Genomic DNA, 836,392 nt, shown 5'->3' with positions numbered 1-836,392 from the left:
TTGCTCGCCTCGACCGAACCACTGCCATCTGCGGGATCGTGAAGCAAGTTAAGTACTCGGTTCGCACGTATCCTACGTTTCAGTTAATTTTCCTCTAACAGGATATCGCTAAATCGTTGCAGAAAAGTCGTTTGTAAACGCGTAAACGAATCTCGTGTGTTCGAGGGATAGAAGGAGAGAGAAAACGGTGAATCAACAATACCAGAGAGTCTATCGTTTGTGGGAAGGCGAAACAATAGTCTACTCGTACGAAAATTTTCGCAACGTATGACTCGGAAGAAGGAAACGGAAGAATTATCACGCGTTCCAAAGAATAGGAAGCTTCTTCGCGAAGTGGCGTTCGAAGTGGCGTTCCCGACGCCGCCTGAGTAATTATCGCTTTCACGAAGGAACAACAGCGTGACTGGCATCGCAAGAAACGCCACAGGTCGTTTTCTAACGTCGTCCACGGGCCGAGACACACGGAGACAAATGCAAAGAGACGAAGAAGCGCGAAGAGCAAGATGACAGCCTGTGGAATAAAAAAACCAGCGAGTACTACGTGCCAGGAGGATGATGGATCGTGATTTCTGTCAAGAGTTGGATGCTCGCGATAGAGCCACCCCTACTGAATTAATAAACAAAGTGACAAATCCAAACCGAGTAATATCTTTTCCCTAACTGTGACGGAATTGCGTCGTTCGTGTCCAATTGGCAAATTAATGAATTAAGGTCGATTAACCGCGCGATACAGTCAGAGGTGTTACAGAGATCGCGTTACTATGGCTTGCGCTTTGAAACTTAGTAAATAGGCTCTATCGAAGATAACGATTGCTCGGTAGGTTGAAAAAGGACGAACGCGAATGTATGAACCTTCGTCTTCTGGCTGAATATATTTCGAAACTCCGTTCGAGATACTTAAATGCGAATGGCATTTCGCTATAAACGAACAGCCTAAGTCGTTTCCTCGTCCAAGAACGGTATCCAAGCTTCCTCGAACGTACGTGTACGTATGGCCGAGAAATTTCTACGAGATATCGCTCTTTCGGTAATATCGCTATCCACCGTACGAGACGAACTCGGAAAAGTTCTAACTCGAAATTTAAAACGGATAAATATAAAAATTACATAGAGGAAGTGATGGCGAGCATCGTAACAGAGCCCCTTAAATATAAAAAGAAGGAGGTGAACGGAGTGCAGAAAGTGGTCGAAGGGTAAGTAAATAGGCGTAGCGAGCCGAATAGAGCCGTAAAGAGGAATAAAAAATATATGTGTGTGTGTATATGTATGTGTGTGTATGTGTGTGTGTACGTACAATCTCAGCCAAGGTTATTGGCCAGGGTAGTAAAGATTATACGAGAATTTCATTCTTCGCGTTTAAACTGGTCTCGTGACCGCGTAACAGTCCATCTGGTTCGTGACGAGATAAAGCAGAGATAAAGGTAATGTAGAGAATCAAAAAGCGGAAGTATATAGACGGGAGAAAGTAGAGGAGAGACGTAAGCGTTGTAGGAGAATCACACACGACGCGCTTTAATGACACTTAGCAAATAGTCATAACGGTGTATTGATTGTGAAAGCGAGATATACACGTGTGGAAATCGTCAAACGAGAACTATCGGCTCGCGTGGCATGAAAAACTGCCGGTGCACCGAAGTAAGTGGTCGCGTGAAGCAAAGCAGGAATCAACGACCTTGATTATGCCTTCCCTTTCCTACCCTTTGTTTCCCTTGCCACGTCCTTTTCCCGGCCGAGATAACCACACTCGATTGCTATCACGTATATCTAACGGGTTCACGTTTTAAACGAAAGCTTCGCGACCAAAACAACAAACAGAAATACCGTACTTTTGATTCGTGACGATGAAACACCGCGTTGGAATTGCTCGATAGATGCTCGGAAACAAGGCTAAGTTTTACCATTAAGCAAACGTCGACATCGTGTATCGATGTTTAAAAGTTCAAACTGTTGGACGGTCGCGTGAGCGGCGATAGTCAACCATGATCGTTCCTTAGGTCGCGACGTCTAGGTTCAACGCGACTCGAGCGTATATTGCTTCCGCGAATAACGATACCCGATACGTCTTGAAACGCTTATAGAGTGGAGTTGCGATGGTCTCTCCGCACACTCGATCGCTATCGTCCGAATGATTTACACAGAGAAATCATTCTACCGTTCACGCAATCGCACGATACGACACACAGACACAACATCAACGACGGAGAAATATAAACACGGCGCATTACGCGTTCGTGATCGCGTTCCAACGAAAACTAGGAGACCGGTTCTCGTAAAACGTATACCGAGAGACGATTACGAGGAACGCGTTAAATTTGCGGGGGAACATCGAAGGAGAAAAAGAAGAAGAAACGGTCGGCGAAGATTGGGAAAACCTGCAGAAGACAAAGGAACGTTCGTCGAGGAGAAGAACTCGAAGAGAGCGAAAGGAAGAAGCGTGACAGAGAAAATACACGCGTACCCCTCGGTCATACACGAGCATCGAACTTGGACGTACCCATCGCCGACACCACGGCACGATTGCAGCCAATGAGATCGCGCGATCTCAGCCGCATTGGCGGTGCGTGAGAGAGGTCGCGGGCAAGAGAAGCACACGCGGCACCTCTGTTCCTCTGCTTTCAAGAAATCGAATCGTTTCGATCTCTCGATCTTCCTCGATCCACCCGAACTCTTTGATCGCGACCATTCCTCCGAATACCCTAACAAAAGTCCCACTGTTCTCCGCCCTTCGGTGCTACGCTCGTGGCACCTTGTTTTCTTCGTTTTTTACCTCTCACACTCTTTATATCCACTCGTGCAACCGTTCTGTTGTCGAGCCAAGGGAAACACATAGACGTAAATACATGTATGTACAACAACGATATCACCGTGACCGTCTTCCAAGCACTGTTAACATTGACATTGGCAACGTCGCGGCGCGCTACCGGATCACGTTGCACCTCTCCCTTTCTTCGTTCACTCGGGACATCGAACAGCCACTAAACGAAACGCGATTCTTGCTTTTTTGCCACCGAGCGCCGAATTATATTGCCGCGACAAACGACACCGGCACCGACCCACCGATACCACCAATACGTCGCAATGATCACCAGGGAAACGCACGATATCCTCTTCTTGTTGAAAGAACCGTAACGAGATCGTGCACGCACCGAACACGGTATCATGTGGCTAGAGCCGGAGGTCACGCACCACCGGTCTTCTTGCTACGATCCTTCGGTACCGCAGCGAACTGCCGTTCACGGTGTCTCCGCGAGTATCACCGTCCCGTTTCGAGTATCCCGTCTCTATCCCCTTCTCCGTTTCTCTCTCCTCTTTTTCCCTCTAGTTTCCCTTCTGTGCGTGCTCTTGCAAATGCGATGCAATCAGCCTGCGAATCGCATCCCGGACCATCTCTCCACGGCTAATCTCATGGCGAACCGATGAGATCAAGGCAAAAAAAAAAGAGATCGGAAGAAAAGAAACGGAACCAGAAGAACGAACCGTGACGAGATCGTACGCGAAACGATCACGGCGATGAGTCGGAGCGAGGTACTCGCGTGCTTTGAAAATAGAGCGACAATGGGTCCGTAGATCTGCGAGGGCGACGAAAAGAGGGCCGGGGGTGGGTGTAAGGAAAAAGGCACCCCGACTTAAAAGAAAAGGCGGGCGGCCACGAGACTCCCGCGCGGAGCCCAACGTTTCGCCTCACTGCCGGGCTCACTGCAGGCTCTGACGCACCACCAGCCTGCCGCCCCCTGTACGCCGCCACCTCCGGCATCCCCTACCGAACACCCCCGACTCCCCTTACTATCCGTTACTACCCCTTCGACCGCCCACCTTGCTTCCTACCCTCGCCATCTGGCTCGCTGCCTGCATCGCTACCTGCCTGCCTGCCTGCCTGCCTGCCTGCCTGTCTGCCTGCCTGTCTGCCTGCCTGCCTGCCTGCCTATCTATCTACTCGCCTACCTATCTTCTCTCAATTTCATCCCTACTCTTCGCTATCTCAACACCTACGGCCCACACGGCCCAAACTACACTTTGTCCTATGTCGCTAACTCTCTCCTTTTCTCTCCATCCCTGTGATTCGTAGTACCAACCCTATCTCCTTTTAGTGTACCGTTACTGGCGTTCTCTCGTCGCTCTTTCGCGATCAAACTGGAGGGTTTCGTGCCTGTGTGCCGCACAGGCGCACCCACACACGCTTTGATCTTCATACTGTCGTTCTTTCGGCGCACACGCGCACCTAAGGCGTGCGGAATACCATGCCAGCGACCGGGCTACCGGCGCACACCTGCGCCGTGCCGTACCGTGCAGTGCTCTCTCCCCTCTACCACCGAAAACCTCCTGAACACCATACACGTTTTCTCTTTTTCTCTCTCTTTCTCACCCTCGGATCATCTTTCACCGTCTCTCGTGCTGCTATGCTTCTTTTCTATAGTTTTCCTCTTCTGTTCTTCACCCCGCTAGGTGCACCGATTTCTTCCTCACCTTTTGGCTCTCTCTTCGTTTTCACTTGCTCGTTTCACCTCTCTCCGATGCCCACGGCGTATTTCATCCACAAGTGTTCGCTAGCTCTTGATTTCATCTTCCTATCGCTTTTTTACCCTTCTTCCTTCTTTCCATCGTTATCTTAACGAACATGTTACGTTTTCCGTGCTTCTTTTAGAACAATAAAATTATTCTCGGTAGGAAGCTCCCTGCACATTCTCTCACGTAACCGTCTCAGATAATACGAATTCGCGCAATTAAGAAATTGCTTTTAATTATGCCTGACACTTTCAAAGATATTCGTTACTCCTCACATATCGTAGCTCTGTTAACACCGTTACCATATCTCTTCCATTAGCTCTGCTTTTACCATTTTTCTATTTCACGTTTTGTCTCTCCTCGCGCTCCCTGTTGGTACACCGGTATATCCTATATATATATATATATATATATATATATATATTCGTAGTCGTTACAGAATAGTCAGATTGATCGTAAATGCGAATAATTAATCTTCGTACAGATGCTGATAAAAGATCCGCGATGCTGTTCTATCGCAGCATCTGTTTAAATCTCGTACCCGATAATTCATGTGTGATAATTTGCCCAACCATTGAATTGTGTTCAGGGCGAATCGACGTTCTATCTGCGCGCTGTTTTATAAACGAAGTAAACCAAGAAGCTTTTCCTTGCTTTGTTCCGGCGCAGACGCGTTGAACGTTCGAAGACAGCGGTTCCTAAAAGAAAATTTTTTGTGTTTGATCAAATAACAAAACGGACGTCATAACTTTATGCAGCGTTGAATTGAAACAGTATAGAGAGCGCACTCAAAGCTAGTATGTACCTTTCACAAGAGGTCCTTTATCTTCTCCAAGTAATACCGTTTAGAAAGATTAATCGGCAAGCAATTCTTATCCGAAAAGCTCGATAAGGGGAATAAGCTCGCAGAGCAGTGCAATCGAATCGACTTTAAAGTTATATGAAACAGAATTACGGTGGAGCTTCAAGTCGTATTCGGTTTACGATGCCGGATCGTGGATCACGGATACGGGCGATGCACCAAACATGTGCTTTGCCCCAGTTCTCAAAAGGACCGAAAAAATTAATGAAATTTAACGGTACCGGAGAACCAACGGCTATCGCCACATAATCACGAAAGTTTTATTCCGCTTGATGGCGTCGAACATTTTGTGTAGGTATTTTGGCACAAGCGAATAATTCACAATGATAATACAACAAACATACTGTTAATACTGTGCTGCTTTAGTACCAAACTACGTAACAAACTGTTTCGACATGCCGAAAACAGGAAGTTATTTTTCTACTAAGCAATTTCAAAGCAAAATAATTTCATGTACAGAGATATTGTTGGAAAGAGTATTCAAGATCAATATCAAGTTCTTGAATTGAAATTTTTTATCTGACATTTTCGGATTCAATAATTAAAACCAACGAAATGTACATTGACCTTGATTATAAATAATTTTAATTTCCTTTATACGACTTAAAGGCAACACAATTTTAGAAATCTATTATTTGGACTAAATAAACTTTTCCCGCGTTGAAACGTTACCATGAAATTTATTAATAGAATAGTAGCTCCGGTAGAAAAGTGGCATTCGTTAGTGGCGTTATCACCAACGACAAGAAACCGATCCAAACTCGGAACCGCTAATAATTAAGCACTCTACGGCGGAGGGTAAGAGGCACTGAGTTGAGAAACGAGGCGAACCGCTTTTTAAGTTACTTACGCCTGCGGTTTTCCAATTTATTGGGCCGGAGAAAATATGCGGTTAATTTAACCAACTGTTTCTTGTTAAACTATTTCATTGCGTGCCCCGCTGTCACCGTCATCTTCTGTCGTTCTCGAACAAAATTTTAATTACGAAAAAATAAGCTAACTTTCATGTACATTTCGATCGTTGAAATTTCGTACGTAACGTTTATACATTTTTACATAATTAAAAAAAGAGAAGAAAAAATACCAGATATTACATAGCTGTCTCCAAGATTTTTTTGGTCCAAGTAGCGAGCGATATTCGATAGGATCGAACCGAAGATCAGGTGTTACTCTTCTTCGAGCTCCTGTAGGTGTTCGATTATCGACAGGCTCGAAGAAAGACCGAAAAATCTCGTGCAACTGTTCGAATAGAATAACATCATAAAGTCGACACAATTTGCCAGGCTGATTTTTAGACTGGTGAACGATAGGCGACGATGTGGAATCAGGAGCAATTCGGAGTTATTGCAGGGGAATTGTAATTTCCGGGTAACGCGCGCTTAATGTGGCGGGGCTAGTTGGCATCAGACTGTGACATCACGCAAATAGGATAAGGAATTTCTGCTCTCTCTAGTCCGATGTTTCTGAACAACTACCATATCTGCTTTTGATTAATATTTATTTCAACGAATCACACGTCTCTTTTTGCTTTGTCCTTTATTTTTACATCATCAAATAAATCGCTGTTCTCAAATATGCATTAATTAATTTTCTATAAAGTGGACTTAAATTTGATTTACATTTAACAAAGAAATTTGACAAGCGATTAATTTTCTGAACCATGTGATGTAATTTCACTGGTTTCATACGATACAAGTATTAAAATCAGAGTTTCGAAGCCAAGGAAATACAAGATAAATTAAAATAATTTGTATGAAAGGCGTTCTCATAACGATGATCGTTAATATATTTACCTGTACTTGAAGATAAAAAGCTTCCTTCAAAACTGTCAAAAGCGCCATACATCTACAGTAGCGCTATGCACCGAAGTTCGACAATCAACCACTGGCGCCAATTCTGAATGGCAGATAGTTCCATAAGTTGTAACATTTAACATTTAATAATTTGTATAACGCTTTCTCCAATAAAATACAAGAATAACGGTTACAATGAATACAAAAATAATAAGAAAATGGAGGTGAAGACAAGTAAGTAATAGATAAAGGCGAAATCTGTTTCATTCACGCATGTGGTATTTCTTTTACGATTTGATTTTTCCAATTCAAGTTTAAGAATAACATACTGTTAAAAGAAAGCTGTACAATTTCTCGTAATAGAATACCTACAATACAATTACCCTAAACAAATTTATTCAAAGTACAGTAATTTTATCGTTGTAATTGATTTTCTTGGAAGTTTTCACTATTTTTAATCCTGGTATCGACATCGTATACACAGGTAAGAGACCGGAATGATTTGGTCCAGTTAATACGCGATGATCCGGTCACTCACGGTAGATGTAACCAAAGATAACTCTGGTTCGATACCTCAACGTCCGGTACATGCATATATCTACATAGGTACATTAACACAAACGCCATATTTCACCTTTCATAAATCTTTGTAAATGTTCTAAACAGCAAATACAGTCTACTACAACTTGCTCAACTATCAGTTAAGTTTATCGAAACGTACCAGACATATAAATGTTAAAATCGTGTATATAAATTGTCTTTATACGAATATTTACTTTTCACTTTCACAAATTATGAAAAATAGAAATAAATACGTGGATATCCAATAAACGTAAGTGTGTAATTTGTTTTATTTGTATATATATATAAATATACATGTAGCAGTCGTGAAGGTATGTACACATTTAGAGAATATTGGAATCATCATAGACACAAAAAAGTTCGGATATCTATAAACCTACCAGTTCCATATTGCGAGGTCTCACACAAACTGCTATAATAATCGAAATTCATGAACTTAAATTGACAACATTTAATGTGTACCTAAATTCATTTACCGAAATTACCTTGGTAGTAATCGTAAATATACAAAAGTCCGAATCAGCAAAGTAAAAATAATTACATATAAATCAATAATCCAAATCTGCTTACCTTGCAATATCCTTACTGAGTATCTGGTCGCTGTAGATTCTACAGAAACTAAATACTCAATGTAGTCGATTCGATGTTACACTAATATCAGTAGGAAATACAATATATTATTGGCAATTGCGTTAATTCATCATGTCGTGCGTGGTAACGAAAAAGAACAATATAAGAGATATCATCGAGATCAATAGTCTTGTACGGAATCATAGTTATTGTAGGGAGGGGGATCTGGACGACCTTCAGGAATTCTGTATTTCTCTTCTACTTCTTGGTCATTATCATCTTCGTATTTTACAGCGGTAAAGTATGATCCAGACGTTGAGAAAGTGTTACTATAGTCAGGGTAATCTGAAAAATTTTCGTATGAACATTAATATTCCAATTAACTGATTTAGATGAGACTTGGCAATAGATTAAGAAAAATATACCATCCAGAGGTTCCTCTTTGATTCGGATTTCTTTCGTATCTTCATCCTGACGATCACCCCGATCTTTTCTATCTCTACGTTCCCGATCACGATCACGCTTGTCCCTCTTACGGTCCCTATCGCGATCGCGTTCGTTACTCCTGGAACGTCTTCTCTTACGATCTCGATCACGGTCACGATCACGATCTCGATCTCTCCTGTCACGTGGCCGTTCGTCTCTTTGAATCTCTTCAATATCCGGATCAGGTAAGCGATCACGGCTACGTCTACGTTTTCGATCGCGTGACCTACTTCTTGTCCTTCTTTTACGGTCGCGAGACCTTCTACGTTCTCTATCCAAGCGATCGCGATCTCTGCACAAAATATAAAGATATAACAGAATTTAGTACATTTCTATTCAAAATATTACAAATGTATATACAGTATGAACGTTTACCTGTCTCTATCAAGGCGTCCAGAATTCTCCCTCTCTCGTTCCAAACGATACCGTTCTCGTTCTCTTTCATTGTCTTCCCGACCAGAGTGCTTAATATTTACGTCTGGACCACCTCTTCGCGTTCCTCCAAGTCCACCACCCAGCCTTCGCGGAAGCCACCCTTTCACGGTTCTGGCACGTTCGACATCCACCAACACTCTGCGACCATCTATTTTCTTACCATCCGCATGCTTATAAGCAGCTAGAAGTACCGATTGAAAATTACCATTTGCTCGCGATCCCACGTTCACTATTTAGTAAACTATGGGACTTCTATGTCCCAAGGAAATAAATCTGAGGTGGCAGAAAAGATTTTTATTCTAAAAAGACTTCAATCTTTAGACTTGACAGTGCGAATATCGCAACTAAGAAAATATCTTCTTCAAAAGGCTTTTTTCCACGGACCGTGAAATTTCAACAATTCTCGTTTAAGTACAAATGAAAAATATACAGACACGAATACAAGAACAATCTGAGAATGCGATACTGAAAATACAAAAGAGATAATAAATCGAGTATCGAACGATGCATTCACTATATTACCTATACATGATTCTTTTTTTTCCCGATATTATTTCTATTTCCGTCAGATTTCTTATTATTGCCTCAACGATATTATCCAAACTAATAGTTGTTACTATTTTTTCAGAAATGATTGAGGTCGTAAGGTATCGGCACATATTATTCCTGATTATACACGTACCAATTATAACGTGCGTTCTTTTATAAAGTAAAATGTACGTACCATCACGAAACGAGAATTCTCGAATCTGAGACTGGTTAATTTCTGTATTTACGAGATGTATATGTACATATATATATACAGGAATGATGAGATTGCGTTTCTTTATGTATAAAGCGTACAAAGAGTCGAATATTCCGAGATCATGTTCGCTACGCTTCTAGAAGAAGGTCCGATGCCGTACCGTAATGATCATTTTACCGTATAAAATCACGAGTCTACGTTATATTCGCGGGGCATGAATCAGTAATAAAATGTACGGATTTTTCGGTACCTTAAATCTACATTTGTAAAGTTCAAAAAGTATAGCAGATACAAAAATACCTACCGCGGCTACTTACGTACGGAAGTTAACACAAATCTTAGAAGTACGTTTAATCGTGAAATGAACTTGTAAGAGACTCGCGAGCATAGAGTAGGCCAGCGCGTATGCTATTCATTGGGAAGGTGCCCAGTCTTCATATGTTCGTTCAATCTCCGAAGAAGTTTACTTTGCATTTACCTGGTGCGCTTTTTTTTCTACTTACGACCAAACCGTGCGCAAGTATCGTATGCTTTATACTTTATATATTATACTGTGTTCTAATCATATATTAAATTTAACGTAACGTTAAACGGCTTGTGTTTTTCTCTTGTTTAACAAGGGGAACTTTACCTTCACGAAAAACGTTTGTTTACCTTTCGAACATACACGTATTATTTTCTATGCACGCTTTCCAAGGAATTAACTAATTCGAGATGAAAATCCGAAGCCAGATTTTTCGAATAAATTAGTATTCTATATCGAAATTGATATGTTCAAGGACTTAAATGTAAACAATTGATTGAGAAAGAATGATTAGATGACCTTCCAAATAAGATGATAACTAACTAATTTAAAACTTTAGTAAAACGAAAACAGTGACGAAATAAGATGCTCGAGAAAGAACAATCATTTAGTTTGGAACATGCAATTTGGTACTAGACCTAACGAGAAAATATCTTTTGTCATAGAGTCCATTTATGATGCCCGACATTCGCTTGGTACACGTTTCTACTTAAATTTTAAGTGAGAACAGTTTGACCTACAAGTATTTATGATAATATGCCCATTACAAGAAAAAAAAAGTAGGTGCTACAACCAAGACACGATGAAGTGTATTGTATTACCCAATGATGCATGATTGTTAATGTATTATTGAGAGAGAATGCGGTTAAATTTTAGTCGAAGAAATTTAAACATTGTCTGTTCATACCTATATATATATATATTATACATATAATTTTTATATAATATATATAGATAGTTGGTTATCACATTTGCAATCTATCTTTATGTACAGACGCAAAGTCTAACTGCTTGCAGAGCGTGTCCCTGAACCTTTTTCCTAAAAGCCCACCAATCAATTTCAATGTAGAATGCTAACTTTTGCAAACCGTGTAGTTAAAAATAAAAGAGTTTCAGCCCAAATGGAAAAGAGTCCTGACTCCCAATATTTTAAAAGTATAACTATCAGCAACCCCCAGAGGGGTGGTACTCAAAAACCGCAAATATAACAAAATCAGATAAATAGGGTAAGCATAGACGCTAACAAACGTTGTTGTATGTTGGATCTTACCACACATACAAACCTATCATATCAGGCAGGTTCAGGGATTTTGCATGGAATAGTGAACGGCACTAGTTGCCGGCAGCGGCCACCACGCTGTACCAAGAACAAGATAAAAACTGCATTAATCAAGACAGCCAATATTTCTTTTTTCAGTTGATCGTTTACCATATATGCATTTACAGAATGGTAATCCTGCATGGATGTATGGCGGGACCCCCCATACCGTCTGGTTTAGTACCAATGAAAATGGGTAGCCTAACTATAGCCCTGCCCCACTATAACTAGCTGGAAGTGACGCTAAGTAAAGTGAAATTCCAGACTATGGACTCACTGAGGTTCTCAACAAGGGATTGATGTTTCTTGCGTTTTACTTACAGTGCATATCTCGTTCGTGCTCATATTCAATGAACGCATATCCCCTAGGTTTGCCATTTATTGTATTATGAATTACCACTATCTAAAATATTGAATAGAAATCTTAGTAATCCGTACAATTCAAAGCGAACTAACTTTTATTTATGTACCTTTTTTACTGGACCGTATACTTCAAATTCTCTTCTAAGTTTGGATTCTGAAGTATCATAGTTCTAGAAACAATGTGATAAGAATGTAAATAGGAACTAAAACGTTTTACTGGCATAGTTGTATGAAAATTAGTCTTTACTCATAGGAAATACTCACTATCCGAGCTACGAAAAGAGTTTTAAAAGGATCTGCTGTTACATTTGGAATACCAGCAGGATCCCATACCGCGATTTCTTGCTCTAATTTATACGCCACTTGCTCGGCGCGTTCTCTTCTTCTGCGTTCGAGGCGTTCTTCCCTCGTTTCCACACGCACTGGTGGTGGTGTATCTTTGGGTTCCTATAAAAAATGTACGTTATAACTTCGTTATTACATTTCGTAAATCATTAAATGCTATTGATAGGCTGTCTTTGAACAAAAAAACATTTCCACAATACCCGTATGCGTACAATATGAAAGTTTATTTCAATTTTTGTTACCTCGAAATATTTAAGAAAACCTCCAACGCCGATATAGCCTCCATTTTTCTTCTCATGCGGGAGCTTGCTAACCGGTGGTAAATAGGGTATTGGATCACGCGGAGCAAAAAGTGCTAACAAATTTGGAGGCAGAAATTGCGTCATTTTCTCAGGTACACGAAAAATACGATACTAATTTCAGTAAAATATCGAAACAAACAGCATCTTCACGTCTCAAACAACACCCCAAAATGGCGACAATACTCCTTCCGTCCGAGTATGGTTACTACTAAACTTGAGCACAGACTACGAATAAACGCCTTAACCAAGTTAGTAACTTTTTAACCAAACAGAAAGGTGTGATTCATGTAAATTCCTCGTGTGCACATGTGCAAACTAGAGCGATCTGAAAAGTCCTCGGCAATGTCGAAATAATAATAGTATAGTATCGATCTTGAAACAGGGTTTTTCTTGTTGCGATATTGTCTGCAGTGATTCCACCACAAATGGTATCACTAATTCTTTTCATTCAGTATCATTGATACAATCGATAATCAGAACTACAACTAATAAGATATTCAGAACTATACAAGAAAAAGCAATAAAATTTCGATTTCCATCAACGCAATTAACTTTCTTACTGGATAAATCTCAATTGTACAATATATAAGTAAAATAAGTGTTGTTTTCAAAACTTATTATAAGCTGCATGTCATTTGCCAACTAGTGGAACTCGAATGTCACTAGTCGACAGCCGATAGTTGCAGTCCCAGCAATCAAATTTTGTTTACACATATTCTGATTACACATTACTTGATCACACATATTCTGTATAAGCTATGACAAAGACAATAAGACTGTTAATATAGCACAGAGTTATATCAGACATCTCTGGTTCTATACGATGTTAGATTCATGTCATGCTTATATAAATTAAATACAATTAAATACAATTAATTATATAAAAACTATTTTTCACATTATCAATATCATAAAATACACTTGAGTATATTTTGTATATGATATTTGCCATCATTGATATTGATATTTAAAATTTTAAATGACGGTATTTTCATTATTTAGTCAATATTTACCAAAAATTCCTCCAGATGCCTCTGTTTGTACGTGAAACACTAGATGTTCTGCTATGATAAACAGTTTACATTTTAAAATCAACCACAAGATGGCGCCGCCTATAGCTCAAACAGCGTTTGGTACGACATCAAACGGTAGAACAGTGCATTATTATTGTGACATTTACATTTCCGCGGGTTAATTATTTATTAGTTGTTTCGCAAATTTTAGTTAAAATACCTTATTTCTTTCAATAACAAAGTGTTCGATGTTAGAATCATAGAACAACACGTAAGAGGCTTAACAAATGTGAGTACAAGTTTGAAATTTGATTGATCATAATGCATGTTGTACAACATGCTGAGGGTACGAAATAAGTTCGATCGTATGGCTGCCATGACGTCATATCCGTTTGTTTAGGATTAGTGCACGTTACGATTAACTTAAATTACTCGCTGAATAACACACTTATGCAGCATTTTAGAACCTGTGTCCTTAAAATTTTTATTTTGAATAATAATATTTAGCCATTATAATACGTTTCAAAAAGAAGGAAAAATGAAATACGTTTCATGGAAAACGGTTTATTTACGTAACTTCTTTTTAAATGTTGTTCAATACGTTTATAAATAACTTAATTACATTCGCATACAATTATTTAACGTCTAAAGTGGAAGTGTGAAACAAAGCACAAACTCTGAAATAAACGTTTATTTTATGAACAGATAGAAATGGAATTAGAAATAAAAATTTCCGATAAGATATGCGCGTTACATCACCGTAATTGCATCGCAAGTAGGTACACTTCTATGTCTGTAGTATACCAACTCGTACTAGACTTTGTACTTTCCGTCGAACAATTGCCAGGTTCTACCGTCTAAAGAATTTTCGTTGTTACAAACGCAATAGATTTTGCAGGAAAGAAACACTTTTTGTCTTCGCGTTGTATTTTATAATTCCCTATAAAATTCCCTATCATACTACGCATACCTGATAACGACGATATACGCGTTACGTACATGTACTTACATAAATACGATTCTTCGTACGTTTATACGCCTGGCCAAAACTTGACTTTAAGTATATACATATCGAAAATTCCGAAATCGAAAGAGACGAAACGGTAGGTGGAGCAAGAAAAACTTGGTGTGTGCATCCGCATGAGCTTACATCATCGCAATTAAAATACAAACAGAAATCATAGACGCTCGCACGCACGCTACAGACGAGCTCGTATTTCTGTAATACATCGGCTCGCCGCGGACGCTAAAATAATGTAAGATGAATTTGACTTTCGTCCAATATTCAACGGTGCCATATACCTGCTCACGTTCTCGCGCTCGCACGTTCCGAATAAAGAACGCTATCCGCGGCTGCATCCGTGCACACGCACGACGAATACGCAACGCGACTCCACGCAATGCATACGGACACGGATGGCGCGCGCGCAATGCCTTCGATGTTCGTGATTCCGTGCAACCCGCGATTTTCACGATTCGCTGTCCGTTTCGTTCTAACGTCGTACGATCTGTCTAATCGCTTGCAACGATCACGCTCGGGATTATTCGCCGGTAATAAAGTTTTTGTTTGTCTCGCGATTGTATAACGCGTAATCGTACGACAATTCCCGTCGGCACTGATTATTTCACTCGAACGCGACGATACCAACCGAGTAATTGCGCTCGTCTTTTTTCCTCCTGACAACTTGGTTTTTATGGATTCTTTTCTTCTTTTTATTTTCTTTTTTTTTTTTGGCGTTCGGTCGTTGAACGAGACGCAACATTCTCATCGAATATCACGAGACGTTATCACGAGACCTTAACAAGGCACGATGTAAAATTTAGCGGAGCAAACTCGTGAAACGTGACGTATTGCTGCTCGAGCGAACGTTTATTAGAAGATGTAGCGGATTTAGCTGGAAACAGTCGGAAAATTTCCAGCTATCGTGACACGTTCGATGCACGCGAGTTGGGAGACGCTGATGCAACTCGGCCGGCAGCTGCATGAAAATTACGCGTTCCGATTTCCGATAGTCACCGCAAACATTGGCACGCATCGAACTGCGATGCTTGAAACGCGACAAGAGCAGAAGACCGATAGGAGGAAGATGGAGAGAGAAGAAGGAAGAGGTCGTGATGAGAGATGGCGTTGAATATCGGAACGCACCCTCGCCCAAGGAAAAGATTCGATTGCACAGGCGTCGGCACGTCTCCGTCGAGTCGTATGCCGAGCATACTTGTGAGAATGTGCCCGTTTCCCGACTGCCATCTTGCTTTTGCGTGATGTCACGGCGTGGCCTACTTCCGAACACTCCACGTGCAAGGGTCATCGACCCTGCTCTCCTCTAGCCCCCTTTTGCCTAGCCGCTACCGTTCAGAACCACGGATACCAAATGCTCTAGCACCACAGGCCCTCCCTTGCCAACCCAACCACCAGCCAGAATTCCCACCTATCCGGCTCTCTTTCTCTCTCTCTTTCTCTCTCCCTGTTCACCTCCTGCAACCGTACCTTTTCCTCTTCCTCTTCCACTTCCTCTTCCACTTCTTCTCTTTTTCTACCTTGTCCTCGTTCCCACTTTCCTTCTCCGTTCAAATTCAGCCTAGCTTTCTCTAATTGGCGTTGCTCGTCGTTCTTCGTACATCGATTCACCCTTGATCGTAAACGTCGATATAGGAAAATTAATACGCTCGAACCTCTGCAGGTAAACTAACTCGATGATGTAAGCGAAATTCCATCCTTGAGTTTTGCTACAGCCTTACCTTCCAATTTTTCTTTTTTTTTTTTTTCTTTTTCGGGAAGATATTCGAACGTTCGTTTTAACGAACGAACCGTACAGTGTAACGGCAATTTCTGTAGATTTTTCGAAAAGCCAAAGTGATAAACAAAATAGGGTTCAGTGTTATTGAAAAGAAATGTTGCACTTTGCATATGAGAATTTACCAATCTAGAGCATTGAGGGAGAAACAAGGTTATTGAGCGACGTAGGGCAGTGATATTTAGTCAACGGAAACAGTATCTGTTTTCATTTTGCGAAATTAGTTTTCAGTCGTATTCTCGTTACCTCATTCTGTTCGCTGCTATTGTCCAGCGAGTTCCAATTAGGCCACGTGCAAGCTGATATACAATTTTCTCTCTGTACGAGAATATTACGTATTTAGCTTACCATTGCTCTTACGTATTTACGGTGTTGTCACTACGACTTAACTACGAAACTTAACGATGCGTTTGTTTTCAGAGAAGGGCGCTCGCTCTACGTACCTCGATAGAGCAACCTACGTGGAAAATCGAAGGACGAACCGAAGAGACCGCCGACTCGCGTAAGTTTGTCTTACACTAAATGTTCCTCGTTTGCTAGAATTGCTCATACGCGGGTAGCTCTGGCTCGGGCAAGCATCGTGCGTACGCACCTGCTACCCTTCGCATCTACTAAAACTCCTTACGTAACAAAGGCATCGACCAAAACAGCACATAGCAGATCGACTATGTCCATTGTTCGTTCCACGGATCGCCGCTTTCTATTCGAAAAACCATCTCGCTCGGCCTCTCGGTTCGTAACGAATTAGCTTTTTCGATCGAAGTTGCTCGAGTCGTGTTATCGTTAACGTACATAGACGGAAATTTTGGCGACGTAGAACGTTTTCGAACGATCTCTACGAATTTATCGCGCGGTTCACGGTTTCTAGATGGCTGTTTTTTTCCTACGCCTACGTATCAAGAGTTAAAATATCCTTACCTGTAGACTAAATTTAGTAAGCTAAAAATTACCTGTACACGATGTGGTAATTTTATATAAAGTCGTCAGACCAATGTACGGTTTAAAAAAAGAGCGGAACACCGGCAGATTCATGAAGACGTATCCTGTTCGTGTGCCACAAACCAGGCTCGGGTCAACAGAGTTGGGAAACGCCGAACGTAACGCGGTGCCGTACCTTGGAATCATGTGCACGCACACGTACCGCGCGTACGTGTGTACACGCGTACACGTTGGTCTTCCGAGCTGAGCACGAGCAAGTCCGTACACTTTACGCTCGTCCATCCACTTTTCTCGGTGAGCGGAAGAATCCCAAAAAGGGTCAATGCTCGATTTACTACGCTACTTTCAATCTTACTCGACGTGTCTCTTTTCCGCCGTGATTTCTTACCTGCCATGCGTTTCTTAATCACCTCACCTTCGTTCAAGCTCTTCGTTTCTATTTATTTGTATTTGTACGGGGCTCGTATTTCCGTGTTTCTGCGATATTTCTTACATTCGAATAATACCAGATGCGTTGGTTTATCGTGAGAAAGGAAGAGCAGCTCGTCTCAAGAGATTAGACTTTGTTCAATCAGGTTGCATCGCTTTCTCCGATGCTACGAAACGAAAGGCGAAACGTCGTACGCGTCGCATGGAAATGATAGTGGAAGCTGGTGCATGAAATGAAAGAAATGAAACAAAGGATCGATACGGAGAAGAAGGCGTATTCGCAACGCGACTGATATGGCCTGTTAATCTGCCAGTGTGCGTGCGCGTATACATCGGGTAAAAATAATTTCCGACCAATTTAAATATTTTTAAATGTCACATTTACATTCTATTGGAAACAATACAACGTAGAATTTTTGTTACCTGTGAAATTGGCAAATCCATGGTAAAATCTTTGCCACAAGTGCGATCCACTTTTTCACATCTCTCGCGCTGTTTACGTGGCAACTGCTTTTTTAAAAAACTTCGGCTTTTAAAATTGTATGTATAGGTCGCTGGGAAATTTTGCAGCTATTAAAGCTCGATGCAGTGCTCCTCCGAGAACGCAATATTTCAGAATATTTTTCCTTTGTTTCACCACCAACGTCGCCTCTGATAGTTGCATTAACACTAAAACTACCACACCAGTCAAATTGACTGGTTTTATAATTTTATTTTAAAATACCTACTTCCTGTTATATTTTTTTCCGCGATGATGTAATAACTTTCGCAATTATAACTAAAAGAATAATGTAATGAATTTTATTTCGGTCTTTATGTATTCAGATTGAAAATAATTTTGTATCAAGGCTACTTATACCAATACCAGTCGAAATGACTGGTAGTTTTCAAAGTGTAAAAGGATCTTGCGATCTGTTTATCGACCCCAATTAATCAGTTTCCTCGTTTCGTACAACTTGCCACACGTTTTTCAAATTTTTACTGCGTATCATTCAATATGATATCAGGTATCAGAAAAATTCGGAATCGATCGCTGGATCGCAAGATGCTAACACTAGAATTACCACGGCAGTCAAAATGACCGGTTCTACAATTTTATAAATTTGTCAACCCTCGTTTAGGGATGATGATCCCAGATGGATTAACAATACGAAAAATATACTAAACTGAAATGAAAAATTGCTTTTTCAAGAAAGTAGTAAATCAATAAATATAAAAATATTCTATTATTACGTATTTTTAAAGACCAGCCGTTTTGACTGGTTTTTGGTAGAAATAGCTTCGTGCTAACTATCAGTAGTTCTAGTGTTAACACTATAACACTATATTTATTGATTCAATACTTTCTCACAGAAGAAATTCCATGTTATGCAGTACATTTTTGGTATTATTAATCCATCTGGGACCATGATGCCTAAACGAGGGTTGGCACGTTTATAAAATTGTAGAACCAGTCATTTTGATTGATGTGGTATTTCTAGTGTCAGCATCCACCGATCCAGCGATCGATTCGGCATTTTTCTGATAACTGATATCATATTAAATGATACGCAGTAGAAATTTGAAAAACGTATGGGACGTTGTACAAAACGAGGAATCTGGTTAATTGGGGTTCGATAAACTGATTACAGGTCCCCTTTACACTTTGACAAGTACCGGCCATTTTGACTGGTGTTGGTATAAGTAGCCTTGATACAAAATTATTTTCAATTTGAATACATAAAGAACTAAATAAAATTCATTATATTATTCTTTTAGTTATCGTTGGGAAAGTCATTGCATCATTGTGGAAAAAAAATGCAACATGAAGTAGGAATTATAAAATAAGATCGTAAAACCAGTCACTTTGACTTGTGTGGTAGTTCTAGTGTTAATCGTATACCTAAGCGCGCCGACTTATTCACACGGTAGCTAGGTTTTTTCTGTAAATCGAATTTGCCTACGTTGGAGAAACTTATCAAACATGGTTTACGTTCCTTTTCACTTGCGCATCGTGTACGATCAATGTCGTAATTTTGTCATATTTTGATACATGTTCGTTCACGCTTACCACGCTTCAATCTCAGGCTTCTACCCGTGTGAATAAATAAATAAATAAACTGGTCTGTCGGAATTATCAAACGTTGTAAATATAACTTCCATTTCGATTGCCCGACGTTATAATTATTTACGTGCTAAGCGTCAAAATGAACGAATATATCATAGGCACGATTGTTAGAAACGACGTTTTTGACTGCTACGTTGGTCATATCCGACCAGCCACGGTTTCTCCCGTGACGCCACGGTGGTCATTGGTGACCGGTGCGCTTCAACTTCTTACGAATGTAAAAATTGTATGAAAATTGACAGTTAGGACATTTTGAATATAACCGAACAATTAAACATTTTTATTAAAACATCAATAAAAAAAATGAGAACAAATGTTGCATCTATCGGTGCACTGTGTTAAAACAGTTTAAACATAAACGTGGCTCATCGATACAGTCTGGACGATAGGTGGTCACCTTTTTGGTCCAATTCTTAGCAATTTTTCATTCTAATTGTTTAACATTTTTTTATAGCACTCCCTGCAAAATTTTCGTGCCAGGTACGCTTGCCCTTCTTTCTTCTGCATTTCTTGTCGCAATCTTTGTCGAATAAGTATATTTGTCGGTTCTGGTGAATAGCACTGTGTAAGGTGCGTTGCGAGTGTTAGTCTAAAATCTGATACCTCGATTTTTGTTTTTGTTGCTTGTTTATAGAGTATCATCGCGTTTGAAATTGATGCATTTAACAATAACTCTAAAGCTAATTTTATATACCACTCGAGGGTTCTTCTATGTGATGTAGAATATACTATCATTCGATTTGATAAATCTACAGCACATTTTCCTCTGTTGTAATCTACCACTACCATTGCTTTATCAGAAACATAATTTTTTTTCCGGATCTCTACCATTTCAGCCGAATGTTTCGTCGAAATCATAAAAATAATCATAATACTGTTTACTAATATCTCCTACACGTTTCAACAATATATTCTGCACGTTTTGCTTATGACGAAATAACGAATGCGTATGGTTTGTTGAAATAGACGAAGCCTTGTTATAATATGTCGCTATCAACTGTTACCAAGTCGCCACGGTGGTCACCCGTGACCACCAATAAGATAAGCGGTCCATTGGGAAAGAATGTTGTCTTACATCATCAATTTATTATTATTTTGCCATTATATGCTTTGTCCTCAGCGAAACATGTAATTTCGGCGTGGCAGTCAAAGTGTTAATATTCCATTAGCCTATCGCGGATTATCAACAATCGCAAGATCTAACATGGAAACGCGCCTAATTACAAGATCCGTAGGAAACGTCGAACACCGTGAAATAATTTCCTACCGAAAGAGCAGAAAATTTGTCTGCACTTCGAAATTGGAAAGTGTCGCGACACGCGGCGATCGTTTAAAACGACAAGTGTGTCGCTCGCTATTTGGCGGTAGACGAAGCAACCTTCGATAAATGTTGGTGGCAGAGACGCGGAAAATAGTCTACCAAATTTGTACTGGCAGTTGGTACGAAAATATCGGCGGTGTCGGAGGGTGAGTTGGCCGCGGTGAGCGACACGTAAATAATTAGTATTGGCCGGCAAAGTGTAAAATGTAAAAAGAAGAGACAGAGGAGGAGCGAAGGCGTGGTAGTGGGTGTGATGACGCGGAGGTATGACGCGAATATAGGATGAAGAGTCCAGCTTTCAGCGTTGAGGACGAGCGTACCCGAAGCAACTAAATTTTCAATGGTGGGGTTGGATCGATGGAAAGGTTGACCCAGTGACCTGAAACCTGGTGCGCCGGTTAGTTTACGAACTGCAACCTCGATCGATCTGGATGTGCTGGATATCCAATCGCAATTACATTTCCACCACCTTTCCGGTCAGCGAGCCAGCGTTTTCGTATTTGTCGCGTTCCACTTCTAATTAGCAACTATCGGTAAGATTCGCTACGTTATCGTTCGACGGTGTATTGTACAATGCTCTTAAGGCAGCGATGCTCGTTTATCGAGAGGAAATGGCATTGTGTATCGCGTTTGTTTGAAACCAGAAATCGATGAGTTTGCGCTTGAAAAAAAAAAAGAAAAAGAAAGAAAAAGATGAAGAGTAGGCGTTACGAAGAGGTCGATTACCACTTTTAGATATTTTTGATGAGAAGTTAACAATATGCCGCCAATGATTTGATACGATTTCATTCGTAAGATTTGCATCGCATTCGCGTGTATCGCGCTGGAATATCAAATGGAATATCAAGTTGTTTCGCGATCCTCTTTATCGTATCATGGTTCGAATTTCAACGTCTTGAAATATATAAGCCGGCAAATAACGAACCTCATTATCGGTTGCAGCGAAACTTGTTGACTACGCGATTCCTTGCATTTTACATAAAATCGGCACTTGAGGCACCGCGATAACGTACGGAACGTCAGGTTACGATGGTCTGAAAGTTAGCACGGGCAAATAAAAGTATCGATTGTAAAACGATACGGCGAAATGTCAAGATCGAGGCTTTATCGAGCGGAGAAATTATTCTTGCTAACATATGTAAATCCATTTGTATAGTCGCCATCGAGAAGAAGTCTATCCTCGATAAGAACGTTCGAAGGATAAAAATAGGCAAGTTGCACGGATACTTGCTCATCTGGGTCACATTATTATATATAAAATTCCAGACAAAATGCAGCAGGTGACTAACGAAGAGACTTTGCATCTTTCATTTGGCTATCTCACGTCAGACACTTTTCTATGTTGCATTTTTAATAAACTGGAAATACCAAGTCGAATATGTCACAGTGCCTACGTACACACGTACATATTTTATCGATTTTCAAAACTAAAATTTCCACGCGAATTTTACGCCAATCCCTCGTGTCAATTTGACGCGCGATCATCGAAGCAACGTGAATTATTTATCTTCTCATTTCGCTGATGCTTCGCCATCGCGTCGATCTGATACGCGAGGGACGCGTCAAGTCGCGAGAACGAGGCGCGGACGAGCATCAAACACGATACATTGAATCTTCAACGAAGAAGAGTAAAAGATACAAAAAGAGGTAAATGAAGTACAGGTCGCGACAGTGCGAGATCATTTATCGCGGGCAAGGAACGTGGACGCCAGGTTTTGAAAGGCTCTATAAGGAGAATAGAGGAGAGATGCACGTTAGAAGAGTAGGTAGCTGCGGGGTGCGAAGAGAATTTCGGTCGGAAGCATGCGCGCTCGGTTGCGATGAATCCAGGGCTCGATTCCCTTTGCCCCATTGAAATGTTGCTCCCTTTGCCTCCTCATCTCTCTATTGAGCTTCCACCCTGCGCTATTTATCCCCTTGCAGGAGGCAGGTGGCATCGAGGGAGAGGATACAGCGTACCGAGGGATACGCTGAAAACAGCAGGAACACAGGCAACAGGGGACGGATAACAGTAAATTGTTATTTTTGCAAACAGAATGATTTTATTTTGCCAATGCAGGAAAACACTGGCCGGTTGAGCGACTCTACCGGCTCAACGAAATACAAAGCGGTTCGAGAGTTCCAAATATTCTCAAGTTTACGTCCAGATGACGACAATCTGCATTTTATCAACAAATTTGGAAATAACGTAGCATGGTAGTGACACGCGATACGTTGGAACAGGTCGAACGAAACGAGATTCTCCTTCGCCGTGGTTAAAATTGGTTCGACGACGAAAAGTTGCGAGGAAAAATCGATGGTAATTTAGCCGACTATAATATCAGCTTGACGACAGTATCAGCGATTAAAGACGCGTCGCGGAAGCTATATCCCGCTGAAAAGTAAGACGAAATGTTGTAGCTAGAAGCTTTGCAACAGGGGTTGCGAGAGAAGCTGGATCGAGGTGGAAGGTGTAAGAGAGCAAGGGAAGAAGGACGTACGAACGGAGGATCGTGGGTAAGGGTGAGGAAGGAGTGGGGAAACAAGGAGAGGAGAAACCAGGGCGCAAGTATTGATCCCAGCCTGGGTGGTTGACACATTTACCAAAAACTTGGCGTGGTCTAGTTTCGGTCTGAGGTCACGAAAGAAACAGCGAAGAAAATACCTGTACAGTTTTTTTCTACCGTTGAATTTTCTACGAACGCGGCTGACCCATATTTCCATTAATTAAAGCTGAAATCGCGATTGATTTCTGGCAACAGTGCAACGTGGCTTCGATGCTCCAATTTCATTCGCAGCGTCCTCCGTTAAAGAGGACACGGATAGGCTGGGTATTTAAGCAACGTTAGAATATAAATTAAAGTCGCTTCTACCGACGTACAGCTGCTGCCTTTTGTCCTTTGCCAAAGATATCTCCAAAGTTCACCAATTTTTTCCATTTACCCGAAATACCACGAATTGGAGAATTTACGTGGACGAGATACCTCGTGGCGCATCGAGTAAACGTTTGCCGTGGCAATGCGGGTTTCTAAATATCCGCTGCCTATTAAGCCGCTATCCAATTATGAAATATCTGGTATATTCGCATAATTCTTGCCTCGTGTGTCGGACTAATTGGAAAGCGAAGCGTGCCAAAAACGTCCTCCCCCGCGATGTTCGACAAGAACACGCTGTCTACAATGACGATGATAGTGAACAGACTGCAGCAGCAGTTTGGAAGCTAGCAATTCTGATATTTACAGACGCATCGGTCATAGAGCAACCTACATAGCCTGCAAAAGCCTCCTTGCGTATCTGCTGTTTCAAAGCGTCTTCAACGTATAGCCACACACAGGCAGAAGTAGCAGCTCCACGATAACAATACGTGCGATCGTTTTCCCACGATGCTTCATCGTGCGTGAATTATGGGAAAGTAGAAATGGTGTAGGGTGGGGTTGGCCGGAGTGGGGTAGAATAAAAAATGGAAAAATTAAATTGGTGATCTCATAGAGGGAAATCCCGTGGCCCGAACTCGGGAACTTTGCCAAATGGGTCAGAGCTCGTATCGAGCTGGTACAGCAGCTACATCGTTGTACTGCTGACCTCAGCCCTCCTTGCCCTTCTTCTGCCCGCGTCCTCGTCGCCCTAGATGGCGATCTACAGTGATTCTAGAGCGAGGCCACCGACACAGACCAACTACATACATATTTTGTCGAGCTGCTCATCTTATGTCAGCCGTTCCTCTCCTATTGTTTCGCGACCGATGCCATCCTATCGAGACTGCTGTCTCGTAAAAGTAATTCAATGAAAGTTAGCTCGCATGAGAGAGCATCTGCCACAGTCACTGGGCCTCTTTCCTTTCAAATTACCAGCGGAAAAACGTATCGTCGTTTGCTGATGCATATTTTATCGCTCGCTGACAATTTCCACTTTTCAAATTCGCATCGGTACACTTTGTCGAACAGATAACGTTTAACACTAGAACTACCGATAGTTAACACGAAGCTATTTCTACTAAAACCAGTGAAAATTGCTGGTCTTTAAAAAAACACGTAATAATAGAATATTTTTATATTTGTTGATTTATTACTTTCTTACAGAAGCAATTCCATGTTATGTAGTATATTTTTGGTATTATTAATCCATCTGGGATCATCATCCCTAAACGAGGGTTGACAAATTTATAAAATTGTAGAACCGGTCATTTTGACTGCCGTGGTATTTCTAGTGTTAGTAACCAGCGATACAGCGATCGATCCGGAATTTTCCTGATAACTGATATCATCATATCGAGTGATACGCAGTAAAAATTTGAAAAACGCGTGGCACGTTGTACGTAAACTGATATTGTAAACTGGTTAATCGAGGTTCGATAAACAGATCGTAAGATCCTTTTACACTTTGACAACTGCCAGTCATTTCGACTGGTTTTGGTATAAGTAACCTCGATACAAAATTATTTTCAGTTTGAATACACAAAAATCAAAATAAAATTCATCTTAGTTATCGTTGCAAAAGGCTTTACATCATCGCGGAAGAAATATAACATGAAGTAGGAGTTGTAAAATAAAATTGTAAAACCAGTCAATTTGACTGCTGTGGTAGTTCCAGTGTTAACCGAGCGACTCGTTCCATCGGCGAACGAGCCTTATGTGTCCGTATTAAATAGCTGGATGATCGATCGATAGACAGTGCCGCTAATTCACTCACTCACTTTGTATTTATAGATATAAATTGTTCTAAAATCGGTCACATTTAACTGCAATCGCTACGCGTAATCGAAAAAAGGATCGCGTTTGTCCGTAAGAGAAATTCTTGTTATTGGCGATTAACGGGTCAATGTATTTTAATTGCACGATCAACGCGTGCTCTCCCACATGAAAGTAAATTGAAACGAAAGAAGAAATAAAATCCTTGGTTGGACATGCAAAATATATAATTCTGGAAAACGTACTATGAATCGCGCGATACGATGTTTCCTGATCTCTAACGATTATCGTTGCTCAAACATAAATCTTGTCCCTTTGCTCTTCCACGCCATTCAGGTCGTTAAAAAGTCCATCTGTCGCTCGAATAATATTCAAACAACGCGTTATACAACACAAGATAAAAACACATATAGCCATAGGAATGGATTAATCTTACGTTTATTTTATCAACGATATCAAATAATTGCGCGTCTCCGGCTAAATCGCGATATCGTTCTACGTAACATTTGTTTCTTTTTTTCCTTTTGCGCTTATTTTTAAATTTCGAAAACAAACTTAGCTTGGTAGGAGGATTTTTCTTAGCTTCGTTTATTTCCATTGTTATTTACGTAGGTTGGAAACGTGTTTGTTAGGTGGAAAACCGAGAGTAAAAATATTACACCTATGAATTAATCCCTCTCCACGTGTAATTATGTAATGTTAATTGCTTGTATCTTTTATCGCATCGCGAGATTGGAAAATGAGCTATTATCTTTCACGCAACTCACGCCCATATAATCCGCCAGTACATAAAGATAACGATATGAAAAACTTCAGAACTAGTTTCATCGTCTGCAATTTACCATGCACGTCTAGCGCTCGTTAAACGATAACATTCTCCATATATTAAATTGAAAGCGATTTCCGAGTAGCTAAGATATCGTCGATTCTTTGATCTGCGTTTCACGGAATAAACGGGCTATAAAAGGCTGATCGTAAAAACAAAAACAAAGAAACCGTGAAAACCCCTGAAAGCCATGATTAATTGCGCATATTGCTAATAACTTGCGATAATTAAAAACTGCCGTTGCCGTAGCATCTTCGTAAGCCATTTAGTTTCCTGTACGCGTATACTACGAACGAAGAGCAGAGTATTGCAGTTTTTCGATTGGCAACGATCTTACGATCGCACGACTCGATTACGCCAATTACGTTCGACCTATCGCAAGACAAATTTTTCCGCTTCTACGTCTCGGTTATCGTTTTTCCTTCGTTTTCTCTTCTATCACAACAAAGAGCAGTGCAGAAATAGTACGTGATAGTATTGCGTACGAAAGAGAGGAACAGAGGGGAAAAAAGAGGCAAGGAGATTGTCAGAGTTGACTATTTACAGACTCCGGACGCAGTTTCAACCTCTTTCTTCGATACTGACACGGCCATAAATAGCGAATGCCAGTATCTGGACCGGTCCTGTTTCGTATTACGGTACAGTCGATAAAAGGAAATCGCGACGCGGTTGAGATAACACGAACCCAGACGAAAATTTTAAGCGAAACGAGGTGAAAACAGAAACGAACAGAGATAAAAAAGGCAAAAGGCCGTTCGACAGTTTGTCGAATGCAGCACGTGGCACGGGGCACGTGCCTAAAGGTCGTTGCCCGCCTATACCGGATTTTGTTTGATCCCCACCTCTTCACCTCCTCGTTTCTCGCCTACGTTCTGCTCTTTGCCTAGTTCCAGCTCGAATAGTACAATGCACATACGAAACACATATATCGATTAAAGATTTATCGAGCAAACGTACATTATCACGTACTCGATGCTTCGCCTTTAATCCCATCCTTCTCTCCTTTTTCTCGCCCGCCTTTTATCCGCTTTTCGTGCCTATGTTTAATGCGCTGAATTTCGCAATACGAATACGTTTTATACATAGAAACAACATGGACAACTTACTTCCTGACACACTGTTCGATCGTCAGCTGAACGAACATCGACATTTACGAAACAGAGATCGAGTGTCAGAGATAGAAAACAGGTGTTTAGGGACCAGTTTTAGAATTTTAGCGAGATTTTATAGGTCCTCGAGTTACCACCCATCGTCGTAAATTATCGTTTCGAAAGCGCTGCCACTGCGTTCGAACGCGAACATTTCACGATTTTTCCTCTATACCGTAACCAGTCGACGAGTGAACGGACTACGTAGCAAGATGTTCGCTAACTCTTTTATACTTGCATGGATATCATTACATAAGTGGATGTAATTTACAGCACGAACGATTTTTAATCTAATGCGAACCGCTAAATGCTTACGCTAATTGTAAGCCCGTACACTGCAATCGCCGCGTAAACCACCCGCTATTAATAGGAACCAGCCGCACCTATTTATCTTGCATAGGAGAGTCAAGTGCAGCTGGCCAGGCAGCCGCTGTGCACGGCCGACAACCAACCACTCGATTAACAATCGAGTACTAGAATTCTATCGTCGCTCTTTTTTACTATTCTCTTTCGTATCCTTCTTTTTTCTTCTTTTTTCATATAGTTTGCTCTTTTTCGAAGCTCTTGTGATCAAATCTTGCAGCGACGTTCGAAATAACATAGAAAGATTTTCATCAGATTTTGAAGAGCGTAAGCTGCAGGGTATAGCGCGTGATATTATAGGAAACAAGTATCGATGTCTCGAATGTATAATGGTAAAGCAGGAAACGATGAAAGTGATAACCGTGTAGAACGTTCTTTTCGTAGCTGACGCACGTGTAAACCAATCGCACGCACGAATAAAACTACAACATTTGCTTTTATACTCATACACGTGTTGCCCGTGATAAGATAAAAGGTGACACATTCAAGAGCATGTGACGATCTATCTGGTACGAAATGTACATATCTGTGAAAAAATTGATATCGGATTGCAAATGTTTAGAAACTCGCTTCTTCCTGGTAGCTTTAAAAGCTACCGAGAATATCTCATAATTCCCATAAAACGTATTCTTCTTCTTTGAAAATTCAAGCTTAAGCATTCGGCACGTGAGATCGTATAATCGAAGTACGTAGCTCAGGCAGCAGTGTGCTAGCACCATCTCTTGTTCCTTTTTTTCGCAATGCGACATTTAAGCTTCGACGTGTTTTTCGGCTGTCGCGTTCCGACTGCATTAACTTTCACATAAAATCCCATGTGATCTAGATACGTGTACGTATATACGCGTGTACTTACGTGAGCGAGGCGGCTGCGCGGCTCCAACAAAGAACACGTTTCCACGCCTATGCATCCGAACGGACATACGTACGTACCACGTGTCCTATCCTCGCGTGACTAGGTACCGGGAGCACGTGGCCCCCCACCACGCGTCCCTTGGGTCCGTCAGACGCTCACGAAAAAAAGACGGACGTAGATTACCGTGAGGGACAGAAAAGCCGACCTAGAGGGAGAGACACGTTCGAGGCCAACGAAGAAAATTCGGGAAGAATGGGTGGCAACTTGACGAAATCGTAAAGAAGAGACTCGATGGAGAGGGACGGAAATAGATAGCGAGGGTAGAGACGCGGAAGATGCAGAGGGTTGGCGAAGGGGAAGCTGGAGCGAATCGCGAAAAAGAATGGAATTTTTCAAGGCGAACGAAGAACACAGAATTCTATATAAGCATGTTGGATTTTTTATATCTTGTATCTCAGGCAAATATTCGAGTAAATCGGATGATCAATGAAAATTGGAATTTCGATAGAGAAATGGAAATGTAACGTTAAACGTGTTGCCGCTATTACGCGGTAATTACAAGTTACGCTTTGGTTGCCAGAATAACGGAGATGAATGTATCTTCGTTCTCAGATTTGAAAACTTCCACTTATCACGGTAATGTCGCAACGAGACAGAAAAATGTCGTATTTCATGTCACTGTCCAACCACATAACGAATACACGCTAACCAAGATAACGAGTATTCAAATAATTTAATAATCGAACTCTTCACGCTCCTGCTATAGCGTCTAAGCTATGTACGTACGTACAAAGGTTGACAAATTTCGTCTGATACGACAGCCGCACTGCGGAACACACTTTTTTTAGTCTTGGCTTTTCTTCAATCCGAGTGCCAGAAAATTAAACATTTATGTATTTAAAGATAGCATTTATGTATTTAAAAATATACAGACGATCTTGAAAAGAGAACACGATCTTGATATCTCCTTTGTCACACTGACCTCAAAACGGCACTCCACTTGAACGAATGAAATTTCAATAGAAAATTCTCATTTTTCCTATGCATCGTTTAATCCTAGAAATGATCGATCGAAGAACACCAAATATTGTATTAAGCGCAACGTACAAGCTTTATTTTCATAATTGTTCGTACGCCAGTTTCTTTCAATAACGCCTAACTTTGACAGTGAGTACGTGACACAGGGGAATAGGTTCAGAGAGAAAGGACAGGCAACAGAAAGAACGGAGGATGGAGGTTGTCAAAAAAGGAAGGAAGGAATAGAAAGATGGGGTTGGAATAAAAGAGACTGAGGGGAGCACGAGAGAGAAAAGAGCGAGTGCTCGCCCAAGAAAGAGGAAGAGAGAGAGAGAGAGAGAGAAAGAGAGAGAGAGAGAGAGCACTAGAAGACGGAAGAAAAGGGGAGCAGAGCGAGAACAAAGTTGGTGGGGTCGATAGTTGGCCGAGTTGGCGAGAGAGCCGGTTGTGTAACAAAGGAACGAAGCAAGTAACAAGAGCCCCAAGGTTCATTCGTCGATTTACCTCGGCTTCCTCGAATGCGCGGCGTTCCGCTGATAAATCAGCAACGATCGTCACTTTCCAACTTGTATTTACTTGCGCGTGGTTCATTTCCAATCCACCGATAACGGCGAGATCGTGCGACGAGCCATTCCGACCATCTGCTCGGTTACCCTTCTGTCTTTCGCAACGACCATTTTACGCGTCAGAATATTGCAGTTAGAACGGGTCAATCGATATCATGCGCGATAACACGTCGTTTCATTCGACGAAACTGCATCCTTTCGCTTCTGTAATATTCGTATTTTTCAAAATTTTCGATTGGATTCGAAATTAACGATATTTTTAATACTACGTCTAACCTACCTAACCACGAGTAATACGAACGAAGGGAACTACGATCGCGATCGTGAAACATTTTACGTTTTTAACAACAGTATGAATCATGACGCAATTGTCCATGAAAAGATGCAGTTTACCGTTTCGATAAGAACACGCCTTTCGCATCTTCTGGCTGTTTCCAGCACGCGTCAGTCCACGTGACTATTCCGCATCAGAATACACTAACCAAACCTTCGCTAGCTAAATCCTCTAAGCTTGGAACCATCCGATTCTTAACCTCTTTTAAAGTAATGAACTTGTCAAAGACGTAACGCGTACTTTTGCGAACGATCGACTGTCACGAGAGAGAAAAATCGAGGAAAATATTCGAAAGAAAGGAAGCAGTGGAAAGAAATCGTGGGAGAAGGAGCTACGTTTCACAGTGAAATACTATTCTGAAGTGAAGTGTACCGAAGAAGAAGATTGAAACGTCGAGGGTGAAAGGGAACGCGAAAGAGGGAAAGCAGAAAGAAACAAAACACGAGAGAAACGAAGGAGAAAAAGTTGCAAATGCAGGGAGAGAACGGAAGAAGAAAAAGGGGCGCGAAGCCAAGCAAAGGTTTACACGAGGCGTTGCTTACGTAAGTACGTACGCAGATAAGAATGTGCTTATCTGAAGAACGTTGGCATGCGAGCTACCTCTAACAACAGAAAAGTATGTGCGTTAAATCGGATCGGTACACCGCGACGCGACTTCTCCGAACTTTATTGGCCGTTGTAAATGGCGAACTATTTCGCGCATTTCTCCCGCTCATAAGTATATTTTTATTTGCGTTTCATCGTCAGTAATTCGTTGAAAATGTAAACTCTTCGAAAAAAATTAATTTGCAAAATATCTCGGAACCGTATTGGATATTCTCTCGAGTTATAGTTGTCTAACTCATCGGCCGAGACAATTTTCTTTCTTTAACATAGGTTATTCACAGAGGTTATACACACGATAGATATTTGTCAATAACATTCGAACATCCTCCGCGTAGGTAGATCACAGCATGCATACACAACGTACATATTTATCAGATGTATATAATTCCTAATTTCTTTTTCCTCGCATTTACTTCATCATAATTGCTTCATTGTAGAGACGATGTATTGTTATTAAAGAATCGTGTTGCGCAATAGCCACGCACGATGGCGTGTCCAGCGTTTATCAAGCGGAGGTCGCGAATTCTCCGCGTCTCTCGCGCTAATTATTTCCATAACGCGGCGAAAAGTGTCGGCAGAAATTACACAAACCCGGTCGTTTGTTGAAAAAATTTGGGTCACTGCAATCGTTTATTTCCCCGTTGAGAAAAATGAACGCCCAAGGTCTTTGTAAGTAACGGCAATCATCGCACTGAAATCCTCGATATATTTCTGCGAAACGCGTACGCCAAAAATACATCTGACAAGAATGCGTCGCGATTCGGTCAAACACGAGTAAACCAACACTCGATAATTTCCACGTATAAGAACGGAATTAAAATATAAGTGTTTGGTTGACATAGACCACGATGCAACCACCCTCCCCTTCGTTCCCTACCACGAGATAGGTCGATCCAATTGGGGTTCGAATAGCCTAACGTGGTGTCCTCCCCTTTGAGTTCCTGTTGCGATCAATACCCACGATGCCAAAGCTAACGCGGACTACCGACTTCTCACACAGGTCTCATCGTGAAGCGTCACTGTCCTTGGCTATACAGCGAATCACGAAGTCTGCTCTCCCATCAACCGCGCGATACATACCAACCTACCACAGAATGTGCTAGAATTCCTTGTAATCGCCACACGGTTATGCAATTTCGAAGAAAAAATGATCGTATCGATTAACGCAGCGTTAATAATGCAAGTTACATATCCCATTTGGATCGAATTTCATTGAAATTTCATATACGAAGAATCTAAAGACCTATAGCGAATTCTTATATATATGTAATGCCTTTATTTCCCAGAGGCGATCTATTTTTTGAACCTATAATGCGATAAAAGCTATCGAATATTTTAATTTAAACGAAAGCAGCTGCTGCGCGAATTCTTAATTGCATGAAAAACGTAGTTCGTTGTCGTGCAGTACCGTGCTTCCGCCGGCATATCCAGTACTTTATCTACATATATACATGCACGTAAATGTACACACTCGCAAGCACTACGTGTCCGTGAATGCTCGTATATACGTGAATTTATACATACAGCTGCGCGTTGCGTCACTCTCCGCAATTTCGGATACCCGCTTACCTACTCGTAATCGCAACGAGGAAGAGGAAGCGAAACTCCATTCCCCCGATGACCTTTCTCTTTCTGTCGATTATCATCGAGCGTGCGCATATGCGTCCACGAACACGCAGGAACGCATGACACGCGTGCTGCTCATTCTCCTTGAAAGTTGCACAACGCGCCGCCTTACCATTGTCTCGACCTCGCACTGTATCGCTCGTCCATCCACAGAATCCTTTACGTGCTTGATCAAAGAGCAAGATTATTGGAGCCTTAACCCTTCTCTCGAGAATCCACGCAGGTATATAATTTCCTTACCTCTATCGTGACACTTTCTTGAACCTTTTATCGCCGCGTTACGTAAGAGGAAATAAATTTTGTATACGAACAGTCTCGCTAAAGAAACGATGCAAAGAAAGAATCGAACGTTTTATCGTACCTATCTCAGTCGCTGCACTGTATGGTTAACGTCCCTTTTTCAAACGAGTTAACGTACAAAAAGGTAGGAGCTTCCGGAAATAATTAATCGAAACAAATAAATTCATGTGGTAAAAGCATAGTAGAGAACATTGGACGCGATAGATAGATGACGTGAAGCCGCTAGCTCATTTTGCAGAGTGCATAGAGTAGTGCGTGTGAGCAATAGTCACGCACACGATGTATTCATAAGAGAGCGCGTCTTGGTGTTCCGCGCGAACACACGCGCGCTCGACGAACAAAGAAAAAGCCCTAGCGACCAGCAATGCGGCAACGGTGAGCGCCTGCGCGCCATGCTATGTGAGTCAAGGACGACACGTGCGCTTGAAACGACCTACTTATATCCCCGTTGCTTCGTGCGCGATCGGTTCGCGGCACGAACCTTCCCGAGCGTAGAAATAGGACGACCAAGTCGAGTTCCAATGTTCTACCGAGCCACCACCCCTTCCTCTTCCCTGTGCGCGCGAGTTTCGTTAATCGACTAACCGCTATTCGCGTAGCACCGTTCTCTCGCATTTAATGTTTGGATAGTAAAGATCGACTCAATTTTTAACATGTCTAATCTTCTCTTCTTTGCACTTGCTAACGTCAATTGGCAAATTTTTATTTTCTCCGATTTCTCGTGTTCTCGGGTAATATGTGATCATCGACTTTTCCATTTGTATAACGATATTACGCTTTTATGTTTTTAATTTTCGATCTGTTGTGTTTCAAACGAAGAGGAAAAACATTACATTATTTACATAATTCCAGTCGTTTTAAGGAATGTCGCGCGTTACGTAACATCAACGATCGTGTGTGCGTCTAATGGTTATGTAGATCTCTGAAATTAGAATTACGCGATTAATAGTTTTACTTTTCGAATAAAAAAGGCGATGGATAATATACGTGATCAATGTGTAGGAGTTGAAATACCTGGAGAAACGAATCTTTGATGATCGGAGGCCATTACGGTGTGCCCTATATGCGAAACATGGAAGATCGATAGAAAAATGGGTCAAAGGTTCGACGGTGTTTTCAGCGTAAGTAGTAATAGCAAAACGCGGTAACCTGGTTACTTTTATTGGAACATCCTCGAGCGAACACTGGTAAGGAAAAAAGGCAAATTCGCATAGACGCTAATAGGCTAAATATTTTTCATGATTTTGCGCATAGCAGGAAAAGGGATTGGCTGACGTCCATCCCCGTATTCACGTTTGAGAAGCGTATACTACAACGATGGCCTTTTGGACCTGTAGCATGGAGTCCAAAGGCGGCGGGTATAAAGACTGCCTTGATTCGTCGGTTTTCTTCCCATCGGCAGCATAAGTAGCGCGTTTCCGCGCGGCTTGTAGCCAGTTCCTGTTCGACCATCATACGACCGTAGCGAAGCGCGGGCGTGCGGAATCTTCCAATACATGCGCACGCAAAAATACGTCGGTGCCGTCTATACGTGTGCGTACAAAAGCTCGCAAGTAGTAATATACATGCACGTGTGTACAATATACAAACATGTACAGCTGTGTGTGTTTGTGTATGTGTACGTGGATAGTCGTGTGCGCGGTGTCCTCGCTGAATATCGTTCGTGTAAGATCGAGAGTGGCCTCGTGTGCTTCCTACGTGTGTGTTGTGTGTCCCATGGATAGTGAACGCCGCGGGAATTCGTGGTGTGCAATCGACCAATGGCAGGCCAAGTAGCAACGGCTATGCACCAATCAGCGAGCAGAAATGCTTGCGAATGCGCGCCTCAGTTACCACCGGATGCCGATCATAGTTGGTAGTGGGGATAAACTGAGAGTGCGGCACAGGCTACGCGCTCGAGCGCATCCTCGTTCGTCGCTGCTCGCCATCGGAGTCGGTCGTGTTTAACGCTCGAATCTTCTCTCCGGCAGTTTTCCGAACTCGAAGATAGAGACCTCTCGTCATTTGCCAGAGACTCGACGCTATCGTGGTGTTACCACGTTTGCCATCGATAACGACCACGGCATTGTTCCTTCGTCTTTGCTTCTCGTCGTCAGTTCGGATCAAACCGCGGTCTGTGCTACTTTGTCGGCCTTGGTTCTTTGAAATATAAAGCGTTATGCATCGTCGTGATAATAGAACTCGTGTCGCGTATCCGTTTGATTTTTGCTGTGCCGTGGCGTGGTCCGCAAATTGCGTGCGTGGCGTTTCACCGAGACCGAGCCTAACTGGAAACGAGCACCGAATTCCAAATGATCGACTGTGGAACCAAGTAACTGCCTTGGACCGTCACTGTGCACCACTTTATATCTTTTTTACTATTTGTCTGTATAAGTGATCGCGCGATCTCTAAAGGTCAGTTATCGTGGTAATGCGCATTTGTATTCGACAAATGTTTTCCAGATATTTTGTTTAAAAATTCATTAACTAATAATTTAATTAATTATCTAATTCGCATTTCTATATTTCTTTGCTCGCAATTTGCAGTTTTTCACTTTCGCATTTGTATTAAAAAAATCAAATACGCCGTACATAATTTACCGTATAAAATGTTTGAACGCGCGATTGTCCGATTAGATCCGTTCGTGTTCAATCGTTCTACGTACATACATACATACATACATACATACATATATACATAAACACTTACGTACGACGTGTGAAGTGAGCTCCAATAAATGCCAGCGCGGCACATGGAGGGTCCAACAGATCTCTCGCAGATTTAATCGTGAGAGCCTCCGAGGAGAAATAAAAATATGGAACGATGCGAGAAGATCTTATTGATTTGGTGAATATTGATCTGACGATCAGAAATTTATCTTTCGTGCATATGACAAAAAAGAAAGAAAGGAAACGTTCATACGTCGACGGTGCTCGTGTCCGTATTCCTCTGGTCTATCAGTGGGTAAAGATGGCGGTCTCGTCGTTCGGTTGGTTCGTTGGTTGAGTGGTGAGAGGGGCAACTGTGACGCAACCTAACGTCACGTGATCAAACCGTGGCTCTGCTCTCGCTGGGCCAGTGTGTGATCTAACGTTTGTTACGGCAGTTGGTGGAAGATAACGTCTGGAGAGTGCAGGGTAGACAAGAAGGAGTACTTTTTTTCGACGTTGCTCTCGATGGTTCGCCCGTTGCCGACGCAACAACACCTTGATCTTTTTCTCGGTCGCTAGGTCAGTGGGGGTGAGAAACTGGCTTGGCTCTCTGTGCTACGATAGTCAGTCTTTTTCTCTCTCCTATCGACCTCGCGACACATCTCTATCAACGTCAATCGAACACGCTCCACTTTTACAAGAAGATATCACGTTACCTTCTCCTTTCGCACCTTTATATACTTTTTAAGATTTCGGAAACGATACGGTATGCTGCAGAAAACGGACGAAGATACTGCATACGTGCGTGGGATTATTCATTGGTTTCGTGGGCTCAGCAGTGAAAACCGTGTTCCCCCAGCTGTAATGTACTTTGTTAAAAAGGCTCTGGGATCATGGAAAACACTGTGCGAGTACTGACCATTCTTCAAGCATATCGTCGTTCCTATCCATCGTTCTGTCTTTTTTCAGTTGCGTGTATAGTCGAACGCAGCCGTGAGCGTACGCAAATTAGTCTTCCGCTCGTTTGAAGCGTAAAGTACAGTGCACATCCGTCGGCCGGAAAATTTCATTCGTAAAATCGCGTTCATCCTTACGTAGAAGCGTGGAGGAGTCTATGATAATATTTTTCTTTAGTTCTTTTCGTTTGATTGACAATTTTTTCAAATATTGTAGCGTTTAAAATCACGCACGTTCTCTTAACGGTAGGATTTAGACGAATATGTAGTAAATCGAATGGGTACACCTGCTTCGTCGAATTGTCTTACGTAGTAGCTGAGTAACGCGGTCTCGATCGTCGTTGCAAAGCCACTTTGTAATTGCTGTGCAATATCCCTGCCGTTAGAGCGCCGTTCACCTCGAGCCTTCTGTACTTTCTAAAACCGCTTACTTTCGTAACTTAGCAAACATCGTCGGCCTCGTACCGCGTACCGTATTGCTGCTGGTGATTATGGGCTTACATTTTTTCTTTCTTCGTAAAGCTCTGCGTTGTCATTTTTCATATACATAATAAGTGGATAACAGCGTACCTTTTTTAACTCTTGATGGATGCTTCTTCGCAGGTTGATCAAGTTTATTGCTTCCTCGGACCGATTATTTCTTTTATTTTTGGGAAATTCGTTGGATGCATATTTTTAATGGTACGATGCAATAATTGTTTAAAAAGATTTCAAACGTGTACTTTTCGTATGAAAAATCATAGAAAATAATTTGAACGTTTAATTGTTTTGTATACATAAACAAACATTTTGTTTCGTTACATTTTAAAATGTATCATTTTCTTGAAGGTTGTGAAAGAAAAAAGTGTTTACGATGTTTTTATCGGATCAGAGTTGTTAGAAGGGGACCATCGCATATCTTGTCACGATTTTCACGTAAAAAGCGTATGTATATACAAACGAAAAGTTTGGAAAGTTACCACTCCTTAGGAAGAATGAACAGGTAGGAGACTATGATGGAACGAACGAGATATACCGTGTGCGCACGTACATGCTAGGAGGAAAGGGAAGTGGGACTGGCTTGCCTTGTGCTACTTTGTACGCACGTACCGCTATCGAGATTGTAGTATCGATATGTATTTTGTACCGATCTCGTAATATTTACCAGATTTGTTCCCTCTTTCAATACCATCAACATTGAATCATTGCTACTACTGAACAATGTGCATTATAAATCTTTAAATGTTTGCACTTGAACCTTCTTTCCTTCTTTTACAAAATTTTCAAAGAAACTTTTGCTTTCGTTCGATCACTTGGTTATTACCACTTTAGCATAACTCGACCATGATTGGTTCGTTTCGGATATGGTAGCGGAAGAAGGTACATAATTTCATTGGTCGATTTCGGAGGGTCGTAAAAGGAACTGGAAAATGGCCTTGGGAAAGAAGGATCCTAAGCCGTAAGTATTGGTTAAAACCCATGCAAAAACGCAAGTGGCGGGTGGTCAACAACCGCCATTTTATAGACGCCACCGCATTGCGGCCATCTTTTGTATAGTAACCGAAACGTTTCCATTTCCATTTGGGATTGCTCGATTGGCTCGAATTCCATTCACGCGCTATCTAATTTTACTCGTTGGCCTCGAATCCGCTTCGCCATGGCCTATAGCGTGCTGTTCTACCTGAGTCCGAGGAAACACACTTGCAATCAAAGTCGTTCGAATAGTTGAACTTCCCGATTTATTGCTATTTCTATTGATTTCTACAATTTTCAATCCAATAACGATCATTTTTATTCACAAACTCGTAGTGCATCTCGATGTTGGCAAAGTACCGAATTTGTCTAATATCATTCGCTTGTTATTAAATATAGCGATTCCACCGGAAGTAATACGACTGTATATACATGTATGTAATTACTTGTTTATATTTATATCCGTAGGCGTATACAGATTGTTGTTATAAGCAATACAATTTACGATAAATATATACGTACATGTAAAGTAAGATGTTCTATGCATGCGCATGTAAGATAGAAAAGAGTTGTTTTTGTAATAAAGCGTTAGTTTTATACACTTGAATCTTCTGCAACAATATTAAGAATAAACATATATATATATATATAATCAGAAAAATTCATTTGCTTCTTTTAAAAGACCACACCACTCTATTCAATCTGCGGCTAACATCTTTTTAGGTAATTCACGTATCAACATGGTAAAAGGTTATAAAGATTTCTAGAACGTTTATACCCTCGCCTTGGTAATCTTGTTAACCGCTTTGGTAAAGGATTAAACCTCTTTACGCGCATCAAATACATAATCCGAAACAATGCCGGCTAGTGACTTGGCTCGTCTTCTTCGGGTTTCGACTTAATCCGCTAAATACGAGTTCCGTCCTCGCTGCATCTTTCGCACGTTCTATAACATCAGCGATGAAAATTCCACGCTACTCATTATGTACGCCAACTGGCTTTAACTGCCACAATTTTTAGGCGAAACATTTACGATAGTCGCACATCTGTTTATCTATATACATATGTGGAATATACATAAAAAGCACTCGTTCCATAGCGACATCGTCGAGGCGTCAGACTTCATTTTCTACTTTCCGTCGTTTGAAAATTCTCGTTGCCTGCGCCAATGTTGTGGATGACATCATTGCGAAACGGTTGAACGGCGGGGAAAGGGGCATCCGTAAAGATCGTGGATCATCACGAAGAGCGGGTAAAGACGAAGAGTGTGTTGCGTGGCGGACAGGAGGGGGGTCGAGAATGAAAAGGAAGACATGGCTAGCGATGGCCTCGAGACGCTTCGAATTTTTTCCGCCACGCGGAACGGTACAAGTTCTCGATTAGTTTAAACAGCGACGTGTAGTAAATTTGAAGAAACGTAGTGCGCAACCTTGGTAGAAAGTGATAAATCTATCGAGCTGTAACCACGTGGAAAGAAATTATATAACGCGTCTCGTTCATTGTAATTTCTTACGGTAAATTACGTTTATTCGTTCGTATATAAGCAGAAAGGGGAACATTTGTACAGTTCTCGATCGATCTTACGAATGATATCAGATGCAAGTTGTTAGAGAAATTAAGAGGCAGAATCGAACGACCAACGCTAGACACACAGAAGTCCTGGGCGGCTAAAGAGCAAGTGGGAGGAACGGAGAATGGAAGAACAGCGAAGAGAGAACGACCGAGGTCTTTCTACGTAGAAAACTTACAGAGGGGGGAGAGGAGAACGAAACCGTGATGTGATATAAGTATGAGAATTCAGCGGTGGGGTAGACCAGGCAACCAGGCCTTGAACAAGCGAAAAAGAACAGAAAGCTTCGGATCCTTTACAATACGCTACACAAACTACCGCTTCATAAAGTTGCACGAAAATCGACTACCGCATCTTCCGTTACCAAATCGTCGTTTCCAATCCGTTTCCACGCCTCGTTACTGCGATTTTTAACGATTTGGACGTTGTCTCGTTACGAAAACTAAAGACATGCCCAGAAATAGAAAGTTACACGTCCAAGTTCCTTTTGACTCGAATCACGCGCATAATTTTAAAGCGGCTAAGTCGAGAGTTAAATTCGAACCATCGCTACTTCGAAGTTTGTATAAGCTGTCGCTGTGGGATTATCCGAGGCGATTAAACCCACGCGAAATTTCTATTTTGATTACCTGAAACGAGCGTTACCCGGAGCGAACTTGAATTTTAATGATCGTGCGCGTATCCGTAAAATTGGCGTTACGCAAGAAAGATCGACCTAACCAGCCTCGTTCACAAAAGTGTGCTTTCTAAAAGTGTCGTAACGAGATATAGTCGCTCAAAACTGGGAGATGCTTCTTCTACAAGTAAGCAACCATCGAGAAAAGCAGGCTAAGTTTCTACGACACTGGAACAATGATCGAGCGCATAAAGAATTATAAGGTAAACGTGACGCGTTACATGCGATTTTTCTAGAGTTCTTTCTGCTATCGTCCGCCTATCGTTGAATTTTGCATTTCGATAACGTTTCTATCGAAGAAATCGGTTTCCTCGTATTTTACTCATCGAGGAATGTCAGTATACATTTCCATGCTTCTACGTGCGCTGAGGTTCGCCGTGCATCGAGCTTTCGCAGTACGGTTCATCGGAATTTACGTTGCAGGAACTTTTCCGGAAGTGCGTCAGTAGAATACCGACAATGCATAGAACGGCAGTGGCAAGAAAAAAAAAGAAGAAAAGATAGCCCGAGGAGAAAGAGAAACAGAAAAATAAGAAGAGTATGGCTATCGTCGGAAATTCGATAACTCGCTGTATAACCACAATTATATCAAACCGTTAATACGCCATCGGGATTCGTATCCTGTTTTCAGACGCTCGACAAATGTCTGCGTTTTCCGTTCATTGGGCGTCATCGTAGCCGCGAAACTTTTTCTACCTATGCCGCGAACAGAAATGAGGAAGAAAAAGGGAGAAGCGAAGGAAAAATGTCTTACCTTTTAGCGTCACGATATTTACGAACGTCAAACGAAACACGTATCGCTACGTTAAAGGTTGCTAAGCTCCGTAACACGTTTTATCCGGACGATTACATTTATCCTCGTGACCGTGTATCGACCGTGTAACTTTACGATTGTCCGTACCGAAGTTCATACATTTTTCATCGGTCAGCTAAATTTTAAATATTGTCGATATATCGCGATATACAGCTTGTCTCTCGAACTCAGCAGAAATAAAGTCCTTTCCTGCTGTTCCGTTGCGTTTTCCTGGGACTAGATCCTGGCTTTATCGTCAAGCTGCGACTGTGTACGATGCGACACCTATAGAAGCGACAATTCTACGTCGACGGGTAAATTATTTTTCGATCCCGCCTCTGCGAGTACGAAACTCTTCTCGCGTGAACGGGATCCAATCGTATAGAAACATATAAATCTCGATTCGATTTATCCCCAACTTCGTATCTTCGTAAACTCGAGAAAATATGTTGAAAACAGCTGAAACAGAGATCTCCACTTTGATAAAGTGAAAAGTACGATAAACCGGATGGTGTATCGGCAAAGATGTTTCCTCGGAAGGTTGAAAAATCCGCACCATCTTCTAATTGTTTGAACCGATGAAACGTTCCTCAAAACGATAGTCGTACAATAAAAATGGTATCTACGCAGAGGCAAAAGCATTTGCGGAGACGAGATGAGTGATCGAAGCGGCGCGAAACGAAGCAACGGGGGAAAAGGAAAACGAAAGCGAGAACTTCCGGTGGGGAGAGAAAGAACGAGGGAGAAGAGAGCAAAGAGAAGGAAGTGTTGCAAGGCGTGGGAGAGGGCGTCTCCTTTGACGGAGCGAGGCCACGCAGTGGAGAGAGGATTTTACGAAGCAGCCTGTTCGTGCTTCTATCCTCTCCGAAAACCCACCCCAACTTTCACCCTCGCAGCACGCCCGGACAACTCGATGCTCAAAGATGGCCGCCTAGCTGGCTAGGAGGTCACCGGGTGCCTCGCTAGACCACGCCCTACACTCGCCAAACTCGACGGCTTTCCATCGGCCGATTTAGCTTCCACAGCCAGTATCAAGGGCGCTTCAAGGACGAATGCCATTCTGCTCCTTGAAGAAAAATCGTAGCTCCCTCACTGCGATTGTTTCTTCCCGGAAATTGCGCAATCACGCCGCTCGTTAGCGTCTTGGTGTAGTCTTTCTTAATCGGCCTTCCTCGTTTTCCGTTACGTGGCACGTTATTCTCGCGAAACGATGGAAAGTACCACCTTCTAGCCATCTTTATTAGATCTACGAAATTCTCCTTTCCGTTTAGACTTCGTTTCCAAGTTTTCAATTCGAAGCGTTCTCGATTTCTTGTCTTTCTTTAATGTTACTTTCGTTTGGAATACGTAGCCTGTAATGTCCGACGTTCGTTATATTTATTAGATATGGAAGAAGACGTTTATCAGCGGTATCGATCACTCGCCTTTTTTTCACGAGATCATGTTACAAATATGGGACATGGCAGCCGTTGAAGGAACTCAACGGTCAAACAGATACGTGTGTTACGCGTAACGAATAATTACGGAATTCAAAGGAACACGACTGGTTATCGAAAGAAATACGTGTGCGCAGAGAGGCGGGCTGAGTCACCGAGACGTATCGCGAGCCCCTCCTCCCCCTCCTCTTGTCTAGAACTAAATAGGTTTTTGGAGCGTGAGCTTTTTCGGGACAAAATCGATCGACCTGTTTCACTGGCCTAATTACTGGCCGACGTTCTACCGCCGGAGTTCTCGTTCTCGTATGTGTAAACTTGCCGCCTCTGTACATTCTGATACGCTCTGCAAACTCCACTACAGCGGCAAACGTGAGTGCGTCTGTATGTACTAAGTTCTCCACTCTGACAAAAGAGAACAGGATTTACGCTCGCTAATACTCGAAAGATAAGTAATTGGCAAAGTGTATCGCCAAGTCCGAGTACGAAGATAGTGGCGCCAAACGGAAAGATGCAACGCTCGCGTAATCGATGGTCGAACGAATAATGCTCACGCGATCTAGTGGAACGTAGCCTTGTAAAATTTCACGGCGACTATCTCTCTAAACATCATACGAGGAAATTTCTCGCAGATACGTCTAAATTTAGACAACGTTATTTCCTCTACTAGGTTGTTCGTTCCGCGAAAATGAGACAATAAATGTCGAGCAACTTGATTTCGCGGAACAACGGCACAATTTACTCGCTATAGCCACTAAAATGTTTCCCGATAAACAGTCCCTCCATCTACCATCACGATATGTTAACTGGCTTACAGCGCTATCCGGTATACGCACTACGAATCGAACGATAAATAATATGTATGGATTCATTCATTCAACTGCAACCAACCGGTGTCCTTTTTTTTTAATGAACGGCAAAAGATATTACTGTTTCTGCCTCGCGTAAGTAACAGGTTACAACCGTGTTTAATAGCAAGTGCATTTCCACACGTGCAAGTTGCACCTGTACATTCGACGTAGATGATACATTCGTTTCTCTTCTCCCTTTTCTATATCGTCCGAGTTTTTTTCGATATTGCTCCCATGGTACGAGGCGAATATTCACGCGCGATATTTTCCAAGTACGATAGTACCCGCGTCATTTATTTCGCATACAACTTCCCCCGAGCGACACCGCCGAGATATCCCTCATTAGCACCCCTACGAGCTGTGCGTCTTCACCTGTCTTTCAATTATATCTCTGGCTTCCCTCGCCGGGATTGCTCGTTATCCTCGAAAACCGAGGCGGGTTACGTAATGCGTGCTATAATGGCGCGATTATCGTCTGTGTGAGATAGAATTTTTAAGAACCGAGGAGTTGGAAGAGGAAGAAAAGAAAAATAGCGCTGGACTAACGAGCGGCGCTGCTTCATCGTCGGTAAGCAGAAATTTCAAGGATACTTGAACGTTGTTTTCTAAGATTTTCTGAAAAGAAAAGAAAAAAAGTCATTCGCTGATCGATGTAACTAACGAAATGACTGACCGTTTTGGGATCGACGACGCACGAGTATAATATAGTCTTGAATCGAGCAAAAGGAGGTGGAGCAGGAAACGTAAAAGATAATAAAGGAGAGGGCGCACTAGTGTCGGAGGAGGGACAGAGGTATTTCCGTTGTTGCAGAGTCTATCCATTTGGCAGGTTTATCAAAGGGTATGTGGACGCGCACGCGCGCTCGCATGTGCCCACCTACCTACTTACTTACTTACCTACCTGCATCTTAGTTTGCCTGCTTGCCAGCCAGCCTCCTCTCTAGCTGCTCTCTGGTTGCTCGATTCTCCTGGCCTGCCTGGCTGCTTGCCTGCTAGGCTGCCGGCCTACCGGTTTGCCTTGATCCCTTGAATAGCCAGGAGGTGGGTTGGAAGGTAGGTACGGCTTTCTTACGTAAGCGCTCCACTAGAGAGCGAGTTATCGTGGCAGGGTCGAACAGATGAATCGACACAGAGAAACAGATTTCCAGAGATCCATCGACCGAATTCTTTCTCACCGAGGTTAGACGCTCTTCCGAAAGATCGAAGCGAATCGTTTCGCTGTACCATCTGTGATATTCCAGGCGGTTGATTTAACTTCGAAAATTCGAGTCGACTTGACAGATCTGTTTCGAAGGGAAAGCTCGAATTTATTCATCGACTACGCGTTGGTAGGCAATCCGTTTGATTAGCAGGTCTACCAACGATGAAATGTAACGATGCCTAGTTATTTATTGATCAGCGGCGTGAACGATGAGGCAAACCTAGGGCGATTCATCGTGTACTGTTAAGGCCGAGAACTTCCTCCTTTCGTTCTTCGACTCGATTAATCTTGCGAAAGAAACGCTCAATCCGGAAGAATCGAGGCAGGAACAGCAATATCGAGACGAACGACGCGTATCGTCGATGGTGGAGCATTCCGCCGATGGTCGCGCGGTTCCTAAGCGGGCCAACAACATTGCTATGAATCGTACTCGGTCGGAGTACGGCGCTTGTGCCGTGACACAGATATCACGCCCTCTCCTCAACCCCCTTCGCAATATCCCTTGCTTTCATAGCCGCTGCAAACTGGGCCAGTGCATCTATGAAACGGACGCGTAAATTTACTGGATCAACTTTAACGTTCATCTCCGCAGAGCTAAATATTAGGGTCGCGTTCCTCGCTCCTCGCTAGCCGCGGCGTTTTCTCCGCTACCTTTTTCCTCCTCCTCCTCCTCTCAATGTTCCCATCTGCCGTTCTCTGTATTTTCGAGGCCAAATTCTTCCTTCCACGCGTATTTCTTTACCTTTGACCCTCACATAATGCACGTAACGTATCTACAAAATACGAAACGAACGAGCATCTCGATGCACGGAAACGCGAGTAATAAAAGAGGAAGAGATCGCCAAGCGTCCCGAAGATCGTTTCGAAGACGAACAGACACATTCATCTGGCCGATCGAGCCATGAAAATTTCAGAGTATGCGGATAGACCTGTTGGGTGTCCGTTGTGGCTAGAGCAGCGTTGCAGCCGTATTTTTCCATAACGAGAGTGCCGTCGCGTCGCATCAGGAGGCGCAATTGTGGAGGTTAGAATCACGCGTGCGCGACCGCTTGCGTTCTCTCGCGTATCCATAATTGCGCCGCTTCCTGCGCGTGAATACCGTTGTCCTACATTTCGGTAAGTACGCCTCCGTCGCGTTATTTTACGAACTAGGTCGAACGACTCGGCCGTCATACCGCGCAAGCCTAATCGTCGCGAGTCTGCTGGCCTACTGCTCGCTCCTTTCTTTTCACCGATCGACCGCCCGCTATTTTATCTCACCCTTATCACCATGCTTCGCCAATCATAAATGGTACACCGATCTAGCTAGAATATTCTTTCGTTCAACGATGCCACGGCGGTTGGTGCCTGTCACTGAAACTCTTTCTTCTTCTTCTGCTTCTTCTTTCATTTCTCCTGCGTGTGCGTATCTCTACACAGTTTAAAGGAAATTTCGTCTCAGAACGTCTGAAACGATACTGTCTGTGGAGATTAGGGTTAGGTTGGGGTTAGGTTTGAGATTCGCTTCGAGAATTAATATCTGAATCACAACAAAACACCTGCGAGAAATTGGGCGGTTACGTTATTGCGTCGAAAACACTTTCAGACCCCCTTGACACGGGACTTGAAATCGTAGCGTAGGAAACCTCCTATCGTTATTGCGATCCGGTGTAATTACGGCTCACTCGTACTTCCGAGATTTTCCTTGCAGGAATTGCTGGAAACATTTATTTTCCTCATCCTCGATTGTTCTTTGCGTTCTGTTGCTAAGACCAGTATCTTCGGTCTCGATAGAATCTCGTAGCAAAAAAAGGAACAACGATTTCTATCTTCTCCAAGATGAAACACATCGGATCGAGTTGAAAGACGTGTCGTTAGTTTCGAATTTCCTAACCTATATACCTGACAGTTTTCGTAAAGGCACGGGTTTGCAAGGTAAAAACGATGCATTACGTCATCGACTGTGAAAACATTCGCGTGTTCTCCGAGAGAATGACAGGTGCAGGGATAGGCCGACCCGCGAGCGTTCGTAACGAACGTTCTAAGCTGCGAATCTGCCGCTACACGGAAGCGCGGACCCTTTCAGAGGAAGCGGACTTTCGCCCTAGTGAATTCGCGCACCGGTGGATCATCGTTAATTTTAGAGGGCAGCAGCGACCTTCGAGCAACGCAGCTCGGTCTCTCTTTTAACGAGCATCGATGGGAACGAATTTCTCTCGCTGCCTATTCCTCGTAATTATTCCACCTTTCGGTTTTTCTTCCTCCGTCCTTCGACCAACTTCCTAGCCGATATTAAACGCGCATCGACTTCGTTAACCCTGCCTCCCCATTACCGCGGCAATTCCACTAAAAATGCTTATTTCTTGAAACACGCCTGATTCTAGCCGTCTCTTAAATACCGTGTATGCGTCGGCATTTCGTCGCTTCACGCGAGGAGGTCTGGTCTTTGGTTTTGCGTACTATTCGGCGTGTCTGAGAGGAATCTTCGCCTCGAGTACTCGTCCTTGGTGAAAACTCGTTAAACAATGATTACTCTTGAGGATCTATACTTATCGATAAGGATATTTTGTTTTCTTACAGTAAACAAATATGATACACGTACGTTAGGAACTCGTATTATGCGTTAGCGAAATGACGTGGCGCTTAGGTTTTTTAATTTTCAATTTCAATATTTGAAATTCTAAATGTTTCAAAAATACGACGCACGTCGTTCATTTGGTTTTTAAAGGTAGGAATTGCGGCGGAGTGACGATGAGCATATCTACGGTGAGTATGTTTTCGCAATGAAGATATTTCAACGACCGAGACGCGGTAAGATTTTTGTACGATTTTGCTCCGGCCACGTCGGACCTTTTCGGACTAATTCTCTGCCTGGACGTGAATGCGTACACACATATACACTCGCGTAAATATACACAGGCGGTACTCTCTGGCGATTCTTACGTAATCGCAAGATAGACTTAGCGATATTTCGTTCTTTTAACGCCGCTGAACGCTCGAGCTGTTTTTACGTCGTGATCGGACAAACGATTCTCAAAATGCTGTGTGTGGCATATAGGTAAGTATACGTGTGTTCGAACGAACTTCCCGTGCGATGAATCGAAAATAACGATGAAATATTACTTACTTATATAGGTATATTGTCGCTAAATAAATCCAAGTGTATAATTTTATCAGATAAATTTCGCTGTGCCGAGTTGCTGGTTTGTTTTTGAATCGTTCGTCCGATTAGAACTTGCTTAAGCCACTACCTTACTTCGAGCACGATAAGCAAAAAAGATTCTTATCGCGTTGTAACAGGATGCGCGAAGAATATAAGATCAAGATCACCACCGGTTTCTACTATAAAAAATTTTCCATTCGATCTTCCTGCCCTTTGGAAAGAAAGATTCTAATTTTCTATACTTGTTACTTGTCTCGGTGTACGTATGGGCAATAAATAATCTCGAAACCAAGGAACAAATCATCGACAGAAGAAATTGTTCGCTATTGAAAAAGACAGGTGACCCTGGACAGAAAAATAGTCGAATTGTTTGCACAAAGATGTCCTACACAGCGCTGCAGCCATGATGCAAGTACATACTTACTACATACCTACTACAAGCACATACCTACATACGCATTAAGTAGATACGAGTTCGTGCGTAAGTACATACATTGGAACGACGAGACCACGCTTACAATTACGTTTGCTGATTTTGTGATCATAAATTAATACCATTCCAAATAGATGCGACACGACTACGCCCGCCGTATTCCATGGGAATATATGTATGTATGTATATTGAATTTGCGTGTATACACCCGCATGTGAAGGTAGCGTAACACAGTGGTACTCACCGCGAAAATTATCCGTTGCTACTCTACGTCTTAATCCGTCGCGTTAGTAACAATAAGAGTCAGCGTTTTCTGCGAAATGAGAGACTCGTTGATACTAAAATACGATTTGACGTTCATGGAAGCGGAACGCAAAGACTTTCACGGTGTGCGATTTCCATTGTTTTCGTATTCGAAATTAGACGGTAAACGTACCGAATAAATAATTAAGTATAACATTTTGAATATTCGTTCGACTAACAACCTTCCTTTGAAGTATATACGTAATTTAAAATTCAAGTATGCACATCGGAAAGGCATTGGTTTCGTAGGAAGAACCGACTGAGGGAGACGGCGTCGTTGCGGAAAGCAATTGGTCGAGCAAGTGGAAATATCCAAGATTCAGCGAGAAAGGCGAGCGCGTTCGTTGTCTCGAACGGCACCGATTTCCAAGTGGAAAAACCAACTGTTACCAACTGCGGTTAACGCATATTGCGTGCACATTCCATGATCGTTCGTTCGTGCGATCTACACACGGAGGAGAAACGATATTCGAAGAATCCCTTTAACCGTGGCACGAGCAAACTTTCGAGAATTTGATCGGCATGGTAGCGAAGGAGTGAGCATAGCTCGGTGAGTACCACTGTTGTAGGGCGATCATGCGCGCTCTTCCAGCTCTACGGCAACCAACCCCCGCGGCTTGCGTCGCCTATCTAGCCTTCTGTTAGTTGCGTAACGCTGCAGAGTCATGCGATAGGATAGTACTGTCGTGGCGCGACTCACGAACACGGACGAACATGGTCGAACGTGCACGAACGTGGACGAAGAGGAACGAGGAGAAACGAACGGCACAGAGGAAACAAACCGAGCAAGACGAACGGACGTGCGGACGTACCGATAGATTCAGAGAGAGGAAGAAGGAGAGAGAGATGGCGAGCGCGCGAGGTTAGGGGAAAGGAGAAGATGCTTCGTCTTTGGCGAGGACGAAAAGAGTGTAGAACGTAGAACGTAGAGTGTAGGTAGAGTGCAGAGAAGAGACGGTTCAGCCTTGAAACGCGCCGCGAGCGGCTTCGTCGCGAGTTCCGTGCACGAACGCCGACTCGCGGATCGTGTCGAATCGTTTTTTCCGATTTTTTTCCCACGTCTCGGCAGCTCGCCGTTGTTCGTGCCACCTGGTACCGTTACTATTGCCCGTCCTATCAGGATTTTCGTGTTCCCTTGATCGAGCAGCGTTACCTTCTATTTTACACACGTTTTATCTTTTCCCTCGCGCGCCGTTCGACACTTTCGCGACAACGTGAATCGATTTTTAATATATACCGTGAATTCTATCGTCTGCGATAGCTGCACGAACAATAGCTATTGGATAAACGGTATTGCTCGGTTTTCGTTTCGATGCGAAACGCGTACGAATTAGAAAGCAAGTTAAAAATTAAACGTGACGTTCCGCTATCCTCGATCAAGTCTTAGATCAAACCGAAAGTAACTTTCTGACAACGGTAACCGTAACCATTAACGTACCTGAAATAACGTAATTTATCGTTCCAGACAGTTTTATCTGGTCCATGGTATCGGGAATGAATAGCCCGCCGGTAAATTTATCGAGGAAACCATGAATCGGCTGAATGCGTATATCATCAATACGATAAGGAACGTATCGTTTGGGAATCCTCCATAGGCGATCTCTTTCGAGTTTTCCGATTGTCGCGTGCGTTTCGCAATCTTCCAACCTGACTTGTAAGATATTCGCGGTCGCGACTAGGTTTTCTCCGTAGAGCATCGGATGTGAAGTTCCGAGAAGTACCGCGATAGATAAAAATAGATAAAAGCGACGGCATCGGTGGCCCGTTGGCGTTCTGGGAACGCTTTCGTCAATCAGGGTCACGAGTGCACCGATGCGCCTCGTTATGTCTAAAAGCAGTTTCGTGTAACTCCGAGGAAACGAAGGTTTCGTTCAACGAATGAACGGCAACCGTACTGACCTAAACACGTTCTAGATGACAATGCTTTGATGGAAACGCATTAACCAACCGAATTATCGCGTCGGTTACGTGTTTCCGCATTGTTCTTTGCTATCTCTACCTTGGTACAATGTTACCGAAGTTAAGGGTATTTCTCATTTGCAATCGATAGGTATATATTTAATCGTTTCTGTCCCAAGGAGCGTGTCGCATATTTAATTCATCGAAATAAGAAAGCTGAACTATCATTTATAACGAAAAGGAGAATTCGCAGGTCGCTTGCAAAAGCCTCAATAACCGTCTCTCTTTCTCGCGTATACGTCGATCGAACGAGCTCGACTATCTTTCGTAACGATGAGGTGAAAAGAAAAGACAGGGTGGTCGCGTTGCGTTGGTGGAAAGATAACAGAGCGCGAGTGTGAAAGAAAACAGTGTGCAATCAACGGTATGCATATACGACACTTTTCGCATAAAGTTGCAAAATCGTGCTGCGTGCAAGCAAAAGCAAAAACTAAGCGACTTTTTTTCAATGCTTCGATAGCAGTTTGCTTTGTCGAACGTGCACGACTTATTTCTTAATCCACAATCGAGGGAACCAATGTTGAAACCAGGCTTTGCTAAGGACGTGCCCTATATTTTTGTATGTACGTACAAGTACGTTGTAAAAATATACGTGTATCTGCAAATACAGTTCGTTCCGATATTACACCTGAAAAGATAACAGAAAGCGATTTGGTATAAACAAGGTGGTCAATCGTCGAACAGTCTTTTCGAAGAAAAAGATTGTAGTTAAAAAGCAGAAGAAAATACAGAACACTCGTAGTAAGATGAGCATGAGCGTAAAGAGGTTAGGTCGAAGAAGTCTGGGAAAGTAGAGCACAGGGAAATTGGAGGAAATGCAGTGAGAGGGAGAAAATGGGAGAAAAAAAATTGCGGGAAGAAGGGCTGGGACGACGACAAAGTGGAATGAAAGCGAGCGCGAGGGAGGCGGAAGTCGAAGGGTAAAGGAAGGGGGAGAGGAAAAACGCGGGCGTAAAGAAAAGGAAAGGAAACGAAGGGAAACAGAAAGAAACGCATGGCACGAGAAGGGTAGCTGGTTTCGACTTTGTAGTAGGCCTCGATCGATGTTGTTACCATGGTTACAGGGCAGTACCGCGGTGCTCTACTACTGATTATTTATGTCAAGGATCCCTCCCTGCTTCGAAGCTCGGAGCGCAAACTGAAACGCGAATCACCCTAACCGGAGTGGCGATGGTCTTTCGAGTCTCCCTCTAGCAAGATTTCCAACAATTTTTTCACACCGAATTTACACGTTGCGAACGTTACTCAATTTTCATTCTAGAAACCCGAATTCGCTTTGTTGAATCAATCTTATTTTCAATTTCATCTTCGAAAATTTCCTACCGACGAATCAGACGAATGATAAAGTCTCGCACTCAAAAACTCCAAACTGAATCGAGTACGATGTTATCGAAAACGTAGAATCATTCGTTTAGATGGATCGATAACCTAGTGATACTACGACTAAATTAAATGCGAATTTTTATACTATTTACACAATTATTTAGCGTTGCTAACTTTGTGATCTATGTATGTAACTACATATGTATACATGTAGATAGAAAAACGTCTCGCGAAATCTAGCTCGAGAAGCAGAACGGGGTTTCTTCGAGCGATTCAACAGCCACGGGAAACCAATAAAAGTTAATGACTCGATTTAAGTGGTTTCACAGAACTTTTCCTTTCTTTCGTTTTTTTCTTACAGTGAAAGAGCTTTAAGAAAGATGTGACTAAAACGGGCATATGTATTTTATATGGTCTCTAAGATCGGTGCCTATCAGTTATCAAGCAATTTGTTTCTTTTACGAAATCCCTATGTTTCCTAAACTTTTGGTAAATCAATTTTCAGTGTTTTAATCGTCCAATTTGTACGTCGTAACCCAAGAGATAGGTTATGTCTATTCAGCCATAATTTAAAAGAACTTTAACGTTACAAAAAGTAAAAAAGATAACATAAAGGAATAGGGGTTCCTGTAAGAAATGAGATAATAAGATTATCGGATTAGAGGATCATAAGCCACCGGTAAATTTTTTAATGAATCGTCTTAAATACGTTGAAGCGAAGATTAGTTGGCATTTAAATGATGGTTATTATTAATGGCAAGTGACGACTGGAGATGGAGCTTCGGTGCTCTTCTTAGAGCGAGCAGGACGGAATAGAATACGCAGAGGGAAGTATTCCCGTTGGGAAGGATGCTTTCGACCCAGTTTCACCCTTCCATGGTGGTGGAACCGTCATGAGCAATCGATACTGCGTCAAGAGCCACGACGTCGTGCTCTATCATTATGAGAGATATTGCTCTACCTTGCGCAGAAACGACAATTAAACGCGAGTAAAATGATGTCATCTTTCTCTTTTAACTTCTCTCTGCTCCTTTTTCAACAAGTTCTTTTTCTAACTCCACGGTTGCCAATATAACCTAATTTTTAGATTGTAATATTCGACTATTAGTTTAAAAAAATAATTTAACTCTAAAATACTGCCTTTTTCTCTTGTGCTCTCTCTTTTCCTTGTCAAGGTGATATACAGTTTGTTAAAGTTAATTATTCGTTGCAATCAGTAATATACTTGTTACCTATAACAAGCATCTTCGGCATTTACCGTATAGTTTCTTGAAAGTCGGATAATTTATAATTTTAGCGTGATAATAAACGTATGATTGGAGAATAATGTAAAAATTTTGTTACTGCAACTTTGAATATGCCGTACCTTTACATGAAGATGATTATTGGGTACATTATATACGTACATTTACAATGTATCTTTTACGTATTCGTCACGGAGTGTTTATAATGTACCATCATTTGCATTCATTTGAATGCAAAATAACCATATTTTTAAGAATTATGATAAAACCGTCAAAATAGTGCGTCATGAGTTACGACATAAAGACGAATCCGAAAACAATTTGTTACAAAAAATAATAAAGAAATCAACTTTCCTATGAATTTGCAATCGTTCTAAATTAAATACGTAATTATGTAATCAATGGTATGTAAGTGTAAGTGTAGTCGTACAATTTCAAAGTGATAGTTAAATTATTTCAACTATGAATTCAATAATAATGAGATAATTTAATAATTTATTGACTTTGGTAAATTTATTTCAATGTTCTTCAAATGTTGAATTAATGTAAATCTACACAAATATGCTACTACCGTCTATAGAAATAAAAGTTTGATATTTGAATTTTACGTTTCACTCTACAGCTGCTAGTTTTGGTGCGACGTATTTGTTCGAGCTACATCCGGAATAGTAATTAAGAAACAGAGATTTTTAATGGTTACTTCTACATCTGTATGTTCGATGTAAATTGTGCGTAATGGGGACAATTATTCATTATCGAGAATGTGCAATGTTGATAATACACATAGTGGGCGGATGAGGTCATACATACAATAAATTCAACGAGACGTTACAAGCTGTTCTTCCTACTTATCTTAACTTCTCGAGTTTTAAACAAAATTTATTTCAACTTAAAAATGCACCTTCTTTCTCATTTTATTATAAATTGCATAGAATAATCATGTTTTGAATAAAGATAAGAAATTCAAGCAAGTTCTTCGTTCAAGCATTACCTGTATTTTTCTATGTGAAACTGGTATATCAAAAGACTGAGTAAAGAATTTCACAAAGAAAAAATCAATCTTACTAATCGATATTCATCAGAACACACTCACAACGTAACAGCCACTTTCTTTCGAATTATATTTTTAATCATTTTTTTTTTTATTCTATAGGCGTACATCTCAAAGTTTGCTACAGTCAACGTCTTTCGCTACCTCACACATTTCTTTAATCTTAACTTACGCACTATCAAACTAAAGCAATAACTAACAATTATCTTTTTAATATTTACATGTCTATCTCATTAACCAATTGTATATAATACAACTTGCACTCTTTGCTATCAGCGATTTCTAGCAATAACAGATTGGTGTGAGTAATCCGCTCCTGAACCTTTTTTTTTGTATTTCAATCTTCTTTTACGAGCCAATCGTATTCGAAGTAAACGACGAATATTACTACAATAGCATAAAAAATAATCAAGGGAACATCTTCATATCCTCTTAACATTGTCAACAATCCACGCGTCAGAAACTTTCGAAATAAAGGAAATCGAATAAAAATACTAATACCAACTGCATATTTCACGTTAATAATACAAACGTTCATCAGTATACATACAATTGTGTACTTTATACAATGAAAAAAAAAAAAAAAAAAAAAGGAAATTAGTCTTGTACATAATCCCACTCCAATTCAGGCTACATACGATATTACCAGAAAGATGAACGAAAGGTTTATACACCGAACTATGAGAATTGTATTATATATATAAATAAGGTGAAAGATACGATGGCATAACGTAATTATTTTTTATGACTCGTATGATACAATCCACAATTTTTTTCTTTCTCTGGGACATTAAATGTTTAATAGAACGTACGCGCATAACGTTATCCTATGTAATCTAAGCTCGATGATTTATCATACAAAACAGTAAATACCAGAATAAACGGAATTTATATGAAAATTATATTTTTGTGAAATAGATTATCGACTATCTATTTCAAATGCTACGTTTCCGAAAAAAGGGGGAGAGAAAAACAGATGTGGAATTGAAGTTGTATAGATAAAAACATTCGAGAACTATTCTTAAGATGCAGCTGCTAGTAATTTTTGCATCTCGGTTTTGTCTACTGCTGACACATGATCAGGTTTTTCGCCTCTCGCGAAACGTTCCCACATTTTTTTGTACAGCATTTCCATGCCTACTGCATATAGCTTGCAGTTGAATAAAGGACTTTCAGATCTTGCTTTCCATACTTTGGCTCGTGTTGCTTTCAAGCTTAAAAAGAAACAGTTGGTTAATTCACGTCGAAACTAATGATAATAAAAACTAAAAACAAGAGATAGAAGGAAATGATTTACTTACTACTCCCTGTCAGTACCCAAACGAATAGCAATATCCTGGTATTCTTGTCGTGTTCGTGCAATCAATTCAGGGCATCCCAAAGTATTCAACTGACTAGCAGCAACGCGAGACGCTAACGTTTCACCTGGTAGTGTAACCACCGGAGTTCCGGTCCATAAAACATCCATGCTAGTAGTGTGACCATTGCAAAGCGGTGTGTCCAAGCATACGTCGGCTAACTGCCCTCGTCTAACATGCTCTTCCTTCGCAGCAACATTACTAAACAGGATCCTACCGGGAGCTAAGCCTAACTGTTGAGCTGTTGCTTGTAAGTTTGGTTCACCAACGGCCGGAAAGCGTAGCAGCCATAATACAGAGTTTGGCACATGTTTTAGGATCTGAAATTTAGTATCGGTTTATAAATATAAAATAAGTAATAATTTTAATAAAATAAGTTCGTTACGAAAAAACGAATGAACTTACATGTGCCCACATATGAAGCGTGAGCGGATCAATTTTATACAACTGATTGAAATTGCAATAAACGACTGCATCTTCTGGTAGACCATACTGTTGCCTTGTTGTGATCATAATATTTTGAGGCACTTCTTCACCCGTAGCTGTTTTATTGTTCACTTGCGTAGTGGCCATACCATTTTGAACTACGACACCATTTACGGACATTTGGCATTGTCCAGAAGCAATCATTGTTTCGATAGGAGTAGTGGTTGGTAGTTCTGCAACTTTCAGCGAAATTTCTACTGGCTTGTTTTCGGCGTCCGGTACAACTACTTCGCGAATTTCTTTGACACATGTATTTTCAATCATTGGAGAAAGATCGGTGGCATTTATTACAGCTACGTTATCTGCTACCTTGCCCTTCATATTCAATTTGTCCGTTAAGATGAGACGTTCCTTTAAATGTGGGAACATTTGCCTGGAGAAGAAAATATAAAAGATAGAAAAAAATGTTAATTAAATTTCATGTATAGTACATATTTTTTCCATAATTAATCGAAAGTCGGGACTACTCGGCTGTCCTCAGATGAATTTTCATGTATAGGAGTTGATTAAATGTAACAGATACGATCCACCATTTTACCCAACTTATAAAAAAAGGGCTAATGAAAGAGGAAGAAGTCCGCGAGTGGACTTGATAAAAGAAAAACATATTGGTTAGACAATCGTAACGTAGCAATAACAACGGAACTTTTTTATTTTCAATCCTTATTAAATAAAGCTTTAACCAATGTAATTGTGAGGCTTCCCTAATTAAAACAAAACTAAGCACGAAATAATTTGAAATATATTTACTTATTTAGTGACATTAACTTATTTTCTTTCTATTATACATGTAAATATGATTTGAACTATATCGTGTTTGGTCTTATTTTAATCAGAAAACTCTCACAAATACGTTAGTAAAATTTTAATTAAAAACAAATTAGAGATAAGAATGTTTCATCATTGAATAATTAGTATTGTTTTATAGAACTGGAATTGAATTCGATTAAGTTACATTACTCAGCTGTCGAACTTCGCGGTATGTCAAAGGGAACACTATAGTTTCTTGGGGAGAATTCACTCAATAGTAGGGATGACGACTGATCAATTATGACAAACATAGTGGCAATCAATTATAGAGAAAATACTATATACAATCGCCTATTTTGTAGACTTACTTATGATCTCCAATAAAATACGTGTGTGGCATGTAAGCAAGTTTTTCGCTGTATTGATTAGCAAGTTCCAACGGTGATGTAACTTCATCCGTAATTAAATAATCCATGAAACTAGCTCCTGATGTTCCTGGATATCCAAGCCACATCACTTGAACAGGTGCTGGTCTCAGAGCGAATATTTCATTTCTCGCTCCTTTCGTATATCCATTCATATTTACTAAAATATGAATTCCATCCGCGTTAATACGATCAGCTGCTTTTCCATTGCACGGAATCTGTGATAGATCTACGAAGTGTTCGGCTTCTCTGGCAATCTTTGCTCGGAACGTGGTTCCGTCATCCGCACTGAGGGCGTAGCAAAAGATTTCAACATTCTGTCTCTCGTGCAGTCCTGGGATTGATTGCATAAGATGACTAGTAGGATGATTTCCAAAATCTGACGAGACATATCCAATCTTTAAGCGAGCACCAATCTCTCGTGGATACTTGTATGGTTGTTTATGTAGAACATGAATCTGTAACAGATATAAAACCGTCGTGAAACAAATGTATTTGCATTTTTATTGCTTCAGATAAACCGTGTACTTAAAAAATATCATTTACCTTCTCGATGCAAAGATTTGCATGCCTAGCAGCAATAGCCTTTCTAAATTCATGAGACAACGGATAGAGCATGGAATGGTGTGGATGTACGCTAGGCAACCTATTCTTATCCAGTTGTTCAGCGACGATCGAAACTAATTTCTTCATTCGAGCTTCATAATCAGTCCAGTCGCAAACGATCTGAAGGCAATGCGCTAAGTTACAATATGCATCAGGGAAGTCAGGCTTCAGCTTTAACGCAGTTCGGTATGATTGAATAGCCTCAGGAATGTTTCCAGAATCCTTATGAATCGAAGCTAAATTGGAATGGGCGTCAGCGAAAGCGGGATTAATTTGAATAGCTCTCGTATAGCATTGAAGAGCTCCCTGTATATCTTGCATTTCTTTCAGAGTATTTCCCATGTTCGAGTACGCATCCGCGAAAGTTGGCTGAATACGAATAGCCTCCTTGTAATGCATTAGTGCTTCATTTAATTTTCCTTGTTGCTGTAATACGGAAGCCAGATTGCTATGAGCTGCGGCAAACTCAGGGAATACTTCAAGCGCTTTCAGATATAATCGAGTTGCTTCTTCGATGTATCCTTGTTCACGTTTTATGTTGGCCTAGAATGCGGAATACATCGAATAACAAAGAGAAGAAACGTAATAATAATAAAAAGTGAAGACAGAAACGCGTTATACGTTATTGTCTTGTTCATTAAACTTTCCCACGGAATTTGAATATAAATATAAGTACCAGATTATTAAGGGAATCGGCATGTGAGGGGCAGAGGCGGAGAGCCGTATTATAGCAATCCTCAGCCTCGACCACTTGTCCCTTTTCCTTGAGCGCGTTCGCCAAATTGCAGTAAGCATCTGGGAAATTTGGTTGTAGTTCAATAGCACGACGGTATGTATCAATCGCCAAATCGATAAGCCTGTAAAACAAAATAAGTTAACGCACGATAAAAAATAAACAAAGTAAATTCCCTCTGATGCTTACCCTTGTTCATAGTAGACACACGCCAGATTTCCATGTACGACTGCATTGTTAGGACTGAGATTCAAAGCACGCAGATAAGCAGCTACAGCTCTGTTACAAACAGAAAATTCGTATGTCGTTAAAATTCATCACACAACGAAAGAAAACATTTAGGTCGTTTTCTGAACGAACGGACGATGAATCACAATTTAATCGATTCCAATTGAATCAATAGAGTCGCATCAAAGTATACGTGGAATTGCGTAGAAAGTTCTTTGTTGGTTTCGGTTTTGGTAACAATGGTTGATGATACCACACCCGACGACACACGGTCTTTGGATAAATTGCACACGTGCCGCGCACACCGCTATACGGTGACGTGTCACGCCGGTAACGCTATACAGAAAATAGTTATAAATTAACCTTTTCACGTTATATTTAATCCACGAGATACATCCACGGGTTGAGGATCGTGAGAGAGCTCGTTCTAATTGCACGCGTAACGAGGGTGCGATCGTGGTCGAGGGCGAGATCACTGTATACACGACAACACACTGGTAGTCCATTCCTTCTCCATTTCCATATCTCAATAAATTAATTTGTTTGCGTGTGTGTGTGTGTGTGTATGTGTGTGCGTGTATGTATTTTTTAAATATCAATAAACAAAATCAACAACTTCCTCGACAGATCGTAGACACGATACCACGAGCAGCTTTCCGCCGTGAAACTCGCCACGAGCTACGCGTTTTTGGCATATCCGTTAAGAACTTATACACCCTCCCACGGAGAATAAAAGGGGGTTCTCTCTCCATCGTAGGGGCGGAGCGATCCTTGAAATCGATAGTTGCCCTCCAGTTTCTCCCGCTATTGTGCGTAACTGGAATTTAGATTCCAAGGATTCCGAACACTCGTAAATAAGAAAATCCAGCTCGTATTCCAGTGGTAATTTCGCATCTGTTGCCAAGCAAGCCCCATTCTCTCTCCGTTAAAAGGCTGTGTGGATACGTACGTATGACAAGAAGGTCGAGATTCTCGGAAGACGAACAGGACATGAAATCGCGACATGTGTAAATCATCTTTATGCTTGTTTATAGATCGATTTTACGTATTATCGTTATTTTTTTTTCATTAAATTTTTAAATGTAAATATCTTTCGGTAAGAACCGATGATATCTCAAATATCGTAATAAATACCGAAAATCCAGAATAAATGGATCGTTTTCAAATTTACACATGCTACATAACATTACCAAAATAATAGAAAATAATGAAAGCCGCTAACACACCTAAGAAATTAGGAATTCACGTAATGCACGAGTGAAGGTTGCCAGCGGACATCGCTCTGGAGAAACAAAGGACGATGAACTTCAAACGACGCTGTATGAATATCGATTCGGTGTTTACACGTCGGCTCATGCGCTTTGCTCGCGAATTCTTGGTAAACGTGTTTCAGAAACGGAAAACGTGTGAAATCTTCCGACCTCGTTCGTCTCTTTTCGCGCGGCAAAAGTAAAAATAGAGCACATTTCGTTCGAAAATACAGCAAAGAACTTTCGTAAAAACAGTCCCATTATATTGGCACAAAAATATATTGTTTGACTTGTGACTCTCCAATTAATGTAAACAGTATTGAACATTAATGGTATAACTATAAGTCAGATTTTTTTAGCACAGACTTTATAAACCGTCGTCTATGAAAAATGGAAGAGACAACGATCGATCATACTGTGCATTTTAAATTATTATAGGAGCCGATGAAAAACGAGAAGAAGGTTTCATGAGAATCGAACCTAGGGCCTCCGGCTGGAAAGCCGGGACTCTATCCCTATCGCCAAGGCGTATTCTTACGTTTCTCTTTATTATTATACATCATACTGTGAAGTTTTGTATTGTCATATTATAACAACAAAAGAAGAATATTTTTATATAATTTTTATATAAATCTACTCGCATATCGAATAATTTTTATTTTCTTGCTGAACATTGGCCGTTTCAAGTACTATCGACCGAGAAGTTAAACGTTTCAATTGCAAGTTTTGAAAATACTAGTATTTTAAAGCAATATCACGAATTATAAAATTATTGTTACTAACGCAGAATTACGAATAAATATTCTAACTCTATGTATTGCCAACAGTTGTTGCATTATTTTGCCGTTTAAACCAGTTCTATCTAGTATCAACGCGTTAGTTCTAAATTCGATCTAATCAATAAATTATTGTGAAAAATATCATGTATGTTAATATCCTATGTGAACATGCAAGTATCTACCTTATTTCAAATAAAACGCCAATTCAAACGTTCTAACGAAATGTACGAATATAGAGCCGTTAGAAATCAATGATTTAATCTCACCTATCAAAGATTCTAGCCTCTTTGAGTACATTGCCAAGATTGATGTAGGCGTCCAGGAAATTTGGGTCCAAAGCTACGGCCTTCTCGAAGTGATGGATCGCCAACCAAATCTCGCCTTGAGCGTTGAATACACAGCCAAGATTACTCCATGCGACTGCAAAGTCTGGACGCGTTTCAATCGCCTTTAGATAGCAAGCCTATAGACATAAACAGAGGATCAGAGAAGATGTTCCCGTACTGTCAGAGACGCGCCGCGCGCTTTGCCCGGCCTCTCCTCGCCGCGCCGCAGCTTTCACACATTTCACCACCTTCGAGAAATTTCAGAGAATAAAATTATCTCTTCATACCTTCGTCCTCTCTGTCTCGCTTCGTTGCCTCCTTTTTCCTTGTTCTACATCCCTTTACTTCGAACAATTCTTAATGCAAATCATCCGCGCCAAGTATTTTGTTCGTAACAGAGTTGATATAAATACCTTTAAGAATCAATTGTATTCAATTTTACGTGATAAATTTTATCACGTATATCGATTGCGCGATTATTTCTTTATTACATTCTCAATATTCATTATTAGCGATCGATATTCGATGAAAGAATAGAAACTTCGTTCGTGATAAAGAAAAATTTGATAAATGCTTGGACATTCGATAATTTTACGCGATTTTGTATCTTGGTGCATTTAATGACATGTAAAATGCATAAGCTGACGCTAACGCGAGAGAGATTGATCGATCGAAAGTTAATTAAAAAGAACCATTCGATTTGTAAGATCTGCTTTAGCTTGGGATATGACTTCTTTCGAAGAAAAACGAGAAAGAATCAGAAACAGAGAGAACGAGACCCATTTTGCAAATCATACAATGTGTAGTGGATTGGAATCTAGTGTGAAAACAGGAGAAAAGGATTTAGGTGCGCGCTAGAAACGTCATCGTAGAAAATAAGCGATACGGGTGTCCTGTCTCGTGTCTATCGATTCTCCGGAATGCGTCCGGTGGACTCGACAGCACGTAGTACGCCCCTCGCCATTGTTACTTCAGTTCTGCTCAATTCAGTTGGCCAATTCACCTCCAACATTGTCCATTCTCAGTCGACGAGCTTAAACAAACATTGTTCTTCATTACCCATATGTTCCCTTGATCAACATTTACCATCAATTAAATTTATATTATCGTTTATCCCTAGGAAAATATTTGTCGAAAATCTTCTTTATATGACGACGCTCCTAAGGGTCAAGCAGGGATGTGCATCGCGCGTGCCGAGAGGCGGGCTGCATTGTTATAAAAAACAGAGTAATCCGTACCTAAACAATAAGTAAAAAGGGCATTTACAGTCGGCCGATCTCTATGGGAAGCGGTAAAGAGAGGCTGGATGATAGAAACGAATAGGATTCATAGCATCGGGATAACTGGATATGGATAGAAACGTTGAAGTTGGATGAGCTTTAACAGAGGATTCTCGTTTCAATGGAGAAACAGAAATGAGTCGTTCATAAGATCTTCATCCGTATTTCCGTGCTTCCGTATCTGCAATCGCATACGAACGTCGTAAACACAGATGCTGCTAAACCTTTCTATCCCGAGTTAAAATGATCCAACTTTCAATCTCTTTCGAAACAGCGGAGCCAATTGGTCTGATGGAATGTTCAGAGATCGGCCTTGGGAATTACTTTACCTGCAGTGTACCCTTTGGTAGGTTGACGGTAGGTACGGCTCGCAAGTTCTCATAATAAACTTAGACCGAGAGACAGTGTGTTACTGAATAACCAGATTCAGATTCACCCTTTGACGAAGGAACCCATGGTAACCGACCAATCACATTGCTCCGACTTCCCCTCCTAGAGTTGATCATCCCATCCACAACAACAATACAGCTGCGTTAATGTCTCTTCACTGATACTCTTCGCCTCAACTTTGTCTTTTTAATTTTTTTATCTTTTTTTTATATTTTCTTTTCTTTTTTAAATACGTATACAGAGGTACCTAGTTATGCGTGCCGCTGAAAGACACGCTTCGCTGAGCTCGTCAGCCACCATATTATAATCGTGCAAATCTTATCCCAGTTCCTCAATATCGATCGTTAACAATTACATTGAAAATAGATTCCCCAATGAACAAGAAAGAAAGAACAAATTAAATCACCTTATATAAAGTACAACAAACGTCTTAATCTCGATCCCAATACATTAACGATGTTTTAAAAAATTATAAAGACCACGAATGAAAAACCATTTTCCTGTTAAAATCAACTTTCATTTTATAGTCCCATAGACCAGTAGTTCGAACCGATATCATTCTGTAAATGTAACATTATTGGTGGCAAAACGTACTAAGCGAAAAACGAACAAGTGAACTAGAGAGCGCTCAAGAACGACAGGAAATTTAACGGAAGGCTTTTCTCTTTGCTGCAGTAAGTTCTGTCGATGAGTTTGATTGCAGAAAGTACAAAATATTAAATAAAGACACCAATGGGTAATCAATGTAGATAAAGCAAAATTGTCAGCAATTTATACTGTCTGCAATTATTTCTACTCGTCGACTATCGCCGCGCCGCGCTGCTATTATGAAGTAGACCACTTGACTTGTTTGTTTTTCTATGTATCATTGGAACAAATGAAACTTGTGGGAGTCGGAAAAGTCCCGTGAGTTTCCAAATTAAAAAATATTTTGATGCACAAACGGCTTACATAGATTCATAAAAAATTATCAATTTTTTATATTAGACATTACGATAGGTGTAAAACTGGTCAAGTGATCTCGCGCAATTATCATTGTACACACAACTTGTTTACTTTTAAAATTGGAAAGAGTAGAGATAGTGGAAAAGAAAGGTCGCATTTATCCACGTATATGTAACGGATCAGTATACCTAAAGTAAATACACATTCAGAATGAGCTGAATCAAATGAGATGAGCTTAAATGCTACATTCGCGCGCTGCTGATCCTATTGTAGCTTGTAAGAAAAAAATTAATATCTTTTACTTAATCAATAATAAAAAAAGATACTGCTGTAATAGGACCAGCAAGTTAAACTTTGCAATAACACCAAGTAAAGAAATTTTGTTGTTACTCTTATCAGTGTTATTCCAAAACGCGCAATGCGAAGAGGGATTCTATATAGTTTTCAGCTAATTTTAAACTTAAACCCTCATGCTGCGTTTGATGTCTTGAAAAGAACATTATTTTGCTCCGAGCATCTTTGTTGATTCTCATCAAAAAGGCAAATACAAACAAAGACACCAAACGCAGTGATTAGTTAATTAAATGGAAAAACACGCACAATGGGCAATCTACTACCAAAACTTAAATTTTCTGTTCATGCCTTTTTAAAAGCTAATTCTGATAGTAGGCCACCATGCGTCGCGCACATATCTTTTTTTTACCGCAAAGAGAAAGAGCTTTTCGCCTCTAGTATATGGATACCAGTTGTTCCTGGTCATTCTATAGAGCTGCCAACTAGTACTTGCGCACATTTTACGAAATGCATCTGTACCTTGTCAAAAAAAATTGTCAAAATGAGACTGCAAAAGTCAATATCCTAATATTTGATTGTGGTATTGATGCATCCGAATATGTGCATGTCACGTTAAATTAAATTAATTTACAACAATGTGTAGCAGATAAAGAAAACCTACCTTGGCTTCATCAAGTCTTGCTAATGCTTTCAAAAGATTACCGAGATCGCTTCTCACACAGTAAAGATCCTGTAACATATAAAAACGTAAAATGTATATTGAATAACCCTATAAACAAGTAGTAAACAAGCAATCTTTAGAAAATAAGTCAAAACTACATTTGACATAATGTAGTAGCATTTAAACTATATGTAAAGGACTAGAAAGAAATATGTATTAATAACAGAGTGGATTTCTCACAGGGTTATATTGTAGAGCAGTTACATATGCTTGAACTGCTTGTTCCATATCTCCTGCAGCTACTAATGCAGCTGCTAGATTGATGTAACCATCAATAAAATCTGGTTTCAATCTAACAGCATGTCGATAGTTTTCCAAAGCTTCCTGTAGTTGGCCACGTTCCTTGTAAACATTTCCAAGATTGCTGTAAGCCTCTGCCAATAACGGATTCTGCTTTATTGCTAAGCTACTGTAATGTGCAGATCTGAAATGCAAGAACAGAAATTTATTAGTACTGTATTTTATTTAAAAGTTACATAATAAGTGGAACAGGTCGCTTACTTTTCTAGCCTTCTACACTGAAAATGAATAGAAGACAATAATAGAAGAACTCCTGTGTTATTTGTTTCCTGCCTCCAGAGTTGCATACAATGTCTTTCCGCATTCTCATAATCTCCTGCCTGATATTCTCTATGAGCAAGTTCCAGTAGCCCTGAAAAAAATTAACTTATGGATATCTAAGCAATCTTAAAAATTATATAAAAATAAAATTTGTCAATATTCACGTAAATATAAAATGTAATAATGTGTAAAATAATACTTTTTACAGAATATAATATTTATCAATTTTTCATGTAAATTTAGTTATTTTTGCACATATTTAAATATATATATGTATATATATGTATGTATATATTGAACTACAAGTGCTGCTAGTATATCATTACACCAATAAGAAATATGCATGTTGTAGATGATTTACATGGAATATTCCTGTTTGAAAAACGTCTGGGTACTTAATACAATCTACTGTATATAAAAAAAAATAAACTAATTCCTATTAATTTAAGTGTTTTTATGACACTATCTTAATTTCAAAGTGCTTACTTCATATCGTAAACTTCACAAAAATTTTCATAAATAAAATACACTTATACACGCGCGCTGAATAAACTATATCAATTTGTTTAGCCGATTTTTTGGAAACTTAAAATAGCACGAGAAAAAAGGTAGAAATTAAAAAATACGAACAATAGGAGTCAACTGCAACGTTAATGGTTTGATTATCAGTGATTGCAATTAGCTCTTTGCCTTGCGTATCTTGTGTAACAACTAGAAGATTCTGTCCATTTTGCCACTCGACGGTTCCATTACAAACGTCATCCGAACTATTGACCACGTTTCCAATTATGCCGGTCGAATTTTTTATTACGTTTTCTTTCTTCTCTGCCAGTCTTATACTCATTTTGTCTACGAAATTGTTCCAAACGCGTTATTCTCTTCTTCCCAATTCCGATACGCACGCTGTTTTCACACAATCACCTCTGATTCAAATTCGAGACTTTTCCACGTTTCAATATTGGTAACTCAATTTTTTTCTTCGGTAGTGTCTGCTAGCTAACTCTAAATTAATTTTATCCTTCAGATTCACTTTCTTTATGTGTACTATTCCTTCGTTACTTCAAACCGTGCAACGGTACCTATTATTTCCTCGTTTCTGTACACACCGTGGCCTCTGTGTTTCTATACAAGTTACGCTTTGGCCAGGTTATCCCCGGTCTCCGATAAACCAAGAAGCAACCTGATTGGTCAACTCGATGACTATGGCGGACTCCTGCATCGCTGGGTAAAATCAGGAGATGGGGGTAAGGAAGACACCCGGCTCAACACCGTAGATATTATGCTCGGTGCCCCATGATTTTCACCTTCTACATTTTGTCTCTTGCGTTTGGTAATTTTGCTTTTTTATCATTGCTGATATAACTAATAGACGTTTATAGAGTTAATGTTAAGTTATTTTTAGTAACGAAAACGTAAACTATCTGATCTAGCTAATAAATCTATGTTATCGTTGTTTTGCTAATTTTATCCTTGTTACAATCTTTCTATTAACGAAAAAATGTATCGAATATATATGAAAATATGGTTACATATAATATACAAAACCTAATAAAAAAACATGTAATACGTTTCAACTTAAAACATCTTACTTATCAATAATAACAAATAATAATCAGAAAAACAACGCAAAATCTAATAAAGAGCAGAAAATTTGTATTTTCAATTTATGAACGAAGCCAAACATCTTCTTCACATGCAATTGATTTTTACTAAAAATTAATTTCAAAGTGAAAATTATTTTTATAATGACATGGATATAGCCGAATATAAAAACGTAAAAAATTCGGTAACTCCTAAGGCGCGAGTACATAGTACGTGGCTGGGGGCACACAAAGAAATTACAATAGTGGTTCTCAATCTGTATAAATAAAACTGACTTTTGAAATCGGTTGCCTATTTTTAATATCAAAATTTACATCTCAAAAGTCGAAGTAACTTTTGTAGTATTGCAATATTGATTCTTGAAACTCCATACAGAAAATTCAACAAAAAGTATAACATATGTTTGTTGAAGTCGAAACATATTATCGCCTAATTTAAGATTTAAAATAATATTGATTCTAGAGAGAGAAAGAGAATAGAGATACCATGAAATATTGATATATGTATTGATACAGCAACCAAACGTTCAATTGCAAAATTATTATACTAACTAGCAAAAAAGAACCACTGGCGCTATACGAAGGGACGGTCATCCCCACTCTTTCGAACGGAAAGCAGATGGTATAGGTACCGATACCGAGTGGAATATTCCACCGTCACTTTGATGAAGCGGAAACAGCGACTGAAGAGTAAGAGGGAAGAGTAGGTAGCTTAAGAAAGAATAGGCTTCTAAACGGGAGAAAACCACACACAAACAACGATAATAATAATGCTTCAATTTGTAAAGAAAGTAAAATGAATTCTAAAATTACCGAATAATGTTAAAGACAGCAATAATATATACATACATATATCATAATAAATTTCTGATAGATTTGTAGAAAAGAAGAATATATACCTGCCATAGATTTATTAGGTTCCCGCTTATATGACGTTTTCTATTTTTTATTATATACCTATAAATATCATCTGCACATAGTTATGTATATACCTCTGTTTTATGTTATTACGGCACATTGCGATAAATTAAATGATGTATAAAATACATATATCATGCACATAAATTAAACGAAATATTAATGATGATTATGTTTCTCTACTAATGTACAATTTTATTCGGTAATACTTTTTTTAAATTAAAATTTAATTCCGGTCAGATTATTAAGATTAACCAAATCACGGACATATCGTGGCAAAGCTTACAAATCATATCAATACATTAAATAAATGGATAAATAAAATACATATCAATAAATAAATGTGTATAATCTTTACTTGCCGATATTAATATTTAGTAAAAATTTGTATGATATACTTTTAGTAACACGAATCAGAACATTTCAAAATCAATATCTGCAAACTCATTATCCATCTGATCGGACACCTCGTGAATACAATTTTGATTGTGAAAATGGAATGGTACGTAGTTAAAATCATTTGACTACGTACCAACTGTCGAAAGCTGTTGTATCTCGTTCATCTTGAGAATGACACTGGTGCCTGCGATTTGTTGATGATTCTGCTGCTGTTGCTGCTGTGGCTGCTGCTGTGCTTGCATGATGACGACCACCATAAAAAATGATATATGAACAAGAACGGCGTAAGAAGTTGGTAATGAAGGGCCACTGTTCTTGCCAAAATCCAGTATCAAAATCGAAAGTTGTATGTAAATCAAATCTGAAAAGGACTTTTTACTTTCCGAAAAACGGAAACAAAAACGTGCGGCACTTACATTGGTATACACTAGCGCGATCTTGTAGCGTGCGCCATTATGGATTTTCAAGCACTTTACTTAAACCGAGAATTACTAGACAATATGCAAATCACATAAGACACAAATTATATAATGGTCAATTATTTTGTTATTCAAAAGTATTGTTTCTATAAGTTTTTATCACGATAGCCGAGTTCTTCACAAACGACGGCTTGTCAATGCTTTAATAACTCGAACCACGAACGTAATACAGTCTGATACGAAAAACCAATCGATGAACGTATTCCGAGTCTCTAACTCGTTCCGTTCTACGCGCGGGAAATACGTCATATTAATATAACCGATAATCAACTTATGCACACGCGGCTATTGTATTTCACGAACCCTGCAAATTCTTAATGTAAAAATCGTTTTTGATTGATGAAACTATTATAATATATGCCTTAAATGTCATACAACGTAAGAAAATTTGATGTATAGCTCAAATTAGGATTAATTAATAATTGCGTGAAATTGTTTAGCATAATAACAGTTCAAATTAAAAATTCTTGTTCGAAAATATAATCAATAAAACAAAATATCGAATATATTTCTTGATTGCATCGATCCGTTTTTCTATCTTTGTGTAACTATTACAATATTTAATCATATTATCGTTTAAAATTTCATCCTATTTCACTAATTATAGTATAGTTTAAAATAAAAATATTTGAAGCTAGAAATAATATGTTTATTTTACAGAAATATTATAAAAGATTAAGGGGAACTAAAACATTGAGCAGAAATTACTGTTACCACTCCTGATCGATGATACACGAGCGCCGTACGGTAGGAGTTCGAGAATGGCTTCCCCACCACATTAAAAGAATTCGAATAACCGAAGACCTGATCCTCTCCTTCGTTCTCATTCTTCCGGTGCTGGTGCCGGCGTTATATGGTTTTGTGCTCTGTATTAGTTTTACTTCGTTTATTTTGTAGATTAATAATGGCAGGAAATAAGGAACGTACCTTCCTTATGGTTAAACCCGATGGTGTTCAACGTGGACTCATTGGTAAAATAATTCAACGTTTTGAAGACAGAGGTTTTAAACTTGTAGCGATGAAAATGATACAGGTAAGTTCCTCTACATATGCTTACGTATCCGATTCATTCCAGAAAAAATATGCATTTTTTAGTTTCTAACAACCACGTGATTAAAAATTTTCATTTCGTAAGTACTTATCGTATTTTATCGATTGTACAATAAATGATAATTGTCGTGACCTTCATTACTAATCTCTGTGACATTATATTATCTTGTGTCAAGATAATTAGCAGAAATACTAGTTTACGAGTCTTGTATTATATTTGTTTCATGTACCATTGATGTGCAATAGATTTCGTTATTCGTATTGAAATTATGTTATTATTAAAGTTTCTTTTTTTTTTTAGGCAAATGAGGATTTATTAAAGAAACATTATGCAGATTTGGTATCCAAACCATTTTTCCCAGGTTTAATTAAATACATGAGCTCAGGACCAGTTGTGCCAATGGTATATAGATGTTTTTTGTATAATACAATTAAAAGATATTATTTGTATGTTAATTAAATTTAACAATTGTTTTTTAGGTATGGGAAGGTTTAAACATAGTAAAAACTGGCCGTGTTATGTTAGGACAAACAAATCCAGCGGATTCTGCACCTGGAACAATTCGTGGTGATTATTGTATCCACGTTGGACGCAATGTTATCCATGGCTCTGATTCTGTTGAATCTGCCAATAGAGAGATCAAACTCTGGTTTGGAGAAGAAAAGGAAGTTATTGATTGGGCATCTTGGTCAGAAAGCTTGGTATATGAATAAAACATGTGAAATCTTCAATAAAAATATTTATTGCAATACCTATTCTTTCATGTGCTTCAATCTGACTATAACATCAAAGATTTTTTATACATAAGATTGATTGAGAAGCAATAAATCAGATTTATACATAAATGTATGTAATTAAATAATAAAAAGATTTCAGTACATTAATACAAAACTTATTATTGATGGTAGTAGTATAGTCATTTTTAATTTACAATTCTAGATCTTACATTTAAAAAAATTTTCATAAAAATTTATAATATAAATTTTATATATAATATATATAGTATATGTATAATATTAAAATGAACATCTATACTTGTTTAGCAGTCATATTTAAAATAGTGTTTAAATTTACAATTGAGTGCTAAGAAGTATAAAACGAGATATTAATACAATTACAAAATTGATTTAAAAGTTACCTTTCTATAAATTGCATTGAGAACTTAAAATTTTTAATCATTAAAATTAAGTTAAATTAACCAATTTAATAAATAAACCAATTAACTTAAGTTGGAGTAAGCATCTACAACCTTATGTAAAAAATCTATGTTTTTTGGTCATATTTTCAAGATTATGAACACTTTTAAAAAAAAGTAATTGTATAAAATAAATGCGCAAAATATTGTTTATGCCTTATAAAAAGTCAGAATAATATATTTTATATATATATGTAAGGAAATGGTTTTGATAATGTTACCATAGAATTAATTATCACTTCGTCCTAAATATGATCTACAACTAGGACAATAATGTTTTGTTACCAAACAACTATCCATGCAGTAAGGGCAAGGAACACAACACCAGAATCTAGAAATAATTATAAATATAATTAAATCTTGTTTTTTTCAAAAATCAATGATAAATCATAATTTATAATTACCCTAAAAGGCATAGTCCTAATGCGAAGAGATGAGTTTTCATGTTTGCTTCCTTTTCAATTATTGTGAGCACATTTGCATGACAAGAAGGACATATTATATGCTGTTGTTCAAGACCAAAATTTAAATTCCTTACGATAATGGGATCTGTAAAATTATAGAACAACTTTTTATATATCTTAATATTTAATAAATGCTTCAAGAAGCAAACAGCATGATCTGTAGTACTTTGTATGTATTAGAAATCTATTATACATGGATGGGATTTAAGTGTACTGCATACCGAGCTTTTACTTTAGATTGACTTTGTTTATGAAAATATTCTCTCTAGATTCCATTTTCAGAGCAGATGTGCATCGCAATTTGCAATGTACACAACATGGAAAAATATTGTTCTGGAATTATTACAAAATGCAGCTACCTATTTGGGAAGCAGCTTGCTTAGCAGTCTCCAAGTTGTAAAGCAACTAGCAAATTGTCCTAATAAATTTTGGTACATTTTATTACTGGTAAACCGCAATTTCCATATCAGGGTGGTAGTTGCAGCGGTATTCACGTATACATAAATAGTCAAACACTTCTAAATTTTAGTCATTAAATCACTTAATGCATATTTTTATTTTCTTGGCGTCCAGGCTACCTACTGATGCTATCTAATAATGAAAGTTATTGCATGATCTTATCATTTCAGTACTTATATATTTTTACGTACTTCCTTGTGGTTGCTCATATAACGGTGGTGGGACAAAATGAGATGGTGGTGGTGGGATAAAACCAGGTGGTGGTGGTGGTGGTGGTGGTGACATTGTTACATCTTTTTCCATGACAATATTTTAATTCTTATCTGAAAAACATTGCATTAATCATAAAAATCCATTTTCTTTTAGTTGTTATTCAGGAAATTGATATGAATTGACTAGAACTGATTCTTTAATAGAATATATTAGAGTTAACTTCATTAATTATAAAAAACACTATCAGTTATCCTCGTAGCCAATCAGATTGAGAATTTTTATAAGAAATCAGATATATCGAATGAGAACATTTGATATTTTAACATTACGTTTCGTATATATCTGACCGTATTGATGTTGGAGGAACTAATATAATATAATATAATAATTTAAAATTAGATATATAATATAAAATTAGATATATACTTAATACAATATAACGTGCCTGATAAGCAGAAAAATATTTACTATATAGTGGCTTTTTATTTTCTCGTTGGAATTACTTAAAACTTCTAAGAATTGTTTAATGACACAACAATTTATATTGTAATAGTTCTACAGCAAATACAAAAGGTTTCGTAACCATAATCTAATGTTGCGCAAGTTATTACCGAATGAGTTGCGGTGACTAGAATGCGAGTATTCAAGTTATTTTATTTCATTGTATACGTGTCATATTAACAAAAAAAAAAAAGATTGGATTATCAAACTTGAAGAAATTTCTAAATACCGAAATCGTTTAATTTAACTGGGAAAACATATTAAACGCGATTTCTAGCAATTTATTTGTAGAACCGCTATACAAATTACATGCCATAAGGCACTGATAAAATAATTAATTATGAAAACGAGTTTCTATATAAACATCCTCACTATATGTTACAAAAAAATGTAATAAAATTGAACCAATGTATTAAAAAAAATTAAACTACCGACCGATCGATATTATATATTTAGTGTAATAAAATTACGCTAAATCATACATCACGATAAAACGACCACTCCAATGTTTTGTAAGTATTCATACTCTCAAGATATTGATTTTTTCGTGACGAAATGTTTTATTTCTCGCTAAACTAAGAGCGTGTAGTTATGCTAATTCATTTCTAATTACGTACACACGTACTTACCTCTTGCAACTATTGATATACGCCCAATTTATCACTAATCGATGATCGATATATAACGTTGACACCCAACTACTGAGGTTCAAGTTGACATTCATAGCCATTAAATTCACATATATATTACCTATCAGAACAGTAAAGGTGGGAGATTCTACGAAAAACGTCAAGAGATACGTAAGTTATCTATAGTTTTATCAGAATGATAAGTGAGATACTTTAATTAACGTGGTAAAAAAAGATATACTGCTTTCCGGTTTACTAATTTGTATTTTTATTTCGTAAAAAATGAAAAAGATTGTAGAAAAAATCGGGTAGTGAAAAAATACACAAGAAAATATATCTTTGCAGTTAATTCATTAGACAGATAATCCTTAAAATTTTTCTATTTTGGTTTCATATTTATTTAACATATAATCGTTTTTGGTTAACAAACAACTTTATCTATCGTTGGTAAAAATTTAAACATGGTCAAATCAATTAAAATCATTGATTTGTTAGTTGATGCAAAAATTTTAAGAATTTGTGTGATAAACAGTAAAACTTTAAACTGGTTATAAATATCTTCCTGAAAAGCACTGATTCATCTATTGTTTTTCCATTGAATTAGCATTTTATAATTTGTCATAAATTTCAACGATTTTTGCATTAACGTAACAATGAATCAGATAACTGATCTTACTTATTCCGTGAATTCATAAAAAAACTATAAATTGAAATTCATAAATAGCATATAGAAAATATATACAGAATATGTGATAACTTCATACAAGCAAAATTTAGAAAGAAATTCAGTAATAGTTGCTATTGAATTATTCGTTTAATAACTAAAATGAAATTTCTAAGAGAAATTTGTTGTTACCCTGAATACGAAGTTGTTACGTGTTTGATAATCGATTATTAATGACATATTATCGGATGCATTTACGTATTATCGATTCCAATCTAATTCATTCAAATGTTCCTATCATGTATACGTTACACAATAGCCCGTAAAAGAAACTTGTTATCCAAGCGAACATTGCCTTTTTGGTTTTGATGTATTATTGTATACAAAAACATATTTAATTTCACAAGTGATGTTTCGCTACAAACATCTTGAAAATTTCATTGGATACTAAAGTGAGTTGCAGATTTGAACATCTGTAATTCTACGAACTAACAAATAAAATTGCGACCGATCGATTTGGATATACGTATGTTATGCATACATATATTTATATACATATATGTCTACGATATATACGTTCTTTGACTAGCAGAACAACAATCGCCCTAACAATAACAATGTAAGGATGATAAAACGCGTCATAAATAATAACGTTATTTTACTCACAATCCAATAAGAAACAAAATGCCTAGAAATTTCAGACCCAACTCCAATAATTGTAAACAGAGTTCTTTTGCCTAATATCGTACGCTTTAGTTGAATTTGATCGATCGTTCGCAATAATAACCGTTGAAATTTCAATTCCTACATAGTGTGACGAGTATTAACAGCCGAAACTTCAGCCAAGGTATATTGGATATGAGAAAGTGAACTACTAGTAAAATGACCGTAACGATCATTTGCGAGGATAAGTTTCTATATCGATATAATTCGAAATTTGTGGTCTTTAATTCGATGTTATTACTAGGAAGAAATCCAGGATTGTATTACTATCAATATGCTGGCAGTATCGAATTGTTTCTTTAATAGTAAACAAATTCGTTTGGAATGTTTTACCGATCAAGCGAACAATCTCGATAGATCAATGACGGAGCTGAAAAAGGGAGGGAGCACTAAATTTCACGGTGATTTCGCACTACGTGTTCGAAGCACGACAACGTGCTTCTCAGTCTTGGCCTTTTCACGAGGAACGGTCAGGCGTGGGCTTGGTCTTTGGTTTTCGTCCAAGTAACTTGCGAAACGAGGAGGTCCACCTCGATCGACTAAATCCTGTTGTGCTCTGTTCGTCCGGTTCGCTGCAACTAAGCGACTCGCTAATTTTCCTGCTTTTGCCACTGCTACTGCTGGTGCTACTACCTCCATTTTCATAACATCGTGATCTTCGATCTCCGATTTCCGAAGAAAACCTGAATAACGTGAAAATTTATTGCGAATAATGTTTCGTTATTTCTTACGTAACTAGAAGGTACACGAACTTGGTGAAATATCAAGACGAACCCTGAATCGGATGAAAAGGCTCTAGCCGTAGCTGGAGCGCTCGAGTTAGCCGATGAAAGCGATATTTCAGCAACAGGAGTACTCGGATATGCTTCATCGTCGGACGCGCTGTTACTACTTGTGGTACTGCTGCTGCTAGCATTGCTTCCACCGGGGCTACTGTCGACGCTGGAATCGTCGATGAAACTTATTTCTCGATCGGCCAACGGTGAACTGGTCCTCTGTCCACGTGACATCGATGTCGTGGACGTTGTGCTAGGTCGCAACCAGGTACGTAGATCCTGCAGCGGCGCTTGAAGGCACTTGAAAAGATTTCCACTGAAACATTTGGAAATTTGATAAGTGTAAAGATAAAAGCTTTTTCTTCGTTATCGACTATCGGGGCTGGTCTGTTTATAGATACTAGTGTTTTTTCTAGGTTCGATCCACTTACTCGTCGCGATAATCATCGATCTCGGCAAAAGTGCGCCTCGCGTATAAACAAACGGAACACCGTCGTCGACGGCGGCAAGACGTAGCGTGTAGAGTCGCTGCACGAAGATGTCTCGCGGCGTGTCTCAACGTAATCGTTTCTCGAGTCAGCGCTGCGACACCTTCTTCTCGTCTACGCCTTTCCTCTCCTAATTCTCCCTGTTCTATACGCAGCTTCTCTTTTAAAACTTCATTCTAGAGACGCAGAATATACACAATATGACATTATAGCATAGATCGTCTTCATCGAAACAGATGCTGTTGCTCGAATTATCATTACCTCTCTTTCAAGAGCATCACGTTCGGCACGAATAACAGTAGCCTGTTTGACAACGTCCTGGCGAGCTCGTTCAAGAGTTTGCCTAGTAATCTCGTTTTGCGCCAGTTGCATCTGCAGACGGCGCAAAGCTACTTCCCGTTGCCTCTCCAGCCGATCCTTAGCAGCTATGCAACTATCGCGTTCGGTTTTAGCTCTCTCCACCTCTTCCTCCAGACGAAGGCTTCGTTCCAGTTGCAGGAACAGCTCGTCCTCCTTGCCTCGGAGTTCTGCTTCGCAACCCTCCAGTCGCTTCTCCAACGACCGTCGAGTCTCCTCTAACTTGTCCCTTTCAGCCTGAAACAACCGGACAATTTTGTATTACACGAGTTTCTATCGTAATCCGATCTTTCCAATTCGTTTCAACAGCAACTTAAATTCAACTTGCTTTGATTAAGACCGACTCGTTCAAGAAATTCGTTGATATTTACTCGATAAGTCATCTCGGTAACTCTTATCTTTCGAGTTACATCTTTTTATCGACTGAGTCACGATTGTTTTCGAGTCTGTACAACTAACGTAGATAGATTGGAGAACAATACCAACGAGGTACATTCGTGTAGCAGTGGTTGTCAACCGATAAGGCGAACGAGTCCGCAGGCAAGCGTTAACGGAGATAATTCTAATTAAAAAAGAGAATGCGTCCGAATGCTTCCAGCACTGCATCTGATTTCACGGTCGCCGCTTTTGGACGCCTCTGTTGCGCCTGCAAACGGCTACATGCAAACACCATCGGTGTTTATTACGGAACCAATTTTGCAGCTCCAGATTCGAATCTATCGTGCTCGGGGTAGGATGTACGGATATTGAAAGCGTACATTAGTTCGATAAGACGTGTTTACCGCTAAAATACGACCGAAATGACGTTCGTGTATCAAGGGTACCATCGGGAGAAACGCTATTCATAGATCGAACACGGTACTTAGACTATGCGTTACGTTGCGTTGCTACGCGTGGCGAATCTATTCTCGCCGTTTGGCCGATTACGTAAGTGCGACTAAATCGTAAATCATCGATCCTCCGTGTTGCTTCGCATACGAACGACCAGTTCGTCATTGAACGTTTCGACGTTGCTAGTCGAGCCGAGTAGAAGATCGGTAACTGAGCCGGCGGTATGACGTGATCCGGCCGATAACGCCGCCTCGGCCGCACCTCCCTCCTACGGCTGAGTCGCATCTAGCATCGCGCTAGATGCCACATTGTAGGTCAGCTTAGGCGGCCAAACTAGACTGTCGATGGTACGAGGTTGATGAACGGTAGTACGAGCCAGCTCAGCTCGGGGCAGGCCGTTTCGCGGCTTCTACTGCAACGAAACTAAACGAGGAAAGGTACGAAAAGAGAGGCTACGGAAAAAACTGGCTGGAAAGAAAGCGAAGAAAGTCAAGAGGAAGGAAGACGAGGGGCGCTGCAGGAACGAGTTGAAAGACAAGATACGAAACCGCAGAGGGAAAAGCGGAGTAACGAAATGTAACCGTTTCTTCTCCACGGCGAACTTTTTGCCATTCGCTCGTCGTTGCTCGGCTTTGTCTCTGCGGTTTTGCCACCGTACGGTTTACCACGGTCAATTTTCTCTGGCGGTCAGTGCATAAGCAGACGTACAAGTTGACGCGCATCCACTAGAAGGCCAAGGGGAAACCAGTGCCCACGGGTGAAATCGACCTAAGTACTACTTACACGGCCTTCCTCCGGCTATCCTGCTCTGCGTCTATAGACGCGACACGATGCCTCCGCTATTTCTTAGACCTTTTTTTCTCCAAAGACTTCGCGAATTCGTCTCTTCCTTTTACTTTCTTTTCTATCTTTGATTCCTGCCCGATATTACAGACTGGTTGGATTCTACAGCCGGTCACGGAAAAATCACGCTACGCTGGTTCAGTTTATCGTTTCTTCGCAACTTCTTCTAGAAACGATTTAATCGCAGGTACATATTTAGTCGGACGAAGCCTACATTCCGCTTATTTTTCCTTCGATCGAGGTCAAATCTCGACAGTCGAATTAAACCTTGGCGTGCCAGTTAAAGTTGTAGGCGACGGTTAATTGCATGTCGATATTTCGAGGAACGCGAATCCGGAGCACGTAATTAGATAAAACACTGTACGCACGAAGATGGAACGACCCCCTTCCGTTTCCCGATTGTTCCCGCGAGAAGGTTTCGTCACAGAGCTGCCGTCAAATTTCTTCGAAAAGTTTAAAGAGCGTACGAGAGCCATAAACGAACGCCAAACGGACACTCGACATGGGAAATCCTGTCTGTCAATGTCTACGGTTACAGTGACTGACCGACTGGCATCGGCTATTCAAACAGGATTGAGAACGTGTAAAGAATGGAACGCGTCGAGCTGTACCGCGTACGGTTTTTTCAGATCACGACAATCACACGCAAAAACTTTTTTGTCAGGAATATTCGACCGTTCCAAAGACAGGAAAAAGAAGAAAAAAGAGAGAAAGAAAAGGAGCTTGAACAGTCATCGCGGACCAAGATATTCATTGGGAAGTAGAATTTTTATGAACGCAGGAACTTGCGAGAGGAACAGGAAACGAGTCGTTTCTCGCTCGAAATGTTCCTCATCCGGCGAACGACGGCAGTGACATCTATCGATACATTTTTGCAAATACTAAATAAGCTGCGTAGTACAAGAAGACCGTTTTCTCTCGCGCATTTTTACGGATAATATTGCAACAGGCGAGAGCAAGTTGATTTCACTCGCGGTACAAGCTGCCTGGGGCCACAGATACCATCGAGCACAGACTAACAAGATCGCGGAAGGACTCTGATCTTTGTTGCAACCGTCTCGAGAATTAATTATACATACGCGTTGCTTATGCCAGAGGCTCTCAAAGCTCAAGTCGCGATAACAGCCCGCTATCGTGCGAAACCATTTTTATTCTCATCGAGATATAGATTACTACAGAATTAGGAAAAAACGAAGGTTACAGTAGATTTTTCTAGAGTTCCGTAATTGTCGAGATTAAGATAAGTAGCGCGAACTCGAATCGAATCTACGAAACTCTGACGTATATTATGCTACGTACGTTCTTTACGCGATAGGGAAAACGATCGACGGCGTTTCTTTGGCTTCGTTACGTTTCATTGGTTACCAGTTCCGCGTATCCGATATTTAATGTGCTACGCGTTATATTTTTGCTAGATTCGCCGACTACTCCAATAAACCGACCTAGATATATATCGTTTTCCGTTACATCCATCTATGACCGTACCGTGTGGAACAGCAAATTTGTCTATTTTTCGAATTACAATAACCAACGATTTCTATCGTTCATCATCGGCTGAATCTGCATTTGACAAGGTTCGATTAATTAAAAATGCTTATCCGACGTACCTTCACCTCGTGATAACGTTCTTCCAAGTAGTAGGCGATACCTTTGGCTTCCTCATATTTCGCCGCCAAAGCAACATATTTATCATAGTGACGCTTGAACAGCACGAACCTGAAAGCAGATAGTATATTAAATATTTACTATCTCGAGTACCTTATTTTTCATCATTTTCCGAGAACAATGATGCGAGTGAAAGTAAGTTTAAACAAATGGAAGAAAGAAAAATTTCGTGGAAAAATGCTAGTCGTATGATACAATCGCGTGATATCTATCCGCGATTTTATTCCCATTTATTCGTATCAAACGAAACTCTACGTTTCAGACGTTTCACCCAGCAAGTCTGATTCTATCATTGTCGTGGACGAAGATTCGAATGGCGATTAAAATCCGGTATAATTCACAGGCAGAACAATGATTCTGAGATAGACAGCCTCGTTTCAGTATCACCGAATGCGCAACAATCTTATTGGCCTATCAACCGCAGCGGATTGAGTTCGTCGTCGACGAGATCTCTCGTTAGAGATCTACCGTTTGGAAACCGGAAGTGTGCTCAGGTCCCACGCGAAGGCTGCACGTGTAACGAGCGATATTCGCGGCGACATCGAGAAGCTAGCGAGCAGGAAGCCGACCTTTCGGTCATGGCGTGGCCCGGTCGGGTCTGATGCGACCCGATGCGCTCGTCAGCTGCAAGTTGCTTGCAGTTGCTTCGCCAATCGATTTCTCTCTCTCTCTCTCTCTCGTTCTCTCTTCTTATTGATCGCTGCGAATCTGTTGCCCTCCACCGAAACTTCCTCTCTCCGGTTCTTTTTATCTTCGACTGGTTCACTCACTGACACTCGCACTGCCGTGTAACGGCTCGTCCATTCTCTCCGAGACTTTCGCTTTCACGATTGCTCGAGACGCGCGGTGCTCCCGCTTCGAGATCCAACAACGATCTTTGCCTGTCTTCCGGGTTGCCTGCCAACCAGCCCGCAGCCAGTCTCTACTCTGCTCTTCAAGAATCCGCCCGTCACGCCTTTCCGGACCGAATCTCCAGCGTCGTGTGAAACTGAAATATCGCAATGTAATTCTAGCCAAGTGTCGAAGGTACCGATCGCAATACGAGCCACCGATTATCTTGGGTTCTGCCTTTCGAACTCACACACCTTCAAAGGATATACCGAGCGGAGGACAAAAGTTCAGATTCAACTGCTGAACCGAGTCAGATTCAGTTCAGCAGCTGAATTATTCGTCAGTTTCCAGGATATTCGGCAAGACGATTCGATTGTTGACGATAGTCGTCCATTCGGTCGAAAGTCCGAATATCAAATATCAAAGATAACACACACTGAGGGAACATTGTTTTCGAAGATTCTTGGTTTCGTTGGTAGAATCGTGGAACGGTAGTTCGTTTCTCTTTGTTAAGCCAGAACTACAAAATTCGCGGATGTGGCTAAGTAACAGCAAGTAACAATTCAGCTACTGAAAGAGAATTCTGAAAAATGTTCGTGGTAGAAATGATTTTAGAGAAAGTGACTATTGGTGAACCTTTGTCCGACCACAAAATAGTCCACGATGGCCGCAGAAATATAGTAGCAGTAGTAGTAGTAGTAAATAGTAGTCTAGTCGAATGCATATTATTTCAGAGACAATTCAGAACGATACGCAGTACAAAATAAGCGAAATTTTTCATAAACGAAAAATACACCAGTCTTTCTTATATTTCGTTTTATGTCTTGGAAACTATTTGTCATAGGTGAAAAAGTTTCGGCGGAAAGTTAATAAAATTTGTTATCTGTAAAATGCGACCTGCTACGTTATTATAAACTCAATCGTTAGGTTGCAAATTAGTAAAAAGCGCAAAGAAATCCATTTTTTCTCAGTCGTAAAGCTCCGGTTAGAATTGTGGTACAATGATGCAATCGTACAGTCGCACAAACCGTCGGGGCTCTGTGACAAACGAGTACTACTCATACTAAGACAAACGGAACATTTTTTATTTGCAATAAAAAGCTTATTTCTCTTATTCTCCGAGCTTACAGGCTATATAGGAAGACCTATATTTTGATATATAAGTAAACAAAAATATTATCATTCAAATACTAAAATACAACTTTTGCATTTTTCACTATATCGTAGTGGAACTTGATCTACCGATTGCTGCAGTCATTTTACGTAATTTAAAAAAAAAGCGTTTCTCTAAACTATTAAACATCAAGAAATGAATGAGGTCTGTTTGCAGTTTATTGTTTGCGTTACATGTGGGTCTTTTTTGATCGGATGCCCGTAAAGGGCAGAAAAACATTTACGAAACTAAAAATTGTAACTTATGGAAAAAGTATAAAAAAAAGGAAACGATTGGTAACATCTGTTTCATTGTTAAATATTATTTAAAGTGTGAAATCATACGATCATACCATTGTATCGACAATTTTGATTAAAGTTGTAAACGATTGAAGAAAAAAGGATTTCTTCGCGTTTGTTACTAATTTACAAGCTAACGATTATGCTTATCATAACGTAACAGGTCTCATTTTACAGATAATAAACTTTATTAGCCATAACTTTCTACTGAAACTTCTGCAGTCTTACAGATAGTTTCTGGGACGTAAAACGAAATGTAAGAAAAAGTTGTGTTTTTTCGTCTAATCGATATTTTGTTTATGGAACATCGAAGGAAAATTGTTTCAAAGTTGTTTACTTTCTTTCAAATATCGTTCCAAATCGCATTATGCATGTCGGAGACGAAAAGGACACCAGAACCCTCGCCGGAACCTCGGAAAAAGCTATGAACATGTAACGAGGGTGGTTGAGTGAAGTACTGTTACTCGATCTAGTCGTGTTTGATTTGCGATAATAGGGCCTAGACCCAAGGCGACCATCCGTCGCCGAACGTAGCCGCGGCCAACGGGACGGGCGTACGATTTAGAAAAAAAGGCATGGAGCGATAGTATGACCCTCATTAAAAGGATACCCATAGAGGTACCCGGCAGTAAAACACGCTAACAGTTCCTTCGGACAAGGAATATTAGATATTGAGGCACGTACACAGCACAAGTCCAGTTAGCCTAGGACCGGCTATAAAACCTGGGTTTTTTTTGGTAATTAAGATGCTTCTAACGGACAAGTAGTCTTTGTCTCAAGTTGACCAATAGACAGCGACGTCAACTTCCCTCACTTCGAGAACGAGGGCTATCCTGGGAGAGTCCGATGATTTCGTGTCCTGGGAGACACCCGCATCAGAGTTGCCCTCGGTGGCATGATGGAGACGAGATTCATTCATTCTGGAGAGCTCACCTACGAAGGTAGTCGCGCCTTCTGATCCGAGTAAGTGCATCTCGTTGGTCGCGGATTCGTTAGGGACATAGGGATACCAATTCGATTATCGCGAGTGTAGTTACCGTCTTTGATTGTCGCGTCTGGAGTGCTTGCTCACGGAATACGAGTTCAAGTACGCGGGATAAGGTCATGATGGCCGACTCCGAAGGAGGCTCACCAAACGCCTCGGCCCTAGCCTGGGTCATTCTCCGACATGCAAAAACATTTGTATCGTCAATTTGTTCCCGGATTTAACCCTCTCTGAGCTTAATTCGCGTGGACCGTAGTATTAACCAGTTAGCCAGCTTTGACGAGTACACTCGTCACGAAGAAATGACAATATTTCGTGTTGATGACGAGCCCTGTCGATAATAAAATGAAAAAATAAAGCAATCATTTCGTTATAATTTAATTCCATATTATAACAGCCACATTGTGTTTGACGAGTATACTCGTCATCGCTTACTTTTCCCCACACATTTTAGGTACACACTTTTCAAAGAGGTCGCAACAGCTAACTGGTTAAAGGCCAAGGATCAGTTGGCACACAGTTCAATACACCTTAGCGCTTGTAACGACCATAGGCGTAAAAATTAAATAGAATTCTCCTGAAATATACCGACCATAATACGTTTTTCTGTGAACCTTACGATGACGGATGTTTAACACGTAGAATGTCAAACCAGTTTTACAAGGTTTGACCGTGGCGCCACGATGAATTTTTTATTATGCGATACATATGAAATATGTTGAAATAACCTACAAGAGATATGTTACGGTAATCATCATTATAATCATCATTAATGAATTTATCTCACTGAGGTCACCGGTGACCCTCATGCCATTCGACGTGTTAACTTGAAATGCCACCAGGTTGCAAAAATATTTTCCCGTGTACCTTCGCATACTCGGTTAGCAGAACTTTTATAGATTTCAGGTTTTGATCCGCACGCTTTACGCATTAATTACTGCAAATGTCGTAACCATTTATTTAATGCCTTAACACATTGTTGACCGGCAATTTTACTGAGAATTTATCTCATGTCACTGTCTGTTATTTCGTAATTGGATGTGGAAGTAAAACAATATAAATTTTATTTATTATTCAACTTTTAATATTTCTTTTTCGTATGATAAACAGTGTAACAATCACCTACGTGTAATGGTACATAACAGCTTTTGCAAATATATCTAGTTTCGCTGCGTTTTCATTTTGAAAAGCATACTCTACACGCTATAGTCGGATTTGTTTTTATACCAGTGACTATTTTTTCTAAGACGTGGTCTAACGCTGATGCGAAAAAAGCGCATCACGAGTTTACGCTCGGCCATGAAACATAATGTTTGGCCATGAAAACACGAGTTAACTCGTGACCGATCAACAATGTGTTAATATTAAGGGAATATTAGAAACGAGGAACCCATGAAATACATGGCGACTTTTCTACGAGTACCAACACAGAGATACACGTGGAAAAACATAATTCTGGAAAGCATTCGTTAGCTGTTCCGGACGAAACGCACTTTCCCTTCCTTTTCTATTCTTCTCTCTTTTCCTTCTCTCGTCGCAGTGACATAGCAAATCTTGGTTCAGTTCTTATAGAAAAAATCAGTGGCCATTACAAAGAACACTGCTTGCTGTACGAGTCTCTGTCTCCTCCATCGATGGATATTACACGAAGTTTTAATTTAGGATCTCGATACATCTTGCAACCAGAGGCTGCCATACAGTTGCAAATTTGGCTCACAGCCCAATGTGCCACACGTCTATTCAAATGGAAACTTTCGTCGATACGCAGCTCACAAAAAGAAGCGAGAAATCTGGACGCGTATTCGCGTGGCGACATTCGGTGTGTTTCGCCGACAAGGGAAATTGCACGTATTGTTGGCGAGTACACGCGTGTTGCATAACACGAGAGTAAGCGAAGCGACCCAGTAAAGCTGGGACAATAAAGAATTTTCGGTTTGCGTCTCTCGTAATCGGGTCATTCGTCGATGGAGAAATTGGCGTACGAATTAGGCTACCGTTTATCACGAGCAGCGCTTCGAACAGTTTGCATAATAACGATTTTCCAGCGACTTTCTAAGCCAAGTATTCCAGTGAAAGGGTTAACGACGATGTGTATCGTCGCGACCAAAAATGGTGCAGTAACCACAAAAGGGCGTGTTATGCTCGTTTCTTTTCTTTTTTTGCCCCGAGCGGTGTGTGTTTTTTGCTAGGAGATCGAATATCTACTCTACTTCGCGATGTGCGTTAGCGAAAGAAAGCGAAGAAACGCGTCTTTTCGGAAACTCTGGTGAAATTTGTTTATTAAGCAAGCAGAACGAAACATCGTACCTATCGTCACGACATTGGTAAAAAGATTTGTTCTCGAATAATTCGTACTTCCTGTTTATCGATAAAAATAAAATATAAAAATGGAATTAATAAATAAATGATAAACCATGGAACACGACATTAAATGTTAACGCAGCTCTGTAACGAACTACATTCGTGCCGTTTAATTTCCAACGATTTGTTAATTGCAACTATTCCAATCGTCTATGTGGAACGACTAACTTAACCGGTTAACTGCGTTCGACGTGTATACACGTCAATCCACAACTTTATTTCGTTTCGGTTGACGTGTATACTCGTCGTGTGAAAGAAAAAATTGCCACTTACTGTAAGAACTGAAAATTTCGGTAAAAAGTAATACAAAGGACATTTAGTGGTATATTTCCTTTATACCTTCGGCAAACTTGTTCTGTATTTTATAGAAGAAAAATCATTTGATTATTCTCTTTGGTATATCGGTTATGCTGTGTACAATGTATCGCTTTTTCTAAATTGAGTTGATTATTTTCCCCAATGTATCCCCATTCGTGTACTTTATCATTTTTTGGCAATTTTTAAGTTCTTAATAGCGATGCCTTTTTCAACAATGGATCGTGTTTCTTCCCAAAAATTGATGATAGGAACATTTGCCCTACGTTCGATGCGTGTACTCGTCCTTGCTTGATTTTAACTACGCAACGCGAAAGGGATTTTTGAAATTAAACTCCGCGGTTTAACAGCTTAACTACGCACGGTTAATTATTTAACCGTAGAAATGTATATGGAATTGGTATTAACGCTAGCCAACTCAGCGAGAGAAACACAACAGCAAGGCGGAATTATTTTCCGACCGTTACCCGCTAAGACCTAGAAGCTAGCCTCGTTCCTTTAAAATACACTAAACTCTAAATGGTACAGTACATTTTCACGGTATGTACCTATTCTGCAACGAATTAAATAACCACGTACATAGTAGTTAGCTAGCCACATCTTTTTTTCACGAATAAACAAGTAAATACCGTGATATCAATAAATCTTGCCAAAAGAAAAAAAAAAAGAAAAAAGAAGAAACCGGATTCCAATGCTTCTTTTCGTTAATCTCAAAGTTAACGAGCAAAGTTTCCAAGCAATTCGCCTGTATATAACGATCGCCGTTGGATATCTCGAAAATCTAAATAAAGACAGCCTCACACCGCGTTTCTTTATTTCGCAAGTGACAAGGTTACCCCTTTGCAGACCACAGACTAATTTCTTAAATTGGTCGCTGTGACTTATATATCTTAATTGGTACATTTACAATATAATGACAGAATCGTTTCATCGATGGGAAATTGAAGAGATGGAGAAAAATGGGTTTGCAAAAGCTCGAGGAAAATGGAATTAGAAAGCGAATGCTTTTACTTTATTCGCTTCTCCGGGACTCGATCCTATTTTTATTGTAATACGTATGTACGTATGTATTTCGGTTGACGTGGACGATACACAATGGAAGGATAACGAAGACGGAGAAACTGCTCTCAAATATATCGCTATCTTTAGCTGTGTTCTTTTCTGCACAATGCCTGAAGAGCCAACCGATGGCGCTCGACATCGGAGGGGCACGAGTCAACGGTTACGCATCGGAGAACTCGTTGATCGTCGATTCCGATACCTACATATATTTAGCTGATCGAAACGATACCGGTAGAACTGGAACTCGTGCTTTTTCCTTCAATGTTGTCAACTCGATGAGGAAGCCTCTCGAATAAAAATACGTGTGAATTTTATGCGATATTACACGTTCATATCACTATTAAAATTGTATCGTTATTTGAGAGGTTAGGTCATCGACCAGATATCGATGAAACATGCCAAAGTTTAAAATCATAATGGCTGACAGCTCTCTAATAAAAATACGTGTGAATTTTATGCGATATTACACGTTAATATCACTATTAAAATTGTATCGTTATTTAAGAGGTTAGATCATCGACCAGATATCGATGAGACATGCCAAAGTTTAAAATCATAATGGCTGACAGTACTGTTTTAGTACGTATGCGAATCGTTTAATGCGTGAATATATATTCTGTAGCATATACAAATGACGACTGTGATAGGAGGTTAGCATGGGGCGTCGTGTTGCCAAAAATGAAAGTTATTTTTAACCTATTCACGATTCGTATTTTTACCATTGAACGTGCATTGCGCGTGAAATATTCGGTATCTGTTTCCAAGCATCTTTCGAGAGAATAAATTTCTTTCCGAGCGATAAAAAAAGAAATACCTAACGGAAAAGAAAAAAAGAATTCGTGCTCGCGCTTATGATTAATCATCGCAGTTTGTCTTATAAGTAACGAGGGTAAAAGAAGCGCGGCTATCTCTCTAATTACAGACAAAATTACTGAAGTTGTTGAAACCGAGGCGAGCTGATTAATTGCATTGATTAAATCGCGTTTTAAGTGGACGCCCGCTGGCTCCACTCCGGAATCGTTCGTAATTTTCTTCGAAGCCGTTTTCATTGAGACCGTCTCGCGCTATTCTACGGAAGCCGCTCCTTCTTCATTAAAAATGAAACGCTCCTCGCTTTCCGTTTTTAAACACGTTGCGTGTCTGCTGCGTGCGCGCGTCTACGAATCAGATAGTTCGAATAGTTTGTCAATGATTCGACGTCATCGACTAAATCGAACTACATGCGACATAACGCGACGCGACGCGACGAGGCGAACCGGAAACGATCTTTCCTCTTCCGCGCGCATTTACGTGTACGCGTTCCGATCAACGATTTAAGATTTATGCTGTGCGTGATAAATCGAACAAATTCGTCGTCGCTGCCTTTCGTAAAAGCACGTTCGCAAAATTCTCGAGATCGTTTCTAAGTATTTTGATTATTCGCGAAGAGATATGCTTTAATCGTTTCTGTCGTAAGAACATCTAACCGCTTTAACTCGTCTTAATCTTACTTTAACTAATTCTTCCAAATCGCGTAGATTGAAATCGAAAATATTCAACCAAATTAAATCGGTAATCCCGTGTTTCGAGAATTCGACAAAAGCGTATTAATTACGGGTAGTGGAAAATTACTAACGATGTAGAAATCTGTGCGATTAATTATCGAAAAAGAAATTGAATCGCGCAGCTACATATCTTTTTTCAAGTTTTAAACTCTCTCTTGTCTAAACCGATAAACAGAGCAATAATTTTATAGTCTGCTGGGGTGGAACATCGGCGTTAATACGAATACGGATATTACGCATTTAATGTTTTAGGCATCGTTGCGAAGCATAGGAAATCTCGTAAAGCTCGTCTACGTTTATAGTTAACATACATATCCCGTAGTCCCGGATCTCGCGCCCGCGGCACTTGCAAATCTAGTAATATTAGCTTCGAAACGAGCTCCTCGGGTCGTAAATTATCGAGAAGCCGGTACATGAGTATTTCATTGGAATCCTTGGTTTCTTCCATTTCGATCGCTTTTATCGGTGCGCTTATTATACGGTTCGAGTATTCGCTCGTACACGACCTCTATCTTTTGGTCGAGGAAAGTAGGAATCGAAGCGACTCGTTTCAGGAAAAGATAGTAAGCTAAAAACATGCGTCCGATATCGGACCGTTTATTTACGACTTTCGACAAAAACCAATAGCTTAAAGATAAAAATCGGTGATATCATTGACTTAAATATATAGCGTGCTACGTCAATAGGTAAAGTCGAGAGATCGATGTTCACGAAACGTATCAATACGTGTGGCATAAAAGTATCGACTGACGAAAAATAAAAGAAAAAAAAAAAAAAAAGAACAAAATGTGCAAACACCGCGCCGACGAGAAAAGTGATATCAAAATACAGAAAGTATTCAAAGAAAAATTTGCTTGGGAAGGAACCTCGGAAAGAAGTTGCCTCGTCGACTATCGATCGAATCATTCTGAAACGTTTCTTTTTATTTCAAGTTACGTAAACGAAACAAAGAATGTTCTAACAGGAAGCTAGTTCTGCATTAATATAAATTGTCACGCACGATAGCGACCAGCAACCTTACCCGATCTAATTGCACAGAATAAAGGATCGAAGGAAGAAAAGGTGAAACGTGTACGAACCTGTAGAGATCATTTTCAGTGACGATGTCTCGGATGGAATCCTCTGGATCGATACGATCCGCTGGAAAACCCGCCGGTCCGGCAACCCTCGAGGACAACAAGGGACACGGTGGTTTTATGGTGGAGTCAGTGGCCTCGTGGAGGGCGCTGGCCGCAATAAGGTCGTCCTCGGAGGCGGTACTAGGCAGAGGCACGTTTGGACTCGGAGATCGCGAGCCGGAGATCACACCGAGTAAATCCTCGCTCCTGGAATGTCTCATTTCCATAGCACCGTATCTTCCGGTGGTTGTCGTCATCCTTCCACCGAATCACCGTAGCACGCTCGATTTTTCCACGACCGCGACCCGGTTAGATGCGGTCGTCCTCTTTTCCTTCGTTCTCGTTGCCACGACGACCTAGACAGCCCGAAGGAACCGACTACGATCTAGTCCTCGCTACTCCCATCCGGACTGGCCTCCTCTTACTACCTTTTAGTCGACTCCCTAGAGAACCGCGATCCACCGATTTTCATCTCCGAGATATTTTCTCTCTTTCGCTCCTGTTTCGCCACCGTTGCTCCGTTGCTCCTTCCACTTGGCGCGCTTCTCTTCCACTTCCACGAGAGCGCACGTCCTCCGATTCCTTCTTCGTTCGCGGCCAACCAGAATTCCTATCGCCTTCTTTGCGTTCTAGTTCATCGCTCGATCTTTCACACCAAGTGATTTCTCTTCGACGTTTCTTTTTACAATCTTTTCACAAGAGGATAGCATAATCGTCGAAGCAAACGATAACGCTCGTCTAACGTTAAATCGCCGCTACACACTTTCTCGATCTCCAGTATGAACACGCGCACGTCGACCAAGCATCAAATACCACTGAGGGTAACGGACTTTTGCGTCAACTATCCGTTACGTATATTCGCACGTTGGTACGCGTATTACCGAACATATCACCGATCGCGCCACTTTTTTGGTTTCTTCTCTTCCTTCGATTGACTTCCATTCGAACGTGTTCCTACGAGTTGCCAGGTATCACGTCGAGATACTATTAACAGGATCAACAGGACGTATCCTCGTCATGGACGAATCCACGTTTCGACGATCGCGCAAAGATCTGTCGGTCACGAAACAATCCACGAATCTAATCGCCGATCAGATTCAAGCCGCCATTTTTACTCGATTCTATGAATATTGTTGTACCGTATCTTTTAAAAAAACACCAGACACGTAGCACACGACGATTATTCTGCTCTTTGTAATTAAAGTAATTAGAAAAAGAAGGGTGGTTCTTCTGGACAGACCATGCGCGGTAAACACGATGCACACAAGTACCTGGGAGCGTCCACTTTGCACAATAACAATTTTACTTCACACGATCCTTCCGCACACTGTGCTCGTTCGTAGATTTTTCTGCCGTTCCACCTTTCTTTCACGAACTGCGACCAAAGTCTGCCGTAACGGGAACCGACGAAGCCGCTTTATCCTTTCGCAAAGAAGGGGCATACGAGAAAGGATATACCTGCGCTCTTGCGCGTCCGTTAGAGATATAAGCTGGCATTGACCAATAAACGTCCCTCTGATGAAAACGGGTCACATGACGGGTCGCAGGTACAAAATCCTTTAACCTTCTCCCTTTAATTTTCTTCCAGGTAGATATTTTACGATTTTATAATCGTTCTTTTCAAAACTGACGCGCAATTTCATTAAAGCCATTGAAATGATCACGACATGACGTCTAGTGTTCTCAATCGTTTTAAACGTTCTATTTCTTCGTTCCCCGCAATTTTGCATATAATGTGGCCTTAACGAAAGGGAGGTTAGTCTCTGTTTAAATATCGCGTATGCTTTGCATTGTCTCGTGAAAAAAAATATGTTACACTGCGATGAAAATAAAGCATGAGATTGTTGAATCGTTCAATCATTTGTACAAACAATACTGTAACAATATAATACTATGAATGTTCATCATGATTGGGATTATCAAACTTATTAAAAGTTATACAGGTTACAATACTTCGGTCAACGTCCAAAATTTTGATGTTGCTTTACCGACTTCCATGGTTGGCAAAGTTATGAATGTAATTTCCCTATATATGTATTTCCTAGAATAAGCGTTAGCAATTGGTACTTACAGAGAGGAAATCTCTGGTACTTGCACAGGCAGAAGAACCCCCACCGTAAACAGTGGTTTCATGGTAGGGTGATCTATGAACGTAGAAATTCGTAAAAACTACATCAAATACAAAATATCGTACAAATATCGAAATAATCTAAAGGTGGAGTAAACATTGCTATCTGTTTGTGCTTTTACGAGATCAATACCGTTAAAACAAAAAATATTACATAAAGTACAATACGGTTTTACTTACCTACTTACAAGTTGACAAGTTGATACTAAATTCGAAATTTATGAAAATTCGAAAAGTGAAAAATTCATTCAGGATGTGTGATGGAATATTTCGGTGGTAGATAATCGCAAAAATTCTAACTTAATCAAACGATAGTATACATATAAGACTCATTTTCTTACTATGATTAACAGATATTATTTGCCTACGCCTACACATGTTCTAGATTTTGGAACATTGATTGTATTGTTGCTTATAGCATAGATGGCACCTGGGTGGTGTTTTCAGGTATTATCTTATTCCCGCTATTTCTCGATGAAATAAAGAATAACTTGTGCTGTTATTTTTGTTTTTAATTATCTTATATCTCACTAACGCTTTCACATTATGACGAGTTCTGTCAGTACAAATCCATCAACATTATTGCCTTTAGGTAAGATGCGCCTTGTTTACAAATTTATATTTAACCTCACTTTTTTTGTTTTGGTTATCATATTATTAATAATTAATTTTCATTAATTTTCAGAATTAGTTGACAAATGTATCGGTTCTCGGATACATATTATTATGAAAAACGATAAAGAAATTGTCGGCACCTTGTTAGGTTTTGATGATTTTGTAAATATGCTGCTCGAAGATGTGACAGAAAGCGAAGCAACACCCGAAGGACGAAGAGTCACCAAGCTTGATCAAATACTGCTTAACGGAAGCAATATCACAATGGTTAATTTATTTTTGTACTTTTAACGATTTAAAATACCTTCTTGAATACAATTATTATTAAAACTATTTATCAATTTGCTAGTTTTATATAACAAACCGTTTTTTTGCAGCTTGTACCTGGTGGAGAAATGCCTGACACGTAAAAAAGTAACTTTCTCTGGTATATTTTGTACAATAAAAATTTGATCTGTAATTTACGCGTATCTACTACAGAATATTAAAAATATCTGTCGATTAAGAATAATAATTCAAATAAATATTAAGAACAAAGTAGCATATCGATCTTGCTTATTACTTCGTTGGTTGTAATTCTATCAGTAGCATTTTGTGACCACATTTGTCTATACAATGTTTTATAGACACCTTGAAATTCATCATCGATATTATCATCTGCTGGGCGATGTCCCTTCACAGAAAGATAAATAATCGTATGACTGTGTAATCCAGCGAATGGCAGTTTTCTAAATAACATTTGCCAAGCTACAATTCCTAAAGAGTAAATATCTGCTGCAGGAGTCAGTTTATTTTCTTTTATTACTTCTGGAGCAGCATATCCTGGTGTACCCTAAGAAAAAAGATCTTTTTCTTAATAAACGATATAAATGATTATATAGTAAAAACATACGTGAAATTTATTAATTCCATTTGACTCTTCTATTAATACGGAACTACCAAAATCTGTAAGTTTTGGTTGACCATCTGCAGAAAGTAATATATTTTTAGGCTTGACATCTGCATGAATGACACCAGCATTATGACAAAATTGCAAAGCACAAGTTATGTCCTTTAATATACAAATTCTTTTGGTTTTAGTTAAGACCGTTTCCTCTATATATTCTTGTAAAGTAGTACCACATAACTCCATTGTTATTAAAGATAGAGAAGCACCTTGTTCTATCATTAGCACTTTCACGATATTAGAATGTCTTAACAAAGAAGCATGTTCTTCACCCTTCAATGTATTGAAACATTTTTCTGTTTGCATCACTTTAGCTGCAACTTGATCACCTATCAAGCATTTAGTATTCAAGTGTGTTTAGTTCTGATAATAATTAATTAGAGAAAAATACTAATGACATTTTACCTTTATACAATGCTTTATACACAGTACCAAATCCTCCACTTCCTAGACATGTACCAGTTTTAGTGGGTAGACCATTTTTCAATATTTTTTGTCTATTGGGAGTATCGATATTAAAAGGAGACAGTTGAGTTCTCTTCTCAATACTTTTTCTATATGTCTCTTTTATAGGAGTCTTTGGACTTAGCAAAGTTCTATGATAATGCAACATGAAATGTTTTCTTTAAACAAGTGAGTGCTTTAAACAAGTGCTGCAAACAAGTGTTGCTTTAGTATTGTACTACCTTCCATCCACGTTTTTTAATATCTGGGGTGATATGTTACAAAATTTCGTTGCCAATTTTTGAGGTGAAGCCATTTTGTACATGAGAATAACATATAGTTGCCTAGTTTCTTGATACTTGAGAATACAGTAACAAAAGTATATATTTTTTGTTTCCAATGTGTCATGAACTTTAAGTAAACATTAAGAGAACAAACAACAATCAAGTGACAATGAATAAGCATGGAAGTATAGAAATAATGTAGTATCATAACGATTACAAACTTGAATTTGAAATGCAAGGACGTAATTTTAAAAGGCTACAAAATGGAGGGGAAATAAGATGTTTTATTTGTTTGTTTTCTAATATAAGGCATAAACCATCTAATAGGAGCCTATTACTAATTATTACTTTTTAATACTGTATGACAACTAGATTATTTACAATTCTTTTATGAATTCATAACAATTCATACTTATCATGATAATCTTTCAATATAGGTAATATCAGTAGTATGTATATAATAACATGTTAATGTCTAGACATATCTAATGAAATTCTGTGTTATTTCATGCTAATAGTACATGCTCGTAAGTACTACTACCGTGTGTTTTTACAATTCTGGCCCTCTATCACAATTATGCAGCGCAATGTTATTGTTGATTCGTAGCTTTCGTACTTTTGTATAAACAAATAATAAGTAATGCGATTATATATATTTCTTCTTTATGGAAATATTAAGATTAGGTCTGGGTGTTATTTAATAAAGTACTTCAGCGGATTAGCAAAATATTTTAACCGATTAAAATAGAATGTCTTTCTTTTTTTTATAACAGCATCTAAAATATTAATTTTAGTGATTTCTTTTTATTGCATGTATTCAACATACGATGACGTTATTATTATTATCATTATTATTATTATTATAGCTTGGTCTTGTTTAAAGTTTAGAAATTATACATTTGCAACATCAACTATTATTGTAAAATTAACAATCACCACAAAATAATTGCCAATACTGATCAGTTATGAAATAAAGTATATAAGTAAATACGAACGTTTAAAGACTTCACCACTGGCGCAGTTAGGTCTCGTCAATGTTAATTTTGCTTATATATTATTTTTAAATAAATATACGACGACAAATTGAAATAAACTCTGTTTGAAATATGTAAAAATGGCTTAAAGTCGATCTAAGCTTTTTCAGAAATATGTAGAGCTCTTTTAACTCTACTCTACTAATCAAAATATTCTTTTCCTGAATCTAACAATGTTACACGATGCTTCTCTAAATGTGTGTTTGGAGTAGTTCTTTGTTTACTTAAATAAATTTATGCTATTTTTAGAATCAAATATATTCAGCGAACAAGGAATATGAAAAAGATATTAAGAATTTTCAATGTCGTACGACATTATCACTCAAAACTATAGTAAAAAAGAATTATAATAGAACTAATCATGCAATACAGACAAATGTATAAATATTTTTTATTGCGTAAAAATCTACTGCCGCATTTTTACTCTTATTTATAATACGAGGGATTGACTTAAAGTGTTGCCAATGGCATACGAATATAACTTCTACTGTCTAAGAAACTACGTATTTATGGAAAGATTTTCACGAAAGAAGAAAATTTTCCATGGGAAAAGAATCGATTTGTAATTGGCAGAACAATAAATTTGACGTTTAAGTACATGTAGTCGAAATATAATGAAATCTGTCGTTATTTACGTTTGTAACATTCAAGTTCGTTTTTAAGTTATTTATAAAATATTATTTTCATCTAGGAATAGTGATTAATATTGGAGCACATATTTAACGGATATTGCTAAATGATTGTAATTCTTCGCACGTCGTGCTAACGAGATACGGTCCTAAACAAATTGTAATGTAAGACTTTTAATATCGGTCGATGAGAGCAACTAATGACAACTATTCGAACATTTCCTTATAAAAGATTTAGTTTTCATTCGTCTACGTTAGCTCTGCATAGACGGACCAGCACCATTTTGTAATTTATGACCTTTTGATTTGGCACTCTCGCATCTCGTGCCTTTACGCCTAAATTTTCCTGAGCAACGTGTCGTCCATCACCGTCCTGTAGAGGCATTCAGAGGCACCTTTTTTCCCACCAAGTCGAAAAGAAGATGAAACGAATCTTGAAGTTTCCACTACGATTATGTTAGATAGTATGTAGGTATCGAATATCGCTTGCATTTTATTTCCTACTCCATAATAAATGAACTTTCTTCGACAACAAACTATACCGATTCTAATTAGTTTGTATCCAACTGAAGCAATGACTCTCGATGGTTGTGATTTGATAAAATTTAGTTGTTCAAGTACCTACACATATCCGACGCAGGCGTGATAACACATCTTTTCGTTTCATCTTGTTCACATCATCCTCGATTATTTACAAATTTTGTAGTACAAAATAATCTTTACGAATTTAACGAGTTAACACCACCGTTGGGAATCAGAACCCTCTTATTTATCTCTTATCTACGTTCCCTCTTAATTCATTGGTATACATACATATTTGCTCTTTCACGAAAATAGACTCTTTTTTTTTTTGAAGAATTCGCGGTAGTATTCAGAGTCGCTCTGATACGTGACAGGAATTGGAAGTTAACAGAAAGCACGAATAGATCCTTTGGACAGAAGGGAGAAGAAGAAAACGATGCGGGCGTGGGGATAGAGGAGGAAAGAGGGGAAGTATTTGTTGGACAAGTCGAATAAGGCACTATCTAACCAGGTAACGGAGCTTCCTCGTAGAAATCTGGCTCGTCCTCGGTACTCTCGTGTTCCGATCCTTTGCTGTCGAGTGCCCTTAGCTCTGCGGCGGTAAAAAAATGCCTCATCTGAGCTCGTAGAGGTATCATGAGAATCAGGAAGAACGGAAGCGCCAAGGCCGCCCTGGTACTTTTTACGATCCACAGTATAGCCAGGCACAGAATTTGTACGAGGGTGAAGATGTGCATCTTGTACGTTTGTACGCGCCGAACGTAATTAGCCGTGCCATGGTGTTTCACCGGCATGAAAAACAATTTCACACGATCGAACAGTTGAACACCGTTCGTCGAGGAGATACCCATGTAGAGAAACACCCCCAGAAGGACGGACATTGGTACGCGTCGTAGAAGCGGCGCCATCAGTACGCTTATGCCGATCAACACGGCGACTAACAGGGCGCTCACTCGTTGCTCCTTCACTTCGACGATGTGCGGTTTATCTCCGGGAGCGTGAGTGCGAGACATAACCGTCACCGCCGAGACGTGTGTCAGCGATCGAACCGAGGCAGCGCAACACCACGGGGCGCCCATTAAACCACAGCCGACGTTCATTAAGCACACTACCACTATATCCATGTGGTACCCGTTACCTTTCCGTAATTTACGTTCTTTCTTATCGATGATGAGTCTATAAAAAAGAAACAAGAGGGAATATTTAATAAGGCAAGGGGTTTATAACGGATTTGTTGGAAGAAGACGAAGAGGAGGGAAGATGGTACTTACTCGGAGATTTGAGTCTCCATGAAAACAAGAATATAGACCAGCAATGCCGGCACGATGCAAGCCATAGCCATCCATAGAGGAATAGGTTTATGTATGCCAGCTGGTGACACGATCCAATCCCTATCGGGCATAGTCGGTGTTAAACCCTCCGGAACCAGTAGCTTCTCCGTCTTCACTTTGGCCAGATAATCGATCAACGCGAATACCACAATACTGATGGGCACGCCGAAATCACCGAAAGCTCTTCTAGCACTTCGTCCGAGGTAATGACTGTTGCGGAAGATACGCAGGTAATAAGCACCGAGAAAAGTACCGAGACACAAAATAGTGCACATCAAGGCCGTGTTTGGTTGGTTCATTAATAAGCCAGCGGCGTTGTGCGATGGTATCAGAATTTGAGGTTTGTCCGATGAAATGCTAATTATTTCGCCGGTCTTTGGAGAAACGACCTTGATCTCTGTTACGTTCAGCTCTTCGTAAAACGTTTCGTTCGTCTCGGGGATGAAACTGTACTCGTCTAGCAGCGGATTCTTCACGAAGTAATTGTACAATTTGATAAACGTTTCAACGATATAAAGAATAGAGATTAAGCCCGTGAAGATCTCTTCGGTGAAACGGGTGAAGAGTCTGACCAGCACGGATCCCTCCACGCAGGCAATCGCCAAGGCTATGATGCCCATCCATACACCGACGTAGACTCTCACGGTCAAGAATTCTAGTCCGTTCGCGAGACAGAAATTGTACAAGCTTTCGTCGAAGAGCAACAAGGGGCCGGTCGTGCCGATGATGACCAGTGGCTGAGTGGAGAACAAAGCCATCACCACCCCGGTCCACGAGCCAGAAATCAATGTCTCGGAGATGCCAATAACGTTGTGCGTCTTGTCGCTCATTAAGCCACCGAACGTGATGGCCGTGCAGAGGGCCGCAAAGTACATGAAGATAGCCGCTGCGAGGCAAGACGAACTCAAGCCATCGGTGAAATCAGACAGATAGTAAGGATAGCGTCTCTTGATATCGTTGATGAGGCAACCGAACGGACGTCTGGTTCTTCGAAGCGGATCGTCGTCATCGGGAGGTTTCTTCTCTTCTTCGCCGGCAAGAAGAGCTGTGCAAACAAGACGCAGATAAATCACGCGTGCTTATTCTTTTTCGCTGGATCTCGTTGGTCGAACGTTAAAGTCGTCTTACCTTTCTTCACAGCCATCTCGTTCTGAATCTGTTTGGTCTTGTCCTCGAGCGCTTTGGCCTTCCGCTTCCTGATGGCTTCGCTCTTCGCCTTCAGCTCGTTAAAAGGTAACAACGCCTGTCTCTCCCAATCTCCAGGAGGCAGAACGATCGAGTCGTCTAGGAATTCATTGATCGCGGACAGAAGCTCGCGTCTCTCGTTTGCTTTGTACGCGACTTTATGGAACGACGTATTGGCCATCAGCGTGGCGATCGATCTACCGATTTCGTGATAATCTAGGTCAGCGTTCCTCGGCCCCAGCAACGTGAACATGAATCTTACTGGTATCGTGACTTCCGTGATCGATGGAATGAACACACCCTCGGCGAGCCTGACGAACGCGATCGTCGGTTGGTCCAGAAAGTCGACCGCGCCGACCAGCACGACCGTCGCCTCGGCGCCAGCCGGGATCCTCTTCAAGATGTAGTCGTTGTGACTCTTCTTCAAGTCCTCGTTGCTGCTCGTGTACGTCAGCTCCTCCTTCATATCGACCACCGTGTGATTGCTGTCCAAGGCCAAGTTCGACGATACGATCTTTGGTTTCGTGTCGTTCAGGTTCTACATAGAACAGGAATATAAGTTACAATCGTTCGAACAACGTCCCGGCCACTTGCAGTGTATGCATACGATGCGTTTGGACCAGGCAGAGGTTTTCAAAAAAGGATTTCCGTCCCTAATCGGACAAGCGAGAGAGAATTTTCCTCGCGCAGAGGCGGATGACGTGTTCTACGCGATCGTCCTTTCCTTTTCCAATTAACAAAACGATCTGTCGGATCGCGTACCGAGTTCCATTCCCTCCGCCTCTGTTTTAAGCTTGAGGAAAAATCGCAGACACCCTGACAGACAATCCGAGATACATACCGCAGGATAAAATGCTACTTAAAGTTCAAGAGGTATATATATTATACTAAGCGAGAATCCGTACAGAAACGAACAAAATCGTAAAAGGGACCATTAAACAGTTCTACGTAATGCAATAACGACACAAAGGAAACACATACCGAACGAAGAAGGCGAGAATTAAAAAAAAAAAAAACAAATAAAGAAAAGATTACTAAAGAGGATGAAAACAGAATAAAGAGAAACAGCATCAATCTGAAAAGTGAAATGCCAATGAATGAAAGTGCAATCGGTACGTAACGACCAAGCGTACGATGGTTACACCGTCCTGGCTCTGTGTGTGTCAACAGTGTATCCACGTTTGGTATTCGAAATACCAAAAGAAGGATATTGAGAAAGCTCGTTGTGAACGACGAACGTAAGTGTGGAAAAAAAAAAGAAAGAATCGCAAGCCAATGGAGGGACGACATATATACCCATGGACTTACAGGTGTTGCGCTAAATACAAATTGCACGGAATAAGGTAGAGTTCTACGAGTTAAACGGCGAGATGCCGTTCTCCTACGACATCATCCTCCCTAAAACTAATTGGCGTTACTGCTTATACGCGTAAACAATACGAAACGCTATTTACCGCGATCGATACTCTGCTATCTATGAAAATGGACATTGACACGATTTCTCCCGCGTAATGTACATGTGCATCCGCGTGTGAGACGTTTTCTCGATGCACATGATCAGACGGGAGAAGACAGGGAAGCGACGAGAAAAAATTGGGAAGACACACTCATTTCCCCTGTAAGTTCATGCCGAAAGATGTTAATGCGTAAATATCGGTACGTAGAATATAAAGTATAGTATATGTATGTATATATATATATATATTATATATATGATCGATGGTGGGCAAGCCGTAAACTAGCGATAAAGGTTGAAAATTCTGCGTTTGTAAGTCGGGAAACGAGAGATTTACATGTTGGGTTACATGGTTCTCAGAGGCTTCCCGTTCAGCGTCCTCTTCCTCCAGACAGACGGACTGTGGAAACAACATTAGGGCACACGGTCAGTCAGGCCTGCCGCTTCTACGAATTTCTATTGATTATTTCTCACGATATAAAGTTTCTTTAGCAACGTTCAATTATTTATATAGCGGAAACTTTAGTAATATCACAGCTTAAAGTTCATCGAGCGAGCACGTTAATATTGCAGCTAGAAGCAATCTATTGACTTTGAAACGTTAGAACACGCGTTCGTACGATAACGTTGCGATTAGTATCTTCTCTTTTTCCTAATAGCTACGATTGTTCGGGTCTCGATCACGGAAGGAAACGAACATCGAGAACCGTACACGATATTCGATATTAGAGACACGGCGCACGGTTATTGTTACGTATCGTTTAAGAGCGACCGTGTTGAAGCAGCTCGCACGAGTATAACGTGAAAAGGAGATTCTGGTGGCAAGAACAATTACCTGTAGACTGGTGTAGCTGGAATAGTTGCGTTTGCCGCCAAATCGGAAGCCACGATCGTGATCGTGAACGTGCCTGTGCCTGAGAAGCAGAGCTCTCATCACTACCGGCCTATCCTCCGCTAGAATCAGCTCCTCGATTACCATTTGCTCGACTACCCTATACGCCAGACCGGGGAGATCCTTCTCCTCGAGATCCAGAAGGACCACGCCGGTCTCCAGGCATCTACGTAGATTCAGCAGAGAGTGGAAGCTCAAGGAGGCTACGTGGGGCCTGCCCCATCTGTCCGCGCCTTCCTCGACGTCTTCCTCGTATTTGATCCACCGAGCTGTTTCTCTCCATTCTCTTTCCTCGCCCATTCCGTAAAGTTCGTCCAACTGAACGAACACCTCGTGAGGCGAATGGTCGTACATCTTCTTGAAAGTATCGTGAGGAATGCCGCCTTCCTTTTTGCGGCCGATCTGCACCGTCGAATGGGCAGCCTTGTGCCGCCTCATTCCCCGCGGATCGTCGCTTCTGTGCGACTCCAGGTCGTCGATGTCCAATTCCTGCAGGGTACTCGCCTCTTCCGGTTGCACGCTCACTCTTCTGGTGAACACGCTCGAGCCATCCGGGAGGCCGGCTCCCGATCGCTTCCTCCATTGCGGGTCCTCTTGGAGCGAGTACTTGCGCGACTTGTGATGATGTCTTCTGCAACGTACAATTCAACCAATTTGTTACGTTCTGCCACTATCGATGACGACTGCGTCGCATGTGCGCTGCTGTTATATCGCGATCGTCGGTCAGGGTTAGAGCAAATGTGATTTATGTTTCGTCAAGAGACGAGCGCAGCTACGAATAACGTCTATTTCGTTAACTCAGAGTGCGCGTGCCAGAACTGTTTTCGTGCTTTGTGCTGGCAGTTGGTCTATCTCGTCATCGACACAAATCAAGAGCAAGCGTTAGTTGCGGGACAAGTATTCATCACCTGATATTTAAAGAGTGGGTGCGTGATTGTGACACGTGTAAACTGCGTTTCTGCAGGGTATTCGAAACGCTGTAAATCTTTAATAGCGCTGCACTATATATATATACACAAATATATATTGATGAGATCTGACTAGGAAATCGATGAGATGTGCCGAAGTGTTCTCACGCACGTCTATCGTATGTTAACGGAAACTCAAACAAGTACTTTTTCATTTGTTCCATATGACCGATGTGCAGGGTGTAGCGGTCCGGACGATAATCGAAACCCAAGGACATGGCGGAAGAAAGAAGAGATCGTTACATACGTAGCACTGCGGTCACCGTGAGACGGAGATGCGATCGGATTAATTAGAACAGCACGAAGACAGTGGCCTCAAGCAACAGACTGTTGTTGGGCGCTCGCAAAGTCTGCGTGAAACTCTGGCCGAAGGCCATGGCATTAGACAATAATTGCAAATTGGTTCGCGATTCCTTCCGCTAAATATTATGTCATAGAACCGTCTAACGCTGAAAGCGCGCCGAAATGTCCCCACCCTCGCTCGCTTCGCGTCCTCTCTTTCTCGGTACGTTAATCAAAGAATCGAATATCCGCACCTACCAATAGCATTTAACGTCCGGGTTTTTCTCTCGATTTGAAAGACACGTGCGGTACACAGTTAGCGAATATATGCAGCAATTTGCACGCGCCTAGATAACTACGCAACTGTGCCGAAGAATACAGAAATAGGACGGTACGAACAGCGTTTGTTTGGTCGTTGACATCGAGTACATGACACATATGGTCGTTATTAACCAAGTAATCCGAGCTTACAAATGCGATATGAAAATCGTTGCGTTTGCGTTCCGACTAATTTCTTTGGCGGTAACGCGGGACCATCGCGGTTGATGCTTTCGTGTACGTAATTGCTGAAATACGATGTACACGACGACGTTGAACCGGCTTTCGTGCCGTATGAAAATTAGCCAAGAACGTCCGGATCGGTTGTTACGAGCAAATTATCGTCAATTCCTCCGACGTTTTAACGGATGATCCCTGTCGATTTTTCTCTGTTCGTCTTTCCACAAAATCCAGCCTTTTTACTTTCTACCAGCCTCTTTTTTACCTGTGTTACAATTCCGACGTTACAAATTCATCGATATTCCATTCTTACGACTTACTTGTGCTCGTGTTTCTGATGCCTCCGACACTTGCGATCTTCGTCGTGGTTCACAGCTACACCGACGCTCGGTACCTCGTCCCTTTTGAAGGTAGGCACCTCCTCTTCCTTGATTTTTTCGAATTGTACTCGCGGACTGCCAATGGTGGGACTGTCGCTGATACCGGATGCAGCCCTCTCCGAGATCGGCGCCTCGCTCTCGCTGCTCGCTACGTTCTCCGTTTCTTCGGTCGTCTCTTCATCCACGTTGGGCACACTCGACGAGTACAATCCGTTGTCCATCGTGTCCGTTTCTTGTCCACCGCCATTTCCTGTCAACACCTGGCCGTTCTCTTCTTCCGGGCCAACTTCCGTCGTGGATCCTTCGCTGTAGACACGAAACACGCGCCATTTCCTTCACTATTTTACTTGGTCGTTTAATTGCTATTTTAACTCAAAGTGAAATCGCGAAGCTCGCAATACGATTCGTACGTAAACGTAAGACGCCGTCGTTATCAACGAGGCATTTCGATTTCTCTTATCGGAGGATGACTTACGGTGAAAGGTGTCGTCGCATAGACCTGGAATGAAGGCTTTTCAAGGGCATGTGCGGATGGGGATAGCTTCTTTTCCGATGCTCTGCAATAAAACCATCGAACGAATACGCTTTTACGCGAGCAAAGGTGTTGGCAGTTTGGTTAAGCGATTGCCCTAACATCCCACTGTCGCGTAATCCCCGTGAAATATACGTACAACATCTTTGATTTACGACACACGTACGAATTAACCGGGAAATAAAATAGGAATAGAAAGACGCAAGAATCTCGTGGCAATATTATATAAAAGTATAAATAATGTTGCGGTATAGCAGTATTGTTTTAACCTTGGACCGCGAGAAAAATTGATTTACGTAACTGTTCTCTGTGTGCCGGAATCGGAAACGATGAATTATTGCCATCGTGAGTTACGTGCAAAAGCTACAAAAGCTGCGTACGTTTCGCTGGTGAAATCGTGGCAGCGTAAAATATTCCGTTGGCAACTAAGTGACTGCGCATTTTGTCATTAGGTGGTATTGACAAAATCCGCAATCACTTAGTTGCCAAGCCAGTAAATGGAATTTCGACACGAACGAAGGTTTCAGAGGATGCGGGATCACGTACGGTTGAAGTCGCGATCTCCATATCGCGACGATGGTCCTCGTTCTCGATCTCGATCGGATCCAGCCGATTCGGAGGGTGAACCGAGCAGGGCTACGTCGAACTTCTCTCCGGTGTCCATCGCGAAAACCTTCTCCATTTCCTCGTCGAGCTCCGGTCCCGTTTCCGCGCCATGGCCGTCGACCTGGTACAAAAACAACAACAATATTATTTCAAATCCAGCTGTTTCTAATAAATCGTCTCTTCGCCTTTTCACCGTAGCCGAGAAAACACGACCGAGTTGCCGAGTTCGCTTCTATCCGATTCAACGTCGAACGTGATTTCTATTTGAACAGGTAGACGATCGCATTTCGTCAAATTCCGATCAACTTGCTGCCGACGAACTTTCTTTTCAACGAATTCGCTACGTTCAACGAACGACCAGCCCATCGTTGCTTTCGTTACAGGTAGTTACATAATATCGATCTATTCGAAAGGTGAGATCTCAACACCTTCCAGTAACGACGTTTACTCTCAACAAGCTAATACCGTGATAGCTTTGCAACGTTTTGCTCCGTTAAACGTCGTTACAACGTGTACGTACGAGGAAAGAAAGGGTCGATCGAAAGGGACGGAGATCGGCACGTTGGACGGATCCAGCCGGCAAAACGATTCCGAGTTTGCAAAAGGGAAACAAGAGAGAAAGAGACTGTGGTGTGTAGGAACGAGGTGAAAAAACGATCGATCAAGTTGAAAAACCGGTTTCAGGCGGAACCGTGAAAACTTTGTTTGTAATTTTTCGACCGAACGCTTCGATAAACGATGCACTCGAGTTCATCCCTCGTCACCGCCGTTACGAAATCGTTTTGTGTCAAAGACCCTGTGGCGCGAGGAAAATTTTGATCGTTTCCCGTCAAAGCCATCGAACCTACGCGCGTCTAAGAAAAGAACCACGTTGACGATCGGATCGGTCCAACCTAATGTCATCGATCTCGTGTCTCGAAACAGGAATCACCCTTTTACTTTCGATGCATATTCCTTAAAAAGAACAAAAAAAAAAAAAAAAGGAAAGACTCGGCTGTTTCTGGCGCGATTCTTGCAAAAACAACACAGCGTCACATTGTTGAAAAATGATAATCGCGATTACGAAAAGTTTATTCCCGATTACCAGTGAGATACGGAGGAAACTGGCTGGCTGGCGACTCGCGTACCAAGCGATTTACTTTCAGGACGGAACCGAGATATTTGAATGGCAGAGCGAAATTCCCTTTCACTGGTGCACTTGGTTTCCACTCTTCCTCGTCTTCCTTTCGTTTGCTTTATGCTCGAACCCTTTTACGATAATGGGAATTAGAGTGCGAGGAATTAAAGCGGGGAAACGGCGGAATGGCTATTAACGGAGAAACGTGAAATTAATTCCGCCAGCGAGGCAGCGCTCAGCTGTCGTTAACGACCGCCAACATCGGCTAACGTATGGCGAAGAACCGCAGCTGGCAACGACGTTCGATTCAATGCACGCGTTTCGTGCACTGCGTAAATCACGAAAGCGAAACGGTTGTTTCTGCCGAGGATGCTGCACCGTTTCTATCCCAGCCTCTGCCCGGGTCTTGCTACGCTCGAATTACGTCGGATTACCTCCGATTATCCGATAATCCAGCAACGCAACATAAGAAAAGAAACTCGCCACTCGAGAGCACTAAAACATGGTCGGTGGCGGTTGATCGAGTCGTTGCAACACTCGGAACTATGTTCGTTAGAGGAGAATTTGCAAGCAGCCCGACTGGTCGAGACACGTCACGGAACAGCTCGATCCGACGATTGCTACATGCTGCAACGATGTTCGGCCAAGCATTGGCATCGGGTGGCTGGACGAGGAAAAAAGGTATCGGGCGAACGAGTGCACTTACGACGCGTCAATCTCGCGTTCTATCGAACACGTCTGAAAGGAGGGAACGCCGCGATCGAAAAGGCAAACGATTTCACCGACGAGATCTGGTGCACGCCGAGTGTCGGGGATCAGGTGCACCGGTTGGTTCGCGTCCACACGCAGACACTGGCACGACCGTGCCACAGATATCACCTGATGGCTGGTCCGCAGGGAGCGGCGTAACCAACGGAGAACTTTGCCCGATGCCCGTTGAAGGAACGACTTCCCGGAGGAATTAGCGGCGGCCTCGGGCATGGCATTCCGGGCCGAAGTGACACTCGCTCGCTCGGCTCGTGCTTACAGCTCGAAAATCCAAACTGACGGAGAGGGTAGCGCAACCACCGGCCGTCAGACAGAGAGCCGCACATCCTACGTGGAGGGGATGCCCGCGCTGTTAGGGGTGGGCAGCGGGGAGTATCTCCGCCGGTCGATATCTACCCCATACGTCGCGGCCAGACGACGGATCCTTCGAAAGGTTACCCTTCTCCCTGCGACTCGGATCGCGCGCTGCTCCCGGGACGGGACCACAGCGGCTACAACGATCTCGCGATCCTACGTGGAATTCCCACACGCCACGCTGCGAGCCAGTGGCTGCGGGCTGGAAACGGTGTCGTTTCGATCGCCGCTCGAGAACGTTGCGTCAAGAAGGTCGTGGTTTCCGCGGTAAAATTATCTCCGCTTGTTCGTTGCTTAGGGAAGCTACCGTGCGTCGTAAAGTTGCAGCGCTGGTCGGATGATGGACGTTTCGTCGTGTTGACCTTGGGAATGTAGGAACTATTGGGTTGGCAACTAAGTGATTGCGGATTTTGTCAGTACCACCTAATGACAAAATCCGCAATCACTTAGTTGCCAACCCAATAGGTTCGCCACGTCCCCCGGGAGGCGGCGGATTTTTCGGCCAGCTTCGGAGAGGAGCGTACGGAAAAACGGCTGGCCATTGGTGGACGCTGTGGATGCAACAAGTGTCAGTCGGCCGTGAAATGTAGCCCTGAAGGGGCTCCTCCGCGAACCGATGAAAGTAGATGGCAAGAAGCAGGAAATAGCGAGAGGGAGGAAGATGGAGGGGTGGTCGAGGAGCGTAGAGCTTCAGCCGATCGGCCAGAGAAAGCAAGAGAGAGGGAGAGAAGCTGTCAGCTGGCGGTGCAGCTGGCAGAGACGCGAACCGGACCAGCGCAACTTCGCCGAGGCCTAGGTCGTAGCGGCAGCTTATCGACCAACGGGGCATGTCAGCTCGATCTCGTCTGCCACGAGTTTGCCCGACAACCTGCTTCTGCGTGTCGATTCGAGTCGCCTCGAATGGCGCTTCAATTCGAAAGCGTCGTTCGTCGGTCGCGAATCATCCCAAGTATCGAACAAGTTGCGAGTCGCAAGGAGACTCGACGTTCGTCAGGCGCGTCCATGTCGACCACCGAAGCTAACGAAAAGCAGCGGCTGCATTATTGATCGATCTCATCGGCTACACAGCCACGGCCTGATAAATTATCAAGTCGACAGACATCGCGACGTGAATTACGACCGATCAAAGAATCTGCCTCGATAGGTTTCCGTTATTTCCGGAACGTGCCCACGCTTTTGCAGAATCCGTGCATCGAGCGTCAGCGACGAGGAAACTACCGAGCAATAAATCAACATCGATTTTATCGAACAATTTATATTTAACCACAGAGAATGGCAAAGTGTTACGCGTGCAATACGAATTCTCGTTTCGTATGTAGCGCGAAAAATTGCACGCCTTTACCACGAAGACGTAGCAAACAGTAGAAATAATCGGTTATCCAGTGTTCGTCTACGGAGGATTGGAAACGTTGGAATTATAGCGGTCGTAACGCGGAGACGAGGCGCCGCGAAGCGAGAAAGGGGTGGCTGGCATGTGGCCGAGGTGGCGCTGCGCCATCGTCGTCGGGAAAAGTGGAAGGAAAGAGGTTTTCCAGCATCGACCGGGCTTCCTCCTCGTCCACCGCTCGCTACGGCCTGTACTCACGTTCGCACGCACACGTATCTTGGTTCCTGCTGCCGCGACCTTGAACCTGAACCTACAAACTCGCACCACTCTGTCTCCCTCTTCTCTGACCTCTCTCCAAGCACAGAGAAAAGCTGCGTGAAAATCGATGCGGCGTTTGTTATTTGTGGCTTCGGGGAACGCGTGTTTCTTCCCCTCCGAAAGACACCGTCGCTCTGCGAGTAGAAAGAATTCTTGCCATTTCGAAACAGTCGACTTCGAGACGACTGAGAAAGCCAGAATCACATCTGACTCGATAGGATTCGGCGCGAGCATCCGATCGATGGAAAGTTCGAGCGGCAAATTTAACTCGCTCGGATGATCGAAACTCGGCTAAGGCGAATTCAATTTCTCGCCGGACATCGAGCTGCGATCGATAGGTCGCCGTTATCGCGTTCCGATAGGTCAGGTCTGCCGACTGACGTCCTCGACCACGCACACGATCGTCCACCAGGTTAACCGTGGATGTTACGAGTTACCGATCGTCCACGAGGTTAACCGTGGATAGTGCGAGTTACCGATCGTCAACGATTTTTAGCGTTAGCTTCGTGGAGGCGACAGTAGCCGGACGGAGGCGTTTCCTTCCTCGTGGGATGAACGCGAAGGTCGGCCAGAGCAAAGGTACGTTCGGTGGACGTCGATATTTAAAAATAACTAGCGACTCGATTCGAGAGCTCGTTGACCTATGTCACGCCTGCTTCGCGATTGAACGTTCGCTCGGCAACCGTGGCATTCCTTGTATTCCGATACGTGGACGACAGCTCGCACAGTCAGCGTAATTCCATACGTTTGTTCGACCGATTCAGCGACCAACGTAACGCGTTAATAATTCTAAGCTGCGGCTAATCTCGCGGCTCAGCTTACTCTTGTTTCCTTTGCGGCGCCTTCCCGACTCTCCTCGTGGTCGTGGACTAGACGTTTCCTATCGGACACAAAGAGTACGAAAGAGGCTGGCTGGAGCAGCAGTTAAAAATAACGTTTCTCCGACCATCCGTGTTCTCATTTATCGACCTGACCTTCTTAACAATCTTTTGTGCTGCACCTTTATTACATACAGTCTGTGGCTCGATTATTGCAATCAGTTTCTCACTGATTTCACTGACGTAGTCGTAGCAGGACGTACGGAACCTCTTTGCGATAAATTTCTTCCAAACTTCTAATGAATAAAATAAAAATAAAATGTACATTTTTTATTTTCCTCGTCTTTCGACGGAATAGAGAAACATTCGTCGACTTCAAATTTCCATTGGAATATTCGATAGCAGGCGAGTATCGTGTTCGTCCGCTTAAGATGACGAGGGGGGAAATATCTGGTAACCGAGAACGTTCGCGGTTTAAAGCGACGAGCCAGCGCAATATATCGAGCTAACCCTTTAAACCCCGGCGATTGGTTGGCTGCAGGCAATTGTGGCGTTTTAAGATACGCCTTTGCGAACGGAATTTGGTCCACACACCTAAATCTATGTACGTAGCCTCTAGACCTTGGACTTTACCAAGGCCTGTGACGATAATAGAAGACCCGCGATGACACCAGGAAACCATTCGCAATCGCAAAGAAACATACTCGAGAAATTAAGCAGGATAAATAAATAAATAAACAAAGATGGAAATACCAAAAATATCAAGTGTCAGCGAAATTGACGACTAAAGTCCTTGGAGGACGCAGAAAGGACATGAGGCGGGAAAACAATAACAGAAGAGACGAAGAAAACTAAACAGTTCGATAGAGATTAGCAGTAGAACTACCGATAGTTAACACGAAGCTATTTCTACCAAAATTAACCAAAATGACTGGTCTTTAAAAAATACGTAATAATAGAATATTTTTATATTTATTGATTTATTACTTTCTTACAGAAGCAATTCCATGTTACGTAGCACATTTTTGGTATTATTAATCCATCTGGAACCATCATCCCTGAACGAGGGTTGACACACATTTATAAAATTGTAGAACCAGTCATTTTTACTGGTGTGGTATTGCTAGTGTTAGCATCTAGCGTTCTAGCGATCGATCCGGAATCTTCCTGACAACTGATATCAGCATATCGAATGATACGCAGTAAAAATGTTAAAAACGTGTGGGAAGTTGTACAAAACGAGGAAACTGGTTAATTGGGGTTCGATAAACAGATTGCAGGACCCTTTTACACTTTGACAAGTACCAGTCATTTCGACTGGTATTTGTATAAGTAACCTTGATACAAAATCATTTTCAGTTTGAATGCATAAAAAACAAAATAAAATTCATTATATTATTCTTTTAGTTATCGTTGCGAAAATCATTACATCATTGGGGGGGAAAAAATATAACATGAGGTAGAAATTTAAAAATAAAATTGTAAAGCCAGTCAATTTGACTGGCGCGGTAGTTCTAGTGTTAGGCAAAGCGCGTAACCTCGGTGCGTTTGCGAACCGTTTCGAATGGCAGGGAAAACGAAGAATAAAAGAGTAGTCACCTTGATGATTGCGGGAGCTGTTACCATCGAATGGATCTTCTTTCGGCAGACAGATACGCAGCAGCATACTGCCATAAAAGCTGACCACCGTTCCGAGGGACGTTGCCGCGTGATCGACCTTTATGACACTGCGCCTACGATTCACACCGGTCTTGTAATCGAATTTACGGCTTCTGGCCTTGCGTAAGTGCTCCTCGGCACCGATCTATCCATCGAGCAATGCGCCGCCTGAGACTTAAGAGGGAGGAAAGGGGACGACATGTAACTCGCTCGGTTTATCGTTTACCGCGTTAAAACGATTTTAACGTTCGATCGCCACACTGCTGCTTATGGAATTTCTTCAGTTTTATCGGCTTATCGGTTGTCCGTTTCTCAAACTTTACACGCGTTTAAATGTCGCGTTTCGACAACGTTAAATTCTCTCCTCCTCATCGATTTTCATTTTTCGCTGAAACTACCGACGAAAATCGGCAATCGAAACAGCGAAATTTGCAACACGAGAACAGGCGCGATAAAAGCTAGTTGTTACTGTAATTTAGGGATTATCAAAAATAAAAGAAAGAAAAAAAATAGAGTAGCGATTGCTCGCTTGCACGGACCAGTGTGTGCGATCGATCTGTGTTTCGACCATTGCGTGAAAATACAGGCAAACGATGGTTGAACGTCGCCTTCCACGCAATTTCAAACGAAATAAAATGTACATTTTTTATTTTCCTCGTGTTTCGACGTAACAGAGAAACACTCGCCGACTTCAAATTTCCATAGGAATATCACCAGACTAGCAGGCGAGTATCGCGTTCGTTCGGTTAAGATGACGAGAGGGATGTTCGTTTGGGTTTGTTGATCGACTGCTGATAAATTCGACAGCTTAGTTGGTATGTAATTGAAGACGGATCGCGTGAAATCGCTACCTGCCAGCGAGCGTTAACACGAATATCGATTTGCGCCGATGGAATTCTAGCAGAAATTCCAAAGTCGACGTGTCGCATTTCGTCCTTTTTTTCTTTTCCATCGCCGACGGGTGGATTCGCGCGACGTGGCACGTCGCAGATGCAAAATAAACGTGCAGAAATGTTTATCTTAATGCGTAGCAAAACGTTTCTCGGTAGCTACTACGGCCGATCCCATGACTCGGAATTTACGTCCGTGAAACATGGAAATCATCAGCGGAGATGATGAACGCGCGTCTACATTTAAACTCGCCGGCTTACGCAACGCATCCAACGAACATGGTGTCTGTCGTTCGCGTCGAACAACACGTTCCAGAGAAATTAGATTTCGCATCGGGCGTGGTTGCGACAGCCAGCAGAGAACCGAGATAGGCGTTTTATTTTCCGAGAAACGACCAAATCGTTGATAACGGACGTCGACACATTCGATTGCGAATTCTCGCTTCGCAAGCTCCAACACTTTCCATTCGAAGCAAAGGATAAAGTTCAAGAGTTTGACTTGCACACGATTTTCATAATTCCCAGTGTTTATCTGCGCGGAACGAAGGCATTTTCTTTCGAAATACCATTGGACCGCTACAAACATACAAACGTACAATATACGAATTTAAACCGATTAGGTTAGGAATCGAAGAGATAGAAGCGCGCGGATTATCGTTTCACCGCGGTTTTACGTTGAACTTCGGCATCGATTGGAAAAGCGGGACAAGCTCGTGCCGGCTGATTGGCCTGATTGCTGACGGTCGCAGGTCAATAACCATTTAACATGAGACGTCGAGCAGTCCGTTGAATCGCACGACACTCGCCTCGAATCGCATGGAAAAACCAAATTTCTTCGTTACCAACCAAAAATTCGTTACGTTGTTTTATTCCTTTTCTTGGCAAACGCAAAATGCGCGTTCGTGCAACGCTCGTCCACTTTGCGATCCGTGCTCGAAACACCATCACATCGACGGCCACGTTCCTCAAAGAGCCGCGCAACGTTTCAAGGACGACACTTATTGCTCTTTGAAATCGCGCATTTATTTCTGACGCGAGTCACAAGTGTCGTTTTGTTTTTCCTATTTGACTTGCTCGCTCTTCACGACGACCTGCTCGCTACGGACAGATGAGACTCGAGGAACGCAGACGACCGCGTGAACGAGCACGTGGAACGACGAAAGAAGTATTCCTCGACGATGATTTCAAGTTTTCGTTACCGTTGATCGCCTAAACGATAGACAAACAAGACGCGTTATGCTATCGTGGGAAATATTAGTCGCAGAGAATGAACAACACTTTGACTGCCACGCCGAAATCACATGTTTCGCTCAGAACACCACGGGAGTATTTCTATTATTCAAAGCATATAATGGCAAAATAATAATAAACTGATGATGTAAGACAACATTCTTCCCCAATGGACCGCTTATCTTATTGGTGGTCACGGGTGACCACCGTGGCGCCTTGGTAACAGTTTACAGCGACATATTGTAACAAGGCTTCGTTTATTTCAACAAACCATTTGCATTTGTTATTTCGTTGTAAGCAAAACGTGCAGAATATATTGTTGAAACACGTAGAAGATATTAGTAAACAGTATTATGATTATTTTTATGATTTCGACGAAACATTCGGCTGAAATGATAGAGGTCCGCAAAAAAGATTATGTTTCTGATAAAGCAATGGTAGTGGTAGATTACAACAGAGGAAAATGTGCTGTAGATTTATCAGATCGAATGATAGTATATTCTACACTACATAGAAGAACCCTCGGGTGGTATATAAAATTAGCTTTAGAGTTATCGTTAAATGCATCAATTTCAAACGCGATGATACTCTATAAACAAGCAACAAAAACAAAAATCAAGGTATCAGATTTTAGAATGACACTCGCAACGCACCTTACACAGTGCAATTCACCAGAGCCGTCAAATATATTTATTCGACAAAGATTGCGACACGAAACGCTGAAGAAAGAAGGGCAAGCGAGCGTACCTGGCACGAAAATTTTTCAGAGAGTGCTATAAAAAAATGTTAAATAATTAGAATGAAAAATTGCTAAGAATCGGACCAAACAGGTGACCAACTATCGTCCAGATTGTATTGATGAGTCACATTTATGTTTGAAGTGTTTTAACACAGTGCACCCTTAAATGCAACATTTGTTTTCATTTTTTTATTGATGTTCTAATAAAAATGTTTAATCGTTCAACGGTGTACTTTTTATTTCAAGGTATCTTCTATTTAGCGGTTATATTCAAAATGCCCTAACTATCAATTTTCATACAATTTTTACAATTGTAAGAAGTTGAAGCGTTTCGGTCATCAATGACCACCATGGCGTCACAGGAGAAACCGTGGCCGGTCATAATAAATATGACCAACGTGGCAGTCAATGTGTTAATATCCGCGAGGAGCGAGACTCTAAGATCATGGTCTTTCTCTCGAATTAGTATCATCCATAAAATAGTTTTCATGCCGAGAAAAGCTCTCTTGTAGCCGGTATAATTCATAGGCTTAATCTTATCAGCCTTGAAGCTTCAATCCACGGAACTTGGTTCTTTTCCATTGTTTTTCTCAAGAGTTTCCGGCTTATAGTCGTTCCTTTGATCCGAAAATACCGGCATAATACTAGCTGCATTTGACGAATGAAATCGCAGCGTTGTTCTATCGTCTTGTTCTCGGAACTATTTCTCGTTCGAAGATAGCCGAAGGGTAATTTTGTCTGAATCTAAGTTTAACCGGCTTAACGCCACACAACGCATCTTCTAAGACGAAACGATTAATTTCGACCCACTCTGCACCAGGAAAGTAGTAATTTTCTATTGCGAATTTCGTCGCGTTGTTTTATCTCGAGCGACGTTAACGCACGCGATAAAACGTTTAAAAGTCGCGTGTTTGAAAATTTGGACAACATTTGGCGGGAATCGCGCGTCGTAACGCGAGGCCTCTGTAACGCGCCACGTACCTATCGGCAACGGTCGTACGCTATCGCACTAATTTTAGATGCTACGAGGAAAATGAAAATCCATCAGGTGTGGACGTGTATCGAGTGAGAGCCGGTTAAACGCGCGATCTCTGCGGCTCGATAACGACCAGTTTAACGACACCGTGAACTTGCACGGTAGGATACGGTGCACGAACGCGTGAGCAATCACGCGCGACGTGTTAATTAATTCCCTTGCGCACGTGGTACGTTGAGTCGCCAGCTTCGTAGCTGTCGCCGGCAACGGCAGACCGCGAGGCGATTGCATCGCGCGATCCTTCGCCAACTTGCGCGCTTCCGTCGCTAAACGCTTAATTCGGAACCTTGAAAAGTCAATTGAAAGTTTGTGATTCTTGCGAGGCAATTTCACCGACGGCCGAACCAAGCGAACTGCCACCGCTGTACCGCGCACGCTGCAACGAGTGGAACGACGCGCGTCAAACTTTTTAATCCATCGAGCAACAACACTCGAAGGAGAGTGAAATCAGAGCTTAACTTTGCAACTGCCCCGCATGGGAATGAAAAGAACGGTCGAACAACTTTCATCGTTTCGACGAAGCGACGGTTGACGTTAAGCGCGACGAAGCAATCTCGTCGCACGTCCCCGCCAATTTCCTATATTTTGCAGAAACACGTTCCACTTTCCTCTCGCTGGTCCTCGCCAATTTCACCAAAATCCGCGTTAATCTCGCGCGTCGTAGCAACAACGAAAGACGCGCAATTCCGAACGCAAAATTCGTGCGTCTGACGGATCCGACGTTCAGTTGTTCGCAAATGGAAAATTGAGCAGCTGTGACGCCAACAACGAACAATTCGGGCGTCACGCAAAGGCAGGCCGAAGGCGTAGCAGCATCGCGCTTTCACGTCACTGAATTCGCGTTCGTCGAAACGACAGGAACAACCAAATGCAGCGATATTTTTACGGTTGCAACGTTCCATCGTAATCAGATCATGTCTCATTAGGGGAACGCATTTCAATTGATCGGTGTCAACGATCAACGCGACCAATCGCCATTAATTTAAATCGCAATAAACGTGGTGTAGCGCGTGCTTCAACACGTCGTTGGCACAAACGAGAGAGACGCGCCTGTTTTCACATCATTTTGTCCAACGAGAGAAAATTGGATAAAAGATGGAAACCGGTAATAAATTAACGAGAAATTACGGCGTGTCGGAAGAACGAGAAGCGGCACGACTTTAATCAATAGAAGAGTTGCTTAAGAGCGCAACAAATAATAATTGGATAAATACGGTAAGTGCGTTTCGTGGAACGTGCACAATACGTATATTGTCAAGGACGATATAGGTATATAAAAAAAAAAAAAAAGAAAAAGAAAAAGGAAAAAGAAAAGATGTATTGCAGTATCAACGGATTCCAGCAGCAATCTTTCACGAACGATACGATATTTTTTTACTCGTCGTTTAATAAAATCTACAGATTCGACGCGCTCTCCGCTATGGCAGAAAAATGCTGTTACTTTCATCCGCTATCTATCATCTGCTATGTTTAGAACGTAACGAGCTCGATGCTGCTACGTAGAACGACGCATAAAAATCCTAATCGCCGATTTTTCCCACTGATAAACGTTTAGACGCGAAACTTAAATCAAAGGCAATATGTTGTATGGAATTAAAAATCGCGCTATCGATAAGTCCGTATTGTTCCACGTCCATCCATCTATCTATCTGTTTTATCGTGGTCGTGGTTGTAGAACGCTTGTTATTTCCGTCGCGTAATCATCGAACGTGCAGAGAATTTGACAAGCGAGACAACGCTCTCTGCTTTTCTCCGATAGTATAGATTTTCCATTCCGTTCGAGTATATAATAGCAGCTTGACGACGTCTAATCGACCATGAATTTCTAAAGGACGTAACACGATCCGATCGCACAGCAATAACAGCCGTATCGCGTGAAGAAGAATGCAACACTTACCGATACCCTTTTACCAAAGCCAAGGAAAGACAGCTTTCTCTTGGTGTTGTCCATGTTTCACCGGTCGCGGTAGCTGCTGCGGCAGCTATCAGCTTAAGGTGTTGTCTTTTTCCTGGGTGCTCGGCCGATCCTGAGTCGGGACGGCGATGTCCACATGTGGAGGAGTCGCTGAGATGGCAGCTCCGTTCTGCTAGCTGTGCAAACACGAATATACCTTTAGCCAGAATTTTGCAAATTCCATGTCGGATTATCGGATATCTTTATGCTACATTCTAAATAAACGTCGTCGATCGATCATTACGTGCTACGCTTCTCTAACTCATTCGGTCACGCCTTTTTTATAATTCCTACGTCATTTAATATCGTCAGTTTATCGATCAGAAGGTGTCTTCTCTTTCGACCACCATGTCCAAGAGCAATCAAAACGGATTTATTTATGCTATCTCCCTTCGTCACGGCGATAAAAATACGGAAATATAGCGACCGGCGAAATTACTACGATGTCGGAGATACAAAGCAGCAAGATGCGATTAAGAATACAACGAGGAACAGGAGCGAGGATTTTGCTGAAATTCCACGCTTTCTGCTAAGATCCTCCTATCGAGAGAAAAAAAAGAAAAAAAATGAATGGAAGATGAAACGGCGAATGGAAATGTTTCAACTGAATTGCAGCAGGGATGAGATTAACCGCTTTCTTGAATCGAGTTAAAACGCACGGCGAGGAGAATTTAGCGAAGAAGCAAGAAAATGGAAAGTTAATACGATGGCAGAGATTACACGGGCGAGAAGACGAAGGGAGTAGGAAACGGACGAAGAAGGCAGGAGAATCGTGTACGCACCGAGCGAGACGATACGGTGTGGCGTCACGAGGACGGAGATCGCGACGATGATGAGAATCGCGAGCGAACTCGAGAACACTTGTTCGCAAACTAAGGATAGTGGAGATCAGTGGAGCGGACTGAACTACTATCGAGAAGGAGACGTGACTCGACGACAGTGACCGTCCGACTGACTTCGTTTCAGACTGCCACTGCTACCAGCAACGCGACGACCATCCAGCAGGCAACGATTCTAATATAACTTGACAAATAAGGTGCCGGCATGGCGTAACCTTGCCGGCATAAACAACCAAATAAACCGAAATACGCCTTCTTCTCGATCGTTTAGCTGCTTCCATATCAACCCTCGTTCGTCGTTGGAACATCTTCCGCAACGTGTGTCGAACAACTTTTACGCTTTTCTTTGCTAGCTAATTTGTTCCGTACTCACCGAGCCGAGATACAGTCGGATAGAAGAAAAAAGAAACGTATAACCGTGCGACCAACCGCGTTGAATCGATCTTCTTCCTCTCGACAATTTAAAGAGCGCAGATGGAATTGAAATACGAGGGGCCAGCGTCGCTCGTCTCTAATTACCGGATCGCATCCTATAGAATGACGCAACGAAATGCCTGTCGTCTGTTCGATTATCCGCGCGTGATACCTGGTGCCTAGGAAATTTAGTCGCGCATTTCAACTACATTCCCGGTGTATTCTTCCGCCGAGGATTATCTTCCACGTCTGCCATAGATAATGGAAAACTGGCATTAGCGGCGATTTTACCGGCCGATTCGTCGTGACCGAATTTTTTCTCTATGCCAACTATCCGACGAGTAAAGTAAAAAAAGACGACTTGGCAAAATCGACTTCTTACGTTTGTATCGAATCGTCACCGAGTTAGCGACCCTCCTCAGAGTTTCCTACAACGTGCTGCGTCGTATTTCAACGAATTTTCATTTCTTCCGGTTAACGATATTACGAGGTATATGGAGAAAAAGAAAGGTTTCATTCGGACCGCACTTTCTCAGCTACGCGAGTCGATTTACCATGCGATCCAGTGATTTACGACGCTCTTTAATGAACCGTCGATCCTACTCTTTATCTTTACGCTATTCTAATCCACGCTGTCTATCAGATAAATCTTCACCGGGCAATAAAGTGCCTGCATGCAGGGAACCAGTTTCCATCGCTTCTCGAATAAAACGGAGCATTTTTTCTCGTTGGCCGTGCAATTTTTCGTGACGGTCGTGCTATTGCGTCGCGCGTACACGTCTCCAAACGAGAGAAATGGCTGATCGCTGCGAAACGTTGCCAGATCGAAGAACGTAATTTTCGGCCCTTAGCGGTAATGTCGGCCGAGCGACGCGCTCGCACGCAAGTAAAGCTTGAAAAACGAGTTGAACGGTTTCATTCGCCGTGTTTATCCGACTAAGCGAAGAGACTAGTTGCGACGAAACGTCGGGGAATGTTCTCTTATGACACGAGCAAGTATAGAATTCCTGTATGCCAGGATTACGAGGGAATTTCTAGAAATTGGAAACCAGCAAGTTGAGTAATATAAATACAGTTCGAAGGCAGATAACAGAGAAATCCGATATCGAATGATCGGCATGTTACGCGCACGTTTCGTTTGCTTCGTAAGTAGACGATGTTTAAACGAACGAAATCTAAAACTACCAGTTGCCAAGGAGAACAGCGAACCAGTCACTCGGAGATTAATTGCCACGGAAACTTTCGATACCTGCTGCTGTCCCATCCACGACTCCTGTTGCACTATTTTAACGCGGTACTTTTCCGATCTTCCACGATCACCGACATACGCGTCTAATTGTTCTTTTGTCGAATAATCGTTGGCGAGAGACTGCGCGACCGCGGAAATATATAGCGCTGATGGTGCGACCGGATCGCACAAGGTAGGAGGTTTCACAATGAAAATTCGTAGCTCGCGATTAAACTACTAGGAAAGAGACTAGCCGGCTAGTCGTTTATTGATCTATTCGACGAATACTTGTTCACGGACAAACGTCACGTCATCCGATAGGCAAGTATCTCGAAGCTGTCGGGATAAAAAGATCTCAGGCAAGTCTCCTCCAAGGCTTCATTCGCGCCCGTTTCACTGTACGGCTGTTCTTTGTCATCGAACCATCTGTCGTCGGTAACAACGCGACAATTGGCCTTTTCAAATGCCGTGTTCTTATGTTACGGCTTGATAACGCGCGATTCTCGCTTCTGCCAACTCGTCGCAGCATCTCTCGCCATGTCGCCACGCATTCTTATCGTTCTTCAATTCGAAACAATTTGAAATCACTCAACCAGACTCCTGCCGGCCACTGTGTCACGCGCTTTTTCCTTCAACCGCCATGTTGCCTCTTTACGCGCCGGTAAAACCTCGCTATCTCTATCTTTCCATGGAAATACGCATTTGGAAATATTTTACGTATATTAGGTTGTCCGAAAGTTTCTTTCCTTTTATAAGGAAGTAATAGACGCATAATGTTTTCTGTTTTATATTAGTTTATTGAATTATGCACAAACATAATAATAGAAATAGAACGAAATGGATCATACCTAATTCAATAAAATAATATAAAACAGAAATTCTTGTCCATCTATTATCACCTTATGAAACGAAAGAAACTTTTCAAACAACCTAATACAATACGCTTTACCGGCTAACAGAGATATTCGCGTATCACGCGCGTCGCTGCTTCTCCGATGCTCAAGTTTACGAACGTAGCAGTGAAAGTATCTCGCGAGCTGACTAGAGATACGAACCCGCTGCTGACATAATTTAACCTTGTTTACATAGCATGACTCGTTGCGAATTGTCAAATCCTTATTTCACGCCACCAAACCTGTTTCCAGGCCATTCGTGTATACATACGACAGGTATAAAACATAACCTCTCTTCCGTTCGCAGTTACAAGAGAGGTGTAATTTGCTTGGAAAGCCTCGTACGCAAACGAGTCTCGAATCGATAATAAATTACGAGGATGATGTGGGAAACGTTAAAGGAAGGTAGGTTGTCAGAATTCACAGACTCTTGTACCTCACACGATCGGATATTCTTGTTTATTCTTTGTTCATTTTTTGGCAAGGTAAAAGACACGATAACCATACTTTTTCCAACCTCTCCTCTCTCTTACGTAACGATATCTATTCCTTGAACCTTGTTTCGTGTGTGTTGCAGTTCTCGTGACAACGATTAAACGGTTAACGCGTGGATATAGCGTAATGCGGATCGACGTGCAACTTAATATCTAACGCGATATCTCGTTTAATTTCCTAATGGCGAGAATACGTAGCGTGGAGTTGCAGAGGAAAAGAAAAAGAAGAAAATTCGAAGGAACGACGCATTACGAAACAAGTTAAGTGTTATACAGTGGATCGGGAGAAATTAGATTTCCATATAAACGAAGGAACTGCGATTACCATTAGATATCAGGAGGAAATTAAAGCGAGCGTAGGACAATACAATATTCGTAAATAATTCAGCACGTGGATAAATATGACCCAGTAAAGGACGATGAATAAGTAAATTCGTATTACGTAGCGACATGACAGTCGGAAGTATGTTTCGTGCGCACCGTCAACTTTCGTAGTTCGACTTGTCTGAAATATTCAAATGTCGCGGAACGAATCATATAGACACGAGTATCAAAATCGAAGCAAAAGTCGCTTCTCTCTTATGGCGAATGTACTTGAAATTTTGTCCGCTAGAATCGCTTCACGTCTCTTCCCTATGTCCGGCAATCGACTTTCGTCTTATCGTGAACTGTTTATCATCGCTCGTTCTCTTCGCACGCGATACCGCCTTCTAATCTGAAAATCGAGCCGCTGAGAATATGAAATGGCGCTATTCTCGTTACGGAAGACGCGACGCGCGGTCTTGCCATCGAAGGAGCAAATAATTTCGGTGAACGTTTCTCATTCATTCTGAGTCATTCGTCATTCGCGTGGTTACGAGCTGGCGCTACGAGATTCAACTTGAACGCGCCCACGAATCTCTGGTACGCTATCGAACCGGCAGTTTGCTCACCAAACAAGGCAAGATAAATACCACGATGCTGTAGTATTACGAGAATTAAGCAAGTAATGGTAGTCACCTTTCACACGTTTCAGCGGAAGAAAGAGCGCAAATATTCCGCGTCTCGGAGAAGCGTGAGATTTTAAGATGACCGTTAAGCGTTTCCGTACAAAGGATGCGTCCCTGAATTTAGAGCTTATGGTGGTAACGGCTATGGAAAATTTTCGCGTGACTCACGATAAATCGTCGGCCAACAACGGAGAAACCTGTTTCTCTCCCTCTGTAGCGTAAAAGAAGGACAGGGAACAGGAGTCAGAAAGAAGGAGAAGCAAGAAAGAGAGAGAGAAAAAGAGAAAGAGAGAATAAAAAAGGTCGCCCGGAGCAGTGCAGCACGTGTACGGAGAAGAAAGGACATACAGACACACACGTTTGCATGATGCGAGATATCGAAGATTTATAAAATCAGGTCGAAAACCTCGAATCTGCCTGCTTCTTGCATAACCTTGTGCCATAAAAGACACGCTAGAGGAGAAACCAACGTGCTCCTTTCTCTCTGGCCGACTCGAATAGTTTTCTTTCGACGAGACTTATCGATATCCTGGCGTGTCACGGCTCACCAGACATTGTACAAAATCGACCTAACCTTCTTCTAGAAGATAAGCGAGGCAGCTGCTTGTGCTTTAAGGGAATTTTAACTCGGACCACCATCTATGCGATTACGTTCGACCAACGAACGCTGGAGGATCCGGCGTTTCGTCGTAGTTTGTAGTCGTGAAATTTACCAAGCATCGTGCATCGAGACACTGCCCTTTTGACGAAACAGAGGACGAATTCTGAACATACCGTTCGCGTAAATAGACCGCTGCTGCTCCAGCATTTATAGGAAATATATTAACACTTAGCCAATGGAATAGGGAGATCCCCTTTTTTGACTTTAATAATGCGTTTTCTATTTTTTTGTTATTGTTATTATCAGTTATTGTTTAACTGAAATTGTTCACTTTTTCTGTTTTTATAAAGTACAGTATATAATAAAATACAGCAATTTAGTGGTGTTAAAATTAATGAAAAAGTTACACTATCGGTTATGACTAGATAAAATTATAATCGAACGATAGCACACTGTAAAAAAATATTAAAATGCATTATGAATTTTTAATTTCACGTTCGAGTCGTATTGTTTATCTTTAATGTTCTTAATTTTACCTATATTTTTTCGTGCTTTTAATATACACATTTAATCTGATGTTTCGTATAAATAATATGTGAAACCGTTAAATAAAATCATTACCGCAAAATATAATTGACCACTTGAATAATCTTTAGAATTCTTTGTTTCTTAAGTAGCGAATATTAGTACTCGATACTTGGAAAACTGCGCGGTGAAAAATATAGGAAATATACAGATATAAAGAAGAATATTAGTTTGTCTCAAGAGTTTCTTTCCTTTTATAAGCAGATAATAGATACACAACATTTTCTCTTTTATATTATTTCATTGTCTCATTACGATACTATACTACATTCCATTATGTCTGAATCCATTTTGTAATAGTAGAAAAGAATTCTTTCCTAACAAAACGAAAGGAACTTAACTCGAGACTACTTAATACTTGTCGCTGCATTTAAACGGCCAAACAAATCTCTAGTTAGGTTCCGCTTCTTTAATCGTGTTGACAAGTATAGGAACCTGCACGATCACGTCAGCGGCCTATCCGTAGGATTAAAAATACTGGAGAAAGAGCGAGTTAGTGTCTGATCGATAGAAAAATAAGGGAAAATCCGCGCGGCGAACTTCCCACGAGTGCAAAGCGAACGGAAGATCTAATGAAGCTGAAATTTTCGTCGCAGTGAAGAATCGCTTCGACCGAAGCAACGTCAGAACACGAGACTTAATTGGTTCAATTAACTGTACAGCATGGGCGTGATCAACGTCGTTATTAAACCGAATGAATGCGTGTATTAGCCGCGGCGAGAAATTCCAGTCACGTGGCCACAAGTCTTTCGCGGTTTTCACCCTCAATTGTCGCGAGTGCACGTGCTGTTTCATCTTCGTCGCCGATGACGCTTAATCGTGTCACATGAGACCGCGTTGTCCTACGATCGAGGGCAAACGCGGTGCGTTGATGCACGCGCGTTAAACGGACAAACAGTGGGAACGTTTAAGACGCCAGACGACGTGACACGTCGCGTCGTAAACGGAACGCAACGATCGTTTATTGCACGCCTATTCGTCTAAAAATGTTGTCCGGTCAGTCCGCGACGGCACGTCTTACCACTCGACGATTACATTGGGTTGGCAACTAATACCACCTAATGACAAAATCCGCAATCACTTAGTTGCCAACCCTATAGTTTTAGAAACTAAAACGTAGAGCATGGCCGTTTTTTTAATGCGTACAAGAAGGAAAAAGTCGAATATTTTACCTACGGCGTACGATACGGTTTTCACGCCGAGTTTCTTACCCCTTTTCCATTCTCTCGTTTATTGACATTTCGATTTTTTTTTTTTTTGATTTAACAATTATGTTATATCCAGATAATAAACGTTCGTGCAACGGTAAAGTAAATAACCTTGCAGGAAATTTATGAACTCGTGCTTAACGGTTGCCTAAAAGATTCGGGAAGGTTTCATTTGCATAAGCGGTAAATCAGGTGTGTCACCGAGAAGTAAACGTTTACTGCGAAGAATAAACATCTTTGCTCGCAATCGTAACGTCATAAACAACGTAGTATCTCCGTGAAAATTGGATCGCCGGAGACGTGGCGCGTGCAATGCAAATGATAGCGCTTTTGTGTCTTCGATAACGTCCTTGACGCGTCGCGTGTATGCAGGTGTGCCAGCGCGCCGCTTCCAAGGGATCCAGGGACGCGACGCGGCGCGTAACGACGCGCGTAATATCGCGCTCCTACTCTCAACAATTTCCTATGTTTTCAGGTCACGAGCCCGACCTATAACCAGCCAGGCAGTAGAGCAGAAATTTCACGATAAAAATTTCATTCCTAGAACTTGACATTCGTATCGTTCTCTGCATCGTTCGCGTCCAACCTTCTACCTACTCTCCTTTTTCCAATCGTTTCCCGATATAGCGTCCTCGCGTTCTATCAGCTGTGTATATATACTTTCTCGTTGAACGTCATGCATTCCAGCTCTCACGACGTTGCCCGAGAGCCTAGTTATCCGGTAGAAAGTGTGAAAAAGTTGCGTCCATTGTTTTCCACCCTACCCTTCCATTTGTTGTACGTTACTACCCTAGCAGCGAGCCACTTGCGGCTTAAAGCGCGTAAACAATTTGATGCAGACGGAGGAATTGTGCGTGGTAAAAATGTGGGAAACAAGGATTTACGCAAAAAGTACAAGATGAGAAAGAAGAAGGCGAGATGACGCAGGGATCGCAACGGCGACACAAATAACATCGAGGCACCTAGGTCAGGGCTAATCGGATGATCGTGCACGGTGACGCTCTGCGAACCAAACAATGCTAAGGGCGCTGACAATGCTAAGGCTACCATCGATCCAACGTTGTGCACACACCTTTACTTCCACCTGTCGCTACTCGACCGTTCAATCATTCCCTTCCGACATTGTCTCCACGAGCTTTTCTCTCTATTCTCAGAGACGTTTTCCAGGTAGAAGAAACGTTTCGAATGGAAGCAACGTTTCAACGTGCTGTAGATTCCATCGAAGAACCGGTGCACCTACCGATAGCGAACCACGCCTCGCTGTTAACGTCTCTTTCAACATAACCTTGCCCTCCTCTCGTGGATCACCGATCATCGGCTACATAGAATTTTAAGCGATCAGCTGATCGGTCGTACGCCATCATAGGAAAAGCGCGTGATCCCGATCACAACGAAACTACTAAACTGTAACTTTTACGAAATGTCAGAACGTTTTGCCCCGAGGAGTCACGGTTAGACGTGGACGTCTAAAAATATCGACCATCTCTATTCAAGGTTGCTGTTCTCGATATTTAACAATAGCGTCAGCGAATAGGTGGATGAAATAGGAAGATAGGAAAACGAGCACGGTTCGATTCCTCCACCATAATCCGTAAATATTTCTATGTTAAGAACATAACGCATGCGCCAAGCTTTTCAACGAAACAACATCCACCGAGTTATCCGGATAATTTTGAACTTGTAGCAAGCGCGCTCTCAATCATCGACCCGCCTCACGTAACCGATTTAAGTAGCCAAACGACTAGCAGCTTTTTTTTCAGCTTTTGCTTGGGCGGTTGTGCTCGAGCAAATATCGTAAAAAACTATTCAATTATCTTCTCTTTCCACTGGCATTTTCTTCGATCGACCTGACAACGACACGCACGACAATCCCCGCAGTTATTCCACTTCATCCACCGAAATTGTTCGTCGGATGGAACGATCGAGCAATGGCAGTCATCGGCAGACCGATAAATCTCCATTAACGCTTTATCGGAAATCGCTTATGGCAATCAGATCGCCACGATTGCACAACCAAGCAATGGCAGGAGCGACGTATATTTGCATTTTTCGTGCGTGGCGAGCGCTGGCTAAAAGAAATCTCGCACCATTTAATAAATCACTGGAGATCCGCTCGGAGAAGTTGCCGTGACGATAAATGTAACCAAACTTTTGCACGCGACGAGAAGCGCCGGCGTTTTCATACATTGAAACGAGACGGTGCACGGGACCGTGATATCGATCGGTGTAATGGCCCCGTCGTGAACGTGAGTCGTGACACGAACAAATTTGCATAAGGCTTTCGCCCCGTGTTTCCTAAAAACGTATACGCGTACCTGTTTGCACGACTATCTGGTCTATTCGTTCTATTGGCTTGGCAACCAAGTGATTGCGGATTTTGTTATTACCACCTAATGACAAAATCCGCAATCACTTAGTTGCCAAGCCAATAAAACTGTCCTCCCTTCCTTATCTTCGCTCGAATTCCTTGCGATTAAACGAGCCGAATATTTCGTCCATGAAAATCACTTAACACCTGTTTCAAACATTTTTTCCTATTGCGAAAGTTGCTCGAGAATCGTAAAAATAGTTTGATCGTCAATCAGGAAATACCTGGTACGTAAACGAATTCATCGACGCTCAACGAACATGTGCTGTTTACCGAGCGAGTCTGCGTTCTATGTAATTTCAATGGGAAACTCAATGGAGAACATACCGGTAATTGCGGATTATAAAATCATTTGTGCATTGTCGTCGATAGCCGCGCGGCAAATAAAGTACATACAACGTCCGTTTAACGGCAGTCCGTACGAATCGAATATTGCGAAAAGCAATACGAACCACCATACTCGAAATAATAGCTGTTATCGACCGATCGGAGATTCGAATTGCAAATACGTTGCATTGCTAACGCTCGAATAACTGTCACGCGTAACGCTCGCGTCGCTTTTACAATTCCACTCTACTCTTTTCTCGTTCTTTGCATTATGCGTTCGAATGGTAAAAAGTTTGCCGTAAGATGAAACATCGTTCGGTTTAAAGATCCATTACGTTCCATTTCGAATTCGGATATAAATAGCAGTGGACAATAATTCTCTTTCTTTCGTTACTCGCGCTCTGGTCCGCTTTAATCCAAAGCCAAACATTTATTTTCTTTGCAAGCAAACCATTTATCTCATATGGATGCTCTCATTCTTTGATACAAATACATTTGATAGATTAATCGGCTCGTGATAGGTTCGAAAATTTGTGAAATACGTAATAGACGAAGAAGCGCTGACAATTCGGCATCGTAACGATCTAATTTTAGCTATCTTTTCTGTTACATCACGCGCCTCTTTTAACGTTTAACGATGTTCGATTCTCATTCTATCGGTTATTTTTTTTCTTTTCAGTTGCCGCCTCTAGAAACCTATAATCGTTGCCAATGTTGATACACGCGTAGACTCGCTCTTCTCGACATACTCGAAAAATAACTCGATCGAAAAAATAATACATAACTAAATATATACGTAATATGTATTCTTAAATAAATTAGAAAATACGAAGAAAAGCGAAGCGTCTAGTGATACTTCGATACGATACGTAGTATGTGATGGTTAAAATAAAATTATTGTCATGTATATACAGGCTGCGGCCGAATAACACGTACAAGCAGGTGCCAGGTAATACGTTATGAAAAAATAGGAACAAAATATGGAGTAAAATTGTTTCATTTAAGGCTCAGCTTACGAGAAAATCGAGTTTGAAAATTTATCGTGTATACTCGAACTGGACAGGACTAAATATAATAATCGACAGGAGGTCGTTCTAGGTGTGAAAATAAGTCGAATATTCGAAATAAAAATTGTTCTCAAGAAGCTTCGTTTCCGAGAAAAATAAATTTGAAAATTGATCCAAAAGCGTTCCAACTTTATTATCTTGGAAACGAAGCGGCGAACGAAAAAATTCTATTCTACACTTTCGACCTATCTTTACACGTAGAACAAACTCCTGCCAAGTATTTAGTATACTTGACAAATTTTCAAACTCGATTTTCTCGAAGATTAAACCTTAAATGAGAAAACTTGATCCCACGTTTCCCTCTTATTTCTTCATAAGAAATCACCTCGTACCCGCTTGTACGTGTTATTCTGTCCTCTATATATCCTCTATATATTCGAAAATAACAACTCTCCCTAAATTAAAAGCTTCTAAGTTACGAGTTACAATTTCAAGCTTCGTCGAGTTCGAGATTTCTGACCGATGACCCGAGCTGATCTCGCAGAATCTGGATCGACCTTTACCTGTCGAAGTACCATCTTCGAAGCATATTCGTGCGAGACACAGAAAAGTCAAAAGTACGGAAGCAAAGAACGGAAGATGATGCAGCGAAGCGGACTCAAAAGGATTGTCTTTTCAGCGTAGCTCGAGACCGACCCTTGGCTACGTACCTGGGGAGACACGGCTCTCCGGGTGCGTTTTACTGCTTTTCTCCTGTCCACGGTTCGATGTGTAGACCTGCGCAGGAAGAACGCCAGCGCGTAGAGCGGCCAATCTATCGGACCTGATACACGACCTCTTCGTGGATCACACGTAGCCGACTACACGACCCGACTAACACAAGGAATGACAGCGCGCGTCAACGGCGATGCTTACGGCGACAGCGACGAAACGCGCGGTTGACTCGCGAGTAGAAAGTACTGTTCTCCCCTTCCTCGGATAGTAAATATGTACTTGGGCAGATACTCGGGCCCATTCTACTTCACGGCTGAATCGACTACCTGTGACCAGTCTGCCGATTATTAGTCGCTCGTACAACGATCGAACATCGCTACACCTTTGTGTTTATGCACCGGCCACACAGTGACTCTCAGCACTCGCCAGTGGTTCTTACCTAAAGCTCGAAGGTTTAGCAATTCCGCTAATGGCTAGGTTCTAGTCTCTGGTCAGCAGATCGATGGTCGAAGGGAAAAGAAGCTTACGGAACAGGGTACGTAATAGCGTTTATGCCGCAGGATTAATTTTAATCGAGTTTCAGTTGCGACGAGGGACAAAATCAATCAATGTCGTGACGATCAGCGATGTTCGTTATTTTGCAATTCGATGATAAGAACGTGCAACCGTCTTGTATACGTATGAAAGGAAGTTGGCGTTTTTGCACGGGCTTGTCCCTTGCGACGATGATAGAGCAGGATCGTTTAGTAAACGGCCGATGAAAGGTGGTTGAAAGGAACGTGCAATTTAAACGGGCTGCCGCCTGTGTATACTTACACCGACGTGTATTTGATTAATCGATGCGCTGCTTTCTACCGGCCAACTATTTCGCTGTACGTGGAAAATAATTCGCCTGAATGAAAACTGTACAAGAATGCAATATCTTTGCCTTTTTCGTCCAGGCTAACATTAGTCAGTTGACGAAGGTTGCAGAGAACAACGGTGTCAAAGGCGACATGGGTCTGTCCATAATCTTAGTTTACCTTTCTTAGGCCTTGGCAAGTACCGTAAGCAACAGTATAGCCCTGGTCCCGTTTCGAAGATAATTTTCACAAAGCTGTTTCTAAATGGACAACGGCCCACTCGCCTTTTACTTTTCGGCAAGCAGACTGACCATGAAACACGCTGCCTGTCACGCTTTGGTAATTCTCGTTGAAGGATCGGCGAGTCCTAGCTACAATGGAAATATACGCCGGCTTTGGGGCTACTGTAAACGTCAACAAACACGAGTCCACTAAATCTTGGCGATCCGGACTTTTAACAACCTCGCGAATTAAACGCGTTGCCTCGGCGGTGATTTACTACGCGATTTCCTATTTAACATTAGAACTACCGATAGTTAACACGAAGCTATTTCCGACCAAAAACCAGTCAAAATGAATGATCTTTAAAAAATACGTAATAAATATTATTGATTTATTACTTTCTTACAAAAGCAATTCCATGTTATGTAGTACATTTTTGGTATTATTAATCCATCTGGGACCATGATCCCTAAGCGAGGGTTAACACATTTATAAAATTGTAGAACCAGTCATTTTGATGGGTGTTGCGATCTAGCGATCGATCCGGAATTTTCCTGATAACTAATATCGTCATATCGAATGATACGCAGTAAAAATTTGAAAAACGTGTTGCAAATTGTAGAAAACGAGGAAACTGGTTAATTGGGCTTCTATAAACAAATTGCAGGACTCTTTTACACTACGACAAATATCATATCATATCAATATCAATCAATATCATTTTGACTGGTATTGGTATAAGTAGCCTTGATACAAAATTATTTTAAATTTGAATACATAAAAAACAAAATAGAATTCATTACATCATCGCGGAAAAAAATATAACACAAAGTAGGAATTTTAAAATAAAATTGTAGAACCAGCCAATTTGACTGGTGTGGTAGTTCTAGATGCTAAATCTAGCGATATAGCGATATAGCGAGCAATCCGGAATCTTCCTGACAACTGATATCAGCATATCGAATGATACGCAGTAAAAATGTTAAAAACGTGTGGGAAGTTGTACAAAACGAGGAAACTGATTAATTGGGGTTCGATAAACAGATTGCAGGACTCTTTTACACTACAAGTATCAGTCATTTCGATTGGTATTGGTATGAGTAGCCTTGATACAAAATTATTTTAAATTTGAAATTCATTACATCATTGCAGAAAAAATATAAAACAAAGTAGGAATTTTAAAGTAAAATTGTAAAACCAGTCAATTTGACTAGTGTGGTTGTTCTAGTGTTAACAGTTGCCTGGTGCGCACCTCCGATCTGTCCGATATTCTACGAAATCCGATACAAAACAAACAGCCACAGAAAGAAGCAACAGCATTGGTAATAAAATATCTCATGGATTGACAATGCAGACATTCCAAGAATGGACTCTTATTCCATTCGTAGTCTTTTGTTATTCCACGCATGATAACGATCTGACAAGGAGGCGAAGTAAATACCATAATTAAGCTGTGAATCAACGGAAACGGAAAAAAGCGTAATCGTTCGAAACGACGTGATTGTGTCGTTCAAATATTTCATAATTTTCGATGGGAAAACGAGGGTACGTTACTCGATGAAGTTCGTTCGGTCGATTCAAAAACAACACGCGCGTTTCGATTTACTAAGGAAATTTATGCGCGCAAGAATACACGCTGTCGAGTTTTATTAATACATCTTACGTGACAAACATTGGCACCTGATTATACTCTGGGTACACGCGACTATGTAAATCAGTATATAAAGAATAATTTGAAATCGGTTGAATAGGATAAAATTTCGATGTACGCGCTCTTCATTTTCTCGAGTAGTAAGTTCGGCGAATAGATCCGCCGGCGAGATGATAATTACAAAAATAGAAATAACGAGAGCAAATGCCGATCGGTCAGTCCACCGAGACTGAGATTATCGCGAGAAGCCAAGCGCGACAATTTTTTGCCCCTGCGATTATTACGAAATTTGTACGATCAGCCGTGTATTATGATAATGATAGATACGCGTACGTAATATCGGCGCTGCAATAAATCCGCCCCGCTATCGGACAGATAAGCGCTCTCATTAAACGTACGGAAACTCCTATAATAACAGGATAAATCAAGTTCACACGTGGTAAAACATCGATCGCGCAAGAAATCAATCAATGTTTCACGAGTTTGAAACAACTCGATAACGCATTGATTTTTACGATACGTCTCAAGTTCAACTCTATCATTACGTTACGGTTACCGTGTCGTTTGATTACCATGTTTACATTTCCAATCACATCTCACGTATATAAAAAGATACACACTGAGAGGTAGGTCGTTTAATTTACAATTCAACCGAACGGACGCAATGATTCTCGACGAAAATGAATTCCAAAGATTCGCTGCGATGATTCATTCGAACGAGATGTCGCGTGTTGACCCGCTCGATTAAGCTCATTGAAAGCGAGTTCGTAACTCGTGACTACGGCCGACTACGCGAACCTATAAAACTCGAATCAAACAAATTATTGTCGATAATCATTCCCTTGACGCGAACGTTCGCTCCGCTCGTGCCTCGGTCGACAAATTGTCGAGAATCGTCGCGCCTCTTTCAACCGACTCCACCGGCTACTTAAGCGACAGCAAACATTGCGGGACAGCTTACGGTATATGTGTACATACAAGTATGTACAACTACACAGCCGAAATCGGTTCTCGAACTCGCGTGATTTATCGCTGCGTTCCGAGCTAGCGAAATCGCATTGGTCGTAGAAGCTTCACCATCTTTCCACTCAGATCCAATTGAATTTTTCGGTTTCTGTAAACGATGGAAATCTAATTTGCAGAGAAAAGATTGTCGTCGACGCTCGAAACGTATAGTCATTTTTCCATTGATGATTTCGAGAATGCGCACGAAAATATGATTTTGCTGGCGAAAAGAGAGTAGGATGACGCTAACCGAAAAGCGATCGGAACGTTCTATTAGCCGTAGTAACTAGGAGAAAATAACGAAATTTCCGGCAATCCGAAGATAATCGAAGTCGCTCGAAGCACATCGATCGAATACTTCGTTTCGTTCGACGAGATTTGGTCGAAAGAGAAATTTGTATTTACGAACGCTGGCTGCCGTAAATTACTCGACAGTTTCAGGTTTCGCGTGCACGTTTGTATTATGGCCACGAATTCGGCGCTTCGCTGTAACTCAAACAAATTACGACGGATGTGTGTCAAAGAGTCGAGGACTCGACCGAATAAAATCATAATAGACATATGCGCAACAGTGCACCGCGTTCCGAATAACTTACACGACATATCGAACGTTATGATTACAACGTTCTTTGCCGAACAACGACGATTATAGTTGGTTCAATGTTTCGAGAGAAACGACGGCTGCCCTTATACTTTTACTTCTATATTGCCATTAATAGATGTTAAACATAGTTCTGTTTTACATCTAACGAAAGCTTTTAAAAGCTTGCAGCAATCTAACATTCCTACGCTACTGCTTGGAAATTTCAATAGCACATCCTGCGCATAGACTTTTATAAGGACATTCTTCGTTAATTATCTGGCTTACCCTTCCTTTAGCACAGGGAATCTCGGATTTATTGTCGAGAGCAGGTAGAGAACGCAATAAAAGACGGCGGCGGTAAAGCTACCACCAGCCAATTTGCCCACAAAAACATACTTAATTGTACGATGGCGTTAGGCCACGTGTACTATTTTGTTTGTGCTCGTGCGACGGAAGTAATCGTCCACCGGTGACTTCTTGATTTTTATATAAACAAGAGACAAATCGTCTGTGATTAAGCGTCATGCAATCGAGCAACGATTTTTCGAACAATGTTTTTTCCCATTGCGAAAGGGCGAAACTTTAACGTTACTTTTTTAACTGCGAGTAACATTTACGCCAACGAATTTTTTCCCAAGGCCATTGGCCACATGGCCAATTTCACTGGCGAAGTATCGATCTAAATCTACCTTAACGCGCGTTCCGGGAATACCAAATGATTTGTCGCAATCGTTTCGTTGCGCGTATCGAATATTCGCCAATAAGCGTGTCATTTATTATTTTCCATTGCGCAGCATGCGAAATGAAAAGGGTACTTTATGGCAGTGAGAGAGATATATTTAGACTACCGATTATTCACTGCCTTTCCATGTGCATCAACCGTCGGGATAGAAAGGTCTCAACAATCGTAAAACTGGAAAACTGTATTTTAATGGACTTGCACACCTGTCGTAGCTAAACTTGTCTAGCGATTAAAGCTCCAAATATTTCAAATGTTTTTGAAGTCTATCAATCTATGAAACTCGAATTTACCTTGTGCGTGAATTTTGTATTTTGTATCTGGAGTTATGAATTTTAAATGTCGAGGAACTTTCGTGCTTGAAAATTTCCAAAATATCAGGCTGGGAAAAATCACAAGAGACTGGAACATTGACATTTTATCGATGGTTACTTGATAACTGTGATAAAGAAGGAAATTTCAAATATTTACAATTGCTTCTAGCAGTTGGACGATATATTTTTAGAATTACCATATTGCTAGAAAAAAACGAACATATGTGTGTCTAGATTACAATGGCGCACAGTCTCTAAATTGGATCGTTAGATTACAATAATGCTTGTATTATTTTGTCTAATATTTGTTGGTTATACTACTTCTATTATGTAAATTCGATAAAAAAATTAGTCAGTATATTTGTCTAAATACCGTAAGTAGCTTGAATTCTAAGATTAAAATGTAAAAATAGTAAGCAAGAAATACTTGATTATACGATTCGTTACGAGACCAGTATACATTTCGATGTTTTCGCGCAGTCGATGTAGTGTATCATATATAACTGGACGATTCAGCAAATAAAAGTCTTTCACACAGTATTTTGTCCATACAAAGTCGATTTAATGATCAATTTCAAATCCTCATGTAAGATAAAACACGTAGATGGAATTTTTTAATATCGAAAGAATGCATTTTGTAACCTACGCGCGGATGAATGTTCAACAAATTTCTAACAAACGTTAACGACGAATTTGGGATAAAATTTAGGTTTGTAAGCATGGAATATATATATATATCTAAACGTGTACATATGTTTGTTCGATGTAATCGTCACTGTACAGGTTAGTTTTTCACAGCGCAGGTCATTTTATTCATAACTGTTTAGTCTAGACGTATAAAAGTATAACGAACCAAACCACACATAGCCATATTCGATATACAGAATTGTAAACGTCGCAGAACGGGAAACGCCTGCCGTTTCAACGGTTAGCTTTAAAATACGTACATATTATTATGTAAATTTCAGTACAGTTACCGGCTCTGTCAACAATACGTTAAATCGACCATTTTGCTTATACTTTCTCGTATACATATTGCCGTAGTAAATATGTAATTTGGTGTATCGTTTAATTATGTGCGTATGTTTTTATATAAAAGTGCATATGTTGCATGGAAAATGAAAAAAAATGTAGCATAGAGATTGGATATAGCTGTAGTTATGCACATGTGCACGTCTACGTATATTACAGCGTCGGTTAGACATCAGCGCATGTCACGCTTCAAAGTTTGAAAAATAAGCAAAAGAGCGTCGTCTCTCGACGCTTTCCGACATAATCTTTCGCAAAGAATATGTTTCATAAAGTGAACGCCACAAAAATCTGACTACAAACGCTCTCTCTTTTTTGGAAAGAAACAACGCGAACAACATCTGTATAACACTCCTATAACCAACGGAATTAGAGATGCGACAATCAATGAAACCTCGGAAACTGTTAATCGTGCACCGGCATACAACACATGTTATGTATGTTCGTTCTTAACCGTATTTTCGACTAGTAATTTTAAGCAATTACACGATACGCTCTATAATACGAGATCCCAATCGACAGTTCCTAAAACTAAATAGGAAATGTTTCACAGTAATTAATGTCATCGTACAAATGCAACGAGGTTTGTCAACAGACGAAGCGTCGTTAATGATAAAAACTAAAATGGCCACAGAATTAGTCAGTCACCGATACGTATTATCAAATGAGATAAAACAACATATTTTAATGAGATTTAAAAATTAGCGACGATGTTGCACGTGAACGGACGACTGCCACCGAAATATCAATGGAATTTGCGGAATTTGAAGGAACCCTATATCCGAAAAACATACATAATGATCGATCGGGAAAAGAAAAATCGAAATGTTTACATACCCTTGCTCGAGATCGATACACGTCGAGCCGTTCCTAGAGGTAGTGTGGCCGTCTGGCCTCGATCAAGAAAAAAAGACGGTTCGTACGGTTGTCGGTAATTTGCTCGATACTTCTAACCACTGGAACGTGGAGTCATTGTCTTTAGGCGACACCGCGTTGCTAGGAGAGCCAGTAGAGGCTGCGTGTAACAACTTTTTTCAACCGGCGCGCACACGTTTACCAAGCGACTGGTACAACGATCGTGTTCGCGAAACCACCGTCACTGACAGACTGTTCGGAACTGCTCGATTCGAGGCTCTCTGGACTGAAGTCGTTTACGACTTCCCTGGGGAAACGTTACTCGGTCTTTCTTCAACGCGACGACCGGTGGACGCGGCGAAACCAGAAGAGGGATAGAGAGAAAGAAAGGGAAAGAACGAAACGGAATCAAATTTGTACGCCAACCAATCGCAGCGCTCCGTCGTTTATCGCGCGAAAACCTTACAAGTTGTGTAGTTTTAAACACTGCCATTCCTCCAGACTTTGTTACACGTGGTAATTCATACGATTCAGACTACATAGTCCAAATGTATATCTTAATCGATGGAACACGATATAATTATTAGGAGATCGTTATCCGTAATTTTATTTCTGATTTACATTCGTCAGATTTTAGTTTACGATGCTCATTATTTGTCCTTGCATGGATGGTCGAATGAATATGTAGTGGTAAATGTTATAGTTCAATCGTAAATACCGAAGCCATTCGGAAGAAACAATTTAAAACTTCGAGTCATTCAATATCATAGTCGAGCAATATAATTGATGTTCAACTTGGAAATATCGTAAATTGTACACGAAATGAAACCTAAGTGACGTTAAAATTATGTACAAATTATGTAAATGCATTTGAATTAGATAGTCATAATGCTGTTTGATGCACTGTTAATCTATGATTTTATGTTAGTTTCATGCTCACTGAAATGTGCGTTTATCTATATGCAACTGAACAGGTTGGTATGCACTTACCTTTCGCTCGTTAACATTTAACTCGAGAAGTGGATTATCATTAGACAATGGTACACGGTGTTTCGATTTAATTTACGAGGTGAGATATTTGCAAGGATTTTCTTTCAATGGGTGAAATTAATGTATAAATAACGCGATAACGTTGTTCTCGAAAAATTTATACAGATGCGCTATTATGTAAGGCGACAGGTGATTATGCATACGTTAGAGTGCAAAAGACACTGAAGTAAAAAGCGTGCGAAAAAGTTTCACGCTGGTACGATTGATAACGAAAATGTAAATATATTCGTCATCGATAAAAACTTACTTAGGTAGTAAGATTTCAATTTTTACGTAAATACTTTTTATCTGGACGATTAAATTTAAATAAAATGTAAATAGAGAAAAAACGCAACAAAAATATAACTTTCAAACGTAATAGAATAGGAGTTTCGCTAGAGAATAATACGCGACACTTTTTTAATGTTTATTCTATATAACGAGGAGAGTAATAGGGGCAGCGTAAAACAGTGCGGCTCGTTGCAAAAAAATGTACATTACGTTTATTGATGGTAGCTCGCGAAGCTCCTCGTGAATATCGAATGGATTACAAAGAGGCGCTTGGTTTTAAAGGTTCGAGTAATTTACGATGCAACACGTGGTACGATACACGACCGATTGTGTTGCTTCATTGCTTCCTTTTGTTCCCTCCTTCTTTTCCTTCTTTTTTTCTCACTTGAAACAAGGAAAAAGTCCGCTACGAACCATAGAGAAATTGCTATGATGTTCCTATAATTCCTGTGCTTCGATTTCTCGCGTTTATCCCGTTTTTTTTTTCTTCTCTTTTCTGTATTTTTTTTTTATCAATCCTTCCGCGTCTCGATCGAAGAGACGAGAAGGAATGAAAACGGGCTGGTACTTGGTACGAGGGGTGGATACACGAAATATTAATATTCTCGTCCGACTGATACAGGCAAAATGCTACGGCTTGGTAAGGACAGCGACCGTTTATATTATTACTCTGTGTGGTAATATTTATATATATATATATATAATATATATATACTTCAACGTACAAACTATATTGTACCTTAGTAACTTCTAAACGCAATGGGTACAAGGGTAGTATTTACACAGCCTAGGACCATTAAACCAGGGTCCAGGATTACGCGATACCGTTTCTCAGAGAGATCCTAAGATTTCACAATCGATCGACCTATCTTTTTTTTTTTTTTGTTCTGAATCGAACGTGATAATACGCGATCGTTAACGGCGTGACAAGTATCTTCACGTTTCTATCAACTAGTTATCAACATTTATACATAATACAATCGGGTTGTTCGCACGCACGCACTCTCAGCCCCACTCGTAGGATTGCGTAACGTTTCTTCTCTTTTCGTTCGATCCTTCGATGACCCCATTTGCATGGTCCGTGGATTCGTGTGTATACGCATATCAAACAAATCGGCGCGCGAATCTAGCGCGGTACATACTCGTCAATGAAAATACTTTCTCGATAATGAAACTTTCGTGAAAAAACTCTCAATCGCTCTTTTCCTCTCACTCAGTTATAGCTCGGTAGAAACACTCTGAAGATGTACAGATCTGTACAGATCGTTGAATGGACATTACACAGTAAACGAACGAACCAGTCAAAAGTGAGAATACGATTTCGGTTTGTACTTGAAAATTAGACGAACATATTTTCTAAACAGATAGGATAACAGGAACGAAAAGCGAAAGTATAGCTTTACTGCTATGTAATAAATAAAAAGACGGGGTTCTTTTTTTTCTTCTTTTTTTTTGTGTGTGTTTTTAGTCAAACTCGATAAAAATTTCCTGACGCTGCACATTCCTACCGTGATCGGGGTGCACCGCTGTGTTTCCGGATCTTTTACGCACGAAGAAGCAGTTTCGTCGTGCGCATCCTCGCCTTAGCAAACACCACGCACGCTTCTACGTAGCCTAACGTTCCGAGAATTTCGGCGTACAGCTACTATTTAAATAAAATACCGGTGAATTGATATACGATCCTGTAGAACGGCGACGCGCGATTCTTTATTCTTATCATCGGTGTCTCTTCGTGCGTAAAAGCGCGAAAGGACGTAAGATGACATGGCACGATACCTTAATCATTAAAAGAGAGAGAGAAAAAAAAGAAAAAGTAATAAAGAGAGGGTCTATAAAACCGTATTTAACACCCTTTACGCTTGAAACGTTTTACATTTTCCTACTGTTGTACGTATCCGATGATAGTCACTGTTTCGTTGCTACCAACACAAAACAGATGAAACGAACAAGAACTTGTAATTCGATATTCTCGCGTACGTTGTATCGCAAACGAACATAAACATTGTGTCTAATACGATTACAGCAACTGTGAGAAATGTAAGACGTGTCGAAGAAAAGGAGCCTAACTCGTCTGTTTCTATACGTATTTACATTTTGGCGCCTGTAAATTGGCGCCCGGAATATGGGATAGCTAATTATTATTATAACTTGCGAATTATGCATATCGCGTCAACGAGGCTATCGTCGATGATCGGAGTCGGTCCCCGATAGACTGGGCTTCTTCAATTACGAGGCTCGTATTTAACTCTACTACTTCGTATTTATTATAGACACGCCTTGTGCGATTACTTAGTCTACTCGTATTCATTTCACGTATAACGTAAATAGTTTACGTTCTTACGCTTCAACGATTCAATATTCTGAATTAGATCAAGATATACGAGTGTTATTGTTATCGGGAGAAACATTGCGCAAAATATTGTTCCGTTCAAAAATAGGCCTTGATATTCTTTTCTTTCGCGTGAAATTTCATTTTTCTGTAGAAATCGCCAACATTGTTAGCGTAGGCTACATTTCTGTTGTAAACATAACCAAGTTGTGGAACAGGTTGCATCGCACTACCTACGTTCTTACAGTGCGCGATACAAGAGAAAATTACAATATGTAAAGCGACGATAATACGCGCGTCTATTTTCGTACGAAGTTTAATACGAGCCTTCTAACGACGCAAAGAAAAAAGATGAAATTGACAAGTCCGCTTCGTTTAAATTGCAACACGTTTCTGGCAAGAGCCGATGCACGGTACCTCGAGGGTCGGTGCACGCCTCATAGTCGTATGCCATTATATTAAAATAAGAATATAAAATTATAAAACTATCAACAAATGTACACATCGATAGAAAACATCTCAAAAATAATAAAACTCCAATAAGAGGAGAAAGGACGCGATCGACCTTCGGGTTTTAATCGTAATTCTTCCCATCTACTTCTTTGCTCTTTTCTCTACTTCTCCGCGATTTTTGAGCAAAATGGCATAGACAGTATACGTACATACATGCGTGAGTAGATCTTTGCGATTGCAAATAATTATCGATAGGCCAACAATGATCTATACGTTGCCAATATTTCGCTCGTTGTCATTTGAACCTGTTATGGAAATCGATACAATTTTCCAAGTAATCGAACTTTCAGTTACGACGCTCGATTGAAACTCTCGTCGGTTAACAAACCTAAAACTAAAAACCAAAAACCAAAAACTAAACGTAAATTTAATCGAATGTAAGAATAAGAAAGAAAATAACACGTGAATAAGTGATTTTAACCCGAAAGTCGATTATTGTCGTAGCGTTGTTGATATACGTAGATTGAGCTTTGATCAAAAAGACCAATTTCACGAAAAGAACGCATTTGTGCATAAAAAGGTAAGAAGAAAAGGAGAGGAAAGTTGGCGTATATTTAAATTTTTGGCGTATACGTTGACCGATATTTATAGTTCGAGGGTAACTTTTCCATATCGGCTAGAGAGATAAAAACTGCAGGGTCAGACGCATCGGCGCTACTTATTTCGACTACTTTCTTGCTTGAATTCTTTGTGCTATCATATTCCTTGTCTTCCTTTTTAAATGTCATTCAAAAAGAGTTGTTCTAAATAGCTTCTTCTTTTTTTATATCGTATCATTTGTCATAAATGATCTAAAACCCTGAGATGCAAATTTGCGTTAACGTCGTCTTAGTCTTTCTTTTTTATGGAAAAATTGTCTAAGTGATTCGGCTGATTTTCAAAGTGTACCCTCTCAGCACGCAATAAATCATTTTCATTCAAACTTTACAAACTTAAGAATACATATACACTACTTTGTGTTTATTGTTTTCGTCGAAATTGGAAGAGAGTAAACTTTCAATGGACGTGAGTATAAAAAAAGTACACTTTCAGAACATATATAACACCGTATTCAGGGTTTACTGCGTGCTGTGAAATATAATATAAATACTTTAACGTATAAAAAGAGCGATGTTGTGCGCAACGCAGCTAAATGTAATGAAACCTTTATCGAATTGAAGTCACGACCACTCGGTCATGTCTCCAAATCGGTTCACCTAAAAATCGTTGTAAGACACCAACAACGTAGAAACTTCCCCGAACGAAAATTAGATAGTCAGAGCGATAGCGAACTATGTATATATGCCTTTCCAGCAACGATATATTAGAAAAAATGTAGACAGTTAAAATTTTTTACGTTACAATAGTGTGATTACGTTAGCTAACCGTTACTTTATGTAGTAAAAAATTGTCAAGCTACACGAGTCTACGATAAAGTGTATCAAATTCTTTTACTTTTTCTAATAGACATCAGATAGTTGTATATACCTGTACCTAGTTCGCGGAACAATCGTCCATTTTATTTTTAATAAAGTGCGATTTCTCAATGAAACTCACTCGTTAAAGTTACATCTTCGTTAAAATAACTTCTTCCATTTTCCTCTTATAAAAAAGCTCACTACCGTTCTGATGTCGTTGATAAATAATGACTGGTACTATTCGTCACTTTAATATTCAGGTAATACAATGTATAAAAGCATAATTTTAGCAAAAACAGCTGAGTCATGTCTGAGCTGTATATACTTGTCCGTGGCAGTCTCAAGTTCGAAGATGTTCAAGATTAATTTTGCATTTTTGCTTCTTCGCTGCGAGTTGAGAATCGTTGATGCTATACGAATGGTTACGTAAATCTCCTTAACTCTGTAAGCATTCATAATGCTTTCAGCATATCCTTCGACATTCTTCATCGTTTTAAGTAGAATTCTCGGTCGATTACTTTTTATAAAGTAATCGTTTGTCGACATTTCCTGTCTACAGCGGTTCTTTTATATTCTTCCTGTTTCTCCTTCTCTCCTAACGAGCGTTCACACTTGCTACTTACAACGCAGAAAGTAATGCTTCCTCTCATAAGTAATAAGTATCGATAACCAAGCGGTTGAAAATTTTAAAGTGTGACGAACTTTCTTACCCCTTTTAATACAACGACGAGATAAAAAATTTGAATACACACGTTATTCTTTCAAACGAAGGATATAAATTGTTTAGGGACGATGTTCGCTTTAAAAATACGTCGAGTCCTCGCAATATATTCCAACTTCTCCGTAGAGAGATCACCTCCTTTAACAAAGGACAAAAATTTGAAATGCAGTTCGCGACTTCGAGTCGAGAATACCTATGCGTCAGCATGGTAGTAGGGACATGACTGGAAAGTACGATACCAGTCTCTTGTTGTTCGTTATGTAATGCATTTTCTGCGTTCTCTGATATCGCTCACATGTTATACGCTACGTAAATCGGATCGAGCTGGTCCGCTAGGAAACCATCACGCAAGTGCATTCGTTGCTTCTCGCCACGCGAATTTATTGGAACTACTCCGGGATCTACTACGACTACCACACCGACTACCAGATGGTGTTCTTCTAGTACAGCGCTGGTAACTAACGCCACGAGATCTAAAGCTTCGCTTTCACTTCCGTCGAGTTCCACCACTACTACTAGGAGGTTGGTCCATGTGAATACGGCACTGTGAATCGTACAAATAATTTTTATCACAACCGAAAAGAGAACTATGTTTGAAAATGTGATGTCTATTTTCACATTGTTATTCTGCTTACCATTCTGCTATTTTCTTGTGACACCTCATTACGCTGTTTTCGATATCGATCGGGTGATATCGCATTCCTCTAAGTAAAATGGCTTCGTCGAGGGCGCCAACCACAAACACAGCATCGTGTAACTCAGAATCACCAGGAACCAGATCCGCCTCGGTAGATGTGTCACCGGGAATGTCACTGATAACCGACTGTTGAACGCTTTCGGTACGTCTTAGGAAACCGAGATAACCAGTTCTGGCGTAAACTTCATTCGTGTTTCCTGTTACGAGGCGAGCGTTAAAATGATCCGCGTAGTCGCTCTCATCGCCATATATCGTGAAATAGCCACTGGCATTGTGAGCAGACTGCACCCAAATTTCGCCTAAATGAGAATCTCCGCATTGTCCTTTCGTTTCTGGATTGGCAATGATTACTTTCACTCCTGGTAATAATTTGCCTGATTCCATCAGGCACAAAGAGTGCGGACTACCTCTTTCAACCAGAGATACTCGGTCGTTGCGCAATGCGCGGAGATCAACGTATACCGTAGAAGGTTCTGGGCTCGATGCACCCTGCGTGTCAATTGTATTATTTAACATCGAGTAACAAAAACCTTAGCAAAATGTTAAATAATCTTTGGAAATTTGGAAGCGATCGAACCTGTAAGCAAATAGCGGTGTTTACTCTACATCCGAACGAGGTCGAGACCGCACGAGGACTCAGACCCAAAGCGGAGAAGAGTTTACTGAAGCTCGTAGTAAGTGCGATTCGCGGTCTTTCTTCAGCGACAACGACGCACGTTCTAACACAGGCCAAACTAACGCCTCTCGCTTTCAGAGCATGAACAGAAGAACCGAGACCTTTCGTGCACAATTCCATCACACCGTAAGAACAGAATGTATCTCTTACTCTGGATTGACTAACTGCCGATAGCCACAATGCCGGATTGGCTTCCACCTACAAACAAGAATATTAAAAGCTTCCTTTTCGTTCCCACGTTTACGATATGGAAACGAACCTCCGACGGTGGTATAAGTATGGAATGATGACCGCTGTATATACTGCTCAAACACCAAAGAGCGAATCCTAATCCAGAGTAGGGGTCCAAGCATAGAGCGATGTGTCTAGATGGATACAATTCGCAGGCAAGTTTCATGGCACGACAAAGAGACGTCACCGCTGCGTGGGACATTTTAATTCCTGCAAGCATCCCTGTCGTCGAGACGCTGAAGTCCAAATAAGCCAGCATCTCCGCTGTGGGCGCTCGGTACATAACAGGTAGCTTCTTCTTTGGCATGTCGTCCATATCGAGAATCGTCGGCCAACTCTTAATGTCGACAACATTATTCGCTTCCTGTACAATAGCAAGGAAAACAGCCAAATTAATCATTCGTGAGATAGATTTTAACACTTTAACCGCTTTAGTAGAAATCCAAGGATAACTCAGGAAGATATTTGTTGAGCAACGGGGGTAGAACGTAAAAGTTAATCGTCAAGATCCGTTCAAGCTGAGCAGTTAAAGGGTTAAACACAAGATACTGATCGTGTTACGTAGAGTACATTAGAATCATAACGTATCGATGTACCTTTGTTTTCAACAGTTTCAGGATATTTTGATTCGTGAGCACGAGCACAGACTTACTGACGTCCACGATCATGCGAACGGTTGGTAAAGTGGTTTGGAGGTTTTGCGGGTGAGGTGGCCTAATCGTAACTGGCACGGCGCCAACATACAGGCAACCATAAAACGCGCATATCAAGTCAGTACCAGGAGGAAATATTAATGCCACGTGATCTCCGGTATTGATTCTTCCACGATCTAACAACAGATTGCCGATCCGTTCGGCTTTCTTGTGCAACTGAGAGCATGACAAGGAAGTTGCTACGGCTCCTTTTGCATTCAGCGACGTGAAAATAACGTGGTCGGAGGTACTGACAGCACGCCATCGAAGTATTTCCGAAATAAATTGATACTGCAAATCAATAATATTAGAATGTAAATCGCAAAACGAGGATATAAAGTTAAATAAACGGAGAAATTTTAGTAACAATTATCTTTAAAAAGAAAAAACAATTTCTAGCAAAGACGAACCTTTTTAGCATTATCACTATCCTCGTCTAGGACACCCATGTCTCGTCCTTGGGCCGAAGCTAGTCTATTACCCTGAACAATGTTGCCCACCATGACACTGGCCGGACCAACGTCTGCAACAGAATCCCCCGCTACACGCCCCCGCACCATTCCGTTAGTAAACCAACACAAACACTCAACCCAATAATGAGTAGCTCACACACTCTCCCCTGACTGAGGCCGGAAAATCAAAGCTAGGTACGTGAACTGGTTCGTTATTGTCGAAAGGTGATTTACGCGCGTCCTTTATATCGACGTGCTCTGAGCATTCCATGGACTGTACATACTTATCAAACAAAAATCAATTCGGTGTTTCTCGAAAACGTGAACGTCTGGTGAGGTAGCGATGTGAAATTACAGGAAAGCATCGTGTAAAAAAGAAAAAAACATGGATGCAACCGATCGAAGGTAAAAAGGCAGCTTTTTCTTTTCCTGCACGCGTGAAAGTTCAGAGTATTTGTATTTACAGAGAATATCAAGAGGAATCTCACATCGCTAGAAACAATTCGTCTATAGGCTTGGACTACTACTAGGGTGTTCGGAACTCAGCCAAAAGAAAGAAGGGCAAAAATAATAGAATAACATGCTAAGCATTAAATATTTTTAGTGTTGGGTGGGTTAACAATACATGATATGTAGCAAGAGACAGTTATATACTTTGTACATTTGTGCTAAGTTATTGAAGCCTACTGATAACTTTGTAAGAAAGCGTAAGTGTTACGTTCCTTCACGTTAATGAGAATTTTTGAACAGAGCGATATTGTGACCGCGAATTAATTATAAAAGAACTGCTCATTCATTCTCCCAATTAATCATTCTCATGTACATTTAAGCGAAACGATCCGACAAATTGGTAAACCTTCTATCAATACAGCATCGTTGTGCGCCGTTAAATATTCAGCCTATCGAACCTTGTACCAATTTCTTGGATCTTCGCTTAAATTATAATAGGCAAAGAAAAAACGAAGTAATGTTACAACAAAAAAGAACGTATATACGTCTTTGTACTTGCTGACATTCATGTAATTCATCGAAGGTCCGTAATTTTAATTGACACCTGGTTCGGGGATAGTACTCACAGGTGAATGTGCAATCTCTTACCTGAATGGACTTCGCGTGGTTTGGGTAGATTGGTAACACAAGTGTGCGGACAAAGAAGAACATTAGCCGGGTGTAGAGTACCCTCTAGGAAACGTCGTTTCGTTTCCGACAAATGAATACCGCCCAGCGGTGTTTTCGGAAGGTAATTTGGTGGAACCAACGCCAGACAATATATTCCAACAGCGTGAATGGAATCTACCGCTTGAAGTACTCGGGACATCCATTGGAAACTCTGAGGAAATAAACGTCGTACAGATGTGTATCGTACATGTAGAATTCGCGTCGTGCGAATAGCGATTCGAGAGTATCGTTAAAAACGTACTTCCTCTTCGCTGCAGTCGGGTCTTTGTTCTGCAACGACGCATATTCGCTCGTCCCTGAGGACGCGTACGCTGAAAACGGCTATTCTTCCACGATAAATGAACTTCATGGGTTCAACGGCTAACACAGTAGCAATGATATCGTCGGCGTTATGTTTCCTTCCCGTGACCGTCATAAGACCATCGCGCGAACCGCAAACGAACACAAGACCACCAGGACCCAGAAAACCCAATAAACCAGAACGGGTGTATTCTACGTCACCCAGCGGACTTCCATCGGCTTGAAGCGGGGAGACTTTAAACGTATTATTCGTCAATCCCTGTAATCCCCAATATTGGTTTCCAGTTGCCGAACTATGCACGCAGATCTCGCCTACTTCGTCGGTTTTGCAGATGAACGGTTGTCCTTCCATCTTGATCACAACAACGATACCTGAAGAAAAGGAACGTTTCCAATTTCGTTCGCTACGAATCGCTTAAAGTAGAACGGTTTGGGAATGTTGGCATAGAAACATACTTCCGGGCATCACTTGGCCACAATCTTGAAGAGTCAAGGAAGTGAGAGAATTCTCTTGATCGACTCTGACAACACCGTAACTCAGACCAGACATAGAGAGCACGCCTCGTCCAGTGGCGTTTACTCCAGCACGGCCTGGTCTTCTCACCGATACGGTGAGAGCTTCGCTGGAGGACGCGCACGGACACACGGCATCAGGCCGCAGACCTTTAGATTGGAATACCGAAAGGAATTGGTCGCAGGAAGAAAGTGACCAGGGATTGGCACCGTCCGCGACCAACAACAATCTCAGTGACGACAAGGAAATGTCCTTGTGATCTTTTGTGGCAAGAAGACCCCAGTGGAGGTCTCGCGATTTCACCACAGCCACGCTGGCACGATGCTTGGTGATCATTTGCATCCAGCTCGCGGGATTTACTTTCATCAGAGCGTACGGAATAAAGATCACGTGCATCCCGTTTAGAACGCTGGTGAGGGTGCTGTGCCACAGGCCAACCTCTCGTTTGAAGTCTAAAACGCAGACGGCGTTCTCTCCCTCCGTGTAGCCGCAGGCTTGCGTCAGAGCTCGACAATGTGCCAGCATCGCCGATCTCGTCACCGTCACTCCCATCACCGACCCGTCCTTGTCCGTGGTGTACTCAATGTACGCCGGAGTGTCGTCTGTTAATCGCGGCGGTGGCAGCCAATCTTTCGGCGTTTTGCCCAGATGTTCCGTAACGAACCAGTGAAGCTTTGGCCAACCTTTGAATGCCACTACCTCGCCAGCCGCCGTTTTTGGCAGACCTTTCAGACAAGCTTCGCTGGTTAATGCCACCTAGAAACCATTTTCGATATACTTGGAGAGGAAATTCGGTAGAAATAGCAGAGCAAGATTGTTACTTTGCTCGTTGATTCACCTGAATTCCACAGCTGCCTAAAAGAAAACCAATTTGCTGGGAGCCTGCGTCTCGGCGCGTCAAAGGGACTTCGATCGGCACAGGCACAATGCCGGCTTGAAGACAACCGTAAAATGCGCACATGAAGCTAATGGGGTCGTTGTTTGGGTAAACCAGGGCAATTCGATCGCCAGGTTTCAAACAACAATCCCCGCCACGACTTAGAGCCTTGTTCAACAGCGTGTAGGCTATTTTATGAGAACGACTCAGAAGCTTTCCATAGGTGAGCGTTACGCAAAGCTTGCCGTTTGGATCGAGAACCGTTGCCACTGGTGCCTTATACGATGCCGAGCCATACCTGTGAAATTTACAAAAATTTACGTTTTCTTCAAAACTCTCCATCGTCGAATTATCGATGATCCAAGAAAAAGCAAAAGAAAAAAGTACAACAAAAGTACAACCCTCGTCTGACCTGCTTACCTTTGTATGGCGGCCTCGAGCGACCTGGGCAATCCCGCGGCGACCGACAGTGGTTCGCCAACGGCGGAGGTCATAGAGCCGCCTTCCGGTTTCGGAGCGTTAGGATCTTTGGGATTGGCCGCGATTTCCAGCTCGATATCATCGTCCTCGTAGAATTCAGGCAACGGTCGTCGTTTCGGTCGTTTCAAAGTATTCAGCAACTGTTGAATCTTAGCGGATACTTTCCAGCGGCCGGTAGTGCCGGTGTTGTTCTGATCCTCGACGACGTGATAACGATTCACTCGATCAGCTCCAGGTCGCCTGGTCGACTGCTGTGCAGCCGGAGTGTTGCTGGTGTGCGTCACGTCCGGCGGCTGGATGTTGCAGTACGCGTGAGGCGTGTATTCCGCGATATCTGTGATGTCCGCGCAAGGAGGTCTCCTAGCTGGTGGTCTCGGAGGCGGAGGCGTGTCTCGCGCCGAACCGGTGCTGCTGGTATCCGACAGTCCTGTGCCTAAAATTCCCCCATGCAATCACTCCGACAGCCATGGGAATCACCGCTTCGTCGTTATTTCTCGATGGTACTAAACTGCTGTACCACGAGTCGCTTGTCTCGAGTATCTCGAGTATCACAACGGATTTGCATTAACCGTACGGAATGCAAGCGCTGCGTTCAATTAAAAAGTCGCATAACCTGTTCCATCGTTTGCCGTGTGCAAATAGGTAAACGATCAAGCTAGCTATATAGTCAGGAAGATGAAGGCAATTTATCGTAGCGATAGAAGGAGACAAGCGAAGGAAGACAATAACGATATCTGAGGATATATACCTGTTGGACCACCAGCACCAGGACTCTCTTCGGTGACGACGCTGTCCTCGTCGCTACTGGACTCCCCGCTGTCGCGACGCTCTCGGTCGGGACTCCTAGCCATCACGGAGGTTCTTTTCGATGGCATCGGCAACGACGGCTTCGGACGACCCTGCATCGCTGCCAAAGCTTGTTGCACCGCCTCCTGGCGCACCTCTGGGCATTCAGAGTCGATTAATCAACCGAACGAGCTCGCGAACTTTTCATAACGCATCGGCATTAGCTGCTATAATAAAGAAGACACGCGAAAAAATCTTGCAACGCTCAACACCATAGCCTAAGTCGGTATGCGGCAAAGCTTTTACGCAACTTGCATAACAGTATGCTTTTTCCTTTTTTTTTTTCTACGTTCACGCGTGTCCTTTCAATTCCTAACGAGTGTTTGCTCGGTATATAGATACATTGGCATCTGCATGAAAATTTCGACAATTTTCAAATTCGTTCCACGGCGAAAGAATCCAGTAAATTCGAAGGTTGTAGGCTTTCGTAGCTGGCTGCTGGGCTAATCTGTCGAGAATTTGTCAAGAACCAAGCGTGTCGAATTATCTTATTTCTAGCGGTACACGAGCCTGCACTCTCACGTGCAATCGCGCAATTGCTCCACGTAACGAGTTGTGTCCCGACGTTAGAACGTAATAACGATAGAAGTATAGCTCGGCCGGAAATGCAACGACTTGTTCATCCAATCTACTCGTCTTTATTACGCTTCGTTATGCCTTTCGATAGATTTGAAAAATATCCCTCTTCGATACAATTAAGAATACCTGGAACAGCGTCGACGCATCGAAGAATAAACGCGACAAGAATCAAAGACTCTTTGGTCACCGAAAATAGTTGCGAAACGGGAAGAGGATGCATAGAGCGACTATTGTGATCTTTCGATCGGAGTTTCCGTGTAAATGAGGCGCGCAAATGTTACTCGGATCGACACGGACTTATGTTGCGCGCTCCAAGTTGGTCCTCTTCGAACGCTAACGGTGCACCAGCTGCGGCCTGCGGGATGTGCCGGTCAAGCATCTCTCTTCCTCTGTATAAACCAAGTTTCTACACGGAGTTTAACGCACAGAGAACCGTTCGATTTTCGTTCCGTTCCGACGACTACTACCGATATAGATACACGTACGTGTGTATACGTAAGAGGCTTCGATTCGCCAACATGCAGAAAGCTCGTTCGATTTCCACGTTCGATCGACGCTTACTTTCAACGTTAAGCGGTTTTTACTTTGCAACGAGTTCGACAAAGGACATTTTCTTTCGACACATTCCCGAACGATCGTACGATACCAGGCTAGTTGCATTGTATAGCGTTACGTAGTAGCTACGGGTTTTACAGTTTGCTTAAAAGTAATTGCCCACATACACGTTCAGACGCAGCGAATGCTTTGTCAGAGTCGAGACCACTGGCACCGAAAGCGCATTCCTTGCACTCGCCAACCATGTTTCCGTGTATCGAGCTAATCGAGCTTAATGCGCTACGATTCATTTACACGCAAGTCACGATTTTCAAGCGTGTCCAGTGCAGCGGATCTTAATTCTTCAATTAATAATACCGTGTGATCGAGCCGCGACGCACCCTCGATCAATACGATTTTCACCGATAAGACAGAGCAGACGAGAATCGTCTGGAATAGCCGCGGCGTAACACGGCGAAACGTCAACGTAGAATCTTATTGATCGAGAATTCGTCGCGTCCCGTTTCTAGGATTGCTGGGTTAACCCTTGCGACGACGGCCTCCTTACTAATTCGTCCATTACGTTTGAATATGTTCGAGTGGCTAGCCGGCGGAGCTGCACTGCACCGAATACAAATTTCAAGATCCGTCGTGTTCCAGCGAAACGACACGAAGCAGGTGTTATCTCCGCAGAAGAAAGGTAACGCGGATTTTAATTACTTCATCGAGACGTAAAAAGCGTGGACGAAGGAAGAGGAAGGAGAGACACGGCGAACGAGACGTTTACGATTGGCGGGAAACGCGAAGGAGGAAACGATAGCGGGGAAAAAGGAAGATAAACTAGACGGCAAAGCAAGGTAGGATGAAGCCGGTTTACAAGGAAACGAGTATCGAGGGACGGAGAGAATCGTTCGCCGCTACGCTTTCAATAAATAAACGGTGGCGCATGTATTTCGTATCGCCGTCGTGCGAGGGTTAAGGACTCGTTAACGTTTCTTTTCGTCGCTTTCGATCGTTTAACACTAGAACTACCGATAGTTAACACGAAGCTATTTCTACCAAAGTCAAAATGACTGGTCTTTAAAAAATACATAATAATAGAATATTTGTATATTTATTGATTTATTACTTTCTTACAGGAGCAATTCCATGTTACGTAGTACATTTTTGGTATTTTTAATCCATCTGGGATCATCATCCCTAAACGAGGGTTGACAAATTTATAAAATTGTAGAACCAGTCAGTTTTACTGGTGTGGTATTTCTAGTGTTAACATCTAGCGATCTAGCGATCGATCCGAAATTTTCCTGATAACAGATATCGGCATATCGAATGATACGCAGTAAAAATTTGAAAAACGTGTGGCAAGTTGTACAAAACGAGGAAACTGGTTAATTGGGGTTCGATAAACAGATTGCCAAACCTTTTTACATTTTGACAAGTACCGGTCATTTCGACTGGTATTGGTATAAGTAGCCTTGAAAAAAAATTATTTTCAGTTTGAATACATAAAGAACTAAATAAAATTCATTATATTATTCTTTTAGTTATCGTTGTGAAAGACATTACATCATTGAGGAAAAAAAATATAACATGAACTAAGAATTTTAAAGTAAAATTGTAAAACCAGTCAATTTGACTGATATGGTAGTTCTAGTGTTAATTGTCCAGCTATGATGTACTCACCGGAATGATAGCGGCTCTCATTGCGCGTGAGTCTGCGATTGCCGCGTCTCGCAGCCGCTGAGTTCGAATTCCCGGTGTTTCCGGTGGAGCCGCCAGATCCCGGGGGACTGGCGATCCCGCCAGGTACTAGCCGGCCTCCTGCATGCAACACAACAACAACAACGCCACATAGACATAGAAAGGAGATCTACCAGGAGTGGCAGGGATCGCTAAATTTCTATCGTATGTCTTCTACCACCGTACCCAGACGAACCACATTTCACCAACGTTCTTTCGTTTTGTAGGGCAGGCGTCTCGACAGGGCTGTACTTGGACAGGACGAAACGAATGGACCTTTGCACGCGCTATGTTCGCCTCAAGTGTGGCATTTAAATTCCATTGGAATTTATTGGGTTGGCAACTAAGTGATTGCGGATTTTTTCATTAGGTTGTATCGACAAAATCCGCAATCACTTAGTTACCAACCGAATATCGTCGCCTACTGTTCAACTTGACCGACGGTGAAGCACGACGAAACTGGGCAAAGAAAGGACGGCATACGAACAAATTCGATCCATTCATCTCGACGTTATTATTCCATGGTGGGTTTCTCTTCTAAATTGGATGTGATCTGAACGAAGAAACTGGAAAGGGGTTGAAGAGAGTCGTTTGTTCGGGCAGGTTCTAAACGGCGCCGTCGATGATCGGTCGTTCCACCTTCGCAAGCTGCCACGACGACGATTTCACTTTTATCGATTGTTCGCAGCTGTGCAGTGGCGCAGGGAAGTCGGAAGAGGAGGTGGGCTGTGACGCGATTCGATCTCGCCGGCGGGACCACTTCCACGTAACTTGAATTCCAGTTGGCAGCTTTTAAAGACGCTTGGAATGCAACGCGACGACTAAGCACCAGACCAACGTGTTTCACGATTTTACTATCGGCGAATATGCGGACAAATCATACCAGTCTCGTCTCGTCTGACTCGTAGATAGAAATCTTTCAACGTTTGCGAAACGATCGGAAAGTTCTGCGTGCAATTTCACATATTAACAGCTACGATAGCGCTAAATTTTCAACCGACTCTACCATAAATCGATAAAGTAGAGCTTCATACCAGATTCACCATTCTCTTTAAATTGTCTCTTTCCTTCGACCAAAGACATTAAACAAGGATATTGTACGACTGCTGTGTTTTCTCTCTTCGTTGTTTCTTCTTTATTTTTATCTGCCGCGGAACACAAGTTGCTGTTATTACAAATTGTACAGTTTCTAAGGACATTGCTCTGCTCAGGGAAATTAAACAACTCTAAAACGATCGATCATTTTACAACGTCGTTCGGTTAAGTAACAGTCTCTAGAAATTTGGTTTCGTCTGTTTCGTAGGAACAGCTTGTCGGTAATGATTCGATCGAGTTGGTCGCAGCAACTCGCAGTCGCATACGACTTAACGATCTTAGCAACTTTTCTTCATTATCGATACCGGCGTGTAGGAACTGCCGAACGCGTGTAACAGTGCATTTTAAAGACTGGCTATTAGTTTGAAAAAGAAAAGCAATCGGAAAAAATAAAAAAAAAAAGAAAAGATAGAAGGGAGGGAAAAATAGAAGAAAAAAGGAGTAGAAGAGCGTCTCGTAAGCCATCTTTGGAACGTTATCACGAATTTCCGGGATTATCATCCGTTTGAATAAACAAGTATGCGGAAACGCGGTGTTTCGCGATTGTTTACACACAAATTGTCAATGCTCGAGCGAGTCGACTAATAGCCGATACGGAAAAATCGAGATGTTGCGGGCAGATTCGCGAGCGTGTCGAAGCAAGTCGCAAGAATGCCAACGGATGGCTGGCTGCGATCTCGAGTCACCCGAAGGTGGAACAACCGGTCTCGGCTAAGTCGAATTACAAAGGTATCTAAGGTGTAAAAGCATCTCTGCGCGAATCGGTACGTACGAGGGATTACAAGCAAGCGAGCTACATCAAAGAAAGAACGTGATAACCTCTTCAAGTTCTATGCACCTTTAAATCGTTCCACTGTTCTCCCCTTTTTCTCTTTCTTTGTTAAATCCTACGATCCACTGACTTTACCTGTCCGTTAGGGTCTGGAAAATAGCAATGGATCGGATATCAGATGGTAAAAAAAGAAACTTGTGTGCTTTAAATTTCTAACAATTGAATTAACATACTTTGGTCGATCGTTGTGGCAATATTTAATGTTATCTAAATTATATACTTTCAGAGAAGAAGAACATGAAGAGGTTGAATCACGTGTATGCCTGTGATCATTACTGATGAGAATGATGATTTACGGATTACTAAGATTAATTACGGATGAATCGTGACACGTGAAATGATGATGGCTCGAGCGATGATTCGATCCGGCGATCCTCTGCGACTCATCTGAACAGATGCCGCGTAGGAACGAGATCGAAATCATCGGCAAAAAAAGAAAAGAAAAAAAGAGAAAAAGCAAACGTGATCGATTAGATGAGATCAAAGTAACACGGAATGGGCTAAACGTATTCTCCGTTCGATCGATAAAGCACAATTAGACTGTTACTGTACATCATATCTACGTGCGTGGATAAAGATCTAAATCGTGCACACTTACGACAGACCATCAGCGATCGTGTTGCGGAACAACACGGATTCGCTGAAAATAATCTATGTTATCTACACGCGTCGTTGCACGATACTAAACTCGCTAATTCGTTAACATTGGGAAATTTCATATGTACAATACGATCGACTATACGATATCTTACGATCTGACTTCCAGTTAAATCGACAAGTACGTACTTTGTAACGACGTTTCATTAATCGGCTTGTTTGCACGCGTTCGCGTTACAAATCGACCGAGAACGAAGGGCCTAACGATTAATTCGATCGCGTTCGCGACAACGTGATTTTTTCTACGGTTAGCAATGGCACCGGTGCAGAGAAATTGGATTCACGGGAAAAGACAACGAGTGGTGGAAGCGCAGCCAGTGCTGTGAAGTGCGAAGCCCGAGGGGCTCGTCGCTTAATTAAGACGAGCACCAACGGCATCGCAATTATCCAACGAGTGCTCGACAGCCTGTCAGCTATTCAGCGATCCCTTTCTGATGCTTGCGTTCCTCATAAATTTTTTTCCGCGTATAAAGACAACTCTTTGGAGGATATCGCGATTCTTGTACCTTCACGAACCCTATTCTCCTCTCTTCTTTACGGCCCGGCAATGCCGCTTTACCAAGCCCTCTGGAAATTTATATCAAAGACTTTGCTTCACGTTATCTAGCGAACAACGTGGCGTTATATAAAGAAAAAAAATAAATAAATAAATAAAGACACACGCAAACAAACACAGACGTGGTTGACGCGCGCTTTTACACGTTTGATTAACTTCTTAAAAACAAATCGATAACGTTTTAATTGGAAGTCAGATTTCAATATTCTTAGCTTTTACCTTGCTCCTTCGTATAACGAACCGCACAGTGGTTAAATCAGACAAAGGGCCAGATAATCGGACGAAACGAAACACAAGTAGCTAGGAAGGTATTAAGAAAACTATTTAATTAATTAGGTCGGTTTCGCTAAGTAAAGACAGACGAGGAAACGAAAAATCGGTGAGGAGAGAAAACTACATGAACAGTCGAAAATGCACACTGATTCGGTGAACGTAACAACATCGGATAACTAATGAAAATAATGTTTCCTACCGAAACGACAATCCACACATCACTAACAATGTGGTATCTCTAATGACTAAATGCTGCTCCGCCTAGTAGGTAAGTAGATTCCGCACGAGCCGCTGAGCTAAACTCTAATTCTCTAGGCGTGATACGAGATAAAGAAAATATATATATATATATATATGTATGTATGCATGATATAGGTAAATCTATCGTATATGGTATGTATATGTATATACGTTAAATCGTGCAATAGTTGGCGCTACCTGAATGATAGCGCTTCTCGTTGTGCGTGACACGGCGTTGCGTGCGGCGTGCACGTGGCTGTGGTCGGCCACCGACGCCGACGCCGACGCCGACGCCGACGCACCCACCGACACCAATACCACCACCACCACCACCACCACCGCCGCTTCCATAACCCGTTCTCTCGACCCCTGCGATACCGAGGACGCCGACACCTCCTCCATCCTTTCCAGCCCCTGTGTGCCACACACACACGTGCATATGCAAAAGCCACCCTCCAGACTCTTCTCTTGTTTTCTCGTTCCGATTCTCAAAGCAGGGGAAACTCGCAGGCTAGTTTTTCACTGCCTCTCTCCGCTACCCCTTTTTCCATCTTTACCATCTTCGCCACCGTTACCATCGGCTAGACGCGAACGCCTACGCTGTGTATAACACGTTCGAGCGGATTTCAACGATTGACAAATAATGGGCCGGTCGACAGAAATGTTCACTTTTCTAGAATCCCGTCGCAGTTTGAACGCGTTCCGAGTTTTACGGTTACGGTCACGGTTTCTTCGATTACGATATTCGAGGATATGAGAGTGGAGGGAACGCTTGCGCGTACGGTCACGCTCCATGGAATTTAATAAGATTCGAGCGAACCGTGACAATATCGTAACCAGCGGTGTAAATCCAGCTCGGATCGTTCGCTGCCGTGTACCATATTTTTGTCTCTAATGGAATCACGCCCATCGATAACCATCGTTGTAAACCAAGGAATCTCCATCCTTCCTTTTTTCCAATTGTTGCGTATTACGGTACCGCGGTCCTGCAGCTTCCAAAAGAGTACGCTCGAGCATAGTTCTGCAAACGCGTTGAATATCGAAAACGAGATGCGGCGACATCTACGAACCTGCGACCCGCCGCGCTACATCGTCGCAAGTTATTCGAAAAAGGTAGAACGAGATGTCGCTGTAACCGATGAAGCAGCGAATACAATGGCGTGACAGGATAATCATTGGTTATACGTAATATGTAGGTATTGTACGTCCTCAGGCAGAAGCTACCTTTTGTTCGCAGTTGCTGGGATAGTCGTGAATCAAAAGCGACGATAGATCGTTGAATGGGAGGACGAATCGCAACTTGGAAATATTAGGTTGTCCGAAATGTTTCTTTCTTTTTATAAGGAAATAATAGACGCATAATGTTTTTTTGTTTTATATTGAATTATGCACGAACATAATAATAGAAATAGAACGAAATGGATCATACCTCAATAAATAAAATAATATAAAAATAAATATTCAATAAAATAATATAGAACAGAAATTGTTGTTCATTTATTATCACCTTATGAAACGAAAGAAACTTTTCGGACAACCCAATACCTGTTTGCAGACATCTAAATTCCACGAGTTTTACCACGTATCGAAATTTCCAACGACCAACCACCTTTATTTCCAAAATTGCTCAACTTCTCAATTTTCTAATATTCAAATATCAAATATCGAACTTTATATATTAAATCCGTGATATTCGAAGGATTGGTACGCGCGAACCTTTCAATCTCCTCTCTATTTTCCCATTTGAAATAACGCAAGGAAAGAAAGACGCGTGACGAAGCGAGTTAGGAAGAAGGCTCGTGCGAAACATCTGCGATAGACACATATTTTATGTACTTAGAGACAACGCGGAATTCCTCGTGCCGATTCTTCCGTATAAAACCATAAGTTATTTCAGCTGATCGCCTGTTACTTGCGATTTCGTGTTTCCCTACCGGTATCGAAATTCCCGTGAAGATCTTGTCGATTATCAGCGATTGCTTGCACATCGAGACGTTAACTCACTAAGCGAACTGCTTTCTCTCGTTGCGAACAATTTGTTGGATCTGAACGACCAGGCAACGAGCCGCGCAAGAAACTCGCTTCGTCGTGTTCGCCACTGGTACAATGAAAGAGGTTCGCGATAAATGGAATGGATTATAGGCAGCGGTGTGCATCGTGGAGATCGTAATCGAGTTAAAAAACGAAGAAAAAACGAGAGAGAGAGAGAAAGAAACGGAGCCGCTGGCAGACACCTAACGAGTTTCCGCGTGCAGGAAAATGGTTGGGAAATCACGAATCAAACGTGACTCGAAGCAGCGAGAAAATTGTCTTTGCTTGGAAGCTTCGTGCGCGACAATAGCACAAGTACCTACGTCGCGTATAACGAGCGGATAACGCGGAAGTGGCTCTTCCGTATGCAAGTACAGTTAAACAGTATGTACATTGCGGCCGATCGCAGTGGACCGACCGATCGCAGCTGCAGCCACGAGCCATTGCCGAAGGCGCGGCCGAGCTCGTGATCGTGGCCAAGCTTTAACCGGTCCACACGTTGCGATCTCGCTGCTACACCTCAACTGGTCGCTCTTTATTTCGCAATTAAAAAGATGAAAAAGGCGTTATCGATAAGTTTGAAATCGAACTGGTCCGAACACCAAACTCACGTATCCCTTCAACGTGCCATTCCAACCAACTTAATTCCACGTTAATTGTAAACGAGTTTGCTGGCGCGTTACAAGGTCACGCGTTCGATTTTGCAACAGGCAATTCCACTTAGCTGTTCGTTCGGATGGAAACGAACGAGGCTGGTTGGGTCAGGGCGATTCTCCTATTCGAGAAAACCAGACAAAGTGGAAAGAATGCCGTGGCAAACGCGTTCTTCCATTGCGAAACGCAGATGGCATTGCCGGAAAAACGATACGCTGGTTAAATCGGTGGAAATATCTTTGACATGGGAGTAGAACCAGCACCGGAGACCCTGAGCGCGCGATAAGGGGATTGCGTAAGAGAGGAAAACCGGTAGAAGACGACGAATGGAAAACGGTGGCCGGGGCGAAGAACACGCGGCCCTGTCCGCTTCGTTCCTTCTTTTATTCCCATTGCGATTGCGTGTGCCGGCATTGTGCGCAAAGCAATGCTCGTGTCTCTTGAGAATCGGAACGTGATTAATATTACGAACGACTAGAGAGAGAATGAGAGACTGGTTGCGTATGGATGTGACGCAATAGGCGCGCGCGAGATTATCGCGCGAGCTGACGCGGACCACGAGGACGAGAAGCTTTCGAACGATGCCGCCGCGATCCAACGAATCGGAATGTAACAACTGGTACGTAAGAAGTTTCCAGTTAATGCATATTATATTTCGACGAGTCTGAACGTGTAACTCGAGAGAAAACAAGCAATTGATCGCAACTGCTTTCTTTTCGGACGTTCTTTCTTATCGGATCGTTAACGATCCTTTCGAGACGTTGAAACAGAGACTCCTCGCGTGTCGCTTAGCGTCTACTCGAGCAACGTAAAACGTGTTGCAAGTAGCACTGACATGACGCAGAGAGAAAGCGAGATAGAGTGAAGCGGCTGTCGTTGACTCGCATTCGTGTCTTTTAAACGAGTCGATAAACGCACCAGCAGACGATAAATCACTGGTCGTTGTCCACGGTAAAAATAAAATGTCGGAGAACTCGGGCTAGGGAACAGCGCGTAAATCCGTACACGGAAGTGACGTAGAAAAGAGCCGCGCGGCTGCGATTCCGTCGTGAGCTTCTCGTCCACGCGCGATGTTCGCTAAGGATGAAACCACGATGACCATGACTTGTTCGCTATGATTTTTTCCGACCAGATGAAACGTCCGACTCACCCAACTGCTTCGACGCATACTGCTGCAGTAGACGCGTCCGTTTCTTTTCGTATCCCTTTTGTGTAATGTCCCCTGAAACAAGAAATCGCAACGATCAGTACGAGTTTGTTTACGAACGATCTCCGCTGATATTGCCGCCTTACGCAAGCAGAACTTCAAACAGCGATTAACACTTTGACTGCCACGCCGTAATCACATGTTCCGCTATGGACGCCACGGGACTATTTTTATTATTCAAGGCATATAATGGCAAAATAATAATAAATTGATGACGTAAGACAACATTCTTCTCCAATGCACCGTTTATCTTATTGGTGGTCACAGGTGACCACCGTGGCGCCTTGGTAACAGAAGACAGCGACATATTATAACAAGGCTTCGTTTATTTCAACAAACCATTCGCATTCGTTATTTCATCGTAAGAGAAACGTCCAGAATATATTGTTGAAACGTATAGAAGATATTAGTAAACAGTATTTGCTCATCCTACATATGATATAATATAAAGGTATTAGTAAACAGTATTTGCTCATCCTACATATGATATAATATAAAGGTATGTTCACACTTCTAACTTCAATTATATGATTATAAAGCAGCATTTACAATTATTTTTTAAGGTGTGTTTATAATAATATTCGTAGATTACCCCTCAATGATATGGATGCAAACACAGTGCACCATTAGATGCAGGACCTGTTGTCATTTTTTTTTTTTTATTGATGTCCGAATAAAAATGTTTAATTGTTCAATGGGGCACTTTTTATTACAAAGTATCTTCTATTTATCGGTTATATTCAAAATGCCGTAACTGTCAATTTTCATACAATTTTTACAATTGTAAGAAGTTCAAGCGCTCCGATCACTAGTGACAACCGTCACAGGAGAAACCATGGCCGGTCATATATGACCAACGTGGCAGTCAAAGTGTTAAAACTTTACCGACCGCTAGCGATTCAACAGCATACGCACGTCCGACCGGCATCTCAAGCGCAGATTCTTCCTGGCGCCGGCTCTGTTTCGGTTTAGACTCTCCAATACCATTCTTTTTGTTCATCGCGAACGGTACGTTTTTCAAATTGATATAAAACTGTGGGAGCTTACAAAGCAACGCAACCGAATAAGGTACCTTAGTACTAAATAACAAATTACTGCTCAAATAATGAGAAAGATTGTCGGCGACAAAAAGCCGCTTAATAAGCTATCGGTCGGTAAGCGTCGGTGACAAAAAACCGATTAATCGACTATCGGTCGGTAAAGTGTTAATATATTGAGTTGGTAACTAAATGATTGCGGATTTTATCAATAGGTAGTATTGTCAGTACTATTACTTAATACAATCACTTAGTTGCCAACCCAATAGTACGGTTAGTGAAATGGAACGAAGTTGGTTCGACGATGCAACGTTCGTCCGTTTGATTACCAATCGCACGTACACGAAAATAGGTAAATAAGAGGATGGCAGATTGCGCGTCGAATCAGCCTACCCTCGAACGAATGGCTAAATAAGAGAGATCAATTTCTCAATGCTTGTTGCATCGAGAAACCGAAAAAGGACGTACTATTTCGATAGCTCGTGGCGCGATCTCGTTTCAGGTAATTTCTTCGTGGCACGCAACCCGTGGAATTTCGAGGACGATCGGTGAATGCGTTCGTTCAAGAAACGGTAGAAATTGGCTGGACAATTCGCGGGGACGAGATGGAAACATAGAGACACCTGGTTGAAAGCGACCTCGCCAAACGAGACCAACGAAATCTATCGAGAAATGGAATTCCTAAAACGCTTCGAACACGCAAATTTCCCAGACCTGTTTTAGAACCACGTTCGCCGATTCACGTGGTGCCGTTCTATCGGCCAACCGTAGCTTAACGTAATTACACAACCTATTGTAAATTAATGGTTGAGAACTGGCGAACGTAAATCATTTAATTTTGAATTTAATGAAAGATCGTAGGCAATGTAGTTTACTGCGTTAAAACTGTTGATAGGTGAGCAGCGAGCCGCTTGAGCGGCGCTAACGGCGCATTGTTTTCAGCGACGACGATTAATTTTATAAGGAAGAAGCGGTCTGACGAGTTTTTTTCGTCCGCGAAATTCTAGAAAGGGTACGCGTTGTAAATTTCTGCGTCGCAACACAGCTTGCCCACGTGTCCCGCACGATGCGAAACGAGTTGGCATGCTAGCGTCACGCATCGTAACTCGAGAAAATGCATAGAATCGATCGGCTAACGGCCGAGACACGATTTTTCCAGCTACGAGCACCGACACGAAACCAAACTAGGTCATGCAATATTATCACTGAATTTATTTCAACGACCCCGAGTCTTTCGACAAACCCGCGCCGTTCCATTTTCTACCTAATTACCTGCGTGTTTATGGACTCGCCAGCAGCTCGAAAACGCGGGTGCAGCGAACGATCGTTATCGATCCGGGAGAGACTCGATCCGTTTCTCTCGCGAACATTTCTTCCAATTTTAATCGCGGTCGCTCTTTTACGAACGAATCTCGCCTGTACGAAGCGACTCGTTGAAAGTTCACGAAAAACCTTCGAACGATAAAACGAGCTGGGTCCTGTCGCGTCTAATGAAGCAAATCGCACGATTGTCTGCAAGTAATTCGATCGAACGCGTCTTTCAGACATATCGAAATATTCAGTTTCAAATCTGTAATTGGTGTCCAGAGAACAATATCGAGCTACAATGGAAGTAGAAGGAGAAAGTTGGTGGCTTAATGGAAGAGCGATGTTCGTCCGGAATGATAATGGAATGTCTTATTGTATTGTAATGTATATCTTTTCCGGCTATCCAACCGCGTTAAAATTATCAGGACTGGTCCTTAGGGCAAAGTGCATATTGCGCACGCACCTATAGACGCGAACAGGTCGAAGGGAATTATTGCACGGTCAAGTTATGGTTAGCACGCGGTTCAAGAATTTCTCTGCTGGGGATACATCCGGCAAATCCTGCGCCTATTAAACACGCACGGCCTGCTTACCCCACGGCTAGAACGTTCACATCGATGATTAACCCTTCAGTCACGACACATACATACATCTATTCGTGTTCGTTTTTTTCTTCTTTTTTTTTCCTACACGTATCTAATTAACTTTCAACGCACCCTCTCCCTCTAATTGCTTAAATATCACTTTAGCTTGAAGCAAAATCACTTGTACGAAATACTTGGCTCGTTCGTGTATCACAATTAGAAAACGACGCTTTCTCGATCGATGAGAAGGTAAATGAGAGGAATGGTAAATAAGAAATTTCAGTAGTGTTGACAATGGTAATCCTTCTCGTTGCAGTCAGAATAAATAAGTACGTATATGGGCAAGAAGCAATCAAGAGCCGGCCGGCTATCGCGGTCGAAAGATTTCAAGAAAGAAATGGGAAAGAGGCGCGATTAGTGGAACGTACGTGCACCGATTCGGATCGAGTTTAACCGGTGCAAAAACAGCGGTGAAACCAAACTTGAACGGCGATTCTGTTACGTGATTAACATCGATCACGCGGAATGCCAGATGAAAATAAGACAAACGCTAATCGCTGGCAGCTATCGCCCTAAAGTTAAAGTTAAAGTCGAAGAAGAAAGAGCTTGTATCGAACCGTAATTTCGCGCGTGTCATTTTCCAAGCCTATATCACGTCGAATACCCGCGTCGAGATTATGCAGTGTAAGCTTTAAAGCGAATGTCCTAGGAATATCGATGGCGTAGAAGATGGTCGCTAGTGGAGCCTTACTGGGTCTTTTCCTCAAGGACGAGCACTTTCGCACGAGAAAGACTGGCTGGCCGGAAGCTTTTCGAAGCTGAGACTTTCGCCTGAGTGGCCTTCTTCTGAGTCCCGACCTTTGCCTCTTCAGGTATTGCTGCCTATGCATCGCGTGAGAGCTTTTCCTGCGCTCAAGACCAACACGATCGGACTCGTCCTCGGTTTCGCTGTCGGTAGACGAGAGACACCTGTAGTCGGCCCTCATCCTCTCTTTGCCGATGAGGTTGCTCGAACCTTTCGACAGGAAGCTGAGAAACTGGTTGCTGGCGAAGTAGTTGGAAGTTATGGGTCGCCATGTGGTTCTTCGCGCGAGGACGCCGCTGGTTCGTAGCTCCTCGGAGAACAGTTTGTCTTCGTTGAAATCGCTGATCTTTGGTGCCCGACAAGCCGACGATGAGGAGGATGTTGCTGAAAAGGAACCCAACGAGGACGAGACCAACGAGTTCAAGCCTCCCTCTCGTCTATCGTTAAAGTCCCCTGAAAGCAACAGCTTCAGATCGTCGAACTGATCGTCCGACAGATTCGACGAACAGTCGTCGATTCTTTCGATCACGGGAATTTCGGTCTCAGGGAAGTATCTGATCTCGCGCCACACTCGTCTCTGACGTCTCGAGCGCCGCCTTTCCGGTGGTACGAACCACACGGGGCTGTTCGATCGCACCGGCTGAACCTGAAGCTGAGACTTCTTCTTCCTCTGAGACGTCCGCCTTCCACGTCGTCGAGAACTAGACCGCCTCGAGCTGTTCGTTCGTTTAAAGTAACCCTCGGCGCTCACGCTTGGCGACGGTTTGCTCGTCCTTCGGTTAAAGAAACCATTCCTCGTAGCCCTGAAGTCAGGCGATTATCGAGTTGCCGTCTACTTCGCAACCTTCGACCGATGAAATTGCCGAAAATCGCTTTGCCAGAAATGTGAAAGGTATCTCGCGTGCGTTCGTCATAATTTTCGAGCACAAACGCGACACGGCGAAGCTCGAGATACTCGAAGCGGATTACACGCTAGTCGAAAGCTATGTCTAGTCGTCAAGCTTTGCCGAACGATCAACGAAAATTTGTAAATACGACTCTCGGTTACTCGGACATCCGCAACCGGGTCGACATTTTATAGTTGAACTTTTTACTACTTTCACGTTCCGCAATTTCATCGTCGACGAAGGCCAATTAACAAATACGAGTGATAGTAACCCTGCACGAAAATCGGCCAGCTTGGCGATCCTCAGAGAAAATCCGAACGCCGACGAGACGTCTTTGCCAGCCACGCTTTTCTCCGGAGCGGACACCGTTCTCGCTACGGTGGGTTGAGGCTTCCTCTCCTTCAGCGCGCTATCTAACGAGTGGTGTATCGACGAACCCGAGGACGATGGGAAGGGCATCGGCACCGCGTCCCTCCATATTCGACCGAGATTGATGCTGACGCTGGGTGGTCCTTCGATCGACGGTTCCTGAACCTGCAGGATATCCTGATGACTATTCTTCTCTTGAATCGTCTCGTTGCAGACTCTGAACGGTTTCGAGGGCAACACGGGCGACGCGTCCAACTCGAGAACCTTCAGGTCCTCGGCCACGTGGTCGGCTTCGTTTTGCTTTTGAATCTTGGAAACGTTGTTTCTTGCCGGAGCGTGTTGTTGCTTGTTTTGCTTGTTTTGTTGCTGTTCGCGATGCGCCTCGTCCAGTTTCTCGCGTGAAGACGAGCTAACACCCTGTAGCCATTCGTCGTAGCTGATCGATTCGCGAGTCAACGTGTCGTCCTGTAGCTTTCGCGGTTTCTGTTCCTTTATTATGGTCTGTTTCTCGATTGGCTTCAAGTTGGACTCGATGGCAGTCGGCGCGACAGTCGGCTCCAAGTTTTTCTGAAGCTTGTTACGTCGCTTGCCCCGATCCAAATAACTTTTTCTTATCGATATCCTTTTGAAGGACTCGCTGCGCTTGAAGGATGGCTCGTTACGGTCCTTCTTGCGGCCGACGAGCCTCCTCAGATTCTCGAAGGACAACGGCCTCATGAGTTCGGCCCTTCGTCCACTCTCTGCTCAAACAGTCGTCTTACGTTTCATCCTCCACTTTCTATTATCCTTTCGCCGTTTCCTCGACGCGTCTGCGAGACTTCTTCTTCGAATACCGCGATCTCATGTGTACAATTGTTCGGAAATTCTCGTTCGTTAGCTATTTAACATGCCTCGTTATCCACCGCGTTGCTTCATACTTTCTCGAATCGCGTCGCCTGCCCTTGGAAAGAAAATCTAACAAAAACGAGACGATCATTCTCCGTTTACGGCCCTACCCTCTCAACGTAGCTGGTCGTTTCTGCTGTTGTTTCTTGGCGAGTTACGATCTCGTGCTGCGAGTCAAATATCCTTTGGAACGAGTGACCGAAGGATTCCTCGCGAACGGAAGGTTCGTTTTGGTTGCAGGAGCGAACCACGCGCGTCCTCCTCGAGTCCTTACATCCTTACAGCTAGCCAGGGAGAAAGAGAGGAGAGGGGAGAGAGAGAGAGAAAGGGAAAAAGACAGAGGTTGCGAGGCTGCACTGGTTCTCCCGTTGTCTCTCTCTTTCATCTGTATCGTCGTGGTTCTTCTCCGTTTGGTCTGTGTCGGTCGCCTCGGCGAACGTGCACGCTTGCGCGTTTCTGCGATCTTAAGGTACAACTCCGAGGTCTTCCAGTCGCGAATCAGCGTGGCTTTCCTTTTTCGACCTGCCGTCCCTTCTTCCTCTTTTGCGTCTACCTTCTCTTTCGCCCTTTTCGTACGGTTGCCTCTCCGTTCGGTGAGGATCCTGCGGCAAAAATCGATTCGGCACTGGCGGACCGCGCGACGCCGTCAGCGAAATAACGTTAAACGGCAGCAGATTAATTCGAGTTAATTCGCGTTGCAGCGTTACCTAGCCAGCGAAACCATCTTCCTGTTACGTTCTGCCTGGAGGAAACTACGCTTCGATAGCGGTAACCGCGATTAATATCGCGAATCAACGTCCGCGCAACGTTTACGCCAAGTTATTTCACATTTCGAAACAGTACATTTTTCGAGCTTGGTGAATGCTTGTTGCCGAACACGCGTTCCGTTCACAGCGGCCCAACAGCCGATACTGTTCTCCATATATGTGCCTCGTCCGAAAGCATCTACAATCGTTGAAAACACATTGGACGATACTTTCTCCGCCCTCCGACGATTACGACACTGATTTCACCCTTTCCTTCGCTCCACGATCTCGCAGTATTTATTATTTCGTGTCGACGAACGACGTAGGCGCGCTGCCAGACACCGATTCACTCGCTCGGCCAATCGCGCTCTGTTCGATGTTTCTCCAAAGTCGTTACTTGTTCGTCGAACGTCCGAAAACTTTCGAGAAACAAGATCGCGGGAGAAGAACAAAACGACGTAATATGATTCGTCGCACCGATAACGCGCGTCACTACGCGCACACACACTCACACGCACACTATAGTTGCGAATCGGTTTCGAGAAAGGCGATCCTTCGATCTTGTTTAATTGGTAGATTGCACTGGCTACCGTATCACGAATTTCGTGATACGCGTATTTCGCTGGAACGGTAAAATCACGGTCACGCACCGGCCTCGAAAACACGCTCGACCGACCGCTATCGCTTTTGCAAATAAGGAAAGCGCGAACACGGTGATTTTTCACTCTTCCTCTCGATTTTCGCTGCAACGACGCGCACGACGCTCCTTTCCTTCCCGTTTGCCTTCCTATCGAACAGCGACTCGCGTTCTTCGGCTAGTTAAGCGCAACGGCCACGTAATCGAACACCGGTAAAAATAAATTACCCGCCAGTTTCGAAAGCAACGACGCAACGAACGATAGCGTGAAAGGAGAGAGACAACTCGGAGAATCGTTATTGTTGTTGTTTGAGGAACCTTGATCCGCCAACGCGTCAGCTCTGGATCGTGATACGTATCTAGAAAGATTTAGTTCGTTCGAGCGGAGTTTTAAATAAAAGGCAGACGCCGACCCTATACAATGGCAGTGTCTGCCGGTTTGACGGTTGACAACAAGTGAATCTTTCTCGGTTGGCTCGTTGGTTAAAACAGTAAGATCAGCCCTACGAGATCAGGGGGAAACTTAGTCGCCTCTGTTACCGGCCAGCTGCTCGCCCACGAGAACCTATTTCACAAGCTTTCCTTCCCTCGACCAGATTCTTTTTACGACACTACGCCGCCGGCAAAATAACCGCGACGGGTTACGGAATTCATTCTAAGCTGATAGCCTCGCTCGCATCTGTCCTTCGATTACCCAAGGAAACAGAGAAAAATGATCTGCGAAGGAAACGAATCGACGTAGAAGGCGCGTTAATCGCGACGCGTACCACCGTTCACGAACTCGTATCATCGTAACGTCTTCGAAATGCACGCGCCGAAAATTTCCTAGTTTTGCGCGGCGAAACGTCTCGTTTATCGCCAGGCGGAGCGAATGCAAAAAGAAATAGAAACGATCGCGAGGCGACAGTTGGTAATAGCGATGGTACGTAATGTAGAAACTCCGGCCTCCGATAATACCAATAACGACATAGAAATAGGGGACTATGAGAGAAAAGAGATGGGAAAAAAGTGGAACAGCGATAGTAGCGGCACTAGTAGTACAAGCAAGAGTAACAGCGTGGCGCGAGTAGGGAAGCAAGGGTAGCGGCCGGTCGTGTTCGTAAAATAATGCGTCGGAGCGTACTCGAGGCGCAGAGCGTCGCGACGCGGGTCCACCCTTATCGCGAAGGGCAGAGGAACGAGCATCGAGAACAGTCCCCCTCGTCTCGCGAGGAGAAAAACTCTCGTAGTGCGCGTAGTTGAAGTCGCGTCGAATCACTGGCATTTCGCGAGCTCTCGACGCTGCACCTCTCCCTGACTCACGAGAGAACCGCCACGGACACGGAGAAAGAGAAAGAGAAAGAGAAAGAGTGAGCGTGTGTATGTGTGTGTGTGTAAGAGGGAGAGAGGGACCGCGCGGTGGCCAGACGGAGACAGCGACATCTGGGAAGCGGGCCCCGTGACAGAGACGGAGAAACGGAGAAACATCGAGGGGGGTAAGGAGCGGTAGTGGTGGTATGCCGTCCGTCCACTCTCGTCTGCACACAACTCTGTTCTCTTGCTTCTCTCGCAGCATCCCACTCTCCTTACCCCTTTTCTACCTCCTCTAGCGTTTTCTATCTTCTTCTTTCTCCCTTCGTTCCGAGTCTCCCGCTGCTCTCCTCCTCGCTCCTCCCCCGCGGCAAGACAATCTTTCTCCTTTTCTCTCTCCACTGCCCCTTTCTGTCCCTTCTTTCCCTTCTTTCGTGTACGCTCGCCTCGCGTGTTCCGAGCCCAAGACCACGCTGCTGCCTTTCTTTCTCATTTTCGTGTTACACGCCGATCCTGCGGTCTTGCTCGTGCCCGCGAGATTTTCTACCTCCACCCATGCGCGTTTTCTTAAGGCGGACTCACAAAGATCGCGAATCGGATAGAGAATCCTCGAGCGATGCGAACGATGCAGACTCGCAAGCGGTATCGTAGATTTTTACCACAACCCGTGTACACCTTTCCACGGCGTAGAGAGGAGACCCGCGGCTCGAATGCAAACACATCGCGATCGAACGCGTTCGATTCGCCACCGATACGTTTCGTATTTGACCTGCCTGAAACTTGCCGCGATTGTCCGCTCTTGCGAAACGCTTCGCTATTATTAATAGCATCGAAGGGCGATTCCACGAACGCTTTTGCCGTCAACGTCAGATACCTACGCTCCATACCACCCTTTCCTCGGGTTATCCGATCTTCGCCGCCTTCATTTCCATCGAATCTTCCACGTCGATCACTGCTCGTATTATAGCTTACAACTATGCGATCCACGAATACGTTATCGAGAGCAACTTTCATTTCTTCCCTTCTTCTTTCTGATAGCCGCGCTGTTTAAAAGATACGTTGTCAGCGGAAGAATATCAGGGATCAAGGATGCCGCGTCGCTTTCGAGCATGGCGTCGATAGACGTATCGTAACCCGACGTACATGTACAACTTTGGATACACAGCCTATTGTAAGCCTCAATTCTAGCGCGTAGCAGGTGAGAAGGTACCGCGGAGTCGAGGTTTAACGCTAGACGCGATCATTACGCGTTCTTACTACGAAGATCGTAGAGGGGCAAGTAACCGGCGTATTTCAAGTTTCTATACATACGCATTTATGTATCGTCTAACGTCGTAACTCTGTTCTTTAAAAGACTACTCTAATCTTCGCAGAAAATAATAGACGATAAACAAAATATAAAATTATGTCTGTCGTTCCTCCGAATTGAGAATTCACCTTCGATCGCCACGATTAATTAATTTACAATTTTATAAGTGTGCCAACCTTCGTTCAGGAATCATGGTCCTCGGTGGGTTGATAATATTAAAACTGTACTATATAAGATGAAATTCCTTTTGTAAGAAAGTAATAAATCAATAAATGGAAAAATATTCTCTTATTGCGTATTTTTTAAAGACCAGTCATTTTTTCTTTTTTTTTTTTTGCCATGTCATGATTTTGGTAGAAACAGTTTCGTCTTAACTGTCGTCTGTTTCTTCTAACGTTAAGAAAGTAATATTTATGCCTGTTGCAAGTGCCGGAGGAACTCTTGTTCCTCGATTGGAATGGAAACGTGGTCCCTGCAGAGAACGCAAGCAACGACCATGGCAGAGAACGGGCAATATCGATGTTCGTTTTACGACGAAAAAAGGTTTAAATTGACGGGTTGATTGCTCGGTACTCTCCGACCTCCCACTCTCTAGCGCTAGCAGCGGCCCTTAACTACCAAAGAACCAAGAGCATCGCGGTGCGTTCGTACTTTCCACGAATACAACTCGAAACACCCACGCTCGATCATCCTGTGTAAGTAGCACGATCCCGACGAAATCAACGCTTCGTATAGAAAGCATGCAAGTCTTTAAATAAAACTTCGTCGCGTTTCGGCTAGCCGAAACGTTTAATCGCTGTCGCGAAAGGCGCGCCGAGAAAAAAGCAATTGAATTTATGGAATTTACGAAAGGCTGGGAAACGAGGCGGCGAGTCGTGAATTTCGTGAAACGCAAACAACAGCTTCGAAGGAGCTAAAATGCATCGTGTACGACGACGGACGAGGAAATATTAAGCGAATTACGAGAGAATCGCGTTCTCGAACAAAGTCGATAAAGATAAATCTTTATATCGCCGATGACATAGGCCGACTAAACGCCGAATCGACAATACAGAATTATACGATGATTTTCATCGAGCCAGCTATCATACGCTTATCGCCGAGATAACGGGATCCTTTAATATTGCTGTTGGAAACCAATTTTTCGCAATATTGCTCTGTTGTTTTTCACGCTTACGAGTTATCCGATCTAAATTAATTTACGCTTTATGCCACTACGTCTATTTCGATACGTAGAAAACAAAGAGATTTTCAATAAATGGAGATCAAATTTTCCCTATCTTGAAATCCCTAGTAGAGGAGCAACGACTTAAAAAAAAACGACTAGAGCGGCGTGCGTTCGACGCAAGACGCGTGAGAAACAATAAAGGCGAGTGAAGAAGAAGAGTAGAAAAATAATCGAGCAAATTCGAAACGAGATTCGGATCGATAACCGATAAAGATAATTCGAAGGCCCGGCTTAGCCGATCGATAAAGACGACACGTTGGACACGTAGCTTTCTACGATGCATCGGTATCGTCGGAAGGTGCGGAGGAGGGATATAATAGCCGATAAGCGTGTGATCTTTGGTCGTGGAGTATATGCAACGCGGCTCGGTGCAACGTGCAACTCAAGGCGACTTCAGGACGTTTACCCACGAAACCAGCGACCTTGATCTTACAAACGGTCCACGAACGAGCTGCGACAGCAGCTGCACCGACACCGATGGATGCATTCCACTAGAGTGCAGCCGCACCTGCGCCACCTAACCAGAGCTGCCGTTCTTCACTCTTGTCTTCTAGCGGACAATTCCTTCTTCTTCCCGACAGTTCCTCTTGTTTACCAATTTCGCTGACCTCTCCGTCCTTTTTCTGGCCCGCGCTCGATACCTGGCAATCTCGTTTTATGGCTTGATTAGCCTCGGGATTAAGTTATCGACAATCGTAGTCGATACAATTCTTCCTCGCGTCTTTCCACCTGCATTTTTTCTCTACAAATTACACTTTCCTTATGGAGGCAACAACGTTCTTGCTGTCCAATTATCTGTTGTACTTTTATCAGTATTGTGTTGTAATCGTGTTTCTCGTATTGCTTTACAATTTTCTCATGCTACCGTTTTAGATACACACATATCTCGAATTCGCAGACTGGAAATAGTTAGCGCATTATTCACGGGTGTTTTATCAGCGCCGCTGTTACATAGCTGACCGATAACAAGGTCCCACGCGAAACTAATTAGTCGATTAAAAGCGGCAATGTCGTAAGATTTGTTTTGATTATGTAATAAATGAATTCCAAGCTGTACATAAATAAAGATAGCGTGTATCTCTCAGCTTCACGAGTAATAAAGAAAGACACAGTTCTTGTTCTTCCTACAAGCGTAACGTAACCTCGATAACCTTGGTGGCTTGAAAACAATATCTGCAGTAATCCTGTATACCGGTCGTATCTCGTTTGACCCTCGATTGATTTATCGAATATTCGCTCGCGAAACGCTGCTCCAACGATGGAAGACGCGCGTTCAAGATCCTCGTTATCGTGAAACGTTCGTTGGGCCACGAAATACACGAAGACGGGAAAGGGCATCGATGAATCGGCCGTAGCGAACGTTGCCGGTGAACGTTGACCGGAAGTGCGCTGACCTCGGAACTACGAATAGAGGTCGAGGAAATCGCGGCAGAGTGCGAAGTCAGGTTGAACGGGAACGTAAATCCTCGTAACGACGTCGTAATCGAGAACTGACGTCAATAGAAAAATCAGAGGGGTGGCTTGATTTGCGCGTACCCTTGTCATTCGCATGAATTCCTGCCGATAGTGTGTCGACTAGTTGTAATCGAGAACCAGTCTGCACGCTCGCAGCGAATCTGACGCGAAATTGGCCTCGACTTCGACCGATACTTCGTCTCTCCGTGTCTGCGCCAGGTATCGATCCTATACGGTGTTCGGTTACGTTACGACTATACGGTCGATCGACATCGGAAAAACACCATCGTCTATTAATTCACCGAGCGATTAATTCACCGATATCGACGTTATCTGGCCAATCGAGACGATAATCAAAGTTAATTCGAACCGTATAAGATGGGCCGACCGGCTTCCGCGAGATAGGAAATTCCTTTTCGAGCAAGTTGCTCGGCCTCGAGAGGGCGGTGATGCCTTTAAAACGGCTTTTCTTTAGCTAGAAACTGGTTCAAGATTTTAGGCTCACGTTCGCTTTCTTAAGTGGAATTACGGTTTCCCAAGAATCTACGGCCGCGGTGGCCCTTCGCGCCGCCAGTTCGATGCCCTCTGGTTCAAGGTCATTCAAGGTCAAACGTCGGACAAATCAAACGATATCTAAAAATAATTTTACGCTCGGTAAATCGAGGGAAGCGCGGAGAAAATTTTTATTGTTCCGTGTATATCGTGTTTTGGGTTAAGATCAGACGAATATTGCGAAAAATCTCGTCGGATTAATTCGCACAAGTAAATATTAACGTAAATTGAGAGATTTCGAAAGCATTGACCGGCGCGTTTACGTTTCATGTAAAAATTACTAGCAAGCGACACGGAGAGAATGTGAGGAGAAGCAGCGATTTAACTTTCAGCCGAAACAACTTGGAGTAGGATTATTAGGTTACTGAACTCGCGTCGTAAAGAACTCCTAAGTAGTTTCATAATCGAGTCATAAATCCAGAAGCTGGTGGTTCCGTACGCGAAGCAACTTTCCGCCGTAGTCTTCTAAAAATACAGTTCAAGTTCGAAGCGAGATTAAAAATATAGACGCGAAGCAGGTCGTTCAGATTCGTCGATGAAACAACTACGAAAGTGAGCGTTCGAACGATGAAAAATCGATCGGCCAGCTTAACCAAAGAGATTCCTCCTTTCCTACGGCAGTCCTTCGCTGCCAATTACACGGAACGTTAATCAGTCGTCGGGGATTCGCATTTCGAGCAATCGGTAAAAACAGTTAAACGTAATTAACCTGGCACGAGCCAACGAATTATTCATAAGGCGCGCGAACGTAACGAGGACTTAATTGCTCGTTACTCGAAAAAACTAGCGGATAACCTTCCCAGATAAAAGAAAACTTTTCACTTGCGTTCGCCCGTTTTGGACAGTTTCCGGATTCATCGGCAGTCACGGTTCTATCCACAGAAAGAAGCATTAGCTGCCGGGGCATTGGGCAACCACAGGTGCAACGATCCATGAGACTATTGAAATCACACAGATAAAGGTCCACCTTACCTTTAACCACGATAATAACATGGTTATTATGAAATTGTAGGTTAAGATAGCTTTCTATTCTTTTTACCTGCGTCGAATTAGCTAACGGGTCATTTCGAACACTACGATCTTTTCACGGATCCGTAACTGATGCGACTGGTTCCTGCTCGTATTCTACAGGCTATCTGTCGTTCGAAAGGTTTCCGAATGTATCGACCAAGTATACGTATCGTCGATAATCGAAGAATTAACCGTTTTACGCTACGAGGTTATTCGTGCAATTGGCGCGTCACGAAATCACGCGTTTCGCAGTAAATGGGCGCGTAACTTCACTTCGTTTACGAGAAACTTTCAAGCAAGCCTATTCCGCAGTGGATTATCGAAGCCTGTAAATAATCGATGGATCGGCAAACGAGAATAACCGTTTGTTCTAGAATTCGACGTTTGGACAACGCATCTCTGGTTATTTGCCCACGGATCTTCGGTAAATAAATCCCTATTTCCTAGTGATAAAATTTCTATCTACTATTTATGGGACGATCGTCGGTAGAACCAGACAGAGTGTTTCGTTTAACTACAACGCGATATCTTTGTCGTTACTGATGGCATAACCGAATAAATAGAAAGGAACGATGCTTTAGCGAAACATTATATCCCTCGAAACGGTCATCGTTCAAAAGATTCTTTTTAAGAGACGATGCTCTATCGATAAGGCAGGCACTCAACCAGGTAAACTTAAAGGCGACACCCCGTACGATCCCGCGACGCTTTAACATCATTAAAGTCTCGCGATGGCAGAAGAATACACTCGCTGGCTTCTCTCGAATCATCGAAATTCTCCTATGATTAACCGCTGGGAAACAATTACGGCAATTAAAGTCTAGTTTAAAGGGCTAGTTTAATCGAATCAGGTATTCACGGATCGAGTGATTTCCCAAGTTTCCGCTATATCGTTTAAGTGGAACGTTATACGTCGTTCATTACATCTATGTAAAGAGGATCCAAAGTTCCGCTAGTTGGCACAGCTGGAGAAAATCATTCGGCAATTTTGCATCATCTACGTCTGGTAGAGAAATACGCGTTGATCGCGAAACTGATTGAAATATTCCACTGACGAACGAAGCGGTGAACGAAGAAAACAATTAGCGGGAATTAGAAAGAGCGTAAGCCCGATTCGTGCATCGTTCGACCGCTAGATAACAGGTGCTGGGTACGTGCCGACTAGAGCCGGCTTTAATGACTCATGCAGAAATCCTATCGTGGAATAAATGAGCCAACAACGCCTCGTTACATCATATCCATTATATTAACGCTGTCGATTACAGGCTCGATTAATTTCCCCTGAATGAATCGAGCCGTGATCAACAAACGGGCCGATCGAGATAGATCGTGCTAAACGAACAGACGCGTAGAAAAAGGAAGAAGCAAGACGGAGGAACGTTAACGCTTTAGGAAAATCAGAAAATCAGGCGCTCGTGATTTTATTGTCAAAGAAGTTTCCATTGCGATTACGTCAATCGAGCAATTATCGGGTGAAGTAACGCCGCTCTTGGTCAAAGCGAAACAACGTTCTCTAATAACGTCTTTGCTATGCTACGTATGCTACGAGTATCTACACGCTGTAACAAAAAAAAAAGAAGACTATGAGTGGAACGTGTTTTACTGTGCTTCAAGTGGTCCCACCGTTAATTTGCATGGAATTCGACGCGCGGAAACGATCAGACATCGCGATATTATCTCTAGTACATAGCGATAATTTTTTCTTTCACGTTAGACGCTTTCTTGCGCCGGTGTATACGTGGCCGTTAATCATAGCAGCAAGAAGTCACGCTTAACTCGAGTCTACCGACCGAGGCTGAATCGCTACCGTAAACGTTGAAATCCAACGACGCGCAGCGCATGATTCTGGAAACGAAATACCTTCTATTTAAACGATACTAATCTACCGAATACGCGAAATGAGAACACGCCTGCAAGCTCGGACGATAAACGGAACCGTGTGAATAAGCCACGAGCCGTAATTCGTTACACGCGACTACCACTAACTTCAACTCTTACGATTACATTGCTCGCCAATTTCTAATTTACGTTACTTCGCTATACATCGCGAAAGGATTTTTACGAAACGATCGAAAAACCACGAACAACTGCGTTTCCAAATAAACTCGATCGACTCGTGGCCGACGATACATCAACTTTTATATCGTACTAGTCTTAAATAGACTATGGATTATCGATAACTAAGGTAGATTAATCTTCCGAAATGACCAACGCTCGCGTGTCCGTGTTTTGAATCGCATACCGAGCATACAAATGAAACGGTCAGGACTAATAGTGTCGAGGATTTCTCTCAAGACGGTCGTATAGTCGTGTTCAATTGAAATACGCACGAACGGGTAATCTGCGCAATTACCTCACATGCAAATAAAGCTTCGCGAAGATGGACGGTGACCCATCCAGTTGACGTCACGTTGCTACACGAGGACACCGTGTTATAAATGATATTATACGTCCCTAGTCGTACGTTCCGAATATCGTCGGAATAAGATAAACAGGATTCCACGACTGAGACCGTTTCCCATCGAAAAAGTATCGACCGATGATTCTCTATATTTAATTTGCCTTTGTCGAACATAAATCATAATCCATGCCCGTATCTCGATGTCGTAAGGAAAAGTGCTCGATTGTCGTAGCTACCAACCAATTCCTCCACCGAATTTATCCTACGTTCTGTCATACACTGGCTTTATTCGTAACGGCCGCGGTGACTCGACACGACATCGGCCCGAGATTCGTTAAACCTCAACACGGTACGTTGCAGCGAATTACGCTAAAAAACTGACGCGAAATCATGCGCGTATTTGCATCCTGTATTTTTCCAACGTGAAATGGCTAAATTCACGGCGCGAGAAAGTGAACGACCATGAGGCTAAGATCCCTTTAAATCGTAAATGGGTGACCAGCTCATTTGGCAAAGGGGTGCAAAGAAGACCAGTCACAACGAACACCGCGAAATCTTTTTAACTGCGAACGCAAACAAACCGATGGCCGTAGTTGATCAAAGGGAAGCGCAAAACGGTCGAAACTTCACACCTGTAACGTCGAATCGCGCTGACACTGCCACGAGACACCCGTGCGAACCGTGATCAACTGCTTCCCGACGAATAGCCATATATACACACATATATATACACACGTAACAACTTATAAAAGATATATTAAGGAGTCGTCAGTTCGTTTCGAAACATTCCGCTAGCTTGGCCTCGATCTCTAACTACCGTGTCATATTATTTATTCCTACGAAATTTCAGTCAATGCCTGATTAAATCGAACGTTAACCTCTGTTGTACGAATAGAAAATCATGGATAGCGAGAGGAATCGATCGAGTACGATTTGTCACCCATTGGATTCAGATAAATGTAGACTTCGTAGACCCGCTAATTTCTATACATCCGCGTGATGGATAACACGCTATCTTTGTCTGAAACGGTACGCTTTATTCCACGGTTTCGAACGAATAAAAAGGTCATGGAAAATGTAAAAATTCGGCTAAGAGTTTTGCGAAACGAATGTTTGATTTTATACGAATGACCAAATCGTAAAAAGAGAAGCAAGAGATGGCTCATTAAGCGGCGAATACAATGACAGATAAAATGTCAAGTATTCGAGGATGACACGAGAAACCAGTCGATAGCTTGTTATGAAAGACAGAACTTTAGATACAAATAAGCTTACGGGATTGCGTTTGCTTGCCAGACGAAATAGCAAAAAAAAGACCGGACGTTGCATCCTCGCAGCTTTCCTTGTAATATCACCGTTCAACGTCGTACGAGGCATCCGCTTTTATCGAGGTTGGAAACGTTTAATCGAACAAGTGGATGGACCATCGAGACATTTTTAAGATATCTAGGAATCCGGATTTTGATACGTGCGCCATGCAAAATGTCAATGACGCGTTCCCCAAATTTCTTCGAAAACGAGGATATCCTTTTAGAATGCCGATGAATTCCTCCAGGATTATTCATTTACGTTCTAATACCTTCTTTTTGCGAAAAAGAATATTCGCGATGTGGAATCCTGTTCCGATGAAATCCACACTAAACTAGGCACGCTTCGAACGGTGTACAAACAGATTTCAGGAGATTCGTTTCAGCGTTTAGGAGAATAGAAGTTTGGATTGTGAGCCAAAAAATGAAAATAAATAAAAAAAAGGGGTAATGTCGGTCATCGATTCTCCAAAACGAAAACGAAAAGTAAAGGACGTTACATAGAATGAGGCGCGGTCGATAGAGATTCGAGTGTCCATCGCGATAGAAGTAGAAGACTCGCTTCGAGGAATTCCAATCGTCTTTCGATTATTAATGTTTGACAGGATTCGAGAAAAAGCGTAGCTCGAGCGGAAGATGATATTTCGAAAGGTAATGTATGTAGTTACGGGGGAGTAAAATGGCAACAGCAAGGCTATTATCGATTTTATCAACGGGGACTAGGGGATTCTTTCTCTCGTATGCACAGGGTGAGTCAGAGAAAGGGTTTGCGTAGCGGCGGCGCATCGAGAAAAGCTACGTCTACTCACCTTCGGATAACTCGAGATCCAGCTCAGCAAGTTTCTCCCGTACGTCCTCTGGGAGCTTGCCGATGTCGATGTTGAACTCGGCCATCACTAAGCCATCCGCGCCGAGATCACCAATTCTCCAGCCGTACATTCCACGACCACCGCTCGGCCATCTTGCCTTACACTGATATTACAAACTCCCGTCAGCTGGCGACACCGTTCGATTAGACACCTATCGGGAAAACAGTCGATCCGCAATTGGCGATTACCTGCGGTCTATGATAACGCGCTCATCCACTACTTATCACGAAAACACTTGATCGAGTATCGTTTGTCGCATATTTTTGTTAATTTTTGCAATAAACTTTTATAATCGGATTGTAATATTACGAACATTTTATTCGTGATATTTTTGCTTTCCTACATATCAATCTGATTAAATCGTAAATTATTTCACTCTGTTTGTATCACGAAAATAGAGATATTTATTAATTTTCCGAAAGAATATTAATTATTTTTTCTTTCATCGTCAAGTAAAAGTTGACAGAATAAGTAAGAGATAAGTAGATTGACAGCGGGGTGGCAAGAGAAATACTCCCCTCTTTCACTCCCCGTCAAGCAATATTATATATATGTATATATTATCTTATTTGTAGATGCGAAACTTTCGACCAATATGCGTGCTTATTTTTATGCGTGTATTGGTTTTACCAGAAATAACCAATCAGATCCACGTTCCCTCTTCGAGTAGTTCGTCTGATTTAAATACCTACCAGTGCCATAGTCTTTTTGTCAGTCACGAATCACGAATTACCGTTATTCTCGACCAATTGTTCGATTAAGTATCGTAACATATTTACCTTTGTGAAATGAACGTTTTAATAAAAATGAATTAAAATGTAAACAAGTTATAGCAATTACATTTGCCATGTGCTCATTTTGTGAACAATTATCTTGTTTTCGCGATATTATTTCATATTACAGAAATTGTTTAAGCTAACCTATAGTTTTATAAATAATTACAATTTTTTCAATGTTTATGAAAAAATGGAGATACTATCAGACCCAGTGTTTAAAACACAATATCAAAAATATAAAAATCGTGTCAAATTATGGGAAAGTCATTTTACCGCGAAACATGGACGTAAGCCGAATAAGGTATTACACTTCATTTTTATAAATCGTGACATAAAATTAATTCAATTACAATTATTTTCCCGTTACCAAGCTTTAATGATAATTCCTTTATTTTATTTTGTCATTGAAATAATCGCTTTTAGTTTTTCAGGAATAAGGATTCTACTTTCATACATAATATCTATTTTTTTATACGATTTTACAATTTTATATGGTTTTATACGAGTTATATGATTTCTTTCACAATTAGATTTGAGCGTTTGTTTTTATCATTTCTATTTGATGTTTCTCTGGGTACATTTATGGATATACATCATGTAGATATTTAGTTACTATTGTGACAAATGTCACAAGTATTGTGAATTATAATAGAATAAAATTGTATATGTTACTATGATATAAATATATTTTTATTATTATAGGATGATATTAAAGAGGCTGACATGAAAATCAAGGAATCTTATAAAATGTATTGGAAGTTAAAAACACGTGCTTTAGAAGAAACTCTTATAGATATTTCATTTTCTGATGAGGCAGAAGATAATGTTACTAAAACTATAACATGTACATCATCTGAAAAAATTAAAGATGATAATAAACCTCTAAGGAATGAAGAGAAACAAGTTTTAGAAATTATAACTGGACAAGATAAAAAAGATGCAAAAAACATAGATGAAAATAATGGAAGAAATACAGATTTAAAAAGTATAGAAAATACAGGCAAAATAGATGATGAAGATAGAGATCCAGAAGAATGTCAAAGTCAGCATACAGTTAATAGTTTGGCAACAGAGGAAAATAAATATGAAAATGTAAAAGGTGTATGGGGTGATCATTTAAGTAAAAGTAATGAGCAAATACCCAAAAAGAAACAAACATTACCTATAGCCAGAGCATCTTCTTTTCAACTGTCACAAAATAAATTTACTAGTTCAAACTTTATAAAAAGAAATCCTAGAAAATCCTTGTCTGCGACAAAGGTAAAAAATAAATCTGAAAATTATAATGACGTTAGTACAAATACGTTGGAAAAAAACACAAACACAGAACTAAATAGTAAAGATAGTTTTGATATTAATGAAGAAACAAAGTCTATATTTGGTAAGTCTATGAAAGTAACTTACATGGAGTCTAAGCCTGCTACTCAATCAATTGGTACAATACAACAATTAATCGAAGGACATACTGTTAGTAGAAATTTAAATCCTGGATGGTTAGACAGGTGTGCCAAACAAAGTAACTTGGTTTACCCAGCAGTTGATTTACAAAGACTTTCTGGAACAAGCGATTCTGGAACTGAATCACTGGACACAAGTATTCATTTATCTAAAGAAACACTTGTGTCTGAATCACAAGAAACTTTTCAGATATCGGACGAAGAAGATTTTGTTTGTAACAGTGATTCAGAAGAACATAGAAACAAACGCATTAGAAATTTCAAAAAAAGATTCAGCGATCAAGAAAATCATCCTATCAAAAAAATGTGTCATGAAAATTATACAAATGGCCTAATACCAAGTAAGACAACTTTCTGTGAAGAAAAATGTAACAACTTAAATATAACTAATATAGATTTAGTTAGGAGAAATTGCATAAATGATAATATAAATATTCAGACAAATTTGTCTAATAATATTGATAAATGTAAGGACAAAATAACAGATGTACTACAGACTGTAGATACAAACACACATAATGAAGAGAATGTAGAAAAATCATCTAAAGAAAAATCAGCAAGTTCTAAAATTCGAAAACAAGTTAAATGTGTTTCATCCGATGACTCAGATCCTGATTTCAATGAAAGTGATGAAAAGGAGAAAAAAAGCAAAAAGAAAGTATCAAAAACAAAGAGAACAAGTACGACAAGAAAGAGTAAAGTTACCAAAGGATCAACATCAACAAATAAGATAAAACATGCACCTACAACAAGAAAGTCTTATAGAAAGAAGAAGGATATACAAGATGAAGAAGATGTCTTAGAAATCTCTAATGTAGATCTTGAAAGTACAGAAGATAAGAAACCTGAAATATATGGAATAGAAACCTTAGAAGCTGTTCCGCGTTTTGCAATGTGCAAAAGTAACCAAGGAGATCTTATTGAACAATTTGCTAAATCTATTTCTTCAAAAGCTGATGATTTAAGTTCTTCTCTTGAACCTAAAGGGACAACTATGAAACTAAAGGGACAATTAACAAGTAGAGAAAAATTGGAAAAGAAAGTAGCGGATGGAAAATTAAATGAAAACTTTGTTAGGATAAATTTAAAGAAAAAAATATTTGTGCGTGGTAAAAAGAATTTTAATTTTTCAAAATATAGGAAGAATCAATGGAAGGAGAAAAAGAAGGAACTTGCATCTAGCGAGGGTAATTTAGTAGTAGCTGATTTTGTAGAAAAGAAAGGTGCATCCAGTTGTTTTAAATGCGGAAATATCGGTCATTCTTCAAGGTATTGTCCAAATACAAAAAGCGATGATTTAATTCCGTTAAACGAGATAGATGAAAGTTCGGAATTTCCAACCTTAGAAGAAGCTCAGAAAATGGCCAGTCAAAATGCAATTACAGCACATGCTAATAGAATTGACCGTTTACCGGAGAAGCCATCGTACTCTCTTGAAACAGAGTCTGAATTGACAGGAAATGAAACGAAGGATAAGACTGACGATAATGATTTATGGGAACCTATTGAAGACGAAGTATGTTTCTATATTCTTAATCTTTATATAACTTCATGATAATTATTTTATGTTGTATAAAATTTCTAGAATATTTTATGCGGCTATAAAATTCCCGAAGATTTGGTACAAAAGTTATTACCACCAGAAATTGGTACAGTACAGCCACTATATAAACTTAAAGACGATCGGTCGTGCATAGGTAATTAATTTAAGATCTAATTCAATTCATTAATTAATTTTTATACTTATTACATATTATAATTACAGAAACACCATCTGAAGTTTTCAACACCTTGCAAAAATTTGGTCATGAAACATTTAGACCTGGACAAGAAAAAGCTGTAATGAGAATACTTTCTGGTCAATCGACATTGGTAACTTTATCTACTGGTTCTGGAAAGTCTTTATGTTACCAGTTACCTGCATATCTTTATTCTAAATACTCCAATTGTATCACTTTAGTGATATCACCATTGGTGTCCTTAATGGATGACCAAGTAACGGGTGTACCTTCATTTTTATCCGCAGCTTGTCTGCATACTAATCAAACGCAAAAAGTAAAAGATAATGTTATGGAAATGGTGAAACAAGGAAAAGTGAATATTTTATTAATTTCTCCAGAAGCTGTAGTAGCTGGAGAAAAATCAACTGGATTTGGTGCTTTGTTAAGGCAGCTTCCACCAATTGCTTTTGCATGTATAGACGAAGCTCATTGTATTTCACAATGGTCTCATAATTTTCGTCCATCTTATCTTATGGTTTGCCGAGTTCTTAAAGAAAAATTAGGTGTCAAAACAGTATTAGCTCTTACTGCTACTGCAACAAAAGCTACTGCAGAAAGCATAGTAAGCCATTTAGATATAGAAGAAGGAATGGCGGGTGTTATCTCTGATATTCCAATACCTAGAAATCTGCTGTTTACAATTTCTAAAGATGAAAATAGAGATCAGGCTTTAATCAAATTATTATTAAGTGAAAGATTTAAAAATTGTAGCTCAATTATTATTTATTGTACTCGTCGAGATGAATGTGTAAGAATTGCGAGTCTTCTAAGAATTGCTTTCTCACAGGTATTTTGATTGTTATTTTAATGATTTAGTACCGTTAGCAGTATCGTTAGTAATGTATTATGATACACTCTGCCTTTTAATAGGATGGAAATAATTTCGAGAAACGAAACACCAAACTGTCTTTTATCGCGGAAGCATACCATGCTGGTTTATCGGCTCATCGCCGAAAAATTGTTCAGAAAGCATTTATGGGTGGACAAGTCAAGATCATTGTTGCTACTGTAGCTTTTGGTATGGGTCTTAATAAGGCAGATATTCGCGCTGTTATACATTACAACATGCCTGGCACCTTCGAAGGATATATCCAAGAAGTCGGGAGGGCTGGTCGAGATGGACTTCCAGCCCATTGTCATTTATTTTTAAATCCAATGGTACTAAAATTTATTCTATAATCAAATTTACTATGCGACTGATTTGTAATCATGCAAACATTTTTCCCCATTATAGGAAGATAAGGATAAAGTAGAATTGCGACGGCATATTTATGCAAATGGAATAGACAGGCATACAATCAGACGATTACTTCAAAAAGTTTTTCTTCCGTGTTCATGTGCAAAATTACGTGAAAACAAAGGAGATCACAGGTGTCCTGGTCATGAAGTTGCTATTCCGATTGACGATACAGTTGCGGCTTTAGATATTTCAGAGGAAAAGATTTCAACACTTTTGTGTTATCTCGAATTGCATCCTAAAAGATTTATTACTGTTCTTTCATCTGTATATATCAGGGCTAGAGTTTCAAGTTATAACGGTCCTCAAGCGCTAAAGCAAGCTGCTCAAACGGTAAATATATGTAACACACATTTGCACAGAAATCTACTATACTTATCTAATATAAGATTTTCATGAATTTTTCAGTCACCACCACTTGCAATGGCAATAGCATTAGATTTACAAAACGGTATTTCTCATGAAAAGGATAACGTTATTGAGTTTCCAGTTGTGGATGTTGCATCTGCTATTGGTTGGGATAGTGGTGTAGTAAAAGGTCACCTTAAAAATTTAGAATGGAAAGCAGGTTTGTTTTAATCAATAAATTGTAACCCATGTATAAAAATAACATTAAATGTTAATGCACTGTAATATTGTAATACTCTCTGTATTTCTTTGATTAATATTTTTATTTTTTGCTTAGTCAATGGATTTCCGAAGCGATCAGCTATTTCAGTAAGATATGATAAACTTGGTTTAAGGGTAAAAGCCCCAGGAGACTTGACAGAAGTGGAATTAGATGAAGCACTAGATGCTTTAGTTAGCCGCGCTCAATCTCAAGAAACTTCATCTTTACAACAACTTGAGACAATTAGTGTTATGCTACACAAGTTTAGTGTACCATCTGTAGAAGAGTGCCTTATATTGAACGATGAAATGATTAACAAGTCTGATCAATTAAAAGACGTTATTCGCAATTACTTCGAGGGAAAAGTTCTATTAGATATCGATTTAACACAACAAGTATAAATCTTTTCATGATGTTTAACATCTATATTTTTAAATTAAGTTACACATCTTATAACAGATCTTATGAAAATTCAATACATGCATAATTCGTATTTTTTCAGAATGTAATGGAAAATGAAGCGCAAGTAGCCTGCGATGTACGAAATTTGATTGTAAGTTACCGTGACAACAATTTCACTGGACGTGCAGTCGCACGAATCTTTCATGGGATACAAAGTCCAAATTACCCTGCTTATATATGGAATAAATGCCGTTTCTGGAGGGCTCATATTTCATTTGATTTCAATGCTTTATGTCAAATTGCGACAAGAGAAATTTTAGCTTTACGTTAGGATGATTATTTCCAATGATTCAAAGAAATTTTTAATGACTTTTTGAACGTTACCGTACTATAACTGCTATTCTTATAACGTTAAAAGTTACAAACATCTTATATTATTATCTCTATAGTCCCTGAATGCATGAGGTTAGAGTTATGTATTTATAAGTTCTCCTGTCTGACACTGAGAATTTTATTTTAAAAAACATAAAAGATTAAAGATTATATAACGCTTTATTGTTTCCATAACAAATGACAAAATTCATATAGATCATAGTATACAAAATATTTACTCGAACGTGCCTTAAAAAGAGTAACTTATTTTTTTTATATTTATAGAATAAACTTTAAATACTTTTTTAAAGAAAAGGTAATGCGATAATTATTTCCTTCCATCATTGTTGTAATTTTAACGTGTAACAATAATAATTATAAATTTGTATGGGTACATTATTAGTTTCAGTATATATTATACATATCTCCAATATAAAACTTTGTTCCTGCACCGTTGTTATATTTAATTTTTTGTATTTTTGTTAGTAAATTCAATTAATTTACGACAATAAAATCTAAGTGAAAAGAAATCGCAAATAAATTTGTCACCTCTTTAACATAAAAATATAATACGATATGTTCTTGTCAAGGCGGGCTGGAATGTTTTGTTTTTCGCTTTTTTTTTCATTTTAAGTTCTATATTCTTCAGTATTCTAAGCCAAAAATTTCACGTTACCACTCTTTTCATATAATTGCATTGTCGCAAAAACTTGTGCATTCGTATTTGCTGCATTTTTCCAACACGATTCATGCACGTTTCATTTTGGCATAGTGCGCAAAATTCAGATGATATTCCGTGAAATGGAGAACGGAAATAAACGTTGGCATCCTTTAACGTTTTATTTTTATGATGAGCCCAAATGTGCAACGACATCTCAAGGAACATTAATACAGGCAAGAACCAGCAGAAACATAGAACAGCAAGGAAGAACAAACAAACTGGGTTTACTTGACCAAACGTTGCTCCAGCTGGAACTGGCTCTAAATCCATTAGATTCTCACTTTTTTTAAAGGAGTGATCCTTAATTGACAACGTTTCCTTCACTTCTTTCGGAATCTAGAGAATTTTTATTAATTAATCTTAATTACATCCTCAGTATCATGCAAGAAACTTCTAAAATATAATTAAAAATTTCAATTTCAGGTTTTCACAATTTCCTTCGATTATTTACATAATGCACCAAATTATGTAATTATACATCCATAGACTCATTACGATTTCATAATTCTACTATTTCAACATGTATTTTATGGTAATCATTTATAATCATTACCTGGAAGCGTATTCTTCGACTTTTAGTAGTTTCTATTCCAACTATGTTGATCTCCGGTTCTCCCGTCTCGGCATTATTTATCGGACTAACGAGTCGTCGAATCTCACAGTCGGAATCTGGAAGACTAATACTCTCACCAGTTTCTTCATCAACGTAGATTCGATCCATTTCCTCGTTAATGTTAGGATATCAAAGAATGCGCGTAAAAACGTATTCGTTGTAGTCCCGTATTTGGTGAGCAGAGTTTAATGTATTCGGATATATGCTCAGGTCCTCGAGGTCACTTCCCGGATACAAAGCTTTGCTCGATTTTTTTATTCTAATGATTAGATAACTTGGTGAAAGTGTTTTCTGAAACAGATTAAATGATCCAATAGCCCGATTAAATGTTTATTGTTATTTTTATTAAATAACCCAATTTGATAATAATAATATATAATATTAATAATTAATATGTCAATTTTATTTTTATTACTACTGTCCAATGACCTTGTTAAACGACAAACAAATAAATTAACAACTTTTTAATTTTTAACGAGAAAAAAGACACGTGAATACCTATTGAAAGTATGTAAGGTAGAAATATCTTGTAGTTAAATATATAGAAAAAATAATTAAACGTATCAACTGAAACATACATAAAATCTATTGTCCCACTCTAGTATGCTATAAACTGAATGGATTCTATCCTATTAAACTATATTGATATGTATTCACACTTCGCTACGTTTAGAAACATACAATGGTCAAATCAAATATCATCAATCAATTGAGAAGGTATGAACAGTTTTGCAAAAGATATGTAATATTTCTCAATTATTAAAACAATTTTATTTTGTTATACTTCGAGATAATTGAAATTATGTATATATTACAAGGAATTCTATTCATAAATGTAGTACCAATTATAGATGGAACGTATGATAAATTGTAAGAACAATACTTAATTAATTGCCTTGAGCGCGCGAAGCATAAACTTTGATTCTTATCGTATCTACTGTATTTTCGAAGACATAACATCGCAATTTAATAACATTTGAACAATGAAAACTTTTTTAAAAGCTATTTACTACTCATAAGATATTACACTTATTGTTAATCTCAATTTCTCATTGCATCTAAGGACTTAATTAATACGAACAAGTGCCGAATAAAATCATCATTGAGATAGTGAAGGTTAACGACAATAACACGTCACAGAGTGCACGCGAAGTTTGAAATATTACAAGTAACCTTACAGAACACTGAGTTAATCGACGTGCAACAGTTTAAAAGGTAGAATATTGCAGGGATGACAAGCCACGCTTGGAACTTTTGTATAAAATCAGATTATATATTTATATCATACTATTTTTGTATGTAATAGTAGTTATGTACTTGTTTAGGAAGACCAGTTATTAGAACTGCTGTCGTCGTCCGCGTCTTGAAAACATGTACTCCAAGTAAAACCGCATTTTCTACAAGAATTTGCCACAACTGTACAAAAATACTCAAGCATACAGCACATATTGCGATATATTGTATATTATATATATATCATTATTATATATTATATCATTATATATATCAAATCTCAAATTTGATCTGGAATTTGTAGGTTAATTGATTTGGCATTTTACTCGAATGAAGTTTTTCAATTAGACAAAAATATCGTTATCAATCGTTTGTTATTTAAAATATCACTTTACATACAATAAAATATCACTTGCATTTTAAATACTACAACGATAGCGAAAAATGTTATGATTAAAGCCAAAAAATAAAATGCCTAAAGCCATTAAAAATCGAAGCAAACATCTTACATTTCAGTATCTCAAATTTTCGTCAAGGGCTAATCTTCAAATGTAATCTTATGCAATCGCGAATAAAGATTACACATAGGCTTAAAGACAGGATTTTAATACATTGTACAAAGACTCTTTATAAGACTCGTATCAAATTTCTAGTTTCGTTTAATTTGCGGTAAAATTGCAAAATCTGTAATTAACTCGTAACTTGTTACGAAGTAAGGAATCATTTTATTGTCAAAGGGGAAAAAATCGTGCTTACGAACGAAAGAAACTGTCGGTAATATTGAAAGGTAACACGCAAACCTTTTAGTAACATTGGATTAAAAATACCGACTGCTTCTTTAGAGAATATTCCAGATATAGAGTATATGGTAGCTGTGCATACTAATAGCAGTGAGTTATAATTGCATAGAGATTGACATGCTATATAGTTGGAATTTACGAACAAGTTTTATTTAAATCTTCAAAATTTATATTTAAGCATTGTATTGTTTAACAATAATATAAATTATAGAATGTTATCATAATCCCACTTATTACTTATAATGATTTGTGAGTGATAATTGTTCCTCAATTAATATTTGTTGTTCATAATAATCTAAAAGTGGACAATATGATTTATGGATGCTACGATACTGTTAACAACGTATTAACGAGCAAATATATTTTGCATATAAAAAAAATGATCAACTGCAAATCGAACACCCAAAGAAATAAACAAAAGCAATAATATAAAAAATGTTTTAAATGCTTGATTAAATTACTAGAAGTGTGGTATTAATGGATTTGATTTATTAATGAATTCATCAAATATAAAGCGTAATGAATGTATATATAAAAACCAAATTATATGTATAGCTTTTTAGATAAATAATAATAATACGAAGGTATTAATCTATATATAAAATTCTATTCAAGTAAATAAGATAGTAAAAAATGTATTCTTGTAAATTACAATTACCAAAAAAAATACATTTTTTAAAAAATTAAAAATTCAGAATGTTTAACAATATATCAACCTGAGAAACAGTAATTTAAAAAAAAATAAAATTCAGTAACACATACATATATACAAGTATTACAACGATCGTAAATGTGTACATTCGTTGCTAACGTAATAGATACATAATTGACTTACGATTTTGTGAGGATTTACGTTTCGCGGAGGAAATTTTACACTTCGACATTACGTGAATTTGCACTATATCGGAAAACAAGAATAAAATTTACGTAAATAGGATTATACTAGCAATAAAATATAACATATTGTAACGATCACAGCACTAACGTACATACAATTCCTCACGCATCTCTGATTCAACTGAAGGTGTTCGCCATGCTATGATAACCTGTAACTATCTAAATTGAAGATGGCCGTGCTTACCAATCACAGAAGAGTCGCTAGTATAATATACATATATTTCAATATTAGTCTTCCATGGTTCTTTTTCATAATAATGAAGGTAATTTCTTTCGTGTTTTATTCTGATAATTAACGATATGTTATTTAAAATTCATAGAAAGTTAACATAAATTTGCGGTGACGTAATAAAAAGATGGCAGATCTATACTTGGAGTTTTTAAAGTGAAAAATTTATTGTAGGGTATACTATATACAGGGTGGGATAGAAATCGTAGTACGACCGGGTAAGAAGTGATTCTGCATAAATAAACAAGAAAATAATTTAATGTTACGTTTCTTCATCCGTGGCTCCGTTTACGCGAAAATCGAGATTGAAAATTTGATAAGCATACTTAGATTTGGCTAATTCTGGACTGAACAAGAGTAGATGATCAGAAGTTTAAACTACATGTGAAAATCAAAAAGGAAGAGTAAAATTTTTTCATAAGATGCTTCGTTTTCCTATATTAGGCCAATTCGTAATTAAATATGTTCAAATCTTATTTTCTTGAAAACGAGGCCTTAAGCAGGGAAATATTATTTTACATTTTTGATCGATTTTCGCACGTAGAATATTCTCCTGATGATTGTTTCCTCGTATCGAGTCGGTTCAAACCAAGTTCAAATGTATTTGACAAATTTTTAAAGTAGATTTTCTCAGAAACGAAGGATCGTCATATGAAGAAGTTTTATTTCGTATTTTCGACTTCTTTTTCATGTATTCTTTAAATTTGTTTCGATGAAATGTACGATTTTGTCACTACCTGTGAAAATAACGATACATTTTCGAAGTATTTAATATATACATTCCTCGGATATAAAAAATTTGTCAAATATTCATTTTACATTCATATAAGAACTACAAATGTAATGTAATGTCAATAATAAGAAGTTCGTAATGTTTATATAGATAAACTTTCGTCACCGTTGATGTCAAGCATAGATATAGACCGTGTATCTTACACATATAGGATTTTACGTCACGTGAGTTGGAATACTGACCTTGAAAAAATATAGAAATTTTGTTGTATCCTCTAGTATTTATAGCGATAAGTTCGTGCTGTACTTAACGTAACCGCCGACGTACTTAACGTAATATAACGTGTTCGATCAAGTCAATAAGATCAGTAGACGTAGAACGATTCTTTTCCATGACGTTACATTAACGAGAACATATCACATAGTATGAATCATCCATTAATTAAAACTTAATATACTTTTTTATTACATCTTAACGGAAGTAATTAATATTGTCTTTTAAGAAGTAATAAAAATAACTTCAGTGACATTAAGAAGAAGGATAATTAAAGCTTTGTTAGATTTGTATATGTAATAAATAGTTGATAGTTAATTTATACTTAAGCTCTACTATGTACGATAAATGTAACAGTCAATAAAGCTAATATTTTCTAGTATTGATAAGTTATGATACCATTACTACGAAAATATAAACGATTGCAACATAAACGTGAAAATAGAGGGAGTTGGAAATTTTCTCTTATTTAGTTTTCTTTGTTTAATCGATACGTGAACGATGAGAAGTCAGACGTTTCAACTATGATTTTTGCTAGCGAGTAAAAAAATGGATAGAAACGATAAACATAAATCAAGTGAAGAAAATATGCCAGTTCTTTCCTCATTTAAAGAATCGGAGAAGAATTCTGGATTATTTACCGTGTTCCAGACTTCTGCGAATAAGTTACCCTTTAAATTGTGTCGACAACCTCCACGTAGTTACAAAACGTAATGAGTATTATATAAATATTTGAAATTCAACTGAAATTTTATGAAAATTTGTTACTCTATATAATGAGATATATTTTGTGGAAATTTTGATACAGAAGGAAAGATGAAATTCCGTTTTTCATACCACATAAGAAGTTGCTCGAAAAGATCGAGTACAAACCGGAAATTCGAGAACCGCTGGTAAGGATTTATATAAGTTTTTATATTTAGTTAATCGTTATTCGTAGATATTTACGAACAATATTTCTGTAGACCGGTTTTAGCGCCCATCAAGAAAAAATTAGGAAACAGATCCACAAACCACGTATTTCATTAACAAAAGTAGAAGAGAAGAAGGTACTAACAAAGGACGTCACTTCGGATACAGGCATAAGTTGCATTACAAATTTTATGGCTTGTCTCCTAACTTTATTTTCAACGAATATTTCTATTAATTGGTCATTTTTTGCGAAATAGGCGTTGAATCAAAAGAAACAATTTCGTGGGCTTTTCAAAAATATAAAAAGGAAACAGATTTTGATGCTCCTAGGTTTATTGATCAGTTAGAGTTAATTCGACAATTACGAGAGGATCCCAAAGTAGGATTTTTTTATATGATTTACGCTGTGGGTCGATCATCGAAATATTTTACGCCTTACGCTTTAAAGTGAATAGCTCTTTTGTGTTTATGATCACGGAAAACTTTCAGAAATGCATGGATAATTCCCAATAATATTTTTCAGGGTTGTTCAGTATAAGGATGTAGGTAAAACTTATATGACCATCAGTGCCAGTGGTGTAACTCAGTATAGTCCAGACGAAATGAGTTTTACTCCTATCGAACATTGGGAAAGAGAATACATTTTTTACTTAAAATTATTGAAAGTATGCATTTGTCTTCTGAATCTTTTTTATTTATTCTATAACCGAACGTTTCTCTCATTTTTTGATATTTTTACGATTTATATTTCTAGATAAGGACATTCATTATGTTTCGAATGTGGAAAGCTTTGTACGTTTGGAAAAAGTCAGTTAGTTATAAGAAATTTGTTATGGCAAAGAGTTATTTAAAGGAAAATCTGTTTGTATCGGATTCGATTCTTAGTAAGGCACTGTTAGAAATTAAATCAATGTGCTCGGTTTTCCTTGATTCAAGTTTCTTTGACAACTCTATTCTTGAGAAGATTTTACTTTTTTATTTTGTAGAAAAACAGGTATGTATCGGCTGTTTTAAAAAAGGATTTCTTTAAAAAAAGTATCATATACACTAGGATGGTATTAGGTATAGATGATTGATTATTTTGAACATTTTATTTAAGATTTTATACGGATGGAAAACGTTAATATCGAAAACAAAAGTCATCCTGACATATGTATACGTATGCGTGTATCTGTAATAAATATCACATAATCTTTAAAATATTTATTTACAGTTTACAAAACTAGAACTGCTTAGAAATAAGTTAGATGAGTTTAGAAGATTAGCAATAGATATTGTAAATAATGCTTGCCTCGGTGCTTTATTAAAGGCTGGATATACTCCCGATGATTCCAATATAACAATAGAGCAAACTGCATATGGAAAACTTGGTAGTATTTTGGAAGGGGCATGTAGATGTTTTATATTTTCTCCCATCACTTAGAATGTATTTTCTAATCTTATCTAATTTGCCGCCGTAACAGGTGAATTCGGCGTTGCGAAATTCAAAATGCCGAAAGATGGTATTCTTAAAATGAGTTACATCGAACAAGCACGAAAGAGAGAAAAGTGTTACAGGTTGTCTTGGTAAGCCATTGTTTAAAAATGATATTAAAGTTTTCATGAATATTTTATCCTTCGTACCTATATATATATATATATATATATATATATATATATGGAAAATAAATTTTGGCGATGAAAAACTATTTTATGATTCAGCTTCATTCATTTGGTTGATTATATGCAAACAAATATGATGCACGATCTTTTATTAAATACTTATCGAGAATTTATACAACTCTTAAAGATTTATACGGAATTTTTACCGAATGATGAATCAATAGATAACGATATAATTGATCTTCCATTAAAAGAAAATCGCCCACCATCGCATCGTATTCAGGTATAAAACGTGATAGTTATTAAGAGTAACATGTAAGTACTTAAAAAGACTGTTTTTTAGTTGCCATATTGGGTCGTGGATTTGCTTATTTTACCAACTTCAGAAATTATAATGGATCCGTCCGAAAGTATTTTCCTTTTCGTAATAAGAACTATACAAGATATGTGGGAGGAGAACTTATATGCTATTAAACCTTTGCTGTCCGATCCCTTCTTCCATTCTTTCACGAGGTACAAACGCTAGCTTTTATAGAAGTAATTTATGAAATAGTTTCTTCAAATCGTAAGGTTTTATATTTCGTACATTTATTCGAGGCCCATGATCAATCATAAGATAGAAGAGCGTATTTGCGGTTACCCTCCAGAAGTTCAGAAAGTCTTGGAACAAGATCCGATCACACTAGCTTTTAAGACAGAATTGAAGGAAATTTTTGAGAAGAATTTAGCCGCGATAAAACGTTATTGCCAACGATTCAATCAGATCAAACAGTTTTATTACGAAGACATGACGTTTGACGAAGATATTATCCGAGACAATCGAGATGTTAAATTATTTCGAGAATGGAGCATTCGTTACAAGAAAGAAGTAGATCTGATCAATAATGTAGTCGATTTTCAGCCATTCGGTCTCTTTTTCATTCAACTCGAACGATTTAAAGGCGCTGCTGAAACTGCTCCCAGAGGGAAATTAAGTGTTATTGAAGCTGTTATGCCTGGGTAAATGTAAAGATGATATTTTTACGTCATTGTACAGTGTATAGTATTGGTTCTAACACACGCTATTAGACTAGGAAAAAGTCGAGTTGACGCCTTATTAACGCAAGCGATTGACGCTATCAATTATCTGGAAACAGTTCCTGTGACGACTGAAGAATATGTTGCATATATAAAGTTTGTAGACCAAGCTCAACAAAGTGTAGATGATATGGAATCTCAGTTGGATTACGTGAAAGAGCTGTACGATACAATGGAAGAATTTGCTTTTCCTATACCGTCGATGGACATGGCAAATTATTTGGTAACGACCAAATGATTTTACAATCCTCTTACAGATATGTAATATTAACAAAAACTTTGTATTTGCGAAAACAGGGTATTGGAAGTCATTTTACTAGTTTGCGATTAGTCGTAGAAAATAGATTAGAAGAGAGGCCAAAGCTAATAAACAAATTCGATGCTCAACTTCAGAAGGATATCACAGCATTGAACGAAGAAATATCAGAAATTCACGATGAAATAATGGTACGATCTGACCAAATATATCTTTCGCAATCTCTGTTTTACTATTATCTATTTTATCGCTTTTATAGCAACCTTGGCTATTGGATTATGAAAGCGACGTTGACGCCTGTTTGAATACTTTGAAAGAACTCGATAAACGATTAGCTGCCTGTGCAGCTAAGGCAGAAGAATACCGTGCCCATCAAAGGACATTCAAGGTACCGCGTCAAGTTACAAAATTTTATTAGCTTCCTGTAGTGGAATACATTATACAATTGATAACATTTTATTTCTTTTCATCTCAAAAAGCTCGAACAAACGAGGTTCGACAGTTTAGACCAAGTAATGAACGAATTGAAGTTACGTACTTTATTATGGGAAAGCTTAACTTCTTGGGAATATGCTATTCATGAATGGTATACCGCCGAGTTCGATACCTTAGACGTCGAAGAGATCACTACGGTTACAATGCGTACCATGAAACACATAATTCAGTTAGAGAGAGGCTTACCACCGAATAAAATTGTACCGAACTTGAAGGAGAATGTTGAATTAATAAGAAATAAGTTACCGATTCTTGGTTACTTGAGAAATCCAGACTTAAAAGATAGACATTGGGAGAAGATTGAGGAAATATTGAACTATACTTTCAAACCTGATGAGAAGAAAACTTGGACTCGAATGAAAGAGCTCGGTGCTTTCTTGAAACCTCAGGAATTAATGGAAGTTGCTGCCGCGGCAAGCTCCGAAGCTAACTTAGAAAATATGTTAAAGAAAGTCATAGATACATGGGAAGATCTTAAATTTATTATTGTACCCTACAGAGAGGGAAAAGATGTTTTCATCATAGGTAGTCTCGAAGAAATTCAGACCGCAATGGACGAAAGTAACATTAATTTACAAACTATCAACGCATCTCGTCATGTCGGTCCCATTCGACCTGTGGTCAAAGAGTGGGTAGAAAAATTGGATTTATTTACGGTTACCTTGGTACGAATATCTTTTTAAATATGATAGAATTTTCAGATATCTAGCTAATTCATGAGATATGTTTGCTGTAGGAAGCGTGGCAATACTTGCAACAGCAATGGTTGTATCTGGAAGCAATATTTTCAGCTCCGGACATTCAGCGACAGTTACCTATGGAAGCAAAACTTTTTATCGAGGTTGACAGGTTTTGGAAAGATCTTATGAGACGGACTCATAAGGTTTGCCGCTAATTTTATCAATTCAATTGATAACGTTTGATTGCGACATCGAAAATTTTTAGGCGCCTTTGGCTATGCCAGCTTGCACACAACCAGGATTATTAGAACAATTTGAGGAGAATAACCGAATGTTAGACGAAGTAATGAAATGTTTGGAAGCATATCTTGAGACGAAACGGGTAGCGTTCCCAAGATTCTTCTTCTTATCGAATGACGAACTTTTAGAAATTTTAGCTCAGGTACCAATGAAACAGGGGAAAAGTTAAAAGTATTAATCAACATTATGTTTCACATTGAAACGCTTACTAAAATACCAACTATTGCACGGTAGACAAAGAATCCACATGCGGTACAAAGACATTTGCAGAAATGCTTTGATGCGATATACAGACTGGAATTTGCAATGAAAGAAAATGAATCCGGTGAAATAGTACTAACGACTGATATAGTTGCTATGATCTCACCGGAAGGTGAAAAAGTTTCGCTTGGAAAAGGTTTAAGAGCAAGAGGTAATGTCGAAGATTGGCTAGGTCGAGTCGAGGAAGCTATGTTTTCGATATTAAGGAGAAGAATGAAAGAGGGAATAAAAGACTTGGCTGAGAAAGGGCGAGAGCAATTCTTGTATATGCATCCTTCTCAGGTTACATGCTTTATTTCTACAGTAATTTACAATAAATCTTACTTCGAAATATTTTTTACGACACAAACTTCTTACTGAAAATAAAAGTAAAATAAGGCGTAAAATAAAATATGATTAATAAAATTATGTACTTGTTTTCTTCTTACCTTCCCCAGATAATCCTCGCTGTATGCCAAATATTCTGGACCCGAGATATCCACATTATCTTAGATTCTACTGAGAATGTGATTGAGAAGATGAAAGCGTTCGAACAGAAATGTTTCGCAGTTCAGTATACCTATGTGTCTCTGTAAAACTTATGTTAAAAATTTCTATAAGACAACCTTTCCTTTTGCTATATTATAGGATTTAAATGAATTGGCGACAATGGTAAGGAAAGAATTGCCACAATTGATACGCGATGTTATAATTAATTTGGTAACGATAGATGTACACGCCAGAGATATCGTTACGACTTTGGTTGAAAATAGAGTAATGTCAAGGTGAAAATTGAGACGTAACAATTTTTTAATTCAAAGAACCATATGTTAGAACCATTTTCCAAGAACCGATTACTTATATTATAGTACAAGCTTTGATTGGCTAAAAGCGTTACGTTATTACTGGGATGAAGAACTCGACAATTGTTTAACACGTATGAGTAACTCTAAATATCTTTACGGATATGAATATCTCGGTGCTCAAAAGAGGCTTGTCATAACTCCTCTAACGGATAAATGTTATTTATGCCTTATGGGCGCTCTTCAGTTAGATTTAGGTATTAATGAATATTAGAGCAGAATTGCACGTTATTTTTTCAAAAAACTGAGGATACGTATTTACAAATATTATTCAATAGGTGGTGCTCCTGCAGGACCTGCAGGTACTGGGAAAACGGAAACGACGAAGGATTTAGCCAAAGCAGTTGCTGTTCAGTGCGTTGTGTTCAATTGTTCGGAAGGACTCGATTATAGAGTACGCCAAATATTATCGCTTATGCATTTTCGTGGCAGTCGCTTGAAAATTGAAACAACTAAAGATAATTACAACGGAAAAATTGCGTCCCACAGATGATGGGTAGATTCTTTTCTGGTCTGGCAACTTCTGGAGCCTGGTGCTGTTTCGACGAATTTAATAGAATAGATATAGAAGTGCTTTCCGTAATAGCTCAGCAACTAATTACTATCAGAAATGCTAAAATTGCTAGAGCCAACGAGTAAGTTGTTTCAGCTATAATGTTTAAATAAATCTAAATGTCCTTTTACCTTTTAGATTCATGTTCGAAGGAAGAATGATCAAATTGGTGATGTCTTGCGCAACTTTTATCACTATGAATCCAGGATATGCTGGTCGTACGGAATTACCAGACAATTTAAAAGCACTGTTCCGACCATTCGCTATGATGGTTCCAGATTATAGTACGATTATAGTAGTAATATAGTAAACTCCTGCTGATCTAGATATTTTAAAACGATACTAAATTAGTGTCTTTTCGTAGAACTCATTGCTGAAGTTACGCTGTATTCAGAAGGATTCGAATCGTCAAAATCATTATCGCAAAAAATGACTCTGATGTATACACTTAGCAGCGAACAACTTTCCCAGCAGGATCATTATGATTTCGGAATGAGGTATCTATTAATGTTGCAATTTCAATAGCTATATATTGTTTAGTATCAATTAACATCCAATTATTTCCCCATTTCTAAAGGGCTGTAAAAAGCGTATTGGTAATGGCAGGTAGTCTTAAACGAAATAATCCTGATAAACCAGAGGACGTTGTTTTAATTAGAGCCTTGCGTGAGAGCAATATACCGAAGTTTTTACGCGATGACGCTGAACTGTTCGAAGGTATCGTAGGAGATCTCTTTCCAGGCATTGAAATTCCAGAGGAAGAATACGGTATCCTACGGGACACAGCTATCGAAGTAATTTATAGTTAATGATATTTTTAATCACATCCATATAACAAGCCCCAACTACATAACATAATTTTTATAGATAATGAAAGAAGCTGGTTTACAGCCAGAAGTTTGCATTTTGAAGAAAATTACTCAACTACATGAATGTTTGCAAGTGAGACATGGAGTGATGTTAGTTGGTCCAACTGGATCTGGAAAAACGACAGTTCTGAGAGTAGGTTGAATAATAGTTCGTTTCTTTTTATTGTAAACGGTATAATTTTTGTCAAGATATTATTTTTATTTTTTTATATTATATATTATTTTTTAAACAAACACAAGAGCTATTAAATAACAGCTTTTTATTTCAGACTCTTGCAAACACTTACAGTCGACTGTATGAAATGGGTATACCTGGACCGTGTTATCAGCCAGTTCACGTGTATCTAATCAATCCGAAAGCAGTTACGATCGGTGAATTATATGGAAAAGTAGATATAATGACCAACGAATGGCAAGATGGTTTAATCGGCTTTACAGTTCGTCACGCATGTTCCGTTAGTAGGAATCCTGGCCCAAGCAAAAGCAAAGGAATGCTTTTACGAAAATTTAATAAATCTCATTTTCATTGTTCAGTTTACCACGGAAGACCATCAATGGATTGTGTGCGACGGACCCGTCGATGCCGTATGGATAGAAAATATGAACACCGTGTTAGATGATAATAAAATGTTGTGTCTGGCTAACTCCGAAAGAATTAAATTCACTCCTTATATGCGGATGTTATTCGAAGTTATGGATCTTGCCCAGGCATCGCCTGCTACCGTCAGTCGTTGTGGTTCGAAGACCAGCATTCTATCATTTATTTAATCACCGATTTTATGTTTACGTGTTTTAACTTTTAATTCTTATATTTTAAGGAATGGTGTATGTCGATCCTACAGAGTTAAAGTGGATGCCTTACGTGAAATCATGGTTAGACACACTTCCTGATGCTATCGTAAGAAACGAACATCGATTACAGATCATCGAACTCTTCGAAAAATATTTCGAAGAAGGACTAATATTCTGCAGGAAAAATTGTGTCTGCCCAATTCTACAGGTATACAATTTGTCTCGTCTTACACAACGATCGAAACATAATTTTTCCAACATCGTCGTTCCATCTACCAATAGGTTGATATTAGTAAAGCAAGTATGACTTGTTCGATATTGGAATATATTTTAAACGAACCAGATGCGATAGAAAGAACTACGGAAAAGACGCGAATTAGAACATTTTTAGCTCAGTCATTCGTCTTTGCCTACCTTTGGGCTGTTGGCGGTAACGTTAACGACGCCTCTCGGAGCGTGTTCGAAGCTTTTGTGAGAAAACAATTTGAAGATGATGAAGATACATTGTACAATCTCAAAATTAAATAGCGTTTGTATTCTTTTGTTTCTATACATATAATAGTGTACTATTCTCCTGTTTTGTTTCGATATGCAGTTTGCCGTCGATAGATTTATGGGAGATTTATGTAAACGTACAACAACATCGATTGGATTCTTGGACGGATATTATGCCACAATTTATATACGACAGTGAAGTACCATTTTTCGATATTCTAGTACCAACTGTCGATACTGTACGATTTGGTTACTTAATGAAGAAATTAGTCGGAATAAATAAACCGGTATTCTTTACCGGAGATACTGGTTAGCAATATTTAACGACCTTTATACTTTCTCTCCTGAACGATCTATATCTCTAATTGAAGGAATAATTTATAGGAGTTGGTAAATCGGTAATAACGAAAGTTGTTTTAAATAATTTGGAAGATAGTCAGCTTTGGGTACCGATCAATTTGATCTTCTCTGCTCAAACCAGCAGTGGCAGAACGCAAGAGATTTTAGAACTAAAATTGGAAAGAAGGAAAAGAACCGTGCTGGGGGCACCCATTGGAAAAAGAGTGTGTGTATTTGTCGACGATGTCAATATGCCAAAATTAGATACATACGGATCCCAACCACCGATCGAGCTGTTACGGTACTTTAATTATATTAAACGCCAGATACATTTCTTTCAATACAAAATTATTCATAATTGTCGAATGGCATAGACAATTACTAGATTTCCATGGTATGTACGATAAAGAGAAGTTGTTCTGGAAGCATATAGAAGACGTTGTTTTCACTGTTGCGTGCGCTCCTCCTGGAGGAGGTAGAAATCCATTAACACCGAGATTTGTGAGACATTTTGCCATGCTATTTATCCCAGCCCCTATGGAACTATCACTAAAAGGGATTTTCAAGTAAACCCTTTCCAATAGTAAATTCTTTATATCATATAAAATTTTTTCACGCACGGCATAAGGCGAATTCCTTTTAGGGCAATTATGAACGGATTTCTGGAAGATTTTGTAGAGTCTATTAAACAAATCGGCGATAGAATAGTAAACGCAGCAGTCGATGTTTATCAAAGAATCGCAACGGATCTTTTGCCGACGCCAGAAAAAAGTCATTACATCTTTAATTTACGGGATTTGTCGAAATGTATACAAGGTATCATGCAAGTTGACGCGGCTGTCATTAAACAACCCATCGAAATGTACAGGTATAATCGTTACACTGTAACAGCCATGATGTCCGTTAGTATTTTGTAATGAAAAGAAAAGGATAAAAATATTTGTATTCTTTAGGCTTTTTTGTCACGAATGTCTTCGTGTTTTCCACGATCGACTGATCAACGTTCAGGATAAGAGCTATTTCTTTAAACTTCTAAACAGCATATGTATCAACGCATTCGGTATGGAAGTGATGCGGCTTCCGGATGAAGAAACTATAGAGAAACCACCGATACTGTTATTTGGTGACTTTATGTCCTTCGGAGCAGCAAGGGAACAGCGAATTTACGAAGAGCTTACGGAAATTTCAAAAGTTAGAAGAACTTTGGAGGTAATTACTATACTCCGCTCATGTTAATACCAATTTCCTTACTCATATCTTTAAATATATATCACAGGATTACTTGGAAGATTATCGTTTCTCTGTGGGAAAAGACATGAGAATTATTTTCTTCATGGATGCTATAGAACACATCTGCAGGCTTGCAAGAATTCTTCGTTCTGAAAGAGGCAATGGCCTTTTAATCGGTGTCGGTGGAATGGGGAAGCAAAGTCTGACAAAATTAGCATCTCATTTAAATGGTTACAAGTTTGTACCAACATTAACTATTCAATTACACAAATTATTTCTATCGAAACAATATGATCAAAGAGCCTACCACAACTGTCGAATGTTTTAAGATGTTATCAAATAGAAGTTACGCGTACGTACGATAAAAATTCATGGCACGAAGATCTTCGCCGATTTTATTTCGAGCCAGGTACCGAGGCTAAACATACAACGTTTTTATTCACCGACACTCAGATTGTGTTAGAAGAATTTTTAGAAGACATCAATAATACACTTAATACAGGTAGCTTTAATACAGTTCTGATGCGTTTTCCAAATAATATTACCATCAAAAAAGTTATTCGACTGTTTGAATAACTTTAATCTGTAATAACCATCGACAGACATTCTTTTCAGGCGAAGTACCAAACTTGTACGAAGCAGATGAACTTGAAAAAGTTATCATAGCTACCAGGCCTGCGGCGAAACAAGCAGGGATTCACGAAGGAAACAGAGACGCAATTTATCAATATTTCATTGGAAGAGTTAGAAATCAACTTCACTTAATGATCTGTATGAGTCCTATAGGCGACTCTTTTAGGTCTGTTCTTTAAAATATCAATTATTCTTTGTATGTATATGATAACTGACCTCTCTCTCCTTTACTTATTACTGAAGCCATTGATTATATTTTATAATCTTTTATCATATAGATTATATTTTATTATCTTCATAGGCGTCGCTGTCGTATGTTTCCTTCATTGGTAAATTGTTGCACCATTGATTGGTTTACGAAGTGGCCGGATGATGCCCTTTTATCGGTAGCAGAAAGTTCATTGATCACAATCGTTCCAAAGGATTCGGGAAAGCTTACTAACCTTAGTATCATGTGCGTCTTGATCCATGAGGTATCGTTTGCTATTATAGTAGATTCACCATAAAATAACATTGGAAAGTATGAGGTTTGAAAGAAAATCATGTAAAATTATAGAGCGTAGAAGAAGTAACAGCTCGATTCTTCATAGAAATGCGTCGAAGATATTATACCACACCGAGCAGCTATTTAGAACTTTTAAAGCTATTTCAAACAACTTTAGAAAGGAAGAAGAAAGAAATAGAGTTGCTGAAAAGTAAAATTGCCAATGGACTCAACGTAAATACTATATAATCCCACATTCCTTCGAATGTTTAAAACGCTTTCTTTGAAAGAATGTAACTTCACTAACATTTATAATACAATTCAGTGGATATTAAATTGATTAATACAATTACTTGGATAGAAACTGCGAGAAACCAATGAGATGGTTGGCGTAATGAAGGAACAATTAATAATTCTTGCCCCAAAGCTCAAAACAAGTACCGACGAAGTATCGAACCTGGTGAGAATCCTTGCGAAGCAGCAAGTCGAATGTGACAAAGTGAAGTATGTCGTAATGGCTGAAGAAGAAGTAGCAAAAGTACGAGTAACAAATGAAGAAAAGAAAGTTTAACGAATAGATGATCTTATTTATGGAGTACATAATTTTATCTTTATCAGGCGAAAGCCGAAGAAACGGCGACTTTAGAAGCTGATGCTAGGCAAGACTTGGAAGCAGCAATGCCGGCTTTACTGGAAGCTCAGAAAGCATTAGAAGCTTTAAATAAAAGTGATATTAATGAAATTCGCGTATTTCATAAACCACCTCACCTAGTGCGTTTTGTCATGGAAGCAGTAAATTTACTGTTGGGTGAAAAGTGAGTTTCATAGGATCGTTGAAAGTGATACTACTAGTTACGTTAAATTTTTATCTTAGGACAGATTGGCCAACCGCAAAATTAGTCTTGGGTGACATACATTTTCTTGACCGCTTAATGGCTTATCCCAAGGACGACATAAGCGATAAACTTTTAGAAAAGTTACAAGAGTATGTCCAACATCCAGAATTTCGACCAGATTTAGTGGCTAGACAAAGTAAAGCTTGTAGATCGATGTGCATCTGGGTGAGAGCAATGGATGGATATGCTAAAATCTACAGAGTGGTCGAGCCAAAGCGACAAAGGTAGATTATTTCTTCATAGTTCTTAAGAAAACAAAATAGATAATTATCATAACGCATGGGACACGAGGAATTGTAATAATGATTAATTACACAGATTGCATAAAGCTGAAGAAGAATTGCGAGAGATAGAAGAAGTTCTTGCTTTGAAACAGCAAGAACTCGTTACGGTGGAAAATAAGATCAAGGAATTGCAGAAACAATACGATGCAGCGATAGAAAATTTAAATAAATTAGAAGCTGAAATGGAATTAGCGGAAACAAGATTGAATAGATCTGGACGACTGACATCTGCGTTGGTGGATGAACGAGTTCGATGGGAAGAATTAACGCGCGTACGATAAAAAGTTGGATTCAGAAAACACGACATGATGAATTATTATCAATTTCCTTTTCATGTTGTAAATATTCAGGGTTTTGACAAGCAAATTGTCAACTTGACTGGCGATACATTGGTAGCTGCTGGAGCCCTTGCTTACCTAGGTGCTTTTACAAATGAGTACAGAGAGGAATTAATACAAACTTGGTTATCCAGTTGCAAAGACTACGATATTAAAACTACAGAGAACTATAGTCTCATTGCAATATTAGTTGATGCTTATGAAATTCGTCTCTGGAATACGTATGGTTTACCACGAGACAAAGTTAGCACAGAAAATGCGATCTTTGTAACACAAGCTAGTCGTTGGCCTTTAATGATTGATCCCCAAGAACAAGTAATTGCAGCAACTTTCCTAATATGTTTTAAGTTATTCGAATCTAATATCGTTTCCCAGCAATATTCTATTTGCATTAAGGCAAATAGGTGGATACGGAACATGGAACAAGAAAACAATTTAAAAATATGCAAGCTGACGGATACACATTTAATGAGGATACTAGAAGCGTCCATAAGGCTTGGAACTCCTGTATTAATTCAAGAAGTAGGAGAAGTATTGGACCCAAGTTTGGAACCTATCCTACTTAAACAAATCTTTACTTTAGTAAATACGATACATCATCTACTTTAAAATAATTCAGATATCTTTAAATGGTTTAAGTGATACGAGATAACAATTATAATAATATCATTTGATACGATTATGTAGGGTGGTAGGACATTGATACGATTTGGCGATATAGACGTCGAATATGACAGTAATTTCAAATTATATATTACGACGAAAATCGCGAATCCTCATTATTTACCAGAGATCTGTATTAAAGTAACAATAGTTAACTTTACCGTAACTATGGCAGGCCTCGAAGAACAGATACTCGCGTATGTACACTGTTTTTAGTAGTATTAATCTAGTAACACATATTTAATCGCCTAACACATATATTCAACCTCAAAATCCCCTACCTCGTTAAACTTCACACAGAGATGTGGTACGTCTCGAAAGACCAGACTTGGAAACAATGAGGAATGATTTAATAATAAAAATCAATGCGGACAAAGGTCAATTGCAAAGTATCGAAGACAGAATATTGACTTTGTTATATGGTGCAGGCGATGATATTTTGGACAATGAAGACTTAATAGAAACCTTAAATGACAGTAAAGAAACTTCTGCAATTATTGCAACGAGATTAATTGAAAGTGAAGCGACTGAGAGAAAAATCACAGTTGCGCGCGAAAAATATCGATCTGTTGCGAATCGTGGATCAGTCTTATATTTCGTAGTTGCAAACCTCGCAAACATAGATCCCATGTACCAATTTTCGTTAAAGTACTTCAGTCAAGTAATTAATTGCACGATATATTTACGAATCTGCAAATATATAATTCGATATTATAACATTCTTCGACATTTTATTAGTTATTTAACACGGTAATTGAAACTACTGAAAAAGAGGCTGATTTGCAGCGGCGTTTGCAGACCTTATTGAATGAAATAACATTAGCTATCTACACAAATGTTTCACGAGGTCTATTTGAAAAACACAAGTTGATATTTAGTTTCATGCTCAATATTGCAGTACATATAAATGAGCAGATCGTGTCTCAGGCGCAATGGAATTTTATGTTGCGGGGGCCATCACGAATTGTCGTGGTAAGTTATGTCTTCCATGATTTATTTACGTAACTCGTAACTGATATGTTTCGATCGATTTGTAAATGTTTCAAATAGGAAGAAATTCCAAATTATCCATCTTTAACGCCTAAAATGTGGACTTCGATTAATTATTTAGCTAATACGTTTGAAAAATTTAAAAATGTTTTAAATGACTCATTTAAGAAGATTCCGTTAACTCTTGGATATTTTAAGGAGGTAATATATCATTTTTACATTCTGATTTTTATTTCCATTATGTATATAGCTTTACCTCTTCTTTTTGTAGGAAATTAATATAATCCCTACCAATCAAACAATCGCTATGCAAAATTGGAATGAGATATTAACCGACATTGAAAAATTAATGTTGATAAAATCATTGAAGGAGGAAGTATTAATTTTTGCAATCACAGCCTATGTATCGAACAATTTAGGGCCAAAATTTGTAGAATCACCTATGGCAACATTGCAACTTCTGTACGTATAAAGAAGTTATGTTCCACATCGCATTACTTCGTAATTATACAGATTGAATTTTTTATCGAAAATTTTCAGATTTGCAGACACATCAAATAAAATACCATTGATCTTCATACTTACAACTGGATCAGATCCCTTCAGTGCTTTTCAAAAATTCGCACATGATATGGGTTTTTCCGATAGATGTGATTCCATTTCTTTAGGTCAAGGCCAAGGTCCCATTGCAGAAGGACATCTACGAGCAGGCACCATTGAAGGTAGATGGGTGTTTTTACAGAATTGTCATCTAGCTGTATCGTGGATGATCAACATGGAGCAACTTATATTGGAGATTGCTGAGGAACCAGAGGGAATAATTCATAATGACTTTCGATTATTTCTGAGTTCGATGCCGAGTGCTGCTTTTCCAGTTTCCGTTCTTCAAAATTCCGTAAAAGTTACAAATGAGCCGCCAAAAGGACTGAAGGCCAATATCAAGAGAGCATTACATGAATTGGACGAAGAATATTTTGAACATCATCGTAAGAAAGAGTTCCTTATATTAATATCCGAAACGCAAAATATATATTTCATTCTAACGAATTTAGGATTTCTTCTTTTCGTGTACAGATTTAGGCGAAAGCTGGCGCCGAATTATATTCGGAATTTGCTTTTTCCACGCAATTATTCAGGAACGAAAAAAATTTGGACCTCTAGGATGGAATATTCTGTATGAATTTAACGACAGCGACAGAGAATGTTGTTTGCTAAATTTGAAATTATTTTGTGTCCAAAATCGTATACATTGGAATGCATTAATATACACTACAGGTGTATAAAACATATTTCAAATTTATTTCTTGTATTAGAAAGGATCAAATACATTAAACATTCACTATATATTCAATTTAGGTGAAATTACTTATGGGGGTAGAGTTACAGACAGTTGGGACTTAAGATGTATGAAAACAATTTTAGCTATTTTCTTTTCTCCTAAGTCTTTGGATATCAGTGAGTAACTTAAAGACAAATTGTAATTAAAAATAACTTACAATATCTATAACTATTAATATATATTATTATTATAAATAATCACAGATTATGTCTATTCGCCATCTGGGAAGTATTACTGTCCTGTTTACAATACCCTACAAGAGTATCAAGATTTTGTAGAAACTTTTCCTATAATTGATGATCCAGAAATTTTTGGAATGCATGAAAATGCAAATATTGCTTATCAGGTAATCAAAGACAGTCAAGTTAGGAACAGGAAAGACCTTATATCCTTGTGATAAATTAAAATATTTGTATAATTATATTAGTTAAAAGAAGCACAATTTGTACTAAATACCATTTTGGAAGTACAACCACAAGAATCTATCACAGATCAAGATAAATCTAGTTCAGATGTAGCATATGAAATTGCTGACATGATAAAGGATAGAATTCAATTGCAAATAGATATTACAAAATGTAACCCAGAGCACTTAGAAGTAATCGACAATGTTCACTTTATACTACTATTAATTATAAAGCAGATGTCATTGTAAAATTATTACAGAGAGATTCAATGGGAAGACTTCCATCTTTAAGTACTGTTCTTGTTCACGAGGTTGATAGGTATAATATACTTCTAAAGAAGATACATATATCAATAGAAAATTTACAACGTGCCATCAAAGGTTTTGTTGTTATGTCTGAGGAATTAGAAAATGTCTTTGTGGCTCTTGTCAATAATCAGGTTTTATAATAATTTTCGACCTATTAAATTTTTATCAAAGAATATTTTCAATGGTGTAATTGATATTAATATCTTTAAATTATTTTTATAAATTTTTTTTAATATTATATTATTAATACTTATTATACACAAATTAGGTACCACAAATGTGGCATAATGTAAATGTCTATCCATCATTAAAAACCTTAGGAAGCTGGATAAGGAACTTAGAGCTAAGGATTGACTTCATTCAAGTAAAAAAATTGTAAAATATAAAAAATAACTAGTTTAGTAAGTATTATACATTACAGATTTGGTTGATTGATATAAAGCCAATTTCTTTTTGGATTTCGGGTTTATCCTTTCCGCAAGGATTTTTAACTGGCATGTTACAAACATGTGCTAGAAAGTATAACATTCCTATAGACCACCTAAAGTTGGATTTTATTGCTACCAAAGTTGTTCTTGATCAAGAAGATATTGAAATAGAGCACAAAAAGGCTGAAAAGGAGGTCTGACCATTATAAATATTTTACCACAATTAAATATTACACAACAAAAGAATGATTCATTCAGATAATTGATATAATATCTTAGGTAATACAGGTATATAAAAACTTACAAGTACCAGAAGATGGAGTTTTAATACATGGGTTATTTATTGATGCTGGTAGATGGGATTTTGGATCCATGCTTTTAGTAGACGCAAATATAGGTAAAAAATTTGAAAGAAATTTCAGAAAATATTACTCTTTAAATAATATATCATACACGAAAGGCAAATAAATGATCTATTTTAGGTGAAATGAATCCATCTCTTCCAGTTTTACATATAAATCCAGTATTAGAATTACCAAAAGATGATTCAAGATATATTTGTCCTTTGTATAAAACAGCAGTTCGAGCAGGTGTATTATCTACAACTGGACATAGTACTAATTTTGTTGTTGCAGTTCTACTTGCTTCTGAAAAAGAACAATCATACTGGATTTTAAAAGGAACTGCTCTTTTGATTGAAATTGTAAATTAAATTCCCTATGTTATAACAGATATACTAATTAATGATTGGGATGTAATAATTAAAAACATAAATTTAAGTAATTTTATATATTTATATTTATGTTATATACATACTTTACAATATAAAGCTTTTAAACTAATGTTAGAACAATTGAATATATAACTTAGTTGTAATGAACACAAAAGTTGATAAAGCAAACTACTATGTATAAGTGAAAATCAAAATAATTCTCTTTGTTTTCTCTTCACAAGATTAGCATGATAATTGTAATCTTCCTTGTCAATAGTCCACATTAAGGTCATGTAAATTGAAAGTATGAAAGCCAATAATAATCTGTCTAATCTATAAAATATTAAAAACCAGTTATTTATTTACTACAAACAGTTTGAGTACTATAATATTGATATCTTGAATATGTCTTACGTCATATGAGGATATACCCATAAAATAATAAGAAATCCTATAAAACTTGGATGTCTCATATGTGAGTAATAACGTAACAATTCTTTTGACTTCATTAGCATAGGACTTGGTCTAAATGAAAACTTATAATATACTTGTTTTATTCCAACTAATTCAGATATATCCATCATCAACCATCCACTATAAATTATTGACCAAGCCAATACATGTAAAGCAGTAAATGTAAACCACAAAACATTATTAAAAGAGATATTAACATTCCATAATGCAATAGATGAAATAGTTTTCCATTTGTTAAATAATAAATGAACAGTCACAGCACTAGTAAAATTATAAATACTTCTTTCCATATAATCCATATGTAATTTGCAAAATAAATGTTTCACAACATTACTTGCCATAAGTGAATGTTGGAACATGAAAATACTTAATAGAGTCATGTTTATTATTAGCAACCATAATACAAACTCTGTATCTCCATCTGTAACATAATTTTGTAAAACAAAATATGAATTGCAAACATAAATTGTTATGTACCCTGTTATTTGTTCAATCGACAAAATTAAAGTATTACTAATTCTTATTGTTGTTATTTACCCTTTTCTGGCGAAGTAATCGTTTCTTTATTTTTATTCGACAAATTCGATAAAAAATATGTCAAATTACATAAAGTATAAAAGGTGTATAAAAAACAAAGAGCACAAAAAAAAACACTAAAACATTTTAGAATCATTTCTATAAATAACTAATAATTACTTAAGATAGTGTATAATTATTTTACATTCTAATCATTATAAACCTAACAATTGTACACGAATAATCTATCAATAATATCTTGATAAAAACTTGCACTCGTTTACAAATATACAGAGTTGTAGAGAATTTATAATTATCATTAAATGTATAAAACCTAGATACGGATCTTTGTTCAAACTATCGAAGAAATATCTAGATAGTTTCCTGGCGCGAATTCATATTATTTCAAAATATCTGTCATTTACATTAGACGTGTTTTAATATATGTGTATGGAATACAGTAAACAGAATAATTTCATAATTATTTTATAAAGTATGATGTTACGATTTTCAAATAATTTTTATTCATTCCATTTTAGTTACTATATCGTAAGTTTTTCTAACTTGATGCAGCATAAAGTTCGGGCAACGCCTGTCGAGACGAATTGTCATCAATGACCGTGGTGTTTCATATTATCTGTTTCATCAGTTTGGAATGCAACTTTCCGTTGAAAGGAGAGGTCAGGTTAACTTTCAATCTTGTGGTTTAGAGATTTGCACCTCAACCAGCTGGATTTTAAAGAAACTTGGATGGTATTTGTCTATATCTAATTTGTAAGTATGTGAGATATATGTCTTATGCACAAGTATTCTGCAAAGAATGCGAAAATATGGAGTAAGATATTTTATAATTTTATAACAGTAACATGTCCCTTTAATTGTTAATGTAATAAGTATATTTGAAATTTCCTGCAACATCATTATATCTAGTATCAATAAATACTTACAAAATATGTTATTAAATTACAATTTTGGATATTTTATGAATATTATTTATATCTACAAAAATAATAAACAGAAGCCTTAACAATAATTTTTTAAGTATTCGAATTTTCTATATGTTTAATTTAAATTTTATTGCATAATCCTTGTATTATTTAATTATTTGTATATTTACTGTATATATTACTGTATATTTACTGTATTATTTGTATATTTACTATATTTACTGTTCATAATATATATAATTATGAAGATATAGGTAGTTAGAAATGAAATTGAGAAAATACATACAAAGATTTTGTTAATAATGTTTGTAATTAATTCAATAAGTTATTTAATGATAAGGTATACTTTATTAAGTATATGAAGTATAATACTTTCTGAAAATTAGGTAATTGTTTAAAGATAAGCATAAAATAATTTAGGATTATTTCCTATTATATTTTTACAGCTGGTCCAAGATGTCAAATCCTGTTGAGCGTTTAAACTATGTTCAAGATAGTAGCAGTGATACTGAAACAGATAAAGAAACGGGTGGCAGGGGCAGGCATCGTATTTATAAGAATAGAATGAGGTACTACGTAAAAGATACAAATGAGTATCATGTTTGTCATAAAATAAAATAAAAGCCATAGGTATTTTAGATATTTTGATATTTATAGATATTTTTAATATTTTAGATATTTATAGATATGTTAGATATTTTATATTATTAGCTTAATTTCTTAGTTTGTTAAAACAAATACTTTAGATGAGCAATAGTATGAGAATTTCACTTGTAATCTATTGTATCCTTGAAACTTAACAGTTACATGTGGCATGTATCAAGGGATGTTATGCAGGATGTCATGCATGTCAGTTAATCTTCTTATCAAAAGTTACAAGTTCATACTTTTCTATAATTTTACACTAGATCAATCAATAAGCAGTGTGTTAAAAAATAACATAATTCAATCCATATTTCACACTGATATATATCATAAAATTTAATTTATATTATGTAATTATATTTGGTTTTAGAATCATACCACATAGGCTTCCTGCAATCGTATTTGGTTTCATTCGTTTATTTATTTATTTTATATTAAAAAGAATAATATGTGTGTGTGTGAGAGAGTGCGCGCACGCGTTTTGTATGTTGAAACAATAAAAAAGTTAAATAAGCAACTAGAAGCCTCCATATTATATTACTTTGACAATAAAATTTGTATTTATATACACTTGTTCATCATTTAAATTATTTATTACATTAGACTCTGTAGATAATACACTATGCTTGTTGTCGAATGCAAACATTAGAAGGGTAATGTTGTTGTTTTGCATGTAGTTGTGGTGGCTCTTCCAAACCAAAATCTTGTTTGGTACAAAGAGATGGAAGCAATGAAAGGCACTGTCATACCTTCAATTCTGGCAGACAAAACACTAATGTTAATCAACAAAGCAGGTAATATTCACAAATGAATAGGAGACAGTAAACACAATAATGTTGTATCTTGTATCCAAAATATTTAATGATTTTAAGTTAATATCTGATAGTATTTATTAAAGTACTTAATTATTGTATGTTTTGTGAGTTGTATTTTTATTTCTTATATTATTGATACAAAAGTCCAGGCATCGTTATACAACAGGTAGGTGTTACTTATACGTCGATTTTGTTTCATACATTGTGTTGCGTTTATTCCTTCATTTGAAGATGAACTCTTATAGTCAGATGACTAAAGTACCGATCCTTGCTGGAACTCCATAGATGTCAAGGAATCAAATCAGGCAGACTTTTCTACCAGAGAATTGGGCTAATGATTGGGACACAGAGCTCCCCACTGGGCTACCACAATTGAGTGGGCATCAACGCTAACGTACGAGAGTCTGGAAATCCGGTAGTGGAAAACCGCGGGTGCAAGAAACATCTAAGAGGATAGTTGATCCAGCTGAAATTACAGCTGGTGCGGTAAAAGCTTCTAAAGAAGTAATTGTCAATGAACCCATTTGCCAGGACAGACCTTTTTCCAAAACCCACCGTGCGAAGGACTTATAGTCAGAATCCCAATTTCTTCACCTTTGCACTACTGTGTGAAAGAGTGTATGTCGATTTGGAAACAGAAAATTTCCAAATCCCCAGCGTGAGATGACACTTGCTGCTTTTCAGCACGTAATGACTAATATCTTGAACGTTGTAATCATCGATCACGTTAGAACAATTAATGCGAAAGACCCCCATGCATAACATTCCAGAGTACGCAATTCCTAATCCAAGGATTGAGGCAACTGAGAACGTATCTGAACAACCAGCTGGTGGATTTGAAGTGTATTGTGCAATAATCATAACGGTTATGAATGCTACGTCTCCCCTCTTGTGACATCAAGATTAATAGAGGCGACGGTACAACAGAATGAAAATAGGCAGCTTGATTCATGGCACCCACTTCCGGACGGAATGTCTCCACCCTATAGTGTGCCTACTATGAACTTACTTGGCTATCGCCACCACATGGAACGATTAACTAATGAAGGACTACAGATTTTGCAAAATGTCACATCCCCTGATGGTAGTGACATGCAGTCGCGATTACGGCGAAGTGGCAAACTCGCTGCTCGTGTCTTCGGAACACTTCGTGGTATAGAGACAAAATACAAGATGATCATATGAAAGCCAACGCGAGGAACAAATGCCGTTAATACGGTTGGATAAAGATTGACACAATAGACGGTGGTGCCATGCAGCAAAACCGGCAACGCCTTTAAACAGTTATTGGATCGGTACAGTCATCCGTCGCACTTGGTAGTGCCCAACGTTATTCAGTGGCAGTTTTTGCCTTGCGTCGTGAGAGAACAAGAACTGCTCGAGGGGTTTACTAACTGACAGCCCAGGGTCTTGCGCTCCCTGGATAGGTCGATACTATAAACAACAACTTCAATATGATTGAATAACAACATAGTTGCGAAGAAATTATTTAGTTAAGAAAAGCTAGCTACCCTGAAAAAGAATGATTCTCTCTTAGATTTAGTCTAGAAACCCCTAGCATAGGAATGAATTTTGTTACCTTAGGAATTCCTAAGGTGCCCATTGGAAGTCCGTGGAAGACCCTTTGTATTAAAGGTGCACCTCTCGCCGTCTGCGGTGCTGAGGGCCATGTTGGCGAGCGAGAGAGGCTGGAGGGCGGTCGCCTCCTTCTGCGAGCAAGTAATGCTACGTAAGGAGGTGACCGAGTGAGAGTGCCAGCTTCAGGCACAGCTCGCGTTGGTCCCGTCCTCCGGTAGGTCCTAGGCGCTGGCCAGTCTGACGCCGCGAGACTGTCAGCTGCCTGGTTAGGGAACCAGGTTGCCTTGCACGGCGACCCCAGGGACAGGGCGCGGCGTACTATGGCCGCATACCGCGCCATATCCACCCTCTCCTACTTATGGACGGAGATAGCGCCAGGGGACCTGAGATGCATGCTTTCGCAGTTCCAGGGCCCCCCTCCCCTTTAGGCGGTAGGGACGGCCACCGTGGAGGTTTTAGCCGGTAGAATCCGGTACTACCCCGCGTCCTCTAGGAAGAGGACGCGGGGTGCCTATAAAGGTTTCCACCACGTAAAAACAGAAAAAAATAGTGTTACTTATATATTTATTCAGTACTCTGCATTGCTTTATATGTTTATTACCCATAATTTTTTTGTTTTATGTAAGTATTAATATTAAATGATCTTCAGTAGTCACTTAGAACATATTTTTTTTCAGACTTTGCTCTGGAGTTAGTGTTGGAAAAAATCAACAAAGTCAAAATAGAGACAATTTACCATCATCAGGATCTATTAACAGTATAAACAATCCACAAGCTAGTGATGAACGCATTACTCTTATTGTTGATAATACTAGGTAAGTATTATACAATACATTTTTTACTATTAATATGATTATATTAAGTTACAAGATAAATTTTTGTTTTAGATTTATTGTTGATCCCGCACTCTTTACTGCACATCCAAACACGATGTTAGGTAGAATGTTTAGTTCTGGTGTTGAATATGCTCAACCAAATGAACGTGGTGAATATGAAGTTGCAGATGGTATATCTGCCATGGTGTTCAGAGCTATTCTTGATTATTATAAAGGTGGCGTAATTCGATGTCCACCGGCAGTTGCTGTTCAAGAATTACGAGAAGCTTGCGATTATCTTCTTGTACCATTTGACGCTAATACAGTAAAGTGTCAAAATTTAAGTAAGTAAATATAATTAAATTATACTGTAATGTGTATAATTTAGTACAAATAAAATTATCAAATATATTTATTATGTTAATGTTGCATAACAAAACGTCCTGAAATTTTTCCAAATCTTTAATCAGGATCATTTGTTACTATATAAAATTATTGACTCGTTTCACAAATAATAGGTCATGACAACTCATAACTATTAAAAAGCACAATGCTTATTGATAATAAATAATAGAAATTCTAAAAATAAGGTGATTTATTTCATAGGAGGACTATTACATGAATTGTCTAACGAAGGTGCACGATGCCAGTTTGAAGTGTTTCTAGAAGATTTAATACTGCCGCTAATGGTAAACAGCGCACGTAGAGGCGATCGCGAATGTCATATCGTTGTTTTATTGGAAGATGATATCGTTGATTGGGATGAAGAATATCCACCGCAAATGGGAGAAGAATATTCACAAAGTAAGTAAGCAAAGGATACTGCTTTTTACTTCCGCCTTTTTTTTACAATATCAAGGTTCAAAATATATGACCTTGCTACGGTATATTGGATGTATAAAATAGAAAATCGATAATCATATCGGTCGTAGGCTTGAACATTTTATTGGCTGTATTAAAACTCATTGCCTTCAATAAGAAGTTTGTGATTTATTTCACATTAAAGAAAGCATAATGTTAATAGAGTGTTTTTTATTTTCCAACAGCTGTTAACAGTACTGCGATGTATCGGTTCTTCAAATACATCGAAAACAGAGATGTAGCTAAGCAGGTAATGAAGGAACGCGGTTTAAAAAAGATTCGTTTAGGTATCGAAGGATATCCTACTTATAAAGAAAAAATTAAGAAGAGAGCAGGTGGACGTGCTGAAGTGATTTATAATTACGTGCAAAGACCATTTATTCACATGTCCTGGGAGAAAGAAGAAGCGAAAAGTCGACACGTCGATTTTCAGTGCGTGAAATCAAAGTCTGTGACAAATCTTGCGGAAGCTACTGCCGATCCGGTATTAGATGCTGGTGGAAATCCGATAGCAATCGCTCTTTTGCAAGCTGAACCAGCGCCTCAACCAGAAGTCGTATTACCAGTCGGTTCGGATGCCGACGTTGAGGGTGCCATAGGTTTACCAGCTGATCAAGATCTTGGATCTATACCGCCTGACGAGTTACCATGAATGTCGATTGTAGAAGTTAGAACAAACAGACACGAACTTCGATTACCAAGTATTTATGGACTGCTTTCTTCTTGCGTCAATTTTTAAACCTGGTCAGACTTGCTTACCTCACAATATTCGCTTGCTTAAGAAGTTAAGTTTTAAATTATTGGTTTCCGAAGAATGAATTTCGTCGTGTTTTCCATATTTTTATAAGATAATAGCAGACGAGTAAAACTGCTTGAATATGATTACGCTTCGGATAAAATATGTATTAAGAAATATGTATTTCTTGTGGATTGAGCAAGTCTGATTTTGACCCAGTCAAAATGATGTATAGTGAAGTTATCGCATCTTGTGGATGTTAAACTAGTTTAAAAATGTCCGCTGTGACTTTTTCAATTTTGTATGCAATGTTAAACGTTTCTCATAATTACATGTCAAATACGAAATACGTAATGATTCATTAGGTATGTATTTGCTAAGAGTATTCCCGTTTTATACAATTAATAAAGTTGGATACTGTTTCCGAGACTGTGGTTCTTTGTTTTTCCACGTTATTTCAATATGTATTTTTACAAATTTTTTCCATGGTGTGAAATTATGCAAAATAAAGTTAACTCAAGCGCTTCGAACAACGTAATAACAAGACTAAAGACATTATAGCCTAAATGAGAGAAGTTTATTTTTGATCACTGTTTATTGAGCATTTCATGTGTAGCGCCTTCGCATTTTCACGGATTAAATAATTAAAAAATTCGAACAAGATATTGAAATATGTAGTAAAACGAATATGTCGAAAAGGGGGAAATTTCGGTTGATGTCAGTCGATAAAACACACGGAAATTCATATGGAAGAAGATGACGCCTCAAAGTATCGTGCGAGACCGGACACATCGGGAAAAGTCGGAAAAAGGAGAATGAGAAATGCCGAAGATGTAGATCGAGAGAACGCAGGCGCGTATGCGATCAATAAATAGGCTAACTCAGTCGAGGACAGAAGATCAGTAGCGTACGAACACGCAAGCAGTGAGGGTGGTAGCGCGTGGTAATATTGTGTCGGGTGAGGCGTACGAAAACAACAAGCACCCCTCCCCGGCGGACGGTGTAAAACGGGCTGCCAGCGGTGAGGCTGCAGAGCAGGCCGCTCGTCCAGCATGCAACCACCACCGAGAAAAGTAAGCCGACAAGCTTGACATCTTCGCTGTCCAATTTTCTTCTATCAACTCCGTACGATCTTTTTTCTCTTGCACCCTCCTTACATCAGATTTTATTTCGTGCAATTGTATCGCAATGCGTTTACTGGTATTTCTCCGAGAATTAATAAATCTATTTCCTGTCGTTAAACAAGTTAAAGTGATCCAGCGCGATATCGTAAAAGTAGGGTTCATTTCTAAAGTGTCATATGTATCGAAGGAAATATACGAGAAGGTAACAGTTCTCGATACGATCGAAATGCATGAATTTGACCGCGTATCGATCTCTAGCGATATTTTACGAAAAAATTGACGTAAACGGCGTTCGAACGTTGCCACGATAGGAAAATCGATGCGCACTTCGGTCTTCGCCACGAATCTATATCAAAAGCTGACCTCAAAATGTATAGAACGGGCCAAAGACCCAGGTTAATATCTTCTCGGATCGAAACGAACGTGCATCCTACCGATAATGACTTCTACCCTCCTCCAAATTCCTTGCTTTCACACTGCTACCATTATCATCCTCTTGCGCAGATCTAAATCTCCTTGTCCCTGAAATTTCCGTCTGTCTCCTTTATTATATAACAGTACACTATGTTCTCGCCGAAATCGATCCCGAATTTTGAATGTAGGACGATTTTTAGGAGGCCATGTTTCTTCTCGAGAAACTTTTCGCAAAATTTATTTCGCCTTGCAATTTAAAGTTTACCACGAATTAAGATTAAGCAAGGGATAGTGTGGTCTTCGAAAAAAAAAAGAAAAGAAAAATGTTTTACTTTTCGTCCGTAACTGCCTTTTACTATAAAATGTTTAGTGCAATAGTGACTCGAGGAATCGATAGATAATGAATGGCAAAGTACTCTTTTATTGTAGTTACAACTAGTGATTTAATATGCACTTGCAATCTTTCCACGCCCTCAAACACGACTAATGTGTTGTTCGCAGAATAATAAAATGTCCAGGGCAGACATTGCGTAGTTTTATGATTTTTCTATTAATTAATTGGACATCGATGAGAAAATAATCGAAAGTCTTCCCGTTATTTAGTTAACTCTATTTCTTTAAAGACAATAGGATTCTCCGATCTATTTATCAAGGTAGCGAATCGGGCTTTCGCTTCGCTTCGTGACAATGAAGTTTCGTAGTTAAAGATCGGGAGATTCCTGACCCACTTCCACCTACCGAAAGCCAGTCAAATGATAAGAATCCAGAGTGATTCGCAAGAAGGGAATGCGTGTTTTACGCCTAAGACTGTTTGAAAAGTATACTTCCTTTCGGCGAAATTTGGTGCAGCTCGCTACGAATGCTCCTCTCTATTTGCTTTTCGCACCGGAAATTTCTCTTCGCGTCTTCCGGACAATTTTATGTTTACCCACTTCTTTGCACTTGACAATTTTCCTTTGACGAGAATAGAGCTAATGCTCAGAGAGCAAGCTTCCTATTTTAAAATTTTAACTACACTAATTATTTATGAGATCGAAGCAGCATAATTTTACACAACTTCGAGGAATTCTTTCCGTTTTCTCTCCTCCGTTTCAAGAATGTTCACCGAGTTACTCGATCGAGAAGATATCTTTTCTAACAATAAGTCGCCCTATTAGGAGTCGCGATTACGATTTTCTGACGACCTACGGATGCAGTTTAGAATTCATTCTCGTCTCATTATTATCGTATCCCGTCAAGTACATCTTAGACGGGTTAAAATCTGACCTTTCTGTCTCACAGGAAGTAAGCTGAATTAGAAGGAACTATAGTTCCCAAGTAATATTAGATAAAGTTCCGTTCTTAGAAAAGACACGGTAATTTACTTGCATGTAAAAAGTGACAAATTGACGGACTTATTGAAAATTCTCCTTTATACACCATTTATACTTTGGATGCAAACGGATTGAAACAAAGCGGGAAGCTCTGTCGTTACTTATATTTCCATTAACGTGTTTGTCGAATCGCTGAAGCGAAAAAAGACTTGAAAATTTGCATTGTACTCGAACATGATGAAGTAGGTTTTATCATTTAACGATCTGCGTAACAATGCGTGATATTACTAGTACACTTACACACATACATAACTATATATTTGTCCACAGACTATGAGCGTATCTGCTTGATATATTTTTAAAATATTGGTAGGATCGATAAGAAAATCAATAAAATTCCAATGTCTAAAGGAAGCTTCATTGCCCCTGGATATTGAATGATTGTTTATCAGAGTTCACTAAGTCAATATGAGTCACGGCACTTAAAGAAGATATCGGTACACCTACTTATACAACAAAATTGAACTTGATTTATAGCAATCTTAACACTAATTAAATCATTAGTCCTACACATTTGCCTACCAGCCAATTAGTACCTCGCCAATGTATGAGAAAAGGATAGAAATATTTATTTTATTTTATCCTTGTTTCTTTTTTTTTTTGTATCCGAAGCTATGTGCTTTGTTTGAAATATACTCGATTGAAACTATAAAGGAAAATTTGAGGTATACGAACTATCTTATTTTTATTGAATACTTAACTTTACCAGTATTAAATAGATCCAATAGTCGAAGCCTGTAAAATTTCGTACATGGATAACTCTATCAATACTTGTAGCAACATACAAAAATGTACGAACAATCGAACTATATATTTTTCTTAAAGCGTATATTCACTATCCTTCTATGTATAGTATTCGTTAATGTAATCGTTGCCAAGTCAATTTTTCGGCGCGACATTCTGGCAAAGAACCAAAGGATACGCCTCCATTTATTACAAAGATCTGTTCGTAACAAAATCGGGATATTACTACAGAAATATCGACGTGATTGTGTTTATTAACTGTTAAATCGGATCGCGTTATAACGTTACATTTTATTATGCATATGACATTACACATATGATATTAATTAGATCTAATGATAGGAAGAAAAAAAATACAGATTGACAATGTGAGCATTTGCAGGGAAATTACACGAAATTTCTTAAGAATGTACACGCAGAGCAAGCGGCAAAATTACAAGCGAAAAACCAGCATGAATGCGACCTTCTGGAAGATATACGGTAAGTCTAAAACTTATGTAAAGGAGGATTAGATAAAAGCTCTTTAAACAACCTAAGCTCAGGTCATTTTATATCACCAATCTCGATTTTCTTGACGTTACACTTTTACCTTCAATAAATTTTATCTTATTCCACTCGTATTACAAATGAGTTAACGCCCCTTGATATTTGTTACATATGTATTTTTGCTCTACAACTTTTCTGTAGCATAGTGTGTCTAACATGTATCTCATTTTATAATTTTGTATTTGCAAATAAATTTTTTATTTGTAAGCATTCATTCACAGTGCAAATATATTTTTCAGCAACTTTACAATAAAAAAGTCTGCGATTGAAAAATCATACTCGGAGGTAAGAGAAATATCATTTTTCGTAGCGAAAACTGTATTTGCGAAATCCACGTTATCAAGTTTACGTTGTTACTGATCAATGATCATTTCAGGCACTTCTTAAAATATCCTCAGCATATTTGAATAAAAAGATACCAAACATTCCGGATTTGAAAGTGGAAGGTGGTGAAGAAAAATGGTACACTTTAATATTATACAGAATATATTAAAATTATCTTAGCCGAAATTATCCCCGTCCCTCCTCCCAGTCGAAGAAAGTTAAAATATGTTGTAATGTTTTTCCACATCTTGAAACAATTCGGTTGAATTTAAATAATTGTTAATTTCAGGAATATGTGGAACGTTTGGCGAACAGTATTAGAAGAAAACGAAAAATTGGCTAAAGCGCGACTAGCTGCGGTAGAAGTTTTTCAACAACAAATTGCTGACGATGCAAAGAGTTTAAAGATGCATAAACTACAAATCTCTAAGAAGGCAATCGACCAATTAATGATAGTACAAAAAGAGTTACAATTGTGTGTACAAGATGTAGACAAAACAAAGAAATTGTACTTCGATGAAGAGCATAGTGCCCATGATGTACGCGATAAAGCAAAAGATATCGAAGAGAAGTATGTGTTTACACAGATTTGATTAGTAGACAGTCCAAGTTTTGCAATGAATTGAAGACTTAAAACCTGGTACTGATTAATTACAGACTAAAGAAAAAGAAGGGATCCTTCTTTCAATCGATAACGTCATTGCAGAAAAATAGTGCAAAGGTAGAGAAATGTTATGAGAGATATTAAATAATTTGTAATAATTCAGATATTTTAAACAAAAAATTACTATTTCCAGGTGAGCTCGAAACGCGATGCTTTAGAAGAGAAATCAACAGGAGCTCGAAATGATTATTTACTTAGCCTCGCCGCTGCCAATGCACATCAAAATAGATATTTTGTGGTCGACTTACAAAGCACTATGCAAGTAAGTCACTTTTATTACGATATACATATATATATGTCGGAGATGAAAGGACATCGGAGCCCTCCCTTTGGTACTTCGGGAAAATGCCTTAACACCGTAATCTAGATTCCATTATAGGTGTAATTAAACAATTGTCGTCATTCGATCCGATTGTATTTGTTCGAGGTTTGTGATAATGAGCTTGGGCTCGAGGCGACAACCAGTCGCCGAACGTAGCCGCGGTCACGGGATGGACGCTTTGTCCAACAAAGGTATGGAGTAATTGTATAACTCTCCTTAAAAGAAATATTTGTGACGGCACGCGACAGTAAACATTCCAACGGTTTCTGTCTCGTGGCTCGCCACACGCAGACCCTATTCTTCGAGTAAGATGATTGCCAGATGTCGATGCGTCTTCGCAGTACATGTTCGGCTAGCCTGAGGGCCCATTATAAATCTTAAGATTTAGTTGGCTAAAGTCCTTCAGACAGACAAACAATCTTTGTCCCAGCTACGGGAAGATAGGAGAGACCTATTTTTCAACGAACGGCGTCTCCCACTAGCAACTTTCCCTCGAGGGCGGCTAGCATCTTTTTCTAACCACCGATATGGAGATTGACCAATTAACAGCAACGCCAATTTCCCTCACCTTCTAAACGAAGGCTATCCTCGACGAATCCAAGGATCTCGTGTCCTTAAACACACCCCATCATAGTTTTCCTCTGCAGCATCATCGCGACGGAATGTCATTCTCTTGTGAGGTCGTATTAGCGAGTTACTTAGCGTCTGTACGCTCGGTGGATATTCCACGTTTTAACAAAGAGTCCGACTTAGATTTTGTGAGCATGTTCATCCATCATCCCGTTGACCGCGGATTCGTTATTGAACCTAGGATCATTGCCATTAGTTTCTCGAGTATCTAATTAACACGGTTACTTGTCCAATCCTATAATAATCGTATTTGCACTAGTCAATGTCTTCTCTATTGCATAACGACACTGTGTAATTCAAACGAAGGTTCGTTTCACGCCCCTAACTCTAAATTCCAACCTTCTCCGACATATATGTATATGTAAACTCTTTCTTTCATTTAAAATAAATAAAAAAGCCTTTTTCCTCTGTTAACAGTATTTAGAGCAAGATGTTTACGATAAAGTTGCGGAATATTTAACGCTAATGGGTCGTACAGAACTTTTGACCTGCTTAGCTACGCAAAATAGTTATGGCAAAATTCGTGATCAAGCGCAACAAGTGAGCACAAAAATTTTAGATAATATAGATAAATTAATGTAAACTGTTTCGTTCATTTCTTATCTTTTACAGCTCACCAGAGAGTACAATATACAGTGCTGCTGTTTGTATTATCCTGTTTTAAAGCAACATATACAATATGAATTTGAAGCTTGTGACAACGATCCGATAGAGAGGTTTATAAATGATTTATCAGATGGATATACTTTGAAACATTAATTTTTATGATGCTCTAGAAAACAGATTTGTTGCAGGATAACGGCTGATCATTCTGCTGCAGCTACACTTGGAAAAGAAGCTCGACGCTGGTCGACGAGAATAGCTCGTGAAATAGGCAGCGCTCGAGAAAATAGTAGAAAATTACAAGTTCTTCTACAACTAAAAGAGTCTGGACAAAAGGTTAATGAAAGAACACAACTAGTTGCTACAGAAGTCTATTAAATTATCTCTTTTATGTTGTATATCCGGAATTGATTTATTAATACTTATACTTAACAATGATTATAGACTGATCCAAACGATCCACAAGGTCCAGATTTAGATACGAAAATCGATGAACTGAAACATATGATACGACGTGCAGAGGTAAGATATGTGATCAAACGTGATTCACGTTAATTCCCTTCTTTACCTATTTACTTGTTCATTAGACAGCAAAGCTAAAGGCAGAAGCAAGAATAGAATGCCTTCGAAATGGTGGAGGTTTGTTACATATTTATTTTTCTGTTTACTCGAATGCAATTGTTATAACAAATCGTAACTTAACAATCAGTAATTGTATCGCTTTATATGTGTTATTTTTTTTTTAGTAAATGTTGATGAATGGCTACAGGAAGCAGAAACTTTGAGTGTCCAAGATATGCCACGTTCAGCTAGCTCTCTTTCTGTTAGAACTGATGCATCGGGAACGGCGGTACTGATATTTAATTTAAAACCTGTCAATCTTTTCTTATATGAAAAATTTTATAAAGTGTCGTAAAAAAATTATGTATATGTTATACAGGAACATCCGTCCTCAGATTCATTTTATGATAGCGATGGCGATGGTGGAAGCGACTTGACGACTGTCGAACGACCGGGCAGTGCACGAAATGCTTCTCAACAAGAAGAAGAAACAACTAAGGAAAGGCAAAGACATGATAGTGAAGAAGTTGATGGTATATAAGGATTAATAATATATGACATAAATCATAATATAAAACAGAACATTCCATTCAAAATCAAATTATTTGTATTCTCAATTGATAGCTTTACTTGAGCAAGAAAAGCAACGAATAGAACAACTTACTGTTGGTTGGGACGATCCGACAACTGTAGATTGGGATAACGAGGAAAAGGAAGAACAAACTGAGATTCGTGAAACATCTGAAATGCCTCCTACGCAGCAAATATACAAGTGTACCGCGCTTTATTCGTATACGGTGTGAACACTATATACTTTATAAACGGTTACTTATTGTAATAGAATTAACGTTTTATCAAGAAATTTGTATATTAGAGAGACCATTTTTTCTAGAAAAATATTTATATATACCTTACTTTTTTAAGTATCTTTCACTTAAAATTCATTTTCTATAGGCGCAAAATCCTGACGAATTATCGATTGTCGAAAGTGAGCAACTGGAAGTCGTTGGTGAGGGTGATGGTGATGGTTGGCTCCGAGCACGAAACTATCGTGGCGAGGAAGGGTTTGTTCCCCAGAATTATCTCGATGTTGAAAGGGATACAACATCCGGTCTAACTTCCCAAGGACCAGGTCTAGTACAACAAATATCCTTCTCCTCGGTAGATTATACAATCGATGATCATGATGCAGTAGATCCAGATGCTAATCTACAAGCTAATTTACCAGCATCAGAAACCATTGTACAAAATCATATAGGAGGTAAGTCTACTTTACATCTCCAGTATCAAGTAATTTTTATTTTTTTCAAATACGAAACGTTATATTAATTGTATAGCTTATGGCACATAATAATTTATGTAATAAATTAATACACTACATATATTTTATAATAATTAACGTTATCAGCATCAAATGCCGGTATTGATCTATTTTTCAGAAGTAGAACAATATTGTATTGCCCTTTATGACTACGATGCCACATGCGATGAAGAACTTAGTTTCCTTGAAGGCGATATTTTAAAGGTTTTAAGGAAAGAACCACACGATGTCGACGATGGATGGTGGGAAGGAGAATTACGTGGACAACGAGGATTATTCCCATCTTTGATCGTAGAACCTTGTGCTGCAGACGGTTCACCTTTGACTCCACAGGTTAAATTTTAATTGATCAAAGATTTAATTGATCAAAAATTGATTTAAGTGATTAATATATTTATTTTTAACAATCTCTTCTACGTCTTTTATCATTAGGAAAATATAACACCGCCGAGCTCTGCACCACCAGTGTTTACACCACCCGAAGTTCCAGAATTTTTATTAGAAAATGAAATAACACAAAGTATGGTGAAAGGTAACAAGCTTCTTCTAAAAATCTTCTTAAAAAAAATTATCGTAAAAAAGATGATGCTATTATTATATTGATATGATGTTATATTGTACTATATTGCATAGAATCACAAGATGGAATATCTAGTAATGCAAACGTTGAACAACAGCATCGACAAGAGGGTTTCATAATAAATCTTTCAAAGGACCAAAAAAGTCAATATGGCTCGCAGTTTGAAGGCGATAAATCTGAAGGGCCTGGTATAGTAGGTAAGTTTCAAATCATTACTGTTATTTATCGCGTTTCTATTTAATTTAAATATCAATATGCACAAAACTGCTGCTTAGTTGTAGAAGTATCGGATGAATCGGGAACAAAGGTAAGCAGTTCATTAAATTGTAGTACAAAAACATTTATTTAATGATTGATTGTTAGGCAAGATCTAACTATGTATTTTCTATTTTTAGGTAGATGATGAGAAAACAAAGCAGCTGAACATTGACCAGTCTAAAGACGATTTCGGACTTGGGGTTGCGCAAATTGTAATTACTGCGGCAACACCAATGGAAGAAATTGAACATCCATTCCCGGAATTAGAAGAAACCGCTGATGACACAGTGAAATCGACGGAAAGTTCTGATGGTGATTTACCTTCAAGCACTACTACCGAAGTAAATGAAAGTGACTGCAAAGAAGCTACTGTAATAATGGATGAAAGAGAAGAACAAGAAATTACAGAAACGACCGAAGATATTGAAGAGAAATCAACAGTTGATGACTTACCAACTGATTCAGCACCATTTCCAATTAGTAGCAGCTCTGGTAGTGAAGGGGACTCAACATCCGGGCCAAGTACAGCAGATAATTCTCAATCTATACCATCTCGTGGTACCGTAATCGAAGTACAAGAAACAGAAGATATTGAGATCGTGCCAGAAAAAATGATAATAGGAGGAAGGGCAAGTATTCCAGACGAATTACAACCTGACCAACTAGAGAAGCTACAAAATCTAAAAGAATCGAATGCCTAGGAATGACTAGACCTCGGAGATCCTAATTATCCTGCCTTATCAAATAAACTGGCTCTTCCGAAAAATCATCAAAATAAATTCCAGTATTTACTGAAATTTTGGAAATCTCCAGAGGTTATTGCAAAGAAAGACTAATGAATAACGGGACAACTAAACGATTTTTATGTTGATATTATGTACACAACTTTTTTGCTAGATGATACTCTAGTGAACTATTTAAAGAAAGGTGTTGCGACTTTTGCAACCTATTTACAAGACATTAATGTACAGTCATAAGGTAATAAAGAAAATTGTCGATACCTATAATAGATGAAAACTTTTAGTTGTTTGTGTACATTCTAAGAGAATTATAATGGTGTTGCATGTAAAAAAATTAATGGTTTTATTCATTTTTTATATATTTTTGTCTGATTTTATGTAACTTTTATTTATGACATCCATGTTCTGAAAATCCTTTATCCATGTTCCATGTTCATATGAACAATATAAAAGTAAATAAAAAATTGTATTCACGGTTGCATTCTGAGAGCACCATCTAATCTTATCACTTCTCCATTTAAGAGATGATTTTCAACAATATGTTGTGCAAGCTTAGCATATTCTTCAGGATTACCCAATCTGTTTGGAAATGGTATTGTTTTCGTTAAATACACACGTACTTTCTCTGGTAAATCTCCCAGCAGTGGTGTATCAAATAGTCCAGGTGCGATTGTAACAACACGAATACCAATTTTAGCTAGGTCACGAGATAGTGGCAAAGTCATACCAACAATCGCTCCTTTGCTCGCAGAATATGCTACCTGACCCATTTGTCCTTCAAATGCTGCAATGCTTGCTGTGTTAATTATCACTCCCCGTTGTCCATCTTCGTCTGGTGTATTCTTATATATCAGTGGTACAGATAATCTAACAACATTAAATGTTCCAGTAACATTTACTTTAAGCACATTTTCAAACTTCCCTAAATCGTGTGTAAGATTTGTATTAGGATTATATATTTTGTGGGCGCTGGCTATTCCTGCTGCATTTACTACGACATCCAATTTGTTGAACTTCTTACATATTGTATCTAAAGCAGCTTGTATATCATCTGGTGATGTCACCTGTAAAACAAAGTTGCAAATTATCTATTAATATAGATTTCTTTTGCAAAAGTTATATATTTATAATATCAAATTATATACAACAAATATTTAATTAATAAGTAATTTAATAACATTCAATGTCAATTCATAATGGTTACTAATACTATTAATTGCAGTATGCAATTAATACTATAAAGTTTTACATTCCTAAGAAATTGTTAGTTCTAATATAAATGTTATAATTTAAGCAAAAATATATTGTGTTAATATGTATAATTCTAAATTTCCTTAATTGATATCTCTTTAATATATTTCGCTATTAATATACAAATTGGAAAATTTTATTTCTATAGATTGTTTACATAATTTTTAATACTATTACTATTAATAGCAATAATAATATTTATGATACTTATTTCATACATACATCCATTGGTGTAAAGACAGCAGACTTTCCAAGTTCACCAGCAATTTCATTTCCTTTAGATCTTGGTAAATCAGCAATAGCTACTTTCGCACCTTCTTTTATAAATTTTCGTACAACACCAAGTCCCAATCCAGATGCACCACCAGTTACAAGAGCAACTAATCTCTAAAATATATACATATAACTATAAATATATAAAAGTTTCTTATTTCTTACATATAAATATTTTCCTCTACCATATAATATTATATGTATAATACATTAATTAATGAATATAAGATATTCATTCAAACAAAAACTAATCATCTTTAAACTAATTATCTTTATTGCATTTTAGGAAATACACGGAATGTTTATTGTAACACATTTTTTAATTATTCAATTTTTCTATCTTTTCAAGATAATGCCTATTATCTCGAAAAGAATAAATTTTATGAAAAAATATAACAAGCTTTTTGAAGTTAAACAAAGTCCAGTTTTTATTAGTCATAAACAATGACATTAACATTAGTACAAAATAACAAGTATGCAAAACAGTTCAACATCGTACGTAATACAAACGTTAATACCATTAGAAATGAAAGGATTCTGCATGATTTCTTATGCTACACAAATTTATATTCGTAATAATAATTAATATTAATGTATATAGCGATAATACCATTAATACTTACGTTCATTGTTTAGGAAAATGTTAGAAGTATAAACAAATGTATACGATACACGCACATGCAACACTTCAATTGTAAATATTAGCTAAGTCTCAACTAATATCCGCTGGTAACAGCTAGTACCAATTAAATCAACTAATACAACTCAATTGGATTTTGGACTTGCAGTTATGAAATAGAAGTGGAAGCAAACAGGATACGAGGATTGAGATATGGTTAAAACTATAAGATAGAGGGAGACACCCAAATTTGGTTTTTTTATCGGCATGAACTTTCAAATAATCATATCAGTATCCCATTCTGCAACTTTTTTATAAGCGACTCAGATGACAATATATAGATCCTATAAAAACAGAATAAACAATAGAAACCAGTTATTATTTAAAAATATTTCATTGTTATATAAAATATTATAACTACAAAATTTGTACTTAATGCATCTAATCAAAAATTAAGAAATTTTATGCATTCAATGTAATCTCTGATGTAATATAATGTTATTTTGAACTATAAATCAACTTTTAATTATGTACCAAACAAATGTGAATTGATACTCTGTTAAATTAACGTTAAATAAAAAATACTTTTCTCTGTATTTTATGATTTATTATTTTATCTGTATATTTACATACAATTCATTATTAAGAATGACTATAGTAACTAAATTGGAAATAAAAGATATAGGTGAATATTTAACAAAATATTTTTTATCATTCACGCCAAAAGTTGATATAGTACAAGTCACGATTGTGTAAATATACATATATTTACCATTTATACGATTAATAAAATTTTATTTTAAGGAAACATGTATATAAGTACATTTAAATTTAATTTAAATCTTTTATAAAAATTTGTAGAAGAAACATAATAACAAAGAAAATTATTTATACATAATATATAGTGCTTCAACAATTAAAAATTATTTAATTTTCTATTTTTAGAAGAGGATTATTTATTTAATAGTACAATATAATAGCTCGTTTGATAAAAAGAAAATAATGAACAGTATCATATTACTGAAAACTATTAAGGGGAGCTGACGTAATATAAAGCTATTAATTCAAAACAACATAAAAATATCTGAATTTTAAATAAAAATTTACAATAAATCTTATTCTCTTATTCTAATTGATGACAACCATTAACATTTATGATTACAGTGAATGAATAATTTGATGTTACTTGCATTATTGGTTATGTTTTTTTAAACGCACAAAATAAAAGAAGAAATATATGACATATATTTAATATATAATGAAAGTCATACAATGTAATACTTCATTACGCTTTAAGTTCTATAATAAATATTGCTGCAATAAGTTCTCTATTCAACAGTTATCAGGTATTTACATTTTTTGATCACCAAAATGTTAAAAAAAAAGTAGTGTCTATATAAAGTTTATTATTATGATAATAATAAACTCTTTCTAGATTTTCCAAAAACTTATAATTGTAAAAAAATTGAACATGAATGGTGTCAGATTTGGAAAGACAATAATCATTTTACTATTAAAAATAATGAAAAAGCAGCATTGAAAATGCTTTTACCTCCTCCTAATATAACTGGAACATTGCATTTAGGACATGCATTAACTGTTACAATTCAAGATATACTAGCAAGATGGTATCTTTACAAAAGTTATTAATTATTTAAATGTTAAATCAAATAACAATTCAGAAGGTAATTTGCATTTAGGTATAGAATGAAGGGACATCCTGTAATATGGATACCAGGTTTTGATCATGCTGGAATTGCAACACAAATGATGATAGAAAAATATCTTTTTAAAGTAAAAGGTATTAGTAAGTCAGATGTAGAAAAAGAACAGTTTCTGTCATTTGTTTGGCAGTGGAAAAATGAAAAACAAAATAATATAAAATCCCAATTAGAAGCTTTGGGTGCTAGTTTAGATTGGTCTAAAGAATACTTTACAATGAGTAAGGTATAATAGGAATTTTTCCATAAAAGGTATCTGAAGTGTTAAACAAACAAAGTATTCTTTTATATTTGAAATTTCAGGATCATAATGTTGCTGTGATAGAAGCACTTGTCATATTGAACAATCGAAATTTATTATATAGGAAAAAAGATTTGATAAATTGGTCTCCTACTCTACGTAGTACAATATCGGATATTGAGGTAGAACGTTTATACATTACTAAAAAGACACAGCTCCAAGTTCCAGGATACAAGAAAATGATTACATTTGGTGAAATAGCATATATAGCTTATCCAGTGAAAGATTCAAGTATAATCATTCAAATATAATACTACCGTATTGTATGTAATCCATTTGTAAGAAAATTTGTTTCAATTTTTGTTTTCTTAGAACATGAGATAGTAGTAGCAACTACTAGACCAGAAACTCTTTTTGGAGATGTAGCAATTGCTGTTCATCCAGATGATGAAAGGTACACAAAATATATTGGGCATCAAGTTTGGCATACTTTAAGAGAAACATATATTCCTGTTATTTCTGATCCTTTAGTTGATAGACAATATGGCACAGGTAATTACATTTTAATTATTTCAAACGTTTATTAGTCTGAATAGCACATTGTTATAAAAATAATTCTTTTAGGTGCAATAAAAGTAACACCAGCGCATGATCCTTTAGATTACCAGATTGCAATAAATCATCAACTAGAAATTATTAAAGTTATTGATGAATATGGAAATATAACAGGAATAGGCAAACAATTTGAAGTATATTTATTTTTTATTTAAATAATTGCATTTTTTACAAACTTCGTTTCAATATAGTAAATTCCTTTATTGTAACTCCTTTTTATTATAAATTTTAGGGTTTGCCAAGATTTATTGCTCGAGAGAAAGTTTTAAACGAATTGTCAAATAGAGGTATTCTAAAAAGTATCAGCGATCACAAAATGTACGTGCCATTGTGTTCACGATCTCATGATGTCATAGAATACTTACTCAAAGAACAATGGTTTATTAAATGTGAAAGTATGGCTCACAAGGCGCTACAAGCTGTGGAACAGGGACATTTAAAAATAATACCTAATACTTATGAAAAATCGTGGTATGATTATCTCAGTAATAACAGGTACAAAAAAGATATAAACAATATATAGAAAAGATTGATAATATCATTTATTTCTTAATTATATATTTCTTTCAGAGATTGGTGTATTTCAAGACAAATATGGTGGGGACATTCTATTCCTGCATATTATGTTACAGTTGAAGGTAAAACTGAATGGATAATTAGTAGAACTGAAAATGATGCAAAAACTATTGTACAAAATAAATATGGACCAGATGTAAAATTATATAAAGATCAAGATGTATTGGATACTTGGTTTTCTTCTGCAATACTTCCATTTGCAGTAATGGGATGGCCAAAGAAGGTATAAAGCTATAATAATTGAATAATATGATTAGTAAGATATGATTATGTTAGAAGACATATTTTTAGACAGAAGATTTTAGAAGATATTATCCTTTAACATTAATGGAAACGGGAAGTGATATTCTTTTCTTTTGGGTTGCAAGGATGGTAATGCTAGGATTGGAATTGACTAATTGTTTACCTTTTAATGTAAGATCTTCTATTCTTTGGCACATATTTCTTTTAATACATAATAATATATGATATATAATATATAATAATCTATAATTGATATATAATAATCTTATAAGATTCATTTAACATTTTAATAACAATTGTTCATTCAGGAAGTTTTACTGCATGGTCTTGTATGTGATGCTTATGGAAAGAAAATGTCTAAAACAACTGGGAATATTGTTTCTCCAGAAAATATTATCAATGGTATTACCTTAAATGTAAGGATTAATATGGGTATTTTATTCGAAAAAAACGTATTTTCTTTATTTTAAATATTGTGATGTAAATAGGATCTGATTGCACAAATGAAAGAAAGGTATAATACAGGTTTAATTAGTGAATCTGTTTTAAAACGGATGTTAAATGCAAATAATAAACAGTTTCCTAATGGTATACCAGAATATGGTGCAGACGCATTACGTATGACATTATGTAGTCACAATATTAAAAGTTAGTACATATCAATTAATGATATTTGCTCTTATTATTATACAGTTTTAATTATGATACATACAAATATCTTTGTTTAAATAGATCAACATATCAAGTTTGATATTATGGAGTGCCAAACAAACAAATTTTTTTTAAATAAGATTTGGCAAGCAGGCAAATATGTCTTACGGATGACAAGCAAACAAGTGTATCAAGAACCTACAAATATGACAATTATTGATCAATGGATTCTAAGCAGATTATCTCTAATGATAAATATATTCAGTGATTCATTTATGCAACGAGATTTCCATAAAGCTATTGCATCAATGAAGCAATTCCTATATTATGAGTTTTGTGATTTTTATTTGGTAATACCATGGTTATTAAATTGAAATTACTAATGGAGAAATATAATTTAAAATATAATTAGAGATCTTATTTTATATAGGAAGCAACTAAATGGGGATATAAGAGCAAAGACATAGATACACATATAAGTCATACATATAGCTTAAGAAAATGTTTAGAAGTATTTTTACGTATATCTGCACCTATAATTCCACATATATCTGATGATTTGTACAAAAGATTATCAAATGAATTTCCAGAATTTTTATCAGTGCCGTCATTAATGCAAGCACAATATCCAGTACCACAACAGGTGAGATAACATATTGACATTTTAATATATTTCAAAACAATAAATTTATGTACATTGCAGTATAGTGAATGGAGAGACGTTTCTCTAGATGAAAAAATAAATGATGTCTTAAATATTACATTAAAAATTAGAAGCATTATGGGTAATGTTAGCAAAAAATTAAATCCAGAAGGTAATTATTTATAAATTATATACTTTCATGGTGATACATGAAGAAATTAAAAAAGATTTTTATTTACAGTTTACATTGTAACTAGCAAATTTGAAAATCTTAAATTTTATAATGATGTCATAAATTTAATTAAAGGTGGAAGTAAAATTTTTAATATTTTTATATTCTTAAAAGATGATTATACAGAAGATAAAAATAGTGTTTCTTATAATTATAGTTCTGATTGTACATTATTTATTATTACCGAGGTAATTTAAACAATTTTATATATATATATATATATATACTTTACATTTACAATGATTAATGTTTATTACTTTTTTTATTTATAGAACTCTTCTATTTTACAACAATTTAAGAAGAACATCTTGAAAGAAACAATTACACAGAAGAATTAAAACTAAATAATTTAAAAGAAATGTAATTTAAATAAATTACGTTAAAAAATATTTTAGGATGAAATTTGGTGATTGAAATCAGATTAAATATTAAAAATAATCTGAAACATAATTTATTTAAAGCATTCTATTGTATAATACAATGGAATCATTAATTTTTATCAACATCCATCTGCTTGTCTATAGGATCACTCTCATTTTCATCACTGTCATCTGTGTGTTCACTGTCTGAACTAGAATCACTGGAATCATACCAAATTTGTGAAGACAAATCATCCCTCAATATTGTATTCCACTCATCTAATTTACGATAATCTATAAAAAGAAACGAATTAGAAACAAATTTTATTTTATAAGTTTCTATTGTACGTACTGTGCGTACTAAAAAGATGATTAGAGTAAGGAATGTGGATCTGATTGCTTATCTCATATAGACTCAGCACAATCATAAAGATAAGTACGCGTATTGGCCGAAAGCGTTAAATATATAAATGTTACATATATAAACAAAACAACATAGTAATGCGTGACGGTGAACGATCCCTGTACTGTTGTGCTGGTCATCTTTTCAGCAACACACAATATATACAACATTTATCAAATTAATTATGTATATATAAATTATTACCTAAACTATAAAAATCGTTGAGTGTATATTGTCTGTTTTCATCCTCAAATAAGCCTCCATATAAATATAAGCTATTGTGTTTTACAACTAATCCAGAATTCATTCTTGGGGATGGAACAAACACATCTTTATATATGTTTTCTTTTTTATCAGTAGTAGATATTTGTGTTGGTCCTATTGTAACTGTAAAGATTCCATCATCATCAATAACTTTAGATTCAACAGAAGTAGGGAGTGGTTCTTGCGTATCCATATCATTGTCATCTTCCATTTCGATATCATTCTCTTCCCCATCATCTTCCTTCAATTTTCTTCTTCGACGTCGTGTGGTTATATCTCTTTTTCCATTCAGTGTTACTGATGGTAAACAGTAATACATTTATTCTATTATTCTATCAAGAGAAGTTTTATACTAATTAATATATTTACCTATGTGCCATTGAAATTTTTCTAAATCTAAAGCTACTAAGTCATTGTAAAATATCCCACGAAGTTCCTCTTCATTATCTTCTTCATCAAAAACTCCACCAAATAAGTAAGCCAAATTTGGTTGAACCAAAGTGGCAGGTGCGCTACATCGTGGTGATATTTTAATTCCTGATTGTTTTACAGGCACCCACTTCCATTTTAAACCTGACTGATCATTTTCTGTGATATAATATTTAATATTATTTAAAATTTTAATATATGAAACATTTTATATAAAAAATTGCTTACTCTCAGGAGTCAATAAGAACATGTCACTATGAATGCAGCCTTTATCAACATCTTTTTTTATTCTTTCCTTACTATAACCACCATATACAAGAAGTTTATTGTCAGGTGTTGGTAGCAGTATACATCCAGATCTTGGAAATGGTGGAGTACCTGATTCATACGAGATATGTTAATATAATAATCTGCTTTTAAACTACACTTTTTATTTATTAAGATTTTACCTATTAAATCAATTTTGTGCCACACATATGTTTCAAGATTAAATATATGTACATCATTGTAATATTTATAATCTCTTAAGTTATCATGAAATCCACCAAATACTACCAACTGTTTTTTTATATGTGCCATTCTGTGACCACTTCTGGCTGATGGCCCACCAGAAGATCTTAAAAGGAATTAAAGGAAATAAGCAACTGAAAATTTTAACTTGCAAAATATTTAAAAAATATGATCAACATACAAAATTTTTTCCCACTTTTTTTCTCCAAATCGATAAACCCATAAATCTCTATAATGATAAAATTGTGATTCCGAAGGACTTGAAAATTCACCACCAAATACCCATAGTTCTCCTTTATTTGCACTTGTAGTTACAGCTTGATGACCACAACGTGGAGGAGGAGCACCAGGTGCTTTAATGATCATCCACTCATTTTTGTTTAAATTATATATAAACATATCTCCATAAACAAACGTCTGCAGATAAATATGAAACATACAAGAGAAGTAGACATTATTATTTATAAAATCTTATATTAACATATAAAACTTTTTAATTTACTGTTCGTCCATCATGAAATTCTCCACCAAGCATAACAAGTTCATCTTTGGAAGGATGTGCTGTTAAAGTAAAATTTACACGTCTGGATGGTGGATCTACTGCTTTTTCAATAACACGTTGTCTTTTAGTTTCTTCTTTTTCAATTTGAGCAATCACATTCTCTATATCTTCCTGGAATATATGACAATAAATCAATATCATTTCTGCACTATGAATTATGCATTATGAATCACATTTATAATATTTGGATAATAAATTATATTAAGACTATAATTACATGTTAAATAGGGATGACATACAATAAAAATATTTTTCTTTTATACTAAATTAAATATATTTCAGCGCAAAATCTGACTTTTTTAGAAATGTTTAAAACCTTTATAAATATGCTTTAATTTCTTATATTTATGTATACATTTTCCTAACCTCACCAAGTGTAGCCAATTCTTTTTTTTTTTTAGCATTTAGCTTTTTTTCAGTTTTAAGTGCAGTTTTTGCACCACCACTTATCTTTTTTTTGTTTTTATCTTTTTTACCCATCTTATATGATAAGTTTTTTGAAGAGTAGAAAACACTTATAGCGAGCTACAATGCATTTGTCTGAACGCCTCAACCTCTATATGCTTTGTACATATTTATATACATTATATATATTATTATTATTATTATATATATATTGTATATATGCTCTATATATTTGTGTAGTACAGTATTTAAAACTTATTTAAATTTTGCACCAAAAAGATAGTTAGTAGTTTTTTATTAGCCAGAAAAATTAATCAGATTTTTCTGAAAATGTGTATTAAAAATTATAGCCAATATATATAAGTTAAATTTTACTTTCTTTATAGGCGAATTTTTATTTGCAATCTTATAGTTTTCGGCGTGTAGAATCCGACTTGGGTATGTGGAATTTTTTTCAGATTTTCAGATTCTACACATCGAAAATTACAAGATTGCAAATAAAAGAGTGAATAATTCTTAAACCCTTAAAGTAAAGTTCAATTTTATTTTCACTTCTATCTTACATATATAAGTACATATATTTATCTAGAATGTCACAAAATCATACATTATTTTTTATTAACATTATTTTATGATTTTTTTTTAATATAATTATTCGATTTTTTACCACCACTGTATTTCTACTGTATCTAGATACATGCATATATGTATATAAATATATAAATTTGTCTTGATTGAAATATAATTTATTTATATTCATTAAATTTTCATTTTTAATACTTAAATTTTAAAAAATATTATAGTATCTATTCACAATGGAAACCGCGCTTAAATTTTGATCATGAAACTAAATGTTCTGAAATGAGTTACGTTTCTTCGGTTAAAAGTCGATCACAAGTATGTGCTTCTGCAGCAAACGTCAAAGTTGAAACAATTCTTAATAAGAATTTTTACTTTTCGAAGAAAAAGTGATATTTTGAAGATTATATTATTAAAAAAAAAATTCTATTACTGTATTCCTCACAGTGACGCTGTGAGATTGTTGTTGCAATTATTCACAGCATTGTTACCGTTCTAATACGTTCATGCAATGTTAGTTGGCTCTCTGTCCCGCGAAGCATTACGTTATTTTTTTAGTGGCCACTTCAATGTTGTGATTATTTTCACATCTGATTAATTGTATCGTGGTCGAGTAAGGCGAGGTACGTGGTCGCATCATGTTTTGGGCAAATAATTACGTGTCATCCCCTAATATCGAGGCTCTTCTTAACAAAGAGGTAAAGAAGTCTTTTTTCAAATAAAACTGTTTTTCATCATGATTTAAATTTTGTACATTAAAAAAGATTTGTCGAGAATCCAAGCCACGAATGTAATCTACATTTTACTCTTATATTTCTATCTTATTTCATTGTTTTACTTAACTCAACATTATGTCTATTATTTATTTTCTTGTATGCTATTATTTCTTTCATATAGTTTCAGTATTTTTCCTTAATAAAAATTTGTAAAATATATTAATAATTTTTCAGAAATGTTGCAAAACATCAAATTTTTTATGACAGTATGTAATATCTGATAAAGAAAATGATTAGTGCTTTCTTGAAAAGCAATATTATGCTTAATAACTGTCATAAGATTTAGATATTTACTATTATGTTTATAGTATTTATATATTTTCTTTTAACCTTGTTCCTTCTACAATAATTTAGTAAATCATTTCATATAATACTTAAACTATCTTAGTTATGGTTTTGATACTTTTATAGCCTATAAAAGGAATAATGATGTCTTGTAATAATCTACATTTCAGTTTATTAAATATTTATTTTTATGCTATTATTAAAGAAATTAAATTTAATTTTGTCTATAATTTTAGGATGTTACGTTGCATGAATTGATGGATGAAGAGGATATACTACAAGAATGTAAAAGCCAAAATAAGAAACTTATAGATTAGTAAGTAAGATTAAAACACATTTCTATAAATATTAAATGATATACATATCGTAATATAATATTATTTATAGTCTTATAAGATCTGATGTAATGGAAGAGCTAATAACAATTACAACTAAAGAACCATCAACAGATATAGAAGAACGATGGCGCTATAAATATCCAAATGTAGCTTGTGAGCTACTAACGTGTGATGTTCCAGTTTTAAACGAGAAATTAGCAGGTTTGAATAAACCTATTTGAATAAACTTATAACAATTTAATTTTTTTCTCTATAATGTAAGAAATATATAATCTTAAATATCAAAAAGGATTTTAATAAAAATTCATTGTATTTTAGGCAACGAAGCATTGTTGGCAAAACTTTATTCTTTTATTGATACAGACCAACCATTAAATCCTCTTTTGGCATCATTTTTTAGCAAGACTATTGGAGTACTTATTGGTCACAAAACTGTTCAGGTGATTATAAATTAATGTATTAAATTCATTAAAATTGAATATATAAAACAATATAGAAAGTAGTTTTACATAATAACACTTTTTGTAATTAAAGTATAATTGCATTATAAGTATTAAATATCAAATTACCTTTCTTTTATTCCTTGATCATAACCTGAACTTTCAAATCCCATATTTCCATCTTCTCCATCAGAACTGGTATTCGTATCAGTTCACTTGTTTGCAGCTTTTAGAGTTTTTGAAAAGTCGTCAAACATGTGTCGATCTGCTTTTGCAACATTTAGAGACATCTGCAATTATGGACTTAGTACTGAAACTTGTTAGTCAAGTTGAAGGAAATATGCGGCAAAATATATTAAATGTAAGAAGTTTGAAATTTTTATCTTTAATATTGTAGTTAATTGTATGCAAAATTTAAGTATTTTGTTTTGTTTTATTGTATTTGACTATACTGTTGTGTTTCAAATTTTATGTACTTATTTTTTATTGGTTTAACAGTGGTTGGATAGTCAACAATTAGTGCAAAGAGTGGTAAAATTATTGTCCCCAAACTCTGAACCAAGTAAGCATGCAAATGCTGCACAATTACTTTGTGATATGATCACTGCTGCAAGAGAATATCAACGTACATCTACAGCACGTGTTGGTCCGGATCCTATTTTAAATACTCTTGAGTCGTAAGTATAAATAATAGAGATATGAAGACAATTTAAGATATTTAAATTATATTTTTTATTACAGAGCAGATACAGTAAGCCTGTTACTAGAGACTATTTTAACTGGAGAAAAACTAGAAAGTAGTATTCTTGGTGGAATTCAGGTACTTCTTACACTTTTACCAAAAGCTAACAAGTAAGGATGTAAATTATTTAAAAAAATTTTTAACCTTTTGCAAGAAAGTTTACATATCTTATTAACAGCTATGTTTGAAATTTCAGTGGAAGAAATGAGGATAGTGTTCAAGGAAATGGTATTGAAGATGACATCACGGACAGTGAAGAACGTATAAAAATATCAAATGCAACTTTGCCTTACCTAGAACAGCTTCATAAACTTCTACTCGATCCACCTTATGTAAATATTATATTAATATTACACGCTTTCTCTAAACAAATGTATATGGCTTATAATATTGTTTAATATTTTTATAAAAACTAAATATCTTTGCGATGCATGCAAAAAATTATTTTATTTAATATAATTTTTCACAATCATATCTTTACACTACAGAAACCTCCTGTTAAGACAACTACAGGTGTGTTAGAATGTCCAGTTGGTATTACGCGTTTACATGTTGCAAAGTTGTTTACAACATTAATGGCAACTGAAAATGTAAAGGTTTATGAAGCCTTAGTAGAATTAGGAACATTCCAAACGTTACTTGTAAGTGAATTTAATAATCATTCAAAATTCAATGTTTTATAATACTAAAGATGAATAAGAGATTAATTTTATTCTTTTTAAGGATTTATTTTTTAAATATATGTGGAACAATTTTCTACATACTCAAGTACAATTTTGCTTGGCTTTAGCTATTAATTGTGATTTTAAAGATACAAATGACATTATTTATGTTAATGTAAGTATTGCAATCAATAAGAATCAAAATATTTATTTTTATAATATATTATAAGCACAAATATTTTTGATTAATGTAATTATATTAATTTTTAGATATTTAACAAATGCAGATTGATAGATCGAATTTTGGAAGCATGGGACAAAAATGACAGTAAACAGTAAGTTAAATAGTAATTGTAAAAGAATATTGCATAAGTTTATATTTTACAGTAATACACCAATTTAAAAAAAAAACGGACGTTTTTATGTTTTAGAAATAAAGAAATTGAAAATAAACAAGGATACATGGGTCATTTAATAAACATTGCAAATAACATTGTTAATCAACGTGAAAAAAATGAAAATTTAGATAAATTCTTGAAGGATAATTTGTCACCCGAGTGTCTTAATAAATGGGATAATTTTGTGAATGTTGAATTGACAAAAATTAATAAAACACATCAAATTCTTTTGGTACGTATATAAGTTATTAGATAAATATCATTTATCTTTCTATTAATATTAGAATTGTCCATCATTGCTTAAGTTATAATTCGAATTTCTAGGGTGGTAAACCTCAAGCATCCATGACAAGCTCCAGTGAAAATCCAGATGAATATAGTTCTTATCCCCAAGAAGAATTTCTTCAGGTTCAACGAGTCGAACAGGTTAGTACAACACATTTTTATGCAAAGTAAATATAGACAATAAAAAGAAAGGTTGCAGAAAATGTACATAAAATGAATAGATTATTATAGATTGAGAAAATTTATTTGTGAGTTATAATATTTTATTATTTTTCATAATATTATACAACATAAATAGTTTTACACCAACTATCTGGGACAACATATGACAACACAATTTCCTGAAAATTTTGGATTCCACGATGATCAATTTAATGATGGCGATGACGCTCTTCAGTAAGTAAAAATATATACTTTACTACTAACACTTTATTGTTGATAATTGTATTTTATATATGTCCATGATTACAAAGTTCTATGTTGCAAAACAATTAAAGAAAAATTAGGAAAATAGTACTATAATAAAAGAACATAATATGAAGCTATACATATCTTCGCAATATCTCTTCTTTTTTATAAATGTTATAGTAATTCAGTTGATCAATTAACAACGATGAGCTTTACTATCAGCGAAGAAGATCTAGACAAAAGGGAAGATATGTTCAATAAGGTACAAGTTACGTTAATAAAATTTGTTCATGAATATTTCAAGCTTTAACTTTTAACGATTTTATATAGATATGTCAGCAAAAGCAAAAGGCCGATCTAGAGGATTGTAATACAGTAGTCGAATGGGGCGATGAAGGAGAACTCACTTTTCAGACGGTTGTAGATAAACGTGACTGGCCAACAAAGCAGCAACATAATGATTCTAATTCATCCGATGAAGACGATGAGGATACACGAGACATGCATATGGAAATTGATTCTACGGAGTGTATGGATTAATTTTCATAATTACTTTCAGTTTTTATTTTCTTTTACGAAATAAATGTTCGATTCGCCATCGGTTTCAAATACAAAAATTCTCAACACTTAATTTTTAAATTTACGACACTGCTGCATTAACATTTGTTATCTCAGCTTGGGGTTCAACAGAACCATTACCTACCAATACTACACTTCCTGAGATGAATCCATGGGACATTGCATCATCAGAACCAGTTGAATCTGTTGGCTGGGCAAATTTTGATAACTTTGAAAACACTCTTAACATGGAGAATGCTGTGATAATAGATAATAAATTGTGTGATGATGGTAAAAAGGAAATGTCGAATATAACAGTGGAGAATAAAATGGATACTGCATTGGGAAGCAAAGCAACTCTAGAAGCTATTGGAGCAGGTGATATGAAAATTGGAGATTCAGTTGATAGTACCGCTTCATATGTAGAAACAAATATAAATCATCAAAGTACAGAGAGTAATTTGTATTCTGGTTGTACTGCCGATAAAAATGCAAATCCAAGTGAAATTGTAGATAGCAGGTAAATAAAAAGCATTTATATATTTAAAAGTATTGCGTATTTAAAAATATAATGGAAAATATATAACATATATTTACAAACTTTAGAGAAATCAAGTGTGAAGGGAACATACAGAATACGGAAGTTGCGACTACTACGGTACAAAATGAAAAGTCTTCGAGCGATTATAAAATCCCATGTAACTTAAAAAATGTATCATCGGAAGCTGTATTATCGTCAACAGATACCAAATGAAAAATTATTTGTTGAGTATGGTATTGCAATAGAACAACAAAAAGTCATATCAAGTATAAATTTGTACGAATGATCAGAATATATATTACGTCCCTATATTTTCATTAGATCACATTAATTGTGCTTCATTGCGTTGGCGCCTGGGTAACAACTCATAGCAGGGTATAAGTATGGATTGAAAAGTAAAAGACTAACCGACGCTCAACTATGAATAGTTTATTACTTGATGTATATGTTTATGTTCTCGGATCGCCAAAGTTTCAATTATAAATACAACTTCGTGAAATACAATTTTCCAGATTTTCTTAATGGACATTGTTATTAAAAATTTCTTTAGGTTGTTATTTGTACGTAATTAATACAAAAATTTGATTAAATTGTCACACATCCTTCGTGTTGCAAATTTGGTATAATATATTAGCATGATGAAGTAGATAAAGTACAATTTGTACAAAATCGACGAATGCCAAGAAAATCTAACTTGGTCGCCCGATACCTGTTCTCACAAAAGTATTACATGCTGATGTGTGTGTATATATGTAAATGTACATACATACATATACACATACATACACATATTGTAATGTTTTAAGTGATACTGATACGAGGCTGCTTAAAAAGAATCACCGTAAATAATAATATTTAATAAAAAAACTGGTGCTTTTGCTTCTTCGTTCGATAAGGCAAAGGTACTTACGTGCAGTGCCTATTGTTTGATTAAACGTTTGCTCGTGCAACGATGCGATATAAACAAAAAAGAAAATTATGTATTTTTATTACGTTGATGGTAGTGCTCATCCAATGTATACACATGTAATGTAGTGAAGTATTTCAATGACGAATGTACTTTCATTTGCATTCCAGAGAAGAAACTTTAGTAAAACTTAGTAACTATAATGCTTTCTCAAAATGATCTTCCAAAAAAATATAGTATTAAATTGCAAGGATCGAAATTTTAAGTAATTTGTATTTTCAATAATATGTATATAATTTTTTGAAACAAAATTTTGTGATCTGTTTTCTAATTGTTTAAGAAATTTTGTTTGCTTTGAAAATTTTTGGGTATAATAATGTGTTTATAGTACCGTACATGAAATATTGTACATAAGTAATAAATATAAGCAGTGTTCAAAATTAAAAAAAGATATTATTCTTAATACTTTTGTTTCATATTATTATGTAATATTATTAGAACTATAAATGTACTTCGTGATATCATATATATATCATAATTAAAAACATTGATATAATATCTTAATTCATTGATTTATAAATTATAAAATATTTTTATGGAAAATGCTATAACTCAAATGTACTGCAAACATGATCGAGATATTTCTAAATAAGAAAATAAAATCATAAAATTTCTTTATATTTTACCACATACTAAAAAAACGTACAAACAGTATTTTAGTTATTTAATTAAATTACATGTTATCATAATCCAATGATAATGCTAAATGCTTGTCATATTTAAATATAGTATTTGAATACAACAAGAAAATGTTACAGCTTCTAACTTAATGAATTACAAATAATATTGTTCATATTAATAAAAAGAATTTAAAAAGAAATGACAAGGATTTTTATTTTTTAATTTCTTATATAGAGCATACAACTAAATAGGATCACCTAAATATCTGCTTTATTTATTGTTATATGAAAAGTTTCTCAAGACAAAGTTACACTATTTCAAGGACCACATGTAACCATGGAACTAGCTTCTTCTCATGATCATTTTTTTTTTTACAAGATTTCAAGTCATCAGTGTTTTCTTAAACAGAGCTCTAGAATTTGAATTTTCTAATTTTGCCACATACCGATTAAACATAATTAAATATTATATGTATATATCTAATGTATATAATATTCAGACGCAATAATTATAATTCAGAGTAATTACAATTGAAAAAATATAATTTTGACGCAAATATCTCAAAATTAAATAACTGTAACAGTATGGTCATTAAGGTCGCCGAGTTTGTTTATTCACACTCTACAAGGATATCGACAAATAAATATAAGATTCTATTTAAAAAAATTGGTGATGACCTTGAAATTTCGTAGAAAAATGATCATGGAAGAAAGCTATTTCCATCGTTACATGTGACCCTTACAATACTGTAACTTTGTTCTAAGAAGTTTCTTAATTGAACAATAAATAAGGCAGACATTTATGTACAAAACTTGGTGTGTAAAGTTCATAAAATCTATATACTAAATTTACTATATAAAATATTCAAAATACAAATAACATTTGCACTCTTAATTTAATTATGGTAAGTAAAACGGCAGCTTATTAATATTTATCTTTCAAGAATTTTCATTGTACATTTAATAACTCAACACCAATCACTTTCTTTGAGAGTAATATTTTATCTGAATAGAACAGTTTTATTTACATAAATTTCAAAATTGAATAAATTCCCGCAAAATTTCTCATAAGATAATAATTATAATAATGCTAACACAAAGTATGAAATATAAGATAGATTAATAGATTTAATAATTCCATGCATTTTAACATTTTCGTGTCACACAATCTCGAGACACTAGAGACCTCTTTCTAAATAGTGCTAATACATTACGTTATATAACGTGGAATTTTATTATAAATTTACAAGAATCTTTGTACAAGGATTGTTTACATTAGTCACGTAATTTTATAAACAATCTGGTCTTCTGAAACGGTAATAACGTTTTTTAAAAGCATAATTATTCCTTGAAATTCTATAAAGTCATTAATCTTTTGCGTATTTCATTTGTAATATCAAGTTTGTATTACATCGCAAATGAAGTTGTTGTGTTCATGCTACTGATATCTTAAAATTTATTCGTAATCTATTAATCATAAGTATATATTTAAAACATTTATTCGACTGATATACTATTACAATTATATACATTAAAAAAAATATGCTAACGTTGATATTTTTTATCGTTAGTGGTAGCTTAGAAGGAAGATTGAAGTCAATACAGTCAACTGTATTTTACGTTATTACATCATACTAGTGTGCATAGTTGCGAAGCATACATATCAATCCCCAAAAAGGTAAAAATTTATTATTACTTTTGTGTTCATATTTTATTCTTTTACATTATTCTACACTCGATTTTAGGAATGTGTGTAGCGATTTTGGTTTCATCTTTAAAATTCATCATACTTATTAAATTATTCTCAAAACTTGCTTTTTGTTAAGTACTCTTTTTTATTTATTTTTATCATGTCATAAGAGATATTATGAATATAATTATATTCTATACCTAATTGACAAAATATTATTTTCAATGTTTATCTTTTAGTTTAATGGAGATAGCCAGAGCCTTTCAAGTTGTTAGAAAATACTGGTTTGTGACATTTATCCCAACTTGTACTATACTTGCTATTTGTGCAGATTTGAGACATACGTATTTGTGGAAGAAACAATTAGCTGCAGAGGAGCAACTAAAATTAAACATTTAGAATGCCAGCATTATCACCAGTGGCTCAACAAGCTATAGCAACTGTTGTGTTTGTATGTGTAATATACACTGGGCGCCAACTTTACAACTATGGCTCTGGGATAACGATGACTGATTATCGTGATAAATCAGCTTTATTTGGAAAAGAATTAAAACCCGGAGAACCTCCATCTTGGCCATAATTTACTCTTATATTATGTTATGTTATATATAATATATTAGTTGTCTTCTAAGTACATCTGTATTTTAAAGATAACTATATGTATACAAAATAATAAATTAGTAAGAGGAAATAATAAATCATGTAAGTTATAATGGTTTCATTATTTGTTTATCTATTAAATAATTGATGTACAATTGTTTTCCTTATCAAATAATTCCTTATATTTCTTGTTCTTATTCTTTTTTATTCTTTTCATAAAGAAAGTATATATACTCCATATCTGTAGATATTCATTTGCTTAACGAATTTCCCATTTGATTTATCTCTACACATATTTTTCATTAGAAAAGGAAATTAGTTCAATAATTGTTAACATAATGTAATGTATCAATATTTATCTTACCACATACACATGTATACTCAATATTATTTAATATTATTTGTAGATCATGTATCCTCATGTAATGAAAACTTCTATCTCATATTTCTATTATTTCATTGTACTGAAATAGATATATTTTGTTAAATAAATTTTTGTTCCTAGAATATTTCATGTACTGAATGTATTTATTTACATTAAATTGTGTTTATAGTAATATATAAACATAATAACTAGATCATCTATTCATAGAATTAAATATCAATGAATTTTTATATTTGAAAATAAATCATCATTCTATTCCAAAAATATATTTATTTCTCAATCTGATTTTGTTTTATGTTGAAAGGATATCAGATTTCACTAGTGTACTCATTTTTCAACGACATATATGTACTAATATAGGCGTACCTTAATACAAAAATAAAACTAGCAAAGAATATCAAAACGTTTTGAAGTTTTATATTAAAACTATCCAGTAATTATTATTATTGGAAGGAGTAAAATAAATTAAATAGAACTTATATAAAATATTGTACAGATTAATTACTAAGTTCTTGAGAATTTTGTAATTTTTGTAGTTTTTGAACCTATTTCAAAGGTTTCCCCTAATTTAGATATTTTCAATTTGCAAATCTATTGTAAAGAGGGCGCTATTATTGATTCATTAATTCAGGGCCATCTAGATGGCGTTCTAAAGTCTCCATGTAAAATTACTTTTTATTTAATTTCATATTATTTCATTTTAAACGATATGATTTATACAATAAATATATAACAAATATTTTATGACTCTTTCTTAAGGTGAAGTGTTTGTACATTTTCTATATTTAACCAGATTTAACGAATTAATATCTTTCCCCCTAATATGGAGTACATATCGACATGCGCGCGCATATTGATTTGACCAATGGTTCCGTACATTTTACTGAAACCAGTATCGTAGATAGAAAATGAGCATCCAATAATATGCTACACGAAGAAGTAAAATAATGTATGATAAAATTAGTAATAAAGTTGTAAATGTAATCGAGAAAAATTACATTTGGGAACGTCATATTTAATTATTACAAAATTAAATATATGTTATAATAATTAATATACATTAAATTATTAAAATAACTGCCTCTTGTAAGTGAGACAACTTCTTATTTCGTTACTTCTTTGTCGTTTGAATTCAACGTATTTGAAGTTTAATTAATATTTCAATATAGATGGACGTCGGTTTTATAATAACAAATACATACATAACAAAAAGTTATTTTACTCTTACAAGAGTGCATGTTATATGAATTAAAGTAAATATAGTTTAAATATTCATTAGAAACGATCATCGAAATATTTGAAAGACGTAAAATCAAATTTTCATGGTTGAATGAAAAGAAGAGAGGATGGGGCGCAAGTGCGGTTTATACGGTAGTGTAAGTTGCGCCGTTGGCAGCAAAATGGTGAAGAGCAGAGGGGGTTAGGAGCTTGCATCGTTGCAGCGTTGCAGTTGTCCGCCATTGCTAGGGAGTTAACTTGAATACTAGGCTAGGCGAAGATCTCGGTGCTTACCGAGTGCCCCCTCTCCCTTGCATCGTGGAAAAAACTATTTAGTGATTTCGTGTTACGATTTTGGGTATTTTGAGATCCGGGCGATTTCGAATCGGTCTTCGTTCGGAAGGAATGGAGAAGAGACAACCAACAATGATTACGACCAGTGAGACGGGCTTACACGCCAATCTACTAACCGCGACGGGCCAGCGTCTTACTCCAACAGGCAAAATCAGCCATGCCAAGACGCGTGTCTACACGCAACGGTATCGTAAAGAATGGGAACAAATGCCCGATTTTAAAGGTACTTTTCGTTATTGTTTATTGCTTATTTTGAAATAGCACGTTATCGGCTAAAACGAATACGTTTCTTCAGCACTTTAACACATATTCTAACGTATTGTGCCACGGTGAATATCTTCATATGTATTTAATAATCGTAGCTCCGTCAGTTCGTCACAGTATTAAGCAATGATGTTTTTGATTAGTAGCGGTTAATTATTTTTAGAGGAAATCATTGTCACGTGCAATAGTACAATCAACTTTGTTTCCTTTGGATTTCATCAGCGGTAGATGCTTATTACGATTTATAACATCTTCAATTCGCCACAATATTCTTCTTGTATCTTATTTTCTTATTATAGTATACTTAGAAGTGTATATAACTATCGTGTATCACTATTTCGAATTACGCATTATCAATCTTTGTAAAATTTAAATATAATCGTTTATATATATATATATAGCATAGCTGGTAAAATTCATCCATACTTAAATAACTCTCACTTGACGCAAGATTTTTTTGTAGAAATGGGAAAATTCAATGTGTTACGTACGCGACACATGACTGTAGTCCATTCAACGAGTCGAATCAATCGAGATAAATAAAACCACGTGATCAAACTCTAGGGGAAACAGGGTTGGTTATACAATTTCAATATATTACAAAATAGAAATTTGCATTTCTAAACATTAATCTTGTAAGTCTTTTCCACGGTCATATAAACAGATCTGGACACTCGCTAGGGGAAATTGCCCATTGAGTGAAGCATAAAAAAACCACATAGCTGACAGAAGTAAGGGTCATTTTGCGCCCGATCATATAAACAAATCAAGTATAATTGTAAAATTTCACTTTTGCGTATAAAAGTTATATACTCTTCTCAATAAATATTTTATTTATAATAGCATTTATTATTTAAGGGAATATTTTTAATATTTTTGTGATAATAATCTCAACATAAAATTTCTTGCTTATACGTATTTCCCTACTACTACTGTATTAGAGGTTATTACTAAACTTATAATTTTTTATCTTTCTTAATGTAAAAAATATGTAACATTTCATTTTACTGCTTTTATTGTCAGGGTTTATTATGATTGTTTCAATAATAAAAGAAATGTGAATAAAAGAATACCTACCTAGTCAATTTTAATTATTCAAAATAAACCGTAATTCCTCGCGCATACACGGAACGTGCCTAGCTCTGTCGACCATGTTGATTTTTTAGCGGATAGATGCTTTTGTCTATGCTTTCGATATAGTATAAGATATAGTAGAAGAAAAACTGTCACATCCTCTCCGCATATTTAAATTTCATATCTTTCCTTTAGTTTCTGGAATGTTTTTTAGCGAAACTTTATTTTCTTTTAGGAAAATTCAGATCTCTATAATTTTTGTACTGAGATATATTGGATACATCAGTCTATATAAAACACAATACAAAATAAACAGTGCTTTGATTGTGTATTCTGCAAGATATACAATCCTTTTTGCTACTTTCTAATTCTTTCAGATATCGCTAATTGGAAAAAGCAAGTGAAATTATGAGTTCAAATAGAAAGAACGTTATATGAAATATCTATAAGAAAGAACTAAAGAGTAACAGTGTCGAAAAAGTTCTTACAGAGATAGTAAAAATAACTGCCTCTACCAGGAGTTACCTACCACAGAAGTTTCTGAAATAAGAATTGAATGATTATATTACTCAATTTTAAGAAGACTACATTTTATAATGTACTAAAAGATGAAATTTAAATGTATGCAAATTGACCACGATAGTTTTCTACATGATACAGAAGACTTAAGAGTAGTAGCTATATAAATGTACAAGAAAGTGATTTTTCATTTTATAATATATCGAGATTATAAATGCGACGAGACTGTTTTCACTAGAATGTGTTTATGTAGTTATATTTACCTTGATTGACTCGATTCGTTGAGCGAATCATAGCGTTAATAAGTTACCAGTAAAAGTATTACCAAGTCAACCTTCGATTCGATGTTACCATACAGTTAAAATGTGTTTAGTAACACGGTATATTCGGCAGAATGTTTCGTAGCCTTTCGAAAGAGAGAACAGTGCGCTTAAAATAACAAACAAAGAAATATTTAACATGATATTTTACCATAGGATGGTTGACGTCCGTGCCGTTCCAATCAACACGAGCTTATTGTCTGTATTGCAAGAAAAATCTCCATGCGCACCGACTTTCTTTGTTAAAACATACATGTACGATGAAGCATCAACGATCAGCTTTGTCACACGAAGCGGAAGAAAAAAAGAAGGCTGCAGCTCGAAAGGCAAATGCGGTAGAAGAGGTTGAAATAGAAGAAGTTGAGGAAATTGAGGTTTATATTCTGAACATTTGTAATTAGCTTTATACTGCTTGAATAAATTAGATAAAATTAAATTATGTTCATGTTATAAAGGGATACATTATGGTAAGCAATATTAAACAGAAATTTATTAAAGCATTTCTTTATTAGGCTATTGAACACACTCAAACTGAAGTAGAAGAAAATGAAGATGAGGTGGAATATGTTGTTGAGAGATTAGAAACGGATGATGAGCTGGATGAAGCTCAGATTAAAGATCCAATCGAAGATGTTGGTGCTGAAGCTGAGGATGAAGAAGAAGAGGAAGAAGATGATGTAGAAGATATGCAGATGCAGATGCCTTCTGATGAGGAAGATGTTAAACATTCGATAAAAAAGATTAAGATAGAGAGGGTGGTGAGTGATTCTTTTATTTGTATGGAATAAACGTTTTATAAATTAAATTCATGAATATTTCACATTATTGTTATCTAATTACATTAATTTAGGAGAACTGTGAGGATTCCTTGACAGAAGCTATGGATCATATGCAGAGTGAATATTTGGAAGAAAGTGATAATCATGAAACTGTACAAATGGAAATAGTTGTAGAATCAGAAGATCAAAGTAATTCAGATATGCAAGTTGTATCGATTCTTCCTGATACTGAAGATTCTAGTAAAGAATCGTCAAAGGAATCACGCGAAAATGGAAGAGCGATTCGACGAGGCGATAGTAAATTAGATAGAAAATCTGCAAAATTATTGGTGAATGTATATAACAATATAAAAAATATATTATAAATGATATTTTAACAAAAGGTTCAAATAAAATATGAATGATGTTTTAGCAAGATGAATGCAAACAGCAAGGAGATTCGGGAATAATGGTGGCATGTCCGTTACCTATTTTAGGTACAGCTTATCAAATTAGTTCCTCGGTCGCACCTAATACTAACACCATTGGTGTGCTTCAACCAGTGAATACAATCCCCATTGCACCTGCGCAAAGTAAAACGATTACTTTGACGACGGGTGGAAAAACTCTGACTTTGACAGGTGGTACATTCCAACCTGGTGCTCAGTATGTACTGAGTAAATTAAAGGGTAAATTTCCTACGTTGGTAATGGCTGATAAAAAAACTACAATTGTAGCTAATCAAGCAGAGGATGCCGCGAAAGGTGCTCAGATAAACAAGGATCAGTTAGATGTAGCAAGTACTAGTTATCAAAGTCCGAAAAGAGTACGTCGATTTTTGGTATTTGCAAATTAATGGCATTTCTTGCCTTATCAATATTTAAACACTATGGTTTTTCTAGCATGTACTTTTAAAAACCGTTAATACTCCAACAATTAAAAAGCCTCGTATTTCAACTCACGTTGTGGACACTAGTAAAGGTTTACCAATTGGAGGTTTGCAAGTTAGCCTTTATAAGTTAATGGATGGGAGGTGGACTTTTTTAAATGAAAGGTATAATACTGAAATCAAATATTTTTTGCATTTATCACACCAGAATCTATTAATTCTACAATAAAGTACGTAAAATCTATTTTCCTTTGTTCCAGTAATACGAGCCCGAATGGTCGATGCGTAGATTTGGTGGATAACATGAAAGTTAATTTCACAGCTGGACGTTACAAGATTCACTTCGATGTTGATAAATATTTTACGCTAAGAAGGATAGAAACAATGTATCCGTTTATCGAGATTGTTTTTGATGTAAAAAACCCTGCTGGTCACTATCACATACCAGTGCTTCTGAGTCCATTTGGTTACACCACCTACCGTGGTTCCGAAAGATAAACTTTAATCAAGTCGCTATCCGAGACTTCGATCATTGCGAATCTAAGACCGTGGCAATCTGGATCTACCGCTACGACGCACACGGAACGGTCTTTCCTTCAGTAAAACTGGACGCCTCACCGCCGACCCACGCAAGCCAGTGACTGGATACGAGACGATGACCAAGGCCAGGAGTGATTTAGCCATTGAAAAGTTCATGGACATCACCACCAGCACGTCATACTAAAAAGGGGAACAGAGGTCTACGACCGTACGCGGAAACGCTCCGCGCTGTACCGACAGGTATCCATCGCCACATCGAAGACAACGCACAACATCTGCACGGGCTTGACAACAATCGGCTGACGCTTTACGACAACAAATACCGCCACTCGACACTAACTTCTACCGGGCGACGGTAACGCAGTGGTTAGCGCCTTAGGTTACGAACGTTCGGGACTCGGGTTCGAATCCCAGCGCCCGTAGTCCAATTTTTCTTCCATGGCACATAAATGAGAAGAAAGCAGCAAGATCTTATAGCGATGTCTACATCAGCAGCAGCAAGCAGCACTATCGCGACGACTACTATTACATCTCAGTCATGCAGAGGAAACTAATAGGTGTATACGATAATAATAATAATGCCCGCTAGCTTTACGTTCATAGTGTATATGCGTTGTTAATTTACAGCTATTATTTCTGCATACACCTAACATTTGTAATCTTGCATTCAACGGCGTAATGCGAATTAGAAGGGACAAAATTCATATTCTTTTATTTATATTTCTGTTAGTTGCATTTTATGAAAGAAATTATTAGTTGTATGTGTGTGTACCCGCGTACTTGCTATACGTGGAGAGAATGTTATGAAAAAGTGGAAGATGTATAATCATTGGTAGAATTGTTAAATTGTAATATCAACATTTGTGAAAAAATATATTTTATTTCTTAGTTTATAAAAGTTTGATACGTTCGAAAACGAATCAACTAGTTTGTCAACTATTTTGCGATTACTTGAACGGTAAATCGAGACTAAACTGCCTTAATAAGGGTACATTCATCGACAAGTTAGACAAATAAAGTTGGAGGAAGCATGCAATTACGATAACCGGATAAAACTTTTATACAAGAGATCACGATGTTGAAGAAATTGTACAAAATATATCTTTTATATTAATTATAATATTAATGCATAATATATATAATTATAATATAATGTATATAATTATATATATATAATTATAATATAATTATAATATAATGTATATAATTATATATATAATTATAATATAATATATAATATTAATATTAATATATAATATAATATTAATAATATAAATTTCTATAAATTATATTACAGGGTAATGAGAAAATTTTTTACTGAGATAATATTGGAGCATCGAAGATTTGTTGGTAATGTTTGATCGAAAAAAGTTGTGATATTTCTCTATTGTGGCGGTAGGTAACTTCTGCCGACGCCTTTCGATGGTGGGTAGCCTTTAGATCCGTTCGGTTCCTGACCACCGCCATGTCCATTTTGCCCTCCTGATCCAGAAGTACGACCAGCCGGGGACAAACTGCCATTACTTGGGTCGCCGGTACCAAACTTGAAGCTGGCTCTATTTCCGTTTTCATCAGCCTCATACCTTCAAACGCGTACGAAAGTAAGGATAAATATTGAAACGAAACAACAAAAACCCGCTACCAAAGAAAAATTGAGAAGTTGCCCCTCACTTGACAGAGATGGGAAGGCCTTCCGGGCTTTGGTAAGAGAAGCTCCCTTTTACAGTTCGCACTAGCTCACCGTCTACCAATTTCAGCATTTCCGTTTCTTCTTTTTGTACGTCGTCCACTGGCGCATTTACGTTCAAATTCGGACGATTTCTAGCTTTATTATCCTCGAACGGCGTATTTAAAGTCAATCCGCCAGAACCACGAGCAAACAAAGGCGCCTTCTGATCGGGTGATAACTTTTCACCGGTGCAACGCCACGTATCGAGAATCATTAGCCAGAGAATCTGGGATCAGAGAGGAATGATGTAAAATTCGATTAACGAGGACGGTCTTGGAAATGATTGGAATCATGAGATCAGCATAACTCTTCACACACGTTACACAAATCACAGTGACATTCTCAGTTCTTTTCAGATGTGATTGTATTGTGTACGGTTTACGGGAATTAGCCGTTTTCTCTTCGATATATAACAAATGGACGCTTACCCGAGGTGAATTCGACTTTCGTGTCGAACGATTCGTGATGACCTCTTGACCGATGGGAACGTATAGTAAAAGTACGACTCTCGATTTTACGATCTGTTATCTCTCTTAATACGTATTACGTATTATATGTGCAACCGCATAAAAAGACACTTTCTATTTAATACTTTCCCTCTTAATCGATTTAAATGTAATCTCTTTTATCGTATTACGTTTATTCGCTTCGAAAGGAAAAATGAAAATCATAAATAGCCGGTGTATTATCCGCGACGCACGTAGATATGTGTTGCGCGGGAATCTCAGATACGCAAGGGGTTAGGATCTCAAATTTCAAATTACTTTTACCATGGTTATATTGAATTGAGTCGAATTGAAAACATACCAGCGATTGAGGCACAATTTTTCGGGTGGTCATCATCACCATAGATTAATCACACTGATGGCACTTTAAATGGCATCCCCCGAGGCACTCGCGATGATATTGCTGAATTTCAGAAGTCACTAACGTCTGTGCATCTTCGCTCTGTCCGCTTTTATATAGCCGCCACTAGCTCTATGCAAGGACGATGCTTTTTTCCCCCTCTGAGACTGTCGATTGTCGCAGGGAACCACAGGGATCACGAATCTCGTTCGCTCGTACGTCCTTTCAACCAGACTCAGTTTGGTTCTCATATTTTTCTCTTCCCTATAACTTCTATTGCATCTCACAGAAATCTAAATCTCCTTCCTTTTCAATCATTCCTCATCAAACTCCTCACCTCTTAATTACGAACTGTTTTTCTATAGATTAGATCCTTTTTTAAAATCTTTTAATTCTTTAAATTCACTTCATCCAAAAGTACGCTGTCTTAGAAACGTGGAGCGTGACTTCAAGATTTTGTCCAATTTCTTTCATGATTACGATATGGTTTGCAAACAACCAAGTGTCAACATTTTCATCACTTAGCGACGATTAGTTTAATATAATAAATAGATAAGTAAATACAAGGATGAAGCGGTATCAAAGGATGAGAAGAAACGGTGTTTACAAAGCGATGCAAGTTACTTGGGAAATTAATCAAGCCTCTAACAGTATTTCGAAACGTAAGTGTCTATTCGACAGGGTGGATGAAGTTTTACAGTTTTTCTACGAGAGATTTGTTATCGAATGACGATAATGCATAGTTTCGAGGTGATAGAGGAATCCCACGGAAGGAACGCTTTGCATTGTAAATCTCTTAGGATACACGGATTGTTGCACGTTCTCGATGAATTGCTCGCATAAGACATATGCGCTCGCGCGTGAGACTCGCGTATTGGTTTGCGCTTATTTTCTCTCGATTGTGTGGGGACGCGGAGACGGCTGGATTTATCGTCATCCGTTTGCCACGCTATTCAAAGGCCAACGTCGTTACGATGGATGAGATTTCGCTCTTTTAAGGGCACGCGGGCAAACAATACGATCTCTGAACCGCTAATAGGATGCGTTTGCTCTTTTGTAGGTAGCAACAGAGTCGCGCTGACATTTTATCCTTTTATTCATTGGTCCTTTCGTACCGAACCCATCGCATTCCGTGTGCCCAGTAGTCAACAGTCGACACGACGTGATCATCATTCCGTTCTGTTCGCGACCGATCTCGATTCCGATCCTCGATCGAAGCAGTGCTAGGTTCAAAGATCGTCAGGTTTGCCCTGAATCTTCTCTCTCCTATCCTGCTCATAATCTACATTCCTAGACACGTGGATCGCCATCTCGGTCTCGTTCTTCGAACTCGGATGAACGACAAATCGAACGATATCGAGGGAGGGTCATTGCCCTTTCGTAGTCGATCGCTGGCGAACGGCCAGGTTTCGATCGAGAACCCTGTTTGAAAGTACCCGGAGTTTTTCTAGACTCAACTTGGCTCATCTTTGTACCTCGAAGAGCGTCCCGATGGGACCTTCCGTTCTAATGCGCGACTCTGCACCAATCGTTCGTACCACGTAACGATTTCATAATCCAACAGCTGCTTTTTCTTTGAATGTACGAGAGAGAAAGGACTTTGTCGTTTGTAAATAAGATATACACGCGCGCATTCACGCGCTATCGCGTAATTCCGCGTACGTTATCGTATGAGAACAGATACCCACGCGTGTACTTTCTACGATACGACGGATTTATCTCCCGTGATTTACATCTGACTTTTCCGAGTGTTCTTTCATCTTCGAGATTCTTCGTATCTAACCTCTCGCCTGTTATCTCGTGCGTGTCCGATTAAAATGAGAAACGTAGCTAACGAAAGAACGATCACGCGACCAAATTCAATTTCGAGCAACCGTTCGATCGCCAACGGGATTCCAATTCTTTCGACTATTTCGTACAACAACGTAAATAAAAACTCGCGTTTTTACCTACTGTACGATCTTTCATGTTGCGCCATTAGGTAGCTGAACTTGGCTGGATCGTCGCCTTACGTAAACGGACGAAGGCTAGAAACCATATACAGGAAGGGGCTCGCAGAGACGATATCCTTCACCCGTATTTTAATTCTATTCTCCCCGAGTAAAAGAAAAACATAGAAGTAGGGAATGAGTGATAGGTTTGCTGGGTTTTGATATCTCTAAAGATGTTTCTACTCCGTTTTCTTTTTGTTCTTTTTTTTTTTTTTCTTAACAAGACATTTAATATTCGCTCAGTATCTGTAAGCTCAGCAAAATCAACATTTTGCGTGGGAACAGACGTTAAGAATTTCGGTGGATTCCACTCGTTGGTAACGTCGCATCTTCTCGTGCAACTCGACGACTTGCTCAACTCACCTCGATCGATTCAAAATATTTCGCCAAAGAGATCACCTCGAAGTATACCGCTCGTCTGTAACCAGGCTATTCTTTTTAACATTTATAAAGTGCTATCGGCATAGGTTCAGAGTTTAAAAGAGGCTGACAGGATTTTCGATGAACGCATCCTCGAAATCACGTCGTATCAGGACGATAAAACTCTCGTGCTCGATATTACCCATGGACAACACAGACAGCTATTAACTTGACCCTCTATTACGTAGTAGTACTCATTGAGATGTTTGGAATGATTCATGGCCGCGAGAATAAGATTGCTTTCGATATCACAGGCAGTGTTAAATTTAGATTTGCGTTGAAATTAAAGGTGATCTCGCTCTCTAACGTAAACAAGCGATCGTTGAAATGAAAGAATCGGTCCTCTGTCAACATGACTTCGAACGCGTGTTTGCTTTAGGCTCTGAATCTACCCTTATAGTACTTTTTACAAATTAAAAAGATGCCGTACGTTGAGACGCTAATCGAACAAACTTGTGTACGGCGCCTTACATCTTTTTTATTCTTGAACACGAATGTGTACGAATTACCGTTTGCTCGTTTGTGTCACGTACATATGTATTTCTGTGAGCGCACACGCACCTACATTTTTGTTTAGTAAAATAATACCTTTAATCTTCGTTACTCAGCACCCTTCGTACCTCACTTTCTTCAGCATTACGTATAACTCGTATGATTGAACACCCAATTTCTCTCGATACAAAATATATTTAGGTACTCGATGAAACGCGCTAAGGCTTTCAGAGACCAAAACATTGCCGTACGCGATTCCAATAGATCGCGTCCTGTTGTCCCGTAACGGATATGTCCGTTGCTTCGCTCGGATCGCTCCAATTTCCGCCAGTTTTAACACCGAAATGTTTGTCAAATTAGCCTAATGTTCGTATAGAGTTCCTGTAGATATATATTATATAAAACGAGTATTAATAGTTTTGACGCGACACGAGCGTAAATCGGTGCGTTTAATCGTGCCAGATATCTCGGAGAAACAACCGGCACAAGAAAGCCAACCTTCGAGAGTTTCATCATCTTTCCGGTGGTGTTAACATGCCGTGTTTGTTCTTTCGCGACCGATCTTTCGAGGCGGATATTCGTTTTATCGGCGAGCATGTCTCGGAGCATAGAATCGAACGAATCGATAAGAAAATATTTGCATTTTGCGGATAATCGGTTGGATGCATGTCCAATCGCGCGAAATCCCTACACTCTGGACGCGTCAAGACCATTAACATTCAAAAGATTTCCAGTGTAAAGTTTGAATATCCACGTAGATTTGATATTATTAGCTTGAGAAACACGAATCGGAGCGAAATTCGCGGAAAGGTCTTCGGAATTGTTCAATGTTTCTCCACGTTTCGTGTGCGTGTGCGTGAGCGTGTACACGCAAGTGTGCAAACGCGTAAATATACATGTATGTTTGTTTTAGAGATATACACATAGTATTTAGTACTCTTTCCTTTTAGATTTTCTTGCTGGTACGTCACTTTCGATTACAATCTGCGAGGACGCGAGTAAATTATTCAGGATCTTCTGTTACTTACAACTTTATATTACACGCTTTGCCATACATACAATGCAACGGCGTACAATGAACGAAAATAAAGGAAATCTTATTCCGCTGGTGTCGGTCTCGTTCTTTCTTTCGCTCCCTATTTCATCATCCTTCGCCATAGGATCGCATATTTTTCATAAATATCTTTTGCTCGGACGATCTAGAAAAAATATGCGGATATGTGTATTAAAAAATACAGGCACTCGTGCAGACACACAGCCACGCACACACGTACAACCATTAACGCGGACCAAGCACCGCTCGACACAGGGCGGATCCTTGCGTTCTTTCTGTATCTGTATACGCAATGGTTGAAGAACCGAGCAGTTTTCCACGATCTGGCGTTTTTTCCCTGTTACATTATTATTAATACGCATAAAACCGATCAACGGTTTTCCTTCCAACGAACATTTTTAGCATATACGTTTCATAAACGTGCCTTTTACTCATTTTAAACGAGTGTCTTTTTAAATCTCTATACTTTCGGAAAGATTCGCTTTGTAAGATACACGTCATACACGTATACATTAAATAAAATGAATGGAACGTAGCGGTGAAAGGACACATCGAAGTAAAAGTAAAACGCATAAAATGAAATAAATAATTTGTAACACGATCATCGAATCGAACAAGTCCCGAGAAAGAAATCGTTCATTCGTGCGCCCTATCGTCTACGAGTTACCGTAGCGTTCTCGACGCTTAATTAATTTGTGCCGCTGCAGCAATCGAGAAACTAGAGTTGGAGCGCGGAGAGCAAGCCACGTCGTCGTCGAATCCGTTCGTCCGCACCAACTCGAATGGAACGTAACGCGTTCTCGCACTCTTCGGATCGCCGACAATCACACTTTGTTTCAAAAAATATCGCGATATTTACACATTTCATGTTTGACGATCCTGAATAGTTACTCACGCGTTTAGTCTGGCGAGCGCCAGCTCGCTTAATTACAGCTTTCTCTTTCGATAGGTTTGCGTTTCTTTGATGCGAGGTGTAGAAAAGAATGGCAACAGAATAGAGAAGAAAAGATTGGTGTGTGAAAGTAAAGCGGTTCGATAGACGATATCTTCTTCGCAATAAGAGAAAATACTACGCGTTCTCATGCTTAATCGCGAGAAAAGAAATACGGCCGGCTTGACGTTTCTCTTTTCATCGAGTTGCGTCTCTTTCAACGATCATCGTACGTACAGTTTTCGATAGCGCATATTCTACGCGATGTTAAAAAATTTCGTAAAAGTTTTGCCTATAGAGATTCTGAGTTTTAGTAAAAACGAGAGTCTATGAATAATCTGTGATATTATATCGATGTCCAACGAAGTAATGGCGTTCTTTAAACTCAGTAACTTTGAAACATTCTGTGCAACTGCGACTTTTTCTTTCACGCTCGCGTCTCGCCATTTTCACGCGGCAACGCGCGAAAATATTCCCGAAATCACGATAATTTTGACAGTAATTAACCACAATAATAAAAGCATATAAGCTATACAACTACCATTTCTGTATCTACAATATAGTTTTATGTGTATGTATATATATATATATATATAATTTTTTTTTTATTTATTCTCTTCTTTTATATAGTCTGTTACTTTATAGACACTCCACTGTCTTTCTGAAAGGCTATCAAGAGGCTCGGTGCTTTTCTACGCTCGTTCAGGTATCTTCCTCAGTGTCGCGTCATGTCAATTCGCTCGGTATCATCGTTGTTTCAACCGGTATCGGGATTCTCTTCTCATTCGTATCGACAACCATCGCTCGCATTCTCTGTAGGAATCTTCGATCCTACGAGTAGATTGGTTTCGACGATTGACACGGCCAATTCGTATCCTCGTCGTAGAAAAATCGTCGATGTCGTTTCGGAAATAGGAATACGACGCGTTCACGCGATCGCACATTTGCCCTGCGTATCTCAGTTCTTCCGTATCTCCGTGAAACTCGTTTCTAGGGTAGGATGCAACAGAAGAAATTACAATGTTTTCCACGGCACTCGTACAGCGACCATTTCGAAAAACGTGAACTGCAAAGTTATCGGCGACCAAGTCCCGATGCACCTTCAACGACGTTGAATCATCCGACTGCTGAGACATCCATGCGGTAGCTTGTATCCTTTCCATTACTGCAGAAGACAACATTTACATTTAGGCTTCTTCTTTAAGGTGACGTGTTCGACCTGCGAAGCGTCGCCTGGTCCCTGTGCCGTCATTCTGGCCACTTCGACGGTAGCTGCTCTCGATGCGACAACCTGCAACGTTTAATCACATCTCGTTACTCCGTATTCGAACGTCGTCGTGCATGATTTTTCTCGATGAAAAAATACGTTTACCGATGGGATTCCAGCGAGAACTCTGCTATGATAATATAATTCACCGTTAACATTTCAGGTGACTGGCAACTTTTACGGAAACCACTCGTTTAACGGTTGAACAGTCCGCGGATTGCGTGACTATTCGACGACACGAAATGTTCGATTAAAAATGCTAATATATCGTTACCTTATCGTTGACAGATTGCTGGTTGTTGGCGGTTGCAGCTTTCATCGGTGTACCATGGGCGTTTCCATTTTCCTGGCCAGGCTTCGGCGACGAGTTGGCGTGTCGATTCGTCGAGTTCGCTGAGGATTTCAACAGGGGACTGGAACTGGAGTCGTGGTCGACGGTGGTCTGCGCATTGCTGGTAACAGCGTCGCACCCTGGCAACGGAGGAGCGGTTTGTCCAGGGGTCGGTGTGATGGGTTTTCCACCTTTTATCAATTCAACTATCTCGTCTGCTTCCCTCGAAAGATCGCCGTCTGGTCTGAACGGATTGTCCCAACCACTGTCCGTACTGAAAATTCATTTTTTCCCATTAAATTTTTACCATCGTTCGTAGACGAACGTACGACTCCATTAGACGCTAAATTATACCGAACGACCTCGCGCAGCTAATCGCTTTTACACTGGAAACATCTACCTTCAAGTTTCAATGGTTTGATACTCGTTTCAAGCTCGCCGATAACGACCAAGTTAGGTGTGCACGTATTTTTGTTCGTTAGCCTTCTTATTTCGTGCTTGAAACGTAACCATAAATTAGGCTTAATTATAATTGCCACTCCTGGTTAGCCGTGACATTGACCACGATATCGGATTCCATCTAATTGCAGCCTATCTTTCTCCCCCTCTTTGGTGTTGCACGTGTAACGAGTGCACACGCGATCATTCTCGCCAGCAGTTCGTCTAACGTTCACGATTTTCATTTTATCAATTCGTTGTACTTTCCACATTTTTTATTTACTCGTTCAACGCTCCAAAGAAAATCAGATACAAATATCGGTGTATCTCGTTAAACAACGAAAATAAATCTTGCACGAGTTCGAAATACAATCGACAAAAAGAGAGAAAGGATGGTAAAGGATGGTACGATGGAATGAAACAACGAGAATAAAAGGAGAGTATTCGTTCGGCAGGAAAAGTAACGTTAAATGGTTAGCGTTGGTAGGCTCGGCGGAACCGTTGGACCACAGCCAACGAGACTAATAATGTTCGATATTGCGAAACTAACAACGAGTGCCGACTCTCCCTCACTTTCCCTGCTGCGATTAATCTTCGCAGATTGCATTCCATCGCGTTTGTCCGTAGTTCCGCCATCGTGCACCGATAACAATGGGAGGAGCCGTGGGGATCCGCGCCGCGACAAACCGACCGCCTTTCACATCAACAGGGAACAAGGAAGCGATCGTGTTATTTATATCGTTATCAAGAAGTTGATTAACGACAGGTAAACCAATGATCGACTATTGTAAATCCGTTTTGAGAGAGGAATCTTTTGTTGCACAAAGAAACTTTTTCTTTCAAGGACGTTGGTGTCCAAATTTTCATTTCAGAAAAATCTTCCTGCATATACTCAGAGCTAGTAAATATGGTCGAGTGTTTCTTATTTAACCCTTTGCACTGGGAATTTTATTTCAATTTCGTTAGCAGCAGCTGCCAATACTTTTAAGCGTTTTATTTGAAATTTACTTGAACTAAAAAATAAGACAATTTAAATAAGTAAAGGAAGAAAGAAATTAAATATCAGTTCTATTCGCTCTATTGTTGTATTTACTAATTTTTAAGTGTATGATATATCTTGAAAGAATTTCCAGGATGCAATCCCGCTTTTCTTTCGCACGTTTCACAAGAAAACGTGCACGTGAAAGAATGTCTGAGATAAAAACTGATATCGAGTCACACTCGACATAGCAGTGCAAAGGGTTGAAGCGCGCCTTGCGTATTTGCTCTGCACCGAGTGGCTGTAAATCGCGCGGCAAATACGAAACGGACGAATTTAGGAAAGGAACGGCGAATGGAAAATTTAAAATCGAGAACTGCTACGAGCCAATGGATTACGAATTTATTTTCGATCTGTCGTTGCGGTATCAGCAATGACTGCACGCGCGTACGTATGTGTGCCAACGTCCGTAATCGTAACGCGATGTACGCAAAAACGAAACAGTTTGCTTTGCGCGCGACCATATTCTTCGCGCATTTATCCTCTTCGACTCTCGATGGTCCACACGCCCGGTGGACTCCAACGAGTCTGAAAACTCGCGTCTTTCGTTCGATCGGTTTACGCGCGATAGTCGCGTAGTTCCGTTGGACGAGCGAGCTCCTCCGGTCGGTTCGTTCCAATTGCGTAAATTTGAGGTGGAAACGAGCGTGGGTGGAACGTGTTGGTCCGCAGCTCGTTTGCTTTTAAGACGATTACCTTTCATTGCCATCCGACTCCTTGGGCACCTTGATCACGTAATACACGTGGCCTCCGTGGGTGGTCGTCATTTTGCTCGCGCTCGCGAATCCACGTCGTTCGATATCAACATCGGAGATACGCGACAAGTTTACTCCGGTTTTCCGCGCTACTTCCCCGAACCAGGCACTTTATTACACCTGGACGTGGTAACGATCGCGATATCGACTCACGGAATTGTCCATTGTCGTTCTTCTCTCGATCGCTCTTCCTCTTCCTCCTCTTTCTCTACCTTTCTCTCTCTCTCTCTCTCCCCTCTGTCTCTTCTTTTAACCGAACTCGATCTCCCCGTCACTCGTCGACGTTTTGCCTAGCGGTTCAAGCGCTTCCTCGACCCTGTCACCGAGAGAACTCTTCTGTGATTTCGCACGGACCAACTCGAACACCGGCGTAAGACTTTATTTTTAAGCGGATTCGTGGCGGGAGATGTTTGCAACTACCGCTCACTGTCTCTCTCGCACGCCCGCCCCTCCCACCAATCGAGCTTCCACCCCTCTCTTCAACTTCCCCTTTCTCTGTTTATCACGGAACGTCGACGCAACCCGTTATTTCAAGCCACGTCCGCGTTCAACAAAGTATCCTTCGATCTTTTCCAACGTGGCTTTCCAAGCTGAAACGCATCCTCGAGTTTTTTTAGACCGCGAGGAGAACGCTCGTTTTCGATATCGCGAACCGCTGGAATTCGATCTCGGAATAAACTCGGGGATGACTCGTCCTCTCGAGAACGGAACTCGAAACCAGAGCGTGTCACCGTACGCTTTTTCGCATTTGCACGGACGAAAAGACGGTGCGTGAGAAGTCGGCGTTAGTTTGCACTCGGATGGCAAATAAAGCCGATGGAAAGCCGGCAGTTTGTTTCCACGTCGATCGTAACGAAACGCATAAGCTGTTCATCGATCCGCCTCGCTCGAAGCTGACCTATTTCCTCGAAGTCCTCGACCTATTTACTCCGATTCCCGTGCTGTCTGTCGCCGTCCACCCCCGCCGCCCCCGTCAACGGGTTTATCCCGTTGCGGGTGCCGCAAAAGAGGCTGCTTTGCCTTTGTCGGTTGATTCCTTTTCGTTGGAAAAATTATCTGGCGGATTCCCCTGGGAACGAGGCAGCAGTACTCACAGTGGGGAAGCACGTCGCGTGGACGACGACTACCTGGTAGGTCACACGACGACCATAGGTTTTCTTGTATTATTTACTCGCAATTATTTGCGCAACCGGCGTACGAAGGTAGACGCGGCCGGCATCGATCCGATTCTGTTTATAACCGGTGTATCCTACACGTATGGCTTCCAGAGAAGTGAATTCTCAGCGATGCGCGATTCTTACAGACGGCCGCGATAACAAAGTTATCGGTGCTCTGGCGATTCCATAGTTTCGTTCGATCGAAGCTCGTGGAAACATCTCGTTATCCCTTGATCGGTTTCCATCGGGCGAAATAATCGCTCGGGTGATACCTTTGCCCCCTTGGCGTTATAAATAGCCGCGAGTTCGATGCACCGAATTAAATATACAACGATGTTTTGCCTACGAGAGGGAAGATATTGCTCGCACGATGACAAGAAAACATGCTGACACGCGAAACTCCACACCTACTTCTTTCGAATTATCCAGCAATTTCCACGTGCACAACGAGCGTCGAATTGATTTACTTCAGCGGCTAATAGGTGAGACATGCAGCTCACCCTCGGCAAACGACGAGATTACTCGGCCCTTAAGGGGCTGAATGTCTCGCCAGAAGCAATTTGCTCGGCCGAATTCGTTATATATTTCAAGCGATGACATTTTCAAGATCTCGATTAACGAGCGGCACGACCTCGCGCTACGTGTGTGCTACCATCAGGGACGAGCGACTACGTGTGGTGGCTTCTATACACGCGCTATCCTCTCTCCTCGTATTTGTCTGGTCGCTGATGATTTCACCGATGGGGTTGGCTAAGGGTGACGCGACGAGGGTGAGTATATGGGTCATGGCTAGTGGCGGAGTTCTTGCGCGCACTGTTTTCCGCTCGCTATCCACCACTGGCCCACTACCGTCTTTGTCCACGCGTCTATTATTTCGCAACGGACGCGCGTTCCTTTGGTCTTGCACTTTATTGGTGTCGGGGTGCATTACGAGTGAGAAAACGAAAGAAATAAATTACAAGGCTGGCGATTTTTGATCAGCCACGAGTAGATACCATAACGAAAAGTACGGTTAACGAGCGCCAAGATTAGAAAACAGTCTATTTTGTTGTATTCGTGGATGCGTTTACGATTATTTATGCAAATGGAATATACATTAGCGAAATTGGCCAAGGCGAAACATATTACGATAAGCTGTGCCATTGCTTGCGATCGAGCCGAGTCTTTTTTACGCCTTTTAACGCGTGACATTGTTTTAAGGAAATCGAGTCGCTTTCACTCACGTTCCTCGTTACCGGCGTCCCTCTAACGAGCTCCGACTCGACCCATTCTCTCGTTTCATCTTCCGAGATCGTCGAGTCGATTTCGATAGATGCAACGAAAGGGGACTCGTAGTCAGAGTCGCAGGATGGAGCTTGGTGTGAGAGATCATTCCCGAGGAATTCCCAAAATAAAAAAACACGCCCACGACCGTTAAAGTCTTGGAGAGTGGAGACGCCGGAATACTTGGTTACTTTAGAATTAAAAAAAAAAAAGAAAAGAAAAAAAGATGATCAGGATGAGCGCGTGTGATTGCGACGACGAGTGTTCGAGTACATGGGATGCGTACAACTGCGCCATCGCGTAAGGCTGCAGTTGGTTTTTCCGCGACTGCGTCGTATAGTCTTGTCGGACCAGGAAAATTCAGCCGGAGGAAAGGCGAGAAAACGCGGACGTTAAACGCGAGCATGAACGAGTCGCTAATATACAGACATGTAGGCCAGTGTGTTGGTCGCGACGCGACGCCACGCACCAATTGATTTCCTCCGCCGCAACCCACTGACTCGATCACAGACCACCGGCTCGTTATTCCATCCAATTTGCACCATCTATTTCATAAAACTGCGTACTAACGCTACATGCTCAACTACGCGGTTCCAGCTTATGTCTACAACTCCATCGAGTACGCGACTTTTCTGCTCTTACGAACGTCGTTGCAAAGCTTACGAACGCTGCAATTTTAGCTGCACGCGATGTAAGCGAACTGGTTGGACGAATGGACCTTCCCGTGACAGTCCTTTCGGCTTCTCCCTTGAGCAACCTTGAGCAACCAGAGAATCTAACGAATTTGCCAGTGTACCGTCGTTAACTATTTATACTAAGTTCAAACAAAATAGATCGATATAGGTCATGGTTCTCGGGGAACTCTTTCTTCTCTTTATTTTCTATCTTTGGTAGCCACGAAGACGGCGCAACGGTACGCTGGCCCGTTTCTATTTTCAAGGAGCCGCAGCTCCGTATTCGCTAGAGCTTCTGGAGCTTACGACTACCGAAACTATGCGGCCGACCTTTGCTACGAGTCTGTCGGAATTCTAGTTTCGCGCTACGGGAATAGCAAAGCTCGATTTCCATCATTCTCGTCGACTCTCCTCCTCCTCGAGGATGAAAAGACGACTGCGAGTGGTACAGGACTCTTTTCAAAGCAAACTTTTCAAAATGCTATATCGATGAATGACGAAAGCGAGCCGATATATTACAACGCACGCGAGGCTTACGAAGTCTTGCGAAGGCGATCGTCGATCGTATTGCGCGATAATTCTGAAACAGCCGCTAAGAAGCGCGTTTCCAAGGTTCGTGTTATTTTCCATGGCCGTGGAATTCCGTGCTCCAGCTATTTTCAAAGGAAACCCGTGACGGCTGAGTTTTGACCGACAGACCTTTTCGAACGTGCAAACAGCAGCTAAAGCGATTTCGTCGCTTCCGCAACGACGAGCAAGGGACGTAATCGAGATCGAACGGTGACACGTTCCGGCGCGGCGATTTTAACGGCTATCGCATCGTCATCGTGCGAAAATCCAACGAACGTTGAAGTAGTGGAGGAAGAAGCTCGCGTGTATCAGCCTGACAGCAATCACCAGGGATCCCCATGGAAGGAGGTCCGATGCATTCGGGCGCACGCCGTACACCGCACACTGCCGACCACGGACAAAGGAAAACGCGGTGCACTGTGAACCAACCGATTGAGAGCACGGCTCTTCGTTGGTGCAGCCGACAGCACAACTGGCGGCTGTCCTACCGCACCTCTGCACATCCACCCACGCTATATCGATCGTTCCTCCTCTCCCTGGCTCTCCTCTACCCACTTCCTTCTCTTCCTCTCTTCTGCCACTATACTAGTACCTAGTATTCCTCGTGGTGGCGGTACTGTTAATAGTAGCATCGCAGATGCTATTTGTACATTGGCTATTCGACTACTATCAAGCGCCAGCCACGCTTCTAATACGCTGCCTTGGCATCGTCGTGGCCAGACGCACATACGCCCTTTCGCCTTTTCCAACTTGCAGCCTCCGTTACGTCCGACCGTCCTCTTAGCGTTGCAGACGGTTTGGTAGACGATCTAACGCGTCGTGGTCAACGTTTTCTTGGATGACAACAGGTGCGATCGACGTAAAAACCTAGTATTGCCTTGGCAACTAAGTGATTGCAGATTTTGTCATTGGGTGGTATTAACAAATCCGCAATCACTTAGTTGCCAACATAGATAACGATCGTTTCAGACATTGCACGCGATCGATTTGCCTGCACTTGTGCAAAGGTGGAAATTTTGACTTTCAAATTAACACTTTACCGACCGCTATCGGTTCAACAGCATACGCACGTCCGACCGGCAGCTCAAGCGCGGATTCTCCCTGGCTCCGGCTCTGTTTCGGTTTAGACTTTTCAATACCATTCTTTTCGTTCATCGCGAACAGTAAGTTTTTCAAATTGGTATAAAACTGTGCGAGCTTACAAAACAACGTAACTGAGCAAGGTACCTTGGTACTAAATAACAAATCACTGCTCAAATAATGAGAAAGATTGTCGGCGACAAAGTACCGATTAATAGGCTATCGGTCGGCAAGCGTTGACGACAAGAAGCCGATTAATAGGCTATCGGTCGGCACGTATTGACGACAAAAAGCCGATTAATCGGCTGTCAGTCGGTAAAGTGTTAAACTGTCGTTCCATTCGGCAAAAGAATTTCGTTAAGCTCGAACCGGCGATTTGATAAGGGCGGAGCTACTTCCGTGTGTGCGTCTCGTGAAATTCAGCTTCCTGTTATTGCGATTTCACGGCGATTTAATCGCGCTCTGTGAGGAAAACACGTTTACTCGATTACTGGGAGAAGGAAGGAAAACGAGATTTCGTTAAACCGGTAGGAGAGGAGCAGGACTCGAGAGTTACGTAATTGGTCGCGGCGTAGTAGATGGCTGGTGGGACAAAGTGAACAATAGAAAAGGAAACGGCGGATGGAGCGTGGTTCCAAAATGTTTCCTCGTTGGCCGCGCGCTTCGACTCTCGGTACGCAACGCATGTTTTGCAGGTAATACGTAGAACACTTAGTTACGCAACACTCGTGCAACAAAAAGGAATCTCGTGACGAAAACTAAGAAACGATTGTGTCATTTCGCGCAACTCTAATCACCTTCTCCAACCTTTCCAATCGTCGGACAAAATTTTTCAGCCATCTACAACTAAATTTACAGAGTCCTGCTCGAATTACGAGCGAATAAATCGTAGCAGCAACGGTCGTTTCTAAAGTATTCTAGCAAACTCGTTTTTCAAACACTTGTTGCCCAGTTCGTTTAACCGCGATCGAACACGTATCAGCGGAACGAACGAGCAATTGCGATCATCAAATACGTAGATCGAAGTCAAGGCAGCGATCGTAACTTCGTAATGACTTGGTAACTTTCGATACGCTTATTACGCGTGTTCGTCGCTTGCGTAAGAGAATCGTGTTATTTAAAAACGGGATGTTGTGTCGTGCAAAAAGGGTACACGTAAGAAACAGCTTCGTATCGCGCGGGTACGTTGCACCCTGAATTATCGATCTTCAGATCCTACCCTCTTTTTTTTTTTTTTTTTTACCCCTATTTACGTTTTTCTTCTCGGCGCGGCGATCAGCTGTGTATCACGCGAGCAATCATTTTTATCGTGCAAACAGATACGCGACGAGCAGTCTCCGGCGTGAAAATGTACACCGAAACGTAAAACGATACGTTGAAGACGGATTACGATTTAAAATGAAACGAAGTGGCGCGCGAGAGAGAAAGGAAAGAGATAGGAGAGCGAATGATCGGACAGCAAATGATTCATAAAACGATCGCGTCGCAATAAAGGCACGCGTGAATAAGCGAATGCGTAACGGTTACTCGATCAACGAGTCTGTTTATAACAAGAGAGCTTCGTTCTGCGTCTGCGTAACAGTCGCAAAGAAACGTAAATTGGTAGCGCGATACCGTTCGATAGAAAAAGATAACGGCAGAAAGACGGAGAAAAGCGGAGAGACCGAGGGGACGGCACGTCACTTCCGGTCCATTAAGAGCAACACCGGGGGGTCACTGGTGTGTTGCTAGCAGGGAGCTAATTATAATTATAAGAAAGGTAGTGGTTCTCATTTGATCGTGTGCATCCAGATTTTTCGATAATTCTTCCAGATGCTTTAACAGCAGGGGCATCGTATTACAAAGAGATACGCGAGTTCCCAATGCGCAGGCAACAAAGCAAACGAACGTACTATGATCTACGGCACGTCCTCTTTGTTTACGTCTCGCTGCTACCAAACTTTCAGATATATTTATATATTTGGTATTTGTCAATACCACCTAATGACAAAATCCACAATCACTTAGTTGCCTATCCAATACATGCAGACTACGCCATGTTTTTCATTCGCTTTCGCAATAACGTTCTTACACGCGTCCCTCTAAATCAGAGAAAACGATCGCATGCTCGGATGATGATCAAGGTGAGTGAACGAATGTAATACAGCGAGGCGATCGATAACTTGAAGAGGTAATCGAGAAGGTGCTAGGTACGAAACCGAAGGAAACCAAGCGAAACGGAACGAAAGCAAAGGGAAGAGAAAGAAGGACGAGAGGCTTACCTGATTTGCGTGTGATAGGCGGGAGCTGTGTGTTCGGTGTGCGTAGTCAGCAGTTCGGCCGGAACGGTGTCCATGTCGATCGGTTGAGTCCTCGATATCGCGATAGGCTGCACCTGAAATACGCCGGGCGTTGTCGGTGAAGGTTGTGGACCTAACAACGACACGCGTACCATTTCCCTACCTTCGCTGTAAAAACAAACAGAACGAAAGATCGTTAAAATCGTGTCCAAGCGGATATTCAGGTTCGATCATCTTACATTCTAAAGCGAGCTACTCACACAGGTCGCGGTGCATCCAGCAGAACGCGAAACTTAAAAAAGCAAAACGTAGTCGTACAACGACGCAAGTAACGCGAAAGCAACATACGATTTTTATGTCGAAAAGTGCCAGTACATTTGAACGTTACAGACGACTGACGGTATTTTGTATATCATTGTTATCTCCTCAATAATTTTTATTGAACATTAATAGTACACATATACATATACATGTATATATACACATATACATTGCAATTGACATATATAATATCTGAGGTGGATAGGTGAGGTGGTACAAGTGGAAAGGGGGTGATTCTACGCGAAAAATGAGGTCGAAAATATAGAATAAAAATTTTTCGTTTGAGGCTTTGTTTTCGAGAAAATCGACTTTGAATTTTCGCTCGGTACGCGTGCGGTACGTTATAACGGATCTCACTGTAGATCGTTGTCTCGATGGAAAAATTAAAAAAAAAAACAATTAAAAAAAAAAGAAATTTTTATTCTATATTTTCGACTTCTTTTTTCGCATAGAATCACCCCCTTTCCGCAACCACCCTTTATAATAATATAGATGTATTTCGTAAAAATATTGGGTTGGCAACTAGGTGATTGCGGATTTTGTCAATACGACCTAATGACAAAGTCCGCAATCACTTAGTTGCCAACCCAAAAACAAATATGACGAGCGATTTTTCGACTCTGTTTTTTCAAAGAACCCTGCGACTCAAACGGTTAAAATGGCGATCCTTCGCAGGGCATCCAACATTCGCCGTTTCGATTCGATAGCGGCGCAAGGTTCATTCTTTCGGAAAGGAAGAAGACAGAAAGTAAGATTACGCTGAATGAAGAGAACGTTTCAACGAACCGACTGCATAATAACCGGTATTCATCGAGCGATTCATTATGTATCACCTACGACACGAGAACCGAATTAGTTAACGGTGATTTATCATGAAATGCTTTCTTCCTTGGTGATAGTTTTTCGGTCGTTAAATATTTCGTGGGCTCACATGTTGCACGAATGGCATCGTGCCAAAGGATACGCTGACACTTGCCAATTTGTGAGATCGCTTGACAATCCAGTATGTAGATATACTAAAACCGGAAACATCAAAATGTCGTTAACTCTGATCGAAAATTGTTGTTTCTCGTTAGCGTGGCGAATCACGATCAGATAGAATCGATAAAAGCTTAGCCGAACGATCGAATTCACCGAAGCCGCTTTTAAAAACGATGCAACGCGTCTTTTGAAAGTAATTCCGTTCTTATCTTGCCATAAATAAAATTACCCACAGGTTATTTCATTTGTCAGGGAAAAAAAAGAACGCGTGTAAAATAACGTGGAGCGACCTTGGTTGGAAGACGGTAAAACGAGGAATTTGCCTCGGGACGGATCGTCGCCCCATTCGTTCAATGGCTGTTTGCCACCACCCTGTGGCGTAAACGGTGACCCTCTCACTTTTCAAGGGGCGCCCCACGGATTGCGGAGAAAGTGTTTAATCGATATTTTTCAACGGCGAAACTTCGCACGCTGGAAAATTCTACGCACGGATCGCTTCCGATTATGTCTCGCAACCGCAACTAACCGCTTTCGCTTCCTCTTCTTATTTCATTATCAATTAACTATCACGCTTTATATAGAAATGCAGCGACTGGTCCCTTTACTATGGAAACTCTAGTTTCCATTTATAGATGGCGAACGGAATTAAATATCGACCGAGCGTTTGTGCTCGCGATAAATGAAAACGATTGGAATTAGATAAATTATTAATCACTTAACGATCTGGCGGTAAACATTTTATCGAGCGAAGTTTCACTACAAATGTTTTGAAATGCATCGAATGGTTATTGCGCTAGCTATGATTTTTTTGTGAACATTTATTACGGATTACCACGTTTGCCGGAAGTACGCGGTGTTCGTCAACTATCGCGTCAACACATTGTGTATCGATGCGCGGTTAATCGCGCGACAATTTGCGCCAGTATACGTTCCGTTGGTATAAACAACAATCAACGAATCCGCTCGTTTTCAAATCGTTTCAAAATGAAGCTATGGTAAATGGAACGTGCTCGAATACTATGCATTACAAAAGCACGATTTTATTATCGAAACCACGATAACGCGACGTATATCAAAATGATTCGATGTTATTGCGGTTACCGACCAACTATACACCCTCTACTGTTATGACAACAAGACGCGATGGCTTGAAAAAAACCGAACTGTTACCGAGCGTAGCGAGTCATCCTCTTACGCAATCGGCACGTTCTTCCATGTCGACTTTCGCGTCCAAGTGGGGGAGCAACGGGAAAAAAGAAAAAAAGAAAAAAAGGGAAAGGAAGGGAAAGGTAGAAGAAGAGGGTAAAAAAGAACGAAAGCGGAAAAGAAAAGGAAAAGAACAAGAGGCAGTTTTACGCAAGGGAAACGAAAGAAATCGAAAGGATGGAGAAGCAAAGCCGAGGTCTGGCTTGGAACCGGTTTTACCATTCCACGGTCACGCGACTTTTCATCCCGATGCAGCCGGTTACGAAGAAATCGATCTTAGGACGATAATGCACGAATGTTACGCGCATTGAACGAGAGAAATCGACCTGCGTATATATACGTAGATGCAGGCTATCGAACAGCACGCGCGTACATGCGGCAAATACGATCAGGAAAAAATAGAAATACGGAGAGTACGCGTGTTTACGATTATTTCAACGAGAGCGTCTCGGCCTGCTATACTTTAGCCTCCCATTCCCCGACACCCACGTTTGTCACGTTCGCTACGTTTCCTACGGTAGCATGCGGTCTGACGTCATGGTGCATTTAAACACCTACGCTATACGATTTAAACTTTAGACCTTGAGTTTGTGATATCATCCCGCGCCGATGATGATCTCGGTATGTCGAAATGTTTTTCGTAACTGTCACCAGACTGTACCCGCGAGCAAATACCCTCCGACCGTGCCTTTTATTTCAGTCGATATATCCAACCGGTCGATCGTCACGCCACTATTTAACACGCGTTAATTGGAAGGTTGACGTTCGATTTTCCTAAGTGATATCAACAGTGTTAATGTCATCTAATTCGTATGATCTATGTGCTACTTCAAACCGAAACTATACCCAAATACGTGTAAATTATATGCGTGTAAATTATAATCAAGTAGGTACTTATTAAATTTTAACCCAGTTTCGTAGACGGGCGTCTTCTTGGTCGAAAAACACACTGGAGAGTAATGGCATCGACTATTGTACGAATAAGGGGCGGATGGTCGATGAATGATACGTGGGCGCCACTGCGTCTATAACTCTACGAGGTCGACTTCTCTATACCCGTACCCAAACGAGAGCGTCCAGTGATATCGAAGAAAATTGATATTTCCAGAAAATGAAATCAGAGATAGATGCGTTATTTTACCAAGAAACCGTGACAAATTTTACGGTAAACGGTCGACACGCCAAGATTTAACAATGATTAGATGAGTAAATATTTTAGATTCGTCACAGGACGTGAATTATCGGCTACTGCTTCGATTAAAATTACCCCGTGTTTTCCATTTTGGGGTACGCCCATTTTGTTTCTACTCAGCGGCATATTTTTAACTCCTTACGCTCGCCAGAATCTATGTAACGACATATAGCACATGCGATCGGTTGTGCGCGATGGACGAGTGTGTGAAAAGTTGTACAGGATCGTCGAAAGACTTTGTATGACGCGGCACAAACTCCCACATACGCCGCGTCAATTTATATTCATAACTCAGAGGAATTTTTCGTTGGAAACCGGCTTTATTCATCTCGATTTACGCGTGCTTCCCGCTCAAATTTTCCAAGCGGCACGGATGAACGAACGAAAGACGGATATCACGTCTTAAACGTTTAACCGTTTTAACCGTTTAATCCGTAAAAGGAGACACGCTTGAAACGCGATTCTTCGTCGTGAGCTCGGTGATATACATTACACAGGCTGATCACGCATGACCGACTAGAGTTGAGCTTCGATATAACGCTTAAATTTAAATTGTACATACGATATAAAAACCAGCAAACAAACGTTCCATTTTTTGCTATAGAAACGAATAATTTTCATACTACCGCAATAAATTACGAAATCTAACTTTTACGTCGGTTGCCACGCTTTCTTTATCGAGTTCGCTCGTTAGTGAAATCCGGAAAATAAAAAACTGCAAGTTAATCGTTGGAACGAGTGAACAAAGCACGTGTATACGTATCGTATGTGAAGATATAGAAAAAAATAAACGTTAGAAAAAATAAATGATAGCCAAGCAAAGAGAGATAACGTTATTATCAGAGTGGGCTAAAGATTCGACTGTATGTATTTCAATTTGTATTTCAATTGGCGATAACGACTTGAGCATGTTTTACTTTATGATGTTCTATTTCTTAAACAGAAACTTAAACGAACAAGAAATTTCGTAGGTGATTCTGGCAGCGTATTTCAGAAAGCTGATCTTTAGACGTTCGATAATTAATCTATCAACGATCGTAAAATAAAAATGTACATTATTGTTGGAGATTATATTTGCAATGCACTTGAGCCGTATACGAACTACGCTTCGCCTCTAGCTTTAGCTTTAGAATATAGTAGTGGTCGGAAAAAGGAGGTAGTGTAGTATGTATAAGATGAACATTAAGTGCAAACTACTAGGTTAACGCGAAAACGTTACCTCCCCGAGTGGCGGTACCGGTTTAACAAAAGGAAGATCCAAAGATTCGAAAGAAAGGGTCCGTAGTGTGTCAAGATGGCTCGTCGCCATGGTAACTAGCCAGAGAGTACTCGGTCTCTTTTGCATTTTCACCCTCAGTAACTACCATGTTTCTCCCATCTCCACCTTCCCCTTTTACTACATTGGTTGGTTCGGTTTATAGACTTTTCAGAGAGAATCGATTGCACGGTAATACGCGTAATCATCGTCAACGAGTAGAACTAGAAGTGTACGCACAACTAATCTCTATCACTGTGCTTAAAATAGAAACAAATGAACGATTGCAAGAAAACTATCGAGATACCTTCTTTCGATACGACTGTGTTCGAACGAATGGTAATTTGAACAGCGATTAATTTTATCGAAGTCACTGCTTCAATTCGTCATGCTCTACCAAGCAAACGAACGATCGTTCTGTTTACCAACGAATAGCCTAAAAAAAAGAATCATACCTGACAGATGAGAATCCGTCAGCTTCCCGTGGCCGTGGCTCGGGAACAATGACGAGATGCTCCTGTAAATACTCCTGGCATGCAAGTTCTGTCCCCTGAACTTCGATCAAGCTCAACCGGTATCACTCGGCAATGCTAGACACTCGCGAAAAAGGTACACAGGGCTGTCGACCGATGCCCAGGTACGACACGAACTAAACTTCGGCCTCCGGGAAACGAAGCTACGCGTCGCGAAATCGATCGTAAATCTTCCGCACCACGCCTGCGTTTATAGGCTTCCCTTGCTCCACCTTGTCTGGCTTTACACTGAGAACGACCCACGGCACAAGGCACAACCCGACATCGCGTCGAACAACTGCGACGGTGCTATGCTCTCTCGGCGCTTTCGCGAAACATCCCATTATTCGACGCGCGCTCCCGATCGTTCGATTACGTTCGGACCAGTTTTTTTTACAATTTAGTTCTGTTTCTCACATGATAAAAATAACTTGATCTTTTTGAACGTTTGTCGTCGCGTGCATCGACATTAAGGTATCGTAGGTATCATTAATTCCTTTGCTTCGTTAGATGCGTATGCTTCGTTGGCATTCCTCAGATATGCATATACATATTATGCAACATAACATTAGATCCAATACTATTTCAATTGTATAGTTATTTGGATAGATTTATGTGGCATAACAAGATATAACTCATATAGACGCGCATAAATTCGTATTTGTTCATGTGCAAATTCTAAGGATGACATCATGCCTTACCCCAAGGCAGTTGGAGAATATTTTAAAACCTCGAGAATGATGTCAATATCATTACCTTTTATGTTAACCTACTACAGGTTATTTAAGGAATTACTCACCATACAAATATGTTAAGAGAACTTTTTACCGTAATTCGCAATTTGTCAATCGACATCTGTGTATGCATTATTGTGAGAGGTAACTTCAGATGGCATAGAAAATTAGACGTGCAAGATTCTGCGGAAACCTGTTTATTCAGCTTAAAATGAAATTTAATCCCGACCATAATGTTGTCGAAAACCGACATTAAGTATTCCGTGCGTGTGCTTTGTCGTTTAACCGGATCAAACACGATAATGATCACACCAGGCAATAAGTAGAAGTCTATTAGGGAGATCGCGCGTGGGCGGAGGTGTCTACGTTACCAAACTACGGCTAGTAACGCTTGACTCCAACCTCACTGATGAAATGCAGTCTCAAAGAAAGAAATACGAACTGTTAACTGCTTGTAATGACTATGTGGAACGAAAAAGATATGGATTACATAAATCTGTATTGTCGACTTTACATTAATACATACTTAGTATGTATTGTGACGATAAAAGAATTCTAATCGCTAAAAATTATTATACGCTTATCGGAAGATCTTATGTAAAAAGATAATGTTCCTAAGAACTCTTCATATCGATATTTAATGTTTAACGTATCGGATGACGTGACACATAACGGCACACGATATGTATGTATGTATGTATGTGTATATATATATATATATATATCCCTAAGTAAGTACAAGTGCAGCAGCACGGAAGGAGAAAGAATATTTCAATTACTTACTCGGTATCAGGTACAGATGCGATCATAGAGGGTATGCGGCCGTTGTGGTCCATAAACCGATTGATCTCCGGCTCTTCTTGAACAGGAGTCTCGTATACCAAAGTTTCTACCATTGATCCTTTACTCGAACCAAAGGAAACTCTAGAAAACCCAAGATACTTTTTTAGTCTCTAATATTTAGAATTATGTTATTCTTATACATGTGACTGCGTGTATTAGCAACAAGATAATGAATATAAACGAGATAAAACAGCAGAGGAAGAACTATTGACATAAAAAACATTATTAGCCGTGCGGAAAGCCGAAAAAAATAGTTGCCGTAAACCTCAATTTCCTATCGCGTGACAGTACTCGAAGCAAGTGAATCGGACACTCGGCAACCGCAGGAGCAGGCGGTCCGATATCAAAATCGAAATCCCACGATCATGGGATCGAATTACAGGGATCGAGAGCAGTCAGGATTAAAACTGCGAGTGTCTATCTTATACAATGTGCAAAACACGGTGGCACCGAATTTTAAAAATATCATCAGAGGATAATTGCTATAATTTGTGCACACATATACGTATATCACAGTTCTATCGATTATCGTCGAAATACAAGTATAAAATTTTTGACGACGAAATTTAATATTCTAAACTAATCTAACTAGAAATTATTAAAATAACCAGTACCTTATCCTGTCTATTTAATTTTCCTATTATGTATATACTCCGATTTTATCTTCTTTTGAAACATGGTTGTGATCTAGACTGGAGCGGTTGTCAGTACGGTGCTGCCACATGACGACAGTTTTGCTCAACGAAACTATACTCGAGAGGGTAATACAGAGATACATCGTATAGAAAGATGCTTAAAGTCACATGGTTGCATAGTCGTACAGTAACGTTCTAAATACTATCGTTGTTCTGTTCTCTAACGTACGTAGTTCCTTTCTACTTACTACCTTGTCTGTGTCACTAACCCGAATTTTTCTCGATGATGTAACTGACTCGTAATTGCTCGCCCACGCGTTGCTTTCTTACTTTCTTACTCAGAAAACTAAATGCGTTCACCTCAATTTTTTTATACTGTAGCGCATTATAATTAATGCACAATATAATTAATTCTTCCTAGAATTCGCAGAAAAAAGGAAATATACGATACGTTACACTATTTGTATTTCAATTTTGTGTAGCCACTTTTATATCGTTTTCTAATAGCTCTTTCCGATCATTCTTTTCGTATTCTTTTTTCACGACATTAATGCAAACAATGTAAAAGCTGTAAGTCTAATTGAATAGAAACTTATTCTGTAAACAACCTTCGGTTAAAAATGATTTTATGGCTGTACTAACGGAAAGAGGTTGGTATGTGTTAAAAGTACTGGATAGTTTCAGCAAACACCTAATTAAAAATACTATTGAGTGGGAGGTTTCCCCTTTTAACGCTGCGTTATCGCGTGATGGTTGAATTTACCATATGTGACTTATCCGTCCATCCATCGTTACTAAATTAAGAAATTTCAGAATTAAACATTTCGATAATACGTTTTTATGTGCTGAAAATCATTGAATTTAAGACGTTATATCGCGGACTAAATAAATAAAAGCGGAAGAGGAAATACATAGGCAGAACATTTTTTAATGCTATTGTATCTGCAATGTTTGATATAAGGCCTGTATTATACTAAGGTTTGTTCAAACGCGGTCCATGAGACGTGGAACGACCGTGAGCTACCTTAACGTATAAATGTCACAGGAGTTCCAGCGACTTATTCCGCAAAGCTTGAGTCACGTTTATTCCACTAAGTGGCGTTCAATTGATAACGTAAATTTCTTAATACCGTATATATGCATACGTATACACTCGCAAGGAAATCCTATCGCGAATTTAATCACGAAAGAAATATAAAGCTGCGATCGTAGGTATCTTTGTGTTTTTCAAAGCGATAGATACAATTTTAACTCGGTCAACACTTCCAAACGTTCCACCTTGACAGTGAAACGACTCGCTGCGATCTCCTTTCCTGTTTGATAGCGAGCGCCATTGAAACAGCGCTCGCGTGAACGTTACAACCGCCGCATCTTCTGTCTGTTGAATTTTTCCTGCAATTCTGACCGATACGTATGTACTTCGAGTTTTTTCTTGTAGCAAAGAGAATAATGCGAGAAAACTACGTATATCGCGATCGAACAAAAATATCAATGACGCACGATAGATGCTTTCTATCACTACCTCGAACGATAATTTCGATATAATAATAGCGCGTGTTCAAGGGTAAAAAGATAGACAATGACCGTGAATTACCAGAAATAGCAAAGAATTCGGGAGAGTCGATCGCTCGTACTAGTTTTGATACAGCAAAGGAAAGAGGTTAAAGACCGAATAAACCAATTTAGAAAGGTGATCTCGATACGACCTTTGAACTCTCTCTCTCTCTCTCTCTCTTTCTCTCTTTGCATCAACTTTATCTCTATCTCTAGCCTGGATATTCGTCGCGTTTGCCCCTACCTCTTTAGACTAGTGTGCTTGGCTCCGTTGAAAATTTTGTTCTTCCGATCGCTTCCGACCGTACTGGCCTCGCTGTTTATGCTGTACAGGCTGTCATCCTTGGTGACCTTGGACGTGTGCAAAGTCGATTTTTTCACCACAGTGCCATTGTGTTTCGGGCTTTCGGCCGACACTCCGTGTTGCTGCTGCTCGTCCTGCCGGTGGTGCTGCTGCTGGTCACCAGCGTGCTCCTCGATCTTCGTCGAAACGATCATTGTTTTTCCCGTGTCAACGTACTTTTTCGGAGAAACGGTGATTACTTTGCCTGTCGGCTTCGAAGCGATAGGGGGCCGTTCTCTCAGACTCTTCTGCAACTTACTAGCACGGTAATTGGCCTGATTCGAGTCTCCCGGTGGTGGTTTGTCTTCGGTCGGCAGCATGTACGACAACATTGTCCTTTCTCCGTTCACCTGTGCGAGAAAAAAAAACCAAGCGATTCTACTTTGCGGAAAAGGGAAACGATGGTAATTGGTAGGACAGATGGCTGGGGCAACCTGGCAACACAAGCGTACAAGTCGATTTCCCTGCGCTGGAAATCATTGGCGTATCCTCATGCTCGTGTCCGGTGCTAATCGAGCCACGAAGGAAAGAGGTTGCGCTTGAATTACCAATTGGAACTAATTACACCATCAGCCGTGAGTTAGTATCCGTTAACGCTTCAACGATCTCTATGAAACGCTTTCTTTTCTCTAACGGATCGACATTGGTGGTATTATAACTGTAGAAACGATGCGATCCGATAGAAACGCTTCTGTCATTGTTGTCGAATCGTAAATGAAAATTTTCGAACCAGCATCGTGGAAAAAGGTGAAACGAACGGTTCTTCGAAATCTATTGGCGGATTAAGACGTTTTTCAGGTTTCCAGTAAGAAGAGGTTTGGAACAAGTTCAAGCGGTTCTTTAACGTGCGGATTTTAAAGTGGAGAGAAAGGTACGGCTGGAACGGAGAAAGAAACGAGAGGATCTCGGGAACCGTGACGGCAATCCAAGACGTTAGATCACGCTTCACCACATTAGATCCCGTTCACTCTCAAAGGATGCGGTGAGCAAGGATATCGTGACTCACCGATTGTCTCTTGTCACTTTAGATTTCCGTATCGTGTATCTTGACGATCATCTCCGGCGAGTTCGTGTATGGATCGATTGGAACGAACAACTATTACTAGCAAAAAGTAAACTATGGTAGCGCACGCGAGTCTATGACCGATGGGTTGGCAACTAAGTGATTGCGGATTTTGTCATTAGGTGGTATTGATAAAATCCGCAATCACTTAGTTGCCAACCCAATATATATTATTATACACTTACGTTCGATCGTTTTCGTAACGCTCTTCCGTTTCTAGACGAGAGAAATATACGAAACAAGAAGTTCTATGGGCGAAAGACGGAAGAAAGAAAAAGGCGCGCTCGTCGAAGAAAACGGATAACGCGAACTGGTCGACAGAACGTTAGAAACCTACGACGACCGAAAGGTTATGGAAGGAACGAGGATGTCGGACAAACCTCTTTGCTCGCGCTTCGTTCAAACTCCATTCCCGCCCCCTTTCCTTCGATTACGTCATCCTGCAATAGCAGGCTCTCCCTCGTCTATATCGGACCGGGCGCCGCCGCTTTTTTCCTATATCGACTGGCTGTTCCGCCAGCGCGAGCCAGGCGCAGCTTGCAAATCGCGTTTCGTTTCATCTTTGCCTGCCGCTTTGCGATGCGCTCCGGGGCTTGCCGATGCATTTCAGTCGACACGTACGCCGTATACTCGATCGTTGCTTTTTCTTTGTCTTTCGTCGATTGCACCGAACGTCGTAGTCGCAATAACGACGAAAAAAAGAAAAAAAAAAGAAAAAACAAGCAGACAGCTAAAATAAAATCAATATCGGCGGCATTGTCGGAGCGGATTCAATTGACCGAGTAAAAGCCGTATATAGGAGCGCGGTAAATTCGGCGGCGATTAGCCGCGAAACAGCGTACGTATTTTCGAACGGTTCTGTCAGGGAATTCGTGGCAGAGAGGAAGTGCATTGGAAAGTAATAAAAAGACATCAGGTAGCATTTCATTCTTAGGATACTTACGCTGTGACCAAGGAGCCTTCGAGTCGGTGACTTTTAAAAGGCTGGCGTGCTGGACTGGCATTTGGGCTACCTGCAACACAAACGCGATATTTCGTGTCAGAGCATCGCCTAGAATTTGAACGAGAAGCCTATTTCGAGTGTCGAAGCTCGCGGTATTTTAACGCGAATGGCATGCATTCCAGTGTATCAGCAGCATACTCCGCTGGAATTTAAAGCTACAAGAAGAAAGAAATATCACCGAGGAAATATCAGCAAGAAGCGGCGCTCTGCATTTGCTTGGCAATTCTAAAAATGCCATTAGTCGCGGAACCTGGAAATCTCTCGGTAGGCTGGGTTAGTTTCAACCCTGGCCGTCGAGGATCGCTCTTTTTCAATGGGCAATGCGTCAACATTGTCAGCAGGCGTGGCACGGGACGAAGCGGGAGCAAGCGATCTCGCTGGCTGAATAGGCACCTGTTTTCGCAGACAGGTGACACAAACGCGTACAACGCGGACTGTATGCAAACGCGTGAGAACCTCGGGATAGACCGAGGGCAATGACTGCTAGAACAGCGCGGGTGCGCCGACAGACGAATGTCTTGAAAAAAAGTACCACCTTCGACCGTCTGCCTGAGCCCTCTCGCTCGAGATTTCCACTGCCAACTGCCACGGACTTGTCTACTCGACAGACAAACCCTCCGGAGAAACCTACCATGTATTCGACGATGCGGGTTTTCCAAGTCGTGCGCGTCTTTCGCTTTTTCCTTTTCACCGCCATTTCCCACGCCGGCCAGAAACATCGTTTTATCAAAGATATGCGCCACTGCCTCGCGCGACATCTTTTTGTATACAATGTATGAACGCGAAGAACGATAAGAGCGGATCGAATTCTATCGTACGTGGTATTTCGCAGAACGAACGATCTCTGCGACTGCGAGTTTATTTTCGTGGGATTATCGGTCTCCGGTAACTGATACTTGCAGGAATGGAGGTGGAAATATAAACGAATTGTGCCACGCGTGGATGCGAGAAGTTTCTGAGTCGGCGATTCGTGAAATATGGATTTACAGGAAACAAATCAAGAAATAAAATTTGCGTACAAACACACCGCATATCTGGAAGATGCGGGTTTCGTTCGTGGTGTGTAAACTGATCCAAACGGCATTAGAAAGGAAACTGGACGTCGACGAACTTATCAACCGTTTAAACTAGTTTAAAGCGAGCAAAGCGCAAACGAAGTTACGGATACGTGATTGCGTTTTTATCGTACGATTGGGTTGCGCGTCGTGCGTCGTGATCACGGTGCATGACAACTCACTGTAGTTCGGTGCATCGAGCCACTAAATTGATAAATTTGCATGACCCGCTATTCACGGACAACGTCGTTTTACAACGCAGCAATGACTGCAATCACGCTCTCCTTTCCAGTTACGACGACCGTACGCGATTCCTTTCGTCGCAGCGAGCATCCGCTTTCATCACTAAGGCTGAACGATTTAATTGTTGCAAACTAGTCATCCACCGTTGTCAAGGTAAAAGAGAGTCTGCTTTTGTTGGCCGCGAACGTTACACTATCGCTGTCTGCTTTATCGTCTTTTTTGCAAAAAGCAACTCGCGTGTCATTTCTTCGTTGTAATACGATACCGACTTGTGTCGTAATAATCGAGTTGCGTGCCTTCCCCAACACTTTCGGTTCGACCAAAGTTTTCTAACATCTTTCGCGCATGAAATTTTGTCAACCAGCGACAGCTATCGATTATGAATAGCATTAACATAACGTTTCTGTTTTACGTTCGGTAAGACGAACACGCGATGCTTACATAATTGCGAGACTCCAATGGAATTGTCGTAAACAGGGGGCTCCATACTTGTCACCGTTAACGTTAGCGCGCCTACGTTTCATCTCATATGACCGCGTTATTTACAAGCTGGTCGCAATGTATGAATATAAAATACTTTGGCCAACCGTGGATACTAATCAATTCTGAGGTTTTACTCGCAATGTTGAATTGTAATTAGAATGGTCGGTGATGCGGGAAATTTGCGCAGTCCTGAAATCGGTCATCCCTGTCAACGCGGAACGATCGATAAAGCGTGTATCGTAAATATCCAGACAAATTCGAATGTATATATATATACACGTATCCTAGTGAAAACACGATAACAGTTTCATAGAAAAGTCTGTACATGAAACGCACAGGCGTAACGACAGGTTCGATGTTTATTTTAACTATGCTAAAATACACGCATCGTAATCGTCGAGCGTAGAAGCTCACGCATCGTTTGCTACTCTTTGACGCCTCCCTCTTACTCCCTTTACGCCAAACGATTATGCTTCGATGATAAAAGCGATTGAAAAATGTTTATTTCCGGCCACGAACTTCTAACGTTATATCGTACGAGATTTCCGGTACCGTGACTTCCTGTTGCTAACAGTTCCAGCACCTCCTCAACGTTGAAGACGGTCGAGAGGCAGCGAGTGGGAAAATAAAAAGCCGATGCTATTAAATATAGCTTTCACGCTTATACGTATACTGGATAGCAAAGTTTGCGATAGGAAAATCTTGTCACAGTAATTCTTGATTGCACGTTGCTGTGAAGATCAAGCTGAATAATTTGTTCTATACGTAAATCATTTGAAAAAGTATCGGCCTCTGCGTCGATCTCGATTTATGTTTAGCGTTTAATTTGCACGTGTGTATCATTGTCGTCGCCAAGTTTCGTGTTTCGGCACATTTAGGTAGAATATATTGTACGTACATCGGGGATATAGTCTATGTACGTTAAACGCGGGCTTGTCGACAACACGGACGCGAAATAAATGATTCTCACGACTTGTGGGAACTTTGTACGTCCGACGCGATTCACTCGTAAATTCAGCGGAGGATCCAGAAGCCTTTCTTGGGAAGAGCGACGTATCGAAACGTGGAGAAGTATACGTGGGTACATTTTTGAGCCTTCTTCTATGAGATTTAAAATTTGCTTGCAAATTACATTTTGATATCTTTGTTCGATTTAACTAATTGATAAAATAATTAATTAAATAAGTTAATTATATACATAATATTTTCATATCTTACACCATCGTGTAAATTCAAAAGCTCGCCTATGAAGATCTTCCGCTCTTTAAGTCGACGATAGATTTCATAGTTTCTTCTCGTTTTCTTTTGTTTCTCGACGAAACAACAAATTACACCAAATTAGCACTTTGCACGAAGAAGATGCGAATTCGCATCTTACATACTTCACGTGGTATCCTATAAAAATGTTAACTACCGTTAAGTAAAACAGAAAAAGAAACAACGAATGCTATAGATAAAATGTTACGAATGTGTTTTTACATTGCATGCTTGAATAATACGAAACCCCAATTATATAACAGTAATATATAATACGAAAACCCAACCTAACTCTCGGGTAGTTCGTTCCGGTTTTTAAGGAATTTAATAAAATAATACAGTTTATTTAGTACCTCTTCATCGGTAAAATTGTTTCCAAGCATATCGCGCTAAAAAACGTTACCAGAAGTATCTTTAATATGCTCATTGATTTCTAATAAAATATTACACTTATTAAACGCTGCTCGGTATGTTCGTTCCGATTTTTAAGGAATTCTTAACTTGTTTAAGGAGAATTTTTAAGGAGAGATTCTGGAAGGATGGAATGTTGAAGTTGCATGAAAGACGGAGAAAGGTTGTGGAACAGAACGGCACCTATATAATTCAACAAACGTATATCGAATCGAGATGTAAATCGGAAAGAACTTTCCGACATTTCCGATCTTTTCAATCACTCCAAAAAATACGCGAGAATTGAGGTTATACGCTCGTCAGAGCATACCGCCCTCAAAGTGTTAGTAATTTCGTTCCTCCGCCGTTCCCTGTCCAATTTTCGTCCTTCGACGTTTCTCTCTTGTTCCTTTCCTTTAATTTTATCGGTATCGTCGTTCCAGTCCACTTATCCTTATTACCGACGCGATTACTTTTAATACGATTCAATCGCTGTCGCTATCGTTACCCATCGATGCGTTTCGAGATCGTGCTCCTCGAACGACCAAACACCTTTTCTCGGGCCAAGTCGTGTCTCAAGAGAGAGTATCAAAGTGTGCATATCTCGACGAGGATGCTCAAAGGGAAAAAGAAGCAGACTCGAGCCTAGGCTCGTCACGACGCGACGATCCGAATCGTGATGAAGAAAAGAGGAAAAGGTAACGGAACTCGGCCGGTAACATCCGTCCACGCGTGTTGCTTTTAATGGTGTACGCGGTGATCACGGACCAGGAATAGAAGAAGACGATTGGCCAATAAGCTGAACCAGGCTGAGAAGAGCGCGGGAAGTTTGCTCTCCGATAAGGAAGCACGTAATAATCGGTTAAAATATCCGTCCGTTACTCTCCTCTGCTTCGTTTTTCTCATCCTCTTTCTCGGTTCATCGCTTGACCGAACGAGCCAAGCCGAGCCGAGTGTCTCTCTTCTCTCGTTCCTTTTTTTCCTGCTCGACGCGTCTCTGTCACGGGTATTAACGTAACTGTAGTACCGAGCGAACCGTAATACGAGCGCGCGCTTCTTCTCGTATGCGTAAGAATCTTCGGCTACGAGTTAAGTCATCAGGATTACAGATGCCGTGTACATATTTCTTTGCGAATGCGACACACGTCTGTGTTCTGGATGCTCCGCTGGTTGTCGATGCATGCCTATCTCTACCTACATTCTTCGTATGCACACACGCGCCGCTGTCCGCACGACACGACACTCCGTTCTCAACACAGGTCGGTGAAACGAGTCGTCGGATAATTAGATATCTGATATCGTTCTCCGTGGTTGACTCGCGCGATCTTTTCTTCTCGCCTTGAGCGCTCCAGAGATCGGTCGTGTCTGCGTTTGTCTGTGCGTTTCTGCTTTCTTTGCTCTACCTGATGAATATAGCTACTACGATTTGGATAGTAAACTGATTTCTTTTGCCGAAGACAACGTAGCAACGTAGAAACAATGTAACAATGATATCGACAATAGCAGTCGATTTGCTTCGTCATTCTATCAATTATCTTACTTAGTATTGCCTCAAAGTAGTTTCCACGTGATTGTTGAGTCATAGAGGAAATTCTGTTTTTAGCCTGTTAATGTGCAAATTTTTATCATAATGTCTTTTACCGTATGTACATAAATATCGATCGCTGTACCCACCGAACAGCTTATTAATTATTTCAATATACAAGTTCGTCGCTACGATACTCGCCATATCTTTCCTTTTGTTTCTATCTATATAAACATGTACGTTTCTGCCTCTACATTTTACACTTAGTTGCCAACCCAATATCTCTCTCGATGGACGTTTTACAAACGTACCCCTTTTCCGGATCCAACGAAACTCTACGTAGGAAGAGAAATCCAAGTCACGATAACTTTTAATCTTCGAAATTGTTGTTCAAATCGCCAATATGCTCTGCTACTTTCTCCAGCTGGCAGAATTAGCCGACTTAATCCCGGCAGATTTCATAAACGTAGTAGCTTTCAAGCGCCCTTTTATCGCGAAATGCATACAGAAGCGAGAGCCTCGCGCCACCGAGGGAGAGCCGTTCGCTCTTCATTCTCCCTTGTAGCGAATAAGAGAGAAAATGATCGCTAATGTACGTACATGTACTTACACAGAGAGCGATTCATCAAGGGATACAACGGATTCCATGGCGCGACGCGATTTTCATTTAATTCCGCGCTCTGCCAAAGAGAGTGCAGTTCTCGTCGTTTACCCTACGTTACGGCACGAACAACAGACTGTTGTTTCGTGGCCGAGGTTTCAACGTTTCCGGAAGCACAGATACGCGAAGCAGAAACGCTTTCTCGCGCAACGACGAACAAAAGGTCTCAACTAAATCGTTCGTGGCGAGGAAAGATCGACCAAGTTTACAGCTACTGGACGCCGTGGATACCGTTCCGAGTTACAAAGTTCAAGATAGAATTACCTGAAAAGTATCGGTAACTCTATATTTCCGTTTGCCGCGTGAAATTCTCCAACGACGAGTCCAATACAAATGAGAAAAATTAAGATACACCGTTGCGAAATCTCGGCTGCCTCGTGGGTCAGCCTGGAACCGCGCTCCGCTTATCTTAACCCGAATACAGTTGATCAGTTGTTATCGCGTTATTAAATAATTCCGGCGATATTCCTTGGCGATATTCGTCGTATCCGCGTCCGACACACAGCGGTTTCATACTGTCAACATCCTGGTCAATGACTTACGGCGACTCGTTCGCCGCACGAGTTACAGCATCGAGTTCGACGTTAATCTCCTGGAGCCGAGCAAAGTTGCCCGGCAATTGTGAAATATCCGCGCAGATCGTCTACTCGGCACACTGTACCGTGTTGCGAGGTCGACCTGTACGGATGAACCCGTACGGGTTCTAGCAGCTGGTTGGGTGCCAGCGCTAGCTAACGTCTATGCTTTCCGACGTTGTCCGCTGGTATTATAACCAGGAAGATGCGCGCGCCCGATCGGAGACGTAGTCTCTCTCTCTCTCCTATCTTATTGTGAAAATCGCTCGAGCCTCGTTACCTCAACCTCTGTCACCTTCCGGCTTATTTTCATTCCTCGGACCAGACTCGGATCGACGATGACGTATTGTATCCTCGTGGAACGTATGCGAGCGACCAAGTACGTGCATCGATCATCTTTTCTTTTCCTCTTTTCCCGATTTCCTCGTTGCACAGCAAGTTGCAAGGATGGTTCTCGCGGCTGGCCAAAGGAACAGCGGTTAAACGTTCGACGCGTGCCTCGCATTCGCGAATGACGTTTTTCCACAGGCATGGCGGGGAACGAAGGAAGAAACAGAGGGACCAAGTGCGAAGCTGGTATGCGAATCGCGATTACATTCGTCGCGATCGTGCGTGTACATACACACGTACACGTATCTGTGTATATCATCGCACAGTATAATGACGCGTGCACGCGATATTCCAGCTGACCCTCGTTCGCGTAATCAAGCCCTCTGCACTCCGTTTTTTCCCGTGACAGGCTGTCTTCGTGGCATTTGGTTTTGTCGCCGGCTGAAACGCGCCGTTTTACGTATACGTTCACGCGAGAACGAGGGATCGCTTTGCAGATTTATTCGCCACAAAGGCACAGCTTTTCAATCTCGTTATTTATCTGTGCCGAGTCGCAGGTCGCAAAACGCTCCTCGCTACAGCCCTTCGTTCAACTCGCAGCGAGCTCGCAAGATCCATAAAACGGAGTTACAGAATAAAACACGAAACAAATTGCTGTACATTGGCAACGACTTTTCAAGTATCGAACGCGCTTCACGTCTTGTCGTATTCCAAGCTCATCGTCAACATTTTGTTTGCAGAATAGCCGCTTGTCCGTGGTCATCCGTGGTATCGTCTCGAACCTACCTTTCCCTTTATTCTTCTCCTCTCGTGTGTACCTGCGATACAGCTAAACGTGGCAGCGAAAAAGCCATCGAAATTCCGCGCTTCAATTTGCCGTCGCGTGTCTCGCACGTTGCGAGCGCAGCGTTTCGAACAGCTGGATAATTTGGAATGCGGACAAAGTGCGTTACATAGGTAAGGTTCGTGGAATATCGTCGACTGTGGAAGAGCGTAGGCGCGTAAAGAGTCAACCGTTGGAATTGAACGGGTCAAGTTACGACGATGTGCCAAGCGGTGAAGTAATCCAATAAACTCATTGTCAGCTGCCGCGAACCTTGCGTCGAGCTACTCGCGAAAACCCTTTTCTTATTCGATTAGAACTCTGCTCCCCCTTAGCGGACGTTCGCGCGGGAATTGTCGTGCGCGCTCGTAATTTCCTTCTTTTCTTTCATCTACGAACATTTCGATCGAACAACAACACATTCGAGCTTCGACTTTTAATGATTATCTCAACACTAGAACTACCATTTGAAACGTAGTTATTTCTACCAAAGCCAGTCAAAATGACTGGTGTTTAAGAAATACGTAATAGTAGAATATTTTTATATTTATTGATTTATTATTATCTTAAAAAAGGAACTCCGTGTTCTGAGATCATAAAAAGTATGTAATAAGAACTTTAATAATAATAAGTACAATAATGAAGAATATTCAGTACCAAAATCTTTGGTGACAAGAATATTAAAATAAATTTCCATTGGTAAATATAAGAAGTGTAATATAATAATAGGCGTAATAGAATAAATAAAATACAAATATAACTTAAATTATTAGGTAGAAAATTTATCATTCGTTACATTTCTTACAAACGTAAACTTTCTTCTGCGTGCATTTTACGCATACATATTTTTTACAAAGATCGCAAATGGTCGTGGTATTATTATTATTACGGTACCCTGTCTGACACCATTTGCGCGAATAAGGTGACTTTTTTGACATACTTTAGATCTCAGATGTTCTATGTTCTATCCGTGATTTTTCATTGTCAGCGGCTAGTTCATCTACTAATTGAAACACAAAATCCTTTCTGGATATCTGCTCACCTGTGGTTTCCTTATATAAAATCCAGGCATTTATGCCAGCTAAATCTAAAATATCAAAAAATACTTGAAGTGGTCATCTTCTTCATCCCGACTTCACGCTATATTTTTTTGCTACTTGGTCTGCTATATCTACCCCAAATTTTCTTTTATTATAAAATTCGACCGTTTCAGGTACTCCCTTTTTCCTGAATAAGCAAATCCAATGAATAAAACAAAATTAAAGATTATTATATTATTCCTTTAGCTATTCCTGGAAAAGTCATTGCATCATTGCGAAGAAAAAATATAACATGAAGTAGGAATTTTAAAATAATATTGTCAAACCAGTCATTTTAACTGACGTGGTAGTTCTACTGTTAAATGACTTTAACTGAAACGTTTAAAAAAAAACGTTTGGAAATTGAACTGCACGGCTCGTGCACAGCTCGGTGTTTACAATGCCCCGAAACGACTGCAGTCACTGAAACGATTAATTAATCGTAGAACGTGGATGGAATAGATACATCAAGCTCTACGATGATGTTTCGAACGTGGCGCGTAGCACTCGATCATTCAAGCCAAGGCGTATTCGACGTATCGCGTCCTGTGTTCCACAACTGTCGTACGTGAATTGTGTTTAGAAGCGTGGCTTGTAAGAACGTACGTGTGTGTATATGTACACGTGGTTGGATACGTTTCATATGGAAGATACGTGAACTGAGTCATCGCGTAGTCGGGATAGCAACGCGTAACGGAATAATCGTAAAAAAGGACGCACGAGAACGCCGACCCATTCACACGAGTCGAAGATCGAAAGGAAAGTTTGGAAAACGTTTGCAAAAACTTACGAGCGAGCGTAATTAAGTTACGGTGCATCGACGATGCGCTCGTATAAATTGCAGGTTGCGTTCGAAGGGAGGAAACGAACGTTGGAAGATCGCTGCGGCGAATTGTCGATAGTTCAAAAAACAACCAACCACGAACGAAAGAATCGCGAATGTGATAAATAAAAAATCGAGTACGATTCGTCGTAGGATGCTAGCGAATTTAAAGGAACACGCGGCGGTGGTCTATCGAAGGCGAGAATCTCGCAGACAGAAATGTACGAAAAAGGCTAAAAGAGACAGAGAAATTGTAAAACAACGAAGTAAATTAGTTAAGAAGCGATGGCAAAGACAAAGAGGAATTTCGATGTTTCCAGGAAGTTACACGAGGCAAAGTTATTTCTATCCGACTGAAAACGTAGGTCAGCGCACCGAGACAATTTCCTGAACGGTTCATCCTACATACGAGCTATCCTCGTTAACGCGCTCTCGCTTTAACCGCATCTTTAACTTGTTTCGATGGAGCAACACGAAGCATAACCGTGGAAAATGAAATTTATTCAAAGTTTTAAGAACGTCCGGTTCGAATGGCGAAGTCGTCTTGAACCGGCTACCAGAGGAATTCTTTCGCCGTGTTCGAAGCAAAAAGAACTGAAAAAGGGGGTGACGAGCGCGAAGCATCGACGATTGTCGGCTTCCTCTCACGCGCTGGTAAAAACGCGCAAGAAAGACGAGAGGCAAGGTTTTTCTTTTTCCATTTCTCCAACGATCGTGTCAACAGCAATGTTCGCTCTTCTTTCGATAGCGTCGTTCCCATGCGGCACGACGCATCGAATAACCGAGTTCCAGCGAAAATATGCTTCGCGTGGTTCAGCGATTTAATTCAACTCTCGCGGTGCTTAATTTACGGTTGCGGAAGTGTACGGTACCGCGTGCTTCCCATGGCTACAGTTCTATCTATATACCGTGGATACAGCTCCGTTGCGAGAAAAGGGCCGCGAAATCTCTTTGGAATTGTTTCACGCGACGCGACTGTGTCTTTCCTTTTGAATTCCTAGCCGCAAATACATTTTCGCGTTGGAATAAAAATGAGAAATCAGACGATCGTAAAAAAGTTGCCCTTCGATTCCACCAGCGATACGAAACGAAATGACGCAACGCTGGACGAAGAGAAAAGGTTTGTAATTTAGGGTAGGTCGCGATTCGTCCGTTAAACGATGCCAGTTGCATGGCACGTGGCGCGTCGTTTAAACGTTGACCAGGAACCGTGCAACGGAGTTCGCATCTAACGTGCACGCGGCGGATCTCTGGCGTCAAGGGCAAACATTTTGATCGATACAAACGGTACGAGGAAAACGGTGAACGTGGAGGTACGACGCAAAATGGGTACACAACGTGCACCCACGTACCTACACGAATGTAACATACATCGCCGTGGAGTTAAGTCATTCGCCAGAATTAGAACGTACTGGCAAATGATGGACGTCGGTGTTTCAAATTCGATATACATATATGTATAATGTTAGATATACATCGTAGGCTATTTAGCGCTGGTCGACCGTACGACCGGTTGGTCGCGCTGCTTTCAAAACCTACCGCCGTACTGATATTTTATTTTCTCTCTGCCGTTCCCTTATTTTCTTTCGAGTTATTAACGAGATACCTTGCACCGCACTCGACTCTCATTTTAACGATGCTACCGTGCGCCTCGAGTGGCATTCTCCCTCCTTCCTTTGTTCTCTTTTATTATCGAGCCATCGAAATCGTTTCGTACGATTACTCGTTTGCGCTCGCTTCCGTCTACGTAGCTTATGTAACGCGCGTCATCCGCGTGCACGTCGCACTACTCGCTTTTCAATCTAATTTTGACCGCAGCCTACGTTCTTCGTTCCGCGAGCTTATTCCACGCGCGAGAATTACGACCAACTGTTCGTCCTTTTCCTTCGAATCTTCATTCCAATAATCTTCGATGGGACCACGAAGCAGCCAACTTCCTAACAATTCCAAAAGCTGTCGATACGCCTTATAATATCGGGACTCGGACGAGAAAATAAATTCGAGAGACGAAGCAAACTTATCGAGAGATCCGAAAGGCTGGCACGCACGGTGAGCCGAGTGGCTGGAGAAAGTTGCTTAAACTAAAATAGCCAATGATTCCATAGCGAGCCGAGGATTACCAGTTAATGAAAGTTAATGAAGAGTAGCGAGCGAGCGGAATAAATCGGCCGATCGCATTGCACGTAGATACCAAGCGGTTGCGTACTCGAGAGCGGCAAAACGGCAACGGTAACTGCATCAGCGACAAGGATAACGACATATCCAGGTTTAGTCTCCGAGACGAGACGAGAGACAGGATGGGCAGGATGCATCGAATTTCAAGCACTTAACACAAAGATCGCCACACTTTCCCTCGGCACGACCCTTCCTTCCACTTCTCTCTCTTCATCGACTATCCCTGTCCGGCTTTCGGTATTGTCGTAACATCGCTGACCCGTGAATGCACCGATCCAATAGGTACGAGTTATCCGAGACTATCGAATTTCATTGTCACTGCACCCTCGAAAAGCGGTATCCGATCGGCCTACGGACAGGTGCGGCACGATTTACAGCCAATCTAGCTCGATTCGTCCGGTTAACGAACCGGAAGGATATATCGTCGCGAATGCCTTCAGAGAAATTTAACTTCGCCTACAGTTTCCAATTAGCCACCGAGATAATTTAATTATCCAAGTGTATATATATATATATACATATATCGTATGCTTAAGCGTATAATGCGATAAGAACGGAAAGGAGATGGACCATAAAGTGGTGCAACCAGGGATGAGGCCAGAAACCGTCTCGCTTCGTCTGGCCAGCCATTTACGGTAGTCGTTATCTGTGCGAGTGGAGCAAAAATAAAATAGCCGGAGGCAGGGAATCGCAGAATTCGCGTAGCTGCGTTACAGTCGATGGTATGTTCGATGTGTATTCCGCGGAGATTAACATCCCTCGCGATAGCGATCGTCTGTTGATAGAAGAGGAAATGCTCGTAGGGCGGTAGGTCGGCCGTTTTGCGCGACAAAGAGGTAGAGGAGGATGCAAAGGCAAAGGCAAAAGCAAAGGCAAAGGAAGAAATCGATACGACGCCTGCGCGTCGTGGCACCTAACTCCGCTCGAATCGGCGTCGTTCGTCCTACTCGAAGCTACTACGCTTTTCCCATCCTCCCTTACCACCGAACTTGCCTTCCAACCGCTTTCGTTATCGAAACGGAGAGCACCCTCCTGGCCAGTAACTCACCACGTTTTATTGCCATCGAGCGACGGCTGCCGCTTCATAGGGAGGAATCATCGATGCTAGGATATCCACTGTGTAGATACGCTGTGCGTATATGGGGTGGGGGAGAGGTGAGCTTCTGCCCGGCGGACCGCTGCGATCTTTTGCGTTCGCCTAATGTTGTCTAGACGTCCTCGTGACACAGCAAACTTTAACCCACTCGCTGTGTACAGCGACTGACCCGGATATTTTGGCTCGAGATTAAATCACTGCTAGACGTCCGTTCAAGATGTTTAAGAGATGTTAGCTTAGATCTATAGATGTACGTTCGTTTATGTACACCGAACTGCACTAACGCCGACCATCTGCCAGGCTATCTCGAAGGTTTACACGTGTAACCGTGCGACCATCGTTTTCGCAATAATCGCCACGTCTGTTTGTTTCTTCGCAGCTAAAGAAACGCGGAAGATACGCAGCGTCGATGGGAATGTCGATTGTCCTTGCAAATGTGTCAATTCGATTTCACGGTATACGATCGCGTAATCGCGGTGGTCCACACAGCTACGCAATTAGAACTATTGGGTTGGCAACTAAGTGATTGCGGATTTTGTCATTACTACCTAATGACAAAATCCGCAATCACTTAGTTGCCAACCAAATATAACGAAGTTCGGTAACGAACAGGTACAAATACAAAGGACAGTATGGCACGCGATCGTCTAATCGCCTACAGCTTCACCGCAACCAACAACGATATCAAAGCGGTGTGGCTTAAACTCTAACGTAAATCGTGAGCGCTTTAAACGCACGAAGCAACTTAAAAGCGATAGATGATTACTATTTAAGTCCAGCATCGTCTCCGCGATAGTTTCGTACGAACCGAAAGATCGTATCCGGCGAATGAGTAAATACGTCACTCGAGGATCATACTTTTATAGATAACGTAATTATACGTCGTGTGGTGGCGATCGACGGTTCCGATAGAGCATACCGAATAGCATCATCGATCCCAGACTTATTTACCGCTCATCTTGGAACACGTTGGACCGGCTTCCACTCAAGGAGGATGTTCGACGAGTGGTCCTCGTTGTTTGTTCGCGTGTAGACTGACACAGTTACAACACACTATTGCTTCTATTCGACAACTTTACCCACACTATCAACCAGCGATTCTTTTCATCTTTTCGCTTGCAATTTCGCCTACATAGCCAGCAAGTAAATGCTTACTTGGGTCGACTCTGCGTTTCCTATCGAGACTCTACACCGTGATATTTGCGAATATCAGTCGAAAAGTTTAATCAACGTCGAAACCTGACGTACGAACGAAGTGAACACACCTCAGACGATCGAATAGTTTTGTAACAATCGTGACTGTAGGAAAAACGTGACACTGTATCGTATAAGGTTTCTTAGTATGATCTGGCAAACACCGTCAATTCTGAAAGTTGCAATTTTTGTGATTCAACGTCGCTGACTAGATTTTGCGAAATACCTGATTATACGTATAATTATACGTTTGAGATTCGATAGAATAATTCTATATGATTATATACAGGCACATTTGCAAATCCGTTTTATAGGGTATTAAGCACGATGAATTAGGTTATGTTCTGGTCGAACGAACCTGGAAGAATGTTACGCAATAAGGTGATCAATTTTGTAAAGCTATTAGCAGTATCGAACAGATGTTGGCTTTAGGTGTCTACCGTAGAAGAACAAGGTGACACGAAAGGAAACGGGGATTCGCGACACAGAACGTGAAATCGCGTAACAGATTTAACGTATTACTTACTAGTGTATCTGGAACAACCTGTTCGAAAACATGGCCGCGGATTAGAGACGTCCCTGACTTGTATGTAATTAGCCTGATCATACCGCTTCCATGTCTATTCGTTTCAATGGACACTTGATTTCAGCAAGAACAATCATTTTTATGACTCGATTTTGTAGCGCCTCGCACACATCGGTAATATTTTTATTACGCGCGCTAAAACTTTCGCTTCGTATTTGGCACGCGAAACAATATAGTATTTCGATCTGGTATTTCTATTTTTTTGTGTTAAAATATCGTTGTTGAATATCGTTGACGAATACTTCATAGTCGATCGTTTTAAAAGCGACTGTTTCAAAGTAAATTTTTCAAAGTTGCGAGCATACGAGTTTTATTTCCATATTATATAAAATAACCGAACCGATAAAACTAGCTCGTGAAAGTTCGTCGTCGTCGAACGAGGTAAATTAAATTCGTTCAATTTCAAGACTCGTTACATTTTTGTATTAATATTCTTATGCAGTCGTAGAAGCACGTTATGCAATATCAAAGTGATATGACCAGTTCGAGCATTGGATCGTATTACACCGAGTATATGCAACGCGCACGGTTCTGTATTATTGTGTTTTTATACGTGGTTTGAGAAAACTCATCGCACCGTTTGCCATTCTCAATCGCTCTCAAGCTGCAGTATTTTACCGATGACAAATCAAGTTACCTACGTTCCGAGCCACGAACGAATACCATTGAGTATTGTCTTTTGGAAATTAACGTTTCGAAATAAAGAAGCCCCTTATAATGAGACGCGCGAAGACACCGAGTTTTTCCTTTTGACAGCGCTCTCATCCACGGTCACGTGCTTCGTATGTTTATTGCGACACCGTTTATACCTACATTGTCTTTTTTTATTCGCGTTAAAATACAAGCAAATTCGCACCCAGAAGTCAATCACGTTTAATTTGAGATACAATACTTATTCTATTTTAAAAGTAATATTTCGCGTCATTTAAAATTAAAATTTCTCAGCGACAAAGGAAGAAAGAAGTACGAAGAAGAATTACGTTCCCACGTCGTTCTATGCATATCTGTTGAACATCTAGTTGAAGCTAGGAAATATCGAAGTGATTCACGCTCGATTTAATTGACGATCGATGAGCGATGGTGTCGCAGAGAAATTCGAATTCGCGATACGTATTCGAAACGAGTGAGAAAACAATTATCCGGATGATTAAGGTGATAACGAAAGGATAACTATTTGAGAAGGGAGCAGACTCACCGAGGGTAGTCGGAGAGGTCGTCCTGGGCAAACAGCTGATCCGGCTGGCTCTGTGGGTGTCGCTTTCGTTCAAGTTTCTTAATCGTGATCGGCTAACCTCCAAAACTAGCTGCGCAATCGAGTGAACGGGGCGGGGATAACTGATCGCATGGAAGGCAGTTGGCGTTTCCTTTTCGCGTGTCTTGCCAGCGAAACTCAAAGTCCTGTTGCAGTTAAAGCGGCACGTAAAGATCACGAGGATCGCGGATACTAACGAAGGGTGGCCGTTGCGTCATATATCGTTGCCAGGCGAACGGGACGTAACCCAATTCGCGGCTGGCAGCTTCAGCTTCTGCTTCTGTCTCTCGTCTCATCTCTTGTTGCTGCTTCGATTTCAGGACATTCACTCACAGGGGCGAACTATGATACACGAGACACACCGCGAATCACTCTACATTCACCAAACAGTAAACACTCTGCGTTATACAGTTAGTGAATGATCGGACGATTAATTCAGTCCTTTTCGCGAGGAGATCGGCAAAAGCCGATGCCTCCCCGACTACACTGTCAACCACCGCGGATCCAGTAAATTTCGTCTAGGTATTTACTTCAATGGAACAACCACTGAGCAAAGACGCGACAGGAAAGGCCAACGCGAGCGGTAGGGAAGACGAAACCAAGAGACGAAGCGAAACCCGCACTCGCACCAGTGGAAATGATACTGCGGCTTCCTGAGACTTCATTCCGTATATACTGTACATAAACACCAATGCGCAGACGCGGAATAATCGCGCCTGTCATCTACCGAAATCCTTCTCGTCAATTTTACTTTTCCTTTACAGTCGTCACAAATACATCGATGCATGATTTTTTATTTCTCACATTCCTGTCTTCGAAAAGTTTTTATTATTCATTTGTCGCATAAAATAAAGTTGATTGAACTTTTAAAATATCTTTGTCTCGCGTCAATTCGAACAAAAGGTCAAATACTTTGTCAATGTTTATTTTTTCCTATCTTGTCTATTAGTAGAAGTAGATAATTTTTTTACGTTTCTTGTGCAGTTGTCTGTTTCTATTTAAATAGAATAGCCCTCTTCTGTCTTGTATCGAATTGTGTTCAGTTGTAGTATCTTAAATATTAAATATTATTGTTTATTTTCGCTGGATATGAAAGTCAAATAGAATGGATGTAAAGATAAACGTCATGTTTTTAATGTATAATTCATTATTATATTAAAATATAAATACCAACTCTTTAACAACTATATGTTAATGTAGTATATAATATATATTACATATTGAATTTTTTCTATCGATTTTACAGTGATTGTAGTTCGTATTAAGATGTGAATTAATTTTTCTGTTCTTTATCTCCGTTCGCGTAGGTTGTATATATGAACATTTTGATTTGAAATGAATATGACAAATGTTCACGTGTTTTGGGACTTGTACATTTAGGACCTAGAGATAAGGCAGTTGTTCGACAAATAATATAAATCCTAGATTTTCAGTTGTTCTCATTAATAGAGGATATATAAAATACAAGTGATATTTGAAACTTTACAATTCCAACCATATTAAAAAGTGTTACACGCTCAATCAAACAGATATAAAGAACGGGATATTTCAAATTTTTCACTGTTCGTCCTTGTCTTTAGCACCGTGTTTTAAAATTCGGGTAAATTCTATATAGTCGAACATCGATCCTTTGATAGGTGCTTCTCGATACATTTCGTCCACGTCGTCATCCGTAAATCTAGATGCACAAAAGATGAACGATGAATTTCTTACTCATTTCAGTAGAATAATGAGGAATACTATATGCAGAAATAAAAATTACCTGTCTCCCATTGTAGTAAGTAATTCTCGAAGACGTTCTTCGTTTATGTGTCCAGTATTTTCTTCGTCGAAACAACCAAAGGCATTCTTAATTACATCTTCCGGATCTGTGCCTTGAAGTCTTTCGCCGAATAAAGTTAAAAACATTGTAAAATTGATAGGTCCTGGAGCCTCATTCATCATTCCCTCCAAATATTCGTCAGTAGGATTCTTACCTGAAACAAAAATCAATTGCCTTGTAAAATTTAAAAAATCTTCACGATACGATAAATACTTGCTTAGCGCCTTACCTAACGAGGCAAGCATGTCGTGAAGATCTTCTTTATCGATGAAACCATCGTGATTTTGGTCGATCATATTGAAAGCTTCCTTAAATTCAGCGATTTGAGCTTGATCAAACATCGCGAAGACGTTTGATGTTGCGCGTTGTGCACGCTTTTTGGTTGTTGCACGGCGTCCGGCTGTTTTACGCGAAGACATGTTTGTATTCCTAAAATTATGAATAAAAAAGACAATTACATCATTTAATTCATATTTTTTGTAAGTATGTATTAGTTATTATTTGCAGTATTTTTATAAATTGCTTAATTCATAGACATATTATCCCAAAGGGAGTAGAGGTTATGTAAATTTGACTACCAGTTATTTCCTCATGTTGAATTAGAACAGTGTTAAAAAAAAAGATAATAGCCACCAGACCTATCTAAAGGATAGTCTTTATTGAGCTACTATTTATTTTTAGACAATTAATTTAGGATATCACGACGTAACCAAAATCAGGATAAAAATAAGATCGTCTACGTGACGGTTCAACAAAGAGGACATTACACTCTACATCTATAGAAATCTATATAAAAGTACATATCCGTCATACAATTCAATTTGAATTTTAAACTATAATTTAAATAACAAAATTGGGACACTAAAATCTGCTACACACTCGTTTGGATAGATATTATTTTAAAGTAATATTACACCTTACGTTTTCAGCTCTTCTCAATGCGCTTACATTGTTAAGTTTTCTTCAATGAAATATCATGCTACAATTTCTATTTTATTACTCTTTGTTTCAGAATTTTCGCTCAGCTATATTCGAACAGGCTATATTTGACTTTTGATAAACATTTATTGGTTATAATTGGAACTCTTATAAAATTGCTATACAAAGAATATCATTGTCTTTAAAGGACAAAAGGTATAAAAATAACTTCGTTAAGTTACAGAAATTGACAAAAAACGTATGCATATCATTCGAAGCGACACAATAACAATGGCCGTTCTTATAAGCAAAGTTGGATAGCTGTCAAATATTTTGTATTTTTCAGATTGTTTTCATATCTGCAAATCAGTCATTGGAAGTTTTCACATTGAAACGTTAAAGCACACAAACGAATTTCTACCAACCTGATTTATAGCAGCTTCGAAACGAGAAGAACTCCAAAAAGCGTACAGCACAGATACTCGTGCACCACTGTGACTCACGTTACGCGTCACTCTATGGTTATTCACCACACCCGGGTAAGTAACGCCATCTAGTGAAGGATCATTTATCCATTACACGAGCCTTTTCTAGACATCCAAAAATTAGGCCACATGCAACGAAAAAAGAAAAAGAATTACGATGACCGAATTTTTCTTCGATATTTAAAATCCATTAGTGCAATGAATATAATTATTTTAAATTCCTCATATAAAAATTCCTATTACAATAATAATAATCATTCTTAATTTTTATCTTCGCAAATTACAATGGGTGTTATTTGATATTGTTTTGAAAACGGTCGAATTTATTTAAATATTTTATAAAACCAACGTAATAAATTAATAGCGTGTACTAAAAACGTTGGTTTATCCCCGAAAGGATACGTCATTACAGGTACCTTAGTTGGAGTAAATCGTTGACGGTGAAATCATTACCTAATAAGGCAATGAAAGAATCCGATATATACACATGTAGTTGACATTCATTTCGTAATCATATTTACAGTATATGTGATAAATAATGATACTGAAACGCATTGATCTGAATTGAAATTATTTATAAAAACGTTATAACTATATTTTTGGTATGTACTTCCCGTAAAGATATAACAAAATATAAAATAAAACAAGAGAGCATTGGTTTCTTTATTTTCATAACCAATGAACACACAAATTTATGTTACAAATTCATCGCTTGAAACTTACAAGTAATTCTAAATTAGGAGAACACGCTATATACATAATAATACATACATGAATTGAATCGTGGAAGTAATGTAATAAAGTTCGTTAATATTACACACTTTCGTCATTGGTATGGAAAAGATCGAAGTATTTTTTTCATAGACACTTCATCATCATCACGTTACTTCTCTTTACTTATTTACATACATCGGCGATGCGCCGAATACAATAATATAAATAAAGATAACAAAGCTTCACGTATTTGTATCCTCCTATCTGTACATTGTACATAAATAATACCTGACTTTAAGAAACACACTCGGTTCTAATTGTCGTATTTCAAACTATCGCACGGATACTCCATTAATTGTAATGCCGTTCCTGTTTGAAACTGGTTCTGCTTCATAATGTCCCGATCTACCGTAATGTCTTCGCATATTGGTACCGTACCTTCAATTGAATGAAAACAATTTATCATTTTTTCTTTCTTCTACGAGACAAATTCCTAAAAGAAATACTTGTTTCGACTCACCCGTATGTACTGCCACTTAGGCTGTAAGGACTGTCGTAGAGACCGTCCTCTGGAACATTTTCGTACATGGTGTTGGTTGTGCCATCGTTAAGAGTGGCATAAGACATAACAGCGGCATTTTGGTCCTCTTTTCTTTCAGCCGCTTGAACATTTTCCGTGTTCTTTACCGGCGTAGCTTTCCTCCTAAAAAGATACGTCATTTTAGCAAACTTTTTATTTAAAGATTAATCGTCAACGTTCTCGTAAATTCTACGTACAGTCTTAGATAGACGAGTCCAAGAATAATTAATATAAATATTATAACTCCAGCTCCAATACCAACGCTAGTACCCACGCCTTGTGCTTCAGCTACTTCATTTGGCATAACTATCGAATAACGAATATTTATGAGTGAAAATGCATTTCCCTTTTCCTCTTTTGAATATATCTTTGAATGTATTTCTTACATTCGCATTTGGGTTCCTCTCCACTCCATGAACCAGTATCTAAACATTTTCTCAAAAACGGCCCCACTCTTTCGTACTGTGGTAAACAGTGATATTCTGCGGTTCCACCATAAGTAGTACTTCCGTTTACCACTATCACTCTACCATTTTCTATAGGTTCCGGATGTTTGCAATCGACCGCTATAAATACAGATTTGTATTTTAATGTACTAATGTATTCTAGTTGACTAATTTAAAGGTACTTAAAGAAGATTAAAACGATATGTATAATTACAAAAACAGGCTGGCGTGCTTCCACTCCAGGATCCATTCTGCAAGCATATTCTAGTTTCGTTCCCTTCCATATAGAATCCACGCGGACAACTGTAATGAGCCACTCCACCTACGCTGTGAGTCGAAACTTGCGTGGATAACACTCCCTCTTTTTCGGGGTCTTTGCACCTAATTTCTGTGTGTACAAAGTGCAAATGAATGTAACGTAAAAAAAATTTACTGAACATTTCAAAAGATATGTATCACATTCGTTGATACAGCTTACAATAAGAACACTATCAACACGTATATAACGTAATCGCACGCATCACATTTTCTACTATACAGAAATTACCTCGTATAAGACTTTTTTAAAACAGCATTTATAATTTGAAATTAAATTCTAATCTAGACGATTACCCTTACAAACTGGGGTGTCGCTGCTCCAGGTGCCATTCTCAAGACACAGTCTTCTAGCAAATCCATCCAATTCAAAATTACCGTCACACTCGTAAAGAGCAGCAGCTCCATAATAGGTAGCGTTCGACGTTAAAGTATATCTTCCATGTTGAATGTGTTCCGGTTTCCCACAATCGACATCTGAAAAATGTATTTATTGAAACCGAATATTTCGCAACGGTTTAAACACTACAATTTTTTAAGTTCCTTACAGACACATCGCGGAACCTCGCCGCTCCATTTTCCGTTGTCCTCGCAAGTGGATAGAGGTTCCCCGACCACCTTGTACCCTCTTTCACAACGATATTTTGCAAGTGCACCGATCTTGTAGGAAGTCGCACCGGTATTAGAATTCTCTGGAGTTCCTGTTCGAATTAGAGTTCTACCGTACATTCGATCATTGCCAGTCACAGAAAGAATTCCGTGCTCTGCATAAATCGGCTCCGGGCAGCGAATTTCTGCGAGAAAGAGGAAAGAGACATTATCCTTATTCAAATGTGAAATAAACTGTAAACTGCATTTAAATAAATCGTGCAAGCACCTTCACACTTTGGAGTCGCGTCGCTCCATTGACCGTTGTCTAAGCAGTATCTTCTTGACACTCCATTTAGCCTATAGTTTCTCGTGCAACTGTAGGTGATTTCGCTTCCGAGATGAGTCGTCCCATTCACGTATTCTGCAGCACCATTCAAGACAGGCAAAACTTTCCCGCAGTCCACATCTACGAAACAGAAAGTCGAGGAGATTGTCATCAGAGACTTTTATCGCCGCGGAATTAATCCAAAGAAATCGAGATTCCTTTGAAGGGAATTCTTAACAAATTTAACAACGGTGAAACCTACACTCGCAGGTCGGTACTTCTCCCGACCATTCACCGTCTCTGCCACAAGTATGTCTTGTTTCTCCTTGAAGTAAGTATCCTGCTTCGCAATGGTATTCAATACCACTGTGAACATTTAAATCGTATCCGACGACGTAGCTTCCAGCCGGTACTTCAGGTTCTTCGCAGGTGATTACTGTATCAATCGAAATAATCGAGACTCTCAAGTTATCTGTCGTTTTATATCGTTTAATGTCGTATGCGTTTTGAGAAAAGATTTAATTTGTTTACATTCGCACGACGGCGTGTCGTGACTCCATTTCCCTTCTTTGGTGCATTCTTGCTTCGCTTCACCAACCAACCAGTAATCTTCCAGACAAGTGTACACGGCCAAACTCTTAACTGTGGTGGTGCCATTAATTAGGGTCACGGAACCGAACTCAATTTGCGCCGGTGCTCCACAATCGACGAATCTGCATTGAGGCGCTTTACCTGACCATTCACCGCCGACGCCGCACGTGAGAACCTTTCGAAATTGATTATCGATGTTTAATATTCTATTCTCTTCGCAGTGTAATCGCTTAAATAAACAGCTTGCGCAAATCTTTCGCAAGTTTTCTAAATAATAGCGTTGTAATCGCGGTGAAAGATATACATAATAGAATATACGTTCGAAATGGTTGTACGCAGCGAGCATAACAAATGAGAGAAAAGCAAGTAGGACAAATTATGCGCAAAGTTAAAAGTCTAAATTGTATTTAAAGTTGCTTACGTTATCTCCGAATAGGATGAAGCCATTTTGGCAAGAATAAGTGGCTGTCGAGCCTGCTCTCTTTCCGGTAGTTGTCACAACTCCACCGTTAATTTGAGGTGGTTCCGGACACCAATCAACTGTAAAATAATAAACGATAATCTAAATTATGTAGATGTGTCGTTATGATTTATGATAATATCACTGTAAAATTGATCTCGCACATAAACACTGGGGTTGATGTCCACTCCATATACCGCCGTCTCCGCATCTACGCCTCGCATCACCGAGCAACGTGTAGTTTTCTTTACATGCGTAATCAGCAAGCGCTCCGTGAGTCGTTCTTTTATTGACCAACGTGATCGCGCCGTTTTCCAGTTCAGGCAGGGGGCCGCAGTCAACAACTATGAAGCATTTAAAAGATGACGTTGAGTATACGCAAGATGGTTACCGATCACCAGCTGCATCATTATTATCGGAGCAATTATGCAACGCGCGTAGCGACACGCGTGCGATTAAACTTACATTTGCACATGGCCGGCTCGCCACTCCAAAATCCATTTGGTTGACAGGTTCTACTCTTCGATCCTATTAGCATATATCCATCGGGACAAACGTATTCTATCGTTGATCCTATGGTTCGTTTGGTGCCTATAATTGTTGTGTTTTCGAACTTTTCTGGACTACCGCAAGTAGGTGGCCCTGGATAAATAATTAGAAATATATATATATATATATATTTATTTATTTATATATGCATTGCAATTTATAAACGAAAGACTTGTACATAAATTACATATTTTCTCCTATCCTATAAATTACATATTTCGTACTATCCTTCAAATGTTCAACTAAATTAATCGTGTAGTTTTCCATGCTTATGTATATATGTTTATGTATATCTACGTATCAGTTACTACTCACTGCTTTGGCATATCCAATGCAAATAGTCAAGGTTACAGCCAACGTCATTCCACAGCCAGCTACGACCACCGTCCAGCACTACGCAATTTTGCTCGCCGTTATAATTATTTGGTTGATCTTTTCCCCAGGACGGTTTTTGCACAATCTCGCCTAGAAATAACGGAAATTAACGCGATATATTTTACACGCCTCAAGGAAACTCGCTTCGCCAAACAGATAAATAAGAAGGTCTTTAACCTCATCGTAGGAAGATCGGCATCTAAAGCAAGCCTTTCGTCTGTTCGATCCAGACGCAACAAACAATTAACAGAGATTATACGTTGGAACAGACGCTCGCGGGTGTAACTTCCGTTGATTTCCTCATAGCCGTAACTTTCACGTTCTATTTATTAGCACGTGTTATTACGCCGATAATCCCTGTCGAGATGATCTTTGATTTCCGTAGAGCACGATAACTCGTCGAGAGACGAATTTCGGATTAACGAATTCAACTCGTCGACGGAACTATAATTATCGCGTAATTGCGAAGCAAATTGATTGGTTCGTGCCGACGAATCTAACCAGGGTTGCTCAACCTCTCCGACCCGGTTCTCATGGTCGTTGCCGATAAATCGTGAGAATGGAAAAATCTGTTTTGGCTGCAGTCGATGAATAAAGGAGACTCGGATACAGATCGAGCAGACTAAAGAGCAAAATATTCACCGTCAACCCATCGCCATGTTCTCGCCGTTATCAGCGGTTCCTTCTGAGCACCTATCCAAACTAGTTGCGTCTTCAGTTTGTCCTTCCGCCTTTCGAGATTGTTTAGTATATACACCGAGGCTGCGCCCTGTATCATAAGATATACAAAGATTACAGTAGAGATCAGGATTGGAACGCATTCAACAACAAGGTATCAGAGAGCACTTGTTATAGAGGCTTGGTATAGAGACCTGGAAACCATGAACGAGATCACCGCCTCTTGTCCGACAGTAATTTCTGGCCTCTTGAAAGGAGCCACCCTTTTTCACGATGAACTCGTAACAGGTGGAATTGAAAGCAGCCAGGTCAGCGTCAGCTGGCGTCCCAGTGTAAGCGCATCTGTCAGTTGAGAATTCTACGGAAAAGCAGGTAGAACTTTTCTACAAAAATTTGCCTCGATAGACTGTCGACAGAAATTCCTACTTTTCAGCTTTCGGCTTACCATCAACAGCAAATACCTCCACCTCGCACAAACTCAAGCTTCCCTCGACGCCGACCAGCTGCAAAAACACATATTGGCCGATCAGGGCTCTGGCGCACACGAAAGTCTTCGTGATTCCCTCCTCTGTAAGAATTAAGCGATCAACCAGAAATACGATTACGATCGTATATTTTAATAAGCAAACAACTGTTTACCAATCGTGCCAGGGAACCAGGCGCACAGGGGATTGCGTTGCAGCTCTACGCTGCTATTACCAACGCGTATTTCGATATCCTGAAGCGGTTGATGACCTGTTGACAAGGAGGAATTATTCTCATTTTCGATTCAACGTCTGACGGTCGAATAAAAGCATTAAACGAACGGAGAATCGTTTCTCCGAAGAAAGTTCTGCACACGCATACAACATTATTTGCTCCAGAAGGAAAGTATTAGGTTTCAATGCGAGTTTTTAAATTTCACAAAACGATATCCACATTATTCCACTTTCTATATATAATGAAGGTAAACATGTGAGAAATAAGAGGAGACATTTACCGCAGCAACCTCTGGTTGTCACTCTGACCACTTTTACCGAATACGACTTGAGAAGGTCGACCTTCCACCAAGGGCTGGGCTCGCTTTGAGTCTCGGTGCATCTCTTTCCATCGTGTTCCGTACTTGAATCGCCGTCGTTTCCGTGGCTGGCATCTCCACCTCGTACGGTGGTCGATTGGTTGGTTGGTTTGCGAAAGGCGACGTTCGTGCCTGCAACAACGCGTATTTCAACAAACACGACACGGTGACTAACTCGAACAGAGAGCAGCGAATTAAAGAAAAAGGGAAGGGAAAGAGTAAACGAGCGGGTCGAAGCAAACCGTTGCAGAGTAAACTGCTTGGAACCGAACAAAGCCGAGAGACGATGTCACCAACTACAATCGCGTAACAAAACGTCTATTACCGGCAGGATGCGTTTAGTAATAAAGAGAAACGATTATCCGGCGTCGTAGATAGTTTCACCGAGTCGTAGATATTTGAGGTTTAGGAATTTTCCGCATTCTCGATCAAAATAATTTCCACGCGACTCTGTTAACCGGGTGTCGCAGTTTAAGGCAACTGCCACCGAATAAATCGCTGGTTGCGTAACGTTCCGCCGATACACGTTTTACCGCGCTGCGCAAACTTTCTTTCCATCGGCGTTTCAAACGGATTTTGCCAGTAAAAGTGAAACGTCGCAGCGAATGAAAAAAGCGAGACCAATATCGGGACCAAGGGTCGACGCATTTTAACGAAGCTGCCTCGTAGCATACGAAAAATCGCTTTCTAACGTACGCTCGTCAGAGTAATACCTCCGTGCTGCATTTTAAGAGGAAAGAGTTGAATTTCGTCGATCACTAAGTGCAATCGTCTCTTTTGCGAAACCGTACCGATATACATATCGAGGAGAAAGCTGCGTACCATCTTGTTGTCAAGAGAAACGCGTAATCGAACGTGGTACGCTTGGTGAAAAATTTAGGATAAGAAAGATGCCGAACGAAGCTGTATATAAGATTAACAAACTGACGCTTACCGCAGAATGGTAGATCCCCTTGCCATTTTCCACCAGCGTTGCATGTTAGGCTGCCACTGCTGAGCGAGTAATAGTCGAATGAAGTAAATCAGAATTCTCCGTTTCCTTGTAAACAATGCACGGCAAGAAAAGAAAAGGCCAGCACGCGAGCAAATATCGTCAACCATACAAATTATAAGAAAACGGAGAAAGTCCGTAATAAGCGTTGCTATCGGCGGATATCGTACTTACTATACAAACGATCGTTTCACTCGGTCGTAACTCGAACACATTCGTACATATTATGCGAATAAAGTAACGTCCATTATGGCATTCGTTTCTTCCCAATTTCATTTTGCTGTGATTCCTTCGCCATGCACTGTTTGCTTTACTTTTCTCTAACAAATTCTTCTAAATTACTCGAGTACGATGCTCACTGCTTAAGGGGGTGTTCCGAATTAGAATGCTCTAAAACAGCGTCTTTTTGTGATTTCCTTCAGAAGGGAAAGAAAGAAACGAAGTTATTGAATTTTGAGGTATGGTTTTATATATATTTAACGAATAGAAATAAATTTTTTTTAAAGTAAAAAAGAGAATTATAACAGATTTCTAAGCCTATTTCATGGGCTGCAGTTTTCAATCGGCGGGAAAGATCCACCTCGTAATTCTTGACTGAAACAGAGAACCAAAAAATTTTTATTTTTCTTCTGGGTAAACTAAGCAAAGGCAGAAAAAGGTTTACTTAAATAATTCTTATAGCACCTTAAAGTTTATTTTCCTTTTTTAAGAAACACATTTTTTTTTAAACCCGCCAAAATTTTTAATTTCACATTTTTTTCTGCCGTTGTTTAGTTCACCCAGAAGAAAAATATATAATAATTTAATCCTTTTTTGGTTTTTTGTTTCAGACAAGAATTACGAGGTGGATCTTTCTCGCCGATTGAAGACTGCAGCCCATGAAATAGGCTTAGAAATCTGTTATAATTCTCTTTTTTACTTTAAAAAAAATTTTTTTTTATTCGTTAAATATATATAAAAACATGCCTCAAAATTCAATAACTTCGTTTCTTTCTTTCCCTTTTAAAAAAAATCACAAAAAAACGCTGTTTTAGAACATTGTAATTCAGGACACCCCCTTAACATTTCACGAGATGTGAATACTCGCGAAGCCTCACTTACCCGAACAATTCGTATCCGGCGTCGCAAGTGTACGTTGCTAAAGTGCCTGTTGCTAAGGATTCATCGGACAGTGACACCTTGGCATTCATCGGTACAGCCGGATGTCCGCACTTCAATCCTATATTTAAGAAAATTAGATTGTTCAGCGGTGACGTTTTCAAAGTAGAATTTTAATAAATTCGTTGATCGTTCGAAAGATCGACGTGTTGATGTTAACATCAAATCAAATATTAAATAGAAAGTTGATAGTCTCAACGCTATTATTTACGATAGACGCAAGGTAGCTAATTTCTCAGGAAAATAAGACGATTACTTTTGGTGAAACTGCAATCCTTACCACTTTCGGCTATTAAAGAGAAGAACATTCTGTCGAAGATTGTTATCGGAACTTTCATACTTTTGCCATGAACTTTACGTACGACAGAATTAAAAGAGACGTCGATTATTATCAGGACAGTAGCAATTAAATTTCAGCAACAGGAAATTTTGAATATATGTTGTTCGAATATCTTTGGCTTAAATGCCGCGCGGTAATAGGACAGAGGAATTTCTGATTACGGAATAATTGACACGACTTACTTTCCATTTAATGTGCCGTGATTTTCGTTATGTAAGTATATACCTGTTGTCAATTCGAAAGAACATGTCAAGGACGCATAACGCTCAAGTTTATAAGACCGTCATGTCTCGCTCTTAAAATATGACAAACAATAGCTATGACACAGTGATGCAAAGTGAAACTACGATGAAAATCCCACGCGTATTCCATTATTCGAATTCTATGAGCCGGGAAAAAGATTTTCTATCTTCTGCAAAAGGTTATAAAATTAGTAGGACGAACATAAAATAGACACAGTGCCATAAAGTTATGGACGGTTGGAAACGCGAGGTACGAGCGTATGAGAATCGGCAAAACCGTATGCGGCTTGAGGATTCTTGCGATGTAAAACTCAATGGTTGGAAGCTAACGATGGAAATTAACGCACATACATGTACGAACATTCCTCTGAGAATAGAACTTCGATACGTTAACAAAAGCTATCTACGTACGTATCTCTCCGTTCCACGTTTTCCTGAAAAAGCTAGAACCATTAAAAGAGTATTGTAACAAATGTTCGTCGTAGTCTGCGAGTTAATTTATATGTTTTCGCGTCTAGTATCGGTAGAGGAAGTTAGAACTAACTTAGAACTAGCCGGTTGAACAACAAGACAAGATTCCGATCATCGAATCACATGTACGATATACATATTGTGTATGAACAGACGCATATTCGTGGTCGATAAGACGTTTGATCGTTGCAACATCGACATAAAAATGCAAAATGTCAGGATGGAAATAAGCAAGGAGAATAACATAAACTGCTTGAACGCTGCTCGTGTATACGAGCGATACAATCGTAAAAGTGATTAAAGAAGCGCAGTCGTGCGACTCATGGAATAAGTTTCCGGTGATATTTCAAGGCTGATCGCGAGAGATGGCCTTAAATTTTCGAATGGAGAATCTTAACGATTCTAATTTACGATCTCCTCGCCTTTGTGCCGTTGATTCTTTTCAATCGAGCGCCTGTGGGAATCCGTTAATTTAAATTTGAATCTTCGTGTGTACTCGATGGCCGGGTGAAAGCCAGCGTTGTCTCCTTTATTCGGTTTGAACTGCCGGGAACTCGGTGTCTCTCGAGAAACACCGAGTTACCGTTTCGTGCGAACGAGTTAATTAAAGCGAGTACAAACGCGTTCGCGCGTGCTACAGTCCACGATTATTTCGATTTGAAACACACTGTGTTGAGTTCGTACCATGTTGAATGTTTTTTTCATTCCTCACTTTCTATCTAATTACAGTCATTTCACCAAGATTTGAACCTAAACTTCTTAATTAGTCACGGAGGAATACTGTATATTAAAAGTCATCGAATGTTTACTCTGAATGGCCGTTATTCCTTTTTAATTAACTTTTGGTATTTCGAATACATCGACTTTTGGTATTTCGAAATTGATCGACGCGCGTACGCGTATTACTCGTTAAAATTCGGATGTTTTTACAATAGTGTTGAATCCAAATATTTGGGAAAATCGTTAAAAATATGCGTACACCTTCGAAAGCTTCCAGATCTTCTTTTCTAAATGTAACTGCGGGTCGCAGGAATTCTGCGAAAGAGCGACGCTCGGTTCAGACCTCGAAGAAACGAAGAGGTCGAGAATTCCCGGTTAATTGTCTGTGTGCATACGTGTAAACACGTTGCTAGCTTTAGCTTGGTCTTTGGCATTCGTTGATCGCTTCATGGGTCTGGGTCACGCGGTAACAAAACTTTGAAGCCGAAATAACGGTACGACGTGGAGCTACTTCGAATCGAATCGAGACTACTATCGGTGAAGCGTGTCACGATACAGTTCTTGGTTTACCCATTTTTCCTCACTTTTCTTTAAATGGTTTGACTATCCCGCAGAAATATAGCTCGACGCATTCCCCATCCGAGATCACTTTTCCTTCCCTTGCAAATAACGATGATTCTTAACGAATCTATTCTGTTCCAACATTCTATCTCCACTTCTATTGCAGGTCCCAAAATATGAAAATCATACTTTGTTAAATTATTGAAAAATGGATGGCGTTGTACAAGGCTTTTGCTACACTTGTTTCAATGTCCATAGGCCATAGAAGAACAAGTATGCAACTTTTAACTGCATACTTCAAATGTTCTCGTACAATATTGCACGTAAGCGATTGTCAGGAAATGGGAAAGTAGGCGTGGCTGTTTACGTAGTAGTGTCTCGTAAAAAAACAAGAGATCGGTCGCCGGTTATTGAAAGATGAATTTGGTTTGAATCATTCTTCGAAATTTCATTTTGCGTAAAATCTCGAGCTGGTGCTAGATAACAAGCGTATCACCGTGAATGTAATCTGTTCGTTTAGAATTTAAATCTGAAATACAAAGAAATCGTTAACGCATGTTTTAATCGATATTGTTGCGTCTCAGGAAGAAAGACAAAAGTACTTGGTCGTAATAACAGATGTTTCCAGTTATCGCGTTTACGTAAACGGCACATACTGAGAGCGAATTTTACAACTGCCTGGAGGGTATCAGTAGGGCATCGGGAAACCGGTTAACATCGTTATTCGGTTCTACGAAGAAAGATCCACTGGGAGGAACAGATGGTGAGCTGACCACCTTGGAATTCATAGCGCTTAAAACCTCTAATTTCCAATCGACCAATAGCATGGTAAAAAAACACGGATTGTTCGTTCTATCAGTTTCTATCGATACAGAACGATAGAAAGTTCTTTTTCGTGAGTTTCCTAATCTACTGTGCAAGGTGGCAGAGCACGTGGCGTATGTGTCATCGCGATCGACGGTGACTTGCGACACCTCGCAACGTCAGGAAATGAAAACCTCGCCGCAGACCGTACACTTTCCTATCCTCGTTTCAGCGTTCGCACGCTTACGAATCTGAAATAATTCAAAACATTTAGACGCTTGATACAACACCTCGAAAAACGTTCTACTAATTAATATAAAATCGTGTTTCGTAGACGCTGCCACCATCAAAATATGCAGAGTCCGCGTCGCGCATGTTGATCACCAGACAGAGAAAACAATTCGTTGTCGCCTGAAATTTCACCTGTATTGGTCGTCGAAGCATGGTGCCCCACCCAGAGAGGTGCGTTTATGGTAGCACAAGTTATCACGAGTTTCGCATGCCTTAGTTCAGCTAAATCGTCGACAGCTAAATGTTACGTCGGTCTCAGCTTAGAATCGTGCAAATCCACGACGTTCGACACGCTTCCTCTTTCTCGAGAACGAAAGAAAAGCGATCGCCTAGAATCTCGAGGACGCTTTTACTTCCCCACCTTAGCACGAGCTTCAACGCGCTACATTAGCCACACCGCGGAGCACCGGTTCGCTCCCCTGCAGATCGACCTATTATCCTATACTTTTATCGCTAACGATCTCCACGAGCCTCGCGAATTGGATTGGTCAGAATCGTGCGAACTGGTCTCTCTTAAGTATATTCGCTTTATACAACGTTTTATATTAACTTATACCGATCAATTTGTAGACCATTCTATTTATGAGGTAATCATGGGAAAGGCAGCTTCGTGTAATTTAATACAGTTTTTATAGCTTGTCTCGTTTTAATCGCAGATTTGGAACGCCTAAAGAAAATTCCTAATCGGGAAAAATTTTTGTCGAGGAAACACTTAGAACGAAGAAACGAGAAAGTGGAAGAAGTCTGTAAGATTGACAAAGATTACGTCCTTCCTATGCGTTTTTGTTTGCGCAAATGAAAGTTCACGTGAACGCTACCCGCGATGAAAAGATTTCTGTTTTAGGTACTTGCCGATGACGAAAAACGGACCGAGCGGCTCAACATTTACGAAGCCTTTGCCGCGTCTAATTCAAGTACAAATTCGAATCGAAAGTGTCTTGCCGTACAGTACAGATGCCTCGTGCCGTACAGTAAAATGAAATGACAGAAAGAAGACAGTACGTTAAAAAAGTTCTCGCTGTTAGAACACGTGTTTCTTGTAGAGCTAATGATATATTACAAGTACTTCTCGAAAAATTTGGCGTGCATAGTGATATTATAGAGCCGTTAATATGCGCACACCAGAGGTGTAATGTCTAGCTACATAGATGTTTCATGTAGGTCAACCAGGAGAATGAGTTACAAAAGGCAAAACTCGCTTCGATTGACTGCCTCCACAACGAGTCCTGTTTCTTACGTTGCGCGACCAGTCTCGTTCACATTAAATTTAATCGAATAGAATAAAAAAATGGATCGCGGAGAACACGTAATTTTAATACGAAATTGCTTGCAATTGGCATAGGGTTGACCAAACAGGAAGACGAATGCAAATTCATCCTGTTTCCGACCGGCTTGTTCGATGAATATTTTTAAATGGTCCGCTGATTTTACGAATCGCATCTGCTGTTGGAACGAAGCGTTTCAAGGTGGCACCGTACACTATTTTTATCGTTAACTATCTGTGGGCAAAGTAATGGCCGTAATTAAAAACCTGTATGAAAAATTCGCAAGGTTTCAAGAAAACAAAACACGACGCGGTAGGAACCTGTACGTTTTATACGAGGCGGATACACCGGGTGACCTCGAGACACCAGAAAATCCGCGTGGACGAGAATCGAGTGGGCGGTACCTGTTTTGTACGCTTGTATTCCTTTCTTTAGTGCCAGGGACAAAACTCGAGAACAGATGGAAAATATCATATAGTCGCTGAATTTCAAATTTTGAAACGGCTGATCAGCGCTCCTTTCTTATCGGTTCTTCGTGGTTCAATGAACTTCAAGATACATCGAATCGCACGTCCTACTGCAAAATGTGTTTTTCGGTCAAAAGGAAACGAACGTTTGATTCCAAATGATTTAAATGAAAAATAACTTGAATAACTAACATCGAAGGTTACTTCATGCAGATTAAACAGTCTTTAGACTGGCCATTATACATGAATTGTTACTGAATAGTTATGTTATAATATCGATTAACTTATGTTAAAAATACTTGCCTTCTGCGCCCACAACGAGGATTCCCAAAAGGGATAGGAGAATTTCTCGTCCCATCCTCGATATATCGTTTTCTGCTGTGGATAAAAGCCGGGATCACATCGAAAGTGCACTAACTTTGGTCGCGATCATTCACAAGTACGAGTATACGCTACAAGAGAACACTTTATCGTGCACCACGGAAACTTTCACAAGAAGTTTCTTTGTTCGATGCGTGGCACCGATGAAAACTAGTTTCGATAACAAAATATGCTTGTTCTTTAATTCACAAAAATTAAACAACAACGCTACTATCGAACTCGCGCCAAAGTATAGTTCAAAGGTGACTCAGAAGATTCTTCCTGTTTTACCGTTCAATAAGCAGGTTTTTAGTCACCGTATGCGATCCGCAGATCAAATAATTGTTCTTCCATGGTTTCGTTAAGTTTGTTTAACTGTTATTCACACTGCACGGAATTATTCGCCGTATTCCATATTTGGCCATAACTTTATTTTCGATTCTTCATATTCTTGGTATTAGTGTCATTTCTTCAGTTACCAATACGGGGCGGAAATCGGCGGAAAAACGATTACGTTCGGAGAATACAATTCGAAGATCACACTACGACTTCGGTTCATTCGCGGCAAATTTAGTTCACGTTTAACCGAAGACCGTTAAACGCAACTTTTCGACGGCATTTTCGCTGACCGTTTGGTCGAATGACGACCGAGTATGACGATCCGTTCCCTTCACTAGCTGTCCGTCGAGTGCCAGAGGCTTCGAGTCTCTTGTACTCCTTCGACATTATGAAAGTACAGTGTACTGTGCTGCATGCACCGTGCATCCAACTGACTACTGTAAAGGAACCTATGCTCTATGGAACTACGTTCCTCTCAACTTTTCGCTTTACGATCCACACCTTGCATATAGTATAAACCTAAGTGTCATACAAAGTTTGAATTGTTCATCTTACATGGATAATTCTTGTATGTGCACTGTGCATCTTTGATACTTATTCTTCAAGATCGAGAGGAATACCGGCTTGTCTGCGATTGTCAAGTATGTATTTTTATTGGACTGTGTACTTGTACATTTATTCATATCTATAACGTTTCCAAGGTGAAGCAGCCAACGCATGATCGAGCAGCTACAACGACTTTTACCTGCGCATGATTATAAAAGTTATGTATTAGTGGAATAGTTCCGTAAGAGTAACGATTTGATTCAAAAGTAATTACTTCCGTGTGCGTAGCTGACGCGTGTAGGATCAACATATTGTGATAGTTAACTGCGTCAATATGCGAATTAGATTGTAAAACGACATTTTTAAATATTGCTCGGGTAAAATCGTACTTTACCAAAATTGGCAAGTGTTACCAGAAATCATCAAACCCTGTCTTAGCTGCCCACGATCTTACGACTCGCTCCTTTCGAGAAACCGTGAACAGAAATTACTAGCGATGAAATGAATCTGAAATTACTGTAAATAATTACTTTTCATCCTCAAATTGTCGAACGATGCTCGACGTATTATTCCTGTTCATTAATTAGAACTACATAATTAAAAAATTCACAAGAATATAGAATATGCTTACCTTCCTGTTAATTCTATTGTCTGAATTATGTTTACATTGACATATACAAGCATTATATACATATAATGTACCATTCATTCTTTCTTCCCTCGACTTTTCTCTTTTTATCCTTCCTCCCTCCACACAGCAATGCTGTTGCAAACGTAAACGGTGCCATAAAGTAAGAAACCGAAAGTAAAATAATATTAATCGGTTATGTCCAATTTTAGATAGTCATTTACATATAATGAATGCTTCTTTTAGGAGTAAAATAAATTTACGAGTCCAAAAGCAGGTGTTTTCGGACACGCGTTTAAATGGGTTTCATTGTTTCCTAGATTCCAAGTTCTATTATTTATCACCGACGGTAGTTCCCATACATTAAGAAACACCCCAGTGTAAAGATCGGGAGACCGCAGAAGGGTATTCATTCGAACATCAGGGTAGTAGTAAGGAAAAGAGGATCGAAAAACATGGCTATAATGTTACACTGTTACACCAACTTTACCGTTAAACCCCTCCCTTCTATCCTTCTTACCACATCACCCTCCCCACCTAAGTCACGATGTCCCTCGCGCGCGATCGCGTTTCCACTCCGATCGGCTTCTCTCCTTGCAACCTTTCTCACCTCTTCCTTTCCTTCTTTCGCCTTCCTTCTGACCCATTGCTCTATCCTTTTCTTTTTTTATCAACGTCTACGTCACCACACGCTCGGGCCCCTTTCACCTCGCCAAGCGTCGTGTCTTCTCTCGATTTCTCAAATAAATGAAAGACATAATGCATAATTTGGATGATCAGTAAGAAAATAAGCAACAGGATTTAAGAAAGTTTACATAGACTTACCTGATGTGATTGAACATTGAAAAATAATACTTGAGAACCCTTCGACTTTTTCTTTATAAAAATTGTATGCTGCCTTAACAACCATTTAATATATATATATATAATTTCAATTCGCGTATTGTTAAGTATTGGCATATCAAGTAATTAACTTGTTCTATTTCTTTACATTTGTTTGATTTATTCAAACTATTTTCGTAATGTAAAAAGAAAATAAGAGTTTTCTGTTACATATAATGAAAATTAGTATATTAATAAAAACAGAATAAAAAATTAATAAGTATAGAAAGTGTGTGCTAAAAACATGATACTCCCTGTCCGAACTGCCTTGAACCAAGTTTGATTTACGATAGTGGTGTCCAAAAACTTTCCCAGTTAACATCTTAACTAACTATACCAGAATTATCTCATGTCACTATCATGTCAATATTAGTAAAAACTTTTATATTCTTTTCATAATCATTGTCATTATTTTTATAGAAATGTTTTACTATAGCATATAATATAAAAATTCGACATTATTACTCGCAGTATGTTTCATTATTTCAATGGTACATAAATATAACATTTCTTATAAAAAATATATTGTAGGTATACAAATGGAAATAGATGATAATAAGAATGAAATAACATTACAAAAATGGTTTAAACTTTTCATTAGAAAATTTTGTAGGTTGCGCGTCACTAAATTCACTACGTTCCCTAGGTTTAGGAGGTTGTTCGATCTTTCGTACGGAACGAGTACAAATGGCGGCATCTGGTCAAGTTATTTCGTATTAAATGTTTTGTTGAAAAATACAACTACAGATGAGTACAACCGTATTTCGGTTTTTGTATCACTGAATCCAGATGATGAGGTATGCACGAGGCAGCTCACAATGGTGCCGGTAACTGTGCTTCAATACCACCGTCAAATTTGTGATTTTTATTTCTTCTACTAATCTAGTATTGAGAATACACCGTCTAACGAAAAAAGCATGTAAGTGATCGATTTGCGAAGCTTTTTGTTGTAAAATCGTTATAGTTTTAATTCTTAAAGTCCTTTCTATTACAATAAAATTATCATTTCAAAACATTACCGTTACTGTATTTATTATTATTCTATCTCTCATTCTTGTTGAATAATTACTATATTTCGAATATCTTACATCATGTAAACATTAGTTTTTAGTAAGATTTTAAAGATTATCTCTAGCAACAAAGATAAAATCATAGATTTTACATTTTATTATATTAATAGGTGGTTAAACTTGCTAATACAAGTATAAAACTTAATAGGATGTAAGTATGGCAGAAGGTGGAATAGAACCAAAGCACAGTGACAATCAGGTATCTAAATTTCAATTGGAGGTAAATGAGTGTCTTGGTAATTGGCTAGTGTACTTACAGGTTAGTGTATTTTTTATGAGTTTCATGTTAAAGTACACAAAAACAAATTACTTTTTTTAATACAGACGCTTAATGGCCTGTGCACAGCGGGTACAAAATTGGCTCAATCATTACAAACACTTTTGTCAGCTCATGATACGTTAACACAATGCAGGTTAACAGGACAGTGTCTTGCCGGTTGGGAGGAGCTTACAAGAGCAACATGCATAGCCAGCAATACTGTGAAAAATCACATTATTTCTGCATTAAGGGATCATGAAACTCGAGAAGATGAAGGGGATAAGCATGTACATATTTATTTTGAGTTATCTTATCTCATAGAAAATTTGTATGCGACAGATTTTTATATTAAGCGACATGATTTTCAGGACATACTTAGAGATAATTTATTGTCATTCATAAATCTACAGTATCAATTCTGCGTTGCTTGTTGCGAATGCTTAGGTGAGAATTAAATTAAATCTTATGTAATTTTTTATTTACTTCAATGTGATTTATGAAATTATTTTTTTAGGGGGAATGGCAGAATGCTCCTGTTCTCAGAGTGGTACAACTGAATGTGATATTGCCTCTCTTCAACAATGTTTTAAAAGACTGTACAGTTCACAACCACTAGTATCTTCGTCGTCAATGCAACAATCTGTACAAAATTTTCATAGATCACCTTTACCATATCCCTTATTTCCTCTGCAGGTACAAACTTTGCAGCTCTTTTGTGACTTTCTTTTTTTCCTAATATTATATAGTGTTTGTATCGTAACATTTATGTAATAGGTTCAGAGGAGATGGTCCGAAACCGCAGCAGCGGAAATGTCGGGTAAAGTATTAGAAAATACTATGAGAAGATGGTCTATGCCATGGGATTGTAGAAACATCACAAACTGGCCGCGACAAGATGTTAAATCGCGATTAAGAATACCTCATCAAAACAGAAGTAGATCTACCACACCAGATACAATATGGAAAGCATCTACTATGGCTAGTCAAGATGGCTTGCAGGAGGCAATTCAATTGTTATCTTGTAAACCAGGTGTGTACAAGAGAAAGAAAACGTTGTCGATTATTAACAATTTCTTACAATCTCGAATTATTTTAATATTTATATAGGAATTAGGCCACTAAATCAATTAATTGCTTACAAAAATCAGCATATCCCAGGTGTTACATTAACAACGTGCAATTTTGAGTCAAACTACGATTCCATTATGTGGCCAGCATCTCGCAAAATAGGTTTTCCAAGGTATTGGCCACGCGGTTCCCATTCAAGTGACCATTCTGATCAATCAGGACATCGCGAAAGTGATCAGAGTGCACATAGTGGAGAACACAGAGATTCGGGTAGAGATTTGATGTATATTAAAATTTATTCGTCATTATTAATTGCAATAAATTATTTATTGTACGCTGTGCAGAACAAAGTGGAACTAGTGGTAGTCACGGAGATAGCAAAGATAGCATTCATTCGCACAGTGATCATAGAGAAATCGAATTTGGTAAGTATACGCGTTAAGTGCAATGAATAAAGTCAATCACGTATAACGTTTGACTTTCCCATTAGGTACCGTAGATACACTACCATTACGTAAGAGCAGTTCTTCGACGGATTCTTGCATATCAGCTTATAGTCGGTCAGGTTCCGAGAGCGCTGGTGGTGGGGTAATGCATGATTACAGTTTAAAACAATTGTTGCTATTATTATTACTTGTGGTTCTTGTATATTAGCTTCGATCCATAAACGATTATCGAGTATTTGATAACATTAGTAACATTAATAATTTCAGGAATGCGCGAGATCTCAATTATATTCTATGTGGAGTGGCAGTGATTTGCCTTTCATTAAATTGCCAGAAAGCAATGAAACGCAAGACGAACATCCGCCTGTATAAATACGTGGTATGTAAACATGTTTTGCGTTTTTCTTTCAAGTGCTGCAACTTTTGTTGTATTTATAACCGCAATGCAGTAACGCGCGTTAATAATGCGTATATGAATTAATGTATGTGATTGTTGAAAATACGCGTAAAACGCGGCATTTGATGTTCAATATAAACTAGAGTTGAATGGGTGTGTTTGTACAATATATTACGCGATAAATCGGTACATAATCGTTCAAAGAATGAAATATATTCAGAATAGAATTGTTTATAAAAATTGATTGTAAGATTTTTGATTGTCTGCGCTAGTTTATTTATGGACGATCATTTGATATTGGCTCCGTTTTCCCTGTCTAGTCTATCAATAGTTTTCAAGGAAAAATTGCTCATCGGTATCTTTCCAATGTAATTTCATTTCCGAGTTCCGCTCTTAGTTCAATATGTTAAAACTTTAATGGAATCTCCAATTTTTAGTATCAATATTATGCTAATATGTTGTTATTTATATTACATATAACCACATGAATTGGAAATTGAAAACTTGAACATTTTTTCCTACTCGATCCCTTATACTGTCTTAATATCATACATTGGTATAACCAAATGCAGTATTAAACCATATAGTATAAATTACATTTTCTACAATTTAATTATTCGCGTGTGCATAATATCATCAATCGTACAGATCGTCTCTGCTCCTCTAACGTGCGTAATCTCTATCATCTTGTTAATATCGTATAGTCATAGAACTTCTTATCGTCATAACATTGGTCAAAATTAGTCGTCTCTGCTCTTCTAACGTGCGTAACCTCTGTCATCTTGTTAATATCGTATAGTCATAGAACTTCTTATCGTCATAACATTGGTTAAAACATTTTAAAATATAGAAAAGTAAACATTAGAGGAACACAGACAATAGGTTTTATTTGAATAATTGACGCATCGAATATGCGTCAATTAATTATGAATGAGTCGATACATGTACAACTTGATTCATATGGCACAGAAAAAATAAAACATTTGACACCACAGAGTTACTTACATGCATATTTAACATTTAAGAATGAGGAATGAGACTACATGCTATGCCGTTGAAGTCACACCATAAGCCAATCAGTTCGAAACATCATTAAATTTGTTTGTTGTTCTTTTGCGTTTGCTTAATTAAATCCAAACGCGATACCATTAGATGTATCGACAATCGATAGCTTTCAGCCTTACAGAACATAATGATTTAAATTATATTTACTAACGAAGGGATCCCTTTTAAAGGGAACGATGTCCATCACTTATCGCATATTTTGTAGAAAATCGTTCTAAAAGGACGAGATAGTCGTCAGTCGTAAAGTTAGTTTTCACATAATGTCGAAACGATGAGTATCACAAACAAGTACAAACGACGTCACTGTTTGTAATTCAATTCTTGAAAGTATCATCGTCACTGAGATTGCACTCACCCATGACATTTTTAATTTTTATACATTTTAATACATACAGTCCACTGAAAGAAACAGGCTGAAGAAAGAACCGATAATATTAATCGATCTCATCTTCCACCAAGTCATCTTCGTCTTGGCCGTAATCGTCGTACTGATCTTTTAAGTCGTCCTCTTCTTTGTCCAAAGGACAATGTATGCATCTGGATTCGTTTATTCCATAATTAATACAGGTGTCTCCTATGCATTCGCAACAACCATCGTGAAACCATCTGTAACTTGTAGCACCCATGCTTTGGCAAGACGCCCGACATTTGTTCCAGGAGTTACATTGAGCCATAAATGCAACAGTGCAATTCACTGTCATTACGTTTGGTTTCAATGGATGTATCTCTTCGTCAGCGGTATCTGAAAGGACCACAAATTTCTTCGTCTGAACGGATTTCATGTAAACGTATCTTTACAACAACAACAAAGAAGGGAAGTATAAATACATACGCATATGGTATTTCATTTCTTTGTCGTGTTTTGGTGTAAATAAAGACATGTCGAAATCCACCGGAAATGTGAATGTGAGCCAACGTTCGTGTGGATCCGGTTCTGCAGTTAACGCTTGGAACAAGCCTGGCATCGGTTCGCTGAAGTCCTCCACGTGAGACTTCTTGCTTAATGGATTGTCCGTTATGTTTGGTTTTGGACATAGATCTACAGACAACGAGATAAACGATTAAGAAACGCAGATATACTTGTGATTCGTAACGTTCGTTCGCGAACATAGAGAACCGTAGGAAATAGAAGCGACGGCTTACCTACGCATGAACAGCACTCGTCGTAAAGGTAACTAAGACAAGAGAAACACTCCTTGCAGCAGGTACATGTAACGAGATCGCATTTGCAGCTCTGCGTAAGCATACACTTACTGACAACACTGGCGCAGATCGCTTCGTTGCATCCTTCGCAGTGTTTGATGATTGCCGACAGAAATGAAATTTCAATGATAGCGACGACTAGCGTTCTGCTCCAACTCATCATCGTGTTCTAAAAAAACAGTACATCGGCGGACATTAATATCACACTGGCTCAACTGGTTTCAGCGGTAGGCGAAACTTTTCCTTTGCGCTTGGCGGATCTTTGCGTCGATCGAACGAAATAAAACACGTTCCGAGGTCAAACTTCTAATGTACATAGCGATAGGACAGCGGTATCAAGTTTACATGTACTGTAAGAAGGTTATCGAGATCAATTAAAAAAGCGATAAATTGGCGCCACTTCCTTCTAATGATGTAACATCGCGAAGGAGCAAAAACACACGCATCTACTATCAAGTCTACGGTGGACCGTGAATCGCGTATGTTGATTACGACCATGAAGCTCGATTAAGGTTATTAAGAATATTCATGAACGTGAGTCAGGATGTCATTAAGAGGGGGTCGTGTGCCGAAACAACGAACTTTTAATCTTCAGTGTTTCTGAAACACCTATCCTTCCTTCCAGTAAACGACTAAAATCATGCACGGGAATCCATTGATCGATGCTACCCTATATTCAAGTTTATTTGTATATTTAAAACTGATTTTCTTTCATTCATGAAAATTTATCAATCGATAACTTTCATTCTTAAATATGCAAAGAATAATGTTAACCAAGCGCGTATGGTAATTAAGTACACGTTAACGAAAAGTACAGTATACAAAATACGTAGAAAGACCAAAAAGCTAGCGTATCGAGTACGTGATTCTGCGAGATAGAAGGAGCGAAGGAATGATTGCAAAGACGCAATGCCCGATAATTCGATGCAAAATGATTGCATGCGTAATAATTATAGCTTTCAAAGACCCCAATTAAGTAGCTATTTATATTCTGCATAATCACGTCCTACGATGTTTCAAGTGAATTATTATCGGAAAGGAATTTCATTCCAACGACCTATTACATGCGTGGATCCGAGAAAAATTGCGTTTAATTCGAGAATTACCTGGCTACTGTCGCTGTTTACGAGTTTCCAGTTTCAACACTTCACTAATATCATTATTTACGTGCAAGAAATTCTTCGCAAGCTACGAATTTCCTTGCCGTGTTGACAAACGTATTCGAAAGACACGTTCGATATTACACGATAGATTTCCTGACGAATTCCTCAATTTTACTGTATATCCGGACGTGATCCTTCGACGATGATCGTCTTGGTGAAACGAACTTTAACCGAGTAACAGGATGGATATTAAAGCATTCTTTTTCATATAGGACCCCCCACTTTAATGTTCGAAAGGTAGCAGTTGTAAATGAATATCGAAAGGAGCGGTTTTATGACGACTTCTTTCGGTTATTTGATTGTTGCTTGACGATTCTAGTAACGTCGCACTACTTTTGACAAATAGCCACTTCATTAAAACCTAAACTTTTTTCTAAGTCGCAACACCGAATGGAATGGCCTGCTGATTCTACACGGTCATAACAAATATATATAGATAGATCTTTCGAGAAATTCCTTTCCTCAGCGTGTCCATTACGAGTTGCCTTTGCGTAAATATTCACTTTGGATGTTGATTGCTTTGTACAACTGTACACATATACGATACTTAATGCGCAAATACCTGGCGTTCTTGGAATTCGGGAAAGTACATCGTAATGGAATATTGAACTAACGGAAAAGCGCGACTAATTTCGACTTACGAAGCATTTTATTGCCACGGTGAAGTATATGATTAAGAGGTTTGATTGAATTGTTTTAACGAAAGAACGAGTGTCCGTAGCACTCGTCAACAGAGCAACGTGAAATACGTTACAGTAGCCTTCGGAAATATTCCGCGTACATTATATTGGAAGAAAAAAATCCTCGTCCTGCTCGTTGCTTCTGCTCGATTGTAAATACACCGATAAACCGTGGAGAAACGGCTGCAAATTTTATTCGTCGAAGTGGCTAATTGAAATGCCGTGGATGTCCTATGCAACGAAGGAATCACGATGGAGGCACCGCGCGCATCGCGACTAGAGACTGAACAATTTTAGAAAAATTCCAACTGTATTGAAATGTAAACGTTCGTCATTCAGGGACAGACGTGCTTACAGCCTCGCCTTGTTCTGGCCCGAGGCAATGGAATAACTTCAATAACAAACAGCAATCGCCTTCGTAGAAGGTATCGTAGCGTTCGCATCGTCATTCAAATTTCTATTTCTTCGTGTCGTTCTTTATTTCGGTAGAAGTTGTGTATCGAATTGATCGCGAATGGCGTAGCATGAGCTTCTTCTTTCTCTTTCCTTTCTGCTTCCTTCTCGCTTCTTTCTTTTCGCTCTCCTTGCACCGTTCCTCTCTTTCTTTTGCAGTTCTTTGACTTGTCTGGCGTTGTCGCTGCCGCGAAAACGCATATCCAATAAGAGGCGACGAATAGCATACGGATGCATCAACAATCGATTCAAACCGCGCGAGTATTTCTAGAAAGAAGCGTACTTTTCTGTGTTTTCTAAATACCGTACGTTAATAGTAGTTTCGTTGAAAAATTCACGAACATCTTCGTCTTTATCGGTACAGTTGCTTCGCGTTTAAACGGTTTTCACGTGTTTCGTCTTTTAGCAGGAATTTCTCGGCTGATTTTTTTTTTTTAAGAATCTCGAAGAACGCGCAACGTATGCAAGATCTCATCGGACCAAAGGCTGCTCTGTTCGTATCGATGCTTTTAACCTGTCGTTTCTTCCTCGTTCTAAGAAGCAATAGAAAAGGGGGACTCGATCGATCGTGAAATGGCCGACTATAAATGCGTGCACGCGGCCAAGATAAACGTTTCGCAAGAATCCGATATCGCGTGGCAACGAAATATGTATATAGAATCGAGCATACTCGGTGAAGCAAGCGTCTCGCTAATTTTATAGAATAGCGAAACCGCAACAAGATCGACTCGATATCACCGCAACACGTCGGATGATCGAAGCTATTTGAATCATAGTAACTGCGCGAGTAGATCCATGGCGCCAAGCCTCACGGCTACGACAAACAACACGAGCGTCGATACTTTTTTCTTTCCGATTTTTCATCGCTGCAAGATCCACAGAAACAGAGATTCGCCAGTATGCTTTTACCTGACAATGCTGAAACGTATTCCAACGAGCAAGCGGTGGGTAGAGCGGTAACCTATGCACGGGTAACTATTTTAAGCACGCGCAACCGGTTCGCGTTGCGACTGGTACGAAACATGTTCTCTCCGTCAAACGTATCCTTCTTAACGTAAGAACAGCGTATTTTCTTGAGCAACTTGCAACTTGCAATGTTTTGGCTTTTCGCGTCGGATCCTCGGTGTTTCCAGAAAACAACACGATCTATCGATCTTATCCGTTCGGACGGCCCACTCTTGCTCGCACTAACTGACACTTTCTCTGAGCACGATGTTTGTCCGTGGTTGGTCGCGTATTCGCGCGGACCGACCGGTTTGTAATATTCCGATCTCGGAATCGATGCGTCGCAAGAGCTCGAGGCAGCGCGGTACACACTACTGGCGAACCAGACGATTCGACCGAACCGAAGGAAGGTGGAGAAGAAAAAGTATCCTGAAAATGAAGACGAGCGGATCTATGACGGGTGCGACGAATCGAAGAGCGACTCTCATTGGACTGAATTAAGGAAGGACGTGGACCGAGAGAAACAGAGAAGCGGAAAGGGAAAGAGGTGTAGGAGGAGGAGGAGGAAAAGGAGGTGTTGGCGATGGTAGCCAAGCGAGTTGGTAGTGGTGGTGGTGCTGCAGCCGCTGCCGTTGTTACCGTAAGTCGTTGCCGAACACATTGGTGGTGGTGGTTACTGATAGCGATGGTGGTGGAAAAGGAGAAGAGAGCAGCGAGTCCGCTCCCGCAGTCTGCTAGACTCCAAACTACCAACCGACCGAGACTGGTTTCAATTTTTTCCCGACTTTTTGTTTTACCTGTTCCACTGCGTCTCTACCTTTCCCTCCGTCTCTTTTCTTCCTCTTTCGCTTCTTGTCCGTCGCTCTCTTATCCTCCTCCCCTCTCTGCTCCCTTCCTACCTTTCTTCTTACTCTTCTTCCTCCTGATCTCCTACATGTTACTTTTCTCTCTTCGCTCTTTTCTCCCTCCCCCCTACGCTCTTCTCCCCCTTCCACCCCCCCTCTTCGCTATGTGATCATCCCTTAACGCGAATGTCATACTCGAGTAGAAAGGTGGAGAGCACATTCGTTATTTGTCACTAGTCGATAGTTATCGCTAGACCCAGGTACCACGATATCGCAGGTATCTCGAGGAAAAAGCATCTGAGAGTGGAGAACACGAAGGAAATGCTACTCGTAGCTCTCGTTCCTTTGAATCACCTTAACGGAAGCGATTTCTCATAGGAAGCGGAAGCCTCTCGATCGCTTATCCTTTATTTCAGATCCGTCAGAGATACGCTAAATGCTCGTTTACAACACAAGCTGTTCGGTATTTGCTAGTTTATCGTGTCTCGACGTGATTAAAAATTTTCGAACCGGTGTTTGGCCACGCAGTCGACGCTAAAGACTCGAAACGTTCGTTTATGTTCTCTCCGTTTACGCTATCCATCGATTCTTAGTTCGCTACTGATGCTATTGCGTTTCCGAAAAAAACAGCTTGAGAATTTTTTCGGTGAAAAATGATACGCCGCGACGGCTAAAGTAGCTCGGTTCACGAGGCTACGGTGAATTAGAGGGAGCGCGAATGAACGAGCCGAAGCGAGGTTTCGAGTTGGCAATTGGTTTGCGTTTCGATCGAAAGGAGAATGATCGTTCGTTGGCCGATTCGTGGAAGGACTCGCGTCGTTAGCCGCGGTCGTCTTTGGGAACGCTGGTTGCCGCGAGAGATATGAGTCCGTCGTGCAACCTCTCATTTCCCTCCTACTGCAATCAACGGCATTTAAGCCTGCGTTTCGACCGTTTAAGCATTTAGCTGCTTCCGTCATATCTCAACATATAGCGAGAATTTTTTCGCACTCCGAAGACAACGGCTCCTTGCAACCTGCTTCTCTAGCAAAGGAGCACGCTCGTGAAATTGTGTTTCGTCGCGTCCGGCCAACTCGCTAAAACGAACTGTACGCACTTTCGGAGGAGTATCGAGATCCGAAACGATAAAGAGACGTCTGTCGGAGAAAAAGTAAAATATTTGTCGTGACTCTGAAGTTGTGTACTTTAGCAAGGGAGAGACATCAACGCCCACGTAGAGCAGACACGTTCGAAGGAACAAAAGCCAACGTTGAAATTCCGTATTGGCAGGAAATAATTGGTTGCACCTAATGAATGAACGCTGTCAAGCCGAGGCAAAGAAGAACCGTAAAAAGGAGCTGAGTAAGAAATCGAGGATTAGTTCACGGAGTGTTCGCGTAACTGCACGATCTTGCGGATCGTTTCTGGGGGGAGGGGAGGAGGGCGGAGAAGAGACAGAATTGAATAGATAAAGAGGGCGAAGGAGAAAGAGAGACGAATAAGGAAAAGGCGGATACGCCAGGTATACCAAGGTCGTTAACTGGAAGAAAAATTAGCCGTTTGTCAAAGTTCCGTCGAAAGATGGGTCAATCAGATACGAAAACACTTGTCCGGCTAGGCATTGTTCCAAAGTAACAGGTCTCTGGACGATCGTAGACACAGGTATACTTTTGTCCTAATGACCGTTCGAGGAATTCAAAAGTTCACGGTTCCTCGAGTGTTCGACGGGGTGGTCACAATCGTTCACGAGCTCTCCTGCTGCCATTTTCCTCTTGAAAGCCCAGCGCGAGATCACGATTACATGTTACGGTATTTCTGTGGCGCTAGCTCTCTTCGATATACCTTTAACTTTATCTTCTGCCTTCTCTCGGTCTCAAGTATATCTTGCTCAACGTTGTCGAATAAATTATAATTTCTGAATCTTGGTACTACGAGCTTTCTCTAAAGCCACTTTTAAGTTTGTCCAATCTATTTTACCTGCGTAACAGATACCCAAATGCTATTCCTAACGTTTTTCATCTCGATCGTATACATGCATATATCAAATTTCATGCACTCTTCTTTCTTATACCTCAGATTTATCTTTATTCTAAAATAATATTTATATATCTCATGGACGGAGATTTACCTTATAGGTGAGTAAGCACCTGCTCTTTCGGTTGATATAATTACTGTTCTCGGTGTAGCAAGGAAAAAGTTACCTGCGATTTTCTATTCTTTATATTGTTTGTTATAAAATTTTGTTAAACAAAGCGGACTTCAATCGATACCGGGGCGTGGTCATAATCTGTACAAGCATATGCCATTGACTTAGCACAGGGTGGTTTTAATTCAAACCGGTACTATACTGAATCGATAACGTCGCATGTGTCATGAGAATGGTAAGAGGGTCAAGTGACCCCCAAAACGTGAGCATACATTCTGTACCTCGCTGTGCATATATGTACATATGTACATATTCTATTGCAATGTAAGCATTTGATCCTTTCACCGCCTGTTTAGACTGTTCCCACTTGCCAAGGTAAAACTGCTGTAACATCTACTTGATGATAAATTTGTCATTTATAGTGTATATAATGTTTGAACATGTTAAATTTATTTGCTACCTGACGTAAAAAAAGCTAATATAGGTCTGGCTTGTGAAAATTGAAGTCAATTTAGTATACGGTCATTGTGTTGCATATTTAAAGTAACTTTTTCTATTTTTGTTCTATGTATCTATATATTTTCATTTGTTTCTAATCTCTGTACTTTGATTTTTATTGTCCATACAATTTCGTTTGTTATCTAACGAAAAATTATCGATATACAATATATGCGTTATGAAATTAGGTTGGCGTTTTTATATATGATGAATTTGCTAAGAATTAACATCAGTTGAAAATCAACAGTAAGTTAAAGAAAAAAACTATTTATTGGTAATTTTGATGTACGTATGTGTATATATTTGTGGGAACACGTGATAATGTAATAAAGTAAATTTTTTTAAATACAACTTCTATCGGTAAAAGCAAGAAAGAAACCTTTGTAATGAAATGGATTCGTGTTGCCATCTATCGCACGAACTGTAGACTTCTACAATGTAATATAATTGTAAACGTATGAGACATCGACGGAAAAAAGATAATCTTGAATAAATCAGTACCTTTCGGTACTGACCGGTACTATCATCGATTGCGTTCGTCTGTCTTTCCTCATCTATGTACTGTATATAATGTATGTTTAAATCTATCTTATAACTGTTGTTGCTTGTTGTTATAACTATCAGTATTGTGTTGAGTTTATACAAGAAGCGAATTTTAGTGCATTTTATATCAGTGATAATCCTGCTATCGAGATCACGTCGTTATCTTTATCCATCTACCCGTCGTTGCAACTACGTACCACGGTAATTTTTGTTATTTGCCGAGATTATTATTGGATTTTCAAATAATCAGTATATATTTCACTTTTATATATGTGTGAAGTATATAATGTTCAATATGTTCTCTCTTTTATCTCACAGCTGATCGTTAATCACACATAATTGTGATTACTTGTACACGAGGATCCACGGTTATTTATTGGTTAAGTTTTAAGTGAGAATAGAAAATCTTTCGTTGTGTGTCAGGTGAAAATTTACACATTTATACTTTCACCAAGGCGATCAAAGCAACAGTAAACAACAATATTGAGAAGAATTCTCTGTATATGCACTTTTTTTGTATGTGGTCTCATTTAATTAGTGTGATTTCAAGTTTCTGAATATTCTCACTTTTATATTTCTGAAATTTTCATTTTTATAGCTTTTTTTTTGTGAAGAGTATTTTGACATTGCAATTTTCGCGTGTGCAATTCTAATATTAGTAATAAAGAGAATATAGTGTTATTTCGAGTAAACATATTGGTATTTAATTCGTTGAATCAGCTATCCCAACTGTTAGTGATGCAAGTATGTGACTCGACTTAATCAGTATATTTTCCGCGTAAATACCTATTACGACAGCTTTCTCATTGAAACATCTGTTGCGCGTATGCTACATTAGTGGTTCATAGTTTTTCAACGAAACGTGGTAAATCGATAACATATTGTTTAATTGACTATACTATAACATTATTTTCAACTAATTCGTGTATTATTTTCATTCTTATTTTGTTCAGTAAATAATCAATCGGTCAATAGTTTTTATCGTATTTTCATAATTTTTACATATTGTCTACAATTCTTTTTGGTAGAAAGATGAAGTACTTCCTGTTATTTCTTCTAATAACTGTGACAGTTCACTGGTCAGTTGCACCACCCGTTAATCAAAAAAGCAAAGATTATGATAATAAAAATGAAGTTGAAGACATAGAACCAATGGTAAGTTTCTTACAATAAAGATAATTTTTTATTTTATAAACAATATTCATAGCAAAAGTCTTTTACATAGGTAGACATGGAATATCGCAGATACCTGATGGAAGTAGTTCAGGTGTTAGAAAGTGATCCTGATTTTCAAAAGAAGTTGGAGAAAGCAGATGAAGCAGATATACGTGTAATTTGAAAGAAATAATATTATATTGCAATTGAATTTAAAGAATACAATTCATGTTGCTATATGTATTTGTAACTTATTTTTTCATTAGACAGGAAAGATAGCCGATCAACTACAATTTGTGAACCATAATATTAGATCAAGATTAGATGAAATAAAGAGAGACGAACTAGAAAGATTAAGACATCTTGCGACAAAAGAAAATGAATTAAAGAATGGTTTAGATATTGAACATTTAAAAATACCTGAACATTTAGATCATACTAATACACGTACATTTGAGATCCAGGATCTAAAGAAATTAATTGCTAAGGTAATGCAGCATTAGTATTGTACAAGATAAGTTTATCAGACATAAATATATTAATTGTTCTTTTATACAGACTACTGAAGATTTAGCAAAAGCTGATAGGAGGAGACGTGAGGAATTTAAACAACATGAAATGGAGAAGAAATACGAAGAACAAGAAAAGTTAAAACGTAATTATTATAAATTAAATGTGTATTGATTATTTATGATAATAATATATTCTTATGTATTCTGTTTTATTACAGATATGAACGACGCAGAAAAAAAGAAGTATGAGCAAGATCTACAAGCAATGAAGGAAAAGCAGAAAAAACACGAACCTGTAAGTTGTAAATATAAGTGATTTAGTATACTACTGATATACACGTTTCTCTATTGTCTCTTCCATTTTGCACTTTACAGGTACATCATCCAGGAAGTAAACAACAACTGGAGGAAGTATGGGAAAAACAAGATCATATGGAAAGCGAAGACTTTAATCCTAGAACATTTTTTTTCTTTCATGGTATTATATTTTTTATTTTATATTTGTCTTTATAGTCTTATAAATTATGTGTAATTTATAAAAATTAATACCCTAGATATTGATGGTAATGGAGTATGGGATCAAGATGAAGTTAAAGCTTTATTTTTGAAAGAATTGGATAAACTTTATGCTCAAGGAGCACCTCAAGAGGATTTATTAAAACGAGCTGAGGAGATGGAGAGAATGAGGGAACATGTATTCAATGAGGCCGATCTTAACAAAGACGGTCTTATTAGGTTTGTATATATATATACATATATTTTATATGTTTTGAATAACATTAGTTACTTCATGTTATTGTTGTAGTTATGAAGAATTTTTGGAACAAACAAAGAAACCAAATTTTCAACAAGATGAAGGGTGGCAGGGATTAGATGAACAACAAATTTACACGCAGGAAGAATTTGAAGCTTTTGAAAGATACAAGCAAGAGGAAATACAAAAAATGATTGCCCAAGGAATGGTAAGTATAATATAGTAAAAATCATTGTTATGATTAGCTATCACGTTTTTTGCAGTGATTATGCATATTTATTATGTTGTCAATGCTTATTTATCCTTTTTGATTAATTTGTTTCTTTCTAACGTATATCTTCCATTAATACTATGAATGAATTAATGACCTTAAAAAGTTAAAAATAATTTCAAAAGATATTGGGTTATATGGAAAATTTCCGCTTTAAACGAACGCCGTTAAAATTTTTATATATTTTTCTTTAAAATAAGAATTATGTTATATATATATGTACTTCACCTAATGTGATGCAAGAGCATCTTACATATTGTATATGTATACATTATGTACATGTATGTAAGTTGCGGCAAAACAAAAATCACTGGGTAGTGAACTGGATCGATTCTTATTTAATTTCAGCACTTAGAGTAATATGGTTGCATTGGTGGTGTCGAAAGCCTTAAAAATTATGGGAATTGTCAAGGCTATTGTCTTTGGTATATAATGTTACTTAGTTATATGCGGATGTCAAAGTTGTGCTATTGAAGGTTAGGAGGTGTCATTGAAGCATGATTAAAGCACGGTCCATTGAAGTAATGTCGTTGACACAAGTCAAAAGTCAATTGGAGGTTGTGGGAGCAGTCGCAATCGTGCTATTTGAATTTGTCACTTGGGAATTTTGAAGTGGCATCAAAGTTATTTCGTTATCGCTTCTACATTTTTATACATATATAGGGTGTTCGGCGAAATGGTGTGCACGATTTTTGAAGCATTACCGTTAACAAAAAGAATGTTGTAACAAACATTGATTTGTTTCGAATCGGTCACAAATTGCAATACTTAAAGCCGTTAAAAAATGCTTCTTTCTGTAAAAAAATTAAGACCAGCTTGATTTTCTCAAATGGCATAGTATCAAGACGAGTACAACGATCTATAATATTATGACTTTTAGATGACCTTGAGCCAGAAATTTTAAATTCATTAATTCATAAGAACATTAACGTGTGAAATTTGGTTTAATAAGGCGCTAGATCAGATGTTTACAATCACGTTTGTGCTCTCAACAATTTTTTTTTATATTTATTTATTATTTATTATTTATTTTTTATATTAAAAATTTTTTTATAGGAAGAAGCATTTCTGGGCGATTTTAAGTATTGCAATTTGTAGCTGATTAAAAACAGATCAATTTGTGTTCGGAACATTTTTTTATTACATTATCGGAAATGCTTCAATTTCACTAAACACCCTATATATAATTTTTTAATACTCTTCTATATAACATAGTATTTGCAAAAATGTATCTAACGTAAGCAAATAAGAAAGGTTAATAATATATATTTTTGCTTGATCAGAGTAATGAACTTAGAAGCCGCAGCAGTTTATACGTTGATACGTTGATGTGACAAATTGTTTATTGTAAAGAAAGCATTATGTAAGCAATTAATCCGCTTTTATTTGTAGACAAACATTTGTATAATGCGTATAATAGTATTTCCGCTTATTATTTTAACTAAATTTACGGATAGGAAGGAGTACATATATACATATACCGTAGTGTATTACGTTACCAGTGATTAGGTTTTATTCATTCATTTAATCTGTCTGTTTTTTAAAAAGCATTGTTTGTAGTGGTTTTGTAATTGATAATAATTAGCTTGTGCACTTTTTGTTGCTGTTATTAGCGACCACCACACCCAGGTAGTATACCGGCACAGTCCGAGCCGGTAAGTATTCTTAGTTTATCAAAAAAGAAGATATATAGTACATATATATATGTTTTATTTAAAGTAAATATAAAGTATGGTCTCAAAGTTTTTCTTTGACGCTTAATACTCTAATATAATAAAAAGAAACCTAAAAAATATTATTTTAGCATGTCCAATTAGTAAAAATTAAAATTAGATAATGTAAATGTATTGTAAAAGTAATTTTATTGATATCTTTTAGTTTCCATCACAATATGGACAAGGACCAGTTGCTCCTGGATTAGTTCCTCCCCAAGTAGATCCAAATCAAAATATGCTTCATCAACAATTCCAAGACCAAAGTCATCCACAGTATCAACAGCAGCCACAGATTGTAGTTCCTCAGCAACATGGTCAAATTCCTCAACAACAGCAACAACAGTTTCAAGGGCAGTTACCATCGAATCAGCAATATCAGGTACCTCAAAATCAAATCCCTGTTCAGCAAGTACACCCTGGAGCGGTACCGGTTCAACAAGGGCAGCAAAATCAGCCTTTAGTTCAACAGCAACCTCAAGCTCCAAATTTTCAACAACAACCTCAAGCTCCAAATTTTCAACAACAACCTCAAGCTCCAAATTTTCAACAACAACCTCAAGTTCCAAATTTTCAACAACAGCAAAACATAGTAAATCAAGTACCACAAAATATTCAGACGAACGCCGTGCCACAAAAACATAGTTCAAATCAAGCAGATTCACAACACGCGCAAGCGCCCGCCCAACAAGAAGTTAATAGAAATAAAATTCCAGTTCATGAGAAAGTATAATTGCGTCCTCAATTCGGCAAGACTATAAGATTTAATTTGACAAGAGAACGCCTTCAATTTTTTAAAGAATTGAATTTTGTCATTTTAGAGTATTTTTTATATCTTTCGCTGTTATTTTACACACTGATTGTAACATTTGTATGATCGTACACACATTACGTTTATCACGGAAGTCGGACAACTTATCGTGAAATGTAAATAAATTATTTCCAAGAAAAATAGACGTATTAAAAAAACATTGTTTATTTGCTGCCTTAGTACTTTACGAAGTAATAATTCATTGTCTTTTTGGTGCAGAACCTTCGTTTTTATCAAGAATATGTAATCGTTGGAACATCGCGTGCATCGAAAGATAAAGAATATAGGAGGGGTTGCTGTGCGATTCAGTGAAAAAGATCATATTTAATTTCTCATATTTATTATTGCATACTGTTTATGTTAGTATATTACTTAGATATATGTGCCAAATAGCAACTTAAATATATGATTGCGTGATTCATCTGTTTGTTTCACCCGTCAAGCACGGATAGGTAGGTAGGTGGGTAGGTAGGTAGGTAGGTAATGTAACGCTTACTCCACTATATATAAGGTGTATTTATAATTATAGCATATGTTGGTAGAACGTCATCTTACATGCTAATCGGTAATAAATAAAAGAGGAATTCGTAATTGGTGACGGGTTTTGCTTGCATCCGTGACTAAAGAAAACTATTTCCAAAGCCTCGTATCCGAGGTGTTTGGAAGAAAACGGAATCAAACGTCGCTTCGCGATTCGTCACGGGTACACACACATATTTCGAGCGTTTTCTTAAAGACACGCGCGCAACTATTCGTATAGTGTGTCGGTTTAATCAATTCGACTATCTACTGAAAAAGAAATACTTTGTTTTAATGTAAATAGAAACAATAGTAACTACAAACTATCGCCATCTGCAAAGAAACTTGCGCTTGTCGTCGTTCTTGGACAGCGAGCGTCTTCTACTGTAAGCTGCGCGACGATTTCGAACGAATCGATTGAGATTAGAAACTGAAACGAAGACAGTTAGACAATTCGGTTCGCAGAATCAGGCGATCGAAGCTGAAAGGCGATAGAAACAGCCGTTATAACGATTCGGAGACATTCTAAATTTTGAGGTAAGAGCTGGTCGGAAATTGCTACGATCAACTTCGATCGCGAGATCGCATTACCTGATCCTTTTCGATTTCGCTCCTAATTATCGCGAGACACTGGTCACGTGAAGCCATACGCGCTCCACAACTTTATTCGCAATCGCTTTCAAAAATATTTATCGTACCAAAAGAACGCCTTTCTATCTGTTACTGCATCGACCAATGCCTCGTTAGCGCACTATGGCGGCAAATTCAAATGAAACAGAGGCTCGGATCTTAAATTACATAAAATACCTTTACGACCGGACAAATAAATATATTACAGGTTACGATAATAAAGATGAACTTTGTCGTATAATAATGTTGCATCCTTTCTATTTACAGTGAACGCGCGGTTGTGCATGTTTGTCGCGTAATATACTGTGTGTTCTCCTTTAGTGTACTTGTTCCAAGAATATATTCCTTTGCTTTCAATTTTGTTTTGTCTGTCGCTATTTCTCTTTCGTTCGTACGTTTACATCTTTCTCATACTCTTTTCTCATACTTTCTTCGTCTTTCTTATGCCTTCCTTTCTTACTTTCTCTTTATCCTATCATTCAATAACTTAACTCTTTCCGTTTTCCCCCGTCTACGTTTTCTTAGACGTGTACGTAGACGTGTACGTAGTAGACGTGTACGTGGACGTGTATGAGCACATGTACGTGTTTTGTGTCATGTGTGTACGTGGCCGTGTGTGTCTCTGTGTGTGTCTGTCTGTGTGCGTGCGCGTGTATGTATGTAAGTGGGTGAAGTGGTGGGGTGCAGTTGTGTTCGTGGACGCGTTGTGTCGGATATTGGCTCACGGCCGGGGATGTATACGATTAAATAATCGGATTCCGAAAAATGTGCGGTTTCTATTGTTCGACTAATAGTTTCTGTAAATTAGGATGCCACTTAGTTTAGTCTCGAATGTTTAGCCGTTACCGCAGCAGAGAAACGCGAATCGAACCGGGCCGTTCCTTGGCGTTTCTCGATCGCGTTCCTTCCGCTGTCGTAACGTCCCTCCGGTAAACGCAGTTACGTGTTACATCCTGTAAACTAGTCGTAAATCGCGGATACGGGGATTACTACGCTTCATTATCGTTTTACTCTTACGGTTTGCTTGAATTCTCTTCGGTGTTTCCTTTTTCCTTTCGTGTACAAGTGTGGCGCGTATGTCGGGTCGATCGTTATTATAATAAGACATTACATCTCGAAGCTAAGGCGAAAATAAAGGAAAGATTCGGCGCGTGCGTAATACATTTCAGATCCTGTTTCGCATATTCTTTAATTCTCATAGAACGAACGTTGAAAATTTGTTTTACAACTGCAGCCGAGTATTGGTTGCCTCGCGGCCAAACGCGTCTCGCTCGCCAACTTTTCCACGCTCTCCTCCGTTCTCGAGACTCGCGTGGATCCTCGCTATATAAGTATTTCTACAGATGCGGATCTGCCGCCACTTTCCACCGTTTCGATCGATCTTACTGGCGGTTACATTGTTCCACACGGATTCGCAAAGCGTACGTTCGCTTAGGAAATCGGGAAACATGTACGCGCAAGACGGATCGAGAAGATGGAAAACTCGGGAGATCGATCGATAAGCGAGTGAAACGTACACAAGCCACGAGGACAAATGGGTGGAGGTTTTTATCGAAAGTAGTATACTAGCGTCACGCCCGTCCGTCCTTATGTTGCCTCGATAAAAATTCTAAGAGCTACTTTGTCTTCGACTCTAAGATCCTTACTTTTGTCTAACTTAATTCTCCCCGTGAACTTTTGTTTCGTCCTCGACGACGTTTGAACGGAAAACTGCATCATCATATCTTCCTTCAACGTAAAACGTATCCAGCAGCAATCTTATAGCGTCAATATATCAATTTATGTATATATATATTTTTTTTTTGTCTCATATATATTTACTTTACTTTGTGTCCTATATCAATAATAGCGTATTAGATGCATTTTTTTTCTTCACTTATACCTTATGTATGTAATATAAGTATCTTTGTTTTTCTTCATCTGTTCACAGATATATCAAAATGCGTAAACGAAAGATTCTCGAAATATCCGTTCCCTCTGATAATTCAGTTACACGCTCTCCCCTCCCCCCTCCCCCCGCTCCCCACTCTCCGTTTAACCATCCATTTCCGTTCTTTCGTACAAGCGAATCGAAAAGAAACGTTTACGAGAATATGCCATTCAGGGTATTACCGGTGGTGGGTTGATCCAAAACAGAAATTTTGTCGGGTTTGCTTGTAGATTCTGTACATTCGCTCTACACGCACACAAAAGATTCGTAGACACATTGCGTAATCGACAGGAAAAATTTCCGATTCGATCCGATCCGATCCGATCCGACCCGATCCGACCCGATCCGAACTGATCCGATTCGATCCGAATCAATTTCATCGGTCGGTATCGATACGAATCGGCCGAGATCGGATCGATCGTACAGTTTAAAAGTAAAAAGAAAAATTTTCGCAAAATATTCGAGTTCCTCCTTTGATTCTATCCTCGACTATAACCGTGCTGTTTAATCTTCGCAGAAATCGCGCAGCGTCGCCAAGACTTCGAGACGAGACGAAGAGAATATGTACGTACTAAGAAGAAATGTTTATTTTACGCAACGTCCCCACAAATAATTCCTTGTATCTTTATCATCTGTACTTTGTTTTCCGGTTTTCTTTGTTCCGTCTTTTTTTTTCTCTTTTGCATTTCTTTTCCACTTCTGTCGCAAATGATTCATTTGGTGATGCGAAATTTCGAATGACTTTTCATCACGTACAAGTGGTCACGGTCTACGGGACACGTTAAATTTTTTTTGTTTGGAAGGCACTTGCTACTTTTTTTTTTTATACAATATTAATTTTAATCTTTTCCACATTCTCGCCTGTTCACATGCCCCATCCTTTTCTCTCGCACACTCTCTCCCTAACCCCTCTGTCTTTCGGCTAATTCTTTCTCGCAATTTCGTTCGCGGCTCTTTGAATTATATTTCTTCCTTTCTTCTTCCAATCCCATCTCCTCGCTTTGACTCACGAATTTCTTTTGCTCCGCCCTGCCGCTGGTTTCGTTCAAATTTACCTTCTCGTTGAACACATTAAGCCTAAATCGTAATAAAATCTTTTAAATTCGCGATCCTCTTTTCCTTTTCTTTTTCCGTTTCATTTTTTCCCCTGAATCGATCGCTCTCTCGCGCGTCGTTCCGATTTTCACGAAAAATAAAACGCGTCCGATCGCACTTTTTCTCGTCGACCGAGCGCTCGAATATTTTCACCCAAAAATCTTTCGTATCAAGAATAACGCGTTTTAGAGTTTTCCCGAATTAATTTTCTAATCGCCGATAATTAACTTGCTAATCGATTCCTCCCGAAACTTTCGTACGAACCGTTTAAAGCTTTCGTAGGGGAGTGGCGCGAGAACAACGTTTTCCAAAAAGTTGCCTAAACAACGTATAACACGATGGACAGCCTATACGCCCCATTCTCTTTTTTTTCGAGCAAAAGCGAAAAGCGATGGTCTTTTCCTTTTACAGAAGGCCACTTCGAATTTTTTTTTTTTTTTGTTTTGTTTACTTTTTAATACTTACAAAGAGTCACTCCAGAACCAGTGTGCCAACTTTAAAAAATTTGCTTTTTTTCTTGTTTAGAAAGTTTCGTTCTCTCTGTCACACGCGCTCCTTTCTTTCTCTCTGTCTCTTCCGTTCCATTCGCTCTCTCATTCTTCCCCATCCTGTTCATTTCTCACTTTCTCTCTGTCTTCCCCCTCTTTCTGTTCCTAGGATGACTAGGTTCGATACGAACTCGCTCGTACTTAGACGTCGCACGAAATCTCTGAACGGCGGTTCGTGGCTAGAACGATCGAGGAGTAGACGCGAATCATTTGTGAAAGAAATTCCGAGCTGAATTGGCTTGACAGCGTGCGATCGACCGGCTAGAATTCGAACGATTCCGTAGAGGAATCGGTTCGTTTCGACGACTACTCGACTCGTGTCGTTCTTCGATTGTCGAGGATCGAGGGTGTTCTCGCGAAAAGTCGTACGCGTAACATGTAAAATTTTGAAAAATAGCACGATCTTTCCGAAAAAAACATTCACTCGCACGTATCACGCTCACACGTTCGATTCGCTCAGTCAGATGCTCGCGTTCGTCCGCTTTCAACGTTAACACAGGCACACACACGGCGCTCGCGCGTCTATCCACATTTTCTCTTGTTCCAAATTCAATGAATTTCACGGTAGTGTCGTCATTAATTTTTCGTTCCCTAATCTCTAAACCTTATAATTTTTATACTTGGCATACCCCAAATATGGCAGGAAGGCAATCATTACACTTAATAAAGTACAGCAATCGGTTTTGTTTTCCCTTTTGCGTGCTAACGCGTACGCACTAGTCGAACAACTTTTGTTTCTCTTTCGTTCCGTAGAGATTTAGAACGTCGACGTTGTCTCGATCGACGAACAGTCGCAAAGCGAATTTTGTACATCTCTTTCGCTTTCGTAAGATTATTCACCATTATTCTTCTCTTTTTCCCTTTTCTTTTTTTTTTCATCTTCTTTTTTCTTTTTTTTTTTCACTTCGGAAGCGCAACGTTTCTCGAATCGATCGTCCGTTTTACGAACGGCTGTAATTCCACCAGTCTCGTCTTGCTTTGCAGCGTTTCGATGCGATCTACATGTGGAACCGCGTTACGAGAAATCCACGGTATTTTCTCAGTCCGTCTGTACGGACGTTGCTTCCAACGTTCGGCGAGTCCCGACGAGCTGTATATGTCGATCCACGCGAATACTGGCTCGTGCCACGAGATCGCTTCCCAATTACTATACATTTGGCATATTAAACGTACGGTTATCGTATATGCATAGATATATAAATCTCGAGTGTAAGCGCGTGTCCGTGCAGCACACTCGCGTCCACGCTTTCGCGCGCAGTCGGATGCTTCGTAACGAGCTCCGATCGAGCAAAGTTAGCTACGGAACGTTTTCTTAAAATAGGCGGCCTTCGAGACTGCGTCGGAATCGGTCGAGCGATCACGATCGATGCTCGAGGTCGGTAGGGAGGATTTGGCTTGAGATTCGAGGATCGAGGATCGAGAATCGAGGATCAGGGGATCGAGCATCGATCGTGGCTGCTCCACTCGGTGTCGCGTTTCCCATGGCTCCTTCTCTCTCGATCATTTCCCTTTCCCCTCCCCTCCCCTCCCTCCCCGTTTTGATTGTAAAACTCGAACGATCTTCGCGCGAGATCGCTCTGGTATACTGCGGTATCGTCGCGAGGACGAATGGTCGGAATACGGACCGTTCGAGGCTGGAAGCACGGCGCTCGATTCGCCGCCGCCGTGTCGATTACGCGATCGCGCTCCGACGAATCGATCACCGCGGTTATACTTTCGAATAATCCGTACAGCGAGCGTCGCCTCCTCGCAGATTCGCCTCTGCGAGAAGCGTCGACGAGAAGCCTTTTGTTAGGATCCCGATGGAAGTGAGACGCTGTTCTGCCGATCCAACGGGCAACGATCAGCTCGTTCGATTTCGAGCATGTCGCGCTTACTATTCGCAACGCGAGTCGGTTAGCGGCTCCAGCTTAACGGGAATTTTGTCTTTGTCCTTGAGTCCGTGAGGACTCTTTACGAGATCCGCGATGTCCTCCTGGAAGAGATTCTCCGGTCGTGGGCTGACGAAGCTTCGCGCCGGCTTGTACGTCATACCACTCACGCCGATGCCGACTTCCACGCTGCTAGGTATGTGTCCAGGATCCATCAGAGGGCCGAGCGGACTCGCCAGAGGACTCTCCATCGGGCTCTCTGGTGGGCCGCCGGAGCCTGGACTGGCCAAGCCCAAATTTAGCGGCGAGTTTCCGTTGTTCCCGCCGCCTCCGCCGCTACCGTTGTTACTCCCGATAACCGGTGTACCGCTGTTGTTGCTGTTGTGGTGATGCTGACTGGCTTGCATCGCTGCCTGTAGATTCGACGAGAGGCTCGTCGACAGATTCGTAGACAGGTTTGTCGCCATCATATCGTGTTGCTGCGAGTGCGCCGCCGCTACCATGCTGCACATTTGATGTCGCAGTCCTACGTCAACCGACAACCCCGAATATTAATTTTCTTTCATTTTCTTTCTCTCGATAGAAAGCTGCGCCAGCAACACAATTAGAAAGATAAATATTAGCTTGTCCGGAAAGTGTCTTTCTTTCGCAAACGTGTCTTTTACAACAATGCAGCTTCGTACAAACGTGAAACCAAGTCTGTGAAATGTCGCGCTGTTTATCTCGACAGAACAAAATCGATCGTACGTAATTCGACGAAATAATATAAAACCAAAAACCTTGGTGCGTCTATTATTTTCTCATTGAACGAAAGAAACATTTTGGACAACCTAATACATATATATGGTAGTCTATCGTTACCTTGAGCGACCGCAGCAACCGCGGCCGCGGCTGCCGCTCCGGGGCTGACCGCGCCTTCGGGACCGTTGCAAGCCGCGTAATTTGCCAAACTCGGATACATCGAAGTCGGCTCTTCCTTCACCATGTGCGGCGAGTGTCCATCGCGGAACACCACTGCTCGAATCACACCGCGAATGTGCTCGTCGGGCCAAACACCCAACAGAATCCTTTGCGGTCTGCCTCTGCCTTTCGGACGAAGATCTGACCGGGCAAAAAAACAAACGAATGGTATACCGATGTCTCGGTATTTCCGGGCAACGTCTGCTTCATTGCGAACTCTAGTTACGCTGATTTTCAAAAACCTAGACGAGTAGTTTCGCCTTGGCGCGTAAAGAACCACGTGATTCGGTTTTCTCAAGTTTGTCATCCGAGCGAAAGAATCTTAGAGTATCCGACTAATACTCACCGGCTCCTCCATCAGCACTCGGACCCAGCATATTGTGTACTCGATTCGCGTACAATACGAAGGTCGGGTATGGGATGTCGTATTTCCTGCAACAAAGTATCGGGAAGCGTGTGAGAATGAGAAGAGCTGTTGGATCGGTGGTGTAGGATCGAGAGAATGTTTGTAGCTGAAAGCGGCAGCACGACGAAATCGATCGATTCTCGTAAAGATTATCGGGCTCGTTCCGCGAAACGTTGCTCGATCGGGCAGCACATGTTCGCACAAAGGGAAACAGCCTTTAACGACTACGCGTTATTACGCGCGTGCGATACGCGCGTTTTACGACTAAGCTGTAAAAGTTCTTAAGTTGATCGCTCGCCGAACCCAACAGCCAATTGTTTTCTCTCTGTTTTAACCCATTTACATCCGACGCAGGTTATCGTTCGATTCTCGCAACTAAATCATTTCCATCGAATCGCTCGAAACTTTCGCCGCAGATTGTTCACTCGCGACCAAACAAATTGTAACGTTTGTAAATTAATTTCGCTTAACCATTGCGCAAAACATCATCTGGAAAAACCGGTAAACCGATACTTTTTGTGTGGAACGATTAAAAGCGAGCGATATCATCGATGGCCCTCGCGAAACCAACCGCGATAATCGCAGCCTGTGTAATCGAGTTTATCGAAAATCTCATTAAAAATTCGGCGTTTCGTTAGAACGGTCCGATGAACTTTCTTAGTTTAATTTGTCCCGTCGCGCCACGAATATCCGCCTGATAATGAAATTCTTCTCGCCACTTTCCTCCAGCGAACAGGGCGAACGTCTGATGCAGATATAATTCGGACCACCCATCTGGTTGAGCAGCGACGCGACGCCATTCTTTATTTGGTTAACGCGAGAAATTTGGTTTCGGTGATGGCCAGACGGAAGGAGAAAACGAACGACCGTGAACGAAATTTCGCGAACTCGCGACCAACGAGAACTTGATATGTATATAGTTACCTTGCTGCTTGACTCAAGGACAATCCTTCTTTCAACACGCTGAAGATCGCCTCCGCCATGGTTTCTGGTCGCCAGGACTTGAGCGGGCCGCGTTCTCGAAAGCGCAGATTGTGCACCAGGCTCTGATTGGTGTTCCAGCATTTCTGCCACATCGATTGCAGCTGATACTGGTAGCTGTCTGTTTAGTTTACGCCCCCCGTGGAAAAAGAGAAAACAGAAAAAGCACGGCATTAGTAAGTGTCGGGATTTTCACTGGTCGAAGGAAGACGCGTGTAAAGGAAGAAGATGGGTGAATTTTAACATCGCGAGATCAACCTTTCGATCCATCTCTCTCTCTCTCTCTCTCTCTCTCTCTCTCTCTCTCTCTCTCTTCTATTTTTACTTTTATGCATCTTCGTTGCGTCGTTGCGGCGCATCGGTTTCGTTAACGCGATCGATCGATCGATCGATCGAAAAGCTGATTCGCTGTCACGCGAGCGTGTAAACGGACGCTCGTCGATTCGCGTGAACCAATGCAAATGCATCGAAAGAATCGAATTGAATCGAATCGTTTCGAATTCGACGAAACGATGCAAGCGTACGACATATAAATAGGGTAAATAACCAGACGTAGGTAAGTCGAGCGAAGGTGCGAGTATCGTGTAGTTAGGTTCCTTTGTAGCTGCTTGGGCGAAGCGTACCTGCGAACAAAGTATTGAAAGGCAAGTTGCGGGCGGGGAAAAGTGGGAACGGGGAATAAACGCTGCGTGTCGTGTACGTTAATCGTATCGATTGTATTATCGTTGGCGTACAATCGTTATAGAATAAAAAAGAAAGAAAGAAAGAAAGAAAGAAAGAGAGAAGGAAAGAAAGAGTTCTTAACGAAACAAGCTCGATCGTCGATAGAAAATATTTTTTTCTTAACTTTAAACGTTAATCGCAGGCTCGCAACCGTTTGCCTTGGAGCGCGCGAGTACCATACGACTCGAATACCGGCTACGCCACGAACGGTTGGCCTCAATTCGCAACGATTATTTAATAGTTAACTTATTGGGTTTAATTGAGCATCCTCCAATTTGACGATTAATACAATTAATTGGAAAGGAAGGCGCGCGTGCGCGCCTCGGTACACGCGCACGCGTGTCCGATCCAGACCGCGAGTCGTCCGGCTTCGTTTTCAAAAGATGCAGCGAGATCGGTGAACAACGAGTAACCTTATGGTAACCGCGATTATGGTATTTTGGTCGATTTTCCCAATCGCCGAGTTCCCATCGTTCGTAACGAAGAGACGACGCCGGTCGTGAATCGCGTTAACGTTAACAAAAAATCAATTAACGTTAGGTAACCGACGCAGAACGTAGAAAGGGAAAATGAAACGAACATCGTCGTAGCGCTAATAATACGAGCCACGGTTTTTCCTTGAAATCTCGTCGATCGTCGAGAGAAACGCGGTCTATTCGCGACGAGTATTGTACGAGGATCGGACAACGGGTCCGTGTTACAAAAGTAATCGGCCGAGATCGATTTAACGCTATTTCCGTCGTAATTAAAGCGAAACGATGCACGAACACCAGGTGGAAAATTAGCGCGACGAGTATATTTACCAACGGAGCCACGGGCTGGCCGGGCGTTCCGCGATAAACGTTAAAAGGATGTGCCTCGTGTTACGTTGCGCTGCAAAGTGTCGCTTATTCGCTAATTACGGCGAATGCTGGTCGAGTACACGGCGGTTTGAGAATTTCCAACATCTTTTTCGAAAATATCTTTAACTTTCTTAAGGCACGCGCCACAGTTTCGAAAGCATATTTAGAACGTGAAAACACAAGTTGTCCGTCGGGCATAAGGTTGCAACGTTCTCGAGTTGCAGTATTTTTCGTATTCTAGCAATTTTTTTGCATACAAAAATATACAACGCAGGCTAAATGTCATCGAACCGCATTTATTGCGCAACGTTCGCTAATCGCGTCGGAATACTTTAGCAGCGCGGTTAACAAATTCGAACGATTTTCGATGTATAAAACAATCGACGACGAGACAGGCGCGAGTCTGTGCTCGAGCAAAGTTGCTCGCTTCCAACGCTAAGCAAATTCGTACTAAGCAAATATCAAGCTGTTATAAAAGTTCCGTCGGACCATAGCCGCTATGCCACTCACATCGGCATCCCAAATGTTTGCTTTGTATTATTAGCAGGTGTTCCACTGCAAACACCATGCTATAGTTACTAATTGTTAAAAAAAAAAAAAAGAGGCAAACGATTCGACGTCATTGTCGTTTTGTTTTTTTCGAAACACCAAAGAAACCATCTGGAAATTAAAACGACCAGAATGAAATTCCGATCGATGGAACGTAGAACAGAAGCGATGCGAACGTCATGGTCATGGTTTTGCACCGAACGAAACCTCTACGACAGCCTGACGCAATTTCGTCGTAACAAACGCTCTTAACAAATCGTAACGACCAACTTTCCTGTCTTTACGAATGGAATGATCGCAAGAAATCCGATTAAACGTTCCCATCAAGAGTCTATGATTTACAAGCAAGTTTAATAAAATAACTTTTACGTAAATTTCAACGATAATAAATTCGTTGGTATTACGATCGAACAAGATATTCCACAGAAACATCTTGCGATTTCTAGGATTAAGAACTCGACGTTTTTATCGATCTATCCGATATTCGTGACGACGAGGCTCGAGTCGCAGCGACTAAAAATAAGGGTATTCTGGTCTAGAGACATGAATTTCGGGCGATTTTTGAAGCTCTGTACAAGCGAAACAAAAAATATTTTTGCTATCCTTCTTTTTAGCATTTGTTTATTAATATTTCGAGATTACGTAAAAAATTCACTGAAAAAAAAACTCAGTATTTAAAGAGTTATGAGCTGGCAAAGTGAGTGCTGCCAAAAAAATGGGGTGTCGTGGCGTGCATGATATCAAACCTTTTGGTCATCCGAAACAAAAAATGCGAACGGATTCTTAATTAGTATGGATGCCGCTATCGTCTGAAATTTGGAAAAGTCAATACAACATTTTTTCACAAAATGACGGCCGTTTGAAAAAAAATTTCTTATTTCTTCTTATATTATATAATTATAAATTTATTATGTTTAAAAAATAGTAATATTAAAGATTTTGAGCTGAGCGTAATCCGGACGATAGAGGAGTATATAAGGAATATTCAGACCAAATTTAAAATAAATCGGTTCGTTAGAACTTGAGATATCGTGCACGCCAACTCGAAAAAAGTAGTTTCGAGAAAAACACGTTTAAAGTTTTGAGACATAGGTACTCGGGCAGTGTCTACCGTTTATTGCACATTGGTCCCGGTCGGACCGGAGCAGATGCTGTGTCACAAAAATGGCTGTAACTCATAAAATAATTGAAATTTTGAAAAATCTTTTTAAGAGCATATTCTTGAATGACTAAACTTTGGAAATATGAAAAAAAAAATTTTCGATTTTTGCAAATTTCTAGACCAAAATACCCCCTTAAACTACGCGGATTGGAAGACGTGGTGCAGAAGGCACTGGATTATCGCTGGAACAATCGTTAGCCGCGATAACGCAATATATTATTATTGCTCTTGCTACGTTCTAAACGTTACTGTTATCATTAATTCCTATCGCTTATTATGGTCCCATTGTAAAGGATACGCGTCAGTTCGAGAACGCCAGGCTTGGAAAGAATTTGGTTCGCGAACCAGAAATGGAATGCGCATGGAATGTGAAAAATATCGATCGAAGGGGAATCGCGGAACGCGATAAGAGTCGCTGTTTCGTTGTTCGAAACAAACGTTGCAGAGTATTCTAACATCGTCTGTCGTCTGCGTTTCCAGCGATTACGTCCGAGCGTAACGCGCGAAAAGTCGACTCTCGGGGAAAAAAGGCACAGTTTTACAAGGCTTACACGGTTCGCGTTGCTCGCAATGGCGAGACACAGACGCAGAAAGCAGCACGCTCTTTCGAGGAAGACGGATTATCGGTTACTGATCGTTTTCGTTCTCGTCGTTGAAGTAAAGCGATACTATCGAGTGCTTTTTACAGAAAGCCCACCACCAACGGAAACCAGAGAGACCGTTAAACACAAAGTTAGGGTCGCGTTTTCGCCTCAGCTTTTCCACGAAGTTGAGGATCGCGTTCAGCGACTTTTTCGTCCGACGATTGTACGGACTGACGCTGATGTCGCAGCAGAATTCGAGCACGGCCGTTTCCTCGCTCGAGTTCAGACCCGCTTCCTCCAGGACCATCATTCTCTTCGTCTTTCCCAGGATGTTGTCGTACAATGTGCCTTTCGGTATTCCGTATTTCGTGGACGCCTGGGTGAAGCGCATCTTCTGAGTAACCACAGCCTCGATCGCTTCCTGGAGATCGTGCCGCGTCCACGTGGGCGCCTTCAGCTTCAGCAGGGTGGAATAGTCAGCTAGAAAATAGTCAGGGATTTCGACTTTTTTCGTGATACCCTGTGGCTGCACCTATCCCAGATCGAACGATCTTGGAGGTAGCTGGCCGTCGGACTCGATACATCGTTATATTTTTCGTTTTTTTATTTTTTTTTTCGCTGCTACACTTTCCCGCAAATACCATCCAAACTTGCCCCTTTCTCGATTCCCTATTCCCACCCCTACACACAAGCATCGCCGTGTCTTGTACTCCTTTGTCGTCTCTCTTTGCTCCGTTTGCGCATTATTCGTCGGCCACGTGATCCTTTTTCTGAGAATTTCCGTGAATTGCGAGAGCGTTTCGGCGAAAGATGTGAAGATTTATCGCGCGCGCGACCCGCGAACAACAGTGGCGCGCGACGGGTGGAAAAGAAACGGAGACAAAGCGGCGAAACGATGAGACGCGGCACGAATCGCCGATAAAACGTTTAATCGCGGCGGACGTTTCGCGAATGCCACCGTTCCACCACACCTTCCACGAAAGCAGAAAAATCGGAACGAGTACCGAGAAGAAGAACCGGCATGAAATATGCTTGTAAAAGCAACGGAGATCGTCTGCTGTGTCGGCTGTGAAATCATTGGAAGATACTAATGGCGAGCGCATAAAACGTTCCGTTGCAACATCGTCGATATCGCGCGAAACTTACCAACGATACTACTAAAAAGACGAGAAGCACATAAACGAAGAGATTAGGTGGAAATAAAAACGGAGGATCCGAATGCGCGTCGGTAACCGTCGATGAACCGAGCTATGGACGCGTTGATTCGCGAGAGGAGAAGATTTTACCAGACACAGTTCGGTGAAGGGATACGTAGCACACAAGTGGGAGAACTGGCTGCAAATCGCGAGTACGTTATTGGTGCCATTAACGGCTGGCCCCTTGCTCCTCTATCTAAATTGCTTTCTATAATATATTAAAGTAACGCGGATTCTTGCGCTTTATTATTGCCAAGATAACGACACAGCCTTTTTCTTCCACCACTATCACCCTTCTCCTTCGTTCTCTACCCTCCTCCTCGTATTCTCATTCACTGCTACAACTTCGCGCCCATTCCTCCGTCTATACTTTGGTTGGGCGTTCTCCTTCACCGACGTGTTCCCGATTTCTTCGAGCCGCGCCGTCTCCCACCGTAATTCTCCGCTTTTTCCACTTCCGTTTCTTTCCTCCCTCGTCTTCTCGCCACTTCGTCCAAGTCCATTTCCGTTGTTATCGGCATCCTCACCGTTTCGTTCGTCGACCATCGACCGAGGACAAAGACGATCGAGTCGGCAAAGGGGAGGAACCGCGATCGCGAGAATATGGAAACTCGCGGCAAAAACGTCATCGCGCGCACCATTTCTTTCTATGTACGTTTTCGTAGAGAATCTCGAAGAACGATCGGTTCGACGTGCAGTTACGTTCTAGTTTCCTGAAATGTGCTGTCGAGACAGCGAGCGGATTAGGTAGACGTGGAATGTGGCGAACAACTTACCTGCTATACTGGACGTGGAGGCTCCGAGCCAAGCGTGGGACGACTCCAACAACTTGGCCTGAAACAGAAGAAACATATCACGTTAGAATTTTTAGTCATCTTTCGATCTCGATATTTCGATCGCGTTTCGCTAACCAGCCGCCACAATTACTGTTTTTCGACCATTCGCGGAGTCGTAAATTCCCGTTACGATTAAACAATCGAAATGATCGATCCCCTATTTCGGTTGGAACAATAGAAGTCGTTTAATTAGTGTGACACTTGATTAACCATTCAAAGATATGTTGCGGCACTCGGCAGTAAACCTTTTTATTTTTTATTTGGTAAACTGTTTACAATCAATTCTCATTGAGAATTATAAGTAAATTATTTTGGCGTGGTATTGTAACTTGGATTATAAGAGTTTATAGTATGTTTGATTCTAATTGAATCTAAGGGTATTGTCCTTTCAGTCTGCGGATCTGATCCGTCGTGTCAAGTGATTCGGTAACTAATGGGTTTCGGTGGTTGTTAACTCTTTTATTATATCTGTTACTGAATTTAAGTAAACTTTCCAACGGTTTCTGTCCCGTGGCTCGCTACACAAAGATCCTATTCTTCGGACAAGACGATTGCCAGATATCGATACGTCTTTACAGAATATTTTCAGGTAGCCTGAGGAACCGCTATAAATCTTAGGATTTATTTAGCTACGGTTCTCCAAAGGAGCAAATAGTCTTTGTCTTAACAGTCCCTAAATATATCACTTACTGCGGGAAGATACGGGAAATCTGCTTTCCTCATGTACGATGCTTCCCGCTAGCAACTTTCTCTCAAGGGTAGTTAGCATCCTTTTCCAACCACCAATACAGAAATTAACCAATTAACAGCAACGTCCATTTCCCTCACTTTCCGAACCAAGGCTTTCCTCAACGAATCTCGTATCCTTAGACACACCCCATCATAGTTTTCCTCTGCAGCATCATCGTGACGGAAAGTCAGTCGCTAGACTCCTGTCCGAGTCGATAGTTGGTAGCTTTTTCTTTTATTTGGTAGAATTTTTACAATCAATTCTCATTGAGAATTATAAGTAAATTATTTTGGCGTGGTACTGTAACTTGGATTATAAGAGTTTATAGTATGTTTGATTCTAGTTGAATCTAACGCTTCAATCTGAAGGGTACTGTCTTTTCAGTCTGCGGATCTGATCCGTCGTGTCAAGTGATTCGGTAATTAATGGGTTTCGGTGGTTGTTAACTCTTATATTATATCTGTTTCTGAATTTAGATATTTCTTCTTTAACTGTGGGTGACTTAAGGTCGCGATGTATTGTTTCGTTGGCAACATGCCAAGGTCTTTTTTTCTTTTTTTTATTTATTAATATTTACAATCAATTCTCGCATTGAGAATTTTCAGTAATTTTTTCTGGCGTGGCGCAGTGACATGGCTAATTATTTATAATAAGTTAATACTTATTATAGATAAGTATAATTTATAAGTAAGTATTATAAATAAGTAAATATTACTTAATATAAATATCTAATTAAATCTAGTGTTAGCTAGTCTAGTTTAGGTCTAACGGGTAGTGTCTCTTTAGCCTGCGGATTCGGTCCGATGTATCAAGTAATCCAGTAATTAGGGGGTTTCGATGTTTGTTGACTCTTTTGCTATATCTGTCGCTATATTTTGCTATTTCCTCTTTGACTGTGAGAACATACCAAGGTGCCATGCTATTAAGGACCTTAGAGTTTTTGATTGGAATCGTTGGAGAATTTCTATGTTGGAATTACTCGCTGTTCCCCATAGTTGGATCCCATAGGTCCAAACAGGTTTTAATATGGCTTTATAAAGCATTATTTTACTCTGCGTGTTTAAATTGCACCGTATGCCAATGAGCCAGTAGAATTTTTTTAGTTTTCATTTCAATTGTTTGGATTTATCTACGAGGTGCCGTTTCCATGCCATTCTTCTATCCAGAATCATGCCCAGTTATCTGACTGTATCTTTGTTTGGAATTGGAATATTATTTACGGTCACAGGATTGTCACGGTGGGCAGGATTGTTTTCGCAGCGTGAAAGTTATATGACTGGATTTATTTTCATTTATTTTGAAGCGCCATTGATAGTTATTGGTGGTTAACAGTAATAATTGATTTGATTTTCTCGACATCTTAAGCAATCATCATCCGAACTTGTATCGTGCATCGAAACGCATCGACCAGAAGTCGAACTTGTAATCGCGAACTGCTAATAATAATCACGAGTCCTACGCATAGTTTACACATAGAGTATATGTTAATAAATATACAGGGTGGTTGGTAACTGGTGGTATAAGCGGAAAGGGGGTGATTCTACGCGAAAAAAGAAGTCGAAAATATAGAATAAAAATACTTTTTTTTAATTTTTTTTTTAATTTTTCCATCGAGACAACGATCTACAGTGAGATCCGTTATAACGAGACGTGATAAAGTGCACGCGTACCGAGCGAAAATTCAAAGTCGATTTTCTCGAAAACAAAGCCTCAAACGAAAAATATTTATTCTATATTTTCGACTTCTTTTTAGAATCACCCCCTTTCCGCTTGTACCACCAGTTACCAACCACGCTGTATATTGTTAAATATATTCAAGTGTTTCTTCCGCGCCTATCACGACCTATCCACCTCAGATATTATATATGTCAATTGCAATTTTGCAATTTTTGGGAAGACTCCCAATACTTTGGTCCGGACCTTTCATGATAGCGGTACTTGAATAATAACACTTAGAAGTAGCTGTTTATGATTTAATCCGATTATGTGTGCGCGAGAATTATGACAATAGGCTTGAGCTCGAAGTGACACAACGGGTCGCTGAACGTAGCCACGGTCACGGGATGGACGTTTTCACCTAACAGAGGTATAGAGTAATTGTATAGCTCTTCTTAAAAATATAGTTGACCCGAGGAGTACCGAGAGGTACGGAGAAGAGTGCATAAGTGCAGTTCGACTTGGACTGAGGAAGTTAGTTGAGTTCTACTTGTGGACGAGTAAGTTGAGTTACACTTGAATTGTGGACCAGTGAGTTCAGTTCGACTTGAACTTTGGAAGAAAGCACATTTGCTACCCCGTTGACCGTGGATTCGTTATCGAGCCTAAGATCATTGCCATTAGCATCTCGAGTATATAATTACCACGGTTACTTGTCAAATTCTGTAATAATCATATTTGTACCAGTAAATATCTTCTTTATTGCATAACAACAACGTCTAATTCAAATGAAGATTCGTTACACACCCGTAACCCTAACGATAACTCGACATATATTTCCAACAACTTTGTAGAGAAGATAGTTACGCTGGCGCGTAGATATAAGTTAAGTAGGTGAATGATTGAATGATTGAAAACCCGGTCAAGAGATGTTGACTGGTCTAAAGTCGACGAACCAGCGAAGTCCGGTGACGATGCTGTTGCAAAGGAAAACTATTGTTCGGTAGTGATCGCCCCACCACTGGTCCGGAAAACATGGAAAAACCCATGTTTTCCCAATTTTCACCTGATGCAGCAATAACCATAAGGAACCCCCAGACTCAAAGATGTTTCATGCCACTTAACGATACATAAAAAATCCTCGTTCTATGACAGTTCCTTAGGGATACTGCGATCCGCTTAATTCAATGTGTACAACTGGTGGCCGCCTCGAACGTGAAGAGTCACCGGACGTAACAATTACAGATCGCAAGGTTTGCGAGAGAACACAGAAGGGTTAACGCGTGGAGGCGGCCGGTGGAAAAAGTGAGACGAGGTCGGAAGATGCTCGGCGGAGATCGAGGGAGCGAACGGGTTCCCTAGAAGCGAAGCCTGCGTCTCTGTCCACAACTTTACTAATATGCGAGTTTTTCCGGGTCTCTATAAAGGGGTTGCGAGACGCGGCAAAAGCGCAAGACACACGCAAAGTTGGCTCATTTGAAAAGTTTCGGTCCGCGATTTCCGCAATACCGAGAGATCGGACGGCGCGGCCTACCGACGCCGGACTTCTCATATACCGAATCACTTGCAGGAGCCACACCACTCGGCTGACTTTCCAAATGAATTTTTAAGGGTCGAAGGGCTTTGCTCCTCGTTTGATACGCGCCTCGATCAAACTCGCAACTCCACCGTGCTTTCTCTCTCTCTTTCTGCGTCCATCGTGGCTATCGCTGTAACGCCGCGAGAATGCTACCGACGAGAGTGAGACTCTAAACTTTAGCCGGCGATAAACCTGCTCTTTTCCGAGACAACGAGCGTTCCTTCGAACCATCCGCCGCGTGTTTACTTTGGAGAAAACGAATTTTCGTTGGTACGTTTGCGCGTTCCTCTGCGAACTGACACAATGAAAGCGGAAATAACAACGGTATAATAACGTAACGAGACGACAAAAGGGAAGATAAAGTAGGTTCTATTAAGAGTTCAAATCCGATCTCCGGAGAGACATTGTGTCGAGACGAAACAGTCGGCACGATAATAATAATAATAATGCTTATAATAGCGGTAGGTGCGGCTGAGTAGCGACTCGTAACCTTGAACGAGAAGATAAGACCTGCGATTCGTTCAACGTTGCTGCAAGATGACGGTGTCTAATTTATTCAAAGCGATAGGAGCGTTACGACGAGACCCGACTAGACGATGCTCTAACACGTAAATCTATCGTGTCTCGATAGCGGCGGATAAATAATTTGAAGATTCGCTGGTGAAACGATATCCAGCGGTTTGGTAATAAAGAAGAGGACAGCCGGGCGTGCACGCGTCTCGAGGAAACCACAAAACGTGTATCGGTGCGACAGGGAAATCGGGTTTACCACGGGAACAAGTCCATTGCACACTAATGCACACACGCCGCATCCTGTCATGCGTGCATTTTTCATCGTCTCGTGCGGCTGTCGCGGGCTGCGCCTTCAAGAATGCACGTCGCGGTGCACGCGACACGTCGTACCGCACGCTCGACCGCTGCATTAACGAGAAAATTGCTCCTCGCATTCTTCTTTCCTCTTCCTCTCCTCTGCTCGTCTCGTTTGACTCGTAAGACCGAGCCGATCTTCTTCAGCGCAAAGAATCTCTGCTCGAGACTCGTCCGGCTTGTTACGTCCGTCCGAACGCAAGGAAGAAGCTTGTTCGCAACGTGCGTTGCAACAATCTACAGCTTAAGGAAGAAAATCCTGCGTCTGAAACGAAGCTTCCAAGGGACAGCGTTCTTTTAGAAGATTTAAGCTCTTGAACCTTGCAACCGGGTTCTCGTCGCTAATATCACGACCGGCACACTTCAAAACCGATGGGTTGATGACGGTCACCCACCAGACGGCAAGGGAGTGCACGCGGCAGCAGGAGGTCCAGGGCTCAGACCCAACACCCTGGGGTCCTCCCTACGTCATAAGATAACCATTTGTGTGGGGATGCGACCGAGTTGCAAGAGCTTCAGTCTTGGAAAGTCACGGCTGGAGTTCGGAACCAAACTGTCATTAGCGTAATGAAGGTGTTAGCAAATAAATTCTCTCGTTTTTCATTTTCATTTTCGATTTCTTTCTTTTTTTATTTTACGTGACACTTGCGTCGCAAGCGTCGAAGCTTTCGACGCGTGTACGGTCGATCCGTTACGAGTCGCGTCGCTGTTCTTGAAGAACTTGAGAAAAGATTTCATTTTTAGAAATGCGATCGACTTTCGGTGAAATGGTCTGGTCGAATGCCGGCAACGTGATGCTCAGGATCGCGAAGCGTCACTTCGATTTCCACGCGTTCAGCAGCGCTTACGAGTGCCGACTTGGCTTGACGGAAGATAGATGGCCTAAATCCAAGGGGACAATGATAAACAAAAGTGAGAACAGACACGGACGAGCGACGGCAGCCTAATTAAGAAAGGCTTCGAATTTCCGGTTTTCCGGACATCCTCGCGGAAAATCCTGTGAACCTTGCAACGCGAGGGATTTGCCAGCTAGTCGTCTATCGTTGCTAATTCCTGCAAATATTTGCCGGGCAAGGATATAGGCGTGCGCGAAATGAATAGGCGTCGGAAGGACGCGAGGGGAGACCTGATGAGAGAGTATGAAAGAGAGAGAGAGAGAGAAAGAGTGAATGTATGCACGGGGATTTGAGTGAATGCGAAGGGACGAGGACGAGGACGAGGACGAGGACGAGAACGAAGACTAGTCGGTGAGCAGGCTCGTTCTCTCCTTCACCGGTGCCACAGACGCTCTACAGACGCCCCACCGACGCCGTTGACGTCGTCGAGGCTGCCGTCGACTGGCTGGAGTTTCACGCGGCAGAATGCACCGCGCCACGGCAAATTTCTAATCAGATTAGCGCGGATTAGCAAAGTTCGTTTGTTCTAATGAAATTCGTCTAAATTAACGTCGGAAGAGGGAACGCCGCCTGAGGAGGAACACGCCGAGATCGGGAGAAAAGGGTAGCGAGGGAACGAAGGGGAATCGGCGTACAGACTGCACGTTCAAGAACCATCCTTCGATCCCTCTCTCCCTTTTTCTCTCTTTCGCTGCTATTCGATTATCGCGCTCGCGTTACCCGTGACATCAATTTCGCACGGATCCTAAAGAAAAATACAATTTCACCTGTAACCGTTGCTGGCTATGCGCTGCGTTCGTGGCGAGAAATCCGGGAAAACGCACGTGACGGCACGGTGCGAGCGAGCGCTGGAACAGCGGCACGGGACGACGAGATAAAGAGGAAAAGAAGGAGAGGGAGTGGAGCACGCGCGTTGATTGTCGTGGAAACGCGTTGCGGCTCGCGCGAAAACACGCGGCACCTGTGAATCTGCGCGCACGTAGGCACCACGCGCGTGTAATCTAGGACACGCGAGCCTCTCCTCCTCTTTCGCACGCACGCGCTGATATTTTATTCAGCGATATCGCGCGCAAACTATTCCACCGATAGTCAGCCGGTTGTCGCGCTTAAGTTTCCCTCTCTGTCGCCGGTCGTGCGTAACCGAACGCAAACAACGCGTATTTTATTCATCTGGTAGGTCGGATACGCGAAAAACATGGGGATTGTTGCGCGTCGCGTCGAATTACACGGAAACGCGAGAAACGCGCGTCGACTGGCCATCTTTCTGTCTCAGAGTTGTACTTCGTGAAAGATCGGTTAGCTTCGCTTTCTTCGGATCGTCAAAAGTGGGAAACGACGCGGGGAGGGCAGGGACAGACGAGGGCGGAGATCAGGTTCGCTTTCCAACGGGAGACGGGCGGCAGAGAGGTCGAGCGCGTAGTTGGAATTGTTTACAATTTACAGAGGCAATCGAAGCGACTAGGTCGGCGAAGAGAACGGTAGGAGGATGGATGGAGTCCTGTTGACGCATTGACTCGTCATTATCGCTCAACAAATCGCTCAGTTCGATCGGAACGACGCTTTTTAGCGAGTGGCTTTATTTGTGTCCGACCCGTGGACAGTCGTCGTTCAACGAGCAAACGTTTCTCCGTCCCTCTCTCTCCCACTTCTCTTCACTGTGCCAACCCTGCCAACCGTTTTACTCGTTTTCACGAGTCTCTTGCGCTCTTTGCCGGTCACTGCTTTTTCGTCGTTCCGTTTTATTTCCAGCCAGACTCTACAGGTAGTCACGTACGGGCGACGGTCGATGGAACTGACCGTTCCGATAAATCCTCTCGAATAGTCGCGTGGACGCGGCAAAATATGTTGCCATCCAGCGAAACACCACTCGCTTCCATTCTTCTCCCGCCACCGTACTACGAATTTAACGCCAACTTTCTCCAAATCGTTTGTCCCCCGATCCGCCGCGTATCCAGTTCCTCTCGTCGACTCGACTTATTATTCCGATTCGACGTCGATCGATCTACCCTGATGCTTTTCATCAGCGGGAACAAGATTACAGAACGCTGCGGAATCCTGACGTACCTGTTAAATGCCTTGCAGTATCGGTTAGTCGCCGAGGGAATCACCGGTGATGCGTTGGCGTTCGAACGTGCACAACGTAACCGGCTACCTTTATTTCCGACTGAACGGTGTTCTTGACTTCTCGCCAGCCAAACATAACGTCTGAATCTAGTCGGTTTAAATACGTTTCCTGTGTATATTATCGTAAGGAGGTTGAGTGGCCTGGCGGATCGCGCGGTTCGCGAGAAACGCCGCGTTACCGTTTCCACTGATTGTCGGCGTTCGCTGATGCAGCGCGCGCGAAAGAAGCGCCGAAAGTGGGAAAGATCGGCCGCTAGCATTTCGGCTAATTTCGTCCGCGGCGCAGCTCATTCGGCAATCTCGCGATGGATCGTTCTCGGCCTTTAACACTTTACCGACCGCTAGTGGTTCAACAGCATACACACGTCCGACCGGCAGCTCAGGCGCGGATTTTCCCCGGCACCGGCTTTGTTTCGGTTTAGACTCTGCGATACCATTCTTTTTGTTCATCGCGAACGGTAAGTTCTACAAATTGGTATAAAACTGTGCGAGCTTACAAAGCAACGCAACTGACGCAACTGAGCAAGGTACCATAGTACTAAATAACAAATTACCCCTCCAATAATGAGAAAGATTGTCGACGACAAAAAGCCGATTAACAGGCTATCGGTCGGTAAGCGTCGGCGACAAAAAACCTATTAATCGGCTATCGGTCGGTGAAGTGTTAATATATAAGGAATGGATTATACGTTGAATAATGTGGCGAGCTGTGCTGAGCTGCAAGCAACGTCGGTGGTCGGCGAACGAGCACGCACACGTGCGTCGAGCTGCAATCGCCGTCGACTCACGGCCCAGTGTATGCGTAACCGTGTACACGCGTATAGGCGTATAGGCACGCAATCACGCGTGTTGCGATGAAGCTACCTCTCTTCAGCCGGATCGGGGTGCGTTCGATGCTGCGCCGTTAGGAATAGGGATAGAAACGTGTACCGGCGACGATGGCAAGGGGGATGTGGAACAGTGCAAAGCGGAGTAGATCGGAGTAGAGTAGAATGGCGAAGAGAAAGGAGCGAGAGCGGCGGTAGGCAGCTAGACCGGAGGCAGCAGAAAAGGAGAAACGTAGAGAAAGAGAGAGAGAGAGAGACAGAGAGAGAGAGAGAGAGAGAGATGGAGAAGGGGGCGGCGGGAGGAGGAAAGGTAGGTCGAGCTGGCCAGAGAACGGAGTTAGCGCGATGTTAGCTCGCACGTATGTAGATAGAGTACTGAACTATGTATTAGAGTCGTGTACCTTCCACATAGATATACCAGGGTTTGTATAGTACAAGATTTGCCATTGGCGGAGCCGGTCTGAAATCCTGCACAACGGGTGCTCTCGAAATCCGCACGTGTACCTCGCGACATCTAAACGATACTTTACGAGCCGCGAAAGCTGCTCTGTCGCTACGCCGGCTGGTTCCTCTCCACACCTATCGGGGATTAACCGATGCCTGGCGATGCTCGTAAATTTCACAAATTTTCTTGCTTCCGGTTGGAAGTGTGCACCCTCTCTCTGTTTCTCTCTCTCTCTCTCTCTCTCTGCGACGAAAAGTACACATCGCAGGGACAGCGAACGAACGAGCGAACGAATTTATTTCGTCGGCTCGGATAGCCGGTCGGACGAATCTGCGCAAACAGCGATACGGAAACGGATAAATGGCGAAGAGCGTGGAGAAAGTACTCGTAAGCTAAGTGCGTAGTATGAAAATACGGCGGTAAGGAGCGGAAACAAAGGGAACAAAGGCGAAAGGAATAGAAAGAAAGGAAACGGGTGGATGTAAAGAGCGGTGCTCCGCTAACGCGAGAACCTACCGAGGCGGCGCCGCGTCACTCGGCGACGATCATGCTCCGAAAGACGCTCAAAAAGCAGAACGTTCTTCTTCGAGCGGAAACCGAGGGGAACGTGGAAACCGGCCGAGAAAGAACGAACGAGCAACGGCGGCAGCATCTGATCGACTCGGGACACTGATGGAACGAGGCAAGGCCGAAGAATCCGGGAATCGTAGACGGTTCCAACGATAATTAAGATAAATAAAAGAGAGAGAGAAAATCGAGGACACAATGGAGGGTTACGCTCGTAACGCAAGAAAAACAAAGGCGGGAAAGAAGAAATAATACGCTCGGTTCCGCGTATCGGGCAAGCCGCGCTACGTTAAGAAAGAGAAAGCAAAGAGGGAGAAGGAAAAAAAAGCACGAGCAGAGAGAACGAGAAGACCCATAGAGACGATAGGAAGGTTGAGAAGGATCGAGAAGCGGAACGGGGAAAAGGGAAGGGAGAAGGAGGGGAGAAGAAGCGAGAACGGCGTAGCGGCGCGAACGACCGTAAACTTTAAATTTACGAAGTGATATACACGCCAAACATCCGGTAGATATTTAAACTCCGGTTTCACTAAACTCAACAATAACGTTCGCGTCTATTTCGGGCATAGCCGACCCGATCCTCGCCAATCGTGTCATAACCGTTTCAACATTTCAAATATCCTAACCGATTTTAATCGGATCGACGCGCTACAGGCTCGGGCACAAAAACTTTGACGATCCTTTCGAAAATCCACGTTATATGTCGTCTCGATGGCTGGCCCTTTTTTTTATAGCTTCGTTCGGTCGACCGTTCGCTTTGTTCCGTGTCTATAGTCGGACTTTTTCCCACGGATATCGAGAACGAATCCACCGCCTGTTACTTTAAACATCTTAAAGCAGCGCAAATTTACTTATCGCGTGGTCGGTAATCCCCTTGGGTTTCGTTTCTTCGGCGAAAGTTGCGCGATAGAAAGAAAAGAAAGGACACATCGAAGCGAGTAAACGACTCGGTTGAATATGCGCACGTCTGCTGCAACTTTTTCTCCGCTCGACGATTAGTCGATACTTGGTTGGTCAGCAAACGGGTCACAGACGAGATCTGTTTTTTTATTTACACAAACATATCGCTGAGACGACTGTTTTATAAATTATCCTATTTCTATGTGCCTGTGTACGCGGACACGTCTCCCTCGGTTTCTCGAGTCCCGCGAATCAGATCGTATCGTGCTATGTTGTAATTGCTTTGTAACCCTTTATCCTGTACATTACGTACCGTACTACCACAATTGATGACGCATCGAAACAGACGGCTGAGCGACTAGCAGCGTTGTTTATGAAAATTTGAAACTCCATTCTGCTCGCAAGTTCTATAACCGTGTCGCGACGATGTAGATTATTCCGTTCGTTTGGAAATCGATCGAAATGGCTGTGCGGTGCTGATCGACACACAGCTTTTTGCTATCCTTTCTTTCCCAAGTTTTTTTTCTCTTGTTTAGGTTCACTGACCACCGCCATGCGGCGGCAACGGCAATATGTGCAACGCGAAATCGCTGTCCAAAGCGAGGAAAAATTTTTTACATTTCGGAAAAAGGTGGCGTAAAAAAAAACGTAATTTAACAGGCAGTGCAGTTAACAGGCTGAAACGTTCTCAACGAGAAGGAGCGGAGTATCGACGACGAGAGAAACGATAGACGCGTGGAAAATGCGTAAGATCGCGACGTCCTCGTTCGGAAGTTTCGGTCGCGGCCCGCGAATTCCCAGCCAATTAACGTGCCTGATTCTAATTCGAGCCGATTAAAACCGCGACGCCCCGGCAATATCGTTCGAACGATTTAATTTAATGCGGGGTACCGACTCGATTCAATCCAAATCGATTCCGGTGCCACTCGATTGCATTAATCCGGCCGATTAATTCGACAAAAACTAATTCGTTGGTCGAAATTATTCTAACCTCGTTCTCGGGCCAAGTAACCGTCGTCGGCGACGTCAACGGCTATTGAATTTCATCGCGACGAAACTTTACATTCGCAATCGACTGTAGCAAGTTTAGAGACGTCGCGAATTCGTCTCGTTCGTCGAGACGACAAGTTGTCATTCGTAAACGATAGGTTCGTTTGTTGTCGAAGATATCCGAAAGAGGCGAAGTAATACGGCACACAGCGAAGACGTAGAAAAGAGGAAAGGACGAGCGTTTCTCGGTAATTGGGAGCGTGGTTTTGTGCGTAGATTCGCAAAACCGTCGATTCATTATTCATTTCGGCGAGACGGACGCATCTGTTGTACGAACGAGTGGGATCGGAAAGGGCGATGGGTGGAGGGTGGCGAAAAAGGGTAGCGGGCGCGAGGGGTGGATTTCTAAATTCATCAGTGGACGAGGACGTTGCCCTCTGGCGAGTAGCTTTATATATTTTTTAGTGGAGCGAGTACCGCGATTAAAGAGTCGAGAACAAAAGTCACCGTGGAGGCAACGTAATTCCATCCTTATGAATCTTCTATGCTTCTCTTACCGCGTGCCTCGAGCCCAACCATCATATTCCACGGCTGGGCGCACGATCGATCTCGAATTCTATAAGCCCGCATAATTACGCGCCTATTTTCGAATTCTCTTCGGTACAACCGATACGCATCGTGCTCTCAGCGTTTCCACCGATTTTCGTTCGTTAAAGGGAGAACACTGGCGCAAAGGGAAACGCGCACTCGCCTGTACCGACGTGAAGCGAAGCGAAGCGCGACTGTCCGCGACAAGAAGAGAAAAAGGAAAAGGAACGATAGAAGGGAAAAACGTATCGGAAATGGCGTGACGCGTGCCGAGAAAAATTGCGAAAGAAAAAGCATGAAACGAAGAAAAGAAAGGGCAGAGAGCGGTGCGCATCAGTGACGCGGCGACGATGTCTCTGGTCGCGTGCTTTTTTCCTCTAGATCGCGCCAAGTCATCGGAAATAACGCGATTAACTCTCGAGCCCTTGGGGAACAAAACGGGGGAGAGTAGGATTTTTCCCGACCGCGCGTTGTCGTTTCCCGGTGATACCAATCGGTGCCGCATCACTGGCACGGTATTCAAACCCGATTCGCTTATCCCGCTCCATCGACGTTCCAATCGTCCTCGAAGAGCACTCGATGATACCATCCCTTGGAGAAAAGGAGCGCGCGGCGCTCTTCTCCTGCCAACAGTTCGACTCCAACCTATTCGATCCGATTCGATTCGATTCCACTGGATTCGATTTGATCGCGGCCCGCTTTGACCGCATCGCGAGCTCGTTTTCAGTCACGCAAATCAAATTTCTTTGCACGACCATCCACACCGCTCTGCCTTTTCTCCTCCGATAAAGACGCCGATTTTCCATCTTTGCCCGCGCTTTTCATACTTTTCACCTGGCTACGGACGCGCAATCGAGACGCGCGAGACCAATCGTCCGATAGCTCGATCGTTCCAACCACTGATCAGCAAAGAACGACTATCGGTCACGAGTTCGTGGCTTATCCCTTGGAGGATAGCGGCGCGTGCAGGATAAAGCGTAGAAAACGCGTCGAAATTGGTTTCCACTGGGCGTGCAAAGGCGGAAGAAAGGTGTAGCGAAGGAAAGTGGAACCGCTTTTCCTAGTTGAACGGGTTGGGTGGGCGAGTTGGCGGAAGAAGAAGCGAGCCAGATTCGGACAGCGAAACGGTTTCGATCGACTTAGCGGTTAGAGGATAGGCTCGAGCATTATTCGTACGTGCCTGTGCCTCGGTTACGCGGGCTATCGATTCCTTGGTCGCTTGCCGGGGGTAGTAACGTTTCCCCTCGAAACACAAACACAGGACCTCGCATGCATGCGCGATGCAACCCCATGGTATGCATTCGATACGCACGTAGGTAGCTACCAAGAGGAAAGAGGTCTCCGCATCGCGCGATCGATGTTTGATTGCACTTTATATCGCGTTCCTCTCTTACCCTGCCCTCCCACTACTTTTCCCTCTCTTCCTGTCGTTTCGTTGCCGTTGCTCTCGCCGACCTCCTCCGTTTTCGTCGATTTCTTTCGATCCCGTTTCCTGCTGCTCGCGATTTCCATCCGCCACGCGATACGTCGCTCGTCCACGTCCGACAATGACACGCCCAGCATCGAAGATCGTTGAAACGAATGGGGAGCAAAGAGCGCGCAAGAAGCGTGCAAGGAGCGTGGTGGAACGGTTCGATTTCGTTTTGGCCTTTGGCAGCGCGAGAGTCGGTAATTAATTCGATGGCATTAGACGCAGGCCGAGCAACGGTGTCGGTGATCGTGTCGGTGATGGTATCGCGCTGGTAGACGCGCTGGAGGTGGCAGCGTCGGCGTCGGCGGCAACGGCAAAATCGTTCTTCTTTTCTTTTCCTTGTTTTTTTTTCGCAGTTTCACCGAGACGGCTGATGGATGATCCTCCATATATTTTGCAGGCCGCAAGAAAGGTAAGACAGACTCGGCATCTATCACGTGCGAGTCTATACCTAGCGGTGGTTCGCGGCGAGCATCTGCGGGCTTCGGAGGATTCAGAGAGAAGAGGGAAAAGGGAGCAACGATGAGAGAAAGAAAAACGGCTATTAATAGCGAGAGGCGCGTCGGTGGTTGCAGTATGTCGGTAGATGGTGATATTAACGGCAAGGAATGTTTATAACTTTGATAACGTTCCCAATAATCTATTTCCGCGGGTAATACATTACGCGGCTGGATTTTACCTCGGGACACGGGGTGCGCGCTAATGGCAAAGTTCGGTCGCCCCGTTCGCCGATACGGACGCAAAACAATAGTTTGCAGGCGAATTTGGCCGCGCGCGCTGCTTCTAGCTACGCCGATAATCCGTCAGGATGACCGGTCGAGTAGTTGGACGCGTCGTCGAATCGCGATCGCCCGTCCTACTACGGTTTCACCGTCGCGTCGTCTGGCTGTGTTTTTCAACGAAACAGACCGCTGTTTCGGAATGGATTCGTTGGAAATCGCCTGGCGGTCGGCAACGCCAGGCAAACCAGCAGACATATCGCGCGACAGGGACGAGAGGCTGGTGGAAAGGCGGGATTTTCCAGCGAACCGTATAGTCGCAAGGTTGCTCAACGCGGCGGCGTCGTGGTTTAATAAGGAGCTATCTATAGCGGAGCATTATGTTACCTCGATACATCCGTGAGATGAGACGTTGCAATATTAATGCGTCTCATGAAATATTCGTCGCCGTCTTGCCATTCATCTCGCTCGCGCTCCGTACATTATATAGAGGGCGCGGGCGCGGGTACGGGGGTGGCTGGGTAGGAGCGCGGAGGCAGCTGCAGCAGGAGGCTTCGCAGAGAAGGGTGAGGCAGGGTCCGAGGGGAGAGCGAGGAAAGCGAGCAGAGGCCGACCGAGGGGAGCATCGTCCTCCTCGGCCGCCGCTGCCACCGGCACCGACTCTTTCGCCTCGCGGCTCCCAGAGTTTCGCCAACCGACCGGATCGCGATCAACGCATCTCGTCCACTAACTGCTGCGTTTTACCGACGCGTTTCCAATGTCTTTCGTAAGTCGTTAATCGATGGTGAAAAAAGCGCGCTAAGCGAAACCAAACAGGATCCGATAGAACGTTGAGCGCGTCTTGCGAGTTGTTAGGCTGCTGCATCGGACACGGTGGATCGCGCACTCCAGCACACCGCGTCTCTTTGAAATTGCGCGAAAATCATCGCTTGATCTTTGCATCTACGGGCGCATGCGTTTCCTTCGCCGACCGGATATTTCGCTTCGTTAAAAGTTTCTGCCACGCGTCGAACGGTTTCCTCGAATCGATTATCCATCGAGAAGTTTCCGCCTTTGTCTCGAAGCGTTTGAAAAATCACCTGGAATATACGCTGGCGACGAACCGGTTGCAGGCGCGAACGACGAATCGATCTTGGAAACGTCGCGATAAATTTTTCATCCGGTTCTTTCGTCGCGTTGTTCCCGTGCGCGTAACTCACGCGTGGTCTGGCAGAAGCTCGCGTCCGAGCAGAGAAAGCGGTGTGCAGCCGGCCAATTCGAAAGAAAGAAAAAAGAGAGAAAGAGAGAGAGAGAGAGAGAGAGACTGGACAGCCAAGGGGAAACGGAACAGAAGGAGCGAAAAGAACGCGATGGTAAGGGCTGTCGAGAGGGGGTTGACGGAGACTGTCGACAGCGGGACCCGGTGAGCACGGGGGTGGGCAGGAAGAGCTGGAGGTGGGAGGAGGCTGTGCGAGAGCGACCTAGAGGAACGGCGAAGGGGCGACGGGTGGCACGGCGGAGGCAGAAGGAGGGGACGGGGTGTAGCAGGGGTAGCGCGAGGGCGAATGCTAATATTAAAAGTAATATTTCTCGGGCCGTCCGCGGCGCTGCGCCGCTCGAATCGGGCTCTCGTTCTCCGTGGTTCTATTTATTTTTAATATAAATTAAACAATTTATTTTCCGGCGGCAGCAGAGGGGGTGGGCCGCGGCAACGGCGGCGAGCAGCCGTGTTAGAGCAGAGAGGCACGGGGAACAGGGAACAGGGGAATGGGGGACCAGGGGACGGGGAACGCGCCGGCTACTGAAATAGAGAAATAATGCCGGGACTGCAATATCGAATGAAATATCGTCCGCGATCTCTCTGCTACGGCTAGAAGGAAAATACAAACGTATTCTTTCTGTACGTACGGGGAGGCTGCGTATGCTTGTAATTTCCGTCTTTCCGAGAGAAACGCTATTTACTTATATTCGTAGTCGTCTGTGCAACGACGCTGAAGTGCAGCCGCGAGAAAAGAAGGTAAAGCGGAGCAAAGAGAGGGAAAAAAAAAGAAGAAAGACGCGATGTCGCGCCACGCCGAGTTCGCGTCTCAGCGACGATAGCCGCAAAGGAAGAGGCGATTCGTGTCCAGCCGATGCGACCATCTCCACGCACACAGCCTTTCGAAACTTTCGTTGCGCGAAATTAGCAGTGCTCGAAACTTTGAAAAATCCTGAGTCGTCCAACCGTCTTCGTACTTGATACATCTCGAGCGTCGCGAAAGTCTTGAAACGTTAAAACGTTGCGCGCTACGGCCGAGGTTATATCGCGTTTGAACGTAAGTAATGGAAGTAACGTAATTACCGCTGTATCACGGCGACTCGCACGGAAATTTAACGGGACGATGGATCCAGCTACAACTCTCCACCGGCCGAAACCGTCGCCGCACCTTCCAAACTTCTCGCATGTCGAAATTCGTCCAGTTCCCTACACGTTTTTACTCGTCCTATTCGAATCAGCTTTGCCTTTTTAAAGCACCAGTTATCGATTACACGAAATCTTTAGGTTCTCGCCGCGCCCTCACGGTCGCCGCTACTTAAATATATAGACATCTCGCCTTGGCATTGACCCGCTTAAAAGGGAACGCCTCTGACTCTGTGCGAGTAACGGGGCCGCAAACAACGAGCTCGCTAATTCTTGTTAATTGCTACTGCGTCCGTATCGATGCATAGCACATTCACGCAAAGTCCGGTAGCCACGGAATCTTCTACCTGTTTTAAGTCGACGAAGCAGCGAGCAAAGAAAGAAAGGAGCAGGTCGCAGAAACAATGGACGTGGAGAGCCAGCGTGGAGGTAGTCGAGTCGGGGCGGCGATCTACAAAGCGAACCGTGGCGAGATTGTCCAGTGAGAAGGCTGGCTTGGTAGCAAGGTAGATAGGTTAGCAGTTAGCAGGCAAAGCAGGCGAACAGAGTAAGCTGGTTGGCAGACAACCAGGCAGGCAACCAGGCAACCAGGCAGGCAGACTGGCAGACAGGAGGAAAGGCAATGCACTTTATGATCGAATATAGCGAACAGCCAAGGGGTAGGGCGGACTTCTATGTATAGCGTGGCTGAATCATAAGCGACGCAGTATACCCGCTACCTAGCTGACGGGTCGGTGCGCGTGTGCGCATATATACATATGCTTTGGTTTTGTAGGATCGTGCAAACCTCTTTACTTGGCCCTCGTACGCCAAACAACGCCACCGTCCGTCTATCGGTTAGCCTTACGTCAATTCGAGCGTTCGGCTGCGAGTCGACCGAAGGTATCTCGGTACCCTTTGTTTCACGGTCTCCTCTGTTTGTGCACGGTCGGGCGAATCAGCGAGGCGATTAGTCGGGGAGAAGCGCGAATGGAGTAGCGTCGGAGCGCGCGACTCGCGTTCCTCTCGTGAACTCGCTAGGTATAAATTTAACGCATTGCCGCGCGTTCTCTGCCGGTGCACGAATTCGATCATTAGCGGAAGCCTTCGAGCGAGACTCTACAGTCCTAATCTCTTCATTCTCGTGTTCTTTTGCTTCCTTTCGACAATGTTGTTAAGCCGTGTGACTTCTTCTCTCGACCTTCAAAGGCATTTCTTTCGCGTGTGCAACCTCACGGCGAAACTTTGTTCACGGACGTAGTTCCGCGATCCTACAAAAGTGTCTGCCGCTTTGTAATTCCGCTTTGAAAATCGTGCAAGCTGCCTTAAACGGTGCGTGCGATAAACAACGAAAGCGTCTATGAAACCGCCGGAGCTTTGACCTTAAAGCGGCGTTGTTTTTACTCGGCGGCGTAGGGAAGCAAGAAAGATCGATGTTTGGTTGGAGTCGAACAAGTCCGATAGGAATCTAAAAAAAATCAACCTGGCTTTTGTCACCTCGTTGGAGGCGCGTGCCACGATCGCGCTCCATCGCCAAATGAAAAACGATTTGATCGCGAATCGAGAGCGTGAGCATGCCTTAACGCTTAGCGTGTCGCGTTTCTATTTTTTTCCTCGCCTACCGATAAGCACTCGACGAGCGTGTCGCGGTACACGTCGTAAAAACTCGCCAGGCAAAATACGACGACAGCGTTTTTAACCGGCGCGCTGTATCGCCGAGCGATTAGCGTAACGCGCGTTGCCGCGATCGCTAACCGATAACTTTATCTCGAGCAATTATTTTATTCGCGGATGTTGATCGTTCGTTAATGAGTCACTTCCTCGATATTACGACTATGCTTGCGAAACAACCAGCAAATCTTCCATCGTTTAACGCGATTCATATTTCTTATGCTCGTCGTTCTATCCTCCTCTCTCGCTCTCTTCATCTCAACAAATATTCCAACAACCGAATGGCCTAATTATTTACGAAAACCTAACGTTGTAATTTTTCCCATAGAAATGCCGTGCGGAGGGGATGCGCGCGCGCGCTCGCGCCAACGCACGGTTCAGCTTAATCCGCGTAATTACGATGCGAGAACACGACCCGAGGGGTCGAATCAATTTATCGGCTTAATTCGACTACCGAATCGTTTTCCGCGCGAGATTATACGCGTGGCATTCTTCTACAAGCCGCGCACCACCCGCTTTGCCTTCTCCTCTAGACTCGGCTCTACAGTCAGAGTTCGTCTGTGACTCTCTCTCTCTCTCTCTCTCTCTCTCTCTCTCTCTCTCTCTCTCTCTCTCTCGTTCCATCTTTGCTCTCCACCTTCCGCCAGTCTCACTTGTCTCTCCTCTCTGCTCCGCTTCGCTCTCTTCTCGGTCGGTCTACTCTCATGCTAATGGTGTTGTGGCTATTACCGTGACGTGCTCCGCCTTTAATAGGTGTCGAGGCTCGTTTCTGAGCCACGATAATGTCCGCGGGCACCTTTGGCCGTGCGCGCTAATTACTCGACGATCGATCCGTTCCGGGATCGAAGCCAGGATGATCCGACGCTCGGACACGAACGGCCGGGCTTGTGGTCCCGGCGGACGATCGCGCGAACAAGGGAAATTTTATTGCTGTTTATTCGGCGGAATGAAAGAAAAGGAAAGAAAGGAGAAGGGGGAGGAGGACGCGTGCAAAAGTTGCTGGCCGAACGGAAGAATCGCGTGTCTCGTTTCTTCCCCGTCTGCTTCTCTCGCTCGCTCCCTCCATCTCTGTCTTCCTCTCTATATCTCTCGTATCCCGGGACACTTGGAACCGTTTTTCGCGCTTATTGTTTTTGACTTCCGGCCGATAAAAGTCGATTCCGCCCACTGGGCAGCCCGTGCACCGTGCGTCCCTATCGGCCGCTTGGATCAGAAGCGAGCCGGAGCGTTCGCAATATCCCGTTCCCATCTGGAAACGACGCGGCGCTCCTTCCCGTCTGCTACAACACGCTGCTTGCGCGGTCTCGCGGTCCCTCGCTACTCGAAGAAATATTATTTAAGCGCTTCCTGCCATATAAATACTCCATACGCGATGATAATTAAAGTCTCCCGGGACGCTATCGGGACCGACGATCTATCTGTTCCGGTATACCGATACGCGTAGCCCTCCCTGCTCCTCTGCTTTTACTCCTCCTCCACGGGTGTTCCGCGCGAGCTGAGCTGCAACTCATTTAAATATCGGCGGTGGTGCGTGCGAGGCGGCGGAGAACAATGCGCGTGCGACCTCCGATCGCGTATCGAGAGGCGGACGATCGCTCGGCAGCGACGCGGTGTCGCGACGCAACAAGGATCGAATACAGACGAGATCGATTTTCATGGACTCGTCTGGTTGTCGAATGGTCGGCAACACAGCAGGCTCTCGAAGGGATCGCAGGAGGGTGCGAGCAAGTGGACGCGGCCGAGGGGCGCAGGGCCGAACAGCAGAGAGTGGCAGAACGGAGGGTGCAGGAATGGATCGCTGAATTTCTCGAATAATTAAGTTAGACCTCGGTGAGCTAGAGGTGGTCGCTTACCTACCGACACATACTCCCATACATTATGTACAAGTGGTGGTACATGGCGCGCGCTCCTTCTCTCTCGTACACGCCAGTGTACGAGTATAGCGGAATGGTAGAGCGTGGGAAGGAAAGAGAAAGGAAGATGAAGAGACCGAGAGAGATAAAGCGTGCTGCTGTGCGTCTGTATCCATCGACGCGTGGAAACGGAGTTGAACGCGATTCTCGTGTTCGTGTTCGTGTTCCTGGGCCTAGCTGACGCTTTGGGAAACGCGTACTTACGCGTAGGTAAGCGCGTACGCTGCGACGGGATGTTTGCGCACACCGGCACGACAGCACGAACGCTGGTGTATCGGGCTTCGTACGTCCACCCTCTGCGACTCCTCTGCTCTCCTCTTCCTACCTCGTCCCCGGCGTGTCGGTGAAGCTCGTGCGCGCTCCACACTCGCCGCTATTGGATATATACTTAATGAAGCGTAAATAATTGAGTAATGTGCTCCAGGCCGTTCGATCGACGTTCCTATTGGTCGGTATTAATCTATTCCGGCGCATTAGCGGCCGGTATCTCCGCGAACCGGCCTAGGACCGCGCCTAAATACTATCCTGGACTAGCCACCGGCACTGTTTCTCCCATCGACCGATCGCCACGTAAACCCGCGTTAAACACCGTCTAAACTAACCGACCATCTCCCTTCGCCCCGGTCTAATCTCGCCTCCTCCGCTTGTCTCCCACTTTACACTCTTCATCGATTCTTCCTTCACTTGTCGCCATTTACTCGCCTTCCGATCGTTCGCACGGTCTACACGTTTCTTTCTTCATCCTTCGGCCAGCTACGACTCGCGATTCCACAGTCTCGTAGCAAGCAATCGACGTCGTTAAGAACCGTCGCGTTCATCGATGGCGCCTCCGTATCGTTTAATTACGTTCCATCCGCTATATTCGGTGTCTTTATTCCGTCTCGCGGCCGTGTTATTCGTAGCGGTGTAACATGGAAATTCGAGCGAATAACTCAGCAAAGATAGATGCCGATAAGGGCGTAAAATATGCTGGCGCTTACTTATTCCGAGGTATTAGATGGTCTTGAAACTCTCACGAACACCAAGAGTTCGTCTGGAAATAGATATCGCGGGCGAAGAAGGCGCGATCGCGAGTCGAAGCAAAGATCTCTATTCTTGCGGATCGAGATTCCGTTATAGGATCCGAGCCAACTATTTTCGAGGGCGAAAGAATTTACGAGACTGTCGGGAAAGGAGACGACGGCGCGACGGGTCGAACAGGTAGCTTGTTGGAAACCGAGGGCGGAGGATGGCGGGTGTTGGGGGTGGTGGGACGAAGAGAGAAACCGAGAGCGAGGAGGATAGCTCTTACTATCTTTGGAAAAGTCGCGCGAATCTAACGAGCGGAGCCACAGGTGTTTTCCCCGTGAATATATATGGAGCTAGCGTCCCTCTCTCGTGGCTCGCTCGTTCCTCCGCTCTTCCCCGCTTCAACTTCGGCGTGCAGGATTTCCGATTCTAGCCGTGGTCCGTGAACAACTTCCATGCCGGACAAACTTTCTTTTCTTGTTTTTTTTCTCTCCCTCGTCGTGTCGATCGAAAGCTCTGAATCCTCGTAAGGCAGAGCTTTCGTCTCACCGTCTAGACACGCAAAGTAGCTTACTCGCCTGGGCAACTTTCAGCGTAGACGAACGCGGACGATCGTCGAGCGACGTCGATTGTTCCGCGGACGATTAATATTATCACGAGCAAGATTCCGTTTTGTAGAAGAGTGCGGCGATGAGTTATGCAAGAAATGTGGTGGAATTGGCTGAGTGCCAGCGAAAGTAACGATCGTTCGATCCGCACGATGCCAAACGTCGACTGTTCACCTTCGGGTTCGCGTACATTGCCATTCGGCGTAAGATAAAACGCGATCCTGCAGCGCGTCATCGAATACCTTTGATGGGAAATTTCCAGCAGCGATAATATCTGGACGAACGATAGCGGCGTAGAGAGACGGCTAACTGCAGGATATGTGGTCGCATCGATACGCTTTATCAGAAGGACAGATATTTTCCAGGTATTCCACGCATCCGGTGATCCTAGATCATTGGCAACTGCAGGTGGAAACAGCGTGGAGAACGAAGGATGGAAGATTGTGGCAGCTACGAGAGCCAGAGGGGCTGCGGAGTGCGAAGGTTCGACGCACAGTGGACAGAGGGACGCCGGTGGAAATGCGCGTAGGCAAATGCGGAATATTAGCCGGTGATTAATTATTAATAGTATCGAGTGCCTGCTAATAGATATAATAATGATATTGCACCGAAATCAGTTGTCCGTGGACGAGGAGATCGAACCATGAACGGTATCGACCGACCTTCTAACCGTTTGAAAATTATTACGAGCAGCGGTTGGTGCGCGCGTCTTCCTTCGTTGCTTTCGCGTTTGCATCTCTTCACCGTCTCCATCGACGTCGCGTGGATGAACTCATCTCGAGTGCTTATTACGCGAGAAAAAGCAGGCGCGAACAGCCAAGCAACGAAGTTTAGTTCGTAAAGCGGATCCTTGATGACCCGGCGCTGTTTTTCCGGAAGAAACGCCGAATAAACGACGTTACCGGCTCGTTCCGAGCCGAGATACGCTTTCCCTCGAAAACTTTGCTGCTCGGGCTTCGACAAGGTCCCGCGACTTTACGCGTAAATCGCCTCGTTCCCCAGGGAGAGAACGGCAAATCGCATAACGAGACCGCGTTTAAGCGACTCGACGAATTCCGAGATGATTTCCGCTTGTCGTTTCGCTTTGGCCACGCGCGTTTCGCTCGGCGTATCGATAGCGAGACGACACGCCAACCGCCAAGAAAATATTTGTCCGGCGAATCAAAGGCCGATCGAAAAGTAATTCGCCAAAGTTTTTGGATTCTCCTGGTCGAGAGAAGTTAACCTCGGGTTTTTCTCCCTTGGCGCGTTCCTTCTTTCCGAGCAAACGTCGGAAAGCCGAAAGGAGAGTCTCTCTGGAAAGAAAGTTAGCTGGCTGTGGCGGTATAATACGGAATACCGGTAGGGTTTTGTAGGAAGGTGCAGGAGAACGGGGTGGTGGCGGGTGGTCCCAAGGCACTTTCTTTGAAGCCGGCTGAGCCACTTGGAAAGGGTGGCACGGACTGCCGAGTTTGGGGCAGGTCGCACATCAAAGAGCGAAATACTTGAAGCCGAGATTCCCGCCCCCTCTCTTCCGTGCCCGTTCCACCGACTCGACCGCTCCCTCCAGCCCGTGACCCCGTGTGCCAGCAGCAGCAGCAGCAGCAGCCGCCTTCTCTTTACCGCCGGTTCTTCCTCGTAGTCGGCCGAGAGCGAGCGCCACCCACCCTCACCAAGGTATCATCCTCTCTGCGTTTCTCACCGATGACCTCCGTTCTATTGTCCGCTCTCGAGCAAAAACGCTCTCTTATTTTTTGCATGCACCGGAAAAAGTCACCACGCCACCGCGAGTCATTCAGCCGAGAAGGCAATAAGGCAGCCGCCTTAAAGCGACTGTGGCGCGCAACCAACCTTTTTACCTCGAAGGGTTTGTGCGTCGACTACTTTGCCGGCTAATAGACGTAGCACGTGTGTCGACGCTTTTCTTCTTAGCGGGAAAATCGTTCGTTCACGGCCAAGGATCCGCGTTTCCGTCCAGAGACGCGACGAGTTTCTCTGTGAACGGTCGACGAGGCTGGATAAGTCGATGGCCGCGTGACTCGGTTCGACGACGACGCGACGAGTGGGCGGTGGGTGGACGGCTAGCAGCGCTCGAGAACCGTTTTCCAACGTAATAATAAAGAGACCGCGGTTTGTTTATTATATTATATCGCGTTACGCGAACCGCCGTAACGACCGGTATTATTCCGGCTTATACGATGCTGGAACTTCGCTCGGGCAATTTTTATTATTACGCTCGGTGGTTGCAGCTCGATTCTTTTCAAGCGGCGGCTCGCTCGCTCGTTCGCTCGCTTACGTTCTTTCCGTCCGCGTCCCGTTTCGATTAATAAACTTTTAATTTCGCCGAACGCGCTTTTAAAAGCGGCAGCCTGACGCTTGTGTCGGCGCTCGAATCCGTTTTCGCGATACCAGAGAGGAGCGCGGGCTACACCGGCCGGCCGCCATGGTCCGCCGCTAATTCCAAAGAATAATGTTGTTTTTAAATTCCAATCGGAAACGAGCGAGCTGTACGCCGATGATCACCGGCTGTCTCTATTTTTTTTTCCACCGACCAGGTGCATTAATTCGTAATTGCGCGCCGTTTTTACGCGCCAAGTCCACCGATCGAAAAATAATTGTTTCGAGTTTGCCGATCGCGCGGATTGCCTTGTTTTGCGTTTTAGATGCAGCTACAGTCCGGCAAAAGCTGCAGAGGAAAAGAGTACGCGGACGCGCATTGGAAAACGGAGGGGGTGGGGCGGTGGCAATGGTGCGAGGCAGCGGATCGAGAGGGAAAGAGCGAGGACGCAAAAGCTGGCTTTTTCGTGGCTTAAAATTAATATGCATGGAGTCGACAGCGAAACGTTTATCTTGCCGGCTTGATTTCGTTTTGATACGCCGACAAATTGCTCGAGTCCGTTCCTCTGTCTACTCGGTGTAATCTAGTGTGTGGAAAAACGCGCGAAAACCTAACGGTCCCGTTTCGTTTGGAAAAAGAAGAAGGGAGCATCGACGCGAAGGTGAACCGTGCTACCGCTATGCTGAAATTTACACAGCAATCGCGGGAGAACCGAAGCGAAGGGAGAGGGGACGGAGAGCGTAGCGGGCGCGCGAACGGAAGAGAAGACAAAAACGAGGGGCGGCGGAGGAGGAGAGTACGCCGGCCGTGGAAAAAATAGAGCGACTCTTTTTTTCGGCGAATTTTCACCGCGAGACAATATTCGACATCTGGACCGAACGGAACGGCGATTAAAAATTAATAACGAATATCAACAGCGGCGGGGCCGGTGGCGCTTCATTACCCGAAATTAAAAATCGTCGTTCGAATCGCGAATAAAAACTGACCGTGGCAGCTTCGGTTCTGTAATTACAAATATCCACATGGCGCCTGTGGAAAAATCGGTAAACAGACTCGTGATCGATGGCTGCACCCCTCCCCCTCCCCCTCGTTTCAACCTCCATCGCCATTCGTAGTTTTTTTTTCCACGGTGCCACGAATTACCATTGCAAACGTCCGGTGCCTGTGAAAGTCCCGAAACGTATGGGGTTTCGATATGATTTCCAAAATAAAAAAAACATTCTCTCTCGCTGGGATACTGAAAGGGAAAAAGAGAGAGGTCAATCGAACCGGACCCTATTATATTCATGAATCTCCAGTTAGCCGCATCGACGATTCTACGCTCCTTTTTTTTCCACTTTCCCCACCCTCGGTTGCTTCCACCGAACCTGCAGCTGCACCTCCTTCTCGGTCACTTTGTTTCTCGTTGGCAAACGAGCGTGACGATACAACGTTTTTCTGCGCGCCATCGTTTTTCCTTTCGCAGAATCAAAGCAAGGAAAGGACGGAACAGGAGGAAGGTGCGAAGATAGGAAGCGGATCGGGCCGACGCGCAAATTGTCATTCCACATTTAGCGACACAACCACGCGGATTCAGTGGTTGTCGGTGACACCAATACCGTGGCGCGATATTAAAACGACGGCCGGTGCGAAAATAATTACATTTCATAATTGGCTAAAATATCAGAAATGAAAATTAGTTTATCGAGCGCCGCGTTAATAATTTCGCTTAATCGAAGCGACCGACGGTAGGCAGCCCGCCGGATGATATTCATGGCGCCTGAACGGAATCAGGTGTAACCGGAATAAATCATCTGCGAATCGCCGACTGGCTTCGTCTCGCGATTTTTCTCCCCCTCCCTTTCTCTCTCTCTCTCTCTCTTTCTCTCTCTGTGCGCTCGAACATCGAAGGAAAAGAGGATACTCCGATCTTTATCTCGTTCCATTTCTTTCCTTCTCTAGTCGTCCTGTTCTCTTTTCTGCTCGTTGCCCGTCGCTGCCAGGTCGTTTCCTGTCCCTTTCCCTGTTGCCCAGATTTTTCTCCCCTTGCGGACAGACGTTTAAATGTATTTACGAAGATAGGCGGCGAAGCGCGATCGCATAAAACTTGTCATTGCATCGAAACAACGACGCCGCTTCATAGAGAGGAAAAAAAAAAAGGTATTTTTACACAGCCCGGAGCTGTCACGTCGAAAAAGTGTAATTGCGATCTTGCGCGGCTCGCTCTTTCACACGTGTCACCGGCCCTTCGGCTTTTAATCGCGATTATCAATTTCGGTGCAGAAAATAGCGGTCGTTTAATTGGCGTATGACACGCTTACCGATGCGGTAATTTAACGTCAGCCTGGCGTTTACCCGATCCTGCGATCGCTGATCCTACGCTCGATTCGCGGCATGATCAAAGTTTCACGCGTGGTCGCCGTTCACCCAGACCAGATCGTCCCGGTTTAATGAGTTTGTTTAGTAATAATTACCGGCGCATGCCGCGACACGCAACGATCCTGCAATCTAGAGATCGCACCTTTTGAACACGCTCGATTAAATCGTCTACTTTCTGAAAATCTCGTTTCATTCGTCTTCGCGGTGTTCGCGTAATTCATCGGCCACTCTGCCTCTCCACCACGCTACTTTTCTTTCTCTGTGCACGTTCTTTTCCTTTCTCTTGCCGTTTCTGCCCGCTAGGCTTCTGCCCTCCCTCCTCTGTTCCTCTCTCTGTTTCTTTCTTTTTTTTCCTTTTCAGTTGGATATTCGAACGATCGATAACGCCCCGAAGAAGCTTGGAAAATTGTCTTTGAAAATTTATGGGTTTACGGGTATAATACACTTACGGCGGTATATCATTTAACGCGGGTTTTACGAATACAATGGGGTTCATTATTTTTAATTAAATTTAAAATTATATCGCGCACCACCGGCCGAACGGTATTTCGCCAAACATGTAATTTATATTTATGCATCGCTGATTCATTTGCGCGATTTAAGTTGGCAGAATTTTTATTCCGCCCCTTTAATTACTCAAATACCGGCGCGTTTTGTACGCCAACCAAGGATTTGCAATATAAATTTCCTAAATAAATTAACTTTTATTCCTGAAAATTGAAAATACAACCGCCTCTTAAAACAACTGCAATAATCCGCCGCTTGTTTCCAGCCTCGCCGATCTGTCGCAGTCCACTCTGTCCCTTCGACGATCTTCCGAAAGAGAAGAGCCGACATCGAATTAACGAAGCTCTCAGCTGTAAGACTTTCGACGGCCACGAGGAACACGTGAGACTCATACGAGAAAATAGGGGAACCTGGAAGGAAAGCAAGGGCTTGCGGCGACGTTGGCGGCGATGGGGGCTGGGCCGAAAAAAAGCTAACGGTGATCAGGGTAAAAGCATTTTTAACGAGACTCGCGTGAAAATCGTTAGTTATTCAATCGGGCGGGCGCGCGGCCCGTAACGAGCGGATTGATTAAGCCTAAGCGATTCTCGTCCGGCCCGTTCTTCCACCCTCGTTTCTTATTTTCCTTTCCTCCTTTTTTCGTTTCCCGCGCCAATTAAACGCGCATCGAAAGTCATTAGCGTACCCGCAGTAGGTGCCCGAGAGAATTTGATCTCGAGAAGGCTGGCTGTAGGGACCGGAGCAAAGACCCGACACGAGGGATACGTTCTTAATTGGAGTAGCCTTCGATGGATTTTTCGTGAATTTATGCTCGCGTTCCGACCATATATTCCAACGTCGTGTTCCTATCTACACGTACACACGCGACTATACGCTTTGTTAACGGAGGCGCGGCGAAAACGCGAACGCTACGGACCTGCTGGTTCTTCAGATTGCCAGAAACATCGGTAGATGGTAATCGATTGTAACTGAGCCGATTCCTTGACAACAGAAAGCTCGCCGTCGACCGTACGTCCCTTTATACGACACAGTGTACGATCGACCAAGCAATTTCACGTCGCTTCCACGCTACGCAACGAGTCCAGTTTTTCCATTATATCGACGTTTACGAGGCTGCTTTACCGTGCGTGAATTTACATCTTGCGACGTGCCGGCGTTTACCTTTGCAATTCACGTTCGCGTACATGCGAAAATAAGAAGCGGTGGTGGTGCGTTTACGGTTAACGGCAGCAACGAAGAGGCGAGCGCGTGCGTAGCGATATGTTGGAAATTCAGGTTTCAAAGTCGTATTGCCCGGTGCAGAGCGCCAAGTAGGCCGAGAGGCGGCGTCTCGCGCTCTCACGAAATAAATTCCGGAAGAATATAGACGGCCTGACAAAAATGCGAAAGTGCGAGGCAATTGGTTGGCGCTGGGGAACGCGCTCGCGCGCGCGCGCGCCTACCACGCGCGCTCGCGAGCGCAAATAACGGTCAGTATTTTGCAGTAATATTTCACCGGAGCAGTTGGTATTAATTCGTAATATGTTACCGGCAAACTATACGAAAGCCCACGGCCCACCCCCTTGCTCTCGGCTGCCTCCCCTCCAGCCAGCCCTCCCCTCCTACACCCCTCGGCCACCCCCGGCCACCCTCGCCCGCGATGGACATCGTCCCGCGACCACCCTAATATATGGTCCGGTATTATTGCAATGCAATGGACAGAATACTGTCAAAATTTATCGGCAGCCGTTTTTCATGCGCCGCGTCAAATGAGCCGAGCGATTAAAGCGCGTGAATTAGCCCCGAAATTTTCGAGCGCTGTCGCCCGACAAGGAACAAATGGAAGCGGAGCTCTAATAAACGAGCCAATTCGGAGGATCTCGACCCCTCTCGATCTCAGATAGACGACCCGGCGCGACCTTTCCTGCCTTGTACCGACGTCGTCCCGCGCGTCTCTTGCCAACTCGTCGCGCGATTCTTCCGTTTAGCAATTTACGTGGACAAAAGTGTTTGACGACTCGAGGATGTTTGACGAGGAGAAACGACGGCGGGGCGACTACCTCGTACGACTGGAAAATCTGGAAACACTGGGATTAAAAAAACGCTCGATTAGAAGTCGACGGTTTTGATTTTCAACGTTTTGATCGTCGAAAGTTGGCGGCGGCGTTCGATACAGAAACTGGCTTACCGTTTATTCTACTTGAAAGCGGGTCTCGCGCACGGTTTCCAGCGTGGCGAGAGCAACGATAAAGACGGTGAATTAAAATACGCCGTAATCGAGTAAAGCGAATTCAAAGAAACGGGATAGCGTTTAAAAACGGAAGGAGCGGCGATGGCGAGGAAACGGCGCCGATCTTCGTTTCCTCGCTGTTAGCTTGTCGCCATCGCCGTTTGCCCTTCCTTTCTCTCGCTTTCCGTCCCTCCATTCCTTCTTTCGCTCTTCTCGAGGAGTTTCCCGTCGGTGCAATCTCAGGCTAAATTGCCAATCAACGGGGTATTATTTTCCCGTTAGCCTGCCTGCAGCAAGAGCAACGGTCGGAGGAGCCGGTGGTGGCCGCTGCGAAAGACGAAACGGCCCGTACACAAAATCACCACCGGCTATCGATCTTTTCGTTTTTCCAAATCGCAGCGAGGCTTCTGTCATCAATCCACGCAACGTTCCACGTATTTCCATGTTTTTGCAAAACAGTTGTGGCGGCACTCGACCACGGAACTTACCAACGGCTTCGCGACACAAAGCGCTATACCTTCAAAGCGTAAGGCCGACGCCTAACGCACTGTCACGTAAACTTGTGACTCAGATTGCAAAAACAAGAAGATTCAGCCGTAACACAACTATTAACTTTCTTTTTATTACACTCTATTATGCACTTAATAGTCACAACTGAGTGTACACTGAATTGACACGTATAAATTACACTTCACTCTAACAACTTTATACAGGGTGATTGGTAACTCGTGGTACAAGCAGAAAGGGGGTGATTCTACGCGAAAAAAGAAGACGAAAATATAGGATAAAAATTTTTTTTTAATCTTTCTTTTTTTAAATTTTTCTATCGAGACAACGATCTACAGTGAGATCCGTTATAACGAGACGTGATAAAGTGCACGCGTACCGAGCGAAAATTCAAAGTCGATCTTTTCGAAAACAAAACCTCAAACGAAAAATTTTTATTCTATATTTTCGTCTTCTTTTTTCGCGTAGAATCACCCCCTTTCCGCTTGTACCACCAGTTACCAACCACCCTGTCTAAATTAAGTAGGCGACTGATCTAAGGGTAGAAACCCGGTAAAGAGACGTTGACTGTTCGAAAGATGGAAAATCAGTAAAATTTAGTGTCGTGGCGGAGGAAAGCTAGTGATGTCTAGTGGGTCTAAGGACACGAAAAGAGCTGATTTGTTAAGGACGAGTTTTCATTAGGAGAGTGAGGGAAATAGACTTTGCCGTCAATTGACTAATTTTCTAAGTTTTTTTGGGTGAGGAAGGGTACTGACCGCCCCTAAAAGAAGGTTGTTGCTAACGGAAGATACCGAACGTGAGAAAAACTAACTTTCCCGTATCTTCCCGTAGTAGATAAAAATGTAAAGAACACTTGAAATAAAAGATGCTTGTTTGGTCGGGAGGACCTTAACCATGAAAATGCCAAGATTTATGGTGGGTTCTTAAGAATATGGAGGGTAGGCAGCAAGGATGTGTAGACATCTGGTTGCCATCTTGCCCTCAGTGTGTGGCCTGGTGTCTCATGTGGATTGAGTTGTGGTTGATGTTACAGTACCATCGATATCACTACGGTTCTTTCGCCGAATATTCGGAAGAATGTATACGCGGCAACTGTCGCGGACATCTAATAAACGCGTGCGTAGTGGGAATATCGAGGGGCAACAAAGGAAAGAAGAAGAAAGTTGCAAAGTGCAAAAGGTTTAACGCAGCAAACACAATTCGAGATACGTAATTATTAACTCGTGATTGTTAACCCATTTGCATCATGGTCCTACTTAACACGTTCGTCACCCAGCGTGATTCGGCTAAGTTTCCTGCGGGGCCCAAATCCGACCGCCGCTACGCAAAAGGTAAATAGAGCGACTGGAATTCATCGTTCATCGTCTTTGATTCATCGTAAAGAAAAGATTATTTAGTTGTGAAATAGAGAAAGCGATAAGCTTCCCAGCTGGAGTATTCCGAGGGATTTCATGGCAGATATCTCAGATCTTTCATTTAGTCGAGAAGACGTACATCAGCGATTTTTTCATTCTCAAAATGTTCAGTAAACAGTGTGAAAATATATTTGAAAGTGAGGTGAGTAGCGATGACGGAGTCGACAACTACTGTACGAAGTGTCCAAAATCACCCGAAATGTGTTTGGAATGTTTTAACAAATACAATGCGATATACAGGGTGGTTGGTAACTGGTGGTACAAGCGGAAAGGGGGTGATTCTACGCGAAAAAAGAAGTCGAAAATATAGAATAAAATTTTTTTTTTAATTTTTTGAAAAATCTACAGTGAGATCCGTTATAACGAGACGCGATAAAGTGCACGCGTACCGAGCGAAAATTCAAAGTCGATTTTCTCGAAAAAAAAGCGTCAAACGAAAAATTTTTATTTTATATTTTCGACTTCTTTTTTCGCGTAGAATCACCCCCTTTCCGCTTGTACCACCAGTTACCAACCACCCTGTAGAACAATGTAATATATTGTCCAGAATATAAATTAATAAAAAGTATAATGTGTTTTTAATATTTTTATGTTGTATATCTTATATTTAATTAACTCGAACAAGAAGAGCGTCACCCATACTTTGGTGACGGAAGTATACCCGTCACATAGATATGTGTGACGTGGCAACGAACGTGTTAAGAGGACTGGTCCTTATCACCGCGTGTGGTCGGTCGTAGGTGTAGCAAATGACATTCGAATTCTTCATGGAATTTATCGAACAGTTACCGTTCAGAACGATTGGTAGACAATGTTACTTCGCAAACATCGCATCTTACATTCTTTATAACAGAGAAAAAAGTAAGAATTACTTATTTAAAAAAAATTATTTAGATTAAAATAGAAATATCAAAGAGCGGTCGCGGCGCGCGGATTAATCCGCGCTTGGATGCAAATGGCTGAATCGTTGATCGTTGATAGTTAATCGTTAATCTTTAATCGTTGATTGTTAATAGTTTAATACACCTTTTCCGTTGAACATCAAAATTCTTATGAGCAGCTTCGCCTACAACCAGCTCACAGCCAAGGACCAGTGCGGAAGAAAATCGCCCAGATGATCGACGATCGGCGCGCACCCGCTACGAATTTTCACACACGGATTTCAGCTTCTCTCGCCTTAATTAATCGTAATTACGATACTCGGGCTGAATTGCGCGCAATTCATATATCCGAGCGTAGGTAAATTTGCGGCGAGCCTGTGAAGAGTAGGCTGGCAACGGAAGAAGGTTTGACGGACGAAAGAAAGGGTGGAAAAGACGAGAGGGGAACGGTGGAGAGGATGGGACGACGAGAGGGAAAAGGAGAAGCAAAGGTGGAGGAAGAGAGGTGAGCGCGGAACACGAAACGCGAAACACGAAACGCGAAACACGGCAAACGAAGGATACAGAGACGCGCGCGTACGTTTAAGTATACGTACGTGCCTACGCGTCTTTTTATTCTCGTGGCTGCGCGACGGATAGCGGCAGAGGGACAGGACAGGGTAAACCTGCCTCTAGTGGTCTACAGAAGTCAGTACAGCGTGGTCTAGGGGTTTCGCGTTTCAACTACCCTCTTATATACTAATTATCATCGTCGCGCAGTCTCTTGATGTAAATGCCTGAATGCACCGGGCGTACCGAGAGGAACGGGTGTTGCGGGGCGGCTGCGGATACGATGCTGGCGGTGCTGTTGCCGTTGCTGGCGGCGGTGGTGCGAGAAGAGAAGCAAGGGTAGTAGGAAAGGGACTGGCACCGGTATTTTATATAAAAATACAGACGGCCGCTTCGTTGCTTCGAATACGCCAACTGACTCTCTTTACGACCTTGCTGACTACCTTGCTGCAACGCAACCGGCTCGTCTCCTCTTTCCACCGCCCTTTCGTCCTCCAGCAGCGTTTCACCTTTCGCCGCCCCACTGTCACCGTCTTCGCGCGCATCGCCCCTTCGCGTTTTCCTTTCTCGTTGCGCCAACTGCAAGCGGGTTAAGAGAATCCAACACTCGACGGTTACGCGTTTAAGGCTAAAGAGGATATCGTCGTTTCTCGTCACACGCTACCGTCCTAAACGAAAACTGATCGTATCTGGATAAGAAAGAACGTATGGGATTTGCAAGCTACGGGGTTAACGCACCGATGAGCTGGAAGAAAAAGAAGAAGCGGAAGGAGAACGAGATTCGCGGTTCTGCGAAACGAATCGGTGAAATCGAACAGGCATCTGGTATACATAGGCAAGTAGAAATAATGGAAACGGAGGCGTCGAGGGATGGTGAGCGGCTGTAAATTACAGCCGATATTAAGATCTCACGATTGCGCGAAATCGTATGCAAAGTAATTCCGCCGGCCACGCACCAACGCTGTATCGCCACGCAACTTTACGGATCACCTCGCGCGTTCCTCACCGTACGCCTCCGGCTTTTGCCGGATACGTCTGTAGAGGATGGTTGGTCGTGTGGTTTAAATGACGAGATCACTCGATATTGAAAGCGTTAAATATATTTTAACATTAGAACTATCATACCAGTCAAATTGACTGGCTTTACAATTTCATTTTAAAATTCCTACTTCGCGTTATATTGTTTTTCCGCAATGATGTAATGACTTTCGTAACGATAACTAAAAGAATTATATAATGTATTTTATTTTGACTTTTATGTATTCAAACTGAAAATAATTCTGTGTCAAGGCTACTTATATCAAAAAGACCAGTACTTGTCAAAGTATAAAAGGATTCTGCAATCTGTTTATCGAATCTCAATTAACCAGTTTCCTCGTTTTCTACAACTTGCCACACGTTTCTCAAATTTTTACTGCGTATCATTCGATATGACGATATCAGTTATCAGGAAAATTCCCGATCGATCGCTAGATCTACACAGCGGTTAAAATGACTGATTCCGCAATTTTATAAATGTGTCAACCCTCGTTTAGGGACGATGGTCCCAGCTGGATTAAAAATACCGAAAATGTGCTGCGTAACGTGGAATTGCTTCCGTAAGAAAGTAATAAATATAAAAATATTCTATTATCACGTATTTCTTAAAAACCAGTCATTTACACTGGTTTTGGTAGAAATAGCTTCGTGTTAATTATCGGTAGTTCTAGTGTTAAAATAATTAATAAATACGGAGAATGTTCGCTAAGACGCTCGGTACTAACCGATTCGCTAAACACTGTGTATTGATCGCTAATAAAATCCCTCGAGACTGAGCCCGAAAAACTGGTTACCTTACGATCGAAAATTGAAATTTCACTTTGTTTCACGGTTGCACGTAGCAGCGACATTGTTTTGCCTACAGTTTATTTATTATTACGTTACGTATGTCCTAACGATGTTGATACTCCAAGACAAAACAACAACACGATTGGAATTGTCCTGTAGCTCATGTGCCGTTACACGTCGTCCACGTGACTCTGGCGAGATGTCGTACATTTCGTTCGGGAGGCTCGCGTCGAGTGGAAATTTCGATCCACAGAAGTCGAGAAACCACGTTATCGTCCAAGGTATAATTCGAATCGAGACAATGGTCGTCACGCTAGCTTCTTCGTATTTCAAATTAACCGTACAAAGTTAGCTGGAAGTCGGCGTTCGCGAGTTGGCCAGTTACGCCGAGTCACGGATATTTCTCGCTGGTTGCACGCGTTTTAAATATAAAAGGTAGAAAATCGGTGGAAAGTTTACTCGTGATTGGGTGTGCGCGCGTGACTACGTTCGAGCTTACGAAACGCTTGATTTTCCCAGTCGGTTACGATTTCCATGCGAAACTCGATCGCACCGTTTGGAGAAGTGGCGAGCAAGTAGAGTCGCTATAAACGCACGGTCAGTTTTATTTTCGCTGGCCGGCAAGTTAAATGACCAAAGATAAAATTATCGTATGTGTAGTACACGCGCTACGTTTTCCCAACGAAATTCTTTTTCGTTTCGCCGCGGAAAGTTGAAATCGCGCGAGACGCGATTCGATTTCGATAAAATCGATAGAGCGACGCGACGGACTTAAAAGCCCGATCGACAAGTACAGTGAGAGCGCACGATCCGGATCGTTAATAATCGGAAAAGTACAGGCGTATCGCGTCGACGGCGATAGTATTTCCAGGTAATTCGATTCCAGAGAAGCCGACGCGGTATAGGTATTTAACCGTTTTCGAAACGATTCGATCGATATGCGCGATCCCGATCGTAATCGACTGCGCGCCCAGTAACGGACATCCAGGTATCCTTCGTAGAATATTTATCGAATGCCGTGCGCGAAATACTTGCGGAAACCAGGCGATCCGAGTTTACAAACGGTGGCCGATTCGGTCTGCTTTTCATCGAATTAACCCAGACCCAGTTCCAATCCGATTCCCATATTTTCTCGTCGTTTTCTCCTAACTTAGTTTGCCTTCGCGTACGCAGCTCACCACCCTGTGCTTCTACGTGAAATCTCAACCTGGAAATAAGTTCGCAGGTACATTTATTGCAAGTTGCTCGTAGTCTACGAGGCGCCTACTTTCGATCTCCAACGTCCGGCAAACCCAAGTGTTACGTCCGGTGACTGTTTGCATAAACCAGAATCCATCAACACGGTCACTAGCTGTGCAAATGTAATTAATCGGACAGCGATGATCCTAAGGAACAGCGATAAAACTAAGCATTTTTATTTTATCGCCCTTAATTGTTATAAAAGATCTTCAAGTTTTAACGTCTTAAGACGTTGCTTATGGTTATCGTTCAATTAGACGAAAAATGGGATGGTCGCGTTTTCCCATGTTCATCGAACTTCGCTGGTTCCTCGTCCGTCGACAAGTGAACATCTTCACTGGTTTTTCATACGGTGATCAGTCATCGGTTTAACTACTTGCGCTACCAATAAACTCAGGTTCGCGTGCCGTGCGCTACGATATAACGCGCGTCTGTGAGTGCAATCTTTTAAGCAGCGCCTCAGCGCGTTGGTAGGGTTTTGCATAGAGAAATTTACACGGATATGAATAAATACTTAGGGCAATAATAGCAGTTTATTTATTAATAATCTACTACCGTATGGTGGATTTGAAAACATTTTGGAACTGTAGCTCGACAAACGAACGATCTGATTGCTAGCCGGCATGCAACGCACGTCACTTTATTCCTGCGACAAATTTCTATTGATTTTGGAACAAAAGCATCTGGCACGTGTTTCTAGCGCAAGTGGTTAACTTACTATTAGATTGTCCGAAAAGTTTCTTTCGTTTCGTAAGATAATAATAGACGAACAAGAATTTCTGTTTTGTATTATTTTATTGAATTAGGTATGATACATTTCGTTCTATTTTTATTATTACGTTCCTGAATAATTCAATAAACTAATATAAAACAGAAAATATTGTGCGTCTAGTATTTCCTTATAAAACGAAATAAACTTTCTCGACAACTTAATATTTACACGTCGCTGAGAATACGCGTGCACGCACCTCGCGTAAGAGCTGTTGCGATAAAGTGTATATTTTAATTTGTTAACCAAGCGTTAGCATCAGTTCAACCACCTCTATTATCCTAATCGAATATCGGCGTAGATTATCACTTTGACTGCCACGCCGAAATCACGTGTTTCGCGGAGGACGCCACGGGAGTATTTTTATTATTCAAAGCATATAATGGCAAAATAATAATAAATTGATGATGTAAGACAACATTCTTCCCCAGTGCACCGTTTTTCTTATTGGTGGTCACGGGTGACCACCGTGGCGTCTTGGTAACAGTTGATAGCGACATATTGTAACAAGGCTTCGTTTATTTCAACAAAACGTTCGCATTCGTCATTTCGTCATGAGCGAAACGTGCAGAATATATTGTTGAAACGTGTAGAAGATATTAGTAAACAGTATTATGATTATTTTTATCATTTCGACGAAACATTCGACTGAAATGGTAGAGGTCCGGAAAAAAAATTATGTTTCTGATGAAGCAATGCTAGTGGTAGATTGCAACAGAGGAAAATGTGCTGTAGATTTATCAGATCGAATGATAGCATATTCTACACCACATAGAAGAACCCTCGAGTGGTATATAAAATCAGCTTCAGAGTTATCGTTAAATACATCAATTTCAAACGCGATGATACTCTATAAACAAGCAAGAAAAACAAAAATCGGGGTATCAGATCTTAGAATGGCACTCGCAACGCACCTTGCACAGTGCCGTTCACCAGAGCCGTCAAATATACTTATTCGACAAAGATCGCGACACGAAACGCAGAAGAAAGAAGGGCAAGCGTACCTGGCGCGAAAATTTTGCACAGAGTGCTATAAGAAAAATGTTAAACAGTTAGGATGAAAAATTGCTAAGAATCGGACCAAAAAGGTGACCACCTATCGTCCAGATCTTACTGACGAGCCACATTTATGTTTGAAGTGTTTCAACACAGTGCATCGCTAGTTGCAACATTTGTTCTCATTTCTTTTATCGACGTTCTAATAAAAGCGTTTAATCGTTCAATGGTGCACTTTTTATTTCAAAGTATCTTCCATTTATCGGCTATATTCAAAATGCTCCGATTGTCAATTTCCATTCAATTTTTACAATTGTAAAAAGTTGAAGCGCTCCGGTCACCAACGATCACCGTGGCGTCACAGAAGAAACCGTGGCCGGTCGAATATGAGTCACGTGGCAGTCATAGTGTTATCAAATCGTAAAGGGAATTTGGCTCGATCTAGCGTCTCTCCGCGAACGGTCGAAGAACAACCGGCGATATCTTACAGACACTCGACCGATTTGTACGTGGCGATCGTGCGAGTAGCTGGCCGAGTGTGCGAAATAGCCGAAGGAAACAGCGCAACGCACGCGTCTTAAACAACGAAGAAACTGAAAAGCGGAGGTGGTACGGTTGCTCGGTCGTTATCCAGATGTTATTATCCGCGCTAGACAATAGCCGATACACATCGATCCGACAATGTCGGACGATAGCGGAAAGGGAGGCCGCGCGTAACAGAGCTGTCTCATTAACAACTTGTAATGGAACGGCCGTATCTATTGGTAGGTTTCTGTGCGTTGCAGGAGAAACGGTGCACACGCCGCACCGCCCTTCGTTCTCACGCGTGTTTCACAAAACGAAACGGCAAAGGATAGGGAGAGCAGCGAGCAGAGAAAACAGGAAAGTGGAAGGGGTGAAAGGAAGAGAGCGAGCGGGTGTGGTGTGTACGAGACGTGGAAAGCGAAGGTAAACCTTCGAGAACAGACGATACGAAAAGCAGCCAAACGACCGAGCGCACGTTGCGATACGAGTGTGCGAGCAGAGACCGGCGAACGAATGCGCGCACGTCCGATGGATGCAACTTCGCCATCCGCGCATCGGCCCGCATTGTACACGCGCCATTGAAAACAACGAAACAATGCGTACAAGCTAGGTTTTGTCCCGTGACTTCTCGCCCGTTTCCAAGCAGACCGCAGCCTGAGAAGGAGCGTGCCGCTACTCACACCACCTGGTTGCGCGCGATACCCCGCCGATTCGTCTAGCCGAGTGTGTCTGCATTACGCGAAATCCCCAACGACGAAAGCTCCATCGATACGACCATTGTTGCCTCTATCTTCGATCGTCTTTTCAATTTTCATGTTCGGTCACTCCCCTCTGCTCCTTGCAGCAGCTACCTTCTCCACCGTTGCATCGCGGAGAAAACGACGGCGACGCGAAATTGCCAGCCTGACCATCGTCGTATCGTTCGCAAAGCTTTCCGCTCGTATGAGACGCTAAACGTACATTTCTGTCTTTCTATTTTCCATCTATTGGCGGATGATTGGCGGATTAGCAGAAGTCGGGGCACGGCGATTTGTCGCCAGGAGGATCGCAGTTGGATAAAACGGCCGGATTATAAGCGGCCGATAAACCTTTTTATTTTGTTCGCGCCTCTCGCACGAAAAACCGGGCGTCGCGCTATTGCTGCGACCGTTTTTTCTCGCCCGGTCGCATTTTATTTATTTCATTGGCCGCGGCGAACCAGCGATTTCGATGGCTATCGAGAGCAGCGTAATTGGTCGTCATTTGCGGCGAATTGGCCGCAAAAAAGGAACGAAGCGAAAGAACGAATATGGCGATACGCGTGCAAGAAACCGAGGGAAACGCGCGAGCCACGAGTCACCGCTCGCTTCTCGTCCGTCCGTTAAATCGCGCGTGTTTACAAACGCAGCTTCTTCTCTTCGGCCATTTCTCGCAAAAACTTGATTTCGACGCGCGTCGAATCGAACAGAGGCAAAGATAATCGTAAGAAACGTCGGCGCGGAACGCGTCACGACTGGCGTAGGTGTGAAAATCGGTGGAAATCCGGTTAATCGAGACTCGAGCGGGATGAAAGGACGAGCGCACGACGACGCGACACGGCACAGGGTTAACGGCGAATTAACGGCGGCGCGTTATCGTGGCAGCTGTGTACATACGCGCCGGTATATAGACCGGAAGCTTCGGCTCCGACTCGTGACGGCAGAACTCGCAAACGGGCTAAAACGCCAAACTGTTTTACCGCGACAACGTGCTAACGATTAACCCACCCGGCACACGTATCGTCATACCGCGCGCGATACTACGTTGTATACGCGCGTACACGCTCCCTTCTCTCTCTCTCTTCCACCTTCTCGTTTTCCCTCGCTTTTTCTCTCCCTCTCTATTCGCATGTGATCTCTGCCACTGTCCGGCATAAACGCGCTTCGCGTCTCTGTCTACGGTTCGCGCGACCTCACTCTGCCAGACTAGCGCGCGATCGTTCGTTTTCTCTCCTCTGGTTTGCACGCTCGATTTTCGTCTCTCTTCGGTCTATCGTCTCTTTCGCACCAGCCGAAGCGTGTCGCCCTCGCCCAATCCTCTGTATCTCGCCACTCCTGTGCGCCATCGGTCTCCTCCACCTCCTCCACCAACGCCACCTCATCCTCCTCTTCCTCTCTTCGATTCTCTCTGCCGGCCTCTCTTTCACCCTCCAGCGGACCTCTCTTTCTCTCTCGACGCCCCCGACACCCGATACTCGACACCCGATACCTAATTATGTTAAACGCTTCCGGATTTTGCGGCCGGATTATGCGGCCTCGTTGCCCTCGCGCGGCTCCTCTCTCTCCGTGCTTCTCTTTCTCCATATTCTCTCGCTCTCGCTGCCGTTCGTCACCTCTGCCCGTCATTTTCTCTCGTTCTCGCGCACGCCTGTCTCCAAAAAGGATTTGTAGCTACGAGCGTTCACGCAAAATCCTCGAAAATCGTCGACTCCGGCTCTGTCGCGCCTCTGATTCTCTTTCCAGGTTCCACTGTTTTTCTTGAAAATCGCGAGATTACAACGGACGATGAAAGAAAAAGGGGCGGGGGAAGGTGCGTGGTTGCGGAGAGTAGCAGATGGGAAAAATTGGGAAAAGGAAAACGGAGATGCGAGGACGCAGGCAACGCCAGGACCGAGGTGGTGCAAGGCAAACGAGAAACGCGCGACACGCTGTTGCGAAAGAATCCGCGGAAACAAAGGGGTTGGCGCCAGCGTTTTAATTTCTCTGTAATCGCGAGGCAAGTTTGGCGCGTGCCAGATTCCACCCTTTCGACGCGACGCCCGCTCCATTCGTTGGCCCTCGACCGTCGAAACCGACATTCCGCGGAGCTGCGATTTTCCTGCGGAGTTTCCCCACGCATTCCGCGTCCTCGCCGCTCTGGTTCTTCCTTTTCCTCGCATCGGACGAGTCTTCGATTTTCTGCGCTCGCATGGAAGATCGTTTTCGCTGTATTTTTATTCCTTCGGAAAGGATCGAGCCATGGGACGAAGGTTGGCCGAAAATTCAGCTATTCCTTTAATGCCGTCGATGTATTCCAATTTCGTAGGCGATGTTTTAAAAATGAATGGAGGTTTAAAGCGCGCCCGTTACATTTTTCCGAGGAAAGATCCGAGATAAATGTTGCAAGAGGTGTTGGCGAGTAAATCGGCCTCGTCCTTGAAAGTAAAATAACGTATTTAACCGAACCAGTTAATAAATAAGATTTTGCCGGCGTGCCATTTATCTACTGCACTGACCTACATCCGTCAGACGTCGATGCAATCAAATTCTTTAATATTGCATCCTCTAGTCGATTCCACTTTTTTCTCCCCTCGCTGTCTATTCGATTACATTGGCTTGGCAACTAAGTGATTGCGGATTTTAGCATCAGCTGGTATCCACAAAATCCGCAAACACTTAGTTGCCAAGCCAATATAAATATTCCTCGTTCCTCGTGTCATTCTTTCGAGATCGTCGTTGCATACGTGAAACGTCGGAAAATTCCAAGCCCTTTCGACCAAAGCGGTAATTCGGAAACGTCGATCAAAGTTCAGCGACCCGGCGTAAAGAAAACGTTCGAGCGATTGCCAGGACTTGTCGACCTGCGACCTTGCAGGATGAAAGGAAAAGAAAGGACTGGCGTGTTGCCGATAACGAATCGAGAATGCTGGCGAATTTACGCTGCGAATTAGATAATTCCATCGACACGTTGCTGTGCAACGATGATACGCGTATACCGCGCGCGACTCGCAGGATTATCGCGACCGTTTCGGTTTAGTTTCGATGCGGCTTGCGATACGTTTAACTCGCTCGCGTTCCCTATCTTTCGCATTTTGTTCTCTGCTTCTCTATAGCTGTCCATCGGAATGGCGACAAATCTGGCCGAAGATTCACGCGTGTGCGCGTGGAAATGAGAGATCGAGAGAAATGCGACTGGCAAGGTAGCGGTGGTATGTTCGCAGGTGGTGGCGCGGCCGCACTGCTTTTTTAAATATTTCTTCTCGCATTCTGTTATTCGCGACTTAACGTCATAAAGCCAGCGGGCAAAAACGCGTCTAGAGTGGCTTGTACTCGCAAAGTGTTGAGGAATAATTAACATTTGTTTTACAGCAGCCGCGTGTAAAAAGTTTCCCGGCAAACGATTCGTCATCCCGATTTCTACTTATTTATTTACCTACTTATTTATTTATTTGTCGCTACACGCTGCGAACTCTTTCCGGAGAATGAATATGTATTTTACAGTAAGAAGAGTAAATCATGGAATCATATTGCAGAATTGGCCTAACGAATAAACAATACAGTAACCCGGGGCCGGCTGTATCCTTCAATAATGCACATGTTGTTTGAATAAGTTGCAAGGATCTAAAGGCACGAAAGATTATATTTTTACAGCGCTGGGCGAAATTTAGGTTAACGGAGAAAAGAATTCCAAGATTCTGCATCGAGTTAAGAGACCGTGCAACGGTACTGTCAAGAGAACGATTAAACGTAATTTTCTTTACGACTAAATCTTATAACTTTGCATCTACCTAAGCTGTGCAATTATTTCTTTGCAGAATACCTACCTTCTTTGCAGTCTAAAAAACTCATTCGCAATTAAAAGACGAGAGCGTGCAAATAGAACGATCATCAACGTGTAACGGAAGCTTGGAACAGTTTGGAGGAAACTCGAACATACCGATACAAATTCAACAGATTCAAAAGCTTTGGAAGAACGAGAGACGATCTAACGCGATTCTCGCCAATTCTCAGCTTCCAAAATCGAGCCGATCGCCGAAGATTTCACTCTTTTCCAACGTCACTGTGCGACCTACGAGTCGAACAGAGTCACGAAGACACGAAAGAATCGAATTGTACGGAGCAACGTGAGACACCTCGACACGGTTTTCGGTATTTTTCGTGGTGTTGCAGGGAACTGATCGAGACGAATGGAAATTCGCGTGGCGGTTGATCGGACCGAGGGAAGCGAGATCCGCGTGGAAAGAACAGGGAAAGGGCGATCGGCAGGTAGATAGACGGAGGCGACGATGTTTGCAGGAAAACGAAAACGGTCGGTTTAGTCGTTGGCCGGCGGTGGCACGCGCGCGTGTGAACGAGATCCGTCGTTCTTCGGGTTCGTTTTAATTGTCGACGACCGGTCAACGAGGCGTAAACGTTGGCGCAACACGTGTACGGTCGCGTTAATTGCCCGATAAAAATCACAACACGCCAGCCGAGGCAAAGCACCGGCAGCCTAGGTCGCGTGGTCGTAAAATTAAAAATGCCACGCTTCCGTCGAGGATCGCGTTAGTCGACCATTAATTCATTAATTATAAGGGCACGCGTGTGTCGCGACCATGCAACGCCGCTCAAAGCTGAATCGCAAACGGCACTCCCCTTTTCTCGCCTTTCCCTTTTTCCCCGTATTTTCCATTATTCGACGCCCAGCACGCGTTCTGCCCAACGCGTTTCGTATCGTCGACAACTTTCTGGAAAAACATCGTCGAACCTATCCGACGTCTTCGACCTTCCAATCCAAACGACGCGCTGCGGCGATTTTAGATCGAACGAGTTTTCATTTCAACTTCGACAGGACGAGCGTGTTCGTTTATTTGCGCGCGAGAGGATCTTTCGTTAACTCGCCGAATAAAACGAAACGAAGGAGGAGCGTTTGGTTGCGTGGAAGAGACGGCTGGTTCGAAGGTTAAGCGCGAAACGAACGAAGTCGGAACTGCGACGCAGTTTTCTTGGCTGTGTGCGCGTTTCTGGCAACCCTCTCTTTCCCCGTGGATCTTTTCACGGCGGAGGGGACTGAGCCGGGTGGAGGCGTGCAAAGGTAGCTGGGGTGGTTTTACGACGAGCGAAACGCGCCGCTCGTTCCTCACCCTAGCGCCCTGGCGCTCGGCCGCGCTCCTACTACCGAGACATAAACTTTATGGTGTTTATGAATATTTATATTAATCTACATTTTATGCCAGCGTCTACGCGGCTCTGCGAATGGAGTGTGTGCGTGCGAAGCACGAAGAAAAAAGACGAGGAGACAGAGGAAAGCGGGGGAAGAGGGGAGGCTGGGGCGCGGAACGAGCCAGCCTCGGCGGAGAAAAAGGACCAGAGCGAGAGCACGGGTTTTATCCAAGCGACGAAGAAAGTACCGGCGATGAAAAACTTGGATAATAATTTACATCGACGAGCGGCCGAGCGTCTGCGCCGTAATCGTTTCTTTGTCTTCAGCGACAGACAAACGCTGCTGCTCTCCACCGTGTCCGAGGAGGAGGCACGCGTTTCTCGAAATTTTCACCGCCACCCAGACGCACTCTCGCCTTATCCTTTCCGCGATCCTTCGCGAGACTCTCCAGCCACAACGATAACGATATCGCAAAGCGAAAGCGAGTAAACGTGCGTCGCTGTCGGTAACAGTAACGGTAACGTTGACGCAACGACAAGGTGGATCGTGGGGGGCGATAGCGCGAGGGCGAAACGTAGCGACCGATGAGGACCGGCGACGAGGCACCGGGTTCGCGGTGGCCGCCGCCCGCCGCAACAGGAAATCTTCGGTGTTCGGCAACGACGCCAGATCGATATACCTCGAGGAGACTAAGGCTCCGCCAATGGCTATTATCTCACGCGTATATATGCATCGCTCCGTGCATTGCTCGGTACACTGAATTCCCCGTCCACAAATACGTACGTACACGTATGCCTATGCGTTACTTGAGCGCACCGACGCGCATACCTCCGACCCCGCGGCCCCGTCGCCACTCGCTCCTGCACGCCACATCCTCGCGCGCACCTACACGCGTACGAACGCGTACGAACGCGTAGGAGCGCGCGCGTGCACGACGTGAGGACACGCACACCGCGGAAGCGAGTATAACTGGTCGGCCATCTTGGATATTAGCCAACCAGAACAATAGTATACACAATAGTACGCGAGCTAGCGAGCAGTGTTTGGTACCACCCCGACCCTCCGAGTTCTCTCATCCCCTCGTCCTGCCAGCCCCCACCTCCCCCTTCCCCCCCGTCCTCTACACCACGTCCCAGCTCCCCCCGACCGCGTCTCCTCGACTATTCTCCACCGCCACCTTCCACCGCTCGCTCCACCGCCGTCCACGATCGCCAGGATCGCCTCTTTCGCAACCCCTACCAGCCTTAACTCGTTGCCTCCTAACCCACTACCCACCTACCTACACCTACCTATCCACTACTCTCTGCCTACCCTGTGTGTCCATGTCCATCCTCTGCCACCCTCTATAACCGCCTCTTATCCACCGCTTAACGCGCTCGGTGAAACACGCGTCGTCTTCCTCCTCTTCGATCGTTCCTTTGTCTTCCCGTGCTCTCGTCTTTTCGCTCATCGATCGTCGCGCTACGCTCTCTCTCTCTCTCCCTCTCTCTCTCTCTCTTTCTGTGTGTGTGTTTCTTTCTCGTAGTTGAAAGTCGAACGTAGCGTAGGAATCGCAGCAGCGATAACGATCACACGCTAATCGCGTTAGCCCGCGGCGAAACAAAAGTACGACGAACGGGGAAAAAGCGTGACTCCGGCGAAGCAGCCGGCAAGTTGCGGCGCAACCCGCGAAACAACTCGGTTAACGATGGGAAAAACGCGAGCAGGAAAAAGTTGGCGAAAATTGGCGCGTGTTCGTTTCGCCGCGAAACTTGCCACCTCGCTATCGATCGAAGGAAGGCGCATCGTTTCGTCGTCGTCCCACGCTGCCAAGAGATACGCGGGCCGGGCGGCGTCTTCACGCTTTCAGGCTGAAACTCGCGTTTCCATCGGCTTCGACACGTGGAACGTGGAAAGAAGGAACGAAAGAAAGTGGCAACATGCGATCTCGATGTGTTGCACGACTCGCGCAGACGCGAGGATAATTCGAACGCAAAAACTACTACTATTGGCTTGGCAACTAAGTGATTGCGGATTTTGTCAATACCAAGTAATGGCAAAATCCGCAATCACTTAGTTGCCAACCCAACATCTCCCACCGAACTTGCCAAGTTACAGGTGTTGGCCGTAGATGAAAGAAAGCCGAAACAACGAAACATTGTTTGCGATGGCGGTAAAATTTCTTGGCGATGGAGAGAGGGAAGAGCCGGAGGTGAGGACGAAGGGCAAAGGGTGGAAGAGGGAGGAGGCGAGACGGAGGACGAGGAGGATGGCGAGGGCGACGACGACGGCAACGACGATGACGGGAACGGCGACGGCGGCGGATGCATTTTGCACCGACTGTACATCCTATTCGCGCACGTGAATATATTAGGGTGGTTCTGCTCCCCCTTGGAACTCAAACACATACAAATTAACGATATTACTCGTACGTACGCGTGCTTACTGTCTACGTAGATCGGAGAGAGACATAAAACGCGGCTGGTATACGGTGTGCCGTATAACGCGCGCAAAGGGGTGGAGCAGCCTACCCGCGCGCGCGGCCTCGCGCACACAATCGTACACACTTTACCGGTCGGCATGGTGTGCGTAACCGCGCACCACGGGGATGAAATATTATAATACGTCACTTGGCAACTGTGCCGCGCCATCGAGCGGTGTATACCAAGTTTCAAATACGCTAATTCGAAAGCCACCCCTCGTGCGTTCCCTGCACCGCAATCGGAATCGTGCTTCTTCTTTTTCGTTTAACCCCTTCCCTGCCTCAACGACCGCATCGCCCCATTCGTGGTACGGTTACGCGCGTCGCTACGGATCTCCAAGACTTTCGCGTGGCAGTGCCACCGTTTCAGCTCGTTCGAAACCGAGCGAACACTCGAAAGATCTCGGCTGATAAATAAATTCGTCTTGCGAACTTTCGCCGCTTTAAACGGCGAGTTTTCGCCAGGCTAGAGGACCGCGGTATTTTACACCCTCTTCTCTCTGCGCTGTCTACCACGGCGCTCGAGCGAGCTGGCCAAGGGGGATCGCAACCCTACTAGAACCACTGCGACGAGGAACGCGTGCTAAATTTAGCAGCGCCAAGTGCACTAGCGAACAAGTCCGGGGAAAAAGCCATTTGATTCGCGACTCGTCTAATTTACTTGGCAATAAGAATCGTTGTGTGCTTTTGTCTCGCCAGCTTCCAGACGATAGACAAATTCACTTTGCGCAAGGTACGCGCGTACAGCTACTTTATATTCTGCGATAAGAGCGACGATTCCATGTGGAACGTCCAAGTCGACAGGAAATACTTTCCATGAAAGACGCCCGGTATACACAGTGTGCCTATTCGCGAGGGTGTGGTTTGATTAATGACCTATTCGATAGCCCTGCTCTACCCTTCGTGCGAGGATGCCTCGCATCGAGCGTACTATCGAATTCTACGTAAATACACTCGTACGGGAACGTAAGCCTGGCTCGTCGGCGTAAATGCGCCTATCTACTGGTTCTCGTGCGCTTCGGAGACGGGTGGAGAGGCCGAGAAGGGTTGAACCGAGGCAGGCAGAGCATACAGGCAGCAGGAGCGAGAGAATTGACCGACCGAGGGAGATCGCGAGAAACGGAACAGTCACGGCGCACTTACGTAGACGGGGCGCGATGCATTAATTTTACAGCGACGAATATTCGCAACTTTGGCAATTTCGTGTGCGTTCGAACGGCGTCGGACGGCGGATTCGCGATCCGCGCCGCAAAACGCTTTGACAAATTTGCCTCGATATCTGTGGAAACTCGGTTGGCAGGCTGCAGCGCGCTCTAATCGAAAGGAAACATGGCGTCGCATATAAATAAGAATTTATAGACGATGAAAAATGCGGACGAAAGTTGGAGTTTCGCTCGAGTTTCCCATCCACCGTCTCGGTCTCCGCCCTCCTCCACGGCAATCTCTCTCTTCCCTCGCTTCCTAGTCCTCCTTCTCCTTTCTCTGGCGCACCCCTCCCGGCCGTTTCGTTTCGTCCTCCCTCGCCGCACACTTTCGTCATCCTTCTTGCCTCGCGCTCTCGCGGCACCAGCCTCGCCGAGAAAGAAAGGCAGAATTTACGGGACGGAGTAAAAGTTTTGCGCGAAAAGCGAAAACTCTCGCTAATGGCTGTTTTTCTTGAGCGGAATACTTAAAAAAAAAAAAAAAGAAAAAAAAGGAAAGAGAAGAAAAGAGGAAGAAAGAAGGGAGAGGGAGGAAGGACGGTCGAAACGGTGGAAATAAAAACGAGAGAGTTACTCGCCGGCAACCGCCCTACCTACCACTCTTACCCTCTTCTCCGTTCACGGAAAGAGTAAGAAGGCGTAATTTGCCGCTATTAGGCGACACCCTTCCCTTCTTCCTCGTCCTACTTTACGCGTCGTCTACGTACGGACACTGAAACGTTCGAAATCGGCTCGGCTCTTCCCCCGTTGAAAGCGTTCCGATCGTCGCGTCTTCTGGACGCCGCGTCGACGTTCAGTGAGAAAAAAGAAGAAGAAGAAAAAAAAGAAACGTCGATACGCAGCGCGAAGAGCCGACCGCTTTGGAAAAAAATATTTGAATCAGAGTGCGCGGCTCGTCGGCGATTCCGCGCCTCTCGTAGGCGAACGCGCGAGTATACGCGCGGCCGCGCGTTTGCTCTCGTCGGCCAGCAACTTTAATTATACGGCTACGGAACGAGGAGAGCGGTTCGATGCTCGGCCAGCATATCAAGATAATGGCTTCCATCGGCCGATGGTTCGTATATACCAATCCGCGGTAAGGGGTTGCGCTTGATTTCCATTGCATCGCGTTATCCCTCGCCGGTCGACCAGCCAACCAGTCGACCAGCCGAGCGGAATGTTCTCTGCCGCTCTCTCTCTCTCTCTCTCTGGCAACCAGTGTCTCTCGTTTTGCCGCTCTGTTCACGCGATAGAAGCTCTTTTCGAATCCTTTGCCATCAACAGCCAGGCGAATCTTCGTTTCTTTCGAAGAAATTTTACGTTTGCTTGCGAGCGTCGCAACGTGAATTTCGACCGGAGAATTGCACGTACGCGAGTTTTACTCGGCTCGATGATTTACGCGCTGCCGTCGCTTTGAAGCTGCGAAACTGCTACGAAGAGAGAGAAAAATCGTGGACGCGAAATACGATCACGATCGCCACGAAAACAATTACTTTAAATGTAATTTTCCATATTTAATTCCAACGGCATTGCCGCGAAACTTTTATCATTCCTTTTTTTTAAATCGAAACGAATTAATTTACCGCGATATGATATCGTCGGCACGCGTAGAACAGCAGAAAAATGTAATCGACGAGAAAAACCGAGGATTTTAATTATTTCAACGGTGAATTTTTTAGGGGATCGTTTATAATACGAATGCAAAAGCTTCGGCCATTCTCCGATCATAATTACAAATTCGACATTATTTTAATCGCGCCGCTTTATTTCCATCTGAACCGATCCGACGTCGGCAAAGACGCCGGGTTCCTCCACTTTCGTGATCGGTCTGCGTCGTCACCTGCCGCGCGCGACTCACGCGACTTTAAATCTTCGTTGATTCGTTGTGTTACAAGATACACCACGACTATTCTTCGCATAATTTCAACGAACGATAAAGCGATAATGTTTTCCGGCTCGACGTATGATGCCGTTATAACGCGGTCTGTATTAGAACAAAACGCATTCGGTGGGAGGACCAGAGCGGCACGTTGACGTACGTCAATTTGACGCGCATGCAATACGTCAAATTTGCCGCACCGCGTCGGATTCGCTGCTTCAAACGTATTCTCCCTCTCTGTTCTCCCGTTTACTCCCTCGCTCGTTCCCTCTTTCGCCGTGCAACGGTGAAAGCAACGCGTCGCTCGAAAGCGCAATAGGAAATCTTAGAGAGAGAGAGAGAAAAAAAAAGAAATAAATTCGTCGTGTATCCGGCCAGGCATTTATTTAATTATATTTAAAAGACGCGGGCGGACGACCGTGCTCGGCCGATAAGCGGGTTACCGCGTAACCGAAGAAATAAACGCGGCCGCTTCTTCGAGAAGCAAGCGGAACGTTTCATTTGCGCGGCGGTTAGCTTCTTTCCGGGGAAAGCCGCTTATAATTCTCGGGAAAATAATTAGAGTTCTAGTCATTAGCCGTTTCCGGCTAAGGATTAAATCGTACGAATTCTGCCACCAAAGACGATTAAACGCGCCTGGAATCTCGATTCAGCGTCGATCGCGCATCGCGATCCTCCATTTTTAATCTTATTTTCTATTTTTTCACAGTTACTTCAGTTGGTCTTCCACGAACAAGTAACACGCGGTGCGTGGAAAAGAAAGGCGATCCACCGAAAGAAAGACGAGAAAGGCGAGACGAATCGAAGCTCCGCTGAGCGAAACTAACCGATTACAGAAGTTATTTTCTAACACAGGCCACGGTATTTCCGTCGCGGCGACGGCTAATAATAACTCGAGGGGAAATTTCGTCCGAGTATTTACCCCAGTGGAAGTCTCGCTTGCGAATATTCGTTCGCGTCTGCGATCGTTCTCGACCATAAAGAAAAATGTTTCGACGTTGGAAGGTGGCGAATGCGAACGATTGGCAAGATGGTGTAGCACCGTGGAGAATCGAGACAAGCGCAGCAAAAAGGAAACGTATCTGGGAGCAGCGGTGGATGGAGACGTACGACGAGTATAACGCACACGAGTGCCACGGCTCTCTACACGACGAAAAGAATCCGTAGTGTAAATAAAGACCCGTTCGCAACGCTGGCGAATGTTTGCCGAATGCATTAAGGCGGTAAGAGCAGTGCCCGGCGGATAGCTCGTGACGCGATGTATCGCGCAACACGCGAGTCGAGGTAACAAGGGGAGGCGAGCAGGGGCTGTGACAGGGTGGCAGAGAAACGGGGCGCAGAGCCGGGCTAAGGGACGGCTGGTTAAAAGGGGCCAGGGGATCGGCGACGATGCGGCTTAAGGCCTGTGTACCGCTGCCAAGCTTAACGTTTCGAGGGGCAAAGGGGTTCAGGACATACAGATGACACGGTCTCGCCTCTGTACACGCGCTTCTATCGAACCTAGCGAACGTAGGCATATCCGAGAAGAGACAGGGGAGAAGTAAAAGAGAGAGAGAGAGAGAGAGAGGGAAGCATGCTCGGAGCGAAGCTAGTTCCCTCTCTTTCTATCCATCGCTCTCTCCTCCCTTTGTCTATGTCTTAGGGCTTACATATAATTCCGTGTTTGCGGAAAAGATCGGCAACCCGTATCCGACAGAGTACGTTCGCGTGCGGAACAGCGGCGCGCACGGATTTTTAATATGTCGTGCCGTAGGTGGATAAACGCACGAATACGAGAACGCGACCACGGCCAGCTTCGCGACAGAGTCGCTCCGGTCTTTTCTCCACCCCCACCCCCATTTTTCCCTCGCGTCCTCATCTACCTGCGCTCCGCTCCCCGCCGGTTGTATCACGGATCACCGACGAAGCCGGCATAATTAAAAATAGCTCTATTTTAAAATGCTGATCGCCCAACCAACCCTGCCACCCCTCCTCTCCCTCGCTGTTCCTCCGCCTTCGAAATTTCAGCGTAATATAGCAACGTGGTCGCGCCTCTATGCCCTGGCGAATAATTGCGCGCTCCACCAGACATCCACCGATGTCGTCTCTTTCGCAAGGCCGAATCTCTTCGTCCTTCGTAGCGGCTGACCGACAGAAAGAGCGCGATTTACGATCGGTTTGTATTTCCAACGTCTTCGACGTGCAAACGTATATTTGTTAGAATGTGATTGCACGGAGAGAGGGAGGAGAGGGTGCGAGCGGAGAGGATGAACGGACAGGTAAAGGAAAGAGAAGGAGCAGACGAAGCAGTGGATGCGGCAGCATGGGCGTAGACGAGGTGGCGGAGATGGGGGTGAGTTATAAATTATAAGGCATTAGGGGGCCGGGCTGACTCCGGTGGATGTGCTCGTCGGATGTGTAAGGGGATGATTATGCCTAATGGTGAGATATTACCCGACTGGTATTACTTGGACACGGGCGCGGCCGTGTTCTAATCTTTTCGACAGCATTTCCTACTTTTCCGGCATCCTGCGCTACCTATGCTCCTGCAGACGAGTCGACGGAAAAAATAATTCGTGCACGCGTCGGTGACAACGCCGAGAGCTGGTTGCGTGGTCACAGGTCTGCTTACGAGCATTCCCGAAAGGACAAACCGTGTCTCGGAATAACATGCCCGGCGTCGGCCGATAGTGGCGCGATTCGCCGCTACAAGAATTTTCACGGATTCTCCTCGTCTGCCCATTCGTTCATCTAGCAGCGCGTGTCGCTTTCGTCTGGAAAGTAGTCGTCGTCTCGTTCGTCCTTTTTTCCTACCATTAGTTGGTGTTGGCGCGCCTGCAACTTTAAAGGTGCCTGGAGGGGACTAGATTCTGGTTTCGTGATTCCGCGGTTTCACGCGTCTGCTCGTTAAACGCGACGCACGACTCCCTTGTTTCTCGCAACAAATTTTCGACGGCCGCGTCGTGCAAACGTCGAAACTACGATCGCGAGAGTTGCGTCGCGCGGATAATTTTCCACGTTACGACGACAGACGCGAGTGGAAAAAGGGGAGCCTCGTTCGCGGTCAATTTATCGTCGACGTTGAGCGACACCGTAGCTGCTTTTTCAGAGGGTTGTCGGGACACGGTAAACCACCTCGTGTCGTCGCCAACGTTTTCTCGCTCGGTCACGCGAGCCGCTCGTTTCGCCCAAAGCTGAGAAATCGACGATGAATCGACGAGAGATTCCGCGCGAATCGGCCCACGAGGAAGATCGTAGGTAGAAAAATAACGACGAAGACTGCGGAGAAGAGAAAAAAGAACGAACGCAGAGGGTAGAAAAAGGGGGTGAGATGGTGAAAGAAAAGAGCTCGGCTCGTAGTCGCCGCACCCTAAACGGGGTGCAGGCTCTCGAGAATCGTTTTACAGCTATATATCCATAACCGTGGGAGGGCAGTTAGACCCGTTAGCTAATATCTATTTCCTCCAGCGCCATTTTTCTTTCGTTCGTAAAACGCGAGGCTTCGCTCGATGGGTGCGGCTGACACGCGCGTAACACGTAATACGTACTTATCGCGGCTCTGCTCTTTCGTGCAGACGTGTTCGCGTTTGCTTAAGAAGAACGAGCAACGGTCTTCGCGTAACGGTATGTGGAGACGCGGGTCTAACCACAGCGGAATTCGGCGTGTTTATTTCACCGATTGCCAATTATTTCCTCGAACAGGCTTCTACGAAACTGTCCACGTATCCCGTATTGGCCGTAAGACGCGATTGCCGGACGCTTGGCAGTCGTGTGAAAAGCGCAACGTTTACGATAGGAAATGTTGTTTCTCGAATCGATACGTTACGCCGCACCTAAACGATGCTTTCTGTTCCAAATTCGAGCGACCTCTCGATCGATCAACGTTCCGCGCGAGAAAATTCTCAGTCGCTCGATTCGCCAACGAGATTTTCATTTACGAGAATTCGTCTGTGATCGGAGGACACGTCGATCGCTTAAAAGTAGCTGTTGGCTTGGCAACTAAGTGATTGCGGATTTCGTCAATACCACATAATGACAAAATCCGCAATCACTTAGTTGCCAAGCTAATATTTCGAACGCGTACTCGTCGAGGTAGGAAAAGTTGGCTGGCGAAGGAACGGCCATGCGGACGAAAGAAACGGCATGGCAAAAATGTCACGTGATTATCGGGTTCGGTTCTCGCGCCTTCGTGAGAATCGCTTGATCACACAAACTCGAGGTTACCGCGGCAGAAGAACGACGTTATTTATAGGCGAGGCAACGACCACCGCCCGACTCCAAGATACCAATCGACCATTTTCTAAATCAGTTCCGTCGTTTTGTCCTCGTAAATCATGAAGGCCACCCTACATGCCGTACCCTGCCCCCCCAGCGAATCTCCGATTATAATTAACGGTTCTCCAACTAACGGAGGACGCGTCACGCGAAATCTCGTGAACGCGACCATTCAACTCGGTAACTCGATTCCTCGCCTCCTACGAAATCGCGAGAACCGCTGAACGCCACTTACCTCGAACGCCGCGCGACGTCCATTCATGGGTCGAGTTGGCAGGATTCTAGCGCGCGTTGGAAATTTCCTCGACCGGTTCAACGATCGTACGCAAATTAGGAAAGAAACCGTGTTCCCACGAAGCTTCGACAACGAGAAAACTTTCGCGGTCTCATTTGGCTCGATAAATTCACCGCGCCGCGGCATATTTTCGTCGACTATTTACACACTAACGGCAATTCGTCCTTCGACGTGAAATTAACAAACCTAATATTGGCTTGGCAACTAAGTGATTGCGGGTTTTGTCATTGGGTCGTATTGACAAAATCCGCGATCACTTAGTTGTCAAGCCAATATACAGGGTGATTGGTAACTGGTGGTACAAGCGGAAAGGGGGTGATTCTACGCGAAAAAAGAAGTCGAAAATATAGAATAGAAAACTTTTTTTTTTTAATTTTTTCATCGAGACAACGATCTACAGTGAGATCCGTTATAACGAGACGCGATAAAGTGCACGCGTACCGAGCGAAAATTCAAAGCCGATTTTCTCGAAAACAAAGCCTCAAACGAAAAATTTTTATTCTATATTTTCGACTTCTCTTTTCGCGTAGAATCACCCCCTTCCCGCTTGTACCACCAGTTACCAACCACCCTGTATTACGTTGTCCGAAAAGTGTCTTTCGTGTTTCTTACAACAGTGTACCTTCGTACGAACGTGAAACCAAGTTTGTGAAATGTCGCGGTGTTTGTCTTAACAGAACAAAATCGGTCGTGATTCGACAAAATAATAGAAAACAAAAAACCTTGCACGCCTATTAGTTCCTCATAAAACGAAAAAATCTTTTCGGACAAGCTAATATTCGCGATCGGTTGAGTGTCCGACAGACTTCACAGACGATGTTTATTAAGATTATGACAATTATTTTCCAGTTTGCGATCGCTCTATCAACCTCATCGATGACAACGATAAACAAAAATTCTTGGCCCGAGACGAACCGAAAACTTTTCATCGGACGTGGCATCAGCTTCTCGGGACGTTCGACGATTTCGCGACCGATCGGAATTCCGCTGAAGCGATTTGCTGAGAGTATATCGTAGGAAACGCGAAAGATTCCGTGATTCGCTTGCTTTTGATTTATTAGAGAGCGAAACAACGCATGGACACAAATGGCGAAAGAAAAAAGAAGGACGCAGCCGACGAAAAAGCGAAACGGCGTAAAATTGGCGAGAAGAGTCGAGGGGTGCGAGAACGAGTCGTGGGAAGGAGTCGCGCGAGTCCTAGGTATTTACGTAGCCTGTGTACGTGTATTGGCGGCAGGTGAGACAGTGTAGCACAGTGTATACACGATAAAGCGCGTGCACACATGCAGCAGCCACGCATACGCATACACTAGGCGGCGGAACAAACTTCGACATGAATTACTTAGATTAATTTAGTTGGGCGGCAGGGTGGTTGGTTGCCGTTGTTGCTTACTCTCCGACCTTCTCTATATCGCGCCACGATACACCCCCACGACCACCATCGTCGACAACAACACTACCACTAGCGACTGCCTCCTCCTCTGCTTCCACCACCACCACCACCACCATCACCGCCACCACCATCACCACCCTTACTACCACTAGGTGCTGCTATCGATTCTAGCTCCTGCTTTCGCCTAATTTTAGAAGCCTCGCTCGAAGAATAAATAGAGTTTCTACTTGCAGCGAAAGATTTAAGAGTCGTCCCACGGACCGAGCGTTCCGCCCTCTTTTCGTCTTACCACGCACCCTTCCCTTCTCACGTCCAACTGCGCGTTTCTTTCGCTGATCAACGAATCGGCCGATCGAATTTCCATCAGCCACGGAACCTTTACGCGCCCGATTATCGGCAATTTTCTCCTCGCTTCGAATTCGTCGTTCGTTGGATTCTCCGAGGATTTTCGTAGGACTCGGTTCTTCTTTTCGGCCGAAGCAGTTCGCAGCAAAGCGATACCAATGGATCGATGGACGCGGTCGAGGGAGGAATATATTTTCGAAGAAATTCCAACGAACGGAAAATCGAGATGTACGCGGCGATTCGAGCGCAGAGAAGACTGTGGACGCGGCGCGCGATCAAACTTGCAAGGAGGAAGAAGGGGGAAGGAGAGAGAAGAGGCCGGACGTTTCGCATGACGCGTCTACTCGGTGTCGCGGAAATAATAGATGAACCGGTTACTCGGACCGGAGCTACCATGGGGCTAAACAATGTTTTTCAGCCACTGAAATCCCCTTGAATTTTTCATCGGCCCCTATGTTTTAACCCTTTCGCCAGGCCGGGAGGAAGGATTTCTCCTGCCGCCTCGTCCCGTTCGTCCGCGCTGGTATGGAGCAGCGCGACGCGTCTCCTTGCTTCGAGCGTGTACACGGTATAGTTGCAGCCGGCACAGTCTGCAAGTTTTACGCGCGCGTTGACGTCCGTGTCAACGATGCTGTTCGAGCGTCGTGGCCGACGATGGACGCGTTGCGTGGCGACGCGAAGAAAATTTGACGACGCCCGCGCGAAAGAGGCGACTTTTCAGATAAAACGGAAAGACGTCGGCCGTTAAACGTTTCCTCGATTCTCCTTCATCCGGCATTAAAGAATCGCCGAGGGGATGAACGACTTTTCCGATCAACGAGCACCATCGCCTCTAGAAGAATAATGACAGGTTTTTTTTAACGAGAAGGCTGTTTTTTCCCTTTTCCACTGTTGTTTCCTCCCTCGTGTAAGCAACCGTGCAATATTGATAAACCGCGAGCTACGTATTTCTACCGTTGCACCAAGGAGGGAGAAGGAGGGTGGATGCGTGCGTGCGTACGTACGTACGTATGTGCGTGCGGCCTTTCTGCCTGCCTGACCGTCAGTCCGCTTAGCTGGCTGTTTGCCTGTCTGCGTATATGCGCGCGTACGCGATCATATAGATGGCTACGGTATAAGGGGGAGGACGAAGCAACAGACAGAAAAGCAAATTCTCGGGGTGGGAGAGAACGAAGAGTAGAGAAGGGTGCACGTAAAACCATTATGTAATTACATCTAGAACGGTGGGTCGAATGGACGAGCTGACGAACGAACGAACGTACGAACGGACGTACGAACGAAGAAACGACGAGCGAAGAGAGAGAGAGAGAGAGAGAGAGAGATGGAACGGAAGAACCGCGGAACCGATAGAGAACGTAGCAAACGGCACGGCAAGAGGGTGGAAGAGGGTCGAGTTGAATTTGATTTCAGAGAAAAGGGTTGATATACCGCTAGCTACCGCCTGTTCCGATCGCGTGATCCCAAGCTGCCTTTTGTCGGATACGCGTTACGTATCGTGAGCCGGTAAGACACGCGGCGATGCGATGGCCGACTAGCGCGCGCCTCACCACCCTACGATTCAACGACCTAAGCGCTCCGCTAAATACTCTTTCGCTGTTTCCCTCCCCGTGCCTTCTCAACGTATCCCCTAGACGCTAGTCGGCTGGCGATCCGTTGGCCCACAGGCTCTTCGACCTACACTCGGCCATTTCGACGAAGAAACACCTGTTCCGTTCTCTTGGGCCGCGGCTCGAGCGAATGAATCGCGTTTCGCATCGTCGGCGATCGTTTCATCGGCGACACAGATTCGTTCGTTTATCCTCGGCGGCGTTCCGGTCGCGCGTCAAAAGCGGCCGGCGATCTTTCCGCGCGATCGAGCTCAATAAGAGGAGAAACGAGGGATGAAGAGAAGAACGAAAAGTGGGGAGGAAGGGAAGGTCTCGCGTACGAATCGCGTACGGGTCGACGATGCGTCGGATCCCGGTCTTTGATTTCGTCCTGACGTGTAGGCATTACGGGATACGCTTTGGTCAACCTCCCGTGGAAAAGGCACCCTCCTGGTCCTGGATCTCCATTACGGTAGTCATGGCGACCGCAATTGATTCCACGGGGGTGAGGGCGGCCGAAGAGAACGGAGAGAACGGAGAGAACGACCGAGCGAGGCCGAGGGACGCGGCACAAGGGTATTCGAGATGGTGAGAGCGAGCGAGAGAATCCAGTCAACGGACCGAAATAGGGAATCAACGAGGGGAAAGAGGGCGGAAGAGAGAGAGAGAGGGAGAGAGAGAGAAAGAGCCGGAGAGTGGACCAAGAGAAGGACCGAACAGCAGAGTTACAGAGAGGACCAACGGTGAGATCGACAGAGGGCATGGTGTTACTATGGTGGTGCTACACGGTACTCGCTTTATCCGATACAATTCAGACTAAATAGCACCGGTCAGTTCTATGGCGTTGGATTAGAGATACGTCGGTCGTTTGAGGCCAGGTCAGTCCACCCCTTTTCCAGCTTCCCTTTCCATCCACATCCACATCCAAATCCCCCCCCCCCCTCCCTACCCCATCGTCAATGCTCCTGACGCGACTAACTCACCGCCACCGCGATTCACGACTGACCTCTGACCACCGTCACCGCCGCGTCGTCACGTCCGAATTACCTGCGTGCCACTCGCTACTCGCTATTCGCCGCTCGCTGCTGCGGCTCCCATTCTCACGTCAACGATCGGCAATCGATTGGACGATCGGCTTTCGGAGAACCTGACTCCTCGGTTTCTGTCCACCCGTCGTACGTACCACGTTGCCTCTGTTCCGCTGAGGATCGATCGATAAAGACGCGGCGAAAAATCGCAGCGATTTAGTCGTAGCGTACCGTCGCTACGTTGATCGAATCTCTCGTTCGTTAAACGATCGAAAGGCTTGGAATTTGAAAAGAAAGAAGCATCGCGGAGAAACGACGAGTTTCGTCGTCGTTAACGCAACCATACCGCTGGTTGCCTGACGTCTGAGATATCGGCACGTTGTGCTCGGTCGGGTTTTCCAGGCGCGCGATACACCGTCGGGTATTTAGTAGTCGTTTGTACCGCTCTCGGCAAAGAACGTTTATAGGAAGCAGCAGGCTGGCTGGAAAGACGAGTAGAACTGCACAGGCGGTAGAGGCACAGGCAGATGCAGAGAGAAGGAGAGACGCAGCTATTGTCCAAAGTGCCAAAGTTACATGGCGCGTCGTAACTTACATCGTATTATGTAGGTACACGCGAAGCCGCCGCATATACCTAAGGTACACGACCGCTTAAGTTTCGTCGAGGCGCCTGCTATCTCCCTCGCGACGAGCACCGTAAACAGAACGACGCGACGCGCAGCCTGGATCAGGCGAAGGAAGAAGATAGAGACGCGCGCTAAAAGTGGAATTGTCATAGCGTGAGATGGCAATAACGACCGGGACAACGGCAACGACGATAACAATGACACCGATGTTGCGCGCAAATAATCGCCCTGCGGCCCTTCTTCCACGACGCATACGCGTCGAGGGGAGGCGACCGACCAACCGACCGACTATACGCGCTCCTCGTAAAACCGTTTGCTCTGACTCCTCGTCCTCGTCCCGTGTTCTCCATCGACGAGCGATCGAATGGTCGACCGCGGGCAATCGGATTTTCCATCGTTTCGCACGACATCTTTTCTCTCCGTCTGTCGGATGATCGACGCGAGAAGCGAACGTACGTACGAACGAACGAACGGACGGACGGACGGACGGACGGACAAAAGGATGTCAGCGTGTCGAAAGAGCGAAAGAGGTTTAAAGGGAAGAGACTCGTAGGGCGGCGGAGTCGGAGGGTGACGAGCAAGCAACGACGAGGGTACGGGGGAGAACGGCAGAGTAGGAAACAGCGCGGGTCGTGGAGCGAGCGAAACCGTAACGATTGCGTTCGGGTACGCGCGCGCGAGGGAGCAGCCTCGGACGCGCAAGAGGGCAGCCAGTGGCATTTTGTAAATTAAATTTTAAATATTAAAAATAGCCGGCCGCGCGGTCTTTCTCTCTCGCCGCGAACCGCCGCGTGTCCCCTCTTTCTTTCGCCTTCGCCGCTGCGAGCTTTTTCAAACGCCATACATCGCGAGCCGCCCCTCTGGCCCTTCCGCCGTCACGCTCGCAACCCACCTCCTCCTACCCGATAACCTGCAACCCACTTACTCATTCGTCGATAATAATTTTATTCGAGGGTGAAAAATTGGTGTTTCCTCTCGTCCTCTTTCTCCCACTCGGCCATCTCACCCCCCTTTTGCCACCGCCTCCTCCCCCCGCCGCCACCTGCTCTCAACAGCGGGCCGCGTAGACAGTCGATCTTTGTCAGTAGTTTTGTCGGCGTTTCTCTCTCGGCAAATATCCTCCTCTTGCTCGCTTTTGCCTCTGGTCTCTCGCGGCACAACCGTGCGCGCTACGACCAAGTACCAAAGGTGGATCGGAATCCCCATGCATACTGCAGAGTGCTTTTGATCGGGCTGGACCCCAACGGAATGAAATATAAAAATCGCAATAAAGCGTCGCTACCGGTGCCGGGATGCTTCGATTCCGTATCCGGGATTCACCGTGCTGCACTCCTTCTGACACGAGCAAATATACCGACGATTTTATTCTACTATCGCAACTCCAACCTCCGTTTTTTTCCCTCTCGCGAGTCCTACGACCCACGATTCGAATCTTCTCTCCCCCTTCCGTGCTCCAGTTTCGTCGTGCGACAGTCTTTTTCTTTTCTCTTTTCAAACGGACGTTTCGATCTGCGAAACGTATTGGCTTGGCAACTAAGTGATTGCGGGTTTTGTCACTAGGTGGTAATGAAAAAATCCGTAATCACTTAGTTGCCAATTCAAGAGATTCTTCTCGCAGACGAACACGCATCGACTTTGGCGCGCCGAATTTGTCCCATTCGCTGGCGCAACAAAGCGAAGAGTCGATTTCGTTAAAATCGAGAAAAGCGGCGCTTCGTCGTCACAGTGGCAAGGTAAAAAGAAACGACGAGAGAGAAGCGGAATTATCGCGCGTTGGAATAATTTCTGCAGTCTCGCGATTACAATAAGCGACACTTCGCTTAAGGCTGGCATGGCTCGCGTTCAACGGCGAATTTCGTCGAGGCACGCGATAAACGTCGCTTCTTAAATTGCCGACGAAAACCTCGACCCGTAAACCTCGGGCTCGTTGCCTCGCTCGAACGGAACAAGTGGAACGCGTAGAAACGGCGAAATCTCCGTCGATTTCTTGCGAGCTGTCGTTTTCCAATTTTGATTAAAACGCGACCCGTGTTTCGGCGTGGAAAATCGTTGGTACGCGTGTCGTGTCGATCTTTGTTTCGAGTTTCGAGGGGGAAAACAGCGAACGTTCGGTTGGCGAATTGCTCGGTAAACGGTACGTACGATCGATAAGAAGTAGATCCGGTCGAATTTCGCGCGAGTGCGAAAGCGCCAAGATAAATATGCAGTTAGAGCGAGGTAAAAAAGCAATTTCTTGGCTGTAGATCGCGCGTCTGAAGTACGCGCGAGTGTGTACGGCCAACATAGCGGCATCCACGCCACGCACACCGACCACAGGCGTAGCACACGTACGGCCAGACGCAGCCAGACTGATAAATGATTCATACGATATTTTTCTCCCGCAAACTCTGCCTCGGTCTCGCTATCTCGGCGGGCACAACGTTCGCGAAGAAACTGCCAAGCATTAATATATATTTTGTGTTTTATATTTGTTTCGTTGGCAGCTTGGTACCAGTGTCCGCCTTCGTACGCCGCTACGAACTACTTACGTGTACGAGATGCGTTTGCGTTCACTCGTGGAAATAGCGTCGGGTCGTTGCTCGTCGCTCGGAAAACCGCGTGCGCGATCGACGCACGTTCTTCGAAATTAAAAGCACGAGAAGCTTGTATTGTCTAGGCAACTAAGTGATTGCGGATTTTGTCAATAGTTGGTATTGACAAAATCCGCAATCACTTAGTTGCCAACGCGATACTTCGTTTCGCGAGATTTCCCGTCGAAGGAAAAGGGCAGAGAGAAGATGGAGGTTGAATCGCGTGGTTGGGAAGGTTCGGGGTAGGCGCGAAACCGGTGGAAACGAGGACGCGACGAAGAAAAGCGGGTTAATATCGCGGAAAGTTGCTCGCGACCTTTGACCGATAGCGCGGCAAGTATAGCATATTTTAGGATTTTCTACCGCGAATTCGAACGTTTCTCGTGAATACTTTAAAACCGTAAGATACAGAAAAGAACGTGGATTAAATATTGAACCGCTTGAAATTTCTCGGTTGTTTCGGTATCGACCGACCGACAAATCTCTGCCTCTTTGTTATTCATCGTTACGGTTTAAACTGGTCCGCAGACGAATCTAGAGTCCCGCTGACGCCATACGATATCACCTACCTAATCGCTCGAATACGCAAGCCGCGGTCACGTTCTTCGAGACAGGCGACACGCGTTCCGCTTTCCTTGTTGTCGAACCAAAAGGTACTCACCTGAAACAGAAAAGAGAAAAACGTTGAATGAGCGAGTCGACCAGAGGACGACGCACGGTATGAAAACGGTCGTTCGTACGTGCTTGGAGTTTCGCGGACCACCTTCGCTATCGTCACCAACGAGAAATATAGAGTGGGTGGTGGGGGGCGACGTCGCTTTATAACGCTGGCCAAAAGAGATTTAGTAGTTTTAATTTCGCGCTGGTGCCACCCCCACCCGCGGCTCCGCCACCCTTCCCTATCCGACCGACCAACTATGGAAAAACAAGCATCGGGACAAACACGCTTTCTCGTTATTCACCGTTATTATTATGTAAGCGGAAGCGTAAGTGGCTGTGGCTTTTAATGGGCTCGCAGTTGGCCGCAAAGACTCGGTGATCTCGGCGGCAGCGATGTTGCTTTCGGCTCGCGTTTCGATCGAATGCTCGCCACGGCAGCGGCGTTCATTTGTCGCGGAATCTTTCGAACATTCGCGGCTCCTTCGCTCGAATTTTGAAGCGATCGCAAGACACGGCCGGGATACGCGCGATTAGCGGTGGTTTGCCTTCTCGTTGGGAAAAGTAGATGGGAAAAACTGGAAAGACGACTCGGTAGCGCGACGAGAAAACTTTAAAGATGAATGTTGCAATCACGCAGAGACGGAAGGAACTCGGCTGGCTGAGGGGGTGGCAGCGCACGAGGAACCGGGGAACAGTGATATAGGCGGAGGGCGGAAACCGGGTGGAAAGCGAGGCCCGGGGGGCGAGAGAAGAAGCGGGGTGCGGTACACGGTAGGCACAAACATACGGGTAAGCGCGCGCGAAGGGTACAGCCGCATACTAGGAGGGAGGCCCGTCATAGGGCATGGCGTTCTGGCATAACTCAGAATTGCCTCGCTGCAAGGGTAGAATTGACAGCATAGCACTAACATTGTATGCACCCGCGTTATGTATTTATGTAAATGCATACTCGCCCATCCCACGCCAGTGCAACACATACACACGCACCGTTTCCCTTGGCCCCGACTCGCCTCTCGCCGCACGTTCCACTACGAACCCACGACCAGGCCCACGTTCTCTCGTTTGCAACCGGCCGATGGCAAGCTCTTGCACAAACTATACCGCCCGTGGACGCAGATATATTATACGCGTGCACATAGCAATACGTACGAGTACACGTGTACGCTTCTCTCTCTCTCTCGTCTCTGCTCTCTCGGTATATACACGCAGTGCACGTGTATGCGGAATTTGCGTGAACGTACACGTAGACGCGCGTAAGGCGCGTATAATCGTACGCGCGTACGTCCGACGAGGACAGACGCAGCAGCATCGAACGAAGGAGAGAGCGGACAACGACGAATTCGACCGGTAGAGAAAGATGAGAAGAGACGCGCGCGGGTCGAACCAGAGAGAGAGAGAGAGAGAGAGAGTGGAGAGAATGAGGATGAGGGGTATTCATGTAAGCGGTACCAGAGCCAAAGGATAGAGCAACGAGCCGCCGACGCCGCCGACGCCACCGACGCCGTCGTGCCACGCTACACGGCATATATCATACACTGATCACATTAATCAGAGGTTATTGCGCGCATTCCTAATCATCCGGGCCTCTAACTATTCCCAGATTCTGATTGGTGCATTACTCGGCATTTCCGGTATGATTCTGCATTCCAATTGGCCGGCCGTGCTGCACCGCATCTACGAATTTCAATTTGCCCGCTGCCGTTGACCGAGACGACCCGCTCCACTTGCTCCTTCGTATCGTCAGTCCGGCACTCTTTTCTCTCTTCGGCCATTCCCCCGCAACGCGCCAGTGCAACTACTCGGCAAGGACGACGCGCGTGCCGACGTTGCACCGGAGGAAACGACCTCGGCTTCTGTAACCCCAAAGCGAAACGAGTAGCCGAGGAAGAAACGCGACCGGTCAACGGGACAGACACGGGGCAATGAGAAGGGGCGATGGACTGTGCACGTGTATGAATGTAAAGAGGCAGAGAGAGAGAGAGAGAGAGAGAGAGTCGAAGAAGGATCGTGAAAGTAATTTCGATTTCTGCAATTTCGGCGCGACTTCGATTCTGCCTGCGATAATCACCGAGTAATTAACAATCCCAGTTTCAATTCGGCCGCCGCGGAAAATAGCAAATTCGTAATATCCTACGATATTGCGGCCCTCGTATGGCCTCCATCTCGTGCCCCCTACCAGCCCCCTCTGCCGCTGGAAACTCGGTGAGCGAGCGAGTATCCGAGTTACACCACCCCCTTTCCACGGATACTACCACCACGTAGGTCGGCCGTGTCTCGCGTACGAGTGCGATCAACCTGTCTCTGTTTCGCAGCCAGTTCACGCCTCTAACCCTTGCCGTTTCGCCTACTCTCTCTCTGGTTCGGCACACGCCACGCGAGAAACCAGTCGTCGCCCATCGCGTGCCTCTCTTTCTCGCTCGAGGTCTCCTCTTTCCGCTCAGGCTGCAGGACCGCGCGCGATTCTGCACATTTTCGAATTTCCTATTTGTAAATAAGCAATCACGGAACGCGAACCGTTCGGCCAGGGCCGCCAGAGGTGAGACAATTAATCATTTCAATTAACGGACAATTCGATCTCCAATCGCCGACCGAGAAGAATATTGGAAAGCCGGGGACAAATCGGAAGCTCGCGTACTCCCTCCGCCTCGCTTGTTTCTTCTCCTCTCTGCTCTGCCCCTGTCACCGTTTCGTTTTACCACCCTACACCCTCTACCTATCCCTTGTCGCGCATATTCCCATCGCTCGTTCGTCCAACGTCCTTTCCATCGTAATTTCGTAATGCGTCGTTCGACTCGCGATACGCAACGCTCGCCTAACTTCCATTATCTCCGTAGCTTGGTCGACAAGCAGTTGCTTCGTTGAGAATTGCTGCGTCCTCGTTCGTCCCGACGATTTCCCTTTCCTGTCTCCAACCACCCCCTGTATATCCACTCATCGATGAAGCCGCAATTATTCGGTTTCGTCGGTCGATCCCACTAATATATGTATAACATTAACTGAAACGCGATGCAATTTCTCCGACACCAGTCGGTTTCATCGCACCGACTATTTTCCCCCCTCCAGCGACCTACCTAATCGCCGCTATAAAATCGAAACTGTCGTTGTTGTTGAATTACTTTGCCACTGCCTTTCCTGCACGGGATCAGACGTAAGAAATCAGACGTTGTGGCGCGTATCGATTTCGCACGACTCGCTAAACGTGTTCGAGCGACGTACGAAAACTGGCTAACCACGCTTCTCTCCGTTGCTTCCAGCGAGATCTACTAGGCGGTTAATTTCAACGACGACGAGACAAGCAGCTTAAAACTGTTTCAAGTTCCGTCGGCGACGGTGGCTCGAAACAACGCGGCGAAAGCGTTAGCCGCGTAATCGGTCGGAAAGCGAAGATTCCTTGGAAGGAAAACATTGGCCGTCTAAAGTGTAAGTGGTTTAAGCGAGGAATCGCCGTTGTACGAAGGTTGGCAAGTTGCGCGCCCGACCACCAGCGTTTAACGAGGTTAGCGCCGCGAATTACTTCGCGGTAACGGCCTGATTGAGAAAACTGCCGGCTGGCTTCGACGTACCGACGTCGCCGAGGAGATGGAGCAGCCACGACAGGGACGACACTCTCGAAGAAAAAAGAAAGGACAAGGGAAACGTTGCGCGAGCCAAGAACGAGTAAGATGCAGCCGGGGGTGGACGGGGCGGCAGGAGATGGAATAAGTCGAACGACTGAAAAATTATAAAGGTCGACGAAGAAACGAGATAATATAATATTAGCGAAGCTTCGGAGGGTGAGCGTGAAAACGAGGAAAAAGGTAAAAGCGCGAACGAGGAGAACGGCTTGAGGGGTGAGGCTGGACGCCGACCGGTTAAACGATAAAAAGGTTAGCGGCCACAATGAGGGCCGCTTCGCCGCAACGAAGAACCGGATGGGCGAGAGGAAAGAGAAATCAGAGGCGCGAAAGAAAATAGAAACTGTCGGTAATAATTCGACCAGAGTTCTTCGAAATGAGGATAAAAAGGTCAGCGGGTAACGTCGTTCACGTTTGCTTCTCTGTTTTCCGTAAATTATCCGTTCGCCCGGGTTACCGTCTCGTTACGACAAACAACGATACGTCGATCGCTGTATACAGGCCCATCGTGCAATCCAACATCGTCGTCTACGAGGATCGCGAAGAAACCGCGGCAGCCATCTTACAGCCCGCCATTTTGGTTAAAACACGACAAAAGTTAAGATATCGAGGGGTGATCTACGCGTAAAAGGAAGGGGTGGTTCGCCGTCGTGGGGCCAACATGGAAGCAGAGACGAAGGGTGGTAAATAGGAAATAAGTGACTGCCGGAGGGAGCGAGAACGGATTCCGCGGCAATTTCTCGTCTCCGCTCGTCATTGGCGAGAAATTGTCAAATCCCTGCCGCTTCGTCCCGACACGTTCGTTTCCCTCCCCTGGCTCGCCTAATAAACCCAATCCCTCGATCGCATCGCGTACTCTCGCAGAGTTTATCAATCGGCGAGCAAGCGTGCTTCCTAAAGGTAACGAGCTTTCTTGATCGCGGTTCGGAAAATAAAACGGCGCGCCGCTGCGCTCGTTTCTCTCTATTTTCCGTTTTTCTTCCGCGGTCCGTTCCGAAGATAAACACAAAAACATAGGTTCGCGTGTACGTCGGAAAAAACGTGACTACGCGTACGTACACGGGCAGCGATAAAATAAAGCGAAAGAAGAGGGAGGAAAAAGGAAAAGAAGAAAGAGGAGGAAGAACGCGAGAGCTCTTTTAACCTCGGACCGACCATCGGTGATTTTATTTTTTACGCCGCCCCCTAACAAATTTTGTAAAATGGAATTTTCAATGCCGCTCCATGACTTTGTAATGGCCCTTTTGGTCGAGACGCTGGCGCGTGTTTGGTCGATTGGTTCGCGCTGAAATAACGACGCTCTGTTTTTCCACTTTGCTAGGCGCTGGTTTCGCAATCGCGGTGCAACGCGCGCCAACTTAACAACGCAATCCGAACGAATGGAAAAGCGACAGATCACCGGCTCAAGATATTCACAGCCACCAAATACAGCGAAGGAAATGTATACAACGAACGAGTTTCTCCTTAGGTGGCGCAGGAACGGCGTTCGATCGCATTAGCTAAGGGGACGCTCGGCGAGACTCGACGGGGGCGGAAGAGTCGAAACGAAGCGTTCGAGCGGGCCAAAGATATTTATTTTTAGGGAGGATGTTGCCTGGAAGGTACACAGGGGAACACGAGATTGAAAGCGTAATAGGTCGGCCATCTTGATTTTCCAACCCTGCGTCAATTAGTGGCGCGGTAGGAGGGTGCGAAGAAGAGCGATGGCGTCGTTGCGACGAGAGTGGCGACGAGAGGCGAGAAGAGCGAGTGAGAGCCGGCGGAAGCGCGCGAAATCATTGGAGAACGCGAACGGAACGAATGCGTTACCATCGTTCTCCTTCTTCTGCTTCTCGTCCTCGTCTCCACTATGCTCAGTAGCTGGGAATTAAAATTCGGTTTCCGCGTCGCCCGGAAATAATGCCACCTTTCGCCGAGCAATCGGGAAATGAAACTCGTATCCTTTCGAGATTCATACTTGACGCGACCCGCCTTCCAAACACTTTTACTTCTCGGTAGCTTTGCGCTTTATTTGCCGGCTGGTCGGTCCCTGTCTCATCGCCAAACCATATTACCCACGTTTGATGCTTGCGCGAAGAACAAGCAGCTTTCGCGACTTGAACGAGTCTTTCGTTGGAAACGTGGTTCGAGCTTCGGCTCTGACACACAACAGTGGCAACCGATAGAATAATTAACTCGGTGTTTAACGAGCAGGCGGAATATTTGCGAGTGCAGGCAAACGAGGAATTGGTGGCGAGGAAAAATGAAAAGCGTGCTCGACGTCGTTAGGCTGGACGAAACGAAGCGTGCCACCGTTGCATTTCCAATTGCGCGATTACGCGCCACGAGGTCGCACAGAGTCGTCCTGGAATAAATAACACGCGCGGATGTCTGGACGCGATCCCGTTGCAGCTGATACGAGTAAACAGCCTCGCGGCGCTCTAACGACGCGTTCGCCGAACGGTGACGTCGCCTTCCAGAATCACTGCGCTCCTCCTTCGCACAATGGCGAATACGAGAATGCAATTAAGTGGAAAATATGCGGAGTCATTGCATATTTCCGAGTAACACCGGTCGTTAGCATCACAAAGCGGGCAAACTCTATATGATCGCTGGCGCGATCGTCCCATTCAAATGGATGAGAAGAGTCTTTGGAAATTTATCTCTTGCACGACCTACCCCATAGGCCTAGGGGACCAACGCGACGCATTAATGTGCCATACCGCGACACCCGTTTCGTTATCATTCCCCTTCGGGTTACTTTGGCGCGACGCGACACCATCTTCCCCGTTTTGCACACGTCGCATCAACCCGCTTTTTCCCGCTTTAATCGAAAGTATCTTCTTTAGTATTCAGAGGATTCGAGGAAACGGAAAATCCGGCGCTGGTCACGCGTTTATCGTTCGATTCTCTCGCGTCGTTCTGGTCGAGTACGTTGCCGGAATTATTGGCTTGGCAACTAAGCGATTGCGGATTTTATCAATAGGTGGTATTGGCAAAATCCGCAATCGCTTAGTTGCCAAGCCAATAGTTCGAAGGGTTAGGTTTCAATTCGGAGGGTCGCGTCCTTAATCTCAATACGTAAAACGATAACAATTACATTTTGAAGTAGTAGAGAAAAAGAGACCAACGAGACTGCAACGACCGCGAACAATAAGCGCGGAGCACGAGAGAATGGAAGCATAAATGATAATTAGAAATGTTAATTTGTTTAATAATTAGCAAGATTAATAGGCCACTGCTAATCGATGCGAGAGAACAAGTGGAAGAAACCGTGAAGGTCGACCGTGCGTGGGAAGTAGAAAAGCGTTTCCAACTAATCGCAGCGCTGATCGTTCGAACGTTCGATCACTGGACCGTGCAACCACGCGACTTTCGATGGTCGTTGTTGCACGACACTGGAGAGGAAACGGTGGCGCTATCGGCTTCAAAAATCGTCCAGCGAATACCACGTGGAGCAACGTTTCTCGGCTGGAAGGCTGGTCTCGCGTTGATAAATCATCGGTTGTAAAGAGAAACGCGGCTTCCGTGGCCGGTGAAAAAAAGCAGGAGAAAAAGACGCGCCTGCGGCCGACCGGTAAGCGAGTGGAATGGAAGGCCGGCGGAAGGCGAACGCGCGTTCGTCAACGGCGTCTTAATTCCGCAAACCTTTGGCACGCGGCGAAGGGGACCAGAACAGAGATTCCATGCAAATACGATTCCTCTCCTTCCCCTTCGTCCTTCCTCCAGGCAACCGGAGTTGCTCTTTTTCCTCTACTCGTGGCCAAGCCATCGTCCGAGGATGGACGGGAAAAAGGAGAAAAACGGCGACTATCGAGGGTGGATGAGTGGCGAGAGTGCGGCGAGGAAGCGCAGGGAGTCGCGGCCCGGGCTGGGCCAGGCTGAGCCGAGCCGGTAAGACAGAGAAGAAAGAGCCCGCGAGGAGGAAAAGACGGCGCGAACGAGAAAAGAGCGCGAAACTAAGTAGAAGAAAGGTGGAATGGAAGGCGAGGGGTAAGGCAGGGGAAGGAGGAGGACGAAGAGGGCAAAAACCGAGTATCTTATTTATGAATATGTATGGGAGCCTCGAGCAAGCTCGAGAAGCTGACTACGGGCTACTACTACGAACGGTCGAGCATGCCGAAGCCCTTGCAGCGCCGCGCGCACGTTGCCCTAACCTAGAATCAAAGTGACATTAGCTGGAAGGTACTGGTGCCGGGGCTACGTACGTACGCCGCGTGGCTTACCTTCCTTTCGGAATTAATGTCCGCGTGGCACGATATACGACCGCGCGTACGCTCTTTTTCACACGGCTTCCGTCCTACGTCGGAACGCTGGAAACGCTAGGCGGCCGCGTTCCTTCCTTTTCTGGCCGACATGTTTCGCTTGGATCTCGTCGATGGGCGAACTCGTTACGATCGAGACGTTTTCGAGCTCGCGATCGCACTTTCCCTTTAAACGCGATCCGTTGGGCGGTTGGACGGGTCGCCAACTCCTCCTCTGTCATCATCGTGGTCGCTGTCGCCGTCGCCATAGCTATCGCCATCGTCGCACGACGTTATATTAATATTTTAATATAAATGCAAATCGCATTAGATCGCGCTTACCGATACGGAGAGTTAAGCTCGGCAGGCAGGGGCGGATAGGACTAAGAGTGGCGGCGGTAGGAGAGCCGACGGTGTTGCGAGAACGAGGAGAGGAGGCCGAGGCCGAGGCCGAGGGCGAGAAAGCTTCTCTCGCGTAAATAGCGTCGTAGGACGCGCGATTTACCGCTTGCATTCGCCGCCGCCGCCGCCGCCGCCTCCTCTTTCCACCGATATTAAGGAGCGGTCATAAGATACATAGCTTACGAACCCGCCTTACCAACTTCCCGGAGCAACCCTCTTGTTTCACCGACAAATTCGCGTACCTCGAAACCTGCGCGGCAAACCGGATTAAGGATCCACTCGCGCCCGCGTCCGAAACACGGGACACCTTCGCGATAAATAAACGACAGCGGCTCACAATTCCACCAAGATACCGCCTACCGCGCAGCTTTTTCTTCGTTTGCTCAGACTTTTACGCGACCGCAGGAAAAATCCCTCTTTTAACAACACGGCGACCTGAACTCGAATTTTACTCGCAGCGTTGCGCGTCTCTGCAAGCTTCTCGCTGCGCGAATCGCACTCGAACGTTTGTGCTAATCGACGACAGACGCGTGGTCGTAACGCAGCCTGACGAAGGAAGAAGGAGCGAGCCTTTGTAGTCGACGCGACGATCGCGATAATTCTTTATTTGGTTGTACGAGCGTTAATTTGCTCGGGCGCGATGATTTGCTCGTCGGTATAATTGCGGTTGATAATATAAGAACGAGCGTGAAAGGCGAGGATTTCGCGAGACGCGACAAAAGCGTCTCCCGTGGCGAATCTCGCGGAAACGTAGTCGATTAAAATAGAGTAAACCGTGAAAGCCGGTTGAAGAGGATCCGTGGGTTAACGCGATGCGGAACCGGCGCACGGTTACTCGCGCGAGTTATTAATTCCGGCTTGCGTGCTGGATTCGAGGTAGAAATCGCGCGCATCGCCTACGACCTACGACGAAGCTGTCATCCCTTCGCTGTCCTCGTCGTTGCATCCCCGACGCCGCTCCATCCGCTGCGTATCGTACATCGCGTCGCTGTCGACGTGCTTGTTGTCGATGCCGCCGTTGTATTCGCGATTGCTGTTGCAGTTTCAACTGCATTCTGCGCGAAACCTTGCAACGCGCCTTCCTATTTACGCGACTCAGCGATGTGCGATGCCATTCACCGGCGAAAATATGAAAACCCCATTATGCGGCAACCCGAGTTGTTGCTTTTTGTAGGCCCCGGACCCTCCTACCGTCAGGGGCTGCTCTACCTCGCCGTGCATTCCCACTCTTCTCCGCCTCGAGCACGCGACACCGCGGATACGCGTATGGATTTATCGTATATTTTCGCGTTACTACGTTTACCTAGGTCGTGGCACGCTTCCCCTCGTCCGTCGTTGCACCCTCCGCGGAAACGCGCGTCGCCATAATTTCAACGACTCTGCTGCCTCGCGTGGCAGTCGGAGACAGCGCGTGCCAAGAACTCTGTCCTCAGATCGAGACGATCGTCGTTGCCAATCTACGAGAAAACGATTTTGAGCGAAGTTGCGGTTTCTTTGATCGCGCTCACGCTGAGTCTCGCGAACGTAACGAGAAATGGAAAAGAAAGAAGATGGCAAGCGCAAGAGAGAGAAAACGGTTAAACGCGCGTATGTAAAGAGCCGGTGGTTGGTTTGATATTTCGGTGGATTTCTAGCAAAGGATCGCTTCGTCAGGGAGAGCACGTCGTTCCATGTTAAACTGCTGCCGATCGTCGTTCGCGACGGTGCTTTATCATAAATTATAATTAACCGCATAAATATGCATTCGACCGTGGCATAATTCGACCAATAACAGTAAATTACTCACGAGGCGGAGCGACTCGTCGCTGGTGCCGCGGTACCACGATCCCACCCCTAATACAGAGGAGGGTTGCCCTCCGCGGCTGCCACCCTCTTTCCAGTAACGGCAACAGGAACGAGAACAGTAACGACGACGGCGGCAACGCCACCGACAACGGCAACACCGGCAATCCCGACAACGAGGCAATAGACCAGCAACGACTATGTAATACGCCGTCTCTATCCGACGATGCATCGTCCACTCGTCCGAGCTGGCAAACGCGTGTCCTCGCTGTAGCCAGGCGCCCGCGCGCCAGCGTACGATAATGCGATTAATTGGTATTGCTAATCGTCGATAATTAATATAAATAGATGAGTGCAATTATTAGTAGAGCGCGGCCCCGATTCGCCCGCATACAGGTGCAATTCGTACTGCACAGACTCGTCGATCTCGTTCCAATCGCCCCCTGCCCCCGCCATCCTCTCTCGCCACCTCCTCTCGTTGTCCGCAACGGTATACCGTCGAAAAACCACGCGATCTCCACCTCGCACTCGGCGTACTTTGTCCATACACAACGTTGTACTGGAACACAGGAAACGCGGCCGAAACAGGCGAACGAAAGGCGATACGACTGTTCTTCTTAGTTTACCGTGTTCTGGCCTCTTCGATCGATCGATCGAATTGAAACGGCGATGCAGCCGCGTCATCGTAAAAATCACGGCGGAATAAAAGAGAAGGTAAAAAGGGTAGAGACGAAGGTGGAGAGTAAAGGAGAAGAGCGAGAGAGACGGGACAAAGGGGAAAGGGAAAGAATTAGGTAAACCGCAGGGAGACTGCTTCAGGGGTATAATAATGGAGCGAGCGTTGTATATTTTTTTATATTCGATGCGTCATATTTTCCCAGACTCGAGACGCACAGGCTCGAGATGCACGATATTGCAAAAAAGAGTGCCACTTCTGACGGGTGCGCTCCGACCCCGACAGAGGAGAGGGGCAGCGCGTGTGGGTGGTTGCGGAGAATGGAAGACCGCGGAAGTGGTACGCGGTAGGGTGACTCGCCTCGACTCGCCTCGCCTCGCCTCGCTTCGCGACCCGACACGACTCGACTCGAATCGAGAAACCGAGACAGAGACAGAGAGAGAGAGAGAGAGAGAAAGAGAGAAAACGGTCGGAGAGAGCTACTCTGGTGTATCGGGGGAACGAGGACCAGGAAAAGAGAGTAGAACGGACTGAGAAATCGAGGAGAGGCAGAAGCTGTGGCAGAGAGTCGGAGCCACAACCACGGGGAAAGCAAGAGGGAAAGAAAGAGAAGGAGAGGCCGTCGAGCAACGGGAAACAGGAAACAGAGACGGAGAGAAAGAGAGAAGAGGGTCGCGTTGGCAGACTTCACGCACAATTAATTTTCTGAATAATTCCTAATCGAAGGCGAAACCGAACGAAGCGTGGATAGTGGTAACGTTAGCGATGAGGCGACAGCTGGCACTTCCAACCTCGCTCTACGCCTTTCGTTACCGCGTTTTCCTTGATAATTATGTGTACGTTAATTAATTCACTAATTATTATTCCTACTACGCCGTGCGGCAATTTCAAGACTCGCTGCTCCAGACTCGGCCCAACCTGATCACCCATACACGCCAAATGAGAAATTCTCCTTATCATTGTACCATTGCGACTCTTGTAACGGTGACGCGGTCGAAGCTTTCCCCCGTCTTTGCTCTCAATCATCGAGGAAAATTCGAAGATTATCCGAAAGAATATTAGGAAGACGTGGTATTTTTCTATGCAGATGGTTCTCTTCGTTTCTCGTAGTGCCATTTTTGCAGAACGCGTGGCAAGTAGAATAAAATTGGCGAAAGAAACGCGATATCGTTTCCGCGCGTTTATTCCCCCTTTTTCCCCTTTTGCCTCGTCACAAAGCATTTTTTCCACGACGTCCTCACTGACTATCCCCCCCCCCCCCGTTTGCTTCGTCTCTTGATTCTTCTCGCTCCTCTTTTAACGAACCGTGCGCGCGTACGCCTATCTATCCAGCTATCTATTCGTCTCTCGTTTCTTCGTTCGGCCTATCGACGGGTGGACGAGCATCGACGACAACCGCCGCATACAGCATCCCTTCCCACGACCGGCCTGTCCCCATTGTCATAACCCATAGATGCGACCGTAAATCGACGGGAAAGCTGCAAGAACGTTCGATATATCAATCTACGTCGGCTCCTATTTGCTGGTAATTAATCACGTTCATATCCGAGGGCGTACTTAGCATCCGAGAGGAGGAAGCATCGAGTAGATGCTAAACGCGTACGATGCATTGGCTCGAAAGATTCCGAGAATGGCGTCGCGTAAACTATCGAGCATCTCCGAGGAATCGGAACCTAGTTGGTACGTCGGGCGTCAGGTGTTATAGATCGTCGTGATAGGTACACAACTGCTGGTGTGTAAAGATTTTTCTCTTCATCCGGATTGGGGGATTTTCTCCCTCTTCCAACCATCCGGACCGCTCTCTTTCTTCTCATTTAAAAATCGTAGAAAAACAGAACTATGAGTGCCGGGATTCGAACCTAGATCTTGAACGTTTGTAACTAGTTATGCTAACCACAGCGCTGCCGTCGTCCAGCAAAGGATAACGTCTTTGTGTAACAAGCCACAGAACAGAAATTGTTAGAAAGTTTTGCTGTCGAGTGTCGCTACAGGTGCTTCGCGGCCCATCTATCGTTTCCTTTTCGCGCCACCATCGTGCACCGATCGTTCGAACGAGTCGCGCTTTCGGTCTAACCTCTTCGTCTTTTTCATCCTCTTGTCACCGTTGGGAACACTGTCGCGTGATCATCTACTCGAAGAAGTAACCGATATCGGCGCGAGAAACCGCGAAATCCGGGGAAACCGTTCAAACGTCGGTCGTGGAACACCGTGGAAAGGCGTGGAGTGGCGTGGAATACGTCGAATGCGTGGAATCGTAGCTCGTTGCTGCGTGCAACCTTATCGACGAGAACCTGTACATATCGTGGAAACGGTCGGAATCGTTTCCATCGATTTCCTCCATAACTCCGCGCGATTCCTTTTATTTCTCTCGCAGGTATTTTAACTGTTCGATATCAATTGCGCCTTCCACGGTACAACCGACATACTTGTCCGACGCTTTGCACCAATTTCAGCCGCTTTATTTCCACGCGTACCAATTTCAAAATTATTCTTTTATTCATTCACTCGATATAATAAACGGACAAGGCACTTTTCCAACGATGTTAAAGGTAGGATGTAGTTAGAATCTTCTGCTCCTCCAACTAACAGATAATGTCCACAAGGGAGAATACATTACGAATTGGCTGCGTTAATGTTTGCGTGTGAACCTACATAGGGCGCTATGAATTCACTGGACGCGACTTGAGCCGACCGCTGAGAAGATTGACCCCCTTCCCGTACCATTTAGTTCGACGAAACAGACCAGACTGATGCTCGTAAACAGAAACTGACATTCAGTCACGGTCGTAACGGGCAAAAAAAGTCCGCGAGCTCGGCTTGTTATGTTTACGTTTGGCTCAAGTGTCTCTGGTCGCGAGTCAGTCTCGCGATATTCATGTTTCGGCCAAAATCTTCATCGCGAGTCTGACTCGCTAAAGTACGGGAAGCGGTTAACACATTACCGACCAATAGCCGATTAATCGGTTCTTCGTCGCCGACGCTTACCGACTGATAGCCTATTAATCGGCTTTTTGTCGCCGACAATCTTTCTCATTATTTGAGCAGCAATTTGTTATTTAGTACTAAGATACCTTGTTCAGTTGCATTGCTTTGCAAGCTGCCACAGTTTTATACCAAATTGGAAAACTTACCGTTCACGATGAACGAAAAGAATGTTATATCGGAGGGTCTAAACCGTGCGTATGCTGTTGAACCGCTAGCGGTCGGTAAAGCGTTAAGTGCGCCACGCGAGTTAGATAGAAGTCGAGGGAATAGCAGAGCCAAGTATCAGGTCGTCCGAAAAGTTTCTTTCGTTTTATAAGGAAATAATGGACGAGCAAGATTTTTCGTTCTATATTATTTTATCGAATTACGTGTGATCCATTTTGTTCTATCAAAATAAGGATCACAACGTTCGACAGATTAGGTTTCATGTTTGTATAAAGATGCGTCGTTTAAAAGACGCGTCTATAAAAAAAAGACACTTTTTGGACAACCTAATAAAAAACACATGGGACGTTTAATTTTATCGATGGGATCAGAGAGAAGATGAAAGCGACTGTGAAATCTGTTGACTATGTTACAAACCCTGTCGATGGTGTGTAGATGACGGTGTACTGTACGATGACCGTATTTTCATGTGTACGAGAGCTGATAAAATAAATTCGAATGTCCGACAGTCTGACCCGGTACATGTAATTTCCCTCGGATAAGAAGAGCAGGTCAGTCGATCCTATTATTAACGATTTTGTAAAGAAAGATGATCTCAACAGTACGTCTATTGTATAGACTGATATATAGGGGGGGTGTAGATTGAATCTAGACATTATGCTATTGTAGTCGTGATTATTCCACTCCACGAGTGTATCAATCTGTAATGATAGGAAACGCAAGAAGTTGCATGGAATTTTTGAAAGTAAAGACATATTCCAGACGTGGGGGAACCAGCGAGAAATAATTTCCTCTAGAAAATAAGCAACTTGTTAAACGAAACAAGCAACGCGTTATACTCTGTTCTTTATTCGAAGTCGCCGACACAGTGAGAGTTCCGAGAAGGCGTAAAAGTTGTAGGAAAGCGAAGAACCGTAAATTTTTCTGTTCGAACGAACAGTGACGTCGTTTAGTAGGAGACGAATAAAATATGTATAATGCTTTCTCAGTTTAATATCGGCGATCCTAATGTGTTATATGTTTCTCGGTTGATCATTTTCATAATTTGCCGCTATCTCCAGCCTCCGTGTTCCTTTTTGTCCCGTTCGAGGACAAAGTGAAGCCGAATAGCACAACCGACTCGTAATAGGCAACTGACCGGAGCCGAGCGTGTTGCTACATTCGTAATGGGGCGACTTATTTCCAGACGAAACTGTACAGGCGAGGTGTAACGTATTAGCATTTTTAAACGTGAAACAAGCAGGCCCTGGGCAATCCAAGTGCCTCAGTGGCTGTGTTAGAGGCACGCGTAACATTCGTATCAAAGGATAATGAGTTATCAATAAATACACAGAGATCACGAACACACGCTGAGGCGGTAACATCGAATAATTTATATGGAAAGAAGGCAGAGTTGTTGCTGCGATGAAAACGTATCGACGGCACTGGCAAATGTTGAGATTCGTTAAATTATTAACCTACCGGTGCTCGAGTCTAGGAATGTGAAACTGCAGCATCGGAAGGTCTGAAGGGTAGGAGAGACGGATTTCAAGGTTTTGAAATCTGTTGATTGTATTACAAGCCCTGTCAATGGCATATAGATGACAGTGTAGTATTTTCGTGTGTACGAGAGCTGATAAAATAAATTCGAATGTCCGACAGTCTGACCCGGTACATGTAATTTCTTTTGGATAAGATGAGTAGGTCAGTCGATTCTATTATTGACGATTTTGTAATGAAAGAACATACTTTTATTAGGTTGTCCGGAAAGTTTCTTTCGTTTTATAAAGAAACAATAGAAGCACAATTTCTTTGTTTTATGTTAGTTTATTGAATTATGCGAATGTAATAATAGAAATAGAACGAAATGGATGATACCTAATTCAATAAAATAATATACAACAGAGATTCTTGTTCATCCATTATCGCCTTATGAAACGAAAGAAACTTTTAATGTCGAATTTTTATTTTTGGATATGCTTTCTCTATTTCAACGATATAATAAAATTATACTTTGGATGAAAGCTTCTGACAATCACTGTATCTAGTTGAATAACGTATAGTTTAAATTGTTATTTAAATTACATAATTTAACGACGAACGTAAGACTGTGAGTTTATTATTAATATCGAGCTAATAATTCAAAATTTAATGCAAATTCATTATAAATTTCATATTAAGATAGTCAAATCGCTAAATACAAGCATTTGAATGATATTTAAATTCTTTAATAAAAATATCTAAGAAGCTATATATATGCACATCAACGAGAAGAAGAAATCTTTTTCTAAAAATAAAAGTTTACAATACACGTAACGTAAATAAACATGAGAAATGGTAATGGGCCTAAATGAAACTATATTATTAATATATTAACATACTAATACTACAATATACTTAAAATATAATACAATATTTATATAATATAAATTCTAATTAATAATATTCAATATTATTATTTTATAAAACGCCCTAAACAAAATAAAATAATTATATATTTAAATAAAATTAATTATTTTTTTTCTTACAAATTTGTTGAGGTTATTCGATGTGTAAACAGAGAAAACTCGTGGATAAATTGTAAGGCAGAAAATATATTTAAATAGAAGTGTAATTATAACTAAGAATACAATTTGATCTGGTCCAGATCCGCACGCTAGCTGTGTTACCCAATAACTGAACACCCCGAAGCCAACGTCGCCTGTCTACCGTGTATGGTCTGACTTCGTCGCAGTCTTTTGTCTATGCGCTGTCGATGTTGAGAAAACTAAAAAGACCAGATGTAGAGTTTTCTTATAAGTGGTGACCACTTCAACAAAATTAAAAAAATATAAAAATATATTCAACCCTTCGGGTTACTTCCGAGGTAACACCAATAATTTTTAGATAATTCGTAACAGAATTTAACAGGTTGGACTATGGCTCCAATCTACTAAACTCACGGAAATATCGTAACTAGCAGTGACAGTTTATTCGCTACGACGACAACTACGCGAAAGGAAGAAGATCGATCAGTTTCGAGTCATTCGACTCGCAAGTGAAATGAGAAGCGACCTCCTCGTGACAAAATCGGGAGAAAAAATTGGACACGGTGCGAGAGAAAGAAAAGAATGGTTGATCGCGGTATTCGAGAGATTGGGGGTTGAAGGGGATTGGTGTAGCTGAAAGCCAACAGCCTCGAAAGCGGCAAACGTTTCCTCTGTTCCGGGCGTATCCGTCTCGACGATGCGACGAATTTTCTCCGTCACTTTTTGCGTGCTGTTCTCGGCGATTTGTTCTGCCGCGTTTATCCGGCAGAGCCTAACCCGGTCGAAAACCACTGGCAAAGCGGCAACGGGAAGAGGAAAGGGAGACGCGGCCACAGAGAAAGGGAGGTAGAGCGAACGGTACGGAGGTAGGGAGTCGGAGGTGCGCGTTTAAAATAATGCGAATCCTCCTTTACCGCTATCTCCCTCCACACTGTACAGAGCTCATCCCCCACGATTCCCGCGCCCATGCGGTCTCGATCCAGCCACTTCGTTCTCCTCGCTTCTTTTTTATTTCGCACTTTCTACCGCGGCCAATGAAAGACCCACTTCGCCTTTTGTCGCGCTTCCACCGCGCCGAGAGTCCTTTCGCACGCGCTTCCAACCACGCGGCAAGCCGTGCTGCTCTGGTCGGCACGCACCGTGCGTCGTTACACGCGTTGCGATAAAAACGTACGTCGCACGCGTTTTGTTCTCGAAGAGCTGACGGGCTCGTTCGGCAACTAAGTGATTGCGGTTTTTGTCGTTAGGTGATATCGACAAAATCCGCAATCATTTAGTTGCCAAGCCAATAGATTCCTTTTCACGCGAAGAATTCGCTATGACGGAGGACGACAACGAATCAAACGCTGTGTACGGCGCTATATTTGGCCACCATACACCGTACACCGAGGATCGGCCGCGAATGACCGGCTGATCGAACAATCGAGACGGAAACTAATCGCGGCGATTCGAGGAATTCGAAACATTTTTTGCAGCGTAACCGCGGTTCGCAGAGTAGTATGCGAGGCGATGCGATGCGAAGCGAAGCAGAGTGGAGGAGTGCACGGTGGCGGAAGAGAAGGAGGGACGGCAGGAGTGCAGAGGTGGCGGCGGGGGTGGAGCGGCAGCGCTTTCACGATTTTGAAAAAAAATCCATTTCGCGATAGAGCCGTCGCGGAATAGATACGGGACGCGGCGGCGTAGGCCCTATACCGTGCAGGGTATAGGGTAGCCAGGATTGACGATACGAATCGGCTATCTGCAGGTACGCGGCGGATAGGGGGCGGAGGAGGAGGCAGAGCTCACGTGTGTGCCGCGATGCACGCGTGTAGGAATTCGCGCGGAGGCACACAGGCGAGGATCGCGCGTACGTACGCGCGAGACTGCACGTGCGTGAAGTTACACGTGGCTGGGTGGGTATCTCCGATATTTATGGGCAATATTTCCGATTCAGCTGCCGCTATCGAAGCCCTTACCAGTTCAACATGTCCGCAATAAAAAACTGGATAAAATTATATCCACATCTCGCCACGGTTTCGACTCGCTGAAACTCGTCAAAAGTTATGGAGCGGGGATACGAGGAATTCTATTCTACTCCCTCTCTACCCCTTTCTCCTTTTTCTCTTTTTTCCGGTTTTTTCTCTTTCTCTCTCTCTCTCTCTCTCTCTGAGTCTCTTTTTTTTTTAATATTTCGCGCGAGGCTGCGATGCGCGAATCGATCGATTTCGAGTCGATAAAGCGGCTATTTCTACCCACCGCGAAACCGATTCTCCCCTTGCTCGTTCCAACAGAATCAACAGCAACGAAATAATTCCGCTAGAAGAGAACCGAAAAGGAAGGAAACTTTTCCTTCCGTCACTTTTGTCCGAAGAAATCGCGGCAACTTTATTTCCGCCAACTACACCGATCGCTGCGAAGTGTTCATGTTCTTAAGAAGAAAGACGCGAGGCAAAAGAGCGACCGCGTCAACGATCTGGTTCTAATCGCGTCGAACGACGCGCGTCTCGGCGCTCTACACTATAAGAATAACATAATGAATTTTATTTTGTTTTTTATGTATTCAAACTGAAAATAATTTTATATCAAGGCTACTTATACCAATACCAGTCGAAATGACTGGTACTTGTCAAAGTGTAAAAGAGTTCTGCAATCTGTTTATCGAAACCCAATTAACCAGCTCCCTCGTTTCGTACAACTTGCCACACGTTTTTACAATTTTTACCGCGTATCATTCGATATGACGATATGAGTTATCAGGAAAATTCCCGATCGATCGCTGGATCGCTAGATGCTAACGCTAGAAATACCACAGCAGTCAAAATAACTGGTTCTACAATTTTGTAAACGTGTGAACCTTCGTTTAGGGATGATAAATCAATAAATATACAAATATTCTATTATCACGTATTTTTCAAAGACCAGTCATTTTCACTGGTTTTGATAGAAATAGCTTCGTGTTAACTATCGGTAGTTGTAGTGTTAAAGGATACGTGACAACGGGGGAACATCGGATCGGTGGAAACGGGTCGTTCACGAAGTCGATGAAGAAGCAAGCGCAACGCGACGATCGAGCGTACAACGTGGCGACCGAGTTTCAAACGTAAAAATTCCAATTTGTTGTGGAAGTGTGCGCGCCGTTAAAGCCACGACGAGCCAGAGAAGCGCGTAATATATTACGAAACTTGGCGGCGAAACTCGGATGTGGAGACCGAACGCTATATTATTCGAAAGTTTTCCACTCTGCGAAAAATTCTTAACTTATGGATTTCGGCCTCCAGAGAAACTACTACGCCTGTTTGCCCGCTTCGCGATACAAAACCGCAGGATGCGCGAACGCATATCATCTCGCTTCCTCTTCTTCTTGCTTGCCTCGACTCCGCGTCTTTTTCTATCGTAACCGATCGATTCCACGGGAAATCAGTTTCACGAAACTTCGTAACCTCTTGTTCCGTCCAACGCTGACCATTCGTTTCCTTCTTCGCGCTCCACTAGCCGTTTACTCCGAGCGTCCAGTGTACGTTCGTTGTTCTTCTCGAATCCATGACGGATGACAACTATTTGCAAGGCGACGGTTCCGGCCGCGTGCACCTACTTCGATTACCAAGACGAATCGTCGCCAGATACGTGGAAATACGTTAGGAAGCAAACGGAAGGAAGACGGAGATGCGCGCGAAAGAGGGCAGAGGTGGTGCACAGGTGAGGAGAATGTAGGGAGAACCGCGGCGCGGGGGTTGCACGAAGAAGATGAGGGGCAGGAGGACGAGAGCGGCGGAAAAACTTTTTAAATTCGAGACAAAATGCTAAAAGTTCCCCGAGGCCATGCATACGAAGCGGGAACCAGCGAGAAAAAGGAGCGAGGACGAGGCGAGTGGAGGGAGGCAGGCAGCGACCATTAACATAAAACAGAATGTGGGAAAAGCAAATATTGTGATAAAAAATAATAATAATAGGAGGCCGAGCGGAGAGTACGGAAGGAAAGAGAAAGAGACGGAATGAGTGAGAAAGAGAGAGAGAGAGAGAGACAAAGAGAGAGAGAGAGAGAAAGAGGGAGCACGCGCCCAACCCCTGGGGACGAAGCGGAACGACGGATACTTTGGCTCCGCGAATACCGTCCTTCTCTTTCTCTCCTTCTCCCCCTCCCCCATACTACCTCCTCACCCTCTGTGTGCCCTCTTTCTCCGCCCTCCTCCGCTCTGCTGCACCCTCCCGTCTCCGTCTACCTACTCGTATAAATACAAGTATACGCTTGGAGTTTTCCCCGGGCATTTATGAAACTCATTCGGCCAGAACTAACTCTAATAATCGTTGAAACTAATGCTCTCCTTCGAGTACGTGTGCCACCACTACGAATCGCCTCGCTCTCTCGCAACGTCTTCCTCGAGAGGATAGACGCGAGCTTGCAGCCTGCTTCGAGGTGGACTGGTTCGCGAAACCACACGAATCTTCCGAGTTTTCTCGTCGTTTAACCTGCTGCTATCGTTGCTATCGTCACACTGCCGACGCAGCTTTCGCCAAACAGAGAGATCGATAAGTTTCGATCGATCGGGTGAATGGAAAAATTAGACGAACACAGGGAAGAAAGTTGGGATAATTTCGCGAAACGCAACGAATCTTCCGAGCTTTCTCACTGTTTAACCTGCTGCTATCGTTGCTGTTGTCACACGCTCAAGAAAACCGCTCGGAAACAGTAATAGAATAGGCTAGACATGCTGCATACCACAGCCATCGAAACAATAACCAAATAACAACGAAATAGGCGCCTGTGAGATACACCAGACGACAATCGCCCCTCCAGAGGGACCAAAACCAGAGTATAAAAACCCTCCAAAATAAGCGCTCGAATCGGTCAGTTAAGATATTTTGACTCAGTCTCTTGTAACACTTCGAATCATTCTGTAACACTTTAGACCGTAACTCTGTCCGATTTGCATAATAAATTCTATTATCATATACAAAGTTCAATTTCTTCACCTTATTCGTGAAACGTTCGAATTGCGACGCGAGGAGATCGCCGGCGATCTATCGGTTTCGCGATTTGCTGTGTCTCCGACGTGACGCTGCCGACGCAGCTTTCGACAAACAGAGACAGTGAGAAATCACGGATCGATAAGTTTCGATGGATCGGTTGAATGGACAAATTAGACGAACAGAGGGCAGAAAGTTTGGATAATTTGGAACGTTGTTGGAATTGGTTGGGTGGAACTGTAGGCGGCACAACGCGAATCCGTGGCGGCAAGATGGAGAGGCAGAGGAGTAAAAAGAAGACGAGGCTGTGGAAAAGAGGGAAGAGACGGGGGAAGATGAGAAGATAGGGAGAAGCAGGAGGAAACACAGCGACGTAAACCGTAACGATAACGATTATAGGCGTAGTTACCCTGGGACGTCGTCCTTTCTTAACGATTACGCCGTTGAAAATTATTACGCGTAATAACGCTCTGTCGTTATTACTGTTATTGTTATTGTTATTGCTATTATTACGAGCGTTATTATTGCCGTTATTATTGCTCCAGCTATTACTATTATTTATATTATTATTATTATTATTATTGTCGTCATTATTATTATTATTATTTTTATCATTATTGCTATTGTTATTATTATTATTCGCAGCGAGCGAGGAACGAAACGTACGATCGAACGTTTAGAAATTCGCGTGATATTCCCAGCGAGGGAACGAGCGCAACGACTTTCTTGCCTCGCCGTTCGGAATTACTTTTGCTCGTTGCGAACTTAATCGGAGCGGCGGTGGCCATTGCTTTACAAATTGACTTTGCCAGCCGCGGTTCTACGTCAGCAGCCTCGAAATCGAGACAACCGGCGGATCGTTTTAAACGAATTCACGATTTAAATCTGGCGAATCGACAGGCACGCGAGTCTTCGAAGAGGATCTGTCAGTGGGAAGACTGGTACGCGGCGGGGAAATTTTTTGTTTCGCCGATCACCGAAGAGCTTCCACCCGTCGATCTCGAGCAAGGATTTCGCTGGCCGTCGGCTAAACGCGTTGCCCAACGTTTCCGGCTTGCGCGGAAAATACGCGCCGGTTTGAGAGTACAGGCCCCGGTGGCCGGTTATTTTTTAAGAGTTCGATTCGAACGCTACTCGTCTTGTTTCGGCGTTTTCGCGTTTCCCACGTTTGTTTCAGCCAGTTCGACGAAATTGGAAATATCGATGGAAAAAATCCGCCGAGCCTGGCCGTTCGAAGAGAAACGTCGAGACCGATCCGAGATGCCGGAAACGCGAGGGGCACGATGCGATACCGCGTCAAAAAGAATAATTAAACGCACGGCCACGTCGATCGCCTCGCCTCGCCTCGCTGCGTTCCTCTTCTCTTTCTCTAATTGAGATTTATCGCTACCTCTACCTAAACCCGTTCATTGTTCTACCTATCCTCACAAGTTACGTTAAGCTGCGCGTTATCTCGCGATAAAGTGCTCATCGATTATTCGTAAAGTAAATGCGAGTCGCGAGAGAGCATCGACTCACGGCTGCGTTTCTAACAAAAAATGCAGAACCGAGGAAACCGAGAGGTTGAAGTTTCTAACACGTCGACTGTCACGCGTGTTTTCAATGAAACCTCCTTCGGGCCACGCGTGCCGCGGTACCAAGCGCTCTCTGATTGGTACTGCCATCGATATTTTAGTAATGCGAGTCGCTCGAAATTTTCGACAAACTGGAAAGGAAGTATGAAAAAATATTCACGCCTCGAGAACACGTTGTTGTCGATGAGACGTTGATTCCATGGCGCGAAAGACTCATCTTCATACAATATATAGCAAATAAAGCACACAAATAGGCGATCAAATTATTCAAATTATGCTCAAGCACGGCATATACATGGGCAATGAAAATTTATTCTGGTAGATTAGCTGACGATATTAGAGAAACAGCATTGGCACACGATGTACGTCTACAGCTTACAGAGAAACTTTTCTACCAAGGACGAACATTATACACTGATCATTTTTACACGAACTATGAATTAGCGATATTATGACTAAACCGTGAGACGCACGTAGTGGCAACACTTAGGAATAACAAAAATTCCTCCCAAAAGATATTCTTCGTTGCAAACTAAGTAAAGGGCAGACGGTATCCGAAGAAGATGATAACGGGTTCGTCGTACTCAAATGGAGAGATACACGGGACGTGAGAATTTTATCGACAAAACAGGCTGTCATCGTGGTACCAAGTACAAAAAAAATCGTGGCATTCGTGCTGCTTCTTCAAGCCAACGGACATCTGCAACGTTAAAACCACTAGCTGCTGTGGAATATAACGAAGGAAAGTGTGGTATAGATTATTCCGACCAAATGGTTTCTTATGCCACCACAATTAGAGAAGGAATCAAATGGTACAGAAATCTTGGCATTCGACTCCTTCTGGCAATTTCTGTTGTAAACGCTTTGACGGTTTACAAAATTGCAACGAGGAAGGATATAAATATTAGAATATTTAGAGAATCATTAGCTGCAAAATTATTAGGGTTGTCTGAGAATACAAAAGATCCTTATCTTCTACGCAGTCAACATAATATCGCTGTTGGGAAAAATGATTCCGGAAGAAGCATCAGACGCGCGTGTAAATTACGTTATGCAAATAAAAGACGTCGAATGGACCGAACAAGGACACGAGAGAATTTAAAGAAAACAACAACTTATTGTCCAAATTGTCTCGACCAACCTCAGCTATATATAGAATGCTTTAAAGTCTGACATTCTAAATAATTTTTTCAATGAACCATTTTTGTACTACTTTCGTAACAATTCAATATTTTCATTATTTCCTCTGGAATATCTTTTTAAACACCTACGACGACCCTTTGCAAGTAGTCAAACAAGCGTCACCCGAATACGGGTGTCGTGGCAGTCAACGTGCGAAAGAAGAGCAGATAACGAGAGAACGCGTATTACAGCAGTTGATAATCGAGTTTTCCTTCATCGTACATGTTACGTATACACTTTCTTCTCGTTGGTCGCGTTCCGTCTTGCGGTCGAATCGGCGTTGATCCTTGTAATCGCGCGATCGCGTGTCAGCTGTATTGTACGTAAAGAAAGAGCGAGAGGGAAAAAAGCAGAGAGATAAAGAAAGAAGAGGAGGAGGAGTGACGCGCGGGTCAGTCACACAGCGTTTGGTAATAACGACGAATCTACGGATCCAAGCGAACAAACGAAAATGCCCCGATACAACGTAATATTTGGGTCGACGTAAAATTACAGATAATTGGTCGACCGGGCCGGCAGATGAGCGTAATTTAAGCGGCCCTACCGCCTCGTGCGGCGACCCGCTAATCGATTACGAAATGTTTCTCGAGATCCCACTCGAGACCTAACGAGATTTACGATCGCTGGATCGGTTGGTCCTGCTCTTCACCATGCGTCCGTCACACCGCGCGTCTCAGTATCCGGTGTTTAATACGCTCGTACAACGTTCCGATAATTAATTAGAAACTAATAAATCTGACGAATTGCGGATGGGAAAGACAGGCGAGTAGAAAGGGCAAGGCGAAAGATAAAATGAAAGTGGGAATTTGAGAGCGGAAAAGAGCGACGATCGCGGACGGTTGCCTATTTTCGGCAATTTCCGATTCGTAAATTGCTCGTTCAGAATTGCGAGTGCGCTCGATGTACGCGCGCGAGAAACTAGTTTTGTCGCTGCAATTCGTACGGCCGCGTGTACACCCAGTCGTCCGCTATATTTCATCGGATATGATAATCGTAGCTATTATGGTCTGTAAGCAACGATTTCTTCGTAAGCGGAATCGTCGCGTTATTTGGAGGAAAAGTTGAACGACGCGACTCGTGCATCGATCTTGCTTGACTAGCGCACGGCCGTAAGTTTCTTTAGCGTCGGACGATGATTGGGCGGGCGGTGGCTCTCCACGGGAATACGGTAAATCCGGTAAAACGGGACGTGTTAGGAAACTATTTCGAGATGCGTATCGTCCGTTGAATCTGGTCACGGCAAAAAGATCTCGAGAGAACGATAGTTCTACTCGCGTGACCCGGTCCTCTACAACGTTGAAACGCGTCTAGTTACGCACGCGTTACGCTACGCACGGGCCCCGAGACCAACGTAATTACACGTAAGTTGCTTCGTACGATAAGTGCTTGCACCCTCGTACGTAATTGCGTATAATGCTGGTCGCAACGTTAACACGATAATCGTTTAACAAATATTTGTATGCGGCTAATTGTCGTTGTTTATCGAGCCACGTATCAACGTTTTATATTAGTTAGACCGCGCGCGGCCGGACGTAGAGAAAAATCGGTGCCGAAGTGCGCTGGCTAGTAGTTTCCTATACATTGTAACGTATGTGTGTACAGCGAAGAACGTATATAGCTAACCAGTTACGCGTCACCAGTTCGCGATTACATGAATATTTATATATTTTGGTGCAATGTCGTAATTTAATGAATCGTAAATGCAACTATCCGGAGCCGTTGTCGCCGCGACGACGAGCCATCGCTGCCTTTATAATCGCGTCGTTCGGTTCGTCGTAAAAATACGACTCGACGCGCAAAACGACACCATGTTAAACAGAATAATTATTATACGAATGTTTACGCACGTGTACCGATATTATTGTTACTCGCTATTTTAATGATACGCAAATGAAACTGTCCGACCAATTTCAGCCGCTCCTTCGCCGCCTTTACTTCACCGTAATTCACCATTACAAAAATATTTATCTTCTTATCGTCTTATCGTGCGATCGCGTATTTATGGAAAGAACGCTACGCTTCTACTCCTTTCGCAATATCAATACAACTACAGTGTACCACTACCAATGCTACACATATTCGCGTACTTGGCTACAGCGTTCCGCCGTTTTCTCGGTTTCTTTCTCGAAGGAGGAAATCGAGGAAAGAGACGCGAGGATTCGTCGGACGACAAAGAAACTAAATAGGAGCATCGGTGGAGGAGCGAGAAGGAGGCTGAGGCTTCTCCGGCCGCGGTCCACCATCCGGCGAATATCGAATCAATTAGCATAACGTTTTGGGCCAGGCAAAAGGCTGTAATTGTTCGGATGTAAACCGATATCTGCTTTTCGCAGCGCATCACTGCAAATGCATTCTCCCATTCCTGCGCGTACTCGTCTGTGTGTGTGTGTGTGTGTGTGCGTGTCTCTCCTCCCTTTTCCATGGCATGCAGCGTGTGCACGACAAAGAATACGAGGGTGATTGAGAGAGAGAGAGAGAGAGAGAGAATGTATGTATGTTCCAGTTGAGAATATTCCGTAGCAAAGGGGATTCTGCCAGTGGAAAACACAACGAACGCTTAGCGTGTTCTCTCTCGCGCAACAGGGCCACCCCATGCCGCGGCGCGTTTCGAGTTAAAACGGCCGAGTACTCGTGTTTAGATATCGTTAAACCGCATTTTCGACACTACCATTATGTAAAGCACGTGGTGGAGGCCGATAAGTCGAACAATGGGTGTGCGCTCGCGCCAAACGGGACGCGGGTTAGCGACTTTTCGACGCTCGTTCTCTGCTCCCGTTCAAATTCCTCGCTTTCTCTTCCCACCGCAATTTCCGATTTAGTCTTCTCCGTATTCCCGTTTCTCCACACGTTCGTTCGTTCGTTTATTTCCTTTTTTCCCCTCTTCTCTTCTCTATCTTCTTCGCTACACTTTCTTCCTTTCGCTTGGATTAAACTCTCGCTTAGCCATCGACAAGCCGAGAAGGAAAGTTGCCGACGAGGATGACGCGCGGTTAAAACGCGTTGCTTTTTAAGGAGATACGCGCTTGGTCGTGGAGGCGACGATGCAACGAGCCACGCGACTCGCCTCGATTTCCACGTCGTCGTCGTCGTCGTCGTCGTCTGGAATAGCCGCGATCCGTTAGCTCGTGTCCCCACCGAGCCGTACGGTACAAAATAATACTTTTTACTACCGCGATCTTTACGATCCGCGCTGTATCGAGTATAAAGAAGATAATAAAGGAAGACGCGCGTGGATAATGGCTGGTATCATGCGCGTATTACTTGCTGCATTACCATTTTTATTGCTGACTTTTTTACGATCTACTTCTCTTATGAGTTGGCGCATGCCCGGTTCGCCAACATCGATCAAGGTCGAATTTATTTACCCGCTAAATACGCACCTTCCGCCGCTGTGTAACCATCTTTCACCGAAGAAGACCTCGGCATTTGAAAACTTCACGTATCCTTCGTCCTTGCCTTGCTGTTGGTCGAGATCCGTCGTTTCATCTTTCGAGCAAACTGTCCGCCTTCTAACGACACGCCGAGTATGAGCTACTCTTCGACCGGATTTTCTCGTTTCAAGGTGCCGGCACGCGCGCAGAACTCGTTTCACACGCGGAATCATTGGAACGTTAACGCGCGGCTAATCATCCTTATCATCGTGTTACCACGTAATTACCGTGTCGTAACGGCCAACGTTCGTCGCTTTCGATTTCGTACGTTCACCCGAAACGTGTTGCTGCTGCACGTCTACCGCGCTACGAACACCTTAGTCGCCAACATCGTCCAGCTTTCACGCTCACTAGGCTACCGCCACCCCACCCACTCGCTGCGATATCGGTTCGCTACCGAAATATCGTAGACACTGGAGGCAACCGATCAACTGGATGTGAAACGCGACCGTACTATCGCCGATAGTATCGTCCGATAAAGGAGTCGACCAGCCGGAAGTGGTTCTCTCGTGGCGATCCGGCAAAGAAGCATAAGGTGGATCGCGCAGAGACGTACGTCGATATAAATTGTGGCAGAATCGCGCGGACTCGTTACAAGTATAGTAACGATAAATCAGGCGTATCGACGTGCTGCATAGAATTGCAAATGAGAGGCTGCCATCTTTAAAATAAAAAAAAAAGAAAAAGTTATGACTGCGAGCTCGCGCGCGGCCGCGGTCGTAAGTTTCGACGGTGCGCGTTTAAGCGTGTACATATATATGTATTGGTAGAAGAGTTGGCGGTAGGCGTGCGCGCACGTCCATGAACGCGATCGAGAGAGAAGAGAGGAGACGGAGTCGAAGGAGCCGGAGAAGGAAAAAGAGAGCAGAGGGCACGGGGGAGAAAGGGGGCCGGAAGGGGGTAAAAGGGAGAGAAAGAGGGAGAAAGAGGGAGAGAAAAAGGGAAGGGGAGCGTGAGTGTGCGGGAGCGGCTAGTGTGCGGGTAATACATACGTTCTCCGGACAAGCAAGGAGAAAGAACTTAAAATGAATAATGTATCGTATATTTAATTCTATATATAAGTACACGCGGCGGCGCGCGCGCGCGCATACGCACTCACACACGGAGAAACGGAGAAGCAAGAACGCGGCGCGGCGCGGCGCGGTGCGGCGCGGCCGCGTACGTAGCGGCGTAACCGAAGACGTAGGTGTCCCTCGTTGTCTCCATCCTTCTTTTTTCTCAGCGATCTGGCCGTGTCGGTGTTCGTTCGCGTATTTGCCTCTGTTTCGCGGTCGTTGTAGATTGTAGAGCCGCGTGTGCGAGTGTAGGGGTGTGTGCATCGTTCTGGCCGCGTGTACGTACACGGACTCCCGCGGAGCGACTCTCTCGTCCCTGTGTTTCTCCGACGAGAATGAAGTAGCATATTTTCTAAGCGGAGGTCGTGACGAACCGACTTTCCAGTTGGCGACCAGAACGATACGAAAATATTTTAGCCGGGCCACGACACCACACGACCAACAGCCTGACAGAGAATATCTATCGTTAAATTATTATCGATCGATAAGCGCCTCGTTATTGCCGGCCCGACAGTCTCTTTAAGCCACCGGATGAAGTTCTTCGGTGGTGAAAAAGCGTCAGAACTACCATTCCATCTTTCTTTCTTTTTTATTTACTCGCCGGAAAATTATCCTCGTTAAGACGTTGCTCCGATCGCGTTCACAGCCGACCTTTAATTAGACTCGAATTCGATTGACCGACGACGACGACGACGACGACGACGACGACGGACGACGCGACGCGGTCTCACCACCGACCAGTTCCTGCCAACGGTATGTAACCCTCCTTCCTTCCTCCCACCTCCTTCCTTCTTCCTGCCGATACACACTCATATAACTCCCTCTATCATCTTACGCCAGCCACCGATCCACCCCTCCTGTCCTTTCGCACGCCACCATGCTCCCTCTCTCTCCTCTCTCGTGCTCTCTGTTTCGCACTCTCAGCGTGGCGCGCTTATGTACAATCGACACCACGGATCGACCATAGTTACCGCAACGAAACACTATACGTTTGTTAAATAATGCCGCACGGTTCGACGTTTTACGAGCGTCGAGGTATACGGCCATTTTCTCGCACGATATTTTTACCTTTCCGCTGAGAAACAAACGGGGACGCGCGTGCTCCTCGATCGTCCCGATAGAACGACCAGCGTCTTGGCGTTGCTCGATCTATACGCGGTACATGGTTGCTGGAAATCGAGACAGAGAAGGATCGGCAAGATCGAGAATAAAATGAGAACCGCTTTGTTTCATTCGATAGAGAGAAGAGCGTGTGTCTCGCCATACGGTCGGCTCGAACTGGCACATGACGTAACAATATAAATACGAGCCGCGCATTAACAAATTCCTTTTAATCTTATCGTTTACAATAAATATTGATACGAAACTTTGGTTGCGCTATCATCTCCGCGCGATACTACACGTAAAATAATATAATTCGCCTAATCTCCGTCTAGCGAAAACGGCCATGAATCGCGAGTCTTATCTCGACGAAATAACTGCGCAATTAGCGTGTGCCGCGGCTTTACCGAAACTCAACGTCCGCCAGCCTCTTCTACACCGTGGCGCCCCGTCTTCTCGTCCAGTTTTTTCGCCGCTCGGTTGAATTTCGCGAACCGACGGAACCGCCGCACTGCATCGACAACACAAGCATCCGATCGCAGCCACAGACGGCCGGTATTATTTTCAAACGTCTCATTATCCGCCAGCGAAATTATGCCACTGCATGGTAATTACATCGGAAGGGAACATAGGCGGCGGAGAGCGAGCGCCGTTTCACGGCCGAGTCACCTTGACGGATATTTTCCGTTGCTGAGTCGTCGCGGTATAACCGATCATAGCTATCGGCTACGTGGAACGCGATTTCGCGCCATTCGATGGTCACACGTTGGAACGCGGATCGCTAGAAGCTTCGCAGCGCAGTGGCTGCCAAAAGTGGTAAGTGGTCGACGAAAACAGAGCACAGAGCTGCGTGCAGTCACAACGAAGAAACACAGCGGCAACACGGTGAACGCGTTACACGGAACGAAGAGGCTCGAATTGGAGACAATCCCGGTGGAAGAAGAATCGAACGTGATGTCGCGTCCAATCGCATGGAATCGGAAAGAGCGACGAGCGCGCCAACTATTGTAGCTTTAGTGGTGGCGGTAGGTGGCGGTTGAGCGCCGCTGCATTAATAATATACGATACCCGTAATGGCATCGAGCGCGTATACGAACGTATATATTGTATAATAACTTCCAAGGCCTTATAAACGTTTATTATTTACCGCGTAACGTAATGGCAAACGGGTCCCCACTTCTCAGCAGCCGTTATTAAAAATAATACTGTAACGTTCATGCGCGAGCTTCCCCCGACCTCTCTCGCGTGCTCTCGCGTTCTCGCGTGAAATTATTGCCTGCTGGATTTTCGACGCCAGAGTAATTACCCGCGAGAATGCTTTACCCTGGACCAACAACCGGAAACGCCTTCACGACCCATTCTTCTTCGCCGCATTTCTCGTCCCGCCGAAACCTGTGCTCGAGTCCGCGGACGATGGCCGAACGGAGGAGAGAACAGATCGAACGAAACAGATCGTATTTCTTTCGTCTAACGCGGCTGGCGATTGTGTTGGCTCGGCAAATCGAGCGTGCAACGCAGATCTCGAGACGATCGCTCCCCTCGCATTGGAACGGGAATCGTTGCGAAGGTCGACGACAACGCGCGACATTCCTCAACCGTTTGAATCGGAAGCCGCGCTGAGAAAACGGCACGCGTCAACGCTGAGAAAGCAAACGAGACGTCCCGTACTCGTTTTGTTGCGCGACAGTAGTCGTTTTTTTTCTCCACAGAAACAGAAAAGCTAAAGCCTGCGTCGCGGATTCGGACGCGACCCGATGAACGTGGAACGGCGCGACGTGGCAGCGAAGCAACCGCGAAGCGCATAGCGTACGATAGAGATTTCTCGTTAGTCCGGATGGTCAAAGTTGGTTGGAGAGGCCGCTTCCGCGGCTCGTCCGTCGCGTATAGAACGTTTGATTTGCAGGAATCAATAAAAATCCGCGAGATAAAAAACTCGCGAATAAAAAATGGTTCGCAGTCGTGGCCAACCGGAAAGCAGAGATCGAGGAGGGGAAGGGAGGGCGCCGCGGCAAGTGGAGGAGGACGAGGAACAGGACGAGCAGGGATAATCTGATTTTCAGCAACTTTATACGTTGCGCTTCGATTAAAATCCAGCCACCGTACAGGGCCAATACAGTTACGCCGCTTGTGCCCTGTTCCGCACCACCTTTTCTGCTTCTCCTCGCGCTATTCTCTCTTCCTCCCCCCCCCCCAACCCCCAACTTTCAATAAAAGACGCATCTACACGTTCGCAAACCTCCCCCCTGTTTTTCTTTCTTTCTCCGATCCTTTGTTTCTCGCGAGAAAGTCACCTCGCACAGGAAAGCCATCGTCCGCCGGTTCTGTGGATCGACGACGTGGCGATTTAAGAAAAGCGTGGAAATCCGTCGCCCGTTTGCGGATGGCACGCGATTCGGTAGACGAGCGGGAGAAGATACGCGAGTATCCGAACACAGAGATCGAAGCAGCGGTTGTAGAGGCGGGGGTGGAAGAAGAGGACCCGGGGGAGGGGGGAAGTGGAGCGGAGAAGAGTAGGAGGATCGCGGTGAAGGCGGGCAGAGAGGGGGACAGGGAGCGCGAGAGAGACGAAGACGAGGAAGAAGAAAAGTCTGAACAACGAGTACTACGTACGCGCGTTATTGAAACGCAAATCACGTTGCGCAACTCGCAGCCGTAGCGGGACCCGATCGGAATGTCTCGCATTAATAAAATATCAAGTATAAAAAGTTATTAAAAAGAGTAACGAGAAATTCAATGTTTATTCATAGGCGAAAGAAAGGGACGGCCTGGTGAATAGGCGGCACAGGCTGTGATTCTCGGCGACCTAAAAATCGCCAATGAAAAGGTGCGCCGAAATCTGTAGGATCGCGGCAACTTTCGATTCCCCTTGCAAAACTCCCTTAGCTGGCTTCCTACTTACGTGGACGATCGGTCGCCGCGTCACTCGCAACTAACACATTCCATCGTAGTGTACTCACCTGCAACAAAAAACGTAAATGATCGATCAATTAAACGATTATCGATTGACAGCCGCGTCTTATACTACGGGCGTGCCAGTGACATACTAGCGGCGAACGTGCTACAGGCTACGAGACGCGATGCAAAAGGCGGACAAACGATTCACCGAGTTGTATAGTTTCGCCTACACGATCGGAACTCGACAGTGGCGATCGACCTCGAGGCTAATATACATAAGTATAATATTGCGCAGAAATAATAAATTACGGTGAGTCGCGAACAGCCGTAAATATGTATTATCGCAATTATGTGTTACACGCGCTGCATTTCTCAACTAGCAGCAACCAGCGTGCAATCATCGGCACATTGAAATCGTTTTCAACGGCCCTCGAAACGTATTCCGTAATCCCGGCAGAGTTTTTCCTCGCGTCTTTTCCCCCGCGCAACTTTATTACGAGTTTCCTCGGTGTTTAAACGCAACGATTAGGAAATCGACAGGCGACCAGTAACATTACAGCAAATTACCCGCAGCCTGTATGAATTCTCGTTCGCGTCGAGTCTCGTCGTCGGTGATCGCTCGATACGCTCGACCGAGAGCTTTCGCCGACGGGAAAGGAAGATCGTCCTAAAATTCCAGGGAACATGATAAAAGGCGCGCGGCGCCCCAAGGCCATCGCGTGGCCGCGATTAATCGACGAAAAACTGACGTCGAACAAACCATAAATTACCGAGCGATCCTTGGCGCCAGCGATTATTTATAGCCGACCTCCGAGTACCGTGTACTGGATCGAACGAAATTCCGTGATCCGTGCAAATACGAGTGACACCCGAATGCTGAAATCGTAATGACACGATGCTTCCATGCAACGTACGTTGCACGGCACGTTGTCACGGTTCCGGGACAACAGGTCCCGCGGATCTTTCGAATGGCAACTCTCCTTACTCTCCATCGATGGATACGTAGAAAATGGAGAATTTTCAGATGTGTGGGGCAATTTGGGAGAAGCGAAGGGAGAGTTTGGAAAGAAAAAAAAAAAGAGAGAAAAATAGCGTTGAATGGAACGAGGACAACGAGCCAGAATAGCTAGACGACGTAGCAGGGTGTAAGAGGTGAAGCGGGTCGCGACGAGCCTATCGAAGTGCGATTAAAATATAAAATGGGTTTCGAGGATTCGGACGGTGTTACGCACCGTTTCAATTATTGTCGCCCGGCAACAACACGCAATTTTTGTTGCACGTCCGATCGCGGCTTTTCGTTCATCTGCACCCCGCTCCACCCGAACTACTCCCAACCGTCCCTGTCGATCGCGTCTCTTCGCCTATCTCTCGATTTTTTGCGAGCGCCGATTTTTCCGCCTTTTTTACCAGAGCCACAAAACGGCGCAAAAATCCGATACCGTTTTGCGGAGCCCGGATTAGCGGCAGATCGCGCTACCGATTTGCCGGGCACCGGCTACGGCTTCGATGAAAAAATATTTGATTTCTCATTTCCTTTTTTCATCGCGTTCTTCCACCTCGATTTCCACGTAGCGCCGATATCCTGCGTCGACGAAAGTTTCCTTCGAGAACGACGTTTGAGCGGAACGCGCCTCGTCCACGAGGCGAGCTGTACACACGGCGGTTCTCGTAAGAACGCGCAAATGCGCGCTTTAAAAAATTGACGATGTCCGAAACGGCTGAGTTCAGTCGTCCTCAACGTTGAAAGTGCTGAACGAAGAGGACAGAGCGAGACAACGTTAGGACAGAGAAGCGCGTTACGCGGGATAATTTTGAGGCATCTGAAACATGGAATCCGGCACAATCGAATCACGTCAAATTGCTTGTGCAACAGAAATTCCTAAAATACGTCGCCTTTGAGATTAATAAACCGATAGCCAAAACTTGCCACAGCCATGAAAATATTCTCAACGCTTCAAATACGACCAATCTCGAACAGCGTGGAACCGTAGCGGATCTGACCTTATTTTTTCAAATCTTCCATCAGTTCGATGACTGTCCAAAAATTCTTGTATTTTATAGAATATATGATCGCTATATGATCCTATGATCATTCGAAGGTGGCAACTTGTTCGTATCGCTACATATCGAATTAACTTAGGTAATTTCGTGGGTAATTATAATGTTATTAATTATAATGTGGGTAATTGTACCGATAGACGTTGCTCAATTGCGAGCATAATCGTCGACTTTTTCTTAGGGATCCGTCATCTCCTTCGAATCATCGATAGCAACTCGTACGAATATTTGACAGCGAAACAACCTATTTGCCTATTGTGGATATTTATATTGTCATTAGATGATACTGATTATGCTCCGATGACTCGAAGTACTTTGCTTCTGTCTCTGATTTTTCTTTCATCTATTGGGTTGGCAACTAAGCAATTGCGGGTTTTGTCAATATCACTCAATGACAAAATCCGTAATCACTTAGTTGCCAACTCAATAATTAACTGTTATACGCTTTTTGCTCTTCAAGTGCACAATTACATAATACTCTCGATAATACTACATTGTGCTCGTCAGAAGATATTCGTCACTTAGGTGCTACATTCTAATCCAATTTATCATTTTTCAAACATACTACGAGTGTCTTCCTTGTTGCTTGCAGAACTTTGGCTTTTATTAAAACAGAGCATCTACATTTTTTGAGAACGTAAGCGCGTTAAAAATATCGTCTTCTTCTTTATTTCGCTCACATTTCAGACACACTGTTCAGCTTGACGAAAGAAGAAATCGACAGATACGCGGATGATACAATAAAAGAACGGCAACACATTCAAATCAGCTGGCTGCTGAAGCGCGCAAAACTCTCATAGAAAGAAGACTAAAGAGAAAACACCCCACTGACCTCACTGAAGAAATAAAATGGTTAAACTCGAAGATGGTACCCCGCTGGGGGTAACCATCCACATGTTATTTAGCAATTAAGTTAGAAAAATTTACCAAATGTCCAGCTGAACAAATTGTAAAGTACAAATTAAATAATAATAAAAAAAAAACTGTTCCACTGTTTGGGCACCGTAACGTGAACCGTAAAGTGTTTGGGCACTGAGATAAACAGCGTTCATCATAAATTTCTACGCATAGCTGTGTTATGTTAATCTATGATCGCGACTATACAACGATGCTGTCTCGTACTAAACCTATGCCAATTTGAGCATATTATTCGCCTATTGTTCACTTTTTGTTTGAATTGCATGGTTCACCACAGTGAACACACTGTTCAACACTGTGACAGTGGAAAACCACTTGTTCCAAAATTCTGTCCTTCTCCGGACTCATGGCAATCTTGTCCAGCTTTAAGACTATTGAGATATATGTAATTTTGTGTGCAACATAAATTAGCCGCGTAGTAGTAACACACATATATGAGAATAAGTGTGTGGGAGTATGTGCGTGCACGGCGTCTCGTAAAATAGAAGAACGCAACAGTTCCGTTGGTAGTGCGGCAAAGAAGCTGTTGAGACATGGAGAGTGCTGATGTGTATCGACGAATATCTTGCCAATCGCATATCAAATAAGTCTGAAACTATTTTGATATCAATCCTAAGTGTAATCTAATTGTTGCTATACATTTATTTCGGCGATTAAGATCCACAACAAAGACACAATCAGCTTTTACGCCAGCGACAGCACAGGCCTCTCTATACCCAGTTTACCTGTTTAAACCGCAGATCCATCGATACGAATAATTTCTGCAGATTTCTCACAATTTTCTCGCTTTTTACACTAATTTCCTACGTATCCGCATTTTTCTATCCTGCAAAAAGATTCTTCTCTTTGATCGTATTCTTTCCGCCGCACTGCAAACAGGTTTAGCCGGTTGATCTCGGCGATTAGATGATTAAACTATATGAAATTGCAATAAATCGTAATTTCAAATTAGTGCTCGCTATTTTTTACCTACTTCGTCCCGCGTACTCAGCACGCCAAACAGCCTACGTCCGTGAAAAACGTAAACGAATAAATAATTGGAAAGTATCCAGCTCGTTGAAACAGCGAAACGCGAAGAGGACCAGGGGGTGGGAGTTTCGTGGTCGCGCGATTCTCGATTCCGCGTTGGTGAAGTCGAAGAGCGGCACTCGCACGGCCGGATAGAAAGGGAAAGAAAGAGGAGAGGCGAAGGATAGGGATGCAAGCTCGTCGACGCGCGGAAAGAATCTCGAGCGAAAAGCTCACTCGAGATGCCGCGAAAACAATGTCGAGGGTGGCCCGAGATATACCTAATTGTTGAGAGTACAGCCGGCGTAGAAGGAAAAAAAAAGGTGCCGGAGAAGAGGAAGAGAAAGGCGGAAGAATGAAAATGACACCGACTTCTCTCCAGCCCTTCCTCTACGCCCTCCTGCCCCTTTCCCTGTGGCCACGGGGTCCCTTCCTCCGGTTCTGCCTCTTACCCTTTTCATCGTCTCTCGGTCGCACGCAGCCACCTCGTCTCGTCTCTCCAGCGGCGCCGTCGCCGTTGCACCACCCCGTTCCGTCCCGACCACCGTGGTCCGTCTTCATCGCCCAACCCCCGCTCCCATCCCCGCGCCCCGCCGCCTTGCCGGCACACTTGCTTTTTATCGACGGCGTACTTTAACCCTCGAGCCGCGCGGTGGGTGGGGTGCCAGTGGAGGTCGGACCGCGAGCGGAGAAAGGGCACGAGAGGAAACGATGGAACAGAGGTGGCGACGATAGGGAGGATGAGAACGGATCGCGAGAGAGAACAGAGGACAGAGCCAGGATGGTTGCCGGCTGGTCGAGGGTACGGTCGGGGCATTAAACCCATTTAAATATAACCAATACCAGGGTGCGCCTTCTACCCTCGGTTATGGATGATTTTTACCGTTCATTTGAATAACCCGTAAGCTGGAACGGCCCCGCGCAGACGAACACGCAGCGAACCAACACGGACGCGAGTCCTTCCCTTTGGCCGCTTTTCTCTTTCCCATCGTCCAGCGTCTGTTGGCCGGTGATCGCCGATTTCTCGCGACCCACGCCAACCTTTGTCCCGTTCGCTCTCGATGTGTTCGTTTGTTTCGCCGCGTGTAACTCACCGGCGAAGAAGGTCGCGCGTACTACGAGCCAAAGATACGGTTGCTCGATAGCAGAGGATAGGCAGATCGAGAGAGAGAGAGAGAGAGAGAGAGAGAGAGAGCAGAGAAAGCAAGTACTGGTAGTAGCGGAACGGCGGCAGTGGCCGTGGCCGTGGCAGCGTGCACGGCTGTGGCCGCCAGCTGCGACGTAGCAACGCGATATCGCGTCCGCATCTTCGCGTACAAGTGCGATGACGACGATGACGGCGGATCGAAGGAATACGCGGCGCGATAGTTCGGCGAGATAGAGGAGAGCAGGAAGGTTGTACCGGAGAAAAATGCGTACGCTCAGTGGCGGATCCAGTTGGACGGCGAGAATCAACCTGCGGCGGTGCGTGGGTGCGCGCGCGAGAGTACGAGTGGAGTGCAAATATCGGCCGACCGATAATGCGAGGTCGATTCTCTTCCCCCGCGTTCTTTCTCTCCCACCGCATCTTGGTTGTTCAAACCTCTCGACTCGTTCCCTACGGCACGGCGTTACTTGAAATCGACGAGCGATAGACGAACGGCTGGAAATTGGAGCGAAAAGCACGCCGTGTTGGCTCGCGCGCCCTGACTCTCACAAGGAAGTAAAAGCTGGTTAACGGGGACGTTGATCGTTCGGACCGCATATCCTCCGCCTCTTTCTCTGCCGTGCAGTTTTATCGAGAGGACTCGATCGACTATCCGCTGCAGTCCGACCGCTTCTCTCAGCAAAGAAAAGAGAAACGCTGGTTTCTCGTCCCGCTTCGATTCGAGAAAAAGCGTTTTCCAACGAAATTATGGATCCGGACCGAACCAAAGAAAAACAAAGAGCCGATCGGGCAAGTTCCGCAGGAAAAAAAAATCCAGCTCGTTGGCCGATCGGATCTCGTCCAAACACGAACGATCGGGTCGCATGGCTACGCGACAAAAGTTTTTCTCTTCGTGCTGACCCTCGTCGATTCTCTGCCATTTCCGAGAGGATCCAGCTGCTGCTCTCGTCCAACGCCTCGTTACCCTAGCGATCGCGCGACCACATTCGTCCGCTTGATTTCTAATTAAGTGCCGCGAGAAGAAAGCTTGCACCAAGCGTCGATCGATATCGAGCTGGACCGCACGTTATCCACGGCGGAGCTCGCTTCTCCGCAACGGTAGATCTCTTTTCCTCCACGTAGACGCGCTCTGTTTCTTCACGCGCGTCGTCGCATCGTCCGAATTGCGATATCGTTCAAGACCACTTGCACGACGTATTAGGTTGTCCGGAAAGTGTCTTTCTTTCGCGAACGTGATTTTTAACAACAGTGCACCTTCGTACAAACCAAGTCTGAGAAACGTCGCGGTGTTTATCTCAGCAGAACAAAATAAATCGTACGAAATAATATAAAACAAGAAACATTGCGCGTCTATTATTTCCTCATGAAACGAAAGAAGCTTTCCGGACAACCTGATATTTGCCCAGAATCAGCGAGAAGTCAAGGCCACAGATATTCTTGCACGCGGCGAATAAACAGCGTTTCACGCTGCGACCGAGTCCCTTTGGCCGAAAACCTATTCCTCGAATGGAATCGTTGCGAGCTCGCAGCGATCGCGAATCGACGACCGAGTCGTCGACGAGGGACGATTACTCTGTCGGTAAAGTGGATAGGAGGTTTTAAAAGCGGGCGAAGGGGAGGGGAGGCAGAGATCGGAAAAACGGGATATGCGAGTGACCGGTGAAATCGTAATCGTAACCGTAAACGTAAAGGGTGACGTAAACGTAAAGCCGAAATGATAAACGCAACGGGAATACTTAATGGCGCGAGGCGGAATGAGAGCGAGAGGAACGAGCGCGTGCGTTTATCGCGCGGTTCGCGTGTATTTCGTGGCTACGGACGATAGGGACGCGAGAGGGTCGCACGCTATCGTTTCGGCCCTCGACCGTCGCTTCGATGCTCGAATCGTATTTATCATACGCGTTCGATCCATACCGAGTTCGACATTGGATACGGCCATCGGGCATCGAGCGTAGATACCGCGCGGTATGGGTCGCGTACCTCGCGTTACTCGCGCGGAATCGTCACTTTAATTGGCCGTTGCTCATCGACCGTTTTAACGACCGATCTCGTTCACGCGCCTCGATCGTTTATTTTCGATTTCGTCCTCGTTCCTCGGCTTATCGATACCGCGCTCCGATCTTTGTCGCGTCGTTGCCACGCTACGGAAAAAAAGCACGTTCGGCTTTTTCGTTGATTTCATCGTCGGCCGACGGAACAGCGATCGTTAAACGACGATTTGCGATCGTTCGCGATGGGGACGGGGTTCCCGTCGACGGTTCCGGACAAAAGAAACATCGACGAGCGATCGGAGACGGGGCGAAAGGAAGTCCGTGGTGGGTGCGTAGACGAGTCGGCACAGAGAACGACGCGACCATAGAGAGATCGGTAGCGAGCAGGAAGGATCGTTTTCCGCGGTACGGTGCCGCAATCGATAACGCCCCAAGTCATTCGACAGTCATCAGAGGCTCCCGTTAGCTCGCCAGGGACTGGCACCCTCGCACACCCGTCATCGTCCTTCGCCAGCTCATCCACAACCTCGTCATCGTGTGCTCGTGTGCTCGGTGGTCGCGTTTCGCGTCATCGCGCCGCTCCCTCTCTCTCTCTCTCTCTCTCTCTCTCTGTATTCGCAACGGTCGTCATCATCGTCATCGCGACCGCGCGATCCCTGAGAACAGCAGCAACGCCAGAACAGCCGTATCCGTAACACAGGGGTTGCACGGCACTGGATACACCGTATGGGTAAGCTGAACGGTAGGATAACTGGGAGGAAGAACTAGGCAGAGGGAACGGAAAGTGTAGAGAGGAGGGACGAGGACGGTGACGGAAAAGAGGAAGATGGAGAGGAAGGGAGTGGAATAGGGTGCAGCAAGGGTACAGAGGAGAAGGAGGCGGAGGATGGGGATCGGGGTGAGAGATAGGCGAAGGTTGCAGAGTAGGTGGCGGAGGCGGAGGCAGAGCAGGAGGCAATGGGGAGGATAAGGGAGGAGGATGGGGGTTTGGCGTTGTAGGGTTCGGTGGATCCCGGTTCTAGAGAGCCCTCGCCTCTCTCTCGCTTGGCAGGATGTAGGCGTATAACAATGACAAACCGTGAAACAATGCTGGGCGCCACTGGAAAAATTCCAAAAAACGCGAATAATAAAAATGAGAGCTCGCGTGCACCGCGTGTGTGAGTCCCGCGATCGTGGTGGCAGCGGCGGCGCGGCGGCGGCGGCGGCGGTGGCGGTGACGGCGCGATGCTAGTGCGACGCTGATGCGATGCTGCCAGCGGTAGTGGTGGCGGCGGTGAGACAAAAAAAATGGGTAGAAGGGTGGGCGGGGGGGGGAGGAGGAGGAGGTGGAGGGTGGAAAAAATGTAAAAGCCCCGGCGCGCAGGGCGCTTCGTCGGGGACAATACGCGGCGATGAATGCCTATTATATTTATCTGTAACAGGCGTTCCATAAAGCAAATAACACAGAAGTGTAGCGAGGAAAAAATCGGGCTTTTTTTTCGACGCGGCGCAGTGCCGCGAGGGCTCGCTCGGCGAAAAAAAAAGGAAAAAAAAAAGAAGCAAAAGCAAGGGCGGAAAAGGGGACAAACGAAAATTCCAGTTCTATTCGAGGTTCGACGATCCACTCAGCTCTCGGTGTTGCGCGTTCCGCGCGGTTCCGTCCCCTTCCCCCTTTTCGGCGTTCTCGCCCGGTCGCGCGCCAAGGACCTGCCAAAAGCGCCGCTTTCCATACCTTCCCCTATGGACCTTCGTTTTGCATCCTTTTAGCCCAACGGAGACGCTCCGACCCGCCAAATAACACGGCCCTGCGTGTTCTCGATCGTCGCTCGTCCGGTTCGTCTTGCAAACGTATGCAACTTGACATCCGAAAACGTTTCGATGAGCGTGCGGTACCTGGCGCTCCGCGACTCGATCGTGGCACGTTCAACCCCGTAAACGTGAAACTGGTTGGCAACGAGGCGACGATAGTATCATGCGAGAAACACGAAGACAAGCGTGTGGGTAAACGCGACACGAGGAAGGGAAATTCCGTGAGCGGAATAACGCGCAAAAAGAGAGCGAGGAAAGGATGGGAGGAGAGGGAGCGAGAGAAACGGAAGGAAAGGGCGAAGCGACGGTGTGTGCCAAAAACTATAACCTGTTGCACACGGCGTCACGAAGCCCGAAAAACGCCCCTAGCCTCGTCCCTTCAACTCACCCCCTTAACCTTCCGCCCCTGTGTCAAGCCGAACTTTTCGCGGCACCGTGTTAAACCGAAGAATTTCTCGATGTCGGATACTCGATATCCCGATATTCACGATATCGAGCTATCGGCCACGTTCCACCGTACCGGGTTTCGCATTTTCTACTTTTTGCTGGCCGATGCATTTCCCAGATAAAAAGAGCACAACGAAAAAAGCTGAAAAAAACCGAGGTCCGATGTATCGTTGAAAACGGCCTCCGTGTTTTCGGCGAAACGATCGAATAATCGACGCGACATCCGCGCCAAGCTATTTCTTTTCCAAGTGTCCCGTTTCCTTTCGGCTCTATGGCACGCGAAAAAAAAAAAAAAAAAAAAGAAAGAAAAATCACACGACATTTAGGATACTAGCAATTCGGTAAAATCTGTTAGCGACATTCGTCTCGGTATGCGTCCGAGTTGCAAGCGTACGACTCCTTCTCTCTTCCTTCTTCTTTTTTCATCCTTTTCTCCCGCGTTCTTCCGTGCCGCGCGCGATCCCACTCCACCTACCTCTCCCTCTCTCTCTCTCACTTTTTCTGTTTCTCGTAGCATCGTGTCTCCAGAGTGGGGCGAATATTTTTCTCGTAAATCGACCGCTCCTCGATCGGTATTCTTGGCTTCCTCTGTGCGCGAGTCGCACATCCCGTGGGTTGCCTCTCTGCCGGCGGCAGTGTAGAGCGCGCACGCACGCACGCATGCACGCAAGAAGGCACGAAACCAGCTATCCAACCAGCCAGCCAGCCATCCAGCCAGGCATATTCACGTGTATTTTTATGAAATCATTGTTTCGAATGACAATACACCGGGATGAGCAGCGCACAATGACTGCATCGACGGAGATGCAGAGGTGGAGCGTGGTGCGGACCGGAGACGAAGGTGGATAAGCAGCAGAAGGGAAAAAGAGGGCAGGAGAGGGTGCTGGTACGCGTTGCAAGAAATCGGAGGAAGGGGAGGCTTATACGACCGCGTCTACGCATACGTGGACGCACGCGATATATGCGCTTCGTTGTCACGGATCGCTTCTACGCTCGTTCGTCGATCCGTTCGTCCGTCCGTCCGTCCGTTCATACGTTCGTACGTACGTACGTACGTTGGTTCGTTCGTTCGGTTCTTTGTGATGACTGTCGATGAAACGATGACATATTTTTCCGGCTTTCACTCCCGGCGTGCCCCGCGGCTCTTCCATTCACGCTTCCTCGCTTCGTCCCTCTGTTTCTCGGCCGTGGCCGCACGGATGCACGCACGGACGCACGCGCATTCGCGTTGCCTCGGGCGCAATATCGTCTCCTACCCCGCGCTCCCACCATCCACTGCCTCTTTTCTACCTTTTTTCCTCCGCTTACCGCACGCTCTTCTCTACATTTCTTTCTCTTGCCAAACCGTTCGACATTTCCCTCTCGTTCCCTATCTCGTTAAACCGTTCAACGTCCACGGCTTTTCCCCTTCGTTTTTCCAGCATTCGTGGTGACGCGCGCGATCCCCTCGATCGCCGGACGACAACATCGCAGCGTCTGACGATCGAAAGGGAAAAGGAAAGATTCGCGAGCGATAGGCGAAAGAGTCGGAAGGAACGGAGCGGTCGGAAAATGAATTCGCGGCGGTGGAAAAGAGGGCGAGAGAGCGGCGCGCGGTATAAATCGACGTGGCTGGGGTCGACGCGCGTCACCAGATCCCGTAATCTACAGCGAGAAGATTACGTCGCATCGATTTTGCTCTCGGCGGAAGAGCGATTCCATCGATACGCCGGAAAACCAGGGCCATAGGCACGGGCATATATTTTTTTTTATATACGATAAACGAAATAAAACGTCGATCTCGTAAAGCCGGGCGGCTACAATAAAACGGACACGGGAAATCTGGCGGTACGGTTGCACATTCACAGGATACAGTCTCTGCACGTACATCCGAGAATTATATGTCTGTCGCGCTCTATGGCTCAGCCGACCTCTCGCAGCCTCGCGTATTGTATGTCGATTTTTTATCGTCCCATTTATTTGTACCGACCTTTATTAAACGATGAAAACTTTATTGCTAATTGCCGGGGGCGAAAGGGTTTTTATGGATGCTTGCCCGGCCGCGTTTTCATTTCGATTCCAGGAACATTCCGTATAGGCTCTCCGGCTATGGCCACCCCTCGCACCTTGCCTACCTCGCGCCTTCGATCAGCCGCGCTGCCCCCGACCACCGATATCGACCCCAACGATCCTCGATCCTCCATACGTCGCCAACGCCTGCGAATATACGCCAACAACCACCTACTGTTACGTATCGTCAGCCCGCGTTAAGCAGACGATGATATATCGGTTTTGCGTGGCGTCCAAGCGGCTTCTGTGCCGAGTCATCGAAGGAACAAGATTGGTCGATGGAGCGCCGTGAGTTTTCCTCTTTTACCTCGGCACGAGCAAACGTCGTTAATCCGCGCGACGACGTAATCTCGAGACGTCGCTAAGAAAACGCCGCTGATAATTTAACATCGTTTAATTCCGACGGCCGGCAAAGAGAGTTTAATTAAATGAAATCGCCGAAGAATTAATCGTTCGATCGGCTAATTCCACCCAATACCGTAACGACGTTTCCATTAACGGCCGAAGAAACTCGCGAATTCCTGCCCCGTTCCCGACAGACAACACGGCCCCCGCTCGCCGACCGATTTCCCGTTACGACCAATTTTGCGACCGCGAACGCGAAATATTCCTGGAAAGATAATAATTGTAACAACGCGCCCTTTCGAATCAAATGAAATTCAAATTCAAATCAACTGCGTCCTCGTTGCTCCAAAACTTCCTCCTCGCTATACCATCGCGCGTTTCCGTGTCCTGTGCTTCGCTACGAAGCCACGTAGGATCGTCGTGCAGAATGCTCGGCGAATGTTTTCGAAACGATGGGAAAACTGGATCCCTGGAGGGATGGAATCTGAGTGGCGAAGGCGCAAACAGGCGGAGAAAACCGAGAAGGGACTTAAATCGCTGGGTCGCACGGACAGCACACTCGAACGAAATCGTTAAACCGCGCGCGTATCTGATACGCGTAGGTACGCGTTTTAATCGCCGTCTCAGTCGTTAAGCGTCTTAAATCTTAAATCCACGAAGCTCGGCCGAAAGAAAGAAGCGCTTCGAGAGAGAATGAAATACGGGGGACGTTGAACCCAATCAAGTGGCTGTCATAAATTTCCATCAAGCCGTACACCCAGTTCTTCGCGCTAATGGTCGATACAAAATTCCCACTACTAAGCACGAAACAACGAGAAAAAGAAGTTGGTCGGGAAAGGCGAGTAAGGTCGTTCGGCATCGTCAAAGAGATGTTCGTTGCGTCCGACGAGTGCGCTGCTCGACCGGACGCTTCTTGAAAAAATTCCAGTCGCTCGTCTTATCGCGTTTCGGACGATCAAATATTTCTGCTCGGTTTTCAACGAATCTCCACGAGGTGGAGAACGTCGACCGTCGCAGCAAGCGCCTTGTCCTAGTCGATGATATTTCGTCGGCGAGCGAAGAAGCAGAGTGAGCCTGGAGAGCGCGGAGAGCCGCGAACAGAGTTGCGAGGGACGGTTTGCCGTGCGTATTTATATCCAGATGCGCGCGTATCCATGCGCACACGAGGCGGCCAGAATATTTCTATAGAAACGGTTATACACTCGTAGAACATATTGAAACGCGTCGTTGGGGGCAGATGCGTCCGATGATATATTAACGCCAACTGTGCGGCCCATATACGCGCGTGCACGCGCGCGCGCACCATCCAACCTCGTTCGCACGTACACGCATACTATGCGAATAAATTATAGAATTATCGTTTTATCGCCGTGGCTGGTGTATAGATATACCGGTACCGCGTGTATACATTTTCGAGTGCTGCGCGCCAGTTTTCACCGCTCGCTCCAGTGCTACGCCTTCTCTTGCTCCTTTGCCTTGCGAGTCGTTGCTCGTCACTATCCAACTGCCGCGGATCTGCAGCGTTCATTCTCGGGCAAATCGGCGCCGTTCTCTCGGTATTATACATTCTTTTCCTTTTTCCTTTCTTTTTTTTTTTTTTTTTTTGCATTCCCTACGATGCCACCGCCACCGCGTAGATAATAAATCGCCAAGGCGGCACGCCAAATTAATATCGTAAATTCGTTACGGACGCGATACCGCTTCCCGAAAGTACCGGGGGTTGGGCGAGCTGAAACATTCGCTACCACGGTGTAATATTAAAAACAGGCGCGAAATGCGCGCCCGTAGAGGCCGGATGAAAAATAAGCACGGTAATATTCCGCGGGGCCGAGCCCCTTCCTATTCGTTCGCAATTAATTGTTTGCCGCGCGAGCAATCCCACTTCGCGGTACCGAATATAATTACCTACCTAAATCATCGCTCGATCGCGGAATATCTACAACGAGGAGAAGCTGCGCGCGCTTTTCGATCAACAACGCGGCGCAGCTCCGCGCGCTTTCGTCTCTTTGATAACACGACGAGAGAACGTTTCTCGCGAAAATTCGCCGTCTTATTGGTCGAACGAGACGGTTATTCCGTAGGCGAAAAAGATTTTACGAATGGAATTATCAGGAGAAAGAAGATTGTTGGAGTTGGTTGGAGGCGGTAGGAGGCAGTACATGGGATAGATTTACGCGCGATATAAATTTAAATAAGTCGTTATAAGTATAATTTGTACGGTTGGCACCGCGACGCTAGAGACGCTAGCGCAACGAGGCTCGTTAAAATATCTACGGCACGCAGCCGGGAATATATTTTAATAATTTCGAATACATTAAAGTTTATCGCCGGCCGGCCAGTGTCGAGTCGTTCCGCTTCTCGAGCGCAAAGTGCCCCAAAACGAGCTGAATTCCAACCGGTGGATCCGAGCGGTTCGCTTGGCTCCCGCAGCTTCGCTCGAATAATTACAAGGACGTGTCTCCATTTCGCGGCCGTGCTTTTCCCACCACGCTGCCGCGTCTTTCGATCGTATCGATCGCCTACTAAAATCCACAGGAAGAAATCAACGTGGATGTTTGGCTGGTTAAAAGAGCCGCGTCCGGCTGCGACCAACCGATCCAATGAATGGAAATTTCGGGCGTTGCCACGATCCTCGTCGTCGACGAGAAACTTTGGTTAGAAAATTCGTTGGTGAATTATACCGCGATCGACAGCGATGTCGCGAGAAAAGCGCGTAGCGGCGCTGCGATGATTTAAAGTCGCGAAATGGAACGAACGTAAAAGGAGTAGGAGGAGTAGGAGGAGGGGGAGGAGGAAGAGCAGAAGGATGGGTGGCCGTGAACGACTAGGAAGTCGAAAGGAAGCCAGAGCGAAAGAGGAAGAGCGAGGGGCCGCGAACGAGAGTCGAAGAAAGACAGCAGCGGAGACAGACACAAAGACGCAGAAGCTTGCTCGACCGAAAAGTTTGCCTAACGGTAAAGCGATGAGTTAACATTAATATATTCCGTCGGAAAGTTTTTATAATATTCCCGGGCATTGTCTGCAGTGGAACAATAAAACCGCTGTTCCCGTTTACGACGGACGATTTTTCAACGAGTCGGAGAAACGAAGCGAGGCGAGGCGAGCCGAGACGAGCCGAGACGAGACGAGGCACGAGGAGGCGAGAGGAGACTAGCCAAGGCGACGGCACAGAAAGACAGAGACGGAGTTAGAACGAAGCAGAGGATGGAACACATCGTGAAACGAGGGTAAAAAAGTCGTGGCACTCTCTCGGCGTGGCCGGAACACGGAAAAGATCCGACAGAAGGAAGCGAGAACGCAGAGTTAGGACACGTCATTGCACGCGCGTGATTCGTCGCAAGAAACGCACCGAGATACATCATCGAATCTCGTGTACGAGATGCAAAAAAAAAAGGCTTCGGCCATTTGGAATTTTCCGGCCCTCGCTCAACGAGTATCGGGGAACGAACGGTAACCGCGAGAAGGGACAGAAAGTTGGCGGTTAACCCGACGTTTAACGGATCGAAGTTTCGTTTGATACGTAGCACGTCGAACCGAGAAAAGGCTGCAGCAGTAGCGACTGCGCCGCTAGCAGAAGGAATTAAAAGTAAACACGCAGGCTCACGCGTTCCTCCGGGTTAGAGCAATTACGAGCCACGCCAGCTGCCGCGGAGTTTAAATTATAGAAATTACAAAACGCCCTCGCCCCTCCCGGCTCCTTCTTCTCCGCCTCCACTCGATCCTCGCCCTCTCTCTCTCTCTCTCTCTTTCCTTGCTGCTCTTTCGAAACCTCCGTTTCCCCTCTCGCCACCCCGTAGACCAACATTGGCCGTTTCCTTTTCTCCCTAACGCCTGCCAGCGTTTCGTTCCTACGTACCTCTTTCCAGGAAACGTCGGTCCTTTTTACGCCGCTCTACGTACTTGACTCAGCTCGGCTCGAGTCGACTAGACTCGACAAACCGTGGCGAGACTTTACCGCGGCGATTCGATTAGAACGAACGAAACGATGGATTTCCTGTTCGCCGCGAACACCGGAAAATCGTTTCAAGGGCGAAGGTTAGGATAAGACGCGTTGAGAAGAAGATGACGGAGCGTAGCGCTGCGTGGTGGAGTTAAATAGGGAACGGCTGGCCGAGAGGGTTGGTGCAGCAGCCCGAGTGGAGAACGAAGTGGCCGCGCAGCGCAGGTGCCCGCGGCACAGAAATATCTCTCGAAGATACGTTTTCAGCCGAATGCAGGCGCAGGTAAGTCAGGTTGCAGGTAACGCAACGGAATAACGCCGTTGGAATTCCTCGAGGCTGCCGCGGCTAATGCCATCGGCCCTCTTTGTCTCGCAATGCCATCATTTTTCTCCGCTAATATATTTTATTGCTATCTCGGTCTTGCTCGCACCATCGCCGACGCTGCCAACGACCGCACCTCCACCCTCGCTTGCACAACACCACCTCCATCTCCACCTTCGCCTCCGCGCTTTTGCGACCACTGGCTTCTCCTCCTTCACCTGTCTCCCGACCGCCGACACTCCTCCTCCCCCTCGCCGTTCCTCGCAAGCGTTTCACCCTGGCCCCTCCGTTTCCTCCGCTGCACGCTCGCTCGCTCGCGCGGCATCTACGAACACCTTCGCTCGAAACTCTCCACCACTACGCAACGCGATTCCGCGCTCCCCTCGCCGTTCCTTCGGCTTTATTATACCTTTCTGTCCCTTTTCTTTTCTCTCTTCCCGCCCTGACACCGCCGTTCTCCGACCCCCCCCCCAACCTCCTCCTCCTCACCCATTTTCTACTCTATCCTCGTCGTTGCGCGGCCACCGCGTTCCCACCATCGGTATCGCGCTCTCTGTTTCCTTCGGATCTTCCGTTTCTTTTGCGCGCACGTATAAACGCGTATCGAATCTCGCCGAGCTCTCCTTCTCCCTCTTGCCGCCGCGTCTTCGTTCGATGTTCCGTGTCGTGTTGCACGAGTGGAACGAGGAGAGAGACGAACGTCGAGCAGGATGACCGTCGCAGCTGGGAGCGAGGGAACGAGAGAGACGAGCAATCGGACGGTAGAGACACGGACCGACGGAACGCGACCGAGAAAGAAGAAGGGACGAGGATAGATCGGTTGCGCAGCGAGTGCGACGAGGAGACCGATATAATTGTATCTAAATTATAATATACAAATAATAACAGCCAGACCGGCAGTCTGACGCCAGTACAGTTGCTCGAGAAAGTTTTCGTTGTGGCTGTGCCGTGCAACTCGGATCACCGCACAGAGAAAGCGGCCCCGGCTTCGAATCGCGTTTCGTGACCGAAGCCCGCCAATTCTATATATTCGATTGGTGGAAGGCCGCCGCCGCGATCCGCCGCGAGCTCTTTAATAGAGTCGTAAGAGCACGAGTCCGAGGGTTGACCGGAATTCGAGCCGATGTCGCGTGACGATGTAACGCATACCGCTCGCGCGTCTTTACATTCGTCGTGGTCGTGGTCATCCGATCCTTCGGGCCACTTTAGGTCCAACGAGCAAACAAAACAAACACGGCGTCCGAATTTTGTGGAAGGGAGCGAGGCAATGCGGATTTTTTCCAACCACGCGATCCTTGTCCCGTATCCGTTGCATAGGAGAATACCGTACGTTAGCCGCCTCTCTCTCGCATACACGCACACACACTCACGCACAGCATACACTCGCTTCCGTTCTCCGTCCCCCCAATGTGTTCCTCCTTCGTTCGTCCTTGTCGTCGAGTCTTGTCTCTTCCTTGACTAGCAGCGGAGGGATCTCGCCTGCCGGCAGCGCGCGTACAAAAAGGGAACGACGAGTTCGGGGTTAAGTTTTTCTTGTCTAAGAAGGCGAACAGATAAAGAGGGAGAGTAGGCAGGAAGAGAAAGGTGGAAGGAGCGGAGAGAGGAGAGGAGAGGAGGCGAGCCAACCATCTGGAATCCAAGTCGGTGGGTAAGAAAAATAAGCTTGGTGGGAGTAATAATAAAGAAATATGTTTCTCTTCGGTCAGAGCCCCACCGCCTGCCTGGTTTCGTTTCTCCCTTTCTTCCTACCACGCGCGCAGCCGGCTCTCTCCACGCCAAACGGACGCGAGTGCACGCTGCGTTAACAGCGTGCGCGCGCGCCTCTTTCAATTCGATCGAAATCGCATCTGAATCGATCTTCTTCTCTGCGGAGGCACGCGTTCCCAGTAACCACGTGGCCTTTATCCGACGAGTAAGAGCAACCGTGCGCCACGGTAATCGCGCCGGTATCATCGTTTCAGGCGGCCCGGCGCGAAATCATTGCCCGCCGGCAACCAGAACCAGTACGAGAGCCGTTAAAAATTTTAAACGAACTAAACTTTGACGAACGCGCGGAAAAATCAACGGCTTGTTCTCACGCGAGCTACGATTGCGATTTTTATCGTTCGCAGCGTGTTTATCGCTGGCGTGGTCGGTTTTCCGCCTGCCAATTCGCCGAGATTATCGCGCACCTCGCCTTCTCCTACCCACCAAACTCATCGAACGCGTCCTCAGATCCTTCCACCCTGTTGTTCCTCTTCCTCTTGCGAACGAGAAACGCGAATTCTAATCCACGTCCGGCCAATCCCCCCTCGAGAAGAGGGTAAAAGGACGTGGAACAGGTGTAGCCACGACCGCGTTTAGCAGCGGCTTCGAGAAAGGGGGAGTAACGGGTCGAGTCGACAGAGTTAACAGGTCGTACGCAAAGACAGAAAGAGACAAAGAGCGGGAGAAGGAAGCCATGACAACAGTCGAGGGGAAGAAAATTGATGGATTTGTTGGAGGAAAAGGGCGATCGGAAAAAACAGCGGAGGTCTATACGTCTCGCATAATCTGCGAAGCACGGCCGCTTCTAATGTCAGTGTTCTCCGGTTAGCGTGGAAATCGAGAGGAGGCGCGTCGACGGAGCAGAGTAAGAAACGACGGCGCGGCGCGGTGCGGTGTGGCGCGAGGTACCGCGGAGAGGTCGGGACGGAGGTGGAGACGGAGGCGCAGGCGGAGGCGGAGACAGAGAGGAAAAGGAAGCAAGTTATATTTTATATGACAGCGTGATTGCATTTCCCAGAACAAACATCGCTCTGGCCGAGCGAGCGCAAGAAAACGTCGGCGTTAATCGCAGCTCTCCGTTCTACTCTCGTCCATCCGTTCCTCGCTCTTTCTTCCCCTTCTTCTCTTTCCCTTTCACTTCGTCGCCGTTACATTCCACCCCATCGCCAACGCACGCTTTCCTTCCCCTCTTTTTTCTCCCACCTTTCCTTCTCTTCCCTTGTGCCATCTCCGAGTCGTTCCGCAATTTCTTTCACAGAACTATCGAGCGGAGAAACCGATTCGCCGAACAATCGTGCGTTTCCTCGTCGCATGAAACAGCGAGTTCGAACATCGTCGATGTCTTTGTCGCGTTTCCCCATCGTTTTCCTATCCGAAAATGTCTCCACGCTCGAAAGGAAAAAAAAAAAAAAAGAGAAAGAGAGAATCGGGAGCAAAGGCAGTCTCGACGACCGAGTTGAGAAATAATTAAAAGTCGGCAGAGGAAAGAATATCGCGCGATCTTCTCCCCTCCCCCTCCACCGAAGCTTTCTTCTTCTTCCGCATGCATAAAAGAAGTTGGTCCGTAAGTAATTTTCACGATTATTCCCCTTTCCGGCTGTGCTCGGCCTTCGCTCGAACCGCCCCGTCGGCCTTCTCCTACCCTACTGCCACGGTCCCGCATTCCTCTTTTTCATTCCCTCCTTCTCCCTCTCTCACTCTCCCTCCCCTCGCTCTGCCCCGTAAAATTCTACGGTCAGGACTATTTGTTCGCGGACTTATCTGTATTTTATTATACCCGAAGTTTTCACGCTCTCCCTTATCTGTTCTCGTGTTTACTATACGATATTTATAGCTGCGCTCGTCTGTACTCGGCGCCGGTTATTACGGAGCCCGCTAGGAGAGGAGGCCGTTGTACGAAATACCGCGGGAACCAGCGAGTTGTTGGCTACGGCCGACCCGAAGAAAGAAGAAAAGCCCTGCAGGAAGCAGGGAAAAAAGCTACCGGAGATAGATAAATCGTTTACTTTCTTGTTCTTGGAACGAGTTGTCTCTCGCGAGAACCAGCACCAACAGAAATATAAACGAGACGCGAGAGGGAAATATAAACGCGCGCGCGTTACGAACTGGCATCACCGACCAGCTTGACTATACAGGTGTGTCGTATGGATTTCGACCGCTTTCTTCGTCAGATTCGTAGTCGCGAGAAAGAAAAGTAAAGGAGAGGACCGGTGCAACCGAGAAACAAAAGAAGGAAAAAAAGGTACGGCAGACGAGGGAAGGTGGAGAAAGAAGGTGGTAGGTCTGGAAATAACTCGTCGTTTCATGGAAATTGCTTAATCCTCGGCCAAAGTTCTCCAACCAGTCGGTTCGTGCCTTACCTTCTCCAGTATCCGACGGATCCTAATTATTCGCAATGTAACGTCGCTGTTATTATTCGCGAAATGGTTTTTCTTTCGCGGAATGGCCCGGCCGGATCGACATGGACGGGCGACGGCGGCTCGCCTTTCCAAACAAGAAATTTCTTTTCGGTAAACGCAAGGTTGTAAGCCAGCGGCCCGTTTATCGACATCGAGAGTGGAAGTTTACCGAGACACGAAAGAATCGGGACGAATAGCGGGAGAGTAGGTGCGGGTTTCGGTAAACGATGCCGAGTTTCGAGTTCCTTGACAAGCGTTTTCGGGTTGGCGGATAATTAGCCGGCGACGCAGGGAACTCGCGGAATGTCCGGCTTGCGATTCTCGCGAGCTCTCCTCGGACGCTTGTAGAAGGGGTCGGCGGAGCGAACGTCGAGTCGCATCGCATCCGGGGACGTAACACGCGGATACGTTGCTACGGCAAGCCAATAATTATTGTTTTTACCCGGCAGCAGCGGGCCGCAATTAAAAACTGTTTATTTATTCAGGTCCGGCTTTTTAGCATTCGCCCTCACCCCAGGTGAGGCTAGGAACGCGTGTGTGCGACCACGTACGTGCCTTCACCATCCGGCACGATTTTTCGGCTTGCCAAACCGTTGTTTCCAATTTCCCCCGAACGTGTCATTTTCCAGTCGCCGTTGAGCCGGACGCTGCCGAAAAAATTGCTAGTCGGTTCGATCGTTCGCGAAACAGACATTAAAAAGCATAATGACAGTCTCGTTGGCTGCCGCGCCCCTGCCTCCACACAACTTTTCCGATCGCGATCCATCAAAATCCTCGTTCCAGCGAAAACCATCCTTCTTTTCTTTCGACACTCGGACACAGGCTCCGTGGCCGCTCGACGAGACACGCAACAACGAACGCTCGTTGGACGTGTGAGTTCCGAGTTGGACGCGAGCATAGTGTGCGAACGCGATAACGCTAAGCGATTGGGTTTCGGCGAAACGAGAAACGATCGACAGTGACCTAGGCGTGTTTCTCGAAGCGTGAAATTTCCTAGCGAAACTTGGATGCACGGCAGCAAAAGAGACGGACAGAGCCTCGAACGCGTATCGAGAAATCGAGAGACCGGTACGTACAGTACGTAGTCGTCGGACGCTAACGCGCGCGCTATCTCGCGCCGAGATTTATTATTTAATCTCGCGTCACGATATTTATTATTGCACGTAACCCCGTGGGTCTATAAAAATATCGCGCGTTATCGCGTACCGTCCGGTCAATAACAAGCTGACGATACCTTGCCTGGTGTCGAAATCGTCGCCAACACGCGATTCTTTCACGAATCCAATAGAAAACAGATCGTGGTCTCTAACCAGACTGAGGAACGAACGCAGCGCGGCGTACGTTGGCGATGCTACGTCGAGCTACGTACGTCGAGCTACGCGATGAGCCGAAGCGGACACGGAAGAGGCGAGGAGAGGAACGGCAAAGACAAGAGAATGGAGAAGAGCAAAGGAGAGGAAAGAATGGAGAAGACGAGGGCAGAGTAGCAGAGCGGGGGCAGATGAAAGAAACTCGGTACGATCGAAGCGGTTCGTCGCAACGCGAGAAGGACACGGTGCAAGAGAGGCCGAGGTGGGGCTACGAGGAGAAGTTAGAACAAATAAAGCGATAAAATATATAATATTACGTCGTACCGCCGGCTGGTCGACTCGTGCATTCCAGAGTGCATTGCCCTCGCAAATACTCCCCCGGCCTTTCCGACGAGGCACACGTCACGCCGGCCTTAATACGAAATTACTGCTAAAGCGTGGCAGCGCGTACGCTTTTCGCCGCGAATTTCTTTCACGATGTTTCGCGGCTCGCCTCTTCCATCTGTCCTTTCTTTCTTCTCCTCCTCTCTTCTTTCCTTCCTTCCTTCCTTCCACGCTCGTTCGTTCGTTCGTTCGTACCCTGGCGCTCGCACACCGCCGTTTCCTGCGTTCGTCGATTTCCTCTCCTTGCAAACCCTCGGCGGCCGCGTTCGCTTGGCTGGCGTTCCGATCTGCGTGGTAAGAGCGGCGATGTTTTGGTGTGTCGGGCTCGGCCCGGAAACATCTCCGAATCCTGTCCTCGTTTCGAAACGGGAACGAGATACGATAAATATGGCTGGAAGGTGAGGCAGGCCAGGTCAAATCCGATGGAAATTTTTGATGAAACGGGAAACAGCTCGCCGTAGACGGGTAAGCAATCGTAGGAAATCGGAACGATGCGCGACTTTATAATAAACAAAGGGCCGGGCGTACCGAAAATATCTTACACGGTGGAGAAGACGCGTGTAGCGGAAAGATGAGTTACGAGCGTGGAAACCGTCTACCGTTTGAAAGAAGGCAGCTGCCAAAGGATTTTAGGGCCAATTACGAGCGTCCACTCAGGGACGAGGTCGTAAATAATTTGCCTGGCGAGAAAGAGAGAGGCAAGTCGGTCGTAAATACTTGAAGTATAAAAATCATGCGGCCGAGCAGGAGAACGGTAGAGCGCGTGTGCGACGCAAAACAACCGGAAACGAAAATTGTCGCGTTTTATGTATTTTACATATTAAAGTAAAATAAATTCCGTCCCAGTGGATTAAGCCAGGCTTCACCGTCCGTTAACGCATTACGCACGGATCGCGTGTTTTTATGCGTTTCTGGCCAGTGCCGCCGCGTTGAAAGCGATATTGATTTTCATTAAAATTTTTATACATTTCATAACGGATCTTTTATTTCATGAATGCGCGGAAACGCGCGCGCGCCCCCTTCTTTTTCCGCACTTTATAATTGATCGAGTAATTCGCGGAAAATTTGCATTTTAATGCCAATGAGAATTTCTGTTTACGCAGAATTTGAAAATGGCCCGTACGTAATGCGCGTTAATAAAAAGTCGGTAAACGAAGCCACGCGATCAAACCGACACCTCTGCAAGCGCAACAAGCATAGCGCCTCGCTTTACCATAACAACCACCCGTCCGACGAATTTCGCCGCTCGACCCTTTTCCACCGGCTTAACACGCCGGATCGGATGCGACGCGGCGAATCCGCCTCTCCACTCTCCTCTGTTTACTACTTGCGTAAACCACGGTCCGCTTCCACGACGGAGAGCGTCGTGCTCGAGGTCCAGCACGCGCGCTGCTACCTTCGCTCCGGAATCACCGAGTAAGAGGAAAGGAATTCCGATTAATCCCCCCGCCGCTGTCTCTCAATGGGCGGTGGAGCGAACGCCGCGCGTTGTCCGTTACGTTGGGAAACCTTTTTCGTTTGTGTCGCGGTAAATCAACGTTTTCGTAATACCTTCGTTGAATATCGGTCCCTCGGGCAAACGAAATATTTTTCTAAATATTATCGCGTAACGCCAGGATGCCGCTATCGATGCCGCGTTCGTCGTTCGCAACGACTAACTAGCGTAACGCGCGATTCCGTACGTTGCAACCACGCGCTCGACAATCGTTTGCTCCGTGCGCTCCACTGCCACGGCTAAGGCAAGCGCACTCGATTTCACCGTTCCGCTCTGAAAAACCGCACGGGCGGAATCTCCGTGCGCCACACGTTCTTTCGGATTCGGAATTCGCGATAGGATCGCGCGATCCGTCGAGACGCAAGAGAAATAAATACGCGAAAGGTAGGAGGGTGCACGGCGAACCTGTAACGAGAAAGGAACGAAAGGGCGAGGAGGAAAAGACGCGATTGCAAAGAGAAGACGAGGACGAGGCCGCTGTATGTACACATAATGATATACAAATAAAATATTCGCAATGCCGCGCGAGCTTCGAACACCTACAGTCGATCCTCTATAGTCTACGGTGTACGCGGTGTCGCGAAAGTAGGCGCCCTGGCCTTCGCTTCTTCTCCATCGTTTCTAATCGGCGATGCATCGAATTTGTACCACGTTCATCCAAAATCATATTTCGCGCGATTATTTTTCATAGAAAACTTGTCTTTTGATATTCATTTAACACTAGAACTACCAGTCAAATTGACAGGTTTTACGATTTTATTTTCAAATTCTTATTTTACGTTATATTTTTCCCGCAATGATGTAATGAATTTCGCAACGATAAGTAAAAGAATAATACGATGAATTTTATCTTGTTTTTTATGTATTCAAACTGAAAATAATTTTGTATCAAGGCTACTTATACCAATACCAGTCAAAATGATTGATACTTGTCAAAGTGTAAAAGGGTTTTGCAACCTGTTTATCGAACCCCAATTAACCAGTTTCCTCGTTTCGTACAACTTGCCACACATTTTTACAATTTTTACCGCGTATCATTCGATATGACGATATCAGTTATCAGGAAAATTCCCTATCGATCGCTGGATCGTTAGATGCTAACGCTAGAAATACCACAGCAGTCAAAACGACTGGTTCTACAATTTTGTAAACGTGTGAACCCTCGTTTAGGGATGATGATCTCAGCTGGATTAAAAATACCAAAAATGTGCTACGTAACATGAAATTGCTTCCGTAAGAAAGAAATAAATCAATAAATATACAAGTACTCTATTATTACGTATTTTTTAAAGACCAGTCATTTCGACTGGTTTTGGTAGAAATAGCTTCGTCTTAACTATCCGTAGTTCCCGTGTTAAGACTCGCGCACTTTCTCCTAACACACACTCCCTTTCTCCTCGAGGGAGGATCCATTATTTCGTTTAAAAAATTTCATCGCGATTCGTTCGTCGAACGACCGAATCGGCTTCCACGAAATACGACGCGCAACCTCCTGGAGCTCGTCGAACTCGGCTGTCTGCGAATTGAGAAGAAGAGAGGAATGCAAACGAATAAGAAGGGAAGAAGAATTCGTTCGGTGGGCGGAAACGCACGATCGGTAGAAACACTTGTACGCGCGTGACAACGTTGAAAATCGGCGATGACTGAAGCGTATAGTCGATGTGAGCGAAAGAAAGTTGTCGCGGAGATGAAAACACGAAAACCGCGCTTTCCGTGTGTCAAAGTAATTCGAGACGAGAATAGCAGTGGAAAATGATCGCGTTAATGCCGATGCTTGGACCGATCGACATCGGCGAGCACGCAATGTCGATCAAACAAAATCGTGGCAAATTACCATTTTAACGTATGAAACGCAGGTTTTTTCATGTCTGACTGAGTTCGCGATAACGTCGTTTCGCTTGCATCGACTATACGTCGGGAAAGGAGGAGCAGCGGCGGATAGCGAAATGGAAAGGAAAGCAAAGCCGAGAAAACGGGAATGGAAATGGAAACGCGTTCCGTTCGTTTTCAACGCGTCGTTCGTTCCCGATCGTTTAGCCGCGACTCCAGAAACAACCCCGCGAACGTCCATTCCGCCACTATTCTACACTTTTTCCTTGTTCCGATCGGTTGCCACGTTGCATCGCGAGTTTGAAAATCTTGGACACTACGCGCTGGGAATTTCAACGCGGTCGGATAAACGTTGAAATGGCGATGCGTATCGGCGATCGTTATCATCCGTGGAAAATCTGTCAGCCCTAAAACCTAGCCGCTTCGCGGCAACGATCTATAAATCCTGACCAATCCCAAAGTCGTTATCAGTCTGTGACAGCGTTTGTCTTTGGTTCATGACGGAAGAGACATTTCGCATATTTTTCTTTCTTTCCTCTTTCATTCGTCAATTCGCGACAGGATAAATGGAAAAGCGAAAGATGTAAAAGAATCGAAGGGAAAGGATGCGTCGAGTGCAACGCACCGCGAGAGCACCTCGTAGACGAGGACGAAGACTGCGGCCGCCGCCGCCGCCGCCACCGCCGCCGCCACCGCCGCCGCTGCCGACGGTGCCGCCATTGTGCACAGCATAGAATAAATAACGCCGTAGTAAGAATGCCGCGGGAGATATTATACGGCGACTACAGTATGGTGCAGAAGTAGGCCACCATTACAATATTTTATTACAAGGCACTAACGTACAATCTAACGTGCTCGTATGCATTCGTAATGAACGTATATGAGTCGTGTCGAACGTACTCTCTCTCCTTCCCCGGCCGTTCTCTCTCCAACTCTGCCTCTCCGACCGCCCCACCCACCGTCTCTCCTCTGCCGCGCTCTCTACGCACACCGAGTGTTTTATTGAAATTTATGACTACTCGCCTTTGTGTGGCTACGTGTGTGCGTGTGCCTGCGTGCGTACGCGTGTACGAGCGCGTACACTGCTAGGCGGCCGTGCCAGTTGCTGCGTGCGAGCACATATGCGCTCCACACGTACCACACATTTCTTTGCTTCTCCACTTCTACATATTATACGCGCGAATAATATATTATGTATAATCTGCATGCCGTATGCGGCTCTCTGTGCTAAATCCAGAAAGCGAACGCGCACCGTTCGCGGATCCGCGTGTCCGATCGGACACCGCCGCTCTCTCTATCTCTGTCTCTATCTATCTTTCGCTTTTCCTTCTGCCTGTTTCTTCTTCTCTCTTCTTTTTCCTTTTTCTTAATCGCACATTCGCGTATATCACGTAGAACGCACGTATGCACGGACGACGGATGGTAGGAGGAAGGCGACGCGACTAAAAACTCGACTATTTTTCCCTCGTTTTCTCTTCTGCGTGGCGAGATTTTCACGCGATCGTTGGTCGCGAGACGTCGCGTATGGAAAGCGTGGCGAAGAACGCGGTGCGCGAGAGCGCGTTCCGGGCTCGTTTTTCCCCGCTTGTTTATTTTTCGCCAATTCCCCGATCAGAGAGCCACACAGCGTATTCCGAGGAGCGTTCATTCGACGGTCAATGACTTCGGAGAATACATTTGGTGGGAACGAAAGCGATTCGAATCCATCGTGCATATCCGGCCGTGTACGATAGGAATCGCGCAAATTCATCTCGGCGACTGGTCGTATAAATAAAAGTTTATTTAAAGACGTACGCTCGTATACACGATGTAGCGTACGTAACAGTGCGCTCGCGATCGCCAGAGAGAAAAGGGACTGAGACGGGGCAAGGAGCGACGAGAAGGAGGGTGAAAGAGACCGAACCGAGCCGTGTAGCGTAGGTAGTCGCAGGGCTACGCGTTTCATAGGTTAGCGACGCGGTGCGGTGCGGTACACGCCAGCCACACACATACACACACACACACACACACACACACACACAAGAGAAACAGAAACGCCGAAAGAAACGCGAAAGCTCGACGCGCGTCGAACGAGTGAAAGAGATGGAGGGAAGGGGTTGGCGAGGAGGCTGCGAGAGGTCGACAAGGGGCCAGGAGAGAGAGATCGCAGCCATGCGGTTTACAGTGAGCTTATAGTTTACGTTATAAATTATTATTATCGTATTTCATACGAAGAATAAGATTTATTAAAACCCTATAGATTACCGTTCGTACCAGGCAATATATTACGCCGCGTGTACCGTGCACCGGTACATTCGTAACCCGAGCTTCGACGCACACGCGTGCACCCACGTACAGTGGCCGCAAGTAACGCACACACGCCGGTAACGAATCCGCTGCCTTCGTGTCCCGAGTATTTCGTATCCTCCACCAATCAATCGCCGCTGTTTCTTCGCGCTAATTTCTTTCCCCGAGAATCTCCGATTATCGAGAGAATGGCGCGAAAACAGTCGAAACGATCGATCTTCTTTTTTTTGAGCCGGCTGACCCCTGGCGTTTTGCTTTCGTCCATCGAGGTTCCGCTGGCAGCGAGATCGGTTCGTGAAAGTGGCGCGAGAGCGCGAAAAACTGTGAACGTTGTAAACGCCGATCGAAACGACCAAAGGCGGCCGTTGTCTTTGAAATCGATCGATTCGTTCACGAGCTATCGTTTCGCCGCTTTCCGCGATACCCAGCTACTTGCCGATTCCGATAGAATGTAAATTTGCGAGGGCCACGATCCTTGCAGAAGATACGCGCGATCGTTCGCTAGATCCGGCCGTGGAAGGCCGACGTGAAAGAATAAATATAGCGGAGAGAAGCGAACGGCACGGCCGAGACGTAGGTGCCAGAACCTCGATGCTTTCGCGGATATTGGCCCGAGAAAAACTTACGGCTGGCAGCGGATCTTTACAATTGAAATACGATGGATCTTGTTTCCACGAAGCACGGTAGCGCGTCGCTGCTCCGGCCCCCGCCTGTTTCTTCGAGTATATATTATTTTCTGTGCGCGCCATTTCGATTACATCGAAATTTGCCACGGGCATCCGTTAGATTTCTGCATAACCGTCGCTCTTCTCAAGCTTCGCGGAAACTCGCGGCGGGAAAAATTGCGAAACGCAATTTGCCGGCCGCTGGCCGACACGTACGCACGGCAACGACGCTGAAAAATAGATCGATCGAGCGGAATGAAAAATATTAGCCAGCGTTTCCAGATTTCCTCGTTTTACGAGTTTAAACGACCACGGCCCTTTGGGAGAATCGGCTTGACAAATGCGTCGGATTGGTACGCGTCCAATGATTTTTCTTTCATACAATATCTCTTATTTATCGTTTGGGATGCGAACGAATGGACGAACGGCGATTTAAAGAACGTCGATATGCCACTGTTGCGACCACGGTAGCGCGAGGAAGTCGGTGATTCGGCCGAATGGAGACAAAACGAGGTCCTTGTCGGTAAGCCGGCAGGCAGGACAAGTCGGAAGGTTGGCTGTGTGCGCGCAACGAGGGAATTCGTGCGGCACGCACACTCGCGTGAATGCAGACGCGCGCGCCTGCCTGGCCGCCCGGAAACTCGTAGGTGCACAATTCCGACGACGAACGCGCGCTCGCGGAGAAACATCAAAAAAACGCGCGGAGCACAAAGCGACGCGTACAGGGACGAGGAGCATCCGTGACGAGAAGCAGAGGAAGCGAGATGGAGAAGGGCAGCGAGGAGACGAAGAGGGAAACGAAGGGACGCGAAAGCTAGGAAGTTGGAATAGAAAGAGGAAGAGGAACGACGAGGGAGAAGGATGAAGAGCGAGGCGTGTAGACAGCCGGCAAGGGCAGTAGGATTATCGCGCAACAGAGACGGTCCTAGAGAGAAGAAGCAGCAGTGGCGAAAGAAATAGGAATAAGAGAGAACGAAAGGAAGAACGCGTGTGGCAGCGGTGGCGGGATGATGTGTAAGTTGGTGCCGAGGGGGGCGCAACGGGCAAAGAGTAAGCGCGAGAGACAGAGACGCAGGCAAAGGGTGGGGAAGAAGGGGAGCGGGGTAAAGGACGGGGCGAAAGACGGAGAAAGAGGGGACGTATGTACATTAAAATATTATTCTCAGATGAAATACCGGGTGGGGCCCGGCGGCACAGCGCGCGTATATTTTTAGACCTTATATAAATACACGAATCATAATGAACGCGCCTCGTTCTCCCTGTGTATGCCCGTCGTTCGCCCGCTCCTCCGCTCCTCCGCTCGACCGCGCTCGTCACGGCCGCGCCTTGCCGCGCTTCGTCTCACCGCGCTCCACCCGCCGACCGCTTCTATCTCGCCGCGTCTTCTTTGTACAGACTTCTTTCCCTTTCTATGGCACCGCCGACTTCTCTTGTGTGCCGCGCGCGTTTCCACGCTCCGACGCGGCTACGTTTCGACCGACACGCCGCGCCACGCGCGTCTTCCAATTACTCCAGAACCCGGACGAACCACGTCGACGATCAGCAACGAGCATTTCGCTTCCGATTTCAAGCATTTCCGCCGATCGATTTAAAGGACCAACTTCTTAGCGCGGACTAAATTACTCGAACGATCGACTCGTATTTCGTTAGCGGCTCGTACGCCGACCGTGTGGCAGACGTCGACGCCGGATAAATTTGGACCGACCGCTGACCCTCGCGCTCGAAGAGAAGAAAATCGCCGGTTTTGATTTTACGACTTCGCGGTACCGTCCGACGCCACGCAGGCGATCGGAATTTCACATCGACGCGACGTTATCGGGTAGCTCGGCAGCATCGGTCTACGGTTTACGGGCGAAACGTTACACGAGCGAACTTAAGCAGCGTCGTTTCGGCTACGGAGAAGAGTTTCCACGTTCCGAGCTGGCTTATTCGCGTGCGCCTACGTGACACGGGGAGGGCAAAGTCATTGACAAAGGGAGAGAAGGGGGGCGTGGGAGAGAGCAGCGTGCGAGAAGAGAAGCGAGAGAGCCGGATGGATTCGAACGCGAGTGCGCTCTCTTTTTTGGTCAACGCGGTCCGTCACGCAGCGATTTACGACGAATCGATCGTTCGATCTCGAAACTGCGCCGTTTGCCACGACAAATCTTCCCTTCGTCTTTCGGTTCGAATTCTGTTCGTTGCGATCTCGCTTCTCGTGTGTACGTTTCCCCCTTCGGCTCGGCCAAAGCACGTCGTCATCGTCCAAGGTCATTGGGATTTCAGCAGCGAACCTGATCCTTTTTTCTAGAAATACACTTGGTGTACGTGCGCTAATCTTTACGAACGATCTCGCTTTGATCTCGCGAGCTGCGCACGAGCTGCTCGTCCCGTAATGAGCATCGAGAGTGCGTGGCAGGCGAAACGGCGCGGGCTACCGACGCGCTTCGACTACTCCACCATCCGTGTGCGCTTTATCAAAAAAATCGTGACACAATGACCGTATTGTCCAGAGGGAAAGGGCTAATTATACCGGTGAAGCGAGCTCGAGGTAAAGACCTACGGCGGCCCATACGGCGCATACAACACACCAGCTTAGAATGGGAAAAATCTACGTTAAAGAGGTCGGCGATGACGTCTCGGGGAAAGACGGATACCAAGCGAAGCTGAATTTCTCTCCATTAAATGACCGTTATGCCAGCAAGCTAATTACAATGAATTACACGTGGCATAGCGCGCGCGCGTACGTGCGCTTTCCGCCGTGCACGCCCAAACAACGTATCGCGAGTTACCTGACTTCCAACAACCGTATCTCGCTAGCGTTCTCGATTCCAGCGATAAAGAATCGACCGCGCTTTTATCGTATCGTCGCCAGGGAACCCGGAACATTTTTCGTTCGTTGAACCGGATTAGTCGAACTGATCGCTCCGGTCTTTCGCCGGCTCGTCGACAACGCTTCATTTTCTCGCTGATTTTAATCGACGACACCTATCTCCGATGAAAATTTTAATCGCACGGTTTCTCTGTACGTGAAACCTTACGGGTAATTGTCGAGTTATTGGGTTGGCAACTAAGTGATTGCGGGTCACTTGGTTGCCAACCCAATAGAATATCAACGCGATGCTCGAAAAAGTTGCCTGTCGCGATCATAACACCTTTGTATCGTAGCTGCAATATCGAGCAATGATTCACGCTCGGCCATATCTTAAATGGAAGCATCGAGTAGCATCGAGTCGTTGTACACCTCCCATTACATTGCTCGCATTAGCCGGCCTTTGGATTCTCAGGTTTCCGAATGACTGGAACGCGTAATTACCGAGGCTCGGCCGATCTTATTCCGAGCAATCTCGCGATATCGAAATGTGGCGTTGCGCGGTGACGTACGGCAGCGACAATTCGCAACGCGTTGCGTCGTAGGAAAACGAAAGGACAGTCGGATCGGCGCGAATATATCGCTCACTTGCTCTCGTATACGATCTATTGGTTGGCAACTAAATGATTGCGGATTTTGTCATTAAGTGGTGATGACTCGGGCTGAGATGGTACGCGTCAGATCTGCAGTTAGAATACTCAGAATTTTTTTTATTGTGGTCATCGACGAGGTTAATAGAGCGATCGCAAACTGGCCGCAGGATAATTATCATAATCTTAATAAACATCGTCCGTGAAGTCTGTCGAACACTCAATCGATCGCGAATATTAGCTTGTCCGAAAAGTTTCTTTTTTTTATGAGGAAATAATAGACGCACAAGGTCTTTTGTTTTATATTATTTTGTCGAATTGCGTACGATCCATTTTGTTCTGTTGAGATAAACATCGCGACATTTCACAGACTTGGTTCAACGTTCGTACGAAGGTGCGTTGTTGTGAGAAGCACGTTTGCGAAAGAAAGACAACTTGATACAATATGTTGGGTTTGGCAACTAAGTGATTGCGGATTTTGTCATTAGGTGGCATTGGCAAATTCCGCAATCACTTAGTTGCCAAGCCAATTATATTAGGTTGTCCGGAAAGTTTCTTTCGCTTCACAAGGTGATAATAGAACTACAGTTTCTGTTTTATATTATTTTATCGAATTAAGTATGATCCATTTCGTTCTATCTCCATTATTATGTTCCTGCATAATTCGATAAACTGATATAAAACAAAAAACATTGTGCGCCTATTATTTCCTTATAAAACGACAGAAACATTTCGGACAACCTGATAGATCAACAGATGCAAGACCGACATTTGTCTATTTCGACTATTTGCCGCAAAATAGTATTCTCACTATCTTAGCTTAGTTTCCGCTCGAACGACTATGAATCGCGGCGTTTGGATCATCCACGTGGTTCCACATTTTCGTCGCGAATTTGCAAATAGACTCGCCAGAGGAAAGGAAACAGCTAACATCCGTCCGATAAGAATAGGACAGAAGGCGGACATCTCGCTGGTCGAATCCAGAGGCGTCGTGTTATTTTTGACAAAAACGCGGTGCATCTTGTCCGGCATTGTTAATTTATTCGGCGTATGTATCCGCGGCACGGGTCGCTGCGCGATTTAATAATGATGGAACGAGAGCAGGCGAGTGTACTGGTCGCTGATGGTCGATGGGTGGCAGCGGCGACCACCATCATCCTCGCCCGATCATTCGGCTCTCGAGCAATTTTCATTGGGAAAAAGTGCGAGCAGCGAGGAAGGCGGCAGAGGCGAGAGGCTGGTGGGAGTGTGACACGCGGAGAATGGCAGAGCGACATGCGCGTTTTAGCGCGCGAAACAATATTTACAAAATGATGCGACCGCAGTCATCGCGGCGCTCGCATCGCGGGTAAATACACGAAGGGAAAACGGTAAACAGAGGGAAAATTAAAATAACAAAGTCGGCCGGGGAAATCGCGCGACGCAAGTTCGGTCGGCAGACGACATCTAAATACATATCACACGCTGGCGCGGCTTTCGCTAGTCGGACAGGCTGCTGTCGATGCCTGCAGCCGATTGCGAGTCGTCGTCTTGCGGTACGCGCGACCGGCACACGACCGGTAAACGGCTCTAGTGGAATCAGTGATTTCCGCTGGGCGAGTGGAAGGCGGCGCGACGATGAGCGGCGCGCCACGCATCGGCCTGCTTCGTCCCGGTATTTCAAATAAATTAACAAGCAAAAAGGAAGGAGAGAGCGGCGCGCGACCACTGACTCCGACAAACAGACAATGCAATTCCTCGGCAACGTAGATCGCTCTGACTCGCGCCAATTGCGCAATCGCTCCGATTATTTAAACAACAATAATAATCGTAATAACGAGTAAGCTGACTGGTTCCATTGCTGTTATTTTTCCTGGCTACGCGTGGTAAAATAAAAAAAAAACGGGCAGCAAAAAGAAAGAGCAAAAAACGCTACAACACCGATGAATATTATCGGCTTCTATTCGTACAAAATATACAAAATGCTGGCACGGGACAAGCAACGTCGTCAGCGAACTGTGCCATTGTGTAAACACATTTCCATCGTTATCGCGCACTTACACTCTACGTTATCGTACGGTTAGCATTTTTTTTCCTCTTCGTTTTAATCGTCTATCGTACAGCCTCTTCTATTGTTTTTACGCGCAGGCCAGATACGGCTGAGAAATCGGCGATACACTCTTGAAATTGGTTCGCTCCAAGATACAGATACAGAGAAAAAGAGAGAAAGAGAGAGAGAGAGAGAGAGAGAGAGAGAGAGCAGTCAGCAGCGGGTTTGCGAGGTGCGATGGAAACGAGGACGGTTGGGAAAAAATATCGTTGCGCTAGGTCGCGATAAAGCCGAATTTATCTGTTCAGGATGAATAACGTTGACGGATGTTCCGGGGCTTGTCGGTGCTCGCATGCACCCCTAAGTGAGCGCGCCACGCCGGCATATTATTCGTTTTACCGTGGCGTGCATATTCCGCGTAACGCGGTCTATAACCGCAGTCATGGAAAAACACGCACACGCGAAGGATAATTACGCGTTAATAGCTCTTAATTTATGAAATAATTTATTATATAACGCGGGACGCGGCCGCGGCCGCGGCCGTCGCGGCCACCGGCCAAGTGCAGAGAGGAGAGGGAAGCAGAGAAGCGAAGCGCAGAGTGCGCGCAAAGCGGAGACCAGAGAACGGAACGAAATGGGACGGGACACGCCGTTGCTTCGCGGAATTTACGGAGCGTTCGTGAGAGCAAAGGTGGAGAGACGGGGGCGGAGGAGGCGGCGATGAGAAATCGTCGGAAACGAAAGGTGCGAAACGATCGACGGAACGAAAAGAAAACGCACCGTATCTGCTGGTATTTCTATTTTTCGAATTGCAAATGTTCTCTAAACTATCGGTGAGCAATAGCCCTGTCGCATCGAGAATAATCTTTCGTCGCATCGACGCGTCGTTTCTTTCTTAAGAATATTTTTATTCCACGAATTCGAACGCGTTCTCTTATCTCGTCCGCGTTCCAGACAATAAATAATTCCTTGTTTTACCTGCATTTCTCTACGGCCACCACAGCGAATCCTACATCTGGCGCAATAAAATTGATACTGTTACGAATAACACGCGCATTATGTCGAAAGTTTTACGGGCGGACCGCGCGTACACTACAGTTACGAAGGTTACCGTATTATTGCAGCCTTCGCAATCCGCATTGTTGCCTCTCCGCTTTTAATACTCTTTATTGTCTCTTTTATAACCAGAATGACGCGCTTCTTTCAGCACCGGATAAATTACACGCGGCATTGTACCTCTAATTTTAGAGGGAACGAGAAGGGATACCTCTCGGACGCGCTCGTGTCGTTTCACGAGTTTCGCTCGCGATACGCTTCCACCTCTGTTCCTTCTCCATTCAATTCTACCTTGATGCCCGGCTATAGGCAGTGTGCGGCTACTGAATAAATAAACGCCGATGGTCGATAACATTTTTTTATACATCGCGCGCACTTGGTCGGATCCACTCAACGCTAGCTAATTCTCCTTTTCTTTCCTCCTTCTATCGTCGATTCAACACAATACGCTTGATCGAATGAGCCGCGCCGCGTCGATGACCACAACGCGGCGATGCCTACGACTAGGGCTACTACTACGACCACGGCCAACTCTACTCAGTCGTGCGGAGTATCGAGAAAACGAGAAAACTGGGAAATTACGCAACGGTTACGAAGACGAGCCGCACAGTCACTCGAGGATGCGATATTGTGCAAAACATAACGTATTCAGCGTAAGCGCTAAGTAACGTTAAGTGGGTCGAATTTACTCTTCGCCTTATTATTTCTACTTTATATGCCAGCTTGCCTCTGTGTGTGCGTAGCTGACGAGCCGCGCGTGTTCTAGCCGTGCGTGCGCGGTAGGATGTGACTTATTGCCGCGAATCTAGGTTATATTATTCGCGATGGTAGGAAGTATCTCGACGTATAAGCGTCACACCATCGTCCAACCTTCACCACCTTCCTTCCTTCCTTCGTCGAACCAACACTCTCCTTGTACTCGCGTATTCCTATTCCAACCTATTTCCCGCTGTAAGGCTCAGCTCCGATCGTTCTACGCATCGTGCAACGACTCGACCATCGAAAAATCCTTTGAAACTTCTTCGACGTTACGAACTCGCCACGTTCGTCGAGATCCCAAAGGACGAACCGGGGCAGGAAATTTGTCGAATCGCCGATATACCGTTCGATCGATTGCACTATATCGATGACTACAACGATTGGTAAGAAGAAAAGAGCAACCGGAGATGGTGACGAAGGATCGATTTAGCGGATACTGGACGAACTAGGGAACGAGAGAAACAGCTAGCTGTACGTACTTATCTACGTATAAAGCAGCACGGTGAAATCTGCATATAATATTGATGCAATTTGCCATTAGAATAGCGACGGCATAGTCTAGGATGTGAGCTCTATTCTGCATGCGGCGGCTGAATGGACCGGTTCAATTAGAGAATCATAAGTTGCCGTGATGGGGCCATCCTGCAGATATTAACTTGGTACGGCCCTGAACCGATACGCGTCGTTTTTATTATCCTCGAGTATCGCACTCGATCAAGTACAATCGACGATTACGTAAAGCAGAAAAATCGATAGGTGTACTCGTGCGCGTAAAACTCAATTTTTATTAATTACGCGAAATTGAACGCATTTAAATTACATAATGCGAGCTTTCGCGTTTCCATCCACCTTAATCGCTGCTTTGCCACCCTGCTGCTCCGCTGCTACTCCCTTTCTACCCTCGTGTTCGCGTTTCGCTCCGTCTCGTTCTGCATCTTCTCTCGGTCCAACCGACCTTCTCGTGGTGCGTACTCGTCACACTTTTTTGTATTAGGTTGTCCGAAAAGTGTCTTTCGTTCTGTCGAGATGAACAACGCGACATTTCACGGACTTGGTTCAACGTTCGTACGAAGGTGCGTTGTTGTAAGAAACACGTTTGCGAAAGAAAGACAACCAAATACATTATGTTGGCTTTGGCAACTAAATGATTGCGGATTTTGCCAATACCACTTAATGACAAAACCCGCAATCACTTAGTTGCCAACCCAACATATTGTATCAGGTTGTCCGAAAAGTTTCTCTCGTTCTGTCGAGATAAACAACGCGACATTTCACAGACTTGGTTCAACGTTCGTACGAAGTTGCACTGTTGTAAGAAACACGTTTGCGAAAGAAAGACAACCTGATACAATATGTTGGGTTTAACAACTAAGTGACTGCGGGTTTTGTCATTAGGTGGCATTGGCAAAATCTGCAGTCACTTAGTTGCCAAGCCAATTATATTAGGTTGTCCGAAAAGTGTCTTTCGTTTCGTAAGGTAACAACAGATAAACAAGAATTCCTCTTTTATATTATTTTATCGAATGAGTTGCGATCCATTTCGTTCTATCTTTGCTATTATGTTGCTGAATAATTCAATGAACTGATATAAAAGGAAAAACATTGTGCGTCCATTGTGTCCGTATAAAATGGAACTTTTCGGACAACCTAATATTTTGTATTTCTCGCGGCTGATCGTCGGCGCCGCTTTATTTCGCAATCGACGGTTCTCCATTCCGTTTCTTCCGTTCGAACGAACGACGAGGGACGAAGAAGCCGGCTGCGAAACACGTGGCGCGCTAGACGCATGTAGGCTATGATCTGTACAGACCGTAGGATCCTAATAGGATTTATAATCGTGCGCGGAGCTACGAGTTCGTGCAACAGCGATGTTAGACGACCCACGTTGTGTCACGACGTCTCGCATTATGCGGCATTATATGCGTATTACGATAATAATAACGACAGCGACGACATCGCCTGCGACGACGGCACAGACGACGCCGACCCTCGCCTCGCTACGGTAATGAATTTCATTATCGCTTCTCCTCCTCCCGCCACCCCCTCCGCTCTCTCTTTCTCTCTCTCTCTAGCTCGCGCGCGCGTACACACACACGTTGAGAAAAGTACGCGCGCTCTTTGCTCTCGCTCTTGCGGCATTCGTGCAACTGCCTGGCGCTCTTTTCCTTTCTAATAACGGTGATAGCCGAGGATGGCAACGGGGTCAGCGAGAATCAGGGTGGACAGCGAGGACCACAGATGCTCCGCCGACTACTGCGTACGATTCTAATTACTATCGTTATCGCATTTGCAACTTTAACCCATTTAATAAGTCGTAATCACGCTAGCGTTACGTTGGTCGGATACGCGGCCTGCCACAGTCGCGCACACTGACACCAGCAGCGATTCGCCTGTATCGCGCGTCTTGCGACCGCGACCGCGACCATGAGATGGAGAAAAGGCGGATGAATGGCCGTGGAAACGGCGGAGGAAAATGCTTGGCCCGGTCGGCCACGTGCCGTCACACGCTGAAACGCGACAGAAAGAAAGGGTTAGATTCGTGTGCGGATCGATTCGTTTCCTCGCGTCCTTCTGCACTCGGCGAGTCGAGGAGCAACGAGTGGACGATTTCTCGCATTACTCGTAACTCGTTCCATTTAGTCCATTAAACGCGCAGCGCAGCGTCATAATTTATTCCCCACCTTGTAATTCGAGTGCAGATTCGTTCGAGAGCGTACTACAATACGCTGGCACTCGGACGAAGACATAAAATCCGTGCTCTTGTACAAATGGAACGGAGAGCCGGTTAACAGCAGAAAACTGCGTGTACGGCTGTTTCGCCCGACGACCATCACGAAGACGATGATGAAAAGGAAGCAGACGACGCCAGGCAACTTGCATCCTGTCAGCTTTTCCGACCATAGTCTAACGAGGTCCGATATAAATAACGAGACTGTCGTTAGCATCGTTTGAAAAGTTGCGCGTACCAAGAGGCGAGAGGCGGATGGAGAGCGTCGGCGGAGCTGTCTCGAGGTCGGTAGACTCGCGATCCGTTCGTTCCACCGACTAGTCACCGGAATCCTTCGATCGAGTAATTCACGCGAACTTATCATACGTTCGAGTGGTCTTGGTCGCCTAACTAAACGCGCTTTTCACCTTTTGCAAAGCACGTGCTTGGAATTGGAAGACGCGCGCGCCAACGTCCGAAGAATACTCGTCGAAACAATCGCAACGTATACCGAGAACGAGGCGGTGAAGACGCAAGGCCGCGACCAGGGTTAACGACAAAATGGAATATTTAAAAGCTGCGTGAAATCGATACAGCGTAAAGCAAAAGTCCAACGTCCCGCCCTGTTCCGCCCCGTGGCATCTCGGCCCGCCCAGCCCCCGTCATCTGTCACCAGTTTTTCATCGTTATTAGATCGCGGTAATTTACGTCATAGACGTATAAAGGGACAGAGCGGTTGATCGGACGAACAAAATCCGAGAAGAAATACGCGATCATCGACCGAGTTAACCACGTATGCGGCGATATTTCATTACCGTTAACGAGTATGTTTTGAAAAGGAAAAGGTCGGATAATTGATATTTTGATACGCCAGGTTTCATCGAGCCCGGCCAATACGAAATTCCTGCCCGACGTTCAAATTCAATTTCTTCTAATCATATATATTTTTCAGAAGCAAATAAATGTCTGGACGCTCGATCAAAAGTTCACGTACCGAGTGTCCGATGCCGATGCAACGAGTAACTTTCAGCGAGAATATCGCGCACGTTGTTAGCGGAGGCGGCGAGTCGCCAAACTGAAATTCTCATCGCACCGATCACGTTCCATTCGATCGAACGGATCGCTCGTAAACGAGACTGCGAAGAAGACACCGGCGGATCGTAAAATCGTCGAGAGTTACGCATCACCGAGTATGTTAAAATAGAACGGTACGTGAGCGTAATGAATAATGAAAGTCGTGGCGCATACGCGTATTTACGCTGTCGTTCGTCTCGCGTTTATACATATTTATCCGCGGACAGCCGACCCGACACGTATCCCGTGTTAAAGGTTACTTTCCCTGTCCATCCTTCTTGCTTTTCCCTCCTCTGTTCTGTTCCCCGTTCGAAAATAACCATACTAGACTTTTATCGTATGCAGATGATCCGAAAATCTCTGATGGCATCCGCAACGGTGTATCCAATTAATTTAGCATCGTTTTGACAGATTTAAAGAAAGATTATTCAAATATGTAGAATTTGATGTGCTAGGTTAGCTTAGGTGCGTAGTAGTGATACTTGTATGTGAATATCAGTGTGCGGAAGTATGTGTGCGCGCGGCGTCTCGAAAACAAATGAACGTAAACTGTTCAGTCGGTTAACAGTCGGATATGGAAGAAAGCGCTGAGACGCGTGCAAGTGTGCATCGATGAGTATCTTTGAAATCGTTTATCAAATGAGTATACAGGATGGTTGGTAACAATCGGAAAGGGGGTGATTCTACGCGAAAAAAGAAGTCGAAAATATAGAATAAAAATTTTTCTTTTTAATTTTTCCATCGAGACAACGATCTACAGTGAGATTCGTTAGAACGAGACGCGATAAAGTGCACGCGTACCGAACGAAAATTCAAAGTCGATTTTCTCGAAAACAAAGCCTCAAACGAAAAATTTTTATTCTATATTTTCGACTTCTTATTTCGCGTAGAATCACCCCCTTTCAGCTTGTACCACCAGTTACCAAGTACCCTGTAGAATTATTCTAATCTAAATTCTAAGTGTAAATTTAGTGTTCCTATACCATTATTTCGGCTATTAAGATGCGAAATTCTCAACAAAGATAATTCACTTTTCTACGTGCTATAAATGGAACACCGTTGTCCACGTTAAGCAACGAAAAGAATGTCCAAGTGTCAACTTGCAGTTCGAACTTGTCATTTACGACACAGTGTAACGTCGTCTCTCGTAATCTCTTGACGTTTTTTTATTCCTAAATTCTCCGCTGATACCGACCACGCTCTTACGATTGCAGCGTTCCATTATCCAGCGATTAGGCTGTTTCATAATACGAATGTACTGATCCGCTCTGCGTATCGTAATTCCTACGTCAACCAAATTCACAGAAGAACACAGTGCTGGTCCTATGACGCGTAGCGCTAAATAATCTCAATTTTCTGGCATTGAGTGGCGGAAGAATCGTGGTCATCATGTTCGTAGGAAAAACAGCCGATCGTTCGATTGTCCGTTCCGTCCTTACGTTTTTCCTACGTCGCTGAGAAACTGCTCTTTTCCACACGCGCACCACCTGTCGCTGTTTTAACACTTCGACTGCCACGTTGGTCATTGGTGAGCGTTTCAAAAAATTGAATGAAAATTGACAATTAGGGTATTTTTAATATAACCGATGAATAGAAGACACTTCGAAGGATTAAACATTTTCATGGAAGAACAAATCTTGTGTTAAAACACTGAGCGAAACGTGCGATTTTGGCGTGGCAGTCAAAGAGTTTTAACCGCGTTAAATCGAATTGCCAATTCACCGTGACGTCTATTCATCTGGCCAGTTCTTCCGAGAGACGCTCCATGGAACGTATACTTCGACTTTTACGTATATTCCTGTGTATCTTTTTTATTTCTTTCCTCTCGTTTTCCTATCAAAAGATTTAGCCAAATAATAATAATAATAATAATAATAATAATAATAATAATAATAATAATAATAATAATAATGAGAATAGTGGAAGGAGAGCGAGACGTCTCGTCGTTGGAAACGTCTCGATTGTGGACAGCACCGTGTTCAGTGCTTACATACGCACACACGTATAACGGCAACCCTCGTTCGATCGATGTCGGCGAACTCCCTGGATTCGCGTTCTCGAGAGTCCGTAACGCGAAGCGAAAAGTCGAACGATATCGACCTCCGGTCGAGTTTCGCCTGCCCCTGTACGCGAAACCCTTTGTTTTCGCGGCGCGGCGAAACTGCAATTAAGTGGCATCGTTACGATGGAAATAGCGCGAGAAGACGACGCGAAAGTGTTGTCAGGCGAGGTATTTAACACGTTGGTCGCGCAGCGTAATTCGGCTAAGTTTCCCGCGGGGGCCAATCCGATCGTATTCCGGAGGATCTCATGGTAGATATCTCAAATCTTTCATTTAGTCGAGAAGCGTACTTCTTGTGAGACGCACATCGGTGATTTTTTCATCCTCAAAATGCTCAGTAAACAGCGTGAAAGTATATTTGAAAGTGAGCAGAGTAGTATAGCATAATGGAAAAAATGGTATCGACACAAGTGACCAGATGGTCTCGTGTGTCACTACGATACGGAAAAGCATCAAGTGGTATCGGAAATTAGCACTACATTTCCTCTTAGGAACAACTATAGCAAGTGCTCGTATTGTGTAGCAAACAACCACAAGCAAAAAAACACAGATAAGAAAATTTCGGGAAATTCTCGTTTCCGAATGGTCCGATGTGTCGTCAGAAAATACCGCGCCCGACAACCATCGGAAGGAAACGAAGAAGGTGTCCTGCCATTTGGAGATTCGTAAGAATCAGCAGGACAAGCCTATAAGAAGGATGTGCACCCTATGTTACCGGAAGAAGAGGCAAACTGTCGCACGCCAAGAGGCGAGAAAGAACGTAAAAAAGATCGAAACATGTTGTTCGAGGTGTCCAAAATCACCCGAAACGTGTTTGGAATGTTTTATCGAATACTGCAATATTTCATCCAGAAGATAAATTAATAAAAAGTATGGTAAACTGTGTTTTTAATATTTTTATCTTCTATATATCCTATATTTAATTAACTCGAACAAGAAGAGCGTCGCGCATATTAGGGATCCCACGGAAGCATAGCCGTCACACAGATATGGGTGACACGGCGACCAACGTGTTAAGGGAAGACGAAACGAGACTAAGAAGACGGTAGATGGCCCGCGTTTTCGCAGGAACCGAGCGTTTTTCGGCCGGCTGCGCCGATTCGTTGACGCGGTAGCGGCCTCGCGCTGCTTGCTGTTCTTCCTGAAAGCACAGTCCCGGCCGTTTCTAGCGAGCTAAGCAAACGAGGAGCTGGCTGCATTCTTTACGGCAGACAGGCGCTTCTCGAGAGCGCCACTTTGCCTTTCTTCTTTCTTTCTCCGCCTCGTTCTCTCGCTCGCCTCTTTCCCTCTCTCGAGATGACACGTCGCGTTGCGTTTGTACAAGTTGGCGCGCGTAGTGGTGAGAGTGGCCGCGCGTCGCCGATAACACCCGACCCTTTGTAACGTGGCCGTGGCTGCAACCCCGTCTCGACGCGGCCCACCACGTTGCCTTCGCCTTTCCCATATATCATATCTGCCACGACTAAACGGAACAAGCCCTTGTTTGCCGATCGTGCGTAAGCCACGTGGCGCGAGGGAATCGCGCCCAGGCTCGAACCATCGAAAGGAAACCTCCCGAGGGAGAAGTGGAATTTATTCGGTTGGGTTGGCGCCGCTGCAGCATATCCGAACCGTGCGTTATTATGAAAAACGGAAGATGTAGAAGAATGAGGAAGAGATGGAAAAAGAAGAGCAAGAAGGAACGTAGGAAAAGAGAGAAAAACTCTTGGCGCTGGAGTATCCAGAGACGATGAGAGCTCGCGGCAAGGCGAGAATCGTTTGAAATCGCAGGTGGTAAGCGTAAAAAGTGGAAAAAGGGAAACAAAGAGGGAGGGGAAAAGAAGAAAAAGGTAGGAATCGCGGGGGCGTGAGTTACTTGCTCTTCTCCGATTTAAACGGTCGGCCGGACGGTAAGCGATCCGAGAACAAGACGGGAGAGCCCTCGTCGAATCGCTGGTAGGAACAATTTCCGGCATTGTCGCGAGCGAAACAAAGTTTCAATTACGCTCTAGCATCGCCCAGTTGCCTCTTTTTAGTTCGACTCTCCACTCTTTGCCGAGTTTCCACCGTCGCATCTGCAAGCGCGCGCGCGCTCTTTCGTCTTCCTTTCTCCTGCGCTGCTTTCCCTTCCGCTTTGCCCTCTACCTTTTCTTCAGCCGCCGCTTCAGTCGTCGCCCCGCGCCGGCAACAAACTCGGAAGGGAATAAGAAACGACGCCGAGAAAGAGAACGAGGGACGGTGGCGTGACAGAAAAGAAAGCAGGAAGAAAACCGAGGCGACAAGGACAGAGGACGCGTGTAAACGCTGAACGAAATGTTTTGCAAGCAGTTTGTTACGAGAGCGTGAGCAGCCCGAGTCCCACGCGGACTTCGGCGTCAATTATATCCGCGGAATAACTTAACGGTCCCTTAGAAACGCGTTGAATGGTCTATTCAGCGGTTCGTTGAACGCTCTCCAGTGTTATATAATAAACAGCGTGTTTCGTACGGACATGACGTAAGTTGAAGCTGCGAGGTTCGGCAGTTCCTTTCTTCCGATCGGTTTACGCACCGACGTTCGCACTTTCCACGTTCTAATCAAATACGATAAAACGAAAGTGCCAACCAACTATCCTATCTGCTATCGGTTTCGCAATCGACTAAACTATCGTTTGAACGAAACGATCAGCGAGAAGCTGTTCTAAAAAAAGCTTTTTTACTCGTAGTCTATACTTAGCCAAACATGTGCTGAAATGCGCCATGAAATCATCCGATTATTATTGTTCCGTGGAACAGCGCGGCAGACAAACGCTTTAATTTTTCAATTTAGCTACAGCGAGCGTTCGTTAGCTCAACTTGCTGTTTATTCGTAAGATGGGAAATAATAAAAAATCCAAGTTTCCTTAAGTCGCGCGCCGTAATTCCCTCGGCAATGTTACTTTCTTTTTCGGTGATAGAAGCAAACGTTCGACTGTTCGATATGGCGGAGACGAGGAGAAGAGGAGAAGACGGAAGCGATGATCGACGAAACGATGGAAGAACGGCGATTACGAGCTCGTTAACCGAGCGCGATAACCCTGTCGCGTGAATCTAGCGCCGCGCGTCCTAACGGACGTAACGTTCGAAATCGACCGTAGTTTCAAGGGCAGGACCTTGCGTCAAGTTGCGCCGATGTCAACGACCGCGCCACACGTCTTTCGTTTCGCGTACATTTCGATAGGAATTTCATCGCGCCTTATGGTGGAAAATTCGGAGCGGCAAGCGAGAAGACACGACGACGAAGATTCGCGAATAAAAACTGTCGGAACGAAGGCAGCGATTTTCACAGCGGTCAACGATTCTCGGAACGATCGTTCGGCCGAGGGAAAAAAATAACGGAGCATAAAAGCGCGCGTAAAACGCTTTCGCCGGTGCGCGATAATTCGGTCTGCGAAACAATATCGTTTTTATCGTTCGTGCCTGGTAATAATATTTATTTCCAAGGCGCGTTCAGTTTTTCCGGAATGCGTCGGCAAGTCCGAGAAACGGCAACCGGTGGTCCAGCGACGAGCAAACAATCGAGTGGCGTTTGTTCGCCATTCTCCCGACAAGCATCGGTTTCGAACGCCAAGCAGAGACGAGAAATCGTACATAGAGGAAACCCATATTTCGCTATGGGATCGCGAGAAACACGGCCTGTTTCCAGGACTCTGACGGAAGGGCGAAAGCTGGACGATCGGAAGGCGCCTGGCTGGATGGCGCGCGATCGACTGAAAAAAAGAGGGAGAAAGAGAGAGAGAGAGAGACAGAAGGAGGTGGTGAAAAGGAGAAGGAAGAGACGCGAGACAAACTAGAGAAGGCGAAAAGACGATAGAAGGAACGCGCGTATTCCAAGCGTATATGCTTTGCTGGGTTTCCACGAGCGAAGAATATGACGGCGGTGACGTCAGTCTGAATATTTGAAGGGGGCGAGACTTCAAAAGAACACGTGTTACCGTGCTAGGACGCCGTTTAAATAATGCAAAGTCAACTTACTCTCCTCTCGTCCCACTCTACGCGTCTTTCTTTCTCTCTGTGTCTTTCATTGCCTTCTCTTTTTGCTCGTTGCCGTTCTCTCCCTTTGCCCATCCCTCGCACACCTTCTTCCAACTTTCTCGCTCCTTGCTTCGCCATCTTCGTCTTCGTTTCGTCTTCACCGTCTCCGTCAGCGTCGCCGTCGGTCCTCCCCCGTTCTACACTCCAGCCGGTCCGTGCCACTCACCGCTCCCATTCTCTCTCGTTCTTTCACTGTACGTCTCGACGCGACGATTCGCCGGACCGTCCCTGTCTAACACGGTGTCGGTGTTCCTCTATCACGGACGCGTCATATCTCTTTTCCACCTTCTCCGTTTCCTTCTTCTTCTTCTTCTTCTTCTTCTACGCTTTCTCTTTCTGGCGTAAGAGCGCGTCTCTTCGACGCTCGAGTCCGAACTTTGTAACGATCGATGTGCCACCCTGGCGTATGTACCGAGCGCGATGAAACGTTAATGCAGCGAGGATCGGCCGTTCGTGCTAGGAATTTCGGATTTCCCTGCAACTCGTGCGTCGTCGAGCGATCGACGATCCATGGCCACTACTGTTACAAATTAACGGGACCCAACTTTCCTAACTCGATTCTCCTTTTTCTTGGTTAAAGCTCCGCCTGTATCGCCGCTGCTTCCCACGCTGCTTGCAAAACGACCAGCAAAGATTTCCAATTCGATTACACCCGGCCTTTTCCCTTTCTACCGCTGCTTTCGTAAAGGGGCCGTAATTTTCAGCGTAAGCAAATGCCGACCGTTTAAAAGGAAACGTTGGACCGGGCTGAAAAATCGGCCGATCGATCGAACCCGAGGAAACAGATCGGCGAACGTTAAACATTCGGCGACTGCCATGTAACAGGATCAAATAGCAAAACGCGATACTCTGAGAGCTACAGTGGTCACCGGTCGTCTACGTATAATCGGATCGGCGAAACAACGTCGCGAGAGAATATCGGAGAGAGAAGCGCGAGAATAAGAAAGAGGACAAGAAGGTAAAGAAAAAGAAGAAGAAGAAGAAGAAGAAGAAGAAGAAGAAGAAGAAGAAGAAGAAGAAGAAGAAGAAGAAGAAGAAGAAAGATTAGAAGAAGGCGAAACGGCGTAAGGCGAGCCGTGGAAAGCGTTGGGAAGGGGGAGGAGGGACGGGTAGCGCAGGGCAGGGCAGGGCAGAAGAGGGCAGGGACGGGGGGCGGAAGGAGCGAGAGGGGGGGGTGGGATTGGCGGAGGAATGGGATGGAATAAAATGGGGTGGAGTGGCGGAGGAGAAGGAGGAGCAGGAGGAACAGGAGGAGGAGGAGACGATGAATGAGTCGTGTGTGCAGTCGATGCGATGCACGTGCAGGTGCATCGAGAGTGGGGCGGCAGGAATTCGCGCTGTCGCACCCGCGCATTTACCCCACCTCCGCGTCGCAGGGCGCAGGATTATGGAACCACCCCTGTGTACGAGGCCCTCTGTTTTTAGTCCCGGTTTTTTTCACCGATTGGCCACCCGTCGTGCAGCCGGCGGTGCGCCGTTCGTGGACCGAATTCGCGTGGGCGTTCGTTCGCCGCTCGAAACCATTCCGTTCGGTTCCCTAGCGCGCGGACGATTTGCCAACCAACGAGGGACTGGACCGCGTTCCTCCAGGCTGCTGTCACCGTCCGCGCGAAACAAAAGATGCGCAGCCGATGATTATCGATCAGCCGGTGAGAAATCATGCCACCGATATTAAACTTCTAAATTACCATTGCCACTGCTCGTGCCGCGCGTTCCAACGCTAAATCTCGTTAATCGTCCGGTCGTGATATTAAAAATGTCCTGTGCCGCCAGCACAGTTTCGTCCGGCAGTGGGAACGCGGCAAACAGATTGATCCGCAAGATGAAACTTCTCCCGGCAGAGACTCGCGAGTACTTTACCTGCCGTTGGTAAGAAGCTCGCGTGCCACGCGACCGTGTCAACCGTGTAAGTACGTGGGTTTTACACGTGTACTTGCACGTTTTACGCGCTACGTGGTGAACGCCGCACAGTCGCTTTATGCTCCACAACCGAATACATTAACCTCCTGCTGCATCGTCATCGCCGCAGCCTCATCCGCCACCCCCGTGGTCTCTTTCGCTTCTTCTCGCTCTCTCTTCGTCTACTACTTTTCTCAGCTCCCGTCTACGATCAGCGCCGACCACGTTATCTGCTCTCACCTTCGCCAGCGTCTCTATCAACCACCTACGTGTTCCTTTCCTTTTCGTTCGAGGTCTCGCGTCAACGTAACGGACAGACTCGCTTCGAGTACAAACCTCTGCCGCCAAATCGAAACGCGTTTTGAAAATCGCGATGGATAAAGCGACGGCGACTTTGCTCGCTGCGATCGAGAACGCGTTTTCCGAAACGTTTGCTCGCGCGGAACAAGTTTTCACGCGATTATCAGCATCTCCTGACGCCTTTCCGCTACTCCGGCCCTCTCATCGTCTCTCGCTGTCGCACTAGCGGCCTCCTTGCAGTCGCCTCGTCTAGCCCCGCTGCTATCCTCGCGCTCTCGCTTCTCACCCAACGTCTCATCCTCCAACATCGTCTCTTTCTCGCGCCCCAGCTACTGCACTTCTACCACTACGCTGCAAGCTAACAGCGTGGCAGTCGGGTCGTCCCTCCTTCACCGCCGACTCTTCGCGCGCCTACTTCCTTCACCCCTTCTTACCCTGCTTTCCTTCTCTTTCTTACCCCGATGATCCTGGCTCTCTAGCCGGCACACTCTCACGAACCTACTTTGCCTCGTACTTTATCTTTATCCGTTTTTCACCCCCTCGTTCAGCCTCGGCTCGGCCCGCTCTCATCCTCCCTCGCCAGCGCGCACGTCATTCCGCATTATTTTCATTTTATCGTCAGCAATCTTGGTTAATGCAATACCCTCCATCGTCCGGGAACCTTCTTTTTTTTTTTTATTTTCTAGCTGAATATTCTAACGCGTTACCGGATCTCGTGGAAAGTCAGTTGGTGGGGGAAGGATAGGAGGACGAGGTCGACGCGCGTCGGTCCGATCGCGTCTCCAGAGAATTTCGAGTTCGACCTTGCCGTACCGTGTTTCCATCGACGTTGAAGGTGCAAGGAACGACGAGGAGCGTGCAAGAAACGACGACGAAAGTGGTCGGCTGGACACGTTCGATGAAGCGACCCTATCGACTTTCGTCTTCGATCGAGCGTAGGTTTGCTCGCGGCCAACCGATTCCGTAGCTCGTTGTATCGCGCAACATAGCGCGTCGTGTCACGTCACGCCGCATACCATAGCACAGCACTGCACGGCCATTCTATCGACTTTGTTTCCGCGAGTCACCACACCGCGTGTACCCGGCCAAGACGTTGCTACGTATCGATCGCCGGATTAATTTGTAGTCCAGACAATGGGCCGCCATCTCTACAGTTCTAGCCGATATACGCGACAGACACGGAGCATTACGTGGTTTCGTTTACGCTGCACCGGTTCCGCGTTTTCGTCCTGCAAGACGGCGCGAAATTTCGATCGTCGAAAAGCAGAGAGACAGGTGCGAAAACTCGAAAGAGTCGGCGGACTACTCGACGGATGTCGACGATCGACGCGCGGTTTTCTCCTTCGAGACGCAATCTCAACGGTACAATGCAACATGGAATTTTTAACTGCCGGATAGGAATACGAAACGAGGTGCGAGACAATGGGTTTCTCGGGACCGATTCGCTTTTATCTCGACCCGCTATTTTCTTGCAACTCGACTAATCTAGCTTCCGCGAAGAAACTTCCTCCGCTGTTAAACGCTTCCTTCTAACCATCCCGATGTCCTTCGTTATATTCGCTCGATTTTCAAAAATCGATCGCCCATATCGATGAATATCCGCCTAACAGTAAAATTACCACACCAGTCAAATTCACCGGTTTCACAATTTTATTATAATATTCCTACTTCATGTTACATTTCTTTCCGCAATTATGTAACGACTTCCGCGACGATTACTAAAAGAATAATACGATGAATTTTATTTTGCTTTCTATATATTCAAACTAAAAATAATCTTGTATCGAGACTATTTATACCAATACCAGTCAAAACGACTGGTATTTGTCGAAGTGTAAAAAGGTTCTGCAATCTGTTTATCGAAGCGCAATTAATCAGTTTCCTCGTTTTGTACAACTTGCGACGCGTTTTTATAATTGTTATTGTGTATCATTTAATATGACGATATCAGTTGTCAGGAAAATTCCCGATCGATCGCTATATCGCTCGATGCTAACACTAGAACTACCACACCAGTCAAATTGGCTGGTTCTACAATTTTATTTTAAAATTTCTACTTCATGTTATATTATTTTCACTTCCGCAACGATAACTAAAAGAATAATATGATGAATTTTATTTTGCTTTCTATGTATTCAAACTGAAAATAATTTTGTATCAAAGCTACTTATACCAATACCAGTCAAAATGACTGGTATTTGTCGAAGTGTGAAAGGGTTCTGCAATCTGTTTATCGAAGCTCAATTAACCAGTTTCCTCGCTTTGTACAACTTCCCACGCGTTTTTACAATTTTTATCGTGTATCGTTTAATATGACGATATCAGTTGTCAGGAAAATTCCCGATCGATCGCTAGATCTACCGCAGCAATCAAAACGACTGGTTCTACAATTTTATAAACGTGTGAACCCTCGTTTAGGGATGATGGTCCCAGCTGGATTAGAAATACCAAAAATCTGCTACGTAACGTGGAATTGCTTCCGCAAGGAGGAAATAAATCAATAAATATACAAATATTCTATTATTTTTTTAAAGACCATTTTGACTGCTTTTGGTAGAAATATAGCTGCGTGTTAACTATCGGTAATTCCAGTGTTAATCTCCTTCGGATCATCCTTTCAAGGAAATTCACGGTTATTTGAGAAAATCGGTGAACGACCGGTACAGCCAATCTGCCTAAATATCTTTCGCATGGAACCGGAGTTGCGTTGGAGCAACGAGGGAGCGGCGATCGTACAAATCGGATCGAATGAATCATATTCGCTGCAAGTATCGCGACGTGAGTCATCGACGTAAATGAGATTATATTCTACCTCCTATTAGTGTAACGCTCGGCATTAACCGACTCGCCACGCTGTTCCGACAAACAAATTTGAGCGCGTGACTCAGCCAGCTCCTATGTAATATGTACAAATATACGCGCGTAAGAGATTCACGCGCGTTTCTCCAAACTCCTTTGATCGATTCGCAAGAGCAAAAGCACGATCGAACGTTGCTGCTGTTGCTTCGTATAAACGTACCGTTGGCAAGCGGAATACGTCGGTGTTTAGCCAAATTTTCCAGCCTGTCGTTGGTTCTGTGTTAGATTCGAAAGGACGAACGAAGAAAATAAAGACAACAGCAGGTGAAAATACAAGAAACAAAATGACGGAACGACAAAGGGAAAGGAAAGAAAAGAAGAGAAAGCGTAGGCTGCGGCAATCCGAAGTACACCGGTGGTGGAATCGACGCGTAAGCGTAGCGAGTTTCGAGGGAGCGGATTTAAACGCTGCTCGGCGATTCAACGTTCGAGGCATTGAAGCGTAAAACAAGCGGTAGGATGCGCGACGCCGGCAGAAGAGGGAGGAAAACTCGACGAAACGTCGCTCGGCTTTCGTGTCAGAATTAAACGGGCGTCATCGCCGCGTGTCTTATTTCTATAGGTCGCGCGTGCCTATTATACGCGATCGAGGGTTTTTTTCGGTTGCACGTCGACGCCGCTGAAAACTCGGATGTGCAGCAACGAACAGCGATCGTTTTATTGGCTAGAGAGGAGGATAGGACGAACGGGACGCGAAGAGAGCAGGACGAACAGAAACAGGCGAGGAGAAACAGGGAGAGAGAGAGAGAGAGAGAGAGAGAGAGAGAGAGAGGGAGGGAGGGGAGAGGGAATGTAATCGAATATCCTAGAATTTAATTCTATCGGTTCGTCCCGCGCGTTCGACTTTCATATCGCGCTTTTTTGCGACAGTCATTAAATCTAATTTATCGCGACGCCCGCGTCGCGTTTCAGGGATGTTGTACCGGCCGAAACGAGGGAGGCTGGATTTCCACGATTCGATTCAAATCGAAAGACCCACTCTCTCTCTCTCTTCTCTCTCGCCCTCGTCCACCACCGTTTCCGTTCTTTCGCGAGACGCCACCAGTTTCCCCCCTCTGCGTATCCGCGCGCCTGTCTTGCCCGCCGTTTCCCTCCTTTCGATTCGCCGCCGAGTAAAACTTAAAAGCGAGGTGTGTAGCAGTGTTAGTTGTAGTAATTGTGGTGATAGTGCTACTGCTGATGTAGATAACGCTGGGAGGAACTGCTGCTTTTCTTTCTAATTAGATGCCGTGGAAAGAAAAATCGAAACTACAAGTCGCCGGGATTTGAACCCGGGTCCCGAACGTCCGTAACCTAAGGCGCTAACCACTGCTTTTTTTTCTTTAATGACGTTTATTTACAACCAAGATACATATAAATACATATTGGGTATTCACAATAAACTATGAATTTGATAATATGTGTTAGGCAAAAGTACCGATACGCGATGGTACGACATAGCCATACTATATTATGTGTCGGCGCTTTACATTTTTTGTGTTAAAATCTAATCTTTGGATTTAAGCAGCTTGGGAGCGGAGCTTTTATGTAATTTTGTTTTTGGTTGATTTTTCTGTCCTGAAAACTTGGTCGCAAAACAGGACGCTTCGGTAGTCTACTGGCGCTAACCACTGCGCTACCGTCGACCGACCCTAGTTGGTGTCGAATGTCGCTACAAAAGCATCGAAAAACGTTTGCCGCGGGCCGGCGAGTAAAAAATGCAAGAAAAAAGGAGTCTCGCAAAGACGAGACACGATCGATCGATGATCGAGCGGAAGCGGAGGAGCCAGAATGTCCGGGCCCGAGTGGCGTTGCGCGGCAGATAACGACGAGAGGTTATAAATCTGCTTCCGGTCGGAATCGGGAGCGAAGCAATCTGCGGAATGGTCCGGTCATCCGTCCATCAAGTCACGCGTACCGCGACGTACAGTCTACGTATTAATATATCTGCGGGCCGGAGCGGAGATTCGCGCGCGCATGCCGCTCAACACACACGCACACGCGTCGGCTAGGGACGCGCGCCTCCGTCGCAGTCGACGCTGCTTCGGTCGGACCGCGTTGCGGCTGTATCGTGTGTCGTGTATCGTGTATCGTGCACCGTGCATCGTGCGTCGTGTATCGTGTATCGCGTACGATGTATAGTGAACGATACGAATATCGTACGGGGCATAGGGCGGTGCACGGTGCACGGTGCGCGGCATACATCGCAGCGTACGTCGCTGATGCCCGACGCGCGATGCACGGTGAACCACGATGCACGATGCACGATGCGCGGGACGCCACCGTCCCTTTCCCTCTCTCTCTCTTTCTCGCACTGGTTCTCCTCTGTTTCCAGTGTTTCCTCGTCGCCCGCCGCTTCGTATATTTATGCGCGTTTCGATGGGAAAAGGCAGCGCGCAACTCGGACGCGACGCAAGATAATTTCTGATTTACCGCGGCTTCGTCGGAGCTGTCGCCTGCCGTACATAGCGCCACCAGATCCATCCTGCGTCGCATTTTCAAAATGGAAACGTTCGTTTCTACCCTCCCTTTCAGCCCCTCCGTCCATTCGGGCCCGGTCTACTTGTTCACCCTTTCCTCCGACGCTTATCGCCGCTGGCTAACAACCGCAAAGCTGCTCCCCTTTCCGTTTTCCGACGAATTGCTTTCGCCTCGGAATCGCCAATCCTTCGAATCGTCAGACGTCGCGATACGGTGGTCGCGCGTCGCTGCAACGTCGCGCCACGTTTCGAGTAGGACGACTGGAAGACGTCCGTACGCGGCGCGGTAAAAAATTAATCGCAAGGTTCTTCCGACGATTTTTGTGTCCAGATAAACCGTTCGTTCTTGCGCCGTGTCTAACGTTCCACCTTGTTATTGCGCGAAACTGCTTAGGAGAATTTCAGCTTGCGGTTGGCAGCCACGGACAGGCGTCGCGGCTGAATCTTTCACCTCGGTTTTCCGCAGATAGTCGCTGGCGATTACGCGTTTCAACGTTACTTTACGTCCGTATTTTGCCTCTCGTTTAATCTCGCTTTAATTGTTCTATCAAAGCAACCATCTTTCGGCAAGTAAATTAAGTTGATTCGGTGAATTAAACAGGTCCGCGGATTGTAGTCTGGCGATCTATCGAGTTGGCAACTAAGTGATTGCGGGTTTTGTCAGTACCGCCTAATGACAAAATCCGCAGTCACTTAGTTGCCAAGCGAATATTTGTCAAAAACATCGCCAATTTTTCCCTCCTGTTGAAGACACGCGTTGCCGACGAACATATTGAAAATTCGCGGAAACTCGACGGTTTCGAACGACGTCGCCGATTTGGCGAAACGTAAGGGAACGAAACGAGAGGGAAAACCGATTGACCGAGCAACGAAGCTAAGCGAGAAGGCAGCAACGAGGGGAAGAAATAGCAACGGGAAAGGACGGGAAGAGGCAAAGTTAAGTGTATGCGGTTCGGTTAGCCTGAGATTACGTTCCAAGTATTGCCATTATACCGAGAGTTTCCTAGGAAGGCAATTTTTGAAATATTTCAAACACATAGCATTATGCCGTCCCTTATTATAAAACAGTGTGTGCGGATGGATGCTACGTAACACAGTGCCGACAACGAGTCGAGTCGGCTACTACGCTTCGACTCTGTCTATTTCAACTCGTCCGAGTTTCCAGTCTGTTCGACTGCGTCCCGGTTTCCCTTCATCGGCCTCGCCTCTTTCTTCCTTCCGTTGAGATCGCACGACGAAATTATAACCGTTGGTCACGCACAGGTACCTACCAATTTCTTCAGGTTCATCGTTGCCCCTTTGCCAATCGCCATCGCCAGAAGCTAGCGAAGACATGACCATCGTGGAATTTCCGTATCGCGGAGAAGTCGGCGCAGGTATCGAGAAAAGGCGAACCAAAGTACCTGAACGCCCGTTTCGTACGACGCGTGTTCGATTTTACGGACGGTTATGCGACAGGACGCGCGTCGGGTTTGGAATTGGACGGACGAAAGGGGCGACGTAAGATGAAAGCGGCGATAGACGAAAACTCTCGATCACTTTTTGACGGGCGGCGTAATCGAGTAGGCGAGAGCGCAGACGGTGAACGCGCGTCGGGGATGGTGCGGCTTTTTTTCTCCACGTTTCGAAGAAGGGGTCGCATTTTAATACATCAAACTTTTCAATTTTGCCGCGGCTCGTATCGCGCGCCACTCTCTGCCCGTCGAAATGACGCTCCTGATATATCGCTTAGCTAGGCCGTTACGCGTTCATCAACGCGGAATCGATACGCGTGCGTACACGTGTACGCGCGTAGACGGTGTCCGCTACGAAGGTAGACGCGGACGTTGTCGCAGCGCGCGCCGCACGCCCGCGAAAACACAATCAAGACCGTACGGCAAAAACACTAATTTAAACGGAACGAAGGAAATATGTAGTCGCATCCGTTGCGTATCAGGATGAATGGCGCTTGCCCGGTTACTACACGATTCACGATTCACGATTTACCGTTCTGCCACTTTTTTTCCCCACCCATCTTCTCCCTCGTCCTCTCTTTCCGCCGTTCTCTTCGCCTATCCGTCCGTGCGTCTCTCCGTCTCTCGACGCGACAGCGATCGCTCTAACTCGCTCTTACGAACCGCGTACAACGGACGACGCGAAGAGAAAGAGGAGGGGCGAAGCGGTTATTGCCAAAAAGGATAACGCGAGCAAAGATTAAATTTTTTCCAGCCCGACTTTTCGGCCTTCACCGACCGCGTGATCGTAGTTTGCTGCTTTTCCACGTCGTGTACGCGTTTCTGCCGTCCGTTGCCACGCGTTCCGTGCTTCTTGCCGCGGTAAGCGATAACTCGGGTCGGACGATCGCCCAGCGAAATTCCAACGAAAGATCGGATTGCCTCGTATCGCGGTGCGGTACGCGCACGCTGCCGCCGGCGAATTTCCAACCGATCGGCCAGAGTTAAAAGACAATTTATATTTAAATTTCGTTTCATTAAAGCTCTTAATCCGAAGGAAATCCAGCTGCAACGCTGAGAACGATCCTTTGCGGCGACTAAATCTTTAATAATCCATCCTTGAGTGGCGCGCTTCTCGCCAGGGAGTATTTTTCACCATGTTATATACATCGTTGGTTGGCAAGGCAAGTGCAGACACGCGCGCGCTCGCCCATACACAGCCACACAGATCGTTCGTACGTACGAGAACTGGAGGAAAAGGTAAGCAGGTGTTGGTTTTATCGCGTGTAATTTTCCATGGTCGGTCGTGAACGACCCTTGGACGGATTTTCACGCAGGCCGCGCGCTCTTGTTGCAAACGCACGCATCTCCTATTAGGTGAACCCGCATCAATTAGGCATTTTAATCGGAGAGGCTTCGCGCCGGTATCGCGGAACAGTCGCGATACACTAGCGTATTACGATACGAGCAGGCATGCCCGGAGAATTGGAACGTGGTTGCGTTAACATAATGGAATTCCGCGGAATGTTATAGCCATTATACATAGCCGATTGCGTCACCACACCGATATACGTATAGCCACGATAGAAAAATAATACTCGGCCTCAATTTTCCGCTGTGCTCGACAAACCACGAATCTCCGTCGAAATTTACCGACCATTTTTTTTCCTTCTCTCTATCATCGATCCGTCTGTATTTTCTCGCCAATCGATCGACAAATCGCTGCTTCTTACGGCTTTCGTACACTATCGATTGTAACTACTTGCTTTTACGATATTCCGATTTATTTGTTCGTCGTCGAAGGAGGTAAAAATCTGTTTAACACGTCGACTGCCACGCGTGTTTTCAATGAAATCTCCTTCGGGCCACGCGTGCCGCGGTACCAAGCGCTCTCTGATTGGTACTGCCATCGGTATTTTAGTAATGCGAGTCGCTCGAAATTTTCGACAGACTGAAAAGGAAGTATGAAAAAATATTCACGCCTCGAGAACACATTGTTATCGATGAAACGTTGATTCCATGGCGCGGAAGACTCATCTTCAAACAATATACCATATAGCAAATACGCGATCAAATTATTCAAATTATGCTCAAGCACGGCATATACACGGGCAATGAAAATTTATTCTGGTAGATCAGCTGACGGTGTTAGAGAAACAGCATTGGCACACGATGTACGTCTACAGCTTGCAGAGAAACTTTTCTACCAAGGACGAACATTATACATTGATCATTTTTACACGAGCTATGAATTAGCGATATTATGACTAAACCGCGAGACGCACGAAGTGGCAACACTTAGGAATAACAAAAATTCCTCCCAAAAGATATTCTTCGTTGCAAACTAAGTAAAGGGCAGACGGTATCCGAAGAAGATGATAACGGGATCGTCGTACTCAAATGGAGAGATACACGGGACGTGAGAATTTTATCGACAAAACAGGCTGCCATCGTGGTACCAAGTACAAAAAAATCGTAGCATTCGTGCTGCTTCTCCAAGCCAACGGACATCTGCAACGTTAAAACCACTAGCTGCTGTGGAATATAACGAAGGAAAGTGTGGTATAGATTATTCCGACCAAATGGTTTCTTATGCCACCACAATTAGAGAAGGAATCAAATGGTACAGAAATCTTGGCATTCGACTCCTTCTGGCAATTTCTGTTGTAAACGCTTTGACGGTTTACAAAATTGCAACGAGGAAGGATATAAATATTAGAATATTTAGAGAATCATTAGCTGCAAAATTATTAGGGTTGTCTGAGAATACAAAAAATCCTTGTCTTCCACGGAGTCAGCACAGTATCGCCGTTGGGAAGAATGATTCCGGAAGAAGCATTAGACGCGCGTGCAAACTACGTTATGCAAATAAAAGACGTCGAGTGGACCGAACAAAGACACTAGAGAATTTAAAGAAAACAACAACTTATTGTCCAGATTGTCTCGACCAACCTCAGCTATATATATAATGCTTTAAAGTTTACTTAAATTCTAAATAATTTTTTCAATAAACCATTTCCGTATTACTTTCATAACAATTCAATAGTGTCATTATTTCCTCTGGAATATCTTCTCGAACACCTACGACGATCCTCCGCAAATAGTCAAATAAGCGCCACCCGAATACGACTGACGCGGTCCTACCGGAAACTTTGCCGTCACCCGAATACGAGTATTGTGGCAGTCAACGCGTTAACACGTTACATCGATAGGAGGTTGAGGTCGGATGGATGGGAAAGATCGATGAAGACGAGCGATTTCACGATCGTGGAAGTTTGCGAAAGGTGGTGGTACGCGGACCTGAACGTTGGAAGCGCGTGGCAGGGTAGACGACACGGATGAGTGGCGAAACGAAGCGCGGCCACTAGCTGTTCGTTTAATAACTTGCGCCGGTGGCGAACGATAAATAATGCAGGAGACACCGTCGTCCCGATGTAATTAACGAGAACAGTCGATACCCGGTGTGTGTCACGTATGCGCGAACGAGCGCGTAGTCAATATTTGTCATTCGTTTTAACAAAAAGAACGTTACAAAACGGTCGAATGCTCCGCGTCCAAATATTGACTATGCTCATTGACGTTCATTGATACTCTCAATTAGTGCACACTGTCGAAGCCGATCGCCGGGTAATTGGACCTCTCCGGCAAAGGCTCGGTCTTCCCGTTAGACGACGTTTCCGGTAAAAACATTCGGCCGTTCGTAATTGGCAGCTTCGTCGACCCTAACCTGCGCGATTCTTCGCTGTGTAGCTGTTGGTCTGTCGAAACTCTGCGGACCAACATCCTCCAATTATAAACAGGACGCCTTTTCCTCGGGACTTTGTCCAGTCGGCAAACTCGCCGACTGTCGTTTTTCCAAAGTCGTTTCTCGCGAATTCGCTGGAATGCAGGCTGCCACGCGTGCCGACAGTGAAGAAACTTCGCCGCTAAAGCGGCGACCGCCGCGAATCTCGTTAACGTGGCAAAACCTAATTAACAACTTTCAAAAACGCTTTCACGTCCCATCGATTTTTTCCCTGGTCCCCCTGTCGACCCTCGTTTCGAAGATTCGCGCGGAACGTCGCGCGTTCCCTGCAACGTCCCGATCGAGCGTCGATAAAACGGTTCGATCGCGCTCGACAAAACGCCCGTTGTGGACGCTCGTGTGCGTCGAGTTTTCGCGCGCTCGCGTTCGATGCGATTCGGCTGTACGCGAACGTAAACGGTCGTTGTGAACAACACGGTGTTCGCGATAGTCGAACGTGGTCGTGTCGACGACCGTGGACGCGTTGCGTCGCGAAAGACGGGGAAATAGTAGGAAAGGAAAAATAGCGGAAAAATCGTGCTCACTCACCCTTTCCTCCTCGCGAATCATCTCGGCGATGCCAGGCTTTATCTCGAGATCGTCCCCGGGAGTCGGTTGACCGGCAGCGCCTTGCTGATGGTGTTGCTGCTGTTGCTGCTGCTGCTGTTGTTGCTGTTGTTGTTGTTGCTGCTGAACGGAGAGCTGTTGGCCGTGTACGGTCAGGTGGTTGACGGAGGCGTGGGGACCGGAAGTCACGTGGCCAGGCACGTGGTGTGCGGATATCGAGTGCGAGCTCTGCTGGCCGGGCTGAGGGGGCGGCGGTGGCGGTGGCGGCAGGGGCAGCGATACCGGAAGTTCCTGGAGGTTGATCTGCGGCGTGACAGAGACGTTGGGAGTTCCGGGAGATCCGAGGGATCGCGGAGTCGAGCTGCTGGGCAACATGCCGTGAATGTCAGGTGGTACGATCACGCCTCCGCCGCCTTGGCTCGGATCTTGATCATCGGGGATGCTTCCGGAGGCGACCCGGTCTGGGCTGCAGGCCGGCGGCGGCGATCTCTCGTCCGACGTTCGGCGTCGTTTCTTCCTGTGCATCGCTGCCGCGTTCGCCGCTTCCTCCAAGCTCGATCTCGACGTCAGCTCTTGCTCGTTGTTTACGTCGGCCAGGCCGCGGATCTTGAGACTCTCCGCGACCTTCAACAGCGGCCCGATTTGCTCCTGCGACACGTTTATCTCTCCTTTGTACATGAACTCTACGGCGGCCTTCAGTTCCGGCCATTTGATGTCCTTCATGATGACGATAGGATGTTGGCAAGGATTGTCGAAGAAAAGCGCCTGAAAGTACGGGCTGCAGGCGGATAGCACCATCTTGTGAGCTTTCACGCTGTGTCCGTCGCAGGCCAACGTCACGTCGACGAAGCTCTCGCTCTGTAGCAGCTGATCGAACACGTTGGTCAGATTCGTCTGGTAGTTGTTCCACCTGAGGCAAAATTGCTGGGGCGACCCAGCGCCGCTTTGCTGTGTCATGTTTTCCACGAAGGATCTGGTCGTAGCGTCTCGATCGTTTCCTCTTCCGTTTCCGTTCCTCTCCTCCTCCCCTTTCTCCACCTTTTTCTCCTCCGCCTGCACCGCGTCCTCCACCACCGCCACCTCCTCCACCTCCTCCACCTCCTCCTCTTCGTTCTCGCTCTCGTGCTCGTTCTTCTCCACCTCTTCTTTCTTCGCCACTGTCGCTTCCTTCTCCGTCTCCTCTTCTTCCTCTTCCTCCTCCTCCGCCTCCTCTTCGCAACTTTTGGCGCGCTCCTCTACGCCCTTCGCGTCTCTTTCCTCCGTTTTTCGATCAACGAAACTCTGTTCGTCGATGCTTTTACCGATCGGTGGTCGCGAACGAATCAACAGCTAGACCGCATCTGGAACACACACGTACACAAGCACGCGCGCAAAATTACGCGCCAACCACGCGTCTGTTTTTCTCGTGGGAACGCACGCGTCTGTACGTCAAACGTGCGCGGCCGCCGCGATCTTTCCGCCGAGGATCTCGCGATCGAACATCGCCGTTTTCCTTTCGATTCGTTTCACAGTCTTCTCCGTTTTTCTCACTCTCTCACTCTTTCTCTCTCTTTCTTCTCTTCTTTCCACCGCCTCTTTCGATCGCGATCACGGACAATCGGAGAGGATCGCGCGTCGCTACGTTCGAACGCGATCCATCGAGCGCATCGTTGCGGAATTCTACGGACCAAAGATTTACGCGTCGCGTCGCGTCGACTCGAATCGAAGAAACGGCTGGCGTGCGCCAGCGCGCGCGTGCACGCGCGCGACTTTCGAAAACAGGGTGACCGTAACGAGTTCCCGCGCGCGCGCGCCACCCAACCAACTCTGCTTAACGTTTCTCGCGTTTACTTCCTTCCGAATGTCCACTTCCCTCCCCTTTATCGACGGATGTACGGTAGCACGCGGCTGTCCTTTGTATTTCGGCTGACAGGTCGTCGGTGTCTCGGCCGGAAGATCGCGATGACAAGAAGAGTACGCAGCAACGTTGCAATTACAAGCACCGGTCTCGCGTACTTTATATTTTCTACCAAGTCTCACCGAGTAGTACACACCAGAAAGCACTGAAAACAATCGACGAAGTAGCACTCGGCAGCCTCGAGCTCGATCACGATGACTCTCTCTCTCTCTCTCTTTCTTTCTTTCTCTCTCTGTTGAAACGGGGAGGGAAAAACGTGTACGCGCGATAATGCGTGGCCGCGCGCGTTGCGAGGACCGATGGAGCGACACGACGAAGCGCCCACGATCTGCACCCCGTGACGAGCGCGTCGCAACTGAGAGACTCGCGGCGGCGACGGTTCGCTCGAACGGCAGTAGAGAGGTCCGTGAGGCGGCCGAGCGCCGATACCGTGTGTTTGCAGCGGTGCCAGCGCCGACTCGAGGCTCGAGGGGCGAGAGACGATGGACGAGAGACGCGAGACGCGCGGCAGCCACGGGGAGAGTGGCGCGTGGGTGCGACAGAGAGAGAGAGAGAGAGACGAGGGCGAAAAGAGAACGGCCAAGGCGGCTGGTCGGAGCGACAGGGACGACCACCGGCGAAACAAAGAACCATCGAGTGGAGCGGCTGGCGAGCGACGAAGAAGGAAGGCGGCGTCGGCGCGAGCGAAACGGTGACGCGGTGCGACGGAGACCGCGTCGAGACCGCGAAGAGAACGGGTGCGGGTGGAGGAAGCAACGTAGCTCGCGCGTCCTCGCGTTCCCCTCGCTCCGCCGTCGCATCGGCCAATCGGGAGGCTCACCTTCCGATCGGACGCGCCGACAGGCGCCGCCCCCGGAGACCGCCTCATACCGCCTCTCCTTCTTTCTTCCTCGCGCGAGCGGCCTCTCGCTTCTCTCGCCGAGAAGAAGAGAAATTCTGCCGCGGCAGATCGGAGAGGAGGCCCACCGCCGCCGCCGCCGATCGGCCTCCCGAAACTCCGATCCACCGATGACGACGAGAGGAGGTCACGCCGCACCGATGCCGCTGGTGGTGGTGGTCGCTATCGCTATCGCTGCCTCTGCCGCTACCGCCGCCACCGCCGCCGCCGCCGCCGCCGCCGCCACCGCCGCCGCCGTCGACGCCGTGGCTCGCGTTCCCGTTCCGGTTCGCGTTCGCGCCCGTTCTCGCGGTCCTACCGTGTCCTTCTCTCTTCCCGCATTCTCCTTCTTCCCCCCGATAGCCAATCCTCTTCTCTCTTCTTCCTTTCGACGTGTCGCGCGCTCCATGTCGATCGCGTCGATGGCGTGTGCCGCTACCGATCCTCGCTTTTTCCCACACGTCAGACTCTCCGTGCTTCGTCTTTAGTCGCGGCAACGCGCACGACAAAGGATCGCGATCCGGAGCTGCGGCGATCGCGCGTTTCGCGCCGACATCCTCTGAGACTTAAACGAGTGGATCGCGCGGTCAAGACGTTGCAAAATTCTGCCGCGTCGCTCTCTCGCCCACCGTTTTGCGGTCTCGGTAAACGCTTCGTTGCGAGTTTCCGGGTCGACCGAACGAAACAGATTGGAATGTTTCGCGTGGATTTCGGTGACGAAGAAGCAATAACGACGCGTGTAAGAATAAAGAAGGAAAGAGAATACGCCGGCGTCTCGATCGGTGCACGCTTGCTAACGGGCTAATTGGATCGCGACAGAGCAGATGATTATTTAACGACAAGGACGCGACGAAACCTGGCATTTCCTCGAGACAAGCAAAAATATTAACGGTCGTATTTAGCGAGTCCTGCTTCCCGATAACGGAGTTACGGTTCGTCGGTAGAAAGGAGAGATGGCCGCTCTAATGAAATTAGAAGGGTACAAAGAGACGGTTCGCGTCTGTCCCTCCGACTCCACCAGACACTCCTAAATGGCTATTAACGCGAATTTTGGGACTATCTCGTCTCTGCCCTTACTTTCCTCCTGAAAATCGCTCGATCGCCACGCAATTTCTTCTTCCGTATTCGTTCAACCCGCCTTTAACGACCAATTTTCCGTCTCCTATTCGTACGAACCTTCGACTCGCCGCTAATAACTTCGATACCGGGTCCTAGCTTCTAGAAACGCGATTTTCCGCCGTTACTTTCGGCCAGCATCGTCGAGTCGGTCGCTCGAGTACGACCGCGATATTAAAAGCGTAAACGCGCCTGGCGAACAACGATACTCGCGGCATTCCCGCAGAAGAATATCGTTCGGTTTTTACGGTTATGCCGCGGGATTGCGTCGCGATAAAAGCGTAAATACGCGTTAGTTCGTCGTAGCTTCCTTTTGCGCCGGCGACGAACACGCGGCTAATCGTCGACGACCGGTCGATCAATTCTAAACGAGGACTCTAGGCGAGAAAGACGAGATGGACGACGGTGAAATTCGGCGGACGAGAACGAGATATTCGGTAGGAAACGACGAAGCCATTCGAACGAGCGGAGATTTTTGAAAAAACAAAAGGGAACGAGCTGGTTTAGGGTAGTATCCGTTAAGCCGTGGATCATCGTAGGCTGGTAACGCAGGGGTAGCAGCGGCTATAACGCTCGTATTTCTCATATCGTTGATACTTTCAGCCGTGCACACCGAGAGAGAAAGAGAGAGAGAGGGAGAGAGAGAGGATTGTAAGGGTGTGCGAAGCTGGCTACGGCAAGGGGGCACAGCCATAAATTTTACTACGTAATATTGTTTAACTGCAAACGGTATACTAACGGCCTACGTTCCGGCGGAATGGAAAAATTTCGACTGGAAGAGAGCGAGACGCCAGCGAAGAAAACTCGAATCGTTCGACACGGTTTCCTGCCGATGGGAAACATCGGTCGGAGATTGGACAGCGTACGTCGTTCGCCAACTTGCGAATCTTCGGGAAAACCGGACGGCGGCCTTGGGAGAGACGGGGTCGCGCGATTCGCAACAGCCGACAGTACTTTCGCGACGGCAACACGCACTCTCGCAGGCCAGTTATGAAAAAATACGAGATGAAAAAAATGGGCGGAAACGGGTGAGCCAGGCTGCAGCGTACTGCGAAATAAACCCGTAAAGTATCGGTGTTGGGATTTCCGCGGTTTCATTCCCCGTTACCTTGCCAGGGCCTCACGCCGCGCCGCGTAAAATCATTCGCGCGATCCTTTTCCACCGCCTTTCCACCTTTTTCACCTTTTCGCTCGGCTGCCGCGATCTTCTCCACCGTCGGCGAACAAGAACGCGATCTCGCGATCGCGTTCGATCTGCAGTGGCGTTTGACGAAAAAACACGCCGATGGTAAAAAAGCAGCAAGTATGCGGTGAGTTTTTCCGTGGAAAAGATCGGGACGAGTGGCGCTGCATACAGGGTGACTCGAAGTTAGCCATTTGCAGGGTGGATAATAGTTGCTTGGTAGGTCTCTGGACGTTTCTCGCGGAATTACAGGGACGGCAGCAGCAGCCTTGTACGTATTGTACAAGAACTGTGAGCAAAGAGAAATATTGATGATGCTACTACCGTGTGGCTAAGCGTGCGAGCGAACGAGTGGTCGTGCGTGTGCGTGCGTGTACGCACGAGCAACGTGAAAGGACCGTGCGTACACATTCAGCCGTAGACAAACGAGGAAGAAAGAGGCAGACGGAACGCGAGAAGGTACGCAACGACGCGACGGATAGACAGAGAAGCGAGTACGAGGGTAATAACGAAGAGAAAGATGGAGGAGGGGTGGTTGACGAAGGGGACGGGTGCACAGGAAGAACCGGCAAGGGGGAAATGACAGAAGGAGAAGAAGACCAGTTAACGGAAGAAGAGAAACAGAGAGAGAAAGAGTTATGTGCTTAATATTTTAGCATTGCGAAATTCTGCCCCTGAATCATTAATCGCCTACCGTTGCGGTGCCTAGCCGAGTCTCGCCTCCTTTTCCTCCTACCCTTTTCATTTTCCTCTCGTTCTCGCTCTTGCCTTTTACTTTCACCACCCTCTTTATTCCCCCGTACCACTTACACACCATCTCTTCTCTCTTCACGCCTCTCTCTCTCTCTCTCTCTCTCCATTTCTTCCTCTCCGCGAGACTAGAAAACCATCCTAACGCCTGGATATTTCGACTCCTCGCAAGCCTAGTTGTACACTCGACGACTAAGCTGTAATTAATCAGCCGATTAGCTACCCTTTCCCGTTTCTACGATTAAGATCGCGATGTCGTTCGTTTAGCTACATTCGACCGTCGCTGGCTTCTTCTTCGATCGAAACGTTTCCTCTTCCGTACGAAAATCTCAGCGAGTTAAGGTTGCGTGATTGGCGTTTCAAAATTTCCTAGAAGCTCCGTTTTCTCTGGAAAACTGCCTCCGTCGTGTATCTTCTCGACCGTTTCGAGCTCCCTTTCGCGCCTGGTCTCTCGCCATACGACGTAATAAAAGGATATCGATACTTTGCGCAGTTTCAACGTCGTTCGCAAAGATCGGAGACACGGTGAACCAATTCTACGATTCGACGCGACGCGTTTCTTCTCGCAAGTTGCTACGTTTCTGCTTCTATTCGCTTCGAAACGCACGCTCTGCGTACGTTTCTTGCGATCATCGTACTGACACTTTGACTGCCACGTTGGTCGTTGGTGACCGGAGCGCTTCAACTTCTTACAATTGTAAAAATTGAATGGAAATTGACAGTTGGGGCATTTTGAATATAACCGATAAATAGAAGATGCTTTGAAATAAAAAGTGCCCCATTGAACAATTAAACGTTTTTATTAGAACATCGTTAAAAAAAATGAGAACAAATGTTGCAACTAACGGTGCACTGTGTTGAAACACTTCAAACATAAATGTGGCACGTTAATATAATCTGGACGATAAGTGGTCACCTCTTTGGTCCGATTCTTAGCAATTTTTCATCCTAACTGTTCAACGTTTTTCTTATAGCACTCTCTGCAAAATTTTCGCGCCAGGTACGCTTGCCCTTCTTTCTTCTGCGTTTCGTGACGCGATCTTTGTCGAATAAGTATATTTGACGGTTCTGGTGAACGGCACTGTGCAAGGTGCGTTGCGAGTGCCATTCTAAAATCCGATACCCGATTTTTGTTTTTCTTGCTTGTTTATAGAGTATCATCGCGTTTGAAATTCATGTATTTAACGATAACTATAAAGCTAATTTTATATACCACTCGAGGATTCTTCTATGTGATGTAGAATATGTTATCATTCGATCTGATAAATCTACAGCACATTTTCCTCTGTTGCAATCTACCACTACCATTGCTTTATCAGAAACGTAATTTTCTTTCCGGACCTCTACCATTTCAGCTGAATGTTTCGTCGAAATCATAAGAACAATCATAATACTGTCCACTAATGTCTTCCACACGTTTCAACAATATATTCTGCACGTTTTGCTTACGACGAAACGACGAATGCGAATGGTTCGTTGAAATAAACGAAGCCTTGTTACAATATGTCGCTATCAACTGTTACTAATTCGCCACGGTGGCCACCCGTGACCACCAATAAGATAAACGGTCCATTAGGCAAGAATATTGTCTTAAATCATCAATTTATTATTATTCTGCCATTATATGCTTCGAATAATAAAAATACTCTCGTGATTTCGGCGTGGCGGTGAAAATGTTAAAAGCGAAGCACGTTTCGTTAATACAAAGCAGCAAGTTGGACGCGAGAGAAAAATACTTTGAACGACGATGGGAGAGAAAAAAGGAGCGCGTGGACGACGCGAACGACGTACGTAAGAAGCAAGAGAACGATGCCTGGGCGATAATTGGGCGAGAGACAACGCGTTCTACCAGCAGTTATTAGTCGTAGTCGCGGCAGGGCATACAGGTTGTGGGCGAGGTTAACGTTGCAGAAAGGGGTGGTATAAAAGGGGAGTGGGTGGGTGGTCGGGTGGCTGGCTTGTACCAAACAATGATATCGGGTATTTGATTTGTAACCGACGACAATACCGACTTGCGACCCCGCATTTCATCCCCCGTCTCACTTCTCTCCTCGTTCCCTTCCCTTGCGCCATTCTCTATACCTGTACCGATCCACTATACCTACGCGTCTACGTTCGTTAGGTACGCGTACATAGCCAAACGGCTACACACAGCTATCGATACAAGTACACTTTCGCGCTGTCCAACCAGCCGACCTTTCCTCTCGCGCTTTGCCTGCTCGTTCCAGATACAAACCGCGTTAATACCAAATCGTTGCGCGTGAATTCGCTGAAATGCCAATTTCTCTGGCTTTCCTTCCGGTTTACTTTGCACCGTGCATTCGACGAACGCGCACGATCGTCTGACTGACGGATGTTGGCGCGCGACTCGTCCTGCTCGAGAAACCGAAAGAACGAAGGAAAGTCGGAAAAGAGGAAACGAGATAAGAGCGGGCTACCATTTCACCAACGCACGTACACGCTCACGCATTTGGCGCAACACGGCACCGGCAGCCAGGTGCGACGGACCTATTGACGTGTTAATTGCGCCTGAATAATTGAAGGCGGTCGCCACTCGACAGCGATGTTCCATCCTTTTAAAATGTCTGTCGATCTCGTTAACCCGCTCGGCCGGCGAACGCAACTCGAACGAATCTTACGCCGATCGAAGCGAACTCGCAGCGACGTTTCCAGTTTCTTACCTGGTTTCCGCTTCTCTCGCGAAGCTGTAACGCGTAAGAACGCGCAATGAACAGAGAGAAACGCGACGACGTACGATCGCCGAGTGAAGATCGCCGAGTGAAGATCGCCGAGTGAAAGATGACGATCGATGTTTCGGTGGAAAAGCACTGCGACGAGCGGCGGAGTTTCGTCGTGGACGCACAGCTCGCTACACAAATATCGTATATAGTTGTATGCAATCGGAAACAGGGATAATGCTCGAGCCAAAGACTGAATTATTAACGATTTAGCTGTGTATCGCCGGAAGAGAAGGGTTCTCGGTGATCGTAAGAATATCTAACCTCGACGTGGCTGCTTCTATTATTCAGCGGCTGTCATCCCCGTGTCGGGGTGAAACGCGCTACAAGAAAGCTTGAAAGCCCGATCGTATCACTTATTTCCGATCGCTCGGCCGTCTCCTCTTCTATTCGCGCTGCTTCATTTTTTTCTCTTTCTCATATTGGCCGGGCAACTAAGTGATTGCGGATTTCGCCAATATCACCTAATGACAAGATCCGCAATCACTTAGTTGCCAAGCAAAATATTTCTCCACCGCTCGGAGAACGGATTTCCACTTTCGCGCGGCTGCGATACAGCGGAGGCAACGGACGACGATTGGCGCGTCGCTAGGAAACAAGCAAACCGTGTGAGGTTAATACGACGAAAAATACCTAGAGAGATTGGTTGTCAGCGACGGTGGAGACGTAACTGCTTGAACAGGGCCTTTGTCTCGGTCGGGACCTTAAATCGTACCCTTTTCCAGCTACACGCTGTTTACTTTTCGTCTGGTCGCCGGTTCCTCGGCCAGCCCTACGCTTACAGGTACAATTACCAGGGATAAGTCGTAGACGTTAGACTGCAAGCGATCGATAGAACGGCGGATCGAGGGTCGAAAGCAGCTGACGCGTCGCGTCGTTGAAAGAAGTCGCGCGACTACGCGCGATATCGAAGGAATTTTCAGATTTCCAGCGACTTTTGATCGACTCGCAAGAAGCACACACGTCGAAATGGCCATTGATATTTCCTCGTGGCACGCTGCACGTAAGAGGATTAAGGGTGGTCACGGCGCTGTATCGGACAGGAGCAGCCGCGTCGTCGGTGGGACGTGGTGATCCCATGACACGCGACCGAAACCTCGAGATGGCGAACATCGGCCGAATGTTGTTGCAAATAGCAGAAAGATCCTGTGTCGTCCTGTACTCTGAATTTCATTACAGTCAGATCACTGAATCTCGTTCGAAAGTCTGGAAAACGACTACGTATTTATCGTATAATCGTAGCCAGCGGCACGCGACACTCGTCAAACGGATTCACCGATAACCGAAAAATCAAAAGTGCAGAGGAAAATGATCGTCGGCTGGGAGATTAAAATAGCAAGCACGCGATTCGAACGGAACGTTTATCTATTTCTGAAACAGGGCCGTGTTTCAGAACCGCAGTTTGCATAGTCGATTTCCACCGTCGTGAAAATAGATCCACGGCAAACCGATCCGCTAGACACAATTCTATACTATATTGATAAATCACCGGCCGTTATATGTCGTTATCGTAAATGCGAACATTGTACTCCGAAAGCTAGTAACCGTTCGATTTCTATTAGAAAGAAGCTCGATGTATTGCGTTACGTAACCGATATCCAGCGGCCACAGCGACGAAAGTCGAATCCGATGGAAAATAAAAAGTTAGAAAATGAAGAAATTCGCGATACAGTAGCCGGCACGAGCGCGGTGGGATTAGACGATCGGCAAGATCGTTCGGTGTTTTGCCGCGGTATTGCACACGCGTTCTTCAGCGTCGTTGAATCTGTCTGCTAGTATCGGCGTCGCTAACGGAGACACGGGGTGTTAAGGGTTGAGGGCCTACTGGCCTGAACCCCTCCTCCAATCGATAATATACGATCCTGCATGATTCTGCTTCGCGTATCACAATGGCCCTCTGGGCAACCTATTCTACGACCTAGCAACCTCTAGTCGCGTATGTAGCGCCGATCTACCGGTCTCCGAGCTTGCGGTAGATAATGAGTGATTAGGTGATTAGTTGTCCAATATTCGATCCATCCTACTCTGCAAACCTATCTTCCTCTCGCTCGTCCTTGTTTCTCTATGATCTTTGAATGGTTGTGGCGGTGCCGTTTCCGCTCGGCTTTTCGCTCGTCCATCGAACGTTCGTTTCGTGGAATAAATGGAAAAAAATAATAACGTTCTAAAATTAAAGCGAAATGAATGATAGTTGGGTTTGTCAGGCTGTTGCGAAGATTCGCAGCAACTGGAGCACGTCGTCACGAGATTCGCTTGCATCAAAGGCGAACTCGCGGCTACCTTCGCCCTTGTCTGGTATCGAGTGCGCTGCAAAATCGAATAATATTCGTTTCGGCTTGATATCGATCTGTAGAACCGAGGGGTTGCGCGTCCTCTCTTGTCCGAAAAACTGTCGTCGGACCGGTGTCCCTTCCACGTATCACCGTGCACGCCAAGCCTGGCCCCCTTTTATAAATATAACAATAATTAAATATGAGGGTCGCGACACGACAGAGACGATAGCGATAGGACAAAGAGGAGACGATCGTGAGAGGAGATGGCACGTAACAGCGCTGCGCCGATCCACACGAGAATGGCATCCTAAACATCGGACGAAAGAGAATTGATCGGGAAAACGCGTTCAAAAGTATTTGTTTACCGCGCGATCGTCGTTTTATAGAGTCGAGTTACGCTTGACGCAAGCAATTTTATTGAAAATTCGAACGTTCATAACTGTTATCCATGGTTTTATCAGGTTTGTAGCGGCATATGCGTCTCAGGACGTTTCGATACGAAGATGTCTCACATAGTTGTTTTGCAACAGAGAATTAACACTGTACGACGTGATGTAATAAACAAACTCTGGACGATACAATTTCGCTGCTATGTGCAATCTACAACCGGCGACAAGTTCAAACCTTTCGGTACCCCTCGACCAGTATAAATAGACGATCAAGTTCTGTAGAAGTCAGTCAGTCGCGCGAATCAGTAGAAGTATCGAGTCATCGAGTCAGTCAGTCGAGGGAATAAGTATGACGAATCAGCATTACAATTAGTATCAGTACCGCAGTATCATCAAATATCATCATCAACATTTTAAAATATTTGTAAATATAGTTCATTAAATTAACTCGTCTCGTTATTAATTTAACCAACAGCGCGTCTCGCCGTCCGCCACAGGTTGTCCGAAAAGTTGCTTTCGTTCTATAAGAAAGTAGAGTAGACGCACAACATTCCATCTTTTATTTTATTTTATTGAATTACGTTTGATCCATTTAACTCTATTACTACAAAATCGATCATACATAAATCGAGAAAATAATATAAAACAAAAAATCTAGCGCGTCTATTGTTTCACTTACGAAACGAATCATCAAGTATCACCATCAACATTTTAAAATATTTGTAAATATAGTTCATTAAATTAACTCGTCTCATTATTAATTTAACTAACAGCGCGTTTCGCCGTCCACCACAGGTTGTCCGAAAAGTTGCTTTCGTTTTATAAGAAAGAAGAGTAGACGCACAGCATTCCATCTTTTATTTTATTTTATTGAATTACGGTTGATCCATTTAATCCTATTACTACAAAATTGATCATACATAAATCGAGAAAATAATATAAAACAAAAAATCTTGCGCGTCTATTATTTCACTTACGAAACGAAGGAAACTTTTGACACGACCTAATACACACGCTACGTAATTCTGTTACTCCGCAAAGCCAGAACCACGTAGAATTTCCACGTCGAGCTATTCGTAATCAACGGAGGAGCCTAAACACAGAGTTTCGCTTTCGAAGATGCCGAGGAGGGAAAAAATAGGCCGAGTCGGATTAGATGAAATGAAATTAAACTGCACGGAGTTAATAAACTAGATTAAATTAGATTAAAGCGAGTCGAATTGAAGGAAGGAGGGAGGGACACGAACGAGGCAGAGAAGAGGAGCGATCGTCGAAGGTGAAGAAGAATGGAGAGCGTAACGTCGATAATGAGAGAAAAGCGAGGAGAAATGTGGGCGAGTGAGTTAATTCGCGAAAGCGGCGAGACGAATTAAACGCGTGAGAGTTAACGCACGACGGAATCGTCGTTCGGGTCGACTCGGTCGGACGGATAGTTGAGCCGGTTGTAACCATTTAAATGCTCGCGGCTGGATAAATTGTTGTATTAGTCACGGCAAGTTTATATCAATATTCCTGCACGTTTGTACCGGCCGATGGCGAATTTACTTCGTTGCCGAGTCATCCACGGGCTACCGTCCGCTTATTATCGTCTGACCGTAGCCGCTTAAACTCTGTTGCGTTGCGCGGACGTTTGCTCGAGGCGAAAGCCTGGAAGAATAACGCGATGGGAACGTGATCGCGATCGTAAAACGGTGGAAAGCGGCGGATGATCGAGCAGAAGGACGCGAATAATCGGTGCGTTTAATCGCGTCACTGCGACAAATCGAGATCGCGTCAGAATCGGAATTGCGACACGTCACGAGAGAACGCACAGCTACGACGCGTGTGCGAACTCGAGTGCGTGCGTATAGGTGTGCGCGCGTTACAGCCGTCTGACGTAATATTTTTATGATCGTTGGCTGCAATTTATCGGTGACAACATTTGCTATTTCGGTCGTCGGCTTTGTATATGCAACGGTCGTTACATCGCGAGCTATCGAGTAACGTCTTCGTTCGCCGATTTTACGATCGATTTTCTCATCGATGCCGGGAATACGCAGATTCTTTCGCCGAAATTGCAACGCACGATCGACTCCGCGACTTACCTGTAGGCGCGTTACGCGATTTCGAGCGTCGTCGATACCGTTGGTAGCAGACGTTGCGTTTCCTCCATGACAGGTACATCGCTCTGCTGCAGGTCCATTCGCAGCGCGACGCCTTTTCTCGATCACCTGTTCGAACGTGAAACAACCAATCGTTAGTTTTCGTCTTCGATAGTTCGCCCTGTTTGGAAAAGCGAGTGACGCGAGTTAACGATAGGGTTAAATATAGGAGGGATGAAAGTGAAAAAGCAAGGGTAGCGATCGAGGAGCGCGAAACACGAATTCAATAACGGCTTTTACGACGGTCGAAGAGAAAGAAGCTGGCTCATATAGCCGGCGGATGCAATTTCCATCCTTGAATTTTCTCGCATATATTAACCTGGAGAAGGGTCGACCGATCGACGGAGAACGTGAGAATAGAAACGGCGAACTGGAACGCGCGTTATCGCCGCGTTAACGACGCTCTTAAAGAAGCAGAAGCTGCAACCAACCCTTTTCCATTGTCCGCTATTTCGCAGATGTCCGATCGCGCGGACGCTAAGTAGTCGAAGAAACGCCGATTGCCCTCTGATCGATCGATTTCCAGTGAAATACAAATACTTCCTGGATAATCTAGCGATCTAGCGATCTCGAGAAAAAGTCGAGAGAAACGGGGCAGAATGAGAGGACGTTGAGGTTCGAGTTGGCAAGATTTTAGGCTGCAAAGAGAAATCGAAGGGAAGAAAGGAGGAGGAAAGACGGCAGGCAGGAGTTAGCGGAAAGAAAGAAGGAGGTACGGGTAGCAATGGTTACAGCAGAATAAACTCCTCAATAATGAGTTCCGCGAGTGAATTCCCTCGGCACGGAGAGGCTCGAGATAATAAAACAGAGCGACTGGGACGCAACCGAGCGACGGTGGTAGTAACGGTAGTTGCGATAGTATTGGTGGACGAGGGATGGCGAGGGTGCGGGGGTTGCACACCGGCAAGAGTAATAGTAAGAGGCAATAAAATATAATGAAATAACATCCAATCCAGGAGAGATATTGTGAAAATATTATTACTAACTTATTACTTGCTGGGCACGGTGCACCACGCTCTCTACGTTTTTCTCCTTTTTCTCCCCTTTTTTTTCTCTCCTTTTTTCTCCGCTCGGGTCCTCCCGCTTCGTCGGCCCCTTGCGTACGCATATCCTCTCTTTCCCTCTCTATTTTCCCCTTTCGCTCTCTTCACCTTGCCGACCGGTTCGTTCTACCCTTCGACCGGCTTTCCTCCTACCGCAGTCTAGATGAAAATTTCCATTGAACGTGGCGGATATCTACACGTACCGCGAAATTTCATACGGCATTATCCTGGCCAATGTTTCTCGGTATTTGCCAGGCGTAAGGGAAACGCGAGGAAAAGCGGCGCGTAATTGCGACCACGCGACCCGACCATCGATCCAAAATAGTCACGCGTGTTCGATGGTTGTGTGGTCGAACGGATGAACAGCCGAAAGAGCGAACGGCGGCGATCGACTCGACCGGGGTATTTGAAATGCAAAGTACACGCTAAGCGGATTATCTGACAGGAAAGATCGGCCAACCGGCGGAGGAAAAAACGTGATTACGAAGCGAGATATCTAGGGAGATCGCAGTCGGTGACGACAGACGGTTATATAAAAGATAGAGAAACGTGTACGCGTACGTATACGACGTACCGTGGCGTATCGTAGCGTGTCGTGGCCGTGGCGCACCATGGCGCACCGTAGCGTACCGCGGTAGGCGGCGGTACCGGTATTCGACCAACAGCAGGAGCAACGAATTGGCGTAAAGGAAGAGCGTATTAGCGGCTAGCGAAAGAGGAAGAGGCGATCGTGAGCGGAAGGGAGATGCGAGCCCGTAACAATCCTATCTGACGGTGTAAATCTCCGGCCGTTGTAACGAAGCGGCAAATCGAAACTAAACGGTAGACCATGAATGGGAAATCAGAAAATAACGTTACGGCGCGCGAGGCCGCGCACTTCCGCCAGGGACAGCTCGTGCACGGGGGGAATATGCTCGCGAACCGCTCCACCACGTACTTACATACGCGTTCCACGATGTCGCTCGTGCCTACTGTGTACTATGCGAACCTTCGTCCTACCTTTTCCCTCTCTTTTCTCTCTTTCATCTTCCGCTTCAATACTTTTCCCCAAAATCTATCGTCGACCCATGTGCCCTGAATATTCGCGATCTCGTCTTTATTTCGATAATTTGTATCTTCCGTGGCGGAAAATAGCCGCGTGATATAGAAAAGTAGACGTTCGATCGAACGTAGCGTCGGATGGAAGAGAGGTCGGATCGAAGGAAGAAGAAGAGATGGTTTTGGGAAATTTCGATGCGAGCTACAACGATGGCCATTATTCGCGTTAGCGGTTTACGTTGGCGGTAATTTGCAAGAGTAGAACGATTTGCCGGGACAGCTCCGCTTATATAAATAATATATCGTTATGCGAAAGAGCGCATAAGCGAGTAGCGAGAAGAAGAGAGGAGAGGAGGAGAGATGGGGCTCGTCCGTGTCCGATGCACGTGTCTTTGCAGCAAGTTACGTAAGTGCATCCCGTACACTCTACACGATAACCGATATACACGTAGGTGAATACGAGTAGAACGTACACAACTTGGAAGGGAATCGGCACACGATAGCGGTCTCATGATGCACAGTCTGTACGAATAGTAAGTATTATAATGTCTTTATCGTTATGACTGGTATTCCATGCGACGTACGAATTAAATAAGATGGTCTCGTGACGCTTGCCTTCCGTTGTTAAGTAAATCGACGAACGAATCGTTGCGAAAGAGTAATATCTTTATCCGTGGAATCGCGTTTAAATGAAATAAAATTCGCGCGAGGACATTGCATATCCGTTATTAGGAAAATCGGTGCGCGACATTCTCACAATATACATACAATATAATACAGACATAAGAATAGGTTCTATCGACGTAACTACTATTCCTTCGAGCGCATAAATTAACTCTCCTTTTTACGAGGCTACGTTTCCGTCATTAACTCGCCGCTACGCCGAGTTCTGCCGTCTTACGCATCGCTTCCAGTATCAATCAAAATTTACATTCCTAAATGTTCGTTGGAAAATGTTCAAGACACCGTATGAAATTGTAAAGATGTGTGTGTGCGTGCGTGCGTATGAGTGTCCGCACCTGCGTGTACGTTAGCGCGTGGGTGGGATGTTCGCAACGCACGACGCATCGCTCGTAATTCTTTCACTTCCGCGTATCGCGCTCCTTTCTGCTTATTCGTTTACGCTCTAAGTAAACGATACGCGTCGCCGATTCTCGATCGTCGCTGGACAAACGCGTTTCCAAGTTCCGCCTTATTTTCTATTTCAATTGGCGATCTCGTCGCGCGATTTCGTTTCGCCAACGATCCGTATCGTACAACATCGATCCCGCAACGGAAACTCCGCATATTTGCAATGGTACGCAGCGAATGTTAGCACGCATAATGCCTTTTAATTCTCACGTGTCTGAAAACGTGATCGCTCGGATTCTCTTTCTGCCGATACGTCGCGGCAGTTACGTTCCCGGTTCTGTCTCCTTTCTCCCTTATTCCGTCTTTCTGTCCGTTATATGGTTTGTCTCCTCAACTTCGACAGCCAACGTTTAAATTGTAAATGTATCGTTATCCCGTTGGTGGTTGGGCGGAGGTTGGCGCGCGAAAGGAATCGACTGTTAAGCGTAGGCTCAACTATCGCGTGCAAATACGTGCAACTATTTTTCCGCAGGTGGACGAACGTATGAATAAAATACAGTTCCTAGCCGAAGATTTGCCGAGTCGCCGAGTCGTTCCTCGCCACATTTGCATCCGCATTACGAGACCGTGTATACCGCCGACTTGCGTAATATTATAATCAGCCTCGTGAAAATAAATAACTACGGCATCTACATGGTCACCTCTCTTCGCCCCTCTCACTCTTTTTACCTATTCGCTAGATAACTATCTTTCCGTTTCCTGTTGACGGGTCGCGGTAACTATGCGTATATCCACGTACATCGTGCCACTGCTACGAGGAACAAAGAATCGAGCAAACGATCCCTAGCTTTTTCCCTAAGACGATCAATCGTTCGTGTGTTTGCGATTTTCGAAAATCGACCTGTTCAAAAATAATTATAATCATTCTATGATTGGATTATCTCTATTCCATCGACAGGTTACAACCTGTAGGTTACAGCGCCGAACGAACGTACGTACGTTCGTTCCATTTTTCCTTGTTTACAGTTTCCTGGTCGACGTTTCTGTATCAAGTAGCAACGTTCTCGCGAAGACTGTGAACGTGCGTTGAAAAAAGTTGGCGTCGAATTGTCTAGCGCTACTCGGTTACGCGATTCCGAAGAAGAAGTTTCACGCGTGGCAGCAAAAGTGTCGAAGAATCGGACGATGCTACGGAGAGCGTATATCCTGCGTTTCAGCATTCTAGGCGAGAATTAACGCAAATTATTCGTGCGCGGACGAGCTCGGAAGTCGTAAAAACTGAGAACAACGACACGGTTCGCGTCCTCGTTCCCGAAAACAAAGTAATCGAGTTCGCGGTCCGACTGGCTGCCAAGCTACTTCCAAGACGTTACACATCGGAAAGCCGTTGCGTCGCATCGCGTTGCATTACGTTGCGTAAGGCGTGCGTTCAGAGTACTCGCCGTTCGACTACCGATTTCAGTCCTTTCCGTCCGATTCTCCACGGTTCTCTCTTTCTCCTACCCGATACCTGTCCATTCCGTGTTCTTGCACGCACGGTCTCTCGCGTAGAGAAAGAGAATGAGAGTGTAAGAGTGAGAGATAGATAGAGAGAGAGAGAGAGGATCGGCAGGTAGGTACGTACGAACGCGCAAATGACAAAACACGTATTACGTGTAACTGGAGTCCGTGCTAGAGATCAATACACATAATAGAGGGTATCTATAGCGCGCGCAACCCGTGCTCATTTACTTAATTGTGTTCTATTCGGTATAACCGAGGTATGGTGTGCGACTCGTGTAGGTACGCGGCTGCCTACACCCCTCTTACCGTGCCTCGCCGCTTTGGCCACCCTTCGGAGCATTGCTCTCCCCCGCCCCGCCTTGTCCCACCTCGTCCCCCGGACGCCCACCCTCCTCTACCCTCGCCGCCCTCTCGTCACCACCCCCCGCCTCGTACTCCTGGTGGTGCTGCTGCTGCTGCTGCTCCTCCTCCTCCTCCTCCTCCTCCTCCTCCACCTCTTCCTCTTCCTCCTGTTCCCTGCTACCCTAGTCCCACCCGTTGCCCCCTCGCTACCACCCCTGATGTCCATAGGGCCGAGTGTGCGTAATATTCAGACGTATAACGTATAACGTACCGGGGCCACGTAGGTACATTGGCATCAATTTATGGGGTGGGAGGGTGCAGCAGATATATACGATCCGATAGGGTTGAATATCTCGTGCTTTTGTGCCCATCTACACCTCCTCGTTTCCATCTCTGCTCGTCTTTCTCTCAACGAGCCTCCGCCACTCTCGCTTCGTTTCGCCTCGCCTCACCTCGTCTCGCCTCGTCTCATCTCGTCACCCCCTTCCCGGCCCTTTCTCCCATTATCTTCTTGCGTATGCTTTCTCTTCCGCGTTTCTCTCCTCCTCTCTTCTCCCTTTCGTTCTCGTCTTCTTCTGTCTCGCGTTATACCGCTCTCTTCTCTTCTTCAGCGTGTGCCTCGTATCGTTTCGCATCTGGTCGTTCGCCGCGAACCATCTCAAAGAGTGCTTCGACCTCGACCGCGACGCGACGCCGATCCCTCGATCGTTCGATCGAGTCGAGGATCTCTTCGAGCCGAGCGGAAACCTTGCGTTCCGTTGTTACGCGACAAAGGAAATCCTACAACAGGATGGAGATGGATGGGATCGCGGTGAAATTTCTTTGGGGGAAGGCTGACTTGTATCGTACCGCTACCCTACTGTACCAGGATAGAGGGGAGAGTAGAATTAAAAGAAGAACGCGCGGCCGAAGGCTTCGGATGGCGCGAATAATTCGCAAACGAGCGTAATTCGGCGTAACGAGCCGAAATTCGAGCGCACGACGACCAATGCTAATAAGCGCGCGTGATATCGCAAGAATTTTCGAGCGAGAAAATCCGAAAGCGATCCGCGGGTCAGCCGGCCGACAACTGCGACGAACGACCAACAACAAAATGTCGACCGCAATTATGCTGTAATTAACTTGGAAACGTACACATACAGGCGCGCGTACGGGCACACGCACAATCCCCTCAGCTACGTCGTGGACAGAGCCGCGGAAACGTGTAACCCGTTGGAGAGCGAGCACGAGCGCGCGGCTGCTCGCTCACACCGACAACAAAAACACACCAACGCCCAGGCAAACGCACACATACCGCCGGCACCGGACGGTGCGGCGTGCTTCACAGGTGGTTGGGGATTTTTGTATTTAGCGGTTGGCACCGTCCGGCGTTCACGCGTTTACACGCGCCGCCTGGCTGCATTATGCATGTTTGCGGTAGCAGAAGAGAATTTAAACCAACTATCTCCGATCTATCCTCTACCGTCTGCTTTTCTCTCCCTCTAATTCCCATTTTCTCGCCACTCTCCTTCCATCCAATCGCCATCTTCCCTACTCTTATCTTCGTTCGCCGTTATTCCTTTCGCGCGATCACCAAACGTCTTTGCCACTCTTGGCCATCGACGAGAAATTCGTTGCATGCTAAACCACGGTGGAACCGTCAACGTGAAAAGGAACACGTTCGCGGTCTGAACAAGAAGAAGTTTCATGTTGAACAACGTTTATGTGACAAGAAGAAGTGGTACGTAAAGGAAAAAGGAAGGCGATTTACACGACAAGAGCATCGATCGGGTACGGAATAAACATTTAAGCTGCGAAAGATAACGAGAATAACATCGTCTCTGCGTGAAATTACAATTTAAATTAGTATTATTATGACTTGGGCATTGTCACGTAATTACATTATTATTATACGTTTTAATACTTTATTAAATATTTATTGCTTTGTTATTGCATCAAATACGGTATTAACGACCCCCCGGAGACTCACATTTCACCGGATTTCATCGAACGCGGACGTCCTGGCAGGCGATCGCGACCAATGCAGCGCAACTTTCGAAGAGAATAACACCAAGACGTTTCTCTACTTTCTCTGCTCTTTCTCCTTCCTCGGTTTTGTGGATTAGACGGAAGAAGGTGAAAGAGAAGAGGGGGCGTGAGCAAGGTCGAATGAGAAAGCGATAAACGAGGGGGTAGCGCAGCGTGGTCGACGATCGAGCGAGCGAACGATCGGCATTCTAACACGATGTGGCATACACACGTTGCAGAGCTGTGTGTTACGCGGATGTACGTCAAATCAAAATGCACAATCCCGGCGAATCATTTCGAATATTTCATAATGGGCGCGAAATATCATTACCTGCCGCCTGTGCGACACCCTCCGCCACTCGAGCCCACCCCACACCCCACGTGTCTCCATCCCTGGTGAATTCGCCGCCGGTGACTCCCCGCATCGCGAATATTATCCGCACAGACAGAAGCAGCGACGAACGAAAAGAGAGAGAGAGAGAGAGAGAGCCGCGAACAGCAACGAGAACCGACCCGGAGAGATGGATGGAAACACGAGGAAGCCTAGAGAAGGAAAGAGACGAATAACCGACCGGTAGATTCGTGTCGCGCGTGTACGTATAGCGAAAAACACATTGGCGAGCTTGCACACGGACGTGTGCGAACACGGTGTACGACGGGCTATGCAACCGGGACTAAATTACGTTCCCCGTAACGCGTTTAGCCGCGAATCGCATTGCGAGCGATCCGTATAACCCGAATATCGGCCGCACGCCAGAGATAGGACAGGACCGTCCGACCAACCGACCGACCGACCGAGGGATTCGTCCAGGAACGATCATTACACCCATCGATGAGAGACTTCGCACTCCATTTTCATCATCGATCTTGCCCTCCGAGTTCCATCCTATCGAACGTTCGACAAATATTCTTTCGTGCGCAACCGGCAAACTGCGTTTTAACCTCAACGACTGCTGAAAAATATCGCTTTCCGGCGTTTCCTGTCGCTTCTCGATTAGCACTTTTCATGTTTGCTTGGTTTTCCCGATTCTGAAATTCTGGCATGGTCGATACGCCGGTATACGGGCAGGGTCACCTTCGATCGACGTGCATCGAAGGTAGGTCCATGGAACGAGCAACGAGACTCACCATCCTAGAGACCTCACCAGTCTACTACGACTAGCCTTCGTTCTCTGTGCGAAATATTGGCCACTAGCTGGCCACGGTTAGCAACCGTATCGAAGAGGGAAACGCTGGAGTAGCAACGTCATCGACGATAGGAGAAGGCCAGCAGTCCAAGCAGCAGCCAGACAACGGACAGGAGCTACGGGCAACTAGGTAGGCCGTTGGACAGGCAGGCAGGCAGGCAGGCAGGCAAGCGGTAGCAGCAGCAAGGGTGGTAGTAGTAACAGCAACAGCAGCAGCCTGTAGTTAGTAGCTAGTAGTAGCTAGACAGCAGTCAAGCACTAGTAACAGTGGCTAGCTCCTCGTCGTTCTCCATTTGCCTTCCCCTATGTCCCCCGACCTATCTAGCCAGCTGTCTAGCTATCTTTCTCGGTTCCTCTCTGGCCCTCGTTTCCTCCCTTCCTTCGTCCCTCTTCATCGACCTTCTCCACCATCGTCGTTGAAATCACCACCACCATCGTCGGTACCATCAGCAGCAGCACCGTATACACGGTACACTCTGGTACTACTCTGGAATCGCATCGCGGCCACTCCAGTTGCATTGCGGCCAACACCGATCCGCACACAACACAGGGTCCGGCTCGTCGACACATGTACCGGAGAAATACGTACGGCGCACGCATATCCATCCAGCCGGAGCAACTCGCCGAACGATGCGTACATACACGCGCATACGCGAGAGCACAGCGGCCTAGCGTTGCCCTCTGCCTCCGGCCAGAGATATCGTTAGCATGCCTTGCTAATCACGGACTCGATAATAATACCGTGATTGATAGGACGAACCCCGTCCCTTCTCTTCGTTCGCCTCCACCTCCACCTCCACCTCCATCTCTACCTTCTCGTACAACCTCCTACAACCTCCCACCCCCACCCCCGCCACCTCTACCCCTCGGACCCTCTAGCGAATCCCTACCTCTTCCTCTTCCTCTTCCTCTTCCTCTACCTCTACCTATACCTCTGCTTCTGCCTCTGCCTCTGCCTCTGCCTGTGCCTGTACCTCTGCCTCTGCCTCTGCCTCTACCGCCACCGCCACCGCCACCGCCTCCGCATCCATCTCTGCCAGTGCCTCCTCGAAACCTGGAACGTTCCACCCCTCGAGAGTGCGGCCATTGCGCCCCTCTGACTTTCTCTTGTCCATTCTTCCCCCTCCCCCTCCTACCCGCCGCCATGCCATGCCCTTTCTAACCTCCTTTCGTCTCTTTTGCGATACGTTCTTTTCTCGCGGTTTTTCGCGCTCGCCTTCTTCTCGCGCAGGACCAACGAATCACCCTCGCCTCTTCTTGAAATTCGGTTCGCGCTTCGCCAGCGGAAAGCGTCAATGGGACCAACATTTTTTGCGTCCCGTCGCTCGAACGCGCCGGATTCTTTCTCCTGATCGTCAACGAGGCGACTGCGATAAACTTGCGTCGTCGCTGTCGTAACTCACGATCGACGTTTCGTTTGTTTCGAACGGAGTCGATTACGATGGCGAAACCGCGCTGAAGCAGAGCTAAAGCAAACCGGAGCGTGTCGCTTTATTTATGTATCTTCTATCGCCTCTCGCAACCAACCAACGAGTGAGCAACAATTACCGCGGAGCGCGATCGTCTAAAGAAAAGAAGACACGGTACACATATATATATATATTGCATATATATATATGTTGTAACCGAGAAGATGATAAATGCGAAAAAAAGCGACGCCACTTATCCTCTTGGCTGTTACCATTGAAAGGAATCGCAGCCAGAACACGAAATAATGAAGACGCAACATTCGACTGGCTGCCATTTCGCGTTGCATCTAGCAACTGTTCAAGCTCGCTGGCGCATGTGGAAATCCGTGTGTTTGTGTAGGTGTGCGCGCGAAGGAAAGTTGAGCCGAGAGTCAAGATAGGAAAGCCCGACTGGGCGCATGTACGCGTTTTATATGGGTCGTGCTATCTCTCTTTCTCCTGTTTCCTCTGGAAGCCGGGTGCACGGAATTTGCGTGTGTCCGAGAGTGCGCGCAAGTACGAAACACCTATGCTGGCTATGATACCATTAGCATCAGTGATTAATGTATGCCGCAGCCTGTTCCACGGCAATGCGCGAGGTTCCTGTATACTCCGTGATTGACTCGTAGCCGCGGGAACGACCGACACTGAAAGAAAACACCGAGGTCGAGATCGACCGGCACAACTTACTTCTTCCTGCCTCTGCTCGATCCACGACAAATTAACCCATCGGCCACGCGTATAAAACGCTGCTTGCGAAGCGTAGCCAGTTTCTCGCCAAACGATTTTATTCCAACAATTTTATTCGAATTTGGAACATTTCGAGAGCCGATCGGCTCTTGACGTTCGATCGGATAGCAGGTAAAGTTGGAGAAAATCGAGTGGAGATTAGTTGGGGTGAGATATTAAATTTAATACGTTTAGGAAAGCGTGGTGACGAGACAAGAGGGCCGTTTGTCCGATCGATTTAATCGCGAAACGAGAATGGTAATCGGTAGCTAATGGCACACCCGGTACGTTCAAATTCGGAGATCGTGGATTACACATCGTGTCTGTGCAAGCGTACGCGCGTTCTGTATTTTAGGCTGTCAGAGACGAAACCTTCGAGGTTCAGGCAATGCGTTCGTAGATCGATACCGCAGCTTCGATTCGCGATGGACGGGAAGATCTTTCGTATCGCGTTGCAGCGCGTTACGTGTCCTCAAATGGCTTGCAGCCGAGAAACGGGAATTAATTATCGAGAAACATGCGTTTACATATCGAGCGGCGTACATGTAACCTACGCAGAAATTAATAGCTGCTGCGTGGCGGAGAGAATTAAGGCGGCGCGTCAAGATAGAGCGAATGAGCCGAGACCTCTTCGACTATTTCTTCTCTGGTTCAGGGAAAATTCGTCGAGCACTTTTCGCTAGAACGATCGCGACGTACTTGGACGAACGACGAAGAGAGGAGAAAAATAGGAAAGAGCGATAGCTGCTGGCGAATCTTCTTCGGACGTGTTTTATCGTTGCGCTATCCAGCTCGTATAACGCAGAAAAAATGTCAATCGATCGAGGGCGACGTTTTTCTTCGTTAGATTATAGCGCACACGATACTCATAGAATATTTATACGGACTTTACATACATTTGTATACTGGAACACAGATTACGGATTTTTTCTTTTTTTTTTTTTGTCTAGATACTCATAGTTATAAGGTATACCGATGAATTGATATTCATAGATTAAAATCAGCCGAGTGTTACCGGATAACGGCTGCACGTTTACAAGGTTGACGTTGGTTTAACGCGTGGTGCTAAATTAATTATAATGATTACTATCCACGAGGCTCGTATAGTCTTGCTTACAATGTAGATACTATCGAGAGAATGGATGCTGGCTACATGGGAAGAAAAATGTGAAATTTAAGACTGGGAATAATTCTTTGCACTCCTGTTTGCTTCACCGACAATTTATACCATCGGTATCAACGTTACAGGCAAATTCCTCGTTAACGAGAAGGAACTACGAATTAAAACTGAAAGACGTGCTTTAGCCGCCGGTCTACTCTGTCCAACGCTAGACCTACGTACACATGGATTTTCTATCGGTGATACGCCTAGCATCGAAAAATCAATGAACCGACTCTAGTAGCGATGGTTTACGGTTTACGGGATAATTTGTCACGAAGAAGTTTGATAGTTTGCGGCGAGAAAAAAGAAAGGGAGAAAAGTGGGAGGGAGAAAACGAAATCGATTCGAAACGAATCAATATTGATTCTGACGATTAATTTCGCGAAACTTTTTAAGAATCGCTGAATAATAAATAGCGAAATTCGACTAACGCGGAGGAAGCGAATCGAGAAGTTTGAAATCTCGAAGGATTTTGTCGTGCGGTTCGGATACGAATACATCGTGTGGGTGGAGGGGAATATGTAAACTGAGAGTCGCATTAATATTCAGGCTCGCGGAGGTCTTAAGGAAGAAGAAACTCGTGGAAGGCAGGCGGGCAGGCAAGTAGGCAAGCAGGCAGGCAGGCAGGCAGGCAGGCAGGCAGGCAGGCAGGCAGGTAGGTAGGTAAGCAGGCAGGCAAGGAAAGAGGGAGCAGGTAGGTAGGCAAGCGGGTGGGCACGGTGCCGCGATCCATAAAAATGTCGGGGCTTCCGAGTGACGGCCGGAAACCAGGAGATGGACAGGGCCAATTGTTTATATTACTCGGTGCAACAATGGAAGTCCAGCGGCGTGTACCGTGTAGTATCGTAATACATGCTACGGTGCTTGCATTCTTTTTCCAGGAATTCGACCGTGCCTCGGTTGTTGCGATAATGCCAACTAATGTTTCTTTTCTTCTTCCATTCGCGCTCGCCTGATTTTTATTGACCCCTCCTCGTTCCGTCGTTACTCGAGACATGGAATTCGTTTGGAAACGGAAACCTTGGCGTGTCTTGCATATTTCCACTTTTTCAGGCGAGATCGTTCGAGGAAGTGCGACATCGTTGGCCGAGCTGTTGCAACAGACTTTTCAAACCGCGCGGTTGGCCGTCGCGGCGCGATTCGAATCGTCCTCGGGTCGATTCGCCTAGCCAAACGGATTCAGACTGCCAAAAGGTATTCCATGGAAATCGGATTCACGGAACGTCGTCATCGTACGCTGCTGCTTAGATTAACGGGTGACGAAAGACACGCGAAAAGGTCAACGGACAAGCAGCGAGAGACACGCACGGCCGAAATTTCGCTCGTAAAAGTTTTACGACATCGAGAAATCCAACGTTGGGCGAGAAAAGGAGAAAAAAAAGAAGGAGGGAACGGCGAAGGAACGACGAAAGGTGAAGCGAAAAGAGACGAGAAACGAGAGAGGCAGAGGGAGAGAGGGAGGGAGCGAGGGAGGGGAATGGGGATGGGTACGAGGAGCGAAGGGGTGGGTGAACCAGGGGTGAGCAGAGGTGGAAGAGACCGCTACCTTTACAGTAAAGTAAAATCTACAGTGCGCTATGCTACAAAGCAGGTCTGGCCATTAGGTATTTATTAAGTTTAGAAATTTATAGATGCCTCCTGGGCGCGGGCCCCGTCGACCCCCTGCGAGTAGATACGCTCCTGCCCCGTGCCCCTTCCCACCGCCTCAGCCTCTAGGTTTCACCGTCTCCACGGCGCGGCGGCGGCAGTCTCCACCCCCGGCCAGCCGCCAGCCAGTATTAAAATGAATTATTTAATTTTAAACTTGGTAATTTTTAACCGTATTATATCAGAAATTATTTACACGCCTGCTTCAGCGCTGCTACCCGTTCCCGTCACTCCGCTTTGCCTCTTGCCTGCGCTCTCCCCTATCCGTTTTACCATTAAACTCACCGCCACTTACCTCGTATACCAGCCGCGAACGTTTCTTCTTAGCTTATCGCCCCTAATATCCACCTTATATTTTCTTGGTGGCCAAAAAAATGTAGAATGACTAACCGTACGAGCGTATCGCCGCTTGCTACACGATCTGCCAGGCGAACGCCAATAGACGAGGACACCGGACGGTTCTTTGCTTCGGGTGAAATTCGATTTATTTTCGCGCTGAAGCGAAACGAAAAAAGGCAGTCCGGGTATCCCGATTAATTTTCGCGTAGGTATTTAGTTAACGAGTTGATCGTCGAAATTACAAGGTATAATTTAATACCGACACCGGTCAAATTTACTTCGTAAATAACGGTAAATAAACGGGCCGTTTAGTGCGCGCGCTGCTGCACGTGCCTCTAAAATTTCGCCCTTGCAGACGACCGCGGCCAAATTTGTCAACGTAAATCGGCACGATACGCGCGCATCGTTGAAATCTAATTGAAATCCTAATTGCCGCCACGAGTCTTTTTTTCCCTGCACACCGGAAATTTGTTACGATGTTCTGTCGATTTATGCTAATTACCGATGCCTCGGCAATATTAATTAATACCGTCGATAATATTGCAACTTCGTCTAGACAAACGACCAAGTAATACGTAGATGCTGCGCTAGTTGATGAGCGTTGGTCGCGCGGTTCGCCTGACGCGCGCGCAAACCACTCGCCCGATAGCGTGCACAAGCCGCTGTAACTTACTGCGTACGTGTTTACGCGCGTCGAGAGAACGCGCCGCTACGAACTCGACGCGTATCCGCGCGTCCACGGTAAAAAGTAGAGAAGCGTGCGCGCGATTAGTGCAACGACGACGGATCGGCAAGCGGGAATAGGACAGGTGCAGTAGCAGAAGCGCGCTCGCGAGCTCTCATAGATAGGAAGTTGGGAGCGTAGTGGTGGCGAGGTATAGTCGTATAACGCGTCTATACCGTCTGGGCACATACGCACGCGATATCGCGTCCAGTCCGCGCGGTATTAATTGTTACGACGAGAAAGGCAAATAATTATTATAATTGTCCGGTATAATAATAGGATTCAGCGCTGGAATACCGCTTATACATCGTTCGTCGTAATAAAGCGGCCATCGATTTCGAGCCGGCGTCCATCGATATCGGTGTAGGCGCGCGGCTATATAACAGGCAAGCGCATGATACGCGTACGCAGCTGGACACGTAGTTCGTACAGGTATTTACGTAGCGGTGTTGTGTGCGTGTACACGGGCAAGTGGTGGGTGTGCGCGTATAACGCATATCGAATGTTTATATTATATGCACACACCTAACGAAAGCCTAAATATACTAGCCACCGTGTGGGATCACGCCTATAGGCGGCTATTTGAGCGATAAACAACCGGGCCCGACGTGTTACGCGGCGAATGGTAAAATGTATGTATACCGGGTGTACGCCTCCATTCTGCCACGTTGTTGGTGTATCAATTGTGATTAGGGACAAAGATCCGACGAATTATTCCCGCTCGGTCTCTAATCTGATAACCGAAGCCAGTACGCGCACACGTCATTGCATCGATTGTTTCTGCATGTGGGAAATCATAAAGGGCAATGAGTGTCCGAGTGTCTTCATTGTGCTCGATAGAACGAAACGCTAATCACTTTTATTGGTACAATCGCGACGTCACCCGCCGCGCAACTAAACCTGCTCTCGCCGTACGACCTTCTAACTACTTTCATCGTCTTCTATTCTCAGCGGTTTATCACGAACAGGTTACAACGTTGACGAATCCGATGGGTCCGCGGATGGAACAGCGGGACACTGGTCGAAATTCTTGGACCGGTGGCGAAGCGTTTTATGACTTGATCGAACCGTTCCTCTGCTCGCTACCGCAATAATATTCGAGAGTTTGCTCTCCCCTTTCGAAAGGCCGCACCCCAAGAACCGAGGGATGAAAAACCGAGGGGTAGTCGGTCGAATCAATTCCAAACAGGGGAGGGTTTCGGCGTTTTCAACGGTGGGTCACGGCACTGGGTTACCGGGTGCGTATACCTCGAATTCGCTCCTTCTTTCCTCCTCTCTCTCTCTCTCTCTCTCTCTCTCTCTCTCTCTGTTACTCTTCTCAGCGCGACACTTCTCGGGCTACAAATTTAACCGGCAGAATAGAACGTTGGAACATCGCGGTTGCCTGTTCGCTTTGCGAGAACGTTCGCGGCGAGAACTTTTCAGAAATCGCGATTACCTGAATTTCGTTGGTTGTTTGTCGCGCCGCAGCTTCGAAACGACACGGCGATAGAACACGGTCGGAACCCGGAAACGAAATCCTGGAAGGCAGTTTCGCGGATATCGGGACGGTGGCGCGATAGCGGTACATCGGGATTGTCCATCTTCGAAATATCATTTCGGATGTAAATTTCGGGTGGTCGGCTCGAATACAAAATGCGTACGAGATTCGAGATCGGTGGATTTGCGATAGGAAGAGGAACTTTTGGATTTCCATTTACAGGGCGTAGCCTGATTGGACGAATCGACATCACCGGTCGCTTCGCTATTCTCCCCGCAGGACACGTCACGCACATTGGCACAGACTTATGGGTATAATTCATCGACATTACTCGCAACGGGGGTCGGCGGACCACCCCAGCGCAACCACCGTAACCCAGCACGCGCGTTTTAATCCATGCCGTGCCCTACCATACTTTTACACGCTTCCGTATTTACGAGCTCGCAACCATTTGTTCAGCTCTGCTCCTTCGACTCTCTATCTCCACAGAGAGCCTGATTCGTATCGATCAGCGAATCAAAGTCCATCACTCTGTTCATGCTGATCAACTACACGAGAAACACGATGTTTCTAGTTGCGGGACTAACTGCGGTCAAAGATGCCAGCAAAGCCTTCGAGTCGAAGCTAAGACGAAGAAAGGACACGGCGGAGGGAGTCGTTGGCCGTTGACCGACGAGTGGGTGTCACGGTGAAACTGACTACCACCGGGCGAAAATGGAGGCAACGACGCGTAGGAAACTAGCGGAGGGTCGCCAATCACGAGGTGTCAGTCGGGGCGAACCGTCATTACGCGATTACATTTTTTCCTCTTGCTCCATCTGTCTTCGGTTGGCCGTCGTAAATCTCGATTAGGTTTCGATATTCCGAGTAGAACGTTGTGCTGCACACGGGGACAAAAAACTCTCGAGTTCTCGCAGTTGTTTATCGTGGCAGTTGGCAAAAAAGATGGTCGCGACGACGATCATCGGTGGACGTAACGGAGCAACGGCTATTAGCACGAAAACGACGTATCAGCAGCTACGACCGGACAACCTAGCGGTAACAAATAGCGTGAAATTTCAATTTATTCGAAATCGGAAGTTACTCGGCAGTTTATCGATATTAGATGTTCATACATATAATGAGCGTGTTTTTAAGTAGTTGATTCACCTTTCCCATCGGGTTGCGACCTCCTGACGTATTTCAACATTTATATCGATGCGTTCGCCGTCGAATTAAATATCAACCAGCATCGTAGCCAACGTAACACAATTTCATCGTTGAAAAAACCTTTAGAAACCCAAGTTCTCCGTTTCAACTTGGCTGTTCGTCTGATCCCAAAAGATTCGTGTGGCGAAATCCATGTTACGGGTCAGGCGATTCTCGCTGTCAGTTTCTAACAGAGTTCTCGTTGCAGAAGCTTTCTCCGTATGGTTGGAGAACGCTAGGCGAATTCATCGGTCGTAAAATCTCGTATGGATAATGAGTTTCCGTCGTTTTGCGGTGCAACGCGAGCAACAGGAATCGAGTCGGACGAAGAGTAAGAAAGGTTAACAGAGGGAAGGTACCACCGATAGTCGTCGAGGAAAGAACCCGAGGGGAAAGGCAAAGGGAGATGAGAAGAAGAGGCAGAAAAAAGGTGGAAGGAAAGGACGGGACCAGAGGTGGACCACACACACACACATGCAGCGAACGTGACCGAAGCGATCCAAGTCCATATTGTAATGCGGAGGTATCCATCCTGCCGCATTATCGTACAGTCCGCGGCAGCAGCACGATACTTCCGTGATCATGCTTTCCAGCACGAAATCAACTTACCCACGGAAGCAGCTTCGATCCGCACGGCGACAGCCAGCGATATACTACGCCAACTTTGTATCTTCGTTTCCACACCGACAGCCACTTTCCAATCTTCGTGTCCGCGATCTTAACCTGTGCGGGACAAACGTGTGACCTTTCCTCGTTTCCACTCTCTTAGCTTCGCCGGGCGATGACGGACGAGCTGATGACAACGAGAAGAGAGAAAAGCAGCGTCGAATGGTAGGAACGTTTGAGCGATGTAGAAGACAGTGGAAAGATCGCGTGGATGATGATGGAAACGTAGAGACGCGTCGGGTAGATTGGACAAAACGGCGCGCCGATTCGATCGAACGAGACTGTACGAAGACGAGATAAACGAATCACGTACTATGATAATAGCCAGTTGCTAAATGATTTTTTCCACGACCAACCTTTCTCCTCCCTACTTTCTTCGCCATCCGCTGTTCCAGCCGTGTGGCTCGGTCCGTTTCTAGCTACCTCGCCGTTAATGTTTCATTATAACCACGTAATGAAAATAATAAGAACCGTGGCGGTCTTCTGCCTACGCTATCTATCCGATATTTTTCTTCCTTTCTTTGCCTTGCTTCTCTAACTGAAACGATTCGTCCGAAATGTACGTAGGCATCGCGGTATTCGTTTAACGCGTGATTATTATTTCTTCGTGGAAGAGGAAAAAGAGGAAGAAAATGGAATCGAGCCGAGGTAACGTTATCTTGTAAAGGCAAACAACGCGACGAAGAAAGACTTTCGGTAAGCCAATCTGGCGGTTGATAGCCGCAGAGAATCGAAGGCTTTAGCTAGGATTTTTTCCGTTCGACGAAAGAACCGGACAAAGGGGAGGGTAATCGCAAAGGTTGTCATTTGTTAGGAGAGTGAAACGAAGCAGGCAACGACGAGGACCGAGATTCCTGAGTAAGAGCAGCCGGGGGAGAGATGCGAGGCATTTTCATTAGCATAAGATTCTTTTTAGTAATCTCGCGTAATGCCTCCCCCTTCCGCGAGCTGCCCCACTACCCAGAAAGCAGCAGCAGCAGCGCCAGAGCCTATCATTATAGAGAAGGAATCATTGGATGATCTTAATCATGCGAACCGCTCTCCGTGCCTTCGTGCCGGCCAATCGCGTCAGCCGATTTCAAATAATGGTTTCCACCGGCACCGCACTAAACTCGGAAATGCATACTGGCACGGAGCCGCTCGAAGAAACTATAACTGCTTTCGACCAGCGATTCGCTACTCGTTCGTATTCGTGGAATTGACGTTAAATAGAAAATTAAAAGAACCGAGCAGATTGGCCGAGCGTAAAAACGCTGCCAATCTTTCTGCGAGAATTTGAATTACTCGGAGAAAATTGCGAGTCTGGAGCAGATCGTTTGCTCGCAAGAACCATCCATCACGATTTCGTTCGCTTCCGCGAAATCGGTTCGCGTATCGTTCGCGTCGTTTCGTTCGCGCGACACGATCGATTCTTCTTCTCGATAAACATAACCTTTTTCGCATCTACGATTTTCTCTTGGTCTGGAATTTTCCTTTAAGGCGGATGGTTCTATCGACGCTCGGTGATCCCCTGATCGCGAGGTAGGTAGGTCGAGTGCAGAGGCTCGATCGTCGCTCGACCTATCTCAACTCGTGACGCGAACAACGAAGGGACCAAGTGCCGTAAGGGTTTCCACCCTTAAATTCCCGACAGGAGCTCTGTGGTCGTTAAGGGGTGGCATAGGTACAGAGGGGGTGCAAGTGTCGGCGGTTTTGCCGTGGAAGTGGAAGTGGAAGTGGAAGTGGAAGTGGCGTGGGACTCCATCCACCACCGGCCCGTTCCGTTTCATCCCCTGGAAAACCCGTGAAAACCGCCACTTGTTGCATTACCTACCCTCCATACCTCCGCTCAACGAATATATATTTATACCTATACATATTTACATACACAGGCGCGCGCGCGGTCGCGCACCCACACCAGCCTATTTAATCGTACAAGCGACTGTACAACTCCGCGTCACGGAATTTATATATCCAGAGGCGCGTTTATATCCGAATGTTTTCAAGGCCGCGTGTGAAACGTGCGAATCGTGCGAAACGCGGCCAACCGGACGAAGCGTGCGCGTCGTAAAACAACGGCACGGCACGCTCGATCTCAAATTTCCAAGAGCAAGAGAAACAGTGAGAACGAAAAAAGTAGAATTCTTGATCGCAGGTTCGACGATGGCTCAACAAAAAGTTAATGACTGTGTTACATCCACGTAGCCAGCTACCTATCGCAATGGGATAGATGCGCCAGATTCCAACCTCTACGCATCCGTGTGTCTGCGTCGGAACGATATCGCATCGTCGCTGCGAGCAAAGAAGAACGCGGCGCGACCATCTCAAACGGATGAGAAGCGCAAGAACGGGGCGCGAGAACGCGCGGCCTAAACCGGCGGACCGACGCGACGCGATGCGACGGCTGAGAAGGAAGACGGGGCCGCTGCTGAGATTTGCATTCGAAACGTGCAATTTCCAACGTTTTCGCCCCTTTTTTCAAGGTTCCGAATTTCTCGACCCAACGATACGTAGCTTCTCGATACTATCCTCCGTCCCCTTACGCTACTCCGCTCTACTCCGCTCTACTGGCGTGTGCAAAGGCACACACCCTGCATTTACTACCGGCTAGACGCAAAAAATGTCGACGTCGACTGTTGGAATAAAACGCGCTCTTTCGCTGTAGCGCGTTGCGATTTTCGATGTAGGCGCTGATCACGGGGCTACGTAATATCAGTGCCTCGAGGCAACCACCATCCAGACCTTGTGTATAAGCGTTATGCCGATCATGCTACCGGGTACCGAATCACCGAATATCGAAATTACCCCCCTAACCTTCTCCTCTTTGCTCCACGCGCTACTTTCTCTTTCTTCCCTTCTATTCTGCTCTTTCTCCTCGTCTTTCTTTTACTTCCCCTCCTAGCCCGCCCTCTTACCATTCACCCTTCGTATTGCCATCTCCCTCGTACACTTCGATTCTCTGTCTATTTCTTTCGCTTCTCCTTTCTCCTCTAAAGACCTAAGACTCGATCGATATAATCATCGGTCTCTCACCTGCGGCAACGAATCGATACGCGAGTTCGACGTGGTCGCGGAAAAGACGAGGCACGAACGGTGCCCTTTGACGAGGGGTCGACGGAGGGGGAAAGTGATGCTTCGTCCTCGGGATCGCGTACTCTTGCCAGCCATTTGATTCGAAAAGAACGCCCCTTGGACCAAGAACCATCACGGTTCTTTCCACGAAAATTGCCTTCGATTTCGGTTTTGCTAATTCGACGAAGTCGAATCGCGTTCCAACTCCTTGGCGTCTAAAAAATGTTGTTTGCGAATCGCAAACGATGTGTTGGAAACGAGCGAACGAGAACACGGGAACGCTTAACCCTTTGCACTATGTCGAGTGTGACTCGACGTGAGTTTTCATCTCAGCAGCTTCTTTGTCGAGTCCCAGCTTTTTTTGTGAAATCCTGGAAATTGTTTCAAGATATATGGTACACTTAAAAATTACAAAATACGACAATAGCGCGAATAAAACTGGTATTCCAGTGAATTTCTTTCTTCCTTTGTTTATTTCAATTGTCTTATATTTTGGTTAAAGTAAATTTCAAATAAAACAGTTGAAAGTACCAGGAGCTGCTGGTAACGAAATTGAAATAAAATTCACAGTGCAAAGGGTTAAACGGAATAGAAATAGGATCAACGATCGCGCATAGAGTTGGAACGGACGGTTGGATGGAATCGGGTCGATTACGACAACGATGCTTTGATATTGGAGAAAGGAGGGTTTTCGCGAGAGTCGAAACGTTTTCTCGATCGAACGGTGGTTACGGCGAACGAGCAACAGCGTGGACAACCTTAATTGCGATCGGAGGAATTTCGCAAGCTGGTCGACGACCAGGAACATTTGCATGTTGCCGCGATTGCGGCTCGATTCGCGAATGCAGATTTCAATAGACACCGGTAGGAATTCTAGGTCAGTCGAGGCGTATTGTTACTCGTAACAAGACAATTGCGACAACAACGGTAGAGTATTATACGGTGTCGCAGGGCCTTGTATCGGGCCCCGCTTCTCTCTTCCTAACGTAACATCGTTTCATTAAATCCCCGGCCAACTACCTCTTCACAATTTTGTCCACACAAAAAGTCAACCATTAAAATTGCAAATTAACTTTTCGCCCTTTCTCGCCCGTCGCTGTGCCAGTAACAAACGAACGGTACGCAAGTGTGTTTTGCGAATCGTGAGACCGCGCCTTTCACCAAACCGTGTTCCGTGGAAATTTCCCGGCTTGTACCTTTAGAAATATCGCGCGGGCCGTGAATTTTACACGACTGCACGGTTTTTTCAACGAAGGAAAACGCCGATTCAACGCGTGTTTAAACGCTCCCGGAATTAATCGGTCCACCGGACGTTCTTTTCACGGTAAACGGTTCGAATGGAAGGAGAGCGCGGCCGACTATTCCGTAGGTCGGTTGGTTAGTTGGTCGGTGGTGGAGAAAAAAAGAAAAAAAAAAAAATAAAAGAAAGAATCGTACGATCGTATTTCTATTTCGAAGAGGAATTTGGAAGTTAGGAGAAAACCGCGTGTTGTTCCGTCACGGTCGATTCTCGATCCGTGAATCGTTCGTCTTCTAGCTGTAAATTCTCGGTGTACGCGCGAGACGATGCGGCACGATGCGAGATGCACGATAATGATACGGTATTTCTAGCATTCCGATAATTTCTTACGATAAATCACGTCTAAACGGTGCCGCGAGATGGCATAAACACACGTTTCGATCGGGCCTCGGGTATACGTTGCCAGTCCGAACGCTCCAAGATTAATGATATTTTATAAATTCGAGCACGGCTTTGGTCGCGCCTCCCGACCAAACCTTTCCCCCTTCTATATGTCTTGCCCGGACACGTTAGACGTCTTCGGAGCTGGAACTCGCTCGTTCCTCGTCCTTCCAGCGATCTCTGCTGGCCGCAGCGTTCGCCGTTACCCTTTTCGCTACGAGTTAACGCAATTTCGATCTACCGAGACCCTTTGAGAACTTGTGCGTTGAGAAGAGGGCAAGAACGGGGCCGTGTGCGAGTGTAGGCGCGCGTCGCAAAGACATCGAGTGCCGACGTCAAAAGTCCCGCATTAAATTACATCGTATTTCCATGGCGAATAGACGAGGGACGCGGTGCATATGCATACCGTTCCTTTGTCCGACGCGCTGCGCCAAAACCGCGTAACGGGTGTCCCTTCGCGAACGCGTACTCGCAAATCTACGCTTTGCCTTCTCCTTCGGTCGAACTTGCCCTTCGATTCGCTGTCTTGCCGCCGATCTCCTGCCGACCGAATTTCCATTTGTGCGTCTCTGCGATTTCACCGTGCTGTTCAGGCGAATCGACGATTGGCTCGCGTACGATGTCAGAGATCGTGATGAAGACGGTTTGAGACGAGCACGGAACAACGGAAAGAAAGACGTTCGAATTCACGCGCACCCTATAGACGCGGAGCGTGTCGTGGGAAGACCGGTGCTCACGCACACCAAGCATTTCTCTGGCCACGTGGTAGTTAAATCGAATTCTCTCGCTGTCCCGTCCGGCGGAGACACAAAGCAAAGGTTGCTCGAGTGGATGGTTCGCCCTGGGCGACCATCTAGCAAATTGTGGTATCTAAGTGCCCGCTGGAAACGGGCCGTTTTATCGCTCGGTTCTCGTCCAGAATTTCGAATTTTGGAAAGTCATTTTACGTTCGCTTCGGGCTCTCCACCACCTTCTCTCTCTTTCTCACAGTCAGTTCTTCAACGACCGGTCGTTTCCCTAACGTTCGTCACTATAACACGCATCGCGAAACAGCTTTCGATGATCTCGCGCGAGATCAGAGGATTCGTCCGATTCCTTCGAAACTAAATGGCACCGTAGTGGCTTGTGACGAAGGCTCGCGTACTGCCATTCGCACGATTACACGTGGCACAGGTAGACGAATTATGGTCGGATGCAATTCGCAAATACGTGGCGATAAATATACGTCGATAAACATATAACGTACGTATATTCATGCACGAAGCATCGGTTTTAGAGAAGAATCGAGCACGCACCGAGGAGACACACCGTGGCGGGACGAACACGGGGACACGAAGATGCGAAGTGGTCGGTCGCCAGTCGAACACGACCAGTTGGACGGAAGAAAGCGCGGGACCCGCGTGCTCTGGTCGCGGCAATGCTTGCATTACGTGGCGATGGCGTTCCACCGGTGCTCGAGTAATTCCAGCCTCGAAACGTTCCATTAAAGATTCAGCATGTAATTGCGTATGATCGTAGTAGAGATCGTTCCCTTGGTCCGCAACCGTCTGTTCTGTCCGTTTCCTTCGTGCGTCCCGCTTCGTGCCGCGCTCTCTACGCTCCGACAGACGTGCCACGCCAGACTACCCAAGGGATTATCATCGAAGCAAATGATCGCGCGTAACCGTTGTACGTGAGGCAATCAGGCGACTGCGTGCCGGAAAATCCGTCTTAATGATGCCTCGAGCACCCTGGCCGGTGGTCCGACCCGCGCTTCGTTTCATTCCGTTTCGTATTACCAATGTCGTTTCCATCTCTTCCGTTCTGCTACGCGTTCGCAGAACGCGGTGAACGTTTGCAAATCGATGCGAATCTACGCCGATATTCGCGCTTTCGTTTCTATCCACACGATTCTTGCTACTTTTTCCTCCTCTATTTTCCTTTCCCAACGAAACGAGTCCTGCTGACGTATACGGTGTAAACGTAATTAGACGTTTCGTGGGACGAAACGACGAGACGAAAGGAAGAGAATGGAGAAGGTGGAGGAAAAAGTTATCGTAGAAACTCGTGCCGGGGCATCCTTTTTCCAGCTGTATTATTCCACCGCGTTATTCAGAAGATCGGAATGCAGGTACAGTTATGGTTACCAGTAACGCGGTACGTCGCGTCGTCGGCATATGGCCTCGTGGTTGACAATACCGCGAGTTCTCTCCGTGGTCCCCCGAGCGTCTCCTCTTCTTTCGTTCCTTTCTCCGATTCTTTTGCACGCGTGATTCTCTTTTTGTTCAGCCTGCCAGGTACCCCCTTCCCGAAACGCCGACTCGTCGCGAGCGCGTGTCTTTAACCTCGTCGTCTTCATTGTCGGTTCGCGAGTGCGTGTATGCGATACCTGTGCCTGAACCTAGAACTTCACGACAATCGATAACGTCGTCACGATCGCGAAGACACGCACGCTTCTGTCCCCTTATGTTAATCCGTTCTTAATATTCCACGCGCACGCTTTTCTCCTCCTCCGTCCTTGTCGTCTTCGTCTTCGCCTTTTGCTTTTTCCCTTTGCCCGCCGCGCTGCTCTTTCTCTCCCTTCCATCGCTCCCTTTCTACCTGTCCACTGGTTGGCCGCTTTCTTTTTTTCGCTACGCTCCGATCGACTCGCTTTTCGCGAATAGACTGCACCGCGACAGGTTACGGTGTCTGGTAACGTTGGCCACTGCGAATCTTTGATGGAAAGCAAAGTGTTCGGGCGGCGACGTTACGAGCGACTTCGGTCGACGATCTCTTTATTCGCAAGGTGTCGGTAATCGCGGCGCTGACACGAGTCACGCGTCCTCACACGAGTTTCGCGTCGTAGCGCGTGCACGTTGCCTCGTTCGTCGGCCGAAACGTCTTCTCTCGCATTCTCCGTAGCCCGTTCGTTCGCCCAGTTGCATCACGCACACGCTCTCGATGGCTCGCAAATTGCCTTTCGAAGAAGGTTCGGCTTGCGCCGCCTACTTTCCCGTTGGCCCTGGCCCGTGTCGAAAAAACGTTGCGATAGTGAAAAAAACGCGATGCGTCAGCCGATGCCAATAAATAACAGCGAGGAATTACGTGATTGCCTGTTAGCGAGACGCGTGATATATCGAGGATGCAGGGCGCCGCGCCGTTTCCTCGGTAAACCGATCTGTAATTGTAATACCGTCTCGAGAACAGGTAAAAGTCGCTTTGATTCGTTCGCGAAAGATATCGCGGCACGAAGCATCGAATGTCTCTGGGATCGATTCCAGGCGATAATCGCCGCTCGTTGCCGCTGCGCGAGAATCGCAGCGGTCCGGTCGGCGAGGGTAGGCGCGACCGGCAACTCGCGAGGAAAAAGACACAGGCAACAGGAGAAAGACAGAGAGCGCGGTGATAGGAAGAAACGAAGCGACTCATAGGGGAGAAAAGAAAGCGTAAGGGAGGCGGAACGAGCAGCAAAGTAAGACGCGAGCAAGTACAAGTATGGCTCGATCGGTACCTCGGCTATGTTGGCGCGTTTAAGCTGGTAAGGGACCCGATATCATTAATAATAATTATACAATTACATGTAGGTACGGCGTATCGAGCGTATAGTTTAGTGCCGTGTTATTATCTCGTTCTCTTCGAGTCCCGCGAGAAGCCGTGGTCAAGAACACGTAGTCTGCTCTCCCTATAGCTATATATGTTATTACTTATAATATTTCATCGTCGGAATTGGCGGTTACGCTTTGTTTATGCCATGGGAACGTCACGGGGTTATAACTAAGAGTGGAAAACGAGCCGACCGGAGCGAAGCGGAGCCGAGCTGAGCGTAGTGCGCGACGAGAGCCGCTAATCGCGCGGCTGTAAACACCGCGGACCGTGCGGTTCGCACCTCGCCTCGCCTCACCACCGCTCCACTCGTATCTCGCCAACGTACAGTCGCACTTTGCCGCTCTCCTGTTACAGCGAGCCAAAAGGAACCTTTACCTACCTTTACCCTTACCTTTGCGGTGAATTATACGCGGCATTGTAGCCGCCTTTTCAGTCGTTCGCTCGCTCGGAATTTAATTAAAGCTACAGCGCGCGCACCGCCAGTCTTGCGCCGCCCGACTGTCTTTTCCGCGTCCAACTTTTCCTCGCGTATATCCCAGCCGTGTTTTACGGTTACGCGTTTCCAGGCGTCGAATGTTCGCGCTTTCCGCTGCGCTCGTTGTCGTCGCCTTACCGCGAGCTGATAAGGAAACGTGGATCGTACGAGACAAAGTGGACAGAGCGGAGGCTCGGTGTGTACGACGTGTGCAAGCTGGTTCGATCGAGACGCGTCATTTGACGAACGAGAAGAGAGAAGGATCGATCGGTCGGCAGAGCCACAGCCAGAGCAGAGAAGGTTCAGGAAAAATTTATAACCCGACTGATCGATTATAGGCAGAGGGATTCCGAGAACTACTATGCCTGATTAGAAAGCCAGGCATGCACACGAGTACGCATCTGCAGCCCCGCCTATTCCTGTTCACGCTCGTTCGCACCCCTTTTACACGTGCACGCGTCTACGCGTCTATATTTCTCTATACAAACGTCAGCTTCTATCTTTCGCAAAGGCTGTAATGGAAAATCATGGTTTTTGCGCTTTCCTGGTCCAACTTTGTTTCGCTTGGTGAATTTTCGAAATTGCCTTTCCAGCAACCCGAACGAAACGATCGGCAGGGGAAAATCGGCGACAGTCTGGACGACGGTTTGCCGGCAAAGAAGAATATCTGCGATCGTTTTGGCGGTTCGATAGAATCTGACGCGATACCAGGTCGTCGGTGGAAAGCGCCACATCGATGGCTTTTCGAGAGGTGGTTTCGGGCGTCGCTCGGCCTGCCAATTTCTATCGGCATGCAAAGGTGAAACGCGACGCGGTGAGGTCGATCGAGGCAAATCTATACGAACGATAGGCCGTGGCTTCGACAACGCCACCAGCAGCGGCATTTAATCGATGCGTAGCGAAGTTTACACGATTCGCACGATGTAAACTAATTACCTCGCACGCCTGTGTCAGCCACGCGCGCACCTACACCGCACACGCGTACGCCTATACACGCACACGCGACGACGCGTTACGGATCTTTTCCCAAGCCGGACAGACCAAGCTACCTACTTTTACGCGCCTACGCCACTTCCATTCGTCAATCGTGTAATTATTATCGGCCGTTTCTCGTTACTACGCGATTCAACGGGGATCGGCGACGCATGAAATACGAGGTTCGTCTCGTTCGCCATTGTACGCGATACTGATACTCGTGGCTGTTTCGGTCAGCACGAGGATCCTGTTGATGCCGCCAACGGTTTCGGATAAAAGACGGATCAATGTCGATACCGGCAACGGGTTGCGCGGAAAAGATGAAAGGCGGATCGGGTTGCCGGCCTCGCACTTGTAGCCAAAACGGTATCTGGACACAACTGTCCTTGGCGCTATGGTGGTCGTCGTTCTTCCCCCGTGCACACGTCTATCGTACACACTACGTTCATCGTGGCATCGCTCCAACCAGCCAGTTGATTTCACGCAAGCAATCAGAACCAACGACAGGAATTCTAATCAGCATCAATTTCGTCTTCCAACGATTCCACGATTTACTTTCTTCTGTTGTATCTGTCGAAGCGGGTCCCATTTGAAGGAAAACTTAGGAAAACTAGTACTCGACGTCATTGAGTATCGTTTAGCGCTAAATCTATTTGAAGAGCCTCTCAGTCTCGTAGTTTTCTAGGAACGTGCCTTGCGAGGTACAGACAGGCTAGTTTTTCGTAAATTCGAAACTGTTTCGTAAGGTAACGCTGCCAGCCTGCGGATCTATACTAGTAGCATGCACGTTGTATTAGGTTGTCCGGAAACAACGACGCATCTTTATACAAACGTGAGACCTAATCTGTCGAACGTTGTGATCTTTATTTTGATAGAACAAAATGGATCATAGTTCGATAAAATAATATAAAACGGGAAATGTTATGCATCCATTATAAAACGAAAGAAACTTTTCGGACGACCTAACACTTAAGCTTACTTAAATATGTTTTTGTTATACATTCATGTTTTGCTTTCTATTACGAGATAAAACCTGTACACGTTGAATACCATCGGGGTGACCGGTGACCGGCACTCGACTTGGCACCGTGGGGGTCACCGATGACCCGCGCACCAAGATTAGTAGAAATACATAATTTGAACAAATGTCAATAGTTATAAACTTGTTATTATTATCATCGTTACTACAATGGTGCGACGAAATTATTACAGTATAAAACATATAAAAATAGTTTTATTTATACATGAAATATAGATCTATTATGTGCGCCTCCCACCAGTGACTGTCGCACATGGGAAAACCCGCTTTTCCCGTGTTTTACCTTAACAAACAATAAGCAACGTCTCGACTTGAAAGATGTTTGATGACAATTAATGGCCTTGACAGTAAAGTAAAAGATGCCAAATCTTGTGACGGTTCTTTAGGATTATTGCGGAGGTCGAATAAGTATGACCAAGGGATGGATTATGGTTTATGGTAGGTCCCAGGACGTAACAACATAGGACAATTATTTAGCAACGCGAACAAACAATATGAGATAATTGATAATCGCAAAAAATAAGTGAATCGAGCGAAATTACAGTAGACCGGTGACCCCAGTGAGATAAATTCATTAATGATGATGATACACCGTAACATATCTCTTGTAGGTAATGCTTCAACATTATATGTATCGCATAATAAAAAATTCATCGTGGCTAAACCTTGTAAAACCTTGTAACAGTATCGCTACTATCGAAAATTTACTCGATTTCAACACAACCATGTCGTTTCCAGAAACGTAAATTGAGAATCCTTGTTTATCCTCATAACTACGATATAGGCAACATAGGCGAACTGGTCAAAACTCAAAGAAAAACGTGGTGCTCTTTTCGCCGGTAGGTTCGTGAATGACTTTGGAAACCTTTTTTGCTGATTCGTCGTCACCCAAGAGGATTCGTTCAAACGTTCGTATCTTTGGTTCTCGAAAATCAGCCCTGTTCAGCTGCCGTCGCTATCGACGTCTTAACACTAGAACTACCGATAGTTAACACGAAGCTATTTCTACCAAAAACCAGTCAAAATGAGTGGTCTTTTAAAAAAATACGAAATAATAGAATATTTGTAGATTTATTGATTTATTACTTTCTTACAGAAGAAATTCCATGTTATGTAGTACATATTTGGTATTTTTAATTCAGCTGGGACCATTATCCCCAAACGAGGGTTCACACGTTTATAAAATTGCAGAACCAGTCGTTTTGACTGCTGTGGTATATCTAGCGATCGGTCGGGAATTTTTCCTGATAACTGATATCGTCATATTAAATGATACGCAGTAAAAATTATAAAAAAGTGTGGGAAGTTGTACGAAATGAGGAAGCTGATTAATTGGGGTTCGATAAACACATCGCAGGACCCTTTCACACTTCGACAAGTACCAGCCATTTTGACTGGTACTGGTATAAATAGCCTTGGTATAAAATTATTTTCAGTTTGAATGCATAAAAAACAAAATAAAATTCATTATATTGTTCTTTTAATTATCGTTGCGGAAGTCATTACATCATTGCGGAAAATAAATATAACACGAAGTAGAAATTCTATAATGAAATTGTAAAACCGGACAATTTGACTGGCGCGGTATTTCTAGCGTTAACATCGAGCGATCTAGCGATCGATCGCGAATTTTCCGGATAACTACTATCATCATATAAAATGATACGCAGTAAAAATTATAAAAACGTGTGGAAAGTTGTACGAAACGAGGAAGCTGATTAATTGGGGTTCGATAAACACATCGCAGGACCCTTTCACACTTCGACAAGTACCAGTCACTTTGGCTGGTATTGGTATAAGTAGCCTTGATACAAAATTATTTTCAGTTTAAATACATAAAAGACAAAATAAGATTCATTATATTATTCTTTTAGTTATCGCTGCGAAAGTAAAAAAAAATATAACACGAAGTAGAAATATTATAATAAAATTGTAAAATCAGTCAATTTGACTGGTGTTAAACCATCCAGTTAGGTAAATAATGGCGTCCCCGTACATTGTTGCAACGCTATTAACGTGGCTGTTAACATTAAATGGACCTGCTCGCTCGAGAACGTGGAACCGAGCGTGTGGAAAACGGACGATCGTCTTTTCCACACGTCTTTGGCCAACGTCGTATTGCGAGCGTGGTCGCGTAGCGTAACACGGCGACGGAAAGGGAAGGGGGAGGTGTGTACCTGTACCCTGAAGCTGGGTTCCGCGAGACGCGTAGAAGACGCGTAATTGATCGGGGCGAGAGTGGAGCAAGCATGCGGTCTCTTTCCATCGTCTTTGGTTCTGCGTGGAAAGCGAGCCACGCGTACGCCTTTATCCAGGCGACGCGGCTGCGGAATTAGGTCAGTTTATCCAGCGGGATAAGCTAATGGGAAATATAAAGTTGTAGACAAATAAGCGAGTAAATTAAATTTAACAACCGCGCTGGCAATAGACGCGATTCGTGGGTGTGTTTGCGCTTCACGCAGCGGCGTAAACCGCGCGATAAAATACGGAAGCTCGGTCGAGAGAGGTCGGACCGGACGAGCTTTTCACCGCGGTACGCGTTACGCTACGTCGTGTTGCGTTAATTTACACTTTTGGTCTTTGTGTCTCGTTCGCGCGTCAAAGAGTCGCTGGCGACAAGGGTACGCGGGCACGAGCTCGAGCACGCGAACAAACGAAACAACGATCGTTCGTCTCGTTAACGCCGCAAGCACGCCAGGGAAAGGAGAGTCGAAATCCGCGCGAGCCGCTTATTTACCGCGTCGGAATTTCACTGGCGACGCAACGCGAGCAACCAAATATTTCACGATAACCGGCGCTTTGCTTCGTCTTCGTTGCTTCGCTCGCGTTCTCGCCACAAGAGTCGAACGATCCTTGACGACGAATCGTCCGAATAGCGGCACAGTGACGAATCGATTCGCGCGGCTCAACAGGATTCATCGGCTGGGTTATTTACGAATTTGCAGCGGAACGATTTCGGGCAATTTTCCGAATCGCGTCGCGCATGCCGCGAAACGTCGATACCTTATAAATCGTTGCGTAATTATTACGTATCGTGGCGCGATTATTGCCGCACGAACCGAGAAAGCGGCCGGGGAACGAGAGGAGACGAAAGGCGGCGGACAAAGACAGGAAACGGAAGAGAGTGGGGTAACAAGCCACAGAGTAGACTCGTTTCGTTCGTTCGGTTAGTCCAGGATTATCGCGATAATCATCGTCGGGGAAGCTCCAAGATATAGAAGGAGACTATGCTCGACGAATAAACTAGGATGTCGGGTAACATTGTCGAGAAGCGGGAGCGAGAGATAACGGCGTTCATCTTTCTCGCGTATAAACCGAGGTAAGTACCGAGGGGTGGGCTGCTGGCGCGTTTGCCCCGTCGTAAATCGCGAATGATTCCGCTAAATTTCCATCTCGTCGAATGCGAAAGGGGATAGTAGTAACAGGGACCAGCGGTGGATAGGGGTTGGGTCGCCGATGGTGGTGGCGGCGGTGGTGGTACCGTTGGATGGATAATGGCCAGGGTGAATGATAATGCCGCGTGCACATTGTAGCTTGCTGCGCATCGCGTTTCTCTAGACTCTAGAGGCTGTTCGCAACAGCGTGCTCGTTGTCCTTCGTACGCTCGCGCTTACGTTTCGTACGAGATCCTGCGACGATTCGCTGCAACTTTAGCCGGAGATCGAACGCGCGTCCTTGATATTCAGATATCCGAAATCCGATAACGCGAGCAACAAGAAGCGGCGAGCAAAGACTGGTAGCCAGAATACAGCCGGCCGCTTCTCGAAACCCCAGAATTACGAAAATTATGGACACGATGCACCGGTGGCAGGGAGGCGAGGGGCGTATCGCGCTGTTGCTTCTTTTTTCTCTTTACTCAATCACCCCTTACAGACAGAGTTTAAGGGCCACCGCGTATAAAAAAAAAACGAAAAGAAAAGAACCAGGCCAGCGGTGTCTCGTCCGCTTCGAAATACGAAAAGTGTCGCGTTCTCGATACGAATCGATGGCGCTGGGAAACTATTCTTCTAACTGTCATTACGCGGTAATGACAAAATCCGCAATCACTTAGTTGCCAACCTAATAGCCAATGGCAAATCGTGCGCCACTCTCGAGTGGAAGAATCGTTCGGTGGAGTCGATGATACGAACAGCGGAGACCGGTTCGCTGGCAGAACTTAGTCGGCGCGTCGAGCTCGTTGATCGCTCTACCGTGGCAGAAGAAAATGGACAAGAAAGGGGGGAAAGGGAAAGATCGTGGTACGTGTAAGTACTTGGTCCGTCCTGTGCACCGTATGGTTCTCGCGATGGCGAGTCGGTCACGAATACCTAATCAATAATTATTACCGCGATACTCTCTATTTTTGCGTCCTGGCCCCCTTCGCCAGTTCTGCCGGCGAAACGTTCGTTTGCCGGAGACCGCGAACCCACCGCCGCTCTCTCACCTCCTCCTCCTCCTCCGCCTCCACCCCCTTCTCTCCCTCTCTCCCCTTACACCCCTCCTACTCCTCCTCCTCCTCCTCCTCCACCCTCCATCTCCTCCTTCGTTTCTTCTCCCTACGTGCACCGTGCCGCCATATTTGCATATTTATAAGGGAATGTAATCGCAGAGCTCGGTTTTCGCCGCTCGTCGCTCGCTACCGTGGAAAGAATTCTCGCAAGATGGCGGAAAGATTCGAGGCAGACATGCGATCCGATTTCCTGTGCTCTCCCTACCGATGCCCTGCCGAACAACAACGTATCATCAGCCCTGTCGATCTAGAAGAAACAATCGTTGTTTCCTCCGCTGCCGCGCGTCCCTTGCCATCGCGTAAACACCGGAAAGCACAATCGGCCAACGAATTCTTTCGAAAGTCCAGCAACACCTCGACGGACGCGACGGCGCGTTCTTCCAGCGGACGCTGCTGCGTTCTTTTTCCATCCTCCGCGTTGCACGAGAACCGATCGATCGTAGGCATCGTAGGCATCGTTGGCCGACGAGGCGGCCTCTCAGGTTTGCTTTGCAGTGTGTAAACAGGCAGAAAAGAGGACAGAGGGGAACATTGCGTTCGCGCTCGAGGGACGAACCGACAGAGACAGAGAAACAGAGAGAGAGAGAAAGAAAGAGAGAGAGAGAGAGAGAGAGAGCGAGTTAGGGAAGAAACGGAAGAAAGGAAACCGGAGAGAAGGGTAATCTGCTTGTTCGCACAGTTCTCCCGCGGCTTCGTTGCGTCTAGATAGCATTAAAACCGTTTCGGTTCTATCGTTCGACCGATTTACCGGCCAACCACTGGATAAGTGGCAGTTGCTGCGCTCGCACAACCATCCAGTGCAACTCACCGCATCGCTGCCGCTCGCTCCGCTTGCTATTGCCATTGCAGTTGCAGTTGCTGCAGCAACAAGCCGCGAATAAGGTGCCGCGTAGCGCGAAAGTGGCGAGTCACGATCGACTCGTTACCGACGATGCTCTCAGTGGTATCGCCAATACCACGAAATCACGAAAATCATCCACCGTCGAGGCGGACCGGTTTCGCGTCTTCCTTTCCCTGTCGCCCATTCTTCTTCTCTAGCGCGCTTTCTAGCTGATGATTGCTCTTCGTTGTTTCGCGGAATTCGATCGACGGATCTATCGCGACGTTCGACGAGACGTGGTGCGTCGTTGAAAGGCGGAGAAGCGTGACGATTACAGTGGCAGGATCGGCGGTCCGGCTGGGCGTTTCTCGCCCGGTCGAAGGGGACAACCCCCCGATATTTGCGCTTATTACGCGTACAATGAAATGTACGCGGTTATCTTTGTAAGTTGGTTTGAAAGGAAGAGAAAGCGCGGCGAATGGGGTAGGAACCCCGGGTGGGCAATTTCGCAGATCGGAAATGAAATTTCGATCGATGAAACAGCCTCGTCACCGCCCGCAGAAATCTAACCTACGATTCGCATTAGGCGGCAATTTTTGCGCCACGGGACACCGCACCAACTCGTCGACGAATCCAACGAATCCGACGAAACTCACGCGGCAAGCGTACGTTCGCGAACGCGAACGAAGCAACTAGTTTTCACTTTTGAAAGGCACGTTGTTTCGAGACGAGACGACTGCTCGCGATCGCAGTTGGTATCTACGACTATCGCTACGCGAGTCGCTGCTTCACTCGCTACTCGAGAGAATGAACCTCCCCGGGGAGCAAATCGACGGGTGGTTGGAACCCCGGTGGATAAGAGGAAAACGCGATTATTCGGTTAAGAGATGGATCGCTGGGCCGGTTCTCCGGTCAATCGTCGACTGAAAGCCGAACGAAAGGTTTCGCGTAGCACGAAACGAGCATAAATCGGATTGGCGACGCGACAAAGGCAAATGTGTCTCGATTACGCGAGTAATCGGCCGAAAACCAAACTGGTTGCCGTTGCGACACGCGACATCGTGAAAACCGCGTGATCAAGCAAATAAAAGAAAAGCGATGGAATGTTCGTTGTTGCGCATAGCATCCGAATGCCTATTACTATTTACATACAATCGAATCTATCGCGCATATATTTACATACTACGTAAATAGGTCGTCTATGAGCAAGGCCAACGAATATGTTATACAAAATATTCGCGCGATCGCTCTCTCTTCGCGCTAAGAGATCGCATAGCGTAGAGAGAATCCGCGCAGAGAAGCCAAGCTAATGGAAAACCAACGATAGTCGACTCGAAGAAGGTCGCTAGGTGGCAAATAAAACTCGCCTACTTTTCCAACAATATCACTGATCGCCAAATGGCTAGGTTTCCACGTCAAACGAGGGGATAGTTACCCTTAAAGTATTCCAAATGTATTTTTGGGTCGTTGTCGGTAATTGTTTACAGATAAAATATAATACTCCTCAGATATTGTTGAAGTTTTAGGATTTTGTCAATATCAATCCTAATGACAAAATCCGCAATCACTTAGTTGTCAACCTAATAATTATTCTTTTTATTAGGATGAATTTTACAATCAATTCTCATTGAGAATTATAAGTAAAACCTAATAATTACTTCAAGGGAAACTCTACATCTTTTATTTTGTATATCCGTGACCTGGAGACCACTGTTACAAAGCGAATAGAATTTAGTGAAACAAAAAGTTGGAAATAAACAGAGGTACATATTACTGTGCCGTGGAATATAAATTTTGTTTTGGATTACAACGTCTAGAAACATAAGAGCTGTAAGTAGATTTCTATCGCTGTTTCTTACAGCCTTCAGCTAGAGCTACAAGGTTCACTTTTTGGTAATGTCCTTTGCTATAAATATATGAACGTGGTGCGAATCAACCTCTTCTTGGTGCCTCTTCCTCTATTGTATTGTAAGAGTGAGAATCTGGATCATCATACACTATACTTATACTCCTTTCAATATATTTTTCTATTATTAGGTTGTCCGAAAAATTTCTTTCGTTTTGTAAGGAGATGATATACGTACGATGTCTTTTGTTTTATATTAGTTTATTGAATTATGCGCGCACATAATAATAGAAATATAACGAAATGAATCATATCTAATTCAATAAAATAATATAAAAGAGAAAATTGTTCTTCCTCTATTATCATCTTATGAAACGAAAGAAACTTTTCGGACAACTTAATACAAATTCATTCTATCGTTCCTCTATCAGTTAACCTCAACAAATATAAATAGACGAACGCGCTGCCTAGGACAGTGGAATAGTCGAGTAGTTAAAGAGTAGAAGAGTTGAATTGTTATAGGAGTTTTAAGCGGCATACACTGCCTCTGTACTTGTACTTATAGTGATTTTGATATAATTGACTATTACAATTTATCACTCGTCTCTTTGTTAAATAAACCAAAACGTTTAACACTTAACGCTCCAAGTGTGCCTCTCAAGCACCATCGATGTGCGGTGCTCTACTCCAAATGTATTTTTGAGTCGTTATCGATAATTGTTTACAAATAAAAAATAATACTCCTCAATGAGTTACAAGCGATCAGTAAAGACAGTCAGATCTGAACCTGTTTTATCGTAAACCCATCTATTTGAATTATGTCGAGAAGAAAAATGAATTATCTTTGTGGGGAAAATATAGATAGTGACGATGACAATTTTGATTTTCGTATCTATAATGATGTAGCTGTTGACTTGGATAGCAGTTATAGTGAGAGCAGTGACAGTGATATTCTTGTTACTGGAAGAAGAAGAAAAATAAGAAAACTTTCATCAAGTGAGGAAAGTGCAGATGATGGAGAACCATAGGAAGAAAATCTAAGCAAAAGTATTTGTAACTTAAGATCTTCTGAATGGCAGGAAATTTTTAACGAATATATCATTCCACAACGATATGAATTTTCGACTGGTAGAAAAACTCCTGGTCCGCGGGTACACGACTTATGCGAACCTATTCAGTACTTTCAATTATTTTTTACTAATGCCGAAAGGGAAAAAGAAAAAGTGCCTTGTTTGTTCACCAAAAGCAAGTAACGCGGTAAAAAACAAACAATTTTCTACTGTGAGACCTGTGAACGCAAACCCGGTTTGCATCCCAATGAATGTTTTCAAAAATTCCACACAATACTCGATTATAATTAATATAAATATTCTAATCAAAATTATATTACTTCTCAGATGAATAAAGATCGTTTTCAATAACTTCGATATTATTATTTACATCATTGTAGCATTTCAAATCTGACGCTTAAAAACTTGCAAGTTGCAGTTGCTGGTGGATATTCACAATAAAAAATTAAGGGTTGACATTAGGTTGTCCGAAAAGTGTCTTTCGTTTCAAAAGGTGATAATAGATGAACAACAATTTCCCTTGTACATTATCTCAATCCATTTCGTTCTATTTCTATTATTATGTTCCTGCAAATTCAATAAACAAATACAAAACCAAAAACATTCCGCGTCTATTATTTCCTCATAAAACAAACGAAACTTTTCAACCTAATATAATATCGTTATTGATTGTAGCAGATCACGGTGGATGCTAAGAAGGAGAAAAACTACAAACGACGCATCGGTATCATCGAGGGATGATGAGGCGAACGAAGGGCGAACAGGCGCGACCAGAGCTCGTTCTACGTTATGTTACACAGCGACATATCCGAGCGCGACGATTCTAACGCGTGACAGAGAAAAACGAAACGGCAAGCGGAGGAGGAGGAAGAAGCGGAACGGACACGGGACTGTCGGCACGACAGCAAGCAAGACAGGCGAGAGAGTGCGAGCGAAACGGTGAAAGGATAGTACAGAGGGAGGATGGGCAGACAGGCGAGAAAGAGAGGGTGCGAACGCGTTGCATCTCGAGCGTCGGCAGGTTATCCGGGGGCGAGGGTGGCACCACGGGCATTAAATATACACGCTGATTTGTCGTCCGCGGATTGTCACCTCTGATAGCTTTCATTTTGTTGTATATCGGTGGCGGGCGCGCTCGCCCCGCACGCGCTCCGCGCTTTTCCACGTAATTCGGCCCGCTTGATTGACTTTTGAGCTGGCCTTTATGGCGATATTCGTTGCGCCAACGAATGCGCCAGCGCTCGAATCCGTTCCCCATCCCACCTCCTCCTCCCCCTTCCCGCCTCCCTAAACGTCTCTAGTAGATTTATCGGACAGCGAACGCGTGTCCTGGCGATTTTTCGTTCGGTCCGGTCATAGCCCGTCATCGAAACCGTGACGCCTGCCCGTCTACCTTTTCGTCGCGCGATCACAGCCGGAGGCGGCGCGCGGTTCCCGCCAACGCGCGACGTCCTTCTTCCGACAGGTTTTCAAGCGTTTCGAACGCTCGTGTCAACCGTGTGAACGCGACCGACCGAAGGACACGCGCCAATTGCCGCGGATTGACGCGTTTCCATCGTGTCGTAACGTCTAATTTTTGGCAAGTTGAACGGGTTCGATGGCGGAGATCGCTGGATACGAACGCTGGTTGCGACTCGTCCAACGAGATCGTCGCCGGCGACGGCGGACTTTGTTCGCGGTCGCTGCACCGGTTCTTGCCAATCGCGAACGCCTCTGCGCTGTTTTATCAACATCGTCCACCTATCTTTCAATAATCGGTAATCGCGATCGCGTATTTGTTTAAAGTGGCAGGAATTCCGCTGGTATTGTCCGGCGGCGAAAACAAGGCTCGCGCTGGCCGCGCGCCGCTTGTATTCCGAGCACGACTGGTTGCGTCGCGCGGAGAATAAACGTCTTTCTTCGTTTCGTAGAAATTCTGCCCTCTGCGAGCGTAAATGTCACATTTGTCGCGAGAGATCGATCGGCGATCGCGTCATTTCCATCCTATCCGACGTCGTTCGCTGAATTCTCCGCTTCCTTTCAACCTAATCGCCTCGTTCGCGTAACCGTAGTAGCTTCAAATCCCCCGCAACTTGTTTGAACTGGCGATTCCGTCGTTGAGACGAACAAGAGCAGGACGTAAGACTCCTTCGTATCTACATGTGGCTCGTTCCAGTCGAACGTTCAGAGACGATAAAACGAGAAAGAGAGAGAAAGAAAGAGAGAGAGAGAGAGAGAGAGAGGCAGAAGTTTCGGTGATCGCGGTGCTCCCGCGAAGAAAGTAGAATCGAAACGAGGGCAACGAGGGAGGAGGACAGAAACGGAGAACGACACAAAAGGGTTCTCCAGGTCTCGCGATAACGTTACGCGGCGGTTATTGGAAATAGTCTGGTCGATCTACCCCACCGTGAAATACACACAGCTCGGCGAGCCTACGTCATACCTTGGCGTATGTACATTATTCATAGCCATCGGTGAAAAGGGCGCCAGCCGCATTACGTATGCCACGGGTTATTATGCCCTCTAAATGTTTAATGTGTTTGCCTTCCTTCTCTCCGGCCACCAACGTGGCTTTATGTTTTACTAACTAAATTACTATTTTTTTCTTTTTTTTTTATTATTAGTTCTTCGGCGTTTACGTTGGTTCGGTCGATTCGTCGTCCCTCTCTTACCGTCTCTGCCGTCTTCTCGCTCTCTCCATCTCGTTCTCCTTCCTCTTTCGATAACCTCCACCTTATTCGATAATCTCCCTCTACTTTCTCGCACGTGCCGACTTCTCTGGATATCGTAAATTTTTATACGCCGCCCCTCGAATATTTAATCGTCGTCTTCTGTTTGCTCTCGTTGCACCGTAATTTGCGTTAAACGTTCCATCTAAGAATATCGCGCGGATGGCGGAATGGTCTGCTCGGCGGATAACTCTAGTCGGTTTGGTGCAGTTCGAGCGCTCAATGGCGGAGAGGGAGGGAAGAGTTGTCGTGAGCGAGCGTGGCGCGTGAACGAAAATGCTTTCGAAAAAGCAAGCGATTCCGCGAGCGTGGCAAGAAGCGTGCTTGTTTACAGGATTAATATCCGACGAGCGTTCCTTGAGCCGGAGGATGCGGGACGAAGGATGGACGAGGTCGTTAAAACCGCGAGTGCTAAAACGCGCAACATGGAAACGCGAAACCCGCTGCAAACTTTGGAATTTACTGCTCGACATATTGGCTGCGAAAGCACACGAAATTAAGGCTAGTAAAACACTTTCCTGACATCTCTTGCACCCCTTGCCCTACCCCCTCCCTACCTACCCCACGGATACTCTACCTCCCTCGCAACCCTCTCTCCGACTACGGCTTGACATTCGACATTCAACTTTCCAACGCATTACATATGACTTGCCAACGATATGCTACACGGTAACTTTTCTCGTCGATTCGTCCGCTTTCGACAACCGCCTAACGTGCTTTTCTTCTCCACGCTCGATTCGCCGATCCGCCAATTCTTTACTCTCTTTCTTATTTTCGACGATTCTTTGTAACTTCGCGACGTTTCTTTTTACGAATGTTAAGTATTCTTCCCAGACAAAGTTAGATTAACAGCGCGTCGTTACTTGTGTCGTTAGTCGATATCCTGTTACTTGTCAAAGACGAGACTAACCAGGTTTTCGATCTTCAACCGTATTTGAATTTTGTCATTCTACTACGCTTTCTATACTAATTCTAGAGTAAATCACGGATATCTGTTGTATTTACACACTGGAGATATCCCTGCGAAACTTTCGACTTCTTTTTCGAATCGATTAGATTCGATAGACGGTTTTACGTTTTGTACCGTTCGACGTTTTTTCTCGAAATTTGCGTAAAAATCACGTATAGTGGAATGCGTTAGAGAGTAACTACTATCGCCACCTGTCGTCTCAAATAATAATTGCAATTTCAACGGCAGCCGATAATGCAGGTAACCGGCTAGTGTTTCCTATCGACCATCGTGTATCTTTGTACAAATTAATTGCGTTTTAAAATATACATACATACATATATAATAGCAAATGAAAAATAATAGGGAAAAAATGGGTAAAAATAAGAACGAAAAATCAAGGAACTTACCGGAACGATGAATGAAAATAAACAAGGGATACAGAAGTAACTGTAACAAATGAAAAAAAGTGATTCAAATAAAATATAAATGGCAACGTGGATGTGTTTTAATAAATACAACATATTAAATTGTTGTATACAACTTTCTTTATTACCAACATATTTCGTGTAACTATTTACACATCGTATTGGGAAATAATATTATCGATAAAAACATATTTAATTGACGTGATATACAATTTATTTCTGCAAAGAGTATGTTTCAAATTAACTCGAAACTGGTTGCAGTTGGCGGCTTCAATGAACGTTACCGAAAATTGTTAAAACTTGGTTTTAGTCTATCCAAAAATATTTACAAATTCTCGAATACGTCTTCGTTTATAATACGCTCGTAAATCTACTACAGATTAGGATCGAAATGTACAAACGTATCGACCAGAATTCAGAAATAACCATCTATCGCTAGGGAATCGAGAATAAATTGGTCATCGTCAAATTTGGAAAGATCGAGTTTATGCACAATTCGCGGTACGCAACCACTTGTGGATCGTAGCCACGAGAGATACATGTGTAAACGTCAGCGAACGCGGTTTCGTTGCACCCGCTGCAAACCGATAAACTTTCGACGTTAACGAATATCATCGTGCAACGATGCTTGAAAACAAATACTGAATCGAACGATCTTAAATGGTTGTGAATTTTTATAGAAATTTCGACCAAAATCCGTGTGTCAACGCCATGTCAAATTTTTAACTAGTGTTACTTGCGTAAAGTAAAAGGAAATCAACGATCTTACCAAAACTTTTCAAAGAGAGGATTACAGACTGTTTATAATAATCTTCGATGAAAATTTCACAAGGGAAACACGACACAAAATTCACAAAATATTCCGAAGCTAGCGGCGAGATGTTTCGTGTGGACAACTGCATGTATACACAGTTGACGGTGCTGCCGCTTTCGGTACGACGCCAACCATCAGAAACAAATTTACGACCGCGCTTTTTCGAATCGTCTTACGAATATTTCTATCGAAACTCGATACTATAAATTATAAACGATCGTGTTGTAATTATTGTTCCTCTCAATTGCGTACAACAGCTTTTATAATAACTTGTTTTATAAAAACTTGTTACATTCGTCTTTTTCATTTATTTACTACATCAAGACGGCACCCGTTTTATGTAACTCTTATGTGATAAAACGTTAAAAGTAGAAAATAACTCGTTGGCTAAGATAGAGCGGTTAGGATATTTTCTACGTAGCCTCTTCCCTCTCCGCCTCCCTCACCCTATTTCGCTCTTTATGCTTTATCTTTTGTCTCTTTTGTGAACATTGTGACGAAGAAGCGAAGAAACTGAAAAGGAAAGGACTAATAAGGGAAGAATGGAAAAAATAATCGAGAAAAACCGATGAATGTGAGAAAAACGTAGAAGCAATATCTCGAAAAACAAAGTATGTACTTGGAAAAACAGGGATGGTGAGGTAGATGCGAAGTACAATGTATAAATGGAAGGGCGAGGGAGAGGGAGAACCTCTAGGTCGGACGGTGGAAGAAACAGTGCTGCCTTTAAAGATGGCCACCCGACGCAACGCGCCGTGTCGCGTCTATGTCGAAAAATGATCGAAAACCCTTATCGAATTACGAATACTGACTAAATCGAATCGTACGGTGATAAGAAAGACGTTTGGTACGATCGTTCGGTGACTGTCGGGAAAGATGTTTGGTGTTGCAGAGTGTTTGGTTAATTGAAAACCGAAAGGTGACAAGATGCGAGACGAACGGATCAGTCTAGCGGTGGTAGTCATCCTACCCCGTGTCGAGTGACAGTGGCTTACGTAACGATTATTCTCGCTATGATAACGATACTCCAGCCGCGAATGCGAAACAAGAAACTGTTTTACCGGGTTATTCGCGGCGCTGCGCACCAATCCGCTAGAAATACGCATCGCGGCTGACCTGATTACTTATTCTCTGTCGTTCTGATATCGTACCACGCGACTGTTCGAGTATATACACCCTGTTACCTTCTAATCCAGCACGCTGGAAAATAATATTGGATCGCGTTTTGATAAATTATGACAGCGGCGCTCGTCATGGAAAACACAAATTGGGATTCTGGTGAGTAGACTACTTTACGTGTGCTTTGCCACGATCTGCCTGTCCTTTCGTTTATAGTTTATATCGTTCTCCCTTTTCAGTCTTTAAACATTGTCTTCTAGAATGTCATAAATTACAATAAACACAATAATATTTGCGATTTCGGGATATACAACTTCACCGGCTTGATAAACGCGATATTTGGGAAAAATAGAATCGTACCGTTTTTGTACCGTTTGCACTACGTCTATTTTTACCTGGCAGCAACTTCTTCGACAAAATGTCCGAGTTGACTTGCTGCTGTGTTATTAAAACGGTAGATTATCGCATGAAGGCGTTTGCAGAAAATTCATTGATCGATCGGAGAATACACGTCTTGTAAATTCGATACTTCCAGAAAAATATCGAAATACATAGATATAGATACTGGTTGAAAGATCGTGGCGCGATTTCACGAAAGGAACATCTAAACGTGACATTTTTTGCGCAGGCCCTCATATTTGAATTTTGCAATCTCTCTATGTCACATCAATAGAAACCTTGCCGGTATTCGTTGAACGATCGTTGTTTCTTTTTTCTTTTTCAGCGTTATCCAAGCTGCTGAATTCTCTACAGGAGAGCAAAAGTGAAATACCAAGTTGTACCGACGAGGAATTCGGATTCTTGAGCGAATTGTTGCAATCGAAGGAATTGAACGCTTTAGTGAATGTTCATAATAAAATTTTGAACAATGTCAAGGACGACAAATTTTTTCCTGTACTCTCCAATTCCATGGATATCGACATCGAAGTTCTCGATCTGTTATCAACAAAAACGCACATTTCCAAGGACTGCAAGGAACTTTTCCATTTGCTTCAAAAACCACACATACAGGTAGCGTACTCGCGGTGATTAAAAAAGCAGTATAGTCAACCGAAAAGAAATCGAGATATTTTGTCATAGGGCTTGTTGTGCGCTCATGACGCGGTCGCACAGAAAGACTATTATCCCCGATTACCGGAGATTCCTCTGGAAGTCGACGAAGACGAAGAGACGGTCAAGATCGTACAGTTGGTGAAATCGAACGAACCTCTGGTACGTCAGATAGGTCGCACGTGTTCCATGTTTAATGTTTATATTAAAGTTTTTTGCTCAATTAACACGATAAGAAAAGAGGAAAGCTTGATAACGTAGTTCAAATTGATACTCATATCTAATGGAAAGAGGTTGTGTGTCTCTATATATAGACATACGTATAATTATACAATATATATGTATAATATTTTGTATATATTATACATATAACTATATTCCTCATTCTCAGTTTCCACATACCGGTACAGGGTGACACATCGTAATATTTTCCCACGAATATCTTTCACGCTATTTGTTACTTCGGGTAGACGTGCAGTCTATCTCAAGACGATTTCCATCCTCGTAATACGTTTGTCCTCCAAGAAGGATAGTTCTGTTTTCTCGAAAGTTACCTTGTATTTACGCGAAAGTACTATAATGGGTCACTGCCTGTGTATGCAGAAAACAAAGAATGAGTAAGAACATAACTGTTTTGAAGTAATTACAACAATTTGCATGGGACTTGATCTTGATTAATCCTTTGTATCGACTTAGATACCTCGTGTTCCTGTAACAAGTATCGTAGTATCGAATACGTATCGCTCGCGCGATATTCAATACAGTTTCTTAAGTAATCACGTGTTTCTTTCATCGTCAAACTTGCTTCGAAGTGTGGCGCCGGCGTTGAACCGATCGTGGTAAGTCGACTTCAAGCCGAAACATGTACAGGCCTGTAATGCGTTCCATGCGTATCTAGCGATACGCAAAACGATTTCGTAGTGTTTCGTTTAATCCTGTTTCTTTCGTTTCAACTTATCAGACATCTAGTCGCTAGAAAAATGTTTATTTTCTGACTCTGCGATTTCCCCTCTACACCGAAGTGAACAGAGCTCGTGTAAAACTAGGCTGTAAATAGAACGCTGTTCATTTCCTTACACACAATTTATTAATTTTGCTTATACCTTACTTTATACACCGTGCGTCCGTTTTAATCCTTGTTGATTTATGTTTTTTTGTTTGTTATTTTTGCTTGTGAATAAAACAATTTCTCTATCATAACAACTGTACCTTGTGTTATTGTCCCGCATGTCCTTGTGTTGAATGTGGAAAATCTCTCGAGATAAAATTCAACGATACGGTGCGTAGCATACCGTTGAAAGATTAATCTGTATTTTTGCATTTCCACGATCGTGAACGATCTTCCGCTGTCGATTTATCTCGAGATATTTAAAAGACGCAGAGCGTAGCCGTTGAATAACGCTTGAAACGCAGTCATGTACAAGGAACGTACAACGTTATAAGCGTCGACTGCTTCGATCGAATGTGTGTTTATGCCTTCGCGATGAATTCTCTTTGTTTTTATTTATTTTTTTTTAAGAAAAACGAAGGCACTACCTAACACGCTCACCTCGCAACCGCAATCAAAATATTAGTTTACACGTTGACAATAGGGGGCGACCATAAAAACATGCGAGGTCACCGGCAAGATCGTGATAGCGAGAATAATGCATGGCGGTGCGGCCGATAGATCCGGCCTCATTCACGTTGGCGACGAAGTTTGCGAGGTCAACGGCATCAGCGTCGAGGGAAAGACTCCGAATTGTGTTCTTAAAATATTGGTAGGTCGCAGCTTCTATTTTATTCTCGCGACGTGTACTACTTTGCCGATCGATCTGTACGCTGCAGATTCCTGATCGAGATTTATCGCTCTTACCATTTATATCGCACGTAAGATACATATATGTATAACGTCATGTTCTCTTTCAGCAAAATTCAGAGGGTACGATTACTTTTAAGATAGTGCCTGCCGATAGTAAAGGGGGAATTCGCGAGAGCAAGGTACGTCCTAAAATGCTAGGTTATTCGATCGATAATCGATTCTGGTCAAATAAGAAGGAATTTCTAACCGGCGATTTCCTCTTCTAATATCGTTTAATATAGTTGCTGACAATTTTATGTGCATTTAATATCGTTATGACTATTTTAATAGGTACGAGTTAGAGCGCACTTTTCGTATAAAGCTGCCGAAGATCCGTACATACCTTGCAAGGAGGCTGGACTAGATTTTTCGAAGAACGACGTTCTCCACATCGTCAGTCAGGATGATGCTTATTGGTAGGACTGGAATTCTCATTTGACCATGCAGTCGATACGTAGTACATTTAAATTACTTTTTATTGAAATTAGGTGGCAAGCTAGACGAGAGGGTGACCGAAATATGAGAGCTGGCTTGATCCCCAGCAGAGCCTTACAAGAAACACGAATTATACTTGAGAGGCAACAAAAAGAGAAGACCGACGACGACAATATAAGTAAGTGATAGCGTTTGCAACAGAGTATAGATAAAATACAACGCTTTAAAATACGATACTGTCCTTGTTTCCAAAACGCGATCGGATCACGTCATCGATTGCCGATTGTGATCCATGTAAACGCAGTGCAATTGATGAAAGCGTTTCGGAAATTCTGACGTACGCTGAGCTACGATCGCCATCGTAATTTCATTTCATAATCTCTGTCATCTTATTTGCAATCTTTGATCTCATCGTCGCGTCTGAAAGTTAAATCTTATTTTGTTACATCGTAATTAAGACACACGCCATCTGTTAGCAACACGTGTTTGGTAACCACGTACGATGTAAGATGGAGAAAGAACTCGAGACGAGGATAGATTGCAATCTATCGTAGTAGAGCGTTAAATAAGAATCGTCGCCTCTAACACGGAAACAACCCATGATGAATTGATCTCGGCTGCTCTTCTTAACGAATGTTGGCCTGACGACCTAACCGTCGGTTAGGCTTGTGTTCTGTTCCAGTGCCTTTGCCCGCATTGTGCCCCCGTCCCAGTACCTCTTTACACGCCTCGTCAACAAAGTGCAACTTGCAGGGAGTAAAAACTAAAAAAATCATGTATGACGCTGCAGAGAACGACGATTTCGACCGGGAAGAAATACTGACCTATGAAGAGGTCGCAAAGCTCTATCCGAGACCGGGCCACTACCGGCCGGTGGTTCTGATCGGGCCACCGGGTGTAGGCAGGAACGAGCTGAAGAGACGGCTTATAGCCACCGATCCCGATAAGTACAAGACACCTGTTCCTTGTAAGTTTCCATTCAGCTTCTCCATTATACCCACACGTTTCTTGCTTTCCTCGTTTTAAAAGTAACTTTACTCAGTAAACAATCAAGTAGCGTTACTTACTTTAATCGTTCGTTCTTTGATGAAATTCTCGTGACTGGCTTCAGATACCTCGAGACCACGGAAACCAGGTGAAATCAACGGTGTAGAGTATCATTTTGTTACTCGAAAAAAGATGGAAGAATATATCGAATTTGGCAAGCTTATAGAATACGGCGAGTATAAAGGCAACTTGTACGGTACCAGTTCCGAGAGCGTTAGCTCGTTGATAAACGCCGGATACGTGTGTCTATTGAATTCTCACTATCAAGCCCTGAAGATGCTTCGAACTCCGCAGACAAAACCATATGTGATATATATAAAGCCGCCAAAGTTCGAGATATTGAAAGAAACGAGGAACGATGTTAGAGCAAGATCGACTTTCGACGAAAGCAACTCTCGGGGCTTCACGGTAAACCAAAAAATCTTATTGGCAATCGTGTGCGTCCTACGTTTTCACCGAATCAACATAAGATGATCGTTCTATCGTTTGCAGGACGAGGAATTTCACGAAATCTTGTATAACGCTGCGAGAATCGAATTCCTTTACAATCATCTGTTCGACGAAGTGATCGTAAATGCAGACCTCTCAATGGCGTTCGAACAACTGGTGAACGCTGTTCATCGAGTCGAGTCGGAACCGCTTTGGGTACCTGCTTCGTGGGTTCAATAAATTTCGCTTCAATCGATGGTTCACGGAGAAACAGAAGAAATCCTTGGGAACGTTGCACGTTCGATACCACGACGTTCGGCGGATGTCTTTCTCCAAATTTTCCAAGCTGTACTTTTTTAGCGAAGCGCGTCCCCTTCTTCCTCCTCTTCTATAGTATTTCGAATTGACGCGTATTCTCCATGAGACTAATATCGATGCCTTTTTGCCCTTAGATATTTATATACGTGTTTGATACGCGTCGATAGTTGTGAAACTCGGCTCGTATTGTTTATTACATTGTTTTCTCTCTCCTTTTTCGATCCGGGAATATTACTTGTTCTTCGAATTATACGTACGTATAGATATATGTAGATACACGTCAACCGGTACGTAGCACGTAACTGGAAAGGAGAAAGTCGTTCATATTTTTGCAGCGATCTCGTTTTTAAGCGTTCGAATTAATCATTTTTCCACCTTGTTTTCTAACGTATCATCGGGCACGATGCGCGATCCTAGAATTTTTACTGCCACGAATCGAAAGCATCTCGCGGCGAAGGAGGAAGCATTCCTACGGGGAAATTTAAAAGAAGGCTATTGAAGAGAGAAATGGGTGAAACAGTGTTAAAGTTATTATGTAATTTTGGGATCAACGATTATAAATGGTAAACCTCACTGTGACGAGTCGAAAAATTCCTTCGAAATTTGGTAAATCGAAACTTTGAAATGTTAAGCAATTGTTGCCACCACTCGTGACCTTTGATCCCAGTTGTTGTTGATTATTGCCAAATAAGTATCGTATACCTAGAACACGATGAGAATCACCTTAAAGTTTTATTGTATTTTCCACCTGATCAGCATTGCCACGATATTGCTATTTTTTTCATAATTAAAGGGCTGCCAGAGCATGAGCAAGATTTATGCACGCTATACTCTACTGGCGTTGCATCAAATAGTTCATCCTCGATGTAAACTCTATATGTTATCGAAATACAGCATTACACTTTCAAGTACGTAGTATTGTCTTTTCCCGATTTTTCACCATTTCCAAGACCATTTTGCGCGTATCTTTCGGTCGATGATGTAACGATGACGTAATATATGTATATTAGCTTGCCTGTTTTATGCGACAGACAAAAATCAGAGTACCTTTGTGGGAGATGGCTTTGTCTTTAAAATAAAGAGTTATGGCATCTGTCCGGTAAGGAACAACGAAAACAAGAACTCTAGTATCGACATTAAAATCCAGCAAAAATCTACGAAATGACGAATTAGGACGCAAACTACGCTGAATAAATTGCATGCGGATAATTCCTTTCTTTTCATCGATAAGACGCGGCGTCACGAATATGCAGTCACAAACGCTCTCCTTTTTGCGCATCGTACTATATAAGTTGTTTTTAAAATGCTGTTTGTTCGTTGGCCATCAGTATCGCCGGTCAATAGCATAATCCTCTTATGAATATTTATTGATATGCAAACTTTTGCGTTTTCGCGCACCGATCTCTGTCGATTCCTGTTTTTCAGCGCGCCTCGATGTATTGGGTTGGCAACTAAGTGAATGCGGATTTTGTTATTACCGTCTAATGACAAAATCCGCAATCACTTAGTTGCCAACCCAATACCTGTCTATAATCTAAAAAATATTAAGACGAAATGTTTTTATCTGGACATTTTAGTACGTATTGCTAGTTAAACGATTATTTTACATTCGTAGGAAGATATTTGAAAGTGAGCGCGCGCGCGCGCGCCTCAACCGGAAAACATCGGTTCGCGACAAACCATTTTGGAATTATATCCGTGTAGTACGTAAGGTTTACCGCGAGTCGCCAAACTTCTTATATAGGATATCGTAAATACTATTTTTGGCAGTCTTGGTTTTCTAATTGAACTTGAATCATCTGAAGTTGCGAACACGTGTGTGCGTCCCATCGGATGGCCGCGCGTTACCGTACGTACGAAAATAGATCGAACGATGAGCTAGGAAACTTTCAACGGACTTTTTTTCGTTTCATCTTGAAAATTTTGCAGCCAGTAACGCTCGGAAGTGACGACTAATTAATGAGAGACAGGGAAATATTTGGCAAACATTATTTCACAATTGGTCCATTATATTTCGTTGATTATTCATCGAGGAGTAACACCTGGCCTAAATCCGCGGCTGCGCGGATCAGGCAACGTGCGATACGACTGCCGTGATACTTTCAGGGTGAGGGTGTGAATTAAACTTTGGCCCAGTATCCAATTAACCCTTATGCGAACAGATTAGTTTGAAAAGTTGCTCGATGGGATTAACGGCGCCGCGGATTATCGTTCTTCTTGTACTTTCCATACGCGATCGACCACTACAAACGCGATACTACTCCACGTTCGCCGAACTTTTTCCAAGAAGATGTGCAAATATTTTCCACGGAGTTTAATAGCGAAGACAAGGTATACGGCGAGGGGCTTGAATTTCAAACAGCGAGAAGATCTCCGTTGCTTATATCGTAAATCGATAAGCACGGATGAACACAGGTAGGTGAATATTATTTGAAACGGTTCTTAAAATGGCACAGAGAACTAGTAAATTCGCTGTTATAAGAGCGACGTTAGATAACGCAAGATATAGCGCAGCTGAATGTATTCTTCTCTTACCATCGATAGATACGATAAAAAATTGGAGTATATGAGAATTCGGGAAATCGAAGTTTACAGATTTGTACAGGATTTACCGATCGTACGTTAGAGTTCTCCTGGTTTTTGTAAACAGATACTGAAGTTATTCGCCGCGAAATAGCTCGCCTATTTGCTGCACTTCGTCGCGGACCAAAGATCGGTTAACAAATCACAGTTGCGATATTAAGCGAGAAATTTATCGAATGTCGGCAGTTTGATGTCGACCTGGTTTAAAATTAAACCGAAGCCGGTCAGTAGAATATGGAAAAGAATGTTGTTGCGTAGAAAGGAAAACCGATGCATGTAAGCGATACGTTAAGACTTGCACAGGAGAGTTGACAAAGGTTCGTTAGCGAGGTCATTATCGTCTTCGAAATGTGTCAATGACACAATGTCGCGCGTGAATTATCAACGAAACATGATCATAATTTTTGATTATGTCGCGTGCATGCTGTCGACGTTAACAACCTTCGTCCGTTTGCCGAGTTCTCCTATGAATTTTCATTAATCAAGCGTTGCACATATTTAGAAAGTTCGATCTTCAACACAGCTGTTTATGAAAACCACTTAGCTGTTTCTAAAATATCTGATAGGTAGGTCGTAGTCGGACGGAGTGTTTCGTTTCACGAATCTTCTGAAATCTTTCGATGAGATGGGCTTGTGTCGCTCTAACATTTATGTGTTATATTTTCGTCGGCGAGATTAAATTACCGAAACTGGCAAGCAACGATCGTTACTCGCCGGTGTATTTTGTTCTAATTAGTATGCATTTTCTTATCGTTGTTAGGCATTCACCTGGATCGTGGTATAAAAAAATCGGCTGAATTATTAACATGCAGGCCAGATACGGGCCGTAAATATTCCCTCGATACCATTCCATTTTTCCGATACTTTGTACGTAAAAAAGCCTTGTAATCTGGTACTTGTGCTAAAATAACTTGACCGCCATATGCGCTCTTTCAAACGGCAGATAGGGCAATAATTTTGTAAAATCGATAAACAGTTCGGAGCCGAGCGATTTTTCGACCATCGGATAATCGATAGATTCTCGTGCATAAGAGAATTCAAAATATTGGCTTAACGCCAGAGGCGACGACGATAAGCCTGTCGGGTAAATGTAACGCCGCCAAAATAAGCACGCGGTCTCCTAGCAAAAGAACCAGCGTACACGACTGCGAAAAGTTCGCTCAACGAGAGTGTCGCCGCTTGCCCCTCCGATACAATCGACAGGTTTAAACTTACGAATGCCGCTTTCGAAAACGTAAAAAACGAAACTAACGTGTCGACGAATAGTTGAAGTTTCCATACCAGTTCTTCTCGAAAATTGTTTGCTCGTAGCTTTTGAAATGTTCACCTCGTAAATAATATACACGTAAATATAACAGCTTTCAATACGGAGCATCGTAGCGAGATGTTACGTGGAATCAAAGACCATCGATCGACTTGACGTACCTTCATCGATAACCTGCTTTTACGATGCAGCCTATAACGACGATGACAAAGAACGAAGGAAACAGATCGCCAACGAACAACGCGACTTACTCCGCAAGAGTCTGCCTATCCAGTGGAATGAATTGCATGGTCGGAGACACTATGTTTCATCGTATATCCAATATAGGACGGAACGTCAATCAGGTGAGCGGTTTCTCTTTGTCCTTGCTTCCTTTTTTATGTTTCTCCTTGTTCCACGCAATGAAACTCGAGTGCCACCTAGCATAGGTTTCTGGTGTGTCGGTCTATTCGCACGTCTTCGAAAATCAACCGACTGTAATCAGCGATCGACTGATTTACGAGTCGTTTATAAACGATTCGTCTTTTTTTACGCCCGAATCTCGCCAGACGATTTACGCGAGTTTCGTTCCGAGAGTCATCGTTTCGTTTATACTTTTACACGTTGGAAGTGAGCACGAGCGCGACTAAATGCGAAAATATGAAATGCAAACACGTTCGTCCGAGAGATCGCAGCCGGTTAATCGAAGAGAAAAAAAAAGGAGAAGGCGTAATGATGGCCAGAGGCGACAGGTTGACGACATGTGCGCGAACGAACAAAAGTACTACACGCGTATTGCTCTCGCACAGCTCCTTCGATAGTGCGCGTACACGCGTCGACGAGCCACAGACCGACCGACGTAACGACTTAACCGACATATAAATAGCGTTTAGTTGAAACGGACGCGGTAGAACTCGCGTGCACGTCTTACGAGGCGATCCGGAAGGCACGATTCGTTTTTCAAGGAACTTCTCCTACTCCCAGTACTGACACTCGCTGTGCCGTGATCCGCGACACCGTCAGTGATTTCCGAGAGTTTCCGCGGGAACGATCGATTTTCAACACGCCAACTCATTCTCGCCCTCCTTTCTTCCAATGTCGGCTTAAACAGAAACAAAAGTTCTCCATTTTCTCGTAAGTCTTTCAACCTTTCTTATTCTCTCGTTTTCATTCAAACCATTCTCGCACACCAGATTTCTCTTTCGGGAAACAACGCTTTTAATTCTCACCGTCGCGTTAACGAATTTTTTTTCCGCGAGTATCGTTACAACGTTTACGTACGTTCGTACGTGTATTCGCTTGGCGAACGATATTCGTAGTATCCGATGAACTACGAACGTTAAGATGGTAATATTATACCCAAACAAATATCGCCACAATCGCGTCAATGTTACACGAACGTATACGTCCGTATCGACATTGTCGTTGCACATGTCTATGTGCTAGGCACTCGCCTCGTCTCCTCTTCATTTTCTTGTCGTTTTTATTTACCTGTTAGAATGTGCAGCTAGTTAAAATGAGTTTCAATTTCTTTCCTCGATATATCGCACGTACGTGCGTACACTGAATGTTGCATGCTGCGAGCAACGTTCGTGCGGGGTACAAAGACTCGTTTAATGCGCGAATGATCGAAATAGGACGTTGGCCGTATATCGGAAGATCACTGGCAGGCAAACGACGTGCAGACCGCGCGGTTAAAGTTCAATTGTTTGCTAAAGGGCAATACCTGTCCTGTGAACAACTACAGCATCGTCGCATCTAGAGGAGAGCTCGCTCGAAATAACTATGCGGTGAGAGAGACATCGTCGGCGCAGTGCATCGTTGTCAAAAGGAACAAGACGGCCGTGAATGCGGGTAGCGAAACTCGCCCCAAACTTCGGGACGACTTGCTCAAAGAACAGTCCTCGGGCAAACAGTTGTCCAAGGATTTCGCAGGACCCACGGACTTTGGCAAGTCTCAGCGGCCTATTCGCAAATCCTTTTCCGTCCCGGACTATCTCAGAGAAGGTACTTGCATATCTAATCCATCGGATTTTTTATGTTCTATTATCAATCGCATATTCAGATATCTTAATCCGAGTGTTTAAAAAAGTGTTTAGAAACGCGTGTTTCAAACGATCAATGATGCGCGTATAGTTTCGTTTATACGAACGTTCCGCTTGATCCAATCGATAATTCTCGTCTATCGTCATCGAACGCGTACAAAGTGGAGGAAATATTTACGAAATTCCTGTCTTTGCAGGTCTTCCAGCGACGCGGCAAATTGATCGGAGAGGAACCGAGGAGAGCATTTTCAAAAGATCTTCCACTTTCCTGTCGAATCTCGCCCATTCTGCGAATAAATTTAGAGAGAGAAAGCTAAGCGGAAACTATCCCGAAGAGCGCACACTTTGTCCAAATAATCATTGCACCGAGAAAAGCTGTTCGGCCAAGCATCCAACTCTAAGGGGATACTTTTCGATTTTAAGTAGAGTCGCCAACGATCTCGATCCTTTCGAACATTCGTCAGGAGTTCAAACGTTGCCGGTGGAACGGAGGAAGAAAGGCGGCGCGCGCGTCAAGAAATCGGTGTCCTTCAGTTCGGATACGAGTTTCGAAGAGAAACGCGAACCTTACAAAAGAGCCGCCATACACGAGGCTAAGGTCTATCATAAGGGTGTTCTGCAAGGTACGCGTTTATCTCTTCCTTCTCTTCGTCCGATTCGTTTTATTTTCCTCGAATTTGTTTGCATCCGACCGGTACGACTTTCCGATTTTCCAATCTTTAGCAGATACGTTCAAAGTTCGAAGCTCGTTCGTCGTAACCATCGCTGTTTTCTTTGGGAATTCGTCAAAAAGAACGCGCATACACGCGCGATACACTGAATAAACGAAAGGAGAAAACAGAAACGCAGACAATACGACGCGATGAAAAATATACCGGATATACGCAGAATCATCGATTTGTTATCGGAACTCTATCTACTATGTAAATGATTATGTTAACAACTAACTCTCTGTTTAGCACTGATTTCATGAAAATGTTACCGATATTTTCCACTATAGTTTATTACAAATACGTCTGTCGTGGCTGTAAACTATCGAGGCAACGCTTACCCGACAGCCTATTTATTATCTTTTCTATTTTCACATCTTGCGAAACGAGCCGTTTGTACAAGTTTTTCTTACCAGATGTAAAACATTCGACTCGTTTCGCAGATCGTAGCGTGGCCGAGGTGAATATCGTCAGAAAAGTGCCGTCCTCGTGGGAAGTAACGTCCGAGGGCGCATCGGCCCTTCTCAGGGCAGCCAGAGATGCCGACGACGCAGCCCTCGATGAAATCGCTGCCCATGTGCGAAAATTTGGATTCGGAGACATGGACGTCAATATGACTGATAGCAGCGGCAGGGTAAGTTATTAACAATTACTCATCTGTAATAAAAAAAAAAATTCGTCGTATTTGGCTCGTTAACAATTTACAAGAAAAAGTTAGTGAAAAAGATTTCAAGTATTTGAAAAGCTTCAGGATTTCTACGTCTATTTCCAATCGGTTTCGATCACGCTAGTTTGCTAGAAATATTACGAAACAGATGATAATCGTGTAATTAAGTAAACATTTTTTTACCTAGTTACATGCTTCAGCTTTTATCAACGTATCTCGTTGAATTTTGGTTATCGGTAATAACAATGTATTTGCAGAGGCACGATAAAAGTTTTGGCACTTCGTTATCTCGTATATGTTCTTTTCCAAACGGCAAAGACGGGATCATTGATTGAAGGTCGCGGAAAAAAGAGCTTCCTCATTAGATATGTGAGACGTGACGCGTTAGAAAGAAGTGACGCTCGTTGCTCTTAAGCATACGTACATATATGTAAATCGTGCGATTTTTTACGATCTCAAGACATTCAAGTACAATTTAATATACTCAAGTTATGCAGTGCGTTAGATCATAACGAAAATTCAATATTTCCTTCAGTGGGAATTATTCGTAGCGAATAGACAGCAAATGAGAAAATATATCTACACGATGTAAAGCGATACTAAGCTTACGGAACAATAGATTTTTGTCGTAAAGATAGTTTCGAAAAGCAACAGCTTACTTCAGAGGGAACTAGGAACTATAGATGACTTGTAGAGGATTGGGGTTAGGTTAGAATAACGAGAACTTGCTGTTGCAACCCGTCGAATATATTTAAATTAAAATTAAATTAATACGATCGATAAAATTTAATTAAAACGATCGTTGTATCGAGTTGTGATTTCCAATGGCGTGAATCGCGGATTGCTGCTTTTTGTATTCCGTTAGCAAATAATCAAATCGGCCAGTGTTTAACATCGATCTCGATCGCTATATTTTTAAACTTAGATTTTCATATCGATACGTATCAAGTTTCTAGTTACCAAATGTTCAACGTTGACGCGCTATTGCTAGCAAAACGAAGTTTCATATACCACTAAATCGCTACTGTTTTATAAGGAAATATTTTCTGAACGCGCGTGCGGTAAACAGATCGCACTGTTTTCGCCAGCTCGAGGAGCATCGTACGTTCTTTATACGAAAACACGTGCGAGTGCTGCTCCACACAGTGTTTGCCATGGTGACGCACACGAAGTAATAGGTAACGCGTCAACGTCAGTAACCATTTAATAAATTGACTGTTACCGCACAGTTCTTTGTGCGCCTCTCCGAGGCAAAGAATACCGCGAGTAGGACAGTCGCCGGGCAAATCTCATTTTCTTCCGGAAAGAAGAACAGTTTTGCAATCCTTTTTCTAACGTGAATAACGTCGATAAGCACGTTGCGGAAAACGGAAGCCAATATCGGTGAACGTGCGCGATCAGCGAAAAAAGGGAAAGAATGAAAAGTGATAGAACGAGACGTCCGGCACGGCGAGGATGTTCCACGTCTGCGGTTGAAAAGTAAAATACGCGCGTTTGTGATTGTTCGCGCGAGAAAGAATTTTATGTAAACGGCCACTTCGACAAGTTCAACTTATTTTTCGAATAAATTGATCAGTTTCGATTATTTCTTTACGATGTCAGACTGCCATCAGCTACATGGCGGGAAACGGTGCCGCGACAATGTTGGAGCTAGCTCTGTCGTACGAAAGGGTGGACCCGAATACTCCGGACAACGAGGGTAACACGCCTCTACATTTTGCCGCGCAGGCCGGTAAGTAATTTCGTTATACTTTAAAAAACGAGGGAAGGTGGTCGCGAATGCTCGTCGCGGTTTTTTATCGAGACCCACACGATGATATTGGCTCGTACGGGAAAATTCAAATTAATCGGCCCTCGTTCGGCGATTTCTTCCACGAACGAGGATATTCTAAGAAGATAAAATAAAATCTGTTACGCTGAAATCTTTCAAGGACAGCATCCTGTCTGTGCTCTGTACTGTACGTAATCGGAAAAATGCAGCCACGTGGTGGGCATAAATCTTGTAAATTCACAACACTTCTCCCATCGTTAGAAAATCTTCGCTACTATATACATATATACGTGTATATATATATATATATATATATATATATATATATATATATCTACATATAATACAAGTATATACATACATAAACGGACGTCAAATTTTATGCTCGTGATGCCGTAAGCCGTAAGGGTTCCACCGCGTCATCGATACCAGAAATAACCCAGTGTTGGAGTACTTGAAACGCGCGTGGTTTACACTGACGTACGCCGACGGACGTTTCAAGCCAAAACATGGTCGAACGATACGTTACTCGAAATACGCCAACTCTTGCAACGTCGCGAAGGACGCGAGCTTGTTTCGTATTCGACTTAATGACCGTCTCGTTTCGTTTGATCTAGGGCAAACGGAATGTTTGAACATACTGCTGCAGAGGTGTCCGGACATTGAAGTGGACGCGAGAAACGCATCGGGCTTTACTCCGTTGATGAAGGCAGCACTTCAAGGAAGAACCAAATGCGCCAAAATTCTCCTATTCGCCGGTAAACAGAGTCATCTTTCTTCTTTTCTTTTTTTCAAAAGGTGACGGGTTTAGAAAAGAGCATACGGATCGACGTTCGGCTTTCAGGTGCGAATCCGACATTGAGAGACCAAGGGAGAGGATTGAGAGCGGAACAGTGGGCCAGATTTTGTGGAAGGTACGTGTGCGCTGAAGTAATCGAGAGGTTCGCGAGACATCGGCTCCTGGAGAGGTCAACTTCTTGTCGGTGGGGTAGTGAACCTGAACTGGCAGCGAAAGTACTCCAAGGAAAGGTAAAGATACTTCTAACGAAGACGTTTTTTACGATCAAGTAGGAACACCATGGAGGATAGCGAAAAATGTTGGTTAATGTGCAGGTGATGCCCATTCCGACCGCACCCCTGTCGCCACCATCTTCGGGATTCAAGTCGAAGATAAGAAAAGTTTTCCGCACGACATCCGGCCCAGACCGAAGTTTTTCATTGGTCTCTCAATTAACTAGCGCCGCCCTTTGTGCAAGTAGTCCAGCTCTACCAAAATCCAGCCAAGTTCCACCCGTGGTTAAAAGTCTTCTTCGACCTTTAAGCGTTCCACAGTTAAGGTGATGGCTCTGGTTCTTTGCGAATTCCACGTTGCACACATTGCAAATGACAGACGCATTTATTTCTCGTATTCCGACTGTTTCAGGGTGACTCTAGTTTCGCCGCAAGATATTCTTGAACAATCAAAGGACAAGTATGGGCCCAATTTTACAGAAAAGATCGAGAATATAGTTGGAAAGCCTTCGCGATCGAAGAACAAAAACAAATAGATCTGTAAATCTCGTTTGCCAATCATTTTGCGGATAAACGTGCGGATAAAGATCGCAGGCGTCTTCCCTCCTCGAAAAAATACATTTTATTGTATTTTAGATCGTCGTACATCAATAGGATCTTCGATCTTTTTCCACTCATCCACTGGCTACAGTTCCTATCGATCAACGCTCATTCTAATTCTAATACTATCTATACTGTTAAAATCTTACATGACATTCTCGTTTCTATTAGACCAAAATACAAAGTGCAACTTTTTCACCTTGTAAACTTGTTTATAGAAACCGTATTGCGGAAAAGGGATTACTACCTTTTGTAGATTATACGTATACATATATATCTTTCTTCTTACGTTACTTTGAACTTATTTTTGGCTTACGATCTGGGTAAACGTTACCAGAGTTTGGGAACATGTGCGGATAGACAAATTTTTTTTAACTGACTGTCACGAACATCAAAAGATCAACAAGAATTATGTACACTTATTCGTCGAATCGATGGGATAATTTTTAAATGATCTTAAATATTCTTCTATAGAGAGAGAGAGAGAGAGAGAGAGAGAGAGAGAGAAGGAGAGCGATGGAAAGATTCACTTTACGGTTTTTGAATTTATAAGATATAAACGTATCGTAAAGCACAAAGTGACATTTTTTTAATTACGCGATGATCGCCGAAAAAATTTATAAATAAATATATTGAATAAAAAGATTCGTATTATTTGTACGATATTTTTTCACTATTAAGAGCGAAAACAATCTTTCTTATTAAGGAAAATCAATACAGTACAATAAGTACTTACGTAAGTACATATATGTATGTATACAGTATTCGTATTACAAAGATAGAACACATCGTGCAAAATTTTACCTATACATGTACACGTTATGTGTTTCGTATTTGAACGCGTAGTGCCAAATTTTCCGAATCAGCAATGCCTTGGACAAAAGAGCACGCTGCTATAATAAGAGATAACATGGTAGAAGGAAAGCTTTACAACGCAGGTTTGTATAATCAATAAATACGGTTTGTCTCGTCGTACCTCGTCTTATTGTTGGTGGAATATTGTAAAAAATGTATCTTTTAGAATAAACATTTACGAGGCGCGCAACATTTTCTTAATACGACAAACCTTCGTTTATCGCTAATCTACGAAGTATCAAAATAATTGTCACAATAATTTCAGTTGATTTACAACGAATCTTCTCGATCTTGAAGTCAACGTGTACGGTAACGTTAATAAACGGATCATTCGGATTTTCTATTTCGACGTTGTCTGCGATTCTTAGCCTTTGAAAGAATTTCATACGCTTGCTGTATTTCCATAAATTTCTCTTGAGCTTGTCTCCTTTCCTTCTCAGTGCCCTTTATTTTGTCGGGATGATTGTCCCTCGAGAGAGCTCTCCAACGAGACGTTACCTCTGTTTGCGTAGCCGTTTGGGAAAGGCCTAAAATCTACAAAATTTGCATTCAGATGTAGTAGTTACATATAACGAGCTTCGAGGCGTACCTTGTAGGCGTTTATTTCTCCCCGAGGATCTGTGAGATCTATCAGTTGTGCCCATGTTGCCCAAAAGCCTTGATGTACTGCCTGATTCCAGGTTGCTTCAAGACTGGCCTGGAAAATTTCAAATTTTGCAAAACATCCAATGGGTTGCTTCGATTAAGCACGTACTACGTGATTTTAATTAACCTTAAGATCGAGCCATATAGGAGACGTTAAGAAGTGTTGGATAGCTTCCGATAGTTTAATCTCTTCACCCTCGCTGTCGGTGACAACGGCATTAAAGTATAAGAACGATCCTAGTAAAGACACGTAAATTGCGACAGCTATAGTGAGATAAAAAATCCTTTGAACGAAGTGTCTTTTCTTTCTTGGCTTTAATCTCCATTGCTTGCTGAACGTATCGAAGCCTAAACTAGCAGCAACGACCATCAAAAATATCCACATACTGTCGTCTCCGATATAGGATAGCGTTGGATATAATAAATATGCAGAACAAAGAGCAATCCATATCGAACCCTGTTCCCTGCCTATATTCCCAACTATCCAGACACCTGGTTAAATACAATTTAAATACAATTTTAAATACAATTAAAGTGACAGAGAAAAGTTGGTTTGATTAGAAAATCGTTAACTACCAATATAATATAAAATACTCTGTTCGTAAAATTATTTCGTTAGATAATAGAGCATCGGTTTAAACATGTTTCCAATGCGATACTCGCATTCGTAAAAACCTTATCGACTAATTATGCAAAGAAAACAAGGCGAAAAACGTGTGGTGAATGATAAATCGAACGAAATTTAAATACACCGCAATACTTTCATGGTTGATGTAAAAAATATTTCAACCGTTTACCTAAAGCAATGACCAATGGTGTCAGAATTAGTAAATGCCTAAAATTTATTCCAAACACTTCGTCCTCTGGAATCGCATTGCGAAATATTTCCGCCCAAAAATATGCAACCGCATTTTCGGTAGCGAATCGTACTGTCGAGAATGGCGGCTGAAATCAAATGACACGTTGCGTTAATATTATGCTTATACAATCGAAAATTTCTTATGCCTCGACTGTTAACAAAAGTATGCATTCTTTTCTGTCTCTACGATTAACCGTACTTTTGAATGCTTATTCAAAGAATCCCTAAAATCGATCGTCGATCGTTTTTAATGTACCTACCTTGCTATTGTTTCGAACTTTCTGCTTAAAATCATTCAGAAAGTTAGGATGATTATTTGCATCTTGGACATACGAGGGAATCCTATAGATATCTCGAAGCCATCCGAGACCAAGATATCCTCCCAAAGTGCTAAAATATATGAAAGCCTGTGCGTCTCGTTCTAGGTATATGTGATGCGCACCAACTAAACCTCCAAACATCCACAGCACGTACGTCCAAAATACCGACTTTTCTTTTTTCTTTAACTTTTTATTTTTTTCCTCTAAGTGTCCACCATTCTTCAGATCCATTTTTATTCCTTGCATTATAATCTAATTATGCATCGAGTTACACATTATACACGGTTTAACGATTAATACACACCGGTATTAAATAAAATACCTGAGAGTTAGATCCACATTGACGAGCCGGGTAACACTACACTACCGGCTTTGAGTTTCACGATTGCACTAACAGCTACGTGTGTATTATTTGCAACGTATCCTGGTATCATCGGCTATCACATACTTCCTCATTATTCTCGCAACATGAATAGCGAGTATAGTTAAGATAATAGCGATTTTTTACGCATTTACTGTGTCTGCCGATAATTAGTTCAACTTAATTGTTTCTTTTGTAAAAATAAAACAATTGGCTGAAGCGTATTTGTCGATATCGTTTCGAAAAATACCACAGGTGGCTTTACTACACTGATGCGTACCATTTGTAGTTCAACGCTCTGTCAGATATAACGGTACTTTGACAGGACCGTAGCAATGAAAGCAAACCCAAACCTCAAATGGATACAATGCGAATTAGCAATCGTAACAGATGATCGATTGAAATCGATTAGAAATAGAGTGATTACGAATTCAGATACGTACCAATTTGTAATTAATGATTTATTTTCAGAATGATGCAGCTTTGTCGTTTTGTATAAAGTAAATAATAGAAAAACAAATATATAACATATAAATAAAATGTATTTATTAAATTAGATAAGATTCTTATTTATTGCACTTATGTAAAAGGCTCGATTTGATTAAACGAAAGCTTAATGTATCTCCTTTGATAATACATCTTTTTTGTATTTCTCGTAGGTTTCAGGAATATATGTACAATATGTATTTTAATTCATATCAAGAATTCATGATACCAAATGTCTACGGTAAATATTAACAAGGATCGCAAAATAGAATGTAACATATAATTGTACGGTCAACTTTTGATACAGTAAGCTGGAGAGAGAGAATTCCTTTTATTATGTTATCGAACCTTTTATTTATCGACGGATTGAAACAACTTCTTTTACTTAAAAATGAAACAATAAATCAGAGATATTACTTTCGATACTAATTCTGCTTGTTAAATGACATTATACAAATTAAACGAAAATATTTTTTATATATGTTCAGTATATTAAGCATAAGCCTATATAATTTATTCTTTTCTGATTATTTACATGTAAAATACTCATTACGTACTTTCGTAAAATTCCTTTTGTATATGAGTATAACTTAAATAAAACATTTGAAGAAACGGAGTATGTAATTCACGAACATTCATGTTCACAAATAAATTCCATCTTTGAATAAACAAACGTGACCATGACATTGAAATAAAAATCCCTAAGAGAAGTTTTTCCCTATGTCAGTAATAAATTTATGTTACCAAATATATATCTAATGTTTATCTTACAGTCACAATCATATAAACAGGTCTTGACACTCTATACCGAAGTATAGGAAAAATTGTTCGAAAATTGAGTCGTGAGAACTAAATATGGAAGACAAGGTTTTCATTCTGCGCGTGTGTAACATACTATGAATGTCTCATATAGAGACAGACATATTCTACTCATATCTATCTGTCTCGCACGAACGAGAACTTTGTCGTCGTCCATATTGATTTCTCACGACTCAATCTTCGAACGGTTTCCCCTAGCGACTGTCGAGAATTATATGATCTAGTTCACCACACATCAAACTGTAATTTTTCATGCGTTCGTTTGCTTAATATTATTATAATGGTAATATAATGGCCGATACATAAACGGTGAACTATCTTTTAACAGTTCCTCCGAAATGTTTACTTAGCTTTAGTACAAAATCAAATTATTTTTTCAATTTCATTTATACATGTTTAAAATGTTCGCGTCGCCAGTTTATCACTCAATGATGTAAAAGTATTAACAAAAATAGTGTTTTATTATATAATTTCGTACACTTTCAAAAGATAGGGATAATCCAGATCAAAGCTTCTCGTTCTAAATTTAACATGGCGGCGTGCACGTGTTGTCTGCATTTCTTCATTGAAAACGGTTGTCAAACGCATGACAAATACCTTTCACAACTCCCAAAAATTTGTGATACTGTAATATCACCGGAAGTAACACGAGTACAATTTCTTGTGGAAAATGCATAGTAATGGAAGGGAGTCGTTTAACAAAATATAGTCACAAAGAGTGGCGTAATATAGCAAAAAGGGAACGTCGAAGACGTCTGCGTCGCAAAGCGGCCGCTCAGCGAGAAGCGACCGAGGAACAGCTGAGGGCAGCACTTGAAAAAAGTGCGGAATATTTAAAATGGCTAGAACAGTGTGAAGTTGAGGACAAAGAAAAAGAAGCTCGGGAAAAAGAAGAACACGATCAACGGGAAAAATTATGGTTAGAGGAAGAGGTAAATATATAATAAAAGCGAAAAATACTATTTATGCAACCTTAGTGAATTTCCTTTTTAAAAGTGTACATTCTATTTCTCTTATTTGGTCGTTTTAATTTATGGAATCTATTAGCAAGCAATTGATTAACGAACGTATATGTCGAAATTACTTTGTTTTCGGAATCGATAGCATACGTTCGATTAATTATAAAGTTACTCGCAAGAATTTTCCACATGAGTTATAACCCTGAAAATAATGTTAAAATGTGGATACCAAAGCCTGCTAGTTACTACATGGTTCCTATAAACTAAACAGTCAAGCCTTAACAGTAAAATATATAGATAATACGTAACACTATGTTTTATCTTCCTAGGTGAAAGCCCAAGAAGAATGGCAAATTTTGCAGGAGAAAAAGCAAAAAGCTCGACAGTTACAATTGGAGCAAGAGGCGAAAATTCGCCAAGAATTTGAAACGAAACAGGAGGCTATTCGCAAAAAACAGGAAGAGGAGAAACGTAGAAGAGAAGAGGAAATTAAAAGGCGGGAAGAACTACTTAAAGAGATCGACGACTACATTGATAATGGAATCAAAACCCCGGAAGCTTTGCGTGAGGTTATCGATAGTCAACCTGGTAAAGAGCTTTGTCCGTTTTTCACAAAGACAGGTGCTTGCAGGTGAGCAAATAAAGCTTAACCATTCAATCTTTATTAGGTAAGCAGTTAAATAAAGGTATAATATACAAGTCATATACGTATATGTTTGCAGATATGGTGACACTTGTTCGAGAAATCATCGCAGGGTATGTTTAAGTAAAGTCATATTAGTACCTGGTTTTTATACGCATTTTTCTCTGGAGAAGAATTCTGCAGAATACGACACTGATATTGCCCTTGAATTCGAAAGCTCGGAAACACGACAACATTTTCGCGAATTTTACAAAGATGTAGTCCCGGAACTGGAATCGTTTGGAAGAATAAAAACCTTGAAATATTGTTGCAACACTGAAGTTCACTTGCGGGGCAACTTATATGTCGAATATTACACCGAAAGGGAAGCTGCTAGGGCTTTGAGGAGACTGAAAGGTCGATGGTATGCCGGCCGACAACTTAATTGTGAATTTGTCAACCTGAGATCATGGAGGAGTGCTGTCTGTGGGATGTCGAAATGTCCCAAAGGAAGGGCATGTAATTTTTTACATACTTTTAAAAATCCACACGACGAATATGATATCAAAAGCCCGCCGAGATGGGCGAAACAATCGTCTTCATCTGTTCAGGAAGTTACGAGCAATAAAAAAACCGAACATAGGTATTGTTTATAAATGATAGATTATATCGTTACCATATATTATTGATATATATTGTTTTGATATCTTTTGTTTAGAAATAAATCAAAATGGGAAGATGTTAGCGACGTGGAAGATAATAAAAATTGGAGGTGGTCCGAATCCCCCGAGCCCGAGATAGGTCATCGTTCGAGGAATGCTGAAACTCGCCATCATCATTTCGACGAAAGGGACTTTCGACAGAAATCGACTCGCGATAAACGATACGAACAACTCGACAGAAATAGATCTATCGATCATGAGAATTCACCGCCGGTCAAACGTCATCGAACAAGATCTAGAAAACACATAGATGAGAAGATCAGAGATGATGATGTTTCAAACGATCGCGACTATTCTAGAAGACGCTCGAAGAAATACAAAAAGAGGACAGAAGAGGATGATGATACATCGCCGAGGCGTTCGCATAAAAGACACTTGAAAAGCAGCGATCGAAATTATCGTTCGAGAAGTCATAAGTTTTCGAATAAACATTCTAAAAGAGACAAAGAGGATGTCGAGAAAGACAGATACAGATTGAAAAGTCACAGTGAGTCGTGTCAAGTTTCTTGGGAAAGAAAATCAAAGGGCACGTCCGGGAAGTCGAATACCGAAGAAATAGTCGACGCGATAAATCTGCCTTGCGTAAAATCTAAATGGGACAAAGAAAATTCGGAACAAATTGATTCCGAAAGTACGGGTTCTTCCGATTCTGAGGTATCTGGCGTTGTCGAAGACAAAGATGTCGACAAATCGGAAACATCGTGGAAACTTCCTAAAAAAATATCCGATGACGAATGGGCTACGACAGATTCTGAAAATGAAATAAAGATCAAAGAGAATTGACGTAATAGACGTTGAATTTGTATAAATTTGTTCTCATCGTGACTTTGTTGAAAACTATAAAAGAAAACCTAATATAATGTGAACAATAAGTACTTTTTCATACCAAAATATATTTAATAATAAAACGTTATATACTTACATCGCAATAGGTCCTTTCTATTTTCTTTTCACTCTTTAATCGTTGTTACGTAATACAAAGCTGATTTTGACTTCGTTTCAGAAACCAATTTACGAAATATTCAATAAATAAGATAAATATTATTGGAATCAATCAAGCGGTAGATATTATCTTTCTAGCACTAATATCCGTATTTACAATTTGATATTTTTTAATGTATAGAATGTGTACCTTCCGCGGTGATTAGAGACAATTTGTATCAACTTATCAGATAAATTTGTTTAATAAGATATAGTATTAAGAGAATTTCGTTCTATATCTCGCTATAAAATGTTATGTACCATTGTCTTACGAACCAATCTAGTGGAATTCGTTGAACGAATGAAAATTAATAGAACTTGTCTTAGTTCCGAAAACCGAATATGATCTTAAGTTTTCTCGTGTTATTAAGTTTTACCTGTCGCCTCGGCCATGGCGTTGGTCTCCATGGATTTCATTTTCACGGTTTGGAAGAGCCACGTTCTTTGAGCAAATCGGCTTATGAAAATATAACCGAATTATGGATTCGACAACCCGTCGATCATTTCAATGTCCGCGACAATCGCACTTGGTTGATGGTATGTTGCAAATGGAATTGCGCCGTTTAAAAACACAAAATGCTTACTTATATCTCGATCGTATTGTACATCGTATTATTTCGACAGCGTTACTATGAAAATTCAAGATATTTCAAGGAAAACGGACCGATTTTGATTATGATCGGAGGAGAATGGGCAATATCTAAAGGTTTCTTAGAGGCTGGTTTAATGTACGAGCTCGCATCCGCTTATAACGCGATCATGTACTATACCGAACATCGGTATTACGGCAAAAGTAAACCGACCGAGTAAGTTAATTTCTTCTCAAGCGCTAGTATATTTTTACTTTTGTTTGCCACAGCATTTCTATTATTCTATTACCTTTCGAATCTTTTAGAGACACTAGTTCAAGAAACTTGCAATATCTAAGCGTAGATCAAGCACTGGCGGACTTGGCATATTTCATCGAAACGAGGAAAAAGGACGAGAAACTTCAGAATAGTAAAGTGATTGTTTTCGGTGGATCTTATGCTGGAAATGTGGCAACATGGGTTAGATTGAAATACCCTCATCTCGTTCAGGGTGCACTAGCTAGTAGCGCGCCAGTTCTCGCCAAAGTTGATTTCTATGGTAAAGAATAAACTCTTTTGCAATTCCATGTAATTCCTATCAATTAAAAAAAAAAAATAGATAAATAGAAAAGGAAGCTTCTTTTTTAGAGTATTACGAAGTCGTGGCGGAATCGCTCCGTAGACATAGTCAGAAATGCATGGACGAAGTTAAAGCTGCGTTTGACGATGTTGAAGAGTTACTAGCCATTCAAGGAGGCGCACAGAAATTAAAAGAGTATTTCAAGTAATTATCGTTCGTAGGAAATTAACATAATTCGCCGTGTATAATATTTGTTTAAGTTACACTTGAAACTGTCGTAGTTTGTGCGATGTGCCCGATGTACATTCCTTCAAGGATCTGGGTCATTTGGGCAACCTTCTAGCAGAGGTATAGTTTTTCGAAGAATACACTGTTGCAGCTCGAATAAAAGATAAGTAACTGCTTCTAATCATAGTTATCAATATCTTTCTAATCAGGAATTTGCTAGCATCGTTCAATACGATAAAGTGGAGAACAATCGAACAAAAATCGCCGCTTGCTGCGAAAACATGACTGCTTCGTATCTGGGTAGCCCTCTCCAGAGATTGGCGCATCTCGTGTCGAACAAAGATAAATGTTTGAAAAATAATTACAACAAGTTTGTCGAAGTTTACAAAAATGAAATATGGGACTCGCAACCTGATATCAGTACGTTTTCTACTTGCGGCAATTAAAAGAAGGTTTCGCGCTTGTGAATTATTTATTATTAATCTTCACATTCCAGTGAGACTATGGTTCTACCAGACATGCACGGAATACGGTTATTATCAAACAACAAACTCAAGGAAGTCGGTTTTTGGAAGCTTATTCCCGTTGCCTTATTTTACAGGTCTTTGTACCGACTTATACGGGTACTAGTACGTGTTATAAAATGTATTGTTTGATATTTTCTCGAGAAATGGTACACAAACTCTATCGTTTGTCTTACAGCTACGGTAACAGATTCTTGTATACCAGAATTGGAAGAACGAACACAATGTACGGAGGTTTACGACCAGATTTGCAAAACGTTATTTTTACTAACGGGGACGTCGATCCGTGGCATGCTCTCTCTGTTCTTCGGGACTTAAATGAATTCTCTCCCGCCATACTCATCAAAGGTATTGTTAAAAAAGTCGGAGATTGTCAAACATCGACCAATCTAATAAATCCACATTGTCTCCAGGATCATCGCACTGTCGTGATCTGTACAGCGATTTGGATACAGATGTTGAAGATCTTATTCAAGCTAGAGCAAGAGTACGTAAAATTATTGGGACTTGGATTTCTTCTTAATCGTTTGCAATCTTGTTACTAAATAAAATATGCGTAAGAAAATATTTATTTCCAATAATATGATTTTATTTACAAATTACGAAAATAAAACGACATATAACTTATACTTTATCGAACGTAAGCCTAAGGTTTGGGGACTACAATTATTTCATTTATATATTGAACTTTGAGATTCATCGAGCACAAAACTTAGTCGCGTCGATCGAGATCGAAATTTCATTGCTGTTTCTTTTACATTTCTGAATATCTTATTAAGCTCTTACAGCTACAATAATCGCTAGGATAACGTATCTTGTTGTAGCCCTGATAATTCGCTACAAAAAAAGTATCGATGACTTTATCCTATCGATATGGTAAATATCGGTTATGAAGTTTATTATTATCAATAACACGGCTTAATCAATCGACTTCGAGCTTTCTGAAAGAACCCGTGATACCGTACATGGTGGAATCACTGGAACCGATATCGGAACAACCAAAGCCTTGTTTCAAGGCCGATACCGCACCTTCCCGAGCCTTCTCCGAATATAAATCCAAACACACTCTCATCTTATCGTGGCTCAATAACGTAGGTCTCATTTCTAGCAACTCTTTCTTCCATAGTTCTGCGCAAATAAAAGTTTATTTTCTTCGTTTCGCGGTGTAAGCGCGTGTCAGTTTCATTTAATCGGAGATAGTCGATTTGTACGTTAAAAGGAACACTGTTATTTAATTTGGAGCACGTTTAATTTCGCAATTTATCAAATTGTACTTACCAATCATTTCTTTCATAGGCATCGTACCACCATACTCTTTAGGTAACATACTCGTATCCATTTTATGGTTGATAGCATCTTCTAGACTGGTGTAGATCTTGACGCGCTTTTTTATCTTTTCGGAGATCAATGACATACCAAAGTCAAGCGCGAATTTCAAAGAAGGATGTGTGTTAATCGCGTGAACTTCCTTATGCCGCATGGGTATAGTTCGCTAAAACCATCATTTCGCTGGTTTACTATGCGAGATATTAAATTTCGAATATATTATATCATTTTGAGAACATTCTCGGAATTACGCAATATCAGAAATTCTCCGACTGTTTCGTAAGAAGTTGCGTATCGTTACGAGTAAAATGCCATCCAACTTGTTGAACGTGTATATAACTAGACTTTATTAATAATTTGACAAAAATAAAGATAGTTGCAGCCTTCTGTCTCGCTTGAAGCTGTTGCAACTTGTTACTATTCGTGAATGAAAAACATCGCGTAAGGATATTCAACGAATGTGAGACAAACAGTCGTGAGATTTTCTACGTCCTTCATCGAACAATTCGAAATTATGAAAAAACATAGGGTTTATAAGATTCGTACCTCGCCGTTCTTCACGATACGGACCGCCTCCTTCGGTGTAAAAAGCGTCAAATGGGGGAAACTGACACCGGCTCCATCGGCGAAATGAACGAAACCCCGTACTTGACTTTCCTCGTCTTCCATCAGACACTCGTATGTTATCGCGTGAATTCTACACATGTCGGCATTGGTATACTTATGGGGATCAAAGACGCCTGAAAGTGCACGTTCCACGCAGTTATAGAAAGCAAATACACATTCGTAAACATTTAAACAAACATTCGTAAGATTACGATTACACGTTTTCGCAACTACTTTTCAAAACCGTATAATAACAATTGCAACGAAACGACGTGCATGCTGTCTGAAATTGCTCTGAAAGTAGAAGCGACGATTTAATAGCGGAATAAAATTACACGGAATGACAGGTAATCAACACATCCGTTGCAATTGTTTGGATTTGTTAAGAAGTTGGCGTGGAAACATTTGTAACGGGCAAAGATAGCTGTTATTATGCGCGTATTTTCACAAATTATCCACGTTCAAATATATAATCAAGTTTCGCAATGACAATCGGCAATGCTGAAATTGACACGTTCGCCGTGTCGCCTGAACGACGCTACGGGACACACGCGGTACCCCGCGTCAGCAGCTATGTTCAGGGTACGTGCATAATATCGGTTCGAATGAGTGGCGCAAACCAAAAATTGCGAAACTGTGAAAGAGAAGTTTCACAATATTTCGCATATGAAAATTATTGTCCAGCATATAATGAAACTCGACTGGGTCAATCAACGTGTTAACACTTAACGCTCCAAGTGTGCCTTTCAAGCACCACTGATGTGCGGCGCTCTACTCCAAAAATATTTTTGGGTCGTTATCGGTATTGTTTACAAATAAAAAATAATACTCAGCGCGTACTGTGAGACCTGTGAACGCAAACCCGGTTTGCACCCCAATGAATGTTTTAAACAATTCCACACATTACTCAATTATAATTAATATAAATATTCTAATCAAAATTATATTATTTCTCAGATGAATAAAGATTGTTTTCAATGACTAATATTATTATTTATACGTCATTGTAGCATTTTAAATCTGACACTTAAAAACTTGCGAGTCCAAGTATGATAAGAATAAGTTGTCGGTCGATATTCACAAGTAAAAGTCGGAGCGTTAAGGGTAAACCGACATTAATTTACCTGGTCTGGCAATTATAACACGGCGGCCTTTGGCGTCACGTCCAGGTGCAGCGAATATATATCTGGAAAAGCACAAGTTATGCGATCGTTATATCAGGTCGTATCACGCGTAATTAGCACTTTGTTTAATCTCACCCCAAAGATAATAACTCGTCCATAGTTGGTTCGGTAATGTCCAAGTTATTGAACGCGGGGTGGTAAACTTGGCGCAGCAGCAAATACCTTTCGATCGCCTCTTCCGCCATCGGAACGTTAAATTTTTTACATCTTAGGAATCTTAATAAAAACTGCGCATCTGTCGAACGAGATCGTGTGTCAGTAGCATCGACGCGCGATAATCTCGCGTGTGACTATACCTACATGTACGTATGTATGTACTAACTGTGCAAACACTATACTCGAAAATAAAATTTCTCACCGAGGCGACAGTTTTGTATACGCGGATTCAGTTTTATCCAATTACGTATTTGCTCAAGAGCTTGGTCTCTCGTATTTTTATCTTCTCTGAGTTCCTCCTTCGCCAGTTTCTGCGTTTCCGTCGACAGGCTGCATTCGTAGTCATCGCCCTCGGTTACCCATTCGATCGCTCCCATCTCGTTACTTTGATTTGTCTCCAACAACAGGCAGCTTTAAATTTTCGATATCCAAAGTATAACGGATCGGTGGAAATTCTAAAAAATCATTTGTTCCTCTTTACCAACGATCCATCTATCGTCCCATTTTCCATCTTACGTTCCCTAACCGGTAAATATACCGCGATAGTTACAGGTTTGACGCGCGATATTCGAAATAAGCTTGATCGCGATCTTTGTTTTCAGTGAAACTTTTTTTTGCATTCACATTTTCGATCGTCGAGCGATTCGTTTCTTTAGTGGACCGCTGACACAGTTCCCTAATATCGTTCAAAGTCACGGCGTGAATGAAAGCATCGTGGTGAGAAAGAACACGCCTGAAACACTTTCTTTCGATCGCGTAACGCCACGTCTTGCGTAATTTCGTAAGAACTTAACCAATTATAAGCTAACAGTGATTTTGTGACATAACAATTTCGTCGTTTTATGATATAATGTTTGACCAAGTATGAATACCGCCAAGTATTACGTGTTCCGTGATAGCAACATGTGCCGTGTTGTGAGCGAGTGACTTGTTTCGCAATCACTTTCTCCAATTACGTAATCGACCAGCTTGTGCGCCCATCTTTGTTCTCGGATTTTGTACGACCGACTAACATCGTTCGCGTAATATCTCACTATCATCATCGTAAACAATCATTTTTGTCTGTCAGCTTTCTAACGGTCCACTCGATTCCATATTCTAAAGCGGATTATTTCTATCAAAAATTTATCGTTCATCATCCTCTTACAGCCTTACGCGTAAAAGGATTCTGCTGTTATTTGATCGACGTGGAGTTTGTAACGTTCGTTAGGAAACGATCGTTGGTAAACAGAACAAGTCTGATGCTTTTATTTTATCGCTTTTAGTGAATCAACAGGTTTGAAACGTGAAACTCGGATAGAAAGGGACGAAACAAAGATAAGTCATTTGAATCATTAAAATCGCCACATTTTTGCCGACTATGCCTATTCAACGTCTCTTTGTTGTACTAGTTACAACGTATTGTTCTTATTGGTTGGGAAATTTCAACAGTCAAGGCAGATTTATGGATACAGAAGGTTTCTTTTACGTCTACGTTAACATAAACGAGCATAATACGAATGGGGTTATCGAGCAACCGGCGGAATAAACCACGTAACTATCTTCCGTGTAGAAAGTGCCACTTATCGTCTTATTATTACTCAAGTTCTTTCTCGAATATCGACTGCCGTTCACCCTATATCTAGAAATCTAAGTATTTTTGCTACAAAGTATTACGTCAGTTATGTCGACAGATTTGTCCGCGTCCTCTTCTTTCTTTTTTCCCTTTATCGTTCTCTTATAGTTACGTTTTTATGTTTCTCACGACTTCAAGTTCTGAAAACTAGACTTCGTATCGAACAGTACCTACGACATTTTGGGTTGGCAACTAAGTGATTGCGGATTTTGTCATTAGATGGTAATGCTATAAGAGGAGAACGATAAAGGGAAAAAAGGAAGAAGTTCGCGGATTTTGTCATTACCATTAGGCGGTAACCACCTAATCACTTAGTTGCCAACCCAATAAATTGTCAAGGATAAACAGTCTGTGTAATCAAATATAGACAGAAGAATTATCAAATCGAGTAAAGTATACATTTTATTCTATTTTAATGCGCGTCAATTAAACACTGTTTCGTATATTAATTCGATTACACGCAACATTATTGGCTATTGGTTTCTGTTGATCAAAGTCAGATGACATTGAATTGCAGTAAAGAAAAAAAAAAGAAAAATATATCACGTTTAGATATTTACGCTTCTACACATTCAAAATCAAATTAAATCTGTTGTATGCGAGACCTTGGCCTCCAAAATTCCTGACCTCTGAAAACAAGGTTAGGATACAATTACTGGTACTTAGTATTCACCTGACATCGGTCCGGTGAAGTACAACGAGAAGAACAATGTAAGTTCCTTCAGACGCGACTAAAATTTATAATAAGTTTGGTGAATTATCGTACAAACAAGGAGATCCATTTGAAGGTATCCGGAATGAGTTATTGGTATACTGTTGCTACGAGATAAACTAATGTGACGAAAAAAATTGATATATTTGGGGAGATAGTAAAATTGTGATAAACTAATAAAGTTTCTAATTTTCTAGAATTTAAAAATCAAGTCGATCGTATTAAAATGTTTCTTAAGAAATTAATATAATATGAAATTTAAGCAATACATGATAATGCGATTGATATAATTTGTTTAAAGATTTTTATTTTCAAGAACTGTTAACTTCTCAATGATATGATTCTGACTTTAGCCGATAGCACACGTTATTCAATTTTTCAACATTATTTCAAATTTTGATTCTTACTAAATAAATTCTTGCGTCTCTAAACGAAATTTTATTAATAACTTATGGAATTAATGGAAAGCCATGTAACATACCCAAGTTGTAGTTGCGCAGGTGAACACTTGGAGGAGACTGTTTCCTCTTGGCTTGCGACCGCTCTTTTATAATTTCCACTTGCACCTTTCTTCTACCTCCGCCTTCGGTACTCACGCGGTAGCTTATGGGCCTTATGGCTTATACCAGCAGACTCAAAGCAAAGGAACAAAGTCCCTTTCAGGGACGAATCTCGCCTTTTTTAAATACTTTTCTTTGTTAAATCGATCGAATAAATTGCCTAACGAAAGATACGTAAAAAACTGTTCCGTCACTTTGCAGCAAACCATCGAATACCATGGTTCACCTAATTGCTCGTCTTTTATAGGTACGTCGGTTGGTATCATCGTTCACTTAAACTTAAACGATGCACTGTAGTAGTACATTTCGTAACAACTTTTTCTTTTTCTTTCTCTCTACTATTTTACTTTTCTACAATTCTTACAAAACGTCCCGAAAATTGTGGCTCCATATAGAAATGAAAGTTCTATATATTCTCCCTTGCAGTTCTTATCCTAAATTTGGTAATTCATCAAATGATAATTATATTACAAGTCTACGGTCAATATAAATACATAAGTTAGAGGAAATTAATTAATTGGAAATTGAAATAATTCTTATCTTTCGTTGCTCTTAAATCTAACTGAATAATCAATAATTTAGCATTAGTAAAGCAAACACGATGACATCGTGTAATATTTCGAACAACAATTGTATTATTAATCGGTAATATTCTTCAAATTTACTAAAAATATATAATCATATCTTATTTTCTAATCAATCAGTGTATTCCAGGTAACTGTTTCTATCTTACATCACCGATCTACGTAACAAATAATTAGGAAATTTCTTTTTTTCCTACTCTTAATCTCGAATAAGTCTTACAGTTACGCATCGAGATTTATTATATATATATATTTTTAAAAAACGAGGACATCAGATTACGAATTATATTGGACGCTATACTACGTTAGTATTACGTACTGACAATTAACAAACGCTACACTTGTTAATTTTATTTTGTCATTTTATTTTCTTGTCAATATCATCACTAATAATTATACTCAAAATTAAAACTAATTTACAATTCTAAAAAATTCTTAAATATGTAGATATTCCTATAGCAATTAGCAAAGATGAAAATATATTGGAAATGTATAGCGAGTTACATGGATTGTTATGGTTTTGCATAACGCTAGCGGTCGTACTCACATGAGTGTACGTAATCGTTGTTTCGATGCTGTTTATTTACCAAGCTATGACATGCAATGGTTCGAGCACTTACTATCAGGAAGTGAAATGTGATCATACGTGAAGAAGCGTTCTGATATAGAAAATGTAGCGCAGGCATAACATCTTATGGGATATCGTGTCACGTAAAGTGTAAAGTACCGATCTTGGAGAAAAAATCCAAGGTTTTGTTGTGCTCTTCGCGATTTAGGATAAGTTTAAGCATTATATCACAAACGATATAACAGACGTAAACATATTATGTAATTTCATAAGAAAAGAATTTTCATTCTCTAATTACCTCTGTATGAATTATTATCAAACATTTTATTTTTACACTTTCGTAATACACTTAAATCGACATTGTATTATCTCAAAAAGACATGAATTCGCGTTATCCATCGTATATTAAGATTTGAGCAATAATTGAACGGTATTATCTGCAGCGTCAAGTTATGAAAAAAATAAATATTTTATATCATACTATGTACAATATATGTAATGTACTACAAATTTCTACAAAATAAAACACCTATACGTATCGTTGGCGATCTTAATTGATTAATGAATGAAAAAAGGAATGAATAAAGCAGATTAAATACAAAGGATTACAATAATAACTATATTGGAGATATATCTTTTAAATCACAAATTCTCAACTTATTAACACATATTATTCTCCTCTTCTTATTTTTAATGTTAGTTTCTTTTTAGCGATGGTTGTGGCAGAGGGATAAACAATTTTTTTAATGAGGCAAGGGGGGGAAAGTGTAAGAAAGAAATGCAATGAAAATCAAGATGATATTTAAATAAACTAAATAACAGCTTTAGCTAACAGTTTAAACTGTGTAAACTTGGTGTTTTTGTTGAATGTATTTTGAAAACTAAGACATGTATATGTGTAATAAAACGTGATTAGGATTATGATATATCGAATGCTTGTCCTGTAGTTTGCCAAAAAATGTAATTTCTAGAAAGCAGTATCCCAATGTAAAATATAATAAAAATGTTACTATTTAAATTCACCATACTTGCAATTCATTTCAAGTTGTTTTGAATTTATGGGAATTTATGGGAATTTATAGTGATAGGATAATGTTAGTTTTAGAATAGAAAGAAGACACAGATTATGATGAATTAATTGTTTATGTACGAGATTTACGTGTTTTTTGCATAATGAAAAACTATTTTCGACATAAACTTTAAGTAATTCTTCCGCGAGAGAATTGAGGGAATCGAGGGTATTTACTATGATTTATTATTTACGAGTGTATGAAGTATTAAAAAATGTTATAATAAAATATAATGATAAAAATGACAGTTTATTAAAAGTATAAAATGTTTAAATTTGTCTCTGCTTTTCAAATAAAATTGTTCTTATAACATACGTATATTTATGCTATAATTTATAATATTATAATTACTTTCACGCTCTTTTATTATATTATTTTAATTGTTGATTTAACATATTTGTATTTAGTGTATCAAAATAATTATTTTTTATGCAATTCGTATAGTATTTCCTTTTTCCAATCAACCATTATAGGTGTGATAATGCTACACTTTGTATAAAATTCTAGCGAAAATAGTTGACATAAATATCACTGATCATATAATAATTAGTTTAAAAAGGTTAATATCTTAATAACATCTGTAATACTTAAGACTAAATCCAAGATCACATTGAAACTTATAATAAGCTTTTAAGATATTATAATTTTGTACATTTATTTTTTCTGAGTAATTAACGCTATTATTTTAGTCTTGAGAATTTTCTATATTTTAAAGAAAAAGGAACATATATGTAAAGATAAATAAATTATTACATTAAATTTAGTGTCTACCAACAACTTGTACCTTAGCATATGCCCCTTTACAGCCACTGCCAAAAAGTAATAAATTTTGTTTGACTTCATTTACTTGATCCAATGTAAGTGTCAAACCACTGTTTGTTGCCGCCTCAACTATGCACATTTGTAATGCTTCTTCGTTTAAAGGCTCATAAGGAACAATTAAACTATCAATCTTTTTATGGACCAGTGCTTCGCGAATCGTATTTATGCTTTGTGTTAAATCTATTTTTCGTTCTAGATTATTGTTCACTTCTTCTATGTTGAAAATTGCTATTACGGTGACACATTTAGGTTTTGTTTGATTTAATACATCTATTATATTAGAAAAAATATCTAAATTTTGCATTTTTAAATTTTCCAGTATAATTAACTGATACAAATCAAGTGAATTTGACAAGTATGCGTCAGTATGATGGTTCAACAATATATCATATATAAAAATTTTCTCTTTCAGAGGAAAATGTTTTGCTATGATTTGAGCAGTGTAAGATTTCCCAACACCTGTTCCACCTATAAGACATAAAACTTTTAAATAGAAAATATCCTGATTTAAATGAGTTGTAATTTGTGACATTGCATTTCCTTGTCCATTTATCTTTTGCTGTAATTCTTGAGTAGCATTTAAGAAAAACGTTTCACGATTACAAACTGTAGGTATATTCAAATTTAAAAACATTGCAATTATTACTGCAATTATTGGTAATATGCACAAAGTTAAACAACCACAGTAACACATATTTATCTTCTTTTTTGGAGAAATTTTGTTTTTTAACACTAGTGGCCTAAATTTATTTTTTATGTCTTGATATGTCTTTTTATTTATAATTTTTGTATCACTGTTTGGTTTAATTTCAGCAGTTGTTTTCTCACAATTTCTCAGCTGTACAGAAGGAAAATGATCTTCTTGATTTATTGTATTTGCATTTGCTGTCGGGCAATGCAATGAAAATCGGGATTCATTTGTAGGATTTACATTTTCAACTTCATCGGATAGTATCTCATTTAATGGTTTGTTTGGTATAAATTTTGGTGCTTGTAATATATTGCTATTTTTGCAGAATTGTCTATTAGGAGATGTAAACGAGTCGAAACAAGGTTCTGTTATCATCTGATACTCGTTAAAAGTTTTATTGTCGGTTCGCTTAATTTCGGACGTTTCCACTGGTCTGAAATTAAAAAAATAATTATTCGTGCTGTCATCAAATCTACACAATAATATCTACCTTGCAGTTACATGTTCATTAAAAATGTGGTCGAAACTGTATTGTCTAATCAAGTTAGGCCGAGTTTCAGATTGATACATCTGTTTTATGGAGATTCGTTGAGAAGATGGTGTTTGCGAATAATTAACATCTTCTGTTATTTTCCAATTAGTGTCCGAATCTAATAATCTTAATGATGCAAAATGTTTTTCCATACCAACACTTATAACTCAAATCACGCTATACAATATCATTGGCAAATGAAACATAACCTGAAATTCAAAACATTTCCGCTAAAGGAACGTAAACAAATTAATACAATTTATGTATTACACTACGATTTTGAGATTGTCTATTTCGTCGATAATCTTAAATCATTGTTAATCATTATTTTAAAAACAAATTACATGGAAAATATAAACGTTGATAAACTTATATTTGTTATAGATTACATTACTAAGAAAGAAAATAATTTGTTTGAGTTTAAGTGATATAAACAACATATATATACATATATTCATATGTATATTATGTTTGTTATAATAATAAGACAATAATCTTACTTCTTCTTTAAAGATATATAAAGAAGATTTAAAAAATCGCGCGTAGTTCAATTCATCCGTTCCGTCTATCACGTTGATATTCCTGCAGTTCCAGCTCAGTTTCTGCTCGTGTATCGATGACCGCAGGTTGTGTGTTGCAGATATGATTATTTTGTATTTTCGTGATGTGACATTTTTTTGGTGAAAAGCAGCAAAGATGCAATCGACGCAACTAGTGATACGATGTTTTTGGGCTATGTCAATATTCGTACTAGCAGCGGGTAGAATTCACAAACTCGAAATACGGGTTAGTTCAAGGAATCTTCAACTATAACGCGTGTAGTGTATATCTGTATATCTACCCATTATTTTATTAGAATTCCTTTGCTACGTCAATCGCATTTCAACCGGCCACTAAAATTAACTTTGTTATTCGATTTACACATATAAAGTGATAATCACATTAAACTGAGATAAAATAAATTAATTATGTAAACGAACGATATATTACATACGATAATATCGTACTGACATTTACGTTCAAAGTTACGATTATCTAAATGGTTGCAAACGTAGTAAACAATATAAAAGATTCCCGCAAAAACTTTATTAAAAAGTTGCAGCATATAGGTTATAGCCAGTTTGCGTTAATTGTATAAATTATTGTCTTTAGAGAACACTTTCCTTTTGTCGATTAGTCATAGGTTACGGAATTTTGTTATGTTTATACATATGTACTTGTAATATTGTATGTTACAGAAAGACGTACGACGACACATTGCTTTAAGTACCTTTGGTTTCTACAAAGGAGGTACTCTCGATGTAAATTTAACAAATTTCAAAGCTGACCCATTTGACGAGAATGCCGTGGTAAGTAATCGCAATGTGAATATATTCACGCGTCATTCATTCACAAACACCTGTTTCCATTTCCGTCATTCTCATTGCTGCACTGCCGTCAGTGCTTTATTCACAACGGAGAATGCTTCGCATGTAACTGTCAATAAAAATGCGCACATGTGTGATACGCACTTCATCTAATCAATCAGTTGGTGCGTCCCGATATATGGTATAGGATCATATCGGCTAATTCGTCGAATGTTAGGTTGCCGTCGCATAACATTTAAATGCATAGCCATAATCAGACAGCAAAATGTGAACGTTCGTAATTTGTACATTTTTTCACAAATATTTGATTAAACCCGGTAAACTCAAGTTCTTTAACACGCTCTCGAGGCTACAATCCTGATTACGTTCATGCTCAAGGGCACAATATAGTAGCACTTATTAACGTGTTTTCAGCCTATTTTATAAAGATTACCATTTCTAATTACAAATTGCTTTTTCGAAAAACTCCAAAACCTGTTTTTCTTCTTATAATTGTGCACTCTATACTTTTATGGTTTAGTTTGGATTCACCTTGGATCGTACCCTAAGCGATGCGATGAATCCATATTTAGACAGTCACCGGGAAGGATGTGTACTCCAAGACATTTCGAGCGTCAAGCCCGATTTCGATCAAAGAAATGACAGCGCCATAATATATTTCACAATGGACCTCAAGAACAACTTGTAGGTATCGATACTTTACATTTGTTTCGGAAATTCGATAACATAAATGAGTATGTGAAAACGTGTTTTAGGTTGAAGATAAACTGTAGTCGAAACATACACATCGCACATATTTACAAAGATTTCAGCAACGTGTTTCTAATTCGGGAAAGGAGAGATTCTTTTCCACCCAGGTTCAGCGATAACGATCTTTCGGGTGAGTTCAAATTTTCCAATTATTTTAATTTTATCGATTAATTTATAATAGAATTTTATTGCAATAAACACTGCTTTTACAACCGCTGTAACCATTGCAGCCGTTAATCCAGTATTTTGTCAAACAAAACTCTAAGATATTATATTTGGATTGAAAACAGAATGTCAAGTTATATTTAGCTATGTTATAAGAATATTTAAAATAACATTGTAGTTAAAAGTTCAAGATCTTGGAACTGTTCCTCCTATCAAACAAATCTTTCTTTCTTCGGTTTCGGAAAATTAACAAAATTTCGTTGATTTCTTGAAAATCACTTTTATTTTTTTACTTCTCTTCGGAAAAGAGAGGTACATTGTTGTAAAAAATGAACAGTGTTCAAAAGTGGATAAATGGATTTAATATGTCGATCTTGTAGTACACTGTTATTTTTGGCAAGCATCCAAACGTAAGTATGTATGTTTATAGTAGTTGCGGGTAAGATACCATTGAATGGATGAAGTATTACTTCGTAGTATGTGACAATTTTCGCAAATTTCATATTGCAATCTACTAATTTGCGTTTTGTTTTCTTATCCGATCGATAAAATATTTGTGTTTAATTTTAATTATGAATCTCACATAATTATCTAAAGATTTTAATTTTACAATAAGTATGACGATTCCTTTTATTATTCATTTAAAGATATTCAATTAAATAATCGTTACATATCAATGAAAGGAAGGATTTAAATTTCTGAATAATCTTAAACAACGTCAACCTACGAACTTAAATAGTATATTATTTTTGTTACAAGTTATTTTTGACACAGTTTGCTACTAATATTAGGAACTTGATTCAATCGTAACGCAGACTAACAGGTGGAAAGTAACAAGTTGGCATGAATTGCATTGATCGCGACCTTAGAATATGTATGTATATGTGGAGGATTGATTGAGGATAGATAGTGCGAAATAACAAGAGCGAGATATTGCTGTCGCAACCCATCAAATATATTTCGAATAAATAAATAAATTAATTTACAGCCGTATACGTGAGTCATTGGTATAAAATACAAGTCGCGGAATAAATACTCGTTAATGTTCGTCGCGTAACTCGATAAATACTCGGAGATAATATTCGATACTCTTCGATACTCTTCGATACTCTGCGATACTCTGCGATACTCTCTCCCTCGCGATCGCGTCTATTTATTTATACTGGTCGGGGGAGAGTCGGAAAATTCAAATTCATCTTCATTCGACGGTTGCCTGTAGCGGCGGCATTGTTTTGCCCGGAATCTATTTGTTCTTACATTACTCGTAACCTAACGGTCTTGATACTCCGAGGCAAAACAACAACATGATTTGAATTATCCTCTGACTCATGTGCCGCTACATATATATGTATGTAACATTTCTTTTACAAAGAAATTTTTATCGATTTATACGATATATAAATATTTCGTGTGTATCGCATAATTTTATTTATACTGTAGCTTGTAGTTGTAACGATCATAAGAACGTACATTATTGCGGTAATTTATGAATGACGTAAATCGAATGCCATCTGCCACTAATTGTTATGTTTTTTATTCTTGTTACTTGAATTTTTGTTATACTGTTTGCATATAATTTACGCATTACATTCTCTTGATACCAGCATGAGTTCACTCTACATTTTAGCCCACTAGATCATTCGCTCCTGTGTATACGCATTTACTCATGCTGCATACTATATATCTATGTATTGTATGTGTACATATATACCCAACTAACGGTAAGATGGCACTACGAATCATCAGATATTTTCATTCAGTTGTACTGATACATGTTTAACATTGGACTTGCGTATCTATCTTGTCTGACACTTAACATGTTTAATTGGTTGTTCGAATTGATTCTACGAATTGATCGCTCGATGACGATAGCGAAATATGACAGCACTTTGTAACGTTTCGATGTTAGATTGATTTCGATCTTAACAAGAGACTTTTGCTTCTTACTCATTATAAGAATTGATAAATAAAAATTTAGATACGAAATTTGAACTTGCATTGCTATCAATAACGAAACTAACATCAAAGATGTTTCTTTCATACGAAACTTTTCTGTAGTAACTTAGTTTCGCATGGTCGTAGAACTAAAAACGAATGTGATCGATATGTTATGGAATGTGGACCTGAAGCGACATCGGTGATCGAACACCACTAAGATGAGAGTCGCTATAATTAACGTGACTCGTCCTCAATGTTATAAATACCTCGAAACTCAAGTATTTTTGAGGGTTTGGTTAGGTAACTGTCTTCTAGAGTATTACATTTCATGCCAATAATATTTCAACTGGATTATACCAAACTTACTTTTAATGGATTTCCAAATAAAATAACAATTTCTTTCATATATTCTTCCTTCTGGTAATCTCTGAAACTATTACGTATCACTTATAGCGTAATTTTTCCACAGGTAACGAAAGAATTAATATCGAAGATGAATCTGAGACGGGGTCAGACGGTAACATTTGTTCTGGTCAAACGACCCCGTTCGCGATGACCGTACAGACCGTGAGAGGAGAAAAGTATTACAATACAAGTTTTTCTATGTATATTGCCAGTGCGGAAGAAGAAGGTCTCTATAATCTTTATTTCCATAATTGTCCAAATTATAAATATGATTCCCAGGTAGCATTGGATTTCACGGTAAGAATTTGTTTCTTTCTTTTTTTGTAGCAATCTTAATTTACTGAATCTGACGTTGTGATAAATACGATGTATAATTTACAGATACAAATATCGGAAATTAACAATGGAAATTTCCTCAGTGCAGGTGAAATGCCTTTACCAGCTCTATATTTCACGATGGCACTTTTATTCTTTCTATCAGGTTGTTTCTGGGTATTTATTCTTAAGAAGAGCAAGTAAGAGTTTCATTTACATTTGTACAGCAGAGGTTCACTAATATGACAATGTCCTTCTCTCCTTCGAAACTCATGGATGTCTTTTTTTAGGCACCCTGTTTTTAAGATTCATTACTTAATGGCGGTTTTGGTGTACCTGAAATCCATGTCATTACTCTTCCATGGGATTAATTATCATTTTATTCAAACAAAAGGGGAGCATGTTGCTGCTTGGGCAATTCTATATTATATCACACATTTATTGAAAGGAGCCGTACTTTTTATCACCATTGTATTAATTGGCACTGGGTGGACATTTATTAAACACATTTTAGCTGATAAAGATAAGAAGCTCTTTATGATAGCAATACCGTTACAGGTTAGTATTTTTATACGAGACACAGGGAGAAAAAGAGAATCGATATAGGTAGATACATTATGACATATTGTCATCTGTCAGGTATTGGCAAACGTGGCAGAAATAATAATCGAAGAAAGCGAAGAAGGAGATATTGAGTATAGAACGTGGCGAGATGTTTTTATTCTCGTGGACTTGCTTTGTTGCGGTGCTATTATATTTCCAGTAGTTTGGAGTATTAAGCACGTAGAGGAAGCTGCACACATAGATGGCAAGGCAGCTGTCAACTTACGCAAGCTCAAGCTTTTTAAGCATTTCTATATTATGATATTTTCTTACATTTACTTTACCAGAATCATAGTGTACTTACTTAAGGTATTTCGTTACATTACACTATTTTGACTACTTTATACAAAAGAGATTTCATTTCTGTTATTCTACTTTATAGATTACAGTACCTTTCCAATACGAATGGTTAGATGAAATGTTCCGAGAAATGTTTACATACGTCTTTTTTGTTCTTACCGGGTATAAGTTCCGAGCAGCATCTGCGAATCCGTATTTTACATTAACTAACGATGAAACAGCTCAGGCTGACGAGGACGACGAGATGGATGTCGTGTGAGTATTCACGTATTTGATATTTTTCTCCTGCTTATGAAAAATCTTACCGTCATATAAAAGAAGCTATTTTCATTCGTTATTTTCAAATATTTTTAGCAGTTTTTACTCTATTAACTATTTTATACTTTGGCCAGTTCTAATGTGACGATCTCAGTCTTTTTTCCAGTGTTTCCGGAGGTAGCGGTATCACCGAAGGTCTCAGTAAAGTGAGCAAGGTGCCGAAAGTTTTGAGGCCCATTACTTCGGATGTTCCATCCACTCAGGAAGAAAGAGACTGTTTGTTTAATAAGACAGAACCTTCTCACGACTATGACTGAACTATCTACGATGTAGGAGTTGGTCGTAATGCAACGATGATTCAGTATGAACGAACGTAAAAGACTAATTTTCTGTCGTGTGATACTTCAAAGGAGTGCCAGCAGTCAACAATAACACTTATCGTGAATAACATTTGAAAGCTGTCGAACGAAAACAAAAATATGTAGTTAAAGGTAGCATCCTATTGTTTGTTTCATATATTTTTTTTTTTTATAGCAGAGAAACCGATATTTTATTTATCAAATGGTTACACATTTTATTCCTCTTTGTCCTAGAATTGCAGAACATATTTTTAATTCATTTTAATTTGGATTTAATATTACACGAGAACCTTTGGGTTCAACAATTAACGAAAAATTTTCTCTTATTCGTCTTTTTTCTTTATTTAACATGCAATAGAATTTGTTGCGCGTATACGCAGGTATATACATTATCTGTTTCCCAATACGTAACTTCGAATCGGAGTTTAAAATTTAGCGTAATTTACAAATACTGGTAGAGAAGTATTATAGATATTGGACAGAGCTAATTTAGATGGTTTTAAAAGTTTAATGTTTTCGATACGCGATATAATGTGATTATACGTTTAGAATCATACTTGAATGCAAGCTCAATGAGAGTAAATTCGTGTTTTGATATGCGTCTTGTTGTAGCTGATTTTTCTTAGGCATTTAGCAAAACGGGAGACATTTCCATTTATGTTTCCCACAATAAACTTAGTTTTCTTCGAAAGAAGGAGTCGCGCTTCAGCGCTTTAGCAATCTTGTGATAATTGATGCATCAAACTCGGTGTATCATGATCCATTTTTGTAAAGCACTTGATAACCTTTTATATAGAAATAATTATTGTGTCAAAAAAAATGTCATATGTTTTAAAACATCTATTGTGTCCCATTACGAAATACTGTGGTTATTATTACTATTCTCCGTACTGTATATTATAGTAATTATCGTTATGTCTGTTACTATTAGTACTTTATTATATGTAACAAAAGGGACACGCAAGAAACGAGGTTTGAGAAATAAAATGGATATTTTTATGAAATGTCTCGTTACTCTTGATACTATTACACTTTTCCCTATTATTGTGCAATAGTTTAATTTAAATGGTATTTTTAGACCTAGAGAGGTATAAAATAATTATTCCATGAAATGGTTTATTAGGTTCTTTTCTATATATATACATATACCACACAAATTTGTAATTTTGTGATTTTGTGATTTTTAATGTCTTATACTACTCTTTGCGTTCTGTTTCGAGTAGCATTTATGAGAACTAGTAAGTACGTACTGTTCTAAAAGTTCTAGCGTAATCTTCGTCGGTGATATAAGCAAATATTAGTAAACTTCAGTGACGAGCATAGGATTCTCAAAAAATCGGTTAATATGTTCGTATTTTAAGCAGGAAATTATACTACTGTGAGTTTAATTCAAAGAAAAAAGAACACGGAATTAGAAAGTAATTTAACAACTAACAAACCTGAAACTTGATAGTTTATTTCTAATTTTCTAACAATGCAAATATAGTGAATGTTCACGATGAATAATATCTTAATGACGTAATTTTAAGCTATGGATAGCAGCGACACGGACTATCACGCGTCATGCAATATCGAACAATTACACGCGCATGGATGTGCCCGATTTACAGAGTAGAACACTGTGGGTTGACGAATTATGACAAGAGATGCATTTACCCCTACGATATCGACCTTAAATTGAATAATAAATTAATTAATGGCATCGAGCCAGTAACATCGACGAATTACTGTGGAACATTTCTCCCGATAACATTAAATCTTTATGTAACGTTTTTTTACGTTTATAAATTTTGATTACCTTGAACGAGCAAACAAATGATCCTCCACCAACAATGCGTCTACTATATTGTCGTTAAAAAACGTTAAACAACGCTGTTTAACCATAAAATCGCGCCGTATCAGTCTTGAACACAAACGATTCAAAATTACGCATTTACAAAAACAGATAACGATAAATACTTTATTAAAAATTCATGATAACAAACGCACGAAACAAAGTATCGTTTAGCGCGTTAAAATTGCTGTTACCTAAACGAATGATAAGAAAGTGCGACGAGTAAGTATTCAATTTTGCGGTAATAATAGTTAGGGTTAGGATCAAAAGCGAAGGAAAACCAACGATAATTGTAATCGCGTGTGATTTTTCCAAATAATCTCGATAGATTTTTGCCGTAACCTTCGAATAGTTTTAACCATTTTAGACGATAGTGTTAAAATGTTAAAAAAAAATATGTTAGTCTACGACAGCTTTTTCTTTAATATAAATATCCTTGTATTACATCGACGAAAGTATATCGAATGGATAGGTGATAATTACAAATAAAAATGTGGATTTCTAAAACAAAGTTACGTTTATTGTAGCAACTTTTCGGATAATTCGGCTATTAGACGTACACGTTGCGTTAACTAATCGGTTTGTTAATCTTGAATTACTAAAATGCCATTGAATCACAAACTAATCCAAGTAAGAGTGAGAATAATAAATTGCTCGACATAGCCATTGTCCTAGCCCAGTGTGGCGCAATGGGAGGATCTCTGGAAGATGCGATGGGACTCTCAACGATTTCTAGTTTCTCCGAGTCGCAAAGTGCATCCGTATCATTGAATATTCCTGCGTTTACTCCCATTGGTATCGTTTTCCCGATCTTCTTTACGAAGATATTTCTCAAGTACGCGAGACAACATATCCGACAATAACTGTCTGATTCGCCTGAAAATATTTACTCAAAGTTGCAGAAAAACATTTCTCCTTTAACTTATCTTAACCTTTAAGAACGATTCGAGGATTTTAGCCACGTCACATAGTTCGATAAAACTTCACGCTTCCCTTGAAATCGATCGTGTTAACGAACTTGATGTTTATTAAATTCTCGTATTTTTCTAAAGTACATCCGTTTCGTCGCGAACGATATCCTGGAGCATGCGTCGCCCCGACTCAGCGCAGCGCGGCGCGGCGTCCCGGCATCCAAGCGACGTGCCAACGAAACTCGTCGCGGAACTCTTCAGTTAGCGTCGCGACGCGCTGCAAACGTCTTTTCGTTCGTTCGACTGGAAATCGGTACAAGATCGACAACTTGCACAATTTTCAATACGCGTACATCTTTACCTGTAACTGTGCCGTTAACGATTGTTTCCGATCACGTGCTATTAAAGCGTACTATTAAATGTGTCTCCGAAGGTACGTACGATCATATTACAAACATAACGTGCGATTGTTCGCTATAATCGTTTGTTACGTACAACCTTATTTATTTACCCCTACGATATCAGGTCGTTTTACATCGCACGTTCCACTCGCCTTCATATTAATATCAAAAACGAAGAGAATATTAAACGGGAATATTAAGAATGCAGAGGCTGCAGTTCTACGACGAACAAATACCGGCTACCGTTGATCCGCGCTAACGTATTTCGCTAACATGCTTCGTTATCCTGCGTCTATCTGTTCTAGCTCTCTCTCGCAAGTGGATGTCAAACGCCATACAAATACCTCAGCTACTTTCGGCGAGAAGCATTTGCTCGGTTATGAATCCGCTAGAAATTACATTTTTCAAGCATATTTGCGAACGTCTGTCAACCATATCTGCCTTAGTGTCTAGGATTAGGAAGTTTGGATTTATTTCGCTGATGTAATCGAACAAATATATATTTAACATATAACAAATAAATATATATACAATATGTATATACTAGGTTGGCAACTAAGTGATTGCGGATTTTATCATTAGGTGGTAATGACGAAATCCATAATCACTTAGTTGCCAACCCAATATATATAAATACGAATCGGTAACTATGAATCGTTAATTGACATAGATTTGCGAAAGTTAAGACGTTGATGAGAACAAGTGGATTGAAAAACGTTGACGGTAGAAGGAAGATGACGTTATAATTTCATTGTAATTGAGATTAGCGACTGTGTATGCGTGTCACGAAGGAACAAAAATTGACGCTGTCGTGTAACTACCGCGTTGCGATATTTCTAATTTTGTCTGACACGCTGTCGTGTTTTCTATTATACAGAATGGGAATAACAGGACCCGCGTTTGCTGTTTCCGGGCACGATTCTTCCCTGATCCTCCTGCAATTGTCTGTAAACCCTGTCTCTGAATCCCGTGTTTCCGATCTTCCGAGGAGTAGAACGTTTAGCCATTGCGGAGAGCAGGTCACGGTACCGGCAACTGTAGTGACGCGAGTGAAATTTCGATTTTAATATTCATACGTTATCGACGACGTTCTTTCATTCGATGAAACGACGTGATCTTGTTGCGGCACCGTTATTACCGATGCGTCTCGATCCCATTTGAAATCCATTCACGAGTAACGTGTCTGAGGAAAAACAGTACGGGTACTCGTCGAACTTAAATTAAAAATGTTGCAGGCGCGCGACGTGCAGCGAATAATCCTAATCCAAACGAATCAGACCGTCTACAATGGAAATAACCAGTGAGTAGCGAACTTACGATATCTCGAACATCGCTGACTAGATTACAGTTAATATTTATGGCTACACGAGCACAAAGACCGGCGAAACTTGACAAAACTCAATGCACGCCCGGCCAACTTGCAAACGCATTGGCCAAAGAAATCGAGTAAAAAAGGCTGCATTCTACTGGAAGAGAATTTGCAGTATAGCTTCGTAAAACTTTCTCCGTAAAGCTTTCTCATCGTACATATACAGTACATAGCTATAATATAAGCAATATCTGTATGTTGTTGATAACATCTATCAACGTTAGTTCAACGACGATTTAGTGGAACGAACGTTTTCCCAATCGCAGTGAATATTATCGTGTCTATAACCCGAAAAGATTGCCAAGTATAGAAATTCAAAATTGTACTGTTTCTTTCAAAAGCGAAGAGTTCGTATGCTACTTCGAAAGTTGGAAATAGCAGAATTTCAGACGATCAACCAGATTGGTAACCGTGTTAAACTTTAGCCCGATACTGTTCGATTCGACTGTTCGTTTTCTCTGGAAAATCTGGATGGAAAATAAGAACAGACGACAGAGCTGTGTTAATCTTCTTGCAGTCGGTGCCTGGAAGGAAATTGGCTCGCAATATGGCTGATACGATTGGTGAAACGTGAACGTGCTAATTCGAAACGACCGCGTTCAAAGATCAAATTCAGATGCCGGATGGTCCTGGCGAATCCGTTCATCGGCTATTTCATTCGAATTGCCGCGATCTCTCGCTAGTTTTGCAGAGAATCAATTCGTCCGCCGAGATTCTCGCCACGATTATTCCAGCAACGTCTAACATACTGTGAAACGTTTCGTCGGGGCAAAAGAAACAGTTTTTTTTATTATTTAATTTGTACTTTACAATCTGTCCACCTGGACATTTGGTAAATTTTTCTAACTTAATTGCTAAATAACATGTGGATGGCCACCCCCAGCGGGATACCATCTTCGAGCTTGACTATTTTATTTCTTTAGTGAGGCTAGTGGGGTGTTTTCTTTTTAGTCCTCTTTCTATGAGAGTTTTGCTCGCTTCAGCAACCAGCTGGTTTGGATGTGTTGCCGTTCTTTCCTTATATTTTTCCGCGTACCTGTCGGTTTCTTCTTGACCGTTGGTATTTTTAAGTCTTTGCGTATATCCTCGGTTCTGACATACCATGGGGCGTTGACTATTGTTCTTAGTATCTTCGATTGTAGCGCCTCTAGTTTATTTATGTGGCTCATTGCTGCTGTCCCCCATAGTGGCATTCCGTACGTCCAAATTGGTTTTACTATCGTTTTCTAGATTTTTAGTTTATTTTCTATGCTGAGTTTAGAGTCTCGACTAGTTAGCCAGTACATCTGTCTTCATTTTATCCGTATTTTGTCTATAATTGATTTAGTGTTGTTTCCATGTAAGTTGCGTGTCTCAGTGGAGTCCTAGGTATTTAACTTGCCTTGTTTGTGTTATGTGCGTGCCATTCAATTGGATATTTGATGATTTCCGTTTTCTTAGTGAAAAGAAACAGTGCAACCGCCGTAACCAGATTCGAATTTATTTCTCAACGCTCTACGAGCGGCAAATTACCTTGCAAGATGAGATCTCGTACGATTTGCGTATCCGTTTCAAAGCGACACGAAGGAGACGCAGCCTTCTAAATTCCAAAGAGATCAGGAAGATCCCGCCACGTTTGATTTCATCGCTTTAATATCATCCACCAACGATATCTTGCCTCCTTTTTACAGGCTGCACATTTCTCACGTCTCGTTCTTTATCGCTTTGTTTCAATCTCGTTCCTCCTTTAATTAATTTCTCTACCTTGTTGAATTTCAACGTCGCGTTTTTCAACGCATAAATCTAAATGAAAGGCAGAGCCATTGACAAAAGATGAAACTCGTGCTACAGCTAACCGCCACACGCATCGCAGAGCAAATCTCCAACAATTAATCGGTCTTTGAGATCGTGACACGCTAAGGATTGGAAAAGCCGAACTGGAAACAGTTGCTGGATATGGAAGCTTCCTCGCGGTAGTCGCGTTTCATTAGCTACGATCTTGAAAGTAATTTCCAGGGCTGCTTTTCTCGACCGAACGTCGTTCTCTTTTTTTCTTTTGCTTTTGAAATCATCCGAGAAGCGTAGAGTGTAAAAAGAAAAGTGACAAATAGGATCTCGAATCTGTTAAAAACCAGCTTTCAAATGTTTTTTCATCCGATATAGCATGTGTTTGAAGACACAGGTAGGTCTATTAGGTTGGCAACTAAGTGATTGCGAATTTTATCATTGAGTGGTATTTACAAAATCCGCAATCACTTAGTTGCCAACCCAATATAATGATTATGCTCCGATGACTCGAAGTACTTTACTGTTCTTCCTTTCTCGCAAAGTAACTTGTACCCACTTATTTATCCTGGTTTCTTGGAAATTACGCTGAAATTGATCCTTAACGAATCTGCTCCATTTTTATCTCGAATTTACCACGGACACCGTCTTTCCTTTGTTCGTTCCTTCGCCGTTTCTTTGGATTAACGCTTGTACGAACTGGCGAGAACTGTGCGCGTCTCATTTATTTTTGAAAATAAACTCGTTTTATCTTTAGACCAGGAAGAAGTTTCTAATCGTTCGAACAACTTAAAAAAAATCTTCGACGGTTTACGTTAAGTTCGTGGTATTTCCGCTGTGCAAACGCAATGCGAATACCATCATCGGTAGGACGCACTTTTGCAATCATTTTATTACTGAAACGTCGCGTTCGTTTCGACGTTGCGTCCTCGATAATGTAAAGAGCCTAAGACGAAGTCGTAAATATTTGCTAAATGCATCTGGGACGTGGATGAAAGACAAATGTACGGTGACCAGTGGCGTGGCATCGTCCAAGGGAAGCATTTCCACTTTTAAAACTGCCACATACGTTTGCCCAAGTTTCAACGTTCCAGAAATCCTTTCGATATCTACTCGCGATTCCAACGACCAACGCCGTACAAAGAGCACTAAAAAACGTAGAGACAATCTCTAGATCACGATGATCATGGCGCACAGTATACAGTACAGTAAACTGCTGTTTCGCTAATATATGACGCGCAAGGACGTTGAGAGAGAAAGGAGAAGTAGCTAGCGATATACCGAAGCTTTCAAGGCGAATACTACGAACGTTGGTTTATCGTGGTCGAAGGAATTTACGAGAAATTTCTTCAATTTGATCGGATTAAAATCAAGTAACGCGCATTTCGTATTGCGACCCGCGCACGTTTCGCTACTACAAACGAACACGTGTGATGTTAGTCTATAGAACGAGATTTATTTGGGAAAATACGTGCACGTTACTAAACCTCCCCTTTTCGTCCAGTCAAATTGAATAAACGTTGCGATTGAATTGAATAAACGTACGAGATGTCGATTATTACATAGCCTTTGCGTTTCGATAAATCCTTGAAAGGGATAGGAATGTATAATGCAGGGTCGGCATTAAGTCACACAGCTGTTGGCTAGACGCAGAAGAAGCGAGATTTGTGGAGAAAACTCGTAAGAATTCGTTAGAGTTTCGGTAGGCATGTTGCACGTGGCTGCAAACTTTCTTTCCTTACTTTCCACAGTGTATCAATTTTTAGCGGCTGACCTCTATAATCGATCAAAGTTGTCGACTCGTTGCAACGTAATTAAGTAACGTGGATCTTTCGCCTTTAAATCGAGAGAAATCTTACCGAGAGTATGAGAAATATTACGACCAAGTGGTCGCGTCGCGAAACTAATCAAAATGTAATTCATTCGGTCGTGGCGTCTCCGACAAAATCAAAGCAGAGCCATAAGCAATGGAAAAGAGGTACGCGCGTCTTACGATATTTCCACATTTGTACAAATTGTTTCTCACACCATTTTGAGATAGACAAACGTTCGCGATACTACGGTAATAACTTGACACTTTGACTGTCACGTTGACCATATATGACCGGTCACGGTTTCTCCTGTGACGCCACGGTGATCATTGGTGACCGGAGCGCTTCAACTTCTTACAATTGTAAAAATTGAATGAAAATTGACAGTTAGGGCATTTTGCATATAACCGATAAATAGAATATACTTTGAAATAAATAGTGCCCCATTGAACAATGTAATATTTTTATTAGAACGTCAATAAAAAAAAATGAGAGCAAATGTTGTATCTAACGGTGCACTGTGTTGAAACACTTTAAACATAAATGTGGCTCTGCAATACAATCTGGACGACAGGTGGTCACCTTTTTGGTCCGATTCTTAGCAATTTTTCATCCTAACTGTTTAACATTTTTTTATAGCACTTTCTGCAAAATTTTCGTGCCAGATACGCTTGCCCTTCTTTCTACTGCACTTCGTGTCGAAATCTTTATCGAATAAATATATTTGACGGCTCTGGTGAACGGCACTGTGTAAGGTTTGTTGTGAGTGCCATTCTAAAATCTGATACCTCGATTTTTGTTTTTCTTGCTTGTTTATAGAGTATCATCGCGTTTGAAATTGATGTATTTAACGATAACTATAAAGCTAATTTTATATACCACTCGAGGGTTCTTCTATGTGGTGTAGAATATGTTATCATTCGATCTGATAAACCTACAGCACGATTTCCTCTGTTGTAATCTACCACCACCATTGGTTTATCACAAATATAATTTTTTCCCCGACCTCTACTATCTCAGCCGAATGTCTCGTCGAAATCATAAAAATAATCATAATACTGTTTACTAATATCTTCTACACGTTTCAACAATATATTCTGCACGTTTTGCTTACGATGAAATAACGAATGCGAATGGTGTTACGATCGTTCGCGGAGAAACGCGATCGCGAAGAAACGCGTCAACGAGAGGCGTGAATTCTCGCTACGATTTTGATAATCGATCGGCGCGAATCAGTCGTTTCCCTGTTTCGATTAGGATAACAGAGGTAGTTCAAATGATTGTAACACTGAATTAACAGGATTAATATAATCTTGTATTTTTAACAATATTTACAATTAGAATTAACACGATACAAATGATTTAACGATGATACCAATTAGTTTGTTATTATAATCCGACTCGACTTTATGATATTCCTCGACGTATTCGTTTGATTAAACGACCTTGATTTTATTCCTCTGAACCTCTCGATACATTCGGTTTGAATCCTCAAATGATACTGACTGCCCTTTGATTTTTTCCTTTGTCCTCTCTGCGAGACAACCCCCACCACGCTCGGCTCTTGCAACCGTTCGCGCCTATGATCACGTATGTCACCTTCTTTGTGTAGATAAAATAACGGACCGAAGGCGTATCGATGTTTCTAGAACTCACTGCTTGACGTCAACTATGTGTTTATCGCTACTTTGTGTATATCTCGACGGTCATGTAAGACGATCTGTCTGCGACATTGTAGTACCAAGGGAGACGGTAGGGAACACGGCCTATAGTGAGCCTCCGGGCGTAACAAATGGTTTGTTGAATTAAACGAAGCCTTGTTATAATATGTCACTATCAACAGTTACCAAGGCGCTACGGTGGTCACCCGTGACCACAAATAATATAAACGGTCCATTGGGGAAAAATGTTATCTTACATGATCAATTTATTATTATTTTGCCATTATATGCTTTGAATAATAAAAATACTTCCGTGTCATCCTGAGCGAAACATGTGATTTTGGCGTGGCAGTCAAAGTGTTAACCGTGGATAGCAATCTATGGAACACGCATGATCGATGACAGTCGGTTCGTAAGAAAAGCCATGTATTTTACTTTCTCGAAAATTCGTCTATTACGTTACGTATACGTCGTACGTTACGTTACATTACGTTACGTTCCTCTTCCAGACAGCTTTATTTTTCCACGTCGTATAATACCGCTATTATCGTCCACTTACCACACTTTTTCTCTTCTACTCTTCCCTTGGTTAACGATCGTGCGAGATCGGCTCAAAGGAAACATTACCCAACACAGCGGTCGAACGAACTTTCATCGGAATCCCTCTGAAAATTGCGCATTCACCAGGGAAAAACGTATCGATGTCACGGAGATTATTAATGTGGTGCTCGTATATTCAGTTCGATAGAAGCGATTAGATTTCAGGGTATTGGTAAATAAATTATTAGGGTAATTTTACGAACCTAGGGAATGGAGAAAGTGGGGGAGGTGCGAGCGTTTACGGTGGTGTAAAGAGAGAAGTGGAGATCTTGTACAAACGAGAATCTTTATGAAATCTACGAAAGACGTAAAGTTACGGTTGCCTCGTTGCTTTTCATATTTTATCTTTCTAACTCTTTCTGCCGTCACGATACATCTCGCGCTTCGCTCGGCTCCTTAGAATCGTTTCTCGCGGAAAATCTCCGCGTTGCAAGGAAAGTTTGTCGACTTACTTGCGTAAACATACTCGTGAAATATTTTTATAACGCGTTGCTCTCTGCATCCGAATCGAACGATCGTACACACGAACAGATATCAAAATTCCCGCCATGTAGAAATATCTTCAAGCGTAAAGAAAGAACAGCAATAGCGGCACACGTCCTCGTACAATATACATTTAACTATTTTCCCAGAGTTCGTTTAACCCTTTGCACTCGAGGACTTTTTCGGTTGGACATAGCGGCTACTCCGGGTGATTCAGCGTATACATCATATTTTATTTTATATAATTTTATATGCAAATTAGCTTACCAAAACATTATATTCTAATAATTTATTTATATTTACATCTATGAAAATAGAATTTTGTAATATTAATTTCTGTATTTTTGCTGTAAAATAATTTATAAAACATTCACCAAGATACATTCTTGAATATAATTGATCTCATTTTTCAACAGTTTAAAATTAAGTTCTTCTTCATTTCAGCTAATTTCACTTGCGAAAATCATTTTCTTAGGGTTTCTAAGCTATAACACTTTTGCCATGATCGTCGAATCCGAACTAACGTTGAAGACATTTTAACACTTTGCCAACCGAATAGGAAGATCTCCCTTTTTGACTTTAGCAACGCGTTTTCTTTTTTGTTGTTATTATCACTTATTGTTTACCTGGAATTGTTGTCAAATAATTGCATTTTTTCTGCATTTATAAAGTACAGTATATAATAAAATACACCAATTTGGTGGTGTTAAAATTAATGAAAAAGTTACACTATAAATAAAGTTATAATCGAATGATACCACACTGTAAAAAAATATTAAAATGCGTTATGAATTTTGAATTTCACGTTCAAGTCGTGTTATGTATCTTTAGTCATCTTTAACCCTTTGCACTCCTATGTCGAGTGCGACTCGACATCAGTTTTTATCTCAGGAGCTCCTTTGTCGAGTCCCACTCGACATTCTTTCATGTCCACCTTTTTTAATGAAACGTACGAAAGAAAAGCAGGACTGCATCCTGGAAATTGTTTCAAGATATATCACACATTTAAAAATTACAAAATACAACAATAGTGTGAATAAAACTGGTATTTAAGTGAATTTCTTTCTTCCTTTATTTATTTAAATTATCTTATTTTTTAGTTCAAGTAAATTTCAAATAAAACACTTAAAAGCGTTGGGAAAAGCTGCTGGTAACGAAATTGAAATAAAATTCGGAGTGCAAATGGTTAATATTTTTAATTTTACCTATATTTCTTTATACTTTTAATTTGATGTTTCGGACAAACAATATATGAAATCGTTAAATAAAATCATTACCGCAAATATAATTAACCACTTAAACAATTTTTAGACTTCTCTGTTTTTTCAAGTAGCGAATATTAGTCCTCGATACTTGAAAAATTGCGCGGTGGAAACGTATAGCTCGCTGTGGCGCGCGCGGTTGGCTAAATGTTAAAGTCTAACACTTTACACTTTCTAACAAAGAACGCAAAGAGCGAAGGAATCAATTTACGAACCAATGTTGCGCTCTTATCACTTGGACATGTCAAAATTTAACAGAAATAGAGAGAGTCGCCTCTTGAGTGCAAAGAGTTCAAACTTGGAATTGATAGCGTGCGGATCGCAGGATGACGGACGTAGCTGCTTGTAAACCTAAACCGCTGCAAACGTACAATTCCCAGTCGAGATACGAAGCCACCGGTTCTTTTCTTACGCACAGCTTTGTCATTACGGCGAAACGTGAATTATATCCGTTTGCATGTGGTGTGGCCGTTTCTTCTCCCTTTTCTATTACGTCGTTACCCGTTTTCACGAGCGCCACTCGTGACGATCTTTTTGCCGCGGCAGGGAACCACCGTCAGACCTTTTCCGGCATCTCATTCCACCACTGTTGGTCCGCTCTTCCCCTCGTTTCCGATTAAGTTGGTAAGAAAATAGACGTTCCACCTAATAAAACAGGAAATATCCCACTGTACAACGATTCTTTGTTTTTAGGTGAGAAGATGAGAGAATTCGGCGGCGGATAGAAAATGGCTGCGTATAAGTTGTCCGGAAGAGCACGTTCGGATTCCTCGGTGAAATAAAGAAGAGAGAGAATTATCGTAGGTGCGGGCAGTGACTAATCACGCGTCCGGATTCCTCCAATGTCCAAGTGCTTATTCGTAATGAATCGCGAGTCACCGTTGCACCTGTTGCATCGCCAACTATTTTCTACGTAATCCAGTTGCACGATAGTTGGCTTGAGATTTGCGAACTCGCAGGAGAACACCCGATGAGACACACGAAAGCCGCGACCAAGCCGGCTAACACGTGCAACGCTCGATGTTCGACGTATCGATTCACCAGATGTAAGATGAAATGAACGATTTGGTTCGAAGTTGGGGCAGCTGTAAATGCGAGAAACAGCGAGGAAAAGAGTGCGTGGCAGAGAGGGGCAGAAGCAAAATGATGGATACAGTGAACGTAACAGGCGCGGGGACACGAATATGCCTAGTGGAAGATTTCGAAGTATCGGAGGATCCTCGAACTCCGTCTTTGAGACGAATCAGCTACGGCATTATCCTGCCTACCATCTGTTGCTTTGGAATCGTCGGCAATATTTTAAACTTGGTAGTGCTTACCAGACGCAATATGCGAGGAACCGCTTACATCTACATGAGAGGTAAGTCGTTCTCCGTGGACGCTCTAACGCTTTGTATTTACGTTTTTACGGCACGTGTTGGCGTGCAAGAGAAGAAAAAAAAAAAGAAAAAAACAGAAGGTGATTTATACTTTTGCACGAACGTTTCGAGGTATAATGTGTAAGAGGAGTGTAATTATCGTGGATCGTGACCAAGTTTCAACAGGATAAAGAAAAAGCGCAGAGAAGTAAGATCATTAGCGAACCGAGACGCGATATCTTGAAATAAAGTTATTCCATGTTTACGTAATATTGGGGCGAAAGGTACGGCCACGTCGATCTTCGAACGCCTCGTCGACGGCAACCATTCGTACACGAGCGTCACTGTTAAACGAGATCTACGATTTACCTTCTATCCAATATCTTCCGTTGCTCGCGTTTTATCGTAAAGAAACACGTGGCCCGAACATTTGGCGAAATAAATACGATTACCTAATTAAATAACGAAATAACTCGCGGACGTTTAACTAGCTTGATAAAGGACGCCAGACCTTTGCCAAGTGGAACGCCCGGCTTTATCATCTTGATACTAGGCCAAAATAACAGCGACTGTGATAATTCCCGAACAACTTGTAAACTAAATTCTCCGTCGGACATTCGTTTAGCAATTGGCGCGCGATAGAAAACAAGGGAGAAATAGAGCAGAGACAGACTCGCGCACGATTTTCCTACAGTAATTTCATTAATTTTTCTCGTTACAGGCTACAGCTGTAGATAAGAGACCGACTGTCGCGACGTTCTCTCGGAGGAATCCCGCAAAGGGGAATCATAATCGTTTGTTTTATCGGAGACTTTGTGCTGTGACCTATGACTGTGCGACCTGATGCCACTGTGACTCATCGGCCACACAGGTCGTCATTTTTCAAGAAATGTCCTATTTCGTTCGACGACGCTTCGCAAGATCTGTTTATCGTTTCTCGTTATATTCGCCGGACGTCTTAGGGCTATCGTTCGCTTCGTAAAGCTGAAATCATGTTTGCATTAGTAGCTTATCGACTGGATCCAGCCTCGGTCGTTAAATTTCTTGCTAAAATTTATTCACGACCGTATCTCGAATCGACGATAGAAGTGAAACAAGTCGTTGGTCGTCGTGTAAGTTCGTCTACAGAAAGAATTTCGTATCGAAGGTTTCGGTAGTTTGCGACGTGTATCCTTCGAGTAGACGCTCGTTTCCGATCAGGCGAGGTCGATACATTAGGAGGAAATTACAGGACAATTCAATTTCGATATTTTCCTCGTTTCTCCGGCACTCTGTCCTTTCGGCCACGCTCGAATTCACCAAGCTCCGCGGGACACTTACCATCCACTCCCGGCAAGCCTCTTTCTTAATCTCTAGATATATAGTTGCGCGTATATTTGCGAAATACATTGAGGTGGTTTATTAACACTTAACCCTTTGCACTCCCATGTCGAGTGTGACTCGACACCAGTTTTTACCTCAGGAGCTCGTTTGTCGATTCCCACTCGACATTCTTTCATGTGCACCTTTTTTTGTGAAACGTGCGAAAGAAAAGCAGGATTGCAACCTGGAAATTGTTTCAAGGTATTTAAGGTATTTAAGTGAATTTGTTTCTTCCTTTATTTATTTAGATTGTCTTATTTTTTAGTTAAAGTAAATTTCAAATAAAACACTTAAAAGCGTTGGAAACTGCTGGTAACGAAATTGAAATAAAATTCGGAATGCAGAGGATTAACGGTCCGATTTTTAATTGTGAATATCGATCGGCAACTTCAACTTATTCTCATCATACTTGGACTTGCAAGTTTTTAAGCGTCAGATTTGAAAAGCTACAATGACGCAAATAATAATATTAAAGTTATTGAAAACAATCTTTACACATCTGAGAAGTAATATAATTTTCATTACAATATTTATATTAATTATAATTCAGTAATGTGTGGAATTTTTTAAAACATTCATCGGGATGCAAACCGGGTTTGCGTTTATAGGTCGCACAGTAGAAAACTGTTTGTTTTTTTACCGCGTTACTTGCTTTTAGTGAACAAACAAGACACTTTTTCTTTTTCCCTTTCGGCATTAGTAAAAAATAATCGAAAGTACTGAATAGGTTCGCATAAGTTGTATACCGGCGGACCAGGAGTTTTTCTACCAGTCGAAAATTCATATCGTTGTGGAATGATATCTTCGTTAAAAATTTTCTGCCAATCAGAAGATCTTAAGTTACAAACACTCTTGGTTAGATTTTCTTCCTGTGGTTCTCCATCATCTGCACTTTGTTCACTCGATGAAAGTTTTCTTATTTTTCTTCTTCCAGCAACAAGAATATCACTATCACTGCTCTCACTATAACTGCTATCCAAGTCAACAGCTACATCATTATAGATGCGAAAATCAAAATTGTCATCGTCACTATCTACATTTTCCTCACAAAGATAATTCATTTTTCTTCTCGACATAATTCAAATAGATGGGTTTACGATAAAACAGGTTCAGATCTGACTGTCTTTACCGATCGCTTGTGACTCACTGAAGAGTATTATTTTTTATTTGTAAACAATTATCGATAACGACTCAAAAATACATTTGGAGTAGAGCACCGCACATCGATGGTGCTCGAGAGGCACACTTGGAGCGTTAAGTGTTAAACGTTTTGGTTTATTTAACAAAGAGACGAGTGATAAATTGTAATAGTCAATTATATCAAAATCACTATAAGTACAAGTACAGAGGCAGTGTATGCCGCTTAAAACTCCTATAACAATTCAACTCTTCTACTCTTTAAATATTCGACTATTCCACTGTCCTAGGCAGCGCGTTCGTGTATTTATATTTGTTGAGGTTAACTGACAGAGGAACGATAGGATGAATTTGTATTAGGTTGTCCGAAAAGTTTCTTTCGTTTCATAAGATGATAATAGAGGAACAACAATTTCTCTTTTATATTATTTTATTGAATTAGGTATGATTCATTTCGTTATATTTCTATTATTATGTGCGCGCATAATTCAATAAACTAATATAAAACAAAAGACATCGTACGTGTATCATCTTCTTACAAAACGAAAGAAACTTTTCGGACAACCTAATAATAGAAAAATATATTGAAAGTAGTATAGTGTATGATGATCCAGATCCTCACTCTTACAATACAATAGAGGAAGAGGCACCAAGAAGAGGTTGATTGGCACCACGTTCATATATTTATAGCAAAGGACATTGCCAAAAAGTTAATCTTGTAGTTCTAGCTGAAGGTTGTAAGAAACAGTGATAGAAATCTACTTATAGCTCTTTTGTTTCTAGACCTTGTAATCCAAAACAAAATTTATATTCAACAGCACAATAATATGGACCTCTCCTTATTTCCAACTTTTTGTTTCACTAAATTCTATTCTCTTCGTAACAGTGGTCTCTATGTCACGGATATACAAAATAAAAGGTGTAGAGTTTTTCTTGAAGTAATTATTAGGTTGGCAACTAAATATTTAGGGATTTTGTCATTAGGTGGTATTGACAAAATCCGCTAACCTAAAACTTCAACAATATCGACAGGTGTTATTATAAAAAGTTCGAATGCAACTTCGGTTAACGATTATAAATAACGACAAGAATATTTTGTCCGCAGTTCGCTTACCTTTAGACCTAGCAAACCGAAGCAACGTTGATATTCCAAGGTACAATAATATCAGTCTCTCCAGATTCAAACCTTCTGTTGACTCATGTACCGCTGCGATATTACCAACGATTTGGTACGCGATCGAACGGAATATCTTCGAATACATAGTAAGGAGATATGCGCGTAGTATCAGAAGGGTAGCCGTGGCAAGTTTACGTTTTGCTTTTGGACGTTGACGGATCATTAATTTGCGTCATGTTTACGGAAAGTCGAGCAAACGAGCGTTCGCGACGGATCAATTACCGTGGCTGTATGAACGCGCGTCCATCTGCAATTCCTCCAATTTACGCTACTCGGAAAATTTGTACGGTGAACGTAGCTTTTGCAAGTTTAATCACCAGATCGAACTTGAATCTAATACCGCAACGAGAAGCGTGTTTAGCTGCGACTGGAACTTTAGGCGCCGCGAGAAATTATCTTGCTTGTTCCTCGAGAACACGTGCAAATCAGCCGGAAATCGAGTAAATCAGCAAGAGAGGACCTCCAATCAGACGCGCGACATCGACACCCGGTGGGAGGAATGTCTGCTGCGCTGCTTCCGGATGCGAAAGATTCTATCGAGATTCCTTCGAGGTTTACTCGGTTTCCTCGAGACGCTGAAACCGCGCGCATCGCTTTAACCCAACTGCGAAAAGTAGCAAAGTAGAAAAGAAGAGCCGCGCGTCCAGCGTCCTCGATTTATAGCTTTCGCTACCGTTCCATTTCGAAAAAAGCTGCTCTCTCGTCCTATTTTCCTTCCATTCTCGTTCTATTCTTCATCACCAATGTCTATTTTCTTACTTGATTTCTGCTTCGCCAGCTTCCAAGTTTCGATAACCAGATGCGGTTAACGAGCGGTTACCTTCGGTTTTCTCCCCTTTTTCTCGTCGCTAAACGGTTATACGCCCTTGCTGTTCGTAATCGCCTTCTCAGCCTCCCGGTTTCTCATTTATCATTTTTTCCTTGTGCGCATTCATTTTTCATATTCTACTTGTTTCCTCGTCTCCGTCCCCTTTCGCGAGTATCTTTCCTTTCCTCGTCCGGTCCACCTTGTCTTTTCGAAGCTTCGTGGCGGCTTGATCGATCCATCGACATTCATCGACAAGTTTGCTTCGATCCGTCTTTCCGTAAAGGCGACTAAATCGTTGACTGATTTGTCCGCGAAAAGAACGACCTCACGTTCCACGTCTACCTTCGTCGGGCGCGAGTAATCAACGCGAAACTGCTCGCAAACGTTTTTTTCTTCTCTTCTCTTCTTATTCTCGTTAAGTCGGAGGATATTGAAAAAAGCTTCTCTTTCGATTCGTTTGAAAGAGCAGAGAAAAGTTGGAAAGTATATCGACTGCATATTGCGATGCAGCGCGACGCGCGACCAGACGTGCGATTAAACGGTAGGAATCGGTTAAAGGGCAGAAAGGCAGAGGATGGAGCGAGCAAGAGATTGTGGAATAGATGGCAGGTGAGAAGGAAAGAGGGAAAGGAAGGTGCGGCGGTGGCGGATGGCGCGCATCGCACCAACTCTCGCAAGTCTATCGATATGCACGATGTGGAACACGCGGTGGGTGAGATCGAGGATTAGGATGAGGTCGGACTAAAAGGACGTGCCTTTGAGCGTGGAAATATTGCGAATCCTAGGGTATTGGGGCGCAAGAATTTGTGCGTAAGGAAATGCAATTTGAGACGTGCTCGGAAACGACGAAAGCTACGGCCCAACGCCGTGTATACATATGTAAAACAGACTCGAATACATATCTAGATGGCATATTCGCGTGTACAAAGATACGCGTCCTACCTTCCACCAATCTTTATCCATCGCTCGACTGAATTTCTATCTGCAACGTTCGCCTCGCGACCATTTCGCGCCACTTCTCTGTTTCTGTTTCGCTACCTGTAAGCGTATTTTATGTTACTTCCTTTTACATTTAATTTCAATTTCTGTTAACCTTTTGCATTCGACTAGCAGCAACTCGAGGTGATTTTGCGCGTATGTGACGAGTGTCTTGTAGATAATGTAAAATGATTTTATACAAAAATTAACTTAAAAAAAGTTATATATATATTATAGGATTCTTTATTTTTATTTATCATATATAATAAGTTTATTGATCAATAGATCCATTTAGAATGGATTAGACAGGAAACGATGGTTACTTAACGTGTACTAAATACAGTAATGTGCTATAACTAAATAGTTAATTCACAACTCACAACTAATAGTTTACAACTCATAACAACTCGGCAACTCAGCTCTAGACTCCTCACAACTCAACTTCTCACCACTCGACTGTCAACTCACAACTCGACCACTCAACCCTCAACTCACGACTACTCAGCTCCTCACACCTCGACTCTCAACTTACGACTATTCAACTCCTCACACCTCGACTCTCCACTCACGACTATTCAACTCCTCTCACCTCGATTCTCAACTCACAACTAACTCAACTCGACTCCTCACCACTCGACTCCCCGGTAAAACTGCCAGGCCTTTTTAGCCTAACGGCACTTAGGCCTTCCCGCAATATTGTTTATAACTCACCCGATATTTCTTAGGCCATTTGTCCACCATACTACAATATTTACATCTTTGAACATATCATTTTTTAATATTTTTTCTGTACTTTTTTTACGATAATTTGTAAAACATCTGGCAAGATGCATTCTTGGCTTGCCGGCACAAGTATCGCAATAATAAGTTATTTCGTGTCTTTCTCCTGCTTTGTTTCGGTAAAAACACACCTTAATCCTTTTTTCTTCCTGTTAAAATTACATGCAGCTTTCCATTTAACCGAATTTCATCACAATTAGCAGTGGACGTCGAAGCTCGATCTTGCGGTTGTCGAATATTTCCTCTCAACTGGTCTACTTTTGAAAAAACAGTTTTTATAAATCACAGGTAGTTAAGTGGCCTTTCGTTCTTTTGCTTTTTTACAGGATATATGAATTAATTAAACAAATTTCCAAATCCACTCTTTTGGAACTTCTAAAGTTCCAAAGAACTTGAACATAAATTCTTGGAAGAATTTGAACATAAATATTTCACCTGCATCTTAAACTGTAACGCTTCACACTTCATAACAAACAATATAAAGAGCTAAGGAATCTATTTATGAACCAATACTGCGCTCTCATAAACAAGGACTGCCGCCTCTCATTCTCCTCTTGATTTACCACACGGTTACGACGTAGCGACTGAGAATCGTCAATTTTCAATTTAATTAAATCGATGAGAAAAAACCCTTTAACGTACAAACTGCTTACGATCATCGGCGACGTGTGTTTCGATGCAAAGTGCGGATAAGACAGCGCCTAAAATTGGTACGTCGAAACAATCGAGATCTTCGCATAATTCTTCACTTACGTATCTTATGATTATGTGATCTGTGCTGTAACAAAAGATTTGTTATAATAATAACAATAACAAGTTGTTCTACTCTTATCATTAAATAAACCGTCACACGTTTCGACGAATTCGTCGGACGTGAGCCTTTCAACGATAAAAATCCACGTACCTACATCATGCGCCGTTACGTTGTCGCAAAATCTCGGCAACTCCACTGTCGATCACAAATTATCGTTAATCGTGTTGGAAGTTCGTTTTCCACGATCCGGCTTTCAAAAGGACAGCTAAATTGCTTCCTTGGCCATTCTACCCGAACACCTGTATATCAGAGCGATAGATCGAGTTAGCGTCTGTGACAGAGAAAAAGTTGTACGCTGGCTGTATGCAGTCTGTGCGATTTCATCGAAAGAGAATCGAAATAGGAAACGGGCTTCGGTTTTATGCAAATTAGACTAACTCGTAGATAATCTCGGTTATACGGGACGGCGTGATCTTCGATTTCGATTTCGATTGCGATTCTTCGCGCGATATATAGAAAGCGGTCGTATTGAAAACTGCGAACCACTGGAGGATCGAATTCCCAGTCAACGTTTTTATCGCTGCACGTCCTACCAACACGATAAATCAGACGAAGATTATTCCATCGTCACTTTGTTTCGAACGCTAGCCTCCTCAAACATGTCACTGCTTCGTCATCACACCTGTCGTCGACACCATTAGCCACCATTACGAAACTATCGACAACTTGCTCTTAATTTAAAAGGTCGACCAGATATTATGGCATCGTTCGGTGGACACAACTGTTCAATCATTTCGTCATCTACAGTGAAAGCAGGATAATAGTTAGCACTACAACTACCACACTAGTCAAATTCACTGATTTTACGATTTTATTTTAAAATTCCTACTTCATATTATGTAATATAATGAATTTTATTTTGTTCTTTATGTACTCAAATTGAAAATAATTTTGTATCAAGGCTACTTATACCAACACCAAAAATGACTGGTACTTGTTAAAGCGTGAAACCCAATTAACCAGTTTCTTTGTTTCGGACAACCTCCCACATGTTTTTATAATTTTTACTGCGTATCATTCAATATGATAATATCAGCTATCAGGAAAATTTCGGATTATACTAACACTAGAAATACCACACCAGTCAAAATGACTGGCTTTACAATTTTATAAATGTGTCAACCCTCGTTTAGGGATCATGGTCCTAGATGGATTAATAATACCAAAAATATACTACATAACATGGAATTCCTTCTGTAAGACAGTAATGAAGCAATAAATATACAAATATTCTATTAGTATGTATTTTTTCAAGACCAGTCATTTTGACTGTTTTTGGTAGAAATAGCTTCGTGTTAATTATCAGTAGTTCTAATGTTAAAGAAATAGCCGAAACTTGGTCAAAGTTCGAACGCATTCGAGTCGCAGTTAAAAGGGACATCGTCTTCTGGCAGCATCTGGCAAGGATTCGGGACAGTCGATTCCTTGACCCAAGGTAGTCGCTTGCACATGACGGTTCAATTGGGCTTGCGAACCAGTGAATTACGATTGTCTGACAGTTTCTTTTAGCTTGGCCCAACTTACTGTTAGATGAAACTGCGAAACATGTTCGGACGATAAGCTATTCCGGCTAACTTTAGCAGGTGGCACATTATCATTAGGACCGAGCGTTGAACCAAAGAAATTGCGAGGACACTACGTGTGCAATTGGACATCTATGTAATTACTCGTGGTCGATGAAAATCTTGCGCAAAGAACATGAAGGATCCGAATATTCGGAAAAATCGGAAGCAGCGAGTGCGCGTTTAATCGAATTTGTCACCGTCTTGAAACGTCTGCGTCTCGAACACGAGCAACTTGATGCCAGGACACGCGGTAGATTTAACGATCTACTCGCTCTACTACGTAGCTCGTGCTTACGTACAACCGTCCAAGCCAAGACTGAGTAACACGTCGCGGATAATATCGACCTTTACTCCTGAATTTGAGTCTCGAAAATTCTGCGGCGGCTGTCTTTATATATTTTCTTTTCTTTTTTTTCTTTTTTTTATGGCACGATAACAGACGTACGAAATTTGCAGAAAAAGACGGAAATATGTGAATTTGCAAACATTCGTTCCAATTACCAGTCAATTATTCTTGTCGTTGCTATTTAATCGAATTTGGTATAGGGTCTGTCGGTTTATTAGAACATTACGAATAAATATTCATGAAGGTTGTTCGAGACTCCTGCGTTATTTTGTCGTCGTTCTAAGAAACCGGCCGAGCCTCGTATCCATCGCCACAGTTGGTGTTGGTTATTTTCTCTATAGAATGAAACTCGAATTTGTAAAGGCGGTTGTCGTCTCTCGAGACGATAGATGCCAGGCAAGAAACGATCCTACATAACACGTTGTTTATCGAAGGTGTTCGAAAAGTTGTTTACTCCGTAACGTCCGTTTCAGCGACGTATTTTTACCGCGCTAGATTTCTTACCCGTATTTACGTATTATAAATAGAGGCAATTTTCGAGTATCTTGACAGATGTACTCGTCTGCCTATCGCGGAAAGCAAAGCGAGCGGAAGGATCAAATGATCTGGGTGGCGCATAGCTGTGGCGAGAAGATGGTTCGAAAGGCACGCAAAGCGCCAGATATCGAAAGCAGTTCGCATTACCAAAGCATTCTCGATAATAAAGGAGCCGCTTCCTGCGCAACTTTGTCGCCAGAAAGTGAGAACGAACGCGCTTAGAATCTCCTCTGCCTTGTTTAGTGACGTTGCTGCCCCATTACTTCGTGTCGCATCGTGTCTCTACGCTTTGCGACGCGATTCCTCCCTTTCTTCCAATCGACCAGAAAAATCGCTTTTTAAAGCGTAACGTCGCGCCGCTCATAATTATCCATTCGAATATTTCTATCCGGTTTTCTCGTAGTATACGTGGAATTAAGGTCGGCTACTTGGGAAACGTGCTGAACGATAAAACGCAAAGAGCTTGGATAGTACGATAAAAGGATGTGGTCCCTAGTCGGTAGTCTGGGAAGCGTCGTTCGATAGTTGGCCGTATCCGAATTGCACGAGAAATTGGTCGTATGATTTTATAGTAATAGGAATCAGGTGGCCATTGCGATAGTTTGAAAAAGTAGGTCGACTGTCCCGAGCTTGTCCCGCGGTGACATTTTGTCACCGGTTTCGCTGATGTTTTCGAAACGAATAATTTTCCGTATTCGCGAACCAAGTTGTCATCGGCTCGTCGAAGGTGTCGTTGTTGATGCAAACGCGAACAACGACGCCCGAAATCGATCATCAACCCCTTCTCGTCTCGGAATGTCCTTCTCACAATGACAAACATATGCGATATATTCTATCGATACATCTTGATAACGTGGCGCGACGCTCGAAATATTTAATACACCTGTCTATACATACAATTGATTGGCGGCGAAAGAAAATCGCGAATGAACGGACAGGCAAAACCGTGGTTTGCAGCGTTTTCGCCGGATGCAATGGATGTTCATCAGGAGCATGAAGCGGAATTTGCATGACACCGGGAAGGAAGAGGGCGAGACGCAAAGCGGCAGGCGAGAGGAACGAAAGGAGCGAAGGCGGGGCCGTCGTCGTTGCGTTTCCCTTGGTAGCTAAGCAGATTCAGTGGCCCCGATCTTAAGTTTTGTCCTTGGTATCGGAGGATAACGAGAAGAACGTCTCTGCGATTCATCTTCTTTTTCTCCCTTTTCTTATCATCCTCGGTCGCCTCTTTTGTCCGAATTATTTCGTTCCTCGTGAATTTTCGATTCTGCTACCTGTGCATACGACACCTTTGGATTTTCGCTGTCGAATCTCCACCGAGCACAGCTATTGTCTTGCTGCGTTTTCCTTGAAACGGTTCGATTTCCTACGGATATATGGCACCGTGTGAAAGGTGAAAAGTCACGGAGGTCGGAGCTACCGGTTTACCTGTTCGTCACGAAGTCCGTCGTCTAAAGCGCGCGTTTGCCCCCGAACCTCGAATACCGTTGTCAATAACTCGGCGAATAACATTCTCACAGTGAATTGGAGTAAGTACGACAAATGGGCGAAACGAGTCGTAAAGAAAGACGCGCGACGTTCCGGTTCGTTGCTGCCTCGACTACCGCCAGAATCTTAAACGCTGCTGGCAAATTCTCTCTCCCTCTCTCTCTCTCTGTCTCATTCTCCGTCTGTCCCTTGACAAGTATCCTTCCTAACGCTCGATATGTACGAGCGTCGAATCTAGTCGTCCCGGTTCTATTATCTATAGGATTTGCTAGCTTCTTCTTTTTACTAGTCGTTGTACTTGTGTCATCATCTGTATCCTCACTGCTGTACCTAAAATTTTATTACAAAACTCATAAGCTTAACCATTATCTCAAGTAATGCATAACCATATAAAGATGCATGAAGGATAATATAGTGGTATAGTGGTATGGAAAGTATACTTTCATTGGAAGAATAATACAGTGAAGGTAAACAAAAGTAATTACAAATTGAAAATATTCTATGTTTATTGATATTATTACATTACGACATTTAAATCAAAGATAATAGAAAAATTTAATGAAACAAATGATTTAAAGAAACATTAAGATATTGCAAAGATACTAAATAATAATCGAAAATAGTAAATAATCGCAAGAATACAATAAAATAAAAGTACCTGGCAGCCAATGAATGTCGTGACTCTGTACCGCCTCGAATTTCCATGAGATTTTTTAGCTTTCTAGAATCTTTCTAGTGGTTTGTTTTACCGGGCCCACTGGATATCCGTACTTCATCAGTTTGCTACGCAATTCCGCATCGCTCAGGGCATCCACCGACATTTTGTTTACAGTCAAAAAGCGGCTTTTCTCAAAAGAACCCAGTAGAAAATGTTGCCTCGTGCGCGAAGTTCTTGTTAGCTACTTCTATGAAGCGTAGTGACGAGGTTTGTCCAAAGGCAGCCGTGCAATTGGAAAATTCACACTATCACTAAAGCACACGTGTCCCACCTCTCAGGATATTATGAATGTTTCACCATGATATCAAAAAATGTTAGAAAATGATCTTACCTACAACTAAAAAATGGCGCAATTTTCTAACGGTCGTGATCACGCGCATAATCGTTCAACACCATTTCACGCTACTCAACGCTGTCATCCATAGTCATAGAATAAAGTTTATCAAGATAACCTCACTCGAAACTCGCGGTTTGGTATAACTTCTTTCATTCGAATTTCTCTCGTTGAAAATCAATTTAAAGTTAAAGCTGTTTCTTTTTACAATTTATTGTATAATTATTTTAAACAATAATGTAATGATTTAGTTTTCTATTCATACGATTAATGGACAAGATATTGAAAATTTATTAATTCAGCAAAATTTTTCAATGATTTACATACACATCATTGATTTGTGATTTTTGGAACAGCATATTTCGGAATGGCAATGCTCATATGCTAATTATAGAATGCACATGTAATCGCGAATTACACATAGTCTTTATTATGATAAAAGAAAAATAATACTATAAATAAATATTAATTGATGTTTATGGAATTTCGTACTTTTAGAAATGTAACCAGAGAAATGAAACTTAAATAGGGCTCTTTATTTCACCTACTAAATCTGTGTTCAGCAGGTGAAAGAATATAAGTCAGAATCATTAGTTTTGCAAAAGTGCATTTAAAATATCTAAAGTGCGATGTAAGATCAACTGTTGGATTTTGAATATATTATTAGAACCATATTATTAACTGTGTATTAGAACCGCAAGCAAAAGAAAACAATGTAGATTATATAAGCGTATTCTGTTTTGACAAAAATTTGACTTATACTTTTTTGTGTGAGAAATATTATAACAAGTATTTTCTTTGGGTATTTCGTATATTTTTGTATCTTTGATATATTGAGTTGACAACTCAATATATCCCAGGGAACATTCTTGCGATCTATGTATTTTCCCTTTTTTCTATCCACCCCCTATAGTTCGCTTTTTGTCACAGGAAACATGGTCTGGATGAACGGACAATGGAAATTCGGAATCTTCCCTGTCTTTCGCTTTTTATCTGACTTTCCTCTTTCTCGCCGTTATCCTATTTTTCGACGTTCAATCGAGTCAATTGAATCAATCGTGGCCGATTAAAGAAACGAGATCTTGGACAAACCTGTGGACGATGGCGCAGACGAGATCTGTCGAATCGAAATGTCCGGATGACCATGATTTTTATGACGTGATTCTCTTTCATTTTCGAAGGCGAAATTCATTTCGTGCGAATTCACGTAATCGACCACCCTGGTTTGTCTAACAACTGCAGACGAAACCGATTGGCTAAAACGGCACGATTACAGCTCCATTCAGATTTGTATAGTGTACGTCATGGAAATTTTCTCGGTAAATGAAATATGAAAATTGCTAGATAGATAGGAAGTTTCAATATTTTTCCTGTTGCTCGGCGAAAAACTCGAGGACGCACGCGAACAAGCGATTTTCCGGAGAAGTCAAGTGTTCTAGCAAATATTTTCATAGCAAACATGCCGTATGCTATATACGGTGATTCTAAAACGCGATATATACAATGCTTGAAGTGCGTTGACATCCTTTGAACGAATTAGATTTGAACGAATAATAATTGTCAGTAGAACAATTCTGTTAATTATTGTTAGCGAATAATTGTTATTTCTATATCTAGTTTCAGTGATCGATATATAGTGTACGTATAATACTTTTTTATCACAGTGTTTTTTAAGTAATTTGCAACTGCGTGTATATATCAAATCAAATAATGTATGTATGGAAATGTACGTTGTAGGTACATGTACCTACATATGTATGTATGTCATGTATTTTCCTCGTTCACCGCTTTAAATCATAGAGGGCATAAGAAAAGCTTTGGTGTTTTTGAACGATCGGTATTTCAGAACGTCGGACGCTAAGTTCCGTAGGGTAATAAGATCATCGCGTATCTTGGCTGTGACGATGTTCATAGATTATCTGATACAGTGCGTGCGTAGAATGCGCAGAGTATGAAGCAATAACGCACATAGATGATAGTCTATCTTTACGTAAAGACGTTGTTACCCTTTTGTTGCAGGTTATTCAGCAGCCGCGCTTCTCGCAATTTTGTTCTGCATCCCTTTCGCACTCAGGGTTCTTATTCATAAAGAAACAGGTCGATGGAGAAATTGGATGCAAGCTTTCTATCATACTCATCTCGAACTTTTCTTAGGGAATGGCTGTTTAGGTAAGAACTTGTAACGTTTTAAATGATTCGGTTCAGCGATCTAATCTTTTCGATGTACACATAGTAGATCTATTTATAAACGAATACGATATATACGTAATATCTATAAGCGAAACACGTTGGTGTTTGAAAAAATCGATCGAGTTACCGACAACATATCATTCGATGGTAAACGAAAAATGTCTTATCGCTAAACGTTCGGTTACAAATCGATCGTTCTTCCAGGGGTTGGAGTGATGATGCTGCTAGCACTGACGGTGGAACGTTACGTTAGCGTTTGTCGGCCTGGTCAGCACACTCGTCCGCTCTGTGGGCCTCCGCATTTAACGGTGGCTCTCATTCCCCTTGCTACGTTTCTGGTTTATCTTCCGAGTGTGTTTCGCGAAGAAATTACCACTTGTCTTCTAGCACCGGATGGTCCGGTTATTTATCAAAAGAGGGAAAATCAGTCGTATCTCGACTCGATGTTTTATCAGGTATTTAACACTCGCGTAATTTGGCCATCGCAATCGTAACCTTTCGTAATTTTGTCCATCGTCTTTTCTGCGCAGGTGTACAAGGTAATTTTGGAGATCGTTTTTAAAGTAGCGCCGACGATACTTTTGGCTGGCTTCAATCTTCGAATAATGATAGTCTATCGGCGATCCTGCGAACGTCGTCGGCGAATGACACTGTCCAGGACAGCGAGCAACGATGAAGATCCGAGAACGTTCGCGGAAGAGAGAAGACTCGTGCTTCTCCTAGGTAGTACCAGCATATTGTTTCTGGTCTGCGTTAGTCCTATGGTAATTCTGAATGTCACATTGAGGGAGAGCAATCTCAGTCACTATCCTTACCAGGTAATTGTTCCAGGCTACGCACGCTAGCCGTTCACGGTTCCATTCACCTTGGTCGGAAACTGATCTCCATTTTTATGGCAATCCTGTCTTCCAGGTGTTTCGCGCTCTGGCCAATTTGCTAGAGGTAATCAATTACTCGATTACCTTCTACATCTACTGCATGTTCTCGGAGGATTTCCGAAACACCTTGATCCGCACTCTGCAGTGGTCCTGCAGGAAAACCAGCCACGAGGGACGAGGACTTCCGATGAAACGTTCCTCCATACCGAGACCGACCACCACCACCACTACCACTACTACCACCACCACCACTACACTACCGACAACCGCTGTTGCGACTCCTGGTCATTTAACGCGTGCCAGCGTTTACTGGCGTTTAGTCTCTCTCTTCCTATCCTATCCGCATCAAAGTCGTCCGAAAGGAGAGAAACCGCGCGAAACTGAATTTTCCCAGCCGCAAAACTCCGACGCGGTATATCAGTCTACTTCCTCCGGCAGTGCTTTAACAAGCATCCCGCGGCTGTTAAATATCATAACGCGATATCGGATACATCGGCAGATATTAGTATATCGCGATTCGCGTTTCACTTATGGAACGAACTCGAACCAACGCGATATCGAACTATCGTTTCTCCCGTCGAAGCTCTCCAACAAGAAGATTCACCGATTTTTCACTGTGATGCATTCCACCCTTATCGGTTCGGCGACCGAACCACAAATTTACAGTTCCGACTGATATTTCCACGATCTTGTCAATCGCTAGCGAGATCGGCTCGTGCTAATATCGACGCGGAACGAAAGGAAACGGAACGAAACAGAACGAGACGGAACGAAACGGAACGAAACAGAGCGGAGATATCGCGTTGGTTACAACCGTTGCTTTCCCGAATTATATGGGGTTGGCAAATAAGTGATTGCGGATTTTGCCATTAGATGGTATTGACAAAATCCGCAATCACTTAGTTGCCAACCTAATATATGCACGTGCTACCGATTCATAGATTAAAAATTTGGTGGCCATTTTTTGTCACTGAGATTTTCCCGCATTTCCGAGGAGACTTTCCTACGCTCTGTTACGTAAGCTAACCTATTTTGTCGAGATTCAAATCAAATTTCGTTCCGATCGTTCTACGACGAAGGCGCAGACGATTCTGCGCTTTTATATCTTGTTTTCTATACATGACATGATGGTAAAAAGAGTACGCGCGAAGTGCGACAAGCAAGCTCGATACTTCCGCGATAGAAAAGTTCTGAACACAAAGCGATGCGTCAAGAATGGAACGGAAATGTATTCGAAATGTAAGAGAACGGATTTAATAAAAGGTATTTGCCAACGTTCCGAAAATATCGAAAACGCCGATTTATTTTAAAATAAGAGCGGGATCGATCCTCCCTATTTCAGCGACAGCTCGAATTAAACGCGTGCATTGGTTCCATCTTTAGTTCCCTCGAAGGCTGGCTAAAATTCGTTTCCCCTGTTCTCGCGTTTCCTAACACTAACGTGTTCACAATCTTCATGTCTTTTGTTATATCGAGAACATGACTCGGATTTGTCTGCGCTGCGTGGGTAAAGTCGAGCGTACGAAAGCTTCGCGTTGATAAATTCGCTTGATAATTTCGAATGTCGGTAAGTTGCGTGACCAAGGATCGAGATATCGCGTCTCTGCTTAGCGAGTCAGCAGATAATTAACGATGAAAGTCAGTCGACGTTACGGGAGAGAAACATAAAAAATAAAAAAAGAAGCGCCACTAGTTCGTTTCTCATCTCGTTCAACGAGCAACGAACAACTGTCGTTGTGGTTATCGTAGAAGACAAAAGCGTTTGAAAAGCTAGTGGAAGAGAAGAAAGAGGCGGAAGAGGAGCAGAGGGTTAAAAACAGCCATTTTTTTAACACGGCAAAACACGACAAAACGCGTACAAAGCTGTAAACATGGCTGTCGAGGATACGCTGGTTACCACGGAACCTGTGTATTGCCGAAGTCGAAGCTACAGAAAGCATGGCGAAAGATTAATTCACGAATGGATTCTACGACCATAAATAAAAATATTGGTATATTTCCACTGGAATTGGCTCAGAGAATATACTAAGAAAATAAATCACGCGTTCTTAAGAATGTGCCATATCATCGCGTCAACCTACGCAACGCGGAAGAGCGCCAAACTTGTTCGGTGGATTCGTCCTCGTCGCGACGAAACGATTACTTCCAGCTAAATAATACATCTTGTTGTTTGCCAGGTATTCGTTTCGTGCCTATTCAAGCCATTCTACTCTTCTATTTGCCACCTGCTATTTGATGTTTTCCCTTTGAATCGACCAACAGGAGAAGCGTCCAAACAGAGAACACGTGTCTGCTACGTTTTCATCCGTTCTATTAGGATGATCATAGACCTTAGAATGGATTTCGTTGAAACTGTACGACGAATAATCGCAGACGCTAAATTCCGATCGGAAAGCGTATCTCGTTTTAAACGAAATCGCGCGGTCGCATTTTCCGCGTAAATCTCCTGACTCGCTCGTCTCCTAAGCGCTCGTCATCCAGCGTTTGGACGACTTTTCGGCGGAGTCGATACTCGACGCGTCACGTCCCACGTCCACATCGAACAAACCGTCCCTTTCGAGTTGTGTGCGACGTGGGGCGGACGGACACATCCTGTCCGAAGCCTCTTTTGTCCGCAGTCGATCAAATTTGGGTGGTCCAAGAAGCCGACAGAAAGAGAAGGGAGTGGAGAGCAAGAAAGGATATCGTGCACCGCGTCGAGAAATTTTTGGAGGACGCGAGATGGCAGCGAGCGATAGTAGACAGGGTCATCTATGGTGGGGGTTACTGTTTGGGTGGGCGTTGCTGGGTCGATACAGGGTGGCTTCGCCGTCGCCGCTCGCAAGGAAAGCGCAACGGGCCGGCGACGGGACCAGCAACGAATACTCGTTCGCCGTTTCTCATTTGCCTTTCCCAAAATTCCGCCAGTCTCACTGCGTAAAAATCGCGGATGGTATCGACAATCAGCGAGACGGTTGAGAGAATGGTCATCGTCTTCACGGCGTGCGAGCTTCTGATGCATGAAATCGTTGCAGATTTAAACGTTCGAATGTTTCGATTTTCGCGTCGCGGAACATGCTCAGCCGATCAATGACGAGCTACGCGCTCTCATTTCGAATAACGTGAGAGACACGGTCGTCAGAAACGAATCAGCGTTCCATTAGGAAATCGATGATCTTAAAGCGATCCAGTCGGATGTAATTTCACTTTGCGAATGTTGAATCGCAAAGTCAGTTTCCAGCGTTTATTTGAGCTCGTAGAAGCGAGCGGAAAACGAACAGCGAAAAGTGGAAAGCACCTTCTGGCATTGCTTTACCGATATTCTCGAGCGATGCTGTGTTCGACGTAACGGGACATGACGAATGGCACTGACTGCGCCCTTCGTTGCTCCTCCTCTTTAATTTATCGTGCTAACTACTCGCACTACTGACGCTTTTGGGACTATGCGACAAGCGTGCGGTCGATTATCGGTAAACGTTAATTACTCCGATACCACTGTCTCGTTTTATTCGCGTTCATCCCAATAGATTAGCGACGAAATAACGCGCGGCGCTCGTTAACATCGTTTGTCGTCCGCTTTGTTCGTCGGACCCTCGTTGGCTCCGATAATCCTTTCCGACAGAAATATGTAAATAAGTACATACGTTAAGGATAAAGAAGTATCGGGCCCCTACGTTACATTCGCGACATTTTAATTTAAATATAGCATCGCTTAAGATACTACGGACGAACAAGACGTCGGATGTGGTGTGCCATTGTTTTGTTCGTAGTATCTTAAGCGATGCCATAAATTATGCGGGAATTGTCGAATTGTTTGGAATCCATGCTCCTTGCAGAGTCTGTAGATCCCATTCGTGGTTTCTGTGCAACAATACGGTATCTCTTAGGGGAAATTTAATCCTATTAACCGAATGTGTATATCGGTCAACATGATAATGCAATTGATATTTTTCATTCGTCGTGTAACATCCTCGAAGCGAGCCATCGCTAGCGGTTTTTAATTGTAGTAAGACAATTAGCTTCGTCAAATATTAGTTTCTTTATCTCATTTTATTATCTTCGTTCTCCGTCTGCTCTGTTCGTCCCATGTTCTTCGTATTTAACGTACTGAAGGCTGTTTCCCGCTAACAAACGTTTACGATACTTGCAACGTTTAAGACTCGCGTGATTCGATCGCGTCGACGGATAACGATCGTTACTATCCCCAACTCGTCGAGGAAGATTAAACTGCAAAACGTTCGAGTGCAAGCACGTACTCGGAGTTAGCAGTGTTCCGTACTTGCGAGGATGGAGGCCAAATTGGTCGCCTGTTACGACCCTGGATCGCAGTCTTGTCCGCTCGATCTTCAGTCGTTTAGACGTTCGTTGAAAGTTCAGAGCAGACGGTAGGAATCGCTTCAGCTTTTTGGGGGAAAAACGCTGCAGCGGAAACCTCGAGCCGAGTCCGATTAGAACCATCGGAACACAGGGTAAAGTACGTTTTTTTTAAGGCGACAGTCTCGTTCGAATTTGAGCGGAGAATGCGCGATGTCTTTCCATCGGAGATATCGTTGAAAGCTCGTTAGAAAATCCGTGGAACATGGTCGCCGGCGAGTCGACGTCGTTTGCACAACGTTTCAACGACTCTCGGCCTGTGCTTGAGACAAGCACGCGGTGGTTACGAGAGCAGCGAGCAACGCAAGTTTAAGTGCAACGACGAAAGACGTAATTTTCCGCGGACACCGCGTCTAACTGTCTGCTGGGAAGAACGGAGAAGCTTGTGTGTTCCTTCGTTCGTAATTTCCTCGATAACGTCGATAACGACAGGCATCGTGTGAAACAGCAAATTTTTGCCTTTCCAGCGAATTTTATTGCGTGCGAATAGCTGTCCACGTTACGTCAGAGCTACCGCAAGGAAATGCAATCGCCACGTGTATTTCTTTAAATCCTGCGCACCACAATTGCCGCTATTCAACTTCACCGTGTTCTTCCTTTGGCCTCTTCTATCTTACCCCGTACACTTGCTTTTCCTTTTGCGGCTAATTACGTACTCTCAACGTCGACCAGACCGTCTAGTTTATCCGCAATCGAATTTACAAGATGGATATTTTTCTGCAAGCTCCGACATAGAAATTGGAACAGCAACGCGTGACACACCGAATATTTTAATCGAATCTCCAAGCACGTTAACTCTGTTCCATTTGGTCGATCTGTAGAGTCCTTGAAACACTTTTTACCACGTACATGTTACTATTTATTAGTAGTTTATCCTCGCTAGACTATACTGTTCTGCCTTTTTCACACGCGAATATATCGCGTTCTTTCCTCTCACGTTATATCTTCCTATACCAAAGGGTTCGAGTACTGATAAATAACACTAAATCGAATTTTTCGTCGCTTCGTGCAAGCAATCGATCGCGCTCGCGTGCCAGTTTAAGCATTTACAGCGGCGATAAAAAATGAAGCACGTTTCCCTTTTCCATTTGGCGAGGGTCGAACGCACTCTATAATCACAATCAACCGTTGAAAAAGTTGCTGATGTGAGTCATCGGCAGCGATGCGTAGCAATACACCGTAGGTAACGATTTCGTGGTAAACTACGGACAACTGGGCAGACATCATAATTTGTACGATGGAACACGTGCGACGCTAAGGAACCAGACGATTATTCTTTGTTACTAATTCATCGAACACGGGAAAATGCATCAGGAACTCGTGTGCTCCTGTTGTATGTCCGTATATTCTACTGTATCGTCGTTTTTATTTACCGAAAGAAACTTCGTTCGTCACGATGTTTTTTTTTTCGCAATATCTTTTCGATATTCTTTCGAGAAGACGCGAATCTGCGTACCTGGTTCTCGTGTTACGTACACCGCTGCATAGATTGTGTTCTTTACACGTTGGTTGCCACGTCACCCATATCTATGTGACTGGCATCCTTCCGCGGGGGCCCGTAACCCAAATACGGATGACGCTCTTCTTGTTCGAGTTAATTAAATATAGGATATACAACATAAAAATATTAAAAACACATTGTATCATACTTTTTATTAATTTATATCCTGGATAAAATATTACATTATGCTATGTCGCATGGTATTCGTTAAAACATTCCAAACACGTTTCGGGTGATTTTGGACACTTCGAACAATATGTTTCGGTCTTTTTTACGTTTTTTCTCGCCTCTTGGCGTACGACAGTTTGCCTCTTCTTCTGGTAACATAGGGTGCACATCCTTCTTATAGACTTGCCCTGCTGATTCTTACGAATCTCCAAATGGTGGGTCACCTTCCTCGTTTTCTTCCGATGGTTGTCGGGCGGTATTTTCTGACGACACATCGGACCATTCGGAAACGAGAATTTCCCGAAATTTTCTTATCCGTATTTTTTTGTTCGTGACTGTTTGGTACACAATATGAGCATTTACTATATGGTAGTTGTTCCTAAGAGGAAATGTAGTGCTAATTTTGGATACCACTTGATGCTTTTCCGTATCGTAGTGGCATATGAGACCATCTGGTCACTTCTGTCGATACCAGTTTTTCCATTATTCTATACTACTCTCCTCACTTTCAAATATATTTTCACGCTGTCTACTGAGCATTTTGAGGATGAAAAAATCACTGATGTGCGTCTCACAAGAAATATGCTTCTTGACTAAATGAAAGATCTGGGATGTCTGCCATGAGATCCCTCGGAATACGATCGGATTTGGACCCCACAGGGAACTTAGCCGAATTACGCTGCGCGACCAACGTGTTAATTAATTAATTTATTTATTTATCGCCATGCGTACATTCGCGTCGAGCGACACTGCGTGCAAAATAGAAAAAGCGTATCGAAAGTGGAACACGTGGTGATCCGAGTCTGACGCGATATCGATCGCGCTACATTTTGATCGTTCATCGACTCGAAAATCTTTCACCTTGCTGCGCGGCCGTTCAGCGTAATTTGCATATGGTTAAAGCAGAGCCGGATTTTCTAGCAACTGTTGGCGTCGTTTCCTTCATCGCGATAAAGCGAATCTTGCCGCTTTAACGCAAACAGATTTGCTGTCGTTAGAATAAGCGAACGCGAACAGCGAAAATCCATTGAACGTAAAATGGGAAAAATCAATTCGGCTGGTAACGCGAGTTCGGTGTGAGCACACCGTGCGAATAAATCATTCGTTCGGTGTCGCCACCGACAGAAATACGCGGTATTTTTATCAATGCCGTTTCTCGTGTACCAACCACGGAATTCCAAATGTGCCGTCAAATTTTCTCGCCGCCTGTACACACAAGACGTGGAAACTGCGTTAACTATTCCGCGACAAGGTTACAGGCAAAGGTTCGTTTCAAAGAAACCAGCGAAACGCGCGCGCTACCTTCGATTATCCGTTTACGAAACAGGAAACAAGATAGACGGTGCATTCGCTGCTCGATTGAAACATCGTTCGGCCGATAAGGAAAAATACTCGAGCCAGTAACACAAGTATCGATATAACGAGAATTGCAAACGATTTCGATAAACATACATTTCCTAGAACTATTGCGTTGGCAACTAAGTGATTGCGGATTTTGTCAATACCACCTAATGACAAAACCCGCAATCACTTAGTTGCCAACCGAATAAATAAAAGAAAAATCGGACAGACAGAAGCAGAGTGAAAGACGAGATGAAATATCCGCGGATTCGGATAGACGCAACGTTTGACTGGACTTGACAGTGGAAAATCGTAGATTAGACGGAAAATAAGGAAGCGAAGTGTTTTGCGATAAACAGCGACGGTATTTCGACCGCGAGAAAAGGAAGACGAAAATACAGCGACAGACGAGAGGAAAGGGAGCAGGAGGGAGGGGAAGGAATATAGAGAGGTGAACAGATCTCGCGATATTCTATCGTGGTTAGAGAAATGAAAGCAAAGAGTGAAGGTGGTATATCTGGGATGAGAAGGAGAGGAAGAGAGGAAGAGTGGAGTTGGAGAAGGAGATGTGGAAGGAAGTGGGAGCAGCGCGAAGGGTTGCGAGGGGAACGAGATGGAAAATGAAACGAGATGGAACGAACGGAGCAGCTCGGAAGGAAAGAAAGAGGGAACATGGAGAATTCTCCGGTCTGAGCGGTGGCTCGCGCTTGCGCGAATCAGTAGCAACGCACTGGTACGTAATGCCATCGGCGAGCCAGTCTGACGCCAGGCACCGCGACGCTATGACGTCACTGGTCCGCGTTTTTCCACCGATCGTTTCACCACAGCGGTGAGAATTCATGAATGAAAACCGCTAACTTGGAGGCTTCCGTCGAACCTCGCGTGCATCCACGAGCCTGCCGTACGTGGAATCGCCAGGGAAATCGTGGTCCGCTCGTGCCACCAACGATCAACCGCGTCGATCGATTTCTCGATTCGTTGCACGAGAGACCAGATACGCGAAATGGAACGGACCCAGTGCTGCGACCAGTTAAATCTCCGCAACGCCTCCTTCACCGGCCAGCACCTGTGCGGCTGCCAGCCTTTTCGTTAACCTACCACTTGTTCGTCTTTCCACGCGAGTTTCCACTTCGATCATATACGCGTCGTCCTCTTTACGCTCTCTTTCTCCCTCTCTCTCTCTCTCTCTCTCTCTGTCTTTCTGCGGGAAAACATTGAGGAAACTTCCAATTGCCTCTCCTTCGTTTTTATCTCTGTCTTCTCTGCGACAGCTTGTCCGACTGACACAGTCTGTTCTTCGAAACTTCTTCAAACGAGAGATCGTTTAGTTTCTCGCGCTCGGTATCGCAAATGCGCTAGTATGCGTATAGTAATTTCGCGTCTTGCACCGCAGTTTCCAGCGACGATGGTGCGCGACGGACCTCGTTTTCGATAGATCGGTGTGATCGGCGCAAGGTTAAGCCGTCTACCGACGGCGCAAGAATACTCTTTTCGTTAGATTATACGCGCGTTGGCTTGTCTTTCGCTCAGTAAACGATCATCGTGCAACAATGATAATCGAGTTTTCAGCAAACGAGAGATTCTTGGTGTCTGTCAGATTCTTCGTGTTGTGGTTTCGACAGCAACCAACTGCGAATGCGATGAACCGCGTTCTTCTCTTCTCCGCTGGTCATCTCATTAGCGGATACTCGATACGCATCGATTAAAATTAGTCGGCGATATCGGCGAAACTCGCAGCACAACGTCGTCCGACGTGGCCGAAACAATGCGTGGAGAGCGCGCAGCTAACTCGCGTCGGCTACTTCTGGCAATACACGGTGATTCGATAACGCTGTAGTCCCGGTGCCGGATCGTTCCAATTTATCAATTTATCTTTTTTTCCATTTTCTTCGCGCACGTTCCTTCTCTTCGATCAGTCGACCCCTCGGCCAATTTAATTTTCTTAACGCGTCTGCGACTGGTTTTTTGCATCGTAACCGTGCGACCCTTCGCACGCCGGATGCCACTCGTATGCAAATATAACTTTTACGATCCACAGCGGCCAGAAAATTCTGCCGTTTAAATTCCAGGCGAATAGTTGGTCGGCGATCGTATTACCATCGATTCTTTGCAAAAATATATCGCGTCGGAGAAGTAACCCGCGAGATATCTCGTCCGCGCTTAAGGATATTAGTCGCGCACTTGATAGAGATTCGAAAATTTAACGATAAACTACGAACCGTAGACGCCATGCTGTTGTCCGATAATCGGATTTCTTCCTCGCAAGAGTATCGTTACGCTTTCATCGAAAGGAAAATTCATTTTCCGATATGAATGGGCTTTGCTCGTGATACGCGAAGCCTTCGTTTATTTCGTTGGACTGGCGCGTTCATCCAACGTCAACTCTGCCTTCCAATGTTTGCTCGAATAATACACTTCAATTTTTGTGATTTCTCATTTACTTTTTAACAAAATCGAAAATTACGACTTCGCATAGAGCGACGCGACACGAAGATCGGCGTCTCGATGCTTTCGATTTCCCGATGCTTCGCGATAAGCGAGTGAAGTGTAGGAAACGAGAGAAAAACACGCATTCCGAGTGTTGCTCGCGACCACATGACGGTGTGAGCCGAGGCCAAGGGTAGTCGCCGGGTCTTGGTTGACCCTGCAGGTTGAGGTGAATAATTGAAGGCGGCACGGCTATACTTTAAACCTTCTCGCGAAACTCGATAAGCGTGGCAACAAGCATGCTCGCTTCTGAAAACGTTTCCTAGCGTTTACATCGACACGGTGGCGCCTAATTGTCACGATACGGCGAAACATCGTGTTCCGCGATCACGAACAACCGTTGCCCCTGTGTCGAGCAACACTTTTTCTTCTTCGTCGAGATTGCGGTATCGATGACTGGAAATAGATCGGTCGTTAGTCGAATCATGCAAATTATCCGGGGATTATAACTTACGTAACGTCGTAAGTCTGTTATCCTTTACCTAAGGAAACGTTGGTGAATAATGCAACAAACAACGAAGCAATTATTCTCAGATAGGATAACGCAATAACGGAAAGCGAATAGCAAAACAACAGTCTGTGTGCGAGCTGTTGTCGCATCAAGTTGGGAATTACGTTGCTCGACGGAACGCATTTGCCGATTCGATGAACTTCAATCGAAATTCATTTACTCGATGCTTCTCGAACGAACAGAAAAAGGGGAAAATTCCTGCGTAGAATCTTGGAACGATGCGACGATCGGGTCAACGATCTACCGAACGCATTAAGCGATCGTCGTGCGATTTAATCGTTTCGTTCGATTCGCAAATCATCGTGAACGTCGTTTAACAACCGCAATCGTTTCTCGCTATATTTCTTATCGTTTCATACGACTTGCGACTATAAACAGCCGCTCAGATCATTCCACTTTCAACACGTACTTTCTACTTGCACCAGGCACAGTGATTTCATCGGAGTGTTAAACGAAGATCTTCTCGCTATACTTCGTCCAAGCGGTTTAAAAACCATTTTCCTATTTTCATCGCTCTCTTCTCTTCGCCATTTCTGGGTCACGTACGTATTTTCGACGATCTGCGAGAGAAAAAAAGCCTCGAAACGCGACCTGATATTTCCTCTAACGAGTAGGTTAACAAGTTTGCGGATTTCCCAACATTTCGATCGGTATATAAATCTTCGAAAGCTCGTTGTAACTGAAAAGAAAATCCACTCGCCGGTTGACCCGACACGACGCGAAAGGAGCAGAAATCCATTTCGCTCTCTGCTGGTCTACTCTGTTTTGTCCGCAAAGTAAATTTTTCAAGGACGAACGTAGGAGTCCCTGGCGATTCGCGTCTCGCTTCGAAGAGATGCGACGGCGCGGCGCGGCGGAAGAAAAACGAATATGTAGAACGATATCGCATCGAACCGTTGTCTGCAACGCTACCAACGGAAACCGACTTTTCCAGACATCTACTGGAGCTGGTGTGACGCGCGAGTTCCTTCGGCTATAAACCGGATATAAACCGAATATAAACCAGGTGAATCTGGAACCAGGAGCCTTTCAACACGAAACAGAGTTTCGTCCGTGGTGTTCGCTTGCGAACGAATCTGAGCCACTATCAGCTGCTACATTTTCAAAGAGAAAAATCTTGCGGACGAGCGCGAGCCGGTAAACTCGAAGCGACCTTGAGACAACGTGGAGGATTTCCCACGAGACCGTTGGTTGCCTGATCCGCAAAAGAGAAAGTGGACGAAGGGACAGACATTCTCGCGCTTTCTTTCCTTTCTATAGACACGTTTAAATTATTTTGGAATAAACTCGGCCGGTTGACCTTCGAAGAACGCGAAAGATGCAAAACGGGCGGTGAGACGGTTTTGGTGTCGGAAGATACAGAGGAAAATTAGAAAGCTACAGCGCGAGCAAGGTTGATCGTCGCGAAGCAAAAGAAGTCTGTGGAGAAACATGGGGAAGAAGAACAGCAAGCTGAAACAGGATACCATCGATCGACTCACCAATGACACGTATTGTGAGTATCGTTGTTACTTTTTCGTTGCAAAGACAGACTGTAGCCGCTTATACCATGCTTTTTACAAAATTACCCGTCACAGTTCCCCCTTCAACGTTTCGTTTCCGCACGTCGTTTCTCTTTCGACGTCGCATCCTTTGCATATTTACACGCCCCGAGCACGCCGCCGAGTTGACAGCCGCAGCCCTTTCTAGCGACGCCACGCCACGTATCCACCTGTTTAACGAGAAACGCGACGTTTCATCGCCGGAGGAAACGACGATTTATCGGATTCGAACGTTATTCGTACCGAGTCACTCGCGCTGTCCTCGGAGTTACGAACAACTCGCTAGCTTAGATCTACATACTTTCCATAATTTGATGATTTAATAATTCTACGTTGCTGAAAGCCGAGATCTTTCTGCATGCTTTCGTTTGATCCCGTTTAAGCGGGTAGCGATTATCGGAAAAATGAAAAGTCACGGAATCGACAAATCCTTATATCTTCGGGAAACAGTCGTTTCATCGGCGAAACGTTTTTTCGTCAAAGCACGGGTTCGCTTAAATCGTTAAGAAGCATTCTCTGCTAGATCGTTAAGGAATCTTAATAAAACGAGCGATCAAAGAATGGAGGTTCGTTGATCGCAACGAGCTTTCAATCAACGACGATCAGCAACGTTAGAATAGATATGCAAATTGGCTTGCCGATGCAAGGACGACCTCTGAATAAAGGAAATCCTTGATGGAAGTTTCGCTGCTCCGTTGGAATTATCAGCGGACAATGAGAACGATCAGACTGTTGGTGTCGCGTTCCATTTAATGATCCGAGGTCGGAGATAATTTCGATCGAAGAAATCGTATTTCGAAAGGGACAATGATAAGATGCACGCGATTAAATGCCTAGAGTTCGTTTGCGAAGCTTTCGCTTGGCTTTCATTGCCCCTTCCCTCCTAAAAAAATACACAGGATAAATTATCGATGAGATCGAAGGTTTCGACGTTTGATCAGCGATTAAAGTTTTAACGGGTCTGGTCCGGTCGTTAAATTGTATTTTTACGAGGCGAAGAAATCTTCTTGGCAATGGAATATCCAAATAAAACACTCGTGGGCTCACTCATGTGAAAAACAATCGCGATTACGATTTAACAGCATAGGTATTATTATTATTATATTATTCTCAGTATTGTAGGATTACAGTGTAAGCTATCCTTGATATAATAATATTTAGGAGGATGGAATAATTTTGCGGATAGGACGATCGCGGAAATACCACTACGTATCAGGACTATGACAGAGACGTAATCCAGCGACGACGAATTTCACGTATATACCGTGGACGTGAAAATCCAACGTCAGCTTTCTTATTGTTACCGAGACAACGTCCCTAGTTGGGTTCGTTCGTAACAGATACCACACGATCTTCTCCTTCTCCGACTTGCTCGCGTATATCGAGCTTTTTTTATATTATTAACATTTAGACTGCCACGTTGGTCATATTTGACCGGCCACGGTTTCTTCTGTGACGCCACGGTGGCTTGAACTTCTTACAATTGTAAAAATTGAATGGAAATTGACAGTTAGGGTATTTTGAATATAACCGACAAATAGAAGATACTTTGAAATAAAAAGTGCCCCATCGAACGATTAAACGTTTTTATTAGAACATCGATAAAAAAAAATGAGAACAGATGTTGCATCTAACGGTGCACTGTGTTAAAACTCTTTAAACATAAATGTGGCTCATCAATACAATCTGGACGATAGGTGGTCACCTTTTTGGTCCGATTCTTAGCAATTTTTCATCCTAACTGTTTAACATTTTTTTATAGCACTCTCTGCAAAATTTTCGTGCCAGGTACGCTTTCCCTTCTTTCTTCTGCGTTTCGTGTCGCGATCTTTGTCGAATAAATATATTTGACGGCTCTGGTGAACGGCACTGTGGAAGGTGCGTTGCGAGTGCCATTCTAAAATCTGATACTTCGATTTTTGTTTTTCTTGCTTGTTTACAGAGTATCACCGCGTTTGAAATTAATGTATTTAACGATAACTCTAAAGCTAATTTTATATACCACTTGAGGGTTCTTCTATGTAGTGTGGAATATGCTATCATTCGATTTGATAAATCTACAGCACATTTTCCTCTATTGTAATCTACCACTACCATTGCTTTATCACAAACATAATCTTTTTTTCGGACCTCTACCATTTCAGCCGAATGTTTCGTCGAAATCATAAAAATAATCATACGACGAAATAACGAATGCGAATGGTTTATTGAAATATGTATGTATGTTATAATATGTCGCTATCAAAAGTTACCAAGGCGCCACGGTGGTCACCCGTGGCCACCAATAAGATAAACGGTTCATTGAGGAATAATGTTGTCTTACATCATCAATTTATTATTATTGTGTCATTATATGCTTTGAATAATAAAAATACTCCCGTGGCGTCCTGAGCGAAACATCTGATTTCGGCGTGGCAGTTGAAGTGTTTGAACCGTTTGAATCACAAGCAGTGCGATCGCGCTGTTTAGATTTTATGTGGAAAAGTGCGAGTACATTTGAACGCTGCGGACGACTCACGGTATTTTGTATTTCATTGTTATCTTCTCAATAATTTTTATCGAACAAAACTCGAAAAATTTATAAACTGATAGTATGCATATACAGGGTGGTTGGTAATTGGTGGTACAAGCGGAAAGGGGATGATTCTACGCGAAAAAAGAAGTCGAAAATATAGAATAAAAATTTTTCGTTTGAGGCTTTGTTTTCGAGAAAATCGACTTTGAATTTTCGCTCGGTACGCGTGCACTTTATCGCGTCTCGTTATAACGGATCTCACTGTAGATCGTTGTCTCGATTGACGTTATTTTTTTAATTTTTAAAATTTTAAAATTTTTAAATTTTTATTCTATATTTTCGACTTCTTTTTTCGCATAGAATCACCGCCTTTCCGCTTGTACCACCAGTTACCAACCACCCTGTATAATAACATAGATGTATTTCATAGAAATAACGAATATGACGAGCGCTGTTGCACCGCTTGTTTCTCTTCGCAATCGATTAAGACAAGCGCTATCGCGCTGTTTGCGATTTTTCGTTCCTATTTTTTCAAACACCCCTGCGACTGAAGTGGTTAAGCAACTTGTGAACTACGAGTGCGAGTATCGAGGTAGAACATGCTGGCTCGATAAATAGCGTTCTCGTAAGATTTCATCAATCCGCAGCGTGTACCATCGCGCAACGCGAGTCCGGGAAACTTTCGAAAAGAAAAGGTCCTGTTAACGGCACCGTTGCAAAAATCGATACCGTTGGCCCAGAATGTTGTCGCCACTAAAAGTCGTCTACTTTCGTTCGAGTGTCGTTAGAAATATCGACGTTTCCAATAGAAAACGGCGTCGCGATAAACCGATCGGTTCGCTGAACAGGTCGCAATGTATTTTCGGTGATTCGTTGGAAAACTCTAAAACGTGGAAATAAGCGTAAAAGTATAAAATCGAACGAGCGAGCTGGAAGAAAAACAGAACCGTTCTGATTGATGGATGATGTCCCATACGTCGAGAACAAGAAGATTCGTAGAATCGGTTACGTGATAGGAATTTATCGCGCGATTTCACGATAAACGTCCATCTGATAAAAAGTTGCTCGTACAATTATCTTGGTCGGTAGATCGCGGCGCGTAATTAATGTCGCAGTGTATCGCATGGTTTATCAATTTTTGCATATCGAAGCTTCGATACGCATCCCCGCACGAAATCAAGTTAGCTGCTTTCTTTTCTTGCGTCTACGAAACGTAAATTCATTTACGAACGTTGCCGCGACATAATTATCGTTCGCCATTAACGAGAACGTTATCTATCAGCGCCGTTTTTACGACTTCGTTATCGCCACGAATTGCCTCAAACTTTCCTTTAGTTTAATATTGTTCGACCCTGAGCTCGTTATAACGTGTAGATTTGTTTAATAAAGAAACGAGTGGATGAATTCGTAATAATCCGATGTATTAAAATCAGTATAAGTACAAGAGATAGTGTATGCCAATTATAATCGTCGCTCGCTCAATGCCACTATACTAATCGAAGGAAGAATAATAATACTAATTGCTCATAGGTAGCACGTTCATAAATTTATATCGACGGACGTTACCGCAAAAAGTTAACTTTCTTATGTTGAAGATTACAAGAAACGGTAATAACAATCTGTCCAGAGTTCATTTACCTTGCAAACTAAACAATTTAGTTTAGTTAGTATTCAAAGGGACAATAATATGAGTCTCTCGCAGATTTGAATTTTCGTTTCAACTTTTTCTACAGCCATGAGCCGCTACGATCCTTACGAAATTTTTTTTTTATCATTATTTAATTTGTACTTTACAATTTGTCCAGTTGGACATTCGGTAAATCTTTCTAGTTTAATTGTTAAATAACATGTGGATGGCTACCTCCAACGGAATACCGTCTTCGAGTTTGACTATTTTATTTCTTTAGTGAGGTCAGTGGAGTGTTTTCTTTTTAGTCTTCTTTCTATGAGAGTTTTGCTCGCTTCAGCAACCAACTGGTTTGGATGTGTTGCCGTTCTTTCTTGCATTTTTCTGCGTACCTGTCGGTTTCTTCTTGACCGTTGGTATTTTTAAGTCTTTGCGTATATCCTCGGTTCTGACATACCATGGGGCGTTGACTATTGTTCTTAGTATCTTCGATTGTAGCGCCTCTAGTTTATTTATGTGGCTCATTGCTGCTGTCCCCCATAGTGGCATTCCGTACGTCCAAATTGGTTTTACTATCGTTTTCTAGATTTTTAGTTTATTTTCTATGCTGAGTTTAGAGTCTCGACTAGTTAGCCAGTACATCTGTCTTCATTTTATCCGTATTTTGTCTATAATTGATTTAGTGTTGTTTCCATGTAAGTTGCGTGTCTCAGTGGAGTCCTAGGTATTTAACTTGCCTTGTTTGTGTTATGTGCGTGCCATTCAATTGAATATTTGGTGGTTCCGTTTTCGTAGTGTAAATCTAATATCGTTCCACTTACTGGGGTTTGCTTGCCTTTCGAAATGTCCGTAAAATACGAGTGCCTTCGGGCGAAACAAGTTTGGAATTATCGTTATCGACGCTCGCAAGGAAATGGCTCTCCGATCGCTGCTTTCTTTCGGACCCATGGAAACGTGCATTTTTCAAGACTGCGTTACTGCCAATTGCCCGAACATTCAACCTACTCGGTGTGAATTGCGATTATTCGAACGTGGAAACGCGTAAATACAACACGAGGTAATCGAACCACGTTATATTAACTTCTTCGCGCTATATTCACCGTGACTCGTGTACATATTACTAAAGCCAATATTTATCCATTTCGTGGCCGGTTCTCTGCTCTAACGAAAGGGAACAGTGGAAATTAAAACGAAACAGAACAGTGAAAATCAAAACGATATAGAGATAGTTAATTGTAATTGGATCGCCAGTGTTTCATCTTTCATTTAAAGTCGAGTATGCCTTTTTTTCACACGGTATATCAATTCGCAAAAATACAAATCCGCGGTTGGTTCCTGGATTTTGTCGACTGGCATTTTACCGTTACAAGGGTGTAACGGTGCGTTTACACAGTAGGAAAATTGCTCTTCGCTGATATCGTCGATATCAACAACGTGCAATGTTGAACGCGATTTTTTAGCCGCACGAACGTGCACATAATCAGTGGAAATAAAGTAAATTGTATTATCTCTACGAGCGTGTCACGTCGGAGACAGAGCAATGGTGAAATTAAGAAAATTACTGGTCGTTTTCTCGCGTCGTTCGAATGATTTCGTGTAAGTTTAAACGTTTCACGAGCAAGGTAAGAAGAAAAGTCAGACTTTAGATATACTGGCAGAGTTTATTATGTGAATCCAACAGAGTGACGGTTAAGAATGTTAGAACGTAGAATCTCGAGAGCTGATTTTAGGAGGGTTTATATACTATGGGTTTGCTTCCTATGGATGGGGTGTCGCCAGGAATGTCGCCGGAGCCCAGGTCAGAGGTGGCCGTGCTGTTACTCTTTTCCTTTCTCTTTTTTTTATTTGGAAGTAGTTTACAATCAATTCTCATTGAGAATTATAAGTAAATTATTCTGCAAACGAGCCAGTAGAATTTGTTTAATTTTAATTTAAGCTGCTTGGATTTGTCTACCATGTGTCGTTTCCATGTTATTCTTCTGTCCAGAATCATGTCCAAATATTTGACTGAATTTTTGTTTGGAATTGTAATTGTGTATTGTTTATGGTCACCTGTGGGCAGGATTGTTTTCGCAGCGTGAAGGTTATTTGACTGGATTTATTTTCGTTACTGTTTTCTGACACTGGAACACTTTCTACGTTGTCGTTTCGATGGCCTGCGGGATGTTCGTTAGACCCCCTTGGTTTTTCTATCACGGTGATCCTTATTGTACAAAATAGTCAATAAACGTCGTTTAAAGTCAGCGAAACATTCGCAGGAATACGCTACGAGATCATTCGCTCGTTCTTTCCGCGACGAGAATTGTCGAAGCGTTTTCGAAGCATCCAAGAACGCTCGATGTAATCTCTGCAAACGTCCGCGCGTCTACGTCCTGAAGCCACCAACTGATACACGTGCGCACATTCATTTTTTAATTTTACCATGTTGAAGTGGGTCTCGCTTCAAGGAAAACTCCACATCTCCTCTAGTGTTTAGTTTTTGGTACGACGATTCTCTTTACAGCGGCTTCTTTCGTCTCTGTTATATTAGGTTGGCAACTAAGTGATTGCGGACTTTGTCAATACCACCTAATGAGAAAATCCGCAATCACTTAGTTGCCAACCCAATAGTACCAACTTACAGACAATCTCGACGATAAAGCGCAAATGCCGACGAGTCAAAAGGGTCGGAAAACTCAACGGCCATCAATATATTTCGGCACCGCAGCCACTGGTCTTCAGTTAGCCACCGCAGAGTGAAGAGTGAAGAGTCGTTAATCGAGAGTTGCGATATCCCACTACTGCATTAAGTTTAAGTTAAATAATCAACGTTTTTCCGTTTAATCCACTGTAATAAATCAATACATTATCACATAGGATAGGAACCACTGAAAATCCTAATTCCCAACATTCCTGAATAAAGAATTTCTATAATACATTCATCCACGCATTTGCTCTCTCTATTCTGAGATAAAATCTTAATATACCAGAACGCGGAGTAAACGAGGATTCGTCCGCCTAGCGTAAATGCACCGTAAGAGGAATCATTCGTTTGATCATCGACATTGGACGCGGTGTCGCGTCGCGCGTTCTACGTTGTAGGTCCGATCGATTTCGATGCTTTTCCGCTTGCCGCGCTTCGCCTTTTCTCTTTTTTCTTTTCTTTGGCCACTGCACGCACACTTATCAACACGCTCCGTCACGCTTTGCGCGTATTTTCTCCCGGCTGGCAACCCTTCCGCCATTCCTCTCATTCCGATTCTATCTGTCAGCGCTCTCGCGATACGATCTACGTTACTCGGGCCATAGTCTCGTGTAATCTATCGTTTGCACGAGGCATAACTTTCCATTAGACGAACAAACTCGCGAGAATTATCGTTCGATGATATCCGGCGAGATTTTCTCACCGACGGTGTACGTCGGTTTCAGCGGTACGAGATCATTGGTGCAACGTTTAACGCGATTTCTAGGTCAGTGACCTGCAGTTTACTAACGCGTATGTAAGAAGGTTACTATCGTCGATCAATTTATTCTCGTATAAGCTAGACGAGATTATCCACGAGACACGGAGCACGACAGTTGGCGTCGAGCATCGTCTATCGTTCGTCGCCGAGGCGGGACAGACAGTGTAAAAGTAAATTCGAGAAAATAACAGAGCGATCGTTGTAACGTGATAACGCTGCCAGCTGATCGATGGGATTCCATGGAAGTTGGAATCGGTGGAAGTTATCGACAGAGTTATTAGCGTTCGGTTTATCCGCCACGAATCAACGAGATCGGAATTTGCGGGAATTTCGATGCGGTCTGCGCTTGAAAAACATCTCCGTCCTATTTCCCGTGGCTGGAGCAAGCGAAATCTCGAAATTCAAAGGGATTAGCGGGCATACGGAACCGTGGAATCGCATTTCCTCGTTTCGTTAGTGGCTGTCCTATTAAACGCGCCGCTCCACACACATACACACACACACAAGCGTTCGATATCCGCCGTTTCCGTCGCGACATCACGCGTCGATACAGCTACCTGCTGTTCATATAGCACAAGGAAATCGTTAAAATTCACCAAGCAAAGATTTTATCTTCGCGGTGCGCCCTTCGTCTCGACATCGCATTTACCGATCGAACGAAAGTTTTCGTGACACGCGGAACCATTCGATTGCTTATTCAGAAATCTCCGTTTCGAGGGTACCGTGACACGCAACGCGTTCGGGTAACGTTCACAATCAATTTCCTGGCCCAAATTTCTCACAGTCACGATATCGAAATAACGACAGTAACGGCAATAACCGTAGGAAAATCGCGTAATATCTTTGCTTGCGACACGTCCGAGAACTCGTAGTGCTCCGATCATTGTCGGTAACGCGCGCGAATTATCGATCGACGATCGACGCAGCCACGACGACCGAAAAAGGTTCTAGTCGTCGATGCCACGTATCGTTCGATCATGGAGTGGGCTGACCCGAAAATTCAACGATGTTCTCAATCTCCTCGCCTCGCTATACGAATATCGATTGGAAGTAAGATGGCAATTATCCCGGAGAAAATGAAATATCCGTGGCACGAGGTAACGAGGAGATGCGGACGAGTTGTAAATAGGCGAGCGGAACAAATTAACGAAACACGGCTGGGATGCGCGCATCGTCGAAACTGCAAAACTGTCGGGTCGATTAATCGACGCTCGATCCGGTTAATGGGCTTTAATTGACTCGAGCAATCGGATTTTCGACATTTTCCATGATCAAATCCTCCTCACTCACTGCCCCGTTTCCTCACCGTTTCCTATTTCTCTTCTGCACGCGATTACGATCTTTCGATTCGACCGAGTAAGCTACGCTCGCTTTAATTTCCCTTCCCACCCTCTGCTCTCGGCATCGAGACGCTGACATATCGAACGAATAAATTCGTCCAGAATGCTAAATTTTCTACCACTCTCCGGCAAACTGTCCCATCGTTTACGACATTTACGGAAATATTTGCGCATCTCTCTCGTTGCGAATATCTCTCGGCATTGTTTTTCGCTTCGAAACTGTTCACGCGGTTGAAAAACGGATGGACGCGGTCTCCGGAACACCGACGACTCTTTCGCTCGCTCGAATTGCGCCGCAGAATGTGCGCGTTTTAAGAACTGTGGGAAGTCGCTGAAGGCTCAAGTCATGCAACGTGAAAAATAACTCACAGCCCTGTTGTGTCCTTGTTCAATCTACGAACATTCGAGTCAAGGAGAATCGGCGCTGACTTGCTTTTCCTTTATAAGCTTATCAATAGCGTTGCTTTTTGCCCACCACTCCTTCACTTATAAATTTTTATGCCTCGGCCATGTCGTCTAGATTCACAAGGTCTTTTCTCCTACACCGTTACGGATCCTTCCTGGTGAAATCGAATATAATAAATTGCGTATGCGATACAGCCAACTCTTATCGCACCTGCTCCGATTTCCTCGTTGGCATCGATGGTTTCAGAGATTCGCTACGCGGCATTTTGTAATGGCCGTTACATATAATGGCCCGTTGTTACTGTGGGTTTGTCACGTGTTCTACGTAGCTTCTTCGGTTCCAGCATTGTACATTATCAATGGGAATTTATCCCATTTATCGTTAAATAAATAATATGCGATGGGTATAATCTCCAACAATGGGGTGGCAGGATTTATTGTTCGCGAAGAACGCGACTAGCATAACTTGCAGGTAATCGCGTTACAACGACGTTACAGTCGGTCCATTAATTCAGTGCAGTGGTACAAAGATCGGCGTGACATGTGAGCGAGGGCATCCGGTTTTCCACTGAAGCGCAACCACCGAAACCTGAGACCAACCTTCTCCTTCCATCTACACCACAACGCAATTACGCTCATGGAAACTAACGCGAGCGAATGCTAATTCCCGCTAGCCAAAAGTTTACTCTGCCAACCGAATTTCCGTTCCACGCGCTTGCTTTTGCTCCTTTCCGTGCCATTTCAAGCCAATCGCTCCGCGTTCGTCTTTGTCCCCGTCCCTCTGATTCCAGCAAATCACTGAAAATTCATTTCGATGATGGCCACATTATTGTGGCGTTTGGCCGCAAACGCGAAAATTTATTACTCGACGATATCCTTTAGCCAACCGAATAGGGAGATCTTCCCTCTGCGAAGAACATCGTTGCGTGACCGAAAGGGGAGATCTCCCTTTTTGACTTTCGCAACGCGTTTCCTTTTTTTTTCTTTCTTTTTTGTTGTTACCATCAGTTATTGCTTACCTGGCATCACTTTTTCTACTTTTTTAAAGTACAGTATATTGGGTTGGCAACTAAGTGATTGCGGATTTTGTCATTAGGTTGTATTGATAAAAGCCGCAATCACTTAGTTAGTTATTCCAATAGAATAAAATACACCAATTTAGTGGTGTTAAAATTAATGAAAAAGTTACACTAACAGTTACGACTAAATAAAGTTATAATCGAACGACAGCACACTGTAAAAAAATATTAAAACGCATTATGAATTTTTAATTTCACGTTCAAGTCGTCTTATTTATCTTTAGTCATCTTTGATGTTTTTAATTTTATCTACATTTTTGTATACTTTTAATTTGATCCTTTGTATAAACAATATGTGAAATCGTTAAATAAAATCATTAGCGCAAAATATAATTAATCTTAAATAATTTGTAGACTTGTTTGTTGTGGACAGCGTATAGTTCGCTTTGGCGAACTAAGTACGCGGTTCATTCACGCGAAAAGGGTACAGTAGAGTTTCGATTTCGCAACGCAATGCGCACCGAAGCTATCTCGAATAATCCGATAGTTGGCTGCTAATAAATCGTGCAATAAAATTGTGAAAAACATTTTGATAATACCGTACGCGCACTTCATATTATTTTTCCTGCTCTTTCATATTAAACTTTGCAAAGTCTAAAGTACCTCGGATAATACGGAACTTCAGTTAAGCGGCAGTCGGATAGCCAAGACTTCTCTGTGTTACAGACAAAAATATAGTAAAATAAGAGTGGCATTTTCGACGTATCGTGCAATACGGAAGAACGTGTGCAACAGTGAACAGAAGAAGGAGAGCGACGCTGGTTAGGAGCAAATAACCGTCGGAAGCTTTCAAAGGCAAGAAAACTTGGCGAAAATTCTCATCGCCGTTGAAGAAGTTGCAATACTCGTGCGCGTGTTTTGCCTAATCGGCTGCGATGCGCAAGAAACGCAGCAACGCGACCAAACGTAACCCACACATTCTTATCAGCAACTCTCGCGATATACAGGGTGGTTCGTAACTGGTGGTACAAGCGGAAAGGGGGTGATTCTACGCGAAAAAAGAAGTCGAAAATATACAATAAAAATTTTTTCTTTTAATTTTTTTTTTTTTAATTTTTCCATCGAGACAATGATCTACAGTGAGATCCGTTATAACGAGATGTGATAAAGTGCACGCGTACCGAGCGAAAATTCAAAGTCGATTTTCTCGAAAACAAAGGCTCAAACGAAAAATTTTTATTCTATATTTTCGACTTCTTTTTTCGCGTAGAATCACCCCCTTTCCGCTTGTGCCACCAGTTACCAACCACCCTGTATATCGATGGGAAATTAAATCGCCAAGTAGTGACATCGATCAATGCGCTGACATTCGGTTTGCTAAAGCGTCGTCGCTACTGTTGCATCATCGATACCGCTGTTTTCCCAATTCTCGTTCTTTCGTGTAAAATTCAATCGCGTTCGCTCTATTTTACCGACAAGATGAAAAAAAGTGGTAGAATTCTTTGGCCGCGTAAAGTGGATCGATTTTCGCTAAATCGCGTTTGATCGAAAGCGGTGAGTCGCCGCGCGTTTCGTGACCACCGCGTTTCCCACGTAGTCTTCCGGTAGCGTGCAGGCGCGCCCTCCTAATTGTAAATTATTATAAGCGTAATTGTAAATTGTAATTGGACTACCGAGAAGCTACGGTGAGAAGAGGAAATAGGAACGGGCAGAGTAACACGCGCGTCGTCTTCACCGGATACGGCGTTATAAATCGACGATACATCCGAGGCATGTCGGCACTCGAAGATTAAACGACTGCTTACTCACTCGCCATCGTTCGATGCAGCCGGTTGGTTCTGGTGCATACGATGCCGGTATACGTAAATACATAAATACATGAAGAAACAAGGCGCTTTCGAGGGGAAAGCAATTTCACGTTGTATCGAATCTGCTGGTACTTCATTTTCCAATCCATCTTCTCATGTGTAGCGAACCGCGGAAAATGGAAATAATTTGATTATCAGCCATATATCGACGCTATCGACGAAACTGTACGCCCCTATTTATCGATACATCGATACGACGCGTTACATCGCAGTAATGACTGGTACAGTGACTATTGCCATTGACCAGCGTTGCGATAAACGACAGTTCCGCGATACCATCTGATCGAAAATACTCGGTTGTTGCAGCGGGTAATTAACATCGCTGCATTCAGTCAGTTTGAATCATTTGTCCTTTTAAACGGGCCAGACTTTTTTCGCTGAAAGGTATCGTTGAGCGCGGAAATATCGTGCCAGTGTTGAAGTAGCCCGCACGACTCAAACTTCTCTGCAAAACTCTCCACTTTGCTGCTCTTTCCCCGAGGCGGTGGAAAATTTCGAAGCGCCGCTCGATAAGTTTTCTCGAGCGTTCGTAATCGTTGGCAAAATTTCAGTGCAAATCGTTCGTAGGAATCACATTGTTCCACTGGAATTACCACACAGACCACGTCCGAAAATCCGGAACGCGGCCAATCGGTTTTACGCGTCCACGTTTGTCATCGTTTCATTTGGGACCATGTTACTATCGATTAATTAGTATAATGAATGAACAACGTGCAAAATTACGATGCGATTCCTTGCGGAAAAATGACAAACGCACGTGGAATAAAATTTGTTCGTTCTCGGTTCGGTTTTCGAGAAGATCGAGTTTCGAAATTTGTATTCGTTGGCAACTAAGTGATTGCGGATTTTGTCAATAAGTGGTATTGACAAAATTCGCAATCACTTAGTTGCCAAGCCAATAGTATGTCAGGTAGATTTGAAAATGGTTGATTCCGGGCTGGACAGGATTAAATGATCGTCAGGAGGTGGTTCTACGTGTGAAAATAAGTCGACGATGTAGAATAACGTCTTTTCACAAGTTGCTTTGCTCCCGAGGAAAGTAAATTTGGTTTATCTTGTGTAGTTAGTCCATTCTTAACCGAAGAGCGCTCGCAGAAAACGCTGTAAATACTAGGTCACAAGTTTCTCAGGAGGAAAAGGGAAGATACGCGTTAATGTAGTCCAAATGAATGAGAAAAAAAGTGTACCTGTAGGGAAGCCTGTACGGGTCGCCTCTTAGTCGAAACGAAAACTGTTCCATTTATATAGATGGATGGTGTAGGCAAGAACCAAAGGATAATTAATGATGTTTGTTGGAAGTTATATTTTTTTCTATAAAGATGACGTTGCGAAGTCATCGTCTGGTGTTATTAGAAACTATCTAGAACGAGAAGTTGCGCTTAAATTCTATGATACAGCATTCTCGTCGGTACGTAGAACGTTTCCCAACGAAAGCTGAAAGTTTTTCAATTTTGACGTTTTCTATACAACCAGTCTTCAACTAAACGCGTTTAAACTCCATTTTCTTGAAAATGAAGCCCTAAGCGGAAAAATTCTATTCTACGTTTTCCACTTATTTTTACACGTACAACAACTTCCTGTCGGTTATTTAGTTCCGTTTACTCCAGAACTAGCCACGCTCAAGTACACCTGGTACGTTTTCAAATTCGATTTTCTCGAAAACTAAGCCGAGAACGAACAAATTTTACTGTATATCTTTTCCTTCATTTTCTACAAGGATTTACGTCGTGGCCGCTTTCACATTTTACTCGGTCGGACTCTGTAGAAGTTCACCTACTCAACGTGGCGTGTTAATTTCACACAGCGTAGAACCTGTAGCATATATTAGGTTGTCCGAAAAGTTTCTTTCGTTTTATGAAGAAATAATAGACGCATAACGTTTTTTGTTTTACATTATTTCGTCGAATTACGTACGATCCATTTTGTTCTGTTGAGACAAACACTGAGACATTTCACAGACTTGGTTTCACGTTTGTATGAAGGTGCATTGTTGTAAACAACACGTTTGCGAAAGAAAAACACTTTCCGGACAACCTAATGTATTGGATTGGCAACTAAATGATTGCGGATTTTGTCAATACCAATATACATGGTGGTTGGTAACTGGTGGTACAAGCGGAAAGGGGATGATTCTACGCGAAAAAAGAAGTCGAAAATATAGAATAAAAATTTTTCGTTTGAGGCTTTGTTTTCAAGAAAATCGACTTTGAATTTTCGCTCGGTACGCGTACGGTACGTTATAACGGATCTCACTGTAGATCGTTGTCTCGATGGAAAAATTAAAAAAAAAAAATTTAAAAAAAAATTTGTATTCTATATTTTCGACTTCTTGTTTCGCGTGGAATCACCCCCTTTCCGCTTGTACCACCAATTACCAACCACCCTGTATATATGTCAGGTTATCGTTAGGTTTAGGGGCGTGTAACGAATCTTCATATGGACTAGCCATCATTGTTATACAATAGCGATTATATTTACTGGTATAAATATGATTTTTACAGAGTTTGACAAATAACCGTGGTGATTAGACACTCGAAATGTTAATGACAATGATCTTAGGTTCAATAACGAATTCACGGTCAACGGGGTAACTCTTTGTTAAACGTAGAATATATTTTGAAGCACAAAGTAACGTTCGCTGTGACGCTCGGTATATACTGCACGTAAAGACGATGTGAAACTCTCCAAGATAATAGCAACAATAAAAGATTGATGGAAACTTTCCTCTCCTTACGAACGCGTTCGTTTTTTTGTATATTGGCCAGGGATACCAATAAAATTCCAGCCGCCGTTGCTAAGCAGTCCCGCGTAGCTGCGACATTGTTTCTGCCCGGGGTTTGATTGTTAATTCAACGTGTGTCCCATAATATTGGCACTTCTCTGTTAGGTAAAAACGTTCATCCCGTGACCGTGGCTACGTTCAGCGACCAGTTGTGTCACGTCGAGCCCAAGCCCACTGTCACAAATCTCGGGCAAACAATCGGATTGAATCATAACAACTACTTCTAAGTGTTATTATTTAAGTACAGATATAATAAATAGTCTACACTAAAGTATTGGGGATCTTCCAAAAATTTCAAAAGAAAGGCCCCGATGTCCTTTCATCTCCGACATATATATATGTAATAACGTAAATCCTTCGGGTAGATATAGCAATCGATTCTGGAAAATCGAGTTTATTTTGGGAATAAATTAAATTATATAAAATAACAGTTAACACGTTGAATGTCACGCGAGTTTTACAAGATTTGGCCGTGGCGCCACGATGCATTTTTTATTATGCGATATATATAATGTTGAAATATTACATACTACAAGAGATATGTTACGGTGTATAATCATCATTAATGAATTTATCTCACTGGGGTCACCGGTGACCCCCATCGCGCTGTACTGCAATTTCGCTCGATTCACTTATTTTTTGCGATTATCAATTATCTCATATTGTTTGTTCGCGTTGCTAAATAATTGTCCTATGTTGTTACGTCCCGGGATCTTCCATAAACCATAATCCATCCATCGATCATACTTATTCGGACCTGCAATAATCCTAAAGAACCGTCACGAGACTTAGCATTTTTTACTTTATTGTCAAAGCCATTAATTGCCATCAAACATCTGTCAAGTCGAAAATATCCTTCGAGTTATTGTTCGTTAAGGTAAAACACGGGAAAAGCGGTTTTTCCCATGTTTGACAGCCACTGATGAGGGGCGCACGTAATAGATCTATATTTCATGTATAAATAAAACTATTTTTATATGTTTTATACTGCATTAATTTCATCACATCATTGTAGTAACGATGGTAATAATAACGAATTTATGACTATTGACATTTGTACAAATTATGTATTTCCACTAATCTTGGTGCGCGGGTCATCGGTGACCCCCATGGCGCCACGGCCAAGTCGAGTGCCGGTCATCAATCACCCCCATGGCATTCAACGTGTTAATAATAAATCTACTAGAAATTTTAGCTGGAAAATCGAGAATCGATTTTTCAAGTCCTAAATTGCCGTTCTTCTCTCGTGATCTAATCTATCCAGTAAAATGGCTGCCGGTAAAACAAAGCGAAAGTAAAAATGTTGGTTGGCGGGTAGTCTGAATTCTATAGAATTTACATATATATATGTCGAGCCCGCACTGGGGTTAGGGGCGTTTAACGAACATTCATTTGCATTAGCCGTTTTGTATTATACCATATAAATGATAGTTAATGGTACAAATATGATTATTACAGAATAAAGTTCACTAGCAATAAACCATTTCACTACACAAGAATAAGTTCTCACTAAAGACTTACATTGTAATAACAATGATTAATTAGTCACTCAGTCAATATAATAATAAATTCACAAGGTGATTATATGACTATTACAGAATTTGACAATTAACCGTGACGATTAGATACTCGAGATGTTAATGACAATAATCTTAGGTTCAATAACGAATACACAGTCAACAGGATAGCAAATGCGCTTACTTACTTGTCCAAAGTCCAAGTCAAAACTGAACTTATGTACTTTTCTATGTATCTCTGTGTACCCCTTGGTTCAACTATCTTTTTAAGGAGAGCTATACAATTACGTCACACCTCTTTTTGGCAAAAACATCCATCTCGTGACCGTGGCTACGTTTAGCGACCAAATGTGCCACTTCGAGTCCAAGCTTACTGTCATAAATCTCGGGCACACATAATTGGATTAAATCATAAACAACTACTTCTAAGTTTTATTATTTAACCCCTTGGCCTACACGCCATCTGTCGATCGCGCGAGCCATAGTAAGCAAGAAGTTCGGTCGCGTGCTGTGCCATCTGTTCAGCCATGTGCCCGAACTGGCGCTAGATATATACTTCTTATGACATGTATATTTAGGGGCTACAAAAGGAATTGTGAAATAATAAACAACGTTTGAGGACAAATAGTGTTTTTAAAACGTCTAGGGCGTAATCATGATCAATTGATCAGTTAACAAAAACAATTTATTATTTCAAAGTGGATATTGAATCACTAGTAATTTGTAAATTAATACTTAGTTAATTTAATGAAAATTAGTAGTCTTCAACTGTATGGTATCTTTCAAAACAATTAGGTACATGTAACGCAACTCGACACTTTTTACATTCCCACGTTGTTTCACTCCTTTTCTTATGTTTCGTACATACTTTGCAAACTCTTGTTGGATTTTTTTTCAATGGCGTGGGATCTATATGTTTCAGAAAGTGACCACAATGTTGCGCCTCTAGCCTCATTGGTATATCCTCGTTCGATAATGATCCTTGTCTATTATAATTTTGCAATGGTACGGTTTGTAATATTTCTTCAGCTATTCGAAGGCTATATTCACTGTCTTCATTATCGAAGTCATCTTCAATTATTAATCTTCGTGGACGTTTTCTTACAGGAAATATAATATCACTCTCCTCACTCACATATTCAAAAGGATCACATCGTATTTACGTGCAGTATATACCGAGCGTCACAGCGAACGTTACTTTGTGCTTCAAAATATATTCTACGTTTAACAAAGAGTTACCCCGCTGACCGTGGATTCGTTATTGAACCTAAGATCATTGTCATTAACATCTCCAGTGTCTAATCACCACGGTTATTTGTCAAACTGTGTAAAAATTATATTTATTCCAGTAAATATAATCTCTATTGTACAACAACGATGGCTAGTCCGAATGAAGATTCGTTACACGCCCGTAAACCTAACGATAACTCGGCATATATATGATGTTTTGCGCGATGCAGCAAAGAAAAGCAGGACGACGCGATCGTCTTTACGAACGTCATTGTGCTGGGCGTCGCGCGTCGTTCCACTTGCATTTTCCAACTTTAGCGCGTGTATTGTTCGACCGTACGCGCTCAACTTTTCCCAGCTATAACCATATTTTCACGAACGTGCGCCTGTCTCGGATTCCTCGCTGCTGGATTCGAAACAACGCAGCTAAATTGGCCGTGGTCGTTACGCTGTACTCCGCGAAACACGACACTGCGAGCCTTTAAATCTTGCGCCGCGAAATTCGCTCGCATAACGTTACTACGTTACGTTCTCCGGCTGGCGATAAATATCGCGTTCGACGTTTCGATGGCTCTAGCTTTTGAAACTTTCGTTCCGTTGCCGCATCGGCAAACAATGACCTTCGAAAAGAGGCGAACCGCGTTCGTGCACGAGCGCGTTAACGACACGTTTAAACGTTGCAGGTTGCACGACGACGACGACGACGACTATAATACTCGTGGAGCTCGCACACTTCTCGCGATTGCGTATTCCCCTCGAGGAATTTACCTCATTTCTCCCTCGGCTGCTGCATACAGCCTGAAGAACCGCGTATTATTTCTTCCTTCGTTTCCAGTTTTATGCTCGTGCACTGCATTTCGCATTTCCGGTTAGAAATTTTTCCGAAAGCTGCAGTCACATCGGCCGTTTTCAATGACGTCCGGCCGGATTTTCGAGCGACCCGGTGCTCTTTCGTGGTACTTTGCAGATCGATAGACCTTCCACGCGACGATTTTTCCTGCCCCGTCCGTTTCACATCTTAGGATGGCGATTGCATCGCTTGCAGTAGAACGAACTAGTCGTTTTCCTCCTTTTTTCAAGGTTACACCACGTGTGCCGAGCCCTGGAAAAACGAGACGAGTTTAAAGACAATTTCCAGTCGCCTTTAGCTGCGATCGATGAAATTTCCTAAATTACTGTAATCGACGACCAATCAGCTGCCTCGTTTCTGCTTCGAAATGTCTCGAAAACTCGAGGTGGTCAATGAACTTTGCAAACGTCACATCGTGCGTCGCATCGACATCGAATGCAATTTATCGAAAGTTTCGTTCTTTCGAATGCCGGCAATCCTCTTGATCAAATACAAAAGAATAAAATAAAAAGGTAAAATCGCATTCGTTTAATGGTTGGTTTATTCTTCATCCAAGGCGCTCATTGTATTTTGAAAATTATTCTACGACACTGGAAAACGGAGGAAGACGGTGTTATACCAGTGACGGCAATATCGGTGAATATTCCAAGCGATCCTCTTCATCTTAGGCGGCTTTCTGAGCAAAACCCTTGCCAGCAACGCCCCTTCTTCGTCTTCTTTGCCTCTTGAACAAGCCGAGGCGAGGATTAGAGAAGCCAATGCTTCTAGTGGCACGGCGTTTGCTCCTCAAACCCAGAGATTTCCAGCTTTATTACCGGAACGACGATATGTACCGTGTCCAAAGCAACACCAACAAGACATTACCAAATGTAAATAACGAGACGAATGGAACATACGTCGTGAAACGACGCGTTTCGCAAAACAAAGTTCTTTTAATGAGATAATTCGACTCTTTTAATACAAATGTGACACGTATGCACTTGTCACGTCGAAGACACAGCGAGTGATGAAATTAAGAAATCACTGGTCGTTCAAATGATTTCGCTTAAGTTTAGATATACTGGCAGAGTTTATTATGGGAATCCAACAGAGTGACGTTTAACAACTAGTCAACCGAATAGGGAGATCTGCCTGCCCTCTGTGAAGAACATCGTTACGTTATCGAACAGGGAAATCTCCCTTTTTCACTTTTTGTTTTTCTTTGTTGTTGTTGTTGTTATTATTAGTTATTGTTTACCTGGAATTGTTGGCAATTAATCACGCATTAAAGCACTTTTTCTGCTTTTATAAAGTACAGTATATTGGGTTGGCAACTAAGTGATTGCGGATTTTGTCAATACCACCTAATGATAATGTAACTTTTTCATTAATTTTAACACCACTAAATTGGTGTATTTTATTCTATTGGGTTGGCAACTACCACCTAATGACAAAATCCGCAATCACTTAATTGCCAACCCAATAGAATAAAATATACCAATTTAGTGCTGTTAAAATTAATGAAAAAGTTACGCTATCAGTTATGACTAAATGAAGTTATAATCAAACGACAGCACACTGTAAAAAAATATTAAAATGTATTATGAATTTTTAATTTCACATTCAAGTCGTGTTATTTATCCTTAGTCATTTTTAATGTTCTTAATTTTACCTATATTTTTGTATATTTTTAATTTGATGTTTTGTATAAACAATATGTGAAATCGTTAAATAAAATCATTAGCGCAAAATGTAATTAACCACCTAAATAATTTTTAGACTTCTTTGTTTTTTGTTTTCGCACACTGGGACGCTGTCTATGTTGTTGTTTCGATGGCCTGCGAGATGTTCGTTACGCCCCCTTGGTTTTTCTATTGCTAATTTATGGCTCTGTGGCACGCTCATATGCTCTTGTAAAATATCGAAGAATGTTAGATTTTTACGGCAAATCTTAAGATTTACCGTCATCGTTAATATAAATCCGGAATATTATAAAATCAATATTTATTTCCTGCTTTAATGAGATTAATTGGCAAATCTTAACGTTTGCTACTGGGCTACGCTAAATGTCAAAAGTTTCGCGTACAAAAGTATAAGAGACAAAGACAAAGTGCTTTCGTTTCAACTTGCAAGTTGTCGTCGCTCTTTTCTGCTATTATCGACACAAAATGAGTGTAAAGGAAGCATTCTAAACTATATATTGTACTATATGCAGCGCGCTTGTACTATTTTTGTCCGTACGTGTGCAACATTGACGCGACAAACGTACATACGCGTTGCTCGCACGAAAAAATCTAGTCCAAATCGATACCAATCCCACACGCGAGTAAATTTAAAAAAACATTGTTTTCGCCGAAAATCGCGACCCCCCTCCCCCCTTGAATTTCTATTGGTTTCGACTATTTCTTTGAGCGAACGACACGGCCGATTCCTTCCACTCGCTCCTATTCAACAGCGTGAAATTTGCTGTTTTTAGTTTGCATTGACTCGAATGGTAATTCATAGAATTTTTCCCTTTACGCTCGCTTTATTTCGATAATAGCAGAAAAGAGCAGCGATAATGTGCAAATCGAAACAGAAAGACTTGTGATACGGTGCGGGTACGAGTACGGGTCCCTGTGAAACTTATGACATTTACCGCAGCTTAGTAGCAAACGTTAAGACTTGCCAATCAATTTCCATAAAAGCAGAAAATATTGATTACATACTATCTCCGACTTACACCGACATTGGCCGGTAAATCTGACGATTTGCCGGGTAAACCAAACATTTTCATGTACTTGATCAGTCGAGACACATTCTGTGTGTAGTACACTTTTGGCAAGCGCTTTTATTATATTTTATTTAGGCACCATAACAGTTATATCAGACAAATTTTAAAATTTTTAATATACGAGTTAATATCTTTAATTAAAAACGTTTGGTTTCGGACGATCATATAAATAATTAAAATTTGTTTGATCATCGATATAAACATTATCGAGGAGAGGAATTTTATTTCGCTTGTGAATAAGCAGTATCGACGAGGCAAGTTTAATTTTGGTTAATAGTAAGCAATATAAACGTCCGGAATTTCTTTTGGTTACCAATAAATATTATGGATAGCCCGAATTTTATTTTAGATATCGACGATTATTCGTTGGCAAATATTTTTCCTGGTTACGTTCGAATATTGATAGTTGGATAGTTGTTATCAACATTATCGGTAATTAGTATATGTTCATTGACAACATATCTAAAGAAAATGGATTGTGAAACGTATATTTTATTAAGCAAAAAAGGAACGTCATGAGAATATATGAAAGAAAGAATAAAATAAAAAATATTGTGGCACGATAAATTAATAAAACTGTTATAATATCGTTCGTTCTATCCTTCCTTTGATATAACGTATTTTTATATCATTTTTTAGCAAAGAATAATAGAACGTACAAGTATCATAAGTAATGAAATTCTTCCAATGAATACTAATCACGAGTAACGTTAGTAACAGTTGACAATAATAGAATGCGAACGGAGAAAATTCTTGTCGCTGATATTAGTTAGAGATAAGCAAAAAGAAGGTTTCAGCCATCGATAATGATTATCGGTAACGAAAATAAAATTCTGGCTGTCGATAATAATGCTCACTAACTAAATTATTTTATTGGTTACTGGTAGCGAAAATGAAATTTCCGCCAGCAATAATGATTACAGGTAGCGAAGAAGAAAAGAATACTCATATTGTCACTCATATTCAAAATCACTCATATTGTGGTTATTCGTAATCGGAACAATACAAAAAATTGATATCTTTTAATCATTTCATTTTCTGACAAATTTCCTTCAAATTCGTCGATAACCGCCTTCCATTTAAATTGAGATGATTATAACGTGTATGTGTATTTAATAAAGTAACGAGTGAATGAATTTCTAATAGTCAAACGTTTTGAAATAAATACAAATACAAGTACAAAGATAGCATATGCCGGTTTTAATCATCGCTAGGGGCAATGTTACTATACCAACCGAAAAAAGAATAATAATACTAATGTTATAGGCAGCACCTTCATGCATTTATATCGACGGACGTTACCACAAAAAGTTAACCTTCTTATGTAACTCTGGCTGAAGATTCCAAGAAACAGCAATAACAATCTATTCAAAGTTCTTTTTCTTCTAGACCTTGCAATCGAAAACAACGTTAGTATTCAAAGTCACAATAATATGGGTCTCTCCTAGATTTGAATTTTCCGTTTCAACTTGAAACTTTTCCTACGGCCATGTGCCGCTACAAAATGAATGTTAATTTTTACTCAATGAATCTTTTCCAAAAATTGTTCAAAATAACTCTTACTCTGAATGTCCGATTTTGTTACGTTACATTTTATACACATCGTATTGTCTCTTGCGTTACGCGAAGAAAGAAGAGACGCGTAAAGCCAGCCGAACCGCTGCCAAAAGCTTCAAGGAAACTCGCTCGAAATAATGTAACCAAATGGATGGGATAAAATGCCGGATATGAGATGAGCGAACGTCGGAGAAAATCGGCAGACGGTTGGAGAATCGAAGAATTCGAGTAAAGGAGCGAGCGCGATATTAAAGAAAGAGAGAGAAATGCGAAGACCCTGGGAAATATTCACGAGCGCGGTTGTTCGAAAAGCAAAGGCGAAAAATAGGGGAAACGATGAACGCAGGGAAAATGAACATTTAATTGAATTTAATGTAATATACGGAAATAAAGATCGTTGGAGATGATGGAAAGGAAAGGAAGAAGGGGACGTGGGAAAGGGAAACAAATGGACGAGAAGTTTCTAATTAAAGCTTCTTGGCCTCGAACCAATTACGAAGCCTGGCAGATCGCCGTGAGATACACGACATATCGGCTGGATCGCAACGAAAACCGCCAAGTCCTAATGGTTAGCGTGAAACTTCCTCCGAGCACTGTGAAAATTGTTCGCTAAAACGATCGAACTAATAAGCTAATTAGGCATTTGGTTCCAGGCTGTTTTCGTCAATGCGTTATCTACGAAACCATTATGCTATTCCTCTCTCGGATAAATATTTGACGTTGCGGATTCGATAAACAACGCGCGTAGTCGTGCAAACTCGGCCAACAGAAACTCGGCAACAGTCACGTTTGTCATCCTTTCTCTTCCTCACCAACAGTCTTCCAATTTCCGATGCGTATTTATTTATTCTACGTAATCGATCAATTTTTCGTAGATTCCACAGACTCTTCCTTTGTCTCCAACCCGATAAAATCGCATGGACCAAAGAATCCATCGACCGACCGAAACATCGAATAGCGGAGATTAGAAATCGTCGCGAGATTAGAAATTTCGAGAATATTTCGCACAGAAGGATCCGAATAAATAGGAGGGAAATCGTAGTAGAGCCGAGCAGCGGGCGATTCTATGTGAGAAAATAAGAACAGAATTTAAAGAAAACATGTTTTCCTCTGAAGCTTCGTTTCCCAGAAAATCGACCTGCAAGTTTGACAAGTGGACGTAAATTCGGCTAATTCCAGACCGAACGAGAGTAAATAATCAACAGAGGTTCAAACTACACAAGAAAACAAGTGAAAAATGTAGAACAAAATTTTCTCATAAAATGCTTCCTTCCCGAAAAGATCGACTTGCAAGTTTGACAAGTGGACGTAAATTCGGCTAATTCCAGACCGAACGAGAGTGAATAATCAACAGAGGTTTAAACTACACAAGAAAACAAGTGAAAAATGTAGAACGACATTTTTTCATAAGATGCTTCCTTTCCGAGAAAACTAAATTTGAAATTGTTTCACGTGCACAGCAGATCAGTTCGTTTTCAATGAAACGCGTTCAAACTTTGTATCTTTGAAAGCGTGGCCTTCACTGGAAAAATTCTATTGTACATTTTTTACTCGTTTCTGCGTGTATAACAACCTGCTACCGATTGTTTATTCATATCTGATCGATAATTAGCCAAATTGAAATATACTTGACGAATTTTCAGATCCGATTTTCTCAGCAACCAAGCGTGATATACAAAAATGTTATTCCACGTTTTCGACATATTTATTCACGCAGAATCACCCTCCGCCAGACTGTACTGCGATTACTTTTACCCAACCGTGTACAGTTGAACAGCGTATGCACTAAAATTGTTAAAAAAAGAGTCGAGCGGATAAACACGCGAACAGTCGGTGGAAAGCTAGTTGGAAGTTGACCGACACTGTCAGCTGTCGCGTATACGTGGTGGTATAAATTATTCGTTCGGTGTGACGACTCAGTGTACATCGTCGAGCAATAAAGTGGCAGCCACGTGGCTGAAATTATCGTTAGCTCGTAATATCTTTTCCATGCTTTATTCTCCAGCCGCTGACGCTTTTCTAGGTGACGTTAGCTCGTCGTATCGTCTTTTGCACAGGGATAATCCCTTTTTTTATTCAATACGTCGTGTCGTCGACGTAACTCCTACTTTTCCACTGAATTACGGCCTATCATTTCTTCTGTCGACGAGAGAACTCGACGGGCCGGCCTCTTTTTGCTCCAGTTTTTCTTCAATCAGCCACGAAATCGTATTCCGCAACAAATGCGCCTCTCTTTGTCGATGAAATTTTACCTCGAAACAGCCGCGATGATACACCTTATTACATCAACGTTATACACTGTGAGACGATTCATGACGCGCGTAATTCACTTTCTCTCCGCCTCATTACACGCTGGTGAGGTTGGAACAGCGCTGTTAAAACGTTCAACGTCCCTTTGCTAAAGGCTTTGGTGGTTTTACGCGTCTTAAAAAGCGTTTCAAGCTTCGCCGGACGTTTTCTTCGTAATTAGCTGTCAAGCTGTGCACGCGTCATAATTAATAGTCAACAGGCAAGAAATACGCGCTGCGCCACCTTGTGACAAGAAGTTCCGTAATATTAAATCTTCTTCTAAAACAATTTTTTCACTTGTGCTTCGTCGTAAGATGTCAGCGGAGAAATAAAATTTCCATTTGTCTCGAATTCAACGTCGAATCGTAGTCGGCTAATTTCCGCTACGCGTCAGCCGGTCGTCCAGAAAATCGATAGATTTCGTAGCGTTTCCAACAACGAGTCTCCTGCGCCGGCTGATTACGCTCTTTTTCAACCTTTGTTTATTTGTGTATTTTTTTTTTTATTTATCTAAAGATAAATGGGAACAGGCTGAATAAACGACAAATCTCCATTCACGTGCGATGCTAGAACCGAAGGAGCTACGTAGAGTGCATAGGAAAGATACAAATAAAGTACAAAAGACATGTAACAGCATGTAACCTCACAAAATTATACGAAGCGAATTTCTAAAGCTACCGATGCCAACGCCAAAAACATCGACACACATGCAGTAAGAGCCATATTGGATCTTGAGTAGATTTACTGGGTGTGAATTCACAAGTAAGGAATCACGGCGGTAGAAAAGATCTGGAGAACCTAAACCATCTAAACGATCTGTTGGTGGCATCAAAATTTATAAGTTGAGGGAGTCGCGGACAAAGAACAACATTACTGTTAAGTTTGTAAAGAAAAAACAAGTCAGACGTGACCCTTCTTTTCTCAAGTGGTCGTAGATCCGACAAGAACATAATGGGGCTGCAGGGTCGAATTTTCTCCGCTACAGCTATTAGGTTGGCAACTAAGTGATTGCGGGTTTTGTCATCAGGTGGCATTGACAAAATCCCCAATCACTTAGTTGCCAACCTTAAATACCGTTCGAACGTGCTGACACTACAGAACAGCAGCGCCCCACTTTGTATACTCGTTCGTTTTTCAGTCTGTGCTTCCTTGCTTTGCTTGTCGCGTGTTCCGTTCACGGACAAACTTCATGTCCATTTGGAAAATCTGCAAGTAGACGAATTTGCAAAAGAGAGAAGTTTGCGAGAGAGAAAAGACGTTGTTCTTTGACTCGTGGAACGCACCATACTCGTGCATTCGGTTCTCAGAGTTTTAATCGCCTTTTACCTTGCCGTGTCATTACTTTCCACGCGTAACCAGATTTTACGATGTCGAAACTCAACAGGTTTCGGTCGTTTCCTATTCACCGTGAAGATGTAAATTTTCGACGCGTGCCTTCTCTGTACATTTCTATCGTATTCGAGGATACAGCAACAGGCAAACGCGATCGCGAATCTAATCGCTGCCAGCGATCAAGATCGTCACAGCGATAGCGAAACAACGAAATGAAAAATATATTACGTGCATTTTCCCCTCTCGTTACTCCATTTCCTCGTCGATGAACATCGAGCGCATCGGCGAATCACGAAACCACGAAATAGAACGATAATTCATTTCGCGACCAGAAGCAGCCGTACCTCGAATTTATTTGATTCGCGTAGCTTGCGTCGATGATATTCGCATACGCTCAACCCTCTTACGACACGGTACACTGAAGACTAACGCGATATTCTTATACAACACGGTTTCGTTGCAACGCCAATTTGCAACCAATTAACCGTGTTATGCGAGGGTCGACTGTATTTGCAGTTCGTCGAACTTTACAGAGCAGGTCGATTCTGGAAAATGGAACGGAACGCGTACGTTGGCGGACGATAACGACGACAGGCGAACATTTTGTAATCGGATATCGAAACGTCAACGCGCTTTTCCTACCGCGTAATTTGTCAATTACGTCTGTTTTGCGTCACGTTCTCATCGCTTTCGGCCAGATCACTCGGTATGTAGCAACTCAGTACTAGCGCTTGGTACGTACGATACGGTGCAACGAAAGGGCATTGCAGCACGAAAGCACCGAAATGAAAGTATTTCTCGAGCCACGTTGCAGGCAACACTCCCTTCCAGTCTTGTGGAAAGATCTCGGCAGTGAGGGACGATAGGAATGAAATTCGAGTAATAAATTGCAGGAATCGAGCGAAACTCAAAGGACTAGAATGAAATAAAATTGCGTAGGTGGCATTCCGAGCATAATTGCGAGGCGATCCGTTATACGGTACGTAGAGAAGCGAAGAAAAGGTGGAACGCAAGCCGTGTACGAAAACGTGGGTTGGCCTTGTCTCGGTCACTGCGTGCTACCTCGAAAACCATGCGCAAATTTATCGAAGGTTATAAAAGTCAGTTGCGACCAAACCGGCCTACTAGAAACATTATGTATGCGCGATTTATCAAAAGGAAACTTAAATAGTTATCGAAGAAATAGACGGTTTTCGTATGGTACGTTGAGCTAGTCTAGGCCTTCACAAAATTATGTATATTTTTTGTGCAAACGAATCGACAAACTTCTTTTTTCACTCTGACGATTGCAACATGCATGAACTACGAGAAATAGTTAAGAGCGTCGTGTCACGCTAAACTGTTTGACTAAATCCGACCGAAAATTGGGAAAACGTCATCCTTTTTCGGGTCATCGATCGTCTTTTAACGCGACAGAAATTTCTCTGAGCCATTGCTGTAACGTACGTGCATCCGATAATGTCCATCCACAAATCTAGGTTAGTTTTTCCGCGGCCTACAAACGAAAGAAGCGGGCCACGCATTCAACTTAACCTTCTCCTTTGAGGCACGTTCATTTTCCTTGAAGCAGCGAATCCGATTTACTTGTCTTTTATTTCTGCTTCTCCTTCGATCCGATCGACTTCCTTCGATTCGTCTCATCCATAAGAATTTTCATTTATTGAATTATCGATCGAGCGATCGAACTCTCCGCCGTTTCCGAATTCTTTCAATTCCTCGAGCTCGGTACGTGGACGTTTCCTTCTCTTCGTGTTGCACTGGCCCGGGCGCGTCATTTGCAAATAGTTCGGTCTTTAATCTCTTAGATGCGATTGAATTTTGTACGGGGCTGTTTCTCTGTAAAGTTTAACGCGAATTGTGCGTAAACGATATAGCACTGCGATGCTGCTCTCTACGCAAATATATTGCGTAGTGTTTTTCGACCGTTCGCGGAGAGACGCGATCTCGAAGAAGCACGTCAACGGGAATCGTAAATTCCCGTTACGATTCGAATAATCGACGCCACGAATCGATCGATCGATCGATCCCTTATTTCAATTAGGATAATAGGGGTGGTTGAGTGAGTATTGTGGTTAACAGGTTATAATACAGGGTGGTTGGTAACTGGTGGTACAAGCGGAAAGGGGGCGATTCTACGTGAAAAAAAAAGTCGAAAATATAAAATGAAAAAAATTTTTTTTTTAATTTTTCCATCGAGACAACGATCTACAGTGAGATCCGTTATAACGAGACGTGATAAAGTGCACGCGTACCGAGCGAAAATTCAAAGTCGATTTTCTCGAAAACAAAGGCTCAAATGAAAAATTTTTATTCCACATTTTCGACTTCTTTTTTCGCGTAGAATCGCCCCCTTTCCGCTTATACCACCAGTTACCGACCACCCTGTATATGTCGGCTGTTGCGTATTATCGACTAAAGAGCAACCGGTCAGGTCGAACCGATCGGTCGATATCGCGTACCTCGAATGACTTAACGTTCAAGGTGGAGGAGATGAAATAATTCGAGTGTTAGATTTAGACGGCACTTTATTTGTACTAGTTGTAGCACTTAAGGGGGGTAATTCGTACAAGGGGGGTAAGGTTAATTCGTACAAAAATAAAGCATGTTTTTGTGAATTATTTGTGACGACGCAGTTAAAATCTCTTTATTAAAACCAATAGTACATTAAAGTATGACATTCGAAGAATATTGTATAAAATTTTCACGGAGAAATATTAAAAAATACGGCAATGGCAGTAATTATTCGGACGTGTCTGGGAAAAAAGTAGAATTGCTCATAATTTGGTGCTGGATTATCTGAAATCAAAAAATCAAAGTTCATTCGTTAGGTAACAGTTTTCCCCAGGTAAAGCTGGGAGGGTTTTTCGAAATTTCAATTTTTCGCTTTTTTGGAACACTTTGAAGGGATAAATTAGCCGATTTTGCGAAAATTTGCGGCTGCCATTGCCGTATTTTTTAATATTTCTCCGTGAAAATTTTATACAATATTCTTCGAATGTCATACTTTAATGTACTATTGGTTTTAATAAAGTGATTTTAACTGTGTCGTCACAAATAATTCACAAAAACATGTCTTATTTTGTACGAATTAACCTTACCCCCCCCCCTTAACCGAACTAAGTGAGAACTATTGTCGTCCTAAGTCTGTACTGTCCGATGATTGAAGATGAACTCAACTCTCCCGTTCCTGATTCTCTCCTCCCGCCGTTGGATTTCTTCTCCCCATTGTTCCCTTCCGGCTGGTCCTTTCCTGGGTTTTCCTGGCCTCGAGTCATTACGTTTACCGCCCTGGGAGGACATGTAATTCGGAATTTCCTAACGAGAGTAATGGGCCTGTCCGTGTCATAAACGGACGGCCACTCAAATTCCGAATTACAGCCCTGGGAGGACCGGTAATTCGGAATTTCCTAATGAGGGAAATGGGCCTGTCCGTGCCATAAACGGACGGCCAACTAAAATTCCGAACAGGGGCCTTTCTTTTGGAATTTTTGTACAAATGTATAAGCTATAGTCCAAATGAAATTGCTGTAAACGGAACCAAATGGGAAAGAATTCAGAAAGAGTCAGCTTCTGGGAGATTACCCTTGCACAATATATTCAAAGACACATCCGGTCCACAGGATATGCAAAAAAAGTATCATGAAAGATAAAGTAATTAGCGCATTTTCCTTACTGATCGACAGCCATATGTTGCAACGTACATCTTGCACCGAATCAGAAGCCTCTCGAGTTTTGGGTAAAAAATGGATCCTTGAACAACAAAATTGGAAGCATTCCTTAGAATATTGTACGGAGAGCATACGAAGCGAAAAATTTGAAACTTTCATATTTGTGGAATATAAAATGGGGACCAAGCTTCTTTTCCAGTACAATGAGTCGGAATGAGTTTGTTGAAATATTGACATTTATTCGATTTGACAAAAAAGATGAAAGAAATCAACGTTTGAAAAATGACAAATTTGCACTAATATCATCCGTAAGGGATAAGTTTATTGAAAACAGCCAGAATTGCTATAAACCTGCTGCAAACATTATAATAGACGAGCTACTTTCCCCAACCAAAGTCAGATGCAGGTTTACGCGATATTTACCGAATAAACCCGACAAATTCAGAATTAAATTTTGGCTGGCATCTGATGTTCAAACAAAGTATGTCGCAAATGGATTTCCTTATTTAGGAAAAAGCGAAAAGGGCCTACCTGAAACGGTCTAATTTTATAATAAAACAAAATTTGGGGTAGATATAGCAGACCAGCAAAAAATATTTTTTTTTATTTTATTTATTAAAATTTAGAATCAATTCTCGCATTGAGAATTTTCAGTAATTACAAAAAAATATAGCGTGAAATTGGGTTCAAGAAGATGGCCACTTCAAATACTTTTTAATATTTTAGATTTATCTGGCATAATTGCCTGGATTTTATATAAGAAAACCACAGGTCAGCAGATATCCAGAAAAGATTTTATGTTTCAATTAGTAGATGAACTTGCCGCTGACAATGAAAAATCACTGATAGAACATAGAGCATATGAGATCAGAAGTACGTTAGAGAACTCACCTTATTCTCGCAAATAGTGTCAGATACGGTACTGTAATAATAATAAGACCACCATCATTTGCAATCTTTGTAAAAAATATGTATGCGGAAAATGCTGGCAGAAGAAAGTTTACGTTTGTAAGAAATGTGATGAATGATAAATTTTGTACCTAATAATCTAAATTATATTTGTATTTTATTTATTCTATTACGCTTATTACGCTTATTGTTATACAGGGTGGTTCGTAACTGGTGGTACAAGCGGAAAGGGGGTGATTCTACGCGAAAAAAGAAGTCGAAAATATAGAATAAAAATTTTTCGTTTGAGCCTTTGTTTTCGAGAAAATCGACTTTGAATTTTCGCTCGGTACGCGTGCACTTTATCACGTCTCGTTATAACGGATCTCACTGTAGATCGTTGTTTCGATGGAAAAATTAAAAAAAAAATTTTTTTTATTCTATATTTTCGACTTCTTTTTTCGCGTAGAATCACCCGCTTTCCGCTCGTACCACCAGTAACCAACCACCCTGAATTATTATATTATACTTCTTATATTTACCAATGGAAATTTATTTTAACATTCTTCTTACCAAACGTTTTGATACTAAATATTCTCCATTATTGTACTTATTGTTATTATTAAAGTTGTTATTGTATAGTTTTTATGATCTCAGAACATGGAGTTCATTTTGTAAGATAATAATAGATCAATAAATATAAAAATATTCTACTATTACGTATTTTTTAAAGATCAATCATTTCGACTGGCTTTGGTAGAGATAGCTACGTCTCAAATGCCGATAGTTCTAGTGTTAATAAATGAAGATAGGAGAAGGAAATCTCCTGCCAACGTAGCTCGTGAGTGTCATTGTTTATGGGAAAACCCCGCTTTTCCGATAGACAAATATCCGCTTTGTCCGTAATTTGTAAGAGCGTGCAATAAATCTAAGGATTGTTCTAAGGATCCTCCATAAACCGAAAATAGTTGCAGTATTAGAGATTAAGTTAAAAGATTCAGTTTATGATGGGGCCTTAGGCTTAATGAGGGTCTGAATAACGGTACGCGGACCCTTGGCAGTCAGACAATGAGGGACGGCGCGCGGACCATCTCACGCGTTGTAACACATTGGAACGAAGTATTTTGATAATTAAATTTATGATAGATATATATAAGATAATAAAAAATATAATTTTTCTTAAAGATATAACGCATATACTTGAACTTGAATAATTTACTTTAATAATATAATTTAATTTAATAATACAATTGAGTGCGATATATTTTAAAGCACGCTGCGACACATAAGCCCACGTCACAATCGTTGACAGTGTTTTTTTATACTGCTCTTCGTTTTCTATTTTCAAGCGATATTTTTATCAGCTTGAAGATTCTAAAAAATTAGAAGAATACGGATCGGCATGTTAAAGAGAGCATCCAATAATGGTATATTTATTTTAATAAAAAGCAACAATTGATATCTGACACTGGCGTATCAAAAACAAAAACTATATATTCTGTTTATATATTGTTAACACTGCCATAAAACGTTGCGAGGACAAAAATAGTGTGAAGCAAGACAAATGAAGAAGGTCGTTTAGTTCAAACGGTAAGCAAATAAGTAGGAGAATGTGCCATTGTAGCCCCACTTTCGTCGCAATAGACAATGGCATGCACCCCGTATATAAGAGCAGCCGAGTTCCGGCAAATCCAATGTGTCGTTTCTGCTCGAGGAGAGAGTAAGGTAATCGCAGTAGCCAAAATCTGGTATTTCAGATTTTTGAAGAAACATGGAAGAGATGGAAATTTTTCAACGGACAAACGAAGCATTTCAAGAAGGGGTTTGTGTCAAAATTACAAGTATGGAATCACTTTCCACGATTTGGGTACGAATACGAGGGTGGCCAAGAATAACGTATATACTCAATTGGGAGATGACGATGCGTCCCAACTTGCCCTTGCCAGATGTCGACGATTTAGCACCAGGGATGTTCGTCGCTGTCCTAGTGAATCTTAGAAGAAACCGTTTTTGGGAGAGAGGAATTCTTTTAGAACAAACGCAGACGGGTTACATCGTCTTTTTAATTGATTGGGGGTTTAAAACCAAGCAAGACCTTAGTACGATTCATTGGCTACCAGAAAGATATACAACGACGGCACCATGGGCCAGAAAGATTCGCCTGCGAGGCGTGCGGGACCAAGAGTGGCAATTGTTAAAACACCGTATAGCTCAACGTATTACGTTGAGAAAACGGACAGGATACCTATTCAATATCGACACTTCTCCAGGAGACGCAATGACCGCAACATTGCTATTGAATTGGAGGGAGGGAGAAATGCCCAGAGACGTGGGAGCATATTGGTTGCGGCAGGGATTCCTCGATCCTATATAATTGCTACACTTGTGAAACTCTTCTTTGTTTGATATATATATGTTATTTTTTGTATATATTTTCATTTTTAAATATGTGTTAGTATTATTATTAAATAATAGCTAATAAAAGCTTAAAAACTTGTAAACGGAACTTATTTTTCCCCTTGCTATTCATTCAAGTCTTACAATATTAAATCTGAAATATCTTTTAAACTAATCATTTTTCGAATTAGGTACTTCTATACTCTTCTGTAGAGAATTAAAAACTGTATCGAATGGCGTCTAAAAAATGTATCATACCATTTAGAAAAACAAAGACCATTCTCAAGTTTCGGAGGTGCGTCCACCTAGATAAGATTTGCGACCACTGCCAGATGTCCCTCTCGAAATAGGACAAGTTCTATCTGAAACACTTTTTTCGAATAATGTACAGTTTATATTTTACGATATTATTTATCGTAATTCCATGTTACTTCTATACCATATTATTTTATATTTAGATATTCGGTATAAATTCGGTAAAATTTAAAATGTGAAATATAAAGCTATTAAGATCTGGATTTCGATCAATGAAAAAATCTTTTTCGATCGTTATCGAGTAGTTAATTGTTTGTGACGAGCAAATTTAAACAGATTTAAACAGATATGATGCCACTGTCGTGATACGGTGTTTGTTCGGAAAGTTTTCTTTCTCTATTTATTTATTTATTCATGCGTTCACGCCCTATAGTACCTATACGGATGGTTACAAAAGAAGTAAAAGTTTATCTCGGAAGAACAGAAGCCAAACTGCGCCCGAAGGTGTACGAAGTACGGAAAAAGTTACTTTCTTCGCAGTAAAGATTCACGCTTACAATCAGCCGTCTTACACCCGGTTACGTTGGCCATGCAAAGTGCAGCGCGGTTCCCGTTTTAGAAAAGGGCGACGTCTAACAGAGGGTCGAGATGTGCTTAAGTTAAACAAGCTACTAGACATCGGGGCTTACAACGCCATTGAAACATAAATAATAGATATTTCATTGAACCTGACAAACAGATAAATAATAATTAACTAACTATGTATTCAAATTTCCCGCTATCAACGATTCCAAGGATTTTTCTATCAGCAAGTTAACCGAGTGCGCATCTGTAACGAGAGTAGCGAACGTTGCTGCGAAATTCCTCTCGCTTCGACTTCCTTAGTTTCCAATTTCCACTCGAGCTTTGCCCATTCTGTTTGGCGAACACTTTCCACCAACCTTTGCTCCTCGTTACTGCCTGTAGCCCGCACTCGATTAAAAGCGTTTTCGCTCGTTTCTGTTTCAGTTACCGAGAAGGAGATTCGACAATGGTGAGTCACCGACGATCAAGCGTTTCGACCGGAATCTCGGATCGAACCAGTTCGTCCCGTCGAGACGCTCTATGGAAATCGACGTCACGAGTCAATATGTATAAAATCGCGAAGCTTTCGAGGCGCGACAAGCACGTCCAACGGACAATGAGAAGAAAAGATTACACGTATACGTTGCGTTCGGTGGTTTACGAAGCCATCGACGAGACGAAAGCTTTCGAAAATTTCTAGTAAATTTCCTCGTCTCCGTTCGATTATGTTTTGCTCGTGTTCGAAGATAATTTACAAGCGTTTGCGTGACCGATATAGGTATTCGGTTGGCAACTAAGTGATTGCGGATTTTGTCATTAGGTTGTAATGACAAAATCCGCAATCACTTAGTTGCCAACCCAATAGAACGCGTAGTCAGATGGTGAAAAAGTCAGAGTAACGTTACGTTGGTCGGATACGTGGCTTCGTCTATCCGGCTTTCGCGGTAATGTTTTATCAATTTGCTGGTTCGTTCGTGGAAAAGAAAAGTGAGATTGGAAGGGGAGCGAGTAAACGTACATTCGATAACTTTGACGATTGTTTGTTAGGCACAAAGGATTCCTGAAAGACTGTCCCGATGGCCTGCTGACGGAACAGGTATGACCTGGTTTCAGCTGGCACGTTAATTAAACGAAAATCAATATGTACGCCAAGATAAGAGAAAGTTTGAAGATAAGAGTGCCTGTTGCGTGATTTCAGGGTTTCATAAAGATCTACAAGCAGTTCTTTCCACAAGGCGATCCATCGAAATTTGCCACGCTGGTTTTCAGAGTGTTCGACGAGAACAACGTAAGTTTCGTAACGCCTTTTTAATCCGCGAGCTTGAACGTGTTCGTTCGAGTGCTATTGGCAACTCTACTCTTCTACGAACCCTACTCTGACCACGAAAATCACAAGCGACAAAGAAGCAAACACTTATCGTCTCTATTCGAATATATCGCTAGACGAGGCGAGTTCATTTTTCTCAAGCATTTGTGAAATATCGATTTTCTATAAATGGTTTTGACCTATGCACGGTTCCCGTTTCTCACTGTTAAATCAGAATAACTAAACTCGGCCTTAAAAGAGAAGCAAGCAAGAAATTTCGAACGAAGAATATCCATTAATCATTGGTTTATCGATTGATGGTAATTCGTTTTCTTTTTAGATCTCACTTCTTAGATATTCTCGTTGTTTTAGATTTACCGTTAGCCGAATTTCCATGTTTATCATTTCCATACTAAACGACAGCACGCGACCGTTGTTTCCTTAATTTCGCGCTTGTACTACTTCCCGACGCTACGATCTCGCTTTCTCCGAGGCGAACGTCGCTCCGAAACGACGAACACGATCGGCCAGATTTCACACGCAAGCAATCGCCTCCACGATTTGGGTAATTCCGTGATAAATTCGCCACATACAGCGTACACATGGCTACAAAATTTGTTCAACGATCGAAAGCCGAACCAACGTGTCCCGCTTCCGATCCGCTGTAACGCAAATTGCACGAACGATTGTTTTTCAGGATGGCACAATAGAGTTCGAAGAGTTTATAAGAGCGCTGTCGGTAACGTCGCGCGGCAACCTGGACGAGAAACTACACTGTAAGTAAACAATTGGTATCTGAAAAAACTTGACGAATACAATGATAGGCAGCTTCGAATTAAAAGTTTCGAGATCGACGTTTTGAATAACTTGCACGACCATGGCAATGGTTTATGGCTGAAATGTCTCTCGGAAAATCTTTGAAAATTTCAAAATTCTAGACGTAGGCACCCGAAACGTCAGGATCGCTGCACCAAGTAATCTCGCGGCAGTTACCATATAAGTTCTGTTTCTTATTTTCAGGGGCGTTTCGACTGTACGACGTGGACAACGACGGTTTCATCACGAGAGAGGAGATGTACAATATCGTCGATGCGATGTACGAGATGGTGGTAGGTACATCACTGTCGCTTTATACCTTCTCGAAGCAGGTACTTGCGCGTTGTTCTATCTTCGCCAGCTGGAAAAACGTACCTGGATCGAGCTGCAAACATTTCCCGTAACGATCGTCGACTATATAAATTAATTTCTTCGCCGCATGCGTTGCGAACGTGGACGTTTGATGTGATTCCGGCCGAAAATCGCACTACTTGAACGCAGCGTCGTTTATTACGCGGAACAATTGTTTCGGTTGATTCTACTGCAAGTAGAATACGCGTTACATCCAATATAAATTAAATTTCGTAATTGTCGCGCCATCCCTTGTTTGATCAAATAAACATAGTCGATAATTATCCATTGCGCTAACGCGTTACATAGTGCGCGCGTAGTCGTCGATCGAATACGCGCGGTCGAATAATAACGACGTTGGAACCACCAAAAACACGCTTTCGACGTGCAAACGCGTGAAACGTCCGCTGAGAAATTCCACCCATTGGACAGATTGAAGGAGCATATTTTTCTGGCCTGATCCGCGAAACGCGATTAATCGCACGATTAGCTGATCGAAAATATTGGCCGATCGATAGCCGAATTTCCTCGCGGAACACCGACGCCGGCGCTGCGACGCCAACCACTCGACGTTATCGATAACGTCGGCTTCGCATTGGCGGCAATAAAGCGGGAAAATTGCAGCCGCGACGCGGATTACGTCGATCGAGAAAGTCATTTCAGCACGCTTCATCGATCATCAAACTGAGAGGCAGAGATCGTCTCTCGTTTTCTTTGAATTCTGCAAATTCATAATATCCAGAATTGTTATATTCTTATTATATATTTTATAATATTATTCTGTGAAGGCAGGTATTTTTTCGCAATTTCAGAAAACAGGTATCGTTACGTTTATAATTAAATCCGCTGATAGAAACGCCATCTCTAATTGCGGATCAATCTGTGTGTTCACCGTCATGGGCAAAATTTCAGGAAGGTTAACCTCTCAGATTCGGTTGAATTGCACCAATCATATTGGAACGAAGTGTTTGACATCTAAATTGTAATTTTTCCTAAAGACATGAAGTATATACTTGAACCTGAATAATTTACTTTAATAATTAACAATATAAGTGTGTGTGATATATTTTAAAGCACGCTGCGACACATAGGCCCACGTCACAATCGTTGACAGTGTTTTTTTATATTGCTCTTCGTTTTCTATTTTCAAGCGATATTTTTATCAGCTTGAAGATTCTAAAAAATTAGAAGAATACGGATCGGCATGTTAAAGAGAGCATCCAATAATGGTATATTTATTTTAATAAAAAGCAACAATTGATATCTGACACTGGCGTATCAAAAACAAAAACTATATATTCTGTTTATATATTGTTAACACTGCCATAAAACGTTGCGAGGACAAAAATAGTGTGAAGCAAGACAAATGAAGAAGGTCGTTTAGTTCAAACGGTAAGCAAATAAGTAGGAGAATGTGCCATTGTAGCCCCACTTTCGTCGCAATAGACAATGGCATGCACCCCGTATATAAGAGCAGCCGAGTTCCGGCAAATCCAATGTGTCGTTTCTGCTCGAGGAGAGAGTAAGGTAATCGCAGAAGCCAAAATCTGGTATTTGAGATTTTTGAAAAAACACGCAAGAGATGGAAATTTTACGACAGACAAACGAAGCATTTCGAAATGGGATTCGTGTCAAATTAATGTGTCTGGAATCACTTACCACAATTTGGGTACGAATACAAGGGTGGCCAAGAATAACGCATTTACTCAATTGGGAGATGGCGCTCCATCCCATCCCGTTCTTGCCACGTGTCAACAATTTGACACCAGGGATGTTCGTCTCTGTCCTAGTGACTATTGGAAGAAACCGTTTTTGGGACAGAGGAATTCTTTTAGAACGAACGCCGACGGGTTACACCGTCTTTTTAATTGATTGGGGGTTAGAAACCAACCAAACCCTCAGTACGATTCGTTTGCTACCAGAAAGATATAGAACGACGGCACCATGGGCCAGAAGGATTTGCCTGCGAGGCGTGCGGGACCAAGAGCAGCAAACGATAGAACACTATGTATGTCAACGTGTTACGTTGAAAAAACGGTCAGGACGCCTATTCAACATCGACACTTCTCCAGGATACGCAATGACCGCATCATTGATGTTGGATTGGGGGGAGGGAGAAGCGCCCAGAGACGTAGCAGCACATTGGTTGCAGCGGGGATTCCTCGATCCTGAACAATCGTTAACGACTAACGACTAACGACTTGTGAAACCCTTTTTTTTTCGATATATGTATGTTATTTTCGTATATATTGAAAAAATGTATTGAAAAAATTAATAAACCGATACTCAAAACTTGCTATAATTATGACAATAATGTGAATATGCTCACTCCTCCATATCACATTCACACTGCGAAAACAGATACCACCAAACATCTTACTAAACGGCACGCACATAATACAAACAAGGCAAGTCAAATACCTAGGAGTCCACATAGATACACAACTCACATGGAAACAGCATATTAAATCAATAACAGACAAAATACAGACAGCAAGGAGACAAATGCATTGGCTAATAAGTCGAAAATCCAAATTAAGTATAGAAAATAAATTAAAAATATACAAAACGACCATAAAACCAATCTAGACGTACGGGATACCACTATGGGGAACAACAGCAATGAGCCATATAAGCAAAATAGAGACAACGCAAGCTAAAATTCTTAGAACAATAGTAAACGCCCCATGGTACATTAGAAACGAAGACATTCGGAAAGACCTGGGAATACCAACGGTCAAGGAGGAAATTAGCAGATGCTGGCAGCGGAAACGATCAACAATTCTACCAAATGTCCAAATCGGACAAATTGTAAATGTAAACAACTAAATAAAAAAAAAAAAAACATCGAGCATAGAAAGAAGACAAATAGGAAACACCCAGCATATCTCATAAAGGATATAACCTAACAAACACGAAGATGGTACCCCGCTGGGGGTAGTCACCCACATAACAATCAAACAGCTAAAAAATTCTACTAAATGTCCAAATTGGACAAATTGTGAATGTAAAATATTAAATAAGAAAAAAAAAAAAACAAAATGCTCACTCCTGAATAGCATGGAACCATAACGGATCTGACGTTTGTTTTAAGATCCTCGATCAGTTCGTTGATTGTCTAGAAATTGTTGGACTTTTGAAATTATAAAATTTCGATCGTATCGATAGACTTTGCTCAATTCCGAGCGACGTTAGCGAAAAATCATCGATTTCTTTCACGGATCCCAGATATTTCTTCTGACAATAATTTGGTTGCATCTCTGATAGATCGAAACACTTTAAAAATGTAATTTATTAGACTCCTTTTGTATTTTTGTATTTGCATAGACAAACGGTTAGAGTTTTTCGTTCAAACAAAGTCAAAAATGCTCCTCCTTTGAAACATATACTTTCAGTCAGATGTGAGAAATTGCACGAATCGTGTCTTAAAATTAGTGCTCGCTCTTTTATACTTCGTTTCATGCTTCATTAGGTACTCGTTCATCCGACAGTGAAAAGCCTGAGGTGGATAAGTCGTGATAGGTGCGAAGAAACACTTGAACATATTTAACAATATACAGGGTGGTTGGTAACTGGTGGTACAAGCGGAAAGGGGGTGATTCTACGCGAAGAAAGAAGTCGAAAATATAGAATAAATATTTTTCGTTTGAGGCTTTGTTTTCGAGAAAATCGACTTTGAATTTTCGCTCGGTACGCGTGCACTTTATCGCGTCTCGTTATAACGGATCTCACTGTAGATCGTTGTCTCGGTGGAAAAATTAAAAAAAAAAAAATTTTTATTCTATATTTTCGACTTCTTTTTTCGCGTAGAATCACCCCCTTTCCGCTTGTACCACCAGTTACCAACCACCCTGTATATTTATTAACATATACTCTATGTGTACACTATGCGTAGGACTCGCGATTACAAGTTCGACTTCTGGTCGATGCGTTATGATGCATGATACAAGTGCGGATGATGATTGCTTAAGATGTCGAGAAACTTGGATCAATTATTACTGCTAACTACCAACTATCGACTCGGTTACGATGATGCTACAGAGGTGTAGCGGCACATAAGAAGAGGACAATTCAAATCATGTTGCTTTGCCTCGGAGTATCAAGATCGTTAGAACACAAGTAATGTAAAAACAAATAGACTCCGGGCAAAACAATGTCGCCGTTACGTATAACGGTCGAACAAAGACGAATTTGAATCTTCCGACTCCCCCCCCCCCCCCCAACCAGTATAAATAAACCGATGCAGCCGAAAAAAGTTTAGTATCTATGAGTATCTAGTATCTACGAATATCTACGAGCATCTTTCTGTATCAACGAGCGATCTAAGTGTTATCACGAGTTATCTACCGAGTTATTGACGAGCATTTATCGAGTATTTATCCGCGATTTTATTTTGCGATTTATACTCTGCACTAGCGACTCAACGAATATAGGCTGTGTACTAATTTATTATTTTAAATATATTCGACGATTTCGACAATAAACGATAACCTCCAATAAATCTCAAGGTCAAACATCCTATATACCTAACCTCTACAGAGGAAACCTATGATGGGGTGTGTCTAAGTATACGAGATTATCGGAATCATTGAGGAAAGCCTTGGTTCGGAAAGTGAGGGAAATGGACGTTGCTGTTAATTGATTAATTTCTGTTTGGTGGTTGGAGAAGGATGCTAACCGTGCTTGAAAGAAAGTGGGAAGCATTGTACGTGAAAAAAGCAGATTTCCCGTATCTTCCCGTACCAGGTGATAGATTTAGGGATTGTTAAGACAAAGACTATTTATTCCTTTGGAAAACCTTAGCTAAATAAATCCTAAGATTTATAGCGGGTCCTTAGACTACCTGAAAATATTCTGTAAAGACGTATCGATATCTGGTAATCATCTTGTCCGAAGAATAGGGTCTTTGTGCAGCGAGCCACCGGACAGAAACCGTTGGTAAGATTACTGTCAAGTACCGCTACAGGTCTATGACCAATAACTAAGTAAATAATTGAAGATTTCTTGTAAATAACAGTGTAAATCCCATACGTCACATATTTAGGAGCCGGGAATTCTCCGCCTTATAATAACAAAAAGGAAATTTCAAAAATAATTTTAAGATGCTGAGTGTACAATAGCTCAAATGCGTCATAACATTTTCTATCTTCTGTACAAATACAGTCATTATTCATCGAAAAATGAATTATATTTTTAGAAAATCTTGTATGTACCAACTCTTAATTGTAGAGAAAGCTAAATGCGCCATTCACTTAAACTTAAAAGCACTGCGAGTATCAACTCTGTTTGTCCCTAAGTAAATCGTATAAAAACAGAAAATATATTTTTCCAAGATGTTCTTTTCACTTTTATTACAAAAGTGTATTTTACAATGCTCAGAGTAAGAATTGTTTTATAGTTGATGATATTTGATATCCATACATTCGCTTGGATATTATATAATTATACACATAAACTTTGGACGTATCAGTATTATCATCATTTAACGCCAGTAGTAATTTTTTACGAATGAAAATTACTCTCAAATTTTATACTGTTCTATTCCATTGTAACTTTTATTCTATCATATTATACTATATACTATTTAATTATAATTCAATACCATTGCCACATAGATTTTTTCATTTCAAGTATTGTCTACAAGAATACTGCAATTAGCCTGCGAGACAATCGTCGATGAATAAATACTCGTCGCTTACGAATCGATTAATATTTCGAATCGGTCACCGATCAGCTCGATTCTCGTTCGAGAACCGATCCAGAATTTTCAACGACAATTTGAGCTAAATTTTTTTCGCACGGACGATATACAAAAGGCGAAGTCGATACAGGCAATCGTTAGCCGACAATAAAATAAAAAGGAAAGAAAAGCGTACTATGCCCACTGACCACTGCTATTTTTCTTATCAGAGATATCGAGCATACGGCCGGCCATTATTCACCTTTTATTTCAACCCCAGCTTTAAATTATGCGCGTGGTATCCGTATGCTAAGGGCGCGTAGCGAGTAAAAACGCCTGCGTACGGCAACCTGGTCATTTTGAACGAAATCACCTCTGGCATTTGCCAGGCGCCCAACTCCGTGCTTTCGACCCTATCTCGAGCATTTTTGTCGCGAGTCTACGCTAATGACTCTATGTTTCACGGCCGAATTTTATCGTTAAACCACCAAAAGTTCATCAGCAGAAATATTTCACGCATTACTTACTATTAATAACTAGTATTAACAAAGATTAATAACTAGTCGCCTGGAGCGTATGCAACCGGAACAACAGCTGTGCCGCGCGTAAAGGCATCCCTTATCGGTGATCAACGAAACTCGTGGAATTTTTATCGCATCGAGTCTTAGCTTGCGCTTGTGTTTAGCGCGCCAACCATTTCGCCAACTTTTCCGTCCAACTAACTCGATTCGTTGCGAGTTGATTTTACGAAAGACGGCAGGCAGGCGGACGAACGAAAGTCTCCGGTTTACGTGACGCGGAATGCGTGGAGCGATTTATTAAAACGCGATTATATCTGAGAAACGACGGAAACAAACGAAGTTGAGCGTTCGATAAACGAGTTACGCACGTCAACGAAAGACTATGCACTGCGACCGACGTAATTTTCATTCGCGTTAAACGAAACGGCGAGCCTCGAATCCTCCGCAAGGCGGACGCGCGCGAGCTCGAGCTCCGCGAAGAAACTGGGACACCGACAACAAAGAAACATTTTAATCCGATGATTTCTCTTAGCCGACGCGCAACACCGTGTACTATACACCAGAAATAAACGTTCAGCGCGATACGTTGCGTTTTCTCGTAAAGCACGTTAAATGGCTGCTACGTTAAACTGCTACGGTTAACGTAAATGGTACACGGATCGTTGCAATGCACGTATTTTTCTTTGTCGGGGCAACGTAACGCGAGATCCGAGATAGGTTTGCTCGCAGAATACGTAATGCGTGCATTGTTGTGCAAGCGTTTACCGCTATCGCGATCGGCGCATGAAAAATTTAGCGGAAAAATTTCCACGATCGTCGATACTACAGCCGACGCGGTTCAGAAAATTCCGTCATCGACAAGTATCGCTTTACAAGCTTCTCGTCGTTCGTGCTTTTTCCTCCCACCGCTCGCTAACGTCGTACGACGTGCGTTAATCGTACGCATTGCATTGCCCCTTTCTTTCTTCGTTATCCGTTCGAGTCGCAAGCTGCGCGAACGCGCCGTTTAGGTTTTGTGCAGAAAAGTACCATTTGAACGCTACGGACGACTCATGGTATTTTGTATTGGGTTGGCAACTAAGTGATTGCGGATTTTGTCATTAGATGGTAATGGTAATGTCATTAGATGGTAAATTTCATTATTATCTTCTCAATAATTTTTATCGAACAAAACTCGAAATATTTATAAACTAATAGTACGCAAATATAATATTGTAGATGTATTTCATAAAAGTAAGAAATACGACGAGCGCTGCTGCGCCGCTTGTTTCTCTTCGCGCTGTTGGGGATTTTTCGAATACCCCTGCGACTCAAACGGTTGCATATTACGCACGTGCGATATGAAAAAGATTAACTTGCGAGCGACTGTGGAAAAACGTAAGAGAAAGTACACCGAGTTCGTACATTTCGTAGAAAATATTAAAATGGAAAAAGGACGCGACGCTATGGAAACTCCTTGGAAGCAGCGGAAAAAATCGACCGACTCGATTTGCGTTAAATCCACTACTCTTTCCAAACGCTTTATCTGAAAACTTACCGACACGAGAAACTCGAATTAAGCGGCCTTCCGTGACTTTATCTTTTCTCCATTTCCGAGATAAACGCGCGTGCATAACGTGAACTTGGAACAATACTCTTACGACTTGGTAACGTCATACGACGCGCGTTAATCATATGCCGGTTCTTTTCTTCGTAATCCTACGCTGCGTATACGCGCGATAGGAAGCGCGTTGCTTTCAGAGCTCGCGCGACCTGAACATTCTAACGATTCTGCGGAAAGTTTCGCGGTGGAAGCTGGCAGATTCGGAGGAGGCGAAGCGCGGCAGAAATGTCGAGCTTGTTTCTAATAAATCGGTCGCCTGGTGTTTCAGGGGCAACAGCCGCAGGCGGAGGACGAGAACACGCCACAAAAGAGGGTGGACAAGATCTTCGATCAGATGGACAAAAACCACGACGACAAATTAACCCTGGAAGAGTTCCGGGAGGGTAGCAAAGCTGATCCTAGAATCGTGCAAGCGTTGTCGTTAGGCGGCGAGTAACCTCGAGCCCCGTCGAGACCGCACCGTGCGTCGTCGATCGTTTCAAGCCGGACGATCGTCTCGTCACTTCGGTCCGGTCGTCGAAACGGATAGAGAGAGAAATCGATCGCTCGAACAAATAAGGAAAACGGGCGGCTCGATAACCATAAGCACGCAGTCCGGCGTACACGCATACATAGGTAGCACATAATGCGAATCGACATGACGCGATCCTCTCTCTCCCTTCCTCTCTGTACTTTGTTTGTGCGAACGACAACAGGGACGGACGACAAAATCAGGAAAAATCGAGTCCTCGCGAAATTGACTTTAACACGTTGACTGCCGCGCGTGTTTACAATGAAATCTCCTTCAGGCCACGAGTATGTATTATTTTGACCAAATGGTTTTTTTATGCCACCGCAATTAGGAAAGGAATCAAATGGTACCGAAAACTTGGCATTCAACTCCTTCTGGCAATTTCTGTTGTAAACGCTTTGACGGTTTACAAAATTGCAACGAGGAAGGATATAAATATTAGAATATTTAGAGAATCATTAACTGCAAAATTATTAGGGTTGTCTGAGAATACAAAAAATCCTTGTCTTCGACGGAGTCAACATAACATCGCCGTTCGGAAAAATGATTCCAGGAGAATCATTAGACGCGCATGAAAACTATGTTACGCATATAAAAGACGTCGAACGGACCGATCAAAGACACGAGAGAATTTAAAGAAAACAATAACTTATTGTCCAAATTGTGCCGCCAAACCTCAGCTTTCTATAGAATATTTTTAAGTTTTACGTTCTAAATAATTTTCTTAATAAACCATTTCCGTATTACTTTTATAACAATTCAATAGTTTTATTACTTTCTGTGGAATATCTTTTCAAATACCTACGACGATCCTTCGCAAGCAGTCAAATAAGCGTCACCCAAATACGGGTGACTCGACTCTATTAAAAATTTTGGCGTTATCCGAACACGGGTAACACGGCCCCACGAGAAACATTTGGTGTCGCCCGAATACAGGTGGCTCGACTCCGTTGGAAACTTTACTGTCACCCGAATGTGGGTGACACCGCAGTCAACGTGTTAAAAGCGGAGATCCGACAGTGCCGTGATCCTTCGATCGTTGTACGCTCGACGGAACGCAAAAAGGAAACTAATTTTCCCGTAGACGCTGGCCGTTTCTCGGCGTGGAACCTACCACGGCAGTAGAAACATTGTGGCCACACGCTGCCAAGCGTATGGAGAACGAGCGAATGATCAATGGAGCAAAGAATACGCGTAGAACGAAGGCGACGATATTCGTGGAAGGTTTCGATATTCGCGAACACGCAGTTTACGTGGCACGAACGAAACGAGAATTCGATGGATTCGCAAACGCGGCAGCGTAGAGAATTTTGCGATACTTTGGAATCGTCGGTTCGATACCGCGGCAAGCGAGCGTCGAGTGGAAAGCAACCGGAGAAAAAGGAAGGAAAGGTGAAAGAGAGCGGGCAGGAAATGATTAAAATAAGAGGAAAGCGGAAAGGACGAGCGTTTTATCGACTGGCCGCATTTCCTCGTCAAAGCGATTTCTCGTTTCAATTTTCAAACGCGGTCGGTAGAACGACGCCGCGGAACAGTTCGCCTGGGTTCTCCGATTCTAACGAACCTTCGATCCCTTTCGCTCGTCCGACAATTTCGGATCGTTGAAATTGCTTGGCAGAAAATTTCGCTTACAGGAATTCCACCCAGACAGACAAACGAAAAAGTAAGATAAATAAAAAGCATTAATTAAGAAGGAGAGCAGAATGTAGGCCGAGATAAGTTCTCGTGTCGTTTCGAGAAACCAGCTGCGATCTAATTAAAACGAAGAATTCGTGGATGTTGGGTCGATATGTTTCTGAAAAAGTCGAAGCAATGGCATGCAACACACGCGACACGACGAAGCGTGAAACGAAGTCTGAAGCACGCGGCTCGTTAGCACGCGCCGACCCTCGTCGTCGAGGTTCGTTACTCTTTACCCTGGAGCCTCGCTAAACACCTGACCCGTTTCAACGTCGTTTCCACGTTAAACGTTCGCCTTCGTGTTTCGACTTGGACGAGCGAACTGGACGCGACCGACGATCAGCGATGATCATTGGAATCAATTTTCTTCGCTGTGTTTCACTGAAATTGACGACGTTGATCGCGGATAGCTGGTTCGCAACCCGCTGTCTACTACCTTATTTTTCTATTAACCCTTTGCACTCTTATGTCGAGTGTGACTCGACATGAGTTTTCATCTCAGGAGCTCCTTTGTCGAGCCCCACCTTTTTTTGTGAAACGTGCGAAAGAAAAGCAGGATTGGATCCTGGAAATTGTTTCAAGATATATCGTACACTTAAAAATTACAAAATACAACAATAGTGTGAATAAAACTGATATTTCAGTGAATTTCTTTCTTCCTTTATTTATTTAAATTGTCTTATCTTTTGGTTAAAGTAAATTTCAAATGAAATACTTAAAAGCGTTGGGAGCTGCTGGTAACGAAATTGAAATAAAATTCGGAGTGCAAAGGGTTAACAAGCGACTTTACGCAACAATGCTGTATGCGAATTCAGTCGATAAATCATATTTATTTTTAACACAAATTTACATAAACCGGTAGCCCTGACCTTTCTCGTTTCTTGAGATTCTGCAGCGACGAATTTTAATAAGCTTCGCGCGAAGTTGCGTATCTCGTTTTACTTTCTTCCAAACGTCTTAAGACTATCGTTTCGGCATAAACGCGCGTAAAAATCGCCAGACCTGCCTACGTTTTCCTAAACGTTGTGCGATCGATCGTTCACGGGTTACAAATCGGTGCGTCGGTGATAAACGTGAACGCAAAACAAGCAAAACTTTCCCGAGAATGAAAATACTCGTTCCACTATGCCTAACAACCGACGAGTGGCGTCGCGACGCTACGGTCTTACATCCTTCGTTTCGTGCTGTTACATAAATTATATCGACGCTATCGTCGCCATCCCGGCGCTTATACCCACACACATATCTACATATACGTACACATATAGCAGCAGCAAAAATTATACGACCGACTAAACGACCACGCCTCTGTACGCGCCCCCAGGATTAAGGTCGTCAAGGAAGTTCGGAGACAAACAACTCCGAAAATAAATCCAAGCGAGTTCCTCTCACGCCTAATTCGCTCGTCTACTTAAGTTACGCGTGTTTTTCTCGTTCCACGATCCATTCCATTGATCTACTTTGGTCGGATTAACTTGCCCTATTTCCTTCTTTTTCCTATTGGCTGTTATGTTACATTATTGTTACATTATTATTGTAATTACATTGTTGTATTATGTTTGGTAATTTGGTATTTCGCTGTACACCGTAGTTTGGTCGTGCGATAGATTTCGATGCTACGACGTTAACAGATTAACACTTTACCGACCGATAGCCGATTAATCGGCTTCTCGTCGCCGACGCTTACCGATCGATAGCCTATTAATCGGCTTTTTGTCTCCAACGCTTACCGACCGATTGCCCATTAATCGGCTTTTCGCCGCCGACAATCTTTCTCATTATTTGAGCAGTAATTTGTTATTTAGTATTAAGGTAGCTTGCTCAGTTGCGTCAGTTGTGTTGCTTTGTAAGCTTCGACAGTTTTATACCAATTTTAAAAACTTACCGTTCGCGATGAACGAAAAGAATGGTATTGGAGAGTCTAAACCGAAACAGAGCCGGCGCCAGGGAGAATTTGTCCCTGAGCTGCCGGTCGGACGTGCGTATGCTGTTGAATCGCTAGCGGTCGGTAAAGTGTTAACCGAACGTGCGAGCGACGCGCGTCGCATACGTTTTAAAAGACGTTGGCGCGCGATATCTATGACGCACGGTTCGTTCTTTTCTACCTACGTCGATCGTGTTATACAGGGTGATCGGTAACTGGTGGTACAAGCGCAAGGGGGTGATTCTACGCGAAAAAAGAAGTCGAAAATATAAAATAAAAATTTTTTTCTTTTTTTTTTACATTTTTCCATCGAGACAACGATCTGCAGTGAGATCCGTTATAACGAGACGCGATAAAGTGCACGCGTACCGAGCGAAAATTCAAAGTCGATTTTCTCGAAAACAAAGCCTCAAACGAAAAATTTTTATTCTATATTTTCGACTTCTTTTTTCGCGTAGAATCACCCCCTTTCCACTTGTACCACCAGTTACCAACCACGCTGTATTTCTATGGGAAGCACTGGTCGTTCGAGTGTAACAAATATTTCGCAAGGAAACTCTCGCGTGGATAAACACGCGCGATCTGCGCTCAATTTTCGATGCCGCCTTCGTTCGAGGGTCAATGAGAAGTCTCTGCCAAATTGTGCGTCGACACATTCACCGATTCGATGCTCTTTTCTCCCGTTGCTACGTACGCTACTTGGCTTAAAAACCTTTCCAATTTGCACAGTTGGAGACGAGCGATATAAAACCTGGAAGCGAACGAATGGCAGGAGGATTGCGGCGACAGCGGGGAAACGCGGATTTGCGAAGGATCCTCTTCCTGCTTCTTCTCGCTTGCGCCAAAAATGCGAAATTCTTCCGTAGATCGCCTCCTTCCCTTGCAAACCTACGAGCTGCGTCCTTCGATGGGAAGAGGGACGAGCGTACGAGATGGGAGATACTTTGCGAACGTCTGTCGCGTTTCAAAGATGTGCGTGATGCAACGTATACAACGTATGTAACTGGTATTTGCCAAAAGTTCAATAGCCGTGACATTTGATAGATTTTTTTCTAGTTGTCATGGAGCAACTTCCAGGCTACGAGAACGTTAAAAACAGGTAAATCAAAGTGGGAAAAACCGTCCCGTTTGTCGTTCGTATTACCAAAGTTTTTCTTGTTAGAAGGTAACCTTCTCATCTACTTTACGAACCGTAGCGAGAAAGAAAGTTTAAACGATTTTAGATAGAATTAGCGTTTACTCTTGTTCCTTGGAAATTACACGCAATGCATCGTACCGGTTCCACGTGCAATGCACAAGAACAACGGTTTACATTTATAACGAAAACCGGTAGATTGTAGAATGTGGATTCGCGCATGCGACTACAAGGCGATGTACCTGTATGCGTGCTACGTTCGGCAACTCGTCGACCACCTTTTCTTTTTAATCAAAACTGTACGATCGATGACAGCGCGAATCTCAGCTGATCGCCGAGTTTCTCCGATCGAAGGTTCCAAAGGTTCGATAGTTGGACGAACGATCGGAGGAAACACGCGGACGGACGCGAGAAAACGAACGGAGGTTGTTGAACGAACTCGTCGAACCTTGTCAAACAGTAGCAATAATCGAAGAACTATGTTAGCGCTGTCGACAAGACATTTTTTAACCGACGAATAAATGTAAAAAGCCAGCGAATTCGCAGCAGCACTCGCTGTACCAGCAGATCGGCCGCGAGTCAACGCCGATGTTTTCGAGTTTCAACTCTACTTCGGCGATCCTCGCGTTATTCCATCGACTTTAAACCAAGCAGAAGCTTATAAGGAGCGATAAATCTTCGCAAGCAGATTTATCGAATCGAGGTACACCGAGGTGGACCGAACAGGAGAACCACCGGCTCTGTGCTATCATATCGTACGTATACGCCGATCGATCGTTGGCAAGTTAACTCGTGCTGTGTCGTCGGCTCAACTATATCAATTCGATGATTGCGAAACGTTTGCGTTCTTTCATCCGTATGATTGATCCGGATATCCTCGTTGCTCGTGTCGACCGAACGTTAACCATCTTTCTTATCGGAGATTGTTAACCTGTTCGATCGGATCGGACAGAAATCGACGACGCGTATACTCGAAAATCCTGTCGCGATTTAACCGACGCTTTGTTCTTCGCATTACTTGTGCACTTCGTTCAGCGACGATTTCTTATTCTTCGAGATATTCTCGAGTTCGTTTCGTTTCGCTTTTCCGAAGCTTTCCCGATCAAGCGTTCCACCGACATGCTACACAGTCGTAGAACGTGAAAATCCGGTGACGTTGATAGCCGACGTACAAGCAACCAAATTCGTTTTGGATGTTTGCCGGTTACTCGAAATGGATTGTCGAAGCCGCGGCTGTAACAGCGCGTGCATCGGAGAAGTGGCTCGACAAGACGGCGACTTGTTCGTGTACCGGCGAATCATGGACTGGTAATTGGCTTGATTTAGTAATTTTTACATTTCCAAAAGACGTTGTAGGAAAAGGATTTTTGCTTAGCTGAGACTTGTAGATGCTTTCCGTGTAAAGTTCGTGTAGTAAAGCTTCGTCGAGCTACAGTCTCCTCCTTTTAACTTGCCAGTGGTACGAAACGAGTGATACGACGAAACTTGAGAAAAAAGAGGAAGAGAGAGAGAGAGAGAGAGAGGGGAAAGGAAGAAGCACAAGGAAGCGAGTGGAAAAGAGGAAGTAAAAATACGTGGTAACGCGCGTTGAAATATCTTCTTCGAAGTTTTGCATTCCTCCGCAAGATATATCTACTACTACTACTTTTCGCGCGTTTATCGTCGCGAAGCTCGTTTTTATAAATATTTTACGAATTAGTAAATCCGCAGAGAGAAAAAGAGAAAGAGAGAGAGAGAGAGAGAAGAGAAGAAGGAGAGTTCTCCAGCTTCTTGAACAGAACATTTCACGTGGATATTGAAAATTGCGATGAACGCGATGGAAACACGGTCGTGTTCGTTCGTGTCGTATGACGCGGACCAGCTGTTAGGATATCGAGTTCGAATTCCATTCGACGGGCAACTTTATCGCGACAATCAAAACGGCTTTATAAGGTTTACAACGTTCTGCCCTTGGTTTGGGAAACGACAAGTTTTTCCGACTAGTTGTATCGAACCAAAGGAAAATCACTTTTCCAACGTTCGATGATTCGCAAAAATAGGATAAAATACGAGAGAGTCGAACTATCGATCGGTTCCGCTCCCCTCCTCTCTCTCACTCTCTCTCTCTCTCTCTTTTTCTCTCGCTCGCTCGCTCTCGCTCGTTCGATGACTCGAATGAAAAGAAAATCAATTTCTTCACGCGTACGATTAAAAAGAATTATTCTACTATAGCGTTACTCGATATTTTGAAATGCTGCAAAGTTAAAAGGGCTATTCTAATGCGTGCCACTATACTCGTATCGCTATTATCGCTAGTTATATACTAAACGCTAATCTACTGTTACTCTACTCTACTTACTCAGCAACGTGACAAACTTCTCCGTCTAGAACGCGTACGGTACTCTCCCGTTCGGCGAGCAAACGCGAATGAAAGAAAGAAAGAAAGGAAGACAGAAAGAAGAAAGAAAACGGAGAAAGAGAAGAAAGTACGCGGCGGAAAGAAAGAAAGCGAAAAAGAAACGATTCTCGATGGGTACATACTACACGGACACACATGACATTCACACGAGAACACGAAACACACAGCAGACATGCGTACACGCCGACATACGTCAAGGTCATTGTTTTACGAACTTTCTGTGATAATTATTAACAATCACTAAATACGAGGAAAATCGTTAGTTACGAGGTGGCAGGGAACGAACGGACATGCTTGTAAATTGTAAATAAACACGACGGCGGGTTTGCGATAATCGCGACTGCGGTGAGTAGAGAAACACAGAAAAGGGGGCAGACAGTTACGATCGGATCGGAAGAAATGTTGTTGTTACGCGATAACACGTTATCCGTGTTCCGTGGTTGATCGAGGATCCACGGCTGGTTCGTCGACGATACGGACGATCGTACGACGAATGGACGACGGAAGCAACCGAGACGAACATCGTGACCTCGATATACATAGCTAGGTTGCTCGGTTACCACGAAAATCTAAACGCATTGTTATTTTGTATGGTCCCAGGCGTTTTTTCTAAATAACCACGACATCGTAACACACGATAATGATGGTGATTAATAAAAATAATTTGAAGCACACGTGAACGCACCACCTTGCCCTCCACCTTTTCTTCTTTTTTCAGCAATGCTGCGCAGGTTTGGCTACTCGAACGTTTGCCGATTTCCAGCTGCAGTGCGCGCTAAACGCAACCGATGCAACTCCTCCGTGCGTCGCATATCCTCGCTCAATGCTTTTATCCTCAACTGCACCTCTTGAATGGCCATTTCCGCGATTTTGATCTTCAACCGTTTCTCCTCCGCCTGCAACCAACCGAACCGACAAACGTCTTGCCAATTTCCTCGGTTAAAATTTCCATCAACGTACTTCGAGCTGTTGCAGAAGCAACCGGTGCTTCAATCGACTACGATAATCCGTGAGAAAAACGTAGCCCTTTCCGAAGCTCTGGTCCCTTCGAGCTGTCGAGTTTCTCGCTCGGACACCACCGACCTCGTTCTCGTCGCTCTCCGTCGCGATCAGATCGCCATCTTCCTTCGACGATTTTTCCATTTTCTTATCGCGCGATGAATCGTCGTTCGCGTTGCATTCCAACGAACCGTATACCTCGCTGTCTGCAAAAATATCTCGTTTTCATCGGATCCACAACATCGACAATCCACGCACCGACTCCCTTTCTCTCTGTCTTACTTGCATTCGTTTCCTTCGAACGCGTTCGATCGTTTTTACTTTCCGCTAAACTGTGATGGTAACCGAATGGCATCGCGCGTGCACCATCGTTCGTGGCGCGCGTTTTTCTCGAATTTAACCAGTCGCCTTGCTGCGCCTGCTGTTCGTTCCACACAGCGTCCGCTAAAATGCAAAAAACGTTGGAAGCGTTGACCGTTGTTTCCAAGTAACAAACAACAATCTTTTTGCTTTTTACCTGTCCGCCTGGAAGACAAAGATGTCTGCACCGTGCCGTCGATCGCGTTTGTGGGAAAGTACGAGTTGTCGTTCTCGGGATAAATCACCGACACGGTGACGCTGTTGTTGGAAATACGCGCGTTGGACACAACGATCCGATTCATAGTTTTGCACTCTGTCGCGTTACTCGATAACAACGACGACGACGATGACGACGACGACGATGACGACAACGACGACGATGTCGATACTACCAGACGATCCTCGTTCGCAAGGATCTCCTTTCTCTCCTCCAAATTGATGTCCTCTTTAAGGCTTACATTCTCCAATGCGTTCGTGCCTTCCGCCTTGGAATCGTCAGACGCTTGGTCGTCGTTCCGCTCCACTTTGACTCGCGACAGATCTTAAAATGGCCAACCGTTTATTTCTCCATCGTTTTCTCGACAAGCTTCGATCGCCGTTTTAAACAGCTCGAACGAAAGACTATGCAACTGCAAGGGCTTTGCACGGGCCACGATATTAGACGGTTTGCGCGAGCGAACGATAAACGGGCAGATGGACAACTACCGAGGCAAGCGGTAAAAATAAGAGAAGAATACCAATGAAAGCATCCAGGTTGCTGGAATGGTGAGCGGTGGCTGCGTTGTCTTCGTATTTGTCGCGAAACCGGCCACCTGATTTCGTCGGCGACCTCTGCAAATGATCGGCCAACGATCGAACGACATCAGGAATTTGCGAAAACTTAGCCGGCGACCGATTCTCTACGAAAACTTGGTATCTATTCCACTCGAGGCACTCGCTCGTCTCCGATTCTATGCACTTCTTATTTTCCTACAATGTGTCCATTATATGTCAGAGCTGTTTCAGGAGGAGGAGAAGGTACGCGAAGCTACGGAAAAAGGCGGACGCGTAAGTGCGAGGTTTGGCGCGGACCTTCGATCTCGTTGAAATAGGATTTCCATAACGGGCACGTTTTAACACGAATTCGATGGATAAAGGGAAAACCTGAAGAGAATACCTTGCCAAACGCCATAGCCTTCTTGCAGTGATACTTGTAGTTTTGCCAATATTTCTTCAATTGAGCGGACGTTTTGCGAGTAAAACCGGCCTTCTTAAACTCATCCTCGATGGTCGTCCAAATCTTTTTACGGGCCAAGGTAGAAGCGCTCTTATCCAACAGAGGCGCGTACTGCTTCATTATAGCCAATAGATGAACTCGTTCTTCCTTGTCGAATTGATTCTTCTTTCTGTCGGCTTCCGACAAATTGCGCGGCATTCTCGGCTAGCAACTGTATGAGAAACCGATACGGTGCGGCGTCGATCGATCGCGATGTATCGTTGGCCGGGGCGCGGGGGGCTCGCCGATTGGATCGCTGTTGCTCGAGCAATCAAGAACGAACGCTTAAAGACGTAAGAACGTAGGATCGCAAGAACGCGTACGATCGTAAGAAAGCGTTTAAAGAAACGCAGACTATCTTGGCAGAAGTGCGATCGCTTTTGTTTCGACAAAACAGATCGCCGCGATTCGTCGTTCTTTTCGCGGTGCGTACAGTCCTTAGTAGTTTTGCACGTTGTTTTCTCCGCTTGCTCGCCGCGAGAAACATCGCACTCTCGGTTCCTACTCTGCGCTGACCTCTTCTCCATTCCACTTTCTTTCACGTTTATTTCGCCGCAATTCATTTTAATTAATTTCAAATTCCACGCAACCGCGCCCTTTTAATGTAACATCGATCGTAGCGAAAATCACGCGAAACTCTTCCATCGATGGAACGGACGTACTCACGCGACGTTAGGCTTCGAATTAATTTTTTATAGCGGACTGACGGTGATTGGACGCGTTACATTTTCCACGCGATGCGATGACCTTCGTTGCGATTGCAGACGCCGCAGTCTCCTATTGTCTCAACTTACTTGTATTATTTTATTATATTATTATTATTACGATACAGCTTCTAATTAATTTTTATCGCGCTAGAAATATCGTGCAGGATGGTCGGTCTGAAGGAAAAAGAAATAAAATATCGCGCGTGGCACTGGTCGCGCTTCTTCTGCTACGTGTACAAACCGCGGACGTATCTACAGATACATATAGATACATACGTGTACAGATTCTTATTCGGTATATACATTCGTAATGCACGTGTAAACCATTTAACTTTCTATCGTTTAAATTTTGTCGCGCTTGTTTCGCGATTAGCCGTCGGCTATACTTGCGCAATATTTACGAGCGGCAACCCGCGCCAGCCGAGTTTGCGCAATTTACGCAAACCATCCGTGTCGAGATGGAGAACAAGATTCGCTTTGTTTACTCGAAACTAAGCAAATATTTCAGTTCGCGGATTAAGACCTCGACAAGTTTTCGTCGATGGGAAATTAAGCGCCTTGTCGGATCGCTTGCCGACCCGAGAAGGAAACAAATTGCAAGCGCACGTTCGCTATCGCCACTAATTGTAAGAATTTCCAAGTCAACGAACCAAACGACTTCTCCTCGAGACGGCGCGTGTTCGCGCACGGGAGCATTTCACTTTTACGCGTGGAGAGAAACGCTCGCGACGAGTGGTCAGTGATAGTAGGTAGCAGGCCTTTCTTTCAAATATTTACTTATGACAGGAAACGAGATCTGGTATCCGTATCCGTGGACGCAGTCGATAACTATGGCCTTTGGATCTGAGGAAAATTCTCTCTTCTATGGTTTCGGTGTGGCACGAAATCTCGATCGTGAAACCACACGCGACTGTCGAGTAAAATCCCTAAACTCGATAGAAGCGAGGACCGATTCGCTCTCGAGATTGCCAGCTGTCAGCCGCAAGATTATGCAAACTCCAGTCAAGTACCGCGAAGAGAAAATACGTAATTAATCAACGAATGTGCTGGTTACAGTTGGAACAACGCAAACGCATTTTACAACCTTTGCTGCTGCACGAACAGCGCTGTCGCTTTCTCACGATGCTTTTCATAACGAAACGCAAACACGCCTGCACACTGGCTGTTCCGCTTGAACAACGTTATGTTGCAAATACATGTTTCGAGCGAGGCTGTTCTTCTCCGAACACCCTTGCGAGAACAAAGCGAAGCTCGTCTCGCGAGTCGAGTCGAATCGCTGCCTACGTAGCCAGAGGATATTTATTTTTGCTAATTTACGTTATTTTGGCTAACCGAGTCGTATAAATCATGCGATCGACATTGACGTAGGAAATACGGTCAAAGATATTTTCATTTATATTTGTCAAGGTAAAGACGCGATCAAACAGACACACCAACAACGATATTAATATTAATACAAACGAACAAATTGCCTGATGATCAATGTACATTTCCTTCGAACGTATTCTTCGTGCTTCTCTTTAATTACAACTTAGCAAAGTAACCTTATTTGTCTCTTGCCACGCTCCATTTTGCTCGTTTCTTCTTTTAAAATAATAATAAAACATTTGTCAATTTTTATTTTATTTATTTACGTTATATAATATACGTTTTGATGGATGGTAAACGCGATAAACGAAGCAGCGCCGTTTGTTAGTACGTAGAGCCGAAATAAAAAGTCACAGAAGGTGTTGAAGCATGAAACGCGTAGATGTGATTTCCGCTTTGACCGATATATCCGCAACTCGTGAACGAGAGATAACTCGGAGTCTCGTATGGGACATGGCTACGCTATCTCGTCGATCTCTTACATACTCTTTTTCTGTCCTTTCTTTCCCCCCACATTCGCCTCGTATTCGATATGATTCAATTATATCGATAGTCAATGTAGGAGATTCCACCTGTACCGTTAGTCTCGTTCGATGCGACGAATATCACACGAAAGAAAAACAATACTCGTGTTTCAGGATTCATACAAAACGATCGAGTTTTCGCGCTCGAACTTCAAGACGCGCGATATACACAAAGAAACATAGAAAGCTGCTTGTTCGCCGGACACCGAATACATAAAACAGTCGTTAAACGAAAAGTACTGAAAAATTATGACAAGTGAGATTTCCGGAAGAGAGAGAAGGTTATTGAAATCTGTAGATACGGTTACGGTAAAAGTTATCTGTAAGCGAATCTAATTACGCGTGATTCTAGCTGCGTGTTACTAACTTTGCACCAGATCGCTACAACTCCACTTTTAACCGAGTAGTTTCGCCGCTGAATACCTGTCATCTGTGTTTTACTCGCTACCGCTTTGCGCAATCTCGTTGAACTGTTCGATTTCTGTTTACAACACTGCGCTACTCGCAACAAATTTCCCAAAAGACCGAGAGTATTCATACATACAAATGCGATATATATGTATGTGTGTGTGCGCGCGCGCGTGTGTGCGTGCACAACATTTTCAAATGAGCAAATCGAAAGAAGAGAATGTCGAATCAATCGGTTGCAGCTTAATGGAAATAGTTTATGATATCTTCTGCGAAGGTGGCACCGGTGTTCCGAAGATCGAAGAAACCGACGGTAAGTCCACGAACGTCAATAAGGTAGGATACCACCTTTACCAACTATTGTGTAAACAGCCGCACTGCCTTCCATCACAGCCTGCTACGTTCAAATCGTTCCAACTGCTAATTATGTACTTCTGTGTCCTTCTTGCCTGTTAAATTTTCATTCCTTTCTTATCAATCGTTCCTAGCATTTTTTGCCTCGTAATGCGCGCCCAAAGCGCGTTACACTTTACTATTCAGGGTGCTGCTGCGTCGCAAAACTTTCTCCTTCGTTATCCTTTTGTATTTGCATAAAAAATAGTTCGTTCTGAAACTTGGTCACTCTTTTATGACGAATACCATCCGTTGCTTTAGTCAACAACGAATTTGCATTCTTCGTTGCGTAACGGACAAACTAAAGAAGTATCAAACGGGTCAGTCTGAGTTCGAACATTAAGAGAACCTTTCGCTCGTCCATTCATTCTTACGTTTGCTTCGATGATTCAAACGTTCCAAGGCGCGGAATATATGTAATCGTAGTCTAAACTAAATAGCTATATAATTAAGAAACGTCGAACTATATATACTTCCATTTAATCCCAAAATTAATTCAGATCGTAATTAATTATATTGGTAATAGCAACAACAAGAACAACAACAACAATAATAATAATAATAATAATAATAATAATAATAATAATAATAATAATAGTAAAAAGGAGAAGAAAAAGGGAAATTAACTATGGCGTAAGTCGTAAAAATAACGACAGCCCGTAACCGTAGATATAAAGCTGAAATTTAAGTTGAAAAGCAGTAAATCGCATCGCTCTTGTCCGTTGTTTTCATGCACCGCACGACGTAACAGATTTAATAGCCTGAAATTTTCTCATCGATTCGACTAATACGACTAACACGGCTAATACGGCTAATCCAGCTAATACGGCTCGCAGCTGCCATCAAATTATCGTTGCGCTTAAAATATTCACCGCGCAATCCCCTCGATCCAAACGTCTGTCACTGATCATGCAATTAAACATACCGCGAGATATATCGAAAAATCGTTGCAGTTTCTTATACGTCCTCATCCAAAAGGACGATTTTCAGCATCCTGGCTACTTTTTCTTCCATCAAACAGTTATATCGATACCGATTAATTAATCATCGCTGATATTCGGAAACTTGACTTTCTTCCGCTTCCTTCTCTTTGCTCTGTCTTTAAACGTGTCTTTAAACGAAAATACTCACGTTGAAAGGAGTACGAAATCGATAGACTTTTTAAAAGCTCGCCACTGTCCATTCCGTTTTCGGTGCTATAATCGTTATCGATAGGTTTGGCGTGCTTCGATTATCGCTTCGCTCTACGGTTGTGACGTAACTCATCTAATAAATCATGAAAGTTTTGAGACGTTAAAATTCTTATGGGCACCGGTAGAAAGCTGGTAATAAAAATAACATGATTACAGCGACCTTTTAAACACGAAAATCCCGACAAATACAGTATCTCTCTTTGTCAAACTTTCGCCATTACGCAGCGTATTTTCGTATTTTTCGAAACTGAACGTTTGAACTTTTGACAAATTCTCTTCATTTTCCATAATTTTGCACGCGGTTAGCCTCGATCGTAATTAACAAAAATATTTTCTTTCGTTGGTAACACCGGCGGATGCGGTATGCGTGCATCGGCTGCGACAAAGTTACCGTCTGTTCACGCGGACCATGGTTTATGGATTTGCCCGACATCGACGAGAGTCGGCGAGATAAACACGCGTAAGTGCGTATACGCGTGCCGCGAACCCAGAAAACGTGACTCTCGCGAGTTGCCGGCGAACGTTTGCCAGGCAACCATAATTCCTTCGATTCGATTTAACCGGAGTACCAGTGGAAACGAGGCGATCAACATTTTTGCCGCTCTATGTGAAGTTAGCATCGCGAGAAGTGGCCAATGTAATTGTTCGTTGCGTAATAAATGGGAAACACGTGAGACCGAGCACGACGATAATCGATTATTCGATAACCGATTTTACGATTTTAGAAGGAGAAACTTGAATCGTCGCATGCACTCCAACAAAGACCACGTAATCGGCGAGCGTTCCAGAGATAAAAGAAAAACTATTTCGGCGAATGTATTGGCTTGGCAACTAAGTGATTGCAGATTTTGTCAATACCATCTAATGACAAAACCCGCAATCACTTAGTTGCCAACCCAATAGAACTGCGGACGATGAAACTCCATTGGAATTACCGCACGAACCAGCTTCGCACCTCGTTCAACTGTTAAAACGAATCCTGGAAATTGGAAGAATTTTTGCATAGCGCAATTTCGTTGATGCATTTTTCTGATTCGTCGCTGCTCCTGTTGACGATACAATTACGCTAGGCTACAGCGATGGCACGCTCTTTCTACAAACCGGCTAGGAAAGGGGGTACAATACCTATATAAAGCTTGAATGAAGATGCTCCCAGCTATTCACTCTCACCTTTCTCACAAGCGTGTGCACGACGCAAATCTTCCGCACGAATCACGAGGGAAGATCGGCTTCGTGTTCGTCTCCCGTCAAAAGGATTTCGCTGCGAGGTGAGTGTCTGAACTTTGCTCGCATTTCGTTTCCGTCCATTTCTTCACAATTTCCTATTTTTATCTTTCTTCATTTTTTCTTTTTTTTTTTTTTCTTTTCTCATCGAAAATTTCAACCCGATCGTTCGCGGTTCGCGCCACCACGAGCAAACTCCGGGGAGAAAGCGTCGTGGTGACAAACGCACAGAGCATCGTCCGCGATATTCGCAAACTTCTCTCGATAGGAATCGCTCGAATCGATCGATGTTTCGGCTAGAACGAAAACCAGCGAATGCAGCGACGTTTACGAGCACGCGTTGCATTTTCACACGGTAGAAAACGCATGGAACTTGGAAGGAGAGATACAAATTCATTGCACCGCGAAGAAGAAAGCCACGTTTCGTGTGCGGAATGACCGATGTTGCCCGTGACTGTAGTCTACACCGAGCGAGACTATTTACGTTAAAACTTGCACGCAACTTTAAACGAAACGCGAGTATATCGATTCACTTTTTCTTCCTTTTAACGGCTATGTCGTTCGTACAAATTCGACGTCGATGTAACGAAAAACGATGGGAAAGTTACAAGTCGCAGCACGAAGAATTCGCAGAGGCTGAGATCGAATTCGGTTTGATACTGCGCGGCCTCCACGTTCGCCACGCATGGAACTGTTGCTTTAGTTGCGGTTTAGTTGCTTTATTTTGCAAAAGGGAGTTCGTGACGCGCGCACGCGATATAAACATACCTTTGAGAATGTGCAAAATTCTGGTTCCACTAACCCCGATATTCACCGAACGAAAGAAAGTGGTGTCGATAACGATAAGCAAACGCGAGGATCTGGCAGACGAGCGAACGCGAGAACGCGGAGCGAGAACGAGAGTGAGAGTAAGAGCGAGAGCGAAAGCGTGAGCGAGAGACAAAACGAAGACGGTTGATTTTGGTAGCCGCATCCCGAAGAAAGCGCGCTGTCTGCATACTTACACTATACATCCGCGATGTGTCCGCGACTCCACGATAATCGTTAGATCAGTGGTACTCAGGCTTTTCCTCCTTCGCCGACCCTTGGCATCTCTCGTTCGAATCCAGGTCGAAGGTAGCAAAACACACGTGAAAAAATTCCTTCGCGCGTTCTTTAACCAATAAAATGACGTAACTTCATTTGCTGTAGAAAGAACTGGAAGCGTAGATGCTGCAATCTTCGTTTAACGTTTCTCGTCGCCGGGAGCGAGTCCCAAGTCCTAAGTGTCCGCACCTATAGAGAAAGTCATATATCATCGAGAAGAAGCGGAAAGGGAAAGTTTTCCGAAAACGATACGAAGGAGCATGAGATCTTTCGAAATATTTGGGTAATCGAGTGTGTGATTTTGTCGGATCGCAATCGCGTGGATGATCGCCGCCTTCTAACGTGGCCGATGCTTTTGACGAGTCGAATCCTCTCGGCTTTCTCCGTGACGAAGGTCGCGAGAAGGCCGATTTCTCGGTACTTTTTCCATGTAAAAATCAATGTTCCTCGATATGTGCGATACTCACGGAGAACAATTAAATTCTTTGCGTATAATCCGAACGTGTTTTCTGTTTTACTAGATTCCGTTATATCATCTTTCGTTGGTTTCACGGTACGTCATCTTTTGCCGGTAAGAACCAACGGAAGGTAATTACCCTAATTAGCCGGCAATAACTCGTTTCAACGATTCAACGATTTGACCGTTGTAGCACGGCGAACGTGAGACGGTAGAGTTCCCTCTGAAAATCACAGACAATCTTCGAATTGCGAAACACGATTCGAACGTTGTCGCAACTCGGCGAGAAAATTGTTATCGATCGAGAAACCACGGAGCCTATGCTTCCGTAGAACACGAAAATAGTTTCCCTAGTTCCGCTCGACGCCTAACCTATGTTACGTTCTAAACATTTGTCATTTCTAAAGAGACTCGGTCAGACATCTGGAAAATCTTTTTTGCGACATTCGATTAACGCTCCAACTTGCCGCAGCGTTTCCGAATTCTATCGAATTACACGATGGCCACACCGCAGCTAGAGACGAATACGCCTTCGTGTACCGGTTTTAGAAAAAGGTTCGAACCGGCTGTTCGACGCGACCTCGTCGTCGATCCGCCTCCGGCTGACATTGCGAAGTAGAAACCACGAGGAACAATTTGCGCGCGCGTGCACACAAAGACCCGCGCGCATCGCGTTTCACGACTCGTAAGGCAATCGATGTCCTCGTAACCCAGACCTATCGGACGTAACTGCCAGTTTTCACTAGCAGATCTCTCGCAACTTGCAACCACCTCCAAACGCTCTTCTGCTCTCCGCTCTTGTCCCTTCTCGTTAGCACGATTAACATCCGATAGCGCTACAATAATTTTTTTTCTATAGCTTCTCTAGATAATCTTCGAAACGTCGTAGCTAGCTTTCACCGCTTGTTTTCGAGGCGCCGATGGTTTCCGCTTAGGCGTGCAAACTAAAGCGTTCGGGTATTTTGAAAAGAAGGCTGCTCGGTTTAACGCAACGGGAAGTTGGAGGATTCGCTTTCGAGTATGATTCGGCGGTCTCCGTGCACTGTGCGTCGATCAGCTGTATCGTTAACACGTAAGAAACGGTCGTTGGGTCGATCTCGGTCGGCGCAGCCTGCGTCTAGCGCGAGGCTTGTTACGAAATGCGAATAATGAACGAGCAACGTTCCGTCATCTTATTAAGCTGGCGCATCCAGTCGAAAAGTGGAGGCGCAGAAGCGAAACCACAGCATCTCAAGTGCACGTTACACTTGCTCAATCGCGCTGCCGCAAATGACCACTTTAGCCCCTACCAACTTTGCAAACTCTACAAACCGCTGTTTACAAACCTAACAAATTTCCCTATGATAATCGCGCTACTGCGTTACCAACGTGAACCGCTGCTCGCAATTACCGCACGCTACATACCCCGCAGGCTTCTCCGGGTTTCTCGAGCGAGACGAGTTTAGAATTGGACGAATCAGCTTCCGAACGTCAGCTATGTTGTTCGCGTATCGCTCGTACCGTATATGGCGTCTGAACGATATTGCTAAATTATTTACACACATGCGGAGGATGTGTATGTAAACAGTCGACGCATCGTCATCGATTTTAATCGTTCGCGATAATACGATATTAAGTTTGCACGTTAAAAGAGAAAGGCCGATCAAATATCCCATTACCTTGCTAATAGGTATGACATGAAAGAATCATCAGGCGAGTGTGTACGAGTTTCGTGACGGGTGATGGCGGTCGTAATTTCCTGAAATATTTTGCCTGGGAAACGTGATACTCAGATTGTCCGAATCCGATAACGAGATCCATTAGCCGAATTCTCCATCATCTTGGATGAAAAAAAAAGAGAATATCAGAAAAACTTTCTCCGATCGTCTTCTTGTTCCTTTTATTTTCAATGTCAGCGGAACGGGACAAAAACTACCCGAGGATCGGGAAAATGATAGAAATTTCGCTGGACAGCGTTGTCAGATGTACTTATATCGGAGATATAAGAATACCGGACAATCGCATCTGTGTATCTGTATCGCTATCGCGCTCGTTATCGATCAGCTAATCACGGAATCATGCGCCGCTCTATTCTAATGTAATCGCAATCTCATTTGTGCAACAAGCTCTTCTTTTAATTTCTATATAAATATTTACAAATTGGGACGTTCCCACACATATCATTACCATATATTTTCCATTTCTTTCCACTCGGCCGCGATAGCTTTAGCGCACGATGCTGTACAATTATGCGTTCGTTATACAGGGTGTCTCAGTGAATCTGTTACAAAGCGATATCTCTGTAATTATTAATAACGCGAAAAAATGATAGAGAGACAAATTGATTGGTTCTGTGGCACGCTTATTACGGCGTGACTCGGTTTTTTTTATCGTGCTCATATGTTTCGAGATTTCTTTACTTTCGTAATTTCTTTTTCTTTTGATCGAACCTTATACTTTTAGTTCGATACCCTTTTAGAGCTTAAAAAACAAATTCACCGACCTCGTTAACCTGACGAACCGATCGTTTAATCGGAGTAATCTTCAAGTGGATTTATTCAAATTCCGGAGACATTATTCCCACAGAACAAACGAATTACAGAGAAATAATTTTTGTCCAAAATATGTCAACTGGAATAATTTCGGATTAAATGATCGGTACGCTTAACGAGACCAATGAATTTGCCTTTTTAAGATCTAGAACGATATCGAACAAAAATCATAAGATTCCATTAAAAAAAGAAGAACGATGAAGAAGCGAATCAGACTAGCGTTCCACGGAATCAAATAATTTATCCACCTGTCGTTTCCTCTGTGTTATTTTCCAATATATTGATTATACTATTACAATCACCAAGACATCGTTTCATAAGAAAATTACTGAGAAACCTCATACAATACGGCCGGTTCAAAGTTGATCAACCACGTGTTTTAACGATCGATTCGTAAATACGGTTGGCTCATCGGTTAGCGCGTATTACTAATTTCGCGTTATGCGACTAATCGTCGGTACAGTCTGTTGTCTCGACGCATCGTTTAGCGAACTTTGAGCGCAATTCCTAACACGTCGTTGAGTCCCCTCCACGCTGTTCCCACGCGGATTGTATTTTAATGAATAGGACGCGGAGAAGGCACTGTTTGTACGCGCTACGTCTCCGCGCGTACGTACACACCGCGTTCCACCAATGCGGATGAAAATTGAAATAGAAAATCTGATTTCATCGACGAAAATGGAAGGAAGAAACGGCGCGCGTATCGCATTAACGCGACGCCGTACGACGACCACGCGGACTGTGCAAAAGCATCAGCAGCGTGTTCTATCCTGGAGGCTAGCGCGACTTTCACCTTTCACCTCGGTGAAGCACGACGACTCGCCGCGCGCCGGTTCATTTCTCGAACCTTTGCCCGAACGAGAAACGGGAAACGACGAACAAGGAACGGCGAGCAACGAACGGTGGACAACGTGCGGGTGTTTCTGAGGGAAGAACAGCGCGTCGTGATCGGAACACGTCCGCTATCAACGTGACGAGCGCACGATCGATCGGCCGAGTATGCACGGTACCGTCACGATTCGGTTTCACCGTCGTGCCGCGACGAATCGAATCCGCATCCGAGAGATATCGATGGAAAGCATCCGGGGATACAGCCAGGTATTCCTCTCGTAACTCGTGAAAAGCGACAGTGTTTCGAATTTTCCTACCGAGCACGGACTTGTATTAGCGCGATCAAGTCGATTCGAGTCACGAGGAGAAAACGAAACGTCCCGTTAATCTTAATGGTTTCGTTTCTTTCGAGACGTCCGGCATACGGAAGCTGTGAACGTCCTCTCTTCGTCACCTTGGCGATCGTAACACGTGCGCGTAATACGGTTCCTGATTTTCTCACGAAAACGATTCCTATCCGAACCGATTATGCTTACTTTCTCTGCGTCGTTGAATACCGTCCAAAATAAGAAAAAAGAGAAAACTGACCTTTTTCAAACGCCGAAATAGGCGAAGTTACGTAGAATCGCTTGACTCGGTAAAACACTGCGTCAGAGTATTGAGGTATACCCGGAGGCGGATGGAATAAAGAAGCTTCTTCTTTTCGTATAAAAGCTTCTCCTTTGCGTGCAAACGACAGCGGATTAGCCACGGGTCGAGTCATACTCGTGTTCCGACCAAATTTCTCGAATTACAGCACGGATAGGAGATTAGAAGATTGCCGGTTCCTCGTAATCTGATCTGACGAAACGTCGCAAGACCGGCACTCGTACGTGAGAAGAGCGAAACAATGGTGGAAACGGCCTTTCTCAGGACCAGAAAACTATTTAACGATTGTACCTTGCGAGATGCTCTCGTTAAGCTTTCTGTCGAAACGATGAATTATGTGGAAACGAGCCGAGATACCGTCGATTCGACCAAACGGCATCAGACAAAATTATCGTTCACGTGATGTCGTGTCTGCGAAAGTCCTAGGCTTCGCGCGATATTCGCGATAAAATGCTACGTATTGTAAATTAGGGCGGCGCTCGTTAGCCTTTCGCGTCACAAAGGCAAGCGAACCAGATAACAACCGGTTGCACCCTCCATTGTCTTTACTCGTATGGCAGGAAACGAGTTCGCGGCCTTGAAACGTACACGCGAAAGACATAAGATTTCGTATCTTCGTTAACCATCTCGTTCGATATTTCTCCGATCGGCGAATCGCTATCGATTATACTTGTTCCCATTGAAATATTTCCACGAATGAAAAGAAACGAGTCGTTAGAGAAATGGTTACAGGTTACAGGTAAAGAGGATGAAGAAGATCGCAGCGTTGCTGACCGTTGCTGGTCTCGTGGCCGTAGCCGTGTGCCAGGAATACATGCCAGGGGGACATGCGTTGTTCGTGAGAACGTCATCATCCGCAGTCGGTAAGAAAGATACAGATCGAATCGTCGAGTCTGCCTCGACTACGATCAAGATCGGGAGGAAAGAAAGCGATAACGTAGGATAACAAGTTTGCGAATGTTTTGATCAAAGCAATCGTTTAAAATCCATTAGCACACTCGAGAACCCAGCGAGCTGCCCCGGTATCGGCCGCAGACGTGATGGCGCAAAATATCCTAGAGTGGATTCAAGGGATCTACCGGCAGGGCGCACGTAAACGTACGTTCTCCACAAGGAGCTTACCCTCTTGAGAGGCAAACCCTAGAACACAAAGAATGCAATATCCAAAGCAATGCGTTCTCCAGTAGTCTTTACCCTTTCACCGATCCTCTTTCGACCACTTCAGTCTTCTGATACGCCAATCATGCTTTTTACCTCCGCGAGGAATCAACTCTACGATTTTGTTAATCGTCGATGATAATTAGGTCACTTTGCTACGGAAACCTTCGACATACCTATGCATGTGTAAAAGTAGAGAGACGCTGAAGAGGTTAAAACTGCGTTTAAGGGCGAACGAAAACGGTGCTGATATTTGGACGAGTCAGTGACCCGGAAGCTCTGAAAAGATACTTGCGAAATTTTCGACGATCGTAGTAAGATCGTTCGAAAGAATAACCGTCATTTTGAAAACGCAATTAACCACATTTTAACGTGGATCCGCACTAATGCACGCTTATTAGCCGTTTCACAGCATATTACCGATAAAAATCACACGGCAAAACTCACATCTAATAGAGGCATTTTAATCGAATTTCCAATATAATAACGAGGAGCGTTGCGCTCGTAAGCACGTGTAACGACGCATCTAGAATTAGAGAATAGGCGCGTGTTACGAGTACGAGAGACTAAACGCAGATATCGACAGCGGCTCGTACCATTTGAACTTAAAGGTTGTCGTTGAACGTCGAATCGCGAGGCTTTTCAAATGCTCTGCGCGATACACCGATGTATCAAGAATTCTCACAGCCGAGATCGTTCGTTTTGCAGCTCGTCAGCAGTCGGATCCTCCAGGATATCTACCGCCGTATAGCACGCAAAGACCACCGGAGAAACCTCGACCTTTCCAAGCGCCCTCGACCAGCCAGCAACCAACCTACACAACTCCTACTCAGAACCAGGCGACGAATTATCCTTACCAGAGACCGTCACCGAACGTCGATTCACAGTCCACCCAAAGATCGACGTATCTTCCTCCGAACAACCAATCACCCTACGTACCATCCTCTTACAATCCTCGTCCTACCACGACACCGTCTTATTCGAACGCTGGCTCTTCCGCTTTCCCGCCGTATAGCTCCACTCCTCAGCAACCCTCCGCTTCCGCTGGAATTTCGACCAGTTACGGTTACTCGACACCAGGCTTCACCACCAGTGCACCCGGTAAATTCTCCACGCCATCCGGTTTCTCCACTACTTATGGCTATTCGACTCAAAGGCCGAGTCCTACCTACGTGCCATCCGCGCAAGGATCAGCTTTTAACGATGGATATACCATAACCAACGGTTATCCGACCGCTGGTGCCGGGGCCAATTCCTACGATCAAAGTGGCGCGGCTGGATATCCCTCCTCGCCGAGTAGCTACCCTTCCTCTACTCCTGGCGGAGCGTTTCCTCCTCAAAATACCGGCAGTGCAGCCAGCGGAACCAATGTCGTGAAACCCCCTGGAACCTCTTCGACCGGAGTTGCTACCGGCCCTGGCGGAGAAGGTGAGCTTCTCTTCTTCGGGTTAGCTTTGGCTGTTGCTTTCTCCTCTCGATGAAACTACAGAGGCGAGAGCGAAACGCCGAGAGTCACGGAATAACGTGAGCGTAATCGAATTTCATTCGCTGTCGTAGAATCGAGCGCTTCTGGAACGGGCGAGGGAAACGCGGAAGACGATGACTTGAAACACCCGCCGCATATTCACGCTCTCGATGTCGAGTGTGGCAAGACTATGATGACTATCAACATGGAGTTCAACCGCGTCTTTGACGGAGTCATTTATTCTAAGGTGAGCAACGTATGGTTAACTGTAAATTGTAAACAACGGGATGCCTGATATTCATCGTTATGTACTACGTTTGCAGGGATTCTTTACGAATCCAGATTGCAGGTATGTGGCACAGAATTCCGGACAAACTCGATATTCGTTCACGTTGAATCTAAATTCCTGCGGCACCCAATTCATCAACGATTTCGCGGGGCAAGCTGGCCAAGCATACTTGGAGAACGTACTCGTCTTACAGGTAGATCCGTTTTGTGCGACTACAAAACGACGCGAAGCTTCCTTATCATCGTTTCGATGACGTTCGTGTCATTTACTTTTCCTTTGATGTTTCTTTCTTCGTTTCGTTCCCTTCAGAACGAACCAGGTATACAAGAAGTTTGGGACACGGTACGCAGAGTTCGTTGCCTCTGGGAAGGAAACATCAATAAAGCCTTGACGGTTAACTTCTCCGTGGACATGTTGAATCAAGAAATAGTAACGTTCAGCGGCGACACAGCGAGCGCTAAGTTGGACATACAAGTGGGAAGGGGACCGTTCGCGCCTACCGCCGATGGCCTCGTTAAGATCGGAGAGACCATGACTTTGGTCGTTTCCGTAGAAGGAGATCCCGCCTTCGATCTCCAGGTACCGACCAGGTTTCGTAATGCGCACGAAAACGCTTTCTGTTTTTATCTTTCTCAATCGTACTGATGGATGTGTATGCTTTAAGGTTCGTGACTGTATTGCTCGCGACGAATCTTCCACCAACACGTTACAACTGACGGACGAAATGGGATGTATATTGAAACCTAAATTATTCGGTGCATTCCAAAAGACGAACGATACGGGAAATACGGGGGCATCGATTATCGCGTACGCGTACTTTCAAGCTTTTAAATTCCCCGATGTGATGGACCTGTTCATCGAATGCAACGTGGAATTGTGCAAGACCGATTGCGAACCATGTTCAAATACCAATCAGGTAATCCCATTACAACGTAATCGTAATAATCAAACGTAATAATCGGTTATGTATATTCTCGTAACTTACCTATTTCGTTATCAGTTTAAATCAAAACGTTATACTGCTTGGTCTTTTCAGCAAATCGAACCGGGTAGACGGCGACGATCGATAATGTCGACATCGACAAACACGACATCGAACAGTTCGGCCGTGCCACTCTCGGATCCGATACGCGTCGCTCGTGGCTTCAAAGTAATCATGGTGGAGGACTTGAGCAAAGTTAGCAACCAAGTTTTGGAACAGCTCGAGGAAACTGCCGTTGAGGAAGTTGCAAGAAGCTCAATGAACGTTTGCATGACATACAGTGGCTTTTATACTGCGATCTCGTTTTTCTTGACTACCATTCTCGTCACTACTATCAGTGCAGTTACGCTTTATGTCAAGTTACAACGAGTATACGGATCGAAAGTCATCTATTCGTAGGAATTTCACTCGGTGTCGACAAATGATCACGGCTGATCGACTGACGTTACGATCACGACTATCCGTTAGCGTTCGTATCTTTCGTTACAAGCTATCGGCTTCCTAACGTGCCTGTCTTTCGTATTAGGTTTCATCTTCATCGCTCGTAATCTAGAATGACAAGCTGCACACAAGAGAGAATCGATGACGCGAAAAACACTTTATTATCGCAGTACAGCATCCTTGCGACATTTCTCGGGGGGTAACAACCACGTATTTTCGCTTTATTTATATCGGTTATATCACGTAGTTTCGTTTTAATACTGGTAATGTCAATTTCACGCCATATTTCTCTTGTGCCGAAGTTTCAGATGTCCAACTGCCGTACTTCAATAAAACTAAAATTAAGTTTTTTATTTTAAACACGAAGCGACGGCAAATTTCCAACATAGTATTTGTAAATTGTCAAATATGCCTGTTATTTACAACGGTGTTTTGACGATAAACGCCGTTCGACAATGGTACGCAAATACATAAGTATATATATAACAATAGCGAGAAAATCGTCGTACGCTTATAGTATTTTTTGTTTGTTTTCATGTTTCGCTGAACTGTCGTTTTCCTTCGCATTGTTAGAGATACGACCGATCGTTAACAAGTACAACAAACTTTACGATTAAGAATAACTTTACAATGTGGCAAGTATAATATATGTATACAAATCATACGTAGTAACAAATAATTCTCTCACTTTATGTTTACATCTTTATCGTCTGTTCAGATTTTAGTTCTTAACCGACGAGTTATATTCATACTTTATAAATTTGTACAAAATTTCATCAATCATGCGTGTTATGTGTCATATAATTATCGACCGTACGAAATAAAAAATGGAACAACGAAAAATGAAACGCTCTTTAACCACTTCTTTCGTTAAAGGAATTCCCTTAATCAATCAGGTACAAACATATACACAAACAAGATATATATATATGCACATATACTGCTATTTTATTTTCGTAAAACTTAATATATACAAATGCTCTCCCCTGATTTTTCTTTCTGCTACTATCTTGCCTACCATGTTCAAATCCATAAATGTACGTAAAATGTTTTCGGGATCATTCTCTTTAATAACTAACAGATAAAATATTCCAGTGTTCGATAGAATATCAGGAATTTTAGGAAACACTCGTTCCATAACTTTTCTACCATTTGTACCACCTGCCCAAGCTTTGAACAAAATCTGCTCGTTAGAAATTTCATCGTCGCTGGTCACCACATACGGTGGATTAAATATCACGATATCAAAAACGCTATCGCTACGTATGCAGTTTAATAAATCCATCTGTACGATATCTATCTCTACCAAATTTTCGGCAGCAGTTTTCTTTGAAATTTTACACGCATCGATATTGATATCGATCGCAAGATGGTAAGACTGGCAGTGTTTCTTCAATGCCATTGCCAGAGCAGTAATAACAATACCAGATCCACTACCTATCTCTAAACACATCACAGGTTTTGTAGCTTTTAGGACCTCTAAATCAGCTTCTAAGGCATCTATCAAGAGGAAGGAATCCTCTGAAGGTTCATAAACTGATTCCAAATCTTTATCCGATAATCTAACTATCGGTGTATTCATGATACATGGAAAATATATAGAAGAATTTTTGTACAATTTGTTCCTTTCTTAGATATTTCTAAATTAAAGACAAAGCTAAAGAGGGACGTATCACAATTATTTTACACGTACTATCGTGCCTCATTCATATTCTTTAGAAACGTTAGCCCCTTTTTCTATTTCCACTTGTTCTTCTGTACTTAAAATATTAGAGGCATTACCATATGGAGAGCTACGATCCAGCAAAGCTTTCCTTTTTACTGTATTTTTCTCCACTGCTTGGTGAATTTTATTCAATCGCTCTTGCGTACTTTGTAAAATGTTACTAACAATTGTGATTTTATGTTTAGCGTTAATCAACTTTTTAACATAAGAATCTGTTTCCAGTGGACACTGCAATACTTCGTTGATCCTCTGCAATTCTTCCGTCAACGATTCAATTCGTTGTTTTAATTCTATTTGACATATTCTGTGGAAATCAATGAATTTCAAAATAAGTAAAAAGTCAAAAGATCGTACACGCCGATGCAATACTCAAGTATTTCGAAAAACTTTGAAACATTATATCAATAACATGTCGAATGTTTACATCTATACCGCAATACATATTTAAGAAAAAAACGCTACATACCTTGTGGCGCGAATTCTTTCGTCTAATTGATCCACCGTAGGTTTCAAAAGACTCATAAGACCTTCTGTTAGAGCATCTCTCGTTGGATTCTCACAAAAATCGTCTATCTTGTCATCGATGGACGTATTATCGCTCGCTGTATCTACATCCATGTTTTACTTCTTTCTATAATACAATACTTTTTAATCTTTCTACCGTTTTTCAGATGGCGCCACCTGCTGCATTAGGTCTCTCATCGATTAGATTCTGCAAGTTTTTCGTCCAGCAACTAACTAGAAATCTAGGGGAAATTTGCAATGCGCTTTCAAATGTTCCCAAATGAGAAATATACGTCTCTTGCTAGGGCTTTCATATTTTATTTATACAGATATGGTCACATTGAGTGGTATCGTACCTTATTACCTTTATCTTGCTCCGAGCATCGAGTTTCGTATCAAATATAGGTTAGAATCGAATCGAATAACACATCAAAAATTTCAACCAAAAGGTTTGTTTATCGATGATACAATTTACATAGTTGTATTACGCAGATTGATGTAAATTTCACATAATATATTTTTTGTGGAAGATTCGTTTTGACTTGCGCGTTATTTAAATGTTGTTTGTGGAAAAAAACAAACCGTTATTCTATGCATGCAAATGAAAAAATGAATTTATGTATATGCTGCAAGAAATAGATGCTTATCAAGTGTAGTGGTATATACATACCTCCGCCGCAAAGTAATTTTTTACATCATTGTCTATTACATACTTTGTGAAGTAGCTGCGATGAAATTCTTAATCGTAACAGACTTTGAATATGATAATGAATATAAATGCGGATAATTAAACGCGTTTATTTGCGATAATATAATACGTATATATCGTGATATATTTAAATTACACAACACACAAATTACAGCGATTTACAAACATTATGAACAAAATTCTAGGAAATCGTGTAGGAAAATGCGTGAAATTTCGTCACAACAGCCTTGAATTTTCTATTTCGGTAAATGAGGTATATCTGTGTTAAGATTAATGTTGGCCTAGCAAACGGATTGATCGAAGATCAGACATGGAAGAAGAGTGCCGAAAAAATGAGGTAATGCGGGTTAAAGGTCGCGAAGCAGATTTAACCCTTTATCTCGAAGAGTGTTAGCATCATTAATAGCATAGATTCGTGAATATTTATATACGTTTGTGAATTTGTTGTTTCTCAAATAGTACTTTCGAATATAAGAGGAAGGCAAAATTGGCTATCGGAAGTAATTGGAAACCGAAACGTGACATTTTTAACTTAAACGCAAACATTTATAGGTGTTTCCGTAGCAGAAAATGGTAAATCATAGAATAATTGTTATAATACGTACGTTTTTGCAACTAGTTGTGCGTTAGCCTTTCACATTTCACTTAAGATAGCCGAATAAGAAGAAAGAAAGGAAAGAAGGAAAAAAGAAAAGAATAAAGAGATCAAAAAAACACGACGAGGAACAAAAGGGAAGATATTACATTGCTTCGCGAAAATCTCTTTTTTTCGTTTTTAACTCACGATTAAGGAAAATCGTAGTTTTGTTATCTATCGTATCTACGTATGTATATATTACGCGTACCATTTTTCGCGAATGTAAATAAGATAAAATCGCAGAATCGACGCGAAAGTTACCGGTTCAAATATTTAAATCGCATATTATACAGATAATATTACACTAACTACATACGTATTGGATATGCATCGCTTTTTTACACGTATACACACATAAAAGTGCATAGACCTTTCAGCCGCAAAGAATGCGGCGTGACAGTTTTCGACGATTATACGTATATTTATATTTATATGCATACACATGTGTATACGTACATACTTATACACGTATACAATATACATATACATACATATAATATACACATATACGTAGACGAAACGTACCTAAACGAATTTGTACATAAGGCATCACTATAATAAGTCGACTCTTCTCGCGTAAGTCGTATCGAGAGCATGGTTATGGATCTAGCGATCGTTCGACGAAACCTAGATTGACTCTCCTCATTGCGGAACGGAGGGGATTCGATGCAAACGAATGCGAGCGACGGAAAATCGCGATAAAAAGATCACCAGTGAACAAACCACTTCTCAACTTAACTCGTTATAGACATATCCTCATTATGTACACAAACAAATAAATTAACGCTTTCTTCGGAGCGGAGAATTTTCTATGCGCATTCTTATCGACGTTCGCGTCCTCTTGCAATCGGCTCCCTCGCTACTGTGGTTAGCTTAGTACAAAATAGATGCCATTATACTGCTGGCAGCAGCCGTTCTCGCAAAAAATTTAGCCTTTCTCACGTCTGATTGCTCCGTGTTCGAACGTTTGCTCGATTTACTCGTTCGCCTCGCACGAACGAAATAGACGGAATTTTAATATCTATCACCGACGAACATTCTAACGATACAGTTGCTCAAAATTACTCACATTCTCGAAAAATTACATTTTTGCTGCAATGTCGTCTCGTCGGTTGAACGACGCGCGTTCAGTTGACCTTTGCACGAACATCGGATTTCAAGAAGAGGATATTTTACACGTCAACGAGTCCTGTAAATTGTAAATTATACGGCCGAAAGTAGAACGATCTACATAATTATATCGTAGTAAATCGGAACGTGCACGTTAGCGACAGGTGGAATTGCCGAAAACTTTCAACCATAGAACGCAGGCCGAATTAAAATTAGACGATTTTACTCACGAGTCGTCCACACCAATGAACATTACCAATTAAAGATTTACCTTGCATTTCAAGAGAATTTGATACAGAAATGTTCGCTCTAACGTCGATAGATATACGAATCTGCAAATTACGTACCTGACATTTCGTTTGTTTTTATTACGTCTATGGCGTAGTTCGGGCAACGAACGAAACTTCGCAATGCGACGAAACTTTCGAAATCTAAAGTCTCAGCGCTAAATGCAATTTATATTTATCGTTAACATTTATTTAAAAACGACTATCTTGAAACAGCAGAAAACACGTAGTAGAACGATAGTGGTCCAGCCACTACGATCGTAACTGCGTGTATGCCTTTCATCGTATCGGGGGAACAAACACGGTAACGTATTCGTAATCACGAACGGTAAATAAGCTATTATCTCAACGATTATCGTGTATCGAGACAAGCGATTAACATTCGTAAAAAGCAGCGATCGAAACTATCGAAACCCTTCTCATCGTCTCACGCATCGTTGAAGTCAACGAAAGATTCCATCAAAGATTCTTCGTTAGCCACGACACTCGTTTGTTTATACGATTACTTTCCAATCACTGACCACGAAAATGTAACAGAAAGTAACGATGACGATTCGGAATATCGCGAAATCAGTTCAAACGAAAATATAATTAGGAATAAGAGAAACGCGCATAGAGACTCTCCAAGGATTTTCGGCCCAATACTCGAATTCGAGCTGGATTAAAAGAAAGAGTTAAGATTGCAAATTTCTTCCTGGTAATCTGGGAGAGGCTCGAAGAGATCGGCATAGTTAGGAACGCGTACACTCGAAGAGTCGTTCGACGAAGACGAAGACGAAGACGGAGACGGAGACGGAGATGGAATCTCGGAAGAGCGGTATGGTCACTTGGCGTGCTGCTTCGGAAGATGCCGTTTCATGTGGAGTGCTAGGTGATCGCTTCTGGCGAAGGAACGTTCGCACACGGCACACTTGAAGGGCTTCGCACCGGTGTGCTTTCGATAGTGACGAGTTAATTCGTCGCTTCTGGCGAATCGCCATTCGCACTCTGGCCACTGACACTGGTACGGTTTTTCACCTGGAACAAAAACGGATACAATGCGTATCGATGCTTCGTAACTTCTGCTAAAGGCGTAGTCTAAGGAATTTTTTGCGTTTGCGTTTGCGTTTGTAACGCGGCACAAAACGACCTTCTATACCGTTGGGCGAATGACCGATTAAAATTCGCTAGATTAACGCGATATGATTCAAACACTGAACCCTTTAATATGCGAATATCGCGTATGTAATTGGTTAAGTTAGCGTAACTTTCCGGGTTAACGGGGCGAAGCGGGATTTCGTTCGAAGGAAAGCGCGGTTTTCGCGCTGGAGAAAAGTTAACTGGACTCGAAGCGTATGCATCTTGGGACCGTTGCCTCGGTTGCAACCAAGCGAAGCTAGGTGAGGTGAGATAGAGCGAACTGTAGCTAGGCGAGGCCAGATGAAGAGAGGTGAAGACAGTTGGGACAGGGCGGGGCGCGGCGCGACGGTGAGGTGAGGTGAGGAGAGGCGCGGCGCGATGAGGCGAGGCGCGGTGAGGCGCGATGAGGTGAGGTGAGGTGAGGCGCGGTGAGGTGAGGTGAGGCGAGGCGAGGCGAGGCGAGGTGGGACGAGACGAGGCGAAGAGCAAAAGCAGGAGCAGGAGCAGAAGCAGGATCGGCGCGGCGCAGCGAGAACGCGAACGGATTGCGCTAGAATACAGGTGAGCGTATTGCGGCATGCGGGTACAGTTAAAGGTCAACGCGGCATCTCTCGTAGCCTAAGGTACTTCGTACATCTATCGCCGTCGCAAAGAGCACCGCTTTGTTCTTTAATAGGTCCCTTTCCTTGGCCCAACTACCGACGAATCGTGCACCACCGCTGCTGCTCGACCGATCTCGCCCCCTTACCTCGCGCTTCCTCTCTCCGAATCTCTGGAATTCTCTTCGCCGTGCGCTTGCAACCCATCGCGTCGTCTCCCTTTCGCACCCTTTTCTTCTCTTTCCTTTCAATCGATATCATTCAACGCGCCACGCTTCCTCCTTCGTGTCCTCTTTCACGTACGCCCTACCCTTACTTGCCTTTTCTACATACGATTCTACATTTAATCATCGATCGACCAATTTTTCCCCGATAGTCGTCGAAACGGAAAGAAAGCAAGCGAATCCGTCGAGTAAATTGTAAACGTGTAAATGCCGATTGGACGACCGATAATCGTTCTATTTATTCGCATTCCAATTACCCGTACTAATTAACTTGGCGGAACGTGTCCTTTCACGGCTGACGCGGGAAACGCTATTTAGACGAGTTTCTCCGAGCCTCGTCTGTTGTCAACAAACAGGTATGTGCTCGGAACTCGCAGACAAGGATCCCACGATCGCTCTTGGTCGCTCGAGTATTTTACAGCTTTCGCGCATTCCGGTGATAGTTCTCGCGAGCTATGCCGAACGTTCACGAATTCGGAATTCGACGTTGATAAGTGGACCAAAGAAAAAACCAAACAGGATTGGACGAAAGGCGATAAAAGGCATTTTGGTAAGGCCGTATTGAAAGTGGTCGGAGACACGTGGAATCTCGGCACGGAATCGAGAAAATCGTTTGGGGCGGCAATAGAAGTAAGCATCGGAAAATAACGAGCGAGAAGACTCGATAGCTGAGAAATACGCCCACGCATGCCGGTGACTCGTTCTGCCGTATGGAACACAGCTCGGTCTCGCTATGGAGACGACCCCAACCGGTCTTAGCCACACGCACGACTCCCATACAATAATCGGTATTACCACCACGAACGGCATCCATTCACGGTATTGCTCGTTCATGAGAATTCCGCGGCGATTTCTTCGAGACATCGTGTCCGCGTCGGCTGCGCCGAAGAGAAAAGGCCCGAACCAGCTTTCCGGTAATAGCTTTTTTCTCTCGTCGTCTAGCCGTGTCTGTCGCGTGCCGTGTCTTCGTATCGTAGCATCTTCGGCGACACGAGTCTCGTTGCGAGATTCGTGGCAATCGATTTATCGTTTGGCCCTGCGTTCGCGCGTTTATCCTTCGAATGGAGAATTAATCGTACCGCTGAAAATGTACTGGCGATCGAGAGAAACGAAATAGAGCGATCGAAGGACGATGACAACGACGATGACAAGGACGATACGCGTTGCACGCGTGTCGTCATCTGATCGACAAGTTACTCGTATTAAGTCATTCGATCAATTACTCTCGGATCGTGGTTGGGACTGAGTCCAGTTTTTCACGCTTTCAGCGAATAACACGAGTTTAACGCCAATTCCGTTTTTGTCCGACGACCGTGTTTTTCCCAGCGATGTTCAACGAGACGTGTTCCCGCCTCACGGCATGAGCTCCATCTCGAGAGCAGATACTCGTCGCGTTACTTTATGTGTCTTTTTGCAGTATCGTTGCCGCGACTTTCTACGCAACAAAATGGAAATAGGAAACGAAACAGCGATCGTCTCGAGACTCGATCGGTTCATCGTATCCGTGTGCCTACCCGGTCGGTACGAATTTTTACGATGTTGATAACGTTCCAGATGGAAGGTATCGTTGAATCGCGTGTGCCCGTTGGCTCGACGACGCCTACGAACCTCGAGGCGTCCCCGTTAATTTCGGATCACTTTCACCGCGGTACGGTGTCTGGCATTCGCAGCGTCTCACGATCCCCAACGGTCTCGTTCTCGAAACTCGTACGGTATAACCCGTATATATCCGCGCAGCGGTTCTGCTTCTCTTTCTGTTTATCGTTTCCTCGTAAGTTCGATTTTCGTCGGTCGCTCGTTCACGATCGAGAAACACCGTTAGAAGCGGCGATCGCGAACGTTTCGCTGCAATAGGCCGATCGTCGGGTTTTAGAGGCGGCGAAACGACAGCGGACAAACACGCAGGCTAGAAGGTTGCCAAAGTTGAAAGCATGGATGAGGCAGGAATGTTGCTCGCCTCGTGTTCGCGCACCCTACACCGTGAGACTTAGCCTCGCATACGTGCCAATCGGTTGTCTCTACATACGCGTGAGTGCTTCTACCGTCCACGTATTGGTACTTGGTCGGTAAGTATGTACACACGCGCGTAAAGTCGCGTCGCGTTGCCTTGCGTTGGCTTGCGTGTTCCTTCCACGATTCGACGTGCAACCAACACTCTGACCTCCAGCGGACGTATCCACGCGTATAAGTGCAGCGCGCGTCCATATCATTTCGAATATCGTCACACTCTCCTCTAGTTTCCTAGCTAAGAAGATGACCGCTTTCGTCGGCAAACTAGGAAATTAACCTTTATCTAACAGATATAACCGATGAGAACGTTATACGAGTAGAATGATCGGCTGCGAATATCGCGGGGAACGGTACGAGCACGTTTCATCCCACGTATTTACTTACGTGTGGCTCGTCTTACGAGAGTTTCTCGAACCTTCCAGAGTTTATGCATGCCTCGTCCAATGAGACTAGAATTTTCGTTGCGACAGATGGCATTTTCAAAGAGCGCGATCGAATCGTTTCAGAATGACTTTGAGAACACCTTTGAGAACGTCTCGTTCGCTCGTTCTATAGCGGTACAGAACACTGTAATTTTGATAACACATATTGCAAACGAACGAGAACGAACAATTGTTCAAGGTTGTCTCGCGCGAAACCCTGAAATCGGTGAACGAGCACGAAATTTTCCTATTAACAAGCACGCAACGTGTACAGCTTACACGCGGTATAACGCATTCGAATACATTAGTAGAATACTAATATCGTAATACCTTCGCGTTGATCGAAGAATCGAACGCGACGCGACGCGCTGTTCGTTCACGACCAGTCGAACAATCCTCGAATATAGACGTTCCATCGTGAACGGTATATAATTTACGAGCGATCGGCCGATATTCTTTTCTGGACGCACGGGATAGCACGGGACCAGACGCGACGGGACGAGATGAGACGGTAACGGGACGGGACGGGACGAGAGAAACGCATACGCACGTGTACGCGTATTTACACGCGCGTGTGTGTCGAGGTGCATCGGACCAGAGGACAAGCGCCCGTGAAAGCCAGGCTCGCCGAGACCTATGCGCGAGCGGTTCGACGTTGCGTTCGTTCATTCAAGACGAGAGCCACGTGCCCGAGGCTCCCAATCCGACAACTACGCCACTGCTTTACCCCTTGCGATTCACCTTTCGGATTTCAGCGACCGATCGCGTTCTCGCCTTTCCTTTCTTCTGCCTCGTCTCGCGATCTGTTTTTACTTGCTCCGAATTTCAAGCTACCTTTTCCTCCGCTACGCGATCATCGCGATTTCTATGAAATCTCTGTTCTTCCAATTGCAAAATCGACGAACGAACGTCAAGATATACGCGCTGCATTTCGACGAAAGTAAACCAGGATAAACCGTACCTACTCTCTGGAGTCTGTCGGGAAAATTGACGCGCTACAGAAAATTCGACAGGCGGACGAGGGTGGGGAGGGAGGGGGAAGGTAGAAGTAACCGCGTACTCGGGTCGATTTGATCGGGCCGAGATTGTCGAAATTTCGCTGCGTTGGTCGAGTTCCGTGGTTCGAAACGCAATTGAAAGATTCGCGTACTCGATGACGAGTTACCGCAAAACCTCGACGTATCAATTGGAAAGTGGTACATCGTGGTTCGAACGCCTTTGGCAGGCATTCCGCGATAGCTTGTCGAGCAGGCACGCGTGCATTCGCCGTCTCTTTCTCGTCCTTCCTTCTTCGCGCAAGCCTATACGCGTCTCTGCACGCGCGTACATACGTCCGCTTTCGCGTTTGTGTTTACACATAAGACGAGCGTATCTCGAACTCGCGCGCCAATTTTCCCGCTTCGAACTGATGTTACGTACTTACGCGCCTCTATCGCCGCGATTTTGACTATCCACTGGTCGAGCAACGTACTCGAAAGCGGACTTTTTACCATTTAATCGGTATTTTACGACAAATCGTTATGTTGGAACGTCGATTTCTCGGAATTCGCTAATTTAGAAGTCCCCCGATACTCTGATCGATGGTTTCGCGCGACTTGCTGCGTTTCGTTCGCCAAAAGACGTGTTAGCAGAGAAACGATGTAGATATGGGGGTAAATGAAGAAGGATGAAGAAGATTCGATTAGACGTATTAATCGGTCGTTTGGATCGTCGATTTTAACCGTTTGGGTCGCGATCGCGCTGTTTGGATTTTGTATGGAAAAGTTCGAGTATATTTGAACGGACGACTCACAGTATTTTGTATTTCATTGTTATCTTCTCAATAATTTTTATCGAACAAAACTCGAAATATTTATAAATTAATAGTACGTATATACAAGGTGGTTGGTAACTGGTGGTACAAGCGTAAAGGCGGTGATTCTACGCGAAAAAAGAAGTCGAAAATATAGAACAAAAATTTTTCGTTTGAAGCTTTGTTTTCGAGAAAATCGACTTTGAATTTTCGCTCGGTACGCGTGCACTTTATCACGTCTCGTTATAACGGATCTCACTGTAGATCGTTGTCTCGATGGAAAAATTTAAAAAAAAGAAAAAAGAATTAAAAAAAAAAATTTTTTATTCTATATTTTCGACTTCTTTTTCCGCGTAGAATCACCTCCTTTCCACTTGTACCACCAGTTACCAACCACCCTGTATAATAATATAGATGTATTTCATAAAACTAACAAATATGGCGAGCGCTATTGCGCCGTTTGTTTCTCTTCGCTATCGCGCTGTTGTTGATATTTCGATCCTGTTTTTTCAAACAGCCCTGCGACTCAAACGGTTAATGGCAGACGTTACGAAGAAAGAAGCTTCCGGGAAATTGAAACGCGTGCAGATTTCGCTTACAAAACCGACGAGACTCATCGAACGTATTTTATTTCGCTGTACATGTGCTTTTTCGTTGATACGCGATAAAACAGTTGAACAAACAGACTCGACGTGAGGCAACGGTGATGCAGAAACATCGATGCCCGATCAAGCGACGACGACGGGAGATCACGCAACAACAGCTTTGGAGAAGATTGCGCGTGGCGTGGTTTTAGCAGACAGCCAGAAACCCCTTTCATGCTCGACCATGTACAAATACACGTAGGTGTAGGTACGAACGCGTTAGCGAGCTGTGTGTTTGGATACGGACAGGATGTGGGTCGCTAGCTCGAGTCTACGAAACGGAGTGTCGCATACCACGCTTCGTGCGTTCCTTGTACGTTTACATATGATAGAGATTCCTTTGCGCGACACCGCGCGCACGCACAGAAAGATCGGAGACTCTGCGAAAGCGAATATACACTATGTACGAGAATAAGATGGATAAGGTAAAACAGAGGGGACAAGAGAGACGAACGAAGACGAAGGTTAAAGGAAGAAAGAGGCTGGAAAGAAGGAGAGGCTGCGAGAACCGCGCCCTGCCCACGCCGAGCGCTCGACCTCGCGCGCTTTCAAACGTTTCGTTTCGCTCCGCGTGGATGAGCTACATATCTAATTTCCACGCTCGTTCCTTTTTTCCATCGGCATGCCGTTTTCCCCTAAAACGCAGCTCGTACCGTTATCCGGCAAGCTCGCACGTTCAGCGAAAGCAGTCGACTTACCTGTGTGTATCCGCTGATGCGCCTTTAAATGCGAACTCTTCGTGTAGACCTTTGTACAACCTGCAAAACGAAATAGTTACCAATACCGTGAGCGTTGCTACCGTTTCTCTGACAATGAAAGCATCGCGTCATCCGATCGTACCCGTAGCTCGCACGCTCGGCGCGTTTAGACTTCTCACAACTATGATATTATACACGTACGCTATGTACCGTATGTGTGCCATTAAGCGCCTTTAGGAGTCGGTTACCAATACATCTGCTGCGGATAAAAAGACTCGACGAAGCGTATACAAGTACGTTGACGATTACCAAAGCAACGCAACACTTACCTATGAAATCACAGTGATGAACGCGTCTCTTTTCCAGCTCGGGATTGTTTCGCCTGTTGAATTTCGTGGTGATGCTCGGGGCCTGAATCCTATGAGGAGCATTCATAATGGACGGCTGTGGATAGGGTGGAGGCGGCGTCCGCCTCGGTGGAGCCCCTATCGGAGATCCAGGATCGGAAATCGGTGGCGTGAGCGGGGAAATGTACATTAACCTAGTCATCGAGCCGTAGAGCGGTGACGTCGCGCTGCCACCGATCTGATTCCCGCCTCCGTGGTGAGTCGTCGTCGAGTCGTTGTTGTTATTATTGTTGTTGCTGTTCCCGGTACCGTTATTGTTGCTGCTGTTGCTGTTACCGTTCGCATTGGCGTTGTTGTTGCTGTTGTTGTTACCGTTGCCATTGGCGTTGTTGGCGGTACCGGTGCTGTTGTTATTGGCGCTCGTGTTGTTGTTGTTGTTGTTGTTGTTACTATTGTTGTTGTTGTTGTTAGGGGGAAAAGTCTTGAAAGCGGCAGGCGCGGTCCGGTGATGAACGACTTGCGGGCCGGTTGCAGGGTTCGGATGACCGTTCGCGTAGCCCGACACCGAGTTCGAAGCGGGTCCTTCGAGGAGGTGCAAGGTCGGTGGCGGAGGTAACGGTTCGGTTTTGATCTCGACAGGCGACAATACCGGCGACGAGACGTCGTCGGTCTCCATTTTGACGTGCGACTGCGAGCCCAGCATGTCGGCGTTCTCCGGGTCCAGCTTTTGTATACTCGAGGTAATATCCTCCCAGAGCGGCGGCCTGAGGAACACGTCGTCGTCGTTTCCCGCGGGCTGACTCCTAGACGAGACGAAACTCGCCTGCGGTCGACACACCGGCCCACCAACCTCGAAGAAGTCTTCCATTTGCACCGAGGACTCCCTCGGCTCCTTCTCCGGGTCATCTTCGTCGAGCTTTTGCAGTCGGTCGAGATCCTGTCTACATAGCAAAGTGTCCAGGTCCGATGCCTGCTGGAAATAGAAGACGGACAAAGTCGAGAATACGAGTGGAGAGTTTCAGTTGCGTTTGCGCGCGATTTTGCACCGTCACGATGCTCCGTCTTCGCCTGGCAATGTCGAATCGTCGCTCGTGCGAATCGAAAGCCGAACAAGCAAATAACGCGATGGGTCGGGAAGGACGATATTTGGGGCCAGTCGGAGCCGGTGTAGCTTAAGCAAGCAGCAAACAGGTAAACAAGCGGGTGACTTGCGATATGCTGATTCACGAAAGCGCATGCGGCACGTTGTTCTCGGTTAATATGCAACGACCGCATCGAGGGCTGTGCAGCATGAGGTCTCCCACACTGCACGCCTTCGTATGCCAGTTCTATGATGCATATAACGACTGTATAGCACAGCCGAAGGGAGAGAAGAGGAGACGAAAAGAAAGAAAGGGGAGTAGAGACAGCACAGTTTCGTCTCGAAGATGGGAGGGAGCGGGCCAATGCCGCGTCATTCTTTGCATGATTTGTACACGCGCAACGCGCGCCGCCCTCGTGCGCCGTTCTGTGCGGGCCATGCTGTGCCTCGACTTGCCTTTGCCTTGCCTCGCCGTGCTCTCCACGCTTTCGACGACTGCTCGTACTCTGCTCGCTCAGACCGCATAACATTCCGAATATTTTAATGCGTCGCTATACAATCGCTATATGTAACGCCCCTTTCGCGCCCCCTCTATATCTCTTTCTCCTCTTCCTTTCACCTGGATGCGTGCATGAGCAGTGGCTTTATCATTTTCACGCCGGTTCGATAAAATACGATGCCTCGGAAAGTGGACGAAGGACGAGGCACAAGGTAGGTAGGTACTTACCTATATGTTTCCATAAGCATAGAAACAAGTTCAGGCCGAAGAATTTCGAAGTACCTCGTCAGGCTCCGTTACGACGCGGATCGAAAGAAACGGTATGGAATACGTAAGGTGAATTTTTAAGCGTCATCCTCGTGGGTCGGATTTGTTATCGAGGCGTAAAGAATTCCTATTGCATAGCGTTCGCGGTACACCGATGCGAGATCGCAGATAAAACAGGTTGAACTTGCCCCCGATTCTACCACTTTACCGCGATTAAGTAATTACGAAGAGCGACGTAGAACCGGAAAGATTCGTCGCAAATGACAGAGTATCGCGCGCGCTACACACGGAACAAGAGTATCGACGAGATACGAATTGGCAAATATCGCGAATAAGTAGGAAACTGTCGTTTGGCAAATGGGGAAATTTTGCATGTTTTAACGAAGCAAGATCCATGGTGAAGTTGACACGATAAGCAGCCGAAGCCCTTTTACGACAATATCGAAGGTAGAAGATAAAAGAAGATCTCGATGATGGAAGAATGGATGAAAAAAAAATCTCATTGGAAATTTTTGAACGATTCTGGCTCACCGTCCGGCAAGCTTATATAGTGATTTATGAATTATTTACACAATGAATTATTCATCGTCGGAAGATTGGTATACTCGCAACACTCGATCGTACCTGATATGCAATTTGAAAAGGAGTTTGTAGCGAGGTACGATATGCGCGCTTGCGCGCGAAACATTATATTTAAATGCCATATCGTCTCGACCAGGATGGATGCGGGCTCTCGTGCGCGTTCATCGATAAAATAACCAGCAACGATCGCAAACTGCTGCTTTCGTCGTCGTATTGTTATATCGTGTGTAAAAGGAAACGACGGCGAAAACAGAAGAAAAGAGAAGAAAAATTGGTCAAACGGAAGTCGAGGGGATCCTCGTCAAATTTCCTTCGTCTCGCGTTCTTCGTCGTCTTTGCCTGTACCTAGCAGTTAAGGAAAACGTTGGATACAAATTTTGCAGAATCTTCGACAGACAATGCGCCGAGTGCGACGCTGGGCGGCGAAGCTGAGATTGAGACACGATTCGATCGACTATTGGGAGGAATTCGATAGTCGTTGATATTGTTTTTCAAGTGCCGCCCTTCTGCACTCTCGGTTTTCTCGTCTTTTTCTCTGGTCGTTCAGGTCGGTCCGAGCGTGTCTCTTGACTCACGCCGTCGCGTCGCGTCGGTCTCTTTTTCGCGTTGCGATAATGATAGTGCGGAGCGTGAGCAAAGTTCGTCCATCCGGCTATTAATGCGCGTAATCATAGAGTCAGGGCCGTCGGTGTTAATAATGCGTTTTCGAATCTGTCAGAGCGAGAACGAACACCCACGCAGTCGATAGATAGCGCGTCGTCATCGTAGCTGGCGTGTAAGATGAAAAACCTTTGCATCCGTGTTCGTTCGCTCGTGCCGCCTAGTATTTTTTATTCCGACCAATCGCAGCTTCGCGGCCTCGCGACTCGCAAAGGAACGCGCAAGCGCACGCGCGTCTTCTGCCCCCATTTACCGCGATTCCACGATTAATTATCCAATTCGCGCACTTTCTGTTCCGAGTCTCCACAGAGTAACGACTAACTAAACTCAAACATCTGCTCTTCGATCGAACCGCATTAGCGTCGATCTTGTGACATTTTGCAGCTCGTTCACGAGGAAAAACATTGCGCATACGAGATTTTGCAGGATCGGCGCGGTTCCAGAGATCGAAGACGCAAAGATGTGTTGGGCTGGCAACTAAATGATTGCGGACTTTGTCAATATCGCCTATTGACAAAATCCGCAATCACTTAGTTGCCAACCCACGAGATACGACGAAGGCGCGAACGTTGCCAAAGCGAACGAGGAAAACGCGCGGTTTTCCGGTTTCTCGCGTCGTATATTCTAATTATGGGAAACGAATGATAGAACGAGATCGGCAACGGTGTATCGACAGGTTTATCGTTCGGTGTATTTATCGAGTGCCGAGGCAAATGGAAGGCGAAAGATGAATGAAAAGCCGTGAGCAGGAAAGCGGCCATAGCGTTGGCGGTAACGAAGCGTAGCGCGCAGAAGCGAGCTCGCCGAATCAATCTGGCGAGGCCACACCCTCTGACCTAAAGCCGTATTATCGCGATAAATGCGCGGGCAAATGTCAGCCGTGCGCACTGTCGGCCATTTTTCTCCAAAGCTTTCGACGAACGACCTGCCAAAATCGTTGCATCGACCTCGCACGACCGTACTCGCGTCCTCGACTATCGCCACGCGGATTACTCGCTCGCTTGCACCGCTGTCTCGTCCTCGCGTCGCTTTCTTAGGACTCGAAACAGCGAACGAGCAACGCGATAGTCGACCAGCGCTCAATGGCGCTACGAATCGAACTCGGGGAAGCTTCATTTGCACTCGAGGAAGTGGTCACCACTTATAAGAAAATTCTATATCTGGTCTTTTTAGTTTTCTCAAACACTGAAGCCATCGACAGCGTGTAGACAAAAGACTGCGACGAAGACAGACCATAAACGGTAGACAGGCGACGTTGGCTTCGGGGTTTTCAGTTATTGGGTAACACGGTTAGCGTGCGGATCTGGACCAGCTCAAATTATATTCTTGCTTATAATTACACTTCTATTTAAATATATTTTCTGCCTTACAATTTATCCACGAGTTTTCTCTGTTTACACATCGAATAACCTCAACAGAGCCAACACGATGGAAATTAAGAGACGCGTAAATGTCTGACTTTACAGGGAAAATCCGTGCACGTGGCTGCTACGTTCGACTGGAACAGCTCGTCTGTGACTTCGCTCCGCAGCCAACTTGCCGCTAAAATCGCGTCACCAGAAAGAGGAATGCGTATGCAAGTTGTACGAAAATAATGGTGACCGTACAACAGTGTCCTTTCTCGTACGGCAAGCCGGTAATTTAGTTAAATGATGGCGCGAGATGGGCGACGCCTGTGGCCCGAACAACCTACCATTCGAGTAAGAAGAAGAAGAAGAAGAAGAGGAGAAAGAAAGTTTTGGGACCAAGGCGAAAAGAAAGAAACTGAGGGGGCGTGGCACAATCAAGGATTAAGTTCAGATGCAAATTTACGTTTCTCGAGAATGCCACTTGCCACGGCTCCTCCCTCGAAAATCGATCAATCCCTCGGCTCCGGTTCGCCAACTTTGCAGTTTCGACAAGCTGCCCGCGTCCTTCTTTCGTCCATCACGCGCACAAATTTCATATGTAGCTGCACACGAGTCAATGGAAGATTCGAATCGGCAGAGACTCATATTCTTGTGCCTCGGAGTGCCAACGCTGTTTCGATTTGCTAGGTTTAAAGGTAAACGCCGGACATAACATTATCGCCGGAGTTACTCCAACTATGGGGAACAGTAAGTAATTCCAACATAGAAATTCTTCAACGATTCCAATGGAAAACTCTAAGATCCTTAATAGATACACCTTGGTATATTACCAACGAAACAATACATCGCGACCTCAAGACACCCACAGTCAAAGAAGAAATATGCAAATTCAGTAATAGGTATAGCATAAGAGTTAACAACCACGAAATCCCACTAGCTACTCAATTACTCGACATGTCAGATCAGATCCGCAGTCTAAGAAGACATCTAGATTCAAGCACTAGATTCAACTAGAATCAAACACACGATAAACACTTATTAAACACGACATAGTACCACGCCAGAAAAACTTACTTGTAATTCTCAATGAGAATTGATTGTAAAATTCATGCGGAGTTACGTTTGAACTTACGACTGACTATTGCAATTTTATCACTCGTCTCTTTAATAAACCAACGCGTATAATAATCCACCTCAGATATCGTCGCGTGCGATATCGAGACAAAGCGACGTCCATTCGGAAGATAACCAAAGGTCGCGACCGTAGAAAAGAACAGGAAGCTGCCAGCCAGACCGATGACCTACATATCGAGTAGCCAACTACTTATTTCGCAAGTTTGAGTAGTTGGAACACGGGAAACGTGTATTTTCTTCGTGCTACGGACAAAGGAGCGGAGTCTGTAGGTACAAAGTCGTAAAGGAAGACAGCTACGTCGTTCGAGTGATGGCGGAGCTAGGCGAGGCAAGGTGAGGATTTATCCAAACGACGAAAGAGGAGAAACGATAGCGGTCGACGAAGAACGGTATCGCGAAACGCGGAACAACGGCTAGAGAAGGCTACTACGTTTGGCAAAGAGAGAAGGAAAATACCATTCATTCGCCTATGTAGGAATTTTCGGATTCGATGTTCGTGCAAAAAGGGAAGCGTCTCTCGCCTGGTCTCAACCTGGCTCTCTCCTCTTCTTCTCTTTCCTCTTGGCGTTCGGTGTTCGAGGGGGCTGTACTGGCGCGGACACGTAGATTCTATCTTGCCATTCAACCGCCTAGGTAATAAAACTCTCGCGTCCATTATTTACTTGCATTATCGTTACTTTACGCCCACGTGGACGCGCCACGTATTTATGGTGAAATTATTCAGCATTATTCCGCAGATATGAATAACGCGAGAGATACGACCCACCGATAGGCGGTATAATTCGCTAAATTTTCAAAAGTTCAACAAGAAGAGAAAGAAAGTTGTTTTCTCTGCGAGGGTTTCGCTCGAGTTCCACGCGATCGCTGGAAACGACGAAGAGACGTACGGACGACAACTGGAAGGAGACGGCGCGCGAGCGAACGAATTGCTTTCCACGAGGGTATCATTGTTCCCCATACATATTTCGTAACTAGATTGGCATTTCTGATGCAAGTCGAGCTACACTGACCTTTAAACAACTTTCTTTAGGCTACGCGTGACTTGATCTCAGAACTCGGCTTCTCGGTTGCCTCGTTCACCTACTTGATACTACGTGTTTCGTGTTAGGTGGTGTACGCGCCTGTCTACATGCTCTGTGTTCCAAGTGTAAGAGCATTAAAGCCTGGAACTGCGCGATTTCCGATACCTGCCGATCGACAAATCACCTTCGAATCGAGTTATTCTTTCTTTCCTAGAACCTGCGCCGCCTCAAGATATCGCGTCTCGACAAATCGTCGTCACGCTATCGAAGGCTCCGACTATCTCGCGTGTACGATCCTCGCGGACGCCACTCCACCAGGCGAGCAAAGTTTCCGTTTGCTTGTTGCAATAAACGGGCCGAGCTCTTTCGGAACAAATCACAACGCACGATACGGAAACGAAATGCCTCGCTCGAAGAGAAGCACAAGTGGCTAGTTCGCAAGGGAACGCACTTGCATCATGCGCGTTACGCGTACGTTACGCAAGTTAAACGTTAGCGTATCGGCGGGTCCGCGGCGACGGCGAATTAATACGTCGGTTAAAATACATCGAGGCGGAGTGAAATTAGTGCGGAAAGCAATACGTGGGATATTTAACTTCACCGACAGTATCGCAGGAAAGATCAAAATGATTGCGCAAATCCGTGTTGCAAATTCTACTAATGGTGTCTGTGTGGCCGTATTTAGATGTATAGGAGGGTTGATAAATTAGGTTGCAGTGGCTGCGACGATGGTAGATCTGTTAATCCTATCGGTTGCAATTTTTCAAAAGAACTCGATTTCCGGAAAAATGCGTCTCTTGTTGGAAGAATGCAAAGGAAATTCGAAATACGCGCGTTTTGCAGATTCAACTAGCCCGGTTACCACGCCCTGTAACGCTGACCTGGCGTATACGTGGCGTTACCGTTAGGCCGCCGACAAATTGCCGTGGTCGAAATTATTCGCCGGTGTTTTTGCTTTGAACGGCGCGAGACAATCGCGTTGAAGAAAATCACGCGACACGACGCGCCGCGTCTCGACGCGCTCGCTCGCGATTTCACCGTAACCACAGGGCAGGAAAATTTATGCGCGCAGACCCACTGCGCTCTCCTGCCGTTAAGCGTATCATAAATATGAAACAGAGGAAACGAAAGGACGTTCGGGCGACAATGCGCCGGACGAAATAATACGTCGCACCGACCGATGTCTCCGGCTACTTCTCAGCCTGTACGCTCCGCATACCACACGAATACTCGCGTTATTAGAGAGACGAAGGGAGGAAAAGCGAAGCGGATCGCGATATCCTTGACGTCGGATACGAAACGACGACGATGGTCGACCGGACAGTGACTTTCAGACCAGAAAATTACTTAATGAATATGGACATGCAACGCATTATGGGATATTAAAAGGCACGTGCGCACGTGCGCGCGTGGGCACATCTTCGTTGTTTCGTGCCCTCCCATCGCGCTGCTTGACAGCCGACAGTTTGCGTTGCGTTAGTCAACGCGCGACGAACCAACGCACCCCTCTCTTCCCTTAACCTTTACATGGAGCGGCGAAGGGTCGCGCGCAAGCCTAACCGCGCAACACAAGATACCATTTCACGCTGTTTACCTACGAGAAAAGGGGGACCACGTTTGGAATCGACCACGACCGTCGATACCTGCCTCTGCCAATCATCCGAACGTAATCAAATTCTCGTCGAATTTTCTCCCCTTTCGGCTCGATCGGTCAACTATCCCGCCCCGATTCTCGTTGACGCCTTCTGGTCGTAGGAAACACCCAAATTAAATTGGCCCGGTTTTACGGCTGTTTCAGTCTGGAACGTCTACACGCTGCTTCTTTTTAAAAACCTAGCCCGATCGATGTGGAACGTTTCTATCGATAATTTGCGCAAGTCGCGTGGCTGATCTCCGGTTGGATATATCGTTAGGGCTTACGGCACGGCTGGTAGGCCGGTTGGCTCGCCTGCCGCTTCATCATCGATCTCATTGTTAGACGGTCGTCTCACGCGATTCGCGCATCCCGTGAATCCACTCCCCTCGTTAGGAACCACGCGTCGTATATTACACGAACATGCCGCATACTCGCCAACGCATAAATCTACGCGCAAGGACAAATTGCCATTAAATCGAACCATTAAATCGAAGCGACTGGCTTTCCTCGCTCGGCCACGAAACCTCGCCGCTGCTAAGAAAAACTCGTCTTGTTTCTTTCAAATCGTCGATTGCCACGATTCTTATCGTACGGATTTTCTTTCGGCGACTTACGCGCGCCATAGAGGCAACGAAAGGATCGTTTCAAGTTGAAGGGGTTGCGCAGAATCAGGCGGCATTACGCCGATAATTCCGTGGCGATTAAACGGCCGGCATCGTGCGTTTTAAGCGAGTGTGCTTTTTGCGCTGACCGTTTCATTATCGTACCTTATTAAATTTCCAGGTGCAGCGGTCGGATGATTCGCCGTCTTGCTCGTCCCTTGTGATCACGATCGCCGCTGCTCCACGCGCACGATGATCGACGATCATGGTCGCTCGGAGGAGGAAGATTATCGTTATCGAGCCAGAGCAGTTACGCAATGACGCGCATGAGTCACTGAAAAGTCGTTGCAGGGTGATCCCTGTGGCAAAACCGGGATCACTCTTGGCAACGACGTGCCGCATTAGCGTGATTACACGCTTCGCTCGCGGACGAGTCAGCTGGTAGCGCGTTCAACTTCCGTGCTACCTGGCCATCCCCCTTGTAATTTGCACCTGGTGCTTTGATTCTATCTACTCTGTGCGCCGTAATCCCGATAATACCACCCCCGCTTCGAAGCTGTTAACACACAGGGACGCAAGCGGTCGCCAACTTTTTCCATAGTCGCTGTTCCATTCGCTTTGCACGATCGTTGTATGTTCCTTCGTTCGCGTTCTCTTACCGCGGCTTCTCATCGTTCGATTAAACAGAAGGAAACGCGTTGGCCGGCCAGCCAGGTACGGGTGATGCTATAAATCAAAAAATGGAAGAAACCGTTTAATCATCTTGTCGGCTCGCGGTTCGTTCGTATACGTTACAAGGATCGACTATTACGAAGGCGTTGTTGCGTTGACGAAGGCTATATCGCGGCTTTCCGCTCAGAACATCGTTATGGTCTCCCTCTTTTTACTTTTCTCTCTGTCGCTCGCTCGTTCGCTCGCTCTGTGTGTAGAAACTCACGTAAACTCGGCTGCTAACCCCCGCCGCTAATGCACTTTTAATTAATTAAACGAGCCAATGGGGCGGCCCCTGTTCCTTCGTAGTCTCGTGCCGACCTCGCGTGTCGACTGTCCGCTCTAGGTGCAAACTCATCCCTCCGGAGAGAACTCCCTTTCCCACCCTCTTGCCCCATTGATCCGTCCTTTTTCACTCTCTTTCAAACTGTCCTCGCGCTTCCGTTACTGCCCGATATAACCCTAGCTTAAAAGCTTTTAGCCGACAAACGAGCCGCGCGATCCTCTTCCCAATCACGTGGATCCTTTCCTTTCCTAGCTATCGTGTCCGCTCGTGTTCGATTTGAACGCGCGTATCAATATCAATTTCAATCCTCGTTTCTTCGAATTGACTGGGAAAGAGAAAGAAATAAAGAAAAAGCGAAAGAAAAGAAGGGTACAGGTATAACGATATTTTTCAACACTAGAACTATCACACCAGTCAAACTGACTGGTCTTACAAGTTTATTTTTAAATTCCTACTTCATGTTATATCTTTTCTCCGCAATGATGTAATGACTTTCGCAACGATAACTAAATGAATAATATAATGAATTTTATTTTGGTTTCTATGCATTCAAACTGAAAATAATTTTGTATCAATGCTACTTATACCAATATCAGACAAAATGACTGGTACTTCTCGAAGTGTAAAAGGGTACTGTAATCTGTTTATCGAATCCCAATTAACCAGTTTCTTCGTTTTGTACAACTTCCCACACGTTTTTTAAATTTTTACTGCGTATCGTTCAATATGACGATATCAGTTATCAGGAAAATTCCGGATCGATCGCTAGATCGCTAGATGCTAACGCCAGAAATACCACAGCAATCAAAACGACTGGTTCTACAATTTTATAAATGTGTCAAAATGTACTACATAACATGGAATTCCTTCTGCAAGAAAGTAATAAATCAATAAATATACAAATATTCCATTATTACGTATTTTTTAAAGACCAGTCATTTCGACTGGTTCTGGTAAAAACAGCTTCGTGTTAACACTTCGACTGCTACGTTGGTCATTGGTGGCCGGAGCGCTTGAACTTCTTACAATTGTAAAAATTGTATGAAGATTGACAGTTGGGGTATTTTGAATATAACCCATAAATAGAAGATACTTTGAAATAAAAAGTGCTCCATTGAACGATTAAACATTTTTATTAGAACATCGATAAAAAAAATGAAAACAAATGTTGCATCTAACGGTGCACTGTGTTAAAACTCTCTAAACATAAATGTGGCTCGTCAATACAATCTTTTTGGTCCGATTCTTAGCAATTTTTCATCCTAACTGCTTAACATTTTTTTTATAGCACTCTCTGCAAAATTTTCGCGCCAGGTACGCTTGCCCTTCTTTCTTCTGCGTTTCGTGTGGCGATCTTTGTCGAATAAGTATATTTGACGGCTCTGGTGAACGGCACTGTGTAAGGTGCGTTGCGAGTGCCATTCTAAAATCTGATACCTCGATTTTTGTTTTTCTTGCTTGTTTATAGAGTATCACCGCGTTTGAAATTGATGTATTTAACGATAACTCTAAAGCTAATTTTATATACCACTCGAGAATTCTTCTATGTGGTGTAGAATATGCTATCATTCGATCTGATAAATTTACAGCACATTTTCCTCTGTTGTAATCTACCACTACCATTCCTTTGTCACAAACATAATTTTTTTCCGGACCTCTACCATTTCAGCCGAATGTTTCGTCGAAATCATAAAAATAATCATAATACTGTTTACTAATATCTTCTACACGTTTCAACAATATATTCTGCACGTTTTGCTTACGACGAAATAACGAATTCGAATGGTTTGTTGAAATAAACGAAGTCTTGTTATAATATGTCGTTATCAACTGTTAACAAGGCGCCACGGTGATCACCCGTGACCACTAATAAGATAAACGGTCCATTGGGGAAGAATGTTGTCTTACGTCATCAATTTATTATTTTGCCAGTATATGCTTTGTATAATAAAAATACTCCCGTGGCGCCCTCAGCGAAACATGTGATCTCGGCGTGGCAGTCAAAGTGTTACTATCGGTAGTTCTAGTGTTAACCTATACAAAAGTCTGGAATCTGTTAACGCGATCTTACGTTCGAATATCGATCGTTATCCACCTTGTGCCTAGTTTACGAGCACCGCGATCGCCGCTATTACGATCATTGCCAGTTTAAGGCTATAAACCGGTTATTAAAGTTAATTACATGTATTTCAAGCTGAATTAAACGATGCGATTTAATCCGTTTCGTAGGCCGGTCTCTGCTCGCAACACGATTCGCCAACCATCCTTCCTTTTCCCAACGATTTTCCTCGCTATTTACAAGCCTACTCCACCCACACCACGCTCCAACCGGAAAGACTCGCGGCTGTTAGCCGCGACCGTTCACGAAGGAATTGCGTCTTCTTCTTGGAACGAAGGAAACGATGGCGCGACGAACAATCGACAAAGTAGGTATCGAAATCGAAAGACACGACGATATTTACGAGGCTAGAGAACGGCTCAGAGAGAGAGAGAGAGAGAGGGAGAGAAAGAGAGAGGTGACCGTTACAGTCTCGTTAATTAAATGGTTTATAAGCTTGACTAAATATTCGAATCTTTGCATTCAATTAGTTACGGGTCGCCGAGGGCGATGTCTCGAAAAGCGCGACTATACACGGTAGATAGGGTTGCTTGGGGCTGCGAGATGCAAGACGATTAGAATGAATGGCCGCCATAAATCAGGTTGCTCGTTGGAACGGACGCGACGCGAAGCGGTTCGGCGCGACGCAAGGGGGTGCAAGGAGGTGCAAGGAGGCGCGGAATACGTGGACTCGGGTTAGCTCGTCCTACCGCTACCTGGGACCACCGATCCCGTGGACCTCCGCATCCCGTGCATCGTTTCACCATCACAGCTCTCCCTTTCGCCGGTTCTCTCCGATGTGCTCGCGAGCCTCGTTTGCCCCGTTTTCTCCTTTAACCGTGGCTAATCTAAAACCTACTGCTCACGGTCGCGACATCGGCCTATCCGAATAATGCTGATCCAGCGGCCGCTTCTTCGTTCGGTTCGTGTTCCTTCGGCCGTGCACGCGCTTGTGCTCGTGCCCGATCCCGCTCGTCGACCCGTGCCGTGCTGCGGCTTTGTTCGTGTCCACCGAAAATAAACGAGCCACGAGCTGACACGGTTCGAACGAGCCTGCTTTTTTCCTCTACCTTTTTGCCCTCCCCCTTCCTCCAGCTCGTCGTCCCTTTTTCTCTCTGCCTGTCTGCCCTTGCACCGCTTTCAGACGGATCTAATTATCGCAGTCGCTTTTATTGATTCGCCTAAGAATTTATTAGCCTGTGACCTCCGCACTCGCGGCCTTCGTTTTGTTCGCCACGACACGGCCGACCCATGAAACTTCACTCGTTCGGCTCTCGATACGAGGAAACTACGTGGCTTCGCATCGGCGAAACGACGTCGATTCCGACCGATCGAATCGCGTGCTGTTTTCGATCATTTGCAAGCAGCTGCATGTTCGTCGAATGGCGCGATTGAGTTCGAATACGGCAGTTCCTGGATTCGTAGTTTCGTGGAAAACGACACCGTATCTCGTATCTCGGCGGAACGTTCGCAAAGCCGTGCGCACGCGCGTCTCTCAAGCTGCCCCGTAGCCGTAACGGATGACACACTTTTCGCAGAAATTCGCAACGCGAGCGAAACACGTAGAACGAAGAAAGCCGGTGAAAGCTGGAACATAGTGATTTTCATTGGCCACGGGAAATCGCCACCCCTGATTCGCTACTCGTTTAGCTGGCGACCCAGGGAGCCAACCATCTGCAGGATCAACATCTCGGTCGAGGCGGTAGCGATCGGAAAGTTTTAATACTACGAAGAATCCGATGATATCTCGGTAAGGCGAAGACGGTGTCGCATCACAATACGTGGAACGTGATCCTTGCGTCAAGCAGCGTATTCATCGATATAAACTGCTCGTTCGCTTCATCCCCTTAACGATCCTGCCGTCGATTAAACTACAAGTTTCCAATATCCAGGTCGTAAACGAAAGCGGTGTATTTCGTGGAAACTTGTCTATTGAAAAACGTCGCTAAAGATGATCACTGGAATGCTGGTAAAATACCAGCAGCGAAATTCTACCTTTCGGCCAATTGCTCGGTAGAATTTTTAGTTCACGCAACGGCCGCTTTCGCCGATTTCGCAGATCGTACGACGATCGACTTGTATTCGTCGTAACGACGTTTGCTGCGCATGAATTCGTTGCTATTAATGGTTCCTAACGAGCGGATAGCAATTCCATTACGATTAGCTTGACGCGCTTTGTGCGGCTGGAATGTTTGAGCAAGTGCGTGGGCGTGAAACGTGGTCGGGGATGACGATTGTTCGGAGGCAGCAAGGTATATCCACGTGCGTGTGTAGGGACGCGCGTGTGTGCGCCGGTAAGCGCATACACGAGCGATGGACGAGACGAAAACTCGGCTCCTCCACTACTCCACTCAGCGGTGAGCATGTTTCCTGATGGGGTCATCAGCGCGAATTAACATACTGGGTGGACTCGTATGACACGCACACGTGCGCTTCTTTACCAACCTTTCCATCTGACTCAGTCAGCCTTTCTCTTTCTCGCCTCTGCCTTCTTCCTCTTCCCTTTCCTTTTCGTTTCGTCCCGTCACCCTCCCCCGTTTTCTTTCAATTTTCTTTGCTTTGTCCCCTGTGATCTGGTCGCGTCTTGTATCCTCTCGCCCTTTTCTCATTTCCTGACTTCGTAGATCCGTCGCTCTGTCGTTCCTCTCACCTTTCCCCCTCTGTTCGCACCGGCGAAAAGGGAAAACAGAGACTCAAACGGTTTCAGATGGCGGATCTATCGGTTTAGACGCGATATGACAGAGCACGCGAAAATGCACAGTATAGCTACGTATGTTATATTGGGTTGGCAACTAAGTGATTGCGGATTTTGTCATTAGGTGGTATTGACAAAATCCGCAACCACTTAGTTGCCAATCTAATAGCTGGTTATCTCCGCTAAAAAAAATAGTTGAAAAACAGAGGAAAAACCGGCAAATGGAGGATTTTCGAACGTACAAACGACGTGTTTACGGTGTTTGTCTTACTTCGCTATGGCAAGCATACGCTTGGCCGCCTGCTTTTCGAATAATTATCGGCAAGCTTCTCACTTTGCCAATAAATTATATCGCGTCTGGTGGTTGTTTTCTTGGGAAAAGCAGAAATTGACTCGCTTCGCCTAATAGGAATTCGTCGGCAGATCGATCTCTTTCTGGCTTAACCGAATACAATGAGACAATTACGGACAGAAGATAAGGGAAAAGATAGAAAACGGATTAGACGACAGCCCACCGGTAGGCCGGCAGGTTCCAATCAGCGTTTACTCGCAAACGAATATCCAAGGTATTTATCATGGACAGCTTTTTGTCGTCCTTCCATTTCATTTTCTCATCCAACGGTGTAGAAGGAGAAAGGCCGAGTGGTGCGTCAAAAAACGTCAAATCGAATTTCTCGCTCTCCTTCGCTGTCTTTCCAAAATTTCATGATATTTTCACCTGCGACAGATTTTACGTCGAATTCGTTGCCGAACGCTTTACACTCTGCATAGCAAATATACCGGATTTTGTTTCTATTATTTATTTCTAATATACGTAAATCGTATCATAGTATCGCAGTGCATACGGTTCGTACGTCGTTCGGTTCGCGTGAAACGAAGTAAAAGGCGAAGCGAAGGGGCAGCTAAAGAAAAATTGTGTGCATTCGACGCCAATGGGCAACGAATTTTGTCGATGCGTCCCATCGGCAGTCACAGAAATTTGACGCGATGCGTGGCGAGACGAGGCAAGACGAAACGAGCAGGAAGAATGGAATCTCAGCAGGACATTAATATCCAAGACTCGTGTTCTCTCGATAAAACGGCCGATTCCTCGCGCGCTTCTGCCGAATCTCACGATATAGATTAGTCGTTGATAAGATCGACAGAGCAGGTAAAAGGAGCGAGTTCTTTAAAAGGAAATACTCTCGTCAATGCGTGTCACCGCCGCAAAGAACCGCGCGATACCTTTGGCCTACGCGAATCCATACGTTTCGCTTGATTTCTCCTTTAATTCTCTCTCAAACCAATGTACGCCCGATCGAAGAACCACGCGTGATCGATCTTATCGGATCAGACGCTACGATGAAGCGACAAGTATCGTATCGGCAATGGCGACAATGGCAAAGATCGAGGAATGCTGTGTTACAAAAAAGCTTGCTCTCGGTTAATTTATCAATGTACACGGTTCGATAAAATTATCGTCAGACTGCGTGTTCCGTGCGCGCTGCTCGGAATATCCCTTTCGCGAAATTCTCGCAAGGACGAATCTTTGCCGCATGGAAAGTACGCGCGCCGATACCTCGTCTTTGTGTCATTGAGATGTCGTTCAACCGGACGTTTTTACAAAGCCGATACACATTTCACCGCGTCGTTGATTCTGGAAACGACAACGTGATATTTTATAGCGCCACTATTTTCCAATCCACTTCGTGCCACGCCGCATCCAGCAGAGATGCAAAAACTTGTCCGAATTCCAGCGCAATCTAAACGCGCGCCTCGGAACCTCAACATTCCGGTTAACGTTCAACTTTGGCTTTTCGGCTGGCGAAACGCTGGCGAGAAGTCCACCGCAGTAAAATCGACTCCCGTCGAACGTCAAAACGTCGCGTCGCCAAACCATCTACCACGCGATGCGTGTCGAACCACCGTTTAGATTTAGCCGCGGGTCGGTCGTTCTTTAGGTGCGAAACAATCGTGAAATGTCAGAATTTCATAGACATAACCTTTTCTTTCAAGAATACGCGAGCCGGTTTCACGAACGCTGTCATCGTATACCTACGTACGTCACTGAATCTCGTACGGATGCATGTGCGTCAAGTCGCATGCCAACCACATTGCGCAACTATCGCGCCGCCAGGTCGCCAGAATCCTTCGCCGAGGATTTTAGTAACGCCCGGTTTCGTTGCTCGTCGTAGCTTTCCGATCTGCCGAGTTTACGCGCCAGTCGAGAAAAGAGCGCATCGAAATAGGAAAGGTCAGAATTTCGGAAGGATCAGATTCCTACGCTCTACCTAGCGCGCACCATGCTGCACAATGGCGGTCGTACGGTGGTTGATTTGTGACCACTAATTTTCTGTTCGGACACCGGCGCAACCTCGGCCCACCCCGCCTCGACGCCATTAGACGGTCATTCGGAAAACCAGCGACCCGTATCCTGTGATATATCACGTTTGCCCACCGACCTATCCATAGATGCTACCTATTCTTCGCGCTTAACACGCTTCTTCCTCGGAATAACCAGCTCTTCAGCTTCACCAGCGTTTACCGAAAATCTGTTCGCCCGATCCGCCCGATCCGCCTCCCTTCGTTCGCTCTGCCCCCTTCCATCGTCTTCTATCTCCACTGCAACCATTCTGTCCACTAGATCTATTCCGTGCGACGTATTTTTAACGTAAACGGCGTTTACAAGACGCGAACGAACGATCAATTTGTACGGCAAAAGGCCGGTAACCGTTGGACTGTAAAAATGCTTCAGTCAAGCGAGTCACTTTTAGCGAAAGGTTTCAGCGTCGATTTTTAGCGGCGTACGTTCAACGTATGTCATTAAATAATTATCGTAGCGTCACCACTATTACCGTATTATCGTCATTGTCGTATCATCGCTATTGCGAGACGAGAAAGGAAAGAGCGAAGGTGCCCTCGCCCGCACGCTTTGCGTATTCTATCGCGAATAATTATTTCCTCGCCGACGCTCACGCGCTAATTCTATCGTTTAAGAACTTGCGAATGATTGGAATAATGCGAAGCGAAGCTGGTGAACGCGAAACGAAAGCGAAATTTGGTATATCGATGCGCCACCTTCGGCATCTTGACAAACATCGTTTTATCATCGATTGGTAAAACGTTGCGTGTTTAGGATCGCAATTATTTTACAACTTCCGAAAGAATTCAACACGCTTCGTAAACAGCGGATCGCACGGACCCATGAGCGGAACGTGCCATGATTATTCATCGATAACGTTATTGCTTGATCTAAAGTCTCTGGATGAACGTAGAACGTAGAAACTGATACGTGTTTGCTAGGTAAAATAAGCAGTGGCCCCAGAAGGATTTGAGCGCGTGGTCCTTTGTTTTCGAGAAATTAATGGAGAAATTGCGTTCTTAGTGAAGCAACCTCTTGCGTTTCGAATGTTTTGATTGCTATCTCGATCCACAAATTTGTAAAAACATGTAGCGGTAGTGTAATAAATAAAAATAATCAAAAATTTATGAAAATAAACTGTAAAAATGTAATGTTAAAAGGAACACAATATTAATTAATTGATTAAAGGAATTTATAAAGTAAAGTATAAAAAATACTTATTAGTTTCTCGAAAATAAAGGAGTATGCGCGCAAATCCATTTGGGGTTGCTTTACCATCGACCTAAAGCATCGAACGTATACACAACCAATTCATTCGAGATTTCGCAGTTCTTGTCATCGCTTTGTTAAATCTTTAAGAAAACCGTTACCATTTCACTGTCATGCTTGTAAATCTAAATATTCCTATCTTGATACCCTGAATCGTATTCGCTATCTAGCTAACAGTTTTTCCAGCCGCGTACATTTCTTCTCCGTGAGTGATGCGTCGTTCAAGCGTGCGATTTATGAGGCGTTATCTTGATCCTAACTTTACTGTTCAACCATATCTTTTCATCTGTATTGCGCAAAATTTTCATTCAAAATGTCCTTTTCTTTTCTCTTCTTCCTACCATTCTGCGTCCGATAATTACATTTCATAAATAAATTAACAAAAAAAAGAGTAAAAGACTGCTTAGGTCGAAATAAATCTTTCGTAAAGGTAAAGTATTAGCGGTTCTTATTATATGGTTTCTAATATATATATAAATATATGCGTGCTACGTCGCGATCGGTAATCGCGTTATCCCGATATCTCGATCTTCCGAAGCTTCCCTTCGTCCTGGAATTTTGGCAGGTGGCCCACCTGTCGACCGATTCATGCATTTCTACCAGACCTGCGATGCTCATGCTTCTAGGAAGAGAATACAATTTCCTTCGAGTGGAAGCTGGGGTCGAGGTTGGCCCAAAGGGATCAGCCGATTATCGTTTTCCTATCGGTAAACTGGTAGTCCTTTAACGACGATCGGTCAATCTTTGACACTTGTCCCTTGCTTGGGTTACGTAAGTTAACGCAATGGTTTAAGAGGTCGTATGGAAACGTTGGTCACATCGACCAGAAAGTATACAACGTGTAATAAAGGGTTGTCCAACCGACTTTTTCACCGATGTTTCCAAGGTGCCACTGTCGTGTACAATGTTCTTCGTGGAACATAACGACGACTAGACGACTGTATAGAATTGTATAGAATTTGTTCAAGCGTTAGACGGAGAGACAACGCAAACAACGAGTGATTCGGACGAGTGGTGTCCTAAGAAAGATAGGGATTGTGTGTATGTGTATGTGTGTGTGTGTGTGTGCGTTTAAGAGAGAGGGATGAGAAAGAAATGGTAGAGAGGCAAAGAAAGAGAAGGAAAATAAGGAAGAGTGAGAGGAGTGGTATGGAGAGCGCTCACATCACATTCTAGGCTATTCCGCATTCTGTTCCCCCACTTTCCATCGTCCACAAGCCACCGGCTCACCTCTACGCCTCCGTGACTGCTGGAAAAGTTGTATAACGAACACGTACGCGTGTACCTGACACGTACATTCGCCTCATCGCAGTGTTTCGCGTCTAGATGTATACGTACGTCGCGGACCTCTATACGAACACGGCTACCTATGACACGGGGACTCACCTGCGTGAACACGTTCGCCCGTGTGCCTGTGCGCTGCACCGCTGCAAATTCACCAACAGCACGGCCACTGGACAAACGACGAAGAACACGCGCACGCTCGGGGAAACACGCGTTCAAAGTTCCTTCTTGCTTGGCGCTGTTGCCAATTCCTTTTCCGATTTTCCTCGCCGATCCGTCGCACCAGGGTACATCTTCTCTTGCCTTCCCCCTTTCTTGCATTCTCACAAGACGTTGTTTCATTCCTTCCACCACGTACGAGCCGTTTAATGCAAAAGTGGTGTAAGTCGAAAAAGTTGATTACTCGTTAACGTAGGATAAACTAAAAATTCCGTAAGAGGACGAGTGGCCGATTCTCGCTTATCACGTTATTATCAGCGACCAACTAATGAAGATATATTTACACGGTTGCCGCGGAAAACGGAAGAACGATGCTTATGCTTTTGAGATGCACGGTTCGAGCAAACAGGCAAAAAGTTGACTTACACCACTTTTGCATTAAACGACTCGTATATTTTTCTTTTTTTCTTTCCCGTAACGGGACGATTTACCTCGCGCAGTTTCGCCAACGTCCTTTCAAACGTCCCATGCCAACGATCACGTTTTCTTTCGTTTTTTCCTCGCATACCACCTTTCGGGTCGACGCGACCACAGGACGCGACGCTATGCGATAACGTAGTATCGTTTAAAGTCAACTTCACGATCGGCAAACCTCTTGCGGACAAGGAGCTGACGCGAAACCGAGAAAGAGAAAGAACGAGCAAAAAAGGCGGGGGAAATGGCGGAGACACATATTCGAGTAGAGTGGCTGTTGCTGTAGAGAACCACAGCAAAACGTACGAAGATTCCATTACCTTACCTATTTCCTACGGTTCTTTCTCAATTGCTATAAGAAGCGTACAAAGTCGCGTCTACCTGTACGTTAAAAGGAGCGTCCCTCCTCTTAAAACGAACATGTTGAAGCTTTCCTCTCGAACGCGCCTCCGCCTTCTAAAAATGTATCGCGCGGAAAACCATCAGTTGAACGTATGAACACTTGAACGTACGTACGTATACTTCGACGTCCGTATATATGCTTGGACGTCTGTACGTATACTTGGACGTCCGTATTTATGCTTGAATATACGTACATATACTTGGACGTCTGTACATGTACTTGAACATCCGTATACATGCTTGAACGTACGTACGTGTACTTGGATGTACGTGCGTATACTTGGACGTCCATATATATGCTTGAACGTCCGTATATATGCTTGAACGTCTGTACGTATACTTGGACGTCCGTATATATGCTTGGACGCACGTACATATATTTGGACGTCCGTGTATATGCTTGAACGTACGTACGTATACTTGGACGTATCTCATTGCAGTATTATCGGAGAATGCGAACGCATTTTGAGTCACAGAACGAAGGAATAACAGAAACGTGTTTATGGAGTATTTGCGAGGAGCAGCGAACAGCAATGCGCTGGCCTGATCGCATGTTATCGCATGAAGACATCTTTGGATGGTAATGAGAGTGACAGCGCGCGGATCTGTACGCACGCGACTGTACGAGCGCTATGTTCAAATCGATTCGACGAGTTTGTAGAAGGAGGCAACGCGGCTCAACTTGTAATCGAAAACGAATAATTGACGGCAATTTATGAGCGCGGCGAATCATAGGGAAGAAGGTAGATGTCGTAGGAAGGTAGAGTATAATATCTCTAATACTAATAATAATAATAAGATACTCTGTAATACTAATATCTCGTACGATGAGCGTGACAAATTCAACAGTGTCCGCGCCGAAATTGTAAATTTAGCAACCACGTAATTTTGACAATGTACCCGACGTTTTCATCGAACGATACAAGTTTCTATCATTCGTCCAATGCCATCTGCGCGGAACAGAAATCGCGGCTTTCTCTTCGAAGAATATTCCGGATTCCAATAGAACAAAATGGGTCATACGCGATTCAGTAAAATAACGTAAAGCAAAAAATGTTGTGCGTCTGTTATCTCCGTATGAAACGGAAGAAACTTTTGGCACAACCTAATACGATAAGCGACACGTATACCTGTTCCTGTAAATCACGACCTTGAAACCGAGCATCTATGTAACTTCGCATGCCCATAAATGTATCAGGCTGTAACGTAGATAAGTTCGGGAAGATAAAAAAAAGTATGGAGTTTAAGCAAACTTACGTAACAACCGAATACAATTTGCGCTGCACTTGGTTCGTGCGACTGCATCAACCGCTACGTGTCTCTTTGCTTCTTCGCGCGGTTTCTGTCGCGTCTAAACGTCAGGATAACCATTTCGCTCTCGATGCTGTGACGAACAGCGTCGATGGCCGGTGGAACCGAGCGCGTGTTCTCCAGGAAGCACGCGGGAACGTTGGGAGACATGCAAGGGCCAAGGCCGTACGCGTAATTTCGTAGTCGCCGTTTTCTTCCCTTCGAGAACGATTCCACGGAAAACGAGGCAAAAGCGTTGCTCCGAATCGAAGAAACGGATTTAAAGAATAAGCTGGCGATTCGACTCGTCTAAGGCAAACCGCAAAACCGTAAAAGGAAACCGGCGGTAAATCGTAACAACTATCGTTACAGTTATAAGCGCTGTCGACGCAACAGTGATCAACCTTGACCAACCGCGGCAAGCGTGCAGAGCGCGCGATCCAAAAATATTCGGCCCAGAAAAGGTACGATACATCGGATGTCGGCGACAGTGGTCGCCTAAACGTAGCCAAGCGGCGAGCAACATCCTCGTTCTTCTCGCTGGCTGTGAAACCGGCGTGGCGCGGCGGTTGGTTCTGCCGGAGGTGGCGCGGCGTGCGCCACGCGCCATGCGCCACGCGCCACGCGCGAATAGCGACAGTGAAAACAGCCGCTCGCAGTCAGACGACATTCTCGATTTCAATGCCACGCCACGTTCGTCGCGTCGTCCTGCGCCGCTCAGACGCCTCCCTGTTCCGTTTATCCTGATTTTCCTCCCTCTCGCTCGTGTTTCCTCGACTACGAGAAATCTGCATCCTCTCCGGGGATAGGACTATAGCCTCTGAACACGACGATAATCCGCTCTAATGCATCGTCTGGCTAATAATCTGTATAAACCATTGCGCAGAAGAAATCACGAGCGGCCGCGCCTGCTCGACCAGCTGCTCTTGCAATTTGTTCGACACCCGATATATGTCTCTTCTTCGACGCGGATCGCGTGTTCTTCGAGAATTTTGCCAACCGATTAATCGTAATGGTGAACGCTTAGGGTTTAGTTTGCCTGGAATGTTCACCTTGAAATCGTATGTTTCGATTGTCGTTTGAAGGGCAGCGTCGATCCGTTTCGAAGTTTCGCGCCATCAAATTCGAGAAGACGTTACGCACGTTGCGTAAGAAGATGCGCGGTTCGTTCGAAAGCCGATGACGTTCGATTTTCGAGACGACTGGTGATAACGACAGGAAAGGATAATCCGTGTAAATACGAAAAGCAAGTAATTGCAAACAATCTAATCTCAATGTGACATTGGCCGCAGTGCCGATCTAACCTGCAACGATGTGTACCTTTTATAAGAATGTGTTTACCGGTGATAAGACGCTCGACGAGCGACGAGGGAAACTGAGAAAACCAACGCAGTCCAGCCAACCGCGTATTTCATAATTCACTCTTCTATATTCGCGGACGCTTCACTCTCTGTAAACGAACGCCGATCATTTCCTACCTTCTTCGTTCCGACCTACTCTCATTGCCTGACAACGATTCGCGACACCAAAATACCATACGTCGTTCTTCGATTTCACTCTGTTTCCCCATTGCTGTATCATCCTTTGATCGATTGTCGTTTTCTCCTCTTACAATTATTATTATTATTATTATTTATGTAATCGCGGTATCACCAGCTTAGAAACAGATTTGCTCTACGATTCTTTTCGTTCGTTCTTCCATATTTGTCATAGCTGGCTTGCTACAGCTCTACCAGTCAACTAATTGCTTATTTACGTGACCTATTCTACTCTGTTTCTACTTTATTACTATCTAACCCGTCGTTTCGTTGTATTTCGTATTTAACTTTGACGCTGTATGAGCGACGCGTCATTTTTTCTCACGCAACTTGTACGGCTCTACGTACTTTGGTTGCGGAACGTCGCGGTGTGCGTTCGACGGCTTTTGCCTGCGCGCAGAATCGCGAAATATCGCAGCTTGTGCGAAAACCGTGAGAAAAGGGATACAAACCGGTATTCGCGGAGGAAGATAACGGCTACGTTAAACGTCGTATCGGTGTCGAAGCGGTTCGCAAACGTCATCGGAAGTCAAACACGGATCAAGCCGAAAAAAAAAAAGAGAAAAAATGAAAAAGGCCGAGCAAATATCGCGTCCGTTTGCTTTTCAGGTGTCGTTCTCACATTTGCGTCTGCGTCGTTCTAATCGATGCACGCGATCATTTCACCGCAAATAGATATCCACGTTCCGTTCCTCTATCTAAAGATACGACTTGTGTGTTCGTTTAAGAATCCGTCAAAAACTTCTTATCGAAAATAAATTGTCCCACATCGACGATTTCTCTGAATATTACGTAACCAGCCATTAAATTTCCACCTAATAGCTAACGCGTGTTTACTATCGTACAAGACGACGGATTACAGCGCCTTTGCGAAAAACGTAAATCGCGGAAGACGGGTCGTGACCTTTGCCAACGCTCGGCCAATAATTTTATCGATTTGTTATACCTTGCGTAATAAGAACGGTCTTCGATCGACTGTTGCAACTATCTTTCCTAACTATCGAACGTTCTTCGGATAGTATCACGGTTATAATGTACATAGATCTGATCGAACTAAGCCTGATATTCCAGATTCTTTTAAAAAAAGCCAGCTCCTTCGATAAGAATCGTTGCCGAATTACCGGCCGAGTATCGCGTCGCATCCAATACGTCGTTCTAATGCTATCGCTTTATAAGAGACTGGGAACGGAATGGAATGGAATAGAATGGAACACTATCGCGAAAGTCTCGGTGCTCTCTCCGAACGGCGGCGTTACAAACCGAACGGAGACCGCGGTTTATGCTTGCACGTCGTGCTCCGCAGATACTAATCTTGTTTCTTGACCTATATCCGCCTTTGCGGCGTTGCGCAATACGTTGGAAAGGTGTCTTCGAAAATGCAACGTCTTTGAACGACAGGCAGCGAACATTTTACTCGTCCCCACGTTCCATGTTCCTTGTATCCGTCTTCTTCCTTGCGTGGATAGAAAAGTGTGATTCGTTAGCAAGAAGAAGCGGGCGATCGCGTTCGAAAATTCGGTCGAATGTTGACTGAAAGTAGTAGCGTGGTACCTACTGGTTCGAAAGTACTCTAAGCGAACGTGCGTTACATCGACTTTTGTCCCCTGGCTGTGCAAAGAGAGGATTTACATGCGTTTCACGGTTCCCGGCATTGCTGACACGATTGCCACGCAGCCGAGAGACACGTAGAATGCGTGTCGGTACGCATCTTAAAAGTCACTGCTGTTCACCGGTCTTCCTGCAGGCCGCACAGTACGCGCCGAAGGCTAAAGACCTCCTTCGGAACTTTTCTACTAGCGAGAAACGCCCCTGAAGCACGCGACTCTTCTATTACGTATCCATCTATGTATCATCCACTAAACGATTTTCGTCGGTTCGTTCGAACGGCCGCTACTATTTTCGAATCGGCCGACTCGCGACACGCTGCGCTCCCCCTTTCGGAACTTCTTAATAACGTATATCACGTATATCACGAATCGACAGACCTTGCGAGCAGCTAGCTTTTCTCGCTAAAACCCTGCCTAGAATGTCAATTCCTGTGTTTTATCCTGCCGCTTCCTCGCCATTCCTTCGGATATATCCAGTGCTCGGTTTACGCGATCGCCAATATCAACGATATCGTTGATATTCCGTGCCAACATCGAAATCTCTCTGGATACTGTGACAAACGGTTGAAAGAGAAACGATTAAAAGCTTCACGCGTCGTGGCATACACGAGAGCTATCGTTTCGTATTCAACGCTGCAAGTGACGCACGATTATAGGTTTATATCGATAAACATCGTTAATACTTCATATTTCATAACGGATTCACTACCGACCCGACCTAAGCGTTGTTGGTTGGTGTTGGTGTTGGTTGCGATGCACGATGCGTGCAAACGACGACGTAGAGATATACCTACGTTTCCCTGATCTTCAGTACCGCGTAGGTCAACGTTCAGAAAGGATTCCAGTCAGACTCATCATCCAGCGCTCCTCTTTCCTTGTCCTGCCTCTTTCTATCATTCTCTCTTTCTCCATATATATGTCTGTCTCTTTCTTTCCCTCTGTTTCTCTTGCCAACATGCGACTATACTATGCACGCGATCGGTACCAATGAGAGCGCACGCTCGCGTCAACGCGATTCAACTTTCTATTCCAATTGGATAGCAAACCGCGATCGAATCCTGTCCTTGAACGAAGACGCGCGAACCTTGAGTCACGATGGTATCCTTTTAGTTAACGCGATCTCGATTTCAATTCGGCCAATTGGTCGCAAATTCGGCTACGCTGCGAACGACGCGACACCACAGCCAGACGAGGTGGGACGTTTCGCGATTTTATCGAAGCGACACGTTCGCGAAAACGAAGCAGCGCGAAACGTTCGGACGGCCGGCAACCTTTACGTAATGACCGACTCGAGAAAGTAGCCCAAAGTCTGCCGGCTATAAATCAGCCGTTCAATAACACCGCCAATGCGCTTCTTTCTTTCCACCGATCCGATCTTTTAATTTTGACTCGTAGCGATATTATGCAAATAAGCCAAACTTTCCTATTGCCCGCCCCTTTTTTCTTTTTTTTTTTTTTTGTTTTTCATTCCCGATCACATCTAACGACGATTTGTTCGAAGAGTTTTGAAAAAATAACTAACACGACATAGTTAAAATTACACCGATGTGTCAACGATGAATCAACCGCATATGTGTGTGTGTGTGTGTGTGTGTGTGTGTGTTTATATCGTTCTATTATTCGAAATTTGGTTGTACCGGGTAGAAATCTGTTTCCGCGTACCGCGATTAATCGGGTAGCTGGATAGGGCATGGAGGGCAGGGCAAGACAGGCCAAGCTAGGCCAGAGTGAGATCCTGAGAAGAGAAGAGAAGGGAGAAGATAAGGATAAGGTAAAGTATAGTGAGGTAAAGCAAGGCAGAGAAGAGCAGAGTAGACAGGAGAAAGAAAGGAGGAAAGGAGGAAAGAAGGGATCTTGGAGGCCCCGGGCGCCGCAAGTATAACGGTACTTGGCGAGAGAGCGCAACAGAAACAGATAATCAACTAGCATCCGCCCAACCGAAAACGATTCGCGTCTCTTTCGTCTGCCTTGTCCCCTCTGTTTCACCCTCTGTCGATTGTTTTCCCCGTTAAAACTAACTAGCCGTCGATAACGTTACGAGACGTTGGCGTAACGAGACGATTTTTTAAGATACATTGCGATCGAATCGATCGATAACGTTGTCGTCACGACGTTGTCAAATGAGATTGCATAAAATATGCGGGCAAGAAAGTACGAAGGAACACGAAAGTGACAACAGCTACTCCATTCTCGGTTAGAAAAGTCAAATTTTTGCACGCGCTTGAAGTAGAAAGACACGGTCGTGTGTCGAGCCATTAAAATCCATCTCATTGGTATGAGAAGCGCAAAGTCATTTCACAGTTATTACAGCAGATACACCGTTGCTTTACAATCCGTCTCCCGTGTTAGTTCGTAATGCTAATGTGTTATATAGTCGAGACTTCCGTACCAGCTACAAAGAGCTTGTTCGCGAACATCAGGTATGCAATGCCACGAGGTTACCTTCTATGAGGTCTTCGTTGCTTCTTACTTACAACACCCTTATTGTACTGCCATCGGTCGATCCGCCACACTCTATACGCTCTATCTTACTCCCCTCCCCTTGTTGCGTTCCATTCTAATCGATCATTCTCGCGTCTTCGATTATCCGTTTTCGTGGATAACCGATCGTCGATATGGCGGTCGAAGTTCTTCCATTCTCTCGTCGTTCGATCAACGATATTTTTAAAGCATTGAAACGAACACGCTGTTCGAACTTATCGTTCCGACCGTCCTCACGAATGACGTGTCGTGCAGAGACATTCGCGGATTACGAACTACGATACTCGAACGTAGATACGAGCGTGGGTCCTCGTCGATCCACTTCGCGCCATCTCCCTTCCTCTTTCCAACGATCTCGTAAAACGTAATTCGCCTGCAACCGCGAGCGGACTAAACGGTAGCATGTCAATCGCGGCAGTGAAAGAAAATGATTCTATTTGTGAATTATCATCGAAGCGTTTCGACAGGTAGTAACGGGAAATTTGTTGGTTTCGTGCTGCTTCTAGGGAGTAAATTACCAGAGCGTATGTCGAACGAATAACGGTGTAGCAAGTTTATATTCCTTTTCCACGTGGTCGATGAAACAGCCGGTAAGTGCGAAGCACCTCGGACCTCTTGTAGCGCGTATCGGTAGAAAATCGAACGATTCGCGATACGATTCGCGGCGACTGGCGCGATACGGCTCGTGACGAACCGTACCGGAATACCAGCACCGGCCAGCCAAGCAGCGCCTTCTCGATCGACCTGTTGCCCTCTCGATCCTCTCGACTGGAACGCGTCTCTACGCGGAAACGCCACGCCGCGCCACGCCGCCGCGCCGTCGCCTTCGGCCTACCGCACCGTACACCGCGCCGATCACTGCCGAGTGTATCAACAAATATACGTCCCTCTCTTGCAGTTATACCAATCGCTAATTCCTATCTCTCCTAGAAATGATTTTTCTCGATCGTCGGTCATTCTTGTCGCGACACATCGGTCGCTGACGTGGTCATCGTTGTAATTTCAAGAAAAGGTCCATGAGACATTTCCTCGCTTGGATCTCCCCGACGAATCTAGAGGTTTCGCGTGAAAATGCGCTCGGTGTCGCCACGTTCGATCGAGATTAACCATCGTTGTCGATAAATACCCAGAAAAGCTGCAACGTTATCGTACAAGTGATCGGACGGCACGTAAATCGTCGGCCGATTGTTCCCACCATTCGGGTTATATGTATCCATTTACGCAGGGATACGTATATCCACGTGCATTTGAACGTAATCGTTGGGTGCGTTCGAGCTTTTCACGCTTCGCGACGCGCGTCATATCTGTTTCCTGGCGATCGTAGCCCGTGACTCGAAGCTACCGAAACGGTGAAACGATATTACGAACGATAGCGAGAAGGAAGACGTTTCTTCGTCGAACGCGAATCGATTCGTTAAGACCTTCTTTTCTCGTCCTGTGCGGCTGGTTTTCTTTATAGTTTCTTTATAGTTGACGCAAAAGAATTGGAAGAAAAAGAGGGAGAGGGAAACGCGAACGGACGTGCAGCCTACGATTCGTGGTGTATGCGTTCGAATGTATTATGGTAACTCGCGAACAATAACTCTTCCTCCACTCTCGGCGTTTAATGGCCGTCCATCTATTTAACGTGAAGGAAGAGGAAGTGACTGATGGGTAGATAGGTCGAGCGTTTTGTAACTAATTTCGCGAGTAAATTGTCCGTAACATTGGTTTGGTGCAGTTCAAACGTAACTAAATATAACGACGACGAATCGAGGTTGCCAAACGGAGGAAGCCAATGTTCCTAACAATGCGTAAATCTCGACGATCCAACGATCGAAACGCGACTGTCCCCATAACCAGAGGATAATGCCCCTTTCCTTCTAGCTGGCTGTTTCTCGCTAATTATACGCGGAAATAAAAAGAAACAGGACAAGAGAGACGTTTGTTAGGGAAAAATAAAAACGTGTAGATACATCTAACGCATAAGACGCGAGCAACCGCACGGCCACCCACTCGCGCATTCGTCCACGATTCGCTGTGACTCACTGCGAGCTGCGAACTGCGAACTACCAGTGGAAGAGAACAGAGCGACTCGATGCTCGTCCGATACCTACTCGCGGTTCGCGATACGTCCGATATCGGACGCGTTTCCCTCTTCCTCTGTTTATTTTCGAACATGTCCCGACGTTCGACCGTTCAAACGTTCAACCATGTTTCTATAGATCTTTTCCACGTAGAGATGTGTCGTGATTGGGCGACGTGCGAGCGAACTACGTAGCCTACGAAAAGTAATAACGCAGACACGTTGAAGCGTACGATCGGTGAAGGATTGGAACTTCCGTAACCGCCCACGTGTACACGAGTAAAAAAGTATAAGCGAACGAACAATCGGTTCGGTAACGTTAAACGCGTGAGAGAGTTTCCCTTCGAGCAAACACGATCGTCCACATACTACATTTTAGCTGGAGTCGAGCGATCTTCGAGCCTAATGTTAATTGCGTTTGTTTTCTACTCGAACATCGAGCAAAATAATCACTGGAACGATAATCATACGCAGAACTGAAACGAAGGGCGGTGAACCGTGGAAATGGTTCGTCCGGTGCTCGTCGTCGGGATGCCCTTTCTGCCTGACCACGATAATCGTGGATTTCCGTCCGCTTATTATCTTACGCGCGTCACAATACGTTTAGATTGCGTTCCGGTGATGGCTAATTAGAAACGTACAGTCACCCATTTTCTGCACCCGCGACTTTTTGCTCTTTACCACGCTCCGGTCGTTTTTACAGTTTCTTTTCTCCTTGTTTTCTCTGTCTCTGTTTCGAGATCGAACCGTACAATCCGAAAAATATGTACGATACTGATACGTAGAGGTTGCCGATCAGCGGATATGCGGCAGACCGACCTGTGCACGATCGTCGAACGATTGGTCGGTGCAAATTTCGCTTACCAAAACTTAGTATCGATAACGGTACGAAGAACCGGTTTCCTACTGTAGTCAGGACGCGTGTCTATTCTCGTCGTCGCGTAGAAAAAGTGAGGAACGTTTGGCGCTCGAAAGTCAGTCGAAAAAACTGACTTGCTTCCGATCGGTCTTCGTCCCTCTTCTCTACGACCGAAAAGAAAAAGCTCCCGAATTTTAATTAGCTTCGTATAGCGTTATTCTAGTCTTATTCGAGCACTGAACACCATCGACGAGCCGTTTCGAAACGAAATCGCCAAATGGTGCAACCCGACCCGAGCTCGACCGTCGTTCGTCATTTTATTCTTCGATCGCTCGAATTCCTTTGCCTTGGAAGGTGGACGTTACGTTGGAAACGTAAGTAACGCGCAGCTGGAACGTCGCTGAAAACGTCTGCTCGCTTACCGAGAATCTGTACGCGGTACGAACAAGCGAGAACGGTTTGCGATCGAACCGCGTCGAATCGAATGGAATCGAATCTAGGCAGGCCGAGCCAATCCCAACGTAGAAATTAATGAGATAGACTAATTCGCGAAACAAGTCGAACGGTTTATGTAAATAGAGCAGTGAGACGAAGGTCGAAGCAAAGAGCCGGGGAGGGAGCACTCGTACAGTCATCGAGTTCGTCGGTAAGGTGGAAAGGCGTGCGACGCGTGTCCCAGACGGACGGCGTATCAAAGGATATTTGCCCTGTCAACAACGCGCGCGGCTTTATGTGGAAACACCGCTCTGCGTCTAAAAGGGAAAAACGATTACTCGGGCCAAGATAATAGTAATGGCCGTTATTACTTCGCTCTATTATTTTACGATCTAACGCTGGCTCGGAATCGATACGCTATCTCGTACTCCTTCTCCGACACGATCGATCTGCAAACACGCGTCCACGTATTCTTTTACGAGGCAACGCAGCCTGGCGTTCAGTGAAACACAGCGAAAAAACCGTATTCCACGAAAATATCCGATCGCGGTATCCCCGTCGTCACAGTCACATCGCGATGTTGCTTTCTTCGTTAATCACGGGCGAGATCAATTCCGCGAGATTCGTCGTCGTTTATTGGCAGTTTTTAACAACGAACGGTTACGATCGCCGCGAGTCGGTCATCGATACCATGACTCATCGTCTCGATGAGATAAGAATCGTTAAGCCCTGCGTTTCTTTCAAACGATCGACGAAATAGATTCAGGGAAAAAGAGCTACGAAGCGAATTGGAAACGACGCGGGTGATCGAGTAAGAAGCTAGAAAATGATAAAATTGTGAGCCGCGTGGCGATTGAAGCAAAGCATAGCAAAGCGAAGCAAAGGGAAGGAACGAAAAGGAAAGGAGAGGAGAAGGGAAAAAATGATCGTCTCACCTGCATCTGCAGCCAGGAGTAATCGATATAGGTGGTGGTGGTGGTGGTGGCGGTGGCAGCGGTGACAGCACCAACGACGTTCGAAGCGGAGGAGATCTGCTGCCAGTTATCCTGACCGGTACAACCGAGTACCGGCAATCCGTCGGGTTGACCCCGATCCGGTACTATCTGATCGGCATATTGATAGGGTGGTTGAATCGTCGGCTGTCCGCCGGAAGGCAAACTCGCTGGATGAGGGTGCTGGGCCCCCGAGCCGGCACTGGCGGGCAAGCAGCACACGCTCACGTCCATTCGTGGTGGCGGAGAATCGTAGAAACGTTGCTGCTCCGGCTCTGACTCTAATTCTGACTCTGACTCTGACTCTGACTCTGACTCTGACTCTGACTCTGACTCTGACTCTGACTCTGACTCTGACTCTGACTCTGACTCTGACTCTGACTCTGACTCCGACTCCGACTCTAACTTCGAGACTCTGACTCAAGCTTCGTCTCTTCCTGTGGCTTTGGCTCCGACTCTGGTCCTGGTTCTGGTTCCAGACTGTGTCTGTTCCCGAATTGGCGACCTACCGAGGTTTAACCATCCACCTCGTGATCAACGTCCTTTTTCCACTTCTTATTCGTTCTTTCGCTTCCGACAAACACCAACTATTGTCACGCCACGCTTCCCTCGCTATCAGTCGATTTTCCTCTCTTTCTCTTGAAGACAACGACGTTGATTATTCGGTGCCCTCGACACTATACCGAATCAAGGAACCTCTCGCCCTAACGATCGCGCGGCTTTGCGCCCTGATTCGATCCAATATAGACAGGAACAGCCACGGGAACAAACCGTCGTGTATGCGCCGGTCAAACGCCTTGTTTCTTTCCTTTGTGCTGATTCCTCGCGTCCGATAACGAACAGCCGATCAACGAAACGTTACGACTCGCTCTTCTCGTTTATCCCGCAACGTTCCGATTTCTCGACAGAGTTCCTCGTCAGACGTCGTCGACGATGCTTGGAAACTTTTGAAATGCGTTAGCGTAGTTAACCTTGCGTCTTCCTCCTGGACGATCATGCTCCGCGATTAATCTCGGATCGCCTTTCGGTTCACCCTCGATTGCTATACACGCGTGAATCGCGTCTATTCCTACGAAATGCAAACGCAACTCGCACCGCTATTCAAGTCGCATCGGTTCTACATCGAAAACGATCATCCGTTTCTCACCTCTGTCGCGAATCCAACAGTTAGACAATCGCTTCGAGTAATCACTCGCAACGTCATTTTTCGCGGTACCCTTGGCGAGATCGTGTCCAGTCTATCGTGTTTCTCGATCAACGTCGACTTCAACGTTCCCAAAGAATCATCTCCTTCGTCTTTGTAACCTTTTTTAATTAAAGACAGCGAAGGTATTAATCTTATTTGATTTGAAAGTAGAGAGCAAATGCGGCGCGTTCCAGGAGCAACGAGTAATCGTGTCGAGTTATCCAAAGGAATTCCATGTTTTCGCCGATTGTTTCCTTCGAATTAACTAAACGCAACTAATCCCACTTGCTTTCTTTCTCTTCCTTCTGGTTTCTCCGGTCGTAGGTACGGCCTGACCTTTCGTTCTGCTATCGTGTGGACTATGTTGACGAATCGATTCGGCTCGAGTTTCCACAATTTGCTATATAATATCGCATCATGCTCTCCGAAAGAAACTCAAACGAAAACGACGACGACCTGCCGCTGCTTTTTCCAACGTTAAAGTACAGCGGCAGGTTTCGCGACGACAGCAAAACATCGAACGGCAGTGCACTCGTGGTTCCTCCACTAACTCTCGCTAATATTCTTACGATCGTTCGCTGTAACGTGTTCACGCTGAAACATCGATCAACACCAGCCAGTTGTCTTTTCCTTTTCGATCGAAATACACCAAAATTTGACGTCACAGTCACAATTACGGTTACAGTCACAGTCACGGTCCCGGTCCCGGTCCCGCTCTCGGTCACGGTCACCATACATCAACAGCCGAATCGATCACCCAGGGGTGTCTTCTCACTTTTCGATTTTCCCTTGCTTCCTTCTCAAACCACCTTTTCTCCGTCTTAGTTTTCCGATTCTTCCTATCGCTGTGACAGCGACACACTCGATCGTTGGTCGAAATTTGAGGAACGTACGATGAACGATCAGACGACAGTGTTACACGAAACGATAAATAGAGCATCGACGTTGTGAATCGATCGGGCAACGCTCGTAGAGTAAATTTCTACGCTGCTTGTCCCGCGAACCAGTCGATTAGCAGAAACTATCGGAGAATTTGCCTCGTGAAAAATTTCACGGTCTCACCGTAAAATCACTGAAATCAAGCGGTTTGATACGAAAGAGTCGACGCAAACCGTGAGCAAACAGAACGTTGATGAGTCGATCACGGATTATCGACAAGAACGGTCCGATACGGTCGCGCCTTATCAGAAGCACCGTCGACGCATGACAGCCAGCCGCTCGTAGTAAGGGTATGCGCGAACCGCGCAGAAGAAACAGGAAGAGGTGGAGAATGCGATAGAATAGGAGAGGGAAAATCGGCAGGAGGAGGAAATGGAGGTGGAGATGAAGCTGGAGGTGGTAGTAGTGGAGGTGGTGATGGTGGTGGAAATGGTGGAGGTGACGGAAGTGGTGGTAACGACGAAGGTGGTGGAAGTGGTGGCAGCGGCGCAGCTGGGGAAGGAGAAAACGGTGAAATGGAGGAATCGAAGGTCGAGCTATGCAATCACCGGAAGGTAGAGGGTAATCTCGAAATGGAACAGTAGGTACCTAGTAGCTTCTAAACTATCCGTATCGAACTTTTCAAAGGAAACGCAACGACGACAGCTGACGACGGTGCGACGTAATAAAACACGCATAGTCATGTGTAAACAACGTTCTCTGTTCGGAACGGTACGCATGCCCTTCGGTTAATACGAATACAGGATGCTCTCCCTTCGAGTAATATCTTTCTTTGCTCGTGCAATTACGAGAAAAAAAGAACGCTAACGTTGAAAGAGGCTGAGAATGAGAATAGGAAAATCGTAGAATATCGCTGAATGAATTAATTGATCACGAAAGATGCGAATGATAACGAGAAAGATAACGAGAGACCGGGAAACGACGATAACAGCATCAAAAGTGGCAACCTGTAACGCGGTAGAGTGGTGCCAATGGTGGTGGAGGTGGTGGTGACGCGATGGTGGGTGGTGGTAGCAACAGTAACAACGATGACAACGGAAGGAAGAACAATGGCAGCGGGCAAGACAACGAGCAATGGTTGCGAGACACTAGCGGTGTAACGGATATAATGGTAGCGGTGGTTCCAGCGGGCCGGGCGATTACAACAGAGGTGGAGAAAAGTTTGTAATAGCGAGGAAAGTGAGGGTGGCGAACGCAACTGGTGATCGTGACGCGATCGTGGTGCACCCGTAGCGTTGCATACGCGCATGCGCGGATGCGTGTCGTCAAGGCAACGGTTCCGGAGTAACTGCCCGGTGAACGCAGCCCTCCACAGTCCACAGACCATGCTCCTGGCTCTCTCCTCCTCTCGCTCACGCTCTCTATCTCTACCCCACCCCGCTCCGGCACCAACGTCGCTCGATCTCTGTTTTCCTCGTCAACTCGCTCGCTCGCTCGTTTTCCCTGTTTCTTTACCCTCGTATCAACCTCTCTGCCTTTTGCTTATGACTGGCTCACGCCCAAAGCGCGACTGATCCCAGCTGTTTAGCTTAGCTCACTGACTCTCTACACTCTACATCCTTACACGTAACCGCCCTCTCTGCTGTTTCGCGTTTTCTCTCATTCTTCGGTTTGCGCAAAAAATCGCGCGCGCTCTCGTTCTCCGTGTCACCTTGATCAAACGGCACGATTTATTACCAAGAAGTAGCGGAAAACTTCTACTTTCAACGATTTTGATAGTCCTTATCTCGGCGATGACGCGTCGAGACGTTCGATTATGATATATATATAGTATTCTGGTAATATACAAAACGAGACAGAATCAAATTCACTTGTCTTGATCGTAGTTGATATATTCGTACCGATTTGATATCGTGACGCTTGCATTTAATCGCCGGTACCTATATAAATTCTGATTCTTCAGTGTGATTCCTTCGTCAAGGATCCCCGTGTCTTGTTCGAACGCGACTTCGATTTCAAAGTTGGGACAATGCTAGGTCTTTAAGTCGACGCGGATACATGACAAAGAAATTGTTCTTTTATTTGTTCGAGTCCCGTTGCGCTGGTAGTCGCGCGATCCTTCGTCGTCTCCATCTCCTTCTCTCGATCTTCCTCGTTAGAGAACGGGAACGGCCATAGCCATTCCGCCAACGCTCGTCTGACGTCATCGTATTACGACTACTAACATGTCTCGACGCGACGCGTCGTGTCTCGTCTCTATGTCGTCTTTCGTGTATTATCCGTCGCCCGTAAATACACGGATAATAGATAATCTTCGCCAAACATCATCTCTGCAAAAAATACATATGATTCCGAGTCTGATGAATTTCACAACGAGCAAAGATGAGAAACGTTCTTTTCCTATCGACCGGCCTGATCCATTCGTTTCTTGGAGGAAAGAATATCTATGTACCGACATTTTCGGCAATAAAAAGTATCGATCGGTTGGGGGTAATGAAGAAAAATGTCGTATGTTCGACCGGTAAACTTGCAACTCCATCGATTTTGATGAAGAGGACAAGGCGAGATATGTTTGTAGGTGATACTTATATGCAACAACAGGCATCTCGAATCTCTCCCCTCCCACGGAACCAGAGATTCCCTTTCTCTTTAGATTGTGAAACGATTTTCTATCGTGGCGCTTTAGCTTTGCGGATTTATTATATATGCAACGGGTTACGCAAATTACGACAAAGTGCAAATATTTCACATGACCTGCACCTGCATAACTCCCCTTTCTACGCGCGATCATTTAAACCGAGCAGACACGTGAATCACAACCGGGAACCACGTCTCCTCTGTATCGTAATTCCTTCGTTTTTAAGTCACAACAACTAGGTAATGTACGAAATCGAACATTCGGTTCGGCTCAACCAACGTGCGACAGAATCTTACCAAATGAAATTTCTCCTTGCTTTTTTTTCGATAATGGCGATATTATTTCTCTTGTATATAATACGTATATGTCAGCGCTCTGTGTATATGTATTCTTGTCAATCGCAAATTAACTTCCGTCCCGTTGTTCGTGTTTCATCCCGTTCTTCGTTCTTTCTCCGGTCCTCGGCGAATCACATACGTATTTATACACTAGTTGGTGAAACACGTGAACTCTACACGAAACGAACAAGTAAATGGATCGCAGATATGTGAGACATCAAAGTTATAACTTTTGCGTAGAAATATGTTTCAATGACCTTTCCACGATCTTTCTATTCTATTCAATTGCTCCGATCTTTCAACAAATCATAACGATTCACGGCCATCGTTACATGAGTCTGGTATAGTTTTGTCGAAGACAAACTAGCGAGATCCTGTCGAAATAGCTGTTGAAAACGACAAAGTACTTGAGTAAATGAGTATGTAAGTACGTGTATACTTGCTTACGGAGTAAGAAATGTGGCAGCAGGAGTAAAGAAAATATGGTAGGATGAAGGAACGAGCGAGTCGAGAGTCGGGAGTCAAGGGTCAGTCCGCAGGATCATGGAAGCAGCTATGTACTACGGTATATTTATACATGTAAGTATGTACATATACATACAGCTAGAATTCGTATTGCATCACAGACAAGACCCCCTACTATCAAGAGTATCAGGACGGAAGCGACGCTACTTATGAATGGGAGTACTCGCCCATTGGTCGCCTTCGATAGCCAATGGCTGGCTATACGCGCGGCCCTCTTTGCGCGATTCCCCGTGGATTTCTGCAACTTCTCGGTCAGATTAACGCGTATCAAGCGACTACCGATAAACGTTTCGATTCATTGACCCTCATCTATAATGTCTTACGATTTATATCGAAATCTCGATAGACGATTTTCCTTACTTCCTTGGACAAATATTTTCCACATTTTTTCGAAAAAACATCTTTCTTTCCTTTCCGATTATCGTATCTGCTGAAACGCTCGATGACAACGTTATGCATTATTGCGCGATCATGTATTTAGCTTCTGGTAATTAACCGTGTCCTTACTGCTAGAAAAATAGCAGTTAGTTATTGTAATATAATCGCTTTATTCCTGATTGCTTGTATCGAGTATTGCAAGCTATAAATCTACGCTGTTTCTTGTGGTAAATGTAATTAATTAACGTAAATAACGTATCACAAAAAGATCTGATTCAATTATCTATATTCTGTCATTTAGTTCTTACCATGTATTAAAGATTTCCTATCGGGTGCTTAATCTCTTGCGAACAAATGAAAAGATCCTAATTTTAGCGACAAATTTTTAAGTCGAATAACCCTCCAACATTACAGATCGAATATATTTAAAAATGTATCATTTTTTTCTTCAACTTCATAACGCAAGTGTATTGCCACCTATAAACCGTACATATAAAAAAGAATTAGTACTAACAGTAAGGATAAAGACGAGATTTCAATTCGTTTATTCGATTGGTCGTTTATTGTTCGTCTGATAGAGCACATATACTATCGTTATATGTAATAATCAGCTATATTCTATACGTTTCACAATAAGAAGGGATAAATATCGTAGATTCGATAATCACTTTACTGTTGTTCGTTTCTGCAACTATGCTGATCATGTTGGAATTGGCATTTATTATGACGTGACCGTCAAATGATTTCATACTAGATAGTTAAATTAGTTCTTGTACTTATCTTTCGTCTTATTTATATCTATTGTCTCGATATGCAAAAGCAACCTATAAAATTTCCAGCTACGTACGTAGGCGTGGAAAGCGTGATATTCACACTTTATGCCAGGTAATGTTATATTATATATATACTGAATATACTATATATAGGAATAATATTGCTTTATATATTATTATATAATTATATAATTATATATATATAAAGCAATATTATTCCTAAATTCCCATGCATTATATTTATCTTAGTCAAACACATCGTATGTGTTCAATGATCGTCTTCTGGCATAAAAGGACAACAAACATGTTTTACCTACATTTATCGGGATAATCTAAATACAATTCATCATCCGTTACTTATTCTCTTTAATTTGTTTATGCTGTCGGGAAAGATGAAGTTTGATAATAGAACAGAAAGCTATAAGTGAATGACAGATAGTACATGTATAATGTGTACATAATATATGTATGTGTACATTTAAGTGTCAGAATATCATTCTCTTCCGGACCGTAAATATTACGATCTTTTAAGCTGAAACTTATAACAAATGAATAATTCTAGCTAGGAATACGAACGTGTTAAAATTAGAATATTCATATACATATGTATGCAACAATATGCTCACAGAGGTATTAATACACTATAATGGAAAGGAAATGGACTTATGCATGCAAGAAAGTGTAAATGTGATAGGTTTGGTGTCAGTCATTGTCGATAAAAAAGGTAGTAACATCGCGGACGAAAGACTAGTAAATATTGTATCAAATCCAGTAACGTTAAATGTAAAGAAAGATAACAATAATTTACCAAAGAGACAAGAAAATCATCACGAAATTGTCTTGTTGTGCCCTCCAGAAATGCACATGAAACACTTTTTTACTTTCATTGAATTAAGTACATACTTATATTTATACATAGCACTTTTCACATAATATCATATTTCAAATATATTTCTATAGCAGATACTATCACATTTTAAGCTTACAATGTCTTATTCGATTCTCCATATAATCGCTCCACATTGTTTTAATAAATTGTAAGTATTTATTTCAATCCTATGCGTCACTTTTTAATACCCAAAAAAGGAAGGGTGCATGATATATTTAAAAAATGTTAGCATTCTAAAAATTTCAACATTTATAATTTTATTGCTATCTTTATTACTATCAAAATTTCTTATTATGTGACAATTGCTTATAACCATATGTATTCGAAAATACGCTTCAATTCTTGGCTTCAATTCCACGTTTCTTTCTCATCGAATTCTGTTTCAGGAACTGCTGATTTTTGTGGAAGCCTCGTCTGTTGCCTTAGAACTGGCCCTCTCCTTACGTTATTTGTGGAGAAATAACTGTAAACGAAATCATATTCCATAAAATGAAACAGTTATTTTTTTATAAAATTGAAGAAATGTTTATGCATATAGAACCTAAATTTAATGGCTACTAAACAAAGAAAGTTTATTTTTCTACAGAATTGCCAAATAATTAATTTATACTTTTGAACATCACTATACTGGCTCTTCATTTGTTGTTCTCTGTGCTGCATCCATAAGTCATCATATGTCACACGCTTGTTTCCTTGTTGCTCATTTGTTGACTCTTCTTGTAAATTATCACTTATATCATCAAATTCATTTGCTTGAAACATAATTCATAAACTTAATTTAACCATCGAAAGATTATCAATTATTCCCTTAACAAACTTACGATAGCTCTCAAATTGGGTATCAATATTATCCCAGACTGGTTTTTCTTCCTGTAAATTATCAGCGGAAGATACAAGATATTTACTCTGCTGTTCTTGTTGATTAATATTACCACCTTGAAGTAATTGCCTCCTAAATATAGTAGTTTATATAACTAGTTTTACTGACCCATTACGAAAAGCCAATATATTATATAATTCTACACAAAACAAAAAAAGGCAATACCTTTTAAATGGATCCATGCTATGACCAAATGCTTTTTGATAACATTTTGGTATATAAAATAGTTTTCCAACGAAGGACATTGTTACACCTATAACAGTTGTTAGAATAGGTTTTAGCATTCCTGGTGTCTTAGGAAGCAGCATATGTGCTGCTGCTGCAGATATAATTCCATAAGGAAGTGTAGCGTTATAGAAAGCATCTCTTTTTATACAGTCTCGAAAAATTTCCAATGATTCTGGTGTGGCGTCAGGAATCTACAATTTATAAGTAAATATTTATCCTGATTTTATATAAAAATTATTAAATTTCTCCTAATAAAATGTAATCTTATCATAAATATTATTTTTAAACAGCAGCTAAAAGCATAGAATAATGATTAGGTATAATGATTAATAGCTATGTAATTTTTAAACTTAAGTACTTACCCATAATTTTAAATCTTCCAGCTCCTTTTGTCGAGACATTGCCATAACTTATGCCGAACTACGTATCATTAATAAAATTAATAGATTATTTGTATACTTTCCGTATAACCTAACTGAAGGGTTTAAAAATCATACGCAATAAAGTAAATGAGTAAGCAGGGAAAAGCTTTCATATATTGTGTTAACATTAATGACTGATTGCCTGTCCAACAATAGTTAATGTTATTTAATACAATAAGATAACAATAGACTACTTTCAAACACTATACATCATTCCTTATATACAACTTTGTTTAACTGCATGCGTAATATTTTTCCGGCAAATTAAGCACAACGTGCTTTCACCATTTTAGTATATCATAAGTAGCGGGTAATTTTAAATGATACTCTTCCAAGTTCACTAAACGAACACAACAATGTGATGTTTAGAGGAAATATGTATGGAAGTGGATTTAAATTATAATAACTGCTTGCTAATATCAAAAAGGGAATTTCCTCTAATAAAGAAAATTTCCGCTAATATCTATGTATATACCTAATTCTAAATGTCTAAAATTCATTATTTAACTTGTTTATCTAATAATTAACAGTTTTTATATTTTCTTTATCTACGGCAAATTAACTGATTAGTTTAATAATGTCAAATCTGAAAAATAAACGCCTAATAAAAATAATTATGTACGTGAACATTTAGTTATTTCATTAAAAGTCATGGTTCTTTTTGTAATATATTTATTTTCATTGCTTCTATTTTAAAGATATGTAATTTGTTAGAAAATTCAAACATAATCAAGATGCATAAATGTAATTTGAAATCTGTATATCGATTTTTTCTTCTGTGACGAAAAGAATTACAAAGATATGTGGAATATTATTTTGTATTTTATATAAAGCATTTACTAAATATGATATTTTTAAATCAAATGTCTTTGGTTATTTTTTATTTATTTATTTCAGTCTCGCCTGCTGTGAAATGGATTTGGTTTATATTATACTAATTCACGCACTCCACATTCCACTTATTCCTACAACACCTCCGCCTTCTTTCTTTCAATAAAATTTTCTTTTTCTTTTTGTCTCTTCTACTCTAAATAGAAATTCATCCCTTTTTCTAATTAAATACTTTGATATATTTCTAAAAACAAAGAACAGCTAAATATATTTTTTAAATGCTGAATAATGTTACCACATAATGAGTACACATTTATCATCATTTATATTTGAATATGAATAAATCTGAATATTAAAAATTGAGTCTACAATGAAATAAATATTAGAAATTCTACTTTATTTTTATACTTTATTATTTTTAAACACATTTATTTCTTTGACAATTCAAGTATGTATCTATAATATGCACTGCATAAAGCACTTTATTTACATCCAAGTGTTAATTTAATAAGTATGGAAACTTACATTACATTGCAACTTGCTATAAGAATATTCCATATGCTTTGTTCTATTCACATACAATAAATATTCGTTTAATATAATTATGAATGTAAAAATAATTTTTTTTATAATATATATTAAAAAGATAATATATTGAATTAATATTAAAAATTAATAACTAAATGATAATATAATTGCTAAAAATATATTTTTCATCATTCACACAAGAAATCCATAACTTGTACAGAAACTACATTTTTAAATATTTAATTAGATTACTATAATTGATAATTTGTGTATAAATTTTTCTTATAGTCTATCCTGTAAAGTAATATTTTTATGATTTTATTTAAACTGACCCTTGTTTTCCATTTATTTTCAAATGCACAAATACTAAATATCTGTTATATTCCATGTACATACATGTATATGGTTCAAGTACATGATTTATGAGGAATTTTGTCTTACAAATTTTCCACTCTTACTTATGAACAAGATGAAAATATATATCATGACGTATCTTGTAGTCATAACTTTAGTAGAGGGGGTGGTGCTAACAAGGCTCTAACATTCGCTATAAAAGTTCTTGCTCGAAATACGAAGGTGCTGTTAAAAATGTTGTGTAACAGTGAAACCGATCGAGGCTCTAAAACTTCTCAAATATTGTACTTATCATTGTTTTTATTTTGTATATCTGTACAGTTAACGTCATGTGTGTCTGATACGAGTTATAATGCAACAACTACTATGTTAACGAATAATACATCAAATAATTCAGTTGGCGATGACTTGTAAGAATATTTTATGTATAATATTAAAAATTCTTTGCACGTATTTATACTTATTTATTTAATTTTTACTTATTCTCTTTCTTTTATTCTTATACCACAGATATGTCATAAAAGCAATGGTATATGAAATTGGTATATTAACAGATGCGGATAATGCAACTAACGATACTACTGAAAGGTAATATCAAAATGAATACCAATAGTTCTTAATCTTAAAAGGTCTGAATTAACACCTTAAACCTTGAAAAATGATACAAAACAAGATTATCCTGTTATATTAATTTTAAATTTAATACTATATATCATACATTAATTCTTCTTTTTATTTAACCTACAAAGAACGTGCATTTATATTATTTTGTTTTATTCATAGGCAAGAAGTTAAACTCTCATTTTATAACTCTCCTATCGAGGACAATGGATCATCATAGAAGGATATTATCTATCATTGATATAAGTTATCTATTGTCATCTATTGTTCATGTATTTTAAAAGTTTAAATTGATATTACATCAACATTTGAATGAAATTTATATCAAAGAATGTAATTGTTGTAGGAAAATTTAATTGTTAATAAAGTTTTACTTTAATATATGTAATGAAATATAACAAATAAATACTTTTAAAAAGATTACATTTTAATTGTAATTGATTTCGCATGTAACATATTTTTCTTTGTTTGATTTAGTATAGAATATTTGAAAAGAAACTAATACCTTAATTCATAAATGTAAAACAAACTTTCTCCTCTTATATATCATAGAATTCTATACACCGTTACGCGCATTTCATTGTAATAAACAATTTAATGTTAAAGAAATACAATAAGCTTTCACATTCCTAATAGCATATTCAATAAAACAATATTTTACCACAGAATAAAATATGTATAAGAAATACACTCTTTGTAATTACCTAAATATGGTTTAGTATTATTTAAGAATGAAAAGGAGGCACAAATGTACGAACGCGCAGAAACACACCTCCGCAGACACGCACGCACACGCACACGCCCACGCACATGCATACGCATGCGACACGCACACGCCCACGCACATGCATACTCATGCGCACACGCACACGCACGCGACACACACACGCGACACGCACACACACACGCGACACGCACACACACACACGCGACACGCACACACACACACACGCGACACGCACACACACGCGCGCGACACGCACACACACACACACACAACAAGAAACTAAAGTATTTCAAATATCAAACTAAGTATTTCAGATATTAACACGTGATGCATATCCTAATACGAGTAGTAGCAAAGGGTAGAAAAAATGTATACATATATATGCATATATATTTAAATACATTTTCTTGTTGATGATTATCATACAATGATAAACAAAAATATAACAAACATAGACGTAGTTGTCAGATCTTATGTTATCTGAACTGAGACAAATTAGAGGTTTTGTTACATCCTTTATGAATTCAAACAATGGTTTTATACATATTTTATACGTATATGTAGTATTCAATTCTTTTTTATAGACATTTTGTTATTTGCCCGTTAGATGTCTCTGCATGCTTCAGTAAGCACGTGTATTGCATATTGTTTTGAAATAAACAAGTTCATAAGTGTATGCAATCTTACATATACGAGAGCATATATAATCATTAAAAAATCAAATACAGATAGAAAGTTAATAATATTTAAAAAATATTAAATATTTTATATTTCTCTCTCTCTTATAATCAGAGTAAATTTATATTATTTAAATGATAAAGAAGTTTCATACATTTTTTACAATCAAAATTTCAAGTTATAAATTTTTATTAATGTTGACAATTACTTAAAATAATTTGTATGATTAATTTTGTCCTTGACAAATATAAATTATAAATTTTATGCACAGATGGATATAATACAAAAAGCAAATAGTTAATATAAGTTTTACTTTCTACTTAGGGAGATACTTAGTAAGTAGTTAGTTTTGTATGTTTAAAATGTTTAAGTTATTGTGTACTTGTATTAGAAAAAGAGAATGTATTAAATATTACAATAAGCAGCATTTATATACGAAAAGTGAAAACTCTTTATTGAATATGTCTGTATCACATTTAAAGCACTTTCTCAAGCAACAATGTTCAAATATTATAGAAGGATACACATGCATTATAACGGACTGTCCTATATGTAGCAATACAAAAAAAAAGTCAAAGCTTTATGTAAATAAAGCAACAGGTATGTGAATTTTAAAGTTATGAAACTAATTTTGTGGTAAAATTCCAAGTAAGTAGTTAAAAAATTTTTATCATAGGTCTTTTTATGTGTGACAAATGTAATTCTATGGGTTCTTGGGATATATTGGAGAGATTTTTATCAATACAAAAGTCAGATGAAAAGCTCAATGAATTCAATATGTTAAAAGATAGATGTGTGAACAAAAATTTTCAACAGACTTGGAAAAATATAACAAATGATTGCCAAAGCATTAAAAATTTATCTGCTGAAGAATATAAAACTGTTCTCAACAATTTTTCATTTCCTGTAATAAAATAAAGTAAATTATCAAATATTCCTAGTTATAACGATATTTTAAATAACTTTTTTGTAGCACATTTCACAAGAAGTCCTGTCTCAGCTAAACTGTTTCTACAACAAGACCACCCGCGTATTATATTTTCCATTAGTAGGACTAAACAATTCTATAGTTGGATATAAATCACATTCAATCAATCCACAAAAAGAAGAAACAGTTCCTGTCTCTGGTGTTAGTGGATGTATACAATACAAACAATACCATAGTAAAAATGATAATAGTGCTGTAGTTGTTGGAACGATAGATGATATGCTAGCTTTAATATCAAAGAAATCTGCAAGTTTAATTATATGTCTCCCATATAATTTAAGGAATCTACCTCAACAATTATTACCATACATGGAATCTTTTAAAAAATTAATTTTATGGTTTGGGAATGATGAAATAAGTTGGTATACTGCTAAACAGTTTGCAAAAAAATTTAATGAAAAGCGATGTTATTTCATTAGACCAACAGACTCACAACCTCGACCAAAATTGGCTGCTGAAATGAATTATAATCTTAATAATATTCTTCAAAATGCTCAACCTCTATGGCACAAAAGTATAATTACCTTTCAAGACCTTAAAGAAGAAATTTTATGCGATTTGCAAAACAATGATAAAGTACAAGGAATAAAATGGAAGCGATATTCAACTTTAAATCGTATATTGAAAGGTCATAGAAGAGGTGAATTGACTGTATTGACTGGTCCAACTGGTAATATATGTATAATGTAATATTTATAAATCCAATCTTTACTGTAATATTTTTGTATAAGTGAATGTTTTGTCCCTACCAGGATGTGGTAAGACAACCTTTATGAGCGAATATTCCTTAGATTTGGCAATGCAAGGTGTTAATACTTTATGGGGCAGTTTCGAAATAAGAAATGCACGATTAGCAAGGACAATGCTACAACAAATGGCAGGAGTACCTTTAGATAAAAACCTCGAAAATTTTGATTCATATGCAAAAACGTTTGAAAAGTTACCAATTTATTTTATGACATTTCATGGCCAACAAAACATCAAAATAGTAATGGATGTGAGTATAAATATAATTGTACAAATTGATTTTCTTTATCCAAATTGGAAATTATGATATTTTTTTATTATAGGCAGTTGAACATGCAACATACATACACGACATAGCCCATGTCATAATTGATAACATTCAGTTTATGATGGGAACAAGTAGTGATTCGAAATACGTGGATAGGTATTATAGAATAACATCCATGTAAGACATGTTTTTCACTCATTTAAAATAATAAAGTTGTACTCTAGGTTTTGGAAACAAGATGAAATAGTAGGGAAATTTAGAAATTTTGCTACCACGTACAATTGTCATGTAACCATGATAATACATCCGCGAAAAGAACGTTCCGACGAAGAATTAACAACTTCATCAATTTTTGGGAGTGCAAAAGCAAGTCAAGAGGCAGATAACGTGCTTATTATTCAAGATAATAGACTCACCAGTCTTCGAGGCAAAAAATATTTGCAAGTATGTATATAAAAACAAAATATGTATAACAAAGAAAATTAATTATCTAAAGGTGTACATATATTTGTAGATAGCTAAAAATAGATACAGCGGTGATTTAGGTATTATGGTATTAGATTTTGATAAATCAAAGCTTAGTTATGCATCAAGATTAAAAAGTAAGGAAAACAGTAATGAAAAAAGTAAAGAAAAAAAGTAATGAAAAATTAAATATCTGTCAACAAAGGGAACAGTAAATAAAGATTATTGTGGAAGATGTTTTCGTGTTTATGTTTTAACATAATGTTTCGTGTATATGTTTTAATTTAAACATCGACGTTTGATTTAGTATGTCCGTTGAAAATGTTTCTATTCTTTTTAATTATATAGCAAAATTATTAAAGAGAAAATTGTGGGTTTTAATATGATCAGAAATAATCTCTACTGCAAATAAGTTTCGTGGGTTATATAAAAAATATCTCTCTCTCTCTCTCTCTCTCAATCTTTTGTTTACAATATATACGTGAATGTTGCAATTAAAGTTTTAGATCAGATTAATATTTATCGTCATCATATCATATCGATATGAATGAAAAATCTAGAGAAGGACATGAGGAAGATAGTGGTACAAAAATTAGTTATCCCACGAATTGGTAAACTTGTAAAAAAGCTACTTCCTCTTCGATATTGATGATTTTGAAATATGTTATAGAAATCAACATTTTTAACAACTCTCTCCTATTTTTTTTTCGGCCTTAGTTTCCGAAATATTTGCAAAATACTGCTGATATCACTATAGTGTATTTCTACCTATAGTTGTGCGTCTGTGCAGTGTATGTCTGTAAAGGCTCCGTGCACGATTGCATATAGGAGGCCGCAAGAAATGTCTGTTACAATTCAATTAAATATGAATATCATCAATGTATTGGGTTTGGGTTTATGTTAATTTTTTCAATCCAGCCGCCTGATGGCAACGCTTGCATTAAATAATAAGTTAATTAAAAGAATAGAAGGCGATTGAATAATTGATATTATTTTACGAAAAGAATAATTGTTATTGTTTCACGCAAGCGTTGCCGATCGCCACGATGAAAAAATTAACCCAAAACTAGGCCAAATACATTGATGACATTCATTTTTACTTGAGTTACAAGTTATAATAGACATTTCTTGCAATCTCGCATATGAACATTGTAATGGAGCCTTTAAGCTGGCCGGATCCTCGTTTATAAACAAAAGATAAGCAGTCGGCATCCGGCAATCTAACTGGCGCATACACTGCCACAGACGCACAACTATAGGCAGAAATACACTATAATGATATCGGCAGTATTTTGCAAATATCTCGAAAACTAAAGCCGACCACCGGTTATATGTATAGAAAAAAGTTGTTCAAAATGTTGAGCTTTACAACATATTTAGAAATCATCGGATCGAAGTAGGTTTTCTACAAATTCTCTCACAAATTAATTTGTACATACTTTCTGTATTCCTACTTGTAAATTTAGAGTATCGTGAACACGTCTAAGTAGTTATATGTATTCGTCTTTTACGGATAATCGGATGTGTATACAAATACAGCAACTCGCTGCTTTGCCGACTACATGTTTTTCACGTGGGCATATATGGGTAGTAAAATTATATCAGAAGAGATGAACTAATCTAATGAATAACATGGTGAAGACAACGCTTTTAGGAACTGTATCTTTTATTGTATATGTTATCGTGAATAACTAAACAATCAAAGGTAGAAGATATTAATAAATTTCGAAACGGAGATGAAATTAGTGAATTTTTTTCGTGTTACCTTGGTATGTTTTATCGTGTTTATTGAAATTTCTGGGCAAAATTTAAAAAATCCGACAGTTTTAATAACAATTTTAGTACGTAACAAAGCACATACATTACCATATTTCTTAACCTTCTTGGAACAACTGACTTATCCTAAAGAACGAATACATCTCTGGTAAGTATACATATATTCTAACCTTATTATTCCAGCAAAATTGTTAAACGACAATTGTAGAAATCATAATATATAATTACATACATAAGGGGAGTAGAATTATATCTTTGATTGACTAAATGAGCAAAATTGAAAATAAATGCAATTTTTTACAATACCAAAACAGTAATAAAGAATAATTTTTAATTTCACAAAGAAATAAATGTATATTTATTATATTATCTTCGAGTATAAAGCATTTCAGTTAGATCAAATTTTAAATTAATGGGTAAATACTGCTTAATAGCAATAATTCGTTTGAATGTCATAAATATTTTTAATATCTTTTGATCACTTTATGTAAAATATGTTAATGCAGAAGCAATAATTAAAGTTGGAACATACCGATATATCATATTTAAATTCTTTTTAAATATTATAGATGCTTCACTTATTTAATATATATATATATATATATATATATATATTTCTTAATACTTTTGAATTATTTTTAAGCTGTAACAACTAAGATTACATACTTTGTTTAAGGGTATGTAGTGATAATAATATTGATAACTCAATCGAAATATTATCAGCCTGGTTAAAAAATGAAAGGAGCAAGTATCATGGAGTTGAAATAAATTTTGATGAAAAATCGAACGGATTCGAGGACGAAAATGAAATTGCCCATTGGTCACCACAAAGATTTTTACATGTGATAAATTTACGCGAAGAGGCACTTCATGCTGGAAGAAATATTTGGGCAGATTTCATTTGGGTAAAAACTCATTTTTTCATTTTTATTAAATTTTGATAAGGTTTTACAATTTTCAATTATTGAGTAACGCTTTTAAAAAATTATCTTTTTGATCGTCTAGTATGAATCTCTCTCTCTCTCTCTCTCTCCCTCTCTTTATATTCAATTTTAGATGCTCGATGCAGATGTTTTTCTAACAAACCCGAATACTCTTAACGAATTAATCTTGAAAAACGAAACTGTAGTTGCCCCGTTATTGAAGTCTGATGGCTTATATAGCAATTTTTGGGCTGGAATGACCAGTGATTTCTACTATTTACGAACAGAAAAGTATGAACCTATCTTATTTCGGGAAATAAAAGGATGTTTCAACGTGCCTATGATTCATAGCGCCGTCCTTATAGATTTAAGAAAACATATTTCGGACCTTTTAACATATGATCCAAAAAATTTGAATCAGTACAGCGGTCCTATCGACGACATTATAACTTTTGCCGTCGGTGCTAATAATTCTGGTAAACTAATGCTTACGTTTTTATAAAATTTTCTCATTTTTGGGTGCTTTCCATAAGTAATCTTTTCTTCCTCCTATTTATACTAGATATACCATTATTTATTTGTAACGATAATATTTATGGCTTCATCATGGTTCCGTTGGAAGAAGAAGAAACGGTCACTGAAGATCTACAAAGATTGACCAATATTAAGACAGAAATATTATGTAAGTTAAACCAATCGTGAAAAAGGAAACTGAATTATACTTTACATCGTGAAATTTTTATTTTTTCTCAGCCGACAATAATTACCTTCCATTGTCAATGCATCTCGAGCGATTTGTACAATATCCTACCGAGGATACGTTGCAAGTGGACAATATTTATATGATAAACCTTTTAAGAAGACCAGAAAGACGCGAGCGAATGCACAAACTTTTTAAAGAACTTGGAATTCGAGTAGAAACACATGATGCTGTTGACGGTAGGTAAGTTGTGAACACGTTAGTAAATTTACATATTTGTATATTTCTTTCATTTTTATATTAGAATATTCTTGTTAATAATGATTGAAAGTCGTCGGTTTTCAATACCATTATAAATAACTTTATATTATTTAATTTACGCGTTTGTCTATTCAGGATATTAAATCAGTCTGTTCTTGAGAAATTGGGAATAGAGATAATGGCAGGATACACTGATCCTTATCATAATCGGTAAGTTACAATGAAAAATAAGGTATTAAAAATACCTTGAAACTAATATAAACAATTAATGATAAGAAAAATAATTATAGACCAATGACTATGGGTGAAATTGGTTGTTTTTTAAGCCATTACAATATCTGGAATAAGGTAATTGCACACCAAATTTGTGTAATCAAGTTATTAGTATGCTAAAATTATATTAAACAATTGGAAAATTATATTAGGTAATAGAAAATGGCTTTAAAAGTATTATTGTCTTAGAAGACGACGTTCGTTTTGAACCGTTTTTCCGTCAAAAAGTAAATTACATTTTAAGAGAATTGAAAGACCTTCAATTTGAGTGGGATTTGGTGTACGTATTTAATATATAGAAAATTTCTTTAATACCAAACTTAACTATAAAATTTGATTTGATTAAATATGAAATTCTATTTTATTATATATTAGTTATCTGGGAAGAAAAAGATTAGCAGAAAGTGCTGAATCTTGGATCGATGGATCAAAATATTTGGTACATGCTGGTTACAGTTACTGGACATTAGGATATATTTTATCTACAAGTGGTGCAAAGAAACTAATAGAAGCAATGCCGTTAAAACAATTATTACCCGTCGATGAATATCTTCCTATATTATCTGATGTTCATCCTAGGTAAAAGAAGGGAAACTTAATGAAATATTTTCTCATGCTCCTTTCTTAAATAAGTCTTTTGTAATACTTTAATCGTATTTTACTATTATTATTCTTTCTATATATAGGGATGATTGGAAAGTACATTATACAAAACGAAATTTAATATTACTTTCCGCAAATCCTTTATTAATTTATCCGACGCATTACACTGGTGAACAAGGATACATTAGCGATACAGAAAATTCTACGACTATATTTAACGACCAAAATATAAATAAATCGAAACGCGAAGATCTATGAATACCATAAACACTGCCATAAATAAATAGATATAAGAAATATTTAAGTAGCCTCTTCTGCTTTAGCAAAAGCATTTTTACTACATTGCATTTATACTACATTTGCATTTATACTGCAAGAATATTCTTTGTGCAGATAGTGATACATATAATGTGAGATTCAAATAATATTTCGTATTTCCTTTTTGTGTAATTTGCTTGTATTTATATATTGATACTACATATATGTTATAATACATAGTGTATATGTATATTTCAGTGTATGTATTCACACACACATTTTCTTTTTCTACATCCAATTCCTCTTTTTCCAGCAATAAATATTCTTTTTTATCTGCAATATTAAATAAGAATGGGCAATTCTTTCAATTGTATTACATTGCAATTTATCATTAATTGAATAAAATTATCATTATGTAACAATTAGCCATTCAATATAACCACTAATATTGAAAATATATGTCTATTTAATATCTGTCTAAATAATTATCATGGATTTGGAGCCCATGATAAACATATGTACACACATTATACCATACATGTAAATATGCAAATCGCATGAACTCTATCCATTTGGAATATCTTTGTTGTTTCAAACAATAAGCAGAAATGTTTCTAATAAAAATCATAGAATTTCAAGGAATACATAATATGATAATCGCGGTTTCTTGACAAATGGATGCATAGAGGAGACACGAAGGTTATTTTTGTTTTTTTGCATGGAATCATATATTTTTTAATATGTTAGTCAATCCATCTCAAAATGCAATCCATCAAAAAGTATTAATCTATCTCGAAAAACTATTGGTTTAGTGATATTTTAATTTGTCATATTTAACACATGAGAGACAAGGAAACACATGAAAACTAATAGTTTTTCAACATATGTAAATAGGTTAGTAATTTTTTGTAGAAAACGCCGAGATCGGTCAATTAACGTAATAAAAAACATATGATTCCATTTAAAAAAAACAAAAATAACTTTTGACCTGTATGCATTATCACTTATCAAGAAATCGCTAACTACCATAATATTATGTATTCCTTTAAATTCTATATCTTTATATTTTTGCAATAACGAAGATATTTCAGGTAGACAGAATTCGTAGGTACATTGTATATACACGCATCAATATATCGTTTAAAATTTCTCTTGGGGTCAAGAGATAAAGTGTGCAGGGGTTAATTGTCCCTTATTTTATCCAACGGAAAAGTCTTTTCGGAATTTCGTTATCTTCTTTTCTCTCATTTTCAAATTTTCTCTTTTTCCAGTCTTATTCTCTCTTACTCGTATCAACACCACATGATCACCCACTACGAGTCAGTTAACTATGTGCCTAAACCGCAGGCTTGCTATTACATATTACAATATGTAATAAATTCTTTAAAAAGACCGAGAAACGAATCCGGAACCTTTTGGTAGTGACCGGCTAGACTGCGTACTTCGATACCAGTTCGCCTCGGATCAGTATATAATACATTATTTCGTTAAGTATACAAGATTTTTTGTTAATTGTAATATTCGATTGTTTTTAAAAAACAAATTTAAAACAAGATATATGTAATAAATTTTACGATAAAATCGGTTATTTGTAGATATTGTGATGATCTTCCCTATAAATTCCCATTTTTGACAATCTATCAAAGAAAATTTCGCTCAATGAACACGCCGCTTAAAGTGCACTTCTGCTTTATCTGTAAAGCGAGGTGTGGTTAATTGGAACGGATGAGTGTTCAGTTTGTATTGTAGTGAAGATATTTTTCTTTCGAATAAAAGCAAAAACCGATCAAAACGAAAAGGGCACAATGCTTGGTCGTCTACCTGCATGTGTAATCGATGTGGGTACGGGGTATGTAATTTAAAAAATTAATCTTAATTAAAATAAATGAGCTGAAGCGTGACTTGATGACACATGTCATTCCACGTATTAAATAAATTATACTAAAAAAATGTAACATAATTAACTATTCCTTTTTTTGTCTTATCAATTGATAGTTAGTTGTTAGAAACACAGCTATTAATATTCGTTATTTACATTCAATAATAACAAGCTATAAATTTACATTAGCAAAGCACTATTTCTAACAAAATTTGAATTCAATATGTATGTACATATATAGTAGTTAATGAAACAAACATGTACTAATAGTAGAGTAATTATATATTTTGTTTATTTATTCTATCAAAAAGGAAAAAATATTTTCTCATTATTATTTGTAACTTTACAGATATACAAAGCTAGGGTTTGCAGGCAATAAAGAACCTCAGCTTATAATTCCTTCTGCAATTGCTATTAAAGAAACTGCAAAGGTTGGAGATAATAATGCCAGAAGGGTTACTAAAGGAGTCGAAGATTTGGATGCTTATATTGGAGATGAAGCTTTTGAAGCTACTGGTTATTCTGTGAAAGTATGTAGATACATCAGTATGCGGTTATATTTTTATTGAAATACATATTTTTCAAATTACCTTATAATTTACGCTCAATTTTGCTTAGTATCCAGTTAGACATGGATTAGTGGAAGACTGGGATTTAATGGAAAAATTCCTACAGCAATGTATTTTCAAATATCTTAGGGCAGAACCTGAAGATCATTACTTTTTACTCACAGAACCACCATTAAATACTCCAGAGAATCGGGAATATACAGCAGAGATAATGTTTGAATCATTTAATGTGCCAGGTCTTTATATTGCTGTTCAAGCAGTATTAGCATTAGCTGCCTCTTGGACAGCTAAAACAATAGAGGATAGGACATTAACGGGTGTTGTTGTCGATAGTGGGGATGGCGTAACTCACGTAATACCAGTGGTATGTGTAAAAGGAGAAGAATATAAAATTATAAAATAAACATACAACATAGATTGTAACCTGTTGCAATTAACAAATTTATTTTGTCATTTAGGCAGAAGGTTTTGTTATAGGAAGTTGTATAAAGCATATTCCTATTGCTGGTCGTGATATTACATATTTCATTCAAAGTTTGTTACGAGAACGTGAAATCGGAATTCCACCTGAACAATCGTTAGAAACAGCTAAAGCAATAAAAGAAAAGTATTGCTATATATGCCCCGATATTTCAAAAGAATTTGCTAAATACGATAGTGATCCTACTAAAATAAAAAAATATGAAGGTGTCAATAGTATTACAAAGCAACCATTTGTAGTAGATGTTGGATATGAAAGGTTTCTTGGACCAGAGATATTCTTTCATCCTGAGGTATATCCATTTAAATTTAAGCATATAAATTCAGTTATAAAACATGAAAGGTTTGTTATATGTACATTTTATTTTATTATCACATTTTTAGTTCTCTAACCCAGATTTCACGACACCACTAAGCGAAATCGTAGATGATGTAATTCAAAATTGTCCAATAGACGTTAGAAGACCATTATATAGTAATATTGTATTATCGGGTGGTTCTACGATGTTCAAGGACTTTGGTAGACGATTACAACGTGATATAAAACGAATTGTTGATGCACGTCTCAAACTTAGCGAAACATTAAGTGGAAGTCTAATTACGGTAATATGTATTTTTATATATTTCAATATGAAAAAAGAAGAAGAGTAACCTAATATTTATGTTTAATTTTATTTTAGCCAAAACCTATAGATGTTCATGTTATATCGCATCACAAACAACGTTGGGCAGTATGGTACGGAGGTGCGTTATTAGCTAGCGATCCAGAATTTTATACAGTTTGTCATACCAAAAAAGCTTATCAAGAATATGGACCTGGAATTTGTCGTTATAATCCCGTATTCCATAGTATGGTATAAAATAAATAAGAATACAAGTGGCATTAAAAGGAATTATATTATTATGGACCAATGGTCTCTCTGAACGCTAAATGATCTATCAACAATTTAATGAATTTCTAATTTTTTATCTTAAATGATGATGTACTTGATTAGATGGAATGGGTGTTTTTATTACATAATTGCTAACTGAAATAATTACAGAGGAACGCCCAATATTGCACTAGTAAACGCACACAAAAAAGTTTTTATGCTCATTAATAATTACAATAATATATGACGATATTTATATGTAATAAAGATACAGGAAAAATCTCTCAAAAAGATGAAGGTAACACTGCATTAGAAACAATGACTAGGAATAGTTAATAAAAATGATAATACAAGATAATTGTATAGATCTGTACATAACATAAGACAACTTGAAAATAATAATAATTCTTTTTTAATGAATTACATTCACAGAGTATATACTTTACATTATCCTATATATAATGAGCTTATGTATCAACAAAATATAAATGATAATTGACAAATAACACTTTGATACAAGTATTTCAACAATATAATTTATTTATTAATATATGTGTATATATACGTATGTATATGTATGTGTATGTATATATATATATTTATTCTTTTTTTATTATTTAAAACTTTGAAAAAATTGGGTATGTAATAATTGCATCAAAAGTTTCAAAAAATTACAATAGAGCATACAGGATTGTACAATGTATACAACCTCATACTACATATGGATATATAAATATAATCAGAGTATATCAAGCTTCAAGTACATATAATAAAATATTATACAACTATGATAGTGATAAAGATGATGATGAAAGTAGTTATAATAATAGAAAAGGACTATAATTTTTGCAGTGTTCATTACTAAATATTATATATATTACCTGCCATGAAATGTATGTTATTTTCATAAAAATAGCTGTTGTTTGAAAAATATTTATACACATATTAACTTCATTTTTGTTATTTAATTGAAAGCAAACTTCCTGTACTCTACTTGTTATTCCACGATATAATCAGTAATCAATAGTTGAAATCAATTTTATGTTTCTTCATCATTATCATGGCTAAAAATTTTACATAACATTATATATTGTAATAATTATCCGCTTATGTTAATTTAAACATTATTGCTGTTGTTGTTGATGTTGTTGTTGTTATTACTTCTATTGCTATCACCATTACTAAAACTGATACTATTAGATACTTACGATAAATTTGTATTTTCAAGAACTTCTGCAACATCTCTACCAATATCCCTGGATAAATATGAAAGAAAGAGAGATAGAAAACCAGCATTATTTCTGTTTGTCCTTGTACTTGTGGCAGGTCGTTTGTAAATATCAATACTATCCACAGGTGGTAGAGGATCATGCGAAAGAATGGAACCATCAATTTGTACCTAGTATTTCATACAAGAATGTAGTACAGATGAAAAAATTTGAAAATTACAACATAAAAGTGCTTATACCTCATGAAAGTTCACATTGATATTTCTTATATCAGACAATATAATATGTCGCAAAATATTCTTTGGTAATCTCCCTTGGTAACGTTTTCTTCGTTTTATCTCACAATACTTTACGTAATCATCTTGTGAATTAACACGACTTAGTACAGTGTGTACATTTTCACGTAGCCATGGTAAAAGATCTACATCTTTCCATAGGCGAAAGTTACGATCAACATATAAATTTTGTAGCTTCTCTAGAGGTGGTGAAGTTGAAATTACTGCTTTGGTGTTAAAGAAATCATAGGATCGTACCTGCAAAACAATTTCGTATAATAGGTTCTAAATTTTCTTTAATTTCATATAAAAATTTACTGAAACATTTGCTTATCACTATAATAATATGAAAATACCATTTCATCAGATTGTATCCCACATTCTTCTAGTAACTGCATCAATACACCCGGGAACATTATTAAAGCATTTTGTAACAGTTCGTTAGCAATACTTGTGTTGCCTAAATGAAAATGGGCTAAAGCTAAACTGTACGCTATATTTGGCAACTGTGTTAGGTTTCTTGTACTATCCCAAAGATTGCAAAATTCTATAAACCATTCGTATTCCTTTGCTCTTAAAGCATAAAAATCAAGACAAAGAACCACAGCTAATGGATCACCTTCTGGATCAAGTGACAAAAGTAATTTACAAAACTCCAAGCTTGTTCTGAAATATAAATAAATTTGAAGAGAATTAAAGAAAGCGTTATTAGAGGTTTAAAGAAGTTGTTTTTTTACCTGTAACATGCACGTCCACCAACAAAATTAATATGTTTAAATAAAGTTATAAATAAAGCACGATTTTGTTGTTTCCTGTAATCTAGTCTGCAAAGAGCAGTTGTATAATTAAACAGTGGGTGAAAAGCACATTCTAAGCAGTACAAAGCTCGTTCCGTCAATTGTGCAGCCATTGCTAAATCATCATTGTGTTTACACAGTTCGGCTAATTGTAATAATGCATCTACATGATAAGAATGCATGTTGATTATACTCTAAAAGAAGACATGAAAATTTGATTTATTTCAAGTACTTTTTATGTATTCATAATAAATATAGTATTTAAATTGAAACATAACATACAAGGATATTTTCATGATTTGAGCTTTCAACAGCTTCTAAAAATTTTAATTGTACTTGTCTGTATGATGGACTGTGATCATACACAAAGTATTGAACATTATTGGTTGTTTGTATAGTATGATCCAAAGACATTGAAAGGCCAAATTTATTAATTGGTGGCCAATTATCTCTAGCAGAAACCAACCAGGTTTTCTTTAAATGGCCCATACGTCCTCTATTTCTCCTATTGCTGTTGAAAGTAACTATTTATGGTACGAGGTCTAATTACACTATTTATCTTATATCTATTTACATAACACATGTTTCATTAAAAACATACTTTTGTTCCGCTTGCACTGTTTTGCTACCAAAAATTCTCTTAAGTTCATTATACGGATTTAAGTGCTTATGTTGTACTAACAAAATATTTTCTTTAGACTTTTGTTGGCTCCACTGAAAATTATCTGTACTTTGAGAGCTACAACCTGGAAGTGGTTCCCCAAGTAATTTATTCACTTCCCTCACTGTTCTTTCAATTTCATCTATATTTTCTTCTTTTGATTCAACAATTTGGGCTTTACAACCTTCTAATTTTCTTCGTCTTTTCTTTTTTTTCTTGCGCTTAGCTTCATCAATACTATTTTCATCCGCTGCTTGTTCTTCTTCATTTTCTTCCTCATTAATTTCAGAATTTTGATTCAACTAAAAGAAAGGAAAATAAATTTCATAGTAACATTAAATAATATAATAAATATCCAAAAAATTAGGAAAAAATTTGATTACATTATCATTTAAATGATAATGATACAAAATGGAAGTGCTAAACAGAAAGATACTTATTAAAGTATTTGGACACATACTACATCAAAGAAGTTGAATGTCTTTGGTTTAACGTTGCCAATTATCGAGTTTTCCATCTCACTCTCATTTTCACTACCCTTCTCGAATAATACATCACTCCCATATACTTTTTTCATATACCGTGTAGACATTTTGAATAGAATTAATTTTTAACCTAAAAGTAGACAAATCGAGGTAAAAGCTGTTCAGACTAAATCAGAAATTCTGTGAATCTTAAGAATCAAGTAAATCGTGATTGTTAATTCCCCCTTGCCTGCCAAAAGTTCTCGTTACAATCTGAACTTGTCCTGACTCCTCACTTATCAATTTTTCCCTTCAAGTATAAGCATAACTGCTATAAATGTATAGAAATGAATTCATTACCATTACTGCAAGCTTGTTAGACGCGTCACGTTATGAGTCACGTTACGTTTATGATAGTTCTAAACTTACTACAATCGCTAACAAGTTCTGCCAACAGTCGTGTGATTTTAAAAGTTGCTGAATTGTCAGATAAAAGTCGAAAATTGAAAATGACATATGCGTGGTCATTTTGTATTGGTCTTTATTAGCCACGTGTGTGCATACATATTTATTAAAAATTTGTTCATTTCAATAGTATGAAATTTTGTATCATTCAGTTGACAGATCAAAAAATATTTTACCGTTTTAACATGTGATATTAAATTTCCTCAACTTTGTGACAATATGTCCTTTACCAGAAGGTGACGCCACAAAAAATCACAAATACCAGACGTTTGTGTGTAATTAATTTTTTTCCAGTACCAAAATGAATTTAAAGAAAGTTAAAAGTAGATTAAAAGACGAAAAGCTGGATCTTAGCTTATGTGACCTTAAAGAAGTGCCTATTCGAGAAATTGTACGTTCAAAAACTTATACATACATATTTTACCTAATCTGACAAATGTCAGATAAATTATTAAATCTCATTTATATATTTTATTTGATAACTTTATATCGTTTTACGCTGTAAAACATACATCACTGTATACATTAAATTAAAGTATTTAAATGTGTGTCTTATATTTCTCAGGCAACTATTAAAAAAGCAACACATTTGGATTTATCAAATAATCTTTTAACTTCTTTATCTGTAAGTTTTTTAATTTTGTTACTTTCACTTAGTGTAATATTACTTTTTAAAGTAATTTTATTAATAATTTATTTCAGAGTACTTTTGTTGACCTTAAGCAAATAGTCATACTAGATCTTAGTAGAAACATGTTGACAGAAATCCCTGAAAATTTTGGAGAACTGAAGCGACTGAAACATTTAGATCTTTATGCAAATCAAGTAAATCAAAACTATTACATTATACATTTTTAAAATAAATCTAGATCATGTAAATAATAAGAGATTTGAGGCTTTCACAGCTTGAATTGTCACACTTGAGACTGTTCCATATATATTGTTTGAAGCTTTTGAATAAAAGCAAAAGAAATTTCTTTCTTTGAAACTCAGTTTCAGTTTTTAGACCCCGGAGAAACTAATTGCAATGCTATCAGAACATCGGAAAGAAATTCCTTTAGGACATGGCTTTTATCTGAAAGACTGGAACAGTGTTAAACTGTGTTACAACAATGTTAAGCATGTAAATAATAGTAGAATGATCTTACAGATAAGCAGATTACCACTTAGTTTAAGCGAATTAAAAAGTTTAAGATGGTTAGATTTAAAGGAAAATCCTTTAACTCCTGCTGTGGCTAGTGTTGCTGGTCCTTGTAGTAATTTGAGTGAATGCCAAGCTTGTGCTCGTAACATTGTCACTTATTTGTCAAGTGTAAAACTTACTATCGAAGAAGAAAAATTACGGAGATTAAATGCCATTACTGGTAATGTCCAAAATTAAAATATACCAGTCTCTTAAAATAGCTCCTACATATTAGACACTATTAACACATTTATTTATAGCAGATATGGAAACAGGTACTGTTCCGACAAAAAAAGGAGGGAGGAAAAAGAAGAAGAAGATATTGGATAAGAATAATAAGCAAAATTTAGATGAAAATGGATCTAATCAATCGAGCGAGGTATCGCTAATAGATGAAGACAAAATAGAACCTCTGATAATCACGCACAATAGAAACCAAGCTGATAAAACACATGAAACTAAAGGTAATGTACCAAGATGTGTTGTACCGAACAATTTAGAAATGCAAATAGTATTTTATAATATTTTGATTGATGTTCTAGGAAATGCACATCGATTTTTTATGTCCATGATCTCATGGCTTTTTCTGTTTGGTTTAGCACTCACATTGATGATTGTGATTCTTCCATTGTATTCGAAACAGTCGGAATTGTTTATAAATTACATAGAATCTAAAACAGGTATACATATAAAAGCATTTCAGAAATATAGTACCGATGTATTTGACTCTTTTATACAAGCAGTGATTAATATTTGCGATAATTTATACCATGCATATGAGAAAAATTTTAAAACAGAAATGGACATTCCAGCGAATAAATAAGCGTTTTATAAGATAAAACGATACGATCAAATGTATTGGGCATAATTACTTTTTAAAGTACAACTTATAAATAACGAATGAAATTTATCATCGTTGAAACTTATAAATTCGATCGTGTATCCGAATATTTACGGTACGTCATATTGGGATTACATATGCAAGTTAAAGAATGTTATTTATTTTAAAAAATAAAAGATTCTTATTAATACAGATATATTGAAATATACTACTTACTTTTAAATATACTAACGTATTATTTCTTTGGTCATATATTTGAATACGTGAACTGTGAATACACGTTTCTTTTCGAATTATTATTTATGCTACACATATTTTGTGAGATTTGTTTTATTTAATAATATCGACGATGTTGTCCTAGAGGGTGCTTTGCCAAGAGAGTTTTCCATTCTACTAATCAATTTTTGAAAGGTATTCATTCTCGAAGAATTGTGTTGTTCGCCAAAGTCATCCGATGAATCCTCTGTCTCGTTTAAAACTCGACTATTCGTTTCGGTAACCGTTGAATCAACCATTTTTGATCTTTTCCCGCTAACAAATCGATTCCACGACTTTTTTTCGGGACTGATTTGAGATCTTGTTGCGTTTTCGTTATCTCTGTTATGTAGAACTTCCTTTTGACGTGCCGTAAATTCTGCGAGTATAGCAACGTCGTCATACAAATCGTCAACTTGTTGATCAACAGGAAGACATCTAGGATAATGCGATTCGGGTCGTGGCATTTTATAATGCTCATTATCTTCGAATGATTGCTGCGAGACGTCTAAGTTCTCGCAGAAAGCAGGCCGATCAGCATCCGTGCGAACGAGATTGTGAAAGAGATTTGATTTCTTTGTAATTTGCTGTAAATTCATTGAACATGTCTTTTAAAATAATGCTATCGAAGCAAGCGACATCAAAGGAGAAAAAATAAAACGGAAAGATTAAGAGACAGAAAATTCTTACTTGATGTGATTTATCGCGATACGCGACGTCATCATAAAATTCATCCGCATCGGTTACATTTTCGATTATCGGTGGTTTCACATAGATCGGCCTGGGAGGAGGTGGACAAGTATACTCTGATTGTTCTTCCTCGAAACGGTTAATTTCTTGCTCAACATTTATCAACTCAGATACGTCATCGTAGTAACTCGATGATTCGTGATTGTTTGCCAATGACAATGAAAGTTGCGAGAGCGGCGCCGGCGGCCGCGATGGAGAGGTCGCAGTTTTATGCTTGGTCTTTTTCTCAATTTTTCTCGGAGATTCCTTTTTACTTCTCACTCTGTCCAAAAACGATTTCTTTTGCGGTGACTTTGCCGATTCCTCCATTTTCTCCGTTGTTCGAACCTTGATCGATTTTGAGTTGCGAATTACAGTCTGTATACGGAAGATGATGTAATTGTGAAATGCATACATAAATATAATATAAAAATGCAGATGATAGAGTAAGAAAAAAGAAAGAACGAGTAACAGAGCAGGTAAGAATAAAAAAACGAATAAAGAAATAAATGTGTGCGAAATATACTATAATCACCTCGCTGTGATCGTACGATAGAAATTTACTTTGTTCATCTACAACTTTATCTTTCAACGCTGTAATGTTATCGATGGTATCGTCATACGTTAATTCGTTTCGCGAGTCAATTGATTTTTTCGTAACAATTTCGAAATTTCCTTTTTTCCCTTTTTCATCAGATTCATGTTTGTTTTTGACGTTTGCGTATTGTATCGTCTCTCTAAAATCTTCGATCTTATGGTAAATATCGTCTTCCTCTTCGTCAGGAAGTTCGTAAGACGAATGTTGAGGGGACGGTATGGGTAATTTTCGGGAGATTCGAGCTGGTAACGGAGGAGGAGTTGAGGAATGTGGGCGAGAAGAAATAGAAACAATAGCTTCGGAAGGGCCAGTGGCAGGCGAAGGAATAGAAATATTGGCCGATTCGTGAGAATCGTCCAGTCCTCTTCCTTCATTAGTATCTTCATTGGATCGATCAACGATTGGATCGGTCGAAGATTTATCGAGAAGCTCTTGCCTGCAACTCGAGTCTTCTTGGTCATTCGGTTGCTTGGTAGCACCATTTGCGACAATGTTCGTGTCCATTTGTTTCGTTGTCTCTTTATAATCGTTCTTCTCGCCTCCTAATTCACAAATTTTCGTTACCCATTGTTCCATATCCTTCCGAGTTTTTGCAGAAAACTGAAACATTCAATTTATTAACCTTTTCATTTATTTCCATTTCTATATCTATAGTATATTTTATGAGAAATATTTGAGTACCTGGAAAGTTCTATTACCAGGACGGAAAATCTCAAAAGTAGATTCGCTTCGACGTTGGTCTCGAGGAATCGCATTTGGAGCAGCTCGTGCCATGTAGCCCTGAATTGGCAAAATCGTGCACGGTCGATTGTCACGATCGTTTCCGTAAATTAATAGATGCAATCCAACCAAACCTATCGCATTTGCATAGAAATTGCTCCGTTACATGCAGTGTTTTGATCACATCGATATCGATCATCGAGAGAATTCAACTTACCAACCCAACAAGCTCGATATTGTTCGAAAACGAACAATTTCTTTCCTTCCTTCCTATAAAGAGGGCCACACATCTTACATTTACTTTTCGTTTCCGTTGCTGAGAAATTCGCGTAAATGTCCATCAGCGTATTTTCAATCTCTTCTCCTTTATTTTGAATATTATCGATCGTATCAGGAGTCGAGAGTACAATAGTATTATTCGTCGATTCGACACCCTGAAAGGTCTCGTAATAATCTTGTTGTTGCTGTGGCTTTTGCATCTCATGGTATTCCTCTGCTCCTACGTATTCTTGAAGTTCGGTTTCCGTTTTCAGTGTAGCTGCCATCAAACCTTTTGATCCGGTTGCGTTCATATTTAAATACGGTTCTGGAGATGCCGGTCTTCCGATTCTCTCTATTACGAACATCGTTAGCGTATCTTTCGAACGTACCAGTAGATTGTCTCGAATGTTTTCTAATTTCAATGGGAGTTTTACATCGTGGAGACATTCCAAAAATTGCACTACATCTATCGTGAATAAATATACGTATGTAGTTTCATGTCGATCCGGTCGATGTTGATTAAAACGATTACAGTAATAAATATATATATACATAATATATATGTGACGTCTGTTAACATTTCATTTACCTCGAAGAATAGCAGTAAGCTCCGCGTTGAGCCCCATCGTAATTTCGTTCCTTATTCGATTTTCCTCTCTTTCTCGATCGTTGATCTCTCGGATAAAAAAATATGTTTCCTAGCAACGATTTAGCATCGATCCTTTCAGTATATATAATAGTTATCGAACCATCACTCCTACTGAAATTCATCAGGAAATGTGGTTAAATAAGATAAGCGATAAGAAAGGAAGAATGAATAATAATTTTGTGTCATGTTCAACGGAATTTGCTTTCATTAATTATGATTTCGAGTTTGACACTTTTGTAGCATAGGACTTCTGATCGATTCGATCTGATTCGATATGATTTGCCGTACCTTCTCCCTTTTAAAGGACTAGTGACGTTAATCCCAATGTCATTGATCGAGCAAACGAACCAACATCGTTTAATGACGTTCTTAAACATTTACGTTTGTTCTAACATTCGAATAAAATACAAATGATAAGCAAGTCCTGATTCGTGATTATCGTATGACGGAATCGATGGTCAAACAATCTCACCTGTAAGTTCTTTGCTGTGTCTACTGCCGTATTTTAAATCGTTTCAAATCGTCGTATCGAGGAACGGTTGATATTTATCTGATTTTGCTTCATTTTTCGCGATAAACATTGCGCAGATTCTCTTAAGTTTTCTCACTTGTGCTGCTCGACTCGATCACTATTATCAATCGACAACTTTATTGCCCAAACGAAATCTTTTTAAAGAGTATCTTCTGGACGCAGAAATCGTACAATTACCTCTCGATGTAAGCTCGTTAAGATTCAACGAGCTGAACTGCACGTGGGAGCAACCGAAGGCGGCTCCCGCAAAGACTGTCTCGTTGACTGTCGCTGTCGTTCGTTAACGCTACTCGCTGGAATCTTTCCTCCCTCTCTTTCTTTTACTCTCGTTCTGTCATACATATATACATACAATGCTCCTCTGAACGATTGACTCACTCTATTTCAACCGTTCCCTTTTGCTGTAATAACCTTCTGTCTTCGTCATGTTTTATTCTCCTTGCTTCATGCTTTCCTTTTCTCGATCGTGACTTGACGCAGCGCGATATGTTTTAATTGATCATTCCAATTGGCGGAGTAAGAAAACCAGTGAGAAACAAACATAGCCACTCGCATAGCATACTCTACGACGTGTTCTTTTCTTTCTCTATGAATTTCGACCAATTTCGTGACGTAAAATGCTTCGATTCGATATTACTTTATTTTACTGATAAATCTAGAACCATTACAAAAAAGGGTATAGAGGAAAAATTTGATTCCGTTTTTAATGAGTTTCCCAAGGTGCTTTGCCGCGCGTTTTTTCCAATGGTTTCACGTAAACATCCGTTGCGATTTCTGACATCTCCGGGTACGGGTCGGCTTTAGCTTGTTCCATTTCTTTGTCCACTGCTTTGTACGTGCTTTTCCTAATTTCCTAATGCACAGGGAGTGGGTTGGGATCAAGCGAGAGTGAAAAGAAGAGGAAAGAGTAACGGACGGAAGGTGAGGCGGACACGCGCGTGCGGTCTTACAAGAATTTCCGCTTCGGTTTTCACACCATTCTCCACGAGCAGTTTGGTCAATAATTCGATAGGATCTCGTTCAGCTTGTATTTTCTTTACTTCGTCTCTGGTACGATAAGAAGTGCCAGGATCGCTCATGCTGTGACCAAAGTATCGATAGGTGACCATCTCAAGAAGAATCGGACCGTTCCTAAGAGCGTAGTCTCTAGCAAATTTCACAGCTTCGCGAACATCCATCACTCTCATGCCATCTACCTGAAATAAGAAAAACACGCGAAAGAAACGAACGTGTTGCTCTTCTTTGTTCTCCACTCTTCCTTACCTTCACCCCTGGAATTAGATCTCCTCGCGTATAGAAGTTGGTGTTAGCCGAATGCCTCTGCACTACCGTTCCCATCGCGTACTTATTATTTTCGCATACAAATACCACCGGCAGATTCCATAATTTCGACATGTTATATGCTTCGTAGATTTGACCCTGAGACGCAGCACCATCCCCATAAAATGCCCAAGCAACTCCACCCGTGCCATTGTATTTTTGAGCGAATCCCAACCCAGCGCCAACCGGTATCTATCAAGTAGAAGCTAATTTGCCGATCAAGAAGGACAAACGTTACACTTCTCTACCTGACCGCCGACGATCCCGTCGCCTCCGAAAAATTGATTCCCGTACATGTGCATAGATCCACCTTTTCCTTTCGAAATTCCAGTCCTACGACCCATCAGCTCCGCGAATATTTCTCGTGCCGATATACCGAATACCACTGCGAAACCATGACATCGGTAAGCTGTGATCAAACTGTCCTTTTCCATTATCGACATCTTTGTACCAACGGCTACTGCTTCCTGCGCAAATACATAGTTCTCTTTTTTACAGATGATTCCTTTCTTTCCTCTCTTTCGCTCTCTTCTCCTTTCTTTTTCTGATATCGTCGCTCTCGCGATGACGCGACGTCCGGTTAATCCGGCTAATCGTAAATTCTACCTGACCAGAATATAAATGAAGGAAACCGTTGATCAAGCGCAATCTATATAATTCCGCCGCCTTGTTTTCCATTCGTCTGATGTAGATCATCGTTTTCAACGCGTAAGTTGCTTCTTCTTCGTTCATTGTCATTTTCTCTGAGGGTCCGCTCTCCAAACGATACAATTCATATTTCTAAGCAACACAAGAAAAGCACATGTTCGTTCCATTGTTGTCTGAACCGATGTCTAAATGAAGATCTTTCTTATCGGTAAAAAGAAACGAATAATTATTGAAAAAGACGCAACAACAAAAGGATCAACTCGAAAGTATTACCGTCATTTTTATACAATTTTTGCAGATCGAATCAGCGCTGTTATTTACCAACTAACCAAACCCCAATCAGGGCACAGAAATTCACTTGAATTCCAGGCGATTTTACTTTTACTTTCATCTATTACTTTGGGTTCCCTTGGACAATCCGTAATATTGTCAATATTCCAATGTTCTCAACGAAGACGTGGTCTGTCAATAAATATTGACAATATCGTATTGACAATACATATTGATTCGTCTTCTAATTGAGAACATTGAAATATTGACAATATATATTGATAGCCTGACGACACCTTTATGCTATATATATATATATATATATATATATATATATATATATATATATACTATATACTATAAGATATACTATACTATATACTATATATATGTATATTATGTAATATATGGACATGTATTTCGTAAGTTTTCTTTTAATCGTTTGTATGCATGTGCATTATTTGACGGATAAAATCAAACGAATGTTATTGTCTTAGGAGAAGTGGAAAACGAGGAGCCCCCAGTAATTCCATCAAATCATCCTAATTGCTGTCTCGTTATTAGCGTTATTCAAGAGTATAGAAACTGCAAATTGCGATTTTTTACCGTTTCCGACACCACATTTTTAGTTACTTTTCTTCGTTGAGAAAAAAAGAGATATCGAAGATTCAGACGACTTCTCAATAATCTCAAGAGATACATTCTTCCTTCTATTTAGCTACCATTTAGTTATAACGTCTCGTTGTTTCATATGCCGAAGGTTTAATTCGAGATTCATTATTTTTGTCGTTCATCGATTTACATTAGGATTGCCGTCCGATGTTTCCTGTGTTAAACATCGATGAAAGTTTCAAGCGATGATTTCGTAATTTTCTCAAACATTAATCAAAATTGCAATTTTCGTATCATCGTAAATATCGTTCTACGGATCGAAGAAGATTGGAAACAAATGCGAAACGTAATTGTAACTTTTTCTTTTATTGGTAGTTCTTCTGTTTCAGTTTCATTTTTCCGAACAGGTTACTTTCGAAATCACATTTGCAACACCTTTTCAGCCGTATTCCTTAACTCGCATCCAAACATAGTACAAATGCATAGTTCATATATCCACATTTACATCCTTCAATTCCATTCCCATAAATTCCATAAATACCATGGATCTCATAGCAACCAACATTACATATAATTGTACGTATAAATTATACGCTAACAGGCTCTGAATGAAAATGAAACTCTGTTTGTTGTCAACTTTCTCTCCTTTCTCGTCATTCGTATAACAGCACGCCACACGCTATTCTTCTAACTTCTTTTATTTCCATACTGCGAAATTTTCCATTTGATTTGTCATATTCAGAATATCTAAAGAGATTATCGTCACCGATAAATATAATATGTATAATATACGGAACCATTACTGCGACTTTATTAAACTTTCAATACTACGAATAATTGATTTATTTCGTATGTTTGACCGCAACCGGTCTTCTTTGAACATTTTATGTTGGATATTTTCGTACAATCTTGATTTTAAATAGCTAGAAATTCGAAAAAAGGCCAGGAACGATATATCTTCGAGCGAACAACGTCTCGAACATCTGTAAGCGTCCCGGTAATTATTTTAAACGATATCAAAGAGCGAGCTGTACACATTGGATGGTGATCCGACAGGATGTAATAGACGAGACGTCTTCCTCGATGCCCAGTATCGGTGGCCTGTCTTTGGTCGCGTCTGCTTCTTCGCTTCCTCGTAATTCTCGCTATCGATGGAATCCTCCAGACGAATAAGACGCGCCGCTCTAGCAACAATCGGTGACCTCAAAATTGACGAAGTAGCATGGCTCCATTCCTCGCTAATGTCGATAAATATAAAACAATTTAATGAGAATGACGAAAGCATTTAGGTGATTCACGAAAAGGAAAAGAAATCGAATTAACGAGATGAGAATTACCGGGGCAGAGATTCGATGTTGAGCGAATTGATCAATGTGGACGAAGATCTCTTTTGCTTCGGCTCTGTATGCAATGTGGACGCTTTGAATTCGGATTGCGGTGAAAATATCGAGCGTATCGCTTCTAATTCCTGGATGTTTCAAAATAACGATCATATGTATTGTAATGTAAAATTACAAGTACTTATATTAATACTTATAATAGTTACCTACCTTTTTCCGTGACGAAATTGCGTACAGAGGTGTGTTCGAAGGATTCGCACTATTCTTTTGCTTTCGCCACGTTTTGACGTCCAACTTTGCATTTTCGAATACCTGTAAATATATGGACGTACAATATCGGTTAAAGTATCGGCTAACGATAAAATCAGGATGTGAAATTGCGTATTAAGCAAAAAGAGTCAACAGAAGATGAGTAGCTGTACATTTAAATAAATTAAGCATATTGAAAAATTGAAATTTCGCTTTCTACCGATACGCGATTACTACTGCAAACTCGTGCATGGTTAAAACGCGAACGTAAACGTTTCTGTTTCTATCCATCATCGTGGATGGAGCATGCTTCCTCTACCTGCAATTCAGTCGTTTCCTCCCAACTGGCGCATCGTTTGTGCCGTGGACAAATCTGACTTTCTTGTACGCTTTTCGATAATGAGGAGTACGTATGTGCCATTATACGCTCGATCTCTACCTACAAGTAGAGAAGAGAAACCAAAAGCGCGTGAAGTATTCTTCCAATTCAAATGTTAAGAAGTTCATACGCACAGTTGATTGTATACGTATATTTGTTGCAATGGAAATTCTCGAAATGAAAAGGAAGATATAGTAAGATAGAGTAGTCGAGTTAAAAATATTTAAAAAGGCGAAACCAACCTTGACACGCTTTGCTCGCTTTTGTGCGCCTGTTTGCAAAGATTGTCGAATCGACTGATCGATGACGGACTCCTGCTTCGATCGCTGTTGCGCTTTCGGATCGCCGAACAAACCCTTCGATTCTGCTACTTTGATCATAAACAGCGAGTCGAATTGCACCATTTCTTTTCGTTTTATTACCACGAGAAAGCATCCTGGATTTAACATATCACTAACGTTCTCTCCGTAAATATCGTCGATGCTGCTCACTTCGAAGAGATCGCTGTCTGGGATCTTATATTTTAAGAAAAATCTTTCAACGAGCTTATAAAAGAAAGCGCGGATAGAACCTATCGTACTGCTATATTACATCAAGGTAAACCTTACGGTAATGTTCGCGGACAGTGTCGAGGTATGATCGTCTTTTCGCAATTCCTCATCCATCTTGACCAATTTCGATGATTCCTTCGGCGCTTTCCTCTGCGATAAATAACGAAGCACGTTATAACCGGTACGAACTAGCAAGCTAAAAGCAATGGAATTTGTGGATATCTTACCGGATGTTCGCGAATGTACTTCTCCATGGCCATCCGATTAACGCAGTCTACCACCTGCCGAACCATCTCCGTTGTCTCTGAAGGTAAAATCGTGTGCACTTCGTATACGACAAATTGTACATTCGGCCTGGTCAAAGTATATTTCAAAGTGGACATTTGATCGGTCAAGAAAGTACGCCACTGTTCATGATCGTTATAATTCTTTTCGTCTTCGCAATTGTTATCCTGCCGTTCGTAGTTGTCGTCAATGTCGTCGTGAAGGGTGTTAGTATAGCCATCCGTTAATGATTCAAGAAGATCCATGTCTCCACCTCGTGCCACTGCAAGATCGACGATATCTCTGACCCCTGTGTAGGTACACGATGGCACCGCTAACACTACGGTGGCCCTCTCTGATTCGCTCGTCGTCAGATGAGACGTGTACCTAAGGAAATATAAGTCATTCGTGTCTTAAAACGTTTCGTTTAACAGATCCAATGCGAAGTTTTATACATCGACGAAACGCGTGTATTTGAGTCACGTCCGCACTGAACGAGTTAATCGAAAATATCGAGTCTACTAATCAATAGAAAGATACTTTTAATAAAACTCATACTCAATAAAAAGAAATTGGAAAGATACTTTTCGGAGAAGACGCGACATCGTTGCAAGGTGATGCCGAGGTTTTTCAGGTAAGTCTCGTACTCGCAACGACGATCGCCAGCTCCAAAGGCCAGGAGTTTACCAGCGTGCTCGATATCGGCCAAAAGACCAGCCAGATATCCAGTGTGTCGAGGTGCAAGGGAATGCGTTAAAATGACCGGGCCGTAGACTCGACCGACGCGAATCGCCTGTACCAACGCTGCCGCGCCAATACACAATGATCTTTCCTGTTTATTCGAACGAGCCATCGTTAAAGTTAAAGCATCTTCTTGGTTTCTCGGCTACCTACCAGAAATATGAAACGGTGATCACGAACGATACTGGAAACAGCCAGCATTTCCCGCATGCTTTCGTGTAAATGAACCATCTTCGGACAAATAGGATCGAACGCATACTCATTCTCTTCAAGTTCTATCTTCGCTCCTTTGCTTTCGCAATACGTCAATTTCAGTTTCGACATTTCCTCCAGGAATTCTATCTTGTTGACGATTTTCATGCTGTTTATCCATCCGGAAGCGATCCTAGCTTGTACACCCCAAGCGACGCCTTCGATGACGCGCAATCGGCTCGGCAACAATTCATCTTTCAGATTTGGAATATAACAGCAATAATAAATACATACATAGACGCCGTTTTCTTTAGCTAGATACTCATTGCCAGTCTCTACCAAAGTTCTATCACGTCGGAGGAAAAATATTCACCGAGGTTGAGGGCAGAGCCGCGGATCCGTAGCCTGGAAATACTTGCCGCAAGGCGAGTCTTCACATTCAGAAGAGCGTTCTCGACATCCGCTAAGCCAGCAGCCTGATACGTACAATTTCAAGGTGTCGAATACATTTTCAATACACGCGTACATATGCAGGGGTGGAGATCGGTAACAGAGAGACAAGTAGAATAAAAGATGAAAAAGCGCGGGAGAATGAAACGAAGAAGCAAAAGGAGAAAAAAGGAAGGAAGAAATCCTACCTCAAAGATCTTCTCGCGTTCTTCGAAATTGGCGGTCTCGAACTGTGGCTTCGCAAATTTTCTTCCTTGTAAATCGTACAGCAACAACCAAACGATCTTTTCTCGATCCTTGATCGCGTTATTGTGCTGCCAAAATCCTATATCCTCCAAGGCACGAACGAATATCTTTTTGTCTAAATTATACGAAAGAATAGAAAATTATGGAATGCGACAAGAAAAAAATTCGAACGTGAAATTCGTAATCGGATGAGAACGCGTGGACTCGTTCCTCGACTTACATCTGAGAACGTCGTAGACAAGTCCAAACACACGACGCATCTCGGCCTCGTCCGAGTACATAGGAGAAGGCTGCACTTTCCGAAGAACTTTCGCGGCTAATAGAATATCATTAACGCGCCAACCTGGTTGAACGCATGTTTCTATCATCGAACCGCTGATCCTATCGACGCTCATCAACGATCCTCCCTTCGATTCTTCGCTTCCATATTTTCTAGGCTTAACCATCGTCAAACTGTGTCCATGCTTCTTTGGCTCCCATTCCCAATCGTTCTTCTTTAGATTCTTTTCCGCTTCCAACTTCGTTTCCACTTCCGTCTGGAATCTGGTTTCCTCGACCCTTCGGTTTCATTACTATTTATGTATACACCGTTCCCTTATTGTCATTGAATTAGGTTCACGACGGGGTTTCGCGAAACGCGTCTTACTTACTTCTCCATTATTTGTAGTTTTCGTTTGTTTGTACTTTTGTACAAAGATCAAAACGTACTATCGACATGGTCCGATTAATTCGAATCTTTCTACAGTTTCAGCCATACGGAACGAACATGAACGTGTCAAGATTAATGGTTAAAAAGGAAAATCAAGTCGGATGCGCACAGTCCAAAATTAAATCGACAAAATATAGAAACAGATCGATCGATATTGGACGCATTCAGGTTGAAAAAGAAAAGCGACATTCGTATCGTTATTTGAATTTGCAAAGCGCAGGTTACGTATCTAAGGCCATAAAATGATTAGCAACTATTTATAAGTAGAAGCAACCTCTTCGAGTAGGAGTAACTGATCGATGTGCACGCGTTTTTGACGATCCTTTTCAAGTGAAAACTCATTCGTAAACTCATCGTTTACGACCGTAAAGATAGGTTCATTACCTTCTTTTTACAAAATCGACGTCGCATTCTCTTTGCAGTTCAACCAGTCGATAATAGACTCGGTAACGCCAGTCTTCGTTGCTCGGCAAAATCAGGTCTTCTAAGTTTTCGTTAAATTCATCGTTGCGAAGTTGACCGTAATTTTCTTTCCAATTTGCCAATAAGATACGAAATATCTTAGAGTATTCCTCGAACATGTTCCTTTTGCGAGAACAGACGTTTAGCTTTAAACAACCTTCTAATTTCGCATCTTCATCGTCCTCTTTATTATTCATACTGTACGAGTCTCTCGTCTTCGTTAGAAACGATCTTTTCCTTTTAACGAAAAAATGTAAACGATGAAAATTAATTTACTTTTTTATGCGAAATATCCCTGCTTTCTTAAGTCTTCGCAGTCTCAAACTATAATACTTAGAAGTAAAAGGTAAATATGTAATGTGTGACGAATTAAAAAAAGGATCAAGAGTTTAGAGGAAAAAGATGTAGAAATAGTTAGCAAAGAGGGAGAAGGAATAATAATGACGATTGTAAAAGAGAATAAAACATACATAAAGTAATATAACACAATTGAGAGATTGAAAAATAGAAATAAAGATAATAATAATAACGTCAATTAACTTACCGAAAGATGGAAAAAATATAAGGCGAAAAAGAGCAGAAAACGCAGGTTAAGTGTAGAACGAGAGATATGGTATGGCGGGCACGCGGTCGAATACCACAGGCCTTAAAGAGGAGAACAAAGAAAATACAAGAACGTCCCGCGCCGCAACGTCGCGTGATTCGGTAATATCTTTCTCGATATCGCGTCTATCAGTTTACATGAGTATAAACGAAAATCGCAATTCGCAATGAGCCGATCACGATAAGTCGACCTCCTCGGCAATTCTTCTCAGCCTGTTTCGTGTCTCTTCCGTGCATCACCCCATTTATTCCTTACATTCTCTATCAAATATCCATGTATACTTAGATATATACTATATACGTGTATGTACATATATGTATGTAGATAACCGAATGGGTAACTGGAGCGTCGCACAACATGTCACAAACAGACCAATAAATGTCAAAACGGTACGTACTTGTTGGTACGAACTTGAACCTATTCTTGCAGATTTCTAGAACGATAATCATAAAGGTGAAATTTGTCAATCTTTACGAAAAGAGAGAAAGAAAAAGCGGAGAAGGAGGAAAGGAAGATAGCAAGAGAGAAAGAAAGCAAGCAACGAAATGGACGGAAGAAAATATTTTTACTTATTATCTTAATCCATTTAGAATATAAAAAATGGATTAGGTTTGATTGTAAACTTTCAAAGAATAGACTACAAACTTGAAATATATTTGTAATACGTATTATCTTGCTTTTATTTACCATCTACCAAGAAAGAAGAGAAAAAACAGCGTTAACTTGGTACCTCGCTGTTGCTCTACTTATAATTAGGCAAATACACAATTCGTATAAATCGTTTTACAGCTTGAAGATCGTCGAAAACTGCATTTTACAAAGCTATTATGCTTTTTCTTTTCGATGTCTTTTTCCCTTATTATTATCATCGTAATCATCATTATTAGGTACTCTTACTATCGTAATACTATATCGTAATACCAATTTCATTTATATTATTTATTCTTATCAACGGTTTCTAACAAGAAATAGTAGGATACTGCGGTATTCAAAACCTGGAAATATACACGAGACAGGTGTATTGAAAATGATTAAATCGAAAGATAGATTACCTTAACAAAAAGATCCAATGAAACTTGCATCAAGTCACACGCTTTCAGAACGATCGATCTCTGTGCTAATATCAGCGTAAAGCCTTTTGCGAAACTAGTATCCTTGTGTTTGTACCAATCGCTAAAATAAACCTTGTGACGAAAACGCTCACTCTACGAAGGAAACGAAGATTAAGGGAGGCTGATTGCAAGTCTACGTATAATCGACGTTCGCTAGTTTAAAGGACAATTTGAGATCACGATAACTCGAGACGACAACAAGCAAGTACATCTACGAACCTCAATAAGAATTACGTCTGCAGGCCAGGCGTACAGGAACGTTTGTAATAATTTCATAAAAATGAAAACAGTATACATTATGGTTTTACCGATGATTTGTCCTTTGACCTGTCAAACAACCAATCCGTTAAGTAATCGTTTTAGTTATTATAGATATTTACGCATGCATAGAAGCAAGGCCGAATGAAAATCGATAGAATCTCAAATTTAACTGAACTTAAATGTGTAAATAGTAAACAGATGTTGTGCAAAGTATTTTCTCGATTATCTTTATCGGGACTCTCACCTGTAAAACCTGAAATATTAAAGTACATAGACTCATTGCGCTCGTTATTGTCGTTAATAGTATGACGGGTCCGTAAGCTTCTTGAACAATGTCTCGACATTTCAGTAACAGAGCGTGCTTGTTGACGCATTCTTGAAAGATCCGTTTACGATTCTCCTCATATTCTTTATTCGCCTTATTCTTCTCGTCAGTTGAAAATCTCATCTCGAACTCAAAACCCAACAAACGTAACATTACCGATATACGAAATAAGCAAAAGCTGAAAAATCCATCTACACCAGTAGATACAGAGATTATATTCCAAACAATATTCAAATCAAAGAGATAATGCAATTGCCAGACTAACATTGAATCGACCGTCCAAGGATAACTTGCAGGAAAGAGTAAAGGATATTGTAGATTTGTTGTATTGTTCGCGTTGTAAAGTATTCTCGTAATCAACGGTTTAAATGCATGCATAATGCTGTTGATTGTCATTAACGTAAACTGTAGATAAATCAATTGATAAAACGTTCGAACCCAGGAAAAAGCTATTGATCTTATATCTGGTTCGCTTAGTGCTTGTTCCAACATAGAACTGAGTATATCATTTGCTTGTTGCAGTTTATTTTGATAGATGGAAAAGCAGCAAGCCTAAAAAAGCAAAAGATATCTTGTTGTAAAATGTCGATAAAAAATTTCGATCGTTCATGTTTCAATTACATAAATTGAATCACGTATCTTGAATATCTTTGTTTGCCTACAACTCAGATTCGTTGAATTTGAAGGCAGGATACGTATGACACATTTAAATGTTAGAAGTGACAATTCGATTATATGAATGAAATGGATTCTTTTAAAATATATGTAGATAAACTTACAAACCTTCATAGTTGTATTCAATATGGCACAGAAGAGGGAAAACGAAGCGGTAAGTAAAGCGATATTCTGAACATTCTGTGAGCAAAAATTTCCTACGACACAGAGTGAAATGAAAGAGGAAAATATCGACCAAATTGATATGCACCGATAAAATACATCCCGCTCCTTCGTAATCGGACACATCCCACTAAGGAGGAGAAAACGTTTTACGAAATTAGCATACTTTCGATATATTTTTAGTTCTTTCGACATCGTTGAAATTACGACGGCAATTCTACCTGAATCAATGCATAATCTTCATTCCCAAGACAAGTTACATCTGAATAACGATCGATCGATACATATTACGCTGTTCTGCTTTGCCATTATACATCAATCGACCGCTTGATAACAATGAATAATTTATTTTCTTAAGTTGGTAAATTGCTTGAAATTGATCAGCAATGTTAAATATTTTATCCAACAGTTTATGCGCTTGTTCTTTCGCATCCTCTGTCGCGTAAAGCATAACTAAATTAAACGTTACGAAAGTAATTTTGAAAATGTGCGTTGAAACTTGTAAAATTTCTAAGAATCATTTCCTTGTACGAGCATTAATAATAATAAAAAGGAAAGAAAAAGAATTTAAAATTCGTACTAGGCGCCGATGAAAACAATTTATCAGGGATAAAGAACTATCAGGGATAAAAAATATCAGATAGATTTAAAAAGTAAAATTTTTATATTTCTTAAAATCTTCATAAGAATGTATAAAATTCGCACAACTATTCGTATTTAACTTGAATAAATTTGAATAATAACATAAGGATTATAATTTTGAAGAAATATTAGATTTTAAAGACATGACAATATCCTTTCTATTTCACTTCTACTACATCTATTATTCCTCACTTTTTTTGTCCGTTGTCCATCATCATATGCAAAAGTACATTGCTCGCGTACCAATTATGAAAACATATTCTTTGGTTAGTAACGTTAGTAACATTAGCAACACTAATTAACTCTCATTAATTTGTTCAAATCTTATTATATTTATCCTCCTTTAAATTATTTATTGACTTAATTCATGCTTTTATATTTTGTGAATAAATTGTACAATACTCTTAGAGTTGATTTTAGATCCAAATTTACAATATCTGCAAACAAAATATAATGTCACCAGTCACATTCATTTAGTTCCGATATTTCATAAGTATTGCAGTTAAGAACAATACCAACCTTCTGGGCGAGCCTTGGGTTTTGGTAGACCAATATCTTGCATAATATCAAATGCAAATGAAACATTATGTACCTTATGATCATGTGTTTTAGGTGTCAAATGAAAACTACCTAAAGGTACGAAAAAACCTTCGAGAAGTCCAAGCAGAAGAGTTAAAAAAACACCATCATGAAATTGCGTATCTAAATCTGTCACCTCCAAATGAACTTTACTCAAGTGTTTATTGACGAAAGAAATCAACGACTAGAAAATAAAACTATGTATTGCATTGTAGAGAGCATATAATTTTTTATAACACAAATGAACAACATACCTTTTTAACTACAGCTAATTTATCAGCCGGATGATCAAAAAGACTATCGAAAGCGTCTCGTTCGCAACGCATTCCCAAATCATCGTATGTCGATGTAATTTCTTCTCTAACAGTTCTGTGTATTAGCTGGCCATCCTTCTTACGCACAACAACAACCTGAGCAGCTACTCTTTCTGGTAATCTAACAGGTGCTCGGAATTGCCTTGCCAAACCAACCAATAAATGTAAAATGGCAACAATGTTTTTCGAATGAACAGATTCTACGTTCCATTTGTAAGGAGGATGGCGTCCTAATACTTGATTAGCAGCTGACAACACAACTGCTAATTTCTGTTTCTGACCTTCTTCTGATTGAGTCACTTCAGGTACATCTAACTTCTTTCCCGTCAACTTTTCTAAAATTAATAAAAAAAATATGCCTACTTAGACTCCATGTATTAGAAGAATTCTATTCAATTTTGCTATTATATAACATACCCAATAGTTTCTGTAGTACCTGTCCATCATACAAATCTTCTGCAATATCTTTAACAATAATCCGCTGGTCAGCTAATTCATCGTTGATCCATTCAATCAGAACAAATATTAATTCTTTAAGTTTAGAATCTTCCAAAGACCTAGGCTCTATCATTGAACGTTCCTCGTTTTCATCTAACGCATATTCTTCTGGTGGCATCTCTGGATTGGCTGCAAATCCTGGTGAATCAATTGCATACTTCCCTTCCTCCTGAACCTCTTGCACTATATCAAATAAATTTAAAATAAACATAAACAGTAACTTTAAGAAAAAACATTTACAAAATACAAATCGAACATCGACATTACCAACAATATCATTTTTTAAAGTTTAAAGCTACTCGTACCATATAAGGAAATATATCCCGTAAATTCTCGTAAAAGAAGCATAAGCAAAGTTAACTTGTCACAACGTAATGTAAACGCAGTGTGATACCTTCTTTGATACGCTTTTTTCGACCCAAGGTCCCAATCTTATCCCAGAAACTTTCTTCTTTTTCATCCTTCCTCGTCGAAATAGGAGGTCGTGGAGATTTTGGACGTGGAGACGACATATTCAACACCAACGTTCATCAAAAATAATCCGAAGGATGAAGGATGTCATCTCTCGAAATACCAACCTTTAACCACATTTACAAACATCGATTGTATATGCATACGTTATATTATATGTATGTGTACTTCAGATCTTTTTTGAGCATCTATGTTGAAACGAACTTTGCAAGTATCAATTTTAAGTACATTTACTTTTTTTATCTTTGCTTAGATTACATGGATTCATAATTATCAACTTTTGTAATCTTTAATTATTTTACACATATCCTTAAAATTAAAACTATTTCGAAAAACATGCTAACATCTTAATTTATAGAAATCATATAGTAACATCTATTGTAGCATATACATACATTTCAATCGCGGTTTTCTTTAGAAATATTTTAACTCATTTAAAATATGTCATACTTCCTCGGATATTCTTCAGAACTTCAGATCATATAAAAAAAGATATATGTAAAGATTATATGTAAATAAAGAAAGATTATTTGTTACAGAGTAGATTATCATTCACACAAAAATGTCGTTTACATTTACTTAATCTGAAGTTAAATAAGAAATAAATAAAATTAAAGTTCTATCTAATTATGTATTATATTATAACAACATTCGTTATACAGTTAAAAACAATATGCACATGCGCATATATGTACATACAGAATTGAGCCGTTTAGGAACTATTTTCTTAGATAGGTCTCTGCGCTGTGTAAACCGTAAAACGTAATTTAAGGTTATTAACAAAGTATCAAGAAATAATTGTTAAAATGTTATCGCTAATAAGACGTTACGAAACCCAAAATATTATAACACCATTAAAAATCATGAAACTTCCGTTATCATCTTCTGTAAACATCGATGATGATATAGGTATTATAACGTTCTTCTAACCAAACTTCCTATTAAATATAATTTTTTACAAAAGCATAAACATATTTTTATTATGTAGTGCTCGTGCGTATTTTTAATTTATATATACTTTCTTTCATAGAATTTCGGGTATTGGAATTACTGCCAAGTGAAAAGAAAGTTATAAAGAAAAAGTCACAAAAAAGCACAATTGTGGAGTTAGTAATTAAAAGAAATGCAATGTCAGCTAATCAAGATTGGCAGACAATTTGGCCTGCTGCACGAACATTTCATCCTGATATCGTACCATTTCCTTTACAACAAGGATATAAAAATACAAAAGGTATACATCCTAATAAATATGGAAATGCAGAGTTAATGAAAATTCCAAACTTCTTACACCTTACTCCACCTATTATTAAAAGACATTGCGAAGCATTAAAAAAATTTTGTACGAAATGGCCAGAGGAATTGGAAACAGATGAAGCATGTGTAAAATACTTTCCTGTTGAAATAATTACATCTGATTATTGTTATTCTTCTCCTACAATAAGAGAACCTCTTGCTAGAATAGTTAATTTGAGAGTAAGACTATCCTCTTTGCATTTAGATACTCATGCTAAAGATAAAATACTTAGGTTAGTGGGTGATAGGTATAATCCTAACACAGATATAATAACAATAACTGCAGACAGATGTCCATCTAGAAAACAGAATTTAGATTATGTAAAGTACCTACTAACTGCATTGTTTCATATATCTTGGGTAAGTCATTTCCTATTAATTATATCAATTTTCTGATAAATATAGCATACAAGCAAAGCAAATCAAAAAAGAATTGTTTTTAGCGTTTTGAACCATGGGAAACAGAAAAATCTGAAGTAGATATGGAATATTATGACTGGGATAAAAGTAAAAGCAGAAAATCTTTAACGTCCATATATAGTTGGCCAAACATGCCAACTGATTCCAACTATGAATGCATCCCACATGTAACAGAATATAAAATTGCAGTTTCTGATTTAATAAATAAAGGAGAAGATCAATTTTCAATCAATAAATACAAACAAGCTGTTAAAAATGTGTTAAACCTAAAATCTTATGATTTTAAAAATGAGTAAGTAAAGAATAAGTAAATAAAAATATTGAGTTTGTACTGTTTGTCATTCTTAGTTTAACTGTATTAACTGTTATAGAACATTCATGTAAAAAAAAAAAAACATAAAACTGTTGTAATGTGATATAATGTAATTAAAAAGGTAAGTTTTTATAAAAAATTAGAGGATTATGGAAGTAGTTGTACAATAATTTTTTATCTCGACAAAATTGTTTACCGCCGGACACTGACTATGGTATATAAAGACATATCGTTAAGCGCTATATCATATATTTGGAATACAGGTTGCATTATGCAATACAAAAAAGAAAAAAATAAATTTAGGATATTTACAAATAAAAACCTAAAATTTAAGTTCAATTTCGTTTATTTCATTTAAATTAAAAATACTTTTGCATCTTTGATAACTTAAAAAGCAATTAAGTTCATAAATTACAGCATATCTCATTTCTGACCTATGATAGTCATGTATTAAACGTACTACAACTAAGAGGCAAACAATTTTCATTTGCAATATTCATTGATGTAACCATACATTCTTATCCAACAATGTTCCACAAATTAGTTTCTCTCCTGCAGGTGTTTCTGACTATTGCACCACAATATGAAACATTAAGTAAATGCTACCTTATAAGATAAATGTAAATTGATGTTATTTTACTTTCCTGTGTTCTTTTTTCGATATTCAGTCTATAAATGATCATTTATTAAAATATCATTAAAAAGCAACATAAATCCACAAATACTTTTACTAAACAAATACAATTGGAAGGTACATTCGCACCTTTATAACATTGCATAATTTTATATAATTTCAATTTTATAACTAACATCTTCAAGATTTTATAATTATTATTTTTCTTACTACAATGTCATTTTTATGCTTATTATAATGTTACTTCATGCTATAAATTTTTTGTACTTATATGTCACTAAAAATATAAAATATTTAGTCAGACCTCCATCTATTGTCTTTTCGGCTCCAACATAAAAAATTACATATACATTTGTTTGTTGTTAAATTACTTTTCATATTATTACTATTGCTATCATGGAATTTTCGACGAAGGTAGAACTGGACAGAATCTGCAACAATGTCATAATTCTTATTCCAAATGAAAAATATTGAATTACTTGTAAAAATTTAGAAATTTATCTCTTTAAACAATGTTAAAAATTTTTTGTTTTAATAATTTAGGACCATTGTCATTATAGTTAAATATACTAACTTAGTAAGATTTATCGAGTCTTTTTTTGTTAAACAATGCCAATAATTGTATTGCAATTTATTAAAACCTACACTTACTTTTGTTTTTCTTTTAGTTTTTGATAGGGATGCGTTGACATTAATCTTTTCCTTTCTTTTTCCCTTACTGCTTTTAATCCTCTATTTGATGTATTTATATCAAGATTTTCTTTCTTGAGTTTATCTGCTTTTAACTTATTTAATATGGTTATACTTTTAGCGCTCATTGTTACATGTGGCTTTTGCATATACTTTTTATTTTCTTTATCTTGGATTCCTATTGTACAGATTGTAATATCCTTACATTTAGGGGATATCTTCTTTGCTTGTTTGATAGGAGTCTTTGTTACATTCATATTATTTTTATCTGAAAGGACACGCTTTCTAATTTTTTCTTGTATACAATTTACATTTTGTCCTTCTTCTGTACTTTCCTTTATTACTTTCATATCAGTATTACAATCCATGGTTGATTCTTCTTCCAATGTGATAGTTACATTCTGTGTATCAAACACTTCTTTTTCAGAACAAGATGTATTGAAAGTTGCATTCAATGCATCTTGATCATTTAAAGGTTGTAATACATATATAGGTATCTTACTATTAAGGGGATCCATTAAATGGGGTACACTAAGGCACGTCAAGTTATAAAAGCACTCCTCATGTTTAGTTGTTTCCATATCTGACCATTTTATATTTCTCACTCCTTCCAATAATTTGATCAGCTGTTTAAATTCTTCCTTCATTGTATCTGTCATGGTTCCATATCCTCTCATCATGTTATAATAATTTTGTAATGTTGTACTCATCATTTTAATCATTGAATAATAAGACTCTATTTCACATTGTTGAAGGTTATTTACTTTCTTTGCATGTTCACACTGTTGTTGTAATCTAGAATTTTCTATTTCACTAGTTTGTAGTGCAAACATATCTTCTACTTTTGCAAGTTTTTTTAACTTTGCTTCCGCATACAGTTTTTGTATTTCTGTTTCTACTAAACACAGTTCCTCCCATGCTACTTCCATCTGTATCTTTAAAGAATCTCTTTGTCGTTCAAAGTAATGCAGTGATTTATTAACTCTTGATTTACCACTTGCATTTTGTTCTTCAAGCGTCAAAGTATCAACAGCTGCTGTTAGATTATGCAATCTTTCATCTGCTGCTTTCTTATATTGAATTCTACAGCATAATATCTTGTCTGCGCTTTCTAATGAAAGGACTTTTTCATTCAGAATTTTCTTTTTTTGAAGTAATTCAATTAATTTATTGCTATCAATTAGTGCAGCTTTATCTATTTCCTCATTAATGTTATTACCTTGACCTTGTGGTAATACATGCAGCGAACTATTTTCAAATGCTAATAGTTTTTGTTTTAGATAATTTATTTCTTTCTTTTGTTCTTCAACCATTTTTATATATGCAGTTACATGCATTTCACAGGATAGAATATTTTTCTTTATATGAGTTTTGATCTTCTTTGCTCTATTTGCATATCTCAATGTATTGTATGTATCCTCATAACTAAAGCTAGAAGGTGCTATGTTAGCTATCATAACTGTCTGACAATTTCCACCTAATGAGTCTTTTAAGAGACGAGTCAATTTAGAATCTCTGTATGTTATATGTTTTGCACCATCTGCTAACTTATTAATGCAGTTGCCTAGAGCCAATAAAGATTTATTAATATTTGCACCTTCTTTAAACCTTGCCCCTTTACAACCTGTAGCAGAAGCTCTTTCAGAACCAGCTAAATCAATCATAGACAGTTTAACTTGTCGTACTTGACCATCCATTTTGTTGGTGATATTAATATAAACTTGAAAAACAGCGTGACTTCTACTACTTTCCTCATTTGCATCAGTAGGATGTTGAGTGCGATTTTTATTGCCTTTCGCTAAAAGTGTCAATAATTCTTCAGCATTCTGAATAGCAATTATTTTAAGACCAGCAACAATTACTCCATATCTACCATCGTCTCTTAAATGCAAAGGACCAGATTTATGTAAAAGATCTTGCACATTTTCATTATAAATTTCTAAATACGTTACACCTAAATTAAATTCACGTTGATCACTCTGCTGTTCTATTTGATAAAATAATTCTGCGACTGTCCTGTATGTGATGCCAGGATCATTGCTACTACCAAGCATAGTATGAGTTTTTCCAGCACCAGTTGCTCCATATGCAAATACAGAACAATTATAACCATCCAAAAGATTGCAAATCAAATCTTTCGTACTTCCTTCAAATACATCACTGTTATTCGATGTCATGTCAAATATTTTGTCAAAGATGAATTGCAGTTCTTTATTTTGTTTCTTAAGCAAATCACGACCTTTCTGAGCAACACCATGATAAAAAAATGGATTCTCCTCTTCTTTAGGATCGAAAATTAGCATTTTATCGTCAACGATCTTCAAAACAGTTTTACAATTGCCCTGCTGCTCGTGCTCATTTTGCGGTCGTATTCTTACGATTACTTTAATACTCGTCTGCGAACCAGATTCAGTTTGTATCGATAAACTTGGGCTTCCACTTGTGCTTGGCTTTGTTGAATTGTTTGAAATTCGTTTCTTTGGCAACTTTTTAACTTTGTTTGGCGAAAATGCTTTCGCCAAATCTCTTTTATTAAACACCATAGTAAACTTTACTAATTTACATACGAGCATCCATTACTGGCCGTTGAATGTAAACTAAGTTTTCAAATTTAAATTTCTGCATCCTGAACTCTTCAAAGACAGTTTTGACAATAGTAAACACATTTATAGTGACATTTTAGGGAATTTTTCCAAACAGAAATTCAACTTTGAGTTTGTTTTATTTTTCTTTCAGTATTACTTATATTACTTACTTATAGACTGATGATATCATCGAATAATGAGATCAAAATCGAATAATAATTATTTTGATTTTTGTCCACTTCATGTCACATTATGGGCCGTGCTGAAATCTGCCGATCAAACGTGCCCGAAAATTGGGTCATGAAAAAGCAACATGGAAGGCAACTAAGTTTTCGTTGTTGTTCAAGCAGGGACAAATAGAGGGTCTCTGGCTCTGTCTGATAAATTCAGTACATATTATGCATGGACAGAACGATACCTCTTATCTACTATGTCGATTTTTCACGACTCAATTATCGGACGGTTTTTTCTATGCTTTTGGTATATTAGTGTTAAGACCTATTTATGTGGCTATGTTCAGTATATTAGTGTTAATTTCCCATAAATATCTATCTATCTACATTAATATTACACCAAAAAAAAATTCAACTTTGAATTGTCATGTTACGTTTGCGGTTTTGGGGAAAAATGGTAAGTGAGTTGGAGCGTGGAGCTCTGAACCGCCCTGCTCTCCGGAGTGCGCGAAAATTGAAAAATCTTTTATTTTAAAGCTAAAATTTATTCAGAAGTTAGCTTGTCAAGAATACAAGAAAATTATCTCTCAAAAATAGATAAAATTGATCTGCTAAAAAAATTCTCAAAAATAGATAAAATTGATCTGCTCAAAAAAAAACTCTCAAAAATAGATAAAATTGATCTGCTCAAAAAAACTCATCTTCGATCGCAATTTCGACGCCTGTCCACTCTTCCCTATTCTTGGATATCCTTCCTTGCTTACCCTGATGGGTGAAATTGCGCGCCGCTCGTCGAAGTGCTATCTTTAAGATCCATCCGCTCTTGAGTCCATGGACATGGAAGACACTTAAACTTAGAAAAGTTTACATGAATTGGTAAAGAGAAAAGATCTCGAGAAAATCTAGATTCTTGCAAAGATTCTAGGTGACTTGTCCTACAGCTGCTAATTCGATATGTCTATGTGCTATTATTCCACTTGTACTATATATGTCTTGTAACGAAAAACACTAAAAAGTGTAAAATTTGTTAAACTAATAATTAAAACTTGTTCGTTAAACTAATTGTAAATTGTCTAAGAAAGAAAAGTTGTTTACGTACATATATGTGGTGGATGCTAATGATACTTCCCGTCTTACAGAAAATAAAATTGTATTTGGTGAATTAATTTCACATGAATATATTTCAGGAAAACCATTGCTGTAAAAAAATTAAATATATTGCTTATGCTTTCATTGTTGTTCATGCACAGAGTACCATTTGTATATATAATATGCACCACTTAGCTATACGAAAGATACATATATACGTTTCTTATTCTACCCAAAGTATTATCTTGTTTATAAATTACAGTCGTTCGGCTATTCTATAGTTTCAATTTTTATTCTCTTTAGCAATGCTGAAAATACATTTGTCTTATTGTTAAATTTATGAGATTAACTGCTATTATTAAATTAACGGTTAAGCGCCACGCAGCGCGATCGCGTTGTTCGCGTACTGTGGTGAAATGTGTCGCGATGTTTGATCACGATCGTCAATTCGCAACATGCTCGGTTCCAAATGTAGCTCGTTGCGAGTCATCAGAGTTTCCTCTCGTAATTACTTTTTTTTCAAATAATCGTAAACCACGTACATAAATAAGCTGTTTTTGTTGAATTTATTTTTATTTACTAATGTTTATTGTCATGTTTAGAAGTAAGTCTTTTATTTAGTTCACCCATTATTGCCCTTGTTTCTTTATATCTTTTTATGCTTTTAGGATGATAAATGAAACAAATAAACAATATATATTAAATCAGAACACAAAGGTGTAAACACACAAAGACATTAAAATTATAGTCATGGTTTTACAGGATCATGACATTCATTATTTTTAAAACAGACATGTTTACGAAGACATAATGGATGAAGTCCTTTTTTGCACTGCATACAAATTAAATTCGATCGTTTTATACCGTTAATTTTACTGCTACAAACTACGCACTGTCTTAAATTTCTGCCTGGTAGTTTCATTAAGCCAAATATTCTGTCATTATCACTTACCATATGTTGTTTTTTGACTTGCATCCATTCATGTTCTATTTCAGATATAATACTTGATGTAAATTCCAATCGAGTAATTGGCTTCTTTTTGCTAACTTCCTTATAAAATAAATAGGAATTTAATACCATACGGGCAATGATGTGAAACGTAATTTTTTTCCAATATTTTACCGTGCGGCGTTAGATAGACGTATTAGATAGACGAAGATAGACGTATAACATTTTGTCCGATTTGTCAACTTCCCTCATATAACTATTATAACTGTCAACCATGCACGGTTTTACTCTACTTCTTTCGTTTCCATTTCATTTTTTAATTACAATGGTATTGTCATTTGAAGCATGCGTCGAAATTAATTTGGATACTCTATTCGCGTGTTCAACTATTGGCATAAATTTTAGGCATGGGTCGTACTTTTCATGACCTGATGGGAAACATTCTTTATTATCGACTAAATGAAAACATTGATAAATAAGCTGGAATCTATTTCGCGAAAACATTTTTGAAAACCAGGGTATGCTCCTTGAATTTTCGGTCCAATAAGAAAATATTGTTGGTCGTCTCGTTATCCCCATTTCCAATAAAACTGCTATAAACGCCTTTATTTCGAGCAAAGTAACTGGTTTCCATAGTTTCATTCGAGATCTTTGGGTGATTTTACGTGATTTTATTAATTGTTCGGCGTATTTATTCGTTTCACGAACCATTAATGTTAGCAGGAATGAATCGATGAACAGATTAAAATAATCGATAGGATTAGATTTGTTAGTTAGCGATGACTGTGGCCCAGTGTCTTCAGTAAAGGAAAATAAATTCTCTTGTTCACCTATATCATTAATAGAAGTACTTGCAAATGTAGCAGAACAGATAAAACTGCATGGAATACTATCTTCGCTACTAGATGTATCAAAAATGTCTATTCTCCTTCTTTTTGAAACTGGAACGATCTTACTACTGCTATCGTCAGATTCAGAAGTTGAATTAGGTCTCCAACTTGACTTCGTTCTTTTCTTTTTCGTATCCATTGCTCTACAAGGAATACACGAATAATAAATAATCAAATTAACACTAAACCTACCAGCGTCGGTTAAATTGACCGCTCTCGAACTTCTACACAAATTTAACCATATTTAAACGTTATCATATCGCTTCATAATTTCCGACTTTTCCTAAAACACACATACAATATGTTTTTCGATATTTACTTTTAGTTTGCTCTTTTATTTTCTAAGAAAAATTTGTATCCTGCCTTGTAATCAGTACAAAGAAAAGACTATCTCAAAGTCAGACGACAAACAAAATCAGTAATAACAAATAATAATAGCTATTACACCTGTAATCTTGTCATAAAACATAATCGCATCCCTCGATCAAGATGACCACCAGTTGTCAAGACATATCAACTCAGGCCCATAATAATCCTAAGGAACCGCCATAAAATTTAGCATTTTTTACAGTCCATTATTATAAACATTTTAAAAGTCGAGAAGTTTCTTAGGGTTATTGTTCATTGCGATAAAACAAGGGAAAAGCGGGTTTTTCTCAACTCCACCCTCAAGTAACCGTTGGTGGAGAACGGCTAATATTCATCAATATTTTCGTATAAATATCGCCGTCACAGACCATATTCTTACTTGCTATCATCCTTTCGACCAGAATACATCTCAGTTTGTTAGTCAATCAGTCGACATCTAAACTTGTTATCTCTGAAACTCAAACAGAAAGCATCTCAGAGCATTTTGTGTAAAGTTGTTATAAAGGGAAAAGTAAAGCATATCAAATTTGACAATAATTTTGTATTCCGTAGATAGAGTTATTCTGTGATAAATATTTACCCTAAAAATGTCAAGACTTCTCAAAATAAAATTGTAAAAAAAAAATAATAGACATAGAAGAAGACTGTTCAGCGTGCGATGAACAAGAAACTTCAACAACTGAAAACAGCATGGAAGCACATGAAAAGCTATTTACAACTGAATCAGAGTTGAATATTATTTATAAATAAGCGTTCACGTCCAGAGAAAGGAGGAAAGAAATTATCATTGACAGCAAAGAGTGAGACTGATGTAAAGAACCAACGTATCGAAAATGGGCCCGATGGGATAGTTTGGAGAGAAATAGATGCAAGTCCCAAATATAGCAAGACATCAGTTCATAACAGTTTTAGGGATATTTTAAACGGCATATAATGAAAGGAAAAGTAAAGATGGCATTTTATCTTATCATCGATCACCGTATATATTTGGAGTATTGGAGGCTAAGAGGAAGCTAGATGCAACAAAACTAGATGCATTTATTGCTCTGATATATACCCGCGGTACATATCAGGCAAAGAATTTAGATGTCTCATATTTATGGAATAAAATTTGGAGACCTGCATTTTTTTCAAAAACAATGAACAAAAATGACTTTGCTGAAATTATGAGATTTATACGATTTGATAAGAAGAGCGAAAGAAACCAACATTTATGAACCAATAAATTTGCAATGGTATGGGGCCGATTTATAGAGAATTCACAAAATTGTTATAAATCTGGTGCACACATTATTTTTGTATAAAGAATCGCGGGAGAATACCATGCAATAAAACTATCAACAAGTTTAGATTCATTACTACAAAAAATTTGTCAAGTGAAAAATTGTAAAGGTTACAAAATTATGAAAATTTGTTTAGGATGCGGGAAATATGTATGCGGCAAATATACATTTGATAATAAGATAATTTGTAAAAAATGCAGCGAAGTTGAATAAGATATATCTCTATATACAAAAAAGTGTAATTTTATTTGTCTATAGTTGAAATTAAATAAAAAATATTCATCATTTCATCATTTTATATACATTCAGTTATAAATTAACCATTATCTAAGTTAAATCATAAAAACTATTACTTCTTTAATCACCGGTCATTTTGACCGCACACGGCAGGAATAGGTATATACAAAGTGTCGGTAGGTTTAGTGTTAATTAAAAAAAACTAATGTATAAATTACCTCTTGAATTGAAAAACCAAATCCTATATTATAGAATGTTATCACGCAAACAAAACGTAAAGCACGAATATTTCGCAACCTTTTGAATGTTTAGTATAACGATTCTGATATGACTGATGAAACGAAACGCGAGCGCGTTGAGCGGATATTTTAACGAAGAAAACGAGTAGCGCGATCGCGTCGATCGGCATTTCTCGCAAATAAATAAACGAAACGCTATCGCGCTGCATGGGATAATCCGAACGAATTCTTAAAAACCCCTGACTCTAAAACGGTTAATTAATTAACTGCTTTTAATAAAAATAATCACTAAAATGATACATTTGATTTTATTAACATAATTATTGATATAAGTCTTCTACATTAAAATTTAAAATAAATATTATATATATATTGTTGAAATAATTACTTCTAGGAAAACTCCACATCTTTCTCTTTTGTATATCCGTGACCTGGAAACGGCCGTTACGAAGAAAATAGAATTTACTGAAGCAAAAAATTAAAAAAGGAGAGGATTATTGTGCTCTTGAATATGAATGTTGTTTTTGGGTTACAAGGTCTAGAAACAAAAGAGCTATAAGTAGATTTTTATTGCTGTTTCTTGTAACTTCCAGCTAAAGTTACACACCAAGGTTAATTTTTTAGTAATGTCATTTGTTGTAATGTAACACTGCTAGAATGAGGATTTAGATCAGCATACATTTATACTTATGCTTACTTCAATATATATATTTCTATCATAAATTCATCTACGCGTTCCTCTATCACATAACCTCAACATAACATTGATACAGTGTGGTTCTCCCATAATTGATACAGATAGATAGCGTGTTCTTACAGGGCTGAAGATTATATTGAAGGACAGAAATAGTGCCATACGACATACGACTATGGTGCCGAGTGTCGAGGTATCGCGCTCTCTCTCTCAGATTGTGCAAAAAGTAAGGAGAATACAAATAATGGGGCGATCCGCTGTACGCCATCCACTACACAAGCTCTTCCTCTCTTTTCTCTTTTCTTCCTCTCACTAAACACTCATTAGAGAGAAAAAAGGATAACCTGAATATAACACTTTCATTCTTGTCTTCTCTTTACTGCCCCTTACGCCTGGAAACGCGCAGTCTACCTGCGTTAGTCATAATCACCTCTAGGTTCTTGATACCGCAAATATTGACCATAAAGGCACATATAAAGATAAAATGTGTCAGCGAGCTGAGAAAGCGATATATGTAAAAACAAAAAGAAAACGCTGCATAGAGGTCTCTTATGTCCTTGTCTATTAACGTATGCAGATCCATATACTAAATACATACATATAAAATAAGCGTTATAATAATCTCGGCTAAATTTTATTTTAGGAAACCAAAAATTATTGGCTTTTTCTTGCAATTCTGTAGTTTTCGACGTGTAGAATCCAAAAATAGAAGTTTTAAGACGGGGAATTTATTGGTTCAAAAGTTATGATATTATGAAATTATGAAATTAAAAAATTACAGTTGGTCGGAGTCGCGAAGAAAATACCGAAGGGTCGTTTTTTACAATCTTTTTATCTAAGCATATAACTAACATAAATTTAAAAAATGTACTTTCTTCATTTTTATTGCAGCCTCAAATAATAAAATTGTAAAGAGTAACCTTCACTATTTTTTTCGCAATCCTGAATTGCAATTTTAGAAAAACTTCTTTCATCTAAATAAATTAATCCTTCTAACTTCTTCTAAGTCGTTTGGTTCCATTTTAAAAAAGTTATTCTGTTTTAAAGAGTGTACTAATACTTTTGTTCATGACCGTATTTGTACGCGTGCGCATATATCGTATATGCGGCTGCTATAACAACAATTATTCTTAGAAAGACATTGCAAAAGATAGGAGCTTAACATAACCTGCGAGTGCGAGGCAGACAAAATGTGCTGTAGAAGTAAAAGCACGAAAATGTGCTAGTACAAATATACTGCAAAACCGCAGAAATAGAATGGTTTTACAAAACGTTGGCAGTAATTTAATTAAAACTGTCAGTAATGTATGCATTAGACATAATGAATGGAGTAGTAACAAATGTGCTCACAGATTATATATGGCATTGCCACGGCTTACACCACAAGAGGTAATATAGTCTTATCAAACTCTTTCCAAACTCTCTTTTTTATAAATATGTTGTAGGTTACAGCAATTTTGCAAGCTAATGAATATACCAAAGAATTTGATGGTGAAAGCTCTATAAAATATTACGATTCAAATCAGTTGGCATCCAATAATCCTATGGAAGATACTCGATCAGAGGCTCAATGTTTACTTACAAAAGGTACAGAAGTTGTATAAAACATTGGAAACAACTTATACATACACAAATTATTCGATATACTTTTATATTTTTACGATTAGCGACACAACGAATTTCATATTATGTACAACAAAAGCACAAATTTATTTTAGGAATATTGTTAGGTGTGTTTGATGGTCATGGAGGTCGTACATGTGCACAAATTATCTCAAAGAGACTTTTTCATTATATATCAGCATGTTTGTTGCCCACAAAATTACTAAAACAGTATCTCAACACAGTTAACTCCAGCAATAAATTAGAACTTCTTCAAATGTTCAATGATAAAGTGGAATTTATTTCTGAAATTAGAGATCTTTATCAAGCAAGTTTTTTAACCTTTGTCAAGGACTTAATAGAAATGGGATGTACAAAAGAATTTCAAATGGAAACAGCTTTAGAGAATGCATTTCTCAGATTAGATAATGATTTGTCGAACGAAGCACTTTTAAATTTAGGTAAAAGCAGTGCTGCTACAACTCTTGCTGTTGCAATGTCTGGTGCTGTAGCAGCTGTTGCACACATAGATGGTCCACATCTTCATGTCACTGGAGTGGGTGATTGCCAAGCAGTACTCGGCATACTTTCTGGTATGAGATGTAATTATCAGACTTTATAATTTTATGAAAAATGGATATACAGTTTTCTTATTGTTGTCATTACTACTTAATATCTGCATCATTATCATCACTGTTATTAGTATTACTATCTTACATTATAGAAAATGATGATTGGTCTGCAAAATTAATGACCGTCGAACATAATACCGACAATCGTGCAGAAGTCGAAAGAATTCTATCAGAGCATCCATCGAACGAAAAATCAACTGTAATTAAATTGGAACGACTACTTGGACAATTAGCGCCCCTTCGTTCGTTAGGTGATTTTCGCTACAAATGGAGCAAACAAATCTTAGAGAAAGTAGTGGTGCCATATTTCGGAGAAACAGCAATTCCACCGAATTATTATACTCCTCCATACTTGACAGCAAAACCAGAAGTTAGATATCATAGATTAACACCAAGAGATAAATTTCTTATAATAGCTAGTGATGGTCTGTGGGATTTAATGTCACCTTTACAAGCTGTACGTTTAGTAGGTGAGCATATGAGTGGAAAAGTAACATTGAGCCCATTGAAGCTGCCCCGTAAAAATATGAAATTATCAGAAATACATAAAATGTTGTTGCAACGTAAAGAAGGCTTGAAAAAGAAACCTCTTGATAGTAATGCAGCGACACATTTATTGAGAAACGCACTCGGTGGTACGGAATACGGAATCGATCATGTTAAATTGTCACAATTATTGACACTACCAGGAGAAGTCGTACGAATATTTCGTGACGATATTACAATAACAGTGGTTTATATGAACTCTGAATTTTTAAGACACTGCCCTCCGTGAATCAGTAGAAAACTTTCTTGTTACATTTATAAGATCTTTCACAATTCTTATTGTTTCTAGGCTTCTTGAAGGAAAAACTGAAATTCTATTGTGTACAGCTTGTTATTTATTTAATTAACAATAAAAACAATTTACACATGGAAATGGTATTTTGCTTATTTGATATACGTACACATATGTATATCACATACTACATGTAATCGCGTTCACGTAATTTAACGAATCATTTCAAATTGATTATTAGTATAATTTATACTTACTGGGGAAAATGAATGCAAATGTCATTGATAACGTGTCGCTGATATTTAAGCAAAATCAAAATTACAAAACATACAAATGAATTGCTAATCTACAATCATAAACATTGTTCAGAAATACTTATTAATCCTACATATGTATTGTACAATTAATTTGTTAGGTACAAGTATAGCAATAATTATATAAGTTAAAAACGCACAGAATTCGTTACATATTACGTTATGGATCGGTAGCATTTTAACTTTTTCTCGCGCTTTTGAATAAAAAATAGTCTATTGTTTTCTTTTTTTTTGCAGATTAAAATGTAACTAATTTTCATCACAAAATATATATCGTTCATTCTGCGATTTTTATATTTTAACAAACAGTATTTGTAAATAAGCATCAAGCTCGCAATGTTGGCATTACTATCGTGTAATGACTGTTGAAGGAAAAGAAAGTTTGAAAATAAAAGCCTGAGTCAATGTATGTTTGAACTTTTGTATAAATATTACGTATCGCAATGTCGATAATCAAACAAGACATAAGGCAAGTGCATGTATAACAGAAAGATACTTTTGGAAGTATATAGCAACTTGATTAAAAAAATTTGAGTATCAACCTTCTTGACCAAAATCTTCTTTAAATTTTTCTAATTTAGCCATATCTTCTTCATTCACTGTGGGACGGGTAGTCGCTAATGACTTTAACATGTCTTTCTAAATATGAAAAGTAAATTATACCATATAATAGATTGCAATTAAAAATTTTATAAGATAAGACTGAAATAATTTAATGGAAATAAAAAACATTCTATATTTACCATAGTTACAGGTGGTTCATACAATTTATCACCCTCAACTTCCATCCAGTTCATTTCAATAGCGGCTGGATCTCCCGGTGAACATGGTGTCAATAAATCATCCACAATAATAGAAGGATCTTTTGGTGATGGTCCTCTTACACGCTTGAAATGTGTTGCAGTTTGAACTAGTCTAACTGGCTGCATAAGAGCATCTCGTACGATAATACTTATATCAGCTCCAGAATAACCATCAGTGGCAGCTGCTAATTTTTTAAAGTTTTCTTCTGTTAGACAATGAGAAGTACTTCCTAAATGAAGTTTGAACATGATAACACGAGCTTGTTCATCTGGTAAGGCAATGTAAATCCTCTTTTCAAATCTTCTTCTAATAGCAGAATCTAACACCCATGGTATATTAGTAGCTCCCAATACTAGTATACCGTCATTATCTGAACCAACACCTAATGAATCAATTTACCATGTCATATTTTATTTACGTACATAACAACGCGTATCTGGAGAAATTAGTACATATGTCAACATATGTACAAATCAACAATTTATTCGAACATTTCGCTTACCTTGCATCTGAACTAAAAATTCTGTTTTTATTCTTCTTGCAGATTCGGATTCATTGTCGGAACGTGACGAGCAGAGTGAATCCACCTCGTCGATAAATATGATACTGGGTTTGTGTTGACGAGCTAATTCAAACAAATTTTTGACAAGTTTTTCAGATTCTCCAAGCCATTTGCTTACCAAGTCCGAGGATGACACGGAGAAGAACGTTGAATTATTGGCTTCAGTTGCAACAGCCTTTGCTAGATAGGATTTACCAGTACCTGGTGGCTGAAAATATCTTGAAATTACTTAAAAAAAATGATTGTAAATTACTTAGATTGTAAATTACTAGTAAAATTGCAAAATCTTTCTGCTGATAAGTCATGTTTTATAGTTAATTTTTACCTAAAAGTTATTTTGTACTTATGTAAAAGTTACCCCAAATAATAAGATACCCTTCCATGGTATCCGTTTTCCGGTAAACAGATGGGGAAAACGTATTGGCAAAATAACAGCTTCCTTTAGAGCTTCCTTGGCTCCATCAAGACCAGCAACATCGTTCCACTTAACATCTGGTTTTTCAATAATTATCGCACCTTCCAATTTGCTTTGAAGTTTCTTCTTTTCAGGATCACTATCTGTATCACTGTCTCCACTATCGCTCTTCTTATCCTCAGTTTTAGAATTATCTTCACCAGCTTTTACAGGTTTCTTCTTACTTTTTTTCAAATATGCCTTTAATTTTTCAGCTCTTTCCAAATACTGCGTACATTTCGCTCTTATACTCTCCTTAGCTCTGTCACCTTGTGCTTCATCTAGAAAATAAAAACAATAGCATAACTTCACATTCATTCTTATCATAATACTATTATAAAAAAGGGAAAAAAGAAAAATGATATTATAAAAGAAACCTGATAACAATCGTACATTTAATAGAATGTAGAAAATATTCAACAGCATGTTCGTACAACCTAAGTGCTTCCTCATAATTTTTATTACGATCTTCTTCAGTAGCTCTAGTCACCAGATCTATAGCTTTCTATAACACACCAAATACATTTGTAATTACAATTGTTAACTTAGTCATGAAACAAAAACGATGAAAGTAACATGTTTAAATAGCTCACCTGCAATATTGTACTTGAAGCCATTCTAATATTACTTTAAGCTGTATCTAACCTTTGCTACACGGTAGTTCACCGTCACGATAGGACGCAGCGTCTCAATAAAGAAAAAAGAAACAGCGATCGAGACGGCGACCTACCGCATCAAAAAGATATTCTATTTCGTTTGATAACCTTCAAAATTAGGTTGTCCAACGTCACTGCTTGACATATCACATATCTCACTAACACATTTTTAAACAAATTCTTGAAGGTAGACTATCTTCTACACTCCACACCGTTTAAACCGTCGCACTCTTAATCATACAGAACATTAAATAATGTCCCGTTCACAGAATGTTCTACCGAATCAATTAAAGATATAGTTACGATACTACATAAAATACAATATACGAAACAATATGCTTACGTACTTACTTAGGTACATATCTATATATGTAAAATATACAAATAATATTATAGAAATTGTTATAAATACCTTCAAACGAATTTTAATGAATTGTTTTGTATAGATATATGAAAATTTTATAAACGAAAGATAAAAGGCCAGTAATTCAAAATAAATAAGTATTTGACTTGACTATTGTTTTGAATTTGAAAGTGCTTTCCTTGATCACTGAAGATTCTGATGACGAGAAGAGAAGGTACCGGGATTGATTGTTAACTTTACTGTCTAGATTCTGGATTTTTATGTTTGCGAAAAATATGGTATAATTCATACGTATGAACTGAATCATAGGACAGCAATGAATATGCGGCTTATAAACGGGAACGCATGTGCAACAGCTACCTGTCTACGAAGCACCGAGTCCGAAGAGATAAAAACCTCGGAGCTACCGAGAGCTACCGATGGATCTTTTTCTGTGTTTATACCTATTACTTATTTTTGTTTCAACATTTGTGTTGGCCTAAATCTTTAACCCAAAAATTAACTTTATTCTATTCTAACCTAACAAAATACCGACATACGAAAAATGCGTACCGCCACCATATGATAGAAACAGTAATCGAAACTAAGAAACTTGGATCATCGTCGTATAGTAGTTTTACAATAAGGAAGCCACTGAGGAAAAACGTTTGATCTAAGTATGAATTGTTTGTTCAACCCTAACTTTCTATTTTATTTATTTGCTTCTTGTGAAAATCTAATGAAAATTAAGGGTGTGGCTAACCGGTCCTTCCTTTTATTATTCTAGGCTATGTTCCAAATGTAACTTGGTTTTAGGATTCGTCTAAGGTTAGGAGTTTTGCATACTTTCGAATATTACTTTTTTTTTCTCCGTGAACATAATTGATAGTGAAATGCTATTAATACTTTGTTTAAATTTCTTCTTCAATTAAAAAGTCTTATGAAAAAGACATTAAAATACCAATCTAGTTTCCATTTAATTTCTCTTCCCCCAAGTTCTATAATTTATAATTTCTTGGTAATTTTGTATTTCAAATTTACATTCATTTATATTAGACAATTGATAAAATGTCAATTACAATGTAACATATACTTAGATATATACTGAAACAATCTTTTATTACAAAAATTAATCAATTTTCAGGCTGCTCAAATTCACAGGTCATAATCTATTAAATGGAAATATTTAACATAACTCCTTATACATATAAAGTATTAAAAATATAATTTGAGATACTACATACAAGAAAATCATTTTTTATGAAAATACAAATACCACAAATCTTAAGCTATATGCATAATTTGTTTCCATAAATTTTTACATTATACATAATTGATTTTCAATTATTATGTACATTAGAAGTAATACAATTACTTCTGTTATAAAAAGAAGATAAAACAATTTTTTTTATATCCAGATAATATATATTGGACATAAGCCAGTGATGTCTGTCCCTTCTTCATCGTCTAATAAAATAACTGATAATAAACCAGGTGGTACAAGTCCAAGTCCTATAGAGGGCATTGAAGGTGTTCCAGGACCTAGTTCTTTAGAACCTATGCATTCTCTATTAGCACAAGATGAAGAATCAGAAGATTACGGGGAAGATGGTGAAGAAGAAGATGAAGATGACAGTAGTGAAGAAGAAAGTGAAGTGAGTTATTTTTATGTGAACTACGCCACATTATAAAAGATTTACACCTCAATACAGCCAGGTTAATTTAATTTTAGATCAGTGATACAGGAATATTTTGCGATGCAGAATGTGAACCTGACCTTGATAGTAATACATGTTCGCTTTCATCGTCTCAACCACAGTCGTTTCCACAACGAGTACATAGTCCCATTTTACATACCTGTGTTCCTTTGGATGTTGTTCAGCCACAAAGGAAGCGCAAAAGTGATACTGAATCTAGTTTACCTTGTAAAAAACTTAACCCAGAGGACAAATCCCATTCGATGTAAGTATAATTTAAAAAAAAGCATTGAGAAATGCAATTGGAATTTTCAAAAGGAGATAGCTTGTGGTACATGAGTTTTTTTATTTGCAGGATTGTTAAGAGATTGGATGATAAAAGTAAACATATGAGATGTGTTATTCCAACAAAAGATAATCCTCCGCCAGAAATGAGTAATTGGCTTCTTCAGTTTCAGGTATAAGAAACTTAAGTAGTTTGATCAAGAAAATTCTTTGTTCTTTTTTTTAATTATTTAAACACTAAAGATATTGCTTCTAACTTCAGAGATGGTCAAATGCAGAGAGAATGCTAGCTATAGATGAATTAATTGAACGATGTGAACCGACACAGGTACGACATATGATGCAGGTTATTGAACCTCAATTTCAAAGGGACTTTATATCGTTGTTGCCAAAAGAGTTGGCTTTGTCGGTATTAGCTTTCCTAGAACCCAGGGATCTCTTACGTGCCGCTCAAACATGCCGTAATTGGCGATTTCTCGCGGACGATAATCTACTATGGAAAGAGAAATGCAGAGCAGCTGGTATAGAAGATTTGAAGGATCTGCCTCAAATAAAACGTAAGAATGGTAGAAATTCCGGTAATTGTTCATCCCCATGGAAACAAGCATATATGAGACAACATAATATAAAAATGAATTGGAGAACGAAACCTATTCGTACACCAAAGGTTTTAAAAGGACACGATGACCATGTCATTACTTGTCTTCAGTTCTCTGGTAATCGTATAGTAAGTGGTTCTGATGACAATACTCTTAAAGTATGGTCCGCCGTTACAGGCAAGGTAAGTTAAAGAATATAATTATGGAAATAAGATAGAAAATTATCATATAACATTGTTTTGTATTTTATATTTTTTTTGCAGTGTTTAAGAACATTAGTTGGACATACTGGTGGTGTATGGTCTTCTCAAATGTCCGGTACTACTGTAATTAGTGGTAGTACAGATCGTACTTTGAAAGTATGGAATGCTGAAACTGGTCAGTGCATTCATACTTTATATGGACATACATCAACGGTAAGGTGTATGCATCTACATGGTAATAAAGTAGTCAGTGGTAGTAGAGATGCGACTTTAAGGGTGTGGCAAGTGGATACTGGCGAATGTTTACACGTGCTTGTGGGCCATTTGGCAGCTGTTAGATGTGTGCAATATGATGGAAAATTAGTAGTCAGTGGCGCCTACGACTATATGGTTAAGGTTTGGAATCCGGAACGCGAGGAGTGCCTTCATACTTTACAAGGACATACAAATCGTGTTTATTCTCTCCAAGTAAGCGTTAATTAAACTGTATATACGAATTATATAAAAGTAATACACAAACTAATGTGATACAATATATTACAATAATATACAATATATAATATATATTAGATTGTCCGAAAAGTTTCTTTCGTTTCATAAGGTAATAATAGATGAACAACAATTTCTGTTTTATATTATTTTATTGAATTAGGTATGATCCATTTCGTTATATTTCTATTATTATGTTCGTGAATAATTGAATAAACTAATATAAAACAAAAAACATTGTGCGTATATTTCCTTATAAAACGAAAGAAACTTTTTGGGCAATCTAATATTAAGAAAAATATGTAATTTATAATATTTCTTAAACTGATGCTGTTCATAATTGAAATAATTATTTGTAATGAAATTTTAGCTCTCTTTACATATTGTCATTTCATTGGACAAACAGTTTTACATTGCAACATATAAAATCTGGAAAACTTCAAGACATACCTTGGACAGCACTAAATTTATTTAATATAGATATATCAAGAAGTGTTAATACACTCTTTTCTTTCTTTCTTCTTATTAGTTTGATGGTGTACATGTTGTTAGCGGTTCTTTGGATACAAGCATAAGAGTATGGGAAGTTGAAACTGGTGCATGTAGACATACATTAATGGGACATCAGTCCCTCACTTCGGGAATGGAATTGCGTAATAATATCTTAGTATCTGGAAATGCAGATTCAACTGTTAAAGTATGGGATATTGTTAGTGGTCACTGCCTTCAAACCTTGTCTGGTCCAAACAAGCATCAGTCTGCTGTCACTTGCCTTCAGTTCAACAGCCATTTTGTAATTACTTCATCTGATGATGGTACAGTTAAACTGTGGGATGTTAAAACTGGTGCGTTTTTCCTTGCTGCATTACTGCCTTTCTCTTCTTTTTTCCTCCTGAATTATTCCTTTGACGAATTCCTAAAGTTTTTATCATGTGTTTAGGTGATTTTATAAGAAACTTGGTTGCTTTGGAAAGCGGCGGAAGTGGTGGTGTTGTGTGGAGGATACGTGCAAGTGATACAAAACTGGTGTGTGCAGTAGGTAGCCGTAACGGAACGGAGGAGACCAAACTTCTTGTTCTCGATTTTGATGTAGAGGTAAAATAGTGCACTTTTCAGTGGATAAAACTGCCCTCTTCTACGACCTCTGTACATACTCTAACTAGGTAGCGTAACCAATCTACTGTACAATGATACATGTATTACATGGTGTGATTGTGATAAGAATGTATGTCGAAAATTTGAAGAGAGATCGTAAAAAGTCAGACGCTAAATCGGTAGTTGTTATAAATGATCTCCAAAGTGGTAGAACATTTAAACCGAAGGCATTAATTATATTAATTATGGAGTGTATTAATCGTGGTGTACAAATATGAGATTTTAAAGACTCAACAAATTACGGAGAACGAGGAGCTTATAAATGTATTACTGTATTACTGCTGTTATAAAATTTAAAAGAAATCGCTAGTAATTTACATGGGAGATAGCCCACTATGAACATTAACTCCACATAACAATTTGTATGGGCGTTTAGGAAAGTATTTTTAAATTACAGAAAAAGAAAAATTTCGTACCATATTTGTCAAGCTTATAGACAAAAAAATTGCTTAAAGAATCTCACATTTTGAAAAAAAAAGAGGAACAGAAAAGGAAGAAAAAAATAAATAAAAGATCTAAATAAAAGGAATGAAAAGATGAGAGAAAAAGAAAAGAAAATAATGGTAAAAATATCCTTTGTACAATAAGTTCTTCTTTGCTGTACTTTATATAGCTTATTTAAATTTTCCATTTATGTTACTTAAATTAATCATGGGAATTGTGCATAATTTATTGGATGATATAATCAATATTTAATGACTTTTTATCGAAATGAACGCTGTTGCTTTTTATTCACTTTGTTTTATTTGTATCAGTTTTTATTCTATCATCTAAATTGTTCGTACAAAATCATACAATTATATAAATCACAATTAATTTTTTAACTCAAAAATATGTTTTGGAGGAATCATAACGATTTCTACTACATTATTAATAATAATGTTATATTACATTGGAACTTGGACCAGTTTCTTATGTTACTCGTTAATCGGAATATCAGGGAACGTGTTACGTAGAGGAAACAACTATTCATGTTTTAACTTCAGGTATAAAAGAAAATTTCAGTAATCAGTTATATTATACACGTTACAAGGGTCCTTGAATTATAAGACATAAAATAGAGATTTCTTAAAGATACATGCAGAATAATATGTTGCATCTCTCTCTCTCTTTCTCTCTCTTTTGAATCTTATAAATACAATTACATATACGTTGCAAGAAGAAAATAATATATAATTTGTTCATAATGTATAAAGCATACATGCAAGATGAAATTATTGTATAGAAAAATTTTATTAAACTTCTTTTTAGTTTTTCTATATTGTAAAACAATATAGATGTTTTATTATTTCTATAATCATTCTACAAATATAATTATGAAGAATGATTATAATGTAATAATACAAAAAAGTTTACGCGCTTGTATCTGCTCATTGTCAAATACTTACCACTATAGTATTTGATTAATTTTCCATGCGTAACATGTTCAAAAATCATTCGCTATTTATTGTTCGCCGATTAAACAACCAGGGTTAATCGAATATTCGTGATAGTAATTTAATTGGATTGTCTATATTTAAATAAAATATTGATTTCGACATTAGTAACAAGTCTGGTTTTGCCATGGTGCAATAATAAGAGTTGCAAATTTATCCTGTGCAATATGCACGAATCAACTGAATAACATAAAATCAGTTATCATGCAAGAATAAACATAATTAAATTACAAATTTTTCCAAAGCAAGAAATATTAAGAAATTTGTAATAAATTACAAATTTATAGATTTTTATAGTAAATTAGTTTTTTATACAAACTCTATCATTACAGAAATTACATAAGCTATACAAACAGTTAATTCTGATTGACAATAAGTCTTGTAAATTCAATTATTAATGCAAGACACGATTTGTGTAAATGCAATTTTTATTATTGAACCTAGGATATTTTAAGAATCGTGTTTTTATTTGTATATTGCTCAATAGTTTATATTTGTAATGATGTGTTATCTGTTGTATCATTTTTTATAAGAAATAGAAAATGTTGCTGCATTTTAAATTATATGTTTTTCACCTTGTGTCTGTCCTAATGTCATTAGCTGTTACATACAAGTATTATGTTTCAATGATAGTAAAAAAAGTACACTCTGAACAAGGAACGTGTATCATCTGATTTTTCTTTTGAATATGTTGCTTCTCGATACAATATAATCCCCCACATCTGCATTGATAAGACAACATGTCTTTATTATTATCCATTTCTTCCAATTCATTCACCCATATTTTTGCATATATTAAAATATTTTCCAAATCTAATTCTTCTTGCTTTAGTGTGGCATCATACTCTTCTTTCAACTTTGGATCACGCAGAACATGCCAAGCTTTTAACACATATTGAAATTTTATACTATCAAATTCTGTTGCATTTTTATCTGGATGAAATTTCAAAGCTAATGCACGATATGCACATTTTATATCTTCAAATGTTGATTCCTTGGTACAACCAAGTATGTCATAATAATTCATTAAATCCATCATTTCGGATTATAGCGTCACATATGTATGCACATAAGACATCATCATCGCTGGAGACAATCAAGTACAAAGGACAAATATGAGTAGATAACATAACCTAAAAACATTAAGTTCATTTAAGTAATGAATTCGCAATCATACGCGTATAACCACCTATTTACATATTTATCTCTATATTACATAAAACGCAACGTCTGTCTGTGTGTCTGTCTGTCTGTTATGTTATAACTCGAGATCCACTGAACCGATATTTATGCAGTTTTCTTTCCTATGTAGGAATCTGATCATTTTTGTCAAATTTTAGGCTGTTTGGTCAAAAATTAGTTTTTATGAAGCTGAGGAATGAACATAAAAGCGCGACAAGTTGGGGAAAAAGACTGAAAGTACATAGAAAACTAAATGCACTGCAAAAACTATAAGAAACGCATCGAAATTATGTAAGAGTTATGTAGCTCTAATAGTTCTACAAAAAAGTCCACTATCTGATTAATAAGATATTTGAAATTGACATCCATAAATTTATCTGTATTTCATTTGTCTGACTTTACTTACTTATCTTCAAGACGATAATCTCAAATAATATTTGTGTTTTGTTAATTCTATGTACATATATAAAGGTTATTCACTTAGATCAAAACCCGCGCTCGCGAGAACTTAGGAAATGGCCACATGTATCTACACTTCATACCACGGTCATATACAAGTCTGGAAACTTCAGGATGGGGATAAAGCTCTTAGTAACCGGACGATATTGGTCGATTTGTCTGCAGCAAGGCGCTTCAATTGAGAAGGTAGGATTCGTAGTTTAACGTCATCATGTAAAAATAGCCCGGATCTGATTGTTTCTGTCTCTTTTTCTCTTTCCTTAATGCTGTCGTGAACTGGACTCACGGCGGACCAAGTACCAGCGCAAATGGAAGGAAGAAACGGCGGTTTATATGATTATCATAATAATATTATGTATTAGTTTGTATCTATTATTATTATATTATTATTATGTATCTAACTATTATTTGTATCTAACTATTGTCTAATGAATATTATATAATATAAAATTTCTCTTCTTATTAAAAATTTTAGTAAACTCTAAAATTATACAGTAATTTTGCTTTTTCAATAAAAAATTTAATTATATTGAAATGTTTCAATCATGAATAATATTTTCATGATGACATTATTTACATATATTATAGATAGTGTTAATAGTTACACAATTTTTTAATGCATTAAAAAATATAGAAAAACAAGTTTACTTTCCAATATACGCGTCAAACATATGTGCACATAATTGATTTGGAAGCTGTAATTTTGTTAAACGTTTTTGTTGGAAATAATAATATACATTTCATAATAAAATAATTCATAATTAATATTCATTTAAACAACATTTTTCTGTATCAAATGAAATACTGTCACGTCCCGCGCTACGCACGTGCCGTAATGAAAAAACGGAAAACCGCAATATACAAATAACGCGAGTGAGAATTCGAATATCCAAAACGAACGCACGATACAACGAAAATGGAAATTTTTTAATAAAAGATTAATTAAATGTAGTCATATATAGAGAATTAGCATACGAGGGCAAATAACAGATAATAAAATAAAAATAGGTACTCTAACGAAATAGTAAATATAAAGAGTACAACATAACCTATAATTTCATAATTCGACTAAGGATAAACTATGAAAAATCAATCAACTAAAAGTGACTCGCAAATTAATTAATAAATCACGACATAATACTATATTCAATCAGGATAACCTACAATTCGACAATCTAATCAAATCTCACAATAACATCATGAATAATTCAAAGGAAAGGAAAAAGGAATGGAACGATAGGAATACACACTTTTATAACAAATACGAAATATCAAACAATTTAATATATAGCAAATATGGACATACAAAACTACAATAAACAAAATATATCTTATATGCAATAGAATATAAAATATATAAAACACCTAGGCATATTAACACACTTCAATAAACCAAGCACTATTGTCAGAATCCACACACGAAACGTCAAAGGGATTCCACGAACAATACACTTGAACAAGTTAAAACTAACACATAATCGAAACAGACCACCAGAACGATTTTATGAGGCAGCATAGTACGGTGGTATATGGAACAACACTGCTTGTCGAATACTGCAGATAGTGGTAACCTAAAAGGAAAAAGGAAAATTACTATGCGTGTTCTATTACTTCAATATAAAATGTGTTATTCAATAAAATAATTACAAAACAGTGGAAGTGAAAAGTACCTCGTGAACAATTACTCATCGTAGAAGGAAGTGTATATGCGAAGACAGGTTATGTGTCCATATCCATAGAACATAATGTATAATAGAACATAATGAATATAATGTAACATAATGAAACATAATGTAATAGAACATAATGAATTAACTCCAATCGTTCCGATACAAAACATAATACTACTAAATGTTTATAACAATATTGTGCCTAAACCAAAGGAAGTGTGACAGTGCTTATCGAATCATGCAAATAGTAGAAACGTAAAAGAAAAAGGAAAATTACTATGCGTGTTCTAACCATCATTTAAATACACAACATGTTAATTCAATAAAATAATTAAAAACAATGAAAGTTAAAAGCACCTAGTGTACAATTACTTATCGTAGAAGGAAACGTACATGCAGGAATTTCGCAGAAACAAGCTGTGGACCCACTCCATAGAACATAGTATGCAACTGTCAGCAGAAACGAATGGATAAACTAATCTCAATTGCCTTAATATATATAGAAGAGAATAATACTATTAAAGACTTAGAATAATATCTCAATTAAACTAAATGAAGCACGATGACAATCAATAGTTGAATGTTCCACAATGGAATTACAGTTGGCCAATGGAAAATAAAACCAAAAAACCAAAGAAAATAGTGACATTATAACGAAATAACTCAGCGTTGACACAGTGGTCTTTAATAAGAAGAAATAAAATCAGTTAATAAGTGCAGGAAGAGTCAAGAAATAACTAAGATAGGTTAAGTGAATGACAACGATAATTCACTACTCACATCGAAGAAGTTTATACAAGGGTCAACGCAGTTATGAGAAACCAACTACCAAATTGGAGTAAATGTGTAAGAAGAATCGAAGTTGATACTACCGGAATGGTCTTAGCAAACAAGAAAAGGTACCTTATAAGTTAACGAGGTTTGTATGCAACCAATCATCATAGAAGGAAGTGTACATGCAGGAACTCCACGAGGATTGGCTACGGATCCAACTTTGCAAAACACAATATATGACAGTATAAAGATATCGAAGGTAATAAATACAGAAGTAACCAATCATAACCTAAAAAGGGGAAGAATGTTGTAAACCATCTTGGAATAGAAATTGATAGTAATAAGAAGCTCGTTACTCACATCTGAAGATATACATTAAAGCCGACACATTTACAAGAAGCCTACTAGCAAACTTAAGTGAATACTTATGGAATACTGAACTAGATACTACCGAAACAGTCAAGACGGCAACAGGAAACTGGAAAACCAAGGAAATATTCTGACACTATAACAAAACAATTCGATGCTAACAAAGAGGTCTTAGCAAACAAGATAGTGAACGGACTATTTTACTATACAGATATTTATAAAATATAGTTTTACATATATCTATATATATACTTACAATTCTAGGACAAGTAAAAGTAGTCATGATAAGTATTGGACATGTAACGAAGAACCAGAAGATACCAAACACGCACCATGTAATTGTTCCAAGTCAAGGACTCAGCGTTGAAGGATTAGAATTGTAGAACCTATAAACAATAAAGATTTTAACTAACAATGTATAGATTAGCTCCAAAATTCTATGTAAAGGTGGCAAATTACATGCACAAGGTAACGACAACTTCATAACAAAGAAACAGAAAATAGCCAATAATATAGGAATAGGTTAGAAATTAATCAAGACCGATTAACCGAGTATCAACGATAAACACGATTAAGATAAGAATTAAGATTATTATATTGTACTAAGTTATTATAGTATAATTGTATTAAGTCTGGCATAGAGAAATAAGGTTATGTTACGCAGTAGAGCTGGTAATAACATACTATGCACATATTATTATCAAATTAATTAAGCGAACACTCTATAAAAATAAACTACTCAAAACACAACAATAAAACAGTGCTATTGATAAATTATAAAATTTAACAATGACACAATCCATATGCTATTATATTAAAATAACACACAATATATATACACATTATAATGATTACACAAACAATACTATTGTCATTCTACCTGCGCTAAAATAGAGGAAACGACGGACGAATAATTATTTCAGTATTAAACAAACTAAGGACGCGTCACTATACTTTTACTAGAGACATTCACGAGCGGCCATCTTAGATTGTCATGAACATAGGATAGCTCTTACACGTGTGCATCGCATACATGCAATAATTATATACATTAAATAAATGCAAAATAATATTATTCCCACTTCAATTATACGTCAACTACTAAAATAAAGTTACAAATAATTAACAAATAAATAATAGATTCGACATTAATAAAAGTCACTATATACTAGGGACATTCACAGGCGGCCATTTTGGATAATCAACACATTACAAAATAAATTATATTTTCCATGAAGTAGTAAATATTTAATAGATGATAATACAAATGGAAGATCGTAACAATATAACACATTATTATATGACAACAGGAATATTAGAAATTGATAGAAACAAACTATGAAATAATATATTAAACTTACTATTATAAAAAAAATGATATTTTATTGAAAGAAACAGGAAATAACGCATAAGAAAACTCCGCAAATACTAAGTTGCCACGCGCCTTGAACGATACATTGGCATCAGCAAGGAAGTTACCAGATACATCGCAGATGCAACTTCACCAAGGACAAGTTGGCACGCTCCTGACACGTTCCACTGGCATCAGTAGGGAAGGTCTGGGAAACATCGCAGACGCAATATTAGCAAAATACGAGCTACTACGATACCTACATTTTATCATGCACCTTGCATGTCCCTAATACCCAATGAAACATGAGAAATTAAGAAGACGAAACTTCAGCAGCATCTACGTGTCTCAAGGATATGAGAAATTAGAAATAGCGTAACAAGATAATCAAGAAGACGAAACCTCAGCACATTCTTCGAAAGTAGGCAGTTATAATATTCCTAATTTGTCACGTAGCAATGCTGTGATTCCCATAGAGGTGATCCATCACGTGACAATTAGAAAAATTATAAATAAGCGGGAATAACATAGAGTAGGGGAGTCCTTATTTAAAATTCAGACCATTCACATCATCACTCTGTCCGTCGAAATCGAATATTAGAAAAGTTAAGTAGTTTCAAATAGTCTTTATTCAAAATTTAAATCGTTCACATCGTCACTCTGTCCGTCAAAATCAAGTAATTAGGAAATTAATTAGAAGGTAAGAAATTTCCTTTGTTCATTCGGAAGTCGGTCCGTCTACGTCGTCTCTCTGTCGAAAATCGAGTGTCAAGTTAGTTCAAACCGTACACATCATCATTCTGTCCAATAGAATAGTGTATTAGAAAAGCTAATTAAGTTTGAAAAATCCGAGCGTTGAATAACTATTCGAAAATCAAAGTTTTCGCGTTGCGACTCGGTCCATCGAATCCGAGTATCGATAGTGATTAGTTTTAAAATTCCGAACGTTTATCATCATTCGAATCAAACGTTCACTTCATCCGACAGTAAACATTCCAACGGTTTCTGTCCCGTGGCTCGCCACACGCAGACCCTATTCTTCGAGTAAGATGATTGCCAGATGTCGATGCGTCTTCGCAGTACATGTTCGGCTAGCCTGAGGGCCCGTTATAAATCTTAAGATTTAGTTGGCTAAAGTCCTTCAGACAGACAAACAATCTTTGTCCCAGCTACGGGAAGATAGGAGAGACCTACTTTTCAACGAACGGCGTCTCCCACTAGCAACTTTCTCTCGAGGTATCTTTTTCTAACCACCGATATGGAGATTGACCAATTAGCAGCAACGCCAATTTCCCTCACCTTCTAAACGAAGCTATCCTCGACGAATCCAAGGATCTCGTGTCCTTAGACACACCCCATCATAGCTTTCCTCTGCAGCATCATCGCGACGGAAAGTCATTCTCACGTGAGGTCGTATTAGCGAGTTACTTAGCGTCAGCACGCTCGGTGGATATTGTTAAGGAAATCAGAGGATTTGGAAATACAAATAACTGACTATATTTCACACACAACAGCTATACATCTATATTACACTCTGAAGAACGTCTTGCACGCACGCTTGTCGCCAACCGACTCTTCCAGATGCTTCTTAACGACTGCTAACGGTCCTTTGTCTCAACTCAGACCAGGACACCCTCTAACGCTTACACACACATTCACATGTACAGTGTAAATGTATCATCTTCCTAACACGCCTCCTTACATTTATACTGTACATTTAATCGTATTTACATGCCTTATCGAATTACTTAACGGAAACTTTAACACTTATTGCTTTATTTACATTCCTCTTAGTTTACATTCGTCCATGACCTAAACCTTTCGAATTTCTTTCTACACG

The 836,392-nt window shown here is 42.0% G+C and overlaps 60 protein-coding genes and 13 long non-coding RNA genes across 155 annotated transcripts; 32 read left to right on the top strand and 41 right to left on the bottom strand.

Annotated features, from left to right (window-relative positions):
- Positions 1–8,006: 8,006 nt before the first annotated feature.
- snRNP-U1-70K (small ribonucleoprotein particle U1 subunit 70K) lies at positions 8,007–12,850 on the bottom strand. The gene is given in 9 exon segments (XM_069131975.1): positions 8,007–8,655; positions 8,736–9,088; positions 9,172–9,412; positions 11,564–11,590; positions 11,593–11,637; positions 11,920–12,001; positions 12,069–12,131; positions 12,226–12,408; positions 12,549–12,850. Coding segments are annotated over 9 exon segments (1,302 nt in total). The 5' UTR covers positions 12,693–12,850; the 3' UTR covers positions 8,007–8,491.
- A 24,458-nt stretch (positions 12,851–37,308) lies between these two features.
- LOC138185195 (uncharacterized) lies at positions 37,309–39,204 on the top strand. The gene is made up of 2 exons (XR_011174549.1): positions 37,309–38,543; positions 38,753–39,204. It is a non-coding gene; the product is annotated as an uncharacterized LOC138185195 (long non-coding RNA).
- Positions 39,205–40,881: 1,677 nt separating this feature from the next.
- LOC138185185 (uncharacterized) lies at positions 40,882–51,577 on the top strand. Of its 2 annotated transcripts, none has more exons than XR_011174546.1 (3): positions 40,882–41,006; positions 41,227–49,082; positions 49,209–51,577. It is a non-coding gene; the product is annotated as an uncharacterized LOC138185185 (long non-coding RNA). The 2 variants fall into 2 exon arrangements; XR_011174545.1 differs by having other exon boundaries at positions 41,227–49,509; positions 49,634–51,577.
- A 2,381-nt stretch (positions 51,578–53,958) lies between these two features.
- sxc (O-linked N-acetylglucosamine (GlcNAc) transferase sxc) lies at positions 53,959–69,325 on the bottom strand. 4 transcript variants are annotated; one of them, XM_069123849.1, is made up of 14 exons: positions 69,003–69,324; positions 68,720–68,947; positions 68,169–68,226; positions 65,609–65,759; positions 65,288–65,531; positions 65,048–65,116; positions 61,418–61,614; positions 59,084–59,173; positions 58,838–59,018; positions 58,102–58,704; positions 57,499–58,013; positions 56,300–56,753; positions 55,838–56,214; positions 53,959–55,750 (listed from the first exon to the last, which is right to left on the bottom strand). In XM_069123849.1, the coding sequence occupies exons 3-14, from the start codon at positions 68,173–68,175 to the stop codon at positions 55,558–55,560; spliced, it is 3,081 nt and encodes a 1,026-aa protein (XP_068979950.1). In that variant the 5' UTR covers positions 68,176–68,226; positions 68,720–68,947; positions 69,003–69,324; the 3' UTR covers positions 53,959–55,557. The 4 variants fall into 4 exon arrangements, with proteins under 4 accessions (XP_068979950.1, XP_068979938.1, XP_068979943.1 ...); XM_069123837.1 differs by lacking the exon at positions 68,169–68,226 and having other exon boundaries at positions 69,003–69,325; XM_069123842.1 differs by lacking the exon at positions 68,169–68,226 and having other exon boundaries at positions 68,720–68,895; positions 69,003–69,325.
- A 531-nt stretch (positions 69,326–69,856) lies between these two features.
- Positions 69,857–70,871, top strand: awd (nucleoside diphosphate kinase). The gene is made up of 3 exons (XM_069123903.1): positions 69,857–70,098; positions 70,417–70,518; positions 70,596–70,871. Exons 1-3 carry the CDS (start codon positions 69,919–69,921, stop codon positions 70,827–70,829), a joined length of 516 nt encoding a protein of 171 aa, XP_068980004.1. The 5' UTR covers positions 69,857–69,918; the 3' UTR covers positions 70,830–70,871.
- A 624-nt stretch (positions 70,872–71,495) lies between these two features.
- Positions 71,496–73,717, bottom strand: LOC138185174 (lipopolysaccharide-induced tumor necrosis factor-alpha factor). The gene is made up of 4 exons (XM_069123917.1): positions 73,578–73,717; positions 72,426–72,557; positions 71,716–71,860; positions 71,496–71,642 (listed from the first exon to the last, which is right to left on the bottom strand). The coding sequence occupies exons 2-4, from the start codon at positions 72,535–72,537 to the stop codon at positions 71,540–71,542; spliced, it is 360 nt and encodes a 119-aa protein (XP_068980018.1). The 5' UTR covers positions 72,538–72,557; positions 73,578–73,717; the 3' UTR covers positions 71,496–71,539.
- A 655-nt stretch (positions 73,718–74,372) lies between these two features.
- Positions 74,373–92,024, bottom strand: LOC138185148 (myosin-9). 3 transcript variants are annotated; one of them, XM_069123858.1, is made up of 7 exons: positions 91,901–92,024; positions 89,554–91,736; positions 79,867–79,975; positions 76,490–76,822; positions 76,172–76,404; positions 75,739–76,056; positions 74,373–75,647 (listed from the first exon to the last, which is right to left on the bottom strand). In XM_069123858.1, exons 2-7 carry the CDS (start codon positions 89,847–89,849, stop codon positions 75,422–75,424), a joined length of 1,515 nt encoding a protein of 504 aa, XP_068979959.1. In that variant the 5' UTR covers positions 89,850–91,736; positions 91,901–92,024; the 3' UTR covers positions 74,373–75,421. The 3 variants fall into 3 exon arrangements, with proteins under 3 accessions (XP_068979959.1, XP_068979976.1, XP_068979966.1); XM_069123865.1 differs by having other exon boundaries at positions 75,465–75,647; positions 75,717–76,056; XM_069123875.1 differs by lacking the exons at positions 89,554–91,736; positions 91,901–92,024 and adding an exon at positions 80,494–80,931.
- Positions 92,025–92,171: 147 nt separating this feature from the next.
- On the top strand, positions 92,172–92,878 carry LOC138185178 (U6 snRNA-associated Sm-like protein LSm5). Its single transcript, XM_069123931.1, has 3 exons — positions 92,172–92,312; positions 92,406–92,602; positions 92,713–92,878. The coding sequence occupies exons 1-3, from the start codon at positions 92,267–92,269 to the stop codon at positions 92,743–92,745; spliced, it is 276 nt and encodes a 91-aa protein (XP_068980032.1). The 5' UTR covers positions 92,172–92,266; the 3' UTR covers positions 92,746–92,878.
- Mos (proto-oncogene serine/threonine-protein kinase mos) lies at positions 92,768–94,084 on the bottom strand. Its single transcript, XM_069123889.1, has 4 exons — positions 93,968–94,084; positions 93,687–93,877; positions 93,228–93,610; positions 92,768–93,167 (listed from the first exon to the last, which is right to left on the bottom strand). Exons 1-4 carry the CDS (start codon positions 94,048–94,050, stop codon positions 92,862–92,864), a joined length of 963 nt encoding a protein of 320 aa, XP_068979990.1. The 5' UTR covers positions 94,051–94,084; the 3' UTR covers positions 92,768–92,861.
- Positions 93,901–136,013, bottom strand: Ae2 (anion exchange protein Ae2). 6 transcript variants are annotated; one of them, XM_069123778.1, is made up of 10 exons: positions 135,424–136,013; positions 116,478–116,671; positions 104,265–104,445; positions 103,662–103,743; positions 103,127–103,492; positions 101,002–101,689; positions 100,504–100,566; positions 98,654–99,248; positions 97,466–98,570; positions 94,276–97,370 (listed from the first exon to the last, which is right to left on the bottom strand). In XM_069123778.1, exons 2-10 carry the CDS (start codon positions 116,529–116,531, stop codon positions 96,698–96,700), a joined length of 3,807 nt encoding a protein of 1,268 aa, XP_068979879.1. In that variant the 5' UTR covers positions 116,532–116,671; positions 135,424–136,013; the 3' UTR covers positions 94,276–96,697. The 6 variants fall into 6 exon arrangements, with proteins under 6 accessions (XP_068979869.1, XP_068979879.1, XP_068979899.1 ...); XM_069123798.1 differs by lacking the exon at positions 135,424–136,013 and adding an exon at positions 128,198–128,326; XM_069123788.1 differs by lacking the exon at positions 135,424–136,013 and adding an exon at positions 117,317–117,456.
- Positions 108,036–111,047, top strand: LOC138180965 (uncharacterized). The gene is given in 4 exon segments (XM_081833734.1): positions 108,036–108,055; positions 108,057–108,179; positions 110,590–110,711; positions 110,714–111,047. Coding segments are annotated over 4 exon segments (303 nt in total). The 3' UTR covers positions 110,752–111,047.
- Positions 119,198–122,625, top strand: LOC138185189 (uncharacterized). The gene is made up of 3 exons (XR_011174547.1): positions 119,198–119,450; positions 120,216–120,313; positions 120,486–122,625. It is a non-coding gene; the product is annotated as an uncharacterized LOC138185189 (long non-coding RNA).
- Positions 136,014–140,136: 4,123 nt separating the features above from the next.
- On the bottom strand, positions 140,137–177,821 carry DIP2 (disco-interacting protein 2). 10 transcript variants are annotated; one of them, XM_069123130.1, is made up of 17 exons: positions 163,959–166,192; positions 162,747–163,603; positions 159,010–159,081; positions 155,373–155,588; positions 151,465–151,602; positions 148,568–148,762; positions 147,760–148,252; positions 147,301–147,637; positions 146,405–147,218; positions 145,890–146,320; positions 145,568–145,799; positions 144,428–144,540; positions 143,922–144,308; positions 143,354–143,689; positions 142,996–143,292; positions 142,357–142,907; positions 140,137–142,265 (listed from the first exon to the last, which is right to left on the bottom strand). In XM_069123130.1, the coding sequence occupies exons 1-17, from the start codon at positions 164,771–164,773 to the stop codon at positions 142,013–142,015; spliced, it is 6,537 nt and encodes a 2,178-aa protein (XP_068979231.1). In that variant the 5' UTR covers positions 164,774–166,192; the 3' UTR covers positions 140,137–142,012. The 10 variants fall into 10 exon arrangements, with proteins under 10 accessions (XP_068979231.1, XP_068979223.1, XP_068979266.1 ...); XM_069123122.1 differs by having other exon boundaries at positions 144,428–144,558; positions 163,959–166,190; XM_069123165.1 differs by lacking the exons at positions 162,747–163,603; positions 163,959–166,192 and adding an exon at positions 177,687–177,821 and having other exon boundaries at positions 144,428–144,558.
- A 230-nt stretch (positions 177,822–178,051) lies between these two features.
- On the top strand, positions 178,052–184,696 carry RecQ4 (RecQ4 helicase). The gene is made up of 9 exons (XM_069123210.1): positions 178,052–178,823; positions 179,225–181,495; positions 181,565–181,676; positions 181,745–182,547; positions 182,631–182,918; positions 182,995–183,330; positions 183,406–183,565; positions 183,683–184,002; positions 184,110–184,696. Exons 1-9 carry the CDS (start codon positions 178,713–178,715, stop codon positions 184,338–184,340), a joined length of 4,632 nt encoding a protein of 1,543 aa, XP_068979311.1. The 5' UTR covers positions 178,052–178,712; the 3' UTR covers positions 184,341–184,696.
- Positions 184,697–184,989: 293 nt separating this feature from the next.
- On the bottom strand, positions 184,990–189,987 carry LOC138185041 (uncharacterized). 7 transcript variants are annotated; one of them, XM_069123667.1, is made up of 5 exons: positions 188,742–188,804; positions 188,584–188,646; positions 187,033–187,112; positions 185,656–186,006; positions 184,990–185,438 (listed from the first exon to the last, which is right to left on the bottom strand). In XM_069123667.1, exons 4-5 carry the CDS (start codon positions 185,821–185,823, stop codon positions 185,049–185,051), a joined length of 558 nt encoding a protein of 185 aa, XP_068979768.1. In that variant the 5' UTR covers positions 185,824–186,006; positions 187,033–187,112; positions 188,584–188,646; positions 188,742–188,804; the 3' UTR covers positions 184,990–185,048. The 7 variants fall into 7 exon arrangements, with proteins under 7 accessions (XP_068979768.1, XP_068979776.1, XP_068979752.1 ...); XM_069123675.1 differs by having other exon boundaries at positions 188,738–188,752; XM_069123651.1 differs by lacking the exon at positions 187,033–187,112.
- An 85-nt stretch (positions 189,988–190,072) lies between these two features.
- Positions 190,073–208,175, top strand: Dhc16F (Dynein heavy chain at 16F). Its single transcript, XM_069123720.1, has 62 exons — positions 190,073–190,590; positions 190,689–190,773; positions 190,846–190,966; positions 191,050–191,239; positions 191,316–191,457; positions 191,547–191,786; positions 192,006–192,162; positions 192,256–192,358; positions 192,494–192,677; positions 192,738–192,907; positions 192,992–193,393; positions 193,463–193,694; positions 193,769–193,918; positions 193,987–194,115; positions 194,207–194,887; positions 194,959–195,105; positions 195,168–195,344; positions 195,437–195,745; positions 195,901–196,011; positions 196,091–196,227; positions 196,312–196,502; positions 196,584–196,699; positions 196,795–196,940; positions 196,997–197,142; positions 197,223–197,355; positions 197,436–197,652; positions 197,726–197,860; positions 197,997–198,182; positions 198,262–198,463; positions 198,546–198,727; positions 198,802–199,025; positions 199,115–199,323; positions 199,399–199,654; positions 199,728–199,919; positions 199,997–200,221; positions 200,307–200,562; positions 200,630–200,820; positions 200,913–201,085; positions 201,199–201,382; positions 201,518–201,689; positions 201,773–201,934; positions 202,062–202,238; positions 202,319–202,515; positions 202,575–202,820; positions 202,915–203,152; positions 203,231–203,533; positions 203,615–203,800; positions 203,906–204,078; positions 204,182–204,542; positions 204,620–204,853; positions 204,932–205,072; positions 205,143–205,333; positions 205,412–205,857; positions 205,946–206,146; positions 206,228–206,326; positions 206,414–206,556; positions 206,638–206,808; positions 206,877–207,056; positions 207,194–207,289; positions 207,347–207,547; positions 207,633–207,750; positions 207,836–208,175. The coding sequence occupies exons 1-62, from the start codon at positions 190,430–190,432 to the stop codon at positions 208,063–208,065; spliced, it is 12,258 nt and encodes a 4,085-aa protein (XP_068979821.1). The 5' UTR covers positions 190,073–190,429; the 3' UTR covers positions 208,066–208,175.
- LOC138185098 (uncharacterized) lies at positions 207,306–207,804 on the bottom strand. Its single transcript, XR_011174530.1, has 2 exons — positions 207,664–207,804; positions 207,306–207,536 (listed from the first exon to the last, which is right to left on the bottom strand). It is a non-coding gene; the product is annotated as an uncharacterized LOC138185098 (long non-coding RNA).
- An 84-nt stretch (positions 208,176–208,259) lies between the features above and the next one.
- LOC138185018 (nurim homolog) lies at positions 208,260–209,375 on the bottom strand. Its single transcript, XM_069123607.1, has 3 exons — positions 209,077–209,375; positions 208,480–208,960; positions 208,260–208,398 (listed from the first exon to the last, which is right to left on the bottom strand). The coding sequence occupies exons 1-3, from the start codon at positions 209,210–209,212 to the stop codon at positions 208,275–208,277; spliced, it is 741 nt and encodes a 246-aa protein (XP_068979708.1). The 5' UTR covers positions 209,213–209,375; the 3' UTR covers positions 208,260–208,274.
- A 264-nt stretch (positions 209,376–209,639) lies between these two features.
- On the top strand, positions 209,640–215,879 carry LOC138184951 (BTB/POZ domain-containing protein 10). Of its 2 annotated transcripts, XM_069123479.1 has the most exons (7): positions 209,643–209,829; positions 210,449–210,571; positions 211,325–211,441; positions 213,718–213,855; positions 213,928–214,199; positions 214,462–214,659; positions 214,902–215,879. In XM_069123479.1, the coding sequence occupies exons 1-7, from the start codon at positions 209,711–209,713 to the stop codon at positions 215,366–215,368; spliced, it is 1,434 nt and encodes a 477-aa protein (XP_068979580.1). In that variant the 5' UTR covers positions 209,643–209,710; the 3' UTR covers positions 215,369–215,879. The 2 variants fall into 2 exon arrangements, with proteins under 2 accessions (XP_068979590.1, XP_068979580.1); XM_069123489.1 differs by lacking the exon at positions 211,325–211,441 and having other exon boundaries at positions 209,640–209,829.
- A 459-nt stretch (positions 215,880–216,338) lies between these two features.
- Positions 216,339–226,251, top strand: LOC138184870 (protein nervous wreck). The gene is made up of 21 exons (XM_069123266.1): positions 216,339–216,525; positions 219,490–219,587; positions 219,893–219,938; positions 220,030–220,115; positions 220,267–220,548; positions 220,635–220,698; positions 220,775–220,903; positions 222,011–222,133; positions 222,206–222,309; positions 222,388–222,532; positions 222,641–222,718; positions 222,784–222,835; positions 222,943–223,046; positions 223,137–223,290; positions 223,382–223,554; positions 223,712–224,018; positions 224,197–224,411; positions 224,511–224,610; positions 224,712–224,855; positions 224,934–224,965; positions 225,054–226,251. Exons 1-21 carry the CDS (start codon positions 216,505–216,507, stop codon positions 225,615–225,617), a joined length of 3,021 nt encoding a protein of 1,006 aa, XP_068979367.1. The 5' UTR covers positions 216,339–216,504; the 3' UTR covers positions 225,618–226,251.
- Positions 225,983–227,848, bottom strand: scu (hydroxysteroid 17-beta dehydrogenase 10). The gene is made up of 3 exons (XM_069123596.1): positions 227,804–227,848; positions 227,130–227,294; positions 225,983–226,720 (listed from the first exon to the last, which is right to left on the bottom strand). Exons 1-3 carry the CDS (start codon positions 227,807–227,809, stop codon positions 226,127–226,129), a joined length of 765 nt encoding a protein of 254 aa, XP_068979697.1. The 5' UTR covers positions 227,810–227,848; the 3' UTR covers positions 225,983–226,126.
- A 1,084-nt stretch (positions 227,849–228,932) lies between these two features.
- Positions 228,933–233,110, top strand: ValRS-m (Valyl-tRNA synthetase, mitochondrial). 3 transcript variants are annotated; one of them, XM_069123279.1, is made up of 16 exons: positions 228,933–229,145; positions 229,235–229,427; positions 229,500–229,746; positions 229,824–230,052; positions 230,134–230,313; positions 230,386–230,510; positions 230,609–230,871; positions 230,947–231,175; positions 231,244–231,366; positions 231,504–231,611; positions 231,684–231,843; positions 231,928–232,196; positions 232,277–232,489; positions 232,550–232,661; positions 232,731–232,909; positions 232,994–233,110. In XM_069123279.1, exons 1-16 carry the CDS (start codon positions 229,058–229,060, stop codon positions 233,057–233,059), a joined length of 2,784 nt encoding a protein of 927 aa, XP_068979380.1. In that variant the 5' UTR covers positions 228,933–229,057; the 3' UTR covers positions 233,060–233,110. The 3 variants fall into 3 exon arrangements, with proteins under 3 accessions (XP_068979380.1, XP_068979390.1, XP_068979400.1); XM_069123289.1 differs by lacking the exon at positions 231,244–231,366; XM_069123299.1 differs by lacking the exon at positions 232,731–232,909.
- A 51-nt stretch (positions 233,111–233,161) lies between these two features.
- Positions 233,162–235,797, bottom strand: LOC138184944 (kelch domain-containing protein 4). Of its 2 annotated transcripts, none has more exons than XM_069123456.1 (8): positions 235,615–235,797; positions 235,189–235,359; positions 234,868–235,103; positions 234,626–234,792; positions 234,405–234,554; positions 234,117–234,335; positions 233,688–234,044; positions 233,162–233,374 (listed from the first exon to the last, which is right to left on the bottom strand). In XM_069123456.1, exons 1-8 carry the CDS (start codon positions 235,726–235,728, stop codon positions 233,211–233,213), a joined length of 1,578 nt encoding a protein of 525 aa, XP_068979557.1. In that variant the 5' UTR covers positions 235,729–235,797; the 3' UTR covers positions 233,162–233,210. The 2 variants fall into 2 exon arrangements, with proteins under 2 accessions (XP_068979557.1, XP_068979565.1); XM_069123464.1 differs by lacking the exon at positions 235,615–235,797 and adding an exon at positions 235,466–235,608.
- Positions 235,798–236,518: 721 nt separating this feature from the next.
- Positions 236,519–242,191, top strand: fmt (phosphatase 6 regulatory subunit 1-like protein fmt). Of its 3 annotated transcripts, none has more exons than XM_069114829.1 (19): positions 236,519–236,930; positions 237,530–237,609; positions 237,681–237,832; positions 237,950–238,071; positions 238,265–238,432; positions 238,570–238,748; positions 238,813–238,923; positions 239,010–239,145; positions 239,302–239,454; positions 239,537–239,650; positions 239,746–239,810; positions 239,907–240,105; positions 240,198–240,299; positions 240,457–240,554; positions 240,747–240,828; positions 240,897–241,095; positions 241,242–241,644; positions 241,731–241,893; positions 241,987–242,191. In XM_069114829.1, exons 1-18 carry the CDS (start codon positions 236,871–236,873, stop codon positions 241,876–241,878), a joined length of 2,571 nt encoding a protein of 856 aa, XP_068970930.1. In that variant the 5' UTR covers positions 236,519–236,870; the 3' UTR covers positions 241,879–241,893; positions 241,987–242,191. The 3 variants fall into 3 exon arrangements, with proteins under 3 accessions (XP_068970930.1, XP_068970106.1, XP_068969241.1); XM_069114005.1 differs by having other exon boundaries at positions 241,731–241,898; XM_069113140.1 differs by having other exon boundaries at positions 241,731–242,191.
- A 2,250-nt stretch (positions 242,192–244,441) lies between these two features.
- On the top strand, positions 244,442–245,315 carry LOC138182145 (uncharacterized). The gene is made up of 3 exons (XR_011173772.1): positions 244,442–244,732; positions 244,824–244,930; positions 245,274–245,315. It is a non-coding gene; the product is annotated as an uncharacterized LOC138182145 (long non-coding RNA).
- Positions 245,316–245,584: 269 nt separating this feature from the next.
- On the bottom strand, positions 245,585–246,367 carry LOC138182574 (uncharacterized). The gene is made up of 2 exons (XR_011173910.1): positions 245,907–246,367; positions 245,585–245,826 (listed from the first exon to the last, which is right to left on the bottom strand). It is a non-coding gene; the product is annotated as an uncharacterized LOC138182574 (long non-coding RNA).
- Positions 246,368–247,193: 826 nt separating this feature from the next.
- Positions 247,194–251,832, top strand: LOC138181116 (uncharacterized). Of its 2 annotated transcripts, none has more exons than XM_069116084.1 (7): positions 247,194–247,722; positions 249,833–250,050; positions 250,189–250,434; positions 250,527–250,790; positions 250,868–251,260; positions 251,337–251,488; positions 251,584–251,832. In XM_069116084.1, exons 1-7 carry the CDS (start codon positions 247,551–247,553, stop codon positions 251,819–251,821), a joined length of 1,683 nt encoding a protein of 560 aa, XP_068972185.1. In that variant the 5' UTR covers positions 247,194–247,550; the 3' UTR covers positions 251,822–251,832. The 2 variants fall into 2 exon arrangements, with proteins under 2 accessions (XP_068972185.1, XP_068973004.1); XM_069116903.1 differs by having other exon boundaries at positions 247,199–247,722; positions 250,527–250,784.
- A 1,301-nt stretch (positions 251,833–253,133) lies between these two features.
- Positions 253,134–258,216, bottom strand: LOC138185068 (uncharacterized). 2 transcript variants are annotated; one of them, XM_069123698.1, is made up of 3 exons: positions 254,400–258,216; positions 253,535–253,818; positions 253,134–253,446 (listed from the first exon to the last, which is right to left on the bottom strand). In XM_069123698.1, exons 1-3 carry the CDS (start codon positions 254,439–254,441, stop codon positions 253,248–253,250), a joined length of 525 nt encoding a protein of 174 aa, XP_068979799.1. In that variant the 5' UTR covers positions 254,442–258,216; the 3' UTR covers positions 253,134–253,247. The 2 variants fall into 2 exon arrangements, with proteins under 2 accessions (XP_068979799.1, XP_068979807.1); XM_069123706.1 differs by lacking the exon at positions 254,400–258,216 and adding an exon at positions 254,021–254,389.
- A 140-nt stretch (positions 258,217–258,356) lies between these two features.
- Positions 258,357–298,013, bottom strand: LOC138184980 (uncharacterized). Its single transcript, XM_069123525.1, has 7 exons — positions 297,312–298,013; positions 281,762–281,831; positions 279,657–280,105; positions 277,164–277,304; positions 270,162–270,347; positions 260,868–261,198; positions 258,357–260,617 (listed from the first exon to the last, which is right to left on the bottom strand). Exons 3-7 carry the CDS (start codon positions 280,085–280,087, stop codon positions 260,489–260,491), a joined length of 1,218 nt encoding a protein of 405 aa, XP_068979626.1. The 5' UTR covers positions 280,088–280,105; positions 281,762–281,831; positions 297,312–298,013; the 3' UTR covers positions 258,357–260,488.
- Positions 298,014–298,790: 777 nt separating this feature from the next.
- sqh (myosin regulatory light chain sqh) lies at positions 298,791–300,675 on the bottom strand. Of its 2 annotated transcripts, XM_069123627.1 has the most exons (4): positions 300,534–300,674; positions 299,420–299,619; positions 299,131–299,344; positions 298,791–299,046 (listed from the first exon to the last, which is right to left on the bottom strand). In XM_069123627.1, the coding sequence occupies exons 2-4, from the start codon at positions 299,607–299,609 to the stop codon at positions 298,926–298,928; spliced, it is 525 nt and encodes a 174-aa protein (XP_068979728.1). In that variant the 5' UTR covers positions 299,610–299,619; positions 300,534–300,674; the 3' UTR covers positions 298,791–298,925. The 2 variants fall into 2 exon arrangements, with proteins under 2 accessions (XP_068979728.1, XP_068979719.1); XM_069123618.1 differs by having other exon boundaries at positions 299,131–299,619; positions 300,534–300,675.
- LOC138185103 (uncharacterized) lies at positions 299,541–300,596 on the top strand. The gene is made up of 3 exons (XR_011174531.1): positions 299,541–299,669; positions 300,203–300,367; positions 300,455–300,596. It is a non-coding gene; the product is annotated as an uncharacterized LOC138185103 (long non-coding RNA).
- Positions 300,676–301,227: 552 nt separating the features above from the next.
- On the bottom strand, positions 301,228–315,723 carry fw (CUB and Sushi multiple domains furrowed). 4 transcript variants are annotated; one of them, XM_069123237.1, is made up of 22 exons: positions 314,888–315,723; positions 309,367–309,484; positions 308,209–308,267; positions 307,197–307,406; positions 306,857–306,952; positions 306,663–306,785; positions 306,412–306,575; positions 306,182–306,308; positions 305,480–305,629; positions 305,081–305,257; positions 304,780–304,959; positions 304,577–304,695; positions 304,096–304,330; positions 303,827–304,000; positions 303,526–303,705; positions 303,197–303,442; positions 302,946–303,125; positions 302,548–302,721; positions 302,274–302,453; positions 302,085–302,193; positions 301,828–302,010; positions 301,228–301,745 (listed from the first exon to the last, which is right to left on the bottom strand). In XM_069123237.1, exons 1-22 carry the CDS (start codon positions 314,940–314,942, stop codon positions 301,640–301,642), a joined length of 3,345 nt encoding a protein of 1,114 aa, XP_068979338.1. In that variant the 5' UTR covers positions 314,943–315,723; the 3' UTR covers positions 301,228–301,639. The 4 variants fall into 4 exon arrangements, with proteins under 4 accessions (XP_068979338.1, XP_068979348.1, XP_068979327.1 ...); XM_069123247.1 differs by lacking the exon at positions 314,888–315,723 and adding an exon at positions 311,458–311,475; XM_069123226.1 differs by lacking the exon at positions 314,888–315,723 and adding an exon at positions 309,704–309,746.
- Positions 315,724–318,056: 2,333 nt separating this feature from the next.
- Positions 318,057–320,732, top strand: LOC138184968 (uncharacterized). Of its 2 annotated transcripts, none has more exons than XM_069123510.1 (10): positions 318,057–318,258; positions 318,558–318,668; positions 318,734–318,955; positions 319,037–319,112; positions 319,183–319,361; positions 319,443–319,698; positions 319,776–320,006; positions 320,081–320,161; positions 320,227–320,324; positions 320,450–320,732. In XM_069123510.1, the coding sequence occupies exons 2-10, from the start codon at positions 318,567–318,569 to the stop codon at positions 320,552–320,554; spliced, it is 1,350 nt and encodes a 449-aa protein (XP_068979611.1). In that variant the 5' UTR covers positions 318,057–318,258; positions 318,558–318,566; the 3' UTR covers positions 320,555–320,732. The 2 variants fall into 2 exon arrangements, with proteins under 2 accessions (XP_068979611.1, XP_068979613.1); XM_069123512.1 differs by having other exon boundaries at positions 318,520–318,668.
- On the bottom strand, positions 320,014–326,595 carry LOC138184986 (twisted gastrulation protein homolog 1-B). 6 transcript variants are annotated; one of them, XM_069123554.1, is made up of 4 exons: positions 326,053–326,595; positions 322,788–323,016; positions 322,477–322,683; positions 320,014–322,386 (listed from the first exon to the last, which is right to left on the bottom strand). In XM_069123554.1, exons 2-4 carry the CDS (start codon positions 323,008–323,010, stop codon positions 322,079–322,081), a joined length of 738 nt encoding a protein of 245 aa, XP_068979655.1. In that variant the 5' UTR covers positions 323,011–323,016; positions 326,053–326,595; the 3' UTR covers positions 320,014–322,078. The 6 variants fall into 6 exon arrangements, with proteins under 6 accessions (XP_068979655.1, XP_068979666.1, XP_068979685.1 ...); XM_069123565.1 differs by lacking the exon at positions 326,053–326,595 and adding an exon at positions 324,792–325,984; XM_069123584.1 differs by lacking the exon at positions 326,053–326,595 and adding an exon at positions 324,652–324,785.
- A 3,548-nt stretch (positions 326,596–330,143) lies between these two features.
- NUCB1 (Nucleobindin 1) lies at positions 330,144–335,849 on the top strand. Its single transcript, XM_069123385.1, has 11 exons — positions 330,144–330,300; positions 331,128–331,254; positions 331,325–331,429; positions 331,521–331,742; positions 331,813–331,909; positions 331,985–332,061; positions 332,142–332,244; positions 332,321–332,501; positions 332,572–332,728; positions 334,405–334,446; positions 334,670–335,849. Exons 2-11 carry the CDS (start codon positions 331,132–331,134, stop codon positions 335,234–335,236), a joined length of 1,674 nt encoding a protein of 557 aa, XP_068979486.1. The 5' UTR covers positions 330,144–330,300; positions 331,128–331,131; the 3' UTR covers positions 335,237–335,849.
- On the bottom strand, positions 335,811–558,369 carry LOC138184890 (protein bric-a-brac 1). The gene is made up of 9 exons (XM_069123310.1): positions 558,227–558,369; positions 557,440–557,479; positions 516,729–516,854; positions 503,404–504,761; positions 350,087–350,144; positions 344,198–344,375; positions 343,214–343,299; positions 342,769–343,008; positions 335,811–342,433 (listed from the first exon to the last, which is right to left on the bottom strand). The coding sequence occupies exons 4-9, from the start codon at positions 504,376–504,378 to the stop codon at positions 341,913–341,915; spliced, it is 2,058 nt and encodes a 685-aa protein (XP_068979411.1). The 5' UTR covers positions 504,379–504,761; positions 516,729–516,854; positions 557,440–557,479; positions 558,227–558,369; the 3' UTR covers positions 335,811–341,912.
- Positions 558,370–558,982: 613 nt separating this feature from the next.
- metro (membrane palmitoylated protein 7-like protein metro) lies at positions 558,983–565,417 on the top strand. 4 transcript variants are annotated; one of them, XM_069123342.1, is made up of 11 exons: positions 558,983–559,549; positions 560,115–560,401; positions 560,471–560,602; positions 561,253–561,279; positions 562,033–562,200; positions 562,349–562,420; positions 562,572–562,696; positions 562,769–562,893; positions 563,506–563,682; positions 563,827–564,170; positions 564,255–565,417. In XM_069123342.1, exons 1-11 carry the CDS (start codon positions 559,507–559,509, stop codon positions 564,429–564,431), a joined length of 1,677 nt encoding a protein of 558 aa, XP_068979443.1. In that variant the 5' UTR covers positions 558,983–559,506; the 3' UTR covers positions 564,432–565,417. The 4 variants fall into 4 exon arrangements, with proteins under 4 accessions (XP_068979443.1, XP_068979425.1, XP_068979452.1 ...); XM_069123324.1 differs by having other exon boundaries at positions 563,380–563,682; XM_069123351.1 differs by lacking the exon at positions 561,253–561,279 and having other exon boundaries at positions 558,984–559,549.
- A 1,072-nt stretch (positions 565,418–566,489) lies between these two features.
- LOC138187154 (uncharacterized) lies at positions 566,490–575,784 on the top strand. Of its 2 annotated transcripts, none has more exons than XM_069128062.1 (10): positions 566,490–566,924; positions 568,451–568,700; positions 570,054–570,342; positions 570,578–571,003; positions 571,534–571,724; positions 573,360–573,489; positions 574,146–574,286; positions 574,373–574,557; positions 574,642–574,865; positions 574,952–575,784. In XM_069128062.1, the coding sequence occupies exons 2-10, from the start codon at positions 568,542–568,544 to the stop codon at positions 575,073–575,075; spliced, it is 1,869 nt and encodes a 622-aa protein (XP_068984163.1). In that variant the 5' UTR covers positions 566,490–566,924; positions 568,451–568,541; the 3' UTR covers positions 575,076–575,784. The 2 variants fall into 2 exon arrangements, with proteins under 2 accessions (XP_068984163.1, XP_068985000.1); XM_069128899.1 differs by having other exon boundaries at positions 566,495–566,924; positions 568,548–568,700.
- On the bottom strand, positions 575,772–578,532 carry wus (TM2 and DnaJ domain-containing protein wurst). 2 transcript variants are annotated; one of them, XM_069130108.1, is made up of 6 exons: positions 578,141–578,532; positions 577,759–578,070; positions 577,437–577,584; positions 576,767–577,131; positions 576,584–576,691; positions 575,772–576,528 (listed from the first exon to the last, which is right to left on the bottom strand). In XM_069130108.1, the coding sequence occupies exons 2-6, from the start codon at positions 578,062–578,064 to the stop codon at positions 576,322–576,324; spliced, it is 1,134 nt and encodes a 377-aa protein (XP_068986209.1). In that variant the 5' UTR covers positions 578,065–578,070; positions 578,141–578,532; the 3' UTR covers positions 575,772–576,321. The 2 variants fall into 2 exon arrangements, with proteins under 2 accessions (XP_068986209.1, XP_068987001.1); XM_069130900.1 differs by having other exon boundaries at positions 577,759–578,057.
- Positions 578,533–579,776: 1,244 nt separating this feature from the next.
- LOC138179039 (U2 small nuclear ribonucleoprotein auxiliary factor 35 kDa subunit-related protein 2-like) lies at positions 579,777–582,702 on the top strand. Its single transcript, XM_069111464.1, has 4 exons — positions 579,777–580,416; positions 580,773–581,074; positions 581,166–581,708; positions 581,784–582,702. Exons 1-4 carry the CDS (start codon positions 580,165–580,167, stop codon positions 582,568–582,570), a joined length of 1,884 nt encoding a protein of 627 aa, XP_068967565.1. The 5' UTR covers positions 579,777–580,164; the 3' UTR covers positions 582,571–582,702.
- A 205-nt stretch (positions 582,703–582,907) lies between these two features.
- On the top strand, positions 582,908–585,234 carry LOC138177813 (putative serine protease K12H4.7). The gene is made up of 9 exons (XM_069109016.1): positions 582,908–583,305; positions 583,393–583,574; positions 583,664–583,896; positions 583,986–584,121; positions 584,199–584,265; positions 584,355–584,565; positions 584,642–584,774; positions 584,848–585,017; positions 585,083–585,234. Exons 1-9 carry the CDS (start codon positions 583,111–583,113, stop codon positions 585,190–585,192), a joined length of 1,437 nt encoding a protein of 478 aa, XP_068965117.1. The 5' UTR covers positions 582,908–583,110; the 3' UTR covers positions 585,193–585,234.
- A 2-nt stretch (positions 585,235–585,236) lies between these two features.
- Positions 585,237–591,006, bottom strand: LOC138177820 (clavesin-2). The gene is made up of 7 exons (XM_069109029.1): positions 590,750–591,006; positions 588,144–588,396; positions 587,861–588,020; positions 587,726–587,787; positions 586,542–586,735; positions 585,948–586,161; positions 585,237–585,797 (listed from the first exon to the last, which is right to left on the bottom strand). Exons 2-7 carry the CDS (start codon positions 588,316–588,318, stop codon positions 585,592–585,594), a joined length of 1,011 nt encoding a protein of 336 aa, XP_068965130.1. The 5' UTR covers positions 588,319–588,396; positions 590,750–591,006; the 3' UTR covers positions 585,237–585,591.
- A 2,211-nt stretch (positions 591,007–593,217) lies between these two features.
- LOC138184962 (uncharacterized) lies at positions 593,218–595,720 on the bottom strand. Its single transcript, XM_069123500.1, has 3 exons — positions 595,596–595,720; positions 595,054–595,304; positions 593,218–594,996 (listed from the first exon to the last, which is right to left on the bottom strand). Exons 2-3 carry the CDS (start codon positions 595,245–595,247, stop codon positions 593,811–593,813), a joined length of 1,380 nt encoding a protein of 459 aa, XP_068979601.1. The 5' UTR covers positions 595,248–595,304; positions 595,596–595,720; the 3' UTR covers positions 593,218–593,810.
- A 46-nt stretch (positions 595,721–595,766) lies between these two features.
- LOC138184911 (protein GPR107) lies at positions 595,767–602,559 on the top strand. 2 transcript variants are annotated; one of them, XM_069123375.1, is made up of 10 exons: positions 595,767–595,881; positions 596,334–596,444; positions 596,983–597,146; positions 597,218–597,342; positions 599,785–600,017; positions 600,102–600,235; positions 600,326–600,593; positions 600,675–600,947; positions 601,021–601,193; positions 601,363–602,559. In XM_069123375.1, the coding sequence occupies exons 1-10, from the start codon at positions 595,792–595,794 to the stop codon at positions 601,511–601,513; spliced, it is 1,722 nt and encodes a 573-aa protein (XP_068979476.1). In that variant the 5' UTR covers positions 595,767–595,791; the 3' UTR covers positions 601,514–602,559. The 2 variants fall into 2 exon arrangements, with proteins under 2 accessions (XP_068979476.1, XP_068979466.1); XM_069123365.1 differs by having other exon boundaries at positions 601,351–602,559.
- Positions 602,560–604,498: 1,939 nt separating this feature from the next.
- LOC138184922 (probable G-protein coupled receptor B0563.6) lies at positions 604,499–631,403 on the top strand. Of its 6 annotated transcripts, none has more exons than XM_069123413.1 (7): positions 604,500–604,733; positions 611,258–611,440; positions 614,345–615,011; positions 629,070–629,219; positions 629,445–629,695; positions 629,771–630,058; positions 630,153–631,403. In XM_069123413.1, the coding sequence occupies exons 3-7, from the start codon at positions 614,708–614,710 to the stop codon at positions 630,792–630,794; spliced, it is 1,635 nt and encodes a 544-aa protein (XP_068979514.1). In that variant the 5' UTR covers positions 604,500–604,733; positions 611,258–611,440; positions 614,345–614,707; the 3' UTR covers positions 630,795–631,403. The 6 variants fall into 6 exon arrangements, with proteins under 6 accessions (XP_068979544.1, XP_068979514.1, XP_068979511.1 ...); XM_069123410.1 differs by lacking the exon at positions 611,258–611,440 and adding an exon at positions 605,937–606,001; XM_069123443.1 differs by lacking the exons at positions 611,258–611,440; positions 614,345–615,011 and adding an exon at positions 605,937–606,001 and having other exon boundaries at positions 604,499–604,733.
- LOC138185085 (uncharacterized) lies at positions 620,041–623,009 on the bottom strand. 2 transcript variants are annotated; one of them, XR_011174523.1, is made up of 3 exons: positions 622,156–623,009; positions 621,905–622,029; positions 620,041–620,531 (listed from the first exon to the last, which is right to left on the bottom strand). It is a non-coding gene; the product is annotated as an uncharacterized LOC138185085 (long non-coding RNA). The 2 variants fall into 2 exon arrangements; XR_011174524.1 differs by lacking the exon at positions 620,041–620,531 and having other exon boundaries at positions 621,856–622,029; positions 622,156–622,304; positions 622,444–623,009.
- On the bottom strand, positions 623,351–628,285 carry LOC138185092 (uncharacterized). Its single transcript, XR_011174525.1, has 3 exons — positions 626,657–628,285; positions 625,939–626,328; positions 623,351–625,876 (listed from the first exon to the last, which is right to left on the bottom strand). It is a non-coding gene; the product is annotated as an uncharacterized LOC138185092 (long non-coding RNA).
- A 6,835-nt stretch (positions 631,404–638,238) lies between the features above and the next one.
- On the top strand, positions 638,239–687,620 carry LOC138180539 (frequenin-2). 4 transcript variants are annotated; one of them, XM_069114496.1, is made up of 8 exons: positions 638,239–638,310; positions 641,414–641,974; positions 676,763–676,787; positions 677,366–677,414; positions 677,517–677,606; positions 678,322–678,400; positions 678,645–678,733; positions 686,864–687,620. In XM_069114496.1, exons 2-8 carry the CDS (start codon positions 641,911–641,913, stop codon positions 687,029–687,031), a joined length of 564 nt encoding a protein of 187 aa, XP_068970597.1. In that variant the 5' UTR covers positions 638,239–638,310; positions 641,414–641,910; the 3' UTR covers positions 687,032–687,620. The 4 variants fall into 4 exon arrangements, with proteins under 4 accessions (XP_068970597.1, XP_068970607.1, XP_068970626.1 ...); XM_069114506.1 differs by having other exon boundaries at positions 638,284–638,382; XM_069114525.1 differs by lacking the exon at positions 638,239–638,310 and adding an exon at positions 639,020–640,137.
- A 5,410-nt stretch (positions 687,621–693,030) lies between these two features.
- LOC138180513 (uncharacterized) lies at positions 693,031–697,193 on the bottom strand. Its single transcript, XM_069114433.1, has 6 exons — positions 696,759–697,193; positions 696,340–696,571; positions 695,760–696,143; positions 695,525–695,686; positions 695,204–695,448; positions 693,031–695,139 (listed from the first exon to the last, which is right to left on the bottom strand). Exons 1-6 carry the CDS (start codon positions 697,014–697,016, stop codon positions 694,981–694,983), a joined length of 1,440 nt encoding a protein of 479 aa, XP_068970534.1. The 5' UTR covers positions 697,017–697,193; the 3' UTR covers positions 693,031–694,980.
- Positions 697,194–701,853: 4,660 nt separating this feature from the next.
- Positions 701,854–712,838, top strand: LOC138180443 (uncharacterized). Of its 5 annotated transcripts, none has more exons than XM_069114330.1 (10): positions 701,854–702,062; positions 702,176–702,718; positions 708,960–709,090; positions 709,221–709,325; positions 710,094–710,813; positions 710,943–711,097; positions 711,174–711,332; positions 711,449–711,718; positions 711,804–712,055; positions 712,176–712,838. In XM_069114330.1, the coding sequence occupies exons 2-10, from the start codon at positions 702,591–702,593 to the stop codon at positions 712,518–712,520; spliced, it is 2,265 nt and encodes a 754-aa protein (XP_068970431.1). In that variant the 5' UTR covers positions 701,854–702,062; positions 702,176–702,590; the 3' UTR covers positions 712,521–712,838. The 5 variants fall into 5 exon arrangements, with proteins under 5 accessions (XP_068970431.1, XP_068970441.1, XP_068970464.1 ...); XM_069114340.1 differs by having other exon boundaries at positions 701,854–702,087; XM_069114363.1 differs by lacking the exons at positions 701,854–702,062; positions 702,176–702,718 and adding an exon at positions 705,689–705,772.
- Positions 712,839–713,484: 646 nt separating this feature from the next.
- On the bottom strand, positions 713,485–714,144 carry HemK2 (HemK methyltransferase 2). The gene has a single exon (XM_069114483.1). The coding sequence runs from the start codon at positions 714,142–714,144 to the stop codon at positions 713,506–713,508; it is 639 nt and encodes a 212-aa protein (XP_068970584.1). The 3' UTR covers positions 713,485–713,505.
- A 120-nt stretch (positions 714,145–714,264) lies between these two features.
- On the bottom strand, positions 714,265–715,595 carry Snapin (SNAP associated protein). Its single transcript, XM_069114539.1, has 3 exons — positions 715,463–715,595; positions 714,755–715,381; positions 714,265–714,592 (listed from the first exon to the last, which is right to left on the bottom strand). The coding sequence occupies exons 2-3, from the start codon at positions 714,904–714,906 to the stop codon at positions 714,265–714,267; spliced, it is 480 nt and encodes a 159-aa protein (XP_068970640.1). The 5' UTR covers positions 714,907–715,381; positions 715,463–715,595.
- On the bottom strand, positions 715,571–760,613 carry LOC138180497 (dendritic arbor reduction protein 1). Of its 4 annotated transcripts, XM_069114415.1 has the most exons (5): positions 757,152–757,276; positions 745,009–745,995; positions 725,373–726,363; positions 725,044–725,103; positions 715,571–718,552 (listed from the first exon to the last, which is right to left on the bottom strand). In XM_069114415.1, exons 2-5 carry the CDS (start codon positions 745,246–745,248, stop codon positions 718,359–718,361), a joined length of 1,485 nt encoding a protein of 494 aa, XP_068970516.1. In that variant the 5' UTR covers positions 745,249–745,995; positions 757,152–757,276; the 3' UTR covers positions 715,571–718,358. The 4 variants fall into 4 exon arrangements, with proteins under 4 accessions (XP_068970516.1, XP_068970495.1, XP_068970506.1 ...); XM_069114394.1 differs by lacking the exon at positions 745,009–745,995 and having other exon boundaries at positions 757,152–760,612; XM_069114405.1 differs by lacking the exon at positions 745,009–745,995 and having other exon boundaries at positions 725,373–726,360; positions 757,152–760,612.
- A 4,432-nt stretch (positions 760,614–765,045) lies between these two features.
- Positions 765,046–766,150, bottom strand: LOC138178342 (uncharacterized). Its single transcript, XM_069110089.1, has 4 exons — positions 765,860–766,150; positions 765,636–765,766; positions 765,425–765,566; positions 765,046–765,277 (listed from the first exon to the last, which is right to left on the bottom strand). Exons 1-4 carry the CDS (start codon positions 766,000–766,002, stop codon positions 765,163–765,165), a joined length of 531 nt encoding a protein of 176 aa, XP_068966190.1. The 5' UTR covers positions 766,003–766,150; the 3' UTR covers positions 765,046–765,162.
- Positions 766,151–770,197: 4,047 nt separating this feature from the next.
- Positions 770,198–772,729, top strand: mtDNA-helicase (mitochondrial DNA helicase). The gene is made up of 7 exons (XM_069116715.1): positions 770,198–770,683; positions 770,760–770,989; positions 771,057–771,741; positions 771,824–772,068; positions 772,142–772,242; positions 772,311–772,530; positions 772,601–772,729. The coding sequence occupies exons 1-7, from the start codon at positions 770,437–770,439 to the stop codon at positions 772,727–772,729; spliced, it is 1,857 nt and encodes a 618-aa protein (XP_068972816.1). The 5' UTR covers positions 770,198–770,436.
- Positions 772,730–773,764: 1,035 nt separating this feature from the next.
- On the top strand, positions 773,765–777,597 carry LOC138180488 (glycosyltransferase 25 family member). The gene is made up of 10 exons (XM_069114381.1): positions 773,765–774,475; positions 775,004–775,232; positions 775,384–775,726; positions 775,813–775,932; positions 776,004–776,193; positions 776,347–776,421; positions 776,502–776,559; positions 776,637–776,764; positions 776,860–777,063; positions 777,171–777,597. The coding sequence occupies exons 1-10, from the start codon at positions 774,288–774,290 to the stop codon at positions 777,343–777,345; spliced, it is 1,710 nt and encodes a 569-aa protein (XP_068970482.1). The 5' UTR covers positions 773,765–774,287; the 3' UTR covers positions 777,346–777,597.
- On the bottom strand, positions 777,204–778,495 carry LOC138180558 (uncharacterized). The gene is made up of 3 exons (XR_011173331.1): positions 778,424–778,495; positions 777,884–778,388; positions 777,204–777,678 (listed from the first exon to the last, which is right to left on the bottom strand). It is a non-coding gene; the product is annotated as an uncharacterized LOC138180558 (long non-coding RNA).
- Positions 778,496–778,737: 242 nt separating this feature from the next.
- Arp3 (Actin-related protein 3) lies at positions 778,738–781,568 on the top strand. Its single transcript, XM_069114447.1, has 7 exons — positions 778,738–778,831; positions 778,941–779,194; positions 779,574–779,754; positions 779,843–780,157; positions 780,252–780,566; positions 780,658–780,876; positions 780,954–781,568. The coding sequence occupies exons 2-7, from the start codon at positions 779,151–779,153 to the stop codon at positions 781,131–781,133; spliced, it is 1,254 nt and encodes a 417-aa protein (XP_068970548.1). The 5' UTR covers positions 778,738–778,831; positions 778,941–779,150; the 3' UTR covers positions 781,134–781,568.
- Positions 781,569–781,983: 415 nt separating this feature from the next.
- On the bottom strand, positions 781,984–785,060 carry Nulp1 (Nuclear localized protein 1). Of its 2 annotated transcripts, none has more exons than XM_069114379.1 (9): positions 784,932–785,060; positions 784,568–784,722; positions 784,048–784,409; positions 783,729–783,957; positions 783,387–783,640; positions 783,006–783,315; positions 782,614–782,907; positions 782,354–782,544; positions 781,984–782,209 (listed from the first exon to the last, which is right to left on the bottom strand). In XM_069114379.1, exons 2-9 carry the CDS (start codon positions 784,697–784,699, stop codon positions 782,185–782,187), a joined length of 1,797 nt encoding a protein of 598 aa, XP_068970480.1. In that variant the 5' UTR covers positions 784,700–784,722; positions 784,932–785,060; the 3' UTR covers positions 781,984–782,184. The 2 variants fall into 2 exon arrangements, with proteins under 2 accessions (XP_068970480.1, XP_068970478.1); XM_069114377.1 differs by having other exon boundaries at positions 784,822–784,974.
- A 27-nt stretch (positions 785,061–785,087) lies between these two features.
- LOC138180525 (leucine-rich repeat-containing protein 59) lies at positions 785,088–787,256 on the top strand. 2 transcript variants are annotated; one of them, XM_069114461.1, is made up of 6 exons: positions 785,088–785,427; positions 785,602–785,661; positions 785,739–785,861; positions 786,187–786,400; positions 786,480–786,683; positions 786,762–787,256. In XM_069114461.1, the coding sequence occupies exons 1-6, from the start codon at positions 785,338–785,340 to the stop codon at positions 787,040–787,042; spliced, it is 972 nt and encodes a 323-aa protein (XP_068970562.1). In that variant the 5' UTR covers positions 785,088–785,337; the 3' UTR covers positions 787,043–787,256. The 2 variants fall into 2 exon arrangements, with proteins under 2 accessions (XP_068970562.1, XP_068970572.1); XM_069114471.1 differs by having other exon boundaries at positions 785,101–785,427; positions 786,483–786,683.
- On the bottom strand, positions 787,201–791,473 carry LOC138180422 (uncharacterized). 5 transcript variants are annotated; one of them, XM_069114300.1, is made up of 8 exons: positions 790,982–791,471; positions 790,745–790,901; positions 790,213–790,383; positions 789,580–790,089; positions 789,324–789,496; positions 788,580–789,242; positions 788,006–788,422; positions 787,201–787,923 (listed from the first exon to the last, which is right to left on the bottom strand). In XM_069114300.1, exons 3-8 carry the CDS (start codon positions 790,247–790,249, stop codon positions 787,366–787,368), a joined length of 2,358 nt encoding a protein of 785 aa, XP_068970401.1. In that variant the 5' UTR covers positions 790,250–790,383; positions 790,745–790,901; positions 790,982–791,471; the 3' UTR covers positions 787,201–787,365. The 5 variants fall into 5 exon arrangements, with proteins under 5 accessions (XP_068970401.1, XP_068970418.1, XP_068970384.1 ...); XM_069114317.1 differs by having other exon boundaries at positions 788,006–788,392; positions 790,745–791,473; XM_069114283.1 differs by having other exon boundaries at positions 790,745–791,471.
- Positions 791,474–791,525: 52 nt separating this feature from the next.
- LOC138181666 (pyruvate dehydrogenase E1 component subunit alpha, somatic form, mitochondrial) lies at positions 791,526–792,862 on the bottom strand. The gene is made up of 4 exons (XM_069116703.1): positions 792,731–792,862; positions 792,373–792,591; positions 792,068–792,316; positions 791,526–792,000 (listed from the first exon to the last, which is right to left on the bottom strand). Exons 1-4 carry the CDS (start codon positions 792,860–792,862, stop codon positions 791,683–791,685), a joined length of 918 nt encoding a protein of 305 aa, XP_068972804.1. The 3' UTR covers positions 791,526–791,682.
- Positions 792,863–794,001: 1,139 nt separating this feature from the next.
- LOC138181706 (putative methyltransferase NSUN7) lies at positions 794,002–800,773 on the bottom strand. Of its 6 annotated transcripts, XM_069116798.1 has the most exons (15): positions 800,529–800,770; positions 799,782–800,274; positions 799,160–799,474; positions 798,287–798,624; positions 798,009–798,181; positions 797,744–797,846; positions 797,332–797,624; positions 797,022–797,269; positions 796,401–796,824; positions 796,231–796,323; positions 795,865–796,137; positions 795,563–795,682; positions 795,205–795,306; positions 794,992–795,122; positions 794,002–794,892 (listed from the first exon to the last, which is right to left on the bottom strand). In XM_069116798.1, exons 3-15 carry the CDS (start codon positions 799,432–799,434, stop codon positions 794,661–794,663), a joined length of 2,805 nt encoding a protein of 934 aa, XP_068972899.1. In that variant the 5' UTR covers positions 799,435–799,474; positions 799,782–800,274; positions 800,529–800,770; the 3' UTR covers positions 794,002–794,660. The 6 variants fall into 6 exon arrangements, 5 of the variants coding, with proteins under 5 accessions (XP_068972899.1, XP_068972908.1, XP_068972889.1 ...); XM_069116807.1 differs by having other exon boundaries at positions 799,160–799,569; positions 799,782–800,770; XM_069116788.1 differs by having other exon boundaries at positions 799,782–800,770.
- Positions 800,774–803,021: 2,248 nt separating this feature from the next.
- On the bottom strand, positions 803,022–805,412 carry parvin (beta-parvin). Its single transcript, XM_069116918.1, has 6 exons — positions 805,276–805,412; positions 804,804–804,987; positions 804,329–804,592; positions 803,852–804,246; positions 803,538–803,781; positions 803,022–803,455 (listed from the first exon to the last, which is right to left on the bottom strand). The coding sequence occupies exons 2-6, from the start codon at positions 804,919–804,921 to the stop codon at positions 803,379–803,381; spliced, it is 1,098 nt and encodes a 365-aa protein (XP_068973019.1). The 5' UTR covers positions 804,922–804,987; positions 805,276–805,412; the 3' UTR covers positions 803,022–803,378.
- A 130-nt stretch (positions 805,413–805,542) lies between these two features.
- mRpS35 (mitochondrial ribosomal protein S35) lies at positions 805,543–817,580 on the top strand. The gene is made up of 5 exons (XM_069116933.1): positions 805,543–805,789; positions 805,911–806,533; positions 806,617–807,027; positions 816,439–817,307; positions 817,382–817,580. The coding sequence occupies exons 1-3, from the start codon at positions 805,687–805,689 to the stop codon at positions 806,887–806,889; spliced, it is 999 nt and encodes a 332-aa protein (XP_068973034.1). The 5' UTR covers positions 805,543–805,686; the 3' UTR covers positions 806,890–807,027; positions 816,439–817,307; positions 817,382–817,580.
- LOC138181728 (kinesin-like protein KIF18A) lies at positions 807,085–811,200 on the bottom strand. The gene is made up of 2 exons (XM_069116840.1): positions 808,192–811,200; positions 807,085–807,971 (listed from the first exon to the last, which is right to left on the bottom strand). The coding sequence occupies exons 1-2, from the start codon at positions 810,801–810,803 to the stop codon at positions 807,935–807,937; spliced, it is 2,649 nt and encodes an 882-aa protein (XP_068972941.1). The 5' UTR covers positions 810,804–811,200; the 3' UTR covers positions 807,085–807,934.
- On the bottom strand, positions 812,660–816,792 carry LOC138181782 (uncharacterized). Of its 2 annotated transcripts, XR_011173607.1 has the most exons (5): positions 816,652–816,792; positions 816,433–816,582; positions 814,364–814,742; positions 813,030–814,059; positions 812,660–812,962 (listed from the first exon to the last, which is right to left on the bottom strand). It is a non-coding gene; the product is annotated as an uncharacterized LOC138181782 (long non-coding RNA). The 2 variants fall into 2 exon arrangements; XR_011173606.1 differs by having other exon boundaries at positions 812,660–814,059.
- Positions 817,581–817,991: 411 nt separating the features above from the next.
- Positions 817,992–819,891, top strand: Pdp (pyruvate dehydrogenase [acetyl-transferring]-phosphatase 1-like protein, mitochondrial). Its single transcript, XM_069116890.1, has 4 exons — positions 817,992–818,127; positions 818,184–818,325; positions 818,457–818,933; positions 819,065–819,891. The coding sequence occupies exons 1-4, from the start codon at positions 817,996–817,998 to the stop codon at positions 819,745–819,747; spliced, it is 1,434 nt and encodes a 477-aa protein (XP_068972991.1). The 5' UTR covers positions 817,992–817,995; the 3' UTR covers positions 819,748–819,891.
- Positions 819,831–822,968, bottom strand: Vps4 (vacuolar protein sorting 4). Of its 2 annotated transcripts, XM_069116910.1 has the most exons (7): positions 822,953–822,968; positions 822,478–822,815; positions 822,278–822,389; positions 821,789–822,165; positions 821,371–821,638; positions 820,808–821,250; positions 819,831–820,703 (listed from the first exon to the last, which is right to left on the bottom strand). In XM_069116910.1, the coding sequence occupies exons 2-7, from the start codon at positions 822,499–822,501 to the stop codon at positions 820,602–820,604; spliced, it is 1,326 nt and encodes a 441-aa protein (XP_068973011.1). In that variant the 5' UTR covers positions 822,502–822,815; positions 822,953–822,968; the 3' UTR covers positions 819,831–820,601. The 2 variants fall into 2 exon arrangements, with proteins under 2 accessions (XP_068973011.1, XP_068973005.1); XM_069116904.1 differs by lacking the exon at positions 822,953–822,968 and having other exon boundaries at positions 822,478–822,861.
- Positions 822,969–823,164: 196 nt separating this feature from the next.
- ago (F-box and WD-40 domain protein 7) lies at positions 823,165–829,533 on the top strand. 4 transcript variants are annotated; one of them, XM_069116868.1, is made up of 9 exons: positions 823,165–823,560; positions 823,671–823,711; positions 824,378–824,538; positions 824,616–824,845; positions 824,936–825,038; positions 825,128–825,646; positions 825,728–826,135; positions 826,686–827,001; positions 827,097–829,533. In XM_069116868.1, exons 3-9 carry the CDS (start codon positions 824,443–824,445, stop codon positions 827,258–827,260), a joined length of 1,836 nt encoding a protein of 611 aa, XP_068972969.1. In that variant the 5' UTR covers positions 823,165–823,560; positions 823,671–823,711; positions 824,378–824,442; the 3' UTR covers positions 827,261–829,533. The 4 variants fall into 4 exon arrangements, with proteins under 4 accessions (XP_068972969.1, XP_068972962.1, XP_068972977.1 ...); XM_069116861.1 differs by having other exon boundaries at positions 824,302–824,538; XM_069116876.1 differs by lacking the exon at positions 823,671–823,711 and having other exon boundaries at positions 823,166–823,560.
- Positions 829,364–829,786, bottom strand: LOC138181515 (chaperone protein DnaJ). Its single transcript, XM_069116353.1, has one exon. It carries the CDS (start codon positions 829,784–829,786, stop codon positions 829,364–829,366), a length of 423 nt encoding a protein of 140 aa, XP_068972454.1.
- Positions 829,787–831,326: 1,540 nt separating this feature from the next.
- LOC138179316 (uncharacterized) lies at positions 831,327–832,158 on the bottom strand. Its single transcript, XR_011173016.1, has 2 exons — positions 832,059–832,158; positions 831,327–831,959 (listed from the first exon to the last, which is right to left on the bottom strand). It is a non-coding gene; the product is annotated as an uncharacterized LOC138179316 (long non-coding RNA).
- A 656-nt stretch (positions 832,159–832,814) lies between these two features.
- Positions 832,815–833,547, bottom strand: LOC138178096 (uncharacterized). Its single transcript, XR_011172598.1, has 3 exons — positions 833,458–833,547; positions 832,962–833,337; positions 832,815–832,926 (listed from the first exon to the last, which is right to left on the bottom strand). It is a non-coding gene; the product is annotated as an uncharacterized LOC138178096 (long non-coding RNA).
- Positions 833,548–836,392: the final 2,845 nt, after the last annotated feature.

The sequence above is a fragment of the Bombus flavifrons genome, chromosome 1 (genome assembly GCF_040668555.2).
Source record: "Bombus flavifrons isolate JBK064 chromosome 1, iyBomFlav1_principal, whole genome shotgun sequence".
NCBI classification, from domain to species: domain Eukaryota; kingdom Metazoa; phylum Arthropoda; class Insecta; order Hymenoptera; family Apidae; genus Bombus; species Bombus flavifrons.
The sequence above is the reverse complement of the archived record's forward strand: the minus strand, read 5'-3'. Positions and strand labels throughout refer to the sequence as shown.

Bases quoted from the DNA above. Each gene is read 5' to 3' on its own strand.
- sxc (XM_069123826.1), bottom strand. From the start codon at position 66,512: ATGAGTATAAGACTGGCAGAGAAGAAAGAAAACGTAATAAAAAATTCG. The intron at 59,174-61,417 runs GTGAGATTAAAT...TGTTTGTAACAG, and splicing joins GAGGCTAGAATCTTTGATAG to AGCTGTAGCTGCTTATCTGC. The intron at 58,014-58,101 runs GTAAATGATATT...TATCTGTTACAG, and splicing joins CAAATCTTTGCATCGAGAAG to ATTCATGTTCTACATAAACA.
- awd (XM_069123903.1), top strand. From the start codon at position 69,919: ATGGTTTTGTGCTCTGTATTAGTTTTACTTCGTTTATTTTGTAGATTA. The intron at 70,099-70,416 runs GTAAGTTCCTCT...TTTTTTTTTTAG, and splicing joins TAGCGATGAAAATGATACAG to GCAAATGAGGATTTATTAAA. The intron at 70,519-70,595 runs GTATATAGATGT...ATTGTTTTTTAG, and splicing joins CAGGACCAGTTGTGCCAATG to GTATGGGAAGGTTTAAACAT.
- LOC138185174 (XM_069123917.1), bottom strand. From the start codon at position 72,537: ATGGAAAAAGATGTAACAATGTCACCACCACCACCACCACCACCACCT. The intron at 71,861-72,425 runs GTACGTAAAAAT...ATAATTTTACAG, and splicing joins ATATGAGCAACCACAAGGAA to ATCCCATTATCGTAAGGAAT. The intron at 71,643-71,715 runs GTAATTATAAAT...AATTATTTCTAG, and splicing joins TTAGGACTATGCCTTTTAGG to ATTCTGGTGTTGTGTTCCTT.
- LOC138185148 (XM_069123858.1), bottom strand. From the start codon at position 89,849: ATGACGACAACCACCGGAAGATACGGTGCTATGGAAATGAGACATTCC. The intron at 79,976-89,553 runs GTTCGTACACGT...ATCTGCTTTCAG, and splicing joins ACTGAAAATGATCTCTACAG to GTTCGTGCTGTTCAAGCGTC. The intron at 76,057-76,171 runs GTAAGTGGATCG...CAAATGTTTCAG, and splicing joins ATCGATGATTATCGCGACGA to TGGAAATCTTTTCAAGTGCC.
- LOC138185178 (XM_069123931.1), top strand. From the start codon at position 92,267: ATGACGAGTTCTGTCAGTACAAATCCATCAACATTATTGCCTTTAG. The intron at 92,313-92,405 runs GTAAGATGCGCC...ATTAATTTTCAG, and splicing joins ATCAACATTATTGCCTTTAG to AATTAGTTGACAAATGTATC. The intron at 92,603-92,712 runs GTTAATTTATTT...GTTTTTTTGCAG, and splicing joins ACGGAAGCAATATCACAATG to CTTGTACCTGGTGGAGAAAT.
- Mos (XM_069123889.1), bottom strand. From the start codon at position 94,050: ATGTACAAAATGGCTTCACCTCAAAAATTGGCAACGAAATTTTGTAAC. The intron at 93,878-93,967 runs GTAGTACAATAC...GCATTATCATAG, and splicing joins TTAAAAAACGTGGATGGAAG to AACTTTGCTAAGTCCAAAGA. The intron at 93,168-93,227 runs GTATGTTTTTAC...CTTTTTTCTTAG, and splicing joins ATGGAATTAATAAATTTCAC to GGTACACCAGGATATGCTGC.
- Ae2 (XM_069123768.1), bottom strand. From the start codon at position 106,422: ATGCCCGAGGCCGCCGCTAATTCCTCCGGGAAGTCGTTCCTTCAACGG. The intron at 103,493-103,661 runs GTAAGTCATCCT...TCGTGTCTACAG, and splicing joins ATGCGACGACACCTTTCACC to CGAAGGATCCACGACGGAAG. The intron at 98,571-98,653 runs GTAAGACGACTT...TTGTTTGCACAG, and splicing joins CGAGATGGCTGTGAAGAAAG to CTCTTCTTGCCGGCGAAGAA.
- DIP2 (XM_069123122.1), bottom strand. From the start codon at position 164,773: ATGAGGCCGTTGTCCTTCGAGAATCTGAGGAGGCTCGTCGGCCGCAAG. The intron at 147,219-147,300 runs GTGAATCAACGA...AATGGTTTCTAG, and splicing joins TAGGCAGCTGTGGAATTCAG to GTGGCATTAACCAGCGAAGC. The intron at 146,321-146,404 runs GTATGTTTCTAT...CCTTTTCTTCAG, and splicing joins TGGCCAAGTGATGCCCGGAA to GTATCGTTGTTGTGATCAAG.
- RecQ4 (XM_069123210.1), top strand. From the start codon at position 178,713: ATGGAGATACTATCAGACCCAGTGTTTAAAACACAATATCAAAAATAT. The intron at 182,919-182,994 runs GTACTAAAATTT...TCCCCATTATAG, and splicing joins ATTTATTTTTAAATCCAATG to GAAGATAAGGATAAAGTAGA. The intron at 183,331-183,405 runs GTAAATATATGT...TGAATTTTTCAG, and splicing joins TAAAGCAAGCTGCTCAAACG to TCACCACCACTTGCAATGGC.
- LOC138185041 (XM_069123684.1), bottom strand. From the start codon at position 185,823: ATGGATCGAATCTACGTTGATGAAGAAACTGGTGAGAGTATTAGTCTT. The intron at 185,439-185,655 runs GTAATGATTATA...AAAATTCTCTAG, and splicing joins GTCGAAGAATACGCTTCCAG to ATTCCGAAAGAAGTGAAGGA.
- Dhc16F (XM_069123720.1), top strand. From the start codon at position 190,430: ATGGATAGAAACGATAAACATAAATCAAGTGAAGAAAATATGCCAGTT. The intron at 190,591-190,688 runs GTAATGAGTATT...ATTTTGATACAG, and splicing joins CCTCCACGTAGTTACAAAAC to AAGGAAAGATGAAATTCCGT. The intron at 202,821-202,914 runs GTAGATTATTTC...TTAATTACACAG, and splicing joins GTCGAGCCAAAGCGACAAAG to ATTGCATAAAGCTGAAGAAG.
- LOC138185018 (XM_069123607.1), bottom strand. From the start codon at position 209,212: ATGATTCTAAAATGTTTTAGTGTTTTTTTTTGTGCTCTTTGTTTTTTA. The intron at 208,961-209,076 runs GTAAATAACAAC...ATTATGTTACAG, and splicing joins GATTACTTCGCCAGAAAAGG to ATGGAGATACAGAGTTTGTA. The intron at 208,399-208,479 runs GTAAGACATATT...AATATTTTATAG, and splicing joins TGGGTATATCCTCATATGAC to ATTAGACAGATTATTATTGG.
- LOC138184951 (XM_069123479.1), top strand. From the start codon at position 209,711: ATGCAACTTTCCGTTGAAAGGAGAGGTCAGGTTAACTTTCAATCTTGT. The intron at 211,442-213,717 runs GTAATATTCACA...ATTTTTTTTCAG, and splicing joins AATGTTAATCAACAAAGCAG to ACTTTGCTCTGGAGTTAGTG. The intron at 214,200-214,461 runs GTAAGTAAATAT...TTTATTTCATAG, and splicing joins AGTAAAGTGTCAAAATTTAA to GAGGACTATTACATGAATTG.
- LOC138184870 (XM_069123266.1), top strand. From the start codon at position 216,505: ATGCAACCACCACCGAGAAAA. The intron at 216,526-219,489 runs GTAAGCCGACAA...GAGCATTTGCAG, and splicing joins TGCAACCACCACCGAGAAAA to GGAAATTACACGAAATTTCT. The intron at 224,856-224,933 runs GTAAGTTTCAAA...ACTGCTGCTTAG, and splicing joins TGAAGGGCCTGGTATAGTAG to TTGTAGAAGTATCGGATGAA.
- scu (XM_069123596.1), bottom strand. The intron at 226,721-227,129 runs GTATGTATGAAA...TTTGTTTTACAG, and splicing joins CTGTCTTTACACCAATGGAT to GTGACATCACCAGATGATAT.
- ValRS-m (XM_069123279.1), top strand. From the start codon at position 229,058: ATGAAAGTCATACAATGTAATACTTCATTACGCTTTAAGTTCTATAAT. The intron at 231,612-231,683 runs GTAAGGATTAAT...TGATGTAAATAG, and splicing joins TCAATGGTATTACCTTAAAT to GATCTGATTGCACAAATGAA. The intron at 231,844-231,927 runs GTTAGTACATAT...TTGTTTAAATAG, and splicing joins ATGTAGTCACAATATTAAAA to ATCAACATATCAAGTTTGAT.
- LOC138184944 (XM_069123456.1), bottom strand. From the start codon at position 235,728: ATGGGTAAAAAAGATAAAAACAAAAAAAAGATAAGTGGTGGTGCAAAA. The intron at 235,360-235,614 runs GTTAGGAAAATG...CATATATTCCAG, and splicing joins AATTGGCTACACTTGGTGAG to GAAGATATAGAGAATGTGAT. The intron at 234,045-234,116 runs GTAAATATATTA...GTTTACCATCAG, and splicing joins AAAATTTCAATGGCACATAG to TAACACTGAATGGAAAAAGA.
- fmt (XM_069114829.1), top strand. From the start codon at position 236,871: ATGTTTTGGGCAAATAATTACGTGTCATCCCCTAATATCGAGGCTCTT. The intron at 237,610-237,680 runs GTAAGTAAGATT...TATTATTTATAG, and splicing joins AATAAGAAACTTATAGATTA to TCTTATAAGATCTGATGTAA. The intron at 237,833-237,949 runs GTTTGAATAAAC...ATTGTATTTTAG, and splicing joins TTTAAACGAGAAATTAGCAG to GCAACGAAGCATTGTTGGCA.
- LOC138181116 (XM_069116084.1), top strand. From the start codon at position 247,551: ATGGAGAAGAGACAACCAACAATGATTACGACCAGTGAGACGGGCTTA. The intron at 250,051-250,188 runs GTTTATATTCTG...TTTCTTTATTAG, and splicing joins AAGAAGTTGAGGAAATTGAG to GCTATTGAACACACTCAAAC. The intron at 251,489-251,583 runs GTATAATACTGA...CCTTTGTTCCAG, and splicing joins TGGACTTTTTTAAATGAAAG to TAATACGAGCCCGAATGGTC.
- LOC138185068 (XM_069123698.1), bottom strand. From the start codon at position 254,441: ATGGTGATGATGACCACCCGAAAAATTGTGCCTCAATCGCTG. The intron at 253,819-254,399 runs GTATGTTTTCAA...CTCTGATCCCAG, and splicing joins AAATTGTGCCTCAATCGCTG to ATTCTCTGGCTAATGATTCT. The intron at 253,447-253,534 runs GTGAGGGGCAAC...ACGCGTTTGAAG, and splicing joins GGCCTTCCCATCTCTGTCAA to GTATGAGGCTGATGAAAACG.
- LOC138184980 (XM_069123525.1), bottom strand. From the start codon at position 280,087: ATGTTGTCGTACATGCTGCCGACCGAAGACAAACCACCACCGGGAGAC. The intron at 270,348-277,163 runs GTAAGTAATTGA...TTGTTTTTACAG, and splicing joins GCATCTGTACCTGATACCGA to CGAAGGTAGGGAAATGGTAC. The intron at 261,199-270,161 runs GTAAGCCTCTCG...ATGAATTTTCAG, and splicing joins GCCTATCACACGCAAATCAG to TACGGACAGTGGTTGGGACA.
- sqh (XM_069123618.1), bottom strand. From the start codon at position 299,609: ATGTCTTCGCGTAAAACAGCCGGACGCCGTGCAACAACCAAAAAGCGT. The intron at 299,047-299,130 runs GTAATTTTTATT...TTGTGCATCTAG, and splicing joins CTTACTACAATGGGAGACAG to ATTTACGGATGACGACGTGG.
- fw (XM_069123237.1), bottom strand. From the start codon at position 314,942: ATGGGACGAGAAATTCTCCTATCCCTTTTGGGAATCCTCGTTGTGGGC. The intron at 303,706-303,826 runs GTAGGTTTCACC...TCTGTTTCGTAG, and splicing joins AGAAGTACCGACCTGCGAGT to ATGTGGACTGCGGGAAAGTT. The intron at 302,454-302,547 runs GTAATTATACAT...CTGTATTTATAG, and splicing joins AAGCACGCCAGCCTGTTTTT to CGGTCGATTGCAAACATCCG.
- LOC138184968 (XM_069123510.1), top strand. From the start codon at position 318,567: ATGGCAGAAGGTGGAATAGAACCAAAGCACAGTGACAATCAGGTATCT. The intron at 319,362-319,442 runs GTACAAACTTTG...TTTATGTAATAG, and splicing joins ATCCCTTATTTCCTCTGCAG to GTTCAGAGGAGATGGTCCGA. The intron at 320,325-320,449 runs GTAATGCATGAT...TAATAATTTCAG, and splicing joins CCGAGAGCGCTGGTGGTGGG to GAATGCGCGAGATCTCAATT.
- LOC138184986 (XM_069123537.1), bottom strand. From the start codon at position 324,602: ATGTACTTTCCCGAATTCCAAGAACGCCAG. The intron at 322,684-322,787 runs GTAAGCCGTCGC...CGTTGTCTGTAG, and splicing joins CGAGTGCTGTTCATGCGTAG to ATCTATGTCCAAAACCAAAC. The intron at 322,387-322,476 runs GTATGTATTTAT...TGGTCCTTTCAG, and splicing joins AGAAATGAAATACCATATGC to ATACCGCTGACGAAGAGATA.
- NUCB1 (XM_069123385.1), top strand. From the start codon at position 331,132: ATGAAGTACTTCCTGTTATTTCTTCTAATAACTGTGACAGTTCACTGG. The intron at 331,743-331,812 runs GTAATGCAGCAT...TCTTTTATACAG, and splicing joins TAAAGAAATTAATTGCTAAG to ACTACTGAAGATTTAGCAAA. The intron at 332,729-334,404 runs GTAAGTATAATA...TGCTGTTATTAG, and splicing joins AAATGATTGCCCAAGGAATG to CGACCACCACACCCAGGTAG.
- LOC138184890 (XM_069123310.1), bottom strand. From the start codon at position 504,378: ATGACACAGCAAAGCGGCGCTGGGTCGCCCCAGCAATTTTGCCTCAGG. The intron at 350,145-503,403 runs GTGAGTGAGCAC...CTTCTGTTTCAG, and splicing joins TGATTCGCGAGGAGGAAAGG to GCCAAGTTGTTGGAGTCGTC. The intron at 343,300-344,197 runs GTAACTATATAC...ACTTTGTTGCAG, and splicing joins TCCTTGAGTCAAGCAGCAAG to GAAATACGACATCCCATACC.
- metro (XM_069123324.1), top strand. From the start codon at position 559,507: ATGACAGCGGCGCTCGTCATGGAAAACACAAATTGGGATTCTG. The intron at 560,603-561,252 runs GTACGTCAGATA...CTTGCTTCGAAG, and splicing joins TGAAATCGAACGAACCTCTG to TGTGGCGCCGGCGTTGAACC. The intron at 563,683-563,826 runs GTAAGTTTCCAT...GACTGGCTTCAG, and splicing joins GTACAAGACACCTGTTCCTT to ATACCTCGAGACCACGGAAA.
- LOC138187154 (XM_069128062.1), top strand. From the start codon at position 568,542: ATGCAGCCTATAACGACGATGACAAAGAACGAAGGAAACAGATCGCCA. The intron at 571,725-573,359 runs GTAAGTTATTAA...TTACGATGTCAG, and splicing joins TGACTGATAGCAGCGGCAGG to ACTGCCATCAGCTACATGGC. The intron at 574,558-574,641 runs GTAAAGATACTT...GTTAATGTGCAG, and splicing joins CGAAAGTACTCCAAGGAAAG to GTGATGCCCATTCCGACCGC.
- wus (XM_069130108.1), bottom strand. From the start codon at position 578,064: ATGCAAGGAATAAAAATGGATCTGAAGAATGGTGGACACTTAGAGGAA. The intron at 577,585-577,758 runs GTAGGTACATTA...ATTTGATTTCAG, and splicing joins AAGTTCGAAACAATAGCAAG to CCGCCATTCTCGACAGTACG. The intron at 576,529-576,583 runs GTACGCCTCGAA...CAAATTTTGTAG, and splicing joins GAGAAATAAACGCCTACAAG to ATTTTAGGCCTTTCCCAAAC.
- LOC138179039 (XM_069111464.1), top strand. From the start codon at position 580,165: ATGGAAGGGAGTCGTTTAACAAAATATAGTCACAAAGAGTGGCGTAAT. The intron at 581,075-581,165 runs GTGAGCAAATAA...ATATGTTTGCAG, and splicing joins ACAAAGACAGGTGCTTGCAG to ATATGGTGACACTTGTTCGA. The intron at 581,709-581,783 runs GTATTGTTTATA...TCTTTTGTTTAG, and splicing joins AATAAAAAAACCGAACATAG to AAATAAATCAAAATGGGAAG.
- LOC138177813 (XM_069109016.1), top strand. From the start codon at position 583,111: ATGATCTTAAGTTTTCTCGTGTTATTAAGTTTTACCTGTCGCCTCGGC. The intron at 583,306-583,392 runs GTATGTTGCAAA...TTATTTCGACAG, and splicing joins ACAATCGCACTTGGTTGATG to CGTTACTATGAAAATTCAAG. The intron at 584,122-584,198 runs GTAATTATCGTT...AAACTGTCGTAG, and splicing joins AAATTAAAAGAGTATTTCAA to TTTGTGCGATGTGCCCGATG.
- LOC138177820 (XM_069109029.1), bottom strand. From the start codon at position 588,318: ATGGGAGCGATCGAATGGGTAACCGAGGGCGATGACTACGAATGCAGC. The intron at 588,021-588,143 runs GTGAGAAATTTT...CTCGTTCGACAG, and splicing joins TATACAAAACTGTCGCCTCG to ATGCGCAGTTTTTATTAAGA. The intron at 587,788-587,860 runs GTGAGATTAAAC...GTGCTTTTCCAG, and splicing joins GACGAGTTATTATCTTTGGG to ATATATATTCGCTGCACCTG.
- LOC138184962 (XM_069123500.1), bottom strand. From the start codon at position 595,247: ATGGAAAAACATTTTGCATCATTAAGATTATTAGATTCGGACACTAAT. The intron at 594,997-595,053 runs GTAGATATTATT...TTTTAATTTCAG, and splicing joins AATGAACATGTAACTGCAAG to ACCAGTGGAAACGTCCGAAA.
- LOC138184911 (XM_069123365.1), top strand. From the start codon at position 595,792: ATGCAATCGACGCAACTAGTGATACGATGTTTTTGGGCTATGTCAATA. The intron at 596,445-596,982 runs GTAAGTAATCGC...TTTATGGTTTAG, and splicing joins CATTTGACGAGAATGCCGTG to TTTGGATTCACCTTGGATCG. The intron at 600,594-600,674 runs GTTAGTATTTTT...GTCATCTGTCAG, and splicing joins TGATAGCAATACCGTTACAG to GTATTGGCAAACGTGGCAGA.
- LOC138184922 (XM_069123399.1), top strand. From the start codon at position 614,708: ATGAACGATTTGGTTCGAAGTTGGGGCAGCTGTAAATGCGAGAAACAG. The intron at 629,696-629,770 runs GTATTTAACACT...TTTTCTGCGCAG, and splicing joins TCGACTCGATGTTTTATCAG to GTGTACAAGGTAATTTTGGA. The intron at 630,059-630,152 runs GTAATTGTTCCA...CCTGTCTTCCAG, and splicing joins TCAGTCACTATCCTTACCAG to GTGTTTCGCGCTCTGGCCAA.
- LOC138180539 (XM_069114496.1), top strand. From the start codon at position 641,911: ATGGGGAAGAAGAACAGCAAGCTGAAACAGGATACCATCGATCGACTC. The intron at 641,975-676,762 runs GTGAGTATCGTT...TTTCTGTTTCAG, and splicing joins ACTCACCAATGACACGTATT to TTACCGAGAAGGAGATTCGA. The intron at 678,734-686,863 runs GTAGGTACATCA...CTGGTGTTTCAG, and splicing joins ATGCGATGTACGAGATGGTG to GGGCAACAGCCGCAGGCGGA.
- LOC138180513 (XM_069114433.1), bottom strand. From the start codon at position 697,016: ATGCCGCGCAATTTGTCGGAAGCCGACAGAAAGAAGAATCAATTCGAC. The intron at 696,144-696,339 runs GTATTCTTCTCT...GGCCATTTTAAG, and splicing joins CAACCTGGATGCTTTCATTG to ATCTGTCGCGAGTCAAAGTG. The intron at 695,449-695,524 runs GTAAGACAGAGA...ATATTTTTGCAG, and splicing joins TTCGAAGGAAACGAATGCAA to ACAGCGAGGTATACGGTTCG.
- LOC138180443 (XM_069114330.1), top strand. From the start codon at position 702,591: ATGAAGATGCTCCCAGCTATTCACTCTCACCTTTCTCACAAGCGTGTG. The intron at 711,098-711,173 runs GTGAGCAACGTA...CTACGTTTGCAG, and splicing joins ACGGAGTCATTTATTCTAAG to GGATTCTTTACGAATCCAGA. The intron at 712,056-712,175 runs GTAATCCCATTA...TGGTCTTTTCAG, and splicing joins CATGTTCAAATACCAATCAG to CAAATCGAACCGGGTAGACG.
- HemK2 (XM_069114483.1), bottom strand. From the start codon at position 714,144: ATGAATACACCGATAGTTAGATTATCGGATAAAGATTTGGAATCAGTT.
- Snapin (XM_069114539.1), bottom strand. From the start codon at position 714,906: ATGGATGTAGATACAGCGAGCGATAATACGTCCATCGATGACAAGATA. The intron at 714,593-714,754 runs GTATGTAGCGTT...TGATTTCCACAG, and splicing joins GAAAGAATTCGCGCCACAAG to AATATGTCAAATAGAATTAA.
- LOC138180497 (XM_069114394.1), bottom strand. From the start codon at position 757,442: ATGGACGTGAGCGTGTGCTGCTTGCCCGCCAGTGCCGGCTCGGGGGCC. The intron at 725,104-725,372 runs GTAAGTGTTGCG...TTCGTTTTGCAG, and splicing joins TCATCACTGTGATTTCATAG to GTTGTACAAAGGTCTACACG. The intron at 718,553-725,043 runs GTAAGTCGACTG...TTTTTGTTCCAG, and splicing joins GCATCAGCGGATACACACAG to GTGAAAAACCGTACCAGTGT.
- LOC138178342 (XM_069110089.1), bottom strand. From the start codon at position 766,002: ATGCTGCTTCCTAAGACACCAGGAATGCTAAAACCTATTCTAACAACT. The intron at 765,767-765,859 runs GTATTGCCTTTT...TACTATATTTAG, and splicing joins AGCATGGATCCATTTAAAAG to GAGGCAATTACTTCAAGGTG. The intron at 765,278-765,424 runs GTATAAATTAAT...TTTCGTTTACAG, and splicing joins CAGTATAGTGATGTTCAAAA to TTATTTCTCCACAAATAACG.
- mtDNA-helicase (XM_069116715.1), top strand. From the start codon at position 770,437: ATGTTTAAAATGTTTAAGTTATTGTGTACTTGTATTAGAAAAAGAGAA. The intron at 770,990-771,056 runs GTAATAAAATAA...ACTTTTTTGTAG, and splicing joins TCAACAATTTTTCATTTCCT to CACATTTCACAAGAAGTCCT. The intron at 772,069-772,141 runs GTGAGTATAAAT...TTTTTATTATAG, and splicing joins ACATCAAAATAGTAATGGAT to GCAGTTGAACATGCAACATA.
- LOC138180488 (XM_069114381.1), top strand. From the start codon at position 774,288: ATGAAATTAGTGAATTTTTTTCGTGTTACCTTGGTATGTTTTATCGTG. The intron at 775,233-775,383 runs GTAAAAACTCAT...ATTCAATTTTAG, and splicing joins TTTGGGCAGATTTCATTTGG to ATGCTCGATGCAGATGTTTT. The intron at 777,064-777,170 runs GTAAAAGAAGGG...TTCTATATATAG, and splicing joins TTATCTGATGTTCATCCTAG to GGATGATTGGAAAGTACATT.
- Arp3 (XM_069114447.1), top strand. From the start codon at position 779,151: ATGCTTGGTCGTCTACCTGCATGTGTAATCGATGTGGGTACGGG. The intron at 780,567-780,657 runs GTATATCCATTT...TCACATTTTTAG, and splicing joins AGATATTCTTTCATCCTGAG to TTCTCTAACCCAGATTTCAC. The intron at 780,877-780,953 runs GTAATATGTATT...ATTTTATTTTAG, and splicing joins TAAGTGGAAGTCTAATTACG to CCAAAACCTATAGATGTTCA.
- Nulp1 (XM_069114379.1), bottom strand. From the start codon at position 784,699: ATGTCTACACGGTATATGAAAAAAGTATATGGGAGTGATGTATTATTC. The intron at 783,958-784,047 runs GTATGTTTTTAA...TACTTTCAACAG, and splicing joins ACAGTGCAAGCGGAACAAAA to CAATAGGAGAAATAGAGGAC. The intron at 783,641-783,728 runs GTATGTTATGTT...GTCTTCTTTTAG, and splicing joins CAAATCATGAAAATATCCTT to AGTATAATCAACATGCATTC.
- LOC138180525 (XM_069114461.1), top strand. From the start codon at position 785,338: ATGAATTTAAAGAAAGTTAAAAGTAGATTAAAAGACGAAAAGCTGGAT. The intron at 785,428-785,601 runs GTACGTTCAAAA...TATATTTCTCAG, and splicing joins AAGTGCCTATTCGAGAAATT to GCAACTATTAAAAAAGCAAC. The intron at 785,862-786,186 runs GTAAATCAAAAC...ATGATCTTACAG, and splicing joins TAGATCTTTATGCAAATCAA to ATAAGCAGATTACCACTTAG.
- LOC138180422 (XM_069114283.1), bottom strand. From the start codon at position 790,249: ATGGGGCTCAACGCGGAGCTTACTGCTATTCTTCGAG. The intron at 789,243-789,323 runs GTACTCAAATAT...TGAATGTTTCAG, and splicing joins CTGGTAATAGAACTTTCCAG to TTTTCTGCAAAAACTCGGAA. The intron at 788,423-788,579 runs GTGATTATAGTA...TTCCGTATACAG, and splicing joins TATCGTACGATCACAGCGAG to ACTGTAATTCGCAACTCAAA.
- LOC138181666 (XM_069116703.1), bottom strand. From the start codon at position 792,862: ATGACAATGAACGAAGAAGAAGCAACTTACGCGTTGAAAACGATGATC. The intron at 792,592-792,730 runs GTAGAATTTACG...GTATTTGCGCAG, and splicing joins TTCATTTATATTCTGGTCAG to GAAGCAGTAGCCGTTGGTAC. The intron at 792,001-792,067 runs GTAAGGAAGAGT...TTCTTATTTCAG, and splicing joins ATCTAATTCCAGGGGTGAAG to GTAGATGGCATGAGAGTGAT.
- LOC138181706 (XM_069116807.1), bottom strand. From the start codon at position 799,434: ATGAATAATAAAGAGGACGATGAAGATGCGAAATTAGAAGGTTGTTTA. The intron at 798,182-798,286 runs GTAAGTCGAGGA...CGTATAATTTAG, and splicing joins TGTCTACGACGTTCTCAGAT to ACAAAAAGATATTCGTTCGT. The intron at 795,307-795,562 runs GTAGAGGAAGCA...ATATATTTACAG, and splicing joins AGGAAACGACTGAATTGCAG to GTATTCGAAAATGCAAAGTT.
- parvin (XM_069116918.1), bottom strand. From the start codon at position 804,921: ATGTCGTCTCCACGTCCAAAATCTCCACGACCTCCTATTTCGACGAGG. The intron at 803,782-803,851 runs GTATGTTGTTCA...TTTATTTTCTAG, and splicing joins AATTAGCTGTAGTTAAAAAG to TCGTTGATTTCTTTCGTCAA. The intron at 803,456-803,537 runs GTTGGTATTGTT...TTTTGTTTGCAG, and splicing joins ACCCAAGGCTCGCCCAGAAG to ATATTGTAAATTTGGATCTA.
- mRpS35 (XM_069116933.1), top strand. From the start codon at position 805,687: ATGTTATCGCTAATAAGACGTTACGAAACCCAAAATATTATAACACCA. The intron at 805,790-805,910 runs GTATTATAACGT...TTTCTTTCATAG, and splicing joins AAACATCGATGATGATATAG to AATTTCGGGTATTGGAATTA. The intron at 806,534-806,616 runs GTAAGTCATTTC...AATTGTTTTTAG, and splicing joins CATTGTTTCATATATCTTGG to CGTTTTGAACCATGGGAAAC.
- LOC138181728 (XM_069116840.1), bottom strand. From the start codon at position 810,803: ATGCTCGTATGTAAATTAGTAAAGTTTACTATGGTGTTTAATAAAAGA. The intron at 807,972-808,191 runs GTAAGTGTAGGT...ACATTGTTGCAG, and splicing joins AAACTAAAAGAAAAACAAAA to ATTCTGTCCAGTTCTACCTT.
- Pdp (XM_069116890.1), top strand. From the start codon at position 817,996: ATGGTTTTACAAAACGTTGGCAGTAATTTAATTAAAACTGTCAGTAAT. The intron at 818,128-818,183 runs GTAATATAGTCT...AATATGTTGTAG, and splicing joins CACGGCTTACACCACAAGAG to GTTACAGCAATTTTGCAAGC. The intron at 818,934-819,064 runs GTATGAGATGTA...CTTACATTATAG, and splicing joins AGTACTCGGCATACTTTCTG to AAAATGATGATTGGTCTGCA.
- Vps4 (XM_069116910.1), bottom strand. From the start codon at position 822,501: ATGGCTTCAAGTACAATATTGCAG. The intron at 821,639-821,788 runs GTAACTTTTACA...AGATATTTTCAG, and splicing joins AGGGTATCTTATTATTTGGG to CCACCAGGTACTGGTAAATC. The intron at 821,251-821,370 runs GTAAGCGAAATG...TTGATTCATTAG, and splicing joins ATTTTTAGTTCAGATGCAAG to GTGTTGGTTCAGATAATGAC.
- ago (XM_069116861.1), top strand. From the start codon at position 824,329: ATGTCTGTCCCTTCTTCATCGTCTAATAAAATAACTGATAATAAACCA. The intron at 824,539-824,615 runs GTGAGTTATTTT...ATTTAATTTTAG, and splicing joins GTAGTGAAGAAGAAAGTGAA to ATCAGTGATACAGGAATATT. The intron at 827,002-827,096 runs GTGCGTTTTTCC...TCATGTGTTTAG, and splicing joins ACTGTGGGATGTTAAAACTG to GTGATTTTATAAGAAACTTG.
- LOC138181515 (XM_069116353.1), bottom strand. From the start codon at position 829,786: ATGATGGATTTAATGAATTATTATGACATACTTGGTTGTACCAAGGAA.